This window comes from Budorcas taxicolor, chromosome 19 (assembly GCF_023091745.1).
Source record: "Budorcas taxicolor isolate Tak-1 chromosome 19, Takin1.1, whole genome shotgun sequence".
Lineage (NCBI taxonomy): Eukaryota > Metazoa > Chordata > Mammalia > Artiodactyla > Bovidae > Budorcas > Budorcas taxicolor.
Window position 1 is genome coordinate 37219422 of NC_068928.1, and position 1147358 is coordinate 38366779.

At 45.2% G+C, this 1147358-nt stretch overlaps 33 protein-coding genes, 1 non-coding gene and 1 pseudogene across 43 annotated transcripts in view; 23 read left to right on the top strand and 12 right to left on the bottom strand.

Annotated features, from left to right (window-relative positions):
- Positions 1 to 3458: 3458 nt before the first annotated feature.
- On the bottom strand, positions 3459 to 43968 carry IGF2BP1 (insulin like growth factor 2 mRNA binding protein 1). The gene is made up of 15 exons (XM_052657243.1): positions 43794 to 43968; positions 42594 to 42654; positions 18994 to 19042; positions 18416 to 18467; positions 14075 to 14138; positions 12655 to 12936; positions 11796 to 11930; positions 10693 to 10815; positions 9825 to 9960; positions 8927 to 9049; positions 8446 to 8565; positions 7574 to 7648; positions 6728 to 6859; positions 6192 to 6305; positions 3459 to 3551 (listed from the first exon to the last, which is right to left on the bottom strand). The coding sequence occupies exons 1-15, from the start codon at positions 43966 to 43968 to the stop codon at positions 3459 to 3461; spliced, it is 1734 nt and encodes a 577-aa protein (XP_052513203.1).
- Positions 20303 to 20803, top strand: LOC128064505 (40S ribosomal protein S24-like). The gene has a single exon (XM_052657244.1). The coding sequence runs from the start codon at positions 20340 to 20342 to the stop codon at positions 20736 to 20738; it is 399 nt and encodes a 132-aa protein (XP_052513204.1). The 5' UTR covers positions 20303 to 20339; the 3' UTR covers positions 20739 to 20803.
- A 23027-nt stretch (positions 43969 to 66995) lies between the features above and the next one.
- GIP (gastric inhibitory polypeptide) lies at positions 66996 to 70224 on the top strand. The gene is made up of 4 exons (XM_052658620.1): positions 66996 to 67087; positions 68548 to 68694; positions 69247 to 69336; positions 70080 to 70224. The coding sequence occupies exons 1-4, from the start codon at positions 66996 to 66998 to the stop codon at positions 70222 to 70224; spliced, it is 474 nt and encodes a 157-aa protein (XP_052514580.1).
- A 15532-nt stretch (positions 70225 to 85756) lies between these two features.
- SNF8 (SNF8 subunit of ESCRT-II) lies at positions 85757 to 93657 on the top strand. The gene is made up of 8 exons (XM_052658826.1): positions 85757 to 85885; positions 86238 to 86288; positions 88248 to 88386; positions 89194 to 89298; positions 89902 to 89974; positions 90919 to 91060; positions 91962 to 92036; positions 93059 to 93657. The coding sequence occupies exons 1-8, from the start codon at positions 85832 to 85834 to the stop codon at positions 93194 to 93196; spliced, it is 777 nt and encodes a 258-aa protein (XP_052514786.1). The 5' UTR covers positions 85757 to 85831; the 3' UTR covers positions 93197 to 93657.
- A 1101-nt stretch (positions 93658 to 94758) lies between these two features.
- On the bottom strand, positions 94759 to 109607 carry UBE2Z (ubiquitin conjugating enzyme E2 Z). The gene is made up of 7 exons (XM_052658825.1): positions 109227 to 109607; positions 107047 to 107119; positions 104983 to 105170; positions 102554 to 102665; positions 100109 to 100221; positions 99243 to 99333; positions 94759 to 96802 (listed from the first exon to the last, which is right to left on the bottom strand). The coding sequence occupies exons 1-7, from the start codon at positions 109547 to 109549 to the stop codon at positions 96632 to 96634; spliced, it is 1071 nt and encodes a 356-aa protein (XP_052514785.1). The 5' UTR covers positions 109550 to 109607; the 3' UTR covers positions 94759 to 96631.
- Positions 109608 to 117913: 8306 nt separating this feature from the next.
- ATP5MC1 (ATP synthase membrane subunit c locus 1) lies at positions 117914 to 120649 on the bottom strand. Of its 2 annotated transcripts, none has more exons than XM_052657970.1 (5): positions 120541 to 120649; positions 119975 to 120024; positions 118993 to 119070; positions 118430 to 118608; positions 117914 to 118135 (listed from the first exon to the last, which is right to left on the bottom strand). In XM_052657970.1, the coding sequence occupies exons 2-5, from the start codon at positions 120011 to 120013 to the stop codon at positions 118021 to 118023; spliced, it is 411 nt and encodes a 136-aa protein (XP_052513930.1). In that variant the 5' UTR covers positions 120014 to 120024; positions 120541 to 120649; the 3' UTR covers positions 117914 to 118020. The 2 variants fall into 2 exon arrangements, with proteins under 2 accessions (XP_052513930.1, XP_052513931.1); XM_052657971.1 differs by having other exon boundaries at positions 120513 to 120585.
- Positions 120650 to 171477: 50828 nt separating this feature from the next.
- CALCOCO2 (calcium binding and coiled-coil domain 2) lies at positions 171478 to 193845 on the bottom strand. The gene is made up of 13 exons (XM_052657278.1): positions 193697 to 193845; positions 187297 to 187486; positions 182823 to 182925; positions 182338 to 182471; positions 181413 to 181538; positions 180182 to 180270; positions 179723 to 179792; positions 178954 to 179076; positions 178583 to 178669; positions 175919 to 176014; positions 174052 to 174181; positions 172989 to 173017; positions 171478 to 172497 (listed from the first exon to the last, which is right to left on the bottom strand). The coding sequence occupies exons 2-13, from the start codon at positions 187474 to 187476 to the stop codon at positions 172318 to 172320; spliced, it is 1347 nt and encodes a 448-aa protein (XP_052513238.1). The 5' UTR covers positions 187477 to 187486; positions 193697 to 193845; the 3' UTR covers positions 171478 to 172317.
- A 12942-nt stretch (positions 193846 to 206787) lies between these two features.
- Positions 206788 to 244978, top strand: TTLL6 (tubulin tyrosine ligase like 6). Its single transcript, XM_052658591.1, is given in 15 exon segments — positions 206788 to 206876; positions 215209 to 215420; positions 216283 to 216323; positions 217246 to 217364; positions 217503 to 217633; positions 219202 to 219358; positions 220118 to 220261; positions 220885 to 220970; positions 226112 to 226337; positions 227667 to 227842; positions 229108 to 229296; positions 230099 to 230276; positions 231187 to 231468; positions 243846 to 244215; positions 244710 to 244978. Coding segments are annotated over 14 exon segments (2547 nt in total). The 5' UTR covers positions 206788 to 206876; positions 215209 to 215241.
- Positions 244979 to 279644: 34666 nt separating this feature from the next.
- HOXB13 (homeobox B13) lies at positions 279645 to 281388 on the top strand. The gene is made up of 2 exons (XM_052658763.1): positions 279645 to 280248; positions 281135 to 281388. Exons 1-2 carry the CDS (start codon positions 279645 to 279647, stop codon positions 281386 to 281388), a joined length of 858 nt encoding a protein of 285 aa, XP_052514723.1.
- Positions 281389 to 318658: 37270 nt separating this feature from the next.
- NFE2L1 (NFE2 like bZIP transcription factor 1) lies at positions 318659 to 911473 on the bottom strand. 6 transcript variants are annotated; one of them, XR_008201027.1, is made up of 7 exons: positions 910944 to 911069; positions 908864 to 909888; positions 903975 to 904190; positions 903468 to 903557; positions 903086 to 903244; positions 900776 to 902255; positions 318659 to 318668 (listed from the first exon to the last, which is right to left on the bottom strand). XR_008201027.1 is itself a non-coding variant. In XM_052658018.1 (7 exons), the coding sequence occupies exons 3-7, from the start codon at positions 909371 to 909373 to the stop codon at positions 900906 to 900908; spliced, it is 2325 nt and encodes a 774-aa protein (XP_052513978.1). In that variant the 5' UTR covers positions 909374 to 909375; positions 909704 to 909888; positions 910944 to 911069; the 3' UTR covers positions 899190 to 900905. The 6 variants fall into 6 exon arrangements, 5 of the variants coding, with proteins under 5 accessions (XP_052513978.1, XP_052513977.1, XP_052513979.1 ...); XM_052658018.1 differs by lacking the exon at positions 318659 to 318668 and having other exon boundaries at positions 899190 to 902255; positions 908864 to 909375; positions 909704 to 909888; XM_052658017.1 differs by lacking the exons at positions 318659 to 318668; positions 910944 to 911069 and adding an exon at positions 911350 to 911473 and having other exon boundaries at positions 899190 to 902255.
- On the top strand, positions 353892 to 357281 carry HOXB9 (homeobox B9). Its single transcript, XM_052658030.1, has 2 exons — positions 353892 to 354408; positions 357046 to 357281. The coding sequence occupies exons 1-2, from the start codon at positions 353892 to 353894 to the stop codon at positions 357279 to 357281; spliced, it is 753 nt and encodes a 250-aa protein (XP_052513990.1).
- HOXB8 (homeobox B8) lies at positions 363948 to 366997 on the top strand. Its single transcript, XM_052658027.1, has 3 exons — positions 363948 to 364016; positions 365436 to 365907; positions 366690 to 366997. Exons 1-3 carry the CDS (start codon positions 363948 to 363950, stop codon positions 366995 to 366997), a joined length of 849 nt encoding a protein of 282 aa, XP_052513987.1.
- On the top strand, positions 369246 to 372231 carry HOXB7 (homeobox B7). Its single transcript, XM_052658032.1, has 2 exons — positions 369246 to 369669; positions 371415 to 372231. Exons 1-2 carry the CDS (start codon positions 369270 to 369272, stop codon positions 371666 to 371668), a joined length of 654 nt encoding a protein of 217 aa, XP_052513992.1. The 5' UTR covers positions 369246 to 369269; the 3' UTR covers positions 371669 to 372231.
- On the top strand, positions 381219 to 382931 carry HOXB6 (homeobox B6). The gene is made up of 2 exons (XM_052658031.1): positions 381219 to 381633; positions 382672 to 382931. Exons 1-2 carry the CDS (start codon positions 381219 to 381221, stop codon positions 382929 to 382931), a joined length of 675 nt encoding a protein of 224 aa, XP_052513991.1.
- Positions 385593 to 387084, top strand: HOXB5 (homeobox B5). The gene is made up of 2 exons (XM_052658028.1): positions 385593 to 386154; positions 386837 to 387084. The coding sequence occupies exons 1-2, from the start codon at positions 385593 to 385595 to the stop codon at positions 387082 to 387084; spliced, it is 810 nt and encodes a 269-aa protein (XP_052513988.1).
- Positions 400788 to 402385, top strand: HOXB4 (homeobox B4). Its single transcript, XM_052658029.1, has 2 exons — positions 400788 to 401244; positions 402072 to 402385. Exons 1-2 carry the CDS (start codon positions 400788 to 400790, stop codon positions 402368 to 402370), a joined length of 756 nt encoding a protein of 251 aa, XP_052513989.1. The 3' UTR covers positions 402371 to 402385.
- HOXB3 (homeobox B3) lies at positions 425736 to 427906 on the top strand. Its single transcript, XM_052658021.1, has 2 exons — positions 425736 to 426240; positions 427074 to 427906. The coding sequence occupies exons 1-2, from the start codon at positions 425793 to 425795 to the stop codon at positions 427904 to 427906; spliced, it is 1281 nt and encodes a 426-aa protein (XP_052513981.1). The 5' UTR covers positions 425736 to 425792.
- Positions 433337 to 435529, top strand: HOXB2 (homeobox B2). The gene is made up of 2 exons (XM_052658023.1): positions 433337 to 433718; positions 434475 to 435529. Exons 1-2 carry the CDS (start codon positions 433337 to 433339, stop codon positions 435155 to 435157), a joined length of 1065 nt encoding a protein of 354 aa, XP_052513983.1. The 3' UTR covers positions 435158 to 435529.
- Positions 444791 to 446155, top strand: HOXB1 (homeobox B1). The gene is made up of 2 exons (XM_052658024.1): positions 444791 to 445370; positions 445827 to 446155. Exons 1-2 carry the CDS (start codon positions 444791 to 444793, stop codon positions 446153 to 446155), a joined length of 909 nt encoding a protein of 302 aa, XP_052513984.1.
- Positions 461402 to 469601, bottom strand: LOC128065433 (dnaJ homolog subfamily A member 2-like; annotated as a pseudogene).
- SKAP1 (src kinase associated phosphoprotein 1) lies at positions 545349 to 842167 on the top strand. The gene is made up of 13 exons (XM_052658022.1): positions 545349 to 545465; positions 593176 to 593281; positions 623367 to 623392; positions 640631 to 640747; positions 793615 to 793692; positions 794631 to 794714; positions 797467 to 797591; positions 799894 to 799957; positions 802082 to 802291; positions 811350 to 811400; positions 818627 to 818727; positions 839782 to 839890; positions 841871 to 842167. Exons 1-12 carry the CDS (start codon positions 545417 to 545419, stop codon positions 839881 to 839883), a joined length of 1113 nt encoding a protein of 370 aa, XP_052513982.1. The 5' UTR covers positions 545349 to 545416; the 3' UTR covers positions 839884 to 839890; positions 841871 to 842167.
- LOC128065802 (U6 spliceosomal RNA) lies at positions 563276 to 563382 on the bottom strand. The gene has a single exon (XR_008201171.1). It is a non-coding gene; the product is annotated as a U6 spliceosomal RNA (small nuclear RNA).
- Positions 851593 to 860317, bottom strand: SNX11 (sorting nexin 11). Its single transcript, XM_052658026.1, has 7 exons — positions 860235 to 860317; positions 856714 to 856768; positions 856184 to 856270; positions 855789 to 855889; positions 854427 to 854522; positions 854006 to 854218; positions 851593 to 853263 (listed from the first exon to the last, which is right to left on the bottom strand). Exons 2-7 carry the CDS (start codon positions 856753 to 856755, stop codon positions 852990 to 852992), a joined length of 813 nt encoding a protein of 270 aa, XP_052513986.1. The 5' UTR covers positions 856756 to 856768; positions 860235 to 860317; the 3' UTR covers positions 851593 to 852989.
- Positions 872776 to 892411, top strand: CBX1 (chromobox 1). Its single transcript, XM_052658033.1, has 5 exons — positions 872776 to 872950; positions 887909 to 888085; positions 888534 to 888711; positions 889264 to 889358; positions 891854 to 892411. Exons 2-5 carry the CDS (start codon positions 887946 to 887948, stop codon positions 891996 to 891998), a joined length of 558 nt encoding a protein of 185 aa, XP_052513993.1. The 5' UTR covers positions 872776 to 872950; positions 887909 to 887945; the 3' UTR covers positions 891999 to 892411.
- A 9786-nt stretch (positions 911474 to 921259) lies between the features above and the next one.
- COPZ2 (COPI coat complex subunit zeta 2) lies at positions 921260 to 930971 on the top strand. Of its 3 annotated transcripts, none has more exons than XM_052657615.1 (9): positions 921260 to 921375; positions 922028 to 922102; positions 923714 to 923795; positions 924464 to 924555; positions 925002 to 925057; positions 925757 to 925834; positions 927799 to 927850; positions 928445 to 928483; positions 930651 to 930971. In XM_052657615.1, exons 1-9 carry the CDS (start codon positions 921265 to 921267, stop codon positions 930696 to 930698), a joined length of 633 nt encoding a protein of 210 aa, XP_052513575.1. In that variant the 5' UTR covers positions 921260 to 921264; the 3' UTR covers positions 930699 to 930971. The 3 variants fall into 3 exon arrangements, with proteins under 3 accessions (XP_052513575.1, XP_052513576.1, XP_052513578.1); XM_052657616.1 differs by lacking the exon at positions 930651 to 930971 and adding an exon at positions 928871 to 929429; XM_052657618.1 differs by lacking the exon at positions 928445 to 928483.
- A 36325-nt stretch (positions 930972 to 967296) lies between these two features.
- Positions 967297 to 976565, bottom strand: CDK5RAP3 (CDK5 regulatory subunit associated protein 3). Its single transcript, XM_052657930.1, has 14 exons — positions 976486 to 976565; positions 976217 to 976262; positions 974375 to 974506; positions 973995 to 974095; positions 973563 to 973611; positions 972720 to 972898; positions 972361 to 972497; positions 972037 to 972181; positions 971542 to 971652; positions 970943 to 971021; positions 970259 to 970347; positions 968252 to 968457; positions 967715 to 967886; positions 967297 to 967623 (listed from the first exon to the last, which is right to left on the bottom strand). Exons 1-14 carry the CDS (start codon positions 976489 to 976491, stop codon positions 967558 to 967560), a joined length of 1518 nt encoding a protein of 505 aa, XP_052513890.1. The 5' UTR covers positions 976492 to 976565; the 3' UTR covers positions 967297 to 967557.
- Positions 976566 to 992485: 15920 nt separating this feature from the next.
- PRR15L (proline rich 15 like) lies at positions 992486 to 992788 on the top strand. The gene has a single exon (XM_052658128.1). It carries the CDS (start codon positions 992486 to 992488, stop codon positions 992786 to 992788), a length of 303 nt encoding a protein of 100 aa, XP_052514088.1.
- A 1880-nt stretch (positions 992789 to 994668) lies between these two features.
- On the bottom strand, positions 994669 to 1005219 carry PNPO (pyridoxamine 5'-phosphate oxidase). The gene is made up of 7 exons (XM_052658127.1): positions 1004953 to 1005219; positions 1001248 to 1001372; positions 1000687 to 1000786; positions 999788 to 999841; positions 999406 to 999534; positions 999032 to 999102; positions 994669 to 998811 (listed from the first exon to the last, which is right to left on the bottom strand). The coding sequence occupies exons 1-7, from the start codon at positions 1005088 to 1005090 to the stop codon at positions 998643 to 998645; spliced, it is 786 nt and encodes a 261-aa protein (XP_052514087.1). The 5' UTR covers positions 1005091 to 1005219; the 3' UTR covers positions 994669 to 998642.
- A 5831-nt stretch (positions 1005220 to 1011050) lies between these two features.
- SP2 (Sp2 transcription factor) lies at positions 1011051 to 1041408 on the bottom strand. 2 transcript variants are annotated; one of them, XM_052657501.1, is made up of 7 exons: positions 1041354 to 1041408; positions 1022139 to 1022215; positions 1020371 to 1021345; positions 1017606 to 1017918; positions 1016322 to 1016496; positions 1015901 to 1016094; positions 1011051 to 1012285 (listed from the first exon to the last, which is right to left on the bottom strand). In XM_052657501.1, exons 1-7 carry the CDS (start codon positions 1041358 to 1041360, stop codon positions 1012185 to 1012187), a joined length of 1842 nt encoding a protein of 613 aa, XP_052513461.1. In that variant the 5' UTR covers positions 1041361 to 1041408; the 3' UTR covers positions 1011051 to 1012184. The 2 variants fall into 2 exon arrangements, with proteins under 2 accessions (XP_052513461.1, XP_052513462.1); XM_052657502.1 differs by lacking the exon at positions 1041354 to 1041408 and adding an exon at positions 1030789 to 1030857.
- A 48065-nt stretch (positions 1041409 to 1089473) lies between these two features.
- On the top strand, positions 1089474 to 1090601 carry SP6 (Sp6 transcription factor). Its single transcript, XM_052658818.1, has one exon. The coding sequence runs from the start codon at positions 1089474 to 1089476 to the stop codon at positions 1090599 to 1090601; it is 1128 nt and encodes a 375-aa protein (XP_052514778.1).
- Positions 1090602 to 1097130: 6529 nt separating this feature from the next.
- Positions 1097131 to 1100627, top strand: SCRN2 (secernin 2). Its single transcript, XM_052658330.1, has 8 exons — positions 1097131 to 1097191; positions 1097506 to 1097679; positions 1097986 to 1098167; positions 1098724 to 1098923; positions 1099370 to 1099585; positions 1099706 to 1099871; positions 1099962 to 1100142; positions 1100403 to 1100627. Exons 2-8 carry the CDS (start codon positions 1097506 to 1097508, stop codon positions 1100559 to 1100561), a joined length of 1278 nt encoding a protein of 425 aa, XP_052514290.1. The 5' UTR covers positions 1097131 to 1097191; the 3' UTR covers positions 1100562 to 1100627.
- A 726-nt stretch (positions 1100628 to 1101353) lies between these two features.
- Positions 1101354 to 1105425, bottom strand: LRRC46 (leucine rich repeat containing 46). Its single transcript, XM_052658681.1, has 8 exons — positions 1105416 to 1105425; positions 1105204 to 1105312; positions 1103804 to 1103912; positions 1102892 to 1102938; positions 1102498 to 1102607; positions 1102243 to 1102312; positions 1101929 to 1102077; positions 1101354 to 1101724 (listed from the first exon to the last, which is right to left on the bottom strand). The coding sequence occupies exons 1-8, from the start codon at positions 1105423 to 1105425 to the stop codon at positions 1101354 to 1101356; spliced, it is 975 nt and encodes a 324-aa protein (XP_052514641.1).
- Positions 1105426 to 1105880: 455 nt separating this feature from the next.
- On the top strand, positions 1105881 to 1111864 carry MRPL10 (mitochondrial ribosomal protein L10). Its single transcript, XM_052657973.1, has 5 exons — positions 1105881 to 1105953; positions 1108092 to 1108261; positions 1109440 to 1109604; positions 1109858 to 1110002; positions 1110891 to 1111864. Exons 1-5 carry the CDS (start codon positions 1105902 to 1105904, stop codon positions 1111145 to 1111147), a joined length of 789 nt encoding a protein of 262 aa, XP_052513933.1. The 5' UTR covers positions 1105881 to 1105901; the 3' UTR covers positions 1111148 to 1111864.
- Positions 1111865 to 1113614: 1750 nt separating this feature from the next.
- OSBPL7 (oxysterol binding protein like 7) lies at positions 1113615 to 1125169 on the top strand. The gene is made up of 23 exons (XM_052657386.1): positions 1113615 to 1113626; positions 1115021 to 1115119; positions 1115235 to 1115360; positions 1115537 to 1115590; positions 1116190 to 1116303; positions 1116616 to 1116726; positions 1116807 to 1116924; positions 1117566 to 1117669; positions 1117986 to 1118078; positions 1118156 to 1118288; positions 1118378 to 1118472; positions 1118668 to 1118763; positions 1119368 to 1119505; positions 1120078 to 1120171; positions 1120819 to 1121051; positions 1121190 to 1121327; positions 1122075 to 1122138; positions 1122234 to 1122312; positions 1123170 to 1123314; positions 1123411 to 1123555; positions 1123642 to 1123768; positions 1123985 to 1124107; positions 1124266 to 1125169. Exons 1-23 carry the CDS (start codon positions 1113615 to 1113617, stop codon positions 1124372 to 1124374), a joined length of 2550 nt encoding a protein of 849 aa, XP_052513346.1. The 3' UTR covers positions 1124375 to 1125169.
- Positions 1125170 to 1147044: 21875 nt separating this feature from the next.
- The window catches only part of LOC128065434 (skin secretory protein xP2-like), a 4918-nt gene continuing 4604 nt past the window's right edge, over positions 1147045 to 1147358 (top strand). Inside the window, exon 1 of the mRNA XM_052658621.1 lies at positions 1147045 to 1147069. Coding sequence (XP_052514581.1) covers positions 1147045 to 1147069 — 25 coding nt within the window. The remainder of the gene's footprint in view (positions 1147070 to 1147358) is intronic.

The window sequence follows — 1147358 nt, forward strand, 5'->3', positions numbered from 1 at the left end:
CACTGTCAGACGCAGCTTCAAAGTCAGGGAATCAAACCATTTTGGTTTTTTCACATGTTCCACAGAATTAAAAAATACATCCTAAAAGTGATGGTCTTTTCTTAAAAATATATATGTAGCTCACACACATATCAGAGCACAGAAGTTGTTTTTTTAAAAGTCACTGTTTTCAGATCATCCAAATCTCTCAAGTGCATTTCACATTAACTTGTTATCTCACCAAGGATGGGGAAATGGAGGTGATGTGCAGGGGGCGGAGTTGCCCCAAGACCTTGCCCAGAGGTCAAAGGTGGAACCACCAAGACAAGCCCTTTATCCTGCTAAACTTTAACCACCAAACCATATTCCTTTGCTTTCCGGTAGTGTAACTTGCACAATTTTGCTGCTGGGCAAATATCAGCCATGCCGAATCCAGGTTTGACAGTCCCTTGCCACACTCCTGGTCTCTTCTGGGAGCTGAACCAGCCAGAGGGAAAGGATGTGGGCTGCAGGTGTGATGGGAGCAGGATCCCAAGGAAACTGAACACTGCAACAATCACATTTCAGGTACTGTGGGGGGTTTTATTCTGATGGCAGTTTGAACCAGATATCAAAGCATGCTTGCTGCTGGAAATTCACCTTAAATCACTAAATGGCCGATGTCTGAAGTTATCTGCTTCATTTTGGAATAAAGCATATAGAGCCAGAAACACAAGTTGGGAGACCCTTTTCTGTGGTTTGGACAGGTGGGAAGCTTAAATAAACTGGCCTGGTATCATCTCTAAAGGCTTTCCTGCTTCCTCCTCTTTGGGGCAGACAGTTCTGGGGGTCTACAAAGGAACGTCATGGGAAGAAAGTGACAAGACACCAACGAGGCAGGAACCCGTCCCCAGTTACATTCCCAAATCCCTTGCCCCTCCTTGCCACCCACCACCCTAAATCAAGGATTTGTAAGTGTGGGTCCACTGTTAGAATCAATCATATCAATTGAAAGAAGATGAGGAGACAGAAGGGCCAGTTATCTGTTTGTCCCTTGGTCTACTGATAAAGACCAAAAATGGCAAGATGGGACTGAAATGAAATAACAGTCACAATAAATGAAAAGCACTGCAACGACAAACCAGATGGACCTCTCTGAGGCTGAGAGGGTGGCTTTGTCTCGTCCACCAATGGAATCTTGGCTCCCATATTTTTAGAGAAGTATACATTTTTTTAAGGGTATGTTTTTTAGTTATTATTTCTCTCCTCGATAAAACGGAGGCAATACTTTAAAATATCTCAACAGCACCACTGGTGGGAAAAAACAACCGGGGTGCCCTTTAACCAAAGGGGGGAGGGGAGACCACAGGCCAGCTGTTGGAGGCTGTTGCTTCGCCCTTGGGGCCACAGCTCTGCTGGGCCTGTCAATCTCATCAGGCAAGATTTTCCTGGGAGAGGTGGGTGGCTTAGAGATCAGAGCCTGGCCCTGGGCTCTCTCACACTTGGGACTTCCCTCTGGGCCCAGCCTCCCTCCAAGGGGCAGCGCCAGCTGCCTTTCCCACAGGGCCTGTTCTCCATAGAGACTTCCTAAAGAGTTACACTGGCTCATGTTGTAAGAAATTATGAAACATAACTTTCTCATTTTTTTCTTTTCATTAAAAAAATAAAATATTCAAGACTATCAGCTTCTCTTTTGCTTTGCTTTTCTTTTTTATATAAAATATCAGCAAGCCGCAAAGAAAAAAAAGATTAAAAAAAAAAAGAGGTGGGGGGAACAAAAAGGAAAGTAATTGCTGAGGTAACTTCATACCTTGAGGTAGTTTACTTTGCGCACAGCATTACCTGACTGACTCCGCCCACATGTCACGGTTGTCTGGTTGTTACTGTTGTTGCAATGTTGCAAGGAGGGGAGTCCCGAGCATGGGCTCTTCCACACGCAGAGGCCTTCCTCCCTTCCCAGCACACTGGATAGCATTGTCCAAGGCAGCTAAAGTGCACCACCTGGCTAATATGCACTGACGATCAGCACATGAGGAGGGGAGGCCAAACCTCATTTAACTGATGCCTGCTGTCTTCCACGAGGGCTGAACTTAAAATGGGACCTTACTGAGCCTGGAAAAAATTAATAAATTAAGCTTGTTTACCCTTTTGTGCATAATGCTGCTGGTATTTTGAATTTTGTTTCTTTTAGGCACACATAACATCACGCCAATGACTCGTGGAGGCAGAAACCATCAGTTAAATATGCCTCTAGGATAAACACAGAAGCAAATACTCTCCGATTTACTGAATATTCATAACAGATGCCAAATGATGGACTTCAGCTTTTTCAGGAGCTCAGGGTCGGGTTGCACATCCCACCACCACCAAGGGAACAGTGCCGTGGTGGGGGAGTGCCCCGCAACCCCCGCTTCTGGGAACCAGCCCTTATGAGAGCATACGGGCCGGGGTGAGGGCACAGTGGCAGCCTTTGGGGCCACTCAAGTCCTCCATGGAACTGAGACTTTATCAAGGGGAGTGAGGGTCCCCTTCCCAGTGCTCGTATCCAATCATTAAAATAGACTTTAAAAAAATATAAAATCTGCCTGAGAATGGCAGGAATCAGGGACAGTACAGTGGTCAGCCCCTGTCCCGCTGAGCAGTCAGTACCACCCATGCGCTCCTGGACATGACGTGGGACTTTCATGGTTACAGGGACATGAACAGGGCGGGAATCTTGGTGGGGAAGCCCCGACCGTGCGGGCAATTTGAACTGCACCAGTTTCTCAAGGTGGTGATCTGGAATCCATCAGCCACAAGGGCACTCCTTTTAAACGTGGATTACTATATATTTTAATCATCTGTCTCTCCCATTCTTTATTACTCGCTGTTCCTATAGGTTGGTTAGGAAGGGATTGGAATTAATCTACAGATGCCGATGTGTCTTCTCCCTTCAAGTCAATAATATACACAAAGCAATGCATTGGTTCCCACTTTTGCCAGTAGCAGAAAGATGAGCTAACCAGTGTGAATACAGGAAGAGGTTATGTCAGGGCACGAGAATAGAGGTATTTTAATCAATAAACCAAGGAGGAGAAGGCTGGAAGGGCTTTAGGGTCAAGAAGTAAATCATCCTTTGAGATTGATTAAAACACCCCTCTGCATGTTTTAAAAACCTGAAGGAAATTTTATTTCTCTTCCCACTGGGGTCTGACCAACCCTCTCGATGGGACCTGGAGAACGTAAAACAATCCACGTTTAAAAGCACCCTGAGCTAGAATTTCCAAGGTGACACCCTCAGGGGTGGGCAGTGTTGGGCCAATTGGTTGGGTGTTTGGGGCTGAGAGATCAGGGTTCCTCACTGGAACAACTTTCTCAAGCACGTGGGCAAACCTGATCTACATCCCGGCCCAAGTGTCCCTGATTCCCGCTCATTCTCAGGCCTGCAGGGGAGATCATGCTCTCGATTTCGGCCTGTTGTCCTTCAGCCGACACGACGGGGGTCGACGTGAAGGCGCTGGTCACTTCCTCCGGGCCTGGGCCTGGTTACTCTGTCCCTTTTGGTGCAGCTGTTTGACTTGGGCCAAGATGTCTCGTATCTTCCGCTGAGCCATCTGCAGAGAGAACACGTGAGAGTGAGGATCTTCAAAGGTGGGGAGAGACAGCCCTACTGGGGAGACAGGCCACCAGGGTCTGGATCCCGGCAACAAATAGATCACATGGGACTTAGAAGAAAGGTAAGAGAAGGCTGAGGGTTAGAGTGACAGAAAGTTTCTTTGCCTCTGAGTAAACCCTGAGCACCCACTGGATTCATACAGGGGAATGGAGGAGAAAAGCAGTATAAAGTCATTCATCAGAATTTAAAACATGACCAAGCTGACCCACATTTCTGAACTCAAGGGGGAACTCCCTAAGTTTCCAGGGGTATATGTTGTCAGAAGGTCAAAAATCAGGAGGCCTTGTCACCAATCACAACTCCACTATGCACGTAAATATCCCGGGAAAGGGGATGAAATGGAATAACCAAAAGGTAGTGAAGTAAGCTCTACCGTGAAAGTGGAGAAGACAAAGGACCAGTATCTTTAACTCTTTCCTTCTTAAAAATATCTTCCCTATGAACAAAAGTTTGGTGAGCGAAACCAACTGTCAACTGTGATTCACTTGACAGAAAAATATCAGAATGTCCGCTTTCCATAAGCTGAGTGACTGATTTTCTTGGTTAAAGAGAAAAGTTGGTCTACGTTGGAGAACGAACGTGCAGTCGATATTTTTATATGTTAATGCCTCCTGTCAGCACTGTGCGTAATGGTTTACAAAGGTTTTCGTTTAGTTCTCATTCTAACCAACAAAAAATACCCCCCTTCAGTATTTAATACATCCTGGCTCCTCTGCATCCCTGAATACATCATTTCCTCTCTTAACCTCATGTTCCTCATTTGTACCATGAGGGTGTTATGAGGATGACATGAGTTAACAGAGACCACGTAGAATGGTGCTTGGTGTAGCAGGAGCACCCACAAATCTTAAGATAGTTTTAGTGGCTATTCAGTTCAGTTCAGTCGCTCAGTCATGTCCGAATCTTTGCGACCCCATGAGTCGCAGCACACCAGGCCTCCCTGTCCATCACCAACTCCCGGAGTTCACTCAGACTCACGTCCATCGAGTCCGTGATGCCATCCAGCCATCTCATCCTCTGTCGTCCCCTCTCCTCCTGCCCCCAATCCCTCCCAGCATCAGGGTCTTTCCAGTGAGTCAACTCTTCGCATCAGGTGGCCAAAATACTGGAGTTTCAGCTTTAGCATCAGTCCTTCCAATAAACACCCAGGACTGATCTCTTTTAGGATGGACTGGTTGGATCTCCTTGCAATTAAAGGGACTCTCTAGAGTCTTCTCCAACACCACAGTTCAAAAGCATCAATTCTTTGGCACTCAGCTTTCTTCACAGTCCAACTCTCACATCCATACATGACCACTGGAAAAACCACAGCCTTGACTAGACGGATCTTTGTTGGCAAAGTAATATCTCTGCTTTTCAATATACTATCTAGGTTGGTCATAACTTTCCTTCCAAGGAGTAAGCGTCTTTTAATTTCATGGCTGCAATCACCATCTGCAGTGATTTTGGAGCCCAAAAAAATAAAGTCTGACACTGTTTCCTCATCTACTTCCCATGAAGTGATGGGACCAGATGCCATAATCTTCGTTTTCTGAATGTTGAGCTTTACGCCAACTTTTTCACTTTCCTCTTTCATCAAGAGGCTTTTTAGTTCCTCTTCACTTTCTGCAATAAGGGTGGTGTCATCTGCATATCTGAGGTTATTGATATTTCTCCCAGCAATCTTAATTCCAGCTTGTGCTTCTTCCAGCCCAGCGTTTCTCATGATGTACTCTGCATATAAGTTAAATAAGCAGGGTGACAATAGACAGCCTTGACGTACTCCTTTTCCTATTTGGAACCAGTCTGTTGTTCCATGTCTAGTTCTAACTGTTGCTTCCTGACCTGAATATAAGTTTCTATTAATGGCTCCCAAAGGACTGTCAGAGAAAGTTACCACACCACGCTGGGGTCTGGGTTCCTGTTTGGCCCTTGATTTCATGAGCAGCCTCAGGTGGGCCACAAACCTGTTAACAAGCTTATCCTCTGGGAATGAAAGGGGTGGTATCCAATAGCCTTCACAGCCTTCTAGCTCCAACAATAGGGGGTCTTAGGAAAACCCCACTAGTTTCAATCATCCTGTAATGTGAATCTGATATCTGCCCTCCTTTCTAGACTCTGGGGTCAGTCACAATGCTGGGCACTGCTGACGGGCTCACTAGAAGCAGCACAGAAATGGATGGTGAGTGCCAGGACGAGACCAGGAAGCTGGAAGAACTGGAAGCAAGGATGGAGCAGTGGTTCTGGGAAAGGTGAAGGAAATGCCCTGGAAAAGGGCAACCCATGGTGTCACCCCACAAACCAGACTGGGCAGCGCTAAGACCCATTTCTCCTCTCCAGTGCAAAAGAGAAGGACCACGTGGTTAGACGACAGCAACATATAACATACGACATGTAACATTAATAGTTGCTGTACATAACATACCTAAGAAAATAGTCAAATCACTGTCCCTACAGTCTTAAGAGGGAATAAGACATCTACACATCACACCCTACACCTGGAAGAGAAGAGTGACCCAGGCCAGAGGCAGGCAGAGTCCCGCTGCTCTGATCCCCGGGTTCCTGCCACCCTCCTGTGATGGGGGAGTGCCACATGTACCTGGCTGGCATAGAAATGCCCAATGATCTTGACGATGACCTGGTCGTTCTCATCAGGGGTCTGGTCTCTTGGCACCACCACCTCAGCTGCTGTCAAATTTTGCAGCTCGTTCACCTGGGGGCAGGGGTGGGGGCAGGAGGACAGGTCAGAGAGGCGCTTGAGTGCCGACAGTGTCAAACGTGGATGGCAGTGGAGGGAGGGGCAAGAAGTTTAGTCACTAGCTGGTAGCAACTGGAGGATTCAGGAGCTGAGCTTGGAGAGCAGAATCAAGTAAAGGGGCAAAGTGCAGGAACTAAGGCTGCGCAGACCTGGAAGAGCCCCTGGAGAAGGGGATGGCCGCCCACGCCAGCACGCTTGCCTGGAGAATCTCATGGACAGAGGAGCCCGGCAGGCTACAGTCCATGTTGTGAAGAGTCAGACACAACCAAGTGACTCACACTCAGAGGTCACTCAGCCTGGGGAAGTGGGGGCCAGGGCAGAGCTGTCAGGCTCAGGGACTAACATCCAGAGCTTCCAACCCCACCCTCATGGCTCACCGTCTTGCCACCTTTGCCAATGACCCGGCCGGCTGCTGACGCTGGTACCCGGATATGGGTCTCCAGCTTTACTTCTTCCTTGGGACCAAAGAAGTTCTCCTCCTTGAGTTTTCCATAAATTCTTCCCTGAGCCTGAGAAAAGGAGGTCACGGTTACGTTGGCAACACACGCATACGTGACAGAAGGGAAGCTCCCCATGCCCCACTCCCTCGTGAGGGGTAGATCATCGCCTAGGACAGGTGGCGTGAAAGGTCCACAGCACTGACCTGTCAACACTCCTTCTGCTCACTTGTAACACTGGGAGGCCTGGGCAAAGTAACTGAATATGAATATGTAACTCCCCAGACGAATACAGTACCTAAACCACAAACCAGACCTAAGGGGTCTGGGAGGCTTGCATGGACTTGGACAAGCAGTGAATGGCAAGTCAAGCCCTGAGTGGCAAGTGGAGGAGCCACTCAGTGGCAGGCTGCTGGTCACTGTACACAGCCTAGGGCTGTCCCCATTCTCCATCCCTCCCTAGATCAGAGCAAGTGACTTTACTAGCTCTTTGGCTGGCTGTCAGAAGTCCGAGAACCTGGGAACGCAGCAAGGACATAAAGGAGAAAAGAGCCTTCTTTAGTCACTACAGCAGAGGGCAAGGAGAGGGCCTTTTTTCCTGTGTGCCTATCCACTCTCAGGAAGCAGAGAGGGAAGGCAAAAGAATGCAAGTTGGATGTCAGTCTGAAAGCAGCTGTGCAGCCCCGAATTTACAGGGAAACTTAAAATCTGATGCAGATTTGCACTCTCACGCAAACTTGATTCCCCTGGGTGGGTCCTACTCGAAAAAACAATAAAGATCAGAACCTTGAATTGGGCTTCTGGGGGTCCAGTGATGATGACCATACGAACTTTGGAGTCTGGAGTTTCAGGAGGAGCAATCTACAAAGCAAACAGTGGTCACAGATAAGCACTCTATCGCCCCCTCCTCCAGAACCCTACCAACACCCTGCTTCAACTTCCCACTTCTGATGGCCTAGAGAGTGAAGAACAAACACCCCAGACCCAAGGCTATTGGCCCTGTGTCAAAACTCTTACGAGGGCACAAGCGCATTTGTTTCTTGACGTTTTCTAAGTAGGACCTCCCTGCTCATTGCCCAGAGGGGTTCAGTTGAGTCCTGCCAAGAGGGACCACTGGTGGTGGGGACAGTAGAGGGGAACGGACTGATCTCCTAGAGAATCTCTGGGAGCCCTTATTCACCAGAGAACATACACTCCATCTGACCAAAACCTTGCAGACCACTAAAACCAATGGCCTTAGACTTGTGAAATTTAACAAAGTATTTGTTCACTGTGACAGGTTCTCCCAGACCAGGGAAGGTGGAAACAGCTAAAATTTACCAAGCAACCACTGTGAACCAAGCACTGAGCTGGGGGCTTTGGCTGCATCATCTCAGATTATTCTCATCAGTATAGCTGACGGGGAAATGAAGGCTCAGGTACTACAGCTCAAACACTGGGATTGAACCCAGTCAGTCTTGCCTGAACTGAAGCTCTCCTGTGCTACGACACCACTTCCTCCCTTAGTCTGAAAGTGAAGTCGAAAGCAAAAGGAACTGGGAGCCCACAGGAGAGAGCCCTAACGCTAGGCAGATGGGGTGTCTGAGAACCAAAGGGGAGGGGGATGGGAGCAGAGCGCCCCCCCACCCCGGGAACCAGAAGAGAGCAGAGCTGGTCACCTTGATGGAGGCGCTGGCGAAGCGGGAGAGCTGTTTAATGTGCTGCCCCTTCTTGCCGATGATGGCGCCCACCGCCTGGGCAGGAATGAACACCTGTACCATCTCCTGCTCTGGAGCCTGCTGCCAAGACAGGACATGCCGTTAATGCAGCTCGAATCAAGGGGCACAGCCCGGAAGCCCCTCCATGGCCCTGCCCTGCACTGTCAAGGAAGAAGGGGTGCAGCACCCAGACACCAGCCTGGGCGACCTGCTCTGCAGCTCTCCCAAGGCCCCACAGGGACAAACTAAAGAAGCTGGACCAGACGAAGAGGAAGAGTGCTCCCAGCATCCGAGGCTGCTGTCCACAGGGCTGATGCTCCGGACAGCTAGCACTAGTGGCTGGGAGCCCTTCCCGCTCCCTGTAAATTACCAAGTATCAGGCTCCCGCAAGGAGTTGGGCCCTAAGTGAGCTCACGGACAGCCCAGGGTCCCCTGCACCTACCATAAAGGAGCTGTAAGGTGCAGCTCCAGTGACGCTGCTGGGAGGTGGTGGGACTGCACTGGACGAGGCTGGAAAAAGACCTACAGCTGCCAAGTTCAGTCCAGGGATGAGATGTGACTGCAGCTAGGGAAAAGAAGGCGAAGAGAAAGAGGTTGGCTCATTCAGATGGGGCCTAGTAGCTCTTGTACATGGTGCTGGCTGAACAAGAGGGTGAATGGGCCAAAACAGGAGAATGGCATACTTTTGCCCCAAACCTGCCTGCCCCTCTGGTATTCACAACACTCACATGTACATGAGCGTTCCCACCTCTGAGGTGAAGGGACACTGTTTTAGACCCTCAGACGTCCTTCTGCTCCAGCAGTCCCTCCCCTCTGATGGAGGCAGACCTCAGACTTACAGCCCGCGACCAGGTGGGGGAGACAGGTCTCTGACTTCTGCTGCTGCTGCTAAGTCGCTTCAGTCGTGTCTGACTCTGTGCGACCCCCGAGACAGCAGCCCACCAGGCTCCCCCATCCCTGGGATTCTCCAGGCAAGAACACTGGAGTGGGCTGCCACTTCCTTCTCCACTCTGACTTCTAAGACTCACATTTTTGGTCATGTGACCCACATCCTCACTCACCTTTAAAAACCAGATGAAAACTAGGAACCCTCTCCCCCACTAAAGTGCACATAAACACGAAGCTTACAGAGGAACCACAGACCTCCAAGCCCAAGACTGGATCCCCACTTGCACCCAGAAATCAAATGAAGAACCCCTATTAATTCAGTGTTAAAAGGACTGATCAATCTTGAGGTCCAAAAGCTCAGTCAATGTTCCCAGGACTGCAGCATGTGAACGCCCACCCATTTGGAGACCCATTTCTGCTGTGGCTCCAGCTCAGAGGCCTCCGACACTCACGCTCATGGCAGCCACGTCATTCTCATAGGCTTCCCGCACTTTCTTCATGATCTCCTGCTCAGCCCTGCAGCAGTTCTCGATGGCGCCCTTCACAGTGATGGTCCTCTCAGGGTTATAGAGGGTGAGATCCTGCAGCCTGGGGCAGGGAGCGGAGCAGCGTCAAGCTTCCAACTGATAGGCCCAGACCAGGAAAAGAGCCTGGCTGAGGACAGCTCAGCCACGCCGTTTCCACAGGCTGTTTAGTTTGGGGCAAATATGAATAGCTGTCTCTGGCTTTTAGCTTGTCCCCAGAGCAAGGCTTCCCTGCAGGGAGGTGAGGACATTGGGCACAGACTGTAAGCAAGGAGGGGGCTCCTGGCTGGAAATTCCCCAGTGGCGCCAGCAATCCATTTTCTGAGCCCTTCTGAAGCAGAGCAGGTAATCTGCCCACAGGTAAGTCTCTCGACACAGTCAAGAGACACAGTGTCCACAGAGGGGCTGACGGATTCCTCCTGAGAAGCAGGCCACCACACGGAGCACCTGCTCAAGCCTCAGGAAAGGATCTGGGTCCGTCCTCTCCCTGTGGCCTGGCAGTGTGCCGGGAGACCCCCCATCCTGGCCCCTGGCTGCAGGCTCTCTCCCCCAGATGCAGAGCAAAAGAGACAGCATGCGGCAGCCAAGGACTGAAGAGGCAGCAGCACCCTAACCACAGCGGTGATGGAAGGACTCCAGCCCTTACAGAAAAATGCTCTTCACTCCTGCTTTAACTATTCTTCAATAAGCAGAAACTATATCTGACTTAGGGGGCAGGTGTTAAGGATGGATGATGAAATATGCCACCGTGGGGGCCCAGGCATCCCACTCGCAGAGGGAAAGGAAAGTGCCTTACGAGGAAATGGTGATTTTTGTCTCCGTGTCCTGCTCCACCTTCTTCAGGTTGCGCCCTTCCTTGCCAATGAGTCGCCCCACGAAGTTATTATGGGCCAGGATCTTCAGGGGAACCTCGTCAGCCCTTGGGAAGAGGTGAGGGACAAAAGCTCCTTAGATGGTAGGCCGCTGCAGATGAGGGTTTCCAAGACAAACACCAGAACCAAATCGTGTTTTCAAACAGAACCATGAAGATCAGTGGAAGAGAAATGGGAAGTAGGAACAGATGGCAAAGGCACAAGGTCACTATGGGTGATGGGTATGTTCCTTGTCTTAACTGTGGTGATGGTTTTTGTAAATATACTAGTATTAAAAACTCATCCAAGTGTATACTCTTAAATGGGCATACTATACAAGTTAGCTCAGCTGGTAAAGAATCCACCTGCAATGCAGGAGACCCCAGTTTGATTCCTAGGTCAGGAAAATCCGCTGGAGAAGGGAAAGGCTACCCACGCCAGTATTCTGGCCTAGAGAATTCCATGGACTGTACAGTCCATGGGGTCACAAACAGTTGGGCATGACTGAGCAACTTTCACTTTCACAGAATTCTATGTACCTTTGGGTTAGTGGCTCAGTTGGTAAAGAATCCACCTGCAATGCAGGAGGATCTGGCTTCAATCCCAGGGTCGGGAAGAGTCCTTAGAGAAAGGAATGGCAACCCACTCCAGTATTCTTGCCTGGAGAATCCCAAGAACAGAGGAGCCTGGCGGGCTACAGTCCATGGGACTGCCAAGAGTCGGACACAACTGTGCAACTTTCTCTCACAGAGTTCTATGCAGCTAATAAAGAACAAGGTGAGCCTACGTACTGATGCACAGCAATGGAAAAAACAGACTGTACAACAGTCTGTTCACAATGATCCTATTTGTGCTAAACATGCACACGCATATACATACATGTGCGCATGCCTACGAGGGCACAGCACTGCTAGGAAACACAGGCCCTTATTTACAAGGAGGAGGATTCGTTCTTCAGCTTTTACCCTGCTGTACAATTTCTGTGTCCCCTGTTTGTCTGTGTTAAGAGTTGAGGAGGCGGCAGTGCCCAGAGACGCTAACGCCTTACGTTTTGGTGTCCTTGGCCTCCTTGTGCATAATCTCCAGGATCATCTTACAAGCAGAAGAGCAGCCCTCAGGGGTCGAGTGGACACTGATGGCCTTCTCGGCAGCACCTGCGTTCTCCTTCCTGTGTACGTCAATCCTAACAAGCACATGGATGGTTAGCTGTCCCTGGTGAAGCTCCTCAAAACAAACTACAGGCCTGCTCTTCTTGGAACAAGGCCAAGCGTGGAACTGAGACAGGCAAGGAAAGGGCAGCCTGTTGCTATGGATTCTGTCTCAGTCAGGAGGCGGCAGCCGAGAACGATGGCATCTTTCATGGGAATCCAGGGCTGGAGATCAACAGCCCTCAGCTCTGAAGCTGCGTTTCCCACTTGAAACAACTATAAAGGGAAGGCACACTGTGTCAAATTAAAAGCAAATAATAAAAGGGTGCATTATGAATCAGAACACAAAATGACCTGTTCTGTTCCACAGATCGGCTATAAAGCTTAGAGAAGAGCGGTGGCTATGTGCAATGGGAGACAGGTCAGAACCACGCCCTCTCACTGAGGTCCCTGACTGGCCTGTCCTGCTGCCACCGATAATCAGTGTTGAGGTCACAGAGCACTAAGGAGGGGCTTTCTTCCCAAGACTAGTTTTGCTCCGTGAGAAGTTCTACCAAGAAACCCTTCTTACAACTACAGTGTGTGGCCCAGCCACTGCCACCAAATGGCACATCCCAGGCTTATTCTATCTCCCAACATTTCCTAAGAGGTAAAGTCAAGTTGAAACCCCTCCGTGCGTTTCCAGGAGGGGCCTCGCCTCCTGGGCACCAACCACTGCCTCCTGGCCCCACCTCTACGTCCCCTGCGGCCAAGACTCACTTGGACTGGGTCTGTTTTGTGATGTTGCGGATGGTGGCGCCCTCCTTGCCAATGATGGCGCCCACATACTGGGTGGGCACCAGGAGCCGCAGGGGGATGTCCACTTGCTGCTGTTTGGCTGGGGCCCCAGCTGCCACAGGGGAGCCCTGGCGGGGCTGACCCCGAGAGCCAAAGCCTCCTCGGCGCCCGTTCTCAGGACCCTGTGTGATCTGCTCATCAGGAATGTAAGAAACCTTCAAGGCATGGTTCTCTAGCTGGTGGCCGTTCAGCTTCAAGATGGCTCTGAGGACAGACAGAAAATCTACCGGTCACTCCAATCCATGCCAATCACACCAAATGCCCTCCAGGTATAAAGCACTCAGCTGGGTTACAACATGGAACATTCCAGAAGAAAGGGAGATGACCACCTGCCCACACTCCCACCTCCACTTTAGAGACACCTCCAGTCTAAGTAAGACATCAAATAAGGTAGCATAGCAAAAATAAGCTATTTCCATTGAATTTGGGGATTGGCTTGTTAATTTCAAGTTTCCAAGTAAACTCCATGGAAACAGAAGAAGTGGAAACAGAATGGCTTGCAGAAGTTTAAATCTATCTGGAATGTCTGCAAACCAAGACTAGTGAACACTGAAGGGAGAGGCCATGTGCCATCCATTCCCTGGGCTGATGCTGGTTAGAAATGTTAACAAAGCAATATACAGTAAGACGCAAGCAAGTGTGGACTTAAAGCCAAGTTAAGGCCCATAGATTGGCCACAGGGACCTCCAGAAAATTCTCAGCCAAGTAGACACCTGAAAGAAAACTGAAGGTCTGAGAAAGTGGTACAGTTTTAAACTAGGTTGGAGGAAACAAATGGGATAGAGGCAACATGTTGAAGGAATGAGAAAGCCATCAAAAGCAAAATGTGGCAAAAGGCCTATAAATGAAGTCTATCAGTACCAATGGGGTGGGGCAGGGTGACTCAACCAAATGGCTAGAGAGCCAGAAATTGTGGATGTGATGGGACTCAAGGTGATTCCGGAGATATTATTAATAAAATGTCTGCTTCTGCCACATCACAAATCTTTTAGGTCTCAGTTCCTTCTCATCACCACTAGATGGCACCATCAACACAGCAAAGGACCCTATGGTTCCACAACCAGAGACCTATCAAAAGCCAGCATCTTCTAAAAACGATTTCCCACTTTCTCCGGGGAAGTCTTTGGGTCTCTCCGTTCAAAGTTTATCCTATCAATCCCAGGGAGGTTTCTGAACCTTTGAGATTCCTGCACCAAAAGACAAGAGTCTGGCATTGGTTGCAACAAAATGAGAGGTTAGGCGGGGACTGGTGCCCAAACACACCCTATCCTTGTCAAAGCAGGGGCACCTGGCTCCCAACAACCACAAAGACCCTCCCTATCCCACTTTAGGGTCCACTCACTGCCTGGTCTGTTCCCGGTTGGAATAGGTGACATTGACTACTGCCGTCTCACTCTCCGTGTTCACTGGGGGAGCAAAAACAGAGATCAGGGTTAGAGCAGTGAGTCCTGGAGATGGCACCAATGACGTTCTTAAAAGGCTCATCTTTGAGGGCCATGCACTCAAGAAGGAAATACTTCAATGAGACAAAGCAGAGCATTTCCCCTACAAGCCCCTTTCATCGCGACTCCTGGAAAATTCAAATTAGCTTATCATTTTCCTTTAACTTTAATATGCCTTCCTTAGATTTCCCTGCCAGCCCTCAAGAGAGCAGGCATACACACGGATGTGCAGTCAACATAGCAGCAGTTATGCAGCAGAGAGCACACACATACACATATACCCCGATCTGGAAATAAATTTATTCTTAGAAAGAAATTTATACTAGTTAAAAATCACACACTGAAATCAGACAAAGAAAAGGTCTGTAAGGACATCGCTGAAGAGATTTGAGAAAACACCTAAATCCATTTTAGAGTACCCTCAAGTATTCATTGATCAGATATAAGTGTATCATCACCTAGCTGAATAAGTTGACAAGAGTGGCTGCCATGGAGTCCAGGGGGCAGGATTTGGGAATGGACTTGGGTTGGATGTTAAGAGTTCCATGTGATCTGGCCACATACTCTTCCCCCATTTTGAATTAATAAAATTAACCTCTGCTTTATGTATCACTGTCTTGTGATTTCGGGTCCCCTAGACCTGCTCAAGAAAGCAGGGCTCTTTCTTAGGCTCAAAAATCACTACAGATGGTGACTGCAGCCATGAAATTCAAAGATGCTTGCCCCTTGGGAAAAAAAGCTATGACCAACCTAGATAGCATATTAAAAAGCAGAGACCTTACTTTGCTAACAAAGGTCCGTCTAGTCAGAGCTACGGTTTTTCCAGGAGTCATGTATGGATGTGAGAGGTGGACCATAAAGAAAGCTAAGCACCGAAGAATTGATGCTTTTGAACTGCGGTGTTGGAGAAGACTCTTGAGAATCCCTTGGACTGCAAGGAGATCAAACCAGTCCATCCTAAAGGAAATCAGTTCTAAATATTCATTGGAAGGACTGATGCTGAAGCTGAAGCTCCAATACTTGGCCCACCTGATATACAGAACTGACTCACTGGAAAAGACCCTGATGCTGGGAAAGACTGAAGGCAGGAGGAGAAGGGGACGATAGAGGATGAGATGGTTGGATGGCATTACTGACTCAATGGTCATGAGTTTGAGCAAGCTCTGGGAGTTGGTGATGGACAGGGAAGCCTGGCATGCTTCAGGCCACAGGGTCACAAAGAGTCGGACTCAACTGAGCAACTGAACTGAACTGAACTGAGACTGCCCAGCCCTGGAGTGGGGGACTTGAACAACAACAACAACAAAAATCCACCCCTCCCCCTACAATACCAAAGCCACTTATCACCACAAAACTGCAGTGCAGACCACTCTCAGCCCCTCTGGCCTGTCAGTAAAGCTCTCCCATCTTAATGGAGAGGAAGATTCTGCAAGAATCTTCTACCAGTTAAGTGGAAATACAGGAGTGAATCAAACAAACAAAACCTCTGCTCTCATGGAGCTTAAACATACTAGTAAGAAGAGAAAGCAAAAAATATAATAAGCAAAGATGGTGAAAAGATGGTATGATAATGGACTATTACTCAACCATAAAAAAAGTATTAAATCTTGCCATTTTCAGAGATGTGGATGGACCAAGAGCATATTATGCTTAGTGAAATGTCAAAGAAAGACAAATACTGTGTGATATCACCCATGAGAAATCTAAAAAATACAGATGAATGTACGTGCAAAACAGAAACACAGATACAGAAGAGAAACTAGTGATTACTAAAAAGGAGGGGGGCATCAAGGGTATGGGGGTATGGACTGACAGATACAAACTACTATGTATAAAGTAAAATGATAGGAACTCTCTGGCAATCCTGAGGTTGGGACCCAGCGCTTTCACTGCCAAGGTTGGATCTCTGGTCAGGGAACTAAGATCCCACAAGCCAATAAATAAATAAGTAAACGAAACAGTCAAAGGACAAAAATATATTGCACAGCACAGGGAGTTATAGACATTATTTTGTAATGACATTCAGTGGAGTATAATCTTAAAAAATGCTGAATCATTATGGTGTATAATTGAAACTAATATATTATAATCAACAATACTTCAATAAAAAAAAAAAAAAATTCATGTTCTCCCTGAAAAAAAATAGAAGGGGTTGAGTGCTACGGAGAAATACAAACCAGGGAAAAGGAAGTGGTGGTTAGGGGTATAATTTCACATAGGGTGGACAGAAAGGGCATTGCTTAGTAAGCTGCATTTGAGCAGATGAAGAGTTTATTGTTACAAAAGCAAACACTTCCCATTCTGTTTTTTCCAGGGAGCAGGCATCGCCCCCAGATTAGGTGTGTTATGGTTCTCTGGTGAGCCTTTGAACTAGCAGTGACCCCTGCTGGGCACCCCTCGTGAAGCTCTCCAACGTGCTCCCAAGCCACTGCTGTCTGTCCAGGAGTAACTGAGTCATCAGTCTAAGATGTAAGCAGGCCTGGACAATGGATATCAAGGACTGAGCAATGACTATCAGTGCTTCCAGTTATGCCCTGGTGCTTACAGTAAAAGCAAGCTCCAGGGTCAGAGAAGAAAACCTGTTCCACTGATTCAGCACCTCAGATCTTTGTGCACGCGAGAATTTGATTTACAGCTTGGCCGTTTAGAATTTGGAGATGAATATTTTGTCTTGTCTAGGTTTCTTAAAGATCTGCAAACTCAAACCATTTTGTCTGCCTAACGACCAAGCTCTACTTTATGTCCAGCCCAAATCACTTCAAATTTTCATTCATTCACTCATTCGCTTTTGGCTGAGCTGGGTCTTCACTGCTGCACATGGGCTTTTTTCTAGTTGCATCGAGCAGGGACTACTCTCCATTACAGTAGGCGGGCTTCTCATTGCTCTGGCTCCTCTTGTTGCAGAGCGTGGGCCAGAGGCGCAAGGGCTTCAGCAGCTGCAGCTCAAGGGCTCTAGATAGCCAGCTTCAGGAGTTGTGGCACCCGGGGCTTTGTTGCACCATGCCCCATGGCATGTGGAATCTTCCCTCTTCCCAGACCAGATGAAACCCACATTCCCTGCATTGGCAGGTGGACTCCTAACCACTGGACCACCAGGGAAGTCATCCAAATTTAATTTAGCTCATTTCCTCTGAAAATAATTTATAATCCTAAGCAATTTGAGAAGAACTTAAGAAATTTTTGGAGAAACTTCAAAAATCATAGCAAACATTTTATGATCTAGAATTCCTTTTTATTATTTCTCCTTCTGCAAGGAGATCCAACCTGTCCATCCTAAAGGTAATCAGTCCTGGGTGTTCATTGGAAGGACTGATGTTGAAGCTGAAACTCCAATATTTTGGCCACCTGCTGCAAAGAGCTGACTCATTTGAAAAGACCTTGATGCTGGGAAAGATTGAAGGCAGGAGGAGAAGAGGATGAGATGGTTGGATGGCATCACCAACTCAATGGACATGAGTCTGGATAAACTCCACGAGTTGGTGATGGACAGGGAAGCCTGGCGTACCGCAGTTCATGAGGTCGCAAAGAGTCGGACATGACTGAGTGACTGAACTGAACTGTGGGCCTACTGTTTTTTCTTGGCTGCGCCAGGTCTTAGCTGTGGTATGTGGGATCTAGTTCCCTGACTAGGGATCAAACCCAAGCCCCCTACATTGGGAGACGGAGTCTTAGCCACTGGACCAGCAGGGAAGTTCCCGTGGGCCCAGACTTGAGAAACATTTTGCCTGCCCATCAGTATGTGCAAAAGTTTTCTGCCTTTTTTTTTTAATTAAGCAAAGACATGTAGCTGACAATCAGTTTCTATCCCCTCCACCCAGCCCCACCCAAAAAAGACAACCTGTTGATTATTTCAGACAAAAACCAAGAGTCATGAAGCTTTTAAAATAAAAGGGCTACAGATTTACTTAGCGCACAGCTTCCATTCTTAACCTATTTCTAAAATCTTGGGAACCTGTTTCTACCTTGGCTGGCTCATGGAGACTCCATGCTGGGAATGAGTGATTTTGCTGATTCTCTTATTAACCAGAGGAGAAGCCAGTTCCAGAGAAGTAGCAGAGCCAGCGCTGGGACACTCCACTCTACCTCCCTCCACGGTACCCTCTGGCTGTCTTTGTTTGGTGTTCCAAAGAGATGTGGCACCAGAAAAGGAAGCAGAGCAGATTTCCGCCCTTCGGCCCCCCACAACTCCTCCAACAGCCATCTACCCCTACCCCACTACCGCCGCCTCTATCCACTCTTACCTTGCTCGCAGTTCTCCACTGTACCATACTGAGCCAGCAAGCTGTCCAGTACCTGAGAGCAGGGGAAGGGAGTACGGCTAACCTGAGTACCCCAGGAACTCACCAAGTCATCACTGGGCACACCCCTCACCCCAAAGCACTGGGAAAGCCTTTGGTGGGGACTGAACATGTTACCTGTTTGGTTTGCCCTTTCTCAGGTACTAATGCTGGTGGTAATCCATCAGAATTTCTTCACAGAATGTACTTGAGCTCAAAAAGGAACTTAAGGTCCTTTTGGGAAGCAGACCTGTAGCACCTGGGTCTCCAGCCGGTCCTCTGTCATCTCTAAGCTTGGGGTTCAGGAATACCCCTCCCACCTCCCTGATGCCTCTCACCAGAGGGAATGCCCAAGAAGTCATGCTGGAAGTCTTAGGCTGAGGATGCAATCCAACTGTCCACCCCGCCACCCCCTCCCTCAGAATCTCTGGCCTAGAACCAAGCCCCCAGGACACCTCCCAGTCATCTCTGCCACCTCAGGCTAACCAAGACTTCCCTCCCAGTCTCCATGACCCCACTAACAGTTTCCCCTAATCACTTACTTCCCATCGAAGCTGGGGTGGAATATTTCGGATCTGTATTTTTCGACTCCTGAAATTAAGAGAGAAAACATCAGTGACAGCTCTGGATACTTTAGGGGCCTGTGACCTTGTAGGTTTTACTCCTCGTTCCAGTCTATCTTCCTACCTTCTACTCAACCACAAAGCCTTAAGAGTCTAAGAATGATAACCTTTGGGAATGGAAATCTGGCCTTTCTTTAGAGAGCGAAATACAGTGCGCCCACAGCTAGGAAAGCCAAAACCAGGTGCCCTAAGCGCTAGGATAACTAATTCCCCCCAGTCATACCTGCTTTGTTCATCTCTTAGGTTCCTCACTAGTTATATCTTACTCAGTAACCATCCGTTACCACCCACCGGGTTTCAGCCTCTAGGAATACAGAGCTAGGTATGTGAATTACTGTATGAATCCTTCACCTGATACCTTTTTAAATCGGGGTCTACTCCATGCTGGATGACTTTGTTCTACATGCTGGGGACACAACTGATAAACAAAACAAAGTGCCTGGCCTCGAGCTGCTCACAGTTTATTAGGGGAAACATATATGCAAACAACTTGCAGCAGGATAGTTGGCAGTAGCTAAGCTCTTTCTTTGATACAGATTTAAACTTGCGCTTCACTTAGCACTGATCTTTAAAAAGTTATTTAACTCGAGGCTCAGTTTTCTCCTTTGTAAAACAGGGATAATACCTATTCACAGGGAGGTATAAAGTGATGTTAGATAATATTATCAAGAGCTTAGCAAAGGGTTTCGAGTAAGCATCGTACTTAAAATGTAATAATAGACACACATGTGGATACTAAGGTGGAGTGATTAACACACACAATCCAGCATCGTGACCACCCCCTTCCCTCCTCCCAGTTTATTATAGTTCCTCCTTCCCATCTTTCAAACCCCTCTTAAAAATGTAATTTTCCCTAAGGAAGGCTTTCAGGTTCGAGGTTGATTCCCAGGGCAATTAATTGCTCACCACCCAAATCAATGCCCTAATCCCTGGGCTTAAAACATTTCAATTGACTTGATCTGCACTGGTCAATTGTCACTTGTCTTTGTGTATCCTTGATTACAAAACTCTCAGTTTCGGGACATGGTCCAACGAAATTCCAGTGGCACGAGGGAAAAATGAGAGCAGAAAGCAAGAAAGTCCAGTTCCAGCCCTTCAACTGCCCCCGACTGGCTGTCCTGACTAAGCCACTCAAGCTTTAGGCCCCGTGTTCCTGGCTGACATGCAACAGGGCCAAGTCAGTTCTTGCCAAGTTAGGGGAAAATCATGCTCAAAACACATGAGCGCTCTTTTCCTCCCTGGCTGCTTGAAGATCAGCCGCCATCATGAACGACACAGTAACTATCCGGACTAGGAAGTTCATGACCAACCGACTGCTTCAGCGGAAACAAATGGTCATCGATGTTCTTCACCCTGGAAAGGCAACAGTACCTAAAACAGAAATTCGGGAAAAACTGGCTAAAATGTACAAGACCACACCAGATGTCATCTTTGTATTTGGATTCAGAACTCATTTTGGTGGTGGCAAGACAACTGGCTTCGGCATGATTTACAATTCCTTGGATTACGCGAAGAAGAATGAGCCCAAACATAGGCTTGCAAGACATGGCCTGTATGAGAAGAAAAAGACCTCAAGAAAACAGCGAAAGGAACGCAAGAACAGAATGAAGAAAGTCAGGGGGACTGCAAAGGCCAATGTTGGTGCTGGCAAAAAGAAGGAGTAAAGATTCTGCAGTGACTGTATCTGTGGTGATTGTGCAGATTTTTCATGAAAGAGAAAATAAACTAAGACCTTTTACATGTCAAAAACAAACAAACAAACAAACAAAAAAACACATGAGAGTGAGACTTCCTTGGTGGTCCAGACTCCACGCTTCCAATGCAAGGGGCATGGGTTCCATCCCTGGTAGGGGAACTAAGATCCCACATGCCACGTGGCGTGGACAAGAAAATATATAAAACAAAACCCTACACACACATGAGGGCAAGGGAAGGGATGCTAAACTCTTAACTGTAAATGTCTTGATCTTGGCTCTCTGCCCTCGGCCAGCTCACTCATTTCACCCGTGACCAAGTCTTTCTTTAGATGTAGAACAGAAACAGAAGGGTCTTTAAGACCCCTTCTAGCTCTGCAGTTTTGGGGGTAGAGAGTCTTTATCAATGAAATACACTAACGAAATCTCTTCTGGGGTTGAAACAACTTAAGGGAAATGTGGCATAATGGTTCTTTACTTTGGTTTGGTTCGTGAACCTGATCTAAGGAGGATAGATCATAGCAGGACAAAAGAACAAGCATCAGAAACAAGCCCCCTTCCAGGGCCTCGGGTCCCACACCCCGCCAGCTTCTCGGGATCCAGTGCAATGGCCAAGAGTGAGCTTCATGGTATCTGCATCACATGCTATATGGGATTTCCCATAAACAACTCATTTTGTGATGAAATGGGCAAAGAAAACACAGGAGCTCTCGCAGGAGGAAAGTCAAACTCTTGGCGAACTGAAGAGGTGATTTAGAAGACTGAGAACACTGATCTACCTTAATGCTAGTGACAGGGGTCACCAAGGTGAGTGAGGACCTCTCTCAAGCAAATGCTTCTGGAAGGACCACAAGAGGATGGGCAGCTGACAGCCTGGAGTTCAAACCAGTAAGGGCTTAAAGCAACCCCCTGCGGAAGTTTAGTTTGAAGAGCACTCTTTCAGGATGGTCCCTTACTACAATCTCAGGTCAAGGGTCAAAAATACCCTCTTCAAAAAAATATATATCCTCTTCTTACTTCAAACTCCCTCTTTTAGGGGCTTTCTTTTAGGGTAGGGAAGAGTTGGGAGGGGATGGGGAGGTGAAATCAAATCTCAGTTTGGGATGTTAATCCATATCCTGAAAGCAATGGCAGTCTGGAATGTCTGGAATGTTCCAAGAGAAGGAGCAGGGAGGAGGGCAGGGACACCCAACCAATGAAAGAAAAGACATCCTGCAGCCCTCCCCCACCCCCAAAAGGCATGGCTCACCCACCTCTCCGGGGCACACACACCCAATCCTGGGAACCCACACAAGGCCACTTCAGGCCTCCAAACCTGGCCAGCAAGGCAAACCCTGACAAAAACACAGAGACCACGAGCTTTTGACTTTTAAGCCCTTGGCCTGGTTTGTATTAAGTATTGCTATTGCTAAGTCGCTTCAGTCGTGTCCGACTCTGTGTGACCCCATAGACGGCAGCCCACCAGGATCCCCCATCCCTGGGATTCTCCAGGCAAGAACACTGGAGTGGGTTGCCATTTCCTTCTCCAATGCATGAAAGTGAAAAGTGAAAGTGAAGTCGCTCAGTCGTGTCCGACTTAGTGACCCCATGGACTGAAGCCTTCCAGGCTCCCCCGTCCCTGGGATTCTCCAGGCAAGAGTACTGGAGTGGGGTGCCATTTCCTTCTCCAATGCATGAAAGTGAAAAGTGAAAGTGAAGTCGCTCAGTCGTGTCCGACTTAGCGACCCCATGGACTAAAGCCTTCCAGGCTCCCCCGTCCCTGGGATTCTCCAGGCAAGAGTGCTGGAGTGGGGTGCCACTGCCTTCTCCAATGCATGAAAGTGAAAAGTGAAAGTGAAGCCGCTCAGTCATGTCCGACTTAGCGACCCCACGGACTGAAGCCTTCCAGGCTCCCCCGTCCCTGGGATTCTCCAGGCAAGAGTGCTGGAGTGGGGTGCCATCGCCTTCTCCAATGCATGAAAGTGAAAAGTGAAAGTGAAGTCGCTCAGTCATGTCCGACTTAGCGACCCCATGGACTGAAGCCTTCCAGGCTCCCCCGTCCCTGGGATTCTCCAGGCAAGAGTGCTGGAGTGGGCGCCACTGCCTTCTCCATGTATTAAGTATGGTGCTACCTAATTTCTTTCAGGCCCAAGGCACATGGGGCCATGTTGAGAAGTGGACCCAGTACTCAAGTCCCTTCCAGGAACCCACTGCTAACTCATTCACCCTACAGGCATTTCCGGTTGTGCAGTACAAGCTGGGCCAGGGCAGGGTGCTGAGGGCTTGGAGGGTCAGGATGGAAGTTAAGAATCCCTGACTTCTTTACTCGGTACCTTAGTTTCCTCCTGTGGAAAACTGATAGGGCTTTTGTGAGGACTTAGAACAGGCAGGAGGCCTGCTAAGTCATGGTCCCAGTCCCAATTTCGGTCAGTCCCCAGGACACTGGCATGGGAAGAGGCTACACGTCTGACAAGGAGTGGCTACCTGTGATTGTAAAATGGTTAGGCTTCTGCACTGATGGGGAAATAGCAGGAAATACCACAGCCCACACCTCCACCTCCTGTGACAACCGAAGGGTCCCAATCCAGCACTCGACTGATAGACAGGTTTCCACTAGATTAGAGCGGAGCCTCTGCACTACAGGCACACAGGGAACTGAACACTGAGCAGGACCCTACATGCCAATACCTACTGTTCGGAAAAGCAAGAGAACTCCCAGAGGTTCAGGAGCCACCACCCATCCTGGAGCTGATAAACTCGTGAAGGGAAAGAGTAAAGCCTCCAGCCCCTGGCAATGAAGGCATCGGTTGCACAAGTCAAATTATTTCCCTGGATGCCAACACCCTGAGGCTTCTGACCCCCTCTGCCTGCCCTAACCAGCAGGCCCTGGGGCAGCTCCCCAGACACAGAGCAATCATAGGGGACGCTCCCTTCTGATGTGGTTGGGGACAAGCAGGGGACACGAGGGCCACAGGGACCAAGTGACCTCCTTCGAGCCCAGGGGAGATTCCAGGAGAGACCAGAGGGAGAGAGCATCTGAGCAACAGCTAAGGAGATAAATAGGAAAACAAGAGATTCAGGAAGAACAGGAGCTGGACACCTGAAAGTATGACTGGAAAGCTCCCCGGGGCAGGGAGCTCTGATCCTTTTTACTTTTTGAGAGACATGTCATTGACCTTGAATGGGAAGGAAAACAGTTCATTAAGGAAGACACTAACATGTCAGGAGTGCTTACCAGACGCCAGGTGCAGATTCTACACCTCCAAGAAGCCTCCCACTATCCATGCCCATGGTAACTGCAGCTCCACTTTACAGACTGAGGCCCTGAGATTGAGGGCTTGGGTATCTGCCAAGTCAGATACCCAGAGTCAGAGTCAGTACTGAAACACAGAGGCTGTCTGGTTCCAGGCTCTTCCAGGCTTGTCCCCTTGTGCTGCCTTTTTGATGACAGAAAGGAAACAAAAGTCTTTGCCAAAATACAAGAAAGGTTTGGCTTGAGGACAAATCTAAAACACTCACAGAGTTCAACCATCAGAGTGAAGAGCAGATGTGCTGAGTGGGTACTGCTCTCCAGGAAGTCAAAACACCCCACCTATAACTTCTCAAGACATATATTTCCATAGTTAGTTGAAAAGGGATTCATGGGTTTTGAACATTGACTAGATATTTGATAATATTAGAACAGGCTTTGGTAACCGTATGTTTGTTTTCGATATCTGTGAGTCTATTTGTTTTGTATATAGGTTCATTTGTACCATTTTTTTAAAAATTAAGATTCTTAAAAAAAAAGTCAGGGGATTCCCTGGCAGTCCAGTGGTTAGAGGGTGTCCAGGTGGCAAAGTGGTAAAGATTCCATCTGCCAATGCAGGAGATGCAAGAGACACGGGTTCGATCCCTGGGTTGGGAAGATCCCCTGGAGTAGGAAATAGCAACCCGGTATTCTTGCCTGGAAAATCCCATGGACAGGGGAGCCTGGCAGCTACAGCCTTTGGGGTGGCAAAGAGTCAGACACCCCTGAGAGACTGAGCGCACAGGCACTCACAGCAGCAGTTAGGACTCTGAGCAGCTCTCACCATCAGAAGTTAAGAGCTCAATCCCTGGCAGGGGAGCTAAGATTCCACAAGCCTCAAGGCATGGCCAAAAAGATAAAATGCTGATTTTCAGAAATACATACTGAAACAGTTACAGATAAAATGTCATGTCTAGGTTTAAAGTAACCAGGGGTAAAATTAATACAGATCAAATATGATTTGGTAATTTTTGGTGATGGGTACATGGGGGAATTATTTAATTATCCTTTCTACTTTTCAAAATATTTTTTTTTCCATAACAAAAACTTTCTTAAAAAAGATAATTCTAGCTCACCCAATTTTAATGTCATCACAGATTCAAAATTAATGCGTCTAAGCCAATGAAGTTTTTTCTTATTTTATTTTTGTTAGCAAGAATCCAGGCCCTGGTGAGGAGCCTCATGGGGGCAGGGAGGACGGGTCTGAGGTCCAGTGGAGAGACAAGCAGACGCACAGGCCCCCTTTCAGAAGGGGGCCTCCCCAGACGACAGAACGCACACCTGGACAGAACACACCCTGGGAGGTCTTTAGGTCTTCGGGAGGACAGCTAAAAACTGCCTGCCTTAGAAGTGTTCTTTTTCTAACCCCTGCAGACAAACCACCTCCTTCCTCCTTCCACCCCCATGTCCAGAGGGTAGGATGCGACCTTCAATTATGCTAGCGACCTCATCTTGCTCTAGTGGGAAGACTCCCTTTACATCAAGGTGGAGCAAGCCAGTTGTGGGGAGAGGCAACAGCAGGTTTTGGAAAACTGTTCAGACTTGGGGCCCCAACCCCCAGAACCCCCTATCAGAATCAAATTAAGGCTTTCATCTCTCTAGAGAACTAGGATTAAGTCAGATTCTCCAGATTAGACCCTCATCTCCACCTCTCCCCCAGGTCACGGTTCTGACTAGCAGGCTGCATGCTCTTGAGCAAGTCAGGCCTTCAACTCTACAGACCTCAGTTTCTCACATCACAGAAACAAAGGATTAGGATTAGCCTATTTTACTGGATCTTATATTCCCAGATAGAGATCAACCCTGTCCACCTACAGTGATACACTTTCTTTTTTTTTGTTTAATGTCTTTGGCTGTGCCAAATATTTAGTTGTGGCATGCAGGATCTTCACTGTGGCATCTTTGCTGTGGAATGCGGGATCTTAGTTCCCTGATCAGGGATCAAACCCAGGCCACTATGCATTGGGAGCATGGAGTTCTAACCACTGGACCACTAATTTTAAAAGTTCCTACACCTTTTTAATTAGAGTGATTTTCTGTGTCTTAATGGTCTACAGAAGTGGTTGTGAACCAATTTTTCCCCTGGAGATTCTCATTAGGAAATATGATAAAAGGTAAGAACACTCTTCACCAGAAAGATGCAAACATTCTGCACACAATTTAAAGATTTCATGGGTTAACAAAAGCTTTGGAATCCATCCATAGCCCAAAGTTAAGACACTCTCTCACATATCCACACTAACTTCATCCCCAGTGATACCCAAATTCACTCCAGCCTCCAGGCATCTCCTCGAAAATGTGGGAAGAAACAGCCCAAGGCAATTAGAAAACTAAGCTTGCCTGGTGATGGGGTTGGGGTTATTACTTGGCCATTTTAAAACAGTGAGCAACTAATTAAGATTTTTCAAACTTGCAATGATACCATGTTCTTTTCATTCTAATCAGCAGTCAAGGTCATTACCACTTTCTTAAGGTTTCTGGTGTCCAGCTGCTGGAGTCATTCATTCCAGACTTTCTTGGCACCTGCTAGGCACTGAACCTGTGTTATCCACACTGCAGTAGCCATTAGCCTAGTCACGTGTGGCTACTGAGCACTTCAAATCAGCGACTGAATTTTTTCTTTAAACTAAAGGTTTCATATAATTTAACTTTTTCGTCTCTAAATTTTACGAACTCTAAATACAGATCAAATGCGTCCAATGAAAATTTATCATATGAATTGGAACAGGCTCTAACAGTAAAATAAAATACACATTGGGTTCCTAAGATTTCATGCTCATCATGATCAGTTATTCAGTTATGTCCGACTCTTTCTGAACCTGCAACCCAGCAGGCTGCTCCGTCCATGGGATTTCCCAGGCAAAGAATACTGGAGTGGATTGCCACTCCCTTCTCCAGGGGATCTTCCTGACCCAGGGACCAAACCTGGGTCTGCTGCATTATAGGCGGATTCTTTACTGCCAAGCCACCAGGGAAGGTATTATCCCCCAAAATTAATAATAATAAAGTAGTAAAAATAAGTTTATACCGATTGCATGCTGACAATAATCTCTGAATAAATTTTAAAAATAATTTGTTGAGTTAACCTTCTACATTACTTTCACTTTTTTTGAACTTCCCTGGTGGTCCAGTGGTTAAGAATCCACCTGCCAATGCAGGGGACATGAGTTCGATCCCTGTCCAGGAAGATTCCTCATGCCTCAGAGCAACTAAGCCCAGGAACCACAACTAGTGAGGCCATGTTACGCACAAGAGAAGAAACCGAAATAAGAAAGCCCTCGAAAAGCAACGAAGACCCAGCACAGCCAAAAATACATTTAATTTTTTTCCACTTTTTTCTCAATGTGGCTATTAGAAAATTTACACTTAGATGTGTGCCTTGCCTCACATTTCCATTGGACTGTGCGAGGCACTGTGCTGCAGTACAGAGCACGGAGTGATGAGGAAGCTAGGCAAGCCTCCTGCTTTCAGTTTACAGTCCAGCAGGACACCCTAGCTTGGTTAGGGATGGGAGAAGGGAACAGAAAAGGTTAACTGCATTGAGGAGGTGGGCTGGGCACAGTAACCCTTCAGAAGTGGGTGATACTGTCGACTCCTCAACAAGAGAGTCCCATGCAGCTGACACCAGAGAAGAGGCACCGACCCCCCCCTCCCAAAGCTGGCTCCCATCCCAGTTGCTTTGCCCAACTGAAAAATCACACATAAAAGATGTCCTAATGTGCCAACCTCTGCCCTTCCCATAAGATCACCATTGACCTAGTCCTTCCTCCCCACCCTGCCTCCTTATCCCTGTGGAGTGGAGAGGTGGAGAAAAAAATAATTGTGCAGGAAAGCTTCTGAAGGGGGCGGACCTGGCACGCTCCAAGCATGGCAGTAGCTGAGAAAGGGGGCGGGGCTGGGGAGGGGAGGAGAAGCTGGCCCAATGCCCAGGGCTCTGTGCCAGGCTGATCCAGAGGTAGGGCAGCCAGACAGGCAGGCAGCCGGGTGGGTTGACGGGCAGGGTAGGGGCTTGAAAGGAAAACACAGACCTGCTGGAAGATGCAGGACCAGGCAGAGCAGATGCCACCACCAAGGGGTCAAAGTATTGGGGAAACAGGACAGCAGGGACACCGCTGGAATGTATCTCTGGTCCCTCAAACATGGTCTTTTAAAGGTATGCAGCACACACACACCGTCCGTGTGCTCCTGAACTAATGCTGAGGACAGGAAGCAAATTCCGGGGAGAAACTCTGGGACAAATCATAGTCCCTCTTTGGAAGGCTCTTGTACTGTGTTTAAAGTGCTCCTGGCCCGCCTGCAATCAGGGAAGAAGACGGGGATTCATTAGGCTTCTCAGATGACCAAGGACACACACACATCATTAACCCAGCAATAGCAAGTTCCAGTTGAAGAAAATCAGATTCCAACACCGAGGAAATCAGATGTAGATACTGAGGTCTAACAAGAGTCCTAAATAGTCCCTCTCATTTTATAGGAGAAACCGAGGCACAGGAAAAGGAAAGAGACTTGGAAACCGAGGTAGGACTAGAACTCAGCTCTCCTCCCAGGCTGGTTTCTGCTCATCTCACCAAACTTCGGTTCTTTCTCTCTGACAAGAAGTGTTAACACAGCAGAAGCTTGTATAGCCCCAATGTCAGCAGCAGGAAAAATGCCCATATTCTGTATGGCTAAGTGCGTGCCAACTGGCTTTTATTGCATGCGGCTCCAATTTGGGCACAGGATTTAACTTGCAGAAGAGCTAACTACACTATAATACGGCTGGATGATTGTCAGAGAGATTTGTTAGCAGGGAAAAAGTATAGTCACCAAATATTGTCTTGCAAAATTTCATCTTGGTTTGGGATAGGCAGGAGTGCAGAGGTGACAGGCAGTTGGGAAGGCGCTACCTGGTGTTGGAGAGCAAGCAAAGGAGGAATAAATCTTTTGCTCAATTTACTCATCTCGGAAATACATGGTTTGACTAGAGAGCCCACTTTTTTTCCTTGCCCATCTGGGCAGCGCCAGAGGAAGCCAAAACAGAAGCTAAGGCAGCGTAGCTCTTTCGAGACAAATTCCAAGTCAGCCTGGGCCAATTGCCACTCCCTGCCTCCACAGTGCTCTCTCTGCCTAGAATCCATGCGCTTTCACCTGAGGGCTGCCTAGAGCCCGAGATGGCCTCCTGAGCTCAACAGATGAAGTGCGAGGTGTGAAGGAGCCATGCGCTAAACCGGATGCATGGAGACAAACAGGAGAGGTGCCCACTGTGAGTAGCACAACCCTGCTGGTGGAGGGAGCAACGCTGTGGGTAAGAAATGAACCATTGGGGACACCGCTCACCTTCATTCTCTGGCTGGTAATGGGAAGCGTTCCCAGGATCTTCCCTCAGAGTGGGGGAGGCTAATACACTCTGACAGAAGGAAAGGTAGAGGGGGCTAGAAAGACCTCACGGAGAGACTGATTTAGCTTTCATCCCCTCAGTGGAGATATCAGCATCTCTTGAAGAAGCTTTAGAGCCAAAAGGTCTGGCCTCAGGGGCCAGAGACCTGGCTGAGGATGGAGCTGACACTCAGGGGAAAGCACTACCAAGGTGTGCCTCAGAAATGAAGCAAGGGGGCGGCAGGGTGGGGGGGTCCCTCCCCTCATGAGGGACCAGCAAGCTCTGAAGCACAGCTCCAGGCTAAGATTTTGAGGCAGAGAAGCAAAGAAATGAAAACTAGATCAATCTTAACAGAAACCTTCTTCTCTTCTTCTGAAACTCACAATTTGCACTGAGAAAGACCTTGGTGTCACTTGGGCGCTTCTTGGAATTGCTAGTTTTCCTGTGAAAGGATGGGAATGTATGCCAGTAGACGTTGAAAAATACAATTTACCCTGTTGGTGGGAAGGCGCTCTGGTTGTGTTCCTCCAACAGGAGGTTAACAACCTCAAGGAATTCTCTCCTCCAGCTGCCAACACAGACCTGTTGGTGGTGGAAAACTTCAGGAACTGCTGTTTCTTTCTTTCTAATGGGTAGTGCATCAAAACAATTCTCCCCTGCCACGGACGCGCAGCCCTGAGTTCTGCCCCGGCTTGGGCGGGAGCGACATGCCCTCTCTGTTAAAGGCCTTTCTCCCCAGCCCCAGACTCTGCCAGGACGTCCCATCAGCGTCATGCGAGATGGTTCTCACCATCCTGGGCCAGGAGCAGGAGCAAGGGCTCGAAGAGCCCAAGGGACCCAGGGCGGCGAGGACAACGGGGAGCAGGCGCGGCAAGGCAAAGGAGAAAGAGGTGCCTGGGAAGGGCGGCAGCAGCTGAGGGTGGGGGAGGGCTGGCAGCAGCTGGGGGGGAGGAGGGGAGTCCTCATGAACGGGCAATTGAGAAGGGCCGAGCAGCTGAGCGGCCGGGCTGGCGTCGCCGGGCCTGTGCCCCACGTGGGCCGGCCCCTTCCCCCAGCCCCTCTCACCTCAGCCGGCAGAAGCCGAGCGCTCAGCCCCCCAACCCGGCTGCTGGGTGGGCCGAGTTGGCAGAGCACAAGGAGGGGGACCGAGGGTGTGCCCGGGGCCCGCGGGGGCCCGGCGGTCTAGAACGTTCTGCCGCCAGAACCCCCTCGGCTTCCCGACTCGCCACAGCCGGTCCCACCCGGCCCAGGGGGCCCCGGGCTACCCGCGCAGGGCCCGGAGGGGGAGGGGACAGCCGCCGGGGGCTGCCGGGTGGGGGTGGGGACCAGGACTTTGCCCTTTGTCTCTCTCTCCAGAGCCACCGGCCGAAACCCGACCCCATCAGCGAGCCAGGCAGCCAGCGAGGGGCAGGCTCCCCCTCTGGGGTCCTTTAGTAAATCCAGACCCGACCTCCCTGTGGTCAGGGCTGTGACTGAGGTGGTCCTGTGGGGGAGGGGGCTTCCCGCCTGCAAACAGGCCTGCAAGCATTTAAGTGGGAACCGGTTGGGGGTAGGGGGCTGGAAGTGGGGCCGCAGAAGCAGGAGGGGAGAAAATGGCCCGGGAGGCGGCATTCCTTAGAGACCTCGGCTGGGCTGTGGGAGGAGGCAGGACCCGGGCCGGGAGGCCTCCCACTGAGAAGGCAGGAACTGAGGCCTGGGAGTGGGGTGGGCTGGGGGCGCGGAACCAAGAGGCCTTCCGGGCCTCGAGAAAAAAGACCCTCCTCCCTGGGCGTTCTGGGAGCCACTATAGAAAATTTATAATCAAAGAGTCACACCTCCACGCAGAGTAGGGCATTTGTCTGGGGGTGCAAATGACATTCTTTTGTCCGCCCTCTTGGGGTATCATCAGTTAAAGATAGTCTTATTAATAACTCACGTTTACACAGTACTTCAGCAAAGAGGTGGACACAACAGCCTCTTTAGGGTTTACAATCCACACTCTCCTATGAGCCTAGAACACAAGAGGTTGATTTGAGCCTCTAAACCACAGAATATTGAGAATATTTTTACTTTCATTCTGCAACTTAAAAACAGGCTCAGGGGTTAAGTGCCTAGTCCCAAGTTGACACTAGCCTGCCAAGTGTCACCACACCATGAAGCCTGCTCCTGCTCACCAGGAAAAGGTAACTGGGTTCTCGCTCCTCAAAAACATGTATGAGCTATGAATTATGATTCTGTAGGCTTGTAACAAAGGTTAACTCTTTGTCCTTTCCTGCTAGGAGGAGGCAGGGTGGGAGGGGAAGCCACTTGGGCCCTGCCCTTCCCCCCAGCCTCCCATTTTCCCCAGGTTTGAACCTAAACAAAAGGAAAAGGGAAAGAAAAAAAAAAAAAAATCAGCCTAAAGCTCCAGCCCTGGCACCTCCAAGAATGCCAAGAAGCTCTTAGAACTCAAAATACATACATAGCCAGTTTATTTTCCGGGTTTAGGAGATGGGGAGGTTTCAGATGGCAGGAGGCCCAAGAAGATACTGACCCCAGATCCCAAAGTGCACCCACATCTGGCCAAATGGCAAGCTGAGATGGACATCTGAATCCTAAACCACTCAAGTCCTTCTCCAATTCATTCAACTCCCTTTCCGTAGGTTTTTCATTAAGAGAAGAATTCCCATTTCCTATCACAGCTGCCCAGACACAGGGAGAACACTCTTAGTTTTCTTCAACCAGTCAAGATTGCCTGAAAATCCCAATGATGAGAAGAAAATACAATGCAAGGCAGGTATAAAACATCTAGAGTCAGGAGACTCAGAACACAGGAAAAATTAATGCCAAGCATGTTTTTATTTGCTAACCTTATGCTCTCCCCCCAAAAAACATTCAACTTCTCTTAAAGGATCACCTGCTCCCACCTTCTAAGAGAGCTCAGCCTTGAAGGTACAAAGGTCTGAGTTTGAATCTCAGCACTCCTTATTCAAGGTACAACCTTGGCTAAGCTACCATAACCACTTAGAGGTTCAGCTTCTTCTGTGGAATGAAGACTAATGCCTGCAGGGTTCTTAGAAATCAAAACAGGAATAATGCCTACATCTCAGTAGGTACTCAATAAATGCTTATCATTGCAAAAGGCACTCATCTTTTGACCTACAGCACAAAAAAGATGCTCAATAGGGGAAATAACAGTGACTATTCAGTATCTACCTGGAGGGGGGCTCTGCTCTCCCCCACTAGGATACCACCACTCTCTTCCAGAAGAGTTATCACCCCACAAACATCTCGCTGCCTGCCCACAGTTTTCTCCCGAATCCACTCCTATTTTTTCTGCCCATCCTTCGAAACACAGCTCACACTCACTCAAAGCCTACCTCCTGCTAGTTCCTGAGGTTGTGTGCCTCACATTGCAGCCTCTTGGTTTCTGTGGTCCCACAGCTTTTCTTGGATCTAAAGTGAAAATGCTGGGGGGCAGGAATGTTATCTTGCACCTTTTTTGTGCAGCTCCTTCTCCCTATGTCTCCATTCCCTGCCCTGAAAAAGACCAAATAATGCTAGATAAAAAAACCAATGAATAATCAAATATTTAATTCAGGAGAAGGGTCAGGCAAAGACTCCCATTTTATATAAAATGGGGAGGCAACCACCATGTAAGAAAATCAAAACCGATGATGCAAATACGGCTGGAGGGAGGTAGGAATGGGGTGTTACTGTTTATGGGGTACAGTTTCAATCTTGCGAGATGAAAGGATTTCTAGAGATAAGTGGAGAGGATGGCTGCACGCCAATGTGAATATTCTTAGTACACCTGAACTGTATACTTAAAAATCGTCAATTTTATGCTCTATATATTTTACTTCATAAAATTGTTTTAATTATTGCTTACTAATTTTAATATAAAATTTAATTTTTAATTTAAAATTAATTTTTTTACTATGCCACAGCTTATACCAAAAAAAAAAGGATAGAGGAGGAAACCTAAAATCTCCAGGAGAAAAATGATCTGATAAAGTGTACTTCCTTGCATCTCCACACTAAAGACTAAGGTCTGTCTTTGTATTATATCTTGTCCTTTGTATTTCTGGTACCTGGCAGAGGGGATGTCAATAGCAGACTCTGAACAGATAAAAATAAGTGCATGCATGCCTACATGCATGAATAGAGGTACCAAGCTTTGGAGCAATATGCAAACTATCAGATGTCTAGTTAAATATTTTCTTACATGATTTAGTTGTAAATATGTATTTTTAAAATTATACCCCACTTCATCCCCTAAAATGGCTGATGACTGAATGGCAAGACCCCCACACACTCAGACTAAAGTGGCTGACTGTGTGGTGTTTTAGAGGAGAAGAGAGGAACTTGGGCCTAGACAGGCACTATTCTTCTAGTTAGAAATTCAGGGAATTCCCTAGGGGTCCAGTGGCTAAGACTCTACACTTTCAATGTACAGGGCAGGTGTTCCATCCCTGGTTAAGGAACTAAGATCCCACACGCCATGGGGCACAGCCAAAAAAAAAGAAGTTTAAAGGAAACTACCCAAGATGGTCGGGGCAAGGGTGGGAAAGTGAAATAAAGATGATCTGAGAGATCTTCGAGGTTGTGAGGTTTGTGAAATCATTTTATTCCCCCTCCTGCCTCCCACAGCTTATTATTCTGGGCTTATATCATTCCAGCCTATTCTAAAAAGTCAGCAGAAGCAGCTTTGAACCAAATGGTAATAAACATTGGGAGGAAACCCCTCTATATAAAATGAAACTTCAGCCAGCTAGATTTTCCCTTCTTCCACATTAAATAAAAAGTTGCTGGAGTGGACATGAAAAGATTATTCTTCTGAACCCTGCTGTCTCCCCAGCCAACATCTTATTTACATCCAGTCCTCACTCAGAACAAACTGGCTGCAGCCACCAACAGCCACGTCTGTGAAGGATCGTCTTTGCCCTTTAATTTAGGGTTCCGTCTCCAAATCCTGCCAAGGCAACTGCTCTCTATTACAGTTGGACTTCTCCTCCCAAGCAACTTAGAGACCTGGAGGAGGAAGTGGCATAAATGTCTAATTCTGAATAGATAGCCCCAACAAGTTTACTCCACCCAACAGCCCCCACTTGAGTTCCTGTCTCCCCTCATTTTCTCCTCCTCAAGAGTACCTAACGGAAAGTTGACAAGCCCCAAGCAATCCCAAATGCCACTCCAGAAAAGAGGCAACACACATCATTCCACATAAACTAATTGTAAAATCCTTTATAGTAACTGATTAAAGTCACAAGCCTGTTAAATGGTCAAAAACCACATCCGGATTGAAAGCCCTACCCCTCCCCATCCCACTAAGAGAAGATTCAATCCTCACTCTCTGGACTGAGATGTGGAGAGGGACTCTAAGTCTGTGGGTAGGTATGCTTGTACCTTTTGAGCAGAAAGGGCTGCAGAAAGGAAGTGGACATGAAGGTGGGTCCAGAGTACACCTTTGGAGAGTATTTCCAGACCAGGGAAACAGACTGAGACCACCACGGCCTTGCCATCTAAGAGGGCACAGGGAGGGGAGCCAGGGATGCAGTCACTACCTCTGAATCCAAGGGACCCCCAACTCCTGAATGCCTACTTTGTTAGCTTAAGTAAGAGCAGAACTTCAAGAGAAACATGCCCATCTCCTACCAGGTAGGGGAAGCTGCTTATTTCTTCCTTCCTCAGCCCTTCTAGAGGACTTAAGAGTCCCCTTCACCCAGAATTCTCACAGCACCTACCTCATCTGCAGAATTAGGGGAGTTCTCCTCTCATCAGTTTCCCTACCCTACAAGCACCTTTGACAGTAGCACCAGAGTAAAATTTCAGTGAGAAACCTGGTCCAGGCTGAGGGCATCAACAATGGAAAATATGCTCTATTCTCCTAAAAGGATGGTTAAGAGACAATGGTAGGGCCCATATCTAGGGATTCTTGGCAGTTGCCCTGATGAGCTTCATCTCTATCTCCCAAAAGGTGGCCTTTCCTTTTAGCACACAGGTTATCAAAACCATCCTACACACAAATCCCCTTCAATATGCCTATCCATCACTGTTCCACATAAAATGCACACCATATTCACAGAAGTGGACTTGAACACCTTACCTACTGCCTTCGGAAAATAGCCCAATGCTTACACCCAGTCCAAAGACAGGAGGCACAAGTCCGTATCGAAAACAAAGGATAGGAATAGCTAATGTGTGGTAGCACCAGTTTACAGTTAAGGTAATGGTGGCTCAAGGAGATTAATTAACTTGTCCAGTTTCCCACTCATTGCTGGACTCCAAAACTCTCCGGAGATCTCTGGCGACACCTGGAAAGGTGTCCACACTTCTGTAGGACTGAGTGAGGGACCTAGGGAAGGACGTGAGACTCTGACCTAATAATAGTGCTTCCTCTCTCCTTGAGCCTCAAGAATTCTGAAAATGATTCCTGTCCTCCCTGCTCCTGTTGCCAAAGAACTCAGACTCCATAAACAACCTTTACACAAAACAATCTTTTAAAAATTTCTAAATTCTCTCATTTCTCCTCTTAAAGATTCTAACTATATCCAATTAACTAAATTAAACCATCCAATCAAACTTCACTCAGACTTAACATTTTCCATTCCAAGTGGCCAAAACATCTGGATGAAAAACTCATTTTTTAACTGAATTAACTCAAAATGAGTAAAAATGAAGCCTTCCTTAACCCACTTTTCCTAAGGAAATGTTCAAAGGATTGACTAACATCCACAAAACAGATATGCTGTAGAGGGAAAGAGAAAATGAAAAGAGATCCTTCACTTCTTCTGTCTCCTCTCTAACAGGGATCTTCTCCACAACCTCCCCCACTAAACTATGAACAAAGTTCCCACCCATCCTGACCGATCACTTATATATGCCTTTAGCCCCCAAAATGCCACTTGTCTAATAAATCAGACTTGTCCTTAGGGGTTTTGAAAATATCTGAACAGTCTAGTAAAAAAATTCTTTTTTTACTCTTCCAGTTATTTGCTCTGTATTTCATACAGAAGCAGTTTACTGGTGGCTCACCATGCTCTCTGCTCTCTGCCACACGACCAGAACATCAGATCCTGGAAGCCTGGACTTCTGCACGGTGGTGTTTGTTCTGTATACAGTTACATTTCAGCGTTTCGCAATCAAGTTTTCTCCAACTATATTAAAATGATGAGGTCCAGACCTACTCTTCTCCTGTGATTTACCCATAATCAACACACATCTTATTTCAGCAGTCTGCATTTAGGGTGAAAGGTTGTTCAAGCCTCTTCTTCCTTCACTCCATGACACTTTATTGCAAACCTACTGGCTGCAAAGGAGAAACAGGTCTTACAAAGCTGACTCTGCTTGTTCAATACTAGGATGACCCCTTGGACCTGCTAAAAAGTACAGAGCCCCCTGTGAACAAACTCCAGGTTCTTCTACTGGAACACAGTTAACAAACCAAGGACTGGACGTCTCCCTGTTTGTGCTGCCATCACAGGCGCTCTCCTGGACAATTGTCTTCCAGCCAAATCAAATCAATTTCCAAAAAAGCATACATTTTGATTCCACGTTTTTTCAAGGACAGACCTTTTCTTATTTCCTTTGACAGACATTTTAAAAGGTATGGACTAGACACAGGTGGAAATAGCATGCAAATCTGAGGTTAACGTGGAGTCAAACACTTGATGGATCTCCGCAGCCTCACCAGTGGCCAACTGAAAGACCTACTGTCAATCATTTACAACTAAATAAAACCCATGGTAGATCCTCTGGTTACTATTACTCCCTTTGTTATTGTTTCAGTCAGCCTTTGGGAGGTGGGGACACACAGTCCATCTACTAAAGATTAAATATTATCCCACTCTGTTAACTCTTCAAGGTTCTATGCCCCATGGCTAAGGGCCTCAGGTCTATGGGACAGGGCAGCAACTAGAGGGACTTCCATTTTCTCTCCACCTCTCTCATCCTCTTTTCCCCGGACCCGCTCTTTTCCTGTCTCCTCTGCCTCTTCACTCCACATTCACCCACCAGCCTTTAGCTTTTGCCTTAGAATGGAAAGGTCTTGAGACAGCGCGGGTGCTAGAAGGTCTGCACCATGGGGCCTGGGACCTCTCCCCGTGTGGAAGGCCGGGTAAGCCGCGGCGAGGTTTGGGATCTGGGGGCTCCCAGGACCAAAACGAGGCTGTGGGCCGATGCGTCGCAGCCAGGGGTCTCGGGGACCCTGGGAAAGGAAGCCCTCCTCGGAGACCCAGGCCTGCGGCTGTTCCCGGGCAGGGGCTGGCTCAGAGGCAGGCGGGGGCCCCTGCGCGGAGCGGGCAGAGATTGCGAGGCCGGGGCTGGGCTGGGGCTGCGGCGGGCGGGGAAGGGTTAGGGCAGCGGGGCCGGCGCGGGCTCTCCAGGAAGCGCCTCCAGCGCCGCCTCGACTTTCTCTGCTTTTTCAAAAAGCGAAGGGAAGGCAGGCAACTCCGAAAGCAAAAATCGCCTTGCCCTGGGCTGAATCTAACACCGTCTTCCAAACCTGGTGTCTGAGAGCCCCTCTCCCGTCGGTCGCTGTGCGCCTCCGGCCGCTCCTCTTTAAAAGAGAAGCGGGCAATCCACCCCAACCCCCATCTCTCTTTCTTTTTTTTCCCCGTCTGGAATTTCCAACCCAGGACTAACTCGTCTGATTTTTCCAGTCTCCCCTGCTGCTTTTTTCCTCCCCTTTTCTCTCCCAAACACTCCCATCCCAAAATCTAAGCTGCACTTTCTGGAAGGCATTAGCCACATTTTAAAAATCTTTTAAGAGGATGGGGAGCGAACAAGACATAATTTAAATTCTAACAGTTGGCGAAATGTCTGTTCTTCAAACGCCTTTGGTTCATACATTTATTCTAATGACAACATGACCAACACCAACACCACCCCCCCCAACACACACACACAAATCAACACACGTACAAATAATCTATATCTCTTCACCACAAAAACCCTTAAACGTCTACAAATAGCACTTAGGTCTCCTTCTTTTCACTTTAAACCAGTTCTGAAAAAAAAATTTAGTGTTTAAAAATTTTATACTCACAAGCCTATCTCAATGGTGCCTTTGTCAACTGTTGTTACACATTATAGAATAAATAAGCTAAAAAAAACCAGGCTTAAAAGTACTCAAAGACATAAAGTAAGATTCAAATGACATATATTAAGGTAATTTTAAAAGATTAGATGCTCTGAAGCTTTGAATCAAGATTCTTCCAATGATTAACGTCATGTACTTCACCTCTAAAACATAATTACAAGATAGAACATTTTGCTCTTGTTCCAGCAAAGTCTATGCCATTACAATTTTACATTTGGACCAGTTAACTATACTTTGAATAAATTAGTGATGGGAATTACAATTCTTCCACCTCTTTACACAAAAGTTCTCCATCTGGGAAATCATTGGAGTAAAATTTCATCTACTTTGGGTTAGAAAGCCAAGGGTTCTGGAAACCTACAGCTCTTCCAAAGGACAGTCTTATACCACTGTCTTTAGCAAAGTCATCTTCAAATACTGAGCACTAAATGCTAAGTTAAAGATTTCTCTAGCAGTGAAAAAAATAAATTTGCAAACATTTACTTTCTAGGTGACAATTAAAATGGAAAGAGTGAATTGATTCCCACCTTTTCTCCAAACAGTGCAGAAAAATTAAGAATCAACTGATTTTTTTCAACTTACTTAAAACTCAAAAAAACTGCTATTAGTTAGGAAAACCTTTTTACTAAAAGCGTAAAACTATTTCTACTTTCAACTTACTTGTTGAAGACCTGGTCAAATGTACCTTTCAGCTATAAACCACTATGGCAAAAGTGCCTGCGAATACTCCCACTCTAGTACTTTTCCTCCTTTGAAGTTTCTTTTTTTTTTTTAAGACATTCCCTTGCTTCTCTTATAATTCATTTCAGCCCATAAGAACAATTTTCCTTAAAGGCAAACCCCTTCCTGAAGGCAAAATTTTTGTCTGTTTTGAATACACTCAGTGATCCAATTATTTCTTCAGCGTCTCCATAAATCCCTTAAAAATATTTGTTGCCATTCACAAGCCATCCCTTTACAGAGATTTTTAAAGCAACCAACTTTTAAAAATTAAACTGTACAATCAGAATAAAGTTTGAATACATACTCTTCTGAGTTCTCACACTTCATTTGGCTGGAAGACCATTTTTTGTGTGTTTTTTGATAGTTAGAAATACAAGGGAAAGTGTTCAATTAGCCCACCTCATTTTAAATCAGAAAAAACAACACTAACCTGCCTAAGAAAATCAAAGTCTTCATCTTGAACACATTTCACCTAGAGAAATGGAGTACATCTTTTTTTTCCCTTAACAACACCTTTTATTTTGATGACACCAGTTGACAGGAGGTATGCTATCTTTAGGCCACATTCCTCTAGAAAAAGTCACACACAGTGGTCAATTAAACAAAAATTTAATTCCCTTTTAAGGAATTTTCTTCCAAAATACCCAAGTCTCATTAGGATGATACCCTTTTACCTTCACTACTCAAGTGTCTCAAATTTAAAAATAAATACAAATGCTTTCCACAATTGTTTCTAAAATGTTTTTGCTTTCCCTCCTTTGTCTTAACACTTAGCAGTAAATTTATATAGATTCTCAACAATAAGCTGAAACTCTTGACTAAAATTCCAACACTGACTAAGAGGGTACTTGGAAAGGTGATCTCAAGAGAAATTTAATGCCATTCATCTAAAAAATTCAATTTAATGTTTTCAGTGTTAATGTATATTGTTCATTCTCTTGAGTTCTTAAAAAGGAACAAACTGTATTTATCAAATAGATACAAGGTTAAAACAAAATATATTAATACTTCAAAATCAGTTACTCAGAAGGAACTGCTAAAAAATATTGTATCTTTTGCTTGCTAACCCCCATCCTCTAAAAACAAAAACAAAACAAAACAAAAAACCCCCAGGAACTAGGTTGGAAGGTTTTTATGAATTTCTTGGAAATCTTTAAAGCCATAGTTCATTTGGAACTGAGTACATCAAGAAGAGTTCTCCTCTATTTTTAAACAGTGAAAACAACACACACACACACACACACACACACACACACGCCCCACATATATATATATGCACCATTGTTCATTTTGCTTAAAATACATTAGTCATAGTTAATTAACTAGTTCCTGTCCTATACATCCACAAAACTAAAAAAGCCAGGAACAAACCAACTGAAGAAATACTTCTCAGACAGACTGAAAACACATACCACAACATGCTTCCTCAAAGAACACAAAATGATAGAGCAAACCGACTTCAGGAAAACAAACCTTTTTTTAAATCCTAAAACTTCAAAAATTGATTCATTCTAGAAAAATGAAGTGCCTTACCACCACTCAGAGGAACAAAACACAACTGACTCAATGTTTGTGCTCAAAAATTGTTTCAGGAAGGGGGGAGAACACACAAAAGTTTGAATATGGGTGTGGAAAGGAAGATTTTGTACCCAGTCCTCACAAACCCCACCCGTTCCCAACTCAAAGAAGCTCTCAGTAATACATTTTGGAGGGGACAAGAAGCAGCCTAAAAATGGCTTTAAAGCAAGCAGATGGCTTAGGAGAAAAGATCCATAAAATACAGAGCACCATGAAAATTAAAATATAAATGTTTTGGGTTCCATTTCATCACATTTTGCTGTTTTTCTTGCTTTTCACTTCATTCCCTTTAAAATTTAAACCATCCTTTAAAGCAAAAGGAAAAATTCCACATTATTCAGAATTCCAGTTATTCTGGTTATTTCCCATCAACAAGTTTCAAACACTCAGCTTTCAGTTCAAAAATCCACTATCTTCTCAGTAAATCTACTGATGTCAGTGTACATACTTCTCTTATTCCCATCTCCAGGAAATGCTTCCAAATAATAATACTTTTTTTTCTTTCTTCTGCTTTTATTGCCTCTTTATTCCTTAACCATAATTGCCTTTCCAATAACAGAGTATTTCAAGCACTGGAGGTTAAATCACAAGCTCTATAAACATAGTTACAAGTCATATTGATCATCTATAGATACAACAGTTCCATGTTACTTAAATATCTCAACCTAAAGCACTGAACAGATTTTTCTCACATTAAACTTTGTAGATCCTCTTAACTGCCTTCAAAAAAGCACAGTCACCCACACTTCCACTCTCTCACCCAGAAAAAGCCAGGGACTATCCTGAACTGCAGCAAGTTTCCAGTTGAAATGAGGGGGTGGGGGTGGGGGGGGGGAGGATCATAGATTTTCTGGGGACTGCAACAGGAGAGAAAATTCTGCACTGTCAACACGTTTAAAGTGAGGTTTGCAGAAAGACTCTGCCCTTATACTTCCCAGCCAGAGTTCAATGAAAGATATGAACCATGAATCAGTTTTGGGGATAACATGATAGAGGTACTCCCTTTGCTAAAGAGAGAATAGGAAGGTACTGAACAGTCTCTTTCTTGCACACACACACACACACACACACACACACACACACACACACACACACACACCCATTCATCCAGGGAGTTCTAGACCCTCCAAAGAGCCCCAGCTCACAGCCTGAACACAAAGCTCTCACCCCAGATGGTCCCCTTGTAACAATGGACTGAAGGAGTGGGGGTGGGGGGCTCGGAAAGGATAGTACAGCCAAAGCGTATTTGCAAAATCCAGTTGGAAGGGGTGGACTAGGTCTGAGGGGAGGGACTAGAGGTAGGGGTCTGTGAAAAAAAACTACGCCTTTGCCTGTTCCAGAAATATAAATAAAGCGCAAGCATAGAATTCTTCAGGGGGCAGGAACTCATTCCACTTCCCCTAGGAAGTCAAAGGGGACCCCTCTTCCCAATTCACTTAAGAATTATGGTGAGAGAAGGGTGGAAAAAACAGGCCTGCTAAAAAGTTGCTGAATGTCCATGAGTCTAAACTCTTAAAAAGATTTTTAGCTTCCCTACAAAAATAGCCCCACACACCTGAACAAACTCCAAAAGGTTTCTCCCCTATTGATCTTTTTTCCCTTTACTTCTCCAAGTAACATCTCCAAGTCCACCCCAGCCCCAGCTTTTTTTTTTTTTTACAAGCTGTAAACGACCCATTACAAGATCTTAGCCAATCTTCCCTCCCTGCCCCCAACATCCGGAGTTGGGGGTAGGAAGGCCAGTAAAGGATTTCTTCCCCTGGAAACACGATGGACCCCTAAACACAGCCTCTCAGCATCCCCAGGCTGACCCCTCCCCAGAGAAAAGCTCATTCCTACCTTTGTTTTTTGGGAACGGAGTGTTCAATCTCTAGGCGTTTTCCTTGCAGCTCCACTTTCCCTACAGATTAAATTGAAAAAGACAATATGAGGGCTTGGACAGAGGGTAGGGGGCGGGAAAAGGAAGGAGAAAGACACTAGGGTGATTCAGGGGTTACTGGGATTTGAGATCTTCCTAGGAATCCAGGTAGTGGGTTCCGCAGCTGGATGTGAGAAGGTCGCTGGAGGAATGGTGGACTCTATAAATTCATTATCGTGTTTTCTGAATTTGTGTTTTGTTCTCTCACTGAAGCTAGCTGAGTAGTGGACGGCTCTGGGAGCCGGATTTGGGAGATGCGAGGGCGTCCGTGTGGGCCGGCTACCTTTCCAGCTCCCAGATGTGGGGAGAGGGGACCGAGAAAGGGCTCCCCGTTTCTCCTAAAGTGTGTGGCGGGGGGTGGGGGGATGGGGAGCAGAATGAAACTTTATTTTCCTGCCTAGCCAGGGAGAAGGGCTTCGGGTGGCGGGGCGGTCACCTGTCGGGACCGGCCCGGAGGCGAGGCCCGGGGAAGCGGAGCGGGGGCCCCGCGGGAGGGTCCCCGGCGGCCGCGGCGCGCGCCTCTCGGCCCAGCCTGGGTCTCGGGAAGCAGCATGGCGACCCGCCGCCGCCGCCGCGCCACCCCGCTCACGCCCCACTTTCAAATCAAAATGGCTCAAGCCCCGGGCCCTGGGCGGGAGGCGGGACCCCGCTGCTCTCAGGTCGAGCCCGAAAGCTGCAGTCCCCACGGAAACCCTGGAGATCGGGAAACGAGCGAGGACCCTTCCCCGCCCGGAAAGGCCTAGGGCGGAGAAAAGGGAGGGAGTGCTGGGGGGTGGGGGGGCCAGCCTTGGACATCGAGGGCCTGACTTAGAACGACGCCCACGCGGTGGTCGTCTTGGTGGCGAGTTCCCCCCCTCCTGCCAGCGGGGGCTCCCGTCCCGTCGTTGGGGGGGTACGGGGATCACTTCACTAAAACCTCCAGCTCTTCATCTAGGGCTGGGAGGGACCGGCGAGGGGTCAAAGGGGGAACCGAGAGGGCGTCGGAGGAGGTGGGTGGAAGTCGGTACCCAGGCCAAGCCCCGCAGGCCGGGAGCAGAGAGGAGTTGGCGGGCAGGGGAAGAGGAGGAGCAGGTCCCCGTTGTTCAGGCGGTGCTTTCTCCGGGGAGGGGGTGGACTCTTACCCGAGAAAGTTTCGATGGCCTTCATCGCCCAGTGCTCGTCGGGGCAGTCCACGAAGGCATAGCCGGATTTGACCAAGAACTGGCCGCTGTAGGAGATCTTGTGCTCCGCAAACACTTTCTCCAAGTCCGCGGGGGTCACGCTCTCGTTGAGATTGCCGATGTACAGCTTGTTCATGGTGGCGGTCTCGAGCAGGACGCGGTCCCGGGCAAGGCCGAGCAGACGGGCGCGGGCGGCGAGCCTCCTAGGCCGAGGCGGGAGGCGGCGGCAGCAGACACAAACTTTCTTTGCACCCCACCCCTCAAGTTGTCCGGACCCGGGGCGGGGAGAGCGGCCGGAGGGCGCGCAGAGGTCGCGGGAGAGTTCGGGGAGGCCCGGGAGAAGTGCCCGCGGCGCGCTGGGAGGCGGACGACGCGGCGCGGCTCCTTCCCTTCTGTCCGAAACCCCTCCGAGCGGGCTGGTGTGTCACGTTTCTCCGCGGCCGCCCTGGCGCCGCCTCTAAATAAAATCGACTTGAAAAAAAATGGAGCGGAAAAAAAAAAAAAAAAGGCAAAGCCACGTGGTGAAAGCCCCCACCCACCCTGCAGGGGAAGACCCCCGACGCCTCAGGGCCCTTGGGCCCTCCAATCCAGCCCAGCCCAGCAAACTCCCACCCTGGGGGGTGGGGGGTGGGCTCTCAACTCACCCCCCGGGTAAGCTGGGTAGGAGGGGGCTGCTTTCGTGTAGCTCTACTTGCCCCCTCCCCCTTGCAAGAATCTGGCCCCTAGGGAGGCGCCCCGCCCCCCCCACACACACCCATCCCCCTACCCGGGCCCTAGCTGGGGGAGGGTGGTCCAGCCCCAAATCTCCCTCCTCTTACGAGGTTGGGTAAGATGTGCGGTTATTTTTTATTCAAGTGGTCGGGGCTGGGGGGGAGTTTGCCCACCCTACCCCAGCTAACTGCTAGCGACTGACAGGCGGGGGACGGCCGAGAGAGACAAAGAGAATGAGGACTCTGGGGTCTTCAGGAGGGGGTCGCGCGAGCCGGTGATTTCAAAAGAAAGGCGCTTTTCCCCTAGATCTTTAAGTGTGTGTGTGTGTGGGGGGGGGGGGTCTCGGCCTCCCCTACCCCAGCTCTAGGAGACTGCCTCGCCTCGGGGAGTCTGGGACTGAGGGGCCCCGAAAGCGCGGGGCTGGAAAGCTGGAAAACACGGGGGATCGCGGCTGGAAACCAGGGATCCGCAGAAAATCGTGTTTCGGGATTCTCTCGGGAGAAAGGATGGCTCACACCCGGGGTTCGGCTGTTGAACTCTTAACGTCTCGGGGTCCTGGGGGAAAGCGCGGCTCCGGCCCAAGATGACCCCGAGAGAGGGAGGGGTGGAGAGAAGGAAGAGGAGTGGTCGCACGAGCGGACCCGGGCTAACCGAAGGGGGAGGTCTCAGGGAGGGAGTGACAGGGTGGAGATCCGAAGGATCTCCTTCTCGCTCCCAGACGCGGGGGCAGACAGGTGGAGTCCCCTCCGCCCGTCCCTCTCGCGACAGCGACGGCAGCTTTCCCAGCTCCGGGTTCGGGTCTCGGAACTTTTTTGGGGTGCGGGATTTGGATCCTGGCTGGAAGGCGGGAGAAGGGCCGAGGGCTGGGGGGGCCGAGCGCTAAGCCCCGCCCACGTCCCCAGGTCAGGCCCGCGGGGGGAGGGGGTAATTTCCGCTCCGCGCTCGGGGAAGCGAGGGGCGGGAGCTCAGCTTGGAGGAGGGGGCGGCGGCGCCTCCCCCGCCCGCCTGGGGAGGGGGAATCGGATCCGCCCTGGTCCCTTTCCTCGCCTTTGACCAACTCGTTCCGGATCCTCTGGCCCCGGGAGCCCGAGGGAGGGACCCGACTGGGCGAGGGGCGACACGTGGGCGGTCGCACCCCGTCTCGGCGGTGGGGGAGGGGGCGGTTGGCCGCGCGTCTCGGAGTCCCGGGTGCGCGGCGCAGAGCCGGGCGTGCGGTCCACGCGCAGCCGTGATCCCAGGCCGATGGGCGAGCGAGGCCAACGAGTTTCCAGCGGCGGGGGCTGGGACGGCGCCAGCGGGTGGTGGAGAGCGCGGCCCTGGGACCCCGGAGCCCCTTTACCCAGCAAACCAGGGCAAGAGGGGGGTGGACCCCCAGTAATGCCGGAGTCTCCCCGAACTGGGCGGAAGCTGGGGGTTTGCTCCTGGTTCTGCGAGAGGGAGAAATAATTTTGTCGGGGGCACGCGTGCTGCGAGGGCAGGTGAGGAAGGGGGTCACTCTCCCTTTCCCGGTCCCCGACCCCATTGTCTCAGTCGCCGGCGGCCCGGGCCGACTCCGCAACACGTGTTAGCTGCACCGATATGAATGCCTTGGATTTTTTTTTTCTTGTTATTATTTGGTGTTTGCAGAGTCAGTGAGCCGGCTCCGACTTCGGCGCACCGCCCTTCTGGCAGACGATTTCCCACCGTTCAGAAGTCGGGAGTTAAAGGACCGCACGCTGCACCTTTGTCCCCCACCCCGTTTTCCCCGCGCACTGAAAAGAAATGGGGTGGGGGAGGGCTTCCAACTCGGTTTCTCCATCTCCACCACCTTCCAAACCCACCCTCCAAATCCGCGTTTTGTTCTTGCCAGCCACGTGTTTCTCGAATTTTTACTTGTGATTTTTTTTTTCTTTCCATGGATCTACAGAAATCTGAATACTATAAGCCATCAGTTGCTGAGTAGACAAAAAGTGTTTCCTATCCAAGAAGGTGGGCGATATCTGTATTCCACCCCCCAATTCCTCCGACCCTATCTGTTTCAGACTCTTAATACTTGGCTCTTGACATAAACAATTTTAAACAAACCAATGAGTTTCCACTGCCTGCCACATAGTAGGTATTCAATAAATAATTTCTCTTAAGTGAAAAGCAAGCTAATACAAGCTGTAGAGCGAAGAAAAGTAAAAGGAAAATTAGGAGGCTAGGGGGGGAAAATTATCTTGGCCAGAATGTGTGGGTCTGTTGCCCGGGGACTCTTCTTGGTGCTGTGTGTTTACTTTTGAAAGGGCTAAAAGATGGTCTCAGAAAGGCTGTTGTGTTCCTTGGCCTTTCCCTAAATAGGAGCCCAGCTTCCTGAAACCTTTTCTGTTACATTGGGGAACAAGGAAGAGGGTACTCGGCGGGGCATTCCAGGTCCCAGCAACCTTACGTGCTGTTTCCCTCATTTAATTTAAATCTTCAGGAATTAATAGAAGCACCTCTCAGGTTTTCTCCCTGGGGAACATAGCCACTACTCTATCTCTTTATTCCTAAAACAAAGGCAAGTTACACCCCACAAAAATCTCCATTCAGCTCCCTAAACGCCTGTAAAATGCAGCCCACATTTTCCTATCCTAAATTCAAAGGGAAACAAGTTTAAGTTAATGATTGAATATTATTCAATTTGCTTTTAGCTTGATTTTTTCTATTTAAAAGTATAATAGAAGAGTAAAGGTTAGCTGCAATTACTCAGTTTTTCATATGTTTTAAAATGACAAAGGAAAAAGTATAAATGTATTAAACAAAAAATTTACCAAATGCTGATAAACTGATTAGTACTTTTTAAAAATCAGCTGTTTTACTGAATTCTAACCCTCCCCCACCCCCCACCACCAAGAGCTTCTGTGTGTAGTCAGAGGCTACAAGAACACAAGGGAAAGGAGACAGCTGGGTGAGATGCAGACCTTTTTAGCCCCCCAAATCAGTTTTGCCTCAGTGACCTGGCTATTTTAGGCTGAGGTTGGGGGGACTGAATGATGTTGATTGGTGCTTCATCTTTTCCTCTGAGTGAGTCTAGCTCTAAAATTAACCTGAGAGGGGTTATTTCTTGTCAAGACTCACTCCCAGGTTAGGAATAGGGGTGGGAAGACTTGGGATGCCATAATTTGTCATCATTCTTTTCCTTGGCTTTTTTAAAAATTAAAGACAACTAGTAAACATTGTATTTGTTACATTTTTTTTTTCCGTACATCACTTCTGTGGGAAAATTTAATCTTCAGTGCAGAGTTAAATTTACTTTGTGAGAGTTTAAAAGTACAGCTGCAGGGTAAATTGTCTTGAGAATAATGATTTTTAAAAGTATTACCATAATTTTTGTTCTCCTCTTCCTCTATTTTTGCTGAAGAAGTGTTTGGTCTAGTTACATAATTCAGTTTTCTGAGTTCAGAAACACTGAAACTTGACTCCATTTTAAAGATAGGGGTTCTGATCCATTTTTCTTTAGTGCAAACATACAAATACTTGCAGACAGAAAAAAAAATTTAAGGATAATACAGCTTAAAATTTTTAAATATAAAGTGAAAAAAATCATTTCCATAAATTAATTTTAATATTTCTTTTCAGTTTTTTTATAAATAGTTTTATATTTTTTATTTTGTCATCTTATTTGTATATCTTGATTTTTTACTCACTCCTGTACCATAAGTATTTTCCCATACTGCTTCCAAGCTTTGATAATGACCTTTTTTAGCCAAAATGTTATATTCAGCCCAATAGATGTGTTAATCATGAATCATTATTCTTAGGTGTATAAGTTACATCAAATCTTTCACTTTTGTTAGTAGTGCTGACTAGGTATTTGAGGGCATATAACTTTTTCCTCTTTTAAATTAGCTCCTTTGGATAAATCCCCAGAATGTATATTGCATTTTAAATCTAAAAGTAATCAATGGCTTCCTATTTCAAAAACTTCACATGCTTTACAAAAAAGAAGACACAAATTGGAAAGCACTTAAAAGGAAAATACATTAACATAGAATTTTTGCAATTTTTGTTTTCTAATGAATCATGATCAATATTGAAATAAACTTATGGTTTCTATGAAATACAGAAAAAGGAGACTACACATTTCCTGACATATGGCCACTTTGACTTCAAAGTTTTTGAAAGAATTTGTCTTTTGTTTGCTTGGTTTTTGTTTATTTTGTTGTTTGCTTGTTTTTTATTGTTATTGTCTTGAGATATTTTATTTCTTCCTGCAACTTGAAGTTTTAGTGTGGTTCTTTTAAATGCCTACAAACTTTGAAAAAGTGTAAATTTGTCCCAATATTAAAGCACATTCAGCATTTTCTCCTGTCAATAAGGATAATTATATGATTAAGATAACTCATAAAATGTAAGAGAATTATAAGCAGAAAAGGAAATTCCCTCCTTCAAATTATTATTTAAGTGTTCAGTATTCAAAGCCTTAAAAAGAAATGTGTTTATTCCAGAGATAGAAGAGATTCATGGAGGGAAAAAACTTTAAGAACAGTCATTTGTTTTTCTATGGGTCACACAATGTATATGACAAAAACTGCTTAACTTTTGGTTTTGGCTCAGGTTTACAATGTAGAAACTTTTAGATAAGGGAGAGAATAATTTATTTAATTAACTTTTAAAAAATAAATGCTTCCAAATTCAATTTGTTAGTCAATTAAACTTCACCACAGTAACCCCTATTCACACACGTAAAAGAAATGGTGATAACATTCCTCAGATTAAACAAGTTTTTTTTACAGCAAAATCATTTGGTTAAAAGATAATAACTTTATTTAGTCCTTATTTTGCACAAAATGTAAAATAGATAGTTGGTGTATTTGGGGCAAAATTGTACAACTGAATAAAAGACAAGGAAATAAATGTTATTTCTTGAAGTAAATGTTACTTTCCCAAATAAATTATAACAAGCAACAAAAGTGAGGGAATGCATACATGGATATTATTAAGTGGGAATAGTAATAAGACAGTTTTTTACTTGAAAGCTACATATCTTCTAAGTAAATGATTTTAAGTTACAACATTAAATTGCATGGAGTTAATTTGATTTTATCTGGATAACCTCTATGCTTTTCAAGACTAAAAGAATTTTTCTATCTGGAACTCAAACTATTTTTGTTTCCTTCATTAAAAGTTTACTTCTGATAATAAAACTAATTTACCTTACTCCTGTTTCTAGTTGGACCCTTTTTTTCAGAAGGTGTCTTGAATGTTTAAATGTTTCTGAGTGCTTAAAAGGGATACTTTAAAAAATATATTTAAGATGAAAAAATTAATACATATACTATTTCACTGATAGTTAATCAGCAAAATACTCATTAAAAACACTTCAATCTGTCTTTGTAAAACAAACTTTTTCTTTGTAAAAGAAAAAGGACCCAGCCTAACAGTACATTGGGTTTTTTTTTCTTTTTTAATGGTTGTTTAAACTGAGACACAATTCTAAAAGTTATTTCAGTTTTCATGGGTTAACAGTCTAGAGTTTTGGTCCATCCACTTCTCCCATAAATACTAAAAAATTTTTAAGAATTATTATTAGCACAACTTCCAGTTTTAAACATAACCTGAAAGTATTTGATGAGCATGTGTGTGATAAATGATTGAATACCTTTTATGAATTTCTTTTCATTTCTAAAATGTGCTTACAAAGTGTGTAGGAAACAAATACTAGAGTTCTTTCTAAATTGCTTTGAAATGAGGTTCAGGATCTCTATCTTCCTCTTCCTCCCCGCCCCTCCCCCCACCCCTCCTTTTTCTTCCCCCTCCTCGCCTTTTGTTCCTCCATTTTTCCTCCTACTCCCGACACTGCCAATTCCTTTCCTCCTCCCCCTTTACCTTTACCCTCTTTTCAGTTTTTCTTTTTTCTTTGTTACTTCTCTTCCCCCTTTTATTATTCTCTGGGTCTTTTGCCCCTCAACCCATTCCTTTCCTCTTTTTAATCAGTACACCTATTCAAACTTTCTTTGCTTTTCTTCATTCCTTCCCGCTTCCTCTGCCACTATCATTGACGTGTCATTTAAAATGTTATTTCTGGTGAAGTGGAAGGACACAGAGATGCTTGAATTATTTTATACACCAAAATGGGAAACTTGTTAAATTTTTGAGAACTCCAGGGTTTTTCAGACCCCAGAGCTCCTTCACCCCTGTACTCCCAGTGTGTTTTGTCTGGACATTCCCTAGACACTTTTCCTTATTTGTATCATTTTCCTGTGTCTTGTGTTGCTTATAACTAATTTGGTTATTAGCATTTTATGCATCAAATCCTTGAGAGCAAAGACTGTTACCCAGGGAGTGGGACACAGTGCTAACAGGTGTCTGACATATATATATATATATATACACACACACACACACACAGATATATGTATATATAAAATAAGTGTCTTTTGATGCTACCTGAGAAGATGAACTCAATGTAATCAGATAGAATGCTGTATTCAGTTTATAAGTGCATTTTCTTTCCTTCCTTCCTCCCTATTTCCCTCCTTCCTCCCTTTTTTCCTTTTTTTCATTTCCCCTACCTTCCCCTCCTCTTTTCTTTTTTAAATACAATAGTCAACCATCTTCAGTTGAAATACAAGTAAATGCAGCCATCCAAAAAACTGATTGGCCTGCATCAAGAATAGCAAGCAAATGGCATCTCTGGGCTTTTCACTCCCTAGTCTTGTGCCATGACAGTGCCCAATGCCCAATGTGGAGCATCCTCCTTCCACGTCTGGTCAAAAGAATAGTCTTGAAATTATTCTCAACTCAGAGTTTCAGGCAGTCATTGGCAACCAACAGAGCTGGCCAATCTCTTTGCTGTCTTGATCTCCGTCGATGCCACACAGCCAGCATGACAATCCCAATCTACATACATCTCCTGCCAAGATCCCTCTTTGGGTCTTTCCTCTGGAATGTAGGCAGCTCCCCATTAACCATCATCCAAAGCAAAAATGTCATTCCAGGGTAGCCCTCCATCTTAATAATTCTCAGATTGTCTGGTATAGTCACCCAACGATAGCAGATGTTTATTAAATATTCTAGCTATCAGTACATGCTTCCCAGGTGGTACAGTGGTAAAGAATCTGCCTGCCAATGCAGGAGAACCCAAGAGATGCAGGTTCGATCCCTGGTTCAGGAAAGATCTAGAGTAGGAAATTTCAACCCACTCTAGTATTCCTGCCTGAAAAATTCCATGGACAGAGGTGCCTGGCAGACTACAGTCCATGGGGTAGCAAAGAGTCAGACAGGACTGAGCACGGATACACAGGTATCAATACAGCTATAGACACTCAAGGAGAAGGCAAACAAATTTTAATAGCCGGTTAGATTAAAAAAATAAAGCCAGTTATGAAAATAGCAAAATGCTTTATTTGGTTTTTAATTTATACTACTCATTACTAGCAAGAATATAGGGAAATAGAACATTCCATGTAACTGTGGAGGAGAAGTTTAAAGGAACAAACACTTTTAAAAATTCATACCATTTGACTAAGAAATTGCACTTTGAGTAACATCTCTACCAAAAGTCCAGTATATAAAGCGTTTTATTCAGCCTTAAAAAGAAATGAATTTCTTATAACTGCTACAATATAGATGAACCTTAAAAACATCACACCAAGTAAAATAAGCCAGATACAATAGGACAAATATATGACTCCACTTACCTGAGATACCTAGAATGAATTCAGAGGCAGAAAGTACCAAGATTTGGGAGAAAGAGGTGGGATGGGTAGTTACTGTTTTGAGGGTGCAGAATTTCAACTTAAGAGGACAGGAACGTTCTTGAAACAGTGCAATAATTGCACAACACTGTAAATGCACTTAATACCACTGAATCTTACACTTAAAATGGTTAAAATGATAAATTTTATGTTATATATATTTTACCATGATTAAAAAAGGCAAAAAAGGTAGATTCCCCAGTGGTCCAGTGGCCTGGTGGTCCGGTCCAGTTAGGACACTGCTTTCACTGCAGGGTGCATGGGTTCAATCTCTGGTTGGGAAATTAAGATCTCACATGCTGTGCAGTGCGCCACTTCCCCAAAAAAAGTTTTTTTAAAGGCAAAAAACTTAATGAAAATTTCAAAAAGAAAAAAAAACCCTAATGAACAAAGATGTGTTATGTATGTATCTGTCAAGAAAAAACAGTTGGCAATATATTATAAATGCTTTAAAACACAGAACTCCTCAAGTAACTTTATTAGTAAAATATTATGTAGTCATTAAAAATTATGTTCACACAAGGCCAGTGGGACTTGTGTTTGGAAGAACTGGAAGGGTGCTGGAAACAGCAACTCTGCTCTTAAAGAAATGTGTGCAAAGTCTCACATACTCTGAATCAGGTTCTTGATTGGGGTGGTGATTTCCTGCGTCTATACATGTGTCAAAGCTTATCAAATTGTATACTTGACCTATATCTTATCTTTCCTACCATCCTTCACAATAAACTGTCAAGAGTTCCAGATCAAGCCTGAACATACATGTAGAGGGAGAACTGTGATAGAGGGAGAATTTTGAGTTTAAAATTAAAGTTATAAATAGACTATATTTTTAAATAAGAATTTGTGAAATTATAAAATTTGATCAGTTTTTCATTAAGTGATATGAAAATGAGATTCCATAGATCATCCCTGATGACTGTGATTAGAGAGGCATAAACCTACCTCAAGGTACTTTCTGCTTAGACAGCTCAAGAAACTGGCCACAGGAGTATGTTGTTTCCTTAATTAAGTACAGAAGAGGTAATATCATTTCAAAGTGTAACCTCAGTAATATTAGTTTTACTGCCAAAACAGATACTTTAACATTTGTCATAGAGTTAAATTTGGGAAGATTGTTTGGAATATTTTGTATAAAATTCCTTGAATACATAAGTCCTACAATTTTGAAATTTCTCCTTTATCTTATCTGAGTATACAAATTCTTAACTCAGTTACTAACATAAATCTTATTAAAATAAAATTGCATTTGTGTTAAAACAACAAAAAATTATGTTTAGAGTTTACAAAAACTTAGGGGAAGTTTACCAAAAAATGTATGTCGCAAAACAGTATTTGTGCTTATGTAGTCTATATGATTGAAAATAAAAATTACATGTGCATAAAGGACTAGAAATTACCTTATAGAAACTCTTGTACATGGAGACCCAGAGACATGTACAAGAATAGTTACATTAGCATTGTTTGTAATAACAGAACCTAGAAACCCTACAAATGTTCATTGATAGAATGGGTAAGTAAAACCAGGTATAGTTATGCAATGGAATACTAGTGAGCAATGACAATGAACGAATTTCAGTAATGTGTCATCATGGATGAATTTCATAATTTGACTTTAAAAAGAAAAACCAGAGATTGAGTAATATACCCAATGGAATTGAGTAATATTCCATTGATGTAAGTTCAAAAAATATGCAAAACTAAACAGTATATAGGGAGACTCATAGGATACTTCAAAGATTGGGAATGGATGTCCTAGTTCTTAATCTGAGTCGTGGCTTCGTAAGTATTTGTTTTATGATTGTCGAAACTCTATGTGTATAGTTTGCATTATTTTTGTTAAGTATAATTATTTCATAATAAAAATTAATGGAAATGATAAAGCTTGGAAAACTATTGTTAACAATAGTTTTTTCTTTCAGTTTTAATAAGCTATAGTTGATATACAGCATTGTATACGTTTGTGTACATTAACTGTTGTGTATAACATACAGAAGTGTTATATTAATCATTTTTTTCTTTACATTCCTACTACTTATTTATCTGATAACTTGGAGTTGGTAACTTTTGATCACCTTCTTCCAGTTCTCCCCCCCCTCACTGCCCCCATCTCTAGTAACCACAAATCTCATCTCTGTTTCTGTTTGAAGTAATGACCTACAACTCTATGTTAGCTCCTGATGCAGAACACAGTGATTTGATATTTCTATACATTTCAGTATTATCACCACTAACAATACCTTTGGTTTTAAGACTGTTAGTGAATTTCTTTCTGTTTCCCCTCCCTGTTTCTCTCTCTCTCTCCCCCAATGTCCATTTCTCTCTCTTTACTCTGCTATATTTTTCTGGGTTTCCCAACTGTCTATTACATTTTTGTAACAAACTCTTTTAAAAAGGTGAAGTGGATATTTAAAGTAATCATCCCCAAATATCTTTACAAGCCAAATCATGGATGTGGCTTGACTTTAGCTAAAGGTCTGATTAATTATACATGTATTCATAATAAACTGAGATGGTCTGTGCTGAAACTTAGGACCAGCTGGTGAATAATAGGAAGCAAGCACCCAGATTCACACCTGCCCAGTCTATCCTAGATCTTGCAGATGCATTTCATTTGCATCACTGGAAACCCATAGGGTGAAGCTTATTTCTTTCTTATTAGTTTGGGAGTTTCTTGCTGAGGGATCATGTCCTTCAATACATTGGAAACCGCGTGGCAGGATCCATGTTGTTTCCTTTCTCTGAGTGGCTTCATTATTTTTACCACCTAAGATCTCCTTTATTATTTCCCTATAAGCCCAATATTCTGAAAACCATTGCCTATCAAAAAATTCCATTGATCAAGTGAGAAATTCCCTGTGGTTTAGCAGCAAAGAATCTGCCTGCAATGCAGGAAGCACAAGAGACATGGGTTCAATCCCTGGGTTGGGAAGATCCCCAGGAGAAGGAAATGGCAACCCACTCATTTTCTTTCCTGGAAAAGTCCATGGACAGAGAAGTCTGGCAGGGCTATAGTCCATGGGGTCACAAAGAGTCAGACACGACTGAACATGCTTGCATATATAAGCCCAACATTTTTCAAAATGTTGCCTTATCAAAAAATTCCATCGATCAAGTGATAGCAAATGAGTGGCTAAGCCTTGATGCTGGGAAAGATTGAGGGCATGAAGAGAAGGGGGCAACAGAGGATGAGATGGTTGGATGGCATCATCAACTCAATGGACAAGCTGTAGCAAACTCCAGAAGATAGTGAAGGACAGGGAAGCCTGGCAAGCTGCAGTCCACAAGGTTGTAAAGAGCTATACACAACTGAGCGACTAAACAAAGCAGAGCTTCTACACAAGTGACAAGAGGTTACACTATTTCCACCAAAAGCAGAGGGACTTGGCGTTGAAATTTACCCACACAGCTGTGCCTAGAATAATTTGTGTGTGATGTCTGGTGTGCATGCATGCTTAGTCACTCAGTCATGTCTTTGCAACCTTTTGAACTGTAGCCTGCAAGGCTTCTCTGTCCTTGGGATTTTTCCCGACCCAGGGTTTGAACCCATGTCTCCTGGGTCTCCTGCATTGCAGGCAGATTCTTTACCCACTGAATCGTGCTGAAAATAGCTCATGGATAACACTGTACCCATTCCACCTTCCTTCCTTCCTTCTTAGAGTCCTGGATCTAAGGACTCAAGAGTCTGAGAAACATTAGTCAGGACCAGCTTTCTTAATTCCAGTACTTTGCTTGGGAGGAGAGCAGAAGAGGAAAGAAGAGATGCAGAAAGAACAATGGAAAATGTGGTAAACACCGTGAGGTGGTTGTATCATTGTTTCTATTCTATAGGTCAACTATGCCACAGTTGGACCAGGAGTCTAACCCAAGTATGCTTAGACATAAGTCCTTGCGATTGCTATTATATCAGTGGAGCATTTAAAAATCCCAATGTAGCCCACATATATATCACAATTTATTTCACACAAATGTGTAAAGACAACTCAATGGGGAAAGGATAATTTTTTCAACAAATGGTGCTGGAACAAGTAAATATCCATATGCAAAAAATAAATATCCTTTCATACCCCATCCTATATACAAAAGTTAACTCAATCATATACCTAAATCTAATCATTTGAGTCATATAATTAACTGAAAAACCAAAAGCTATAAGACTTTTAAGAGAAAAATCTTTGCGACCTTGGGTTAGACAAAGCTTTGATATGACACTAAAAGCAAAATTCACAAAAAAGCCTAATTGATAAAGTGGACATCATCAAAATTTTTAAAAACTGCTTCTCAAAAGATATTGTTAAGAGAATGAAAAGACAAGTCACAGTGGTGATTATCCTACAGAAACACTATGTTGTATACCCGGAACTAATATAGTGTTGTAGGTCAATTATACTTTGAACAAACAAACAGAAAAAGGTCAGATTTGTAGTACTAGAGATGATGGGTGAGGGGAGGGTGAATTGGAGGGGAGGGTGAAGGCAGTCAAAAGTTACAAACTTCTAGTTATGAGACAAATATGCACGAGGAATATGATGTACAACATGAATACTATACTCAACGATGCTGTGTGCGATATATGAAAGTTGTTAGGAGAGTAAATCCTAAGAGTCTCATCATAATAAAGTTTTTTTTCTTCTTTTAAAATTTTCATAGTTGTCTGCTAAACACCCTGGTAATTATTTCACAATGTAGGTATAAGTCCAGTCATCATGCTGATTGGATATATAGTGCTGTATGTCAATGATACCTCTAAACTGGAAGAGAAAAATAAAAAATAAAAATGCGAAATGAAAAGAGACACATCATAGACTGGGAGAAAAGTTTTGTAAATCATATAACTGACAAAGGACTCGCATCCAAAGAACTCTCAAAATTCAGTAACAAGAAAACAAACAACCACCCCTCCTCCCAAATAGTCAAAAGATTTGAGTAGACATTTCACCAAAGTAGATATACAGATAGCAAATAAACCCATAAAAAAGCTACTTAACATTATTAGCCATTAGAGAAATGCAAATTAAAATCACAATGAGATACTATATCTATTAAAATGACTAAAATTTAAAAGTGACCAAATTCAGTTTTGGCAAAATGGTGGAAGAACTTTCATACAGCTTGTAGAAATGTAAAATGTTACAATCACTTCAAAAACATCTTGGCAGTTTCTTAAAAAGCCAAATATACCCCAGTCCTAGGTATTGTTCTTTTATATGTCCATACAAATAAAAGTATATGTCCATACAAAGACTTGTTCACAAGTATTCACAATAGTTTTATTTGTAATAGCCAAAAGCTGGATATAATCTAAATGTCCACCAACAGATGAATGGATAAACAAACTAATATATCCATACAATGGAAGAATATTACATAGCAATAAAAAAGAATGGACATTGTGCCACAATGTGATTGAATCTCAAGTACGCTAAATGAAAGAAGCCAGACAAAAAGAAAACATACTGTGTGATTCCATGCATATAAAATTCAAGAAAATACCAACAAATCTACAGTGACAGAAAGCAGATTGGTGATGGGAGGGGTAAATCATAAGAGGGGCTCAAGGAAACTTTTGGAAACAGCAGTTATGTTCAGTTATGTTCTCTCCCTTAAGTGGAGTGATGATTTCATGGGAGGAGACACATGTCAAAACATTTCATTGTACACTTTAAATATGTGCAGTTAAGTATGTGTCAGTTATACCTCAACAATGCCATTTTCAAAAATCCCAATACTGAGGAAGGAGTGGTGAATTGGAAAAATAACCATTTTCCATTATCATAGTAGAGATAAGTTCATACAAGAATCATCAAAAGTTGTTAAGTCTGAGGGTGGGGGAATTCTGATGAAGAAGCGGTTATGTGCATTGTCCTAAAGTGTTTCCATGTACATTGCTTATTAGTTATAAGGAGAACTGTACAGTGGAAAAATCCAGCTTCAGGTAATCAAAATTATCATCAGTCATGGGAAGGCAGACACCTTGTTCCTCCAGGTGCAATACCTTGAAAAAAAGACACATTTTCATTTTCCAGTGTTCTGGTCAGGATGTATAACCCAAATCTAATCTAGAAGAAACATCAGACAAAACCAAATGGGGAAACACTCTATAACATAACTGGCTTATACTCTTAAAAATGTCAGTATCATTAGAGAAAGAAAGACTGAGAAACTGATTAAAGGAGAATAAAGAGACATAACAATGAAATGCAGAACACAATCCTGGACTGGATCTATGAACGGAGGAGAAATGCCTGAAAGGACGTCAGCAGGATAATTGAAAAAAATTCTAATACAGACTATATGTTTACATCAACGTTAAATATCTCACATTTCATAATTGTGCTTATTGTGGTTAGATAAGTGAATATCCTTGTTTGTAGGAAATATGCTTGAAAATATTAACTGGTAAAGGAGCACGATGTACATCATCTACTCTCAATTTAAAAGATAGATAATAGAGCGATGGAAGAAAAGTGGCAAAATGTTGAACGTTGGTGAATCTGTGCATATATTGGAGTTCTCCATATTATTTTTACAACTTCCCTGTAAGTTTTAACATATTTCAAAACAGAAGGTTTTAAAAACCTCCAGACAAATGACACACAGAGTCTCTGGGAATGACACTGAGGCACTAGGATTTTTAAAATCTTGGGAAAGTTCAGGTTGCCATATTTGGCAAGTAACAGCACAGGACGCTCAGTTAAATCTGAATTTCAGATAAACAACCATGTTAAAACACTTTTTATTACAAATACATCCCATGCAGAATTTGCTGCCTACCCAAGCAATTACCCTGTTGGAATGCAATTCATTCTGCTATCTGTCCTCTGCTGGTCTTTGATATCAAAAACCATCTCTGTTTCCACTCTTGCAGAGAGATCAGGACTGGGAGATATTAAGTGGAGAGATAGGGATAGGGAGATATCAAATGGCCAGAATTTGTGATGATGAAAAGAAACAATGAATCTAGCATTTTCTATAACAGTGGAAATGGTGGTTAACATTTTTTTAGTACTGATTATGCATAGGATATTGTTGTTGTTCAGTCACCAAGTTATATCCGACTTCTTCATGGACTGCAGCACGTCAGGCTTCGCTGTCCTCACCATCTCCCAGAGTTTGCCCAAGTTTATGTCCGTTGAATTGGTGATGCCATCCAACCATTTCATCCTCTGTCGCCCTCTTGCCCTAAATCTTTCCCAGCATCAGGGTCTTTTCCAATGTGTCAGCTCTTCGAATCAGATGGCCAAAGTATTGGAGCTTCAGCTTCAGCATCAGTCCTTCCAAAGAGTATTCAGGGTTGATTCCTTTAAGTTTGACTGGTTTGATCCTCTCGCTTTCCAAGGGACTCTCAACAGTCTTCTCCAGCACCACAGTTTGAAAGCATCAATTCTTCAATGCTCTGTCTTCTTTATAGTCCAGTTCTCACATCCGTACATGACTACTGGAAAGACCATAGCCTTGACTATATAGACCTTTGTCAGCAAAGTGATGTCTTTGATTTTTAACACACTGTCTAGGTTTGTCACAGCTTTCCTGCCAAGAAGCAATCATTTTCTGATTTCACGGATGCAGTCACCATCCTCAGTTACAAGCAGGAGATGGCAAGTGTAAACATCAACATCTTAGGAATCAGCGAACTAAAATGGACGGGAATGGGTGCATTTAATTCAGATGACCACTATAATTACTACTGTGGGCAGGAATCACATAAAAGAAGTGGAGTAGCCCTCATAATTAATAAAAGAGTACAAAATGCAGTACTTGGCTGCAACCTTAAAAACAACAGAATGATCCTGGTTCATTTCCAAGACAAAACATTCAATATCACAGTAATTCAAGTCTATGCCCCAACCACTAGTGCCAAAGAAGCTGATCAGTTCTATGAAGACCTAGAAGAGCTCCAAAAACTAACACCAAGAAAAATGTCCTATTCTTGGTCCCCACAATCACGGTGGATGGTGGCTGCAGCAATGAAATTAAAAGACACTTGCTCCTTGGAAAAAAAAAACAATGACAAAACTAGACAGCATATTAAAAAGCAGAGACATTACTTTGGCTGTAACTATCCGTATAGTCAAAGCTATGGTTTTTCCAGAAGTCATGTATGGATGTGAGAGTTGGACAATAAAAAAGGCTGATCACCAAAGAATTAATGCCTTTGAATTGTGGTGCTGGAGAAGACTCTGGAGAGTCCCTTGGATACCAAGGAGATCAAACCAGTCAATCCTAAAGGAAATCAACCCTGAATATTAATTGGTAGGACTGATGCTGAAGTGGAAGCTCCAATACTTTGGCCACCTGATGTGAAGAGACGATTTATTGGAAAAGACTCTGATGCTGGGAAAGATTGAAGGCAGGAGGAGAAGGGGATGACACAGGATGAGATGGTTAGATGGCATTACCAACTCAATGGAGATGAGTTTGAGTAAACTCCAGGAGATGGTGAGGACAAGGAGGCCTGGAGTGTTGCAGTCCCTGGGGTCACAAAGAGTTGGACATGACTAAGTGACTGAATAGCAAATTCATCATAGGGGACTGGAATGCAGAAGTAGGAAGTCAAGAAATACCTGGAGTAACAGGCAAGTTTGGCCTTGGAGTACAAAATGAAGCAGGGCAAAGGCTAACAGAATTCTGCTGCCAAGAGAACACACTGGTGATAGCAAACCCCCTTTTTCAAAATATAAGAGATGGCTTTACACATGGACATCACCAAATGGTCAATACCCAAATCAGATTGATTGCATTCTTTGTAGCTGAAAATGGAGAAGCCGTACACAGGCAGCAAAAACAAGACCTATAGCTGACTGTGCCTCAGATCATCAGCTCCTCATAGCAAAATTCAGGCTTAAACTAAAGAAAGTGGGGAGACCACTAGGCCAATCAGGTACAACTTAAATAATATCCCCTACGAATATGCATTGGAGGTGACCAATAGATTCAAGGGATTTGATCGAGTAAACAGTACCTGAAGAACTGTGGACAGAGGTCCGTAATATTGTATAGGAGGCAACGAACAAAACCATCCTAAAGAAAAAGAAATGCAAAAAGGCCACGTGGCTGTCTGAAGAGGCTTTACAAATAGCTGTGGAAAGAAGAGAAGTGAAAAGCAAGGGAGAAAAGGAAAGGTACACCCAACTAAATGCTGAGTTCCAGAGACTAGCAAGGAGAGACAAGAAGGCTTGCTTCAGTATGCATAAGATAGCCAGTCTCTAAGGCGGCCTCCAATGACCCTGCCTCCTGGTAGCCACAGACGTGGAGTCCCTCCCACATTGTGCTAATGCTGGTCCCTGTGACGATAGCATGCAGATGACCTGATGGTATGTGGTATGTCGCTTCCGGGTTTAGGTTTTAAGACACTTACTTGGGCTTTCATCTTAGGCGCATGCCCTGCTTCTGGGGGAACGAAGCCACGCAGTGAGCAGCCTTGTGAAGACATCCACATGGTGAGGAACTAAAGCCTTCAGCCTACAGTCATGGAGTGAACTTGGAAGGTGACCTTCGGCCCCAGATGAGTCTTCTGAGACTACAGCTCAGCTGCCATGACGAGACCCTGAGCCAGAACTACCCAGCTAAGCCTCTGCCATATCAGTGATCCTCAGAAATTGTGAGAAATAAATGTTCGTTGCTTTAAACTGCTAAAATCTGGAGTAATTTGATAAACCGCATAAGATACCTAATGTATCAAGATATAGTGTAACATAATGCATTTTCTAAGTATAATACTTTCCAAACCAATGCTGTGAAGCAGGAACTATTACATTCCTCATTTTGCCGGAAGGTAAACTAAAGCACAAGGAGGACACATTACTCCAAATCACCCTTATAGGTGGACCTCTCTCCAAAGCCCTTAGCCCTCCTTGGCAATTTCAGCATCTTCTATGTTTTGGGTGCTGGACTGAACCAACCTGGACTTATTATTTCATCTTATTTAAGTTTCATGATAGAGTGAGATAAATAAAGTCATTTCAGAGAAAACCACCAGCCAACACTGGCAGGAAGCCCTCAAAATGAACAAAACACGCATTTCACACTTCCCATAAGCTAGGCAGAGCAGATTTTGTTTTCTGGTCCCCAGTTTAGAAACAATGAAGCTAAGGCTGTGTGTGGGTAAAGCCTTCGCGGAAACAAAGCCAAACATCCCCTGGAGTGGTGAGAGGGTGGAGCTGTAGCTTGAATCCTTCTACTCCTCTCTCTCCATCCTACCAGGCTACTCCCTAATCCAATGGGGGGCACTCACTAGGGACCCTGAAAATCACTTCATCCTTCATGATCCCCATGCAAGGAAAAGGAAGGGAAAGCCCTCACTTCCTTCCCCCTCTTTTTCTTTCACTGGGATGTGCTCCTACCCAGGAGAGTGAGAGGCTCAGGAAGGCTGTTCTCTCTGGGAGGACCAGCTCTTTGGCCTTTTATTACCTAAATCCCAATTCTTTCAGTCCCTGGAACTGAGAACCTGTGGCCACCCCCCTCCCAATTCTAATTCCTCGCTGCTCTTCTCCTGTAACTACTAAGGACTGAGCCCTTTTCTCAACAAACCAAAGCAGACAAAAACAAAACAAGAACCCCCCCAAAAAACAAGCAAAAAATCCCAAACCTTTGAAAACAGCAAGAAGGACTGGAATTAGAGTGAAGAAAGTGAGAGTGTTAGTCACTCAGTCGTGTCTGACTCTTTGCAACCCCATGGACTATAGCTCACCACGCTCCTCTGTCCATGGAATTCTCCAGGCAAGAATACTGGAGTGGGTTGCCATTCCCTTCTCCAGGGGATCTTCCCAACCCAGGGATCAAACCTGAGCCTCCTGCATTGCAGACAGATTCTTTACTATCTGAGCCACCAGAAGGGACTTCCAAACCAATCCCCTAGAGCAGATGGTCAAGAGAGGCTATATAGGTAGTATATATTTTCTTTAAGATCTTTCTGAAAAGTATCTTGATCTGAATGGCAGTGGAGGCTAAGTGGGAAAAAATGTCTGGGACTACGCCTGTGTTTCTGATGTGACTCAAGGGGAAAGCTCTAGGTAATCCTTCCAGCAATCATGATAGACCAGATGACTCAGCAGAGTTTGTCAGGGTTCCCAGTCACCTCTTGTCTCCTCTTCAGGAGGAAAATAAAATCTGCCACCTGGTGTAAGGAAGCTCCAAGAGGGGTGGCTGCTTCCTGAGTCAGCCGGTAAGCTTAAAGACCTAGTGAATTGCTAGAACATAATCCACAGCAGGGAGGCTGCAGCCAGCCCTCTGAGTCACCTTGGCTTGGCTTCAGAGCCAGGCCTGGAACATCTGTGGTGCCCCTGGGGGCCTCACGGGGGGCAGGGCTGAGTCACCTCCATGAGCTGGAAGAGCCAGGAAGCCCCCAAAGCTTTTTTGCTGCTCCAGCCCCCACCGCCTCAATCAAGATGCCAGGAGGATCGGGGAAGCAGGATGCTGGGTTCTCTTGCAACAGAACTGCCATCACCCTCTCCTCCCCACTCTGATTCCTTGACTCCCTGATTCCTCAGATACCCCCAGATCCACAGACCTTCTCCACCTGTCTGGGCCATCATTCTTTGTGTCTGGGCTCCCCACCAGTGGGGCGTGTCTTCCTGCCTCTCCATTCTGTGTGTCCTCTCTGATCCCTCACATCATAGAAATTCTCCACAGTAGAATTCTCCGCTCCCTCCTGAGCCTCTCCACCCCACCCCCACTCCTGTACTCCACTGCTCTGGATTCTGCACACCAGGGCACTGCCCATCATGGCATTGACAGGCTGAATGGGTTGCCAGTTGGGTTTACCAAACTGTTGTTTCAATGTTTGTTTTATTTATTTGACTCCACTGGATCTCTGTTTCAGCATGGGGGATCTATGCACACTCTTAGTTGTGGCATGTGGGATCCAGTTCCCCAATAGGGATTGAACTTGAGCCTCCTGCATTGGGAGTGTGGAGTCTTAGCCACTGGAGGGAAGTCCCTATTGAACTATCTCGATTAAGTGCAGCAGGCCCTTCTGATCCCCAGAAACTTCCCAAAGTCGTCTTTCCCATTCTCTGGGCTCCCAATATACCAGGCAGGGAGAGGGGCCTGTGGGCTCCCCTTGGAGTCTGGCATCTTCTCTGATCTTCTTCCCCAGGACTCAGGATACATTTCTCCCTAATCTGTCCACTGCTGGGCATGAGAGCCCCAAATCAAAGGGGAAAAGGGAGGAGGGCTTCATAAAGGTCAGTGCTAAGAAGGGGTAAGGTCGGAACCAAAAGCACAGCTGGTCTTCCAAGCAATCTTGCACCTCCACTTCAAACGAGTCCCCAGGGTACCCGGGAGGGGCTCAGGACTGCTGGGACCCATTCCAGAACCTTCCTTGACTTCAGTGGGGCATGAGACGTAAGGGTCCCAGGGAATGACGTCCACCCTTTTAGGATAAGCTGTGCCTCCAGCAGAGGCCCAGGTTTGGACATCAACCCTTCTGAGCCTATTTACTGTGTTACTCACCAGCAGGCAGGATCACAAGCAGCCCCCACACCCTCTTTGGAGGCCAAATCTGAACTGATGTCTAATCTCTGCCCATTGATAGCTAGGAGATGGAATTTGCAGAGCTTGCCCAGAGAGAAGTTTTCTAAGATGGTAGAAAATGGGTAGTGGGTAGGCGAGGTTTCTAGGAAGCAGAGGTGAGTGGCTGTCCTAGTCAGTTACCTCTCATCCCACACAAGCACTTAATTTCATGCTGGACCTGTTCCCAGGCTGGGGAGTTGACCTGGAAAGGAAAGTGGCCTTTACTCGGCCCTGCAGCTAGCAGGGCTGTTTAGGGTTCAAAGTACCCACAGCGAGTGGAGAAGGGACAGCCTGGGCAGGAGGCCTTGGGGGTCGGCCAAACGTGCAGGCTGTGCCCTGTCCCTTCTGGACCAAGAGCCCACGTAGACAGAGCCATGCACTGTGCTTGCAGAGAGAAAAGGGCGCCTCTCAACAAGTCTCCAGTCCAAGGATCAGACACCACCCTGAGCCTGAGGAAGCCTCCATGCGATGGGGCACACAGCCTGGCTCCCAGTGCTGAGCTTAGAGCCCAGGGTCTGATGGAGGAGAGCAGGGCCTCAGGGGCCCCACTCCCATAGCAAAGACAGGGGCATATACTTCTCTCTTACAGGAGAGCAGAGCGTTTGCGGAGAGACTTGGAGCTCATAAAACTCTCCAGTTAGAACTGAGTTGTAGCTGGCCTGCCTTGCTCTGCGTCCCCCTGGTGTCCATGATCCTCTTTTCCCAACTCTGCCTGCCCCTCAGCAGGAAGGTAGCTCGAGTGAAAGTTCTCAGTTCACAGCTCTCACCAGGAAACCCCCATCCTTCATGTTCCCTTAACCTTCTGCCCATCATCACTCTCTGCCCTTTCCCCAGCCAGCTGGACCCTCTCCTAGACATCTAGATGGAGACATTGCCACACTGACTAAGCCTTAGGCCACTGTGGCCCCACGCCCTCCAACCCAGGAGTAGCCTGTTACCGGTGGGAGTGACCCCACTCCAGTTAGTGCCACCCTACCTGCACCTGCCCTCACCAGGGGCATCCTTTCTAAGTGAGGGCACCTATAAAGGAAGAGGCCCCTTCTGGGGCCCAGAAGGGGAAAGGGAGAAGAAAAGGGGCACTTAAGTTACCCTGCCCACAGGTCAAGCCCAGACAACAGCTGGAGATCCCCAAATGTTAATCACCAATTAGCACAGTCCACGTGGAAAGGACAACTTTATTACATGTAAAATGGACTTAATGTGGCAGGTGCTGTGGGCTTAATTTCTTGAGATAAGATGCTTTTAGGCTAATCAGCAGATCAGTGATGTCTGGATATAAAGGAGCCAGGGCAAACTTTCCTGAGACAGGCTCTGAAGGGCCAGGAGGGAGGAGGAGAAGACCCCTGCCCTGTCCTTCTGGGCAAGCTGGAAAGGAAGCCTGGTAAGAGAGCAGCTGGGAAGGGGTGGCCATGGACGAGATGCTGGAGGGGGGTGGGTCTCGGCACCCCTGAGATGCTTGGCACCCTAGCACTTCTCTTCTATACAAGTAATAAGAAGGTGGCTCTAAGGGTTCCTTTAACACCCAGGTGACAAGGCAGGAAGGCAGGGTCTTGCAGCCTACACATCTCTAGAGCTAGCTTTGGTGCTCAGAGCTTGTTCTTGTTTGGTGTTCAAAGCACCAAAGCATCTAAGGAAAGTTCTGCTGAAGATGCCCTGCGGAAATGGGGCTCACCCTTACCAGAAGCATCAGACATCCCTGAGTAGGGACAGTGAAGTCTGAGAAGTGGAGGGGGCTTCTATTTGCAATTTTCACTTTGGACAAGAGGGCTGCAATGATTTAGGTGACAGCCAACTTGAGATCTGGAAGGCTGGCTGGAGACTCTGGAGGTGAGAATCTTGCCAGTTCACATGCCCATGATGTCTAGCCATGGGGGCCAGGAAGGGAGCCATCCAGACATACAAGCCTTCGCTGCTTTCTCCTGCCACGATTGCCCCCTGCTGCCCTCCTTCCTCCCTGCTTAGACTCCTCCTAAAACCCCCAAAACAGGTTCACTCTTGGCCAGGTTTCACGTGCCTTCTAATGTCCCTTCTAGCTCTAATGCCAGCACCCCTCACCATCCCAAAGGTGTTTCTCCAGCGTCTTAGAAAAGCTCTAACTCCCAAGGCCTGGCCCCCAGCTTCCAGATTCCCCACAGGCTCCAGGGCTCCTAAGTGCACCACCATACTGGCTGCCCCCTCAGCACAGGGCTTCCCTCTCACCCTTGTCCTTTTCTCTCTTATCTCAGGAAAGAACCCTTGGAAGATGTTGGCCATGAAGACCTTCTCCCTGCTGGTGGTGTCCCTGCTCCTGGCAGTGGTGCTGGGGAAGAAAGAAGAGGATCACTCCAAGCTAGGGTGAGAAGGAGGGGTCAGGTGGCTGGGGGGATGATTGGGTTCTGATTTTCAAGAGACAGGTAAGAAAGGGAGGAATCCCAGGCCAAGAAGAAAGAACGAGGCTAGAACCAGGGAGTATTTTTTACCAGCTACTGTTGCAGCTGAAGAGATTGTAGTTAAATCTCTGGAAGGACTTCTCAGCAGTGAAGTGGCTGAAGTAGGTGATAGTATCTCCCTGATGAAAGCCTTAACTGCTCATTTATTTGTGCATTTGATCAGATTTTATAGGAAGCTTCCTGTGTGCTCGGCACAAGGGATACACATGAAGAGTGGCCCACAAATGCCACCTGTCCTCATGGAGTGTATAGATCCACGGGGAAGACAAAGACCCATCTAAGCAAACTTCAAACTGTCATGAGTGCTATGAGGAGAGGCAGAGAATGTTATGAGTGAATATAATAGGGGGAAATATAGTGAAGGGCAGGGAAAGCCTGGTGTGCTGCAGTTTGCGGTTGCAAACAGTCAGACACAACTTAGCCACTGAACGCACACACAGCCATAGAAGGGGAATCTGTTTGTGTGTTGGGGAGACCAAGAGAGACATGTCTGAGTAGAGTTAGGCCTTCTCAGATGCAAGGACAAACCGTATGGCCCTATCAACTTGGCCACGTAAGTTTGAGGCACAGACACGTACAAGGAGAGACAACATCGTGTAGAAGTTAAAGACCGTAGACCTGGACCCAGACTAGCTGAGGGTCAGCCCTGGTCATGCTTGCGCTGTGTGCTAAATTAATCTCTCTGCATCGTGGTTGCCTCACTCACCAAAGACATGTACCTCCTACACAATGAATTTATGTATTAAAGGACTTGTACAGGACCTGACTCATATTAAGTCCTGTTTTATAAGAGCTCACTCTTATTAGGAAAAGTGAAAGTGAAGTCACCCAGTCATATCCGACTTTTTGTAACCCCATGGACTGTAGCCTACCAGGCTCCTCTGTCCATGGAATTCTCCAGGCAAGAGTACTGGAGTGGGTTGCCATTTCCTTCCCCAGGGAATCTTCCTGACCCAGGAATCAAACTCAGGTCTCCTGCATTGCAGGCAGACGCTTTACCATCTGAGCCACCAGGAAAACCCATTATTAGGAAACTGAGAACCAAATAACTGAATTGGGTGGCACCAGGACAAAAGGAGCGAAGGAGGGAACTGTGATTCAGTCCTTGGGGACAAGGGGAACCTCTGATCTTTCTTTGCCCAGAAGCCAGAGCCTCACGTATTGAGGATGCAGGAAGTGGGCTCTTGAGTTGAGGATAAAGTCCCAGGTGCGTGATGCATGGACAAAAGGGTGACTCCATAAAAACTGACTCCCAAGAAATGGGCTGCTTCCTTTTCAAATGGTGGTGAACATCATTTATCATTGCTCTCTCTGCTGCTTCTGTGGCACCTCGGTTTCCCTCTCTCTTTCCTCCCTGCTCCTCAGGTTCCACTCTAAGCCCAGTGGCTCCCAGCCTCGAGCAGCCAGGTATGCTGAGGGCACCTTCATCAGTGACTACAGTATCGCCATGGACAAGATCCGCCAACAAGACTTTGTGAACTGGCTACTGGCGCAGAAGGGGAAGAAGAGCGAGTGAGTCACGTGCACCCCCACCCCCTGCTCCCTGTGCCCCGTGTGATGCACAAGCCCAGTGTAGCCTTCTCTTAGGTGCTGATCGGGAGCTGAATTGCATGGCAGTCCTGCCTGGGCTCCTGGCTCAGGCAGCAGTCCAGTCTGAGGGCAGGATGTGGGCAATTTTCCAATCCTTTGCTTCTAAGGGGAAGGGTCAGGGAAGGTGTATTGGGCTCAGAGAGGATCTCTAGGGGGCTGGGGATGAAGGCAGAGGAGCTGAACTGCTGCCAACGACTCTTCAGTGGTGGCAGCTTCAGGCTTTGGAAATAAGACGAGTTGATCTCGGTCTTCTCTTTGCAAAGTCTCTTTCCCTGACTTTGCTGTTTGACCTGCATGGTAGCTTTTGAAAAGCTTTTCACTGGGAGCTGAAGACAAGCAGTTGGGAGGTTGACTGAAGAAAGAGGTACCCTCTGCTCCTTGGGCTGAGGTACCAAATGGTTGGAGCTTCTTTGGACTGGAGAATATCTGGAATCGCCCCTGGCCCCACCTATTCCCTAATCTTTATTTTACCAGCTGGATACACAACATCACCCAGAGGGAGGCTGGGGCCTTAGAGCTGGCCCATCAGTCTAACAGGAAGGAGGAGGCAAAGGAGGAGCAGGGGTGAGTCTGCCCGCAGGGGAAGGGGTGGGGGTGGGGCCTCCGACTCACTCCCCGCTCATTGTTCCCTTTCCCAGACTCCAGAGCAGGGCTAGACCCCAGACAAGCATCCTCTTCTACCCAGAATTCAAAGAGGGGTCTTCACAGAGCTCCTGGAGATCAGCCCAAGCCTAAGGGAATAGCCTAGGAGGAATGGGGGTGGAGGTCCTGGGAGGGGATTTGGGGTTAGAATTTCTAAGATTGATGACTTAATGTGCAGAGTCACCAAGTCCAGGAGAGGCTCCTGGAGGGACTTCAGAAACTGGCTTCTCCCCTTTTGTCTGCTAAACTTCAGGAAGGCTTTTATGGAACAAGGAACCTCCCAAGGCCAGTCCCCTGAAATCAGTTACCCTGTCTCTGTAGGAAGCTGAGGAATTGACACAGATCATTCTAAAGAGTGAACATTCCCAAAGTAATCTCTGGGGGGGTTGGAATACACTCTGGGAAACTTGTAGAGGTGGGTGGGAGGGATGTCTCCCACCAGAATTGTTGTCTTTGCCTGTATGGAAGAGCCTATATTCATTCCCTGGCGGACAGATCTGGGCGGAGCTTTGAAAGCTGAGACAACTGTGAGGCAGCTGTGTTGACTTGTACCCCCCACCCCCGCCCCACCTTGTCCCACCACGCCGGAGTCCCAGCCCCTGTGTTTACTCTCTCTGGGTGGGGCCCGGGCTTAAGGGGCCTGCCAGAAGCTTTCTCCTTTGTAGTTCCCTACCCAAGAACCCCAGTGATGAAGATTTGCTAAAGCGTTTACTGATTCGAGAGCTGCTGGCCTGGATGGTGGATCAGATGGAGCTCTGCAGGCTCAGGTGGGAGTCTGGCAGCTTTGGGCATCTTGCATATCGGTTGTGAGCTCTCACTCTGGAGTCAGACGTGGGTTCAGATCTTCACCCCAACACAGGCTGACAAATTACTTACACTCTCCAAAACTTGAGACTTCCCAGGTGGCTCAGATGGTAAAGTGTCTGCTTGCAATGCAGGAGACCCAGGTTCGATCCCTGGGCTCGGAAGATCCCCTGGAGAAGAAAATGGCAACCCACTCCAGTACTCTTGCCTGGAAAATCCCATGGACAGAGGAGCCTGGAAGCTACAGTCCATGGGGTCACAAAGAGGCATTTTTGTGAAAGTCAGGGTTATTTAAACCACTTCATAGGATTTGGTGGGGTTTGAATAAGATAATGCTAGGAAAAGGGTGACAAGAACATCTGCAGAGTGTTAAGAGTTTGGTAATGTTGACAGATCGTGGTACCACTTTCACTTCTTCCTCAGTTTCCTCCAGGTGAGATGCTGCTCTCACCTGCCCTACCCACCTAAGACCATAGCATCCTCAGCTTTCCCTCAGTACCCGTGTGCCACGGCAGCTTCTCAGTGGTGAAACCCCTAGAGTTGGAGGAACGTTGCCCTTCTCTGTAGCTCCAGCTGGTCTCAATAATCCTCGAATCCTCCTCCTCAGCTAGGAAGTCTTTCAGTTTATTAATATCATGTCTTAGAAGCAAGGGATGGCTCAAAACCATGGAGAGATCCAGCCACTCGAACAGTGAGACAGGACATTCATTTAAGATGCAGACACCAAGGTGCAGAAACCAAAACAAATTCAGACTTCGGTGATGGGAAGTTGAGGGATTGAGGGAACAAACCTGGAATGGCTTCCTGTAGGAGGGTTAGAAGGACCCTATGTGGCCAGAACAATGGAGAAAAGAGTATGAGAAAATCTCCTTGGTAAAGTGGGTAACAGTCTATGCACTTTTTGGAATAATTACCATTAGAAAGGTAATTTGGAGGTAGGAGGAGTTGAACTATGGCTGGGTGCCAGAATACACTTACTTTGCTGACTCTAAGCCGAGATATTCCCCTCCTCTCTCCACTCTGCACAGGTTTCAGTGACTCTGACCAAACCCAAGCTCCGAACTGGACTCTGCCCTTCATTTACTCAGCTCCTGCTTCAGCTCCACTCCAAGATACTCCAAAGGAACCAAACTAAATTTAAGCTGAAATAAATGTTTGTGCTCATTGTCAAAACTTACGTGTCTACTGATGACTAACTGGACGTTTGTCTGTGTGTGCACTACTCAGTGAAAAGGAGGTATGGCTCTTACCTATCTGTTAATTCATCGATTGTTTCATGAACACTTATTGGAAACCTAACACAGGCAGGGATTATGCTTAACACTGAGTATACAGCAGTGATGGAAACAGACACAATCATTGTCCCCAAGGGGTTTACAGTCTAGTGATGAAGACATACCTTAATCTTTATACAAACAGGGACTTCCCTGGTGGTCCAGTGGCTAAGACTCTGCACTCCCAAAGCAGGGGACCCAGGTTTGATCCCTAGTCAGGGAACTAGATCCCACAACTGAAGATTCTGCATGCAACAGAGAAGCCTCATAGACGGAATAGGCAATCAGGAAGGCCTCTCTGAGAAAATGATGCTTAAGCTGAATGAGATTTTTTAAACATTTCTTTCTTTTTGGCTGTGCTGGCTCTTCCTTGCTGTGTGGGCTTTCCTCTAGTTGCTGTGACGGGGGGCTACTCTGTGACTTACTGGCTTCTCACCGTGAGGACGTCTTTGGTTGCGGAGCACAGCCTCTAGGGTGCTCGGGCTTCAGTAGCTGTGCCACGTGGGCTCTAGAGCTCAGGCTCAACAGTTGTTGCACAAGTGCTCAGCTGCTTCGCAGCATGTGGGATCTTCCCAGACTAGGGATGGAACCCATGTTTCATGCATTGACAGGTGGATTCTTTACCACTGAACCACCAGGGAAACCCTAAGCTGAGTGAGATTTGAAGGATTAAATGGCCAAATGGTGAAGAGAGACAATATGGCAAAATGGGCAATGGGGTGGAGAGAAGAGCACAGGTGGAGACTGTGTGGGGTGGAAGGTAGGCAGAAGCAGGGCCTCAAAGGCCACATTAAAGCTTTGGGATTTTATCCTTAGTGTAAGGGCAGGTCCTTGAAGGAGTTTGAGCAGAGGGAAGTCAGACAAGATCTATTTGCATCTCCAATCATACTGATGATGGTAAGAATTATATTGAGATGAAGAGGAATGAACAAGAAATCTCTCTTGCAGGATTCCAGATTTCACACTAGGGAGATGGCAGGGAAGGTGAAGTAAAGTGGGAGAACTCAGTTTGTCCAAAAGTCAATACCTCTTTCTTTCTGTGTTTCAAGACTTTTCCACCTTGGTGTGCTGCCTTCTCTCACTGCCCTGCATCCACAGAAGGCAAGGCTGTCTCTCCTTCCCACTTAGTTTAGGTTATCTTTACTAATGTCCCCCTATCCCCTTGATCTAGTCACGTCTTAGCAGACTAGAGTCAAACACACCTAGATTCAAATCACTCTAGGTCTGTGACTTGGCAAGTTAGTTCCTCCCTCTCTCTGATGCTCAGTTTCTTGTCTGTAAAAAGATTAAAAAGTACTCACTTCATAGAGTTGAAGAATTTTAAGATAATGCTTGGCACAAAGTAACTTTTGTTATTATTATTCACACATGAAGCATCAATTTACAAACATGGGGGTATTAGGACTTCTCTGGTGGTCCAGGGATTAAGACTGCGCTTCTGGCTCCTGGTTCAAGATAGTCGCGTAGAAGGACGTGCACTCATCCCTATCAAAAAAGCAACAAAATTGAAACTAGTTGTTGAACAACCATGGACAGGAGGACTCTGGACCCACCAAAAAAGATACCCCCACGTCCAAAGACAAAGAAGAAGCCACAACGAGATGGTAGCAGGGTCACAATCACGATAAAATCAAATCCCATACACGCCAAGTGGGTGACCCACAAACTGGAGAACAATAATATCAGAGAAATTCCCCCACTGTTGTGCAGGTTCTGAGCCCCACGTAAGGCTTCTCAGCTTACGGATCCAGCAAAGCGACTGGGAATTCCCAGGGAATCTGACTTTGAAGGGCAGCCACATTTGATTACAGGACTTCTATAGGACTAGGGGAAACAGAGACCCAACTCTTGGAGGGCACAAACAATATCTGTGTGCACCAAGACCCAAGGGAAAGGAACAGTGACCCCACAGGAGACTGAACCAGACCTATTTGCTAGTGTTGGAGGGCCTCCTGTGGAGGCATGGGTTGGCAGTGATTCACCACAGGGATGGGGCCCTGGCAGCAGCAGTCCTGAGGCCCATGGCTTAAGTCCTCTTGGAGTTCACCATTAACCCTGCCATAGAACCCAGAGACTCCAGGGCCGGGTGGCCTCAAGCCAAACAACTTACAGGGAGGGATCAACTTCACCCATCAAGAGATAATCGGATTAAAGCTTTACTGAGCAAGGCCCTACCCACCAGAACAAGACACAATTTTCCCCACATAGTCTCTCTCATCAGGAAACTTACACAAACCTCATTCACCAAAGGGCAGACAGAAGAAGTGAGAAGAACCACAATCTCACAGCAGTTAGAATGAAAGTCACACCACAGTAAGTTAATCAGGATGAAAAAGCAGAGTTATGTCCCAGATGAAGGGACAAGATAAGACCCCAGAAAAACAACTAAACAAGTGGAGACAGGCAACCTTCCAGAAAAAGAATTCAGAATGATAGTGAGGATGATCCAGGATCTTGGAAACAGAATGGAGAAGATACAAGAAATTTTTATCAAAGACCTAGAAGAACGGTTCCCTGGTGGTTCAGACAGTAAAGAATCTGCCTGCAATGCAAGAGACTCAAATGTAATCCGCTAGGTTGGGAAGATCCTCTGGAGAAGGGAATGGCTACCCACTCCAGTATTCTTGCCTGGAGAATTTCGCAGACAGAGGAGCCTGGTGGGCTACAGTCCATGGGGTCTCATGGACTGTAGTCCATGGGGTGGGGTCACAAAGGGTAGGACATGACTGAATGACTCACACTCAGAAGAACTAAAAAACAGAGATGAACGATATATTAGAAGGAATCAATAGCAGAATAAATGAAGCAGAAGAACAGTTAAGTGATCTGAAGAAAAGGATGGTGGGAATCATTACTGCAGAACAGAATATAGAAAAAAGAATGAAAAAAAAGAAATGAAGACAGCCTAAGAGACCTCTGGGACAACATTAAAGGCACCGACATTTGCATTATAATGCAAAGTCCTAGAGGGGTTCCAAAAGGAAAAGAGAGAGAGAAAGGACCTGAGAAAATATTTGAAAAGGTAATAGCTGAAAGCTTTCCTAACATGGGAAAGGAAATAGTCAACCAAGTCCAGGCAGCACAGTCCCAGGCAGGATAAACCCAAGCAGGAACACACTGAGATGCATAGTAATCAAACTGACAAAAATCAAAAATTAAAGATGAAGATAAAACACTAAAAGGAACAAGGGAAAAACAACAAATAAAAAGAAACTCCTGTAAGTTATCAGCTGATTTCTCAACAGAAACACTACAAGCCAGAGGGAATAGCAAGATTATTTAAAGTGTTGAAAGGGAAGAACCTACAACCAAGAATACTCGACTCAGCAAGGAAAACTTTCCAGACAAGCAAAAGTTAAGAGAATTCTGCATCACCAAACCAGCTTTACAACAAATGATAAAGGAACTTCTCAAGGAGGGAAACACAAGAGAAGGAAAAGACCAACACAAAACAAACCCGAACAATCAACAAAACGATAATGTGCATGCTAAGTCACTTCAGCAACCCACCAGCCTCCTCTGTCCATGGGATTCTTCAAGCAAGAATACTGGAGTGGGTTGCCATGTCCTCCTCCAGGGGATCTTCCCGACCCAGGGATCAAACACACATCTCTTATATCTCCTGCATTGGTAGGCGGGTTCTTTACCCCTAGTGCCACCCAGAGAACCATGTTGCTGCTGCTGCTAAGCCGCTTCCATTGTGTCTGACTCCGTGCAACTCCATAGACGGCAGTCCACCAGGCACCCCCATCCCTGGGATTCTCCAGGCAAGAATACTGGAGTAGGTTGCCATTTCCTTCTCCACCCAGAGGACCATCAGTTCAGTTCAGTTCAGTCGCTCAGTTGTGTCCGACTCTTTGCGACCCCATGAATCGCAGGCTTCCCTGTCCATCACCAAATCCCAGAGTTCACTCAGACTCTCGTCCATCGAGTCAGTGATGCCATCCAGCCATCTCTCCTCTGTCGTCCTCTTCTCCTCCTGCCCTCAATCCCTCCCAGCATCAGTCTTTTCCAGTGAGTCAACTCTTCACATGAGGTGGCCAAAGTATTGGAGTTTCAGCTTCAGCATCATTCCCTCCAAAGAAATCCCAGGGCTGATCTCCTTCAGAATGGACTGGTTGGATCTCCTTGCAGTCCAAGGGACTCTCAAGAGTCTTCTCCAACACCACAGTTCAAAAGCATCAATTCTTCGGCGCTCAGCCTTCTTCACAGTCCGACCCTCACATCCATACATGACCACTGGAAAAACCATAGCCTTGACTAGACGGACCTTAGTCAGCAAAGTAATGTCTCTGCTTTTGAATATACTATCTAGGTTGGTCATAACTTTTCTTCCAAGGAGTAAGCGTCTTTTAATTTCATGGCTGCAGTCACCATCTGCATACCTATGATTACCTTAAGTGTAAATGGATTAAATGTACCAGTAAAAAGACATAGACTGGCTGGGTGGATGAAAATATGTACACGTATGCACTTCCACTTACAACACCACTTTACTTAACCCCCCAAATTGTATCTAACTATTTTATATTGTTAGGTTAATCATGTTTCCATTATGACTTGCAAGTGTAATTATCTTTTATTTTTTGCCTGACTATTGATTGTGAAAGTTGATACGCTTCTTTTAATATTGTAATTATGTAACTATTATTCACTTAATAGCATTGTATCAAGACTGGCCAACAGAAAATGGTAGAATTCTAAATCACTAAAACTACCATTTACTAGAAAAACCTGCAATCACTTTTTAAAATTCAGATGCATATCAGAATTAACTCAGAATTTTTTGACAAATACAAATGCCCAGGTATTGCTTTTTTTCCTCTGAAGATCCAGATGTGTTTCTAATGAGCAGCTATGTTTAAAAACAATTAGACTATATGAAGATTTTTACTTTACCTAGTTTGTTTCACTTTTTCTATTTCATCTTCAGTGTTCCCATTTAATTTAGCTTATGTTTTCCAATTTCTCCATCTTTTTTTAATGTTCTTTCTCAAGCCTTTATCAAGCATACTAGAAAAGTTTTTGTATTCATCAGTCAGTCAGTTCAATTCAGTCACTCAGTCGTGTCCTACTCTTTGCAACCCCAAGTACTCCAGCACACCAGGTTTTCCTGTCCAACACCAACTCCCAGAGTCTACTCAAACTCCTGTCTATCGCATCGGTGATGCCATCCAACCATCTCATCCTTGGTCGTCCCCGTCTCCTCCTGCCTTCAATCCCTCCCAGCATCAGAGCCTTTTCAAACAATGAGTCAACTCTTCGCATGAGGTGGCCAAAGTATTGGAATTTCAGCTTCAGCATCAGTCCTTCCAGTGAACACCCAGGACTGATCTCCTTTAGGATGGACTGGTTGGATCTCCTTGCAGTACAAGGGACTCTCAAGAGTCATCTCCAACACCACAGTTCAAAAGCATCAATTCTTTGGCACTCAGCTTTCTTCACAGTCCAACTCTCACATCCATACATGACCACTGGAAAAACCATAGCCTTGACTAGACGGACCTTTGTTGGCAAAGTAATATCTCTGCTTTTGAATATGCTATCTAGGTTGGTCATAACTTTCCTTCCAAGGAGTAAGCGTCTTTTAATTTCGTGGCTGCAATCACCATCTGCAGTGATTTTGGAGACCAAAAACACAAAGTCTGACGCTGTTTCCACTGTTTCCCCGTCTATTTGCCATGAAGTGATGGGACCAGATGCCATGATCTTAATTTGCTGAATGTTGAGTTTTAAGCCAACTTTTTCACTCCTCTTTCACTTTCATCAAGAGGCTTTTTAGTTCCTCTTCACTTTCTGCAATAAGGGTGGTGTCATCTGCATATCTGAGGTTATTGATATTTCTCCTGGCCATCTTGACTCCAGCTTGTGCTTCATCCAGCCCAGCGTTTCTCATGATGTACTCTGCATAGAAGTTAAATAAACAGGGTGACAATAGACAGCCTTGATGTACTGCTTTTCCTATTTGGAACCAGTCTGTTGTTCCATGTCACTTTCTGACCTGCATACAGGTTTCTCAAGAGGCAGGTTAGGTGGTCTGGTATTCCCATCTCTTTCAGAATTTTCCACAGTTGATTGTGATCCACACAGTCAAAGGCTTTGACATAGTCAATAAAGCAGAAATATATGTTTTTCTGGAACTCTCTTGCTTTTTCCATGATCCAGCAGATGTTGGCAATTTGATTTCTGATTCCTCTGCCTTTTCTAAAACCAGCTTGAATATCTGGAAGTTCACAGTTCACGTATTGCTGAAGCCTGGCTTGGAGAATTTTAAGCATCACTTTACTAGCATGTGAGATGAGTGAGTGAGAAAGAAATAGCAACCCACTCCAGTGTTCTTGCCTGGAGAATCCCAGGGTCGGGGGAGCCTGGCGGGAGGCCGTCTATGGGGTCGCACAGAGTCAGACACGACTGAAGCGACTTAGCAGCAGAGATGAGTGCAATTGTGCGGTAGTTTGAGCATTCTTTGGCATTGCCTTTCTTTGGCATTGGAATGAAAACTGACAGTTTCCAGTCCTGTGGCCACTGCTGAGTCTTCCAAATTTGCTGGCATACTGAGTGCAGCACTTTCACAGCATCATCTTTCAAGATTTGAAATAGCTCAACTGGAATTCCATCACCTCCACTAGCTTTGTTCGTAGTTATGCTTTCTAAGGCCCACTTGACTTCACATTCCAGGATGTCTGGCTCTAGGTGAGTGATCACACCATCGTGATTATCTGGGTCATGAAGCTCTTTTTTGTACAGTGCTTCTGTGTATTCTTACCACCTCTTCTTAATATCTTCTGCTTCTGTTAGGTCCATACCGTATCTGTCCTTTATCGAGCCCATCTTTGCATGAAATGTTCCCTTGGTATCTCTAATTTTCTTGAAGAGATCTCTAGTCTTTCCCATTTTGTTGTTTTCCTGTATTTCTTTGCATTGATTGCTGAGGAAGTCTTTCTTATCTCTTCTTGCTATTCTTTGGAACTCTGCATTCAGATGCTTATATCTTTCCTTTTCTCCTTTGCTTTTCACTTCCCTTCTTTTCACAGCTATTTGTAGGCCTCCTCAGACAGCCATTTTGCTTTTTTGCATTTCTTTTCCATGGGGATGGCCTTGATCGCTGTCTCCTGTACAATGTCACGAACCTCCATCCATAGTTCATCAGGCACTCTGTCTATCAGATCTAGTCCCTTAAATCTATTTCTCACTTCTACTGTATAATCATAAGGGATTTGATTTAGGTCATACCTGAATGATCTAGTGGTTTTCCCCACTTTCTTCAATATAAGTCTGAATTTGGCAATAAGGAGTTCATGATCTGAGCCACAGTCAGCTCCTGGTCTTGTTTCTGCTGACTGTATAGAGCTTCTTCATTGGTCCAAGGGACTCTCAAAAGTCTTCTCCAATACCACAGTTCAAAAGCATAAATTCTTTGGTGCTCAGCTTTCTTTATAGTCCAACTTTCACATTCATACATGACTACTTGAAAAAGCATAGCTTTGACTAGGTGGATCTTTTTTGGTAAAGTAATGTCTCTGCTTTTTAATATGTTATGTTGGTTGGTCATAGCTTTTCTTCCAAGGAGCAAGTGTCTTTTAATTTCATGGCTGCAGTCACCATCTATAGTGATTTTGGAGGCCCTCCCCCTGCCAAAAAAATGTCTGTCACTGTTTCTATTGTTTCCCCATCTATTTGCCATGAAGTGATGGGACCAGAAGCCATGATCTTAGTTTTCTGAATGTTGAGTTTTAAGCCAACATTTTCACTCTCCTCTTTCACTTTCATCAAGAGGCTCTTTAGTTCCTCTTCACTTTCTGCCATAAGGGTGGTGTCATCTGCATATCTGAGGTGACTGATATTTCTCCCGGCCATCTTGACTCCAGCTTGTGCTTCATCCAGCCCAGCGTTTCGCATGATGTATTCTGCATGTAAGTTAAATAAGCAGGGTGACAATATACTACCTTGACGTACTCCTTTCCTGATTTTGAACCAGTCTGTTGTTTCATGTATAGTTCTAACTGTTGCTTCTTGACCTGCATATAGATTTCTCAGGAGGCAGGTCAGGTGGTCTGGTATTCCCATCTCTTGAAGAATTTTCCGCAGTTTGTTGTGATCCACACAGTCAAAGGCTTTGGTGTAGTTAATAAAACAGAAGTAGATATTTTTCTGGAATTCTCTTGCTTCTTTGATGATCCAGTGGATGTTGGCAATTTGATCTTTGGTTCCTCTGCCTTTTCTAAGCCCAACTTGAACACCTGGAAGTTCAAGGTTCATGTACTGTTGAAGCCTGGCTCGGAGAATTTTGAGCATTACTTTGCTAGCATGTGAGATGTGTGCAATTGTGTGCTAGTTTGAACATTCTTTTGCATTCCCTTTCTTTGGGATTGAGATGAAAACTGACATTTTCCAGTCCTGTGGCCACCTCTGAGTTTTCCAGATTTGCTTGCATATTGAGTGCAACACTTTCACAGCATCATCTTTTAGGATTTGAAATAGCTTAACTGGAATTCCATCACCTCCACTAGCTTTGTTCTTAGTGATTCAAGTGGGCTTCCTAAGGCCCACTTGACTTCACATTCCAGAATGTCTGGCTCTAGGTGAGTGATCACACCATCATGGTTATCTGGGTCATCTTTTTTGTATAGTTCTTTGGTGTATTCATATGTACACATAAATAATATATAATATACATTTTGGAAAACTTATGCTGTTTGACTAGCTAAACAATTTATGACATTTTGATTCTACTTGTTGGACTTAATATGAATAGAATGCTAGATTTCTATTTTATATTCACTAGAAACTTTGATATAGTTTCATGTATTTTGGTATCTAGTATTATTACTGATTAAAGTCTAGAAAGTTTATTATCTTACTGATTTAAAAAAAATTTTGAATGAGGCTTGAAACTTTGAATCCAATACTGAGAATAAAAAGAAATACTATTGCAAAAAAAAAAAAAGAAAGAAAATGGGAATTTTGACCATCAAGTTTTTGCACTTGGTCTTATGTCCCTGGATATTTTCCAATGTTTCTTAGTTTATCGCCTATGGGAACTTGAATAGAATTTGTATCCTACTCTTGTGTGAAAACTGTATAAATCTTAATTATATTGAACTGGTTCATAATGCTTTTCGGGTCTACTATATCCTTCTACTTCTCTGTATATTCGTTTTATTCATTCTTGACAGTTTGATATTAAAATGCCAACTAAAAATCTTAATTTATCTACTTAAAAATTAATTTCAATATGTAGTGGATCTATATGTAACCTTGTTCTGTATTTTCCAAGCCTCCTGTATGTGTTATCATATTTTCATAATTAAAAAAAACAAAACAAAAAGTACTCTGCTTCCACTGCAGAGGTAAATGGTTTTATCCCCACACAGCAAAGGTCTTCATGCTGCATGTAGGGGCAAAAAAAAAAAACAACAAAACCCAAAGTATTAGCTTAATTTCAGGGACTGCCAAACTGGATTGGCTGAATGGCTGGGTTGGTAAACCAAATAAGCTGAGTGAGGAGCATGTAAAGCAAGGGGAAAGATTGGGACTGTGAAATTGGGAAAGAAATGTGACCCTAAAGGCATTCTGATGACCAAATAAAACTCCTTGGAGAACTGAATTTGCCTGAGGCCTGCCAGTTGGCAATCTCTTTCAGTTGTAACATTTTGGGTTTCCTTTCCTTTAAACTCCTTGCATTCTAAAAGTATGCATCACACAATTTAGAGCATGCCTTTACTCAGAGGATATATTTTAGTGATTCTCCATGATAGAGCTGACTGCATTGAGGAGGAGTTTGGATCTTTATTTCTGCAATCTTGGGTGTCTCTGTGAGTCAATGAATCTGAAAGGGTTATTTTTAAAAGTTTTGTGCAACTGTCTTACTATGGGCCAGGCATTTGTGCTCAGTGCTTTCTAAACATCATTTTTTTTCAACTTTTGGTGGGTTTTTTTACTCTTGTTTTTGTTCATACTTGTAAATACCAGTTTTTAAAAATCATGGTAATCTCATTTAATTTAAAGCCTCATCACCATCCTTCAAGATAATGATAATGTAATAGCTGTTCACCACGCACTATACTGCCTCCATGAGGCGGAGAATTATAAGCCCATGCTCTAAGCCACTTTGCAGTAAGACCCATGACTCGCTAGTCACTTAAAGCAAGTGAGGGCATCTGGGTTGGTCAGCATTCAGTGGTGTACTGGACCAAAGTGCTTCTAAGAGCATTGTGAAATTGGCAGTAATTTTGTGAGCAGGTTGCAAAAGCACTGATAACTTGAAACAATAGCAAAGGGCATACTCAGAGTATTTACACTATGGAAATTGGCAAATGCTATAAATCAGAGCACCTCTCTTCCAACCTAGAGAGGTGATTATTTACCAGCACATTATTGGTCAACAAATTTTCTCTTATAGAGAATAAATGTGTCTGAAGAAGGAAATAAGCATGTCTGCTCATGGGTGCCAATGAAGTTTATCAAGGGCCAATGTGTGTACTTCAAGATGTATGTGTGCATTTGAAGGTGCGGGCGTGCTAAGTCTCTTCAGTTGTGTATGACTCTTTGTGACACAATGGACTGTAGCCCGTCAGGCTCATCTGCCCATGGGGATTCTCCAGGCAAGAATACTGGAGTGCGTTGCCATGCCCTCCTCAGGGTATCTTCCCAACCCAGGGTTCACTTCAGTTCAGTCACTCAGTCGTGTCCGACTCTCCGCGACCCCATGAACCAGGCACACCAGGCCTCCCTGTCTATCACCAACTCCCAGAGTTCACCCAAACCCATGTCCATTGAGTCGATGATGCCATCCAACCATCTCATCCTCTGTAGTCCCCTTCTCCTCCTGCCCTCAATCTTTCCCAGCATCAGAGTCTTTTCCAATGAGTCAGCTCTTCGCATCAGGTGGCCAAGTATTGGAGTTTCAGCTTCAACATCAGTCCTTCCAATGAACATTCAGGACTGATCTTTAGGATGGACTGGTTGGATCTCCTTGCAGTCCAAGGGACTCTCAAGAGTCTTCTCCAACACCACAGTTCTCTGAAGTAATGAGTATGAGTGAGGGGGTCAGTTTGTACATGTTAAGGAGTCACAGAGTGAAAATCAGGTCGGTGTGTCTAGATGGCGTCAGTGAGTATCTAAAGGACTGAATTTTTGTGTTAAGTAGTGGTATAGTAAGAATATGAAAATATGAGCTCAAAATCAATGGAGCTCAGCTCGTCTGTATGAGGTTAGTGTGTTTTTCATAGTCAGGGGTGGGTAGGTATAATGGAGGATCGAATGTGTATGAAAGGGTGTCAAATATATGTGTTGGAGGGGACAAATCTGTGTTTGTGAAAGTAAGTTTGTGTTTTAGGGGGCTTATGTTATCTATGTTCAGTATCTGAGGGTATGCATCAGAATGAGCCTAAAGGTAGGACTATGATAGCCAGAATAACTGTTCCAGCCTTAGTCCATGAATCTATAACATTACCTTCTGCTTCAAAAGAGAGTAAAACATAAAATAACAGTGCTGAATATTTTTAGCAAGATAGAGCATTATTTCTCTACTTAGAGGCAGGTAGCCTAGAGCTGATGTGACAGATTGTCCTATGAAATCCTCAGGGACCTAGGCTCTTTGGGCTCATGGCTCCACCATCCCTCAAGGCCCCAAATGCCAACTAAATATCCTGCCACCTATCTCTGCTCCCATCCTCTTTTATTTGCTGAAGCTGTGCCATGTGGCATGCACAATCTTAGTTCCCCGATCTGTGCCCCCTGAATTGGGAGCACAGGGTCTTAACCACTGGACCTCCAGGGAAGTCCCCGCTCCCATCCTCTTTTTTTTTCGCTGCTCTGGGTCTTCACTGTGGCACCATGTGCTTCTTTTGTTGCAGTGCAGAGGCTTAGTGGCTCTGAGGCATCTAGGATCTTAGTTCCTGACCAGGGATGGGCCTGCATCCTCCTCTTTGCAAGGTGGATTCCTAACCCCTGGACCACCAAGGAAGTCCCTCACGTCTTCTTTTTATCCTTTTACTTGAAAACACTCTGGTAACAGTCACATTCATGGTTTTGCCTTGACCTGTAGCCCAGCCCATATCTTTCCGCAGAACTTCAAACCAGGACATCTGAAGGACAACTGGCCATCTCTCCTATGATGTCACACAAACCTCAATTTCAGCATTTTCAAAACCACTCAGTTATTTCCTCAACTTCATCTTGTAGTCTGTTCTACCTCTCTGAATGGCACCACCCTGTTGCCTAAGCCAGGAAGTTGAACATCCTGCTAAGTTTTCCCACCCACTCTGCCCCCATCTCAGGCTTCCTTGGTAGCTCAGCTGGTAAAGAATTTGCCTGCAATGTGGGGGACCCCGGTTTGATTCCTGGGTTGTGAAGATCAGCTGGAGAAGGGATAGGCTATACACTCTAGTATTCCTGGGCTTCCCTCGTGGCTCAGCTCGTAAAGAATCTGCCTGCAATGCAGGAGACCTGGATTCTATCCCTGGTTTGGGAAGATATCCTGGAGAAGAGAACAGCTACCTACCCATTCCAGTATTCTGGCCTGGAGAATTCCACAGACTGTATAGTTCGTGGGGGTCACAAAGAATCAGACACGACTGAGTGACTTTCACTCACTGCCCCCGCTACCCACTCCAGTATTCTGGCCTGGAGAATTCCACAGACTGTGTAGTCCGTGGGGGTCACAAAGAATCAGACACGACTGAGCAACTTTCACTCACTGCCCCTGTCTCATCAGTTTTATCATCCCACCTTAATACGTCCTGAATTAGTGCCATTCTCTCTATCCTTACTGCCACCATCTTAATTGCCCCCTTACCATTTCTTCTTTGGACTGCTACAACTGACTCAAAAATTAAGTCTAGGTTGCCACTAATTTTCCTGTAACAAAAATTTATTACTACTCTCTGACTTAAGAAACCTCCATTGGCTCCTCCAAACCTCTAATGGCTCCTCCTTTGGAAGACTCAATAATATTATGGAAATCGCCTACTTTAAAAAAAAAAAAAAGGAAAAGTGAAAGTGTTAGTTGCTTAGTCCTGTCTCCCTCTGCAACCTCAAGAACTGTAGCCCACCAGGCTCTTCTGTCTATGAGATTTTCCAGGCAAGCACACTGGAGTGGGTAGCAATTCCCTTCTCCAGAGGATCTTCCTGACCCAGGGATCAAACTCAGGTCTCTTGCACTGCAGACAGATTCTTTACCATCTGAGCCACAAGGAGAGCCCTTGGAAATCACATATGGAGCTTTCTAAACACACAGAAAACTGATTCTATCAAAGACCTGATGAATGACAAACACAGCTGATATTCATGTGGCAGACATTGTACTGAATGCTTTGTTATATATTTTCTGGCTTATTTCTCATAACTTCATGAGTAGGTATTACTCTTTCACAACTGTGGATGGAACACAAGTGATTAAGGTATTTGCCTTAAGTTCCCTGGTGGCTCAGCGATAAAGAATCCGCCTGCCAATGCAAGAGACACGAGTTCCATCTCTGGGTGGGGAAGAGTCTCCTGGAGAAGAAAATGGCAACTCACTCCAGGAAATCTCTTGGACAGAGGAGGCTGGCCGGCTATGGTCCATGGGGTCTTTTTTTTTTTTTTTTCCCATGGGGGTCTTAAGAGTAGCACACGACTTGTGGCTCAGACGGTAAAGTGTCCGCCTGCGGTACGGGAGACCCGGGTTCAATCCCTGGGTTGGGAAGATTCCTGGAGAAGGAAATGGCAACCCACTCCAGTATTCTTGCCTGGAAAATTCCATAGACTGAGGAGCCTGGTAGGCTACAGTCCGTGGGGTCGCAGAGTCGGACACGACTGAGCGACTTCACTTAAGAGACTAAACAACTGGATCATATGTAGTGGAAGCTACGAGCTAGGTAAACTAATTTCAGAGTCCAAGTTCTTAACTATAAGGCCTTCCCCAGTCAGAAGCTCTGAGTGATTCCAAAAGGTAAACCCTATTAGCATAGAATGGATTGCTGTATGCCTAATACGGAATCCTTGGTGTCCAACTCAGCGTATGGCACTCGGCAGACAGCCAAGGAGCAGTGGCGGACCTCCACTTGGAAGCTGGGGTGGCAGCTGAGGACGGCCACAGGAAGTTAAGAGGATCCGAGAGTACACGTGGGTGGGAACACTCGGGCGCAGTTTTGCAGCTCCTTCTCGGCGCAAGAGGCGGGGCCGCTGGGCCCCTGGCGGTGGGCGATTCCAGCTCCGCAGCCGGAAGTCGGGACGCAACTTCCGTCGCGCGAAGATGACGTACGACACGCGCTTCCGCGTCGGGGGGCCGGTGGTGGATCCCGGGACGTGGAGACCCGGGGTCCCGGCAGCGGGGCGGCCCGCGGGCCACGGCGGGGATGCACCGTCGTGGGGTGGGAGCTGGCGCCATCGCCAAGAAGAAGCTTGCCGAGGTGAGGGGAAGAAGGCGGGCCCACAGCCACCCCTGACTCGCGAGAGACAATCTCTCCGAGCAGAGCTCTATACCCTCAAATAGCCTCCCGAAAGAATTTGACGCGGGCTTCTCGGATCCCGGGGAGCTGAGTTTCTCCAGCTTCCGGTGGATTGGAATGTCACCATCCCCTGACCCATCAGTCCTTTCCCCCACGCCCCTCAATTTGATTACAAGGGAGTCGTCTGTTCCCTCCTCTCCCTAAGAAAAACCATTTGCGAGACCTTCGTCTTTTCATACTTCTGAGGAGGCGATACAAGTGGGAGCCCCCAGCATCCATTCGCTCAACTCATCCTTGTCTCTTTGCCTGACAGGCCAAGTACAAGGAGCGAGGGACTGTCTTGGCTGAGGACCAGCTGGCCCAGGTGAGTAGGTTGGAGGGCTCCAGGTAGCAAAAGAGATCCCACGAGGCTGGGCAGGACCGCTCTGATATAAACCAAATTGTTAGGATCAACCAAAAATAGGGTATTTGGCAAATCCTGATTTCTGTGCTGCTCAGATCATTTAGGTGACTTGCTAATAACAACGATAGCTGACATCTTTGAATGATTACCTACTTTCAGCATCCCAGGCATATGTACATTTTCTTTAGGTACGCTGTCTTGTTCATTCCTCTTGACAGTTCTATCAAGAAAGAACTCTGTTCTTTGCAGTTTAGAATTGAGGGCGCTGAGGTGTTAAGTGCTTTATCCAAGGTTACATAGATAGTAAGTGGTAGAAAACTTAAGCCATGTCAGTGGTTGAAGATTTCCTACTGTGAATGCTTCAAATTTTATTATTAGGCGCGTCTTTGATTTGGGTCTTTTGAGTTTTTACTTCAAATGCCAAAGAATAACATGGAAATATTGCCTAACCTCTGGCACCCACCACCATCACATCTAGGTGCATACCAGAAGTGTGTGACAGTGACGAGGGTGTGGTTCCTGCAGTTTCCTTCTCTAGTATTTCCTTTTCTGTACATGCCCTCTAGTGTACTCATTTATTTTTCCTGGTGAAGAAAAGGAGGCAGTGAGGCAGGGAATTGGGGCCCTGGGACTGAGGAGAGAAGGTAGACACAGGCTGTGCTCTTCAAAAGGTCCCTGTCATAGAGGGAGATAACATGCAGGAATCAACTGGAAACGGTGACTATAATAACATACAGATTTTTAATAGGAGAAAATGAGGACATGCTGGGCAAGGAGTGGTTATTCTTGGCGGGTTGAAGATAGGCTTTGTTAATTAGGGAAAGAGAAGGAATAATGCAAATAGGAAATCAGAATAGCCCCTGAAACTAAAAAGAATGTAGGTTTAGAATGTAATGTGGTAGACTGTAGACTCAAAACCCTTCCTCAGAGATTCTTTATCCAGGGTTATCCTCAAGGAGGTCCTTGACCCAAAGATTCAACAACACACCTGACTCATGCCAGGCTTGCTTACTCTCCTATCTAGCTCTTCTGTCAGTTGCTGAAGATTTCCCACTGTGTGAATGCTGCAAAATTGATTATTAGGTGCATCTTCAATTAATTTCATTAGCGTTTTAAAAATAATTTTATTTTATATTGGCATATAGTTGATTTACAATGTTCTGTTAGTTTCAAATGTATAGCATGTTGAGTCAGTTACACAATATCTATTCTTTTTCAGATTCTTTTCCCATATAAGTCATTACAGAATATTGAGTGGAGTTCCTTATGCTATACAGTAGGTCCTTGTTTGTAGGTCCTTCAGTTTAATAACATTCCCCACCCCACCACCCCCAACCCTGGGAAAAAGAAAAGCACTTACAACATGTTATATGATGAGTTGTTAAGAGAGTAAATCCCAAGAGTTCTCATCACAAGGAAAAACATTTTTTTTTTCTATTTCTTTAATTTTGTATCTGTATGAGATGATAGATGTTCACTAAACTTAACTGTGATCGTTTCATGATGTATGTGAGTCAGATAATTATGCCGTATAATGCTGTATATACAGTGCTGTAAGTCAGTTTTATCTCAATAAATATGGAAGAAAGTGAATGAATGAGTAAATATGAAGATTTTTAAACAAGAAAGAATGGGAAAGAAAGAATTGTTAGATGAATATTGACTTTAGAACAGAAAGACGTAGGGGGAAATGTGTATGTTAGAACTGAAGCAACATTACAGCATCTTGTTTCTGTTATAGCAGAACTGTGAAGGAGAGGCAGGAAAGAAAAGGAAGGGAACAGTTAACAGTATTATGGTAGTCCTGAAGACAGTAGGGCATTTCAGCCTTTGCTGTGCCACTGGCCCAGGGACCTACTCTTGGCATTTAGTTATCACTTGGTTGGCTTGCCCCCAACTTTCCCTTTGTTCACTCTGCAGATGTCAAAGCAGTTGGACATGTTCAAGACCAACCTGGAAGAATTTGCCAGCAAACACAAGCAGGAGATCCGGAAGAATCCTGAGTTCCGGGTGCAGTTTCAAGACATGTGTGCCACTATTGGAGTGGATCCTCTGGCCTGTAAGGAATCCGTAGGGGTATGGTGTTTGGTTGCTAAGGGACAGAGCTCACCTAGTTGTCATCACTATTGCAGGAACATCTGTAAAGGCTTACAGGGAGATCCAGAGGATGTTATCTGTAGGGAATGCCTAGCAGGATAACTGAATGTCCAGTTTGATGGGAACGATGGAGAGGTTGGAGTGCAGGCTGAGTGGACAGTGTGCATGATCTTGCTTGGAATGACGTGCTCTAAAATTTTTTTATGACTGTTTTTTCCGTTTATTAAAAAAAATATTTAATTTTGATAAAAGTGGTATGTGTTTCAGTCAGTCAACAAAGAAAAGAAAATGAGAAAGTAGAAGTCTTTTGACCCTGCCCGTTATTGCAGAGATAAAGTATGGTTAAGGTATTTTTACTTTCTAGACATAGAAAGTGAATCATATTCACTTCATCATATTTATAAACTATTTTTTTAAGATATATGGGATTATGCTGTAATTACTGCTTTATAACCTGCATTTTCTCCAGTGGACTTTCGAATGCCAGGTCTGCTTATATTCTTAGCTTTGTCTAGACCATATGTCCCATTATATTTCACTCTGAGCCAGAGATAGCAGCCAAATAGCACTGCTTTTTAGATTGCCCACCTTTAAAACTTTCTGGACCTGTTGTTTAGTAGGAATAACCAAGAGTCAGATTGTGTTGAGCATCCTGAGGGGTTAACACTGGGCAGAGAAGACTGCCCATAGAGTAGATGTTTTAATCTAGCTTTGAAAGAAAAAGTTGTTAACTAATGAATAACCTAGCTTTTGTTTTTCTGTCTTTTAGCTGGAAAAGGATTTTGGTCTGAGATGCTAGGCGTGGGGGACTTCTATTACGAGCTGGGTGTCCAGATTATTGAAGTGTGCCTGGCCCTGAAGCACCGGAATGGAGGTGAGGGTGGCTGAATGGAGTCCTGTGGACTGGGCTTTGGGCTTCTCTGAGAAAGAAAAATAAGTCTTGAAAAATGATCTTTCCAGTCTGGCAGTCTGCAGGCCAATAAGGTCTTGAGAAGTTGTGTGGTCCTGAGAAGCACGTTAGGGCTTCATGCAGTTGAATTCATGGCTGGTCTCCATGGCCAGCGGTAAACATGAATGATTCTCTCTATTCGCCAAAGGCCTTTGGTCAGGAAAGCTTAGCTCCTAGTTGTTACAGAACATATAGGGAGGTAGAAAATAGGCCCTTTCCCCTGATAGATGATATGTTTGGGTTATGATTTTCTCATTAGTAACGGTAGGCCTGCTCTGCTTCTCCAAGGTGTGATGCCAACTGAGTCTCTGAGCTCCCCAAGATGTGACCTTCAAAATGGTCATCCAGTGGTGTCATCTTAATAAGCATATTGAATGGTCTTAAAGCTTAAAACCAGTTAGAAATCATAGGCTGTGTAGACACAGCCCTGGTGTCAAGAGAACATTTATAGTTTTTCAGATATGATGCTGACTTTTTTAAGTCATAAAGGTAATCCTTCAACTGCTTTCTGTTCCCCCTCTCCAATAGGTCTGATAACTTTGGAGGAACTGCATCAACAGGTGTTAAAAGGAAGGGGCAAATTCGCCCAGGATGTCAGCCAGTAGGTTTTGTCTTCCAACCTCTTGGAGTATAGAAAGGTCTTTAAAAATCAGGTGGAAATCTTTTCTCCTTACTGTTTGTAGATCTAGGCTAGTTTAGAAATCTTTTTTATTCCTCTTTATGATCAGAAGAAACATTTTCATTTTAGAAAACTGAAAAAAGATATAAAAAAACCCAAACCACCCATTGTTTCTCAGCTGAGAGATTATAACTATTAAACATTTGACAGATTTCCTTCTAAGCATGCATAAATATGTGAATGTGTGTGTATACACATACATGTTTTTTAAAATATACTTGAGGCATTGTATACTCTTGACGTTATTTGTGGTCAAGGAGATTAGAGCAGGCACTGAGAAAGGCTGGGGAAAAGAGTTGAGCTCAGAAGATGAGGTCTAAATGGTCCTGGTTCACTAGCCTTTATGCACGACTCCAATCTGAGAAAAGGTGAAAAAAGCTAATCAGCATGTAGACTGCATATGTGGTCTGCGCATCTTCAGATGTGGGTTTTCTTCTCTAATTTCAGTCAGTTGTCAACTAAGGAATCAGAAAATCTAACACTGCTGGGTCTGAATTTCCAAATGGCAGTAATGAGCTGAGTTGCCCCCTTTCAAATGGATAAGCATTCTGTATTTTGCTATGGTTCAGACTACTCCCTATTAAGTTCAGCTCGCTTATTCACATTTCCTGATGGGCTCCTGGAAGCATGTTTTTTACCTCTGGTGTTGGAACGGCTTGCTGAATGGAAAGCCTGACTCCTCTACCGTCTCCCTTGAACGTCCAGGCACCACTTGGTGCACTTTAACCCTGCCTTTTTACCAGTGTAGTTAAATGTGCAGACTTGTGAGTCTTCCATCAGGGTATCCTGCCTAGGGCAGAGATGAAACTGCATTGTTGCTAGGTCTGGTCTGCCAGGGATCTTTATGCAGCTCTTCCTCACCTCAGAGACGACCTGATCAGGGCCATCAAGAAACTAAAGGCACTCGGCACTGGCTTCGGCATCATCCCTGTGGGTGGCACTTACCTCATCCAGTCTGTTCCTGCTGAGCTCAATATGGATCACACGGTGGTGCTGCAGCTGGCAGAGGTACCGGTGTGCCTTCTGAGAGAGCATGTGTGTGAGTGTGTGCATGCATGTGCATGTGTGTGCATGAGAGTCTAGGAAGGTATTTGTTCATCTCTCCACCATCACTCATGCTTTTGCTGAAACTGTCTAACGGATGCACTACTCAGACCTGTTCTTATTTAGCAGATGTTTATTGAGCAGCTACAGTGCAAAGCACTGGGCCAGGCTGTAGGGGCAAATAAAGATGGGCACCACATAGTTCCTGCTCTCAAAGAGCTTACATTCTAGTGGAGTAGTAGACATGCACACAACTAACTGAATCTCCTCGGTGAACAGATTTTTTTGATGTCTTTGTAAAACTACTTTATGGATTCTTTGAAAAAAATTTTTAATCTTGTTTACCATCCTCCTGTTCCTTAATAGTGCCTTAAGCTATACCATCTTCCTTCAGATCCTTATCATGTGTTTAGGGAAGACACGTTCAGTTTTCAGTGCTGTAATGTAGATGAGAAGTGAACAAGGGAGGACTTTTCTGGGTTGGGGAATGGTTCAGGTGAGGCTGGACAAAGGCTGAATTCTTAATTATTTTAGATTATGATCAGTTTTGATGATCATCATTCCTTCCTATCAGTTAATCATTCTGAATCTTTGCCATACTCTTGAGTTTACTGATAAAAGTCTACATTAATATTTAGTACCAGGGATTCTACTTAAGACTGAGCACCTCAGTCTGCCTACCTCTGTCATCCTGAAAATCACTTCTTACTCTCTGCCGGGACCTCTAAACATTCTTTTCTGTGCTCCCTTAGGCTCTACCCAAGGGCAGGTCCCCCTCCTGTCTGGATAAATTACTTGTCCCTGGGCAGATGCTGGATTCTAAGGGAAAGCACACACTCAACTCACTCCCCATTCCTTCCTTTAGAAAAATGGCTATGTGACTGTCAGTGATATCAAGGCCAATCTTAAATGGGAGACGGAGCGAGCGCGGCAAGTGTTGGTATGTGACTTTTGGAATGGCTGAGAAAAGATGGGCCCCAGATGGGAGGAGGTGGGTAGACAGGTACCACTCAGGCAAGGGCTGCAGCTTCTTTCTGCTAACTTCTTGCCTTGAAGGCTGTTGCTACCACACAGAAGTAATCCCAGTGTTTCTCTGCAGATGGCACAGAGAGGTAGAACTCAACAAAGGAAGGGGCTTCGAACCCTGGCACACAGGTGCAACCAGCCTGCCTCTGCCACTGGGGAGTCACCAACACCTTCTCTCATGACCTGTAGAGCCTCGTCAGATGGTTAATGTGGTTTGACTGAAATTAACAGTTGATACAGAGTGAAAGGAATTATTAACTAATGATATTACATTTCTATAATTAGTGCATTTATATATAGTTATATATACAAGTTTCTTGGTACTAATGAAAGACTAGTGTGAAGAGAGAGTAGCATGAACATGTAGGAGCCCTGGCTTTCAGTATCCTTACCCGGGCAGTTAAACTAAAGACTTAACTTCATCTGTGAAGTGGGGATGACATAAACATTTGTTTAATAATATTGGGTTAAACCAACCCATCTGGAGCATACTTCCAGTTACAGGAACTATGGGTCCATTCTAATACAGACTTTCCAGTAACTTCTCCAAAAGGGTTTCCCTGTCTTGTAGCTGTCTGTTACCCAGTAAGTTAACTGAAAGTCAGTGATCTCCATTTGTTTTAGGGAATGGAGTTAGTGATTTACTGAAGGCCATGTAGCAAATGTTTCTGTGGCCCTACCTTCCTTCCACAACATCCCCCCTTGTCATGATCCTCTTTCCCAGCAGCACAGATTAAGCAACGTGGTAGTATTTCTCACACAGCGGGCAAAGATCTAGGTTAAACACATCATTCCAGTTCGGCTGTGTGGATGTGTGAAGGCACTCTTGTAGATTTAGCTTGAAAACCCTACTGAAGCCAAGATAGGTTTGAAGATTATATACCCTACTTTGTGGAAACTCCCCTTTCTCAACTGACTTTTTCCTTTTTCCACCAGGAACACCTGCTGAAGGAAGGGCTGGCTTGGCTGGACCTGCAGGCCCCAGGGGAGGCCCACTACTGGCTGCCAGCTCTTTTCACTGACCTCTACTCCCAGGAGATTACAGCGGAGGAGGCCAGAGAAGCGCTCCCTTGACTGGGAATGAAGTGGGCACCGCAACAGGCAGGGAGACGAGGGAGGAGCTGGTGGTGAATAAAACCTGGACAACTTTGTTTTAAAAAAGAACCAAAAAACCCCCCCAAAAAATTCCAAGTTTTTTTCTTCCCCCAATATTCTTCATTCATTGCTTTATTTTTTAAAGTGCCTTCACATTGCATTTTTATTGGAGAAAACCTTGTTTATCCACTAAGGATAACCTGAGTAACAGAAAACCGTGAGCACGTATAAAATGACTTGCACAGGTCATCCACCACAAGGTCATGGTCGAGCCGGGCCTAGAATGAAGGCTGCCTTGTCTCCTGGCTAGGACAGTCTAGTCCCTGTAGCCCTAAGACATAAATTCTAGTCTCTGTTAATTCCAGCCCCTTCCTCATTAAGATGTTCCTTATCTCAAATGAGCAGACCCTAACAGGCCAATAAATATTCAGTCTCTTCTAGCTTCCTCTGTAGAGGTTCCAGCTTATGGCCGCAGACTCAGCTGTGAGTGTGAAGGAAATACAGGTCAATGGTGGTTAGAGGAAAGAAAATGGAATTTGAGGGGAATCAACCAATGGCGGATGCAGTATTTCTCAAATTCCTTACCGACTTTCCCTCCTTTAGTGATCACCAGGCCCCTCTAGCCTTACTGGTGGGAATCATTTATTGAGCACCCGTGAGGCACCCAGTTTTCCATACCTTTTATATAGTCCTCACAATGGTCAATGTCAAATGGGTGCCCTCACCTTTCAGGTGAGGAATCTTAACAGGGCCCACCCACCACCTTTGGAGAAGGAAATGGCAATCCACTCCATCACTCTTGCCTGGGAAATCCCATGGACGGAGGAGCCTGACAGGCTACAGCCCATGGGGTCGCAGAGTTGGACACAACTGAGCGACTTCACTTTCACCCACCACCTTAAGCAGAGCTCAAGTCAGAGCCGAGGCCAACTACCCCCAGAGCCCACACTTGCCTTTATCTAGCTTTGCATGGCACAGGTTAATAGATTTTGTATATAATTTCTTCCTATACAGATGGTCAACCAAGAGAAGCCTCTGTACCAGAAAGCAAGAGCCTTCTATAGCAAATAGAGGTGATGAGCTGGGTGGCCAGAGTTAAGCTCTGTCTTCATGGTCTTTAATTCTAAATTCCCCAGGGTTGGTTTGCTATCAGAAAACTGAAAACCCAATGGTTTGGGATATCCATATTGACACACCTTTCCCTTACCAAGGGGATCTATAGTCGGAGCCTGTCTAGCTCTGCCTGTCCTTTAGGACATGTTCACTTCCTAAATAGGTATTTCTTTGGAAGCAACTAAGACCAAGGTGGCATTCCTTTCCTTGACTGCCAAAGTTATAGCCTCAAAAAAGACCGTATTTCTGATGGATGGAAACTTCTTGTCACTAGCAGTCCTGCTTCCACACATCTTTTAACCCAAGTTTCTGGCTTCTAATGAGCACTATCTTTATCCGACAGTTTCAGGCCTAGGTGAAAAGTTTGGTTGTCAAAACGATCATTCTTCCTTTTACACAAACCCTCCCACACCCACAGGCGCTTCCTCCTTCTGCCAAAACAAACTTTATTGCACCAAAAAGGAAAAAAAAAATTCATTTATGTACAGATATAAAGACATCTCTTTGACTCCTGTGCATATATTTCCTCAACTCAAGATTTAGGGCGTAAAAGTCAGGCTAGTATGCCAGACATGCTCTGCCCATGGCAGGGCCAAGGAGGATTGTCACTTGAAAGTGGGAACACTTAAATGGATGACAGACAACACTGGACCAACAGACCAAGGGCATTCTTCTAAGCCCTGTACTAGCTCTGGGAACGGAAGAGGGAAAATTGGAAGCAGGGTCCCTTTCTAAGTCTCCTTGTGAGAAGACCCAGCCTTTAGGTACAAAGCTAAACCTCCATCCGCCAAGCCCACTTACTGTCCAGTTTTTCTTCCTGCCCTCCCAAGTAGGACATTCTCCTTTGTGCCCACCCTGCCACCCCTGGGAGGTCCCATGATCCACAAGGCAGAGGCCTCCCTTGCAGCGGGCGGAGCAGGTACGAATTACCAGTATCCTCCCCTTTACACGTGGCTGGATACTGACTGAGGCCCTGTGTCATGCGGCTCACTATTACCCCACTGGGAGCCCTAACAGTAAGAATCTGGAAAGTACAGAACACATCAAAGCAGGGAAGGATGGGTTCCCTTGATGCCCAGTATCACAGGGCACCTAAAGCACATTTTTCTGAGCCAACCAGCTAAAAGATCACCGCAGCTAAATACAGATAAGAGAACCAACACAGCCAGGGAAACACCTGTCAGTCAGTGACAGAGCGGCTGGAGGTGAGGGGGGGTGGAGAAGGGGAGGAGTCTTCAGAGTCCCAGCCCCCATCCCCTCTGCCATTGGCTACCCTTGTTCCCCACAACTCCCTGGGCTTTGAAGGGAGGAGGTGGGACTACAGGCTGAAGTGAAAATACACAAGGACAGCCAAACAAAATACAACAGGACTAGCATCAGCCTCCTCTCTGTATCCCACCCCCAGGAGAAAGACCCTCATCGTGACTAGTATTTATGAAAAATCTGTTAAAGAGACTATTTTCTGTAGTGGCTCTAATCCCATCCACACAGCAGCTGCTTGTGTGGGGGACTTTTCTAATCAGTGATTGTGGGAACAAATGGCATTTTCAGCTTCTTATGGTGCCTGTGCAGGCTTTACCACGACCTTGGTTCAGTCCCAGTCACATTTACCTTCTGTCTTAAATCTAAAATGGGTGAGGGAATGGGGGACAGAGGAGAAAGGTGCTCAGGTGCTAGGTAAAGCTTACTCATCAGCAGCCTAGACTCCACCACTGTTCCTTCTCTTTGGTCTGTCTAGAACAGTGACTATAAATTAGGAAAAACTTTTACGCTGGCCCATGGGAAATAATGGGGGTAGAGGCAGGGAGGAAAAGGGCACTGGGGAGCCCTGCTTCAAGACTGCAGACAGACAGACAGACAACCACCCAGACTGCTGAAGTGTCACAGACAGCCCCCCACCCCAAGCTCCCTTCCAGATATCCCCATAAATCTTTTGGGAACACTCCCTCTAGGAATTGCAATTTCCGTCTCCCACCTGTCCCTAAGGAGCTGGCCCTGTGGAGAGGTGTGTTGGTTTTGTTTTTTTTTGCCAGAGGCCCTCGCCCTAGGTGCTTCTGCATAGGTACCTTGGCCCCTGATTTAGGATGAACACAGTCCCAGATGCTCGAGAGCCAAGGAGGTCAGATCAGAAAACAGCCTCCCCTCTCCCACACCCTGGGATCCGAGCTTGCTTGGTTCTTGCCATCTTGCAGGATGACGTCACATTTGGAGGGAGATACACAGTGCCTCTCCATCCCTGGGGTGGGGGAAAGGGACTTTGCTGGGACTCTCGAGTTGGGGGAGGGGAGAGGGGAGCAGGGTCTAAACCCTCAGGCTCCCGTGCAGGTCTGTCTCTGTCCCAGATGAGCTGCTATCAGAGTCCATTTCGGCGTTCTCATTATGGAGCCTCTCCAGCACTTTCTGACGAATCAGTCCCAGGCGCATCAAGAGGGACTGGTAGTCAAAGTGGCCCCGTTTCTCTCCAAAAGGGTCCTGTGGGGGGGAAAGGAGACAATCGGGAAGGAAGATTCAAGTCTGGGTGGCTCACCCTAGAGAGACAGCTTTAGGCCCGCATGAAGTACACGCTCAACTTCTGAGCATGGGGACAGAGGAAGGCATAGCACAGAGATTCCCAACAGCAGACATCATCCTTGTTTAAGGATACTGTGGCACGTTCAACAACCAGACAGGTCTGGCTTGGGCTAACATTGAAATGTGTTTGCATTCCCCAAAAGCAAGCCAGCATGCAAAAAGGGGACACACTAACAGGAGGAGAGAGAAGAGAAATTCAAGACGAGGACTGTAATCATTAAGTATGGCGATATTTTCAATTAACCTCATACAAACTATGAGAGGTTCTCTGTGGCTTAGATGGTAAAGTCCGCCTGTAATGCAGAAGACCTGGGTTTGATCTCTGGGTCGGATGATCCCCTGGAGAAGGAAACTGCAACCCACTCCAGTATTACTGTTTGGGAAATCCCATGGACAGAAAAGCCTGGTGGGCTACAGTCCATGGGGGTCACAGAGTCAGACATGATTGAGCGACTAACACCTCACTTTCATTCAAACTATACAAGGGAAAAACTGTCCTTCATTCCCTATACTCAAAAGGAAAATTTACTTTTCTAAGATCACAGGCAGGTAGAGAACTCAGGAATTCTGACTTCTGGATAAGCACCTGCCCTCCTCCCCAAGGATTAGTCACCACATTCCTGTCCAGATTTTTGGGCATCACTCCAGTCCTTGTCCAGAGAAGGCAATGGCACCCCACTCCAGTACTCTTGCCTGGAAAATCCCATGGACGGAGGAGCCTGGTAGGCTGCAGTCCATGGGGTCGCTAAGAGTCGGACACGACTGAGCGACTTCACTTTCACTTTTCACTTTCATGTATTGGAGAAGGAAACGGCAACCCACTTCAGTGTTCTTGCCTGGAGAATCCCAGGGACAGCGGAGCCTGGTGGGCTGCTGTCTATGAGGTCGCACAGAGTTGGACACGACTAAAGCGACTTAGCAGCAGCAGCAGCCAGTCCTTGTCATTCGAGATCAAAGATCACCAAACATCATGTGGAAAGGGGATAACTGTCCTTAAAGTCTCAAAAATAACTATGGGTGGGGTGGAGAATATAAAAAAGGAATTAAAAATGCTAAATAGGGATTATGGCAGCAATGTAGCTCCGCCAAGGTTTACACAAGTGGAGACCTCTTTCCTTGGCAGTTACAAAAAAGTGCATGCTCCTGCCTCTCCCACATAAACTCCGGTCACACTTCTGCACACACATTACCCTCACGATCGGGGCCAGTGGATGGAAAGCACAGTCTCGAGACTACAGCTTGCACTTTTCACATGTGAGGGTTATGGTCCCCAGAGGCTGAACTTCACACTTACTCTGGAGCTGTCAATTTCTCAAATCTTCCTCCATCACTGGCTCCATTTCCACCCACTCTCCTCTTCCCCAGATGCTGTTTTTCCTGCCCTTCCCTCATCAGAAATTGTTTTTCCTTCACAGACTGAGTATTAGAAATACTGCTAGATACCAGCAAAGAGAATTCCTGATGGGGAACAAGTACAGCACGCAGCATCCTCAATGTACTCTTAGAGAAGTTTCAGGAACAAGTCAACCTTGAACTTGCCCTGTCTTCTGAGTTTAAACGGGGCAGGTAGGGAGGAAGTCCTTGAAGGAAGTATAGGGCAACTACCATCTCTGAGGAGCACCTGAGGAAATAGGACATTTACTCCCATGGCTGGTGGTGGTGGGTGTGTGGCAACACAGACCAAAAAGAAATGGAAAAAACCTGATGACGCCTTAGTCGTTTAGCCAAGTCACCACTTTTCTATAGCAAGTAAAGGATCCGAAAACACAGGACTGGTCCTTCAGGACACGAGGGTTCTCAACCTGTTGCTTATATTTGAGTCTATTTACAACTTAGTTTAATAAGAACCTCTTCATTTAAACAAGCCTGGATTCTGCATTCTTACTGGAAGCAGAAGCACATTTCTGGCAGAGATTGAACAACTGGTTACCATCCTTGTAACAGGAATCTTTCAACAGTAACAACTGCACAGTCAATGTTTCCCTAAGCATTCTTTCTCTTGGCACCCCTCTGAACTAGGGATGAAATCCTAATAATTGACTCTATAATCCCTAAATTCGGAGAAGGCTGATATTCTTAGTTTGAAAAGACTGCTGACCAAGATTGGAAGGGGTTACAGGATAGAAAGAATGATTCAGATTCTACTCATGAGCATCTACTTTAGGCCAGGAACCTAGAACTAACTCCAGATGGCTTCACTCTTTGGGTCTCAGTGACTCAAATGCATCAGGTTCCTTTTGGTTCTGAATGCTATGACAGATGTGGACGTCACCCTTGTAGGGGGGGTTTAAATGGTCTGTTGTAAGGTCTCTGGAGCTAGCAGCAGGGGCTCTGTTGTTACCTGCATAGTCTGGCCTTGAAGGTGCAGGCGATCTTTGCAGGCCACCTCATAGAAGTCATAATACTCCAGGAAGGACTTCTCCATCACCCCTCTGGAAAGCAGAGAAGTTTAAGTTAGGCACAAGAGGGGAAGGCACCACCACTTCACCATCTAACTTTAATGCCAAATTAAGCAGCTTGAGTTCCCATGACCAGATTTGGTTTCCTATGAAAATCTTTGAATGGAAAAGAGAGATTACTTTATTTTCCACTGACTGCCCATGGTTTATTTTCCTTAGATTTTAAGGATTTTAAAATGGGAGTGACTTTCAATACTGATCACCTGAACCCCAACTTCAACTCATGACTTGCCCAATCATTTTCCAGAGGCCATCCCTAATCCCAAACCTTATTCAAAATTCTGCTAGATACACCTGAAACATTGTACATGAACCCTATATCAACTTTTAAAAAAGAAAAGTAGCCCCTTCGAATCTTAGAAAAGTTTGTTTCATTAACTCTTTATTCATCTAGTTTTAACACCTAGAAGTCGACATAAGAAATGGGTTTATTATGGAGTGCTCTACACCTCATTTGGCTGTGTAACAGTCACATGTCTTTAATATGTCCAGGTCCTTATCAAACAAGGGCTCCCTGAGGGCATGGACTACATCTTTCCAGTCAGGCCTGACACTCTCCCAAAACTGAGAGGCTCTTTGAACTTCCTCTTAGATAACCCTTTGGTCACTTGCTCTTTAAAGGTATGAACCACATCTTTCCTTTTTACCTCCTTCTGGTGCCCAACACTGGACTTTGCCCCAAAGATATGAACAAGCTAAATCTCCAAAAAGGAATATCAAGTATCAAGTGGGCTGTCTTTACACATACCTTAAGGGTTCAGGGCAGGGACACTTTCCTTCCATCATATCACAGACTGCCACTCTGATGGTCTCATGCCGAATACATTCATTGTAATTTTTGCTGTCTCCTGGATGTCTCTCCTATAATGTGACAGATAGCACAGTATCCAAGTATAAAAATCAGGTAAAAAGAAAACCCAATGGGAAGAGACTTTAGATTAGTATACGGTATATGAACCAAGCAAATTAACTATGAGGATACCTTTCCCACTATATGGCAGACATGAAGAGCAACTAAGTACTTGAGACCACTCACCTCTCCCCGTGCATACCAACACCCATCCTCTGCTATGGATCATTTGACTATAAGCAGCAAACCAGATGCATCAAACTTCCCTAAGCTTGAAATGAACAGCCTTGCAGAAAGGATTAAGTGGGAAATAACCATACGTAAGAATAATGGTGGGACAAAAAGTTATAAATGATGCTAGGAGTCTCAACCTGAAAAACCTATAGACAGCAGGATGCTTCCTGGTTAACTCCTTTACATGCCTGTTGGTGCCACCATCACTGAATCAACTGTTATCTACCAGATGTAGAACTCAAAATTTTCAAAAGAAAAACTCCAAACTTGGTTGAGAGAGCTGACAGAAAATGTGAGAGCATGGTGTCCCAACCTTTACCTTTAACTCTTCCCTTGTTGCCCCCTCCTACCACCATCAATCAATGAGAGCCTTGGCCCTGATCAAAACATAAAATGAACAGGAAAGATAAAGGTGCTTGCAGCCTACTATCTCAGTTCCCAATGTGCATCAGAGCAAAATCACAAGGGCAATGCGGGATACTGTAAACTTTTTGAGGGAAACAAGAGTATTCAACACTTGTGCAAACTCCATGCTGTTACCATGAGGTAGCAGTTCAGTTTTAATACTGACCTGTATTACATTCCTGTTGATGACATACTGTTTTGTGAAGCTGGATTTTCAGTCTCTACTTTGATAAATATCAAGCACCATAAGAAGACAGGAAAGAACAGAAATGAGGGTGGTGGCTCTGATCTGTTTCCATGAGTTTAAAAGTTGTGTGGCACTCAACAGGTGCACACATCCTATTATTAAGTCACTGTGTCACCTGAGAAGGAAGTAAGTGATTTGGACCTAACTACTTAACAAATGGAAGAGTCTGGCGTTTCTGCCTGGGAAACTGAAAAACCACCAAGACAAGAGGGTTCAGTGAACCAAGAATGTTTGGTAGACTTAAGAATAAAAGTCACATGTCTTGAAAGTGACATGGGCTTCCTAATGGCGCTAGTGGTAAAGAACCTGCCTGCCAATGCACGAGAAATAAGAGATGCAGGTTTGATCCCTGGGTTGGGAAGATCCCCTGGAGGAGGGCACAGCAACCCACTCCAGTCTTGCCTGGAGAATCCCATGAACAGAAGAGCCTGACAGGCTACAGTCCATAGGGTTGCAAAGAGTTGGACACAACTGAAGCGACTTAGCACACAAGACAATATGTAAAAATAAGCTCCCTGGTTAGCCAATGAGGTCTATTTCCATTTCCACTACTCCTGAAATTGCATTCACTATATGTTTGAAAGGATGGCTTAGGGAATAATTTCTGTTCATTCTTAAAGGGTATTTCCCTTTGTTTAGGCCTGCAAGGAATCACCAACGTTAACATTATCTCAAATAGTTTCAAAACGAATTAAGCTGTTTTAATCACCTAAACTGAATTATTATCCTTTGAGATATCAGTGGAATTCTTTTCCTGTGCTCATGAGTAACCCTGGAAGGGTCTCTGGAACAATGTAAAACTTTGGGCTCCTGGGACTACATCCTGATCTGTGCGTCCTTGTGAAAGTTAACTAACTTCTCTGAGTCACAATTACCTCAGCTGAAAATGGGGATAACATTTATTTTGCGGAGACAGTATGAAGATTAAATGAGAAGTTGCATATAAATGTTTGGCAGTGGCATACGGTATCCCCTTGAAAACATGAGTTTCCTCCACTTTCCTTTGGCAGCACTGACTAAAATACTCTTGCTCTAGCCAACAACTGCTCCTTTGGCTCTGTAGGTAACAGTACTTCAGGACTCCAGAAGAAAGTCTGGCTCAGCAGCAGTCACTTGGGAGCACCTTAAAGGGATACTGGAGAACGGAGGCATACAGAAGAACCCACTGGCTGCAACCTTCCAAATAAGACGTGGAAATCAATTTCCAAATGACTCCACTGACTTCCACATGGTAGATTAATCCAAGTCAATGGAAATAACTTGATGATGTTATTGTAATTTAGTAAGAAAAAAAATTCATTAAGACACACACATGCCAGTTCCAACAGGGACAAGTTTAATACACTGGACTGAGCCAGGTCAAAAATGAAACAAAAACCCTCAAGCAGATCTTTCAGATCTCTTAAAACTCGATATTCAATATTCTACACTGCACAGCTGGGCCCACCTGGCCTTACCTGCTCAAAGCCAGGTTCGTTGTGATAGGGGTTCTCGGTCATCAGGGATTGGATGGAGATGAGCACAGAAGAGATGCTCTGGGCTGGGCTCCAGGCAGGGCCGGTCCACGTACTGCAAAACACAGCAGAGGGGAGGGAAGCACGTGAGGCAGAGAGAGACGGGGAAAGGCCACACAGAAAGACCAGTGTACAAGTACCCTGGGGCCTGGCAGCACCATCGTAAGTGACTCACTTTCTCTTTCACTATGAATACTCTGGAATTTCCCAGCCTCCATCTCCTCTCATTCAACAGAAATCAGTCAACTGACTAATCCTCTTATCAAGTGGCACAAAAGAGGGTAAAGCAAGCATGGTAACTTTGAAGGGATTTTCTTAGGGCTAGGAGAGAAACAGCAGACAGGGGAGGTTCCCTTCATCAAAATGAAAGAAATAAGGTAAGAAAACAACTCCAAAGACAGTCTAAATGTTAACCTCTATGGATCTCAAAGGGCTTGCTTATTTATTTCTGGGTGGTGATGGAGTCAGAGAGGAGAGAAGTTGAGCACAGAGGCAGAGAAGGGAGTGAAGCCATCTGGTTAGATAGAGGCCATGTGGTGGGACTGATGATTGGGGATCCAGTCTCTATCAAGCCCCCAAAGACTGCCAAATTCTCTGAAGACTACATAACTCTGACAAAGGACAGAAAGGAAACAAAGGGCATTCCAAGAGCGTGGAGGATTTGAAAGTAAATAACATCTTCAACAACAGAGAAACACCAAAATTACTGCTCTTTCATAAACCTGATGGAATGTTGGGAGAAGCAGGGAAGCTTGGACATAAAGACATTTATGTTTTAGCTCAATTAATAGAAGAGATGGCACCTCAGCTGGAAGCTGAACACAACCTAAAACAGTATTGGCTTGTTCAAGTTAACTGGCCACTTCCTTCTCCCTGTTCGTCTTGAGAAAAGGCCAGTAAGTGATGAGGAATAACAACTTCCTCAGAGCTCACTCTTCAGTGCCTCTCAACTTCTCTTCTCAGCTCTGCTCCCCCAGGAACCCTAGACATCACACTCTTAGAAGCTTCTAGTATGTGGGAATTAAAGTCAACAGGGTAAACTTTCAATGTCTTTTGTAGGTCAGCCCAATATTTTTTATAGTTAAGGAGGAAAGGAATGACGGTGATAAAGTGAATGGACAACTAAGTATGCATGGGAATATTCTCCTCTGACTCTCGATGGCAATTTCCCATTTCAGAGTAGCTTCTTTTCCTTTCCACCCAGTACTTATGTCACTTGTACTCCACACCATCTTACTTCCCCTGTTTCTACCGTGAGCTGATGTTTGCTCAAAATAGTTTTATACTGGCCTAATGAAGTAAAACTTAATACAAGAACATGTTCAAGAACGGCTTCCATACAGAAGCAACAACTAACTCTCCTTACCACTATGGGACACACATATCACCATCTTTCCAGCACAGACAATTCTCTACCCTAATGAGATAAGAGGACTTCTTTAAAGACAATCTCCTTTAAAGGACTTTCTCACTGCCACAATCATGGAACATATTCCTACATTTGAGAGAAATGGGGATGAGGAGAAGTTTGTTTCAGCTGCCGTTTCCCTACACAAACCTAAAAAGTATTGGACCGGACAGGAAGAAAGAGAACAGTACCACCAGTCTGGGCGACTTTCTTAACTTCAGTTTTTACTTGTTCTCCGACTCAGGGAAATTCAGATCACACTAAAAAGACCAATCCAGAATATGCTAGAAGATATTTTCTTTCTGAATTAACCCCCAAAGGTGGTTAAAAGGGAATGGATGAGAACTACATGAAGCAAAACCTTGGCATCACCTAGAAACAAAAATGAACTTGAAATTTGTTTCATATCTGATATGATTTCCAATCTAACATTTCTCATTCAGTTGTTAAAAATATTTAATCATCACCACCACCACTTCCTCCAAAGCCACTCACGATAAACTCAGAAATAAGACATTCACACCCTTGAATGGCACAGGATCTGCAGCCTTTCTCAACCTGCTCAGCAAAGAATTAAGCCCTGATGCCCTAAGGTAGTGGTTCTCCAACAGTCTGCACCAGAATCACCTGGAGAGCCTGTAAGACACATTGCTGGCCCTACCCTCAGAGCTTTTGATACAGTAAGTCTAGGGTGGGGCCCAGATTCTGTATGGCTATAAATTCTCAGGTGTTACTGCTGCTCCGGGTGAACCACTTCACTAAGGCATCCATTGTACATCATAAATTCTGTTTTTTGCATCTAGAATGATACTAATCAAGTACCATCCAGGGTAGAATTGAGGAAACAGTCATTCCAATTATTTTCCATGTTCTGTGATTCAGATGAGAAACCCTGGTTGATAAAGGCTGGCCTAGAGTAGTATTTGCTGACAACCAACTTGGCCACTTAGGAGTCTCCTCTTACCCTAGAATACTCAAGCAGACTTTCCCATTGCGGTAGAAGTTGGGGTTAAACCTCACTGTGTTATTGCCCGTTGTCATCAGTTTGACCCGAGGTGGGTGGATGGGATAGTCGGGCGGACACCGAAACACGAACAGGAAGAAACCCCCTTCATAAGGAGTGTCAAATGGGCCTGTGATCAATGCATGAATCTGCAAAATAAAACCCCATCTCAAAATTGTGAGGTGATGTCCCATCCCAAACCCTCCTGACTTCCACTTGCTACCCACACCAGAAGCAGGACCTTCATCTGAATCCATATTCCATATCCTCACCATGCAGAATCAATGGCCTGTGCTCACTCACACTAATATTTTTGGAATTTTAAGAACCCCCACTACAGTGGAGTGGCATCTTACTCAGGGGTTACATTCTAAAGTTAGAGCCCAGGGTGAACATTCAATCTAGCCAAAAATCACCCTTGAGTGTCCCTTAAAGTATGTTTTCCGTTTGGACTTTGCTGATCAGCATTTTATGTAACAAATGAATAGAACACCAACATACAAAATATAACACACATCTGTAAAATATTATCCTAGCAATGTTTAAGAAATCAATACTTTTTTTTAAACTGAGTACGAATATTTGGATTTGCCTAGGTTAAACATGTGTACGATGCAACTCCACCCTCCAGTTATGTAGCACAAAGGGGAGGTAGATGAACAGAAAAGAGGAAAGGGGTCGGAGGCCACAACAACAGTGCCAATCACAGGGCAGAGCTGAGGTTTGTGATGGGGGCCTCTGGTATTTGTTTCCTCTGCAAAGGATCAAACCTACTGTAGAGGATGTGGCTCAGGCAGCATCCAGGTGTGTGAAAGATACAAAGAAAAATGGGGAAACTCAGGGTCCACTCGGAGCCACAGACTATCCCCAGAACTTTCCCCAACACCGTAGGTTAAATAATAAAAATCAGCACTTAGAACTAAATTCTCTTCCTCCAGCTGTGATTATCAAACAAGATTTCTCTTCTCCAAGGGAGGAAAACCTTAACTGACTCAGTTATATTTCTTCATCTGCAAAGGCTCCTAGGCACTTAAGTCTGCTCAGAATTTAAACAGCAAGAGGAAAAAGAACCTGCAATCCAATGCCTCCATTTATAGTCCCCACCTTGTCCTGGTGGCATCCTTTGTTATCTTTTAGCCTTCAGTTCTTTGGAATAGCAAGCTCAAATGGTATCAACATGACATCAACTCTGGGATCCCAGGGACTAGTGTATAACACTGATACTTAACTAAGGACAAGATGTCCCAGGAAAAAATTTCCAACCACATAAAAAGGAAAATCTCAATTTAAAGGGAAACCTATTTAAAACAAAAGACACACACAAAAAATACCAAATCTGAATTTTTACTGTAAGAAATATGATATGAGGAATTTTCATTTAAACAACACAAGATTCAGGTAATCCAATTTCTTCCTAATATCAATTTAAGTGAAAATTCATCTCTAAGGTAGAGTAATCAGTGACAGGAAGTCTAGGTATCTATGCCAGAGGAATTTAAGCTTTCTCTGTGTTTGTGTGTGGACAAGACAGGAATGGTCTTTGGGGTGGAAGGGATATTCAAAGGATCAGTAAGGACAGGAGCCTAAGCAAGGCCCTGCAACTACGAACACTGCTCACTCAAGCTTCCCCATCCCCAATCATTTTTTCATCTGATTTAGAGCACCACACTTAAAGGTCAAGAATGGCAGGATAGGGGAAGAATTGGGTAGTACAATAGGATGTCCATATAATTTATTATCCAAACTGGAGCATTTTTGAGGGAAAGAGAGCCCTATTAATAGTTAGGCTTGGACAACAGGCATAAACTGGGATTTTCCAAGCCGACCAGAACCTTTGGCACCCCAAAAACAAACAACCTGTTCAAGGCTCTGCTCCACCTCACTGTGTCACCTTGGGCAAGCCACTTACTCTCTTGCAGTTTTGATTTATTCACTTATATAATCAAAGATGAGCACTGGATAATCTCTTTTAGGCTCTTCCAACTTTATGGCCCCAATTTCCCCAAACCCCACCAAGGTACATACCTTTGTCATGTCAACAGTATCAGGTACAACGAACATTCCTGGAGGAGGCTCCTTATAAATGGACATGATATCCCTGTATAACACCAAGAGGAAGTGGAAGGGAGTGAGGGAGAGGAGAAAAAAGGGAATCCCTTGAGCAGGATAGTTGTCACCTCAGTGAGGCCAGGGTTTGAAAAGGTGGTGCTTGGTATCACAAATGTTTGCACTGTCTTGTTGGCTGAGAAATCTCAGCTGAGGGAGTACTTGTCAGGCAAGCAGAAAGCAAATTATTATCAAAGGGGCATTGTTTCCTCAGGGGGAGGGTAGTGGGGGGGGGGGGAATCAGAGATCCCAATGGCATCAGATGTCACCCTGGAAAAGCCACATCCCATTTACTCTCACTTCCTCCCACATGGCACTTCATTCACTCCCCACCTCCGAGATTCCCAGGTACTACTCCTGAATGCTAAATGAAGACTTTTCAGTTACTAGGAAGGCTTAATCAATTCCATTAAAAATCCAATTCTATAAACCACGTAGTAGATCGTTGTTGGCATGTGGATTATATGAAGCAAGTGAGCTAACAGGGAGCAATAACAGCCTTCTTGACCAGGAGACTAATAGGGTACAAATGTCCTCAGGCTGGAGAAGGGATCCTCTGAAATTGCTGAGAACTGCACATGTGGAAGAGGTCATGTAACCATTACTATATAAGATGAGAAAACTTCTAGGTCATAGCTCATGAACTAGAACGGATCAGTTGTGAGCAAGGGTCTACAGAAGAATGTTCTAGTTGGAAAGTTTAGGGACTTGCTCTTGAAATGAGTTTGAGCAAGCTCCTGGAGTTGGTGATGGACAGGGAAGCCTGGTGTGCTGCAGTTCGTAGGGTTGCAAAGAGTTAGGACAGGAGTGAGTGACTGGACTGAACTGAACTGAGGATACATAGGGACATTAAAAAGTGCAAATAAGCAACAGAGTAAAGGAAAAGAAGTATTGGCAGAACTGAAAGGTATGTTAGGACTGGAAGGCTGAAAATGGCCAAAGGAGTACAAGAGTTGAGGAGTGCTGAATTTAACTTAGTGGTGGCAACCTCGATGGAGTTGGCAAACTGTGTCAGGCACTGAGCCAGGTACTTTACACACAGTATGCTGTTTAATTTTCAGAGCAATCAGTAGGTAGAAACATCTGAAGGAACTTGGAATGTGGGGAATGTGATTACCCAGATGAGGATGACTGTGATGGGGGCATGGGGAGAGAATCTGGTTGTCAGCAAACAGGTTTCAGGACTGACAGTAGCTAAAAAGCATTCCCTTTTCCTCTGTGATAGGTACTATACGCTAAGCAATTTTGCAGAAACATTATCTATTAAATGATATGATCTAAGACCAGTCACCCAAGAAATAAGCACAGAAGGGACCTGGACCTTTGTTCCTATATTTGAACTGGGTATATTGGCTTCAGAAAGTAAATCACATGACTCAGGGGAAAGACTACAGAAAGCAAGTCTTGAGTGGGATATTACAAGCAAAAGTGAGACTAGGGGTGGGGGCTGAGTGTGAAGGAAGCTTGAGTTCCTGGAACAGGTGTGAGAGCAGACAGTTTTGCGATTCTAGAAAAGTGGTTCAAGGGAAGGCTGCTGGCATATGGGGGAAGAGACCTAGACTTGGGGAAGGGTCTCTGAGGAGGGGGTTTGAGGAGGCCGGGAATAAAAAGCCAGACTGGTCTGGAGTCTCAGCCCGGGCAAAGCAAGCTGTGTATTACAAACGGGGCTCGGGAGGAGACGACGCAGGGGACCGCTGGGTGGGGCCTCCCGGCAGCATCTAGCAAGGCTGGGGTGGGGAAGAGGGGACTGAGGCGGTGCAGAGGGCGGGAGGGGGTGTTACTGAAGCGCGAAAGGGTCGGGTTTCGGGCGGGAGGTCGGGTGGTGTGGGGGAGGGTGTCCGGACTGGAGACCAAGGGCTCTAGAGAGGTTACTGAGGGGCGGGGTCGGACCTGGACAGCCTAGGAGGGGCTTGGTGCTTGTAGGGCGGGGGGAAAGAGGACTTGGATCCCGAAGCTCCAGGTAAGCAAGACGTGGGCCTTGGAGTTGGGCCACCGCGAGGGCAGCGCGGGTTGGGGGGGTGGTAGTGGGAAAAGGTAGGGGGGGCGGGGAAGGTCGAGTCCCGGAGCTCGGGGCTGGGGGAGGAAAAACCCCGGCTCACCGCTTGATCCGGAGTAGACATTGCGGCGCGGTTCGCTCGCCGTCCCAGTCGGAGCTGAGTGTGGGGTCCCAGTGGCTAAGGAGCGCGGCCCCGTGGGCAGCGGCCGAGGGCGGGAGCCCCGGCAGCGGAGCCAGGCCGCTCCCCGGACCCCCGGCCCCGCCCGCTGCCGCCGCCGCCGCCCACACATCCGGCAGGAAAGGCGGCCCGAACCCGCCGCCGCTGCCGCTAACACCGACAACACCGGTAACGCCGCTTGCCCCAGGGCCCGCCGCCCCGGCGCCTGCTGTCGCCGTCGCCGCCTCTTCAGTCGGACTCTCCGCCATCGCTCCTTCGCTTCCGGGACTGCTAGGCAGCACGTCCGCCGACCGGAGCGGCCGCTGCTCCCTCCCGTGCCTGCACCACCGAGAGCCGGGCCAGAGTGTCCCCACCCTCCGCTTCCCCGGGCCGGGCGGCGCTGGCTCCGCCCGCCCCCTCCCAGAGCAGCGAGAAGCGCTCTGCAAGAGCGTCCACCCACAGTCCTCCAGAGAGGGTGGGGGTCGGAGCTCGCCGGGCAAGAGTGTGTACTGGGCCTGCGCGGATCCCGCGCTTTGGGAGCATGGGTTCTGAGGCTGGTTGGAACTCCTAGGTGTGGTTGGGTGCCCAACTCCCAGGAATATTTTGTTTTCAAGCGTTGAAAGGGAAAGAGAGGAGGACCATTAACCACATTTAGGAACGCGACCCTCAGACCTGCGCAAGGGGGAGGACTGAGGCTCCAGCTTCTTTGTGGGGAGGCCCTGAATAGAGGAGTTGACTCGCTTAGAGCCCTTCCTGTCCGAAACTCTGATTTATTTTTCCTGCACCCTGACTCACGGAGGGCAGGCTGCCATTGCCCCCTGCCTGCAACACAAGCAAGAGGAAGGAAGGAAGGAATCAGAAATTGCTAGTGGAAAAACTACCTCGTTTTAGATTTTATTCGATGTATATTTATGAAGGGCCTGTTAAATGCCAGGCACTTTTGCTAGGCGTTGCCATAGGGATATTGAAACAGACCTAGAGAAGCTTGATTAAAAAAAAAAAATCAAGCCTCCTGACTCCACGCTCAGCATTTCTTCCCACAAATCTTTGAATATGCAGGACTCAAGGGGATGTGAGTTGAAATCCTGGAAGGATTTCTCAGGACATTATTGAGATATGTAAGCTGAAAAAACACTACGGGCTAAGGAACACAAGCTATCAAGAAAAAAAAGTCTTCCCTTTTCTTCCTAGCAAGAGTACAGGATCATACTCTAGCACTCCCAGCGGGACCTGGGGCAGCACTGAGTAACCACACTGATATTTCTGCAGGGAAGCATATGAATATTCATACTAGTTGGGTAATTTATGAATATTCATACTAAAACAAATAGCTTTATTTTATATTCTTGCCGCCAAATTTGTTCGTAAAAAGGAAGTCCTGTCTTCACTGTTTTGTGAATTTTCCAACAAGGGACTGTGGAGCTGAATGATAATAGCCAGCATTTATTGGGAATTAAAATATTGTGTTAACATTTATTGAGTAAAGAAAAAAGAAAAGAAAAACATTTATTGAGTGCCTAATGGTGGAAACAGTGTCAGACTTTATTTTTGGGGGCTCCAAAATCACTGCAGATGGTGACTGCAGCCATGAAATTAAAAGACGCTTACTCCGTGGAAGAAAACTTATGACCAACCTAGATAGCATATTCAAAAGCAGAGATATTACTTTGCCAACAAAGGTCCGTCTAGTCAAGGCTATGGTTTTTCCAGTGGTCATGTATGGATGTGAGAGTTGGACTGTGAAGAAAGCTGAGCGCCAAAGAATTGATGCTTTTGAACTGTGGTGTTGGAGGAGACTTGAGAGTCCCTTGGACTGCAAGGAAATCCAACCAGTCCATTCTAAAGGAGATCGGCTCTGGGTGTTCACTGGAAGGACTGATGCTAAAGCTGAAACTCCAGTACTTTGGCCACCTCATGCGAAGAGTTGACTCATTGGAAAAGACTGATGCTGGGAGGGATTGGGGGCAGGAGGAGAAGGGGACGACAGAGGATGAGATGGCTGGATGGCATCACCAACTCAATGGACGTGAGTGTGAGTGAACTCCGGGAGATGGTGATGGACAGGGAGGCCTGGCGTGCTGTGATTCATGGAGTCGCAAAGAGTTGGACACGACTGAGCAACTGAACTGAACTGAACTGAATATGTGCCAAGGGCTCTATATATTTTGTCTTGTTTATTCCTTTCAACAAACTTGTGAAGTGAGTATTGTTATTAGTCCCTTCTGATAGGTGGCATATTGTTACAGCTTGGAACTCTCTCACACTATCACATTGTACCTTGTACTAATTATGGTACATAAAAGTACAACTAATTTGATACCTATTGCTTCCTACTCTCCACCCCTGTTTCTTGGGACTTTAGATCATGTATTATCTATGAATCTAGCAGGGGCCCTGTCATAAACTTAGGTACTTAACATGAAGCAAAATGAATTGATATGCTATACAGATTTCGTGTTTTGTTGGTATAGTGTTTTACCTCTCTATAATAAAAATGCCCAAATATCTGTGAAAGGATTCTCAAGAAACTGGTAACAGTGGTTGCCTCTTGATGGTTTGGTTGCAACATACATACATAGGTACACACACATATTCACACACTTGTACCTTTTATATGTGCTGTGCATCTATTGCCTATTCAAACTATACATTTCATTTGTTTTTCAAGGATTCCAGAATTTTTCTTGGTTATTAGTTACTTAGTAAGATGATCAAAAGTCAACTCACAGGGTAAAACCTCACACAAAGAAAAACACTACATAGCTTCTCCAGGGCTACAGACTGCAGAGACCCGTGGGTGAGAGTCTCTTCCCTCTCACCCTCAGGGAGTCCCTCAGTGAGTCTCTTCCTTATTACTGGGACATTGTTTTCAAGTATAAGGTCCATCAGCACTGGGACTATGACAGAAAACACAGCCTTAGAGAATGAGGTTCAACCTTTGATCTGTAGCACTCTGCAAATATCCTCTCTGAGCCAATTTCTGCATCCATAGAATGGTGATAAATTATTACCTTTCAGGGTTTTTCTGAACATTAAGTGTGGCACTTTTAGATGTGTTTTGCAAAGTGGTAAGCATTGTAAAGCGTCTGCCTCCAATGAGGGAGACCTGGGTTTGATCCCTGGGTCGGGAAGATCCCCTGGAGAAGGAAATGGCAACCCACTCCAGTATTCTTGCCTGGAGAATCCCATGGACGGAGGAGCCTGGTAGGCTACAGTCCATGGGGTCGCAAAGAGTCGGACACGACTGAGCGACTTCACCTTCAAGCATTGTCTAAATAGTTGGCACTTCACTTGCCCATTTTATCTTTTCTGAGCCTGTGCTCATAATTTTCTTTACCTGGAATACTCTTTCCCTTCATTAGGGAAAATCCTAGTTATTTAAACTCTCTATGCTTCTATTCCTCATCAGTAATATTGATAAAGTAACAGCAGTTATAAAGAAGAGATAATGTGATAACGAATGTACATAATACCTGGCCAGAGTAAGTGTTCAGTAATTATTAATTCTTATTCTTCTTACTCATTGTCAAGGCTGGCTGTAATATTACTTTCTCTGCCAAGCGTTAACACCTCCAGGCATATTATTAATATTATTACTAATTAGCCATTTAAAATGACTCCATTCTCTGAAGTAACTCAGATTTTTGTTATAGCTGCTGCTGCTGCTAAGTCGCTTCAGTCATGTCGGACTCTGTGTGACCCCATAGACGGCAGCCCACCAGGCTCCCCCGTCCCTGGGATTCTCCAGGCAAGAACACTGGAGTGGGTTGCCATTTCCTTCTCCAATGCATGAAAGTGAAAAGTGAAAGTGAAGTCGCTCAGTCGTGTCCAACTCTTAGCGACCCCATGGACTGCAGCCTACAAGGCTCCTCCACCCATGGGATTTTCCAGGTGAGAGTACTGGAGTGGGGTGCCATTGCCTTCTGTTTTGTTATAGCACATCCTGCTTTTTTTTTAGTGGTTTCGTTACTCATCTGTCCATACATTCTCTGGGATATAAGCATGGAGTAACCTTCATCTCCAGGACTTGACAGTCTGTGATTATTGAAGAAATGGTGAACAGAATGGAAATTAAGACATGGTAGCCAGTTGCCCTTCCCCTTACCATGGATCTTTAAGATTTCACTTCCTTTTCCTCAGAAATGCCTGTTTTCTTTCCAAAGGGCTGGCCAGCCTTGTACAAAGAATCAACTCGAGGCCTGAAGGGCTGCAACTGCTTAAAGGACCAGCTCACTAACTCCCAAGGGAACTCCAGAAGGCCTATAAACTGGGAAGAAGAAGGACCAGGGAGAGGCTAGCAGGACTTTGTGAACTGGCATTGCTTGGTCACGTGCTACTTTTTTCAAGGCAATACCTGGCGCTTTTCCCTGGCAGCTTGACCAGAGGGCAAGAGTGCTTTTTGGAGCCAGTCCCATGGCCTCTGGGGATAGATGACACAACCAAGCAGTCTCCCTGGGAGAACTGAGAGATGGGAACTTGGATCCAAGCCTCTTTCCTCCCCAGCACACTGGACTGCACTGAGCCATCTCTTAGTGCAGCAGTTTGGTAGCACCTTACTCATGGCAACCTGGCAAGCACACTTCCCCAGGACAGAGGCCAGCAAGTACCCTGGAGTTCAGGTCACCGCTGTGCCTCAACCCTCTCTATATCGATACATCGTGAAGATGGTCCTTCCCCAAGGTCCTGTGTCCCACTGCTGTCGGGAGTGCCTCTCCTCCCCAGTGCCTAGCCTTTTGTCTTGAGGTGCCAGGAACAGATGAAGAACTCCCACCCAGGTTGTAAATTGGGGATAAACGGAAAAATCAGAACTTGGACTGGGTATCTTGAGACTTCTGATTATAAGTAATAGTAGCTAAATTAAAAAAATTTAAGAATATATGTATTGTTATTACATATATCAATACATCTTTATATTACATATATTAATACATGTAAAAAATCTGTACATGTATATACTACATGTATTATCATTTGCATATGTGAGTGAGTGATAGTTGCTCGGTCATGTCCAACTCTTTGTGACCCCATGGACTATAGCCTGCCAGGGTTGCCATTTCCTTCCGCAAAAGGTCATATTTTTGACATCTTAATAAAGGTCTTTGTAGATTCCTTCTAGAGGCCAGTGTTAGTCACTCAGTCCTGCTCGACTCTTTTCAACCCCATGGTCTGTCCATGGAATTCCCCAGGCAAGTGGGATTGCCTGGGTTGCCATTCCCTTCTCCGGGGAATCTTCCCAACCCAGGGATTGAACCTGGGTCTCCTGCATTGCAGGCAGATTCTTTGCCATCTGAGCTACCAGGGAAACCCAATATTTCCCTGTATTATCTTACTTTGTTGTCACAACCACTGTGAATTGTTCTCATCCCCATTTTAGAGCTGAGAAAATCAAGGCTCAGGAGAGAAAATTAACTTCATAGGAAATGGCAGGGCTGAGATTTGCACTCCCTTGTAACTCACAAGTACATGCTCTTTGCCACCATGCTTAAGGCTGTGGTTACTCAATGTTATTATTCCTCTGAGAATATAATGAAAACAAAGGACGCTCTCCCAAGAACAATGTACCCTTGTCTCCACTCAAGTATTTTGCAGTAAGCAAAATGATCCCACCCATGGGCCATAGACCTTAGATAAAGAACCTCAATGGTAATGGACTATTTGCCTGACTCAGGCTAGGAACACATTCTCTCTTGACTGTAAGGTTCCATGGGCTCAGGAACCACATTCCCAATCCTGCTGTTTTGGATCTGAAACCCCAGCAGTTTCAAAGCTGATTGGAACCCATGATGCCACTTGGGAAAATAAAGGTTCCCGGAACTTCACAGGAAGGAAAAGGCAACCATCTTCCCTAAGGGCTGCTCCTTGATTACTGCCCGAGGGTGCCAGCCTGACATCCCAAAAGGCTACCGTATTCCATTTGCACAATAGCATTACCGGTTGATCAGTTGCTCTCTTGATGATACCTGAGCTACCACTTCAACCTCAGTCTGGTTCCTTCTCTTTGGCCCTGAAATTCCTGGGCTCTGCTTTAGGTTCTATCACTGGGTTGCTGTGGACAATCTTGAGTTACATAATGGGAAGAGGCTAAGAGGGCAAGCAGCACATTATGGTAGACCAGTAGTTCTCAACTGAGAGTGATTTTGTCCCCTAACTAGAAGACATTTGTCAGTATCTGACATTTCGCAGTTGGCTGTCACAATCGGGGAAGGGATGGTTGTCACTGGCATCTAGTGGGTAGAGACTAAGGATGTTGCTAAACATCTTCATACAATGAATTATCTGACCTCCAATGTGCCAGGTGAGCAAACCCCTGGGAGAAGACCATATTATTGAATGTGAGGTGGTCTAGGATTGAAACCGTTGGCCTGCTATATGACCTTGAGCATGTCACCGACCTTAGATGACTCAGCACAGTGATTAGAATACAGGTTCTGGAGTTTGAATGACCAGCTGAATGACCTTCATAGGATTCCTTACCTCTGTGCCTCCCTCATTTTCCTTACCAATAGAGCGACTTATTTCCTAGGGATGTTAAGGTTATTAATTGAAAATACTTATCATCATGCCTGTCATGCTATGTCCAACCTAGACAGCGTATTAAAAAGCAGACATTACTTTGCCAACAAAGGTCCGTCTAGTCAAAGCTATGGTTTTTCCAGTAGTCATGTATGGATGTGAGAGGTGGACTATAAAGAAAGCTGAGTGCCAAAGAATTGATGCTTTTGAACTGTGGTGTTGGAAAAGACTCTTAAGAGTCCCCCAGACTGCAAGGAGATCTCAAAGGAAATCAGTCCTGAATACTCATAGGAAGGACTGATGCTGAAGATGATGCTCCAATACTTTGGCCACCTGATGTGAAGAACTGACTCCTTGGAAAAGACCCTGCTGCTGGGAAGGACTGAAGACAGAAGGGGACGACAGTGGATGAAATGGTTGGATGACATCACCAACTCGATGGATGAGTTTGAGCAAGCTTTGGGAGTTGGTGGACAGGGAAGCCTGGCGTGCTTCAGTCCATGGGGTTGCAGGGTCAAGACACAAGTGAGCGACTGAACTGATGCCTGTCATGAAGCTTCCCTGATGGCTCAGATGGTAAAGAATCTGCCTGCAATGCAAAAGACCCAAATTTGATCCCTGGGTGGGGAAGATCCCCTGGAGAAGGAAATGGCAACTCACTCTAGTATTCTTGCCTGGAGAATTCCATGGACAGAGGAACCTGGTGGGGCTACAGTCCATGGAGTCATAAAGTTGGACATGACTGAGCGACTCACACACACATATGCCTGTCATGCAAGTGCCCAAATGTTAGCTGGTTTTATTACAACCAACACTTGCCTCCTTGCTTTCCCTCTTCTTCAGCACATAGCTTGTCCACCCACAGAGCTGATAATTTGTGGCATTGTTCAGTATTGTTTCCACTCTGTTGATTTTCAGCGTTCCCCAAAACTCCTAGGAGAATGCTTAACACCTAAATACCTGCATGACTGTATTTAAATTGCATGTAAATTGAATTCATTCTTATTGACTCACATTTTTTTCTGTGTGTTTTAACCTTTGCTAGCTGCCCTTCAGCTGGAAGGTGTTAATTATTGTTTCTAGTTCACAGTTTTACAGTATATTTAAGTACCGCTTTCAAAAAGTGAGTCTCTTTTTGAGGCAGGTCATGTCTACCAGCACCCTTGAGTTCATTCTGTGGATATATCAGTTTAGCTTTCTTTTACCTGGGTCATAAGTCCACTTTGGCCAAGTGTGGGACACTGGCTGAGCGGAGACTGAGACCACAGGAAGATACTGTGAGGAGCTCTGAAAGCAGTTTGCTCACCCACGCACTCAGTTCAGTCGCTCAGTCATGTCCGACTCTGCGATCCCATGGACTGCAACAAGCCAGGCTTCCCTGTCCATCACCAACTCCCGGAGCCTGCTCACCCCGCGCTGGCTCCTGCCAAAACATCCTTTTCATCTCTAGCAGAGCTAAGATTTTAAATTCTCCAGGAACACAGACCATGTCCCTTATCAGCTTTATTCAAGAACATTTAGGCACTCTAAGTGTTCTAATTGAGAATGGAAATGAAACTTACAGTGGAGCCAAATGCTGGCAGATGGAGGCCCACCTCTAACGTGCTATTCAACGTCTTTAGGACAGTTTCCCTGTCTGTGCCACCTTAATTGTGTGGCCAAAATGAAAACAGATGGGACAACACAGCAGATAAAGGCTTAGGCTGGCCTGAGGGGGGAATCCCTAATTCTGCCACTTACCAGCTCTGAGATGAGGAACAAGTTATTTTGTTTCCCTAAGCCTCAGTTCCCTCATTTGCAAAACAGGTATAATCACTGCACTTAGAATTCATAGGGTTGCTGAGGTAAGAAATGCAAAACACTCTGTAAAGAGCTTGGTGCAAATTAAGCCCCTCAAAAATGTTACATGTTATTACACTAAATTTGAAAAAAGCACCAATCATCATTAGACAAATCCATGTTCTCTCCTCTGGGAGATGTTATTACAGTCATGGCAGTGCTACTTCTCAGCCCTGAGAGTTTTAATCTCCAGTGGCTGCCCTAATCCTACTTCCTTGTCTCACCTTTCTATTAATATATGAAGGCCCTCCCCAAGGGCAAAGGACTGAGGCATTGGCATATGAGTTTAGAGAAACATTGTGTTTAATGGTAAAGGTTAGCACACTCCAGCACCGGGCATGGCCTGGAGTCGAAGCAGCAGGGGTGGGTAGGTGACTTCCACGGAGCCTCACATGGCGAAGAGGATGAGGAAGGCGACCATCAAACAGAAGAGCCCCATAGCCTCAGACAAGGCAAAGCCCAGAATGGCATAGGAGAAGAGCTGCTGCTTCAGAGACGGGTTCCTGTCAGGCACAGAGACAGGGAAAGGGTGAGGGCATGGGTCATGGGTGGTGGTGGAAGACTCAAGTAGTTTAGGTGAATGGGGGGTGCTAAATGGGAGAGGGCCCAGCTTGCATATATCCTGGGGACTGGACAGGCAAGCAGAGTATCAACATGGTAAGTTTTAGGGAGCCAAGTTGGAAACATTTAAATTCTGCGAAAATAGGATGTAGATGAAATCAACACAAAGCTAGAAGGATCTTTTGCTGAAGGTGGAATTTACAGTAGGAGATGCTCTAGACCACCCTGGACCTTACCTGGCATAGCCAATGATCAAGCTGCCAAACACTGTTCCAATACCAGCCCCTGAACCCGCCACACCAACTGTGGCAGCCCCAGCGCCAATAAACTTGGCCGCTGTGTCAATGTCCCGGGAGACAACACTGGTCTGGAATTCCCGCCGAGCCACCTGCAGTGGGCCACTGCTGTAGGAAGGCTAGAAGGAGGGGGAGAGAGGGAAAGCAGGGAAGGAGAGAGGAGATAGTGAGGCTCAAGGACAGGTGGCTGACCCCGCCCCTTACTCCACCCACCTGAGCTCAGAAATTGTTGGAAGGCTGCTTAGCAAGTACAGAATGCTCAGACTGCAGGGTGTGATTAGAATTAGTCTTAGGGTCCATTTCCAGACAGGGCTAGGGAAATTTCATGAAAACACAATTTCAGTTTTCCAAGTCTCACGTACAATACTCGCTTTGTGGGTACTTAAAACTATTACAGCACCCCAGATTCTCTGACTGTCTTCCCACTTTGCCTTAGAGGCAACTGCACAAACTTAAAGGAACCTAGTCTGGGGACATTCTTAAGAGGGCCCATTCTCCTTTACCTGTACAGATGGGATCTCTGGCCTACTCAGGAAGGAGGCAGACACAGGCCTAATCAGACCCCTGGTACAAGAACGGATCTATAAAATCAGAAACACACATTCCTCCAAATTAGGCAAGAAGACAAAAGAAAAAACCCCTCTAACCGCTGAGCTTCTGTCAAAAAAGATTACAAATATTATAAATAAAACAAGTCCAAGGTATTTCAAGGTCAATCAATGCATTACTGTTTCTATCAGACATGGCTGTACCAGAGACCCTGGTGCAGTCAGCAGTGGCAATCTTTCCATTTAAAACTGGGTAACAAAGTTCACTTCTATGGGCACAGTCCTTAATCAGTATCCCAGAATGCAACAAAACAAAACAAAACAAAACACTAACATCAGATCAAGCACAGGAAGGGTTTGCATCCAGACCACCAAAGGAATCAGAAGGGGAAAAATATTATTTTGCTAAAAATGTAGTCACTGTTACACACCCTGAATGGAGTGGGCCAGTAAGCCTCATAAGGCTCCTGAAACAGTCACCTAACCAGAGACTCCTGTAACAAAGCTTTCTTGAGCTATTTTAAGAAATATAATGTGGCAGTTCTCAAACTTGGTTGAACATTATAATCACCTCAGTTCTAAAAAAAAATACAGATGCATGGATTTCATCCCCATAGGGTGCAGCCTGGGCATCAAGATTTTTTAAAGCTCCCCATATGATTCCAACGTGCAGCCAAGGTTGAGAATCGCTGTTTCAGAGGGCAATCTTCCTGTGGCCAAGCTAGACTGGGGGTACACGTCAGATCCAGATTCTGACCACATTCCAAAGCCAAGATAGCTTGGTTTACATGCACAAATAATCAGGGTTTAACTGCATCCATCTTACTGCCTCGCTAAAGGAGCAACATCATCAGGATGCAAGCTTCTCTCGGTTCACTCATTAAACACGATGGCTCGCACACCTGGTGCTACAGAGCACCCAGGAGCCGCAGCTTACCAGAGCAGGAGAAATGAGTAGTGCCCCGGTGGTCTGCATTTTTTTTCAGTCTGCAGAGGGGAAGAAAAAAAAAAAAAAAATCCATTGACAGCCCAGTTGTTTGCTTACAGTTGCGACCTTCGGTCATCCCCTTCACCCCGCCCGTCCTCCCTGGACCACGCTCTTCCTCGAACCATGCCCCAGCCGAGAAGAACATTAGAGGTCAGAGGGACAGCGCAAACTCCCGTTCCACCACTTTCAGCGCGACAGGTCTGTAAAGAAAGGTCATGGAGATTGGAAGTAAAAGAAGGCCCGAGCCCAGCAGGGAAATGATGCTCAAAGAGGATGATCTCCGGGATAGACTGGGGAGGCAGGAACTAGACAGATGCCGTTCAGGGTCCTGCCCATTTCAAACAGCAGTCCACCGCCCGCCTCAGCTGGGACAGTTATCGCTCATTACCGTTGGTAATTAAGATTAATTGTTAAGGTTACAGATATCCATCGCTTTCCCCGGCCCTACGGACAAATGCCCCTCCATACAACCCAGCCACATCCTTGCCGATTGCTGGCTTTCGGCTTCAAGTCACCTGTACTCCCACTGCCCCGGCTGCCCCTGCTCAGACCACAGCGCTCGCCCGGCTCAAGGTGACTGACTCACGTCCCGGCTTTAGCTCTAGGACTCGGCACACTGCTCCCGGACCCACGTGTCCCGGGGTTCCCCAACTCTCATTGGCCGCAATCCCCCCGAGCCTCCATTGGTTAACATCCTCTAGTTCTCCTTTCTTATTGGTCTTGCGGAACTTCTTTCTCTCTCTCCACAGGAGCTTCGTGGCAGTTCCCGCCTCTATGTGGGCAAAGGCGGGGTTTTCCTTTGAGATCTGGCTTCCGATTGGCCGATTTCTGAAGTGCTCGACCATAGAGTCGGCTGGACTAAGAGGTTCCACAACCTTCCCCACAAAATGGCGGCCAAGGTGGAAAGCTGAAGAAAAAGGCATGGGAGAGAGACCGGACGGCTTACGCAGACAGACACATGACCTTGGACCTTAGCCTTCATTCGAGCACTCGGGCCCTGAGGCGCGTTGTCTTTTGGGATTTGTAGTCGCTTCAGAGGCCCCAAAGGTGGCTGAGATCCCGCGAGACTCCCAGGCTGGGCAAGCCAACGCCTTTGCAGCAATTCCCGCCCTCAAGATTTGTGGGCGGCTTGCTTCCGCAATGAAGCATAAATGCCGGCTGCCTACTCGCTAGTGGGCTGGCGCAGGTTTGTGGACACTGTCAGCGTTGAGCAGTCATGGACTAGCAACTAGTTGTTTAAAGTATTTTCGTATTGTAAAAATAACATTACAAGGATAAAACACTTAACATCCTGACGGGAAAACGATGGGAACAGGCAGAAAGAAATGTAAATTGAAGGAAAAGTATCTTCAATTAAACTATACAAAGAAATAGAAGTTTAAATGCAACTTTTCTCACTAATCAAAAGTGCAGAGTTCTTTTTACTAATGTGAGCCAGGTACTTGTGTACTTGCTGGTGAGAATATGAATTAGAACATTTCTTCAAAGCTGTTTGGCTATATTTGTTGACAGACTTTGAATGGTCCATCTTTGACCTAGAAATTCTCGAGGAACTGAGAGCCTTTAAATTCTCCATCCCTTTACCCGGGAATATTACTCATAGAAATCTATCTTGAAGGACAAAATCAGAAATGCAAAGATTCTCTTCAGAGGATGAAGAATTTATTGAAATTGGAAACAAGTAAATGGTTAAATAAATTGCCATATTTTCACTTGATGAAATAAGCAGATATCTTAAATTATGTTTCTTTCTTTTCCTTTCAGTTTAATAAAAATTTATTTAGAATTCCTGGGATGGGGGACTTCCCTGGCAGTCTAGTGACTAAGAGTCTTTGCTCCCAATGTGGGGGTGGGGGTGGGTTGGGCCAGGTTCCATCCCTGGTCCAGGATCCAGATCCTGCATCCTGTAAAAAGATCAAAGATCCTGTGTGCCACAACTGAGACCTGGCACAGCCAAACAAACAAACAAAAAATCCTAGGATAGTGGTTGTGGGCACCCATCCTCAAGAGGAGCGAGCACTAGGAAATCACGGAGAAATCACACAGTCCCAACATCCCTGGCCCACGTAAGGAGGAAAAGTTGTTTCCCTGAAAATGAGTCAGCCCTCATTCATCCAGGAAGGACTGGGAGGACAGATGCTAGGGGAGCCATCAAATGTTGCTAGGGGGAAGGAGGGGGGTGTGCTGGACCCCAAACTGTCTCCTCAAAAATCGGGGGCAAAACAGATCCACTTCTCTGGGGGCCAAGTTCTGGGTAACCAGCCTCATTTCTTACCCTTGATGTCACTTCCCTGGGTGAAATTTCCATGGTGTAAGTTCAGCACAAGGTTGTCAGCAGTGAGTTAAGTATGATAGTGTGAGGGCAGAAAAACAAACAGTTACACGCATTCAGAGTTAAGAGCTGCTGCTGCTGCTGCTAAGTCGCTTCAGTCGTGTCTGACTCTGTACGACCCCATAGACGGCAGCCCACCCGGCTCCCCCATCCCTGGGATTCTCCAGGCAAGAACACTGGAGTGGGTTGCCATTTCCTTCTCCAATACATGAAAGTGAAAAGTGAAAGTGAAGTCGCTCAGTCGTGTCCGACTCTTATTGACCCCAGGGACTGCAGCCTACCAGGCTCCTCCATCCATGGGATTTTCCAGGCAAGAGTACTGGAGTGGCTTGCCAAAACTAGGAATGTTCAGGCCTGCTCTCTGTTCTCTTTATTTTTTTTGTTCTCAGGAAAGGGAAAGAAAGAAATTAATTCCTCTCTTTTTCTTTCCACTGCAACACTCTACTTTCCCAGCCTTCCTCTGGGCTCTCAGATCCAGGGTTGCATTAAGATAGCTCCTCCCCAGCTCTACTTTGGGTCCTCTGTGAACCCTCCCTGTGGGCAGCTGCCAGGAAGAAGGAGGCAGCATCAGAAATTGAGGCAAAAAAATAAAAATAAAAAAATAAAAGAAATTGAGGCAAGTCCAGTAAAATCATGTTTATGGTTTTACATTTTATATTGAGAAAATCTATATGATGTAAGACAAATTTTAAGGATGTACATGCAGAGTTGTATAGCATTATGAAGAAAAACAAGAAAAAGATTAAAAAGAAAAGAAAACAATATTAATAGTTGTTTCTGGATGGTGTAATAAAGTTGATTTATATTTTGATGAGTTCAGTTCAGTCATTCAGTCATGTCTGACTCTCTGCGACCCCATGGACTACAGCATGCCAGGCCTCCCTGTCCATCACCAGCTCCCGGAGATTACCCAGACTCATGTCCATTCAGTCAGTGATGCCATTCAACCATTTCATCCTGTCATCCCCTTCTCCTCTCACCTTCAATCTTTCTCAGCATCAAGGTCTTTTCAAATGAATCAGTTCTTCACATCAGGTGGCCAAAGTATTGGAGTTTCAGCTTCACCATCAGTCCTTCCAATGAACACTCAGGACTGATCTCCTTTAGGATAGGTTGGATCTCCTTGCAGTCCAAAGGGCTCTCAAAATTCTCCAACACCACAGTTCGAAAGCATCAGTTCTTCGGCACTCAGCTTTCTTTATAGTCCACCTCTCACATCCATACATGACTACTGGAAAAACCATAGCCTTGACTAGATGGACCTTTGTTGGCAAAGTAATGTCTCTGCTTTTTAATATGCTGTCTAGGTTGGTCATAACTTTCCTTCCAAAGAGCAAGTGTCTTTTAATTTCATGGCTGCAGTCACCATCTGCAGTGATTTTGGAGCCCAGGTAAATAAAGTCTGTCACTGATTCCACTGTTTCCCCATCTATTTGCCATGAAGTGATGGGACCAGATGCCATGATCTTAGTTTTCTGAATGTTGAGTTTTAAGCCAACTTTTTCACTCTCCTCTTTCACTTTCATCAAGACGTTCTTTAGTCCTTCTTCACTTTCTGCCATAAGGATAGTGTCATCTGCATATCTGAGATTATTGATATTTCTCCCAGCAATCTTGATTCCAGCTTGTGTTTCATCCAGCCCAGCATTTCTCATGATGTACTCTGCATATAAGTTAAATAAGCAGAGTGACAATATACAGCCTTGACGTACTCCTTTTTCTATTTGGAACTAGTCTGTTGTTCCATGTTCAGTTCTAACTGTTGTTTCCTGACCTGCATACAGATTTCTCAAGAGGCAGGTCAGGTGTTCTGGTATTCCCATCTCTTTCAGAATTTTCCGCAGTTTATTGTGATCCACACAGTCAAAGGCTTTGGCATAGTCAATAAAGCAGAAATAGATGTTTTTCTGGAACTCTCTTGCTTTTTGATGATCCAGCAGGTGTTGGCAATTTGATTGTATGTATTAACAATTATGCCAGTCCAGATAGTCAGAACTTTGGACTCTTAGAAAAAATATTTTAAGACTGAGATTTGAGATTTAAGATATCTTGCCAGAATGGTACAATGGAAAGAATATGGGGTTTTGAAATCACACAGACTTGCGTTCCCATCAGGGCTATATTATATAATTAGATATGTCTCTCTCTAAGCAGATTACCAAATCTCTTTTGGCTTTAGTGTAATAAGCTACTGTTTACTGAGGCCTCACCATATAGCAAGCATTGGGTTAGGTGCATTCACCCATTATATGATTTAATATTTACAACATCCCTTTAAGTGGATATTATTATCCCCATTTTACAGATTACCCCCATGTTACAGAGCATCATTTTTTCCAGTCTGGCATATTTGGTAAGAGGTAAAGTCAGTATGTGGGTCCAGGTAGGTCTGGGTCCAAAGTGTTTAATCATTAGTTCTTGATGCTCCCTGAAACTGGAGAACCTATAAAACAGTGTTAATACTATTCACCTTTTAGAAATGTGAGATAAAACAAACCCCAGGCATAGGTTGGTATTTGGTGAATATTCCCTTTCTGTTACTACTCTAGGACAAGTTATAGTTTCATGAGGAAATCCCTAACTTTGCATGTTTTGTTTTTTTTTTTTCACATCCAGATTTGTTACATAGCTCTACTCATAGAGCTTATTTAACTTCTATGCAGAGTACATCATGAGAAACGCTGGACTGGAAGAAACACAAGCTGGAACCAAGATTGCCAGGAGAAATATCAATAACCTCAGATATGCAGATGACACCACCCTTATGGCAGAAAGTGAAGAGGAGCTAAAAAGCCTCTTGATGAAAGTGAAAGAGGAGAGTGAAAAAGTTGGCTTAAAGCTCAACATTCAGAAAATGAAGATCATGGCATCCAGTCCCATCACTTCATGGGAAATAGATGGGGAAACAGTGGAAACAGTGTCAGACTTTATTTCTTTGGGCTCCAAAATCACTGCAGATGGTGACTGCAGCCATGAAATTAAAAGACAGTTACTCCTTGGAAGAAAGTTATGACCAACCTAGATAGCATATTGAAAAGCAGAGACATTACTTTGCTGACTAAGGTCCGTCTAGTCAAGGCTATGGTTTTTCCAGTGGTCATGTATGGATGTGAGAGTTGGACTGTGAAGAAGGCTGAGCACCGAAGAATTGATGCTTTTGAACTGTGGTGTTGGAGAAGACTCTTGAGAGTCCCTTGGACTGCAAGGAGATCCAACCAGTCCATTCTGAAGGAGATCAGCCCTGGGATTTCTTTGGAGGGAATGATGCTAAAGCTGAAACTCCAATACTTTGGCCACCTCATGAGAAGAGTTGACTCATTGGAAAAGACTCTGATGCTGGGAGGGATTGGGGGCAGGAGGAGAAGGGGACGACGGAGGATGAAATGGCTGGATGGCCTCACTGACTCGATGGACGTGAGTCTGAGTGAACTCCGGGAGTTGGTGATGGACAGGGAGGCCTGGCGTGCTGCGATTCATGGGGTCGCAAAGAGTCGGACACGACTGAGCGACTGAACTGAATTGACTGACTGACTCATAGCTTGACTTCAACACTGTCAAGTTTATCCTGTGGCCTGCTGGAAATCAGCTATTTCATTACTATGCTTAGACATGAGTTTTGGAGTTAAATAAGCGGTAGTCCTAGCATTGCCACTTACTGCCTTGTGGTTTGGGGCAAGGCTCTTAACTTAACTAAGGCTCTGTCATCATCTATAAAAGAACTGTTATGAATAAATGAGGTAGTACATGTAGAGGTACTCATTTAATTATTGAAGTAACAAGTACTGGTAAGCTAGGAGAAACTATAGGAAGTGGAAGGTAGTTAGGAAACCTCATATTCAGACCTGACATCTCAGGATTGTACCAGCTGACTTAGAGGAAGCCCACTAACTTCTTTGGGAACTCTGAGAGGTAAGAGGATTCCATAGTAGGCAAAAAAGCTTTTTTTCAATGGCTACAAAGTGATTTATTAGAAAAAATTTTTAATTGAAATATAGTTGATTTACAATGCTGTGTTAATTTCAGGTGTACAGCACAATGATTCAGTTTTATAAATACATATATATATTTCTTTTACAGATTCTTTCCCTTATTACAAAATATTGGCTATACAAGATTTTGTATTGTATAGAACCTACTGTGCTATCTGGTAAGTCCTTGTTGGTTATCTCTTTTGGTGTGTATATGTTAATCCTCAACTCCTAATTTATCCCTCCTCCCGACTCCAACTTTCCCCTTTGGTAGCTATGTTTGTTTTCTGTGTCTGTGGATCTCTATTTTGTAAATAAGTTCATTTGTATGGCAAAAAAAAGCTTTTGATGACAGTGACAAAGGGCAAACTTATGCATAACAATACCAGCAGTTCCTCTTTTTCTTTTTTTCAGGTCCCTCTTTCTAAAGACATTTTTGACTCTTCAAAACCTACCTCTTCCACCCAGAATCTTATCTCGGATCAGCTTTCTTTTCCTTCTAATCCAGTTTCACTTTTCCTTTAGGAATTCAGCGCAACAAACATTTTAAAGCACTTAACAGCTTTAAGTGGTGCACTGTGCCGGAATACACAGATGAATAGAACCAGTTTCCACATTAAGTCGCGTCCCACTCTTTGCGACCCCATGGACTGTAGCAATCTAGGTTCTTCTGTCCTCCACTATCTCACAGGGTTTGCTCAAATTCATGTCCGTTGAGTCTGTGATGCTGTCTAACCGTCTAGTCCTCTGCTGCTCCCATCTCCTTTTCCCTTCAATCTTTCCCAGCATCAAGGTCTTTTCCAATGAATCGGAGCTTCGCATCAGGCAGCCAAAATGTATTGGAGCTTCAGTTTCAGCATCAGTCCTTCCAATGCTTAGTAGAAATCTCAGAATTAGCAAGAAAATAAATAGGTAAATAAATACTAAATGCTGCTGCTAAGTCGCTTCAGTCGTGTCTGACTCTATGCGACCCCATAGATGGCCGCCCACCAGGCTCCTCCATCCATGGGATTTTCCAGGCAAGAGTACTGGAGTGGGGTGCCATTGCCTTACTAGTATGTTAATGAGCGTCACAGGAAAACTACTTGCAAAATACAATGAAGGGAGGGACTAACTTCATTTAGAGAGAACCAAGGAAGACCTTTCTGAAAAAAATAAAATGAAAATTCTGGCTGAGCTTTTCTTTAAACGTATATATAATTTTATTTAGTTCGTTAGTTCTGGTTGTGCTGGGTCTTTGTTGCTGAATGGACTTTTCTCTAGTTGTGGAAAGTGGGGGTGACTCTAATTTCCGTGCGGAGGCTTTCCCACGTGCTCCATGGCGTGTGGGATCTTCCCAGATCAGGGATTGAACCTGTGTCTCCTGCATTGACAGGTGGATTCTTTACCACACAGCCACCAGGGAAGCCTTGGGCTAGCTTTGAGGATAAAATTGGTTACCTAGATATGTCAAGGGAGAAAGTGAGAATGGATGAAGATACTCCAGCCAGAGTGAACAACATGTGTAGAAACCCAGGAGAGTTGGTGTAGCCAAACTTAGACTAATCAGTCATGGTCTTGGGACAGCAGAAATATGACTACCACACTCCAATTCTGGTAATATGGCCAGATTAAGTATTCTGAAAATTCCCTTGCTATGACATCTAAAAACACTACATAAAATATAACACATATATTGCATAGACTTGCTTTTTAAAAATCTTTATTATTTTTGGCTGTTGCAGGTCTTCATTGCTACACCTGGGCTTTCTCTAGTTGCAGCGAGCGGGGGTACTCTCTAGTTTCGGTGCTTGGGCTTTTCATTGTGGTTACATAGCCATTCGCTTGTTGCAGAGCACGGGCTCCAGAATGAGGGCTTAGTAGTTGTGGCGCACAGGCTTAGTTACTGTGAGGCATGTGGAATCTTCCTGGACCAGGGATCGAACCTGTGTCCCCTGCATTGGCAGACAGATTCTTAACCACTGGACCACCAGGGAAGTCCCATAACCTTGTTTTTGACAGTTAAAAGAAAATATATTCTATATTACATCCAAATTGCTAATTTCCCACAGCCTGAAAAAAACACCTCCTTTGTCAAATGACCCAGCTGGTGATGATATATTCTGTGACAACAATAGTAACGAATATAAAAGGAGTTTTTTTGTGGGGAGGGGAGTAGTTAGGGGAGAGATGATTCATGGTGATAAATGCTAGCTTTTAAATGCATAGCTGAGCTCACAAGAAATTAAGGAGCACGCCTAAAGACCCTAAAGAAAGAGAAGACAAATTAGAGCCATAAACATGTATACTAAACTGAAGCTGCCATGTCTGGAAATATGGTGGAATAGAGAAAGGGGTATCAGTAATAGAAATTAACTGGCTGGAGTTTTAAGTCCCCATGGGAGAAAAAGATTTGGAATCTGTATAAGAGGAGTTAGAACTGAAATTTCCAAATAAACCTAAGATCCTCAAAAGGCTACACCCTTTGAAGGGCGGACTTAAATGTGGACTACCATCCACAGGGAGGTGACAAAGAAGCTTGTCTGCCTATCCCTGGCTCTCAGTGAGGAAAAACAAACAACTAAAACTAGGGACTTCCCTGGTGGTCCAGTGGCTAAGGCTCTGTTCTCCCAGTGCAGGGTTTGACCCCTGGTCAGGGAATTAGATCCCACATGCTGCAACTAAGACCTGGCATTGAAGAATAAACAAATAATATTTTTTAAAAAAACTAAAACTTTCCTGAGAATTTATAACTACAAGATTATATTTTATGTTGGTTTTGGATTCAGATATATACCCTGGGTCCAGGAATGCTCAAGCTAAGGAATTGACATCAAAAGTTATTCTAGGCTGGGGGTGTCCTTGGTATGAAACAACATAAAGCTCCTTTGAACCTGTGCAAGATTCTCACGATGACTGAAAAGTAATCTCCATAAAGAAACAATCCACAATGAGCAAGGATCAGCAAACATTAAAAACAGCAAGAATTTCAGATAACGTAATATTCAGATGACAACTCAACTATGGAAGAGGCAGTAAAGTGCAGTGATTAAGAGAATAAAATTTAAAGCCAGACTATCGGCCATTCTACTTACTATCCAGGTTTTCTTGGGTAAGTTGATTAAATTCTCTATGCCTCTGTTTCCTTATATGGGATTGTTATGAGGATCAAATGAATTAATATTTATAAAGTACCTAGAACAGCACTTGGCACATAGTGTCACAAATATGTTTGTTATTATTTAAAACTAAGTATGTTTACAATGATCAAGGACATGGGAAAAAAATCAAGATGGTATAAAAAAGAACTTGCAGATTTGAAAAATAAATAAATGGTGGTGGTGCGTAAATTATGAGTTTGGGTGGGCTTCCCTGGTGGCTCTGTGGTAAAAAGAATCCGCCTGCCAATGCAGGAGACTTGGGTTTGATCCCAGCATTGGGAAGATCCCCTGGAGAAGGAATGGCAACCCCTCCAGTATTCTTACCTGGGAAATCCCATGAAAGAGGAGCCTGGTGAGCTACAGTCCATGGAATCACAAAAGCAAAGGACATGATTTAGAGACTAAACAACAACAATTGAATCACTGTGTGGTTCACCAGAAATTAACACAACGTTGTAAATCAACTACACTCCAATAAAAAAGCAAAATAAATAAGAAATGAACAATTAAAGAAAAAGAAATAAATGAAATAAAAAGTGAAAAATATAGTAATTGAAATTAAGAAAATAACCTGATGGATAGGTTAAACAAAAGATTGATGACAGCTTGAAGGAAAAGTTAACAAACTGGAAGATAGGTCTGAGAAAATTATCCAGATTGAAGTACAAAGAAGTAAAAGATCAAAAATATGAAAAGAGGTTAAGGGACATGGAGGGCAAAATGAGAGCTGACATCCACATAATTAGAATATTAGAAGGAGAGAATAGAGAGAATGGGAAAGAATCACTATTTGAAAAGATAATAGCTGAGAAGTTTACACACTGATGAAAAACATAAATCTTCTGGTTTAGTAATCTCAACAAAACCCAAATAGGATTTTATAAAATGAGAAAAATCCACGATTCCCATCTTAGTCAAACAATAGACCACTCTACACAGAGAAGATATTAAAATTTACCACAAAGAAAGAATAATTTATCTACAATAGAAAGTTTCTGAGAAGGTAACATTTGAACAAAATCTTGAAAGAGTAAGGTATGAGGATATATGGGGAGGACATATTCCATGCAGAAAGAACAAAAGGTGGAAAGGCCATTATTAATACATCCCAGGAATAAAAATAGACCAGTTTGAACAGAGAGGAGGGATCAAGAGGGAGTGTCATTGGAGATGCAGTTAGAAAGATGATGATGGTGGGGGTGGGGGTAGAAGAGGAACCTCTGTAAATATTAGCTTTATAAGAATTTTGACTTTTACTCCAAGTGAAATGGTGACTCATTAGAGGGTTTTGAGTAGAGGAGTGACATAGTCTGACATACGTTTTGAAAGGGTAATTCAGAGAAAATAATACTGACAAAGACAGGCAGGGACCCCAGTTGGAGGTTACTGTTATAATCTAGATGAAAAATGATGTAGCTTGAACCAAGATGGTAGCAGTGGAGGTGGTAAGAAATGATAGGGTTCCGGTTTTATTTTAAAAGTAGAGACGACAGCATTAACGGATGAGGATGAGAGAATGAGAGGAATTAAAGATGACTCCAAGGTTTCTGCCTTGAATAGCTGGAATAATGGAGTTGCCATTAACTGAGATAAGGTTTGGCCATATTTAGAGCAGATTTCTTTTTCTGAAGGTGGAATTAGGATTTCAATTTTACATATTAATTTGAGGTGACTGTTACACACTGAAGTGAGAGCAACAGTCAGCATTTGAATATAGGAGTCTGGGGTCTAGAAGAAGTCTGGGCTTGAAATATTTATTTGGGAGTTATCAGTAAATAGTTGGCATTTAACATCCCGAGACTGGATGAGATGATCAAAGAAAGAGTATCTAGACACATCAGAGCCAAATTGTCAAAAGACAAAGAGAAAGTTCAAAAGAGGAAGAGGAAAGTGACTGACGATGGACAAGGGAATCCTCAATAAAATTAACAGCTGATTTCTTACTGTAAACTGTGGAGGCCAGAAGGCAGTGGGAGGACAAATTGAAAGTGATGAAAGAAAAGAACTGTCAGCCAGGATCTATTTATGGCAGATATATCCTTTGAAAATTATCAGAGAAATTAAGACATTCCCAGATAAACAAAGATTAAGAAAATTCAGCACTAGCAGACTCGCCCTACAAGAAATTCTAAAGATGGCTTCCCTGGAGGCTCAGTGGTAAAGAATCTGCCTGCCAATTTAGGAGACATGGGTTTGATCCCTGGCCCGGGAAGATCCTACATGATGTGGAACGGTTAAGCCTGTGTGCCACAGCTACTGAACCTGTGCTCTAGAGCCTGGGAGCTGCAACTATTGAGCCACATGCAGTAACTACTGAAACCAGTGTACCCTAGACCTGTGCTCCGCAACAAGAGAAGACACAGCAGTGAGAAGCCTGTGTACCACGACTAGACAGTAGCCCTAGCTCGCTGCAATGAAGACTTAGGGCAGCCGAAAATAAATAAATAAATAAAAATTTAAAAAAAGAAATGCTAAAGAGAGCCCTTGAGGTGGAAATGATAGGACATTAGAGAGTAATTCAAATACACATGAAGAAATACATAGCATTAGCAAATGTAAATGCATTAGTAAATATAAAAGACAATATAAGGATGGATTTCCCTGGTGGCCCAGTGGTTAGAACTCTATACTGCCAATGTCGGGGCATGGGTTCAGTCCTTGGTTGGGGAAGTTCTACATGCTTCGTGGTGCACCCCCTCTTTTCCTCTTCTACCCGATCTGAGACCATTACGTAGAGCAGCAATTATAAAGCTGTGTTCATGAGGTTTATAATACAGTAAGTCCCCTACATACTAGCCTTCAAGTTGGGAACTTTCAAGTATTTGAATATGTGTTCCATCGTCATCAGCTGTGAGTGAAATTGCAGCTTGTCCTCTGAATCCTATTGCTGATAATCTTTCAGCTCTAGGATCTCCCCTACCCTCTCCTTCCTGCAGTAGGTAACTCTTCTTGTCTGCTCACTCAGTGCCAGCCCCTGTATGCCAGCTATTGTACTGAACCACTGTACTTTTCAAGGTACTGTACTATAAGATTAAAAACGTTTTCTTTATTTTTTGTGTTTGTTTTTAATGTATTATTTGTGTGAAAAGTATTATAAAGCTCTTACAATCCAACCAGTCAATCTTAAAAGAAATCAGTCCTGAATATTCACTGGAAGAACTGATGCTCAAGCTGAAACTCCAATATGGTATATTTTACCGCAATTAAAAATACATATGTGCAAAATTTTGTTTTTCTAAAAATTGTGTATCACACAACACACACACTACAAGATGGAGGAAAATATATCCAAGTGATATGTAAATAGTTATAAATTGTTTTTAACAGCTACCCACTCCAGTATTTTTGTCTGGAGAATTCCATGGACACAGGAGCCTGGTGAGCTACAGTTCAGGGAGTCCCTAAGAGTGGGACACGATTGATTGACTAAGATATATTTTATTTATCGACATTTATTTTTGGCCAAGCCTTGTGGCTTTCAGGATCTTAGTTCCCCAACCAGAGATTGAACCCAAACCATCACCCTTAGCAGTGAAAGCACAGAGTCCTAACCACTGGTTGTTGTTTAGTCGCCAAGTCGTGTCCAGCTCTTTTGTGACCCCATGGAGTGTAGCCCGCCAGGCTCCTCTGTCCATGGGATTTCCCAGGCAAGAATACTGGAGTGGGTTGCCATTGCCTTCTCCAGGGGCTCTTCCCAACCCAGAGATCGAATTAGTCTTCTGCTTGGCAGGTGGATTCTTTATCACTGAGCCACCTGGGAAGCCCCCTAACCACTGGACTTGCCAGGGAATTTCTATAAATACTTTTTAATGGCCTGTCACAACTTCTAGACAGAGAACCAAATAATCTGAAAAATACATCTGTTAACAATGATTGCCTCTGGATTTTTAGGTTATAAGCAACACAGGCCTTAATTAATTTTTTTTTAAAAAACTTTTAATTGTATATAATGAACATACATACATTTACTTTGAAAAATCAAATATATCACTTAGCAATGAAAACATACCTTTTGGTTCAAAGTTGAAAAAGAATGAGTGTAGATAGAGGAGATCAATCTTAAGAGGTCAAGGAAATGAAGGGAGCTAGCAAAGGAGTCTGAGGAGGAATGGCTAGGGCAGTAGGAGGATAATTAGGCAGAGTCATGGCTTGAAAGTCAAATGAAGAGAATGTTTCAAGGTGGGAGTGGTCCACTGTCTCAACGGGTGCTGATGGGCCAATCAGAGGAGACCTAGACTTGAATTCTGGGTGGAGCAACCTGGAGGTCATCTGTGAACTTAAGGGATGTTTTGTGGATTGGTGGGAGTGAAAGATGATTTAGAGTGGGTTTAAGAACATAGTTATTTGTCATCATTTTAAATGACCATTTAACTAAAATGTACTTTGAAAATTAGTAATTAAAGGAAAATAAATGAGCACTGGTCTTGCCTTTCCAGTAGGAACAGTAGAGATAATCAAATAGATTCAGTTGATAAAGAAAAACCTTCCTGAATAATCTAGAATTTCAGCATCATCACTTTGCAAACTCTATGAAATTACTGATTCTGTCAAAGATTATGAATTGGTTTAAAACCATCAGGAGAAGGAGCAGATGGGAAGTGGACATTGTGTAGTGCCAAAGTCACAATACAGAGCTTAGTTTCTAGTTACATCGGGGAAATCTAATTTAAGATAAAGGATATGGCTGTCTTCACCCTGGGCCAGTGTCTAATACTGCTGTCACAATCGGCGTCACTAGATATTGTGCTTTACAATGAGATGCAAAATGAAATATACATCATTTATTGTATACTTATTCAAAGTCATTTACCTTAAAAGCATTAAGACTTTAGATCTAACTTTCATTTTATGAGAATTCAGATGATAGAGAAACAAACTGAACAATATCATGAAGGAGCAACCAGACAAATCCAGAAGGAAGGACATATGGGCTAGTGCCTTCAATAAGTTAGTGTCATAATGTATGGCCATAGGTTGAGTAGGATATGGACATATCAGTTATAGAGGACATTTTTGGGACAATTGGGAAAATGTGATTATGGTTTAGGTGTTAGATGAGATGAAAAATTTCCATTTTGGAAAGGCAGAGATGATTAACTGATAGAAATTACCCGGTGCTATGTATGATGTGATCTCATGTTGATTTTAAAAAACCCATACAGGGACTTCCCAGGGGTCCAGTGGCTAAAACTCCATGTTCCCAATGCAGGGGGCCCACGTTCAATCTTTGGTCAGGGAGTTAGACCCCACATGCCACAACTAAGAGTTCAAAAGCTGCAGCTAAAAGATCCTATATGCTGCAACTAAAGAACCTGCATGCTGAAACAAAGATCAAAGATCCCATGTGCCACAACTAAGACCTGGCTCAGCCAAATAAATAATAAATATTTTACAAATCCATACATTGAACCCGCACACTGTTGGTGGAATGTAAACTGTTGCAACCACTGTGGAGAACAGTATGGAGATTCCTCAAAAAATTAAGAATAGAACTACCTTATGATCCAGCAAGGGATATGATCCGCTTCTGGTTACTTACCCAAAGAATATGAAAATGCTAATTCAAAAAGATATATGCACCCTTATGTTTCTCACAGCATTATTTACAGTAACCAAGATGTGGAAACAATCTAGGTGCCCATCAATAGATGAATGGATAAAGATGTTCTTGGAGAAGGAAATGGCAACCCACTCCAGTATTCTTGCCTGGAAAATTCCATGGACAGAGAAGCCTGGTAGGCTACAGTCCATGGGATCGCAGAGTCAGACATGACTGAGCAACTTCACTTCACTTCAAGCAGGATAAAATTCAGTCAGCAATAAAAGTTAAATCTCCTTCAGAGACCACGAATCCAGCGGCACTGTTCACTGTTTACTGCAAAGCTATCATCTTGGGTGCTCGTCCAGGATCTTCAAGACAAGCTGCGCATCTGGTCTATATGGATGGAGGCACTGCTGGCAAATGTGAGATTTCTGAGGACACAGATTGGAAATTCCAGGATCTGGTCAGATTGGAAGTGCAATGGGCTTCATTTGATGGGAGCTATCAGTCCTAGAACTACCCCTTTGAATTGTATCTTGGAAAAACTGGGATATAAAGAAGCTCTTTTTCTCAAGTTACTGATGGTTTAAAACAATTTAATGATTTACACCTATGGGTAAAATTAAAACATTTTTCTTCTCAAAAAAAAAAAATAAAGATGTTCTTTATACATACATATATATACATGTATAAAACAGACTACCAGCCACCAAAAAGAGATGAAATCTTGCCATTTGTGGCAATAGGGATGGACCTTGAAGGTATTATGCTAAATGAAATAAATTAGATGAAGAAAGACAAATGCTGCATAATTTTACTTTATGTGGAATATAGAAAACAAGCAAATAAAATAAATGAACAAACCAAACCAAATGAAAACAAACATACAGATAGAGAGAACAGGGTACTGGTTACCAGGGAAGAAGGGAAGGGGGTTGAGTGCAAGGAGTAAAGATCAACTATATTGGTGATGGATGGAAATTAAATTGTTGGTGGTGAGCACGCCGTAGTCTAAACAAAAGTGCAAATATAATGTTGTACACAGGAAACTTATGTAATGTTATAAACCAATGTTACCTCAATAAAAGTATGTTTGTTTTAAAAGTTTGTTTTAAACAAACACCATATGTTAAAAAATATGTATGTAAAAGATCTAGTTATTATTGGAGTGCTAAGTTACTAAGATTAATATTCTCCGTATAGTGAGAACAAATAATTTTAACTTATTTTGTTTATCTACATTTTCTACAATGTTGTATATTTCATCTAAAATAATATATTATTTTAAAACATAACAGAAAAAACTGAACATGAGAAAAATAAGAGAATGGGAGGAGAGGGCTAAATATCATTCTTTCAAAAAATGTTGCTAAAAATTCTACTGAGAATTTAGAAAACAGAGAAATTAGGCTGTAGCTAGATGAGGAAGCGGGGTCAAATGAAATTTTTTTTAAATAGAAAAAATAACAACATGATTTTATGGTGATTGGAACAAACCAACAAAGATGGAAAAAAACTGATGATGAAAGAAAAGTGAGGACTTCTGAAATAATGCTCTTGAGTAGCCAAAAGGAGCTGGCCTTAGATAACTATGTATTGATGTCAGGCACAGTGTCCTTTAGAGCAAAAAACACTACTACAGAAGAAAGGACCACATGCACACTAACAAAGGGTTCAATTCATGAAGAGAATATAGTAATTCTGAAGTGTGTGCTTCTAATGACATGCATATAAAATGAATATTGACAGAAGTGTAAGGGGAGATTCAGAAATTCACCATCATGGTGGGCGATAATACAGCTCTGTCAGTAACTGACAGATCTACAGAGCAGTAATGAACCAGGATATGGAAGATTTGAATGACGCAATTAACTTCATTTAGTGAACTTATATAGAATGCTGCTCTCAGCAATTAGAGAGTACACATTCTTTTCAAGCACACATGGAACACTTATTGATCACTTACTAAGTAACAAAGCAAGCTTCAATAAATACCAAAGAATCAATATCACACAGACCACATTCTCTGACCACAGTAGAATTAAATGAGAAATCAAAACATTATGAAACATGCTTTTAGACATTAAAATAAACCTTTCAAATGTGACTGTTGGAGTCCCTATCAAAAACTGAGGGGCAGCGTCTAGAGAAGAGGAAGTAAAGACCCCCATTAACCAGGTAGATACCTTGAAGGGTCTCCACTACATTCTTTTTTTTTTAATTGGAGGATAATTGCTTTACAATATTGTGTTAGTTTCTGCCTTACATCAACATGAATCAGCCATAGTTATATCCTAATTACCAGCCCCCCTACCTTTCTCCCTGTACAGCCTAAGATGAGCCCACTAAGCATGACCTAACCACTTCAAGGACCACTGCTACCCACCTTCTTCCCAAAGTTAAAATCATCCATGTCCAGCTTGTAGCCAGAGGCAGCATCATGAAGCAGCTGTTCCCCACATACATCATCTCCCAGAGACGTCTATCTAATCTTCTAGTTCAGACTTTTATCTTACCCTGGTGTGGTTCTACATCATCCTGTTACTTCTGGACTAAACTTTTAAACTGTGGTGTTGGAGAAGACTCTTGAGAGTCCCTTGGACTGTAAGGAAATCCAGTCAATCCTAAAAGAAATCAGTCCTGAATATTCACTGGAAGGACTGATGCTGAAGCTGAAATTCCAATACTTTGGCCACCTGATGTGAAGAACTGACTCATTGGAAAAGACTCTGATGTTGGGAAAGATTGAAGGCAGGAGGAGAAGGGGACGGGGGGATGGCAGAGGATGACATGGTTGGATGGCATCACTGATGCCATGGACATGAGTTTGAGCAAGCTCCAGGAGTTGGTGACGGACAATGAAGCCTGGTGTGCTGCAGTCCGTGGGGTCGCAAAGAATCGAACACGACTGAGCAACTGAACTGAACTGATGGACTAAACAATAGATAGAGCCCACCTATCTCACTTGTGCTTCCTTCACGTGCATCAAAGTTCTCAGGTGGTGCAAGGATAAGAACAGATTCAAGAACACTTGGTTCATTTATGCAGGTGCAGGGCCAAGACCTTTTTTGAGCACTAGGTTGATTGCAGTCCATTTTGTCCATAATGCAGACCTTCAGTCTAAGGCTCTCAATCACTATCTTTGCACAAAGTTCTTCCAATTTTCAGCCCAATGCTTCCCTCTCTCATGATTAAAAAAAAAAGTCAAATGGTACAATCTGTTTTTAAAATCAGTTTTGAATTTCCCAGCATTTTGCTGACCAAGACATACTCATCTAACTTCATTGAATTTTTTTTCTAACACAAACTATCCCTAAACATCTGCACTCATTTTGTCCTTGTTCAGTCGCTCAGTCGTGTCCGACTCTTTGTGACCCTGTGGACTGCAGCACACCTGGCTTCCCTGTCCTTCACCAGGTCCCAGAGTTTGCTCAAACTCATGTCCATTGAGTCGGTGATGCTATCCAATCATCTTATGTTAGCATCAATTATAAGGTACATTTCCTTACATATTATCGACCATAATACAATCCCAGTCTTAGTTCTGATTAGTAGTATCTGCCAATAACCACTACTCATATGCAATAGTGGGAAAGAAAAAAAAAAAGGACAATCACATTAATTACTCTTAAGAAAAGGGTTTGGTGGTTCAGGACCTGTGCTGTATCTTGCTGGACAGGTCTGCATAGGTAAGTGATGGAACAGCAAATCTCGGGGGCATCGTTGTATAACACACTTCCTGAGCAGTGGAGTGAGTTCCCGGGTTCCTGTGATCTACTTGCTTGGAAGACTTCCCTTATATAACCAGCATCCTTCAGGTCTGAACCAAAGAAGACTACTGGATAGGATCTTCTCTAGGGAGTCATTTACTTCCTATTTTCGGTATCTTTTAATTTTTTTCCTGGTATCTTTTTTCCGTGATTAGGGACTGAGTCTTCCTGTAACATTGGTTTATGAAAATCTCAGGTCTCTGTTTGCCAGCACGACTTTTTTTTTCTGGTGCTACAATTCCCATAAAATTTTGGTGACCTGGGCATTTCATTTGGAAAGTCTCTGCTAAAAAGTCCAAACTAGGAATCTTGTCTTTCTTGGTACTATCCAGGCCTGGTTAAGATGCAAAGCTAGACTTGCCTAGGGGGTCTACTCAGTTATACAAGTTCTCCAGTTAATGCTTTAGCTTCAGGGTATGTATGGTGAATATCAGGGGTGGTGTCTAAATTCCTCCTCTAATCTGCCTTGGAAGGTCATCCCTGCAAACTTGAAGGTCTTTTCTTAAAAATTAATTAATTTATTTTAATTGGAGGATAACTTCTTTACAATATTGTGGTCGGGTTTTTGCCATACATCGGCATGAATCACCCACAGGTGCACACGTGTCTCCCCATCCTGAACCCTCCTGCCAATTCCCTCCCCTCCCCATCCCTCTGGGTTGTCCCAGAGCAGCAGGTTGGTCTTTTATTTATCTTATTTTTTTTAATGGTTTTTTATTTTTTTAATTTTAAAATCTTTAATTCTTACATGTGTTCCCAAACATGAACCCCCCTCCCACCTCCCTCCCCATAACATCTCTGTGGGTCTTTTAAAGTAGGAGGCAATTTCACATTTGCCCAGCAGAGGGGGCTCAATAGGAGATGGTTTGGAGAAATCAGGTTTTTTTCTTTAAAAAAAAAAAAAGCTGTTTTCTCTTAGACACTTGATTCAATCCCAGGAAGCCATGCTGGTTCTGCTTTCAAAATTCATGCAGGATCTAACCACTTAATCACATCTCCAGTGCTACCGCTCTAGCCTGAGTCTCCTTCATTCTCTCACCTGGGTTACTGCGGAGGTCTCCTAACACTTGTCCTGCTTTTACTTGCTTCCTTGTCATCTATTCTCATCTGACCCAGCAGCCAGAGAGATTATTTTAAGATATAAGTATACTGTATTACTTCTCTGCTCAAAATCTTGCAATGGCTTCTCACTTCTCCCAGAGTCAAAGCCAAAGTCCTTACTTAGACTCCATCCTGCTTAGTCCCCCATTACCTGTCTGACCTGTCCAGCAACTCTCCCCACCCATGCCCTGCTCCAGCCCCATTAGCCTTTTGGTTATTGCATGAACACCCAGGCACATTCTTGCTCTTTCCCTTTTATGTTCATGTAACTCACTTGGCTTGCAAGGTGGTGCAGTGATAAAGAATCTGCCTGCCAATGGCAGGAGACGCAAGAGATGCGAGTTTGATCCCTGGGTTGGGAAGATCCCCTGGAGGAGGGCATGGCAACCCACTCCAGTACTCTTGCCTGGAGAATCCCATGGACAGAGGAGCCTGGGGGGCTACAGTCCATGGATTGCAGAGTCAGACATGACTGAGGGATTGAGCACAAGCAAAAACAACTCACTGCCTCATTTCTTCCATGTCTTCACTCAATTCTTGCCTTTCCAAGGAGTCTCCCCCGACCACTCTATTTAAAATCGCAACCAATGCTTTCCTACTCTATCCAAATTTCTTACTCTGCTCCATTATTTCCTCCACAGTACTCAGCACGTTAAAAAAATTATTTGGCTGCATTAGGTCTTAGTTGCATCATGTAGGATCTTTTGTTGCAGTGCACAGACTCTCTAGTAGTGATGTCCAGGCTTAGCTGCCTTGTGGCAAGTGGGATCTTAGTTCCCCAACCAGCAATCGAACCCAGGTCCCTTGTTGGAAGGTGGATTTTGAACCACTGGGCCACCAAGGAAATTCCCAACACCTTCTCTCATACTGTTGTATACTGAAAGTTATAAACAAATATAATTGCTTTGTTTACTATTTACCATCTTTGTCCTCTTCCTACAACACAAGAGATGATTCTACATATGGACATCACCAGATGGTCAACACTGAAATCAGATTGATTATATTCTTTGCAGCTGAGAAGAAGAGAAGCTATATACAGTCAGCTATGTAGAGAAGCTCTATACAGTCAGCAAAAACAAGACTAGGAGCTGACTGTGGCTCAGATCATAAGCTCCTTATTGCAAAGTTCAGGCTTAAATTGAAGACGGTAGGGAAAACCACTAGATCATTCAAGTATGACCTAAATCAAATCCCTTATGATTATACAGTAGAGGTGACAAATAGATCCAAGAGAATCTATACTTGAATTTAGAATCAAGAATATTCTAAATCTAATCTAATATTCTGAATCTAAGATCAGAATAGATCTTAGATCTGGTAGACAGAGTGCCTAAAGAACTATGGATGGAGGTTCTTAAGATTGTATAGGAAGTGGTGACCAAAACCATCCCCAAGAAAAAGGAATGCAAGAAGGCAAAGTGGTTGTCTGAGAAGGCCTTACAAAAAGCTGAGAAAAGAAGAGAAGCGAAAGGCAAAGGAGAAAGGGAAAGATATACCCAACTGAATACAGAGTTCCAGGGAACAGCAAGCAGAGATAAGAAAGCCTTCTTAAGTGAACAATGGAAAGAAATAGAGGAAAACAATAGAATGGGAAAGACTAGAAATCTCTTCAAGAAAATTGGAGATTCCAAGGGGACATTTCATGCAAAGATGGGCACAGTAAAGGACAGAAATGGTATGGACATAATAGAACCAGAAGAGATTAAGAAGAGGGGGCAAGAATACACAGAAGAACTATACAAAAAAACGTCCTAATGACCCAGATAGCCAAGATGGTGTGGTCACACCTAGAGCCAGACATCCTGGAGTGTGAAGTCAAGTGGGCCTTAGGAAGCATTACTACGAACAAAGCTAGTGGAGGTGATGGAACTCCAGCTGAGCTATTTCAAATCCTAAATGATGATGTTGTTAAAGTGTTGCACTTCATATGCCAGCAAATTTGGAAAACTCAGCAGTGGCCACAGGACTGGTAAAAGTCAGTTTCCATTCTAATCCGAAAGAAAGACAATGCCAAAGAAAGTTCAAACTACCCAGTTGCTCTTATTTCACATGCTAGCAAGGTTATGCTCAAATCCTTCAAGCTAGGCAGTCTGTGAACCAGAACTTCCAGATGTTCAAGCTGGATTTAAAAAAGGAACCAGACATCAAATTGCTAATATCCGCTGGATCATAGAAAAAGCAAGGGAATTCCAAAAAAACATCTACTTATGCTTCACTGACTACACTAAAGCCTTTGACAGTGTGGATCACAACAAACTGGAATTCTTCAAGAGATGGGAATACCAGACCACCTTACCTGTCTCCTGAGAAACTTGTATGCAGTCCAAGAAGCAACAGACAGAACCATGCATGAAATAACAGACTGGTTCTGAATTGAGAAAGGGGTACATCAAGGCTGCTTATTTAATTTATATGCAGAGTATATCATGTGAAATGCTGGGCTGAATGAAGCACAAGCTGGAATTAAGATTACCGGGAGAAATATCAATAACCTCAGATATGCAGATGATATCACTCTAATGGCAGAAAGCGAAGAGAAGCTAAACAGGATCTTGATGAAGGTGAAAGAGGAGAGCGAAACAGCTGGCTTAAAACTCAACATTCAAAGAACTAAGATCTGGTCCCATCACTTTATGGGAACTAGAGGGGGAAAAGTGGAAACAGTGACATGTTTTATTTTCTTGGGCTCCAAAATCACTGTGGACAGTGACTGCAGCCATGAAATTAAAAGATGCTCTCTCCTTGGCAGAAAAGCTATGACAAACCTAGGCAGCATACTAAGAAGCAGAGACATCACTTTGCCAACAACATTCGTATAGTCAAAGCTATGGTTTTTCCACTAGGCATGTATGGATGTGAGAGTTGGAACATGAAGAAGGCTGAATGCTAAAGAATTGCTTTCAAATTGTGGTGCTGGAAGACTCTTGAACATTCCTTGTACATCAAGGAGATCGAACCAGTCAATCCTAAAGGAAATCAACCCTGAATATTCATTGGAAAGACTGATACTGAAACTCCAATACTTTGGTTACCTGATGAGAAGAGCAGATTCACTGAAAAAGACCCTGATGCTGGGCAAAATTGAGGGCAGGATGAGAAGAGGGCAAGAGAGGATGAGATGGCTGGATGGCATCATCAACTCAATGGACATGAAAAAGTTTGAGCAAACTCTGGGAGATAGTGAAGGGCGGGAAAGCCTGGTGAGCTGCATTTCATGGGGTCACAAATAGTCGGACACAGCTTAGCAACAGCAGCAACAACAACAAATCTTTCTTTTTCCTGCATGAGCTCTTTGTGGGCAGGGATGTTAATTCACTATGCTTAGAACAGTATCTGGCCAGAGTAGGTGCTCAAAACGTATATATTGAATGAATGAATCAATACTTCCATTCCAACAGCTAAGATTTTACAATTCTTCTAATCAATGCTCTAACTTCATTTCTGGGTGTTGGGGAGGTATAGAAAATCAGAAAATCTGACACAACAGTTCAGGAGGATTTGAGACTCTTAAAAAAAATTTTTTTTAATTGAAGTATAGTCGATTTACAATATTGTGTTAATTTCTTATGTACAGAAAAATGACTCAGTTGTACATATATGTATATTCTTTTTCATATTCTTTACCAGTATGGTTTGTCATACTATATTAAATATATTTCCCAGTGCTGTATAATATGACTTTGTTTTTTCATCCTATATGTCAATGTATAATACTTTGCTTCTGCTGGTCCCAAACTCCCATTCCAAGGCTAACATATTTTATCATGAGCCACTTGGCTTATGGGATCTTAGTTCCTTGCTGTTGCTGCTGCTGCTGCTGCTGCTAAGTCGCTTCAGTCGTGTCTGACTCTGTGCGACCCCATAGACAGCAGGCCACCAGGCTCCGCCGTCCCTGGGATTCTCCAGGCAAGAACACTGGAGTGAGTTGCCATTTCCTTCTCCAATGCATGAAAGTGAAAAGTGAAAGCGAAGCCGCTCAGTCATGTCTGACTCAAAGCGACCCCACGGACTGCAGCCTACCAGGCTCCTCCGTCCATGGGATTTTCCAGGCAAGAGTACTGGAGTGGGTACCATTGCCTTCTCTGCTTAGTTCCCCGACCAAGGATCAAACCAGGGCCTTCATCAGTGAAAGAGCAGAGTACTAACCACTGGGCCCCAGAGAATCCCCCCAAGGCTAATTCTTGATCGTGACCACAGCAACCTCGGGTCCCCCTGGATTTTACCGTTTTTTGTCAATTGGACCATTGCTGGATAACAGCTTGTCTCTGGCTGCACCTTGCCTGCGTGCTAAGTCACTTCAGTCATGTCGACTCTTTGTGATGCTATGTACTGGCTCCTCTGTCCAGGGAATTCTCCAGGCAGGAATACTGGAGTGGGTTGCCACGCCCTTCTCCAGGGGGTCTTCCCAATCCAGGGACTGAACCCTAGTCTCTTAAGTCTCTGGCATTAGCAGGCTGGTTCTTTACTACTAGCGCCACCTGGGATGCCCTGCACCTTACTAAAGTCCACAAACAATGGCCACCATACTCTGTTTTGCTATAAGGTTATCTGAAGCTTTGGTCTCAGTTAACACGTGGATTGAGCACCAAAAGATACTGGGGAAGATGGGGGAGATAAATTAGGAGTTTGGGATTAACATATATAAAATAGGTAAACAACAAAAGCCTACTGGATAGCACAGAACTATACTCAATATCTTGTGAGAAGTTATAACGGAAAAGAATCTGAAAAAGAATATATGAGTCACTTAGCTATATACTTGAAACTAAAACAACATTGTAAATCAACTATGCTTGAATTAAAAAAAGAAACTACAAAAAAAAAAGAGAGAGAGAGACACCAGGGAAGAGTTTAACTAATCATCTCATTACTACATTGCAAAGACCGTCAGCTTCCCTTTCTGTGGTCACATATTCTTCTTGCACCCCTCTGCCCAGATCAGCCAAGTTTAGAGTATCTCTCAAGGTCTGAGATCTGAATCCTACTCTGGATGTTCCTTTCTGTGTCATCTAGGACTCTGATTGCAAATAACAGAATACAAATCAAGTTAATTTTTAAAATCAGCTCAGTTCAGTCACTCAGTCGTGTCCGGCTCTTTGTGACCCCATGGACTGCAGCATGCCAGGCCTCCCTGTCCATCACCAACTCCTGGAGTTTACTCAAACTCATGTCCATTGAGTCGGTGATGCCATCCAACCGTCTCATCCTCGGTCGTCCCCTCCTCCTCCCACCTTCAATCTTTCCCAGCATCAGGGTCTTTTCCAATGAGTCAGTTCTTCGCATCAGGTGGCCAAAGTATTAGAGTTTCAGCTTCAGCATCAGTCCTTCCAATGAATATTCAGGACTGATTTCCTGTAGGATGGACTGGTTGGATCTTCTTGCAGTCCAAGGGACTCTCAAGAGTCTTCTTCAACACCACAGTTCAAAAGCATCAATTCTTTGATGCTCAGCTTTCTTTATGGCCCAACTCTCATAACCATACATGACCACTGGAAAAACCATATCTTTGACTAGATGGACCTTTGTTGGCAAAGTAATGTCTCTGCTTTTTAATATGCTGTCTAGGTTGGTCATAACTTTTCTTCCAAAGAGCAAGTGTCTTTTAATTTCATGGCTGCAGTCACCATCTGCACTGATTTTGGAGCCCAGGTAAATAAAGTCTGTCACTGATTCCGCTGTTTCCCCATCTATTTGCCATGAAGTGATGGGACCAGATGCCATGATTTTAGTTTTCTGAATGTTGAATTTTAAGGCAACCTTTTCACTCTCCTCTTTCACTTTCATCAGGAGACTCTTTAGTCCTTCTTCACTTTCTGCCATAAGGGTGGTATCATCTACATATCTGAGGTTATCGATAATTCTCCCAGCAATCTTGATTCCCCAGCTTGTGCTTCATCCAGCCCAGTGTTTCTCATGATGTACTCTTCATGAAAGTTAAATAAGCAAGGTGACAATAGACAGCCTTGACGTACTCCTTTTCCTATTTGGAACCAGTCTGTTGTTCCATGTCCAGTTCTAACTGTTATTTCCTGACCTGCATACAAATTTCTCAAGAAACAGGTCAGGTGTTCTGGTATTCCCATCTCTTTCAGAATTTTCCACAGTTTGTTGTGGTCTACACAATCAAAGGCTTTGGCATAGTCAATAAAGCAGAAATAGATGTTTTTCTGGAACTCTCTTGCTTTTTCCATGACCCAACAGATGTTGGCAATTTGGTCTCTGGTTCCTCTGCCCTTCCTAATCCAGCTTGAACATCTGGAAGTTCACGGTTCACATACTGTTGAAGCTGGCTTGGAGAATTTTGAGCATTACTTCACTAGCGTGTGAGATGAGTGCAATTGTGCAGTAGTTTGAGCATTCTTTGGCATTGCCTTTGGGATTGGAATGAAAACTAACCTTTTCCAGTCCTGTGGCCACTGCTGAGTTTTCCAAATTTGCTGGCATATTGAGTGCAACACTTTCACAGCATCATCTTTTAGGATTTGAAATAGCTCCACTGGAATTCCATCACCTCCACTAGCTTTGTTTGTAGTGATGCTTCCTAAGGCCCACTTGACTTCGAACTCCAGAATGTCTGGCTCTAGGTTGGTGATCACACCATCGTGATTATCTGGGTTGTAAAGATCTTTTTTGTATAGTTCAGTGTATTCTTGCCATCTCTTAATATCTTCTGCTTCTGTTAGGTCCATACCATTTCTGTCCTTTATTGTGCCCATCTTTGGATGAAATGTTCCCTTGGTATCTCTGATTTTGCATCTGGAATGCAAAAGTAGGGAGTCAAGAAATACCTAGAGTAACAGGCAAATTTGGCCTTGGAGTACAGAATGAAGCAGGACAAAGGCTGATAGAATTTTGCAAAGAGAACTCACTGGTCATAGCAAACACCCTCTTCCAACAACATAAGAGAAGACTCTACACATGGACATCACCAGACGGTCAATACCAAAATCAGATTGATTATATTCTTTGCAACCAAAGATGGAGAAGCTCTATACAGTCAGCAAAAACAAGACTGGGAGCTGATTGTGGCTCAGATCATGAACTCCTTATTGCCAAATTCAGACTTAAATTGAAGAAAGTAGGGAAAACCACTAGACCATTCAGGTATGACCTAAATCAAATCCCTTACAATTATACAGTGGACGTGACAACTAGATTCAAGGGATAGATCTGATAGAGGCCTGAAGAACTATGGATGGAGGTTCATGACATTCTACAGGAGGCAGGGATCAAGATCATCCCCAAGGAAAAGAAAGGCAAAATGGCTGTCTGAGGAGGCCTTACAAACAGCTGTGAATAGAAGAGATATGAAAGGCAAAGGAGGAAAGGAAAGATATACCCATTTGAATGCAGAGTTCCAAAGAGCAGCAAGGAGAGATAAGAAAGCCTTCCTCAGCGATCAAAATTTTTAAAATAGGAGAGCTTATTATAGAGATACAAAGGGGTTTCACAGGAAGTAAAATCTGGGGCTTACATTTCATAAAGCTCCAAACTTGCTCTTATAGTAACACAGTGTGTAGCCCAGGTGTACTGGGATTACTTCCTTTCTTCCCTCAAGAGTTTTACTTGCTAGAGTGCCTCTGTTGGATTAATTGCCTAACTAATAACCTTGTCTTCCTTTTCTTCCTTCTTCAGGGCAGTTTGGGCTGGTGTTTTCTCTCCACAGTGGCATATATGACAGCAGAAAGGGACTCCACCCCAACTTGAGTGGCAGAACCTGAAGTAAATCAGGCCAGTTTCATTGCTTTCGTCGTTGACTGGTTTGGCACTAGTCATGGGTCTTCAGTTGGGTTTGCTAGAGTACAGTCTAAGACAGGGATGCTCGCACATGTAATTGATGAATGGACTGTCCTCAGGAGAAGGGAAATGAGGGAAGCAGGGAAAGGGAAGCAAGGACATGGTCTCATTTGGAGATTAGCTTCAATGTGAGTCCATGCGGAGCTCTGGAGTGTATATGGCACCACACATTTCCTTCCATCTTGGAACCAGGGGCTAACCTTTTGTACCAGCTTCTCTGTTAATCACTGGCTACAGGTTCCCCTGAGGAGAGGCTGTGGTGCTGATGGTGATAGCGAGATGATTCTGGTTCGAGCTGGAGACAAGCTGTGGGTCATCAGTAGTCAACCCTCAGGGGAACCCCTGGCTCACTAGAGGGTATTTGTACCCAGGGCACCAAAACCATGTACTATAGCATGGAATTAGGGTGACTACTGTCCGTTTGCATGAGACTGATTTGGTTTTATCTATTTGTTTTTCCTTAAAAAAAAACATAGCTGACATACAATATTATGCTAGTTTCAGGTGTATTACATAGTTATTTGATATTTGAATATGTTATGAAATGATCACCGTGGTTAGTCTAGTAACCATCTGTTCCCATACAAAGTTATTAGAATATTGTTGGCTACATTCCTTATACTGACATTCTTGGGGCTTATTTATTTCATAACTGGGGTTTTATACCTCTTAATCCCCTGTACTAATTTCACTCCACCTCACCTCTCCCCTCCAGCAACTACCCATTTGTTCTTTTCTATGTATATAAAAATTCATTTTAAACATTATTTATTTATTTTTGGCTGCGTGTTGGGTGTTTGTTGCTGCATATGGAGTTTCTCTAGTTCCGGAGAGCAGGGGCTACTACTCTCTGCTCGCAGCGCACGGGCATTGTGGTGGTTTCTCTTGTTGTGGAAGACAGGCTCTAGGCACTTGGGCTGCAGGAGTTTCAGCACAAGGGCTCATCAGTTGTAACTCTTGGGCCCTAGCGTGTGCAGGCTTCTGTAGTCATTGTGCTTGGGTTTAGTTACTCTGCCGCATGTGGACTCCTCCCAGACCAGGGAACCGACCATGTCCCCCGCACTGGCAGGTGGATTCCTATCCATTGTGCTACCAGGGAAGTCCTACCCTTTAGTTCTTTGTATCTATGAGTCGGTTCTCATTTTGTTTTATTTTTAGTTTCCACATATAAGAGAGATCAAACATTATTTATCTTTGTCTGATTTATTTTACTTAGCATAATAGCCTCTAGATCCATCCGTGTTGTCACGAATGGCAATATTTCATTTTTGTGGCTGAGTAATATTCCATTATATATATGTATATATATCTTTTTTACCCATTCATTTATCAACAGACACTTAGGTTGAACATATATGCACTTAGGTTGTGCATGTATCTTTTTAAATTAGAGGTTTTGTTTTCTTCAGGTAAATGCCTGCAAGTGAAATTTCTGGGTCATATAGTGGTTCTATTTTTAATTTTTTGAGGAACCATCATACTTTTTTCCATAATGGTTGCACCAATTTACATTCTCATTAATAGCACATGAGGGTTCCCTTTTCTCCACATCCTCTCCAACACTTGTTATTTGATGGCTTTTTAACGATAGCAGGGGTGAGGTGATCTCTCATTGTGGTTTTAATTTTCGTTTCCTTGATGGTTAGCAATGCTGTATCTTTTCATGTATCTGTCAGTAATCCGTATTATCTTTTCCTTAAAAACGTCTCTGTCCATTAGAAATTTTTAATATATTTTAATAAATTAATGAATTAATTTTTGGCTGCACTAGGTCTTTGCTGTTGTGCTTGAGTTTTCTCTAGTTTCAGTGGGGTGTGCCCATTTTTAAATTGGACTATTTGTGTGTGTATGTTAAGGGCACTGTCTTGGTTTTAGCATAAATGTCCCACATCCCAGAAAAACCTCAGTCCCAGGCAAACCAGGAAGGTTGGCCCCTCTATATCAAACCCATTTGGCCATGATATATGAAGGAAAGTCTGCCGGTGGATTACTAAGAAAGAGACACAAGAAGGACGTGCGTGTGCATGCTCAGTCACTCAGCTGTGTCCGACTTTTTGTGACCCCACAGACCCCACAGACTGTAGCCCACCAGGCTCCTCTGTCCATGAGGTTCTCCAGGCCTGGAGCGGGTTGTCATTTCCTCCTCCAGGGCATCTTTCCCACCCTGGGACTGAAAGGATAAAGAATCCTTTTTCTTACTCTGGACGTCGTCATCTGGATTTATGCCTGGAACTGCTGTACTTGTCCGGCGGCCGTGACAGAAGAGAGTCTTCAGGCAAAGCTAACACCAGCAGAGGGCAACTAGCAGATATTCCACCTAGAAATGTGGTTAGCTCAACAGAAGTCCCCTTTTAAATGGTGGTCGTATCTTCCCTTCACGAAACACACACCAGGCCACAATGAAGAAAGGAGCTCGAAAGAGCAGCCGAGTGGGAAAAAGCACGCAGTAATCCTGTCTTGTGTGTTCCCTCAGACCATACAAGGGAAGGGTGTTCCCGACCTGGGCCTTAGACGGGAGGGTGTTTAACGTGGATGGTGCCTCTCACTCAGCTTCCTCTGCCCCCTCAATTCTCTCCCCTTTTCCCTCTTGGAGGACACACAGTACAGGGCATCCCAGCCCCTTCTTGAGAAACCAGCCCTGGACAAAGGAAAGGCAGGTTCTGCTCCTTTCAGTCCTGAGGCAGAGAGCGTCAGCACTCCCCTGTATCCCCTGCACATCCACTCTGCCCTCATGGACCTTCCCTTCCACACCGACAGTTCTCTACCTCACACACCTGCACCCTCCCACTGAGACCCGCTCTGCTGTGGAAGCATGCTGGCCTCCTTGGGGCGGGCCAAAAACGGGCAGCGGTTGGGAATGAACAGCTCTGGGGGTGGCCCTCAGTTGATGGTGGGTGGGAGTTAGTGGATAAATACCCCAGCTGTCTCATTCGTGGTTAGGAGAACTCTGAGACCGGTTCTGTTCAGGCCTGAGCCCAACTGCCCGCAGCAGCCGCATCAGCTCATAACTCACCCTTGTTGGCTTCCTCCCTTCACTCCCCCACCCCCATCTGCCCATGCTTCCTGGGATTGTTACCCAATAACACTATTTGTCCTCAAAAACTGCTTGCGGTCTGCTTCCGGGCAAACCCAACTGAAGTCCTTTGTTCTGATTTATTTATTTTTATTTTTAATATATTTATTTATTTATTTGGCTGTGTGGGGTCTTAGTTGCCACAAGCAAGATATAGTTTTTCTTTTAGCTGTAGCATGTGGGATCTAGTTCCCTGACCAGAGATCAAACCCAGGGTTCCTTGCACTGGGAGTGGGGAGTCTTAGCCACTGAACCACCAGAGAAGTGTCTGTTCTGTTTTGAAAACCCAAATATCTCAGGATTTGATCCAATAATCGCAAATAATATTTCCCTCTGTGCAGTCTTGGCTGAAATTAGGGAGATAGAATGTGGTTTGACAAAGTGAGGATGGAAGTGGGTTCCCCTACTTCTTTTCACACTCTACTAGCTTTTACTGCTAGTATGGAGTCTCCTGTTTTTAACTTTTCATTTTTTTCTCAAAGTAAAAAGCATTTTTTAAAAGTCAACATAATTGGTATATACTATTTAAAGGCAAATGAGACTAAAAGACCTGATTCCCCTTCCTACTTCCCAGTCCTACTCCTCAGAGGCCACTATTCTCATCTAATATTTCAAGCTGTTTCCTCTACTATTACCACCATATTTTTAAGTAATGTTTATACTGTTAACTCCTAATTTCTTAACATTAGACATGATCCGTTTTATTTCTTATTATGGTAGATGAACGTTGAGCCCCCTTTAGTTCCTGATTCCTCCTTTGGCACTCCTCCACACTCCACATATAATTTTTGGTTATGACTGAATAGCTATGACTCCTGCTAAGCCGTACGGTATATTATAATTACATTTCCTTTCGTACACAATGTTTTGGTTTGCCTGGGATTAATTGTCTCATTCTTTCATGTTTAGTTTTCTTTGTAGCTGCTACTACAAATTCTTCCCTCCTCATTTGTTAATCCCACTTGTGGTTGAGAATATTTCCTTTATACAAAAGGTAGCCTTCTATATGGGTTTTCCTAGTGGCTCAGAAGTAAAGATTCTGCCTACAGTGCAGGAGACTCACTGATCCCTGGGTCAGGAAGATACCCTGCAGAAGGAAATGGCAGTCCACTCCAGTGTTCTTGCCTAGGAAATTCCATGGACAGGGGATCCTGGTGAGCTACAGTCCATGAGATTGCAAAAGAGTCTGACATGACTTTGTGACTAAACAACAGCCTTCTATGTATATACAAGTTTCTCTTGCTGTCTGAAAGTAGAGAGTTCCTATGAGATTTTTCATAAAATGAAATGGTGTAAAAGGAAGAAAGTGTTACCTCCGGACACATCTGGCTAATGGAATGAACAAAATAAATTGAGATAAAGCACAGATGCTCACAGACACAGTTCAAAGCTACAGTAGCTTGATGAGATGCTGTGTGTAGTTTCCCGGCAAGGAGCCTGGTGGCCCACTCTTACGGGGATGCATGCTGTCTCAGAAATAGCTAGCTGCAAACTCTGAGCGCTATCATTACTATTATTATGATGCTGTGCTTGGTGGCTTGCGGTATTTTCCCCAACCAGGGATTGAACCTGGACCCTTGGCAGTGAGCATGCTAACCGCTGGGCCTCCAGACAATTCCCTTTCACCTTTTATTTTAATTTCGCTTTTGATTGTGCTGGGTCTTCATTGCTGTGTGGGCTTATTTCTAGCTGTGGCACATGGGGCTACTCTCTCGTTGGGGTGCGTGGGCTTCTCATTGCGGGGCATTCTCTTGTTGAAGAGCATGGGCTCGGGAATGAGGGCTTCGCTAGTTGTGGCACGCGGGCTTGGCAGTTGCAGTTCCCGGGCTCTAGAGCACAGGCTCAATCGTTGTAGCATACAGGTTTAGTTTCTTTGTGGATCAGGAATTAAACCCATGTCTCCTGCGATGGCAGGTAGATTCTTATTCACTGCGCCACCAGGAAGTCCCACCATTTTTCTTAAAGCAAAAATTCTCTTCAGATCTTTCAGTTAGCAAAAACAGGTGCTACTGTAGGTCTTCTGGAAAAGCAAAGGGGCATAAAGTGAACTTTTGAGAAGTAGGGGGTATCTGCACACTCTTCGGTATCTTGCTTTTTTCACTTAATGGTACATCCTGACTCTGTATCAGTTCAAAACAAACGTTCTTGCTCCTTTTTTGTAGCTGCATAGTACTCCAGTTCATGGATATACCAGGATTTCTTTAGCCAATCGCCTATGTTTGGGCATTTGCTTCTCATACTTTGCTATTACAAATAATGCTGAAAAACCTTGCGTGGATGTGTTTTAAATATGTTTATTTATATATTTAAAATACATTTAGGGTAAATATAACATTACGTAAATATATATTAATTATGTAATAATATAATATATTTTGGAGAAGGCAATGGCACCCCACTCCAGTACTCTTGCCTGGAAAATCCCATGGATGGAGGAGCCTAGTGGGCTGCAGTCCACAGGGTCACTAAGAGTCAGACACAACTGAGCAACTTCACTTTTCACTTTTCACTTTCATGCATTGGAGAAGGAAATGGCAACCCACTCCAGTGTTCTTGCCCGGAGAATCCCAGGGACGGCGGAGCCTGGTATCCTGCCGTCTATGGGGTCACACAGAGTCGGACACAACTGAAGCAACTTAGCAGTAGCAGCATAATATATTTAGGATTATATCTAGGGTAATTTCTAGAAGTGGAATTGCCAGGTCAAAGGGTCAAAGCCCATTTTGTTAGATATTGCCACATCCTCCTCCATAGGGGTTACACCATTTTACACTTCCTAAAGGAAAGCTAAAGGAAAACTGTTTCTTCTACTCACACCAACAACATTTCTGATATCAGTTCTCCAATTCCCTGAAGACACCAACAGGGTGTCCTACAGTTCAGCTCAATTCAGACATTAATTACCCAGAGTTAGAGCAGATTTCACAGGTTAGGGCTCAGGCACACCTCAGACACCAGTCGTAGGTCCAGGCATCACAGACTTCTGACCAACAAGCTGTAAACAAGGGCTTCCCACAGCCCAGCCCACAGGTTCAATGATTTCCTAGAATGGCTTGCAGAACTAAGGGAAACACTTTACATATCCTTACTGGCTTATTGCAAAGAATGTAACTCAGGAACATCCGGAAGGAAGAGATCCGCAAGGCAAAGTATGTGGGGAAGTATGTGCAGAGACCCCCCCCCGCCGTCTCCAGGTATACTGCATACGCAACACCTCCATGGGACACTCTCTCAATCCATTCATCTGGGAGTTTAGTGAAGGTTCCATTACGTAGGCCATTCGTAATTAATTTGATCCCCAGACCTTCTCCCCTCCCCAGAGGTGGGGCTGGGGTGGAACTGAAAGTTCTGACCCTCTGATCTTGTCGTTGATTCCTCTGGCAACCAGCCCATGTCCTCCAAGAGTCACCTCTTTAGCATAAATTCAGGGAAGGTTGAAAGGAGCTTACCACTCCTACATTCAGGTTATAGAGGCTCAGTGTCGGGAACTAGTGGCAGAGACCAAATATACATTTCTTTTTTTTTTTAATTAATAGATTGATTATTGGGCTGTCTCTAGTGGCGAGAGGGGGCTACTCTGCAGTTTTGGTGCTTGGGCTTCTCGTTACGGTAGCCTCTCTTGTGAAGCTCAGGCCGTGGGCTCAGTAGTTGTGGTGTGAGGGGTTAGTTACCCTGAGGCATGTGGAATCTTCCTGGACCAGGGATCAAACTTATGTCCCCTCCATTGGCAAGTGGATTCTTAACCACTGGACCCAGGGAAGTTCCAAATATACATTTCTTATGTCATTGCAGCAAAGTATGAAAGCGTGTGTTTCCCACACAGCCTCGCCAGCAGAGTATGTGGCCAAGCTTTTGAATTTCTACCAATCTGATAAATGAGAAGTAGGGTTATGGTGTACTTTTAATTTACACTTCTCTTCTTCATGAGTAAAGTTATGCATATTTTCATATACTTAACGGCCATTTTTAGACCTTCGTGTGTATATGTAAGTAAACTATTTCCTCTTGTCCACTTTTCTAGCAGGGAAGTATTATTTTAGAGAAAGATACAGCATTCACTAAAGGTGCACACTAAACTGCTGTAACAAAGAGGGCCTGCAATGCAGTGGCTTGAGTAAGACAGATGGTCCATGCTTTCTCATGTAGCAGTAAGAGGTGAGCAGCCTGGGGCTTTTGGAGTGCCTCTGCTGTCCTCAACATGTGCTTCCTTCTCTGTCTAGACCAACTGTCATCAGCAGGAAGGGGAGAAATGTGAAGGGCAAGCACCTTTTTTCCTTCTAAGCCTGGGATCGAGAAGTTGGGCACCTCCTTACTGCTCGCCTCCTATTGGCGAGAACTCGGTCACGTGGCCACACAGCTGCAAGGAGGGTGATGAGCTGTAGTCTCTGGCTGGACTACCACTTATCCTTGAGGGTGGGGCTTCCATTACTAACCAGAAGAAAGGGAGGATAGGCAGTGCAGAGTACTTCAAGGGGTAGTTAGTACTCTCTGCCCCAAGGCCTGCATGAATCAGAACGTTTATTGAGTGGTTTCTATGTGTACACTCTGTTTCAGACACGGGAGGTGTGTGAAACCTGTAACCTGTACAAGAATGGATGGAATGCACCCTAGTATAGGAAGGAAACTAGAGCAGTCATTAATCTGCCCAGAATCTCATAGGCAATCACTGATGCAGCCAGGACGGTCTGGTCCCAGGACCAATACTCTTTTTGTTTTTTTCCCAATACTCTTCATCACTGTTTTATTCTGCTTCTGGGCCTTATATAGGGGTTTTTTGAGCTATTTTTTTGCTCTCTGAGGTCAGAACTTTCTTTCCTCTAACACACACCTCTATTGTTCGGCTTTCAGGTATGTCACTCTCGTACACTTCTGTAGGAATGTGTCCTGTCCTGTCTGCCAGTAAAAGACTGCTGCCCCTGCAGCTCCCCCTGCACTGCTGCCTTCAGGTCACTCAGTCACCTTCCAGTCACTGCACGGCCCGGCTGTTTGGTGGCTGAGACTCCTGTCCTCCTGCTTTCCCTGTCTGGACTCATGATAAACCCCCACTATATAAAGATCTTTTGCATGACCAGGGTCTTTGCTGCTTGAAACAGCCCACAGTTCACCCCTTTATATGTGATGCCTGGAGCCTGGCCTTTGCTTTGTGCATGTTAATGTACCAGTGCAGAGGTTTAAGCAGGTGGAATTCAGGAGCAGCCCTGTGATTAGAAGCATCCAAAGCTCAACATTCAGAAAACGAAGATCATGGCATCTGGTCCCATCACTTCATGGGAAATAGATGGGGAAACAGTGGAAACAGTGTCAGACTTTATTTTGGGGGGCTCCAAAATCACTGCAGATGGTGACTGCAGCCATGAAATTAAAAGACGCTTACTCCTTGGAAGGAAAGTTATGACCAACCTAGATAGCATGTTGAAAAGCAGAGATATTACTTTGCCAACAAAGGTCCATCCAGTCAAGGCTATGGTTTTTTCAGTGGTCATGTGTGGATGTGAGAGTTGGACTGTGAAGAAAGCTGAGCGCCGAAGAATTGATGCTTTTGAACTGTGGTGTTGGAGAAGACTCTTGAGAGTCCCTTGGACTACAAGGAGATCCAACCAGTCCATTCTGAAGGAGGTCAGCCCTGGGATTTCTTTGGAGGGAATGATGCTGAAGCTGAAACTCCAGTACTTTGGCCACCTCATGCGAAGAGTTGACTCATTGGAAAAGACTCTGATGCTGGGAGGGATTGGGGGCAGGAGGAGAAGGGGACGACAGAGGATGAGGTGGCTGGATGGCATCGTTGACTCAATGGATACGAGTCTGAGTGAACTCCAGGAGATGGTGATGGACAGGGAGGCCTGGCGTGCTGCGATTCATGGGGTCACAGAGTCGGACATGACTGAGAGGATGAACTGAACTATGGGGACTGGGGGAGAAACAAGGAGGCCAGTGCAAGACCTTAAGCAAACTGGGTGGAATGGAGACACGTTCTTCTTGCCTCTTGTTGGGCACAGGGTCCTGGCCAGGGCAACATGCAGCATGTTGCCCTGTAGGGCAGCTTCGAATGGGAGCTTCACCACCTGGCCGCACTGCCTTTCCAGGTGGATCCTGCAGTGTTCCAAGCTCTGCATGCTCCAGCTGCATGGCAGTCTTACTGCCCCCCAACAAGCCCACACTTCTACAGTGCATTGCTTTTGCTCATGCGGTCATGTCTTTCTTCTCTAGCATTGTCAGGAAAACCCTTACTCATCCTTCAGAGTCCAAGTTAAATGTCACCTCCCCTGTGGTGACACTTTCCCTATTTTCCAGACTTAGTCACGTTTCCCCTGTGCTCCCATGGAACTTGGCACACACATGCAATACAACAGTCATTGCACTGAACTCTAATTGTGTGTGTGTGTTTGTGGTTGCCACTACAAAAATGGTGACCTCTCATATGGCAGGGATAGACTGATTCCTCTCTATTACCCTTTGTTCTCAGAGCATCTACAGGAGGCCTGGTATAGGTGGGCGCTCAATAAATGTCAGTGAGTGAACGGTGGAGTTGATTGCAGCCTGATAGAAGAGGGGCTCCCCACCTGCACCTTCCTGGAGCAACCTCTAGAGGGCAGTCGCATACCACATGCAGCTTCTCTAGCCTCTGCCCAGTTGCTTTTATTACCTTAGGCAGCTTGCACGGTGATGGGTAGATACATAGATATGCTCATCATCATAAAAGCTGCCTAAGGTAATAAAAGCAACTGGGCAGAGGCCAGAGAAACTGCCTAAGACAGATGGGTGGATAGATATGGTGGCACTGGATGAGCTCTGGAGTTGACAAGCCCTGGGATCTTAGACGCTAACCAGGCAGATTTAGGTACTGGAATCACTGTTGCCTTATCCTTTAGACACCGTTTTAGGGCTGAGGAACTATGGTTGAAAGATGGAAAAAGTTATCGGTTTTAAAATGAGCAAAAAAAATTGCAAAAAGGAAAATTCACAAATATTAAATAAATGGTCACAAGATAAAAACATCACCAGTTAACTGTAGCTCCACTTGTACATAATTTATGTATAAATTATATTTCATGTGAGATGTGAGTGCATCTTCCTGTTTTTGTCAGGGTGTGGGCAGTCCCAAAGCATCAAGGGCTCCTGATGCTCTTGAAAAGGCCCTGGGAAAGAGTAAGCAGAATGGAGTGTTATTGGAAGCCCAGACTCCCCACCAGAGGGCACAGGGCCCTGCTGTTTAGCTCAGCTTCCCACTGAGTCTGAGGCCGGAGGTCTGCCTACCCACCTGCCTTTCCCTTTTCTGCTGAGGGCTCTGGGGCCACGCCTACCAAGGTCTGGTCAGTAACAAAGGTTGACCTCCACCACGGTCTTTCTTGATCTCAAGTTAAGATAACAAAGGGTTGGTTTGAGCTCTTTCACTGGAAAAATGTTGACTAGGAAGAGGCTGTTTCCCTTGGAACTTCTGGATCAGCAACAGAATGGGCAGGAGATGAGAATGTGACCGAGTTACTCTGAATTCAAGTCAAAGCCAGTCAAGGGCTCTAAAGCACTGGGTGGGGACCCAGGAAGGCTTCTGGGAAGAGGCAGCATTTCGAGTTGGCTTTGACAGGTGAGTGAATGTCACACAGGCAGTAGGTGGAACATCCTAAAAGAGTAGGAGAGATCCGAGGAGAAATTAAATGGCACATCCTTCAGGCTTCACAGATTTCCTGGGGCAGTGGTGTCTCCAATTCATACACGAAGGGGGCCGAAGTTCAAGGAGTTAATTATAATAGTAAAAATAGGATCATTTATTGAATGCTTACTTCCAGCCAGACCCTGTGCTAAGTCCCTTACATATATCGTCTCATTTAATCCTCTCAACAACCCTAATGGTAGATGTTATTAGGTTCATTTTACAGATAGGGAAACTGAGGTTCAGAGATGTTATATGTTATTGAAAGTCAGGATTCAAGGGCAAGTCTGTCTGACTTCAAACCTCATGCTTTTAATCACTACATCATGCCCTTTTTCAAAGCGGCCTGCCCAGTTTCACAGGGTTATGAATTAAGTGGCAGAGTGGAACATTTATTGAGTGCTTACAATCAGTGTGTCAGACATGTTCTAAAGGGTTTGCACATTTTAGCTCATTTAGCTGAAGAAAAGGAGGCAATGATCATTCACAAGTGGGGAAAACCAAGGCCAAGAGAGGCTAATTCACTTGCTTCACTTCCCTACGGTTGCTTCCAAGCTGTCTGGTTCCAGAGTCTGGGCTCTTTACCACAAGCTTGCCTATTTTATAAGGCCACAAGTTATGGGGCCGGGGCAGCGATAGGCCCAGTGGGGTGGAGAACATGAGGGTGGGGTGCAGTGGTCTGCGAGGTGTGTGAGGGAGAACCCAGCCACAGGAGCTGGTTGCAGTGTTTTTCTCTGCTGTTTCCTCAATAGGAATTCAATGCTGAGTTCCTATCAAAACTACAGAGAACATAATGCCTCCCCAGGTATCTTTCCCTTAAGGCAATTTGTTGAAGTGGTTTTTAATTAGCAAATACCGCTGCTTTGCAAATAGGGGTTCCTTTTTTCCCTGTGATCAGGGCCATTGGTCTGCTGAAGCTTTCCTGAATGGCTCACGCAGTTAAGGTCAGGAGCCACTTTACTGATGATATTAGCAAGACGGGTCTCTATGGGGGAAAGCCTGGTGTGGGTGAGGTCAGAGATTGAATGAGGTGTTGGAAAGGGAAACGTCCATGGCTCTGGTCTCTGATATGACTCTATTTAGGGTCTCTGGGACCAGTTCTAGGTTTTGTGACTCAAGGGAAATAATAAGCACAGGTTTATGTAGATGGAAGGATCACATTTGGAGCAAGGGAAACTGTAGGGAGAAAGAGTATTAATATTTAAGCGTATGGGCCCTGAAGCTGGACTATCTGAATTCAAATCCCAACTCTGTTACTGTATGATGTTGGGTAATTTACTCAACCTAAGTCTTATTGTCTCATCTTTAAAATGGGTATTTTAATGGTCAGTTCGGTTCAGTTGCTCAGTCGTGTCTGACTCTTTGCGACCCCATGGACTGCAGCATGCCAGGCCTCCCTGTCCATCACCAACTCTTGGAGTTTACTATTTTAATGATAATTTCACTCATTAACTGTTCATATAGTAATGGTTAATGGCCTGTTGTGGGAATTAAACTGACCATGTACAAAGTGCTTAACACAGTGCTTAACATATTAATACAAACAATCAATGCCTATTATCTCGTTCAAATTAAATGGGGAGACAACAACAAAAACAGTTCTATTGTTCAAGTTAGCTATGGAAAGAATTCCTCACAACCAAGAGTGTGAAGCTTGAGCAAATTGTGAAAGCTCCTCCACAGTTTCTTTCCAAGAGTGGATTTCAACTCAGGGGTGGTCATTTCTGGAGGCAGGGCCTGGGGATGCCCTGGTGGTGGGCAGGTATGTGTGGCTTCCTAAATCTATGACAGTTGATAGACAGATATTCTCTATGGCATTGCCTGAAGTTTACAACCAGGAGGTGGAGCACCTGCATTGCCAAGGTGTGCATTTTTAACTTTCCTGGACCTGAGTAAATTTCTGTTTTAAAAGTACTTTCTGGATCCCTAAGTCTCCTTACTGCTTAGCATTAGTATTTGCTTCTCTTTGGCTGAGTGAGAACTGAGCTGCAAAACTCCTGGAACGAAGGAAGGATGGAAGGAAGGAAGGGGGAGATAAGTGGGTTGGGTGGGGTGGCAGGGATGGGCCCCCCATAATGGGGGATGGGCTTGGATCCAGGTCTGGATATCACTGTGCTGTGCTTAGTTGCTCAGTCGTGTCCGACTCTTTGTGTGTCCCACCAGGCTCCTCAGTCCATGGAGATTCTCCAGGCAAGAATACTGGAGTGAGTTGCCATGCCCTCCTCTAGGAGATCTACTCAACCCAGGGATCAAACCCAGGTCTCCTGTATTGCAGACAGATTCTTCACTGTCTGAGCCACCAAGGAAGCCCCTGGATATCACTAGGACCTCTTTAAGATTTGTCCTGATTTGGAGGCAGCCGGAAAGCCTCCTGGCTACTGGCAAAGAATGAGTTATTGAACATCAGTTGAAGGGGTGGCAAGTGGTGGTGGTGGGGCCTGGTCAAATAGTTCTTATCTTTGGGGAAGTTTCAGAGTCATTGTCACTTGTAGGGAATTTCCTGAACTATGGACGTTATTGCAGACAGGATAGAATGGCCGGCGAGAGGAAGTTGGCCTTAGTCTCCCCCCATTCACCACCCCCACAGCAGGATTCAGTATTACATATTTGAACCCTGGTCCGGCTTGACCTTCTGTGTCTGTGCCTGCCTTATCAAGTCCTCACCCTCGCTAAACCTGGGCTCCCTCCTCTGTAAAAGAGGATGGCAATTGCACTTACTGACAGTAAACCTTGTATGCTGGATATACAGAGAAGAGAGTCTGTCCCATTTCTTGGCAGCTGATTAGAGGAACAAGCCAGACGTAAATCAAAAGAAATGCGATTGGAAAATACCTTTTCCAGCCTGTGGTGGGGAGCAAAACACAAACATTGGCAAGAATTTCTAGTTGCTCTTTGCAATAAACTGTGTCACATTGTTGCATTGGTTTTCTCTTCCCTGTCTATTCAAATAAAAGTGCGTCCCCAGGGCTCCCACAGGCTGGCAGCAGGAAGCACAAGCAGCAAGTTGGACATTTGATCAGAATGTGTTCTGGGCCCCCTGGCAGATTCTGGGGAATTGACTTGGGGCATCGACCGTTTCACCACAAAAGCACAGAGGGCATTGGCCGGGGCTAGACTGTGCTGCCTGCAGACTAGGCAGGGACCCCTGAATTCAACCCAAGGTAACAAGCGTCTACCAGGCATCTGTGTGTTCAGTAATCGGGGAAGGTTATCAGATTGAGGGGGCTTCTTCCTGTCATTTGTGGGAGATTATCGGCTCGGGGAAAGTCTAGTGGATTAAAAAAGGTGAAAAAGATAAACAGCAAGAAGCAGTGAGGTGGAGAAAGCACCTCTGCTGTTGGGGCTCATAGAGAGACCAGGAGAGGGTCAGAGGTGTGTGTGTATGCATTGCGGGAGGGCAGAGAACAACATCCCAAGGAGCGGATGTTGAGGAGGGACTAGCCTCTGACAACGGATGTGAAATATTGACCCAGGGGAAAGTGCCTGGTGTTTGTCCAGGCCAAACCAGTGCAGCAGTTTCCATGGGAGGAGGTACAGGAAGATGCCCCAGGTCGGGAGTCCCACATTCTGTAGCTCACCCTGGGGGAACCTCACCAAGGTCTAGAACTCAGGCTCCCTGCTTGGGGACAGATCCTCCAGAAGGATTTAGAGAAGGATGCTTATGTTTGAAATCAAGGCAGGCAGCTGCGCACACACATGTGCACACAGATAAACAATTAAATGGTCTTTTTTTTTTTTTAAGCTCACCTATGCATAATCTGTGGAAAATTCTGAAAGAGATGGAAATACCAGACCACCTGACCTGCCTCTTGAGAAACCTATATGCAGGTCAGGAAGCAACAGACTGGTTCCAAATAGGAAGGGAGTAAGTCAAGGCTATATATTGTCACCCTGCTTATTTAACTTATATGCAGAGTACATCATGAGAAATGCTGGGCTGGATGAAGCACAAGCTGGAATCAAGATTGCCGGGAGAAATATCAATAACCTCAGATATGCAGATGACACCACCCTTATGGCAGAAAGTGAAGAGGAACTAAAGAGCCTCTTGATGAAAGTGAAAGAGGAGAGTGAAAAAGTTGGCTTAAAGCTTAACATTCAGAAAACTAAGATCATGGCATCTGGTCCCATCACTTCATGGGAAATAGATGGGGAAACAGTGGAAACAGTGTCAGACTTTATTTTGGGGGGCTCCAAAATCACTGCAGATGGTGACTGCAGCCATGAAATTAAAAGACGCTTACACCTTGGAAGGAAAGTTATGACCAACCTAGATAGCATATTCAAAAGCAGAGATATTACTTTGCCAACAAAGGTCTGTCTAGTCAAGGCTATGGTTTTTCCAGTAGTCATGTATGATGTGAGAGTTGGACCGTGAAGAAAGCTGAGCGCCAAAGAATTGATGCTTTTGAACTGTGGTGTTGGAGAAGACTCTTGAGAGTCCCTTGGACTACAAGGAGATCCAACCAGTCCATTCTGAAGGAGGTCAGCCCTGGGATTTCTTTGGAGGGAATGATGCTGAAGCTGAAACTCCAGTACTTTGGCCACCTCATGCGAAGAGTTGACTCACTGGAAAAGACTCTGATGCTGGGAGGGATTGGGGGCAGGAGGAGAAGGGGACAACAGAGGATGAGATGGCTGGATGGCATCACCTACTCGATGGACGTGAGTCTGAGTGAACTCCAGGAGTTGGTGATGGACAGGGAGGCCTGGTGTGCTGCGATTCATGGGGTCGCAAAGAGACGGACACGACTGAGCGACTGAACTGAACTGAATTGATGCATAGAAAGAACTAGATGGAACTGTTAACAGTGATTGTTAGTTTGATGGAACTATAATTTTCTATTTCGTATATTTCAAATGCTCTTTAATGAGAAAATACTAGTTTTTAAAGAGACAAAAGAAGCGCATCTGCCTGTCAGTGTTTAGTTCCTGAAGTCAAAGGTTTGTTTCTAGCCCTGCTGATGTAGCTAAAACTGACTACGTTAGGCATCCTTCACATTATACTTCACTTGAACATCTTTCCGTATGTTTTTCTTTCCCTTTGTTAATGATTCTTTTGGACCTAATTTAGCTGCTAGTATTTGACTCTCTTAAACTCATTTTCTGAAGCTGTTTTCCTGCTTGGCTTTCAAGCAGCAGCTTTCCTTTCCTTCTTGGATGGCTGCCTAACTCCTAAAATTGATATTATTCAGGGTCTGTCCTCGACTGACCCTCCAGGTTGGAGCACTCCCTCCCATGGCTGCAGCCACACCACCTTGTGTCAATAACAACTTGCAGCTCCAACCCATCTCCTTGCAGAAACATTTCTCCAAATGCCTACCGCCTGTCCCCACAGGTCTCTCAGAGTCAACATGCTTAAAACTTAAATTCCCTCCCTGAGGGCAACTCGTCCTTTTGTGTCATCTATATTAATGGCCTGGGTCAGAACCCTAATCATTGTCTATTCTTCCCTACCTCTCTGTAGCCGGTTGAAAAAAGATGTCCATGGCTTATAATCATTACCTTATATGGATAAAGAATATTGCCTTATAAAATGAAAGGTGTGATTAAGGATCTTGAGAGGAGCTTCTCTTGGATTATCTAGGTGGGTCCTAAACCCAATGAGGAGTGTCCTTAAGAGGCACATGGAAGAGAAGACACCTGAGAAGAGGAGGCATTGTGACCGAGGAGGCAGAGGATGGCACGCTGCTGCAAGCAAGGGATACCGACTCAAAGAACAGACCGTTCCCTACAGCCTTGGGAGGGAGTGTGATCCTGCCAACACCTTGGTTTTGAACTTCTAAGAGCTTCCAGAATCTACCACTGTGAAGCAATAACTTTCTGTTGTTTTAAGGCAGCCAGTTAGTGTTAAGTTGTTATGGAAATTAATGTAACCTCACTCTTTGGCATCTAATTGATCACAAAAGTCCTGTTGATTCCCACTCCTAAGCAGTTCTTCTTTCTCTCCCTTGTGTATCTCCACTTTCTGGTCCAGGTCCCTTTGTGCTCTCTTGAACCACTATAATGGTCTCCTAACTGTTTTCCCTCTCTCTAGGCTTCCCCTGATTACTATCCCTACACCCAATCCATTTTCCACAGTGGTTCCACTGCCTAGAACCACAGGGAGCGTTCTAGAATATAAGTTTGACTAAATCACTCCCCTATTAAAAGATCTCAAAAGCTCTCTATTGCCTTTAATAGGACCAAGCTCAGATTATTCCTCAGGATGGTCTGCAAGTCTCTTCCCAGATGGGATGTAACCTTCTTTTCAGCCTCCTTTCTCACTCTGCCCTCCTAGGAACACTGTGCTCTCATCACATGGATCACTGCAATGCCTTTTTCATGACCTATTCTTTGAAGCTCCTGTTCTTTTTTTAGATAATAAATCTTTAATTTTGTGGTAATTGTAGATTCATGTACAGTTTGTAAGAAATAATGGAGATCCCATGCAGTTTTCACTTCAATCCCAAAGAAGTGCAATGCCAAAGAATGTTCAATCTACCATACAGTTGTGCTCATTTCATGTGCTAGTAAAGTTATGCTCAAAATCCTTCAAGCTGGGCTTCAGCAGTATGTGAACTTCCAGATATATAAGCTGGGTTAAACCAGAGGAATCAGAGATCAAATTGCCAACATTTGTCTGATCATAGAGAAAGCAAGGGAATTCCAGAAAAACGACTTCTTCTTCCTTGACTATGCTAAAGCCTTTGACTGTGTGGATCACAAGAAACTGTGGAATTCTTAAATAGATGGGAATACCAGACCACGTTACCTGTCTCCTGAGAAACCTGTATGCAGGTCAAGAAGCAACAGTTAGAATCCGACATGAAACACGTGACTGGTTCAAAATTGGGAAAGGAGTACATCAAGGCTGTATATTGTCACCCTGCTTATTTAACTCATGTGCAGAGTACATTGTGTGAAATCCCAGGCTGGATGAAACACAATCTAGAATCAAGATTGCTGGGAGAAATATCAACAACCTCAGGTATACAGATGATACCACTCTAATGGCAGAAAGCAAAGAGGAACTAAAGAGCGTCTTGATGAGGGTAAAAGAGAAGAGTGAAAAAGTTGGTTTAAAACTAAACATTAAAAAGACCCTGATATCATGGCATTCAGTCACATCCCTTCAGGGCAAATAGAAACAGATAAGGTGGAAGCAGTAACAGATTTTACTTTCTTGGGCTCCAAAATCACTGTGGATGGTGACTGCAGCTGTGAAATTAAAAGATGCTTGCTCCCTGGAAGGAAAGCTATGATAAATCTAGTGAGCATATTAAAAAGTAGATACATCAATTTGCTGATAAAGGCCCATATAGTTAAAGCTACGGTTTTTCCAGTAGTCATATATGACTGTGAAAGTTGGACCATAAAGAAGGCTGAACAACAAAGAAACGATGCTTTTCGAATTGCGGAGATGGAGAGGACTCTTGAGAGACCCTTGCACTGTGAAGTCAAACCAGTCTGCTGCTGCTGCTGCTGCTGCTAAGTCGCTTCAGTCGTGTCCGACTCTGTGCGACCCCATAGACGGCAGCCCACCAGGCACCCCCGTCCCTGGGATTCTCCAGGCAAGAACACTGGAGTGGGTTGCCATTTCCTTCTCCAACAAACCAGTCTATCCTAAAGGAAATCAACCCTGAATATTCATCAGAAGGACTGATGCTGACTGAAGCTTCAACACTTTGGCCACCTGATCTTTTCATTGGAGAAGATCCTGATGCTGGGAAAGATTGAGGGCAAAAGAAGGGAGCGGCAGAGGATGAGATGGTTCGATAGCATCACTGACTCAGTGGATATGAATTTGAGCAAACTTCAGGAGATAGTCAAGGACAGGGGGCCTGGTGTGCTACAGTCCATGGGGTCGCAAAGAGCTGGACACGACTTAGTGACTGGATGACAACTACAATGCATCTTTTAATGTCACTTCCCTCAGGGGTAACGTCCTGCAAAACTTTAGTAAAATAACACAACCACGATATCAACACTCATGAAGTTTGCCAGCCTTGTTCAATTTTCTGGCTTTTTGGTTCTCATTACGTAGTTGGTTCAGTGCATTTTTATCACATGTAGGGTAGTGGATCCACCACCGTAGTCAAGGACCTCTTCCTTGTACAGCCCTCATACATTTCCCTACCTTCCTCCTCTTACCTCTACCTAACTCTTAGCATCACTAGTTTAGTCTTCATGTCTATAATTTTTAAAGCTTTTTTTTTTTGGCTGTGCAAGGTCTTTGTTGTGGCGCATGAACTTTCTCTAGTTGCAGCCTATGGGTTTAGTTGGGATCTTAGTCCCCCCACGAGGGATCAAACCTATGTCTTCTGCATTGGAAGGCAGACTCTTAACCACCAGACCACCAGGGAAGTCCCTCAAGAGGGTTAAATGAACAGAATATATAGTATGTAATTAAAATGCTTTCAAGTTAAGCATAACTCCCTGGTGATTTCTGTAAAATTATTGCGTGTGCCAGGTTTGTCCTGGCACAAATCTGGTGGGTAGCATTCCATTTTGTGCCTTTTTACAGCATCCTCCACAGTTTTCTTCACTTAAGGGCCACTCCTCTTTTAATGTCAGATTCAAATCCCATCCTTCCACCTGTAGGACTTGTTAAGTATTATCACAGGTACTTGTTGTACGCTCAGTTCACATCATCTCTGGTATCTTCCTCTGCCTATGCTCAGCCCTCCTCATCCTCCCAGTGACTTAGAGCAGACGGGTTGGTGCCGGGTGACTGCACCCTCTAGCCACAGGGAGCACTGGGTCACCCTAGCAGAGCAACAAGTCTTCCCTCAGGGAATCTAGAATTGCAGTGAGATTCCCATCCTTTCCTTTCAAATCTTTTTTTTTTTTTTAAGAGCAGAGTAGCTTAAAAACTCAGACAGGCAGCAACCATTTTATATCATGTAATCTGGGAGGCAGAGTCAGACTGGAGTGAAAGAGAAGCTTGGACTTCGAGGCAGAGAAACAAGAGAGGAGACAGCAGGGATGAGGTTCCTGTGTCAATGACAGCTCCAGTCCCAAGGGCTGGGAGTCTTGCGGTCTGGGTCTCTGAGACACTCTTATACCCTTACACCCCCGCCTCTCTTGTCCCTTCTGAGCTCAAATAAGCTTGTTAGACGGAATTCAACTAGATTGTAGTGTCTTTCAGGACAGAAACTTGTTTCTCTTTATATGCTAGTACTTCTGCTTTTAAGTTCTTTGCTTCCTGGGGCTGCTTCTCTCTGCCCGTTTATAAAGACCCTCAGGATACCCTCCCTGTTTTGGTCTGCCATTTTTGTCCCTCACTTCTCCCAAAGCACACTCCTAATAAGACATCATTAACTTGGGCTTTGCTCACATCTTGACACTCAGGTCCCACAGCCCTTCTGTCTTCAGTTTGGAAGATGATGTCCCTTATATTCATGTCCTTACATTGCTTTTGGGGGTGTTTATCCCGTTTCCCCAACAGATTAGGAGACCCCTGCAACCAAAGGCTCTCTCCCCGCAGCAGGGCAGAAGAAGGAATGTCTTCATTAATCTTGCAGATCCCTGAGGGAAGAACTTATCTTCTGTTTTTTAAAAGGAAATCCTGGCCCTATATTAGCTCTGCACACTGTGGGTGCTCAATAAATGTCGACTGACTGGGTAAATGATAGACTTAGTCCCCTGGAGTGTCATATTCTTTCTTTCCACAGGGAGAAAGTAATAACATTCAGCAGAGCAGGCTGGATCCCTTAATATGATTACCTGGAATTTGTGGGCTGGTGACTCTTTCCCCCAACTTTATTGGGTACATTCATCTCCACAGAATAGATATTCCCGGAGACCGCTAATGCTACTGGCCAAACAATGGGCTACCATTAACTGGCCTAACCCTGCTCATCACAGGCTTCCCCTGGGGCTTGGCGGTAAAGAATCTGGCTGCAACGCAGGAGCCACAGGAGACTCGGGTTCAATCCCTGCATCGGGAAGATCCCCTGGAAGAGGGCATGGTAACCCACTCCAGTATTCTTGCCTGGAGAATCTCCATGGATAGAGAAGCCTGGTGAGCTACAGTCCATCGGGGTTGCAAAGAGTCAGACACGACTGAAGCAACTCAGCACACATGCACATACGCACTGCTCATCACATGCACATACGCACTGCTCATCACATATGAGGCACTGCCTCCAGCCCAAGAGAATCCAACACTGCTGAAGCAGGGGTTGTACTGCAAGTGTGCTTTAACCAAGGTCAACTGTGTTGAACTTGTTGTGTATCTGTGTTTAAGACATCCTAGAGACTTCCCTGGCAGTCTAGTGATTAAGACTCTGTGCTCCCAAGGCAGGAGGCATGGGTTCTAGCTCTGCTGAGGGAACTAAGATCCTTCACGCCACATGGTGTGGCGAAAAAAAAAAGACATCCTGCTATGAGCCTTATATGCCATATATGACCTTACCATTTTTTAACCTTTTAAAAACATACCAACTTGAGATATAAACAATATATGGAATATATATCACCTATTTTGAGTGTGTAATTCAGTGGTTTTAGTATAGTCACAGAATTGGGCAACCACCTCCATAATAAATTTTAGAACATTTTCTTTACTCTCAAGAGAAACTCCCTACCTATTAGCAGTCATTCTCCATTTCCCCCCAACACCCAACCCTATGAAAAGGGCTGTTTTTGTTTTAGTTGCTGAGTTGTGTTTCGTGATCTCGTGGACTGTAGCCTGCCAGGCTCCCTCTGTCCTTGGAATTCTCCAGGCAAGAATACTAGAGTGGGTTGCCATTTCCTTCTCCAGGGGATCTTCCTGACCCAGGGATCAAACCTGTGTCTCCTGCATTGGCAGGGGGATTCTTTACCACGGAGCCACCAGGGAAGCTCCAGGAAAAGGGCTAATCTATTTTGTTTCCATAGAATATTCTCCTACTTTGGATATTTCATATAAATGGAATCTTGCAGTATGTGGTCTTTTGTGACTAGCTTCTTTCAATCACCAAGTTTTCAAGGTTTCAAAATATTGTGACGTATCAGTATTTCTTTCCTATTTATGCCAAATAATACCCTGTTTTATGGCTGTGCCATATTTACCCATTCATAAATTGATGGACATTTGGGTTGTTTTCACTCTTAGCAGGTTATTTCTCCACATTTCATCTTACTAATCTATAAAAATGGGAATTAGCAGCTGTCTGTTTCAAAGGATTACTGAAAGTACACATGGAAAATATGAAATACATTCTAAACTATAAAGCACTACATACATGTAAAGACATCATTTTAATATTTATATGAGATCAATTAAGGAGTGTTGGGGCCAGTGTAATTTCCCTGAGCTTGTGGCCTATTGTTGGTTAACTCAGGGGAATTAGGTGCTATCTCTTCGGGTTTGATCTCTACGTTACATTGAGTCCATTTTGCCTTTTTTCCTAGGTAATGGACTGTATCTTTTAGCCGCAGCCTATCATCTCATTAGCATTTGTTGCTAGGAGACCAGGTTAGAGAATGCTTAGCTCAGTGCAATCCACAAGGCAATGTAGAAAATCACCAGAATCACAGGACGTTTAAACATCAAGGCAGTTCCATTTCATCCCAATTTTTAGCAAGTCAAGGGAAAAGGGCTGAAGCTACAGGTGTTCCTAAGGACCTTGCTTTACCAAATATCTTGCCGACTCCCCCTTCTCTGATTTTAGGTTCGCTTTCCTTTACTACTCACACTCATGTATGCCCGGGTGACTTTTGTTTTTCCCCACTGCTTAGCAAGTACATGTGCTAAGGTAATGCAAAAACATTTTAATATTAAAAAAGAGAAAATGAACTAAGAAGGATAACTTGTTGCCATAATAAGTACAAAGATTCCAAACCCCAATTTAGATGTAGACACCATTTTACTCCTACCACCTGCTATTTTTCAGAGGCATTTTACAGCTTTAAAGTCTGTGGGTGCAAGAACTATACAGGGGAAAGGCTGGGGTGATCTTCTAGTTTTCATCTTCATTTTATTAAAGGGGTGATGACTGGATTATATAAGAATGACTGTTTCCTTTACCACTAGTAACTGCCTGGAGCATAATTTCCCCTTCAAAGCCTTGGTAAGAGCAGCTGGGGATAATGAACAGTGGTTAAAAGATGCTTTGTTTTACATCCAGAAAAAAGGATCATTAACACCTCAACTGTTTTTTTTACCAAGCCTGTGGAAGGCTCCTGCTGCTGTTGATAATCACGGTAACCCTCAGGGTAGCAGGGGCAAAGGGGAGGGTAATTCACCAGAAAATGGTATTCACTGATTTGGATTATGTGCACCACTGCTCCTCTCCATTCATGTGCTTAATTAAGAGCTGACTAGTACAAAATAAATGAAACTGCAATTCTTCATTGGAACTATCTGGGGAGTAACAGAAATTTTGCAGGGAGGAGGGGTATATGCCAGAAAAACCACATTACTCTCTATTATATTTCTCTTCTAGACTTTGTGTTAATGTCACATCTGATTCTGAGGGGCAAAGACTTATGAGTCCAAGAGACATCCTATTGAAATGGTGATACAGGAGAAGGAGGGGGGCAGTATAGTTTCATCTTCTTGTTATCAAAGGAGAAATAAAGGCCAGGAGCTGTGACCAACATAATATAGCTAGTCTAAGGCGCAACTCCAGTCATGCCAGGGAAAACCTCAGAAGGATTGCACAGCAATAGGTGGCTCAATCTGATTCACAACATTATTTCATATCATTCAAAAGTTCCTGTAAAAGCCTTTCTAGTGACCAGCTGGTTGATTGCCTGGGGGTTATTTCCATTTGTTCAGTCTCTCAGGTAGAGAAAATGGAATTGCTTTCTTTTGGTTCAAGTAGGCAGGTCTGGATGGAAGGAATTGAACTTAGTTCACAAAAGGGGCCAGAATCCACACTCTTTAAAAAATACACATAAAGTTAGAGCAATGAGTCGAGGTTCCAGTTTCTCAAGCTCATGCTTCCTCAACTCCGTCTCCACCTCAAAGTAACGGCCAGGATACTCTTGTTAACTAGTTAAGACAGGTGAAGAGAAATCTTTGGTGGGGTCTATAATTCCCACAATCCTTTTGATTACACTTTCCCCATAAGCTTAAAAATAAAAAAACATGAACTCAAGGTTTATTTTAAATTACCAAAGTCCCTGAAGTAGAGGACTAGTTTATTTTTAGTATTAAAGTGATGAACAATAGTTCTCATTATTCTGACTTATCCTTTTTCAAACTCACTTACTCAGAAAGTTGCAAACCCATACAGTTTCTAACAAGTCCCACTAACCATTAAGAAAGGACTTATAACAATAAAAGTTATGTGCACATGGAAAACCAGAGTAGAAAAATGCCATTCAGAGGTATAATACAAAGAGAAATAAGACTTTCTGGGATTTAAATAATATTTCACGTCCATGATTCAGGAATGCTTCTGTTGGGAGCTGTGAAATCAAGGTGAGAAAACTTTGGTATCCAAATTGGATGTTTGGGTTCTCTGCCATGCCATTTGGGGCTAGGCCTGAGGAGGAGGAAGAAATTCTCAATCCCAGATCAGTCGCCAGTCCCAGGCTCAGGAGGGAGGACTAAGCACAAACATACTCAAGGTCTGACCTTGAACGGCAGCGGGACAACCTGGGAAACGACTCACTTGAGTCAGGCCGGCTGCGAAGAGCCAGGTCAGCCCTATCGCAGGCAGGGCCTTTACGCTAGAGACCCTCACAAGAATAGGCATTTTAGGTGAGAGGCTGACATAGCTGGAGTTATGTGACTTAAAAGGCGGTAACCCACAGGGATGGAAGTAACAGCCCTTAACACTATGCTTCAGATAATCGACATGACTCCACCTATAGGGGAGCAGGACTAAGTAACTTCCTAATAACTGAGGTTAGGCAGGATCTTAGGTCATAACTCATAGAAGAAGCGAAGGTTCTACTGTATAAAATCCAGGTACAGTATAGATCCAAGAGGCTTGGACACTTAGAGAGTGTGGCAGAACACATGGTCTTCAAAGATCTGCTTCTCTTTTGCTGGGAAGGTCTTGTCACATATTGGACAATTCAAACTAAGGGTCTGCAGGTGCTGCTCCAAGGCCAAGTCGTGATCAAAACCATCATCAAGAAAGTCTGATTTGCAGACGGGGCATTTCTTGATGGAGAGCTGGGAGGAAGAACAAAGAGGTCAGTCTGAATGCCACGTATACATGGCAGAGACCGTGTCTGACTTTCTACTGTATCCTCAGCACCTAGCATACTGCTCGGCAGATGGTAGGTGATCAAGAAACAGAAGATGAATGAGCAAATTCACATTTGGAGATACTCACTAGGGCTTTCCCTAACCCCAGGATTGAAAGGAAGCACTGGTATACCTCGTTTGGCTACCTGCCTGGTTCATCTTTCCTCCCCAGTCCTGCTACCAGACTCTACTTGCAGGTAGAGATCTTGAACAGAACAATGATGGATAAACTGTGCTTTTCTCTCTCCACCTGAACAGGCTCTCTTAGCTCTTGGCACTGACCAAATTTATCTTGCTGACTTAGGAGTTATCACAATGAAACAGTCTCCCTATAGTTCTCCCCTAAACTGGATGGAGCAGGAAGGGAAATTTTCTCAAAGCTTTGATGTGGGCAATCTCATGAATCAAATACTTACCGGGCTTGGGGCAGAACTTTCTTGGATACCTGAGGGTAATAAAAAAGATTTCATTCAATGAAAAAGTATCTATGCACTAGAACGCATTCTCCAGCTGTGTTCTAGCAGCTATTTTCTTTAACCCTCATCATTCCTCTTCTGATTCTTTAGCTCTCACATATATCATCTATTTTGATAGAGGGGATCTAAGTCAATGAGGGAAAAGAGGAAAAAATAATGAAGCGGCATTTTCAGTGGCCATTATATAATCAGAAAAAACAATAAACCTGTTTTCAGTATGGAGAAAATGAGATTTTAATGAAAACAGTAACAATTTAACAAGAAAATAGTCTGAGAATAGATTTTAAGACCAAATGCACATGAAGTCATTTTTTTAATGAAATGCTTAAAAATAGTTTTAAGGAAAAATAAACTCGTACCACTGTCTATTGCAAAGATGTGATTGTAACTGTTAAAAAATATGACTGCTTTAAACTGTCCCTAAAAAGCAAATGAGGTCTCATGTTGCTTTTGGAGACAAAAAAGCAGGAAAGTTCCCTGTGTGGCAAGGACATCTGACCCCAGGTCCATAAATGACAAGACTGGCTGTCACCACCCACCTCCCCACCCCCTGCATTTCCTGTCCTCCAAACCACCCAGAGGTCTCTGTGGAGCACACCCCTGCTACCCCTGGTCAGGCCATGGGGGGGGCTGCCTCACCGCCCATCCTGGGCAGCAGAGCCCGCCTCTCGTGCTTCCATTTCCAAATCTTAATTAGCTTCCTTGGCTCTGTGTATATCTTCTGCACAGAGACATTTTTCTGATTTATATATTTGGAATATAGCCACGGGACTCCATTTGTGTCTGCTGCCTCCAGGCGAATGATCTGATTTGCGACTTCTAGATTCAGATTTATTTCTCAATTAACACTTCTTGCCTGGCAATCTTTCTGTTGGGTACTCAGCTTCTGCCCAGCAAGTCTTAACAATGAGGCTGGTCTTAATTAGCATCTCAGATAAAAGAAATTTAGTGGGGGAACGGAATGCAGGCAGGGGCTTCCCAGCTTGAGTGGCAACGTTCTTACCAGAATACGGGTTTCCAAAGACAAGTCCCTGGTCTTGTCTTGTGTCTCCTTGACTCGAAGTGGGCACTTGATGTGGCAAAGAGTCACAGTTCAGGTAGCTCAGCAGACTGCTATTCTCTCTCTTCAAAAACTAAGGATAGAGTATTCACAGAGATATGTTGAAAGACAACAACAAAGAATGGCCACGAGGAACTGGCCACGGATGCTCATTACAGGTAGCTGTCAATTAACAATGTGGCACCAGCGAAGTCCAAGAAGTGATAAACCGTTATTCTTCAAAAGGGGAAGCAGCATCCTCCATATGCCAAAGATATGAGGTCTTTTTTTTTTTTTTTTAAGATTTTTTTGATGTGGACAATTTTTTCAAAGTCTTTCTTGAATTTGTTAGCAACACTGCTTCTGTTTTGTTTTTTTGGCCACAAGGCATGTAGGATCTTAGCTCCCCAACCAGGGATTGAACCTTGCACTGGAAAGCAAGGTCTTTACCACTGGACTACCAGGGAAGTCCCCAAATCTAAGTATTCATATCTAAATTTAAATATATACAGGATTTTATTTAGATCAATGCAAAAAGGAATTTATAATCTTTAAACACATACCAACTGAAGCGGGTATAGAAGCTGTGTGGATATGTGAGGGCGGCAGGAGCTATATTAAGACTAAAACTGTTGTGCATTATTGAGAGCAAAATGCTTCTTTTAGTCCCCTTCCTAGAACAATTTTCTTACACACTGTGAATGTTCTTCTGATATAATTTTCCCCTCTTCATGTTTTATCCCATCAAATGGATATGCTAACAGAGTGAGAGGGAGGAAGGAAGAGAGGGAGGGAATGCAAGGAAGAATGTAAGAAGTCAAGCTGCAAGGCAGACAGGTGACATTTAAAGTTCTCAGAAGAAAGAAAATTAGTAAACTTCTGAACATCTTCAGGGGGCTTTACTATAGTTCTTAACAAAGCTTCCAGGTATCAGATGTTTTTCTTGTTGTAAGTGGTGTGAATTCTTCCTTTCCCATCTCCTGCACACCCTCCCCAAAGGCCCACCCATGTTATCGACTATTTCAAAGTCAAGGTACTTAAGTAAATTAAGAGGATGAGAATGACAGGACCAGAAACAGACCCCAAAGTCCTTCTGCAAAACTGAAGCCCATTGGCATAAATGATGCAATCAAAGGTAGGGAGATGACTGAAGGCACAGCCCAGAAGCGTTATGGAGAGGGAGGGGATGCGAGATGAAGAATGGCTGGAGGTATAGATCAGAGGAGAAGCCAGAATGCATGGACACCTGCTCTTTGATGCTAGCCAGTATGTGAGAATGGCTTCAAGTTCAATCTTTTTATTTGTTGCCATCATCGTCAATCAATTAATGTGTTTAGCACAGAGCAGAAAATACCGGTTGGATGAACGAATGAGCTGATGAATGAGTGAATGTACAGTATTTCGGGGGGGCCTACCATGGGTCCAGCACTGGTACAGATCACCACTTCTGTTCCTAGTTTGGCAGCAGAGAAAAAGAAAAATGTTGTGCAGAAAGAAAGGGGTCCCTTGGCTAAACAGCATAAAAACGACGTAGGATATTATTCCCTAAATACAATACTTTTGATAGCTGTGGAGTTAAAAGCAAAAATAGTAACTCAGATCTTCATCAAGGCTGTTCCTTTCAAGTTGACTACTGCCATGCCAAGCACGTTTCAGTTACAGAACAAAGAGTAGGTTTTGCGGTAGATTAGGAAACCAGATGAAATGTACTCTTTGTTTAGGGAAACTGTTTCATCCAATGTCCCAGAAAGAGCTCTTTTAACTTTTTATGTTATCACCACATCTCTGGGTCATCCTTCTCCTTCCCTTTAAAACTCTTTTACACACTTACATCATTTTCTTTTTCTATTTTCTCTTTCTCTCTCTGTAGAACATTACATATTATCTTGTTCTCACTCAGTCTTTTTGACAGGTCCATGTTCTGGTCCTATCAAAAAAAAAAAAAAGTTAGGATTAGGATCACATATCGTAGTCTGGATCTGAGGTGGGGTACAACAAGGAGATAGAAGAGGATCTGGTTTCCGAAGTGGTGGGACTGAGGTGGGGGGAAGGGACCAGGGAGGGGGACGAGTGGTGTCATGGAGGGGATGCAGACTTACAGAAAAGTGACTTAACAAAATGCCTGAAGGCCTGGGCTGGCATCAAGATGCCTGTTTCTTTTGGTTTAGCTGGGAGTAAGTGACCAAAGAGAGTTAGCTTGGGGGAAACCTCAAGACTGACTTATCAGAATGAGGGAAGGAAACCCCACCCAACCATGGACACAATCATCTCTGTCTTGAATGAACACCTCACTGAATGCACAGTGAAGCACTGAGTTAGGCTGGTGTGATTCCCAGTGTGAGGACAGGCATGTGGATTCCAGTTACGAGGAAGAAGGAACCCTGGATGGCATTAATCGAAGCCTACAAGGAACCCAGACTGGGGTCTTGGGCTTTCCAGTACGATGGGTTCACCTGACTAGTTTCATGGACCCGAAAGTCATAGGCATGCTTCAGTGCTTCCCGTCTCCTACCTACATACGTACACATGCGCATACCTCACAGAAACACTTAAGCTAATCTTACTAGTTGTGGGTGGTTTTTTTTTTCCAAGATTTTTTATTTGAATGCTGGTGCCCAAAATGCTGTGCGCTTCTAGCCGACCCTGAGGAAGTAATGCCAGAGGGGGCTACCCGATGACAGTGCTGACTGGAGGCTCCTGGCTCCCCATCCCCATTGGCTCCTGCTGGCTCTTCTGGTCCTGCTTCACTTCCTCAAAAGGCAGAAATAAGAAAGGACTATCTGAGTCCGCACAGCAACCCACTCAATGGTTACAAAAACCTTCCCTGAGACCCATGGCTAAGCTGAGGCTTCTATTTCCAGGGATCCCCAGACTGGTTTCTGGCCGCATACTCCATCCCTCCTCTTTTTAGCAGAAGGATAAATCTCTCTCTGTAACAAGGGTGTAAAATCCTAGTCCTGGAACCACAAACCTTCATACCCCTTGCTTCCTGGGCCCCACATCTCTGTCACCTACCCGTGTGGCAGCCCTGAGTTGCCTGATCTGTTTGTGGAGACGTTGACACTCCTTGTACTTCTCTAAGAAACAGGCTTTCCCGGCCTCTACTTTTGCCTTTAGGCGTTCCACCTCTTGTACTAACTGCTCCTCCACTGCTGTTTTCTTGTTCCTAGGCTCCTGAAGCATAAGATACGTAGTCCTCAGAGTTAGGGGCCTTTTGAATGCATGAGGAATAAAGAATGCTATCAGACAGCTAGGGTGCCCCCTGGGTCTTGAAAAGTATTCCATGAAAACCAAGGAAACCCATATCTGCCACAAGGAGGTCCAAACCTTTGAATGGCTAGAGATTATTTACAAACAACAGTAATTTCTTTGCCACATCAGAGGTCACAAACTCAAAAGTGCCAACAGGAGCCTGGCAAGTAATATAATTAACTGGAGGAGTGGGATGATGCCATGAAACAGCAAGACTGCAGCCACATGGGGCATACAGGACCCATCAAGAGGGTCAGCAGCTACTCAGCTCCTGCAGCCACGTGCGGCATACAGGACCCATCAAGAGGATCAGCAGTTACTCAGCTCCAGACACCACTGCTGGACAGGTATGGTGGCCCAAATGTTGCCAGAGCCTCTGATCTTCCAAGAAGCTGGAAATACCATTTTTTAAAAAATGGGAAATATTCCCATTTTTAAGTGTTGATAAGCAAATCAATTTTTAAAAAGACACTATTTAGAACAAATAAAACATTTATATGGAATATACTTAATCTATGAGTTGCTGATTTTCAAATTTTGTTGAATCTATTCTTGAGTACATCAAGCTAAAATACACAGTAACATACATAGTAGGTACTCAATCATTGACTGGATAATGACTGACTGAATGAATGATGCATGAATGATATGAGTTACATTCCCAATAAGTGGATATTTTCCACACATCGGGATTTCTCAGGTCTTCACAACAGCTCAGAAAATGGGATTTCTAGCACTTGTTATCACCACAAGGCCTCTTCTATAACAATATATTACAGGAAATTATTAGTCAATTAGGCTTTCATCACTGTGTTGCATAGCTTAGAATAATGTATGACAATTGCTAACATTATATTAATATTAATTATAACAAAATTTGACTACTGTAATATTTTCTAATTTAGAGCTCATTTTATAATCATTAATATGTCTGCCCCCACAGTAACTCTTTGAAAAGGGGGCAGGGGTTATTCTGTGTGATTCCTTACCCAAGGCTCTATTTACTACAACCTGCCATGAAGTTTAACTTAGAATAGTCCTCTGTCACTCATCACACATTAGAAATGCCCAGCTCTCCTAAATAGTTTGTAAAAGTCAGATTCTCTGTCCTTTTGGGTACAGAGAAAGGACTCCAGAGGTAAATGCTATTCTAATCTGTCATTGACCCTATCACCTGAAAATAGGTCCTATCCTTTCCTTTCCTTAGGCGCCCTCCCACATAGCCATTCAAAGACAGACATGCCGTTAACTCCTGTTGTTTCCTCGCTGCAGTAGTTTCTTTCTGCTTCATCTCCTCCACTGTCTGCTCGAGCTTCTTCCGGTGCTCCCTCTGCAGAAAAACAGATTCTGAGTACCACTGCTGGGAAAACACACACATGCATAAGCACAAGTATGCATGCACTGGGGAAGGGCCTGCTAAGCTAATGAGCAAGAGAGGGAAAAGCAAATCTTCTCTTATTAGCTTCTGAGAAAAGCCGTGAGATGCCTCATTTTAGATGGCTTCCCCTGAAACCTTTCCCAGAGTCTGTGATACCCACATATACAAGAAAGAAAGAACAATCCATATATTTTTTCACAAAGGTCAAAAAATATTATTTTCTTTCATGACTCTACCTGTTCAGTTAAACTGAGAAAGAGCTGGCCATTTTCCTCTTTCAGGCGCTCCAGCTGCTCTGTCTTGTCTTGAACTCCCTGAACAAGCTTCTCCATTTCTTTCCCTTGATTTGACAGCTGAGCCTAAAGCAAAAGAAGTGAATACAATCAAGATATAAAAGAAGGAAACCTAAACAGGAACAATGCTTTGAAACGTACAGTAACATAAAAAGATGTGCTTTCCCCAGCAATTCCAACTTCCTATCAACTTCTGTGTTCTTCAGCTCTACCTTACACCTGCTAGAGAAGGGAAAGGCTACCCACTCCAGTATTCTTGCCTGGAGAACCCCCATGGACAGGGGAGCTTGGTGGACTTCAGTCCATTGGGGTGCAAAGAGTCAGATACGACTGAGCAACTAAGCACAGCACCTTACACCTAAGAATCTAAGACTCAAATTGAGTAAAACTTGACAAACTACCCTTTAAAGCCCCTCTCTAAGGCACAGCCTCCTAAAAATGAGAGCAGTTCTGCTTCTACCCGCTTATCCAATCTTTTTAGTAAGATTTTGCTGGAAAAGATTTTGTAGCTAAAAGAAAAAAATTAGAAAGGATATTGGGGGCGGGGTGGTGGTCAAGAATGGAAAACACACACTCTGAAATTTCAATCTGATGCTCTGAGAAGTCCACCATTAGGCACCCACTATAACGCGCTGCATCTTCCTGGATCACCAGAGTGGAGTGGTGGTGAGGCTAAGAAAATCTACTTTGGCAAAGGTTTGGCATAACCTACCTGAAGCTGATCCACTCTGACCCCCATCTTCTCATTTTCTGAGGACATCTTCTGGTTTTGTTCTTTCAGTCTGTGGAGGTAAGAGACGACTAAATGAAAAATACGCTGATTCTAGTTGAGCTACCCCAGACCATAAATGATTTAAGGCTGCCTTGGCCCTAACCCTGCAGTTATTTTAAAATCCACTAGTCTCTTCTTCAGTCCCGTTCTGGCTTCCTGATCTCAAACTCCAAGTGTTCACTACTTAAAACTAATACCTGAATTCAGGTCATTTGTCTTTACCATTTTGATTCTAATTCTCTAACCCAGACTCAAAGAGCTCATGAGTCAAACAGGGAGAATCATACCTATCGTTGTCCTAACAGGAAGACTGCACTAACAAATTCTAAAAATCTAATCTGACCTTGCCTAAGGGTGTTTATAATACAGCAGCTCCTCCCATTCAAGAATGAGACTCACTGAAGCAGCTCTAACTCCCAACAGTCCTTCTGTTCTTTCATTGTCTGTTCCAACTTCTTATTGATGCTCTTCAGGGTTTCCAGCTCCTCCTGTAGATTGAAATGCCAAAGGGACTGACCATTTCTAAGGCAGTGTTTAGTATCTCAGGCAGCCAACAAATATTTATTGAGCACTTATAATATGTCAAGCATATACGCACAGCAGTGAAATGAAATATCCAAGTAAAAGGATTTTCATATTAAAATGTTCTTAATATGTTCTTTCCATATTAAAAATACATTTATCTTAAGAGTTTGGGATTAACATACATAGACTACTATCTATAAAATAGATAACCAATAAGGGCCTATGTATATAGTACTGCTGCTGCTGCTAAGTCGCTTCAGTCGTGTCCGACTCTGCGACCCCACAGATGGCAGCCCACCAGGCTCCGCCATCCCTGGGATTCTCCAGGCAAGAATACTGGAGTGGGTTGCCATTTCCTTCTCCAATGCATGAAAGTGAAAAGTGAAAGTGAAGTCGCTCAGTCGTTCTTGACTCTTAACAACCCCATGGACTGCAGCCTACCAGGCTCCTCCGTCCCTGGGATTTTCCAGGCAAGAGTACTGGAGTGGGTTGCCATTGCCTTCTCCGGTATATAGCACAGGGAACTATATTCAACATTTATAATAAACTATAAGGGAAAAGAATCTTAAAAACAGATATATATATGCATAATTAAATTACTTTGCTATACATTTGAAACTTATACAACATTGTAAATCAACTATATTTCAAATTAAAAAAAAGAAAGGAAAAAATACATCTACCTTAATTTCTCTTCTAGTGGAGCTAATAATTTGTCCATTAACTCATTACATAAATATTTAATGAGTGCCTATACATACCAGACCCTGTTCTGGCACTGTAGACACAGCAGTGGACAAAATAAAATTCCTTTTTTCCTAGAAAATGCTGTCCAAGAAATTCAGGAAAGTCATTATATATATAATTTTAAAAATTTAGCAGTCACATTAAAAAAGCAAAAAGAGACATGAAATTATTTTACTAATAGTATATGTATTTAATCCAGTGTATCTAAAATATCATTTAAATACATAAACAATAAAAAAGAAACATCTAATATACTAAAATCTGTGCCAGATACTAGTATAACAGAGTCAGATCACACGAAAAAGTGGGTGCTGGACAGGAGCCATCACCCCCATTCACATTTAACAAGCACACATACCTGCTTCTTTTGGAGCGTGGCCTGCATGTCTGAGTTTTGCTTCTGGAGGCTGACACAGCTGTCCTTCAGCTCCCGGTTTTCCTTGCAAAGCTCCTTGTTGTGCTGCTCAATTTCCTCCACCTCACCCTACCAAAGAACGTTCCATACACACGTATTTGGCTTCTTATAGCTCAATGGATATTCAAGTCCTGCTGACATGAAAGTCTCATACGCTGGGATGGTGAGGGTCTAGCTGATCCCCACTCACTGTAGTGACATCTGTGTACCCCAAGTGGAAGCAACCCCTCAGTAGGTAGGGAAGGGGGAAGAGAAATGTATCTACCATAAGCACTGAGCCTGCCATTACCAAGAAAGAAAAGACAAAGAAAATCAAGCCACAGAAAGTTAAAAGGGGAAATGACAGAAGACTGTAATTTTTTTTCGTGCAAATACTTTATTTCTCCTATCAGACTTAGTTATGTGAGACCAGAATAGGGTTTTAACAGATTCTTCATTACATCCCTAGTGTCCACCAGAGTGCTGAAGGGAACTAGATGTCCTGTTAAATAACTGAGTAAGTAAATGAATCTAACTGAAAGATACAAACAAGAATATCTGCTGTGTCTCTCCTCAAAGGAGCTTATAAAATTTACTGTAGTGGTAAGATGTATACATGACAAAAATTAAGTAACTGGGAAAGTTAAGGGAATAACTGAATGCCAAGTGAGTTACAGACGTTTTAGAGAAAGGAGAAATCACTTATTGTTATGATTCTTATCAACATTCTGAAGTCATTCCCTTCTGATGGGTTTGAATGGGACTGTGTAAAAATTTCACAACAGTATCTGTTAGACATTCAATAAATGCTTACTGACTAAAATTCTACCCTACCCTGGAATTGCTACTCTTAATGGCAGGAAGGGACTGAGATGAGATGCTTACAGACCTGAGTGGTAACAACCAGGATGTCCTCTTCATTTTCTGGACGGAACTGGAAAGGGATACTTGCTCCCCGGACCACCCCATCCTGATCCACATAGCAGAACTGGTAATACTCATCATCCTTGGGCAGGTAATAAGCTGGAAATAGAACATGATTTTAAAGGCAAAATATTGCTTCCCTGGTGGCTCAAAGGTTAAAGTGTCTGCCTGCAATGCAGGAGACCTGGGTCAGATCCCTGGGTTGGGAAGATCCCCTGGAGAAGGGAAAGGCTACCCACTCCAGTATTCTGGCCTGGAGAATTCCATGGACTGTATAGTCTATGGGGTTACAAAGAGTCGGACACGACTGAGCGACTTTCACTCACTCAAGGTCTATTCAGAAAACTAAAAATCTAGAAGTCTTTTATCTACCCCAGAAGGCTCTAGCTCAAGAGAATTAATGAGTCTTGGTTGCTGTTTTTAATACCTTTGATCTAGTATCTTTCTCACCTTTGAACTGGACTTCCTGCTGTTTGGATGATTCACTGTTTAGGTCAACGGGCAAAGTAACCCACATGAAGGTGTAGTACTCGCGGGTTGTCTTCCATCCAACCTGCAATGATAAGAGGCTCTTGTTCAGCATCTGAAAGTGCTCAGATTTAGGCTCTGTCTTCTGAATATGCACCTTTCGTTATTTTAAAATTATAGTAGAATAAGTTCTTTATCAAAAGATCTCCCACAATGGATCAAATCTTTGTGACTTATGATAACTACATATACAATTAAAAATTGGTATGTATGCACATATACCAGTTGCTCATAAATTACTCATCTTAGAAGGAAACAAAAACTGGCCACTCAATACCCAGGATAAGAGTGCCAAATATTGTATCTCCAAGTCAGATACAGTACTGAGAATGATTGGGGAAAAAAGTTGTGGGATTGTGAGCTTTGATTCTGCTATCTTCTTACAATGGTATACTTGGAACTTCTTAATCAAGAAGCACTTCTGATCTGCCCTCTCTATTGGTTTGTCCTCTCCTGTGTCCAATTCAGTCTTGTCACCTATACCAACCTGGTTACATCACTGCCTTTAAAAATGGCTTTTTAAAATAATGTGTGTGTTGGGGCTGGATGGGTAAGAGAGTTCTTAGATTAGGAGGCACCAGATAACTAAGTCCAGTTTGTATGATTTTCTTGCTCCGGTGTTTTTTCTTAATATATGTTTATTGAAGACTTTTTGGTGATAAAGATAAAAAATATAATCTGGTAGTCATAAAGGCCTCTTCTAGGTATGAAATGTAGTAAGTCATAAGATATAAGGATACTGTAAAATTTGCCTCAGAGCAGAAAGCTGGCTAAGTGGGAAATATTCTAAGTGTGAAAAGGGGTAAAAGATGCTCAAATCATATCTGGAAGGTAAGTGCATACCAGAGAACAGAGAGGGAGTCACTGTGTCTTCAAAGGGTGAACACTCAGCAAATAAGAAGCAAAATGACATTTATTGCCATACTTTGACTCTGCCTGAGCCCAGGAGGAAGAAAAGAAACTAAAAATAAATCCTATTTTTATATAGTAAGGAATCAGAGCATGGTTGAAAAGGCTATAAGCTCATCAGAACATACTGAGGCAAGTTTTAGTGTCTCATTAATACACACCCCATTGCTGTGAGCACCTCTGAGCCACTGCAGCCTGCAGAGGAACAGGAAGCAGGAATTTTATGGGGTCTTCATTCACATCCTGGAGCTTAATGCACTGTGACTAAAATATCATCTGGGAGGGCCTGAGAATTACTACTGCCTTGGAACAAGGAAGCAACTTCCAGTCACCTGAGCTTTCTGTCCTTGGCTCCTCCATCTCAGGAGTCCTCGTCCCAGCCTGCCTCTTGTGGTATGACCATGGAACACGGCATAAGAGCCCGTAAAGGAGAGCATGGAGCACAGAGCTCTATGTTGAAGGAAGAAAACCTGACTCCCAACCACTTTAGCTTTTATCATTGGTGGTAGCCTTCACTCTATGGAGAAGATGGAGCACGCTGCACACGCAGAAACATTCTGTGAAGGCCCCGTGGGTGCCAGGGACCAGTGGTGTTAGGGCAGATGAGGAGTGGAGGAGCAGGATTAAGACTATACTGAAAGAACACCAGGAACTTTCTAGAAGTGAGCTAGGAAGGACAGGCACTGAAAAGCAGAGATATTACTCCGCTGACAAAGGTTCTTCTAGTCAAGGCTATGGTCTTCCCAGTGGTCACGTACAGTTGTGAGAGCTGGATCATAAAGAAGGCAGAACGCCAAAGAACTGATGCCTTCGAACTGTGGTGCCTGAGAAGATTCCTGAAAGTCCCTTGGACAGCAAGGAGATCAAATCAGTCAATGTTAAGGGAGATCAACCCTGATTATTCACTGGCAGGACTGATGCTGAAGCTGAAGCTCCAGTACTTTGGTCATCTGATGGGAACATACAACTCATCGGAAAAGTCCCTGATGCTGGGAAAGAATAAGGGCAGAAGGAGAAGAGGGCATCAGAGGATGAGATGGTTGGATGGCATCACTGATGCAATGAACGTGAACTTGGGCAAACTCTGGGAGATGATGAGGGACAGGGAGCCCTGGTGTGCTGCAGTCCATGGGGTCGCAGAGTCGCACACAACTGGATGAGTGAACAACAACAAAGGAAGGACAAAACTTTACATTCAGCCCTTAATTCTCTAATTTACTATCTGTTGTTCAAAGGAATTCAGCAGAATAGAGGAAGCAAAGCAGAGTCAAATAAAGGTCTCCAAACGGGGAGACCTTGGGAAAATCACCACGTTGAGTATATTCATTTTATTTATCGGTGTACAAGTAATAAAACGGCTTACACCTCAGGGGGCTGCTGTGCTGTGAGGATTAAATTAGAAAACACACACCCACATACACACACTAAACAAAAAAAAAAAAAGAAGGAAGGAAAGAAAACCCCATCAAAGACCTAGCACATCATATGTTCTCAAAAAGTTTGTGTTCTCTCTTTATTACTCTTAAAATTTTCTATCAGGCTTTAGTAGTGGTGATTGGTTGTTTAGACGCTAAGTCGTGTCTGACTCTTGTGATCCTGTAGACTGTAGCCTGTCAGGCTCCTCTGCCATGGGATTCTCCAGCCAAGAATACTGGAGTGGGTTGCCATTTCCTTCCCCCAGGGGATCTTCCCGACCCAGGAATTGAACCCAGGTCTCCTGCATTGCAGGTAGATGATTTACCAACTGAGCTATGAAGGAAGCCCTTCAGGCTTCAGGGTAGGTGGCAAATCAATAGCTCTTAGGGAATTCCTGGGTGGTCTGGTGGTTAGGACTCAGCACTTTCATTGTCAGGGCCTGGGTTCAATCCCTGGTCAGGGAACTAAGATCCCTGCAAACTGAGTGGCACAGCCAAAAAAATATGATCTAAAAAAAATACAAACAATGCTTTTAAACATCTGTTTTTAAAAAGTATAATCCTTTCATTTGGTTTAGAGTGATATCCTCGCTGGAAGTTGCTAAGGCTTGGGAATTATAAACAATCAGCCTGAGCAAAATGGAAATAAAAAGTTAGATTACCTCTGAGAAGCTGTAAGTAATTTTTAATCATTCTTTTTTTCAATTATATATACCTGTACTGTTCAATATGCTAGCCACTAGCTAGCATATTGAAGCTACTTAAATTAAAATTAAATAAAACTTAAAATTTAGTTACTCAGTCACACTAGCTACACTTTAAGTGCCATTAGCCACATGTGGCTAGAGCTTACTATGCTGGACACCGCAGCAGCCAGTATAGCTCCTTTCTAGAAATTCTACTTGTCAGTGTTAATCATAGAAAGTTCTACTGGACAGCTGAGATACATATGGGGAAGAAAAAAAACAGTTGCCATCTTCTTTCCAAGACAGAAAACATCCTGCTGTGTCAGGTTTCTGTTAGGACACCTTTAGTCTAATGAGTCAGTGTCCTGCAGTCTCAGGAGCTGTCATGATATTCGCCAGAGTCCCTCTGCTTGTCCACTATCCCCACCTCTAAATACCAGCCTTGTTACCTCCAGCTTCCATCACTCTTTCACTTAGCTTGAAATTCCAAACAATTAAGAGAAGGAATTTGATGAGGGATGTGAATTAGCACCAGCTCCTACATACTGCAGTCAAGAATGATGTCTGATTTCAGGACGAACAGTGTTGGCAAAGAAGCACATGACATACTGAGGTGTCAAAACAAAGGTCACTGATGCTGGAACTCTGCAGTGTAAATAATGTATGTTTGACCTTTATCTCCCGTCTCTGGAAATAGGACAATTTGTCATTATGGTATGTGAGTAAATGAGTGAGTGTATGTGTCTGTGGCAGGGGGAATGTCAGAGATAGAGAGAGACATGGTGGGAAAGAAGGGGAAGTTTAGAGAATAAATTGACTATAATAAAAAAGTACCATTTCTGTACTTGAACTGACATGGTGATTAGACACTGGAAGAGGAAACCAAAGGAGCTCATAAACTTTCTGTTCTTGGAAATCTTCACAAAGAAGCAAGACACACTTATTCAGGAACAAACTTCTTGGAGGCAGGGTATTAACTTTTCAACATCTTTTCCAGATTGGTAATACTCATATTAAAAAAAATTAAACACTGTACTAAGTAAGCAAGTGACACTAATTCACAGAAATTATGTAAGAGGCCAACTACCCCAGTCAGGTCATAGATGAATATTAATTTAAAACATATTTACATTTGGTCTTTGAAAGTGTAATAAAACTTGGGTACTGTATGATTTGCTATCTTATTTTAGCTTAAGACTGAAATTAAAATTTGAGTCCTATAGCACTGTTGATGTGTGAAGGGGGAAGTGCTAGGGAGCTGAGGTCAGGATGTTAACATTGGTCACACGTATATGCAAAATGCTTATAATACAGAGACAGACACACACTCATGTAACTAAGATTCACCTCTGGTTCCTAACCATTTGGTACTAAATCAACACTTACTCTAAAGATGCCAATCCAGTCCTTTCGACGGGGAATGAAATGCTGGGTGAGGGTGTAATAGCAGGTGATGTCCCCTCCGGGGATGTAGAACTTCTCCACACTGTTAAAGATGACCTGAGAGAAATGACAGTGGTCCAGCAAGACAGCTGATGTGGGGGGATCCTCTACTGTCTCTTCCATGGTAGGGGTCCTGTTAAGAGACATGGGACACAATAGGGCTCAAAAGGGTTGTCTGAAATGCCGGAAACTTCTGGGCTCTCAGCCAGGGAACATTCCGTTCAGGGCAAGTCAGGAAAAGCAAAAGCCTGACAAGTACTGAGATCACACAACTTGCTTTCTGTTTCACTATGAGCCACTTTGTATTCACAACTTCCTATGCTCTAAGAATTATCTGAGACTATCTTTGACCTCTTCACCACAGGCACCACCATCCTCATTATATCCTTATCCTCTGCTCAGCTAATTTTCTCCCTTTCTTCTAAATGCCTTAAGTAAGGCAGCCTAGAGGTAAATGCCCTGAGCTGGGAACTGTAAGACTTAGATTCTAGATTTTTTATCCCAATAAGCCCTGTGACTTTTAGAATGTCAATTCCTCTAGATTTCAGCCTCTCTATTCAATTCCATTCATCCTATAATTATCAGATCCTTCTTAATATTAAAGCCCTCTGCTAGGGGCTGGGAATGAGTGCAGAAAGATAGGCATAAGAGGAGATTATCTGACATGCAGTGGTGACCAGGACAGTTTCAGATATCAAAATGCTGGAGTTCAAATTCCAGCTTCACCACCTATAAAATGCATGCCCTTGGGTAATTTATTTAACTGGACTCTGCGCATGGTTCCTCATCTGTAAAATGGGGCTGATAACATCTACCTCATTCTTTGTGTGTATGTGTGAGCATTAACTGACATATAGGTATACCTTGAAGATATTGCAGGTTCAGTTCCAGACCTCTCAATAAAGCACATACTGAATAAAAGTGAGTCACACAATTTTTTTTGGTTTCCCGGTACATATAGAAATTCTGTTTACATTATAATCTATTAAGTGCTCAGTAACATTATGTCTAAAAAAACAATGTACATACCTTAATTAAAAATATTTTATTGTTAAAAAGTGTCAAAAGCAACATCAAAGATGACTGATCACAGATCACCATGATAAATATAAAAATAATGAAAAAGTCTGAAATATTGGAAGAATTATCAAAATGAGACATGAGTAAGCAAATGCAGATAGAAAAATGGCACCAACAGACTTCCTTAAGATATGGTTGCCACAAACTTTCAATTTGGTAAAAAAAATGTCAAAAGTATCTGTGAAACACAATAAAACTAGGTATGCCTATAATAGACAGTGACTAGTCCTTAAAGTAGTGCCTGTCATAGAGTAGGCAATTCACACAAAGTAAAGGCATGTTTAATTGCTAAGTTATGTCTAACTCTTTGCGATGCCATGAACTGTAGCCTGTCAAGCTCCTCTGTCCGTGGCATTTCCGAGGCAAGCATACTGGAGTGGGTTGCCACTTCCCTCTCCAGGGAACTGAACCTGTGTCTCCTGCTTGGCAGGCAGATTCTTTATCACTGAGGCAACTGGGAAGCTGCTAAAGTCATGTTGAGTGGCAGAATAAAGTACTTGGACTTTTCTGCATAAAGAGAGGGCTTAACAGACGTGATGATTACTTTTGTGTTTTTTTTTTTTTCTCTTTTCTGGCATACAGTCTTTGCCCTCAAAAGGGTCGCAATCCGATATGGAGGTTAGATGACAATTTAAGTGACTGCCAAATGGATAAATACATGCAAAATGCTCCTGGGTTCAAAAGAGGGAGAGAGATGAAACTGGTTAGGAAAATAAAGAAAAGCTTTGAGCAGTGAGTAAATCCTCAAAGAAGATTAGGGTTTTGACAAGTGTGTTGGGGGTAAGGAAACTTCAGATGAATGTAACAGCATGCATAAAAGCAAAGAAACAGAAAAATGCAGTCCATGCAGTCCATGTTTCGAGGACAGCAAGCAAGTTTGGATCTCTACAAAATGGAGACACTAAGCTGATTTCACCTTTGGAGGTCATAGTACACATAAAATGTGATCAAGGGTGGGGAACTATTGAAGACAAAGAAACAATACATAAAAGAAACAAAGTCTTTAGAACTGTCAGGACCTGATACTTCCTGCCCTTCAAAAGTCACATGTCCTGTGTTCTAAATGCCTCCTTGGTCTAACATTTAGTGAGTCCATGTTACTCAACCCTCAGCTGTACTGGGAAATGAGAACAATACTGCAGCTCTACACAGCAGATGAAGAAAGAGCTGTACATATGCAAAAACGACATAATACCTTACAGATTCAGCTGCTAGAACATGTTGGAAGATTGTATACACACACATGCAAACACAACTTAAAAGAACAGTAAGTACAATAATCAAAAAACACAGTTGCTCTTCTGGCTCTGCCCCACCCACTTATTTCCTGGTTTTATTTTTAACTCTAAGCAAACAGGCCTTCTTTTCCAGCTCCCCCAGAAATAAGTTTTTTCACAGAGAAGGCAAGAGGACTTTGACGTACTCAACTGTCTGTTCTTGGGACTGAACTGAGGAGCTAAGAAATGTATTGGCTTTCTGGTTTGTGACACAGTTTGGCCACATCTTCAATGTCAAAACTCAGATCAGTTTTTCTAAGGAAAGGACAGCTCACATTCCAGTCTAGGCCAGCACTTGTTCCTCCTGATAAGCTGTGGCCTGCTGATCTGATGAACGCTGCAGGAGAATGGGCAGGGAGATTTTTCAACTTGCCGACCCGTCTTTCCTAGTGGACTTCAGTCCACTGAGGCCAGCATAGCCACTGGGTCCTAAGCTTGGAGCACCACTTATCCGAGCATGTAACTTGATCGTGCTTTACCGTGGATAATGATCAATACCTCCAGTAAGAGTGACTTCAGGCCTCGTCTCTCAATTAACCTAAGTACCATCATACTCTCTGCTCTTTTCCTTCATAACACTATCTTAACTGTATATACAACACTAATGCTAGCCCATAGTAACCACTAACTAGGAACTCACAGAATAAATGAATGTAATATGCATGTAATTCATCAAAAAGTGAAAGGAAGGAACTTTGTAGGTAAACAATGGTGTGTATGATGGTGGCGCTTATCCTTGTCTTTAGCCTTGCTCCTAATTTGTTTGGCGTCTTTGGAGAAGCTGCTGTTTCTCAGTTTTCTCTTTTCTAAAATAGAGTGAGGAGCAAGTTGCTGGTGGCTAAGTGGTTAGGATTCTGGGCTTTCACTGCTATGGCCGGGATTCAGTCTCTGGTTGGGGAACTGAGATCCTACAAGCCACATGATGTGGCCAAAAAAATAAAAAATAAAGTAGGGTAAAGAGATGAAAATCTCCAAGTGTTATGTCAGTTCTCGGTATAGCTGGTTCAGCGGGCAGAGCTGGTTCAAGTGGCATGGTGCCAAAAAAATAAAAGGCACAGGTTTGATTTCCTTAAGGACCCATAAAATTCACACTCCATTACCTGCCTTCCACACACTCAAACTCTGGCATGCTGTTTTGCAAATGTATGCTACTCTGAAAGGCAGGACCAGCCAAGGGTATGGGAGTTTGGTACTGCCTCTCTTTACTAGAAAACAATCAATCTATAAGTTAGCTCAGAACAGAACACTGAAGAAATGACAGCATATGTACACAAAATGACATGACAGAGCTCAAGCTCTGAGGCTTGAGCCAATGGAATCTTTGTTGTTCAATCACTAAGTCATGTCTGATTCTTTGTGACCCCATGGGCTGCAGCACACCAGGCTTCCCTGTCCTTCACTATCTCCCAGAGTTTGCTCAAACTCATGTCCACTGAGTCAGTGATGCCATCCAACCATCTCAGCCTCTGTCCGTCCCCTTCTCTTCCTGCCCTCAATCTTTCCCAGAGTCATCTTTTCCAGTGAGTCGGCTCTTTGCATCAGGTGGCCAAAATACTGGAGCTTCAGCTTCAGCATCAGTCTTTCCAATGAATATTCAGCATTTGATTTCCTTTAGGATTGACTGGTTTGATCTCCTTGAAGTCCAAGGGACTCAACTCTCAAGGGTCCTCTCCAGCACCACAATTTGAAAGTATCAATTATCTGGCGCTAAGCCTTCTTTATGGTCCAACTCTCACATCCATACATGACTACTGGAAAAATCATAGCTTTGATTATACGAACCTTTGTCAACAGAGTGATGTCTCTGCTTTTTAATATGCTGTCTAGGTTTGCTATAGCTTTTATTCCAAGGAGCAAGCCTTTTGATTTCAAGGCCAATAGATGGAACTCTGACATAGTTACTTGTTTTTTTCATCTGTTTCCAAAATGATTAAGGTTCTCAGAGGAAGAAGGCAATGTATTCTAAAATGAGTCTCCTGAACTGGCTCCTGGCTTCTAAGAAAACCTGACACATTTTCATCTAATGAGCATCTCAAGATTAATACATGTCTCCTAGGACTGTTCCATGAGGGCACAGATTCTCTTATATTTCCCTGAAGAAAAGGAACAAAAAAGCCAGTTCTACTCCTGCTCTTTCTGAATGAATCTGTAAACTACACTGCTAACACTTTTTAGCAAAAAATTAAAAAATGTTTTAAACTTTCTGATTAGGTTCTAACAATGCAAATATTCAACCAAATCATCTCACCAATTTTCCCAAAGAATTTTCCTCATTATGCTAAATCAGGAAGAATAACCTTATTTAAAAAAAAACTAAACTAAACTAAAATTCTACCACACAAATGTCCAACATTTTTATGTTAGCTTTTTATACCAGTGGGCACATTTCATGAGAAATGAAGACTATAGATAAGTTTCCCTGGATTAGTTCACAGAAAGCAAATGCATCCGAAGCCCAGAGAGAAATGCTAATCAATTCTTCATTTGGGAATAGTTAAAAACAAAACACACATTCAACCCAATTCCTTCATCCTTCTGCTTACTTAACTTTCTAAACTATTAGCAATTAGCAAAATGGATGAACTGATTTGAATCTCATTCCCCCTGGCCCTGGAAGAGATGATTCCAGAAAACTACCCTTTAGAGAACACAGACAATAGCTATTATGGATGTGTAGATGGCCCTGAGATGGGGAACAAAAGCAAAGATACATAGTCACCGGTCCTCAGATTATTACAGCCACTTGCTCTAATCCAAATTTTCCAAGTTCATTCTAGTTCCGTACCTAAAATTTTCGAGTGCCTTAAGTAAATTTCATACCCCCGGGAGACTTTTAATACCTAATTCACTAATAATTCTTTGGATTTGTTACCCAGCTTATTCTAAGCAGCCTTCATCCCTTATACCACATCACTGTGCCAAAAGTACTAAGAAAAAACAGAGAAACAGTTCTGAGCAACCAGAAGAAACTGCAAAAAGCTCAATGTGTACTCAATCTCCATTTTCTTTCATTTTACTTTACTGAGATTTTATACTTTTTCTGTGAAGAGGGTGATTATGCTAACCCTTGAAGTGACAAGGGTAGTGACAGTGTTTGATGTGTAGCAGAAAGGGAACTAAGCTAGGAGCCAAGGGACCTGGGTCCATTAGTTCTGCCACTAACTAGCTCTGAGATCTTGGCCAAGTCACACTACTTTTTAAACCTGTTTCCTCATCTGTAAAAATGCATGGATCGGGCAAGAACATCTCTAAGAAACTTTCCGGCTATAATGATGATCCCAGGTGAAGGAAGAAGGAAGTGAAGACAGAGTTTAACTGTCTTCATATAAGAAAATGAGGAAGCATGGTATTATATTAATAAGCACAGTCAAAAATTTTGAAGAGCCCTATTTGTCCTCTGACTCCAAAGTCTGCAGGATGTGTTAGTGTTGTGTAACTCTTACTACCCTTCTCAGAGTCCTTTCCACTCCACAGATGTCATTTCTGCAAAAGGGTACTTTCAGATAGAGGCCTTCTGAAAGCATCTGTGAAAGTGAGTCACCTGGATATTCCTTAATCATTAAAAATATTCCTTAATCATCTACATAATCTACAAAGGCCTCCTGTATTAAAGTCTTTTGCTTTTAAAGGTTTTTGCAGTAGCGTAGTTGTTATATAGCTTTTATATTATTCTACTCCGCTCCAACCATGGCTACTTGTTGGCTTACATCAGAAGCAAAGAATCCGAGGGATAGAAAAAAGGTTAAATGTCCAGGAGGGTTGAACTCAATAAATAAAAGTGGAAACATTAGCCCCCGAACTCAATTGGGGGGAGTATTGGGGGTGAAGGACTACAGGAGATCGATGGTAAAGAAGCAGGTCACCGCATTCCAGCTGCTCTCTCTTCTCAACTGTCTAGAACATCTCCAATTACAAACGGCAACTGAACGAAAGGGGCTTCAGTGATCAGGAAAGGGAAACTGAGACCCAAAGAGAAAGTAACTTGCCTAGGGTCTCTGGGCAGGGTCCTGCTTCTGCCACCAAGCCGACCGCGATGACGATGACGTCAAGCATGGGAATTAAGAAGCCAGCACGACCTCGGCCGGCGAGCGGGGCATGACGCCGTGACTTCAAGACCCTCACTGGATCACAGGATTCCTTCTGTCCCAGGGACCGCCCACGCGGCCCCGGGCACTGAAGCCCTGCCCTCCTCGGCAGAAAACTGCCCGCAACCCTCCAAAGGCCGCGGAGAGGCTCCAGGGGGCCCATGACGTCACACCCACTTACGGTCACCCTAGAAGGATGAAAGGAGGTGAAAACCGAAACCAACCGCACATCCGCCAGCCCATGGCCCTTTCTCAGGACTGAAAGTGTGAAGTCGGAGAATCTGAGGGCCCAACTGTCCCTAATTGCCCACCTTCGCGCCAGAGACTCACCAGGGGCTGCAGCCAGCGGCAGCACTACAGCAACAGGGCACAGAGGGGAACAGAGGCGGGGCTAAAAACCCAGGGACGAGCTGTCCTGTCTGACCCCGCCCATCGCGTCATAACGGTCAGCAAGTCCCGCCCTCACCGCGGTGCTTTACGGGACTTGTAGTGCTCAGGTGCATGGGTTCCAGAGTTTTCCGTCACCTTGTCTGTTCCGGAGCAGCAATCACATCCGAAGGAGTTTATTTCTTCCCCTAGGACGAGACATTTACTTTAAAAAAAAAAAAATTTTTTTTCCGTTTTGAATGAGAAAGCTCCATAGATTTGAAGGGCCATTGAAAGATCATCTTTATTTTTCTCCTGCCTCCACAAAATACTTCATTAAGAGTCTTACAGATGAGAATGCCTCTGGCATTTTAATCATGCCTCCCTCCTGCCCCGGGAGACCCAGCAATCTCCCTGGGTGCCCTAGTTTGTGGTTCATCATTTCCCCTCTAGGAAGAAATTATTCTTTAATGTTAACTCTGTCAAAGTAGTGCTCTTCCTAATTGGGTTAAGAATAAACTCAGCAAGAGTTCCTGCTAAGTCAGTTTAGAGAAAATTCCCCCACTTTTTGATATCTGATGAAACCCTGGCCTGTCTTCAGCAAGAATCCTGTAAGTAGGTTTGGCAACAATCCCCCCACCTTGATGTCTTGTCTTCGTAATTTTCCATCCACTTGTCCTTATTGTATTTGGAGTCTAGTGCAATCTCTCTCACGAAGAGTCGGACAGGACTGAGCGACTTCACTTTCACTTTTCACTTTCATGCACTGGAGAAGGAAATGGCAACCCCCTCCAGTGTTCTTGCCTGGAGAATCCCAGGGACTGCGGATCCTGGTGGGCTGCCGTCTACGGGGCTGCACAGAGTCGGACACGACTGAAGTGACTTAGCAGCAGCAATCTCTCTCCTTTAGTGTAATGTACACATTGCAATAGTCCTGGATAAAGTCCCTCTTTTATCATGTCAGGATAATTATTTAACATGGAACATGCTGACTATAGAAGATTAAATTCAGAAGTGCCCCTTCTCCAAGGTGCAGCATCTGTCTAAATCTGAAAGGTAACTTTTCTGTGTCATTTAACGAGGGAAATTATGCCCCCGAAGCCACTTGAGGTTTCAGGCAGGAGAATGAGTGTTTCTAATTCTGCCTTCTCACAAGATTCCTGGCACTCAACTGAGATGAAAGGATGGTGGGAAATGATGAGTAAACCCAAGAGTGGGGTTTCTGTTGCAAGTTCTAATTACCTCTGAGTTACCAAAAGAATACTCTTCTATCTAAAACTCTGTCTGCTGTGGTGAGTGATCTCAGAATCCTGGATATATTTCCATTAATGTTACTTACTAGTCTTTTGAAATGCACTAAGAGTTGACACCTCCTACACACACACAGCTTACTGTTGAGGTGGTAGTCTTCCTTACTGCGGTAAGAATAAACTCAGTTATATCTTATCAACTGGTTGTTTTCTTGATAGTTTGGGGAGCTAAATTAGACCGCATAGAAGAAAAAGATCAGTCTGATGTTTCCAATATAAGTGTCAAGGGAAGGCTGCAACTACAATCCTTTATAACTGAATATTAAAGAAATGAGAATTTATATTTAGACCTACAAAGAAAATCTACCACTTCTGTTTTCAACTGCTAGATATGGGGGCTAACTAAGACTGGAGATTAGGTTACTCTGTGCCTGACACAGTGGGTTATCTCATTTAATCCTTATAAGAGAAGCACTTTTACTATCCCCATTTTATAGTTGATAAAATTGAACCTTAGAGAAATAGTTACTTGCCCCAAGGTCACACAGCTAGTTAGTGCCATTAGAAGGCTTTGAACCCAGCATTCTGACTCCAGGGTACTCAATCACTATACTCACTGTATTTTTCATGAAAGTTCAGTAATCTGTAAGGGAAGACAGACAAACACATGAATGAGTTTAATACCATGATATTGGCTTTAGGAGAATTGTTATGGTGCTACAACAAAATTGGTTTTTCCTAGGGCCAAGAAGGAAGCTTTCAAAGAAGTGTTAAAGAGAAAGTTATTCTGAAGTCTGTTAAAATGATAACAAGACTTTATTCAGAGCTATTACAATAGAAACATTACGACAGGGGAGAGAGATTGCGCTCAACTCCAAATACAATAAGGACACATAGGAATTCATAGCCATTAAGCAGAGTAAAGGGGTGAGTAGATGCAAAACTACTAAAAGGATTTGACACCAAGAGTGATGAGGCTTCTGGCTCAACTGACTTAACAGGATTTTTGCCGAGGTCAGGCTAGGAACTGATTAGATATCAGGGTGGAGGATTCTTTCTGAATCAACTTAGGGTTTTTGCTGAAACTGGACTTGGCAAGGGTAGACACAGAAGCCCAAGTATGAGGCCGAGTTGAGAAAAGGGCTCAGAGGAGCCTAAGCAGAGTTTGGTGAAAGAGAGTGTGTTTGTCAGATGCTTGATTTATGTGAATAACAAATGTGGCAGGCAGAAAAAGGGATGGAAGGGGAATTTGAGATGGAGGGAGGGAGTGGCCATTGGCCAACAGCAGTGGTGCCGTTGTTACCAGAATTCTCTGCAATGATGGACATGTCCTCTATCTGCACTACTGGGTCCAGGAGCCACTCACCACGTGTACACCACATAGAACACTTGAAATATGGCTATTACAACTGGGAACCGGATTTTTATTTAATGTAAATTTAACTAGGTTTATGTGACCACTGTCTCAGCTAGTGCAGATCTGCTGGAGTGGGTGACAGGGCTGTGGACTTTGGAAAATAGAAGCAGGGGCAACCTCAAGGTGCCCCACTACCTCCTGCCACTCTCACCTTCACCCTCAGCTCTAGTCCTGCCCAGTCCTATCCAGAAACCAGTGACTCCTCTGGCCTTTGGACTGTCAACTCCACAGAAAAGGAAGGCGAGAGGAATTTTATCCCTGAAGCTTGCTATCTCTGTAACCATCTAGAGACTCTACAGTTTGATGACTTACAATGTAGGGATAGCTTGTATGCCCAGGTTTGAGAAAGAGAAGGAGTAATCAATGGCAAGAAGGCAACTAAAAATTATGTCAAGTACGGTGTTTCATAAACTTCAAGAGAAACCAGAACCAGGCATGCCCCACATTAATCAGGTGTTTCTAAAATGTGCTGGCAAACCAATCACCTACTTAGAACGTCAGGGGATGCTAATATTTAAGGGTGCTTTGGAATGTCCTGTTAAAATTTTGGGAGGCATATATTTGTGTTTACAAAGTACATTAAGTAAACAAAAATTTTCTGTAATTCCACTCATGTTTTCAAGACTGCCATCTGTAGAGAAAAATGTGTCTGTTGCACACTCTTCCTTTAATTAGCTGATTCAAATCGACTCAATAGGAATTATTTCACAATTCTGTAAATTGTAAGTAATTTGTGGACAGGTAATTTTGACTTGTCTGATAGAGGTTTGATTGTTTTCCCACCTTTTCTTGTGGGAAAAAAAAAATCAGTTTTGCCTCTGCTTGCAACGCCTTTCAATATTCTAATGGAAGATATTTTCACATATTGAGGTATGGGGAGATCATTCTGGCTTCTAGATGATTTAACTTGAACTTTATGCTGTTTGTGGCCTATTAAACATATATTATATATCTGTTTTGCCATAAAAGAAAATGGTATAGTGACCAAAAGTTTAAAATGTCCATAAAAATTAAGTGCCTCCCTTCCTAGGACACCAATGCTTGAACTCCTGTGATGATAAGACTCCCTTCCCAGGTGTCAAGACCAAACCAACTTGCTGTGTAAGTGCTGATCTGTTTTTTTTTTTAAGTTGAAGGAATGTATCCCTGATGATTTGTTTAATATTCTTTGTTCTGACAAGATATAAAACTGTATGGAAAACCATGCTTCTCCAGAGCAGTTCTTCAGAGTTATCTGAGTGGCTGTGTCCTGGGTTACAGTCCTCAATTTGGCTAAACTATAACTCTTTTCTATACCTATAACAGTTTGGTTACTAATTATTTACATTGACAATGCTTGAGGTAGTTGGCAGGATATCAGAAAAGCTGGCCTGAGGTCACCTATATCCTACTTGGGGCTGGTGCTTGGTACCAAGCCCCTTGAGGACCCTCATCCCCACCCCACCTCTGCCTCAAAGCACTCTTCAGATGCTTTGGTGAGTTTTCCCTGATATCTGGATATCCTTTTATTAAATGATAGTCCATGACTTTTATTTAGCTGTTATCTTAAGATCTGTAGTCTTAAGGGGTAACAGCTCATTTCCTGCGTGAAAGGAAACTAGGGAGAATTCCTAGACAGAAGTCATAGGGGAAATTCCTAGGCAGGGACCAAGGGGTAATTTTTAGGCAGGAAAGAGCACCAAAATCACAATTAGCTGTTGAACAACCATTGTCAGGAGGATGCTGGGACCTACCAAAAAACATACCCCCAATCCAAAGACAAAGCAGAAGCCTCAACAGGATGGTAGGAGGGGCACAATCATGATAAAATCAAATCCCATATACCTGCCAGGTGGGTGACCCACAAACTGGAGAACAATAATACCAAAGAAGTTCTCCCCCTGTTGTGAAGATTCTGACCCCCACATCAGGCTTCCCAGCCTGGGGATCCAGCAAAGGGACTGGGAATCCCCAGGGAATCTGACTTTGAAGGACAGCAGAATTTAATTACAGGACTTCCACGGGACTAAGGGAAACAGACTTCACTTTTGGAAGGCACAGACAAAATCTTGAGCTCACCAAGACCCAGGGGAAATGCGCAGTGACCCCACAGGAGACTGAACCAGACATACTTGCTGGTGTTGGAGGATCTTCGGTGGAGGTGTGGGTCGGCAGTGACTCTCCATGGGGATGGGGGCACTGGAACAGTAGTCCTGGAAGGTGCCCCTTGGTCTAAGTCCTCTTGGAGGTCTTCATTAACTCTACCACAGAGCCTGTTAGAGCCCAGGGCTGGGTCACCTAAGGCAAAACAATTAACAGTGAGGGAGCACAACCCCACCCATCAGCAGATAAGAACAAGACCCAGTTTTTCCCTCTGCCAGTCCCTCCCCAGGAAGCTTACACAAGCCTCTTAGCCTCCTCCATCAGAGGGCAGACAAAAGAAGCAAGAAGAACCACAATCCCGCAGCAACTAGAACAAAAACCACAACACAGAAAGTTAATCAGAATGAAAAAGCAGAAGGTTAGGTCCCAGATGAAGGGACAAGATAAAATCTGAAAAACATCTAAATGAAGTGGAAACGGGCAACCTTCCAGAAAAAGAATTCAGAATAATGATGGTAAAGATGATCTAGGATCTCAGAAAAAGAATGGAGAAGATGTAAGAAATGTTTGCCAAAGACCTAGAAGAACTAAAAAACAGACATATGGAGATGAACGATACACTAGAAGGAATCAATGGCAGAATAAGGCAGAAGATTGGAAAGGTAACCTGGAAGAGAGAATGGTAGAAATCACTGCTGCCAGACAGAATATAGAAAAAGAATTAAAAAAAAAAAAAATGAAGACAACCTAAGAGACCTCTGGGACACGCCAACATTTGCATGACAGGGATCCTAGAAGAAGAGAGAGAGATAAGACCTGAGAAAATATTTGAAGAGATAATAGCTGAAGAAGACTTCTCTAACATAGGAAAGGAAGCAGTCAAACAAGTTCAGGAAGTACAGAGAGTCCCATGCAGGATAAACTCAAGGAAGACCACACTGAGACACATAGTAATCAAACTGACAAAAATCAAAGACAAAGATAAAATATTAAAAGCAACAAGGGAAAAATGACAACATACAAGGGACTCCCATGAGTTCATCAGCTGATTTCTCAGCAGAAACTCTACAAACCAGAAGGGAATGGCATTTAAAGTGATGAAAGGGAAGAAACTACAACCAAGAATATTCTATTTAGCAAGGAGCTCATTCAGATTTAACAGTTAAAAGTTTTTTCAAATGCCATTTGTCATCAAAACTAAGGCCTGCACTAAAGGGACTGAACCCAAGTATTAGGGAAATGACTTTCACACAAAGGCAAAGACAACAGAATCTGTAAAGGTTATGGCACTATAGATAAAGTCCATTCTACCTTCGTAAAAATGAACCCTTCGTTGTTGAACTTTTGCCATCCTGATGTCCTTGGAACATGACAACAGTCTGCTCCCAAATCAGAGACAATTAAGATGGGTAAACAATAGCTATAAATTAAACAATTGAGGCTATGGGAAACCCAATACAGCGGCTCGGCTCTTCCTGGTTCCCTGGCAAGCCCCATTTTTGCTTGATGGGTTAAACTCTTCCCTTGCTGCAAGGCTGACATCCTCATAGTGACAAAGAAACTGTTAGAAAATGTATTTTCCATGTGGAGTATGCTTTTGCCAGTGATCAAGGCACCTACTTCACTGGGAAAATCATAGTTGTCTTCTCTTTTATTCTATTTATTTTTGACTGTGTTGCACAGCTTGCAAGATCTCAGTTCCCTGACCAGGGATCTAATCCATGCCCCTTGTAGTGGAAGCAGAGAGCCCTAACCACTGGACTGCCAGAGAATTTCCAACATAAGAGTCTTAAAAAAAAAACCTCACGAACGTCTTAAAATTATTACTGTCACTATCATCCTCAATCACCAGACAAGTTCAACAAAACTAAAGGAAAAACTAAACTCAAGCAGGACAAAAATCAGCTACATAGGATTTGACTAATTGGTAAATGTGATTATGATTTTTGTGACTTTTGTCTGAAATACTGCTGACTTCTAATCTTTGTTTTCCAGATATAAGGGAACTTTTCTCCTTAAATTCATTATGGCTTATAGCAATTTGGTAAATTATACCTTTATAAGCAGAATTCATGTGAGAGTTGAACCAGAAAGAAGGCTTAGCACTGAAGAATTGGTGCTTTTTAACTGGATGTTGGAGAAGACTCTTGAGAGTCCCTTGGATGGCAAGGAGATCAAACCAGTCAATCCTAAAGGAAATCAGTCCTGAATATTCATTTAAAGGACTGATGCTGAAGCTGAAGCTCCAATACTTTGGCCACCTGATGCAAAGAACTGACTCATTGGTAAAGACCCTGATTCTGGGAAAGGTTGAAGGCAGAAGGAGAAGGGGACAACAGAGGATGAGATGGTTGGATGGCATCACCGACTTGACGGACATGAGTTTGAGCAAGCTCGGGGAGTTGGTGATGGACAGGGAAGCCTGGTGTGCTGCAGTCCACAGGGTCACAGAGAGTTGGACACGACTGAGCGACTTAACTGAACTGAACTGAATTGAAGCAGAATTAAAGCACTTTTCTGTTTACCTGATCCCTGCAGAATTTAGAAACTCCTAGGTTCTCAGCAGTCTTTCCCACAAAGGCAAAATGGTTATAAGATGCAAGAAAGACTGACTTTTTAAATGATCTGTCTAGTTGGCTCCCCCCGGGAATAGTCAAGTTTTCCACTTTGCTTCATAGACAACTATCTGATTTATTGTCATAGTATGTATTATCATTCTTTTCCTAGAGGAGCCTGGTGGGCTACAGTCCATGAGGTCACAAAGAGTCGGATATGACTGAGCAACTAAGCACAGCACATGTTAAAAGTAAAGTCCCTGGAACAATGCTGATACTCCTTTGATGAGAAAATTCCCTTCCCAGGTGCCAAGGTCATACTGATTTGCTGCGTGCATCCTGATATTTGTTTGTTTTTTTTTTAAACCTTGAGGGAATGTATCCCTGATTTGTTTGATGTTTTTTTGATCTGAAAAGATATAACACTGTTTTCTCCAGAGAAGTTCATCAGAGTTATCTGAGAATTTTCTCAGAGTTATCTGTCTCTTGGTTGGCTCAAATATAACTCTTTTTTATTCCTATCATAGTTTGGTTATTGATTATTTACACTGGCAATTCTTTTTAATCAGACAAATTGTGCTGCTTTTTTTGAACTAGCTGAGCCATCTATCTTCACTGAATGAGCTAAAATCTTTAACATGAGTTCAAATTCACTTTTATACCTGTGTGAATCATGGTTTTACCTTTTCTGGTGAACATTTTCTTAATATTTTAAACTTTTAATGCATGCAAATACATATTTGACATAATTGTAGTCATAGTCTTTATAAATTGTTTTTCAGTTACTATTATCAGGTAAAAAACTTTTGTATACTGCTGTAAAGCTTCATAATGATTGGGAGGTTTTTGGCTGTTGTTGCATAAGTGATTCTACTACAGCTTTCTTCCCCATTCTCTAACCATTGAATATTTAAGTTATTCAACCTTTACTTATTATTGTTATTATTTGACCATGCTGTGCAGCATACAGGATCTTAGTTCCTCAAGCAAGGACTGAACCCAGCACCCCTGCAGCAGAAGCATGGCATCCTAACCACTGGACTACCAGGGAACTCCCTAAACAACTTTTAAAAAGCAAAGAGTCTGAATTTGCTTAACTCCTGAAATTCTTGAATTTGACTATCATTACTATTTTTAAAAATAAATAAATAAGTATTTATTTGTTTATTTGGCTTTGTCAGATCTTAGTTGCTGCATCCCGGATCTTCGTAGCCTCGTGTGGACTCTTTCGTTGCGGTGTGTGGACTCCAGTTGTGGTGAGCAGACTCAGTAACTGTGTTACAAGGGCTCCAGAGCATGTGAGCTTCAGTAGTTGCAGCATGTGGGTTCTCCAGTTGAGGCACAGAGGCTTAGTTGCTCTGTGGTATGTAGGCTCTTACTTCCTTGACCAGGGATGGAACTTGTGTCCCCTGCATTGCAAGGTGGATTCTTAACCACTGGACCACCAGGGAAGTCATATAAAATGATACCAATGTGTAGGTGAGAGGGCTCCATACTATATACTCATTTCACCCACATACATGGGTACATAGTCTGGAGTCTATAAAAGAGGTATTAGTGGGAAATGAGTATTCCAAACAATTTGAAGGAAAATAAAAAGGTAACTCTGACTATACAGGATCCTTTTGCTACATGTAGTAGTGCCTTCAGTGTGGGAGACCCGGGTTTGACCCCTGGGTCAGGAACATCCCCTGAAGGAAATGGCAACCGACTCCAGTATCCTTGCCTGGAAAATTCCATGGACGGAGGAGCCTGGCCAGCTACAGTCCATGGAGTTGGACACGACTGAGCGACTTCACTTTACTTTAGTGTACTTACAAATACGTGCGTCTGGTGTCTCCAAGGCATCTAGCAAGCTGCCCTGCACACATAAAGTGTTCAAGTAATGTACCTGTTATTTCCTCTGCAGTCAGGGCCACTTTCTATGGAATTTGTTTCTAAACGCATCTGCACCAAAAATAAGGGGTGCCGTGAAAACAAGCATGAATAATAGCTCCTTTCAGGGAAAGCTGTTTCCCCCAGAAGGCAGAGGGAAGATGAAAAAGGACAAAATAAAAACAGAAGCTGGAAGCTCCATTGCTCCTGGGCAAGCAGCCCTATTCCCTGGGCCTCTCTGAGCCCTATCAGATACATACCAAAACAGGAGACATCAGAAGAGGTGCTGGACAGCAATTTCTGTTTCTCTTTCACCAATAACAGTACTAAGAAGTATGTGAAGGAAAGAGCAGTTCTCTATGAAACCCTGCAAGGCCTTGGCCAAGGCATCATATTCTTCCAGGCCTCTCTTTTCCTCCTCTGCAAACAAGAGATATACCAGGGGAGTCTTTAAGATCTCTTCCAATTTCACAAGACTTCTGTGATTGGACATACCTCTATAACATTTCCTAATATGTTACATCATTTCTATTTCCTACTTCATCCCTGGTACATATACCAGTACTTTCTTTTGATTGGCACAAGAAGAAGGGGCTTTTAGGCTGGATCTTGGATCAGGGGACCAAAAGCAGGATATTCTATCTTTTTACATTAATTACTTAAAGGAAGTGTCTCAAACTGGGAAACAGAGTGTGTGTCAACTGTAAATAAACTTCTGAGGGTTCTGTTATTGTCTTTGATTTATTTAGTCAGGTGGGTGCCTTAGGACAAAAAGTGCAAACAGCTTCAGACCTGTATTTTTTCACACACTCTTGCTTCTCAGTTGGAGCTCAGAGGAGGGAACATAGCTTACATTTTTTGAGGACTGCAAGGACCCTCTAACACACTGCTTTAACCTTCACACCTAGGCTCAGAAAACCCCAGTGTTTGTCATGTGGGTTTTCCTGTTTCTAGTTTGTCTGCTACAAATCGCTGATGCTCTCAGATTTCCTGGCTGTCACTCTCTGGCCCTGGAGGGGATGCCTGAGGGGGTTGAACCCTGCTTTGCTCTCCAGTGGGGGCAGCTCTACTGTTCACCCTGTGTTTGTTCCTGTCATTACCCCTGAAAGGACAGCAGTGCCAGGCTCTGGCCTATTAGCTCCCACTGCGGCCAACCCTCTCATAAATAACCCATTGTCAGGGATTTTAATGGAAGCCCTCTGGAAGCTGTAAATCTTTGTGGCTCCCTCCTGCATCCTCTCTCTCATTTCCATCACAATATTACTCCAGAGGGACTGGAGACCAAAGCAAGCGTGAGCTTGCCAGAGCAGATTGGTAGGACACTGGGGAAAGAAAGAGGCGGGATGGGGGAGGGGAACAGAGCTGGGACAGTTGGCCTTAGGGAAGCATCTGTTGGGTGGCCAGTTGATGATGGTCACCTGATCCCCAAGACCCTGGAGAGGGGGAAGGGCAAGATGGCCCTTCAAGGAAGAGAACAGGATGGCAGAGAGGCTTCTGGAAGGGTGCACCTTGGGCACTCCAGTGTGAATTTAAGCACCAAGTAGCAGGATTTTATTGTCTGCTTCAGGTTAAGCTATGCCTTTGCCTCTAGCCTCCTGCTTGAGCAGATCAGCAGGTAAAGGGGTGGTGTCCTGTGTTGGCAGGAAAACTTTTCCTCTACCAATTTAGGTCTGAAAGGTAACAAAGTTTTTATGTACACCAGAGCATTCAGGAGTAACTACCCCAAATAGCTAGGGATTAAGGTTTGGACATCAGTTTAATAAGAGTGGGGGTGGTTAGGGATTCAAAAGATGGAAGTCTCTAATGAGACTTGTTTACACAATTTTTTGGAATGTCCAAGAAAATGGACATTCCAAATGGCTGGGTGGTGCCTGCCTGACTGGAGCTCTTCCTGGAAGGGTGGAGGGGGTTGCCGGGTTGTGACCACTGGTGTTTGGAAAACTCTGGTTTATTTATATCGGGGAAGTTCAAATTGGATTTCTTTCTGCATCGGCTGTAGCCCAAATACTTCCAACTTAAAGTAAAAACTCTCCTGAAGGTATTTGTTTTTTTAAGTCCATTCACCTGCTGTTTCTCCAGTATTCTGTCACAGCATGGCACGAAGTCCTGGGCACAAAGTTCCCAGTGAACCTGCTAAAACTTAGCTCCCGGACTAACTTCAGCATGCTTCACATCACAGATGTGGATTTTGTCTTTTCCCTTAGTTGTTTTGACTACAAGGTTTTCTTAGGAGGCCTTCGCCTTCTTACATGTCTCCCCTCAATTGCTGGAAAAGAAAATAATGATCCAAGTCTTACATAAATCTTATTCCTTGGGACTAAACGATCTTTTTTCACAGGAGCAGTTACATTTCAGTGGCATCAAGTCAAGCATCTGGAAAAATTTCAAGAACGAAGAGGGATGTATATCCCCCCCTCGGTTCAATCCGTAAGGGAGTTTCTCAGAATCGCTGTGGTTCAAGACTTAAAAGCAATTCTCTGCTCAATCGCTCACCAATCTGAATTAACCCAGGCAAAAACAGCTCTGTGCTGTGCTTAGTCTCTCAGTCGTGCGATTCTTTACTGGCTGCCGATCCTTTCCAGACAGGACTCTACGCTCAGACAGCTGGAAACTAGGAAACCACAATTATTTGAATCCAGTCACTACTCTCATTCTCCACCTGAGAACAGTCAAGGTCTTATTTTGAGAAGTCAAATCCCCTGAGCCCTGGGCGGCTCTTTCTTATTGGCCAGTTCAGTAGCGGGGTCAGGACCCCCGCCCCCCGCCCCCACCCTCTGATGTATCATGATTCAATAAGCCTGAGCGGTTCGTCACAGGCTTGTGATACCCATTTTACTGCTAAAGAAGCTAAGTCTCAGGTCACGTCGGCTGTCCGAGGTTACACAGGCAACCTGAGATCTCGACTTGGGTTTCAACCTAGCCCTCTCCGCTCGGTGTTTCCTGCTCCGGGTAGTGGATGTTTACCCTCTACAGAGTGCCTAAGGCCCAAGGCGCCCCTCGCGGGGACCGACTAACGGCCCTGGAGCTCCAGAATCAGACGTTCTGATTCGCTGGGGCCCCCGACGTTCAAGCCGCGCCTGCGCACGACGCCCGGACGGCGCGGGCCGGGTCCGCCTAGGACCCGGGGGCGGGGCGGACCGGGGAGGGCTGGGCGGATCCGGTAAGGCGGGGACCCGCGGAGGGCAAGCGGTAGTTGCGCCTCGCGCGCCGGGAGCGCGGCCCCGCGTCCCAGCGTCCTCGGCGTCTCCCGGGACGACCTCGGGCGCTTCTCTCTCCGAGCGGTTAACTGGATTCGGGAGGTGGGGGGCATGCCAACTACCGAAGGGGCCAATCGAAGGCCTGGAAAGCCCTATATGCAAATAGGGGGGCCGGGCGGACCCCAAATTAGGAGCGGCTCGGGTTGGGGTTAGGGGTTGTCCGGCAGCCAGAGGGAGCGTGTCTCCTTCGAGGAGGGGACCCACGAGTGTGGTTGAGAGCTAGCTATACGGGCGGCAGAGCGGGGGCGAGACGGGGGAATAGGAATTGCGGGTAAGAGCGCCCCAAAGCCCGCTGCTGCCCCCAGGCCGCGGCCTCCTAGTGCCTCCCCAGTGAAAACCGGGTTCTACATGCCCCCCTGGTCCCCCACGGTGCCCAGTTTCCCATGGCTACCCCTCTCCCCTTCCCTGGGGGGCATTCTGTGGCAAAAGCCTCCCGCACGCCCCTGCTTTCTCGGTTCTGCTGTAGCCCGCCTCTTCTCTGCAGGTCTAGGTATCGCTCGCCCTCTTCCACGCCCCATACTCAGTTCACTGCTAAAATATTCTCACTCTCTTTTCTCGTCCTCAGGACCCCGTGCCAGACCTTTCTCACACACCAACCATTCTTTCCCCAGCTCCTCAGTCTGTACCTTTCCTCCCAAACCTGGGTCGCCCTCTGTGCGCACCCTCACTTCCTGCCCTCCCTGGATTTCCCCAAACCTTTGCCCCCAGGGAGCTGTCCCTGAGATACCAGAGATCCCTGGGAATCGCACAACTCTGTCCCTTTCCTCCTTCCTCATCCTCGGATCCTTCTCCTGATCACCTTTCTTCCTTTGTCTGGAGAATCCTTACAGAAAGACATTTGTTTCTCGTGGCAGCGCAGCCCCCTGCAAATAACCTACCTCCTTTCCAGCCCTCTCCAAATAACCTATCTCCGTTTTCTTTCACTTCTAGGCGTTATTTCTCACCTTCCTGAAGGAAAACCCTTCTAGGCTTGAGGAAAGTTCTTTGGGATTTGAACCCTAGGGAAGAATGTAACATATTTATTAATAGGAATGAACCTGGGAAGGGAGCTACAGTTTACTAAACCCTAGTATGTGCTAGGCACTTAAGTTATTTATTGTGTACACCAGTGCCACAATTATATTTTCATTTTACAATAGCCCTTATTTTGAACCAAACATTACTTTAAGAGCTTTAGAAATATTAACTCACTTAATCTTTAAAGCAACCCCATGAGGTGAATATCATTTTACTTACGAGGGAACTGAGGTACAGAGAGACTCACTCACCCACAGTCACCCTTCTGTTACAGTAAGTGGTAGAGGCGGGGTTTGGATCCAGAACCAACCTGTCTTTGCTAGTTACGCACTGCGTATTGTGGAGAAAATGACTGGGTATGAGCCTGCCTGAAAATTGCATCTTCCAGTCTTACAGAATGCCTTGATTTCTAGCAGAATAAAAGATGGCATCTGAGTCAGCAAGTTTCTTGTTCGCAGGGAATGTGGCCAGTTATTCTCAGCACTTATTGGCAAAACCCTTGAATAGTTGAGTGCCTCCCTTGTTAGTCTGTGTTTTGCTAAGGGTCCCTTCAGGCCCTGTGCTGAAATTCAAAGGGTGGATAGAATGAAAAGCCAAAAGACCATAGTGAAAGTGAAAGTCTCTCAGTTGCGTCCAGCTCTTTGTGACCCCATGGACTATACAGTCCATGGAATTCTCCAGGCCAGAATACTGGAGTGGATAGCCGTTCCTTTCTCCAGGGGATCTTCCCAACCCAGGGATTGAACCCAGGTCTCCTACATTGCAGGCAGAGTGTTTACCAGTTGAGCCACCAGGGAAGCCCTTCCTTTCTGAAGTCATAGTTTTATGCTAAAATATAGACCAAATAGTGCTCAAATTGACTCTGGTAACAAGGGGCAGAAAAAAAAAAAAAAACCTTGCTAGAGTAGGGGAAGGAGTGGAGGACCATAGTAGGCATTTTATTTTATCTTGCCCGCTTCAAAGTTCAAAGCACTTTCCTGGATATTAAGCTTTTATCTTCTTGGTGAGTCTGTAATGATGGAAAAGATAGGAAATGAGGGCGAATATAAGCACTGGCTTCTAAATATGATATCCTATGTCAAAGAGGCAAAGCTAAAAGCAAGATCCAGAGATCTTACTCCATATCTTTTTTTGCCCTATCTCCTATCTTTTCTAAGAGCTAGCAGAGGCGTTCTATGCTTCTGGTAGGGGAATGAGGACCAAAAGATGAAAAGGTGAGCGGAGTGCAGGAAAACCTGTTATTTGGAGGAAGAGAAGGAAGTCACAGGCAGACACAGTAGGAAAACTCTTAGTGCTGAATGAATTCCTACAGACCAAAAGAAAAGCCTGGGTTGTGAAGGTCAGGGTTAGAAAACCTAGGCTAACATTTGAAACACTTAACAACCAAATGATTCTTTCCTCCCTTTTACAGATCCCCATATTAATCCCTGGTAGCTCAGCTGGTAAAGAATCTGCCTGAAATGCAGGAGACCCCAGTTCAATTCCTGGGTTGGGAAGATTCCCTGCAGAAGGGATAGGCTACCCATTCCTGTATTCTCGGGCTTCCCTGCTGGCTCAGATGGTAAAGAATCTGCCTGCAATGGGGGAAACCTGAGTTCAATCGCTGGGTTGGGAAGATCCCCTGGAGGAGGGCATGGCAACCCAGTGTAGTATTCTTGCCTGGAGAATCCCCATGGACAGAGGAGCCTTGCAGGTTGCAGTCCATCGGTCGCAGAGTCAGACATGACTGAGCAACTAAACATATTAATTCCGCCTAGCAAAGGAAAGCACTAAACATTTCCCACCCTTCTGTAGCACCTCTCAGGCCCAGAAAAGTAGTCAACATGTGTCGTCTTTGAGAAGTGGAAATGAGTCCCTCCAAGTACCCTGCATTGTGTTTGCTTGCGTAGAGCTCTCCCAGTGCTCATCCCCTCCCCCTGGTGGCCAATGGAAGTCATTTTCATGCTGTCACTGGGCTTTGGTTGGCAACCTCTACTTGGAAGATCCTAAGATCAAATCCGATACCAAAATGCAAACAGATTTTTTTTTTTCATGGTCTTAACTATTTTACTTGGGAAGGGGAATTGACTGTGTCTTGTGTCATTAAGAAAAACTGAAGATGATATTTGCTATGTTTGCTACATATATTTGTGCAGCATAGTATCTATGTTGTTTTTGCTTTAACTCCCCAAGTCCCTTGGTCTATATTGCCTGCCCACTGACTGGCATAATGGAAAGCTATGTCGAAGGGCAGGAAGCTGGGGCTTTGATCCTGGCTCTGCTGACTTCTCTCCGGCTTTCTACAAGTTGTCCCTTTCCGCTAGCTGGGAAGGGGATTTCAAAACCTCTAAGAAGCAAACAGACTGAACTGGACAATTTCCAAGGTTCCTCCCAGCTGTAATATTCAGGAGTTCCACTGGAACATGCTCTAACTACACTCAAATAAGAGCCCTGGTACAGTGTGGACACTGGCGAAAAGAAGGGAAAGAAACAGAGTAATACATATACAGTAGGAACAATAGGGCTGGTCTCAGATTATGTCAGGTCTGGGGAGATCCAGGTCCCTTGTTGGAAGTGGGAATTTGGAAATATTTGGTTTAAAGGAAAATGGTGTGGGATCAGCTGATTCTTAAGAGGCTAACATCACCAAGACTACTTCTGGGAGCTAGGAAATCAGTCGCTTCACTTTATGGTTACGGTCGTTTACGGGTGGTTGGCAGAGAGGAAAAGGCAGTGGATGGAGTATAGAGGAGAGACAGGCTGTGGGGTCAGATGAATATGAATATAGCTTCTAATCCCAGGTCTGCCTCTTACCCTCTCTGTGTTTCAGCCTTCTCATCTGTAATAGAAGTAAGAGAGTATCTATGGTATGATATTATGAGGATGAGATGAGACAGTATGTATGTAAAGTGCTTTAGTATAATTAATACCTGTTATACTTGGTAAGTATAATTAATACCTGTTATACTTGGTAAGTGGGCTTCCCAGGTGGCGCTAGTGGTAAAGAATCTGCCTGCCAATGCAGGAGACGTAAGAGACATGGGTTTGATCTCTGGGTTGGGAAGACCCCCTGGAGGAGGGCATGGCAACCCACTCCAGTATTCTTGCCTGGAGAATCCCATGAACAGAGGAGCCTGGTGGGCTATACAGTCCATAGGGTCACACAGAGTCACACAGGACTGAAGCGACTTAGCACACATGCATGCATTCTTGGTAAGTAGGTTGTAAATAGTATTTACTATTATAGTGAATGAAACTGTTTTAAATGCCTGCTATATGAAAGGATGCAAAGTCAATGCTTTACGAAAGTTACTTTTTATGCTCACACAACATTTCTATTCTATAGATGAGGAAAAGGAACCTTAGAAAGGTGAAACTAGTTTCTGCATTTATTCATCCTTCCAGTCCATTCATTCAAGAAGCATAGGGATCTCTGTTATGTGCCAGACACTGTGGCAAGCATTGAGAATTCACAATAGCCTCTTCCATCAGAGAAGTCACAGTCCAGGGCCACACAGCTGAGAATGATAGCAAATAGTGGGCACCTGCTATGTGCCAGGCACTCTCCTAAGCATACTGTATTAACTCAAACGAATTACTGCATTTAATTCTCATGGCTGGGGTACACCATTTTACAGCTGAGGAAGCTAAGCTGTTATGATAAGTAAATTGCCCGTCATTCACCTAGGAAGTGGCAAAACATGGACTTAAATCTAGGCAGATAGACTCCAGAATCTTGAGTTCTTCCACTTCCTTACAGCTGCCTCTTAGTGGTTTAAAGCCACATCCCTGACTGCACAGGCCCTTTGTTGTTGTTTTCAGTTACTCAGTGTGACCCCATGGACTGCAGCATGCCAGGCTTCCCTGTCTTTCTCCATCTCCTGGACCTTGCTCAAACTCATGTCCACTGAGTTGGTGATGCCATCCAACCATCTCATCCTCTGTCATCCCCTTTTCCTCCTGCCTTCAATCTTTCCCAGCATCAGGGTCTTTTCTAAAGAGTCAGTTCTTCTCATGTGGCCGAAGCATTGGAGCTTCAGCATCAGGCACAGGCCCTTCCACTGGGATATAAGTACTGTATTTCAGGATGCTAGTAGCAGCCCCCCTCCCTTGTTTGTATTCTCCTTAACCTTGTTCTTTAAATCTGTGGCCTCACCTCTTTCAATTTCTCGAGGCTGCAAGACTGCTTTTGACCACATTTTAAGACAGGAGAGTAGGTAGGAACCCCCAGGTTAACAGGGAGTAGTTGCTGAGACTGGGAAAGAAAAGTTGAGATCTGCTAACAGAGTCTGAGTAAATTCAGATGTCTGTGGGGTCGGACATGGAGCCTAAATGAAAGAGAAGTGATCTGGTGTTTCCTCTCTCTCTTAATGCTGCTAAATGGAGAACAATAACATGAGGGTAACTGTCACTTGGCTCCCGAATCAGGGAGACAATAGGGAATGATAGGGACGGAGGCAGACTGGAAAGTGTCTAGAGAGGGAGCCATTGCTCAGTTCTGGTTGATTGCTCGCCTGAAGCAATTGGACATCTAGATTTTCAGGACAGGTCTACATTTCCCAGTTATTGGCAGCTACTCCTCTCTTACACCTCTAACAGTGATGACCACCACCGTGGGGCAAGTAAACGTTTCTGTAGGCTAGATTCAGTAGGCGAACCCTGGTGACAAATGTTGAGTGAGCTGTTCTCTTTTAGGGGCTGGAGAGAAGCCAACAGGATTTAGCCTTGGGTATGAAACAGGAAGAGGAGGGCTGGGGGAAGAGAAAGCTCCCAAAGACAAAGCGAAAATAGTCAGACGTGGCAATGACTGTTGTCTGCTGTCTTGCATGTCTCGGGTGCCTTCCAAGTGTGTCTCATGTAGCCTAGTTTACAGAGGAGGGTGGGCAGGTCTGCCATGACGAACCCACAGAACTACACAAGCTCCGTCCCTTCCTTGCTTTCTGTGCCCGAGGCTCTCTTGTGCAAGAGTAAACAGAATTTGACTGGCTTTTTAGTTTTTGGTTGGGGAGGGTTGTTGTTCTCTTTGAGGCAGACAAATACAAGCAACCATGACTTGTTTTTACCACTTGGGCAAGGATTTGAAAAAGGGCAAAGATAACCTGCAACTCCAGAGGCCAGATTCAGGGTCAGTTTTCCCTCCTCAAGTTAACATTAACCTTTAGGTAAACGGAGCCACACCTCCTAGAGGGCTTGGTAAACAGCAGCCATTGTGGAGGCCAGGGGAGGGGAGCCGGCCGTTTACCTGGCAGGAAGCGAGCAGTCCAAGGTCAAGATTTCATGTACTGCAGTCCTCTTGAACTTTTCCAAGAATATGCCTGTTCACAGAGAAAAACTGACACACAACGCCCAGGTTTCATCTGTTAATTGCACTGAGTGCAACCTTTCTCCCCCTGCTCAGGGCAGGCGTCACCACAGATGGCTTGGCTGTGAGGAACAGCCCTCTTCAGCGAGAGAGAGAAACAGGGGGCAGTTCTTGGCCACTTAATAGCTCTGCTGTTCCTCTCAGTGGTGGCTACGAGCATTCAGTGAGATGGTGTATGTGAAAATGCTTTGGAAAACCTAAGGAATTATGTCCATGTAGGGTTTTATTATTAAATTATTCATAGGTAGCCCCTGAATTAGAGCACCCTCCCCCATTTTGGTTTGAAAAAGAAATGGAGAGTGGTGGCAGGGTATCATAATGTTAAATAAAACATGGCTGTAAGGTATCGAAGTTGTCGGGAATTAGCAAGGTTGAATATAGAGGGGAGGTGATTCCCAAGAGGTTGTGTGACTCTGGTGAGCCTGCTGTAATTGCATGTTGCTGGTGGTAGTTGAAATTGTTGGAATCCCTCTGGGAAATAACATGGTGATATAAATAAATAAATAAAATATCAGAGGCTACATAATTTCCGTATTCATTAACTTTGTAATTCTGGTTCTGGATAAATATCTTAAGACTATAATCCTAAAGAAATAAAGGCTCTTCTATACATGAAAGTGTGCATTTTAGAGCTATTTATATAATAGCAGAATTGAAAGCAACTTTCATTGCCAAAAACTGCATTTAATTGCAATGGCTGGTTAAATTCAGACACATTCCTTCAGTGGGATATTATTACACAATGATGAAAAGCTAGAACTATGTAAACTTGGCCACAACCAAAAGAATGGTTATGATATGATAGTAAGGGACAAAAAGCAGATCAAATGTTTTTTATTATATAATTATAATTATATAAGACTTATATAATTATATAAGACTTATATAAGACTAAGGATAATTAGAATTTTAGAATAAAAAGGAATATACAAGGGAATTCCATCTGGTCCAGTCGCTAAGACTTTGCCTTCCAATGCAGGAGACACAGGTTCGATCCCTGGGCCAGGAACTAAGATTTCACATGCCTTGTGGCCAAAAACCAAAACATAAAACAGAAGCAGTTTTGTAACAAACTCGATAAAGACTTTTTAAATTGTCCACATTAAAAAAAAAGTCTTAAAGAGAATGCACAAAAAGGCCAAAGTTGCTCTGTTAGTTACAGGTGGCTTCCCACCTTGCCCTTCTCTGAGCTTCCTTTAATGTTATAACATTAACAGTATTTCAATGATAATAATAAATTAGAATAAATTGTAGTAAAGATATTAACCATTTGTTAAAAGCCAAGGAGTTTTGAGGAAAGAATAGGGTAATTAGCAAGAGAACTATTGGCATCAAATCAGAGGGATTAAAATAATGCAGAGGTCGGTGGGGTTTGGGGAGGTGAGGAGAGGAGGAGAAAGTACCAGAAATCTGGTTTTATGGTCATAGAAGCCTCAGATGTGAAGGGAATATGAATCAGTTCATTGGGCAGTTCTGGGTACCCAAAGGCAGACTAAGCACATTCCTAAGGATTAGTGAAGCAAGGGCATGAAAAACCATGTTGAAAAACTTGATATTTGAAATTTCAAGCAAGCATCGAGGAAGTCATCATGGAGGTGGGGTTAGGGGATGAGAACTTTGCTGGATTCCTTGTAGGTATTTTATTATTTTGTCTTGCTTTTATTTTGAATTGGATGGTGAGGGAGACATTGTAGCCTCTTCTGTGGTTGAAGTCTCTGAAGGGTTGCATCTGACCCTGGGCTGGAGTCTTGCTAAGTCAACTACAAGTCAGTCCTGCACTTGTGAATGCCGGTTGCATGCGGGATGTTTGGTGCAGCGCCTGAATAGTTAACAGACCTCCTCAAAGCACCCCATCTACAACCACGGGGACCAACTCCTTCAGCTAGGGAGGCTCAGGGCTCATTTCTGAGGCTGTCTCCAGATACTCACTCAGTTTAATAATAAGACTGTTTACCTGGTGCCAGGCATAGCATCTCAGCTTGCTATGATGCTGAAAACCCCAGGAGGGAAAAACCAAGGCCAGAGTTGGCTGAGTGAGTCCCCAAGGTCATAGTCATGGCAAAAGGTGGAATCAGCTCCTTGCTGGAGCTTGCATGAACCGTGGAGGTGAGGTAGCATTTCATACCCTGCAACCTGTTGACTGGTTCTGAGTGTTGGCCCACCGCCCACATGAGCAAGGGAGGGGGTCCCCCTGCAGGTGGATCTGAGTAACTGCCATTCTGTTTGCCCTCTCTCCAGGGTGGGGGGGGGCAGTATTTCCCCCGAGCCTCCTCACAGGCAGGGGAGATGCTCCAGTGCCTGCCTATGGAAGAAGAGGAAGGGACAGACTCAGAAGAGAAAGAGGACGGTTCTATAGAAGATTCGAAAGAAAGCATCACCATGGCTTTTGTGAGAGAGAACACTGGGGCTCAAAGGGGGCTTCAGAGTGCCCATCAGCAAGGCAAGAAGAAGAGGAAGAAAAAGAGGTTAGGATTGCAAGATGGGGAATGGGGATCCATGGTGGGAAAAGCAGGAGGGACCTGGAGGGGAGGGGGCCTCAGCTGCTAAGGAGTAGGTAAAGGAGGAACTGTGTGGAGTCAGTCACACCATTTTTGGTTCGTATAAAAAAGAACCTACTTTTGATTCTGTTTTATAGAATCAAATAATGGTGTGTGTAATCTAAAACCACACCTGTCCTCATCTTCCTTCTGTTGTTAGAATGCCTTTTGAAAAATTGTGTGGGGAGAGACTATTTCCTCATTTTAAGAAAGTGCTTATTGTCTTGGGGATTTAGGATACTTTAAATGTAACAACCACATTGATTTCTTAGGATCTGACTGTGGCTTCTGTATTCCAGTTATTTAATATTTTGCCATACTCTACTCCATTCTTGGTTGGGGCAGGGGGATGAATCACTCCTCAGACTGATTGATATCTGACATCTTATCTGCTTTCTAACTCATAGCTTCCCTTAATGGGGGGTAGTAGGAGAGAGACCATTAAATATTTTGGCCAAAAAGATGTTCACTTCCTATTCCTGATGGGCCACTGGAATTAGAGGATTGAAGAGTGATGATGTTAATGTGAAGCTTCAAGGAAAATCAGCCATAATCACAATACAGCATTTCTAGCTCATAGGCAGAGCAACAGTACTCTGCACCCATGTTTTCTGTCTCTCTGCAGCTACAGGGGTGTGTGTCCCCAGTAACAGGGATGGTCAAAGCAGGCTCATTGTAGCCACTGAGATTTCACTCAGTTCCCGTGGGACTGGATGTTTCTGCATGCAGTCACTTGTTCTGGCAAGTGTGTCTGTCTCTGTCTTGGTGCTTTCCCCTTTCTCTTTTCCAGATGATTGGTGATCAATCTATCCAGCTGCCGATATGAGAGTGGTGAGCATCTGCCCTCAACGCATCCACCATGGGGACCCCACCAGATTCCCCCGAAGAGTTGGGAAGGGTCACTCGTATATTCCTGAGGATGGGAAAGGGGTGTCTTCTAATTGTGTTCTTTGTATCTCCCAGTCCAATTAACTATTTGAGAAAGTTGGGAATCTCATTCCAAGAAAATATGAGTTTTGATCTCAGTGGTGTGTACTTCCACTATCTATAGTTTCTGTGTATGATGATTGGGGGATCTGTTGAACAGCTGGCAGCAATGGCTGCAATCAATAGTTCTTTTCTGGAGCACAAGTTACAAACTGGCAGTCCATGGGCTAAAGATGACCTGCAGACCTACTTTGACTGCAGAGCAGAGTGTTATTTTCACTTTGAATTTGGGTGCTTTAGGCTGATCCTGACTTCTGGTCACTACAGGCATTTCTTCCTTTCCAGGTCCTTGAAAGCATTTGAATTTGTGTTGGAGTCAGCTCCCAGTTATTAATAAGGACCAGGAAAGAAGGATGTGTGTGGTTTTGAAATACACTGTGTAGTTTTCTTCTGTCAATTTACCTTACTAATTAAGCTTGGTTTTGGCTGACGTTAAGGATTACTTTATATTCCCTGAACACTCAGTGCTAGTGTTTGGAGGAAAGCCAAAGGCCTGCTTCCTGGCAAGGGTGGGTGAAACACTGACCTCAGAAAACCTTCTGTGGTGATCACTGGGCACAGGCCGTGCTCTCCAATAGCTTTCGAGTCTCTGTGTTCCTTTCTCGGCAACGGCGTGTCCAGATGGGGCAAGATGGCTTCCGGTCCCAGGGAGCCCACTAGTCTGGCTTCCGTGTACAGTCTGGGAGCACCTAGGAACATAACCTCCCCGTCTCATGCTCCTTCCCCACTTCCCCCCATGGGTCTTTCTTCCTCTCCCTCCTGGCAGTGCGTAGGGCCGCCCAACAGTATGGCCTTCGAGAGGGAGGAGAAAATGACGACTGGACTCTCTACTGGACTGACTTCTCAGTGTCACTGGAACGGGTGATGGAAATGAAAAGTTACCAGGTATCTGGGTCAGAGCTGGTCCTCGGCATAAGCGTGGCATCGACTCTGTGGGGCCCCACTCTTATGACTGACCCCAAAGGGGAGCTCCTGGGTGCTCCTGTGGGCCCCATTGTTCACCACTTCCGGCTTCCTTTGCAGAAAATCAATCACTTCCCAGGGATGAGTGAAATCTGCCGCAAGGACTTGCTGGCCAGGAATATGAGCCGCATGTTGAAGATGTTCCCAAAAGATTTCCACTTTTTCCCGAGGACCTGGTGTCTTCCTGCTGAGTGAGTGCCCCTTTCTCCACTCCCCACCCCCAGTTTACATTTTCCTCTTGCCCCTAACCCTGGTTACTACTTTCCCTTCCCGTAGGATCTTCCATTTCTCTCTCTTCAGGAAGAGAAGGGATAAAGGGTGTGTCCAAGGTTGAGAAAACACAAGGCTCTGCCTGTAAAATTAGATGACATTTAGGGGCTGGGTGCCTTGGAGCCTGTGCCTGCAGTTGGGATGAGAGTTTGTTCTCACCTTGAAAGCTGTTGATTTTGAACTTGTTCCAGTCCTTTCACTGTGCAGTTTCTGAATTTTTGAGGCCTTCGAGCACTTCTGGAGGGAGTAAGGTGATGGTTAGAGCCCTCTAACCATTAGGAGCAGGGAGGGATGCCTGACCTCTGACCCATGGCAGGACATGGCAGTCAGCCTTTTCCCATCTCTTGTCTCACTATATCCATCTGGACATCCATCCCTGGTACATAAAGTACTCTGGACCACACCACTGAGAAGCAGGAGAAATGTGAGGTGACATGAGCATGACCTGGATACAGTCTAGTGTCTGGATGAGGTGGGGGTACAGAAGCATTGCCATCAGAATGATGTTCACGGGGCAGGGGCCCCACAGGAGTCCCACTGTCCCTGCTCCACTGAGTGCTTTCCCAAACCAAGAGCGCCAGGGTGCCCAGCTTTTTCAGACTTGTCTAGAACAATTGGAAGAGCTTAGCTGCAACTTAGAAGGAAATATGTTTGTCATCATGTCAGCAGGCTCCTCCAGATTTCATGGCCACTGAGAGACATTGTAGTTACATGACCTCCAGTGGCCACAAAGCTCCTTGAGTTAAATGGAAAACAAGAAGTATCACAAGGCTGAGATTTAGAATCCTTTAAGTTGGTTGCTTGCTTCTGAGTATACTTTCTTCAAAGTACATTCAAAGATAGCATTTGCCAGACTACCCCGGTGGTCCAGTATAAGACTCCGCCTTCCAATGCAGGGGGTGCAGGTTCAATCCTGGTTGGGGAACTAAGATCCCAAATGCCACAGGGTGAGGCCAAAAATTAAAATAAAAAGATAGCATTTTCCCTGTCACTGTAGCTAGAGTGGAGGTGTTACGCAAGAAAAGCTGGAGTCCAGAAGGAGATCCAAAGTCACATCATTTGTCAGGGCTTGAGTCAGATTCAGAACTCCACATCTCTTATCTGTAAACTCAAAGCCAAACTGTGTGGATCACAGTTACTTTTATGGGATGTGAGGCATGTACCAACACCTTGCCTGCACTGTGTCATGTATGAGACAACTGTCACTGTCCTCATTGTGTAGATGATGGAATTGAGGGTTAGTGAGGCCAAGTCCTTGCAAAGGGCCACACTGCTGGTGAGTGATGTTGCCTGGACTTAAATCCAGCGCTGATCTCCCTCCAGAGCCCATCCACTCTCCACTGTGTGTGCTCCGCTGTCTCTCCAGATCTCTGGGCATCTGTCTGTCAATTCCAGGGTTTTTGTCACTTTTTGAAAAAGAATAAAGAGCTAGCTTTCATTTTTGCTGATCCCCAGCTAAAGGTGTCTCATTCCCTCCCTGCTCTGGTAGCTGGGGAGATTTGCAGAACTACAGCAGGTCAAGAAAAAATAAGACTTACATCTGTAAGCCGGACTCGGGCTGCCAAGGGAAAGGTATATTCATCACCCGAACAGTGAAAGAAATCAAACCAGGGGAGGATATGATCTGTCAGCTCTATATCTCAAAGGTACTTCCTCATCATAACTATTCATCTGTCATCCACGCACCCTCATGCTGTAGCTTCACTGTGAAGCTAGGGAAGGGAGGACGGGGAGGAGTGATGCTAAATCCCGTCTTCTGCCTTGTACTTGGTCAGACCAAGCCTTCTGACTGGAGAGGTGACATGTGCCTAGGCCAGAGTGCCCTTGCACCCTTGGAGGTTGGTCTGGCCCTGCCAGGCTGGCCCCTGGCAGGATCTCTCTGGAGATCCCACCTCCTTTGGGAGAGAGAAATAGCTCTGGAGAGACCAGGGCAACCAGCTGTACTCCATGACTGGAGATATAGCCCAGTACAGAGAGGGAGCCTTCTAGAAGGTACATGGAAGGGAAGCCTGGCTGGCATTGCCATCAGCATTGCAACTGCATGAGAATTCTGGCAGAAGGGCGACTGTAGTATATACAGTCTTGGAGGGTGACAACATGTCCTTCATCACAGGACTTCTTCATGTTATTTTGTTTCATTGCCAGGAGAGCTCTTCAAGGTAGTTACTTGTGCCATTTGACAGATCAGGAAACAAAGGCCAGGTGTGGTTTAGTGACTTCCACAAGGTCACGTGATGGGTCACAGGGGCCAGGCCGCACATCTCCCTCTCTAGTCCCGGCCCAGGCCACCCTTTTTTAAACACTGGCAACATTGGAGCTGACGCCAAACACAAGACAGGGCCCTAATGAGCTTCAGGTCTGGGTTTCTCCTCTGACGCTATGGGGCTTCTGTTCTCTCCTCCCAGCCCTTTATCATTGATGCGTTCAAGTTCGACTTACGGATTTATGTGCTCATGACATCCTGTGACCCCCTCAGGATTTTTGTTTACAGTGAAGGACTGGCACGCTTCGCCACCACCTCTTACTCCCATCCCTGCACAGACAACCTGGTGAGCTCGGCGACACGCTGCCTCCACTTGCCCTTTAAGCTGGTAAAAAAACCCCTCATTACATCTGCATTCTCAAGGCACGGTGAATATGGCTGTCACTTGCTGGACTCTCATTTACTGGGTAACAGGGTGTATCTGTTCTTGGATTTAGCCTTCCCAAGAGCCCTCAGAATAGGGATTATCATCTCCAATTTACAGATGAGGAAACTAAAATCCAGTTATAAGGACAGCAGAACTAGGAAAGTCCAGGACCTTGGGCCAAGGCCCAAGTTCACAGAACTAGGAAGAGGCGAGGATGGGACTTGTGGCCTGACTGCAAAACCACAGTTCCATGGTGCTCAAAAAAAGGACATGGGCAAGCCCTTAGTCCTCCCCCCGCATCCCTGGCCCCAGGGTTCCTTAGGTCTTCCTCAGCCGAGTGCCACTCAGCCTCTGGAGGAGTGGGAGTGTTATGCTCCAGGCTATAGGGTACCCCTTCTTTCTTCCTCCTTTTTGCCAGTATATGTAAGCCCTAAGACATCCTCTTCCTTCTCTTTAAACCCCAGGGCCCACGGGAGGGTGCATAGAGGAAGTGGGAGGCTGCGCTTCCTTCTGACCCCACAGACTTGTGTCTCTTTCCCCAGAATGATATCTGCATGCACCTGACTAATTATTCCATTAATAAGCACAGTGCCAATTTCCTTCAAGATGCTCACTCTGGCAGCAAGAGGTAAGGAAGCAGTTCCCCTTCTCTTCTTTCCCTGCTGGGCTCAGAGCTGCCCTCTGTGATTCTACTCAGACCCCATCAGTCCCCATCAGCGTTTCCATTTCAGATTATGTGGTCTCACAAAATATTTCTTTTCCTCTAAACCCAGAACAGACGCCTTAGCCTCTGCCTTCTGGCTGTTAATCATTAAAAGAAAGTCACATCATAAACCCTAGGGGGTTGGGAGGAGGAGAGATAAACGTGAACTGTTTCCCCAGCAGGATACACACACACACACCAAAACATACTCATATTACAGTTGGCCCTTCTGACATTTCCAGACCAACAGCTATTTATTGATTGCTGGTCTGCCACTGGAGAAGGACCTGCCAGGCCTGGGGTTCCCTGGGGTGTTGCTTCAACAGAGATTCTCAAATGATGTGGCATGATGTCCTGGTGTGACATGACCTGTGGCTAGCTGGCAGGAAGTTTCCCCAGAAGAATGGGGGGAAATGGGAGGAATGCATGAGTCTTTTCCCCAGCGGCCTTTACACTTCTATTATCATCTAATCCTGTCTCATTGAGTTTTAAGATGACTAGGCTAAAGGGAGAGGGCAAGGAAGGCCTGTGTGTTGGGGCCCATGTTGGTGCTTTGAGTGCATGTTTTCTCAATTGAATTTTTACAACACTATGGCAGAGGTGCCATCACCTCCCCTTTGTAGGTGGACAGCTATGAGTTAGGCATCACCTCCATTTTATAGTTGAGGAGACTGGGCCTCTGAGAGGTTAAATAAGCTGCCGAAAATTACAGGCTATAAATGCTAGAGCTGGACACAAATGTCAGTCTGTCAGATTCCAAGGTGCATGATTTTTCTCTTGTATCAGGCTTAAAGGACTGATAAATAGAGTCTGTTTGGCTTCAGAGCATCAGAGAAGCACAGGAAATTTCACAACTCCCTCGGTAGCAGAGTTCATAAAGCAAAAGGAAAATCAGTAGGTTAAGCCTGCTGGAAGGGGACATGTCGGATGGATAGGAGGCAATCTCCCTCTTGTCCGAGAGTGCCAACCACCCATCTTGCCCACAGCTCCCTGACTTCCTCTTTGCCCACCTGGTCCTTGGGGACCCACTGGCATTCTGCACTGCTCCATGTTGAACATCGGGGCTTGGTGAGGCCCAGCTTCCAGTCCCTGCTCTGACTCTCGCTGGCTGAGTCGTCTGGAGCAAGTCCCTTCACCTCTGTGAGCCTCCGTTTCTTGGTCTGTAGGATGAGAGCAGTGAGATGCCCTGCTCTGCCCACCTCGTAGGGTCACTCCAAGCCTCACGTGACCTGTAAGAGCGCCCAGACAGTGCTCTTAGTTACTGTGATTCTCCTTAGTCTAAAGGCGTGTAGTTAAAGGACCATCCTCCTCCTCCTCTTATGAGAACAAACACCCCACTGATAGACTTTGGGCCCTCAGACTGTGATGGGCGGTGTATGTGGTGCCTGGACCAAGGTGGGGGTGTAGAGTATTGTTCTGCTGCCTTTATTTTCCTTCCTTCCTTCCTCTTTCTCTTTGCCTCTCTCACCCAGGCCTGGCATCAGCACTCTGCTCTTCTCCATCCCCCTCCCTGCTGGAGCCCCCTCTCCTACCCCCTCTGCAGTCCCTCACCCACCCTTTCTCTAGGCCCATCTCTCCTCAGCTGCACCTGGATGTCTGTGTGGCTTTCTGCTCAGCATTTCCCAATATCTTGCATCCTGTCTCCTCATGTCCACCCCCGCAGTCCAAGCTTCCCCCTCTGCCTTCTGACTCACAGGATTGGAGAGTTTGGTATCATCTCAGATGTTTCCTTTTTCAGCAAATCATTGAATTCTGAAGTTCCTTCCTTCAAATGTCCCCCAGTTCTTTCCTGTCCACCAGGCCCCGACCTTGGTTCAGCCTCTTCCTTGACTGTCGCATGACCTCATCACTCTTCTCCTTACCTCCAGGCACCTCTGCTTAACCTTTCTGTACCTCCAATTTCTCGTCTCTGAAACGATGAGATTGGGACATCCCTGGTGGTCCAGTGTCTAAAACTCCGCACTCCCATGCAGGGGGCCTGGGTTCAATCCCTGGTCAGGGAAATAGATCCTGGATGCTTAAACTAAAAGATCCTGAATGCCACATCAAAGGCTCGGCATAGCCAAACAAATAAACAAAATGACGTGATAGGGAATTCCCTGGTGGTCCCGTGGTTGGGATTCCGCATTTCCACCGCAGGGGGCACATGGGTTCGATCCCTAATCAGTTCACTGATCAGATCCCACAAGCCATGCAGTGCAGCTCACAAAATAAATACAAATAGATAAATAAAATGATGTAATAAAAATGAATCCTGGCCAGCCAGCCTCAAACAGATTTACCAAAAGAACTTATTGAGATGATGTGTATGAATAGGCCTCAAAAACCATAACCCCCATGCAGGTGGCTCCTGTTATTATTATACACTCCGTATACTCATTACTTCTGCACTCAGGTAACCAGTATGGTTCCCAGGTGCCTAGAGTACCAGTTCAAACTCCTCTAGTCACTCTATGCTTTGACCAGACCCCATTTCCCACTATTATTATTACTACAATAATAGTTACCATTTTATTTGTTGGGTACTTGTTGTCTGCCAGGCACTGCTCTGAGAAATTTACACACCTCAATACATTTAATCCTCACAATGACACTATTAAGTTGGCGTGATTTCCCAAGTTTGCATATTAGGGAACAGGTGTAATAAGGTTAAGAAACTTGGCCAAGGTTACACAGCTAGAAAGTGGCAGAGCTGGAATTAACTCCTGAGTCAGGTCCTTGCCCTTAACTACTAGTAACACTGCCACAACCATCCACTCTGTGGTGTTCTCCCAGGATGTTCTTTGGCTCACTTTTTGATACACAAGCCTTGCTCATTCCCACTTCTCTGCTTTTGCTCAGCTCCAACTGGAAACATAGGGAAACATCCTTGAAGGCCCTTTCTGTCTAACTAAGCTCTGTGTTGCCTTCTCTGACCTGGTCCTCGATGCTGGTCCAGCCACATAACCGCTGCAGTGTGGGGGGAACCCATCTTCTCCGTGGGCCTCTGTTTCCTCACTTGTCAGATGGGAGGATTGTCTTCCATCTCTAAGGACAAGCCTGTGGAATCTGAGTCTAATCACTCCAGAAGCCTCTCCATCTCTGGACTCCCATCATCCTCCTGGTCAGCATCAGCTGTAGCCTGTAACTACTCTTTGCTTGGAGCACATGTTTGTCTTGTGTCCCCAGTTGTATTTAAGTTCCTTGAGGGTTAGTATGGCGCCCTGGCTTTAGAATCTAGGTGTTTCCCATGTTTTAGGGCAGAGTGTTTTCCTTCTCTCCCTCTAATTTGCTTTCACCTCTCTTCATTCTCCTCTTCCTCACCTTTTAAAACCATCTGCTTCTCCTACTGACTGCCTCACCTGCCCTGCACTCCCCACTTCCTAGCTTGGCACCAGCCATACCTGCAGTAAATCCCCACCAGACTGCAAACTCAGTAGGAGCAGTGAAGAAGAAAAACTGGAAACTTGGCAGGCCTCCAGGGCAGAGACCAGGCCTTCTTCATCTTTCAGGGAGCCTGGCACATAGTTGGTGTGTTAAATCGAATGGACTAACCACTGGGCGTTATGAAATTGCACAGTAATATGTATTCATTGTGATGTGCCTGAATCATCAAGAAGAGGTTATGTTATGATTCATAATGTCTATTGTAAGATGGTAGAGGAGTGTCTGATCTATTTTGGGAATATTTATTTCCCAGTTAGGCAAATTAAACACTTTTTTTTTTTTTTTGCACTTGAGAGGATTGGCTTCAAGTGATCTGGAAAATTCATTTATGAGCAGCACTTCATCCTGGACAATGGCAGGTAGAAAAGGCGTGCCTCTGCACTGAGTGTCTCTGTTTATCTGTCGTCCTATAAACGCATCTTTGGCTGTTTCATGTGTGTGCTGGCTCCTCAATGGTCCTTAGGCTTCCCACAGGAGAGGTGCTGGTTTCTCAGGATCCCCTCATCGCATGAATTTTGCACACACAACAGTGTGTTTGTCACTCAGTTGTGTCCAACTCTTGGTGAGCCCATGGACTATAGCCCTCTGCCATGGGATTCTCCAGGCAAGAATACTGGAGTGGGTTGCCAGGCCCTCCTCCAGGGGATCTTCCCGACCCAGGGATCAAACCCATGTCTCTTATGTCTCCTGCAGTGGCAGGCGGGTTCTTTACCACTGGTGCCACCAGCAGGCCCTTAGTAAGTGTGCGCTGGCTCTGCTGACGGGGTCCAGATCTGTGGACTGCTGGTTGAGCTGTATTCCCCGTCTTCTCATTCTTCTCTTTGCTTTTCATGCCCCTGCATCACCCGTATTTCCTCCTCCAATGTTTTCACTTCCTACTTCGGCTCTCTGTGCACACCTGTGTGTATGTGAGGGGGCGGGTATCTGTCCCCACCATTGTCTTTTGAACCTGTCAGATTTGTCCTGTCTCTGTACTGCCCAGCTCAGAGCTGACTGGAGCATTTCTTCACAAACCTCTCTGCAAGGGATAGACATTCTCTGATATCTGTCACAGGGGGACCAGCCATCTTGGTTTGCCTGTGACTGAGGGATTTCCTGGGATGTGGGACTTTCAGCTGTAAAGTCAAGACTGTCTGGTTTGCCTGGGACAGTGGGTAACCCTATCTATGGAAATGCCTTGGGGTTGCCTTTTCCCTCTGGGCTTCCCTTTACAGGGTTAACATTGAATAAAATGAACAATATTTCTATGTCTTTAGTGTCCCCAGAATCCCCTCAGATAATGGAAGTGGAACCCAGATATCAGTGGTCTTAAAAGACTCCTTAAGTGCCTCTAATGAACACCAAAAGCTAAGAAACCATTGCTACCAAAGCAACATTGTGATGTGGGGTGTTGGTTTTTACAATTTTAAAAATTCATCCATTAAGCTTTCCACTGGGATACCTAATCCCTGCCCCAGCCCACAGATGTTTTCTCCTGTGGGTCCTCCTGAGCTGACACAGCTATTACCCTGGCTCCTGGGTGTCTCTCCCACTGGCTTTGGGACTTTATCCTCTCTAGAAGTTTCTAGTTTCTAGCATTCTACGGCCTTAGATGACCAGAGGTGGGCTGCCCTGCCTCACGGCCCATGATTCCCTTCCAGGAAGCTCTCCACCTTCAACACGTACATGGAGAGCCATGGCTACAACGTGGCGCAGATCTGGAGAGACATTGAGGACATTATTATCAAGACGATCATCTCGGCCTACCCCATCATCAAGCATAACTACCACACCTGCTTTCCCCACCACACACTCAACAGTGCCTGTTTTGAAATCCTGGGCTTTGACATTTTGTTAGATCACAAACTCAAGCCCTGGCTGCTGGAGGTAGGGAGATTGGGGTGAGGGGTGAAGCTGGCACCTGTTACTGGGGTCAGTCCCATCCCTCCGCCCTCCTGGCGCAGCTAGGATGTCGTAATCCACTTGTCAAGCAACGGCCTCCCCGGTGCTTGCTGCCTGGGGCGTCTCCCTTTGCTGAAAAGCGGCCACCAGAGGGAGGTAGACGGCCAGGAATTAGAGAATTCCTTGTGCTTTCTTGAGGTCCACCCAGACTTAGAAGCTCTGATCGCAGGTGCAGAGTGACTCCAAAGACAGCTCTACCTTTTCTAACAGTTGTCTCCGTCACAGAAAGGAGACTTTGTTCTTCATCAAAGGTGGGTGGAGGATATTTGAGATCAGATGGAGCTACTGGGCCTGGCTATCTGGGGCCTAGATCCAGTTCCAAGCACCAGCAGAGAACAACCTAGTGTCTGTGGGCACAGAAAAGGGCGGGGAGCCACTCAGTGAGTTTCTTGTCTCCTCCAGACCCATGGGGTGGTGGGAAGAGGAGGAAGAGAAGCTTCTGGGTGTCTGCGTCTCTTCCTGACTGGACCTGTGCGAGCAGGCCTCTCCCGCGGGCGTTCAGTGTACACACTGGAAGCAGGGGCAAGGGCAGGGTTGTGGTACAAGTCAGAGGTGATGGTGACGGCTGCCAGCGATACAGAGGCAGCCCTCAGAGGGGAAGACCCAGAATTACATATCAAATTCCTGGGGTCTTGCCTTTCCTCCATTCCTAGCCCTTGTTCCCAAGTGTGGGTGGGAAGGAGAATATGGCCGTTCAGAGCTCTTACCAAAGAGCAGAATAAGCTACCAGGAGCAAGCCTTCAGAAACTGCTAGAAGTCTTCAAATGTCACATAATGCCTCTGAACAATATGGACTCTTCTGTGAGCAGGAATGAGTCCTCTCAGTCCTCCCACCATCCTGACCCTTAACCTCTGTCAGGATCCTGAATGCGTCACTCCCTTCCCCTCCCCAGCTCCCAGCCTGGCCCTCTGGACTGCCCTCTTCCATCTGTTCTCTGGGGTGCACAGTGCACGGGAGGGGCACACGCACCCCAGATGGAGGGGAAACCAAAGGCAGCTCCTTCACCCCCACCCCTTGCCATGCTCCCCAGGAATTCAGGACTGAAATAAAAGCTAGTTACACTGCAGGGAAAGGTTCTGCTCCCTCCTTTTTTCACCGAGGCTCCAGTCCAGACTCTCTTTCCCTCTCTCTCCCACTCATTGTGGTAGCCGGGGCCCCTAGGTGGGCTTGGGTGGCTCCGTTGAGGGGGCACTTAGCTTTACCTCCTGCTTGCATGCTGCCCAGCCTCCCCAGCTGCCATCTTGTCCTCACAGGTAAACCACTCTCCGAGCTTCTCCACTGACTCCTGGTTGGATAAAGAGGTAAAGGATAGTCTGCTGTACGACACTCTGGTCCTGATCAACCTGAGAAGCTGTGACAAAAAGAAGGTCTTGGAGGAGGAGAGACAGCGGGGGCAGTTCCTACAGCAGTGTCGTTCTCGGGAGACCAGGTACAGTCATGGGTCAGTTCTAACAAATGATAATCCTGTTTGGAACATTAGTTTCTATTTGCAGGATGTGGCAGGTTAAACAGTTTTTCCTTTGTTCCTAAAAATAGGAGATTAATTTATAGACATAAGTACGTGTGATGAATATAAGTTTGTTAATATCATATGAAGAGATCCAGGGATTACCGATACAAAAAGTAAAACCATTTGTCTTTACAAAAGGGAACATTCTTCTGTTCTCCCCTTGTCACCGTGTTGTGAGGAACACCTCATCCCTGCTGCATAGCATTTGCCTTCGTCCTACAAGAGCGAAAAGGAAGTCTCAGAGCCTGTCAAGGACTTGGCTTTGCTGCTTTTCAGATCTCACAGTGGCCCCTGCCCTCCTCACAAGCCTGGTCCTTCAGAACTGAACTTCTGGAACCAGGCCATGGCATCAGGCCATCTCTGTTTGGATGGCACTGTGTTTCTCAGAGCACGTTCATGTCCACTGTCTTCCCTGTAAGGAGGGGGCGGGTGGGTGGTAGCATGGGGGATTGTATGTCCTGCTTTTGGAGCTAAGAAGACCAAGACTCTGGAAGGGGAGCTGCCTGTATAGGTCACCTTGCTGGCAAGTGTCAGGTCTGGACACAGAGCCCGATAGGTGTGTACTGCTTGGCGTTCCAGGATGCCTTCCACTGAACTCTTGGAGAAGGAGGCAGCATCGTCTAAGGAGCATTCCCTGAATCAGTCTCCTTGTCATGACTTGGCCCTGGATGGCTCAGGGGCTCCTGGTTCCCCTACTATAAAAGGGGCTTATTGATCCTCCGCCCTGACCTCCACCTCCTGGGGGGCTGTGAAGGGGAATGAGATCATCAGCTCTCATAAAATCTCATCAGGCTTATCCATGAAGCCCTCAAGTTTAGCCGGTTCTCCAAAGGAGAATAGCAGGGACTGTGATTGGAAAGGTGGCACTCTGCCCCTGTCAGAAGCTAAGCCAAGAGGGAAATGGGCTTTACTTGTAATGGGAGAGAATTTGGTGAGCTGTTAGGAAGAGTGTTCTAACCAGCTGTTTTTAGTGCATTATGACACCGGCTGTCCCAGGAGGGCTAGAATCTCCTTTCAGGAAACATTCATGTATTCATTTACTTAGGAAACGCTGGTTGAACGCTCTTGCATGCAAAGCCTTGGTCTCACCCTAGATGACATCCATGTCCTTGGAAAGGCCATGTCCTTTCCAAGATTGGTCCCAAGAAAACCAAACTGCAGCTCTGTGTTCCGCTTCCCAACAGGAAAGAGGAAGTCAAGGGCTTTCAGGCCGTGCGAGTAGAGAAAACTGAGAAGTATGAGAAGGAAAACTGTGGAGGGTTCCGCCTGATTTATCCCACTGTGAATTCGGAGAAGTATGAGAAGTTTTTCCAGGACAACAACTCCCTCTTCCAGAATACAGTTACCTCCAGGGCTCGGGAGGTCTATGCCCGGTAGGAAGGCTCCTGGGGTGAGGGCGGCTGGGTGTTGGGGGAAGAGGAAATAGTGCTTGACCTATGGTGTGCCCTTGGGACAGCCATGAGGTTGCTTTAGTCTCACAAGGACCAGGAATCATAAGGTTCTTTGGTGTGGGATGTTGGTAAGTGGGTATGAAGCTGTTTCTATAAACTCACCCCTAAGACAGCCACCCCAGCCCCACTCCCAGAAAGCCCAACCCCTCAGAACTACCTCCTAGATTCATTCAGGTATCAGATCTAAGGACTGGAAGGGGCTCATCCCATCCAGTCCAATGCCTACCCACCACCCATTTCATGGAGCAGAAAGAGGATCACCCAGCAGATAAGGACAGAAGAAGCTCTAGAAGCCCTGTCCCCTGAGTCCTGTGACTGAGTTATTTCCATCACATGATTGGCCAGAGAGGCCCAGCATATGAAGGGGTTTGATGTGGGAGCCCCTGATTTTCTCCTCCTACCCAGACCCTCTCCTTAGCACTTGTTGGTTGTGTGATCCTGGCATACTGGGAAGGGAGGAGAGAGATGGGGTGGTAGAGTAGGGTGCTGCCCCCCACCACATCTCTCCCTGGGCTAATCCCAGATGGGAAATGGTGTGGGTGGAGGAAGGATTCTCTCCTCCATCTCTTGCTTTGGAACTCTCAATCATTTGGACACACTGGGGCAGGGAAGATGGAGCACTGCCCCTCCTTGCCCCAGTCTTGTCTGCCCCTCAAGAAGTATGTCCATAATATTCATAGCCTATCCCTAACCTGTGTGATACTCACTGATCCTCACTGGGCAGGCAGCTGATCCAGGAGCTGAGACTGAAACAAGAGAAAAAATCCTTCCAAATGAAACAGAAGAGGGTAGACATGCAGGAGGAATCGGCAGGCGAGCAAGCGAGAGGCAAGAGCTGGCAGAGCAGGCGAGAGAAACAACAGCAGAAATGCAAGACCACCACCAGCCAGACCTCCAAACAAGTAAACGTGGATGGGAGGGGAACGCGCGTGCCCAGCACACTTCCCCAGCTGGGGCCAGTCCGGGGGGGATGCTGAGAAGACCCCTACTGAGAGCTCAGAAACACTGAAGGAATGGGGGCCACATGGAGGGCTGGGCCCCAGGAGCGGGGCCTGGAAGTCACAAGGGGCCCTGCAGCCTTCAGAGGATCCCTCCATCCAGGCAGAGAGGACTTGTGCTGTTCTGTCCTTCTCCCTCCAGTAGGAGTAAAAGCAGCTGGGAGGCAGAGGACCAGCCCCATGTGGCAGCGGGCTCTAGGACTACCTTACTCGTGGTCCCCAACTCCAGTTTGGGTTGGAATGCCCCCTTCCTACAGGCCAGGGGCACAACTGAGAGAGGAGGCTACAGGGAAGACCTTCTGGGGGCAGGGCCTCAGAACACTACATGTGGGGCAGACCACAGCTGGTCCTTCCAGGCTGCTCTCTGCTCCAAGTATGGACTAGCTTCCAGGCTGGAGCCAGCTGTCCAGTTGTCCCATGATCTCAGTTTCTGGAACCCCCTTCTTGGCCTGGCTCTCTCTTCTTGCTCAGTGAAAAGATTCAGTTGACTTTTCTGAAGTGACAGGATTAGAGGGTTTGTTTTTTTTTAATAATTTTGTTAGGGTCATAGACCCTCTGAGAATCTGATAAAGCTATGGAATCTCTTGCCATAAGTAACTGCAGTTTTAAGTGTTTCAAAGGCCCCGTGAAGCCATCCATGAGCCCTCTAGGGGTGTCCTTGAACCCTAGGTTAAGAGCCCTGGATTAGAGAGACTGATTCAGATTGCTTTCCTCTCCTCCTGATCTCCTTTGCACCTACCGTTGGGTGCAGATGATCTGGAAGTGGACAGAGCTCGGTTCCCATGGGCTCTATGTTTGATTTCCTTCTTCCCAGTATCTCCAGCCATTGATGTTGGTGTCCGGTGCATCTGACTTGCTCTCGAGTGTCAGACACACAGAGAAAAATGAAGCAGATAGCAGCCTTGACCAGGAGACCCCCGAAGAGGAGGCTGATCCAGCACTCTGTAAGCCTTCATCTTCAAGGCCTTACAGCTCTGTACCTGACTTGAGAAATTCAAGCCTTCTCAGCTGCTCCAGGCCAGAGCTCAGTAAACCCATCTCCAAAATGAAGGAAGCCAAGTCTAGCTCTGCAGTGAACACGATCGCCGGCATTGTGGTAAGCAGCGCAGTCTGCCTCTCCTGAGGACTGAGCTGGGGTGGGGTGGAGTAGTGGCAGGAGTCTTGCCTTCTGGTCCATTCTCTGCCCCTGACTTATATGGCCCTTTGAATAAGCTGCCTACCCTTCTCAGGCCTCAATTTCCCCACTTGTGAAGTCCAAGTTGTGGAATTCCACTCCTGCTAAGAGTCTAGACCTATGGTATAGGGCTTTTAGAAAGGATGCATGCCCTCTTTGGGGCAGGTTACCATCTGTTGTATTAGCTTCTGTAGGGCTACTCTAACAAATTACCGTAAACTTAGGGGCTTGAAACGCACATCTCTGGTCTCACAAATCTATTCTTTAGATCAGAAGCTAAAGATCTGAAAACAAGGTGTTTACAGGGTCATGCTCCCCTCTCTAGGGAGGACCCTTCCTTGCTTCTTGCTAGACTCCGGTGGTCACTGTCCAGTCTCTGCCTGGGTCATCACGTGGACTTCTTCCTTGCGCTTTTCCTCTGTGTTGACTGGTATAAGGATACCAGTCATTGCATTAAGGGCTTACCCTTATCCACAATGAGCTTATTTTTAACTTGAGATCTGCAAAGATCCTGTTTCCAAGTAAGGTCACATTCTGAGGTTGTGGGTGTACATAAATTTTAGGGAGCTGTTGAACCCAGTATACCACCTCAACAACATTTCCATTTGAAACAATGGAGTTTCAAACTCCATTGATGTATGGACTCCTTTTGATGGAAAGAAACCTCTTTCAGATTCCAACTGTAAACAATTTTTTTTTAATATATACAAGCATAAGATCAGATATAAAGCCTTTATACCTATAACTCTTGAAGTGAAGTGAAAGTTGCTCAGTCATGTCCTACTCTTTGCCACCCCATGGACATTTCAGTCCATGGAATTCTCTAGGCCAGAATACTGGAGTGGGTAGCCATTTCTTCTTCAGGGGATCTTCCCGACCCAGGGATTGAACCCACATCTCTCGAATTGCAGGTAGATTCTTTACCATTTGATCCATCAGAGAAGCGCACCTATAGCTCTTGCTCCATGCTCAGTTGTTGCAGTCGTGTCCAAATCTTTGTGACCCCATGGATTGTAGCCCACCAGGCTCCTCTGTCCATGGGATTTCCCAGGCAAGAGTACCGGAGTGGGTTGCCATTTCCTCCTCCAGGGTATCTTCCCGACCCAGGGAAGACCCAGCGTCTCCTGTGTCTCCTGCATTGGCAGGCAGGTTCTTTACCACTGAGCCACCAGGGAAACCTATAACTCTTACACAGCTACAAAACAAAAACAAAGCACTTCCTGGTGGTCCAGTGGTTGAGGCTCTGCCTGCCAAAGCAGGGGACATGGGTTCAATCCCTGCTCGGAGAAGATCCTACAGGCTTCAGGGCAGCTAAGGCCGTGCAGCACAGCTGTTGAGCTCATGCTCTAGAGCCTGTGAGCTGCAACTGCTGAAGCCACGCACTCTAGGACCCATGCTTTGCAGCAAGAGAAGCCTACACACCACAAAGAAGAGGAGCACCCGTTCCCTGGAACTGGAGAAAGCTTGTGCTCAGCACCAAAGACCCAGTCTGGCCAAAAATCAATTAATTAAAAAACAAAACAAACAGCACCAATGAAATCGGCACAAAATATTAACTTCACATGACAGTTGATTTTCTATTTTTGTAGATACCAAGTTGCCACATAAATGTGGTACTGACAGTCCTAACGCAGGTCCTTTTGGATTCATTATACTTAGGCCAACCAAGAGCTATGTGATGGCTCTACTGGAAAATCTTCAGCATTGTTGGGCCTTCACTTGGTCTAAGTGCAGTATAGAGTAGTGCAGTGTTTTTCAAATTTCTAACCAGAGCCCATAATAGAATTTCATTTTATTTCATAGTCCATTAAATATACATGCATACAACTGGAGAAAAGTTTTTAAAACAGTGCTTAGCCATGCTGCATATAGTGAGTGGCTCAGTTTTTTCTTTTTTAAAAATACCAGTTACAACTCCCTAAATTAATTTCATGACCTAGTGGTAGGTTTGCAACCCATTGTTTGATAAACACCTTTAAGAGCGTTATCCCCTTGGATTTCACGATGGTTTCTTGGATATAACACCAAAAGCACAAGAAGCAAACGCACCAATAGATAAGTGGGCCTCCATCAGACTTAGATAATCGACAAAATTATAAGACAGCCTGTGGAATGGGAGAAAATCTTTTCAGATTATATATCTGATAGAGATTAATATCCAGAATACATAAAGAACTCTTACACAACAACAACAAAACCAAACAACCTGATTTAAAAAATGGGCAAAGGCTGAACTTCCCTGGTGGTCCAGTCCAGTGGTTAGGACTCTCTGCTTTCACTGCAGAGGGCACAGGTTCAGTCCCTGGTCAGGAATTAAGATCCTGCCAGCCATGTGATTCAGCCAAAGGAAAGAAAAAAAGTGGGGTGGGGAGGGAAAGGTTTAAATAGACATTTCTCCAAAGTGAACTTAGCCAGCCACCAAAAAAAAAAAAAAAAAAAAAAACCCACAAAAAACCACCAGATGCTGCATGCTTCCACCTATATGAGGTATCTAGAGTAGTCAAACTCTTAGAAACAAAGAGTAGAGTGGTGGTTGCCAGTGGCTGGTGGGTGGGGCGAAAAAGGGATGTTTAATGGGTACAGAATTTCAGTTTTGCAAATTAAAAAGATTCTAGAGATCTGTTGCCCAACAATGTGCATATAGTTAACACTACTGTACTATACACTTAAAAATGGTTATGACGGTAAATTTTATGTTATATGAGGGTTTTTTTTACTATAAACATTAAGAGTAAGGAGTATACTTTGGGAATCTGGCTGCCTCTGTTAGATTCTTGGGGGTCTCATTTTATTATATACATGAGTTCCATCTAGTCAGTCTAGTCTCCCTAAGCCTTAGTTTCCTCACCTAAAAAATGGAATTTTCATCATAGTACCTACCAGTGGATTACTATGAGGATTAAATGGAAGGATCCACAAAAATGCTTCGAGTGGTATTCAACACACAGGAGTCAGTAAGCATTAGCTATCATTTTAATGTTATTGCTACTTCTTAAGATCCACCCCCTTGTGTGTATGTGTGTTTTGCATAAACCCAAGAATTAAAGCAGTACTTTAACCTAAGACTTAAAGCAGTACTACTTAACTCTGATGAAATTACAAAATAAGGCAGCTAGCAAAAATTCTTTTTTTTCCCATTTTTGGATTTCATGTTTATTTAAGCAAAATCATTGGCTCAGGATGTTGTACTATACTTGGTTCATTCAAAGCCTTTGCCTGCTTTGTTTATTTACTTGTCACTTTATCCCTATGCTCATCTCCATTCACCTAGCCACCATCTTTTGTTCATGTTTCCTTGTAAAGAAGAGATTTTTAAAAATGCAAGCATTTAAGTTTGTTTAAATGTGATTGGGTTATTTTTCTCATTCTATGTCCTATTTTTCTTCTTATTGAGCTCTACTTTTTCTTTTCTTTTTTAAGATTAATTTTACATGCATTAAAATGCTAAGTTTTAGCTGAACAATTCTGACAAATAAATACACACTTGTGATCCATATCCCTATCATGATATAGAACTTTCTGATATTTCCCAAAAGTTCCCTCTGGCCTTTCCCAGGCAATTGACCTTTGCTCCCTGCATCCCTCCCCAAGGCAGCCACTACCCTGACTCTTTTTCATCTTAGAGTAGTTTTGCCTATTTTAGAATTTTGTGCAAGTGGAATAATATAGTATATAGTATTTTGAGTGTGACTCCTTTAATTCAGTATTAGATCTGTGAGATTCATTCATGTTGTTGGAGATATCAGTATTTTGTCCTTCTTTATTGCTGAATTGTGTTCCATTGTACAAACACACCACAGTGTGTATATCATTCTCCTGTTGATGGACATGTGGGTTGTTCCTAGTTTTTATTCTTTTATTGCTATTGTGATTAAAGCTCTTATGAACATTCCTGTATAAGTCGTTTTGCGGACATAGTTTTCTTTTCTCTTGGATAACTACTTGCGAGAAGGACTGTTAGGTCAAAGGGTAGATCTCTGTATAACTTTATAAGAACACCAAAGCCTTTATTTAAAGTGATTATAATAGCTTTTGTACATTTCAGCCAGCAGTGGATGAAGGTACCGATTGCTCCATGTTTGTTACCATTTGATGCTGTCTTTTAAACTTTAGCCACTCTAATGGCTACGTTGTGATTTCTTATTTCAGTTTTAATTTGAGGATTAAGCATGTCAAGCACTTCATCAAGTGTTTATTGGTTATTCATGTATGTTTCTTTATGAGGAGTTTGTTCAAGATTTTGCCTTTCTCCTTTTTAAGAAATGGGATTTAAAGAATATATATTTGTTTATTTGTTGCATTCAATCTTAGTTGTGGCACAAGGGATCTTCATTTGCAGCATGTGAGATCTTAGTTCCCTGACCAGGGATCGAACTCATGTCCTCTGCATTACAAAGTGGATTCTTAACCGCTGGACCACCAGGGAAGTCCCAGATTAAAAAAAAAATTTTTTTTAACACCCAAAACATCTTATATTGGGGTGTAACCAGTTAACAATGTTGTAATAGTTTCAGGTGAACAAGTGAAGGGACTCAGCCATACATATACATGGTAGCCATTCTCCCCCCAAACCCCCTCCCATCCAGGCTGGCACATAATATTGAGCACAGTTCCATGTGCTATACAACAGGTTTTTGTTGGTTATCCATTTTAAACATAGAAGTTTGTACATGACCTTCCCCAAATCCTTAACTATCCCTTCCCTCTAGCAACCATGAGTTCCTTTTCTAAGTCTGTGAGTCTCTTTCTGTTTTGTAAGTTCATTTGTATCATTTCTTTTTTGATTCCACTTATAAGGGATATCATATGATATTTCTCCTCTCCTTCTTGTCTGACTTGCTTCACTCAGTATGACACTCTCTAGGTCCATCCATGTTGCTGCAAATGGCCTTGCTTCATTCTTTTTAATGGCTGGATAATATTCCATTGTATGAATATATGTACACCACATCTTCTTTATCCATTCCTCTGTTGATGGACATTTAGGCTGTTTCCATGTCTTGGCCATTGTAAACACTGCAGTGCCACAGTGAGCGCTGGGGTGCATGTATCTTTTCGGGCCGTTTTTCTCTGAGCATATATCCGAAGAAATGGGATTTTTTTTTTTAATGTTTTGCTATTGTGTTGTAGGAACTCTTTATATATTCTGGAAACCAACCTATTCTCTTTCTTACTAGTGTTTTTTGATTAGTGAAAAAGCAATTTCAATGACACTTATGAATTTTTCTTTAATGGTTATTGCTTTCTGTGTCCTGTTTAAAAAATTTTCATGCACTTCCATGTCAGAGATATTTCCCCAGTTTTTTTCTAAAAGCTTTATGGTTTTAGCTTTGTGTATAGGTCCATGATCCAACTCAAATTAACTTTTGAGTGTGCTAGGTGATGGGTAGTAGGGTTTTATCCCCATAGGCACATCTAGTTACAAGACTATTTACTGAAAGACTTGCCCTTCTCATTGAATTGCTTAGGTGCCTTATAAGTTCTATTAAGGTTTTATTTTGTTGTTGTTGTTGATGCCGTAGGATTTTCATCAAACAATTATGTCATCTTCAAATAAAGACAGTTTTACTTCTTAATTTTCAATCTTCACACCTTTTATTTCTTTTTCTTGCCTTATTGCCTGTCTGGGATTTTTAGCACAATGTTGAATAGGAGAGGAGAGTAGACATCCTTCCCTTGTTTCCAGTCTTAAAAGGGAAACATTCAATCTTTTATCATTAAGTATGGCATTATTTGTAGGTTTTGACAATGTTCTTTACTAGCTTGAAGAAGTTCACTTCTATTCCTAGTTTGCTGAGAGTTGTTTTAAATCATGAATGGATATTGAATTGTGTCAAGTGCTTTTTTGGTACCAATTGATAGAAGTTTTTCTACTTACATTGTTAATATGGTATATTACATTGATTAATTTTTTTATCTTGAGCCAATCTTATATTCCTGGAATATAAGACCAAGACCCTTTTGCCATGTTGTGTTGTTCTTTTTACAGATTGCTGCATTCAATGTGCTAATGTTTTGTTGAGGATTTTTATTGTCTGTGTTCATCAGAGATGTTGGTCTATAGTTTTGTTACTTTTTGTCTGTTAGCTCCATAAAATAAATTGGGAAGTGTTTTCTCCTCTTCTGTTTTCTGGAAGAGATTGTGTAGAATTGTCATTATTTCTTATTTAAATATTCAGTTAGAATTCTCCAGTGAAATGATCTCAACCAGGTGATTTCTTTTTTGGAATATTTTAAACTATAATTAGATTTCTTTAATAGTTATGCATTTTATTTTGAGTGAGTTTTGGTGGTTTGTGGCTTTTAAGATATTGGTCCATTTTATCTAAGTTGTTGGATTTATATATGAAGAGTTGTTTATAGTAGTTCCCTGTTATCCTTTTAATGTCTGCAGAGTTTGTAGTGATATATTCTTTCATTCCTGATAGTGATAATTTGCTTATTCTTTCACTTTTTCTTGGTAAGTCTGAATAAGAGTTTATCAATTTATTCTTTTCAAAGAGCTGAGTTTTGTTTCCATGGATTTTTTATTTTCTATTATTTTCTGATTATTTTCTATTATTATTTCTGATTTACTATTATTTTTTTGATTTTTTTATTTCATTGATTTTTGTCACTAATACTTAGGTTCTGTTTGCTTTGGATTATTTTTGTTTTTCTAATTTCTTAAGGGGGAAGTTTAGAATGTTGAATAAGACCTTCTTTCCTAATCTACACATTTCATGCTATAAATTTCTTTCTAAAAACAAGTTTAACTAGATACCATGAATTTTGATCTATTTTCATTTTCGTTTAGTCCAAAATGTTTTCTAATTTCACTTGAGATTGTCTTTATGACCCTTGGGTTATTTAGAAATGTGTATTTTTTTTAATTTAAAAAATTTTATTTATTTTTGTGTTTTTTTATTGAGCTATATTTGCTGTATGCTGCTGCTGCTGCTAAGTCGCTTCAGTCGTGTCCGACTCTGTGCAGCCCCATAGACGGCAGCCCACCAGGCTCCCCCGTCCCTGGGATTCTCCAGGCAAGAACACTGGAGTGGGTTGCCATTTCCTTCTCCAATGCATGAAAGTGAAAAGTGAAAGGGAAGTCGCTCAGTCGTGTCCGACTCTTAGCGACCCCATGGACTGCAGCCTACCAGGCTCCTCCGCCCATGGCATTTTCCAGGCAAGAGTACTGGAGTGGGGTGCCATTGCCTTCTCTGATATTTGCTGTATAATATTATATAAATTATAGATATACAATATAGTGATTCATAATTTTTAAAGGTTACACTCCATTTATTGTTATTATAAAATATTGTCTCAATTCCCCATGTTGTACAATAAATCCTTGTAGTTTATTTTGTACTTAATAGTTTGTACCTCTGACTCCCTTATCCCTATATTACCCCTCCCCAGTAGTAACCGCTGGTTTATTCTCTATATCTGAATCTGCTTCTTTATTCTTATATTTGCTAGTTTATTGTATTTTTTAGATTCTACATATAAGTGATATCATACAGTATTTGTCTTCCTCTATCTGACTTATTTCATTTAGCATAATGTCCTCCAAGTCCATCCATGTTGCTGCAAATGGCAAAATTTGGTCCTTTTTATGGCTAAGTAACATTCTTTTGTGTGTGTATGTGTGTGTGTGGTTATACCACATCTTTATTTATTTTTCTGTTGCTGAATACTTAAGTTGCTTTCATATCTTGGCAATTTAGAAATGTGTTAACTTTCAGTTGTTTGGGGGTTTTCCTGTTATTGATTTCTAATTTAATTCCATATCATCAGAGAACACACTTTATATGATTTCAGTGCTTTAAAATTTGTTAAAGTTTGTGTTATGACCCAGAACATGGTTTCTTTTGGGGAATGTTTCATGTGCACTTTAAAAGAATATCTGTTTTGCTGCTTTTGGGCAGTGGGTCAATTAGATTTATTTGGTTGCTGATGTTGTTCAGTTCTTCTATATTCTTACTAAATTTCTGTATACTAGTTCTATTAATCACTGAATTCTATTCATTACTGAAATCCACCTCAGGATTTTCATCATGGACATGGGGGCAAAGAGAGTAGAGAAAAGAAGAGCCTCAAATAAAAGGTTCTCTTAGAGCTTTCTCTGTCTAAGGAATTACTTAGCTGGCTAAGGAATGTTACGTAGCCATAAACAGGACAAAATTTTGCCATTTGCAGCAACGTGGTTGGACTTGGAGGACATTATGCTAAATGAAATTAGTCACACAGAGAAAGACAAATACTGTATGATATCACTTATATGTAGAATCTAAAAAGATACAACAAACTAGTGAATATTCCCCAGTACCCACTTTTGAATTTTGAGTTGCCTTGAGTTCAGGTCAGGGCATACTGAAGGAAAAAACAGTCAACTTCTCTTGTGGCTGAGATGGTAAAGAATCCACCTGCAATGTGGGAGACCTGGGTTTGATCTCTGGATTGGGAAGATCCCATGAAAGAGGGCATGGGCATGGCCACCCACTCCAGTATTCTTGCCTGGAGAATCCGCATGGACAGAGGAGCCTGGTGGGCTACAGTCCATGAGGTCTCAAAGAGTCAAACACGACTGAGCGACTAAGCACAGCACTGCTGACTTGCTGTTGCTTCGAATTCTCATCTTCCTCAAATCTTCCTCGATCTGCTAGCTACTGTTCACTTTTCAGAATTGTCAGATAACTATTCTATGCGTGCATTCTGTGCAGGTTTTATAGGAATAGCCTTTGGGAGAGATAGATGCAATATGCTTAATTCATCTTAGCTAGAATCAGAACCAAACTACTGTCCCTTCTGGTTGTTTTAAATTTTCTTATCCCTTTGCTGTCTGCATGATACATCAAGATATCTCCTTTTTCATGGATGATAAAAGCATTTATATTTCCTCTTTATTTATTTTGATCTTAGTATGAGCTTATCCATTTTATTAATTAAAGAACCAATTTTAGGCTTTGTTAATTTTCTCTACAGTTTGTTTTCTATTCATTTTCTATTGCTATTGTTTTTCCAGTGTTGTTGTTTGTTGTTTCATTGCTAAGTTGTGTCTGACTCTTTTGTGACTCCATAGACTAACTCACCAGGCTCCTCTGTCCATGGGATTTCCCAGGCAAAAAATTGGAGTGAGTTGCCATTTCCTTCTTCTGGGGATCTTTCTGACCCAGGGATTAAACCTGCATCTCCTGCTTGACAGGAGGATCCTTTACCACTGAGCCACCTGGGAAGACCAGGTGTTTTCTTTATTATTTCCTTTTTTTCCCAATGCTATCTTTATTATTTCCCTTTTTTCTGTTAGCTTTTAGTTTAATTCAATCACCATTTTCTATTTTCTTAAAGTAGAAAGTTAGATTATTTACTGTAAGCCTTTCTTCCTATCTAATATAAGTGTTTAGCACTATGAATTTCCCTGTAAATACCAGGTTATCTTCATATCATAAATTTTGATTTGTTACATTTTCATCATTCTTTGAAATATTTTTATGATTTCCTTGTGATTTCATTTTTGTTCCATGGGTGATCTAGAAGGATATTGTTTAATTTTCTAATATTTAAGAGTTTTCTAGATATCTTATTGCTATTCAGTCAGTTTAGTCACTTAGTCATGTCCGACTCTTTGTGACCCCATGGACTGCAGCATGCCAGGCTTCCCTGTCCATCACCTACTCCCTGAGTTTGCTCAAACTCATGAGCCAGTGATGCCATCCTTACCATCTTATCCTCTGTCGTCCCCTTCTCCCACTCCTGCCTTCAGTCTTTCCCAGCATCAGGGTCTTTGCATCAGTTCTTTGCATCAGGTGGCCAAAGTATTGGAGTTTCAGCTTCAGCATCAGTCCTTCCAATGAATATTCAGACTGATCTCCTTTAGGATTGACTGGTTTGACCTCCTTGCAGTCCAAGGACCTCTCAAGAGTCTTCTCCAATACTACAGTTCAAAAGCATCAATTCTTCAGTGCTCAGCTTTCTTTATAGTCCAAATCTCACATCCATGCATGACTACTGGAAAAATCATAGCTTTAACCAGATGGACCTTTGTCGGCAAAGTAAGGTCTCAGCTTTTTAATATGCTGTCTAGGTTGGTCATAGCTTTTCTTCCAAGGAGCAGGCATCTTTTAATTTCATGGGTGCAGTCACCATCTGCAGTGATTTTGGAGCCCAAGAAAATAAAGTCTGTCACTTTCCATTGTTTTCTCATCTATTTGCCATGAAGTGATGGGACCAGATGCCACGATCTTAGTTTTTTGAATGTTGAGTTTTTTTAATTTATTTTTTATGAAGGATAATTGCTTTATGAATGTTGTTTTAAGCCAACTTTTTCACTCTCCTCTTTCACTTTCATCAGGAGACTCTTTAGTTCTTCTCTTTCTGCCATAAGGGTGGTATCATCTGCATATCTGAGGTTATTGATATTTCTCCAGGCAATCTTGATTCCAGCTTGTGCTTTATCCAGTCCGGCATTTCTCATGATATACTCTGCATGAAAGTTAAATAAGCACGGTGACAATATACAGCCTTCATGTACTCCTTTCCCAATTTGGAACCAGTCCATTGTTCCATGTCCGATTCTAACTGTTGCTTCTTGACTTGCATACAGATTTCTCAGGAGGCAGGTCAGGTGGTCTGGTATTCCCATCTTTCCACACAGTCAAAGGCTTTGGCATAGTCAATAAAGCAGAAGTAGATGTTTTTCTGGAATTCTCTTGCTTTTTCTATGATCCAACAGATGTTGGCAATTTGATTTCTGGTTCTTCTACCTTTTCTAAATCCAGCTTAAACATCTGGAAGTTCACAGTTCACATACTATTAAAGCCTGGCTTGGAGAATTTTGATAATTACTTTTCTAGCATGTGAGATGTGTGCAATTATGTGGTAGTTTGAACATTCTTTGGCATTGCCTTTCTTTGGGATTGGAATGAAAACCAACCTTTTCCAGTCCTGTGGCTTATTGCTATTAATTTCTAATTTGATTCCTTTGTGTTTGTACAATGCTTTGATAAAATTTCAGTGTCTTAAAATTTATCGTCTTATTTTGCCAGCAATACTTTGATGAATATTCCATGGGCACTTGAATGTGTATTTTGCAGTTGCTGACTATAGTGTTATATATCTCAATTCAATCACCCTGGTTGATAGGGTCACTCAGATTTTCCATATCCAGACTAATTTGATTTCTGTTTTTTATATCAATTGCCTAGAGATGGATTTTAAAATCTCAACCCCAATTATGGACTTATTTCTAAATATTTATTTATACCTCATATAAAGAGAATCATACAATAATTGTACTTTGTGTCTGGTTTATTTCACTTTGGAGCTTCTTTGGTGGCTCAGACAGTAAAGAATCTGCCAGCAATGCAGAATATCCAGGTTCAAAGCCTGAGTCAGGAAGAACCCCTGGAGAAGGGAATGGCAACTCACTCCAGTATTCTTGCCTGGAGAATCCCATGGACAGAGGAGCCTGGTGGGGTTTTGTCCATGGGGTCGCAAAGAGTCAGATATGACTGAGCGACTAACACTTTAACTTTATTTCACTTAGCATAATCTGTTCAGAGTTTGTTTATGTTGTAGTATATATCAGAATTTCCTTCCTTTTGAGGATGGTAATAATATTCCACTGTGCCTATACCACATTTTATTTATCCATTCATTTGTTGGTGGACATTTGGGCTGTATCCACCTTTTGCCTATCGTGAATAATGTTGCTGGGAACATTGGTGTACACACTTTTTTAAAAGGAGCGATCTTATAACTTATTTAGCATCTATAGCTAGGAGCTGAATTGCTGGGTCACAAGGTATTTGTAATCTTATTTACTTATTTTTGATTGCACCGGGTCTTTGTTGCTGCACGCAGGTTTTCTGTAGTGGTGAGCAAGGGCTACTCAGTGTACGAGTTGTAATCTTATCTTACTTATCTTTCTAGATGGTTCACCAGAGTGTCTGGACCAACCTACATTCTCATCAGCAGTGCATGAGCGTCCCTGTAGCTCCCTTGCATTCCCCCAACACTGATAGCCAGCTTTCTATTTTTTTTGCCAGTTTAATAGTTGTGAAATAATACCTATTTCTCTGATTACCAGTCTCCAGTATTTAAAGTCTCTCCATTTAAAGACCTCCAGAGGAAGCTCTGTGGACATTCCTCACCATCTTCTGCCTTAGTGTTTAACCAATTCATGGTTAGAAACTTTTCTAACCAAAATCTTTCTTATTGCTCATGAATGCAGCTCTTCATCTGTTTGTTTTCATTAAAAAGGGCATAGGAAGTAGCCCTTTGCTTTTCATAATCTCATTTTGGACCATTTTCTCTTCCAGCCTCTAACTTCAGTAGAAGCCTTCCCAGAATCCACCACCCAGGTCTCAGATACCCCTGAATGTCTGCTGAATGTGACTATGACAGCCAGCTCTGAGTGTAGCGGCCCAAAGATGGACAGGGTGGCCTCCTTTAAATGCAAGCCACAGCAGGTGCCTTGGTACCTCATCCCAGAAAAAGTATCAAACAGTTTTCTGCCTACAAAATGCCAGAGCTTCTCGTGGAGTCCGAACCCAAGCTGGACTTTGCTAAAGAATGGCCTAAAGAAGCAGCATCCTATGTCAGAGCTGTTCACCAAGGTTCAACTGAGACAGAAGCTGTCTTTGTTCCCAGCTCACTACAACCCAAAGCTGGTGCTGAGTGACCAGTCACGTGAGTGTCAGTGTGTTCGAAGATGAGCCAAGAGCATAGGGGATGAAGAAACCAAAAGAACCAGCCTAATCTTGGGGAGTGCCCCATCTGAGGGGGGCTGAAACCCCTGCCTTCAGGGAGATCCCAGTCTGATAGCGGAGACGTAGTCTGTACTTAGGAAGTCTCTCGCCTTAATGGGAAAGCAAAAAAAAAAAAAAAAAAAAAAAGTGATAAAAATAGAATGCTATGTCTAAGTACCCTTTTCAATCTTTTCTGGTTCTTATTCAGATGAAACCCATTCAGTTGGGCCTGTACAAGTTTGGGGTGTTAAGTCTGAAAAAAAAAAAAAAAAACGGGAAGAGAAACTGTTTGGAAGAAAGGCACAGTGGCTGATTCTAATTAAGGAGCCTCAGCCAGTTTTAAGCAGGAGACCCTAGTGGGAGGTGGCCTTCGCCAGGAATTTGTGCTGGGTCCAGCAGCACAGATTGATGATGCCAATGACTTTGCCTTTCCAGAAAACCCCTCCCTGCTCCGCGAGTCCTACTTTTGTAGCCGAAGCTCTGGTGAGAAGAGGCAGCTGGATGTGCCCTCCTTCCTCTTCTTAGAGAATTCTCACGGCCATGATGTTTCCCTGAAAGACCTCCTGGTGGTTGCCACTCCAGCCCGACTGGACCCAAGGCCTGGCAGAAGCCATACAGGTGCTTTGAAAGACCTGTTTATGCAGGATCAGGAAGCATACAGTCACTACCTGATCTCTGGCCAAAGAGGATGTGAGAGGAACTAGGTAGGCCCACTTATATTCCCTTCGTGTGTCTAGAGCATTGGCAGGCACTCTTACTATATTTCTGGAATGTTGGGTAGGTAGGTGGGCAGATAGATTCATAAAGACATGCAGGTAAGTAGACAGTTAAGACTCACCTCAGGGCTTCCTTGCTGGCTCAGGGGTAAAGAATCCGCCTACCAGTGCAGGAGACATGGGTTCAGTCCCTTGTCCGGCAAGATCCAGATGCTGGGGGGCAACTAAGCCCGTCCACCACAGCTGCTGAGCCTGTGCTCTGGAGCCTGGGAGCCACGACTACTGAAGCCCCACGCCTACAGCCTGCGTTCTACAAGAAGAGAACCCACCACGATGAGAAGCCTGCACACCGAAATGAAGAGTAGCCACTGCTCCCCACAACTAAAGAAAGCCTGCACACAGCAACGAAAACCTAGCCCAGTCCAAAATAAATAAAAATGTTTTTTAAAAAAAGACTCACCACAGTCAAAATGTGACCCCCTTGCAATGTATTGATATGTTTCTACTATGACTGATCTGGCCCCGCTGCTTTAACTACACTTTGCTTTGTTTTCCACTTCTGGCTGAAATTGAGACAGTCACGAATGCCGGCCCTGGAAGTAGAACCATGTTAACCATGAAAAGGTTGATCTCCATACCTTTTGTCCTCTGCCAGCCTAGCCTACTTAGGTCCAGGGCACTTGACCTGAGAGCTGACCCTGTAAGGCGTGTACTAAGGGGACAGAACAACAGGACAGTGGTGCCTGAGAAGATCTGGAAACAAAGATCCTTAAGCTTTTATTTATTTGTTTATGGCTATACAGTGTTTTCATTACTGTGCACAGGCTTTCTCTAGTTGCAGTGAGCTGGGCTACTTTTCTTCGCAGTGCCAAGGCTTCTCATTGTGGTGGCTTCTCTTGTGCAGCACCAGCTCTAGGCGCAGAGACTCCAGTAGTTGCCCCACATGGACTCTAGAGTGCAGGCTAAGTAGTTGTGGTATGGCGCACGTGCACGTGGGACCTTGTTCTGGACCAGAGATTGAACCTGTGTCCCCTCTATTGGCAGGCAGATGCTTAACTACTGGACAACCAGGAAAGTTCAAAGACCCTTAAGCTTTAATTCCACTGTGTAAAAGCACCAAAGCGATGGCAAGGGAGCCCTCTGTCAGAGCATTAGTGCTCCTGAAGGAAGGTGATATGTAAAAATTTAGAGCTCTACAAGATAGCATTGCCTATGGTGGAGGGTTAGAACTGGACATGAAACAACAGACCGGTTCCAAATAGGGAAAGGAGTATGTCAAGGCTGTATATTGTCATCACTGCTTATTTAACTTATATACAGAGTACATCTTGAGAAATGCTGGGCTGGATGAAGCACAAGCTGGAATCAAGATTGCCAGGAGAAATATCAATAACCTCAGATATGCAGATGACACCACCCTCATGGCAGAAAGAGAAGAACAACTAAAGAGTCTCCTGATGAAAGTGAAAGAGGAGAGTGAAAAAGTTGGCTTAAAACTCAACATTCAGGAAACTAAGATCATGGCATCTGGTCTCATCACTTCATGGGAAATAAATGGGGAAACAGTGGAAATAGTGTCAGACTTTATTTTCTTGGGCTCCAAAATCACTGCAGATGGTGACTGCAGCCATGAAATTAAAAGACATTTGCTCCTTGGAAGAAAAGTTATGACCAACCTAGACAGCATTTTAAAAAGCAGAAACATTATTTGCCAACAAAGGTCCAGATATCTAGTCAAAGCTTTTTTTCCAGTAGTCACGTGTGGATGTGAGAGTTGGACTATAAAGAAAGCTGAGCGCTGAAGAATTGATGCTTTTGAACTGTGGTGTTGGAGAAGACTCTTGAGAGTTCCTTGGACTGCAAGGAGATCCAACCAGTCCATCCTAAAGGAAATCAGTCCTGAATATTCACTGGAAGGACTGATGCTGAAGCTCCAATACTTTGGCCACCTGATGTAAAGAACTGACTCATTGGAAAAGACGCTGATGCTGGGAAGGATTGAAGGCAGGAGGAGAAGGGGACAACAGAGGATGAGATGGTTGGGTGGCATCACCAACTCAATGGACATGGGTTTGGGTGGACTCTGGGAGTTGGCAATGGACAGGGAGGCCTGGCGTGCTGCAGTCCATGGGATCACAAAGAGTGAGACACAACTGAGTGACTGAACTGAACTGATGGTGGAGGGATTTATACTGCTTGATTGCCTATAGGAGATACATTTTAATCATCTCATTCACTTCTGCCATCTAAAACAGACTGACCAGACAGTCTGGCCCCCTGTGACCTGTAGTTCACACTGCAGAAGGGCTGACGAGTAAATATCAGCCCGTATGCATCACTTTGGGTGCTCATAAAAATGCATATTCCAAGGTCTGCTCCTGGAAACTCTGAATCAGTAGGTCCTACTGAGGGGTTCAGGAATCTGCATTTTAAGAAGCTCCACTATGTGTTCTGATGGTCCTGTCACCACCCTCAAAGGAAAAAATTGGCCTAGTGTTTCCCAAACTTCCCTGATGATATGAATTGTGTGGGGGCCCTTGTTAAGACTGTAGTTTCCAAGGCCACACCTCTGAAAATTCTGACACGAGATTTGGGACAGGCCACTGGGAATTTGCCTTTTGAAGACATCTCTCTAGTGTGGAAATGAAGACTTTCCTACATGTAGACCCAGGCCTGGGTAGAGGAACCTGTGATGGCCACCCTGACCTGTGGACCTGTTATAGGAACAAAACTCCTCAGTCCTGATGGGGCTCAAACTCACCCCCACTGTCTCTGGTTCATAATTTTCTAGAATTTTAAGTTATTTATGCTCCTACTTTTAAAGGGAAGGATAGGGGTCTTCCCTGGTAATCCCTGGTGGTCCAGTGGTTAAGAATCCATCCTGTGATGCAGGGTACATGGGTTCAACCCCTGATAGGGGGACTAAGATCCCATATGCCTTGGAGCAACTGCACCTGTGTGCCACAGCTAAGACCTGATGCAGCCAAGTAAATAAATAAATACTTTTTTAAAATGAAGTGGTGGTGGGGGTTTAGTCGCTAAGTTGTGTCTGACTCACTGTGACCCCATGGACTGTAGCCTGCAAGGCCCTTCTGTCCATGGGATTTCCCAGGCAAGAATACTAGAGTGGGTTCCCATTTACTTCTCCAGGGGATCTTCCTGACCCAGGGATCAAACCTGGGTCTCCTTGCATTGCAGTCAGATTCTTTACCAACTGAACCACCAGGAAGCCTGGGGCATGAAACCTTATATGCAATATGAGTGTTAAAATAAAGTTATAATGATCAGAAGCCACACCAAGAAAGGGAGAAATAATTATATTGAAAGGGTATGATTAAGTGCTTCCTAAAATGACAATTGAATTTGGCTCTGGACCTCTTAGCAGAAAAAATAACGTTGCATCCTGTTTTGGACTTTTTTGTCTCCCCAATCAGAGACTCCCGAAGGACATAGACTATGACTGCACCATCACACTGGGGTTTCCCTGAAGGCAGGGTTTTCATCCTCCTACCCCAACCCCAGACAGGGCACTCCCTAAGATTAGGGCTGGTTCTGTTGGTTTCTTCATCCCCTACTCCTACATCTACTTCTGCTTCATTGACTATGCTAAAGTCTTTGTGTGGATCACAACAAACTGTGGAAAATTCTTAAAGAGATGGGAATGCCAGGCCACCTTACCTGCCTCCTGAGAAACCTGTATGCAGGTCAAGAAGCAACAGTTAGAATTGGACATGGAACGGTGGACAGGTTCAAAATCGGGAAAGGAGTATGTCAAGGTTGTATATTGTCACTCTGCTTATTAACTTATGTGCAGAGTACATTATGCGAAATTCTGGGCTGGTTGAAGCACAAGCTGAAATCAAGATTGCCAGGAGAAATATCAATAGCCTCAGATATGCAGATGACACCACCCTCATGGCAGGAAGTGAAATGGAGCTAAAGAGCCTCTTGATGAAGGTAAAAGAGGAGAGTGAAAAAGCTGGCTTAAACTCAACATTCAGAAAACTAAGATCATGGCATCTGGTCCCATCACTTCATGGCAAATAGATGGGAAACAATGGAAACAGTGACAGACGTTATTTTCTTGGGCTCCAAAATGACTGCACATGGTGATTGCAGCCATGAAATTAAAAGATGCTTACTCCTTAGGAGAAAGGCTATGACCAGTGCATTAAAAAGCAGAGACATTACTTTGCCAACAAAGGTCGGTCTAGTCAAAGCTATGGTTTTCCCAGTAGTCATGTATGGATGTGAGAGTTGGACCATAAAGAAGGCTAAGCGCTGAAGAATTGATGCTTTTGAACTGTGGTGTTGGAGAAGACTCTTGAAAGTCCCTTGGACTGCAAGGCAATCAAACCAGTTAATCCTAAAGGAAATCAGTCCCAAATATTCATTGGAAGAATTGATGCTGAAGCTCTAATACTTTGGCCACCTGATGCGAAAAACTGACTCATTGGAAAAGACCCTGATGCTGGGAAAGACTGAAGGCAGGAGAAAGAGAGGACAGAGGATGTGATGGTTGGATGGCATCATCAACTCAATGGACATGGGTTTGAGCAAGCTCTGGGAGATAGTGAGGACAGGGAAGCCAGGCGTGCTGCAGTTCATTGGGTCACAAAGAGTGGGACCTGACTGAGCAACTGAACAACAGCAACCTCTTGGCACATACACACTGGCATTCATGTAACTAGTCTGGGAACAGAGACAGCTACTCTCTCAGTTGAACCTTGGTGAACAGCTCTGACATGGGATGCTGCTTCTTCAGGCCATTCTTTGGCAAAGTCCAGCTTGGATTTGGACTCCCTGAGAAGCTCTGGGATTTTGTAGGCAGAGAAGGTGTTGATATTTTCTCCTAAATGAGTAAAGATAAATTTACTCATCTAGAGAGTAAGAGAGAGAGAGTCTTTAGGGGTGATTCTTTTCACTGCCTCTAATTTCTAAGAGCAGTTTGTCATGTGGTCACTTGCTATTATGGACTTTTTCTACCAAGTAGATGATGGCTGAAGGTACTGGCATGTTTTCTTTCTTTCTTTTTTTTTTTACTGGCATGTTTTCTGATGAACATTAATGATGGTAAAATTTACTCTTTCTTTTTGGTAATGTAGTCTGTAGTCACTAGCACTCTCTCTCTCTCTCTCTGTATACATATAATTTAATTTCAATCATAATTGTGAAGTTTAGAAAAGAAAAAACAGAGGCTCAAAGAGCATAATGTTTAACATTCAGGAGGTTCCACAGCTTTCAGTGGTGAAGGGTTTGAGTCAGATGTTTCTGATTCCCAATCCTCCAGCTTTTACAACCACTCTTTCTTTCAAGTGGTATTTTTAATATTAGTCTTCAGCTAGAGCTGAGGGAATGATAAATGGCTCTTTAGTGAAGGTATTTCTGCAGGAATCAGTGGTAGTCACGGCCAAGCAGGGCTTTCCAGGGTATTGTGTGGAGTCACCAGATCTCAGAGTTTATCCTCTGCTTTTAGGTCAAGTAATGGCTTCTCAAAATTCCCAGCTGATCAGACTGCAAGGAACTGACACATACAAGGCAAACTGGCAAAAGTCTAATTATATGCAGCAGAATGCCTATCAACATGTTGGTTTACAAATGGAGCAGGATGTGGTATGAGAATAGGGCTTCTGCATAATAATGCTTGAATTAGAGAAGGAAAGCACAGAGCAGATGTTCAGATTACAGATCATGAACTTTCTCTGTAGGTATAATAACAATACCTTCCACACATCACATTTACCTACTGTCTCTCATGTAATCCTTAGGTCAATGCTGTGAGGTTGGCAAGACAGAATTATTCCCTTATCCTCAGTTTGCAGAGGAAGAGAATCAAGGTTTGGGAACATTAAGTGATTTGCCCAATGTCACACAGTGGCAGGTTCTGATGTCTCTTCCTCTTTACCAATCTGCCATGAACTTAGATCCCATCCTGACTCATGTGAGGAAGGGAGCCCTGACAAAGTCCTCCATTTTTTCTGCTTAAATCTCCATAACCTCATCATCCTTCCTTGGGATCCATTTTCACAGTGAGGCCACTGAAGTCAGGGCTTCAGAACTGCTAACAGTTGAGCTTTAGGGGATAAATAGTCCCTTTTGTAGGACTTAAGGATGATTTAAAGCTTGCTAATGCAGGGTGCTTGGCAGCCTCCTTGATAAATGTAGCTACAGTGATGATGGTGGTAATGATACTGTGCTGATGGTGTTGAGCCAGACACAGACTGGACACTTGTTTTGGGTGTATTAAAAGTTCTGCCTACAGTATCTCAATCCTCAAAGCAACTCTTTGTGGTAAGTACCACTGTTATTCTCTTTTTTCAAATGAGGAAACCAAGGTTTAGAGAACTTAAGTAACTTGCCCAAGGGCACACAGATACAGGGCGCTAAGTTTGTGCTCTTAACGAGTACCACTTGTTGTCTCTGGACCAGCTAGGTTGGCAGCTCTTAAATGGTCCTTGTCAAATGTTTGGGGCTATGATAAGGATTCAGGAATATGAATGTTGTGTAGGAGTTTCTGGTTACTGTGGATGTGAATCACCACAAGATAGGAATGGTGATGATGGGTTAATTGACTTAAATATTCCAGAAGCCATTTAAAAAAAAAATCTAAGAAAAAAAATCTTTTTTTTTTTTTTTTTCTTTCCAGAGTCAGACTGGATTTCTGCCGTTTCTTCCTCTTACTCCCAGGAAATGATTTGTCTCTTCCTACAATGTCTACGATGCCTGCAGAAGCAACTGAAAGTTTTATTTCCTCATCTAGAGAGCCTGGTCTTATGACTACCTCCCATTAGCACCACTGAAGCTAACAGCCTTGCCTTTTGTCCCGCCCACCAGTTAGCTTACAGTACTGGAGAACCACGACTTCTGGGAGTTATGGGTGCTGCCCCAGGACACGTCCTAGTTGCCCCCCACCAGTGGTATTCTTATGGGTCCCTCACACAGCACTGCCATCCAGGACACTCCCAAGGATAAAGCAACATGAAGGGAGGAGTGTTGCAAGGAAGGACCTGCAACATTTCCAGAAGTCCAGAGCCCTCAGGGCACCAACAGGTTAGTGTGAGTTGGTCTTCAACTCCAGAGAGAAAAGACAAAGAGCTAGGCTTGATGGAGAACTCTGAGCCCTGAGTAAAGGAATCAGGACAGTTGTAGCTTCATCAGGTAAAAACCAGACCTCCTCCTACACCAGCAGCTCTGTGCCCGTGTATCTTCGGCTGCCTTCCCTACCATCCTAACTCAAATTGCCTTTTCTGATGCCACTGTCACTATTAGGCTGCCATAGGTCATAGTCTGGCCCAGACAAAAGCTGTAAGACTTGCTGAAATGGGACTTCCTAGAAGCTCTGTATCTTTCCTTTTTTCTCCCTAGTCACCAACCCCAGCCAGTCAAGATTCCTGAGCTGATAAAATGGAAGTCTCTCAAGGTGAAGTCAGAATTATTTGTCTTCCTAAGGGACAATTTGGTGCCAGCACTTTTGAACCTAACAACAGGGTCACCTTCATGCTCATGCAGTCTATGCAGTCACACAGGGCTCCACACTAGGAAGGCCTTGCATCTGGTTTAATGCTGTTACCATCTTGAAATTCTGAATAATTTGTGAACAAGGAGTCTTGTATTTTTATTTTTGCACTGGGCCCACCAAATTAGGTAGCTGATCCTGCCTAGAGGCGGTAATGGCTCTGGGTTGTCCAAAGGCAAAATATTATTAATAGTAGGATGCTTTCCTGGCCCCACCTGCCTCCTGCTTGTTCAGCCATGGAGCTATGCAGAGCAATTGTCTGCTGAATGCTTATGGGGGACAAAAAATGCTCCTGGCAGTCCTTGCCCCCATGGAGTGTGTGGTGGGGTAAGAAGGGTCCCTGGGTAACTAGTCAGATTTAAGTTCCACTAAAGAAGAGCATCGGTGGATGAAAAGGAAATGCCCTCACACCCAGCTGCGAAGATTAAGTCTTCTTCATTAGAAGAGGTGATATTTGAGGTGATGGAAAAAGATAAATGGATTTTTTAATTAAAAATTTTAATGTAAAAAGTTTCACATTGCAGTGATGACTTATTTGCCTTTATATGAAATTTTGTATAAAAATTTAGGTTCAAAATGCCTTTCCTTCAAAAAAAATTTTTAATTGTAATACAATTGACATACAATATTATATCAGTTTCAGGTATACAACATAGTGGTTCAACATTTACACACATTATGAATTGATCACCACCATAAATGTAGTAACCATGTGTTACCAAACAAAGTATTACGATATTACTGACTACATACCCTATGCTGTACATTACATCCCTGTGATTTATTTATTTTATAACTGGAAGTTTGTTTCTCTTAAATCCCCTTCACCTATTTAGCCAACCTTCCTTCCCTCTGGTGGTTACCAGTTTGTTCTTTGTATCTATGAGTCTGTTTCTGTTTTGCCTGGGACTTCCCTGGTGGCTCAGACGGTAAAGCATTTGCCTATAGTGTGGGAGACCTGGGTTCAATCCCTGGGTGGGGAAGATCTCCTGGAGAAGGAAATGGCAACCCACTCCAGTATTCTTGCCTGGAAAATCCCATGGACAGAGAAGCCTGGTAGGCTACAGTCCGTGGGGTCGCAAAAAGTCGGACACGACTGAGCGACTTCACTATAAGTGAAATAATATGGTATTTGTCTTTCTGTGTCTAACTTATTTCACTTAGTGTGACACTCTCTAGAACTATCCATGTTGTTGCAAATGGCAAGATTTCATTCTTTTTATGGCTAAGGAATATTCCATTGTGTGTGTGCACTACATCTATTCATCTGTTCATCTTCATCTATTTATCTATCAAAGGACGCTTAGGTTACTTCCATAACTGGGTTATTGTAAATGATGTTGCAATGAACATAGGGGTGCATATATCTTTTCTAGTTAGTGTTTTGATTTTTCTTTGGATAAATACCCAAAAGTAGAATTTCTGGATCATATGGTTGGTTCTATTTTTAATTTTGTGAGGAACCTCTATACTGTTTTCCATAGTAGCTGCACCAATTTGCATTCCCACCAACAGTACATGAGGATTCCCTTTTTGCCACATCCTCACCAACACTTGTTGCCTGTTACTCCCTGATAATTAGTTATGTTGAGCATCTTTTCACGTGATGACCAGCTATATGTCTTTTTTTGGGAAAATGTCTGTTCAGGCCTTCTGCTCATTTTTAATTGGATTGTTTGGCTTTTTAAAAAAATTGGTATTGAGTTTTGTGAGTTCTTTATATATTTTAGATGTTAACCCTTTACTTGGTATGTCATTCACAAATATCTTCTCCATATAAACAGGGTTTTAAAAAGTGAGTTTGAGGTGTGGGACTGAGGAATAAAGTTCTGGAAGAAAATATAAACAACCCGGGACATGATCAAGAAGTAAAGTCTAGTCCAGTTTGGCTGGATCAGAAAGGATAACTGGGAGATGACAATAGAAAGATAGTTTAAAAGAGGGCCCTGGAGACCCAGGTGTTCTTTGTTTCATTATCATAAACTTCATGATGGTGAACTTGTCTGTGGCTGTCTCTCCACTGGACTGTACCATGTCTCTACTTCTTTGTATCCCCTGCTTTCAGCCTGGTGCTTAGGACCAAACTGCGATTCAGTAAATACTTGCCAAATGAATTGATGTAGTGGAGAGTCTAAAATGTTTTCCTGGGAAATGTTAACCTAATGTAATGGGCAGTAGGAAACCACTAAAGGTTTTTGAATGGGATAGGTTTTATTTAGTGTTAGAAAGGTGAATTTCATAGTAGATGGTAGAATGGATGACTAGCAAGGGGGAGAGAACGAAGCTGGGAGAGAGGTTAGGAGGCTCGTACATTGATCCAGGTTTCAAGCCCTTGCAGCCCCTATCAGGATGGCTGACTGTGGGGAAAAAAGGGAGATGGGGAGACAAACATGGTAGAGCTGGGGCACAGCAGCTGAATGAATGGAGGGGGAAAGAAAAGGGAACAAGAAAGATGGCCTCAAAAGAACTGAGTCCCGTGAAAGAAAACAGGAACTTTGGAGCTTTGGGGGATGGAGATCAGGGCATTTGTTTCATAAAGCAGATGGATGAGTTCCTGTCTCCAGATGGATTTGAAAGAGCAGCACTGAAGGACACGTTTCCAAGTCCAAAAATGATTTTCTGAAGACAAAGCTGTTAAATGCAGCCATGTTGGATCAGGAAGGTTCTCTAGGCTCAAAACTATCTGGGCAGCTTAAAAAAACTATTCGGTGCCTCCACTCCCTCAGACGAAATTAGTCAGTCTGGCTGGGGTAGGGCGGTATTGACCTTGGATTTAGAAATCTCCCGCAGAGGGTCCTGGTACATAGTGAAGTTCGGGAGCCACTCATCTGACTCATCCCACTGGACAGCCGTAGCCACCTCAAACAGGCAAGCTAGCTCTCCCTAGCCTTAAAAGGGCCATTTCGGAATCAGTCCAGTTTTCCCTCCACCCTGGCAGGGGGTGTGAGGCGGGCAGACTGGCAGCTGTTCCAAGCATCCTCCCCCACCCGTACTGGATGATTACATGAGCCAAATGTAATCATTCACAAGCCTTGTCTTTACAGCTGGCATGTCATTTAGCTTAATTACAGCACACAGTGGCATTTCAACTCAAGGAATCTAAAAAAGCAATAAAATGGGTTTTGCAAATTGTTAGAAAGGCAATGAAGACCTTGAAACTGCAATTTACTAAGCATTGCTTTCAATTATTTCCCATTCTCCAGGCATGACTCTAAGTTATTAACTGGCAGCCTAGGAAAGCCAATCGGCAATGTGTCCTGGGGAGGATATTTCACGTCTCCTGAGAGCACACTATGCGCTGGGGAGGTGGTGAGAGGCTCCTGGAGCTGCCCTGAGGTGGGAAAGGATCATTCTGAGCATGTGTTTTTCCCGCCATGCACCTGCTAATCATGCTTCTACCATGACTTTCCTGAACCACGGGCCATGACTGGTCTGGGGTGGCCTCAGTAAGCCCCCCTTCCTTTTCACTCCTGAACATCTACTGTCCCGAAAAAGCGTGAGGAAAAAAAGCAAAACCTAGGACTTATTTTTTTTTAATTTAGATTTTGTGCTTGGTGTCTTCATCTCTCTGTCTGATTTCTTTTGCTATTTTCTGGTTCCTTTTAATTCTTGAGTATGTACTCTTTGGGCAGCCATTTTAAAGGGAAAGACTGTGGTATCTCTCTACCACCCTGCTTTCCTGAGCCTAGGAGTCTTAGGAATGATAATAAAAAGAGACTCCACCCATCTGAGAACGGGGCGGAAGCAGTAGGGAGTCACAGCATCCCCTTGCTGTGAGCAGCATTGGTCAGCATGACAATCAGGAGCAGAGTGCCAGCTGCCTCTGCAGTCATGCCAGGCGGGAGAGCAAACACCCAAATCCTGTTGGCAAACCCAGCAGGGCCATCACAACGTGGCCAAAGTAAACAGGGGCTGGGGCAGCCTGCTGAGATGGAGTCTCACTTTCCCTTGGATCTGGTAGAGGGTGAGACCTGAGCCAGCTGAGCCCAGGGGTCAGGGCATCGAATAGCCACAGGGACACTCATATCCATCCATGGGTTGGGGCAAAACCTGGACCCTTGCTATCCTTGCCATGATCCCCTTTGACTTAGGCACAGGCCAAGGAACACATGGATGGAGGCGCCTGGTAGGCTGCAGTCCACGGGGTCACTAGGAATCAGACACGACTTCCCTTTTACTTGTCACTTTCGTGCATTGGAGAAGGAAATGGCAACCCACTCCAGTGTTCTTGCCTGGAGAATCCCAGGGACGGGAGAGCCTGGTGGGCTGCCATCTATGGGGTCGCACAGAGTCGGACACGACTGAAGCAACTTAGCAGCAGCAGCAGCAAGGAACATACGATGATGATCAAGCATGTTCCCATGTATTACTTTGTTTATTCTTCACAGCAGGCTTATAGATCAGTATTATCCCCATCTTGCAGATGAGAAAACTGAGGCAAGGAGACATTAAAGACACAGAGCCAGGACTTTGTCTCAAGGCCTCTGGCTCAGCATCTGCTGCACTTCTCGTCACCGCTGCCCTTCCACTCTCCACTCCAAGCTCTCCCCTGTCAGTTCCCACAGTCCTTCCACTGGCAGAGCTCTCACACTCTAAAGCGGACTTGAGTTTTCTGTTTCTGAGAAAATGAGGGGCTACTCAAAGGAGTGCGCGTGTGTGCTAAGTCACTTCAGTTGTGTCGGACTCTTTGAGACTCTATGGACTATAGCCTGCCGGGCTTGTCTGTCCATGGGATTCTCTAGGCGAGAATATTGGAGTGCCTTCCTCCAGGGGATCTTCCCAACCCAGGTGTTGAACCCACGTCTCTTATGTCTTCAGCTTTGGTAGGTGGGTTCTTTACCACTAGTGCCACCTGGGAAGCTCAAAGGAGGGGGAGGAGTTATTAGGAAACAGCTAGTGGACCCCTGATTCTGTGTGCCACACCCACCAACACAAACAGAGGTCCAGTGAGAAGAATTTGTTTACAAATATTTTCAGTTATTTGGATATTTCACCAGTGCTTCTTACCCTCCCCCTTATTTAAACAGGAAAGATCTGAATCAAGAGCTCTGCTTTTCATGTTATAATTTCGTTGTGTTTGGACACCATCTGAACAGACCCTCTTCTGACCTGAGGTCTCTTGATGTCCCTAGGGCCCAATGAAAATTCATATCCCTTGCCGCCTGGTTGGGAAATATATGTTTCACGGCCAGCCACACAGAAGCTATATTCATATCTAATGGAGGGACTGGGCTCCTATTGAGAAAAGAAAAGCCAGTTCTTGGGTGGGCTGTTCCCTTCTGGGTCCCCATTTCTCAGCAGATTTCCTGGTTATTTGAAATTTTCTGATTATTTTTCCGACATGACTGTTTGAGGAGAAGGAGGGGCAGAACCAGTACTTTTCCTCTAACATTTTCATTTGCTCTGCTTCTGGGGACCTTGCAGGGAAAAGCCATTGTCAGAAGGAGCCTGGGAAAGAGGAGGTGAAGGGCGCGCTTGGAGGAAGTCCTCCAGTCCCTGTTTCTGGAGAGAGGACTTAGAAGGCAGGGTGGGCTGCGGGTCATCGGGAGAGAGCGAGGCCTGTGCAGAGCTGGTTTGGAACTTCTGTTGGAGAAGATGCCGCCGGCAAAAGCGCATGGGGGGAATTTGCCTGTTGTTGGAGACTAGGAAAAGAGCAGTAAAAACCTCGCTCCCCACCACCCAGGCCCGAAGTGCGGTTCCAAGCGACCCAAGGAGTAGGCTGACTCGGGGCGCTGAGTCCAGGGCAGAAAAGCCCCTGGTGGACCGTTTCTCGCTGCCTGCTTCCCAGACGCCGCGCCTCCCACGCGGTGTCCCGCCCAGAGCATCCGGCGCCGGCGCCAGAACCACGACCGGCGCCGCGGCCGCGGGCGAAAGGGCTCCCCGTAGAGAGGCCAGGCTTTCGCCCCAGCGGGGTCGGGGGACGATGGGTCCGGGGTGGAAGTAGGACAAAGGTTGGCCGGGCTGCGCCTGAGATTCCGCTAAGAATGCTCAGGCCAGGGCCAGACCGCCGGTTACCAGGCGCTTCCCCCTCGCTCCACTCTCGGCTTCGCTCCACAAAGCCTCTGAGGTAACGTCAGCGTGTGAAATTGGCTTCCTTGGGTATGGACTAGAGAATCCGTAGGCATCGCTGCTGTTTATTCAGCAATCATCATGTTCCAGGTACTGAGGCAAAGCGCATAAAGAGCTTTATTATCCCCCAAACCACCTGATGAGGGGGCTACTATATCCATTTACAGACGAAGTCGGAGCCTGAGAAGTGGAATAAACCGACAGGTGTCAGTTCAAGACCGAACAGTCCATGTCTCCAAACCCGGGGGAGACCTGGGACGCCTGGACCCCGGTTGCTTGAACTCACACTTCATGCTTGGAGTCAGTTGCTAGTGTTTAGATGAGCGTAAGGCTAGTCAGGGAGCGGGGCTGTGCGTTTCAGCGTGGTCACCTCCTTTCCTTGGCTGCTTCTGGAAGGGCTTCCCTGGAGACAGGGTGGGAATGGCAGTAACTCCAGTCTTACAGAACTGAACTCAGCGACGACCGTCCAAGTCGTAGACAGTTTAGAGCAGTTTCCAGGAAGGTCTTCTGATGTCCAGGAAGAGTTTTCAGCCTGGCTGTTCTCTTGAATTATTTTCATCGTTTTAATCGGCTGTTAGGGGTGTCTCTGCATTTGGTAGCTTTGTCATCTGCCTCTTCCCAGCGCTATTGATTCTCTTGGCGTGGTGGTGGGCTACAGCCTGGACACCTGAAGAAAGGGAACTGAGCTCTCTCCCTTCCTCTCCCTCCCTCCTGTCCTTCCTTCCTCTCTTCCGCCTATGTTTTCCCTTCCTTCCTGCTTCTCTGGGGTCTGTGGAGAAGAGCGGAATTTGGTGTGACTTTGTCTTTAATTCACTTCTCGGTCGCTCTAATCACTTGGCTGTAACTGGGTGGAGGCAAGTGCCTGAGGGTTTTTCTGGGACAGGTGTCACTGGGGCCTTAAGAAGGTCTGAGAGGAAGCTGAGGCTGGTGGGACATTTTTGCTGACACGAAGTCCTGGGCTATATAGTGTGTTGATATGATTCCAGCATCAATGCCGTAACTGTTAGTATTATCCCCCTTTTACAGGCAAGGAGGCTATGCTCAGGGAGATGAAGCTGGTGAAACTGGTGAGGAGAGGGGTCCAGGTCTATGCTGGGCCTGTTTGACCTCACAGCTTCTTCGTACTCCACCCAGGGCCCCAAAACAACTTTGAATTGAGAGTCAAAGCAGGCTCCCTTTACATCATCTTCAACATTAAAAATGATAGCCATAGTAACTATGTTCTTAAGATTTAGTAACCAAGTCAGTCCCCAAGAAATGAGAATTTCCTCTTGTCCTGCCTGTGCCCCTAACCCTTCACAGATGCCTGGTGTCCCTCCAGAGGGATGTCCTTTAGCTGATTCTGAGGGAATGGGAATCCAACTGAGACCTGACAATCCTTTCCCCCATCCCCCAACGCTGGGGTCATTTTCAAAGTCTCATTTCTGAGGCTCCAGAAAACTGATTTTTTTATCTAGCTGGAGAGAAACATCGACAGTGGGATGCTCCTTCTTCATCCTGCAGGCTGCCCTCAAAGATTCCTGGCAGGAAAAAGAGAGAGAGGATTTCAGAACCTCCTCTCCTCTTAGCCTCCTTTCCTCCCTCCCTCTCCCAGCCGCCCCCTCGCTTTCTTGTCCCACCAGTTTTTAAAGTGCAGAGGATGTTTACCCTCCGGAGCAAGGCCGGGATGGCGCAGAGGTCAGAAGCCTGATTCACCACTGGGAGGCACCCGAACCCGGCCCCTGCCCAACGGCCTCGAATGCAGAGGCGATCCAGCCTCGGAAACCCCACGCTGCTGTGCCAGTAATCGCCTTTGGGACTCCCCAGCCTCCCAGGCATCCCTCCTGAGCCCGCCTGCCAGGCCCAGAAGCGCACTCCACCATGGGAAAATTGTGAGGGGCCCCTGGGCGCTCTCCATCCCCAGGTGCCGTCAGAATTAAGGGACGTGGAAAAGGGTTTTCATATCCCGCCCGCCTGACCTCCAATTCACTTTAAGACCGTCCTGGCTTGTCTTTGTCTAATGCCTAGAGATTTCTGCTCATCCTCTCCCCGCTCCCACCCCCGCACCAGGCCAAGAGACTCTTTGCCTTTGGGGAAGAGGAGCAAGGAGGTGGAGGAAAGTTGAGAACTTGCACCTTCCCAGAGGCCACAGGTTGAGAACTGAAAGGGTTTGGATCTTAGGCGCAGGGAGGAAGAGGTAGCAGCCTCCCAGCTCTTCTAGTCCATGACCTCTGAGGAGTGGTTCCCCCTTCAGAACCCGGGGCGGGGTGGGGTGTTAATATTTCACCAGCTAGCCCCTTCCTTCCTCCCAGAAGCTCCTAAGTGGACCGTCCCTAGTCCAGGTGCCACGTGGTCCCATGTTGAGTCAGCCTGCTCACCTGTGCAGCCCCGACCCGGGCCCTGTCTGCCGGAGCTTGTTGCCTCGGCCCCCGCCTGACCCCGACACACCAAGAAGCCCCCAGACAGCCAAACATCGTTAACTTCTTTGCGTTTCTAGACTTCTCTGCCTGTCCTTTCCATGACCCCAGCTGAGGGGGTCTCCCGGTGTGAGTCTGCACTTCCCCCTGGGGCTGGACTCCAGTGGGACGAACAAGCTTGCCTCGTCCCCATCCCCTCCCCCATTCTCGTGCTTCAGGATGGGGAGTCAACTTTCTGTGAAAGCTGGTTGGTCTAAAATAGTGTTCTCTCACTCTCTGTCCTGACACAACTCACCTAGCCTGCGTAGAGTTTGTCTCAGAAGAGCTCCAGGAAACAGTAAAATTTAAGAGAGTGAAAGGAGAAATTGACACAGAGAATGTCCACCACAATTTCAGAAACTGAAGCTTACAATCCCTCTCAGCCCAACCCTGAATACGTGGGGTGGGGCGTGGAAAGACTGGACTGTCCACTGGGTCTCGTAACCACCATAGAATGTTCTTGCTTTCTTAGCTCCCTTCGCTTTTTGAAGTGCTGCTCACACACACACTAAAAGGGGATCACACTAAACAGGAGACTGCCTACATCAAAAACAACCAGTTGCTGGGAAACAGGATGCTGGTGGTTTTTCCCCAAAGCCCATGGGGATCATAGCCCCAGGTTCACAGACCATCTGTCCAGGGTAGAGGGAACCACTGTTAGAAAGCTGGTTCTTCTCACGCCAGTCACTTGCTTCAAGCACCCCCGCTGCCACCAGGGATACTGGTTTTGCCCTCAGATCCTTGTCTCTCGATTCCTCCTGAGAAAGAGAAGGCTTCTGGAAAAAAACACCCCAGGAAGACAGGCTCTGGCCAAAGAGGGAGCTGGGGGTGTGGAGAAGGCATCCACAGGGGAGGACAGAGGGTCTCTGGAGTGGGGATGGAGAGCTCCTCTTCCTGGAGGAGCCTCCTCCCTTTCTGGACAGGAGCTGAGCTCTTCAACCCAAATATATGGTCTACACTCATTCAAGCAATTGTTTGGATAAATTGGAAAATTTTTCTCACCTGAAATAATGCAATGATGGGATCAAGAAGTTAAAAGTCCTTTGATCAGAAATCAAATAAGAAAGCCTCCCCCAAAAGAAAGAAAACCCCTCAGACCTCTCCTGGGAAAGAGGTCTTTTGACTAAGAAATAGTTATAATCTAATTTTTAAAAGCCTTTAAAATTCGATTTACCAAATCCATACCTCAATATCAAAAATTCTGAGGGGATAAAACTTTATAACCAAATCGTGGGGAAAGTATGTCTTGTTTTCAAATCTGAAACGCTACCCCGAGGGATTTGACTGGCCTGAAATTCCCCCCAATTCCTAGTCAGTTTCGGGCACACAGCAAGTGCTCAGTAAGCGTTGGCAGGCACATCCTCTCCTCCTTGTGGATATCCGGCTCCTGACGCTGGCACTGTGCAGGGCCCGAATTCTCTCTCGATCTTTTCTCTAACGATCGGCCTAATGTTTTGGGAGCCCGATTTCTTTTTATAGCTCTCGGGTAGGATCAAGGCGCAAACCATTTTGCCTTCCAAAGAATTTCTGAAAGTGGTGGGAATGAGTGGAATGAGGATTACTTCCTAGAAAAGCGCTGCAAAGGCTGATTTTGAGCCCGCGGAATATCCAGTGCTTTAGAAAGAGGCTGTGTTTGCGACCTGAGACAGGGGAACCCGCCTGGAGTTTTGCGAGGCAGGACGCGGGGCGGTTGGCTCACTGCGAGGATCCCGCCGCTGATGGGGGCCTCTGGAGAGAGCGGTACGCGCGGCCTGTGCGGCTCCTCCGTTCCCTAATACCTCCTACTCCTCGCTGGCCTCCCTTGTCCCCCAACTTCAGCCCCGCCGCCTCTCCCCAGCCTGCCGTTCCAGGTGTCCTCTGGGAATAAATAAATGCGTGGAGATCACTAGGTCCCGAGAGGGAGCGCTTTTCTTTCAGTATCCGGAGAACCGAGGCCAAGTCGACAGACGGTCCTCCCCGGTCCAGAACCCCGAAGGGCCGAATCTCCAAAGGCCCACCTGCCGGTTGTTTGTTTGGAGCAGCCGTGTCTTAGCCTCTACCTCAATTTTCTAGTGTTCTGTAAGTTCTTAAGTGAGAGTCTGCTGACCTTCGGAGGAGTTTGCCTGGGGCCGGGGCTTTGGAGGAGGGAAGCAGAGTGATGCGGCCCGAGGTTCCAGCTCTGCGGCGGCGGCAGCTCTGTAGCGGTTTCCATAAGAGTCCGACGTGGAACTTTTCTGTCTTCTAATCTTAAGGAGAGTCGAAGAAGAAGAGGAAATGATTAAGAAAAGCCAAATCTATCCAATAAAAATGTAGCTCTGCAAGAGAAAATCGATGTGCTTAATAGTCTGAAATCTACACTCCATTTCTTCCAGAAAAGAAAAAAATTGTCGGGAAAACTCTAATACACATAAACTTCAAATCCTCAGTCACAAGTATAATTCTATTGACAAAAAAAAAAAAACAACCATGACCCCACATTTTAATAAAATATAAAAAACAAATTAGTTAGAAATTAGATTAACAAAAAACAATAGAAAAATAAGAGAACAAGAAAAGACAGTTTTCTGAGAAAGGACATACAAATTGCTTTAACATTGTGAGACTAGGTTCAGCTTCCATGAATATCGAAAATGCACAAAACCTTTGATACAACCCATTTCTTAGAATATATCATACACATATACTTGCATAAATATACAGAGTAGTGTATCTTGGTATAATAGGGAAAAAAGGAAGAGAAAATTGGAAACATTTTATCAATAGTCACCTGGTTGAATAAATTGTGGCACATTCATACAATAAAATGGAACCATTAAAAAGACGTTAGTAAAGACACAAAACCATCATTAACAGTTTTTAAAAAAAATAAAAGACAAAATGCAAACCTATGATGTGCTGCCACTTTTGTTAAAGGTACTTGTAAAGATACCAAGGACTCTGGAAACAGTGCTTCTGGTCAGAAGTGATCAAAGAACTACTTTTCTGGTATTTATTATTATTATAAATCTGGTATTTGTTATTTTAATAGTGTACATTATAAATTTTATAGAGGATAAATTTTATTATAAAAATTGAAAACAGAAAAATTAAAAATGAATTACATTTGTTTATAAGATCTGATTAATGCACTTTGTAACAACCAAAATGCAGACTTTTCTCAGACGCTGAGAACTGGTAAAAACCAGACCGTTAACTTACTCGTTTTAAAAAATATAAGCAGAGGTTTTTTGGTTTTGTTTACAAGTTTGCAGAGAACAGATACTAAAGCAGGCACTTAGCTTGTAGTCTGAGTAAAAAGATTTATTTGGGGATGGGGGGAGTAGGAACTAACTTTTTGACCAGGTCTATACCTCCGAGATCTCCGACAGAAGAGTGAAAAGGAGACATTATTTGCACCATTCAGAGCAAAACTCAAACCAAACTCTAGCTGTTCAATTTGAAGTTGAAACATACACTGTTGAGGGACTTTCCGCCTTCTCCGGGTCGGCTTGGGTCTATTTTAGATCTTCGGACCTTATCGCCTGGGACCCGCCGGCCGCTCTAGGAGATGTTGTTTCGGTGGCCGTTCGACTGGGAGTTGGCGGGCGAGGCGAGCTGGGGCTGCCCGGGTGAATCTGGGGATGCAGACCGGGCAGAGCCAGGGGCACCCTCCTCTGATGCAAGTAAATGCTTCGGGAGGGAAATGCCCTGCTCTGCGCCGCTCGCGGCCTCCCCCACCGGCCCAGGCAGACGTGAGGAGCCGGACCCAGGAGCGCCTGGTTTCCCAACCAACGTTGACCGCCCGCTTCGGGCAATCTCCCTATATTGGACTGGCTCCCGCGCCTCGTTCAAAAGAAGGCTGGCCCTTCGGGCAGGTTGTCCAAGGATAAGCCAGCGGGCCTGAAGTTCTCCCATTCCTTGCACTGATCTGAGGGCCGGGAGTGGGGTGGGGGACTTGGGGCGCCTATGGGTCCGTGTCCCTGAAGCGACCAGCGACTGACTCCAATCCGTGCAGGAGAAACGTGCGTCTGGGGCCCAAATCCCCCCTTGCCTAGACCAGCACCTCGGCTCTCTTCCTGACCTTCCTTGCTAAAACATATGGACACTGAGGCCCAGAAAGATTAAAAGACATTTGCTGGAGCTGGGTCAAGGAGGAGATACTGGGGACGGCTTCTTAGTCAGCAGGATCCTTGGCAAACCCAGAGAGTGAATTGTGTGGGGGGGGAGAATGGAGGGTGGATGAGATCCCACCCTCCTGGAGACCCCATAGGGATTTTGACTTAAGTGACAGCAAGCCAGTTCCACCCCACCACCACCCCCCCAGCCATGTGTCCTCAAAAAGCAGCTGTGCAGAGGCTGAAATGGTCCAAATATGGGAATTATAAATTGATTGGCTTTAGCCCCAAACCATTAATTTCCTCCATTTCCTCCTTTTTCTCTCTTCCTGGGGATTCTGCTACCCATTTTCAGTCCTCTCCAAAGGCACTTCTAAATGAAGAAAGATCAGAGTCTGCCAGGCAGGGCCCTTAGAATCTTGTTCATCTGTCACATACTCCCCCATTTGACTGGCCTGGCTAAATGGGGGCTTGGCCTAAATGCTCCAGCTTTCTTTGTGTAAATGTGGCTGTGACTCTGCCACACCAGGCAAGAGATGACCACGAATAAGACTAAAACTAAAAATAAAAACTTACTGGCTTTGGGGGTCTTGAAAATCATTGGTGGGTCTTGGGTCTTGTTTGGTCCTGTTTCTGACTTGTAACCTGATCAAGAAATAAATACAATTGGAACTGATACAACTTCAGGATCACTGGAGATTGCTTTGTTTATATACAACCAAAGCATGTCTTTTCCAATACTGAACCAAGAGAGGTGACAGATTTCCCCCTTGGGGAGTGGGGGAAGTCTGCTCTTAGATTAGAGCAGAAGGGGCCTGATCACCTCCCTTCAGGAGTTAACAGCTCAGGGAAAGTGAAAAATCCAGCCAATCAACGATTGTTTGGTTGGAGACAAGCCAAACAATGGCTCTGCCTGATTTCTTCCGGAATTGTCTGAGCTGGCTGGTCTTTAGAAGGCCAACCTAGCGGGTGCTGAACTGGGAGATCAGTATCTGTGTCAGTACAGGTTCTGGAAGGTCCCAGCCCCCGCTGCTCTCCTATCCAACTCTCTAGGACCTCTGCTCTGCTCTGATGCACTGAAATGTCCTAATTTCGCTCCAGTTTCTATGCTTATTCTTTTCTTTATGTGTGCTCCCATCTGGCCCTCTGTCCGTCTCTCTGTCATAGACTACATTCATTTCTCTAGGGGGCTTTTGCTTAATTCAGTCATTCATGCCTGGTGAAAAAATTAACAGGTCACTGGTTAACTGGCTCAAATGTTGGGTCAGAGCATTGAGTGATGGCACAACTGCTGTCTGTGGTTCTGTCACTCTGGCTTTTCGCAGGCAGAGCTTGTGGGTACCGTCTAGGATACCCTTCATGCACTGGACACGTTGTCTTTATGGGGATAGTGACTCACCTACCTATGTTTATTATAATCCCACGTATTTCAACATGATATCAAATTTTTTTTCCTCCTGAAACCGGCAATTTGACTAAGGCAGAGAGGGAAGACAATTTTGATTCAGTTTGGAGTCTCCTTCTCTTGATCACGTGTGGAAAAAAATTCCAGACCAAGATTCCAGCTGAAACAGATTTTCCTCACTATTTGAAAGGACCCCACTGAAGGGGTCAGCCAGGACAGCTTTCTGGGGTCCAGAGGGAACTGAGCAGTGTTTGAAGCCCAGCCTTTCTTTTCCTAAAAATATAAATTCTGGCATCCAAATCAAGGAGGAAAATTAAAGGAGGCAAAAAGGGAAAGAAAACAACTGGAGGAGGCCTCTCTTGACTCAGATCTGGCTCAGTCCAGGTCCCCTGGCAGAGCCTCCACACCCAACTCAGGGGCCAGACCAAGACTAAGAGAAAACACTTCATCTTGCTCTTCTTTTAAAAGTCTCCCGCCCTTCTCTAGGGCAGGAATCCAGACACAATGCCAGAATTTCCCACCTCTACTCTGTGGGTGGGGATGCTTAAATTCACCCTGGACTCCTGCCCTCTACCCTTCTCCCTGCCTCCCACTAGTACTGCCTTGATCTGGGGAAAGTGTTAAAGTGTCAGTCTCTCAGGCCTGCCCACTCTTTGTGATCCCCATGGACTGTAGCCCTCCAGGCTCCTCTGTCCATGGCATTTTCCAGGCAAGTATACTGGAGTGGGGGTGCTGTTCCCTCCTCTGAGGGCTCTTCCTGACCTAGGGATCTAACCCGGGTCTCCTGCTTTGCAGGCAGATTCTTTACTGTCTGGGCCACCAGGGGGAGGAGCCTAGCCATCGGGTATCACTGCTCAGAGTAGCCAGACTGCTCACGGACCCACTGTATCTCCAGACTCTCTTCAAATGAACACATTCAATCCAGTCCCTCAAAAAGGTCTAAACAATGTAGACTCCCTAATGGTATCGACCCGCCCTGCAGTGCTAATGGCTCTACAGAGATCCCACACTTCTCCTTGGAAGAAGCCTGCTTTGTAGGTGTGTGGCTTGGCATTAAGGACTTTTAAGTTTAACAGAAAAGAGAGTAAATCCTAGACAGGAGCGATTCTGTGCTTGCACAGCGGAGATCTTGTGATATGCAACAAACATGAATCTTGGAAGATAAACATCAAATTTCAGAGGCCCCAGCAGTGGGAAGACCTGCAGCTGCCAGGTTGGCTGAAGCAAAATTTAGCAGCATTTCTAGTCTGCAATGAGATGGCTTCCCATATCCTTTGCAGACATTGCACAAGTGATTAATATACATAAATGTACATGTGTGCACGAAACATCAGATTTTCTAAGGGAAAAAAGCCTGTCAAATAAGCAGTTGGGAAAACAAGACTAAATCTCTTAGTACTGCTGGCTGGCTGAGGAAGCTCTCTTTAAGCCAAAGTCACACCTTTATTTCACCCCAAGACCTTCAAAGGATAAATATGAGTTTTGTGTAAGTCTCTGGAGAGGATCACAAGCTGCTTGTTACTCAGAATGGATTATGTGAGATTCATTTTACGAGGACAAACTATTTCACACGTGAGTCACCTTGAATAACCCAATAATTAATTAAAACCATGTTCTGCAGTGGAGAATTTATTACATTTGCCGGCTTTTTATGAGCTAGGTGTAGTTTGGAAATGAAAAATGTGAGGACTTCAGTATGTCTGTGCTACATTCTGCATTGGCTCACAGTGACTCCATCTCTCTGGGTCCAGGGAACAGAGTCGGGGGGGTGGGACCTCAGTTGGGAAGGGTAGAGCCCAGTTATTGCAGCTGAGTCGGACTCACCTCAGTTTTTGTAACCGGGGCCTGGGCCAGTGTTTCCTGGACTTCCTCTTGGAGATGAATTAGGTCTTTGGGGTGCTTGAGGGATCCCTGGAAAGAGGAAAGTGGTGTGGCCAATAGAAAAAGGGCAATGGGGAGAGGGACGAGACAAAATCCTGACTTGTGCCAGGCTGCTTGGCAATTCCTGGGAAAGAGGAGTGGGCATTGTGGTACTCTTCTCCATGACAGGAGGTCATAGCTTCTTTGGCTCGGTACCACCAAGTCCAGATCTCTTCTTAGTTTGGGGGGAGATGCTTTTTGTGTACCCAGCCAAAGAAGTGATGTGTGGAGGTGCTTTTCTGTAGATATAGAACAAGAACAAGCTTGTACTTTGGTTTCTCTTCCCCTAGTAGAAATCCCACATTGATCTTAGGCACTGCCAACTCAGAGCTACAACTGGTTGGTTATACGTATGTTGCAATCTTTACACACAACTCCACTTCCCTCATCTGTATTGTCTCCAAGCAGCCCTGTGCAGAAGGCTGGGCAGAGACAATCACTCCCACTTTACAGATGGCGAGACAGAGGGCTGGAGAGAGCCGGCCAGCTCAAGGACATGCAGCTAGCAACATGTGTCAGAGCAGGGAGAGAAATTCCAGCTCCCCATGTCAATAATGCCCAAAGGGCAGGAAGGAATAAGAGATGGCAAAGCTAGTCTGGCCACTGCACCTTGGAAATAGACGATGCACTTTAGTTCTCTTGGGAGGAGTGGTGGCCGCCGGGGGCACCTCCAGGGAAGGGACTGGACAGTCATGCCCCAGTGGCAGTAATCTTGCCTCTAGATCTGAAGCTGAGTAGTCAGTCTTTGACACTCTTCGAAACCCGGATAATTCAGAGTCATCAGAGGGTCCCAGCTCCACTTTCTTTGGGAGAAGATATAGGAAATCGTGCAGTTTTCCTGTCCATGGCCAGCTGCCCTGGACAGTGGAGCAGAAACCTGTAAAAATAAGTCTTTTGGCCTAATATAGAACAGTAATCTTTCTTGAAGATGACCAATTTGGGGCTTCCCTGGTGGCTCAAAAGTAAAGAATCCACCTGCCAGTGCACAAGATCCCCTGGAGAAGGAAATGGCACCTCACTCCAGTATTTTTGCCTGGGAAATTCCATGCGCAGAGGTGACTGGTGGGCTGTAATCCGTGGGGTCGCAGAGTCTGACAGGACTTCGTGACTAAACAACAAAATATCTTTGGGAATTGGGTTGACCCAGGGTTTTAAATAAACAAATAGTATGCAAAAAAAGGAGACAAGGGAACTGCTATAAGAAACTTGAGACATATCAACTAAATGTAATGTGTGACTTTATTTCGATTATGATCTGAGCAAACTAATTGTAAAAAGAAAATTTTGAGACAACTGAGGAAACTGAAACACGGATAGTATTAACAGATTATTGTTAATTTTGTTACATGTGACAATCACATGAAGGAACTGTTAAAAAAAAAAAAGAAAAGAAAAAGAAGTCCTTATCTGTTAAGGATTCAAACAAAGTATATTTGGATGAAATGCTGCCTGTGACTTGTTTGAAAATACTCCAGAAAAATAAATCTGAAATATGATTGGTTTTGAGTTGATAAGGGTTGACACTGAGTGATGAGTTTAAGGCGTTATACTCTTCTCTGTAGAAGGCAATGGCAACCCACTCCAGTACTCTCGCCTGGAAAATCCCATAGGAGGAGCCTGGTAGGCTGTAGTCCATGAGGTCGCACAGAGTCGGAAAGCGACTTAACAGCAGCAGCAGTAGCATACTCTTCTATATGTGTGAAATTTCATTTTTACTGTTTTCTGTGTATGTGAAATTTGCTACTAGAAAACAAATCAATAAGGCTATGGATCCACATCCCCCAAATCCACACACACACTATCAAGGAGTGTGGCTTTGAGACCCTCATGGAATCTAGTTCAGAATGTTTAGGTTCATCAAACTCCCATTTTTCCCCAGGGGGAGAGCAGGATTGGAAAGTATTTTAGCACCAGACTGACCCCATCGTTTTCTTTCTGTGCAGTGCGATGGGGCCATGAGACAGTGAGGAGTCTGAGTCTCAGAGAATTCAGCTACAGGTGAACATTTCCGGGCATAGCTCCCTCCTTGCTCTAATGGACAAAGCTCCGAGATGAAACAGGGTGGCAGGGGTACGGATAAGTGAGCTGAGTTCAGTCCATACCTTTTTGGTTTTACATCAAACATGCCTCGATTTTTTTAATGCTATGTGTTAAAGGATTCCTTTTATTTTGGAGTCAATATTTTATTTTTCCCAAATCCCTTTGTTTCCTCCTTTTCCCTTTAGTAACTTCCCAAATATCTCAAGTCTATTTGTATCAGGTAGTACTTTTTAATGGGATTAATTTCCATTTTAAAAGTTGGAAACGACTTGGTGTTTGAATAGGAAGAGAAAGTGAAATGGTCAGAGCCTGGATTTGGTGCCATAAAGACCAGTGTTGGAGTTCAGACCTCATCATTCATCAGTCTCTAGCAGTTGAGCAAATTAATCTCCTAAACCTCAGTTTTCTTATCTACAAAACGGAAGTAACAACTGCCCTTTACTTGCTGTGAGGATTAAATGAAAGGCACATGCGGGGCGCTTACAGTCCCTGGCACACCCACACACGGGTTACGACGACGTCGGCATTTCTCAAGGGCCGCCCCAGGAAGCCGGAGGAGCAGCGCGCAGGGACGTAGGGGCGTGAGAAGCTGGCCAAAGCGGTGTCCGGGAGGCTGCGAAGCAAATCCGAGAGGGCAGACGCCAGCGCTCCTCCTCCGATGCTCTAAGCGGGTTTTGGTCCAGCGGGAATTTCCGCCCTGAGGTCAACCTCCGCCTGAGGATGCGGGATCCCTGGAGGGCAAGGTGCACCTAGCGAGGTAGAGGAGGTCTCCGGTGGGTGGGAGAAAGATAGGGCTCCCATGCTCTCCAGCTGTGCCTTTGAGGTTAGAGACCTCACCCGCCGGCGGGCCGCTTTGCCACTCACCAGCGGGCGCACAAACCTCGCTGGGTGCGGTGTCTTCCGTTGCATTACTGAAAAATCGGCCCTACCAGGTGTTTACACGAGGGCAAGGAAGGGAATTAAGGCTCTTGGACAAAAGTGGGGAAGTCCTTAGGCCCCCCTCGTCTTTATTGGGTTCCTTGGGAGCCTCCTAGCCCGCCTAACATGCACTGATCTCAGGCCAGGAAGGGCCCCTCAGGACAAGGTCCAGGATTCATTTGCACCTCCCCTGGTTCAAGGCTTGGCCTGCATCTCTGGGTCAGACGATTCCTGAGGCTAGAAAAACCATGTCGATGGGGGCAAGCAGGGGGTAAATGAACTCAAAGGTAGGCTAATGTGAGGGATTCCAATCCAAAGACAGAGAGCACCCCCAATCTGTCTGCATCACCCCTAAATACACACCACACACACACACAACTACAGAGCTGGGTTGGGCCTGCAGTAGATCCTGGAGGATATTGAGGGACTGGAGGAGATGGAAATATTCGGTCTGCTTCCCATGACTCTTCCTCAGGCCCCCATCTGGGCCTCTGGGGCTAAGTTCCATTCATATGAAAGTTTCCAGGCTGATCTCAGGAATAAGTAACTGGAATCCTGGTCTTGTCTAGAGTAGCTGGAACAGCCAGACAAGCAGTGCTTCAGCCTGGGAGGGGGTGCCCTTGTGATCAAGCTTTGACCCCATAGGACCTGGTAGATAAGGAGCTGAGACTTGAAAACCACTCTGAACTTGTGAAGCTTCTACATAGTCACTCAAAAGTCCCTGTCTGACTTTGGGACTCCCTGGGAGAGGCATGGAGATGGATAGGTATTACGGGAAGTTCCAGTGTTACATCCAGCCACCATAACTGACTACTGAAGGCAGGCATCCCTCTCCTGCTCCCACTATGGCAGCACAGAACTGCCTGGAGTCCCAGCATTGGCTGTGGATTTCCTGAGGTCAAGTCATTTTGACTTGGGCAAGATAGCTTCTTTTCCTCAGCATCTGCCATTCAGCCACTCAAACACATAGCTGACTGGAACTGAATGATTTCTAAGGATCCTCCCAATTCCAAATGCCAACTTACTAGTTTGGGTAAGTAGGGAATTTGAGTCTTCCTATTCTAACCTTCTAGATCCTTAGCTCCGATTTAGCTTCTATACCTAGAGCTTCTAAGATTGGAATCTCCTCCCAAGCCCTACCCTGGCCACATAAGCAGTGTGAGGGGAAAGTAAAGATCTTCATGTCTCTAGGGAAAAGATTTTTGGCATCTGGGGACAATAACAGCCACAGTCCTTTCAAATCAGGGATAAATCTGTGGACTCAATGGAGACCAAATAATAAAAAAAAATTTTTTCCTAGTGGTTGATTTTCTCATTTAAAGTGAAAGGCATTTCATATAGCCTCTCAGAACTCTTAGAAAATCTCTGGCAGAGGCTAGAGGGGAAGAAGTCCTAGTTTAAGCCCAAGTGGATCAAGAGGTGAGCAGATTATGAACCCAGAGCTCTGCTCCAATCCCTAACCTCACTTTGATGGAGTTCCTCATGTGTGGCCAAATACCAGCTCTGAACATCTAGGGTCACACTGTAGACAATTGGACAGATTCCTCCAGCCTCATAAGGTATCAGGGTCTGAGGTAAATGGCCAGATCAGAACCTTGGGGACCTGGCTGAGATGAGAGTCCTTAGGTGGTAACCAGGAACTACCCCATATTCATCTCAGACTGGGATTCAGAAAGGCAGATGTGGTGTGTGTGTGTGTGTGTGTGTGTGTGTGTGTGTGTGTGTGTAGCCAGACACTCTGGGATGCAGGAGGGTTATTTTCAAGCTTAAATGAATTATAAGAAGGTAATCTTTTGTGGCATTTTCCCCTCCCATCTTGGTTATGCTTCTTCAAAGACAGTAACCCATGAACAACACGGACAGGAGGGCTGTTAGAAAAACGGCCATTTTCTTTGGTCCGTGTGTGTGAGTGTGTGTGTGAAGTGCTTGCCTTTCTCCTCTCCCAAGTTTGTTTCTTGGAACAGATAATTCAGAGGAAAAGGGAAAAGCTCTTGCTGTGGTGGTAGATGGAGGAGAATGACAAGATGGTCTGGTTCTGGGCCGCTGGAAGGGTCTCAGATCTCTCAGCCAGGGGGATGGGGGAATCAGAGCAAGAAATCGAATCTATCAAACTGTACTTTCCCCTAAACCTCAAACCTACAGCTCCACTGCAGGCCGAATAGGCGGGTTTGGGACTGGAGGGGCCAGGGTCTCCATGTTGACATTCCTCTTGATTTCACGGGTGAAAACTTGGTGTTTGTCTCTAGCAGAGTCTATACATGAGTAGTCAGAATTTATCCTAATAATTATCACTTACATCCAGCATTCCTTGAGGGGGAAAAAACAAGGTGGAGATGGGGATAGGGGAGTTGTAAGAGACTCAGATTGCTTTCTTGAATTTGCAGGTAGGTTTCCTGATATATTTCCCATTCCTGAGCCCATCCAGGATCCCAAGGGCTGAAACAGAGGAAGCTGAGTCTCTGAGGGCCCTAGAAGCATCTACAAACCCCAAAGGCTTTGGCTGTGAGCTCCCATTTGAGGAACCCACCCTTGAGAGTGTGTGTAGACGGTGGGGAGGCTGGAGGGCTCCGGGGAACTACAAGGTGAGGAGTGGAAGAGGTGATCTCCAGCACCAGTTTTGTCCCATTTAATGGGCTACTGAGGAGCTTACACCCTGGGGCTGAGTGTCCCAACTGAGTCAGTACATGTCGGTTGCCTCACAGAGGCCAGGTCACAGGGCTGGGGCTCCCTCAAGGACCTAATAACTGTGCCCTGACCTAGATCCATGCAGAATAATCAGTGGTGAGCCTAGAAGCCTCTTGCTGACTCCCTCTACGACTTTCCTCCTCACTAATGCCCTCAACCTCCAGTAATCGTCCGTTTCCTGCTCCTGCCTGCACACCACCCTTGTGTCCAAAGTGAACAGTGACTCAGACTTACAGGGAAGCTGATCCAGCCCTTCCCTCCTTACACAGGGCAGATAGGAAAATGGAGGCACAGAGAGGGGAGATGACATTGCCCACCACGCCGAGCTAGATTAGACCCTTGCTCCCCATTCCCAATGGTTGGGGCCAGATGCCACTGGGCTTCTCTGGATTGGGGTTGCGGGCAGGTGACCTTTAGTCTTTAAGTATCTTTCTTTCCTTTTTACATTTGTGCTCTTCTTTCTGCCTTTCTCTCAAATTTTGGTTATATTGCTTTGGGAACATTCTTATTTTCTTTCTTTCCGTACGCAAAGCGTACTTCCCCTGCAGCTTTACTCCCATCCCTTCTCACTCTCCGCCTCCCTCCCTTGGCTCTTGGCCCCACTCACGGTTCCTGGCTCAACGATTTTCCGGTTTCTGGGCTTCTGGGCGCCATCAGGACAGCGGCAGCGACGTGGCTGGCACTAGCTTCTCCCCTTAGCAGACAGTCTTTGATAGCTCCTCAGTTCCACTTGCTGGGTGGTGAAGGCCTAACAGGCTCTAATTTCTGGATCCTCAGCCCCGGCCTCTGAAGCACTTGCGTTTGTCCTGAGAGGGTCCTAACCCAAGGATGTTGCAGGGCTGACAGGGTGAGAGGGACATGGAAGTGAGAGTGGCCTCCCCTGACCAGCCAGGCCTCCACTCTCTGTTCTTGTAGCTCCCGGACTCTGCCGTCATTTTGTCCAAAACATTTTCCTGTGAGGCCTGGCCGGAGCCTGCCTGATTTCACAGAGAAGGTGGCCTGTTATCCCCAAACAGGTCCTGTTGTTCAGGCTGGCTGGCGATTGGGCTCCAGGACCGCTCTGCAAGGTGCCTGCCAAGGTCAGACTCTAGCAGTGGGGAGCCCCCGGCAGGCTCTATGCCGACCTCGGAGAACAATGGAAAATTGAGAGGGCCAGGAAAGGGGTAGAGAAAAGGGAAAAGGGAAATGAGAAGGAAAGAAATATAAAAAACAAAATAGATGAGAGGGAAAGACAGAAAAGGAGGAGGGGAGGAAAGAGGAGAATATGAAAGAAAGAAAAGTGAGAGGATTAAGAAGCAAACAAAAGGAAAGCGGTGTGTGCACGTCGGAGAGCAAGAAAGGAACCAAGGGAAAATCAAAGGTAATCGGCGGTGGGGTGGGGAAAACGTAAGCAGTAAAGACGGAAAGAAAGGAAAAAGAATGTCCCCAAAGCAATATAACCAAAATTGAAGGAAAGGCAGAAAGAAGAGCACAAATATAAAAAGGAAAGAAAGATACTGAAAGGCTAAAGACAGATGAAAGAACGTAGAGACAGAAAGGAAGGATGGAAGAAAAGCCCGAGGAAAGGCATGCACCGTTAGCCCATTTTCGTGAAATCAACCTCCTCAAGCAGTTCCACCAGGCCCGCGTAGTCTAGCCGGCCAGCAGAGCCCCGACCTTTCTAGAGACGCTGCAAATTCTCATTTTTCATCACGACCGACCTGAAAGCCTCGGGACATTCCTCCAGGTGGGAGAACGAAGACACCAAGAGCTCACGTAGTTTTACAAAAAATAAACCATAATTTAACAAATGCCCCCAAGCGGGGCGGGTGGGCTTCTCTCGCCCCCTCCCCCTAGTCGGCTGCCCGAAGCGCCTGCTCCGCGGGCGCTGACAAGGAGGTGCCAAGTCCTAGTGGCCGGAACCCCCGCGGCCGAGCTCAAAGGCCTGGCTGTAAAGGTCATAGGCGGTCTGTGGGGCCGCTCTGAATGGGCTCCCGGAGGTAAACAGACTCTTAACTTTCAACTTGGCCTTGACCTTCCAGGAGGTGTCTGGCCGGTATGTAAAGGAGCAATTGAGGCATTTCTGCGAGTTTGGCTGGGTCAGTAAACGGGGTTGGGGGTCGGGGAGGCTCAGGGGTCCTGAGGGTCTGTCTGGAGGCTCGCAGCAGGACAAAAAGGAATCTGTGGGGCTGGGGGAAGGGCTAGCTCAGCCCAGGCGGGTGGGGAGGTCAGGGTGCCTTGGCTGTACTAAATTCCACCCTCAACTCTAGCGCTCAGGGAGGATACTGAGGTGCTGAGCCTCAGGTTCTGTACGTGGGAACTGCAGGTTTACTCAAGGCTGAAAGAGGCAAGTAAGAAGGGACCAATACTCGTTAGGGAAACTGTTCTTTTCTTTTCAAATAAAAACAGGTGGCTTGTAATTCATTGGAAACAGAGACACATACAGAAACACAAATAGAACCCATTTATTCAGTTTATGAAATGCTTTCATGTGCAAAAAATCTTCACAGCATTCCTGAGGGGTAGAAATTACTGTGCCTTTGAGAATACATAATTTTACAGATAAGGAGACTTACTGTGCCTTACTTGACTCCAGCTGAGGTCTATGACAGGTCATACATGTTTGCAAATACATAAACATATACAGAAAATGGGAGCACATGCACATATGTTAATATGATATTTGGAACTGTTCCCTAGAATCTACTAGATGCTAAATAAATTGTAGAGCAAAACAGATCCCCCCCTCCCCGCCATAGTATTTATTTGTATTGAATTGTATCTGCTTACATAGAGGCCTCCAGCACAGTTGGTGAGCTTCTCCAGGGCAAGGTTTGAGTTGGTCTTCTCTGCATTCTACAGTGATGCAGAATTACATGCATTCAGCTGTTTGTTTCCGTAAGACATAGATAAGAACATTAATATCCAAAAAGCACAATGGCAGGCAACATTGCTATGAATCTTGAAATTTTTGTATTTAATTATGTTCCTTCTAAAAAATAGAGATAAGCTGATGTAATGTCAAGAAATACCCCATGTACATCTTGAATTTTTACAGGGAACATACCCATGTAACTAGCACGTAGATAGAGATCTGAGATCCAGAACATTTCCAGCCTTATGTCACCTCCTAGTCAGAAGCTCCGCTTGCAGGGCAATCTATTCTGACCTCTATCACCATAGATTTGATTTTGGCTATTCTTGATTGAACTGCATCGAAATAAAATCATAAAAAATTTGCTTTTTTGTGTAGCTTCTTTTACCCACCTATCTGTGCAATTTATCTATGTTGTGTGTAGCAGTGTTTTTTAAAATGGCTGTGTAGCACTGTTGATGAACATCTGAGTTGTTTCTATTTTTGAGCTATAATAAATAAAGCTGCTTTAGATATTTTAGAACTTGTCTATTAATGGATATAAACATTCATTTCTGTTGGGTATATTCCCAGGAATGGAATTGATTTACCTATTTATACAATTTAGGGATCTGTTCATGCCTGTGTTGTCATCTACCAAGCAAAAAGCAGTAAAAAATTCTTAGTCGTTAGGTAAAAATCCTGGTATTTCTGCCTTTCATAATCAGATAACCAAGAGGCTATAGCAAGAAACTGGAAAGCATCAAAGAGACATCGTCTCCCTTTTCTCTCCTGTTGTTTTCAAATGCAACAAAATCCAGTGAGGATTTCATGCTTGGTGTCTTCAGTTATCAGCAATGGTCACTGAAAGTGAGCTATACTCTTCCCTACAGCTCTGCAACTTGGAGCAAATCCGGTTGCATGGGCCCTTTCCTGAAAGATAGCTCAAGTTCAGACTCAGGTTGTTGAGGGGGTATGGCCAAGCCCACCTAGAGTGCAGGGTAGTCTGTTCTATAAAATTGCCATGAGCTTAGTGTAGAATGCAAAAGTTCCTGTCTTCTCAAAACAAAACAAAACAAAACAAAACAAAACACCTGTGAGTTTTAGAAAAAGTGAACCCAGAAGATTTGATTTGGGAGGGATAGTGATGGAAACAGAAAATCTCTGAAGACAGATCTGTGAAAAAAAAAAAAAAATGGTTTGGGGCTTCTGCCTTGCACTGCACAATAGTTCCCAACAGATGGGCCTCAGATAATTCCTCTAATGGTTGAGATTCCCTCTCCCATGCCCTTTTCCTTCCTAGGAAAGGAAAGCCTGGAGGAAGCAGATAGAGGTCCTGGGTTTTCTGGTCCTAGGTTTGGCTGGTAGTGTGCCAAGATCAAGGTGAATTTTCTGGGCCCCATGGAATGTAGGAGAGGACAGAGAGACTGGGTACTTCATAAATGCCAGGCTTCTGTATTCTTGGGGTCCAGATTCCCTCGAAACTAGTTCTTTGCCAGTTAGCCAGGCCTGGTTTTCTGGAAATAATCTTAGATCCCAGAAATGGGGGGAAAGTGTTTATCTTTTCTGACTGGTACTTCAGGATTTTATAACATTCTCACTCAAACCCGTCCTTCAACTTCTCTCCATTTCTGTGTGTCTCTGGATCTCATTTTCCTGGCTCTTTCTCTGCCTCCCTCTGAATATACAGGTCGTATGTGACATCTTTCCATATTTCTTTCCCCATCCTAAAACGGAAATCCAGACCCCCCCTTTACAGGCCAGGACCAGAAGCTCCATTTCCGCTTCAGGTCTGAACCTTTAACGTCTCCAGTTCTCATGTCTCCTTCTTCGGAGTCCGTGTCTCGCTCCCTCTCCTTTCCACCCCTCTTAGAATCCGGAGCTTTATAGCCTATGGGCGGTAGCCAGGGTCTCCGGGGAAGAGGCGTTCTAGGCACTTCCCGAGGTCCAGGAGTAGCTTATTACTGCGCATCCAGAATGGGAGGGGCACCTGGAGTGAACTGGGACGCTAGTACTGGGACACCAAAGCAAGGAGCTTCCAGAAATATCCCTTAACTCCCATTTTCTAGCCCCTTCTGGCTCAGGCGCATTCCCGGGTTTTTCCTTTCAGGCTCAGAGCGGCCTCCAGGCCCCACCCTCAACTCCCCTTCCCTCCACGAGATGGACACTTTATAGGGAGAGCTTTTTATTCTCTCGTTAAACCTGCCAAAGCACAGGAGACAGAGAGCCAGGGAGGGAGAGGAGGCGAGCGAGGTGGGGCTGGCTCCGTCTCTCCTCTCCCGTCTCCCCACCCCCGACGTAGCTGGGTTGTTCCCAACTGGAAAGCGGCGGGAAGACACCCTGTCTCTTTTCTCTCGTTTTCAAATGCAATTAAGAAAAAGAAAAAGCCGAGAGAGAAAGACAGGAGGGAGGAGAGGGAAAAGGAGGAGGGCGGGGAGAGAAGGAAGGAAGGAGGAGGGAGTGAGCACGGGAGCGAGGGAGGGTGCGGGGGGAAAGAGAGAAAGCGGGGGTAAAGTATTTTCGCAGTTTCTGCAGTGAAGATTTTATGAGCTTCTCTCCGCCAGGCCGCAGCCAATCAGCCCGCGAGCCCGGGCACCTGCGGCTCCTGCGTCACGACGGCCGAGCTGAGCGAATGCAGGCGCCCAGCGAGCTGCCAGCGATTTAAAACGCTTTGGATTCCCCGGGCCTGGGTGGGGAGAGAGAGCTGGGTGCCCCCTGTATCCCCCACCCCCAGCGCCTCATGAGCCGATCCTCGGCCCCATGGAGCCCGGCAATTATACCACTTTGGACGGCGCCAAGGAGATTGAAGGCTTGCTGGGAGCTGGAGGGAGTCGGAACCTGGTCACCCACTCCCCACTGACCAGCCATCCAGCGTCGGCGCCTACGCTGTTGCCTGCTGTCAACTACGGCCCCCTGGATCTGCCAGGCTCTGCGGAACCGCCAAAGCAGTGCCACCCATGTCCCGGGATGCCTCAGGGGGCGTCCCCAGCTCCAGTGCCTTACGGCTACTTTGGAGGCGGGTACTACTCCTGCCGAGTGTCTCGAAGCTCGCTGAAGCCCTGTGCCCAGGCGGCCACCCTGGCCGCCTACCCTGCGGAGACTCCCGCGTCCGGGGAGGAGTACCCCAGCCGCCCCACCGAGTTTGCCTTCTACCCGGGATACCCGGGACCCTACCAGCCTATGGCCAGTTACCTGGATGTGTCGGTGGTACAGACCTTGGGCGCCCCTGGGGAGCCTCGTCATGACTCCCTGCTGCCTGTGGACAGTTACCAACCCTGGGCCCTCACCGGTGGCTGGAACAGCCAGATGTGTTGCCAGGGAGAACAGAACCCCCCAGGTCCTTTCTGGAAGGCAGCATTTGCAGGTAAGCTGCTCTGGATGCCCTTGGTGCTGAGTGTGGCGTTGTAGACCCTGCCTGGATGGGTCTTGGGGCTGGTGAGGAGGAGCTTGGTTCTCCTTGGTTGGCTATTAGGGCTCTGAAGGAGGGTCCAGGCAGTTAGAGAGCCTGGGTGAAGGCCCCAGAGGGTCAGTGTGAGGGGCCTGAGCTGGGTGCTATTTGAAGCCTGAGGCCCACCAGGCCTCTGATTTCCCTGGGAGGCCTTGGGACCAGCCTTTCAATATGTCGGAGTGCTTGACTCTATTTGCTGTTGTTTGGGACTTAGGGTGTTCCTGCCCAGCAGGACCCCAGTTTAATTCTTCTCAATTCATTGAGTGTGGGGGTGCAGCTGGGGTGGGGACAGAGAAATTGGTTGTTCTGTAAAGAATACAACTCCTTACTTTCTCTCAGATGAATTTCTCAGTTTCCAAAGGGAAGTGTCGATTTCCTGCAGCCATCACTTAAGTGTGTGCATTGGTGTGTGTGTGTGTGTGTGTTGGGAGTAGGGGCAGAAATGTGTTCCCTCCTGTACAGAATTTGCTTGTAGTATCTGTAAGAGTGGCCAAGAGCTGGAAAATGCATATGAGGGTGGACATTAGACAGTGGGCTGGGTGTGTTTGCAGACTGCAGGCGTGAAGGCAGTGATGAGTGAGTGTGGCCTGCAGAAATCTCCTCTTTCCAAGGCTGGGTGGATCAGGAAACCAACCAGCCAGAAGTGGAGGTGTCCTCTTGTGCTTTGGGGAAATGGCAGTGCCTGTATGGTAACCTGAGTACTCCTGTAGGATGACCTAGGTTGTGGGGCCTGGGTCAGATGCTGGGCTTGCGCCAGGCCGTGGTTTGAGCATGTCTCTCTTTCCCTCCCTCTCCTGCATAGACTCAAGCGCACAGCATCCGCCTGACGGCTGCGCCTTCCGTCGAGGCCGCAAGAAGCGCATTCCCTACAGCAAGGGACAGTTGCGGGAACTGGAGCGGGAGTATTCGGCTAACAAGTTCATCACCAAGGACAAGAGGCGCAAGATCTCGGCTGCCACCAGCCTCTCAGAGCGCCAGATCACCATCTGGTTTCAGAATCGCCGGGTGAAGGAGAAGAAGGTCCTCGCCAAGGTCAAAACCAGTGCTACTCCGTGAGGGAGCTCCCTGGCTCTGGCTGGGAGGGGGAAAGGGGAAGTTGGGGTATCCTGGTGAGACCAGGAGCCTGCCTCAGCCAAGCTGGGGCCCCAGACTCTGCTTGAGAGGCTCCCAGAAATGACACTCTTCCCAGGCCAATGTTCCTGGGTTGTTCTTCAGGGACAGTCTGGATACCCCGTGGATCCCAGAGAGCCAGCAAGGCCCAGAGTTACAGCCCAGTCCACCAGGTAACATTACCCAAATGACCTTGTCCCAGTCATAATCATTCATTCTGGCAGTTGCAATAATCACCATAACCAGTACTAGTTGCCATGATAATTAGTATTATATTTTCTATCTAGAGCTCTGTAGAGCACTTTTAGAAACTGCTTTCGTGGATTGAGCTGATCATGAATAAACTTGGAAGGAGACCGGTGACAGGACAGCTTCCTCTGGATCCGCTTCCATTTCCAAAGCCTGTCCCCATCGCAGTGAAGGCAGAGGAGACAAGAAATGGCAGATTTACCTCTGTAATGTTTCCTGTTGCCCTTTAGCATTTTTTCTAAGATGACAACTAGGCAGGATGGCCAATGCTGGAGGGTACCTCTCCCTCCCTCCCTGCCATCCCCTAGACGGTACCCACTGGTCTCAGAAGTCCATAGGCCTAACTCCTCAGTTTCGGCCCTGGGTGAAAATGAAGCCAGTGGACTACCTTCCAGGGTCTGTTCTTTCTTCCAGAGAAATGGGGTTTGAGAAAATGCCTGGATAATTCACCACTTCCTCTCCAAAACTTTCCAAGCCTTCCCTCAATGATTCTGGTGGTTCTGACCAAAGGAAGTAGGTCGTGATTCATTGGGCATTTGGGAGCTGCATGAAATAGACATTTGTGGCTTTGTAGCCCCTCTTAGGCACAAAGATTGCAGAATGAGGGGAATAGTAGCCTATCCGTGGCAGGCACATCCCAAACACACTTGTATAGCCTAAAAGGAGAAAAAATGAATATGGGTCGTTCACTATCCATTTCTCCTCTGCTTGCCTGCTGGTGACACCAAGGAGCTTCGGAGTCTCAGGCCTTGGAGTCTCAGGCAGGTTCTTTACCGAGTGAAAGAACCAGAGGTGGCAGAAGCCCCCAAAAGCCAGTATCAGAATGGGGAACCGCAGGCTGCCGGGACAGTAGTGGGCACAGACTTGTTTCCTTTCACTTTGTGCTGGTTCAGTCCACAAACACTCTGGGGGAGTGGAGGACAGTTTGGCGCCAGCCCGGTTTTCCACAGCCGCATAGACAATATGCTAATAGTGCGGAGTTCCAGAAACCTGGGGCAGACAGGCTGTTGGCAGAGCCGGGGAACCTGAAGTCGTGTACCTAGACCGGGACCAGATGCGACCTTGTCCAGCGAGGCTGAGCTGGATCTTCCCGCAGCCCGGGCTAGCGGGTTCTGGCAGCCTTCTGGCGATCGAGCGCACAGAAATGAAGTGGAGAGGACGGGCCGCCAGACCCACGTTCCGAGCCTCCCCGCAGCGAGCAGTCAGGAGGCGAGCATCCGGAAAGGTCCCCGGCCACGTCTCGACGGCAGCTCCATCTCAGAGCGGACTCCTCCTCTTCCAGGAAACCCTGAGTTGGCCGCCGCAGCGGCATCCCAGTCCTCGCTCTTATCCGAAGGAAGACTCTTCTAAGTCTTCCAAATCCATATATTTTTTTTTTTTTTACCAAAGAGGATTCTAAAGCTGGGGCTGGGGCTGGGGCTGGGGCTGGGGCTGGGGCTGGGGCTGGGGCTGGGGCTGGGGCGGGGGCGGGGGCGGGGGCGGGGGAGGGTTAAAAAAGGCCCCGACTGGCATGACCCTCCCTCCCTGGGTCTTCTTAGATAGTGGGTGTGCTTGGGGAAGGGGTAGGTGTCAACTTCGTGATTTACAGTCTTTCCAAGCCCCGTGGTCCAGTTTAAGCTCCCTGGTATCGCGCCTCGCCCAGAGAAAGTTACTTTCTGCTTTCCACGTTCTCCTTCAAGCGAAGTCCCAATCTTTAGTAATTTTTAATACCGCAGACTCCGAAGGTTAGTGGGTGCAGCCCCCCTCCCTTGCCGCTTCAGAAATTGAGAGACTTCAGGACAGATAGGCCTATGGGTAGGTGGCGTGTGGGACAAATGGGGGAGACCGCGTGGTGCTTGCTCCCTACAGAGGGAGGGGAAAGGCTTTAGGTTACCACTGGGACTTCCCGAGGCGACTTCGGAAGGCCTGCAGTCAGGGGCCTCGAGACTCTGAACTCCCGGGGCTCTAATGCCTCCATTCCGTTATCAAGGACTTAAAGTTTCGGGGCTTCTCTTTTAGGCTCTAGCAACAGTTTTAGAACAAACAAAAGATGTGGGATTTTAGATTTATTTCTCTACCAACGTGAGTTTGGCCTATTAAAAAGACAAGGGCGCCCCCTTCCGGCAGAATCTCGCCATTTCAGAAAAACTTGTCGGTAGGCTCGGCTTTTTAACAACCGCTCAACTGAGTGAGCCTCTGGCTTCCGAAAGCCTGGGGACTCGGGCCTGCGGGGTTGGGGCATTCGTAGCCGCGTGTGAGAGCGCCCGGACCCGGAGTCGCCTGAAATTGGGCCAGGGTACTGGCAAATGTATCAACCCAGCGGCGGAGAGACCCAGGAGGAAGGCTAGGAGGGCAGCAAAAGAGATCTCTAATAGAGAAAAAACAGGGTGGCCAAGGCACCCGGAGCAAGGCTGCGGCGCCATCAGCCCTCGGTCCAGGTCTTCATTCCACTGGAGTATTCTATTTATCTTCCTCGCCAGAACAATTCGCCGCGAACCCCTCTCCCCCGCTTCCCCCCGCCCCGAGTCATTTACTTGTATGGAATCTGTGCCAAAAAAAAAAAATTCAATTTCGCTTTGTGTTAAACCCTTTTATGGAAGCTCTTTCCAAACACCAATGTTACTACCGAGGCGAATTATATCCCCTTCCACCGAGACCATTTAAAAATCTTTCACTAGTTTGTGTCTAAACTAAAACAAAATCCATGTAGCTACATTTACTTGCCTGCAGCTATTTGCTTTTTAAATAGGGCTACTTTAACCTATTAAGACAAGAGTGTTTCGCTAAAATTTAGAAATGTGTGAATACAACGTTCTCAAACAGGTAAATTCAGACATTTTCATGACAAATAAACGCAGAGGCTCACAGACACACACCGGGAAACACACCGAGTGTCTTTGCACCAACGAGGAGCGCTTTTACTCCGGGCCGCCCTCTGCGCCCTCTCCCTTTCTCTGAGCGGAACTTGGCCAGCTCAGTCCCAGCAAATGTCGAAACAGGGTTGGAGAGTGGCGTCTACGCTGCTCCAGGACCGAAATCACTTCCAATTCCATATCAGGCGGATTTTATTAGGCCTCGAGAGGACGGATTAGGCGGTAATGGAAAAGAGCGTTGACAGGACCTCGGGAAGCTCTTTTCCAATCTAGGTTCTTGAAGCAACCCCGCGGACAGCGAACCCGGTGCCCCAGCTCCGGGGTCCCTTACTGGCAAGCGGGCAAACGCTCGCCGCCACCCTAGAACTCGCGAGGCCGCAGCCGGCGACTGTCGGCACCGTCGTGACCCCGTCCCAGCCCCCCGCCCCGTTCCCCCTCCGTCCCCAGCTAGCCACCCCTGCTCTGAGTGGTTCGAGGACCAGTAGCTGCCCTGCGCAGAAGAGAGGCCCAAATCAAGACCCGCCAGTTCTCCGAAGAGCGCAGCCCCCCTCCTCCAACGCGGAGCTGACGGCCCTCCGTTCCTCCAGCCCCCCATTGCTCCCCCTTTATGAACGTTTTACTCAAGGTCCTAAGTGCTGCACTTGAATTAGGTTTCCTTCCGGGGGAACCCTCTGTGCCCGTGGCCCCTTCCGGTCTACACCAGAGCTTCAAACGTGATTTACACGAACCTGTTACCGTAAACTGGCAATAAAGTGCGGAGGCAACTGTTGCGGAGGGGGCTAAGGAGTGCTTTGGTTGTTTTTGAAAGAAATTTATAGTACATTCTCACCCACCTGAATACTCCCTCTCGGGGAAAGGGGGAAGAAAGCAGAGGGGGCGCCCTCGGCCCCTCACCCGGCGGGGCCGGCCCGGCCCTCCCCCCAGGCGCTGGCCTGGGCCCGGGGAGAGATTTGAAAACATCCAATGCCGACCTGATGCCAGCCTTTCTTCCTTTCTCGGCTACCAGTTACTTTTGTGTAGAAAGCGGGTGGGGGTGGTCGGAGCAAACGGAGAAGAAAGAGTTCCACCACGGGTCTCCCTCCCCTAAATGCCTCCAAAATGACGGAGAGGCCAGCGTTCAATCACCCTCGGGACGAAGGGGAGGGAAAGGCCGCGTCTGCCGGCGGACATGGCCGTTGAACTTGAAGTTTCTGGCCAGTGGTTCCCGCCGCCCCTACCCCCACTCTCCTCAACTCTTCATGGGAAGATGGAGGAAGGTGAGGGAAGGGATCCCATTTCTGGCCTTGGGAAGAAGGGAGGAGGCCAAGCGGCGCTGGCAGAGCCAGAGCGACCGGAAGACTGTCGCGAGACGCCGGGTTGGGGAGGCGAGGAGGCTGTAGCGGAGAGCGGGCGCTCCAGCCACGAGGTGGGGAGCCGGGGGCTGTGCGCCCTCTCCTTGAGCCCCGCCCCAGGCTCTGCTGGGAGGGGGCCCCTTGTGCTGCGCTGCGTGCGATCCTTCCTCGTCTAGCCCAAGGTGCGCGAGAGCAGAGCCCTGCGCCACTCGGAGGTCGGCGCCGGCCCAGCCCCGAGCCTTCGAGCCCACCGAATTCCAGCCCTGGCCTTGGCAGAGACAGCAAGAGTGTTATGCTCCCGTTTCTCAGAGCAAGACCCACTCATTTTGCTACTTTCAAGAATGCTCTTCTCTCTAAAAAGGTAAGCCCGCTGATTCGTGCGTGGGCCAAGGACTTTAAGCTCTTTTGGTCTGGGGACCCGCTGAGGGAGCCGTCGGAGAAGGGGGGGGTTTGTCCCCGGACTCTGGGGGACTCCGCAGTCACTGCGGGCAGGAAAGGGTGGGTGTCAGGCTCTCGAAGAGGCCATTCAGCCGGGCTCCTCCTCGTTGTTTCCTAAAAAGGCTGGCAGCCGCCTGGGCAAAAAGGGACCAAGAAAGCTGCTTCGCAGCACGCGGGACGCGAGCCCGGCCTCAGCGGGGGAGAGTCTGGCTTGGGAGAGCAAGGCCCGCCCATAGGACCTTGTGTTTGTCTCCGACTGGATGGAATCTTGGTACAGACGACATTAATATTATTGTTAATGTTGTTCTTATTTACACTGTGATACTTTACAAAACATTTACTTTGAAAACTGGGTGAAAATTAACCCTGATGATAATGATTTATTAATGTACCCTTAAGGGAGAGGCTCTGGCCCTCTAAAACTAAATCAGTGCAGTTAAGTCTCGCACGGCTGCCTTCCTTCTGCCATTCCTGTGCCCTGTTGAGCTCTTTGAGTTCTGGGATCTGAGGAGCAACTAGAGGGGTTGCCCATGGCTGGCATATGTGCCCAGGGACTCAAAACTTGCACACAAGCAGCAGGGGGCCACATGCCCATGTCTTCGGCCACTGACACTGCTAGCTTGTTGGTCTTGAAGGGGGGGGCAGGGAAGAAGGTAATATACAGACACACTCCGAACTCACCCAACCCACCCTGCCCCCACTGGTTCCTGCCCATGCCCTCTCAGAGCAACTGTACCCGCACAGACAAAACCCACTTTATAAAATGAGGACGTTGAGGCTAAGCCTTAGTTACTTGATCAGCGACACAGTCTGAGCAGAGCCCCCAAAGCAGGAGTTCTAAGGGCTAAGGTCTGTGGTCATCAGCGCAAGAGAACAGGAAGCCAAGCCTCTCCCCCACTCCCAACATACCTCTTCTCACAAGGTCTCTCTAGACACAAACTTTCTATCTGGAGCCATCATCTGAGGTCACCGAGCTGCATTCGAGCCCCCCAGTTTGGATAAGTGCAACCACAGGGGATTAAACACAAGCGGAAATTTACTTCAGTCCATCACTCATTTATCAAGTGCCTGCTGCAGGCAGAACCATCCCTTGAAGTGGAAGGCTGGAGGAAATACAGTGGAAATACACTGTCTCCCTTTCTACCGACGCTCTCTGGCGCTCTGCCTCTCCGTCGCCGGCAGATCTTGGGTCTGTAGTTTCTTCATATGTGACCTGAAGCCAGGGGACTGTATTCTGTGATCTCTGACATTGTAAGGTGGGTCAAACGCCTACTCAGGGAGAACGGAGACTGAGAACGATTCACCCTGACGGCGTATGGAGAGGCTTTCCAGAACAACCTATGCTGGAGAAGGACCTGGAAGATGCTTAGAATACCAAATCCGGGTGGGAAGACGTGAACAAAACTCGGGAGAGGGGGCAGAAGAGACAGGTCTCTGAGGGAGAGGGGTCTAGACCTCGGCTCTGGTTAGGGTAGGGCCGGGAGGGAAGAAAGTAAGGGCGTCCTTACTGGGTCCTGGACGTTAGGCGAAGCCTGTGCGGCGCCCATTCAGAGTGTGAGCCCCGGGTTCTTGCCTAGGCGCGCACCACTTGGCGTGCCAAGAGCTGCGCGCCGCACAGCGCAGGCACCAGGCCGAGCCAGCTCTTGAAGAGAGAAATGGGTACCCGGCGTGGACTCTCAGCGCCCCATCTTAAATGGGTTCAGCCTGTCTCCCCCGCCGGAGACCTGACCTCGGTCTTTGTCTGATTAAGTTCGTCGCCCTTCCCCCTCCAGGCAGAATTCTGTCGTTGAACTTGAGCCAGACCATAAACATTCCTTCACCCCTCCGGAAGCTGGACCGAGACGGGGAGGGGGTGGAGGAAAAGGTGGCCGAAGAGGATTGTGGAAGGATCCGAAACGCCAGAGACCCGGCCTTCTCCCACCCAAGCCTGCATTGCTTTAGCCACGGGTTTCGGCGTTTTGTGTTCCGCGGAAACTTCGCCAGATCTGCATTTTTAAAATCCGATTATTGAGGCCTTATGGCAAGTTAGACCAATACTTTAGTCAGAATCAACGTAATGTTAATTTTCATTTTCATTCATGCATAATTCATACGCTCTATTTTTGACAGTAAAATTTCCCACACTTAAAAAAAAAATGACCTGGAAAGGCAAATGCGTAAAGAGCAAACGAATAGTTACAGCAGAGGAATTCTTAGAGAAGATTGAAGTAGGTCATCCCTAAGCTGTCCCCTCTATATTTTAAAAGCGCCCCTCCTTGGGCAGCACAACTCCAGCCGGCGGCCGACGAGCCCCGCTGGGCCCTGTATCCCATGATCCAGAAGCAGGCTTGGTAAATGGGGCGCCCCCCATCCTTGGCCTGGGGAGCGCTCCGAGGGACCCAGGACTCCTGGCGCGTGCTTTCCAGGCGCCGGCGGAGGCTGCGCAGAGCGGCCTGCTGAGACCGTTTTAGTGTTTTTGTTTCCTCTTTTTCAAAAGAATCCAGGATCCCTAAGCGAGGGAGGATAAAAGACACGATCCCGGGGTCTTTTCCTGGGTCAGAAAAACCCACTGTAAGGGGTACTGGGCGCGCTGGGCGGGCAGGAGAGGCGGGGCAGCTCTGAGCTTCCCTCCCCGCGAGGATCCCGGGCAGCTCGGCGAGCCTCAGAGAAGGCACCAAACCCGGGCGAGCCTGCGACAAGCTCCCGGCCTCCGAACCTGAGGCTAGATAAAGTGCTCGGAGGCAGGTCCTCACCGGCAAACCGGAAAAGGGGCCTGAGAGAGCTATCAGAACACTGCTCTCCGCGTTCAACCGCAGCTCCCGCTACCCCGCCGCTACTTGGCTTTAACCTGTCGGAGGACTAGGACCGAGGAGGGTTTTTGTCTCATTCTCCTCCCCAGCCTTCGATCCCCAGGTCTACGGGGCCCTGAAGGGAACTCAGCCAACCCCTCTCCCTTTGTCTGATCTTCGGGGGAAAGAGGCGTGGGCGCCTTGGTCAAGTTCACGGATCTGGCCGGCGTCTCTCAGGGCAAGTGGGGCCACCGCTGTCATCCGCATCAGGAGGGTCCTAACAGTCGGGATTGGGGGTGGGGTTGCGGGGGTGCGAAGCCTCCAGAAAGCCTTTTGTTCTTTAGTCTGCTGTTCGGTTTTCACAGGCCCGCCGGCCCATCCCCTCAGCTCTGTAGAGGAAAAATAACTCCATCTGAAAGGAAGCCGTTTATTTGGAAAAATAAATGCGAAGGCCTCGTGGAGTGTGCTTCTCAGAATGGTCTTAAGTCTTTGGCACTTGGGTAGTTTTTCGTTAGTTCTGTTCTGGCATTTATGAAAGTTAAGGGTTTACACCGTTTATTTGGTACAACCTTTTATTTGGAATCTGATGTCGCGTAAAAGAAGCCACATCTACACTGCGCCCCAAAAGCTTCAGATTAAAAACATTGAAATAATTACCCCCAACATTCCAGCCCTTAAAAAAAAAAAACAAAAGGAAAAAAAGCTCGAAGTGGAAAATAAAAAAACCTTATTCAGGTAGCAGAAAATATAACATAGGGCTTTAAATACACACAAACTCTAAAAACTTTTAATAAACAACCCTCTGAATTTTTCCTCATTCTGCATTCCAGATCTCATGTTTTATAATTTGCAACCACTGTGATTTGTTACTTTTCTCTTTCCACTCCCCAACTTAGATATATATTCTATCTTGAGTCTAAAAACACACTACATTTACTACATTACAAGCAATTTCCCAAGCTATTCCAGTCTTCTAAACGCCACTTAAAATGTATAATATGAAACGAAGTGAGTTGTCATCTATTAGCATTTCCCTAGTGTTGCTCATTTAGGTTGTCCCTATATTTAAAAAGAAAACTTTTTTTTTCCTCTGGTTAGAAAAGTAACACATTTTCATTGTCAAAAATTTTTTAAATATTTAAAAAATAGTATAAAGAAAATAATACCACCCCATATCCTACCATCCAAAATTTACCAAAGTGAATCTTTTGTTGTATTTTCTTTAGTTGTTTTTTTTCCTTGCAAATATGTGTAATTTCAAAATTCAGATTCCTTGTGAACATTTTTGAACTTTGCCTTTTAACTTAATATTAGAACATTTCCCAGTGTCATTAATCATTTTTCAAAAACATCATTTTAATGATCGCATAGTATCCAGTGCACCATTATTTCCAGTGCACCACCAGATAAACATTTCTCTAATTATTGATCATTTCCATGTTTACTGTTTAAAATAATTCATAAGAAAGAGAACACTGTTATGACCCTACGTGTGTTTGGTAGGAAGGTAAGAGTTGAATCTCCCTCGAATAGAGTGTTTCAAAAATTTTAGGTTAAAATTTCCCTCTCCTAGGTATCAGGTGAGAGCGAATGAAACTGGGCCTGCTAGAGTGCTGGAAATATTGTTTTGATTAAGATGGTGGTTCCACCAGTGTGTATTCATGGGAAAAAATCGTTTGGCTGAACATTTAAGATTCGTGCAATTTACTTTTAAATTTTAACATTTTCCCTTACTCCTGAGAGCCTATATCTATTTACATAGAAAAGGAACAATGCAGAAAATAGGTAGGTGGAGGAAGTGAGAAAGGAGTGGGGACCAACCCAAACTGGGGCTGTTCACCCTGTGCTGGGATATTTTCTTTATTTCATAGAAACATGAAGTCAATATTGAAAAGCTAGTGATGAGGAAAAAACAAACAAAAAAAGAACTTGGTCCTTCCCCCAACCCCATGTTAGGTAAAGACTTTTCAGTTACACTTAACTCATGTGGCTTTGAATTTTCCTTGAAAATAGAAGGTACTAATAAAAATAGGCTAGAAAATGTTTATAAAGGCAGTTAAAATTAATGCGTAAATAACCGACTTGGCTAACATGATCATGTGAGATAGAAGTGGAGTACTTTACACATAATGAAATAAAAGTTGAATTTCAGAAAGATTCATTTTGGATCCATTTTGTAACCCACATTTTCACTTTAAAAGAAAGATAACAAGCTGAACTTGGAGGCGGCAGGGACAACTGCTCCCCCAAGGAGGATCCGAGAGGGAGTGGAGTGGTGTCTGGTATCTGGTCTGGTTTTATTGGCACGATCTTGTGTGATGCTGTGTGCTGGCCAGAACATATGCTTCATCTTTGGGATGCTGGAGGAGAAGAAAAAACCCCTTCAAACAATTTGTCACCACAGTTGCTTCCTGATGTGCTTCAGCTAGAAGACTGCTACAATCACTGCACACTGTTTGGCAGTGATTTTAATTTTTTAAATTGTTTTTTCACTTAGGATAAAGTTGGGTTTTTAATATCTGATGAAGAAAGACATCACAGATATTTTTTCATGTTAGAGGAATATACTGTGGGTGTTTTGGCTTTCCCTGATTTCTTGAGGTATAGCATAATTCAGTAAAGTGCATTAATCTTAAGTGTGTTGCTCATGGAGTAATTACCCAAGTAACCACTGTTTAGAACAAGATCTAGAACATTTTTAGCACCTCTGTGGGTTCCCTCCTGCCCCTTTCCAGTATAATATTCCAGAGATAGTTGCCATTCTGGTTTTTGTTCTACGGATTAGTTTTGCCTGTTCTTGAACTTCGCATAAAGAGGCATACAGTACAGAGTACAGACCTCTTTTGTGTCTGGTTTATGTCACTCAACAAAATGTCTGTGCAATTAATCTGCGTTGTAGTGTGTATCAGCAGTTTATTCTTTTACATTGCTCTATGCTATTCCATTTCATTCACCTCTTGATGGACATTTGAGTTGTTTCTATTTTGGGCTATTATGAATATTCTTGAACAGATCTTCTGGTGGATAAATTGATTCATTTCCTATAGAATTTCTGGATCACAGGGTAAGTATATGTTTAAATTTACCAGCTATGTGGTATTTTAAAAAATCAAATTATTGGGAATTCCCTGGTGGTCCAGCAATTAGGACTCTGTGCTTTCATTCCCAAGGGTGAAGGTGTGGGAACTAAGATCCTGCAAGCCACACAGCGCAGCCAAATAAATAAATTAAAATTAAAATTAAATTATCCATGGACCAGGCTTCCCTTGTGGCTCAGCTGGTAAAGAATCCGCCTGCAATGCAGGAGACCTGGGTTCCATCCCTGGGTTGGGAAGATCCTGTGAAGAAGGGAAAGGCTACCCACTCCAGTATTCTGGCCTGGAGAATTCCACGGACTGTATAGTCCACGGGGTTGCAAAGAGTCGGACACAACTGAGCAACTTTCATTTCTCGTCACTTCATCCATAGACCAGTCCCAATTCCCCACAACTAGTACAAGTAGTGGGGCTTCCCAAGTGGCTCAGTGGTAAAGAATCCAGTTGCCAGTGCAGGAGACCCGGATTTGATCCCTGGGTCAGGAAGATCCCGTGGAGAAGGAAATGGCGACCCACTTCATTATTCTTGCCCGGAAAATTCCATGGACAGAGGGTCCTGGTGAACTATGGGTTGCAAAAGGGTAGGACTTAGTGACTAAACAACAAGTACAAGTGGTCAGATTTAAGAGCAAGAAAATCTAACATTAATGGAGTGAATATGATTACTTTTGCTTGAATTTCTAGAAAGAGCTTATTTTGAAGTCTTGATGACCTGGATCCTTGGGACAGCAGAGATTTGAGTTTGCTGACAGCAGCGCATCAAAACTCATGGCTCTGGTTCTTCCTCTAGCCTCCCTCCACTGATCCAGTCACATCTGCAAGTTATGCCTACGTGGATGTCAACAAACTCCCCCCAAATGCAAGTGCAGTGAGTCAGGGCAAAGAAGAACTATGACTGAGGTCAATGGTCAGGATCAGCAGGGCCCAGGGCTTAGTGCTAGAAGATGGAAGTGATTCTCTTGAGTCCTGATTTGGATGCTGAGTTATGACTTGGGAACTTTACAGCCCTGTGGTCTTTTAACAAGAAGCAATCTATCTTCCCAGGCAGAACTTCCATTACTGGTGACAGGTGCCCAGAGCCAGCTTATTAAAAACCATCCTTTCAACCCCCAAAGTGAATGTGCCACAGTGTGTTGGAATGGAATGCTAATTTCCAGCTACACATCCTAATCTGGGGCATGGAGAGAACACTATATACATATTAATATTAAAGAGAACGGAAACCCAGCATTATTTCTGCAGCGACACCCTGAGCCCAGGATCTGAGAGCGTGAGGATCTGCCTGTATTTCCTGGGTCACATGCCTGCATCCCAGCAGGTCAACACAGCTCATAGGCTCTCACCTACTGCCTTGGGTTGGCCCTGTCGTGGCCCCGAGACAGAGCTTACCTTGATGCTCAGTGGCTGTGGTAGAGTGGAGTGAGCACTGGACTTCCAGTTGGTGGGCTGGATTCAAGTCCCAGCTGTGGTGGAGGAACAAGGCCTCTTACGTTTATAAGGTGCCTTTTAATTCTTCCAAGTACAGTGTGCATTCACGTCTTTTATCTCATGTGGTTCAGTGATGTACAAGGAGAGGGAAAAAAATCTGCCCATTTTATAGAGGAGTAAATGAATACCTTGGAGGCAGCACTTGTTGCTTTTGGAGGTGAGAAGAGCCTCTACTCATTGGCTTTTTCCTCTCTCTCTTGTGCAGCTTTTTTTTTTTCCTAACCACACATATGGGATCTTAGTTCTCCAACCAGGGATCAAACTCAGGCTTCCCTGCTGTGGAAGCACAGAATCTTACCACTGGACCCCAGGGAAGTCCCTCTCCTGTGCAGCTTTGAGAACAACTCTGAGAAATTTGAATGGCAGAAGGGGAGATATTTCACAGCAATCTCTCAGGGTTGAGCCAGATTTTATGCCCCCATAGAGTTTCTCTACCCCCATCCAATATCCTGGATGATCTTCCTGACTGAGCTATCCAATTGTCAATGAACTTTGTCCCATGCAGACCTGGGTATGTTCTGGCCAAGTCAAAGGGACACTTAAGGACATGGCCCAAATGGTCGAGTCAAGAATTAGCCATGAATTGAACCCAGTGCAGTTACTTGCACAGGACAGCCTGCCAGAAGAGATCTCATCTAAATGTTTGGAGTTGGGGGCTTGGGGGTTGGGGGACCTGGTACTTAGACATGGGAGGGATCTCCCCCAGAGATGAAGTTGAATGTTCATTTTCAGCTGCAAAATATAAAAAAATTTCTGAGTTTTGGTTTCTATCTTAACAACTAACATGAATTTTGCATAGCTGCCATTAAATAGATGTCTTACAACTGTTCATGGCTGATTTCATGCAGTGTCACAATTTACGTCACTTATCTAAAACTGCCCCAGAGTTGTGTTCTTCTGGGAATTTGGGGGCACACGCTGTGTCCATCTTTCTGTCTCTCCTTACTCTGACACTCCACCTGGGACAACCTTATTTTCTTCAGACTCCTTCAAAATGAACACATCTAAAATTTCTGTTGTTTTAACATCTCAAGGCCCGAAAGAAAATGATGCCATTGTGTCTAATTGAATTTTTCATCGCATGTCTGGGCCATGTGGTCTGAGGCATAGGAGACCTGAAAACTTGCCACCGCAGACTCTTGTGAAGTGTGTGTATAGGTGACAATCAAACCAGTTTCATCTCCTTGTCAGCATGGTCCAAGATGGGGCATTCTTGGCCTTACAGGCAGAACTACTTCCTAAGCCTTGGACCTAGGAATCAGCTGTCTCCCTTCCTAATGGCACATTCCTGGACATTAAGCCTTGGCTTTAAAACAAAGGATTCCCCGATTCATGCGCAAAACAGGTATTTCCCTCGGGGAGCTTCTCCTTTAACCCAATTGTCAGTAACCAGGAGAACCTGATTGCTGTTTCATTTTAGAGATGATTTAGATGATCAATATAAGCCCTTCCCCAACAAAAACATTTTGTCCTTGAGAAGGTTTCCTTGGAAGTGTTTCAATATGCCTCATTTACTATTTTACTGAATGTTTCTGTGGCCCCAAAATTTTTGGCCAAGTTGTCGGGTGAAAGTGTGACTCCAGGCTGGGAAGTCTGCCACCACGTTGCCAAGGGGTTTTCTAGTGGTGGTGCTGTAGGGGGCCACCTCTGCCACCCTGACTCATGAAAGAGGCTGATGAGGTTTGCCCTGTGTTTTGTACCACACCTCAATCCACATCCTGTAGAAGCAGGAAACTGAAAAGCTGCCGGAGCATCTGGGGAGAAAGGAAGTGGGAATGAGGCATTCTCCCCCAGTCTTGAATCTTCAAAGGGAGAACCAGGTATTGATACATCACTAAATCCCAGTTACTGGGAAAAGAATTCTCTGTCCTGGGCTTCTCTTGGCTAATCTTACGATCTAAAATCAGTCCTGAATATTCACTGGAAGGACTGATACTGAAGCTGAAACTCCAATACTTTGACCACCTGATGCAAAGAACTAACTCATTGGAAAAGACCCTGATGCTGGGAAAGATTGAAGGCAGGAGGAGAAGGGGATGACAGAGGATGAGATGGTTGGATGGCATCACCGACTCGATGGAATGAGTTTGAGCAAACCCTGGGAGTTGGTGATGGACAAGGAAGCCTGGCGTGCTGCAGTCCGTGCGGTCGCAAGGAGTTGGACATGCCTGAGCGACTGAACTGAACTGAACTGATGCTGATGGCACCATCACTTCACTCTCTCAACCTGACACTTCTGCGGTCCTCAGTCCTGCTTTGGTTGATCCTTTCTGGCTGCAGGGAGCTAGAAATTAGAGAAAGATTTGAGCACTGTTGACCTTGAGATTCAAGGAAGAGGATGGCTTCTTTCAGGTTCTGGGTTTGCTTTCCATTCCATGATGTTCCAGAGAAACAGTAGGACAGAACTAAGAGGTTGTGAAACTTAGACCCTCTTCACTCGCTTCTCACAGCTTAGCTTGATAACTTAACTTCAGAGTCACAAGTCCCGACTCTTGGTAGGTGCTGGATAAATGTTGGTTGAATGAATAAATACACAAAGAATGAGTAAATCAATATATTCAAGGACACGGTCATAGTTACACATCATACAACTGACTCAGCAGTCAAAAGTAAAACGGTCATTCAGCCACTCAGTTGTGTCCAACTATACAGTGTGAATTGCGAGTCCATGGACTACAGCATGCCAGGCTTCCCTGCGCTTCATCATCTCCCAGAGTTTGCTCAAACTATCTTTATAATTAAGTAAAACTTCATTTGAAATGTGGTTGCCTTTCATTGGTAACAGAGAGAAGGTTTTGACCCCACCTTGCAGCACTTAATGGAACGCCTGTCCTGCCGCTGTTGCTCTTTTTCTCCTCGCTGCTGGAAGTCACTTCATCCCAAGCTCTTCAGTGTTCCCCTTTCTAAGGTCTTTGGAATAAAGCCAAATCCTGCCTTATGCCCTGTCTCCTCCCAGCCCATTTCAGATCAAATTCCTATTTTCCTTTGCAGCCATAGCAGTTCACACTGTATAGTCCTTAATTTTTACAGCGTTCTCACTAATGTTGCCTCATTTAATCCTTCGAATCTTGCTGGGAGATAATACTTTTTATTCCCGCTTTACAGATGAAGAACCTACAGTGGCAGAGTCAGGACTTGAACCCAAGTTGTTGAGCCTGCATTCTGTATGCTTCCTGTGAATACACTACTCTCCCAGCCCCCTAAGCTGCTACTGTTTACTTCCTTTTCGGTGTCCGATCTTTGACCGCATGCAACCCCACCCTCAACTCTGTCCCCTTTTCAAAGTTCAGCTCAGATTCTCCCTCTCCCCTGAGTGGTCAGGTTATGTTTAGTCTCCTCACTCCTTTGTGCTCTCATTGCCTCCGACTTTGCTGATTTTAAACATTCAGCTTTAAGATAGACTGTGGCTGTTTAAAATACACTTCAGCAACCTAATCTAAAGCACAGTGTGGTTGTTTGTAGATGAGTCTGCCAAGCTGCATCACTAAAGCGGCAAGATTCTTGAATATAGGGGTGGGTCTTACTCACCTGTTTTATGTCCTCAAAAAGCCCAGCACGTTGTCTGGCCCCTGATAATTACTCAATAAACACTTATTAGTAAAATCATGATTTTTACATTATTGTCAAAAAAGTGGCTACATGAGTAAGTAAGTAGATAAGTAATTACTATGTTACCATGGTAGAGAAGGCAATGGCAACCCACTCTTGCCTGGAAAATCTCATGGACGGAGGAGCCTGGTAGGCTGCAGTCCATGGGGTCGCTAGGAATCAGACAGGACTTCACTTTCACTTTTCACTTTCATGCATTGGAGAAGGAAATGGCAACTCACTCCAGTATTCTCCAACTTGCCTGGAGAATCCCAGGGATGGGGGAGCCTGGTGGGCTGCTGTCTATGGGGTCACACAGAGTCGGACACGACTGAAGTGACTTAGCAGCAGTAGCAGCAGCATATTACGATGGTAATTTTCATTTTCATAAACACAATCTGGAAAGACACATAAGAGATAATCGCAGCAGTTTCCTCTAAGGTGACAGGGCTACGGTGAGAACGGGGAGATGGAGACACTGTGGGGCGGAGATTTTTCACTTTATACATTCCTATAATTTTTTTAAAACCATTTGAATGTATTTCTCTTTAAAAATCAGAAAGGTTGCTGAAGTGATTTAGCCACTGGGGTCTATTCCTGATTAAGTCCCTGCACTGACAAGGTGACAACATCCACAAGCTGTCATCAGCCCATCACCTCTAGGGCAAGTGGCAGGGCTGCCCTGCAGAAGGTTATAAAACTCCACTTGATATATGGAAGGCCAGGGGTGGGAGGGTGGGGAGAATTAAAAAAAGGATAGAAAAAGGGATTTTCTTTTCAACCAGCAAATGGCAACTCTGTTTTACTTAAGGCATGTTTGCATTATGTACAAAAATTTTAAATGAAAATCTGGAAAGAATATATAGAAGTCTTTTTCAGGAAGAATTTAACTGACCACTGCTGCTGCTGCTGCTAAGTCGCTTCAGTCGTGTCCGACTCTGTGCGACCCCATAGATGGCAGCCCACCAGGCTCCCCCATCCCTGGGATTCTCCAGGCAAGAACACTGGAGTGGGTTGCCATTTCCTTCTCCAATGCATGAAAGTGAAAAGTGAAAGGGAAGTCGCTCAGTCGTGTCCGACTCTTCGTGACCCCATGGACGGCAGCCCACCAGGCTCCTCCGTCCATGGGATTTTCCAGGCAAGAGTACTGGAGTGGGGTGCTAGCAATGCAAATTTAAGGTCACCTGAACAGTTACTGCACTGGACCAATGCCTCATTTGTCAAAGAGAATCAGCTCTGAGAAGAAGCTATGTGTTTTGGAGATCATAGGAAAATGAAGGAATAGGAGTAGAGAGAGAGAGAACAGAGCAAAAGATGGGAGAGAGCTAAAGAAAGAAGAAAGACAGGAAAAGGGTGGAGGATACCAGAAAGGAGAAAGAAAGCAGATTTTAAAAGATAGAAAAAAGGAGAGAGAGTGAAAGCCGGAAAGAGAAAGAGAGAGACAGAGAGAGGCAGAGAGGGTATGTGCCTGGGAGAGGCTTGGAGGGGAACTCCCAAACCAGGCCAGCAAAGGGCTTGTGCACCAGGCGAGACCAAGCCATGCTGTCAGGGGCCTGCTACGGTGTGAGATCAGGAGGCTCCATGTTCCTGGAGCAGAGAATTTCATCAGCGGTTTGGTCCTGGCCTCCTGTCTCAGTGTGTACACCACCTCCACAGCATGAAGGATGGAAGGAAATGATTTTCCAGGCTTCCTTGGATCTTTCCAAGGCAAATACCCATTTACCTCCAGGTGCTGAATTCCCAAGGGTAGGTACCCTTGATGATGGCCTGAATTGTGCAGCCTCTGGGAATAATATAGTCTGAGGGGAACCCGTCCGTTTTGCTCTTGGTTGCAGTTGTGAGACAGTCCAGCATGCAGCTTCAGTTCTCCTCCTTAACAACTTGGGGAGGAGTGGCTGGTGCAGCCTTGATTCAGATTCCCCCTCCCTCAGCTGGGAGGGCTCTGGAAAGGGATGGAGGAGGTTAGAGCAGGAGTTAAAGCTAATGGTGAAGGAACTCTGACCTTGAGTTTAGCTGTGAACCCACAAATCCAGCCAGAGATGAGGGTGAAGTGAAGTGAAGTCACTCAGTCGTGTCCAACTCTTTGCGACCCCATAGACTGCAGCCTGCCAGGCTCCTCTGTCCATGGGATTTTCTAGGCAATAGTACTGGAGTGGGTTGCCATTTGAGAACAAAGTTCAAGGGCCTTCACAGAAGCTCAGAGAATTTGCTGTGCTACCCAGCACTCTCAGAGCTCCGGCTGCCAGCAGGGAGGCGTGGGGTGAGGACTAGGAAGAGGGAAAAAGCTCTTCAGAAACCAGAGACCAGAGGCAAGCCCAGGGCTGCAAGCGGATGTGTGATGGTGTGGCCCTTCCACAAGGGACACGTGTGTGTGTGTGTGAGCATGAAAAAATAAAAATAGTGAGTAGGGAGGGATAAATTGGGAGATTGGGATTGACATATACCCACTATATAAAACTGATATCTAATAAGGACCTCCTGAATAGCACAGGGAACTCTATAGGTGTCCAGTTCCAACATGATGATGCTCTCTTGCCCACTCTGAACTGCTTCCACGCCACTGGCAGGACATCTACAGAAGAAAGGAATTCAATAGCATCTCGTAAAAAGGGGAGAAAAACCGCATTCTTTTCTTTCCAGGGTATCTTTCCTAAGTAAAAACAGCTGTGTGAGGATGTTCTATTCCTTGGCCCACTACCTGGGTGAGTCACATCCTTTTCCTGTGCCTGATTGCTATCCCCCTATTTTAAATATTTCTCTCACTTAAAGTCCTATCCACAGGCTTCAACTAGACAGAAAATCAACAAAAGTAAGGAAGAATTCAATACCACCAACAACCAATAGGACCTAATAGATATCAACAGAAGCATGCTTGCTAAGTTGCTAACTCTTTGCAACCCAATGGACTATAGCCCGCCAGGCAAGGCAAGAATACTGGAATACTGGAGTGAGTTGCCATGCCCATCTTCAGGGGATCTTCCCAACTCAGGGATCGAACCCACATCTCTTATGTCTCCTGCATTGGCAGGCAGTATTTTTTACTGCTAGCACCACTCGGGAAGCCCTACTAACAGAAACTTCCATGCAATAACAGCAGATCCTCATTGTTTTTGAGTGTCCATGGAATATATACCAAGATAAATCACAGTATTGGCCATAAAACAAATTTCAGTCAATTTAAAACAATTGAAATCATACTGAACATGTTCTCTGACCATAATGGAACCAAAATACAAATCAAAAACAAAAAGGTAACAGCAAAATCTCCAAATACTTGGAAACTAAACAACATACTTCTAAATAATATATGAGTCAAAGAGGGAATTATCAAGTGAAATTTAAAAGTAAAATGAACTGAGTGAAAATGAAAATACAGTATCAAAATTTGGCTAAAGCACCATTGAGAAAGAAGTTTGTAACACTAAATGAATATGTTTTTTAGTGTAAAATTAGAGGAAAAGTCTCAAATCAATTATCAAAGCTCTCAACTCAAGAACCTAGGGGGAAAAAGGAAGAGTAAAATTAATCCAGAGCAAGTGGAAATAATAAAGAGCATAAATTCATAAAATTGAAAGCAAAAAAGAAGACAGTAACAGGAAACTGAAAAGAAAAAGAAAATCAATGTGACAAGGAGCTGATTATTAAAAAAGATCAATAAACCTCTAGCATAATCAACACATTTAAAAGAGGGAAGAAACATATCTTAAGAATGAAACAGGAGATATCACTCCAGACCCCGGTAGACCTGAAAAGAATACTCAAGGGATAGGAGGTAGTAGGCTGAATGATGGCCTAAGAAGATATTAGGAACCTGAGAATATTGGCTCATTTAGGATATATGTGAGTATGATTAAGTAAGGATTTTGAGGTGAGGGGATTACCGTGGTAGGCCCTAAGTGCAATCACAAGTGTCCTTAGAGAGGCAGAGGGAGATCTGACATCGAATGAAGAGAGGGTAATGTGACATTGGAAGGAGAAGCTGAGGCAATGTGACCACAAGCAAGGATACTGGCTGCCACTGGAAGGTGGAAAAGGCAAGGAATGGGTGCTTCCCTGGATGAAGCCTAGTCTTTCCGACACCTTGATTTCGCTTCATTAATACTGTTTTGAATTTCTGGACTTCAGAAATGTGAGATAATAGATTTTTATTGTTTTAAGCCATTATGTTAATTTGTTACAGCAGTCATAGGAAACAAATACAGTATGAACAACTCTACACACATCAGTCTGACACTTTAAATGAAATGGACCAATTCCTCAAAAAACACTAACTACTGCAACTCATGTGGTATGAAAGAGGTTGTTTGTTTTAATAATGCTATAACTATTAAGAAAACTGAATTTATAATCAAAACCCCCTACTTCTTCCATTTCTGGGCCTAGATAGTTTTGCTGGAGAATTCTACCAAACATTTAAAGAAGAATTATATTCTACATAGTCTTTTCCAGAAAACAGAAGAAGACTACTTACCAATTCATTTTATGAAGTTAATATTACCCTAATACTAAGATAAAGACAGTACCCAAACACACACACAGAGCTATAGATCAAAGTCCCTAAGGAGTGTAAATATATAAATCTTTAACAAAATATTAGCAAATAGTATTCAGCAAAATATAAAGAGAAATATACAACATGAACAAGAGAAATTTATTTCAGGGATGGGAAGCTGATTCAATATTCAAAATCAAACAATGTAATCCACCATCTTAACAGTATAAAGAATATAAACCACATGATCTTATCGATTGATGCCGAAAAAACATTTGACAAAATTCAACATCCATTTTATGATTAAGCAAAAACTTCTCAGAAAAATAGGAGTAGAAGGGAATATTCTCAACTTGATAATGAACACCTATAAAAACCAACTAACAGGGATTTCCCTAGTGGTCCAATGGCTAAGACTCGGAGCTTCTGATACAGGGGGCCTAGGTTTGGTCCCTGGTCAGGGAACTAGATTCCAAGGGCCGCAACTAAAGATCCTGCATGGCCATCTATTCAATGCATGAAGCAGGGCACCTAAAGCCGACGCTCTGGGACAGCTCAGAGGGATAGGGTGGAGAGGGAGGAGGGAGGGGATTCAGGATGGGGGGGACATATGTATACCTGTGGCCAATTCATTTGGGGGCTGGGGAAACAGAACTTAAATATATTGACACTTCTGCAACAAAACCCATTAATATTCATTCTAGATGAGTTAAATAAAGCCTATAACTTGTCTTGATAGATGCCTCGTGTCATTTCAAGTCAGATTTAGCCACCAAATGAGTTTGCATGAAACTTCAGTAAAAGCTTTTGATTTTTCAGAACTTGCTGAGATTCCAGAACTTGCAGATAAAGGGTCGTGGAACTATAACAGAGTTGAAAAGTAATTTATAGCTGCTCCACTGAAGACATATTTCCAGACCCTTTTTTAAGTAAGTGTGGCCATGTGTGACTAAATTCTAACAGAATGTGAGTACAAGTAAGGTGAGCCACTTGGGGTCTGAACTTTAAGAGCCTGGTCTTGTGTTTTTCCATAGTTTCTTTCCTCCTCTCCTGCAAGCTGGAATGCAGATGAGCCATCAAAATGAGAAAAACATTCTCATTTGGTGAACAGAGGAATAAACTTTTTTGAGCCTCCAGCCCACTTGCAGCTGCTGCTGCTAAGTCGCTTCAGTTGTGTCCAACTCTGTGCGACCCCACAGACGGCAGCCCACCAGGCTTCCCCGTCCCTGGGATTCTCCAGGCAAGAACACTGAAGTGGGTTGCCATTTCCTTCTCCAAAGCATGAAAGTGAAAAGTGACAGTGAAGTTGCTCAGTCGTGTCCGACTCTTAGCGACCCCATGGGCTCCTCCGTCCATAGGATTTTCCAGGCAAGCATACTGGAGTGGGCTGCTATTGCCTCTCCGCCAGACCACTTAGTCTTGAACTAATTAATGTGAGACAAATTTTGGGCATATAAAGTAAAGATGGAAGCTATAGTCCCTACTCTCAAGGGGGTTCTTTTCTTTCCTTTAAGTAAGGAAAATCATTCATTTACAGATAATTCTCATAAAATGTGCCATGCTGATAAAGCCACTGTGGAAACACACAGGCTCACCTAGGGGCTTCGGGGAAAACTTTCTCAGAGAGATAATGCCTCGGCTGAAGTATGAAGGTTGAAGAGAAGTTGTTCAGGTAAAAAAAATGGAAAAAGGTATGTTATGAGCTGAATTGTGTCATCCTAAGAGAAATATTACAGTCCTAACTCCCAGTGCTTCAGAGTATGATCTTATTTGGGAACAGTCATTGTAGCTGTACTTAGTTAAGATGAGGTCATGCTAGAGTAAGGGAGCCTCTTGAAAGGAGGGAAATATGGACACATTGACAAGACACACAGGGTAAATACCACGTGAGGACATGGACACAGACACAGGGGAAGACAGACAGGTGAAGGCAAAGACAATGACTGCATTATGCCGTACAGGCTGAGGAATGCCTGGGGCCACCCAGGAGCTGAAAGAGGCCAGGAAAGATTCTCTCTTAGAGGTTTTGGAAAAACGATGGCCCTGCCAACACCTTGATTTAAGACTTCCAGCTTTCAGGACTTTAAGAGAATAAATTTCTATTCTTTCATGGCACCCAGTTTGTGGTGCTTTGTTACTTTAGCCCTGGGAAACTAGCACAGGGTTTAGGGTTTAGGGCACAAAGACAGAGAGATGGAACAACATGGTATGTGCCAGGAGACTATAAACAATTCCCGTTTATAAAGCATAGTGCTCAAGGCAGGATGTGGCCTGTGACATATATATTTCACAAATGATATACATATATCTCACAGATCAAAAGTATTGAATATATATTTAAATGAATCAGTTCAGTCACTCAGTTGTGTCCAACTCTGTGACCCCATGAATCGCAGCACGGCAGGCCTCCCTGTCCATCACCAACTCCCAGAGTTCACTCAAACTTACATCCATCGAGTCGGTGATGCCATCCAGCCATTTCATCCTCTGTCATCCCCTTTTCCTTCTGCCCCCAAGCCCTCCCAGCATCAGGGTCTTTTCCAGTGAGTCAACTCTTTGCATCAGGTGGCCAAAGTACTGGAGTTTCAGCTTTAGCATCATTCCTTGCAAAGAATACCCAGGACTGATCTCCTTAGAATGGACTGGTTGGATCTCCTTGCAGTCCAAGGGACTCTCAAGAGTCTTCTCCAACACCACAGTTCAAAAGCATCAATTCTTCGGTGCTCAGCCTTCTTCACAGTCCAGCTCTCACATCCATACATGACCACTGGAAAAACCATAGCCTTGACTAGATGGACCTTTGTTGGCAAAATAATGTCTCTGCTTTTGAATATGCTGTCTAGGTTGGTCATAACTTTTCTTTTTTTTTTTTTCTTTTTTTTTTCATAACTTTTCTTCCAAGGAGTAAGTGTCTTTTAATTTCATGGCTGCAGTCACCATCTGCAGTGATTTTGAAATAAAGAAGTGCAAAAAATAATGATTACCAACATAATAGCATAGTTATCTTATGGCAGTCAAATTTCAGGCAATGTTTACATTATTCTGTACTGATTGGTGCTTTAAATGGTCATACTTTAAAAACATTTTTTTTAAGTTTTTTTTTTAATGTGGACCATTTCTAAAGTTTTTATTGAATTTGTTACGATATTGCCTCTTTTTTATGTTTTGGCTTTTTGGCTGAGAGGCATGTGAGATTGTAACTCCCCAATCAGGAATCGAACCCGTAACTCTTATACTGGAAGACAAAGTCTTAACCACTGGAGTAAGTAAGTAACCACCAGGTAAGTACCCATACACTTTTAATATAATCAGAAAATAATCTATTTCATTCAGGAAAACAAAGGCTATCAATAAGGAGAGTTAAAAGAGTAGGGGGCAAGACTAGGAGCAGTGACTAACTAAGAAATTATTGCAGTAGGTCAGATGGAGGAGGAGGGCCTGAGCTCAGAAAGTGGCAGTAGGATGGAGAAGTGAAATATTCAGAAGGTAGAATCAGACTTGGTGAGTGATTAGAGGTATTGGGGTTGGTGATAGAGGAGAATTCTAGAATGACACTCAGAGCTGTATCTGGGGTGACTTGGTGTATGGTGGCTCCATTCACCAAGGTTAGAAGAACAGGAGGATATTCAGGTTTCAAGGAGAAGATGAGGAAATACCAATAGGAGTATTCGAATCAAAAGGTCCTCAACTGGTAGCTGTAGGTGTTGTCTATCCAGCACTCTACTCTAGACTTCCCCCAGTAAACCTCCTTTGCCTACTCCACCTCTGTGATGCTAATAGTTGTTCCGTTCATAGACACCACCAGTCAAGTACAGTTGATTGGTCAAAGATGGAAGCATGCCCCAAAGTTCTTTTTAAAGTTTTTTTTTTTTTTAAATATTGAAGACAGGACTGGTAATAAATCTTGGAATCACCTCATATAGGTATCGATTAGATCCAAGAATGAATGAGACTTCCTCCTAAGAAACCTGTATGCAGGTCAAGAAGCAACAGTTAGAACCGGACATGGAATTACAGACTGGTCCCAAATTGGGAAAGGAGTATATCAAGGCTGTATATTGTCACCTTGCTTATTTAACTTATATGCAGAGTACATCATGTGAAATGCCAGGCTGGATGAATTACAAGCTGGAATCAAGATTGCCGGGAGAACAATCAACAACCTCAGGTATGTAGATGATACCACTCTAATGACAGAAAATGAAGAGGAACTAAAGAGCCTCTTGAGGGTGAAAGAGGAGAGTGAAAAAGCTGAGTTAAAACTCAACATTCAAAAAACAGATCATGGTTTCAGTCCCATCACTTCATGGCAAACAGAAAGGGAAAAAGTGGAAACAGTGACAGATTTTATTTTCTTGGGTTCCAAAATGACTGCGGATGATGACTGCAGCAAAGAAATTAAAAGATGCTCGCTCTTTGGAAAGAAAGCTGTGACAAACCTAGACAGCATATTAAAAAGTAGAGACATCACTTTGCCTTCAAAGGTCTGTATAGTCAAAGCTATGGTTTATCTGGGCTTTCCTGGTAGTTCAGATCCCAGGTTCGATCCCTGGGTGGAGAAGATCCCCTGGAGAAGGAAATGGCAACCCACTCCAGTATTCTTGCCTGGGAGATCCCATGGCTGACTACAGTCCATGGGGTCACAAAGAGTCAGACACGACTGAGCGACTCACACACATGGTTTTTCCAGTAGCCATGTATGGATGTGAGAGTTGGACCATAAAGAAGGCTGAGTACCAAAGAATTGATGCTTTCAAACTGTGGTGCTGGAGAAGACTCTTGAGAGTCCCTTGGACAGCAAGGAGATCAAACTAGTAAATTCTAAAGGAAATCAACTCTGAATATTCATTAGAAAGACTGATGCTGAAGCTGAAGCTCCAATACTTTGGCCACCTGGTGTAAAAAGCCAATTCATTGGAAAAGACTCTGAGCTGGGAAAGATTGAAGGCAGGAGGAGAAGGGAGTGACAGAGGGTGAAATGGTAGGACACCAACTCAGTGGATATGAGTCTGGGAAAACTCCGGGAGATAGTGAAGGACAGGGAAGCCTGTCTTGCTGCAATCCATAGGGTCACAAAGAGTGAGGCATGACTTGAGGCTGAACAACAGCAACACTTTGCAATGAGAGGGTGTAGGGGAAGAAAGAAGGCTGGGGATGGAATCTACCAAAGGTTAAGGAGAGAGCAAAAGAAGAAGACTTAACGACTGAAATAAAAGGAAGTTCAGAGAAGTAGGAAGAAAATAAGGAGAAAATACTGCCCTATTTTGAATTCTGAACCCAATTCCAATTGTGTATGTGGAATTTCCCCCATACAACCAAGCAATTCTCAGGATACCAGCTGGGTGATCTAGCATTCAACTGAATTCTGACATTCTGTACTTGGAGTCCCTTGGACTGCAAGGAGATCCAACCAGTCCATCCTAAAGGAAATCAGTCCTGAATATTCACTGGAAGGACTGATGCTGAAGCTGAAACTCCAATACTTTGGCCACCTGATGCGAAGAACTGACTCACTGGAAAAGACCAGGATGCTGGAAAAGATTGAGGGCAGGAGGAAAAGGGGACAACGGAGGATGAGATGGTTGGATGGCGTCACCGACACAATGGACATGAGTTTGAGCAAGTTCTGGGAGTTGGTGATGGATAGCAAAGCCTGGTGTGCTGCAGTCCATGAGGCTGCAAAGAGTCGGACACAACTGAGTGACTGAACTGAACTTGGAGATAACAAGAGATTCCAGTTAGGGGTTCACACCGGGATCCTCCACAACTCAGACAAGAGTTGAAAACCCAGGTTGTCACCTGTGTCTCTTACCCACAATTTATTAATCAGTGGTTTACATGACTCTCCCTTTGTATTCAATTAACTTTTGAGAGTGGCTCACAGAACTCAATGGAGAAGGCAATGGCACCCCACTCCAGTACTCTTGCCTGGAAAATCCCATGGATAGAGGAGCCTGGTGGGCTGCAGTCCATGGGGTTGCTAAGAGCTGGACACGACTGAGCGACTTCCTTTTCACTTTTCACTTTCATGCATTGGAGAAGGAAATGGCAACCCACTCCAGTGTTCTTGCCTGGAGAATCCCAGGAACAGGGGAGCCTGGTGGGCTTCCGTCTATGGGGTTGCACAGAGTCGGACACGACTGAGGCAACTTAGCAGCAGCAGCAGCACAGAACTCAAAGAAGCACTTTACCTACTAGATCACAAAAGGATATAATTCAGGAACAGCCAGAGGACAGCATGGGGAAAGGGCACAGCGCTCTGAACATGCCATTCTCCTCACATCTCCACATGGTCACCAACCTGGAAGCTCTCTGAACCCAGTCTTTTTGGGGTTTTTATGGAGGCCTTCATTACACAGGCAAGACTGATTCAGTAGTGCTGATTGAATTCAATCTCAAACCCCTCTCCCCTCCCTGGAGGTGGGGGGATGGGACTGAAAAGTTTAAACCTCTAATCCAATGGTTGGCTCTGTTGGGAATCAGCCCCATCCCGGAGTGAGGACCAAAAGTCACCTCATTAACATAACAAATAGTCTCTTTCTTGCTCTTATTACAGGACATTCCAAAAGCTTTAGCAGCTTTGTGTCAGAAGACCAAATATATATTTCTGATTATATATCACATGCCTTCATTTAAAGCCGAGATAACTGGAGGTGAGAGGCTAATTTGATTCATGACTCAAATCCAGGTCTTTGTTCTTTCTACTATATCACTGCCAGAAAGTCCTATGGATTTTGATTATTCTATGTTGTTGTTTAAAATTTATTTCTTTGTATTAATTTTTGGCTGCATCAGGTCTTAGCTGCTGGCATTTATGGGCTCAGTTGCCTCGTAGCATGTGGGATCTTAGTTCCCTGACCAGGGATTGAATTTGTGTCCCCCATATTGGAAGTGATTCCTAATCTGTGGACCACCAGGGAAGTCCCTGTTTTTCTTTTTTTTAATGAAATTTAACAGAGTCAGTGTAGATAACTTGTTTTACTTTCCAATTTCCTTCTCAGAGCCTGTGACTATTTGTTTATATTTTTAGAATATTTATTTATGTAGTTTTGGCTGCATCATGAGAGGGGTTCTTGGTTGCAGCAGGCAGGATTGGCACATGGGCTCTCTACTTGAGGTGCCTGAGCTCAGTAGTTGCAGCCCAGGGGCTCTGTTGCCCTGTGGCACGTGGGATCTTTGTTCGCCAACCAGGAATTGAACCTGCATCCCTTACATTGGAAGGCAGATTTGTAACCACTGGACTAAGATCAGTGAAGTCCTCTTTGCCTGATTTTGGAATGAAGTCTACTTCTGCTCTCCCCACTTGCTGTTGGCATCTTGTTGGTCAGTATTCACAGATCTGTCCTAGGATTTGGTACCTGAGGCCTAAGAGCCTGATCAGCACCAAGAGCATGAAGCTCCTCAAAAATGCTTTGGGCCAGGCAAGTAGACTGTTGAAGCAGGGTGAGCATGGAGACCAGGCTGAGGGTGGAGGGTAACTCAAAGCCTGGAGTCACCTGGGAGAGTATTCCTGGGACACTGGGAGCCACAAGCCCACCACATTTTCTCAGAGACTTCAGTTTATCACGTGTCATTTCCCCACACCTGTTCTCAGTGTCGTAAGTCACTAAGGTGAATCACTAAGCTGATTCACTTAATTTCTCTTGTGAACACACTAATAAGACTTATTGAATCCCCATGACTTAGACAATGGGAGGATGACAGGAGTTTCAGGAGATCCAATAATCCTCTTTAATTAAATTAGACAGTGGCCATTACAGCTAGGAATTAGTGTCACTTACCTGGTAATTGAATGGTTGGTGTGAAAAATGGCTCCATGTCAGGATCCGTCTTGGAATGAATGTGGGAGGTATACAACTTTTTGTATTCCTTCACATTTATTGTATATTTACTATGCATCAGGAAGTATATTTAAAACAGACTCAGAGCAGTGAGCAAGACAGATGAGGGCCCCATCCTTTTGGAACTCGTATTCTAGTGGGCTTGGTTTCACAAGCCCACTAACTAGGACATGTCTAACACTTGAAAAATGCCTTACCCTACTTCCCTTCTTAGTAAAAGAGAAAACCCACCAGGATCCAGGCCAAACTGTCAGAAGAAAATAATAGTAACATTTTCACATTTGAATTTATTGAATTATTTGAAAATAATAATAACATTTTCACATTTGAATTCTCACTGCAGCCCTGCAAGGCAGGGTAACATGGTAGAAAGGGCCAGATTTGGGTTCAGATGTTGGCTCTGCTACTCCTGTAGCTTCCTCGTAGAATCACAGTTTCTCATCTTAATCTCCGAGCTGATGATATACATAGCATATGGCAAGAAAAAGAAATGCAAAAAGGCAAAATAGTTGTCTGAGGGGGCTTTACAAATAGCTGAGAAAAGAAGAGAGGCAAAAGGCAAAGGAGAAAAGGAAAGATATTACCCATCTGAATGCAGAGTTCCAAAGAATAGCAAGGAGAGATAAGAAATCCTTCCTCAGTGAACAATGCAAATAAATAGAGGAAAACAATAGAATGGGAAAGACTAGAGATCTTTTCAAGAAAATTAGAGCTACTGAGGAAACATTTCATGCAAAGATGAGCACAATAAAGGACAGAAATGGTATGGACCTAACAGAAGCAGAAGATGTTAAGAAGAGGTGGCAAGAATACACAGAAGAACTATACAAAAAAGATCTTAATGACCCAGATAACCACAATGGTGTGATCACTCACCTAGAGCCAGCCATTCTGCAGTGTGAAGTCAAGTGGACCTTAAGAAGCATCACTAGGGACAAAGCTAGTGGAGGTGATGGGATTCCAGCTGAGCTATTTCAAATCCTAAAAGATGATGCTGTGAAAGTACTGCACTCGATATGCCAGCAAATTTGGAAAACTCAGCGGTGGCCACAGGACTGGAAAAGATCAGTTTTCATTCTAATCCCCAAAAAAGGCAATGCCAAAGAATGCTCAAACTACCAAACAATTGCACTTATCTCACATGCTAGTAAAGTAATGCTCAAAATTCTCCAAGTGAGGCTTCAACAGCATGTGAACCATGAACTTCCAGATGTTCAGGCTGGATTTAGAAAAGGCAGAGGAACCAGAGATCAAATTGCCAACATCCATTGGATCACAGAAAAAGCAAGAGAGTTCCAGAAAAACACCTGCTTTATTGACTACGCCAAAGCCTTGTGTAGAGAGATGGGAATACCAGACTACCTTACTTGTCTCCTGAGAAACCAGTATACAGGTCAAGAAGCAGCAGTTAGAACCAGACATGAAACAATGGACTGGTTCCAAATTGGAAAAGGAGTACATCAAGGCTGTATACTGTCACCCTGCTTATTTAACTTTTACACAGAGTACATCATGCGAAATGCCAGGCTGGATGAAGCACAAACTGGAATCAAGACTGCTGGGAGAAATATCAATAACCTCAGACATGCAGATGTCACCACCCTTATGGCGGAAAGTGAAGAGGAACTAATGCCTCCTGATGAAAGTGAAAGAGGAGAGTGAAAAAGCTGGGTTAAAACCCAACATTCAAAAGACTAAGAGCATGGCATCTGATCCCATCGCTTCATGGCGAACACAGGGAAACAATGAAAGCAGTGACAGACTTTATATTTTCTAGGGCTCCAAAATCACTGCAGATGGTGACTGCAGCCATGAAATTTAAAGATGTTTTCTCCTTAGAAGAAAAGCTATGACAAACCTAGAGAGCATATTAAAAAGCAGAGACATTACTTTGTCAACAAAGGTCTGTACAGTCCAAGCTATGGTTTTTCCAGTAGTCATGTATGGATGTGAGAAGTGGATCATAAAGAAGGCTGTAAGCTGAAGAATTGATGCTTTTGAATTGTGATGCTGGAGAAGACTCTTGAGAGTCCCCTGGCCTGCACGGAGATCAAACTAGTCAATCCTAAAGGAAATCAATGGTTAGAATTCATTGGAAGGACTGATGCTGAAGCAGAAGCTCCAATACTTTAGCCTCCTGATGTGAAGAGCTGACTCATTAGAAAAGACCCTGACTCTGGAAAAGACTGAAGGCAGAAGGGGATGACAAAGGACAAGATGGTTGGATGGCATTACCAACTCAATGGACATGAGCTTGAGCAAGCTCTGGGAGATGGTGAAGGGCAGGGAAGCCTGGTATCCTGCAGTCCATGGGGTCACAAAGAGTCGGACACAACTTAGTGACTGAACAACAACATGGCATATAAGTCATTGGCAGAATGCACAAGAGATATTACTGTTGCTATTAGTGTGTTTTTGAGGATGAGAAACTTGACCCAGAGAGGTAAAGGAATTTGTCCAAGGTCACAACAGCTGACAATTGGCAGATCAGGAACTTGAACCAGGCCACCTCCTCTTTCTCGGAGAAGGCAATGGCACCCCACTCCAGTAGACCAAGAAGAATTATCCGTGGAGCGAGTGTTGCATTAATACGTTTCGGGGGGGGGGGGGGGGAACGTTTATGGAGGTGTGCAGGCATCATTACTTGAGGAGGGGGGCAGCCTGAGAGAACCAGGAGAGATGTGGGGTGTGGGTAGGCAAGAACCCAGATAATGGTCGGTGAACAAGTCCAGACAGACCGGTAGTAGCAAGACCCAACCAGAGGACCGGAACCACATTCAGTGTACGGCTGGGTCTGCTCTGCTGCTGCTGCTAAGTCGCTTCAGTCGTGTCCGACTCCGTGCGACCCCACAGACGGCAGCCCGCTAGGCTCCCCTGTCCCTGGGATTCGCCAGGCAATACTGCTCACCTGTGGCCCAACACCGCCCCCTGCCGGCCACCCAAGGGACGGAGGCCAGCGGCTCAGCTCCCGGAGCCTGCGGTTGGAACCACCCGAAGGGCGCTGGACAGGGAGGCCTGGCGTACTGCAGTCCATGGGGTCGCAAAAAGTCGGACACGACTGAGCGACTGAACTGAACTGAAGGGCGCTCACTGCACAGGCAGAAGCCCCGGGGACCACGCCGCCTTTCTCGAACAACGCAGCAGCCTGAAGAAGCGGCGGCACCTCGGGACCTCTGCCGGCCTGGGTCCCCTAGGTAACGCCGCATCGCCCCCTCGCTCTCTCAGCTTTTGACCAAAAGGGGTCAGAGCTAAGGATTTTCCCTGCCTTGGGAAAGAACCGCCACCGCGGGCCTCCTCGAAGCCTCACTTTGCCGCGTAGCTTTCCATTCGGTTTCGGGTCTTGGAGTAGCCCGCCGCGCCCCGCTTAAGACGCCGGGCGTCTGGGCCTAGGATGCCCCCGGGATGAACCCGAGCCTCTGGACCAAACTCTACTTGCTCTTTGTCTGAGGGACACTCTGGTGGCAGCCGCTTCTTGTCCCCCTCCAGGCATCTCCCGCGCGGCCCCCGGTGCGGGCCGGAAGAGGTTAATCCTGTGGAGCGAGCGTACTGACCGCTCCTCAGCCCTGCAGGTCGCCAGGTGGGGTCTCCGGCCCCTCCCCACTTCATCCCACCCTCTGCCTCCCGGCTCTCCGCTTTCCTTGGCCTGAACACAATGAATAAAAAGTTTTAGTATTCTCAGCTTTTAGTCCCTATGTGGCTCCACACCTCCATTCGCTCTGTGCAAAATGAAGTGAGTTAAACACTCTAAGAACCCAGGTAAACAGCGTATCTTCATAGAGTCACATGTATTTCTTAATCTAAGAGAAGCCCTTGGGAGAGCAATCTGCAGGAGACCTTGTTTGCAAGGCAGCCAAATACCATACACAGCCAGAGAACCCGCTGGAGATAAGATACGGGCATGCGTGCTAGGTCACTTCAGTCGTGTCCAACTCTTTGTGATCCTATGGACTGTAGCCCACCAGGGTCCTCTGTCCATGGGATTCTCCAGACAAGAATACTGGAGTGGGTCTCCCTGACCTCCTCCAGGGGATCTTCTTGATATAGGGATCGAACTCACATCTCCTATGGCTCCTGCAGGAGCTCTTTACCTCTCTTTACCACTGCTCCACTGGGGAAGCCCGGAGATACGACATATGGCCACATAATAATGTGAAGTTGGTAAAACAACAGAACACCAGCGCAGTAGCAATCTGGAGGATGAAGGGTGTGTGTGTGTGTGTGTGTGTGTATGTGCGTGTGTGTGTACATGTGTGTTGCTGGGGAGGTTCTTAAGTGTCCTATGCAAGGCTTAGCATTTTATTCCATAACTTGAATAAAAACACAGAAGACAGGCTTGTTAGCAATACAAATCTACTGACTTAGCAGGCAAAATTTTATAAGATTTCAACAAGCTAGGAAAAGAAGAAGAATGGGAGAGCCTGTAGAAAGGAATGAGATGTTTTAAAAAATTAGGATTGATGTCAGGTCTTTTATCAGATTCTCTCCAAAGAAAGAATCCCCATTTGGGGACTTCCTTGGTGGTCTAGTGGTTAAGACTCCTAGCTCCCAATGCAGGGTGCTCCGGTTCAAGCCCTGGTCAGGGAACTAGATTCCCCATGCCACAGCTACGAGTTCTCATGCCACAACTAAGACCCAGTGCAACCAAACAAATAAATAAATAAAGGTAAATATTTTTTTAAAAATCCCCATTTGGAATAGAAGAGATATGACTCAACTAAGATTCCTGTGAAAAAGGAGAGGCCACAGGGGGAGGGGCTGACTGAGCTGACCTGTGCTCAGGGTTAGAACCTGCAGCCCCACTCCTTGCAGGCGAAGGTAAATGAGTCTGACTGAGTAGGTAACACATTTATTCAATACACTGGATAAAGAACTGTCCAGTACATTCTTACTTCATTTGAATTCCACTCTTACTAAGGCGTGGCTTCCCAGGAAAGCCTGGGAAGATTTCCTGCCAAGCAGGAAATCCAAGAGACTTGGGTTTGATCCCTGTGTTGGGAAGATCCCCTGGAGAGGAAATGGCACTGGCAACCCACTCCCGTACTCTCGCCTGGAAAATCCCATGGACAGAGGAGCCTGGTAGCCTGCAGTCCATGAGGTTGCAAAGAGTTGGACACAACTGAAGTGACTTAGCAGCAGCAGCAGCCAGTATTCTTTCCTGGGAAATTTCATGGACAGAGGAGCCTGGCAGGCTACCGTCCATGGGATCACAAAGAGTCGGACACAATTTAGCAACTAAACAACCACTACCACCATATGGTAATAAGGTGGGCTGGGGAGTTACTACCATGCTATTTTCAAGTAAGGACTTGGAATTTGAAGCTCAAAGAGGTGAAGAGAAGAGTTTGCTGAAGATGGAAACAGCAGGCTTCCCTGGCGGTCCAGGGGTTAACTTCGTGCTTCCAGCTTCCACTGCAGGAGGATGGGTTTGATCCCTGGCAAAAGAAAAAGATGGGATCAGAACACAGGTTTTTGATCCTTTCCAATCCAGTGTCTTGGATGGGATGCTTTCTTTGTAAGGTGTGATGTGCAGACGCAGAGGGGCGATGGCTTTACTCTGTAGGATTATAGCAATGCAAGCGCTACGTCTTCTGCCCCTTGAGCACTGCATTCTAACAAGGATACCCAGACACTTGTAACCAATTAAGTCACCACTCATACGTCACCCCAGAGAGGTCTTCCTTCATTTGTCTAGTATTGTCCCCTTCCTCCATGATACTCTTTCATGTTTGCGTTACCATCACCTGAAAATTTCTTGTTTATTTATGGGTCTCCCCGTGAGAATGCAAGGCCTTGGCTTGTGGCCCTAGGGCCTAGCACATACCAAGTGTTCCATTAAAATGTTTGAATGAAAGAATGAACAAGAGCAGTGGTTCTCAAAGTCTAGTCTGAAGACTCCTGGGGGACTCTAGACACTTCCGGGGGGCTCACGAAGTCAAACAGTGAGTCATAATTTGTCTTCTCCCCACACTGACATCGACATCACTTACAATGATGGTAAAGCTGCCATGGCACCAGATTATACGGAAGTCATGCATTCTTCACCACCGCAAACTCACAGTTAGAACAAGATAAGACAAAAGCCAGTTTCATTTAAGGATGAGCTTGATGAAGCAATAAAAATGAGTAGGTTTATTAAAACTTAATCCCCTGAGTACATGCAAAGTAGTTGTACTTCTGCACATAGAAGGACAGTGGTTGTCTTGAGGAAAAGCACTTGTTTCAGTCTGTGAGCTAACCTGCTAAGTCACTTCAGTCGTGTCCGACTCTGTGCGACCCCATAGACGGCAGCCCACCAGGCTCCCCTGTCCCTGGGATTCTCCAGGCAAGAACACTGGAGTGGGTTGCCATTTCCTTCTCCAATGCATAAATGTGAAAAGTGAAAGTGAAGTTGCTCAGTTGTGTCTGACCCTCAGCGACCCCATGGACTGCAACCTACCAGGCTCCTCCGTCCATGGGATTTTCCAGGCAAGAGCACTGGAGTGGGGTGCCATTGCCTTCTCCAGTAAGCTACCCTAGCTGCTTTTAAAAAAAGGAACACCATTTTTCCTTGAAACAGTGACTGACAGAAAAAGAAATCTATGCTAATTCAGACCTGGGTATTGATAGATATTTGAAATAATTTTATTTACCTGTCTTTTATTTTTGGCTGTGCTGGGTCTTCACTGTTGCACGGACTTTTCCCTAGTTGTGGAAGTGGGGGCTACGCTCTAGCTGCAGTGAGAGGGTCGCTCTTTGCAGTGGCTTCTCTTGCTGCAGAGCACGGGCTCTAGGGCACGTGGGCTTCGGGAGTTGTGGCTCCTGGGCTCTAGAGCACAGCCTCAATAGTCGTGGTGCACAGGCTTAGTTTCGGCATGGGGGATCTTCCCAGATCAGGGATCAAACCTGTGTCTCCTGAATTGGCAGGCAGATTCTTTACCACTGACCCACCAGGAAAGCCTCGGTTTTTTTTTTTTTTTTAAGAAAGTGAGCTTTCCCTTTCAAGGAAAACGACTGGCAGCTTTCATTGTTAATTATGAGATTCAAGTTTTAAAACAAATATTGATATTTTGGAAAACTTAGATCTATCACCCAGAGCTTATAGCTTCCTTAAACCTAGACTTTTCTAATGAGCTTGGTGTTGATATCAATGAATGTGAAATTTTGGTATTGAATCATGAAATGTGTCAGCATTTTAATGTAACAGAATGAAAAGTTTGTTGATCTGATTTCAGATCCACATTGCAACTGATCTCCGAGAAACTATTGCTTGACCAGTTTGGGTATGATATCTAAGAAAAATAACTACAATTGTTTAAAAGGCTATAAAATACTCCTCCTCCTAACTACATATCTGTGAAATTAGAGGGTTTTTTTCATGTATTTCAACCCAAACAACATATTAAAACAGATTGAATGCAGAAACAGATATGAGAATCTGCCTGGTTTATATTAAGCTAGGTATTAAAGAGATTTGCCAAAATGCAAAAACAATGCCACTCTTCTTGCTAATATTTTTGGTTCAGAAAATATATTTTTCAAAAACCATTACTCATGGTAACACGTATATGGTTTATTAATGCTACTTTAGATGAATTCACAAATATTTAATATTTTCTCAGTTTTAATGGTGAATGTCAATGGGTATTTAACATAAACACATAAACAAAACTGAAAACAAAACCCATAAACAAAAGCTCTTGGGGGCCCACAATAGTTATTAAGAATATAGAGGGGTTTTGTGACCAGCATGTTTGAATACAACTGAGCTAGAGATGAGAATATAAACTTTTCTCTTTTTTGCATATTTAGATATAATTTACATACCATAAAATTCACCACTTTTAAAGTGTAAAATTCAGTGATTTTCAGTATATTCACAAGGTTGTTCAACCATCACCAGTATCTAATTTAAAAACATTTTCATCATCCCCCTGAAGAAATCCTGTGCCCATTAGCAGTCACTCCCCATTGCTGCCTCTCTTTCGCCCCTGGAAATCACACATCTCAATGGATTTGCCTATCTGGTCATTTAATATAACAAAATCACACAATACATGGCATCTGGCTTCTGGGACAGCATTCTTTTACTTCTTTCAAGGTTCATCCATGCGGTAGTATGTATCTGCACTTTATTCCTTTTCATGGTAGAATTATATATCCCTTCGCATGATATTCCATATTGTGTTTATCTAGTCATCAGTTGATAGACAGGTGAGTTGTTCCCACTTTCTGGCTATTATGAATCATGCTGCTATGAACATTCATATACAAATCCTTATATAAATCGTATGTTTTCAGTCTCTGAGGCATACACCTAGGAGTGGAATCCCTGGGTCTAATAGCACCCATGTGAGAACACGCTGAACTGTTTTCCACAGTAGTTCGACCATTTTGTGTTCCCACTAGCAATACATGAGGGTTCCAGTTTCCCTGCGTCCTTGCTAACCGTTTATTGTCTTTCTGATTAGAGCCATGCTTCTGGGTTTGAAGTAGTATCTCACTGTTGTGATTTGCCTTTCCCTGATGACTAACGATATTGTCTTTTCATATGCTTATTGGCCATTTGTATATCTTCTATGGAGAAATGTCTACTCTAATCATTTGCCCAATCTTAAATTGTGTTATTTGTCTTTTCATTGTCACATTGTAAGAGCTCTTCATATATTCTGGATACAAGACCCTTATCAGAGCTATGATTAGCAAATACGTTTTTCCATGCTGAGGCTTGTCTTTTAACTTTCTTGATAGTGCCTCAATCCACACAAGTTTTAAATTTTGATTAAGCCCAGTTTATTTTTTTCTTTTTGTGATTTTGGTGTAATATCTAGAAACCACTGCCTAATCAAAAATATTTACACCTGTGTCTCCTAAGCATTTTATACTTTAGCACTTATATTTAGGTTTTGGACCCATTTTGAGCTAATTTTTATAGAATGAATGGGGAATTTAGGGACCCAAATTCATTCCTTTGCACTTTGAACAAGTGGATATCCACTTGTTCCAGCACCATTGTTGAAAGAAAGGATCTTTCTTCATTGAATGGTCTGGACACCTTGACCACAGATATATGGGTTATTTCTGGACTCTCAATTCTAGTCCACTGATCTATACATCTATCCTTTTGCCAGGCCCCCATTGCCTTGATTACTGTAGCTTTTGAAATTGGGAAGTGTAAGCTCTCCAACTTCGTTATTTTTCAAGATTGCTTTGGCTAGACAATATTAGCATTAACTATTTTTTCATTCCAGGTGATAAGTGCATGCTGTTTATCATATTATTCTCTTTACTTTTCTGTATTAAGGTTTTTGTACTAACAAAATGGGTGACAGCTGAATATATGTGATGAATAAATTACTTAAATGAGTTGGCGAATATAAACCATTTGGAAGAGTACATGGCACCCTCTATACTGTTAGCTATTGTTGTTATTCTTTTATGTGAAATTTTAAACAAGCATCTTTAAAATTTTTAATTGTAATATAGCTAATCCACAGTGTAAAGAACATATATATATATATATTTTTAAATTTTTTAATTTTTTTGCCACACCATGCTGCTTGTGGGATCTTAGTTCCTTGACCAGGGATCAAAACCAGGCCCACAGCAGTGAAAGTGCCAAGTCTTAACCAGCAGACCACCAGGGAATTCCCTGAGGAGCATCTTTTGAAGCTAGATTATCAGGGTTCAAACACTGGCCCTGCCACTCACTAATAGTGTGAACCTGGGCTAGTTATGAAATCCTGCCGTATCCTAATCTGTAGAGTGTGGATAATAACCTTAGTCTCACAGGATTGTTGTGAAAATTAAATGAGATACAGATATAATTAAATGATGTATAAAATAGCAGGAGGTTATTGAACCCAGTAGACCCTAAACTATTATTTGCTTCTTACAATTCTGCAGGGAGTGATCAACTTGGTAAGAAACCGGGAAATCACTCCACATGAAAGACGTGCAGGAAATGGAGCACAAAGCTGTTTTTAAATATCAAAAGCCAAATGTGGAAGAGAATTTCTTTGTACTCTAGAGAGGACCAGGACTCCTGAATTTAAGGAAGCTAGGCCAGCTAACCTGCCCCAATCACAGCCTTCTGGAGGCTTTCATAATGCTCAGTGGCCATACATACCAGCACTTGCCAATTTGTAATTATAATTATTCTGAGTGACTTCACTTTCAGGCCTTTTCACAGATATTTACAAAGTGTGAAAGTGTTAGTCAGTCAGTTGTGTATGACTCTTTGCAACCCCATGTACTGTAGCCCATCAGCTCCTCTGTCCAAGGAATTTTCCAGGCAGGAATGCTGGAGTGGGTAGCCATTCCCTTCTCCAGGGGATCTTCCTGACCCAGGGATCAAACTCAGGGTTCCTGCTTTGCAGGGGGATTCTCTACCATCTGAGCCACGAGAGAAGCCCCGATATTTACAAAGTGATCACAATATTTCAGATGTTATGTGTGTTAGACTCTGGGGCTTGTGGTTGAGTAAGGTGCTGCCCCAGTATTCCAGAAAGTCACAGCCCAGCTAAAAGCCAATTAGTGAAATTCTGAGGGAGCTAAATTTCTGCCTGATACAACTGACTGCTGTGCCTCCTAATTCCTCCAAAGTTTTGTTTTAGAACCAATGCAGCAGCTCCTTCACAGTTAATCGCCAGACTCAAAGGGAAAGTTAGCTTCATGCAAGCCATCACTGGCAGAGGTCTCTGGGCCTGGAAATAGGTGGCTTTCTGAGCATGGAGCACCCTCTAGTGTCTGTCCAGAGTAAGGCAGGTCCAATGGGAAACTTTCCAAAGATGCCAATTTACTGCCTGCAGTTTCCTTCCTTAGTTTAGTGTTGCTTATGGCTAAGCTGTCTTCAGGTCTCTGCTGTAAGATAATAGCACTGAATATTCAAAAATAATAAATAATACAGTTGCCAATATTTGGGGGCATTTACTATGTCCCAAGCCTGTGTTGTCTTACCTGGTTACTCAGGAGGCAGGCACTACCGCTACTACTACTACTTTTCCTATTATTTATTATTATTATTGGAGAACGAAATGGCAACCCACTCCAGCGTTCTTGCCTGGAGAATCCCAGGGATGGGGGAGCCTGGTGGGCTGCCGTCTACGGGGTCGCACAGAGTCGGGACACGACTGAAATGACTTAGCAGCAAAGTAGTATTAGGCTTTCTTCTGACATGTAGTTCACTTAATTGGAATCTATTTTAAGTCTTTAATATTTGTTTGAGTGAGTCTAGGACTTCTTTTGGAGAAGGAAATAGCAACCCACTCCAGTATTCTTGCCTCGAGAATCCCATGGACAGAGGAGCATGGTGGCTACAGTCCATGGGGTCACAAAGAGTTGGACACGACTGAGTGATTGAGCAGCAGCAGCAGCAGCAGCATTATTATTATTTCTGTTATACAGATGAAGAAACTGAGGCAGCTGAGACAGCCAGCTAGAGGCAGAGCCAGAATTCAACTCAAGCCATCAGACTTCATAACCATGCTTCATTTTTTTGGTTTGCTGTCAAAGAGAAGCGATAACCCCAGGCAATCCGAAAATAATTCTAGTCAAATTTCTCCTGTTTACTAGAGAGAATTGTACTTTATGTAAATCCAAAAGATTTATGTTGAAACATCAAGTATGGAGTGAGAATAAGCCTCTCTTGGGCTCATATTAAAATGGATAGAAAGAAATCACCTAGTCTCGGGTTTTCAAATTGTGAGTCATGGCTCATGGATGAGAGGTGTAAAACATTTAGTGGATTGTGACCAGCACTTTAAAAACTGAAATACAATAGATCGGTTAAACATTAGACGACACAAAGACCCAGCACATATTCTTTCTCTCTCACCGTGTTACACACATAATATGTATCAACACACACACACTATAAATATACTTCATAACCATACTTCATTTTTCGGTTTGCTGTCTAAGAGAAGCAATAACTCCAGGCAATCCAAAGATAATTCTAGTCAAATTTCTCCTGTTTACTTGAGAGAATTTTACTTTATGTACAACTGTACTTTATGTACTATACATATATAATATATACCTACAGGACTGATCAAAAACATTTGGAAACCACTGATCTAGCTATCTTTTCTGCCTGCCCAAGACTACAGTCAAATCATTTCATCTTGGTGAAGCTGCCTTTTGTTTTGAGATCCTACTAATGTGGCTTCCGCCTCTTTTCCTTCCTTTTAGTCATTACTTTTCTTTGAGTGACCCATGCTGCCGAGAATGTCATCTCAGGTCTAAATTAAATTCTTCACGCTATACCCATCCCTCTCCCTTTTTGGAGCCAAGAACTGAGATTTCTTTTTGTGACAGAACCTGTGATTAAAACAGTAAGTTTTTTAAAAAAAATCTAATTTGCTTATCCCATATTGTTTTTTCCTCTAAACCTCAGAGGTTGGAGTTACATTGAGAAATGACAGACATTAACTAGCCTTAATTTGTATGTGACTTTTGGAGAAGTTAAATAACTTATCTCAGTTCACACAGCTAATAAGAGGAAGACCTAGGATTTGACTCCAGGACAGCAAGCTTTCAACCACTATGTTATGCAAAAGAAATACCACCCCCCGACCCAGCATGCAGGGCTGAGATCACAAGCATGATGTCTGGGACGCAGATGAACTGCATAGACAAGAATGTGTGTTGAGCTGGATTGTAGAGCTGCCACATTACAGAAATGTTTGCGTTCCAGAGTGTTGGCGGTCCCATGACAATGCCTTTGGAGGTGGGTCTTTGATGTTTGTACTGCTCTGTTACACTGAGAGTAAATGTGTTGTAGTGTGAGACACTGCGTTAGATCTCAAAACAACTCTGAGATGCTTATTATTATCCTCACATAGTAGAGGAAGAAACTGAGGTTCAGGTTGGTCCACAGCGAGTGAACAGCTGAGATGCAAATTGGGTAGTAAAATTATCATTAACACTTAACTGAAGTCTCACTACATAACAGCCACTATGTTAAACTACTTCCATATATTATCTCATGTACTTGTCTCAAAGACTTATCAGCTGAGTTTCCAAGTTAAGGAAAGATGAAAGTGCCTAAGTTAAGACAGTGAATGTAGGCAGAGCCAATAGTCAAACTTTGTTCTGTCTGTCTGTCTACAAAGACCGTGCCCTTCACCACTCTAAGCAGAGAGTGCCTGACCTTTTCCTGGATCACAGAAGCAAAGTGAGTTTAAAAACAGAAAAAAAATCACAGCCATTAAAGAGTCTAAATGGTGTAGTGCTTAGTACTCAATAAACATTGGCCCTTATTTCTTCTAGCTATCTATTGCTGCTAAGTTGCTGCTAAGTTGCTTCAGTCATGTCCGACTCTATGTGATCCCATAGATGGCAGCCCACCAGGCTCCCCCGTCCCTGGGATTCTCCAGGCGAGAACACTGGAGTGGGTTGCCATTTCCTTCTCCAATGCATGAAAGTGAAAATGAAGACGCTCAGTTGTGTCCGACTCTTCATGACCCCATGGACTGTGGCCTACCAGGCTCCTCCGTCCATGGGATTTTCCAGGCAAGCGTACTGGAGTGGGGTGCCATTGCTTTCTAGAGTTACACTATTACAATCATTGATCATATATTGAGCTGTACATTTGATCAACTGCTTCAAGTCTAGTCTAGCTATCTATTGGTACATAATAAATCACCCACAAACTTGGCATGGTTGTTGATGTCGCCCAGATAAAATGAAAATGGTATCTAGAGGACAGAGCCAAACCTGGTCCTGTAGCAAATCCCTCCTGAAGGAGGGTGGCCACCACAGTGTTGGAGGTCATCCCTCCCCCACATCCTTGGTCACTTGGGCAGCCCCTGAGGATCTGTTGAGTGAACAGTTCATATGCTTGAAGGATGACAGTGCCACCATCACCCCTGATGAAGTCTGCTTTCTCTCTTTGCCTCCATTCCTTACCAGACATCTCTGATAAAGGATAGAACCTGAGGGTCCACCCAATTTGCCAAATGTTGGCAGTTCTCTTAGCAATAAAGGATGTCTCAGCCACCAATTGGTCCTTTCTGCACATTTTTCCAGACATTTAGGCCATAGTCAGTGGTCTAGCCATTTGGTCCAACCAATGGTGGCAACAACTCTTTACTCAAGGTCACCTCTTTTGGGATAAAGAGCTCTGGGAATGTTCTGGCTTCACAGATGCCTCAAAACAAATCGAAGTCAGACATGTCACTGTACATACTAGAGCCACAATACAAGGCCTCACCAAGATACTCTTTATCCCCTTCAGAGTTCCTGACAGTGAGAATGACCAAGACATTCATTTCACTTCTAAAAATACACAGGACTGAACTCTTGGACAAGGCATTCAATAGAACTTCACCTCCATTACTGGCTTCTGACTGTAAGCCTCATAGAGCACCATAAGGACTGACTTAAACAAGTTCAAATTTAATTAAATGAAATGACACAGTTTAGTTATGAGTCAAATATTGGGGGTGAATTTTAAGAGGCTCCAGGTATGATAATGGCTTGGTCCTCTTGTCATATGATTATTGGCTCATAATCTGACCAAAAAAGTAATTCTTAATATGTTTAAAAGGATTCAAACTTCCGAAGTATGTCCTCTGACCAAAACAGAATTAAACCAAAAATCAGCAACAACAGAGATGACAACTCATCAAAATTTATGGAAATTAAGCATAACTCACAGATCTTATGAGAAATCACACAGGAAATTAGAAAATATCTTGACCTGAACGAAATTTAATAGTGTAATTTATCATAATGCAGTAAATGTAGCTAAGGCAGTGCTTAAGGAAAATAATAGCATTAAATTCTTACCTTAGAAAAGATGAAAGGTCCTGGACTTCCCTGGTGGTCCTGTGGTTAAGAATCTGCATGCCAACGCAGGGGACACAGGTTCAATCCCTGGCCTAGGAAGATCCTACATTCTGGGGAGTAACTAAGCCTGTGTGCCACAACTCCTGAGCCCATGTGCTACAATTACTGAAGCTCACGCACTAGAGTCTATGCTCCACAACAAGAGAAACCATCACAATGAAACCATCAAGAAAGAGTAACCCCTGCTCGCTGCAACTGGAGAAAAGCCCACACGCATAACGAAGACCCAGCACAGCCAAAAATAAATATAAATAAATTATAAATTATTTTTTAAAAGGAAGAAGAAAGGTCTGACAGCAATACTCTAAACTTGTACCTCAGAAATTAGAAAAAAATAGAACAAATTAAACCCGTAGTAAGCAGAAGGAAATAATAAAGAGTGGAAATCAATGAAAGAAAATGTATAAACTATAGAAGGGCTTCCCAGGTGTTGCTAGTGGTAAAGAATCCACTTGTCAGTGCAGGAGATGCAAGAGATTCTGATTCCATCTCTGGGTTGGGAAGATTCCCTGGAGTAGGAAACGGGCAACCTGCTCCAGTATTCTTGCCTGAAAAATTCCATGGACAGAGGAGCCTGGCAGGCTACAGTCCATGGGGTCACAGTCAGACACGACTGAGCACACACACATACATAAACAATAGAGAAAAATCAATGAAACCAAACACTTTTAAAATAGATTAATGTAACTGATCAACCTCTAGGCAGTAGACAGACTGGTTAGGAAAAGAGAAAAAAAAAAACCTGCGATGACATAAATTACCATGATTGGAAATGAACGAGGAAACATCTACAGATCCTAGAGACATTCAAAGAACATTAGGGAATATTGTTGTTCAGTTGCTATGTCATGTCTGACTCTTTGCAACTCCATGAACTGCAGCACGCCAGGCTTCCCTGTTCTTCATTGTCTCCTGGAGTTTGCTCAAACTCATGCCCATCGAGTGATGCCATCCAACCATCTCACCCCCTGAGAATATTAGAACCAACTTTATGCCAGCACATTCAACAACATAGAATTCCTTTAAAATTCCCTAAAAGACACAAACTTTCAAAGCTTGCTCAAGAAGGAATATATAACCTGAATAGTCTTATGTTCATAAAGAAATGGAACTTGTACTTAAAAAAAAAAAATCCCACAAAGAAAACTACAGGTCTAGATGGTCTCAGTGGTGAATTCTACCAAACATTTTGGAAAGAGTATTTACACAATTCTACACAAACATTTCTAGAAAATACAAGAGGAGGCAATTCTTCCAACTTATTTTATGAGGCCAGCATTACCCTGATACCCAAATGACAAAAAAAAAAAAAAAATTAAAAACCAAATCAAACAGACAAACAAAACCTCAAATCAATAATCTTCATGAACTTAGATATAAAAAGGCTTAACATTTAAGCAAATTGAATGCAATAGTCAATAAAAAGGCTGATATACCAAAATCAAGGGGGGGTTCATCCTGAAAATGCAAAGTTAGTTTAACATTTGAAAAATAAATATAGGGAATTCCTTGGTGGTCCAGTGGTTAGGACTCCAAACTCTCACTGCTGAGGGCCCGGGTTCAATCCCTGGTCTGGGAACTTCAGTCCCACAAGCCGCATAGTGTGGCGCACACACGCGCGTGCGCACACACACACACACACACACACCAATGTAATTCAATTCACAATATCAAAAAACTAAAAAAGATAGAGACATAAAAACTACTTAATGAAATTTACCATCCTTTCTTGACAAAAACTCTCAGCAAACTAGGAACAAAAGGGAAATTCCTCAATTTGATAAGAAGCAACTAATAAAACTTATACCTGTTAGCATACCTAATACTGAAAGAATGAATGCTTCTCCATGAGATCAGGGCAAGACAAGGTTATCTGCTCTCACCACTAACACTGAATTGCTGGTCCTACGCAGTGAAATAGGCAAGAGAAATAAGAGGCATATAGATTGGAAACAAATAAAACTGTCTTTATTTACAGATCATCTATGTTGAAAATCCTAAGAAATCTGCTTTAAAGACTCCCACTATAGCAAATAAGAGATATTAACAAGGTCACAGAATACAAGTGAAATATACACCAACTATATAACCCAGCAATCCCACTCCTAGGGATTTCACTAAGAGAAGACATCTATCCACGTGAAGATTTGTAGTTAATGTTTACGGCAACTTCATTTATAACAGCGCCAAACTGGAAACAATCCCGATGTCCAACATTTAGTAAACTGATAAATAAATGTTGTATGCCTATAAAAAGGGATAAATACACTCAGCCTTAAAAGGAAACCAATTACTGAAACATACAATATGAAAAAAAAATCTCAAAGTTAGCATGCTAAATGACAGAAGCTGGAGAAAAATACTACTTTCTGAATAATTACATTTAGATGAAAGTCTACAAAGATCAAGTTAACAGTGACAAGATTATAGTTCAACAGTGGCTTTGGGATGGGTGGGAAGCAAACTGACTACAAAAGGACATCAGGAAATTTTTGTGGGGATAGAAATAGTTACAGGACTATAAACGTTTATTAAAAATCATTGGATTATAAACTTTAAGCTGGTAAATTTTATTATATATAAAGTATACTTCCATAAAGCTACCAAAAAATACTGAAGGAAAAAAAGTCCCACTTTCTATGAACCTGAATCTCTTTAATCTATACAAATAGCCTGTTATAAAAGTAGCTTCAGATTTATAGAAAATTTGTCTTTAATTAGCCCTATACACTACCTCAGGATCTTTGCACTACTGTCTCTGCTAGGAACCCTTTTTTTTTCCACCAATTCCTAGATTTATTACTAAATCAACACACTAGTGAAGAAGAAACACCAACAGAAAGAGAAAAATCATCGTCCAGGGAAACATAGCCAACTGCTCAGACAGTAGTGATGTTCTCAGAGTGATATGGTAAAAGGCAAGTAACCTTGACACCGAGTGCCACTTCATAGGCGAGGTTCCTCATAGAGCCAGCCTTGTTCTTCTCCTGTGTCTTCTCTTGGAGCTGGACCTGATTTTATTACCCTTTTCATTCGAATCCATTGAAGAATGGATTGATGATTCTTTTGTTTCATGACCAGGAATCACTTGACCCTGAAAGTCTTGTGAAAAGCCATGACGAGGAGCAAATTCAGCCGCACACAGGATGGTGGAGATGAGAAGAGAGTTGCCAGGAACACCCTTGTCTTCTGTGCTTCTACCTGATAACTCTTTACCTGTCTTTCGGGTCTTAGTTGCAACATCATGGCGTTATAAGACAATTTCTGTGAACCTTACAGACAACTTCCATGAATTTCTTCCAAATTCTCTACCATAGAGCCTGGCTTGTTCTTTTTTCAAGCACTTCATGTGACTCTGTAATTAAATGTTCACTTCTAAATTTAACATCTATGTTCCCCCGAATGTAAGTTTCATGAGGTTAGAAACTGTGCCTATTTTTGTTCACAAAAGGCTATTTTTATCACGATAGACAGATAAAAGGCTGAAGATTAATATTTACCCGAAACGAAGAGCTTTCACTAAATGACAATGAAATGACATTAGGTTAACGCTTAAGATGAGCTTAGGTTTTAAATAGGCAATTTACAGAAAAGCCAATAATTTCATGAAAAGATGATCAAACCTATTAACAAGCTTGTACTCTCACACCATATGTACAAATAAATCTCAGGTATATTTAAAAAATTAAGAAAAATAACATTTAGATATTGTGGTAGAAAGAATAATGACCCCTCAAAGATGTCTACACCCTAATTCCTGGAACCTATAAATATGTTATCTCACACAGCAGAGGACTTCAGAGATATGATTTAAGGACCTTGATGTCCTTGAGGGAAATTATTCCATATTATCCAGGTAGGACCAATCACACAGATCTTGAAAACTGAAGAATCTTTCTTGGTTGAATTAGAGAGATGAAGACCAGAGAAGAAGGGGGAAAAAATGTGAACATTAGAAGGACCTGACAGGCCAGTGATGGCTTTGAAGATGAAGAAAGGAGAGAGGCAAGGAATGTGGTTGACCTCTAGAAGCTGAGAACATCCCTCCAGGGACAACCAACAAGGAAATGGAGGTCCTGTAGTGCAAGAAAGTAAATTCTGCCAACAACTCAAATGAGCAAGGAAACAGATTCTCCCTAGAGCCTCCAGAAAGGAATGTAGCACTCACAATGCCTTGATTTCAGCTCTGTGAAACCTCTGTGGGTGTGACTTCTGACCTACTACAAATTGTAAGATGACAACTTAGTGAGAAGTTTTTGATTGTAGTAATAGAAAACTAATACAGGTGTCTACATGAACACCTGGTAGAGTACAGAGAACTCTCTAAATAAAGCCAGATACTTCAATTTCTATTTTTAAGAGATATGCATCTTTGACCTTCATTTTTAAAACATATGAAAAAAATACCATAAATGAAATTGACAATACATTGGGGAAATAGTTGCAATGCTGATAACTGACAATTTTTTTAAAGTTTTAAAAAAGAAAATAGACAAAGAGCACATCCAAATGGTCAAATAGATATGAGAAAAGATGGACAGCCTCTCCAATATTCAGTTAAAGCAAATGAAATAAAGGAGATAACTTTTCTCTATCACATTGGCACATATGATAAAGGGTAAAAACACTCTTGGTGGAAATGAGAGTTAATGTAGCTTTTAAAGAAAGTTGACTGGTAACAGCTATTGAAATACGTATACTCTTTGACCATCTCCTAAAAGCAAGATGGCTGAAAAGTTATATATATATGTGTGTGTGTGTATGTATTTTCCTATCTCATTAAAAACAGGCAAATAAATAAAGAAAAGTTCTGTGTGTGTATTTATGTTTGTAAAAGCAACAGAGAAAAGTATGGAAAAATACAACATTAGTTTGTATTATTATAAACTCCCAATTTATATAATTTGGAGAAAAAAAAGTGAAGGATATCTTAAAACACACACATAAACTTTAAAAAAGTACAGTGTTTGACTCATAAATCTGGGTTGAAGAGTAAATATATTTTTCTAATTGAGGTATAGTCGATTTACAATGTTGTGTTAGTTTCAGGTTACAGCACAGTGATTCATACGTATATATACTTTTTCATATTCTTCTCCATTATAGGTTATTGCAAGATATTGAATATAGTTCCCTGTGCTATATAGGTCCTTCCTTATCTATATGTTTATATATTTTTATTTTGTTTATTTTATATACAGTAGTATGTATCTGTTAAGAGTAGATATATATTTTTAAGTTTTATTATTTATTTCTATTTTTGGCTGTGTTGGGTCTTTGCTGTTGCCCTCAGGCTTTGTCTAGTTGCAACGCACAGGCTCAGCAGTTGTGGCTCATGGGCTCATGAGCTTAGTTGCCCCACAGCATGTGGAATCTTCCCACACCAAGGATTGAACCCACGTCCCCTGTAAGGGGATTCTTAACTGCTGGACCACTGGGGAAGTCCAAGAGTAAATATATTTTAAATGAACAGGAGACTGCCCTCTCCTGCCCCTCACTCAGGTAAGGGCCCTCTGCAGCGTCCTGGGGCCTGTTTTCTGACACTTTGTATGATGGCTTCTGGCCTCCTCTCTATTTTCCTCTCTGGAATGTGTGGCTCCCTGACTACAGGATCTGCCTAAATCGTAGTCATCACTCTACTTCTCAGTGCTTAGCAGTTAATGTTTTCTGAATTAATCTTTTCAAAAAATAAACAAACCTTATTTCAATTATCTGCTGCTGAAAAACAAACCATGGCAAATGTAATGACTTAAACTGATTATTTCTCATGGTTCTGTGGGGTTGCTAAGGGAATCCCTGTGCTTCCCATGGTGTTGGCTGGAGCTCCATGATGGTTGGTATGTCCAGAATGGCTTTCCTTACATGGTGAGGAGTTCAGAGCTGTTGGCCCTTTGACTTGATTCTCTCCGTGTAAATGAATGAATTCGTTAATGAAAAGGCACAGAAACAGATATCCAAACTGCAAATAAACATATGAAAAAGTGCTCAACCTCACTATCTTCAAAGAAATGCACATTAAAATCACCTCTTACCCATTTGAATGAAAGCTATTTAAAATAAAACAAACCAGGAAATAACAAGTGTTGAGGATGTGGAAAAATTAATGTCCCATGCACTGTTGGTGGGAATGTAAAAATGGTGCAGCCTCTATGGAAAACAGTAAAGAAGTTCCTCAAAAAATTATAAATAGAGCTATCCAGCAATACCATTTCTGAGGATATACACAAGAGAATTGAAAAGTAGGATCTTAAAGAGATATTTTGGAGAAGGAAATGGCAACCCACTCCAGTGTTCTTGCCTGGAGAATCCCAGGGATGGCAGAGCCTGGTGGGCTCTCGTCTATGGGGTCGCACAGAGTCGGACACGACTGAAGTGACTTAGCAGCAGCAGCAGCAAAGAGATATTTGCACACCCATGTTCATGGCAGCATTAATTGCAATAGTGAAAAGGTAAAAGAAACCCAGATGTCCATCAACAGATGAATGAATAAAGAAAACATGGTATATATATACAATGGGATATTATTCAGCTTTAAAAACTAAGGAAATCCTGTCACATGTCGCAACACAGAAGAACCCTGAAGATATTAAATGAGGCAGTCATAAAAAGACAAACACTGTATGTATGACTCTACGTACGTGAGCTGTCTAAAGAAATCAAACTCATAGAAACAGAAAGTAAAATGGTGGAAGGGGGAGCTATTGATCAGTGGATATTTTATGTTATAAATTTTATAAAAGTTATTTATTTTAGCACTTTTTAAAAATGCATGCACACACATACATACATCACAACATCATTATACATCCCCATAATAACTAAAACAAACAATATAGATAAAGCCAGGTATTGGAAGGGATATGGATCTCTCATACATTGCTGGTGGGTGTATAAATTAGTCAACCACTTTGGAAAACTGTCAGTTTCTATCGAAGATAAACATACCCCTTCCCTATGACCCAGCATTTCCACTCCTGAGTCTCTTAAATGTAGGTGTCCATCAAAAAACACATGGACACAAATGCTCATATTCATAGCAGCTTTTTTATATAGTACTGGAAACAACTCAAATGTCCACAAAGAAAAGAATAAATAAATATATTGGCATATATTCAAACAGTGGAATATGGCATTAACTGGAATAAGGTAATTAAAAAGAATGAGCTACTGTAACACAGTGACATGGATAAATCTCACACACATAATATTGAGCAGACGAAGCCAAACATGAAAGATTACCTATCATGACTTCATATATATGAAGTTCAAGGACAGACAAAACTTACCTAAGGTGATAGAAGAGGGAATTATGGTTCCTTCTGAGGGTTATTGACTACAAGGTTATAAGGGAAGGTTGAAAATATCTTGACTTAGGTACATGCATACATACGTAAAAATACATGGAGCCACACACTTAACATTAGCAGCTTTGCTGCATTATCCATAAAAGTACAGAAAAATACTCATTCACTAAGCAAACTTAAATGTTGTCACATTTCTATACTCATATTTAAGTGGCTTCAGAATAAAATAATCATTTGGATGCCTTTTCAGTGTAAGCTAACCAGAACCTGTGAACCAGTGGAAAGGCAGAGGCAAAACAATTCATCTTGCCTGCTCCCCCATTTTACAGGGAAACAAACTGAATAAAAAGTCGGGTAGGTGGCCAGGGCTTCAGTTATTGGCAAAGGCCAGGCCTAGAACTCAGATCTGAGAACTCAGATCTATCATACCTGCCCCCCACCACCAACCATTTGCAGAACAGGCTGGATTCTGACTGGTTCCCCAGCCCCATGCTTCCCTGGTGGTTCAGAGGGTAAAGAATCTGCTTGTAATGTAGGAGGCCAGGGTTCAATCCCTGGATTGGGAGGATCCCCTGGAGAAGGGAATGGCAACCCATTTCAGTATTTTTGCCTGGAGAATTTCACAGACAAGAGAAGGCTGGCAGGCTACAGTCCATCGGGTCGCAGAGTCAGACATGACTGAGCGACTAACACTAACTAACCAGCCCCATGCTGGCTGTGGAGGAAGGCTTAGTCTGAGGCCTGGCAAACCGGGCAGTTCCTAGAGACCAACCAATTGGGAGTCAGGAAGGTTAGAACTCAAATTGTGGCAGTTTTCACAGGTAATAGGTTAAGTTGAAGCCTCTATTGGGGTCTGATAGAAAAATAAGGAAGGCGCTTCAGCAATCCGAAAGAACTAAACACAAAGGAGTCCTAAGGGCTGGGATGGAAAGTGAAACTTACAAGCTCTTTCTTTGACCTTGGCCAAGGTCGTTCCCTCCGGCCTCACCTGTGCTGTTCATTCAGTGGGGGAAGGTCCCATTTAAGGCCCAGGGAACTGAAGAAAGAAGGCAGGTAGAAGGGCAGCACTCAGGCTGGTGCCGACCCCCCGGCGGTCTGAGCCCCAGGCGGGCGAAGCCGCAGGAGGGGAGCGCGGAAGTCGCCCCGGGTGCCGCACCAGCGAGAGAAGGGCTGCAACCTGGCGAGGGACTGGGTGAGGCGGGGGTGGGGTCGGAGGAGGGGTCCTCCGCCTGTGTCTGTCGCCTCCTGCCGAGGTCAGGGCGCCCCCTCCTCTTCTCAGACTCCTCCGGCCTCGCCCCTCCCGCTCACATTCCCAACTCCCGAAGACAACTTGTCGCTCACTTCAGAAGCCCGGGGCTTCTTTCTGTCCCCCCGACTCTGCTTTCTCCCACTTCTTTTGTCTATTTCTGCATCTGCCCGCTTCTCTGGGAAGCTTTCCTCGAATTCTCTTCCCTATAGTCTGTAATACGCTCCCACCTCCCACCCCCACCTCGCCTTTGCCTCCCTCTCTCTCTCTCTCCACACACACACACACACACACACACACACACACACGCACACACACTCTCACACCCTCTCTTTTCTCTGCCGGCCATCTCGGCGCCTTTCCTCTGCGGCCCTGCCCTTCCAGAAGCAGGCAAGGCCCATTCTGGGAACCGCCGCGCTGCGATCCGACGGCGCCCCAGGGAGGGGCAGGTGAGACCGGCGGGAGCCGGGCCCGGGCGGACGCGGAGGAAGGTGCCCGCGGATTCTGGGCCCCGGCCCCGTCTTCGCCCCCCACCCCCAACGCTCGCTGGCGCCAGGGGAACCAGGACGCACGGGTCCCTTCGCGCCCCCGCGCCGTCGGCGCCGCCGCCCCAGACCTAGACGCTGCTCCCGGAGGCCTCCCAGGGCGGGGGAGGGGCGGCGACCGGCAGCAGCCTCACCGCAGGCCCCGGCGCCGTCACCTCCGTCCCCAGGCTCGGTCGTGCCCACGTCCCGGGTTCCTGCAGCCCTGGAAGACGCGCGGAGGACGGCGCGGTCCGGAGAGGTAGGTAGACGCTCCCCGCCTCCCAGCGGCCGGCCGCCGGGGCCCGGGACCACGCAGCTCGGAGCGGCGGCGCAAAGAGCCCTCTGGGGGTGGGCAGCGCCCCCCCGGCCGCACTTCGAGCCGGGGCGGGGGTAGATTACCCGGGGCACCAGCTCACCTTGAGCTCTGGACCGATCCAGCCTCCCGGGTGGGATCTGGGGCGTACCCGCAGCTCCTGCTGCCCAACCCCCGCTGGCTCCCACCCGACTCGCTCTTCAGGCGAAGGTGTGTGTAAGGGGGCAGAGAATCGCCTCCCATCCTTCCCGCGCGCGCCGCTGGCTCCCCGCTGCCGAGTGCAGCCTTGGGCCCTCTCCGCGAGGTCTCCCGGTTCAGAGACCCGGATACCAAGAGGAGAGAGAGAGAGTCAAGGACCCGCGGCCCCGACCGGTCTTGTGGGTAGGGGTCGCTTGGAAAGGGACAGTGGTTATTCTTTCTCCACAGAAATTAGAAATTGGCCTAAAACGCTGCTTTCGGATGGGAGCCTCCAGGCCCCCAAGATGCAGACTCAGCTCTCACTCCAGCAGCCCCCTAGAAAGGATGAAGGGAGAATGTTTGGGGGGAGTCTTGCTCCAGACTCTGTTTCCGCGTAGGGAGGGGACCAAGATTTCGTTGCCCTCCGGACTGTGCGGGAGGCTCCCAGGGCCTTCTGCCTGAGAGAGCCTGTGTCTGAATCTGAAGGGATGCCAGGCGCCGCCATCTTTCTAGAAATTCACATTCACAAAATGATGCGTGTGCATTTTTGTCCAGGGGCTTGTTTATGAGAGGGGGCAGAAGTCAGAGAAGGGATCTCAATCTGTATGGACTGGGCCAATACAAAATTACTCGCCTCTGAAAAGGCATGTTGAGAGAAGCAGGCATAAAGGGGCGGCATGGTGGGTATTTCAAGGTCTTCTAGGAATTGGTAACTGTTAGGAGTCAGAGAGCAATCCTGGGTCAGGGCAGCTGTGCCTCTCAGAGTATTAAGCCGTCCTGTAAAGGTTGAGGATAGAGGATTCATGAAAACATGCAAAAGAGACAGGAAATGATGTTTTCCCGACTGTGCTCAGCAATAAAGGTAGCGGACAGGAAATTCATATTTTCACCTATATACACTCCCCTTAAAAAAGGAATGGTACACAGTATATTTCACATATTCCATGTATGTTAAATGTGGAAACATATGGCACAGAATCGTACTTTCTAGTATTAGTAGAAGCACAAAGACCCACGGTGAGGAGTTGTTCCCTTAGAGAAAGTCCGGATTCTTGGAGGAAGGGAGTTTGGTGGAAACTCCTTTATAACACTGTAGTCAATAGGGCGTTCAGGGCTTTTCCTGATATGACCTTTCCTCTAAATCCCCCTTTGGAGCTGCAGCTCCTCCATTTCCCTAGACTCTGGAGCACTTGGCTCCAAGTCCAGAGAGGCCTCCTCACTCCCCTAGCCTAGAAAAATGAAGCATTTCATTTTTCTACTCTCCATCATACCTCCCTGGGCTCCCAGGGAGGCAGTTGCTCTTAGCCATCTGCCAGGGTTTAGAGCCACTACCTCTACACACACATACCCCCCAAACAAGCAGTGTGCCCCAGAGGAAATGCAAGGAAAGACTTTACTAGCCCCAGGCAAGGCACCACAGGAGACCTTGGAGACCCTTAAGAGCCCCACACTCTTCCACACTGCAGTTGAGGAGACCCAGACCCCTACCCCTACCATCCCCAGAGGATGGTTCTGCCTTCTCACTGCCTCAGAGGCACTGACCCCATGGCTCAGTCAGCTGAGAACTTAGTCTCTCACCTACCCTGCCTCCAACTTCTCTTCCTGGCCTGATTAAAACAAGCATCAGGCTTCAGATGCTGTTGGATTAGAAAGAGAAGTTGATTACTTGAATCTGTTGTAATCTCTCCCTCATTTTCTCCTCCCTCATCACTCTCTTACTCTTGGGTTTTGTCTTCTTCTCAAACATAGAAAGACAGAAGAATCCATGCATGCATGCATGCTAAATCGCTTCAGTGGTGTCCGAGTCCGTGTGACCCTATGGACAGCAGGGACTATTTGACCCATCCAGGCAGCACCCAGAACTGATCTGAAGCACAAAGTCCTCTAGGAGACCCTGCCCTGCAATGCTTTAGAGGTTAATTTGATTCCACAATGCCCCTCATCCCAAGATCCAAAGGCACCATCTTCTTTAAGAGGAGCTAAGGATTTGGGGCTTCTGCAGTTTTCAAAAAATAGGAAAAAGAAGAAAAATTGCTGTAGTTATTCAGGTGGCCAGGTGTGGAGGGAGCAGACCTGGGCTCACAGAGAAATGAGCCCTCAGAGCTGACAGGGTTGATGGGCCAAGCCTGGCACAGACTGAGACTTGGTGGGGCAGATTTGACCCCTGACCCAGGCGGCCGGGGATGCTGGACTGTTTACCAGGTGGAGGTGAGATCAAGGGACAGGTTCTTCTCCTGCTTTACTGCCCTAAGGGCCCCAGAGCTCCCAAATCAAGAATAACTGAAAGGAAAACATCCAGATTTGTAATCTGCTTAGGCACCCGACCTGTCCTGAAAGCAGTGAAGAAAATCTGCCTCCATGGCTGACTGGCAAATCTGCATGCTCCATTTTGGCAGTATGTGGATGAGTGTCCAGAGCTCAGTGTCTAGGACACTAGACTGCAGGTGGGGCCTCTCGCCTCCTTTCCCCATGCCGCCCTTGCTTCTTCTCCTCCCAGAGCTTCTCAGGAGATGATAAAGGCTTTCTTGTAGAGCCATGAAATCCCACAATTTCGGGGACTTCAGAGTCCTTGACCATCAGGTTAACAACTCCTGTTTGGACTCATCAGAGAACTTAGTATCTGGAAAATTCTGAGACCAAATATGATCAGTTAGGACTTCACTTTTTTCTGTTTAGCTGATAACTGGATGCTTACCAGGTCCACCTCCTGTGAAAGTACCCAGGTTAGTGCTCCTCTCTTAACCACTGTCTGTAAGGAGTAGGTCCAAGAGCAGTGGGGCTTTCTTAGGAAGATGCCAAAGTGGCTGCCCTCAGCCCACTTTCCATTCTTCCTCCTTCTGTCCCCACCTCAGCCCTAGTTATAGGAAAACAGCCTCTACCTTGCAGGGGTAATTAAGGCCAAAGCTCCCCCACCCCACCCCATCTTGGGGCAGCTCTGAGTCACCCCCTTCTCATTCCGGGCTACTGTGCAAGGCTGTCTCGGCAGGAGTGGAGGTGAGGGTTTAATCCCAAATTAACTGGATAATAATGAGTAACAATAATGAGAATAATAACCATGAACTCCTGAGCCTCTACCATCCTGGAAAGTTACTCCTTAACCTACGGTGGAAGCCCCCGCCCCATTGGACTCGAAAGGACTGGTCAGAATGCCCGAAACGCTTCTGGAGCGAGGAGTCAATATCCAGGGACCCTGTCCTTTGAAACAATAAAAAGGAAGAGGGTCCAAATTTCTACTCGTTAAACCTCTTACCTCTTCGTCAATCCGTTAGCTCCTTGGCCCCGGTGAGCCGGGATCCTGAGCTCTGATGTGAACCAGGGGGAATGAGGCTCCACAAGTTGCTGCGGCTCCAGGGAGAGTGCGCACTGCAGTGGGACCACGTCTCCTGGGGACTGGGGTGGCTGGAGAAGTCGTGGCGGAAGGATTTGCCTCCGTTAGGCACCTCGATCCCGACTCCGGATGTATTTATGACTGCGCGGAACACACCGAGTCCTCCCTAGGGCTCCCTGGCCCTGGGCCAACGCGGCGGCCCCCGACGGCGTGCATCCCGCGGTGCTCGGCTGGGGATCAGCACTTTCGCCTCCCGGCTGCGCGCGGGGTGGAGCTCTCAGTCCCGGGCGCTGGCCTGGTTGTGGGCAGGAGGGCAGGAAGGTCGCCAGGCCGGGAGGCGGCCGAGCCGGAGCCGCAGAGTTGGCGTCCGGAGGAGGGTCAGGGGCACCTCGGGATTCCGCGCGCCTCCAGCCGCATCGCCGACCGCCCAGCCGCAGGTTGGCGCCGCTGGGGTGGGATCTGGAATCCTGGGAAGGTCTAGCACCGAGCCTCGGCCCTCTGGAGGCGGGAGCCTGGCTGAAGGATTAGAAATGAGGCTTTCAAATCCGGCAAAAGCGTCCGGAAATGGCATTTTCGGAGCGAAGGGAGGTCGCAATTACAAGGTGACCCCCTCTTCCCCGGGACGCCGCAACGCCAAGGGCCTATAGGTGCACAACCTCCGTGGTCTAAGGGGAGGAGACGCGGTGGGATGAGGGCTCCGTCCAGCCTCTATCTCTGGGAGCGACTGGCCCTAGGAGGACTGTTGGCGACCGCACGGACGGAGGCTGGGGCGGGGCGCCCTTTCCGAGGGAGAGTGGTGTTCTCGCTCTCCTGCTCCGAGGGGGTGTGGGTCCTAGTCTCTGGGTCCCCGCGCTCAGCTGCCCCTCAGGAACAGTCCATTTGCTCCCTCCTGGCCGCCCGTGCCACTTGCCCCCATTTCCTGGCCCGGGATTTCCCCTCCCCTGCCCTTCCTCACCACAATTAATATACGAACTGGCGAAACCTGCCGGGTCCCAGCGGAGGGGCACCTCTCTCCTCTCGAGCCGGCTGATTTATTAATCAGAGCCTTAAGGAGATCTAGGAGTTGTAAAGAGGCGGTTTAGAACGAGGGACCGCTCATTAACCTCCTGTAAAGATGGGAGGAAGACGCGCCCGGCCGCCTCCGAGGCCCCTCTGGGTCCTTCTCAGCACGCGGGTTTCGGCCTCTCTACCTGCGCGCCGCGCTCCACCTCCCGCTTTCCTGCTCGGCTGCTTCACTTCGCTCTTTCTGATTCTCCATCTTCTCTCTGGCCCTTCCCTGATGGCTCAGACAGTAAGGAATCCGCCTGCAATACAGGAGACGAGGCCCCTTTCTTTGTGTCTGCTTCTGTCTACCTGTCCTGCTGAATCTCGCGCCCTTCTCCGCGCCCAGCCTGGACCAAGAGAACTTTAAGGTCATAGCGAGTGGCCCCGGCTAGCGGCTGGTGTGGGCTCCCCGGTCTCAGACGGGACACTATAGGCCTGGCTGGAGCTGAGGGAGCTGGAGATCCGGACAATATTCCCCTCCCCGACCCCATCCCTCCAAGAGGAGGGCGTTTGTGAAGGGAAAACAGATCCTGAAACTTTCGGCTCTCTTTCGGTATGGACAAGGCAGCAAATGCCTGAAGATCCAGGCTCCAGAGGAGTAAAGCTCCATTTCATTTTTATTATAGACACACAGACCTTGCACATCCTTCTACGTGGGCAAGGGTGCACACAAGAGGTGGGGACTGGGTGTTCTGGGCTGCCTGTCTCAGTCCTGGGTTTCTCAGCCCCTGTGAGCAGGTACCTCTTGGAAAGCTATCCACGTGACCTTGGTACACACAATTATTTGTCTGTTCCTTTAATTTATCTTGTCAGATACTCAAGTCTATTTCACTGCCTCCCTCACAATCGTATTTGTAGTACTTGTATGTGAATAATGAAGGAAATGGCAAGCCACTCCAGTACTCTTGCCCGAAAAATCCCATGGACAGAGAGAGCCTGGTGGGCTAAAGTCCAATGGATTGTGAAGAGTTGGACATGACTGAGCGATTTAGCACAAGCACAAGTGAATAAAAAGTTCCTAGCATTTTGGGGATCACTTGCCCATGCTTTAAAAAAAAAAAAAAGCTGTTGCTTTCCTTCTCCCCATGGGGGAAAAAAAAAACGCACTGACAGGGTACTCACCAAACCCCACAATTTCAGAGGGTTTCAGACCCTTTGGACCCCAGGTTATGAACTCCTATTTAGATCAGTTTAAGAAGCTAGTGTCTGGAAAATACTGAGACCAAATACGGTCAGCTAGCTCAGACCTTCACTTCCCCGTGTTTGCCAGGCCAGCCTTCACCTTTAAGAATACCGGTGCAGCAGTGCTTCTCTCCCCACCGCTCCTGGGGCCTGGGGTCTGGTCTTTCTTCCCTCCCTGGATCTGTACACTTGAGAAAGTGTGGAGAAACTTTGGTGGGGTGCTGGGGCAAAGCAGATCTTGGACACCCCGCCAAGAGTGGGACCAACTGCTGGAGGGATACCAGGCTTGAGCAGCCTTCCAGGGAATAAGAAACATGCTGGAACTCCTGGGAAGGGAAGGCTGTTTGACAAAAAAAACCCTAGATGATGCTGTGTGTGAGCCCAGCAAATGTTCTTTTGTGTCCCTTACTGATCTACCTGTTCGGTTTTGTTGGATATCCCAACTCTTTGTGGGGCTAGAGACAGCCAAGATTAGAAGCCCGGGGAAGGGGGGTGGGTGGATACTAGACACTAGCTAAAAGGGGAAGACATTTGCTCCCAGATATATTTGTAGTCCTTAGTAGGAGCCAAGCAGCAGGTGGCCCCTGACAAGCCTCAGAGACCTCCTAGTTTCATCTAAACTCACTCGGTGTTTGAGCCGTGTTTAGACTTTATTCTTTCTCTCCAGTCTACTAATAGTAAAAGCTTCCTGGCCTTCTCTTCACTCTTTTCAGTTGACCAAACCATACCTCCCAGAAGAAAAATCAGGTTTCTTTGGGGTCTGGGAGGTAAAGAAACTTCGTTCTTCTTGGATGATGTTCAGACAAATTAACGCAACTGGAAATTATTGACTTTATTGCACCCTCCCACCACACACACATTCCACCCCTCAACTGCCTACACATTTCAAGCAAATGTGACTGTGGGCAGGAAAGATCCCAACCCACTCCTGGTTGCCCCTCTCTGAGCTGGCACAACCACCAGCTACCAGCCGAAGCAGTTCTGGGCTGGAACAAGAAGCCAATGGTTGGCTAATAGTATTCAGACCCCTGCCTGAAAAATAAAAGAAAAAATCAACCATTTTCTGCTTGGGACAACTTAAACTGAATAATTCTGGCTGTGAACACCTGACCTAAATGCTTTTAATCAGAGCAGAAGAAATATATGCCTGTTTGTTCTCCCCTTTACTAATTAAAAAAGCTAATTGTTGTTCTTAAAAACTTCCAACTGAGGGTCAGGAGCCTGTAGTCATCTCTCCTCCCCTCGTCACGCCCCTTTGCCCCACCCTTCCCCCCACAAGGCCATCCCCACCGTGGAGTTGGCCTCTTTCTGACAGACAATGGGAGGGGGATGCCCAGACCATCTGGCTCCTCCCCTGCATGGGGACTTTGGCTCTGAAAAGGCAATGCTGTCATTGGCCAGAAGTTCTTGCCCAGCAGGGTTGTCCCCCTTCCCAGGCCTCTGGACTAGTTTCTGGGAGCAGAGACTTCTGGATGACTGCGAATCAGCAAGGCTAACTGGTGGGGGGCAGCTCCCACTGGAGCCCCAGAGCTCAGCCAGCACTGGGCACACAGTGGGCACTCAGGAAATGTTTGTTGAACATGGAATGAAAGTTCCCACCAGGCAAAGGTCTGTGGCTTGTCTGGGGAGCCTCTGAGGCTGGTTCATCAGGGAGCTCCAAAACCTCATAGCTGCCCAGGAAACAAGCAAGACCTGGTTTTTCTCAAGCATTTCTCAGATGTTCTGTTTTAATTTCAGCTTTCTGGGGCCTCTGTTTCTTTTCTACCCGTTCTCTAGGGCAGGCTCTTGCTCACTGCAGCAACGGGAAAAGGCTCATTGAGAAGTCAGATTAGACTATACCACCACTCCCCAGACCTTTCCCCCACCAGATCCAGATACTTCAGGCTAAAAAGAGTTTGAACCTGAAATGAGCCAGATAATTGCCCCAATTCTCTGTTCCTTATTGAAGAGGTAGTTACAGGCCGAGGGGTTCAAGGGGCCTCACTTTTATGGACATGGCTGTTAGTCAAAAGAATACATTATACATATACAGGCTGAGACGCACACCCTCCAACCTAGACTGGTTCTCTGAGAACAAAGCAGACTTCCTCCTCTTTTCCCGGTTCCTCTCTCCTCCACCTCTTTTCTCCTCCTCCTGTTATTAACAGTTCCTCTTTACTCTTTGTTCGTTAGGCATTGTGCTAAATCCTAGACATGTTGTCCATTAATTAAACCTTACAACAATCCAGAGTTAAGACTTCCAGATTTTGCTGATGTAAAGAAACTGAGTTACTTTTCCAGGCATGAAGCGTGTGTGTGTGTGTGTGTGTGTGTGTGTGTGTGTGTGTGTGTGTGTGTGTAAAATAATGTTGATGTGATACTGGCAGATCTGAATGTTCAAGTGGCATAATGAGGATGGAAATAAAGAACAATGACAATGAAAAGATCTTAAAAGTTTTTGAAACTTGGAATATTTTCATTGAACGCAGTTCCTCCTGCCCTAAAATGAACAAAGAAGTGCTGCAATTAACTGGCTAATTCCGAGCCCCAAATGCTTCCCCTTGAAATGGGCGGATAATGAGGCCCACAGTATGTTCGCAGTTGAATCTGCCTGATGTTGCTCCCTTCCCCCCCCCAACTTTTGTAAATGGATTGGGCAATCACAGTGAGATTCGCAGACGCTACCCGCACAGACTCACACACACACTCACACACAGAGGAATGCTGACACACACAGACCCGACTTTATCCTGCCTCTGGAGTCTTTTATGACTCAGCCTCAGGAATGAATATAGAATTTGGAGCAGAATAATGTGCCCGAGGCCGAGTGGGGCACAGCTGCTCCAGATGTGCGCTCAGTAATTAGGCGTCCGGGAGAACCCCTGCCTGTCTGGGAGAGCAGTGTCCCCTGGGGCCCAGCCCTGGGCAGGCACTGCATCCCGAAGTCTCCTCCATGGTAGCACGTGCCCTTTGCTGCTGTGGCCCCAGTGCCCCCCCTCGCCTCTCTTCTTCCCTCCCTTTCCCACAGGGGAGTCTCTGGGAATTCTGTCCAAAGACTAACTTTGGAGAATCTTCTCTTAGAGGGTTCTGCAGTATGAAATGGTATCTCTGCTTTGGCAGAGAGCAACCCCTGTTCCTCCCAACCTCCTCTTCTCAGGTTCTGGATGTCTCTAAATTCAGGCTCAGAGGGACTGGGTCCTGAACAGGCCTCTTTCCCCTTAAGCGTAAGTGAAAGTCGCTCAGTCGGTCCAACTCTTTGTGACCCCATGGACTATACAGTCTATGGAATTCTCCGGGCCAGAGTACTGGAATGGATAGCCTTTCCCTTCTCCAAAGAATCTTCCCAACCCAGGGATCAAACCCAGGTCTCCTGCATTGCAGGCAGAAGGGCTTCCCTGGTGGCGCAGAGGTTAAAGCTTCTGCCTGCAATGCAGGAGACCTGGGTTTGATCCCTGGGTCGGGAAGATCCCCTGGAGAAGGGAATGGCAACCCACTCCAGTATTCTTGCCTGGAGAATCCCATGGACGGAGGAGCCTGGTGGGCTACAGTGCACGGGGTCCCAAAGAGCGACTTCACTTTCACTTTCTTTACCAGCAGAGCCACAAGAGAAGCCCAAGAATACTGAAGTGGGTAGCCTATCCCTTCTCCAGCAAATCTTCCTGGCCCAGGAATTGAACCAGGGTCTCCTGCATTGCAGGAAGATTCTTTACAAACTGAGCTATGAGGGAAGGCCCTCTTTTCCCTCACCCCCTATAACTGGTCCCATTCAAGCCAAGGAGAGTGGCCCAACTGCCTACTCTAAAAGTCTCTCTCTTTGGGGTTTATGGGACAGTCTTATATCAGGCATCTTCTCTTAGTCATGGGGTCTCTTTTACAACGTGATCAAACCTTACAATATCCCTGTCTAGTAGGTCATTTTCATCCAGGCCTTCAAAAGCCTAAAGCACTTGCCCATAATCAGACACAGCTAGGGAGGTGACAGCAGCTTTGAGCTGACCAGTCCTAGAAGAGAAGAGGCAGGACCTGTCTTGGCTCTTGATCTAGCTGAGTCACTATGTCTGTCTCCAATTCCCAATGTGTCCCCGCAAATCTTAAATCCAGGAAATACCAAACTTCCAATATAGACAACTTCCAAAGTCTTTATTCTGGAGGTGAACTTTGCTTACAAGAAAGACATTTTTGCTGGGGCCATCATAATTTGGAATAAAAACATTACATTCAGAGTAGAGGACATGTCCTCCCACCCTCCTTCACCATTCTAAATAGCTGCTCTGATTTGGGGTTAACCACTTTATTTCTTCGGGCCTCAGTGACTTCTTTTGCAAGTTATGGGAGCGGGTTAAAGCTTCTGGCGCTGCCCCTGAGCCGGCTTCCGGAGAGATCAAAGGAGATTTGGGCTGTGGAAGGCTCCCTAGAGTCGGGGATGGGATAGGGGGTTGGGAGCGGATGGAGTCATGATTAGCTGTGGATTCCTTTCCCAGCCCTCATTCGTTTAATCGTGTTTCTTTTGCTTGGCAGAGGGCGCCAAAGGCGACACGCCGGCGTCCAGCTCCAGGCCAAGCCCAGTGCGTCTGCAGGCCCCTTCACCCGGCGCGGGACACAAAGCTGCGGGAGGAGGATCTGCTTCAGCGCGGAGTCAACACCAGGCCGCCGCCTAGAGGTCGGCAGCGGCCACAGCCCCATCCGCCAGCGACCTCAGAGCTGCTTCTGCAGCTGAACCAGAAATCGGGGTGGGCAGGGAGCGAATTCAGCTCGGGTTTCAGGAGCACGGCCTCTGGCACCTTTGACTTGTCTGAGACAGCCCCCGCTTAATGAACCCTAGGAAGGGACGCGGACCTGGAAGGCCCCCAAATATTTATTCTTGTAATTCTCACTAAATGGGAGGGGGCGGTGGTGTCGCAATTTCTGTTCCTTTGAGGATCCGGTGTTGGGCATCTCGTCTACACTGTCTCATCTCGCCATCCAAATTGTTTTCCACTCTCCACCAATTATGCTAGAACTCTGCTTTATCTTCCAGGAGGGACTGCAGTAGGAAGAAGCCTCCCCCAAATCTAACAGCTTGATCATCTACATTTTCAGTTTTCAGACTAACTTGGAAATGGACGTGCTTTTGGAAAAACTGTTGAGGGTGAAAAGAAACATTGCCTAAGTGGCTTTTACTCACTCAGTGACCATCAACTAGTGTATGAGAGACTTTCAGGAGGTTGCTTGTTGGCACCAGCTCCCCTGTTGCTGGGTATCTGTGGTGAGCATTTGAAAGTTGACTCTGGGGCCAAGTGACCTCGGGATGAAAAAGGCTGCCCAGCGTCTATGGTTTTAGGTGCTGGAGGCTCCATGCAGAGTTTAATTTTTAAACTGAAATCCACGGCCTGGGTTCCTGGCATGGGGTAAAGAGAAACCAGAAAGCCCCCCCTCGAAAGGTGTGTGCAAAATTAGTGTGTGCTCAGATATGTCATTCTAAGGCTGTAGTCTCTTCCGTTTTTCCAGATTCCACAGAGAGTGAGGTCAACAATGGGCAGGGAGCCAGCACACTGACCTGTCTCTACCCGCCCTCACCCCCACCACCTCGGAGGGCAGGGGTGGGCAACAACACTCTAGAATGGTGTGGAAACTGCCGCCTCTCCGCTCTGCTGTTCTTCTGTCACTAATAACTCTCAGAGGCAAATCCTCTCTGATAGAAAGAGTGACTGTTTAGTGAAAAAAAGAAAAAAAAAAGAAAGAAATGTACAGCAAGACAAAGAGTGAAAAGAGGGAAGTGGGGCACATGCTGGAGGGGCCGCCCCATGCATATCCTGGAATCTGAATGTTGGGATAGAAACAAGTTACTTCCTGTCTTCCAGTTGTTAATGAGCTCCCAGCTTCCTCCTTCTTGGTGAAGGGGAAGGGGCCAGAGGGCTTTCCCTACCCCTTGCCAGCTAAGGCAGAGTGGGACTGCCTGAAGCAGAGTTGGCCTTTCAGAAAATTTGGAAACTGTAAGCCATGGCCTCATATTTTTCCTGTCCATGCCACTTTTAATCCATTTAAAAAAAATCCCCAGTAATGCTTTGGGGCCTTTTCCTTGAGGGGTAGGTGGTGGAGTTCATGAGTCATGCAGAGTCATACCTGTGTGTCTGCATGAGAAGGTGAGCATCAGTGCACCAGTCCCCACCTCCGTTTGCAGCCGGGCCTCAATCCTGTACACAAACCTCCCCAGAGCATGTCAGACCCGAATCCTTGGTTGTTTTCTCTTGTTTTGTTTTGTGAATAACTAGTGAGGCACGCTGGAATTCCTTTGCTCTCCCACCCTGAAGCGCACCTAACCAGACCCCTTGATCAGACAAAGTGAGCAAGAAATCAGTAACTTCACTCCCAGTTATCTGGAGCCCAAGGTGAAAGGGATTTTTCTCAGTTTTGGTTCACACTCAGTTTTGGTTCACACAGCCGAACTGCCATTCCAAATCCGGATTCCGCAAAGTTTGTACAAACAAAACAGAAAAATGGCCCAGGGCAGAAAACTGTGGAGAGGATTAGTGGCGGGCTGGGTAGTGGTCATTTTTGTTTGATTTTGAGTATTTTAGGAAAGCAAAGAGAAGACGATTTGGGACACTATTAGCCGCTGGCCGTCACTGCCACTCCGGCGAAGACTGGCCGCTCAGGGTTTCTCCTCTGGGTGCCCTTGCCCGACTCAGCCCATCAGACCTTCTGACTCTCTTCTCCTCCTTTCCAGCAAGTTCCTGGCAATAAACAGGGAGGGGCAGGGCAAAGATCTGGCGGCTAGAGCGAAAAAAGAAAAAAAAAAACCCCGCTTTCGGCGGAAAGATGCAAAGAACCGAGGTCAGGCCGTGGCTGGCAGTCAGAGCCGTAACCAGGAGGGCCGGCTCTGCTCGCGAGGAGCGGGGAAGCGAGCAGAGGCTTCGGTGCGTTTTCCGGGGGGAGGTGGCCTCCAGACCCCGTGAACGCCGACCGGGGCGGCGGGGACCCCCGGGCCAAGTCCGAGGCCGGACCGCTTCTCTCCACGCGGACATCGGCCGCCGGGCGAAAGAAAGGGGCCGAGCGGGTGCTTCCGCGGCTCGTAAATTTGTTTCTCCTTCCTTTAACCCGCCCCCGGCCGTCTTTCTTTTCAGGACAGGAGGGGATGTAAACCATTTGAAGTTCATCAACACGGTGAAGTTTTATTGTATTTCCGGTCCCCAAGATTTATACCCGGGAGGGGGAGCGGGCGGCTCCGCAGACTCCTGAGCCCCCTCGGACTTCCCCGTCTGACACGTGGCCGCTGGGACCCCGGCCTCCCGGACGAGGCCGGGAGGGAGCCGGGCCGGGCGGGACAGGACCACTGGCTCCGCGCCTGCCGCCCCTTCCGACGGCCGCTCCCGCCGCCGCCGCCGCCGCCAAGGTAAGTCCGCCGCTCGGCCGGCGCGGCCGCCGCCGTGTGCGGCGTGCGCGCTCGGGCACCTGTGAGGGCGCGGGGTCCGGAGGGACGGAAGTGGCAGCAGGGAACATCGGTGGGGGCCGGGGAGAGAAGGGTCCAGGCTGAAGGTCCAGAAGGAAGGAGCGAATTTCCCGGTTTCATCTGTGAATTCGGAATGGGTTGCTTCACCTGGGACAGCTCTGCCTCTGCGGAGACGGGCAGGGTAACTTCCTGGAGGCTGCTCAGGTCAACCCTCTTGCCTTTCCAGTTCTGGGCTTGTGTTTGCGCCCTAGTTTTCCTGAGACTTTCTCACGCTCTGCTTTTCCGCTCCCGCTCCGATTGTCAGTTTTTCTCCACTCTCTTGTCTGTGCCCGTTTCAAAGTTGGGGTCTGAGGTAGGGCTTGAGGATTCGGCTTAGAGCTACCCTGGGTGACCCTGGAGGATAGGCGCTAGACAGACGGTGACCGCACACATACTATGAGAGCAGCTTGAAGTTGAGAGCGAAATTTTTTTGGCTGTGGAGACCTCCAGCTTCAGAGACAGAGGCTGAGAGGCAGTGACCAAGCAGGTATATCTAACCCTGGGGCCCAGAGTCCCCTCTGACTAGAGCTCCTGAGAGGGAACAAAAGTTCCTGGAATCTGGGCTGCCAGAACCAGCTCCAGAGGTTTTGCCTGGCGTCCTGCCTCCAGTTCTCTAAACCTGTTTTCTAGCAACTGTGTTGTTTGGGAAGAGGTGGAGAAAAAGGAAGTTAGCTGGCCAGCCCTTTGGGCCCACAAAAATGGCTGCAGGGGCCTGTCCCCAGTGAGCCCTTGACCTGGAGCGTGAACTGGAACTGCTGAGTGAATTAGGTAGTTTCATGTTGTTGGGCCTGGATTTCTGAACACAACGACATTAAACCACCCGACTCACGGCAGTTACTGCTCCTCGCTTAGCTGGAGGAGTGGAGGGTGGGTGGGGAAGCAGACTCAGAACTAGTCTCACTCTTGCAACACGTGAAGAGGTGTGATGTCCCTAATCCAGGAGCAGCAAGCATGTTCCCCAGAGAGGAGATCTGGGCTGCCCTAGGGTGTCTTCCCACTTATGCATTCGTTTACACATGTGTTGGGAGGGGAAGGGGCACTGAAGACTGTTCCACTCTCCAAAGGCACCTTTCTGGGCTGTTCTACAGAGCCAGAAGGATCGGAGTCAGGGCTTCAAGCTAACTGCTTGGGCTACATTCAGACTTTCCAAAGAAAGTCTCCCCAACTTGGCAAGCACTTGATTTCAGCAGATTCACAGGATGACCTTGAGGTCTCTGTAAACTTTACTGGGTGGACAGGGCTCCACTTCCACAGGAGGCTTCAGGTGTTCTTGAATAGGGCTCAGCCTATCCTATTCTGAAAGGGAAACATCAGGATCTCTTGCAGTCTCAGCCTCCAGGCTCCCAGGGTCCTTTCTACCCTCCCCCTAGTGAGACAGAGGTGGGTCCAAAACAGCCCTCCTTTCCTCGGCCCTGAGCTGGCCTCTTCGCACTGAGTGGCCAGGGTTCCCCTGTAGACCCTTGGGCTGGGATGTGGGTATCCCAAGTCTGGAGGGCCACCCCCACCCAGAGGGGCCTGTCTTGCAGGCTAGTGGGGACCCCAGACTGTTGGACAGTTCAGCCCAGACTGATGGAATGACAGGAGATGGGGAGGGGGCAGGGGCAAAGCTGTGATACCCTCTTTGACCCCAGCCTTCTGCAGGCTGCTGGCTCTCTGCCCAGGAAAGGAGTGACTACAAGTGCTGGTGGAAGGAGGGGGACGTCCAAAGCATAAGCTAACTTTTGTTCCCAAACTTTTTTCCTCCTGCTTGAGGCAGAGGAAAGGTGGAAGGGGGTCGGGAAGAGGCCCGACCGGATGGGGCTCTGGCGCCGGGGCTGACTTGGAGGGAGAAGGGTGTCTCTGAATAAGGGGCCCCTGCTAGGGTGGAGGAGGTCCTTGGGAGACCCACCCTCAGCCTGGGAGGAAATGCAGCCCACTGTCCTGACATTTCCTCCTCCGTCCTCGGGTTTGGGTGAAGAAGGTCTGGAGCATCTTGGTGCCTTACCTTCGTTCTCCCCAGCCTCTCAGGAACCTGCCCAGCCACTCAGAGCCTGACTGTCTTCCATCCCTTGGTGTCCCTTGGCCACCCCCTCCCAGGAACAGTGCTGTAAAAAGAAAAAAGGGGGATGTTAGAGAGAAAGGAGGAAATAAAGTCTTTGGAAAGCAGAGAGTTTTACAACAGCCACAGGTTTTATGGAAGCAATTCCGTAATAACCTTCTACCTGCTCAACTCCTTTCCGCCCCGCCTGCCACCAACCCCGTTTGGCCTCCTGGATACGCGCTCCCAAAGAGTCAGCCACCCCATGGCCTCCCATATTCCTGGTGGCTGGTAGCTGGTTAGAAATTCCTGGGATGTGATTGGGCAACTGACCTCTTTGTCTGTCCTTCTTTTCACCTCTGACAACCTGGAGGGAGGTTTGGGAGAAGATTTCGTTACTTTACAATTAAAATCCCCACTTGGAGGGTGTGGAAGCACTAAGGGTTGAACCCATGGTTGCAGATCGGACGCAGCTCCTTTTGGAGTCTGTTGTGTGTAAAGGGTGAAGGTTCTGGGGAATCTTGATTTCACCCGCTGGAACAAGTGTCCCTACCCCTCATTCTTTCCAACAGTGGGGCTGGACTCTGCTCCTGGGTCAGAGAAATAAACTCCAGGTGCCATGGGCACTTTCCTAATTTCATTGTACACAGCAGTGCTTTTGTGTGACCTCTACAGTTACCTGAGAGCTTTCACATTCAACTCATCTCTGACCACTGGTCAGAGACACACTTGTGCACAAGGAACTGTGCCTTCATCCCCGTGTCCATCACTACCATGAAATAAGCGTCACAGGATGTACACTCTCCCTGTGGTTTTTGGCTAAGAGATGCAGTAAAGGATTTCATGGTCAGACAGAAAAGTCACAAAATTTCACAATCTGCCCTGGGCTAATTTGAGGAATTTCCTTCACCTCTCAGAGAAATAGTTTTGAATGGAGTTTTAAAAGAATTCAGACTTAGGTCACACGTGTTTGTGGATATTTTGCTTGAATATAGTGAAGCTTCTGAATCAGCTAATGTTCTGTAAGCCACAATTCGAGTACACAAATACTCAAGCTTTTGCCCTGTCTATAAGTGTGTGATGGTTATAAAAATGTACACACAAGCTTTGGGGTTATAGATCTTTTTATGTGAGCAGAATTGCAAACCCGTATCATACACACATCTACATATGCACCATTAGATCTTATATACAAATGCCCAAGCACATATAGTATTAGAGTTGGGCAGATTTATTTATTGTATATTCTGTACACAGCATAGAGCACAGCACATTTGCACGCTAGTTTCCCCATATGGAAATATTGATGTGAAATATAGGTACAGGAAACACATCTATTCAAATACACACGCATAGATTTCAGCTTAGCTTATTGATTAAAAAACTTTCCCCCTTTTCCACTTACTGTCTTTCTTTTTTGTTTTTCTCCTTGCTTTTATTTCCTTCCCTCTGTCTAGATTTTCTCTTTATCTCAGAGTGAAGGGCCCCTCTAAAACAGCCCTTAAACCACAGGCACTCACCGGCTGGTCCTGGCCAGGGTTGGCCTCTCATCTTCTCACCTCGGCCTCCTTCTTGGTTCTTGGCTGCTCTGGGCCCCACTGTGGGCAGAAGCTGCAGCTCTTCCCTGCCTGCCCTTCCTAGAACTATCAGCTACTGGCCTCAGCTGTGTTCAGGCACAGCTCTGGTGCAGGGAATGGCAAGAGGCTTCGAGAGGGTTCTCCTTCTTTCTCTTTAGGGTTGGGGGAGGTGGGGAGCAGTTTGGTGTCTCAGGGCAGAGTGATCTCCACTCAAGCAACCCTCTATTAAGCAGCACTAGAAGCTGGGCTCCAGGGGCCACAATCCTATTTGCTTCTCTCCTTCATGGTGGGTATCATTGTCTGGGAGAGAAAACGAGGTTTTGGGGGGCGGTTCACAGGCCCTCAGAGCACCCAGACAAGGACTGAGAGGAAGCCTGAGCTGAAACTGAGTTCCAGTTTGGAGCAGCAGTGCTTTCTAGAAAGCCTAGCTGAGTGGGACTTACTGCTTGGTGTATCTGGATCCCCACTTGGAGGAGACGAGCTGGGGTGCAGACTCCAGGGCTTGAGTGCTGGTTCGTTCTCTTCCCTCCAGAGTCACCTCTCCTGAGAAGATGACAAGACTTCCCAAACCTGTCACTTTGGAATTATTCCCACCCTCCAGCTTGTTTGTGAGCACAAGCTAAGTTTTGGTCTCAGAAAAGAGGTCTGAGTCGCCTCCTCACCCAGCACCCCGGAGCCACCAGGGGTTAGGGGCAACTCACAAGGCAGACAGCAGTCCACAAACCTGTCTGCTGGGACACCCCACCCTTGTAGGGCACAGGTCACGAGCCTAAATGTTCTTCTTCCTCAAACTTCTTCCCTAAACTAAGTGACTCTCTCAACTTCTCTCTTGTCACAAAGAGAGGCAACCGCAAAGCTAGAGACAGAATGGCAACCAGAAGGGCAGGAGCCCAGCGTCTGCACAGCCTGAGTCTTAAGAAAAGCCCAGTGCGCTGTAGCTTTGCCATAAATAAAAAAGTCCCTGGCCACAGCCCTCATGTCCTTTGGGCCCCTAATTTATATATTACGGAAAGTCATAGACTCAGCCCGCCATGCTTCATAACACCATTATTTATAGTAGCAGAGGAGTTTTTTCTTTTTTTCCCTGAAGAATATCTATATTACAGGTAAAGCCAACAGCAGACGGCATAGGCGTAGGTCTGGCAAATGGAGAACAGGTGCTTTTCCATAACTGTGATTCATTCGCCCGGTGCCCAGCTTTTTCGCTAGCGAGTCTGGGGAGCTCCCTCGACTTTCCCAAGCGTCCAAACGCTACTTAGAAGAATTTGCGTTGAGTTTCTGTTTTCCCACTTGGGTCCCATGGAAAAAGCAGATCTTCACTCTGTTTGGTTCCGGATCTGCTGGGTTGTCGCCCTCAGAGAGCTGGGATGGAAAAGGAGGGGGCCGACTGGGCGCCGGCATTGATCTTTAAAAAATCATTTTGAAATCGCCATAATGTGAAGAAATATGGCGCTTTGCCCTCGTATTTCACACATAATGACACGAGATGGCTTCATTTGGAAAGAAAAGCGGGCGGGAGTGTGTCTGTGCATGTGTGGAGGTGATCCGCAGCCTTCTGCATGGCACAAGGGTGCATGGCCAAAAAGATAAAACCGCAAATTAGAATGGTCCCGCTTTTGTTAAAACGACAGGACTGGGACAGCCTGTCTTACAAGGGCCCAGGGTCGGAGAATGCTAAGAAAATCGGCCCCAGCCTGCCTGAAACCTGACCGAAGAGAAGCGGGTCTGTCCAGGGGCCGCCCCTCCCTGAGCGCCCACACCACCAGAAGCAACAGCAGCGAGGGCAGAAGCCGCAGGAGCGAGGGCTGGAGATGGGCCAGGAAGCCAGCCGGTGGCCCCGGGGGAGTCCCGGCGCAGAGCCGCTGAGTAGATACCAATCAAGTGGGCTGTTTGGTAGCTCCTTGCAAGAGTCTGCAGGAGGAAAAGCGGCGGGAGAGCGGGAGCCTGACCCTGCAGGTTCCCAGTCTATGCTTGTGCCCAATACAGCGTGTTTGGAAATCCTTCGGAGCGGGCAATGACGGAGAAGAGCGGTCAGGAGAGGCGAAAACTCCCGGACTCACCTCCTTCCCCACTGGGTGGAAGGAGAGAGAACTCTGGACCCCTTCTCACAGCTCTGCTCTGCTGACGCCTTAGGGAACTTCCCTTAACCCTTTCTCCCGTTCGGCTCCCCCATGGGCAATGTTAAGGGTCTGTTGTTCAGTGGAGGAAAGGAGACATGGCTGTGCACCTCCCTTTCCTCTGACCAAGGCCAGAGAGGCCCAAGAAATTTAAAGGAGCTTTGACTAGTTGTATTAGACTCTTTCAGAGGCTCAACTTTCCAGGGCCTGCCTGATGAATCCCTTTATCCTCATATGGGCTCTAATTTCAAGACAGCTAGATTTTAGGGCTGGATCTTTGGACACTCAGGCACTTTTATTCCCTTCTCTCCTCCCTCAGCTACTGAGGGGTCAGGAGAAAGTCCCAGGCCTACAAACCTCCCAAACTAGTTACAGAGTCCCCTCCTATAAAACCCCAACTCTCCCCCATCCCCTTTCCTTCATCTCCAGTGGCTTGCTGCCGCGCTATTGTTTAATAAACATACTGCGTCAAGGGACTGAGAAGAGGAAACTAGGGCCGGCGGGGTGGAGTGGAGGTGTGTTTGTGAAGGGGCCGGGACCACCTCCTCTTTCTTTAATTATGCCCCGGGCCTCTCGGGTCTCTCCTCGGACCTCTCGGGCCTCTCGGGTCGCTCCCCTGGCTGCAGCTCTCTCCTGCGCTCCCTCTCGGACCCGCCTAGGGAGAGGGCTCCACAGCCAGCGTCCCTCCCGAGGCAGCCCGCTGCTTTCCCTCCGCCTCTCCTCCGCCCCCGCCGCCCCACGTCGAGAACTGCCCCCCTTCCTGCAAAAGCGGGGGGGGGGGCGGCTGGGGGGCTGGGGGGCGGGCGGCCGGCAGCTTGGGCTGAGGTTACGTGGCCGCCGGAGCCCTGACGTGATAGCACATTGCATCAGCATAAAACAATCCATCCTCGATATGGAATGCGGTGCGGACGTATGACAGCGAGAGCGCAGCCCCCTCGCCCGATTGATTTATGTCGGAGCTGACGCTTTATCAGGCAGTCGGAAAAACTTTGACCAATCATTTTGCAAGGAGCGCTGAGCCGGGCTGCTCCACTGTACTTTGTTGGCTGAGAAGTTGAGCAGGGGGTGGGGGTGGGAGGGTGGGGGGCTGGGGGGGTCGCGTCCGAAAGCCCTCACACCGGTCCGGGTGCCACCTCTCCCTGCTTGAGCGCCGCGCGCGAGCGTTTCCCTTCCCCCTGCGAGCGCCCGGATAATGTCTGAGAATGTCCATTTCTGGGACGCTTAGCAGCTATTATGTCGACTCGATCATAAGTCACGAGAGTGAGGACGCGCCTCCAGCCAAGTTTCCTTCCGGCCAGTACGCGAGCCCCCGGCAGCCGGGCCACGCGGAGCACCTGGAGTTCCCCTCGTGCAGCTTCCAGCCCAAAGCGCCGGTGTTCGGCGCATCCTGGGCGCCGCTGAGCCCGCACGCGTCCGGAAGCCTGCCGTCCGTCTACCACCCCTACATCCAGCCCCAGGGCGTCCCGCCGGCCGAGAGCAGGTACCTCCGCACCTGGCTGGAGCCGGCGCCGCGCGGCGAAGCTGCTCCGGGGCAGGGCCAGGCGGCTGTGAAGGCGGAGCCGCTGCTGGGCGCGCCTGGGGAGCTGCTCAAGCAGGGCACGCCCGAGTACAGTTTGGAAACTTCGGCGGGCAGGGAGGCTGTCCTGTCTAATCAAAGACCCGGCTACGGGGACAATAAAATTTGCGAAGGAAGCGAGGACAAAGAGAGGCCGGATCAAAGTAAGTTATAAAAAGTGAGGAAATACCCAGGCCGAAGGCCAGGCGAGGGGGAGGGGAGGGGAGAGGCAATAAACTGCGGACAATGTGAAGGGAAACCGCGGCGGTGGCCAGAGAGCAGGCGAGGGCGGAGGGAAGACGGAGGAAGGAAGGGAGGCAGTTGGGTGCCCCAGAAAGGGAGACTGAGGCCGCCGGAGGCGCGCCGCCCCACTCCGTCAAGTCCAGCGGGAACCCGGGGCTCAGGGACCAGCTCGCCGCTCTCTCGGTCTCCCTTCCCCCACGCCCCCGGAGGCCCGGGCCGAAAGCCCGGGAAGAGGCCGATAGCCGCCGGCTGGGAGAGAAGCTGGCGGGGCCGGGGAGGCAGCCGGCGAGGCCGAGAGCCCGCGCGGGCCAGGGCGGGAGCGCGCCGGGAAGCCGGGCCCTGCACGGCTGGCAGGGCTCCCCGCGCCACGCGCACACCGTAAAAGCCGGCCAAGGGGAAGTGGGAGGGGGCTCATTAGGATTTTATTTGCGATGCAACAGCTTGGCGGAGGATTGTTCCTAGCAGATCTCGCTCAGTAGCCGCTCAGGGTCCGCAGCCGGCGCCGGGAGGGGCGGGGGAAGCCCAGGACCCAGAGACTGAGCCCCCTCCCGGGATGCGCCGGCCCCTCCCCAGGAGCCTTCCCTCCGGTCGCCCCCTCCCCTCCTTTGGCATCCTCGCCCGGGTTGCCGCTTCCTTTCCTGCGGTTCCCGCTGTTCTCCGCAGGGCTCCCTAGCCCCAGCCGGAGCTGTCCGCCTCGCGGGGAGTCGAGGAATCGCTTCCGAACTTCAGGGCCGACCCGCGGCGTGGAGAAAGATCCCGAAAGGACCCTGGGGAGAGGAAGGGTGGGGGCAAGAGAGGCTTGCCGAGAGGCGGAGAACTTTATCCTCGGAAGGTAGTTTCTCACCGTCTCCCACCCCTCCAAATGCACCCCCTCCAGGAACCCCAGTCGGACTAATTTCCAGGAGATGCTGCTCCTTAAGGAGATCACAAAGTGTCTCGGATTTTTCGTTTTTTAAGGCTAAGAAGGGCAAGTTGGTCGGAGCTCTTAGGCCCCAAACAATAACCTGCAGGCTGGTGGGGACAAGTCCTTACCCCTTACTCTTTTTCAAAAGAATGAGGGTCAGATTTTTAAAGTCTCTGCTTGCCCTACCGGATTTCCCACCAACAGAGTGGCCCACGGGTCCTTTGGGGGTTTATTGCCTGCTGGAGGGAAGAGAGCTGCCCTACTCCCTCAGGTCACCCCTTCCAACCTGCCAGGTGGGATCACAAGAGCTGACATTTGGGTAACACGGCTCTTCCCAAAGCCTCCCTACTCACACCCAAGCAGACCCCCCACCCCAGGCCCCCAAACTCTGCCTGGAAGGTCCATTATTGCAAGGCAGCAGTTTGGCTAGGATCAATTATTAACAGTTTTTTTTTTCCTCTTTCATATTTAATGTGACTGCGGGTCACATCCCAGGCAATCACATTAAGGAAATAGCACTGCAAATTGGTAAGACAGGGTACTTAGTGTAGGATGAACCAGATTATTATTACTTAAAAAAAAAATTCAGTGCTTTTCACTTGGGATGAAAGAATCTAGCAGAGGGTGGCTGCTATTTTTAATTAACTCTGCTTTTTTTAGCAACTTTCCTGAGTTCAGGGGTAAGGAGAAGAGAAGCCTGTATATATTTTGTTTCCTGTTTATCCCCCACTTCCCCTCAATCTCCCCTTTCTCTGTTCCCTCTCACCGGGTGAAGCCAGTTGGATTTAGGTGTGCTGTGATGGACCTCTGTTACCCCCACATGATCCATGGCTCCCCACCTTGGAACTGGAGCAATCTTGCGTCCCAATTTCCCTGAACTTGCTTTAACCAAACTGCGAGATGAGCAGGAGCGGAAACGGAGACTATTGCAACCATAAGTTATCTGTGAGCCCCCAGCGCTCTCTTGTCCACAGGCTGGAGGTGATAAATGGTTGTAATTGGGTTGCATGTGAATTGGAGTGTGCTGAATGTTTGCGTCTCTAAATGCAAACCATATTTGTGGTGTGTGGTGTTGGGGGGGGGGGTGGCGAGCTATCACATAGATACATATGCCTGCTGCCATGTGGCCAAGAGACCCAAGCTTGTGATTAAGACAGGAGGGTGCACTGGACTGGAGGGCCAGGAGGTCCCTCAGTTTGGCTGGGCAGAAGCCACTCTCCTCTCCCCTAGCTCAGTCTTTCTCTTACCTCTCAGACTTAGAGCCAGTACTCCTCAGTCAGCCAGCCACCTCTAGTCTTGTAGAGCTGGTGGGGGAGGGGGCTTCAGCCAGGCTGGGCTCTGACCCAAATCCTAACCAGTTCTGACCCAAGCCGAGAAAGAGACTGAGAGAGCGCCTGGGACAGGCAAAGCTTTGGAAGTTGTCGGATGCCTGGCACAGGTTTGGCTCTATCCTGTCCCCAAATCTCTCACCTGGAGGTATCTATAGCAACTCCTGGCCCATCTCTGAGACCCTTTCTGGGAGCTGAAGGCCCAGGTGGCCCTTTCTCTAATGCAAAATGGGGAGTAGAGACCAAAGGGGCACCCTCTTGGAAGATGAACACAGGGGCTTTCACCCCCTTTCCTTTCTTTGATTCTATCGCTGCTTCTCTTTCAGCCAACCCCTCCGCCAACTGGCTGCACGCTCGCTCTTCCCGGAAAAAGCGCTGTCCCTACACCAAATACCAGACGCTGGAGCTAGAGAAGGAGTTTCTGTTCAATATGTACCTCACCAGGGACCGTAGGCATGAAGTGGCCAGACTCCTCAATCTGAGTGAGAGACAAGTCAAAATCTGGTTTCAGAACCGGCGGATGAAAATGAAGAAAATGAATAAGGAACAGGGCAAAGAGTAAAGATTCCCCTAGCCCACCCCACCCCTTCTCCATCTCACACTTATTTATAAGTGATGGCTGCAGAGCCAAGTGCTGTCTGGGATGTATTCAAGTGAATGGGGAAGGGATCTTTCTCTTCAAAGTCCTTTTCTGTATCTAGAGGCTCTCTCCTTTCCTTTGCCCTCACCTGTCCTTCTCTTCTCCCTGGGTCTCAGGAGGAGTTTTTATTGATTTAGAAGGTAGATGTAGTAGATTCCTAAGAAGGTGATGGGCCACAAGGAAAGACAACCCCTAGTAGAGTCCCTAGTAACCCTCCTAATTTTTCTGGGCAACCCCAGTTCCTCACTTCCAACCTGCCTGTTCCTTCCCACACACCTATCCCAAAGTCACCCGGGGACACTCCAACTTCACACAGCCCAACAGACGCCCGCCTCCATAAAGCCTGGAGCCCACAGTAACAATGGGAAAAGCCCACAGTCAACACTCAAAGTGACACCCCAAGTGCCATCACACCTCACATTTGACAGAATAGCCCCTAGACCATCAGAAAAGTCCAGGGTCTACCCCTAATGCAATACACACCAAGAAGATGTCTCGAGACACATTCCTGAATGAGGCACTGCAGTTCAAGGGGCCCAGCATCACAGCATCACCCCCATGGACTCCTTAACTGTCCCCAGGCATGGACTCAAGGCCAAATGGGATGAACTCAGTTCCCCAGCTGGTGGGCTAGAAAGGGCAAGGAAAGGCAGTGGTGGTCTTATGAGAGTCTCTTAGGTTTCATGAAAGTAGTCCACATACACACGTTTTGCTGCAGGAAATGTTTAATTCTGCATGTTTTCCTATCCTTCCAACAAAAGGAGGTCAGATCGTGGGTCATAAGCCTTGACAATGTCATCCTCCTGTTCATCTGTGCCCTGCTTGACAGAGACTGTGGCCTCTCTTGCTTGACACCGGCCCTGCTGCATTCTTCTGCATCCTCCCCAGCTCTGAAATCAACTCTGTTCGGCCAGGCCAGTCCACCTTGCACCAGCGAGTCAAGTCGCCCCTGTAGAACCCCCCTCACACACACCCCCCATCCTCTGCTAGCTGTACTCCTCCTTAGGCGGGAAAGCAGGTCAGGAGAACCCGATGGAGAATTTATTGTGCATCGATTCCTGGGCTCCTCTCCAGAGCAAGTCGTGGAGGACAGGGAGGAGCAAAAACTCTGGGCTTGCGGAGCTTGACTTATTCCTCCAGTCCTGCCCAGTCCGACCCCTGCGGAGGAGCCTCGGGCTTGGCAGCTGCTGCTTCAGCGCACAAGCGCTGAGACCCGCCTGGATGGCGACCTGCGCGCGCACGCTGCTGGGTAGCAGTCCCGCTTGCTAAGGAAAGAGGCTGAAATCGCACCTAAGCATTAGACTAGGGTTTACTCTCTGCTTCCTTTCCTCCCCCTGCTTCCCCACCTTTACAACCCCCCTCAATTCATAGACTCTGGCTCCTGCTTCTCCCGACCCTGCAAGGGGACATTCCAGTAGAACTTTTTTTGCTTCGTCGGTGGCAGTCGTGAAATTGTGCTGTGTTTTGTGATTTCTTTGGGGGTGATTGTCTCGCCTGTTTTCAGTTGTCGCTTACAAGGGAGGGTTGTGGGTGGGAGTGGGGAGGGTGAAGGGCTTAGAGCTCTGATTGTTTTGGAAGAAAAAGAAACAAGAAAAAGAACAAAAAATATATATCACTCTAGACAATAAGCCTCTCGTGTGTCATTCTGTGTTGGCTCTCCTCACCTGACCAGAAGTAGAGGTGCTAGTTCCAAGAGGGTGGCTTGGAAAAAAGAGAAAGTGCTGTGCCCAAGAGATTTCTCCTTAGACTTTGTAGGGTGGGTTTCCTGCAGGAGCTGAGAGCTGGTCTGGACCCAGGACCTCTGCTTAAACTGAGAAGAACCTTCCAACAGGAGGGCTGGGAGACTGGAGGGGAAGAAAAGGAAAGAAAGATTAGAGATGGGATCTGGGTCTGCAGGGAGCAATGAGACCTTCCTCTTCAGTTATGCTGGAGACTTCCTCACCACCTCCAGAGCCAGAGAAAAGGCAAGGTTGCCCTGCCATGCCTGGAAGCAGGTCCTCTCTCAGTTGGCTGAGAAAGGCACCTTGGTTTGGCCACTTTAAAATGTCACGCAAGTGAAGAGAGCAGTAACTTCTTTCTGCTATTCCCTGCTGCAGAGGGACAGGATGCAAATAGAGGCCTCCACAAGGCCAGGCTCTCCTTTCTTCCACCCCTCAAAAAGAGTGAACCCCAGGTTTCCAACCCCCACCTGGAGTCTGAGGCTCCAACCTGAGCCTCGGGGTAGCAGCCTTGGTGTGATGCGGGTGGAGTTTGGTGGGAGTGGGGCCTGGGGAGGCAGCTCCTGCAGGCTGGGAGAGACGGTTGTGTGTCGAACAGAAATGGTTGAGGCGAGGCGGGGCGGGCCGAGGCGGAGGGGGGGGGGCGGAATCCCTTCCCCAATCGGACCCCAAAACTAAATTCAGTTTCAAAAGGCACCTTTCTGTCCCTCTCAGACTGCGGCGTCCACCACCAAAGCCTCAGATGAGGAGCGCTGTTGTCAGCCGCCAGGCGGTTCTCATCCAGGCGCTGGGATTCCGCTTCTGCCGGGCTGGCTCTTGGCCTCCCACCGGGCCCACCCAACGGCGCTGCAGTCCGCGGAGACCCTGAGGTTGGGATAGAGGTGGGGACAAAGCCTGGCCCTTGTGAAACCGGCCTGGAAGCGAAAAGGCCAGGCCTACCCCTCTCCAGCGAACGCAAGATCGGAGAGACAGCCGGAGGCAGGAGAACGCGAAGCTCCTGGTTCGCCGGGGCCCCAACCCGCCTCCTCCTCCGAGGGTTCCAGTCGGTATATCAAGTGAATCTGCCTTTAGAGTTTGCGTAGACTAGGCTCCCTCCCCATCCTGGGCTCCCAGGAGCCAGCCTGAGCTGAGACCGAGCTGAGAAGGCCAGGTTCCGCCAAAAGGAAACGCAAAAAGTGAGGCAGGAACTGAACGGAGTGCTGCCGGGTAGGGGGGCGAGGGCGCCCCGGGAAGCCTCCGGCGGCGGCGTCTGGGTCCCCAGCCCCGGGTGGCTTCTTTAAAGACAAACAAAGGCGAAGATGCAGAGGCTCGGAAGCCGGAGATGGGGAAATCTGCTGTAATAAAAGAGAGAGATTCAGAGAGGGGGACCGGGAGAGTGCGAGCCAGAGAGAAGCCGGGAGAGGAATTCAATGCCGTGTGCGCAGCAATAAAAGAATATGACCGCTATAAAAGTTTATAGCGTATAAATTTCTGAAGGTTAAGAAACTAAACAGCAGCAAAGCAAACAGTGAGGGGAAACTTTCCGGAGCTGAGAGAGCCACAGCTGGGCCTGGGCTCCGGGCCTGGCGGGCGAATGGGTGGGCCTGGCTCGGCCGCCCCCACCCGCACCCGCCCGGATCGCGGGGCGCGAGGTTTCGGGGGGCCCCAGGGGGCAAAGAGGGGCGAGGAGGGAGGGGCGAGGGAAGAATACTTTGTTGTCACAAACGCTTCACAGAACGCAATTGAGACTCTAGTCTTTGTTCTTCGTAAGCGCCCCCCCCCCCAATCGGGCGTCATAAAGAGAAGCCCCCTGCACACGCGCGCGGGCACACACACACACACACACGCAGGTCCGGCGGGGCCAGACGTCTGGGCGCGAGCAGCCTCTTGATCCTTTTAGTCTTGTCCTACCCTCTCGGGCCTCCTCTTCCCCCACAGAAAGCCCAATTGTTTTCCCTCAGAATTTGAAACAATCGTGTTGGGTTTGAAAAGTGTTCGGCTCCCCCTTTTAGGGGCCATACAAGGCGCACTGCTCGGCCGTCTCCGCGCGAAATTCAGGGCTTGAGGTGGGGGGTGAGAGAGAGAAAAGCTGACTTATTTTTCCCTTCCCACCCTCTCTCTCTTTTTGTTCCTCTTTTTTAAATCTCTAACTTAACTGCACAATTTCATGAACCATTTCCTGATTTCCGACGCCTTCCCCTTCGCACGCTCTCATTTTCCTCCCCTTTTAGGCTAATATTGAAAGTTTCTCGGGGTTGTTGGCGCAGTGGCTGGCTCTCGGAGAGGCGGGAGGGAGCGGTGGCGGCGGCGCCTTTCCTCAAAACGGCCGCTAGATGGCATCCTTGCTCCACGTGAAAAATCCCCGGTGCGGCGGCTTCGGGCGCCCGTGGCTGCACCTCGCACCTCGATCGGCCCTGAAATCTATGAATTGAGCGCTACCAAAAGTCATGAATTATTTGCCCAGAATAAAAATAGGGTTCATTATGGCCGTTTCCCCCATTTTATAGATTTCAGATACAGTGATGTTGATTGACCTCCTCTCCTCAAATGATCATTTTTTTTTTAATTTCCCCCATAAGGAGGGCTCAGGGCTTCTCACCCAGTTTCTATGTTCCGTGGGACAACAAATGCATGAAAATGGGGAATAATAGTAATTATAGAACCAGTGAATCCAAATAAAAGAGGAGGACTGGTTCAGAAAAATGAGATTTTCCAGGATGGGGACGAGAAGAATCCCTGCGGATGCGGGTGAGCAGGTCAGGTGAGAGGGCGAGCGGGCAGAAGCGGGTCGGATGGAGAGGAAGCCGCCCTAGGCTGCTGCAAGATCGGCAGGAGAGGGAACCGGGTGAGCCAGGCCGGGTTGGGGGTAGGGGCACTCTAGGGGGAACGGATCCGTGGCTTTGGCGGGGATTCGGAGGTGCCCAGAGCCGGCGGTGCGGCTCGGCAAGGACCGAGGCTCTAGAGCCTTTGTATGTGGCCGGGGCTGGGCGGGGCGGCGCCGGGCGATACAGGCTGGGGCAGGGGCTCCCCAGGAGGGCGAGGTGCAAAAGGCTCGGGTATTGCCTGAGTAGTTCTGGGCCAAGTTGGGCCGCCAGAAAAGAGTGCGTTTTCTGCATGGCTGTGGGGATAGGCGCAGTGCAGGAAGCAGGGGCTCGGTTCTCCCCGGGTCCGGTGGTTTCCAGGTGAGAGCTCCGGCTTCGTGCGCCCTGGCCCCGGCCCCAGGCAGACCTGGAGAGCACCGGTCCCTTCTCAAGTTAGCAGCTGGAGGCCTGCACTCCAGGCGTTTTTCGTTCGGTGACCCGCGCGCTGTCAGCCCCTGCCCATAGCCTCTTAGATTCCAAATGTCCCGTTTCCTCCCCACCCGGCCCGGCCCGATCCTTGCTCCCCATTTCGGACAAACCTGCGCGAGAAATAGATGCCCCCCTTCTCCTTAAAATTAGCCACTCTGCAGCCTCACCTCTCCTCCCCCTGGACCGGGTGCGAAGCGGAAAGCGGAGTTTCTCAACTTGAGTTTCTCTAATAAATCTGCGCTCCGTTGGGTGTTTATAAATTATCTCCTCGCTCTTTCTTGTTTTTTCTTATAATAGAAACATTTTCCTTCCATCAGGAATTTCTGGCACGGTGTAGGGATGATTTAGAACAAGCCATTGAATTTCTATCTCACCGGTGAGTCCTCAAATCATGACCATAAAATCCCCTGCACTTGATAAAAATGTTCGCTTCGGCAACAACTTAACTCTGCCTCCCGCTGCCTCACCACCCCATCAGCCTGGCGCTAAACATTCAAGACCCTGGTTTGCTCCTCTCGTTTTCTCCTTTCTCCCTTTCCCTATCAGCCCCTCTCCAGTCTTCAGATTCGATTTTGAAGGATCAAGTGGCCCCATTGGTACCTTCCCCTTAGAAGAGGTAATGGGTTTCATTTTTACAAAGCGGAGGATGACTGGAACCCCCCAAAACACCCCTCCAAAAGCAAGCCACTCTCTCATGAATAAACAATAGACAATGTATTTGTAAAGCCTCCACCTTTGTTGCTAGAAAATGTCTTTCTCTGTGTCTCCCTTCCTTCCTTCTTTCCTTTCCTTGGACAGGGAGCCTCTTCAGGAAGCCATTGGTTCGGATCCTCAGTTTGGGGCCTTCTAAAGCTTGCCCACCACTGTCACTAGGCCCAGTAGGCCAGCAAAGGCAACTGGCAAGACAGGGTGGCATCCAGTCAGCTGGGTTCTGCACTCTGTGTTTCAGGCCCTAGGTCCTTAGGTCTCGAGGGAGAGCCAGCTTTAACTAGAGGCGCCCAAGGGGAAAGGAGAGAACATGGGGGACTCTGGCCTTGCTGTATCCAAATCCCTCCACCCCAAGGTCAGGTGAGGCAGTGACAGTGGCTGAAAGGACAGTGAAGGCTAAAAGGTGCCCCTCCCCACACACCCTCTGCAGTCACTGCCCAGGGCAGAGGAAGGAAGGCACAGGACTTCGGGCACCAAGGCCAGACTCCAGGGCGGCAGCCTCAGTTGCTCTCCCCTGCCTCTGATGTGCTGATGGGCCTGGTGGTGCCCTCTCACCTAGTGGTGATGTGGAAGGCATAGTGAACTGGCCTGACTGAAGGTTGGGAGCCAGTTGGGCTTGGTTACTGGGTCCCAAGGCCTGGGGCAGGACTAGGGCAGCCCAGCTGGTACTATCCTGTGGGTGGCATCAGGCCCCTCTCCCATCACACAGAGTTGGTCTCCTAAAGGCTTGCTTACTGGGCCCCAGTGCCTTCTAGAGACCCTCTCCTCATTCTAGCACCCTCTTCCCAGGCCAACCAAGGCTGTGTTCAACTGCAGAATGAGTTGCAGGGTGAGCTTTGTTCAGGATTTCTCCACTGCCCATTAACACCAGAAAGTTTCAGCTCTTCCTCCGGATGCCTCCTCAGGACCTCCTGGATCCCTTCTCCAAAGAAAAACCTTGTTTGTTTAATGAAGGAAAGTTGGTGAGTGGCCTGGGTGGGGCTACTTTGGGGGCTCCAGAGAGGGAATGGGGGCACGTGCTCCCACAGCTGAAGGAGGCGGAAAATCTCAGAAAAGTCACCGTTTGCGCCGAAAAAAAAAAACCCTCATAATCATTCTCATTTCGGCTTTGTCACCCCCACCGTGCTGCAGTCGGGCGGCGGGGGCGATCGAAGCTGCAGTTTTATAGCTGTAGAGGAAAGAACTCGTAAAATGCTAACAGCTTTTATGCGCTGCGGCATAAACAACAACAGACTCGGCTTTATTGCGTTTTATAGTTTGTTAAAGAGTTTACAGCCGTTTTTTGGGGGCCGGTTACCCAGCCAATTCCCTCCACACGATAGTTAAACCTTTATCAATAATAAGGAAATTGATCATTAAAGCTTTAAATATGACTACCTCGTTTGTTTGAAAATATGTTTAGGAGAGGAAGCTGTATGATTTGATAACTTGTATTAAAATACCAATTACATTTATAGGACCTTTTAAAACTCGGTGCAATTAAACCGTGTTCTTTTACATTTTTCCGAAGCGACCCTGACATTTAAAAAGACTCCAACTGCCTCGTTAAAATCGCGAAATTAACAGCGTGCCTACGCCTGGCGCGCTGTGTATGTGTGTGCGTGTTTTTTTCCGTGACTCCCCCACATCAGTCTTTGGGGGTGGTCTGCGAAGGTATTTGATTTGTTGTGAGGCAAGAGATATCTCATTAATGTAGGTAGTTAAACAGATTTAATCCGTATTCATTCTCTCTCCCCCCCTCTCCTTCCCCCCCCTCTCCCCCTCTCCCCCTCTCCCCCTCTCCCCCTCTCCCCCTCTCTCTCCCTGGGTGTTTTTTTTCTTCCCCTCCTTTTTTTTTTCCGCTCTCTCCTCACTCCCTGGCGCTCTCTGCTCTCGCTCTCTCTCTCGCTCGCTCTCTCTCGCTCTCACCCTCGCTCTGCGTTCTGTCCGGGAGGAGTACGGAGAAGCCAATAGGATGCGGGGTCTCTAATGGATGCAAATGATCATGAAAAGACAGTGCAAAATATGAAACAACTCATTTGCAGGGAAGTAAATCACCGAAAACTGTTTATGAACTGGCATCCCTTCTTCGAAATGTAAAGCGAGGACCTCTTTAAGTGGCGGTATATTTTTGTGTGGGGGGTGGGGGGTGGGGGGAGGGCGAGCGAGCCGCGGCTGCCATGCAAGCCTAGACTTTTGGAGGCTTCGCTGTCCTTTTCTATTCCTGGAAATCACAAAAAGTGTGGAGGCTTCGAGATCTTCTTCGCCTTTTCTTTCTTTTCTTTCCCCCACCTCCTCCCTTCCCGTCTCCTTTCCTGGCGAGGGTGACTAGGAGCCGGCGAATCCGCGTTTTTTTCTCTCTCTCTCCCTCCCTTTCCCCCTCCCCACCCCCTCCCCAACAGCCCCCAACTACAGCCGCCGCCGCCGCCGCCGCCTCAAAATTCAATAAAATGAGCTCTTATTTCGTCAACTCACTGTTCTCCAAATACAAAACCGGGGAGTCCCTGCGCCCCAATTATTATGACTGCGGCTTCGCCCAGGACCTGGGCGGCCGACCCACCGTGGTGTACGGTCCCAGCAGCGGCGGTAGCTTCCAGCACCCGTCGCAAATCCAGGAGTTCTACCACGGGCCGTCTTCGCTGTCCACGGCTCCCTACCAGCAGAACCCGTGCGCTGTGGCGTGCCACGGGGACCCGGGCAACTTCTACGGCTACGACCCGCTGCAGCGGCAGAGCCTGTTCGGTGCGCAGGATCCAGACCTGGTGCAGTACGCCGACTGCAAGCTCGCCGCCGCCAGCGGCCTGGGAGAGGAGGCCGAGGGGTCCGAGCAGAGCCCGTCGCCCACACAGCTCTTCCCCTGGATGCGCCCGCAAGGTGAGCTCGCGTCGGGGGCCGGCGAGGGGCGGGGGAGGAAGGGAGACCCGGGGCCCAGGACGGGCAGGGGGCCGGGCAGGCCGGGCAGCGGTGTCCCCAGCTCCTGGAAGACGTGCTCGCTCCGTTTCAGATAGCCTCCCCCTTCTTTCCTTCCTTCCTCCCTTTTCTTCCTTTTCTTCTTTTTGTTTCCCTTGAAGGAGGTCGCTAAGCGACATTTCCTGAATCCATAAACCCCTCACCCTGCCTGACTTTTCTTCTTCCCCTCCTTTTTTCCCCTTTTACTGTTTTATGGGGGGTAGTGGAGAAAGGGTGGCGGGAGTGGGGGCGCTCAACTTTTGCACTTCTCAATTGCTTTATAGTTTAATTACCCTGAAGAAACTTTTCTTCTGGGGCAGAGGCTCTGGGGGCTTTTCAAGGTGGGTCCATTCGTCCCCATCCCGGCTTTTTTTATTCTTATTTTCCCCCCTCCTTCACATCCTTCCTTCTAAAGTTTATGGCACTTTTAATAGATTCAACCACCCCCGCCCAACTCTCTGGAGCTGCTTACCAGGGGAGGGGGGACCCCTTTCTGGCTCCCTTAGATTCAGTGGTGTCTGATCCCCCTCACCCCCCCTCCACTGACCGCGGCCTCCCAGCGCCCCCGCCCCTGCGCGGGGTAGAAGGTCCCCTGCCCTTATTATACTGGTCTCCTAGGCTGGTTCACGAATCTTCCAACCTTCTCCGTCTCTGCCCCCTCCCCCACCCTCCCCTCCCCTCTGTCTCGCCCTTTCCCCTATTCCCAGCAGCCGCCGGACGCAGGCGAGGCCGACAGACCTACAGCCGCTACCAGACCCTGGAACTGGAGAAGGAGTTCCTATTTAATCCCTATCTGACTCGCAAGCGGCGGATCGAGGTATCGCATGCACTGGGACTGACAGAGAGACAGGTCAAAATTTGGTTCCAGAACCGGAGGATGAAGTGGAAAAAAGAGAACAACAAAGACAAGTTCCCCAGCAGCAAATGCGAGCAGGAGGAGCTGGAGAAACAGAAGCTGGAGCGGGCCCCGGAGGCGGCGGACGAGGGCGACGCGCAGAAGGGCGACAAGAAGTAGGCTCCAGCTGGGACTGCCAGGGCCGCGGCCGCCCTGCGGCCGCCGGTCCCCCGACCGCGCCACCGTCGCCCGCCCCCGCCCGAGAGAGCTCTGGCCCCGCGAGCGGGGCCCGGAGCCTGGCCTCCCACCGCAGCGTCCCCGCCGCGCCAGTCCCCGCTAGTGGTAGTATCTCGTAATAGCTTCTGTGTGTGAGCTACCGTGGATCTCCTTCCCTTCTCTTGGGGGCCAGGGGGAAAGAAAAGGATTTGAAGCATGGACTCCCTCGCCCTGCGAGGGTAAGCGGCTGCGGCCTGGCTGAGCACCCCCCATGCCCCCGCCCCGTGTAAAAAGCCTCCTTGTGCAATGGTCTTTTTTCCTTTGAACGTGCTTCTTTGTAATGACCGAGGTACCGATTTCTGCTAAGTTCTCCCAACAACATGAAACTGCCTATTCACGCCGTAATTCTTTCTGTCTCCCTCCCTCTCTTTTCTCTCTTTCTCTCTCTCTCTCTCTCGCCTCGTCCTCATTTCCCCTCCCACCCCCCCTCCCCGCTGTCCTTCCTAGCTCGCTGGCTTTCTCTCTGGCTTCTCTCTTTTCCTCCAACCCCCCACCCCCCCGCGCCCGCCGCTTTGGTTTGACAATTTCGTCTTAAGTGTTTCTCAAAAGAGGTTACTTTAGTTAGCATGCGCGCTGTGGGCAATTGTTAAAAGTGTTCTTAGGTTTACTGTGAAGAGAATGTATCCTGTATCCGTGAATTGCTTTATTGGGGGGAGGGAGGGCTAATTATATATTTTGTTGTTCCTCTATACTTTGTTCTGTTGTCTGCGCCTGAAAAGGGCGGAAGAGTTACAATAAAGTTTACAAGCGAGAACCCGAGACTGGCCCGACCCGCGCTCCTCATTTGCTCCCAGCGCCTTGCAGATCTGCGGGGGGAGCCGGTCTACCGGCTCTAGCGCCCGCCAGGCCCGGCCGCGCAGAGGAGGGGGCGGAGGCTGGAGGCAGGTGGTGCAGTCCCTTGGCCCAGGGGCGCAGGGGGTGAGGGAGGCGGCTGCGCGCGATTGGAGGAAAGAGAAACGAGGGAGGGGAGCCGAGAGAAACCCCCTCCCTTCGCGTTCCGAGGCTGAGGGCCCGGGAGACCCTCGCGCCCAGGCCACGCTGGAGAGATGCGCCTGGGCTGTTGACTTTGTCCCACCCCCCCCCCCCGCACCTCCCCCTTTGTTTTTGCGTGTTCTTTCTTGTGTGTGAGCGTGTGTGTGTGTGTGTGTGTGCAGGGGTAGAGGTTCAGTACCGAGCTGCTAAACTGGCTTATATTTTGATTTTTCTCGTACTCTGGTCGGGGGAGAAGGAGAAGGGAGATGCTCTTCCCTGCCTCTCCCTTTCTGGGACTTGGCTACCTTCGTCCAGCACCGAGTGGTGACTCGCCGCCTTCCTTTTCTCGCTCTGCTTCTCCAGCAGCCACGCTCGACTGAGGCATCCGCCTCCCATAACCAGAGCAGCATACCGGGCCACCCTCCTCCCTTCCTTTCTCTTCCCACCCACCCCACCTTCTTCCTTTTTTAATTTTCAAACCGTTTTTTTTTTTTTAAGCCATCAGAAACTGCAGCATCCAACGCCCCTGGGGCTGGATCCCGCACCGCTGGGAGCACCCACGAAACCTCGCTGCATCTCTGCCCGTTCTGTCTGGGCCGCACACAGAGAAAGCGTGAGGCCAGGCTCACCTCGCGCCTCACCTCAGGAGAAACGGACCAAGTCCGGATCAAGTTTCCCCAAAGGGCCAGCCATGCTGAATCGCTCCAGAATAATAAAGACCTGGCCTGCCCGCCCCCACCCACCGGTTGTGTGCAATCCCTGCGTTTGTTTCTGGCTGGGTAACGGGCTGGGGAGGATGGGGCGGGGGTGGGTGACAACTCGGATCCCTCTCAGGTTGTTTGTTCTCCGTTCCACTCAATCCCTTCCTCCCCCAAATCTCGCCTGCAAGCTGCCTCCAGCCCACGGGGGTCGACAGCGGCCCTGGAGCCCCCCAGCCCCAATCCATAGGGCCTGGCTTTCCCATTCATTATTGATCATATTTTATAAATCCAACGCCACACAATTTTTTCCACATTACCGGGAGCCGTGGGGAGGCTGATCGGCCATTGGCTGAGGGGACGTCACGTGGGTGGGGTCACGTGGTCCAGAGAGGAAAAAGGGGGTCCTTTTTGGTGTAAATCTGGACTCTAATTCTGTAATATATCAAGGAATCTCGTAAAACCGACACTAAAACGTCCCTGCCTACAAATCATCCGGCCAAATTATGAGTTCATTGTATTATGCGAATGCTTTATTTTCTAAATATCCTGCCGCAAGTTCGGTTTTCGCTACCGGAGCCTTCCCCGAACAAACTTCTTGTGCGTTTGCTTCCAACCCCCAGCGCCCGGGCTATGGAGCCGGTTCGGGCGCTTCCTTCGCCGCCTCGATGCAGGGCTTGTACCCCGGCGGGGGGGGCATGGCAGGCCAGAGCGCAGCCGGCGTCTACGCGGCCGGCTACGGGCTCGAGCCGAGTTCCTTCAACATGCACTGCGCGCCCTTTGAGCAGAACCTCTCCGGGGTGTGTCCCGGCGACTCTGCCAAGGCGGCGGGCGCCAAGGAGCAGAGGGACTCGGACTTGGCGGCCGAGAGTAACTTCCGGATCTACCCCTGGATGCGAAGCTCAGGTAACGCCGCGCACCGAGCTGTCCCGAGCCGCAGTGGCCCGGGCACATATCCCGGAAGGTGCCCCCTTCCCGGCCAACCGCCCTTCTTCGCGTCCAGAGTGCTCCTGGTAGGAGATCGGCCCTGGGGACGCGGCCCCCCCCTGAGCCGCGACACGGCGCGCCGCCCCCTCCCATTTTTGCTTGGTGCTCTCAGACTCGCTCTGCATCCCTGGCGGATCCCTCTTCGCCGACGCCGCGGCGCTCTGAGCCCCCAGCCCACCCCCCACCCTTCCTCCCGGCCTTTTAGCTTTAAATATTTATCAGCCGCGCCGGCACGGGCTGGAGACGAGGCCGTTTGTCTTGCGGAGGAAGGCTGGGGTTTGCAGAGAATAGCCATTAGGGTCTCCCCCCCCTCCCTTCTCCTTTCCCCCGCCGGGGATCTCATCTCTGGGTGTGTCCCCTCAGCCCCAGCTTGGATGAGGTCTGGGGGAGGGGGCTGTAGCTCTGAGCAGTTCTCCCCTCCCCCTTTCCTCCTAGCCAACCCGCTCCCCCATTATTCCCTTCTGGACAATTAGAGGTGGGCTCTAGAGGCCTGGCAGGAGGAGGGGGTGTGAGAGGAGATGAGGATTCAGTCAGGGACACAGGCAGGTGGAGAGAGGGGGGCTGAAACCAAAAGAGAGAGGCTTCTGACTCCCCAGTGAACTTGGGAAGGGGGAGGCAGGGGAACTAGAGAATGGAGCAGAGGCCTCATGGGGAGGCCAGCTGACTTCCTCAGGTGCCCTTCCTAGCACCCCTGGAGAACTGGCCAACAAGTTTTCAAGTGTCCTTCCAGAAGGATGGATGTCCTCTTGGGAGAGAAACAAGGACTCCAAGAAGTCAAATCAAGAGTTAGAGAGTACAGGCCACTGAGGCAGCTACTGCAGAAACCCCAAGAGACCAGAGGCTCTGTGGGGGTCTCCTGACAAGCCTGTCCCAGACAGCTTTCTTTGTGTTGCCCTGGACTCCGAGGCGTCTCTCAAGATCCAGGAGACCCAAGATATGTGGTCAGAGGCTCCCAGTCCAGCCAGGGTTGAGGGCCAAGAGAAGCCCAGCTCTTATTCCATCAGTATTAGTGGTCACAGTTCCCATTACCTGCTCCATAATTCAACTGCCTTTCAGCTGATTTATTAAAGCCCAAATTTTTCTGCTCATAAACATTTCAGCTTGGCTTTTATCTGACTTGAAATTAGGCCCCCAACCCCTCCTCCCACTGTCTCCTTCCTAGGAGGGCTGGCACCAGCACCTCCCCCAGCACGACCTCCCTCCAGCCTCCTCAGGGTCTGGGCCTAACCTGGGAAGCTCTCCCCTGCCCGTCTGCCCCCACCAGCCAGGTACTGAGTGTTCCACCCCAAACCAGGCTGCTGTCTCTTCTCTCCTCCTGTGCCTTCCCAGAGGCCCAAAGATTGCTTTGGAGGGCTGAGTTGTCTGGGCAGGTGGGCAGGCAGGACAGCCTGATTCTCAGCCACTCATTGGAAAATAGCGGAGGACAACAGCTCTCAGACCAACTCCACTGCGCCAAGGAAATCTGCAAATTCTCACCTCCTCCTCATTCCATAACGGGATGGGGGAGGGGTAGACTGGACCTGTAAGGCGGTTTGTCTCCTTTTCTTTTTGCGAAAAGCCCTCCGGCCAGGCCTAGAGTCGCACTCCAGGGTCACCTGCATGGTTTTCCTTGCCATGGCCTATTCTGCACGCACTGACTTTTCTCCCGTAAATACTCTGCGCAGGGACCGACCGCAAGCGAGGACGCCAGACCTACACCCGCTATCAGACCCTGGAGCTGGAGAAGGAGTTTCACTACAATCGCTACCTGACGAGGCGGCGGCGCATCGAGATCGCGCACGCGCTCTGCCTCACAGAAAGACAGATCAAGATCTGGTTCCAGAACCGCCGCATGAAGTGGAAAAAAGAGAACAAGACCTCGGGCCCCGGGGCCGCCAGCCAGGACAAGGCCGAGGTGGAGGAGGATGAGGAAGAGTGAGGGACAGAGAAAGGGCAGAGGAAGAGAGAAGAGAAAGGGAGAGAGAGAGAGAGAAGCTCAGCTCTGGGAACTGAACCAGGAAACTCAAGTCAAATAGGAAAAAAAGCAAAAAACAAAACTATTTAAATGGAAAGCAGTTAAAATTTTTTTAAGGAGAGAAGGTGAAATTTTGGTTTCTTAACACTGAAAAAAATACTACCTATAGGAAAGTCCGTCAGGTGTGTTTTGTACTGTATGGAAAGGACATCATCTACCTGTTCTGTAGCTTTCTGGAATCTGCCTCCCCCTTTTTTATGTCGCTAATTGTAAGGTCTTTGGTAAAATCTTGTTGTTTTGTAAGGTCCCTCTTTGATGCTGTCTTTGTGGTCTGTGGGTCTGGACTGTGTGTGGTTCCCTGCCTTCCTGAGCCCCCTGCCTTCCCAATAGTGGCACTGAAGGGGCCTTAGGGAGCCCCAAGGACCCACCAACTAGCTCAAGTGTCCCCTCTGTGCACCTGGTCTGCCCGCTGCTCCTTGCTCCTGTCAGCCCTGTGATCCTCTTTCCAGTCTATGTGTATCTGAAAGATGGAGAAATAAAAGAAATTAAAAATAAACATATGTCCTATTTTCTGTGTCTCTAAGGCTGGGAGTGGGTGAGAGATACTCATGCATACCGGTGCCCAGCTTCTGCTGCAGTTCATTTCTTAATGTGCTGGTATCAGCTCTTTTTTTCCTTGTGTTCCTTGCTCTGGCCAGATACCACACATATGTAGTTCCCCCCCACCCCGCCTTTTTTTTACACACATTGACACACAAACACACACAATCACACTTAGTTACAGGCTGACATTGCACATAAATATATACCTTGTCATACAGAGTCACAAACACCCATATTCATTATGTTCACAAATAAATATACAAGCATTCACACATCCCAAACCCTTTCCAGAACACATGTATTCACATTCACTCACACAAGTAAACCTACAGTCACACTCACTCACAGACACATTTATATATACGAGGGTAACACTCACACATTGGCTTATAAACACACAGACTCACATTTGCCCCCTAGTAAACACGACCTTGAGTCCACATGCTCAGTCACACACATTCACAAAACCAAGCCAAGCCAAACCCCAGAGTTCCACAGACCCTTCCTCATCCAAGCCTTCACACCAGGCTGTGGCTCGGTACCGCCACGGGGCACAAATATACAGAGCTGAAATCCGAAGTGCTAGGCCCCAAGCTAAGGAAGAGCAGAAGGAAAGGGAAGGTGACCACCCAAATCCGCTCCTTCTCCAGCCGGCGGGTGGGTGGGCAGGCGGCGTTGGGCACAGGCCGGGCGGACGAGCAGAAACCTCCCGGCCGCCCAGGCAGGCCTCCAACCTCGAGATGTTCCCGGCTTTCCGCTCAGCCCGCAAATATTTTCTGCAAGAGCTATTCGGTTATTTTAGTTCAATTTATTTTACTTTCATTTAATTTACCTCATTTTAAATTGATCCACCGACCCAAATAAAACTTAAAATTGGGGGAGAAAAAAATGAGCACCGGGAGCGAGAGGCTGAGCAGTGCGAGTTAGCCGGCTGCTGTGGCCGCATCCCGGCCGCTCTGAGCCCGGCCGCTGGGCCGCCGGGCCGCCGGGCCTCCAGAGCTCAGCCGGCTGCCTCCGCGCTTTTCTGCCCACTGTCCGCGCTGCTGGCAATCTGGAAATCTTCTCCGGGGTACAGAGAAAGAGAAAAAGAAGAACATTTTGCGAGGGAGGTTACTGCCTTTCCTGAATTTGGGCGCTGGTAGCTCAATTCAAAATACCGGCGTATATCAGGGGACCTGGGAAACCCGGGGTGAATTTGGGTTGTTTGGCTCCAAAACATCCCCTTGATTGAGAAATACCAGAGGATGCCGTCTAGACCTTCGGAACTGATTTTTAGTATTTATTAGATTATAAATCCTGGCTTATTTAAATTTAAAAAACAGGCATCGGGCACTGAAAGGGGAAGAGGATTGGAAGGAAGCAAGGATGAGGAGAATCTGTTTACTCTAAATTTGTAAGTAAAAGGCTCCTAAACCTGCGGTGCCCACATTAAGGACCGCAGACCACCCTCTCCCCCTGCAGAGAGCATGGGGAGTTGTCCTTGGGAACCTGAGCAAGTGCACATTTAGGCGAGAGAGCCAAGTGTCTGGGTCCGGCTTTGCTCTCCTTCAATTCCTGGGGTGCAGAGGCAATCATTCGGTAGTTAGAGTGTCTGCCTTAGCCTCCATTAGAGCCACCTTACTTGGGACAAAAGCTAGGCCCTAGGGGAATCTGCGGCCCCCACACCCGCAGTGCTACAAGCCCTCACAGGTGGGGTCCTGCCATCTATAGGGCTGGGAGTGAGGGGGGCAGTCAGAGGGGCATTCAGAGGGGGAAAGGGGGCTTTGACGCTTTCATTTTGCCCTGAGGCTAGTGGCAGCTCTGGACATTGGCTGTTGCTCCCAACTCACCCCCAAATTGCCTTAGAAAAGACCCTGTGTGGAGGTTTTGGGGTGAATTTTTACTAGAAAAGAAGGACAGAGCTCCAGTGAGAATAGGGAGGTTCCAAAAAGAACCCCCTTCCCAGATGGATGCTTGTGCCTCCTCTATCTGATTCCCCACACCCCAAATCTCACACCTTCTCAGATTGGGGTTTCCCCAAAAATCGAGAAGGAGAAGAAAAGAAGATGGCGACTGAGAAAAGGGTTGCTGGTGGAGCAGCCATGAAGAAATGCAATAAATTCCTTGTTGTTTTATGAAAATTTACAACTTTGTGATAGAAGTTTATGAGTGGTTGAATCCAGCGATTGGCCAGCGCCGGTCATGTGGCCGGGCGATCGTGAACATGAACTTTTTATCATTTCCCTGGTGGTTATAATGCAGCATTCTTTTGGACACCACACCTAGGTCGGAGCACTGTCGTCCTTCAGGGCTCCAGCCTCTTGATATTTTTATACTTCAGTACCAGCTCGATAAAGCAAAAGAGAGAGAGGAAAACCAAGGGGGAGAGAAAAGAGAGAGCGGGAGAGAGAGAGAGAAGGAGGGGTGGGAATTACACAAAAGAGAGAACCAAAAATAATTTTAATTTCTAAGTTAATTTGCTTGCTGATCTGGGATTTTAGTCATCATGGAGAGTAAATGGACAATCTGCCCAGGACTGCAGCCTGATACCATTTTTCAAAGCCAGAACTTGCTCCATTTTCTATGCAAATATCAGAAAAGCGAAACACCCTCTCTCCCAAGTCAGAGAAGGGGAAGCAACGGCTCTCAGGTTGGGACAATATTATCTGGAAGATGAAGAAGAAACCGAACGCTCTTCCCCGCCCCCCTTTCTCCCACCCCTTTCAATCGGAGGAAAGAAACCCCAAGGTCTGCAAAGGTAAGGGAGATTCTACAATTTTCTTCTTATTCTTATGCATCGGTTTTGTAGGGGGTGGGGCTTGGGTTTGTCTCTCTCCCCCCTCTTCCAAGACAGGGCTGAACCCCACCTCCGGGCGCTGCAAGGAGAGGCTTCCTAGGAAATTCGGTGGCTGAGAGAGGGGTGGTTGCTTCCTGGAGGAGAAGCAAGGCAGGGAAGACGGTCGGAGGAACCGAAAGGGGCCACGGAGGCGAGCTCCAAGTGGCCTATTTAAGCTGGGAGAAGAGGTTTAAGTTCGAGGGCTGCGGAAGAAAGGATAGGGGGGTGTCTGGACTTGGGGTGCCGGCATAAAGCCGGTTGCTACGGCCTCTGTGGGTTTGCGCCCCCTCCCCCTCCCACCATCTCTCCCTTGTTCCGGCCTCCCCCAATTGCCCCGGCGCAGTTCTCTTGCCCGGTGCGGGTACGGGTATCCGTGGCTTTCCGGCACCGTTGGCACGAGGGGCGGTGGCGCTGAGAGACGTCCTGGTCTCTGGAGGGCCTGGAATCTCCGTTGAGGCCAGCGAGGGCGAGCAGGCGGCTAGAGAGATACAGAAAGAACAATTCACGGAGAAATACTCATTATCTCCCTTCGGAAACATTTCTGAACTTAAAAGGCTGTGGGTGGAGGCACCCAAATTGAGGGAGACCCCCCCCCAAGAAGCCTGCCTGAAAATGCTCAGATCTTTGGCCACTCCCGTAGGAGGGAGGCTCGTTCTGCAGGGAGACAATTTTGTGGTTTTTAACGCGGTAGTTTACAGCGTGTTGGTTTCTGTGTAATACTGGTTCTGTACCTTGTGTTTTATTGGTATGGGATGTGTGGATTTCTGTGGAGGAGAAAATTGCCATGTGTGTCTGATGTGGAAACGTTTCAAACTTTCCTGGATCCAAATGTGGTGATTGTGAAGAAGCTGTTTACCACGTTGTTGTTTTAGGTATGGAAACAAAAAAGAAAAATAAAGAGAAGAAAATTAAAAGAAATTCCCATTAGGGGATTTGATGGTGTCTGGACTAGAAAGCTGCCTGGTACTGAGCTCAGACAGCTAGTCTTGTCCCTCCGGCGCCTGATTCCATTCCCGAGCCAGGCCTGGGGTGGGGGGTGGGGGGATCCGGGAGAAGAACCGTGGGGCGGGAAGCCTAGATTCCTAAAGTAGCTGGTGGGGTTGAAGAAGGCGCCAGTCGCTAGGTGAAGACTTAAAAATAGAGAGGGGTTCTGGGGAAGCTGCCAGCTGAGAGATAAGGGACTTAGGGCTCGGAGAGCAGGAGAGACTGTGATTTAGTTTGGTTTGCAGAAATAGGTGATTGCTTTCCTCTTTTTAAGGACCAGATGCAGAGATTTCAATCTCGGGTCTCTGGTGGCCCAGGGATTGCAGGGTCTGGATGCGCATAGGGGAATATTGGCCTTCTCAATACTGAGCTGAAAAGGGAGAGAGCCACTTGTGGCGCGGGAGGGGGCCCCTGGTGGCACAGGTAGATGCCCTCGAAGCAGGCCCAGTATGGGTGCCTGAAGGGACCCCCCTCGGCTGCGAAGCCAGAGAAGTTCTCGGCCAGCACCCGCGGCACTCGGAGCCTATTCTTAAAGGAAAAATTCCCCAACCTACCCAGACTATAAAGGTCTTTTTCTCCTGTAGTCTTGGCGGGGTATAAATCATCCCTTAGACAGTTCTCTCTGACCCAAATTATGCGGTTTGCTGCCATCTACCGTCCGTTTGGAGACATGCGGCTTCGGCGCCACAAGCTCGGCGACGCTGCTTGAACCCGGCCCCACGCCCGGAGCCCCCAGCCGCTCAGCTTTGGCGGGATTCTGGGGACTTTCGGCCCAGATTATCACCTTTCGCTGGATCTTGGTTCCAGCTTGCCCACATGTGAATTGGAGAACGAGGATCCCTCTCTCTTGTCAGGCCCATCCCAGCTCCAAACCTGGCGGCTGGCTGGGGGAAGCGGCTTTTTTTCTAGGGCATATTTTAAAAGGACTAATACTGCATCTGGCGGGCACGGGGCCCTGAATCAAAGGGTTGGGGGATCAGAGTCGACCCTCTCCCCGCCGTCCCCGCCAAACTCAAGGGGGGATCACGAGGGCCGCTAGGAAGATCCATCCGAGGCCAAGGCTGTTCAAGGTTTATTTGGTTTTCTTTTCGGCCAAGGGAGGGGTCCTGCAGGGGAGGCGCCGGCCCGGGCAGTTCCACTCGGTTGTCAAAAGACAAACCGAGTCTGTGTTCTCCGGGTTGACTGGTGGGTCTTGCCAGTTCCTTGGCCGGTTGAGTGTATGGTGAAAGAACTGAACCGAGCTTTCTGGAAATTGTTGGTGTCTGCAAGTGAGTGTGTGTCCCCTTCCCCATTTCCAATCATTTCAAGCGAAATCGACACAAACATGCTTTGGGGAAAAGCGGGGAGTGGGGATCAATCATTAAGGAAGCAAATCATTGTGATTTCCGTTCCTGCCCGACTCCTCACACCCGCTGAAGCCGACTGCTTTCCCAGGAGGGGGTGGCGAGAGCGAGGGTACGCGCCGCTGCCGCCGAGTTTGAATATTGGCCCGTCTCACGGGTTACTGATTAGCTTGGGCTTTCAAGCCGCAGGAGGAAGCTCTGGCCGCTCCTTTCAAGGTGCTGTGGCCCCAGTTCCTGGGCGGGGGGCTCCAGGAAATTGCCTCTGGTGCCAGGCAGGCCTAGGTGTTACGGGGTCTGGAGCTGGAGGAGCTGCCGAAGTCAAGGGGCCCAGCGGTACTAGGGGCAAACGCGGGGTTTCTGAGGCCCGAGCCTCTGGCGCCTTGTGAGTCTGCCTCGAAGGAGCAGCCCTTTCAGCTCTTCAGCAGAGAGTGACTTTCTGGCGGCTGGAAGGCCCGGCCCAGTGCAGGGGCCCCCAAGGGAGTGCTCCCTGAAAGTCTTGGGCCCCTTGGAGGTTTTTCTTGCCGACAATCGGAAGGACAGATGGAGAGGGGAAGGCGGCTGTACAGAGGGTTGAAACCTTTAAGGGCTCTTAGGGTGCACATGGGCCCGGGGAGAGGGAGCTGAGGGCCACTGCTCCCCCCTCCAACAGAGAAGATGCCATTTATTTGCATAATGGAAATATCTTTGTACCTTGCTTTGGAGGAGCCAGTTTTAAGGCAGTGTTCCCTGTAAACTGCTCTCAAAAATTGGGAGAGGCCACACTGCTCCTCTGGGAACATATATGTTCCCCAAACCCAGAGAATCATGGACTCTAGAGGAAGAATTGGGTTGAGATGTTTGAATTCACCCCACCCCAATCAGAGTTGAGATTGGGGTGGGGGAAGTTGCCCACAACCCTTAAGAGCGGGGAGTGGGAGGGAGCTTTGCAGCCAAGAGGAAGTGGGAAGCCTGGACAATGTCTCAATACCCCTCCCCTCCAAACACCTACTGGCAAATATTCTCCCTGAGATTACCCATGCAGGAGAATTCTACTCTGGAGCTGAACACAATTTCGACATTTACCGGGGAGCTGGAATGTGTGTAAGTCCGCAGGACCACAGATTCACAGCTCAGGAAATTACAATTATAAGTCCTGCCAGTGGGATTTCTATACAATCCTTCTGTTGTGTACTCAAGACTTAGGACACATTTACGTCCACCTCTCTGTACACACACCTCCTCCTTGAGCAGGGAGAGACACCCCAGACCAGCAGATGGCTGTGCCCACTGTGTATTTATATGTTCCCTCTTGGAGACAGACCGACGATGGTAGATGCAACCACAGACAGATTCATAGAGATCTGACTCCAGAAGTCAGGCAGCCTCTGGCCCAGCCCTGCTTGCCTGCTCTTTCTCCCAAACAAACGGATCAGACGAATAAACGCTCATAAATACCTCTGGGCTTAGATAAGAGCGATGAGGCGCTATTTCCTTTCATGCCCGACTCCAGGCGCCCAGGCCCTGCCTTTGCGGCTCCATCTCGCGGCAGGCAACCTGCAGAGGTGAGGTTAATTTGGGGCTATGACTCTAAGGATAAGGCGATTGTTTTCGTGCTTCTATCATAGGGGAAGTCTTCATCTCTCACTGAATCTTATGTTATCCAGGCTTCATGGGAAAGCCCATACCAAACAGTCCCAGTTTGAGGACACTGTGACCAGAAAGGAAGGAGGGCTGAGGCCCAAGGCCCAGCCTCAGTAGCAAGGAGGAGGGACACAAGGCATTCTCCCCACCTTGCTCCTCCAGCCCAAATGTTCTCCCTTCCTTTCCAGGAGTGGGCCTAATCACAGCTGGATTTGAGCACTTATGACTGCATCATTAGGAGGCTAGAGTTTATTTTTTAAAATCTTGACACGCCCCCCCCCCCCCAAGAGGGGCTAGGAACTGGTTGATGGGACAACCAGGAATAGCCACTTAACCATGAAGGCAGAGCGGAGAAGTTGTCCTAAGTTTTGGGAGCCTTGTGGGCCACTTTGCAACAACCAAGTTCCATCCCTGGTCACTAACCTCAATCCTTTACCACTTTTCCTAGTGTCTTGTGCCATCTTCAGTGGGCAGATTTGGCCTACAAAAAGGAGTCCAAAGAACAAGTCAGAGAAGGGTCAGCCTGGTCCCTTCATCATCAGGTTTTGTCCCACATTCTGGCCCATTCCTGGCCCCAGGTCCAAAGCTTGTCATTCTTTATGAGCATTAGAATGTTGAAAATACACTGTGCTTCAGTCTTCCAGGCTGGTTCCAATGCTCATTTTCCTAAAATAAGAGTCAGAGATATACACACTCTCTCACACCAAAGCTTGTAGGCAGCAGGCTGGTAATACATACATGAGAGGTGGGAGGGATTGTAGAGATGCTGAGAGACAGAAGGGTAGTGAGCATCTGGAGAGGGGATACGGAATGATAGTGGTAAGCTGCCTGCTGCGGCCCCAGGAGAACCCAACCCTCCCCCTTTATAAAATGAAACAAAAACCGTCTTGAGAAAGAATTAATTTAAAAAGAACTGTCAGCTTCTGGAGAGACCTGGAAAAGGAGCGATGGCTCCTCTCTTCCCACTGGTTTCTGATTGTCTCCAAAATCAGGGTTTGAGGACCTGAAACTGGAGGAGGAACAATTTTCTTCCCTGTAGTTACTGAGGCACCTTTGATACCTAAGAATTTGTAGCCCAGGATATTCTAATGTCTTTTGGGGTAGGAAGTGGGGTGGAGGGAAGGTTGCAGGCAGGATAGGGATCAGACAAACCTCTCACCCCTCCTCTCCCTATCCCCCTCTTCCCAGTGCCCCTTCCTGTGCCAAAAGCAAGCAATACATACTAGAACCAGGCAAGATATCTTGGGCAGCGGCAGCGGTAGCCTTCCAAGAAGCTCCTAATCTAGCCGCACATCAAAAGGGAGAAGCTTTTAGGCTCAGACCCTCCTCACAATTCCCAGTCTTCTGGGTCCTCTGGCCTGACTCTCAGACTACAAGAGCTGTAGAGAGGCAGGAATAATAAGCCCAGGCTTGGAGGAGATGGAGTAGGTCTGAGAAACAGGAAAAACAGTTTTCAAAACCTGGGAAGGAGATGGTTTCTTCTTCTTTTGCTTCTCGATTTCTGAAAGCGATGCTAATCGGCGGAGAACTCTTCTCTCCTCCTACCAACACAAAACCCAAGAAACCAGCCTTCCCCTTTAGTTCTCTTCTAGGGAGACTGAAATTCCAGATTCCGAGATACTTATCCACCTTCCCTTGAGGGAATGGGGCTCAAGCAAGTCAGGGGTTAACTTTTCTGAAAACACAATTAACTTTTTCTTATTCCTGCGTGGGGAGGGGAGGGATATATTTATTTAATCACTGGAGGATGGGGTGGTCTCAATCCAAGTGCTCCCTCCTCCCTCAAAGGCATAGACGCCTCTTTCGCAGATCCTACGTAGGTGGAACGGGACGCGTTGTGCTGCTGGGGAGAGAGAGAGAGAGAAAGCAGAAGGAGAAGGAGGAAAAAAAGGTTGATAGGTTTGTGCGCGGGTCCCTCGCGCGGGCTGCGCTCCTCCTGGGTGCTATTTGACAATTCCTGCCTCTGCCATTGGTCAGTGTTGGATCAGATGGTTGTATTTCCTTCTGGCCCTCACTGGCACCTCGCCATCCCCCCTCAGCTAAAACCCAATCTCAGATATACTACTAATAGGCGCGGCGCTCGGACTATAAAACACAACAAATCATAAACCCGGCGGAGCAGCAGCGGCCGCGCGCGCCTCCCCTCCCAATGAGTTCCTATTTCGTGAACTCCACCTTCCCCGTCACTCTGGCCAGCGGGCAGGAGTCCTTCCTGGGCCAGCTCCCTCTCTACTCGTCGGGCTATGCGGACCCTCTGAGGCACTACCCTGCGCCCTACGGGCCCGGGCCCGGCCAAGACAAGGGCTTTGCCGCTTCCTCCTATTACCCGCCGGCCGGCGGCGGCTACGGCCGGGCGGCGCCCTGCGACTACGGGCCGGCGCCGGCCTTCTACCGCGAGAAGGAGTCGGCCTGCGCGCTCTCGGGCGCCGACGAGCCGCCCCCGTTCCACCCGGAGCCGCGGAAGTCCGACTGCGCGCAGGATAAGAGCGTCTTCGGCGAGGCCGAGGAGCAGAAGTGCTCCACTCCGGTCTACCCCTGGATGCAGCGGATGAATTCATGCAACAGTGAGTGAGACTTGCTGAGGCCGCCGCGACCCCCATGGGCTCCCTCCCCCCTAGAGTCAGAACTAGAGAGCCCCCCTCCCACCCAATTCTTCCAAGGAGGAAGCCTCTCGGGTTGGAGCTTAGGGAAGATTGGGCGCCTGCCTCGATCTCCCGCGCTGCCCTCACGCCCTCAGGAGTTGCAAAGTTTGCAAAGTCCCAGATGCACTCCGAGCCAGGGGGAGCGAGTGGGTTCTCTGCGAGGGCCAGGCAGCAGCCGAGATCCGGGTCAGGGAGGCAGACAGAGCCCGCGCAGCCACTGGCTGGGCTCTCCCTGGCGCCCCCAGCTCTGGCCCGGTCCCCCACCCCAAGACTGTTCATTAAAAACGGAGTACGTCATGGGAAGGGGGGCGGCGTGACGCTGGCGAGGGAGAGTTGAGTCTGTCCCGGACTGGTTTTCCCTGGGGGTCGGGGGCTGGGGAAAGAGGAGGCACCCGGAAAGGGGTGGTAGTCAGAGGAGGGGGAGAGAATAAGGGGAAGAAGGAGAGGGAGCGGGCGGAGTCGGAGAGAGGGAGAAGCAGGCGCCGGGGTCTCAGGTTGGATTATTTGTCGGTCTTAAATCCCAAATTGATGTCCATTAACGGGACACGAAAGTGAGGAGCCCTTAATGCTGACTACGGATCGATCCACGTCATTACAGATTAAGGGCCGGAATCTGTCACGGGGTGGTGGGGGGGCCAGATGGGAAGAAAAGATGCGTCTAGGAAGAGACACACCTGGCCAGTGCTTCTCCAGCCCCTCCCCCTAGGCTCAGGTGGGATTTAAAACTGCTCCTCCCATCCCCCCACCAAGAATCTAGACAGAAGGCAAAAGCCGAGGAGACCCGGAGGGAATCTGGAGGGGGCGCTGGAGGAGTGAGGAAAGGGGGGGGGGGGCGCAGGGAACCAGGGAGAGTGGAGGGCATCCCGGGACAGGCTAGAGTCCCCGTTTGAGGGTCGAATGGGGGAGGGGGGTTCTGGCCTTGGTGACCCCAGGCCTCAACATCTCCTCTCCGCGTAACAGGTTCCTCCTTTGGGCCCAGCGGCCGGCGCGGCCGCCAGACCTACACGCGCTACCAGACGCTGGAGCTGGAGAAGGAGTTTCACTACAATCGCTACCTGACGCGGCGGCGGCGCATTGAGATCGCGCACGCCCTGTGCCTGACGGAACGGCAGATCAAGATCTGGTTCCAGAACCGGCGCATGAAGTGGAAAAAGGAGAGCAAACTGCTCAGCGCGTCTCAGCTCAGTGCCGAGGAGGAAGAAGAAAAACCGGCCGAATGAAGGCGCTGGCAGGGGGCGGGGGGACGCGAAGGGAGAGGCCTGCGGGGAACGGAGGGCAGCGAAGAGCTCCGGGGAAGGCTCTGCGGGCGGGGGAGCCTGGGGACCTGGTCTCCAGAGCGCGACAGGCGGGGCCCCGCGCTCTCCTGGACGCCCCCGCCCGCAGAGCGCTCGCTGGGCGCTGGGAGGCCGTGCTGCCTGAGCCCAGCCGGCACCCCAGCGCCGCCTCCGTGCCCGCACAACCGCCTCAGCCCGAACAGGCTCCCGCGTGAGAACTGAGGACCGGACTCACTTGATGTTTCCTGGAAGCAGAGCAATATGCTCTTGTCCGTGTCGCGTCTCATTTCGTCCATGTCGCCCGTGCACGGTTCAATGGTAGATTCGCAGTCCCCTCAGCGGGGGCCTCGAAGACTCCCTGACCCCAGACCTCTCTCCCAGTCCCTCCCCAAAGCCACTGGAAGGAGCACATACTACCTAGAAGTAAGAAGAGGAGCCTCAGAAGAAAACAAAGTTCTATTTTATTAATTTTCTATGTGTTGTGTTTGTAGTCGTGTCTTAGCTCTGGACGTGAAATACTTCGGTAATAATATTAATATTATTAATAATGATGATAATAATAAAGACGTAAAACCTCGCTGCTCAGTCACCTCTGCTCCTCCCCTGCCATTCCCCCACCCCCACCGCCACCCCTGCGTCCCGGTGCCGGAAACTCTGCAGCGAAGGCCGGAGCTCTGGTCGGCCCCAGAGGGCCAGACGCGACTCGGAAGTTACAGTTGAGATAAAGGCTGCAGCGGTCCGGCCCAGACTCCAACGCCGCGCCTCGCCGGTGCTGAGGCTCACAACGGCCTTTTCTGGTGCAGAACTGGGGGACGGAGAAGAGTCGTTCCCTATTATTCTCTAGCTTTTCTTCGTTTGTCCGTGGCAGGAGGGAACGCCACCGAGGCCCCCTAACCCGGAGCTCCTGCAGAGACTGAGCCCGGCGGGTCTCTGTGCCTCAGCGCTGGGTTATGTCCGCAGGATCCCTGAGGCCGGTGATCTTTGGCCTGCCCACATGGCCTGATTTCCGCCGGTCTTGGCCCTCGGCTCCTGGCCTAAACTGGGGCCACCGGGTGTCTTGTCTCCCTGCCCACAGCTGCAGTCTCCAGGCGTCCCTTCCTGCCTCAAGTAGCGGCTCAGCGACAAGTAGGGGGATGTGAAGCCCCCGGCAGGCGCCTGGGCGAAGGGCAAGACTTTCCCCCTGCTCTTCGGAGACCTGAGGGCAGGAAGCCAGGTGATGGGGCAGTTTGGTCACATCCCATCAACTTTAACGGACCCATTCTGTCCCCACCCCACCCCCCCACCCCCACCCTCACACAGGCGACAAGATGAGGAGACTGTTTTCCTTTCTTCCTCCTCCCTCTCTTTCCCTTTTTTATTTTTAAAGAAAATAGCCATCCGGCAGAGGGGGCCCAGCTGTGGCGGTCTCTGGCCGCCAAGCGCGCTCAGCAAGGCGCTGCTGATCCTCCGAACTCCCTTCCCTTCCCGGGAAGGCGTGAGCCGCCCGGCAAATTCTGAAACTACCCAGATGCCAGCAAGGGGTCTCAAGTAGGGATTCCCAAGGCAATAATAGCAGGCAATTGGTGAGAAAGCGGAAGGATTCTTCCTTGATCCCAGAATCTCAGGACCACGTTTACAGCCAAACCCGAGTCCCTGATGCGGTGGCCTCTACCGTTTTTCTCCCATCTAAGCCACTTAGCCCCAGCTGGGCTCTTCTTTTGGGGTCCCTATCCTGTTCTGCCATCCTTCCGTCCTGGGCTAGGGATCAGGAAGAGTATTTCAAACTTCTCAGGGGACCCGGAGAAGCGAAAGTTTCTCCTTCGAACCCTTGGCTTTGCCCCACGGGCTTGGCCTGGATGTTGTGGATGGACCGCTGCAGCCGGGTCAGGAAGCAGACCAGGCCGAGCTCACAGGGGAAACCCTTTGCAATAATTTTTTCACACACATCTTCCAACCTCTCCCCCATTTCTGCCCCCCAACTCGAAGACTTGCAAGGCCCGAGTAAAGGAAGAGCAAATCAAGCTTTGGTCACCTTCAGTTAGAATAATAATAACGACGACGACAGGGAGAAGTACCGAACGATAAACTCCACTTACGAGAAAGTGGGTAAAGGCTTAATCGGGTTTCTCCTCTAAAAGACTCAACCCTTCGGGTTAGCCTAGGCCGGGTTTCTTTCTAGCCCGGCGGTTGCACGGAGCCAGCAGGGAGGCAGTCGTCGCCGCCATGGCGGTCGGCAGCCCGCGCTCCCGCCGTTCGCCGGGAGGTGGCGCGCTCTGCTCAGAGGCCGCCGCCAACCTTCTCCCTGTTTCTCCCCCTTCTCCTTTTTCCCCCTCTCTCGGAGGCTCGCATTGAATCGGCCCTAACGATTCTCGGATCGTCATTATTTGTAACCATAGAGCATGAATTACCTCTTGAGGTCATCAGCGAGAATTTACGACTGGTCAACAAAAGCACGTGATTCCCTAACGCCCCCCCATCCCCCTTCCAACCCCCCCCCCCCATATTTGGCCGCATACATAGCAAAACGAAGTACAGTGCATCGCTATAATTCATTAATACATCATAAATCGTGAAGCACAGGGTTATAACGACCACGATCCACAAATCAAGCCCTCCAAAATCACCCAAATGAGCTCGTACTTTGTAAACTCCTTCTCGGGGCGTTATCCAAATGGCCCGGACTATCAGTTGCTAAATTATGGCAGTGGCAGCTCTCTGAGCGGCTCTTACAGGGATCCCGCTGCCATGCACACCGGCTCTTACGGCTACAATTACAATGGGATGGACCTCAGCGTCAACCGCTCCTCGGCCTCCTCCAGCCACTTTGGGGCGGTGGGCGAGAGCTCGCGCGCCTTCCCTGCGCCCGCCCAGGAGCCCCGCTTCAGGCAAGCGGCGTCGAGCTGCTCCCTGTCCTCGCCCGAGTCCTTGCCCTGCACCAACGGCGACAGCCACGGCGCCAAGCCCTCTGCTTCGTCCCCCTCCGACCAGGCGACCCCGGCCAGCTCCAGCGCCAATTTCACCGAAATAGACGAGGCCAGCGCGTCCTCGGAGCCTGAGGAAGCGGCGAGCCAGCTAAGCAGCCCAAGCCTAGCTCGGGCGCAGCCAGAGCCCATGGCCACCTCCACAGCCGCGCCCGAGGGGCAGACTCCGCAGATATTCCCCTGGATGAGGAAGCTTCACATCAGCCATGGTAATTCTCGCTCTCGCTCCTCTTTTTGTCTTCTCGGCTTTTCCTTCTCCGCGTTTGGGGGTGGGGGGAGTCGGCGAGGGAGAGCTTGGCTTTTCCTCAAATATAGATTTCTTTTTTTCGGAGGGGGAGAAGACTCTTAAGAGGGTCCTCACAGCTCGGGGGGACAGAGCCAAAAGAGGGCTTAGCTGGGGGGTTGAAGAGGAGTGTTTTTAATAATTTGTTCCCAGATTTCGCCTTAGGTTTTATTTGCCCAGCTGTACTAGCTTTAGGATGAAGGATGGGGTTTATGTAACATGGGCAAGGGTCCTGCTTGCCCCCGAAATTTTGAGACTGCTTTTAGCAGAGGAGGGGCGAGCAGTAAAACGAGCTTTCCAGGGCAAAAGTGCAACCGTTCTCCTCCCTCCCGGGGTGAGCGGCCGCCTGAGCCCAGCGAAGGGTGAGGCACAGGGAGGGAGCCAGAGACAAAGCCGGGCGCCTTCGCTGCGGGCAGAAGTGGGGGCTGCAGGAGAAGGGGGCATCAGAAAGCAAGCTCGGATGCGGGCATCTGGAGTGGGGAGGATCGGAGCTGCGGTGAGCTGGGTGCCGGGGACGCCTGGGTCCTGCTCCACGCCCCCCTCCCACCCAGTGCCCCCTCCCTTAACCAGAATAACGCGGCCTCGCCGCTCTGCTCTGTCTGCTCCAGACATGACCGGGCCGGACGGGAAAAGGGCCCGAACCGCGTACACCCGCTACCAGACCCTGGAGCTGGAAAAGGAGTTCCACTTCAACCGCTACCTGACGCGGCGGCGGCGCATCGAGATCGCCCACGCGCTCTGCCTGTCCGAGCGCCAGATCAAGATCTGGTTCCAGAACCGGCGCATGAAGTGGAAGAAAGACAACAAACTGAAAAGTATGAGCCTGGCTACAGCCGGCAGCGCCTTCCAGCCCTGAGCCCGCCGGGAGGAGCCCGGGCGGCCCAAGAGTTCATGTCGCCCCCAGCCCTGGCCCCTCCAAGCCTCCTCGCGCTGCCGCCGCCCGCTGGGAACCGGTTCCCACGAGCCTGCCTCAGCCCGGGCCTTGTGTTACGATTTTTCGTTTGGTCTTAGGTCTTCCTGTGGCTCCCTCTCTCCTGGACTGGTTAATCTTGTTATTATTGTAATAATAATGATAATTATTATTTTTCCTCCATGCTCCCCACTCCCCTGCGCTCACCCCCAATCCGCCAGTGTTTCTGAATGTTCGTGTCTGTGGTTGCACTCCTTCCCCCAGGAAAAAAAGAAACTCGCATGTTTAATGTGAACTTTCCCCTCCCCATCTGTGTTATAACTTATTTATAAAAGGATGATCGCTGTATTTTGAGTTTCAGCTGGAAACTTCTCTAAAAGGGGCAGCAGTTGAGGTGGGATAGTGCCGCAGCGCGGGCCCAGCTGAGCTGGCCTCGGAGACCGGGAGTCCATGACTGTGTCTCTTTCCTCCTTCCTCTTCCTCCTCTCTCCCCACTCCCAGGCCCAAGTTTCCTAAGGCTTGGTCCTGAGGTGGCAGGGAGCTAAGGGGGACCAAAGGGGTGATGCTGAAAAGAGGGAAGGTACATAGTGAGATTTAAGTTCCTGCCGCCTGGGTAGGCCCCACAAGGCCTGGTCTGGGAGCCTCAGAAAACAAAAATAATCCTCAGTGTAAAACGTCTTGTGTATTTCTCTGTGAATCCATGGGTCTGGCATAGAGGGCCCAAAGCTTGTAAATATGGGGATGGTCTGGGTCAGACCTATCCCCTCTTCCCTGCCCATTTCGATTCCAAGGCCATTTGTAGTGAGCGAGTGGATGCTGTGCTACGTGTGAAATCTGTCTTTGCCGGGCCTGTCTCAGTGATTCGCTTTTGGTATGTGTTTGTAGCTTTCCTTGAAGTCAAATAAATGTCTCCCCTCCTCCACTGCCCTTCCACTTGTCTTTTCTCTGGGGGCCTGCCTCTCCCATCACCAGACACACCCTAGACCATTCTTGGTAGATCTGGGGTGTGGGGAAGAGAGAGTAGGATGCTCCCCAGCAGCCCCTCTCAGCCTTCTAAGTCTCTGCTTAGTCAGTGGTACTTGGGCCAGGGGACAGGCTTTCACGCCTGGGGGACTGAGAGGCCCACAAATCCCACCTGAAGCTGGAGCAAGGGGCGAGGGAAAGGCTGAGCTGGACTCCACCCTGGCCTTCCACCAGCTGGCCGGAAAAGTCTCTGGAAACCTCTTCAGGAAAAGTAATTTGGGCCTAAGCCCTAAGCAGGCCTGCCCAGCCCCCTTGTCCCCTAGTCAAATCCCAATTCAACCCTGTCACCCAGTAGGCAAACCCCCCTCCAAAAAAAATCAGCTCAGTTTCAAAGGTTTCCTCTTACCCTCAGTCTTCTCTACATTTATCAAGGGCTTCTTCTCTCCAGGGGCCCAACTGACCTGCCCTCTTGATTAGGAGCTGGGGTCCCTTCTAGAAGGCCCTTGGTTTCCCCTTCAGCCGAACTGGCCCAGGGCCCGGGCCCAGTCCTCTTCCATCCAAGTCAGCCTCCACCCTGAGTACAAGAGTCAAGTCTGGACACTTACCCAGTCCGTCCCTTCCAGCTTGGCCCAACTTCTTACAGGGCTGGGGGGGAGGGGGAGCTGGTGAGGAGGCTGCCGAGGGTCTTGGAGGCTCTACTGGGCCCTCTTTCCCCCATCCCCCTTGACTTTGTCCCCCTTTGTCCATAGCAAACTATCCCAAAAGTCGCTATGACATTTAGATGTCAAATGGATAGGGGTTTTATCTTGAAGTTAGATCGTAAAAATCGCGGAGAAGTCAGACAGATACCCCTCACTGGCTCGAGAAAGTCACGTGAGGTCCATAAAGTTAGTTTTATGGTTTTGGGGAGTTGACACCGCGCGGTATATTTCACATTCTCCAGAATGTTAAGTGACACTTTAACTGCTGGCTGTGGTGGGGAAGGGGGCAGAGGTAGGTGAGCGCTCTCCGGGCCCAGAAGGCGGTGGTGTGGCGGCAGCCCAGGCCCAGCTCTCCCGCAGTAAGTTGCTTCCAGCTTTCGCTTTTCCCCTTGAAATTGTGGGGCTTGAAACTAGGGGAAGGAAACCGTGCCTCCAGCAGGGCTATAGGGTAATAAGTGGGGGAAATTTAGCCTGGTTTTGCACCAAGTTCTGACCAGCTGGGTGTCTGAAGTGGGGCACCTAGTTCAGTGTGATAAGGCCTCCGCAGTCGTTGGGTGCCTGGTTTTATTTGCAGGAGTGCTTGACTCTGTGGGCAAAAGGCTTGTGTGGGTTCCTTCAGTCCTCTTGGAAATTTAGGGGGCAAAAAGGAGGGGTGTGTACTGCTGACAGGAGGGCCCCATTGTTGGGGGGGGCACTCCACTACTGGGCATCTTCAGACAGACGCCTCCCCACCCCCAGGAAAGAAACTTTATGACATTCATTTGTCAGGGGTGTGGGGGGCGCGCCGCTAGGCACTTTTATCTGGATACATCTGAGCTGAGAAAAAGCCTGGGGAAGGCTGAGCAGCTGCTGTGGGCTGCCTTGCACTGGCGCACTCTCTGGCTTTTAGAACTTTGAACCCATGAAAGGGGGTACCTGGGTTCTCTATGCCTTCATCAGGGCTATCTGGAATGGGGAGCGGTGTGCCTGCCTTTGCACCCAGCTTCAGACTTTTGGTCCCAAGCCAATCTGCTGACTTGACTCTATGTAGGGTCCCAGTGGGGAGAAGACAGAGGGGGGCATTTCCCTCAAATCCAAAACCGAATTCCTGGCCAGGAGTGGGGAGAATGGGAGAGCTTCTTTTTATAGATCCTTTCTAGAGGATCTATGTGTTTAAGCAAATCCCTAGCGATCCCTCCAAAAATAAAAGTTGCTGAAGAACACAGACTCCCAACTGTCGGGAGAGTGAAAGGGTCTCAGGAGCTGGGAGAGAAAATTGGAAAGGTGTTCTCTTTCCTCTCCTTTCTTCTTCTCTCCCTACCAGAGCCTAGAGGCCCTTTGTTTTGTGGCACCACAAACCAGAAGGATTGCATTATTTGACCCCCAGGGGGCCCGTTATTTTCTAAGGATAAGTCACCCTCTTTCTGAAAGCTAGAGGTCTCTTCCTCACCAAATCGACCTCTCCATTTTTAAAGACACATTCAGATCAACCATCCCCTCATGCCTGCTTTTGCCATCTCTAGATATAGCTCACCAACTCCTGTTGTCCCTGGAATTGGGTCTGTGACAACTTAAGGGGTTTCTGGTCTTTGGGACCAGGAGAGGGTCACAGATCCTCCCCTTTTCACATTAAAGGACATCTACACTCTCTCCCCATCTCCGCTTTCTCCTGCAGCTGCTCTCTATTCCCTGAGCTCTCAGATCCCTGTCCAGGCCTAATTTACTGGACACCCTTCATGGGCTTTGAGTGCAAAGAGGACAGAGGACAGAGGCTTTGAGTGCAAAGGTGTCCTCCCCTTGGCATGAAGACACATCTCTCCCAGAATGTTGGGGCATCTGTATCCCATGGAAAGGAGATTCTGCTCAGTTCCCAGAGGACATCAAGCACCATTTAAAATACTAGTAAAATTTGGAGGCATGACTTCCACAAGTTTCCACTCTGGACAAGGCAAATGAGTTAAATAAGATGTAAAGGAAGAAGGTAATGGGCACAGAATCCGATGAGGGGACTCCTGGGCAACCCCATTCCTATGGTGCCCTTGGCCTCAATCTGATGCCACCAGCCACCCTCTCAGAAACCCCAGATCACCGGGTCTGCCGCTAAAGATTTTTTGGCCCCCTCCCACATCAGTTCTGCAAATTCTGATAAAGAATGTATGGGGCCAGCAGCCCAGGGACATCTGCTGGGCATATCTAGAGAGATTTTCTGAAATGGCAAAGGGCAGCTCTGGTGTGGGTGCCCACTTCTGCCACAATAGCCCAAACTCTTGGAGGATCTCCTCTCGCTCTCAGCAGATCCTAACTGGGGAAGATCCCATCCTAGCTGGGCTTTCCTCTTCCCCACTTCAGGTTCTGTGGGTAACTGTCTTCCATGAATCCCAGCAAGGATCTGTTGGGGGAGAAGATGAAAGCTTCCCAGGGATTTCTCATGCAAAGGAGCTATCTCTGCCCCAGGCCAAGTCTTGCTCTCTAGCCTTCCCCAAGACACTCTCCAAGAAGGCTGTTCCTCTCCTCTCCCTGGCTGGATTCAGGCCCCAACCTTTTGAGCCGCAGGCTGGAACTTACTAGCCAAATCCTCATGCCCATCTGTGGGTACCTTCCACCTGGGGCAGGGTAGAGGAGACTGGCAGTCGGAGGGTAAGGCTATAGTTTCCCTTTTCCCTCTGAGGCCAGCTTGACCACCACTCAATAGACAATTTAATTTTTTGTTTTACTCGGTCATTTATTATTATTATTTTTGTTTTGTTTCTCTGAGGCTGTGGTGTGGGAGGAAGTATAAAGAAGTGTAAACAGGAAAGCCAGCCGGGCCTGGAGTTCCAAGCACCCATATTTCATTGGCGGCTTCCTCTCTGTAACTGCTGCAGGGACACTTAACTCTTCCCTGGCTGTGACAAGTATTCACTGGGGTCTGGTGGGGGCGGATTGGGGGGGGGTAGGATCCAAGAGTAAGCTCCTCTCTTAGGATGGTTCCTTTATCCTTGGGTTTGAATGCTGAGGTGGACGCCAAGGATTCCAAATGAGGGAGAAGCGGACCACTCAGCACAGTCTCCCAAGCTCAGTCCCTTTTGGGACAGAGCAAAGAAGGCAATTGCCTGTATGGGTTTCACAGCTTGGGATCAGCCCAGCCAAGCAAGGAGAACAGGGCTAGAAAGAACACTTCCCCTCTTTTAGGGCAGAGCCTACTGGTCACTGTCTCCATTTTTTGGAGTTTCTCGGAATAATCAGATTTCGAGGCTGGGATCTGCCCACAGCGGGATTTATCGATTGCTGCAGCGCTGTTACACATCCATATTAATTAACCCAGACACCGCCTGGAAACCAAGCTGTTTGGGATGGGGGAGGGGAGAAATTGGGGGCTTTTAAGGAAAATGGACATTTATCAGTAATTCTTGCCCTGGGTCTCAGATTGGAGAATCGCTTCCCCACAAGAAACACGTGTCTTCCCCAAGCTGCATGTCCCTTGACTTCTCAGCAAGAAGGGTAAGCCTGACTTACTCTTCACAGTTGGACTACACACTTCTTCAGGGTGGAATTAAACATTTCTCAGGCCCAAACACTTCAGAGTTAGCTTGCCCCAGCACTCCAATGGTGGTTGTTTCCAGCAGGACATTTTTAGAGGGTTTAACATCCCCTCCCCACCTTCCTTTCAACTTCCCCAAGGTAGAAGCTTTTTATGGCTTTCCGGCTTGTGTTTAGTGTTTGTTGGTGGTGGTAGTGATGGCCTTCTCCTTCCTCCTATCCCTCCCTCCAAAAAGTGATTAAAATCTGTTAAAGGATTTAATTAAGAGAGTTAAATGAAAAGGAAGGAGGCGCAAATGAGTTGGGGGAAAAAACCCACACCAAAGCTATTCTCAACGATTAAATCGCCATTTTAACAATATAATGGAGTTTGTATCCTGAAAGGGGAAATCAACGCTCATATCTCATCAATAATTCATAGAGTCCGGGATCACGAAGAGGTCAGCAGACGGGCCGAGCGCCGGCCTACTTGGGGCTCCGAGCCGCTGCCGCATACATTAGCGCCGCCGGCCGCACCGCCGTCACCTTCAGCGCTCCTACAGGTTTAGGCCGATTTTTTCCTCCTTTTGGCGAATTTACTGAGACCTTAATTTCGGGCTTCAAGAGGAAGTGGGGGATTCAGGAGGCTGGAGAGGATTGGCCTTAGGGCCATTCTGGACCTGTCGGACTCCGAATAGATCAGCACGTTCCCAAGTTTTAATCTCTTTCTCTCCCGCTTCTTTCTCCTTCGATGTTTCAGGCATCCTCTGTCCTATCTTTTCTCTCCCTAAACCTCCTCCTGGCCTCCTCTAGCTTCCCCCAACCCCCCGGCCCCCGCTGCAGAGCCACGCTCTGGTCTGAGCCTCCCTAGCTGCGGCCCCGCTGCGGCCTCTGAACGCAGCGGCTGACCATCCCTGACCCCTGGAGCCGGAGCCTAGCAGGGTAGGGACGAATGTGTCTAGAGAGGAAAGTACTTCGAATGCCCCAACACCGCTTGCCTAGTCAAGAGATGACCCAGGAAGGCCCGGTGGAGGGGTCTGGATTCAGCCTGAAAAAGGAGCGTTTAGGGGAGCAGAAGGGGGAAAGTCTTTGCATGTGGAAACATCTCCTTTTGGGGCCTTGGGGACACGGTGGAGCATAAACCCGATATATCGGAGCTTCTTGTTGTCCTAGTCTCTTTTTCTCTGTATGTGTCTCTTAACTCTCTCTTTTCTGTTTACAGATTCCCAAGGGTCCCTAGGGAAGGAGGAACAAAATCCTCCTCTGTGGGAGTTGGGGGCTTGGGAGGTGATATTTGGGAGCAAAGGAAAGCGAAAGAGGGCAGGTCGCTGCGCGGCCGCTGCACTAGCTGAGGCAGAGGCTGTAACGTCCCCGAGCTGCCAGCAGAGTCCGCCTTAGACCAAGTTCACAGCCAGGCTGGAGCCTTCTAGGCGCCAGCGAGCGGTCCGGCAAGGTGGCCCGGGGCCCGCTGGGCCTTGCAGAGCCTGGACCCTGAGCTCTCTCAAGCCTTCCGGGGCCTGGGCCCCCTCCGGTCCCAAGGAACACTTCCTCCAAGCTCTCTCCACTCCTCGGCCCAGAAACACCCTTCTCCGTCAGGCCACTCTATGGCTGCCGTATGTCCTTTCGCCTGGCAACGGCCACGGCGCCCCCACTCTGGGGGACACAAGAATGGAGAGGGGTGGGTCGTCAGAAGCTCTTCCAGGCATCTAACATGAGAGACGGTGAAAATGCGGGAAGTGGTGAAAAAAAGTCGGAAGTGCAGTTGGCATCTTTTCCCGAGGAGCAGTTATTTAATAATGGAAAAAGATTGACTCCTCTTTCCCAGGTCTAAGGCCCTTAGTCGGGGTAGTGGCGGGGCGGCGCGGGGGCGGGGAGGGTCCGGGGGGAGGGGGAGACGGGGGAAGGCAGGGAAAATGGTTTGCGCTTGGGTTTCTGCACCCGGAGCGGCAGAATGAGACCCTGGGCGGTGAGGCCAGTGTTATTGCCGGAGGGGTCGCGAAGTTGGAGGGTCAAAAGTTTACAGCGTGCGTGAGCCGGCCGCGGCGGGGGCGGGGTGGGAGAGGGGTGGGAGAGGGGAGGAGGCTGTGTGTGTGTGCGAAGAGAGAAGAGAGCGAGCGGGGGATGCTCGAGGTAAGGAAGACTCGTGGGCTCGGGGAGTGGGGTAGCGGCACCGAGAGCGGAGAGGCAGATATCTGAGGAAGAACTGAGGGAAGAAGTCCTCCTCCCCAAACTGGCTCTGGTGGCCTCGGGAGGTGCACAAAAGAAAGCGCTCTGGGCATGGCCAATCCTCTACGCAATCTTCTTTCCTAAAGACAACCTTTGAGTCGCCATATAAAATTTAATTAAAACCTACCCAGCCGCACACATTTAAAAAATCCAATTACCCACACGTCCTTGTAGGACGTTTGGTGGGGCCAAGGAAGCCTTCCAAGGGGAAGACCTGACTCCCACCCACACCAGCCCCATCAGGCTTCCTCTAAAGGGGCAAAATAGCTGGATCCCCTAGCTCCTTCTCCCTCCAGGGAGGCTAGTTTTTCAGGGATTCCTAACCCCCAGGTGGGGTCCAGGCAATTGGAGTCCAGTAACCGTGGGCCACGACTAGAAGCAGTTTAAAAACTCCTATCCCTCCTTCCAAAGTGCTGGAGTTTAAGCAGTTGGATATTGAAAGAAGGTTACCTTAATTCTCTCACTCTCTCCCAAACCTACACTTGTGTGTTCTTCCAGAATGCCTCTCTTCCTGTTTCAAGGAGGGAGGGAAAATGAGAAGGAAAAACACTGAATGGCCTCACAGAGATCTTTCTAACTGGCGACCTGAAATGAACTTTCAATCTATGCATTAGGCTTAGCTCATAAGTATAATGCTTAGAGACACTGTAATTATAACACCAGGACATATGCTTATTTTGGATCTTTAAATGACTGACTGTTGCATTATGAGATATCATCGTTCTCTTCTAAGCATTTAATATTGGAGATGCTCTCTGGGTGTTTGTCCTGCCAGGAGAAAGATAATTTGAGAGTTTTCATATCAACGCCTTTTGATCAACATGGCCAGAAAAGATAACAAATCAATTTGACCCCAGTTGTTTTTTTTTTAAACTAAACCAATTGGGTATGGGTCCTCATTTCTACTTGGCCTTCAGGCAGATTTTTCTGGGGAGTCAGGCCAGGAGGGAATTCCTGGGTTCCAGAGGAAGTAGAGGTCAAAGCCTGAACCGGAGAATCTATTTCTATCTGTTCTTCCTCAGTCTCTTCCCCTCCACTGCAGGACAGAGTGTTAGCAAGTTAATAGTTTTGTGGAGTAGACTGGGTCCTGGGCTTGGTGGGGCCTCACAATGGGGAAGGGAAGACTTCTGCCATCCTAAGCCAAGCTGGGTGCCTTGGGATGCTTAGTCCCAACCTCCCCAAACGAGGGGGATATCCCTTTGGAGACACTGCCCTGAGACTTGAGCTGGGTGGAGGGATAATCACCTGATCTACTTATACTGGTTGAAATGTGTTACTGGCATGCCACCCATTTCTAGTCCTGTCCTGGAGGGATAAATCAAAGAAAATCTCGAGTATTTTAAGCACCTCTTTGATTTGTTCCTGAACCTCCTGCTGGTGGTGCTGGGGGTAGGCAAAGAGGTATAGTATAGATGAGAAGTAATTTTAAATAAAAATGGAGGTGGGGAGGATATTGTTTGATTTTTAAAGGAGAATTAAAGCATCTGAAAGCCAAGTCCCCAGGTTTGACCAGTGCAGTCCAGCCCTTCTCTCAGGATTCTATCTTCCCCAAACATGCTGGCCTGTGGACCAGATCTCAGCACCAGGAGGTGGAGGTCTCATTCCTGGGGCCCTACAGCTGCAGTTCAGGCAGAAATGGGGATCTCTCTGGCAGTGAGGGGCGGAACAAAGCAGAGTGTGCAGTTGAGTGGGAATACAGGCCCTGTCAATGCGGCCATTTATAGGGGTTCTGGCTCAAGTCCGCTCTCTGGGACCCAGATCCCCACATTTCCACTTCTCCAGGTGCTGGTCTCCATCACAGGCTGCAAAGTGAACCCCTGTAGTTTTCTACCCACTCCCTCTGTGCCCCCGGAAGGAAAGCTGACAAAAAATATTGAAATGATGGAATATCAAGGCGGAGGCGGGTCGGCTGAGTCCCTATTCGAGTGGGACTTTGCGGGGTAGGAGTTGGGGGAAGGGGCGGGAAGATTCTGGGCAAAAGTAGAGCTAGAGAGGATGAGCTGAATCAAATTCCTTGCTCTGTAATTTTTCTCCCAAGTAATGACCTGCGCAAAATTCAATATGACCCAGCGAACTGCGCGAGCGTTATTATAGTAACTGCCTGCTCGTGGGGGAGGCCCGAGAGGGGGTGAACCGCAGGTCACGGCGTCTAAAAATTATTAAAATGTTCGAGAGCCTGGTGACGCGCCTAGCTGTTTAACAAAGACTGCCAAAGTATGAGATTAATACGAAAACTTGCACTTCAAAAACAACACACCAAAAAAAAAAAAAAGAAAAAAGTCTTGTTCCGGCCACCAAGGGGGCCCCGGAGCTCCTCTGCCCGCCGTGGCGGTTCGGTTTTCCGAACACACAATAGTGGACGAGAGCGAGCTTGTCGGGGGCCGCGCGGGCCCGCGAGCGGGCCGGCGGCCGGGAGGGCGCGGGGAGCGGCCCGGTGAGTACTCCCGCCCGCGCCCCCTCCGGGCCTTGCGCTCCTCCGGGCCGCTGCCACGCGGGCCGCCCGGGGGCTCGCCTCCCCGGCCTGCGAACTCCCTCCCTCGCTCTGTCCCTCCCTCCCCGCCGACAAAAGGTAGCGGTGGTGGCGCGCGCTGGACACGCCCGGGACGGCGGAGGGCCTGAGCAGCGAGAGGTCACTGCGGCAACCTGTGGCTGCCGGGAGAAGGCGGCCGGCTGGCCAGCGAGCCATCGGGAGCGCGGGGGAGGTGGCTCTGAAAGCGCGTGGAGCCTTGGTTTTTTCTTTCTTATTTTTAGTATGCGTATTGATGTTAGTGCTCTTCGCGGGTGGAGGCGAGAGGCAGCCTCCTGCTCTGGCCAACCTCGTCTCGGAAGTTGCTGAAAAACCCAGTCCTCCACCCCTCGCGGCGGGACTGGCTGGGGTGGGGAGTGCGACCCCTCGGTGGGATGGGCAGGTGGCGGCTCCCAGCGCACAGAGGAGAAAAATCTCTGCGCTCTGTCCCCAGGATCAACCCCACGGGCTCTACTTCCCACCCTCTCTCTTCGGGTGCTTGGGGGCACCTGGACTCCATCTCTTAAGAAAGTGTAGAGCAGCACAGAGGCCCTCTCCCAATTCTGAAAAGCCTATGAGTTGGACGGGTTTTAGGGTGGCGAGTTGAGAAGGGCAGGAGGTATGGGGTAGGGGAAGTGGTCTGGCCAGTTGGAATGGTGCCCCTGACTAAAGTGGCCTTTGACAAGACTAGGAAAGGTCCCTGCTTGAAGCTGAGGGACTGGTGGTGGTTCTATCCACACATTTTGTCTGTGGGTCCAGGGCCAGGTGTCAGTCTTCCTGAGTGCCCAAATGGAAGCGTGAGATTACTTATTGGACTCTCTCTTGGCAAAGATAACTGCAATATTACTGTGTGTGTGTGATTTTTCAAATATAGGTGTTAGTGTTAGAAATCAAGCTTAGAAGCCAAACCTGGCAAGCTCGATTTGGGATAGAAAATCAGAGGGTCTCTGGACTCAGTGGCTGGTAGGTGAAAACTCTCCTCCTACCCATGTGCAAGGGTCCCAGGGCGGGGTATGGGCACAGACCTTTAGAGTGTGGTGGTTAGAGGATTGTTTTTTGTTTTGTTGATGTATTTATTAAAGAAATTTTTATTATATTACTAAGGATGCAAGTATTCCTCAGACCTGGAGCGATGAGTGAGGAGGAGTCTGGGTGGAGAAGAGGTTCTGTGCACCCTTCCCATCACCCTCTGAAGGCCCTTAGCTTTCACAGTCTAGGATGCCATTCCCTCAGCTCCATCCCCAGTCTCCCAGCTTAGTAAATTCCGCGGTTACTGGCAGCCTCAGGAAGTCCCTTCGAAACTCCAGATCCCCATTTAGGTCCCATTGCCAGCAACCCTAGCAGGTGGCTGAATAAGCAAGTTTAGATGGAGAGAGCCTGCCAGGAGCTAGGGAGGTGGGGGAAATGGGACTCCTCACACTTCAGCTATCATCCCCCTTTTCTGGCCCCAGGAGGTATGGGAGGTTGGGAGGGGCCACAATATCATCTGGCTGCATCTTTTACGGTTCCTCCTCACCCTCCATTCGGAAATGAAACGCCTTTGATCTTTTTCTCAGGTTGTAAACGGAATTGCCCGTCATTAAATATCTGGGGCCCCATCTGCTTGGTCTCCCAGCATTTTTCTTTACAGCTGTTTCTCTTTTTACCATTGAATTTTTCCAAAAGGACTTTTATGACACCCCCTTCACACCCAGCCGCCTATCCCTCTTCCCTTTGCTGAGAGGCCCCTTGGAAAATATCTAGATTTTCGTTTGATCACAAACTAAAAGGTTACAGAAGAACACGGAGTTACCGATTGGGGTTTTGTTTTTCTTAAAAAAAAAAAAAGTCCTGGGGGAGGGGAGGGGCTGGAGGGCACCCAGAAGGGCCTGATTCTGACTATGAGGCAGCCTCAGGATGACCCTTCCTCCTTTTGTGCTTAGCTAATGTTTACATCTCATAATTCATGCACTGCCGCGGAGATGCACAGCAGCCCCAAGGTTCGCGTCCCTTTGCGGGACCTGCTGTTTCTGTTTCTAATAGAAGAGGAAGAGGGTTGAAAACCTTGTAATCCCAGTAATCGGCACACAGTGTCTTTTCCTGCTCCCAGAGCTCAAAACTAGGGGGAAAAAAAAAAAATCAAAGACTGAAACCATACCCCAAACGAAGGATGCGTGGAAAATAGGACTGGAAAATTTCTGGGCCAAGAAGATCTGTCTGTCTTCTGTATATACCCTGTAGATCCGAATTTGTGTAAGGAATTTTGTGATCACAAATTCGTATCTAGGGGAATATGTAGTTGACATAAACACTCCGCTCATTTTTTTTCTGAAGACAATTTTTTTTTTTCCTAAATGAGGACCATCCGGTGACAGGAAGATTCCTTTTTCTTTTCTTTTTCTCCCTCAACTGGTTAGAGATGGAGGAATCATCTACCTGAAATCTACCCATGCCTGCCCTTGGGAGCCTTAGTCCTTTTTCACTTATCTTAAAAGGTTAATGTTGTTGCTGATGTTTTTATTTTGTCCTCTCCCTTTGGTCCAGCTAGTCCCTATTTTGGGTTTCAGGGAGGCTTCACTGAAAATCTGGTAAAAATGACTATTGTTTTCAGTGTGCAAAGGGAAAGGAAATTCACTTTTCAAACGGATGCAGAGGTCGCCTTTCCGTTTGGGTGCAGAACAAGATGCCCTGGAAACACGCGATTACCAAAGGGTGTTATTGTGTGGGGATCACCCGGGCTCCTATCCTTAGCATCACAAGGATGTGGGATTTCTGCTCGCTGCTGAGGCGCGGCATTAACGGCAATTAGAACATCTCGCCGCCACGGTTAGCCTTGCTCCGGTGTTTCTGGAATTAGCAAATTGCTATTCAACGTGCTCTCAGAAGTTGGCGGTTTTTTACTCCAGTGTTCATGTTCCATGTGGGAAACCAACTCGTTTCTCCCGGCTTGGGCCGCGTGAGATAAGGGGAGGAGTGGAGAGGAGAGGGGGAACAGACGGACTGACTGACACAGCCAAACTAATAGCGCAGTTAAATGCGATTTGGAAGGCGAGGTCTCCCCGAATTAGTGCATGAATTTCCTATCGATCCGCCCGCGGTTCCATTCATCTCTGACAAGTCCCTCCGTACACCCGCCTGGTTGCTCCGACGCCTCTTTTTTCACTCCCTACCCCTCCCCGTGCGGCTGCAGAGAAAAGGCCCACGCTCGATGCCTCGTTCGCCTGTGCGGGTTCTCCTCTCCAGGCGGAGCCCCTAGTCCGCCCCTCACTTAACTCCCCTGCTTAGACGCTGGGTGCAGATGCTCCATACCCCCATCGATAAGAGGGGCTAAGACCCTAAGGAAGGCCTGGGGGGGGGGGAGGCAGGACGGGAGGGGCCACATTCAGAACCCCAACTTCTGAGGGGATCCAGGGATTGCGCTCCGCCCAGCGCCCCAACAGGCCCTCGGGTGGCAACCTGCTCACTCTCTCTCCCTCCCTCTCCGCGATCCCGGAGAGGCGAGGCGAGGCGAGGAGGCGGTGGCCCCGCAGGAGCCCTATGTAAATCCTGCTGTTGGGTGGGTAGGGGGGGGGGGGGTGGAGAAGAAGGGGAAATAAACCTCTTTGGCTGGAGTAGGGTCCGGGTGAGCAGATTTCCTTATCCGGGAATCGCAGGCGGGGCGGCCATTGGTTCCGAGGATCACGTGGGCCCCTAACTTTGTTCACTTGACAGTAAGTAGGAGGGCTTTCGGAAACAGGAAAACGAGTCAGGGGTCGGAATAAATTTTAGTATATTTTGTGGACAATTCCCAGAAATTAATGGCTATGAGTTCTTTTTTGATCAACTCAAACTATGTCGACCCCAAGTTCCCTCCGTGCGAGGAATATTCACAGAACGATTACCTACCCAGCGACCACTCGCCGGGGTACTACGCCGGCGGCCAGAGGCGAGAGAGCAGCTTCCAGCCGGAGGCGGGCTTCGGGCGGCGCTCGGCGTGCACCGTGCAGCGTTACGCGGCCTGCCGGGACCCTGGGCCCCCGCCGCCTCCGCCGCCGCCCCCGCCGCCCCCGCCACCGCCCGGGCTGTCCCCTCGGGCTCCTGCACAGCCGCCGTCCGGGGCCCTCCTCCCGGAGCCCGGCCAGCGCTGTGAGGCGGTCAACAGCAGCCCCCCGCCGCCTCCGTGCGCCCAGAACCCCCTGCACCCCAGCCCGTCCCACTCCGCGTGCAAAGAGCCCGTCGTCTACCCCTGGATGCGCAAAGTTCACGTGAGCACGGGTGAGTGCGTGGGCACCCCTTCCCCCTCCCACCCCCGGCGCTTTACACCAAAGGGACCTCAAGGCGTGGGGGTGGGGGGAGCTAGGGGAAGCCAATTGTCCCCGCTATAAACTCGCCATTGCCAGAGATTTACGGTCGCCTGTTTTCAGAGCCACATAATTACATCCCCCATAAATTTTTATGGCCTGGTGGGCCCCGCGCCTTTGAAGTAGGTTCCCCATCCTCTGCCATTCTCACCAGCGACTTTTTCGCCGGGGAGATGCAGTCTCAGTGAAGTTGGAAATTGGGGAGGGGTGTGAGAGGTGGGGGAGGAGAAGGGGAGGAGGTAATCTGTATTTAAGCGGAGAGTTGAGTCAACTCCCAGTATTTATTTTTTCCTTTCTTTCCTCTAGTCTGGCTTCTTGGCTAGTGGGCAAAAGTTTTTACTGGGGGCAGGCACTGCTTGGAATCGGAACATAGAGGGTGGGAACTAACAGAAAGGTTTAGTTTAGGGAAGCCCCCCTCCCTCTTTCACCCTTCATTCTCCCATCCCGGGCCCCAGGCCAAGTAGGGGGAGAGAGGAGCGATTAAAACCTTGTGAAGATTCCTCACTCCTCCCCGCCCCCTCCCCAAACAACAACGTCGTGACCGCACAGTCGTCCAAAACTTAGAGGTCTCTTTCTCCTCCTGGGGTCCCGCTTTCTCCTTCGTCCCACCCCCTCTGGAGGAAGAAGAGGTGGCGGGAGGAGGGGGGGGGGAGACACTGCGTTAGCTGGAGGAAAAGGCTCCCCCTCCTCCTTTTCGGGGCAATAAAACTTTCTCTTTTCCCTCTCTCTGTGTGTGTCCAGTCAACCCCAATTACGCCGGCGGGGAGCCCAAGCGCTCTCGGACCGCCTACACTCGCCAGCAGGTCTTGGAGCTGGAGAAGGAATTTCACTACAACCGCTACCTGACACGGCGCCGGAGGGTGGAGATCGCCCACGCGCTCTGCCTCTCCGAGCGCCAGATCAAGATTTGGTTCCAGAACCGGCGCATGAAGTGGAAAAAAGACCACAAGTTGCCCAACACCAAGATCCGCTCGGGCGGCACCGCAGGCTCAGCCGGAGGGCCCCCTGGCCGGCCCAACGGAGGCCCCCCCGCGCTCTAGTGCCCCCCTTGCGGGAGCCGCGAACCTCGGGGCGGGGGTGGGTGGCGAGCTCGGGGGTGGTTGGGGGAGACGAGGGAGGGGACCCTGGGGCCTGGGCCCGAAAAAGCCTACCTGCCCTCCCCCACTTTGTCTATTTACACTAATAAATGCGGAGGAGGGGGGAGGGGAAGCTTTATTTATAGAAATGACAATAGGGAGCCGGGCGAGGCCCCCCAGAAGCAAGGTTCAAGTCTCTTGCTTTCTTCCTTAAAAAAAAAAAAAAGAAGAAGGAAGAAAGAAAAAGACAGAAAGAGAAATAGGAGGAGGCTGCACTCCTCATTTTCAGCTTTGGCGAAGATGGATCCACGTTTCATCTTTAATCACGCCAGGCCCAGGCCCATCTGTCTTGTTTACTCTGCCGAGGAGAGGACGGGCCTCGGTGGCGACCATTACCTCGACACCCGGCTAACAAATGAGGCCCGGCTCGGCCGCCGCCGCCTCTGCTGCTGCCGCTCTTGGAAGACAGTCTGGATTTTCTTTCTTTGTCCCTCATTCCTGAAACCCAGCGAAAGCATCCTCTGACTGCCAGATAGCACAGTGTTTTGGCCACGGTAACAAACACGCGCACACAACGTCCTTCCCCCTCCATGCCCGTTCACCCCCCTTCCACCTTGGGGCCGGGGTAGGGACGACAGGCTGGGGACAGGTGGACATAGGGTGCCTCGGCTGGGCAGGAGCAGGGCAGGGTAATTGAGTCCTAGAGAAAAAGAGGACCCAGAGACTGGGAGGGCCCTCCTTTGGAAGGTCAAGCCATGCCTGGCTGGGTGAGAGGCCAGTTGCCTTCTGGGAGCTGGACACAACCCTCTCCCCAATCAAGAGTTGTGCAGTGGAGGCCTTTTCTCCTAGATTGAAAGTGAATGTGAAACTAGGCAATAAAATGCCCTTCCCATCTGGGAGATAAGGTTACAGAGACCTCTCCCATAGTTTATCGTTGTTGCGTTGATGATGATTATTAATTATTATTATTATTATTATTTTATGTCATGTGCGTCTGTCCTCTCTCCTATTCTCTTTCTGACATTCCAAACCAGGCCCCTTCCTAGTCCTGGGGCTGCTTGAGTCTAGAACCCTTCGTTGGTGTGAAAATGTGTGTCATGTACAGAGTGACAATAGAAATAAATGTTTGGTTTCTTGTGATCAGCACGGCGTGTTTTTGTTGAAATCTTGATGTTAAGATGCAGACCGATGCCACCCAGTGTATATTTTAAGTACCCCAGTCCATTCGGCCTCACATTTGTGTGGTTGAGGAATTTTTTCAAAGGATCCAATGGGACTTTCTGTCTCAGAGGACTGCAAATGGTGGTAGCTGGTGTGTTTTCCTTTTGGGGTGGGTGTGTTTTGTTTGGGGTTTTTTCATTTTTTCCCTCTAGTCCAAAAATGGATTGAAAGGACTGGGAGGGCTGACTCCAATCCCTAATGGGGAGAAAATGTTTCATTGTAGGACACAAGAGGCTTAAGTATGGCAAAAGCTTTCATATCGTGATTTATTTGTCATAACCAAATAAAATGCGGTTAAAGCTGTCTCTTTCTAGACAGACGGCTCTTTGCTTATTAAAGTTGCGAGGGAGGATTCTGCGCGGCTGGCCTCTTTCCTCCCCGTAAGAAGGTATCCTTTTCCTCTGAGGTGTTTAAGGCTTTAATGAGTCTAATTTTTTGCACAGATGTTTCTGGGTGTTTGCAGGTTTTCAGAGTATTTTTATATTACAAAGGAGCTAGCCGGTGCCATAGCTCAAACTCTGACAAGCAAATAGATAATCAAGAAGACAAATGGCCTCTTTTGTGAAGCCCTGCTCCTGTATTAATTTTCATTTTCTTTCTCATAGAAAGTATCGAAAGTATGACTGGGGACCAAATAGCTTTCTGTCTCTGAGGTCCCAGTCACCCCTAGAATGGAATGGGGGAAGGGGAAGAGGGTGCAAGTGACCCTCAGAAGCTCTGGGGAGGCTTGGGCCACTTTGGGGTCAAGCCCAAGAGAAGTTCTAAGGCTCTGGTCTCGGACTCTGATGGCCCCAGGTACAGCCATCCCGCCCCGCAAAATTTCAGGGCTCTGGAGAGCAAATGCAATTCAAAGTCGTTCTACAGTCCCATCTGCCTTCAGAAAATAAAATTAGCCAATTCCACCAGCACATTTTACTGTTATTTCTTTTGCGTTTCTCTGGTGTGCAGTTCCCAGGTGTTTGAGGCTGCGTAGGGCCCCAGGACAGACTGGCCCGGGGTCCACCGCACGGGAAGGGGTGTTTGAACCGCCCGTTTCAGTGCTGCGGGGAGACTCTTAGCAAATCGTTTGGACCTGGAGGTTGAGAGCAGCGAGCTTTGTTTTCAGTAGAATCACTGGTATGATGTTTAGCTGCTCAGGGATGCAGCCGCCCTTCCCTTCTAGAGGGGGAAAATAGTTCCTAAAAAGCATATTCCACCCCCCCCCCAGGAATGTCTCTATAGAACCAAATCAAAGCTGCCCTTAGGAAGGTATGAATAGAATAAAAAAAAGATTTCTATGGAGCTTAAAGTTCACAGCCATTCTGTGTAGACAAGAGCTAAGAAAAATGTGAGAATTATACAGAAAACCATTAATCACTTCTTTTCTTTAAATACGTATCCTCTCTCCTTTGTTATTATTCAACAGCAAATCTCCGCAGACCGGCTGTTGGGGGAAAAAAGTGTTAGCCGCCACTCCCGGATCTGCAAGGGGGAAAAAATTTGGAACCATAAAGTTGAAAACTTTTTTCTCTCAGTTTGGAAGAAGCTGTTCGTCATGAATGGGATCCGTGGAGTTCAGGCCAGAGGAGGCGAGAGGCGCAAAGGTAACAAAGCCCCCGCCTGGGTTGGCTTTTTTTTTAATCGTTTTATGAGCTCTTTTTACAAGGGAAAGAAGAAATACTCTCTCGCCTCCTTTTTCTTTTTCAACTATCTTCACAGGGTTTTTATGGTGAATGCTTGGTCCGGTTTTGATGCCTTTTATGATGACAGATGCTTGGGTCAGGGACTGACACCTGGAGAGTGTTTGAACTGATTGGGACTGAGGTGTTAGGGCCCCAGAAAACTCCCAGAAAAGATAGGGAGGCAGTTGAGAAGTGCTTTCTGGTTTTAGAAAATGCAGTAGGGCCTGGGGAGCCCCAGCATATGTGTGTGTGTGTACTGAATTGAGGTGCACATGTGGCCTGTGGGCTCCATAAGTCTGCTTGTCTACGCTGGGGGCTGGTATCCCACAGATCTGTATACCGGTGAGTTGTCACTGCTACCTCCTGGAAAAATAGAAGGCAGTTTTTGGATGAAAAATCCCAACCTCAGAGTGGGTATAGTTGGATGTGTTCAGTTTTTCTTTTTGTGTCTAGCTTGGGGTTCTAGACAAATATTTGTCACTCTCTGGAGCAGGAAACTGTTCTGCTTGCAGGCAAGGTTCGTTGACGCCAGAATCTTCCTCTTCGACTCTGCCCCCTCCCTTTTTCCTGAAGGCTCAGAGTTTAGTTTGCTTTCCTTTTGCTCTCTTGGCTTGGGGGCTCTGTTCCCCGCTCAGGGGCCCTGCTTCTGAGGGTGAAGGAGCCAGTAGGCTCTGCCTCAGACCAGAATGTGCTGGCCTTTTTTCCTTGGGACTCACTGAGGGTTTGGAGGTAGGAGGCCGGCAGGAGAGAGAGTTCATGGAGAGGCCACGTTTTCTAGGCGATTAGCTCAGTATTAGAACCACAAAATGACCTCGGAAGCCCCTTGACCTCTCTGAGACTGGACGTTGTGTTGGCTCTTGCCTCCTGCCCAGAAGGGAAAGTCACACCTCTGCAGCGAGGGGTCCTTGGGCTGTTGCATGGCCCCTCCCCACCCCCCACTAAACTTCAACCCCCCCTTTTTTTTTCTATCTTGAAGTTTCTGGATTATTTTTCTATTACTGTCCATTGAAGAGAAAATGCGCAAAAAAAAAAAAAAAAACTAGCTCAGCTAGGGGAGGGAAGTAGGGTGCTGGTTTCTCTTTCTGTGCAGAGCTCCTTTCCTCAGGCAGATTCACCCCCCCCCATCCACATCCAGTTCACCCCTCCTCCTTTCCTGTCCCTTTGGAGGGGGCTGAGGGAAGAAAGACAAAGGGAGACAGATATGAGAGGTCCAGGGGCTTCAGAGGGCTAGGAGAACAAGCCCCTGGGTCCTAAGGAGAGAGAGAGGGCCCCTGTTGTGGTTACTGTCTCTTGAGGTCTGTTCTCCAAATCCACAGATTCTTGACCCATTTTCTGAAGTCCCTTTGTTCAGGAAGCCATTTCTATAATCACGGTCACCCCCTTCTGCATTCTCCAATCCCACTCCAGCTACACACAGTGCCCACAGAGTACCTCCCCACCAACAGAGCAAGAGTGATGGGAGAAGGGTCAGTGTAGGCTGTCTGATCATTTTCAGGGACAGCTGTGCCACGTTAACCAAAGTTTCCAACAACTTTTAAGAGATGCATGGAGGATTTGCTAAGATGTGAACTCAACAGAGAGACTTTCCAAATCTGAATTCTACTTGCTGTATCTTAAAAAATCTATACCAGCAGCCATCCTCTTAGGAGGGGATAGAGACAAAGAGAGAGACAGACAGACTCCAGCTGGGAAGAGGAAATGTTCCCTTGAGTTAAGACTAGGAGAAACAGAACCTTGCTGGGATATATGTGGGATGTTGGTTTGCATTTTGTAAATTGTCTCCTGTGTTGGGGACTGTCTCAGACAAGCAATAACTGGCCTGGCATTGGTTGGTATCCTCTCCTTTGTCCCTGGGTGGCTTAACAAGTGCAGGGGCTGGTGGCCTTGGTAAGAAAAGGGAGCCAGCAGAAAGGCAAGCTGGACTCCTGAAATGAAAATATTTGGGACTCAGGGGAGATGTGCACCCATAACTCCTCAGAGCAGATAACCAGTTGTGAGCCCTCTATAGGCTCAGGTGACAAAGATCTAGTCACCTGGGTCTTTACAACCTACTTTCTGCCATGTGAGGATTACAGGTCCACCAAAGGAAAAGGGAAGGCTGGGGTTCCTTCAAAGGGGAATTGAGGGGCATTCCCCCCACCCTCACTGCCAGACCCCCAACCTCTGTAGAGCTGAGTGCTGCCGGCAGGCTCCCCAGCCCCTTGGGCTCACCTTCTACAATTCTAGCGGCCACCTCTATCCTCCAGACCTTTGGATCTCTCTTCATCCAGTTCGTCGGCCCTCCCCACGCTCCCTCCTCTTTGCACCCGCCTGGGCAAAGTGGGGTTGCCCGACTAGCCTATGCCGGCTGCCGCTGGGGCCGCCCCAGTGCCCGTGGTGGGTCTCCCATGGAAGCGGCGGCCCCGGGAGGGGGGTCTGGTTGGAAAGCGGAGTTGGGAAGTTTCCCAGCGTGAGTTGAGCGCTGACGGATTTGTGATCGGCCATAAAACCGGCGCGTTCAGATTCGTAAATCAATCTCGCCTTTCTCACAATATAAACGTTCGCTTTATCGGCAGCAAGGCTCTGCTCGCGCCCCGGCGCTTGTTTATTTGAACATGGACATTCCCAGGATCCGAAAAGAGTGTGGGCATTTGAACAGAACCTGCCCGGCGTGCCTCCGTGTCACCGGCTTTTCTTTAGCTCGTCTTTAAAATGAATTTACCAGTTTTGAGATTGGTGTCTTCCCATGCTCCCGCATATTCTCTCCTCTCTTCTCTGCTACCCGCGCTCCCGCCCTGTATTTTTCTTTTAGACTTTAGTGGCCTGCTTTTCTTGGGGGGAGGCCAGTTAATGGATTTCTCTGGCCAGGACCTTGCAGGGAGTTGCCCTCGCTGGAGCCGGGCTCTCGGCTGAATTCAATACCAGTCTGGGTTTTGTATCTGCACAATCAAAGCCGATCACCCCCCGCCGGCGCCCCACCCGAGCGTTGAGAGCGGTATTCTTAGGGGACCAGGCCGGCCCAGTGCTCGGCCGGGGGCCCGCGCCGCTGCTCCCGCTGGACCCAGACACCACCTGGGTTGGCGGTCTCTTCAGGGGTGGTGAGGGCACCCGGGTACTCAACCTTCTCCCCCTCGAGTCGCTTTTGGTTGAGACGCCTCCAGATAAACCGCTGGCGGCTCCTCGGCCCCCTGCCCCCGCCCCAAACCACATCTGTTCTTCCCTGTCCGCCGGCCCCTGCGGCTGCCCCAGAGCTGCTGAAGATAAGGCTGGAAGTGTGGGCTGGGCGAGGGGCTCCTTCAGGAATGTCTTCTCTGCTTCCCTTTGCAACCCCATCCCACACCGTGGCCAAAGACTCCGATTCGATTCTGGGACTCTGGTCATATCTGGTCTGCTTCTTCTGGCGCCAAGCTGTATGTGAAGGTTTGGAGGGATGTTTTGTTTTGTTTATATCTGAGATGAAGAAGTCTGTGTATGTTTCTCTCTCTAGGCAGAGGGGATGGATTTCTTCTATCAGCACCGATGTTTAACCCTTCAATATGAAACCCCTCATCTTTTTCCTATTGATCTGTCTCCATTGTCTGCTGATTGGAAGCTGGGGGGCGGGGGCAGTTACTAGTACCTGGAAAATAGAACTGGGTTGTCAGGCCAACTTCAAAGCCTTTCTTCCCTCTCCTCCCCTCCAGTTCAAACCTCTAGCTATCTTCACTGGTGTGTTGTGGGTGGGGAGGGACTGAGGCAGGGTGTGACATAAGTACCCAGAGATTGAGCTCCCACTTCTTTTGTGTAGGAATCTTCTTACTCCAGGTCTTTGTCTCTAGAGCGCATTCTCAATAGAATTTGGTTCCCTGTAACAGTAACAACACAAGGAGAAAAAGTCCCCCTTGTGGTTACTCTCAACTCTGGAAGCTCCCAAGTCATCTCTTCACCCTGTCCCTTTTCTGCCCTTTCGAAAGGTACCACAAAAGATTTTTTTAAAAGGAGAATTAAAGCCAGAAACCCTCTTCTTTATACACATATAATCTGGATCTATGAAATGTTTCTTTTGAAGCTGGTCCCTTTAGAAATTTTGTTGGTCATTTAAGGAAGACGGGGAGTATGCCCCACTAAAATATCCTAGGAGTGAGGGTAAAATAGAGTTGGGGAGAATGTTAATGTTAAAGGATGTAGAGAGAGCAACTGGATGCTGAGAAATCCAGGGGCTTGGAGAAGGACTCTGTGCCCATCCCACCCCACCCCCCCAGACGCCCCTGCAGACTATTTCTGCACCTTCACAAACTAAGCAGAAGCAGGAGGAGAAGGGAGAGAGGAGAGGTGGGCTGTGGGTAAGTGTGTGTCTGGGGGGGATGCTGGTTAGGAAGTGTAGAAACAGCAGATACAGATATGAATGTGGGAAAGAGAACTGGCTACTATTCCACTGGTGGGTTCGGGGGAACCTATTTCGCAGGAAAATTTCTCCTCCTGAAGGGGAAGGTCATAGTGGTCCTTTGAGCCTGAAATCGAAAGACCCCCTTCCCCCTCCTGGTCACGTGATTCATTAAATAATTAATGCCGAGGTTGCAGAATAGATATGTATTCGTCAGGAAAATCACAGGCTCGGTCTCCCTGTTTCTGACGTGCAATTCAACTGTCCTTTGAAAAACAAGCCTGTACCCCGAGAAAAAAAAAGAGAGGGGGAGAGAGAGGGAGAGAGAGAGAAAAAGAGAGGGAGGCAGCAATAAAACAGCCCCGCAGCCGGAGCCACACCGCGGGCTGGGGTATTGTAAGTAGAAGGGATTTCTCACTACCTACCGCGTCTTATATGTCCATGTAAATTTATTGTTTGTTATTAATGTTATTGTCGTAAAATGTGACAAATAGCCATCTTCATTTCCTGCCATTTCTCTTCACATGGTGCTCTGTGTGTTTGTACCCATTGAGGCATTGCATAGAGATTTTAGGAATATTCCTCTTCTCTATCTCTCTCTCTCTCTCCCTCTCCCTCTCCTCCAACCTTTTTCTTGATTTATAGCAATATGGGTGTCAGCTTCTCGGCCGGCATGCCAGCCATTGTGTGTGTGTGTGTGTGTGTGTGTGTGTGTGTGTGTGCGTGCGTGCGCGTCTGCGTGTGTTTGTGAGCGAGTTGTGTTGTTTATGGCCATGTCTTCGATAAATCATTTCTCACAGAAAATGATGTGGAAGCTGGGCTATTTCTGCGGCCGGGAAAGAGTCACTCTCGGAGGCACTTCCTCTCTCTCTGCTCTGCTCCCAGGAGTTGGTTATTTCAGACGATTTACAGTAATATATCAGCAGTTAATATGAAAGCTCTATAGCTGGAGGTCTTAAATTACAGCGTCTGTGATTATCAATTAAGGCGAGATTTGTATAAATTTGGTAAACTAGAAATGCCTCATTGGCATATAAACCCAGTCAAAGACCATGACCTAATATAAAAATTATATTTGTGAGCCTGATAACAGCCAACATTCCTGCAGCAGCAGACAGAGCTTCATTTTTCAGCGGTTCCCCTCCAGGAGTTTGGCTGCTCCGATGCTGCCAAGGGTAAAGAACCCAACTCTGAAGGCAGAAGGAGCCTGGGGGAAAGAGAGGTGGAAGCAGGAGAAGAAATTACTGAAGTTGAAGGCAAAGATGTTTGCAATCCATGGGGACCAAAAAGAAGTCCTCTGCAACTGGAGGGGGCTGGAGAGGTTCGGTTATAGTGTTCAAGCTCAACCTATAGGACTGACCTGTATGACAGTGTTGCTAGTGGGATAGGAGCTACCCAAGCTGGGGGAGACAATGGAGGCAGAGGCTGAAGGGCAGGGAGGGAAGCTGAAAGCTTTGGCTCCCCACCCTTCTTTCTAACAAAACAAGGAAGTGAATTCACACCCTAGTAGCCTTCCTTCGACCTCCTGAAACAAAGAAAGTTTCCTTAGCGGTGAGGGCCTGTGTGTTGAGGGCTAAAGGAGGGAAAAGTTCTCTAAGTTTTTCTAGAAGAGAAATGTTTCCAGGTGGTCTCAGAAAGTTGGAGAGCATTTCAGGACACAGGGTGTGTTCCTCTCCATAAGTCCCCATCCAAAGAGGGAGCAAATGGGGTATAGATTGGGAGGGGGAGAGGTCACAGTACCTCCCCACTGGGGAGAAGTCTGCCGGTTGAGAGCAAAGCCAGAGGTGGCTTTTGGGGATGTTATGCACTGCCTCCCCCCCCAAAGTTGTTATGGAGGAGAGGCAGAGGGACAGAGCCTTGGCCAAGTTCCGTTGGGGTTGCTAGCATCTCCTTCCCTGGCTGGAGCCCAGCCAACTGACTTTATAGCCACTATTATCTGTGATACTTAACTCTGCCTGCTAGTGTAAACCTTTGAGGAGGAAAATTAGAGTGATGCCGCGCCCAGGTGTTAATTATTCATGGCATCAGCTGTGCCTTGGAGTGGCTGCTTAGGCCCCGGTCCACCTAGGGGCTCACTCCCACGCTCTGCTCCAAGTGGGCACTGAGCCCTATCCTTGTTAACAGACAGCTTTTGGGGTGGTGGTAGGTGAGGCCTCCCAATTTGCGAGTCTGGGTTGGAAAGGGTTTAGTGAGAAAGAGAAGGAGAAGGCCAAGACCCTAGGCTGGGATGGGTCGGGGCTAGTTACCTGGCCTTGCTAAAAGGAGCTGGGGAGAGACTGGATTCACGGGCAGCCTTGACAGGGCTGGAGATCATGGGGAGGTGGGAAGGACTGGAGGAGCAGCAGAGAGGCCTGAGGGATAGGGGGCTTCAGACCCTTCAGGCCCCCCATCCTTGGTGTTGGAGAAGCACCCCCACCCACCCCCCGGCCCCGGACCCCTCAGTGTAGGAAGCGACTATTTCCTTCTCCCTCACCTGGGAAGTGATGGGGGCAGGGGGTAGATGTGGAGAGGGAGAGTTCACCCTCAATCCAGTGCTTCAGGATTGAGGCTGAAGTCTTAGAATCCCTGAGCCAGAGGGAAGGGAACAGTTGGGTGTTGCTAGCTTCTGAGCTCAGCCTGTTTTGGAGGGTGGGGAATAGCAGAAGAAGGCTGAAGGGTTTGCTCCCTGAGACAGGCCAGAGCCCCCGAGGAGAGCTGGGACCCAACCTCACAGGCCCTTGCCCCTGTTCTTCCAACTCCCCTTTCTGCTGTTGCCCCTGTCACAGTGGAGGCCTGATATCCGCCACCGCCCCCCCCCCCCCCCCCCCCCCCGCTTTTCCTCTCCATTCTTTATGCCCCCTTCATGTCTTTGTCTCTTCTGGCCCTGGGGATACCCCCTCCTCTTCTCTTCCCCGGGAGACAAAAGCAGGGAGAGCATCCCTCTCTACCATTATGTTTCAGTCAGTCTCTGCCCCCTTGCTAAATCTCCTTGTGTGAGGCCTGATGCCCTCCATCCAGGCATACAGGCCTACCCTCCAGATCAGCAGGTTTGTTGTTTTTTAAACATTTGGTTCATGTAGCCATGAAGTGCCCTGCTTCTTACAGTTCTGTACGCACACACACACACCCCATTGGCTTTTGTGCTGTTCGGGAGATGGGGCAAAATGTATTTGATAGAAGGGGCTTTAGGAAAGCTGCTGACTCTTATCTTCTCCCCAGACTCTGCTAGAGTCCACTTTTGTGTATATAATTATAGTGTTTATCTCTGTGCCTTTAAGAAGCTGGGCTGCCAATGCTTTAATGAGCAGAGGAGTTAGAAAGATGAGGAAAGAAAGTTAGAAGGAAAAAAGAGAGGGTCCCAGAGAGAGAAGCAGCAGCAGTTTCCCTTTCTGAGGAGGGAGGTCAAGGCAGAGCCCCAGGAGAGGATGACAGGGAGAATGGAGACAAAGGCCACTCAGAGGGGCAGGGAGGCTGTCCTGGCAGAAGGCACCCCCCAACTTGGATAGGTACATACACGAGAGTTAAGTGAGAAGGGAAGTGGAAAGGAAACCACTCACTTTGGCCCCCTTCTCTGTAGGAGATGTCTCCATGGCAGAAGGATGAGTACCCCCCGACTCCCAAGAGGACAGGGCCCTGAGACCAAGGGCTCCACATTACCCAGAGGGGTAGCCTAATCGAGTCCAGAAGTGATTTCTGGAGATACTCCGAAGTTGAAGTCCTTAGCAAAGCCCCGTTCAAATTCACTAAAGACAAAGAGAGAAGCAGAGTGTGAGAAGACAAAAAGACTGTGAGGAAGGGACAGAGACCACAGAGATGGTTAGAAAAGGCAGAGAGAGAGAGAGAGAGGGAGGGAGGGGGTAGAGAGGAGAAAAACAAATAGAGATAGACATGCAGAAAAAGAGCCCATCCCCTTGGGGTGGGCGGCATTGAGGAAAGGACTGTAGGGTCTGGAAGCTCCTCCAGGCTCTGTGCCTTCTCACAGGCAGCTGCCCAAAGCCGAGGCCATCCCAGAAGCAGCGTCTCTAGAGTAGGCCCTGGGGTGCTGAATCAGGTGTGAAGCAGCTGGGGTAGGAACTGGTGTTGGGAATGGCCAAGACGTCTTGGGCACTTCAAACTCCTCTTCCACCACCATCTTCAGTAACTTAAAGATTGGAATCTTCCCAAAGAGAATCCCACCCTGGGGTGGGCTGCTGGTTGTGTCAGTGTTTCACACCGGGACCCTGGGACTCCTTCCTTGGCCTGTTTCCCCCTCCTGCGTTTGGTCTCTTCTTTCCCTCTTCAGGGGCAGGGAGAAGTTGATCTTCCAGCAGCCTGAGAACTTTCCCTTTCACCTCCAATCCACATCTTCTCCCTTGAAGCCCTGGCCAGAACACATGGATGTTACCCTCGCTAATCTCCTTCTTTCTCCATCTTTCTGGAAAGAAAAGGAAAAATGGAAAGTTTCCAGCAGCCTAAGCAGCTTTAGACAACTCCAGGGAAAATGGAAAACGCAAACCTTGCTTGCCTCTCCAGTCCCTCCCCTGGCCGCCACTGGGCTCCCCCCGTCGCGCCCCCCATGCTCCCGTCCCGACCTGCTCAGAATGCTCTCCCTTCCCCTCCCTCCTCCGCCGGGCCGGACATATGGAACCCATTTCGCCGGTGACATTGAAGAGCCGCTGCGCGCCCGCCTTCCGCCATGGCGCCCCCGATTCCTCAAGCCCCGGCAGTCGCCGCTCCTCTCGCCCGGCCGCTCGGCCCGCTCACGCCTCGAAGCCTCGACCGGGCTCCGCGCCGGGCCCGCGCGCCTCCCGCAGCTCCACGCGCCCGGCCGCGCGCGGACTCGAAGGCCGAACAAAGCGGCGGCCGCGGCAGGCGGGCTGGGGGAGTGCTTCCGGGCCTCTCCTCGCCTCGGCCGGTGGGGCCGGGATGCTGCCGGCCGCTCAGCCCCCGCTGGCGACCCGGGCCCGGCCAGCCGCCTGCCGCTGCCCGCGCCCTAGCAGAACCGCACAGGTAGGTGCGGGCTCCGGACCGGGCTCGGAGTGAGAGCTGAGTGCCCGAGATCCCCGCGCCCGTCTGGGAGGACAGTCGGATTGGTGCGAGCCAGAGATGGGGGCGAGTTGAAGAGGCAGTGAGGGCGGGCGGGCGGAGGGTGCGGGTCGGTGTGCAGGAATGCGGGGTGTGGACAGGACCCGGCTAGGGCCTGCGGAGCGCTGGGGCTCAGGAAGGGCGGTGGAAGCTGCGGGGGGTTTTCCAGGGGAATTGGGAGCTCCGGGTTGTGCGGCAAATGTGAGGGGCAGCTGCTGGAGTGGAGGGGGGGGGGCGCTGGGTCCTGCTCCCAAAGTCCAGCTGCCACCATGGTCAGAGCCTACTAGCACCTCGCGGGTTTTTTGAAGCTGAAACTACAAGGGGGCTGCGCTAAGGACGGGTGTTAAACTGAGAAGGTAGGAGACGGGGTGATTTATGGCTTCAGAGAAGCTGTGTTTACTCCCTGCCTCCTCTGGAAACCAAAAACCAAACAGAGCAGAGGCGGGAGAAGCCTCTCTCTTTGGAGTGGAAGGCGATGCCAGGTTGATTCACTGGGATTTATTTTTCCAGATGTGGGGAAATGGTGGGAGCTGTCTCTTTGCAGGGGCAGGATGTGAGATGTAAGGAGAGTGTGCAAGCATACACACGTAGGTGTGTTTAGTGTGAGTGCACATATGTATTCATTCGGGTCGGGGTTTGTCAGGTACAGCATCGCTTTACAAGTGAGCACACTGGCAGCTGCATGAGGACCTGATGTTCTCAGGTCTGGGTACCCTGGACCTGGTTGCTCTGGACGTTCTCTGTTGCCTCGTACCCTCGCCATGGGGGAGTGCTCCTGCAGTCTGTGCTTTCTTTCCTCCCACAGCCACACGCAGCAGTGCCCACTTGGCCTGGTCCCTGGCCCCTCTGTGTCATCTGCCCACGCCGCCTGATCTTCACTTTGAACCTTTAGCTTTGCCATGCGAGACGTAGGAATTAGTGAGCACAGCTGGGTTGGGAAGAGGGGTGGGAGAAAAAGGCCTGAAGTGGTAAGGGCTGTTGGTGGTTTGAGGCTGGTGGGGGTTCCACTAGTACTGCTCAAAGTCTCCCAAAATCTCTGTTTGGGAGGGAGCGGGTGAGTACAAAGGGGACCAGGGGAAAGGAGCCAAGCAGGATGATGGGGGTGGGAGAAAAATATTTTGACCCCCAGATAGTTATTTCCGCAGGCCAGCCAACCGGTGGCTTTTGCATTTCTGTCCAGACACTGGGCTTTGCCTGGAAATTGTTTTGCATTAAATTTTCTCAGCCGCAGAATTATCTTTCCTCGCCTCCAGCTAAACTTGCATTTTTCCACCAGACACTTGGGCCCCGCACCAATGAAATCTGAGAGGAAGCGGCTGGGCCCTAAGTGGCTGTAATTTAATTGATTTTATCATAAATCATCAACTTGATGAAGAACCCGAGGTTTCAGTGAAGTAAATTGATATTAATGGGAGTTTCTTGAAATGCAAACTCGCTGCATTGTTGGGGCATTTTGAGCTGGGAGGTGGATTACATGTGTCCCAAGAGCAGAGAGCCGGTACCTGGAGCCCAGCACAGCTTTAGGGGGTCGGGAAAGCTAGCTTCGAGGGGCAGCTGCAGGCAGACAGGTTTCTGTAGGGGAGAAGGCAGAGAATGGAACATTGTTGGGGAGGGAACAGTCTGACTCCATGAACCCTGGCTGGCAGTCCTGGGAATGCTGGTCTCCCAGTCGGGGGAGGCAGTTGGGGAAGCTGGTAGGTGTGTGGGCAGAGTTGGGGGTCGGGTGAGAAGGCCAGGCTGGTACAATGGGTGCATTGACTCCTGGTTAAAAATTGCCAGGTTGAAGCCTTCCTCCTCTAATTACACAAATTAATTATTTACTGCTCAGGTTGCTATGTCTGAAAATAGTACTTTTGATTTGGTGATGAAGGTGGAGAATAACCCACCCTGGACACAGAAGGGCAGTAAAAACCAATGCATTAGCCTCTGAGGGTTCAGGAGTGGGGTTGGCACTCAGTTGTGGGGGTGTAAGCATTTAAATTTCAAGAGGAAATAGTCTGATTTTGGATGAGATGGTACCCATTATTATCTGAAATCAGTTTATGACTGCTTATTGTTACTCACTTTTACATCAGTACACAGAGAACCACAAATTGTCAGCTCAAAAGGGAAGATCATTTAGCCCAAGCCCTCCCCTCCATACATGTGATCTGGCTTTAGGGATGGGAAAACTGAGGCCCAGTGAAGTCTGCTTCAGATCACACAGCCAATCTGGACCACCTGGAATCCAAGCCTCCTGACTCCCAAACCTATCCTTTATGTACGACTTCAGGCAAGCCACTTCCTGGCTCTGGACCTCAGTTTCTCTATCTTTGGCAGTGGCAGCATTGGACAGGACACTCCCTGAGTTCTTCCCAATTCTGACCTTGAGTAACTCTCTAGTGCTTGGGAGCGACTCCTTTTTGTTGCTCCTGGGGTTCTGTGGGCACCTGAGTATAGAAGTCACTATGTGCATGCATATTTGCAGTATGCATGAAGTTTGTATATGTCCAGAGAAGTGCATGGTTATTCAGACTGACTCGAGGAAATCCACTGGAATCTGGACTATTCCTCCTCCTGAAGGTGTCCTTATTCTCAGCAGAGGAGAAGCCCAAGCCTAGAGCACTGGAGATAGAAGGCAGTGGGAGGGGCTAGCTGGCTGGGTTGGGCCAGGATTGGCATTTGAAGGGGAGCTAGGGAAGGAGGGGCTCAGCCTCAAAGAGCAAAGCACTTTCTCTGCCAGGATTCGGAGCTGAGGCTGGAGTTGTTGGGAATACAGCTTTTGAAGTCCCTCCAACACCAGCGCAGGGACCAAATTATGGTTTCAGCATTTAGATCTGAGACAGCAGACCACCATCACCACTCCCAGCCTCACTTTGCCCCCCTGAGCCTTTGGACGCAGGGGGCCATGGCATTATACCAGGTCTCCTCCCAGGGAAGCCAGGACAGAAGTCCTGCAAGGTGGATGACCCCTGTCTTCTTGCTCTTATTTTCCATTTCTTCTCCCAACTGGGAAAAAAAAAAAAGATAAAATTCAAAAGAGGTGGGGGCTTCTCAGAAGTGGCCTGGATGTGAGAAGGGAGATTTCTTGTAGGATCAGGGATATGGGGAGGCTAGCAGAGGAGGGGCGGCTCCAGACTGCCTTAGGAAGTGTTGTCAGGGATATGAATTCTGGTGGAAGAAGTGGGAAGAGAGGAGAAACAAATTCATTTTGGGGGGATTCTGGAAATCAGAGTTCCTGGCCAGATAATCCTGAGAGGAAATAGTCTGTTTTTGCCCGAGACTTCTTAAAGTCTCACCCCAAACCCTATTTGAGAGAAAGAAAAAAAACGAAAGGGCCAGCAGGCCCAGATTCTGGGCCTATCCCATTCTGACTTTGGAGTTTTATATTTGGAGGCAGTTCTGGAGGCCTTCCACTGATTGGTCATTAATCCCATGAGTTATTGTCTGCTCAACAGAGGTCAGTGGGAGAGAGGCATCTGATCTGTCAGGAGAGACCTGCGCAGTCAGTCCCTCGCAGCAACTCCCTGGGTCCTGTACCTCCCTTGGCAGCTTCTCTCTTCCTTCCCCAGCAATCCCCCCCCAACCCACCCCTGACCCCAGGCGCCCAGCTGTCCAAGATTTGCCCTTCTCCTTCTTGCCTTGCCCACCTTTTGTCTTGACATCCACAGGGGTGGGGTTTGTCAGGCCGGGACAGAGCTTCTAGGTGAGGCGGGACCCCTGATACAGTGGAGCTCAAACCCAACTGGGCGCTGCCGCTCACCGTCTTGGTCCACGGGCCGTAGGGGCACTGGCTCGGCCTCCTTGCTCACTGAGCAGACTTTGCAAACCCTTATGGGAGCCTTGTTTTGTCTTCCTCTGTTTCTTGCCGCCACTCTTGGGGTTAGGGGAGAGTTCAGCTCAGAATTTACTTCAATTTACTTCAGTCTTGGCCTTTTTCTTCTTTGGATCTTGGCTTCTACTGAGCTGGATGTACACCGGCCTCCGCCCAGGCGCGAAATCTTCCTTCCTCTGCCCCTTTGTTCCCACCAGCTCAGGCATCTTAGAAAGGTGGGAGTTCAGGATCCAAATACCAAGAGCGATTTGCAGTAGCATTTCCCATTTTCTAGCCCCCATCTTTGAAATTTCATTAATATTTAAAAGAGATGGAGATTAAGGTGTGTGTGTGTGTGTGTGCGCGTGTGTACTTTTCACGAGTCTCCGAGGCCACAGAGTTGGCCAGTGAATCTGGAAGAGTGTGGGACCCGGAACCCAGACAGGGCCAGAAAGAGATTGCTAAACGCCTCACCACCCCCAGCCCCAGTGCCAGGTCCCGGCTTCTCAGGGAGCCTGGGAGGGCAAGTCAAATTTGGGGCTGGCTGAGCTGGGCGCTAGCCTGGGGCGGCGGTGGGGAAAATCCCTTGGTCATCCCAAGGCTGATACCAGAAATCGATTTTAAAGGAACCAGGCAGTTTGTCCGGATTGAGAGGAGAATTTTCGTTTGTTCTTTGATGATTTTTTGGGCGCAGAAGGAAACAGACATCTCCGGTGGCCTCCAAGCATGCCCCCCACCCATGATTGCTCAAGGGGATTTTAAGGGCCCGGTGTCCGGGTACTGGGCATGGATTAGGAGTGGGGGAGTAAGTGGTCTAGCTCTGGGGAAATAGGAAAGAATGTCTATGAAGGGGGGCATTTTCTCTGATTTTTGCCTTTATTATTAATTTCTAAGGTTTCTGTGTCTTACTCTTTCTCTTAAAATTTAAAAAAAAATTTGTTTCTCTCTGTCTCACACACACATACACAGACACACACAGACACACACATGGTAAGTTGCCCAAGTTTCCCCACTTGAATCCAGGAGGAGATTGTTCCCTCTTCTCTCTCTAGTCTCCCCCTAAATTATGACTTCACTATCAGGGATGATAAATCCCTCTCTCCTCCTTTTCCAGACCTCAAAGTCTTCCCTCCAACCCCACTGGTGTTTCCTACCCTAAGTTTCCTGCCCAGGCTCCTCACTGCCCCAGTCTGTCCCTTGAAATTTGGAAGGTCTCTAGCCTGCAGACGTACCTCAGACGAAAAGGGTACCCTGGAGCTGCCATTCTACCATTCATCCCCCATCCTCCCAGCCCCCAAAAGGGGCTCTCTGCCAACCAAAAATCTCCGGAAAGGAATAATAAAGTCCAGAAGGAAACCAAACTGGGATCTAATTGTGTCTCAAGCATTTGGAAGGGGCTTTGCTCTCAGAATTACTTAAGAAGTCCTTACTCTGTTTCTTACTGCATTTGGGGGCGCATGTCCTCTGAAAATTTGCTCCAGGTTAGCTTTCTTCCTCGCAGCCCTCTTTTTCGCTCCCACTCTACTGCACTCCATCTCCTTGTGTAGCCAGAAGGGACCACAAGAATCCAGGCTCAGAGCGGGGAGGGGTCCACTGTTGTGTCTGGAAAAACTCCTCTGCCCTTGGCTTAGCTCCAGGCTGATCCTCTTGCAGGCTGACTGGATGTCCCTGGGTTCTCTCTTACTCATTGGGGCGAAGCCGTGCAGGTCCCACAAGTGACCAGATCCTCCTCTCCTCTTAACTTCACAATGACTCTCTCTCTAGTGGCAGTAACAGCTAGAAGAGTTGGAGGGTCTGAGGTACATTCTTGACTTTTTAATGTGGGAGGGGAAAAGATCCAAAGGTGCTGGTCTCTTAAACCTCTAGAAGCCTCGTGAGTGAGTCACTGACCCACCAGGCCTAGAACTATGTAAGGTCCAATCCAACAGGTCTCCAACTAGGGTCTGGAGATCTCAGGACAGACTCTTTGTAGCCTTGACTGCTTTCTCTAAGGGTCCTGGCTTGAGCCCCAGCAGTGGGTCCAGCTTGGGTATTTTCTGTTCCTGATACTAATAAATATAGAAAAATGGCTTCCACCTTCCATCTTCACCTCCCCACAACCCTCAGCCACCAACTCTCTAGGCAGGCATTAGGATCCTAGAGACCTCACAGTAGGAGGAGACTCTTCAACCAGTTCCTTGCTGGAGGTTAGGACGGCCAGAGTCCCCTTCTCCACTCCAATTCATCAGGGCCCCAGGAAACTGGCTGTTCCAGCCCATGAAGTAAGCCTGACTTAGTGGGCCTGAAAGAAGTGGGGACTGGAGGAGGCCAGGGGCCACACCTTATGAGAGTAGACAGTAGGACCCTTTCTCAGCCCAAAGCAAAGCCAGTGAGTGGGGAGCTATGGGGTGTGAGGGAAGCTTTGCTAGACACTGCCACCCTCTCCTGGAAGGGAGACAATAGCTGGAAACCATCTCTCACCTTTGTTCTCCCAGTCCCTTCTCTCCTGGTCCATCCAGATGGGAAAAAGCAAAAGCCAAGGATTCTAACCAGGACATCACAGGGTAGTAGCTGGCTCTGTCTACGCAGAGTTAAGAGAACAAGTTTTCCAAGCTGCCTTCGTAGAAAAGAGAAACTGCCAGACTTCTATTTTATCCTCTAAGCCCGGAGTCAGCAGTTCTGCCAAGCTGCAAACACTCCTGCTTTTGGAAAAGTCCTGGTGCTTTTTTTGTCTTTTTCTTCCGCCAGGAACGGCTCTTCCCCACCCCCGCCCCAAATCTGCAGACACCTACATTCTTGCCTCCTGTCTTCCTCCTACAGGCCTCCTAGCCTTTCCCTGCCCTTCTAAAACGCACTCGAAGACAACTTGAGCTTTTGTAGTTTTCCTCACTTGTTTCCAGAGTCCTAAATCTTGCAAGAGCTAACAGAAGTAAACAGATTTGTTCTGAACAATAATAATAATAAAAATAACCACCCTCCATCTCTTTTGCCAGTGCATTTAAAATTAAGGCATTTTGCTGGTTCTTCGAATCTTCTTAGAAGTACAAATGTCCTTATCACCTCTTAGCCCCTTCTGCCTATCCGGAGGTGAGAATCTTAACAGAAACTTCTTCGTGAAGTTCTCACAGCTTCTCTATTGCCAGCAGTGTCTGGAACTCAAGCTAAACACAAGGTCTTCCTTTTGTCACCCTCTCCTCAACCCCCCTCCCCTACAAGATGGTCTGGATTTTTGAAATAATCACTCACCGCTTGTTGTCTGTTCTCAAAAATGGGAGGGGGCTTTTGAAAAGAAAGCTCTGGTTCCCCCCACCCCAGGTTGGAAACCGGGCCAGATTTGTGGGGAGAGAGGAGGAATAGAGGGTGTGGGGGAGAGAAGAAACAGACTGCTGAGACTCAGCCACCAGTCCCGCAAGAGTGAAACTACTTAAAAAAAAAAAAAAGTCCTAGTGTTCCCACTGCAAATGAATGCAGAGGGGCACCCAGGAACCATCCCCCCACCCCTGCAAGGCCAGGGCCTCCCAAGCTACTCTCTGCTTAGACAGAAGGGTTTAGTAATGGTGGTGGTGGTGGTGGTAGTGGAGAACTGTGAACTCCACCAGCTTTGCCTTGTCTTTGAGCTCCCCTTCCTCCCCCACCAAAATCTGAATTTAAAAATTTACCTGTCCTTAAAAAACAAAAACAAAACTTAAAAGCTCTACCTTCTTTCCTTTCTCACTCTTTTTTTTTTTTAAACTGGGGGGGGGGCATTCAAAATACCCCCCTCCCCCATTACCACCATCACCTTCCTTCCTTATCAGGCATCTAAGCTTGCTAAAGGGGGAGAGGTGGGGGTGTGTGTGAGCTTGTGTGTGTGTGAGTGTGTGTGTCTGTGTGGTTTTTTCCCTGTGCAAAAGCAGAGGCCATTGTTACGGAGAGTAGGGCGTACCAGTCTTATAGGGCAACCGCACTGTGGCGGCTTGGCCGTGCCGGAGCCTGGAGCTGGATTCTCGGCGAGCTGAGCCGCCCGAGCACCTTTCGGTCTTCTATTTTTTTCCCGCTCCCCTACCCCCTCCCTCCTGCGCACCCCCGCTCCTAAGCCGAGTGAATTGAAGCGGACGCCGAGCGGCTCCTCCGGCCGGTCTGCCCCTCGGGCTCCCCAGCCGGGGTGGCTATTGGGGAGGGGGGCGACGCCGCTTTAAACAGTGGTCTTTTTTTCCTTTGCCTTCAAGGAGGGGAGATTTCTCGCCTGCCGCTCGCGCTGGGGCTCGATGTGAATATATATTATGTCTGCCTGTTCTCCCCTCGTCGGTGGCTAAGGTAAGCTGGACTGAAATAGGCTATCAGTTTGTGAATGGCGGAGAGTATGTCTCAATGATTTATGGCCCATATGACTCCAATCTCGGTTCAAGAAGAGTTCACAAGCTTTAAGCTTCCTTCCACGCAGCGACTCTCTCTCTCTCTCCCTCTCTCTCTCTCTCCCTCCCTCCCTCTCTCCCTCTCCCTCTCTCTTCCTGCTTCTTTCCTTTTCTCTTCTCTTTTCTTTCAGCAGCCAGATCTGGACTGAATTTTCGCCCGGCTGCTAAGAAGAGCCTAACCTTTTTTCTCTCTTCCTTTTTTGTTCTATTTCTCTTCTATTTTTTTTTTTAAGTCCTGGAAGGTGGCCTAGCCCCTCTCCCTGGTCTTCCCAGCTATTGTTACTCTCCCAAGCCTTTTTTGGCGGGGTTGCTTGGAAAAGTGGATTTCTTGGGGTGGCTCACCGCCCTTCTCCAGTGAGACCCTGGGGGGAAGCCGGGAGCCACTGTCTCCTTCCCTCCCTCTCTCTCTCCTGAGAAGCCAGATGGAGCCTGGATTTTTTCAACATGGAGGCAAGGGAAATAGATGTGTTTGGCTTGGTAGAACTGCACCCCACCCCCCTTTTCCTGGATCCCCAGGTTTCGGATCCCCTCCGCACCTCTCCCTCTTCTCACTGTCCCATCAGCCGGGCCTCTGTGTGCGCCCTCCGGCCGGCCGGGCCTGGCAAAGTCCCCGTGTGGAGTTGCTAAGGCGCCTTTTAATTTAGTTACCTTCAGCGCCCAAACTTGCTGCTGCCCTAGGGCTGGTCCTCGGCCGGGTGTGCTTGGAACCTGCCGCTGCTAACTGTTTCTGCGTCCTGAAGGCTTCTCTTCGCCTCCTTGGGCCAACATAGCTTGTCGCCAGGCACCATGGCAGCAGCAGCCGAGACAGCCCGGCGGCGACAGAGGCAGCCAGGGACTAACTCCATCCACAAACCTTCCCGGCCCTTTCTGGCTGCCGGTGGAGCCTCCATTCTTTTCTATCACGCCTCTAGCTTCTTGCTTCCCACACTCGCCTGGCCTCGTTGCTGCAATGGTTTGCGAGTTCATTGCATGGGGAGCGACAGGAATTTCGGCCCCAGGCGTCTAGTCAAATTATTGTTTTATTATAACTATCATCATCATCATCATCATTACTGCTGTAACAATCATTTAGACTAAATAAAGCCAGGGCCCAGCCAGCCAACCCCCTCCAACGTTTTTATTTCATTCTCTTATCTATTAATAACAAACTCAACTGATGCCTGTTAATTAATTCCCCCTTCAACCAGGGCTGCTCCAAAGCTAATTTTGGTTAAATCATCAGAGGCTAATGGTAATAATAATAAAGGGATTGGGTCAGCCTGGTCAATTGAACTCCAGTTCTCCTCCCTGGAAGGACCTCCTGCTTTGCAGACCCCTGTGTGTTTCCCAGAAACAAATTCTTCCCAGAAACCAATCGGAACTCAGAGTTACCCGGCTCCCTTTTGAGTATAAATCTGTGCCATTAAGAAGGGGATTTATGTGTGAGAGGGATTTCCTTCACGTGGACTCCCTTTTTATTTTCCTATTTTTAGTTTTCTTTAGAGTTGACTAGCTGGGCTGAATGAGATTTAACTAGTTCAAACTCATATGTCAGAAGATAGGGTCAATCTAAAGATTCTATGAAGAGTGATGGTGAGGAGTTGAGAAGATATTTGGTGAGCTTGGGGGTATGTAGTCAGAAGTTTCGGAAGAAATACACAAAATCCTGTGACAGCTTGAACCTTTATTTTTCTAGCACACTTTAAAAAGCCTGCATTAAACTAATGATTTTTTTGTTGTTGTTGTTGCCTCAAAGAACTTCAGTAAACAGGGGCACCCAGTTTCCAGCCCAGATAATATTGCTTAGATTGCTTTGTTTACTTTCTTTTTTTCTTAGGGAAAAAAAATTTGTGTTTTAGAAAGCACTTTCCCATCTCTTTTTAGAAAAGTCCAGCAGTTACCTAGTTTCTTTCTTCTTTTCTTCTTTTGGAAAAATCAAAGGAAGCAGACTGTCAAGGAAAGGGTGGGTAAAAAAAATTATGCCTGATGAAAAAAAAGAGAGTGGGGGAAGACCTAGCCAAATGGTCACAGCACCAACCAGTCCCACCAAAGAAACAATCCTGTTCCATTTGGGAGCCCCATGGGGGCCGCTGGCTTCGGGATCCCAGACTTGGTTAGCAAACACTCAGACTGGAGGTGGTGGTACCTGCAGCCAAGGCCATGGAGGCCACTCAGTTCCACTGGCTCTGGAGGTTGAAAATCTTCAGGAAGTTTTGGGTCAGGCTGCTGCTTCTTGAGGTGGGAGGGTAAGGACAGGCTCCCTCACATCAGAAGGTTCCCTGCTCAACTTGCTTCTTCCTGCTGCCTCTTCCAGTGATCCTCAGCCTCAGTATTTTTTCTCCAGGTTCGACTCTGCTTGGATGAAAGGAACCTAGATGAAGGCAAAGGCAGGAGGCCTCTCAGCTCAGAGGAGGGTGTTGATGATGCTTTTATTTTGGAGTTCCCCCCCTTGAGCCACCCTATCCCAGAGTTGGGGGGGGGCAGGTGCAGGGAGAGGGAATTAAAGAGGTCAGGGGCTAGTAGGCAGGCAGGAGAGAAGCGATGGCCCTTGCCATAGTAAGATTCTATATCCAGGCAGTTCCCAAAGGAGTGGAGTCCTTATTTTTTTAAGTGAAGATGAAAACTGGTGGGCTTTTTCTTTTAAAATTAAAGCACTGATATAAGAAAAATCCATTTCAGGCCAAGCAAGTGGCCTCAGCATCTGCTGTGAAGATGTTGGGTGGGGGAGAAGAAAAACCCTATTGATGTCAGTTCCCTTTTCAGTTCCTAAGATGGATTCGAGCCCCAGTCCTCTTCTCCCCGTGTCTCTTCTCTCACCCCGCAGGTCAACCGCTACGAACAGATCCCGGGAGGAGGGGGGCAGAAAGGAGGGGGGGGTCCGGCGTGCCACGTGACCCCAAGGGGTGCCAATGTCCGGTCGTGAGGGTATCTGGCTCTTGCAAGTTGCCACCTACCATCAGGGCCTCGCCCAGCGATGCAGAAAGCCACCTACTACGACAACACCGCCGCCGCACTCTTCGGAGGCTACCCCTCATACCCTGGCAGCAATGGCTTCGGCTATGACGGTCCCCCTCAGCCCCCCTTCCAGACCACCACGCACCTGGAAAGTGACTACCAGCGCTCAGCGTGCTCGCTGCAGTCCCTGGGCAACGCCGCCGCGCACGCCAAGGGCAAGGAACTCAACGGCAGCTGCATGAGGCCGGGCCTGGCCTCAGAGCCCCTGCCGGCTCCGCCCGGCTCGCCCCCGCCCAGCGCCGCACCTACCAGTACCACTAGCAACAGCAGTAACGGGGGCGGTCCCAGCAAAAGCGGCCCCCCCAAGTGCGGTGCCGGCTCCAACTCCACCCTCACCAAACAGATATTCCCCTGGATGAAAGAGTCGAGGCAAACGTCCAAGCTGAAAAACAGCTCCCCTGGCACAGGTACCGGCTCTCTGGCTTCGTCGTCAGCTTTTGTCCCGGCCAGGAATGTCACTGTTATTCTAGCACCCAGCCCTTAGGCGCCCAGGCGGCGGCGGCAGCTACGGAGCATTTCCCGTACCCCCCCCCCCCACCTGGCGACCCGTGACCCCGCCAGCACCCTCTCCCTCCTGCCCCCCTCCACCTGAACTTCTGAGAGGTCCAGAAGGCCAGGTGCTCGGCCTCAGCCCTTTGCAAGGCAGCAGAGTCACGAGACGCTGCCAGTAGACGCAGAGTCGTCAACGATTGATTATTATTAAGTATTACTACTGTGGATATTAATCACAATCGCTCGGGCGGCCCACGGTCTTGGCCTCCAGGCATGGCAGCCTCTTTGCCCCCCATTTTCGTGCCCTGCCCAGAATGTCCAGACTCGCCCAGGAGCTCTCCTCAAGCACCTGTCTGGGCCACAGGACCGGGCGCGGTGGAGGGCGGAGGAGTGTCTTCTACACCTGGAACTAGGGATAAGGGGGGAGAAAGCGTGTGCGAGAAAATCCAGCCCTAAATAAATGGCCATGCGGCTCTGTCTGCGTGACATGATCAAATTTTCATAAGCTGGGGCAGTGAGAGGAGAACAGGTCTCTTAATAAATGCCACTATTATAGAGTGTCCGCTAATGCGGCGGGTGGGGGCGGGAGGCAGTGGAGAGGAGGAGGCGGGGACGCGAAGGGGAGGGCGGCGGGGCCTCCGAGTCCAGGCCTGGATTTATTAAGAAACGATGCATTCAATTTCGGCGTGTTCAGTAATTATCTTTTATTTCATTTTCTCCCCTTCCCACCCCTCCCCCTCGGGTCCAGCGGAGGGCTGCGGCGGCGGCGGAGGAGGCGGCGGCGGCAGTGGCGGCAGCGGGGGTGGCGGCGGGGGAGGGGACAAGAGCCCCCCGGGGTCTGCGGCCTCCAAGCGGGCGCGGACGGCGTACACGAGCGCGCAGCTGGTGGAGCTGGAGAAGGAGTTCCACTTCAACCGCTACCTGTGCCGGCCGCGCCGCGTGGAGATGGCCAACTTGCTGAACCTCAGCGAGCGGCAGATCAAGATCTGGTTCCAGAACCGGCGCATGAAATACAAGAAGGACCAAAAGGCCAAGGGCCTGGCCTCGTCTTCGGGGGGCCCCTCCCCCGCCGGCAGCCCCTCGCAGCCCATGCAGTCCACGGCCGGCTTCATGAACGCCTTGCACTCCATGACCCCCAGCTATGAGAGCCCGTCCCCGCCCGCCTTCGGCAAAGCCCACCAGAATGCCTATGCGCTGCCCTCCAACTACCAGCCCCCCCTCAAAGGCTGCGGCGCCCCGCAGAAGTATCCCCAGACCCCGGCGCCCGATTACGAGCCTCACGTCCTTCAAACCAACGGGGGCGCCTACGGGACGCCCACCATGCAGGGCAGCCCCGTGTACGTGGGTGGGGGCGGCTACGCGGATCCGTTGCCGCCCCCTGCCGGCCCCTCCCTCTACGGCCTCAACCACCTTTCCCACCACCCCTCGGGGAACCTGGACTACAACGGGGCGCCCTCTATGGCCCCCAGCCAGCACCACGGACCCTGCGACCCCCACCCTACCTACACAGACCTCTCCTCTCACCATGCGCCTCCTCCTCAGGGTAGAATCCAAGAAGCGCCCAAGTTAACACACCTGTGATAGGAGAGGGAGGGCAGAGGGGCAGGTCCTGGGATGGAGGAGACCCAGGAGGGGCGGGGGCTGTGGAGTTGTGGGGTGCAGTCGGGAGGTCTGAAAGAGGAGGCAGGGAGATGGCAGCCAAGCTTCCCGGGAAGAAAGGGCCTGGAGCTCCTTCCCCTCCCCCTGGCCTGAGAGGTTGCTTTTTAAGTCCTGCAGCTCTTGTTTAGTCTGCCTGCCAACCCATTGGAAAGGAATCTACAGCAGATTGGAGATGACCCCATCAACCCTAGGCCTCCAGCAATATCCAGTTGGAATTCCACCTTAGGGAGTCGGGTAGAGGAAGAGGAGATAGGGAAACAGGCAAAGAAGCACATTTTAAAAAACAGACAAGATGGCTAGGCCATCACCAGCCAACCAACCAACTTACCTTCCATGTGGTTAATTCCCTCAAATCTTGATTTTTCTTTCCTGGCAATTCTCCTTAAAAAAAAAAAAAATTTAATACATTTCAAAACCAAGGGCACAAAGCATGTCCCCCTCCCACTTTCCTGAATCCTCAGATTTCTTCCCATGATAGGAGAAGGTTGATTGGGCACTCCCTCCATTTCTAGTCCCATATTTTTCTGCTCTAGGACATTAATATCTATACCCCACCCCTATCAATTACAGTCTTCAGAGGGCTCAGGGATGGTGAGAGATCCTGAAAGAGCTGTCTATATTATAAATATATATATATATATTTTCCTTTTATGGCAAAGCTGGGAGGTGAGGGCAGGCAAGTTGTCAAGACTGAAGGTTTGCCCATTCTGCTGTCTCCCATCGCAGCTCCAGGTCCATCCCCCTCACTCCACAGAAAGCAGTCGGTGACTTGAGGTTCTACACTTCTCTTTTCTTCTGTTGCTCTCTTGACTTAACGTGAAAACAGGGTATATTTTGACAAACTGTCCCAGGCGGGGGCTGCAGCTGGGCCTGTGTGCCTTGCTCAACCCTGGACAGGACACTTTTGTTGCACTTAGAGTTTACATTTTAATGGATATTAAAAACAACTGTGAGAGATGCCTGGGCCTGCAGGAGTCCAGCATTGCTCAAAAAACGTGTGTTCTAGTGAACATTTTCATATATATTTATTGGTTATAGCTTGTTAAAATATTTTCTTTTTTTTAATTATTTATCCCCCTACATTATGTATTTATATGAGGGAAAAAGGAAAAAATTGTACTTTTTTTAGTATTGTTATAAAGGACGTTGTGTTCCCTGTCATGTAAAACCAGCTATTTTAGTTATTGTACTCTAGAAAAAAGCTATAGATTTATGTTAAACTTGTACTTATGAACAATTGTAATTAGTTCTAAAAGGCATGAACTCAGCTCCTAATTGTCACTGTATAGTCCTGAATTTGTAGAATTAGAGTTAACTCCCTCTTGGAACTTTCTTTGTTCTTCTGTAGTTACTTTTTTTCCTTACTTAAAAGGGTTGTCTGTCATATAATTCTTGAATAAACTTTCTGTTATCAATTTTATCTTGTCTTGGTGGTCCAATTTAGATAGCAGAGCAGCAGGCTGCTGACTGCCAGATTTCCCCAAGGGAAGAAGAATGGTGAAGACCCTATCCTGGCCTTTTTATGCTCCCCTGCTCAGGGCCCTACCTCCCCCATCTGTGTCTCAGGTTTATTTGGTTTTTCTCACCCAAGCTTGGAACATTCTGCCAACTTCTTAAGATTTAAGTAACAAGTTTGGGGCGAAGGGAGACTAGGGGACTCTCTCTAGGTCTTTTCTGCTTGGCTTCTTCGCCTCTCCGTTTTTCCTCATTGATTGACCTTTTTTTTGTCTTTTTGCTTCTTTGGCCACAGCCTCCCCACTGTCCCCCACCCCCCACCCCATCAACAACAACAGAAATCTGGCCCATTACTGCTTCTTCAACCTAAACTTCACAGTTCTCTTCCGGAGCTACAAAGAAGTCGTCACGTGACCCGAAGCCCAACCACCATTGGGTCTAAAATGAAAACAAAGGAAAATGATTAATCTTAAAAAAAAAATCTGAAGCCTAGACTTCTCAGGTCAAACCTTAAAACTAAAGTGAAATTAAATCACTAAATAAAACTCAGGACAGAGGGAGAGGAGGCCTGTTTGATTTCCCCCGCCAGGGTAAGGGGAGAGGAGGAGGGTGGGAGAAGCTATGGATCCAAGCATACATAAAATGGTCCCCAGGCTAATGTGCCGCTCTGTTTCCACGATCCTTGGGAAAACTTCATTTCTTAGTCGTGGTTCCATAAAAGTTTTATCACATTGGAGCGAGGATAGAGAGGGTCTGTCAAAGATGAAATGTCACCGCCGCATCGCTGGAGCCGATAAGAGCTAGGAGACAGGGAAGCTGAAATATGGAGCTAATTCGTTGAAAGAGAAGCGATGGCTGCTTGCTGAAGAGTTGCATAATTCTAATTGTAAGCGATGCTCTAGCATTGCTTAATTAGGAGCATATATTTGGTGGTAGAGATGGTGGGGGGTGGGGGGCGTGTCGGTGAGAATCCTTCCAGGCCCTCAGCCTTAAAGCCAGGGCTGATTTTCATTTTTATGTTGTATCCTGGCAGTCCAAGGTTAGTAATTATAGCCTTTATGCAACAATAAATAACAATAAAAAAGCAACCTGAATTCTTCACCCCACCCCCCACACCACCACCAAGTAGGATTTTAACTGGACTAGGCTCATCCAAGCAGCAAGCAATTTAGCACTGGGTCAAGCTATAATTTAAAGGCATAAGAGCGTACAAAGTTTGATTGGGATCAAATAACGCTCAAGGGTTTTTCTTTCTCTCTCTCTTCCTCTTCCCTGAATAACATTTTCTGAATGGTGTAACTAGATGGAGCGCCTTGTTTGGCTCTAGATGTAAAGTGGACTGATAATCTAGTAGGAGAGAGGCAGGCCAAGTCAGAAAGTTTACCTTGAGTTTGAAAAACAGAGCTTTGGCTTGAATTGGAGTTGCAACCAAGAAAAATAAGGGCCACCTTGGTTTGGTGTCCTCCTCCCTTCTCTCTTAGAGATTTCAGCCCCTAGCTAAGCAGCCAAAGTCGAGGGGAAAATATCTGTACAGTAAGATTCACAGCACAACAGGGGGGCGGGGAAGCGGCGACTCTGGGAAGGAAGGTTCTCTTGGCCCCTTTTAACACCCAAGTTTTCTGCTGTTCTCTAATCTGGCCGTAAAATCTGTCAGCAGGGTTAGAGAGCCGTATTTCCTGCAGGGACAGCCGGAGTTGTTGCGGAGAGAATCGCTCAACCCTGCAGCCAGCTGGAGAGGCTGTGAAAAAACTTCCAGGGCTTCTCAAGGGGGTGGCCGGAGGGAGACCCCTCTTAGGCCTCCTGCACAACCTGCAGACAACTACTCTTCTGTGCCTACTCCCCACTTCCACCCCCGTCCTCACCTCCAAGTGGCAAAAATTACTTTCTTTGGAGCCGAGCTGGACACAACCGTCTCTGGCTAGTTTGCCCAGTTTTTCAGAGCAGCTTCGTTGGATCTGAGCCCTCCAGAGCCTGCCGCCCCGGTCCCTGCAGCCCCCACGTCCAGCTCCCCCTTTTTCCTCCTGGCTCTCCTCCACCCCCACCCTTCTCCTCAGATTCCTCTATCCTTTTTAAACACTCACCCCCAACCCACACGGATGAATACTTACCACCACCCACGCGGCTGTTACACTGACACAAAGTTTCTAGTTCCAGCTCCCGGCAGAGTTGCCATTTCTCTGCTAACCAGCCTTCTCCTCCTTGCTCGCTGCCTGAGCAAGGAGTGGGGGGGAGGCCGGAGCCGTGGGAGTTCTCCAGAAAAACTTTCCACCCAACCCAGCGCCTTTCCTCTGTCCCCATTTCCCATCTGTTTCCCTGCTCTCCCAGAATCACCTTTCTCTTTCGCTAACACCCCCCACCTCCAGGCCTTTTAAAGGGATGGGGAATTTCGGCTGTTCCCTCTGCTTTCCCAAAGAGCCAAATTCTTTGATGCCATCGGAGGGAGCTGTCAGGGGGCTAAGATTGATCGCCTCTCCTCCTCTCGGTCCCTCTGACCCACTTATTTAAAAATCTTACCCCAGATCGACTTTTCATTTTCTGCTTTGAGATCTAGTTTCCCACCGATTGCTTGGGGCTGTGAGTCTTGTACCCATTCCCTCCAGTAAATTACAGCACTCCCTAAAGTTCATACTATCTTGAACTTCTGAAAAGAAATAAAAACAACAATTTCCCCAGGGGCTAGAAATGAGATATCATCTTTGATCATTATTTTTGCACCCCCTCCACAGAGAATTCTATCTTGTTGGGGGTATTTATTTATACATACATACAATGACGAAAATGGCAAGGGCATTCCTGTAGGGGGGAGTACCCCCTTCCAATACATTGGCCTGAAGTTTGAGAGTTCTTTAAGTCAAATTGGGAGCTACCTTGGTTCTTGATTCTTGTTCCTGTTTCTGGATATAGATGCAGATACAGGCTTGAGGCTTGAGAGGGTGCATATGCATCTTCGACCCTGTCTGCTGGAGTGTCATAGAGGAGCCCGATGCCTCCAGGTGAGGAGGCAGGTAGACATAGGGGCAGGGGGCAGTGCTGCAAATGCTGGGCAGAGAAGGGAACCGAGACTTCACAGCTCCACAGGCCAGAGGCCCAAAAGGGCTCCTCACTGTCTATCTCACTCCTCTGTGTCAGCCTAGGAGTGCTTGTCTATTTTCTAAGATTTATCTGTTGCTTTTGGGGGGTGGGTTGGGGATAGTGATGCTGATGATTGTAAATCTCTTCTCTTCCTTATTGCACTGTAACACAGACCTTTCCCAAAGGGGAAAACCTCTTTATACTACCTCTTCCTCCCATATTGAGATCCTCACTCAGCTTTTTTTTTCCCCCGGGGTGGGGGCAGGGAATGCTGCTGGCCTTATAAAGAAAGCTTTACTGTATTAAAAATATTTGAAAAAGAGGAAGACTTCTCCCTTAGGTTCTCTTGTTTCCTGGGTTCCAGAACCTCCCCTCCTCTGATGGGGATGAAGAAAAGGTTCCTTTAGCTTTTCTGGAGAAAGTGGGGCATGGGGAGCAGGCATGTAGGACTAGGGGGCTCATGGTGTCCAGGTCATGGTCCTCTAGAGTTTTTGAATCAATTAAAGCAAATAATGCTCTGTTTTCTACCAGGCCCAGACGAGTGATTGGCCAAGGCGGGTCCCGTGACCATGAATTCCCTGCAATTTCGCTGGAGTCCTGGGTTTAATAGAGAGAGTCCCCATACGCTTGTATTTATCAGCAATATACAATTATAAAGACCCAAAATTTAAAAAAAAAAAAAAAACAAAAGAGAGAGAGAGAACAAAATCTTCCCCTCCCAAAATCGCTGCATCACACAAACCTGGGGGGGCAGGAGGGGGGGTCCCTTCCGATCCTCCCTCCTGACGCCCCCCCAGCAGGCCCCCTCCCCCACCATTGAAAGCCATGAATTTTGAATTTGAGAGGGAGATTGGGTTTATAAACAGCCAGCCATCGCTCGCCGAGTGTCTGACTTCCTTCCCCGCTGTCTTGGAGACATTTCAAACTTCATCAATCAAGGAGTCGACATTAATTCCTCCTCCTCCTCCTTTCGAGCAAACCTTCCCCAGCCTCCAGCCCGGCGCCTCCACCCTTCAGAGACCCGGGAGCCAAAAGCGAGCCGAAGATGGGCCCGCTCTGCCGCCGCTGCCGCTGCTCCCCGCCGCCCCCCTGGCCCCCGAGTTCCCCTGGATGAAAGAGAAGAAATCCGCCAAGAAACCCAGCCAATCCGCCGCATCTCCCCCGGCCGCCTCCTCCGTCCCGGCCTCGGGGGTCGGATCGCCGGCAGGTCGGTAAGCGTGATAGGGGTTGGGTGAGGGGCAGCTAGAAAAAAAGGGGGAGAAGGAGCGATGGGGGAGGTAGAAAAAGGTGTCCAGCCTGTTGGGGTTTCTTGCCCCCGTCGATTCCAGGGACGAGAAAGCAGAAAAGATCGTTGTGGTTCAGGCCTGGCCGCTGCCAGCATTTTTTTTTTCCTTTCCCTACAGCAGATTTTGGAAGCTGGTTGGGGAAGAGCATCTTTTTCTGCTAGGAGAAAAGGATTCGATTGAGGTTTCACATTTAGCTGTGTGGAGGAGTGTTGTTGGATGGGGTCGAATCTGGAGGCAGGAAAAGATTCAATCCCATCTACTCTAGCTCTAGGAGAAGTGGGGGAATTTGAGAGCTGGGGGCTAGGGAGGAGAAGAGGTGAGGAACAATCTTTCTTTATGAATCCTCTCCCCAGGCTGAGTTGGAAAGTGCTGAAATGAGGGATCCACTTGGAGGACCTGGGAGGGGCTCTGAGGTTCTGGGGGCGAAAGGGAGCCGCTCCCTAACCCCTGCATGGTCCGTGGGCGGCTCTCTGAATGCTGTGCGCTGACTCTGGCCGGGTCTGGCGGAGAGAGGGACGAGAAAGAAGGCAAGAGCCGTGGGAGCGAGCCGCTTTGGTAGGCGGGCAGGTCGGGGGTGTCGCAGACATTGCTTTGGGAGGATGGGATAGTCTTTCAGCCGAGTTGAGGTTGGGCTGAGGACACGGCCCGCGTTGACGCCCAGCCCGCTTTCCCCGCAGATGGGCCGGGACTACCGGAGGCCGCCGGCGGCGGGGCGCGCAGGCTGCGCACCGCTTACACCAACACGCAGCTGCTGGAGCTGGAGAAGGAATTCCACTTTAACAAGTACCTGTGCCGGCCGCGACGCGTGGAGATCGCGGCCTTGCTGGACCTCACCGAAAGGCAGGTGAAAGTGTGGTTCCAGAACCGGCGCATGAAGCACAAACGGCAGACGCAGCACCGAGAGCCGCCCGACGGGGAGCCAGCCTGCCCCGGAGCGCCGCAGAACACCGGCGAGCCAGCCGAAGAGCCTGTGGCTAGCCCGGGCCGCCCCTCCGTATTGCGGGCCTCGCGAGCAGCCTGTTGTCACCCGCCCGAGGTCGCGCAAGGGCCTCCGGGCGCCTCGGGCCCACGGCCTTTGGCCGCTCGCGTGGAGGGCGCAGACGCGCGGAGCCCGGGCGGCCCCCTGCGCGGGGACGGCGGACGGGAGCCCGAGCCGTTGCCAGAAGACGCCTTCTCGGAGCGGCAGGATTCGCCTTTCTTGCCCGACCTCAGCTTCTTCGCGGCCGACTCCTGTCTCCAGCTGTCCGGAGGCCTCTCCCCTAGTCTCCAGGGCTCTCTGGACAGCCCGGTTCCCTTTTCCGAGGAAGAGCTGGACTTCTTCACCAGCACGCTGTGTGCCATCGACCTGCAGTTCCCTTAATAACCCGCTTCCTTCTCTCGACCCCCGGCCCCCCTTCAGCAGCCTGTGGGGAAACCCAAGGCCCCCGCCCCGCGCCAAGTCGTATGGACTTCTTTATGTGTTTTGCTAAAATTCAGGTATTATTGAATTAGCGTTTAATCCACCTCCTTTTTTCTCTAAAATATTGGATACACGGGCGTCTTTTAAAAATTACACATTAAAAAATCCGTTTGGTAGAGTCCTTCCAACGAAATCTCAGGAATAATTAAACTCTGGGGAGGGGGGGTGTGTGCTTTCTTAAAAAGAACTAGAGGAACCTATTTTCCTCTTTCTTTTTTTTTTTTTTAAGTTTTAGGCCGTAGATTATTTATTAAAATCCTTTACTAATAGGAAAAGGGGAAAGTATTTATTGTACATTATTTTCATAGATTAAATAAATGTCTTTATAATACGGAAACGAGTTAGTGTTTGTGTTGGGACCCAGTCCCTTTCCTCCCCGCACTCACTAGGCCAGGCCGCCCTCTCTCTCTGTGTGTGTCTCTGTCTGTCTCTGTCTCTCGCTCTGCCCTGGGCCGGATAAGTCCGGGTGGTACAAAAGGGGCCCCTTGGAGGAAAAGGGTGTGCTGCCAGCTGAAGTGAGAGCAAGAAGAGATCTCAGGCGCGGGCTTCACAGTCGTGGTGGGAGGCGTAGAGGTTCAGCTAGATTGGGAGGGTCCCTAGGGCTTCCTAGGCTTCTCGCCTCAGTGCCCTAAGCGGAATGGAGGGTTTTTTTCCAGGACGCAGGACGCCTGGGGAACCCGAGGTCTGGGGGTCACGCGCAGGGCCAAGGAGTGGAGTAGGGTCGGGGGTTTTCTTGGGAAGCAGGGTCCCGTACCCAGGGATGGTCACTGGCCTCCAAGTGGACAAGAAAGGAGGCCGTGTGGAAAATGTAGCGGGAGCGGGTCCCTCAGTCACCCTAAGGCTCCTGGGGTCGGGAGGAGCGTCCGAGGAGCGGCGGGGCGACAAGCTCCGGGAGGCCCGGGCAGCGTTGGGAGGCGCTTGGCTTGTATGGAGCGAAGAGGGAGCGAGGAGAGCGGGAGAGAGACAGGGAAGCCAGGAAGATGCTCAAAATGGCGCTGGGGTCGGGAGGCAGGGAGGGGAGGGAAGAGACTGTGGCCGCCATGACAGCCGCCTCAGGATGCGCGCGGCCAGCCCCGGGACCGTCCCCGCACCCACCTTCACCTTTTTGGACCATCCCGATGCCCGTGAAGACAGGGGGCCCTGTCTCACGGGCTCCTTTTTTGTTTTTGTATTGTTTGAAATATCAGTCCAACGGATGCTGAGGATGCGAGACGGACAGATAGTCCGCGAGGGGGTCGGAATGGGAGAGGGTGAATGGCGGATCTTACTGGCTGGGTCTGCCTCGCCAAATCTGACTTTTGATCCTTCGCTCTGGGATTTGATGCCCGGCCAGAGCGTTCTCCAAATGCAGACCTACCTGTCTTTGCCAACAACTTCATTTGCCGTCTCAGCACTATTTCCTATCTCTCACCGCACCTTAGCAGGTTTCTTGCAAACCCAGTAAGCGGGAGGCAAGGATCGATCTTTCCACCTGCCTCCTGGTTTGTTCCGGGGAACGTAGAGATTTAAAGGGCCCTGGAAAGCCATCCATCCTCCTTAGGTTTACTTAATATTTCTCGGGCTCAGAAACAGACACCGCAGGGCTATCTCCCCAGCAGATGCTGCTGTTCTTGAAAAGCAGTTTATTCCCGGACCTCCCAGACTTTCCCCTGAACCAGCAGGATGGGGACTTGGAGTACCAGCCACTGAGAGGCAACAACTGTCAGGAAAAGCCAGGAGCCCACATAGGTCGTGACATACAGGACTAAACAGACCCCTGCATATTTTTTTTTAATCTGGTCTTTCAGTGTGGGCAGTACATACATCTTATTCAGCTGGAATTTAATCCCTTAAACTGTCTTAATATAGAATTCATCTCCTGCATTAAATAATCTTATGCCATGTTAAATTGCACTTATTTCTTTCATAAATAAATTAATATAGAACAATTAGATGTGTATTATAATAATATCATGTATCTTAGTTTATTTTCCCTCATAAAATATATACATATGAAATAATTTCAATATATTAAAGTAATAATACAGGTTGTTGGCTTGTGTGTTTATTTTCCCCATAAATAAGTGAATATATAATATATTAAAACCACACTATACATCTCATTGGGTTGTGTGTTTATTTCTCCATAAAATATGCCTATAGGCAATGTTTAACCCCTTTAAAATCACAGCACATAACCATCTTTACACCAACAAAATAAAACAGACATTTCAGCTGGAGTTTTGATTTCTATGGACAGCCAAACTAGATAATTTGGTCTAATTAAAAATGCTCTTTCAGCTATAGCAGATTGTTTACAAAGATGGAGAATACCAGAAGGATCTTGCTAATTGCCCACCTTTCAGCTTGCTTTGGTCAAAAGGAGAGCACACTTCATCAATGCCAAAAATACAGGCTCTGCTCCGTTGGAGAGAATTCACCTCCTGGAATCACAGTTTGGTCTGTAATACTCAAGGGCCTCTGAGGCTCCAGTTTTCTAAGAGACTTGCTCCTCCATGGACCAGCAGCATCAGCACTACCTGTGGGCTAGTTAGAAATGCAGACTCTTAGGCCGCACTCCAAATCTACTGAATCAAAACCTCAATTTAGCAGATCCCCAAGTAATTTACAGGCATACTAAAGTCTGAGAAGTACTGCTGGATCATAGTGCCACCTTGCTTCCTGCCTTCCTCCATGTTTAACAATTTTTCACCCACTTTATCGGGTCACCTCCTTCCAATCCTCCCCACCCCAAATCAGAGACCCAAAGGGCCCTGAATTTTAGCTTCTGCCTGAGGCTGCATCATTCCTGAATCTTCCCTGCCCAACTGAGTGGGAGTTGGGAGGCCCAACCAAAGGCTCAATCTACCTGCTTAGATCTAAGTACTTTTTGCATCCTGGGGGGAGAAACAACCAATCCAGGAAATCAGAAGGTCCAGTATTTTCCTTGCTTATTAGAGAGGAGTTAGAGCTGTTTTTACAGGCAACACACAGCCTGTTTCTCCTGTCTCCTGTTCATGAAACTCACCATCTTTGAGGCCACCAGAGAAGAACAAAGAGGCAAGGCATTTATAAAAAGAAATGACTTCTCCTTTCTGTTCCATCTGACTTCAAATTCAAAGGAATGCATGGCAATTTAGAATTCATAAGGGGCCAGGACTCAGGGTGCCTAAGTTGTGTTCTAAGTTAGCTCCTTCTGTTTGTTTCATCTCTAGTGTCATCCTTTTTAACCTGAGTTTTCCAGGCTGGCTATGGAGAAGGAAGGCAAAGAGAAGGGAGTTCTTAGACAAGGCAGCAGACTGCCCCCTCTCAGTGGCAAGTTAGAGGGCAGTGCCAGGTGGCTGCACTCAGTTATCCCATCCTGATGTGGTATGGCTCCTCTTAAGTGGTCTGTAGGACAGACTGGTTATAAATGGGCTGTGCTTGGGGTGGGAAGGCTTCAGTGCTGTCCTGAAAGCTGCTGGTCAGTCTGCCCTACTCTTGGTGAGTCATTTTTTAAGAAGAATGGCCCATTAATATTATGGTGAAAGCAAAAGACCGTTAGATTGAGAAATTATTTGCAATCACTCTAACCCTGAGCCATTACATTTTTAAAAAACTTATGCCTGGGTAAGTCTCTTCCCCTTTCTGGACCTCAGTTTCTCCAACTGTAAAATAAATGGAAGAACTAAATGACTCTAATATTCTCTGCATCAACATATGCCAAAAGTATATTCATTAGTCTTTACAAACAATGTATCACGTATTTATTATAGTACCTGGTGTCAGGTGCTTTTAAATGGAGGTGGTGACTTTTGATGTCTGACGATAACCCACTTCACAAGTATCTGGTAGAGCCATTTTAATGAATTTTAATTTGCCCATTTACACCAACAATCATGCCCCAAGCATTATTTAAGTGAGCAGGGAGAGACATCTTTTCAACAAGTATGTAATTAGCTGTAGTGCTGTGTGCCAGGTGCCAGGTATTCAATGAATATGAGTATTAAGAAGTGGGACATTTTCTAAAAAAAAGAGGCACCAAACTTCTTTGCCATGATGTACTAGACTTCATTTTTTTTTTTAATGTTTATTTATTTATTTAAGGGCTTCCTAGGTGGTGCAGTGGTAAAGAATCTGCCTGCCAGTGCAGGAGACACAGAAGACACGGGTTCAATCCCTGGGTCAGGAAGATCCCCTGGAGTAGGAAATTGCAACCCACTCCAGTATTCTTGGCTGGAAAATTTCATGGACAGAGGAGCCTGGCAGGCTACAGTCCATGGGGTCACAAAGAGTCAGCCATGACTGAGCACATATGCATTTTGGTCACACTGAGGCATGTGGGATCTGAGTTCCTGGACCAGGGATGGAACCTGTGGCCCCTGCAGTGGAAGCACTGAGTCCTAACCAGTGGGCTGCCAGGAATTCCAAGTGTACTAGACTTTAAAAATCCCCTTTGGTCAGTGTTTATCTGGTTGCTAGGGTATTAGAACATAGGTACAAATTATGGGTCTCCCTAAATAGCTCTGCTGAACCTTCTCCCCATCTTTCCTTCAAGTCTCTGACAAACACTCAATGGCCCCACTGTACATCCTCCTAAAATATGCTCTATCGAATACATGTTCTCAGTTTGCAGAAAGTAGACTCTTGGGCCCTACATCAGTCTCTCCACCTGTTGCAGCTAATGTGGCCCAAATCCTCCATTGACCTTTCCAGCCCAGCTCTGCCCTCCTGCTCCCTCCTCCTCCATCCTTCTTCCTACTCAGAAGCAGATATTTGGTGCCTGAAGGAGATATAGCAAATTGCTTCCTCCTCTGAGGAGAGAGTCAGCAGTAAAAATGCCTTCCTAAAACCTGTGGACTTCCCTGGTGGCTCAGATGGTAAAGAATCCGCGTATGATGCAGAAAACCTGGGTTCGATTCCTGGTTTGGGAAGATCCCCTGGAGAAGGAAATGGCAACCCACTCTAGTATTCTTGCCTGGAAAATCCCATGAACAGAGAGGAGCCGAGTGGGCTGAAGTCCACGGGGTTACAAAGAGTTGGACATGACTGTGTGGCTAACACACAAAACCGTCTCTAATTCCTAACCACCACAGAAAAATCACAGTCTGGACAGTCATTTGGATACAAATTCAGCTGAATCAGTGTTCAATAAAGTTTCCAATGTGGATATTTTGGCCACAACCACTACACCTGGATAAGCCCAATTAAGTAGAAAATTATTTCAACTCTTCATGTCACTCTAATCTTTCCTTTTAGCAAGATCTCAACTCTCTGACTTACTTTTCCTTCCAGATGAAGGTTTACATCCTGTTCTGACATCACAGAAGTCAGGTTCAACCCTCAGCCCTGACAAGGACAGTTTTCTCCCAAATTGGGAAAGTCAGGGAGTTCTTGTTAATGCCCAATCTTAAATCTTTCTGCTGCAGTTTTAATAAATTATATAATATTAGAGTTATATTAGCTAAGGTGAGGGCTTGTTATAGATTATATAATATTAGGCTTTACTTAAAAAAAAAACAAAACACCTCCAGTTTAGAAGAAAATTCTTTGCCTGAACAGAGGCAGCCTTCTGAATTTTCAATGAAATGTGCATATGATAAAGTACATATTACATAATATATGGTGATATGGTATATAAAAATATAGCACATCTGCTATTTCCCCATCACATATTTCCATATTTTAATATGTCAGTTATATTAAAAACAGTCAGTTATATTAAAGACTGACTCATAGTATTTCAGAATGTGCATGTATATGTTAATATCATACACTTACAGAGTTCTCTATGGTTTATGTTTTCTTGTTTGCTTTAATCCTACTAACAACGTAGGGAGGTAAGTAGTATTAAACCCATGCTTCTTCTCTGAGGCTGAGATTCAGAGAAACCAGGGAACTTGTCCAGGATTATAATGCTAAGAAATGGCTAAGCAAGGATTTGAACCCAAGTTTCCTAGGCCCAAAACTAATAGTCTTCCCATTACAATATGCACCATCCAGTCTATGGTTCTCAACCAGACATGTGGCATTTTAATGAGCTTGCAATAAAACACACCACTAAATTCAGATTGCATCCTTCCCAAAAACAGCAACAAGAAATCATTTCTTATAGAGAAAAAAATTATAACCCTGAATATCCTTCTAATTCTTAAGTTCCAATCTTTGATCTTGGGCTTTGGCCTTTAAGATCTGGCCTGAGAGAGCAGGCAGAGAGGCACTTAAGGACCTAATGAAAGATGTGTTCCGATTGCTTCTGCCAACCCTCAGCTAAGGCAGCTTCCTCCATTGAAAAGTCCAGAATCAGGTATAAACTACTAACACATCCCTATTCTGATTAGAATGGTCTTGTCTTAGTGGCATAAGGACCAGCATCTCTCAAAGATCCTATCAGTTCTAAATATGCCTGTGTTCTCCCTGCTCACCTATATGTCTAAATAGATTATAAAAAGAGGAAATCAACCATTTTTAACTTTGCTGTTGAGTCTACACAGACCATCTCTGGTGAATTTAATCTGGTCAACCAGATAATCCTATAGGCCACAGGTTACTTCAGATGGGGATTACTTTGTTTTGGTTGCCCTCAGCTGTGGGTTTAACAAGGAATCCAGGCTCCATAGTCTCAAGCCAGACAGTGAAGTTTCTTTTAAGGAGGAAGAGACTGGGAACCTAAGAACCCATGTTGCCTTTTCTCTCAGTCCTTTCTGCTGGGGTTGGGAGTTGTTGCTTAGTTGCTCAGTCATGTCTGACTTTGCAACCCCGTAGATTGTAGCCCACCAGGCTCAGTCCATAGATTTCCCAGACAAGAATACTTCCATTTCCTTCTCCGTGGGATCTTCCAGACTCAGGGATTGAACCCATGTCTTCTGTACTGCAAGAGGATTCTTTACTGCTGAGCTACCAGGGAAGCCAGCAGGAAATCTGGAAAGTTTTCATCTTTCTGGTACACAGGAGAAGGTAGCAAGGTTCAGGGATGAATTGGGAAGCTGAGGCTTAAACAATTACTGCACTTGATAGTACAATTTAAGGCACTTTTGCTCCACCCCTTTCCTTCTGTATTTATAATAGACTATTGGTGACTTCAGCTATTAACTAGGGAAACTGCATTTCCCCAACTCCCAGAATGATTTCTACTCTTTTCTCAATCTGATTTGGAATTTACTTCTTCTTTTAGACCTCAGATTGTTTCCTTGATTAGAAGAGGGATGAGGTGAGGAGGTTCTCCCTGGGAGGGAAATGTGGAAAGTGGAGTCTCAAGTCTCCCAGAAGAAGGGCAGCCAGGTCAGATAAAGGCCTAGCTCAGATGTGAGGTTTGAAAGGAAACCCTGGTTCCCTACTTCCCTCTTTTCCAAAGGCCTCTGTGGAGGACATCTTAAAGTGAGAGGAAACAGTTGCGAGCATCTACCAACCCAAAAAGGGCAATAGAAGTATGCTTGCTCTCACCTCAATACTCCTTTTCTCTTCAATCCTTCTGCAGCCACCGCCAGCCCCCAACTTCCACCTCCCACCTCAACCCTCCTGTCCTTTGTCCATCCTCATCACTTGGCACTGAACAGTCTCTCACCCTCCCCCACTGCATCTCTCTTAGCAGAGTTGCCAGCTGGTCCCTCCCCACAACTTGTCCTGCTCCTCTGAAGCAGAGTACACATGAGGAGGGAGGGAAGCGGGGGTCCTGTGAAATGCTTTAAGCTTTTTCATAGTTGGGGGCTAAATAAGGCTCACAGTTATTAAGAAAAGAGAAAGGCAGCGCGAGTCTGGTGATAGAGACAGAAAGGAGGAGAGAACAGGCCAAGCAAGGGAACTGGGAAACAGAAAGAGGGAGCAGCGACAGAGAGACTGAGAGTCGAGACAACTTTGGGCCTCCTTGCAGAGAGGAGGACTCGCCCTGCCCTTTCTGGGCTGGGGAAACCTGAGAAGTTTTGAGGGTCCTCTCTGGGCCTGTCCCACCTGCTTTCCCTTCCTCCCCTTAGCTCAGTTGTTTACAGAGATCCTCTTCTGAACTCTTGCCCTCCTGGACTTGCCCTAGCCCCGGCCCCAGGCCTCAGCCAGGCAGACACCCTGACAGATTACAAATGAGCGTGGGTGTTAGATTGCGCCAAGCTCTTGTCCCGAGTCTGGAGGAGGGGAATCAATGGGCTCTACCTAAGAGCTTCCCTCTAGTTCCATCTCAGTCTGAACCGAGTGAAGCAGGCACTTCCTGTTCTCCTCCCCTCCCCCAACCATAACCCAACAGACACACCCAGCAGAAAGGGGTGAGACTCCCCTCCTGAGCCTCAAGACCGCCACACGGAAGCTCCCATTCTCTAAGCAAAGTCCTTTGATCTATTCTAGAAAATTCATTGGAAACTTGAGTAATCTTTAAGATGTAACTGCTATTGAATTTATGGATTTGAGGCTTGGGATTTTGGGGGAGAGGGGTGTGGGGCAGGAAGGAACCAGAAGAATGCACTACACTAGTTTAAAACATTTCAGGAAAAGAATAAAAATTCCCTCGTCTTCACCTGTAAGTAAACATCACCTAGCTCTGTGCTCATTGTGGCTCTCTGGAGAGACACAGGGAGTTATTTGAGTCTGAGTGAGCGAGCCAGCTACAGCTATGGATGGCTAGAGAGAGGATAAATACATGCGGAGAGATGAGTTGATGGATAGGTAGGGAAGGAATATAAATACGGAGAGAGATGGAGGAACAGAGAGATGGATTGAGACAGAGAGAATATAAAAAGAAGCTGAGGGAGAGAAATGGATGCGTGAATGAGGAGAGAGTGGTTATGTGGAGAGGTGGAGAGGGGAATGGGGCATTTCTCATCCTCTTCTCCGCAGTGCTGTCATCTTGTCTTGCTCCTTGAAATGCCAGTTTCCCACCCCTCACTTCATGAATTCTTTCTCTAGATTCTAGGCCATGCCTCACACCTTTCCCTTCACAGTCATCCATTTGGCCCAAGACAACATACCTGACTTGGCTGTTCTAGCCCATCACCCCAAATTAGGAGAAAGAAACTCAGAGTGGGAGTTCTGGGCAAAGGAGGCTGGATTCCCCATCTCCTGGTCTACAGACTTGGGGAGGGGGTTGCTCCTTTGTGAGGTGAAGGGGGTGGTGGTGGGAAGAATGAAGGGCAGCTGGGTTGAATTTGCCCAAATCTAATAACCTAGGAGCCTATTGAAGGCCTTGGGGACTGAGAGGGGAGGAAAGTCTTGAATATTTCTCTAACTTTTGCCCCCTCTCCCTCTGGTCCCTTCTTTCCAAAAGTCTTTGAAGAAAGATGTTTTTGACGCTTCCATGTCGCCCTCAGATGGATGGGCTGCGGGTGATTGAAGTGTCTTTGTCATGCTAATGCTTGGGGGGTGATGGATGGGCGCTGGGGCTGCCAAACTGTGGCCCGCTGCGCCCATTGGCCTGGGAGAGATCACATGCACCCTTCCACCCCCACTCCCTACCCCCTTCCTGGGGGAGCGCTGGCCCAGGCAAGCTGGGTTAGGCCATGGATGCAAGCTTCTGCGCTGTGACATACTGCCGAAAGGTTGTAGGGCAAGAGGGTGTCTTCCCTAAACGGGCCGACCCTCCTGCGGCCTCCACGCATGGACTATAATAGGATGAACTCCTTCTTAGAGTACCCACTCTGTAACCGGGGACCCAGCGCCTACAGCGCCCACAGCGCCCATACCTCCTTCCCCCCCAGCTCGGCTTCCGCTGTTGACAGCTATGCAGGCGAGACCCGCTATGGTGGGGGGCTGCCCAGCTCTGCACTCCAGCAGAACTCAGGCTATCTGGCCCAACAGCCACCCTCGGCATTAGGGGTGCCCTTCCCCAGCTCTGCGACCTCGGGGTACTCCCCAGCTGCCTGCAGTGCCAGCTACGGGTCTTCTCAGTACTACCCTCTGGGCCAGCTGGAAGGAGATGGAGGCTATTTTCATCCTTCAAGTTATGGGGCCCAGCTAGGGGCCTTGTCCTCCGATGGCTATGGAACCGCTGGAGTGGGCCCGGGGCCCTACCCTCCACCGCAGCCCCATTATGGGAACGAGCAGACAGGGAGCTTTGCACCGGCCTGTGCTGATCTCCTCTCCGAGGACAAGGAATCGGCCTGCGCGTCAGAAACGAGCACCCCTACAGCCCAGACCTTCGACTGGATGAAGGTTAAGAGGAACCCACCCAAGACAGGTAGGGCTCAGACGTGGCCACCCCCTCTCTGGGGGCTCAGAGCAGCTCTGCTGCTTTTGCACGGAGGTGTCCTGGGCTGGGCTCCTGCCTGCACACCGGGTAGAGGCAGGTAAGAGCACTGTGCTCACTCTCAGGTCAGGTGGGGTCTCCCCACCGAGTGAGTGCGCAGTTACCCTTAAGGGTAAGTCTCCACACACAGCCGCACTTCCTGATCTGTGTGCTCAGCGCACGCCCAGGACCTGGTGTTCCGACGAGGGGGAGCTGGGGGTGGAAGTGTGGGGGGCTGCTCCAGGTTGCCTAGAGGGGTGCCTGGTGATCCACGGAAACTTTGAGAGCTGACGCTGGATAGAGTGGTGACTGGGGGTGCAGAGCTGTCCGGGGCGGGGGGCGGGGGGCGGGGAGGGGAAGGAGAAAGAGGAGAGAACTGACGTGGCCCTTCTCTCGCCCCGCCCCTAGCGAAGGTGTCCGAGCTGGGCCTGGGTGCGCCAGGTGGCCTCCGCACCAACTTCACTACTCGGCAGCTGACCGAACTGGAGAAGGAGTTCCATTTCAACAAGTACCTGAGCCGGGCCCGGAGGGTGGAGATCGCTGCCACCCTGGAGCTCAATGAGACGCAGGTCAAAATATGGTTCCAGAACCGGCGCATGAAGCAGAAGAAGCGGGAGCGGGAGGGAGGCCGGGTGCCCCCAGCCCCTCCAGGCTGTCCCAAGGAGGCGACTGGAGACACCTCCGACCAGTCCACGTGCACCTCCCCGGAAGCTTCGCCCAGCTCTGTCACCTCCTGAACTAAACCTCCCACCCGGGACTCCTCAGCACCAGAGAAACGAGGAGTCCTGTCCAGCCCTCTCCTCTGTTCTCCCTAATCTTGGCCTCAGCTCGACTACTTAGGCTGGGGCGCCAGTTCAGAGCTGCCTTTGGGAGGAATGGGGGACTGCTTTCCTCCAGTCTGGGCAGGGTGCTGATGGCTGGGGACCCTACCAGACCAGAGGCATGGGAGACCCAACCTGTCTAATGTGAGGGAAGGGCTTCCCTCTGCCTCTAATCTAGGGATCAGCCCTCGGGTGGGGTGGGGTGGGAGCAAGTCCCAACCTCCCAGGTTCTCTTTTCCCTTCCAACTTCCATTTGTTCAGTCCAGTGCCTTTGAGCTTCGAGGACTCTCCTCTCATGCACTCTTATCCTAACTCCCCCTTCTAGGCCCAGGACAGAGAGAAGGTTTCCTGTGTGGGAGGTATTTGGGTGCTGGCGTATGACCAATGCTTAATCTCTCTAGTTGCCACAGACCTTACAATAGCACCAGCTGCCTTGTGACAGACCAAAAAACTCCCCCCACCACCCCCATCAAACCCTATTAACCCCCTCCTGGCACATTTGTATTGCACTAGCGGCCTCCAGAGGTTGTTTTCTGAGACCTGCCCCCACCCCAGCCCCGGCGACTTTATCTCGAAGCTACCAAAATGTTTTGGAACTTGGTACTTCAGAGACTTCTGGAATGTTGTTTGAGGCTGGACCCCAGCAAGCCTCTACCAGGAAGGCGCAGGCTCGCCCCAACTAGTTCCTTCCCTATTTATTGCCTCCTGGAAAAGCCAGGACCTTCTTCCTCATCTCCACCCCCAGCCCTGGTGCAGCCCAGGGAGGCCCAGGTGCAGGGAGAGCTCCGACCAGCATCAAGCATTCTCTGAACCTTGGGACAGTGGAGACACCACTCTTTCTGGAAACCTGAGCCCCAAGCAACCGGGTTCTCTCTGTACCTCCAGCTACCTCATTTCAATAAAGTCTGTTTTCCCCTCCTCCGGCATCTTCTGCTCCTGTCTAGGGGTTAAGGGGGCTCTCTCCAAGAGGGCTGGGGGAGAGATGAGGAAAGAGTAGATGCAAATTGGTTGAGTTGGAAGCATCTGAGCTTTATGATCTCAGTTGGGTAAAGAGAAGGACTTACTGGGTGGGGCCTAAGCAGAACCGGGTCCTAGGTTTCCTAATCTGACAGCGTCACTCCTCCGGGAAGACCTGGAGGGGAAAGGAGGTAGGGAGGAAACAGTTCGGAGACCTTCCTGAGAGGAGGAAGGCAGGAAAGGAGAATAGTGGATCTGTTTGGAGAGAACAGAAAAGGGTGTGAAAAGAGGAGGAAGTTGGGGAAAGGGGAAGGGAAGGGCCCTCTACCCCTTCCCCCACTTCCTTCCCCCATATCCAGAGCGAGGCCTGGCATAGAGTGGGCCTCAGTAAATATTTGCTGGGAAGACTGTGTACTGGCCCGTTCCCGCCAATTCTTGCTTAGAGAAGGCCAGAGGGTGCGTCGCCCGACAAACTTCAGACTGGCACACAGGTTAACCCTTCCACTCCCGCCCCCAGGCCGGCGCCTTTCCACCCAAGCGGGACATCGGCGCCCGGGAGCCGGCGCGGCTGGGAGGCTCCGGCCGTACCCGCTGCCTCCGAAGTGCGGTCCATCCGGCTGAGAGAGACCGCCCGGGTCTCCAGCGCTGGACGGCGCGGGAGGCGCGGCGAAAGGGCCGAGGGGTCGGTGGGGTGCGGGGGAGACAGCGGCAGGTTGGAGCCCGGAGGGCCTGGGGTGGGCGGAGGAGGTAAACCCCAGTCCCGAGCTGACCTTTTTACCTCGAAGCGCCCCCAGGCTTTCCAAACAAGCCGACAGCGCGCCCGTGGTGGTAGCAGTTGTCTCCCGGCGGGTCCCACTGACCACAGGTCCCCTGTGGTCGGCGGAGACGGGGTCAGGGAAGGGGGCCAGGGTCGGGCAGCGCCAAGACGGTAGCAAACCGTCAGCTTTCCCGCCCTGAAGTACAGTCCAGAGAACGCGGGTCTGCGGCTTCCCGCCCGGTTTATTGATTCCGGGGATCCCGGGAGCCCCAGTGCCTTGGACCAGGACAGCTGGGAGCGAGCAGCAGGACCAAGGGGGCGTCTTATCCACTCCATCTATTGATTTCTCGACCTTTCAAAGGAAGACAAGGAGCGAAAAAGACTAGCAGTGTGCGCAAGAAACGCCGAGCATTTGCTTCCTAACGAAACTAGTGCTGTTATAGGAGAGGCCAAGTTACCAATAACTGCACAGTCCAGCTGGAGAAGAAGACAAGTGGTTTGGAAGAGGAAGCCCAGATTTCCCAGAAGCTGATGCTTTGCCCTCCATCTTAAAAAAAAAAAAAATCTATTTGTTTTTCTGCATTGAATTGAAATTGCCACCAAGGTTGGTTTCCCCAAAGGGGTCACCTTGACAGGGCACAGAGCAGTGTATGTGGAAACAGAACTCCCCTTGCTTGCAGCCATTCGATGTCAGCTGGTAGAGCCTTCTGGTTGGGGTATTTCTGGATCCTGCAAACTTTGGGCCACTGGGTAGAAAATCAAGGAGGAGGAAGGACCTTTTGTTAGAGCAGGACCCAAAGCATGATGACTCTGGACCTCAGACTGGGGTTCATAGAGCCTAGGGGAGGTTGGTCTATTGGGTTTTTGGCCATAGCAGAAGGAACCATTTGATATCCCCCCCATGGAGGGATGAGGGGCAAAATTCTCTGTTAACAGGCTTGCTCAAAAGAATCCACAATACATCCAAGCGCCCCCATCCTCTTTGATCCTAACTCCTTTCCTGCTTTGTACTCTCCCCAAATCCTACTTATCAGAGGCCTCAGACTGGTCTACACGGAAGTTATTTATTGCAGAAACAAAAGGTCACTGTATTTCCCTATCTAAAATGACAAAGGAGTGATTGGTACAAACAAACAATCAAACAAGCAAAAACACATTGTTAAACTTTCCAGAATAGATGACATGCTGCTTCCTTCATAGTCTCCACCATGCCTTTCAGATAGGTGGTTTTTTCAAAGCCATTGATGGGGCAAAGGGAATTCTATTTACCAGGAAATCTGAAAACACATTTTCTGCAAAATTTAAAGGCTTCCATTCCAACACCTCCACTTACAAGATCTCCAAAAAGTCTCCTGTTTTGAAAAAAAAAAAACTCTTGTAATAAAGATACATGCCCCCCCCCCCATTCTTCATTGGGGGGAAGTTCTCAGGTTGAAAGTTTGTCAAGGTTTCTGAGGAGGAGCTCCCCGCCCCTCCCCCACCATGTAGCCTCCACTCCACCCAACCCTCTGCACCATCTGTTTCTCAGCCCTAAGTGTGAACTTTTCCTCTTTCATTTGCTTTTTTTCTTCAGCGTTTGTTCTTCCAGTGTGAGGCCCTTTGATCTGGATGAGAGAGACAAGAAAAAGAGATTTTAAAAGCCCTGAAGTTCTTACTTTTAACGTGGATGTCTTTGTTATGAATATTCCTTGCACCAGTACCACTGGGCTGCTGGAGGGGAGTTGGTGGGATGGGGCGTGGAGGAGGTGGGGAGGCTAGGGGCATCTCCTGATGACTAAGAGCGCAGAGATCCAGATGAACCTGAGAGGAAGGCCAAGATACGTGGGTTCAAATCCTTCAGAGGGTTGGGTGGAGTGGAGGTTACATGGTGGGCCCAGCTTCTCACAACCTTGTGGCCTTGGGCAGTTTGCCCAGTTTAATTTCCTCCAAGATGGGCATCTATTTCATAGGGTTGATATTAATAAATAGGTTTATATGTATAACATATTAGGGAGCAGTCCCTAATAAATAAATGTGAGGCATGCTAACACCTATAATTATTAAAGGGAACTTGTCCTTAATTAATTCCAGGGTACATCTTGACCCTTCGGGGTACACACACATTTTCACTTCTCACACTTGTGTTTGTCTGATCCCTGAATGGTGGATGAGACTAGAGACGGGTTCTGGAGCTAAGGACAGGTAGAGGGGATTCCCTTCTGTGCAGCTGAGAATACTCAGGTGGGTCTGGCTAAGACCCTTTCCTTCAGGTCTCAGCCCACTCACCTGCAGAAGAGGAGAGTTGTCAGAGCCTCCAGCACTGTCTCTCCCTTCTCTGCTGGGAGGGTGGGTCAGAAGTCCTGAAGGCGGACACGTTGAGTTCCTAATTTAGAGCAGTGGAGGGCAAGGGCTCTGTGTAGCTTAGTTTTCAGTGTGGTTCCCCTTAGTTTCAGTGTGGTTCTCTCATCAGCTGGGTGAGTGAATTTATGCCCGTTAATAGTTTCCCTGTACTTCTGTTTCTTCAGATGTAAAATGAGGGAAGTTGACTAAGTGAGATACAAGAGACATGCTTAGAACCCTGCCTGGCAGTGTACAGTAGAGGTTTTCTGTTTTAGGTATTCATATTAGACATTTTTTATTGAGGTGTGCTTGGCCTCGGTATGCTAGAAGCAGACATTCTCTAACCTTCAGCCTCCAGCACCATACTTGCAGACTCATGTGGCACCATAACCACGGAATTTGCTGCTGGGACGTAAAAGTTATGAATGAAGATGTTCAGGGTAGCCCCACAGAATACTAGCTCACAGCAAGCGCAACATCGGAATGAGACACACTTTGGGCCAGACAGTCTCACTGCATAATTCTGGGAGCACATTCTCACTGTTGTCCGTGCCTTTGGCACCCCCTGCAATTGTACCAGTTTTTATTTTGTGATGGTTCGGTCCTAGCTCTGTGAGCTTCCTTGCATGGCCTCCTTCACGTGACTCAACCACAATATTCCAGGTGCTTCATCTTTTGCTGTTTTATAGAACAGGAGTTGGAGATGCAAAATATTTAATGTCCATTCCTGGGAGAACAGAATGGCTCAAGCAGCTGTTGACTTCCATTCAAAGTAGGACCTCTCGGCCACTGTCATTCTCTTCATTGGGAAATAAGTAGATCAGGTGCTACAGAGAAGAAAGACTTTTTTTAGGAAGTCAGGAGACCAGAGCTTCCTCTACCAAGGGCGTCCTTGAATCAGTCACTTAACCTCTCTGTGCCTGCTTTCCCAGTCTTTAATATAAGTTGCATTATCTCACTACAGCTTTACTCATCTTTCCTTCTGATAATAGAAGACGGAAGTGAGAAAGAATGTTAAACTTGGTCGGGGTAGGGGGTGGTAAGGAGGGGTGGGGAGAGCATTGTGTTGTATATAGCCTACGGGCTTAGTTAGAGCTAATTAAAATTACTGTTTCTCCCTCACCCACTCCAGTCAGTTTCCTCCAGCTCTCGAGATCACTGGCCTGGGTCTAGACAATTCTGAGCCCTATAGCTCTTTCTGCCTGGAGGGAGAACGTAGGAGGGAGGGAGTCCCACAAAACATGTGCCTTCTGTTCCTCAGAGGCCCCAAAGTTCCCTTCAGTTTACTCTGGCCTGACAGCTCCATTTCAACCCCCACCTTGGAGATGAGGCAGCTCAGTATTTACTCAGCCAGAGAGGTTTGCCCAGAAGCCTGGCCTCCCCAGCCAGCTCCTGCTGGCTCTACTCAGCAGCCCCCACCCTGTTCCCTTCCTGGTTCATGGAGAGTTCAGCCCTGAATGGCTTGCAGCCCCCCACCCCCCAGCCCCAGAGGAGCTGCCTGTCCAAGGGAGGCCAGAGGGCGGGGGAAGGGTCCCGGTCGTGGGGTCATGCCCTGGTCTCTCCACTCTTGCTGGACCAGTGCCTGGGCCTCCCAGAGGAGAGACGACTCAGCAAATGATTGTCTTTTTGGAGAAGGGGTGTATGGAGATTGGCTAAAATGGGACTGTCAGGTTGGGGACATGATCCAGGACTGCAAAGGGCCATGTTATTAGTGTTATTGAACTACATCTAATGGTAGAAAAATTTGGTAAACTTGTAATAGCTTGGACTCTCTTTCCAGAGATACTAAACGCCCCAAGACAATAAAGAAGTGACATGCATGTTATCAGCATCCACTTATGAAAATAGCCTCTAACTTCCTAACTTTTTAGACTGTAAGATGCATGAAAGCTGAGATTTCTGTTTTGCTCATTGCTGCATTTCTAGTGCCTTCAACAATGCCTGGAACATAGTAGATGCTCAGTAAATATTTGTTGGACAAGTGAATATTGAAGCAAATTCCTCTTGTCTAGAAGTCGATCACTCCCCAGAATGGTGTTCTGAAATGATGTCGTTTCAGACGTTTAAATTAGTCCAAGAGTGTTACCATGATCAATGGATTCATACGAAAATAATGAAAGTAAGACGGCAGATGGATGGGGACTTAGGAGGCATTTTCTTCTTCGACTTCCGTTCATGCGTTAGAGGTATTTATCTCAGGCTAATGACAGAGTTCCCTTTGCAGCTCCAGAACAAGCGTGCTCCCAGGGCTCACCCATAGAGTTTTTGTTTGTTTGTTTTGTTTGAGTTTCCTTTACTGTAGCAAGTGTAAACTCAAGAAAAGACTCAATTTTAGAAATGTCAAGGGTTTGAAGGCCCAGCTGGATGTTTAGATTGGTAGAAATGTTGATAGAAAATAAAGAAACTGTCCTTCTGGAGGGAGATCTAGGCAGGTGCTTCTGCTGTGAACAAGCCTTCCTTTCTCTTCTGCATCACTCAACTCAACTCCACAGAGTGCTGTGTCCTTTATATACCAATTGACCAAGGTCTCCTTTTCTGAAAATGTTTGGGATGTCCTCCCCTTCTAGGCCCAATAAAGTGAAATCACACACGGGAGTGCTTGGGTTTGTTTCGGTCTGAAAGAGAACATTGAGGGGAGCATTACTTTTGATGCTTAACAGAAGTCAAGGGCGATAATGGTTACCTACTGGAAGTTTCTCAGAACTCTTGGGAAGATTATCCATTCTGGTGTGGTTAGTTACCATTGTTGGAAATTGCTGGGAATTAATGACATCTTCTTGCTTACTCCCACCGTAGCCCTACACATTTGGATCCTGGTCACCTAACTTAAAGCAAGAAAAAGGAAGCAAAAGTGTCATGGAAAATAAAAAATCACCTCCAGCCCCTGGAGTTCTTCTCCGGGGTTAGATTTCTAGATCAAGGGCCCCCTAAGAAGAACGGAGTTGGGGGAGGGAATTCCTCACCAGTAACCTGAAAAAACTCAAAGGTTCAAGAGTCCTAAGCATGGTTCTGACGATTTTAACCAGAGTTCTCTGATTCTCCATTTCAGACACAGCCTTTGCTGGAAGCTAATGTTTGGGGGGCTGGGGAGTCCGAAGAGGCAGAAGCTGGACGTCAAGCTGTGCAGAAGAAAAGCCTCCGAGGCATGTGTGAGGAAACAGGATGGCAGTTGACAGAAAGAGCTGTCCCACGATCTTCTCCAGCCCCGAGCTTCCCACCCTCCATCACTTCCAGTTATTCCACTGTCTCTCCACTTCACTCCGCCGTTTTTCGGAATTCAATTTTCAGTCCCCATCTTTGGGGCCTGGCAGGAGGGACACTACCCTGAGTTAGAGGAAGGCAGGAAGGCCACGCCTTCTCTGAAGGATGGGTGGGGTGAGGCAAGTTCCTAATCCTGCAGGGGGTCTGTATTCAGCAATTCAAATTCAGTGATTTGGGTGCATTGGATGAGGATTGCAAAGACACCTTTGAAAGGGTTTGCATGCTTACCTTGCCACACATTTCAAAACCTGTTGAAATCCACACCTTGACACATTCCCAAAGAGACATGCCAACTTCTTTCACACATTCACAGACCTATCTATAAACAAGCATTGTTACTTGTGCCTCCAAACTACAACCAAACAGACCTGTACACAGATCTGCACGCAGTTCTGGCTGCAACAGTCAGAGAAAGCAGTCTGGAGAGACAAGTAATGTGACCTGCGTGGGAAGGTTCTCTTTCTCTTCACTCTTTGGAATTTATGTTTTGACTGTTAAGTGGTATAAAATGAAGTTTTGAAGAAAAGTTGTCTGCATAGAGGTGAAAAGGAAGAGGGCCTTTTGCTAAAAACACTTCCCTCTAATCCATCTCTACAGAATTCCCAGGATAGAAATGAAAAGAAAGGAGGCAAGTTATGAGTCATTTCTCCTCGTTGGGTGGCATATGGCTATGCACTCAGTGGGAGAGCAAAAATTAAGAGAAAGTGAAACAAGCAAACAATCCCAAACAGGACTTCTCCTTCACAGAGTACCAGAGATCTGGAAGGCTGCTTTTTTCTCCCCTGCTTTTCATTTGGGTGTTTGGACCAGAGTTCAGTAGACTTTACCTGAGTCTTCCTACCTTGAGTAGAAAAAAGAAAAAGAGCTTGTGCTTATCCCTAGAATGTAATGATGAAGAACAGAGAGACAGACACAAAACAAAAGAAAAAAAAAAGCATCCAGTTAGTGCCCATTATCAGTCCTTGCTTTGGGTTCTTCAACATCCTATTAAAAAAAAAAAAAATCAAAACCGTGTTAAATAAATCTACCAAAAATAATCAGAGTGTCTTCCAGAATCCTCCCTTTATGAAAAACTCCCTCTGTTTCACTAGAGAAAAAAATTTGTTTTTAAAAATTCCTCTCTTTGAATACTGTCTCCAAGTCAAAGGGATGTGGAAACTGGAAAAATGTTTTGCTTTACTCTTTCTTTCCCTCCAGCCCTCTTACACGTAGTTCTCTGAAAAAACAGGGTCCTAGGTTTGAATTTAATTTAATCAGTACAAAAACTTATTGCTTTTACATCTTCTGCATTGGCCAGGGGCTGAGCTGCTCCCAACCTCAGATTTCTCCCTTGGAAAACAAGAAAAGACAGGATTCTCTCTCTTTTCTCTCTCCCCAGAACTCTCAAGTTTAGTTTTCAGTTTTATTTTTGGTGACAAGTGTAAATGTTTGTTCAGTTGCTGGGACATAACTCAGATTCTTCTCTGAGGTCAGGAGTCCTCTTCCATCCTCTCCTTCCAACTGAGGCAGGGCTCCAGACATAGATAGTTTTTTTTGAGTCAGAATGGGTCTCACTCAGCACCCTTACTGCCTGTTTCCATTTCAGCCTGGAAGTGAGAGCTGTTTCCTGAATCATAAGGTCCATTCTCTCTTGAGGTCCAAAGTTCTTGATTGGAAAAGGAGAGAGAAAAGCTAATGGGTCCCTAATATGTGTGAATAGTAATCTTTCTATGTAGATGAACCTGGAGAGAAAGGACTTTCCTTTCCTCCCAACACACACACACACACACACACACACACACACACACACACACACACACACACAATTCTGCAAGCTTAATGAAGGGTTTTTAAGGTTTAAGGGATTGTAAAGGCAAAGGGGAGAGGTGTTTTTGTTCAGACCTCTGGCAGATGTTGCCAAATTCAGACTTAAATTGAAGAAAGTAGGAAAAACCGCTAGACTATTCCGGTATGATCTAAATCAAATCCCTTACGATTATACAGTGGAAGTGAGAAACAGATTCAAGGGATTAGATCTGATAGACAGAGTGTCAGAATAACTATGGATGGAGGTTCGTGACATCGTACAGGAGACAGGGAGCAAGACCATCCCCAAGAAAAGGAAATGAAAAAAAGCAGAATGGCTGTCTGAGGAGGCCTTACAAATAGCTGTGAAAGAAGTAAAAAGCAAAGGAGAAAAGGAAAGATATATCCATTTGAATGCAGAGTTCCAAAGAATAGCAAGGAGAGATAAGAAAGCCTTCCTCAGTGATCAGTGCAAAGAAATAGAGGAAAACAACAGAATGGAAAAGACTACAGATCTCTTCAAGAAAATTAGAGATACCAAGGGAACATTTCATGCAAAGACAGGCTCAATAAAGGACAGAAATGGTATGGACCTAACAGAAGCAGAAGACATTAAGAAAAGGTGGCAAGAATACACAGAAGAACTATACAAAAAAGATCATCACAACCCAGATAATCACGATGGTGTGATCACTCACCCAGACATCCTGGAATACGAAGTCAAGTCGGCCTTAGAAAACATCACTAAGAACAAAGCTAGTGGAGTGATGGAATTCCAGCTGAGCTATTTCAAATCCTAAAAGATGATGCTGTGAAAGTGCTGCACTCAATATGCCAGCAAATTTGGACAACTCAGCAGTGGCCACAGGACTGGAAAAGGTCAGTTTTCATTCCAATCCCAAAGAAAGGCGATGCCAAAGAATGCTCAAACTACTGCACAATTGCACTCATCTCACACGCTAGTAAAGTAATGCTCAAAACTCTTCAAGTTAGGCTTCAACAGTATGTGAACCATGAACTTCCAGATGTTCAAGGTGGATTTAGAAAAGGCAGAGGAACCAGAGATCAAATTTCCAACATCCGTTGGATCATCAAAAAAGCAAGAGCATTCCAGAAAAACATCTACTTCTGCTTTATTGACTATTCCAAAGCCTTTGACCGTGTGGATCACCACAAACTGTGGCAATTCTGAAAGAGATGGGAATACCAGACCACCTGACGTGCCTCTTGAGAAATCTGTATGCATGTCAGGAAGCAATAGTTAGAACTGGACATGGAACAAAAGACTGGTTCCAAATAGGAAAAGGAGTACATCAAGGCTGTATATTATCACCCTGCTTATTTAACTTCTATGCAGACTACATCATGAGAAACGCTGGGCTGGGGGAAGCACAAGCTAGAATCAAGTTTGCTGGGAGAAATATCAATAACCTCAGATATGCAGATGACACCACCCTTATGGCAGAAAGCGAAGAAGAACTAAAGAGCCTCTTGATAAAAGTGAAAGAGGAGAGTGAAAAAGTTGGCTTAAAACTCAACATTCAGAAAACGAAGATCATGGCATCTGGTCCCATCACTTCATGGCAAATAGATGTGGAAACAGTGACAGACTTTATTTTTTTGGGCTCCAAAATCTCTGCAGATGGTGATTGCAGCCATGAAATTAAAAGATGCTTCCTCCTTGGAAGAAAAGTTATAACCAACCTAGACAGCATATTAAAAACAGAGACACTACTTTGCCAACAAAGGTCCATCTAGTCAAAGCCATGGATGTATGGATGTCATGTCATCCATCTAGTCATGTATGGATGTGAGAGTTGGACTTTAAAGAAAGCTGAGCGCCGAAGAATTGATGCTTTTGAACTGTAGTGTTGGAGAAGACTCTTGAGAGTCCCTGGGTCTGCAGGGAGATCCAACCAGTCCATCCTAAAGGAAATCACTCCTGAATATTCATTGAAAGGACTGATGCTGAAGCTGAAACTCCAATACTTTGGCCACCTGATGCGAAGAACTGACTCATTTGGAAAGACCCTGATGCTGGGAAAGATTGAGGGCAGGAGAAGAAGGGGACGACAGAGGATGAGATGGTTGGATGGCATCACTGACTCTATGGACATGAGTTTGAGTAAGCTCTGGGAGTTGGCGATATACAGGGAGGCCTGGAGTGCTGCAGTCCATAGGGTTGCAGAGTCAGACATGACTGAGCCACTGAACTGAACTGGCAGATGTAGAGAGAAACACCTTCCCAATAATGAGATACCATTAACTACTAACCCAGCTTTCAAATCAACATTGCCTTTGGATATTTTGATGGCCATCTAGCTGCTTCTTAGCTCATAGAGAGAGATGGAATCTGTTCCCTTCTCTCTTTCCCCACACACTTCCTGAACATAATCCAAGAGTCTTTTGTTTCTCCTTAGGTGAGTAAGTTTTCCAAGATATATCACTGCTGATGCTGAGAACTGCTGGGAATTCCTTGCTTATTTCAAACTCACTGATGCCCATCTGAGAAAGGGAATGAAAGTGGGACAAATAAAAGTGGGCAAAAGGACAACAAAAAGCTTGGATATGGAAGGAATGTAAAGACTTTATCCTTTATACCCTCATTCAATCTTCACTACCATATTCTGGAGTTGGCACCACTTGCAATGGGAAGATCACAATTTATAAGGGAGATTCCCCTGATTCTGAACTGCTTTATATACTAGAAAATACTCCTTTATATGGAATAGGAGTTTGTCTCCTTAGGACTTGCATGCATTGAGCTTACTCCTTTGCTCCCCTCTGGAGGCAACCCACAGCTCTTAATTGCTTTTCCACAGGCTATGTCTCCAAATATTTGAAGGGAGCTGTCATGTATACCCCTCGAGTAATATACATTTCCAGTTCCTTAATTTGTTTCTCCTAAGACCTGATTTCCAGATCTTTCCTCATCCTGCTCTTTCTTCCTTAGTTAATATCTTCTACAAAACAAAGTGTCTAGAATTGAACAGAAAATATAAAGTGTGATTAGACCAGGTCTAAGTAGAGTGGAAATTTATATCCCTCGATCTAGGCACTATATTTCTGTTGGTACAGATAGGATAGCTTGAGCAGGGAAAGACAAGGGAGCAGGCTGGTGAGAAATGGGAGGAATCCTTTCTCTCTTTCCAGCTGTGTCCATCTACTTGACCTCTAGGGCTGCATTAGTCACTGATACTATGATCCACACAAATCCCCAAGTTTGGTGAGGAAGTGGCCAGATTGGTAGCCATTGTGGGGAACAAACATTTGCTGAGCTGAGTCTGTGTAATTTGTGAGAAGAGAAAGGAGCATTAGAGTAGAGAAACAATGTGGAAGGTGAGAAGGAGCAGCCCTCTTATCTCAAGAGAAGGAAGTGCATATTTACCTGGGCTAAGGTAGCTTCTCCAGCTCTGCTATCCAGGGAACGCTACTTCTTTCGCAATGCTTTTCCCTACTTCCCTTCTTGGTGGCAGCTGTTATTATTTTTGTTATCATTGTTGTTGTTATTGACATTTATATAACACTTGGCTATTAGCCTTTATGTCTCATCTCATCTCTGGGAGGTTAGTATGATCATTGTTCTCACATATGAAGAGCCCAAGGCTCAGAGAAAATAAGTAATGTACCCAAGATCACATATCTGAAAAGCAACATATCATTTCCTTTTTCTGCCTCTGACCCTCTAGAATTTATATGTAAGTCCACATACCTGGATGCAATGCATTTAGGATGTCAGTCTGTCTTCCACCGCATCCTACTCTTAACCCTGCCTTAGCTCTCAGACCACCAGTTGTTGTTTATAGAGTCTGAAACACTGCTTTTTTCCTGTAGAAGAAGAGAAATCAAGCAGACCACCCCAATATTCAAGATGACCAGGTTTAACTAGGGAGTGTGTGTGTGTGCATATATATGTGTGGGTATAACCCTTAAAGATCAAGAATTCCTGCAAATAGAGTCCAAGTCACAAATTGGTTGACTCCTGGATTCTATGAAAACCCCTATGGTCTAGGGCTTGTCCATTATGGGAGGTTTTGCTTCAGGAATCTTCCACTTGCGGGGGTGTCTTCTCCAAGTTTGGAAATATGTAGGCACTTTGAACGTAATTGACCTTGATGTTGAAGGGTTCAGGTTTGGCATATTACTGCAAGCCTGAGGACAATGGGAAGGGGGCTATTAACATGAATTTGGGAAGAGATTCTCATTGAGAACCCATTATGATGGGTATGTGAACGCTATGACTTCCTAGGTACTGGGAGTTGTGATACAGGGATGGATAAGTGGGGGTTTTCAGCTTTTTTGCCCAGTGTCTGCTTTCACGTGAATCTGCCTCCCCCTACACCTCTCCTGCCCCCTCCTCCACTCTATTGGAGATCTTGATCATGGTAGACATATAGATCAGAGCTTTGAAGCCTTTGAGTAATAAGCAGATCACAAATCTCCAACTCCTTCCACCTGTGAGCCTCCCAGCACTGGCCAACGGAGTCAGGCTCAAGGCAACTAGACAGGCAGAAGCCTGGAGGCCATGAGGAGCTTCCCCTCCTGTAGCTCAGTCCTGATCCTGCGGACTAACGGAATGGTTCTGACAGCAGAATTAACTTGATGGGAAGTCTAGGGTGAGACAGGAAGGGGAGAGAGAAGGGACACAGTTGGATTAGGGTCTGGCATCTACTCTGCTGCTTTATGCAAATGTTGCTTTAGCCCCAGAGAAGCCACATTCCAGGACTAGTTTGATGTTTATTTAAAAATACACAGACTTTGCAAGCCATCTGGAAAAGGCTCTGAAGAGGCTCCTGATAAGGGCATCTCACCATATCCCAGCAGCAGGGCAGTAAATCTAGAACACGTAGAAACATCAAAAAAAAGCCCTTCCTTGATCAGATGTTGTAAAGAATTTGCCAAGTGTGCAGATAAGGAGATCAGTAGAGAGTGCCTGTGTGAATCCTTCAGAGAAAGCCCATTTATTTTCTCCTTCTCTGTTACCTTCTGCTGTCTAGCCAAGTGAGGCTTGCACAACAAGGGGGAGGTGGGCGAGCACTGGCTGTGAGGCTACACAGCCCAAGTTACATATGGCCTCTCTTCCCCAGGTGCCCCGCAACACAGGAGGGTCTCGCCTTTCCTTATCAGTTTTGAAATACGAGGCACAGAGACTCAACAGCTGCCAAGGGAAAAGGCTATCACAGAGCAAATACCTGAAGGGGAGAGACATATTTGAGAAAGAACAGATAACATTTTCAACATATTTAGAGATCCCAGCCCTCATTCGGCTTCAGTATCCCTTCACCTGAGCTTTTACCAATAAGATGTGTCAAACAAATTAAACTGTTCAGGGGAAGGCATCTTACCAGTCCTTTCTTCTTGTGTTGAAGCTGGCTTGGAGACAAACATGCTGAAATAATCAGTCTTGGTAATTTCACAAGCTAAGGGACTCCAAGCATGCCATATTTTTTTCTTTTTTTAATAAACACCAACTGCTTTTTATTATTCAGTTCCAGAAACCTTTCACAAGATGGTACAAATAAGAAAAAGAAACACACCCCTGCCCGAAACTTTACAACCACAGCTCAGCTAATGATATTTTTTCCATTGTTCCCAGTCAGCTCCAAACCCATTGTGTGCGAAGTCCATTTTTCCATGCATCTAAATGATAGATACAGCCTATGAAATTCTTCATTCTATTTGTAGCAGCTTATGCAGAGGCAGCCAAACACAAAGCTTCAGGACAAACTATATAGAAACTTTACAAAGTGGGATTTGAATTTAAAATATGAAACACAAAATCTACACAAAACTGATAAAAATCAAGCACAGATATCAGGACTGAAATTTATAACCCATGTGTGAAAGGGAGTCTTGTTTCAAGTGTTTTATTCTGCTATAGAACAGTCGAGATAAAGATGTAAAGCTTTGTGGTTAGTTTAAATTATATACTCTGTAGATACTATACCAATTTAAAAAGTTACACATAGACCAACAGATGTCCATCAGTTCATCTGGGTTGACCAGATGCTCCAGCTGGATTGCAGAAAACAAACCAGGCCAATGTGGAAAGAAAATCCACCCGTGCAATTTGTTTGCAGAGTTTACTGATGGGCCCATTGCACTCCTGGTCCGTGATGGCTACTGCTTTCTTCATCAGAGCTATCATTATAGGCGTCAGGCCTCTGACCACCTCCTGAGTCCTGAGTGCTATCAAATTCTTGAAGCTCTACCTTCTCTGTGTCTCCAATAATACTTAGAACTTCTGGTCTAGATGATAGAAGATCTTCTATTTCAGAAAGCTTGTCTAGGTCAATCCAGTTGTTTTCAGGAAACTGCACATCAAACTTTATGTAAAGATCACCTTTTTCAAAGGGATTATGATATTGTGGCATTCCTTTACCTTGAACTATAAGAACACATCCTGGTTTGATTACTTTGCCAGGGGGTTATTTTACCACAATCTGATGTCCATCAAGGTGCTTAAATGTGAACTGAAATCCACACAGAGCTTTAACAAGTCCTATCTTATATGTCATGTGCAAATCATTCCCATCTCTCTGGAACACCTCATGTTCTTTTTCTTGTAGCAAAAGAACAACGTCTCCTGTGTCCTCTCCTGGGGCCTGCTCTGCTTCCCCAGTAAATGTAAATTCTCTGTCCATGTTTTAGGCCTTTGTCTATGTGGACTTCAAGAATCTTGACTTCTTTAATCACCTTCTTCCCTTCACATTTTTTACAATGGCCCTTTTCATTAATTACCTCTCCTTCTCCAATACAGTCCGAACACACAGACTGCATCTGCTGTACCATTCCTGGAGCCAGCTGTTTGATGATGTGTACACCTCAACCCCGACCAGCACTACTCTTCTGAATAGCTAGCTCCACACTCTCACCGTGGCCACTGCGCGCACCGCAGAGTGCGTTCTTGCTGAGGTGTAGTCTGGTTGTCTTGCCATTACACAGGTCTTCTAAAAATACTTTGAGCGGATGCATCATGTCCCCTCCTCTTCTTCTGCCATTTCGACTTCTGCTCTGATTGACCATGAAGCCAAATAAGCCTCCACCAAAAATGTGAGAGAAAATACCCATGCCACCACTTCCACCAACCTTCCCAAAGACCTTGTTCTCCATATCCGTCATATAGTTCCCGCTTCTCAGGATTTGATAGTACTTCATATGAAAAACCAGAAAGGCGATGGCACCCCACTCCAGTACGCTTGCCTGGAAAATCCCACGGATGGAGGAGCCTGGTGGGCTGCCATTCATGGGGTCGCCAAGAGTCAGACATGACTGAGCGACTTCACTTTCAATTTTCCCTTTCATGCATTGGAGAAGGAAATGGCAACCCACTCCAGTGTTCTTGCCCGGAGAATCCCAGGGACGGGGGAGCCTGGTGGGCTGCCGTCTATGGGGTTGCACAGAGTCGGACACGACTGAAGCGACTTAGCAGCAGCGGCATATGAAAAACTTATTTCTTTGAATTTGTCACCAGCATTTGGACTCTTATCAGGATGGTATTCTTTGTCTAACTTTATATATGCCTTCTTCAGTTCGTTCTCGCTGGCGCCACGCGGGACGCCCTGGATGTACAGTTTGCTGTCGGCCACGTTCGCCTTGGCGGCTGCCGGGCAGCTCACAGGCAAGAAGGCGGAGCAGCAGGAGGAGCGAAGCTGGGCCCTAAAGCAGCAGCGGAGGTGTGGGCGGAGACAGCGAGCAGGCACACCATATTTTCTTCTTTGCAGACGGTCACTCTCAACCCCTAGACCAAAGGGAGTATCAACTTTTGCTGAAATAATTAAATAGTAGTAATGGGGGAATTACAGTTCTTTCTCTCAGCAGTTCTTTATTAAAACTCAGTTCAGTTCAGTCGCTCAGTCGTGTCCGACTCTTTGCGACCCCATGAATCGCAGCACGCCAGGCCTCCCCGTCCATCACCAACTCCCGGAGTTCACTCAGACTCACGTCCATCGAGTCAGTGATGCAATCCAGCCATCTCATCCTCTGTCGTCCCCTTCTCCTCCTGCCCCCTGCCCCCAATCCCTCCCAGCATCAGAGTCTTTTCCAATGAGTCAACTCTTCGCATGAGGTGGCCAAAGTACTGGAGTTTCAGCTTTAGCATCATTCCTTCCAAAGAAATCCCAGGGCTGATCTCCTTGCGAATGGACTGGTTGGATCTCCTTGCAGTCCAAGGGACTCTCAAGAGTCTTCTCCAACACCACAGAGATGAAAACAGGATTAAAACTGAATAACCGATTGGAATGCAGAGTTCCAAAGAGTAGCAAGGAGAGAGAAGAAAGCCTTCCTAAGTGATCAGTGCAAAGAAATAGAGGAAAACAATAGAATGAGAAGGACTAGAGATCTCTTCAAGAAAATTAAAGATACCAAGGGAACACTTCATGCAGAGATGGGCTCAATAAAGGACAGGAATGGTATGGACCTAACAGAAGCAGAAGATATTAAGAAGAATATGTGGCAAGAATACACAGAAGAACTATACAAAAAAGATCATCACAACCCAGATAATCATGATGGTGTGATCACTCACCTAGAGCCAGACATCCTGGAATACAAAGTCAAGTCGGCCTTAGAAAGCATCACTACGAACAAAGCTAGTGGAGGTGATGGAATTCCGATTGAGCTATTTCAAATCCTAAAAGATGATGCTGTGAAAGTGCTGCACCCAATATGCCAGCAAATTTGGACAACTTAGCAGTGGCCACAGGACTGGAAAAGGTCAGTTTTCATTCCAATCCCAAAGAAAGGCGATGCCAAAGAATGCTCAAACTACTGCACAATTGCACTCATCTCACACGCTAGTAAAGTAATGCTCAAAATTCTCCAAGTTAGGCTTCAACAGTACGTTGAACCGTGAACTTTGAGATGTTCAAGCTGGATTTAGAAAAGGCAGAGGAACCAGAGATCAAATTTCCAACATCCGTTGGATCATCAAAAAAGCAAGAGCATTCCAGAAAAACATCTACTTCTGCTTTATTGACTATTCCAAAGCCTTTGACTGTGTGGATCACCACACACTGTGGAAAATTCTGAAAGAGATGGGAATACCAGACCACCTGACGTGCCTCTTGAGAAATCTGTATGCATATCAGGAAGCAACAGTTAGAACTGGACATGGAACAACAGACTGGTTCCAAATAGGGAAAGGAGTACATCAAGGCTGTATATTTAACATATGCTTATTTAACCCTGCTTATTTAACTTATATGCAGACTACATCATGAGAAACACTTGGCTGGAGGAAGCACAAGCTGGAATCAACACTTCCAGGAGAAATATCAATAACCTCAGATATGCAGATGATACCACCCTTATGGCAGAAAGCAAAGAAGAACTAGAGACCCTCCTGATGACAGTGAAAGAGGAGAGTGAAAAGTTGGCTTAAAACTCAACATTCAGAAAACTAAGATCATGGATGGCATCTGGTCCCATCACTTCATGGGAAATAGATGGGGAAACAGTGGAAACAGTGTCAGACTTTATTTTGGGGGGCTCCAAAATCACTGCAGATGGTGATTGCAGCCATGAAATTAAAAGATGCTTCCTCCTTGGAAGAAAAGTTATAACCAACCTAGACAGCATATTAGAAAGCAGAGACATTACTTTGCCAACAAAAGGTCCATATAGTCAAAGCTATGGTTTTTCCAGTAGTCACGTATGGATGTGAAAATTGGACTATAAAGAAAGCTGAGTGCCGAAGAATTGATGCTTTTGAACTGTGGTGTTGGAGAAGACTCTTGAGAATCCCTTGGACTGCAGGGAGATCCAGCCAGTCCATCCTAAAGGAGATCAGTCCTGAGTGTTCATTGGAGGGACTAATGTTGAAGCTGAAACTCCAATACTTTGGCCACCTGATGCGAAGAGCTGACTCATTGGAAAAGACCCTGATGCTGGGAAAGATTGAAGGCAGGAGGAGAAGGGGATGACAGAGGATGAAATGGTTGGATGGCATCACTGACTCTATGGACATGAGTTTGAGCAAGCTCTGGGAGATGGTGAAGGACAGGGAAGCCTGGCGTGCTGCAGTCCATGGAGTCACAAAGAGTCAGACTGAGTGACTGAACTGACTGAACCCATATTGGGATCATGATTGTTGCTCAGTTGCTCAATCATGTCTGACTTGTTGGGGTCCCATGGACTGCAGCATGCCAGGCCTCCCTGTCAATTACCAACTCCCTGAGTTTACCCAAACGCATGTCCATCAAGTCGGTGATGCCATCCAACCATCTCATCCTCTGTCGTCCCCTTCTCTTCCTGCCTTCAATCTTTCCCAGTATCAGGGTCTTTTCCATGAGTCAGCTGTTCGCATCAGGTGGCCAAAGTATTGGAGTTTCAGCTTCAACATCAATCCCTCCAATGAACACTCAGGACTGATCTCCTTTATGATGGACTGCTTGGATCTCCCTGCAGTCCAAGGGACTCTCAAGAGTCTTCTCCAACACCACAGTTCAAAAGCAGCAATAGCAAAGTAATATCTCTGTTTTTTAACATGCTGTCTAGATTGGTCATAGCTTTTCTTCCAAGGAGGAAGCATCTTTTAATTTCATGGCTGCAATCACCATCTGCAGTGATTTTGGAGCCCCCCAAAATAAAGTCTGACACTGTTTCCACTGTTTCCCCATCTATTTGCCATGAAGTGATGGGATTGCATGCCATGATCTTAGTTTTCTGAATGTTGAGTTTTAAGCCAGCTTTTTCATTCTCCTCTTTCACCTTCATCAAGAGGCTCTTTAGTTCCTATTCGCTTTCTGCCTTAAGGGTGGTGTTATCTGCATATCTGAGGTTATTGATATTTTGCCCGGCAATCTTGATTCCAGCTTGTGCTTCATCCAGCCCGGCATTTTGCTTGATGTACTCTTCATGTAAGTTAAATAAGCAGGGTGACAATATACAGTCTTGACATAGTCCTTTCCTGCTTTTGAACCAGTCCATTGTTCCATGTCCGGTTCTAACTGTTGCTTCTTGACCTGCATACAGGTTTTCACAGGGATCATGCTGGAATTCTTTTATAGGCCAAGTTAAGGGTTCGTGAGCCTCTTCAGCTCTCACTTTCATCTTTCCCATCATCAGCACTGCTTGTTAGCTAAAGAAATGGAGGGAAAAGGAATTTCGATTAATTGGAGGCAACATTAAAGGAATCTAAGAGTGCTCCACACATAACAAGCTTGCAGAGAGGGTTCTGATGGGAAATCCAAGACAAGCCAAATGAAGTAAGGAGGAGGTGAGGTGTATTCTGTGGAATTAATAATCTGAAATGTACTACCAGGAAGAGACTAATTCCAGATTCCTACAGCTTCAAATTCTCTTAAAATATAAGGATAGCTGGGAGGCAAGAAAATTCTTAAAACTTACATTGTGAAAATATGAGGTCACCAGTTTAAAGAATGAAAAGATACTGGGTTTTATGAGGGGATCTCGAAAAATGAGAAGAAAGAAAAAGCTGGGTGTTTAAGTCTCTTTCTTTTTAGAATTGCGATACATATTCCTAATGTTCTTGGCCTTTTATATATCCTTGAGACCTTACCAGGTCTTACCTGGTGACATTTCCCTCCAAAACATGGTATTCTTTTCTATTTTGACTTCTAATAAGCTCTGCCATTTGTCTGAATGATTTTCTACTCATTTTACATCTGGAAAACCTCATTCGTCTTCCAAGATGCAGCTCAAATATTTCAAGGAAGACTTCCCACCATCCATAGCCAGAGTGAATCTCTGTCCTTATCTGCTCTGCCCAAGTCTCTTAATTCCACCATTGGGCCCTTACGTTGCATATATTTCTTGTTCTTATGTCTGTTCATTTTTGTATCCTTAATACCTGGGGGGGGAGACATATCTTGTAAATAAATATGAAATACTGAAAAGATAAGTGAATGAATACAAGGGTAAAGATGAGTAGATCAAACATTTGGCATAGATGACGTAATATTAACAACAGACAGATATAACAAATATATTTAATTTTGAGTTTTTTCTCTTCTTCACATAACATAGAGATCTTCAAGATTTAAGTAACAATAACTTTAGTAAGGAGGGTTTTTGTCTCACTATCTCACCTCTAAGGCATCATTCAGTTCCAGGTGTGATGTTTTAAGAGCGTCTTAGACTCCCTGAATTGGAACGGACCATGAAGATTATTTGGCCCAATCTCGTTTTCATGACAATGTTTTCATCAAGTGGTTGTCCAGCCTCTGATTGCAACTCACCCATCACCAGAGTCAGGGAGCTAACAACTTCCTGACACAGTCAGTTTTCTCTTCAAACCTTATTTAACATGAACTTTGTTTTAATGAACTTTCTCCCTTTGCTCCTAGGGCTTAATCCTTTAGCTCTCAGAAGACAGTCATAATGCCTTCCCTACCTCAGTCTTTCCCACTCCAGGTGAAACCCTGTTATCCTTCAGCAGCTCATTATATGACATGACAATATTACCCAAGAAACCAGAGGAATATGCTTTGACCACACCGGGCGCAGAGCATAGCGCCACCAGCATAGAAGTCCATTAGGACTGTCGCATTTTCCTTATTCTTGCAATCCTAACAGCTACTTATGGAGGCTTGTTGAATATTCACTTATGTTTCAAGCTCTTAACACTCAGTGTATCATTTAATTCTTTTCCTATTTTGTACATGATGAAACTGAGACTTGTAGAGGATAAATACTTGCCCAGAGTCACACTATGAGTACTATATTTCTGTTAATACAGCTTGTGATTATTTTTTGTTTTGTTGACTTTTTTGGGGCAGTCATACCTAGAGTTAACTCCTACTGAAACATCTAACTATTTTCTGCATGTGTGATGACTTGGTCATTATTTCCACCTTCATAAAGCAATTAAGAAATATTTTTCCCCCAAAATTTTATTATATAAATTTTCAAATATTGAGAAAATATTGAAAGAATAGTACAATGAACACTGTACATCTACCTGAGTCCACGGGTTATCATTTTATCAGGTTGGTTTTATATAACTTTTTATTTATACATCTATCTTTCCATCCATGAATTTCAAAATAGGTTGCACTTCTCCCTTAAATTTTTTAGTATGCATTTCCTAAGAATAAAAAATATTGTCCTATATAAACAATTGTCACACTTAAAAAAGTTAGCAATAATACCCAGTCCTTACAAACTCCTTTAACTTTCCCAAAATATCTTTTGCAAAAAATTGTGGTATAATACACATCACATAAAATTTACAATTTTAATAATTTTTAAGTGTACAGAACACAAGTGTTAAGCACATTCACTTTGGTGCAAACAATTCTAGAACTCTTTTCATCTTGAAAAACTGAAACTCTGTATCCATTAAATAATCACTCCTCATTCTCTTTTTCTCCAGCCCATGATAACCACCGTTCCATCGTCTACCTCTATGAATTTGACTACTCTGGATACTTCATGTAAGTGAAATCATACAATGTTTGTCATTTTTATGACTGGCTTATTTCACTTAGCATAATGTCCTCAAAATTCATCCATGTTGTAGTGTGGGAAATATAGATTTTCCGTCCTTTTTAAGGCTGAATTATATTCCATTGTGTGTTTATATCATATTTATTTATTCACCTGTTGATGGACACTTGAGTTGCTTCTACCTTTATGTTATTTTGAATAGTGCTGCTGTGAACATGAGTGCATAAGTATCTTTTGAAGCCTTTATTTGAATTCTTTAGAGTATATACCCAGAAGTGGAATTGCTGGGTTGTGTGATAATTTATATAATTTTGAGGGGAACCTTTATACTGCTTTCCCCAGCAGCTGCTCACTTCTTACCAAGGGTTTTCATTTCTTTACATCCTCACCAATGCTTCTTTTCTTTTCTTTTCTTTCTTTCTTTCTCTTTTTCTTTGATGGTAGCTATTCTAATGGATGTGATGTGGTTTCTCATTGTGGTTTAAATTACTTTTCCTTAATGATTAGTGATGCTGGACATCCTTTCATGTGCTTATTGGCTCTTTGTATATCTTCTTTAGAGAAATGTCTAGTCAAGTCCTCTGCCTATTTGTAATAGAGTTGTTTATTTTTTGTTGTTGAATTGTAAGAGTTCCTTATACATTCTGGATATTAACCCCTTCTCAGATATAAGATTTGTAAATATTTTCTTCCATTCTGTGGATTGCCTTTCACTCTGTTTATGTCCTTTGATGAAACAGTGACTTTTTGAATTCAAAATACCTTTGTTCTGACTAAACTTCATGTCTTTGCATGTTTTATCTCTACCTAGAATGTCCTCCTACCTTCTTCTGTTTGGATAATGCTTATGCATCCTCTAATACTCAGCCCCATTGTCGCCTCCTCCACTCCATCTGAATTGGACCTTTTACAACTGTATTCCTAGAGTATTCTCCACAGGAGCCTCTATTATGGCTTTTAGTCTAGAGCATTATAGCCCTCTGATTACCTTGAAGGCAAAGACCACTTTGTTTGTCTTTATTTTCATAGTGCCTAGAACAGTGGCTCATAAACTTCTATTGAACTAGCAAGTGTTATATTTAGCTGAACACTCTGAACTCGAGAGGTCAGAGGAAATCACCAAGAATGGAGAAAAGTGATGATGATGAAAAAGCATGTGTGTAATATTTTACAATAATCAAATAATGTAGACATATATTATTTCATTCCACCCAGCTTTATTGATGTATGATTGACAAAACTTGTATGTATTTAGGTTGTACAATGTGATTTTTTTTAAAGGCCAATGTAATGATTTAATACACGTATACATTATGAAATTATTACCACAATCAAGTTAATTAATACATCCATCACCTCACATAATTTTATTTGCTTTTGTTTTGTGGTGAGAACACTTAGTATCTACTCATTCAGCAAATACCAAATATATAAGAAAGTGAAGAGGAACTAAAAAGCCTCTTGATAAAAGTGAAAGAGGAGAGTGAAAAAGTTGGCTTAAAGCTCAACATTCAGAAAACGAAGATCATGGCATCTGGCCCCATCACCTCAAGGGAAATAGATGGGGAAACAATGGAAACAGTATCAGACTATCTTTTTGGGCTCCAAAATCACTGCAGATGGTGACTGCAGCCATGAAATTAAAAGACGCTTATTCCTTGGAAGAAAAGTTATGACCAACCTAGATGGCATATTGAAAAGCAGAGACATTACTTTGCCAACAAAGGTCTGTTTAGTCAAGGCTATGGTTTTTCCTGTGGTCCTGTATGGATGCGAGAGTTGGACTGTGAAGAAAGCTGAGCGCTGAAGAATTGATGCTTTTGAACTGTGGTGTTGGAGAAGACTCTTGAGAGTCCCTTGGACTGCAAGGAGATCCAACCAGTCCATTCTAAAGGAGATCAGCCCTGGGATTTCTTTGGAAGAAATGATGCTAAAGGTGAAACTCCAGTACTTTGGCCACCTCATGCGAAGAGTTGACTCATTGGAAAAGACTCTGATGCTGGGAGGGATTGGGGGCAGAAGGAAAAGGGGACGACAGAGGATGAGATGGCTGGATGGCATCACCGACTCAATGGACATGAGTTTGAGTGAACTCTGGGAGACGGTGATGGACAGGGAGGCCTGGCGTGCTGCAATTCATGGGGTCACAAAGAGTCAGACATGACTGAGTGACTGAACTGAGCTGAACTGATGGACCTTTGTTGGCAAATTTATATCTCTGCTTTTTAATATGCAGTCAAGGTTTGTCATAGCTTTCCTTCCAAGGAGTGTCTTTTTATTTCATGGGGGCAGTCACCATCTGCAGTAATGTTGGAGCCCAAGGAAATAAAATCTGTCACTGCTTCCACTTTGCCATGAAGTGATGGGACTGGATGCCATGATCTTAGTTTTTTCTTAGTGTTGAGTTTCAAGCCAGCTTTTTTACTCTCTTCTTTCCCCCATCAAGAGACTCTTTGGTTCTTCTTCACTTTCTGCCATTAGGGTGGTATCATCTGCATATCTGAGGTTATTGATATTTCCCCTGACAATCTTAGTTCCAGCTTGTGATTCATCCAGTCAGACATTTTGCACGATATACTCTGCATATAGGGGTTTCCCAGGTGGCTCAGTGGGCAAAGGATCCGCCTGCAATGCAGAAGGTGCAGGAGATGCGAGCTCAATCCCTGAGTTAGAAAGTTCCCCTGAAGGTGGGCATGGCAACCCACTCCAGTATTCTTGCCTGGAGAATCTCATGGACAGAGGAGCCTGCTGCTGCTGCTGCTGCTAAGTCACTTCAGTCGTGTCTGACTCTGTGTGACCCCATAGATGGCAGCCCACAAGGCTTCCCTGTCCCTGGGATTCTCCAGGCAAGAACACTGGAGTGGGTTGCCATTTCCTTCTCCAATGCATGAAAGTGAAAAGTGAAAGTGAAGTCACTCAATCATGTCTGACTCTTAGCGACCCCATGGACTGCAGCCTACCAGGCTCCTCTGTCCATGGATTTTCCAGGTAAGAGTACTGGAGTGGGTTGCCATTGCTTTCTCCAACAGAGGAGCCTGGCAGACTACAAAGAATTGCAGAGTTGAACATGACTGAAGCAATTAAGCACACATTCACTCATGCACACTCTGCATATAAGTTAAATAAGCAAAATGACAATATGCAGCCTTGTTATACTCCTTTCCCAATTTCAAACCACTCAGCTATTCTATGTCCTATTTTAACTATTGCTTCTTGACCCCCATACATTTTTCTCAGGAGACAGGTAAGGTGGTCTGGTATTCCCATTTCCATATAGTCAAAGCTATGGTTTTTCCAGTAGTCAGGTATGGATGTGAGAGCTGGACCATAAAGAAGGCTGAGTGCAGAAGAACTGATGCTTTAAAAGTTGTGGTATTGAAGAAGACTCTTGGGAGTCCTTTGGACTGCAAAGAGAGCAAACCAGTCAATCCTATAGGAAATCAATCCTGAATATATATTGGAAGGACTGATGCTGAAGCTGAAGCTCCAATACTTTGGCCACCTGATGTGAAGAACTGACTTATTGGAAAAGACCCTGACGCTGGGAAAGATTGAAGGTGAAAGGAGAAGGAGCAGCAGAAGAGGAGGTGGTTAGATAGCATCACTGACTCAATGGACATGAATGTGAACAAACTTCAGGAGATAGTGAAGGACAGGGGAGCCTGGTGTGCCGCAGTCCATGGGGTCACAGAGAGTCGGACATGACTTAGTGACTGAACAACAACAAGACCACGATGATACATACTAGTTTCCCTGAACTTATTCATCTTCTGGCCAAAATTCTGTGCCTTTCAACCAATATCTCCACATAGCCTCTATATCTCAGTGCTTAGCAACCACCATTCTACTGTTTGTTTCTATGAGTTGAACTTTTTTAGATTCCACATATATGGAGATCACATAGCATTTGTCTTTCTGTGTCTGGTTTATTTCACTTAGCATAATGTCCTTCAGATTCATCCATGTTGTTGCACATGGCACAATCTCTTTTTTAACAGCTGAATAATATTCCTGTGTGTGTCACATTTTCTTTCTCTGTTCATCTGTCGGTGCATCCATGTCTTGGCAGTGAAAGCATGGAGTCCTAACCACTGGGCCACTAGGGAATTCCTAGGCTGTTTCCATATCTTGGCTATTGTAAATAATACTGCAACAAACATGAGGATGAAGACATCTCTTCAACATACTGATTCCATTTCCTTTGGATGTATACCCAGAAGTGGGATTGCTGGATCATACAGCAGTTCTATTTTTTTTGAAAAACCTCATTACTTTTTTCCATAACGGTTGTCCAAATTGACATTCCTATCAGCAATGTACAAGGGTTCCCTTGTCCACATCTTCACCAACCCTATTTATCTCTTATCTTTTTAATAGCAGCCAGGTTAGCCATCTTAATTGATGTGAGGTGATATTTCACTGTGGTTTTGATTTACATTTCTCTGATGGTTAGTGATGTTTAGCACCTTTTCTGGAGAAGGCAATGGCACCCCACTCCAGTACTCTTGCGCCTGGAAAATCCCATGGACAGAGGAGCCTGGTGGGCTATAGTCCATGGGGTCGCTAAGAGTCGGGCACGACTGAGCGACTTCACTTTCACTTTTCACTTTAATGCATTGGAGAAGGAAATGGCAACCCACTCCAGTGTTCTTGCCTGGAGAATCCCAGGGATGGTGGAGCCTGGTGGGCTGCCATCTATGGGGTTGCACAGAGTTGGACATGAGTGAAGCGACTTAGCAGCAGCAACAGCACCTTTTCACATACCTGTTGGCCATTTGTATGCCTTCTTCGAAAAAATGTCATCTCAGGTCTTTTTAATCCAGTTATTTTTATTTTTTTGCTACGAGTTCTTTGTGTATTTTGGATATTAACTTCTTATCAGATATATGGTTTGCAAATATCTTCTCTCAATCCATAGGTTGCCTTTTCATTTTGTTGATGGTTCACTCACTTTGCTGTATATTACTTGGCTTGTTTTTACTTTGACATAGTCCCATTTATTTATTTTTGCTTTTGTTACCTGTGCTTTTGGTGTTACACGCAAAAAATTATTGCCAAAACCAATGTCAAGGAGTTTTCCCCCTGCGTTTTCTTCTAGGAGTTTTATGGTTTCACGTTTTACTTTTATTTTATTTTTGGCTGCACTGCATGGCATGCAAAATCTTAGTTTCCTGCTGCTGCTGCCAGGGATCAAATCCATACCTCCTGCAGAGGAAGTGTGGAGTCTTAACTACTGGACTTCCAGGGAAATCCCTCAGGTTTTACATTGAAATCTAATCCATTTTGAATTATTTTTTGCATATGTGTAAGATAGGGCCCAGTGCATTCTGTTGCATGTGGATATCCAATTTCCCCAACACTATTTATTGAAGAGATTATCCTTTTCTAATATATGTTATATATTCTTGATGCTCTTGTCAAAGATTAGTTGGCCATATATGTGTGGATTTATTTCTGGGCTCTGTATTCTGTTCCATTGGTCTGTGTGTCTGTTTTTATGCCAGTATCATACTGTTCTGATTACTATAGCCTTACAGTGTAGTTTGAAGTCAGAAAGTGTTATGTCTCCAGGTTTGTTCGTCTTTCTCAAGATTGCCTTGACTAGGCAGGGTTTTTTGTGGTTCCATATGAATTTTAGAATTTCTTTTTTATATTTCTGTGAAAAGTCCATTGAAATTTTGATGGACTACATTGAATCTGTAGATCATTTTGGGTAGTATGAACATGTTAACAATATTAATTCTTCTAATTCGTGAATATGAGATATCTTTCCATTTATTGGCATCTTTTTCAATTTGTCTCATCAGTGTCTGATAGTTTTCAGTGTACAAATATTTCACCTCCTTGTATTTTATTCTTTCTGGTGCTATTATAAATTGGACTGGTTTCTTAATTTTCTTTTTGACAGTTCAGTGTTAGTATATAGAAATGAAACTGATTTTTGTATGTTAATTTAGTGCTTTAGTGGTGTCTTTAGGTATTTCTATAGGTAAGTTCCTGTCAACTACAATTAGAGAGAATTTAACTTCTTTTCTGATGTGGATGCCTTTTATTTTTTTTTTCTTGCCTAACTGATCCAACTAAGTCTTCCAGTGTAATGTTGAATAGCAGTTATGAGAGTGGGTATCTTTGTCATGTTTTTGACCTTAGAGGAAAAGTTGTCAACTTTTCATCACTGAGTGTGATGTTAGTGGGTTTGTCATAGATGGCTTCTTATGTTGAGGTACTTTCTTCTATACTTAATTTGTGGAGAGTTTTGAATCGTGAGAGGATTTTGAATTTTGTTAAATGCCTTTTTGGCATCTATTAAGGTGATTATATGGTTTTTATCCTTTATTATGTTAATGCAGAACATCACATTTATTAATTTGCATATGTTGACTCATGCTTGCAGGGATAAATCCTACTTGATCATAGTGTTTGATCCTTTTAATGTGCTATTGAATTCATCTGCTAGTATTTTGTTGAGGGTTCTTGCATCTATGTTCATGAAGGATATTGGCTATAACTTTCTTATAGTGTTCTTGTCAGGCCTTGGTATCAGGGTAATGCTGGCCTTGTAAAATGAGTTTGAAAGTGTTCTCTCCTCTTTAATTTTTTAGAAAATTTTGAGAAGGATTGATGTTAGTTCTTTAAATGTTTGGTAGATTTACCAGTGAAGCCAACTGGTCCTCGGCTTTTCTTTATTAGGGATTCTTGATTACTGATTCAATCTCCTGACTCATTACTGGTCTGTTTAGATTTTCTTTTTCTTCAATATTCAGTCTTGGTTGGTTGTATGTTTCTAGGAATTTATCCACTTCTTCAAGTTTCTCCAATTTGTTGGCATATAATTATTCACAGTAGCCTCTTATGATCCTTTGCATTTCTGTGGTGTGATGTTATCTTATTTGATCCTCAAAACAGTAGGTAAAGTATGCATATTTAGTCTTCATTTTACAGAGGAAGAAGGTGAACTTCCGAGAGGTTCATTGACTTTCTTAAGGCTACATAGACGAAAATTGGTGGGGCCAGGTCTTTTCACTACCAGTTCATTGTTCTTTTCCTGTATAGGGCATTGTGGAAGTAACTGAAAATGCTTAGCTTGGAGTAGAAAAGACTTACAGCAGATATTACAGACATTTTCAAAGATCTAAAAGACTAACACATGGAGTTCTTGAAAGGGCTTCCATTTATTGTTTAGCTCTTAAGAGTGAGATTAGGAAGGTAATAGGAAGAACTTTTCGACAATAAAACTGTCCAGATTTGAACTGGACTTTCTAATCAACTTCCTATAACTTGGGGTGTTAAAGCATCAGCATATGGCCATCTGAAAGGAAAGTTCTTGGATGGGAGCCTGGACTAGATGACCCTGAGATCTCTCAATGACTTTAGTATTCCCTTTGGGTCTTTGCCTGTATCTCTTGTGAACATGTGTCCTGGGAACATTTGCATGGCTGGCTTAACCAGAACCACCAGTAAAGTTGGACATCACCCCTTTGTAGAAGGCTGAGTTGTACCTTGCTCCCAGAAGCAAATAAAGAAAACAGTTCTGAACTGAAATGAATATTGATTGATTCCCATCAAGAAATGTGCTCCTTTCAGTGATGCTTAGGATCATAATGCTAAGAAAGCCCTCATTGCAGTTGGAACCAAGAAATCAAGATCTCCAAAACTCAGAGGTATAATCGGATGGGAATGAGAGAAACAGTTGTATTAGGGACAGGTCAGAGGGAACTGTTCAGCAAGAATTCCCCTCTGTACACCACATTCTTCTCCTGGAAGGACTTTGAAAACTTGACCTTGAATTCTTTCTGGGAGAAAGAAGTCAGTAACCTGGGGAGTCAGAGTAGGAACCAAAGTCTTAGGATATAATCCAGTTGTCAAATGTCCTTCATACTCCTCTGGCAGCATGAAGTCAGAGGTTTCCAGGAGACTGCTGATTGCTCATGCAATCAGGTCATGAAGCCCTAACTGCTCAGGGCAGCATTGAGCTCTTGGAGGGAATGAGTATTGGAACAACATCGATGTCTTCACATTCAGTATTTAATAATCTGGACGCATATTGCCATCACCCTTCTGTGAACCCTGACCTTCCTTTCAAGTCCCTGGCCCTCAGGTTCATTAAAAAAATCTGATCACTAGTGACCTGGGTCCCATTGTAGCTGACACTGCCTCAGTCCTTTCATTTCTGCTCTGGCCCTGACATGCTTCAGGGATGCAAAACAGCTGGGGCTCAGTGGTGAGAAAATAACTTGCTGGAGAAATCTGTCTACAGCAAGGACTTCAGTGTGGAGCTAGGAGATGGGAAAAGGACAGCAGGAAATAAGAGGTTTTGCCCTGCTGAGCAAGAAAATATTGTTTTCATGGGCTACCAGGATGCAGAGGTTGGGGCAAAGATGAAATTCTCTTCTAAGGAAAGAAAAATGAGAGAGAAATAGCATCTCTCCAGCTATAGCCAAAACAGCTGCAGGGTCACCCTTTGGATCAGGGATCCCTCTCTGGTTTTCCAGTGAAGCTTTAAATTCTGGACCTAAGACTTATCCCCAAATAGCTTTTGAAAGGGTGATTTGGGTTATGTTCTTTACATGAAAAAAAGCTTCTTTTTTCAACATGTAATTCTGAGGTCTTACCCACTGTCTCTGTAATTCTCATTCTGATCCTTAACGGAAATACAGCACTGGAGACTGGACATAATTTGACATTTTCCAGGCTTTGACATTGAACAAGGACATATGGTATAAGAAGTGACTCTCGGTCCAACAGGATGTGTATACTGAGGGATGTACTTCTCTGATAGTAGGGCTGGGACACACTGAGTGATCCCTATTGCCTTAGTGACAGTATTTGCAATGTGACCAGCTAGGCTCAGGGATGCAACCTAAGACTGCAGGGCAGGTCTTTGGCCTGACCTGGCCTGGCACTTAACACAACCTTAATAAATGTTTGCTGAGCACATACTCAGTGCCACCCCAGTGAGAGGTGGAGCTGTAACAACCAGTACTGTTGACATAGACTTCCTTTTACAAGGCCCTTTCACAGACATCTAATTTCCTCTATGCAAGAGCTCTTTGAAGTATGTATGGCAGGTCTAATTATTGACAACTTCATTTTGCAGATGAAGAAACTGAGCATTAAGTGAATTAAGTGGCATCCCCAAAGTCAAACAGCTAATCAAGGATGGAACAAGTTTTTATACTCTAAATCCCATATTCCCTCTCCTATAAGAAAATAATCCACACTTATGGCCAAAATAGCTTACTTAAAACAGACTATACCTGTGTAAGGGGTATGGATGATATAAGATTGGCCTTGATAGTTGTGAAGCTATGTATTGTTGGGTAAATAGGAGTCGATTATATCCTTTTATTTATGTATATGTTATAATTTTTTTTAGTAACACCAAGGGGGTTTTAAAAGAATGAATGTGTGTTCTGTGTTGAAATTCTGCCCTTTCCAAAAAAACTGTTCTTAGATAATTTTCATTTCTCTATCTCTATGTTTTCTTCCAAAGGTGGAGACCTCATTACTGATAATAGCTGCCATTTACTGAGTGTTGTATCACCCTGGTAAGTGCTTTCTTCACAAGTCTCACTGTTTAGTCCTCCTCACAACCACCCTACAACTAGTTACTACCATCCCCACTGTGCAGACAAGGAAACTGAAACTTAGACAGGTCACATAACTTTCCAAGATCGCAATGACCACTGGAGTAAATATCAGAGCAGAGACATGAGCTCGAGCCTGACTGATCGGAGAGCCTTATTTTTGACTCTTATTTCTTACCTTCCAACCAGAGGAGGAACATCCTTCTCTTGGAGGCAGTTCTCTCTGAAATGTGCTTTCCTTCTCAGCATTATACAAGAAACTCTGAGCATGGAATTGTAGACCTTCTCATCCCCACTGCTGAATAAATGCGATTTGTAAACACAAAAGTTCTTTCATGCTCAGCCAGGCCAGTCTCCCCACCTCCCTGAGGGGATTCAAGCAGTTCCCTTTGTTTTGTAATCTCAGATGGATGAAGCTGGTGTTGACCACCTGAGCATAGGGGTCACGGCTATTTTTTCAGTTCCTGCAAACAAAACATCTATCGGAGAAGTGAGGAGGCAGGTGGAGGACTGGAAGGGGGACAACTGCCTTCAAAAGATATTTAGGTTCCATGTCTTTTCGTGGATTCCCAGAGAAGCAGCTCTTGGCAGGCAAAGTCTTTACCCCTGGTTGGACTGGAGAAGGTTAAAGGACCTCAAAATCAGCATAGCTGAGATGCCACCACCTCAAGTCCTGCCTGACTTCAGTGAATCTAGTACTGACTAGGCTTCCTCTCCTGTCTAGCGGCAGCCTTCTCCCACTGGTGAGAAGAGCCCTGGGCTATCATCTGGTGTGGTATCAAATATTTAGCTGGAGAACTTTTGGAGCGCTTCAGGGACGCAGGGAACTGTTTAGATATCAGATTCTCTCCTGCCAGGTCAAGCAAACCCCCTGTTGACGAATGGCTGGGTTTCCTCAAGCATCTTTCCCAGCAGCCAGTTATCTTACGTGCCCTTTAACTGGCTGTCCAGCTGAGAGGCCCCAGGCCTGCAGAAGCTGTTCTTCTAATCCCCATCTCAGGCTCAAGCTGCTGCAGTGGGCGATGGAAGATTGTTTATAAAAGTTGAAGGCTCACGGCCTTGCACCTGGTTTCTGTCTGGCCCACGTTGACGGGGATGAAGGATCCTTCATTTATCTCAGCCTCTCTTCTCAGGCAGCTCCTGCTGTCATGGCAAGCTAGGGCTGGTGTTTCACTCCCTGATAAGCAACCTTCTGAGGAGCTGGGGAGAGCCACTCACAGGCCTCACATACATACCTCTCTCGAGACCCCCACCCCAGTCCAAAGGGCAGCAGGGCTAGATGGGGCAGGGGCTTCTGAGGGTTTAAATAGAAGGTCAAGTGGGTCCTGATTCCAGCTATCTGGTGGCAGGGCATTTTGCTCTTTATTTACAGATTTTGGAAAGAGGTAGCTAAATAATCCATCTGCCCTTTTTTACTTCCAGGAGAATAAGAGAGCAAGGACATCTGCTGGGCAAAGAACAGCAGGGATGACCCTGTTATATGAAGGCTGGGGACAGACAAAGTAGAGAAAGACCCACTGGGACAGACAACACTCAGGAAGGAAGGATGGAATTTAGTGTTAAGAGTGCAGACGCCGCCTCCCTAGAAGCCCCTCAAGACAGAGAGGCATTCACGATAATAATTAACATTTATGGGGTGCTTATTATGTGCCCAATCCCTGCACTAAGCACTTGATCTCATTTAAAACCCAAGAGGTAAATACTCTTATTACATCCATTTAACATATGAGGAAATAGAGGCTTAGAGAGATTAAGTATACAGCCAGTAAAAAGAGCTGAGATTTAAACATAGGAGAGTTCGTTCCAAGGTCCCAAGCTGTCAGTGACCATGCTGTAGTTGAGAGACACTCTGTGGGCAGCTGAGTGTGAGAGTATGGAGTTACATGGCCACTGACGTGTGTTTAGGAACGTGGCTGCCTGGTTATACGTGGTGACGACCCTGGTACTTGCATGCACCTGGGGTGAAAAAGTAACCCAGCTGGTGGGTTAGAGAAAGCAGATGGCAAAGAGTAAGTGTGAATCGGTCCCTCAAGGAAGCAGAATTTGGAGAGGGGGACAATGGGGCTCCTGACAGCTCTGGGGGTTTTGAAGAGGCAGATTTCCCATTAAAAACAACTGCTTCCTTTTGACTTGGAGAAATCCATTTACTGCCTCCCACGCTCCTGGTAAAAGTCAATAACCCTTTGGACATGGATTCCAATAGTAGACAGTGGTAGTACTCTTTGGATAGAACCAGAGGTTAATAATCTCAGTTTTTTAGTCTATTCCAAATAGCTGAATAATGCACTGGCCCTCTAGGAGGGTGTCCCCTTACTGCTGGGTCAGTGTTTGGAGTTGTTGGACAGGTCAGGACCTTCCTCTGCCCTGGAGAAACTGGGTCTGGCCAAAGGATCTTCTTTCTGTTCACAGACTGGGCCTTTCAGCCCCCGTAGATGCACCTGTTGTCCTGATGATCTTGGAGAACCAGGGAAGAGGGAGCGGATGGTGCAGTATGATCATCCCTGGCTATCAAACAACCCTGTTGTAGGGTTTGGAGCATCTTTACTGTCAAAGATGGTTGTACTATTGGCAGCTGAGTGGAGAAGAGGACTGAAAGCTTGAGGTAAAGGTTTCAGTCCCAGGAAGGGCTGGACCAGGACTCAGGATATGTTCCATTGTTTATTCCACCACTGAGTTGCTGTGGGGCATTAAGAAAGAGGCCTCACGATTCCTGGACCTCCTCTTCTGAAACACAGAAATGTGTCCCATTCTCTGTTATTAGAATGTGTCAAGGACAAGTGGGACCACTTAAAATAGGTGTCCACTACATTTAAGGCAAGGTGGCTTTGATAAAGGTGAGTCCATGTCTCTGTTGTCCCTCTACCTCCTTCGGCTGAGGTCTGGGCTTTTTTCTTTATTGGAGCAGCCAAATCATCTCCCAGGACCTTACTGTCTGGGGGCAGAAAGTATTGACTGAAGGCTTCAAGCTTTATTCCTACAATTGCAGCTCCTATCTGACCCCTCGAGGACAGACAGTTGGAGACAACGGGAGATTGGGGTGGGGTAGCGGGGGAATGCTCTGTTTCACACTCTTCCAACCTGACGCCGCCAGGACTGGGATGGTGACAAGACCTGGACTCAGCGTGCAGAGAAGCTGAGCCTTGTGGACAAGAAGCAGATAAACTGCACCAGGCCTCTTAATGAACCCAGCGCCAGCTTCAGATAAACTGTCACCACTTACCCCTCCCAGGCCTCCCTTCTCCAGGAAACACTCCCCGCTTTGAATCAGCAGCAGGCTTGCAGGAGCAGGGGCCCCAGTGCCTGTTGCTCTCCAGAGAAGTTCTGGAGTCCAGACTTTCGGGAACTCTCGTTAGACATGCATTTGATTTCTGTTAGCTCCAGCTGAATCCGACTCTCCAGGCCCAAAGAGGAGCTGGAATTTAGCAACTGTTGGGAAAACACATGTAAAAACCACCAGGGGAATGTTATTTCTAAAATGTGTTCTCCAGGACCTCAAGAATATATTTGCAGACAAGTTCTTTAAAGAGGTAATTAAGGTAAAATGAGGCCATTAGCTGCTGCTGCTGCTGCAAAGTGGCTTCAGTTATGTCCGACTCTGTGTGACCCCATAGACGGCAGCCCACCAGGCTCCCCCATCCTTGGGATTCTCCAGGCAAGAACACTGGAGTGGGTTGCCATTTCCCTCTCCAATGCATGAAAGTGAAAAGTGAAAGTGAAATTGTTCAGTCATGTCCAACTCTTAGCGACCCCATGGATGGCAGCCCACCAGGCTCCTCCGTCCAAGGGATTTTCCAGGCAAGAGTACTGGAGTGGGGTGCCATTGCCTTCTCTGGAGGCCATTAGAGTGGGCCCCAATTCAATATGGCTAATGTCAAGAGGCGATCAGAACATGAGAAGACCATGCGAAGACAAGGAGATGACAGCATTTACAAGCCAACAGGAGACTACAGAAGAAAGTAACCCTGCCAACACCTTGATCTTTGGTTTCCACTCTCCAGAATTTAAGAACAGAAATTTCTGTTGTTTAAGCAAACAAAAAAGAATGTGTTTTGCTTTCTTGTTTTTTTTTTTTTTTACTTTTCATTTCTCTTTTGAATCATAAAGTCTTTCTAGCCATAGAAGAGATACGTATATTATAAGCAGGTAAATTCTGTTTAGAAATGTTGAGAACTCCATCCCAGACAAGCTGGGTTGTAGCAAAGATAAGACTAAAATCTGAAAGTCTTGCTTCTCATCAGGAATATTTCATTATAATATTTCCTCCAATAATTGTCCGATTTTATGCTTTGTTTTGGCCTTTGCAGGCCTGGCCATGCAGGTTCTGAGAAATGGATCATCTCTTTGTAGGTAACTGGGACAAGCAGACTCAAGCTCACTTCTCTGCTGCACACTGCTAGGATAACCCCTTGTAGTTTCTCAACCTTCAGACCAAAGAAAGAACCTAAGAACAGTGACAAAAACATCAATGGTTTAATTGGGTAGGGGAACCTTACCCAAAGGGTCCTGGAGTGACTGACACCCTATCATGTGTGGCAGATGGTGGGCTCCTAGGGTAGAAGGAGGCTACCATTTGTAAAGGGAATCAACATCGGGGGGCTCATCAGTTACCAGGGGCTAATTAAGCCCTGTAATTAAGAGGAGTGGATAGTCATATGAGTGAAGAAGGGACTGGTCAAACAGGGGATGCACAAACAGCAAGAAAACAGCCATCTTGAGTGGCCTAACCATACACCACATGTACTCACAGGAGTTATACAAATGTTAACCAAATATTAAACTCCCTAAGAGTGTGAGCAAATGCTCATTTTTATTAGGGAAATGGAGAGGCATTTTCTGAAGGCATTTGAAAGGGAAGTAGATGTTTCTTTTTGTTTGTTTATTGAGTATAGTTGATTTATAATATTGTATTGGTTTCAGGTATACAGCAAAGTGATTCAGATTCTTTTCCATTATAGGTTATTAAAAGATATTGAATATAGGTCCCTGTGCTATATAGTAGGCCTTTGTTGTTTATCTATTTTATATATGGTAGTGGGTATCTGTTAATCCCAAACTCCCTCCCCTGCTTTTTCCATTGGTGAACCGTAAGTTTTTTCCTATGTCTGTGAGTCTGTTTCTGTTTTGTGAATAAGTTCATTTGTATTATTTTTTAGATTATACATATAAGTAATACCATTTGTCCTCTGTCTGACTTACTATGATAATCTCTAGGACCATCCATATTGCTGCAAATGGCATTCAGTTCAGTTCAGTTCAGTTGCTCAGTCGTGTCCGACTCTTTGCGACCCCATGAATCGCAGAACGCCAGGCCTCCCTGTCCATCAACAACTCCCGGAGTTCACTCAGACTCACGTCCATCAAGTCAGTGATGCCATCCAGCCATCTCATCCTCGGTCGTCCCCTTCTCCTCCTGCCCCCAATCCCTCCCAGCATCAGAGTCTTTTCCAATGAGTCAACTCTTCGCATGAGGTGGCCAAAGTACTGGAGTTTCAGCTTTAGCATCATTCCTTCCAAAGAAATCCCAGGGCTGATCTCCTTGCGAATGGACTGGTTGATCTCCTTGCAGTCCAAGGGACCCTCAAGAGTCTTCTCCAACACCACTGTTGAAATGCATCAATTCTTCGGCGCTCAGCTTTCTTCACAGTCCAACTCTCACATCCATACATGACCACAGGAAAAACCATAGCCTTGACTAGACGGACCTTAGTCGGCAAAGTAATATCTCTGCTTTTGAATATGCTGTCTAGGTTGGTCATAACTTTTCTTCCAAGGAGTAAGCGTCTTTTAATTTCATGGCTGCAGTCACCATCTGCAGTGATTTTGGAGCCCCCCAAAATAAAGTCTGACACTGTTTCCACTGTTTCCCCATCTATTTCCCATGAAGTGATGGGACCGGATGCCATGATCTTCGTTTTCTGAATGTTGAGCTTTAAGCCAACTTTTTCACTCTCCTCTTTCACTTTCATCAAGAGGCTTTTAAGTTCCTCTTCACTTTCTTCATTCTTTTTAAATAGCTGATTAATATTCCATTGTATATATATATTTATATATATACACCACATCTTCTTTATCCATTCATCTGTCAGTGAACATTCAGGTTGTTTCTATGTCTTGGATATTGTAAATAGTGCTGCAGTAAACACTGGGGTCCAGGTATCTTCACAAGTTAGAGTTTCTGTCTTTTCTAGACATATACCCAGGAGTGGGATTGCTGAATTATATGGTAAGTCTATTTTTAGGTTTTTAAGGAATCTCCATACTGTTTTCCGTAGAGGCTGCACCAATTTATATTCCCACCAACAGTGTAGGAGGATTCCCTTTTGGCTACCCCTACTCCAGCATGTATTATTTGCACACTTTTTGATGCTAGCCATTCTGACTGGTGTGAGGTGATACAAGAGGTAGATACTTCTCATCTGGGACAATGTCAATGACTATAAGCACACTGAGATGACTTCTAAAGGGTCTCTGAACACCAGGATAAGGTGCAAGCCCACAACTGGGGAGGCTGTGAGGTCTCTAACCTCAAGAAAATCTGTTCCAACAGTTTCAAAAGATTTGATGAGAATTTGGCAGGAGATAGTTGCAATCTGTAGGATATGATTTAATAGGATGAAGGACCTCCTGATTTTTATTCCAGTGTTTTACATCCAGGGTAAATATTTTTAACTGAAGGAGATAGAAGAATCCCCCCCTTTTTTTTTTGACCCAGCTGCTAAGTTTGGATGGATTCTTATCCTCTAATAATTTCACCTAAGTAAACAAAAACACGTCGTAAATTTCTTGTTACCCACACAGTGACTGTCTACCTCAGTTCTACTCACTTAGTAGGGCTCTATTGATTCCTGAATGAGTTTTGGATGTTTAGTTAGTGCAGATATTCCTCAGAGCCATCCTTTCCATTTGATTAGTAAACAGTCCAGTCTTCCCTTGTAGCTCACTCAATAAAGAATCTGCCTGCAATGCAGGAAACCTGGGTTCGATCCCTAGGTGGGGAAGATCCCCTGGAGAAGGAAACGTCAACCAACTCGAGTATTCTTGCCTGGAGAATCCCACGGACAGAGGAGCCTGGCAGGCTATAATCCATAGGGTCGCAAGAGTCACATGACCTAGTGACTAAACCACCACCACCAGTAAATAGTCCATAGCATTTTACCCAAAGTGTGATTTGGATCAGCCTCAATAGCATCATCTGGGAGCCTATTAAAAGTGCAGAATCTCAGGCCTACCCAGATCCACTGACCCTGAGTCTGTAATTTAACAAGATCCCCAGGTGAATCACATGCCCATTAAAGTTTGAGAAGCACTGGTCCCTATTACATGATCTCATCTGATATTCTGTATGAGGTAGGCAGGACAACTACTTTTATTTTCGCTACATATCAATGGAAATTGAGACTCAAGAAACTTGCCCATGCTCATACAACTAAATGCAGGATTTGGAATTTGGATCCAAGTCTTTTTATTTTTTAAATTTATTTATTTGGCTGAGCCAGGTCTAAGTTGTGGCATGTGGGATCTTTAGTTGCAGCATGTGGACTCTAGGTCCCTGACCCAGGGATCAAACCCAGGACCCCTGCATTGCGAGTGGCCACTAGTCCACCAGGGAAGTCCCTGGACCCATCATTTTTTGATTCCACATCCCAAGCTCTGTCTACCAGGCCAGAATTCAGAAGAAGGAGAGGTAAGCAGCTGACTCTGTGCAGATGAAATGTCCTGCGACCTGGCCCCTTTGTGCTCCTGTTTTTCTCACATGTAAGATGCTCTCTGAAAGAGGGAGAGCTGTGGTATTGAGCTCAGTTCTTCCTTCAGTCCCTCCTCCCCCAGTTATGTAACAGCATCTCTAACCTGAGCCAACTGCTTCAGAAGGACAGGCTGTTAGCAATAATTGCCAGCACCTGTCACAGTGCCTGGCATTTAGCATGTACTCAACAAATGTTTGTTGAGTCAAATAGAATTACCCAGCATTAGTCCAAGCTCTCAACTGTTGATTATCAAGGTATACCGGTGAAGTAGTGTTCCAGGTTTTGGTGACTCCTCTCTCTAGTCTTGGAGTAACATTCAAATTACAGGTCCTCCTGGCAGGAATTAGGGACACCAACTTCTCAACCTGAAGGGCAGATTTTAAAAAGATATTCCATTGTCTGTGCCTATCTGTCCTCTGGATAGGGTCCAAGCCAGGAGCTGGGGGGGCCTGGAGTTGTTGAGGGCAGAATTTACATGCTCACACTGGAGAACAGGCTGTGCTGCATTTTCTTTGACTGGAAGCTTGGAAAGTGTGGGAAAAGTCAAGAGCACTGGCAGAGCCAAGTTTGAAGCCAGGGGTCAGAAGAAAGAGATTACTGGGTGACAGTTACTGAGATCTGCTTGTAAACATTGGCTAGTGTTTGAGGCTTTCTCTGAGATTGTTGACAATGGGAAAAAGCTAAAGTTAGCCACACAGGGGATTTCAGTGCATCTAAACAAACACAGGGCTGAGTTAGAGATGCCTAGCTTTCTTTGCTTGCTTCTCCAAGGGAGCAGAAATGAAGCAAAGCTCTGAGGAGGGTTGAATTATCATATCGTAAAATATTTTCTGAAGATCTGAGCTATGAAGATGGACCTCAGTAGTAAATTTGACAGCTGTTCCACTTCTTGTACTTTAGCACTTCACACCAACACATAAGTGAAAGGAATGTACTATCTTTTCCAAGGAAGGTGTCAACCCTCCCCACTGTGAACAGGGCATGTATTTGGGGGCTCTTCTACCTGGGCACGGCTAGTTGTGCAGCCTTCTTGGTGTTTGGTGAAATCTGTGGGCCGTAAGACAGATAAACCTATAACTTTGTCTTCCTTTGAGCATGCCAGATCCTTAGCTATAGAGCAAGTGAGCCCCAGATGCAACAAGATGCAATGTGGCCTTTGATCACATGAAGATTAGAGAGGCTTGGTTCATCTTTGTCCAACTTCCTTAGTAGCTGGCATTATGACTGTTTTGCTTCCACATCACAGTCTGGGGAGGAGATTCAGCTCTTCTGGTGTGTGGGGGCAGAAAGTCCTCCTGGCCTGCCTTTGTCCCTACCCTGCTCAACTTGTTTTGGCTAGGCAATGTGCAGCCTTAGGATTGTCTACAAGCTAGATCAGAGAGAAAGGCAATACCAGCTTCAGGGTATATCAATTTCTAGCTTCAAGGAGTTGTTCTCAGAGATGTGTAACTCCATGCCTCCTGCCTTTAATTTACTGCTTTGTTTGTTTCATAGCATTGTTGGGAAGCAGATAGCTTTCTTTCCCTTCCTGCTATTCTCCTCACCAAAATCTTCTACTCCAGGCTCTTTGCTGGTTGATTCATTCATACAACAAGTATGGATGTGTAGAATGCTATGGAGGCATGGGAGATAATCAACCACTTCTTCTTGGCCACCATCAGTGTCCCATCCTCAGACTTCGATCACAGCATTTACAGTATTTTATTACATTTATTTGGTATGTTTTCATGTATCTCTCCTTAAAAGACAGTGAACATTTGGAGGAAAGGAGTCACATTTGTCTTTATACTAAGCATCTAGCCAAGATGTCTAGCACATGGAAATATACAGTAGAGTTGATTAAATTGGATGAACAAGGAGAGTTGAAATGATGAAGATGAGTCAATCAGAGAGATCCAAGTCTCCAGAAGAAAAACAGTAGATCTAAGTTCTTCCAAGTAACCTGGGCCTGGAGTCAGCTTCCGAAATGGTTCTGGGATTAGAGATTTGATCTCTTCAATCTTGACCTTGCTACAGCTTCAGTGTCATTACTGTGCTATTGATAGCATCACAGAGATATTTGTCAGGACTGGGGACAGCTTTTAAAATATCATCATTTTGAGTGCCACAAAGGACATTTATCAGTGATTGAGCATCGCTTAGAGACTGTTGCGACAATGAATTTTGTTAATTGACTTGTAAAATTATCGATATACATATTAATGTTCACTTTTTGTCTGTATTCTTAAATAGAACTAGAAAATGTCTAAGGTGAAAAGACTGTAGAAGGAAGTTCACCCCTTCTTTTGACTAGGGAGGAATTGAAACTCAAAAACTGAGCAAGAACACATCACCAGCTAAGGGAAGAGGTGGGATTAGAACCAAAGCCTTTTAAATCATGATACAATGCTGTGAAACTGGAGAAGATGGCAGTGACTGTGCAAGAGCTTTACTGCTCTCTTATTCAGGGGACTGGAGCGTTTCTCTGACTTTCTCTCCCCCACAACCCCATCCCCCACCCCCATTGCTAACAGTTATTGAGCATTTATTATATTCCAGGTACTTTGGCATCCTCTCACTTAAACTTCACTATAACCCTATGAGGTAACCCCAATAAAATAATAATCACAGGAATCATTCTTCTCATTTTATAGAAGAGGCATAAGAAGTTAAACTTGCCCAAGATCATATAACTAGTAAGTGGCAGAGCTGGAATTTCAGCTCGATGTGTCCCCCAGTAGAGTCCATGTTCTTAACTACAGTATTTCCATAGCTTTACTCAGACTTAAGCAATATTCTGCTATGGAGAACTGAACACCCTTGCTGAAAAAGGAAATACGTCTCATCAATGAAGTACCAGTCCTCATTCTATTTTGTACACATCTCCACTATAGCTGTTTGTAATGCTTTGTTTTTATGTTCATCTCTTCCATTAGAGGGCTTCCCTGGTAGCTCAGTGGTAAAGAATCTGCCTGCCAGTGCAGGAGACACAAGAGATGCAGGTTTGATCCCTGGGTTGGGAAGATCCCCTGGAGAAGGAAATAGCAACCCACTCCAGTGTTCCTGCTGTAATAAACCCATGGGCAGAGGAGCCTGGTGGGCTACAGTCCACAGAGTCGCAAAGAGCTGGGTACGATTGAGCATGCACACATTCTTAATTTAGAGTAGAAGACATGTATCTTCCAGAGATCGCCTTCTAGTAGAGGGGATGTATCTCTCATCTTTTATTTCCAGCACATACTGCAGTGTCTGGCACAGAGATGGTGCCTGATAAATGCTGAATAGAGCTCTGATGGAGCTCATGGGATTACCCAGCACTAGCATGACAATTCAGAGCCCCTGAGCTGGGGACCTGACCCACCACATTTGTCCTTTCTGCTTAGTTTCCTTGTCAGAGAAAGAGCAGCCTCTTTCATGTCTTACAAAACAGAAATGTCAGTAGCTAATCTTCCAATCTCTGAAGCTTAGTGTCTGGCCCAGTTTCTTCTTTTCTGGGTGCATTCTGGCAGTCCAGATAGCACCCTCCCAGTGAGGATGGGCTCTACAAACCCAGGGGCTGTGATTCCTGGACTATCAGTAGGCAGAGTGTTCCACATGGGAAGCTGCCTTTGTTCTCCAGTGTAACAGTAGACCCTTTATTAGGCGAAGGCTATGCAGGTGGAGGGCCTCCCAGGTGGTGCCAGTGGTAAAGAACCCGCCTGCCAATGAAGGAAACATAAGAGAGGCTGGTTCCATCCATCGGGAAGATCCCCTGGAGGAAGGCATGGCAACTCACTCCAGCCTTCTTGCCTAGAGGAGCCCATGGACAGAGGAGCCTGCTGGGTTACAGTCCAAGGGGTTGCAGAGTCGGACCTGTCTGAAGTGACAGCACTTGCAGGTGGAGGAGGGCAGTGGCTGTATGGCTGCCCTTCTCACTAGTGTGGTGTCTGGAGCCAGAAATCCCTCCCTCTCCTTGGTGGCTTGGTTGGACTTCCCCAAGCTGTGGATGACCTGAGTTTGGCAGCACTGGTCTCATAAGAAGATTATTGGGGCTTGTTGCCTACCGAAGGCTAACCTGGCTGTCTGACCCAAGGCCAGTTTCCCCAGATCCATGTTTTCAAACTGGGAGAAGGGGACATACCAGCCACTCTGATGTCTGACCTGAAATCCCGCAGTGTCTGACTTGAAACCTCCACGTGGGAAGGTATCACCTCCACTGTGCCCTTTGCAGCTTCTGGCCACAGTTCCACAGGCTCAGCATCTGACTCCCCACACCCAGTCCCTCTTCCCAAGGACTGAACTGACCTGACTCAGGCCTGACTAGGGGGTGCCTCACCTTCCAAGTCTTTGCCCTTCTTAGTGGCCAAGGAGTCCCAAGCTCCCATAGAAAGACGGCCTGTTGGCCACAAGCCTTCTGCAAGAATGTGCTCTCCCGGGGGCAAGGACAGGACCCTTCTGCCCGGCGGAGTCCCCGGGAGAGGCGCGGACCGTCACTGGAGGAAGAAGCAACGTCCCCCCACACTATAAATACATGTCTGTGTCTCCTGTAAATCTCCAGCTGTGTCGGCGAGGCACGGGGAAGAGAGCTTGAATTAGAGCCCATTAGAGACCGTATTCTCCCGGAGGAGGGCAGGCCTGCCCGTCAAGCGAGCCCCCCAGGCCCGCGGGGACCCCTTTGGGAGGAAGCGTCTCTCCTGACAGCTTTCCCGGCCGCTGCCCGGGGCCGGCGAGCTTCGGGAAGGACAGACACACTTTCCCCTTTGCTCTTCTGCCCTGTGTGGCGAGAGCACCCGGGTCGTCCCGGGGGTGCCCTCTTCCCGGTGAGTGCGGGCGGGGTGGGGGATTGGTGGCGGGGGTGGCGGGGAGGACGCGAGGAAGAACCCAGACGTGGCAGAAGCAAACTGCCCGGGCCGGTGGGTGATTTATGAAGTGCTGAAAAGCATCTTCGAAGCTGTCATTTATCTTACAGCTCTCAGCCTAAATAAACACAGAATCCGCCTAATTATCGTTACAGTGGAAACACAACACCCGAACCTCCCCGCCAGCGCTGCCAGCGGGTCTCCGGCGCGCTCCGCCCGCGGCCCGGCGCCCGCATCAGCCCACAGCTGCACCCTAGCGGCGGCCGGTGCGCCCGCCGGAGGATGTGAACCGCAGCCACCCGCCCGCCTCGGTTCTCTGCTCTCCGGACGCCCCTCATCTCCCTCCCTCCTTGCCGTCTCTCTCTTTCGCACCTTCAGTTCATGCACCCAAGAGTGCACCGCCCTGAAAAACAATTTGTCAAGAGCAGAGCCACCCGCTCCATCCTGCTGGGAAACTGCACCTGCTGCCCCGGTGCAGCCGCGGCAGGGGCTGGAGAGGACCCTGGGCCTGGATGCGCCTACTCTTTCCCTGTCCCGGGAGCTTCCTTGAGTTGTCACCTGACCCAGCCTGGCCCAGGGGACTGCTCCAAGGTTAAGGGAGCTCTCTCTGTGACTGACCATTTCAGGAGAGGCAGAGGGGCCGGGAATGGTCTTGGACATCACTTAGGGTAGAGTGATACTGGTGCTGCTTGGTGCTTTTGTATCCTCGCAGGGAGGAGGGAAAGGCTGTCCTGCTCCTGTTCCTGGACTTGAACTCAGAACTCCCCTTCCTCATGGGCATGTGGGAGCCCTCCTCCCTTTGGAGACTCTTCTGTCCTGGGTGTCTGAACAGAGAGGAGATACTTCAACAGCAAGCAGGACAGTGATATCCAAGGAAGGGGGGTGGGTTCTGGGTGAAACCCTCATCCAATGGGGAACCTTCTCCAACTTGGTTCTGGGGAGATGGGGCTTAGGGCCAGGGCTGTGTTTGACTCATTCTAACAACCAACGGGAATCGGCCCCATGACTAATAGAATCATAATCCCTTCAACTCTGCAGGAACCAGTTCCCTAAAAATGGGAATTTCCGAGCCCAAGGCAGTGTATCATCAGGGACAGTTCTGGATTTCCTCCACGTGGCATTAACTTACACGCTAGCATATACATTACACTAGCCATATAACTCACTCCTAATTTACTGTTGTCTTTCTGTGTGTGCAGGGTCTTGTTCTTGAAGACGAATTTGGGTATCTAATAACAAAGTAAAGGAAGGATTCCTCAAAGCAGGTGTAATCTGAGTAGACCTCCTGGAGGATGTGGGCTTTGGAAAAGGGTATAAATAAAGAAATAGCTGCCACCTACAAGTTGGATGGGAATGGAGAGGAAAGCTTGAGGAAAGAGAAATTGGGAGTGACCTTATACAACAGAATAAGAAGAAGTAGTAACTCTGTTAGCTCACTAAGGGTACAAACCTGGGTATTTTTTATTGTGATTCTTGATTCCTAACTCAACCCTGACTTGGTCTGTCAGAGGAGGATAGAATGCTATCCCCTGCTGTGTTTTAGTCCCAGAGGTGAGGCCAAGCCAGAGCAGCCAAAACTGTGGACCCACAGAACTGTGAGGGGCTCTGGCAGCTGGGTTCAGAAGAGAGGCTCTTGAATTCAAGACTTTTGATGACACCAGCAGCCTCTCTGCTAGTCTGTGAGTCCCTCCCCTCCCCAAAGCACAGGAACCCACACTCCCTCAAATCTGGTCTACTCAGCCAAGTCCTGGAATCCAGCTCAAAGGAGAAAGTCAGGGCCTTGTTCATAGTACGCAGAGGAGTGTAACAGGAGTGTAACAGAGGAGAGATCCATTTGTCACTAGTTATACCACTGCTTATCCATTAAAGTAAAATAAAAATACCTGTTCCCTGCCTGGCTCCCAGAGCGACAATTCAAATGAATGAGGATGTAAAAGCTCTTGGTAAGAAAATCTCTCCCTGGGTATTTCCAGATGAAAGAACAGCTCTTTAGCACTTCTAGTGAGTTAGACAGTGAAGCCTCTCCTTACAGCTGGTGGGATAGTCTCTGCATTTTTAAAATATAATTTTATTTATTTATTTTTGTGCTGGATCTTTGTTGCTGAGTGAGCTTTTCTCTAGTTCCGGAAAGCGGGGGTTACTCTCTAGTGGCGGTGAGCAGGCTCCTCACTGTGATGGCTTCTCTTGTGGCAGAGCACAAGCTCTAGGGCGCAGGCTTCAGCAGTTGCAACATGTGGACTCAGTAGTTAGCTCCCAGGCTCTGGAGCGTAAGCTCAGCAGTTTCGGTATATGGGCCTCATGGCTCCACAGCATGTGGGATCTTCTGGGACCAGGGATAGAACCTTTGTCTACTGCACTGGCAGAATTCTTTACCACTGAGCCACCAGGGAAGCCCTCTGCATTTTTTTAAAGAGGGGAGCATAAACCTGAGAACAGTTGAATAGATTTTCTGTAATCACACAGTAAATTACTCTTGACGACTTGACTCTTTACTGGATAAGTTTTAAGAATATATGGTTTCAGTTGTTGTTGTTCACTCGCTCAGTCACGTTCAACTCTTTGTGACCCCACGGACTGCAGCACACCAGGCCTCTCTGTCCTCACCATCTCCTGGAGTTCATCCAAACTCATGTCCACTGAATCAGTGATGCCATCCAACTATCTCGTCCTCTGTCGTCCCTTCCCCTCCTGCCCTCAAACTTTCCCAGCTTCAGGGTTTGAAGGAGAGGGATAAATTAGGAGTTTGGGATTAATATATACATGCTACTATGTACAAAAAGATAACTATTGTATAGCACAGAGAACTCTACTCAGTATTCTGAAATAACCTATAAGGGAAAAGAACCTGAATCAAAATATATATGTATGTATTAATGAATCATTTGGCTGTACATCCAAAACTAACACAATATTGTAAGTCAACTATATTTCAATTAAAAAAATAGAAATGCAAAAAAAGAATATTTGGTTTGCATTAACTCTTTGAAGGCCAAGACAGAAGAAAAGCACATTTTAAAGTGGCATGTCTACAGCTTGGTGAGAAAATACACATTTAATAGAAAGAGCAGAAAAATTCTCTCCTGGTGTCTGTTTTGTTGAGTCTTGCTAGTTTTTGTGGGTCCCTCTGCCTTTCCCCTCCCTATTTTCTCCCCTCACCTTGCCTTTCCTTCCCTCCTTCTTTCCTGCATAACAGTCCAGTCAGCAGTTTTGTCCCCAGGATGCTTTGCTTTTTCTGCTGCCAGCCCTTTCCTGCCGGCTGCCAAGGCCTCCCCGCCCTCCCAACTTCCTCAGCTGATCCTGTGCAGGAGTCGATAGCTTATCTCCACGCAACAACAAGAAAGTGAGATAGTGTGCTTAGAAGTCAGCCACCCCAGAGCATTTCGGGAAATGGCCGGCTGTTGTGAACAGTCCTGTCCCCCTAACCACACCCCCACCCCCAAGCCAAGAGCACACACAAATACTTCTGTCTTTCTGGTCTAGTCTGTGCTTCTACAGTCAGTTTGGACAGACAAAAGAAAAGGCCCTGCCAAAGAACTGAACAGACATTTCTCCAAAGAAGACATACAGATGGCTAACAAACACATGAAAAGATGCTCAACATCACTCATTATCAGAGAAATGCAAATCAAAACCACAATGAGGTACCATCTCACACTGGTCAGAATGGCTGTGATCCAAAAGTCTACAAGCAGTAAATGCTGGAGAGGGTGTGGAGAAAAGGGAACCCTCTTACACTGTTGGTGGGAATGCAAACTAGTACAGCCACTACGGAGAACAGTGTGGAGATTCCTTAAAAAAACTGGAAATAGAACTCCCATATGACCCAGCAATCCCACTGCTGGGCATACACACCAAGGAAACCAGAATTGACAGAGACGCATGTACCCCAATGTTCATCACAGCACTGTTTACAATAGCCAGAATGTGCAAGCAACATAGATGTCCATCAGCAGACGAATGGATAAGAAAGCTGTGGTACATACACAATGGAATATTACTCAGCTATTAAAAAGAATGCATTTGAATCAGTTCTAATGAGGTGGATGAAACTGGAGCCTATCATACAGAATGAAGTAAGTCAGAAAGAAAAACACCAGTACAGCATATTAATGCATATATATGGAATTTAGAAAGATGGTAACAATGCCCTATATGTGAGACAGTAAAAGAGACACAGATGTAAAGAACAGACTTTTGGACTCTGTGGGAGAAGGCGACGGTGGGATGATTTGAGAGAATAGCATTGAAACATGTACAATACCATATGTGAAACAGATCGCCAGTCTAGGTTCAATGCATGAGACAGGGCATTCAGGGCCAGTGCACTTGGATGACCCTGAGGGATGGGATGGGGAGGGAGGTGGGATGGGGGTTCGGGATGGGGGTTCAGGATTGGGGACACATGTACACCCATGGCTGATCCACGTCAATGTATGGCAAAAACCACTACAATATTGTAAAGTAATTAGCCTCCAATTAAAATAAATAACTAAATTTAAAAGAAAAAAAACAAAACAAAAAGGCCCTGGGCAGCTGAGGGTGCTCATGTTTTTCAGATGTCCAACTTCAAAGGGAGTTCAAGTCCTGATTTTGTCTTTGATATGCTGTGCAACATCAGGAATGTTATTTAGTCTCTCTGGGCACCAGTTTCTGCAGGCAGCTACAATCCAACCAGAGTGGGCCTTTATGTACGTGACTCTAGATTTAGAATACTGTCAGGTCCCATCTGAGGAATGGACAGTCACTGTCATTTACAGTAACTTCTGCTGCGGCATGCCCTCACACTTTTCCATTTCCTTTCTCTGTCATTTCATTCTGCACGCCAATGACCTGACATGGAAATTTTGTCCCAGTCAGGGATTATCTCACCTGGAGTGCTCCCAGTTTCAATTCTGAGAAACCCTAGGGGTTGGAATTACATTAGTCATCAGTTCTTAACTTTTCCTCTACGTGAGAAATATTTTCCATTCCCATAAGGCGATAAAAAGTAGAGAAATTGCTTCTGCTTCAGTCTAAGCCAGTGGTTTTGCCTCCTTCCCCCACCCACTAAAACCACAAGAGACAACTGGTATTGTTTGGAGATGTTTTCAGTTGTTGAAACTGAGAGGGAGTTGCTCCTGGCATCTAGAGAGTGGGGGCCATGTTGCTAAACATCCTATAGTTCACTGCACAGCCCCCCACATCAAAGAGTTATCTGAACAGAATGTCAAAAATGCTGAGGTCGAGAAGCCCTGGTCTAAGTTGTCATCATAAGCAAGGTTCTTGGTGAAATTTTGGAGCTCGTAGGACATGGTTGTTGTTATTGTTTAATAGAATATGGAGGTGGCAGGAATTTGGACCCAGAAGGGTTCCATAGAGTAGGTAGATAGTGCCTCTGGGTTAGGAGACATCCTGTCTGAGGGGAGAGACATGTTTCTGAAGCTCATGCCTGGGCACCGGGTAACCTAAAGAGAATCATATAGGAATGTGGTACGTGACACCAACATTTATTTGCCTATTCCACTTAACTGAGCTCTTCCCGTGTGACAGGTCTTGTGTAAGGTGGTAAGGACGTCCACCCTGAGTTCCCAATCCGTACACCCAGGAGGGAATTTTCCTTCCTCTTGATCTTTATTCCAGTCACCACTGTAGGCAGTTTTGGCCAATATACCTGTGAATAGGAAGGATGTTTCAGAAAAAGAAAAGACGGTATACAGAGGTTCCAGGGAGCTGAGTTGTTAAAACATTGGGTGTACTGTGGGCAGTGCTTAGAGAAGTAGAAGCCAAACTTGCTGGAAGAAAAAAATTCAGTTCCATCATAAGATCTGGTAAGTCCCTGGGTCAAGCAGGCAGTCACAGAATGGAGATGCTCTGAGAGGTGAGACTTGGTAATTGCTGTTGGACTTGGGGCTGGTGTCTGAAATTCCCTGAGTTGCATGGACTAAAAGGATCCAACACAGACAAGGCTTTGCAATATGCCTCGGAGCCCATGGTGAGTGTTCTATGAATATAACAGGAAGCAAGAAACGCTAGCATGTGTTGTGCAGCCTAGAAGAGCTCTGGTTACTTTCACATGCAAATCTTCCTTCTTTACCCTCCTTGTGCAATGGGATTCACTTGCTTTAGGGGAAGAAGAGGGAGAGACCTTAGAAAGTGGGAGTCCTTGTCAGCACTGGCATAAGTAGCAAAAGGCCAAATATTTGATTCTGAATTGTCCTGCCAGGAACTTTAGAGACATGAACAAATTCCTTTTCTCATGTAGTGGGATATAGGAAAAATAAGCATCTATAAGAAATAATACACATATTCATTCAACTTACATTTATTTATTTATACTTATAGTATACAGGAATTATTCTAAGTACTCTAGGGATTATAAGGATCCATTTATTGATTATTTATTCATTCACTAACAGTCATATATCCAACACCAACTCTGGCATTGTGCTAAAAGCTTGGGGTGCAGAAATAAAACACAACCCCTCCCTCAAGAGTCCATGGGGAAAAATAATTTCTTAAATTCCTTGTACCAAGGAATGGTACCAAGTCCTTGTACCAAGTCTCAAGCCAGGAGCTTTCTGTACATTATTTCTACCATATCCATAACAACTTTGAGCCGATTTTATAGGTGAAGAAACCAAAGCCTCCAAAGTTTAAGTCAATTGTATGGCATTTCCTCAAAAGATTAAAAATAGGATGACCATCTGATTCAGCAATTCCACTTCTGGGTATATACTCAAAAGAATTGAAAGCAGGGTCTCAGTATGGTCCAACCCATGACCAGAGCATCCCTATTCATCATCACCAAAGGGCGAAACAACCCAAGTGTCCACCAGCAGATGAATGAACAAAAATGTGGTATATGCATGCGTTGGAATATTATTCAGTCTCATAAAGGAAGGAAATCCTACATTTCTTGCACGGCAACATGGATGAAACTTAGGGACATTATGCTAACTGAAATAAGCCAGTCACAAAAAGACAAATACCGAATGACTCTTTTTAAATGAGGTACCCAGAACAAAGCCATAGAGACAGACAATGGAATGGTAGTTGCCAGGGTATAGGGGAGCAGGGCACGGGGAATATTTGTTTAATGGGCACTCAGTTTTTCAAGATGAATGGAGATATGAAGATTGGTTGCTTACCGATGTGAATGTAAACACTAGTGAACCGAATGCTTAAAAATGAATAAGATAGTAAATTTTTCTTTGGCAGCACTGATTGGCTTGCAGGATCTTAGTTTCCTGACCAGGGATTAAACCTGGGCCACAGCAGTGAAAGCAGTGAGTCCTGACTACTGGACCAGCAGGGAACTCCCCATGATGGCAAATTTTAACAACAAGGATTTACTGTATAGCACAGGGATCTATATCCAATATTTTGTAATGAACTTTAATGGAAAAGTATAGAAAAAGACTGTAGATATATATATGTGTGTGTATATATATATGTATGTATAACTAAATCAGTTTGCTGTACACCTGAAACTAACAATATTGTAAATCAACTATACATCAAAAAAAATTTTTTTAAGATGGTAAATTTTGTTATGTATATTTCTCCATAATAAAACAATGTTTTTTTTTTTAAAGTTTAAGCCAACTATCCCAGATCTGATTCTAAGGTCCCATTTTTCTTCTCTTATAGAAACAAAGATAAGGAAGAAAGGAATGTGTCCTTGTGAAAAAAGTGAAAGTGTTAATTGCTCAGTCATGTCTGACTCTTTGTGACCCCATGGACTGTAGCCTGCCAGGCTCCTCTGTCCATGGAATTCTCCAGGCCAGAATACTGGAGTGGGTTGCCATTCCATTCTCCAGAGGATCTTCCCAATCCAGGGATCAAACCCAAGTCTCCAGCATTGCAGGCAGATTCTTTACCATCTGAGCCACCAGGGAAGCCCAATGTGTCCTTAGAGGAATCCAAACAAGGAATAATTTACTAGTGTGTCATCCTTTGCCTCCAAATACAATAGCATGACTATTTTCCTCTGGGTAGCTGGGGCCAGAAAGCAGTACTAGTCAGTAGCTCCACTCTCAGTCAAGGTTTAACATCATTTACAGAGTCTGATGCAGTTGAAGATTCAGACTTCTCTCAAAATCTCTGTTCAGGAAGATCTTCACCCGGTCCCCAGTCTCATCCACTCCCTTCTATCCACTCACGCTCCTTTGCAACTGCTCCCATCTAAGAACAGAGGTCACTCCTAGTGGAGCCAGCTTCTATGAAGGTGGAGGTGTGAAGCCCCAGGCAAACTGTGAAGCAGGCAACGTTTTTCCTTCAGGCCTTGGGCTTTCCTTTTCTGCAGCTGGCACAGGGCTAAGAGTTAGGAGACTTCAGTGGCAGCTCCTGCTACTAACTAGCTGTGTGACCCTGGAGAGACAGCTGCCTTCTCTAGGCCTTGGTTTCCTCATCTGCCACATGAGGGGTTTGTTCTACAAGGTGTCTGAGGCTCCCCTTGCATTGTTGACCCTGTAGGAGCTTTGAAGCCCTGATCCCTTCACTCCACTGCCTCCCCAGGGTCCCCCTGTTCTGTTAGATCTTCTGTTTCGGCAAAATTAGCCTGGACAGGCTCTGATACGTTCATTCTCACAGAGGTACATTTTCTCCCAAGAGCATTTGCATTTCCACTGGGATCCAGATGAGAGGGAATGAGGCTCTAATTAGGACTTCTTTTGATTGCAGGAGCAAAGGGCTTTTGAAGGGGTAGGGGGAGGTGGGGGAGGGACGCAGTCCAGATGCCAACTGGCAAGGCAGGGCCTGGTCTATGACTCAGCCCTCGGGTGCAGATCTCAGCACACCTCTGCATGTGTAGCCCAGGTGCTAACCCACCAGCTATCCTCCTCTCCTTCCAGGGACTCTGGAGCGATGCTGGCAGCCCCTCTGTCTCTGGAGAAGTGAGTTCCAGCTCAGATACTGATGAGGTCATCGAGATCCCCAGTTTGAGCTGGAATTTGGCAGGAGGGCCGGTGGGGCAGCTGTTTGTGGTTTCTCTTTTCCTCTGAAGGAAAATTTGAGCAGATGATCTCCTCGGTGCTGCCTGTTTCCATGTGAGGGAAGCAGGATGTGGCTCTGGGTCAGTAGAATGGGAGGGAGTTTGGCAAGGGGAGTCTGGGGCAACATACAAGTGACATATTTCGTGAGATGAAAGATCCCATCTTCTTTCAATAACTTCCTCAACTCTGCTTTTGTTCTTGGGAAACCTCATTTCTTCCCTAATATTTATTCATGAGGATTTTTGTTTTTGGAGACATCGAGGAACAGCTGCTTTGGGTCTAAGGGAATTCACTCCACTGTGAAGGCAGCTTTTCATCTACTCAGGGCAGCCAGGCTCCTCATCAAGAAACGTCAGCTCCTCAGGGTGGAGGGGCCTCCAGCGCCAGCGGGATTAATGTGCAGTCATGGAGGGCTCCCAGAATCCTCTGCTCCTGGCCAGGTAGCCCTGAGGTTTGGGCCCAGGGCAAGGGCAGCTTCAGGAACACAGAGGTGCACGTGACAGGAGAGGCGTTGGTGTCTGAGGACCTCATGGAGCCTCTTTGGCAAGCAAAGCTCTCTACTGGAGGCTCCGAGAGCTAGGAGATCCAGGTGGTCCTTGTCTTTCAGAGGCTTGTGTCTAGTGGGAGAAACCAGGGACTTCTACCCACCAAAAAACAAATCCAATAAGTGCTCAGTAGGGAGTGCAGAGGGAAGACAGAATTAGAAAAAGATGTGCACAGGGTGGTTTTTTTTTGTTTTGTTTTTATCGATGCATAGTTAATTTCACAATGTTGTGTTAATTTCTGCTGTATAGCAAAGTGATTCAGTTATACATATACATATACTTATTATGTTCTTTCCTACTATGGTTTATCACAGGATATTGAAGAGTTCCCTATGCTAGCTAGTAGGACCTTGTTGGTTATTCGTTCTATACATAATAGTTTGCACCTGCTAATCCCAAGCCATCCCTCCTCTACCAGCTTTCTCCCTTGGCAACCACAAGTCTGTTCCCTATGTCTATGTATCTGTTTCATAGATAAGTTCATGTAATATTTTAAATTCCACTTATAAGTGATATCACATAGTATTTGTTTTTCTGTTTCTGATTTACTTCACATAGTATCCTAACCTCTAGGTCTATCCATGTTGCTGCAAATGGCATGATTTCATTCTTTTTGTGGCTGAGTAATGTTCCGTTGTATACGTGTGCCACATTTTCTGTATCCATTCATCTGTTAATGGACATTGAGGTTGTTTCCATGGCACAGGGTGGTTTCGACTGGGAAGTCAGGAATTCTAGAAGGTCAAAGTCAAAAGTGACTTTAAGTTCTAGTCCAACCCTGTTACTTTCCAGAAGGAGAGACGGTGAGAAGTGACTTGTCTAAAGTCTGCATCAAAGAAGAGATTCAAATACAGGCCTTCTGGCCTGAGCCCAGGGCTCTTTCCTTTACATTTGACCTCTAGATGCCTGGTTTGCCCTACATTTTAGGTGTGCAGACTCAGCACAACTCACCAGGACTCACTAACCCTGCTCCTCCCAGCTAGCTCCCCCTCAGTCTCAATCTTTTTGGCCTGGGTTTCCCCTCATCCTTCACTGTTCACTGCTTTCTTATTTAATGCCCATGTGAGCAAACTCTGCTTTGTCACAAGCCTCTGTAATAATGCTCATGGGATTGTGGACGTAAGGCTCCAGGTTCCACATGAAAAAGTGGTCCTGGGAAAGTTTGTGCCCCAGAAGGGAGCATTGACTTTCCAGAAAGAAAGATGTAGGCAAATCAAGACTCTCTTCCTGAGGCTCTGAACTGGTTCCTCTCATTTTGCACCACGGGCTCTTCAGCTCTCCAACCCAACACCAAGCCCCATCTTTCAGGGCTTTCACCTGCTCCTGTCTTCCTGGTTACCTTCTCTCCACCTATCCCCTCCCCCAATTCAAGTAGGAGCTTTTATTTATTTATCATTTAGGCTGCTTTGGATCTTAGTCGTGACCCTCAGGATCTTGGTTGAGTCCTGCAGGGTCCTTCGGTGCATCCTAGGGACTCTAGTTGTGATGCGAGCTCTGGAGCACGTGAGCTCAGGAGATACAGCACGTGGACATAGTTCCTCCACAGCATGTGGGGTCTTTGTTCCCCGACCAGGGATGGAACCTGCATTCCCTGAATTGCAAGGTGGATTCTAAACCGCTGGTCCACAAGGGAAGTCTCCAGGTTGGAGCTTTTGGAAATGTTTGTCATTGGTCCATTGGATTAACTTGGTCATTTGGATTAATGCTCCTAGTTACACACCCACCACTGGCTCTGTTTCTGTTTCTCAAACCCTGAGCACACTCCTAATGTTTTTCTCTACAGAGAAATGTAGAGGATTCTTGGATATCTGCATTAAACGGGAGGAAATGGAAGATAACAGTGGTGGAGATCACAAGCAGGATAAAAGAGTAGAAACTAGGTGATGAATTAAGCCATCTGGCTAGGCTCTCCTGCTACTGTGCTGAGTGGTCTTGGGCAAAATCTTTAACATCTCTGTGCTTACTTTTCAGGTGAGGATAATATGGCCTATCTCATCAACCTTTAACATAATTTAAAGATCAAGGAGGATAGCAGGTTTAAAATTTTCCTGGGAGTTCCCTGGTTGCCTAGTGGTTAGGATTCTGGCCTTTCACTGCTATGGCCCGGGTTCAGTCCCTGGTCCAGGAGCTGAGATCTTACAAGCTGTGTGGTATGGCCAAAAAACCCAACTTTTCTTAATTTAAAAGAATATTGGAAAAAAAGAATATTTGCCACTAAATAGCATCACTATTAAGATTTTCCACCAATCTTATTATATATTATTTAAAACATATTTTAAACTCACCTTCCTTCACCAGTGTCCTCTGAGATAGCTAGCTAGTCAACCAAGTCTGAATTTCATCTCCTTTAATAATTTCTCTTCTGGGGAGAGGGGACTGATTAGCAGTACCTTCAAGTGTGGCCTTCAAATTTAGGGAAGGGGAGTATTTGGGGTTGTTCCTTATTTTTTTCTGTGACATAAAGATTACTGGAAATCAGCCCATGTGTAAGTGTGTACAGGTGTATGTATGCTGTGCCAATATTTAGATCTTATCTCATATTTTATTTGCATATCACAGTCACAAAACCCCTCATGCTTAAGATTAGGAAACCAATGTATGCACAAGGGTTCCTCTTCTGTCAAACTATTGTGGATACAAGGAAGCCAACCTGGAGGCAGGGGTTCCTAGGAACAGTACACCAGGGTGAAGATCTTGGAGCTAGAAGCCGGGACACTAATTCATTCTCACCTTAACTTTCCTACTGTGTATGCAATCACAGGCAAGTTCACCTGCCTGCCTTAGTTTTCCCATCTGTAAAATAGCCAGAATAAACTTATCTGAAACCCTTCATTCAACCCAATCCAACTGGGCATGAAGTTCATTATAACAAGCTCTTCAAGTGTTTGGGAAAGAAAATGCTGTGTCAACCCCAAATAGTTTTAATATTCTCTGTTTCCAGAAGGAAGGGGTGTAGGGCTTCTTCAAGCTCAGCACCTGAGTGGTGGCTGGGGCCTGCCAGGGCCTCCATCTGCCCATGTCAGAGAATACACTAGGAACGGTGGTGCCAGAGGGGGATGCACCAGAGAGGCGGCTATGCTTCCCAGCTTGTCAACGTGTCATTAGGGTGTTCCTGTGGGAACCAAGAGCAGAGTTAGGAGGCTGGAGATGTGGGAGGGAGGGGGGAGGGAGGAAGAGAGAGAAATGGAAGAGATGAAGGGGTCTATGCCAGTACCACATTCATCCCTGTCAGGAGGAGAGCTCTATCAAACCAAGGCCAGGCCTATAAATCAGGCCATAATTAGTTGCAAAAAGAAAGCTTTAACATCCTCATCAAATTGATTAATACATCTTGCAGCTCAGGACAGGCTGGCCCTGCCTCAGAAAAACTGCAAGCCTGCCCAGCGGGGTGGGGATGGAATAGGGAGAAGGGACAGCTTTAGCGCCGGCTGCACAGAGCCCGGTGAGTTCTGCGCCTGTTTCCTCTCTTGAAGAAAGCTCTGACAGGTGGTAGCCAAGGCCAGTGCTTAGTCCAGGAGGTCATCAGGGGCCTGGAGCCTCAAGAATCAAATGAATGTGTTGGTTTTGCCAAAGAATTAGTCCTGACACCACTGGCAAGCTATTTTTTTTGCTTCTGGGTCTCAGTTTTGCCATTTATAAAATGGACATGTTGGATCAGAGGAACTTTGTTTCCTTCCAGTTCTGACACCAAAAACGTCTGTGAGTCCAATGGACAAGGGCATCTGGAGGTCATGGCAAGTGAAGACCTGACTATAGGTTCAATTTCTAAGATAGCCAATGGGAGGTCAGGAGTTTGGAAAAAGCTTAAATAATTTGGTCTAATTCAGGCTTGTGATTACCAAGCTTTGCTGGTGTGTCCTTTCCTAAGGCCCAAGCAGCAAATACCTTTCATATTTCAAGCCAGAACAGAGAGAAAGGACATAGATCAACTTGGGTTCGCATCCTGGCTCAATCACTGATTAGCTGTGTGTTTGGGAAAAGTTACCTAACCTCTTCAGTTTCCTTCTCTGTAAGATAATTATGTCTCCCTTCCTGGGTCATCATGACAAGTAGATAAGATTTATGGTCGACAAGTAAGAGCCAGTACTATTATTATTCAGCTGACTTTTGATATCTTAATAATGGCACCTAAATCACATGGAGACTGAAAAAGTAGTCCAGTAAAAAAATGTAAAACCCTGATTCCCCACAGGACATCCAACTAGTCACCTTCCTGGACTATAACCTGAATAGGCAGCATATTGTTATGTAAAAAGTTCCAGGACTTGAATTTGGAAGATCTGGGTTCTGATTCCACCTTTGCAGCTTATGAGTTGAGTGACTTCAAGCAAGACCCTTCACCTTTCTGAACCTTGCTTTCCTGAATCAGGAATGCTTTCACATTAAATCAGATAATGTATGGAAAAGGTCCTCATAAGATAGAAATCATTATTCAAATATAAAGCAGTGTTCAAATATAAGCAATATTATAGGTATTGGTCATTCTTGCTTACTGCTGACTGCCCCCAGGTCTCATGTCTGGAAAAACAAATCAAATAGTTTCTTTTCAAACCCCTGAGACATTATGTCTTCTATGAATCACACTTTTCTGGGTTCCAGCTTTAACAAAATCTCCATCCTTATAATAAATGAAGATTCTCTATTTGGTGGTGTTTGTGTCACATATAGGTGGATGTGGTAACACTATTAAAAAATCCATTCTTTCTTTTTTCAGAATAATTGAATGGTTGGACACATGGCTGTATATATATATATATATATATGTATGTATGTATGTATGTATGTATATATAGATGAGTGTGAAGTGAAGTCGCTCAGTCGTGTCTGACTCTTTGCAACCCCATGGACAGTAGCCTACCAGGCTCCATCCATGGGATTCTCCAGGCAAGAATACTGGAGTGGGTTGCCATTTCCTTCTCCAGGGGATCTTCCCGACCGAGGGATCGAACCCGGGTCTCCCGCATTGCAGGCAGACGCTTTACCATCTGAGCCACCAGGTTGTCATTATAGATGAGTGTACACACACACACACACACACACACACACACACACATATACGTACATAAGTGACTAAGTTCTCTGTAAGGGAATGGAGGAAGAAGTGACGTGGACCACTTACAGGCTGGGACCTTAACAAATGTGTAACCCACTCCAGTGTTCTTGCCTGGAGAATCCCAGGGACAGGGGAGCCTGGTGGGCTGCCGTCTATGGGGTCGCACAGAGTCGGACGTGACTGAAGTGTCTTAGCTTAGCTTAGCTTATGCCTCTTTTATACTTTTTGTTCTCCCTGGGACCCAGGACACGCATGTACCCTCAAAGCAGTTTGGATCAAGCAGACAAAGACCACAATGGAAAAGCAAGATGGTGGGGATGAGGGAAAAGCAAGAATGAAGGAACCTGGGTCCTTGAGTGACAGCATGAAGGAGAGCTTCTTGCCAACCTAGAACTTAGACTATTCTGAGAGAGAAAAATGAACTTCTATCTTGTTAATCTTGTTAAAACGTCTATCATGAGACATGTTTATTATGAGTTAAATATCTCATACTGATTATTTATTTGCATTGCTTCTCCCCTAGGAATCCAGAAATTTCCTGATCCATCCTATTCTGTCTAGGTCAAAGTGCCAAAGCAGACACTTTAGGAGGTTCCACTGTTCCTGTTGTTTCTGAAGGCTGGGTCTGCATCTAGGTGGGCATCATCTTCTGGTAATAACTTTATTAAAGAACTCCTGATCTATATACCCCCTAAGAATAATCAGCTCTATATACTCCCTAACAATAACAAGTACATTTTCTTGTACCATGCTGTCATAACAAAACCTACTCTATTCCTGAAAAGTAGCTGCAAGTAGAAGGCCACGGAGGGGGAACACAAAGCAGAAAATAAGAGAACTGTAGATGGAAGATGCCTGAGGGACCCACAGGAATCTGAACTGTGGATTCACCTGGGCCAGGTTAAGGAGCAGGGAAAACTCAGGGGCCATATACTGAGAGAAATGAACCAGAGGTGCCCAAATGACTCATCAAGGGCCTCTGATAGAGGAAGTGGAATTTTCAAAGTCTGCCCACTGCTCTCTTATGCTTCGAATCCCCAAGAAAACTTGACCTTTGCTGGCTGACTCACTGGCCTCCTCATCGGTTTGTCATCATCAGTCAAGATTTTTACATAGCCTGTGACATTTAGAAAGCCTTCCTCCTGACACATGCCCCTCCCCTTTTAGAATGTGGTCCTGGGCAGACTCAGAATTGCTCTTTGAAACATTTAAACTGAGCTCATGATTTAGAATGTGTGGACAGAATACCGTCTTTCAAGAGCCATGAGCTATGGGAGTCTAGCCGCCATGGGATCATGGGGAAGAGGAGAGAAGGAAGGAAGGACCTGGGGCCAAATAGCCACCGGTGGGACTCACAGTGGTGGGGAGGGCTGGCCTCTCTTTGTCACACCATTGGCCCAAATCACAGGTCAGGGCCAGAAAGGAAGTGCCAGTTGCAAATGCTCCCACCTCATCTCACAGCTCACCAAATATTATGGCCTAGCATGTAAAAACCAGAATGCTAAGCTGCCAGGAGTGTTAAACTCAAGGAGCTGTGACCAGAAGCAGGCAGGTTCAGGGGACGGGAGTAGGGAGGCGGCTTTGGCAGGCCAGCGGCTCCCATTAAGCCCCATGGCTCTCAGGCAGCAACTGAAACCAAGCAGGAAACTCAGCCCTTGCCTGGAAAGCCAGCTCTACCTCCACGGTGAGAGCATCAAGGGGATTCCCGGGCCTCCCAAGCAGAAGCACGCTGCCTCTAAGTAGCAAATAAAGGCTTTCAGGCCACATAAATCAATGAAAATTATCAGGAGTCAAGGTGAAAAATCTATCCTCCACCACTTGGGTGTTTGAGCCAAGGTTCTCGGTGATTTAGAACTGGATAATTAGAGTGATCTGATCTCTCTCTCTCTCTTTTTCCACCCTTCCTTCCTTTTCCAGACAAAGTCCTCTTGGATGAGGCAGGTTCTCCTCTGGCTGGAGGCTAGTGCCTGCACCTGTCAGCTCAGCACCCTGATGGATCTCTGTGAGATTCGCCTCTGCCCCGCCTGCCCCTTAATGAGCACTCTGGCCCCAGGGTAGGTATGAGTTGTGGGTGAGGAGCCAACATTCTGAAGAATGTTGCAGAAGTGGAGAGGTGTGGCTGCTGACCCCAAGTAAAATGCGGTGTCATCCCAGAGGTGGAGGGCTGGGGTAATCAAAATCCCTAACTTTTGACCTTTGAACTGGGGAGAAGATTGATGATGGCAAGAAAGTTTCCCAGCCCTGTGCCTCCTGCCAGATTAGGGACATAACCTAGCAGCTGATGGAAGTGTGAGCTGGGATCCAGAGAGGTCAGGGGCCTGGATTTGTCTCAGAAAACAGGGACCTATGAACTGTGGTGTTGGAGTAGACTCTTGAGAGTCCCTTGGACTGCAAGGAGATCCAACCAGTCCATTCTGAAGGAGATCAGCCCTGGGATTTCTTTGGAAGGAATGATGCTAAAGCTGAAACTCCAGTACTTTGGCCACCTCATGCGAAGAGTTGACTCATTGGAAAAGACTTTGATGATGGGAGGGATTGGGGGCAGGAGAAGAAGGGGACGACAGAGGATGAGATGGCTGGATGGCATCACTGACTCGATGGATGCGAGTCTGAGTGAACTCCGGGAGTTGGTGATGGACAGGGAGGCCTGGCGTGCTGCGATTCATGGGGTCGCAAAGAGTCGGACACGACTGTGCGACTGAACTGAACTGAACTGAAAGGGGCAAGGTGGTATTGGAAGTGAAGTTGGTGCTTAGAGTTGGAGACACAGGTTCAAATGCCCTCTCTATCACTTACTATCTAATGACCTTGAACAAGTTTCTTAAGCTCTCTGAGACTCAGTTTCCACATTTTAAAAATTAAAATAATGATTCTCACAGAGTGGTAGTGAAGACTACGTGAAAGAATGATGTAAAGTTGCCTGGAACATAGCATCATCCACAACACATCTTGACTCTTCTTGCCCAAGGCTATATAGCAAGTCAGAGAAGGAATCAGAGCTCCAACCGAGATCTCCTAACTTCTCATCCAGGACCTGGTATCTAGCTCAGGAGTCTACCCACTACAGGCTCTCAGTCTAGACAGTTTAACTGAATGGCAGATCAGAATTAGAAATTTCCTCTCAAAGGCAGAGAGTTCGTAAAGGAAATCAGTCCTGAATATTCATTGGAAGGACTGATGCTGAAGCTGAAGCTCCAGTACTTTGGCCACCTGATGTGAAGAACTGACTCATTGGAAAAGACCCTGATGCTGGGAAAAATTGAAGGCAGGAGGAGAAGGGAACGACAGAGGATGAGATGGTTGGATGGCATCATCTACTTGATGGACACAAGTTTGAGCAAGCTCTGGAAGTTGGTGGACAGGGAAGCCTGGCGTGCTGCAGTCTGTGGGGTCACAAAGAGTCAGATATGTCTGTCTGAACTGACTAGAAGGCGGACTAGAACATGTCTGCTCTGAGGAAGGAAAACTCATACTAAGCATGGTGTTGTGCAGTGTACAATGCCAGGTTCAAATCCTGACTCAGCTATTTACAAGTCGAGACCCTGGGCAACTCACCAGGCCTCAGTTTCTCTCAATGTAAAGTGATTATAATTGTAATTCTTGCTACAGGGTTCATAGAAAAAGGGTTTTGATGTTGGGTTCTGAGGTTCTTAGAAAAAATGGTGGGATAAACTTCTGGAAATTGCTCTATATGTATAATGGAATATAATGTATAATAGAAAATGTAATTATACTGTAAATCATTTCATTGACAGAATTTCTCATAGGAGAGAAACTCTGCTTAGAAAATGCAGGGAGTTTGATCAGTGTCCAGTTCTGGGTTTTGGACCTTGTTGCCCCAGGGCCTCACTTTTCTGAGGTTAAAAAGGTTGCTTAACCTCCCTGGTTAAGTTCCGTCTTTAAGAAGAAATGTCTCTATTGCTTCTCCCTTGCTCAAATACTTGAAAGATGAAAGAGGTAATAGATGTAAAGTACTCTGAGAGCTTTTAAACAAACAACCCCATTGTGAAAGTAAGCTATTATTAATACCACATCTCACACGCTAAAAAGCCTGCTTAATCCAGCCTGCCCCCAGGAGCCCAAGAGGACATTTCCCTCTCTGTTTATCCTTTCTTGTCAATTGCCAAGTCTGTTCCACTTCGCCTTCTCTCTGAAGAAACAGAGCATATGGACCCCTCCTAAAAATACCCAAGACCAAATACCATGACCATATCAAAGGATTCCCTTCTTCCCATTCATCTCTCCAGCCTCCTTCAAAGATAGGGATGAACCCCTGTGATGGGCTAGAAAATGTTTAATAAACAGCTTTCCAGAAACAGAAAGTCTTGTCCCAATCTGTAGCACTTGCCAATTTCCTCGGTGTAAATATTCCCACCATGCCTTCTTTCAAACTATCATAATGACATCATTGAGCACAGAACTGGGAAGAGATGTGTAGTAGCACGTCATCACACAGTATTTCTACCATATAACTACGATAGACACAAATGACTCCAAAAGGTTAGGTTATAGTAAAATTTAGCAAAATAATTATGAAGGGATGAGTTTTTACTATTTTTGTTTAAAAATATAGTTTATTTAATTCAGCTGTATTTTAGTTATTTTAAAATTAAAAGTTTTGTAAAATTCTTGAAAACTAAAAAATCAGTGTTCACAAAGCAGCTCTAGTCTACCCTTCTATGGCTCACATGAGAACACAAAAATAGACAGACTGTCACACAGAAGCCAAGGCATGTTGGAGAAAGTGCCAAGTGCTCCTGTGATATATTTTTCTATTCCAGAAACAAGAATCACACAACAGGGACTTCCACTTCCCTTGTCCAGTGGTTAGGATTTTGCTTTCCAATGCAGGGGGTGCAGGTTCAGTCCCTGATTGGGGAGCTAAGATGCCACATACCTCACAGCCAAGAAACCAAAGTAGAAATCAGAAGCAATATTGTAACAAATTCAACAAAAACTTGAAAAATTATTTTAAGAATCACACAACAAATAGTATGTAGGATTGAAAATGGCTCCTTCAGTCTCAAAGATCCTCAAATTGGAGGTGCTCATCTAGTCCCCTTCCCTAATCATGAGCAAGAACTCCTCCTGAGTCTGTTCTCCAGGGTCCTGTATTGATCAGGATCCCCCTGGGAAAGGTATGGCACATATGGACAGGGCCTGTTTACCAAGAGTTTAACAAAGGTGTATCTCTGAAGATATAGGCAAGGTTCAGAGAAAGGTACAGGAGACCTGGGTTCTACTCCTGGGTTGGGAAGATCCCCTGAAGAAGGGAAATGGCTACCCAATCCAGCATTCTGGCCTGGAGAATTCCATGGACGATACAGTCCATGGGGTCTCAAAGAGTCGGACATGACTAAGCAACTTTCAGTTTCCCCTTCAAAAACTTCAGGTAAAGGCACTGTTTCTTGAACACTGGCTGAACCCAGGCAGAAATCAGAGGGCAAGGGAGCCTGCTGAAGCAGTTCTTAGGGGTCACTTCCCAGCACTAGCATTGAGAACAGGGGAGGAAAAGGAAGGAAAGGTCATCCAGCACAGACTTTGGTGGGTCATTGCAAGTAGTCATTCCCACCCTAGGATCCCAGGCTTTTGAAACTTCAGTGGGCAAACTAACAGTTTAGGGATTACAAGGTGATTTCTGATTCAGTAGGTTTTAGTCGTGGCCTAAGATCCCGGGTGAGGCTGATGCTGAGGCTTGTGAACCACCTTTTGGATAACAGGCTCTTAGACCACACTCATCCCACCATCTAAGCCCCAGTGAGCTTGTCTAAGGAAAAATCAGAGCTGTAAAAATCCCCCTTAGTCATTCCTTTCCCACTTCTTACCTCCTCTTCTTTTCCTTCTCTCCAGATACTCTCTGATGCAACTCAATAATCTCTGTTGTCTCCCTGTATTCTGATCTCTGTTTGCCCCACCTCCCAGCACCAAGCTGAAAAGAGGTGGATTTGCAGAGGCTTCACTGAAGGCAGGCCTCTCCTCTGGAAGAAACCCTCTGAGAATATTTCCAATTCCCTACAACTTCCTCTATTTCCTCCTCTCCTTGTTCTTATCCCTACAGTCAAACTGGCTTGAGAAAGCCAGTAACCTCCTAAAAGGATAACCTTTTCAGCCAAACTCTGCAATGGAATAAGTGGAAAGTGCCCCCAACTCCTTACTAGAATTTTCCTCTGAGCAGAATTACAACCCAAGGGCTACTGTATCCTTGGTGCTGCCAGAGTGTCCTTACTGATGGACCTTGGCTATGATTCAGGCCCCTCTCCATGCCTGGCACATAATGCAAGCTGTTTTGAAGGCACAGCTCTAGAAACTGTTCATAAACCCTAAATATTTAATAAACAAATGTGCTTGTGTTTGTGTGTGGAAAGTATGGCCACCAGGAGAAGACTCGGGCGGTACTCCCATTCCTGGACATGCCCAAGCCAGAGATGCTCCTGTTTTTGGATTAATGGGAACCCTCACTCAGCGAGTGATGAGTGCTAGGGAGCAGGTTAAGCTTTTATCCTTTACATGTCAAGGATGTATGGGCTTGTGAGGCTTAGGAAGGATACCGCAAGGTTAGCCACATTCCAAAACAGGAGGAAGCAGCTGCAGCTTTGGTTCTTGGTATAAGAAAGTCGGGGATAGGGATATCACCATTAATTCCAGATACAATGCAAGTGTGTGTGTGCTAGCTTATACATATGCTCTAAGTACATTGGGGGTGGCCAAGGGATGTAAAGCTGGAAAGTAGATAAAGGAAATGGATGAACATAATTCCTTCTCCTCGGAACCTAGATAATCTTAAAGAGGGACAATGCAGCAACAAAGGTAATTGGATCCAGTGTCTTCGAGACTTTCCTCATTACCTGTGTTCACTTGCCACAACTCCTGCATAGAATCATTTCTAGGAAAAGGCACTGTGAAGTGAGAATTTCCCAGTCTGTTAGTAAGATCAGAAAGATATCCAGATCCCATGATTAAAAGACTCCCCTAGGCACACACGGGGCTTCCCAGGTAGCTCAGCTGGTAAAGAATCCACCTGCAACGCAGGAGACCCCAGTTTGATTCCTGGGTTGGAAAGTTCCCTTGGAGAACGGATAAGCTACCTACTCCAGTATTCTTGGGCTTCCCTGGTGGCTCAGATGATAAAGAATCCACCTAAAATGCAGGAGACCTGGGTTTGATCCCTGGATTGGGAAGATTCCCTGGAGGAGGGCATGGCAATCCACTCCAGTGTTCTTGCCTAGAGAATCCCCATGGACAGAGGTACCTGGAAGGCTACCGTCCATGGGGTCGCAAAGAGTTGGACACGACTGAGTGACTAAGCACAGCACAGGGACACATGTCCTGTACCTGGGGATAATCCTTCTTGTTCCTCTTCCAAGAGAAAGCAAAAGAGTCCCCAGATTTCTGGCTCAGGAACACCCCGTCCCATAACACTTGCCTTTTCATTTATTTGGCACTTATCACAAAAGCTCCTGACACCATAGTGCAACTTGCAGTTTACAAGGGACTCTTCAAATCCTTTTGTTATTGTTTAGTTGTGAAGTCATGTCTGATTCTTTTGCGACCCCATGGACTGTAGCCCGCCAGGCTCCTCTGTCCATGGGATTTCCCAGGCAAGAATACTGGAGCAGGTTGCCATTCCCTTCTCCAGGGGATCTTCCCAACCCAGGGATTGAACCTGCATCTTTGGCATTGGCAGGCGGATTCTTCACCACCAAGCCACCCGGGAAGCTCTCAAACACATCATTTAATTTTTACAAGAAATCTATGAGATAAGGCGAAACAGGTTTATCACCATTTTATAATCAAGAAGCTGGGGTTTCAAGAAGTTAAGTAACCTATGTAAGGGCACAAGACCCTTAGGGAGTGGGGCCAGGACTGGGATTCAGGTTTCCTAATTCCTAATACAGTAGCTTTTCTTTCTGCTGCCTTTCTTTTCACACACTTCTTTGCCTATTAGCTACCGTTTTCATAGCTTCTGACTTTGTTCCCTCACATATATGTCGGTGTCCTGACAGCCTGGACGTTATCTCTCTGCTTTACGAATATTTCCTCAACACATGTGACAGTGTCTGATACATCATATGTGCTTAATAAAGTTATGTTGAATGAGTGAATAAATGAAAAAGTTATAAGTGATCTGAAGGTGGGGCTCTAACTTTGACTTCTTGGGATCTTTCACAATTATCACACAGTGGAAAAGTAAATATTACTGATAAGAAAAATGACCTAATATCCAGAGGGTGTGACTTACTCCCAAGAAGTAGTCTGCCGTGGAAGGTAATATATTTTGAGGAGGAGGGTCCCTGCTGTGGCTTCTAGAATTCTAAGCACAGACTATTTTTAGCCTTTCTTATTACCTTCAACTGACCCTTGCTCACCCTCAGGGTGAAGACATTTGCCCTGTGAACAGATGCCCAGAGGTTCAGGCCTGTGTGATTTTGATTTAGGAAAGAGGCACAGTGGTTTGCGTCTTCATGTGCTCCCACCGTCACCAGATAGAATAAAATGGCTTGTTTCTCTTGGCAGCCTCCACCCAACAGCTCCCCATGTGTGTGTTGCTTTCTTCAATTTTCCCCTCTACAAAATCTGGTCATGTTTAATAACAATAAATCAGAGGAGAGATTGCAGCCCGGAAGAGAAGTCTGGGGCAGCCGGGGTTTCCACATCTGGGGCCCATTCGGGTTGAAGCGATGACAATTCCTAATAAATGTTAATGGAGAACTTCCTCAGATTCATACACTCCAGCAATAATTTAGCCTGTCTCCATGCCAGATGACCTTTTGAACACGCAGAATACACCCATCATAGCACCAGCTACAGCCCTGGATTTCTTCCTGCCTATGAAGTGGAAGAAAAAACCAAGACTTGTTATTGATCATATTTCCCCATTTTCCTTTCCCTAGAATCTTCTTCAAAGGCTCATGGAGCCCTGGGGCCCCCAGCCACCCAGGTAGTTAAAGGCAAGGAAGTCAGGTTGAACGATGTTTCCCTCTGTTCCTAAAAGAGGCCTCACAAAGTCTGACAGCCAAAGGGCAAGAGGCAGGGCTGGACCTCAAATACTGTCCACCCCCTTACTTTGGCGTCTGAGACCCTTTGCTGATTCTGCTTGCTCTGGCCCTTTCATCAGCCACTCCCCACCCTCCTGCTACTTGTAACTAGTCAGTCTTCAAGGCTGGCTTTAGTCTTCGACTTTTCTCTTCCTACCCCAGTACTTCCATGAGTCTAATGTCTGTGTGCAGGTTTCCAGCTCTGATCTCTCTCTCAAGATCCAGTCCTGAATTTCTAACTGGGAACTGGGTGTTTTCACTTGATAACCAGCCACTGTCTAAAATTCCGTGTGTCTAAATTAACCTATCATCTCACCCAAACACAGTCGGCCTCTTCTCCAAACTTCCATATTTCTAAGTGTGCTTCTGCTTTCAACTATACCGACACTCCCCATCTGCTGACCCCCTTTCCTATCTGGCGAGAAGCTCACTGAATCTTCGATCCCAATCTCATGCCTTTTAATTGCCATCACCACCCCACACTTCAGGCTATTATCATCTCACTTTGAAATTTCCTCCTACCTGGTCTTTCTGTGAAACCACCCCAGAACACAGCAATTAGATACATTATCCCAAGATGCTTTTTTTTTTTTTTCAGTTGAAGGATAATTGCTTTATAGAATTTTGTTGTTTTCTGTCAGACTTCAACATGAATCAGCCATAGGTATACATATATCCCCTCTCTTTTGAACTTTCCTCCTATCTCCCTCCCACCTCACTAGGTTGATACAGAGCCCCTGTTTGAGTTTCCTTAGCCATACAGCAAATTCTCGTTGACTATCTATTTTACATATGGTAAAGTAAGTTTTCTTGTTACTCTATCCATACATCTCACCCTCTCCTCCCCTCTCCCCGTGTCCACAAGTCTATTCCCTATGTCTGTTTCTCCATTGCTGCCCTGGAAGTAAATTCTTCAGTACTATTTTTCTAGATTCCATATATATGCATTAGAATATAATATTTATCTTTCTCTTTCTGACTTACTTCACTCTGTATAATAGGTTCTAGGTTCATCCACCTCATTAGAACTGACTCAAAGGCATTCCTTTTAATGGCTGAGTAATATTCCATCGTGTATATGTACCACAACTTCTTTATCCATTTATCTGTTGATGGACATCTAGGTTGCTTCCATGTTCTAACTATTATAAATAGTGCTTCAATGAACAATGGGATACATGTGTCTTTTTCAATTTTGGTTTCCTCAGGGTATATGCCTAAGAGTGGGACTGCTGGGTCAAATGGTGGTTTTATTCCTAGTTTTTAACAGAATCCCCATACCATCTTCCATAGTGGCTGTATCAATTTACATTTCCACCAACAGTGCAAGAGCATTCCCTTTTCTCCACATCCTCTCCAGCATTTATTGTTTGTAGACTTCTTGATGATGGCCATTCTGACTGGTGTGAGGTGATAGCTCATTGTAGTTTTGATTTGCATTTCTCTAATAATGAGCAATGTTGAGCATCTTTTCATGTGTTTGTTAGCCATCTGTATGTCCTCTTTGGAGAAATGTCTGTTTAGGTCTTTTTCTCACTTTTTGATTGGGTTGTTTGTTTTTCTGGTATTGAGTTATATGAGCTGCTTGTATATTTTGGAAGTTAATCCTTCATCAATTGTTTCATTTTTTGTCCCATTCTGAGGGTTATCTTTTCACCTTGCTTATAGATTCCTGAGGTGGGTCATAGAGAATCTTGCTTCGATTTATGTCATCGAGTATTCTGCCTATGTTTTTCCTTCTAAGAGTTTTATAGTTTCTGGTCTTACATTTAGATTTTTTATCCATTTTGAGTTTATCTTTGTGTACGGTGTTAGGAAGTGTTCTAATTTCATTCTTTTACATGTGGCTGTCCTGTTTTCCCAGCCCCATTTATTGAAGAGGCTGTCTTTGCCCCATTGTCAAAATAAGGTACCCGTGGGTCCATGGGTTTATTTCTGGGCTTTCTATCTTGTTTCATTGGTCTATATTTATGTTTTTGTGCCAGTACCATACTGTCTTGATGATTGTAACTTTGTAGTATAATCTGAAGTCAGGAAGGTTGATTCCTCCAGCTCCATTCTTCTTTCTCAAGACTGCTTTGGCTATTTGGGGTCTTTTGTGTTTACATATTAATTGTGAAAGTTTTTGTTCTAGTTCTGTGAAAAATATCATTGGTAATTTAATAGGGATTGTATTGAATCTGTAGATTGCATTTGGTAGTATAGTTATCTTCACAGTATTGATTCTTCCTACCCAGGAACGTGGAATATCTCATCTGTTTATGTCATCTTTGATTTCTCTCATTAGTGTCTTATAATTTTCTGTGTATAGTTCTTTTGTCTCCTTAGGTAAGTTTATTCCTAGATATTTGATTCTTTTTGTTGCAATGGTGAATGGGATGATTCCTAAATTTCTTTCTGATTTTTCATTGTTAGCATATAGAAATGCAAGTGATTTCTGTGTATTGATTTTGTATCCTATAAATTTGCTAAATTCACTGATTAGTTCTAGCAATTTTCTGATACTATCTTTAGGGTTTTCTATGTACAGTACCAAGATGCTGTCTACATCATGTCCTTTCCTAGCTGAAAATTCTTCTGTGGCTCCCCACTGACTTCTTATTGTTATTGTTATTCAAAGTTCTTCATAATTAGGTGCCCATTGAACAAAAATTACATAATGCTGGAGTTATATTTTTATATTGTAGATCTCATTGTTTTTTCATTGTTTTCCCCTTACCTGGCTAGTGACATGCTTAATTAGAATTCACTTATTTATTCAACAAATATTTTTTGAGCTACTGCTACATGTCAGGGTCTGCTGAGAACTGGAGGATAAAGTGATAATAGGCATGATGAACACTGGCCCTAGCCATATGAAAACACTTTCTAGTAGGGGAGACAAATAAAAAAAGGAAACAGGCAAATAATGAAAATATTGATAGAGAATAAGGGAAGTGTAGGTGGTACTAGTGGTAAAGAATCTGCCCACTAATGGAGACCAGGGTTTTATCCCTGGGTTGGGAAGATCTCCTGGAGAAAGGAATGGCTACCCACTCCAGTATTCTTGTCTGGAGAATCCCATGGACAGAGGAGCCTGGTGGGCTACAGTCCATGTGGTAGCAAAGAGTTGGACATGACGGAGTCATTTTAACGGTATTTTACTCAGGTCTCTAAATTCTCACCTTTCCTACTGCTACCTCTCTGGTTCCTGAAGGATATGGTCACTTTTGAGGAACCACCCCTTAATAGCTCCAAAAAAGACAGGCATAAATAATACTTTGTAAAATAAATCATTCCCCTGTGCCTATGTGCCAAGTCGCATCAGTCACATCCGACTCTTTGCAAACCACTGGTCTGCAGCCTGCCAAGCTCCTCTGTCCATGAGGTTCTCCAGGCAAGAATACTGGAGTGATTGCCATGCCCTCCTCCAGGGGGTCGTCCTGACTCAGGGAGGGAACCAGCATCTCTCACCTCTCCTGCACTGGCAGGCAGGTTCTTTACCACTAGCGCCACCTGGGAAGCCTCATGCCCCTAGTGCATCTCTATTTTTGTAGCCCAAATAGATATCAAACAAATCAAGCTACGTTTCTTGAATTTAGAATCAAGGATGTAACCTAGTGACTCCTTGTTTGGCCTGAAGATGGAAATGGATCTTTACCTTAATATATGAGGGATTCAGGTTAGACATAGGGGAAAACTTACTGGCAAAATTTCAGTGGAACAGATGCCTGAGGGAGTATATCAGTCAACTTTACTAAATAGTGCTGAATACCTTCCCAGGGCTTCCCAAGTAGCTTCCCAGGGTTTCCAAAGTCTTCTCAGGTATTGCTAGTGGTAAAGAACCTGCCTGCCAATGCAGGAGAAGTAAGAAATGTGGGTTCTGTTCCTGAGTCAGGAAGATCCCCTGGAGGAGGCTATAGCAACCCACTCCAGTATTCTTGCCTGGAGAACCCCATGGTCAGACAAACCTGGAGGGCTATAGTTCATGGGGTCACAAAGAGTCGGACATGACTAAAGTGACTTAGCATGCTGTATAACAAATAACCTAAAATCCTAGAGGTTACAACCTTTATTTCTTGCTTACTGGTTTGCAGATGGGCTACAGTACTTCTGTTGCAGGTTATGGGTCTTGTTCAGGTCCACTCTGTGTACCTTCTCATTCTGGGACCCAGGCCAAAGTGACAGGAGTGTGCTCTTCTCACAGCCAAGAATAGAAATGGAAAAGCCAAGCCAGGCCAAGCAAATAGAGTTGAAATCTATGCTTATGTTTCATTGGCCAAAGCAAATCACAAGACTAAATCCATCACCCATGGAGTGGTAAGTTTTCTCCCCCCATGGAAGGGCAGAGAGGACAGTGAATACTTGCTGAACAATAATACACTCCAGCGCCAGGAGATTATGGAGTTTCCTTCACAAGTGGTCTTTACAAACAGAAGAGATTGTTATCTATCTGGGTTCCTCTGGGTACCATATTATCTGAAGTACAGCAAAGGAGGACCAGAAGACATGATTTCTTAAAGATGCCTATTTTGGTACAAGGGCAATGTAACTCGTGTTTGCTATCTGGTTGCCACCGAAGCCCCTTTTCCTTTTCCACCAGAGCTGTGCCATGGGGGTGATTTGTAGCCCAAGTCTTAATATCAGAGTCTCTATGTGATTGTATACAAGTGACAGTCGCAGAGCAAACATAAATACAGAAGAGGTTCTGATACCATCGGGGAACAGTATTCCTGCCATCAGGCCAGCTTTGTCTGCCACTGCAGTGCAGTTAAATCTGGAATGAAATTGGAGAGCTAACTGATGGTCAGAGGGGACCGGGAAGATTTCCATTTGTAACAGAGAGGCAAGGCTCAGCAAAAGGCAAGGCAAGAATAGACTTTACCATGGCTAGATAAATTCAGTTTACATACATTTGTATATTGTATTAAATCCCTTAATGGTTTTAATATTTGAACTTATCCAAATGGAAAGACAGAGGCATGATTGTGAACCCATACCCTCAGCAGCTTTTCACTTCAAGTTTTCAATCTGTACCCTCAACAATAACCTGTCTCTGTCTTTTTACCCCAAGGTGCTTGTCCTCCTTCTCCCCTCTCAGTATTTGCTCCCAGGAACCGTTTCAGTGCTACTCAAGGTATAGACTCCAGACCATGGAAACTGCATTATCTGAGAACTTGTTAGAAATGCAAATTATTGGGGCCTTTCCCCCTGACTTGCTGAATCAGAATCTCTGGGGATGGAGTGGAGAGGAGTTGTTCCAGGAAGCTGTGTTTTAAATAAAGTTTTCAACTTAAGCACATCCACTGAATTTTGCGAACCAAGGTAGGTCTGACTCAGTAGGTCTGGGGCAGAAGCCATGACTTGCAGTGCTAGCAATATGCAGATGACAGAGATGCTGTTGTCTGTGGACCACACTTCAAAAGCACTGCTTTGGAAGTCAATCATATACACATGAAATGACAGCCAACAGTAAAAGTCTTAGTAGTCCTGAGAGGATAGGATCAAAGTCTTAGAGAGAGATATGAGTCACTAATGGTGGCATTTCAGATAAGAGCCACCCAGGTTAAAACAAACAAAAAACTTTCTTTTTTTTTTTTGCTCAGAGGGTGGACCTGGAGTCTCTGAAGCCACAATGTGTGTGATTGGAGTCCCTGAAGCCACAATGTGTGTGATTAGCTTTCTTCCATACACAGAGCTCATCCTGGCTATGATGATTAAAGAGGAGGTGCTGTATGGGTGGAAAACATGGAGTCAGAAGACCTGGCTTCTAGTTCTTGCCCTGTCACTGAGAATGTCATCATGGTTGGGTCCTTCTCTCTCTAATTCTCTTCTATAAACTGACGATGGGAGCCACACAAGCTCTACCACCCCTACTCCCTCCCCTCTTTTCTTATTACACAAGATTACCTTAACAACAGCTTTCTCTCCACATACCTAGTTCAGTTCAGTTCAGTCGCTCAGTTTGTGACCCCATGGACTGCAGCATGCCAGGCCTCCCTGTCCATCACCAACTCCTGGAGTCCACCCAGACTCATGTCCATGGAGTCAGTGATACCATCCAACCATCTCATCCTCTGTCATCCCCTTCTCCTCCTGCCCTCAATCTTTCCCAGCATCAGGGTCTTTTCAAATGAGTCAGCTCTTCGCATCAGGTGGCCAAAGTATTGGAGTTTCAGCTTCAACATAAGTCCTTCCAGTGAACACCCAGGACTGATCTCCTTTAGGATGGACTGGTTGGATCTTGCAGTCCAAGGGACTCTCAAGAGTCTTCTCCAACACCTCAGTTCAAAAGCATCAATTCTTCAGCACTCAGCTTTCTTTGCAGTCCAACTCTCACATCTGTACATGACTACTAAAAAACCATAGCCTTGACTAAATGGACCTTTGTTGGCAAAGTAATGTCTCTGCTTTTTAATATGCTATCTAGGTTGGTCATAACTTTCCTTCCAGGGAGTAAGTGTCTTTTAATTTCATGGCTGCAGTCACCATCGGCAGTGATTTTGAACCCCCCAAAATAAAGTCAGCCACTGTTTCCCCATCTATTTGCCATGAAGTGATGGGACCGGATGCCATGATCTTAGTTTTCTGAATGTTGAGCTACCTAAGGGAGTCTCAAAAACATGGGAACGCCAAGGTGCGCAATTGAAGGCTAAGTTAAATACTTAGCCCTGAGTTATACTGTGAATCATGGGGGTGGGTAGGACTGACTCTATTCCACCACACCCTCCTCAGGGTAATGTTTGGTGAGCATTCAGGCTCTGAGCCAGACTCTCAGGGTTGGGATTCCAGCCTCCCACTTATCAACTGTCTGACTTTGGGCATGTTACCCTTGGAGCTGTAGCTTTCTAGTCTATAGAACAAGGACGACAATAAAACCTAACTCATTGGGTGGTTGTGAAGTTTAAAAGCGTTAATATATGTTAAGCGCTTACGACAGTGTCTGACACGAGAAAAGCACTGGATAAACGTCAGGGGCTGAGAAAGAGGAGGGGCCGGTCAATCCCTGCCATCGAGCGGTTGAATTCTCCAGACCAGGTTGCAGGTCTTTCTCTCTCCTGTAGGTGGCGCCTCCCCTCGTTGAGCAGGCTACCTGCGCTCTGGCGCGCTGGAGGAAATGTTTCTTTACATCTCTGCTCTGTTTAGTATTTCTAGAGCCGGCTTTTTGCAGCCCCCTGAAACCTGTGCCCAGGACAGCTAGGTTTGGGGATCCCGATTTCCTTCCTGGAGTGGCTCCTCTCCACCCTACCTCCATCAGAGGCCACTCACCACCCCTGGAAGCTAGAGCCTCCCCCACGGATGCAACCCTGTAGGCCTTGTCGTGGGAGGATTTAACTCCCAGCACCTGAGCCAGGGAGTTCAGCGGGAGTTTCTTTCCTGCTCGGTTAAAATGACAAATTGGTACATGAGCGCTTAATGAAAGATGCTGGAAACGTCCGTGGAGATCAGAAAAATCGCCTCTCCGAGCTGACAGCCAGGCCATCTGCATTCCCACATTCCTATTAATTCCTTAACAATAAACGACAGGAGCGCCTAGAGGGTTAACAGCTTAATTTAATCTCTGAGATTCCTTCGTGAAGCATTTAGAATTAGAAAGACATTCACAAAACGTTATCTGCACACCTGATTTTTTCCCCACTTGATGTGTCTTCTGGAACAGTCACACCCATTCCTGACAGATCTTGCATAGAGGCTCTGCCCCTCTGACTGATAGAATACTCTCCACTGGGCCACTCTTGGGCCCCTTGAACCACATCATTGGGCTCCCAGTGTCATGGGATTTGGCCTCTTAGCAGGCACCCCAAATGCTGGTTTGCTTTGTTTCTCCAGGGCCTTTTAGGGACATAACAGAGCTAGAAAGGTGATGTCCCTGCTTCAGGTGAATTTCCTCTCCTAGTGAGGAGTAAAGGGAAGAGGTACTTAGTAGCAACAACCAGCTTGCTGTGCTATCAGGTCAGGTTTTGAGAATCTCTGGAAGATCATGAGCTTCTCAGTGGAGAAGCTCAATTCTAATGCCATTCTATGGATAAGGAAACTGAGACCTGGAAATGTTTAATAGTTTGTTTAAGGCCATATATCCAGATAATGCCAAAGCCCCAGAGTAGGATTCAAGTCTCCTTACTCCCCAGTAAATATTTGTTCGACAATAGATTTCATCTTACAACATCACTCCCATCACTGGTTGGTGGGGGCTGTCCAGAGCCCTGTGGACTGACTTCTCAGAAAGCCTCGGTCACAGTTTGGAGATGACTTCTAGGAACAGAGAAGGGGCAGAGGTGCCGGGTATTTGCAGTTTCTGCACTTTTCAGGCTGTTTCCTTTGGGTTAGGCATTAAAAGACTTCTATTAAGCTGGAAATGTTATCTGGGAGGAGTAATGCATTAAGCCATTATCTGTCATTAACACCTTGGCTGGAATTCATTCAAGATTAGTTTGCTGGTTGCCCAGCAGATCCCTGAGGGAATGAGAGTTTTGACCAGGATAGGGGCCTAGGAAAGGACATAGAACCTTGCCCTGGAGGGTGCAATATTTGAGGGCTCAGTGCAGAAAGGACTTAGAAGACACTGCATATCCAGAGGGGCTGAGGTGAGAGGAAGAAGTGACCCTGAAGACTGTTGCACAATCCACTCTTGGCTTGCTGTGCTGTGCTTAGTCGCTCAGCCATGTCCGACTGTTTGTGACTCCATGGACTGTAGCCTGCCAGGCTCCTCTGTCCATGGGGATTCTCCAGGCAAGAATACTGGACTGGGTTGCCATGCCCTCCTCCAGGGGATCTTCCCAACCCAGGGATTTAAGCCAGGTCTCCTGCATTGCAGGCAGATTCTTTCCAGCTGAACTACCAGGGAAGCCACCTTTGCATAATATGGTTTCTACCAATCACATTGCTTGATTCTCAGTTTCTTCAAATGTAACACAAAGAGTGAGCTGGACTAGATCACAGGTTCTCAAATCTGCCTGTACGTATTAGCATCATCCAGAGGGCATTAAAAAAAACCACACACACAACTCAAAACCAATATTTGGGTCCTCCCAGGCTAATTAAATCAGAATGTCCAGAACTGGGCCCTGTGCCTCCTTTTCCCACCTCTCTACAGAATATCCTGGTATGAGTCATACCATCCAGTCCTTATCCACACACTAACATATTTTATATATTTAGAATTCCAGCTTCTGGATAGTTTTGCATTTTTAAAATATCAAAATGCTTTCACTGGCAGGTACAAGAATATTTAAAAGCCTCAATAGCAGCTTTCACTGTCTCACAAAAGAAGTGTAAAGGTCCTACTTTGGTTCATCAGCTGCAAAATACTACAGCTGACCAGACTTCTTTTATCCTTTTGTTTCTTTAGCCTCATCATTGGCTCTTGGTCTTTAGACCAAGAGTTGTTCCATAGTTCTATAGTTGTGGAACTATGGTTCCCATAGTTGAAGAAATCACGTCCTCACACAACCATATTCACAGGCACGATGCCCATCCTTTTAACTGGAAGAAAAGTGTCCCCAGCCATTTCCAGTATGGTCTTCCTCTTACCTCTCATTGGCCAGAACTGGCTCTTGTGGCCATCTTTAGCTTCAAGTGAACCTGGGAAAGCAAGAATCTTGTACTTTCAGCTTTTATCACTAGAGGCAATTCTGCTAGAAATAAAGAAGTGTGAGTATTGAGTAAGCTATTTAGAGAATCTACCCAACCAATTGCAGTAAATATATTTGGTAACACCTACAACACAATTATCTATAATAACAGCTAGAGACCTAAATGCAGCTGCTACTTTATATATTACTTCCTTAAGCAGCTAACACTTTTTATTCATGTCTGCAGTGCTAGCTCCTGAGACCACATCCTCCTACCTAGGCAGGAAGTATAAAAGAAGATCAAGGCCATTTAGATGTGTTTTGTTTACTTGTGATGTGACTATAAATGTCTTCCTGAGCAGTAGACTCCTGTCATCTGGGATCTGATTCCACCACCCCATCTTGCTAACTGATTTCATGATGTTTAGCCCTTTCTCATATTCTTGAACAAGGTAGACCATCCACTTCCTGGCATCTGTGCCTTCATCTCCAGATCCCAGACCACTGGTGTTTGTCTGCCCTTGACATCTGAGAGCTCTCTAGTAGACCTATCTCCCTAACAAACACAATTCTGCTGCTGAGAGTGTGAAAAAAAAAAGGTGGTGGGAGATATGTACATGCACTGAATGAAGTGGAATAAATGTGATGTGCAAGTACTGAGGGATGCTAAACAAAGGGAAACTCACCTGGGTTAATCAGATCAGGGCTGGTTCCTAGCAAAATCTGACATTTTGAAATGGTCATTGGTTAATGGGTTAATACTCTTACTAGGTAAAAAAATTCTTAAAAGTCTATAGGAAAATAAAAGGACAAATACTCACAAAGAAAAATAGATAAGGAGTAGAATTTGTTGTTATTTAGTCACTGAGTTGTGTCTGACTCTTTGTGACCCCATGGACTGTAGCCCACCATGCTCCTCTGTCCACAGGATTTCCAAGGCAAGAACACTGGAGTGGGTTGCTGTTTTCTTCTCCAGGGTGTAGAACTAGTAATTTACAAAATAAGTAATAAAAAGGCATTTTTAGAAATTCTTTACTGATAATCGGGTAAGTATAAATCAGGATAAAAAGATGCCAGTTCTTTCAACATGACAAAAGTTAAAGAAAGTTCTTAAAATAATAATACTAGCATTTGGCCCATGCCCACTGTTTCTGGTGTGTGTATGTGCTGGTTTTGAGTGTGTGTGTGAGTGTGGGTACTGCAGAGGCTGGGAAACTAATGTTACACTGTCTAACTAGGATTCTAGATGTGAGTCAGGTTTCATGAATTAAATGTACTTTCTGGATGATGGTGTCTGCTGCTGTCCATAACCTTAAGCTTTGGGTTAGAGCCTTTAGACTACTAAACATTATAGCAAATAATAGGCTTAACAATAATTAATATGTAGGGGTGCTTTAGGGATTCCTAGGTGACTCAATGATAATGCAGGAGGAGGGTTTGATCTCTGGGTTGGGAAGATCCCCTGGAGGAGGAAATGGCTACCCACTCCAGTATTCTTGCCTGGACAATTTCATAGACAGAGGAGCCTGGCAGGCTATAGTCCACTGGGTCACAAAGAGTCAGACACGACTGAGCGAGTGACCATGAGCACAAGCATGGTGCATTAAATAAGTTAAAAAGCAAGTTTCCCATTCATAAATTCAAGAAAATATTTAGTTCCAAATCTGGCTTCAAGGCCCTGACAGCTCACCTCTCTCTCCGGTGGTCTCAGTTCCTCCTCTGTAGAGCAAAGGGGATTTATTAGATGACTCCGGCCCCCTTGACAGCTAGCCTCATGCCAATCAAGCACAAGGCTGGCTCCTTTCTCCTGGAAGAGTCTGCCATACGGGTGACCCTAACTTGGAGAAGAGTGTGTGGTGGCTGAGAGTGTGGGCTTTGTGCTCACAGTCCCTGGGTTTGAATCCTGGCTCTGTGACCTTGAACAAGGTACTTAACCACCCCTGGTTCCAGTTTTCTGTGAAATGGAGAGAAAAATCATACCCATCTCATAGAGTTGGGAGGATTAAATGAAATAATACATAGAAAGCACTCAGCAATTGTGTCAATTACCAATTGTGTCAATTCTGAGGTGAGTTCTGTGAAACAGAAATGACTCAATTCAATGGCAGAGCTCAGGAGTTCTAGCTCCAGGTCAGTATCTTTGGTCTTATGCTGAAACCAACAGCTTCTCCATGGTGCCCCAGGGATTTTGTGAATCTATTTTATAACTCTTTTGCCTGCCTCATCCAATTATTTTCTCATCTATTCTTTTGTAAATACAAACATGCCTCATGTTCAAAAAATTCAGGACAGGTAAATCTGAGTGTGTTTAACAGATACACCTAGGGTTCATTATTCATATTACAAAATAATTATTTGTTTTACAAGAGAATTAACCTTTACAAAGTTAATTTCCTGTGTACATGCAAAATTGAGTGCAGAATATAGAAACTTAATTTACATACATCTTAGAATCATAAAATTGTGAAAACTTAAAGACAGAACTGGCCTTTAGAAATCATTTAGGCCAGCAGTTCTCACAACTTTATTGTAGCAGCGCTATTTCTTTAGAAATCTTTCTTAGATTTCCTAGATGCATGATGCAGGGGAAAGTAGATCTAGTTTGGTTAAACCAGGTATGGGGAGGAGGCACTATTCACTTCCTTACCCTCTTGCCCTATCCCAAAAGCAGCTTCACAATCCTTCTGAGAAACCCTAGGGCTTCTAGCACCATAAATTTAAGTTCCACTGATTTAACACAGCCATCTTGCTGTGTACATTCCTTTTGTAAAACCTGATACTCCTATATTCCTATTAATTCAACCGCCATTTTCTTTTTTAAATTATAGATTTCTTGAGGACAAGAGCCTTTTTGTTTAGATTTTTAAAAATTCTTAAGTGTATTGCCCTGCAGGTAAGTGGAGTATTTAAGTCTTGCTAAAGTCTTCCTGTTAGTTCCAGAAATGACCAGAAACTATTATTATATATAAACACCATTTATTAAGTCTTTGAAAAGTGATTTCATAGAACCACTGAAGTTTCAGCTTGAAGGGACCTTAGAGAATGTGTACTTTAACACTCTCATTATCTGGATGTGGAAACTTTGGCCCAGATAAGTGATTCAGTTGATATTATATTGTAAGTTAATAGCAGAGCTGGGACAAGAGTGCTGGACACCTGATTCTTGGGTTAGGGCTGTTTCAACTTACAACAAGAGGCTGCTCTTACACCATTGTTCAGTTGCTCAGTAGTATCCAATTCTTTGTGACCCCATGGACTGCAGCACACCAGGCTTCTCTGACCTTCACTATCTCCCAGAGTTTGCTCATGTTCATTGGGTTGGAGATGCCATCCAATCATCTTACCCTCTGTCATCCCCTTCTCCTGCCCTCAATCTTTCCCGGTATCAGAGTCTTTTCCAATTAGACCCTGGCTCTTTGCATCAGGTAACCAAAGTATTAGAGTTTCAGCTTCAGTATCAGTTGTTCCAATGAATATTCAGGACTGATTTATTTTAGGATTGACTGGTTTGATCTCCTTGGAGTCCAAGGGACTCTCAAGAGTCTTCTCCAACAGTTCACAGTTCAAAAGCATAAATTTCTTTGGTGCTCAGCTTTCTTTGTGGTCCAACTCTCACATCCATACATACTACTGGAAAAGTCATAGCTTTGACTATACGGACCTTTGTTGGCAAAATAATGTCTCTGCTTTTTAATATGCTGTCTAGGTTTGTCATAGCTCTTCTCCCAAGGAGCAAGCATCTTTTAATTTCATGGCTGCAGTCACTGTCTGCAGTGATCTCCAGCACTCAGCTTATGCTATTAGAAAATTATAGATTAGTATTCCTGAAAACACATATAAACTACCTACAAATCTCCTTTCTTTCTTCAATAGTTAACCCAGAGAACTATCTTAATATTTGATGGCCAATGTTTTATTATGTAAATTAAAAAATTATAAAAGTAAAAGTGGACTGACATAAGGAAATGCCCAGGATATAGGAAATGGAAATCCATGTATTATATGTGGGATGATCCCGTTTTGTTTAAAGCTTAGGTTATTTCTCTGAGACTTAGCTGAAGATGTTTTTCTATCATATGTGACTCAAGTATCTAATGATGTGATAACCATACCTGTTAATTTATATACATTGGCATTGATGCATGAATATTACAACCATAAGAATTTTTTATTTACTTTATCTCATTATATTTACTATTGCACAGTATTACATAGTGTATATGCATCACTATTTACCTAATTCTCTACTGACAACATTTAGGTTCTCTCCGATTTTTAAAAAAGCTGTAGTGAAATTCCTCACACAAACATCCTTTTGCAGATCAGAGCCTTTTTGTGGGACAAATTCCAAAAGTAGAACTGCTGGATCAAATTTTGAGATACTGTGTGGCATTATTTGGAGAAGGCACTGCCAACCCACTCCAGTACTCTTGCCTGGAAAATCCCATGGACGGTGAAGCCTGGTAGGCTGCAGTCCATGGGGTTGCTAAGAGTTGGACACGACTGAGCGACTTCACTTTCACTTTTCACTTTCATGCATTGGAGAAGGAAATGGCAACCCACTCCAGTGTTCTTGCCTGGAGAATCCCAGGGACGGGGGAGCCTGGTGGGCTGCCGTCTGTGGGGTCGCACAGAGTCGGACACGACTGAAGTGACTTAGCAGCAGCAGCAGTGGCATTTATTCTCAGGTTTTTCTTTTGTTGCTGAGACTAAAATGAATAAACTTCAGCATTTGTACATAATTTTGTAGTTTACTAAGGTTTTCACAAACATGACGTTACTTGAACTTTTTAACAACTTGTTTGGGTTTACAGATGGGGAAGATGAGGTTTAGATAGGCAATTTGCTCAAGTCATTTAGCTAGGGAAGGCAGAGCCAGAGCTGAAAACTAGGTCTTCTCACTGCAGATGTAGGGCCAAAAGTCCCCAATGAAAACACAGAAATAAACCATTAGGATGAGAACAGGAACATGAACACATTCTCTTCAGGCAGCAGAGACCACTAATTTGGGACATAGACATCATCTCACCTTCACCTTAAAATCACCTTTATATCTTAAAGTCATAGTAAAAGTGATTCAGTTGTATCTCCACAAACCAACACTGTGCAATCTCCTGTGGTGAGAAGAGGTTCAAAAGAGTATTGACAAAACCATTTGTGCCCTAGATATAGAGGAGAAGCCCTAAGATTTGCTAATTAGACTTAGTGGACAGACCTCTGTGAGCAGAAGAGGGGTGTGTGTGTGTGTGTGTGTGAGTGCACGCGCACACACATGCGTGCATGTAGGGCAGGGGTGGCTGAAGACATTTTATTCTGGAGACAGAGGACTCTGCTCTGCTGCATTTCAACTTGCTAGTGGGTTTCTAGCATGGGCTGGCGCTCGGTGAATAAATATGACAGTAAAGTTGTCCTTGTACAAACATCCCTTTTCCCTGTCCGTGCAAACTACATATTGATATTAAAGCAATTAAGCCTTATTTGGTTTAATAGACATTTGACAGGCATCTCCCATTTGTAAGGTCCAGAGGATGTTGACTTAGGGCTGATATAACATAATACCACAGACTGGGTGGCATGAACAATAAACATTTGTTTCTTACGGTTCTGGAGGCTGGAATTCCAAGATCAGGGTGCCAGCATGGTCAGGTTTCCGGTGAGTCCTCTTCCTGGTTTACAGATGGCTGCCATCTCCTTGGTGTATTCTCCTCACGTGGCCAAGAAAAAAGGTTTCAGTTTCTCTTCCTTTCTCTAAGGGCATTAATTCCATCATGGGATCCCCACTCTCATGACTTAATTTACCCTAAAAATTCATTTGAAGGGCTGATGCTGAAGCTCCAATACTTTAGCCATCTGAGGCAAAGAACAGACTCACTGGAAAAGACCCTGATGCTGGAAAAGACTGAGGGCAGGAGAAGGTGGCAACAGAAGATGAGTTGGTTGGATGGCATCACCAACCTGATAGACATGAGTTTGAGCAAACTCCAGGAGAATAGTGGAGGACAGGGGAGCCTGGCATGCTGCTGTTCATGGGGGTCACAAGAGCTGGACAGGACGTAGTGACTGAGCAACAACAACTTCCCAAGTGCCCACTTTCAATACCATTATATCGGGGATTAGGGTTTCAATATATGAATAGGGGTGGGTCACAAATATTCAGTCCATAGCAGATGGGAAATATTCAGTCCAAGCAGTGCAGAGGTCTTTGCTGAAAGGCTAGGAGGTCTTCTGTAGCACCTCCACTCTCAGCCATGCAACTGTACCCAACCCTATATCTGTTGGGAGCAGAAGCTGATTTGGTGGGAGCAGAGCTAGCAATGGAGAAGGCAATGGCACCCCACTCCAGTACTCTTGCCTGGAAAATCCCATGGATGGAGGAGCCTGGTAGGCTGCAGTCCATGGGGTCGCTAAGAGTCAGACATGACTGAGCGACTTCACTTTCACCTTTCACTTTCATGCGCTGGAGAAGGAAATGGCAACCCACTCCAGTGTTCTTGCCTGGAGAATCCCAGGGACGCGGGAGCCTGGTGGGCTGCCCTCTATGGGGTCGCACAGAGTCGGACACGACTGAAGTGACTTAGCAGCAGCAGCAGAGCTAGCAAAGGCCTGTCTTGTCACACACTGCCATGGACAGGTGGCTATGAGGGGGCCTGGCAACCTTTCAGGCTTGGGCTATGTCTGGCTCAAGTCCCCTCTTCTGAGACCCTGTCTCCAAGCTGCGTATTATGCTAGTAGGACCCAGAGAGATTTACTTGGTGACCTTTCTGGATGTGCAATCCAAGCAGGGGAAGGGAGCGAATCAGCTCCGAAGCGGTTAATTTTACTGGCTCCTAAATTGATAAGCGGCGGGACGTCAGTCTGAAATGAACTCGCCTTGTTCGAAGGGGTTCTAAGACAGCGGAACTCAATCAGCAGCGGGCCGCACGGTTCAAGGCTGCAATTCATCCCGCCGCGCCTCTGAAAAATGGGAGGTGACAGTTCATTTTGCCAGTGACAGTCTGTCGGTCTCGCTCGCTGCTTCTCCTGTCGATTGCCTGGCTGAGGTGAAGTGCAGCTCCAAGACACCCTCGTTTGGTATTCCACTCAGCCGAGCAGGATGGTCCCAGGACCCGAGGTGTGCAAATCTGACTCTACCACCGCGGCTCGTCTTTTTGCCTTCTTCATGCAGGCCCGAAATGCTGAAGCTTGATTATGGGTCCCAGGAGCCATCTTCCCACTTCCTGGGCCTCACCTTTCCTTCCAACTTGCACTTCCGGCGGACGGGGTTTCCTCCTCCTTCCGGGGACGATGTAGAACAAAGCCGTCCTGCTCAGAGGGCTTCCAGCTTTCCGACAGAGGACTTAGGGCAACGTGAGGCATAGACGTGGGTGAGAGAAGCTGCTGCTGCCAGTCGGGGCACGGAGGGAAAACAGGCACACTCAGCCCTCAGCCAGGCACTGCCTTCCCCACCACGACCTCAGCTTTTGAAGAAGCTCTTGAACTGGGGCAGAGAGAGAGGAAGGAGAAGGAAGAGACCTTAATCCTAGAAAGCCCTTCCCCAGTACTTCCTACTTCCCTTAACAAACAAACAAACAAAAAACAGAATTAGAGCTCACTTTCACTTTTCACTTAAAAAAAAGAGCTCAGGTATCTTTGTTAACTTCCCTCATTTTGATAATGTGTTAAGGAAATATCCTCATTCTTAGGAAATACTACTGAATTATTAATGGGAAAAGAAGCATGATGTCTGCAACTTACTCTCAGATGGTTTAGAAAAAATATGTAAATTTACATAAATAGAAAATAATAAAACAAATGTGACAAAAGCTTATAATTGATGGATCTATGGATGACAAAAGCTTACAGTGGTATATAAGAATTCTAGGTACTGTGGTACCTAAACTTTTCTATAAGTTTGAAATTAATTAAAAATAAAAAAATATTTTAAAAACCCCAATAGGGACTTCCCTGGTGGTTCAGTGGCTTAGACTCTGTGCTCCCTATCAGGAGGCCTTTATTCCATTCTGGGTCAGGGAGCTAGATCCCACATATTGCAAGTAAAGATCCCACATACTGCAACGAATATTGAAGATCCATGTGCTGTAGCTAAGACTTGGCACGGCCAAAATAAATAAATAAATATTTTAAAAAAAAACCAACAGACTTACCTTCAGCACATCCTCAATGAGCATATGTTGAGAACCTACTATGTACCAGGCACGGTAAGTGCTGGGCATACTGGGATGAACGTGAGAGGAAAGGTCTGGACCCTGAGGGAGCTTACAGTTGGGAGGGAAGACAGGTGGTAGATAGGTAGTTACAGATGGAACTTGAGCTTTGAATGGCAGGCCTTAGTGCTACAGGAACATATGAGAAGGAAACAAGCCAGCCTCAAGAGCTGAGGATGGTTACTAGAAGAAATGATGTTTAAGTTGAAACTTGAAGCGTAAGACTCAACTGAATGGGGGTGGGGGGGCGGGGAAGATTGTTGCAGAGAGAGGGAAAAGCACATGTGGAAAAATGAAAGTGGGAGTGGGTATGTCTCTCTGAGAAACTGAAAGAAATCTGCTACTGAAGAGGACAGAGAATAAGGGACCATTTGGCAGAAAAGATAAGCAAGAGGTCAAGTGTGGTCAGGAGTGGGGGCATATTAGCCATATTGAGGGGTTTGGAAGGATAATATTGGGGGGCTGCTAAAGTTTTAAAGAGTGAGAGACATAAGCAGATTTTTTAAAAAAGAGATCACTGTCAATAAGGTGGAAAATAGGTTGAGAGGGTAGAAGACTAGAGGGCTGCAAGGTGAGAGGTGATGGTAGTTTGCAACAGGATGGTGGCAGCCAGGCTGGAAAGAAATGACAGGTCTGAAAGATATTTAGTAAGTGGAATGACAGAGGGAGGAAGAGGAATGAATGATGCCCAGGTTTCTAGATTGGGCAATTAGATTATCCACAGTACCATTTATGGACTTGGGGAAGATGGGAAGAGAGGGGGAGTTGGCTAAGAAGAGACAAGTTGTTATCTTTGTGATATCTGGGTCCACCCTGAACATTTCACAACCAAAAATTTAACACCTAGTAAAGCAGAGTCCCTGTCAGGCTGAAACTAAGGCCCAGTGAGTGAAAAGAGTAAGGATCTAAACCCCTGTCTGACCACACCCCTGACTTTCAAGGGCCTAGAAGTTCGATAAGACAGAGTTTGTACCTTTTGTATTGTGATTTAGGCATTACAGGCAGATCTGTAGGGAGTTGTGATGGATAGATTGGTTTTTTTGTACAACAACCCTACGCCCCTTAAGAAACAGCAATCTGTGTTGTCTAGGGATTTTTTCTCCCCCATTTCCACACATTTGGTTTCTGTAGGAGCTGCTATGTTCTTACATGACACTGTTCTCCTGGCTACAACTACTTCTGTTGGGCCAATGAGAGCCCACTCTACGGCCTAAGAAACAATAGTATCCAGGAGCCCAAAGACATTTAAGGCCTGCCTTCCATGTTCAGTTATTTCAGCCTTCCTTGGAATCTTGATGACCATTTCCCTATCTGCCTAAGGCTATTTGATTTGGATTTCTGTCTCATCCAAACAAAAGAGTCTTAATATAGGAGACCATTAAAGAAGCTGGGTTGTTGGAAAGAAAAGGAGACTGTTGAAAGAAAACCACAGAAGTAAGGATGGAGTCGACAGATGGGCCACACTCAGTGACAGAGTTTGTGTGGAAGGCAGCATGTGGTTATTCTTAAGCCCTCCTGACCCAGCCATAGGAGGTACTGAAGTCTGTCAAGTGTTGGGTAAAAAAGACCACTCTTCATGGGCAGCACAGCAAAAGTAGGCACTTCTCAAAATAAGCCAAGGGAACAAAAAAGAACCAAAGGGTTGGCAGAAGCAGAAGTAATGCAAATTTGTGAACTAATCCTGGAAATAACAGAAAGACACAAGAAAGGAGAAAGAAGGGCTGAGATCATGTTTGAGAGATGAGGGTCTATTGATCCAGTGGTCCTAGGGACAAATTGTTAAAGTGATCTCATCTGGTAGTACCTAGATGGTGGGTTAATCGCCAAGTTGTGTCCGACTCTTGTGACTCCATGAACTGTAGCCCCGCCAGGCTCCTCTGTCCATGGGATTCTCCAGGCAAGAATACTGGAGTAGGTTGCCATTTCCTTTTCCAGGGGATCATCCCAACCCAGGGATCAAACCCAGGTCTCCTGCATTGCAGGCAGAGTCTTTACCAACTGAGCTATGAGGGAAGCCACACTACCTGGGAACCCACACTAAATCTTATTGAGGACAAAGAGAAGCCACTGAGGAAGCCCAGATCTGAGCCAGGAATTTAGTAAGTTTGGCCAAAGATGGAAGACTCCAGAGGGCAATGATCAAAGCTCCTAGGGAAAAAAATTCTGAAATAATCTTTCCTTGCCTTCAGATCCCTTTTTTGTTCTCCATCCTTCATTGGTGCCCAATCCCTCAAGTTGATTTTAATATTAATATTTAATTAATTTTTGATATTCACTCAGGAACTGAATTCTCTTGGATAAAGCTCAGTGTCCCAGATACTTTTTGCTTCCATATCATATCATATCAAAATTTATCTGCCTATATCCTATATCAGCCTCTGAGGACAGCTACTAATCTGATAAACTGATGTGTACTAATGGGACAAAGAGTGAGAATGGACACCATGTTACCCTTGCCAGGTAATTTATATCTGATTTATTTATGAACTCTTACTATCTTACACTGTTACTGGCACATTCGAGGTATTCAGTTCATGTTTGCTGAAATGAAATTGATGGAGCATGATTCTTTTCTGGAGATAATACCTTACTCAAAGTTACGGCTCTTCTTCACAGTAAGAATTTTAAGTGTTGTAGTAACCTTTAAGGGAAAAGAGTCTGAAAAAGAAATCATGGAATTCTGGATGTTAGAGCTGGAAGGAAACTTGTTTCCTCATGTACAGTTGAGAAAGTAGATCCTTTAATAAAAAAGAAAAGATAATCGAATTATCTATCCTAGATGATTTAGTTATCAGAAAACATGATGCCAAACCAGATAATTCTCTTGGAGTTCCTATAAACTCCATTGTTCTTTGATTTCATGATTCTGTGTTGGACACTAACCAAAAAACCCTATGAACAATCAGACTCCTGCTCCCCTCAGTGGCCTGAGAGAAACAGTGTGAATTGGGTGGGGACAGTTGTGTGGAAGCTTACAGTCCTGTCACTTGACTGTTTTCTTGTCTAGAATCTTCCCTCTTTGGCATCAGCTAACATAGGAAGTGGTAATGCTATTATCTGTAGATTCAGCCAAATCACCATTTCCTGATTCTAATGTTCAACAACCACTTTTGAATCCTCCCCCCACTTCCTCTCTGCTTCAGTTTGAGGTTCAAAAGCATCCAAGAACTAAATTAGTACCTAGCTGAGCAGAGTGGGGCCCTGACACCCTTGTGGTTCCGCTGTTCGTTAATCTGCTGTAACGCAGGTACATTACGTCTCCAGTTCAGGCCTCAGACTGGGCCTTTTCACTGTATGTTATGGGGTTGCAAAAGTCCCTTCCAGCTCTGAAATTCTGAGATTCTCTGTCGGGATTCTGAAAGGAGAATCTAATGGACCAGTTACTTTTGGAAAGAAGAATGTGTCATACAGCCCTATGAATCTCTTCTTAGCCCAAATCTTAGTTTGGTTTTGTTTATTTTCAGAGCACTATACTGAAACAGTGTAAAACATCAGAAAAGCAGGGTGATGGGTAACTGAAGTCTGCCAGTGTCTCATATGAATTGGCAAGTGGACTCAGAGGATGCCGGCATCAAAGTGGCCAGAGCAGCTCTTTGCCAAGGCTGAGTGGAGGTCAAGGGAAGAGACTGTGGGCTCCTCCTTTCATACTGCTACATGTCTTTTTTTTTTTCTTTTCTTTTGGCCCTACCATGAGTCATGTGAGACCCCAGTTCCCCAATCAGGGATCAAACCTGTGTCCTCTGCATTGGGAGAGTAGAGTTAACCACTGGACCACCAGGGAAGTCCCTAATACTGCTACATTTCTCTCTGAGCCATTTTCTATCAGTTTAGCATGAACTGGTCTCCAACTTAAGGCCAGTTCAGAAGGAATTGTGTCCTGGTTTTGTTTCCAAAGGGAGTCCCAGGTGGCATATTGGTAAAAAATCCGCCTGCCAGTCCAGGAAACACAGGTTCAATTCCTGGGTTGGGAAGATCCCCTGGAGTAGGAAATGGCAACTCACTCCAGTATTCTTTCCTGGAAAATTCCGTGGACAGAGGAGCCTGGCAGTCTACAGTCCATGGGATCACAAAGAGCTGGACACAATTGAGCATGCATGGCACGTATTTGTCTACAAATCAGGATAGAGGTGAGGAAGTCCTGCTGAGGCTCTCCAGTGGTAATCCCCACATTATCTGTTTTCAACTATAGAATCAGGGTTTGAAGTCTTAGTAACTAGCACTAGTAGGATGGAAAACTTACTTCTTGGGGCAGGATTGCACTGGAGACTGTAGAATTCTCCCCTGTTAAGTGTAAGTAGGTACTATCTTCTCCTGGGGACTTTGGAAACCCTCAGAACTCTTTTACCCAAGCATTTTCTCCCTGGGGGAAGATGTTGAAAGTTGGAGGTTAAATGACTTGCCCAAGGTCACACTGTTGGTGGCAGAGCAGAGGTGAAAACTTCCACCAATCTTCCAAGTCCTTAATCTGGCTCTCATTGGACCATGCCATAGCTGCTCCCCGTAAAAGGGACAGTTACACCTCCTGAGTACACTGGACAGGGATGCCAGGTATTAATGTGCCTGCTGTTTCAGCCCCTAGTGACCTTTTACATCCTGCAGCCTGCTCAGACTGGAGGAAGCAGCTCTGGAGCAGTGGGGGTTGCCATCTGCAGAGCTGCCCTGGTGAAGATAACAGGTTGTCTGTCAATGTATGAAGCCTATGTATGGCCCGGACCACAGAGCTTCCACAGGAGGAGAAATTAAACCTGTCTCACACACCAATCCCAGTGCTCTGATTACATTTACAGAGGTCATGGCCTGCATTCTGTCACCATGGAAACCTCTCATGCTGCCAGTGTGTTGTCTGTGTGTGTCGTTGATATTTAAAGGCAAAGTCACAGGCCCCATTGCCGAATATCAGCTGCCAGGAGCAGTTGCTCTCCTTCACCAGCCCGAGTCCTGGTGCTTCATCCCACAGATAAGAGATGGAGAGAAGGGTCAACCTGTCTGTACCAGGCAGGCCTCTTTAATAGAGCCAGGTTTGCAGGGAGGGGGGCTCTGGGACTGATACGGTGGTTTTGGTATAGCAGACATGGGGGAACCAAAAAGCACCCGACTTTGTCAGAATGCAAGCATCTCCTCACCACCCCCGTGCTGAGTAGAGCCCTTCTATCTCTGATAACTTCCAAGTCATGAGCACATTTCAGAGCGGCCAGATGGAGCTGGGGGAGGCCCCTGTGCCTGAGTGCCCTTGGTGGTTTCGATTTTGTACATCTGGTAGCTGTGTGAATTGTGCTGATAACAATACCATTTATGAAGGATCCCTGCTTCTTCCAAAGACCCCACAGCACTGTCCTGGAAAAAGCTATCAGGGGAATGACTTATCAGGAGTCCCAGGTGTTGGAAGAGGTAAATAACACCTGATTCAACAGAGTAAGAAAAGAACACAAGTGCTGACTCGGCTTGTGACCATCAATTTTTTCTTTAGTCTCAAGACAATTATTTCCACACCATTGAATGGAGTGTAGATAACACGGGCACCTTAATAGACTGGGAGCAGAGGCTGTTTAGAGGAGATTTTAAGCACTGTGAGCATAAAATGAACATGAATATTCTGCAATATGCATCTTACAAGTTGTCATTAAGTGGATGGCCTCAGTGATTTGATGCAACAGGCTTTGATTGGAATATTGAGCTCTGAGAAAGGAAATTCTGCATCAATAGTCTCACGATGTGGAATATCACATAGTACTCAATAAGACGTGTCATTGTGTTGATAGTGCATATGCTAAAAAGTACAGCAGCAGATAATAATGGCTTGAGTTTCCAAAAGGAGCTTTTCTTTGGGAATTTACAGCCACTTCCTGAAGTTTCTCAATGTCCTTGGCGGTGGAACATAGTATAACCTGAAATTACCACTAGGGAAATGGACTAGATCTATTTGATTTAATTTCTAATCTTCCAGATTATGGGAATCTCTTTATTTTCTCCTACATTTCTATTCCTCAATTTATTTTTTCACCCAGTTTCTCATTCGCTTTCTTCTTTTCCAGTTTTCTTTTTTGCTTGTTTTATCCGTAGTTTGTCACCCCTTCCTGTCATCACCATGCCCCCCATCCCACCCCTATTTTCGGTAGAGCTCAATCCTGCAGCCTCCAGACTAAAGAGGCTACCAACTCCTGGGATGTCATCTGCCTTCTGATTGATTCTTTCTGGGGTCTGTATTTATAGTGATAATTTGACTTCTGCCACAGTGAGTGAAAAGAGGAGTTAATATCTCATGCCTTCAGATGAATGTTTTCCATGTGACTTGGAAGCACTGCAAGTATTCTAGAGTAGACAGGGCAGGGAGGAAATCTTTGGAGGTGGGCAGGGAGAATCTGCCTGCTGATTATTCCACTTCATTACAGCCTGGTGCCAAGGAAGCCAAGGCCGCTCTTTTCATCTCTTTAAAGGTAAGTTAGCTTCATAGAGGAAAAACTCATCCTTGGAGACCAATGGCACCCATATCTTGGCCAGTCTCTCCTCTAATATATCTTTAGTGAGCAAGGAAGTTTGAATGAGAGATTATGGATGATTCAGGCATCAAGCACCTCCCAGGGCTAGTTGTTGCAGGGAATGAATGCAGAAATGATAATAATTGCTACCATATGTGAATTACCTACCATGTTGCAGGTGTTATAAACACAATATATATGAGCTCTTTGAATCCTCACAGCAACCTTGAAAGTGCTAATAGTGTTACCACTGTACAGATGAGGAAATCGAGGTATGGAGAGGACAGGTAGTTTGCCTAAGGTCATAGTAGGCAAGTAGCAGATATGAACAAAGGACAGTCTGACTTTAGGGCCACTATGCTCTATCACCTTTTAGGTGGGGTCAGGATTGAGCTTTGGGATACGTACTCTGCAACGTGGATGCTGAGTAGCCTATAATAATGGGGATATTGGATATTGAGGGATACTGAGGATCAAAAGCCATTTCAGTATCACTTCTCAACAGAGATAATGAGAACCCAAACCAGTGGTGACACTCAGGATTCAAAAGCCATTGTGAGCAGGTAAGATTGGCCAGATTGGTGGATATTTGGAATGGGGGTGAGGAAGGATCCAAGATGAGTCCTACATTTTGAGTTTGGATTACTGGACAACAGCAGTGTCTTTATAATGGTTACAATTTATTGAGCATATAACATATACTGCTTATAGATGCCATCTTATTTAAGCTTTGTAATTACCCTGTAAGGTGGGAAGTATGATACCCAATCTACAGATGAAGAAACTGAGACTCACAGAGCTCTGTCCAGAGGCTTAGAGCTGGTAGGTGACTGAGCCAGAATTGGGACTCACTTTTTTTTTAAGCTCATACAACTTTCACTGAACTTTGTTGCCATTACAAGGATTAAGGGGACAGGAAATAAATTGGTCAAACTGTTCAGATATCCAGGTGGAAATGGGGAACAGAGATATCGATTAGAAGAGTCATCTACATAAAGGAGAAAGTTGGAGCAGTGGGAAAATGAAACCCTGGGGACTCAGACAGCAAGGAGAGGAAATGGGAAAAGGCCAGTGTGAAACTTTGGTGAATACCTGTGACTAGAAGGTGAAATGAAGAGAGCCAAAGAAAGAAGCAGAGAAACAATAGGAAAGATAGGAAGAAGACCAGAATAGGGCAATGCCAAGGGAGCTGGGTGCCCAAAGCAAGAGTAAGAGGCCAATGCCACCCAAGGCTGCAAGCATAAGTTGGTAAAGACAGAGCAGAGGTGAGAAGGAAAGAGGGCACTGATGCCCTTGAGAGAGTCGCTTCACTGTGCAAGGACAGACAGGCAAAGACATGATATTTGATGAGCGAAAGGAAGAAGAAAAGATGAAATTGGAGAAGGCCTCAGGGTTGAAGGAAGGTTTTATTTGTGTGTTTTGTTTGTTTTTAGGATGGAGGAGACCAAGGATGTTAGCAGACAGAGGGAAAAGCTGAAGATGAAAAAGACTGTGAGAGTGAAGATCTAGAAGGTGGTAGGAGAGTGGGGATCAGGAATTCTGTGAAAAGAGGAGGAACAATCCACCCTTTAGAAGATAAGAAAAAGTAAAGTCTAAAAATCAGTACAAGGACTGCGAGTACTGTCTTGTATATGAAAGAGCATGGTTTACACTGGTAGAAAATGCTGTTGGAAGCGTCAGAAGTCCAAGGATGTTTAGGACATTTAGGACAAGGGTGTTTAAGAATACACATCTAGAAAGGAAAACATCAAAATGGACACTGACACAATTCTGAAAGAAAGGAAAGAATTTATTTGGGGGACCCAAAGGTCATTACACACAAGATGTCCACTAAGGGAAGGGTATTTTCACCCAGATTCTTGCACTGAAATAATCAGCCATTGCTGGTGTCCAGGTAGTGTGTCTGTTGGTATTTGTGAATATTGTTGAGTCTGGCTAGATTACATCAGTTCCTCTTAGTGTGCACGTGTCGACCTGTGCCATGCAGGTTATTTCTCTCAGATTCCAGATAACAGCCTCTTCTCTCACCTTGAATCCCTCCTGCCCCTACCCTGAATTCTAAAACCTGTAGTGAATTGAGGGAGAAGAAAGGGCAGAAATAAAGGAAGGGGCTTACAAAGCTTAAACTTTTGCTTTTTGAAATAACGAAAAGATCAGTTCAACCTTTGTAAGGTTGGTTTCCTTCTATTATTAACCTTTAATTTCCTTAATCACTCCTAAAAGAAAGGGTTACTCCTTCCATAGTTTTTCAAAGTTATCATGATGGCATATATCTAGCCTATTAAATTAGCTTTGGCCCCACGTGCTTCTCATGCAGATTAACCCCACAGACTGCCTGCACATCCTACTCAGACAGTGCGCAGCCTCATCTGCTACAGCTGACACTTTTTGTATGCCCCCCCACCCCACCGCCACTTCAGATTCCCAAGAGAACCAATCAAAGCAAGAGAATGTCAGAGTCAGCAACCTCTGGTCTTTAGGGCCTCTGTTCAGCTCAGCAGTAACCATAGGGGATGTCTAATGTGGTCTAAGGGATAGGCAAAGAAGATTAAAAAAAAAAAACTGATTGAGAAATACAGAGAAACAGAATAAAGGGAGAGATAGAAATATAAAGGACAAAGAGAGAAATGTTACCATTCAGATGGAGGGGGACCAACTATGATGGTTTCACAGAGCTGCTCAGTAATCCCTGGACTATAATTATCCATCTCAGGTGTTCAGTTGTACAGGAGCTTTGGACCAGCACTAGAGAACCAGGATTTTAGTATCAGCACAGCCTCTGGTGAGCGGGGTGGCCCTGGGCAGAGCACTAGGTCAGTTCCTCATCTTAAATTTGAATCACCTTGAAAATTCTTGAGTTTTAATAGTCTCTCATTCTGTTCTGAGCCTGGGCCTCACTGAGAACTTGTTTTGGAAATGTTCCCTGATACGATATGAGAACCTGTTTATTTTGTTGTATTAGTGCAAAGAATCTGGAAGTGTGAGCGGGGAGACCATCGAAGTGCATCATGTGCATAACAGGACACTCCTAAATCGAAAGGTTAGCTAATTGGTAAAAATAAGGCTTCTGGCAAGCTGTGAAAACCCTGTATCTTAAGGCCACTAAGCGAAGTGCCCAAGCAAGCATCTGTGTCCAGCTCCTCTGCCTCAAGGGTGCCGTGAGGCTTGGTTTCCAGGGTCTTGCCAAGCATGCCGTGAGCCTGGTTCTTGGCACCAGCTGAATGCATCATCTCTCTTTCCACGGTCCTTAATGAAGTGTGCAGCTCTTGTCCTCATTAGGCCCCAGCATCGTCAATAAAAGAGTCAATAAACCCGGTTGATGGGGTTGGGACCGAGGGGCTGAGATGCAGCGGCCGCACATTCACAGGGCAGACGTCAGCTCGGCCGCATGTCGTGACCCAGCATCCAGGGATCAATAACCAACTCAGAATAAAGCCCAAGAGCTGCCCTCTGCAGTCTCCTCTCCCTACCCATTTCACCTGGGGCTGAGCAGTGCCAGCCAGCTCCTGCTTTGCTTGCAGTTGTTTCCGCCCCATGCCATTCTAGGTGCCAGATGCTTTTGTTTCTTCCTGACTGAACCCTCCGAACACCCCATGGATGCATATTTAGTGAGTGCCCACCTGGCACGAGAACATGTAGATGGCATCTCCAAGCAGCCGAGAGGCCAGCATGGGCCCTGTTTTCTGTGTCTTCTGTCTGCTAACAGTGAGGGAGGGGCCCCTGTGGACCAGGTGGTAGACTTTCTGCGTGTTGTGCTATGGAGTCCATTTCAGCTGCTCTGCATCTCTTCAGATACCCTTATCTTATCTAATTACAAGGAATTTCAGATGAATTTCATGGCCTTTGCTCCAAAGAACCTCTTATCTGTGAGGGCCTTGTATTTTAACCTTGTCATTCTTTTGTTGTTAGCCATTACAGGAGAGATAGCTAAGAAAGGGATGCTAGGATCTTGCTGGAATTGGGTTTGGGGGAGGGGAAGAAGAGGGAGGCAGACAGACCTGGGACTTGTGTATTCTGCTCCATCCCCCTGCCTGTGTGTGGAGACAGCTGGCTGCTTACTTCCATGACAGCCACATGGTACCCAGCCACACAAACAGGACCCGGGCAGCGACTCGTCTGCTGCCAACCTCTCCAGATCCCTTTGATATTTCCGACAGAGCAGTAAAAGACTCTTGACTATCACATTTTGCCTTGCCTCTCTCCACCTCCTCTAAGACTCCTCAGTGTGGTTTCCATGGCTACCCCCAATCAGATTTGGCTTCCTGCAAAATTGGATTTCAAAGAAGGACAAGGCTTCAAAGGAATTTGTCCATTTAACAGAATGTCATTAGGAGTGAGGCTGACTGTTGAACCAGGGTCCTCAGATGATTAAGGAGGGGCTGCGTTCATGTGTGGAGGCGGGTTTCTGTCTGCAATGAGGAACCTTGATGCAACATGACAATGGTGTATTGGAATCTGCCACTCACCGCACGCTACCCAACTGTGCACCTCCCTCTACTCCATCTCTCTGCACCCAGAATGGATGTAGAATATCTTTGCCTTGAGTTTCTGCTGCTTCCCTTGGTATAAGTAAGCTATGACAGGCAGTGAGTCCTGATAGGATGTGCAATTACTAGGGTTTATTGCTTTTTATCAAACAACCCTTTAACTTGTAGCCTATTTCAGCATTTGACAAATACCCTTGAAGAAGGGAGGGAGGTTGTCAAATTTCCTCCCACTGTTGAGAGGAAAGCAAGGCAAAGTGCTGGGGTTACATATAGGAGGGACTGTGCTGTTTTTTTAATCTTTTAGATTTAAGAAAAATTGCAACTGTAGTACACAGAGCTCCGTTGCCTTTTAACACATAAGTACTCAAAAATAATTCCAGAGCAGTTACAATTTTATAGAAGCAGCAGTGAGTGTGGGAAAAATGCCCCAGTGGGGAACTGGTCTTACTCTGGAGCCTGAAGGAGGCAGCCTGCCCATGTTAACTTTCCCAGGGCAAGGATGCCTTGTAACAGGGGCCAGATTCCCCAGAGACTCTAGCCAGCCTCTGTCCCCTACACTTTCACCCCAATTACTGGAACTGGTAGGTGAGTCATGTGACCCTGAAACCAAGGCATCGTTCCTCTTCAGGTTGCAGTACTTAGATGTATAGATGGCTCAAAGACACTGGACCCCTTAAAGGATCAAGCCCCCAAACTTGAAACTGCATCTCTGGAGGGGAAGCTATGCCTGGAGGCAGGAACTGCTTCCGAGAGTCCTCTGATCAGTTTCTCCTTGCCCCCATCCCCACATCCACGGTTCTGTCATTATTTCCCCTGAGGTTACTGTAAAAGGCACTTCACCCATCTTCTCTGTTTCCTTTCTCTTACTACTCCCAATCCTTTCCACATATTCTAGTGTACATAGAATCTGATAATAGAAACTCTATTTTTTACAAAGAAGGAAACTGATAGAGGTGAAGTGAGATGTGCAGGGGCTCAGGTTAGCTCACTCCCCATCTCAAAATTTGTCTGTGGCTCCCAATGTCCACTCAAATGAGTTCAGAATCCTCACCCTTTCAAGTTCCTTCACAGTAGAACTTTACTTTTTCTTGACAACTATTTCCCTACACCAGCCAGAAGCTGCCCTGAAGCAGGAGAAGGCTTTTCCATCTTTGTTTACTCTGGTCCTTCCACCTGCCCCCTTGCCCCTTCAAAGTGTGGTGTCTTCAGAGCCATCTCAAATGCCACATGCACCATTACACCACACACACATTTTCCCTCCTTTTCTTATATTCATCTCCCTCCTTGTATCACCCCATGGCACTTTATACTTTTTTCATGACACTTGCCCTATACTTAAAAAAAAAAACAAAAAACAAAACAAGATAACTGGATTCACAGAAGTTGTGATAAATAATCCAGAGTGGTCCTGTTTCCCCAGGTAAAATTGTTTAATATCACAGGATATCACAGCTAGGACACCTGACACCTACATACTCTGAATGAGAAGGAAGCCCACTTCTGTTATCTTGTCCTTCACTTTCCTCCCTTTTAAACTCTTACAGGGAAAGGGCTGGATGCTCCTCTCCTTTAGCTTTCTCTCTGGGTTACCGCTTCCTTTTCCTCTCATCCTTTTAGCCTTAGGGAAGGAAGGGATACTTTGCCTCCGTGTTTCCATTGCAGAGGGACTGCTTTGATTCTCCCTGAAGTTGGTGACTTGAGAGTATTTATTGGAACTTAAGATCATTCCCTCGAACAGTCCTGGTTTGCCTGACCAACGGCTCTGCCCTGGTTTTCCGGGCTTGGACTCGCGAACTGAGTCGGGAATAACTGCGGCCCGGCTTGGCGAGGACTGACCCTGTCCTCGGATTCCACCTCCTCGCGCCTCATCTCGGCCCCACGGTGGCTTCTCCACCTGCCGGCGAGGCCCGCGGTCCCGAGCTTAGAATGGGGAGCGCCCGGGGGCGAGGTGCCTGGAGTCGCGTCGCGTCTTTGTTCTGACAGGGAATGGGGGCCGCGCGGCGGGCACCTCCTCCCTGGGGCGCGGGCGTAGGGTCGCGGGCCCCGCGCACAGGTGTCGCCGCCGCCCAGGCGCCCCGCCCGCCGCGCGCCGCTTCCTGAGCGCGCCCCGCCCTGCGGCTCGGCCCCGCGGCGCCGGCGACTGAGGGCCAGGTGCCGCCGCAGCCGCCCGCCCGCCCGCCAGTCCGCCCGTCCGGCCCTCTGCCGCCGCCCGCCACATGCAGGCCGCCGCCGCCCTCCCCGAGGAGATCCGTTGGCTCCTGGAAGGTAACGCCCCGCTGGCCCGGGCGCCGCCGAGCCCGCCGGGAGTCGCACGTGCCGAGCCGGCAGCAGCCGAGACGCCAGCGGCTCCCAAGGCCGGCCTTCCCCGTCGGCTCCCTCCCGCCTTCTAGAACCTCGAGGCTGCTGCCGGAGTCCTGACTCTGCAGAGCCAGCTGTTCACCCCTCGCTCAGGGGTCCCTTTCACTCCTAGTAACACATTTTCTTTTCCCTCAAGGCGTCTCCACGTCCCACTTAGCCTCCCGGCTTCTCAGCAAGTTCTGGCCGGGTTCAAGGTCCCCGGGCCGCCGTGGCTGGCCTTCAGCCTGTCCCTTTCTCTTCAGGACGCCCTGCGTCTGTGGGTTACGCGCTGGCCCCTCTCCAGCCCTGACTCTGTCCCTTCACAGGGAACCCTGACCTTCGTGCTTAGAGCTCCCCACGGTCTCACGGGGCTGTTAGGGCTCATGGGCTCCTGTCGGCCAAGGCCTGGACACCCAGACCTCAGGCCCCCTTCACCCGCCCACAGACTCCCTCTTGCCCCGGGTCGGATCCCAGTGTTACATCTCTTCCCTTTCTAGAAGTGCCCCATTGCTGTGTGTTCACCCTCAAACCGTAGAGCCCATCAGTCCTTGTAAGAGTTAAGGCCATACTCACTAACACTCAACACATCCCGCTGTAACACTCCAGAGACACTTTTTGCTAATGGGCAAGATCTGCTTGCCTCCCAGTTTTCCTGGTGAAAAAGTATTAATAATTTGCTTTTCCTGTAACCGACCTTCCTGGAAGGATGGGGACCTGGAATCTGTGTTTGCATAAGAGTCCCAGGAGGAAACTGCTCAGAATTAAGCCTTTTGGTATTGAGGTGACATTTTTGACACATACTTAACAGATGGCCTGTTTTCGGCAGGTCATAGTTTTGGCAAGCAGTATTTTTTTTTCTCTTCAGGTTCTCTCAATTTAATTGGTTTTATATCTCCATTACCATGTTATCTTGGTATAAATGCCTCCTAATCAAATATTTGGCAAGTCTTTTCAGTCTGTTTGTAGTGCTGTTTCCATTCTGGGTTGCTTCCATAAAAGCTGTCAACTACGTGTTTCTTATGAAATGAAGTTTCCAAAATTTATTTTGCTTGCAACCTGAGTGAATCTAAATTTTCAGAATAGAGAAGTATTTGTGGGGTAAAAGAGCATCATCTGGATGTCTAGAAGGAACCCAGCCTTTCCGTCTGCTGTTGGCTCAGTAATTCCAAATATAAAGAGAGTCTGTACTGTGTCTGGTTTCCAGGAGAGAAGGAACTGTGGCAAAAAGTTTCATTCTGCTTGCAGTTAAAGATATAAACAGATTCTTTTTATTGATATCTGTCATTTGTTGAGAGGAAACCTGTTTTACAAACTAGTTAAACTATACTTATATTTTCTTTACAGCCTTGATAGAAAACTCCTTTTTATTTTCAGAGGCTTACGACATCCACTCCTTCAGCATTTTTGATGTGCAGTTCTTTATTGTTCAAAACTGACACTTTGGTAAACAACTCATTTCTGCACCTGCCACCTTCCTTTAGTTTAGATTATTTTCTTGTTAGCTGACTGTTTTTAATTGAAGTCTTCAGATCTCCTCCTAAAGCAGAACCTTTGTTTGCTGACAAGTAGAGCAGAGTATGAATGGAGATTAATTGCATGTCACATACTTCTGTATCAAACTTGCTGTGTCTTAACAATCTGTGTTGGTGCTCGGGTCTTTGGAATATATAGAACAATCCAAGATTAAATTCTAAGGAGCTATGTTGGTTAATGTATTACTTTAAGGCGCCCCCTTTTTTTTAAGGTATGTAATTAGAGTCTGAATCTGAAGTAGAGAAAAAAAATGTGAAAGTGGAATTCAACCAATAATTCTATTGAAAAATGTTTGAAGAATATACTTTTGAAAGGTTTGTGTAATCATAGCAACATATTGGTTGTAGGTTTTGTTTTTTATGGAACACATTCTCTGTTGTAGACCAACAGAATTATTCACTGGACTACAAATAGTTTGTAAATATTAGAAACCCATAATGGCTATCAATTTTTCATCTGTTGCTGTTTGTCTTCCCCCACCCACCCCCACACACACTTTTTAAGGTTAACTGCTGACAATTAGAAATATGTAGGTCCTGATCTCTATATTGTCACTCAGTGGAGGGAGTCATAGGGTGAGAGTGCTGCCACTTCAATGCTGCCACAGGCTGTGGGGGTGGAGTTTCCACAATGAATTACTACTTTCATAAACCAAGGCATAAGCATTTGCACAGTGATTTAATGCTGGCCATCACAGCCATAACTTTAGCATTTATTTATTTATAACTACAAGAGCATAAATGACAGGGGCATTTTTTGACATAATGTGTGTGCTTTGAAAAATAAGATATGCAAAGCATTATGAAAGGTTTATGCCAGATTTTGCATAATGAAGAAGGGAACAGAAACGCTGAAGGTCTAAAATTAATTTTGTTTAAGGATAAAATTTTAAACATTTGACCAAGAAACTCCACTCCTAGGAATCTATGTTAATGAAAGTAAAGAACATGAAGTATATATTTTTGTTTGTTTGTTTTAGTCTCTAAGTTGTGTTCAACTCTATGGACTGTATAGCTCATCAGGCTCCAGAATACTGGAGTGGGTTGCCATTTCCTTCTCCCGGGGATCTTCCTGACTCAGGGATCAAACCTGCTTCTCCTGCATTGGCAGGTGGATTCTGAGTCACCTGGGAAGCCTGAAGTGTATGTATCAGGATGCATAGTAAGTGGCCATGAGTTGGGAGAAGTCAGGCGATGATATCTTGTGGAATCATCCATCTTATGGAATATTTTGTAACCGTTAAAAAGGGTGAGGTGGATCTTTATATATTGTCTTAGGATATGTTGATAACATTTTTGAGACTAAAAAGCAAGATGCACAACAGTATAAATAACATACCATTTTTGTTTGAAAACAACCCCACCAAAAAAAATACCCCATAATATTTGTGTAAGCCTAAGAAAGAGTAAGAAAGAATATACACCAAGCTCCCAAATTGGTTCTCTAGGGAGGGGAAAGAGAAGGTTGGGGAGAGAGAGGTTATTACTTTTATTTCATACATCTTCATGTTGTTTGAACCGTGACAATGACCATGTATTACTTTTGTAATCAGGATAAAACAACCAGTAAGGCTATTTAAAAGGAAAAGGAACAAAGGACAAATAGAAGCTTGGAGAGGTCAGAGTTCCAAAGGACCATTAACCAGTATTGTGATTATGCTTTTTTGTTTTTAGTACTAGAGATATGTGGAAGGTGGGGATCCCCCCCCTCCCCCGCCATTTTTTAGTGCTTTCTTGGATTTTGGGCAAATATTAAAGCAGTGAGAGATTTCTAGAGTAACTCAGGAACCATCTTCCTCAGATTCTGTCAGGCTTTCATATAGAAATAGTAACTAGTCCATTTCAGCAATTAAGTGCCTTATAGATAAGTAAAGTGAAGGACATTTACTGCCTTATTGAAAGAGGAAGAAATATTCAGGTCTATTTTCAAATAATCAGGCTTCAGGAGTAGAAGTTATCATTTTGTTTTTGTGCTGTGATAACCACACTGGAAACAGAAACAATGGCGTGCTGACAGTTTGCATAGTCTTTGTTTCACAGATACAAACATAATCAGTTTCTTCCTTGTCTTTCTAGTATCACTTTTGAAGTCAGCAGCACAAGAGGCAGCTGTAAAGGAAATAGAATAAATATTTCTTTAGTTCATAATTTGTCCTGTGTGATGGAATGGTGCTTACTGAGTTTAATAGGTAATAAGTATCTACAAGGTACCTAAATCCTGCTCAAACATGGATTAGAGCCAAAATAACATCCACAATTCAGCTGCATTTAGTAGCAATTGTTGCATTAATGCTGATTCTGACATGCCTATAGTTACTTGTTTTAAACTTCCTTGGAAAGAAGTCATTAATCATTTCATTCCAGGTTGTTCTCCAGTTTTGTACTGGTCGATGTAGCCAACCATAAAATCTTTTTCAATATGGTAAAATTCCAACTCTGTGGAACTCGCAGGAGTGAGTTGTGCTGGATAGCTGAAGATGTTCTCTTTAAGCATTATTTTTATTATAAACAGTTGTGATCAAATTTTTTCTCGGATTCTATAGAAACTTCTCACACTTCCTCAACCAGTCTGCATTCAAGACGACCTCCTCTGAACACTTTAAGTCTGAATTGTTACAGTGTATATCAATTATCATACTGTATAGAGATATATTAAGTTATTTAGAGATTTTTTTGCCATAATTGCCACTGGACTGCTTTGTGAATGTGTCTGTTTTATATTTTAATTTTTTGTCATTGTTTCCTACAGTTAGACCAGGCCTATCACTTTGTACTGTTCTCAGTGTATCGGTATCCCCAATGCTCTAGAAACATTAGATAATTAAGTTCATTGGAATTAAGATATGTGTAAAAGAAAATATAAACGTCTCTCTTGATGAACATGGTACCCAAACTTTAGGTCTGCATGTTGCAACTTATACATTGGCTGCTCATAGTCTTTTTTGCTTAATTTTTTAATACTGGGTTGTCTTCTGAATAAATGGCGGTATTGTTTGTTTGGCTAAATTCTGAAATGTATGTGACCCTACTTCCATTTCTTTTTTTTTAACTAATTTTTTCTTTTTTTTTTTTGGCTGTGTGAGCCCTTCGTTTGTGATGCTTAGGCTCTCTAGCTGTGGGGCACAGGCTTGGTTGTCCTGCTGCACATGGGATGCTAGTTCCCCAGCCACGGATTGAACCCACATCCCCTGTGTTGGAAGGCAGATTCTTATCCCCTGGACCACCAGAGAAGTCCCTTATTTCTTTTTCATGCTAAATTTTTTGGTTATAAAAATAGTATTGCTCATGTAGAAGATTTAGGAAACAGTCACCCATAGTCAACAACTATTAAATTTCCATGCATATTTTTCAGTTTTTATTATTTGTACAGACTTTAAAAGTTGGGACATATTGTGTGTATAGTTTTGTATACTGATTTTTCCACTTACTGTTTTTCACTTGCTATGGTCACCTGAGTATCTTCTTAGATCACTCATGTTCTTTTTTTTTCCTTGTGAGTGATTTTAAAGTTATACATCCTGGTTTTATTCCACTGATAGTTTGACCCTTATAGCTAAAAAAAAAAACAAACAAAATAAACCATGTCCCTTTGATTAGCAATGTTAAGAATGAAACAGTATCTTCTACTTTTTCCTCCAATGTGAAATGTGAAATGGCTTATATAATCTGAGATTTTAGATTCAGGATTATTAATGTTTTTATTGTGTATATTAGGTTATAAGAATTATTTTGATATTTGCATAATATTTAAAACCATAGCTATAATGATTTTTTGGATAGTTTATATTTAATGAAATACAATGATATTTTTGTTTAACTTGTTCATTGCATACTTTTTGTACCATGGCTTTTTCATTCTTGAGCTCTTTATCTCTTAGATATTTAGACTTCGCTAGAAGGGTAACCATGGCCATATGTAGCTATTTAAATTATCTGAAATTAAATAAAACCAAAGAAAATCTGTTCCTCAGTTATGTTAGCTACGTTTCAGCTACTCAGTAGCCACAGTGGCTGCTGTATCGGGTAGTGCAGAAAGCCCTAGTAGATGACGATTGAGACTGTGATGCTGAGTGGATTTTTCAGGAAGGGGACTTTGATAGCACACTTACTGAGTGCCTCTGAGTTTGAGTATGTGTCTGTCTAGTTTCATATAAACTTAGCTGTGGGGATAAGGTTCTAGGATCAATTCCTTTCCCTTCCTCTCAACTTAACCTCTCAAAGTTTTACCTATATCTCCTGGTCTTCAGTTTTGTGGAGAAGTCTGATGCCAACCTGATGTATTTATTTTATAACCCATCCCTCCCACTGCCTGCCTGCATGTTTATAGGATATTTTTCTTTGCTCTCAAAATGTCACTGGATAATTTCAAAGTTAGACTTTTGATTATTTTTGCCTGGTATGTAGTGAACCCTTTTGATCTATAGTGTTAAGGTCTTTAACATGAGAAAGTTTCTTCTATTGTCATTGCTTTTATTCTGTTATACTAAGGTTTATATTGTAAATATATTGAGCCCCGATTTATTCTCTGTGTTTCATCTCTTTTATTGTCTCATCTGTCACTGATTGTGGTTTTAAATTCAGCATTTATTTATTAAAAAAAAATTTCCATGTGTTCTTTCCACACCATTCATTGTTTTGTTTTCATTACATCTGTAAATCTGGCTTATAGACATAATGACATTTTGGATGTTGTTGGAAATATGAAAGAAAATTTTTAAACATTTCTGTTCTTTAATAATAAGGGTACTTCAGAGGGAGATATTTTCTCTAGTTCTTCAAGATATTTTTCTTTTTGAAGGTTAATATTTTCTCATAGCTCCTGTATATTTTCTTTGTGGTAAGTTTTGTTGTTTCGTTCAGTTTCTCAGTCATGTCCAACTCTGTGCGACCCATGGACTGAAGCATGCCAGGCTTTCCTGTCCTTCACCATCTCCTGGAGTTTGCTCAGACTCATGCGCATTGAATTGGTGATGCCATCCAACCATCTTGTCCTCTGTCGTCTCCTTGTCCTCCTGCCTTCGCTCTTTCCTAGCATCAGGGTCTTTTCCAGTGAGTCAGCTGTTCTCGTCAGGTGGCCAAAGGACTGGAGCTTCAGCTTCAGCATCAGTCCTTCCAATAAATATTCAGGGTTGGTTTCCTTTTAGGATTGACTGGTTTGATCTCCTTGCTGACCAAGGGACTCTCAAGAGTCTTCTCCAGCACCACAGTCAGAAAGCATCTATTCAATGCTCACCATCTGAGCCATCAGGGAAGCCCATGCCAGCTCTTAGTTGTATGCAAACTCTTAGTTGCAGCATGTGGGATCTAGTTCCCTGATTAGGGATTGAATCCAGGCGCCTTGCGTTGGGAGCACAGTCTTAGCCACTGGACCACCAGAAAAGTTCCTATCTCATTGAATTTATGAGAAATAAAGGACTAAGTATTTGAAAAGAAGTTAGAATAGTATCTAGAATGTATTATACACCATATGTTTGATAAATAAAATTTAAAAAAAGTTTTTTTCTTTGAGGAAGTCTTGTTGATCTCTCTTCTTGCAACTGCTTCACCCCAGGAAAACTTATAGGCCTTTTGCTTGGGTCAGTGGTTCATCCTTGCTCCTCCAAATTAGAGGAGGTTTGTAGGGGTTCTTTCAGGATGTTCTTCATTTCCTTCCTTAGATCAGAACTTTTTGGAGGAAGGAAAGAGGAAGTTAGCTTCCTTGCTAACTTAAGAAAGACGTGTTCCTTACCTTGTTATATAGAATGCTTTAATGCATGTGTGTTTCTGTAAATAGTATTTTTGCATTATTTCTCAGTTGAAAAAAAAAGGTTCAGTCTTTCCCTTCTCCCTTTCTGTTTTAATAAACAGAATTTTTTTTTAATTGGTAGAAATATTTTAGCTTCATTATGGGTATGTCCTAGATGTTAGCTGGGCTGCCCAGGCCTTTTGAACTCTGTGCTGTGTGTGTTTAGTCGCTCAGTCGTGTCCAACTCTTGCAACCCCATAGACTGAGGCCTGCCAGGCTCCTCTGTCCATGGTATTCTCCAAACAAGAATACTGGAGTGGGTTTTCATTTCCTTCTCCAGGAGATCTTCCCGACCCAGGGATTGAACGCAGGTCTCCTGCATAGAAGTCAGACTCTTTACCGACCGAGCTACGAGGGAGTTCAGAACTCTAGGCAAGATCTATTCCTCAGGGTGGAAGGCCAAATATCTCCTCAAAATCTGAAGAATTCTCAAAGGCTGTGCATTCTCAAGGTTACCTTTCCTTCCAGGTTCCCCTGCTTCCATGGTTCTCAAATGGGGTGGTTTTGTCCCTCAGGGGGCACTTGGCAACACTTGGAGACATTTTTGTTGTTGTTGTCACAACTAGGGAAGGTGCTATTGGTACCTAATGGGTCGAGGCCAGTGATGCTGTTCAACTTCCTACAATGCGTTGGACAGCCCTGCAGCAAAGAATTATCGAGCCCCAAATGTCAGTAGCGGAGAAGGCAATGGCACCCCACTCCAGTACTCTTTCCTGGAAAATCCCATGGGCGGAGGAGCCTGGTAGGCTGCAGTCCATGGGGTCACTAAGAGTCGGACACGACTGAGCGACTTCACTTTCACTTTTCACTTTCATGCATTGGAGAAGGAAATGGCAACCCACTCCAGTGTTCTTGCCTGGAGAATCCCAGGGACGGGAGAGCCTGGTGGGCTACCGTCTGTGGGGTTGCACAAGTCGGACACGACTGAAGTGACTTAGCAGCAGCAAATGTCAGTAGTGCCAGGGTTGAGAAACTATGGCTGTGACATATATCCTTGTCTTCAATTTCCACAAAGGCCTGTCCACATGAAGTCCCTGTGAGTGTTGAAAACATCACTGTAGAGTCAGGGGGTAGAGGGAGAGGGAGGAAGGGTTTCCACGGCAGTTATGCAAAATATTTCATATTGAATGTTAGCCATTCCTGTTCCTAAACTCCCTTTTGCCAATCCAGTCATGAGACAGTGCCCTCTGGCCTTTCCCCTGATGTAGTTCTCAGCCTTATGCTTTCTCACTGGCACTTTCTCCCTGTATCCTGTCTGGAGCAAAACAAACAAAAAAAAGTTTTTTTCCTCTTGCCACATGGAAAGGTAGTTTCACCAAAGGTAGTTTATTGGTTTAGGCTCCCACCAACACCCCCACAGAGAGAGAAACAGGTTACTTTGCCAAACAATGGTGATTCTCTTCCTAAGAGGAATTCTAATGCTATTAAGAGAATAACATTTTTACCTCATTATATAAGTGTAATACTTAAACAATTTTTAATCACTTTAAGTATAGAAAAAATAAGATAAATTTCAAATTCTGCCATCATCAGAGAATCTTAACATATTGACATAACTATAATAGATCTAATTTTTCACATTATGAACCATTACACTGTACAGAAATCCTATAGTTTCTGCTACATTTATTCATATTTATTTCCCCTGTGTTTCCAAGTTCACTGCTTGCTTTTCTGGTTTACCAGTGTTGCATTATAGGTTAGGTGATTATAACAGATGGCTTTTCAGGTTTGGAGTCTTTGAGTTCCACTGTTTAATTTTACTATCCAATTTTTACATGGAAGATAGGACAGATGTAGGGTCAGAAACAGAGTGGTCTTAGTATCCAGAGAGCAAGCTTTCCTGAAAGCTTATGGCTTTGAAAAAATTATTTATGAATTACATAAATTCAATCTAGGATCTCCTTCTAACATTGTTGATATTCTAATATTAGTATTTTATGAGGGAAATAAAGTTTCTATTCACATAATAGGAGCTTTACTAAAATGTATCCAATGGCACATATTTATACATACTTACACCAATGTGATAGTTAAGTTGGAATTAATTAAGGTACTGTATATTATAAATCAAATATGAGAAGTGTCCTGGGTACTTAGAAAGTTATAGCCAATCTCTTTTTACTGTATTGTAATAAATTTCCTTAAAATCACCCTCCCTTTAAAATAAATTTTCCTTTTTGATAGCTCTTTGTGTGAGCCTCTTCATCCATTGATCCCTCCCCTCTTCCTTTCTTCCTTCCCAGTACTTTATTAAGGTGTGATTAATGTATATAAAATGCACTAGTGTTAAGTGTTAAGTGTTACAACTGGGTGACTTTCATATATGTATATACCTGTGTGACTACAACTCACATAAACATTTCCATCTCCCAATAAAGTTCCTTTCCAGTTCTGGAATTTCATAAATCAGTATGATCTCTTTTGTGTCTGTCCTCAATATAATGTTTTTGAGATTCATACATGTTTTACTGTGTATCATTTATCTATCCTTTTGCTAAGTAGTAATCCATTGTGTGACTCCATTGTTTGCTTATTCATTTTTCTTCTGATGAACAATTGAATTGTTCAGTTTTGGGTTACTATGATTATAGCTGCTATGAGAATTCTTGTATAACTTTTTTTTGTAACATAAACACTCATTTCTCCTGAATAAAGATCTAGGAGTGGAATTACTGGGTCTTATGGTATGAAACATTTAATTTTATTGGAAACCAGTTTCCCAAAGTGATCGTAACCTCTTTTACACTCCCAACAACAGTATATGAGAATTATAGTTACTCCATTTCCTCACAAACTCTTGATGTTGTATTCTTTATTTTTAGGTATTCTGATAGGTGTTATGGTCCATGTATTTTTTACAAAAATAACTTATGAATATATTTTTACTGTAGAATATTTGTACAACATAGAAGAATATAGATTACTTGACCTAGCCCCAGCAATCAGAGAAGAAAAATAGGTATTCAAATTGGAAGGGAAGAGGCAAAATTGTCATTATATGCACATGAGATGATATTATATATAGAAGAGCCTAAAGACTCCACACTAAAACTATTGGAACTAATAAGTGAATTCAGCAAGGTTGCAGGTTACAAGATTAATATACAGAAATCTTTTGCATTTCTTTATACTAACAATGAACTATGAGAAAGTGAAAGAACAATCCCATTTAATACTGTGTCCAGGGACTTCCCTGGTGGTACAGTGGATAGGAATCTGCCTGCCAGTGCAGAGGACACGAGTTCAATCCCTGGTTCAGGAAGATTCCACATGAGCACCTAAGCCCATGCACTGTAACTTCTGAGCCCACACCCTAGAGCCTGTGAGCCACAACTGCTAAAGCCCATGTACTCCAGGGCCCATGAGCCGCAAATACTGAGCCTGTGTGCTCTAACTACTGAGGCCTCTGTGTCCTAGAGCCACACACTGCAGCTGCTGAGCCTGCATGCTGCAGCCACTGAAGCCGGCATACCTGGAGCCTATGCTCTGCAACAGGAGAGGCCACCACAACGAGAAGCAACTAGAGAAAGCCCATGCACAGCAATGCAGACCCAGTGCAACCAAAAAAGTTTTTTAATGAATTAAAAAAATTGTGTACAAAAAAGAACTAAGAATAAACCTAATCAAGGAGGTGAAAGACCTATGTGCTAAGAACTATAAAACATGGGTAAAAGAAATTGAAAATGATTCAAAGAAATGGAAAGACATCTCATGACCTTTGATTGTTTGAATTAATATTGTTAAAATGGCCATGCTACCCAAAGCAACATACAGATTCAGTGCAGTCCCTATCAAACTATCCATGACATTTTTCACACATTTAGAACAAATAATCCAAATGTATATGGAATCATAAAAGACCCAGAATTTCCAAAGCAATCCTGAGGGAAAAGAACAAAGCTGGAGGCATAAACCCTCCCAGACCTTAGACAATACTCAAAGCTACAGTAATCAAAACAGTGTGGTATTGGCACAAAAACAGACATATAGATCAACAGAACAGAATAGAGAGCCCAGAAATAAAGACATACTCAGTTCAGTTCAGTTCAGTCGCTCAGTCATGTCCGACTCTTTGCGACCCTGTGAATCGCAGCACTCCAAGCCTCCCTGTCCATCACCAACTCCCAGAGTTCACTCAGACTCACTCGAGTCAGTGATGCAATCCAGCCATCTCATCCTGGGTCGTCCCCTTCTCCTCCTGCCCCCAATCCCTCCCAGCATCAGAGTCTTTTCCAATGAGTCAGCTCTTCGCATGAGGTGGCCAAAGTACTGGAGTTTCAGCTTTAGCATCATTCCCTCCAAAGAAATCCCAGGGCTGATCTCCTTCAGAATGGACTGGTTGGATCTCCTTGCAGTCCAAGGGACTCTCAAGAGTCTTCTCCAACACCACAGTTCAAAAGCATCAATTCTTCGGCACTCAGCTTTCTTCACAATCCAACTCTCACATCCATGCATGACCATTGGAAAAACCGTAGCCTTGCCTTTGTTGGCAAAGTAATGTCTCTGCTTTTCAATATGCTATTTAGGTTGATCATAACTTTTCTTCCAAGGAGTAAGCGTCTTTTAGTTTCATGGCTGCAGTCACCATCTGCAGTGATTTTGGAGCCCCCCAAAATAAAGTCTGACACTGTTTCCACTGTTTCCCCATCTATTTCCCATGAAGTGATGGGACCAGATGCCATGATCTTAGTTTTCTGATGTTGAGCTTTAAGCCAACTTTTTCACTCTCCACTTTCACTTTCATCAATATGGTCAATTAATCTTTAACTAATGAAGCAAGAATATACATTGGAGAAAAGACAATCTCTTCAGCAAGTGGTGTTGGGAAAGCTGGGCAGCCTCATGTAAATCAATAAAGTTAGAATACTCCCTCACATCATATACACACACACACACAAAAAACTCAAAACGGCTTAAAGACTTAAATATAAGACATGACATCATAGGACTCCTAGGAGAGAATATAGGCAAAACATTTTCTACGACTGCTGAGGCTGTGTGCTACAACCACTGAAGCCTGCTACAACCACTGAAGCCTGCTACAATTCTGACATGAATTGTGGCAATATTTTCTTAGTTCTGTCTCCCAAAGCAATAGAAATAAAAGCAAAAACAAATGGGTCCTAATCAAACTTATAAGCATTTGCACAGCAAAGGAAACTAAACCAAACAAAAAGACAGCCTACAGACTGGGAGAAAATATTTCCAAATTATGTGGCCAACAAGGACTTAATTTCCAAAATATACAAACAGCTCATACAACTCAGTGTCAAAAAAACCAAACAATCCAACTGAAAAATGGCAGAAGAACTTAACAGGCATTTCTCCAAAGACATCCAGATGGCCAAGAGGCACATGAAATGATGCTCAATATTGCTAGTTGTTGTTGTTTAGTCTCTAAGTTGTGTCCAACTCTTTGCGACCCCATGGACTATAGCCCACCAGGGTCCTCTGTCCATGGGATTTCCCAGGCAAGAATAAATTGGAGTGGGTTGCCATTTCCTTCTCCAGGGGATCTTCCCAATCCAGGGACCAAACCTGTTTCTCCTGCATTGGCAAGTGTATTCTTTACTGCTGAGCCACCAGGAAAGCCCGCTAATTATTAGAGAAATACAAATCAAAACTACAGTGAGCTATCACCTCACACCAGTTAGAATGGCTGTCACTAAAAAGTCTACAATAAATACAGGAGAGAGTGTGGAAAAAAGGAAACCTTCCTACATTGTAGGTGGGAACATAAATTGGTGTGGTCACTGTGGGAAACAATATAGAGGCTCCTTTAGAAACTAAAAATAGAACTACCGTATGATCCAGCAATCCCACTCTGAGGCATATATCTAGAAAAGACGAAAGCTCTGATTTGAGAAGATATATGCAACCCAGTGTTCATAGCAGCACAATTTATAACAGCCAAGAGATAGAAGCAACTAGAGTGTCCACTGACAGTTGAATGGATAAAGAAGATGTGATATGTATATATATCACATTACTCAGCCATAAAAATTATGAAATAGGGACTTCCCTGGTGGTCCAGTGGCTAAGACTCTGAGCTCCCAATGCAGGGGACCCAAATTCAATCCCTGGTCAGGGAACAAGATCTCACATGCTGCAGCTAAGACCTGGTGCGGCCAAATAAATAAATATTTAAAAGATAATAAAATATTGCCATTTGCAGCAACATGAATGGACTCAGAGATTATTGTACTAAGTGAAGTAAGTCGGAGAAAGACAACTATTATATGATAACACTTATGCATGAAATCTAAAAAATAATACAAATGGACTTACTTACAAAACAGAAACAGACTCACATAGAAAACAAACTTACGGTTACCAAAGGAGAAGACAGGGAGGGATAAATTAGGAGTATGGGGTTAACAGATATGCACCACTATATATAAAATAGATAAACAACAAAGATTTACTCTGTAGCTCAGGGAACTATATTCAGTATCTTGCAGGGGCCCATATTGGAAAAGAATCTGTAAAAGAGAATATATATGTGTATCTGAATTACTTTGCTATATACTTGAAGCTAACACAATATTGTAAATCAACTATAGTTCAATGAAAAAAAGAAAAAAATTGGTTTTTTAACATCACACCATTGTAAGCTTTCCCATATAAATCTATGAATATATTCATATATATATATTCATTTTAACTATTGTACAGTGTTTTGAATTTAATTATTCCCCTATTAAAGGATGTTTAGATTGTTTACAGTTTTTTTTAATATTTCCACAGTGCTATAGAGAACATATCTGCATCTTTGTCTATATATGCAAATATTTCTGTAGGATAGATTCAGTGAAGATTGCAGAAGTGTTAATTCAGATTTGCAGACCAGTCAGTAGTTAAAACTTAATCTATAGTACTATCTGTGTTTCCAGTTTTTGTTTTCTCTATGCTATATGTGTATAGTTATTGTCATTTTTTTCACCTTCAGGAGGTAGAGGAATTAAAAATATAAACACCACACATTTCTTGGGTCATGGGGCAGAAACAATCAGCAGGTGAAGCAAACCACAGAACATGCTGACAGTTTCTCTATTGTATGCTGACAACTTCCTGCAAGCCAAAACAAAGCTGGTGGGTATGATTTTAGCCTTGCCAACAAGTTTTACCTCTTAAGAAAAAGCAAAATATATGCCTTAAAGGATTACAATTGATTGCCAGATGAAAAATTTAATGCAAGGTTTAAAACAAGTTCTAAGCACAGTAAAGAAAGGCAGTGCCAAAGAATGCTCAAACTACCGCACAATTGCACTCATCTCGCACGCTAGTAAAGTAATGCTCAAAATTCTCCAAGCCAGGCTTCAGCAGTACGTGAACTGTGAACTTCCTGGTGTTCAAGCTGGTTTTAGAAAAGGCAGAGGAACCAGAGATCAAATTGCCAACATCTGCTGGATCATGGAAAAAGCAAGAGAGTTCCAGAAAAACATCTATTTCTGCTTTATTGACTATGCCAAAGCCTTTGACTGTGTGGATCACAATAAACTGTGGACAATTCTGAAAGAGATGGGAATACCAGAGCACCTGACCTGCCTCTTGAGAAATCTGTATGCAGGTCAGGAAGCAACAGTTAGAACTGGACATGGAACAACAGACTGGTTCCAAATAGGAAAAGGAGTACATCAAGGCTGTATATTGTCAGTGTGCTTATTTAACTTATATGCCGAGTACATCATGAGAAACGCTGGACTGGAAGAAACACAAGCTGGAATCAAGATTGCTGGGAGAAATATCAATAACCTCAGATATGCAGATGACACCACCCTTATGGCAGAAAGTGAAGAGGAGCTAAAAAGCCTCTTGATGAAAGTGAAAGAGGAGAGTGAAAAAGTTGGCTTAAAGCTCAACATTCAGAAAACGAAGATCATGGCATCCGGTCCCATCACTTCATGGGAAATAGATGGGGAAACAGTGGAAACAGTGTCAGAGTTTTTTTGGGGGGGGGGCTCCAAAATCACTGCAGATGGTGACTGCAGCCATGAAATTAAAAGACGCTTACTCCTTGGAAGAAAAGTTATGACCAACCTAGATAGTATATTCAAAAGCAGAGACATTACTTTGCCAACCAAGGTCCATCTAGTCAAGGCTATGGTTTTTCCAGTGGTCATGTATGGATGTGAGAGTTGGACTGTGAAGAAGGCTGAGTGCCGAAGCATTGATGCTTTTGAACTGTGGTGTTGGAGAAGACTCTTGAGAGTCCCTTGGACTGCAAGGAGATCCAACCAGTCCATTCTGAAGGAGATTTCTTTGGAGGGAATGATGCTAAAGCTGAAACTTCAGTACATTGGCCACCTCATGCGAAGAGTTGGCTCATTGGAAAAGACTTAGATGTTGGGAGGGATTGGGGGCAGGAGGAGAAGGGGACGACCGAGGATGAGATGACTGGATGGCATCACTGACTCGATGGACGTGAGTCTGAGTGAACTCCGAGAGTTGGTGATGGACAGGGATGCCTGGCGTGCTACGATTCATGGGGTCGCAAAGAGTCGGACACGACTGAGCGACTGAACTGAACTGAACTGAAGCACAGTAAAAGTCATTTCCTGCCCCCTCACTATGATACTTTTATTTAATTGGTGTGAAGATAAGCAAGACAAGATTCTATGAAGGCTTCCATCGTGTGTGCATACGTGCTCAGTTGTGTCTGACTCTCTGTGACCCCATGGATTGTAGCCACCCAGGCTCCTCTGTCCTTGGGATTATCCTGGCAAGAATACTGGAGTGGGTTGCCATTTCCTCCAGGGGATCTTCCTTACCCAGGGATCTAACCCATGTCTCTTGTGACTCATGCATTGATAGCCAGATTCTTTAGCGCTGAGCCACTTGGGAAGCCTTCTATCATTAGAGTAGGAAAATTAAACACTGAAGTTTCAGAAGTTTGATTTTACTGAGATATTTAAGTTACTGCAAAAATACTAATGGTCTGATACCTTCAGTATATTTGTGACAAGGAATCAGAAATGATTATTTTTTGTTTGTTTCTATCAGAAGCTGTCAATGAGACTTCGTAGAAGTTGGATCAGTAACCAGGGTGCTTCTGTAAAATAGCAATATGTTACTAAAGGGAAAGTTGTGACACTTAATTAAATAGAATACCCAAATATCTGGAATGAAATGTGGTCTTCTGTTATTTCCAAGGTGGAGATTGTTTTGATTTGGCAGGCATGATTTGTTAGGCATGGCCAAGTGCATGGCCATAGTCTGTTACTGGAAAGGCTGTCTTACTGTTAGCAACTCAGGGAAGTCCTGAGGATGGTGCAGATCTGTACTCCCTGCCTCTGGGACATCAGTTCAAACAAAGGACTCCTGGGATGGGTCCCTGAGAGGAGTCCCTCCTCTCCCTTGATCCCCTTTCTCTTCTCCACAATCCCAACAACATTTCCTATATGCCTCCTTTCCAAATAGGTTCCCATCTTCATCCTCAAAGGGTCACATCTCATCTTTAAGGGTTTAACTCCTTAAAAGTGTTCAGAGTTATGTATCTATAAGATAAATTAAACATTTTAATTAGAAAAGATGTAGGTATCCTTGAAAATTGAAAGATGAGTCTGAAGTAGCATCCTGCCCCTAGATTTTGTTTTTCTTTTTTTAAATAGTGAGTAGATTGTTTTCTAACATTTACTTAGGTATTTTCTTTATTAATACCTTTTTTCCCCACGTGGGAAAAAGAACCATGTTCTTTAAGTTGATTCCCAGGCCATCCCATTTTTAAACACTATTTTGTGGATCATAAAATTATGTATTTCTCTGATAAGACTGTTCAGGGCATTAGTGCTAAGTCTGGACAAGAAAGGACAATGGTTCTCATAGATTAGGATTAGAAGCTATGTATAATTTTTTATTATATATTTTTGGAAATTGATCTCAAAAACTTACATGTTCACCCAGTAAAGGTTGTTTATTCAAATTTTATTTTATTTTATTTTAAATTAATTTATTTATTTTAATTGGAGGCTAATTACTTTACAATATTGTAGTGGTTTTTGCCAAACATCAACATGAATCAGCCACGGTGCACATGTGTTCCCCATCCTGAACCCCCCTCCCACCTCCCTCCCCATCCCATCCCCCAGAGTCATCCCAGTGCACCAGCCCTGAGCACCCTGTCTCATTCATCGAACCTGGACTGGCGATCCACTTCACATATGATAATATACATGTTTCAACCCTACCCTCTGAAATCATCCCACCCTCGCCTTCTCCCACAGAGTCGAAAAGACTGTTCTTTACATCCGTGTCTCTTTTGCTGTCTCGCATATAGGGTCATTGTTACCATCTTTCTAAATTCTATATATATGCATTAGTATACTGTATGGGAGTTTTTCTTTCTGACTTACTTCACTTTGTATAATAGGCTCCAGTTTCATCCACCTCATTAGAACTGATTCAAATGCATTCTTTTTAGAAATATGGAACGCTTCACAAATTTGTGTGTCATCCGTGCACAGGGGCCATGCTAATCTTCTCTGTATCGTTCCAGTTTTAGTATATATGCTGCCGAAGCTAGCACTGTTTATTCAAATTTTAAACTTAATTGTATGTCATGCATTAAAAAAAAAAACCCTTTTGTATTTTACCTAGAGGAGAATCGTTGTTTAATCGCTAAGTCGTGTCTGGCCCATTTGTGACCCCATGGACTGTAACCCACCAGGCTCCTCTGTCCATGGGATTTCCCAAGCAAATACTGGTGTAGGATTGCCATTTCATTCTCCAGGGGTGTCTTCCAGATGTGGGGATTGAACCGGTGTCTCTTCCATAGGCAGGCGGATTCTTTACCATTGAGCCACCAGGGAAGCTCCCTAGAGGAGAATTCTGTAAGCATATTTTGATGGGGAATGATCGTCCAATTTGAGACTCCAGAAACCTTTCAGTCCTGAAGCCTGGGCCATTCCCCCTTCTGTTGGCTTCCTCTTTGTTAGTGGGAGCACTCCTTTAACCCCCTGTTCCCTAACTCCAAGCTCTGATGGTGGCATTGTGACTGGGGAGTGACTCCAGTGGTCAGGACTGGGAAGGGTATGAGGAGCTGGGTGAGAGCTAGGTTGGAGTTCCCAGGATTAGGGAAGAGCCTATTTAATAAGCTAGAATGAGAATGGGAATGGGCCTCACCTAGGAAGAAGGTAAGAGCCAGTGGAGGGACCCAGAGAGAAAGGAGAACAGAATTTCCTCTCATCTCCCACCCTTTCTCTCCTGTCTCTTTACCTCTGACCTCCGCTCCCACTGAGAATGTGGCTACCAACAGGCTTGGAGGTGCTGTGTTAAGACAGAAGGCTGGGGGTGGGGTGAGGAGAGATGATGGAAGTCAGCAGAAGGTTATTGAAGTAAAATGACTGTCAAAGCAGCAGCAGTGAGAAAACAGATATTTCTGTGATTGTGCCCAGCCAGCCAGGACAACCATTCACGTTTAAAGAATATTTGCGAGTACTTGGGTTTTTTGTTTTGTTTTTAACTAATGAGAGGGCTGAAATACTGGCTAGCATTAAACTTAATATAATTAATTTGGAGTCATTTCACCCTGTGCCAACAAAAATCTCAAATATTTTCTTCGGTGTAATGTAAGTATAGACAGAAATTTATGGTATCCTTCTTTTCAGAAATGTGAGTTCTGCTTTACTAGTTCAAATACTTTAGCAAAATATCCCCTCTAGCAACACTTTGATTGGTTTTTGGTTGGTGGAGTTCTTTTCAGCAGCATTTGGTCATTCATCCTGCCTTCAAATTAGAAGGCTGATTGAAGTGAACTTTTGAATTTTAGAAACAATATATCAACAAAAATTTTCTAACTATTAAAGAACACCAACTTAAATATTTTGTTCTTTCTGTGTGTTAGGAGCAGTATTTAGAAAATAGGTGGAGGCAACCTTTATTTTTTAGTAGTTTGAAAAATGTGACCCTTAAGATGTCATTCTCCTCCAAGTAAACAAAATATCCCCTGGTAGCCTCATAAAATGGACAAGGTGAGAGGCTTGGGAGAATGTCAAAGACTTTCACCAGTCTACAGAACCTAGAGATCTTGGGTGCATCCTGTCAAGTCAGAATCTTTTCAGCTGGCCTTCGACCCTGCAGTGGTTTCTCCCAGGGATCTGATGATTAGTCGTGTCTACAAGTTTCCACATACCCTCCCTTCCCTTGCCCTTCAGTTTTCCTTTCCTACTCTGGTTTGATGAAATAGATATTCATAAGCTGCCTGGAAGCTGAGGAAATCTAAGTTTCAGGGAAGCTGTGAATTATAATAGAAAGATGCATGTTCGTCAGAGCTGTGTTTACCTTTTCAATATGGGACTTTAAATCATTGTAGATTACTTTTAGTACAAAATATTGTATATTGCTACAAACTTGCCTTCCAGAATAATCTTTCATCACTGTTGCTCTTACCCCTAACCTTTGTGTTCTTGCTTCCAAGTTAGAATTCTTTCAGTTTCTCCAGCTGAACTAAGATCTGTCACCTTAGGACCTGTGCACATGATGTTTCCATGCTTGTGCCATTCTTTTCCTCATTCTACCAGCTCCTCCCCACCCCAACATACATACTTGACCTGCTGATCTGGGGGTTTCAGATGAAAGGTTAGGTCTCTGGGAGATCTCCCTAACTTACTTCCCTCTAGACTAGGCGCATCTACTGTGGGCCTGTGCCTCCCTCACTTTTCTTATTATAACTCGTATCACAGTTTATTCTAATTGTCTATTTAAGTCTTTATTCTTTGGTAGACTGTAAACTTTTAGTTTGGATCTGTCTTGTTCACTTTTTCAGTATACAGCATATAATAAGTGCTCAAATATTTGTAGAAGAATAAAGGGATTTAGGAAAAAAAAGTGACAATATTTATGGTACATTTCTGATTTTGTCTTTTCTCCTAGGTGTGAGGATATTTATACCAGTGTGGTATTGCTCACTCATTAGTCAAAGGTATAGACCTTGTACCATCAGGTATTATGTGTAGTGAGTGATGTGATGTCAGAGGCACCTCTGGAATGTTGTTACTCAGTGGTGTTTTTCACTCTGGGCTTGGTAGTTACAGATGCCTAAGGCATTCTGATTTGATAAGACATGATATTTATATTACAAGAGTTTTTATTTGCACAAGGCTGATTGCTTAATGGAAAACCCACCCAGGGAGAGTGGTGAACTTGGTTAAAATACAGGAGGTGGAAATCTCTTTCTTATTCAGTGGTGAGCAGTGCATTTCTGAGCAGCCTTACTGAGGCACCTTCAGGTCATAATCACTGTAAGTAACATCATCTTCTAAATTGAGAGGCAAATGTATTATATGTTGGTCTGCAGTTTTCCTTCCTTAGTATTTTTAAATATATTTTCCTTAATATCTTTAAATTTTGATATCAGAGTTATTCTGGCTTATAAAATGAATTGGGAAGTGTGTAAAATACTAGATGCATATTCCCTCTTATAGCTCTTGCTTTTGACTTATTTATGTTTTCATGATTATAAATTTGTTCGTCTAGTGAGTTGTGGGAGTATTTTTAGATCAGGTTAAAAAAAAAGATGAGACAGGTGGAAGAGGTTGTCTTTGTGCCATGTTATTCCTCTGAGTAGATGACACTTGCAGATGAAAGAATAAGTACTTAAATAAACACATGGCCCTCTAAAGTGTTTTGAAATGAAGCCTTCAAAAAAGTAATTTTAAAGTGAAACTTAACAAGTAAAGTCATAATAAAATATCAAAGTATCAAATATCCCCCAATGAGTTGGGGGATAATTATATCCTGTTGATTCCCTTTTAACAATTTTAGTACATACAAATATAGTTACATGGGATATTTTACTTATAAGAATACACACACATATATATATTTAACATCTATAGGCACAAAATATCCATTATAACCATCTATCTCCCATAGGATCTTTATTCCCCAGAATCATTATTCCACAGGATCTTTATTCTGCCTGGGTGTCCTCCTTTACTGTTCCCAGCTATGAATCAGTACAATCTACTACTACTGAGTGAAATGAAGAGGAGGGTGAAAAATTAAAGTCAATCTAAGCTAAGAGTAATATTACATTATGCTTGCATAGTAATTTTAATTTTACTTTTTTCATATGTAAAACACATATTTTAGAACATTTAGGAAGTGTAGAAGAGTATGAAGAAGATGATAAAATGGCTTGTAATTCCACTACCTAGAGATGACCATTGTTAATATTTTGGTGTCTTATCACAGTACCTGACTGACCTGTGTTGCTGCTGCTGCTAAGTCACTTCAGTCGTGTCGGACTCTGTGCGACCCCATAGACGGCAACCCACCAGCCTCTCTCGTCCCTGGGATTCTCTAGGCAAGAATACTGGAGTGGGTTGCCATTTCCTTCTCCGTGATTGACCTGTAGGAAGGACTCAGTTTAGACTGGGTTAATGACTGAATAAGCCAAGTACCTCCCCCTTTTTTCAGGTAAAATGTCAAGATTATATCATATATTAAAAATTAATAGACTAGTTTTTAGAATAGTCTTAGATTTACAGGAAAGATTGAACAGGTAGTACTGAGAATTCTCCTATTCCCTTCCCCCTCCCCCTAATTTCCTCCATTATTAGCTAACTTTCACATTAGTATGATACATTTGTTACAGTTAATGAACCAATACTGATGTGTTATTGACTAAAGTCTGCAGTTTATTCGGTCCTGTCAGACTCTTTGTGACCCCATGGACCATACAGTCCATGGAACTCTCCAGGCCAGAATACTGGAGTGAGTAGCCTACCCCTTCTCCAGTGGATCTTCCCGACCCAGGAATCGAACTCGGGTCTCCTGCACCGCAGGCAGATTCTTCACCAGCTGAGCTACCGGGGAAGCCCCTCCTCCCCCTTTCTTTGGATAAAATGTCAAGATTATATCATATACCACTTCTTAAGAATTAATAGACTAGTTTTTAGAATAATTTTAGATTTACAGAAAAGATTGAGTGGGTAGTACAGAGAATTGTCCTATTCCCTGTCCCCCCAATTTCCTCCATTATTAATTAACTTTCACATTAGTATGAACCATTTATTACAATTAATGAACCATTTGTTACAATTAATGAACCTATACTGATGTGTTATTGACGGAAAGTCTGTAGTTTATTCCATTTCCCTTAGTTTTTACCTAATGTCCTTTTTCTTTTCCAGGATCCTATTCAGGATATCTCATTTAATTTAGTTCTTCAGAACTTCTCTGCAACTGTTTCTCAGACTTTCCTTGTTTTTGATGATCTTGAGAGTTTTGAGGAGTACTGGTCAAATATATTGTAGAATGCCATATATTAGAATTTGACCATTTTCTCATGATTAGACTAGGTTTTTGGAAAGAAGATCACAGAAGTAAAGTGTCATTCTCATCACATGTCAAGGGTACATACAATCAACATGATTTATAACTGTTGATGTTTTCTTTGATTGCCTGGCTGATAAAGTTTCTGTCAAGTTACTCTTTATTTCCCCTTTCAATACTGTATTCTTTGGAAGGAAGTCTCTATGTGCAGTCTACACTTGAGTGTTGGGAGTTATGCTCCTTCTTCCTTAGGGTGGTGTGTCTACATTATTTGGAATTATGCACTGGAGATTTGTGTTTTCTCCCCCATGTATTAATTTATTCATTTCCTTATTAATATTTATATCATTGTGGACTCATGAATACTTATTTTATACTTTGAGTTATAATCCAGTGTTACCTAACTTTGTTGCTCAGATTGTTCTAACATTGGCCACTAAGCTGTTTTACTTGGCTTCTGGGTTCCTTTTGACATGCCACATCAAATGTGTGTGTGTATGTTTTGGGCACTTCCTTACTTTCTGGCCACACAAAATGGTCCAGGCTCATCTTGTATGTTTCCTGCCCTAGACCTAGAATTAGCCATCTCTCAAAAAAGCCTTGGTTCCTTTTATTGAAGATTGGTTTTAGAAACCATGATCTTGGTAGTAAATATGCTCTTTTTCACTGGGACATTGTTTCTTTTAGGTCTTCTCACTCACAAACAAAGATATATATGTATGCATAATAATCCCACATATAGATATGCATGCCGTGCCAAGTCTCTTCAGTCCTGTCCAATTCTTTGAGATCCTATGGACTGTAGCCTGCCAGGCTCTTCTGTCCATGGGATTCTTTAGGCAAGAATACTTAAGTGGGTTGCCATGCCCTCCTCCAGGGGACTTTCCCAACCCAGGGATGGAACCCGCATCTCTTATGTTTCCTGCACTGGCAGGCGGGTTCTTTACCACTAACAACATATATGTTTATCTATTAGCAATTTCTATGGGTTTCCATTGTGGCTCAGTTGGTAAAGAATCTGCCTGCAATGTGGGAGACCTGGGTTGGGAAGATTCCCTGGAGAAGGGAAAGGCTACCCAGTCCAGTATTCTGGCCTAGAGAATTCTGTACAGTCCATAGGACCACAAAGAGCTGGACATGACTGAGCGGCTTTCACACTAGCAATTTCTATACATAACTATCTGTATCTGTACAAACTTAAACATGAGTTCTTTTTTTAAATTTTTTTTTTTTTTTTGCAAACCCTTCTTTAGACTTTCAATAGCTTGCAGCAAGGGAGCTGCTCTGCTATGTACAAAACCCGGACCCAGAAGCAGGTCATCTACCAATGGTTCCCCATGGTAGCACCAGATTCTGTCTAGCAACAGGGTCCGCATGAATGTGTGGTCCTTGATGGGTGAGGGAGCTAAACATGAGCTCTTATTGATGTCTTGAACTCTAATTCATTTTAGACTGCTCTCCTTACTATTCTTTAAAATTGAGCCAACATTGTTGTATAACATTATATACGTTTCATGTGTACAACATTCTGTTTCTACTTCTGTGTACACTACAGTGGGCTTACCACCAAAAATTTAATTTCTTGCTGTCACATATAGTTGACACTCTTTTACCCATTTCACCCTCTTTCCCTCCCTTCTGATAACCAATATTCTGTTCACTGTATCCACATGTTTGTTTTTGTTTGGTCTGTTTTGTTCATTTATTTGTTTATTTATTTGCTTTTTATATTCCACACATGAGAGAAATTTTACAATATTTGTCTTTCTCCCTCTGACTTGTTTCACTTGGCATAATACCTTCAAGGTCCATCCATTGTTGTCACAAATGGCAAGATTTCATCATTTTTTATGGCTGAATGGTAACCCATCATTATATATATATATGGCTTCCCTGGTGGCTCAGACAGTAAAGTGTCTGTCTGCAATGCAGGAGACCTGGATTCGATTCCTGGGTCAGGAAGATCCCCTGGAGAAGGGAAATGGCAATCCACTCCAGCACTCTTGCTTGGAAAATCCCATGGATGGAGGAGTCTGATAGGCTACAGTCCATGAGGCTGCAAGGAGTTGGACATCTTCTTTATCCATTCATCTATTGATGGGCACTGGGGTTGTTTCCATATCTTAGCTATTGTAAAAAATGCTGTGATAATGGAGATGGAAATGGCAACCCACTCCAGTATTCTTGCCGGGAAATTCCGATGGGCAGAGCAGCCTGGCAGGCTACAGTCCATTGAGTTGCAAAAGAGTCAGACATGACTTCTCAACTAAACAACAAGGTCTACAGGACCCAGTTAAAGAGAAACAGGAATTTAGAATGATTCTCAAGTTTTGGGCCTGGGCAGTTAGGTAGATGATGATGTCATTCAAAGGTATAGGGAAAGATAATGGATTCAATTTGTATATCTTGTATTTGAGAGGTTGTAGATGCATAGTCAGTTTTTGGCAAAACCTTGTGCATAGTGATTTTATGATTTAGAAAATGAATAAGGGAACATTTCATGCAAAGATGGGCTCGATAAAGGACAGAAATGGTCTGGACCTAACAGAAGCAGAAGATATTAAGAAGAGGTGGCAAGAATACACAGAAGAACTGTACAAAAAGGATCTTCATGACCAAGACAATCATGATGATGTGATCACTAATCTAGAGCCAGACATCTTGGAATGTGAAGTCAAGTGGGCCTTAGGAAGCATCACTACGAACAAAGCTAGTGGAGGTGATGGAATTCCACTTGAGCTATTTCAAATCCTGAAAGATGATGCTGTGAAAGTGCTGCACTCAATATGCCAGCAAATTTGGAAAACTCAGCAGTGGCCACAGGACTGGAAAAGGTCAGTTTTCATTGCAATTCCAAAGAAAGGGAATGCTAAAGAATGCTCAAACTACCGCACAATTGCACTCATCTCACATGCTAGTAAAGTAATGCTCAAAATTCTCCAAGCCAGGCTTCAGCAATACGTGAACCGTGAACTCCCTGATGTTCAAGCTGGTTTTAGAAAAGGCAGAGGAACCAGAGATCAAATTGCCAACATCCGCTGGATCATGGAAAAAGCAAGAGAGTTCCAGAAACACATCTATTTCTGCTTTATTGACTATGCCAAAGCCTTTGACTGTGTGGATCACAATAAACTGTGGACAATTCTGAAAGAGATGGGAATACCAGAGCACCTGACCTGCCTCTGGAGAAATCTGTATGCAGGTCAGGAAGCAACAGTTAGAACTGGACATGGAACAACAGACTGTTCCAAATAGGAAAAGGAGTACGTCAAGGCTGTATATTGTCACCCTGCTTATTTAACTTATATGCCGAGTACATCATGAGAAACGCTGGACTGGAAGAAACACAAGCTGGAATCAAGATTGCCGGGAGAAATATCAATAACCTCAGATATGCAGATGACACCACCCTTATGGCAGAAAGTGAAGAGGAACTCAAAAGCCTCTTGAAAGTGAAAGAGGAGAGTGAAAAAGTTGGTTTAAAGCTCAACATTCAGAACACGAAGATCATGGCATCTGGTCCCATCACTTCATGGGAAATAGATGGGGAAACAGTAGAAACAGTGTCAGACTTTATTTTTGGGGGCTCCAAAATCACTGCAGATGGTGACTGCAGCCGTGAAATTAAAAGACGCTTACTCCTTCGAAGAAAAGTTATGACCAACCTAGATAGTATATTCAAAAGCAGAGACATTACTTTGCTGACTAAGGTCCATCTAGTCAAGGCTATGGTTTTTCCTGTGGTCATGTATGGATGTGAGAGTTGGACTGTGAAGAAGGCTGAGTGCTGAAGAATTGATGCATTTGAACTGTGATGTTGGAGAAGACTCTTGAGGGTCCCTTGGACTGCGAGGAGATCCAACCAGTCCATTCTGAAGGAGGTCAACCCTGGGATTTCTTTGGAAGGAATGATGCTAAAGCTGAAGCTCCAGTACTTCGGCCACCTCATGCGAAGAGTTGGCTCATTGGAAAAGACTCTGATGCTGGGAGGGATTGGGGGCAGGAGGAGAAGGGGACGACCCAGGATGAGATGGCTGGATGGCATCACCGACTTGATGGACATGAGTCTGAGTGAACTCCGGGAGATGATGATGGACAGGGATGCCTGGCGTGCTACGATTCATGGGGTCGCAAAGAGTCGGACACGACTGAGCAACTGAACTGAACTGAACTGAACTGAACTGAATTTGTTAAAACATGCTGTGATGAAAATAGAGGTGCATATACCTTTTTGAATTATTGTTTGTATTCTTTAGATAAATACCCAGAAATGGAATAGCTGAATCATATGATAGTTTAAGTCTTACTGTTTTGAGAAATCTCCATATTGTTTTCCATAGTGGTGGCACCAATTTATACTTCTACCAACAGTGCATGAGGGGTCCTTTTTCTCCACATCTTCTCCAACACTTATTACTTCTTGCCTTTTTGATAATAGCTATTCTAATGGATTGAGGTGATATCTATCTCATTGTGGTTTTGATTTACATTTCCCTAATAATGATTTTGAACATCTTTTCATGTTGGCCATTTGTATCTCTTCTTTGGAAAAATGTCTGTTCAGCCCTTCACCTCAATATTTTTGCTTCTTGCTCCTCTCCTTTCCACTCCCAAACTGAGAAACCTGACTCCCACCATTCACCATCTACTTATTGTTTGATTAGACTATACATGTATAGCAATATAAGAAGTGATAACCTGTCCACCCACTGGAAACTGTTGCCTAGGGTCCAGTATTCACCTGGAGTTCCTTTTGCCTTTAGTCTTATAGACTACCCATTACCAGTGTTACTTAGGTCAGCACCTTTCCCCCATTCAATGAGTTTAATTCATGTATTTATAATTAGTTAGATTATGTTGTTTATCTGCAATTTTCCCTGAGATCCCCCAACCTGCAAAATGATTTTTTGAAATCTACAGACATTAAAGGTCATTCTTTGTGTTGTAAAGTCCTGTAGGTTTTGACAATTACAAAATGCCACATGTCAACCATTAAAGTGTCATACGATATAGTTTCACTGCCCTAAAGGTCTCCTGTGCTCTATCTATTCATCCCTCTGACTCCTCTTGAACCCCTTGCCAACCACTGAATTTTTTTATATTGTTGCCTTTTCCAGAATGTTATGTAGTGGGAACCATACAATATGTAACCTTTTCAGATTGGCTTTTTTCACCAATAGGCTTCTTTCACATCAGTTCAGTTGAGTTCAGTCGCTCAGTTGTGTCTGACTCCTTGTGACCCCATGGACTGCAGCACACCAGGCCTCCCTATCCATCACCAACTCCCAGAGTTTACTCAGACTCATGTCCATTGAGTCAGTGATGCCATCCAACCATCTCACCCTCTGTTGTGCCCTTCTCCTCCTGCCTTCAATCTTTCCCAGCATCAGGGTCTTTTCAAATGAGTCAGTTCTTTGCATGAGGTGGCCAAAGTGTTGATGTTTCAGCTTCAGCATCATCAGTCCTTCCAATGAACACCCAGGACTGATTTCCTTTAGGATGGACTGGTTGGATCTCCTTGCAGTCCAAGGGATTCTCAAGAGTCTTCTCCAACACCACAGTTCAAAAGCATCAATTCTTTGGCACTCAGCTTTCTTCACAGTCCAACTCTCACATCCATACATGACTACTGGAAAAACCATTGCTTTGACTAGACGGACCTTTGTTGGCAAAGTAATGTCTGTGCTTTTTAATATGCTGTCTAGGTTGGTTATAACTTTTCTTCCAGGGAGCAAGCATCTTTTAATATCATGACTGCAGTCACCATCTGCAGTGATTTTGGAGCCCCCCCCAAATAAAGTCTGTCACTGTTTCCACTGTTTCCTCATCCTTTTGTCATGAAGTGATGGGACCAGATGCCATGATCTTAGTTTTCTGAATGTTGGGTTTTAACCCAGCTTTCTCACTCTCCTCTTTCACTTTCATCTAGAGGCTCTTTAGTTCTTCTTCGCTTTCTGCTGTAAGGATGGTGTCATCTGCATATCTGAGGTTATTGATATTTCTCCTAGAAGTGTTGATTCCAGTTTGTGTTTCATCTAACCCAGCATTTCTCATGATGTACTCTGCATATAAGTTAAATAAGCAGGGTGACAATATACAGCCTTGATGTGCTCCTTGATGTACAAACTTGATGTACTCCTTTCCCAATTTGGAACCAGTCTGTTGTTCCATGTCCAGTTCTAACTGTTGCTTCCTGACCTGCATACAGATTTCTCAAGAGGCAGGCCAGGTGGTCTGGTATTCCCATCTCTTTCAGAATTTTCCAGTTTGTGATGATCCACACAGTCAAAGGTTTTGGCATAGTCAATAAAGCAGAAGTAGATATTTTTCTGGAACTCTCTTGCTTTTTCCATGATCCAGCGGATGTTGGCAATTTGATCTCTGGTTCCTCTGCCTTTTCTAAAACCAGCTTGAACATCTGTAAGTTCATGGTTCACATACTGTTGAAGCCTGGCTTGGAGAATTTTGAGCATTACTTTACTAGTGTGTGAGGTGAGTGCAATTGTGCGGTAGTTTGAGCATTCTTTGGCATTGCCTTTCTTTGGGATTGGAGTGAAAACTGACCTTTTCCAGTCCTGTGGCCACTGCTGAGTTTTCCAAATTTGCTGGCATATTGAGTGCAGCACTTTCACAGCATCATCTTTCAGGATTTGAAATAGCTCAAGTGGAATTCCATCACCTCCACTAGCTTTGTTCGTAGTGATGCTTCCTAAGGCCCACTTGACTTCACATTCCAGGATGTCTGGCTCTAGGTGAGTTATCACACCATCATGATTGTCTTGGTCATGAAGATCCTTTTTGTACAGTTCTTCTGTGTATTCTTGCCACCTCTTCTTAATATCTTCTGCTTCTGTTAGGTCCATACCAATTTTGTGCCCATCTTTGCATGTTCCCTTGGTCTCTAATTTTCTTGAAGAGATCTTTAGTCTTTCGCATTCTATTGTTTTCCTCTATTACTTTGCATTGATCCACTGAGGAAGGCTTTCTTATCTCTCCTTGCTATTCTTTGTAATTCTGCATTCAAATGGATATATCTTTCCTTTTCTCCTTTGCCTTTTGCTTCTCTTCCTTTCACAGCTATTTGTAAGGCCTCCTCAGACAACCATTTTGCCTTTTTGCATTTCTTTTTCTTGGGGATGGTCTTGATCCCTGCCTCCTGTACAATGTCACGAACTTCCATCCATAGTTCTCCAGGCACTCTGTCTATCAGATCTAATCCCTTGAATTTATTTCTCACTTCTACTGTGTAATCTTAAGGGATTTGATTTAGGTCATATCTGAATGGTCTAGTGGTTTTCCCTACTTTCTTCAGTTTAAGTCTGAATTTGGCAATAAAGAGTTCATGATCTGAGCCATAGTCAGCTCCCAGTCTTGTTTTTGCTGACTGTATAGAGCTTCTCCATCATGGCTGCAAAGAATATGATTTTGGTATTGACCATCTGATGATGTCTTGTGTTGTTGGAAGAAGGTGTTTGCTAACTCTTAGCTTTTACCTTGCTTCATTCTGTACTGCAAGGCCATTTGCCTGTTACTCCAGGTATTTCTTGACTTCCTACTTTTGCATTCCAGTCCCCTATAATGAAAAGGACATCTTTTTTGGGTGTTAGTTCTAGAAGTTCTTGTAGATTGTTCAACTTCAGCTTCTTCAGCATTTCTGGTGGGGGCATAGACTTGGATTACTGTGATATTGAATGGTTTGCCTTGGAAACAAACAGAGATCATTCTGTCATTTTTGAGATTGCATCCAAGTAGTGCATTTCAGACTCTTTTGTTGACTATGGTGGCTACTCCATTTCTTTAATACATTTAAGGTTCCCCAATGACACATCATGCGAAGAGTTGACTCATTGGAAAAGACCCTGATGCTGGGAGGGATTGAGGGCAGGAGGAGAAGGGGACGACAGAGGATGAGATGGCTGATGGGATCACCAACTCAATGGACATGAGTTTGAGTGAACTCCGGGAGTTGGTGATGAACAGGGAAGCCCGGCGTGCTGTGATTCATGGGATTGCAAAGAGTCGGACATGCCTGAGCGACTGAACTGAACTGAACTGAATGTTTTTTCATTTCTTGAGAGTTCATTTCTTGTTTGCACTGAATAGTATTCCACTGTTTGTATATATCACAATTTATTATCCTCTCACCTACTGAAGGACATTTTGATTGCTTCCAAAAATTTAGCAAATGTAAATAAAGCTGCTCTAATCTAAATGTGCAGATTTTTCTGTGGACTTAAGTTTTCAAGTCAGTTGGGTGAATACTTAGGAGTATGATCACTGGATCTTATGGTAAGACTACATTTAGCTTTGTAAGAAACCAAGCCATCTTCCAAAGTGGATATACCATTTGGCATTCCCATCAGCAATTAATAAGATTCTAGTTGCTCTGCATCCTTGTCAGTCATTGGTATTGTCAATTTTAAAAAATTTATTCATTCTAGGATGTACATAGTGATACATCATTGTTTTGATTTGCAGTTTCCTAATGACATACGATTATGCTGATTTGCTTTTTTGTTATCAGTGTATCTTCTTCAGTGAGGTCTCTGTTCACATTTTACGTCCATTTCAAAATTGGGTTGTTTGTTTTCTTATTATTGAGTTTTAAGAGTTTTTAACTATTTTGGATATACATCCTTTATTAGGTATGTGTTTTGTAAAGATTTTCTACCAGTCTGTGGCTTGTCTTTTCATTCTATTAACACTGGCTTTTGTAGAACAGCAGTTTTTCATTTTTATGAAGTCTAAATTATTTCTTTCATGGATCATTGGATCATGCTTTTGGTCTTATAACTAAAAACCCATTGCCAAACCCAAGGCCACTTACATTTTCTCCTGTGTGCATTTCCGTCTGTGATTTACTTGAGTTAATTTTTGTATAAAGGGAGAGCTGTGCCTTTTTTTTTTTTAATTTGATTGTTTAGTTGTCCCAGCACAATTTGTTAAAAAGGCTTATCCTCTCTTGGTTGAATTGCTTTATATCTTTTTTCAAAGATCAGCTGACTGTGTTTGTATAGGTCTATTTCTGTGTTCTCTGTTCTGTTCCATTAATCTGTGTCTGTTCTTCCAATGGTACTACTCTATCTTGATCACCGCATCATAGTAGTAAGTCTTAAAGTTGAGTAATGTCACTCCTTCAATCTTCCTTCTCCCCTCCCGCTCTCCTTTTTTCTTCGTCTTCCTCTTCTTCTCCTTTTCCTTCAGTATTGTATTAAAAATATGCTGGGAGAATATTTGAATTCGTCCCATTTCCTCATGAATATTATTTTTAATTGGTTACAAAATACTTCATTATATGATCTGTGATATAACCAGTGTTGAGTGGAAGAAGTTCAAAACTTTTGATATCTCATTTTTGTAAATGAAAATAAAGTTATGTTAGCACAGAATAAAAACTGAACGAGTGATGGGATTGTAAATAATTGTAATTGTGTTCCTTATATCAATTGATTTATTTTCCAATGTTTCTATTAATACAATGAGTAGCAATGCCTTTTTTATTAGGGAAAAGTAAATATGTTTGTGTTTGTTTTCTAAAGTCTGAGAAATACTTTTTCTTCCTTTTCTCCTCTCAATCTGATACTGGTATTTCTCTGTATTGCTTTTATGAATCTTAATAAAATCTTTATGGACTTATCAAATTTATTGGTCTTTTAAAAGAACCAAGCAATGCTTTTTCTGCTTTCTATTTAATTGACTTCCATTCTTATTTTTTATTATTTTCTTTTTTCTGTTTGGAGTTTAATTTGGTCTTCTTTTTCTACTTTCTTGAGATGAAAACTTAGATCGTTGATTTTAAACCTTTCTTCTTTCTACCATAAACATTTAAAGCTGTGTGTTTCCCTTAAGTGTGGCTCTAACTGCATCTTACAAACTTGGATGGATTTTATAATTTTTAAATTTTTATAATATTTTTATTTTATAATCATTCAATTTATTAAAAGAAGAATATTTCCTCTTTGAATTATGTTTCTTCAAATTGTTGAGGCTTTTTATATATCTCATTGTTATTGATTTCTAACTTAATTCTTTTTGATTAGAGAACATACTCTAAGATTTTAGATTTTTGGTGTTTATAAGACTGATTTTATGGCCTAGAATAATGTATATCTTGGTGAACACTTCATCCACTTAAAAAAGGTATGTTCTGTAGTTGTTAGATGTAGCATTGTATGAATGCCAAATGGATCAGTTAATAGTGTTGCTCACATTCTTTATCTCTTTATTGATTATTTATCTAGCAGTTTTACTCGTTTCTTAAAGAGGATAGTAAAATTTCCAGTATGATTGTAGATATGTTTTTTTCTCGCTTTAGTTCTGTTGGAATTTGCTTTAAGTAATTTTGAAGCTATTTTGTTACGTGCATGCTGCTGCTGCTGCTGCTAAGTCATTTCAGTCGTGTCCGACTCGGTGCTACCCCATAGACGGCAGCCCATCAGGCTCCTCTGTCCCTGGGATTCTCCAGGCAAGAATACTGGAGTGGGTTGCCATTTCCTTCTCCAGTGCATGCATGCATGCTAAGTTGCTTCAGTCGTGTCCGACTCTGTGCAACCCTATGGACAGTAGCCCACCAGGCTCCTCTGTCCACGTGATTCTCTAGGCAAGAATACTGGAGTGGGTTGCCATTTCCTTCTCCTGTTATATGCATACACATTTATAATTTTTCTGTCTTCCTGATGACTTGGCCCTTTTATCATTATGAAATATCTCTTTTTATATCTGGTAATATTCCATGTCCTGAAGTCTACTTTGACATTAATATAGCCATTCCATCTTCCTTATGCTTACTCTTAGCATACTGTATAATTTCCATTCTTTTTTCCAGCCTGTGTCTTTATTTGAATATAGTTGATTTACAATGTGTTAGTTTCGGATGTACACCAAAGTGAATCAGTTATCCATATCCATATACATATGTATACATATGTGTGTATATATATATATCTCCACTATTTTTTAAGATTATTTTCTCTGTGCCTTCTTATTTAAAATGTGTCTCTTGTAGATTACTATGATAATTATATGCTAATAAAATGGACAACCTAGAAGAAATGGACAAATTCCTAGAAATGTACATTCTCCCATGACTGAATCAGGAAGAAATGTAAAACATGAATAGACCAATTACCAGTAATTGAATCAGTATTTAAAAAACTCCCAAGAAACAAAATTCCAGGATCAAATGACTTTATAGGTAAATTCTACCAAACAGTTAGAGAACGATTAACACCTATCCTTCCCAAACTATTCCAAAAATATTACCGAGGAAGGAATGCTTCTGAGAACTCGTTCTGTGAAGGCAGTATCACCCTGATACCAAAACTAGACAAAGAGATAATAATTAAAAAAAAGAAAATTACAGGTCAATATCACTGATGAACATGAATGCAGAAACCCTCAACAAAATATTAACACACCAAATAAATACGTTAAAAGGATCATATACCATGATCAAGTGGGATTAATCCCAGGGGTGCAATGATGATTCAGTATCTATAAATCAATCAATGTAATATACCACATTAACAAATTGAAGAATAAAAATCATATGATCATTATATGTTACGAAAAAAGACTTTGACAAAATTCAACATCCATTTATGATAAAAACTCTCAACAAAATGGGTATAGAGGGAATATATCTCAACATAAGAAAGGCCATATATGACAGGCCTACAGCTAACATCATACTGAATGATGAAAAGCTGGATGGATTTCCTCTAAGGTCAGGAACAAGACAAGGATGCCCTTGAGGGTGTTATGCTGCTAAGTAAAATAAATCATACAGAGAAAGACAAATACTGTGTGATTTCACTTATATGTGAACCTAAAAAAAAAAAAGAACAAATGAACAATCGTAACAAAACAGAAACAGAGTGATAGCTACAGAGAACAAGCAGATGGCTGCCAGAGTGGAGAGCAGGGAGGGGAAGGAGAAAGGTGAGGGATACTAAGAGGTACAAACTCCTAGTTACAAAATAAATGAGCCATGGATATGAAATGTACAGTGTGGAGAATATAGCCAGTAACTATGTTGTATCTCCTGTAGAAAGACAGCATATAATTGGGTCTTGCATTTTTATTCAGTCAGACAGTCTCTGCTTTTTAATTGAAGTGTTTAGTTCATTTACAACTAATGCAACTATTGCTAGGGATGGATTTAGGGTCTACCATTGAACTATTTCTTTTCCAGCTGTCACATTTTTGGCTATACTTGCCCTTGTAGAAAGTTATTCAAATGCTTTTTAATATTCCATTTTGATTTCTCTATTTAAAAAAAAATTGTTCCTGTTTATTTTGTCTGTTAGGGTTGTTCTGTTGATTACAGTGTGTTCCTTATCACAGGCTACTCAGAATTAATTTTATACCACAAAAGGTGCTTCATTTACTCTCCTTTCCGCATCCTCTGTTTTATTGCTATATATATATATTATAAGCTGTGCAGTGCCGTTTTATAATCTCTGCTTCAGATTGCCAGTTATCTTTCGAAGAGATTAAGAGGAAAAAGTGATAATGTTTTATATTTACCCACATGTTTACCATTTTGGTACTGCTGTTGATCTGAGTTTCCCTTTAGCGTCAGTTCCCTTCAGCCTGACGAATTTCATTTAGATTTCTTTTTAAAGCAGGTTTCTTAGCAAAAATTTTTCTCAGTTTTTGTTCATCTGAAAAGTGTCTTTATTTTGTCTTTACATTTGGACAGTTATTGTCACTGGATATAGAATTCTGTGTTGACAAGTTTTTTTCCTTTTTCTTTTCAAAATTTTAAATATGTTATTTTAGCATCTTCTGGCCTCCATTATTTTTGATGAAAAGTCAACTCTCATTCCTATCATTATTCTTCTGTGTGTAATAGATCATTTTCTCTGGCTTCTTTGAAATTCTTCTCTTTATTTTAGGTTTTCAGCAGTTTTCCTGTAATTTACCTGTGTTTAGTTTTCTTTATATTTATCCAACTGAGCTTCCACTGAGCTTCTTGAATCTGTAAATTGCTATTTTTTCACCAAATTTGGGAAAATTTTGACTTATTTTTTCTGTTATTTCTTCTGGTACATTTTCTGTCCTATTCTGGTTTTAATCTTCTTCTGAGACTCCAAATATACGTTAAGTTGTGGCACTGGTGTTTTCCCACAGTCCACTAAGCTTTTTGCCTAAGGGTGTGCCCCAGCCACTCCACACCAAATGAACTGGGAATACCTTTAGGTGAAAAGCTATATAAATAAAAGTCTCACCCAGTAGTTCTTTTCTTTCAAGGATCAAATCCCCACCAATTTCTGCCTGCTTTGGCTACCACTTTCATTGTTTTTTGTTTAGTTGTATCCGACTTTTTGTGACCCCATGGATTGGGATTTTCTAGGCAAGAATACTGGAGTGGGTTGCCATTTCCGTTTTCCAGGGGATCTTCCCCACCCAGGGATTGAACCCTTGTCTCCTGCCTGTGTCTCCTACATTGCAGGCAGATTCTTTACTGCTGGGCCACCAGAGAAGCCCTTGGCTACTGTTCAGTGCCCTAAAATAGGTGCTCTTGATTTTTTTGTTAAGTGTTGACAATTCTTATCTGTGGGAAAATCATTGCAACACAAGCTATTCTTCTATTGCCCAGAAAGCTATCAATTTTTAAAGCATTTATTTTCTGGTTACCCAAGTGAATTCTTAAAATTTATAAAAGTTTCCCAAGTTCATACTTTAAGCTTATATGTATTTGGTCATAATATCTGCACATAATGACTTCTTTTTCCTTCTAAGACTTCTTTTTCCTTCTAAGACTTATTTTTGTGTAAATAACAACATGTTATTTGACAGTGGGAGTAGCTGAAAAACACAGTCTTTAATAATAAAGATTTAGTTTTTCAGCCATAAATATGAAGCTAGTTGAGAAGGTATTCTTTACTTACATACGTGACCCCATGGACTGTAGCTCACCAGGCTCCTCTGTCTGTGGAATTTTCCAGTATTCTTGCCTGGAGAACTCCATGGACAGAGGAGCCTGGCAGGCTACGGCCCATGGGGTTGCAAAGAGTTGGACACAACTGGGCAACTCACACACACACACACACACACACACACAATATAGTTTTGTCACAAACAGATAATAAATATCATCAGAGAAAGTTTTGTCATTTACAAAAAGGTTTGTATAAACTTTTCTTTTAACCTATTATATAAATGGGCTTCCCTAGTGGCTCAGATGGTAAAGAAATTGCCTTCAGTTTCAGAGATCCAGGTTCGATCCCTGGGTCAGGAACATCCCCTGGAGAAGAGAATGGCTACTCACTCCAGTATTCTTGCCTGGAGAATTTCATGCACAGATGAGCCTGGTCAGTTACAGTTCATGGATTGCAAAGAGTTAGATATTACTGAGCAACTAACACTACTTATAAGAGATGTATTAGTATGTAATATATCAATAATATTGAAACATCTTTATATTACCAGGATAAACTGTATTGTTCTTTTAATATACTGTTAGGTGTGATCTACTGGTGTTTTATTTAGGATTTTTGTATCTATATTAACTTTTAAAATTTTAATTAAAAAATTTGTAAACTTTTACTTTTATATTGGAGTATAATATACATGAAACTAGCTGTGTTAGTTTCAGGTGCACAGCAAAATGACTCAGTCATATATGCACATGCATCCATTCCCCTTCAAATTCTCTTCCCATCTAGATCATTTCATAATACCAAGCAAAGTTCCCTGAGCTACACAGTAGGTCCCCACTGGCTAACCATTTTAAACAGAGCAGTATGTACATGTCAATCCCAAACTCCTTAACTATCACTTCATCCCACCCTTCCCTCTGTATTAACTTTAAACTGATTCCCTTTTGTGCTCTTTTAGAACTGTGGTTATGCTATGTTATACCAAATAATATGAGAAGCTTCTTTTTCTAGGCTCTGAAATAATTTATATAGAACCAGAATTATTCATTACTTAAAGATTTGAAAAACATCTTAAAAATTATATTAATATGAATTTAGAGAAACATTTTAGCAACCGTTTCTTCTTTTCCCCTGGTTTTTAGCCTGTTCAGGAGTCAGGTTTTCTATTTCTCAATTCAGTTTTAAAAATTTATATTTTTCTCAGAAACTTTCACTGAGAGTTTATTTGCATGACATTTTATTTTGTTTACATGGCACTTTATTTTTGAAAATAATCTTTTAAAGGGATAAAAATGAAATTTACATAGACATAAAAGCACAAAGAAGAAAATTAAAATAACTTGAAACTCACCAATTTTGTCAAATATTTCATTATCTTTAAAAATTGTGTTTTTTATTGCTTATTTTTATTCTGTCTAATTTCTGTATATTTGTGCTTTCTTTCCTTTTTCCTCGATTACATTTGCTGACGGTACATCAATTTATTGGATTTCCCCCTAACCCGTGAAAAATTCCAGCTTTTATACTTATTTAGCATTTGTATATGTTTTTCTCGCTATTTTTAAGTTCAGTGAAAGTAATGGTTTTTAAGTGTTTTTTTAGCCACTAAGTTGTGTAATGGAACCCTTTTCAAAGTTAAAATCTTATGTGAAATCCCAGCGTATAAATAGATAAAAGCCAAGCACTTGTGATTAAAGTAAAGGGGAATTATAGGGGAGGGGAGGAAGGGAGTTTCCCAGAGTCTCACTCAATTGACACCCCTCCAACTCCTTCTCTTTTTTTTTTAAATTTAAATTTATTTATTTTAATTGGAGGCTAATTACTTGATAATATTGTATTGGTTTTGCCATACATCAACATGAATCTGCCACGGGTGTACATGTGTTCCCCATCCTGAACTCCTCCCTCCCTCCTCCCTCCCCATACCATCCCTCTGGGTCATCCCAGTGCACCAGCCCCAAGCATCCTGTATCCTGCATCGAACCTGGACTGGTGATTCATTTCTTATATGATATTATACATGTTTCAATGCCATTCTCCCAAATCATCCCACCCTCTCCCTCTCCCACAGAGTCCAAAAGACTGTTCTATACATCTGTGTCTCTTGCCGTCTCGCATACAGGGTTATTGTTACCATCTTTCTAAATTCCACATATATGCTTTAGTATACTGTATTGGTGTTTTTCTTTCTGGCTACTTCACTCTGTATAATAGGCTCCAGTTTCATCCACCTCATTAGAACTCATTCAAATGTATTCTTTTTAATGGCTGAGTAATAAATACTCCATTGTGTGTATGTACCACAGCTTCCTTATCCATTCATCTGCTGATGGACATTTTGGTTGCTTCCGTGTCCTGGCTATTATAAACAGTGCTGCGATGAACATTGGGGTACATGTGTCTCTTTCAATTCTGGTTTCCTCAGTGTGTATGCCCAGTAGTGGGATTGCTGGGTCATAAGGCAGTTCTATTTCCAGTTTTTTAAGGAATCTCCACGCTGGTCTCCATAGTGGCTGTACTAGTTTGCATTCCCACCAACAGTGTAAGAGGGTTCCCTTTTCTCCACACCCTCTCCAGCATTTATTGCTTGTAGACTTTTGGATAGCAGCCATTCTGACTGGCGTGAGATGGTACCTCATTGTGATTTTGATTTGCATTTCTCTGATAATGAGTGATGTTGAGTATCTTTTCATGTGTTTGTTAGCCATCCATATGTCTTCTTTGGAGAAATGTCTGTTTAGTTCTTTGGCCCATTTTTTGTTTGGGTCATTTATTTTTCTGGAACTGTGCTGCAGGAGTTGCTTGTATATTTTTGAGATTAGTTCTTTTGTCAGTTGCTTCATTTGCTATTATTTTCTCCCATTCTGAAGGCTGTCTTTTCACCTTGCTTATAGTTTCCTTTGCTGTGCAGAAGCTTTTAATTTTAATTAGGTCCCATTTGTTTATTTTTGCTTTTATTTCCAATATTCTGGGAGGTGGGTCATAGAGGATCCTGCTGTGATCTATGTCGGAGAGTGTTTTCCCTATGTTCTCCTCTGAGAGTTTTATTGTTTCTGGTCTTACGTTTAGATCTTTAATCCATTTTGAGTTAATTTTTGTGTATGGTGTTAGAAAGTGTTCTAGTTTCATTCTTTTACAAATGGTTGACCAGTTTTCCCAGCACCACTTGTTAAAGAGATTGTCTTTTCTCCGTTATATATTCTTGCCTCCTTTGTCAAAGATAAGGTGTCCATAGGTGCGTGGATTTATCTCTGGGCTTTCTGTTTTGTTCCATTGATCTATATTTCTGTCTTTGTGCCAGTACCATACTATCTTGATGACTGTGGCTTTGTAGTAGAGTCTGAAGTCAGGCAGGTTGATTCCTCCAGTTCCATTCTTCTTTCTCAAGATTGCTTTGGCTATTCGAGGTTTTTTGTATTTCCATACAAATTGTGAAATTATTTGTTCTAGCTCTGTGAAAAATACCATTGGTAGCTTGATAGGGATTGCACTGAATCTATAGATTGTTTTGGGTAGTATGTTCATTTTCACTATAGTGATTCTTCTGATCCATGAACATGGTATATTTCTCCATCTGTTAGTGTCCTCTTTGTTATCAGATGCTCATGACTCCAGAGAGCACTGTTAGACAACCACTATTCTAACTTTTTCATTCTGTTTTTATCTTTATTGTTTTCTTTCTCCTGCTTTCCATAGGCTGGTTTATTGCTCTTTTCTGATTTTTTGAATTTGTTGCTTCCTGTATTTCTTTTCATCCTTTCTTATTTAATATTGGAAATATTGAGGTCTATAAAGGTCTATAAATAAGAGATCACCCTGTACAATGCTGGTTATATTTCATAATATTTTACACAGGCTATTTTCTCAATAGATGGTAATTATAGTTTTGAGTTTCCTCTATGACCCACAATGTATGTGTGCATGTGTTTTCAAATGTCTTATGTATGGAGAGATTTTTTTACTCTTTTAAATGTTAAGTTCTTGTTTTATTTTGTTTTCATCATAAAATAGATCTTTCTAATTTTCAGTTTTTAAGAAATTATTGATTTTTTGGTAATCCAGTACTTAATTAATTTTCATAAATATGAGCATTTGAATGTGACTAGTCTGAACTGATATGTGTTGTTAAGTGTAAAATGAACATAGCTTTTGAAGATATAATACAAAAACAGGTAAAATAGCTCAATAATTATTTTTTGTTCATTACATATTGAAATCATACTATTTTGGTTTAAAAAAATAAATTTATTTATTTACTTTTGCCTGTGCTGGATCTTCATTGCTGCATAGGCTTTACTCTAGTTGTGGCAAGCAGAGACTACTCTCTAGTTGTGGTATATGCAGGCTTCTCATTGTTTCTGTTGTTGCTTCTTTTGTTGAGGAGCACGAGCTCTAGGGTGCTTGGGCTTCAGTAGTTGTGACAGGAGGGCTTAGTCGTTGCAGTTCCCAGACTAAAGCACAGACTCAGTAGTTGTGGCACACGGGCTTAGTTGCTCCATAGCATGTGGAATTTTGCCGGATCGGGGATACAACTCGTGTCTCCTGCATTGGCAGGTAGATTCTTTACCAGTGAGCCACCAGGGAAGCCCCAAATCATAATATTTTGTATCTATTGAGTTAAATAAAATAAATATTGCTAAAATTAATTTTGTCTCTTTTGGGGCTATCTTTTGAAATGAGGCTACTAGAAAATTTTAAATCAAGTGTGTAATTTTATTTCTATTGGACATAACTGCCCTCTATAATTATATATTTTTATCTCGAATTTTTCACTGTATATATTTTTGTGCTATTCTATTTAGCACATAACAGGTCATTTCCATTATGGATTGTACTTTATATAAAATAAAATGACTCTGTTGGCTGGTTTGTGTTCTACTTTGACATGAATTATTGCTATTCTTGCTTTTTAAGAAAATTTGTTTAGGACATTTGGCACACCTGTCTTTTAATTTCAGTCTCACTTTATTTCAGGTGAATATCTTTTAAACAGTAAACAAATTAACTGTATCTTTTTACATAGAAATTCTTTACTTTTTTTTTCACTTGTTTCTGTTAACTTTTTTCTTTTTTAATTGAAGTATAGTTGATTTACAATATTATATTAGTTTCAGGTGTACAACATAGTGATTAAAAATTTTATAGATTATTCTCAATTTATACTTATTATAAAACATAGGCTATATTCCCCATGCTATGCAATATATCCTTACAGCTTGTTTTTAATAGAGTACTCTAATTTTTCACAATTATTGTCATCAGTAATATATCATTTTATGAGTTTATTATTTGCTACATTATATTTTTCTGTTTTAGTACATTGAATATTAAAAAAATTTTTTCCTCTTTAAATTTTTTGTTCACATTGTGCTGTGCTGAGTTGCTGACTCTTTGTGACTCCATGACTGTAGCCTGCCAAAGCACCTCTGTCCATGGGGGTTCTCCAGGCAAGAATACTGGAGTGGATTGCCATGCCCTCCTCCAGGGGATCTTCCCAACCCAGGGATTGAACCCAGGTCTCTCACATTGTAGGTGGTTTCTTTGCCATCTGGGCCACCAGAGAAACACATTATTACACTTACTACATTCAGTTCAGTTCAGTCGCTTAGTCGTGTCCGACTCTTTGCAACCCCATGAATCGCAGCACACCAGGCCTCCCTGTCCATCACCAACTCCCAGAGTTCACTCAGACTCACGTCCATCGAGTCAGTGATGCCATCCAGCCATCTCATCCTCAGTCGTCCCCTTCTCCTCCTGCCCCCAATCCCTCCCAGCATCAGAGTCTTTTCCAATGAGACAACTCTTAGCATGAGGTGGCCAAAGTGCTAGAGTTTCAGCGTCAGCATCATTCCCTCCAAAGGAATCCCAGGGCTGATCTCCTTCAGAATGGACTGGTTGGATCTCCTTGCAGTCCAGGGGACTCTCAAGAGTCTTCTCCAACACCACAGTTCAAAATCATCAATGCTTCGGCGCTCAGCTTTCTTCACAGTCCAACTCTCACATCCATACATGGCCACTGGAAAAACCATAGCCTTGACTAGATGGACCTTGGTTGGCAAAGTAATGTCTCTGCTTTTCAACATGCTATCTAGATTGGTCATAACTTTTCTTCCAAGGAGTAAGCGTCTTTTAATTTCATGGCTGCAGTCACCATCTGCAGTGATTTTGGAGCCCTAAAAAATAAAGTCTGACACTGTTTCCACTGTTTCCCCATCTATTTCCCATGAAGTGATGGGACCGGATGCCATGATCTTCGTTTTCTGAATGTTGAGCTTTAAGCCAACTTTTTCACTCTCCACTTTCACTTTCATCAAGAGGCTTTTTAGTTCCTCTTCACTTTCTGCCATAAAGATGGTGTCATCTGCATATCTGAGGTTATTGATATTTCTCCTGGCAATCTTGATTCCAGCTTGTGTTTCTTCCAGTCCAGCGTTTCTCATGATGTACTCGGCATATAAGTTAAATAAGCAGGTGACAATATACAGCCTTGTCATACTCCTTTTCTTATTTGGAACCAGTCTGTTGTTCCATGTCCAGTTCTAACTGTTGCTTCCTGACCTGCATACAGATTTCTCAAGAGGCAGGTCAGGTGGTCTGGTATTCCCATCTCTTTCAGAATTTTCCACAGTTTATTGTGATCCACACAGTCAAAGTCTTTGGCATAGTCAATAAAGCAGAAATAGATGTTTTTCTGGAACTCTCTTGCTTTTTCCATGATCCAGCGGATGTTGGCAATTTGATCTCTGGTTCCTCTGCCTTTTCTAAAACCAGCTTGAACATCAGGAAGTTCACGGTTTACGTATTGCTGAAGCCTGGCTTGGAGAATTTTGAGCATTACTTTACTAGCATGTGAGATGAGTGCAATTGTGCAGTAGTTTGAGCATTCTTTGGCATTGCCTTTCTTTGGGATTGGAATGAAAACTGACCTTTTCCAGTCCTATGGCCACTGCTGAGTTTTCCAAATTTGCTGGCATATTGAGTGCAGCACTTTCACAGCATCATCTTTCAGGAGTTGAAGCAGCTCAACTGGAATTCCATCGCCTCCACTAGCTTTGTTCGTAGTGTTGCTTTCTAAGGCCCACTTGACTTCACATTCCAGGATGTCTGGCTCTAGATGAGTGATCACACCATCGTGGTTGTCTGGGTCATGAAGATCTTTTTTGTACAGTTCTTCTGTGTATTCTTCCCACCTCTTCTTAATATCTTCTGTTTCTGTTAGGTCCATACCATTTCTGTCCTTTATCAAGCCCATCTTTGCATGAAATGTTCCCTTGGTATCTCTAATTTTCTTGAAGAGATCTCTAGTCTTTCCCATTCTGTTGTTTTCCTCTATTTCTTTGCATTGATCACTGAAGAAGCCTTTCTTATCTCTTCTTGCTATTCTTTGGAACTCTGAATCTAGATGCTTGTATCTTTCCTTTTCTCCTTTGCTCTTCGCCTCTCTTCTTTTCATAGCTATTTGTAAGGCCTCCTCAGACAGCCATTTTGCTTTTTCGCATTTCTGTTCCATGGGGATGGTCTTGGTCCCTGTCTCCTGTACAGTGTCACGAACTTCATTCCATAGTTCATCAGGCACTCTATCTTTTTTAACAGCTTCATTGAGATGTAGTTCTTATACCATAAAACCTATCCATTTAAAGGGTACAGTCCAATGGCTTCTAGTATGGTATTCACAGAGTTGTTTAGAACATTTTTCCTCATCTTCCAAAGAAAACTTGAACCCTCTTAGCCTTCATTCTTCAATCTGCATCCCTCTCTCCCATAGCCCTAGGCATCTGCTTATCTACTTTCTGTTCCTATAGATTTTTGCCCATTCTATATGTTTCATGTAAATGGAATTATACTATATGTGACCCTTGCTTCTGGTTTCCTTTGATGGATGAAATTATGATTTCAGAGATTTATTTGTATTGTGGCATGTATCAGCGTTTCCTTTTTTATTGCTGCCACATTTTGTTTATCTGTTCATCAGTTGATGGGTGTTAGTATTTATCCACTTATTGGCTGTTAAGAATAATGCTGCTATGAACATTTGTGTACAAGTTTTTATTTGAACACTTGTTTTCATTTCTCTTGTGTTTATACCTAGTAGTGGAATTGGTGGGCAACTCTCTTTTTTAGCTTTTCGAGGAACTGCCAGACTTTTACAAAGTAACAACACCATTTTACATTCCCACTAGCAATGTATAAGGATCCTAATTTCTCTCCATCTTCAACAGCACTCATTTTTGTCCATCTTCTTGACAGTAGCCATGTGAAATTGGTACCTCAGTGTGGTATTGATTGTTGTTTTCCTGATAACAACTGATGTTAAACATCTTTTCATGTGTTTATTAGTCATTTGTATATCTTCTTTGGATAAATGTCTATTTAGGTTCTTTGTTTTAAAATCAGGTTATTTGTGTTTTTATTATGGAATTGTAAGAGCTTTTTATATATTCTGTATATAAGTCTCCTATAAGATAAATGATTTGCAAAAATTTTCTCACTTTCTTGATAGCATCCTTTGGACTACAATAGTTTTAATTTTGATGTCCAATTTGTTTCTTTGGTTGCTTGTTCTTTTGGCATCATATCTAAGAAACTATTATCTAATCCAAGGTTACAAGGATTTGTGCCTATTTTCTTCTAATAGTTTTATAGTTTTAGCGTTTGTGTTTGGGTCTATGATCCATTTTGGGTTAATTTTTGTATATTGTATGAGGTAGGGGTTCAATTTCATTTCTTTACATGTGGATATTTAATTGTTCCAGCACCATTTATTGAAAAACAATTTTTCTATTGCTTTATCTTGTCATCCTTGTCAAAAATTTATTGAATATAAATGTGAGGGTCCACTTCTAAATTCCCAATTCTGTTCCTTTGATCTGTGTGTCTGATTTTATACCAATACCATATTGTCTTGATTACTGTAGCTTTGTAGTAAGTTTTGAAATCAGAAAATGGGAAAGTTGTCCTCCTTTTTCAAAATTGTTTTGACTATTCTGGGTACCTCAAATTTCCAAATGAATTATAGGATTAGTTTGTCAGTTTCTGTAAAAAATCCAGCTGAGATTTTAATAGAGATTGCATTGACTATTTAGATCAATATGGAAATATTCCCATATTAATAGCCATAAGTCTCATATGTAAACATGGGATGTCTTCCCATTTATTTTCTCCCTTTAATTTAAGGTCTTTCATTTCTTTCAATAATATTTTGTAGTTTTCTGAGTTTAAGTGTTATACTTCTCTTGTTAAATTTATTCCTTAATATTAATTCTGTTTTATATTATTTTAAATGGAATTTTCCTAATTTAATTTTGGCTTGTTCATTGCTACTGTATAGAAATACAGCTGATTTTTAATATTAATCTTGTATCCTGCAGACTTATTGAACTCATTTTTTAGTTCTAATAGTTGTCAGTGGATTCCTTAGGGTTTTCTATGTACAAGATTATATCATCTGCATGTAGAGATAGTTTTACTTCTTTCTTTTTAACCTAGACTCTTTTAATTTCATTTTTTGCATATTTGCCCTGTCTAGCACCAGTGCAATGTTGAATATAAGTGGTAAGAGCAGACAGCTTGTCTTGTTTCTGATCTTTAGGAACAGGGGGAAAGTATTCAGCCTTTCATTTGTTGACCTAAAATAGTAAAACAAACAGTTATTTTACCTGCAAAATGGTTTATTTGGGAACAGCAATGACTTGCAATTAAAGACGTGCAATCATGGTTATCCACAGGCAAGCCCAGAAAACAAAAGAGAGGAACTTTCTTTTATAGAGGAGAAGAAGGAACTGGGAGGAGCTGTTATAAACAGAGACCATTGGAGAAAACTGGAAGTTCCAAGTGTAATGGCTTCTTGTTGACTGAGTTATTGTTAACAGTCTCTCATTGACCAGACTCTTGCAGGACAAGGAGAAAATTTTTCCTTCCTCCTGTTGTAGTAAAGTAGCAACCTTCTCCCTGTTGGAGATATAGTGATGTATCTCTTCCAGTTGGGTCTGCAGTTGACATCGGTGGGTAGGGCCTTAGAGCTCCCTTTTCTGGCACCCTGACTTTATTTTAAAAGGGAGGGGTCTGTATGTTGACTTTCACCTATCATTAAGTATGATGTTAGTGGGTTTTTGTAGGTGATCATTATGAGGCTAAGGAAGTTTCCTTCTATTTCCAGTTTGTTGAATGTTTTTGTTTGTTTGTTTTATCATAAAGTGCTGTTGAATTTTGTCAAATGCTTTTTCTGCATCTATTGAGACAATCACATGGTCTTTGTCCTTTATCTTATTAATATGGCATATTCAGTTCAGTTCAGTCGCTCAGTTGTGTCTGACTCTTTGTGACCCCATGCATCGCAGCACGCCAGGCCTCCCTGTCCATCACCATCTCTCGGAGTTCACTCAAACTCATGTCCATCAAGTCGGTGATGCCATCCAGCCGTCTCATCCTCTGTCATCCCCTTCTCCTCCTGCCCCCAATCCCTCCCAGCATCAGAGTCTTTTCCAATGAGTCAACTCTTCACATGAGGTGGCCAAAGTACTGGAGTTTCAGCTTTAGCATCATTCCTTCCAAAGAAATCCCAGGGCTGATCTTCTTCAGAATGGACTGGTTGGATCTCCTTGCAGTCCAAGGGACTCTCAAGAGTCTTCTCCAACACCACAGTTCAAAAGCATTAATTTAATTTTGGATAGCATTTATTTTTACCTTTGAATTAAACTTTTCATCCTTTAGCCTTCAGAGGAACTTGGAGGAACCTATTAAATGACATATGCAATAGATATGACATACGTCTTGGAATTTAATGGTGGTCCTTAGTGAAATTTTTATTTTCAGAACTTTATACCCCATCAAAAGTCCTAGTTATGGCTATGTAGGATTTTTTGTTTGGTGTTGTTGAGTGGTGAGAATGTAAAACAAAATTTTAATATGCTTATGTAACCCAACTGTATAAATTTGTAACATTATCTTGATAGTATATCTAGTGCAGTTTCATATTACAGGCACTAGAGTGAAATATTCATAAGTATACTCTTCTATGGCATTACTTACAATCACCTTACTCTGCAACTTTAAAGTTTTTAAAGAGAAAATTATACCCATTTGTTAATCCTCCAGATTTTCTTCCTTCTCTCTTGGTACTTTTTCTTTTCTGTTGATCAGCTTTCCTTTTCCTTTAGATACTGAAGAGTTCCTGGGTGAAGGTTTGCGGAATGAGAACCTCAGTGCTGGTGCAAAGGACAACAGAGACCATATTCTGCGGGGCTTGCAGCAAATCAAAGCTAGGTTTGTATAAACCAGTTCCATTATTCTTCTTCATAAAGTTTAAAGCAATTTATAATCAGCAAAATCTACTTTAATTGTATATAAATTATCAAAGTAAGACACGCTTATTATAGTTCTTTATACTTGGTAGAGGCTTTTAAATGTTTACTGAGTTGCATTGAGGGTAGGCAGGCATATTTAGGGTAGTTAGTTTACCACAATGGAAATATTTTGATAATTATCTATATTAAAAAAGTTATTCTGCTTTTAGCTTTGGATTGTTATGTTAGTCTTTATTGGACACTTTTGCAAAATGGCTGAAAAGCTAAATATTTATGCTTGTCCAAATTACTGAAAGAGAGGATGTTAAGCAGTATGAGATAATTTCCATTATGACTTTTGGTCCTGATTTTATATCCTCATCTCCTTCCCGAATAGAAAACTTAAACTAGACTTATCCAGTTGATTCTCTCTTCCTATTAAAATGTCTTAATCTCAGGCTGATTGGAATATCATGTTCATTAAGTTTCTTTTTTTAATTAAAGGCCCTCACCCAGTTTGTGCCTTTCAGAATGTGAGCACCTGACAGATTGCATACACTTGCTTGATGGAGGGAGAAATTAAAAATTTCCATCACAGTGTATTCCCCAACCACTGCTTGTTTGAAGTGTGGTAACTGAATGAGAGTTGGGGATAAGTGAGTACAATCTTAAGTCTTTTTTGACTTGGAGGCAATGCGATTTGAAACGTTTGAACTGTGTACTCTTAGTAAAGGAAGAGCATCAGCAGTGTTATACCTGGGATTTCATTTGTGTGGCAGACAGACCTTATCATCTACTTTAGAAACGTCACTGAAACTCTTTAGAAGCAAGGAGTTTTATCCTTTCGAAGGGCACGGCCAGAATATATTCCCTCCAGGAATGTGAGAGAACTTCACAAGATGCCCTGCTGGATCTTAATCGATCTTTCCTGCTGGCTAATTAAGCATCACTTTTACTCAGCAACTGGGGACTGTGTAATTATCAGCCTGGGTTGCCCTGAATAATTGAAACAAACAGAATGCAAAAGATGAGAGCTTTTTGCAAAAGTGAGAATATCTGTAATTTTTGGTAGGTTGGAAGTGTTTAAAACAAACTTCCCTATACTTTATTAGTGGATGAGTTTAGGCTTAGTTGTGTATCTGAAGGCTCAGTTAGTAACTTAAAGAATTTTTTATTTTTTTAATACAAAGTTGATCTTTGTATTATAGGATTATTATAAGGATGGCATGAGGAACAAAGATGGAATTATTATAAACTGTATTATAGGGAGTGAAAGTGAAGTTGCTCAGTCATGTCTGACTCTTTGTGACCCCATGGACGGTAACCTACCAGGCTCTGCTGTCCATGGGATTTTCTAGGCAAGAATACTGGAATGGGCTGCCATTTCCTTCTCCAGGGGATCTTCCCAACCCAGGGATTGAACCTGGGTCTCCTGCATTGCAGACAGACGCTTTACCATCTAAGCCACCAAGCATAGGGAGAGGGATGCCCAAAATATAATTGTGTATGTGGTGGTGTTAATGGTATAAATCTGTGGTAAGGAATGTAAAAATAATTTTATTTCATCTATGGAGACAAATATACAATAAGTAGAAATTCTCCTTTCCCGTTATTTGCAGTGTAGCACTGGAAAGGACTGAATTTCAATCTGAAATTGATAATAAAAGGTGATTTTGTGGTGACTCACTGTTATCTCACTGTTATCATTTACTTATTACTTCTTAGTTCTCTTTTTTAAGTGCATACACACACTCATACACACACACCCATGCACACAGACATAGAAGCTGTATTTATTATGAGGTAGAGAGGGTTCCTTGTTCTCAAAGGACTTGCTGTGTGGTTTGTGGGATAGATATTCAGGAAATAATCAGCAGAGGTTTTAGGAAACATCTGCATTGTTGATGGGAGCTTTCTGTTCATTGATTTGTTGTAAGAAAGATGACACTTTATTTAGAATTTCATAATTATCAGATCAGGAGGAAATGAGGAGCCAGAAATTAGATACTATACAAGAAAATGGAAAAATGAGGATTTCCTTTGGCAAGCTGTTTGAAATTGTCTTAAATTTACCCATTCAATCATCATCCCATAATGTAACCCTTGTCTTACTGAATCTTCTTTTTCAGCCACATTGTGTGTATGGCCCCATGTATGGCTGGTTGATGTTATGTACTTATATGTATTGATAGCAGTTGCTTTGAGAGCACTGAAAGCTTGTACAATGTCAATCACATTTACTTTTTTTTGCGTGGAAGTTGTATCTCTCCCAGAGGCTGAGTATGAAAGGAAATTTGGGAATCATCAAACTTGAGAGCTAAATGTATATGGAAAATGGCCAAGTAACATCAAAAGAATTAATGAAAGCCACTTTAAAAGTTTTATCTTGAGTCATATTAAAGCAATAAAACTTTAGGGGTTTGGTAAATTTGTGGGGGAGGTAGGAATCTGTCTAAAACTACTAACTTGGCACATTAGGGCCGAAGGTGGGTAAGAAATCTCTAGCAGGATAATCTGGGAAAGACACTAGATAAATATAAATGCCATATATACATATACTCCCCCCCACCAAAACTTTCCATTCTATCTTTGTTGTGTCCTTGCTTTAATTCCTTTAATTATCTCCTCAACACTGTGCTGCTTGAGAATAGAGTGGAGTGATGGGAAAATACTGATTCCTGGTAAACTCTAGGGGCTTGGCCATAATTTTTATGGTGGCTCAGAATTCAGTGCTGTTTGCCATGACTGTGGAGTCGCTGTAAATTAAAGCATCTGACTTCATCACAGCTGTTATGTGCTGTTTGCCACCTTTCGATTGCCTAGAGTGACTGACCCCAGAAAATGATAGTTGTGTTGAGTCATGGATGTCCTCCAAGTGCTCATCTGTTTTTCAGTACAAGTAGCTTTTCTGTCTTCCCAGACTGAAAATCATATCTGTATTTCTGTCTTTATAGGGTCTTTTTGGCTTAAGAGTGTTACCAAGGAAGGATAATGTTTTCCATATAAGACAAAATAAAAAACGGATGGCACTTTGCATAATTCCAAGGAAACGAAGTCCTGTTGTGGTATTTGATGTCCTGAGCTGTGATGTTCATGGCTCTTCTTCAAACTGCCTCCTCATTTAAACCTTCTCCCTAAAACTAACAGCTTTCACATTCTGAGTCCAAGTTTTCAGCAAGCTCTTTAGAGAATGATTAGGATGAAAGCCAGGCAGAGGCTCCTCCTGTTTTATTGCGGTGGTCACTGCAGGACCAGCGCCAGCTGTGAGACACCTGGAATGAAACATGCTTGATCTATACTCAGACGTTTGATGGCATTCTTACGCATTTGCAGAAACAGTTGAGCATTTCTTAAGTTTGATTCAGGGGAGGCCATCTGACAGCAAGAATGCATTGAGAATGGGGAAAAGGGTGAAGAAAATAGAAAATTTTTATTACTGAGGTAGGGATAAATTCTCCATGGCTCATTTTGGAACAGCTAGTCATTTATGCTCACTGTTGGAAGTGAAGTCTAGAGCCAATGGAAACAAACTTGGAGTATTGTTATCTTTTGTGAAACTTAAAGGAGTTACAAGAAGAGACAGGTAGATTAATAGCATATTGAAATGGAAAAAAATAAAGAAATAACTTTATATAACAGGATTATGGCACAAACCCCACAAAACCAGTGCTTTTAAAGTACAGACTGAAAGAATATCTTGAACATGTCTCATTGTGGGTGGTTAGCATATAGCTCTGCATGAAACATGATATGTTAGCACAAATATCATAAAAATAATTCCAGTTCTCTTTGGGAACTTTGTTTTTCTTGTCATCTTACCATGGATTTAGCTTTAAAACAGAATTTAGTTTAAGAATATATTGTTCTTGTGTCTTTGTATTACAGGAGGAAAGACAAGAAGTTAGTCCAATGTAACTCTTGAGAGCAAGATTTTCAAAGTGATATGCTGTCAATATTATCACCATTAATTACATGGAGAATGTTACTTTTCCTAAATGCTGGTTATTGAGCTTAAAATTCCCAAACAAAAAACATTCAGATGAAGTGTGCTTATCAAGAGAAGAAATGTGAAATGTGTTGTTGGTACATTTGTGTTACAAGTTTAGATATTTGTTCATATCTTCTCTTTCTGTTCACTTTGCTACTTTCACTGAAGTTTCAGTGTCAATGCAGAAATAAAAAAGGTAGTAGGTACTAGTGCAATCTATCTAAGTTTAAAGAGCTCTGAAAAGGCTTCAAACTCATAGCAATAATTTGACCACATCTTGAAGTTTAAAAATTCATTTCTTCCTTTTCCAGTCCTATCTCTGTTTCTCACCCTTAACCAAGAAAGCAAACAAAAACTTGTAACTTCACGGCTCTCAAGTTATCAATTATATGCTAAATCCCTGTACTAGTTTTCTGTTATTTAGTGAGTGTATGTTGAGATTTCACAATTGTGTTAAAGATTTTTGGAGATATACTTACTGGGAGGAGTAAAGGGTTATTTTTGTTGCTCTTTTAGTCTGAAATGGTCTACAGGTGAAACTGATACAATATTACTTGCTATTGGTCTCTTGGCTTAACCTGGAAAGGAAGATCATTTTATTATATGTTCTTTCATAGAAAGTGTCCTATACTTTCAAAGCAACCTTGAAGTGTATGACTCTTTTTTAATTTTATGATGATGATTATTTTGTTTATTCTTTCACTTGAGTAGGTGTCTTGGATTTGGTACCAGCTATAAGATTAAATTGGTTCATTTTTGTTTTCTTTTACACTGGGCTATTTTGGTGGTGTTAGTAGATAGAAGCCTCTCCCTTTGGTCATCCCATAAAATAAATATTTTATATGAGTAATTTTGATGTACAGTAACTTTTTAGTAAGTGGGTTTTTTTCAATCTTGTTTTTTTCAAACATTTTCATTAAACATTCCCAGTACTGAGCTCATGAAACAGAATAACATGTTCTATCAAGAGTGAAAGGACTTTTGAAATGAAACCTGGGAAGCAGGCAGATAACTGAGCTTTCTCCCTTCAGGTTGGACTGACCCATTAGAATAAGCTGAGCACCACTATGTAGTCCTATATTTAGTCCTATAGTTAGGTCTCTGAATTTGCTTTACTTCTGATAGAATTATAGCCATCATTTTTACTTGGGCACATTCCTATTTTCTACTTGAAATGGATTTGTCTTGGAAGATCTCAGAAAATCCTCAGTATCAATTTTTTAATACTAGAAGCTTTTCTATTTGTCTATAAATGGGGGCTCTTAATTCATACATTGTGTGAAAAGATCCTTTATTTGAAATTACTGTCTTCATTTTACCAATGTTTACTTTGGCCATGATTTTAAATCTCACTTGATCTGGATCTAATCTTTTGTCCCAATGTGTGCTATTTTTTGTGCTTATAGAAAGCCAGTGGGGGGAATTAAAAGCCTCTTTGTATTCATCTATTTGTGGATCTCCAGAAACTTGTGGCGTGAGGCCCTCCTGGTTGTGGTTATCTCTAATTTGCTGGTTTTCTCTTATTTCTGATATAGATCCATCCTGTATCCACTTCCTGTGTTATACTGAAATTAGAGCAAAGGGGAGAGAAATGCAAGAGCACTGGGTCAGCTCTCAGAATTCAAAGTCTTTGTTCTGATGTTTTTTCTGTAACATTGTCTGATTCAATAGAAGATTCGCCTAACCATGATCTTGTGTTTTCTTTTTCAGTTGCCTCCCCCAAAATGTTATTTGGCATTGTTTTTTCAAATGTTACAAAAATGCAAACATTACCAACCAAACCTTGAAACCTCAAAAATTTGATTTTTTTTATGGTATCACTGTGATTTTTCTTTTTTTTAAATTTGCAAAATGATGCAGGAAATTTCATTTCCTTGGGATCTCATTTTATTTCATGATTCTGTTGAAAATGAGTTGGGCCTAAAGTGGGTTTTTATAATCACAACATGTGAATCATTTCTTCTTTGGAAGCCGAATCTTCTCTCCACTGTGTAGCCTCATCTAGTCTCCCTGAAGTGCAGCACTAGCAGGGTTGATAATGAAATGCGGTCCTTCTTATCTCACCCAGCAAAGGGCTCGGAAACGACAGGAAAAAAAATCAATCCCACAGGAACTTCTCAAGTGCTAGATATCCATATTTAACCCCCATGCATTTAAAATGGAAATGAGATATCTCAGGGTTTTAGTTTTTGATTTACACAAGATGTCACCGCCTCCTTGGCAGTGGGAATATTTTGCAGACCAACTGCTGACCTGTTTAGGGAGATCTCAGCCTATCGCCTCAGGTCCAGTGTAGTTTCTTCATAATTCTTTCGAAACTCTCAGCAGTGCTTTGCAGCAGCTTTGATTCTTCAGGCTTCAAAGAATCCCTCTTCCAGGCCAATCTTCTAAAAGAAAAAAAAAAATCAGTGTAGGGAAATAAACAGTTCATAAAGGAAGGGGCAGCTATCTCTGTGGCAGTGCTTACTGTACTTAATTAATAAGGAGTTTATAAGCCAGCTACGGCTTCACAAAGCCAAGAAAATTCCAGTTTTGTGCTAGTGCCTTGTTATGAAATTCCCACTTGGAGTGACTCAGTCTTCAATAATCAATTTGTTTTATCATAGATATATAGTGACGCTTATGCATTATGATTAAATGCTCACCCTCAAGCTCCCTCTTGAGTTTGTGAGACTTGTTGAGTTATTATAATTTATAGAAAACTTTATGCCCACATAATTTCCAATTAGCTATTTCTCAGTTATATTAAGGGAGTGTCTCTCTTTTCTGGATTCTGCCATAACCACAATGTTGATTTTACGATTTGATAATCAAGACCTCCTATCATATCTACCAAGAACCTTTGTTTTTTTGTTGATGATAAAACTAAGATATGTGACATTACTCAAAGTAAGAGCATTAATAAAAGATTAGGATTTAGAATGTAGGATTTCTAATTGGTTGCATAGTTTACTTAAGCAAGCCATTATTTTAAAAAAGAATTGGCATCTTTCAAAAGCTTATTGGTTTAAAGGAACTGTAATAAATATTGAAGTTTAGTTAATTATATATGCATCTAGAGTCTAGCAACATCTGCTAGATGGATGGATAAGTGACAAAGCAGATATAACAAAATGTGAATCATAGCATCTAGATTATGAGTATACACATATATGGTGTTCATTTACCTTTTATGCATATCTGAAACATTTCATAATATGTTGCAAAAAACATTTGTTTCACTTTGCAGTTCAGAAACCATAGACTTCATTCATACTGTGGTTTCAGAAAACCATAGACTTCCTCAAGTTGGAAATGTAATAAGTATGTCTGTGGTATTTTTAGGATTATAATTTTCTAAGAATAACCTTATTATTTCAGACGATAGTAGTCTAAGGGATAATCCTTCAGTTTGTTATTTCTGACATAACTAACTTTAAGTATCTAACTTTTATACTTCTTTAAGACTTCCAGGCCAGCAATTATTGAGAGCTCAAATTCAATTCAAGCATTCTGCCCAGGAGATCCTGAGATTTTGATCTTTTTTAAGGAAAGGCAATTTCTGACTTTCCTCATAAATTTGATAAAAGGAAAGCTAATATGAGATTGGTAGTCCAGTAGGAAATGGAACTCAATTTTACATTTTTAAAATCATTTTATGGTATTAAAAATGACAGAGGTTAGAAACAAAGCTCTTATTCTTTTATTGAACTAGAATTGAAAGTGGCAGAAAATCATTTTGGCCCTGGTGCAGTAAATGTTATCACTAAAACATGTTCAGGGAATATCAGGATAGTCTCTCAAGCACCAGAGACAAAAGTTCACAGGAAAAGAACTGATTTTTCTGTCCTTATCTTGAAATTATGAGATGTACAGGAGATGAAAGAATCTTAGCTCTAATAGGACAGGCGATGGAGTATGTGTTAGAAATGATAATGTCTCCATTCTGGAGAGAGTTGAAATGGAGAGAATGTGGTGGGATGGGTGTCTCAGCAGTGACAGGCATGATGGAGGGAGTTCACAGGGACAAGGAGGGTCAGCAGCTGAGCCAGCCCCAAAGATGAGGAATCCAGAACCAGAGAAAATTATACTTGTGCAAAATTACACTGTGAACTGATGATGAAGATGGTAAGAAAGCAAACAATACTATTTGTTAAAAGTACTGTTTGAAGATTTTGTTTGAAAGAGAAATTAAACTGTAGCTGTCAGCAGCTACTTGATTTTGAGAATCCAGTAGAAGAGAAATTTTAAGTCCATTTGGGAAAAACCAATCATTTTTGAGTATGCAGTGTGATTATTCTTTAGAATTTTGTGTAAATGGAGCAAGTTGGTAGACATATGTTTGCTGATCCTATAATGATTAAAATTCAGAATAAGTAAAACTCTTGTGAAATTGAGTTTTCAGGTTCCAGCCAGTGTTCTATACTGCCATATGGCATAACTAGAATTAATTGCTGCTCCCAGTCTGTTTATTCTTTTACTGAATATCTAGGTGCCCTGTTTGAAATAGTAGGGATTCCACAAAAGTATGTAATCACATGAGATAGATGGTTGACAACTTCATGACAGCAGTCTGTATAGCTAATAGTTGCTTTTGTAGCTAATAGAAGAGCAAGCTTTTTGTAAGTTTTTCTACCCTAACCTCTCTTTTTATTAGAAAGAACAGATGGGTAAGAGAGTTAAAAAGGAAAAGGGGAAAAAATTTAGGACCTTATAGGTCAGTGTAAATAGAAAAGGCAAAGCAAGAAATATAGAGTCCTAGCTTCTTGATGCTCAAGAGTGACTCATGGACCAGCAACATCAACATCACCTGGAAAGTTGTTAAAAATGCAGAATCTCAGGCTCCATTGAATCAGACCCACTGAATCAGAACCTGCATGTTAATAAGATCCCAAGGTTATTTGTATGCACATAAACGTTTGAGAATCACTGCTCTACCACATACTTTTAAGTTCATTTTAAATTCAGTTTCTTAGAACTCGGAAGACATACTTATGGAGATTATAAACTCCTTAATCACATGGATGTTCATTTTTTGAAAAATAATCTATCACAGTACTGGCATATGATATGAGCTCAATAATGTGAGTTGAATGAGGGAGAAACTGTTATAAATGTGTTATCTGGTCCTTGGCTAAACATTAGAACAAGAGATCCTCTATATTTTGAAATTTACTATTCAGTAGCCAGCCCCATATATTCTTGTCCAAAGATAGAACACATTCTTTTTATTGAGCATTAGGAGTTACAGAGCCATTTGTAAAGATGACATCCATCTCTTTAAACGTCTCCTCTGATGACATTTCTCTAATATTCTGTGGCATAAGGTTACAGGGCTGCTGCCCATGTGTTGGAGTTCTGTCGGAGTGTGGATGCCAGTTAGTCCAGACATGATCCATCATAAGCCCTCTGCCTTTGGTTATCATCTTTCCTGTAAAGCTTTGCACTTCCTTGTTTCCACCATCTTTCATATTTCTTGAGGACTTCTTTTTTAATCCTTCCCCCTGTGTTTCCTAGAATCCATGTTCTAGTATAATCACACTCCACGATATCCTCAACCTCTTTTCTGCATCCCTGCCCGAGTAAAACATGACTCTTCTTCAGGATACTGTTTTGCTTGCAGCTATCTTAAATAGAACTTGCTCATTTTCCAGAAGTGCTGTTGGCATCCTTCATGCTCCTTGCTTGTCATTTCTAGATTTTTACTATTCAATCTTTTGCCAAACCTCTTCCCTTTTGAGATTTGCCTACATGGTTTTACAATTCTCTGTCATCGTTTGAGTTCAGAGTCTCCCCTCATGCTATTTGAGGACTGAGGCTTTGACTCACAGTTGTCATCTGCACTCTGCTGTAACCACTGCCTCCCAGAGACCTTCTCTCTCAACTTTAGCTTTTCCCTCCTGACTACATCTCTCCATTCATCATATAAATATGCTCAAATCCCTCCTAATATTAAGAAAAACAATACATCCTACACAGTGATCCCTCTCTGGCTGCTGTCCTGTATCTCTATCTCTCTCTTTTTTTAATAGACACCCTTCTTGAAATAGAAGCCTAGGCTAGCCATTTCTGGCTTCTTCTTTGGCCACTTTTCAGTCCCCTACAATCTAATCTCTGCTCCTATCAAGTTATTCTTGCCAAAGTACCAGTAACTTGCTGATTGCATTATCTGGGTGACACTGTTCAATCCTTGTCTTATTTGGTGTGTCTGCAGCATGTGACGATATTAATAGCTTCCTTTTCCTCAAAAAGTAAAAACAAACAAGCAAATAAAAACAGCAAAGGCAAATAAAAACTCTCTCCCTCTGTTGGTCCCCATGATAATAGTCTCTCCTGGTTTTCCTTCTTCCTGTACTTATACTCTTAGTTTAGGCTTTGGCTTGAGCTTGTTTTTCTACCCTGCCCTCTTCACTGCCATTTCTTGGGCTTGCCTCTTTCTCATCACATTCTCTGTAAGCAGTTGCATGCGTGCCCCCTAACTCTATAGCTTCCCTAGAACATGGATGACTCCTGGTTCTGCAGCTCAACTGCAGTTCTCTCTCCAAGGCACTATACAGCATATTGGACAGCTCCTTTTGGGCATCTTATAGATTATCTTATAGATATCTCAAACCTGCAAAGCTGGGACAGACCCTGCTATATGCCTCCCCAGCAGCCACCCTCCATTCTTCCTAGACAACAGCACCCCACCTTCCCAGGGAAGGACTCATGATCTGAAAGCCATTCTGTTTTGCCAGTGGTTGGTCTAGAGTTTGCATAAGATACAGTTTTGGCCAAAGAAACGTGAGAAGACTTCTGATTGCTTCTCACATGACGACCTTATGCTTAAGAAAAGAAAGTGAAGTCGTTCAGTTGTGTCTGACTCTTTGCGACCCCGTGGACTATAGCCTACCAGTCTCCTCCATCCATGGGATTCTCCAGGCAAGAATACTGGAATGGGTTGCCATTTCCTTCTCCAAATCTTATGCTTGGGAGGCCAAAATAAAGCCCTGAAATGCAGTAGCCACTGTAAGATATAACTCTGCTCTAAGGTGTTGGAGCAGAGATAAGGGAAGAGCCTAGGTCCTTCATGCTGTTGTTGGGACCCTGCATCATGCATAGAGTCACCAGTCTTCAGACTCTTTTTTTTTTTTTTTATAGTTTTTTATTTTTTTAATTTTAAAATCTTTAATTCTTACATGTGTTCCCAAACATGAACCCCCCTCCCACCTCCCTCCCCATAACATCTCTGTGGGTCATCCCCATGCACCAGCCCCAAGCATGCTGTATCCTGCGTCAGACATAGACTGGCGATTCAATTCTTACATGATAGTATACATGATAGAATGCCATTCTCCCAACTCATCCCACCCTCTCCCTCTCCCTCTGAGTCCAAAAGTCCATTATACACAGCTGTGTCTTTTTTCCTGTCTTGCATACAGGGTCGTCATTGCCATCTTTCTAAATTCCATATATACGTGTTAGTATACTGTATTGGTGTTTTTCTTTCTGGCTTACTTCACTCTGTATAATCGGCTCCAGTTTCATCCATCTCATCAGAACTGATTCAAATGAATTCTTTTTAACGGCTGAGTAATACTCCATTGTATATATGTACCACAGCTTTCTTATCCATTCATCTGCTGATGAAGGAAAAATAAACTTGTATTTGCTTAAGCCTCTGCCAGTCAGATTTTCTGTTATTTTGTAGCCAGAAGAATCATATCTGACTGAGTGTCCGGAAGTGAACTCATTATTCTGATATTCTGCTTATGCTTAAAGTCTATTTCTGCTTTCACTAGGTCCTGACCTGCTAGGTAGAATCCTGGAAGTCACTCTTGACTCCTCTTTCTTTATTCCCCAAACCATCAACAAGCCTATTGATTCTTCATTCTAAATCTATCTTCTCCCTTCTATTCTCTTTCTCACTGGCTAAATTTTAGCTCTCATGAAGTCTTACTCAGAGCTTTGCACAATTCTCTTTTCTGATTCTCTGCTTCAGGCTTCTCCCTGTTCCAGTTTATTCTGCTCCTCCATTCTGTTAAAAGGGGAGATATAAAAAAGAAGATAATTTAATCATTTGTGCTATAGAAGAAGATATATTGATTTGGAATGATATGATATACTATACATGAAGAAATGGTTTAACTGTTGTTTTTTTTTCTTTTCAGAGACATGTCTGAAAAAATACACCAAAATGTTAATGATAGTAACTTCTGGCATGTAGAATTTGAATGATTTTTAATTTCTCCTTTTTGTCTATTTGTCTTTTCTAAATCTCTACAGTGAATGTGTAAATCTTAAATCACTGATATCAGAGCCTTTCCTGTTTGTAAGAGGCAGGGAACAAAAAGAAGCAGGGATTTAAAAACCAAAGAGTATTTCTTTCCAGGTGGAAAAGGAGTTGGCATTGCAGGGAAAAGAGATGTGGATAGAGGAAACTGGGCTTTAATTGTAGCCTTGGGTCACTTCTATTCAAATAAATAGATGTATTTGGAGGTTTTTTTCTTTTTTTTTTACTCTGTAATGCATGCGTGCACACGCAAAAGTAAGATTATTTTTGAGCCATATGAAATACAAGCAGTCCTTTTAGTAATTTATGGTGACTTTTCTAAAATAAGTTTGTTTTTTTTTTAAATAAAGGAAGTTCATTCTCAGGGTCTTCATTGGATGAGGTATCTAACTGTTGACAAGGAACAACTTCCGTTTCTTAGATTTTATCTTTTTGAGCTGCACTGAACTGACACAGGATAAATCCCTCATTAGAAAAGGATTATCTACACTCTGTGTGGCTATTTAGTGAAACATTTTTATTTGTGAGACTAGCTTTCCAAAGTGATGGTGCTTGAGTAAACCATTCACTTCCTCCTTCTCAAAACATCAGTCACTGTGATTGATTTTCATGTTGGTCATGGAGAGAAATGGAATTAACTAAAAGCAAGGGTGAGGATTACAAGCCGGAAGCAGTTAATTTACTTAACAAATATGTATTGGCTATTTGTTTACTCTTTATTGGGCACAATGCCAGGTGATCAAGTGTCAGAGAAGATATATCCCTGTTTTTCAAGAAGTTCTTGGGCCACTAAGCAGCCAGACTTATGAACAGAGCTAGCACAGAGCCCACCATGCATGGGTATCTTCTCTAGTTAGTCTGAAATGTTTGGTTTCAATTTGCTGCATACCTGGATTTTCACCATTTAGAGATTCGTTTAGGCTCATAGTCCTCTTTTACAAATATAAATTCACTTGGAGGGATAAGGGCTCTGGTATCAGTGATTTAAGATTTACACGTTCACTGTAGAGATTTAGAAAATATAAATAGATAAAAAGAAATTAAAAATCATTCAAACTCTACATGCCAGAGTACTTTGATGTGCACTAGCCCTATTGAATGGTTTTCTTCTGACTTTTGGTTAAGATGATTGTGCTGTGGAAATTCGATGTTTGTTGAACCTATGTTATGGGCAACACACAGTGCTAGGTACACTGAGGGTTAAAAAGTTAACAGAGGATCCTTTTCTTCAGAAAGAATGAGGGCTTTAGAAACTCTTGCCTCTGCACTGAAGAGTTAGTCACAGCTAACATTCATCACACAATTACCATGTGCCAGGCCCAGTGTTGGAGGACTTTATACACATTTTCTCATTTATCCCTCACAACAGGTGTGAGGTGAATACTGTTAATAATCCCCAGCTAGCAGATGAGAATACTGAGGTTCAGAGAACTTGCTCAAGTTTATACAGCTGTTAGGGTTTGGAACTGGGATTTGAACCAAGGCAGGATGATTGTTTGGCCAGCCCTCTTACTGAGGCTTGATTTCTTCATAAGTGAATAATGCTACTTCATTCATGCACCAAATATTTATTGAGCATCTACTATGTGCAAAGCATTTTTGTAGTGATTATATGACAGTTTTCAGTCCTCCTATAACTTGTTGAACCAGATAAACTAAATAATTATACAATACACCCACCTTGTAGGATTGTTGTTATGGATATAAAAGTGCTTAATACAAGGCATGTTACATTGTAGATACCCAATAGATATTCCCAAGAAATGTGCAACCTAATGAGAAAGATAAAAAAGATACAGAAATAAGAAATCTTCATGGATGAAATGTCATCATGGCTTGGTCTTGGGTTTGAAAGGGATGGATTTTTGGTCAGATGTATTGCACACAAAAATAGCATGTACAAAGAAACAGAGGAGATAAAAGTTTAGCCATGGTTGGGAACCAAAGGATAATTCTGTTGATTAGGTATAAGGAAGTAATGAGATACATAGCTGAAAAGATAAGATGGAATCAAATCCTGGAAATGGGAATTTTTACTGGATTTGTGGAGAAGAGGTACATACTGCAGAGAGTAAAGCATGGGACAGGGGTGGGTAAGCTGATGCTTTAGTAGGGAATTATGGATATCATATGAGTCTTTGGTTCCTGGGCTGAGGCCTCTGGAAGGCAGAGGATGCTTGCAAAGGGAGAGAAGAGGAATAAGACTCTCAAAGGGTGCCTGTGTTTATTCTCTGTGCATGCCCAGAAAAGGAAGACAGATGTTTCTTTCTTCCCAGTATTTCTTGCTTTGAGCTCATATTTATATCCTTGATTCCATAGCTGCCTTTGGTTTATTATGAGCTTCACAAGCGCTTATGGATAACCAGATAATATAACCACTTTTCCTTTATGTCAGTGGGAAAATACACTCTAAATGGACAACATTGTGCTTCAGCTTTTGAAATGTGGTTGGTTGGTAAATTAAAGATTGTATTTACTATATTTCACATTTGTAAACAAGATTTAATTTTTTTTAAAGAAGATGCAGAAAATTTAACACTATCTATCACTTTGTTTCATTAGGAAAATGCATTTCCAGATCCAAACAATGGAAGTGAATTTTGGAATACAGTCTATACTTGAACTAGGGGCTGCCTGTTTATAATTCCCTTAACAGGCAACCATTTATGAAATACCCATGTCCTTAATGGTGTTCTACAAACTTGCCCCATCATATGAATTACCTGGGGATCTTGTTAAAAACACAGACTTCTAGGTCACTAACCTGGACATGCTAATTTACTAGGTCTGGTGTGGACCCTGGGGAATTTGTGTTTCAATTAGGGTTCCAGGAGATTCTTAAAATCAGACAAGTAGGTGTAGAAATCTTTATTAGAAGATACCATTTTTGTTTAGATAAGTAGCTATTTTGGTTTTAAACTGAATTTTAACAGTGAGAGGGAACAAAGGAAGAAGGATTTGACTGGGAAATATGAGTAGGCTGTTGGTTTGAGTGGTTAGGAGAGTCCCAGTATGACTGGGTTTGATTGACAGGAAGATCTTACCAGCCCGGCTTAGGGCCAGCCAGTAGCTGACAACATTTCAACCTAATTAGCTTCTAGGATGAGGGATGGAGATATGGTCAGAATAAATAGTCTTGGTTCTTTCCTTGCCCTGATGTTTGTCTGCTGTCTTAAGTGCTTCCGCATGGCCTGGAAACATCTGGAGACATTTTTGATGCTGGGGAATCCCTTGATGTGGGACAGAACCAGAAGTCCTGGCCCCAGGATGGGTCAGGTAAGTCCCGAGATTGACTGGTTGTTGTGGCTGAACTGCTGGTGACCCTTGACCTGTACTGATACAGCAGTAGAACTGGTCACATAGTCATTAGACTTTAGCTCTAATCCAGTTTCCTACTTTTATGATTTGGATAACTGAGTATCTCATATAAGGGTTTAACTGTGACTGCTATAGGCCTTGTACCAAGAAATAAATGGGGAAGAATGATATTTTAGTACAGACTCTTGTACAATTAGAAAAAAGTCAAGTAGAGGGCCAAACTATGCAATAATTTTAAGATGATTTCTGAATTTTTGTATGCATCTCAGTCCTTAATTGGAAGAAAATGTACACTTAAGGATAGGAGTTGTTGTTTTTTTAATTTCGGCAATTCACTGTAGCTCTTAAGAGTGGTTACCATAGAAGGATGCTTTCTAGATTCTGTCTTTATATATTTGTCCAAATTTTGTTTTAGTGAATGAGTGAAATAATATTGTCTTTAATTAGAATTCTGTTATCTTTCAATTAATCTGTGTCAGTAGCTTTAGCATTTGTATTAAATCATTTTCTTCATGAAGGCTTTTAATGAGGAAACAAATTGATTGTATTTATATATTGGATTCTTGCCACTGTGATGTATATTTGGTTGTGTCTTTTGAAGTCTATTTTTGCCGGTCATTTTGTAGCTAGTCTTTGAAGCCAGGCTTTGGGTGAAAACCTTCACTTGGGTGTTTTAGTTTAACAAAGCTTACTTATTTTTATCTTTCTCTTCTTCATTTTCTTTCCTTCCTTTGATTTCTCTTTTTCCCCCTCTTACCTTTGTGTGAGTAATTCAGAGGAAGAGGAGGGCACTTCTCCCTATCTTATTTGGGATAAAATCCACACTGTAGCATTGCTTAGAAAGCCTTGCCTTCTGCCTGCCTCTTCAGCCTTGTCTCCACCGTGCCCCGAAATATACTCAGTGCTCTACTCATGCTTAACACAGACAGCTCTTCTGCTTCTCACCTCCATTCACTTATTTAGCAAGGTCTGTGCTACTGCCCCTTGAGGGCTCAGGAACATAAAGAGACAAGAAGCTTGTGGTACAGTATACAGGTGCTGCTAAGGGGAGTGCAAGGGGGAGCACCTAACGCAGGAGACTAGACTGAGCCTCAAAGGGCCATCAGGCGTTCGCTAGTAGAGGGAGGGATCTAAAGAGAAAAGTGTGCCAGCAGAGAGAGAGCTGTGATGTGTAAGAGCAAGACTGTGAGCCGAGGAGGGGAGGGCCAGACTGGGGTAAGCCACTGAAGGATTTCAAGCAGGGGGATGATAAGATTTGGTTTGTGTGTTGTTAGGTGGTTAGAATAATGATGGCACTAATGGAACATTTCATGCGAAGATGGGCTCAATAAAGGACAGAAATGGTATGGACCTAAATGAACCAGAAGATATTAAGAAGAGGGTGGCAAGAATACACAGAACTGTACAAAAAAAGATCTTCACAACATAGATAATCACGATGGTATGATCACTCACCTAGAGTCAGACATCCTGGACTGTGAAGTTGAGTAGGCCTTAGGAAGCATCAGTATGAACAAAGCTAGTGGAGGTGATAGAATTCCAGTTGAGCTATTTCAAATCCTGAAGGATGATGCTGTGAAAGTACTGCACTCAATAAGCCAGCAAATTTGGAAAACTCAGCAGTGGCCGCAGGACTGGAAAAGGTCAGTTTCCATTCCAATCCCAAAGAAAGGCAATGCCAAAGAATGCTCAAACTACCGCACAAGTGTACTCATCTCACATGCTAGCAAAGTAATACTCAAAATTCTCAAGCCAGGGTTCAACAGTACATGAACTGTGAACTTCCAGATGTTCAAGCTGGTTTTAGAAAAGGCAGAGGAACCAGAGATCAAATTGCCAACATCCTCTGGATCATCGGAAAAGCAAGAATTCCAGAGAAACATCTATTTCTGCTTTATTGGGGCTTCCATCATAGCTCAGTTGGTAAAGAATCTGCCTGTAATGCAGAAGACCAGGGTTCGATTCCTGGGTCGGGAATATCCCCTGGAGAAGGAAATGGCAATCCACTCCAGTATTCTTGCCTGGAAAATCCCATGGACAGAGGAGCCTGGCAGGCTACAGTCCATGGAATTGTAAGAGTCAAACATGACTTAGCAACTAAACCACCACCACTACCGCAGCTTTATTGACTATGCCAAAGCCTTTGACTGTGTGGATCGCAATAAACTGTGGAAAATTCTGAAAGAGATGGGAGTACCAGACCACCTGACCTGCCTCTTGAGAAATCTGTATGCAGGTCAGGAAGCAACAGTTAGAACTGGGCTTGGAAAAATAGACTGGTTCCAAATAGGAAAAAGACTACGTCAAGGCTATATATTGTCACCCTGCTTATTTAACTTCTATGCAGAGTACATCATGAGAAACTTGGCTGGATGAAGCACAAGCTGGAATCAAGATTGCCGGGAGAAATATCAGTAACCTCAGATATGCAGATGACACCACCCTTATGGCAGAAAGTGAAGAACTAAAGAGCCTCTTGATGAAAGTGAAAGAGGAGAGTGAAAAAGTTGGTTTAAAGCTCAACATTCAGAAAACAAAGATCATGGCGTTCGGCCCCATCACTTCATGGCAAACAGATGGAGAAACAGTGGAAACAATGTCAGACTTTAATTTTTGGGCTCCAAAATCACTGCAGATGGTGATTGCAGCCATGAAATTAAAAGATGCTTACTCCTTGGAAGAAAAATTATGACCAACCTAGATAGCATATTAAAAAACAGAGACATTACTTGGTCAACAAAGGTCCATCTAGTCAAAGCTATGGTTTTTCCTGTGGTCATGTATGGATGTGAGAGTTGGACTGTGAAGAAGGCTGAGCACCGAAAAATTGATGCTTTTGAACTGTGGTGTTGGAGAAGACTCTTGAGAGTCCCTTGGACTGCAAGTTGATCCAACCAGTCCATCCTAAAGGAAATCAGTCCTGAATATTCATTGGAAAGACTGATGCTGAAGCTGAAATTCTAAAACTTTGGCGACCTGATGCAAAGAACTGACTCATTTGAAAAGACCCTGATGCTGGGAAAGAATAAAGGCAGGAGGAGAAGGGGACGACAGAGGATGAGATGGTTGGATGTCGTCACCAGCTTAACGGACACGAGTTTGAGTAAACTCCAGGAGTTGGTGATGGATTGGGAGACTTGGCGTGCTGCAGTCCATGGGGTCACAAAGAGTCAGACAATGCTGAGCGACTGAACTGACTGGATGACGTAACAATCGAGGTTTACTGAAGGCTGCCAGGTGCCAGGCCTAATGCTCAGTTCTTTATGTATATCATCTCAGTTAATCTTCCCAAGAATGATAACGTGACAGATATTATTATTTCTATTTTAAAGATGAAGAAACTGAGACTGCAGCTACAGTCTCACAGCTAGAAGATGAAGGTGCTAGAACTCCAACCTAGACTTATCTGCAGAGCATTTGCTCTTCACAGTCACTGCACTTCCTTCTCCATCAGCATTGATGGGAATTGCTCAGAGAGGAGCAAAGTGGCAGGTAGACCACTTTGGATGTGGTTATATTAATCTGGGTGAGGTGTTTTGAGGACTTGAGTGAATTCAGTGCCCATAGTGAGGGAGAGGAGATAGATTAAAAATAAATGAAGAAGATAGAATCTCCAGGTCTTGGTGATTGATGGGATATACATAGAATAGGGAACGAGATAAAAGATGACTCCTAAGCTTCAGTTGGGTGGATGGAGATGTTGGCCGCTGAAGCAGGAAATGAGATAAGAGAGGTTTGAGACTTTAGGGACAAAGAACAGTCCTGAGAGAGAAGAGTAGAATAACTGTTATCTCTTATTTTTGAATCTTTTAATTGAATATTAAATGTTGACTATTTTAATATTTGATTGTTTAAAGTAGTTTATATGTGCGGACAGCATAGTCAAGTCTCTGGCCATTGGTTTCTACCCTGGCCAGCCTCAGCTCCATGGCATACTCCTCCAGTCTTCTCTTACTGTCTTGTCTTTTTATCCCACAAGCCTAGAAAAATTCTAAACTTGGGTCAGTTCAGCTGTCCACCTTTTCTGACCTTACACCTGGGCAGCTAATTAGTGCTGGAGGAAAATGACACAATTGGATTGCCACCACAGTAAATCTTAGTCTCCAACCTCAGCTGACCCCTTAATGATGCCTGGCAGTTATTTCACATGCTTTGTATCAACAGCCTTTTTCATTTTCCTCAATATTCTTCCCTCTAATGTCTTTAGCTGCCTTTACCTTATCATATCACCTCTCACTCTTGCTCAACATCATAGTCTATTTCACAAGATAAAACAAAGACTTTCAGGTTGGAACCCATTCACAATCCTGCCCTGCCTGCGTGCCCGCCCCCACCCCAACATCTGCTGTGGGCCTCTGCCACCTGCTCTGAACACCTGGCCCCTCTGCCTGGCTTCTCTCTGCATCCTGGGCCTGGCCTCTCTGTGACTCTCCCCTCCAGGCATCCTCCCTCAGTCTGACCCCAGGTCCACCCCCAGAAACTCTCATCTGCAGGCAGTAAGACGGATTCTGGGATTATCCAGACCTAGTTCTGCTGGCCCCAATTTTTACCTTGTATGTGTTTTAGGTCACTCACACCACTTTTGCACAATTTTGCATTATTCCAGCCAAATTGCTCCACAGTTCAGGCTTTCTGTGCTCTCAGACCCTCATGGAGTGTCTGGCAAATAGTGGAGATTTTTTACTGTTTGAGAGAATGAATGCAGTGTCCATAACTTGAGATATAAAGGGTTTGTTGACATGTTAATGTTCACAAGTCCACGCTGCCTGGAGGAGCCCCAGGAACTAGTCCAGTTTAAAAATTTTATGTAATATTTGAGCTCAGGTGAATAAAGTGGCCATGTTCACAACAAGAAAAATACCAAAGGAATTTTCAAATGAATATCACATTTTGAACCTGTTTCTGATTTTGCACAAGATAAACTGTCGTGGCTCTACAATATGGATTTTTAAACTCTTATGGTACAATCAGATAACCTCCTCAGGTTTCGTTTTCCTCATCTATAAAGTCAGAGGCTGAGTTAAATGACCTTCGATGTCCTTCTAGCTGTAAAATTCAGGGAGTATATGGTCCACAGTCACAGTCATCTAGTTATCAGTTATTAATCAGTCACATAACTAGGAGTCTCAGTGGTCTAAGAGTAGCTATTAACCTGAAGCAAGCAAAAAATAATTAGGTTCTAAGTATCAGTGGTGACAAAAGTGGCAGGGCCAGAGCTAAAGATAGTACAGATTAAAATATGATAATCAGCTAGAGTTCTTTGTGAGTTCTGCCTTGTTTTCTCTCTCAAAACACAGGTTTGGAATCAAAAGACATCTCTGACTTTCCTTCTGAAACCTTTTGCCCCTTCTCTTGCTCTCCAGCAGCTTCCTAAACCGATTTGCTCCTCTCTCTCCCATCCAGGCTGCACATTTCTGCTGGATCTGATCACAATGGACATTATTCCCTATCCTTAAAAACAAGCAAACCAACCGACCAATGAACCCTTCAGTTGTTCCCTTTTTTCTACACAAAGGAAAAAAGATTTTAACTCTGACCTGACATTTAGTGTCTTTCATTTTGCCACAACACAGCTAGCTAGCGTTTTTCTTTAATAGTCCACTGAGTCATATTTGGTTGTCTGTTACATGTAGGGAGTAAGGGGATTGCATAGCAACCACAATTTGCAGTGTTAATGCTAGAACACAGGGGATGAAATATTAGAATGTAGGTTTCCAGTGTTTCAATGAAAGGGCATAATCATTGAGCTCCTAGATTTTACTATTAATGTCATAGCAGGGATTTCATGTAGTGATTGTTTTATAGAAGACTCTAGCGGTGAATAGGATTTTATTTAATGAATTTATTTTATATTATTTCTTTTTTATTATCTGCAAATAGACTTCTAAAAAATTTTTTTAGTCATGGGTGATACTGTCAAATCAAATCAGATAGTGTTACTTGTTTATTATTTAATACAAGTTTAATTGTGACCATTGTATTTTATAAGAGAAGTTTGTGGTGCTGTCTTCTAGGGTTTCTAAAATTTGTGGACATAGACTCAAGATCACAGAAATATTACCTCCCCCCAAATAATCCAAGACTTTCTTATGACACCTCCTTCTATTACATGAGTTAGGTGCTTATCATCTGTTGTTACCATTGTTGTGGTTGTTCAGTTGCTAAGTTGTGTCTTACTCTTTGTGACCTCATGGGCTACAGCATGCCAGGCTCCTGTGTCCTCTACTGTCTCCTGGAGTTTGCTCAAATTCATGTCCATTGAGTCAGCGATGCTGTCTAACCATCTCATCTGGGGATCTACCCAACCCAGGGATCGAACCCAGGTCTCCTGCATTGCAGGCAGATTCATCAGCTGAGCCACCAAGGAAGCTCAAGGATACTGGAATGGGTAGCCTATCCCTTCTCCAGTGGACTTCCCAACCCAGGAATTGAACTGGGGTCTCCTGCGTTGCAGGTGGATTCTTTACCAGCTGAGCTACCAGAGAAGCCCCGTCCTCTGCCACCCTTTCTCCTTTTGCCTTCAGTCTTTTTCAGCATCAAGATCTTTTCCAGAGAGTCAGCTCTTAGCATCAGGCAACCAAAGTATGAATGCTGTATCTCTTTGCAGTCCAAAGGACTCTCAAGTCTTCAGTAGCGTAATTCGAAAGCATCAATTCTTTGGCACTCAGCCTTCTTTATGGCCATACTCTCATATCCGTACATGACTTTTGGAAAAACCATAGCTTTGACTATACAGACCTTTGTTGGCAAAGTGATGTCTCTGCTTTTTAATATGTCTGGATTTGTCATAATTTTCAAGGAACAAGCATCTTTTAATTTCATGGCTGCAGTCACTGTCTATAGTGATTTTGGAGCCCCCCAAATAAAATCTGTCACTGCGTCTACTTTTTCCCCTTCTATTTGCCATGAAGTGATGGGACCAGATGCCATGATCTTAGTTTTTTCAATGTTGTGTTTTCAAGTCAGCTTTTTCACTCTTTGCATTCACCCTCATCAAGAGGCTCTTTAGTTCCTCTTCACTTTCTGCCATTAGAGTGCTATCATCTGCATATCTTTTTTTGCTGTTGTTACCATAGTGTTTGTTTGTAATTTACTATCTTAAATTGACTATCTCTTCATGTGTATTCTCTTCATGTGTATCTCATATTTTAGAAAAGATTGTAAGCTTCCTGTAGGGATACTAGTTCTTGTACTTTTGATGGCTTGAAGGAACAAGGACTATAGGGGGCACCACTCCCAGGGACCTTCCCATTCTTGCTCAACTGTTTCTAAGGCTGGTACCCCCACCCCTGGTGGCCCAACTAGTAAAGAATCTGCCTGCAATGACCCAGGTTCGATCCCTGAGTTGGGAAGATCCCCTGGAGAAGGGAATGACAACCCACTCCAGTATTCTTGCCTGGAGAATCCCACGGACAGAGGAACCTGGCAGGCTACAGTCCATGGGGTCACAAAGAGTCGGACACCCCCACCCCTGGGTCCCTGTCCTCTGATGCTCCATCAGAGACTTCCACCAGATGGTGCTCTTTTCCCATTTGTGTTCTTGGGTGTCATGCCCTATTACCTCTGCCCCTTGCCCATTCTTTCTGTTGGAATACTGGTAGTGGAAAGAGAATTCAAAATCAACTGAATCTTCCCAAATGAGAGAAGAGGTTATAGGAAATATTCAGTATAGAGACTATTAGCATTGTTCAGAAAAGTCATTTCCTGGGGGTATAATCAGTATTTACCCTGTGACTCACTACTCAAGGTCAAGTGCAAGGGTTTTCCTAGCCTTATTAACTTACTACTGAAGCCCTGCTCAACCCGGTGTCCATCTGAATTCTGAGATGCCGTTTCTAGTGCCAGGATAACACTTTAGTGTTAGTCTTTGCAGTTTATTTGGAGACAGCCATTACCAGGGAACAGAGATGATCAAGAGGGAAATGGAAGTCTCTGGACATTGAGTATTACAGATAGCCTACCCATTTAGAAGACACCACTGTTTTTGTACAAAAAACTGAAGTTCAAATCTGGACATCTGTAAGTCATCAGGAAGAGATTTGATTTTTTTTTTTTTTAACCAAGACAGGGAATGTATGATGGGTCTTAAATTTTTGTAAGTCACAAGTAAAACAACACTCTTAATGCTTTAGTTGTAAAAGATTTTCATCTAGATGTTCTAGATTACAGGTTTTAGCCTTTCTGCATAGCTAGGTTTATAATGCCATTATAATCCTTTTCATCTAACCCTACTCATCTAATGATAAGTGGGTCTTGCCATTTTGGAGGAGGCGAGTTAGTGACATTTTTTGAATTCTAATGGAGTTCATGGACTCTTTTTCAAGGAAAAAGAAAACACATTACTTTTCACCTATAATTTCAGGGAGTTTGTGAATTTCCCAAAGCTCAAATAGTTGAATCCATAGTTGACTCCAAATTAAAGACTCTGAACTGACTGCTCCCTGATACTAGGCTGTCTGACAAAACAGTTATAACTTCTCTTACTACTAGACTTGTTTTCTGCATTACAGCCAGTAGAAATGCAGTTACCCAGCAGACCTAGATACAGATACAGACTCTGCCACTTATTGGCTGCATGATCCTGGTCAATTTGTTTGACTATTCTGAGTCTTAGTTTCCTCATCTGTAAAATGGGGATAGTAATAGTATCATTGTAACAGTAATAATCTCATTGGATTATGATGAAGATAAAATAATACATGTAAAATGTATACTGAGCACAACACCTCAGTTCAGTTCAGTTCAGTTGCTTAGTTATGTCTGACTCTTTGCAACCCCATGAATTGCAGCACACCAGGCCTCCCTGTCCATTGCCAACTCCCAGAGTTCACTCAAACTCATGTCCATCGAGTCGGTGATGCCATCTAGCCATCTCATCCTCTATCATCCCCTTCTCCTCCTGCCCCCAATCCCTCCCAGCATCAGAGTCTTTTCCAATGAGTCAACTCTTCGCATGAGGTGGCCAAAGTACTGGAGTTTCAGCTTTAGCATTATTCCTTCCAAAGAATACCCAGGACTGATCTCTTTTAGGATGGACTGGTTGGATCTCCTTGCAGTCCAAGGGACTCTCAAGAGTCTTCTCCAACAGCACAGTTCAAAAGCATCAATTCTTCGGCACTCAGCTTTCTTCACAGTCCAACTCTCACATCCATACATGACCACTGGAAAAACCATAGCCTTGACTAGATGGACCTTTGTTGACGAAGTAATGTCTCTGCTTTTGAATATGCTGTCTAGGTTGGTCATAACTTTCCTTCCAAGGAATAAGCGTCTTTTAATTTCATGGCTGCAATCACCATCTGGAGTGATTTTGGAGCCCCCCAAAATAAAGTCTGACACACTGTTTCCACTGTTTCCCCATCTATTTCCCATGAAGTGATGGGACCAGATGCCATGATCTTCGTTTTCTGAATGTTGAGCTTTAAGCCAACTTTTTCACTCTCCTCTTTGACTTTCATCAAGAGGCTTTTTAGTTCCTCTTCACTTTCTGCCATAACACCTAGCTTGTGTTAAATGCTGAATACAGAGTTTTATTATAATTAGGAAATGGAATTATTTTTCCTTCTTAAATAGTTCCAATAAAATGAGGATAGTTACATTTGTCTTACCTACTTCACCAGGATCTATCTAATTAGCTAGCTTAGTGGTTAAAGCTCTGAATATTTTAACCTCACTAACCATGTTTATTGGTTAGCTCCATGGTCAAGAATTTGACACCCACCTTCAAACCCCAAACTAATGATTAAAAGTTAATAGCCTCATTTTTAGGAGAAATCTCATATTCCATCAATCTTAAGTGGCAAACTAGAACAGTATGATTGCAATTTGAAAGATACTGAAGTGTAATCTGAGATGGGCCTCCCCCTGCAGTGGAAACACAGAGTCCCAAAACTTTCCTGTTTAATTTCTTATTACAGTGTCTGTTCTGGATCTAGTTGCTAGAATTAGCTAGGATTAATAAACCTTGATTAGTAGCTATGAAACCATGGGTAAGTTCTCTCACCTCTTGATGCCTCGGTTTCCTCATTTATAAAATAGGCATGATAATAGGGTTAGAATGTGGAGGAAGTAAGTTTATATAAGTACTTAAAACAATGCCCAACAACTGATTTTTAAAAAAATCTTAGCATTGTTATTATCATTAGTATTACTACTGCTATGATAGCTATAGCTGCGCATCAAGACTCCCTCCATATAGTGAGTTAATTTTATTTGCTCCACCTTTCCTTAAAGTTCAATTAAAACTTCTCTAATTTAAAAACACAAATAGCAAATTTTGTCTTGCATATCAAGTTACCTTAAAATTTCAAGACTTTATTCAGGGATTTCCCTGGGGTCCAGTGATTAAGAATCTGCCTGCCAATGCAGGGGACAGGAGTTCCACCCTGGTCTTGGAAGAGTCCACATGCCTTGGGGCAACTAAGCCTGTGGGTGCCACAACTACTGAGCCCGTGTGCTGAAATTACTGAAGTCTGTGTGCCCCAGAACATGTGCTCTGCAACAAGAGAAGCCACTGCAATGAGAAGCCCGTGCATTGCAACTAGAGAGTAGCCCCCCGCCCCACCCCCACAACTGGAGAAAGCCTGAGTGGAGACCCAGTGTAGCCAAAAATAATAGATAAATAAATAATTATAATAATAAAATGTTAAAGACTTTATTCTGTAGCATAGATTAAATGTTGTAAAATATTATTCCATTTTAACTTTGGAGGCACAAGTAAAGATGGATTTATTTTGACTGAATGTGAAAATCATCATCATCAATATGGTTGCAGCATTCTCTCTCTGCTCATTCTGTACTCATCTTTTTTCCAGTTCCAAATATCATTTGCATGGACCTGATGATGTCAAGTATGGATATTGTAGAGGAGTGATAGCTTCCCTTTCATATTGAAGCTGAAGCTTCAAAGAGAAGATTAAAGAAGTGTTTGCTATCTATCTGCTCAGCCCTGATAAGAAATTCTCAGAGGCGTTTAGGATAAACACAACTCTGTGTGTGTGTTTGCATGCTTTTTCTTCTATATATTTCCATTGTGGTCTTTGTATTTTGGTTTAAAATTTCTAGTTTCAGACTTGTTGGAGTCTCTGGCTAAAGGATAATTGTTTTTAAAGTGAAGGATAAGAATTAGAAGATGTTGGCAGGATTTGACTAAATGCCTCCTAAGGAGGCATTCTCTAGTGCGGAATCATCTTTCCAGAGAATGTAATGAACACCATCCATAGGATATATTTAACAAAATAAGATTAAGACTTTTAAGTGAGTCAGCAAAGAATAATCCATGGTGCCCTCCAGTGAGAAATGAGATTGTTCACCTTTTGGCCTTGCTTTTTAGAAGTATCCTCTCTGAGCTCTGGGATAGAGGGGGGTGTGTGTGTGTGTGTGTGTGTGTGTGTGTGTGTGTATTTATGAACTTCCTTTAGGGTTGTTACATAATAAATAGTTAAAATAAGAAGAAAGGAAAAAGAGGTAGTTTACCAAGGTAGTTTTATATCCCTTGAGAAAGAAGCAAACTGATATTCCACTTCATGTCATTTTTCCACATCAAGTTCTATATATAATTTTTATTGACTGAAATATTTAATTACAGTATAAAGCAGATTATTGGATTAAATTCAATTTAGTTCTTTCTCCATAAACAGTCTTCTTAAAATATAACTACTATTGGGAGAAGCAATACTTGGTATATGTGAACATATAACATCTCCTTAACTAACAAGCGAAACCAGGACACTTTATAGTACGTAGAGAAAGGAACTGAAAATGTATGTGAGTTGGAATGGAGATTGTGGAGAGCAAGGGTGGGGGGAACAGGTAAGAGACTGAGATCATTAGTAACGTTTTATCTATTTTGACAATTTACCATGAATTGGCCCTTTAACTGCCACTGGGGCGTGGCTAAGTTTTTTTCTCGATCAGTAAGTGAAAACATTTGTCAGCCAAGTTTTTGCTGTTGCTGTCACTAACATTTTGGAAAGAGGAGTGCACACATACAATTTGCACATGTTCATATCCTAATTTCTATTTATATTGAACTAGATAGAGGTCAGATAATGATTGGAATGGGGAGGGGGCAAGGCAAAACCTTGAGAAAAGATGGAAAAATAGGACTAGAAGATGGAAAATTGTTCACCCTCTTGATAATTTGCTTGGTAAGCTGTGTTTTACAGACAGGAGATTTATGGAGAACTTTTCACATTGGCCAAGTTCATTGGGAAATGGCAGTGTCTGCTTGGTGGAAATTGACCCATTATACTAATATAAACAAATTATTTAAGTTGCAGCTAGTTTCCATTTGCATATGCCCTTATGTCAATGTGGATGCCCTTTTCCCCAGATGCTGCACCTTTATATTTCCCACCCTCCCCCTTCTCATCCCCTCTCCCCCTTTCCACTGAAGATGTCAAAGCTGTTCTGAACTTTATTTGCCCTCTAACCCAAGCATCTTAACATTCCTTCACCTGATTGCCAGTCCGAAACTGTTCTGGGAAAGAAAAGGAACAAGAAAAGTCAGTTGCAAGGTTTCTTCACGTTCTCTTTTCAACTCTGTTTATTTCCCACAAATTCATCTCTGGATTATACTCCAGAGATGTATACTCCCTGCATATATCTCCTTCCTCTCCATTTTCTGAATTTTTATAAAGAAATAACCTAGTTGCTCATTGGGCTGGTGTTCCTCCCCAAAGTAGCTTTATTTCACTTGGTAAAGAATCCACCTGCAATGCAGGAGACCCGGGTTTGATTCCTGGGTTGAGAAGATCCGCTAGAGAAGAGATAAGCTACCCACTCCAGTTTTCTTGGGCTTCCCTTATGGCTCAACTGATAAAGAATCCGCCTGCAATGCCGGAGACCTGGGTTGGGAAGATTCCCCTGGAGAAGACAAAGGCTACCCACTCCAGTAGTCTGGCCTAGAGAATTCCATGGACTATATAGTCCATGGGGTTGCGAAGAGTCAAACATGACTGAGTGACTTTCACTTTCATGTACTAGAAGACACACCATTATCATCAATGTATTACCCTTTTCCTCATCTTTTTTGGAATATTTTTAAGAATTGGATTAAAACTGTGAACTCTCTCCTTTAGAAAAAAAAATGCTGTTATACTCATATATGCCCCTGGGAAGTCAAGATGAGGATAGAAAAATATTCTTTCCACTTAGAGGGATAGAGATTACTATGCTTATAGCAAGAATTAATATGTGGTGACCGCAAGCAAGATTGGGATATATTGAAGAGCGGGTGGGAGGTGAGGAAACAAAGAGAGACTATAGCCAGCACTTTTGAAAATTTCACTGTGATGTGAAAGGAAAGAGGGCAGCAGATGGAGGGATATGAAGGGGGTGAGGGAAGGTTTGCTTTATTTTTATATGAGCATAAATGCTGATGGAAAGGGCCATGTTGAGAGGAAGAGGTTGAATTTATACAAGAGAAAATCGATGTAGAATAATGTAAGTATCCTGTGAAGGCAGGAGGAAATGGAGTCCAAAGTACAATAGACTTTTGTGGGTAGCCACTATATATAACATTGCTTCTGTGGGGAGGCGGGGGAAGCAATTTAGATTTCAAATAAGTGACTTGCAAATGATCCCTTCTGCTATTGCCATTTCATTATTTGTAAGACTTCAAGGGTTATGGGGTTTGCCAGTCATTTCCCAAAATAAAAGAGGAGATGGAATGATAGACTGAATTGCAAGAGCCCCAGTCTTGGCTCGGACACTAAAATATTAGATGACCTTGAGTCAGTTGTTCATGCATCACCTGTAAAATTAAGAATTTAGGCCTAGAAGGTATCTGGGGATGTGTGTGTAGGGGTGTTTTTTAGTTGTCATAACAACTGGGGGTGCCACTGGTTTTTGGTGCCCAGAACCAATGAAGCTGATTGTCCTGTAATACACAAGATAGGTTATCAAAACAAGGAATTGTCCTGCTCAAAGCCTGCATAGCTCCTTAGGAGAAACCTGGACCATGGTTAGGTAATATTTAGGACCTTTCTAGCTCTAAAGTCAAACTTATCTAAGGAGATACAGTGAGTTAAATGTCCGTTCAAGCCTTTAAGAATCTTTCAAATCTCAAGGACTGCTACTGCTGCTAAGTCGCTTCAGTCGTGTCCGACTCTGCAACCCCATAGACAGCAGCCCATGAAGCTCCCCCGTCCCTGGGATTCTCCAGGCAGGAACACTGGAGTGGGTTGCCATTTCCTTCTCCAATGCATGAAAGTGAAAAGTGAAAGTGAAGTCGCTCAGTCGAGTCCAACTCTTAGCGACCCCATGGACTGCGGCCCACCAGGTTCCTCCGTCCATGGGATTTTCCAGGCAAGAGTGCTGGAGTGGGGTGCCGTTGCCTTCTCCGAATTTCAAGGACAACCCTTTGGTTTTTCTTAGAGTGGATTGTGGCTTTGGCTAGTTAGTGACTATTTAGGAAGCTTTTTGGAAGGAGTGCCATTGCTATCATATGCCACGATTGAGAAATACAAGTTTGACTTATCTCCATTGTTTTTCCTTTTATTTCAGATACTTTTGGAATTTTCAGCCCCAAGGTGAGTCCTCTCCAACCATTTATGGTTCATACTAAAAATGTGTAGATGGCATTGTTACTTCTATATCTTCTAAGTAAGCTTCTCCATAGGGTGGCATTAGCCTTTTCTGAGGAAAGTTAGTGGAGTGTTTAATTAACCTTCACCCTGCTGGGCTCCCTTGCCCTGCTTTTTAGCAATAAGAAATCCTGATGGTTCTGCCTTTTGAATGAATTAGTGCTAGACTATTTTATAGGACCAAAGCTTTAGTATGCTTTTATTCCTTGAGCTTTGTTAGATGCCAATAGGATCCACCGGCATTCAAATAAAATGGTGGCCGAGTCCATAATAAAAGCCTTGGGAGGGCTCCAACTCAACTAATCCTTCATTGCTCCAGAAATAAATTCCAGTATGTTACCTCCTCAATCACAGTGCTCTTCCACACAGCCTGCCTGTCTGGCAGCAGAAAAATGTCAGAAATGGAGTAGTGTTGAAATTCCCACTAGAACGGTGTTATCACATTTTAATATGAGCCTGGCTGCAGCCTCAGTGCTTCTAATTGCTTTCAAACCATTGTTTTCCTGCTTTTGCTTGATGAGCCCAGCATCTGGCATGATTCTAAAAAGTACAACAGACAGCTGTGTGCAAAATTGAAAAAAAGAGACAGGATTAAAACACATTTTTAAAAGGTTCAAAATTGAAAATTTTTCTGATTTCAGTTTGAGGGGGTGCCTTTAAAGTATATGCATTCTTTATTTTTAGTACCCTGGTTGAGAATGTCAGAAACATCATTCTGAATATTAACTATCCCAACTTGTTATAAATGGGAGATTTTTATTTTCTCAGAAAAATCACAAAGCATTTTAAACTAAAATATCTTTATGAACTATTTTGCTGTATAAAATTTTTTAACCAATTGCAAGCTTTTCCTTTTTTTTTCTTAACATTATCAATGTATCCATCTCAGTGAGCAGTAGTACCTTAAAAAATTCAAACTGTAATGATACTAGTTTTATTAAAATTTTAATTTTCTTAGCTCATACTTCGAAGTCTATAAAAGTTTTCTTTAAAAGCAAACTTTAAAAATAAAATATTATACTTTTAAAGTTTTTAAACTTTTGTAAATTATAACCATAGCATTTGTAACATTTTAAATAATGTGATATGGTGTTACTGTATATCTCACTGTTCTAAAGCATTTATGGCTGAAAACATAGGTTGAGAATAGAGAATTATATGTACTAATATAGCAGTTTGTTTTGCAAAATGTGAAATATGCTATTCAAGAAATGGCCCTATAGTTCAGGGTTTAACAGATGCTAACCAAAATCCACAGGGGGCAGAATATGAATGTAAACTGGCAGAAACGAATGAAACTGTGAAGACAGAATTAATTACCTAAAGGAGAAATAAAGAATTAGTGTCAGAGATGTGGTACAGTAATGTGTTGAGAAGAGAAAATAATTTTAGAGCTTAACACAAGGGACTGTGTGGGGCTCAAAGGACAAAGCACACATCTCACCAGATTCTTGTGATAGTGGCATTACAGTCATCTTCCAGCACAGGTAACTTCTACACAGTCTTTCTGTTTTAGAAAGAAGGCGGAGGTAGAGCAGTCAAGGAGACAACTGAGAGGAGTTTATTTAGAGCAGAAGACTGTTTACTTCTGGACAGTGATTGGAGATATGTAGCAAATTGCATATTCTTTGCTCATTTGGAAGTAATGTAAGGAAAGATAAAATAGAAAAACCCATGTACATGTGGCTTGCCCCCAGCTTTGTTCCTCCCACTAAGACAGTTTTGAGGGGCAGAAGAGGAAAGAAAGGGTATCTTTTGTCTTGTCCTTTTGGTCAGATCTTAGCAGATTGTTTGCTTCTAGAATGTAGGTTGGCTGGGAGCAGTAACAGGTCTATTTAAGATACTATGGGGCAAATTGGGATTATGAAAAGAATAAGAATATGTAAGAAGTAGAACAGATGGCAGAAGTATTTTAAGAGCCCTGGAAGAGTTGGTAGTATTGGGAAGGGGGTGAAGAAGGACAGAAATGGTGGCCCCAAACATTCCTGGCATTTTTGTCTGTGGCAGGGTTTTTGTGCAGGAAGGTGAATGGATGAATTTTATTAACTCTGTGCGTTTCCCTAAACACATAGGCATATTCTTCAGAATATTTGTACCTAAGTCTGGTACCTAGAGGGAAAATAGTCCTTAGTTATAGAAGAGTTGACATAACGTGCTGAAAAGGTAACCTTTAAAAGAGAGATACTTGGGAGAGTAGACTGCTAGACCTAGAGAAGGATTTCAAGCGAAGCATTTCTTATCCATCATTCCATTCAATGCTAGGTTTAATGCGATGGAGGAGTGATCGTGGAATAGTATCAGGAGAGTATTGTCCCTGTTCTGGAGAAGAAACAGGATGTGGTAGAAAGAGCATGGACGTTGAGGCCTAATAATCCTGGGTTCAAGTCTCACTATACCATTTAGCTAAAGGTTATGTGAACTTAGCAAGTTGCTTCATTTTTCTGAATCCTGGCTTCCTTATCTATAAAACAAAGATGTGTCAGACACTGTGCAAAGTCTTTTACATGCATTATCTTATCTAACCCTCAGAACAGCCCTATGTAATAAGTACTGTTAATATATCCATCTGATAGATGTGGCTACTGAGGCAGAGAGTGGTTAAGAGAATTGCTCAAGGCCAATCTCCTCAAGAAGTCTAACTTAATCAGTATGGGTTTGTAACATGCACTCTTTTTAGAAAATATAAAAGCCATATTGTGATATAATTCACATAACAAAAAATTAACCCTTTAAAAGTATGCATAAGTGGTTTTTTACTTTAGTCACTGAGTTGCACAACCATCACCATTGTCTAACTTCAGAATGTGTTCATCACCCTAATAAGAAACTCCATGCTTATTAGTATTCTAGAGCCCAGTATCTTCATTGCTGTATTTTACTGCCTCATTGCAGGTTGTCATGAGAACTAATAGTAATATGTGTAAGTCCTAGCACGGTGGCTGGACATAGTATAATTTCTGTTCATGGTGTTATGATAATTCTTTCCTTCCATTTTCACCTAAATTTTCATATTCGTCCACTGTTTAACTTCCTGAATGATGTTCATTTAAAAATAATGAAATAGGAAGAAAAATAATCCCAATAATTTATTACTTTAATATAGAAGGAACATAAATGAAAGACCTCTTTTAATGGGCTTAAACAAAGTTGTAAGACATGGGAAAGACTTTTTATTTTTTAATAAGATTGAGATTCCTTTGATAATTCAAGCCCTGTTTACTTTGAAAACTTTTTCTCTACTTAAATTCACTTAAAATTACACAGAAAGTACATTGGAATCTTTGCTATGGAACTTTTACCATTTCAGCAATCAGATATTTAAAACGTGATATTGCTCAAATTACTGCAACAATATTAGCTTTACCTTTTTAGATAGCCATAGTGCTTGATGGTTTTGATCCTAGTGACAGTTACAGTTAGAGAAAGTTTCAGTTACAAGGCATAGTGTTTATAATTTAAATTTATTGCTATAAAACTTCTTCATGAGTATTAGAAAAATTGCCCACCATGGACCCAGAGTCTAAAACAAATAATACAATATTTAAATAAAAATTTAAGAAAGACCATGGGAATATCGTAAATATATGTAACAAAATGGTATTTTTTTTCCTGTCCTGTGGTCGCTTACATTATACTTGCAATAATGGTAAATATGGACCAGTGAAATTTCTTGCCAGCTTGAAGATTCTTTGAGTATCTGCATAGGTGATGTGGAAGGTTTATGAGAAAATTACTTGGTATATTTCAATATGAAAACTTTCTACTATGAGAATCTTAAAAATCTTATTTTGAAGTGGCAGGCCTATATCCCTTGTCAAAGTGAATTGATGCCAAAAAATACAGTTTAGCAAAAGCAAATAATACAAAATGAATAAAGAAAATGTTATTATAAAACCACATTAACTATAGATTAAAAGAGATTTAAAAGCCATATCAACTAATGTGTGAACCTTATTTGCATCCTGAATCAAACTATAAAATCTATGAGAGAATTAGAAATTTGGACACTGACTGGATTTTTTATGTTGAGAATCTACTGCTAATTTTTTAGGTGTGACAGTGACATTATGTTTATATTTGTATGCTGTGATATTTGAAGATAAAGTAATAGATTCTGATGTATTATTCAAAATAATATGGGAGAGGAAGAAATAAATGGGGTGGGGTATAGATGAAATAAAATGGATCATAAATTACGTTGAAGCTGGACAATGTGTACAAAGGGGGTTATTACACTTTTTCCTACTTTGGTACATTTTAAAAATTCACCATAATGCAAGAATAAAAGAAAAAATCTAGTTTGAAATTAATAAAAAATGTAACGATATTTTGTTTCTAGTACATTAAAGCGTAAGATACTTTATGTAATTTGGACACAAAATACATAAAATAATGAGGGCTTTTTTTTAAGATTTTGTTTCAAGTTTAATGTTTTGTTAAGGAAAGAGCATGAGCTTTGAAGTTGATCTGAACTCGAATCCCAGTTCCTTTACTAACAAGCATTGTGAGCTACAGCAAGTGACATCACCTTCTCATTTACAAAATCTTGCTAATGATATCTATGTGTGTGCGTGTGCTGTCACTTCAGTCGTGTCTGATGCTGTACAACCCTGTGGACTGTAGCCCACCAGGCTCCTCTGTCCATGGAATTCTCCAGGCAAGAATACTGGAGTGGGTTGCCATGCCCTCTTCCAAGGGATCTTCCCGACCCAGGGATCGAACCTGCGTCCCTTGAGTCTCCTGCACGTTCTTTACCACTAGCGCCACCTGGGAAGCCCTAGTAATATCTTCTTCACACTTATTATGAGTTGTAATGAATTTTAATAAGATGATGAACTCATGAGGAGTGCTTGCCGCTTGGTAGGCGCTTACTGAAGTGGTAGCAAGTATTGTGTTTATGTTTCAAAGTAGGGCTATGCAAGTAAATCCATGTATGGAACTTAGGTAATATATATTCACATATCTTTCTATAATATTCATCCATTCCAGCTGAACCCTGGTATAAGGCCATTTAACTCACCATATATATATATGTATGTGTATATATATGTATGTGTATATATATGTATGTGTATATATATATATATATACACATATATTTGTGAGATTTTGTGTTTAAAGGCTGTGTGTGCAGACTTTTTATTGGTAGGCACTTCAGAGGTTAGATTTATGAGCTTATTGCTCTGTAATGTCTGAGACATGTTGAATCGAAGCATGGATGTCACTTTCCTTCTCTTCTCTTACTATCACATACTTGGAGCATGTAGTTATGACAACTACAAGAAGCAAGTCATTAAAGCAGCAAAGAAACACCATCTTAGCACTAAAAAAAGGAGAGAAAGGTTTCCCTTTGAAGTTGAAGAGAAGTGTTTTTGACTTAATGGAGTGTACAGTGATTTTACAAGTTTTATTTATGAAAATACTCTTTGCATTCATGCCAGAAGGTTTTAGCACAGTCATAAGTAGGATTTACACAAAGAAACATAGCCTAAATTTATGATGTGTTTGCAAATGTAAGAAAAAGTCTGAATTTACAATATTTGTAATTTATTGTTAAGTGTCTTTCTATCACTATTCCTGGAATGCTAATATTTTATAAACACAAGTGTTGGTTATGAACCTAGAATATCCTAACCTATACTACTTTTTAAAAAGAAATCTTCCAGAATGTTTTCCATGTCTTTTGGGAATTTAATAGGGGGAAATGTACACAGGACGAATGCTCCTGCCTTTGGCTTTAGCCCAAACTTTTAGCATCAACAATCTTGACAGCTGCTTTTGTGACTTGACTTCCTTTGGACCTTTCTCCCCTCTCCCTATTTGCTACATGTTATACAAATTAATCTGTAGAAAGTGGACATATACACACACATTGTTTTTAAATTTAATTACTGACTTTGATACCTTTTCAAATATTTTACTTCCTATACATCTACTGGTTGGGTTTTTCTAGAGTGGCATAATGCAATAATGCATTTTTAAATCAATGCACTATTTTGCAGCTTCTATCAAAGGTTAGTTTTTTTTTTTTTTTAACAAAAAGACTCACTTTTTTCCTTTATAACCTTAAAATTTTCTAAGGCTTTGATGTCCTTTTAAAGTCCCATCTTGGCATATGTGATCTTGAGACATAAGAAAAAGAACGGACTTTCATGCAGGCAAAAGAACTCATTTGAATCAGATGCTGCTGCCTTCTGTATTCCCTATACAATATATTATACACACAAATGTTCTTTTATAGCATTGTTTGGAATAACAAGGACTCCAAACAGCCTAAATGCTCAGCAATAGGGGACTAGTTAAATAAAGTATGTTATATGCATTTAATGAAGTGCTACATAGAGATTAAAGGAATATATATGTGTATCATGGAGAGCTCTCCAAGGCATATTGTTAAATGAAGAGGGCAGTTTGGACAGTGTACTCTGTGTGTATGTGCACACACTTGCATGCAAGTTTGCTTGCTTTTATTTGTATATAGTATATTTTTGGAAGGATACACATGAATCTATTAACCATGGTACCCCTGCTGAGGCGGGTACCAGTGTGAGTACAGAGAGAATCTTTGTTATTTATATCTTTTGGTGCGATTTGAATTTTCACCATGTGCATTAATTATTTTTTGGCTAAAAATTAGTTAAAAGTGAAGTAAGTCTATTTCTGTTAAGATGAAGCAACCTCCAAGATAAATGATTAGGAGGAAAAGCAGGATACAAGATAAGACAAATGCTACCTTTGTTGTTTTTTTTAAACAAAAAGACTTACTACTCTCACAGATACTTGTTATATTTAGACAGAAAATTCATAGAATTCCCACAAAACATATTGCTTCTGGAGAGAAGAACCATGAGAAGGGAAAAAAGATGAGCTTTCATTACACGCCTTCTTGTAATGTTTGAAATTTTTGCTCTGGGCATACTTAACTTTTTTATCTAATAAAGCTCACTGTAGTTAACAATACTGTACTGTGTATTTGAAGGTTGCTAAGAGAGTAGATTTCAAAAGTTCTCATCATAAGAACAAAATTGTAGCTATGCGAGGTGATGGATGTTGACTAAACTTACAGTCTTGGTGGAGGAGTCTTACCTGTTAATATATTTTCAATTCATTAAAAGTTTATGGAAAATCCCCCCAAAATTTCTTAATGTATACACATATTAAATCACTATGATGTACATCTAAAACTAATACAATATTGTATGTCAATGATATATCAACAAAGCTTGGGAGAAAAAGAAGCACACCAAAAATCTGGATTTAATACAGTAGCTGTTTTTCAATAGAATCATGATTTGGTAGTTTATATCCATTCATGTTTTTTCCTTGTTTATTTTTACATATGAATTTATAGGTGAGATCCTGATGATGATATAAAATAGCAGTATTCTCTTTTGTTTCACGTTTGGAAACCAGTATTACATAAGTGTGGCAAGTTAACCTACCACTTTAAAGTATACTTTAAAATAAATAATAAAATAGGATCATATCAATTACCCATGGTAATTGATAAAGAATACCTTTTTACCCTATCTTAGTCTTTCTTTTTTGCATGTGTGGTAATTAAAGGCTCATAGAACTTCTGATTCTTGTCATTATGTAGATGGCAAAGAAAATAAAGTGATAAATTAATGACTGCTTTAATTTTATTTGATTAGCCTGGACACTTGTTGAGGAAAAAAACTTATAAACTATTTTTTCTTAGATAGAATTATCCCTGGATCAATACAGAAAATCAGGTAAAGAGTACAGTTCCTGAACACAGAATTTTGGTATAAATATTAATTTACTTCATGAATTGTGTCTCTAATGAATTTTCATGGTTTGGACCCAAAGTGTTGAGAGAAATCCCTGGTTAATTTGAATACAACATTTTTGGGGTTTCTGCTTAAAATTCTCTGTGAATAAGCCCTTGGACTTGAAAGCCAGTGAGTTTTTTTGATATCTGGAGACTGAATAAGGTGATGGTTAAGCCCAATTCTATATATAGCATTTCACTGTGCTTCTCAGCAACACATACTTCTCTTGGAAACTTGTTTAATAGTTATTGTTTACCAGGCTAAATCCTATTAAAACAGAAAAGGAACTGTTAAGTTATGTACAACGGGAGTTACATGATGTATAAAATAAAGATTCCAGTCAGTACTAATACTTGAGAAGCAGAGTGGAAAAACCAATCTCTGAACTTGTCTATCCCTTGTCAGCTGACATGCACTTAACACACACTTGCCAGTTTAGTAAGTTCTTGATCACAGTTCATCTCTAAAAAGCATTTTCCTAAACTTAAAAAGTGATACCACTTTTCTTAAGATTAGGGCACTTTCCTTTTTCGTGGTACCCCAATAAAGATGGAAAAATAAAATTTAAATATAAGGAGATACTTTTCCATGTGAAACTTCTGTTCCAAAAAAGACCAAACATTGAACAGAATTGCTGATGGTAAGAGGCTTTGGTTGTTAATGTTGTTGTTATACACGTTATTTTCATATATGAACAGGAGTTCCTATTAGGCAGAGGGGCAAAAGGAGGCTGAATTTTGTCCCTTTTTGCCATTCCAGCTTTAGTGGTATTGGAGGTCTATGTTACTCACAAAGAAAACTCACTTTTTCTTCCGTATGTTAAAAGACGTTTCACGTTTTCAGGCCTGCTTATCTTACCCATAGTACATTCTTTATTATACGTTATTTTATTTTTACTTCTTTGTCTTTTGTGAAATTTTCTTATATCTGCCTGTAGACAATGTAGTCCCATTCTTCTTCAGCAGAAGATATTGAAATCCAAGTGGGCTTATAGTTTCCCTCAAGAAGTAATATAAGCTGATTGGGATATGATAGATCCTAGGATGCGTCAGGACAGGGACTAGGTGCTGAGGTCCGCTCAGTTTATTATTTGAGAGAAAGGAAAAGAGGGAAAGAGAGCAAGATAAATCAAATAGTAATAAAATTGCTGCATTCAGAGTCAACGGCATATTTTTGAGGCGTTTTCCTACTATGAGACTTAAGTATGGTGGTGTCAGAAAGGAAATGTATTCTATAGCTAGGCCAGGTCAAAGCTGTATTTGGGTGTGGAACATGTTGCGTCACTTTTTCTGAAGCAGCATCAAAATATCCAGGATCAAACAAAATCACACAGACGTCACTAGAAAAAAATTCAACATAATTGATCTGACTAAACCCAAAATGTTGTATTTTTTTGTAAGCATGAGCTTCATGCTAAAAAGTGGTATTTCTAAAAAAAATCACTGCAACAATACTATAATAGGTAACCTTTGAACCTATAAATTGGACCACCTCCTTCTTGACCAAATAATTGACCACATTTGACTTTGTTAGTTTCATGCATAATATGACTACTAGTATTCCCACTACTTATAATAAATTATACTTTTGATTTTATAGATTTACCTTACTGAAGTAAAGAAATATACTGATTAATGGCACATGCTATAAATTCAAGTCATTCAGTATGCTTTGCCTTTGAGTAATAATTGTAATTTACAAAGCATGCATATTTGGAGACTGTACAGCTCAGTGAATTAGAACAAGATCTTATAATCAGACAAGGCGGAGTCAGAGCCACTTATGAGTCACCTGTATGACTTTGGGTAAATTGTTTAATCTCTGGATCTCAATTTCTTTATCTGTAACTTTGGGTTAATAGTATATCACAGGATTATTTTGTAGATTAAATGAGATAGTACCTAAAGGGTCTTGACCCAGAGCCTGTAACCAGTAAGAGTTCAGTTAGCTATTATATTTTTATTGTTACTAGAGCTGCTTTCTCCTATAAGTCAAAACATGTTGAAAATTCAGTTGAATAGCTTCATAGTAAGACTTAAATGCCGAGAATACAGTGGAAAACAGAACAATGAACCAATAATTTCAGTTATGATTGCCTGGCTGCCAAATAATAAATGCATTCATTTTATAGTATATTTACTACATACTACCAAATACCTAGATTTACATGTTTTGAATTCTGTCAAAATCTCATTCCTATTGAAAACATTCAGACTCAGCAGGTCCCACCTTAGTAGCAGTTGAACAATAACAGTGGTGGGTGGAATGTGTTAGCGTAAAGCCGGAATGATTGCTGACAGGCTGTAATTTGCTTTATGAAGTGTGCATTGTCACATATACAATTATCTGGTCCATATTTTGCTGTCAGTCTTCCAGTTTGTTAATGTCCAGGAGTTATGTCTTTATGTGAAACCTAAGAAGGGTTAAAAATCTCAGCATTTGCAGTGTGAGGCAAGGGAAGGAAGGAAAGAGCAGAGTGTTCACACAGTGGCTACCTTTTTTTTCTTTTTTGAAGAACTAGGATGATGCTACACCCTGCAGCTCACCCTACTGGTCAAAACAAAAAACTGCATCATGAAGGATTTTTTTTTTTTTTTTAAGGAAGGAGAAAAAAAGAAACTTTTCCATTGGCTCCCCTGGGCATTTTCCTGTCCAACTCACCCCTGACAGATGTAGTTCATTCTGGAAGTATTATTAAGCCATGCTGCCCTTTTGGTTGTTGGAGTGATTCTGCTATAAGCATCCACCCCATTTGATTCCATTTCTTATCATTTAAACCATGCTCTCTTTACAAATGAGATCCCTAAAGGTTCTTAAGAAGTCTGTGATTCTTTGCATGATTTATACAATTAGTATAAACAGTATTCCAAGCTAAAAAACTTAGTCGTAGGCTCAATTTATTTCTTGCACATTCAAGATCTAGTTGGAGCAACTTTTTAAAAGAATGATAAATGAAAACTTTCTTTACCTGGGCCATCATTTGTTCTGTAGACTTAATGACATTCAGTACTGTTATACTCACTTCCAGGGCCTTGGGAGAAAAAAGAATATTTATACATTGAGTTATGGCTAGATGTAGGAGGCCAAAAGGAAAAAAAAAAGATGGGCAGGAAGTCAGGCTGTATAGAACAGAGAAGAATTTGAGACCTTCACTATACATGGATTAATCACAAGAACTAACCATGCAAATCGAAATGGATATTTAGAAATAGGTGAAGCCTCTAAGATGTTCTGTGGGAAACACCATACATTTTCTAACGCATGAGTATGTGCAAAATGGTATCTAATTTATAATGGAAGTGTTGACAGAACTTTAGATTTGGTGTTACAAATGTTCTCCAGAATATGTTTACATGTGAATAACATTTCACATATATGGACACGTATGTACTCAATATATTTCTTTAGTTGGTATTATATTTAATAATTTAGGTGAATGGTTATAAATAAGGAATAATAAACTGAAGTTTTACTAATCTTACCTTAGTTCAGCTTTGGGAACTGCATTACTAGGAAATTGGTCCATGAAAATCTGGCAATATTAACGCTATCAAGCATGAAAACTAACTGGATTGGATCAGAGACCCCTTTATTTATGACATTTTATTCAAGATTTATTAATTTAAAGAAGGAGCTGTGTGTCTCGCAGGTTCTTAAGTATTAAATAGAGTCAGAAGTTGTATATTCCCTTTCAGTGTCAACAGTGAAAGCAAAAACAATGCAGACAACTTTACATTAATTTCATTTTCCTTATATTATCCAAAGATACTTGGTGAAGTAATAGCAAACCCTAGAAAATTTTCAACCATGCCATATAGTTGGTTGCAGATGTGCATAAAGTTTTTTTTTTTTTTTAATTTTTTTTTAATTTTAAAGTCTTTAATTCTTACATGTGTTCCCAAACATGAACCCCCCTCCCACCTCCCTCCCCATAACATCTCTGTGGGTCATCCCCATGCACCAGCCCCAAGCATGCTGTATCCTGCGTTAGACATAGACTAGCGATTCAATTCTTACATGATAGTATACATGATAGAATGCCATTCTCCCATACCATCCCACCCTCTCCCTCTCCCTCTGAGTCCAAAAGTCCGTTATAGACAGCTGCGTCTTTTTTCCTGACTTGCATACAGGGTCGTCATTGCCATCTTTCTAAATTCCATATATATGTGTTAGTATACTGTATTGGTGTTTTTCTTTCTGGCTTACTTCACTCTGTATAATGGGCTCCAGTTTCGTCCATCTCATCAGAACTGATTCAAATGAATTCTTTTTAACGGCTGAGTAATACTCCATTGTGTATATGTACCACAGCTTTCTTATCCATTCATCTGCTGATGGACATCTAGTTTGTTTCCATGTCCTGGCTATTATAAACAGTGCTGCGATGAACATTGGGGTACATGTGTCTCTTTCAATTCTGGTTTCCTTGGTGTGTATGCCCAGCAGTGGGATTGCTGGGTCATAAGGTAGTTCTATTTGCAATTTTTTAAGGAATCTCCACACTGTTCTCCATAGTGGCTGTACTAGTTTGCATTCCCACCAACAGTGTAGGAGGGTTCCCTTTTCTCCACACCCTCTCCAGCATTTATTGCTTGCAGATTTTTGGATCGCAGCCTTTCTGACTGGTGTGAAGTGGTACCTCATTGTGGTTTTGATTTGCATTTCTCTGATAATGAGTGATGTTGAGCATCTTTGCATGTGTTTGTTAGCCATCCGTATGTCTTCTTTGGAGAAATGTCTATTTAGTTCTTTGGCCCATTTTTTGATTGGGTCATTTATTTTTCTGGAATTGAGCTGCATAAGTTGCTTGTATATTTTTGAGATGAGTTGTTTGTCAGTTGCTTCATTTGCTATTATTTTCTCCCATTCAGAAGGCTGTCTTTTCACCTTGCTGATATTTTCCTTTGTTGTGCAGAAGCTTTTAATTTTAATTAGATCCCATTTGTTTATTTTTGCTTTTATTTCCAGAATTCTGGGGGGTGGATCATAGAGGATCCTGCTGTGATTTATGTCTGAGAGTGTTTTGCCTATGTTCTCCTCTAGGAGTTTTATAGTTTCTGGTCTTACATTTAGATCTTTAATCCATTTTGAGTTTATTTTTGTGTGTGGTGTTAGAAAGTGATCTAGTTTCATTCTTTTACAGGTGGTTGACCAGTTTTCCCAGCACCACTTGTTAAAGAGATTGTCTTTACTCCATTGTATATTCTTGCCTCCTTTGTCAAAGATAAGGTGTCCATAGGTGTGTGGATTTATCTCTGGGCTTTCTATTTTGTTCCATTGATCTATATGTCTGTCTTTGTGCCAGTACCATACTGCAGATGTGCATAAAGTTTTTATATAATATAGCTCATAATTAATTAGGAGAAAAGTAAAAGTTAATGACTTCATAGTAACATGAAAAAAAACAAATTGAGCCTTTGCATATTGAATAAACAAACATATTTATATGTTGTATTTATTATTCTTATGTTTTTATGCTTATGTTTTATGCTTTTTTATTTTTTCTGTCTTTTTAAATTTTTCTCTCATTTCTTGGTAAAATCATCATTATGGTTTGTTTTTATCTGTAAACAGTACCTGCAAGTTCAGAATCAGATGGATTTGCTGTGAGTCAAAATAGTTACAAGGGGAGCATCATCATGGCTCATTTTCCCCCCTGTTTTATTTGGAATTGAATTAGGAAATGAAAGTTTTTAGCAGTTTAATTCACTTCTCCATAAAGTTTATGGAGCAGCAACAGCTGGTTGAATTCATGGCAGAAAAAGCCAACTTCAAGTGGCCAAGCTATTGTTTCAGAATTAAGGGAGAAAACTCATTAGCTGTTAATGAAAACACAGGGAATAAAAACAAATAGCACAGAAACCCTAGCAAATAATTACCTTACACCTGACACAAAGCTGCTTTATCTTCCTGCTCCAACCCTCAGAAATTCCCAACTTATCACTCTATGGAGCATGAATGAAATTGAGTTTGACTCGAAGGAAAGAACAATAGAGAAGTCATCCTCCTTACAGGCCCCTCAGCACCATACTCAGTGGAAACCTGCCACTGAATATACTAAGGGGCGTTTCTGGTGCCCAATTCTTATGACACTTAGGATTAGAGGAGCAAATTACCAGCTAATAGCAGGTGAACCATTAATATAGTTCCCCCAGATCTTGTTTAGAAATACAAAAGGAAGGGACTGAAGGTAGTGGATGTGATTAATGGAGATACTGTGTGTTAGAATATATATATCTGGATAGAAATATATTGATTCTGAGTGAGTTGCAATGGGAAAGAGTGTCTCTAGTGGCTAGGGGTCTTGCTTGTGAGAAAGCCACTCAAAGCAGGTGGAGTTCTAAGCCCTAATTGTAGAGCTCCTGAGTGGAAATGTCTGTCACTATAGTTTGTGATCATTTATGTCTGATCCCACTGGACTGTGGTTGTGGCCACTTGTAACTGCAATTGTAAGAGCTGTAGATAAGTCCAGAGATTACTTGCGATTATGTTTTAAGAAAAAATTATGTTCTAAACTTCAACAAATCCAAAATGACCACAGTAATTGTTAGTTCTTCTATAGAAAATTTCACCCATGCATCTTGAATAATTATAATCATTTTAATTACATGGGAGTGTTTATTTATATGTTACTGGCTTTTTTTCTGTGTGTGTCCAGGGGAACTGGGCCACTTGATATGACACTGAAAATACTTACAGCTACATTTCCCTCATCAGGAACTAATTACACTTGGATGTAAAACACATTTTTAAATGTTTCCCCCACTGCAGTCATTTTTAGTACTGACCTAGGCTCTATTTTTCCTGCATTGAGTTGTATACCTTTGTTGTTGTATACTTTACAGAGTCATGGTCTTTTATTTAGCACAGAGGTAGCTGTTAAAAACTCACCGTGAGTAACTGTTTAGACACCATAGGAATCATATGGAAGTGACTTTTCCATCTGAAGTTAATAATGCATGCATGCATGCTAAGTCACTTCAGTCATGTCCAGCTCTTTGCGACCCCATGAACTATAGCCAGCCAGGCTTCTCTGTCCATGGGATTCTCCAGGCATGCCAAATCCAGGCAGGTATTTTGGATAATACTTTAAAAATGGAAGCTCTAAATATAACTGAATTGGATCCTGTGACAGGAAAAGGACACTAGTGGGAAAACTGGTGTAATCTGAATAAGGTCTGTGGTTTAGTTAATAGCAGTGTACCAATGCTAATTTCTTGATTTTGACAAGTATACACTAGTTATGTAAAAAGTTGACATTGGGGAAACTGCTTGAACAGTATGTAGGAACTCCTTGTACTATCTTTGCAATACTTAGAATAAATCCACAACTATTCCAAAACTTAAAAGCTCATTTAAAATAACAAAGCAAAGCAAAGCCCCTCCTGATTTGCTTTTTTAAAAAAAGCCTACACTGCTAGAATACGTAAGAGTAGATTTGTCAGATTTCTGGAGCAAGCAGAAAACTTTGAGTCTGGAGTGACAGTTGATAAATAATGCCCATTATGTCCTACAAATGTTAAATTTTGCTTGGCAACCCATATGACTACTTTTTAACTGGATCTTTGTTTGACTCAAAATTTTTAAATTCCTTTAACCTCACAGCTCACTTTCAGGTTGCCTGCCAGGCTGTACATTTAGATTGCCTTGATAATATCATTTCAGTGGATTTGCAGTGATGTAAAATTTGAGAATTTTAGCCCTCAGTTCAGTATTTGAGAATTTTTCTGCTTATAATAGAAATTTCTCAGTAGTACTTTAGCAGAACTATAAGCTTTGTATCTTAATCAAGTAACCTAGTAAAACACAGCATTTCTTCCCACTCTAGCCAGTGACTGTTGTGTGAAGGGTTTGTTTGTTTTAATTTTACTTTTATTCTCCACAACAAACTTCACAGTTTATTTTTAAAGTCCTGTATCTGCAGGTGTTCAACTCAGTTATGGACGTCTACCTATCATTGAGCGTCTGCAGAGGAATCTAGATATGATCATCTAATTTATAGAAAGAGAAGGCTACAGCTTTCCACTTTTAATCATTTTATATCCTCCCTATCCTTCTAGTTTAATTGTAGGAAATAAACCTTTAAAGTGAGGCAATACAGATTCTATGTAGGTTGTTCGGTTTCACTGCTCCCTAGTTGAAATCCAGGGCCAAAACTCTACAGTGTTTGCTGAGATTAGCATTGGTGATTTCCTTTGGAAATTAGTATTTGAGATAATATTAAATTCAGTTGAAAATCCTCTTTTCATGTTTGTGAAATGAACTGAGCAGCTGTTGGTATCTTTTTATCAGCAGACTGTACCTCTGTTTGGGGGATTTTGAGGAAAGCCAATTGCAGTGCAGAGCCTTTTCTTCTGGTTTCTGAATGAACTAACATCTTCTTTCTAAACCTTTTAAAGTGTTGTAATAGCATGGGCCACTTCTACAAAATATAATCCACTAGTGTGTCAAAAACGCCCAAAAGAGATTAGCATTATTTTAATTGCCTTATTCGGAATTGTATATACATTACCTTTCATCAAAGCAATTTTGCAGAACAAATATTACCTTCTTAGGGTTTTTAGAATTCCTAAGAGGTTGGTTGCATAGGCTGTAAACCAGAATTATAAAGAGAACTTCCTTAAAATTGTAAAACAAGTAGTGATTTAAATTGGAGTAGTCCAGATTCTCTCCAAATTTTACTTGTCTTATTTTTTAGCAAAGGAAAGAATCTTGACCTTGCTGCTGCTGCTAAGTCGCTTCAGTCACGTCCAACTCTGTGCGACCCCATAGACGGCAGCCCACCAGGCTCCCCCACTTCTCCGCTTGACCTTGCTTCACTGTATTATGTATAGAAGTTTAACTCTTTGTGTAATTTATTCTATTTCATTTGGAAATAGGGGCATTCAGGGTAAAAGTTGTAATTAATGGGATATTTTTACAACTATGTTTTCATTTTAAGTGTGATGGGGAAATTTCTTTCTGGTGGCAAAAGGTCTCCTCACTTTAACAGTTTCTCAGTTCTAGTTAGTTGAATGGAAAATTTCCCATCCAGGTAGGTTGGTTCTATAAATTATTTATCTGTTTCTCTTACGTTAATGGATATATATATTTGGTAAATACCGAAGGAATCTGGGTTTCCCTGGTAGCTCAGATGGAAAAGAATCTACCTGCAATGCAGGAGACCCAGGTTCAGTCCCTGGGTTGGGAAAATCCCCTGGAGAAGGGAATGGCAACCCACTCCGGTATTCTTGCCTGGGGAATTTCATGGACAGACCATGGAGAGTCAGTCGCAGAGAGTCAGACAAGACTGAGTGACTAACACTGGCCTTTGGAAGGAATCTACAAAGACATTTATTAAGATGTCAGAAGTATGACCTTTTTTCCTTTCTTTTTTGTCCCTCAGGGGGAGACCAACCTGAAAATTACCTTGGACAGGACAGCTCCGATGATAATCACAGTGGAACTCATGGCCCTTCTTTTACATCAGATGCACCTTTTTTGCCAGATTATCAGGATGAGGGTGAGTGTCATCTTTCTGTCTTTAGGGTGACCATACTTTTATACTTTTTGTCCTGGGGTCTTTGCCTTTGGTCATTTTCAATCCAGCAGCCTTCAGAAGGTTCTCTGTATTGGTAATCACTCGTTTGCAAAGACCAACTATTTGTTTCATTGTGGTGCTATCCTCCTAGATAATTCAATAGTTCTCAAGTTAATGTACTTAGGGAAACACTAATTCCATATTGGAGCAGGAAGACATCATTATTGATCTTTCTATAAGAACTGTAGCTGAAAAGCTAAGAGACCTTTTTAAGATTGCAGGGCCCAGTTTAATCTTCTTTCATATTTTTTAGCTTCAGTGAAGTTCATGAGAATTAGAGCTTTTGTTTAATGATTACTGAATTATTGATTTATTGAGGATTATTTGAGACTCTTGAGCTTATCATATTATAATAGGATATCATTTTTACCCATACTCACATCCCTCTGACCATATTGGTGTTGTCTAAGGGGAAGGGAAAATCACAAGAACCATAATGCAGATCTTCCTGGAACATCCATTTTATTTGAAGATTTGGGAATGGGAAGAGTTAAATAATTCAACCCTTATAAACATTATATTAGAAACACATTGGTATATAATATAGTGGCATGTATATGAATTTTTAAGATACATGAATATAAAAATTTTGGCATGGTGGCTGCCAGTTTCTGGCTCAGGCTCAGATATCCCAGGGGTGGGAGTTCACTGTGCCTCTTCTGGCATTTGGCCACTTGAACAGAAGGTTTGATCATCATTGATGCACATGGTTATCTTATCAAAGTCTCTCTTGTGCCTTTGCAGTGTGTGTGTGCTGGGGGAATGTCGAAATGCTACTAAACTGAATATTAAATTGGAAGCTTATTATTCACTTAGGGATTGGGAGTAAAGTTGGTAAATTATTCTTTATTTTTCTTTATTAGTCTGTGATCTTAGTATTTATTTTTCTTCCAAATTTCCCTCCGACTTTGGCATTTTCCAAGTGTTCATAATCCCTGCATTCACTTCTCCTTTTAATTTGTCATTAATTCTTATTTCATTTAGCCATTTTGGTGATTTCGTATTTTCTTATTTTCGTTGAATTGATAACTACCAAACAGAACTATAGATTCAGTCACACAAAAGCAGTTTATTTTGTTTGAGCTTTGTATCCTAGCTCAATTAGTAATACCTAAGCTTTTATACTAAAAACATCATTTGGATTGAAAGCTTAATAATTACATTGGTAGCTGATTAATAATTATACAAAATCAACAATGCAAAACAAAAAATTTGTTTTGTTTGTTTTTGATCAATCTAATGCTTGACAGAATTAGAACAATAGTACCTCATTAATCCATAGGTCACTTACTTAGTATTTCCAGCTTTCCCAAACACAACTGAGAACACAATAAGTAAGCCAGAAAGACCTCTAAGTGGAAATAGTATATTTAAAATGTTTTCATTAAAAATAGTTGAAATTAAAGAAAGTGATTAGTGTTGAGAGAGGTAAACCTATTACCTGGAAAATCCCAAAGCACATTAAAGTTGAAAGAATTCCCAAAGTGTCACTGTTAATAGTAGAGGTAAGAGCAGACTTGTTTATTTGCAGGATGATAAGATATGTTTCTGCAAAGTATTGGATCTAGCAAAGTGCCTAGTGCCTGATGGATAATGGGCACAATAAATGTTTGTTTCCTTCCCCTGAAAAATAAAGATATGTACATTTCTTGTGAAATTAAAGAGACGCTTATAAAGATGTTAAAATTTTAAGTAAACTTTATATCCTATTTTACTAGATTATACCATTATAGAGAACAGTAACATTTGATATGTTATTTATTCATTATTTTAACAAATACTTATTTAGAGATTATAAGGCAATGCTGTGCAAAACTATAAGGCAGTAAAAAGTCAAACATGGTCCTTGCCCTCATGGAGCTGACTATCTCATTGGGAAAACACACTATTAATGTGTTGACAAATGGACAATGTCTTCATTTGCTGATGAGATAGCTACAGTGATCCATTAGCAACAAAAGATTTAAAAAATTTTTTATTTATAGTAACATTATTTTAAACACTTGGAATTTTTATCTTTATTAGAAAAATGAAAGATCAGTCCTAAAATTTTTCAGCTTGGTGGCTTTCCAGCTCTAGCCAGATCAGTATCCTAGACGTACAACTATGCAAGGACACAGTCTGACCCATTTGGCCATTACTTCAGTGATGAGAAGCAATAACCATGGTGCGTGTCGTGTTTGGGTCATGCTTTTGTGAAAACTACAAAGAGATCTAGAAGAATATAGAAACCTGACCAGGTGCACAGCATAAAATGAAAACCAAGGTTACATGCTAAACCATGCATAAAAATGAGAGCATGTTGCTACCTAATCACAATTCCTTCTCCTCTTCCTTTGTAAATTGCCCTCAGTCTGAGAATGTCAGGCTATAGCCTATGGAGAGATACCTACAAACAAGAGCGTAACCCCATAATCAGGAATGAAAACTTGCTAACAAGTAATAAAACTTAGATTTATAGATTTAGGAAGACTTAGTTTCTACTATATTGAAGGAAAAATTTTTTAGTATGAAGCATTCAATACAGTAACTATACAAAAGCCAGCCAACTATGAAGCTCAAAATCTGATTGCTCTCATTGTCCAAAATATACAATGGATATATAATTACGAAGAACCCCCATGTATATAGGGGACTTCCCAGGTGGCTCAGGGGTAAAGAATCTGCCCGCGAAGGCAGGAGATGCTGGTTCAGTCCCTGCGTGGGGAAGATCTTTTGCAGAAGGAAATGGCAACCCACTCCAGTATTCTTGCCTGGGAAATCTCATTGACAGAGGAGCCTGGCAGGCTGCAGTCCATGGGGTTGCAAGAACCAGAAATGACTTAGCGACTAAACAACACATACATAAATTTTTTAAAGATGGGTTAGGGAAAGAGTTCTACAGAAGGTTACAGTGACTCCTTCTGGAAGAAAAAATTTTTAAATAAAATGATTTTAAGTGAAGAAACCAGAAATCTGTAATAATGTATTAATATTATGTATCATGTATTATTACCTTCTAATTAAGGAAAAGGTAATAAATGGTATTGGTTAGATATATCTGGGAAGAAATGAGGAAGAATGTTTTTCTAACTTGTTTTTACATCTGGATGTTAAAGGTTATAAAGCATTCTTGTTCTCCAGCAAAATGAAAAATAGAATTGGAAAAGTAAAAACCTATAACCATCATTGGAGAAGAGTAAAAATGATTAAGTGAAGAGCCTTTATAGACCAATTTATATGCTACTTGATTTAAAAGAAATTGTAGACTTGTTAATGTACCAGTGGCCATTTTCAACTCCATGCCTTTTCTGAAAGATATATTAAAAAACAGAAAATTTTAAAATAAAGAGAATCAGTTTTTATGGCTTCATTTTTAACACTTCTTAAAAACATTTTTTAATGTTTTGTAATGATAACTGGAGGATTTGTTGTTGTTCAGTCAGTCAGTCATGTCCAGCGCTTTGCGACACCATGGACTGCAAAACGCCAGGCTTCCCTGTCCTTCACTATCTCCCGGGTGTGCTCAAACTCATGTTCATTGAATTGGTGTTGCCATACAACCATCTCACCCTCTCTTGCCCACTTCTCCTCCTGCCCTCCATCTTTCCCAGCATCAGGGTCTTTCGCATCAGGTGGCCAAAGTATTGGAGCCTTAGCTTCAGCGTCAGTCCTTCCAGTGAATATTCAGGGTTGATTTCCTTTAGAATTGACTAGTTTGATCTCCTTGCTGTCCAAGGGACTCTCAAGAGTCTTCACCAGTACCATAATTTGAAAACATCAGTTCTTCAGTGCTCAGCCTGCTTTATGGTCCACCTCTCACATTCCACACATGACTACTGGAAAAACCATAGCAAGTCTACTCATAGCATCCCTGATAGATTTTATATTCAGTGAAGATAAAAAAATCTTTGTTCACAAGCCAGTTTGAGACCTCATTGCTGTGAGTTGTGTGTAAGGCCTGATTTTACTATATAAATTATATTGTTTCACATAATAAATAAACTGCATATACTTATGGGTTGTGTGAATTAATGGTGCAGTGATTAGTGGTAAGTGACCCCTCTGATCAGGTAAACCTTAGGCTGAATACTGCTGACAGCTTTGGAGGAAAATGTGTGTGTTTTATGGCTGCTTTACTTGGAATGTTAGAAAGCTATTGCAAGTTCAGTCATTGGTACCCTAGTAGGTTGAAAGAGTTAATGGCCTAAAAACAGCAAGCCATTTGCTTCCTTCTCACTGATAGGGTCAAGCACATTACATTCTTCGTGTGTATTTTTCTTAAATTACATAAACTATTTGAACATATTTAGGGTTGTTAGTACCTTCTTATTCTATTATATGATGATAATAGAAGTGACTCAAATAGTCCCTCTCCATATATGATTATATAAATAAACATACATACATTCAAACAAGCATTTATCTCATTTCATTTTTATTCTTCAGTTATTTGCTTTTATCTTTATTGCTTGCGGGTATATTTTTCTTTAATAAGGCATATGACTCCTGTCAAACCTAACAGAAGTTATGTCTGTGTATTTAGAGTGTACGCTGTGGAAGAGCACAAAACTGGCTTCTATGTCTGTGTTTTGAGAGTCAAAGAATAAATTCCTACTGTAAAACACCTACTTTCATGAGCATGGTAGATTTCTGAACAAGCCTCTGTTGGCTTCAGGTGAGTCCATCAGATTTCAGATCATTGGGAGAAATTAAGGACTCAGTGTTGAGTTAACTGTGATAAGGGTAAGTAAGCTGTCACTCAGGATTGCAGTGGCCTCCTTCATGAAGATAAATGTCTTATTAGATCTAAGACATCATGTCGTTTATATAGTCTGGTATAAATCACAGATGAAGATGACAAACTGGGCTTCAAAGTTGACAGTAATTTATATAACTTAAACAAATGATTACCAAGGATTATACATGTTTTGTGAAGAATAAAAAAAACAATAACAATTATCTGTCTATGAACTACTCATTTTTCATTCTTCAGCCAAGCATGTTTGGGCTGTTGGTGCGTATTTAAACTCTAACCTTCTGTCCAGTGCTTTAGCAAAGCACTCTCGCATGTGTTGATTGTTGGATAGCTTCCATAATGCTTCTTTCACTAGGAAAAACTCCTTGCAAACTTAACCCACATTTTAACATTAAAACCATGGCAGTTTAGACATGGAAGAGACTTGGTAATCACCCAATCTAATCTCTGTTTTACCAAAATGGAAACTACATTTTAAAAAAGGTCAAGTGCCTGGTCCTATGGTCAACAAGACAGAATCAGTAAGAAAACCAAGACCTGGGCACAGCCTCCCCTGACCCATACTGTGTACTCTCCTCACCTGCCTGATCTCAGCATGCTTTTCAGTGCGGGCCCAGATAGTTTTGCCTGGCCATGGGCATTAAGCTGTTTTTCAGAAGTTTTAGTCACGTTCTTCAGACATGTGTGTCTCTCTGGCCTATGTATGTTATCTTCCCAGAATGATTTGGAAGCAGTATTTTATAAAGAATTTCAAAGGGCTCCATAAATTCGGACAATTACAGTTGTGAATAGCATACAATTAGTTTCTGAATTGACTTGACAGAGAACTAATTCATTATCTTTTTTGGCCTTTTTGTCCATGTTATAGATTTTAGTAGACTGCCAATGAAGAGTTAGTTATTGAATTCCTATATTGAATGCTCTTATTCAGTTATGAATTTAGAGGATGAGTGGAGGGTACAAAAAGAAATAAGGTGCGATTCCTTTGGTTAGTAAGTAAATAATCTAGTTGAAGAGAGAAGACTGAACACCCCCATAATAAGGTATATGGTACATAATCAAGTGCTGATTTTGAAGGACTGAGTTTTCAGGAAAAAAAAACAAGAAACAGTTGGTTGGAGTAGTTTGAAAGAAAGTCAGGATAAGATTTGGCCTTTGCTGTAGCCAACATGATTTTAGAAATTTTTTCCACACTAGCAATATGAGCAAAAGCCCATTCTTTGAAAGGACAACATTTATTGAGCTTCTACTATAATTAGTATTGAAGTAACAGTGGCCATTTTAAAGTGTAAATAGTTGATTTTTAAGTGAGTGATTTGGTTGATGAGATTAAGCTTTTTTATATTGCCTCAAATATTTTTTGTTTCTCTCCAAATTCTAAACGAGTCAATGAGTGTAGTGGTAGTATGAAAGTCCTAGTATGTGATTATTGAACTTGTTAGTGTGGTCATTACAGTGGTGGAAAAATGATATACAGTGTTTTGGTTGCTAATGTAATATAGTTATCTGATATATGTGTATATATATATATAAAACTGAGTCAAAGGCAGACCATTTTTTCTTCAAGCTGCAAAGCCATTGACCATTTTTATCTCAAAGTTTAATATTCACTTAAATGTGAAAGGATTTTGTTTAAGCATAAAACTTTCAGGCCAAGTATGTAGATACATATACTTAATTTATATAGGCATAAATTTATATTTATACTTAATATATATTATGCTTTATATATTTTTGTTGTATATATATGTAAGTGTATATGTAGAGTGATTTCTTCATGCTTTGGTGATCTTTGTTCTTCTAGCCATAAATTCTTTTGCTTTGTCATAGAACTCTGGCTTTTCGAGTAAAAAGTAAATGTTAGTAATGCTGTTTAAAACAATGCTGAAACATGTTAATCTAGAATATTATTGTCTACTATGGGAAGATTGTTGAATTCATAAACTATAATTACACTTATGCTCTACACTGCCTTTCTGACTTTGAGTGACAGGTTTTTTTATGTTAGGCCCTAAGTAGCTTAAACCCAGATACATTAGTCTAGAGGGAAAGATTATACAAAGTGGTTTCTCTGGCTTGTAAAACTGGGATTTATAGGGGAATTGTTCCTTCATGGAAAATTTTCACTTATAGAAACCTTTAGCCAATTATTTGTGGACCCATTTCTATGAGCTGTTAGGGTATAGCTTATATGGTATAGTTTATTAGCTATAGCTTATACCATAGCTTATATGGTATAGTTTATTTTAATGGAATTCTCTATGAGATAAGCATCATTTTAATGGTTAATTTTGTAATTATGTTATTTCATAATAATACTCCAGATTTTGTTTTAATCAAAAAAACATAGGGTTAACTGGGATCATGAGCACTCCTTTCTACAAATGACCATTATCATCATTGAAAGACATTTATGAATATCCAAGTACGTAGTTGAGCCTAGAAATTGTCACAGCTTAGGGAAAAAAAAAATCACTTGAGTTATCTAATCTAGCCCTTCTAATGAATTCACATCATTCTTACTAATATCTCATTTAATTAATTATCAAATATAGCCATTATGCTCTGTATCCTTCCTTTGCAGGACATATTTCCCGCCCAACTATTATTACCAATTTATTCTTCATGTCTAACCTAAACTTTTCCTTCCTTAGTTTCAGGCCATTGCTCTCTTCTATACCATCTTCCGAGACTGGATAATTCCCCTAATTCATTTATATTGTTACCTTTAGAAGGTATTTAAAGACTGTGAACATTCATCCCTAGAGTCTTCACTTTTCCAAACTACATAAATTTCAGTTCTCTTAATCCTTAGTTCACTCTTCTCCTGTCATATTCTCCACTTCTTGGGCATTTTATCACATTCCTTGATATTCCCATTCCAAAGGGTTCACCTAACCAAAAGAGCTGACTAAAGTAAAATCTCATATAAACCTCTTGAAGACGCCTAAGTGTTTATTTGATGTTGGTGTTGGTGATCATCTGGTGGGCACGCTAGTGTAGTTCTTGCTTTGGCATATGTTGGGATATATGTGTATTTTAATGCCTTAATGTATTATGGCCTGTTGTAATTGAATGTCTATAAAGTAGCAGTTAAAAGGGTTTTATAGACCTTAGAAGAGATTAGAATTCTCTAGCCCCCTCTTGTGGTAAAAGAAAATATTACTTTTGAACTTTTCTGGATTGTTTTGTTTTAAAAATGATCCAAGGCTATAAGATACATAAATTCTCAACATGTGAATATAGGGAATGAATCCAAGAATTTAAAAATTATAGACTACGACATATAAAAATTACACACACACACATATATATACATATATATTGTATCGTTTGTTTGTTAGTCGCTCAGTCGTGTCCTACTCTTTGCAACCCCACGGACTGTGGCTCACTAGGCTCCTCTGTCCATGGGATTCTCCAGGCAAGAATACTGGAGTGGATTGCCATGTGTATGTATATATATTCAAGCACAAACACACTCAGATCTGAGAAGTTCCTATTCTTTTATTAATGCCCTAAAACCTAAAAAATATTAATTTCTTAACAACGGTCATATCAGTATATTCTTATTACACAAGTCAGGAGGAGGACAAGTAAAACCATAATCTTGAGGGTTTATATTCTTAAATGAGGGAGGCTTGAATATGAATTTTAAACCAAATTTGCAGGTAATTTTTTCTTTTCCATTAAAAATGGATATTGTTAGCATTTCTAACAGATTTAAACAGATATCCTATATCTCCTATAATAAATTAAGTTATTAGTTTTACAATATATTATTGTAGCATTCCTTCTGTGAATTTCAGTTATATTTACATAAATGTCTAGTAAGTAGCAAACAGATGAAGGGAAGATTGAACTGGCATGCAGATGAATTCAAGTGTATTGCCTATGGAAAAAACTTCTACATGTAGCACAAAATTGTTTTTCTAGGAGGCCATTAAAAGTAACATTTCTGTTCTTCCTTGGAATAGTTGGTCTAGAGATAAGAACCAATGAAGAGTTGCTATTAATATGCCTTACATGGCAATCCAGGAGGTGAAAAGATAGATTAAAGTTAAACACTGCCCCTCAGTAGTTTTTTTTTAAGCTACGTGAAAAACTTGAATAATGGTTGAGGTAGATTGCCTTTATGCTCAAGTCACATTCTAATGAAAAAAAATGGGGTCCTGTTTAGCAATTCTAAGAGCTCTAGAAATAAATTAGAGACCATGATTTTTAATATTAAATATTTTTAATTTTAAAAGAGAGGATTTAATATTATATTCACGGAGGAAGTACAAGAGTGGCGTGGACATAGCAGAACAAGATGAGAAGGGGTTTCACAGGTGAAATAGGTAAGAATAGCATAATGACTTAAATATTAAATAGAGAACTGGCAGTTTTGACGGATTCTCTTTTTCTCCCCCATTTGAAGAGATGATAATTGTTTTTTTCAAACAGGGAAATTAATTCAGTTTATGTGCTTCTCCCTTAAGATGTATGAATGTAATTTTAATCTCAGCTATTTATTAATTTTTAGTATTGACATTCCTTTGAATATCTGAAGACAAAATTTAACAAACCTAAAGATGGAATCTCTTAATAACAAAGCATTTATGATCTTCATAGTAAAAGTCAAGTTTTTACACTTTTAGAAAAACAATAATTTGACAACATTTTTGAGATTTATCTGTGGTCAGGTTGAGGGATCTTATATACCCCTGTTTCCTAATCTGTGGTCAGGTTTTTTAGGCTGGATCTCATTTTTTCATGTTAAGGCCATACTTTTCATGAGACAGACTAAATTGTGGAGTTTCTTTAAAACTTTGGAACATGCTTATAATTATGAGTAGAGATGCAGATAATGGCCTTTAGTTATACCTGTTTCTGTTTCAATTAGTTTGGTCATCAAAAAATTACAACTGCTCTTAGGCACATGTTCTTTGAACTATTATTGATTTTAAATTAAGCATATATACTTTCACAGAGCTCTTTTAAGTGTAGCTTTCTTACTTCAAGATAAGTGTTTACTTGGCTATTGGAAAAAGATTCATTTTAGAAAAACTGTTTATTAACTCAAATTCATTAATCAGTTTAAGATTTTGTATTCTTTCTTTTAGCATTAAAATTAGGGAAATTAAAACAGCCAATTTGTTGGATGGTTATAGTTGATACATTGTGATATAGAAACTGCAAATATTTGGCTTTGTAGGTATAAGGAGGTGTCAGAAGATTTGTTGGAGTTTTGTGATCGTTGTCAAAGTATAGGATAGAAGAGATTTTCCTAGAAAACCTCATCTGTATTCTCATTAAATGTCATTATAAATAATTTTTATTTTCCTTGTCATATCTTTAAAGCTGAAAATAAGGCAGGTTACTTACTTCTTCCTTGCTTTTTCACTCCATATTACAAAAGCTTTCAGTTGTAAAGCAAGAATTGTTTCTGAATTTTTCTAAGGAACACCAGGTCAATTCAAGGAGCTTGTCCTGCGAAATCATTTGCGTGTTGTTTCTTCAAGAATAACAAATATATTTAAATTTGATAATGTTGTTTTTAAGTGTTTCTCTCTTAATTTAGAATTCCTTAAAATACCCTTTTCATTTAGGATAAGACATAAAAAGGAGCCAGAGAAACTTCTTACTGTCTTTTTCACTTGTTTAAATCTTGGTTTCCAAAAAAACAACTTTTCACCGCTTTTATATTTGTTCCACAGATAAATTATCAAATCATAATATAATTCTAAATATATATTAACTTTTTAAAAAATATGTTTCATTTCATGTTAAGAGACAATATATATAACTTGTCTTACCAGTGGAAAGACATTTTTCAGCTGTATTAAGTCCCAGCTTTATCTAAATGAGAGAGAAAGGTACATGTATGAATAAGGACTTTGCATACTGGGTGCAAAGAAATTTAGCACAACTGTTGGAACAATTGATATTAATTTCAATTTAGTTAAGAAGGCTAGGTTACTACACTAAATATGTCTAGCAAAAATAAATGCAGACTAACTTGCGAAAGTACATAAATTTATAAACTTTTAGGATGTTTGCATTTTGTTTCTGGTGGTGGCCTTCCTTAGCATTTTTGTTGTTTCTTATACTCTTTTTAAGAAGTTAGTTAAGGTGAAATTTCTGGAATTGCACAGGTTAATTCTAACAGTTGAGTTAGTATTTACAGCACATTTTACAGTTCACTTATGATTGTTACTAGTGTTGCTATTATGACTGTTACAGTATGAATCACTGTTCAGAGTGTTTCAGGGATCCTGGTCTAGCACTATAGAAATCAGAATTAGGAAAAGCTTTCAGGACTTTGTTTACTTCTCCTATATGGAATAGGTGAAAACTGAGTTCTGATTTAGTTACAATGCTCTTTAAACTCTTACCCAAGTTATCACTGACAAAGTCTAACATATTCTGTCTTTCAGTCTAGAAGATATAAGACCATATTAAATATGATTTTCAACATATGGCAAAAGTGTAAAATTAAGAAAAGATTTCTATAAAAATTTTTGCACACTCTGCTAAATGAATTATTGAAATTCCAGTAAAGAATATTTTAAAACTCTAAAAAACAGTATGGGTTTTATTTTTCCTCAGTCCTTGCAGCTCTTATAAATGTGCCCTTGAAAGGTATGTCTATAGGATTAGAAAAGAATATATTCTATAATATTACCTGATCAGGAAGATTCTTAAAACATGGCATCTCAATGTGAGATATTGACTAAAGGGGCTGGTAGGTTTACTGGCCTGGCAGATACAGCAAGTTTGCAGTAAATCCATGTGGTAAAAAACCTCTAAGAAGTTTTTGATTAAGAAACTTTTACTATCCTTTTAAAATGAAATATGCTGGTCATTTTTTAAATGATAAAAGTGGATATTTTATGTTGTTATCTGAGTCAGATTCTGAAATATATTTTAATGAGTTTGTTGTATGAAAGTTCCTGGATTTCTAAGATGCTAACTTAAATTATAAGTCTATAATCCAGCAGATCCAGACATGTGAAAAGAAATAATAAAAATAAACATATTCAGCAAAAATAAAAATGAAAATTTACATCTAAAACCAGAAAATCTGCATTCAAAGAAGAGTTAACATTGTTTTTCTTTTATAAAAGTTATAAATTATTTAAAGATGTAATAATATCATGAACTCTGCCTAATAGTGAAATTAAGGAAAAACATTTTGAAATAACAAATGTAATTTAAAATACTTGTAGTTTTAAGAGCAAACTAAAATTATGAGTAGTTTTTTTTTAAATACTTTACAGGTTGCATTTCTACTTAGAGTCAATGACAGCAATTATTAATTTAAAACATAACATGGCAAGACTCTGTTAAGTGGTAAACAACTTTATTGGGAAGGTGAATTTAGGAATAATATTTTATATAGAAGTTCACAATTGAAGTTTAAATTTATTGAGAATTAAAATTTGAAGATGGTGCATGTTCCTTCAGAAAGCTACATGCTCAATGAATATATTATTTCCCCCTTCAGATGTTTTATTAACAAGTTCTTCTTGAATTTTGTATAAAATCTGTTGTTTAACCCAACACTAATTGTTTAAGCCTTTAGACTTTTTAAAGTCTTATATGATTCAGTACTGTAAAACTTTTTGATTTAATGAAGTAAGAGCAGAGGTTAAAAAGAGGTCTATATCTCAAATTGATTTCTGGTTTCTGTTGAAGAAGAGCTATGTGTCTATATACCTTTCCAAATTAAACTTAATTTAAAAAAAAATCCTCAGCATCACAGTAAAAAACCTGCTGCTTACCTCACTGAGACCCTCTGTTCTACCCCACAATTGCAAGAGAGGCAACTAAAATAATCAGCATCATTCTTCACCTAGATAATGCCTTCTCTGCAGCTAATAGTTCCTTGTTCATCAGGGAAACAAATGTGCACAGAGGTGACATGCTCTTCACCCACCACTCTTTGTTCTAGGTTCCCTCAGACTGATTGTATCAGCCCCAGCACTGACAACTATCACCCCAAACTGTAACACTATGTTAAACTGAGTTATGAGGTTTTAAGGTTACACTCCCCTGGCTGAAGGTTGATTGTCTCTAAGAGATAAAGGAATTATGCTCAGTGATAACAAAATCCATGCCATAGGATGATCCTGGTGTTTGAACTCAGAGCTCTCTTCATTTGATTACTTGGTCACTCTTTTTTTCCTGGGGAGTGACTAGATACTAAATTGATTCACCACTTTCCACCTACTCCTCCAAGGATATTTTAGAAAGACCCACAAGCATTCTAGCAGATGAAGGAACAAGACATAGCAAGCCGGTAGAACAACTGCTTGAAATGTACTCTCACTTAGGGAGTACCAACTACTGGAAACGAGAGACTCAATGCTTGTTTGCCCTTCTCCTGACAGCATGAATTTGTAAGAGGATCTAAGGATACAAAATGCTTCCTTCTCCTTCCTTCTGCCCTCCAATTTTTCATATATGCATTTAATCTCTGTTTTTAAAAATACTGTGATTTTTTTTTTAAGTTTTTCTCTGAAGGCAGAAATTTCAGACTTGCTGTCTGGGCATAATTTTAAGCTGCAGCCTTCATTGGTGACAGTGATGGTGACAGTTCTTCATGCCAATCTTTACAATTCCAATCCAGCATGCCACTCCATAAGTGTCTTCATAGTAGTAAAAACTACTGGATAATGGTAAATTAAAGCCTGTCTGATGATTGTGAATACTCATTTTTTTTTCTTACATAAATTTAAGAGAACTATTATGAGCAGAATTAATAATACCATAGAGAAAAACTTTAGTTTAGCTGCACTGTAGGAATACTAGAGAAAGCCCTATTGAGGGAAAACTCTTAAAACAATGCAAAATGTCACCCTACAAAAGATTTACTAGCCTGACCTTCATTACCAAGAGCAACAATCACTTAATATGCAACTATGTTGAGTACATGGCACTCTATAAGGTGAATTAATAGTACCTGCTTTCTATAATAAATTTCTTGAATGCCTACCATATGCGAGATATCATATTTTACATACATTATCTCTAATCATCATTACTACTGTGCAGTGTAGGTATTAGTGTTCCCATATTACAGATGAAGAAACTGAGCACCAGAGATTAATTTGCTCAAGGTCCTAAGATAATAAAGTGGCAGAGGAGGGTTTGAATAAGTCTTTATACATTCAAAGTCCATAACTATTTGAATATGCCACACAGCCTCACAGAAAAGGAAGTAACATTTGCTGTTGCTTCTGCAGATTCTTGTATACACTGCTAAAAGGAAAATTAGAGATTCTGGAGTTACTTGGGAAAGCAGTATTGTATTAATGGCTACCATTCACTGAGCACTTACCCTCTGACAGGCATTGTGCAGAGCACTTATACAGTTTCATATAGTCACTTTTAAGTCCAATATTCAAAAGCTAAAGGGCATCTAATTTCAAAGCTTACGTATTTCTTCCACATTGTCTTCCAAGACTGTATAGAAGAGGAAGAGGAAATGGGCTGCAGCACAGTGCTATCCAATAAACTTCCTGCAATAATGGAAGTGTCCTATAATATTTACACTCTGCAATAGTATAGCCACTACCATATGTCACTACCGAGTACTTGAAAATGTGACTAGCAAGACTGAGGCTAAATTAGGGATTTCCCTGGCAGTTCAGTGGTTAGGACTTTGCACTTTCACTCCTGAGTTGTGTGGGTTCATTCCCTGGTTGTGGAACTAAGATCCTGCAAGCTGTGCAGCATGGCCAAAAATATATATATTTTTGGTTAATCTAAGTGGTTTCATGTAGTAGGAGTGGGACGAATTGGAGATTGGTCCACTATATATAAAAGAGATAACTAATGAGAACCTACTATTTAGCACTGGGAACTCTATTTAGTGATCTGTGATGACCTAAATGGGAAGGAAACCTAAAAAAAAAGAGTGGATTTATGTATACGTATAACTGATTCACTTTACTGTACAGCAGAAACTAACACAACATTGTAAAGCAACTTGTATGTACTCCAGTAAAAAGTTAATTTTAAAAAATTAAAAATAAGTAAATGGCTTTATGTAGCTAGTGGATTCCATAAAGGAGAATGAAACTCAGAATGGCTTCTTCTTAACCACATGGTCAAGACAACCTGGAAATAGTATTTCAGAAACTTCTTGAAAGATGGATTGGACATAAGTTGGGTGGGCAAGAGAAAAAAGAAAAGAAGGCTCAGACATTGGCTGTGGCTGAGGAGAAGGTCAGAGGTGTGAGGTAGGTGAATAGGCAGAAGGACCCTCAAGTAAATTTATGTGAGAAGCTCAGAGAAAACAGGATGTGGAGTGGAAGAAGGGAAGTGACCTGGCAAAGTGCTTTGAAGAAGAGCATTAGAATCCATAGTTAATGGATTTGCACAGATTGAAAGGTAAATAAAAATCAGCATTTTTTTTCAGTATTCACCTGCTATAAATCATTACTCGACATTTTGATGAGTGGCTTTGGAGTGAGTTGTTTAAATGGTACTGTGATGTTTGTGTATGCTAGAAGCTTACAAGCTCTCATCCTACAGAACTCAGCTCCTTAGTCATACGGCTGTAAGTTTCTGGGCGGGGCTGGGAGGCTGTCATTTATTCCTTCGCAAGTATTAGTTAAGTCAATAAATCATCTCCTTGTTTTGTGTCAATGCCATATCTAATCTTTCTTAAGAAATTAATTCTCCAAGACATTTAAAACTTTTAATTATAAAACTATTTAAGCCCCTGGTAATGAATAATGATGACTAGTATGATTTTATAGCACTTTACAGTTTAAAAATCTTGTTTGAATGTGTCGCTCCATCTAACCCTCATAGCAATCTCATGAGGTGAGTGGTATCTTTGTCTTATAAGTGAGAAGGCTTGAGCTTGAGGTTTGTCTGAGATCATGCAGTTGACCAGAAGCTGGGCAATTGCAGGGTCTGAGCACACTCTCTCCATGCTTATTCTTAGCCCCTGCTCCTTCTGGGACATCCCAGTGAGCTGCAATACTTTCATGTGTGGTTTCAAATTATGGTTTCAAATTAAGAAACTGAGGCATAAAAAAGGCAAATATGAGTCATCAAGTCTTTGGGTCCAACTACCAATTTGCAAGGGGAAAAGGACAGAACCTGTTGAACTTCCCTGTGAGTATGCAATTAGCAAAGTGCTGACAGTAGGAAATTCTAACCATCAAAAAGCCTAGATTTTTCAACAGATAAATTATAAGGAAAAGTAAGGGATGAAGGGGAACATGTAGATTAAAAGAGATTTACAAGGCAAAATTTTCTACATGGGCCAGATTTTTTAACATCAACTTGCAGATGCCATTAGAACCCCAATCTAAGAACTGTGATTTATTTTCTGGTCTACCACTTAGTCTCTTAAATTTATGCTTTTCTGTACTTATATTGAAAGAGCATTCCATTACATTTTTAGCTGTCACTTTGGAAAATGCATAGTTAAATTTTAAAAAAGAAGAAAAACAATTAAGCAGTTGCTCTTTTCTGTATTGACCCTAATGGTCCATTCTAAATGGCTATAAACCCTTTACCCATTCAGTTTTCTTATCACTCACATTATGGTCATCACTTAAAATGGTTCTTTGGAAAGAAACTATTTTGGATTAAAGAGCTTTATCATAAGTTCCTAGTTGTCTGTAAATTTTGATAGTGCCCAATCTAGGAAAACAGTGAGGAGAAACTATTGGACATACTGTTAATTTCCTACTCTGAGTTCTAATCTACAATCAATACAAGAATGAAAACAAACATTAAAAAAAAGATTTCAAACATAAAAGGAATGCTTATACTGTAACCTGTAATGTCCAAGTGTTTAAATTTGGTCTAGATAAACCATTTAAAACAAAATTAGTTCTTCACTCACAGGGATGCTGAGTTTGCAGAAAAACAATTCCAATGAGAGACAACCTTACAAATTCTGTTGCCAATAATTCTAAAGCTCCAGGAGATTGAAGAGCCTGAGTCATTTGACCTGTAGATTTTCCCACAAGCTATGATAATTCCTTTTGTTTTTATCTTCTCTGTTGCCCTGGGTTTGAAATAAATGGACTTATCAAAGTTTCAGGAATAATATGAGACAGGAAGATTTTGACAGGCATCCTAATTAGTCTGACCCATACTAATGTAAACAAATGCATTCCTCTCCATTATCAGGACAGTTCTAGGAAGGAAGAGCAAGATGTACATACAAAGATGTTCCTGTTTCAAGCTTTTTATAATAAAGGTGGAATTCTTGATGTTTTACAGACTTGAAAAGATTGCAGTGTTATGTTATAACATTAGTATAATGTAATTATATTTAAATTTCCCCATATTTTACTTGTTTTTCCTTCTGCAAAGATTACTAATGAGTACTTCCCACTAGATTACACATCAAAAATCTCAAACACTTCCTATTTTTATAATACCTATAGATTATTATACAGCACGTTACATCAAGCATTAAAATCTGAAAACAAGCTTGAAGCATTTTCTGTAGGAAAACATGGGAAGTTCTGGCAGTAATCTGTACATTCATCCAACAGGTAGTTGTTGTTGCTTTGTGTGTGTTAGACACAGCTAGGTACTAGGACTGTGGCAGTGAATTAGATATGACCTTTTCCTCCAAGAAGCACACAGTCTAATTGAAAAGACAGTATCTGAATAAATAATCTGACTACTTATAAGCACTAAAAATGAGGAATATAAATGGTGTTGTGAGAGCACAGTGTGGGGAGCAGTAACTATACTTGGAAAGGAAACTGGTATTCAAAGAAGGTCTCTCAAGGAGGTGCTATTTGAATTACGTCTTAAAAGGTAAATTGGAATTTATCAGGCTGAAAGGGTTGGGCAGCAATAAATGAAAATACTCAGTGTTGGACAAAAGTGTAGGAAGTGGCCACACACTGCAAGTGGGTATATTGCTTAGTACAGTCTTTCTAGAGGTAAGCTTGGAGAAAAGGTAACAAAAACTGTAATTGCAAATGTCCTTTGATTTAGCAGTTCAACTTTAAATGTACTTTAAGAAAATAAACATACATAAAAATGTTCAAGGGTGTTCATTGCAGACTTGTTTATAAAAGCACAAAATTGAGAACCAGGTTAAACATCTAAGCTACTATCACACAATGGATTATATGCAGCCATTAATGTGATGTTTATAAAGGAACAATGGCTATCAGAAGATATTTATACTTTAAAGGGAAATATAAGGCTTTAAGACAGTACATACAATAAGCTCTTACTTTCTGAAATATATGTATTTCATATGAGCATTGAAAAAAGACTATATTGTTCTTCACCAAAATATTTTTGACCTGATTTTATTTCTAAATTTTATATAGTGAACATTTATTATTTTTAGAATTAAAAACAGACAGTTATTTTTCAAAAATCTTGAAAATGTGCATGCAGAGTTCTAGCCCAGAACTTTCACTTTTGACAAGTTTATTCTAAGGAAATAAGCCAGTACAGCTCCTAGAACATCAAGTAATTGGAAACAACCTAAATGTCTAATTACATGGAATTGGTTTAATAAATTACAGTACACCATATGATGGACTGCAGTTCAACCATTAAAAATCATGTTGTCAGTAGAGGAGTCATTATTGTCACAGGAAAATATTCATGATATATGAAAGGTAAAAAGCAGGGTACAAAACAGTACAGAAAGAGCATATACCAAAATGTTAATAGTGGCTTTCTCTGGGTTATAATATTATGGGGTTTTTCTCCTTTGTATGTTTCTATATTTCTAAATTTGCTGGTTTGAGCATGTTACTTTTTAAAATTAAAGGTCATTGACTGGGTTTTTGGTTTTTTTTTTAATGAGTATGCTATTATTTGTGACATTAAACAAGTGTTGACTAACCTAACCGCTGAGAACACACAAGAGTCCACAGCGACATAAGTATATATAAGGAGCAAACATCAGGCACAGCATGTGTTTGTAAAGGGCTAGATGTCCTGTAAAACACACCAACCAGACCTGGGAAGGTTATTCCTGCTGTCCCTGGGGCAGTGTTAGAGGAACAGATGCCCAGCACCCATGGTCCTATTTGGAATCTGCCCTCACTCAGCATCATCCCTCTCTCATCCCTCCTTCTGGTCCAGGCCTTCATATATGTTCTCCGTCGTTATTATAACCTCTTTTGCAGGTAGTGATAATGCCTAATCCAACTTTGTGTTGTTCTTCCTCTTCTAGGCTCTAGAATCTGGCATGGTACTTTTCACATAGGAGTGCTCAATAATTGCTTGTTAAATAAATGTTAAAATAAATTAATTTAAAAAGAAAGGTCACAATGCTTTCTATCATAACACTTCCATTTTGTGCCCTATTTGGCAGAGTAATCCATTAGACTAATGTCTTTAAGGATCACTTTCTAATGATCTAAGTGAGAAACTTTTCTTTGGTTTTAATTGTTGAATATCCGCAGTACACTAGGTATAATCTGAATTCTGTGAGCAAAATGTGTTGTATACTTTCCCAGTACTAAAGAAAAACATTAGCTAATACTTTCCACTGGAGTTCATCTGCCACTTCTCTGCCCAGTGATTGATGCAGTCTTGTGAGGCTTTTCCCTTGTTAGTTGATGTCCTATTCTCTAGCTTTGTTTTACTGTTGTCATTTTCATGCTACATTTTCAGTAGCAATGTCACTGTCTTCCTTGTAAGTTGTGACAGGCTCTACTTATCGTGTATCGACATCCATTTCACTTTATTTCTTACTTGCAGGACCTTGATTTTGTCCACAGTAGCCATGTGCCCAGCTGAAAACACTTGCCTTCATAGATAGGCCTGCAGTTAGATAGCCATAATACAGAGTTCTTGCCAGGAAGGTGTAAGGTGGAAGTCACTGGAAGAAATGTCTCTTCTCAAAAAAGCTGAAGAAGCCCCTTGCTTCTCTTGCTTTTGCCTTTCCTCTTGTCCCTTTATTTTCTTCCTGCCTGGGATACAGAGTTGTTGCCTGGAAGTATAGCAGCCATTTGCACAGAGACGTTGTGACTTGCTCTGGCCGTCATCAGTAACTAGCAAGACTGGAAGAACAGAAATGTCTAGGCCACTCTTTCTGTTATACCTTGAGTGTAATTATTAGTGAACTTCCTTTTATTATAGATTTTGTGCTAATTTTCCCCCTACCCTGGAATTAACTGCATTTCAAAAGAAAGAGGTCTAGATAAATATGCCTACAAATACGCACAACCCAGCAAAAATTTCAGTGCTTTTCTGTGCAAACTCTAAGCCAAGACATAAAGGGGGGAGGGGAATAAGACTATCCCTGCCTTCAAGCAGCTTACAAATAGATTTATTTGAAAATGTGCTGTAGGTAGACTATAGTAATTCTATAATGTAGTAAGAGAACAAAGGAGTGTAAGACCACCTTGAGTGGAAAATTCTCCAGAAACTTCAAGGAGCCTTGAAGTACAGTCAACAGTTAAGAATGAAGGAAATGTAATACCAGAAAATAAGAAAGTATGAGCAAAGATATGAAAGAAGACTTTCTTGGGTTGAGTTGGGTAGCTGGGCTGGCACAGAGGCTGCACAGGTAAGAACAGAGACAAGGATGTAAAAATAGTTTGGGTATGAATTGTGAAGACTATGTTTAAACTTTATTTTGTAAGTGGCTATGAAAAAGGTTTTATGAATTTACATGGTAAGGTTAAGAGGCTCTTGCTGTGGTGCTGGTGAACAGTGATGAAGACCTTTCCATGTTACTGACATGTGATAAAGGAGGGGGATGGACTGGAAAGAGCATTTTACCTCTAAAAATGATGAAAGAGGAGGATGAACTGGACTGCAGAGATCATTGTTGAATATTCTTTCTTGAAAATCTTTTAAAATGAGGTGACTCAATAACCTGTATGCAGGTCAAGAAGCAACAGTTAGAACCAAACATGGAACAACAGACTGGTTCAAAATTGGGAAGGAGTACATCAAGGCTGTATATTGTCACCCTCCTTATTTAATTTATGTGAGACTACATAATGTGAAATGCCAGGCTACATGAAGCTCAAGCTGGAATAAAAATTGCTGGGAGAAATATCAATAACCTCAGATATGCAGATAACACCACTCTATAGTGGCAGAAAGTGAAGAGGAACTAAAGAGCCACTTGATGAAGGTGAAAGAGGAGAGTGAAAACACTGGCTTAAAAATCAACATTCAGAAAAGTAAAATCATGGCATCTGGTCCCATCAGTTCAGTTCAGTTCAGTTCAGTTGCTCAGTCGTGTCCGACTCTTTGCGACCCCATGAATTGCAGCATGCCAGGCCTCCCTGTTCATCACCATCTCCTGGAGTTCACTCAGACTCATGTCCATCGAGTCAGTGATGCCATCCAGCCATCTCATCCTCGGTCGTCCCCTTCTCCTCCCATCCCCAATCCCTCCCAGCATCAGAGTCTTTTCCAATGAGTCAACTCTTCTCATGAGGTGGCCAAAGTACTGGAGTTTCAGCTTTAGCATCATTCCTTCCAAAGAAATCCCAGGGCTGATCTCCTTCAGAATGGACTGGTTGGATCTCCTTGCAGTCCAAGGGACTCTCAAGAGTCTTCTCCAACACCACAGTTCAAAAGCATCAATTCTTCGGCGCTCAGCCTTCTTCACAGTCCAACTCTCACATCCATACATGACCACAGGAAAAACCATAGCCTGGTCCCATCACTTCATGGCAAATACATGGGGGAAAAAATATGGAAACAGTGACAGACTTTATTTTCTTGGGCTCCAAAATCACTGTGGACGGTGACTGCAGCCATAAAATTAAAAGATGCTTACTCCTTGGAAGAAAAGCTATGACAAACCTAGACAGCTTATTGAAAAAGCAGAGACATCACTTTGCCGATAAAGGTCTGTATAGTCAAAGCTATGGTTTATCCTGTAGCCATGTATGGATGTGAGAGTTGGACCATAAAGAAGGCTGAGCACTGAAGGACTAATGCTTTTGAACCGTGGTGCTGGAGAAGACTCTTAAGAGTCCCTTGGACATCAGGGAGATCAAACCAGTCAATCCTAAAGGAAATCAACCCTGAATATTCATTGGAAGGACTGATGTTGAAGCTGAAGCTCCAATACTTTGGCCACCTGATGCAAAGAGCTGACTCATTGGAAAAGACTCTGATGCTGGGAAAGATTGAAGGCAGGAGGAGAAGGGGGAGACAGAGATTGAGATTGAGATGGTTGGATGGCATCAGTGATTCAATGGACATGAGTGAGAAAACTCCAGGAGATTGTGAAGGATCGGGAAGCCTGTTATGCTGCAGTCCATGGCGTCGCAAAGAGTTGGACACTACTGAGTGACTGAACAACTAACCATCTATCTTGAATCAGTTACATACTATGTCTAAGAAGATAAGGAATTGGCCCTAATGATTTCTTGAGGAACCATTTTCTGCTTTTGGGTAAATGGAAACCATGTACAAATATGTAGCTCCTACAATCGGGTTGGTTTATTTATTATCTAAATCTCTTGCCTTTTTCTCTCCATCCTGTTATAGACTGCTAACTATATTACTGACTAGTCTGACATCCTCAAAAAAAAAAAAAAAAGAAAGGAGATATTCTGAGAACTTACATGCCAAGATTCTTATTATCTCTATGCCTGCCATTGGTTCGGATGGCCTAAGCCTGAATACACTGATTTCCAAAAGAAACAGACAACATTAGATGTTTAATGAGTTCAGTAATCACTGTCCTCTACTGCTCCTTGCCCAGCATGATAACAGTTGAATAAGTTTTTAAATATCCATGAATTTTATGTATTATTGCTGTCCCCCAGCTTTATTGGGGAATAATCAACAAATATAATTGTATGTATTTAAAGTGTACATATATGCTTTGTGAAATGATTACCAAGATTAAGGTAATTAACACATCCATCACCTCACACACTTAAATCTCAGTCTCTCTTTTTTTCCCCTTTTTCCCTTTTTTTGTTGTTGTGAGAATGCCTAAGATTTACTCTCAGCAACTGTCAAGTATACAATAGTGCATTTTATTTTTTCTCTTTTAACTATAATTGCTGATAAGAAGAAATGCTTTTTTGATAAGGAAGTATGCATTATATTTTCTTTCTGTGTTTCCTTTGCCTTAAGATTTTGAAGATAAGCTAACTTTCCTTTTTATACTACAGTAACTATTACTATTTTTAGAAGTTACAAAGTTCATCTCCAATCATTCATTTTTATTTAACATTTATAAGTTTGCTGGTCACTGAGAGTTTCTACCATGTTATGGGTTTTTATAGCAACCTTATTTCTAGAATAGTAAGGAAAATTTTTGCTTTTGAAGGACATACTTGTCTAGAAATATCAGTTTAATTTTAAGGTAATATTGATTTATTTAGATCCTAGAATTGATTTAGAGTTTTCAAGGTATGTAGAGATCTCATTTAATTCATACTTAGGCCAAGTTTTTCCTGATGACATGTTCTTGAATTATTATTTGGTTATTTTGTGGTTCATGAGAGACTATTTCCTGGCATAATCATTGATAGGAAATTCATGAGGATATCCTGGCAGACCAGTGATTAGGACTCTGCACTCTTACTACAGCAGGTCTAGGTTCTGTCCCTGGTTGGGGAACTAAGATCCCACAAGCCTGATGATACAGCTAAAAATAAATAAGAACTCCAGGGAATAGGAAACTTACTCTTCTTTTCTTTTTGACTTGATTTTTGTTCGTGGCTTATTTTGTATACCTTTGGATCTCTTATGAAATATCCTAATAATTATGCTTCTCAGTTTTTTTGCTTGTTAATTGCTAGAGAACCTTGGGTTATTTGTCCATTTATTAGATGGTTTTCATATAAGGGATATTTTAGACACTTAATCATAAGCTTTCTTATCAAAGCTTCAAATTTCTATTAAAACAGAAGAACCATCTCTAAAGCAATATTCAGAACATTAATGTGCCTGTTTTGATCAAGTTGTATAGCACCATTATCTGCTGTGGTTTCATATGTCACGGATACACTGATGGAGGAAATGATTGGTGTCTCCAAGCTTGTCGTTATTTTCCCAGTTGCACCTATTCTTTCATATTAGCTTAAATATTGTTCTAGCTCTAATTCTTAAATTGTCTCCTCCAGGACTATAGAAACGATATGGCAGGCAAATATCTTCCCCAAAGGAGATTGTCTGGAGCTGGGAGAACTTTTGGGATTTATAACTGAAGTGATTCTGCAGTGGACATGTGAACCTGCAGAATACCAGAAACTACTGAGATACATCTCTGGTTTCATACTTCTGATTGCCTGCTTGCCTTTTGCCATTCCAGTGTACTTCTTTTATCTTTTTTCCACTCTGTCAGAGAGTCATCAAAACAAAGCCCAAGACCTCATTTGTTCTAGAGAATTTCTATCAAAAGGTTATTGTTACCACTCTGCATATTTATGATTTCCTTCAAATATTAAAGATTTGTGTTTCTTTTTTGTCTCCACTTCAAGATGATCACTTATATTAAATTGGGAATACTCAAGTCTTTGAAAATATTGAAGCTAATAATAGAAAATCTTACGAGAGAAAAGATTCTTAAATCATCAGTTGCTAGTACAAACACAACTATTTATATTATACCTGCGTGATTCCACACCTCTGAGAGCCTAATAGTTGATGGTGGAGTCAGCAAATTGTGAAAGTAGTTTAGTGTATCAGAAAAACCAAATGAATGACAATAGCAGCCTTGATGTAATTTTAAGTGAGACCTCTCTCTTAAGTGGGCCACCCAGCATGAAATCAAAGTAAGTCAGCTTTGGGGAGAAGATAATTGCCATCTGAGGTCAAAAAGAAATGATGTTCTTGATATAGAGTTGCACCATTAGGTGTATTATTGGATTTGGGTTGGTGAGAGTAGACCTTTTCTCTGAACATCTGTTCACTGTCAGAGCAGCGTGGCAAAAGGGATGGACCACTGGTCTGTTTCAATATGGCAATTCCTACATAAGAGTATAGAAACATGAATGCCTTCCTAGGCCAGTATGAGTTATGGTGCTGTATATAAAATCTAAAAATCATTATTTTTGCTATTGTGTCCTATTGCAAGCTCTGTTGTCATGAGATCTTTAACAGTATTGTGCTTTCTAAACTTTTCCTTTTTATGGATACTGGCATTTTGATTTATTTTTCTCCCAGACCTGTTGATTGCAATTTTTTCTTGATTGAATTCCACTTATTCTTGAAGTACTTCAGTTTCTACCTCCTACTTTAGTCTTTGATTGCCTCTCTGTTTTTTCAGAATTCTATGATACTTTCTAAGTTACTGTCTCATGAGAGTTTAACATAAGCACCCTGAAAAACTCAGTTAGGTTCTTACTTGAATTCTTGTAATTCAAATAAGAAGAGATATGAAGAAGTTATTTATTATAGTTCCTTTAATTTATGGGTAATGATACTGTTAATAAGATCTGGAAATTTTAAGTGTCTTGCTTACTATTATTTGTTTTCAAGTTTTATGTAAATTTTGGCACATGAAAATTATTCATGTCCAAGTATATTTGAGTTTCCTTCAGAAGGAGATTTTTATGGGCATTTAATATAACCAGCCTACTGGTCTGAGTATAGGATTATACTTTGCTTAGTCTGAAACTTGAGCACTTTCATTTTATCATCCTTAAAATTGTTCCTATTGCATAACTTGATTTCTTAAGTTTATTCAATACATTATTTGTACTAAGCATTATTATTTTAATGCCACATTTGTGATATTTCTACTTCTGTTTAGGAACTGACCTCTAAAACAGAAGGTTTTCTGGTAAGTTTAGTCTCCACTTGTGTTCATCATTCCTTTATCAACATTGAGCTAGTTTTTTTCCTCTATTATCATGTAAGGAATTGGTGATTTTTCATAGATTCATTTCCAGTATGAGTCTTTTTTCTTCATTCAGACTTGTCAACAGATGAATGCCCATGACCATCCATTTGAGTGTGGAGTCAAGGATCATCTTTGAAGGTGGCTCCAAGGGGCTGACATTTCTCACTCTTGCATGAGCAGCTGAACCTCAATTTGTCATGGCTAGGATGTAATAACTATCAGCCCCACCCACAGTCCAGGGGCTGGGCACTTGCTCCATGTTGGATGTGATAAGGAGGAAAATAAAGGGTCAGACAGGGATTTTTCCCACCAAAGCTACTAATGGAGATAAGATCTATATGCAAATAGGGATCATACATAAGAAACAGTAATGGTATCATAAGGAAGATGTGAATCTGGTGTTGGGAAAATTGAGAAAAGAGAGAGCTGATTTTTAGCTGATAGTTCATCTTAGTGTGGTGGTCTCTGTCATGTGAACACTCTTTTCAGGTTAATTTTCAAATGAACAGCATGTGGAATGTCTGTCAGTTGCTTTGGTGTTCTTCATTTATCATAGAGGACCGGTTTTGAGTTAGAATTACATGAGGTTCTTGGGGACACATAGATGAAACTGTCAAAATCCATCACCACATGGAGCTTACATTTTACTAGGGGAGATATATAGTATAGTGTCAGGCCATAGAACAGGCCATGAAACAAAACAAAACCAAAAAAGACCAGAAGGCACAGAGATAGAAAGTGACAAGAAAAGGGTGTCAGGGGGACTCTTTGAGACAGTGCTAAGAGGGGGTCACTGAGGAGAGACCTGAATGAAGTGATATCAAACCGGGCAAGGACCTGGAGGAAGAGAATTCCAGGCAGGAGAAGCAAGTGCAAAGCTTTGAGATAGAAACGATCTTGAAGTGTTCAGAGAATAATTAAGAAACCTGTATCAGTTCAGTTCAGTCGCTCATTTGTGTCCAACTCTTTGCAACCCCATGGACTGTAGCACGCCAGGCTTCCCTGTCCATCACCAACTCCAGGAGCTTACCCAAACTCGTGTCCATCAAGTCGGCAATGGCATCCAACCATCTCATCCTCTGTCATTTCCTTCTCTTCCCACCTTCAATCTTTCCCAGCATCAGTTCAGTTCAGTCACTCAGTCGTGTCCGACTCTTTATGACCCCATGAATCACAGCATGCCAGGCCTCCCTGTCCATCACCAACTCCCAGAGTCCACCCAAACCCATGTCCATTGAGTCGGTGATGCCATCCAACCATCTTATCCTCTGTCGTCCCCTTCTCCTCCTGCCCTCAATCTCTCCCAGCACCAGGGTATTTTCAAATGAGTCAGCTCTTCACATCAGGCGGCCAAAGTATTGGAGTTTCAGCTTCAACATCAGTCCTTCCAGTGAACACCCAGGACTGATCTCCTTTAGGATGGACTGGTTGGATCTCCTTGCAGTTCAAGGGACTCTCAAGAGTCTTCTCCAACACCACAGTTCAAAAGCATCAATTCTTCTGTGCTCAGCTTTCTTTATAGTCCAACTCTCACATCCATACATGACCACTGAAAAAACCATAACCTTGACTAGACGGACCTTTGTTGACAAAGTAATGTTTCTGCTTTTCAATGTGCTGTCTAGGTTGGTCATAACTTTCCTTCCAAGGAGTAAGCGTCTTTTAATTTCATGGCTGCAATCACCATCTGCAGTGATTTGGGAGCCCCCAAAAATAAAGTCAGCCACTGTTTCCACTCTTTCCCCATTTATTTGCCATAAAGTGATGGGACCGGATGCCATGATCTTGGTTTTTTGAATGTTGAACTTTAAGCCAACTTTTTCACCTCCTCTTTCACTTTTATCAAGAGGCTCTTTAGTTCTTCGCTTTCTGCCGTAAGGGTGATGTCATCTACATATCTGAGGTTATTGATATTTCTCCTGGAAATCTTTATTCCAACTTGTGGTTCATCCAGCTGAGCACTCCTCATGATGTACTCTGCATATAAGTTAAATAAGCAGGGTCACACTATACAGCCTTGACATACTTCTTTTCCCATTTGGAACCAATCTGTTGTTCCATGTCCAGTTCAACTGTTGCTTCTTGACCTGCAGATTTCTCAGGAGGCAGGTCAGGTGGTCTGGTATTCCCATCTCTTTCAGAATTTTCCACAGTTTGTTGTGATCCACACAGTCAAAAGCTTTGGCAGAGTCAATAAAGCAGAAGTAGATGTTTTTTTGGAACTCTCTCGCTTTTTCAATGATCCAGTAGGTGTTAACAATTTGATCTCTGGTTCCTCTGCCTTTTCTGAATCCAGTATAAATACCTGCAAGTTCACGGTTCACTTACTGTTGAAGCCTGGCTTGGAGAACTTTGAGCATTACTTTGCTAGCGTGTGAGATGAGTGCAATTGTGCAGTAGTTTGAACATTCTTTGAGATTGGAAACCTGTATGGCTAGAGCTAAATAAGTGAGGCAGAGTTGGGGAACGGGGTTGAAGACACAGAAAGAACTACATTCTGGAGAGCCTTTTAAGCTATAGTAAGGAACTAATGAGTTCCAACCAGAGACTGGCATGATATAATTGTTAGTTCTAAAAGATTTTTCTAGTTACTGTTTGTAGAATTAATTATAAGGGGCATAGGAGTGGAAGAAGGGAGAGACCAGATGAAGTGTACTAGATGATCCACAGAAGATAGGAAAAAAATATTAGAATATATGGGTGGGTGTATATGTGTGTCACTTTGTGTGTTTGTGGATATATAAAACTAAGGCTTTCTAATATTAACAGATTAGTGATATATCTATATAAATTGTAAATTAATATAAATATATTTTGTGTCTTAACAAAAAATATACAGTTGGGGCAATCAATTTCAAAAATTTAAGAATCACTGTTTTGAGTGAGAGATGATGGTGGCTGTTGTTGACTTCCAACATCTTTTCTTTGGAAATGTAATAATCATTTTTTGTGGGCTTTTATTCCTTTTCTTATCACTATATAGCAGTGGTTCTTCTTGCCATAAAAATGAGCACGCACAGGCAAGCACACATGCGTATTTGCATATCATTTCAGAATGTTCCCAGATACCACATTAAGAATCTCAACTGTAGAGTCATTTCACAGCACCGCCTCCCATCCCAAGGATATAACATTTGTCCTTTTTTCTGAACATTCTACTCCAGTATTTCTTTCCCAAATTACTCTATGTGCAACTTTTAAATTTACCCCTCAAGCCTAGATTTCTGACCTGCAAGTGAGCACAGTTTCTTTTAGTTATATTTTGCTATCCATCCATTTTGACAATGATGGGGTTCAAAATAATGCTATCTAGGGATTTAGAATAAAGCCAAATCCATTATTTCTGTCACAGCATCAGTACACTATTTCTCTATTTCCTGGAGTTCCTAATATGCCAATATTATTGTATATTGATAAAGGACCTGGTGATAGGCAAACAAAAATTGGAAGCAAAGTTTTTACAAATAAATGATGTGACTTTAACATGAATCCCAGCCATCTGACTAGATAGTTTTTAATCAAGGAAACTATGGTACTCTTTGGTACTTTTTTGGTTATACCTCAAGCTGTTGGGCAGAAGTAGATATGGAAATCAGGCATTTTTTAAAATATTCCTCAAGTTCTTTATAATTTTTATACTCTTATAGAGAAGTAGATTTGAGCTATACCCTCGAGAAACTCTACTTAATGGTCCAGCATTTTGGGAACCTTCCAGCCTAATTTGTAATGTCTGTCCAATTCTAGTTACACTTGACATCATAAAATGTTAATATTTTAAAGATTTGCCTCACTGCACACCTTGATAATTTTCTACTTAGAAAGTTTGCCTACATACTTTTTTCCTTTCCTGCTTGCTTAGGCCTTTGGTTTCAGAGTATAATTAAAACTAATTGCTGAGGCTAAAACTCAGATGAGATGAAGGATTACTTTTTATTTAAGAGTTGTTTAACTTTTGGAAGAGAGGACACAAGAAGCTCCAGCAAAAAGAACAGGTGATTCAACCTCAGAGGTGTATTCTTTGCAGATCTTTTGCCCTCTTTCACCTGTAATGCCTATTAACAAACGTTTGGAGTGATATGACGCAAACATGACATAAAGGAAAATTGACTGTCATTTCATTTTGAGAAAATGTGATGCCTTGAATATAAACTATGACATGAAGAGATAAAACAGTTTCTTCTTTGTTTATTCTTTGTTGTTTTAACTTTTTGCAGTTGATCTTTATTTTTCAGTGTTTTAAGACAAGATAATGAAAACTTTGTGGTTTCAGTTTACTCCTTTTAGAAATATAAGTTGAAGTAGAGAGAAATGCAAATTCATTTTAAGTCAATTTGTGTAGTTTCTATTAACTCTAGTTTGCTTTTAAATCACATATTTAATATTTTAGTATATTCTATGATTTAAACTTTCTTATTAAAGTCTTTGTGTGGGATTTATTGTACTAAACTAAGTGGACACCTCCCCCCACATACACATACAGTTTCCTTAAAAAAAAAAAGATAATCCCCCATAGTTTAAATTGATTATACTAACTCTGTTGATATTTCCTGTGTCCACTTTATAACCTGAAGTTTGTAAATTATTAGGAGAGAATCAGAGTCATTGATTCTGATTGTAAGATTGATGCTAAGAAGTGAGATAATTTCAGAATCTTATGGGAACTTTCTCGTTTCCATTCTTTTATCTCCTCAGAAGACTTTTTCATGAAAGACAGGAATTAGTGGCGACCTTCTAATGCAGAGTTAGTCTTTAGTTTTTTGTTTAAAAATGACACTTTGAACATGTAGTGCATAATGCATTAGAAGGTCTGTTGCCAAGCAGCTTGAAACCTATGGGGCATTATTGAATGTGAAGGAATAGTGGGTTCAGGGAAGGGACCAAAAGAAAACTTGAGAAAAATAGAGTAAGACTGAAAGTGTTTTATGATAATTAGAATAAAAATTGGTTATCAGAACTTCACGGGTCAGCTTCTGTTCACACATTTAGTTTTCACCTTGCAAAGAAAGGGATGTATCAGGTAATTAGGTCAAATCAATGATTATATATCTTTAACTCAAGTGGAAGGGACTGTAATTGTGATGAAATTGTCTGAAGGGGAACGCATGGGGAATCTTGTCAAAGGTCATGAGTTCAAAGGGGAAATTAAGTTCAAGGTTCGGTTCCTGTTCACACATCCCTATCAATAGTGCATAACAAGAAACCAAACAACTAATATTTCTCTACACAAGTTATTTTGTCATTTTGAAATAAGCAGAAGCATTCTCAATCATGTCCCTTCGGGGATATAGAATTAAAGCCATTACACCTCCTTAATAGGGCATTTTCTCCTGATGTGGACAGAAAGAATATCTCTAATATTATATTTCTTGCTTGTTGGTCTCTTCTGTTTTTTTGGTAATCATACGCGAGACATCCAGCTGCATGGAATGCAAATAAACAGCCCATCTCCAAGAGATCATATGGCCACATGTTCCCTAATGCAAATTCCTGACTTGTTTGCAAGAAAACAATAAAATATTTTAAGATTGGAGGCAATGAGGAGACAGTTGAGAAAGTTGTTTGGGGCCCTCCTTCTGTCTCTGACTCTTCTCTCTTTTCCTGAATTCAGTTTCCCCTTAAACTTGACAAAGTGGAACCAAAATTCACCCTTGTCTTGGTTATTCTTCTGAAACAAAGAGTCTATTCTCCCTTTTAATGAATGTAGAACTACCATTAAGGTTGACCGTAAGCTCTTGCATGGGATGAAAAAAGAAAAAGCTCTCAAATCTTTTCTTAACCCTGGTATTATTTTTAAAGGACTAACAATAAGAACATAGTTTCACATAGTGGTAAAGAAACCCTGGCTGAAGAGACATGGCCTTTAAAATCCAGTGCCCTTTAAACATTCTGGATTCCATGTATAATCCCAATACATTAAATTCTTTAAGATTGTTTTAGTGTTTTAATAAAGAGACATATATGTAAGAAAAAAGTATATAATTGCTTAAGGCAAATAAAGTTCTTGCAGATACTTTTAAAATATTTTTTCCATCCAATCAGGTATTACATTTGAAGTTTATAAAGTGACACTATTACTGACTGGATACCAAGAAGCATAACTGGAATAAAGAACTAGCCAATCTGTTTTCTCTCCTCTGCACTGGAGCTATCTCAACCACACGTGCACCAGGGCTCCAACAAACTGGGCTAATGACTGAAATGTTAAATGTGATTTATGTAAAAAATACAGAAATATTTCAAATATAAACACAAGTAACCAAACCCCAGATGCTTGTGTCCTCCTTAGATTTTCATAGTACATGAGTCTTACCATAAAACAGGACAAGAAGGTATCTGATGAAAGCCTTACCTATATTTTTGCTAATGAATTTCCTTGTGTTTATCATGTTCCATGCTTGGATGGGCTTATTATCCTGGTGTCTTCTTGAACAGCTTTATCTTTTTTGTGTCCGAATGTATGTGATTTTGGTCTGTAAACTCTAAGATACTTGGGCAAGTTTTAACAGAAAAATAATCTGACAGATCATGATTGATAAACTGTTTGGGGATAAATTGTTTTGGAATAAACAGGCCTGTGAATGGAGAACATTCTAGGAGATAGGTGCCTCACTTGACTGAATGGGTTTGGGAGGGAGGAATAAAGGGTTGGGGCAGTTCGTTGGTTTAACTCTAGCAACTGAAATTTCCACCCTAGTAAAATTTAGAAGTTCAAGGAACTACATTGCCATGATACTAATGACCTTTGAGGGCATATAGAGTTCAGAGTTCATTTTCTAGGTACAACATCCTTTTCTGCTCCACCCCTTACCCTTCCCACTTCCAAAAATAAAATAAAAAAGCAATTATTTAAGACATTATGACATTCAGCCTGGCTAATTTTTGTACAAAAATAGTGTAAAATATAGCAGTTAAGTATTAATAATAATGGGTACAACTAGGGAGGGGTGCCTAATGTAGAGGGAGGGTGTCTCCTGAGCAGTTCAAAGTTCATTCTTTGTTCAAATATAATGAAAAGTCTTCAGTTATCAGGTATTTAAACCCAAATCAGCAGTTCCATATCCGTAACCTGAGCTGAGTGTTCCTCCATCTAATGGCCATGCCGCTGTCGTTTGCAGTGAGTTGGGTGACATTCGATTTGTACTCCGAGACGGGAACAGATGGGCTTTCATTGTGAGGCTCCGCCTGTATGCAAATGTGAACCGAGTTTCACCCGATCCCGGGGCCTGACCTGACCGTGCACATGCATTTACTCAACGTGGCTCAGCCTGGGGGGGCGGCAAAGGGGGAATAAAAAATGGCAATCGGATAGTACCAGCGGCAGGTCAAGTTTACCATCCGTCTTTCAGCGGGACTGAGATGGCAACACAGTTATTTAGTTTCAGTGTTGATGTGCGTTGCAATAAACTCCATCATTTCACCTGTTTATGAACCCAGCCTCGTATGAGATCTCTGTGAAATCAAACAAAGCTGGCAATCAACTCTCTTGTTTCCAGCAGAATGGGGGATTATGGACTTTTTTTTAGCATCTTTATTTTTTTCCCCAGCCTCACATACATAAATCAGTGAATTTTTTCTCCAGCCCTTTTTATTTCTTACATTGAATTTATTAATTTCTTATTTGGAGGGGAAAAATATACTTTACCCAAATGCTTTTTGTTTCAAATTAAGAAATATGATCATTAATGTCAGAATAAACAACCAGCATTTTAGATGTCGATTAACTGTTTTGCATATACACAGCAATGTACAGTACCTAATAAATCTTACAATTAAATGTGCAGCCCTTCATTAGAATGAAAATATGAACAGCTGTAATCATACACATTCTATTGACAGAAAAATTTAGTTTCATTTGTAATTTTTCACACTGGGAAAGAATGAGAGATGGATTGAAACACGACTGTTTCTGTAACTGTGGGCTTTTTCTTCACATGTACAGGACAACAAACCAGTGTCTTTGACTTCAGGGTCTAACAGCAGTGATTTGCCTCAGTTTTCTTCTCTCGTGAAAGTAAATTTCTCTTGGGAAACATCTAAGCCCTTGGCTAGAAAACCCATAGGACAGATACCCCCAAACTGTAACAAATAACAAATTGATGCATTTCTTCAGTACATCTGTTCCTTAGGGGGTTCTGTTAACTGATGTCTGAAACTAGCATAAAAGAAAGAGTTGCTAAGAATATGGGGAAAGTTGATGCATGCAGCAAAAACTGCTTCTGGCAACAAAAGACACTGCTTATGGTAGCACATGCATATTGCTCTGAATGGAAAAGGGGCCTTTCAAAGTTGTATTTGTGCAAATGTGGTCAAAGCCAAGGCAGGCTTCCCTCAAAAAAATGTGCCAGATTGTCTCTGGAAACAGATTCCTCTCTAGCCCCACTAATTCCAGTTCTCACTCGAGGGTGCAAGGCCAACACACCAGAACAGCATTTTCAAGCAGTTCTAAAGAGTTAGGCTTGAAATAATTCCAAATAGAAATAAATGACCACGACTAGGACTAGCATTTGTCTACTAGGCACCCAGTAGTAGCTGACAGAGATAATAAAGAATAAAGGGTTGCTTGACAGTATAGCAGGTATTAAAAAATGTCATACTCGTTCCCTTGGCTATTGAAAATTGATTTGCTTATCACACTTGGTCTCTAAATATGTATTTTCATCTATTTGGAATATATGTGGATGGCATACATGTGGACCTATATGTATATATACATATATATTTATGTATATACATACATACAGATACATACATATTTATTTACATCTATCTATACAGATCCTTCCTTATACAAACAAGGATTTATGTGAATGCAGGATTTTATGTCCACATAAACTTTTGCTCATGGTTGAATTACTGTGGGTCACCTTAAGGATATCATTTGTACCCTTAGAAAATTTGTTTAAGAGTTGTCAAGGCAGTGCTTACAAGGGAATTCAAAATGTTTATTTACTTTAGAAGCAGGGGACTCATATGTTCTAAGTTTAACAAGAAGCTTAACAAAGTTATATTCTAGCATGAGTAGAATATTGAAGCTTTTTTAATATAGATAAAAAAGAAAATGAAAATTTGTACAATATGAATATTGTAACCAAGTTATTAGAACCATCACTTATGGTTGTTTGCCTTAGTAAAATGATGCAATTGCTAAAGTTTATCTAAAACAAGCTTGAGAGTTAGAAACCAGTGTTTATTTTTTTATGTCATGTTGAAAGCAATATCATGAAATGGAAAGAAACAACTTATTTTTTTCAAGTTCTTGAGGAAGAAAAAACAGACATCATAAGTTATCCATGATCAGAGAGCATTCAAGAATCTAGAAAATTATACTCTACATGTCTTTACAAAATCCATGAAAGTTCATTTTTCACAAATATTTGTGTCACAAGATAGTTGCAAACAAGGAGGTACTGGGCTCAAATAAATAATAATAATAACAGCAAACATTTATATGGCTCTTATTATGTACTAAGGACTCTCTTTAAATGCTTTCCATATATTAACTCATTTAATCCTGACAAAAATTCCTTGAGGAATAGGTCCCATTTTTATCTCCATTTTACAGATGAGGAAAATAAAACTTGTTCAAATAGCTTTTCCCCAGAAAAGAAAATGAAAAATTTGAGAAATTAGGACTCAGATTTTTTTAAAGACCTTCCATGGAATAGAACAAATTATTTGTCTCTCTGCTTACTTCATCTGTAGAAAATTATGATGTATTCTGTAAAAATCATATTTATGAAATATGGATCTTGCTTCCTAAGCAGCAAGAAGTAAATATGTACTATTTCTACACCTTTTAAAGCTCTGCAGTATTAGAGATCACTCTTCTTCATCTGTGACATGGTGTGGGACATCTAAGAAAGTGCTTCAAAGTAAGTCCCCATGAAAACTTCCTTGTGGTAAAGTTATTGGAACCAGAAAATCTAAATGCCTTTCCTACTCCAAATGCGGGTCCAGTTTGAGTGAGAATAAGTTATATACTATTCTTAAAAGTGGCTCCATCTAGTCTGTGAGTCTGTTCTTTGGCAACAAAATTAGATTCCTTGAGGGTGTTTTATTATTTTTCTTATTTTGCCCTAAGGTTAGTCAGTTGTACCCTTGAAAGGACGGGTGAAGAGAAATTAGGCAGGACACAATGGTCTTGTCTTTTCTTTCTGAATTGTATCTAAAGATACAGTTTTGCATTTTATCATCTTGTTCCAGAATCTGTGTTGTGATCCATTCAATTCATGATAAAAAATAATGGTATTTACATGTCATAATTAGCCTTTGAATCTTAGTCGGCCTGCAGCACTCAGCAAAGATGTACACCCTTCTGGCTTGTGAGAAGGGGAAGGGGGAGCCACCTTGTGGCTGGAAGACGACCCAGCAGCCTCCAGGATCCTTGCTCTGTTCTGAGTAGAAAGCAAAGGCGATGAGGGTAGAAGCCAGAGATAAATCAGAAATATCAATCACGAAATATTTGTGGAAAGTGGTAAGGGATATAAATAGAATCTATAACTATAATAATACTGAAGCAGTAGTTGTAAATATACATTATCCTCTTTAATATGACATCGAGTAGATTGAGAACTGAGAAATTATTAAGACCTCCACAAAAAAAATTGGAAGAAAGAATGAAAACATTTAAGTTAAAATTATGTTCATTTTGTAATTCAATAAAGAAATCCCAGAGACATATTTTTAAATTTAATGTTGTTTTCTAAAGCACAGAAAAAGCCCCACAGACATCTGTTTGCATACATTGTGTGTCAGGCAACATCAGATTTGAATGGAATTTATCTAAATTTTATATGCATGGCTTGATGTAAATTGAAATAAATTGTACAGCATACTCTGCGTGGACATATTGGTTTTTCCATCGCTGCTTGAACTTTTAACCCCAGGGCCTGAGCCGGTCACACGTTGACCTGTCTGAACTCTGCTGGTAGATCCAAGTGTGGAAGGCTGACCTTGCCTCCATGGCAACCACAAAGTAGGGTCCATGACTTTTCTCTCCCTTTCTCTCTCTTTTCTCCACACTCCAAACAAAACAAAACAAAACAAATTAGTATATTCTCGCATAGCCAGTCAGTGTAATCTTGGAGTAGTTTTACCAAAATGCATTTTGCCCCTAACCTAAGCTCTAAGCAAAGCTTTTTCAGCTTGCTTGTCAGATGTTAATGAAAGTTTGAAATGAAAGCCTTTATAAACGTTAATGGAAAAGACCCCTTCCTGGGACACATTCAGTTTGCTTGTCTACTATTGTAATAAAATATACTTCACATACTCGTATATTAAATAATGTTGCTATAGGTATGTTATACACACAGGTGAAAATTATTCTTCTGTAGAATCTCAATATTAAAAAAATACTTAGATTAGTTTTTACTAATGCCCACTGCATCTACATCAGATATAACATTTTCCAGTGTCATAGAGCTAATATATCTGAAAGAAGTAAACATTAAGGATCTAGAGTTAATTTCTTTATTGTGAGTTGTAGTCTGTACTTTAATTAGGTACTTTTATACTTCTGATTTGTTTTAATTTTGCTGACTTATCTTTAAATCTATGTGCTAACAAATGATCTTTTCACAATCTTGGTGGTAGTTTAAGGGTGTTATTTATTCATCACTAAATTCTGTTCATAGGATATACTTATGGATTTTCATTTATTAATGCAAGAAGTACTGGTTGAATACCTACTATGTAAATAACTTCAACTAAGTACTGTGGAGTAATATTTTTTAAAAATGTGGCATGGTCTTAAACAATTCCAGTTTTGCAAGATAGGATGTACTACTTAGAAAGAGAAAAACTAGAGAACAATTAGACAGCAATGACAAATGTATAATTGTTTAAAATTGTATACCACTGACAAGGAAGCATGGCATAATGGAGTGACCATTTGGAAGTGGATTTAATGAAGAAAGGCCTCTTATGAACAAAGCCTTGGAAAAGGTGGTTATCCAGGGCTGTAAACAAACATTCTACTAAGTTTCAGAGGTTTCACAGAAAAAGGAAAACCTGGAGTGGTGCTGGTTATATACAAGAATTGATAAGGAGGAAAAGTGACAAGAGAAAATGAACTGTGTTATACCAGAAATGCTCATGGACTAATATGCTATCCTTCAAATTCTGAGGTCCAGATCAGTGATTTGCTTCTGAAGTTTTTGCAGCAAATATTTTAAAAAGAACAGACGTACTAATTTTAAGCTGTAAGGGACTTCTATTGTCCTTTTTAGAAAGCATAAAGAAAAATCTTAATTTCTAGATGTCTGAGGTAGAAAACTAAAGCTCAGATGTTCCACAAGTTGCCTTTAGGTCACTTTAGGTAACAGGATTGATAGGTGACTGGTCTGATGAAACTGAAGTTCTCATTTAAAGTGGCTTTGAGGTAGTTTTAAAAAAAAAATCACAGAAATTTTTTTTCTTGGTCTGGCAATATAGAAAATTTAAAAGACAGTATCATCAAAGGCAAGGGGAATCAGAAAATACTTCCAGTCTGCCTCTAGCAAATTCTGTGACCTTGGGGTCACTTTATCTCTGTGGTCCAGGGTTTCTTTCTATGTAATAACAAGGATATCTAATATTTACTGAATTCTTACTTTATACCAATCATTAATGTCTAAGCACTTTCACTTAATTCTCATAACAACTCTATTAGGTAAATACCATTGTTGTCCCCAGTTTACAGCTCAGAAAACTGAGGCACACTCTTTTCTGGTATCACACCTGAGTAGTCTAGCTTTAGACCTTATGTGCGTCATCCACGGTACCAGGCATCTGTAAAGGGCCAGGTAGTTAGTATCTTAGGATTTTCAGACCATACAGTCTCTAGAGTGACGACTGTGTCAGTTGTAGTGCAAAAGCACCTATAATAATATGCAAATAAACAGTGTGGCTATATACAAAAACTGTTTTATAGATACTGAAATCTGAATTCCTTATAACTTTCATATGTCATGAAATATTATTTTGATCTTCCCCCTACCATTTAGAAATGCTTTTAAAAAAAATTCTAAGCTATCAGGCCCTACAAAAACAGGGTAGGTGGGATTTGGCCCTTGGATCCTACCTAGTGTGGCAACCTCTGGACTGCACTGTGCTGCCTCTCCATGTATAGAAAAGGAATTGAGCTAGATGATCTCTTAAACTATATTAAATTCCATAACTTTCTAACTTCAAAAGGAGGATGACCATTTTGAATTCACCACTATGTAAAGAATTGAAAGCTACCTTGGAAAATAAGCTTATCTATCCCTTTTCTTTGAAAAAGACTGTATCTCAGAAGGGTAAAGAAGTATCTTTGTCTAATTGCTATTTTGAGAAACAGATTTCACTATCTTCTTTAACAAGTCATTTTATGTTCATTGCTGTTGCTATCAGGACTGTAGTCCTAATGTCCAGCCTGAGTCCCTTATGATGCAGTGGAAGCCCACTTGCTCTACTTTTTAGAAATGACAGTGAACTTGTCTCTGTCTTCTACACCACTTCCTACAACTTCTGTATCATTTGCTGCAGCTGAAGGTAAGAACCTCCCATCCTTTCCCCAGGCATTTGTTTCTTTACTTATGTAGATTGTTTTCTATTCTCCTAGCTATAATTGTAGTGTTCAAAGGAATCCTTTCCAAAAACTGAACAGGGTAGAGACCTCTTTTCCTTATCTATATTTAAGAGTCTGTTTTTCCAAAAGACACATATATCAAAATTTTTACAAATGTCATTATTATCTAAAATAAGTGCTTTGTAGGGATCCATAGGGCTTTCCAGGTAGTGCTAATGGTAAAGAATCCACCTGCCAATGCAGGAGATACAGGTAGACACAGGTTCATACCCTGGGTTGAGAAGATCTCCTAGAGTAGGAAATGGCACCCCACTCCAATGTTCTTGCCTGGAAAATTCCACTGGCAGAGGAGTTTGGTGAGCTCCAGTCCATGGAGACAAAAAGAGTTGAACACTACTGAGTGACTGAGCACACGCAGGAATCCATATGCTTAACTCATAACTTCTTTAATTGTATGATACTTTGGTATTATGATAGATAAAGCAAATAATCTCTTCCTTTAAAGTCAAGTAATGTACCTGATTGTGAATTTAAAACTCTTTAATTTTTTTCTTTTAGCTTTAAAGCTCAGAACCATTCCAAAGTTTACTTCTGTTTCCTTAGTGTTGGTTAAGTAATGTGATAAAAGCAAAATATAAAATCTCATGTATAACGATGTTTCTACATCCTCAGTTACAACTTTAGCATTCAAACTCCTGGACAGTCTACTGAGCTGTATGCCATACAGCTCCCCAAACACTGACAATTTATTTTATATATAGCAAGAAAATATCTCCTTATTGTCTAATAACTCCGTACATGTCCTAGGTATGACAAATTCAGAGAATTGTATTTCATTCTTAGAAATGGTCATTAGAGTCAAATTTTTGAAGGTTTTCCCCAAGCCTATGTCTTTTCTATTGTATACTTATTTTTATTTTTCAGAATTTTGGCTGCACTGTGTCTTTGGTGTGGCACATAGGCTTTCTCTAGTTGTGGCTGTCAGGCTCCTCTTGTAGAGCACAGGCTCTAGAGCACGTGGGTTCACTAGTTGCAACACATAGGCTTTCTAGTTGTGGCGCATGGCCTCCTCTATTGTGGTGCTCAGGCTTAGTTGCTCCATGGCACGTGGGGTCTTAGTTACCCGACCAGGGATTGAACCCATGTACCCTGCATTGGAAAAGGGATTCTTAACCACTGGACCACTAGGGAAATCCCAAGCCTCTCTCTTTTATAGACATTTCGTCACAGAGATTTTATCACATATAGAGATTTTCTAAATAGTTCTAGAGCCACAAAATTGGAGGCACATGAACGAAAGTAGTCTGCCTCATTTGTCTGAGTGTTCAGTAAGGTCTTGGTATACTCACTCAACAGCTTTTGTCATAGAGCTGTAGTGAAACCAGATGAATAAAGTGCTCTTTGAGAGTAAAATTCTCATCTATTTATATTTCTAATACTCCAGAGCATTATTTGACAGATTACACAGGCATTAATGTAAAGACTGTTTACAGGTTATTTGAAAGGGTTGAGATAAAATATAATGTTATCTAGGAAAATATCTAGGGCAAGAGAGCCTTAAAAAGAGAAAACAGTTTTGTAATAAGGAGATCCCCTTCCCTACAAATAGTGTCACAGGACAGCGGCACTGGATGTCCCCCTATCTGGTAACTTTTTGCTGTAGCCAAAAGATGTATTTACAGGTGCTAGTTGGAGTGAGTCTCATATTTCCTTGCCCTTACTACTGTTGTATAAAAATGTTTACTGCCTTTAAGGAACTTTATTTTGAGAAGAATCTGTTCAGTGAGTAGACTCATCAATGTTTTTCTGTTAGTTTGCTCTCATTAATTTATTCTATTAACATTTAAATGATCCTTAAAACCTTAAATTTCAGATTTTAAATTTGGGCATTTCCATATTTTAAGATAAATGTTGACTTTTACCTTAAAATAGTCCCAGATATAGTTCACCTTTTAAGAAAAGTATCCCTGTGATTTGAAATCTTCAAATCATTGCCATCATTGTCCTGGAATTCTATGTTTACAAATTTCTATCCTGCTCTGGATTCTGGCTCCCTGAAGGTCTAGCACGGTGCCTGTTGTAGGGTAAGTGCTCCCAGAATGTTTGTTTACCTGAACTGTTGAACCAAATAGTGACAAAGAAAATGGATTTTGACTGAGGCATTAGAACGTTGTGCAGGACCCATGGATTCTTTACATTCTTGGTGGGGAGGCCTATTCTAAAGGAATGCTTCAAGTAAACAACTGTAACAAGGCGATTCTGCTGGCTTTCTTAGGCATTTCATGTTGCATGCAATTAGCTGGGCAGCAACAGAGGACAGGGAAGTGGCCAGTAACCTCAGTATATACATGTGTCCAAGAAGCTGTGTGACTCTTGAGCTGTTTATCACTGTTCCTAAAGGTTTTCAGTGTATGAAGGAGTTCGTGAGAGATGGGAGAACTTCCTGTTAGTGAAATTCCATATAAGACACTCAAGGGAAATATAGAAGTAAAAAGTGTTCCCACATCCCATTGATTAACCTTAGATGTTTGGATTCGAATATTTGTTTTTGTACCCTCTGCACAAAAGAAGCCTATTTACTGAAGGTGTCAATCAATGTATTAGTAGTGACTGGCTTATTTCTGATTATATTTTAGTATGTATTGTGTCTCAGCCATTGTAGAGCTTTCTGGGAAAATAGGGCTTATTGCATAATACCTTACAAGATCTTACAACATGGTTTATGTTTGGATCAACAGAAAGCCACTTGATAAGTCTGGCAAGTCTCTGTGTTTCAAATTCTTCATTTTTGAGTTCTTGATCACTACCATCGATCATCATGATATACATTTCATGTATATGTTTGTTTTGTATATTTTAGCAACAAAATCAAAATAACACAATTTTTATTATACTTTCTGACATACGAGAATTTTAAAATAATTTTGTTGTTGACAATTGAGAATGAGATGTTTCCTAATTCTCTAAACCATTAGAGAAAGCTGCATGCCCTGATACTAGCTGTAGCATCTGAAACCATTCCTAGTTTCCTGGCATGGTCAGAGAATATCAGGAATCATGGGGACAATGAGACTGGTTGAAGAAATCCATGTTCAATTTAAATACGCATGGAGTTTCTACCATATACAAGGCATAATGCTACATGTTGAGGGGCTATAAAGGTGAGTAACTGACACTCTCCCTCCATGTTTGTGTATTTTTAGATATGGGGTGGGGCATTTTTAGGGAGGGACAAGAATGGTGGAAACAAAACTAAGAAGTTATTTGCTAATTCTTTGAGGAGCAGTTTCAGTAGATTAGTAAAAGTAGAAGGCTGATTTTAGGGATTCAGGAGCAAATGAGAACTGAGAAACCAGAGACTGTGGGTACAAACCACTTTTAAAAAGTTGGTTGCTGAAAATAAGGGAAGGGATAAGTGGTAGCAAGGAAGAGGTGAAGAGGAACTTTTTTTTGGTTCTTTGATTTTTGTTTTAGGAGAGGGTAGATCTGAGCTAATTTTCCTGAAAAGAAGAAAGAACAGTTGAAAAAGAAAGGATGATAAATAGAATCAAGTTCTGGGAAAGGTGAAAGGTTGTATAATACTATTCAAGAATCAGTCTTAAGCTAAAAGGTAAGGCACTTACTTCTTAGAGAAAGGAGTTAAAAGATAGAGGGGGGATAATGATGCAGAGATATTTTTACTTGGAAGTCAGGGAGGGCAAGGCCATCTGCTGAGAGTAAAGAGCATGGAGTAGGGATTGGCCCTGGGCTTATGGAAATGGAGAGTGGAAGTTTAGGGCAGCCACTAAAGCATGACAGAGTCAAGAAAAGAATTAATTAATGTACAGTAAGAACCATCTCAATCTATTCAACAAGCATTAAACATTAAATGGAGAATTCATGGAAGAATGAAATGGTAAAGAGCTCCTGATCCACTTCCAACCATCATAGCTCTCTCCGGTATGTGAGGCACAGCTTCCTGTCTCCAGAAAATCACATATGTTCTCATGCTGAGCTGTCCTGAATCTTTGCTTACCATCATCCCTGTTGACACCAGACCCAGTCCTGAAGAGGTATCACATTCACAGAAGCACAATAAGAGTAAACATTTCAGTCCTCACATATACATGCAGTATATTTTACAAGGCCACTGTCCCCTCTCAGAATCTCCACAGCTCCCTGGAGCCTCTTGCTCTCTTGCCCTTGAAGTCTTTCAGACCTACTGTCCAGCTGTGTTCCTCTTCATTCTTAGCAGTACAGAGTGGAGAGTGCTTTTTGGCTATCTGTCCTCTACTGTCTATCCAAGTGGCTTTTATACTCTCAAACTCTTGTCTCATTCTTATTCTTCCCAACACTGCATCACAAAAGGCCAGCACACTTGTCTGAGAATGGCAGAACCCTCCATGGTTGAGAGCAGGCCTAGGAGGGAACCAAACCAGTGAAGCCAGAACCTCTTGAGTATACAAGGGGATAATGGGCCAAGAACACTCATCGTTAAGAACTGTTGTCTAGTTACACTGCAGCTTCATAATCTCAGCTTATTTTGAAGAGGATTTGAAAGCATGATCTGAAATACAAGTTATCTGTACTTTTCATTTTACCTCCTACATTTGAATCTCATGCCCTACAGTCCAACCTCATTATTCATCATTCCCCAAAACCAGCCCTGTGTCTTCCACCTAGAATGCCTTTCTCATCTTCTCCAGCCACCTACAATGCACTGATCCTACAAGGCTTGGCTCATCTTCTCTACATGGCTTCCTAATTGCTCCAGGGTAGCCTCATCCTCGGAGAAGGCAATGGCAACCCACTCCAGTACTCTTGCCTGGAAAATCCCATGGGCGGAGGAGCCTGGTAGGCTGCAGTCCATGGGGTCGCTAAGAGTCGGACACGACTGAAGCGACTTAGCAGCAGCAGCAGCAGCAGCAGCAGCCTCATCCTCTCCCTGTCTTATGTTTTACTTGCTCAATGCCTTTATTGTAGCTGTTGCCACTGTTTGCCTTGCATTATATTACTTACCATGTGCTGGCTTTTCCAAAGGTTGTGAGCTCCCACAGGGCAGGAGTGATGTCTTAATTATTCCTGTATCTTTCACAGGTTAATTGCTCCTGTATCTTTCACAGATTTCAGCACGTGGTAGATATTCAATAATAATTTGTCAAATTGAACCCTAAAAAATATGACTATACGTACATATGTGTGTTTGTCATAGCCCAAGACCCTCCAAAGAACCTCGAGATAATAGTCGTCTCCTGTTTCTACAGTGTTTCTTAACGTGCCACAGAGTGACTGCCACCTTCTTTCCCCCTCGTCCATGATATCTGGAGGTTTTTCTCCTTAGACACCAGAAATGCTGAGGGTGGAAAACACTATCCCAGATAGATCCAAGGTAAATGTTCCCTTCCTTCAATAGTATGGCCTATGAGTACAAAGGCAAATGCTATACACTGACACTGCAAAGACAAATGAGAGTCAAGAACTTTAGAAGAGGGAAGAGAGGCAGTCAACATGTTCCTTCCATGTTACAGCTCAGGGAAGAGAAGATGGCAGAAAAGTCAAATCCACAGAAGAGTATATATCCTGCTGACTACTGAAATACATTTTTGCTGAGATGTCAACAATCTGTGATAGCCCATGTGAGGTGAAAATACTCATATATATATGGTACTCTTCATACAGAGAATCCCAAGATATTTTACAATTTATAAATATGAACGCTCTTTATGCAATGTCCCTAATGTTCTCCATATAAGAAATCCAGTTCCTAATAGCCCAAATCTCCACCCACAACAACACTGAATATTTAAACATTTTTATCAGCACACAATATTTTGTCTTTGAAAAATCCTTTATATCAAAAAGTCTGCAATTTACACTATTTGTCTTCTAACATATGCAGCATCTCTCCTACCTACCTCCCTTCCCCCACTAACATGGAAAGTGAATTCAATTAGATTTAAGACAAAGAGTAATTGCATTGGAAAATAGAAAAAAAATATCTCATCCCAGAGTGATTAAGCTCCTTACCTCATAGAGACAGTTTAACTCTTTCAGGAAAACAGGATCCCATATAATAAATGAATACAGAGGTTTGCTAAATCAAAGTATAATGTCTTGAATCTAATCCCCCAGTCATCAGTGAGCTCTTTGCTCCAGGAGAATAGTGTACTCATTGTAACGTTTGTAAGAAATATAAAATAAAAACTAAGTCAATTAAGAGTTTTAAATTTTTATCTTTTAACTATTCTCGTTTTTACAGTGGGTATCTAAAAATCTGAAAAATATTCAGAACTCTTGGATTCTTGAAAGTGAGTTTAATCATCTACTTTCCTAGACTTATTTTGTGCTTTTGGTATCTTGCATTTGATAAACTCTTCCACATACTCAATGGGAAATGATCCAAGGAAGGCCAGAGTCACTTGTACTACAAAAACTGCTCTGCCAGCAGCTGCTGACTAGTTGCTTGTTGGTGCTCATTCTGGAACTTCTGCAGAAAGATGATAAAGTACGCTAATGTGATGGAATCTTTAATAGAGGAAGTCCCAGAACTGTAGATGACCAGCAGCTAGGGATGATACACAGCACTTTCATTTGCAATGCTCACTATTTGAGGTGGGGAGGATTGTGTTAATTCCAGGGGAAACTTAAAAGGTAAATATTGAAGCAGCTGAGAGAATCTGTAATAAAGAGATAGGTCAAATGTATAGGTGTAGGTTGCAGTCAGCCTGTTGCTCAGAGTTGGAGTACAACAAACAGAAGAGATCTTTCGGGTGCCTTAAACTAAGAAATCTCCCTTCTTAAGCTCTTTCCTACCTATATTATTCAGGCATTTCATACCTATCAGCGTGGTTTCACTTAAGTTGTTGTTCAGTTGCTAAATCATGTCCAACTCTTTGCAACTCCATGAAATGCTGCACACCAGGCTTCCCTGTCCTTTCTGACTCTGGCCCTGTTACCTCAGTTAAACTGTCTTTTGTAATCATAATGTTCTGGAGCCCCAAGCTGATATATTCCTGTCTGTTCTCTTTACCAATCAATAACATAGGTACTACACACTGTTGTGTTACATCAAGAAAAAGTCTACCAACACAAGGCATTGGCTCCCTTTTGAGTGGAGTTTCTCACAGCAGCATAGATTTTTCTCTTTTTAGTAGTGCCCGAACTGAACCAGATGTTTTGGCATGATGATGAGACCCTACTTCCAATTGGTTGATGATCTAACAGGGTGGTAGATCTGACTTTAAGAGGTAAAGCAAGGGAACAAAAGCTGAATACTTGTCTTAGAAGTTTTGCTCTACCTGTCTCACCATGGGATCTTGTTTTGTCCCATTCCTAACTAGGGATTTAAAAGCTATAATTATTTATGAGGTCATTTATATTGTTGTTTGAGACCTTCTGGTGAAAGGCACTATATAAACTAATCCCAATGTTAATATATCTATATTTTTTCCATATCTTACAAACTCTGTTATACATAAGACAGATTCATTTATTTATGATATGTCCTTAGTTTGTTACTCTTAGCCAAATTTGTGTCATGATAAATACTTTAAAATAATTATACACATTAACCAGGGATTAGAGAGACTGATTTATAGACTTGGAGTGGGAAGAATAAAATAAAACCACCATCTATTTGGGTCATGCAATCAAATAAGTTTAGAAGTTCTAAGTGAAATGTTTTTAGTCAAGTCAACAACAAGGTGGGTCACATCAAAAGGAGCATCTGCAATGAAGTAACACAAGGAATTTTTTTTTAATCTGGAAATGAATGAGTTAGGAAAATTAATGGCTCTTCTAACTCCTTAGACAGAGAGTAGTCCTTTCAAGTTTGATGAAGGTCATTTTCAGGACAGTCTAAGAGAGAGGTTACAGTTCAACTTCCACTAGCAGTACTTGAGAAAGGCAAAAATGACCAGAGTTTCTGAAGCATCTGAGTTTTTTTTTTCCCCAAAATTAAAGCTAATTGCAAATGATTACCCATATTCGTAATATTTTATATTTTCTCCCCTCCCCCCAAATTAGGAATTTATCACTTTTTCCAAAGACTGGAATGGAGAAAATACCCACTAAGCAAGATACAGTGAATGTGTGCTAGTGTGTACTCCCAGCTGCTCATGTAAATCTCTCTTCACAGCAGGATTTGAATAAAAACGCACCACTTAATTGAATAGTTCAAATGCCACTGAGTAGGAAATTTTAGTGAGGCCAGGATATGTGTAAACTTAAAACAGATATGTATATTCTGGCAACATACACAGTATTTTGAAACAGCAAAAAATGTTAAAGGAATTTTTTGTGCTCTTAGGCCAATTGTGGGTATTGTTTTAGGACTTTGAAAGTATTCCTTTTATACAGTTGCTGTTTTTTTTAAACAACAACAACAACAACAACCTTGCTTCATTTTCCTTTTTATTTTTGAGCTGTTTGCAACCCTCTTTTGAATAGTGAGAAACAATGCAATTAATTTTCTCCAGCGCAATCATGCATAGATTTAATAAGCATCCGAAGGTAGGATCCATCTGTAAAGTATGCGTTGCATGCTAAATTACTTCTCTTCTGTGGTTTTTTTTCTTTCCAAACCTTAATTAATTGAAGAAAAAAAATGTTTATTAAAGTGGGAACAGGCTGGGCTCTGGCTCTCCGCCTCTGGTTCAAAAGTTCATACAATTCCCTGAAGGCTCATCTGAATGTGTGTGTCTCCCTCTCACAATCTTTCTTTCTCCGTCTCTATAGTAGGGATGAATGCCTAGAAAAGGTGTATTATTTTGTTCCCAGGATCGATTTGAATAATCTTAACTTAGGTAAACTAACTTTTTGTGAGTATTGATTTGCATATATTACATGTTTATATAAACGGTACATATACATAGACACATCAATGTGTTATTTACCCATTTTTCTGTTGCTTAGAATTAAAAATTTATATACATTCAGTGGGATCTTTAAATGGGATGTAGATAGCAGGAAGTATAATTCTACAGGTGGATCTCACACAGGAAATTAAAGGAATTATGTATGAACACAAGCTAAGTCTTTGTGGATAAATTTAGACCCAGAAGAAAAAATATTAAATCTATCCCAAGTAAAAAATATTTACCCATTAACAGAGTAATGGAGAAAATATATAATAGGAAGTGACGCACTCCTGTGAACTACTTTGGAAATAAGATATTTCCTGACCTGCAGTAGGCTTTATATGACCTAGGTGAAAAGCAATAAACTTTTTGTAAAATAAAAATATTATCTTAAAGATAGACTCAGAATTTTTTCAGTTATCTCAGTTGTTACCTAAGAAGTCTATTTTTTCAAAATATTGTTTTTTTCTCTTAATTAAGTACTACAATTTTTAGATCCTTGGTTTTTTTCTAAATAAACATAAGTTGTAGTTTTCATCCAAATTACTTGTTTCTTTTTACTTTAAAGTAAGATTAGTTTTCTCTTTTAACACAAGTAAGGTTTGCACAATCACTTCCGTACCTCGGAGCTGATGGAATCAGAAAGCAGTGCTGAACTTGACTGTGATCTTGCCTGGCTAAAGTCTTCTTCCTTTAGCCCAGTCGCTTCTTTAAAAGCATAGTGTTCACGTAGGAGCCTAGCAGAGGGGTTTCTACAGGTTGTTTCATTTTTTCGTTGGACTGCGTACAGGGCACCTAAAGGCTCTGGGCTATTAGTCATTTAAACTTTAAAAATAGGTGTTTAAATAGGGGAAAAAATAAGCAGCATGGAGAATGATGTTAGTTTGGGATAGATGCAGCTTTAGTCATATTGGCCCTTTTACCACGTACATGACTACCATCCTATATTCTTGCCATGTGAGTATCAGATGAGCCATGGGGACATTCCTAGAAGGAATTTTGAGGAATTAACATGAGGAATCGCCTTTCAAATGTTGTTACATGTACATATTTGGGCCATATCTGCACACTTGTGAGTCAAATTACTTGGAGGTGTTGCCAAAATATGATCACCAAATAACAGTTAAAACTGATGTCTTGGAAACTTGAAGACTCTCACCCACTATGTATGTACCTATTTATGTGAATACCACGTCATAAGCTCCTCACACCCAGCCTTCTGTGACTCTTGGAAGATCTCTCTACTGCTTTCCAAACAGATTTTAGTTTAGACTTCTGTGAAATCCCTGAACTGAAGAGCTGTGGGTTTCACAAATTACATGCATGTAAACAACATACCTTTGAAAGGAGGTTGTGTGGGCCCTTTCTCCTACATGCTTATGTCCCTGTTGTCGTAGACTGGCGTCCTTTGTGAGCTATTCAGTGACATTTCAGAACCATTTCGCTCTGCAGAAAACCCGCAGTTGTGTTTCTTTAGCTGACACTGTGGCACTTGCTCTCGAAATTGCTAGTTAGAAAAAAAAATTGTTGAGGCCGGTGGCTGTAATCAGCGTTGTTGCTGTCTGTTTCCTCAGACTAATAGCAGAGCGATCCGAGTCTGAGAGTTCAAACAGAGGTTATCTTTCCCAGGTAGCATCTCGTCCAACGAGAATTTGATTTTTTTCTATAGGACTTTACTCCATTAGATTAATGAAATTTCAATGAGAGCCTGGCGCCCCCTGAAGCTTTGTTAAGAAAACAAATGGTGATTCTGTAGGTGTGACAGCTTGCTTGGAGAGTTACGAGAAGGTGAATACATCCCCACAATCCAGGCAGCCTGGAACACATTGATCTCTATTTAAAGCACCAATCGGATTTTTGTTAATTATAAATGATTGATCTGCAGTTTTTTCCCCTCTCTCTTCTTATATGTGTGGCTCCCCCTCCTTTCCCCACTTCTAACTTCTTTGCATGCTGAGTACAGAGCTTTTTGTTTAAAGGGACGATCATAGAGAGCAAATTATAGGAATACCCAGCAGCGATGCTGTTGTGAATGTCATTGTCAGAGCACTCACTGTTCACCGATTGAGGTGAACTCTGAAGTAGATTTCAAACTGACTCTATGTTCCTTCTTTACCTGACTCATTCCTAAAATAAAGAATCATTTTAACAAAATAAAGCATTAAAATAGTATCATAGGCATCACTGTTATTATGTCTTAAAATCTGACTTGTGAGCCTGTGAACCAAGTCCCCAATATTAACTCTGAACCACAGTGTATGCCTCGTGCGCACCAGGATATGAATTGTGTCCAACCAACCCTGTGTGAGACAACAGGGTGAGTAAAGGGAATATCTCTGACCTTACATCTCAATTTATAGGCATTTAGGTGACTAATCCACCTTTTATCATCTTTGTGTAGTGGTTTTTTAATAATGTTTAGAAGCAATACTGTACTCAAAAACTGACATGTATATTACTCCTGATAATTGCTCACCACACTTAGTTCTGAAGCGCACAGAGATATGTCCCCAAGCTTCTTTGTGGACCTCTATATAGTGAAAATATCTGAGCACTAAATATATTTGTGTATTGAATACAAAAATGCATAGTTACTTATTTGTTATTTATGACATGTACAATATATAATTTGCACAGATCTCAGGAAACATATTTGTAAAAATTATAGTTTAAGGACAGGTACTAGTGGATTACATTGAAAGCTACATTAGTTTCATAGTTTTAACTAAAATATAGATTTTTATGAATTTTTTCTTAAGTGTGAGCCCTTAATTAAGTTTTAGGACATATATGTTCAAGTTATAATAATGATTTTTACCTCGGTATTCTTTTTTGTCAATTGTCTAAATAATCCATGAAATGTACGAGAGACTTCTCTAGACCAAGAATCTTAAAATAGTTTATAGTTTTCAGTGACACTCTTATGCAAAGTCCTTTAGATGTGAAGTATTGCCTCATTTCTTTGAATGTCTTGAAACTTGTTCACCTTCCTAATGAGTTGCTCTATCACTGATTGTATGTGATAAACAGTAGCATAAGAGCAATTTCTATCTTTAAAACAACAGTATAAAATGGGCAACAGCCTCATGTATAACATAACCTCCTCCAACTCCAAATTCTGTGATTTTTAAAGAAGCTCACTATTGCTTTCTAAATAGATTCAAGTCTATAATATGCACCTAAATATGAAAGGTGTTCTGACAGAACTTCCCCATGAGGTAATTGTTTAATGATCCTATAAGTACTCTCCGGAAAACTAGATCTAAAGTGTAATTTTTACAATGTTTTTACCCAGTATTTTTAAAATATTTATTTTTTCTTTATTACTGTTTATTGTTTTATTGTAATATTTTTTAAATTAGCAAAAGTCATTAGGGCACATTTATGAATAATTATAACCATAACTTTAAAAATCAGATTTGAATTAGCCAGAAAAAGCAGTGTAACATTTTTACAAATATTAGCACATCAGTAAAGTTGTTGATGTCAGTGTCTAAATAAGTAACCAACAACAACATTAAGAAATGAGTGATCATGGTAAATGCACAAAGTTATTTTTATAACATGTTTCCAAAGGGCTGATTTTAGAAATGTTTTAAGTTTACTCCTGTTGATTTTGTTTTTGAATAGTCTAACTAATGATTTTCATTAGTGTATTTGTTATTTATGTGATCTGAGTAGTTCTACCAAGGTTAAATAATTTAAGGAAATAAACCCTTATCTGATATAAGATAGCTAATGAAGTATATTAGATACTTGCCCTATTGCTGTATGAATTGGGTCTCCAAAGCTAACAACAGCTTTCTGCGGGAACACAAATCTCTATATAAATATCCAAATGTAGCAAGATGTTGCAAATTTTTAAAGATATGCCATAAAAATAGATTAACACTAGTATGAAGTCCTGTTCAACTGAATTACAAAGGGATATCATGGGATTGCCAGTGACATTCACATAAATAAAAAATCAATTCTTAATGATGAGGCAGACTTGTTTTAGCACATTACCCAGGTTAAATGGGAGCATACAAAGACATCAACTCCTATAAGACTAGTGGAATCATTGTATATTAATATGATTTAGGGAGCTACATACCTCGATGGAATAATTGTTATTATATCTATAGAGCCAGATGGCACTTGATGTAAACAGCCATTGAGCACCTCAAACACAAGTATGGCAGGTGATCTTTAAGGTGTTCTTGCATCCTGCTCACTCATCTTATCATTGGAATCTGCATTCCTGTTTGCAGAATGGTTTGATTGCCAGTATACAGATTTTTCAGAATGGTCCTCTTATTCAATAAGAATACAGGGTATAGAATTTCCTTAGCAGAAGAATAGATGAGGCAGAGTAGATAAGGCAGCTACCTGGATTTGTGTGCTTAGTATATTTTTTACAAGAAAGAGAACAGAGGGAATCATATTTTTCCAGCAACAGTGGCAAAAAAATGGTGTCTTCAGAAATTTTTTAAAATGAATTCACAAATTTTCAGTGAAGTAGGCTCTAGTAATTGTTGGTATCAAAATAACCCTATCGAGGAAGCCAAAACTTATTAAAATATATTTCCAAAGTAAGAGAAATCCAACTTTAGAGAATAAATATCTTTAAGTTTCTTGTTTTTAAAAAGAATCTTGCTTTGTTTTGAAGATTAAATTGACTTCTGCTAATTCTAAGTATCCAGTTAGGGAAAACTCATTAATTTTTCCAACAGATACTAATTGGGCACTTACTATGTGTTAGTACCGTTCTAGGTGTTAAGGATTCATCAGTGTAAAAACCCCACTCTCCAACAGAGTTTACATTCCTCCAAGGGGAGGGGGGCAATAAATGGTATGATATGATATAAAATATGAGAGAAATGAAATAGGGAAGGGAGATCATGTGCTCAAAAAGTGTAGAAGTGTAAGATTTGCCTTCTTCCCTTTAAAAACATAAAAGAGGCCATCTAGAAATAATAAAAGAGGCTGGGAAAATTCTTATTTATCTTCTAACTTCATTGATCTTATGAAATTTCTAGTGAGTTGTCTGATAAACACCTACTATAATAGCCTCAGCTCAGTAGCCAGAGTTAAACAATTTGGAATGGGTTCGGGATAAGCTTAGATTTTCTTGGCTTAAATTAAATTTAATAATGTTACATAAGTTTTTTATGGTTTGTTAATAGCATACCAAATAGCATAATATGGTTTGCTGTTATCTTTCCTTTGATAATAGCATTAAAAGGCATATCATCTTTAATTATAAATAATTCCTAAATTTCTCCCTTGCTTTACCTTATATAATCCAGGTTTTTAGTTTCAAAGATAAAGGACATAAAACTAGCTTTTATAGGGATCTTTATTATAGTAAATTTATAGATTTCCAAATATATGAAACAGATTTTCCAAGTGTCTAAAATATAGGATGTTCCTTGAAATTCCAGGATCTCATAAATTAACTCTTCTGTTCCATAATGACAAAATTCATCTTAATCCATAGAATATATCCCCCACCCCACTCCATGGTGCTATTGACCAACTAATTCCTAGATTTAAAACTATAATGTTCAGTTCTTCACCAGAAGCAGTTTGTCATATAACTGTAGCTTATCTCTAGATAAAACATAGTATATGCTGTGAAATATTCCTTTAGTTTAGGTGAAAAGATAAAATTCACTTTGTGAAATGGTATAGTCTTCAGTCAGGTTTATTTTTGGTTAACTACTAAGAATTAAAAAGCATATGTACTAAAAATAAAATAAAAGTTTAAAAAAGTACATGTGCTTATCACTGCATAGGAAAAAGTACTGAAAGGTTGTGTTCCGAAGTGTTAATAATGGCTAGAGTTTACAACATAACATTAGGAATAATATTTATTCTTTTCTTTGCACTCTTATCCTTTTAATTCTTTTCTACAGTGACCTTGTATTCCTTTTACAGTCAAGAAAAAACTCACTTTTAAAAGCTAAAGATGCCTAAAAATTGATATATTTACTTAACATAAAATCTCATAACTGGTAAGTGTCTGCAGATCAGTTCTGCTAACAATAGAAAGTAGTAAAAATAGCAAACATCAAGATTTAGATAATATCATGAAGTTACTAATTTTATCTATTTCTATTTCATTGTACTACTTGAAAAGTACCATGCAAAATTTGACCAATTTATCCTTTTTTTTTAATCTCTAAGACATCAAAGTTCTGTTAAAAAAAAACAAACAGTAGGCTGAGACATTTCTATAGCAATATGCCAGATATGCCAAATTTCATAAGAAAACATGTTTTTAATTTCAGGCCTTTGAATATGGTGATACTCATAAGGATGAGTATTTATGAGTGTATAATAAAAAATAAGAGGCTTAGAAACTTTATTTCTTTTAACAGTCAACAATATTTAGCCTATCAGAATGCTTCAATAGATAAACATTCCTACTGTTTTAATTTTGAATATAGATTGTCTCGTGCTGATGGGAAGTATTGTTAATTTTAATAAAATTAACTTTATATTGTTATTTCACCGCTTTATAATAATTTTACATGGCGCCCTGGGGATGCCTCTGTTTTACATTATCAGGTGTCACATTTGCCATTTGGTTGGTATAGCAGCGTTCAGCTTCACTTCTCTATTCGATTGCCTGAAGCCACACTATTCACGTTATATTACAAGTAGCTATATTGCTATACGCTGTACAAGTTTATACACTTTTATTTTGTACATATATATCATTTTTGTATTTTCTTAAAATCATTGTTTGTGCTATTTCCCAGCATTCCTGTTGCTTGCCTTTAGGTAGACACAGTTATGATAAAAAGTTGGCTAAGACACCTTAGCAATCTGCCTCAAGTATTAACATTTAAATTTATTTTCAACCTGGAATCAGTCACAATTTTGATAATCTTAGCTAATGCTTCAAGGTTTTTGATAAGAGTTATACTTTGATAAACCTATAAAATATAACTTTTTACGTAGAGTTATTGCTATTTAAAAATAAGAGGAAATCACTGATGACTTTCATAACTCACCGTATGTTGGACAGATCAATTAGAGATAATAAATCAGAGCATGTCTCCATTAAATGTTATCTCTTGACTTAAGCTCTCCCAAGAATTCGTAGAAATCAGACTGGCTTGCAAATAATCTGTAAGAAAATTGAATATTTGTCAAATTAAATACCAGTTACTAAATACACAGTAATTAATAGTAATTAAAGATATACCAGTTCCTCTTGAGTAAGTCTGTTTTTACTTTTTACTTCTTTTCATATAAATTTACATCATAGCTTTGAGTTTTGTCTAATGTGACTTGTTCTATTACCTGCTTTATCCTGCTGCTATCTAAGGTGTAAGAGTGTGCTAAAACATTTTGGTTAGCTGTGTCAAATATTTATTGTGGGCAATTCAGAATGTGCATTTTAAAATGGACTTTCTTTTTCACTTGAGTTTGTGTATGTATGTTGACAAGCAAGCTGGTCTCTTGTGTGAGACCCAATGTGCAACTGGCTGTTATTTAATTGATAAGCTAATGATCCCTATAGTCTGAGGAGCATTTAGCTAACGGATATCTGATAACACCTAGACCAGTCAATTTAAACCTGCTTTAGTAATTCATAGTCCAAAATTACATAAAAATGAGTACTGAGGAGTTTCTATATGGGTATGTTATATATCGGTATTTTTGTTTTTCAGAAATTGCTCCCTTTTTTCTTCTCTTACCAAAAATTTCCCTGGCTAGTAGGAACTATGTCTCTGCTTTGGATTAACCATTATTTCATGTTATTAGCAATCATGTATCATTTCCTTTCACACCTTCAAATTTAATATCTTATGTACACTATTTTAGTTAGAGTCTTGGAACAAAATATTATGTAATAGTCTTACTTTTGTTTCTACTCAATAAATGTAATTACCCTGCCATTCTCTTAAACTGTAAGTTGCTTATTGGATATATTTTTCATTTTCTGTTATTGTGAAATTTTTAGGTTTGGGGGATGTTGCTGACTACAGGTAATGAAATGTGGAACCAGGTTTGTAACAGACTGTTCTAGTTGTGGTACTAGTACAATTTACTGAGTGACTTTGATGAAGTAATTAAAATTATCTAGCTAGTTAAGAGGAGCAATACAAAGAGTAATTATAAGGGAACAGGGAATTACTATATTAAGCTGATTTCAAGCCAAAAAGAACTGTTGCTCTTGAGGAAGATGTCAAGTATATGTACGTATGTTATGGGAATATTGTAGATGTTGGTTGTAAATATTGTATGCCTATTGAATGCTTATGTAGCTTTGATCTACTTGGTAATTCCTAGTTAGCTATTTGCCTTTGGGCTGAACTCATAGACTTTATCTTTGCTTTTCTAGTTCAAATATTTAGAGATTCTGCATGTGCCATTTGAAAAGTCATTTTAATGCCATTGCAATGGCTATAGTGCAGAGAATTTTCTTATAAAAATTTTGCAGGACATGGAGAGAATTTGGGGATAAAACTAGTTTGCATAATTCTGAGCCAGAATTGGAAGCAAGTGACCTGCAATGTTCACACAGCAATTTAATAGCTATTAATATATTTCTGAATTTTTAGGAGAAAGTTTATTGGAAAAAGATTTTATGAAGTCTCTGAATGTAGGTAATTTAAATCATGTTTATAAATATTTTACCTGACATGAATAGATGATTAGTTTTGTCCAATAACAATTTCAGAGTAGCTAATGTGGCAATATAAATATGAATGTTTAGAAAAACATTTTTTCTTTATATAGTAAATATGTGATTAGTAATGATTTCTTTTACGGAGGGTTTTTTATGGCACGTTGCTTTATAAAGGAAACGAAGTTAAGTGTGAAAAATTACATAATGAAATCTTCTGGGAATATGTGGTTTAGGTATAATTATAAGCATGAAGGTGTATAATTTATACTTGCATAATGCCTTTCATTGAAGGTTGTGAAAATAAGTCCTGTGAGGTACTCCAGGCTTCATATTTCTTATATACTGTACTTCCCTATATAATTGAAACAACTTCCCTACTATGGTCTAACAATAGTCTCACACTCAAAAATACCTAAAATTTAGCATTATACAGCCAAACCTGTCTATATGGTAATGTGAGTGACGTCTCTTTTGTCTTTTTTTTTTAACTAATTACTTGTTTATATATTTTCTCCTTCCACCAAGCACTTGAGGTAGCCTTTCCAACCTTTTTGAAAACTTTTACCCAAGCTAATTAGCTACTAATTACCAAAATTAAAATTGCAACCATTTGTTGAAAACTTTGTACATGCCAGGTATTGTACTGGCTGATTTCTATGTAATATCTCACTTTAACTCTTTCAGTAATCCTGTAAACTAAATATTACCAACTGTATTTTACAGATGAGGAAATTAAGACTCAGAAAGGTTAAGTAACTTTCCCAAGACCATATTACTCAGCTGTGGCAAAGCAAGAATGTTAATTTATATTTGACTTCCAAAGTAGATGTCTGAGGAAATGCACAGAGTAAGGAACAACATTCAGAATCCTTCTGTCCTATTCTTATTATAAAATTATACTTGATGATTTTTATGATTTCTGATGGAGAAAAGGATGAATGAAAAAATGAAACTTTTATTTAGAGGCCAAAGGAAATCGCCACCCACTCCAGTCTTCTTGCCTGGGAAATCCCGTGGACAGAGGAGCCTTGCAGCCTATATATAGTCCATGGCGTCACAAAAGAGTCATACATGACTTAGCGACTAAACAACAAAAGCATTGAAAGGACTTATGGGAAATACTGATATATGGGCTCTGTTTTTCTTTTAGACCCAGCGTGACTAGCAAAAGGAGTTGACAGTGTATAAAGGAGAGTAGGTGTTTAATGTAGTCCCACTGACTGATTTTTATTTTTGTTGCTTGTACTTTTGGTGTATCCAAAAAACCTATTGCCAAGCCCAATGTCAAGGAGCTTTTCCCCTTTGTTTTCTTCTAGGATTTTTATGGTTTCGGGTCTTCTGTTTAAATCTTTAATTTCTTTCGGGTTAATCAGTTATATATCTGATAAGAGGTTAACATCCAAAATATATGAAGAACTCATACAATTCAATAACAACAACAAAACCCAATTCAATTTTAAAGATAAGGAGAGGAGCTGAATAGACATTTTTCCAATAAAGACATACAAATGGCCAACAGGTACATGAAAAGATGCTCAACATCATTGATCATCAAGGAAATGCAAATCAAAACCACACTGATACATTACTTCACATCTATTAGAATGGTTATTATTAAAAAGGCAACAAAGAACAAGTTTTGGCAAGGATGTAGAGAAAAGGGACCCCTGGTGCACTATTGATTAGGAGTGTAAATTGGTACAGGCACTATGGAAAACTATATAGAGGTTTTTCAAAAAAATTAAAAATAGAATATGATACAGCAGTCCCACTTCTGGGCATATATTCAAAAGAAATGAAAAAAGCATAACCACGAGTTATCTGATTCTCTTACTGATTGCATCATTATCCACAACACCCGAGATATGGAAATAACCTAACTGTCTACCAATGGACAATGGATAAAAGGTGTGATACATATTAATATACGAAACAAGGGCATTATGCTAAATGAAATAAGTCAGACAGAGAAAGACTTATTATATATAAAGTATATAATAACATGTGGAATCCAAAGATGTTGAACTCATAGAACCAGGGCCCAAGGGGTAGTGTGGAATGGAGCAATGTTGGTCACAGGATACAAAATTCCAGTTAGAAAATGAGTAAATTCTGAGCATCTAATGCACAGCATTGCAATTATAATTAATGACACTGTATTATGTACTTGAAAGTTGCCAAGAGAGTAAATCTTAAGTTTTCTCACTCAAAAAAAGAAATGGTAGTGATGTGATAGAGATGTTAGCAAAAGCTGTCTACAGTGGTAATCACTTTGCAATATATACATTTATCAATACATTACATACCTTCAGTTCAGTTCAGTCAGTCAGTCATGTCCGACTCTTTGTGACCCCATGGACTACAGCACGCCAGGCTTCCCTGGCATCACCAATTCCCAGAGCCTACTCAAACTCATGTCCATTGAGTCAGTGATGCCATCCAACCATCTCATCCTCTGTCATCCTTCAGACTGAAGATTGTGCCTTCAAACTTTCCCAGCATCAGGGTCTTTTCAAATGAGTCAGTTCTTTGCATCAGGTGGCCAAAGTATTGGAGTTTCAGCTTCAGCATCAGTCCTTTCAATGACTATTCAGGACTGATCTCCTTTAGGATGGACTGGTTGGGTCTCCTTGCTGTCCAAGGGACTCTCAAGAGTCTTCTCCAACACCACAGTTCAAAAGCATCAGTGCTTTGGCCCTCAGCTTTCTTTATAGTCCAACTCTCACATCCATACATGACTACTGGAAAAACCATAGCTTTGACTAGACGGACCTTTTTTGGTAAAGTAACATCTCTGCTTTTTAATATACTGTCTAGGTTTGTCATAGCTTTCTTCCAAGGAGCAAGTGTTTTTTAATTTCATGGCTGCAGTCACCATCTGCAGTGATTTTGGAGCCCAAAATAATAAGGTCTGTCACTATTTCCATTGTTACCCCATCTATTTGCCATGAAGTGATGGGACCGGATGCCATCATCTTAGTTTTCTGAATGTTGAGCTTTAAGCCAACTTTTTCACTCTCCTCTTTCACTTTCATCAAGAGGCTCTTTAGTTCTTCTTTGCTTTTAGCCATAAGGGGTGGTGTCATCTACATATCTGAGGTTATTGATATTGCTCCCGGCAATCTTGATTCCAGCTTGTGCTTCATCCAGCCCGGCTTTCACATGATGTACTGTGCATATAAGTTAAATAAGCAAGGTGACAGTATACAGCCTTGACATACTCCTTTCCCGATTTACAACTAGTCTATTGTTCCATGGCCAGTTCTGTTGCTTCTGGACCTGCATTCAGATTTCTCAGGAGGCAGGTCAGGTGGTCTGGTATTCCCATCTCTTGAAGAATTTTGCATAGTTTGTGATGATCCACACAGTCAAAAGCTTTGGCATAGTCAATAAAGCAGAAGTAGATGTTTTTCTGGAACTCTCTTTTTCGATGATCCAGCAGATGTTGGCAATTTGATCTCTGGTTCCTCTGCCTTTTCTAAATCCAACTTGAACATCTGGAAGTTCATGTACTGTTGAACCCTGGCTTGAGAATTTTGAGCATTTCTTGCTAGCATGTGAAATGAGTAAAGTTGTGCGGTAGTTTGAACATTCTTTAGCATTGCCTTTGGGACTCGAATGAAAACGTGACATTTTCCAGTCCCATGGGCACTGCTGAGTTGTCCAAATTTGCTGGCGTATTGGGTGCAGCACTTTCACAGCATCATCTTTTAGGATTTGAAATAGCTCAACTGGAATTCCATCACCTCCACTGGCTTTGTTCGTAGTGATGCTTCCTAAGCCCCACTTCACTTTGCATTCCAGGATGTCTGGCTCTAGATGAGTGATCACACCATCGTGGTTGTCTGGGTCATGAAGATCTTTTTTGTACAGTTCTTCTGTGTATTCTTGCCACCTCTTTTTAATATCTTCTGCTTCTGTTAGGTCCATACCATTTCTGTCTTTTATTGTGCTCATCTTCGCATGAAATGTTCCTTTGATGTCTCTAATTTTCTCGAAGAAATCTCTAGTCTTTCCCATTCTATTGTTTTCCTCTATTTCTTTGCACTGATCACTGAGGAAGGCTTTCTTATCTCTCCTTGCTATTCTTTGGAACTCTGCATTCAAATGGGTATGTCTCTCCTTTTCTCCTTTGCCTTTTTTTTTGCAATATATACATGTATCAAATCAATACATTGTATACTGTAAGCTTATATATTATATGTTATTATTTCTCATTAAATCTGGAAGGGAAAAAAAAGGACAGTAGGTGGAAATAAGCTTTTTGTTCCTCTCCTAGAATCACGTTTCCCATCTTATTCACTGCTCACTCACAAATGGCTTGGATATTTTGCTATATGTTTATTTTCCCATCCCTAGTAACATTTTAAAATTGACCAAATACTCCAAAAGAATATTTAGAGATGGCTGTGAAGATTTGGAGAGTTTATAGAATGAGTATACCGAAAGCATAAAAAAATGACCTTCTCTCTGAGTCATAAGAGGCCTCAGGCTTACTGTGAGAGAACTCTCCATTTAATTGCTTTGTAGGCTAATCTATACCTCCATGTCTTTCAATATGACTTTCATAAATCTCAAGCAACTAAGAATTTCAGTGTGTGCTGCCTGGCATCTGATGCTGAAAACTACTGATCTGGTAACTTAATCGAAGTTTAATGACTACGGGGAGAGATTTTTGTTGAATTGTGAACAAAGCCCAAATGCTTTCAGTCTCATCATGTATGTCTGTACCAAATCCTTTGGTGGTCCATGAAAGCCAGGTCCTCCCAGACTTGGCTAAAGTCCAGGTTTCTTTAAGATTTCCAAGCTTTCAGTACTGCTAAAATATATACTAGTTGATATAGATATCATGTCCTCTAGTTTAAGACGAGAATGAAATTATCACAGAATATCTGAATCCCTGAGTTACTTATAGAAAAGGAACGTATCTAATATAAGTATATTTTTTCCCATAATGTGCCAGTTGTGCTTTTCAGAAACTATTTCCAAACATGGTGATAGATACATCTGAACATTGAAGTGACCTATGTACCCACATCCAAGCCTGCTTCACAGATCACCACCCCCAGAACTGGCAGAGCTCACTGTGGGCCCACATGCCTCTTGAGTACACTGAAAGGAATGCCATTTCATAAATAACCTACGCTAAGACGGCAAACAGTTTTTCCTGCATGTTCTGACAACTACCCATAAGTGATCTGCTTCAAAACTTCACACTCACCATAAAATTTCTATTTGAGGTAGAATGTCTTGAAAGATACTGACCTGTACAGATTATTTCTTATCTTAATTAGCATCCTATTCATGACCTACTTTTAAAAAAATGATTATAAAGGATTTCCTAAATAAAATCAGAACAACTACAGATGCTTGCCATAAATGGTGTTGGATTGGCCAGTTAACAGGTTGGTACCTCACGCTAGAAAAAGGGACCATACTGGATTTAGCTAAGGAGGAGCAGGGAGTAGAGAACAAGGAAAAGGAATGTGAAATGTAAAAGGGAGGGAGTGGCTGGTTTTCCTGTGAACTGTGTTTAAGCTGGAAAAACAACTTCAAAATTACTTCTAAGGCATTCAGCATAAAAGGAGTAGGCAAAAAAAAAAGAAAAAAAGGAGTAGGCAAGGAATAGCATAAAAACAGACTGAATAATGGTGTTCAAATGATGATGGTGAGAGTCTGGGGCATTCATCAGGGAGTTCCATATGGGATAGGGAAGGAGTGGAATCTGGTCTCAGAGAAGGGTCTCCTTCTCTGTCCTAGGGGAACTAGCTAGGTACCCAGACAGAGAGCCAGTTCGGCAGCCTGAGAGCACTTTGTCCTCCTGACATCTGAGTTACTTCCCCACCCAGAGGAAAATGGAATGGAGCAGCAGTTTGTAACCATCTCTCACTTGTAACTGGATGAGTGTTCAGGGACCAGTGAGACCCCATCTTTGCCTGCCCCCAGATTTCAGTAATCACTGGTCAGGTAAGTCAACAAACATTTGATCTCCTCTGTGTGGGTCTTATTGGCCCAAATCTGCTGCGTCTGTGGATGGCAAGGGTTATTATAAACACCAGAAGTTAAGCTGAGTTTGAAAGAGTTAAAAAACTTGGCCAGGTCACAGACTATCTAGAGGGAGTTGAACTAAGATTTGAAGCCAAGCAGTCTGACTCCAGAATTAATCTGGCTTTAGCCACTATGTTATGCTATCTTAATCATATGCAGTTAAATTTTAGATACAATTTTAAACATATCTTCTCGTACTCGTAGGAAACTTTCTTTAGTTCTCTATCGTAATCACAACTAATCATACCCTAATCACAACTTTTCTCTGTATTCTCTCATCAGTTATGTATTTTTGTCTAAAGACTCTAAGCTCTTTATTTTTCACTGTTGTTAATGCTGCCTTGGATTTCTTAAGTTGTTTAAGATGTATGGTTGTTTTGATGGTCTTGACAAAATTGTGCTCCAAAATGACCCCAGCTGTGTTTTTTGCCATGATTCTCTTATTTACTGGAGCTACAAACAGGGATAGCATGCCAGCCCACTAGCTCTTAAGGATCTACTAAGTACTGGTTTAGTCACCCTGCCAAGGAAGACTTACACTGTAAGGCCATCAACAGAGGAACCCAAATATTTGATGGCTTAGATAACTCATTATATTTCATGATGAACAATGGAATTTGGTATGGCAGGGGGAAACTCATTTGCTCTTAAACATCCTACGGGAGACTCAGAGCAGGAGTCTCTTGACATTGTAATTATATTTTAGAAACAGCCGATGTGTCTGAGCCAAAACTTTATTGGTATTTCTATGTTTAGATAATTATTAGATCATATTCTGTCCCTGAACTAGGAACTTGACTTTCCCAAATATCTTGTTAACTAAAAATTTCATTTGTTTATGGTTATTTCAGAGACCTTAAAATACTTGTACTTTTTTAGCCAAATTCAGAAAATAATTGCAAGGAATTGCAAAATGCTAAGGGTGAATGGTATTTTATAGTTATTGTTCCCTCAAATGAGTAGATATGCACGCAGCAAGAAGCACAAAAATTATGCAGTTTTTCTTACAGAAAAATAAAAGCAGTTTCTTGGTATGGGCAGTGACACTGGTTTTGTAATGTGTTAGCACTGCGGGGAAATAAAAAAGTTGGCTTAAAAGCTCAACATTCAGAAAACTAAGATCATGGCATCCAGTACCAACACTCATGGCAAATAGATGGGGAAACAGTGGAAACAGTGGCTGACTTTATTTTTCTGGGCTCCAAAATCATTGCAGATGGTGACTGCACCCATGAAATTAAAAGACACTTGCTTACTCCTTGGAAGGAAAGTTATGACCAATCTAGACAGCATATTAAAAAGCAGAGACATTACTTTGCCAGCAAAGGTCCGTCTAGTCAGGGCTATGGTTTCTCCAGTGGTCATGTATGGATGTGAGAGTTGGACTATAAAGGCTGAGCACCAAAGCATTGATGCTTTTGAACTGTGGAGTTGGAGAAGACTCTTGAGAGTCCCTTAGACTGCAAAGAGATCCAACCAGTCCATCCTAAAGGAGATCAGTCCTGGGTGTTTATTGGAAGGACTGATGCTAAAGCTGAAACTCCAATACTTTGGCCACCTGATACGAAGAGTTGACTCATTGGAAAAGACTCTGATGCTGGGAGAGATTGGGGGCAAGAGGAGAAGGGGACGACAGAGGATGAGATGGCTGGATGGCATCACCGACTCGATGGACATGAGTTTGGGTGAACTCCAGGAGTTGGTGATGAACAGGGAGGCCTGGCGTGCTGCAGTTCATGGGGTCGCAAAGAGTCAGACACGACTGAGCGACTGAACTGAACTTAACAGAGCACTGGGGGGAGCTAGTGAAGGATATATAGGAACTCTGTACCATCTTAGTCACTTTTCTCAAAATCTAAAATTATATTAAGGTTTTAAAAACATAATTCATCAATTTGGGTGTGAGAAGTTAATGGGGAATAGAGGAAATAGGATTGGCCATGAACTGATAATTGTTGAAGCTGCAGTAATTGGTGATAAGTGCAGAGGTTGATTATCTCATTTTCTCTATATTTGTACATGTTTGAAATTTTCATAATAATTTTTGTCTAATAAAAGACATAAAAAGAAAAAATTATGCACAGTTTGACTCTGGACAAACATAAGAATTTTCTAAATAACTTTATTAGCCTTGACAAACTGTTATCATTGGATACCAGGGGGTTTTGCCATTCTTTTCCTTTCCCCAAAGAATCAAGTGTATGCTAATGTGATTTTTAAAACATTCTAGAATATATATTCCTTGTTATATTTAACTACTATTCCTCAGGTTTTCTTTATTACTACAGTGCTAAAAATATGAACTAGAGATGAACTGAGATGAACTAGAGATGAACTAGAAATTTTTAAAAATTGTCTTACCTATCCATAGACTTCAATTCAGTTGCTTAGTTGTGTCTGACTCTTTGCAACCCCATGAACTACAGCATGCCAGGCCTCCCTGTCCATAGACTAGTGGACAGTAATATTAATCTTATGCCTATTTTTGGTTTTTGTTTTTCTAAATTAAAAAGCCACACCACTGTCAGATATTTTTCCATTGCTTTTATAGTTCAGTTCAGTCGCTCAGTCATGTCCAACTCTTTGCAACCCCATGAACCGCAGCACACCAGGCCTCTCTGTCCATCACCAACTCCCAGAGTCCACCCAAACCCATGTCCATTGAGTCGGTGATGCCATCCAACCATCTCATCCTCTGTATTCCCCTTCCCCTCCTGCCCTTGATCTCTCCCAGCATCAGGGTCTTTTCAAATGTGTCCACTCTTCGCATCAGGTGGCCAAAGTTTTGGAATTCAGCTTCAACATCAGTCCTTCCAATGAACACCCAGGACTGATCTCCTTTAGGATGGACTGGTTGGATCTCTTTGCAGTCCAAGGGACTCTCAAGAGTCTTCTCCAACACCACAGTTCAAAAGCATCAATGCTTAGGCGCTCAGCCTTCTTTATAGTCCAACTCTCACATTCATGCATTACCACTGGAAAAACCATAGCCCTGACTAGACGGACCTTTGCTGGCAAAGTAATGTCTCTGCTTTTTAATATGCTGTCTAGATTAGTCATAACTTTCCTTCCAAGGAGTAAGCAAGCGTTTTTTAATTTCATGGCTGCAATCACCATCTGCAGTGATTCTGGAGCCCAGAAAAATAAAGTCAGCCACTGTTTCCACTGTTTCCCCATCTATTTGCCATGAAGTGATGGGACCGGATGCCATGATCTTAGTTTTCTGAATGTTGAGCTTCAAGCCAACTTTTTCACTCTCCTCTTTCACTTTTATCAAGAGGCTCTTTAGTTCTTCTTCACTTTCTGCCATAAGGGTGGTGTCATCTGCATATCTGAGGTTATTGATATTTCTCCCAGCAATCTTGATTCCAGTTTGGGCTTCCTCCAGCCCAGCATTTCTCATGATGTACTCTGCATATAAGTTAAATAAGCAGGGTGACAATATACAGCCTTGACATACTCCTTTTCCTATTTGGAACCAGTCTGTTGTTGCACATCCAGTTCTAACTGTTGCTTCCTGGCCTTCATACAGGTTTCTCAAGAGGCTGGTCAGGTGGTCTGGTATTCCCATCTCTTTCAGAATTTTCCACAGTTTATTGTGATCCACACAGTCAAAGGCTTTGGCATAGTCAATAAAGCAGAAATGCTATTACAGAGGCTTCCCTGGTGGCTCAGATGGTAAAGAGTCTACCTGCAACATGAGGGACCCCAGTTAGATCCCTGGGTCAGGAAGATTCCCTGGAGAAGGGAATGGTTACCCACTCCAGTGTTCTTTCCTGGAGAATTCTATGGACAGAGGAGCCTAGATGAGGTCGCAAAGAGTCAGGCATGACTGAGTGACTAACACTAAGATGCTATTACAAAGATAAACAACTAGATCAATAATTATGAGTAAGAGAGGTTTCAAGAGCCATGTTAAAATTTAAGCTGACCACTAAATGGTGGCCAAAGTGTTATTTTGTTACTTTCTAAGTCCTCTCTTTAAAGATATCTGTGTTAGAGGATTTCCTTACAAATAAATCCCTTAATTAGTTTGAAATGACAGAAGCCTTTCTTTAAAGCACAATCTGAAGTCACATTTCTTCTGTCCACCAGCCTAAATGTGTGGTATTTGATGTGGGTGCAGGCAACATCTACTTTGTGAGCATCACAGAAACCAGGAGCAGTCGGGAATGTGAGAAAGAGGTGTGGCGATGTTGGCAAAGAGCTTCACAGTTCCTGTTTGGGCACCTGGGGAATGGAGTGTGTAAAAACTTGGGCTGTGAATCTAGACTGCCTAATCTGAACACAGAGTCTGTCTTGGCATTTATAGAGGCTTTGTTCACTATAGCCCCAAACTGAAAACAAGTCACGTACCCATCAACTGGCGAATAAACAAACTTTGGTATATCCATATAATGGAATACCATTTGGCAATAAAAAGTACTAAACTACTGACATATTTTTTTGTTAGTAGTGTATCACTTTTACATATAGGGCTTCCCAGGTGGCACTAGTGGTAAAGAACCCACTTGCCAACACAGGAGATATATTTAAGAGATGCAGGTTTGATCCCTGGGTCAGGAAGATCTCCTGGAGGAGGTCATGGCAACCCACTCCAATATTCTTGCCTGGAGAATTCCATGGACTGAGGAGACTGGCAGAAGCCTATAGAGTCTGTGGAGTTGCAAAGAGTCAGACATGACTGAAGTGACTTCACACGCACACACTGATACATATAACCACATGGATGGATTTCAAAGGTTTTATGCTAATTGAAGGAAGCCAAACATAAAAAATTAGCTAGCATATGATTTTTTTCAATTAATTTTTATTGGAGTATGGTTGCTTTACAATATTCTGTTAGTTGCTATTGAACAGCAAAATGAATAAGCCATATATATACATGTGTCCCCTCTCTTTTGGAATTCCTTCCCATTCAGGTCACCACAGTGCAATAGGTCAAGTTCCCCATGCTATACAGTCTGTTCTCATTAGTTATCTATTTTATACATAGTGTCAATAGTGTATATGTGGGGGGTTCAGGATTGAGGGGACACATGTATAGTTGTGGCCGATTCATGTTGATATATGGCAAAAACCATCACAATATTGTAAAGTAATTATTCTTCAGTTAAAATAGATTAATTTTAAAATAGTATATATGTGTCAATCACAATTTCCTCCCCCTCTCCTTTTCCCCCTTGGTTTCTGCATATTTGTTCTCTATGTCCATGTCTCTATTTCTGCTTTGTGAATAAGATCATCTATACCATTTTTCTAGTTTCCACATATAAGCAATATTATATGATGCCTGTTTTTCTCTTTCTGACTTAACTTCACCCTGAATGACACTCTTTAGGTCCATCCATGTCTCTACATATGATTTAGTCTATCAGTCAGTTCATTTCAGTCACTCAGTCGTTTCCGACTCCTTGCGACCCCATGAATCGCAGCACGTCAGGCCTCCCTGTCCATCACCAACTCCCGGAGTTCACTCAGATTCACGTCCATTGAGTCGATGATGCCATCCAGCCATCTCATCCTCTGTCATCCCCTTCTCCTCCTGCCCCCAGTTCCTCCCAGCATCAGAGTCTTTTCCAATGAGTCAACTCTTTGCACGAGGTGGCCAAAGTACTGGAGTTGCAGCTTTAGCATCATTCCTTCCAAAGAAATCCCAGGATTGATCTTCAGAATGGACTGGTTGGATCTCCTTGCAGTCCAAGGGACTCTCAAGAGTCTTCTCCAATGCCACAGTTCAAAAGCATCAATTCTTCAGCGCTCAGCTTTCTTCACAGTCCAACTCTCACATCCATACATGACCACAGGAAAAACCATAGCCTTGACTAGACGGACCTTAGTCAATAGAACCTTGTTAAAAAGTCAAAACTATACGTAGAAAAGTAGATCAATGGTTGCCAAAACCAGGGATAGAGGGAATATATTGACTGCAGATGGGCACAAGGGAACTTTTTGGAATGATGAAAATATTATATATCTTGATTTGGTAATGATTATATAAATAAAGAGGAACTAAAAAGCCTCTTGATAAAAGTGAAAGAGGAGAGTGAAAAAGTTGGCTTAAAGCTCAACATTCAGAAAACGAATATCGTGGCATCCAGTCCCATCACTTCATGGGAAATAGATAGGGAAACAGTGGAAACAGTGTCAGACTTTATTTTTTGGGGCTCCCAAATCACTGCAGATGGTGATTGCAGCCATGAAATTAAAAGACGCTTACTCCTTGGAAGAAAAGTTATGACCAACCTAGATAGCATATTCAAAAGCAGAGATATTACTTTGCCAACAATGGTCTGTCTAGTCAAGGCTATGGTTTTTCCTGTGATCACGTATGGATGTGAGAGTTGGACTGTGAAGAAAGCTGAGCACCGAAGAATTGATGCTTTTGAACTGTGTTGTTGGAGAAGACACTTGAGAGTCCCTTGAACTGCAAAGAGATCCAACCAGTCCATCCTAAAGGAGACCAGTCCTGGGTGTTCATTGGAAGGACTGATGCTGAGGCTGAAACGCCGATACTTTCGCCACCTGATGCGAAGAGTTGACTCGCTGAAAAAGACTCTGATGCTGGGAGGGATTGGGGGCAGGAGGAGAAGGGGACGACAGAGAATGAGATGGCTGGATGGCATCACCGACTCGATGAACATGAGTTTGGGTAAACTCCAGGAGTTGGTGATGGAGAGGGAGGCCTGGCATGCTGTGATGGGGTTGCAAAGAGTCGGACGTGACTGAGCGACTGAACTGAACTGAACTGAACTGATAATATGTATTTCAATATATTTTTTTGAAAATTCATCATACTATGCATTTTAAAAGAATTCTATTTTATGTAAATTATATCTCAATAAAATATTCAAAGTCAAATATATAAACTACATTTTCCAGAAGCCTTTATGATTTGCCTGGCTTCTGTAAAAAAGTCTACTGTTATTGCTATAGGTTATGTCTTTCTATTTATTTTTTTACTGAAGTACAGTTGATTTATAACGTGTTACTTTTTGCTGTACAGCAAAGTGATTCAGTTATACATAACATTCTTAGGTCATGTCTTTCCAGAACCAAGGGATATATGAGTTCTTTGCTACATGTATATTTCTATCCACACTCTTCTGGTAAAACTGTATACAACAGGGCCCTAGGGGATAAAGATAGAAAGAGAGACCCTGGGTTAAATACTGGCATTAGAAGACAAAGTCCTAGAAGGAACTGTAAGCACAGGAGAGAAGGATTCAGGGAAAGTGGAGCTGGCCCAGGCCACAGAGAGAGGAAGACCAAGAACAGAGTATTGGCTGGTCCTAGGAGAGGAGGTGAGGGTGAGGTGTGGGGAAAGGTAAGCTAAGAGAGTGAGATGAAAAGTACCTCTAGGTATCACAGCTCAAATTAACATGTTTACACGTTCATGACACCCAAGTGGTTTCAGTTTCTCGGCAGTGGAATTTCTCACATAATTAAGCGTTTAGAAAAAAAATTCATTTTTGCCATTAAAAAAACATGACAAATGGTCCACATGTATCATTTGGACATAGGTTACATTACCCAGATAATGAACTCTTTCATGTAAAATTTCCAGTAGATTTTTAACATGCAAAAGTCCTGCTCATATGTTATTCTGCATTGATCTGATTGGAGCTGTTAGTGTCTAGTGGATCAATGATCAGCAAACTAAAAAGTCACTTAGCGGCTATGACACTCCTGGCAGTGTTAGAATCTATTGTGTCAGGAATTCTTGTTTTATTAACTCTGTAATTGCCTGTTCAGCTGAACCAGTGAATTTTATTACACATTTCCTTTCACCTGAATAAGACCTTTGCACTGCTGCTGGTGCCCTGAGGATCCTCCATTTTTTTCTCTGCTCCATGTCTTTCTCTAGCGCCCTGTGGCTTCACTGCCATCTATTTAGGCAGAGACATGTGTGGAAAGAAAGGCTTTCAGAATATCACCACCTTGCCTTAAAGCTGTTCAGTGGCCTCTTCAGCATGGTTGCCTCCACTGAGACACGCTTTGGTCTCAGGAAGTAGGAAGTCAACAGTGCAACTAACTCTGTTTGCTGTGTGTTGACGCTTTCTTTAACCAAAGAACCATGACGTCAAGTGGCATGTGAATTAACAGCATTCACTCTGGAGACAGATCCTGGCCAGTTGGCAAGTTAAATAAACTCCCTCAGCCTCAGTTGCCTTGTATGTAAAGAGGGAGGATAGGACTGGTTCCTCCCTCATAATAACATGTGGATGTCTCACCAGCATCTCAGATTCAACATGCCTGACACTTTGTTCCCCCACACCTGTAACTCGGCTACTTTCTCTTGAAAAATGACACAATCTTCTTTGACCCCACCCCCCACCCCAACATTCAGCATTCATCAAATGCTATTACGACCTGCCACCTAAATGAATCTTTGATACATCCATTACTCTTCATCCCTACCATCTCTGCCCAACCCAAGCCATTACCATTCTCATCTGGAATCATCTTAGTAATCGTCCAGCTGGATTCCCCAAATTCACTCTTCAGTTCAGTTCAGTCACTCAGTCGTGTCTGACTCTTTGTGACCCCATGGACTGCAGCATGCCAGGCTTCCCAGTCCATCACCAACTCCCAGAGCATGCTCAAACTCATGTCCATCGAGTCAGTGATGCCCTCCAACCATCTCATCCTCTGTCGTCCCCTTCTCCTCCTGCCTTCAATCTTTCCCAGCATTAGGGTCTAAATTTACTCTTAGCTTCTTTTAATAAGATCACCATGCTGCCATTATTCAAAGATTTCTGTTTCCCTTAGAATTGGATTTAACATCACTAACACATCCAAAAAGACTTTATATGATTTCATCCTTTTCTCTGCCTCATGTCACTGCTCTTGGCTATTGTACTAGGATTTATTCATCCAGTTTACATTTTCACTTATTCATTCATTCAACTAATATTTATTGAGCATCTAGTGTGTCAGGCATAGTGCAAGTGCTGAGACTACAAAGGGAACAGGATCCCTGACTGGGATGAGCCCAGTACTTGATGGGGGATGGAGATACCGGAAGACTTAAAATGGTAAAATGTAATAGAGCAGGAGTAATTAGCTTTGTGTTTGGCACATCAGAGAAAGCTTTGCAATGAGAGTGACTATATTATGCCTGGGAGGATAAACAGAAATGTTTGTGTGTGTGTGTGTCTGTGTCTGTGTCTGTGTCTGTATCTGTGTGTAAGATTAAGTTAGATTCTTTCTGCCAGAAAGTGTTTTAGGAATATAATACACACCCAAAGCATAATTGTGCTTTAGATGTCGTTGTTATTGTTGTTCAGTCACTCAGCCATGTCTGACTCTTTGCAACCCCATGGACTGCAGCACACCAGGCTTCGCTGTCCTTCACTATCTCCCGGAGTTTCCTCATTGAGTTGGTGATGCCATCCAACCATCTCATCCTCCATTGCCCCCTTCTCCTTCTGCCTTCAATCTTTCCCAGCATCAGGGTCTTTTCCAGTGAGTCAGTTCTTTGCATCAGGTGGCCAAAGTACTGGAGCTTCAGCTTCAGTATCTGTCCTTCCAGTGAATATTCAGGGTTGATTTCCTTTAGGATTGACTGGTGTGATCTCCTTGCTGACCAAGGGCCTCTCAAGAGTCTTCTCCAGTACCACAGTTCAAAAGCATCAGTTCTTTGGCACTCAGCCTTCTTTATGGTTCAACTCTCACATCCATACATGACTACTGGAAAAACCATAGCTTTGACTATATGGACCTTTGTTGGCAAAGTGATGTCTCTGCTTTTTATTATGCTTTCTAGGTTTGTCATAGCTTTCTTCCAAGGAGCAAGCATCTTTTAATTTCATGGCTGCAGTCACCATCTGCAGTGATTTCAGAGCCCAAAGAAATAAAGTCTCTCACTGTTTCCATTGTTTCCCCATCTATGTGCCATAAAGTGATAGACTGGATGCCATGATCTTAGTTTTTTCAATGTTTAGTTTTAAGTCAGCTTTTTCACTCTCCTCTTTCACCTTCATCAAGAGTCTCTTTAGTTCCTCTTTGCTTTCTGCCACAAGGGTGCTGTCATCTGCATATCTGAGGTTATTGATATTTCTCCCGGCAATCTTGATTCCAGCTTGTGCTTCATCCAGCCCAGCATTTTGCATGATGTACTCTGCATATAAGCTGAAGAAGCAGGGTGACAATAAGCCTTGACATTCTCCTTTCCCAGTTTTGATCCAGTCCATTGTTCCATGTCCAGTTCTAACTGTTGGTTCATGACCTGCATACAGGTTTTTCAGGAGGCAGGTAAGGTGGTCTGGTATTCCCATCTCTTGAAGAATTTTCCACAGTTTGTTGTGATGCACACAGTCAAAGGGTTTAGCGTAGTCAATGAAGCAGAAGTAGATGTTTTTCTGGAATTCCTTTGCTTTTTCTATGATCCAATGGATGTTGGCCATTTGATCTCTGGTTCCTCTGCCTTTTCCAAATCCAGCTTGTTCATCTGGAAGTTCTCAGTTCATCTGGAAATTCTCAGTTCATCTATTGTTGAAGCCTAGCTTGGAGGATTTTGAGCATGACCTTGCTGGCATGTGAAATGAGTGCAATTGTGGGGTAGTTTGAACATTCTTTGACATTGCCTTTCTTGCCTTGAGAACCCCTTGAACAGTATGAAAAAGTATGACATTTGAGAAGGTTAAGAAGCATGTTATAAAACATTATGTAAACATGACTTGATTTTGCCAAGATTTTGTGTACATGTGTGAGTACATGAATATATGCAAAGGAGATATCTGAAAGAAAAAGTCACAAATGGTGATTTTTATTTGTATTTTCTATATGATTTAAATGTTTACTATATATTTCTATTATTTTAGGGCTCAGAAAATACAATAAAGTTGTTTTTTCAGTAATACAAAGCATTAGAAACACCCAAATCACTTATGTTTCCTCCCCACCAGTCAAAACTTTCTTTTTTCTTAGCGTGGTTTATCTCCTAGAGGTAGGAACTGAGCTGATTAAATTAATGTATGCCAATTTCTGAATAATTAGTATCTCCATTGTCCTTCAAAACATATATAGTTTCTTAAAATATAAATGAATCTCAAAGTGATATTCAAGGTAGATGAACAATGAAGCATGATAATTTGGATAAGCCCCAGAATATGACCCCAGGGCTTCCTTGGTGGCTCTGTGGTAAAGAATCCACCTGCCAATGCGGAGGCCCGGGTTTGACCACTGGTCCATGAAAATCCCATATTCAGAGGAACAACTATGCCCATGTGCCACAACTACCGAAGCCCGAGCTCCCTAGAGCCTGTGCTTTGCAACAAGACAAGCCACTGCAGTGACAGGCCCTCACACCACAACCAGAGAGGAGTGCCTGCTCGCCACAACTAGAGAAAGGCCCACACAGCAACGAAGACCCAGCACAGCCAGAAATAAGTAAATAAATGAAAATCTTAAAATAAGAATATGACCCCATAGCAGATTAACCCTGCCAGGGAAGGTATGTATATCCCTCAGGGTCATATTCCCATTTATGCCACATTCTCTAGTCCTGTTATAGATTGACACTTGTTATACACACAAGTTATGTTTTGTTTTTGTTTTTTAACCTTGTCTTATTTATTTACTTATTTTATCACTTCCAACTTAAAATATACTTTTTTTCTATTCTATTCTCTTTTACTTTGTTAAATATTCTACTGTCTTTTCAGTTCAGTTCAGTTCAGTCGCTCAGTCATGTCCGACTCTTGACCCCATGAATCGCAGCACGCCAGGCCTCCCTGTCCATCACCATCTCCCAGAGTTCACTCAGACTCATGTCCATCAAGTCCGTGATGCCATCCAGCCATCTCATCCTCAGTCGTCCCCTTCTCCTCCTGCCCCCAATCCCTCCCAGCATCAGAGTCTTTTCCAATGAGTCAACTCTTCACATGAGGTGGCCAAAGTACTGGAGCTTCAGCTTTAGCATCATTCCTTCCAAAGAAATCCCAGGGTTGATCTCCTTCAGAATGGACTGGTTGGATCTCCTTGCAGTCCAAGGGACTCTCAAGAGTCTTCTCCAACACCACAGTTCAAAAGCATCAATTATTCGGTGCTCAGCCTTCTTCACAGTCCAACTCTCACATCCATACATGACCACAGGAAAAACCATAGCCTTGACTAGACGGGCCTTAGTCGGCAAAGTAATGTCTCTGCTTTTGAATATACTATCTAGGTTGGTCATAACTTTTCTTCCAAGGAGTAAGCGTCTTTTAATTTCATGGCTGCAGTCACCATCTGCAGTGATTTTGGAGCCCAAAACAATAAAGTCTGACACTGTTTCTACTGTTTCCCCATCTATTTGCCATGAAGTGATGGGACCGGATGCCATGATCTTCGTTTTCTGAATGTTGAGCTTTAAGCCAACTTTTTCACTCTCCTCTTTCACTTTCATCAAGAGGCTTTTTAGCTCCTCTTCACTTTCTGCCATAAGGGTGGTGTCATCTGCATATCTGAGGTTATTGATATTTCTCCCAGCAATCTTGATTCCAGCTTGTATTTCTTCCAGTCCAGCATTTCTCATGATGTACTCTGCATATAAGTTAAATAAGCAGGGTGACAATATACAGCCTTGACATACTCCTTTTCCTATTTGGAACCAGTCTGTTGTTCCACGTCCAGTTCTAACTGTTGCTTCCTAACCTGCATACAGATTTCTCAAGAGGCAGGTTAGGTGGTTTGGTATTCCCATCTCTTTCAGAATTTTCCACAGTTTATTGTGATCCACACAGTCAAAAGGCTTTGGCATAGTCAATAAAGCAGAAATAGATGTTTTTCTGGAACTCTCTTACTTTTTCCATGATCCAGCGGATGTTGGCAATTTGATCTCTGGTTCCTCTGCCTTTTCTAAAACCAGCTTGAACATCAGGGAGTTCACAGTTCACGTATTACTGAAGCCTGGCTTGGAGAATTTTGAGCATTACTTTACTAGCATGTGAGATGAGTGCAATTGTGCAGTAGTTTGAGCATTCTTTGGCATTGCCTTTCTTTGGGATTGGAATGAAAACTGACCTTTTCCAGTCCTGTGGTCACTGCTGAGTTTTCCAAATTTGCTGGCATATTGAGTGCAGCACTTTCACAGCATCATCTTTCAGGAGTTGAAGCAGCTCAACTGGAATTCCATCACCTCCACTAGCTTTGTTCGTAGTGATGCTTCCTAAGGCCCACTTGACTTCACATTCCAAGATGTCTGGCTCTAGATTAGTGATCACATCATCATGATTATCTGGGTCGTGAAGATCTTTTTTGTACAGTTCTGTGTATTCTTCCCACCTCTTCTTAATATCTTCTGCTTCTGTTAGGTCCATACCATTTCTGTCCTTTATCAAGCCCATCTTTGCATGAAATGTTCCCTTGGTATCTCTAATTTTCTTGAAGAGATCTCTAGTCTTTCCCATTCTGTTGTTTTCCTCTGTTTCTTTGCATTGATCGCTGAAGAAGGCTTTCTTATCTCTTCTTGCTATTCTTTGGAACTCTGCATTCAGATGCTTATATCTTTCGTCTTCTCCTTTGCTTTTTGCTTCTCTTCTTGTCACAGCTATTTGTAAGGCCTCCCCAGACAGCCATTTTGCTTTTTTGCATTTCTTTTCCATGGGGATGGTCTTGATCCCTGTCTCCTGTACAATGTCACGAACCTCATTCCATAGTTCATCAGGCACTCTATCTATCAGATCTAGACCCTTAATTCTATTTCTCACTTCCACTGTATAATCATAAGGGATTTGATTTACTGTCTTTTAGTTTTCTGTAATTTGACTTCTATATATTTACATTTAATTCAGGTGGAATTTATTTTGGTATCTAGTGTGAAATATTTTTATATTTAGTGTGAGGCATCGCTGATTCAATGGACATGAGTTTGAGAAAGCCCCAGGAGTTGGTGATGGACAGGGAAGCCTGGTGTGCTGCAGTCCATGGGGTCGCAAAGAGTCAGACACAACTAAGTGACTGAACTGAACTGAGTGTGAGATAAGAATCTAGACTGATCTCATTCCAAATTGCTACTTTTCTCAATATCATTTATTCAATCACCGTCTTTTGCTTGTGTGCCTTACCATGTATTAATTTATTATATCTAAAAGATCTTTTTCTGTTGTGTTGATCTGAGTATTTTTGTACCAGTCATAGGGCTTACTGTAGTTCTGTAATGTTTTAATAATTGTTCATGTCAGTCATTGCTTTCCTTCTTAAAAATTTCAAAATGCTATTTTTGCTTTTTATTTTTCCTATGAATTTTAGAATTATTTTTATCAACTGTCTTAAAAATCTTAATTTGGTTTTAGTTCATATAGCATTAAACTGAAAACTTGACTTGAATCTCTCCACTTTGTACCAACAAATTATTTTCCATCTCCTAAGTATTTTTCAGAGGCTCCCTGTTACAGTGGTGGCAGTGGATATATTAACACACTGCAGTGGTGACGCAAAGGTTTGTAAGGCAAGGATTGCCTATTTTCAAGTAAAGTTAGTATATTAAAAAACTGTGACATTTAGGGCCTTCCACTATTAAGCATCTTTGTAATACAAGTTTTGTTGTTGTTTTTTAAGTAGTCCTTTTTTATCTTATTATTTCAGTGTGTCATCTTGAACTTTAGCTACTAATTATTAAGTTATCCGGGACTGATTTATTTTCCATTCTTTTCCCATTTTTATAAATTGGCTTATCATAGTAGGTTGAAGACCTCTTCAAGTTTTCTTTCTTGTAACTCTAGAGAGTAGGTAAGGTCTGTCTTTCAGAGACTTTACAGATTCATTTTGTAAAGTATTCCAAAGCCTAGAATGATTATTACTTTAACTACCTGTATGATCTCAGGGAAGTCATTTAAATTCTCTAATCTTAAGCTTTCTCATCTATACAGTGGGCATAATAATATATACCTGAGGTATTACTGTAAGTATACATATAAATGGCCTCTGTGTGGTCACTCAGGAAATGGTGTGCCTTTCCATCTCTCCCTTCCCTCCATTTATTTGTCAATACCTATTTTGTCAGTCCTCCCGGCCTTTGTTTGCATAATCGCTCTCCCTAAGGAAGTTCCTAAATGTCTCCCATGGCTGGTACTTAAGACCAAATGAGGAAAGGATAGAAATAGAGCAAATAATTTTGTAAGCAATCTAATATTAAATTAATTACAAATCATTTTATAATAGCAAATGAAGCTAAGCCATACCCATCCTTTAGAAAAATAAGCAAAGTTTATCACCTTCTAAGTTATTAATGATTAATATAGGATAATATTTTGGGTGTCAACCTTAAGAACTCATTTACAGAACTCCTATTAGTACCAAGTGGTAATTCTAAATGAAAACTCTAGTCATGTCACCTTCAAGCCAAAATCATTGATTAAATGGGCATGTTCAACATTAAAGTGTGTGTTTAATTAAAATTGATTTTGGAAGAATTCGCCAACTACTTTTTCTTACGTTCAGAGTTATTTTTTGATTATAAAACCTAAGTAAAACTGAGGTATTATTTAGGTTAAGTTATGTATGTTGAGAAGTATCTAATTTTGTTTTTTGTCTTTTTCACAAAGGCCTAATATTTTATATATCTATTTTATGTTTGAATTTCAACCTAGGGTATTCTTTTCAGTGTTCAAAATTCAAAAGTTGAAATCTTATCTAAAGAAAATCTTTGATGTTTTAGGCACATTCAGAGCCCTGAGTATGGGGAGAGAGGTAGAAAACAAATTTGAGAAAAATAATTATTTGATTGCTCTTCATCACATTATTTTCATGGTAAAATAATATGCAACATGCTAATTCTGTCATCTGCTATATTCTATGAGGGCTTTCCTTAGGGCAAAGCAGTGAACGTGTATGTTTAGTGTTAGTCGTATTCACAGTAGAAAGACAGTTCCACGTGTATTTGAATATTTCCACTTCATCCCTTAAGAATTCTCCCAGTAATTATAAGGTAGAAATACTATTCTTGAATTTAAAAAGAGAGAAAGAGAAAAGGAATAGGAAAAGGAAAACAGAATCTTGAAAATTTGATTTCCAGCTACAGACACGATTTCTTGCGCTAACAGTTTCAATACTATGTTTCTCGATGAACGTGGCATATGCGACAACCATCCATCTGTTCTGATGGGTGGAAACTGTCTTTAAATAATAAAGAAACTCCTTTCTGACACAAATACTCTTTACCTTTGAAAGCTAAATAGAATTATGCAGCATGATGTTTGTGTCCGTCTGACATTTATATGAAGACCTATCTGATTATATCTTCTAAAATCTATTATTTTTGGTAAACACTTTGGTTGACTAGATTGGGTTGGTTTTGTCTTTGGTTTTGCTTTTTTAAGTTTTTCCCTAAAATACTTTCAGCTAACTCTCAGATTAATAATCACACTATGATATCAGCCAAATCAAGTGCTAACAAGGAAATGGGAGACCTGTTCAAGAGAGAGATGAGTAAATATCCCAAGAGAGGAATCAAACAGAAAGCAGTCATTTTTCATAAAAAGGAAAATCATTAAAGAAAAGAGGTTCTTTTTAAAAATAAGTTTAACTGGAAACCTGCACAATCTAAAAAGGTGTGCAGATGGTAAGATACTAATGGAAGGGGCAGTTGGCAGTATGGTCAGCAGCATGTTCCACCTGCTGCAGGAGTTTGCCTATGGGCAGATGCAACTCCCTAGCTTGAAAAATAATATAGAGGTTACAGTCCAAGTGAGCTAGACACACCTCTAGCCAGTGCTGCTCCTAAGTAATTCACACTGCTGACAGCAACAACACTAGAATTAAATAAAATGGGAAAACAGTGTGCTGATGTTTTTTTTAACTACCGTGTCAACATGCTTAAAAAATAATTTGAGGTTTTGTATGCCTTTTCTGAATAGGTAGCACTCCACAGTTTCATAGGTTTCTTCACTCTTCATTTCAGAGTCTTTAGGGCTTCGATGTGAACTAACTTTTAAAATTAAAACTGGATCCAGGTACTTTTTCTCTTTAACAGATTGGGATCCATTTAATCCCACTGCAGACAAATCCTATGAAGAGTGTGTATTGTTTCAAATAGCTGGAGAGGGGAGCAACTTTCCCCATCACTCACCGGAACTGTGGTTCACCCAGTAGAGTCATGTTTTTAGTAGGGTTCCTGTGGGAGACCTGTTTGTGAAAGTGGCATTTGTGATTGACTTCAGCTCCCCATGCCAGCTTCAGAAAGTCAAACAGATGTTTCCTCGTTTACTGCAGCAGAGCTCATCACTTACCCCAAGAGGAAAGTCAGAAGAGGCTGGGGACAAGCGCCATTCTGTCAGCCAAGCCACAAGAAAATGGAGATAGAGGGCTTATTTGTGTGTGTGTGTGTTTTCTAAATCTGATTAAATCGAGATTAAACTTTGCTTTATTTAAAGATAGAAAGATCCATCTAAATTTCCTTTTTTCACTCTTTTCTCTCCCCCACTTCCTGTCAAAGTTCAGTCTCTGTGATGGGTCTCTTTGGAATACAGTCTTTGTGCTTTACAGTTTTGCTTTGAGACCAAAGTTTAGCTCCTGATTTGTTCTGAAAGAATAATAAGATCAAAAGTTATTTCTTATTCACATATATCCAAACACATGCACACCCCCAAAAATCAAATAAAATAATGTATTTTGAATTTCATATACCACAAATGATGTGGCCTGGGAATTATACTTATTAAATGGATTACAAAGATCTAGGTGACATACAGTGGAAAACAATATTGCATTAAGCCTGAACTAACATTAAGGGAGACACAGTAAGACTTTTTTGTCTGATCTGTGTATTTAAAAAGTAGTAGTGCTGACTTTTAAGCTAGAAATAAAATTGCTTTAGAAAATACCCAAAAAAATCCATTTTAACCATTTCCATGTTTTTGTTTTAGACTTGTATCAGATGTAGTCTTGCTTAATTGTAGTCTAGAGTCTGTTTTTTAAGTTGGGCTTTTCTGGAAAATGATCTGATGTCTCTTTGCTTGGAATGAATTCCTCTAGCCTGAGGCTTTGGTCAGTGGAAGGGTCGCGGCTAGTTTAGAAGTTTCTATGTGGATGTACGTCTCTGTCTCTTCCCTTTCAGGCGCTCTCGTTTGCTCTCCTCTCTTGCTCTGTACAAATGCAGAGTGCTGTCTGTGTTTCAGGAAAAGAATGTGTGTTAAAAGAACTAATGGTCCAACTGTCCATCAGACTGGGCAGCAATGGAGGTCATCTGGCGGTCAAAACCAAATAATTTCAGCCTTTTCCTAAAGGCCCTGAAGCTGTTGACTCGACGACTGGAGTTCACCGTCTCTTGTTGCTTCTGTATCCTCTGAAACCTGGGAGTTTTATTTTGGGAGACAAGAACGTACATATTTTCTCCCTAGCAACTGTGTGTACACAGTGCCTGCCGTTCAGTGTTGGCTCAGGTTAGTTTGGCTGAAGTATACAGTTAGTGCTCCTTCTTGACACACGTCTGCCTGGAATAGACAATAGACAAGGTTCTAAACCTGGATGTTCCCAAAATATTGAGAGAGTCTAATTATTTGTGTTTATTTGAAGTGCATTGTTATACAGAAATTTAAAATATTTAAAAATAGAAAATACTGTCTCTTTTATGAAGAGATCTGTTGTTTTTAATGTGAAACCTCCTATGGGCACATATTTTAAGGTAACTTCCAAGTTTCTACATTCATATGGAACAGATGGGAATGGAAGTAGTTTCAGAGAGCTGACAACTCCATTAAAAATGTTTTAAAATCCATAATCCATAAATCTGTACCACATATTGGTTCTATTCACAGCCCTTCCAGTATTTCTTGTACCCTATTTGTGAATACCACCACCTGCTGGTAGTTAAATGACAAGACCTTATTTTCCTGAAGAATCAATCTAATAAAAGTCAATATTAAATAAAATTTAAATGCTTTTAAGTAGGTAAGCTTTTGAAATGAAAATCTATTTACTGCACTAATTTGAAGCATCCCAGCCACAATTCATTTGCCAAAACTTTTTTAAAGGCTTTAGAAAAAATTGCATATTGGAATAGTTTTGAAGGGAAAGCTATTCTTTAGTTGTTTTTATTTCATACCAATTCTTGGTTGTCTTTTCACTTTAACTTTTTTCCTTGCCCACAATATTTCAAGCAATCTTAGAAGTATCCAAATCATCAAGTTTGAGTTTCATTGCTTTTACTTCTTTTGTCTGCCCATTTTCTAAAATAAGTGTTTGTGCACAATGAAATATCTAAATATTGAAAATCTACAGGCTGAATGACTGTCATCTTTTAAAGATTATGTCTATGATTGAGGAATTTTCCATTCTTATTTTGGCATTGACTCATAAAATATATATTCAAAAAATCTGTTTCATGGGCTTTTTAGTAACAGGGTAAGAAATTTAAAATGTGCAATAGAATAGGAAAATCAAATCCTCATGCAGTGATATTACAATATACTTGTTTCTTTTAATTGTTCAAATCTTTACTCATCAAACAAATATACTTTTATACTTTATAATAAAATAAAACCCAGTGTCACTATTGCCCAATTCATTGTATGACATAATTTTATGGATTAAGGTAATCCAAAACCACAGCTTTCCAGACCCAAAAAAAAAAAAAAAAATGTGTGCTGTTTTTATTCTGAAGCTGTGTTCCTAGAGTTTTCTATCATTTTTAAAACTGCATCCTGGTCCAATTTTAACATATGCCTCTAGCAGGGTTATTTTATATTTGTATCTAGTAAGTCCACTTGAAATGTACTGATTTGGAGCCAGGCTCAGCAAATGATTCCTTCTTCTTAAATATGATTTTCTAACCTAGTGATTGAGGGCTGGTCCTGCAGGTGAAAGGTTCTTTTTGACCTTCCAGTGTGAGAGGCTCTGGACACCCCAGCTAGGTCCTCTTGCCTTCTGCATCTGCAGCCACACTCCTAATATTTTTACTTATTTGCAACATTAATGTCTCAGTATGTTCAGCATTTCAGGAAATTAGAAGTTGCAGATCTTTGGCAGAAAGCAATAAAGGCTTACTGAAATTTGGTTGTACTTACATAGCTTGGCACAAGTTTTATACACTCACTATCTGGAGAAGAATGAAATTGATCCAACACCGTATTGAGAGGAAGAATGACTTCCAGATATTTTGTTCTCTCGTGGGAGTTTTTACAGAAATTTTCCAATATTCTTTCATTGTGTGTGAGGCCCCCACCCACCCACCATAAAACAAAAGCAACCTCTAACGTCAGAAGGGAGGGAGGAACAGAAGAGGGTAGAGAAGGACCACACCAAACCTCTTTTGATGATGGAAATCTAAGTAACAAACCCTATTAATTCAGAACTTTCTCCCTTAATCTGAGAATTCTGGGTTCAGACTGGCCATCCTTTTAGTTTTCACATCTCCCCACCCACCCCCCTACCCTCAACTCCAGGCCTCTGATCTCTGCTGCAAGAACTGACTAACGCCCCCTGCTGCTTTCATTTAAAAGGTTACCAAAACAATGACAAGGTTTTCTGCAGGCTCTTCCCATCACAGTCTGAGGCTCCTCCGTCGGGAGCCTCGGCTGTAAAGCGACCCCTACTGTTCCTATGAGGCCAGTGCACTAATGATTCTCAAGCCTGCACTTCCTAGAACTGCTTAGTATATAAGCAGAGGGTACAGCTTGGCGCTATATTTCTTCTTCAGTTTTTTAAGAATCTATTCAGAGCAGGCCACCCTTCTCTTGGTCAGAACACAGAATTCTTACTATTTGCAGCTATGAAACAGGTCATATTTTACGAGATGGTTTTAAGTAATCCTTTCCATTACTTCAGATAAACACACATGAGGCATTCTCTCCTTGAAGAGCATGGCACCAAAACTTTTTCAGAAATTATCAACGAATGACCCCTGCCCTCCTGAGACTTGCAAACTTGGGGGTCATCCAGACCCAAACACAAATGTAATTAGCTCTAATACTGGAATGTGATCATTGCTATAATAGAAGTTTAAAGAGATACTGTAGGAGTGGGAGAGATTAATTCCACATGGGGGATTCTGAAAGGCATTTTGGAGTAGGTGGGTTTTGAATTGAATCCTAAAAGATGAATAGAAGAAGAATGTTCCAGACAGAAGGAACAGTAGTATTGAGAATGTGACATTTGTTTTCACCAGGTTTCTTGCATCTGTTGACTTCTTGGTTGCCTTTGTTGTTAACTGCGTGGTTAACCAATTAAGGCAAAGAGAAAAGCTGATTTGAAATAACCATGGTGTGAAAAAGCTTTGATCTGTAAGCTTACTTTTCTTTCTTTTCACATGGTGATTCTAATATGAATAACATCAAGTTTCTGTTTTCCTCAGACAAACCATTTACCTGTTTCTTTCCATCTGTATTCACACACACACACACACACATCTCCAGAGTTTATTCTTGGGCATTTCTCTAGTTTCTAATATGATCTCCACAAGTCAAATCAATTAGATTGAATTGATAATACAATTTAATGACCCTGCTTATGTTTGCAGGTAAACCTGGGAACAGAATGAATCTAAATGCCTACTCATTAACCTTGAGAGGCAATTCAGGTGGTTTTATTCTAATGTTTCTTATGTTTATTTAGAGTTGAGCACACTTTAAATATGTCTACATTGTTTAATAGCTTCTTGTTGTAAACAGTTTTTTGATGGACTCAATTGATATTCTTCATTAAAGACCAGAGCCTAATGAACTCATTCACCTTCCCTTTAAATTTACATTCAAACGGGAGATTTCTTAATGGCTTCTGAAGTTGCTAACTTACTAGTTTTAAGTTTATATAGTTCATGCTGCCAACGGAGTCTTTTGTCCATATAAAATTCCTAATTCTTACTCTAAGATATGTGGAAAAACAATTTTCCAACCCTCTCTCTTTCCATTTTTTCCTAATTTCATCTTCTGTGCTGCTCATTCTCTGTGCTATGAATGTCTTCATTAAGGGATTGGTAGGATTTTGGTCCCTAAAGACAAATATTTTATTAGCTCTTAATAGTGATCTGCTATGGGAGGTTACATTTCAAGACATTATTTATTTTAGTATGTTTGTAACTTGTTTTCAGAGAGGATTTTTTTCCCTCCTTTTACGTTTCCAACTGAGAAAAATCATCCAGACAAGTCTCCACTGCCACCTACTTGTAGTTTGGAAATTTACATGCACCTGGCTTTTCAAATAAGGCTGGTTTTTTGTTTTTGTGGGGTTTTTTTTGCTGTCAGGAATGCTGTAGGTGGCATTCTGGATTCTTCTCATGTTTTTAAAGGCATGGGTTTTGTGAAATTGCTAAAAAAAAAAACCTACATTATAGGATTTTTACTAACATTCATGGAAATGACTTTTTTCTGTAAATGTAGTATGTCTTCTCCTATGATAATTATATTGCTACAAATTATATAGGTAGCAGTCTAAGTGAAAATACCATTCCTAAATACTTTATTCGTATTTATATTAGGTTTATGTTGCTATAGTCATAATCCTTAATAACTTCTTATAAAAGACATTATATAAAGCATTCATGATTATGCTACGGAAAACTGTTACCTAGCACATTGTAAAAGACAGACATTTTCAAAAACAATGTATGTTCCTGCTTAATACAGAAAGATGAGTTATCAGATGCTGTGTATACTTGTAATTTCATAAATAATAATAAGGTATGCATAATGGCTCTTTAATGCCCAGTGTTATTATATAGAGAAGAAAGTGGACTATTCTAATATAATAACAGATATTAGACTTTTGAGTTATTTTTTTCTTCTCATCATAGCAGTGACCACTCTTTGCCTAATGATTTCATTTTATTGCAAATCCTCTAGATGGAAGCTTAAAGATTTGACATTGTTATGTGCTCTTTTAATGCAGGTTATTCTACATTTTATTCAGCCTACTAAAAGTATATTGCTTTGTCTTAGCGTATTTAACTGAAATCCTAGCTTTGAGTCATTTTTGTAGCATGCTCTGTAAAATCTCCCATCTAAAAAAATTATGGACATCCAAGCATCTGCCTAAAATTTTAATCATCTCCCAAACTTCACCTACTTCATTTTTCTCAATTTTCATACTAGATAACTAGATTCAATTTTAAGAATATTTCAGAAAGTGTTCGTTAATCATTCTTACTCTGAGAAATCATTTGAATCACATTGTAGATGTATGTATTCTGTGTGAAAACATATGGTTAGTGATGAGGAATAGTTTATATTTCACATGAATGCAGAGCTTGCAATTCAGAGTATAGGGCTAGTCCTTTTCTGAAACCATTCAATACTATCTAATTTCCCATCTATACAGTTTGTCCCTAAGTGACATTTTAAAAGCAGCTGTAACTTTATGGTTGTTTATGTTCAGTGACTGTAGAATGGTTGTCTAAGAAAAGTGAAACAAATCTTTGCTGTGTGTTCCCTGGCTAGTACACAAGCAGTATTATGCTTGTACTTTTAAACAACTTCTAATGTAATCTGGTTTCATTTGTATGCTGTACACTCTTTTTAAGACTTTTTTTAATCTCATCTAGAGAAACTGCAAGTCATTCAAGTTTTCTTAACTGCACCAGTAATGTATATAAATCTTGTTAGTATGCAGTGCATTACAGAGTGGAGTGGCATTAAAACTCCTTTGTTGCAAAGTCATGCTTTAAGGAAGGCTTCCAGATCTGAAGATAAATGGTGTGCTTGGTGAATCCACTTCATTTGAAGGTGTCTGGAATATAATTTGTCTTACATGGGCAGTTCTTTCACACAATATAGAAACCAGGTGAGTTCTTGAGCATGTGAATATCAGTGTACTAGGATGAAATAAAGCTTCATATTTTGTATCCTCTCTGATAAATGCAACAGAAGAAGATATTGGGCTTTATAGGAGATTTTGTTTATGGTTTTTACTCAGGTGAACAGAGATCTTTGAAACTTCAATATCAAAAGCACCATAGAAGATAGTCCTGGTGGGAATACCGATGATTTACTGCATTAGAGCATCACTGTAACTGGCCACGAATCCCAGCTTTCCTCATGTAGGATGATAAAGCACTAGCATGTTACTCTGACAGAGTTTTTTGCTGGCACTTGGTGCAAGAGGACAGGCTAGCCAGAAGGTGACTATCCTCAGCAAATTTCTAGTGTTGGGTCACTTTTCTCATCCATGTGGCCCACACCCAAAGTAGCCCTTCCTTTGTGAGCACATCAGCCTCTTGCAGGCATTCAGGAGATATATAGACAGCCTCAGAGGCTCCAACTGTCAGCTCCTTTTCTGCTTCAAGAAATGAAGAAGCTCCATGCTCTACAGTTATTTTTAAAAAGACTGTAATAAGTTACAGTTATGGGTCATGGTAGTTTTTTCTATAGTGTTATTACCATTATTATCTTCTACAGCAGTAAAAATTGATTGTTCAGATGAGCAGTGTGAGAGACCCTCAAATTCAGGCAGCAGGACTAAATCTCCCATCTAGATAGAAAAAAGAAAAAGCAAAGCAAAGAGTATATTAACCTACTATTCTTCTCCCTCCCTCATGACTTACCAACAAATTTTATGAATGTCCATGGATATGCCACAAATATGTCCCTCTAAATGAAACCACCTTTTGAAGTTATAAATCTTAAGTTTGTGACCATCTGTTATGTTTTGGTCATCTTTACGCATATCTGCATTATTGCTATAATTATAGTAACCTATTACATAACTCTACATATAAGATTTGTGTTTGTAAAAACAAATGGCTAGATGCTGCAAATATGAAAAGGCAAACATTTTTGAGCCCCAGGGTGTGTTAACAGAGAGTATAGCTAGTGGTCAAAATGGAATGCTAAATCAGGAATTTTGAGTTACATGACCTGCAACAAGCTACAATACTTTCCAAACTTAGAAGGCAATGAGACTTATTTTAAAATGTTTTAAGACAGAGGTTTTAAGATATAATAAAATATTTTAAAAGCTGTAATATGCTAGATTTTCATATAGTTGTTGGTAGCTTTAAAAAATTGAGACTGTCAAAATAATATTCTGTTTTTTCATCCCTTTATTGCAAATCAATTATTTGCTATCATCCCTGTGCTTATCAAATAGACTTATGAACACTTAATAAAACTCTTTGACTTTAGGGGTATTTTGAATCCTTCTAAAATCACAAGAGTCCCAGCAGTGTTTGGACCAAGTGTCTTGTGATATTGGCTCTATTCCATCTTGAGATGTGGCCACTCTCCTTTCCATATTGAGATATATTTCACAATCATTAATAATGCATCAACCACATACCATTTCTAGAAATATTTTTTATTTATAGCTTGGCTCCTTCCTTCCCCACCTCCAATTGCTGAAGGAGCCCTCAGAGCCTCCTGCCCCATTTTTACCCTCCTTTCCTTGTATCATAGGCATTGTCCTTTAGAAGACTTTCTGAGCGCTGATGAGTAGATCAGTCCTGCTTTTCCATGAATCAAAGTGTCTCCAAATTGTACAGGGGAGTTTCTCTTCATGGGGTTTTGAGAGCACTGCCTTACAGCTCTCCTGAGAAGCAGGAGCCCTGGTATGCAGATGGAGGTCTAGTTGCCTGCATCTCCAGTGCAAAAATGTATGACTGTGTAATGCCACAGACTGAAAGAAAAATACACTGTTATGGGACCTTTATTTCCTTTTATGTATAAACATGATATTTAAATTTTTTTTTTGCTGTGTTTTCATCTTTAAATATTCAATTGTCATTGATAGTCATTTTCAACTCTGAATGTTAACTTTTATAGTTTTATTTTAATTTCATCATGTAATATCAGACCATTGTTTAAATGAGACTGATTTATTTGAATATTTCTCTCTTCCTCTACTCTCTGGACTTTATTGACCTAGGTCCATGTGTGAATTCCTAACACACACATACATACACACAAAGTCTGGTAAACTGAAGAATATACATGAATATGAAGAAAGTGACAAATGTATAGGAGTAACAAGTAAGGAGGAAACTATGCTAAGTCCATTTTATAATTTTATTTATGTTGATTTTAAAATACATTCTTTGCTGAAGACTTTTTTCATTTGCTCTTTTGCCTACTAAACTGAACAGGGAAACTAGTGGTAGTCAGGGTGTTAAACTGAGAGCAGACAGTAGCAATTTAGTAAATATTGTGGTGTCAGTTTTATTTCATTTATACAATTTATTTCATTGAGAAATATAGGGTAAAATAGGTTTCCAAAACAAACGTTATGACTTATATTCTCCTAGAGTGAACTGACTGCATTTCTCAGCCTTCAGCTGAGGCTGAAGATCTCTTCAAAGGAAAAATTATGGGGGTTGATATCACAAACCTCCCAGGTAGCTCTTAGGGTGTATATTTTGAGAAGCAGAGACTGGAATGTTTGAATAACATGGAATAGTTGCAAAATAAAAACTATAATCTCTGACCACATTTTGGTTACATTTGGGAAAATTTTAGTATTCAGCTTTTTGACTGGAAGGTTAGTTTCTGCCAGATTACATAATTATCCATTTTAGGGGAATTGTTTTGAATTTAATAATACATGGTGCTTCAGAAATAGTCATGACTTTTTCATCTATTACTGTATTCTTCATCCTAATGTTCAGTACATCTGTCTTTATATATATATGATTTAGTAAGTATTGATACAGAAAGAAGAAAAAAAACCTTTTTTATATAGCCAAGAAACTAAAAAAAACTTGCCTATACATAGTGGAGCAAAATGGGAGACCCAGAAAGTGGTGTAGGTGACCTCTAATGAGTACTAACAGACGACCGCAGTCTCTACTGTTAGACATAATTCTGATTTAAGATCCAGTCATTTTGTCTGGCTTTAATTTTAATTATATTTTGTTAATTAAAAACAAGATAAGCCCAAACATAAGTTTCAGACTTTTTTCCCCTTCATTTCTTCACCAAAGACAAAGCTTATAATCGTCTGCCTCTTATTAGGTCCCTCTGCTATGATGACGTACAGCATTTGAAGGGGGAGTACTAGCCCATCCCAGGGAGGAGCTTCTGGTTCATTTCAGTGTGTGTAGAAATTTCCATGAAAGGGAAAGAAGAAATCTTAACTGTTTACCCAAAGGAACAAGCAAAAGCAAACCAAACCTGAAGCTTTAAGAAATTCAGACCTCTTGGGGTGATATCATAGATTTTTCAGATTATTACTGATAATGTTAGAATTGTATTTGCTTCCATTATTGAAGTTCACATCCTTACTGTTTTGAATTTATGGAATTTACTGGTATAGTGGATAGGAGTATAGGGGAACTCTTGTCACTTTAAGGAGGTATAATACCGAGTTTAAGTAAATCTACTTTTCTTCCAAGGAGGTGTGCACAAGAAACTTCATGTCTTACATCTAGTAGGCACTCAGTAAATATGAAAAAATGAATTAATGTTCCATGAGCATTATCACAAAGCTAACATGTTGTCAAGTTCTCCATAGTAAAAGTGATAATACAATGAAATGTGGATATAAATATTTCATGCTTTTATCTTTAGTCATATATATATGTATGTGTGCACTTAGGGTTTAAACGCTGTTCATGATTACATGACTGCTTATTCTGTGTATCAAAAAACTGGTTTAAATTTCTCTAAATGTTTGTATATTACGTGGGACACATAAATTAGAGAGTTAAATCAGTATTTCAGTAGCAGCAAATGGCAATTAATACTATACAAATTTTGTATATTCTATTCAAGTTTTGTGATTAGGGATGAAAGTTACTTTATACAATGTGCGTCATGAACTGAAGGGAGAAAAAAAAGAAAAGAAAACATTTCCTGAAAGAAGTTTCTCTTACCAAAAGTTTTCCTAGTGTTATTTTTATAGCCGAGTGAGAGAGAATTTACAGGGAGCTGAAATCATTGAAGCTAATTAGTTGAATGGCCCTATTATTTATCCAGGGACACGTAGTACAATAATTGCTATTGCAGGTTTGAAGCATCTCAGGGATATTAATTCCAGAGCTTTCATGTCATCTCAGTACAGTAAAACTTCCTAATGGCACCCTGAAGGTGCATAATCTCATTTTAAAACTACTTTTTCTTATTTTTTTCTGAAGGAACTGGCAGAATCTCCTTCCATAAAAGCTGAAAAAGGGGAAGAACTCATAATATTTTCCTCATAAGAAAGCAGTTATATTTTCTTATTATTTTTTTTTTACTGTGTGACCTTTCCTACCTTCTGATGAGGGGTTTGCTATGGCACTTTATCAAAAGTTTATCTGAACTTGGCTCCTTTGCCTCCCTTTGGTGGCAGCCAGCGTATCTCTTGATCTCTCATAGAGAACTGGGGAAGGGGTGAGGCAACATTGACCCTGGTCCCTTCCACGGTAATTTAGAAGAAGAGGACTTATTACAGAACACAGGGGCTCCCTGTCAGGTAGGGAGAGATGAGTCCAGCACCTAAGCCTAAGAGAAGTCTCCTGAAGCCATCTGAACCCATCCCTAATTTGGGTCCCCTTAGAGAAAACAACTATAATATGATCTCTATAAAATCACAAGAAATGCCACTTGTGTAATTTTAGAGGGAAATGAAGCCATTGCTCATAAAATTGCTCTGTCTTGAGTCAAGAATAGTGTTGGTTATTTGGCAAACGTCCCACACTCATCTCTGGAAAACCATCTTAGTTCTTACGTTTATCTTTCTCTTCTCCCTCTCCCTCCCCACACTCTTTCATTCTTGGCCTTGCCACAGCTTAAAGATCCAAGTTCTGTCCCAGAAAAAATAGTACAATCCTCAAAGTTTCTAGGCTTAGACTCATTAGAGTCCCATTGGACTTACAGGAACCATTTCATCCATGCCTCAGCCTCAAGCCTTTCTCTTTCTTCTCTGACCTTGTAAATCTCCAGTGAGGTGAAGATTCAGAACCTTCCCTTTAATGATAGTTAGGACAACTCAGAACCTGAAACTTACTGTGCTTACTTCAAGTTTCAGTTAAGTGAGGAATGACCACAGTGATGTGTCCCCACTGGGGACCAGAATGATGCTATTCAATCTGTGGTCTTAAAGCCTAAACAATAGTTCGTATCCAGTTTTCGAGATCTGAAAGGTACATAGAACTCTTGAGGCCTGGCGTGCTGTGGTTCATAGGGTCTCAAAGAGTTGGACACAACTGAGCAACTGAACTGAACTGAATTGATCCATGCCATTAAACCAGAGAGAATTCCTCTAGCATCTACTCTAACAATAAAACAGCAGAGATCTCCAGGAAAGCCAATGCAATTAGGAAAACTTGAGTACAGGATGTAGATCAAAGTTCCTCCCTCATATTGGCTGTGGTTTTAAGTGGTTGAATCTGTATACACACAGATGTGTACCTGTGCACACACGTACTGTCTTAGTGCTTTGGTCATTTTTATCATGATATTCTAATTTCTATGCTGAAATTTCCTTGACTTCCTTTAAATCCAATGTAAACTTATTTAGATAGAAGTTCTTCTATTCACTAAGGCATTAACTAGAACAAGACACAGAAATGGTAATGGTCCATCCTTGTATTCCTTCTCTTGTTATTATTTTTTAGTCACTGAGTCATGTCTGACTCTTTGAGATCCCATGGACTGTAGCCCACCAGGCTCCTCTGTCCATGGGACTTCCCAGGCAAGAATACTGGAGTAGGTTGCCATTTCCTTCTCCAGGAGATCTTTCCAACCCAGAAATCAAACCCGTGTGCCCTGCTTGCAGGCAGATTTTTTACCAGTGAGCCACCAGGGGAGACCCATTCTGTCTATTAGAGTTCATTATAAGGATTGGTAGATTTTCCAAGGAGTCAGTGGGTATCTTTTCAGATACAAGTATGAAAGTAAAAGTGAAGTTGCTCAGTAGTGTCCAACACTTTGCGACCCCATGGACTGTAGCCTACCAGGCTCCTCGGTCCATGGAATTTTCCAGGCAAGAGTACTGGAGTGGGTGCCATTTGCTTCTCCAGGGGATCTTCCCAACCCAGGGATCAAACCCGGGTCTCCCGCATTGCAGGCAGACGCTTTACCATCTGAGCCACCAGGGAAGACACAAGTGTAAATACATGCAAAGTAACAACTAATTTATGGCTCATATCAAACCCAGGGCAAGATAGCATATACCTATAGAGTTGCTATGGGGCCTCTGCTCTTGCTGAAAACAGTGCTGCCTTCTTATCTGACTCTTGGTCTCAAGAAATGCTGCTGAGTGAGAAAACCAGGATTAAAATCAAGGATCCTGTCTTCCTGTCCTATATCATCTAAACAAACCAACTGGGTCACTCATAAGTGTGTTGTTCTCTTTGTTTCTCTCTCTCTCTCCCTCTTTCTCTCTCCCTCTGTTTCTTCCATTCTCTCTTACATATATTATTTACTCAAGAGTCTGTACCAACCCTTTGGGGGCTGTTAGAATCTATTTTATAGTTTGTTGGTCACTGACCTGATAAGTCATAATCGCTCAGAAAGAATCATCACAATTTTATCAGGTAAGAACAGCTGCTGCACAGGCACAGTAAATTCTTGGGCTTAAAATCTGTGCAGTTATTTTTTTTTGCAGAGGAAATGGTAAATGAATGCTTTATGAATGCAGTGAAGGAAAGTGTGTTCTTGTTTAAAATTTAGCAATGGTGTTTTGGAAGAAAAAAATTACCAAGTGTTCAGGGAAAGAATTAAAAACAGAATCTTGAAATTTTACATAGTCCTACCCTATTTGACTTTGAAACCCTAACTTCCCCTTTTCTTGCATTTGCAAAAAAAAATGTGAGGGATGGGGGAACACTATTTATGCTTTGTGTGTGTGGCAGAAAGTGGGAAGATGGTACAATGGAATTTCTAATATTTAAATTCTTTAGAAAATTCAAGCACATAGATGATTTAATGTTTTAATCAATTAGCTGGAATGCCTTTGAAATCTTAAAAAAAAAAGACAACAACAAGAAAATTCCAACTAAATGTCTTAAATTGCTAAAATGTCTTTATCTTTTGACCAAGATGGACCATTAAAGATAAGTAAAACTTCATTTCCAGGCCAAGCTTCTCTATATTAAAGTTTTGGGGGGGTTCCCCCAATTTTCTCCTTGTCCCTTCCAAGTTATAAACTTGTGGCTACAGGCTTTGCATAAAAATGCTGAGAGACCCTTAACTATGTGAATGGTACTACTTTCACTTTAACTTAATTTGATTTAAATGAAAAGAATGTGGAATAAAAGAGGGTATACATTTGGAGGTGATTCTGTATACTTGGTTTTAACCAACAGGCTTTATAAGTGTTCATTAAGAAACTCCACTAGGCATGTTTCCTGCTGCAGAATAGACTTTAACGGAAGAAATAAAGCTGTGAAGATTCCGTTTTCACTTTGTTTCTCGTAAAGACAGTCAGGATCCAACATAAACAACAATTTACACCCAGCATTTATTCTGGAAATTACAGTATCGTGCAGTTAACGCGCACAGATAAATAATGTTTTATGGGATTCTGTGGAGCCCTTTCAGGGTAGCGGATGTTTAACCGAATTAAAGGATTTTGAGAACTCAAAGCTCTCATTTTAAGCAGGTTTAAACAGTTAATATTACAAAATGCCAGCACAGAGGAGCTGGTCCAAATATATTTTTAATACACAGTTATTTTATTTTCATGATTTCCCATTTTGTTTTTATTACTATTTGGCACCTTCCGTTTATACTAAGTCACTTGTCGCCCAGGCCATCTCCCTCAGGACTTTGCTTGCTTTATGATGACATTTCTTCATCCACTTTTTAATCTCCTATATATCTGCAGGTGTGGAAATATCAGAAATAGAACTATAATTCCTGATAGATGAAGTTATATCACAGAGATGATTATAAAAAGAGAATTGTGATTTTAAATAATGATACCACAAAATCTTTTTCTTTTTTCAGGAGAGAATCACTTATTTTGGCTAATTTGTGGTTTTTCTGTTAGTGAAAGGGGTCAGTTTAAAAAAATCATTTCTTTCTGGGGCAGGAAAAAAAAGACATCATCTTTCAAACCATGGTAGATTTAACAGTTTGGAGTTGTTTTAATATACAACATATTACAAAACTGTAATAAAGGAATGCTTTGGTGAGAAAAGGCAAGAGATATTTAAATGCAAGCCAGAGTGCAGGTAAAAGGCTCTGGATAGGGAGGCTTCTGGTAAAAAGAGCGAGCTCCAACTGGCAAGCTGTAGAAAATGCTCCTCAGGTCCTGTCTTACCCTTCAGAGCTATAACAAATCTATGTCATTTTCAAAAGATCGCTCCCTTTCCGAGCCGTTAGGTCTACCTAGTCTCCTTTCTCACTCACTTATGGGGCCTCCGTGCTCTCCCAGATAAGCAATATGTGTCAACATTTACCAGTGAGCCATAATTTTTAGTGAAATTCAAATTGTGGGTTTTTTTTAATTTTACTAAAATTCTGTTTTTATAATATAGCCTCAGGAAAGAATGAAAACGTTTTAATATTCTTGTTTCACTTATAGATTTTACATGAGGTACAATTTTCAATACTTTTATAGCATTAGTTTAGCTGTGGTTAAGGTTAAGTTGGCATTTCTATTCTAAATCACTTTTTTAGGCTTCTGAAACTTGACCTTTTAAATTCTAATGGGACTGAAGCTGAGAGAACTACACCAAGTAAGAGTGATTAAACATGCATAAAGCCATTGAAAACCTGCTATGGGGCCAGCCCAACAGTTTTGCATTGACAAGCTACTGTCTGTTGGAGGATCTCAGAGTATTTCTAAAGTATACTGAGGCATATTGAAGTTACAGGATTTTATTTTAAAGGCCTTCTAGTGAGTCCTTTGCATTGATGGAAACTCAACTCAAAATCCTTCCTCACCCTAGGCAGCTCTTCCTGACCATACCACTCTAAGTCAGTTTCTTCTTCTCTAAGAACAAATGTTGACTGCGCCACTTACTTCGAAACTGTTTTTATTATCTTATATTACTGTCATATTGCTGTAATCACATGGGATCCTTGGAGACAAGGGTTATATCTTAAACTTCTTATTGCCTACAGTTCTACTGCTCTACCCTATACCGAGAAAGAGCGTCCCAGGTGGCGCAGTGGTAAAGAATCTGCCTGCAAGCAGGAGTGAAAGTGAAGTCGCTCAGTCCAGGCTTCTCCGTCCATGGGATTTTCCAGGCAAGAATACAGGAGTGGGTTGCCATGGGTTCAATCTCTAGGTCAGGAAGATACCCTGGAGGAGGAAATGGCAGTCCACTCCAGTATTCTTGCCTGGGAAATCCCGTGGACAGAGGAGCCTGGCAGGCTACAGTCCATGGGGTCACAAAGAGTCAGACAAGCAAGTGAGCATGCGCACACATGCATACTGAGAAAACATTCAATAATTATTTGGTAGAGGATTGGCAAACCTAAAAACTAAGAGAACTGTTTGTTTTTCTGTAGATCATCATCCCTCATGGACGATAAATGGGTAAAAATACAGCTAATCAGTCCTTCACTAGGAGGTCTGTTGATTAGCCTCTTTTATCATTATGACCTATTTGTCTTAATAGAAAGAATATTGTTGGCCATTCATTTGTTTATTTATTCAGCAATTTCTTGTCAAGTTCTTACAGTGAAAGAACAGGATGGATGAGGTTCCTGTCCTTATGGGGTTTTGCTTTCTATTGGAGAGACTAGGAATAAAGAAGTAAACCAATAAATAAAGTAATTATGTATTGTGATTAAGAAATTAAGCAGGATATTATAATAGAGATATGCCTTTCTTCCTTTAGGAAAATTCATGAAAAGAAATTCCAGAACTAAAGTAGAATAATGTTGCAAAATAGATATGTAGCTGCTATACATCATATACACATCAATGGCATATAGTTTGCACTTGACACACCCTCCTGAGTTTGCTGGGAAAAAAAAGGATGGAAAGAGACGTATAAAAGCACTTTGAAATTTTTTAAATGGTTCACATATTGTTACTGCTATTGTTCCCAGCTGGAAAAGTACACATGTAATGGTATCAAACCTTGATCAGCAACCAAAACTTTCATAGGGAAGGAGAGGAAGGTTACTCTTAAATCACTGAGTAAAAAATAAATGAGTGACAACGAGAAATCAGAAGTGTTGGGCTTAGTTTGCAAATTGGAGGATCATAAAGTAGACAACTTAAGACATGGCATATGATATCAACAGCTTCCTCTGATGACTACTACTCCCTAGCCTCTCTATACTTCTTTGTTGTGTCATTGCCTTAATTATCATGTGTGTGCTTTCAAGGTCCTCAGTTAATAGATCTCTAGTTGTGTCATATGTAGTTTTCCCCAAGGGATGGCAACCAATCAGAATTCAGAATTTGGTCTCCTATTTATTCCATAAATTATCAGCCCAAGATCTCCTGTGCATAACTTATAATGAAATACACATGAATGCTCAGAAATTTTTGTAAAGCAAGTGAATTAGTGCTTACGTGTAAGGTATAATGACACCTAATTTCCACTAACTTTTCTGCTAATATAGAAGTATTTTTTTTATTGTGCCCTGGAATTGATGATTCAGTTCAAATAGTTGGATTAGCAAGAACTTTGACACTGTGAGAGATCTGAGTCAATGGAATGAAAAGGCTGCTCATCTCCTTTCTTGTGAACATTCTTTCATATATTACTTCAAATACTTACTAAGTACCTCCTTGTTATAGGCTCTGTTCTAAGCCCTCTGGGGATAGAAATGGAGGTGTCAAAGGTGAATGAGACATAGTGGGAGATGACATGTACCCAAATAACTGCTGTTCGAAAGGTTATGTTATAAGTGCTTAGGTGCTGTAACAACTCCAAGGATACCAGGCAGGTTAAGATCAGAGTGTTGAGGGGACTTCCCTGGTGGTCCTGTGCAGGGCGTGTGGTGGGTTTGATCCCTGGTTGGGGATCTAAGATCCCACATGCACGTGGTGTGGCCAAAAAAAAAGATCAGAGTGATGAGGAGGACCAAGAGGCTCTGTGATTTGCTCTCAGAGATGTCTGCACAGTTAGGAAGCCCCAGCTGTAGTCTGTAACTTGATGTCTTTAGGCAAATCATTTAACTTCTTTGGGCCCTAATTAAAAAAAAAAAAAAATAGATCATCTGGTCTCTAAGCTCTTCCAGCTCTAAAACTCCTTGATTCAGGAAGCAGCTGCATTTGAGTCAGACTTTAGATGGATAGGAAAATAGAATAGTCTTAGTGCTTGAATGAGAGAAACTCTGTGATGCTGTGGTTTCAGTAGATAGAGATGGGGGAAGACAAAAGTAGGAGTAGCAAACTGCAGAGTGAGGGAGCTACATCTGCCAAGATGTAGGGGTGGGAAAATGCGGCTGAGTTCAGGAAACACCACGTGGTTCAGTCTAACTGGGGTTACTTAATTGTGGGAAGGTGAAAAGAGAGAACTGTAAAGCAAATCAGCCAAATTTATGGAAAACTTTGAATGCCAGTCTGAGGCCTAATTGAAGCTTTTTAAGAATCTAATCAATATCTTTTGCTTTAGATGCCATCCAGATGACTAAATTACCTAAGCATTCTATTTCATATGCAAGGTAACACTTACATAGACCCTACAATGTGCCAGGTTCTGTTCTAAGTGATTTACGTAGGTTAATTTAGTTTATCTTTGTAAATCCCAATGAGAAAGGGAATATGAAGGAAGATAACTTAGGTACAATGAAAGAAAATGACTCTGAAATGGAATAAAATAGGAAAGTTATGATATTCTATGTATAAGAAATGAGATAACTTAAAATGTGATTTTAAACTAGATTTCAGTGAACATAAACTAGATTTCAGTGAACAATTTAAAAGGGGGAGGGGACTGTTATTGTACCCATTTTGCAGATGAGAAAACTGAGTCACAGAGAAGTTAAGTAAGTTTCCCAAGGTTACACAGCTAGTGAAATGTTGGGGCTGGAGTCAAACTCATTTGTGATAACCATTATAGAAAACTTGTTAGTGCTATTTTCATTTTTCTCTCTTTCAAAGTTACATAGTATCTAAATTACACAGAGCAGCCACTTTCAAAGCATAAATGAAGATACTTTTTCCCAACTCCAGTCTGAGCAAGAAACCTCTTTTTATAATCAACCGCAGGCTGGCATTATCATTATTATTTAAAGAGACTTTACTGTTTTACCAGAAAATGTTCATTTAAATGATGTTTTTTAAAAAAATCAGATTGTGGAACTTCCCTAGTGGTCTAGTGGTTAAGAATCCATCTGCCAATGCAGGGGACATGGGTTCAATTCCTGGTCCAGGAAGGTTCCACATACCGCAGAGCAGAAATTTTTGTAAAGCAAGTGAATTAGTGCTTATGTGTAAGATATAATGACACCTAATTTCCACTAAATTTTCTGCTAATATAGAAGTATTTTTTTATTGTGCCCTGGACCGCAACTACTGGTCCATGCTCTAGAGCTTGAGAACCTCAACTACTGAAGCCTGTGCTCTCTAGAGCCTGTACTCCACAACAAGAGAGGTCACTACAATGAGAAGCCCACGCACCACAACTAGAGAGTAGCCCCCACTTACCGCAACTAGAGACAGGCCATGCACAGCAACAAAGACCCAGCATAGCCAAAAATAAATAAATAACAGCAAAAATATATATTTTTTAAAAAGTAATTTTTTAAAGAATCAGATTGCAGGCTGCATTCTATAAAGATGATAGTGACTTTTGAAAAGCACAAATATCCCAGAAATCCAAGAGGGGCAATTGCTCCAGCCAAATGGAGGAAGAAGATACCCACTATCTTCCAGGTTTCTACCATTTTGTATTCTACAATTTTGGAACTGCTAAGAATCCCTCAGACAGATTGTTTCCCAAGCATAAGACTACTTGAATGAAAGGAAGTCAGAAGGTCAGTCCTTCCCCATGTGCCCAACTTTTGTAAGTAAAAGGGGTACATTCTTTTTCCAACTTCTAGCTAAGCAAGGGCTTTTAATTGAATTACTGCTCCCAGAGATCTCCTGTTCCCATCCTGTGTGATTATGGTCTGGGTTCCAGACGCATGAATACATGGAAAGAACCCGTGCAGCATTTTAGAGGTTCTAGGACCAAGAACAAAAGCTACTGACAGTATTCAGCTCTTCTGTTTGTTTGTAATGAGCATAATTTTCAGCTAATTACTTGAGCCATTTTCCCTGTGAAAGTATCTTCATCTAAGTGGATCCTCATGCTTTTTGCTAGGCAGTTTGGTTGTCTCCTGGTCTGATCAAACCTTTCTCTGAGGTTCCCAAGTTTCCCTTACTGCACTGTCTCATCAGCAGAGTTTTTAGTTTTCTTCCACCCACCCCACCTACTTCTAAATGTTTGCTGAAAAGAACCCTTAACAGGAAGTAAACTTGCCTGGCGTGGCCCAGCTGTGTGTGAGGCTTGAGTGAGAGGTATTTATGACCTGACAGGAAGATAAAGATAAAGATAAAGATGAAGCTGACTCTGTGGCTGTTAGCACGGGGAGAAGGAAATGTTTATGACCCCATCTGCTGGCGTTTCAATAGGATGGAACTGCCTTTATGGCGTCAATCTCCCCTGTGACTTCCTTCCATTTGGGGAGCGATATCTTATTTCAAGATGTTCCCACCGCACACACTCTTGTCCCCTTTGTTTAGGGGCATGGGAGGAAGGAAGGACTTTGTGACTGGAATGTGGGGATGGAGTGGTATTTATGGTTATGACTCAAGCTAGAGAAAAGGCTTCATTGGGGTTGATTGTATAGGTCCAGAAAGCGGCCATGCATCCTGCTACTCTAAGCATTACCCACACTGAAAGCAGAACCATATTAGCTCTAGTCATTATCAGGCATTAAGGCTAACCATTTTCTAACACTGTTATAACGGGAATTACTATAGCTTGATTTCCTTGCCCACTGTGGGGAGAATATCTTACTTTGTAAGTTTCTTGTCTCTTGTCCTTTATTTAATTTCTCTTAATTTCTCTTTATTTAATGTCTCTTCCTTCTCCCCAGTGTCTTTTCTTTCTTTTCTTTTTTTTCCCTTTCTTTTCTTTCTTTGGAGGAGGAGACACTTAAGACCAACAGGTGCAGTGTTGCTCAGTTCAGTATCTTTGTCCATAAAGCAAAAGCAGTATGAAATGATCCCTTGCTTAAAACTAGCCGAGGTTAAGAGAGCCTGTAGATAGGTTGATATTCCTTTGTGAGGCAATGCATTTCTAAAGTGCCAAAAATAAGGGAATAGTCTTAGAGTATAATATTCTGTGCACTGGTGTTTTTATACATATTGATGGTATTCATTTTACTGCAAAATAAGTATTTATTCTTCAGTTTTATTTGTACTTCCCCCAGGCCCATTAGTGTAGATTAAATTTTATATTAAATTGCTCAAATAATCAGCACAATATATGTAAATCAAGAGCTTTAGCTTCATTGGTACTATTTGTGTGGATATATGTGACCATATTCAACATAGTCATTTTTTTCTTTGCAAAAACAAGGTTTCTTTCCTTTTTAAAGCTATAATCCTATTTCTAAAAGATGAATTGTTTACCAAACTACACACATACAAAACTCAAAATTACAAAAGAAATGACTTTGTTCTTGCCACTGGGTTTGTCATTTAAAGAACCAAATAAAGAACTTCTGTTTTGGGGTGAATCACCCAGTGATGTGCTTCTCTGTCTCCTTAAGGCCCTATCTTCATCTTCACTGGTTGGGAGGAGCAGGGGAGAAGATGCTTACTCAAGCATTTTTCCCCAGAGAATTCCATAGCAATATTTTTCTAATGGGAGAGTCCTGTAGTTAAGTCGGGCAAATTAGTTATAATCTTTGTACCTGATTACCTAAAGACTGGAAGGTAATAGTGTGTGACAAGTTACATTTTCCATTATAGCTCAGGTATAGTCAATTCACAGAGTAGAAATATTCTGGTGGCAATGTCCCTTCAAGGGATTAGAGCTATAACTAAAATAAAACCTCATATAAACATCAAATATCATAAAGCCAAGATTTGATCTTTGATTTTTACAGAAGTTCCTCCACAAAACATCCTATCCTTCCTTCTACAGTACAGGCCTAAGTCTTGGCATGTTCAACCGACTAGCAAATCCAGTCCCAACCATATTTATTCAGTGTGATCCCTGAGAATAATTTGATAGGCTTACTAGGGAAGATCCTATCACAACTGTGATTTTCTTTTGCGCTACAGGTTACCAGGTGGCATTCGTATTAACAAAGGTTCAAACCACACCATCAAATGGTTCAAACCGTATAACCTCTTGTCTTAGGAGTTAAGCCAGCTTCCTAGGCTTCCCTTGCAGTGGTTAACTCTACTGAGAAGCTTTCTATCAGCAATAATAGCTTCAAGGTAGGAAATAAAAAATGGTAAGTGTTTAAATTGTTAATGGGTTTCATGTTCTTGTCACTGTTGAGGGTTTGTTCCCTTTTATAAACTCATAGTTTTTGGTTGACATTGCTTTTATGCGAGCCATCAGCCAGTTGGTGATGGTGTTGCTGTGTTAGACCATTACTGCCGGATTGTATTTGCAGTAAAGAAGGAGAATAGAGGCTGTAAATCTGCAACTGGAGATTTAGGGCTCTGTTACTCTGCAGTTTAGGTCCATGTGCTGGGGAGTCCATTCTCCTCCGGCAGAATTATACCCTCCAAACATGCCTTCCCAGGCACTGATCGACGACGTTCATTCCCTGGGCTACCAGGGCACTTAATACGGCTAATTCAGTTAAAGAAGCCTGAGGGGTGAGGTGGATGAGCCTCTCTCCCTGCTGGAAGCCAGATGCCAGGCTGGTTAGTGATCTTGCTTTATCCCTTCCCCCATGCAAAGCTGTGAGTAGCTGTTACTGCAATCACAGGGAAAAATAAGAAGAAAATGCTTCTAATGTTGGGCTCTTTCCTCCTTTAAGCAGGAAACGCTGCTTTACCCAACCTCATTGACGCTTGTAGTACTAAGTCCATTATCAGGAATATTCAGGAAACACATTCTTGGGGAATTCAGGATGTGTCAGGGGCCTGGATATCTTGACATCATTTCACAAAGCTACCACCAGGGTCCCAAAAGCAGGAGAGTCCGTGCTTAGGGGACAGGTAACTGGAAAATAGAAAAAAATTTCCCACCCTGACCCAGCTGGGTTGGTTTTGAATAGAAGCAGTTTAGAGGATAATACCTCTTACTGCTGGATTCAGAAATACTTTGGAAAGGCATCAATATTAAACATATTTAGAATTGCTTTATTAATCGTGTATAATTTCTACTACTAAGATATTTTATAGTGAAAAGAATGTTAAAATATTTCCTTGACTAGCAAAAGTTGCAGACAAGATTTTAGATGTGTTTTGTTTTGCTTTGTTCAGCCTTCCCCAGAGAGAAAGGGTGTTAAATATAGACTCATCCACATGATCCCTCTGAGGCATGTGGGTCTGCTTTCTGTGTCAGCTGTGGCACAAATGTGCATGATTTACCCATACAACTATTGAACCAGCATTGGCCTATTAAGACTTAAGATGATCTGTTCATGAGCTGTCAACCCAAATTGAGCTTGAAGCCTGCTGTAAAAGATCTAATTTTCATAATTATCCAGAACCTTCACACCATCCTTCCCTTTAGTACCACCCACCTCCACACACAGTACAGGAAGGAGTAAACACATACATACACAGAGGCACAGAGCAGCACTGTCCCTGGAGATTCATCAGGCCTCTTGCCCGAAAATGCACCGAGTTCATCCAGGGGTCAGGCCTGGCTTTGACTTCCTGTTTGAGGAGCCCCATGTGTGGTGTTCAGCATCGCTAGAGGCTAGTGATGACTAAGTAACCTTTCACACTATAGCCTCCCACTAAGAAACAAGGTCCCTTATGATTCTAGACCTGGAGTGATTAGGGCACACAAATACCTTTTTTATATATAAGGTGGAATTAATGCCTGTAGAAATAGCACTTCACTGTCTCATGGCCTTGCATTTATATAAAGAGGAGAGAGCTGTTGTCTTTGAGGATGAAGAATTTTAAACGCAACCTGATTTAGTCTCAGAGTACACCAGGGACTTTGATCATTTAGCTGTTGCTTAAGGCTGCCTGTGAGCTTTACCTGACCCCGGTCTCCAAAGGAAATCATCATTTTGCACGTGGAGTTCAGCTGGTAATATCCCTCTAGGTAACCTGGCCTGAAATGTGGACCAGCAGGAACAGGCAGCACGTTCAGGCCTAACCCTTTCCGGCACTGGAGATAAAGAGGACACACTCCAAGGATTTGGCCATGCTGGTGTTCCTCCAGTAACTCCACTGGAACTGCACTGTACCATAAACCATTCGGTCTCTGGATATATGTTGCCTGTGTGTCAGGAGTGGACAGGCAGCGCTTTACTAGGTTCTTCTACAACCTCAGGTTTTTGAGGCAGCTGAGGCTTAAATTCCTTGTCTTAACATGGGACAACTGTATTTCTACACTGGTTGTCAATTGTCTTTGCCCTCAGAGGGCATTTGCTGCAACTCAGGGTTCTACACTTAGAATAAAGGGAGTTATTTCCTGTCTTCACTGCTTTTTTGCCTTTTTTTAAATCGTGAGTAGAGACAGTACATTACTCAAACCTTGGCTTTCCCCCCAAGTCTGTTGTTTACAGAGAGACATTTGGGTCCCTGGGGCTCACTCCCATAAAACCTTATTATCATATATTTCAAGACGTAAACTTCAGTTGTCAGCTCAGGAGCACAGTTTTTTAAAGCCCTGGCTGCTCTTGTTTTTCTTCTGCTTCCCTCTGGTTTATTTTTCTTTCAGCTTTGCCTGTTCTTCCCTCTTCCTCATCTCAAGCAATGCTCAGTTCCAAGCTGGCTCGCTTCTTATTCTACTAATTAGACAAGAAGTCCAGAGAGGCCATTATTAGATTCTGAGAATCTTTATCAGAGCCCATTATGGCCTTAAATACTGCACAAACATTTTACTAACTGAACCCATGAAAATTTCAGCTGATCCATCCTTGGTCTTTAGCATCTACTTTCTTTTGTACCTACAGAGTTATGTTTCTGATGATAGAATTCCTAACAGCTTATTTTTCTTTGTATTCATTTTCTCAGAGGCAGCAGTGAAGGTTTATTCTCTTTCTTTCCCTCTCTCTCTCTCTCTCTCTCTCTCTCATTCTAATTACTGGTCCTGGTGGTGAAGGGGGTTCTGAGAAGCCTGCTTTTTCTTGGTGGAATACATGTGAGTGTGTGTAAATGTCATATGTATTAATGTCACCAGTGAATGGAATTCATGGTTGCCTGTTTTTCTCTCATTTTCTTTACAGGGCCAGGGATTATTTGTATGGACCAGTGGTCTCCCTTTTCTTTCAATGGAAGAATAATCCTGCATTATAATATAGTAACTGCAAAAGAAAGCTCTTTTTCTATTTCATTCTTTTCTTTCTTAATTCACTGTCTAGTGAGTTTCTGATTGACTCACAGACCAATTAAAGTAAAATTTAATGGAAGAATAGATTAACTCCCTGAGGTTTCCCTACCATCCATCACATTTTTATAGCAGGAGCTGTGAGGAAGCTCATAACTTCATGCTGTGAATGTGATAATAAAGAGGGCACGGAGAGGATTCCGATTTACAGCCGAGCTGATGTTCGCCAGGACAGAATTTACTGCCCAATCCCCTTCCCCTCTTTATTCAGGAGGAGGTCACTAGATCTGCCCTCAGCCCAGGTCTCAGATACTGAAGGGCAGATTGTCAGGTGGAGATTCTTTCCCTTTAATTGGGGTGGGTGAGGAGAGAATGTGAATTTCATTGTCCAGAGATGGATATTGTGTTAAAGAATATCCATCCTTAGGAAGCTGTTGTCACCCCAAATGTTCATATTTTTAAAGGGTGTACTTGATTTGTTACTATTTATTCTCATAGAAATTCAGAAATATCAGGCATTTGTTTCTGAGTCACTGAGTCATTGTCTTTTATCTACAGGCTTTTCTGGGTAACTGAAAATATTTCTATATCTTTATAGTCAACATTAATAATGTCTTCTTCTGAGCGTCTTTCTTTTGAGGATCTCAAAGCACTTTGTGATCATTATTTTAGTCTTTCTAATAGGTCCCCAAAAACCTTTCAAACAATGCACAGTTTACTAATATTTCTCTGATTCATCTTAACAATGAAGTGTGACAGTGCTTACAGTATGAGTAGTCATATGACACACCCAATGTCTGGGATTAATTTTGTACACTTACTAAAATTTTTACTTCATGTAGCAATTTGGGGGGGGGCCTTGAATATTTAAAAACTATATCAAACTTCATGAATATATTAGATATTCCTTTTTTTTTTTCCAGAAGCTTGGTAAGATAGAATCAATATTTTAAAGTCACACTCATTTGACTGTCCCTGAAATCAAAACATGTCTGAACTGAACTTAGTGTGTCTCCCCTCACTGCCCTGCTCTCCTTTTTGTATTAAAAAAAAAATCTTAAACAGGATGGTCCATCCTTCAAAGACTTGTAGGTTGGAAACTTGAGAGTCTCCCTAGATCCTCTCTCTCCTGCACACCCAATATCTCGTTGGTCACCAAGGCCTGCTGAGTCTGCCACTCCAGTGTCTCTCGAAATCATCCCCTTCTCTCAATTCTCTTGCCCTAGTCTTACTGCAGCTTTCTCATCATTTCTTTGGACTGTTATGATCAACTTCTAGCCAATCTCCATGTCTTCACTCTCATCATTCCCTCTCTAATCCATCCTCAATGCTTATAAAAGAATAATCCCTCTAAGTGCAAATTTTATAATTTTATCGCTAAAACTACTCAAATGACTGCCCATTGCTTACAAGACACATTTAAATCCTTACACAATTGTTCATAAGGCAGCATAGCTTCATAGCTTAGATGTGATTCCTAGATTTGAAGAGGTTATCATGATATTGCCGGTTTTTAATTTTGACAAGAATTTTTTTAAAGTTATCACCTTCTTTCAACATAATTTCACAAAAGGAATATATTGATGTCAGAAAATAGGAAGAACACAAATCCAGAAAAATATTCTCTTTTATTGTATAGTTATGTAACTTTAGGACTTCCCGGGTAGCTTAGCTGGTAAAGAATCTGCCTGCAATGCGGGAGACTGGGGTTCAATCCCTAAGTTGGGAAGATCCCCTGGAGAAGGGAAAGGCTAGCCACTCCAGTATTCTGGCCTGGAGAATTCCATGGACTGTATAGCCCATAGGGTCACAAAGAGTCGAACATGACACTTTATGTAACTTTATGGGGAAAAAAATCACTTTATAGTTCTTATTTTTCTCATTTTACTATAGTCCTGAAAACTTATGATGTTCTCTTATTGTATTTGGGAATCTGGAGTTGCTGAGTCATAACAAATATCTTTTTAATGTATAAGATAGAACTAATGTTGGTTAAGTGGATGGTCTTGGCAGTCAGAAAGAGCTGAATTTGAAGTCCCTGTTCACAACTTCATAGTTGTATGATCACGGGCAAGTTGCTTATCCTCACTGAATTTATTTCCTCCATCTATAAAACAGAGATAATAATAGTACCTACTCATTAGTGCTGTTTTGACTATTTCATAATAAAATGCATATTTTGACCCACTGTCATGTACATAGTAAGCACTTTGACAGTGTGAGAAACTACTATGATGACCTCCTGGCCTCATCTCCTCTCACTCCCCTAAAAGCACCCTACGTTTCCAGGTACACTGAAGTGTACACAAGCGGTCCCCTGGACCAAAATACACCTGCGTATCTTGGAACATACTTTCCTCCTTGCCCAGAATCCTGCTCCCTCCACTTGTACATGTGGTGAATTCCTACTCTTCCTTCAAGATTCAGCTTAAACCTCATAGTCTCAGCATCCCTACTTGTCCCTCCTCCTCCTCCACTGACAAACTGTCTTCCACAGTCTCATAGCATTTTACAGATTGCCAAGCTCGTACCAAGTGTTTGTTAAATTTCTTTATTTAATCTCAATGTGATTAAATAATCGCACTAGTGATTATTTAATTATATCAATCACTAAACACTATGGATACATTTATATTAGAGGTTTTATCACTTTTTATTCATTAATTCAATTAATACTTAATTGTGAACCTGCTATGATGCATAAACTTCTGCATAGGATATATTCCAATAACAGTAATGCAACATTCAAGATTTGGGAAGACTTAGTCTCCTCTATGATTTCATGGAACCTGGTAGAAGCATTAATACAAATGATAATTTGTATTTTAGCTCTTTGTTCCCATTCTATCCCCTTCCCCTCTAGACTGAGTTCCTCAAGGGCAGTTATCTAACTTATTTTTGTTTCTCCAGTACCTAGAACTTTGAAAGTGCTTGGGGTGTATTTATTGAACAAATGAAGGAATATCAAGAAGCATCCTCAGTATTAAAGAGCTTGAAGAACTTTGTTAACTCTGTGGTTGATTGTGTTGTCCCTGACTAGGTGGGAGGGGGGTTCATGTTTGGGAACACATGTAAGAATTAAAGATTTTAAAATTAAAAAATAAAAAACTATATAAAAAAAATAAAAAAAAGTAAAGTTAAAAAAAAGAAAAAAAAGAAAGAACACCATCATCCCATGACAATGTAACTATTTTTTTTTAAGGCTGAACATCTTTTCTGGTGGGCCCACATGAATTTTATCCTTCAAACTGTGTCTACAGCTCCATCCAAGCCTGGGGTGGTTTCCCTCCTAAATCAATGGATCATCCTAAGCTATTTCTGGAAGAAAAAAAAAATGAAGAAGAGGAAGGAAGTATGTTCCCTTGAGCTATTGTGAGAAAAACAGATCTTCTAGTATGTTCTGGTGTTTTTCACTTCTGGTCCAAGTACACTTGAGTCTTGCCTCTGGGTGCTGTAATGTTGGGAATGGAATATCACTTTATACTTGCAAAGAGTGTGTTCTCAGTGCCATGAGTTGGATCTGGAAGGTGAACACCAACATCCTTAGCCATCCTTAGTTTTGCTTCACTTCTAAAAGCTGTGCTTCATAGGCAATTAAACATCTCTCTGGCCCAAATTTAACAGACTGCACAGCAGCATCTTGGGTATTCTGCTGTTGTTACCTCCGCACAGGATATAAAGACTGCATTCTCCATTTCAGAGTTTTGTTTAGTTGATCTTGTTCTGCAGTTGGCTACTGAATGAAGTCTATGAGTGACACTGATGAACTCAGAAAGCTAACTTTTGAGACTGTCCAAACTTCATAGTTACCTGGCAAGGTAGGACAGTCCACTACTTTTAGACGTTCAGCTGTCATGATTGCTTAATGCTCCTTGGTCACCCATTCTGTGATGCCTCCTGAGTATATACATTTTTGTTCATTTCTCAGTTTCTTTGTAAATCTCTGCTTCCTCTCTAACTTCATCTACCTTTGCTTTTGTTCTGCCTTTTATATATTTATATATCAACAATAACAGATATTCCCCACTTTTTGATCTTTTTTCTCTAAACTTTTCCTTTATTACTAGAGAAATCCTATTCATCATTATAAACCCAGGTTAGTCTTTGTCTACTCTGTGAAATCTTCATGTGCGCACACACACACACATACAGAAAAAACTAAAATACTAAAATGTATTAAGTGCCTGCTAGGAAACTCATCAGGAACTATATCTGATACTTTTATAAATCTTACTTGCTTAGACCTCACAAAGCATTTCAAAGTAGGTACTATCTCCATTCTCAAAACATGAAGTGAAAGTCGCTCAGTCATGTCCGACTCTTTGTGATCCCATGGACTATATAGTCTCCAGTCCAGAATACTAGAGTGGGTAGCCTTTCCCTTCTCCAGGGGATCTTCCCAATCCAGGGATTGAACCCAGGTCTCCCACATTGCAGGCAGATTCTTTCCAGCTGAGCCACAAGGGAAGCCCAAGAACACTGGAGTGGGTAGCCTATCCCTTCTCCAGGGGATCTTCCCAACCCAGAAATTTAACTGGGTCTCCTGCATTGCAGGCAGGTTCTTTACCAACTGAGCTATAAGGGAAGCCATAAAATCAGGATAAAAATAGTTAAAATGTTTTCCCTAAAGCTTTATGTCAAGCAGTTGACAGATCTAGAGTTTAAGTCAAGGTTCACATGATTTCAAAACTGATACATGTTCCACCATATCATGCCATTCCTCATCCTTTTTATCTGTTGTGTATTAATGTATGTATCTATAATTTTGCTTTTTATTCTCCATGTTTATTATGTTGTTCATTTGACTGTCTTTCCTACCAGAAAAATAACTCATTGAAAGTTAAATTTATTTCTTATTTATCTTAGTACCCTTAGGGCTCTCAGAACATTACCTAATACATAATAACATTGAATTAAGGGCTTACTGGATTGGATTGGGTCTCATTACAATTGAGTTGAACTGCACAACAGATTTACCTTGAACCTTGAAATTTTGCATTTCTGATGATGTCTGGGGCTCAGGATGCCATTTCCCTCATGCCAGGTGACATGTTGTCTTCTCATTTGTCCATATGTAGCCACGTGTCTGTGCTAACTTCATCCTGAACAATTGCTCATCTTCCCAGGAAAGTAACTGGAGAACACAGTCATTAGTGTACATAAGTTCCTGGAGAACTGTCTTCTATCTCATATATTTACTGTAGTCAGTGGAGTATATTCAGTCTTTTAGGAATAATTAAAATAGTCTGTGGCTCTAATTAAAGTAGTCTGGATATTTTTAAGAAACCTATATATAAGAACAAGCTGAGTGCTGACATCAAGTTAATTGTGTTATTTTTAGTGGAGCTATCATTGGAGACAGCAGTATGGCACCCAGTGCCTTTTTAATCCTCGTGTCTGGATGTATAGTGTTAAATAACTAGCATCTTGAGCTCTTAAGAGGAAAGGCATTAAAGCATAAATAAATAAAGCTGTTATGAAAACCCAGAAAAATATCTAAATGCACTTGTATAAGGAATCATGTAGTGATTAAACTGCTGGCTATGAAGACAAATAGCCTTAACACCTTTCACAACTAAAAACAAATCACCAAATGACTTGGAAATTTTGTCCTATATGGTAGGGGAGCCAGAGAGAAAAGCTGTTGCACTTAAATTTTTTAGTATTATATTTGATCCGTTTAAATAACAAAACTGTTATTTTTACTAGAAGTCAGAATCGTGCCTTTCTTTTATTGACTTTTTTATTTATTTTTGGCTACACTGGGTCTTCCTTGCTGCACAGGGCTTTCTCTAGTTCTAACAAGCCGGAGGCTACTCATAATTGTTTGGGCTTCTCACTGCGGTGGGTTCTCTCGTTGCACAGCACAGGCTCCCGGTGCCTGGGCTCAGCAGTTGCAGTGTTTGGGCTTAGTTGCTCTCTGGCATGTGGGATCTTCCCAGGGATCAAACCCATGTCCCCTGCGATGGCAAGTGAACTGTTAACCACTGGACCACCAGAGAAGTCCCTCCCCTTCTTTCTCGTCCATCTCCCTAAACCTTGGCCAAACGGGAGATACAGTCCAGCAAAACTATGCATTCTAACAGTGTAGTTCTTCCACTTTTCTTTTAATGTGAAGAGTCACACCTGTTTCCTCTTAATATCCTCCTTCATCTTAATTCCAGTTTAATGCTGAATCTCATTGCAAAGTAGCTCCATCTAATTTTCTGTAGCTGAAATAGGGCTACTTTTAAATGAGCTGCCCAGAAATTCATGGCCTCCCCAGATTGTGATATCTACTAGCCACAACTGCGGCAGAGTTGCTAGTAGAGGTGGAGCATTTCTTCTATAAGATTTACCCTGGAAACAAACCAAGCTTCTCTAATTTCTTACTGTTTCCCAAGATCAGAATGGAAAAATACGTTTCTTATAATAAACAAAGCATAATGACTTACACAAGGATACAGTCACAGGTGGGGATATCCACTATGAAACATGGCTCTGGATCATCTGTGATCCTAAGAAGAGAAAGGTCGGGGAGCAAATTTATTTGGAAATAACAAAAACTTTTGGTCAGGTTTTGTAGGCTGAGGTTCTGGAGTTAATCATTATTCTGCCGAATCCTGAATGATGTTGCTTGTAGCTTTCCTACGCAGGCAGCATCCCCATGGGAGTCCTACTAACGGTCTTTTGTCAGGCACTATCAGCAGTATTGAGCCAACCTGAGCACCCTATTATTAATCCTTTTCTCCTAGTGACATGACAGCGATCGATGTCTGAACAAGCTATTGAAACTGTAGCAATCAAGTGGACTCCAGTTAATCCAATGGGATACTTACTCAGAGCTTATGGGAAGGGCAGGGAATTTTTTTCTAACTCTGCTCTACTCCTATATCCATACATTCTAGCTGCTATAATTTGGGTAAAAGCTGACATTTACCCAGGCCTGTAAATACACAGGGAACCCTTACTGATGACTCAAATACATTTATATCACATTTGCAGCCGTCTGCTACTTCTGTTAATACATAAACTTATCATTGTTATGTATTTACATATGTGCCTATATAAATATAAACTGAGGACAATGAGATGTTTATATAGAAAGGTGATGTTTTTGAACTTACAGAAAGCTATCAGAAGTTACAAAGAATAGTAAGTACAACACAAGGTTATCAGATTTCCTGTCCTCTACTTCAGGTAGAAGGAAGTCTAAAATGGTGGTGTCCCAACCTAGCTGTGCATACAGATTCCTAGGTCCCGTTCCCACAGATTGGGATTCAGCTAATCTGAAATGATGCTCAGGAATCTGAATTTTAAGTTTCAAGGTGACTGACCTTAAATGGCAGTTTTCAAGCTGTATTCCAAGGTGCTCTGGGTCTTCCTAAGAGACTCCTAAGTGGTTTATAGGGTGGAGCAGGAGGGGCAAGAGGGAAGAAGGGCAGGAAGGACAAACCTGTCCTCGATTTTGCTAGCAAACACCTCACTTAAGCAACTTAGTTTCTTGACTCAGTTTCTCTGTCTGTAAAATCCATATCAGTAATATTTACTTTCATTTATTCTACATGGGTATTTTGAGAAGAATGAATAGAGAATATAGAGAGAATAAAGAATTACAGAGGATAAAGCCAACTCCCCAGTCAGCGTAGGACACTCTATGAACAGGAAGTGACAGTTTCTCCTGCAATGAAGTGGGCCTTCTTATCTTAGAGTCACCATTGCTCCCCAGGGCTGGCTGGGGTTTAGGACAGCTCTCCAGAGTCTGAAGTATCTTTCTAATGCCGAGTCTAATCCTGCCTTCATTAGCTTCTGCTCACAGATTCTACTTCTCCCAATATTCCCTATTTCTATGGGATAGCCCTTGAAATATTTGGAGACAGTTATCAGATCTCAGGCTAAAATTCCTTGCCTTCTAAACTATTAATTGGTTAACTCATTTTCTGAAATCCTGTCACCAACGTGAAGTATTTGTGTAGTCCCCTTCCTCAGATTGTGCCAGTTGTTGATTTAATTTGCCTTTACTTTCTGCACCTGAGTTTTTGTGTTTTCCACTCAGTTCCCTTTCTTCAGCATGTCTTTTTGCAGGGCATGCTTTCGCAACAGCTGTTGCAATAAGCCCTAAATGTTTCTGAAATTAAGGTGTAAGTAGCAGTACTCTTGCCTGGAAAATCCCATGGATGGAGGAGCCTGATAGGCTGCAGTCCATGGGGTCACTAGGAGTCGGACACGACTGAACGACTTCACTTTCACTTTTCACTTTCATGCATTGGAAAAGGAAATGGCAACCCACTCCAGTATTCTTGCCTGGAGAATCCCAGGGTCGGGAGAGCCTGGTAGGCTGCCGTCTATGGGGTCTCACAGAGTCAGACACGATTGAAGCGACTTAGCAGCAGCAGCAGTATTGGTCTGAAAGAACTAGTGTGCAAGATGCCTCTCAAACATGGTTGCATGATCAACTCTTTTGGAGAAGGTTGTTTTTAAAATGTAAATGTCCAGTGACCTCAACCAGTGAAATAGGGGTGAGGCTCTGGAAAGTGTATCTTCAAGGTACCAGGTGATGCAAGTGCAGGTGGCCTGAGATCCACCATGCACACTAACTCAGGAACACTAAATGGTTTAAAGAGTCTGGGACAGAGACACTGCCTGCAGTCTCCTGGCTGGCTTGAGACCTGTGCAAGCAACTTAAACGCCAGAGTCTTCTTTCTGCATTATCTATATCACATCTACCCCCTCCATCATCAGAATTACATGAGATAATATATGTAAGACAATAATTATCACAATGTCTTTTTATGCAAATGTATTTTTATACAAGCTTCAGTCAAGTGAATATTTTTATGCCTCTATTTTATGCCATTTTGATGTATTTTGTCTAATAAAAGTTTAGGATCATGTAGTCATACCTGCTTATTCATTCAGAGAATAAATTTAAGAAATAATTATTTCATTTGTGTAAATGGATTGGTCTCGAGTTGTCAATCATCAAGTTATTCTTTTGCTGGGCATGATCGTCCCTGTCCCCATCCAGCAGTTCTGGAAGAATCTACCAAAAAAGACCTTCAAGTTGAACACAAAACAAAGCTTCGCTGAGGCCTCAGCCTGGCATGGACCTGGGGAGACATCCTGGAAGGCTCCCTCTCGTGCAGATTGTTCTAAGAAATAGGTTTCAATAAGAAAATTGCTTGGTTTATTATTTTTAATTTAATGAACCTTGTTCCTGTAAAAATCACAGGGCAGATATTCCAGGAAATCATCATCTTTTTTTAGCTCTAGAGCAGACAGTTCAGTAGTGTCCATGGCTAGACAAGTTTGCCTGACCTGCATCCCAACCCAAAGGGGCATTGTTGAAAAATGAGAAGGATTTTTCAGTTCAAGATCTGAGCCTGCATGTTCTGCCCTTCCCACAGAGTCTGTCAGCAAGGAGGTGAATTTTAAAATGAAATTTTGTGACATGTGTACTCTCCACTAAAAAATGGACAGTGCCGAGACTCATTTCTCCAAGCTCCCTATCCAAGCACAAGATGAGGAATGGTCTGTGGTCATTAGCGCTTGGTTTGGAATAGCCCAGAGGTGAAAGAGTTGCTATTGGATTTCATTAATCTGAAGAATAGTGTTTAGGTTAAAATGTCTTCCTGGTGTTTTAATTGGGGAGCGTAACACTGGTGTTCAGCATCAGACAAAACACATACTCAAGATTAAGGCAGGAAAAAAAATGATGACGAGTTGAACCTATGTGTGAAAATCTGGAAATGTTTTATGACAACAAAAAAAGCTTTTGCCAACCGAGTTGATATTTTCAGAAAACTGGTGCTCATTATTCTCTTGCTTTATTTCCAAGTTTATGTAATAAAAACAAAAACTAAAATTTCATCTTAAGGCTTCAAAACTCCCCAAGCTGAAAAGAGTATTTATACTTTCCACATGCTTATTGGGTGCCTACAACATACCAGGCACTGTGCTAGGTTGAGGATAAAGGGCATGAAACTTAGGCTTTGCCCTTGGGGATGCATGGATGAGAACACAACGCTGGTGGGTCACCAGGTGTGAAGGCAGTGCTAAAAGTGACCACTCATCCTCTTCAAGGAGCATCAGATGCTAAACCACGGTGTCTTCCCTTCCCTTTCCTTTCCTACCTTTTCCTTACCCTCCCTGCGTGTAGGAGGCCCTGTGCCAGGCACTAAAAAAGTCTATTAGGAATCCTACTACACCCACCTCTCCTTCAGGTCAGATCTGTGGTGCCTAGTTCTTCCTTTGGTTTCCCATGATACCTGAAACCTGGTCTTCAGCCCCACCTGGTAAGCTTTAAAAGGCATGACAGTGAGCTCTGATAGTCCCTAGCTGTGTAACTTAGACAAATTACTTAACCTTTCTGTGCCTCAGTTTTTTCACCTATAAAGAGGGAGGATTCCTACTTCATATGGTTGTTATGAAAACTGCATAGTTGATACCTGTAAAGCACTTAAAATAACAGCTGACACATAAGTGGAATCTAATAAATGTTAGCCAGGCTATTTCTCCAGCTCTAGAAGAGTACAAGGCTTAAATTTTTCCCAACTTTATCTTTAAGTTGAGTATAATTTGGGAATCTAACACAGTCCTACAGTAATATCTGAATGATGCTCTAAAAGCAGAAACCAACCTATAGAAGCATCTGTTACCAGCTTTGGCCAGATGTCAAAAAAACATTTAGGGCTATTCAAGTGTCAGTGCTCTCTATGGGAGGTTTATTAACAACACAAATGTTCTATATCCTGTCCTTGAGCTAGACACAATACACTAAAACTGTTTTAGAGGCAGACTTTTCCTTGGTGGGTTAGAAAGATTTCTCTCTGTTCATTCTCCCTCTCCCTCCCATGCCCTCTCTGACACACACACACAAATACACATATGCAAACGCACATACATATACACTCTATTTATATGATGGTGATTCCAGCAATCTTAATGATACTGAATCACATCAGTGTTTCTGTATACATAAGCCAAATTCTAGATATTAAATATGGATCATATCTCTGCTACTCATTAATGCTCAGGATACACATAGGAACATACTTTGAAACGCCTGATGGAATTTATAGCTACAGTATTTATCTTTATTGAACCAATATTTATATAGTAGTTGCATATCAGACACAGTTCTAGGCACCTTTCCAATAATAATTCATTTTATCCTCATAACTATATAAGGTAGATATTATCATTACCCTCATCTTGCAGATGAGAAAACTGAAGTGTAGAGAGCAACTTGCCCAAGTCTTAGAGCTAGTAAATGGCAGAACCTGGATTCAAAGCAGGCCGTTTGGCTCCAGAGTCCATGTTCTTTACCACCACCATTTCAGTTCAGTTCAGTTCAGTTCAGTCGCTCAGTCGTGTCCAACTCCCTGTGACCCCGTGAACCACAGCATGCCAGGCCTCCCTGTCCATCATCAACTCCCGGAGTCCACTCAAACCCATGTCCATTGAGTTGGTGATGCCATCCAACCATCTCATCCTCTGTTGTCCCCTTCTCCTCCTGCCGTCAATCTTTCCCAGCATCAGGGTTTTTTCAAATGAGTCAGTTCTTCGCATCAGGTGGCCAAAGTATTGGAGTTTCAGCTTCAACATCAGTCCTTTCAGTGAACACCCAGGACTGATCTTCTTTAGAATGGACTGGTTGGATCTCCTTGCAGTCCAAGGGACTCTCAAGAGTCTTCTCCAACACCACAGTTCAAAAGCATCAATTCTTCGGTGCTCAGCTTTCTTCACAGTCCAACTCTCACATCCATACATGACCACTGGAAGAGCCATAGCCTTGGCTAGATGGACCTTTGTTGACAAAGTAATGTCTCTGCTTTTTAATATGTTGTCTAGGTTGGTCATAACTTTCCTTCCAAGGAGTAAGCGTCTTTTAATTTCATGGCTGCAGTCACCATCTGCAGTGATTTGGGAGCCCCCAAAAATAAAGTCTGACACTGTTTCCACTGTTTCCCCATCTGTTTGCCGTGAAGTGATGGGACCCGATGCCATGATCTTAGTTTTCTGAATGTTGAGCTTTAAGCCAACTTTTTCACTCTCCTCTTTCACTTTCATCAAGAGGCTCTTTAGTTCTTTACTTTCTGCCATAAGGGTGGTATCATCTGCCTATCTGAGGTTATTGATATTGCTCCTGGCAATCTTGATTCCAGCTTGTGCTTCCTCCAGCCCAGTGTTACTCATGATGTACTCTGCATATAAGTTAAATAAGTTTACTGACTAGTAAACTTCACTTCTTCCATTCCTCACAATTAAAAAATAAAGATGTTCTGAGGCCATGTTGTTGAGCCTACTTTCTCTTGATATTAATTTCCAAAATGCCAATACTTTCTGTATTCTATGAAATTCTCAACATTATTTATTAGTGGTGTTGATGATACATAAAACTTAAGATTTAAGACATTTTTAAGTCCCTTTCTCTGGGTGACAGGGATCTCAAAGGAGGATCCAAGAATCTTAGACCTGAGCAGGAGCCATGTACTCGTGAGGTACCCCCCGTGAGTTCTACAGATCAAAATGCAGATAGATCAAAAGACTTGCCCATCATTACAGAACTACTTAATAGCAAAGCTGGTACTAGAACACAAGACAAGAATGAATAGGAGCAATTGAAGGAACAGACCTGCTGGAAATTGTCTTTAATTTCTTTAAAATTAAGGCTCTTTTCATTATACCATGTTCCTTCTCCATCTATAGAAACTGAAGTAAGACTTGAAGGAGCACTCCAATCTTGGAAGTCAGAGTAGGGAAAAATCCAGATCCAAGCCATAAGTAAGACGTGGAGAATTAGCCTGTGCCAGAATTCAAAGCAAGGTCAATGGCCGCAACTAGAGAAACTAGCCAAGGTCAGGCTAAGAGGAAGATTCATTGAAGGGTGAGGCACGAAAACTCAAGTCCAGACAAACAAAAGGTGAAGAGTTAGGAAGGAGTAATTGGGATTGCAATAACCTGACCATTTTTAAACTCCATATGCTTAAGAAATTCTAAATTTGAGGGAGGATGCATTCTCCCCTAAATGGTATGTCCTTATTGAGTGACAAGCATCAGATTAACCATGCATATTATACAGAATTTTTCAGTGAGGTCAAAAACACCAGAACCAAGTTTAATGTGCACTTAAAAAAATAGATGAGATTATGGTTTACTACAGTTCATCTAAGAGATCTATGCATGGTAAGCTTCTTAGTATCTTAATTTATCTGCCAGTGAAGACTGGAGGACTGAGCCGATTCAGCTGGGAACTGAACCTGTGGTTCCAGGAAGTCTAGATATTTCAAACCTCATACTTAGTCCATTAAGATATCCTCTCCAAGAACATAATGTAGTTAAAGTAGATTTAGATATCTTTAGTACAGAGAGTGGATTTTATTTCCACTTTGGGAATTTCTGATCCACAGTAGGGAGAAATATAGATGAAATTCACCTACAGTAGTGCCTATGGAATAATGCATGTATGTCAACATACACTGTCACTTTTCTGATTTACCATTAAGAAGAGAAAAACCATCTCGAGAGAAGAATTGATTACAAATGCATTTGCTAAATGGAGGCTTCTCTTATTTTTCCTAAAGATCCACAATTGCCTCTATTGATAAAATAGAATAAATTATACTTATTCTGAGAATCTGAAGAGGGACCACAGATTTCACACTTCTGTCAGGTGGGTCAGTTTATTTGGGGGACAGTAGGGGAACATCCTGTACCATTACAGGCTGTCAGCCACAGAGAATGTTTACTAATAAGCCTAGCCATTAAGTTGGGTCAGTGATGGATGGTCTGTGTTCCCCTGCCCTGGCCTGGCATGTGCTGTGATACTCACTGACCAGCAGCAGCTGTTGTACTAGCTGCCTTGTTAAGGGTCTCGCCAAGTGACATCAGCTATACATCACCCAGGCTGATACCTTTGATTATTTGGACAGCTCCTGGCATGATGAATCGTTGGGATTGATCTGTCTTTTCTCGCACGTCCTAGTCAGTGTTCTTTACCCATCTCTCTCAACTCTTCATTCTTAAGTTGAGGGCCCTTATTACTGCTCTTTCAGAATATGCACCTTCTCCCCACTCCAAAGTATAGGATCTGCTCATTTCAGTATTCATAATGAGAAACTGGGATAATGCTGAAGAAAATAAGTGCATCATAGTTAGAACAGACAGGCTGGGGAAACAGTAGCCACTCCCTTGCAGGCAGAAAAACAAGGAGAAAAAGCTTTTTTCCATGGGCATCAGGGGCTCAGCAGCTTTCATTACTGAGGTCATGGACCTTCCACGTATTCCAAATGCTACAAATAAAATTTGAATGCTGTGGGTAACCTGAACAATGCCTTCTATTTATAAGATCCCTCTCTTCCAAGGAGTACAAATCATTTTGCACACAGTATCTCAGGCATCACCGTATTTCTGTAAAAGAAGTTTTATCATCGTGATTTCACCAAGAGAAAAAAATGAGCACAGATAGGTATTCCCATATCTGTTTGATTAATAAATATATGACAAAATCAATAACAGGACCTAAAATCTCTGACTCCCTGCTATATTAAGGCCTTTAACTCATTGATTTATAAAATGTTTATTGAGCACCTACTGTGTGTGGTCAAAAACTGAGAATACAGAGAGCCTCTGTGTGCAACCATTAACTCATTCAATCCCACCTAACTCTAAGTCAATATTAGGAAGGGAGAAGCACATGAAAATATACTATTTTACTTAGAGAATCTACATGCATGTATTAGAGATACAACTACTATTAGACTTTACCATGACTCAGCCAGAGGCCATGGTAATCTGCCCTTCTCTATTAGATTATAAATTCTTGTGTAGTAAAGACAGTGTTCCCTATCAGTTCAGTTACTCAGTCATGTCTGACGTTTTGCGACCCCATGAACTGCAGCATACCAGGCTTCCCTATCCTTCACTATCTCCTGGAGTTTGCTTAAACTCATGTCCATTGAGACGGTGATGCCATCCAACCATCTCATCCTCTGTTGACCCCTTTTCCTCTTGCCCTCAATCTTTCCCAGCATAAGGGTCTTTTCCAGTGAGTCAGCTCTTTGAATCAGGTGGCCAAAGTATTGGAGTTTCAGTTTCAGCATTAGTCCTTCCAGTGAATATTCAAGTTGATTTCCTTTAGAATTGACTGGTTTGATCTCCTTGAAGTCCAAGGGACTCTCAAAAGTCTTCTCCAGCACCACAGTTTGAAAGCATCTCTTCAGTGCTCAGCCTTCCACATCCGTAAATGACTACTGGGAAAACCATAGCTTTGACTATGCAGACCTTTGTCAGCAAAGTGAGGTCTCTGCTGTTCTTTCTGCTTTCTAAATCTATTGAAATTTAATAGATTTGAGTATGGCTATATTGGGACGTCCCTGGTTGTCCAGTGGTTAAGAATCTACCTTCCAATGCAGGGGACCCTGGTTCAATCCCTGGTTGGGGAACTAAGATCCCATGTGCCACAGGGCAACTAAGCCTGTGCACCACAACTAAGGAGGCCTATGCAATGAAGACCCAGCACAGCCAAATAAATAAATGAATAAATAGAAGTAAAACAATAAGACTTTTCAGAAACATAACAGTGATTTTCAAATGTGTTCTAGTACAGCTGGCAAAACCTCATTAAATATGTTTGATTCCTATATATAAACAATTTTACTAACATAAAATAATGCCATATTATATTATGCAAAATAAACTTTCAACTAGGAGTATAGCCAACTCCCCTCTCCTCTCAAAAGGGCCACTGAACTAAGCATGATGGGCGTGGTCTCCAAAAAATTCCCATTATATATTTGTTTACTAGTTCTTTTTGGCTCCCTGTAGAAAAGTGGCAAAATAACTCAAGATTTAAGGGGAAATTATGGGAGAAAATTTTAATTTGATAGCATTTCTTATCCATTAACTACCTTTGGATATGCCACATTATTCCAGAAAAAAAGTCTAAGGCAAGAATTGAGAACTAATTTATTTATTAAGAATTATTATTCTGTTTGAAAAATGGAATAGCTCAGTCAGCAGCATAGTTTTAGGACAACTATGTTTGAATCATCTCCACTGCTAGAAAAACATTACTTTCTGACTGAAAACTTTCAATGACTCTGCATAACTAAAGGAAACCTAGATTACTGGAACTTTTTAGCATGATCTTTGAAGTCTCATTGTTTTTCCAAGCTCATAGGTTAAATGCTGAGCATTTCCTAGAACACAGGCAAACATGCTCACCCAACAGAAGCTCTCAGAGTCCAGCTCCAGGTAGCCTCCTCCACAGTCCATGAGCACCTCCATCTCTGAACTCCAAATGTTTATCTTTTATCTTGACACCTAATCATGTGTTTTCTTGCATTGTTACAATTTCAGATAATCAGCTTAGCTCTCTGTGGCAGCTCCCAGAGGCCATCTGCCCTTCTCAATCCCTAGCACAGTACTTGTACTCATAGAATATGCCAATAGAGTTTCAAGTGAATGAGAATAACTCAAAGCAAACCATCAACCATGGGTCACTCTGAGCTAATAAAACTGGTTACATTGGCTTATTTTTAAATAACCAATTGTTTTCAAACGTATGTGATAGTTCTCCTAGACTTGATTTGTGAAATTTGTAGAAGTATCTGTTCTTGGACAGACTTAGTGGTTCTGTGGCCTGGCTTTTATAGATACAGACGCACATAGGATACTGGCTCCACACTTCAGTTTTCAGAAGTTCATAGGGCATGCCAAAAGGACAGTACACTGCGCAGCATGTAGTTGCAGCATATAATGTGGAAATTTAGTAGTAACTCAGGAACTGTCCAGAAGATAAGGTCATATACTTGATTATATAATTTGGAGAATTGCCGTGTTGCTTATAATTAAGCACAAGTGCCTTGGTTATGCCAGCAAGCCATTCTAGGGCTGCTGGAAATCAGAAACTGAAAGGACTTAAAATTTCCACATAGTTATTTCTCTTATATAGGTCTTTATGAAGCATAAATCTATTTCTGATTCTTCAGACTATAGTTGCTATAACTCAATTTCTATTTACCAGGCAGGAACTCCAGCAGGTTTCAGAATGCCACTAATCTCCACAGCTACACAGGAACTGAGTTAAAAGCACTTTAACACTAAAGGGCTTGTTTTCAAATCATATACCTTTCAAGAGGACATTTTAAAAGCACTAAAAATATTTTTCTAGTGTGGTATATATGTATATACAATGGAATATTACTCACCCATTAAAAAACTAAATAATGTCATTTGAGCAACATAGATGGTCCTAGAGAATATTATACTTAGTGAAGCAAGTCAGACAAAGACAAATACTATATGATATCACTTATATTCCACTTCAGTGAAATCTAAAAATTCTACAAATGACTCATGGACATGGAAAACAAACTTTTGGTTACCTTAAGTAAGAGGGAAGGAGGAAGAGACAAATTAGGAGTATGGGATTAATGGAAACAAATTACTATACTTAAATAAGCAACAGGATTTACTGTATAGCACACAGATTAATACTCAAGATCTTATAATAAACTATAATGGAATATAATCTGAAAGAAATAACTGAATCACTTGGTTGTACACCTGAAACTAACACAATGTTGTAAATCAGTCTTACTTCAATTAAAAAAATATTGATCTATATACATCTTCATTTTAGCTAAGTATATTTTTCAGTTACCAAAAAAAAGTCAGTTTAATTATATCTCTGAAATATGATTTTTCTTAGCTGCAGAAAGAGTGTAGGAGTATAGAGGAAGGTAGTGAATGGAAAGAAAATTTCTAGAAAACTCTCGATAATAGCTAAACCATTATTTATTTACATTAGCTTCAGAAACCCATTTTATCACATTTGCTAGGAAGTTTCCTCTAGACCTATCTCCTTTTACCCCAGCTTAGCTTCCTCAGAGCCCAGTGGTGACTCTCTTTGCTTCTCAAAGCCCATGGGTACCTGTAGCTACTTAATTCCTGAGCCAATGTTAAGATTCATTTAGACTGACATTTCTGGTGTCATCAATGTTGCAGTTGGCCAGGTTTGTTGTACTAATAATTCTTTATATTTACATACCATGTTTCATCTCAGAAATCACTACAGTTTAGAGATACTAACCATTTGGACTTTCTCCCTCTTTTATCATCAGGAGGAGTTGGCTACAGAGATTATAAACAGAGATTGATTTGGGGATGTCTCACTGTCACTGAGTAAATTTAGGGCTAGACCCCCACCTAAACTTGAAATGTTTTCTAAGTATTATTAGCAGTGATAGAGTGGAGCTAATATTTTTGAACACTTGCTCTCACCAGGCATTATACTAGAGTAGATTTTTAAACATTCCACCTTTCCACTATGAACTGAAGAATGCTCCTAAAAGACATCTCAGGGGCTCCTGTCCACCTGCCAGCTGTTTTTCTTTCTTTTAAATTTATTTATTTTTGGCTGTACTGGGTCTTCATTGCTGCGTGGGCTTTTCTCTAGTTGCCAAGAGTGGGACTCTTCATTTCAATGCACAGGCTTCTCATTGTGATAGCTTCTCCTATTGTGGAGTACCGGCTTAGCTGCTCTGAGGCATGTAGGATCTTCCCAGACCAGGGATCAAACCTGCGTCCCCTGCATTGGCAGATACATTCTTAGCCAATGGACCACCAGAGAAGCCCATGTTTTTCTTTCTTAAAAATGTCCAACACTTATGTTTCCACAATCATTCAACTTCCTGGCTCAGAAATTCCTCCTAATGTTCAGCTGAAATTTTTCCTGTTTTAAGTTATTTAAATGGCTGCATAAATAGAATAGCTGGTTAGCACCCTCCTTATAAGACCTCTGATATAACACACTGTTCAGTACTCAAGTTCTGTATCAGTATAAGCCAAGTCACCACTTAGCTTTATGAGTTCCAGGCTAAGAAACACAATTTTTTTTAACCATGTAACATATAATTTCTTATATAATTCTATAGAAAATTTCATTCACGGAGAAACTACCTTGGTCATTCTTCCCTTGTTTCCTAGTATTTCATAAGCTGACAAAGGAATTAATTAATAACAAACTACACGGATAGTTTTTTGGTTAACTTTTATTGTATATTATGTATACAGAAAAATGCCCAAAATTGTAAGCATGGAACTCAATGATTTTTTTTTTAAACAAAGTGAATATTTTCATGTAATCCCTACCGCAGTTAAGTTTTAGAACATTATCAGCACCCCAGAATCTTCTCCGTGCCCTTTCCTAATATCATCTCCCCCAAGGTAACGACTCTCATGACCTCTATCACTAGGTTAATTTTGCCTGTATTTGAACTTCATGTGAATAGCTATACAGTACACTCTTGAGTATCTAGAGTCTTTTATTCAGCATTGGATTTGTGAGAACTATCACTCTTTTTGCATGCAGCAGTAGTTCTTTGTTCTTATTGCTGTAAAGTAGTTTATTTATTCATTTTATCTCATTCTATTGTAAGTAGACACGAGTTGCTTCTACTTTGGATATATTATGAATAATGCTGCTATGAATATTCTTTTTTCAGTGTTTTTGTTTTGGTTGTTTATTTTATTTGTATGTATCTTTTTTCTTTTAAATCTAAATATTTTAAAAATTAATTGCCTAAGAAAAGATTCATGATATAGTGTTAAATTTTAAAAAGCAAGTTACAAACTCTCTTCACAATATGAATTACTCCAAAATATTAATTTCTGTCAAAGTGGTAGGATTACACATCATTTTCTTATACATGATAAAAAGGTTAATTATTATTGCCTATAGTTGTCTTGTTTTAAGCTGCTGTGAACATTCTTATAACTGTCTTTTGGTGCACACTATGTTGGTGTTTCTGTTGGGTTTATACCTACGAGAGGTCAGAGGATTCCATTTTCATAGATTCTGCCAAGCAGTTTTTCTAATGGCTTGTACCAATTTATACTCCCACCAACAGTGTGTGAAAATTCTAGTTGCTCCCATCCTCACTGGCACTTGGTATTGTCATTTTCTGTTAATTTTAACAATTCTTGTGGGCAGCTTGTAGTAGTTTGTTTACTTGAAATAAACCGGCTGCCCAGATGGATTAGGTCTCTGAGAACATCCTTTTTTCCTGCTGCTGTTGTGCATTTGCCAAAGGATCACAGGAACAAAGTGGTAGCCAGTAGCCCTCATTTGCATGACTTTGAACTGTTATCTCTGGCGGCTGGAGATTCTAGCCAGAGCAGACTGGGAGACACCACGTGCAGCCATGATAACCTTTTCTTGTTCATTAAGGACCCACTTAGCTCTCCCTAGGGCTGCAACAGACAGCCTAGAAAAGCAGGTCATGACTTCGAGACTATATAATGCCAATCTCATCGATAATAATTCAAAGAGAAAAAATAGAATTTAAATTTAAATAACTAACCCACAGAAGTATGAAAGTTAGGTTGAGGATAGCTGTATTCATATTTTGCAGAGTGGGTATGATCCCACTCTCCATAATATGCATTCAGATAGAGTTTCATATTGGATGCTGAAATCTAGAGAAGGGAAGGTTAAATATCTTGAAGTGTTTTGAAAATAATAACCAGTAAACAGTCATATTGGAAGCAGTTAGGCAGAATTGGTAAGGTACTTAAGGCTGGACACAAGAATTTAAAAAATGTTTGTGAATGATAATTCCTCTCCTTTTTTCAGCTAGAAATTCAAGTTCAGTGACCCGTGTTTTGCCAGTGAGAAGTAAATAACACCAAACTTTAAAATCAAATGTCAAATTCCACATGCTTTCTACCTTGGACTTGTTTAGTTTCTTAACAATGGAACAAAATTTTCAATAAGTACAGAAGTACAAATATTATCCAAATAACCTTATTAATATTGAGGGAGCTCTTATCTACTAGAAATCTATATGTTTTGCCCAAAAATTAGAAACAAATAACCCTTTATTGATGGTTCTGAAAACTCAGAAATTAAACATAGCTGTAAGATACACAGATTCAGGAAATTGGATTATTATATCTTTTACAAAAGGTTAACTTTTCTCTTTCTCAATCTGTCTTTCTCCAAATTCCCACCGTAAAATATGTGTGCATACTTGTTTTTCTTTGTGTTCTAATTTCACATGGCTACCCCTGTGAGGGTTTTTTAAATCTGCAACCCTCAAAATACTGGATTAATATGGAAACAAAGTACAGTATTTCAAGCATCATGCCACAATAAAAATAACAGGATAATGATTTTCTTTCTCAGTTCAGATATCACAGGCCCAAGTATTGATTGCCTGTTTCTTTTGCCTCCCGTCCTCTGATGAAACTACACTTTTGACACAGAGTCACAATAAAATGTGCCCTTTCCAGAATGAGATCTCTGTAAATGTCATTCACACAGTCATTGTTTTCTAATTCTCTATGTTTTCATCAGAGTAGCACAGAAGCCCTTCACTAAGTAGAGAGAAAGCAAGCAATGTTTAGACTTAGAATTCACTGGAACAAACAAGTTCCATTATTTTACTAATGACAAGTAGTATTCTAAAAATAGGCCTCCCTTTCATAGTGACTATGAAATTGCTATTATTAGAACTGAGTGATGAGGATGTAGATAACAGGGGGTTTCATGAAATGTTGTTGGGAATATTGATGTTGGGTTTGGCAGGCAAAAAGAGGTCATAAAATCAGTGTGAATGTTAGTGTTTATGGATAAGAAGGGTTGCTTGGTTGCATGAGCTGAAGTAAGGCTGGAGACCCAGAGGTAATGGCTGGTTTTCCGCCCAAGTCTTCCTCCTGACCTGTGACACTCTTGCTATCAGCTCCAGGTCTGTGATCTCTGCTGCCAGCAAATGATTTGTGATTTTGTTTAAGGATAACTATTGATGGTGGCCTCAAGTGAGGCCACCAAACTCATTTCACTTGTGCCCTGCACCAAATTTGATCCCAAAGGTGGAGAGTTTGTATATTAACACAAGGTGACACTTATTACCTTTCTCCTCTTCTGTGAAGTCAGTTTATCTAAAAATATCTCATACAGAAGATCTACAAAAAGCAAGTCATACACAAAGCAGTCATTAAATGTGACAAATGTAATCAGTGCACTTATGACTTCTCAAGATGCTCCCTTGCTGTGACCCTCCGCTTCACATAATGTAGCCTTTTTATTTATTTCCAATAGCTTTCCAATCAGTCAGCACTGGAGTCCTTTTTCTAACCTCAGATCATGGTCTAATAATCAAGTTTGGTGCTTTTATTGGCCTCCAAGGTAGTTTGAGCTGTTAAAATCTTTTTTTAACAAGTTTTTCTTTGATAGGAGATGTTTCAGTGAGCTCTGTATCTCTCTTACCTTTGCCTAACCTTTTCTAGACAGACACACAAAATCATGGGTGACACAGACCTTAGCAATATCATCTAACCTCAGCATTAAAACTCCTTTGGGCATAGCATCACCTAAAATTTCTAAAAATTACTAGTCATATTAGGTCAGAAGAGAGAGCATGAAGTCTATACCAATAACCGCAGCTATTGCAGTTTGTGAAAAATTTAAATGGCTGGTATTATGAAGATAGCATTCTTCCCACTGAGAGTTGGTTTAGTTATCTTTTGGAGGTGGAATACAGGGGGGGAAATCAATATTTTATTTGTGTGCTCCATTTTGTTTATATGTGTCTCAGTCCCTACCTTTCTGATCCAATTTATACCCCAGAGAGATAAAGCTGGGCAATTGCAATTTTTATCTAGCACTACTGCAGCCGATCCTTTCCTGAGAGAGTTTTCCTGGAGGTCTGTCCACAACCTCTTCTTTTGCTTATCTTTGTATCAACCTGTCTGGGAGGGAAAGTAACCTGAAAGATCACTGAAAAGGCAGGTCTCACTCTCCTTTCCAAGCTTCTTGCTTGTTTTCTGTTGACTGTACCTAGAAAAGAAGGTAACCAATTTAGGGGGTGGGTCTGAAAATGGTTTGGGATAGACTGTGAAGAAAAAGATGAAATCAATGTAAAATCAGTGCCACATACCTCTCTTAAACTTGACAGAAATATTTAAATTCTAGACTTCAGGTAAAGAAAGAAAATGTGTGATAAGAGATAGGTTACCTGACATATATTTTAAGAAACCTCTTGCTTCACATGAAATGCTGGAAATGGGATTTCTGCTCACTGTTTTAGAAGAACTTTCAAGATTTAAAATTCTCAGAAAGTTTTAACTTTCACAAATGTAATATTTGTCAATGTGTCGACTAAAATAAATGCATTTTAGAGAATGTTTGTCAAAAGAAAGGTGAAAGTTTTTCTATCTTAAGAATATTCACTGTATTGGGTACTTTGTATAAAGTCCACATAGAGTACATAGTTCTTGCAGCTTATCAGAAATATGTCAGGTGTAATTTCTATTTTATAAGCAAAGAAGATAAGTAGTGACTTTGCTTTTATCACACAATATATCAACGGGACATTGTCAAGATAGAACCTAAGTTATAAGCTCTCTATTTAGGAATTTTGACTATAACGGTATATTACTCTCTATAACGCAAACAAAATCAAGTTGTTGCTGGCACCATTTTCTTCAGAGTACCAAAGATGGGAACCAGTTCTTTCCTAAGAAATGTCAAGAGTTATCCAACCATTCAGAGGTTACCAGAATTCATACTGCCCAAAAAAAACACATGCCTGACACATTGCTAGAGACCCTTCTGCAGGTTTCCTCTCTGTGGCAGTGATGTGAACCCAGCAGCTAAAATCTGGCCATTTTGGCCAGAAGGGCATCCTTAGCCTTAATGGCATCCCTCAGATAAAGCATAGACCAGAGATGGAATGGACAAAGCAGTATTCTGCAAGCTGATGACTCAAATGCAAAGAAACAGACCTGGGAATGGAGAGCTACGTGGAGAGATGGTAGAAAAGCTCAGGGCTGGGGAGGAGGGTGGGGTCTCCTGAGGCCTGAGCTTGCCCTGTTGGTCATCTCGCACACAGAAGGACAGTCTCCGTCAGAATCAGGGAAAGCTAGAGGCGCTGGGGCCACCTAATCTAAACCCTGATCTCATACTGCTTCCCTGTGGAGAACTCTCAGAACTGCAGCTTCCTCTGAGGGACCCAGTCAGTCACACCCGCCCAGTGTGGTCTCTGCGTGGGCTTGGTATCATCTGAGAGCAATAAAAAAAAAAAAAAAAAAGACCAAAAGATGCTGCTGTTAAGAACCTGAGCAAAAAGAGTGAAATGGAAAAGCATAAGAGAAGGGTCACGGCCTGAACCCAGAGGTATATCCGTGTACAGGTTGATCTGACAGGCCTGCATACTCACCCTTTCCCTTTTACATACTTTAAAAGCCCAAAGCCTCCGGCTCCCCAATGGTTTTCCTTTGGCTCTGCTTTCACAGACCTATATCTGATTTGTTCCCTTGGATAGCCCAAACAAGTTAGTAAAATTGTCTACTCTTTCTCCAAATTTTTTTTCACAAGCACTAAGTCACAGTGCTCTGACCAACGCAGAGGTTCCCACATTCGCCTTTTTACAATTGCCATCACAACTTGCTGCCTATCCTCAGCACCCACCCAAAGGTGTTTTGGCAGAAGACACAAGCATGAACTTACCCCAGCTACCCTATTTGTAAGGCATTGGGGCAATAAAGGGAGAAGGAAATGGCAACCTGCAATGGGTCGCACAGAGTTGGACATGACTGAAGCAACTTAGCATGTGTGCATGCGTTGGAGAAGGGAATGGCAGCCCACTCCAATATTCTTGCCTGGAGAATCCCAGGGACAGAGGCCCCGGGTGGGCTGCCATCTGTGGGGTCGCACAGAGTCGGACACGACTGAAGCGACTTAGCAACAGCAGCAGCAGGGGCAATAAAACACCTTTTCAGTATATAGTTAACTACTTCATTATGGTATAAAAACAGTATTGTATGGACATTACAGTTAGTGGAGGAGGTTTCATTTCCCATTTCTCTACATATTAGGAATGGGAAAAAGCTCAGACTTAATTAGTAAAACAGTCAGAAGCTAATGGAAAGCTGTAATGATTAAATTTTGATACTTTTTTAGGGGAGCTGAAGAAAGAGGCAATAAAAGCTTGGGGCTTGTTGGTGATATTTTCCAGGGACTATCTGAATCAGAGTGTAGAAAGGAAGTTGACAATGTAATTCACATTCCACAAAGAACCTGTGACCCTTTCTCTTCCTCTCCTCTCCACCCCTGTCAAAGGCTCCACGGTGAAAGCTGTGAGTTGAAGAGGACAAGCCATCAGCAGAGGGTAACTTATGATGAGAAATGAAAATATTTGGATTAGCTATAATACCAAGCCAGTGATATTTACAAATTATTAAACTGCCATCCTCACATCAAACGCTTTTTCTTTTATGAAATACTAAGCTGTACTTTCAGTTTGTTTCAAACTGTCAGGTCCATTATTTGATGTTCCTCTTTGTTTGTTTATCTTAATTAAGATGTTGAATCAATCATTTTTACTTTCTCTGCCCAAGAGCAGCAGCCGGCTCAGAGTGAGGATGAGGGCCGGCCACCCTTGAGCACTGTGCAGGTGCTGAGTCTCGTTTGTTCACAGAGGGATCAAAAACACATTTGTTCTCCCTGATGTGTGGACAGAGTGACAGATTTTTGATAAGGAGAGGGTGGGGGAAGTCTTCCAGTGGTGAGAAATGACATTTCTATCTAGAACAAGTAGAAGCAGTTGTGAATTTTATTCCTGTTTTGGACATGATTTTCCTCCACAACATCACAACAGCTCACCACTGACTTGGGAACACTGAGGTGGGGTTGGAAATAGGAGACCACATGTGATCTGAATGTCCTGGATCCAGCAGGAAGCAGGAAACAAGAGCTCTGGACCCTAGCCTAGGAATATGACAATTGTTCTTGCCTCTCTAGCTTTCTTTTTCCATCCTTAGTGTCTCAGCTCAGTCTCCATGCTTGTGGGTCCTAGTGTCCTGGAAGTAGGAGGGACCTTTTCGTAAACCAAACTACTTTGTATTCCTCTTGGTAGAGAGGTATTTCCAGTCCAGCATTTTGTGGGGTTTTTCCACAGCACAGCTTGTCTCTGCTAAGACACCAACTCTTTCTTACTCTGTCACCCTTTTAAGAAGTACACATCCTTTCAGAAGAGCTAATCAGAGAGAGAGAAGCATCCAAGTAGACGTGGGACAGAATTTTACTCTGGATACCTGTCTGCCTATCTGGGGATAAAACCTGTGACCTTGGTCTCATTAGCACCATGCCCTATCTAACTGAGCTAACTGGCTATACAATTCAATCAGCCAGACGAGTGAGAAACACAGAGAAAGGGAACAAGTCTATCAGGTGATATAGGGAGATCTGATGGGAAAACAAAGCAGTACTTTACTTTTAAACCATCCTAGAAGCAATCCAAACACAGTTACAGAGTTAAACAGATTTCTTGTATTTTAGACTGCATGCTTCTAGACCAGTATAGTTCTGCTTTGTATTCTCAGATTTGTCACAGACTGGGAGGTACTGACATACCTGGAACCCTAGAGTCAGGAGAAAGTACATCTTTTCATTGATCAGAATCTTTTAAAGCTCATCTCAGCAGAATTTGTATGTGAAATAAGTATTTCTCTTACTTATTGATAGCTAGTGTGGAAATCCATGACCAGGTATGCCGTTCTGCTCCTGACAGATTACAGAAGTTGACTCCAGGGACTTGGGAAGAAGGACTGAATTCAGATCTTTCATTAGGCAAGAGGTGGACTTTTGGGATCACATAATTCCAAGAGGAATTGTAAGCTTTCAAAAGACAAACCAAGCACTTCATTTATTTGAGGCCTCTGTTGTGATGCCTGGTCCACAGATAACTACTTTCAACATAATCTCACTCTTCATTAGTGGAAAACAGTTTCCTCTAATCACCACGAATTACTCAACACCTGGCATTAAGCAGTCTTTGCTTACCACACTCATTTGCTCTTTCCAGTGAGATAGTCTAGGTTCATAAGGTGACTGCCTGTACTTGTTTTGCTGCGTGCACAGTTCCTGGTGTGGCTTAGCCATCTCCCCTTCTCTGTCTTTCTAGATGGGCTCACAGCTGCCCTGAACAGCTCCCTGCCTCCTTAACTCCCTAACAACTAGACTCACCCATGCAGCTCAAGTTCTGGCCAGCGGAATCTGAAAGGAATGGGTTAATTTTAGGGGTACACACAGGTGAGGGAGGGTGATGCTGTGGCCCTTGCCCCCTTTTCCCTTCCTGCTGGCTGGAGCTGGAGCCACGTCAGACCATGTGGAAGAAATCATTTGCGAAAGGTGGTGGAGACAAGACAGAGGAGACGAGCCCATGAAATACCCTCCAATTGCCTGGCTACCTCCCTCCTGCATAGTTTATTCCTGAGAGATTATCTTCTTTCTTGTTAGGCCTCTATTTTAGGGGGGCTTCTGTCACATTGACGGAACTAGTCCTAACAGATTTACCTGGTAAGTACTCTCTTTGGAGGCTAATCGAGGATAAGACGAGTATGGCAAGACTCAGAGAGAGGACTATAAAGAATGGGATGGGAAGAGATAGTATAGTAATGAAAAGACTGCAAGAGGCTTCTTCAGCCTTTTGAAAGGATGAAATAAACCTGAGTTATATGAGCATAAACAATCATTGCCCGGGTATTTCTTAAATGGTGTTATGCAGAAGTCCTAACTTTCATAGACTAGTGTTTTATCAAGTCTTGGTAATAATAATACTCCCAGGTAGTTTGTCAAAATTGTGATATAGATAAGTCATCTCGGTTCTTTTCCACGTCATCTTTTGTTACTTTGTGTTTATGGAACCTCCCTTGCCTCTCACCACTTGTTCTGGTACTCAGTGTTCAGGCCCCTCAGCCTAGGGTCCCGCCTCACCAAGGCCCACCAGCAAGCCATCAGGGTGACACATTCACTCCAAGGTTGCAGTTTTCAACTCTGGAAGAACATCTGAAAATCCATAGAGCTTTGTAGAAATAAACATGCCTCAGCCATACTCCCACATGTTCCTGATTCCACAAATGTCGGGTACTGTCCGAGTATCTCCATTTTTGAAAGATTGACAGGTGATTGTGATTGTGATGTGCAGCTGAGTTAAGAACCACTGCTCTGAGGTACTAATGACTGATAATAGCTCAATGCAACATCGTCAGCCACACACAGCTCATGGATAAGAGTCAGCACTGGACATACTTCTATCAGTTATCTCTGCTTGGTGGCCTGAGGCATGGTTGCAAGTGACCGTGCTTTGTCCCTGGGAGAGCCGCTCTCCGGGCTTCCCTCTCTCAATATCCCTGATGCACTTGTTTGTTATCATACTGTGGATGGGAATGCCTCTCCCAGAGGCATTTGGATTTCAGTAGAGAATAATGCTTTCATCTAAGGGAATGGACTTCTAATGGTGGTATTTCAGGAATTAAGAGAGTCAGTTGAGAAGATACTTTGGAAGAGGACCCTTTTCCAGTTTCCTTAAACACACACTAGTTAAGCAGCATTGATTCCATTTGGTGCTACTTTTTTTAAAAAATCACTGGGCCTATTTCAAAAGATTAGACTTCTGAGGGTTTTCCCTGGTGCCTCAGCTGGTAAAGAATCCACCTGCAGTGTGGGAGACCTGGGTTTGATCCCTGGGTTGGGAAGATCCCTTGGAGAAGGGGAAAGCTACCCACTCCAGTATTCTGGCCTGGAGAATTCCGTAGACTGTATAGTCCATGCAGTTGCAAAGAGTCGGACACAACTGAGCAACTTTCCCTTTCAGACTTCTGGGAGGCAAAAGAGCCTTTTTTCTTCATTCTCCCTTGTATGCTATTTGGGATCCCTCTCAGCCCTCACACTTTCTTTTTCCCCTGCAGAGAAGCAGTGTCATTCATCCCTAATTCAGCCATGGTTCGATGACAAGAGAGCTTGTGTTAAAAGAGCACATTACACCATTCTGAATATCCTTTCATGACTGGAATATGATCTTAGAACACAGAGCAGAGGCTCTTTTAGAGATCAGTCTGCTATTATAGCACAGAAACAGGCAGGCTAATAAATATATTCATACATCTAGCTGTCTCTTACAAACATGATGTAATTATGGATTGTACAGTGTCTTAAGTAATCCTTAATCTTTCCCTGGCTCTTCTCAGCTGTTTAAGCTGTTTCGTTTTACTTTTATTCCTTCATTACAGAGTCTATAAATACCTACCTCATAGGACTGTTATAAAAATTGAACTAAATAAAAGGTTTGAACATGCTCTAAAATTTCTGAAGCTCTATACAGATATATAGTCATGTTTCTATAATAGGGACTATATATTCTTTGTGTGCCAGTACTTCAAATCTTTGATGGAGAAAAGAGATGCCAAGAGATTAATGGTACGGATTGTCATGTGGACTCTTTATTCCTGTTCCTGCTTTGTCCACTTACTAACTGAGAGACTTGAATGAATCACTTGAATTTCTCTATCAAGAGAAAAATGATCATTTTTCTTATTACAGATAATTATGCCTATTATGGGCTTCCCTGGTGGCTCAGATGGTAAAGAGTCTGCCTGCCATGCGGGAGACCTGGATTCAATCCCTGGGTCAGGAAGATCCCCTGGAGAAGGAAATGGCAACCCACTCCAGTATTCTCGCCTGGAAAATTCCATGGACAAAGAAGCCTGGTGGCTACAGTACATGGAGTCACAAAGAGTTGGACACGACTGAGTGACCAACACACATGCCTATTATAGAGGTAGTAGTGAGGATTAATGGAGAAGGCGATGGCACCCCACTCCAGTGCTCTTGCCTGGCAAATCCCATGGGCGGAGGAGCCTAGTAGGCTGCAGTCCATGGGGTCGCTAGGAGTCAGACACGACTGAGCGACTTCACTTTGACTTTTCACTTTCATGCATTGGAGAAGGAAATGGCAACCCACTCCAGTGTTCTTGCCTGGAGAATCCCAGGGACAGGGGAGCCTGGTGGGCAGCCGTCTCTGGGGTCGCACAGAGTCGGACACAACTGAAGCGACTTAGCAGCAGCAGCAGTGAGGATTAATGAATCAAAGTGTGTTGGGAGATTTAACAGTCCATAGATTTAAAATTTTTGCAGAAAGAATATTGGAAGGAAGTTTTAGATACAGCCCAAGATCACAGTGATGAGCTAGCACTGGAAACTTGGCCCTGGGGCAGTTGATCCTCTATTCTAATTATTATTAGTACACTTCCTCTGCTAACTAAAACAAAGCAAAGAGTTTTTATTCTTCCTCATTACAAAAATGCATTGAATTGTCTGCAGAGATTTTTTTAACCATCACTGATTTATTACCCTGGAAACAAGGATTTGTAATGAGGGTATCACACCTTTGTTGGTGTGAACTGTTCTCTGGGAATAGACAGAGATCATTGAAATATAAGCAGGACCAGCAGGCTAAGGGCAACCTCCACTAATTGTTTATTTTCTTTCCAAAGTGGCAAGAAGTTGTTGGAGTTTCATACTTCATTTTGTATACAAATTGAGGTCCTGGGGGAGAGTATCCTTCATGTGAACAGCTCTCCCAGTTACAGCAGAAAACTGAGTAACAGTAAAACCCTCAGGGACATCATTTAATATTTCCAGCATTTCACATGAGCTTCTGACACTCGAGTCTTCAAGGGGAAAGCTGATTTATACCTTCAGTCATTGGACAATGTAAAGGTGAGGTCAGGCATAGGCATCCTTCATCCCTTTTCCCGTTGCTCACAGGTCCCTTGGGCAAGGTGGAATCAAAGCATTTCAAATGGTAGAGGTCACAGGAGTGACACTGTAAGAGGTACGAGAGCACAGCCTCTTTCCTCTACCAGAGGGTCTGAAGCCCATATATCTTCATATTGCCATTGTTTCCACTTGAAAAATTACATGCAGTTGGTTTTACTTTTCCTTCCCTTCCTAGTCTTAAAACATGATTTCCACTCCCAATCTAATGTGTAATTTATGTCAAGAATAATGATTATGGGTTTCTGATTATTTTTTTAAAAAATGAAACCTTTAACATAAATGCAGACAACAGGTGTCTTGTTTTATGGCCTTGTACCTTTCTAATCCTATAAATTAAAATCATGTCTGTACCCTCTGTGCCTTTGCACTGATCTGAAGTTGTCATTCTAGGACGTCCTGGGAATTGTTTGCTCTCAGGTGCAATACCTACCACATGGTAGGTTCCAAATAAATTTTTTCTGACTTGATTTTATCTGCAGCTACTTTATACAATTTTGGTCATGCCTAGTGATATAAAACTATTCTGTAAAGTGCAACGCAAGTTTATACTCAGGGATTCAGACCCCCAGATTTCATTAAGGGATCACACACCCTTTGTTACTTGTGAAATAAAATGGATCTCCTGTGGAAAGGGACCTCCTGTTTTTGTGGCTCCCCTTGCAATGTAGGAAGGGCTTAAGCAGAATTAAACCTATAGTACAAAGTACAACATTAGAATTTCAAATGAATCTTAAATTGTACAAAGATTACAGATATTAAAATATTCTTAAAATGGTACCTAATTCAATGGTACGTATGGCTTTGTGTAAGTGGTTTTTAGTAAAAATTGCTTCTCTTTATTCCACACCAATTTCTTCTTTCTTTTCTCGATTCCTTTGTCATAAACCCTTCATACCAAGTTTAAGAATACTTGTATATTTAGCAAAATTCAGAATGGATGTCATCATTATGTAAATATGGAGTCTTGTGGCTTTGTTGTAAAATAGTTGTAAAGCTGTTTTTTCCATTTTCTAATTATTTTTTATTTCCACCAAAATAATAGACATATGGTTTTAAAAATCAAATAATACTACATTCATCCCTTTCTAATTCCTGAGTACCACTCTCCAGAAGCAACCCCTTCAAATCTTTCATCAATTCTGCTGTGTACATTTAGAAATTCATGAAATAATTCTTTCTAAATAATATTATTTCTAAATAATTTTAAATAATAAATTTCTAAATAATATTATTATACAGTTTTTTTTTTCTTTTTCAATTTCCAATATTAACTGTTGAATTTTATATTCTGGCAGAGGAGGATTTAACACTCTTCTCTAATCCCAGTCTTCACTTCTCCTCCCTTCATCTTCCCAACATGATTATACTATAATTTTTAGTTTGTTCAGTTTTAGGCTTTACATGTTTTAACTGTGTAAATTTTATTTACTGCCAACCCTTATAAACTTCTATAATTAAATTTTATTTCTTGTTTTTTCCAGAGTAGGAAAATGCCTTGGTTTTTTTCATTGTATTAGTTTTCTAAGTCACCATTCCTAATTCTTCCCAAACTTTGTAGCAGAATTGGAAGTGTTCACCCACATCAGATGATTCAGCAGGTCTATTTTGTTCTTAGAGCAGCTCTTCTGGAGACCTCTGTCCTCCTCCGCACTGTGGGCTGCCTACCTTGGAACTTCCCTTTGTCTCTTTCCTTGGTCAGAGCCCCACCGGGATCCATCACCTTCTTTCTTGATGGGCCCTCTCACTTTGGTGGGGCACGTGTTCTGGTGGCATTCTAGAAAGGATGCCCTGGATGTAAATTTCCTGAGAATGTGCATGTCTGAAAACCTCTTCAGTCTACCTTTACACTTGAGTGGTAGTGTAGGTGTTAAAACGCTGATGGAAATTATTTTCCCTTAGAATTTGTAAAGTTTTGCTTCATTTTAGCTTCTAGTGTCACTGTAAAGAAGTTCGATGCCGGTCTGATTCTTGATTCTTTGTGTGTGACCAATTTTTCCCCCAACTCAGAAGCTTTTACAAACTTCTTGTTATTCGTTGTGCTATGAAATTTCAAGTCATCACCAAGATGTGGGTCTCTTTGAAATTTCATGTGCTGGGTATATGGCGATCTCTTTCAGTCAGAAGATTTGTTTTTATCTCTTCTGTTTTCTGTTTTCTTAATCTTTTTGCCCTATTTTTTTTTAATATTTCCCCAATTACATCTTCAACCCATCTATTGATTTTGGTTTTAAGTTTGACTACCATATGTTTAAGACCAGCCTTTCTTGTTCTCTGATCGTTTCTTTTTAAGCATCCTATTTCATGAATTCAGCGTATTCTCATCCCTCTGTGAACATTAATGATGGCTCGTTTGTTTTGGTTTTCAATTTTCCTTTCTGCTCCCTAAATTAACTGTTTCCTCTGAGTTCCTTTTTATGTTTTGGTCTTTGTCCTCCATGTTGGAAGCTTTTCTGCAAATGTCTAGGGATCTTTAGACCTTGCTTATATTTAAATATGAGGCACTAAAAGGCTGATTGAAACTTCCGTGTGCCAAGGTGGGACATATTCACTGATGGACTTCACTTTAGAAAGCCTAAACTTAAGAGTGACAGGAAGACCCAGCCATTTCGCTTGGGGTCTCCCAAATGTCAGTGTCTGCAGGTCTTTTCTCTGAGGTCATTCATTTTTCCAGGGAAGGATCCATGAATCTGTTGGAGGTACCCTTGTACACAACTACCAGGGTTTTTAGAACTGAACAGTAAAAGAAGACTAGGGGCCTCAGTGTTCAGGACAGAGACTATTACTTAATTCACCTGTTTTCAGGATGGCTTACCACTTTCTGCTGTACTGTGTGTCAAACGAGGGTTAGAGAAGGATCATTTCCTGACTGTGGGAGTGAAAGAATGATATGATGCTGAGTTGGAGTCAGAAAACTCCATTTCTCTTCCCAACTCTACAACAAATTAGTCACATTACCTTGGATGATGTCACATAAGGGCATCATTGAGTGAGTCATATAATGCATCACAGCTGGCTGGGCTTTCATTTCCCTATGTGCAAAATGAGTGGCAGGGTCATTTGCTCCATCACTTCTGATGAGACCTATAACCTCTTCATCTAAGAGTTCTTCTTTATGGAAATGCTAAAATAGTGATTGCTGGCTCCTTAAATTATACTATTGTTTAGCAATTGGTCTTACTTATGGAAATCTTGGTGCTGGCAATGCAGGATGCACAGCTCAGATTCTGCATCAGAGCCTCTCTAGTCCTTTCTTTCATATATTCTACATAGTTTGGCCCATGGGAGACCCAACAGGAGAATCACCCAAGTAATGCCAAAAATCAGACCTCATTTCAAAGCTGGACATCCTGGACAATTCCAAGAGTCCATCCTGCAGTACCAATAATGTGGCCATGTTTAACAGAGAGGGTTCCTAAAAACCATTTGGGCTGAGAAATCTAGAATTAAAACACTCTTTATCTTGACTACATTATAGTTATGACTATAGCATTATTCATTACGTAAAATGTTTGTCATAGCATAATGTAACCAAAAAAGTACTAGATTCAGAGCTTAAAAAAACACTGAATTTGTGTATTGATTCTCTTTCCTTCCAGCTGCGTGAGAGTCTTCTACCCTTTCTGAGCTTCACTTTCAACTCCTAAAGGCTAGACTTTTGAGGCCATTCTATCTGTATCAGAATCAAAGAGATGTTAAGGAAAGCACTTTACAAACACTAAATAAAGGGCTATCCAAATGTGAAGTATTAGTATTATCATCATTACTATTATAACTGGTCAGGGAAGCCTGAATTTCATGCTGCCTCCCATCTGCTTTGTAACACTCAGGCAATTCCATGATTAGAGTTGGCTTTCCAAAAAGACACTATAGTTCTTTTTTTCCTCTAAAATAAATGATTCCAGAACCAATCTACCTTAGCCATCCAATATGTGCAGCCTCTTTTGTTCATGAACAACCTGAAGGTAATAAACTGGTATGCCCCTGTGACAGAGAAAGATGTTGGAAGGAAATGGGTTTCCATCTCGGGTTTCTAAGGTGCTATACCAAACAATAACAAGGGAAAAATTATTCAGCTAAATGCACCTGACATGCATTGGCATCCAATATGCCACCCTCCTCGCCAGGCATTATTACTTATATACCTGCCTCTGAGAAAGGCTGCTTGGAAGTTACTCTGTTTTTATCGGACATACATTTTAGGGAGTTTTAAATAAACTCATATAGCCATACCGAGCAGCATGTCTTCTAAACTTCGCTATTTCATCCGTCTATACCAAGCACCGTGAAGCAAAATGGATGTGCCTTCAGCTTTCTACAGTCCTGGAAAATGAACCAGTCCACTTAACAATAAATGGTGGTTGGTTCAAACACACATGACTGGTCTAGTGAAGAAGAAAAGAAAGTTGAGCTTAATGAAGTCCAGTGTCTGTGTCCCTGCTCATGGACAGGAAAGGACAAGTGTTTTATAACTGTTTATTGGAGTTAATGGTAATAAATTCCTCACTTGTGATGCATTAACTTTAATGTTTTCATTACTTAGTGATTTAGGTTTTCCCTTTTCACATTGTAAATCATGTTGTCCCAGTAGCAAAGCAGGTCGAGTGCCTGCTGTAATGTTCAGAATACTCAGTGGAGAAAGGAATGTTCTCTTTTTCTCTCCAGCACAGTCTGACAAAAGATGCTTTGCCTCATCCCAACTTGCGGCTTCCCACATAAACAGTAAAGACAGACAGACGGATGCATCTGAAAACAGCCTAATTTAGATCCTAGGGAAAGACAGGTCTCCACAGTAACTTTCCAAATGTACTTGGTACTGAAGGTTTTTTCCTTTATTTTTTTCCCATTTGCTGAGTGTGAGCCCTTAGTTAATGAGCTGTGCAAATAGATATTGAGATTTAGTGTTTTTATTTTGCAATTACAGACTTGGTGATTTGGTTGGAAACTTTTGAGTCTAGCAACATCACCCTCATTTTCCCCTCCCTAATTTTTCCTTGCAAAGTTCAACTTACTTCAAACTTGCTTGAGTTTTGTCAGATGAAACAGAAGAACCGAAAAAGATCTTAAATCTCATACGTATAACGTAAAAGAAAAGGTGGTGATTTCTGCCCTCAAGGTTCCTTATTGCAGCCATCATTTTTCTGTCATCAATCCCATATGGTTGCACAGAGGCACCCAGGGAGCTGGCTGGGAGCGAGGTCTGGCTTGGGAGTGGCCCTTTGTCCAGCAGCTGATACATCTCAGGTCAAAGCCACGTTGCTGAGATCACTGCGTTGCCATCTAGTTCTTCCTGATGGGGTATGAGAGTTCTCATTAGATCACCCACCCTGAAATACCCCCAGAGAATCACAATAATTAGTTCCTGAGTCTTCTTTTTTATTTTCTGCTTTGTTTGCTTTAAAAGTTTTCTCAATGCAGTGCTCTGATGATATCTGAATGTTTTTCACTAGAGAGACATGGAGAAGGCAAAATTACTATTATTGGATTCCTTCCTGAAATCTTTGGGTTTGGAGAATAGCTAAAATAAAGACTCCAGGATTCTAGTATACTAATCCCCATGCAGCTTTCACCATCAGCAGTGTCAAGTGATCAGGCACACATAGAATGTTCGTGTACAGGATGCAAACAAACACACTTGTGATGTTCAAAGAGAACATAAAACTTTCAGGAAAATAAAAGAACAAAACTGGGGAAAGAAAGGGCCAAGTTCTCAGCCACTCAAGGGCTGCAGCTCAGAAATTGCCATCAATGGCTGTTTTCTGAAGTATATTCAGTTATCCACTTGGTAAGTTGTTGTGGTTGGCTCCTTCTTTGTCCATTATGACTTTCTCTGTACACATCCTTTGATGCTTTCGTGAAGGTAAATAACTTCTGAGGTAGAAAGAACTGATATCTCCATGAGTCTGTGCAGTCAGCTGGGAGATTTAGTTCTCTCCAGTTGAGGTCTATGCTATTTTTTCCTGATTTTTCCCCCAAATTCTCTTTGTCCATCCTCCCGTCATTCTTAGCACTATGGTTCCTCTTGACTTCTTCACCTGCTACTTTCTCCTGGCTTTCTTGGCTAAAGCTTCCTTTCTTTCCCTTTTTTACTTTCTTATTTCACAGTACCAACCCTAAGATTAGAATAGTGACTCTACGGCAGAACAAAAGTTACTGTTTGTGGCTTAGGTGGAAGTGATTTTGGTTCAGTTCAATTCAGTCGCTCAGTCATGTCTGACTCTTTGCGACCCCATGAATCACAGCACACCAGGCCTCCCTGTCCATCACCAGCTCCCGGAGTTCACCCAAACTCATGTCCATCGAGTTGGTGATGCCATCCAGCCATCTCATCCTCTGTCGTCCCCTTCTCCTCCTGCCCCCAATCCCTCCCAGCATCAGGGTCTTTTCCAATGACTCAACTCTTCTCATGAAGTGGCCAAAGTATTGGAGTTTTAGCTTCAGCATCAGTCCTTCCAATAAACACCCAGGACTGATCTCCTTTGGAATGGACTGGTTGGGTGTCCTTGCAGTTCAAGAGACTCTAAAGAGTCTTCTCCAACACCACAATTCAAAAGCATCAATTCTTCGGCATTCAGCTTTCTTTATAGTCCAACTTTCCCATTCATACATGACCACTGGAAAAACCATAGCCTTGACCAGACAGACCTTTGTTGGCAAAGTAATATCTCTGCCTTTCAATATGCTATCTAGGTTGGTCATAACTTTCCTTCCAAGGAGTAAGTGTCTTTGAATTTCATGGCTGCAGTCACCATCTGCAGTGATTTTGGAGCCCAAAAAGTAAAGTCTGACACTGTTTCCACTGTTTCCCCATCTATTTTCCATGAAGTGATGGGACCAGATGCCATGATCTTCGTTTTCTGAATGTTGAGCTTCAAGCCAACTTTTTCACTCTCCTCTTTGACTTTCATCAAGAGGCTTTTGAGTTCCTCTTCACTTTCTGCCATAAGGGTGGTGTCATCTGCATAACTGAGGTTATTGATATTTCTCCCGGCAATCTTGATTCCAGCTTGTGCTTCTTCCAGCCCAGCATTTCTCATGATGGACTCTGCATATAAGTTAAATAAGCAGGGTGACAATATACAGCCTTGATGTATTCCTTTTCCTATTTGGAACCAGTCTGCTGTTCCATGTCCAGTTCTAACTGTTGCTTCCTAACCTGCATACAGATTTCTCAAGAGGCAGGTTAGGTGGTCTGGTATTCCCATCTCTTTCAGAATTTTCCACAGTTTATTGTGATCCACACAGTCAAAGGTTTTGGCATAGTCAATAAAGCAGAAATAGATGTTTTTCTGGAACTCTCTTGCTTTTTACATGATCCAGTGGATGTTGGCAATTTGATCTCTGGTTCCTCTGCCTTTTCTAAAACCAGCTTGAACATCTGGAAGTTCACAGTTCACGTATTGCTGAAGCCTGGCTTGGAGAATTTTAAGCATTACTTTACTAATGTGTGAGATGAGTGCAACTGTGCGGTAGTTTGAGCATTCTTTGGCATTGCCTTTCTTTGGGATTGGAATGAAAACTGACCTTTTCCAGTCCTGTGGCCACTGCTGAGTTTTCCATTTTGCTGGTATATTGAGTGCAGCACTTTCACAGCATCATCTTTCGAGATTTGAAATAGCTCAACTGGAATTATTTAACGAATATTCACTCCCATATTGCCTTCTTAGACCACAAATCCCATAAAGCTGGAAGTGGTTTCAGTTCAGTTTAACAAACATTTATTGGGTACCTACTGTGTGTGTGAGGCCCTTGGGGATACAGAGAGAAACAGATATATGACTAATGAATCGAACTGCCCTCTATGAAGGGACCAGACTTCCCACCGCAGGTTTTCTTTAGGCTTCAAGAAGTTAAATAATTAGCACCAAACTCCTTGGAGTTTACTGAGTGTATTTTAGGGAAGGATTATTCTTTATCCCACATCAGTTCAACAATTACAGTACAGCCCTGCCCTGTGATGGGTCTCAGCCATTCCAGCTCTGCCTCAATCTATCAATAATTCTTACTCTCCTTACCTAGACACTTGGGATGCAAACACTGGCCCATCTCCTTGGGACACAACCATATTGGATCCTTCTTTGTTCCCTCATTTCAATCCAGGCATTATGATATTTTGTTCATTTAATTTTTTTCAAAGTGCTCTCTGTCTCCCTATGAATGCAAGATCTATTTTTACCCTCCTTCCCTTTTTAGGCCATCCTCCCTATTGCCTTCTACCCAGATCCCCCACTACATTCTTTTTCCTGGGAAGTCCCTTTTCTATTTCTTCATTCAGGCTTCTAGCAGTTTTATATAGTAACTAAGGTCTTATGTACATCTAAGCAAAGAGACAAGAATGGAGAGAGAGTGTTGGGGGAAAGATTTAGGGTCTCTGGGAACCAAGACTGTGCTATAATAATACCCTATAGAAAATGGTATTAGAGCAGAGAAAAGAGAGGATATAATTCTATTTGGAGAAATAGAGAAAGATTCAGAAGGGATGTGACATTTGAATTAAGTCTTAAAGGAGCACTCCCTCCTCAGAAAATGGTGATAGAGATTGAAATTCCCAACCAAGAAAAATAGCATGAGCCAAGGCCTGGCAGTATAAAATACATGCCATATTCCAGAAGGCAAAGCCTGTCACTTATTGTTTGGAGTACTAGGAAGGATAAGGGGTTGGGACAAAATGAAACTGGAAGACCGGGTGAGACCAAGTTTTAAAGTTTTTGAAGAGATGGAGAGTTTGAGTTTCCTCCTACAGGCTAGGGAGAACCATTAAAGGCTGTAAACAGGAGTGTGACAGGGACAGATATATGTTTCAGGAAGATGATTTCTGGCCACAGTATGGTGGAGGGGTAGAAGTTAAACCAGTTGAAAAGTGACCCCAAACCCAGGGAGGGCTCTTTTGCTTTCCTTTTCTCCTTGTTCTTATCATAATCCAGTAGAGAAGTAAGTAAATATATTTGGAAATAATATTTTGTCATTCATTTTTAAAGATAAACACTCTCAAGTAACACATGTATAAAAGTGGCCTGTCTCAAGATGAGATGAGAATACAATGATTCTTCAAGATTTGTTTAAAAAAAAAAAAAAAAACAGTTTGGTATTTGAAATCCTCTCCTCCTTAGACTCTCAAAGCCATTTGAAGCATCACTGTCTGGGTTTGGGTCAGAATTCTCACTTTATCCTGCTGCCACTTACTGTGGTTTGGCTGCTAAACGGAATTCAGGTCGTTTGGATCTCTGTGGCTCAGTATTAAGGATGGATTCTTAGGATTAAAAATAAAGCTAAAGGTACTGAATTAAAGTGTTAGTCACTCAGTCATGTCCAACTTTTTGTGACCCCATAGACTGTAACCCTCCAGGCTCCTCTCTGTCCATGGAATTCTCCAGGCGTGAATACTGGGGTGGGTAGCTGTTCCCTTCTCCAGGGGATCTTCCTGACTCAGGGATCACACCTAGGTCACCTGCATTGCAGACAGATTCTTTACCATCTGAGCTACCAGGGAAGCCCCAAGTTATAGATTCATGTCATTAATAAAATCGGAAGACACAAGAGGCTTCCTGGGTTTAAACCATTTCTGTGGTGATTACATGAATTCTCCATCTTTTTTCCCATAGCACATGACCACCAACATTTATGTCTCCAACGCGCTTCCATAAGAACCCATGATTTTGAAGAAACACAATTTTTTTTTCAAGGATATAAAGCTCTGTTGGAGTCATTGATTGCCATGATTATAATACTACATCAAATGTGTTTAATCACCATCGACTGTGGCATAAATAAAATACACTATAAGTTATTTTTAATTGACTTTTCCCTTAAGAAAGCATATTGAATGTAAATGATGGTATTATTATGGAAAAGCTTTGAATCCATTCTTATTCTTAAAGTGAATTACTCAAAATCTCTGCCATTTCTATCAATACCGTCAACTGATCAAAAGACGCCCTGGTGTCCTAATACCAGGATTGAGAATTAATAAATTATTACATTGGATTAGATGAACTATTTACTTACTGGATGCTGTTGTTTATTCCCATTTATTTAGATGCTAGAGCTGGTGCATTGAAGTTATCACACTTAGAGTTGGAAGGCCTTTTTTCCAAAACTTTCACTTCTTGTAAGTAAAATCCAACTGAAAGTAAAGACATGGAAGAGGAACATCCCTGAAAAGCACAGGCGTCTGTGGTAATTAGTGTAGTGCCTTTTTGTGGAAACAAGAAGTCTCTTCATATGCCAGGAACATTAATTGTTTCTGTATGTTACCTTATAGCTTGGCACTGGGGCTTCCCTGCTGGCTCAGTGGTAATGAATCTGCCTGCCAATGCAGGAGACGCAGGCTCGATCTCTGGTTGGGAAGATCCCCTGAAAAAGGAAATGACAACCCGCTCCAGTATTCTTGCCTGGGAAATAACCATGGACAGAGGAACCTGGCAGGCTACAGTCCATGGGGTCACAAAAGAGTCAGACATGACTTAGTGACTAAACAACAAACAAGTTTGGCATTATTAATGGACAGTTTATGAAAAGAAACCAATTTGGATATTTGACTTAAAAATCTTCCTTCTTTTTAAACCAAGATTTCTTCCTTAAAGAATAAATAAATCATCTCCAAGATTCCTGCATGAGCCCCACAGTGGACCAGGCTTCCTTTTCTTTCTTCTCTTGTGTCAGAGAGGCCTTTCAAATCTTGGTGTTCAAGCAGCACTGTTTGAGAGCTCCAGGTTTCTTTCCCTTGCATTTTCTTTTCCTTGTGTATCCTTTTATTGCTTTCTTTTTCTTTCATTTTTGTTCAACATATCTGTTGATCTCTTGAATTTCACACAGACTTGCCCTAAAAGAATTCTATAGATTAGTCATCTAGTACCTTACAAAGTAAATGAGAAATACAGGACCTTAAAGTAATTTTTTGATATTAAAGTATTGAAATAACTGTACATTATGTCTATTTCTTTTTCTGTAATTTTTTTTTTTTTGGCTGCACCCCACAGCCTTTGAGATCTTAGTTCCCCAACCAGGGATCAAACCTGTGCCCTCTGCATTGGAGTTTTAACCACCGGACCACAAGGGAAGTCCCACATTTTCCATGTTTAAACGAGGTCTCTTATGGGCAAGTGAGGTGGGAAGACCCTTTCTTTCCTCAGCTACTTCTGAATGTGTCTTTTCAGCTGAAACTCAAGGTGGTGAAAAGTGCTTGGGCTTTTCCAGCTGAGCAACCTCCAGCAAATCCCGTAATTTCAGTAAGCCTATTTCCTAGTCTATAAAGGGGAAATGGTAGTAATACATACTTCACAGGGATGCTATGGAGCTCAAATTAAATGTGAAAATGCTTGATAAAATGCAGGTTAAGACCTGTTAGGTTTTTAAAAAACATTTTTATTAAAATGTATTAGTTTTAATAATTTTATACATCAATTGTCTATTTTCTTCTTAGCACTTCTGGCCTAGACTCTACTGGGAATTTTCTGTATCCTCAGTGTAATAAATTTCTTTCATAGATTTTTACAGTTTGGTCTGTTACCTGGATTAACAGATTTTTTTTTTTAAGACCTTAAAATACTGGAGGGCAAACAAGGGTCCATCAAGATCTCCTGAATATTTGTCTCCTGCATTGGTTTTAACGATATGTGTGATTTCTACCACTCTCTGACATCCTTCAGTCTAGCTCCAATTGCACTTATTTTGTTTCTTAGTTTCTTATGTCATGGTTTGTTGAAGAACTTGGTTAAGTACTTTGTGTTCAATCCCTTCCTTTCATCTCCTATCCAATTAAATCTATTATTATTAATGGCTTAGAATTTTTCCCCTTACATGTGTTAGTCTATATTCCTTAATAAGCGAAACACAAAGACTGAAAAGTGTGAGAAATAAATGTAAACTCAAGTGGATATTGGATGGAACCATAGCAGATCAAGACTTATGTGAGCCTGTCCCAAGGGATTAATGAAGGAAGTCATTGAAACCATTGTCCCTGTTTCATGTGTAGAAGATGAACACTTCCTGCCAGACACCTCAAACTATCATTTATTGACTGGTTTCTGAAAATTGAGAAGAAAAGCAAAAAGTAATCCAGAAATGCAAGAAGCTAAGAAAAATAGTAATGAACTTATTAAAGAAGGACTCAGAAACCAAAAACAAATGAGAGGATTTAACCAACAGATTATTCAGTTGCTCAGTCACGTCCAGCTCTTTGCGACCCCATGGACTGCAGCATGCCAGGCTTCCCTGTCTTTCACTGTGTCCCAGAGTTGGCTCAAACTCATGTCCATTGAGTCGATAACCATCCCATCCTCTGTTGCCCCCTTTTCCTCTGGCCCTCGATCGTTCCCAGTATCAGGGTCTTTCCCAATGAGTTGGCTCTTCTCCTCAGGTGGCCAAAGTATTGGAATTTCAGCTTCAGCATCAGTCCTTCCAATGTATATTCAGGGTTGATTTCCTTTAAGATTGCTGGTTTGATCTCCTTGCTGTCCAAGGGACTCTCAAGAGTCTTCTCCAACAACACAGTTTAAAAGCTTCGATTGTTTGGTGCCCAGCCTTCTTTATGGTCCAACTCTCATATCCATACGTGACTACTGAAAAAACCATAAGTTTAACTACACAGACCTTTGTCTGCAAAGTGATGCTGGAGATTAACCACCACCAGACAGGGGACTACTATACCTCCCACCCTACCTGCCATATCCCCTTTGATTTTGTCCATTTGAGACACTGTGAAATATATCTGTCATCTTGCAAATGCACACACACCCCAGGGATCTGTGAGTGAATTGGAATCACAAATGGAACTTGATCATTCCCAACCTTCAAATTTTAGATTTTATCCAACCTCATCCCCCAAAATCCCAGGTCCTATATCATGGGTACTTTAATGAAAGAAACTGGTAAACTTCATCCTGCCTGAAATTCACCCCAGGTAGCTATCCGTCTCCAGGATGGAGTTGGCTTGGTCTCTTTTTCAAACAATTGAAAAGAACCTGGATTAAAAGGAAAGGAGAGGATAGAAGTCCAGTTTCAGGAGAGGAAAATGTTGAACAAAAGGTGGAATTTTTTAAATCATTGATTTTCATTTCAGGTTGATTGGGCAAGAGACCAAGCCAGTACCTATAATGAAAGTTTGTGGGTACTGTTTTTTGCTGCAACCTTTTTGCAATAGAAATTGTGCAGCCTCTTGTGCTATTAGCCTTGTGCTGTGGTATTGCCAACTGATTTCTCCAATTCTCTTTTCTCAGTGGGCTAGAATGCAGCTGATTAAATAGGCCGTGACTCACATAAGCTCCCGTGTCTTTTTTATTGACTACTTTATGGAAATGTATCACACTCCAAAGGGCCCCCATTGTTGTTGCTGTGCGTGGCTAACTAAGGAGTCATGCTTAGTGCTGAGAGATGGACTTCTACTCTGCAGATGTGGTGTGGGTGGGATACAGGGTTTAAAGGAATCTGGATGGGGAAAGAAAGATGTCTGAGAATTTCTTTTATCTTCATCTGTCATGAAAGTTGGGTGGCCATCACTTCTGGGTAACACTCTTCTCTGTTGATCTTATCTTTATGGCCCTACATCCTTCAGCTAAGTGAATCTTTTCTTTATATGAGCTATTCTGAGAGGTTTAGTTAAGTGCAGTAGGAGAGAGAGATTATGACACTAATGCAATTCTGTTTTGTGCTGATATAATGTGATACACCCCTAGGTTTATCCAAAGGGCAATTTATTCCCAATAAATCTAAATCATTTCTCTTTTTTTCCATCAAGGTGGTGATATCTTTTTTAGGTAATAGACAAAAAGCCTTGATTAAAAAAAAAATTTATATACTTAAATGTTTTTGCCTTAAAATAGCAACTCATGCAATTGTTTGTGGCTTCTTCCTTCCATTTTTATGATAGGAAAAATGATATTTTTATTACCATCCTGTAAAACATCTACATACTTGCTATTACATGTGAAGTAACTCTGCATATCGGTTCACTTGTGAATTCAGGCATACAAGGCTCTTCCAGCCTCATCATACAGGACTGGAGTTAATGTGTATATCCTCAGGACCACCAGTTCTTGATCAGTGAGACTCTGAGCTGACACTGAAAGGGGAGAGAACTTGATTGCCACAGTGGCTTCTCACCTTGGATTGAGATTGATCTGGATCCCATCTGGGTTTATCTAATAGATGGTGGAGGTAATAAGATTGGGCTCAGAGTCAACTTTACATTGAGAACAGTTCTGTTATTGCACTCATCACAGAGTGCCTTAGACATAGAAGACAATCAACAGAATAAAAATTGATTTGTTCAAATTTTTTTCCCTAGCTATTCCAAACTTCACCTATAATCCCCCATTTTTTCCCACTGCCCATAAGGGAATGCAGGCAAGAGAGCTCATCAGTACAGATTCCCTCTCATAAGATAGCAACATACCACATCTTACAAAAACACAGCATATAAAATACTGTATTTCCAGCTCTCTTCCTCTTCAGAATCTTGTTGATGGATGACCAAGAGAGGAAATTCAGCAACTCATTCAGTGCCCAATTTTAGCAAACCAAGTGTGACTTTTAAGGTAAGAAGGTAGTGATGGTGCTGTCCCTAGTCTCCTAAAATTAGTAAGTTTGAATTCAAACATCTCTGCTGCATTATGTCTTTGTTTTCTTGGTGGTGGCATTCTTGGGTTTCAGTTGGTAGGGAGAGAAAAGCCTCATGCTGATAATGTACTGAAAGTAAATGAAATTAAATAAGCGAAGCAGTGCTCATCACTACTTCCTTCCCCCCTGGGTAATTCAATTCAAGCTCTCTCTCGGATGGCAACTCACAGGGACTGTCTCTGTCACCCCGCTGGGGCCTGGAGTCTTAACATCTAAATAAAAGTTTCACTCAAGCATTTTTTATGCTCCTGCCAGCAGGATCAGTGAGCTGGTGTGGGCCCATTAATGTAATATTCATACTCACAGACTCTCCCTGCACACGAGGCAATGTCTTCCCATTTTCATAATTATAGATGTTCCATAAAATGGCATTTAGATTTGCATTAAAAAAGGAGGTTTGAATTCTAATAGAATGTTTAACATGTCTTTTATGATTCAGACTCTCGGCATCCTTAAGAAACTGTGTCTCTAAGTTTAACAAGACCTTAAAAAACGGGGGGAGGAAATGGTGGGAAGAAAGGATGGAAACTCCAGGCTTAAAGGACCCTGTTTTTCTTATCCCTTGTGTCTTTCATTTAATTTTTAGGCCTCTAGGAGCAATTTATTTTTTGACAGCAGGCAGAGAGGATAGGTTCTCCTTCAAGGGCTTGCTTAGCTCACCAGGTCCTCACCCTCAGTATGATCTGCCTCTGTTTTCTTGGAGAACATTTTCAAAGAGATATTAAAATTTTCAGAAGGGTGGGAGAAATGAAAGAATCCTAGACAGATGAACTTTCCTTTGCTGCTGTTCATCTCATGTGTGCACCCTGAGACCCATCCAGGAGATTTATAGCAGCCACAGAGTTTGCTAACTGCAAAACACACAAATGGAAACAGCCCATGAACAAGAAGTTGAAAATAAGAACAAATAGGAAAAAGAATCAGGCACTCAGCTAAAAAAGAAAGAGCTCTTCTGATCTACATTTTTGAAATTAAGCTGGAAACGGCGTAGAAGCAAAAGGTTTAGTCCCCGAACCTAAAAAGAATGAATATTAGGACTATGCTAGCCCACTCCCTTCATTTCTCCTAATTAAGAAGTACAGAGTTTTTAATTGTTTTTGCTGTTGTTTATTTTTTTGAGAACTAAATTCCTTTCTCTTTGTCTCTGACCTTTACCCCTCCCTTCTGTAAAATAAGTATAAACCCTAGTGGTGGAAGACAAATTAGGATCTTGACTTCTCAATAAATTTGTACCTAATGAGGCTAATTGAAAGCCAAGAGTGTTAGCAGCATACAATTAAAAGCTGGTGTCAGATTCAGATCTTCTCTGTGTAAAGGCTTCTACCATTCCTAGACTTTTCCCTTGACATTGACAAAACCGGGATTTGGCAATTATTGCCAAGTTCAGCTATGCATAGCCTTTCTTTGTGTGAACTTAATAAAAATATGTTTACTAAGGTGACTTTCTGTTTGTTAGAAAAAGGTGAGTGTGTGTTTAGTTAAGCAAATTCTTAGTTTTTTGGAGTCCTTTTCTTTTTTTTTGTAACACGTAGAAAGTTTTATTGTAATCTTAACTCTGAGGCCTGATATGTACCCTCTACCAGTCCTACAGTCATTTCAATTACAACAAAGTTTTTCTATTCCTCCCCTCAAACTTAACTGCTTTGTCATGCTGAGAAGTCATGTAAAAGAGGTATATTAAAGGAAAACATTCAGGAAGGATGAGATGCCCACTCCCCCGCTGGGCAGCATGTACTTAGACTCTACACTGTAGGTTTTGTCCTGGGTTCTGGGGACACTGGGTGCACATGTCAGAGGCCTTGCCCTGCTCTCATGGAGCTTCTATTCTCCCGGGAGTCAGACAGGGGCCAACAAACAGATCATCGCTCTTCCATAAAGGGCAGCTCCCTGACGGGACCGACAGTGGGATGTGGGTGTACAGGTGGTCACACAGGCCTCTGTGACCAGATGACACGTGGACAGAGCCAGGTCAGGCCAGAGATCTCTTTCATAACTCTGAATGAAGCAAGACTGGGTCGCTTTAATCTATTTCATTTTTAGTAACATTTGAATCAAATTAATGTCGGGTTTTGAGTACAGTTAATTCACTAATAGAATTGTCTTGAAGCCAGACATGGCGCTGGCAGGATGGCTGCACTCTCCCTAAGAGTTCTGCCAGCTCTCACTCCAGTGGCAGCCCTCCTGGCTCCCGCTCTGTGGCTCCCTCTTCTCGCCGCGCCCATGAACAAGTGTGTGGTGAGAGCCAAGGTAATGCAGGTCAGGGGATCAAAGGTGAAGGGTCACACATTATTAAAAAGAAATCCAAAAGGACGGCTGCATCATGATCTCCCATTAATGTTCCATCGGTGCCTCTCTTTGGGTAAACTTGAACATTTCGGCAGACATTCAAGCAGCTTTCTCGGTAAAAAGATTTTTACATGACTACTATTGCTGTTCCCATCATCATGTTCCGGCTTGTTTTCGCCAGCCGTTTCCTCTCCGCGCACCACATCCTCCTCCTCCTCGCCTGGAGTCCTTTTCTTACCAATCAGTGCACATTTAAACAACCTCCCTTGTACAGACCAATATTATATTTAAGTCATTTTAAGCAATTTCGGCATTAGATATAATGAGAAAGAAAGAAAATGTACTCCCCTCCAGTCATCTGGAGATTGTTTTATTCTGTATCATATTTAAGCAATAGCCCGTCTGCACCTCTTCATTAATGTAGATTATCTCAAGTAGCCCAAATCAATGAAAATTCTGTCGGATTTCAACAAAACATTTTGCTCTTATTCCTTTTAGGAATGGAAGACATTGAAAGAGGAGCTCAAGAGCTTGATAATATCATCAAGCAAGGATACTTAGAGAAGAAAAGCAAAGGTACTGATTAGACCCCAGATCTTAGAACATTCCAAAAGAGAATGGAAATGAGGAAAAAGGGCCAGCCTAGGGAACACATTCTCTGTGCCCAGTGCTATACTAGGCAGGCATAAGGCAAGGGGAGAGGGAAAAAGAAAAGCCTGGTACCTGTGTGTAGGCTGGAAAGACCTGGCCCCAGATCTCCACTTCATCAGGAGAGGGATTGATTTCTGTCTTGTTCACCTGGTACACCTGCTTAGTAATTACTTGTTGAATGAATAAATGAATGACTGTATTCTTGTTCTCATCTCTCAGTGTACACCCATAAAGAGTGAAACTGTGTTGCCTCAAGTGCAATTTTTATATCATATGTGAAGCAGCTGACTTTCAAGTTTCAGACAAGTCCAAATCTTCAGCTCTCACTCTTTAATTAGGATAGTAGGGTTGGAGTACCAGGTTTAACACTCACGCAGATTGGCTTAGTACAAAGAAAGCCTTGCTCATGCCCATGGCCTAGAGTGTCATGGACATGGGTTTGAGTGGACTCCGGGAGTTGGTGATGGACAGGGAGGCCTGGCATGCAGCAGTTCATGGGGTCGCAAAGAGTCAGACACGACTGAGCAACTGAACTGAAAAGACAACAACACATAAAGATCTGGAGATGTGGAGAATTTTATAACTATAGGATGAGAATAGAACCTGAAAGATAAAGGAAATGTAGAGAAACCACTGAGGTCAGAGCAAGCAAAACCTGTTTAGAACTTGGGCCTTTAACTGAGTGAGTCCTCTGCACTCTGAGTCAATATGGGATAACCTGTGGGAGTGAAAGGGAGGGTTTTACAGTCCATTAACCTGGAAAATAAAACAATAACACACTGGACTGTGTGTTGTTGGATTTTACAGACTCTTCAGTGATTGTAGTTACCTGAATTTATGTCCCTTACTGCTCTTCTGTTTAGATCATAGTTTCTTTGGATCAGAGTGGCAGAAGCGATGGTGTGTTGTCAGCAGAGGCCTCTTCTACTACTATGCCAATGAGAAAAGTAAGTGTTCTTCATTTGCACAGCAGCATCTCACTCCTGGATACAAGCACTTCGTAAATTCTCAAGCACTTAGATCTAAACTTAGTAGTCCTTAACTAACACCCGTAAAGAGACATGCTGGAAAGAAGCTTGGCTAAATAATACCTTGCTCATCACCAAAAACTCATACCAATTTAGAAATTATAGCCCCTTTAAGCACTAGGATAATGTGGTCAGCATATCAAAAGGCTACCTTATGACTAATAACATATTATTGAGGTCAAATGCCTTGGCATTTGTTAAAAAAGAACTTCAAACACTTTATAGGCATTAATAACATAGGTTAAATATTGAAAAATAATAATTCTGAGAAGGATTTTAGCAGCTTACCAACAGCCCAGAAATATAACCTTTGAGTACGAACTCTCTAAGAGCATGCTTCAAACTTTATCCTACTGGCTCCTGGGATGTAATCCAATGGACATCCCTAGAGCCATGGAGTGTTGAGACCCCAGTAGTTGCTGTGCCCAAGAGACACCCTTCAGCCAGATGGCAGCAGCAGCAAAGTGTTGACCCAAGCCAGAAGCAGCTTCTTATGAGCCACCACTGACTCAATCAGCCACAACACTCATGAGCTATCCCTAAAAGACCTCCCATCCCAGCTTATCACTCTTGCTTAGTTCATGAGAAGGAATAGAAGATATAAGCACAAACTGGAGGAGCTACAAATAACTACAAGCTAAAAGTTATCATTGTAGGTGAATGCAAACTTTGAAATAGGGAATTCCTTCCTGCCGGATAGACTGCTGCAGGAGTAATGCTGCAACGCAAGAGGAAGATAAAGTAGCAATCTTGCAGGGATTTCTTTGGGTTCTACCACCTTACAGAGGCGAGTGGTCCAAAGTAAATCCTTTATTGTCCTTTCAGTAATTTTCTGTTTCTCTTCTTCCTTCTTTCCTGGACTTATTCCTCTCCCAAAGCCTGGATAACTAGTCAAGGGAATAGTCAGATACTTACTCAGTTGCCTTTGGACTTCCTGCACCTTTGGCTCAAAAGTAGCAGAAAGAACAGCTTTGCTAAATGATATGGAATCCTTCAGATTAGATCTTGGGCTTCAAGGCAGTTACCTCACTCTGCCTCTCTGCCTGCAACAGTTATTACTAACCTTCATCTTGGGTTCACCATCACGATTCCTCAGAGCCTTTCCCATATATGGGTAAAGTGTGAGGTGTACTTGGAAATGATAGTAGCATAACTCAAAACCTGAATAATAAGCCTCCTGCATCCTTCCAACCCCTAGCCCACTCTCAAATCCAGCAACTAAAATTTCTCCCCTGAATTCTAGGCTAGCCAGGTTTTCTTTTCTTATTTTGAACCTTCAAACTAATGTAACGTATATGTCCTTGGTAAAATGTTTATCATTTCCCTTACATTTAAATACGTGGTTGGTATATCTGGATATAAAACCAGGTATCACGTTCATTCATTCAGAATCCTTCCCACGCAAGGTGAGGAGGGAGAGCAAGAGCGAGAGGCTTGGAGACTTTTATTGACCATTTTGCCATCAGAGTGAAATAAAATCTGGTGACCAAAGAACAGCAAAGCATTTTAGTGGCCAGTTAGAGCAAGAAGAGATACTTTAACAAAAAAGATTCTGGTGTCAAAAAGCACTGTTGCATGGCTCCCTTCTTGCCAGTTACTTCTTATTGTGCCCAAGACATTTTCTTAGTAAGTACAGAGTGTTTGTGTATTTCTTTTAGCTCAACCAGGTGAGGACAGATTCTTTTACTTTTCTGTAACTATTTTCTTCCCACTGCCACCCCTCTCATCATCATCATCAAAAAGTAATTCATTCTAGGGACTTCCCTGGTGGTCCCGTGGTCAAGACTCCATGCTTCCAATGCAAGGGGGCTTGGGTTGAAAACCTCGTCAGGGAACCACATGCTGTGAGGTGCGGCCAAAACAAAGAAATTTATTTATTCTACAGGACAGAAAGCATCACCCAGACACTGTGGCTGTGTTCTTCTACAAGTTCTGAACCACACCACAAGGACGTAAAATCACTGGGCACCACCCCCTCTTTTTCTGTTTCTAATTTTTTTTTAAGAGTGACAGGCATAGTCGTCTCTCCTTTCACTCACTTAGGGTCCTTTTCCTTTAACACTCCCTCCCTCATCATCTAACGAAACTCAACAGTACTCTGCTGCTTCCCAATCTGACTGCTTGCAAGGGGGATAAAATACTGAGTTTTAATTATTCTCCCTCTAGCGTGAACTTCCACCTGACCAACAGGAGAGGAAGAGAAGTCTAGCTCAAATGCTACGTAAGACATCAGAGGAGAACCCGGACTTATAATGCCCCTTGGGCTGCTGTCCCTCCCCTCACATGTGCTCTGCTGGCCCTGATAATAATGTTTCAGCTCTGTAATAGGCTTCAAGAGCCTCATGTTTACAGCCACGCTCTCCCCCCACCCCCCGTAATAATTTCTTCTTTCTCTTGTTATAGATCTCTTAACATTCTAATAAATTCTCTGTCTCCATTGTCCTCTTTTGGCAAAATAATCTTTCATGTTGCATTCCCTAGCTTGGCAGTGATCTCTGCCTGGCTGTCACAGTAGCCTCTTCTTAAGCTTCTCTAATAACCCTTCCTCGACTATTGTGGTTCCTCAGGGAGGTAACAGCTGTTTCTGTGCTTTTATTTTACATCCAGAGAAGATGCCCTCCCTTGGCAGTTGCATCTCTCTAGAGATAAAGGAAGCTTTCCTGTCTTGCAGGCAAGCAGCCCAAAGGGATCTTCCTCATTAAGGGCTACAGTGTACGGATGGCCCCCTACCTGCGAAAAGATTCCAAGAAAGAATCCTGCTTTGAGCTGATCTCCCAGGATAGGCGCAGCTATGAGGTAGGATGAGCCGAAGAGCTGGAGATCCTCATTAGTGTCGCAGTTTTGTTCCATGTTGCATGTGAGCTGTGGTTGTGATGCTGGATGCCATCCTTTGTTACCTGTCGTTTCTTAGCAAGACTTTCTTTCTTGACATGCCCTCGACCTTTGCTGTGTTGTGCCCACCCTTCTGTTGCCACATTCATCCATCCATCCTAGATGCTGCCTTTGCCAGGCTTCCGTCTCTTCATCCCTTCCCTTCTCAGTCTCTTTCTGCAGTTGAAAGTCTTGTCTGTTGCAGCACACAACCCAATTCTTTATTCAGTCTCTAATTCCATGGCTTTAATTTCCATTCACTTTCTTTTTCAACTGATAATCTTCACTTCCTTTTATGAAATCCAGAAAAAGAGAAATCTGACTGTAGAGTGAAGAAATAATTCATTTTTGCATATTCATCTTGCTATCCAAAATAATCTTCCTGTGTGTAGGTGCACTGCATATCTCTGGAAAGATTTCTAAGATACTAGAAGCAATGAGTACTGAGTAATAAGAGTGACTACTGAGGAACTAGAGGACTTGAGTGGGGGTGAGAGAGACAGTCTTCACTGTGTTCGTTTTTATATATTTGATATAATAGGTAATGCATTATAAAATTTAAAAGGCCAAAAAAAGTCTGAATATGGGAATATAGTGATTTTTCACCAAAAATATACTTTTACATTGAATACACATAATTTGTGGGTGTATACACATATTCTTTCCTCCTTGTTGGCTACTTTTATCACAGTTGTACTAAAACAATTTAGAAAAACTTTAGCTAACTTAAGAAAAAGAGAAAAGCCATGCTAAGGTTAATATTAACCACTTACGTAACCCTTTGACCCTTCAAGTCTTTCTCAGCACTCATCCTTTCCTGTTTCTACAGTATCCTCACCCTTATTTTGTAAAACTGACCTAGGTTTTAATTATGTAATTTCAAAAGAAATTTTTCAATTTAAACCAAACTTTTCTATGGAATTTTTTATAGACCTATTTTTATTATTAAGTTCTGATTTGCAAGGCCCAGATAAAAATTTATGTAAGTCTAAAACAATTTCCCTAGTCATTTGTATAGACAAGTGTTTTTAAGAAATCAAGAATGACAGTATTTATTAATAAGTTTTAAGCAGGAATCTAAGTTTCTTGTACAGCACATGTTTTTATCTTACCCTACTGACCAGATAATAAAAATGTTTTTCAGGAACAGTCATTTCAAGTTGATTCATTTAAAATAAGAAATTACTAAAGCCTGTGATGGCCTGTTTTGTGAATCAGGATGTAGAGTTTGTTTACTTCTTTTCTTTGGCCCATTGAATCCAAGTCATTACCATAGTCTGTGGCTTCTTCCTCTACAATATCCTTTGGATCTTTCCCTTCTGATTTATTTCTACAGCCATCACAATAGTTGAGTCCCTGTCACTTCCTTCAGAGGACTAGTTAAGTAGCCTTCTAGTTGATCTGTCTCAAATTTCTCCCTATTTCAGTCTGTCCTACTCACAACAAGTGAAAGAATCTCTCTCTCCTTTTGCTAGAATTTACAGTGGCTTCATCTGTATTGCCTGCACTTGAAATCTGAATTCCTAATACTCAAAGCCTTTTCCTCAATTCTTTGACCCTCAGCTCTCCAGCTTCATCTGTTAACTGTTCTCCAGTCAAGCTGATCTGCCTACCTTCCCTATACTTGATGGTCTCATTTCTAATCTTTGGCGGCTGGTTCGCCCTACCTGAAATGTTCAGCTCCCTCCACCAGTTTCCACCAACTCTCTTTAAAAATTCAACCCAAACAGTATTACTTCAACAAGCCTCCCTGGCTTACCATAGGTGATGATAAGTGCTCCCTGTCTTTTCTCAACATCCAGCTGTTTTCAGATGCACTTACTTTGTAGTGTTCCCTTGTCAAGTGTGTGTGCTATCTCCAAAACTGACACGTTGATCTGAAGTCAGGAATTTGGGTTTCCCTTTTTCTCTGTAAACTGTTCTCAATAAATGCCTGATGAATGAATGGGTAATCAAATGAATGAATGCACATGAACATGAATTCAGGATTCAAATCCAGCTGTCAACTTTGGGTATGCAAAGTTACTGAAGGAGAAAAACCTCTTTGAGTGGGATTTTGATCTTTTTTCTAAATTTTAATTCTCAGGAATCTGAGAATTAATGAGAATTCTGAGCCTTCTACTTGACTCTGCAGTTCAGCTCACAAGATTCCTCCCCTTGAACCTCCCTAAAGGAGTCACAGAAATTTTAGTGAAAGTGATAAACTAATGCACTAATTTTTCTCTAGTTTACAGCTTCTAGTCCAGCTGAAGCCAGAGACTGGGTGGATCAAATAGGTTTCTTGTTAAAGGGTAAGTATCGTTATTACAGAAACAGTATTTCAGTCTGTTTTCAATTCAAGTTGTATTGTATAAATATAATCCATGGACTTCAATATATTTTTATCTGCCCATTCTCCCTATCATATCTTTCACATAACAACAAATAGTACCATGTGTGATTCAGAAGGAAAAGAAACCATCAACCTGGAGGTGACCTCTAGTATCATTCTAGCTTTTCCACCTACCTACAGGCAGGTCTGTAATATTTATAATCACCAGAAAAGAGATGCTAAAAACCAGCTCAGCTCAATTCAGTATCTCGTAACCCCTTATATTCTGGAAAGGAAATACATGATACCAAAGTCATCTAGATGTGGTTTAGGTTCAAAATCTTCCAGTTTTAGTCAGGTAGAAATATAAACTCATCTAGGTGGCCTTTAAGAACGTTGGACACAAAAAGCAAATTGCTGTTTCCCAAACCACAGTCAAAGGCTCTTTGCTTTGACTGGGAAGAGTCCTGCCTGAAGATGTTAAATGACTGCTCTTAGAGTACCCTCTGCTGGCCATCCTGTAGGCACAGCAGTGACAGGGCCCAGGCAGCCTTGTCTGGGAGGGGCCTGGCAGGTAGGAGCAGCCAGCCTGGAGTCTATCGCCTGACACTGATAACCCTCTTGATGGTACACATACCTCATGGCAGGACCCTGCCTCTGCAGAAAGGCAGAAGCACCAACTTCATACGTGACCCAAGACCTAGTGAGAAGAACATCAACCTAAAAACACCAAGCCTTTTCATCTAGTTTTTTTAATTCTGCTATAAGATTTTATTGTGGATAAAAAAGAAGGAAGCACCAGAGCTTTAATTACAATTGCCTCTTTTACTCAGTTTATGCCTTTACTATCACAGGAACAAACTATTGCAACTACCAAGAGCATCACGTATAATAGACTAGAACTAGGCAAACATGAACATTGATGGTGAGACTACAGGGTACGCTCTCATCTAGGTGCCTTGGATTTATGCGTGTAATATACCCCTAAGTGTGTAAACCTCAATAAAACTCCAAGCAGCTTTATTGAGCTGTACCCTGTGGTACTTTCAGAATCCCACATTGAAGAAATTATTCATTCCATTTTATTTTAAAACAAACAAAATAATAACATATGGTTTAAGCCACAGATGTGTCTTTGATCCCTTCTTCATATGAGGTGGCACCAGAATTCAGATGAAAATAGTTGCAAAATCTTTATTAAAAGCCTAATCAAGCCAAACAGTTTTACTGCATTTCGAAATGAGCATCGGATGTCTCTCTATTCTTTCTTCCCCAGAGCATCCTGCTTGCTCTCGCCCATCCTGCAGAGGCCCCTCAGCAGGGTTTCAGAGAGCACTATACTGCGCCTCAGAGAATGAACCTTCCCAGTTCCCCATTAAAATAAGAAAGCAATCTCCCTCTCCTGCCCCGTGCTCCCCAGTGCTGTAATGGCTCAACATCCTCTATGTGGTGACCCATTTTAAGGTCAGCCAGACTGTACAGTTGCAAAAGGACATGGAAACCACATCACTCAGCCATTCCATCTGGTCCTATATTACTGTTATATTTTTCCACATCCCACTTTCTCTTCCTCTTCCACTTTTGTCCGCTCTTCTCTTTACAAGCAAACCTCTCTGAAATTCTGCAGTGAGACCATGGGGGAGATGAATGAGCTCGTGACAGCTCAGGTATCCTATGGAAGCCACCATAGTTCCCAGGCTCCGTGCGCCCTGGAGAACCTAGGCCATCACTCACCCTCCCAGTTTTCCAGTTGACAAGCAGCGCGAAGCACGCTGGCATTTCCTCTTCTGGCCTATTCTCTTCCCTTCACCTCGTGTGCTCTCACACACCCATACTTTTCAGGGCTGCTTCATCCTGATCAAGTTTTATTGCAAGGAAGGATTTATGTTGATGGTTTAAACCTGATGCAGTGCTAGTCTGGCCTTTTCTGTAGATTTCCTGCCACCAAGTCCCACATTAGAAATAACAGCACTTAACCTGGTGTTTCATTTTCTTCTGACATGTTTTATTCTCATCCCTCCTCCTCCTCCTCCCTCCTTCCTTCCCTGCCTTACCCTTTTCCTTTTCACCCTATCTTGATTCATTCTCATCTCTGCCCTGACAGACCTGAGCTCCTTAACCATTCCGTATGAAGAGGAGGAAGAGGAGGAGGAGGAAGAGGAGAAAGAGGAAGAAGAAGAGATGTACGATGATATCGATGGTTTTGACTCCTCGAATTCTGGTTCCCAAAGCAGACCCGTCCTCTTGCCTGGTAGCGTGGGGCTCAAAGAGGCTACGGAGGAGAAAGAAGAAGATATTTATGAAATCTTACCAGGTGAGACACTTCGTCTTCTAACTGCCTTCCTCTGGTTTAGACACTCTAGACCTGGTGGAAGAGTACGACTTGGACAGCTCCAGAGGAAGCCAAACCTCTGAAGGAGGCACAACAGGGAAGCTTCCGTGATTCCCAGCACAGAAGCCCTGCCCTGGGAGCAAGATGAGTTGATGGGGGTGGGGAGTGTCTTTTATCTCTGCACGTGAAGTAATTTATTACAAACATCAACAGATTCAAGAGTCAAGAATACTCATGCCGGTTCTCATAGGTTCACCGCGAGCTTCATCAAAACTCTCTAGTTTGAACTTCTTTTCTGTGTAATTGTGAAGATAATGGCAAGTCACCTCAAATGATGAAGGATATGAAAAGACTGCAGAAATATAAACGCTGACAAGCCTTTTCAGTAACACAGTAAAGCCTTGACAGAGCACAGTTCACCTTTGCCTAGTCCAGATACACACGAATCAAATCCCATCTCTTGCTAATAGACCTAGCATGCGTCCTCTGCCCACCATTACCCCAGGTCTACTGTACGTATTTCTTTTTTTTCCGAAGGCATGATAACCAGCATCTCAAAAACTGTGTAGTCATCCCTGCTCCTGCCCAGCCACTTCATGTGTGGGTAATAGCAGCTGCTGAACAGTGCAGAGCCCAGTGGGGGTCAGACTGTGCAAAAAATGAAGCCTGAGCCTTTTAATGGTGAGGTAGTTAGACCACAGAACGCTGAATCTCCAAGTCCATTCAGAAAGATCGCTCCTGTGGAAATTTGCCAGGAGTTCAGTGCTCTGCCGAGAAATCCAAGTTAAGTCTAAATTTATAGCAATTTAAACCTCAATCCCAGATGAACCTAGGAGCTGAGGTGAACCTAACACTCAGGCCCCTGAAGTCAGGGCTGGTTGCTAAAAATATTGTCAGTAAGCAACCGACATTTCAAGCCTTCCTAAGAAGGGTTCAACCCTGTCAACACCGCGTTCATCTCTCCCTTGGGGAGAAGCTACGTCATTGCTTCCTGAGTTGCAGGGCTGTAGCTGTACATTTCCTCCTGACTGGGACCTCACGCACTCAGTCACCAACCCACGACAAGAAGAGCCTGCTTCTTCTCCCAGCACTTCCAGCCTCTGCCAGTCGCCGACTTCCCCAGCCTTTTTGTTGTGTTTTATTATGCAAATGATATCTTGGTTGAGGTCGAGCCATTTCTTGTGTCTGAAGTTAAAAAAAAAAATGATAATTTCCTCAGCAAGTCATCATCGTTAATGAAGTTTTACAAAAACAGATACAACCAAAGGAAAATAAAATTTCACAGGTGATAAATTTTTCCAATTTCCCTGGCAGAATTCGATAGGATTGTTAAATTAAGAGTGAAGGTGTCTGTTAGAAAGCAACGAGCAGTGATGGGTAATTTTATAGAGTGGAAAATTGAATCAAATTGCTACATTAAAACACAGCTCCTCTGAGAATCTTCCCTTTCACAGTCTGCTCCATTGCAACAGCAGGGTGCGGAAATGGATCTAAATCACAACAACCCCTAAAAGGAGATGTGCTCCCCAACTTGGCCAGAGGTTCCTGATAAGCTCACATTCTACTTGCTACTGTCCAGGCTGGGGGAGATATCCAGGTGACACTCCACTTGAGGTCACAGCTGTGTAAGAGTGCTCTGGGAAAACCTCACAGAGCCACTCAGCCTTCTGCGGAGCAAAGAAGGGTTGCTAGTGCCCGTGTTTACTTCTCAGAGGAACAGGGAGAAGGCAGCTGATGCTCAGACACACAGAGCAAAGGAGAGTAAAGGGAAAGATGCCTCAGAAAATAAAACCTAACCCCAGGTGGGTTACTGAATGTGTGACTGGTTTCTTAGCAACCATCCTTCCCAGGCCTCTTAAAACCCTACCCTCAGCCATTATGGCACTGCCCAGCGTGCCAAAGCTCATGCCAGTTTGGATATTGGAGTGGACTCCAAGGACATGGAGACTGGTCTACTTTCTTGAGGAAAGCCACTTACCCTATGCTTACAACAACTGCCCCTCAGAAGTGAGGAAGGCCACATCACAGGAAAACCAGGGTCTCTTTCCAGGTTAGGGCAAAAGCAGCCAACTTGCTGGTTTATTTTCTAAAGGACAGGGCTGTTCCCAGCCAACAGGTTCTTTCCCCAAAGCTTCTATCCATCACAGTTTTTAGATACTGCATTGAAGTTGGGATCTATTGGCATTTTATTACGATGCGATTATTTCAGACGCAAGTCTCCATCAGCCAGCTTCCTGTCCATGCTACTCAGCTTGTTGCTTCTGGAATTGTGGTTAGTTTTGCCTGTGCCACCCTCCCTGTCTTGGAGGAATTGAGGGAAGATGTGAGGGAGCCTGACACTCATCTCAGAAGACCACCCCCTGAGCAGTGACATGTGAGACACAGCATGATGTCATAGTAACAATGCTGGCTCTGGGTCAGGATGGACCTGCTCTGCCATCTGCCAGCTGTGAGACCTTGAGCAAGTTATCTGCCCTGTTTCTCAGGGGTGGTTTTGCCAGCTGTAAAATGGGAATAACAGTAGTAGCTGTCACAAAGGATGCATGAGCAGCCTGGAACAGAATGCGTAAAGCACTGAGAGCCCTGGCATAAAGGCAGTGTTCAGTAAATGCTGGCTGTTCTCCATTCGGTGGCATTTAAACAGAAAGTGTTGCCTCTTTGAAGAATCCTGGGAATTGGCTCATTCCCCATTTCCGCCAACCAGACCTAAGACAGTCCAGTTGGACATTTTCAATGATACGTGTGAAGCAGGTGAAACTGAAAATCCTGAGCAGATGGAAAGTGGCTCACACCTTCTGCTCAGGCCCATTTTTACTGCGAAGACAGGTGCTGGGTAGAGGGACAATTGACAGTAAGGTGGGATTGTGCTAATATTGCACACTCATCAATAATCAAATGACTTGGGCCTCTAAGACATGTCTCACAGTAACAGTTAAATGTGCTTTGTAGAGGAGATTTAGCCCGTCAATTCTGCTTCTCCTTCTTCTTTGGGATGGGGCCTACACCAGCCTCACTGTCTCTATGGGGAAGGCTGTGTAAGTGAGATCTCCTTCCAGAATATAATTTTAATGGACTTCCTAGTTTTGAAAGAAAAGTGCCTGTAACGTATACCAAGTCAATACAAAAATGTTTTTTCCTAATCAAAATAGTGTATGGATCATCAAATTAAATGCACTACATCACATTAATCATGGGATAATTAGCATTTGCTACATGGCTAGCACTCTCCTTCCCTTGAGGGAAAACCAGAGCACTCGAGGTTTTCAGCCAAGACCACAATGTGAGTCCTAGATAATATGGTTTCAGGATTGTTATCTACTGGGATTTCTAAATATCCATGTTAAGAATATGGGAGCCCTTGATTTTAAAGATCTCATTTGCAGTAGATTAAACTGTAGGGAACTACCAACAAAGAAATACTAAAGCAATATGTAGAAAATGGAAGGCTTTTCTGAACCCTCTTTCACCCCTCCCCCAAATTATTTTGCAGCCTAGCACAGGCCCAGTTTCATGATTCCAGATTCCACAAAAGGACAGTTGTTTATCAGGTTTCTCTTTGGGGCCTCAAGCCTGGAAGCCAGCAAGGCACCTGAGACCACTGAAGAGCTGTAACTGAGGCCTCGCAGCAGCTGCAGTAGCAACAGAATCTGGCCGTGTTGTCTAGAGAGATTTCAGGAGAGCACATGGAAAGACAAAGCGCCTTCCCTGGGAATGTGTGCACATTCTGAGGCTGCCCGCACTAACCTGGAGGGTCATTATAGACTCAGAAACCAGATCACTTTATGATAAAGCAGATAACTGGTTTTTTGTTTTTTTTTCATTTGAGACAAATGGAAACCATTCTGTGGAATTATTTTTCCCCCATACAATTGTCCAGACCCACAGAAAGGGGGAATGATGGTAGCAAGAAGTCTAAGGAAAGAAGAAAAGCAGACAAAAGTTTGTGAAGAAACAAGTTCCAATTTCATGGAAAAGCAGGGCTCCATGAGGGGCGCATCAAAGAATCAAAGCTACCGTCGGGCCCCTTCTTGGCCTTTTCTTCCCCGCGGCCCTGTGCACCCCTGGCTCCAGACAAACCTGCTTTTGACCAGCACCAAAACTGGAACCGTGCATTTTCTTTTACTTCGAATCCCTGCCCCCAGTCTGTGAAAGGGGACCCACTGAGTCTCCTCAGTGACAGCCTCCCAGAGACTCAGCTGGAACTGAGCTCTGTTGCAGCCTTTACCCCAGGGATTTGTATTTAGGTTTGCTCCTCCAATTAGTAGGTGCTCAATTATGATTTTTGAAATTAAATTCAGTGTATTCCAAGTGTTGCAGTTAGCAAAAATTGAGTTTAATATCTAGTACTCAAGATCCTACCACGGAGATAGGATGCAAATATTTTGAGGTAACAGTTGAGATTACCAGCTATACAACAGAGAATTAAATGTGCTATTAGCATCATGCTCCTATTTGCCATGTTATTTGAAGAGGTGCTGTAGCATCCATGGATTTATAACATATCTATGCATTCTGTGGAGTGGTTTCTGTTTCCATTTTTCGCCTGTTCCCTTTGCACTTCGAGGTTATCTGCATTTCTGCTACATCTGTCACCAGAGCACCTTGACATCTGGTTACACATTGATACATTCAGCATTTTTAAAGCTTCTGTCACTTTGCTTTACTTGAGAGAAGTGACCTCCCTCTTTCTTATCTAGTCATTTTAAAAATTTTATTCCCAGTTCAACTGATGTCAGAGCAGCACTTCAGAAAGGAGCTTTGTGTCATAGCAAGCTGGCTTCTCTCGGGGTCCCCACAGTGGAGTCAGTGTCCTGTTCCTCTCAGCCTCTCATTAGTGTCCCTGACATTGTGCCAGAAGTGTTGATTGAAATCAACTCTCTGGATACTGGAGATGCTCATTTGTGATACCCCATGGTTCTCTTACACATTCGCACAGTTAACAGAATCTTCCTCAACTGTTTTCCCAATTGAAATGAAATATTTGGGAATCAAGTAGAGCATTTAATGTAATAAGTGGACAGTAATCTTTAGAGGTTAATTTGTTTAAAGCCTGTGTAAGGTTGGGTTCCCATATGCGCTGTTAGGAGCAAGAACCATTATAATCTATTACTGTTTAAAGTTGAGCAGCACATAAATTTTAATTCCTCCTTAAATGAAGATGTATTTTAGTAGATGTCATGCTAAAAAGCCTAATAATATTCTTATACAGAAATTCAACAAGTTCTTTAGCCTAAAAAGTTTTTTTTTTAATTATCTTTTTAAAATTAAAGCCTCACCTTACAGATTAAAAAAAAAAAAAAAGAAATTTGGCTGTCTAACCCCCTTTTGTGAGCAGTTTTTTTTTGCGTGTTGCCATATAATCAGTCTTCTTGACTTTGGAGTTTGAAAGATATCAGTTTGACTTCATGGACAGATCTGAGATAAATTGTACGCCTCAGCTTTCCTGGTAGCTCAGACAGTAAAGAATCTGCCTGCAATGCGGAAGACTTGGATTCAATTCCTGGGTCAGGAAGATCCCCTGGAGAAGGGAATGGCAACCCACTCCAGTATTCTTGCCTGGAAAATCCCTTGAACAGAGGAACCTGGTGGGCTATAGTCCATGGGGTTGTAAAGAGTCAGATGCGACTGTGCAACTAACCCTTCAGCTATTTGTGTGGTGCCCTCTGAAGCTGAGGGCTTCCCTGGTGGCTCAGACAGTAAAGAAACCGCCTGCCAATGCAGGAGACCCAAGTCAGGAAGATCCCGTGGAGAAGGGAGTGGCTACCCACTCCAGTATTATTGCCTGGACAATCCCGGCAAGGGTGGCAGGCTACAGTCCATGGGGTCTCAAAGAATCAGACACAACTAAGCAACTGACACTTTACTTTCACTTTTTACTCTGGGACAATGCTGACAGGACACATCTAGCTGTGGAGGGAGGGCACTTGCCTTCACCAGGTGATGGTCCCCATACTTACTCCCTCAAAGACCGCAGAGACACAGCACCCAGCCTCTCACTTCAGTGGCTGGGCTCCTACTCTGAGGCCTGCTTTTAGCCCCCTGGGAAGGACAGACTTAGATAGACATAGGGATTGGAGTATCCTGGTTCGCATGCACCACCATAGCGCTTGGAAACGTTGATGAATGATATGTAAGACCTGTGGCCAACATTCTGCTTTCTTTCTAGGTGACTCTACAGGCCCAATGGAAATCAGAGTATCTGTTCTATAATTGAACTGCATAAAGCAGAGTTTTATTTTTTTCCATTTTTGTATCATGACTGGTTTAAGTGATGTTGCCTGAAAGGATAAAGGAATCAAGTTTTAGTTTTCATTTTTATCATTGCAAATACATTTACATTCTCCTATTTTACAAATGCAAAGAGCAGGCAAGCCACTTTCAATAATTTATTTTAAAATCAATGCTAATGAGGTTATGTCTCGTCAGTGGCCGAGTTTTACAATAAAGTCTGATTTATTTAGAAAAGATCTTTGGTGTAGCTTCCCATCTAATGGTGGTGGGAAGGGGGTGGAGTAGCAGGCACAGTGACCCTCCAACTTCGGATCCAATTTGTAATTCACAGCGGAGATCTGACCCAATTTACATTGATTAGAATTGGGAGGAAGAGACATCTGCGCACAGACAGCAGAGGTAGAATAAACCCTCTCTGCAGAAGTGCCTCAGCACAGCGAATTACTGGTCTTTGTGATTAAGTTGTCTGATATCAGCAAAAGAGCTGTTCTCTGTCCAAACTATTGGGTATCTCTAAAACTGAGCACATACCAACTCTTCTTTGAATGTTTTCAATCCTGTGAAATTGGTCCCACATCAAAAAGAAGAAGCATCATGGCAGAGAAAGGAAGGAAATGCAGGTAATAACAAGAAGACCGTGTGCAGAGAATGATGTTAAATGTGATTGATTTCAGTGCGATCTATTTCCGATATTTGATCTCACTCCTCCATTATCTCACATCCTTATTCCTCATGGAGAGGTGGGGTAGCACTACAGACAGTGAGCAGGAAATTCTCTGCCGCAGTGTCATACACAGAGATTAGGACAGTTGAGCCCTTCTCCCATATGACCTTGAGGGCAGGCTTATGTTATATATATATATGTTATATACCTAGTTAAATGTTAGTAACATGTGACTTATTTCCCAAAGTATCAATCTCAATAACAATATTAATTTAAATTTTTGCAGGGGAACTATTTCATTTTGTATGTGAAATTAATTGTAATTCTTTAATGTCCTGTAGTGTGTTACATACTCTTATGCTGGTTCTTCATAGTTATGAGCTTAGAGTTTACTTCTCCTAGTCTGACATACTGTAACTCATGTTGCCCTGTAAACCTTATATTTAAAGAGGAGGCTGTCCTGGGCCGTCACCTCAAAAGTTCCATTTAAAGGTATAACTCTGGGGATCAAGACAGGTAAGTGGCCTCAGATTCACAAAGAGAAAGGAAAGTATATGTGGCCAGAAGAAACTGAGTGTTCAACCCTCAAAATGTTGTTTTTTATGCCCCATTCTCTGAATGTTTGTGTGTGTGTGTGTGTTTCTGTGTGTGTGTGGTAGTGATGAAAAGGAGACTAGCAAGTATATTTCTGTACATTTTACCCCACATATAAAACAGCTTAATATGATTCTGGTACTCATGCTTTCTTGATAAGGACCCAATTCTCATGTTATCAGATAGTACAAAGTCTGGGATGAAACAGGTTAAGGAAGGTAAGAAACCCCATGTTGTGATTCTGACTATATAAACACTTGGATGGAGTGAGACAATGGCAGTGACTTAGAATTCATTGTGTACCCACCATTCATTCCAACTGCCCTCAGGAGCTCACACTCTCATGAACGAGGCAGCCTGAATATCAACAGTAAAAAGATAACTACAAGCTCCAAGTACCAAGAACATGAAATTGTGTATATGACCAGCTTCTGTAACAATTGAAGAACGTTTGATACATTAAGGATTAATTAATCACAGAGGGTTTAAACATGTGCTTAGCTTCACATATACAAACTCTGAATACTTACATGGAGATAACACATTTTGAAGAGAATTCTCAAAGGGAAGGAGAAACAGGGTCTGAGAAAGAGGATTGGGATCCTAATGATAGGCACCTAAATAACTCAGGGGATTGGAAGCTTCACAAGGGCAGGAGCCTGACCAGTCCTGTCCGGCGCCACACCTCCAGCTCTTAGGGCAATGGCTTGCATATAGTAAGCGCTTAAGAACGTTTGTGAATGAATGAACAGAGAGGGAGAGAAGGCCACTTTGAAGGTGAGAAATGATTTTTTTTAAAAGAATATGGAGGCATATATCCTGAGGAAACCAAAATTGAAAAAGACACATGTATCCCATTGTTCACTGCAGCACTGTTTACAATAGCTAGAACATGGAAGCAGCCTAGATGTCCATTGGCAGATGAATGGATAAAGAAGCTGTGGTATATATACACAATGGACTATCACTCAGCCATAAAATGGAATGCATTTGAGTCAGTTCTAATGAGGTGGATGAACCTAGAACCTATTATACAAAGTGAAGTAATTCAGAAAGAGAAAGACAGATATCGTATTCTAACGCATATATATGGAATCTAGAAAAATGGTACTGAAGAATTTATTTACAGGGCAACAGTGGAGAAACAGACATAGAGAATAGAGTTACGGACATGAGGAGAGGGTGGAAAGAGTAACATGGAAACTTACATTCTCATATGTAAAATAGAGAGCCTACGGGAATTTGCTGTATGGCTCAGGAAACTCCAACGGAGCTCTGTATCAACCTAGAGGGGAGGGATATGGGAGGGAGTTTCAAAAGGGAGGGGCTATATGTATACCTATGGCAGATTCATGTTGAGGTTTGACAGAAAACAACAAAATTCTGTAAAGAAATTATCCTTAAATAAAAGATAAATAAACTTAAAAAAGAATACGGTAATTATTGCCTTAAAGAAGAGGGTGTGTTGAGCTCAGAGGAAGAAGACCCATCAGTGCAAATAATAGACTGTTGACCACTAATTGCTAATGCTGATCGTGTTTATCCCCACAGATGAAGAGCGTGATCTAGAAGAGGATGAGAGTGGCACTCAACAAAAAGGAGGTATGAGAGCTTCAAAAATGTACAGAGCAGGGTAGGATATTCAGGCTTCCCACCAGAGGAAGCACCGTTCTCTGACTACAGACATTACTGGACTTGCTAACTAAGAGGGTACTGGTGTGTTGACCTCAACAGCCCCGAATAAGATGACTAGACAGGGAAATAGCTCAACCTTAAAAGTAGCCACCCATTCACTCTAATTAATGTTCCCAGAACGGCTAAGATTTATCCTAAAGAGGGTGAGAAGCCGAACCAGATATTTATTTTTCCCTATCAGTATTTCTTAAATCAGTACAGTGAAAATAGAATTGCCTCATCTCTAAAAGATCGGAGGATTGAGAATGGAAAGAATGGAAATGTCTCCTGTCTGAGAGGCCCGGAGATTGCAAGTTCAGAGGGGAATGGAAATGTGTCAGATCTGAAAAGTGAGCGTGGGGTGAAGGATAGAATTGCTTGGTGATGCTGACTTCTGATGGCCTGGTTTGATTCCAGGCACATTTGGAAATGAATATGTAACAGGTTTGTTGAATACAAAATTACATCTTATTCATCCCAGACTGTTAACCATGCTTCAGTCTGTTAGTCAGCCCATCCTTTCTAAGGTCAGATGCCCCTCTAAAGCCCCCTCAAGTCGACCAAGGTCCTAGTCTATCATTGTCTGTAAAGGAATATATGATGTACAGGCCACCTCAAGGACGTTCATGCCATCAGCAGAGCCTGGAAGTGACTGATTTAGATACTGGCTGACTTTTTCTTTGAGATCCCAAGGAAGTCTTAAGCCTAGGGATTCTTTCCCTCTTTCTGTCCTTTTCCCCTCCTGTTTCTCCGGTCTCTCCACCTTTTCCCATTCTCCTCTTTCTCTGTTTCCTCGTGCCTTTTCTTCTCTTCCTAATCCATTCAGCAAAGCCCACTTCCTGGGTGAATTCTCCATGGGAAGTGAATATGTAACAGGTTTAGTGAAGGACCCAGCTTCTCCAAATGAGAGAAAAAACAGCAAAGAGGCAGGACCAGAAGTCACGAGCCAAAGCCAAAGAGAAGTGAAGCAAGTATGACAGGAATGTTAGTGTAGTTTCAAGTAAGGACCTCATGACTGTTAGCGCTTGTGATTAAGTCCACTGTGAAATTTTTTTTTTTTTTTACTGTTCTCCTTGCTGTACAGAATTCCAACAACAACAAAAGTCTGTTTCTTTACCAACCCATATCCCACATATGCCTTTTCTCAACCAACTTCCCTCACTGGTGCAGGAAAGAAGCGCTTCGTGTGGACAGCTTGGATGGAGTAACTAGAAGCTTCTTATGGTCAACTTTATATTAAACTCCCTTCAGGAAGCAGCAGCCTTCTGGCAAAAGCCTAAAATTCAGTTTCAGACTTCTCCCCCATCTCATTTCTCCCTCTACTCCTCTTTTTAAGGTTCAGTCTGAAGAGTGAGGAGAGATTTGTCTCTTAACTGTTCCAACAGCTATAATCCAAATACTTCTTTAAAAAACAAAAAAACAAAAACCTTTGTTCCTCAAGCTTTCTGCCTCCAAAATAGGTGTTGTTAAAGGGCAGTGAGCTCTAAATACATTTCTATGGTTTATACTTCCCACCAGTTATAATGATTGGTGACTTAGGGATTAAAAAGCAAAAGAGGACTTTTCCCTCTCTCTGCAGAATCTGAGGCAAGAATTTTTATTATTATTATATTTACTTATTTATTTATTGAATTTATATGATGGCTTTCCTACAAAGGAGCTATAGAAATGGCAACAAATATGTAACATCCAAGTGTCATTACTTAGCTTTAAAACAATAAAATATAGAGGTTTGAGGGAAGGGTAGACATATAAAAGGCAAGAGCTCCAGGACAGTGTAAATTCTTCTATAATAGGCAAGCTACACAAGTTTGGTTCACTTGGGCAAGTCAGGTGTCACATGCCCTTTGAGGGGGAAAAGTATTTTCTCCTAAATGATACCATGGCTACCAGGATTACCTTTAAAATCTACTTGCTTTTCTTCACTATTTCAGGGATCCTTTCCCTGGAATGCTGTGCTTTTTCCCTGATGGAATTGCTAACATTTTTAAAGCCCAACTAAGATCTTATCAGAAGAGAGAGAAAAAAGAATTCAGTTTATCCTGATTGGGTGTTAATGACCCTGTAAGATGTAATTTCTTTTATTTTATTCTGTTACCTAGAAAATCTATCACAGGCTTGTAGTATTGATTGTTCAATCTATAAAGAGCTCAGTTTACAGCTTGACTGTTAGTAACAGGGTTATTCTAATGAGTGACTCTTCAACACCTCAGATTTTCACTAAATTCTAACCCATCAGCCTAACGGTCTAACACTAAGTATCTTTGGCGATGATAGCTTATCTCCATTCTCTGTCATGAGAAGGCATGTCCAGGTAGCCAAAAGTAAAACTCATTCTCTGCTGTTTGTATGAAAATAACTGGCCATTTGCTTGGCTATGCCATGTCAGATCAAAAGCAGGGCTGGAGGCATGAATCATCCTTATAAATGTCAAACCTCTGACCAAAGAAGATCTTGAAACAGGTTATTTTTGCTCTGAAGTTATGGCCAAACGCAGCCAAGGAGGAGACCATGTTCAGTCATTTCTGCAGAAAAATGATTGCTGATGAGCTTTCCATTTCTGAGGTATTTTTTCCACTTTAGTGGCTGCCAATGGAGTAAATTATTACATAAAAGAAACAGAGGGAATCCACAGAGGTATTTGCAGCTCTTGTTAATACTTTTTGAAACCTGTTTTCCAAGACCAAACATGAGTGGATAATCACCCAGCTATAATTTTGGCCCAATAAAAGGAGCACATGAGATGAAAATTAGAATCTGTGAATGTGCCTGGCTTCAAGATCATGCTTATAACATTAAGAACCATAATAATTTCAAAACTTAAAGTCTTAGTCACTCAGTTGTGCCTGACTCTTTGTGACCCTGTGAACTGTAGCTCTCCAAGCTCTGTCCATGGAATTCTCCAGGCAAGAATACTAGAGTGGGTTGCCATTCCCTTCTCCAGGGCATCTTCCTGAACCAGGAATCAAACCTGGGTCTCCTGCATTGCAGGCAGATTTTGTACCATCTGAGCCACCAGAGGAGCCCAATAATTTCAAAACTCAAAGACTAAAAAGCTATGAAAAAAGCAAATGGTATTGTTTAGTGGTTTTTCCTGTTCTGGTATCATAGTCAGTAGAGCTTGGCAAATTTTTCTATGTCTTTCTTTCTGAAATAGCTAATAAGTTATGAGACTGAGTCTGCTTAATGGACTGTATGTACACAGTGGCCTTTATGGGCTGGTCTAGAGAACATTTCAAGTCCCTTCCAACAGGCCACTGCTTTGGCCTTCTTTATCTTTTTCTCATGCTTTAGCAAGAACTGGCTTTATCTGTCTTCTCCTTTTGTCTCTGTTTTCCATAATCTATTAAGTAATTATACCCAGGGCGACATTGGCACAGTCCTTTTGCTTATCAAGAAAGTGTAAACAACATGCTGGCTTGCCTTTAGCCTCTTTTCCTTGGTCACAGCTTGAATTCTGGAGCTACCCAATATCCCTCAAACAGAAACCCAAAGTGACATGTGAACTCTGGAAAGAGCATGGTCAAGCTCTGTTGTCCCTAATGAGCGGGGCAGGCAGAACCGTGTCCGCTCCTTTCACCTTAGAACTCTCCACACCATGGTGACTCATTTTTGAATATCGACTCTGTCAATAGTAGCACCAACTTGGCCTCCGTTACTAGAGAAATGACACTATCACTGGTTGTAAAGACCTGGTGTGGAATGACAAATGCTTTGCAATAAATACCTAGAAAAGAGAGAAAAACAATATATTTTTAACTTGCTCTGCTTCTGATCTTCCTAGGACATTTTGCCTGCTTGGGGGCATAGCTTCTCTTACGTGGGATTAAAAAAAAACTAAGATGCTGCCCCTTTTTTTCCCTCTAGTAAAAGTCCTCCTCAGCTCTGCTAGCAATTTAAATGCTGTGATCATACCCATTAGCTTCTCTATCATTGTAATTGTTGTTAATTGTTATAACTGTTTTAGTTATTAGTGGTGTCATTATTGCTCTAGGTCCTCTGTCTGTTTTATGCTGAATATATTAGTGCTTTGCTTTTGAATTACCAGGCTTTATTTAGTGCAGAGTTACGTTTTTTGGAAAGACATTGAGAAATGCTGGCATTAAGCTTTATTCTTTTGTTTTTCATTCCAAATGGACAGACTGGAAAAAAATAATTAGATGGAATAATGTCCTCAAAATGAGAATGAGGATGTTTTGAATTAATTAAATGGTCAGAATGCTGCACCATTTCTGATCTCAGACTGCTGCCAAAGGAATGTAAACCTAAAGGAGCCTCAGACCCTCCCAGAGAGTCAATCTTCTCTCAGGCTCCCAATTCCTTACTGGTCTAGAGACGTCCTAGTCTCCTCACACATCCTCTGTTCATAGGAGTGCTGGGCAAGCCTAGGGAGAAGCTGGCCTGGCCCAGCAGGCTCCCAGCCTTGTAGCTCTTCCTGGGACCAAGCTACAGGAATAAAGCCCTCCGTGGTCTTACCTCTTCCCCTCTTCAAGATTTTATCAGGTTTTTGTTTTACAACTTAAAGCTTCAGGGAAGGCTTCCCTGATCCCTCAGACTATGTTAGATTCCCTGTTATACACAGCACCCTCAGATTCTCGTTTGCAGATATATCACAATCATAAATAAATAAACAGTTGTGTGACTTTGTTTCATGGTGCTGCCCCTGCTGGATGGCAGCCCTAAGGGTAGGGACCATGTGTATGGCCCCTGCAGAATTCCCAGTGTCTTGCATGTTTGCTGAAGGCTAAAGAGTGAATGTAGTGAAGCTGTGTGCACATATACCCATAAATGCCAGTCACCTGTTGTAAACTGGGAGTCTTCAGGAGTCCGGTCTTGTCCAGTTAAGGCATTCCTCCACCCTGATTTCATTAACACCAGGATACCTCTGTTTAGACTGCCAGTCCAACCTCCTCCCATTTTTATCCTTCATTCTGCTTCTTTTCCAAAGCAGCATTGTAATGGTTCTGATGATTCCAGTTCTTGGACTAGGCTAAGTGATCTCTTGGATTCCTGAGTTCTATCTTCTTTGGGCCTTTAGCTTATGAAGAACTGAAAGTGTCTTCTACGTTTAGTTTTTCTTGGAAGGTTTTTGTTTTTCTCCTAGCTTTTTGCATTCCCTACGATGTGCTGTGCTTTTAGAATAGCTCTTTTTCCTGGTGTTCTCCACAGGTGTCTTATATATCCAATATCAAATCACTTTCTACATAGAGACTCAAAAGGTACCCATCATATCAGGGAGCTGGCCCACACCCAGGCACGTGGGGGGCATACACCACAGTGCCCATCTGCTAGGCCAGAAAAGGCCAAGATAACTTTGTAAGCCTTCCTATTTGAAAATCTCAAGTGATGTTTTTTAAAAGTCTGTTTTTATAAAATTATTTTCTTTACCATATATAAATCCATGAAACATATTGATGTCAATGTACTTTTCATTCCTAAACTTAGCCAAAATCTTGGCATGAATAATCAACTCCATTACAACTGAAAATGCATTATATCCTCTGGGAAAACTACTTTCACTTTTCAGGAACTGATATTTTTCTGTTGTTTCATACACTGATATCCCTGCCAAAATATGCCTTGTCTTTTCAGTAATTAGCATTTTTTCCCAATGGTTTTTTTTTCCCCAAACATGTTCATAACTCTGTGGCAGAATGTTTCCAGTGCAGTCATCTCATTTGCTGCCCTCTGTTGTCTACTGAATATATAAACACTTTCTGTGAAAACAAAATATCCTTGAGTTTCTATATGGTTAACATTTTCACTTCTGTTTGCAATATCTGAATCTTAACTAAATAGCTCTCTCTCCTCTGTTTTGTGCACTTTCAGGTTCCTACTAAAGTTCTTTCCCAGAGACATATAAGGATCTTGTTCTTCTGTGCCTTTGTTCTTTGAATTGCTCATAAGTTAGGAACAAGGAGGAAAAAAGCAAATATAGGCAGAGCTTCTGTCCCCGCACTGCCCACTTCTCTCCACCTATCCCATCCTCAGCAACTAGCACCATCACTCTCACTAGAGGGTCAAGACAAATGAAGGGAAAGGTGGAAACTGGCAAAATAAGGTGCCCCCCAAATCACTTGAGGCTTGATCAGAACCAGGACTCCCGACTCCTGTCGTCAGGAATGTCACCTTTTGTGGGTGTTCTGCATACACTTCTCATACACAGTGTCCCTAGGAATGGCAAGCACTGCCACATTAGCCCTGGTCCAGGAGGCATTAGCACGCCTGCCATTCACATCCCCAGATCCTCTCCCACTTTGTACTCTAGTGTTTAACCTTTCCGGGTAGAAGAAGATCAATACAAATTCTTCATTGTTAAGAATCAATGACTGTCCTGTAGCATCACTGCCATCTAGTCTTGCTGAGGAGGCCAGTAAATCTCTCCGGCTGCTTCTAAAGCTTGGTTTGTCCTCTTCAGTTGCTTTCATTTTTAATGCAGATCACTTTGGTTTCTTTTCCCCAGGGGGCTTACAGATAAATCTTGGCAGACATGTTCAGGGTCTACAAATGAGATGCTGGAAAAGGGCCAGCCCACCCAGAATTTAGTTGTAATGGATGAGACACCCCCTTGGTTCCACTTAAGAACTGGGCTATTCTTTTCCACATTTATTGGTAATTACCTCATATAGTAAGTACCTGGGTGGGAAGTGCAGGATGAAGTTCCCGTGTAACAGAGGAGGCCAGCCTTTAAGGCTGCAGTGCCGATCTGTGCTGGCTGACTCAGCCTTTCTTATAAATGGGCAGAAGTTGGAGACACCTCATTCCTTCAGTGCATAATAAAAAGCAGCACTGGATAGTGTAGACAGCCTGTATGAAGAAAGTCTGACAGAAAATCTCTTTGTGCTGCTTACTTATAAACCAAGTGAAAAATTACCTGCCTGATTTTCTTTTATTAATAAATGAATATATTTATCATATTATTGAATAGCATCTGACTAAGGATGATCTGTAAACATTTAATGTTAGTTAATAACCTCCTTCTCCCACAGTCATTTGCTCTTGCTGAGTGTTTGGCTGTATCTCATCCCAAATCCCTTGAATCTTAGGTTTCCTAGGGGCAATATCAGAACCTTGTTTCCATTTGCAGCAAAAATGTGGGCTCCTTAGAAAAAGACAGGGTCCTTTTAACTTTGATTTCTCCTCTCTTTGATCAGTGGACTATGCCAGTTATTACCAGGGCCTGTGGGATTGCCATGGTGACCAGTCAGATGAACTGTCTTTCCAACGAGGTGACCTCATCCGAATTCTGAGCAAGGTAAGGGTTAGAGTGTGGGGCTTGGATCAAAAGTTGATTTTCTCCCTCCTGATGATGTAGTCACCCAGTCAGAATTATCCCATGTCATATACTTTTCATGTGCATATTACATGGCCCCCTCACACACAGAGTAAATCTCCATTGTTTTAAAATTGTCAAAGTTTATTTGAAAATTCAGATTCAGGAACTAATTTCCAAATTTAAAAAAATACAATAAAGTAGGCACAATACCAAAACTATGCCAATCAAAATTTGATCTTTTTAAAAGAGTCTATGTGATGCTTAAAACATCATTACCATATACATAATTTACTACAGTAAAATACTTTTGAAAATATTCTAGCTAGGTCAGCTGCCTTATTTCATTTATAGATAAACAAAACTGTAATATAATTACATATGCAGGAGGGAGTCAGAGCTAGTTAGGTCAGTTGATTTGAATAAGTGCTGTAAGGCCAAGATAGTGAATCCAATCCACAAGGGCTAACTTTATTCTCTTCCTCAGTCACAAAGGTAGCCCCTAGCCACAGCTAACTACCTCACAAATGGTGGTGTTGAATACCAAAGAATGGGCCAAAAAAAAAAAAAAAAAGATTATTTCAGATCTATTACCGGTGTGAAGATTTAGAACTCATGGGTTACTCTTTGAGGGATCAGTAGCATCATCTTTGTAGAGAAAGACTGCTCATATTCTGTACAGGTGGACTAAGGAAATAAATTTCTGTCCCTGAAAAAAAAACTTTTAAAAAGTTCTCCCTCCATGAGACAATATCAACAAATACATTTTTGAAAGAGGCACAGTTTGCTCTTTAATTGTTGAGTATGTGAACTCCATGGGCTTCAAGGGTGGTGCTAGTGGTAAAGGAGGTGCCAGTGGCTGGTTCGATCCCTGGATTGGGAAGATCTGGAGGAGGGCATGGCAACCCACTCCAGTATTCTTGCCTAGAGAATCCCATGGACAGAGGAGCCTGGCATGCTACAGTCCATAGGGTCGCAGAGAGTCAGACACAACTGAAGCAACTTAGCACACATACTCAGGTGAACTCCATAAAGAAAAATTGAAAACCCATTGTGTTATTAACCCATCATTTGCCATTCATCTTTATTCTGTGAATGTCACTCCCTTGACCAGATGTTTGTCTCAGTCTGAAATATCCCAGAGCTTGTTAGAAAAAAGACCAGGACTGATCAAAGGTAGCTTCCAGCAGTTACAACAAGTCCTCTTTGAACTGGGACCAAATTCATATCCAACCTTCTTTGAGACAGCAGGAGGCCTGCAATCCCTGCTGAGATCACAGTCTTTTAGTGATCTCTTCCAGACTCCGAGTTCAGCACCCACCTTAGTGCCATTCTGGTGCAGCTCCAACACACCAAGAATAAATTGAAAGCAAGGAAGGGAGTGGACATTGGCCTGATTGGTATTTCAAATGCCCGAAAGCAAGGTTTGCCGTGTAATAGAATTTGTGTACATTACCACGCTGGCATTACAGGGGTAATCGAGTTATCCACTCAGGTGTGACCAGACCTCTGTTTGCCCAGAGCCTGCAGGTGAACAAATTAACTGTTTACATTGTCTGAGGTGCCTGCAGCAGGAGGGGGGAGAACAGAGCCAGACTGTCTGCTGGCCTCCTCTCTCGGTCATGATTATTTTGTTTGTTTTGCATGTCTTTGGCCTTTGTTAATGGCTTCTCACTGGGGGTCCCTTTCCTCCATTTAGAAGGAGCTGTGCGGTGACTTGCCCAGTAGTACAGAGCTGTCTGTGGTTGCCAGGGCTGTTGTAATTTTGAGATACCAAAGAACATGGAGACCTTCCCAAATCTGGATTTTTTTTAACCAATCCCTCTTCCCCTCCTCCATTACTAAAAGCTAATATATCAGAGTTTAATTCAGGGACCGTACGTTGCTGCATCGATTCTATCAAGCTTCTTTCTCTGTCTTTTGGAAGGTCCTGAGTCTGTTGTCATCTCTTACCTTGATAGTAGCACATTTCTTACCCTAAAAGCTACATCGGTTGCCTCCCTTCTTCACATTGCTAACCTCTGCATGTCAGGGAAAGAAATGAGAAGCTAGAAGCATAACTGAAGATTCCCTCATAAAATTTCATTCCAGTTAACGTTGGCTTGGGGAGCATTTCAGATTGGATTTACCTTTATTATATTATTTAACTCAATAAGAGTCCTTGGACAGGAAGCAACCTTAAAAGGCCACCCAATCCATTCCCTTGCCTCTAAGAAGCACAAATGAACCAATTCAGGCAGATAGAAAAGGAGATTCCACTACCATTATCAGCTGTCTATCTATCCAGATGTTCAGTTACTCCTAATCTCAGGAATTTTCTCTCATATGGATCCTAAATTTATTTCACTTTAGCCCCAGTTGCACTTGTGGTAAAGATCCTGCCTACCAATGCAGGTGATGTAAGAGACGCTGATGCGATCCTTGGGTTGGGAAGATCTCCTAGAGGAGGGCATGGCGACTCACTCCAGTATTCTTGCCTGGAGAATCCCATGGACAGAGGAGCTGTCGGGCTACAGTCCAGAGGGTCTGAAAGAGTTGGACGTGACTGAAGCGACTTAGCATGCGTGCATGCAGCCCTAGTTGCCTTCCTTTATTGGAGTCAGTTATACTCTGCAGCCTGCCTCTCACACCTGTAGGAACAGAACTGACTCAAGTTGAGGTTAGTCCAGAAAAATGATATCTGGAAATCTGCATTTTACTTTTCTCCCTGACCAGTAGAACCTTTGTCAAGTAAGAAAAGCTTGCTTTTTAGGAACCTGGAGAAGTCTCTTTCCCTGAGACAAGACAAGATGCAGCTCAGCTTACCTGGAGCGGTTTCCTTGCCTGTAAAATGAGGGAGTTGTGTTAGAGCTCTGAGGTTCCTTCCACCTCAGACATTCCCGGTCTAAACAAACATGGTGAGGCTGACATTGCAAATCTGCTGAAGAAATTCCACACAAAGATGTGTCTTAGCTTTAATTATTTTTTCAGATTAAACCAAAAAACTCATATGTTCTTTTGTTTTGGACCCTCATAAATGCATCTGGCTTTTCCCTCTCTGTTTGTATGATGAGAGAAATATTCTGAGAGGCAGGGGGTGGCAGGTAAAGAACAGGAAGTGCGGTGGGAATTGGGGAGTAATAACTATTCTTGGGCTCCTGCTGCTTCCTTCTGCTTCTTTCTCTCTCTCTCTCTCTCTTTTTATTTTTTTTGGTTTGTTTGTTTGTTTTTGAAGTGTAGTTGATTTATAATGTTGTGTTAGTTTCTAGTGTACAGCAAAGTGATTCGGTTTTACACATATACATTCTTTTTCAGATTCTTTTCCAGTATAACTTACTATAAGACACTGAACTTAGTTCTCTGTGCTATACAGTAGGACTTTATTGTTTATCTGTTTTATATATAGTAGTATGTATCTGCTAATCCCAAACTTCTTATTTATCCTTCCCTCTCCCTTTCCCCTTTGGTAACCATAAGTTTTCTTTCTGTGTCTAGAGTCTATTTCTGTTTCATACATATCATTTTCATACATATCATTTTTTCATTTATACATATTGTACATAATGTATATTATACATATACATTCATACATATTATTTTTTAACCTGAAAACTCATATCATATTTGTCTTTATCTGATTTACTTCTCTGAGAATCTCTAGGTCCATCCATGTTGCTGCAAATGGCATGATTTCATTCTTTTTTATGGCTGATTAGTATCCCAGTGTGTGTTTTTGTGTGTGTGTATGTATACATATATATACCACACTTGCCATTTTTTAATAGTTGCCCAAGTATGACCCAACCCTGAATCCTAGAATCCTCCAGCCAAGAGAGTCTGTTAGGGTCTAGGGTTTTTGGGCAGGAATGATCCCAAAAAGAGAGCTACTTACCCTTTAAAAACTTTTTTTCAGAGAAGTTTATTGGTTGGGTATCCAAATGCCCATCGCCTGTCCTTAGAGAGGCAGGTTGTCAACAGGTGATTTATTTATGTGACCCTGAACAAAGTCACTTCATCTTGCTAATCCTTAGTTTCCTCATCTGTAAAAACTGGGATAATTTCTATTTAAAGGATGTTGTGCTACTTACATTAAAGAATTGTGTAAAGAAGTGCCTAGCATCTAGGATGATAACTATGATTATATTCCCCTCTTTTCCATTAACAACAAAGTAAAATTTTTTAGGTCAATGTTGGGTCCATATTAGGAGTTCAATAAATTAGTGAATTGAGAGAGAAAAAAAGATACCCTGTCCTGCCAAGAACACTTCACAGAGATGTTTGAAAGCTCAAAATGTCCTCACTTGGGAACAGAAGGTCACCCAGTGAAGAAACTTTACATGGAAATGCACTGTGCCTTTCCTGATCTGAGAGAATTCGTCACTGGCAAAATAGGTCAACAGCTCAAACTTCTTTGAGGAGGGGCCAGAGCCGTGTATCCCACCTCTGAAACAGTAACCAAAGACACAGTCAGCAGGATCCCTCTTGCCTCCCCTAACACATCTATACATTCCTAAGACCCAAAGTTGCATTGCCCACATAATGCACTGAGTTCCAGTTGGGTTGCAAATATATTAAAAGGTGACTTTAATAACAGAGAGCTGTGCATCCATCCCTTTTGGACCGAGATATTTCTGTACAGCTCTTTTGGTGCGGGTACTGAACTCCACTTCCGCCCGTGCAGGGACGCAGCTCAGGCCACAGCGGGGTGTTCAGTGCTCTTCAGTGGCTCCAGATTGTGGCGCTTGTGCAGGCCTCCTCATACGTAACCGATGGCTCCTGAGAGCCTGCCTCCCGTAAATTACTTCCCACGATGCCTGCGACCACCGCAGAATTCAAGTTTGAATAGAGCAGGAAAAAGGTGTTTGAAAGGCCTGTTCACTCAGCTGCATTTTAATTTCCTTTTCAATCTTGTCCCAATTAATTTCACAGAATTAATCTCGCAGACGCAAACGCGGCAGCACTGAAGCTGTGGTTTTAGTGTGGCGGTCGCTCTGCCTGAACATGAAATAGGAGCTAATATAAAAATCCATCTGCTGTGTTTGAAATACACACCGGCTGCTGCTCAGTCCTGTCTGACATTCCAAACATCAACAGCGGGGAAAAGTGATTTGGGGGTTAGTGGCCATCAGTACTTGGCAGGGGTTCAACAACAGGTGTACTCCAAAAATCCATTCAGCTTGGGCACCAGGCATGACAGGGCAGGTGCTGAATCACCCTCTGTGCAGTAACACAACGCCCTGGCTTGATTCCTTTTATCTGATGATCTTAAGGCCCTTCTGGGGACCAGCACTGCTGTGGGCATTTATCGTAAGTGGGAGAAAGGGCAGTAAGAAGTCTCTGGTTGAGTCAAGCCACAGTTTGCAACTTACAGAGAAGTGACTCTATCTTCTTGGCTTAAAGGCTCTCACTAGAGAACCTTCTTCTAAATAATAAAGGTGTTTGTTCTACTATTCGAGATAACTTAAATAAACACCCATTTAAAATTTAAGCCTCCTGTTCCAGAAGTGATTTATAGTAGTAACATGACCTGTCCAGCAGATAAGGGCAAATGAGAGAGAGGAAGAGGAACTCTTTCTCAGTTGACGAGGAAGAGGTTCCTGAAAGAGGTCTTCCACTTAAGGTAAACAGAGTTGATAAGCTGCATCTCTTGGGCTTATGTTGGTGTACCTCATGAGCTGGCCCTGGGCTCTTCCAGAGTTTGTCCTGCTGCTTATTCCCATGGAAGGCAGCCTTGGAGCAACAAACTGGGTGCCAAGAGAGGTGATACTTACACGGGGCCGAGCCAGGGTTAGAGATATTCTCAGCACCCACACACCATGCGGTGGCTGTCTTCTCTGCTGGTACAGTTGATATGGGAACAGGGAGCCTTACAAGCAAGATCATGTTTAATATTGAACATACAATGTTCTCAGATGGCCATAGGTCTTATGTGGATGAGGATAGACCAATTTCATCACCCTGGGTTACATTTAGCTCCCAGCACTGGGTCCTAGCTACTTAAATTCAGGGTGGATCGTGGCTCCCAACCCAGCACCTAGTTATCTGAATGCAACAGGCCTGCCCCACCTGGACTGTGTGAACGTGACACCATGTCTGTTGTAATGGGATTTTTAAAGCCCAATGTTCTTCACCTACTCCCTCAAAGGACTGCTTAAAGAATGTAGACCTTTCCCCTCCCTTGACCCCATCTCCTCCAGAAGAGATTTGTATGTTGTAAAAATTATCTGAATGCAGCAGTACTTCCTCTTTTAAGTGTGCTTAGTTGAATGTGACAACAACGCTCATAAAAACAGATAAGTTAATTCCTTCAATTGCTTTAAATGAAGGATTTTTTTTTAAATTTCAGGGCTCTGAGGGAAAGGAGGTGTTTGGTGACATCTAGTGTCCATTTAGGACTTCCTCAGGCACTATTACCTTCTGCTTGGCTGAGCAGGGGATGGGCAGGGTAATTTGGGAGGTAATTCAGGGATAGGAAGTGGGGAGAATAGGAAAATACAGACCTGGGGCACAGACTGCCCAGACATAGCGATGAAACTGATCAATGCCTGCCAAAGAGCTATCATTCACCTCTGACCTAAACAAAGGGGGCAGTGAGGAGGGGTACCATTGGAAAATATCTTTTCTTATTTATGATGATATGAAAAGAGAAGCAGAAGCTGTCCCCATCACCCCATTTCATGTTAACAAGCAGGTCGACACTGTGCTGTGATGACGAAGATGATGATGATGGTGGTGTTTTCTCTCATCAATAACCCCTGTGGGAGGCTATAGAGTTAGGAGGATGGGAATGGGATTTTGGGGTCAGCTGGAAGGCAACGGTCACACACCGGTCAAATTCAGTAGAGGCCATTCCTTTCCCCCAGACAGGAACCAATCGTCTAGAACAAACCCTGGCAGCCTCATTCCTTCCAGGTAATTTTTATAAATGAGGGGACACCCATTCCAAGAGAGGACAAAAGGGAGAGGGTGTTTGTGAGTGTGTGTGTGTGTGTGCGCGCGTGCATATGCATGCATATAAACTTACAAGCAAGAGGCCCGACTACTTATCAACCTTATTCTCTATACCCCGGCCATTTATTATAAACCCTTTTTTTAAAAAAAAAAAGTAAACTTGGCATTTTCCACTTTAATCTCCTTAGTCCTGAACTTTTGTCCTGGACAAGACCCTTCACTTTCTATACACACAGACACACACACACCCCTTTCAGTCAGGTGGAAAGTCCCAGATCTGATAATTAGCCATGAGACCCAGACAGAAATGTTTACCTAGAGCCATATAAGCCATACAGGGTTAAGTTAATGCTCAGAATCACCTGATACTTTACAAACTCCAGTGTAAAAAGAAATTCCAGCCATTTATTTTGCAGTGAATTTATAACAAATGCTGTTAAAGGCTTCGTCTTTTGACAGAGGTAATAATAAATTCACTGTTAAAGACGGTAGTTTAATTCCTTATACCTCCAATACTGCACAGAATAAACCATATTCATCACTGAGTAATTTTTTACCACATAAATCTTTAAAACTAACCGGTGAAGGCTGTTGAGACTGAAATATTGTGAATTTATTAGATATGCCCATGTAGTATTGGATTCAGAGGTTTCCACTCGAATATATTATGGGGAAAATTTGTGTCTTTAACTGTGACATTCCCTCCATTTCCAACTGCCAGTAGTATAACAAGCAGCTCCTCCAGAGTCAGCTGCACGTTTATCAGACAGAGATTTAGTGATCAACTCCTCACTAATCTGCCAGAGAGGTTGGATGACATTTCAGTGAGATGCTCTATTTAAAAGGAGTCACGAAAGCTTTGTTTCTGTGTAATTATGTTCTCGAAAGGAATTCAGCCTCCCCAAACCTCTGCCCACCAGTGTTTCTTGGTAGTGTATGGATCCAGTTCTCCAACCAAAGTGGCAAAATATTGAAGCAAATTATAACCTCTTGCAAATACACAGGGCAGTAACTTCTATGCATTATACGATTAGTTATGGGGGGCTTGAGGTAACCGGTTAGAACACAGAAAAGCTGGAATTAGCAGATGTTGCCAGACGTGTGGTATTTAAGGCTAATAAAAAAGATTATATTGATTCTAAAACTAGAAATACAATGATTTCAGAAACCTTACTATTTAAAAACTTTAATCTTGGCATATGACACAATCAAGATACAATTAAATCCTCACATTTGAACAAAACTCCTTTTACTCTTCTATATAAATTTTGAGTGAAAATCTGTGCCTGTTAGACAAATATTCTGAACCTTTCTCATTATTTGCTAGTGAAGTGACATTTAAACTGACCAGTTGATTATATCAAATTGTAATGCCCTCTCCAGTTTCATTAAGGATATATTAATACCGCTAGAATGAAAAATATTTTTTCTTTTAGATGCAGAAATGAGCTTCATCTTTTCAGCAAAGAGCTTTGGCAATTTTCTTCTTGCCACTGCTGCTGCTGCTTGCCACTAATATTCTGTATTTGGCAAGGGTTCCAGATACTAAAAACTTCCAAGGAGGATTATGAACTTTAAAAAATTTTTTTAACAAAATAAAATGCATTTCTAACTCTTAAACAAAGGTGAAAAATCTCCTGGCAGTGCAAGATTGCAGCCCATCAGAGTAATTGTTAAAAGACAGAACCCGGCTAGAAAGATAAGCGAAATACCAGCGATTAATATTCAGTATTTTACATTCTAGTCAAGAGGATGTGTTTTCCTTTGTGATGTGGCTCATAGTGTTGGGAGCCAGACTCTGAGCTGTGTCTTCTTTTTGTGCATGAGGATTAAGGGAAAAAAAAACACTAACAACAATCCTGCTCCATCTGTAAATGAACAAACATCTTGCTTTTATAGCTATTTGCTTTGTAAAACTGAAGAATGAAACAAAAATTACTGGATGCCTAAGTAACACTTTAATTCCGAATTCATTTACGCTGTAGCTATGTAGTTGTCACAAACCATAATGCAGTATTTAATTAAAATAACAGAAGTGCATCTAGATATGTCCTGGGGTAGCTATCACCAAATTATAGTCTATGCTATCCGTATTTTATTTATGAAATGGCAGAGTCTAAGGTGAAACCAGGCTAATACAAAAGCATAAATATTTTAAACCTGCATTTTTATAAAGGGTTCTTTTCTTCCCTGCTACGTCTTTAAATTTTTCCTCCTTCTATCTTTCAGGAGTGTTTTTTAGTGGGATTGTTTTGATGTCGATAAAGATCTCTCTTTGTAACTCTTGCTTTTCAACTATTGACCTCCTGCTTCTTCTGGCTGTGAAATCCCCCATCTGTTGTCATGGAAAGGCTTGTGAGGTTTCATAGGAGCTACAGTGAGCTCGGGACATCTTAGCGGAACTTGGACGTGGAGGGTAGGAGAAAACCCTCTTCAGTTCAGTGTGGTTGTTCCCATACAGTCTTCCTTGCGCCTTTTTTCCCCCTATAAATACCCGTTATAGTTCACACGCTTGCTTGCTCTACTTTGTGAATGTTCACATGCAGACATACTGCTCCTTTTCATAAACGCATAGCATCTATCTTACACGCACCCACCATCTATCTCTTCGTTCACATTGGCTGTCCCATCCACCTCCTTGTCTGCAGAATTATGTTCAGCAAGGTCCCGATTTATAGGAAATAAATAATGAAAATGGAACCGACTGGGAAAGATAATCGAAACATTCAAATTGTTATTTTTCACTGTACTTTCTACAAACAGAGCATCTATAAACACCTAGCAAAGGTGTTCACTGATTTCTAAAAAGGAATCAATGCCTATCGGAACATTCTGATCCAGTGGGTCTCTACATTGTATTTTTCCTATTTTGTCTTATTTTTGGATGATCTAAAATCTCACCTTTTTTAAATGGCAAATGATGCCATGTTATTGTTTTCATTCTTTCAGCTTCTGATTTATCCTGTTTATAATGACAAGTTTTTGTCATCATTTATCCTCTATAAGATAATCCTAAGAATTATGAAATGAAAACAATAACTGCAATCACCTTTTTAAAGAAAATAGCACCTGCAATTACTGTATAAAGATATTTGATAATGGTAGCATCAGATCAAAGCCTGATCCTGCAGCAAGGGTCTTTTAGAGAAGGCTTTCTTATACACACTTGTAATTATTTTAGCCCCTTTCACAGGTCACATAGAAAGTTAATTTCAATAGCTGCTAATTTCCGTCCAACAAGAGTGCGGTACTTTAAACCACCCAAAATAATTGGATTCAAAACAAATTTAGGAAATTGAGTGTGTTAGCAAGCAAATAAAAATATCCTTTTGGTAAGGAGGAGGGTGAAAGTAGTAAAAATGGCCTTTTTTTCTCCCTTCTTTCCCCTTCACAACTTTGCCATTAAAGTTGCACCTACAGCTAGAAGTTTGTCCGTGAAAAATGGTCATTTTGTTTCTCTGCTCAAAGAATGTTATTAAAATGCTAATTTAAAAGAAAAAGGAGTTAAATATCTAGCGATGGTGCATTCTAATTGCAACCATAATGAGCTCTCTAAATGTGCGTGCCCCTGACACACACAGAGCATAAACAGCAGTAAACAGATCATTAGTACCCGCGTTCATTTATTCTGGCGACCTTACCATGACCCCACCGAGGGTAGGGTGAAAAGCAGGTGGATCTGGCTGTGACACCCCCTAGAGGGATCCAGGAAATGAAGCTATAAGCGGTTGTCATGGAAACGCCTATGTGTGCAGATGATGTAACACACCGACAGGCTGTAGGCTCCGCAACTGGGACGTTGCCTTTCCCTCGCCGGAACAATCTTGTGGATTAAATTATTCATTTCTTTAGTTCACATAGCAAAAGGAATCCTAATTTTCCTGGTGATGTGCAACTCTTCATTTGTCTAAGGTCTGGAACATAGTGACTTGTCATCCTCTCTTTCTCCAAAACCTACCCCAGCTTCTTACATTCTAGACCCAAATCAGGAAATCTGACAAAATTAAGTGGAGAAGAGGCAGCGGATATTTGATGCTCAACATCTGTACTTATAGAGAGAAAATCTAAGATTTTAAGCTAAAACTAATAATATAGACAGTGTCCCTTTCTGGTGAGGGCATGGTGACCGGGGACTAGATGTATACCTGTCCTGAACAAGATGACTTTATTTGGAGCAGGGCAGGGTCAAAGCAATACCTGATGCAGTGAGAAAAGCAGAGAAGCATCAGCCCCAAATGAACACATCACCCTAGCAAGGTGCAGTGATAAGAGAAAACCAGAGAAGAGAAAACGAGCAACTGCTCACCCCTTCACATGTCCAACTGAGAGAATCGAGATTAATAAAAATAATTCTTTGGAGAATGATTCCACTCTATCCTACCCTGTTTTGCACCAAACAACCTCAATAACCTTACGGCAACAGTAGAATAACTTTTCTTCTTTTTTTTAAAGGAAGCAAAAAAGACGATCTCTGAAAATTATTTTAAAATAAAAAATATCCTGGCCTGCGCCTCCCCCCACTCCACCCCCATTGCACTTTAGATGAACCTGTGATATTGTAGCAATGGCCCTTGAAGTGCAGTGGGGAGGTGATTTAGGAGAATATTAAAGGCAATGTGGAGATTCAAGGCGCCTCTCTCAGGGAGATCTGGAGAAATACGCAGCACAGATGGGCCGAGCAGATTAAACATTTCCGTCACATTGTTTCCAAATTGTGTTGTGGTGCCTGAGGCTGGTACTGCGGTCAGAGCAAAACAGAGCTGTGCGGGGCTGCGAGCTGCAGTTTATGGAATACATATTAATAGGCCGGTCTCACATGGCATCACAATCCTATCAGCTCGCAATGGTGCTGTCTCTATTGTTCCTGAATTCTGCACTGGGCACCTTGCTTCCTCCTGTCTGCAAAGTGTTTACCCTCCCTTTATGCTTCCTCTCTCCTTTCGGCAGAGTTCCAGTTGTGTGTTTCTCTCTCGTGCCTCTCCACACGGCCCTGCACCCCCTGCCCTCTGCACTGGCGGTTTTCCGGTCGTGCACACCCTGTGTTTTGTACACACTCCTGTGACCAAGACCGTCCACTGTCTCTGCTCTGTGCACAGGTCCCGCACCCTTGCCTGGCTTTGACTTTGTGGTATCCACTCACACTCAGTTCGGGACATCAGTTCAGACTTGAAGCTGAATAGTCCCCTGGACTCAGGGCTCTCAGACCCTCCATGCAGCTGACACGTTCCACGTCTCAGAACTCTCAGCTTCTAGCCATAGTGAGCTTTGTGGAGTTGCCCCCTTCCCAGCTGCAGTTGCTGGCCACCCACCTTTCCATGTCCCCTTTCTTATACTCAAAGCCCCCATCCCCAGCCCAGGATCCAGGCTCAAAAATGTCCAGGTTAGCAGGTTCCCTGAAATATGGCAATAAATAAAACTAGTTCAGTTGAGGCAAATTTAATGATTCATTTTTATTATGATTTATAGACCAAAACTTTGAATAATAGAAAAAAGAGAAAACAATTGCCAAGAACTTTAAACACGGTGTGAAACTAACAGCCTGGAGAGGCCGCCAGGCTACCCAAGGTTTCAGCCAAGCACTGGGCTCAGATCCTTTCACAGGTTCCAACAGCACTAATCCACTGTCAACCCAACTGACCACTTCCTTTCTCCTTCGACAAAACCTCTTCATAAAACCGTTTGTCCTGAAATACAGGCACCTGTTTGTCTGTGGTGAACAATTGTTTTTCTCAGCAATTGGAAGGATGCTGAGTTAGAGACCTCAATTTATTTAATAATTTTTGATAGCCTCAGAAAGCATTAAATTTCCAAAGCTAAATTTCAGTAGAGAGATTGAACCCAGAGTAAAAATATTATATTTTTGGCTGACCTTGGAATATTACTATCTACTCTGCTTTGGAATTCAAATTCCCCATCTTTACTAATGATAATGTATGATGCGCAAGCACTAATAAGAGAAATAAGCAATCATAAGCCAATAACTCTGTGATTGATTGGTCTTTCTTAGACATGTATCAAGCATTTATTGATCTTTCCTGTTAGGGGCTGATTGATTGTTCTCTTGGAGAAGAATTCTGTTTACAAGCACTGATATAGTGAACTTTGATGGTTAAAAGAACAAAAGTATGAGACATTTTCTGGGAATCTTGTTCCACAGAGGCTTATTGAAGCTCAATTCAATGTGAAAAGAGAATGTTTCCATTAGGAACATTCTCAGGGAAAAAGAGGGTGTCAAGCAGCTTGTTCCAAAAGCCATCATGTGGATTTGAATGGAAGTTATGAGAAGACACCACAACTTTTAAGTCACATTAAAGAGATGGGGCCTTAGAAAGGATAAGCAAGCTTGGTCAGCCTTTGAAGCAGGAACAGACTTGGCAACTGGAAGGCTGAAGCCTTGGAAACCCAGCCGGGCAAGATTCTTGATTTCCTTTCCTTTTGTGTTTTAAAAGAGGGAAGTAGCGGGAAGATGGCCACACTGGGTCAAAGTGCTGATCCAGGCCAAAAAGATCATGTATTTTACCCCTGAAGTGCTGACTGATAAAACAGTAGAGGGTTCATAACCCTTTGAGAATGTGGTGAAAGGTCTGGGACCTCACCCAAGGGACGAGACACATGTACACATGCATAAATTTCACACCAGTTTCAAGGAATTCTAAGATCCCTTCACGTCCATCCACATGCCAGGGGTTCACAGACTCTAGTTTAAGAATCTGCCCTAGAGGATGGTGAGTTCCTTTTGCTGAAACAGCCTAGGATTCACTGAGCCTAGAAATTGAATTCTCATCCCAAGACAGGATGGTCATTCCAGGTCATGTCTGTGCTACTCCAGGGGAGCCATGAAAGAGCGTTCGCAAATAGGAACCAGCAGGGAGGAGAGAAATTAAAATGTAGCGATCATGGAGTAGGGGCATTTAATCTCTTTTAAGGCTTATGATAGGCGCCTGCTGGTTTTCCCCCTGACATCCCCTGACACCTACTGACAGGGTATTTGCAGCACCACACGGACTCAGGGCCCTGTGACAGGAGGAGCACCGAGGAGGGCCATGATAGTCTTGAAGCCGTAAACAGCAATAGGAAACCACTGGAGGCAGAGCCAAGCTGTGCAGTGCGCCCGTGGTTGGTGGCCATACTGCTTTTTGTTTATAGAAGTTGCTGTTCTTTTTATGGCAGGTTTGGTAGGGCTTTTTTTTTTCCTTGTTGATGGAGATTAGCAGCATAAATCCTTTTATTGTGGTGTGCAAGCTTCCATAAACACTTTTGATTGTTGCTGATGGTAAAGGCTGTGCCTATTTCAGGTTCCCCCAATAATCTGCTCATCCAGGCCAAGAGCGACTCCAACCAGATTAACCGAGTCCAAATAACTGAGTTCGTTTTTAAGACTCCTTCATTTGAGAGGCTCAAGGAGATGGGGCAGGGTTGATGTTGAGGCAAACAGATGTTTAATCATGCCTAGAAATATTTATAATGAGAACAAACCACATTGAGTTGCTTCTTAAAAGATTTTGCGGCAAGAAGCAAGCACTGATGTAAAAGGTTTGTTTTTTAAATAGCTTTTCATATTCTTATACAAAGCATCTTCAATTAACCATTTTGTATAATTAATGTCTTAGCTCTACCACACACAGTGTATAGAGTTACGGAGCGGGGAGCCTATATAATTCTGATTCTCTAAATTGTCACTGGTAGGTATGCATCACCCCCCCAACCCTTGACTGAAGGTAGAGACATTTCTGCATTGAAGATTTCAGGTCTCCCAGGACCGACTCAGGCATTTTTCCAGTCAGTCCTTCCAAACATCTGGGCAAAAAGAAGTCAAACTTTATTGAAAATGTTGATCCCAAGAATTCAGTTATCTCTGCCATCCCAAAACTAAAATCCAAGAATCAGCAACTTAATAAAAATGCAGTAAATTAGCACCTCTAGACAAGAGCAGAGTTCATTCAGAGCTGGGGTCTGCCTGACTGAGCCAGTACTCTCTCCATTTTAATAGTTTAATAAAAATTAGCATAATTAACGAACATCTGTATGATCCAGAGTGGTGCAATTTGGCACTTGGAAACGAGGGCTTAAACATGATTGCTGTGAGTTTAATGTTGTTTTAATTCTTTTTGGCACTGTGCAGTGAAATAAACGTTTGGTGGTGATAGTTCTCGGCCGGATCTCATTTGCATTTTTCTCCCTTTGATTATGAGCAATTGTGGACTCCCCAGCAATTCATCAAAGTAGAAATTATTTTAAAATACCTCGTGGTGTTCAGACTGGGCTGGAGCAATGCATGGGCGTCGGGGGGGGGGGGGGCGGTGATAGGAGAAGAGAAGGCTAGAAATTTTCCATTCATGCTTTAAACATCTCAGCCCTGCAGCCTTTTTTGGGTATCCAGCCAAGGGATGAAATCTGGAAAAGCCAGTCAGATCCCAAGACCTATAGGTGCTTTGATTCAACTCCTAGGCTCCCGCAGCAGGAGGCATATGGTCTCCGAGACTGCGCCATCCTCCTTACACTTCTGCCTGCTTTTTTGTTTTGAAGGGCAGAGAGTCGATGCCACTCATCCCAGTTCTCACCGCTGTGCTGAGACTACCACATCTGTAGTCGGCAGGGTCAGCGCTCCCCTCGAGCAAGAGCGCACTGCCTGGGAGCCCAGTCTTTGCAGCCTCCTGCTGGGCCTCATCTGCCTCCTCTTTGCACCCTGTTCGAGCTGGCAGACAGCACCTTCCCCAGGCTCAGTCTCTACTCCTGGCATTACAGCTAAAGCAGGATGCTGCCAAGCGTGAGTCAGACCCAGAAGTCTTGAATGGTCCCTGGGGAGAGAATGCCCGTGCTGAGCCCCTCAGGTGATGAAGGTGGCAGCATCTGGCAGGCAGAAGACCACACCTCACACCTGTGTAAGCAAGCTGACTGCTCAAATGACTGTCAGACAACACGGTGCCCACCGTCTCCAGTGAGACAGCAGAAAAGCTAAAGCGAGACCTTCTAAGACAGAGCATGCGTTCCCTCCACGCAACAGGACCCTGGTCGACATGGCCAGTGCAGCAACATGCTAGTGGGAGGCAACACTGTAGGGAAACTTAAGGCAGAAACTGCCCTAACTTCAGTGCTGGGAAATAGCAACATAACTGTATCAAGACGAGCTTAAAAATGTTCTAACATAGGCGTTCCCTGGTAGTCCAGTGGTTAGTACTGCAACTTTCACTGCTGTGTCCTCGGTTCAATTCCTGGTTGGTGAACTAAGATCCTACAAGCATTATGGTGTGGCCAAAAACTGATAATTATAAAAATAAAATGTCCTGACAGGCATAGGCTGAGGAATTCTGGGTAATTTCCCATACAGCAGTGCGGGCTGTAGGGGGAAGCTGGCCTCCCGCCCGGGGAAGGGGGCAACGAGAAGATGCAGCGGGGACAGTGAGGGAAGGAGGCAGACACATTCATTTATTTAAGACTGATTTTTAAATGCTAATACCCTGTTCCTTTTAGCATCAGCTCAGTAGTCTCACTTCCTATGGCGTCTTCATGGTATTTAGGGAGCCATTTGGGAAACTCTCTCTAAAGGCAGGTGCTCTCTTCCTGCCACAGTCACCAGGGAGTATCTTCAGTCACCAGGGAGTATCTTGGAGCTGGCTGTAACTAAATTTGCTCAGTTGAGAGTGTGTATTCCCACTTCTCCCCCTCCATCTCATCATAATCTCATTTTTCGTCGTTGTTGTTGGCTGCGAGGCACGTAGGATCTCAGTTCCCTGATCAGGGATCAAGTCTGTGCCCTCTGCTTTGGGAGCGAGGAATCTTAACCACCAGGGAAGTCCCTTCATAACCTAATTCAACAAGGTTTTTTGGGTCCTGTTCTGTGCCAGGGACCATGCTGAGAGTGGGAAAACAAGAGCAAACAAAACCATCAAGGTCTCTGCTCCCACAGAACTTTCCACCTAGTGACTGGCACTGAGACAAAGGCCGGCAGATACAACGCAGCATGATGAATTCTTTCCTGGAGAAGCGCAGCGCTGTGGACCACAGAGCTGGGGCCCCCACTCAGTCAGAGAGTGGCAGCAAGGGGTGTCTGGAGAGGCCAGAGAGAGTTAGGAGCCGGGATCTGAGGGCTGCTTAGGAGTGAGCCCCCTGGAAGGGAGGGGGGAAGTGGAGGCTAAACAGGCACAGGAAAGGCTCCGCAGTGAGAGCCTGAGGCCCAGGGGAGAAGCAGAGACAAACTCTGTTTTACTAAGAGCTCACTAGGTTTAGGGGATACGTGACAATGAGTGGGACTAGTTCATGCAAGGTCTTATCCATCTTTTTAAGAAGTTGACAATAGGCAGTAGGAACTCAAAGGTTTTAGGCAAAGCAGTGATATTATCAATGTGCCTTTTAGAAAGATTCTGGCTACAGAATAAAGAGTAGATTGGAGAATAAGAATGGAGATACAGAAACCAATTTGGATATTGCTTCTGTAGTCTTAAGGAGAGGGGACAGTGACATGACCCTAAGCCGTTGCCAATGCAAATAGAGAGAAGTGGATGGAGTCCAGTGATATTTTGGAAAGAGAACTGTCAGAACCTGAGGACTGATGGGAAATAGATGGGGAAACAGTAGAAACAACATCAGACTTTGTTTTTTGGGGCTCCAAAATCACTCCAGATGGTGACTGCAGCCATGAAATTAAAAGATGCTTACTCCTTGGAAGGAAAGTTATGACCATCCTAGATAGCATATTCAAAAGCAGAGACATTACTTGGCCAACAAAGGTCTGTCTAGTCAAGGCTATGGTTTTTCCGGTGGTCATGTATGGATGTGAGAGTTGGACTGTGAAGAAAGCTGAGCGCCGAAGAATTGATGCTTCTGAACTATGGTGTTGGAGAAGACTTGAGAGTCCCTTGGACTGCAAGGAGATCCAACCAGTCCATTCTAGAGGAGATCAGTCCTGGATGTTCGTTGGAAGGAATGATGCTAAAGCTGAAACTCCAATACTTTGGCCACCTCATGCAAAGAGTTGACTCATTGGAAAAGACCCTGATGCTGGGAGGGATTGGGGGCAGGAGGAAAAGGAGACGACAGAGGATGAGATGGCTGGATGGTATCATCGACTTGATGGACGTGAGTCTGAGGGAACTCCGGGAGTTGCTGATGGACAGAGGCCTGGCGTGCTGCGACTCATGGGGTCGCAAAGAGTCGGACACGACCAAGCGACTGAACTGAACTGAACTGAACTGAGGACTGATTGGTAGAGGGTGAAATTGGGAATGACTGTTGGGTTTCTGGCTTGAGTAACTGACTGCATAGCGGTACCACTCACTGAGACAGAGAACACAGGTGATAAAGATACTTCGGAAATGGAAACAGAGAAAGAGGCAACGTGATGGTTAAATTTAGGACAGAATGAGATTGAGAAGCTTGAGAAATATGCCCTTGGGTTTTGGGATCCAATCCTTAGATCCAGGCTGGAGCTATTGTTGTGTCATTTACACAGGAGGCGTGTAAGATTGCTCAAGGAAAGCACATCAAATTGGAAGAAGGCCAGGACAAAACCCTGGAAAATCACAGGAAAAGGAGGGATAAAGGAAGATGAGAATGAAAAGAAGCAACCAGAGAGGTAGGAGGGAAACCAGAAGAGTATAATTATAGAAATTAAGAGAAGAAAATACCTCAAGAAACATCCATAGTGCCAGGACTGCTTGAGTCAAGGACTGAAAAGTACTCACAGAATTTGAGCAATCTGGAGGCTGTAGGAGGCATAAGCGGAGGAGGCAGTGGCAGCCACTCCAGTGCTCTTGCCTGGAAAATCCCGTGGACGGAGGAGCCTGGTGGGCTGCAGTCCACGAGGTCGCTAAGAGTCAGACACGACTGAGCAACTTCTTTCAACTTTTCAGTTTCATGCATTGGAGAAGGAAATGGCAGCCCACTCCAGTGTTCTTGCCTGGAGAATCCCAGGGACGGGGGAGCCTGGTAGGCTGCCATCTGTGGGGTCACACAGAGTCGGACACGACTGAAGCGACTTAGCAGCAGCAGCAGGAAGCGTAAGTGGAGTGATGAAGGCAGAAGCATTTACACTACAGTGGCTCAAAGAGTGAATAGAAAGCAAGAAGTTGGGGCAGTAAATGAAATAAATTCTTTCAATAAATTTGACTGTGAATTGGCAGTTTGCATAGATAGGCTAGTCTAAATAGGAAGTAGACATGTGGTGGTGTTTGAGTTGCTAAGTTGTATCCAACTCTTTTACAACCCAGCGGACTATAGCCTGCCAAGCTCCTCTGTCCATGGGATTTCCCAGGCAAGAATATTGGAGTGGATTGCCATTTCCTTCTCCAAGGCATCTTCCCGACCCAGGCATCAAACTCACATCTCCTGCATTGGCAGGTGGATACTTTACCACTGAGCCACCAGGGAAGTCCGCGGACATGTGGTAGGAACTATTTAATAACTGTTTTCAAAGATGAAAGAAACCTGAGTACACTTCAGTGCTGATGGAAGGAGCCATTTACATTAGAGGCAGGCATCAGACTTCTCAGAACCTGGTCTCTAAGAAACAAAGCAGAGTTACAAGTGCATAACCAGGGGAGGGACGCTTCCTCCACTTTAATTGAACAGAAGAGTGATTGTCAATACAGGTAAGTTCCTGTTTTGGTGGCTGAAGTTTGATGGATCTGATAGCTTCTCTTCTCTTTGAAGGTGGAAAAGAGGTCGCTGCCGAGAGTTAGGGGAGAGGCAGAGTTGGAAGAGGGGAGATCCACTATAAGAAACAAAAAGATAATCAGTTGACCCAGAATTTTATTGTATCAAAAACTTGGTTTTCTTTCTTTTTCCGCTAGATCTCAGCAGTCAGCTGTGCAAAAGATAGACCCAACTGAAGTGGAACACATGTACTTCCCATGAATTCCTAAATATCTTCCTTCAAAAGAAGGAAAGCATGCCCTAGTGCTTGCAGGAGTTGCTCTGTAATGCCCCTCAGCCGCTGTGCTTTTGAGCAGCTCTTCTGCACTCCAGGAGCTCTGTTCACAACCCTGCACTGCCCTTCTTTTAAACCCTCTCAATCCCCTTCTTGTTTGCCCCCTCCCTGCCTATCATGTCCTGCCTGTTATTATTGATGTGCTTGTCAACCTCCCACCTACTCCAGGGGAGGCATCTAATGTTCAGAGTGTCTACTATGTATCAGACACTGAACTGTTCTCACTTGGGCGGCATCACTTATGTCTCCCACCACAGAGGGGAGGGGTGATGTTATCCCAACTCTTACAGAAGAGGAAGTTAAAGCCAGGAGACCCTCCAGTCACATGGCTACTAAATGACCAAGTAGGGATGAGATCCCAGTCTGTCTGACTCCAAAGCCCATTACTCTGTGCTGTGAACTCCCGGGGAGCAGGCAGTGTTCTGACTCTCACCCATCTCATGGGAACTCAAACAGCACTTTGCACATGGAAGAAGCTTGGGAAAGATTATTGATTTGCACTATGACCTGACTCCCTGCATACATTAGTGCTCTGGCATTTTGGGGTGTGCCCAGCTTTCCCCAAAGAAGCTGTCCCACTCTGCTTGGTAAAAGACATGCTCTTCAGGTTCAGCCACGGCACCAAACGCGCTAAATGTACAGCGCAGACAGAAAGATGGTGAGAGGAGAGCAGAGTTTGCTGGCTTTCTTCTAGATAACTTTTCAAATAATTTTTTATTGATTTATTTTGGGCTGTGCTGGGTCTTCGCTGCTGTGAAGGTTTTCTCTAGTTGTGGGGTCTCTAGTTGTGCAGTCTCAGCGTGCAATGAGACAGGCTCTAGGGCACCTGGGCGTCAGTAACTGTGGCACGTGGACTCAGCAGTTGCAGCTCCCAGGCTCTAGAGCACAGGCCCGATAACTGTGGCACTCGGGTTTAGCTGCCCCGAAGCATGTGGGATCCTCCCAGATCAGGGATCAAACCTGTGTCTCCTGCTTTGGCAGGCAGAGTCTTTACCACTGAGCCACCCGGCAAGCCCTAGATAACTTTTAGCAAGCCCATCAGGAGTCTTAATGAGTTGTACTGATAGTGTCAACAAAGAAACCAGGCAACAGACTCTCCGATGTGATCATTAACAGATTACCTAAGATTAACAGAAGCATGACTAAATTCCAACCGAAACCACCCTCTTTTCATTTTTCAGGAATATAGTATGTATGGCTGGTGGGTCGGAGAACTGAACAGCCTCATTGGGATTGTTCCAAAGGACTATCTCACCACTGCCTTTGAAGTGGAAGAAAGATGAAGCCCAGGTATCAGAACCATGCCGATAGATTTGTTGGCCATGCCTTCATTTCTCTGTGAAGGATGAGAGTTTCCAGTGAAGTAACTTTTCTTCATTTCCAAAAGTGATGACGGTAATTTACCATTGAAAGAAGCTAAGCCTGTAATTGTTTTTCCTAAATTGGGGGACTATGTCAGTCAGGATTAGATTCAATAACGTGTGACAGAAAACTCACACTAACAGTGATTTAACTAACACAGAAATTTATTTTTCTCTTTTGTAAGAATCTGGAGGTAAGTAATCCAAGGTGCTCAGGTCCCAGGTACCTTCTCTTTGGGCCACACTGCATGTGGTCAGCATTGCCATGGTTACCTCATGGCCCAAGATGGATGCTCCAGTCCCAACTATCATGTCAGTTTCCTACCCAACAGGAGAGAGAAAGGAGATGCGCACCTCTCTCCTAAGGACACCTCACAGATGTTGCACACGCCACTTCTGCTTATATGCCATTGGTCAGAACTCAGATATACAGACACCCCAAGCTACAAAGAAAGTTTCTTCTAGGTAGAACCTGTATCCAGCTTAAAAGTGGAGTGGTCAGGAGGAGGGGAGGCATTAGTAAATTTAAAGGAGAGAATAAACATTGGAGAGCAATTAGGAATGTTTGCCACAAGGATGGATCTGGGTTTCTTTATCCACAGCTCTCAAATCCCAGGCAACATTTCCCCCAAATGCCCATGTATTGCAATATGATTGGCAAAGATTAGGAATCCAGTATAAGGATTCCTGTGGAACATAATCAAATTCACTTTCAGGTAATAAAGAATACAGGCTTCCCTGATGGCTCTGCAGGAAAGAATCCACCTGCCAATGCAGGAGACATGGGTTTAATCCCTGGGTCGGAAGGACCCCCTGGAGAAGGAAACCGCAACCCACTCCAGTGCTCATGCCTGGGAAATTGCATGGACGGAGGACCTATAGAACATGGGGTTGCAAAGAGGCAGACATGACTTAGCAACTCAACAAAAAGACTATGGGTTGCATTTTATGAGCAAGAACCACATTATACCATATTAAGCAGCAGAGTGAGTGCGTGCTTTGGGTGGGATAACAACATGATTAGAATTAGGATGGTGGTGGTGGACACCAAGGCTCCATCTTCCAACCTGAAACAGGAGCCGCCTTTCTTGCTGGGCGTTGGGGGTGGCCCGTGTGACAGTGACAGTGACGGGCCTCGGGACCTTCCAGACCAGGGCCACTCGAGTGGCAGCAGCAGCGTCCTCGCTGCGCATTTAGGACGCTGCATAAGGAGGGCTCTCACTCTCTAATGCCCTTGTACAACCACGAGGCGCCAGCTCGCGCCTCTCACTCAAGGTCTGACTTTATGACTTTCCCAGTGAGGACTCCATTTCTAGGCCCTGAATGCAGAAGAGTTGGAATTTCTCTTCAAATCTAAATAAATTCTCCCTACTTCACTCTATCATTTACTTAATGACAGACTTGTTTCTCTCCTCATTCTCTTTGACCCAACAATTCCACATCCAGGGGTTTATCCTACAGGTACACTTGCACTCAGGCAAAATAATATACACACAAGGTTACCTGTAATAGCAAACCACGAAATGACTTAAACATTCAATAGAGACCTCCCCAAGGAACTGTAGTAATTCATAGAATTGAATACTATACAACAGTAAGGGGAAAAAAAAGTGCTCCACACCTATGGAATACATTCTGAGATATGTAGGTAAGTTAAAAAAAAAAAAAGTAGTAAAAGGTAGGTCTAATTTGCTCCATCTGTGTAAAAAAGGGAGTCTCATTGCTTCTATATGTATGAGATTGAGATATCACTGGAAGGAGAAAGATGATGATAACACTGTTTGCCTCCAACGACAGAAATTACATGACTGTGAGACAGGGTAGGAGGGAGGCACTTTTTACTCTACACCCTTTTATATCTTCTATATTTCGAATCATAAAAGCAGGTTTATGTGCGTTTCCCCCTTAGGACACACATCCTTCTCTCTACCCTGCCTTTATGAAGAAACGGAGAGCCCACTCCCTACCCCTGCCAGCCCACCACCACCACCACCTCTTCTCTTTAGAGAAGAGACCCAAGCCACTGACACCCCTGCACAGTGAACGTAAACCACCGTAAGACAAGTGAGAAGAGGCCTCTTCAGCCGACCTGTTACTAAACCTGCCTCCGCATAGCTGAGCCATTGCTAAATGTGTCCACACACCCACCTCTGCCTTTTCCACAGGCTCGTCTCAGAGAAGGTGAGAGAGAAGGAAGCCTTTGGAGGAAGAAATTGCTGGTTGCTTTGGCTGGTTTCAAAAGCACAAATAAACTTCTGATTTGGTTCTTTACCCCGTGTGATGGAGTTGTTTCCTTTTGTAAACTGGTATCAAAATGCTGGCTCTGGGCATTCTTATCACCTCCAAACAACATGGGAAGGGACAGCCCAAGAGAAAATGAAAGCCCCCCTACTTGGTTATTTTTATCTTTTGTGCTCACTCTGTCTGAAATGAGACAGGGCCAGAAGCACATTCTTGGAGTCAGCACATTGGAGAGTTCCTTTTGGGGCCTCAGTTACTAGCCCCAGTGTCCTGCAGGCTGAGGAAGTGCTGTGGGGAATGCTTGTGTCTACACAGCCCTGTTTCCTGGGGCTAGCACTCGGGGTGTCTGTGCCTTGAAGAGGCAGCAAAACATAATGGCTAAGAACATAACTTTGAGGGCTTCCCAGATGGTCTAGTGAATGGGCATCCACTTAGTGCTGGGGACACCGGTTCAATCCCTGGTCCCAGAAGATTCCACTTGCCTCAGAGCAACTAAGCCTGTACGCCGCAACTACTGAGCCTGCACTCTAGAGCTTTCGAGCTGCAACCGCTAAAGCCAGTGCACAGCAAAGAAGGCCCAGGACAACCAATAAATAAATCATAATTTTTAAAATTTTTGTTTAAAAAAAAGAACATAATTTTGATGGAATTCCCTAGCAGTCCAGTGGATAGGACTCAGCACTTTCACTGCCAGCCCAGGTTCAATCCCTGATTTCCCAATCTTGGGAACTAGGATCCCACAAGCCATGTGGCGTGGCCAAAAAAAAAAAAAACTCTGGGATCAGCCTGGAAACAAATTCCTCACCTTAGAAGGGGTATACTCCATCTTCCTGGGTCATTAAGAGATTAAAGGAGTTAATAAGTGTAACATACCTGGAACACCATCTGGCACATAGTAATTGCTCAATAAGGTTTAGCTATTATTAATGCCTGACCCTCTACACAAGAAATATTGAGAGATGGGCAACTCAGCAGCTAAGGAAATTTCATCTTCAAAGCTTCTCCTATTCAGAGCTGTCCTGGATTGGCAGCATCCTTCGTCCCCGCCATCTCATAGCCCTGCAGTAAGATACTACTTCATGTCACCGAAGAGAGAAACTGGGAACAAACAGGGATGTTGTTAGTGGATTCCAGGTTTCTGAAAAGGTCCTATGCCAGTTATTCATTTCCAGATTTTTCTGACCCAGGAGTAAAACAAAAGGAAGCTTTGTGTATATGTGATGGATAAAGATATAAAAAGAGAGGACAACTTAGGTCTGGGAGGGGAAAAAATAGAGACAGAGATAAAAGGCGCTACAGAACTGTCCATGACAGCCCCTCAACTTTACACAGGGTGCCAAAGGAGAAGCAACCGCTAGGTGGCAGCAGATGCGCAGATGAACCAAAGAGAACCAATTGCCTTCTGTTTTAGGAACATTTGCACCAATCCCAACCTACAGGTAAAGACAATGGGCATTGTTCTGAAGTGGTTAACAGAAGGAGCAAACAGAAACCACTCTACCCAATTGCTTCCTCTGTGGAGAATCCTCAGAGTCCCAAGTCCGGAAGGCTGGGTGGCTAAAAGAAGAGAATACCATTGTACCACCACTGTTCCACGAGGAAAGACAGAAAAGGAGAAACCGGAAGAGGAAGAGGAGGTATCTGGGGCAGGGTCAGAAGAGGTATAAAGAGGAGCAAGGTCAGGTGCTTCTCCAGTCTGCACAGGTGGACACTCAGTGGCATGACCTTTAAAACAAAGCCCCCTTACTGCAATAGTCCTTTCGGTACCTGCAGACCTGAGGAAATCATCTGCCAAACTACAAGGGTCTTTTGGCACCTCCATCTACCTCCCCACACTCACAGCCTAGCTGCAAAAGAGGAAAAAGAAAGTAGACTGGCCCTAAAGGAAACAAATGGACTAACTGGGAATCTGGTCCATAGCCAGCTGGCCATTTCTGACCTTGTTACATGCTGGAAAAGATACAGTAAGTTCAAGACCATCTACAAACAAAGGGCATTCTCTGTGAAGGAGAAAGCAGTGGATTCCCACAGTCTGCCTGAAGCTAAACCTCATCTAGCAGATCTGCTCAATTCCACAGCCACCATCTCAGCCAGCAGTCTCAGAAAGCAACTGGTTAATCAGATTACTGCTTCTCTGTTTGACTCCACTAACCAAATCCCCACCTTACTGCCTGTGACTAACTGGATAACTGGGGCATCAGAGCACTTAACTAACCACATTATACGTAGGATGGCTTCTGAACAGCCACTAACTGCACTAGCACATGAAACCCGAGAGGGGAGAGGGTACAAGGTGGGACACCTTTTTCCTTCCTTGATTTTATGTTAAGAAAATAAGAAAGCTAAAATCCTGTATTTAAGAAGCAAATGTACAGATATCCATTACAGATAAATATCTGTATAAATATCTTTACAGATAAATAATAATTAACACAGAACTTACCAACATCCACTGGATAATCTGACCTGAGACTGGTACAGTTCAGCCTGCATCATCCAAGTTGATATCTGAGAATACTAAATGCTCTGAAAGCAATCTTGCAGCTACATTTCATTAAAAATACATTTTTCCAGTGTGTTTCTTCTGTCATCCATATAGCAAAACAGCGTAGACACTGTTTTACAATTACCTCAATATTAAATTTTTCGACATGATGGTCTGTCTCTTAGAAATCTGTATTTAATTCAAAACCAACTATATCTTTTCCCTCTGGTGCATAAAAATGGAAAAGACAGGAGAACTCCTATTCAGTCTCATTCCCTAAACCCAGACATTTTTATTCCATTTAAAGTGGGACCAAATCAATGTCATCCCTCCTGTCAGGAACAGATACCTTGGTAGCTCAGCTGGTAAAGAATCCGCCTGCAATGCAGGAGACCCCGGTTTGACTCCTGGGTGGGGAAGATCCCCTGGAGAAGGGATAGGCTACCCACTCCAGTATTCTTTGGCTTCCCTGGTGGCTCAGCTGGTGAAGAATCACCTGCAATGCGGGAGACCTGGGTTCGACCCCTGAGTCGGGAAGATCCCATGGAGAAGGGAAAGGCTACCCACTTCAGTATTCTGGGCTGGAGAATTCCATGGACTGTCACAAGGAGTGGACACGACTGAGCCACTTTCACTTTATGTAAGGAATAGCCTAGATTTCAAGTGTTAACTTTTTTAAAAGCTCATTTAACTTTTTTTTACTTGCTCATTTGCACCACCTTAAATGTAGTTAGTCTTTTCAAATGGCAAAACTGAAGATGTGAAAGATGAACAAAAATCACACAAAATCTGCTGTTAAAGAGGAAATGACATAAGGAACTTTTGAAAATCGAGGTCTGCTGCACTGCTTATTGAATCACTCCAGTTCGGCTGCTGTGGCAAGACACCCCGGTGACACATTCCCAAAATCCACATTCCACACCAACCACATAATAACGCACTGGTGTCACAAAGCCTCTGCCTGCACTGGGGGAGGAGGTGGGACAGTCCTGCTTTTACACATCAGTCTGAGAATGAGGGAGTTGAAGAGAAGGAAGAAAAGAAAGAAAATAAACGAACGTATGTTCGTATGTTCTTTCTTTTTCCCCTTCTCATCTTGAGAACAAAACTCCTGGACACCAGGGACAGAGGCACTTTAATCTCTGGCCGAAAGGAAACTGTCCCTGCGGTCTCCCCACCAGGAGCGACTCTGGGAAGATAAATCTTGAGTGGCACTGACTTGCTAATTCCCAGAGCGCCAGCAGACTCTAGAGCTGACTTGAGAAAAAGCAGCTGTCTACATAGAGGATTATCCCTGTTACACAGCCCAGTGACTCAAACTAATTTTCTCATTTGTGGATTACCCTAGTCCCTTGCTTCCCCTCTCTTCTGCCCAGCTATTTCATTTCCCATTAGAATTTACAGAGATTGGGCAGGAAGCTTGAAACTTAAAACTAAAGAGACTTTTCTTCTTCAAGGGATTTTCATTAATTCGCCCTGTTTTCCTATCAAAAATTAACTGCTCAGAAAACATGTTTTTGGTTTTTTTTTTTTTAAGTTAGTATGAACTGACTACCCTTTTGCTTCTCTTGGGATTCAATTAATGATATATTTTAAGATGCGGCCTATTTTGTACCAAAATCCTTTCTAAATATAATGCTCCCACCCCTAAAAAACTATAGTATTTGAGGAAACTAAAGTACAATTAATAGACTATGTAATTTATTTTCTAAATAGTGACATTTTTGGAAATGAAAGGTGGCATTACTAATAAGGATGTCAGAATCGTAGGTGTAAACAGGGATGAGTGGTCACCCTAAAAATATGCCAAAATAGGTTATCTAGTCACCAGGGGAGTGGGCAGCAGATAGAGAGATGAACTGGTTCTCCTGGTACAATGCTTGGCGACATTCCTTCTCCCCTGCAGGCCTGGCCCCTAGGCAAACCCTGCCAACCAGGCTCTCATTTCCTGATGCCCAGGCTGTTCTGAGAGGCCTGGTGTCTCTGGCATCAAGCTGCTCACAGCAGTGGCCAGCCGTCAGCAGCTGTGTGTGTTCACTCCCTCACGGGGCCCATCATGGCCTGCCACCCCACCACCTGGCAGAGTGCCACCGAGGGAAGCATTTTGTGGCACCGGGCATAGTATGCCACTTCCTTGCCTCCCATGATGGGAGTGAGTTCCAAGAGGTTTCTAGTGCAGGTCCTCAAAGAAGGCATCTGGTTCCACTGCAGATCCTCTCAGCCTGATGGTGAGCAGCTGGGCACCTTTTATCCCCCACATGCGATCATGGAACAGAAAACAGGCTACAAACACCTCCCTTTGAACCAGTCAGGCACGGGCTTTGCCCTGCCCTGAATCACCGAGACGGCATATGCACGCCACCTACATTTCCTGGATGCCGCCCACAGTGGGCACCCTGCTCAGCCTATTGTGAATATACTCCACCTCCAAGAAAGCACCTGGCATCTGGAGACTTGGGATCACCTCTTCCACGTCTCCAAAGCAGTGCAGTGGAGGCGCGGGAAGGGACTGAGTGCTCACTGCTTCACTGTTGATACGGGGCTTCTCAGCGTGGCACTACTGAAATTGGGACCAGATAATTCTATGTTTAGGGGGCTGTCAAATGTTCAGCAGCATCTGGCCTCTACCCACTAGATGCCAGTACTGATCCCCCAGCTCCCTCCACCCTTTCTGACAGGAGTGTCTCTAGACATTGTCAGATGTGCCCTGGGAACAAAACCACCCCGGTGGAAAACCACTGTCTCAGGGCATATGGATTTGCTTAGGTCCAAGTAAGAGAAACTGCCTTGTCTTCTAAAAGTCTGCACTTTAGCCACTACATTAGTGACAGGGAGAGGCTTAGGAAGTTGGAAGGACAGAGTATAACTGTCATGAATTCTTCAGGGTTTAAGAACCAGCAAGCCAGCCCCCATGTTCAACAGGAACACGGAGATCTGCTCACCTGCACTGCCGCGGAACCGCACCACAAGAGTGATGTTTTCGAAAGAATAAACTGGCGCTTTCCGATTCAGAGAGCTGCACCACAGTGAGTCCCGTAGTAACTATCCTTTTTCCTGTTTCTGTAGCAGAAACCTAGAAGGGGTGCCCTGAAAGTCTCAATCAGGACTGAATTTTAACCTTGTGTACTATTTCAGAGCAAGAAGCCCAGGTTCCCAGAACCGGCGCAGAATCTGCAGCGGTGCAAAGGCCCACGCTGGATCCCCGCGCTTGGTCTGGGGCTTGTGCGGTGCCGACTGCTCGTCCTGGGCAGAGTTGGGGGGTCAGGACAGTCATCTTAAGGCTATGATTTTCCTGATCCTTTGTGCTAGTTTAGGGGAAAGTCCTCTCTTACAGAATGGCTCCCAGGAGCTCTGTCAAGAATCAAAAAATAAAAACACAACCAAAACCCATCACCTTCTCAGGAGGCCAAAAGGAGATGAGGGGTCCAGGACCTTTGTCTCTGCCTGCAGAGGGCAGACTGAAGGGCCAGCCAGAGCCCTGTCCACGCTGCCTCCCATGGGCCCTGAATCTGAGGCACCTGGAAGGGTTATTAGCAGGATTGGAACTCATCCCTCTGCTGGGACTAGATCATAATTACAGTAATTTTCTAACAGAGCTCAGCAGTAGGACTGTTTAATCAGCATCTGACTCCCTTGTGTTCCCAGGCCTCATCACTCAAGGAGAGGAGTGGGATGGCTCTTAAAGAGACAGTGGCTGCCTTTCAACGCTGCTAACAGATGTGCCCTAATTGGTAGAATATATCTAAGTCTTGTAGCTTGCAAGCAGGTTACACTGCGTCCAACAAACCGCTGCAGGCTCTCACTAGTCTTGGCCTTCTGCTGGAGGGATTCGGGTCAGGCTGCTGGTGGGCCTGGTTTCCCACGCCAACCAGGCCACCAGGGGAAGGGACACACACAGGGCTGGAGCACTTAAAAGCCTGAAACACTTACAACACACACAAAACGGCTCTAACTAGCTAACCCCTTCGAAAGGCTGTTTAAAAGAAAAAGTCGAGCAGGCTGAAAATAGGAAGGAGGGACTTCACAGCCGCAGGTAAGAACTGTTAATCCGCAGATCACAGAAGCATCTCGTGCTCCTGCCCTTCCCCGGGGCGGAGCCCTTGCAGGCGTTCGGGCGCTCCTTTACTCTCACAGTCGCTTCACCATCTCGCCACTTACGACACACCTCCCTCGCTGCCGTTTCAGCACCCGTCTCCTCCTTTGCTGGGGGAAGTGGACCCGGGCTCCCCTGAGCAGAAGGGAGCAAACTGACTCTGCCCACTGAGCCAGGTGCGCTGTCTCCTACAAACGCAGCACTTTTCATCCTTTGGAGCATAAACGGTCCAAGTTTATTTATCTTGAGGCTTGAGGTTCCAGCCTTCCAACTCCAAATCCAGCCATTACTGAGGGGGAAGTGGTTGTCCTCATGGGTTACTTCTGCTGCCCCACTGGTGAGCCCAATGGACACCTGGTCACGGCAGCAGCGGACAACTGTTCCTTGGAGAGAAGAGCTGGGGCAGGATGAAGATGCGAGAACATGGTGGGGGCGGGGGGGTTCCACAGCAGACTGAAAAACCCCACAGCAAAGAAGGTACAGTTGTAAACAGAGCAGGAAGAGGGACACTCATCCCCAGCTCAAAGAAAGGTTACCTCGAGCCAGGTGACATTCCCCCTACAGAGCTGGTCCCTGCTGGCAGAAGGCCGCCTGGGGAGGTGGCTGCGGATCAGTGCCCGGGCATCCCGAGCTTGCCCTGCAGGGCTCCTCAGCTTGGTTTCAGCTGTGCCTCAGTTGGCTGCTCATACATAAATCTGCAGACGCCACTCCGGCCCCAGTGAGACGTCCCCATGAGGCAGGCCGGGGGCTGGGCTGCTTCCATTCTTACCTCCAACCTCGCATCCTCCCGGTCCACTGCCCTCCCCACTCCTGGGTGTTAAGAATATTCAGCAAGAGCATGTAAACAAATTCACAAACATGGAACTAAACTTACTGTCCAGTCAGACTGTTAAAGTCACAGTCACCTCCTAAGCAAAGCTACGGGAGCGGGTACGAGGCACCTGGGGCTCGGTGGTATAGCTCTACGCCCCTGGCGGTAAGCAAACCTTGGACTGTGGAGGATTTCTGAGAACAACTCTGAAAAGATCTGTGGGGGAGTTTTTTTCTCCTTGAACAGTGGGGGACTTAGTTATCCCTGTTTTTGGCCGTACTGCACACAGGATGTCCCATCTGCACTGCTGCACGTGAGATCTTTAGTTGCAGCAGGCAAACTCTTAGTTGCGATATGTGGGTTCTAGTTCCCTGACCAGGGATCAAACCTGGGCCCCCTGCAATGAGAGCATGGAGTCTCAGCCACTGGACCACCAGGGAAGTCCCCAGCTTTTTTTCAAGATTTTTTTTTGGGAGGAAAAAAATCTTGTTTTACAGAAGTTGGGAAGTATCTCTTCCCAGAGTTCTCTTCCCACAGTTCTACCTGAAACATACTTTTAAAAAACCATGATCAGCTCAGTGTCCTCAGCTAGAAACTAAGGGTCATACTTCCCCTGCCCCCTCCTCACTGGGCACCATGGTCAAATAAACAATGTGTATGAAACTCATTTTCACACAAGAAAACCCACCTCCTCCTACACACACACACTTCCTCCCACGAAACAAAAGGAAACCTATGACTTTGGGATCACTTATCCTGTGTTACAGGAGATGAATAGACTTGGGCCACACAAGTAACTGTCAGAAGAAAGATGACAAGGGGCTTCCCTGATAGTTCAATGATTAGGACTCTGTGCTTTCACTCTAGGGGGCAAGGGTTCAATTCCCGGTCAGGGAACTCAGGTCCCACATGCTGAGCGAGATAGGCAAAAAATAAAATTAGTACAGTAACTGTAAGTCAGACACAGAACCTACCTCAAACCCAAATTCTAACAAAAACATATTTCCATTCTACAAAACAGCCCAGCAGGCCACTGCCCCGAGTTGCTCCCCATCCTCCCTACAGAGGCTGTCAGCCACGGCAGCAACCACGCACACGCCAGGACACAGCAAGATGGGGGAGCAGCAGACAGCGCTGCCGAGATGGGGAGGAAACCATCCCTGCTGTTTTTCTGGTAATTCTAGGCCCACGTTACTAGAAAAGCTCTCCCCCTATAGGACATCTCCTTCCATGGCCTACACTCAACTCTGCACAAGACAGCGGCAGGACGGCACCTGGCCTTAGATTAACTGAGGTCCTGCTGTATGCACTGCTGATAATGGATCATTAAAAAAGCCAGGAGTCAAAAAGATCGCATCCGTGTCTTTGACCGGCTCCTGCTGTCCCAGCAGCCAACCCTGCTGGCAGAACTGGCTGCTGAGCACCAACTCCAGAAAGAAAAGGAGTGAACAGAAGAAGCCGACCCAGCTTGCTGTTTTTTGGCTGAGTAGGGAATTGACACAGACCACCTCCGGCTCCTGTCTGGAAGTTTCGAGATCAGAGAGCTTCAAGCACAGCTGGGTTCACAGCTGCACCATTTGGAGCATTGGACTCATTAATATTCATGAGTCATCCCCACCAATCGGCAGAGCGGATGCCATTAGCTTAGCATCTGTTGGGTTTTTGTGAGGGCTGTGTATGGAGTTTTTTTCCCCTTTTAAATGAACTTCTTTTGACACTTTGGATTTGCCTCTGTAGGCTTTCTATCCTCGCCTTGCTCTGCTGCACCATATAAAAGAGAGACCCAGGGGAGGCAGGCAGAGAAGAGAGATGAGTCCCAGCCAGGGCTCGGCATCTGCCTGTTGACAAACTTTATTTCTCTTTCAGCACCTGGCACCTCAGACAGGCTGCAAGGATGGAAGCAGCATCAGGTAAATTATACCTAACAAGGTTCATGCCCATCACTGTGAGAAGAGCTGGATCCTGCCTCTTTGGAAGGCAGTCCTTCCTCCAGTGGTGAACTTGAGCTGCACACACAACGCAGGAAAGCTGCCGAGCTCAGTTCTGAACCATTATTTCCACGCTGATAAATTCATGATTTATGAAAGTGACTACCGCCAGCCCTCAATGCCTCCTCCACTGCTACAGCTTGTTAGACACCAACTGCAGCAACAGTCTTAAATACTTGAATTTTATTTCAGGCCAAAGCCTCTGAACTAAATGCCATGACAGTCCCACAGCATAGGCGAGTAGTAGAAGAGCCCACGGACCGGGTGCGGGGGCCAGGGGAGGGAGGGGCAGGTGAGATGGAGAAGAACCACACACAGACGCCAGGGCAGATAAGCAGAACGCCAGCGACACTCGTCTCCTCCAGCTCCAGCTCTCAGAGGAGAGAATTACTGCAGCAGGAGGGCAGGACGCCTCATTGTCTGAAGGAAGGCGTGTTGTTTCTCATCTCCATCCCCAGAGCCCTCTCTCCAGGCAGAAACAAAGCCCCCACACCCCACTGGACTGAACAGACGGCCTCCCGCAACACAGCAGAGGGACACGTGGTGGCTGAAGCCCTGGGGAAAGGGAGCTGTTACTAAGGGAGAAGAAAAGGATTCAAACAAGAAAGGAGCTCAGCTAACCCTGCAGAGAAGACAGTCCATCTCGGCTTTATAACCAGAGAGGCAGGGACAGTCCAGGGTATCTTTTCCAAAACAAAGCCCCCGGGATCATTCCCTGTCCTTTGGCTGTGGCCAAACCTTTCTCTTTTGTGGATAGCCACAAGCTATTTCACAGGTCTCAGGCCCCATACAGCCAGGCCAAGGTCCTGGGATGCGCAGGAAACCCCAATGTCAGGAGTCACAGCACCGTTCCATTCAGTGATTATGAGTGGAGGAAAAGCAAGGAGGTGGGAGAAAAAATATTCACCTCCCTGTCCATGCAAGGAGGTAGCAAGAGGCCAGCCTCCCAGAAACCAGTGCTCCAGGGACTTCAGCAAAAACATAGCCAGCTGGAACACAATGACACAACAGAAACACAAGCATTTCTGCTGCAGCAGTCTCTGATAAGGTAGATTGAAATCTGCCACCTACAGGTCCCCAACCAGCCACCTGAGACAGTGCTCCTGGACCCATTAACAAACATCTAAAGAAATTCAGCTTCCAGGAGAGTAAATTCGGGGTTTGGCTCAGAACCAACAACTCCTGGGTCTTGTGCTTAACTTAAACACCTGCACAGTGTCTTATCCCTATCGAAGAAGGCTGAGGAGTTATGACCAATCTCCACAGAACCAACTTGAGCAGAGGCCATGGTAAAACAGGAAGCGGACCAGCCTCCCACCACCAGCCTGTGCCTAACCCCGCCTGAGCAAGTCTCCCTGCCTGCATCGCCTTCATCCACCTCCGAGCAAAACCCAGAGCTCCAAGGAGAGCTCACTTTTCCAAAACTGTTTCCAACTGACCAGGGTCCAAAGGCACAGCATGGTCCCCTCCCAGGACTCTCCTCACAGGCTGAGAAGCAGAGATTCCCTCATCAGGTCTTGTAAAACCACAGCATGATGGAGAGGAGGTGGGTGGGAGAGTGGGGCTCTCCAAGGGAGGAGCCTCAGAGTCAACCACAGGAGCCCACACCTCGAACTGATCCTTTTCTTCCCCGGGAGGCGGTGAGGGAGAGCTCCTCCGGCCGGGTCTTGGGAGAAAGCAACAACTGGAAAAAAGTGGGAAAGGGAAAAGGAGGGCATGAACAGGTAAACAAAAATCAACAAATACAAGTGAACGGACAACAAGGGAGGCCTGTTCATACAAGGAAATAGTATTTGGCCACAGGAAGGAATTAAGTGTTGATATGCCCTGCCACACGAATGCACCAGGAAATGGTGCCAAGTGAGAGAGGTCTGTCACAAAAGACCACAGGTATGACTCCACTTGTGTGAAATGTCCAGAATGGGCAAAGCCACACACACACATGGGAAGTAGACAGTGGTTACCAAGGGCTAGGGTCTGGGATTGGGGAGTGTGGGGAGTCACTGCTAATAGGTACAATGTTTCTTCAGGGGTGATGAAAATGTTCTAAAACTGACTGTGATGACAGATGGCTGCATGACCTCGTGAATAAACAAAAACTACTGAGCTGTACATAAAAGGGTGAGCTTTATGTATATGAATATATCTCAATAAAGTTGTCATCTAAGGAAAACGGGGGTTGGGGGAGAGGATAAAGAACAAAACAAATAAGAGAGCCTTTCCTTCTTTCTCCCCAGCTTGCAATAGGAGAGCCATCTCCCAGGGATGAGTCAGCACAGACCCAAGGCCCTCATGCATGGGATGACAGGGGCCCTCCTGAAAGGCCACCAATGCCATGACCTTACTTTCCCTACCAATGGACACCTCACTGGCCCACGTTATAGTAATCCTAGCCACTGGTGTCTCAGAAAAGAGCATTCAGTTACCTCTTGGGCTGGTCTCCTTCAGCCAGGTGAGAGGAACCCCGTCTCTCTTCCTGGGCCCAGCCACAGTTGGACATAGCGTAGCGCAGAATGGCGTCAGAAACGGACACGGAGCTCCGGCCCTGCACGCAGGCTTCTATCTCGGGCACTGAGAGCTGGCTTTGCAGGAAGAGGTGTAACTGGCTGTCTGACAGGAGGACCACGCTCTGCAGGACCCTGGGGCAGACACAGGCAGAAGAGCGCAGAGCGTCAGCCTCACAGCAGCTGACCCAGCCCCATCCTCTGAGGCCTTCTGGCGTGAGTGAGTGCTGAGGGCACAAGCATCTGACACAAACGTGCCTGTGTGTTCCTGGGGGCCATTCTGCACAGCGCACACACCCCTGCCACCCCCAGAGGCAAGTGCCAGTCCTCCAAGTCCACTCACTTTTCAAGGAAGTGCTGTAGACCTTGTCGTCGCTTCTCAATGAACTCATCTGAGCTGCCAAAGAAGGGTGACTTGCCAGGAAGTTCAGGTACAGGCCTGTGAGATCACACAACGTAACACATACCCAAGATAAGTAATATCCCAGTCACTCCAGTCCCTGATCAAGGAAAGCCCCTAAAAAGAGACACAAATCAACACAAATAGCATTTGCTAAGAGGGCAAGGGCAGAGGGTTAACACCGACTGATGACACGCCTGGCGTCAGGCACTGTGCTAAACGTCTACAAACCTTACCTCATTTGTCCTCCTCAAAACCCTGTGAGAAAGATGTCAGCGTACCCATTTTCATGGTAAGGAAATAGAGAAGTTGAGTAAATCTCCGTATGCCACACAGCTCGTAAGTAAGCAGCAGACCTGGCATCTGAACCAAGCCTAGGACTTATAAACTCCAGGCTGCTAGACTCTCTTGTTTTCAGAACCCACTCCCACCATCAACTACTGTTTCAAAAGGAAGAAACTTGGACATGGAGACATGGAGGATGCTGGGTCCTTGTGTGTAAATTAAGGCTACCATCTCCAGTCCCGAAAGATCACGTTTGGAATTTTCTAAAAGTAGTCAGGTTGCAGCAACTCATCCGCCAACTCTTCCAGCCTCCCTAGCCTCTCCTGTGAGGCATGGCACATGCTTGAAAACAGCAGGCCAGACTAGAGGATACCGGATCTGTTCAGAGGAAGTTCCGACTGGCTTATGAGGGCCTGACTGACTCATGACAGTGGCCTCATCAATCCCACATGTTAACTAATTGGCTAAGTTGTCAACAAAGTCGCCACAGCACTCAGTAACCACACTGTGTTGGAATCACTGTCATACACTGCCTCCAGTTTTAGGGCTTATCTGCAGCATGTAGGTGAGGAGTGAACAACAGTGCTTGTCCTAAGGCTCTCAGTCTGTGGTAACTCTGGATAAAGGTCTCTACACCAAAAAGAAGAAAGGAAAAAAAAAATCACAATTTTTACACATCAAACAGACAGGAACACCATGTGTCAAATTAGTCCAGGTGCTAAAAAGTTCCTGATAACCAGTGAAGCATATTTACACAGCCAGCAGTACCTTTGTTTAGCCCTATGCATATAAAAAAGAAAAATGTTCTTTAGATTTGTTTGGCTTTGTTAGGTCAAAATATTAGAAATGAGAACTCTGTCATTACTTTTTTTCACTGACTTGAAAACATAATTTAAGAACACATTTCTCAGCGACCTTAATCCTGTCATGCTGCCAAGTTCTCTTGATTGTAAACCCCAGCTGCCAAGGAAGAACCCAAGAAGCCGGTCTCGGACCCAAGAAGGAAGTAAGAGAACTCACACTAAACCCGCATTTCTCTGGAGCTGCTTTCTCAGCCACACAAACTCCCGGTAGCGGCGGCGCACACAGGACGTCTTGGCGGTAAAGGCCTTGCTGTTGGTCTACAGGAGAAAGCATGTGAAAAGGGTTTGGTGGAAAAGCCCAAGTTCACACGAAATCCCCGTCATCCCTCTCACCAAGGACTCAAGTCACCAGGCCACAGTCCCAGTCAAGGGGATCCAAGCAGAGCACAGTGCCACCCAGCAGCCTGAAAACAATTCAGGCAGACCCCAGGCTCTCTTTCCTCTCCTCCTTCCTTTTCTTCTGTCAATACCTCCATAAACAGGTTCTGCTCAGGACTGGCCCTCAGCCCTGAAAGGTATATTGATCCCAATATCAATGTCGGATACACTTACATGAAGGAATATCTTATAATCCACATAAGAATTCCAGGAGCCCTCATTCTGCACGCGGGGGTCCTGAACACGCACAGTGATCACCTCCTAGAGGTAAGAAATGCTCCTTCAGCTTCAGCGCAGCCACATAGTAAGGTGGTTCCAACACACGGGCGGCCAGAGTATTCCACTCAGTGCCAACTTTCACTCATTTGTTCATTTATTCATTCAATTCAGCAAATATTTATTGACCACCCTCTATGTGGCAGGTACCGTGCTTAGGCACTGGGGGCAGAACAAGGACAAAACACAAAAATCCTTGTCCTCGTGAAGCTTCCATTCTAGTACCTTCCGAAGAACAGAAAGTTAGTGGAAATGGAACCTCATTTCTCAGTCATGCCTTCACTACTGATCTCCCTCTTCTGGCTTGACTTTGAGCACATCAGAACCACTAAGGCATTACTGTCAGAACACCACCACTGAGCAGTATCTGGCTCTCCCAGAGCCCCTCAAGCTTTCACCCAGATGTTTCCCGGAAATCACATGCTTACCTCCTGCTCTTGGTTCTCCAACATCCTACACCAAAAGCCCATTGGAAGAAAACATCTGATGAGAGACAGGAGATTCAGGATCAATCTCTGTTAGCATGCCTCTACTCTCACCTCTCTTTGCCAGGGCAAAACCCTGAAAATTTTTAATCGACCCCCCTGGGGAAATCCAGGCAACTTTTTTTGCTCTTGTGTAAAATTTAAGAGGAAGCAAAAAAATCCCCCCACACGAGCTACCGCACACCGTTGCTCAGTCATGTCAGACTCTTTGCAACCCTTTGGACTGTAACCCATTAGGCTTCTCTGTCCCTGGGGTTTTTCCAGGCAGGAACAGTGGAGCAGGTTGCCATTCCCCTCTCCAGGGGATCTTCCCAACCCAGGGATCAAACCCATGTCTCCTGTTGCAAGAGGATTCTTTACCTGCTGAGCTTTCGGGGGAGCCCCCCCACACACATGAGCTGGGGGCCAAGCTAAAAGCCCTGAGGGATTTACCTCCCTTCTCAGACCATGGCCAGGGACTCTGAACCAGGGGCCACTTCTAGCCAAAACAAGTTCAGGTCAACAATGTCACCTCAGGCGGCCAGAACTGGCGGGCTGAGCTGTAAAACCTTTTTGCCTGAGAACTGCTGGCCCCACAACAGCACAGATCTCTAACTGAGCCTAACATCGCCCCCTCCTGGCTGTCTAGAGAAAACCAAAACCCCACAAACGGAGGCTCCTGAGACATCTCCCTTTGTCTTGCTTAAGCACACCCAGGACCCCAGAGGCAGTTCTGAGTTGGAGAGTTCCAGGGGCACCTGAGCGGGTTGCCCAGTTGTGACCTTCTCTTTGCTAATTCCATTTCCAGAACCCAAGACAATGGTTCTAATCATTTCCTCTCAACATGCGGTTTGTACCTCTGCCCAAGCACCCCAGAGCCGCACAGGTCGACTCAGGATGTTTTCCGCTCCTTTGCAAAGATTCATTAAAGCCTAAGCCACTGATTTCCCCCAATGTGGCAGTTTACATGCGCAGCAACATCACCCACTCCAACAAGGGGACCATGAAGGCTGAGGCACAGGGTTACTCAAGTCCAAAGGGGCCCATGATGTCACCTTCTGTTAAAATACAGCACTAATCTTGTTACTCCTAGAACCACTTCAACAGCATCCACTCTGGCTGCTGCCTCCACCCCCTTCTCCTCTCTTAAGGGCGGAACAATAAGGTTTAATTTCCCTTTCCAATTTACCTTGAAATGAAAACTGACTTCAGCCAATATGCACTGCCAACAAATGATCCAGCCTGGCTCCTGGGAAAATGAGACTATCTCTAAGCTCCCCCTGTCCTCCCCCCATGCACATTCACACACCCACTCATTTTTACAGTCCCACAATTAATTTTAAACACATTCTCTTATTAGTTCTGCTTTACCATTAGAAAAGCAGGTAATGAGTTTCCTTCTACTTTATGTTGTGCTAACACAAGGCTAACATTTCAGGAGGAGAGGAACTCGTCTACACCACAAAATTAGCAGGACACACAGCTTTCCCAATCTTTTCCAGAATATCAGAAGGTCTCTCCACACACAGACACTGCATGCAGAGATGAAGCTGCACGATATAGGACAAATCTGGGCTATACAGTCCAGCAAACTGGAAATGCTGTGATTGCAGTGCCACATTAAATAATATACTTGCTGACATTCTGACTTTTCATCTGATGCAGTCACTACCACAAAGGCCCTGAACTGAAAAGTGGGAAATCCCAATTCCATAACAACTGATGTATTACATCCTGGATGGAAGCAGGCTAACGGCTGTAACTGAAGAGAGCAGGTCGACTCACTGTGGACAATTAATCTCCTCAGATTAAACAAAAAATTTTTTTCTCTTCTCATTTCAGGCATTTGGTATATTCCCAGCGCAGGAGCAAAATTAAATACACTGAAGTGTCTTTCCACAAAAGTAAGGGCAAGAAAGATGACAATAAGGAAATCCACACACTAAGTGAAGCTCACGAATCTCCAGGGCCTTGAAAAGTTTGCCAAATTCAGGACCATATTTCAGTAACTAAATGGTCATCACTCAGGCTCCAGAAGAGTGCGCCAAGGGCTCTGAGAGCAAGTGTCTCTCCTTTCTTTTGGGACTCACACCACTTAGAAACAAACAGCTATAAACTGACTTAAAAAATATCCGAGGGGGGGAAAAAGTCTTAGGACCCCCAAGATGCTATACACTTAACCCTAAGATTTGGAGAAGGAAATGGCAACCCACTCCAGTACTCTTGCCTAGAAAATTCCATGGATGGAGGAGCCTGGTGGGCTACAGTCCATAGGGTTGCAAAGAGTTGGACACGACTGAGTGACTTCACTAACCCTAAGATTAAAGGGCACTTAGAAAGCTTCCAATGTAACTTTCCTTAAAAACACTGGACAAACACAAAAACCTAGACTTCAAGGAATAATTTCTAGCAACTACTATTCTCCATCAGCTTCCTCCCTGTAGACCCCACTCCTCAGGAGGAAATGAAGCATTTCTGCCCTTGGAGGAAAAAGAGGAAGTTCTTAATTTTAGCTCTATGATCTGGAAGATGGATCCGTGTGTCACCCAACTAAGGATAGAGTCAGTGGCCCTCTCAGCTACTTATGCAGCGCTAACTACATTTCCTGGGCCCTTTCAATCACGTCTGAAGTTTATTTTCTCCACCTGTACCAGCACCAGTATCTCAGGGGAAAATCCAGTTGTTTGCTATTTATAAAGGAGCCTGTAAGGCTTTCCAGTGTCTAAACAGTTCCAGGCAGGAACTGTTTAGACACTGTTCCAAGGCTTTAGCTCCACAATTTTCACTCCCATTTAAACTAATACTTCAATACTTTCTAAAACTTCAAGAGGCACGTTAAAAAAACAAATCCGAAAAAAAAAAAATCCGGTGATAAAAGTATATAAGCCGCCAAGACTCCTATCCCTTCTTGCTCATTCTTCAGCCCTTGGTGCCGAATAGCAACTCAAAAAGCTCTCCTTCTGAAACACCCACAAGTAGCAGAAGTAGCTCCCCAGGTCTGACCAGCATCTGCCCGTTCTCAGCCAAGCAGCTCTGCTCTATCCTTCTGTTCATCTGTAACTTGCCACTCCTTCTACTTGCAGCTAAGTAACAAAGGCACCACAATCTAGCGCAAGAGCCTCCTGTGTCCCCGTAGAATACGTGCCATTACTCCTAGTCCCAGCGTTGGGGTCAACGTAGCAAACTCCTCTATTCCTTACGAACGAGGAGCCAAAGGACGACGTGGTCCTTATTCCCCTTTGCCTACTAAGCTTGGGGAGTGGGAAGGAAAGATGCTTTATGTATTTTATAAAACTAAATGGAAAGCCAGGTTTCCTTCCTTGGATCCGGACCAAGCACCCGTCTTCATCCCGGGAGGTGAGGCTGCTCCTTTCCTAGGATGTCCAGCAAGGTCCCCACCTCAAGCACCACTGCTGACGCTCAAACCCATGGCCCTTACCAGAGAGTAGCATCCACCGCCCGCGAACCTGTCCACGCCCCCTCACCTGAGAGCAGCGCCCACTCCCCACAGCGACACGGCCAGCGCCCCACCATATAGTGAGAGTCCCGGCTTCTCCTTCCGGGTGAGCGGCCGGCGCCCCGGTGCACGACGGGAGAAGGCTGCAGGCACGCCAATCCCTGGTGCCCAGGGCGCCCCGCCCCCGCAGGCCCTGGCTCTTAGTGACAAGCACCTCTCGCGGCGGCGCACTCCGCACCGCCCAGGCCCTGGCTGGAATCTGGATCCCGCACCTCTCTCTTGGGGCGCTGCTTGGGGGATGAGGGAGAGGGGAGGAGAAGGGGTTCTGACGTCCAATCCGGAGCCGCGTCCCGCCCATTGTTGTTAAGCGCAGCCAATCAGTAGCCAAGAAGCGTCCCTGAATGTCCCAAAGTGGGTCCAGGAGCCGGGAGGTGTGAAAGGTTAGTCAGCGGTGCTGAGCGTGGGATAATCAGGAACGCGGGAGCCTCTCTCAGTCTGGAGAGAGTGCCCGTTTGAACCCTCTACGTTTCTGTTCCCCGGCGGAATTATCAAGGGGTCGCCCACTCAGATTCGAAAACTCGATTGTCCTAGAGAAAGCCGAACTGCGGACAGTCCTGCAAACACTGCAAGTTCGTTCACTTGAGAGACAAACATAAGGAAGGATCGCGCAGCTAGTCAGTAAAGAAGGAAGAATCCGTTGACTGTGATGAAGATTGTTTTTTTTTAATACTGTTAAAATGTCTTAGCAAAGGTTAATTTCAAGGGAAAAGTTACAGTCACAAATACAAGCTCTGGAGTTAGAAGATCTGGGCACAATACCCAGCAAGCACTACAGTAACTATGTGGCCCTAAACTGGCCTTAAATCTTTGTCTTACTTTCCTCTTCTATAAGGTGGAGATAGCTCAGAACGTAAGGTGCACTTAAAGCAACTTTTGTCAAACGTTTTTGTCTCAGGATCCCTTTACATTCTTACAAATGATTGTCGACTCCCAAAGAGGTTTTGTTTATGTGGGATGTTCACTGGATTGGAAATTTAAATAGAGAAATTTAAAAGCATTTATTAATTCACCTAAAGCTAATAATGGACTTCCCTGGTGGCTCAGATGGTGAAGAATCTGCCTGCAATGCGGGAGACCTGGGTTCGATCCCTGGGTTGGGAAGATACCTTGGAAGAGAGCATGGCAACCCACTCCAGTATTCTGGCCTGGAGAATCCCCATGGATAGAGAAGCCTGGCGGGCTATAGTCCATGGGGTCACAAAGAGTCAGACATGACTGAGCAAATAAGCACAGCACACAAAGCTAATAATGAGGCTTCCCTGGTAAAGAATCTGCCTGCAATGCAGGAGACCTGGATTCAATCACTGTGTTGGGAAGATCCCCTGGAGAAGGGAAAGGCTACCCACTCCAGTATTCTGGCCTGGAGACTTCCATGGACTATATAGTTCATGGGGTGGAAAAGAGTCAGACACGACTGAGCAACTTTCACAGAGCTAATAATGAACCATTACATGTGGACATAATATATTTCATGAAATATAACTACACTTAAAAAAATTATTGAATGGGTGCTCAATCACTTCAGTCATGTCTGATTCTTTGCAACCCCTTGGACTGTAGCCCTCCAGGCTCCTCCTTGCATGGGATTCTCCCAGCAAGGTTAGTAGAAGGGGTTGCTGTTTCCTCCTCCAGGGGATCTTCCTGGCCCTTGACTAGAACCCGTGTCACCTGTGGCTTTTGCATTGGCAAGCGGATTCTTTACCACTGTGACACCTAGGGAGACCTTCTGAGCAGAGTGGCATTATATTACAGTTTTGTAAATTCCCATGTGCTTCCCCATTCGTTCGTTGTACTGTTTTTTGGACAAGGAAATCCAGAAAATCTGGTCTCATGCAGATAACACAGCTAGAAAAGGGAGAATTATCTTTAGCCTTCTCTGATAATTGTGGATACTTTTTTTATTTTAATCCAAAAATGTCTTATTACTCACTCTCTGAGCTGTTACATGGGAGCAGGTGGGGTGTGCATGGGGATTGTTGACAGCAGGGGGTCTCCGGGGTTGGTAAATACAGAGCTCACACTGGACACCAGGCTGCTTCCCACACTGGAGAGATGAAGGACTTTGGAGAAATTCGTAAACTTTTTCTGGAACAATCTGAAGAGAAGTCCTGCTGCCAAGTCTTGGACCCAGCCATGCCTCTTACCTCCAATTTGTGTAAGATGCCGTGGTATCTGCACAGGTGGCCCCAATGGTTCTGTGCTGAAAAGAAAGTTACTATTTCCCAGATGTTGCTAATGGTGGAAGAGCTACAGCAAAGGTTCCAGTGGTGATGGCAACCTGCAGAAGGCTGTCCAGTAAGAATGAGCACCTGTGGGGGTTGGGATGCCAGGGTCCTCCTCCTCAGAGGAAGGGCAGCCAGGAAGTCATGGAGCTCTTCTGAGGAATGTTTTGGATACAGAACTGAGTGTAGGCCCTGCTTGGGATGGGGCAGTTTGCTTACTAACTTGCAAGAAGTTACTTCTCAGATTGCTCAACCATTTCATTTGGGATCATTTTTTGAAATTGAGGGATCAAATTTTCCAAGTGAAAGTTATCTCATTTATCAGGGCCAGCTAGAGACGTTTTTCAGCTTCCTTCCAAACTTGAAGGATGCAGGGAGTGCCCAGTCTCCAGACACTCTTAATGGATCTTGCCCCCCACCCTACTTCTATTTTGCTTTTGGTAGAGACAAGAGGGAAGTTGACCAGGTTAAGGCTAGAAAGCATCAGGCTGGAATTGTAGTGGGACAATCCCATATGGTACCATATGGTTAGTCTCGATGTGGAAGACACCACTGATGGAGAGTAAGATGCCTGATTTCTAAGGAGGGCAGTGGGTGAGGGCATATGAGCCTCTATGCTCCCCATTCCTGAACAGCTCTTTATTTTCTTTTGACCATGCCACAGAGCAAGTGGGATCTAAGTTCCCCAACCAGGGATCGAACCCATGCCCTCTGCATTGGGAGCACAAAATCCTAACCACTGGACCACCAGGGGAAATCCCTGAACAGCTCTTTTAACCATCTTATATGCTCGGGATTCACTGTACAAGTTAAAAACAAACAAACAAACCCTGGCATGGGGCATAGGTGCCAAGGAAGAGAAATATAGAATTTCAGAGAGAACAGAAACTTGCTCTGGACTCAACCCTCTTTTGTGGCAGAAAGAGAAAAGGACAGTGATGCCTCTAGTCTCTGTGGATTCACAGTAGAAAATCACAAACAGATTTGGAAAAGAACTTCACACTGAAGTTTTCAGTAAAAGGACAGATCTTTTCTTCTCTCTGGATATTGGCTTTTTCCAGCTTCAAAGCTGGTACTGGCAGGTCCACCATCAGTGGGGAAGTAGATTTTCTTAACATTCCTCAGGATCATCTCTCTGCTCTGGCTGGTTGGGGGCTCTTGACATTGCCCAGAGCTCTGGAGAAGTGTTCTGAGAAAGTGTATGCTGCTAATGTCCCCTTCAAAATAGGTGAAAAGAACACAGCAGGAGTTCCATTCAGTCTTGACAGGGCTCTGCATTTAGAAGGTGGGTCTTCCTTGCTTCTTCCATCATAACACAGGGGAGAGCTTAATTCTTGATCAGGGGCAGAGACAAAGCAAGATGCTCTGGCAGGGTGCATGTTGATAGCCAGAGCTGCCTGGCCAGCTTTATAGCAGCTCAGTGCTGGCCCAAGCAGGGCTTCTGAATACTCTTATTTGTTACTAGCAAAACTCAACAAATGGTAGTTCCTTAAAAGTTAGTTGCAATGGGAAATCTGAAACCATTTGGAAAACATTCCTGAGTTATGCAGATCTTCCAAATATGTTTTATTTTTCTTGGCCACGCCAGGAGGCATGTGAGATTTTAGTTCCCCAACCAGGGATCAAACCCACACCCCTTGCATTTGAAGCTCAAAGTCGTGACCACTGAACCACCAGGAAAGTCCCCCAGATCTTCCAACTATTGATGCATTTCATTATTCAACATTTTAAAAATCACGTTTATTCAAATCATCAGTAATCTCATCAATCTTGTGAAGCCATCAAGCTCACTGATGGATACAGCATTTTCCTGTAGAGCAGAAAAGTTTTCCCTTTGTTACTATGTTCTTTTCCTGGTCTACTAATTAAACTGAACTAGCATATTCAATGGAGAAGGAAATGGCAACCCACTCCAGTGTTCTTGCCTGGAGAATCCCAGGGATGGGGGAGCCTGATGGGCTGCCGTCTATGGGGTCGCACAGAGTCGGACACGACTAAAGAGACTTAGCAGCGGTAGCAGCATATTCAAAAGCAGAGACCTTACTTTGCTGACTAAGGTCCATCTAGTCAAGGCTATGGTTTTTCCAGTGGTCATGTATGGATGTGAGAGCTGGACTGTGAAGAAGGCTGAGCGCCGAAGAATTGATGCTTTTGAACTGTGGTGTTGGAGAAGACTCTTGAGAGTCCCTTGGACTGCAAGGAGATCCAACCAGTCCATTCTGAAGGAGATCAGCCCTGGGATTTCTTTGGAGGGAATGATGCTAAAGCTGAAACTCCAGTACTTTGGCCACCTCATGCGAAGAGTTGACTCATTGGAAAAGACTCTGATGCTGGGAGGGATTGGGGGCAAGGAGAAGGGGACGACAGAGGATGAGATGGCTGGATGGTATCACTGACTCGATGGACGTGAGTTTGAGTGAACTCCAGGAGTTGGTGATGGACAGGGAGGCCTGGTGTGCTGTGATTCATGGGGTCGCGAAGAGTCAGACACGACTGAGCAACTGAACTGAACTGAACTGAACTGAACTGAAGACAAAGTAATGGGAGAAAAACGAACTTCGTACTTAGGGGAAACCCATCAAAATGAGACCCAAGGGCAAGTTAGGCAATGGAGACTTCTTTGCCATCCTAAGATGAAGACTAGAATAGGGGCTTGGAGCTTCCAAAAAGGAGGGCAATTCACAGTACTAGAAAGAGAGTAGATGTTTGGTAATTAGAAGTTTACCCAGTCTTGCTGAAAAAGTCTATCAGGTTAAAAAAAAAAGTTATCTCTGGTAGGAGCTCTTTTTTAATACAGGCCTCCTATCTAAATTCTGTTGGGTAGTTGTTGTTAATGTTCAGTCGCTAAGTCGTGTCCAACTCTCTGCAACCCCATGAATTGCAGCACACCATGCTTTCCTGTCCTTCACTATCTCCCAGAGTTTGCTCAAACTCATGTTTATTGAGTCAGTAATGCCATCCAACCAGGTAAAAGTTTTTCCTAAGCCTGCTGAGTGTTACTGCCTTCAGCTCAAAATAATCCACAAGCCAATGTACCATATTTGTGGGTGGCATATTCTGCTCTACTTCAGCACAATTTCCAAAAGTATGATTTATGCTTGAAAGCTCAGATTTTGTCACTGGCAGAAATACGTTCTTTCAGTCATTTTCCTTGAACAGACAGGTCCATTTTGCCCAAATATGCAAGTTGAATGACCACAGTTTTTGTTATTCTTAAAAAAAAAAAAAAAGGTATTTAATGAAAAAAAGCAGCTAGTTCAATTCACACCTCTCAGACAATTGCACAACTATAGACTTCAGTAATTAGCAGAGCTGCTCTATGTATATGTCACATTTATCACACAGAACATTAAAAAGATAGGAGAGATTTCATAAAATTAATCATTTGTACTGCTTCATCATGGACACTCTTAAGTGAAAGTGGACTCTTAAATTGTTTTATTGCATTTTAGCAGTGAAGAATATAAATATAGTACAAGTTGGTGCCACACTGCCTTGATTCATGCGAAGATGCCAGCAGTTTCATCTGGTTTTGTACAATCAGTGACAATACAAACACAATGCAAAAGACCAAATATTGTCTTAATATTATTATGAAAGTAGTTTTGACCATGCAGACTCCCTGAAACCATCTTAGGCACTCCCAGAGTGTGTGGACTATATTTGGAGAACCATAGAATATATCTGTAGAATGTATCCACTCATTCATAACAAACACTGAGCCCTTTAGATAGTCTAGGCACTGTCTCAGGCTTTAAAAGTAAAGCAGTAAGCCAAACAGGAAAATACCTTGGCTTTCTGGAGCTTGAAATTCTAAAAAATATAAGAGCTTGACATCACTGCACCATGTATTAGTCAATAAATGTTTTTAAAAAAATTAATTAAATAATTTTCACAAACAGGCAGTGCTCCATCTGTCTTATTTTTTTTCAACATTAATTTCTAACACTGGATAATGGGGTGAATCTTTATTGTACTTGAAATGCAGGCAAGTCACAGCACTCTAAGTATTGATCCCTTAAGAAAAACCAGTCACATCAGGGCTCTGGGTGTGTGATTTGAGAAGTATAGGTAATTAAGTCCAGTTACTACCAGCAAGTCACTGAGAATCAGTCTGACCAGAGGAGATAAGAGAGATAGCTGTTAAGTATATTTGCCTTTTAAAAGAGAATGCTGGTTAACCCCAAATGAATAAAAATCTTTAACAATAGAATTTCAAGAAGTAGTCGAAATGAAACAAAGAATCTCACACACCATTAGGATGGCTGCTATTAAAGCAAAACAAAAACCAAGACAACAAACCATGAAGGTGTGGAGAAATTCAAACACCTGGGCACAGTTGGTGGGAATGTAAATTGGTGCAGCCGCTGGAAAAATAGTGTGGACTTCCTAAAATATTAAAAATGGAATTACTAATATCCAGCAATTCCACTTCTGGCTATGTAACCAAAATAATTGAAAACAGGGTCTAGAAAAATAGCTGTATACCATAAAACCTGGAAGCAACTCAAGTGTCTGACAACAGAAAAATGGATAAGCAAAATTTGATATATACAAACAATGGGACATTATTCAGTCTTAAAAAGAAGGAAATTTTGACATATGGTGCAACATATGTCCATATGAACCTTGAGAACATTCCAGTTCAGTCTCTCAGCCGTGTCCGATTCTGTGACCCCATGAACCTCAGCACGCCAGGCCAACTCCCAGAGTCCACCCAAACCCATGTCCATTGAGTCAGTGATGCCATCCAACCATCTCATCCTCTGTCGTCCCCTTCTTCTGCCTGCAATGTTTCCCAGCATCAGGGTCTTTTCAAATGAGTCAGCTCTTTGCATCAGGTGGCCAAAGTATTGGAATTTCAGCCTCAACATCAGTTCTTCCAATGAACACCCAGGACTGGTCTCCTTTAGGATGGACTGGTTGGATCTCTTTGCAGTCCAAGGGACTCTCAAGAGTCTTCTACAGCACCACAGTAAAAGCATCAACTCTTCAGCACTCAGCTTTCTTTATAGTCCAACTTTCACATTCATACATGACCACTGGAAAAACCATAGCCTTGACTAGACGGACCTTTGTTGGCAAAGTAACGTCTCTACTTTTGAATATGCTGTCTAGGTTGGTCATAACTTTCCTTCCAAGGAGTAAGCATCTTTTAATTTCATGGCTGCAGTCACCATCTGCAGTGATTTTGGAGCCCAAAAAAATAAAGTCAGCCACTGTTTCCACTGTTTCCCCATCTATTTACCATGAAGTGATGGAACGGGATGCCATGATCTTAGTTTTCTGAATGTTGAGTATTAAGCCACCTTTTCCCTCTCCTCTTTCACTTTCATCAAGACGCTCTTTAGTTCTTTTTTGCTTTCTGCCATAAGGGTGGTGTCATCTGCATATGTGAGGTTATTAATATTTCTCATGGCAAACTTGATTCCAGCCTGTGCTTCCTCCAGCCCAGCGTTTCTCATGATGTACTCTGCATAGAAGCTAAATAAGCAGGGTGACAATATACAGCCTTGACTCACTGCTTTTCCTATTTGAAACCAGTCTGTTGTTCCATGTCCAGTTCTAACTGTTGCTTCCTGACCTACATATAGGTTTCTCAAGAGGCAGGTCAGGTGGTCTGGTATTCCCATCTCTTTCAGAACTTTCCACAGTTTATTGTGATCCACACAATCAAAGGCTTTGGCATAGTCAATAAAGCAGAAATAGATATTTTTCTGGAACTCTCTTGCTGTTTCGATGATCCAGCAGATGTTGACAATTCGATCTCTGGTTCCTCTGCCTTTTCTAAAACCAGCTTGAACATCTGGAAGTTCACAGTTCACATATTGCTGAAGCCTGGCTTGGAGAATTTCAGAACTTTATGTCTAATGAAATAAGCCAGTCACAAAAAGATAAATACTGTACGATTGCATTTATATGAGGAGTACTTAATCAAAATCGTAGAGACAGAAAGTAGAATAGTGATTACAGGGCCTGGAGGAAGGGAGGAATGAGGGGTTATTGTTTAATGGGTATAGTTTCAGTTTTAGAGGATGAAAAAGTTATGGAGATGAATGGTGGCAATGGTTACACAACAATATGAATGTATCTAATATTTTTTAAAGTTTTATATATTTTAAAAATTGTGGAGAAAAAGAATTTCAGATAGTGCAGAAGAAAATATTTTTAAAGTCCTATATTTCCTTCACTCCTCAAGTCATATCTCAAAAGCAGCTATCTATTGTACTTAAAATAACTACTGTGTACTGAGGGCCAGTTATGTGCCAATCCCCATTCCCTTTACACATTACTATTAATCCTACAGAAATGCTGCATGTTAGGTCTTAAATAATATTTTGGTATTTTATATTTGTATGGAAGCTGATGCTCAGAGAAGTTAAGCAGTTTGTCCAAAGTTACACAGCAGGCAAATAATAGAAACAGAATTGAATCCAGTTCAGCCTGATACCAAGTCCTTGTTCTTTTTTGTAACATCACACTTCCTCCTTTCCTCACATTCCTTGTGATTCTGGGAATTTCGTGTGACAGATATACTTCCTGCTGGAGCAGTGTCACTTCAAATGTTGTCTCAAGCAAGAGCATTATGACTGAGTTGCCATTACTCTTAGAAAGAAAAGAAACGCTGCAGGTCTGAATAGTTTGAAATGTCATCATTCTTATGGGAAAAGAAAAGAATTAAATCCATTTAATCCCAAAAGACTTTCAAAAAAAGATTTTGTTAATGCAGAAGCTTGGAGGCTTGAGAGTTTGACATCCATCCCTGGCAGAACTCCAGAAGAGATGATTAACAAGAGAGCTCTTAATTGATTGCAGATTAGCATAAACTAGCCTGTGCTCTGGTACCTAAAGAGAGAAGGTGACCTTTGACTCCTTTAACTCAGGAGGGATGTAGAGCACCAGGGCTGTGACAGCTCCTCTATTCTGAAATGTGCTTCTAAGAGGCGGAATTTAACAAACTAGGTGCGCTAGATCTGAAACTGCTGTCCTGTGAGATACAGTACAAGAAAACTGTGACGTTTAGCTTAGAAAGGAGAGACCTTAAGGAACATGAAGGCTGAATTTCAATACTAGAGGTACAATATGAAAGAGGAATTAAGTTAGAGAAGAGAACTGTGTTGCGACAGAAGCCAGAAGGAAGGAAATAGGTGGCATTTCCATGGGGAAGCAGATTCAGCTCAGTATGAGGAACTGGGGATAACAGCATTTCATGCAGGCAGAAATATGGCTTTAGAGTTAGAAATAACATCAAATCTTGATTCCAACACTTTCTTGCTTAATGCCATTGGACGCGATCTGCAGCTTCTGAGACTTTTCTGCAAAATGGAAATAGCAATTCCACCTCCCAAGGTTGATATCAGGATTAAATAACTTTGCTTTTAAGATAGCAATGTGACAATTTTTAAATAAGAAAAAATGTATTTATTTGGCTATGTGGGGGTCTTAGTTGCCACATGTGGATGTAGGATCTAGTTCCCTGACCAGGGATAGAACCCAGGACCCCTGCATTGGGAGCATGGAGACTTAGCTACTGGACTACCAGGAAAGTCCCCCCACGCATGCTTTTTAAAGAGAGGATTAAATAATATTAATCAAAGACTTAAGATTTGTAGAACTGGGGAATAAGCACTCAATAATAAGTAATAATATTACAACTAAGTTTCTATCACTGAAATTATCTAAAACAAACTAATGTACTTCAGGAGAGAGTGAATAGATGAATTTTTTACACCCAACCCAAAAATGTCTCGAGAAGAACTGCTCCCTTCACCTGTCTCATAGGTCTTTCAGCAAAACTCTTATGATATTGTTGGGCTGGGTTCTTCTTACATGGCAGTTCTCTAGAACCCACTACGGGTTCTAGAATATTTCTGTAGACCCCCAGTTCTCTACCGTACTCTGTACGGTACCTGACTCAGCAAACTGCTGCTGCTGCTGCTAAGTCGCTTCAGTCGTGTCCGACTCTGTGTGACCCCATAGACGGCAGCCCACCAGGCTCCCCTTCTCTGGGATTCTCCAGGCAAGAACACTGGAGTGGGTTGCCATTTCCTTCTCCAATGCATGGAAGTGAAAGGTGAAAGTGAAGTCGCTCAGTCGTGTCCGACTCTTCGCGACCCCATGGACTGCAGCCTACCACGCTCCTCCGCCCATGGGATTTTCCAGGCAAGAGTACTGGAGTGGGGTGCCATTGCCTCCTCCAGACTCAGCAAAACTGTTATATAAATGCAGACTCCTGCTTTCTGGGGCGGAGTGCGATAGACTCGTTTCCTTTCTCCTTTTCTTCTGATTAGGATATTTGAATTCCAAGTAAGGGGGGAAAGGTCACCTTTTGGTAGACATTCTGTTTAGATCCTAATTGAACAAGGAAATGTAGAGTAAGGGGGAGATGGAAAAACCCCATGAACGTGATGTGAAGAAAAAAGATGAAAGCTTGATCACCTCCATTTTCTTTCAAGGAGGAAAAGAACATTAATTTGTGTGCGTGCTCAGTTGCTCCTATGAGCGTGTGCTAGGTTGCCCCAGTGGTGTCTGACACTTCGAGACCCCATGGTATGCAGCACGCCAGGCTCCCCCATCCGTGGGAATTTCCAGCAAGAATACTGGAGTGGGTTGGTATTTCCTCCTCCAGGTACTCTTCCTGACCCAGGGATCCAATCCGCCTCTCCTGCATTGGCAGGGAGGTTCTTTACCACTGAGCCACCTGAGAAGTGAAAGTGAAAGTCGCTGAGGCTCAGTCGTGTCAGACTCTGCAACTGCATGGATTATACAGTCCATGGAATTCTCCAGGCCAGAATACTGAAGTGGGTAGCCTTTCCCTTCTCCAGGGGATCTTCCCAACCCAGGGATGGAACCTAGGTATCCCGCATTGCAGGCAGATTCTTTATCAGCTGAGCCACAAGGGAAGCCCACATATTAACCTATTTAATCATTTATTCAACAAATGTTAATTTGACTGTCTTATGCTAGGCGCTGTACTGGGCAGAGGTTTCTGCACTAACGGGAGTGGAGTTTTAAGTCCAACAAAGACAGACACTAATTAATGACAGTAAAGTAGGGTGAACATTATCATGAGACTGAATTTCCACATGAACAGGTTTGGGGACAGCAGTCTAGCTGAAATCAAAACTAGAACACTTGTCTCAAAGAATAAGAAACAGGTTTTTTGCCTGTTTCGGTGTGTCTTTGAGGAGGCTGGGTGAGGGAAGGGTACTCATGGAAATGAGGGTTTCGGCCCTAAAGCCGCCCATTCGTGCAGCCAGTGTAAGGGGGAAGTTCAGGGTATCATGAATGACACCTACCAGGGAGACCTAGCCTAGCTTAGGAGGTCAGGGAAGGCCTCGAAAGGGAAGTACTTTAATCTCAACGATGAGAACTAGAAGCCTTATAAGGATCTGGTGAGAAATAAGATTCAAAATTTTCAAGGATGTGAACTACTGTCCAAAAGTGGTTTATATTTTACACCAAACATCAAGGGGTTCGCTTGTAAAACCACACGCTTTAGTTTGCTAGGTTGCAGCGTTCTCAACTACAGTCGCTTCGGCACTGCTGCTGCTGCTGCTGCTGCTGCTAAGTCGCTTCAGTCGTGTCCGACTCTGTGCGACCCCATAGACGGCAGCCAACCAGGCTCCCCCGTCCCTGGGATTCTCCAGGCAAGAACACTGGAGTGGGTTGCCATTTCCTTCTCCAGTGCATGAAAGTGAAAAGTCGAAGTGAAGTCGCTCAGTCGTGTCCGACTCTTCGCGACCCCATGGACTGCAGCCTACCACGCTCCTCCGCCCATGGGATTTTCCAGGCAAGAGTACTGGAGTGGGATGCCATCGCTTTCTCCGACACTGCTGCTGCTGCTAAGTCGCTTCAGTGGTGTCCGACTCTGTGCGACCCCATAGACGGCTTCCTACCAGGCTCCTCTGTCCCTGGGATTCTCCAGGCAAGAACACTGGAGTGGGTTGCCATGTCCTTCTCCAATGCATGAAAGTGAAAGTGAAGTCGCTCCGTCGTCCGACTCAGCAACCCCATGGACTGCAGCCTACCAGGCTCCTCCGTCCATGGGATTTTCCAGGCAAGAGTACTGGAGTGGGGTGCCTTGCCTTCTCCGTCTCCGACACTAGTGGTAGAAAAATTAAAACTTCTCGAAACCCTCGCAAACTGTGCGTGGCGCCGTGGAAGGCGCGCAGCACTTCGGGTCTTGTAGTCCGAGACGGACTCCGAGTCCCATAGTGCTGTGCGGCGGGTCGTCGCGCCTGCGCGGTGCGGGCGGCGGGCAGTGCAGAGTGCGAGGCTCTTTTGTTCGTCTGAGGGGAGGGCCGTTGGCAGGGGCCTGCGGTACGCCGCTTCAGTGAGGGGGCTCGACAGTGGTCACCCGGCTTGTTGCTTTTCTGGTCGCCACTCCCCCGGCCGGCCGGACAAGACCCGCCAGTAGCGCGGCACCGATTCCTCTCGGGCTTGTGGGCGCTGCTCTGAGGTGAAGAGCCCGCTAGAGGCGGGCAAGCGGGGGGATGGCGCGCGGCGGCGGCGGCGGCGGCGGGAGCCCTGGATCAGGGGCCGCGAGCTCGCGGCGGAGGTTAGGAGCGGGGAGCGCGCCCGACTCCCTCTCCCTCCCCGCGCAGTCTTCTGCCGGGCGCAGTGGGTAGGGCGAAGAGCGCGAGAAGATGGAGAGGGCGGGGCGGCGAGTCCGGAGCCAGAGATTGAAGCGATTCGGGGTGGGCCGAGCGTTTGCGGGTCGCCCTTCGGCCTGAGTAGACCAAGACAATGCTACGTGGGTTGGGTGGGCGGCTGGGGGATTGGGCTGGAGAGGAAACACAGTAAATTGGGAAGAGGACGGACGGGGTAGCCTGGGCGCTTGAACCAGCGTAGGGAGGGTTGACGACTGCAAGACCCGAGGTTAGAAATGTAACCTGAGAATATTGGGTCCAGCCAGGGCTGCCGTAGGAACTCCGCTTGCGGAGTTGCGGAGCGGTAACTTCGAGGAAATTGTAAGCGGGTGGGGGGCAGGGCAGCCCCAAGTGTAGTGCTTTGGGGAGGTCTGTTGAGTAAATTGGGGAAGGGTCTAGAAGGAGGGGTGGTATTTGCCTGGTTTTGCTCGGGGACTCGGGGTGGCGGGGAGAAACTGTTAAGAGTAAGTGGGCGGAGGTCCCGAGAGCTTTTCTGTGAGGCTTGCACAAGAAAAGGGAAAAACTGGCCACCGCTTGCTTCCTGGTTGATCGGCTGTAAGAATGTGTGAAGAAAAGATGGAACGCGTTTTATTATCTTTTCCAGGTTTTCTGCTGCCTTCCTTCATTCCGTGTTTCCTTTAAGGAGTTAAAAAGTCCCAGTGCAACTCTTGCTTTAATTCGTAATTGATTACATAAGTTTTTATCTGGGACTGTTGCTGGTCACAAAAGGCAGTGAAGTTGTAGAAATGTGTAGATGAGTTCATATTTAAGGAATGAAGTTAGTGAGAGATTGTGAGATGGTGTGGGAAGTTGAGAGAGAACGTGGAAAAGTTCATGAGATTGTCAGATTTTTTCCTTCAGCTCTTAAGTTTTTTAGCCAGCTTGTCCTTGGCTAGAAAATTTGAACACGAAGGGAGCACTACTTTACCCCTTTTTCAAAACTTCAGATGCAGGTTTTTCTTGGATTGCTGTTGCATTCAGACATGTACTGGTTCGACTCTGTTGAGGTGGCATTTACAAGATCAGTTATACCAGAACCTCTAGCTGAGGGTTTAAGATACCCTTCTCAATTGTGTTAAGATTCCGGTGGGCATTTTGAATAGTTTTAAAAGGTCCAAGATTTTGGAATGGCTGCAGGAATACAGTTGGGAAATTAGTGTCTGTGTTCCAAAGTGCTTACAGATATTTATATGGAAAGTGATATGTTTGAAGAGCACATTGTTGGAATTGGCCACTCCTTGATAAAGCTTTAGGGCAGTTCAGACTCTCCAGTCCTTTACAATTTTCTCTGTGGTGCTGTTTTCTTCATTGGCTGCTGTAGCCTAAGTTTTTTTCTTTTTTTCCATTAAAAATGTAAGGATCGTGTAGCTTTGTGCGTCTAGCTTCTTGATTAAGGGAGACCGAGAAAGAATACCCTATCCTGCAGTTTGACTACAGGATACTAATATTTTTATCATCATCTAAGGAAAGGAAGCAACCATTCTATCTTCTGGTGCCCATTTTAGAGACTAGGAAAATATTTCTTTTTGAATTCATACCACTTAAAGAGAAGTGATGCATTTTTGTCATTTTCTAGTAGTTTACCAATGAAATCTTACCTTTTCGTATACTGTCTCTGATGGTATAATAGATTTTCCGTTGTATTTGATGGATTTTTGCATCATAGTTAATTTTTCTGGGTAGTTTTTAAAATAAGAGACTAATGGCTAGTTTATGGGTTCATGTAGGATGAGCCATGCCTCTTGTTCATCCAAGACTAACACATAGTTCATTCATATTGTTGAATGAATGGATAGGGCTTTGAGATCTTCCTGAGAATTCCCTGAGTTAGCAGAATGACTCACTGTGCATTTATATAATCAATTTGCCTGTTTTTGTTCTATGACATTTGGCAGAGTAAAACTGTTGCCCTTGGCGTTCTTGTCTTAGCCTCCGTTTTTAATATAGTCACCTGGGTATTAAATACAGGAAAGATGTGCAGATTGTGTAAGTGGCAGTTTTAAATACCCTAAGCCAGGACTAGGAGAGCACTCAAGATCTGGGTTTCAACAGCAAGCTATATAGTACTTTGAATATTTTCTGTTATGTAAGTATTTTGAAAATTTTGTGTCCTTTGTATGGAGCTAAGTATTTCTCAGTAGAAATGTCTATTGAAAACTTGAATAGCCTTTCCAAGGTTAACTGGAGAAGCTATTTGATTAAGGACAAAATTCTGATCGTGTGAGTATTTGAATTACTGCCTTTAAGCTTTTGTGATTTGCTGACCAAGAGAGGATGGCCTAATTTGTCTGTGAAATTGTGCCTTTCTTTAATAGTAGCTAACACATTGAAAGCTTAACAACTGTGGTATTTGAGAAGTTAGTGTCATTATTCTGATTTTGTTGTGTTGTCTGTGAATGCTTTGGTCTCTGCTTTTAATTCCAACTTAGTCATAATTGTGGTCTTGCTTTCTAATCACTTTTATTTCGTTTTAAACTAAAAGATTTGCTTCTGGTATCATTGTGTCCTGCTAATATTTACAGATGCTTGTGGCTTTTATATATATAGATATAGATAGATAGATATAGTTTTATTTACATCAGCACAGTGAAAAGGAGTTAGCCAAAGTTTTGGGACACATCTCAGATAAAATTCTAATTTTATTTTCACACTGATATTCTAGTCCTAGATCCCAAAATTCGAGGACAGGGATTCCTTTAAAAATGAAAGTCCTGCTCACTGGGTATGTGGCACACATTCTTGTTTTTTGCTCAGTAAAGTTTTCCATCTGGAAAGCATTTGCCTCACAAACAGCTACAGCTAACGGACGAACTAAAAGCATTTAGAAACATGAGTCAGAAGGACTACAAATTGAATGTTCTATACGTGCCTTCACCTGCCTTTCAATGTCTGGTAATGCTACTGATCATAATCCAATTTGTTTGCTGAGCTTTCCCTGAAAAGCTGAGAGCTTTCAACCTCTGTTCCTTGGTTATCTGATTCTGAGACCTCCATTCTTATTGCCCATATGGGGTTCAGCACCATATGCCAGGTCCAGACCTACCTTTAATTGAGTGTCTGAGTAAAAATAAAAACAAAATGCTTTGGTAATTACAAGAAAAAGAGAAATAATACTTGGCTGAGTTGGGTAGACGTGATAGAAGAAGTAGCATTTGCGCTAGCTCTTGAAGGATGGGTAGGGTTTTGACTACTCTTTTTGGACAGGATAATAGCAACCCACTCCAGTGTTCTTGTCTGGAAAATTCCATGAACAGAAGAGCCTGGCAGGCCGCAGTCCATGGGGTCGCAAACAGTTGGACACACTGAGCGTGTGCACACACACTTCTAAGTAAAGAGCAAATCCATGCATAGAGGAAGTGTGCAGCGTATGTTCAGGTTATAGTTTTCCGTTTTGACAGGAATGTAAGATTTGTGAGGGAAGTGGGAGTATGGAATAGGTGAATCTAAAGGGTGTTAGATGTTATACTGAGGAGATTGGCCTTTCTAAGGAAGGAGGAGGAGACTTTGCAGAAAATTTTTTAGCAGTTACCTGCTGCTTTCCTATTCATTCTACTCCCACCCAAGATGGTTTACACCCTGCCTACCTCAGAAGTGCCTCATTGCATTTGTTAACAATAGTTCCCTGGGCTTAAATTGCCTCCCTCCAGTCCCGCTTTTCAAATGCTGTTGGAGCCTTACCTCAAATCCTGACTTTTCAAAACCTCTAGTCACCCTAGCTATTTGTTTTTCTAAACCCCTATAATACTTTTGTGGCTACTTATTCTTGCTTATATTTATTTTGCTAATTATTACATACTCCTGTTATTTCTTCTGTTGAAATGAAACTGAACTTCAGTTGCTTTTGTACTTTTTTGTATGTTTTTAATCTTACATTCCTGGTTCTGTGTCTTACCCTTCGGAGACTTTGGGAATTTTCCTATGCTTCAGAAAGCCTTAGTTTCCCGAAATGGACTTAATAGTGTTTGTTGTGAGAGTTGAATTAAGTGCCTTTCTATGCATTGAGTGTTCAGTATTCAGCAAAAGTTATATGTTATATTAAAAGTTATATTTTCAAAAGCCTCTACTTCTGTGAGTCTGCAGATCCTGCTACCCTAGCCCAACAGTTCCATTTGCTGGGGTCAAAGGGGTTCCTGTGATGTGGAACTTGCAGAAGCTTTCAGTGCTTTAGCTGGAATGAATTGGTTACCTTTTTCCACCCAGGCTGTTAGTAAATGCTTATTGTTTTGATTTGTTTTTTTAATAGATGGTATTAAAAGCTAGTAGAGCTGTAGCCATTAACTTTTATGCTGTTAACTGACTAGGCCTTGAACCTAAGCTAGAGGCAAAAGACAGGTAAGGAAAACATGGAATGGAAAAAGGAGCTAGATGAAGAAGGAGTGAAGTGGGGAGTGAAATACACAGTAATGATCAGCTGGTTCTTGCCTGCTGCTCCCTCAGTCTAGCTCTTTCTACCTGGCCACACTTCTGTTCCTCAGATAAAGCAGGCTCTTCGCACCCTAGGACTTTGAACCCACTGTTCTCCAAATTTGGTATATTTTTCTAAGTTTTGCCGAGTTGTCTCCTTAAAATCTTTGTTGAATTTGTTACAGTAATGCTTCTGTTTCATGTTTTGGTGGCGAAGCATGTGGAATCTTAGCTCCCTGACAATAACCCACACCCTCTGCATTGGAAGGCGAGATCTTAACCACTGCACCACTAGGGAAGTCCCATTAATGTTTTCTTGCTTCTTCTCTGAGCCCTACTCTGCAGACACATGCATACATACACTCCCACTCATGCTCACTTATTTGTCCTCATTAGAATATAAACTCTAAGAGACCAGGAATTTTGTCTGTGGTGTTCTCCCCATTTTTCTAGTGTCTCACACATAATAGACGCTCAGTAGATGATGTAGGAGTATGTTCACAGGAAGAGTTAATCTAGTCTGGGGCTTCAAGAATGCTTCTTATGGGGGCATTTTAGTTAAGGGAAGTGGTTGAGTGGAGAATGGGGCAAAGGGCAAGGTAATCGTGATTGTTAGGGTTCGATGCAGTGGTCTTCAGTTCAAATGCCTGCAGATAATGGTATGGAGGTCTTCATTTTTACATCACTGGCTGCTGTTGAGAATGAATTGGGTTAGGAGTTACCCAGGCAGGAGATGGTGGTTACCTGAGTAGGATGGTAGTAGTGGGACTAGACAAATGTATAAGTTAAAAGATATTTAAGATAAAAAACAAGAGACCAGATACAGAGTATGAATAGAGAGAAATCAATGTCATAATTTTGTTCTGAACTCAGTAAAAGCTACATGAATTCTTAGACCATTTAATTGAGTAATTGACCTTTTTAAAAAGTATATCTGTAAAATCAGAGCCTGAAATCATAATCTCTGAAGTTTATTATAGAACTTTACCATAGAAATCATTAAAACTGACTTTTGGTATTTATGTAGTTTCTTCAGAAATCTTAAAATTCCTTTTGCAAATAATTCTGTTGAAATTTTCCATAGTTTGTATCCAGAATTTACTTCCTTTTCGTCACCTATCTATCTTCATAGGAAGATGGATTCCTTTTGCCATTTACTACAAGGTCTTTATTTTTCTGCCAGGATAAGATAAAGAACATAAGGAATTTCTACACTTCAGGTGTGTGAAATGTGATTTCTCAGTTTCTGGCAGCTCTTCTCTCTCAGTATTCCAGAAATGAGATCTTGGTTTCTGTTTTGTAATTACTGGTCATTCTTATCAGTCAGATCTGGGTCCTTCTTGAGTGTTCTGGAGCTGCTATGATGTTTTGAAAAACCTAGCCATGAATTTCAGCCATATACACAGGGGGAAAAAAATGGTATTTTCTCACCAAGTTCCCATTGCACTGGATTTCAGAGTTATGCTTAAAGCAGTAAATAATTAATGAAGTAGAACATAAGTGCAAATATGTAAATAGATAATGAATGCCAGAAGGTCATAAAAAGCTCACCCCAGAGGAATTCCATGGAGTTATTACACCTATTTTACAGATGAGGAAACTGAGTTTGCAGTAAATATACATAATGCCTATAGGCATAGTTTTGAGAGATCGAGGACAGGAAAGATATGCTTCCGGTGCTCATACTAGCTAGAGGAATTATAAGGAGTCTTCAAGCAGTACTCTTCCAGTTTCATTGCTAGGAGAAAAACGGTCTAGAGTGAATGCTGTTGAAGATGATATGGAGGTTTTGTTTTCAAGAATCAGTTATCACTTACTGTTCCAGCCTTATTCTAAATGGGCTGGAATAATGGGCTTTATGGAGGAAGTAAAATGTTCACCTACCTTTTTGCTAAGTATAAGAATTGATTTATGTTTGCAATAGTTACGTAATTTTACTGAGGAATGTAGTTTCTGTCAGTCCTCTTGTAGCAGTGGCTTTTTTCCGAGGGTGTACATGAGATCGCCTAAGGAGCTTTTAAAGATGAGATGCCGTGATCAAAGCAACACTCTTTGCAATAATAAAAAATAGGAAACAAAAAATTTTCATCACTAGGTGAATGGTTAGAGTATGGTATGTCCATACAATTTGGAATATTGTGCAGCTTAAGAATGGAGATCTTTATGGAATAATGTCAGAGATACATTATATTAAAAGGCAAATTATAGAACTGTAATATCAATTTTCACATATGGTACATCTGGGTCAGTTTACATGTAGAAGGACAAAGACAGATTTTCAGGAAGGAAACTGATTTCCTGCTTTAAGTAATTTTGTAATTGAATATGAATAAGCTAAGCTAAGTCATTTCAGTGTGTCCGACTCTGTGCAACCCCATAGACGGCAGCCCACCAGGCTCCCCCATCCCTGGGATTCTCCAGGCAAGAACACTGGAGTGGGTTGCCATTTGAATACATAAGCTAATTACAATTAGAAAAACAATATTTTTAAAAATAATACACATACTCTGTTTTTTGACTCCCGGGATGTAGACTTCTGTATTTGTAGATTCCATAGGTGAATGTTTCTCATTTAGGTGGAAGTTCTCTGTTCAAGGTCTGCTTTCCTATGAATGCTTTCTTAATACAGATTCACCAGACCAGTGTGTTTTACCTTAGCGTTTACTGAAAACATCCTGCTGGTCTGGTTTCAGAGGTCTGTAGATGTTACCTTGTCCTCACATGTGGAGTTTGACCTTTCTGAAAGCTGGCAAGAAATCAGCTTGGAAGTTCTGGGATAGCCCTTTATAATTCATGTATGTGATGGCAAGCAGGAGCTATGCTCACATTGTCTTCTCAGATTCTTCTCATACCCTTTCACTCAGACTTCACTTTATTGCACTTCACTTTATTGTGTTTTGAAGATAATTGAATTTTTTACAAATTGAAGGTTTACAAGTTAAAAGTTTATGGCAACCCTGTGTCAAATAAGTCTATCAGTGCCATTTTTCCAACAGCATCTGCTCACTTTATGTCTCTGTGTCACATTTTGGCAGTTCTCTCAATACGTCAAACTTTTCATTACTGTTAAATTTGTTATAGTGATCTGTGACCAGTGATCTTTGATACTGCTATTGTGATTGTTTTTGGGTGCCACAAACCATGCCCATTTAAGATACCAGAACTTAATCTGCCAGCTGTTCCAGTCTCTTCCTTTCCCCAGGCCTCCCTATTCCTTGAAATTAGGCCATTTAATAACACTACAATGCCTTCTGAGTATTCAAGTGAAAGGAAAAGTTATGTCACTCACTTTAGAGGCTAAAAACTATTAAGTTTAATGAGGAAGGCATGTTAAAAGCCGAAGGCCAAAGATAGGCACTGGTTAGCCAAGTTGTGAATGCAAAGGAAGTTTCTGAAGGAAATTAAAAGTGCTACTCCGGTGAACACATGAATAATAAGAAAAACAAAACAGCCGTTTGCTCATATGTAGAAAGTTTTAATGGTCTGGATAGAAGATTAAACCAGTTAGAGCATTTCCTTAAGGCAAAGTCTAATCCAGAGAAGGCCCTAACTCCTCATTTCTGTGAAAGCCTCACAGGGTAAGGTAGCTGCAGAAAAGTCAGCAGAGGTTGGTTAGTAAGATTTAAAGAAAGAAGATGTCTTCATAACTTAAAAGTGCAAGGCGATGCAAGTGGTGCAAGTGCTGATGTAGAAGGTACAGCAAGTCATCTAGAAGATCTAGCTAAAATAATTGATGAAGTTGGCTACAGTAAACAGCATATTTTCAGTGTGGATGAAACAACCTTCTATTGGAAGAAGATGCCGTCTAGGGCTTTATCATAGCAAGAGAGGAGAAGTCAATACCTGGCTTCAAAGGATAGGCTGACGCTATAGGGGCTAATATAGCTGGTGACTTTCAGTTGAAGCCAGTGCTCATTTACCATTCCAAAAATCTTAGGGCCCTTAAAAATCTAATCTGTTTACAACACAGTTTACAGCATGGCCCCCAAAGCTGCTTTTTTTTGGTCTTAGCAATGTATGGTACTTTCCTTATATCCCCTTTTTCCAGACTATTCTGTTTTCCAGTTTCAGATGAAAACTCTTAAGCTTTTTCTGTTGCCTAGTGCATCTCCTTAACAATAACTTTATCATTTTAAATCTTAATTTATTTCACATGGAAAAACTAATACTTGGTGTGAAAAGATCTGCTGCACACAATAAAATTACAGTATTTTAAGCCCACTGTTGAGGCCTACTGCTCAGGGAAAATGATTCTTTTCAAAATATTACTGCTCATTGATAATACACTTGGTCACCCAAGAGCTCTAATGGAGATGTAAAAGATTAATGTTGTTTTCATGCCTGCAAACACAGCATCATTCTGCAGCCAGTGGATCAAGGAATCATTTTGACTTTCAAGTGTTATTTAAAAAATACATTTTGTAAGGCTGTAACAGCCATAGATAGTGACTCCTCTGATAGATCTGGGGAAAGAAAATTGAAAACCTGGAAAGGATTCACCATTCTAGATACCATTAAGAACATTTGTGGTTCATTGGAAGAGGTCAAAATACAACACTTATGGGAATTTGGAAGAAGCTAATTCCCGGCCCTTATGGATGACCTTGAGGAGTTCAAGACTTTAGTGAAGGAAATGCACATGTAGTGGAACTAGCAAGAGAATTAGAAGGGGAGTCTGAGGAGTAAATTACTGCAATCTCAAAATAAAACTTCAACTGATGAGGAGTTGCTTCCTATGGTTGAGCCAAAAAAGTGATTTCTTGAGATAGAATCTACTCCTGGTGGAGATACTGTGAAGGTTGTTGAAGTGACAACAAAGGATTCAGAATATTATACAAACTCATTTGATAAAGCAACAGCAGGGTTTGACAGGACTGACTCCAATTTTGAAAGAAGTTCTGTGGGTAAAAGGCTATCAAACAGCATTAATACTACGAAGAGGGCAGTTTATGAAAGGAAGAGTCAATGTGGAGAACTTCATTGTTTTAAGAAACTGTCATAACCACCCCATCTTTCATAATGCACCACCTTCATCAGTCTGCATCCATCAACATGAAGGCAAGACTCTTCACTAGCAAAAAGGTTATGACTTGCTAAAGGTTCAAATGATGGTTAGCATTTTTAGCAGTATTTTTTGCTTAAGGTATATGTATTGGTTATTTAGACATAATGCTATTGCATGCTTAGTAGACTACAGTATAGTGTGAACAACTTATATATGCACTGGGAAAAGAGAAAAGTTGAGAGACTCATTGTAGAGGTCTGGAGGTATGCCTGTATTCAAAAACAGAATGCCTAATCCTGTGTCTGATACTTCATGGTCTTCTGCCAGCAAGCGTTGTTACTCCTTTACATTTTCTAGCTCTTAACTGTAAGAGTGGAGGGGTGTCTAGGAGAATCTCAATTGTGTTTTTTTCTCTTAAAGAGCTATGAGTTCATGACTTTGCTTCAGATTTACACTATTCCTAGATTCTTTGGGACACCATAGAACAAGTTTGGGTTCTTAAAACTGGCATTTTCTCAGTAGTTCTCTGTAGTCTACTTGCTAAGCAACAAAAATGCAAAATTCTGTACTTGTCAGGGCTTCCCTATTGGCTCAGTGGCAAAGAATCCACCTGTAGTGCAGGAGACGTGAGTTTGATCCCTGGGTCGGGAAGAACCCCTGGAGGAGGAAATGGCAACCCATTTTCCTAGCAGTGTTCTTGCCAGGAAAATCCCATGGACAGAGGAGGCTGGCAGGCTGCTGTCCATGGGGTTGCAAAGAGCGGGACATGACTGAAACAACTCAGCAGACAGCACTTGTCAATTTAAAAGACTCAGAAGACTCCTGGGGCCCTAAAAACCAAAACTTTGTCACACCTGTTGATTTAACAGCTGTTGTTCATTCGCTAGGTTGCGACCCCATGGATGCAGCACACCAGGCCCCTCTGTCCTCTGCCATCTCCCAGAGTCTGCTCAAATTCATGTCCATTGAGTCAGTGATGCTATCTAACCATCTCTTCCTCAGCCGCCCCCTTCTTTTGCCTTCAGTCTTTCCCAGCATGCAGGTCTTTTCAAATGAGTGTGCTCTTCACATCAGCAGACTCACTGGAAAAGACCAAGTAGTTTTTAAACACCTATACATACTCCACGGTATTAACTGAAAGAAATCATAGTCCGTCACTTCCTTATTTACTGATGACAAATTGTAGAGAGGATCAAGTCAGATCCTTTCCTTGTATAGACTGGAGGGAAATCTCCCTTTAAGTATGTTGTCCTTTGGTCTAGCTCCTAGATCTGTGTGGGTGGCAGGGTCATTAGCCCAGCCCTGCTAGGAAATGTGCATACTGAAGTGCTGTAATTTTATTAATTGTGTGACCTTGGGAGGTTTATTTCCTGTAAGTCTGTTGTGTTATCTCTGAGGTGTCAATGACATATGAATGGCTTATTTTATAGGATGATTTCAAAGATCAAACGAGTTGTGGTAGCACATTAACTGTAAAGTGCAATATAAATGTGAAGTATTATTTTTCTAGGCATTTTAAATGTGGCAGATCAGACTTCCCTTGTGGTCCAGCAGTTCAGAATCCACCTGCCAAAGCAGGGCACATGGGTTCGACCCCTGCTTTGGGAAGACCCCACATGCCTTGGGGCAGCTAAGCCTGTGCACCACAACTACTGATGTCTGCCCTCTAGAGACCAGCCATCCTCAGCTACTGGAGCCCTGGGGCCCTAGAGCCCATGCTCTTGCAACAAGAGAAGCCACTGCAACGAGAAACCTGTGTGCCAAAACTAGAGAGTAGCCCCCACTCTCTGCAACTAGAGAAAGCCTGCGTGCAGCAGTGAAGACCCAGCACAGACAAAAGTTAAAATTCATTTTTTTTTTTAATGTGGCAGATCCAGTTTAATATTTAGGTAAAAATTATAGCAGCTTAACTGATCGTAGGTATTTTTGTCTGAAACGTCGTGATGAGCTTTAAGAAGACTTGTCCACGGACTAAGATTTCTAAGTTAATTTAGAACTGTTCACCTCTGTGTACACATTGTGATGTATGGTATATATCTTGACCCTTTGTTCGTTGATTTTGGCACTTTTTATGCTATAATTTGTTTGCCAGGATATTTAGAGAGAGTGGCAAATAGAATTGACTAATGGCATTTTTCCATTGTGCTACTACTCTGATCTGAGTTACTTTGAAATTTCCTTGTCAAGCAATTACAATTGAGAGCCCTCCTTCAGGTATTACTGCTGGTATTTGGAGACTGCCGTATTCAAGGAGAGGGGATTTCTCTTGACATTATCAGTTTGGAAAGTATATGCAAATGACTGGTCTGTCATAATATTTCAGGGAGATCTTGGCTTGTCTGACGTCCCTGGTGGCTCAGACAGAAAAGAGTCTGCCTACAATGCGGAAGACCCAAGTTTGATCCTTGAGTCAGGAAGATTCCCTAGAGAAGGAAATGGCAATTCACTCCAGTATTCTGGAAAATCCCAGTATTCTGGAAAATCCCACAGATGGAGAACCCTGGAGGGCTACAGTCCATGGGGTTGCAAAGAGTTGGACACGACTGAGCGACTAACATTTTCACTTTGGCTTGTCTGAAAGTGCTTGGTTTTGTGGGAAGAGTGAGTTGTGTATTTAATCCACTTCTCTACTGACTTTGACAAATGGCTTATTCAGGACCCCAGAAATGTACCAATAAATAAGGAAAAAACTCACATTGGGAAGCCTGGCTGAGAATCTCCAATATAAAGAATCTAACCTGGAGACGGGTGCTGGGATGAGCTAGTTACGAAAACTCAAGACAGAAGTGGAGGTCTATTTTCTACATTCTTCACTTCTCTTTTCAGTTGCTCTTAGGACAATGAGTTTAAGTAAGAGGAAAATCAAAAAGTCTCACTCCAGATTTCCCAGTAGCTAGCAATGAGGTAGAAACTGTCATTATTTTGTAGTAGCAGGACTTTTTGTAAGACATATACAGCTATTAATGTAAACAACACAGATAAGTAGCTCTTAATTCTGAAGCCAGAGTGATAAGACTGCTTTTTCTTTAATTGCTTAGAAGAAGGTTGATGAGGGGACAGTTACTGGTTTGGAGTTGTCTGTAAACCACTGTTCTCTTTCTGTCTGTTTAGAAAGGGAGTGGCTTCTAATTTCTGAGTCCAAACTAATGTAGGGAGTTGTGGTACCCTTTGTTACTGAAAGGTAACTGTCAATTTATTTTTCTCTGCACATTAACCAAAGAGTGATGATAAATCTTGCAAAGAGTAGCACTTGTTCTTGGGAGCAGCTACTACTGCAGCACTTATCCTAAAGAAAAATTAGGTTTGTTTTCTTTCCTGATAAAATAACACTTATCATGGCAATCAGAATTCTGAAAACCTGAAAATACTTCCCTCCAGGAAGAAGAAACAGCCTTTGAATCAGAGGCACAATAGCCAATAATTAGCCAAAGCTGACATTCAGTGCATTGATTTGTCTGTTCAGTAACAGAAGAAAAGGAAAACTCATGTGGCACTAAAACATAGAGGGCTTGGGGAGGGGAGGAAAGCAAAATCTTTGGTATGTAAAAGAAGAGGAATGAGCAAATGTAAATGAAGAAGAGTCAGCTTAGACGTGTGTGTGAGCTGTGTGGGCATTGGGTGTTGCCACAGACCACACTAAAAGCACCTCAGAAAACTTTTTTTGTGTGAAGAAGTTCAGAATGCCTTTAAGTGGAAGAGGTATCTTTATTTTTAATTGGCAGACATGAGGTTTCTGGAAAACAGGGACCGTTACTTACTCTCTTGAATCTCCAGTCTCTTGCAACGTCTAAAATTTTCCAGCAGCCAACCAAATGTTTGTTGTTTCACTAGTCCCAATTGCTCATATGTACCGAAATGAGAATATCTCAGAATGTAAACTCAACATCTGTAGAGACTGTAACTGATTCACAATGGTGAGTCTGATTTTTATGAAAGGTTTGTTTCATGTAGTCTATAGATGAGCTCTTTCTGAATATATTCTGTCCACATGCCAGTTTAAAACTATGTTTATAGTTGAACTCAGTAAGACTCCTTTCCCAAGGATGCTAGAAATAAGCAGTTTAACCCCCACATTGGCACTACCTTAAATACCAACATGAAACATGGTAGTAACCACTTTCTTGTCTTGGATCATCAGCCATACTTTTGACTCTATAGTTCCTGCTGGTCGCTGATCTATCAGTTTGTAGATTTCAGCCAGTTTTGTAGATCAGTTTTATTGTCTTAGTATCTAATGGCGCCACCTACTGACACAGTTGTAGGCTTTATGCCTACCCAGCAGTTAGAAGAGTTGTCCGAAGGACCAAAGAGAACAGATTTGTAGGGGACTGGAAAAACCCTTAGAGGTTACTGTGTGTGTGTGCTAAGTCGCTTCAGTTGTGTCTGACTCTTGGCAGCCTGTGGACTGTAGCCCACCAGGCTCCTCTATCCATGGGATTCTCCAGGCAAGAATACCGGAGTGGGTTCCCATGCCCTCCTCCAGGGGATCTTCTCAACCCAGGGATCGAACCCATGTCTCTTATGTCTCTTGCATTGGCAGGTGGGTTCTTTACCACTAGCACCACCTGGGAAGCCCTACAGGTTACCTAGCTTGATGATATACAAAAGAATACAGGTTTTGTTATCTGTGATATCTTTTTTCCCATACTTCCAAATTCATTAGAGAATCTCATGGTCATTCTGGCATTTTTATGAATCTTTCTCAGACTTAGAAATAGAAAGAATAAAAACTTAAATGACAATTAATGGTGCCATTCTTAGAAAAGAAAAACCACATAAAAAATCTTAAGGGAACTCAAAAGAGATGGTGCTTAACAATGCAGAAGAATTGTATATATTATATATGCATATACAGAAGGGAAAATTAAACTAAATGTCTAATAAATAGGATAAGCCATTTCCCATAGTAAAAATCCAAGTCGAATACTTTGGTGAAATTGAAAAACATTCAGAGAATAGGAGAAAATATGGATCAGCGGGTTATATATATTTTAGGTTTGATGTATAGACCTTATTTTTGGGAAGATTGCTTTTCTTTCAAATTGATGTAATACTTTAGATATCATAAGTAAAGAAGTATTGGGAGTTATTTTTAAACGTAGAATGAGTATAAAAGTTTTAAGTGGATGTGCAGGCATAAAGAAGTTTTGCTGTGAGATTAGTTGGAGCTGTTTTAGAAAACTAACTTTCTAGTTCAACATAATCAGAAAACTCTTGGCTATTGAAAATGAATAGGCATAACATTTAATAACAGCATTGGGCCCTATTAAAGTCATTTTTTATATCCCTGGTTTTCTTATCTACATATTTCCCTAAGAAGAGTACCCTAATGTCCTTTTTATTTCCTTTATCATTTTAGCGGCGTCATCCTTTATACCAGAAAGCTGGCGGGCACTATGGGGAAAAAACAAAACAAGAAGAAAGTGGAGGAGGTGCTAGAAGAAGAGGAAGAAGAATATGTGGTGGAAAAAGTTCTAGACCGGCGAGTGGTAAAGGGCAAAGTGGAGTATCTCCTAAAGTGGAAAGGCTTCTCAGAGTAAGTTTCATTCACCCAGAAAGATGTGTTCACCCGATCACCAGCTGTTTCTCAGGAGACTGATAATGTGCATGACACAGGGCACAGGGTGCTCCAATGGGTACACTGTGACTCTGGCTTGGCCTCCATGGCTTATACTCTAATTAGGAAAATGATCTACATGTACAAAATGCTCTCATGCATGACCAATTTCTGATGAGCAGTTTTGTGTATGGCTTAAGACTGATGCAAATTTGCAAAGAGAACGTAAACTTTCTTTTGAATGAGGCAGCTTTCAATTTGTGTTAATACTAAAAAGCCCCCTACCACTTACCAAGAAATTTGAGCTTTGTCGAGTTCTTGGTCTTGGACAGAATCTAGTTCTTTTCCAAGGACAGCAGCTCTCGTCCTCCTGTGCCTCTCGGTGGAGTGTGTACTAACTTTGTGACTCGTGTGCCTCTGGTTTCAGTGAGGATAACACATGGGAACCAGAAGAGAACCTGGATTGCCCTGATCTCATTGCTGAGTTTCTGCAGTCACAGAAAACAGCACACGAGACAGATAAATCAGAGGGAGGCAAGCGCAAAGCTGATTCTGATTCGGAAGATAAGGGGGAGGAGAGCAAACCAAAGAAGAAGAAAGAAGAGGTAAGACTTGAAATAAGAATTTTTACTAGCCCAGAATTCATGCTGCTATCAAAGCAGCTGATAGCCAGATAGTTTCAGCACTTTTGTTCTGCTGCTGCTTGGATCTCAGTCCTTTTGCAGTCTTAGATAGGCTAATGCTTTAAAAATACCTGGGGGCTCTCTCATGAAGGCACATAATCTACTCACATCTGAGGTTTAAGAACAAGTAAGTGCAAGGGTATTAATTTGTGTGAGGAGATGCTGTCAATGTTTTAATCATTTCAGGTTTTAATCCATTCAATACCATAAAGTAAGGTACCTTTTGAGGGTGAAGAAGCAATTGTGAACATTTATTTTGCTTGAGATGAATGTCCCTTTTTACACATGGGGGAACCTCAAGCACATCAAAACTTGATGGAATAATCACTCTGATTCTAAAAGGCTTGTGACTTAGAGCCAAAGAATTGGTGAAATGTTGGCAGAAGGATTTGATACATTATCATCAAAACAGGAGTAGCTGTAGTCTGGAGAACAGTCCCATACAGTTAAAATTGTTCCATCTGGTTTTTACAGTCAGAAAAGCCACGAGGCTTTGCCCGGGGTTTGGAACCAGAGCGGATTATTGGAGCTACGGACTCCAGTGGAGAACTCATGTTCCTAATGAAATGGTGAGTCTGCCAGTGGCTCTGTGTGTTGTTATTGTTTTTCTTCTCCTCATCTGTTCCATGCCAAAGGAAAAGAGGTAGACCTTGGAAATTCTAGTTGCCCAGGTGTGAAATCTTTAAGATGGCATAGCCCTTCAATAGTTACCCTCGGCCTGACTGCCAACCTGGTCTCATGAGTTACAGGGAGGGCCCTTAGGATTCTCAGATTTTTGCACCCCCCCCTTTTTTTTTAAGGAGGTGGGAGAAAATCTAGAGTGGAGAGGTGTATACAGGAAGGAATCACATTTCACTTCTGTAATAAAGGGGGGAAAAATGAAATGTGATTGAACCATCCTCCCTTTCCACCACCTTCTTAATAGAGATCGGGCTAGCCCCAGCATCAGAAATTGTTAATTTCTCAGGGTTAGGAAAGAATTTCTGAAGCTCTTTCTTTGTCCTTTCCAGTTGGTGCAAATTTTCAATTGCAAAGTCTGCCAGCAGGGGTCAGCAAGGCCCCTTTACTAAGCACAGAGAAGCCTGCTTTTTTCCCACTATAACCAGTGGTGGTAGTACTCCATGAAACATCTTAATGAAAGCAGTTGTCCTGAGACTCTTAAGAGCTATAATTAACCCAAAGTTCTCTACTCTGTCCAAAAGGAAGACTTTCTTCCCTTTTTCTTGCTAGTTGGAAATGCTTGTTCTCCTTTCCCCAAAACAGAGCTCAATCACTGCCTTTAAAATATAAATTAGGAGTGAATAATTCTAAGCCTTTGCCAAGGAAGCATTATTCTAGGGACTTTATCCTTTTATCAGTCTAGAACCTTCTTGGAAACTTGTGTCTATACTAATTTCTCTCCTTTAGAAGGTGGCAAGAGAGGCCTAACTTGAACACTGAAATCCAGTGTCATAGCTGGCTGCTGCTGCTGCTAAGTCACTTCAGTCATGTCCGACTCTGTGCGACCCCATAGACGGCAGCCCACCAGGCTCCCCCGTCCCCTGGGGTTCTCCAGGCAAGAACACTGGAGTGGGTGACTAAACCTCTTCTTTTTTTCCCATCCATTCCCTAGGTGTTTATTGAACCTGGCCTTCTTTTAGCTTATTTATTGCTGGCCTATAGGAGAAAAGTTCATTTTAAAGTGCTGCATATGGGGGAAAAGAATTAATACCAGGAGTTACTCAATCCAATTATGATATACTTTTGTGTGGCTGTATGCGACCAGTCTGAGTAATGGTAGCACTTCCTCATTGCTTGACATTACATCCCTTTGGTTGACTCACTAGTATGTATAAAGATTATAGCTGAATGTAACTGCAAGTTAAGATTGGATGTTGATTATAAAACCAAGTTAATTTTAAAGTTATTTCTCCTGGAGAATGGAGATACTTGTTCATTTCCCTAAGTAGCTGTTTTTCTGTGCAGTGAAATGACTGAACTGTTACCTCAGAGGCTGTTGTTGAATTGTCAGCAAGGGGTAGGCTGCTTCAGGCTCCCATACTGTTACACTTCTTTGCCCTCCCTTTCTCTTATCTGTTGTTTAAAAACATACTTTCCTGGCTTACTCTTCCCTGGGTCAGTGGGGCTGTGTGGCTTAGGTATACATGTTGCTGAGGTTCCAGAAGTCTGGCGTGGTGCCTCATCAGAGATGCCCTCATACGTGTATCTGTCTGCTGCCTGCCCCGTGCTGTTGCTTTCATCTAGGATGCTCCCAATTACCTGAAGAGAGAGCTTATGCTGAAGTCCCTTGTAATATGTATGTGGTTGTCAATTTTTTAGAACATTTTAAAATTCAGAAAAATATAGAGAATTACATAACAGTCCCTTTATTTTCTACCTCCTAGTTTTGAAGCACCATTTCAAAGCACCTGGGAGTTGTGGCCTATCTGTGTGCGCATGGTATTTGGTAGTGTTAAACAGTGTGATTATGAGTCAGCAAGAAATTCTCCACCTGCATTGGCTCTGGCCAGAGCCAGATTGGTATTAAATCTTACTATCTAGCATGGTATTAAATCCTGTTAGCAGGCCAGGGTCTATGGGCTTTTAGTAGCTGGGATATGGCTTTGGGGGAATATGGCAGCCTCCCTTACTCCTTCAGAGAATCTGAGAGTGTCATGTTTTTTATGTGTGGGGGTGTTCAGAGGTTCCCAGCGGTTTAGAGTTAGCTTTTGACAAAGAGGGTATTTTCAATGGGAGAAGATATCCGAGGATATTATTTGACCAAAAGCTGCTAGTAAATGATGCTTACCCCATGTTATCATCCTTCCCTGGCCTGACTTCTGGAGTTAATATTTTTATTTTTTTATTTATTTGGGTGCTCTGGGTCTTAGTTGTAGCACGTGGGATCTAGCTTCCTAACGAGGGATCGAACCTGGGCCCCTTGCACTGGGAGCTCAGAGTCTTAGCCACTGGACCACCAGGGAAGTCCCTGGAATTAATATTTTTAAAGCCCAATTTCCTGGGAGATCCATGTTTGGAGACCACCAGCACCTGGTCTCAAAGTCTCTTGTGCTTTGTTCTACAGGAAGAACTCTGATGAGGCTGATCTGGTCCCTGCCAAGGAAGCCAATGTCAAGTGCCCGCAGGTTGTCATATCCTTCTATGAGGAAAGGCTGACGTGGCATTCTTACCCCTCAGAGGATGATGACAAAAAAGATGATAAGAATTAACTTTCTTGAATACCAGCCCCTGTCACATCTGACTGTGGGTTTCAAGTGGGGAAAGAAGGAGTTCTCCTTGTCTTGACACCGTGAAGGTGGCTTGAGAAGATGTCCTTTGAAGAGCCAGTATAGTTTCTGTGCCCTACAGCAGCCCAGGGCTTCAAAGCCGCTCCATGCTGTGCAGTTTGCACACCCATCCCGGTGGAGGGGAAGGAGGGTCAGTGTTTCAAGGCAACCCGTTCTGAACTTTGCTGAAAAAAAAAGCAAAGGGCCTTCTATGAAGGACAAAACGTAGAATGGGATGTGGGAGAGCAAGAGATACTGTAGATCTTCAAAGAGCATCTCCACAACCACACAGCCTTCTTCCCGATAGTGTTAACTCTGCATTTTTACAGCGTAGCATGTGTGTAGTTTTTGGCTATTACTGGTGTATTATTTGGGGTGGGTGGGGTGGGGTGGGAAAGAAGGGAGATGGGTTAGGATCATTTTTGTTAAAATTTGGGGAAACAGTGAAACAAAGGAAAGAACAACTAATGATGATTGGGTTCAGTGTCCAGAATATTGTATCCTTTCAAAAAATGTCATTGGCAACCTAAATGAGGACTGTGAGAGACTGTTTAAAAGCTGTGAATGCCTGAAACTTAGAAGCCAAGGTATTCCCCTGCCTGAGCTTAATGCTGTTCCCAACCAAGGAATAAAAAGCTACCAAAGCTGCCATTTGGGAGATGGAAACTGGTTGAGGAGGAAAAGTCTTATTGGAGTGTATACACAGGCAGATCATTCTGTCTTAGAGGTGCTACTCATGAAACTGACAAGAAGACCCTTTCTTTTCCTATTGTGAAGTTACAAATATCAGCTTGTCCATCCAAGCCACTGGTGAAGTATTTAGGGAAGGGCAGAGAGGTATAGGAGGTAAGTGAGTAGGGAAAGACAAGGGCCGGTGCTCATAGGGTGGAAAACTCTTGGAGCCTGTTTTTTGAACTTTGAAACCATTGGTGGCAGGGTTCAGTCACTGACAGCACAAGTTCAAGAGTTGAATAATTTCAAAAGCCCTGGTCTCAGGAGAAGATAAATTTTCATACTGGGGCAGTGGTTCACTTTAAAACAAAACAAGTTTTTTAATCCTAAGAATTAACTAAAATCCAAAACGCTGTCTTGAGTCATGAGATCCATCCGTTGTTGACATCGTCTTGATCTGCATCTAGAACTCCATTGTAATTTTTAGGTGTGTGTTAGGTTTTTGTGAAAACTTTTGTTTAAATGTAAACTTCATATCAACACTGTCAGTTTTTTGTCTTAATAAAACTATATAGATTTATAATCCTTGATTTTTGTCTTGTCTTGCTAGAAACTCTCCTTGCCTTTTATTATTTTATAGATTGATCCTCTTTGGGAACAACCTGCACACTTGAATGGTTTTTCAATACTATAGGCTTGAAAATCTGGTACCTGGTGTGAGTCTTTTGAGTGGTCTCACCATAATTTAGTATTTACTGAGCATTTACAATTTTTATAGAGATTGTCACGTCATTCTGTCTTCATACTGCTCAAAATATGTTTAGCAGTCTGAGACCTGGTAGCCGTTCCAAACTGATAACGTTTGGAAACACAGATTTGGGGGTTAGCTTTAGATCCTGACTAACGTTATCATAAATTTGTATGACCTTAGCTAAAGCCAACTTCTCCGGACTTTTCAGGTATTGGTCCTGTGATTGATCAGTGAATTAAAATGTCATCCATTTTCTTAACATCATTTGCTGCCTATAATTCTAGAGCCCAAACAGAACTAGATTCTTTTTTTTGGCTGCGCTGGGCCTTTTGTTGCTCTATGTGGGCTTTCTCTAGCTGGGGCAAGCGGGGACTGCTCTTGGCAGCACACTGGCTTCTCGTTGCTGGGGGCTGCTCTTGTTGAGAGCACAGGCTCTAGGTGCACAGGCTTCAGTAGCTGTAGCATGCAGACTCAGTAGTTGGGGTGTGCTGGCTTTATTAGAACATGGGCTCAGAACTTGTAGTGCACAGGCTTAAGTTACTCCGTGGCATGTGGAATCTTCTGGATCATCCACTGCACCACCAGGCAAGTCCAGGACTGGATTCTTGTCAGTTACAAAAGGGGAAATAGGATTTCCACTGAGATCAATTCAGCTCTACTCAATAGTTAAAAGCATTTGTTCCAAATAAACTGTAGGACTTCACTGGTGGTCCACTGGTTAAGAATCCTCCTGAAATGAAGGGGACACAGGTTCTATCCCTGGTCCAAGAACATCCTACATGCCATGGGGCATTTAAGCGCATTCCCCACACTGCTGAGCCTGTGCACTCTGGAGCCTGTCCTCTGCAACAAGAGAAGCTATCACAATGAGAAGTCCACGCACAGCAACTAGAGAAAGCCGGGGCACAGCAACCAAGACTCGGCATAGACAAAAATAAGTATTTTAAAAAAGAAACCATATTCTTTCCCAGGGAAGACACTGGAATTGATAATGCATGCAATGAAAACTGAAGTGAAGGAACACAATTTTGTTATCTTTAAAAGCCAATTACCACACATTTCTAGACTCAAGAATGAAGGATAAATTCTTCTCAAGTGATTGTTGAAGCCACAAATGCATGCAAAAGTGTTAGGGAAAAAATAAGACATAGACACAACAAATCTTAAGTCTCCTTTCAGAAAGTATTCGTAGAGCATGTCTTCAGATGTGCAAAAACATGTTGGATGCCTTTGACAAAACTACATCATCATAGACCTCTAGCCCAAGAGTCAAGGAGATAATATTAAGTTGTTGCCCTAGTTACCATTACAGAAGAACAAGAGCTAACTAATTTGATGACAGAATCATTGTCTGACACTGGCAAAGCCAGTCAAGAGAAAATACCTTGCTCCTTTACTGCCTTTAGTTTCAAGTTAATAAATACAAAAACACTCTTTCTGCTTTCCAATGGTATTTGAAAGTTTTGACTACCAATTACAAATAATTTTTAATAGCTGAGTTTTTAAGTACTTATTTTCAGAAGTAATCTTATATTCCAGAACTCATTCAGACTGGAGTGCAACTGATTTTTACCCTTGGCTAGTTAGCATTGACCATATGTACACAACACATTTACAGTTTATGGTCTGTGACACTGGGAATCTGTATTATAAGGTATATTTTCCTCTTAGAGAAAGGGGGAATGCTAGAAGAAATTGCTACATCAAAATAATTTGGTGGAACTCTGAAATCCAAATTTCTGCAATGGCTCCAAATCCTGAACTATGTATGGAGCTGGGCCGTTGGAGATCAAACGTATCTGATCAAGTCATATTAACCTGATATGCATGCAAGTCAGCCTTCTCATAAAGATGTTCTCATTTAAAACTCAGAACTGATAGGAATGAACTAAGTCTAGGCTCAGTGTTTTCCCGCCACTAGAATTTGATTGAAATACAAATACCACTACCAGGCCAGCATTCAGCTTACTAAGTAAAAGGAAGTCTTGGCTTCCTTCACCTTTTCTTTTAGCATCCTGATGTTCTGGTGTGTGGTAAGAAGTTTGATATAGGAGCTTAAGATCCTTAGACAACCATCAGTCTCTGATCTGCACATCACCTTGGTATGACTGTCCAGCAAGGTTTTCTCTAAAAGTTAGTGATTCCCTAGCCAAAGAGTTCAGAGTTGTTTTCTCTCTCATCTGTTTGACTTTTAATCGACTTGGGCTAGAGCCTCCTTTTGAGTAAACTGATGGGTATTGAAAGCAAATGAAATCTGGAAGAAAAAAAAAACATCCTTCTGGGATAAAAAGCATAGTTGGTCCTGCTTGAAGAAAGTAGAGCAAGGAATGTTTCTAAGGCTTTTTTCTTTTTTTTTTTTTTGGCTTAGGCCAGTTAGGTGGCAGAACTCTGAGGCAAGGCTAAAACATTCAAGTTTACAATATATTCTGACTAGTTTTTCTTAATAAATAGCTAGTGTTAATTCACCAACAGGTCTGAGTCTGCATTCTGACCTTGTTGGTTTGCATAGTTTGTGTTGGCATGAGGATTTTAAAATCCTAGTTGACTTTGACCAGTCCTGCCCTGTTTACTGTTTTGCATAGCCACAGATCAGGCTGGGCTACTTTGGGGCCTGGCTCTGGGACATGGGCCTATAGTTTCAGTTACTGCTTCAGCCCCTAGCTGAAGATTGGAAGGCTTGTTGAGACAACTGAATTAGCCTCATTAAATTTGTTTAAAAGGCAGAGCCCCAACACTTGGGTCTTTTCTCCCTCTCTCCAGATGAACTAGATTTTATTTCCTTGGTTGAAACAGCAACTGGAATTAGTAACAAATACCATGTAGCCTACTCCATTATACAGTTAGACTGGAAAAGAACCAGCTTTAAGACAGTATGTCTGCACACTCAAAAAGGAAGACAAGGGTTTCTATCCTACTGATTGTGAAAATACACCTCTTCAGCAAGGGCCCATATTCTCACTCCACTGGCGGCAACTTGTACACTAGATTTATGTTTCTCCACTACTTCAGGCAGACATGAACTTTCAAAGTCCTAGATCTAATAAGGACTGGAACTCAAACCACGCATTAAGTTTCACATTATCCCCTCAGTCCCCACATGCTCATTCTCTACTGAAAGGTTCAGAACTAGAGGAAAGAAGGACACCTGTGTGTGAGAAGTGGAAGTGAAAGAAGGGTGCTTGGTACACTGACAAAGTGACAAGTTGAAGGTCTGAGTCCCTTTCACTTCCCAGATTGATCAGGGATAGGAAAAAAAGGCTTAACCACTCATCATAATCAGTAATCAAACACACGGATTTTGCTAGAGCATACACTGGGTTGTGAAAATGACTTCCAGGAAGGCAGATCCCAACCTGGTACCCCTTTCAGTACCTGCATAGCGTCAATGCCCTAGAACTAGTATTTAGTCTGAGCTTCTGAAGCTGTTGCTCTAGGTCAGTCCCTACGGGATGAGTTAAAATAGGGTGGTGGAGACACTTTTCTACAAGGCACTTGGTTTCCCAGCTACTTCCCAAACAGACCTGAAGAGCAGGTCTGCTGTAGCTGTGGGTGGTAAAAGCAGGGATGAAGGCTGCCTAAGAGGACTCCATGGTAAGTACCTCCTCATTCAACGGCTGTTTTTAATTGTTCAGCTTTCCCCAGGACAAGCAAGGAGTCAGCTATGAAGGCCAGGTCTTGACACTGGAGCATGTCTCTAGATTTCTATTTTTCCCCTCGGTTCTGTGTGGGTTTTTTTTTCTATTTTTATTGAAGATCTATTTTATTGATACTGAAATAGCCTTGGTTTCAGTAGTAAGACCTTATGCGGGGCAGAGACTGAAACAATGGATCTGGGACTTTCCTGGCGGTCCAGCAATTAAGACTCCATGCAGGGGGTAAGTGTTGGATCACCCATTGAGGAACTAAGACCCCACAAAGCCTGGAAAAAAAAAGAAAGGATTTACTTCCACTGCCTTACATAATTAAAGATGCGTGGGAAAATCAGTTTGAATGACGCCTAGAACTAAACTCAAGACAAAGCAAGCTTTTGACCCCTACCCAAAAAGACACCCGGAAGTTTGGTCCTGAGGCCTACTCATCTCCCTGTGAACTCTAGGACCTTGTGTCACTTCCTGACTGAGGTGCAACACCTTTCACAGGCCTTACTTGAGTTCTCATATCTTCTTCCTGCCAGAAAAAGCCTTGAAGCTGGAACACCCACTCCACCTGCCAACAGCAAAAAGAGGTCAGCCCCACAGTAGTGCTGACCAACTTGGCTCAAAGCCCCAGCTAATCAGCAAGCTCCCAGACACAGCTGTACATCTCTCCATAAGGGGCCATGAGGGAAGGGGGTGACCAAAACATACTTTCTCAGACCAGAAGCAACACTAGCAAAGGGGAGGTAAGGCATTTTTCTCTTAAAAGCTAAAAAAAAAAAAAAAAAAAAAGTTTAAAAAGTTGCAAAACTAAAGTTAAAGCCTAATTGTGTACTAAACAAAAATATGTATACATGTATCTAGAAGGAATACAAAGACATTACTCTGAATTTTACTTGTCACAGTTCTCTATATATTTTTATCAGCAGTTTTTCCAACTTAATTTTTAGACTTTTTTCCCTTTAAAATGTTTTATTTGGTTTACAGTCAAGTTTTGTTGTTCAGTCGCTAAATTGTGTCCAACTCTTTGCAACCCCATGGACTATAGCACGCCAGGCTTCCCTATCCTCTCCGTTTGCTCAAATTCATGATTCATGTCCACTGAGTCGGTGATGCTCTCTAACCATTTCATCCTTGCTGCCTTCTCTTTTTGCCTTAGGAAACAGCTCTTACTTGGTAGGACCAACCAACCCCTTCCAACTAGGGTTGGGGGAGGAGGGGGTGGGAAGCCATTGTAAATTGAAACAAATTAAGAGCTCAGCCTTATTCCTAGAATTCTATTCCACCCCACAGAATAAACTCTTGTAGCATCACGGAACCAGGTCACACAGTGGTACATGGGGAGTTCCAGATCACAGGTTTCATAATAGAGAACACAGCCTCCAGCCCAAAACCTTGTCTGGTAATCTCACAGATTCTGCCAAGTGGCCCATTCATTACTTGGGCATTTGTAAAGTACCTACCATAGATGGGCATGAGGCAGTCCTAACAACCATCTGGTACCTTAAAGCATTCACCACTTCATACACTTTTGGTTTTTTGAGGGAGAAGATTCTGGTCACCTCAGCTGGAAAGGATTTCAAATGCCTTAAACCCTGGGGTCAAATTGTCTGTTTCTCTAGTTCTGGGGCCCTGCTGTTCCAATGAAGGGCCTGGCATGCGCCGGTCCGTCCATCCCTCAGGTTTCCATCCTCACTGTCGTCACTGACTGTGCTCCAGCTGGCAGGTGGGACCACCCGAGAAGTAACAGCATGGTCTGTGTTAGAACTGGAGTTGCTGCAAGGGGGACAGGTAAGGAGCTGGGCCGCGTGACGAAACCCGCCCAGCCCTATGAGAACAAGGCCAAAGGACACTGAATTCTTCCTCTGAAAGGATTCAGCTGGCAAGCCCTACAAAAAGGTAATAAACTCATTTTTGGAAGATTTAATGCAGTATTTAAGACTGAGTTGTCAACCTCCCCCCCTCTTCACCCACCTTCCCATAAGAGCTTTGCCTTAGCCACAGTGGTCAGTGCTCTCCTCTTGGGGCCTATTTCCTTTACACTCAGTTTAAATTCAAAATAGGGAAAAATTGCACTTGAGAATGAATCATTCATTTTATTTTGTCATGTGCTCACAGCATCTTTCTTTCTCTCTCTCTCTCCTCTCCCTGGCAGGTCACAGAGATAAATTAAAAATAAATCTACAAGGAAATAATTTATAAAAGCACTTCCCAGACTCATGCCTTCTATCCCTACTGCTCAGTTAGAATGCCTCCCCCTCCAAGTGGGGAAGAGAATCAGTGCTTCCCCCACTTGAACTCATTCCTGTCAGTCTGGGGCAGACCATGCTCTAGACCCAGGCAGAGGTGGGGACGGCAGTAGGCAGCAAAGACACGGGTCCAGGAACCACCTGGTCACCTTGGCGCTCCCCTCTCTGCCTCCCCCAGGCAGTCCGCCAGAAGCCCTTGCTAAACCGGGGTATGGAGAAGCTGCCTGTGGCCAACAGCCTTGGGGAAGGGGTACCCTCAGCCCCTCTTACATGCACTCCTCATTCTCCTAGAAAGAAACCCAAAAAGAAAGCAGACAGAGACCTCGGGACAGAGGAGAAAAATCCCAAGTGTTCACACGATTACACGGAGTCTTTATGGCAAAGAGAACATTTAGCAGCTTTGAATATTGGGGTATCTCCTTTTTACTCAACACAAGCATTCTAGACCCTATAAGTGAAACAGGGCTCAAACCCTAAAAAAAAAAAATCAAAGCGCAAGAAACTCTAAAAGGACTAGTTTTTGTCGTCGTTGCTGGGTTTCGTATTTTTTTTCTTTCCAGTGACAAGCCCAGTTGGTGGGGGAGGCCTGAGGGAAGGGTCACTCCCCAGTGTTGTGCTGAATACTGCCTGGCTTCTCCACATCACCCCCTGCCTCAGAGCAGCTCCCAGGAGGCTGCAGGCCCAGCACCCCAGCTGCAGAAGAACTCCAGGCAGCCGCTGAGGGGCAGGGGCACGCGGGCAGGAAGAGAACAGCATTCACATGCAGGCTCTGGTGGAGATGTGGGAGCCTTGGCTCAGGGGTGACTGGGCACAGAGGAAGGCGGATGGCAGGGCAGCTGAGTGGCATGCTTGGCTGGGGCTGCTGCAACACAGGGCCTGACCCTTGCCTGTCTACCGTTTGTTTCATCCTAACTCTTCAAGTCAGTGTCGGGTCCCAGTGGCTCCCCCATGACCGAAACCTCACAGAAAACATCATCCAAGAGCTCCCCTTCAGGGATGCCAAAGTGCAGGGGCAGGAGAGTTCAGAAGCCCCTCCCAGAACCCACTCCGTGTTCCACCCCTCCCCTGGGGTGAAGTGGGGTTTACTCACACCAAATGATCTCGTCTCCCCTAAAACCTGATGCCTGGAATCCTGGCCAGAGCCAATTTAACCTGCCCTTTGATTTTCTTCCCGCTTTGATTTTTCTTCCCCTTCCTTCCTTCCCGGAAATGAGACTGACTTTCTACTACCTCCCCTCCTCTCGCAAGTCCCTTCCTTCCCATCTGCCGGCGTCCAGCAATGCCAGCACCACCCTTCCCCTGAAGGAAAGGGGCAGGGGTGAGGGCCCTGTCCACCCAGGCGGTCTGGCCACTTCCACCCCCTCAGCGGGGGAAGCTGAACCAGACAGCGCCTGCCTCTTCCTGTCCACTGACCCGCAGTCATCCCCTCTGAGAAGATCTATTGGATAAGAAGGCATTAAAGTCCCCGCTGTAGGTCCAGGTCCAGGCCCAGCCCTTCTCCAGTTCCCATCTCGGTGAGCGTCAACCCCCTTCCTCCCCAGGCTCACTTTCTCCGGTCCTTCGGCTTCCTCTCCTGCCGCCGGGCCTGCTGGTCGGCCAGGGTGCGGGGGATGAGGAGGACGCTGCCGTCCCCGGCGTACTGGAGCGCGTACTGACTGGGCGAGTAGGGCCGCCCGTTCTCATCCCGCAGCCGCCCAAACACCTCCTGGTACAGGCTCTGGACCTTCTGCTTCATCTGCCGCAGGGACCGGAGGAACTCCACCTTCTCCCGCAGCAGCCGAGCTTTATCACGCCGCAGGTCCTCCACGTCCCGCTCCAGGTTCAAGATGGTGTCCAGCTTGCGCTTGCGGCAGTTCTGCGCCGCCATCTTGTTCTTGCCGCGGCGCCGGATGTCACGGATGAGGCTCAGCTGGGCCTCGCTCAGCTGGTACTTGGACAGCAGCTCGTTGAACTCCTCCACAGGCAGGTTGATGATCTTGTCGTTGGTAAACGGGATCTTCATGGCTCGGGCTCGATGCTCATCCCGGCTCATCTGCTTGTCCAGGAAGTCGGCCTGCTTCTCCTTGCTGCCCTTCTTGAGAGCGCTGGGGGGCGGCAGGTCAGCAGAGTCGAGGGCACTGGGCGCCATGTTGTACGTGTGGTTGTGCCCAACGTGCTCCAAGTAGGGCAGGCAGGAGAGCTGAGACGGGTCCTGGTAGCTCATGCGGCAGAACTTGGAATACTCAGGCTGGTAGCCCACAGCGCCCTCAGCCTCTTCCAGATCCAAGGTCTCAGAGTCAGAGCTATAGCCCACGGCACCTTCCTCAGAAAAGGAGGAAGAGGCTGAGGAAGAAGCAGACGAGGAGGAAGAGGAGGACGAGGAGGAGGAGGAAGAGGAACTACCTTCAGAGCTGCTCAGGGAGGAAGGGCTATGGCTGGAGTCCAAGGAGAGGCCTGAGTCAGAATCGAATTCTTCTTCGAGCTGGGAGGCCTGCACTGGGTTAAAGCCTTCTTCTATGGCCAGGTCCATCAGGCTGATTTCATCCAGCATGGCTTCATCTAACAGACCCCCCAGCGGATCAGGCAGCTCAGGGCCGGCTGTGTCGTTGGCCGTGCCATTGAGCTGTGGCGGAAAGAAGAGCCCCGCCAGGTTGGTGGAACCAAAGGTGGAGTTGAGGCTGGTGGAATTGCTGGGGACCAGCGGGAGCAGCGTGGAACTGCTGGCCACAGGCAGGCTCTCCACCTCCGGGCTGAAGAGTGAGAAGTCCTGGCTGCAGCCCCCCAGGGATGCCTGATGCAGGCTGACATTCTGATTGATGGGAGTGTTGGGGGCAAGGCTGTAGTTGGTGCTCAGTGGGTCTCCTGGAGGGGCATCATACAGGATTTCACTTGTTGATGTGTTCACTTCCATGGCCTGGGAGGAGAGACGAGCGTCACCATTCACTCTGCGCAGATTCCCTCCCCTGGTGTGGCTGGGGGCTCACACTAGCAGGCACCCAACACAGGCATGGCCGCCTGGGTATAAATGCAAGAGATGGGAAACCAGAGCCCATCAAGTGGGGCTTGGAGCAGCCTCAGCTCCCAGCCCCAGCTCCCAGCCCCACTTGATCTACCATGCCTGGCAGAGATGGGTTCCTCCCTGTGAACTCCCCCCAAGGCAGGACTGATGGGCTCCCGGTCACCTCTGGTCAGACTCCCCCATCATGACGGGAGAGGAAAAAAGCTCCTAACACTGCAAAATCAGCACAGTGACGAGAACACCTGGGCCTGCAGTGAGACAGCCTAGCTGCACCACTTGCTGGAAGACCAGAAGCATTTCACTCAGCCTCTCTTTTGAGTTCAGTGTCCTCACCTTTAAATAATAAAAGGGCCAGCAAGATGATGTGAGGGCCAAGTGACCTGACAATGGCTGCAAAGGACTGCAGGAATGTCAGCCTGCTTTAATGCTCAATCTAGGAAACACCTAGCCAAGTGATTACCTGCCTGAAGGAAAGGAAGGTGCACCTAGGAGGCAGGCCTGCTTTAGAAGCCTCAGTCCCAGGGCTGCTTTTCCCAAACCCCAATCCTGAATCCACCCACTGCTGCCCCAATGAGACACCTGGACAGTTACACCTCAGTATCCCCACTTTTCTTATCAATCAGAAAGGTGTTACTCTTTCTTTACCCCGAAGAGGAAAAGCAACTGAAAACGAAGATACTCCACACAAAGTCCGACAGGTTTGTGCCTGGTTCTGATAATCCTACCTGCATTTCCATGATGGACATGAGATCTTGCCACTGCTGTTCCAAATCAAATGGCGACTCTGTCCCAGTCAGCAGAGGAGACAAAAGGTTGTTCTGAAGACCTGGGGGCTCACTCTCACTAGGCACTGCTTCTGTTATGCTGGAAATGTCTGCCGGAAACTAGGGCAAAACACAGAAGGTTTAACAAGGGAGGAGGAAAGACCACCTTCTGCTTCCTCCCAGAGACTACCGCCTGAGGCTCTGTATCTTCCTTCCTCTGCATTCACCCCCAGCAGCCAGGATAGGGCCAACACCAAAAGCTGGCCCCTCAGGCAGCCACAGAGACACACCATGTGCAGGCTACCCTGCTGGCTCAGTGGGCTCTCCCTAGAGTCCTGCTCACCTCAGCATTCTCCCCAAAGGGGCAGGTGGCCTCCAGCAGCCTAAGGCACTCTTCCAAGGACAGGGCTGTCTGGTCCTCCCCACCAGGCACCTGTGGCAACAGCAACTGTTAAGTCTGACTGACCCAGGCCTTGGCTGCCTGTGGGCCAAAGCCCCTTCCCCAGCCTTTCCAAGGGAAAGCTGGAAGGAGGCCTTGTGTGGTCATAGGGCTACACTCTCCCTACGTCCCCAGGCTGTCGGCTGGCCACAAGTCCCAAACTCCAGGGGAGGAGAGCGTGAGCGGGAGGGCTCTGATGCCAGCAGACAGCCACTAGGTGCTCTGCCTCCCTGTGCTCTTCTTTGTGAGGTGCGGCCCCTCCACTGCTGCTTCGGCTCTTCCACTCCCACTTCCTCAGCCACCGCTGTGACTTAGAGATCCCAACCCAAGGTACACATTCAGGCCCATCCCACAGACACACACTGCCTTCTCTAGAGAGAAGTTTCTAGAAGTAGGCAGAGGTGGGAGTACCTGTGCAGGGAAGCTCTCCCCGGTCTCTCCATCCACTAGCAGGTTTCGAGCCAGAGCTTCTGCACCCTCGCCTGGCCATGTGTCCTCTTGCTCTGCTCCATCTCGCAGTTCCTTATCCACATCCTGCTCCTTCTGGCGATGACTGTAGTCAAAAATCTCACGCCCAGCCCCCAGGTCAATATCCTGTCGCCAAAGGATGTCAATCAGATCTATGTCCTGAAAGATAGAGCACCATTGACTTTAGCTCTGGGGTCCTGGGGCCCCTCCCTGTCCTGCCCCTCAGAAGTCCCTCCAAGCATCACCCCAACTACTCCTGGGTGGGGTCGCTCCCAATCTACACCTGCCAGCTTCTTCTGCTGTCCCCTCCGTACCAGCAAGGATTCATTCATCTATTTCCAGACACCACCCTCCAAAACAAAAAGAGAGCTAGCAAAAACCTCTAGCATGACTATCACCAAACTAGCCTGTGCACTTAGCATCTGGACCAGAAACACAGCCAGGCCAAAAGGCAGGGCAATCTCACCACAACTTAAGAAGGAGGCGAAGCAGAAGACACCTCTCATTTTGGGAATGGGAATCCCTTAAACTTGGTTTGTAGAAAGATGGCCATGGCAACCAAGGGTGAACTGTGAAGCAGAATCGCTTCGCAGTGGCCAGGCTTGCATCAGCCTATGGTGCCATTGTATTTGCATAAAGGGGTGGGGTGGGCTGGAGAGGAAAATCCCTGCATTTGCAACCACCTGATGCAACCAATGACAACCACAGGCTACCGCCAGCCCTTCCTACAGCCATTCCCCTTTTCCCTGGCTGAGGCAGGAGTACGGATGAACACCCACAACTCTTAGCCCAGGCTCACCTCAAGATCCATCCCTGCTAGAATGCCCACTCTCAGCTGATCCCAGCAAGCCGCCTCAATCCCCGGAGAGCCTCAGGCAGCCAGATGATCCTCACTGGGCACCCCACCCCTGCCAAGGCCAGCCCCACAGTGTCCCCTCACACCAGTGCTCACTCCCTTACCACACCCCAGGACTCACTGACTGCCATCAGTCAACCCACTCAAGGACACAGCCCCCATCACCGCCCAGCCACAACTGCCGCCTTGGGCACCAAAATGCCTCCCTCCCACTCTACCCTGGCGCCTCCCGATCAGTTCCTGCTCCAACTGCCACCCCCATTGCCACCCAGCATACCAGCACACAACCCCAATAAATAAGAGACATTTGGATTTCCTATACATGCATGTGGCTGAAGAAACCCTGAATTGTTGCCTTCCACTCAGATGTTAAAAGGCAGATACTTTCCATAAAACATTATCCTTAGTTTAGAGCTTAGACCCACCTCCCTAGCTCTGACCAGACATTTCTTTCCCACCGTAACTCTAAGACCTCCCAGGTGTCTCCCCCACCCCCAGTCTCCCCACACACACCAACCTGAACAGAAGCCCTGGACCCAGGAGCAGAGGGGGGCTGGGCCACCCGGTGACCAGCCACCAAAGAGTTAAGGGGCCGGCTCCCTTTGGCATGGCCCCCACCACTGTGAGAGCTGCGGTCCAGGCGGGTCATGGTCTGCGAGATGAGCCCCAGGGCAGCTGGTGCCGGGAAGCCGGACAGGGGGCTCCAAGGAGCTCTTGGCTCTCAAGGAGCAAACCAGGCTGGAAAGGTGGCCCCTTGCTAGCTCCGAGGGGCCCAAGAAGGGTGCCCCGCCCGTGCTGCTGCCTGGGCGGCCCAGCCCAGCCCCCTTTCTCCATCCTGAAGCAGCCCCCTCCCACCTCACAACCCCAGTTCCACTCAGGCGCCTGGCAGCCCCCACCCTGAGCTCACCGCAGAGGCTGCAGTGAGATGGGACTCCCACCCCATGCTCCGTGCTCAAGCTGCAGAGGATAGCAAGCTCCCTCCTGGGCCTATCCTCCCGCTCCTCCCTTTCTCCCCCTTCCCATGCCCCCCAAACTTGTTACCTAGGCTGCAGCAAGGAGCCAATCCCCTCCCCCTCCCACCCCGCAGGTCACTGCTGAGGCTGCAGAGAGCCAATCCCCTCCCCCAGGTCAGCAGCTGGGCTGCGGAAAGAGCCAATCCCCTCCCACTGTCGTTACCTAGGCTGCGACGAGAGCCAATCTCCTCCCCCAAGTCTCCGCTGGAGATGCGGAAGGAGCCAATCCCCTCCCACCGCCTGTTACCTAGCTGCAGCCGGGAGCCAATCTCTGCACCAGGGCAGCTGGAGAAGCTGCCGCAAGGAACCAGCCCATCCCTGGGCCGCCTCCGTCTCCTCAAGGAGACGCACCCAGGGGCGGGCAGCCCCACCCAGCCCAGTCAGCCAGCCTGGGTGGCGCAGTGAGAGAGCCCTGGGGGGAAGGGGTGCCACTCTCCCTCCTGTCGCATCCTGCTTACCCAGCCCACTCAGGACTGGACAGACACTCCTCCTGCAGCTTCCCTGGGAATCTAAGTTCTTCCCTGGAAGTGGAAGGAGTTTTCCCATTCCTCTGTAGGGCTGTGGCCAGTCGTCCTCAAGCCCAAGGATCAAAGCTAGGCTGGGCAGGAACCCAGTGCGTCCAGATCCACTGGGAACCAGGGGTTTTGTCACCCCAGAGCAGGCCAGATGAGAGGAAGGGGGAAGCCATCCACACACACAGGCAGGGATGTCATGGTGCTAGGCAGGCCTAGGCAAGAGGCAGACAGGAGCCTGAAGGCCAGCATGAAGGGTGCTCTGCAAAGTCCTGGACACAAAAACATCCCCTGCCCCCTCACCCCCCACCCTTAACCCCAGCTGTTTTCAACAGCATTCTCTGCCTGAGCCCCAGCTCACATCTCTAAACCAGAAAATAAGACCCTGGCAGAATCAGGGTCACAATTCTGGCTCCCATCCTCACTGCTGCTCCCCTTGCACCTAAGGTCAGGTCAGGGACAGTATGTTCTCCACGGTCACAGACTGCTCCTCCTCGCCTGCTAAGAGCTGTACACAGGCCACCCCCCGCTCTAGGCAGAGTGCCAACCTCGAGGGGAATCCTATCCCTGACAAGGGCCTGGGCTATAGCTGTCCATCGAACAGGCCTGGCAGCAGGAGTGTGCTGCCACCCCGGGGATAATACCAGCTCCAGCAGTGCCTGTCACATGCTCTGGACCTGGGTATTTTTATCCCTGAGTTGCTGAGGAAATGTTGTTCTAGACACAATAATCCTCCCTTCCCCCATACCCAGCCTGGGCCCCTAATGCTGACCCATCCTCAACCTCCAAAGGGAACGGTGAAGGCCTGGGGTCAGGCAAAGAATGAACTTCACGAAGGCCAAGAAATCCCAGGAGAGCTTCCAGTAGGAAGAGGAATGAAGCTACGCCTGCAGGGTTTCCAGGAGCAGAGTTCCCAAGCCCAGTTATACTCAACCCTTGAGGAGCTATCATGGGGTGGGGGGATGGAAGAGGAGGCTGGGAGGCACACTTCTTTAGACCACTGTGCCAGACTGGAGCCCATTTGAAGGAAAAGAACAGAGAAAGCAGAAGAGAGGTGGCACTGTAAGAATCTCAGCAGAGAGGCACTGCAAGGCAAGCAGCGCTCATGGCCCCCTGGCTCAGATAACTCTTGTCTCCCTCAAAGCAGAGCTAGTATGAGCCAGCTAAGCACAGAGCAACCCTGCCACCATGGACGTTTGGGGCCAGGTCAATCTGTTATTTAGGGGCTGTCCTATGCTTTTTAGGAAATTCAGCAGTATCCCATGCCTCTCCCAACTAGATCCCAATTACACCTTTTCCAGTTGTGACAACCAAATCTGTTTCTACACACTGCCACATGTCCCCTGATACCACAAAATCATCCCCAGTTGAGGACCATGGGCCCAGAGGAAGCCACATGATTTGACAGTCACTACATGATTTGACAATCACTAACATTCAGAAAACTGAACTCAGGAACAGACTTGAAGGGAGGGTGGGAGGCAAAACCTGGTCTGATTGGTAGAGAAAGCCAAGTTCTACAGCTTCTGTAAAAGTTTCAACGTATCTCCATACCCTCTTCTTCCCAAACACTCCCCCCATGCACCCTTGCTTCAAGACTCAGCCCTGGAAAACCCAGCCCAGTACAATCCCTCTTTCCCTAACAGCCAGGCAAGCAAAGCAGACCTTTCCCAAGCTCCTTAAGACTGCATGGCAAGACAGGGTCAAAAGCAGAGTTCAAAGCCATCTTATCACACTGGTGGAGCAGGGGCAGCAGAAGCCATTTAACACTCTTAAAGGCAACTGCATCACCTTCTTTCCCGAACAGAATGTCAGCCACTCGTCAGGAATTCAGATCTCTGACAGTTCAAAGCAAGCTGACTTCAGCAGCAGAATGCAGTTTCTCTTCTAGCTTCCAGCCCTCCCGTCCCTACTCCCTGCAATAGGCCTTTAGCAAAGAATGGGAGCCTGGCCCTCTCCCGGCCAAGAATAACTATCTAAATCTACCCCCTGGCTCAGGCCCAGGAGAGCCGACTTATCAGGACCTTACAACAACAACACGCCTGACCACAAAGGAGGAGAACTTTAGGATATGTATGTGTGTTTTGATGTGGGGGGAGGTACAAGGCAACAGTCCACAAAATATCTGTGTCTTAGCAACAGATATACAGCGCATCAAAGCCCATCACAACATGACTCCCTCCCCCACCCCAGGCCTCATGTTGAAATCCAAGCAGTAAACACACAGGCATGTTCTAGGAACCTCCCACTGCCCTGACAGTACATTTAGAGGTGGGTCGATTCTAGTCAGACAACCCAGCCCATTCCTAACCAAGAACAATGCCTGAGACTCCTTGGAACCGCTCTGGTTCTTTACAGGGCTTAGTACAACAACCATACTCCTTCAGCACCAGCCCAACCCACCCCCCCAACCTCAGACCCTTCCCACCACCCCTCCACATTGTCACTAACCTCTTTGGTTAAGTCTCCACTGACTGGAGGGGCTACAGCTCCCAAATCCTCCAAATCTTCACTGAATCCCTGCTCCGTTTCGCTTTCTCGCACCCCGTTGTCTGGGCCTGTCACATCTTGGAGACCACTGGAACTCTCGAGGGCGAGGCCTGAGCTGGGCTGGCTGCCAGAGACAGATCCCTCTGGATCCCGGTGGACCAGCCAGGCGTTAACCTCAGTAGTTGGCACCTGGAACCTGTCCAGGGCCCTCACCTGATTGAGGAGTCGCCGGGCAGTGAAGTAATTGTCCAGGTCTATGCTCTTGGGGTGGATACCATAGCCATCCAAGGTATTCCTCAGGTTGTGGAACTGGGTCTGAGTATAGGCAGAACTGGGCCCCAGGATGATCTCCCGAAGCGGGGGGAGCTGTGAGGTCAGGTAAGTATCCACGTCCACCCGTACCCCAATCAAACTGAGCAGAATGGTGAACTGGAGGAGTCCTTCCGTTAAGTATTTCTTCAGAGAAAGCATTGCTGAAGGACCAGAATGTTTATGTTTTTTGGTTTTTAAATCTTCTGAAAGACAAATCAAGGCCACTGCTCTGCTGCTCCAGCCAGCAAGTCACCCTCCTCAGTGCCAAACCCTGTACCCCACCCTGGCAGAACACAGGGGCTGAGCTCCCTGATGGCCTCAGAGGAAAACACGCCCCTTGGAGCCAAGGCCACACTCCAGACCACATTCACTTTTCCCTTCTTGACACCTCACCTCTGAAAGTACAACTGTTGCTAACCCAGTCCAGGCCCTCAAGGCCCACGTGACTTACTGTCTCCACAGTCCACATACAGTCACTTCCTCACTCACATTAGTTGTCCTCTCTGTAGATTCTGTAGATTCCACTGCAGGCTGTTCTCAGAAACAGCTGATGATTTTTTTTTTCTCCTTCTCCTTCCTAAGGTTTATTTTCTTTGGCTGGAGCTACAGGCCTTTTGTCTTGGGTCAGAGTGTCCCGCCTCCTCCACACTTACCAGGGGGGTTTCCAGAGAAACCTGAAACAGGAATCACAAAAGCAACAGGATAAGGTTCTATAATTTTCATACCAGGATCAAGGCAAAAGGTAGGAAACATATTAAAAGGCCACTTTTATCTCTTTATTAAAAAATAAATCCAGTTATACTCCCAGAAAACCCACAAAATCCTGTACAGATAGAACAACTATGAAAAGAAGGTACTGCTCACAAGGGCTCTCAATATCTGGATATTAATTTTGTGATGCTCTAAAAGGTAGCTCATTTTGGATAAGCAGATAATGCCCAGGGCATCCAAAATATTTTACGTGTTATCTGATTTACCAACCCTCCCCCACTCCATTACACACTACCCAGCTTCTATTTTTAGCACGAGAAGTCCATTTCCTATCTTAACATAAAGTTTGTTTCCCATCTCTCAGGATAAAACTGCCTATAATTCTTGTCCCTTCAAGTTCTTAGGAGAATTTATTAATGCGTGGGAGTGTGAAAGAACACCACCACAGGAAAGAATAACACCTTTTGTTTCCCCAACTTTAAAATCTGATTTCTCTTTCCTATTACTTTCACATTAAAAAAAAGTGGGGGTACTGGTGGGATGGGAAGGGGTCTGTAACAGGATTATTCTGTCCAGAATCTGAATACGCATGTTTTATTTTCATTCATGTGACCTTCTGATCCAAATTAGAAGGATATGGCCAACTCTTCAACCCAGACAGCCAAGTGGGGAGGGAGTAAACCTGCCTTTCAGTTCTAGTCTCTACTTTTGAGCTTCCATTAACCTTATAAACCAAGACATAGCCCTCTGATCTCCAAGGCTGACCCACCTACCAACTTGATCCTAAAGGGAAAAAGACACACACATACCCAAAGACAGACAGACAGACACACACACCCTTTACTGGTTAGAGTAAACATAACTGCGACCCAGAATTCCTGCTTACACTACCCTCCAGTTCTCACGCAATTTACTACTAAAAACCTCCCAAGAACAATTAAGTTCCAGAAACCGGACGAGGTCCCTTAAAGATCGAGTAATGCCAGGTCTGAGCCCGGTCCCACCCTGCCCCGGATACCCGAGTCCGGCTGGGACCAAGTCGCCATGCCGCTCCTGGCGCCTCGGCTTCTAGCCTTCTGGGCAGCAGAGAACAAGTGCTACTTTCCTGGCCTTGACCCACCGGGACGGTCAAACCCCACCCCGCCCTCCGCCCCTATGGCCCCACCCCGCTCCCAAGCATGGGCTTAACACCACGCCTTCTCAGGCCCTCAGCCCTCCCCAGTCCAACCCACCCCGGAGCTGGAATTCTCCACGGCCTTTCGGCCCCTCCCTGCCAGGCCCAGGGCCCGGCCCCGAGGCAAACCCCGCTCGGCCGCCCGCTCCCGCCTCCTGCCCCTCAGCTCCACCCCGCCGCCCTTCACTCTGTAAGCCTCGGTCCCGCGGGGCTGCGCCCCTCCCGTTAGGGAAAGAAATGTGCTTGATACCCGCTGCTAGAGCTCGGCGTCCGCCGCTGCCACCACAGCAAGCCCTCAGCCCGAGTCCAGGCCTTGCAGCCGCCACCGCCGGCCGGCCTAGAGCTCGCCAGCCTCCGCTTCCCTCCCCGCCCCCTCCTTCCACCTCACTCGGAAGCCCGCCCTCCGCGTCCTCCCCGAGAATACGTTTCTCCAATCAAAGAGCCGAGATGGTGGCCGTCGCCGGATGTCGCTTTGACTGATAGTAAAGAGAGCCCAATGACTGAGTATGCCTCCTTCTCCCTTTACCGGTTTCTCAAGACTGACATGGTCCATGGCCCAATAGGCATGTAGGCCCGCCCCGCGGCGTGGGCCCACCAATAAGTGGGGCGAAGGCCACAGCGCCCGGCGTTTGGGACCCCTCGGCCGTGCTTCGGCCGCAGGCGGTATTACAGCCTGGGCATGGAGTGAAGTAAACAGGCTGAGCGCTTCCAGTGCGTTCTTTGACGGGTATAAGGGCTTAGGGCTGGGAATGGGAGGTGGTATCACCGCCGGAGCGCGGAATCCCCCCATTGAGGGTTCCCATGGTGACTTGCAAAAGTCCAGTGAGACCTGAGAGGCCGAGGTAGGGCACAGAGCATGTGTTTCGCGTGCTGTGGACGCTCGTGCCGCCATTTTGGGTGCTGGTAGCGGAAACCGCTCTCCCAGCTTCCGCTCCATGCGGGCCTGGCACTGGGCCCTTTGCCAGTCAGGGATCGTTGCGCCCCATGTCGTGTGCAAGTCGTGTGGACGGGTTGCCATGACAGTGGTGGGACGTTGGGGATATGAGCGATGTGGCATAATTGGTGGTTTTCGTCACGATACAAACACCTTCTCCTCTGTCTGCTCCACCCCCGCCTAACTTCCCACGTAGGTTAGTTTTGCTTTTCAGAAACTCCTCAGTTTCTACTGTTCTCCAGTCTCTTCTAATCAACATCTTTGATTTTCGAACGTTGGTTTACTCCAGCATCACTTTGGGGAGTTTTTAAGCTTGCACATTTTGAGGCATCATACCAGAGTTTCTAATTCACTTATCCTGCGGTGGCAGCGTGATAACCTCGCTCGTTTAGTAAACGACCCATAGTGCGAAGACCCCTTTTAGACAAGCACTGAGTTGGAGTTCGTAGTACGTTGTTCCTAGCTGTGGGACAAAGAGGCGTCGACTCAAATTCTTGACTCCCTAGAAGATCCTGCTAATCTAGTGGGCAAGTCATTGGTCCTTGTACAACAAAGGACAAGGCCAACTGATAACTCACTTGATGAGGTCGAGTCCATCACATGTTTGGAGTTAGGCAGCTAAATCTGGGATGGTTCACAGATTATAGATCATTTTCACTATACAGAAGTATAACCGTTGAATTCTCTGAAAACTACTGAGCTAGTTACCCATTTCAAAGATGGATTCAGAGAGCACATGTTTTATTTTCTCGTTTTACTATTTGTCTTCCAGAAAATGCTAGAATATGAACTCCATTGAGGACTAGAATTTTGTGTATTAACGGTTGAATCTTCAAAGCCTAGAACTGGGCCTGCAATAGTAGACACTTAATAAATACTTGCTAGGAGTTCCTCAGGGGTCTAGTGGTTAGTGACATGGGCTTTCACTGCAGTGGCCTGATTGGGAACTGAGATCCCACAAGCCCACAAGGTAGCTATAAATAAATAAATAAAATCTGAAGGAAAAAAAAAAAACCTTGCTGAATAATTGAAGGGGAACTCAAGCAGTCCTGTGATTAAAAAGTTCTTGTTAAAAACAGAAATTAATCCTTGGAGGAGGTGTGGTTTTGGAGGATATGGCATATTATCAAGGAAGTGGATGGCCATTCAGCCCCTGAATAAGAACAATATTGGATAAAAATGAAGGAGAAACTAAGGTGAAATCAGTAACTCTAAAAATATATCAAGGGGGTTGAGAAGAAAATATTTTAAAACCAAAGTATTAGAAGATACCAAGGCTAGACTAAAGTTACTGGGCTTAAATACAAGACTATTTTGAGAAGATAGGAGGGACTGCATACGAAGAGTGGCCATCTGTTTCACATAGCAAATAGAGAACAAATTTAAACCTTGACACAGTTCTGAGAAGACAACTGAGCAATCTTTTCTCTATGGGGAGTCAGGGAACTTTAGCACCAACAGAATTGAATGTGTTGGACAGTCTGTATTTTCCAAGTTTTTTTTGAGCTGCACAGGGTACCAGGTGTCTGGGATGAAAAATAAGGTCATTAGTACATGTAAGAGTAACATGAAATCTAGATAAATGTTTACTGAAATGGCAGCTGTGGTTGGGAAAGCTACACCAGGGACATCACATGTGATATTCTCACATCACTGTGGAAGCCTTAGTTCACTTGGTCACTTTTTAATCACTCACAGGTTTTGCCCTCTTACCCATTGTCTCCTTTCCTTTCTCTCCTTTCTGGGGTCTTGGGTCTGGAGAGAGTTGCCGGCACTGAGGATAGGAGGGGCTCCTTGTTCATCCTTAGAGAAGGGGTGAGAGAAGTGCGGAGAGGTCTTTTGTTTTGCCCACACTATCCTGTTCATTCTCTTTTTCCCTCCCAGCTTCAAGTACTATGTTTAAATGTGTATAATAATTATTTGAGCGTAAAGTGGGAGAGAGCTGAATTGGGAACTGTTTTGCTGGTTAAAGAATGACTAGGGGTAGTCAGAAAAAGTTTTCTGCTTAGCGGTTACTGAAAAGGTGGGAAGAAAAAAAGGAAAGACAAAGAATTGCTGGCCCATTGCAAGGGCTAAGGAGAATCGAGATGTAGAGACACTGTCAGCAGCCGGTGGTGAGGCCTGGCAGGGTGTGGGCGCCCAGGATATTTAATAGTACTCTATGTAGGAAGTGGAGATTGAAAGACTGTCTTGTCTTTCACTCTGTCTATAGAGTTTCAGATCAAGTCTGAGCAGGTGCAAACCTCCTTCCCAGAACCCACTCATTAACCTTGTAAAATCCAGGGTGTATCCTTCTTCACCCAGGAAGCCTCCCTCTCCCCCACATCCCCCCCCTTTCTCTGCCTGGAACAGCTGTTAACAGGACAATTACCCAAGAAGCAAAAGAAAGATCCCGTGCTGATGTGTCATCAGTCCTGGTATATCCATTAAATCAGACCGAGAAGCCCACTGGAAAAAGTGAGCGCATGCACTCACTCCCTGAGAAGAGAGAGGCTGAAAGCCACCAGTTGAACCAGGCCTTGCTGAAGAGACTCCATCCAGACTGCTCAGGAGAGAAGGCAGTGGGAAGCCAGGAAGCTAGTTAGTTCTAATGCACAGGAATTCGGGGTCATACAAAAAGCCAGCTATCCCTGGATATCCCTCCTTGCCCCAGTGATATCTGTGTTGACCCACCTTCCTCCCTGGGGAAAGTTCTACTGCGCAGGCATCCTCCAGTCATCCTCTCATGATGGCTTCTGCCAAGAAACCCTGGGAGAAGGGCACGTGGGAGGGCAGACTGTCTGCCTCTCGAGGTTCTTCTGGAGTAGCAGGAATTGCTTTTTCCCCTAAGGGGAAACTCAAATCTTTCTGCTCTCTTGTGGTTTCCTTTCTTTAAAAATGTTTTTAAATGATGTTAATCTATATAAATATTTTTCACCCCCCAACTTCAGGGGAATGCTGAGATTTTCTTACAGCCCTTCTGAGAGATTCTAGGATCACACCCTGTCAATACTAAATGTTACCCTGTTTTGCAAGGAAATCAATTAGTTCTCCAGCTAATCCAGACATCTGGCCCCCTTTCTTACATGGTAAACATCATTAGCAAGCTTGTTACCATTAAACCATGGAAAGAGGTTCTACAAGCCAGTCTTCCCTGTGTACCCCTCCCACTGCTGTCTTAGAATATTGCTTATCAACCCTGGCTGCACATTAGAATCACCTGGAGAGCTTGTAAAAATTATCAGTGGCCAGGTCCCACCCCCAACCAATTAAATCAGAGTCTCCCAGAGCAGCCCTGGGCATCAGGATTCTGTAAGAGCTCCTTAGGTGATTCTTATGTGCAGCCAGAGGAGAGAATCACTAGCTTGGAGCAAGAATCCATGTTGAGTGAAAAAGAACAGCAGTGCTAATCATGGGCACAGACTCGAATCACCACCTGACTTTAGGATGTGTTTTCTCAATCCTGACATGTTCTTGTCCTGGACCTATCCAGTGAAAATGTTTCACTGATCATTCACATCTTGGTCTAACATTTTATGAAGCTGAGTTCAGTGGTCTTTGTATGTCTCACTATGTTGTCTCAAACAGTGTTGGGTAATTCTCTTTGTGTAGCTCTCAGTGTGGCATGTCACAGTCAGCGAGGTGTTACTGTGATGTGGAAAAGGTGGGTGTTTTAGACTCAGCTGCATTCAAAAACTTACTAGCTGGGCCCTCCAAGATAAAATGGAGATAATATACATATTCACCCAGTTTGAAAATCCGATCCTGTGTATAAAGCCACTCATGCATGGGTAGAGCTAAGGGTGAGGTCCCTTTCTTGCCCAGCTCTCTCTCCAGCCCACCTCACAGCCTGGTTATCCCAGAGAAAACCAAATGTCGAAGATATGAGAGCTGTCCTTAGATGGTCAACTGGAAATTCGTCCTGCAGAAAAAGGATGGAAGCTTTCATTTTTTCTCTGGAGGATGCCACAAGCACATACAACCACACCTCACAATGCATACACACCTCCCCCTCTTGACATTATAGCAGGAAGGAGAGAGAGAGGCTGTTACCCAAGGGAGCTGTTTCTTCTTGTCACACAAGAACAGATGCTGAAATCCTAGGACAGACAGCACTGAAATGTGGCAGCAGGAGGGTGAGTCAGAGGAAATTGAATGGTCTTACCTCCAAGATACAACCAAGGCCCAGAGGGAAACCTATTTGAATCACTAGCCTCCTGGAGACTCCAGAGGGCAGGGACATATGTGTGTGGGTTTTTAGGACCAATTCTGAGTCCAGCTTCTCCCCTGACCTCAGCAGCTTAGAGATGCGCGCGGCACCTCCTCCTAGCACAACCTGCTCCCCCCACCCCCAAGGAAGGAGAAAGCCGGGAAACAGCAAGCCGCTTTCTTTTTGAACCCAGCTCTGGCTTCTTCATTCCGAGAAGGCTCTCCAGCAACTTCTCTGTTGCGTTCGCATGCTTCCCAAGTGCTGTCAGCCTTACACTAAACTCCTTGTGGGGTGATGTTCTGTGGGGGCCATTGCCCCAACACCATTCACACTGAGCTTGTATGTTTACACAGAACCCCCATTAAAGGGGTGCCCCAGGATGGAGGGGCCCTCAGGAGGGAAAGGGATCAGAGGAAGGAAAGGAGTCCTAGGTTCTCTGTTGAGGGAGTTCACCGAAGAGTCATCACTGGCAGAAATCTCTTCCTTGAAAAGTTCTATCTGAGCGCTCTGGATTTACTTACTTCCCAGGGCACTTAAGCAGTAAAGCAGTCCTGATGATGTTAACAATAGCAGCCCAGGTGGTGAAGGTGGTGATGCTGAGGACTTTGTGGTGGTTCCTAAGCTTCTCTTCCCAGCCTCCTCTCTCATCCCCAGCCCCTCTGTCCTCTCAGCTAGTCTCCTGTAACTGACTCCTCCCTCTTTACCAAAAGCCACACCTGCTAAGTCCCCAGTCTTCCTAGGTCTTCCTAGATCTCCCCTCTTCTGCAAGCTGACTCTCTCCCACTGTGGGTACCATCCGCTATACAGAGGCTAGAAAATGCCCCGGAGGCTTTTTGGTGCTGTCTTTGTAAACGTGAACTAATAATGGACTAGGTCACAGAATATTAAAGCATGGAAATAATCAAATCAGGATTTTTAATAACATATTGACCTGGCATGATCATTGACATAACGTCTGATGATCTGGAATCCAAACTAAATACTGTCTTTTCCCGCATTATACCAGATAGCATTGATTAATGTTCATTATTATAAGTCTGGTAGCCTGCAGGGAAGATCTGGGTGTGCCTTCTACAGCATCATAAAAAGACATTCAGTAGAAGTTTCCACAGATGTCTGTGTGGCTTTTCCCCTCATTTCCTTCAGCTCTTTGCTCAAGTGTCACCTTGAAGGCTTTCTCAAATGACCCTAATGAAAATGGCAATTTCCCCTGCCTCTCCCCAACCCCTAACATTCCTGATACCCTTTCCAGATCAATTTTTCTTCATAGTATGCACGCATGCTAAGTAACTTCAGTCATGTCCAACTCTTTGTGACCCTATGGACTGCACCCCACCAAGTTCCTCTGTCCATGAGAATTCTCCAGGCAAGAATATTGGAGTGGGTTGCCGTGTTCTTCTCCAGGGGATCTCCCTGCCAGGGATCGAACCTGTATCTCTTAAACATCTCCTGTATTGGCAGGTGGGTATCGCCACCTGGGAAGCCCCTTTCTTCACACAGTACTTATCACAAATTCAAATATGACTATTTTATTCACGTATCTGTGTACTGTGGGTATTGCACAGAAATGCATGCACACACACACAAATACTCGAATAAGCTCCATGAGAGCAAAGATTTTGTTTACTTTGGCTGCTATTGCGTCCCAGTGACTAAAAAAGCAACTGGCACATGGTAAACACTCAATAAATATTTGTGCAGCACATAAAATATGGTTTCATTGAACCTGTCATGTGCCAGGCCCTGCTTGGGGCACCAGGGATTCCGCAGGCACATTATCTCTATTTCTGTAGGACATAACACCTGGTGCAGAGAAGGACCACACATGTTTGTAAACCAATTAGTAAAAATGGTATTTAGAAATTAAGTACAACAAAAGTAGGGTGTTGAGACACAAAGGGACAGCAAAGACCTGTCAAGTTAGAGTTGGTGGTTGTTAGAAAGGGCCTCTTGGTGATGACACTGAAGCTGAGATAAATGAGACAGCTTGATACTATTCAGCAGAGGAAACCCTTATAAGTGAGTGGGGTACCCAACATAAGATGACCTGAAGAGAAGAGTGGGGAAGAAATTCTTGGTCTGAAACCTGGGTTCCACCTCCATTCAGCTACTGATTAACTAAAGGATCTTGAAAGATCACACAAACTCTGAGTATCCCTTCCTTAAAATGCAGGTGAGAACACCCACCTCATAGGTGTGAGTTATATAATGTACCTTGAAGAGTTTAACTATAAAATGCATGCCTATCAGTTCAGTTCAGGTGCTCAGTCGTGTCCGACTCTTTGTGACCCCATGGACTGCAGCACAACAGGCCTCCCTGTCCATCATCAACTCCTGGAGTTTACTCAAACACACATCCATTGAGTCGGTGATACCATCCAACCATCTCATCCTCTGTCGTGCCCTTCTCCTCCCACCTTCAATCTTTCCCAGCATCAGGGTCTTTACAAATGAGTCAGCTCTTCGCATCAGGGTCTTTACAAATGAGTCAGCTCTTCGCATCAGGTAGCCAAATATTGGAGTTTCAACTTCAGCATCAGTCCTTCCAATGAATATTCAGGACTGATTTCCTTTAGGATGGACTGGTTGGATCTCCTTGCTGTCCAAGGGGCTCTCAAGAGTCTTCTCCAACACCACAGTTCAAACGCATCAATTCTTCAGTGCTCAGCTTTCTGTGTCCAACTCTCACATCCATACATGACTACTGGAAAACCAACAGCCTTGACTAGACGGACCTTTGTCGGCAAAGTAATGTCTCTGCTTTTTAATATGCTGTCTAGGTTGGTCATAAGCTTTTCTTCCAAGGAACAAGCTTCTTCTAATTTCATGGCTGCAGTCACCATCTGCAGTGATTTTGGAGCTCAAGAAAATAGTCTGTCACTGTTTCCATTGTTTCCCCAGCTATATGCCATGAAGTGATGGGACCGGATGCCATGATCTTAGTTTTCTGAATTTTGAGTTTTAAGCCACCTTTTCCCTCTCCTCTTTCACTTTCATCAAGAGGCTCTTTAATTCTTCTTTGCTTTCTGCCATAAGCGGTAGTGTTATCTGCATATCTGAGGTTATTGATATTTCTCCTGGCAATCTTGATTCCAGCTTGTGCTTCATCCAGTCCAGCATTTCCCATGATGTACTCTGCATATAAGTTAAATAAGGAGAGTGACAATATACAGCCTTGATGTACTCCTTTCCCAATTTGGAACCAGTCTGTTGTTCCATGTCCAGTTCTAACTGTTGCTTCTTGACCTGCATACAGATTTCTCAAGAGGCAGGTCAGGTGGTCTGGTATTCCCATCTCTTTAAGAATTTTCCACAGTTCGTTGTGATCCACACAGTCAAAGGCTTTGGCATAATCAATAAAGCAGAAGTATATATTTTCTGGAACTCTCTTGCTTTTTCGATGATCCAACAGATGTTGGCAATTTGATCTCTGGTTCCTTTGCTTTTTCTAAATTCAGCTTGAACATCTGGAATTTCACGGTTCACATACTGTCGAAGCCTGGCTTGGAGAATTTTGACTATAGTGATGGGTAAATGCCTGCTGCTGCTACTACTAAGTCACTTCAGTCGTGTCCGACTCTGTGCGACCCCATAGATGGCAGCCCACCAGGCTCCCCCGACCTTGGGATTCTCCAGGCAAGAACGCTGGAGTGGGTTGCCATTTCCTTCTCCAATGCATGAAAGTGAAAAGTGAAAGTGAAGTCGCTCAGTCCTGTCCGACCCTCAGCAACCCCACGGACTGCAGCCTTCCAGCCTCCTCCGTCCATGGGATTTTCCAGGCAAGAGTACTGGAGTGGGGTGCCATTGAAGTACTGTTAATTTCCCACTAGCCTTGAAGATTCTGAAGCTAAAGCCCTCTAATATACTTAATGGGTTTCCCTAGTGACTCAGGCAGAGAAGGCAATGGTGACCCACTCCAGTACTCTCGCCTGGAGATTCCCATGGACCGAGAAGCCTGGTAGGCTGCAGTCCATGGAGTCGCTAGGAGTCGGGCACGACTGAGCGATTTCACTTTCACTTGTCACTTTCATGCATTGGAGAAAGAAATGGCAACCCACTCCAGTATTCTTGCCTGGAGAATCCCAGGGATAGAGGAGCCTAGTGGGCTGCCATCTATGGGGTCACACAGAGTTGGACACGACTGAGGCGACTTAGCAGCAGCAGTGGCTCAGGGGTAAAGAATCTGCTTCCGATGCAGGAGACAAGAGTTCATTGCCTGGGTTGGGAAGGTCCTGGAGAAGGAAATGACAACCTACTTCTGTATTCTTGCCTGGAAAACTTCATGGACAGAGGAGCATGGAGGTCTACAGTCTTTGGATTCGAAAGAGTGAGACACGACATAGTGATTAAACCACCTAGTATACCTAGGCCAAAGGAACCAAAGCATGGCAAAGCCTGATGCCATTCACAGGCGGAACATTTGTACTGCTGGGTATCTGTCTCATTTCAGATTGTGTCCGTGTCTGCAGAGGTGTCCAGGCGCCATGGCTGCCTTCCCCAAGTCGCGGGAGAGGCATGGGAGAAACGCTACTGCACAGAGGAGTCTCTCTAGAGCTGTCCTCATCTGCTCCCGCTGCTAGGACCTGTCTCTGAAGTCCAAAGGATGACCTGATGTGTTTGTGCCAACAGTACCTACCAGGAGTCCAGAGACAAACTGGACTTTGCCTGTGTTTTCTGATGGCTTCAGGGCAGCCTGTGGACGTCGGTGCAAACCAAACCCACAAGCCAGAGAGAAGGCAGGAGGGGGAAAGGGGGCCGTTCTTGACACCAACTGAGGATACAAGGAGCTCTGGGCTTTGAGGGGCCGAGGAGGGCGAGGGGAAGGAGAGCCAGGGGAAGGAGAGCTGGGGTGTGAGCGCAGGGCGGAGAGGGCGGGAAGGGAGAGGAGGGAGGGCGAGGAGGGAAGGGCCTCGGGGAAAGGAAGGACACGCGCGGAGGGGCTGAGAGGGGCGGGCGCGAGGCCGGCGGCCGCCGGGGAGGAGCGGCGGCGGCCCGGGGGGCGCGGCGCGGGGCGGCGCTGTCAGCGCGAGGCAGCGAGCGGAATGCAGCGGCCGGAGGCCTGGCCACGTCCGCACCCGGGGGAGGGGGCCGCGGCCGCCCCGACTGGGGGCCCGGCGCCGCCCGCCCGAGCTGGGGAGCCCGCGGGGCTGCGGGTACGGAGCGGGCGGCGCCGGGGGCCGGGGGGCGCCAGCTCACGGGCCGGGCGCCGGGGAACTTGCTGCCGCCGGGACCGGCCTGGGAGGGGCGGCGCCCGCGCGAGCAGAAAAGTTCCTCCGCGCTGACTCGGGAGGAGGCCGGTGCGGCGTCCGCGTGGGCGAAGTTCTGGAGCAGTCGGAGCGGGCGGGGACGGCTCGGCCGGGCTGGATTGCGTCTCTCCCGGAGGGCTAGGGAGCGCGGGGCCGCCCCGGCGGCGGGCTGACGTGCGTGCTTCTGGAGCCCGACGGGCCAGGGCGCCGGGGGCCGCTGGAGGAGCTCGGCGCCGCTGTCCCCCCGGCCCAGGTTCTGTGATACACTCCGACTCGGGCTCTGGAGCAGTCAGTGCATGACAGAACTTGGGCCCGGACGGACCTTCTGCACCCAATGGGGCACAGCGCCCACCCAGGGCCTGCAGTGGGACATCTGCCTGGGAGGGGAGCGGGCACCCGAGTGGTCCATGTGGCATAGGGTTGGGCCGGAACCAGCTGTGGACTTTTGGGGCTGGGGTCGCTGGCCTGAGGATGGACTCCTGGGATCAGCAGATCACGTAGAGCCAATGACAGGGGTCTGCGCTGGCTTAGGGGCCAACAAAGCTCTCCCCCGTGTCAGTTGCAGGAACCTTCCCTCTACACTATCAAGGCCGTTTTCATCCTAGATAATGACGGACACCGCCTGCTGGCCAAGGTAACCTCCCACCCTCACCGGAGGGCCCCTGAAGACACTGTGCCACAGGCCCAAGTCCAGAAGTCCCCACCCAGCTGACTCACCTGGCAGGAGAGACCCCACTGTGGGCTCTGCAACACAGAGCAGCTCAGCTGAGACCCTTCCAAAGGTCATTCTGTCCATCCTCCTGCCTTGTCAGAATGCTGGCCCCCAAAGGGGGGAGGGGCTGTCTCTTCTGTTTCTACCCATGTTCCCCAGAATGTCTTCTCACTGTCCTTTACACTGGCCTGGGACCCTGGATTCCTGGTCCCCCAATTCTGAACAAGTACCCTCTGCTTTGCTTTTACAGCTTGGTAAACACTAAGGATTTAAAACATAGGATTTTATAGACCAGATTTTAATCCAACTCTTTCATAAATGAGGAAAAGGTAGTCTAGAGAAGCTAGAGTTGCCTGGAGTCACAGGTACTAATATCAGAGCAGGGATCCAAACTCTGGTATTTTGACTTGAAGCTCAGGAGGATGATTTTCTCTGCACCAACTATTCAGTTATCTGGTATATATGCTAGTGATCATGGCCGGACAAACCAAACTAGAATAATCCGAAAATAAATATCTACCATCAACACAATTAACTATAGTGGGGCTGTGACACCTCAACTAGCTATGAAACGCAATGTAGACTTCTTAGATTGTTAAGGCTGAAACTTCTTGTCTTCATGACATTGCAGGGAGCCTGTTCATCACAACAGTGGCTGGCAGGGAGACCACTAATTTGCCTGCAGATGGGGCACTAGGTGGCAAAATCTACATTCAGAAAATGGAAGCTGAGCTGACCGTCCCTTGCCCTAGCAGATGGTCAGAGGTAGCTCAGCAACCAAAGGTTCCAGGGCCTCCTCCCAGCAGATCACATCCATGTGCAAATGCAGGAACTGAGTCAGAGAGACAGTCTTATCAAACCCAACAAAACAGCATTGATTTCCTTAGGCAGTGTGTGCCAGGAACTCTGCCTTAGATAGTTCATCTTCACCATAGTTGTCATTGTTGTTTAGTTGCTAAGTCGTGTCAACTCTTTCGACTGTAGCCACCAGGCTCCTCTGTCCATGGGATTTCCGAAGCAAGAATACTGGAGTGGGTTGCCATTTCCTTCTCCAGGGGATCTTCACCATAATCCTGTCTGAAGTCAGACTATCGCTGCCATTGCATCCCAGCTCTGTCCCTTAAACTGTGAGGTGTCAGGGAAGTTACCCCATCCATATAATGTGGATAATAAAATAGCTGTTATGATATTATTGTGGTAAAGAGCCCCTGGTTCTGCCTTCTTTCCTGTAGATTCAGGTTAGTGTAGAAACAGTGTGGCTAGTGACTGCCCCAGCCATCTGCAGAATGCACAAAGGTCTCCAAGAAATCAGGACAGGACTCCAAAGGCAGGGCTCAAAATTCCTCTACTTTTTATGATTCTCTTTGCTCAGAATTTGTGTTTAGGAGGAAATAGCAGACAGGCATAGAGGGCAGTCAAGAGGAAAGGGGGCATGGCAGCAGGGTCCCACTTGGCCAGCACCCTGCCACCCATCCAGGGAGAAGCCAGACCCTGTGGAACGGCTGTCACTTTTTCTCCTTCCCTTCCTCCTAGTATTATGATGACACATTCCCTTCCATGAAAGAGCAGATGGCCTTCGAGAAAAATGTCTTCAACAAGACCAGCCGAACTGACAGTAAGTGTCCTCGTCTTCCTTGCACAGAACTCTCAGATGCACACTGTCATCTCCGCCTGGACAGAGCTGTCCCTGTCGGCCTCACATACCCACAGGCCATTCCCTTTTCTTCAGAGGTGCTTTTTCCTCCCCTTCCCAGCTGTTCCCTTTTCCCTTCTGGTGAACCTTCACCCTGCTCCCCTTCACCAGCACACACACACCCCCGCTACCTCCACCTGCTCCCACCTACCTGCTTCTGGCATGCCTGGACTCCTCTCAGTGGAAGAGGCCACCGCCAACCTGAGGGTCAGAGGCATTGCACATGGTGGGTGAAAGGTCAGCCTTAAACCAGGTTTGTTGACTTCTCAGAATGAGGCAGTTGGGTGCTAGGAATAAAGTAGAGGGACACTGGTAGTGTCCCTAGTGCACGTCTTTCCAAGGGTTCTAGTCTTTGCAAGGATTCTTTTTTTGTTTGGCCACTGCTTGTGAGATCTTAGTTCCCAGACTGGGGATTGAATTCGGGCCCTTGGCAATGAAAGCACAGAGTCCTAACCACTGGACTGAACTGGAATTTCCTTTGCAGGTGTTCTTGGGAAGAAGAAGGAAATAGGGGGAGAGGTGCAGAGCTGGAGATGGGCAGGAGGGGCCAGGCAAAGGTGACCAGAACTGAGACCCCATTTCTCTTCTAGGTGAGATTGCATTTTTCGGGGGCATGACCATCGTCTACAAGAGCAGCATTGACCTCTTTCTGTATGTGGTGGGCTCATCCTACGAGAACGAGGTGAATTCAGGAGGTTGGGCAGACAAGGAGGGTCTCTGTGGGGGAGTGGCTTGGAGTCTGGGGAAGAAGCTGGGCGGCTCACCCTTGGTATCCTTGCTTCTAGACTCTAGGGAACTGGAAGCCTCCAGAATGGTTCTTTCTGGAACAATGCATATCCATGATACCCCTCCGTTCCTTGGGTACCAGAAATGGAATCCTCTGCCTGGAGCTTCTGTCTCTATTATGCATCACTGGAGAAGGATGTATTCAGTGTCCTACAGCAGGCATTCAAGTGCTTCCCAGTTCAAACACAGGGAGGGACCTTCTCAGGTCAAGTTGCAGCGAGGCTCCAGCCTTGTCCTCCCTAGAGAGGGGCAGCTGTCCAACAGTCAGGTTCTGAGGTTTCCTCTGGCCTTCTCAACCTCAGTCTCTCTCGTTTTCCTCCTCCTGTATCCACTCCTCACCAGCTGATGCTCATGTCTGTTCTCACCTGCCTGTTTGAATCCCTGAACCACGTGCTAAGGTGAGTGAGGTCCTCTGTCCTCCAAGGCTCCCATCCCCCAGACCTTGGTACGTCACAGGCAGGATGGTTCCCTGCTTTTTCCTTAAGTCTCCACAAGATGAAATCTGGAGCCAGAGCAACTTCCTGCAAGGCTCCTGCCCTTTACCTGATCAAACAATAGTATGGCCAGAAGATGAAGTCTGGAGAAGCTAGGTGATTTGCCTGAGGTTACAGGTTGTTTCTATCAGAACCAAGATTCAAACTCAAGGATTTTTGACTTGACGCTCAGGGTGATTTTCCCTCCGTTCCCATTCGGTGATCTGGTATCTACTCCAGTGATACCAGTGGCCTGGGTAAATCAAACTCAGATAACCAAAAATAAGTGTTTACAGTCAACATGTGTAACTACAATAGTGCTGTAGTACCTGAAGTGCTTTAGGATGGAAATAGCATCAGTGCCCAAAAGTGGTGGGGGCGGCATGGGTAGAGTTGAGCATGAGGGGCTGAAGGAAGCAGACCCGTCCTCTGCTCAGGAATCCCTTGCCCAGGTGCCACCCTCACTCCCCTTGACATTCTCCTTCCCTGTGCTTGTGGGGGGACAGGGGCTGGAGGGTGGGGATGAGGCAGTCTTCGGAGAGAGCAGGTCCACCGCACTAAGGCAAGGACCCGGCTCCTCCCGGCCATGCCACAGGGAGGTTCCAGAGCTGTGTCTTCTTTCAGGAAGAACGTGGAGAAGCGCTGGTTGCTGGAGAACATGGACGGAGCCTTCCTGGTGGTGGATGAGATTGTGGATGGCGGGTGAGGAGTGGGAGAGGAAGAGGGACTGGTCAAGAACCCTCACAGTGGGAGGTGGCCTTGAGGGTTCTCAGCTCTAGGTTGCACCCAGCATGTTGTTGGCTCTCTGGCCAGCTTCTCCCTCCCTTTTTCCAGCATATTCCCTGTGATCCCACCCCCCAACCCCACTCATGATGATGGAAGTTGACTTCAATGTTAGCCAAAGTCAAGCATGCAAGATAGTAATCTGATGTCAAACTATGGCTGACTGTTGACCAGGCAAGGTTTTAGGGGAATGGTTTGCTCTCCAGTGCCCAGGAGAAGCAGGCAGCACGGACACCCACCCTTCCTGGGAAGACTTCATTCAGGCAGAGCCCTGCAGCAGCTACACCTCTCGCTCTTAGAGGTTCACTCCAACATCGACTGCATGCATGACCTGGGCTAGTTGTTTATTTTCCTTACTTTCCCCAGCTTTGAAATGGAGACAATAAGGAAACTGCCTCAAAGGATGTGGGATTAAATGAGGTGATGCAGGTGGAGTTCATAGTTCTCCTTCAGTAAATCTTGTCTCCTCTTACTGGTTTAAGATTATAATCTTAGGAAGCTGGGAGCTCTTATGAGAGGTTGGTTAGTGAATTTCCATGGGGGGATTGGGCAATATTCAGGGAGAAAAAGAAGTTCTGGCTCTGGGGCAAAGAATAATGGAAACGGATCACCTGTGAGACATCCACATGCCTGTGATTACATGCATTTAATAGATGAGGAAACAGAGGCTCAGAGATTTAAGTGACTTGCCCAAGGTCACATGACTAGGAGGTGGCAGGGCCAAGATCTAAACTTGTGCATGTTTCCAGAGATTGTGCTCTTCTCATGGCAATGACGCACATTGCTGGGGGACAGGGGCCCTGGGAGATGGGGTGCTGTGGGCTTCTTCCTGCCTTCCCTCCCTCTTTTCCTCTATGTCTGTTGATTGCCTGCTGCTGCTGTTGCAAGGCCTTGTGCTAATTGCTAGGGCCCAACAGTGAGGGAAATAAGATCAGGTTTTGTGGAATATAAAAGTTGTATATAAAATTTGGTGTGGAACTTCTTCAAGAAAACACAGTTACAAATATAAAATGAGGTGCAGGGCCTTCACAAGGGAGATTGTAAGTTTTATCAGCTTCCCATCTATACCTCTAGAAGGCCCAGTTTTTGCCCCCCTTTCCCTCCAGTGAAAACAGGGAAGCATTTGTGGAAGCAACATTTGGTCCTGAACCTTGGCCTGGAATGGTCGCTCTAAAGGACCTCTGGTGAGGGACTTGGGGCTACAAGTGCCCCTGTGATGAGCCTGGGAGAAGGTCTCAGGAAATGTTTGTTCACTTCCTTCAGCCCTATAGGAGGCTCACTGGGCGAGGAGGAGCAGTCACTCAGTTCCTGTGGACCCTTTCTCACCCACAGTGACCAACTCTTCCCCCCTGCACACCCCCCAGGGCATCATCAAAGAGTGCCAACTAGCTGAGAAATGCCTCCATAATTGGGTCTGTGGAAAGGGAAGTTTAAAAAAAAAAAAGGGAAGGTAGATTCTGATTTTGCAGTTCCGTTTCTTTCATGTCTAGCACAACCCCATGGCAGAAAATAATAGTGAAACCAGATAGGGACCCCAGGGGGCTTCTCGTCCTTCACTGCATCTGAATCCAACCCTTCATCCCAGAGGTGAAGTGAACTTTCTAGAACTCTCACTTTTTGAGCCCCTGCTTTTGCCAACCTGATCGATCTAGACTGGACTGCCCTGGCCTGATCTCTCAAGTGTTTGCCCAGTAATGACAAAGTATGTGAGAATCAGGGCTCCATGGTGAGGGAGAGTTCTGGCTTGAGGAGTATGGGCGGGCCAAGTACCTTGGAAGGGAGATGTTGCAGGATATGGCAGGGAAGCAAAGGGCTTAGCAGGGAGCAGAGTCCAAGGAAAGCATGGGGCTGATTTTCTTCCTCATTTCTCTCTCACTTTATAGCGTGATTCTGGAGAGTGACCCTCAGCAAGTGATCCAGAAAGTGAATTTTAGGGTAAGAGTCATCCTGCATCCCCCCTTACTCCCATCCTCTCCAGGCTCCCCTTCCCATCCTCTGTACCTCCGATCTTCCCTGTGTCTGGGCAAAGGGAACCCAAGCTCCTCTAGCAGAAGCAGCCACTGGGTTGATGCACTTCTGGAGGGGAGCAGCAGTTTGGAGGGATGTCAGCCAGTAAAAGAGATCTCTGTCCTCTTCCCTTGGCCAATTACAAATACCTCACCATCCTCCCTGGTGAGAAGTACAGACTGAGGAAATAAATCCTCACAGAGACACCTGGTGGCTGCCTTGAACTTGGCCTTGGAGGGGAAGAGATGGAATCTCCCCACCCAGTTTAGCTTCTCATGTCTGGATGAAGCCTTTCCTGTCATTTTTAATCCCCCTCACTCTCCACCCACCGTGTCCCAGAGACATCCCTGAGGATGCTGGCTTCCAAGGGCTCTAGAACTTCCCCTGAGTGATATACATGCAGTTCTGGATACCCTGATCACGGCATCTGCTCACCACCCACAAGCCCCTTTCTCTCACCTGTCTTTCTTCACCCGTTACCCTTGCCCTGGCCGGATCACCTTGATTCTGCTTCCCCCATAGGCGGATGACAGCGGCTTGACTGAACACAGTGTGGCCCAGGTAGGCCCTCTCCATCTGCCTTGGCCAGAGATGGGCTAAAGGGAGGAGAACAGAGCATCCCAGGGGGACCCAGTGGGGCTTTCCAGGCAGAGAAGTCAGGGATGCAGGAAGGAAGGGATGACTGTGTCAGGCCACCTCTTGGAGACAGTCCACTGGAGGCTGCCAGGGTCCCCATGGTAATGTGGAGCTTGGGTATTAATAAATGATGATGCCTTCCCAGCAGTTCACCTTATCTCCTAGCTGGGTGTAGTTGGGTCAAAGCCCAGGAGGAGCTGCCCACACTGGAGATGCCTGGATCACTTGTTCCCCAAGCAGTGTGGGGGCTCAGGCCTCTGGAAAGGATCCCAAATAGGAGTTTTCTTCTAACCCCTCACCCCTGCTCTTTAGGGTCCGCACTGAGGTTGTTAAGAGACACTTAAATCCACCATGGGATCTCATTCTCACCGCTGGCACAGCCAGTTTGGGCTGCACCTTGTCCCCGAGTGACCTGAGTGTGGAAAAGTCCATGCCCGCCAGTCCCCTGCATGGTCCTATCTGAGGGTGCATGTGGGACAGGGCTGAGGTTTCCAGATCTACGGCCTGACTGGTTTCCCAGCTGCCCAAACTTCCTACTTGTCAGGCTTGACCTCCATTCTGTCTACCCGCAGGTCTCTCTGCCCAGACTAATCCTGCTTTTATGGAGCTTCCTGCCCTGGCACTAACTTCCTCGTGCTGTAGTGGCCAACGCTGAGATGGGCCCATGCCATTTCATGTGGGGCTCCAGGTGTGGTGCCCTTTGCTGTACCTGCCCTTCATGCTCACGCGGTCTCTCCCTTCCCCGTTCTCCTTGCCTCCTCCTACCCTGATGAGATGAATGCAGCCGCATGGCAATTTTCAGGGCTAAAGAGGTTAAGGGGCCATGAGCAGAGCAGATAAGAACAGGGGCACTGGTGTGAGTCGCCCAAAGGACGTGGCGTTCTGCCTTACTACCTACAAGCTGGCTGGCCTAGCGCAAGTTATTCTACCTTTCTGGGCCTCGCATAATCACAAGTGAAAGTGAAAGTGAAGTTGCTCAGTCGTGTCCAACTCTTTGCGACCCCATGGACTGTAGCCTACCAGGCTCCCCTGTCCATGGGATTTTCCAGGCAATAGTACTGGAGTAGATTGCCATTTCCTTCTCCAGGGGATCTTCCCGATTGAACCCGGGTCTCCCGCATTGTAGACAGACGCTTTACCGTCTGAGCCACAATAATCACAGGACACTCCTTATAGAGTTATTATGAAAATTAGATGACCTAAAGCACGGAAAGCTCTTGGCATACATCCTGTTTTCCATGGGGGAAAGAATGAAGACATAGCACTTTTAATGGAATTTTTGAGTAAACACCAAGGGATGTGCAGGTAGTGAATGGGAGATGAAATAAGGAGAAAGGCAGATCTTCACTGAGAACTGCAGGAGGACTCCAGGTCCAGGCTGTCCCTGAGAGAGGAGGGGGAGTGGGCAGGAGGAAGGGACATACAGTGTGGAATCAGCCTTCTTCGGGTGGGAGTGAGGCTTGATGGCTGGAGGGACAGTCTGAGGGACATAGGTGGGGTCCGCACTGTGTTTGTATGGTGTGTGCACAGTTGCATGGATCTGTGTAAATATGGGGCTGAGGTGGTTTCACAGCAGGATATGAAAGTGAACACATCTGAGTGCAGGTGGCCTTCAGCAGAGCCTGCCCAGGAGTCCTTTGCCAGCTGTGCCACATCAGCAGCAGCTTGGGGTGGGGTGTTGAGGACTTACTGCCAGCCAAAGCTAGAGCTAGGGGTTTGGTGAGGTGTCTGGGCACAGGAAGTGTCAGGCCTGGGCCCGCCTCTGCCTGGACGTGGCACTGCGGGTGGAAGCTTGCATGGCATGGTGTGGGTGTGGGGGAGACAAGGCTGCTGCCACACCCAGGGCTGCAGATGCTGGAACCAGAGGGCAGGCTGGGCCAGCTCCCATCTGGGCTGGTTGCTGGCTGCAGCCAGTTTGGGCGGCTCTTTCCATGTTGATGGCCCAGCGCCCCTTAAAGCAGGCAGAGATGAGCTGCTGCCACCTAGTGACTCGGGATCGCCAGGACATATATCCCCCAACCCACCACTGCACTGTTAATGCACTTGAATTCCACCCAGTAATTCTCAACCTTCCACACCCCACCCTACCCAGGTTCTTCAGTCTGCCAAGGAACAAATTAAATGGTCGTTACTGAAATGAAGGCTGTGCATTCAAGGCTCCTGCCCCCAGACCATTCCCCCAATCCTAGCAAAAGCAGAGACCCCAGGGAACATTAGAACCCATGCCCTCCCAGAACTGACTCCCGAGGTCTCCGGCCAGGCACTTGAAATGCAGAGATTTGGCTTCAATACTGAGTCACCCCTTCTCCCTGCCCTGGCCTGCCCTTTGGGCATTGAGAACCCGCTGAGTTGTCTTAACTCAACACCTTAGGCATCCCTGGCCCCAGAGCCCAAAATAAACCTGCTTTTGTCTCCTGCCAATGGTCTCTTTCTCTTTTGGCCTGGGAAGTGTGTGTGTGTCCTGATAAGGGCTTCTGCACACTGAGGCATCTTCCGGATGCCCAGTACTAGGTGTATCTTTGTGGTTGTGTGACTGGGGAGGAAGTGGGTGAAGGGAAAGGAGCCGAATTAACTTAAGTGAGGCGGTGTATGATTGTGGAGGGCTAGATATGATTGTGACAGGGTGAAAGAGTCACGATGGGAGAAATAGTGCATTTGGGAAGAAAAGAGCAAAAGATACTACACATGTGGTGGCCGCACTGGTATTCTTCAGCTCACTTTTTCCATTCTCAGTCTCCAGAAGGGAAGGGCGTAAAGGTTTCCTCTGGACAAACTGAGGAACAGCACGCCTGTTTTTCTTGGCTTGCTCGGGAAGTTGCCGCGGAAATCCAATGCTGGCATATATCCTGGGTACTAGAGCGCTGCAAGCCTGGCTAGGCCCAGATACTAGGGGTGAGGAGACACCGGCCCAGCTCCCACCTTGCATTTGTGTCCAGAGCACCTAGCGCGCCCGAGGGTGAGAACTGCAGGTAAGGAGAGGGATCCTATAGGCAGATGGGAAAGATGGAGTGACTTTCGGGGGTCACGACTCCTCTTCTCTCTCCCTGTTCCAGAACCTCCCCTTTTTCCCTTTTCTGCGTGGCATACAGAAGTCCCTGAGTGTCGATAACTTTCGGCCCGGGATCGCTGGTTTCCCCAGATCCAGAGCCAACTGCAGATGCAAGTTCACGCCCCGCCTTGGCTCCGCCCCTAGGCGCCCACCGCCGCGGGGGAGCCGGGTCCAGCGACTTTATCCACGATCCTATAGCGCCACCTGGAGGGAAAGGCGGGGAACGCGCTCCCTCCGAGTCCCGCGCCCCCTGCTAACTCCGCCCCCAGGGTGGGACAGACCCCTGCTCCCGCTAGTTAATCGCTGGCCTCCAAATTTAGCGGCAGGGCGTTGCCCTAGCAACCAGCGGGCGGGACCGGCCTTGCGATCTCCGCTGCAGGCACTGCTCATGAATTTCTGCCTGCCGCTGCTGAAAGTGACAGACCCTGGGTGTTAGTAGAAGCGGTCCCTGCGTGTCAGCAAGTCCTACATTATAAAAAAAACTCTCTACAATGGATATTTATAAATGGGCCTGCCTACTTTTGTAATTAGAGAAAATAAGTTATATAAACAGGTTATAAACACTTTGTACACAACCATTCCAATAAATAATGCAACCCTAAAAAAAAAAAAAGACTGCAGTTAAGTGCTGTAGAGTTCAGGGGCCAGTGTGGCGACGGGAAATGAGAGATTTTCCAGAAATACTTTGGCTAATGTTCGGCTTCATCCGGTGTCCGCTCCATCCACCGCCTCTAAATGACCGCAAGAACCGGAGGGGCAAATTCGCTTCCTAGTAACCCTTCGCGCCCAGCTGGGTCCTGCAATTTCAATTGTGCAGGGACTGGAATGGGAAGGCCCGGCACTTCACACAAACTGGCTCACCGAATACTGTGGACTATGCGGTGCTTGCCCATTTTACGGAGAGGCACACCGAGGCTCTGAAAGGTTAGAGTATTTACGACAGTTTCCGCAGAGCCAGGACCGCTGGAAAGAGGCAGCTTTGTCACGCTCCCAATCCTAGAGTCGTCCGACCCGCTCGCCCACACAGGGCCTACACTGGATTAAGAGGAATGAGTAGGGGGCCCTGGTAATGTGGAGAGGCACCCAGAGAGGTGCCCTTGCCCTTTATGGCCAAAGGACTCTGGGGAGAGGGGCTGCAGCGAAGCAGCCGACCCACGCCCGCGGCGGGGAGGGGGCAGCTCAGAAGGTTGCGCGGAACCTCGGTGGCGGGGGCAGGGATCTGGGAGGTCCGGGGAGCGCCGGCAGAATGGGGGTCCGGGACTCCAAGTTTGCAGGCCTGGCTCTCCCGGGGCTGAGGCGGACAGGCCTACTGCACCCCCAGCCCCTTCTCGGCGCCCGCAGCCCCGCGCAGCCGCCAGAACCGCGGGCCTGGTTGTCTGGCTTGAGTTCTGCCCCCTGGCCCTGCCTCCCCCGCTCCCCCGTTTGTGCGCGGCCTGGGGCGCGCAGAACGCGAGGGTGGGGGCGCCGTCTGCTCTCAATTCCTGGGCTCCTTTCTGCCCTCGTGGGCTACCCCGCGGGTCTCGAGTATCTGTGGGTAAGGGGCTTCAGGGCGCCCCCTTTCCTCCTGTGAATTGGCACTGGGGACGTCAGTAACCCAGCCGGAGGGCGCACACTGAAACACTGGCCCGGGGCTCAGATGTAGGGGGGACGCTATGCACACCTAGACCGAGCTAGGGACACAGAGGTAGTACCTCCAGGCCCTTGGACCCCGCTTTAAACGACACTGAGCCGGCGGTCCCCTCTCTGGCTCCGCTCGCCCTTTGCTTTCCGGCCATTGGCTGGCAGAAAGGCTGAGCTGGTCGGATTGGCCCGTATCCAGACAGTGATGGATGGCTCCCCGCTGACTGGACCTCGGCCGGGAGGGTGTCTGCTTCGTGGCTCAGTATGGCAAAGGCGGGACCAGACAGGCCTGGGAGTGGGTTGGTGGATGAGCTGGAGATCGGGTTAAGGATCAAACTTTCTGTGCTCTTAATCTCCCTTTAAACTACAGAGAGGAAAAAAAAATCTTACCCCTGATTTCTCGCAGATACTCTCTAATTCCGGAACCTGATGTAGGCAAAATTGAATCATTTACCCAAAGTATTTTGGGCACAACCCTACGGACCTCCAAACCCCACTTTCACTCCAGACTGGGCCTCCTTCATTTAACGATATTCGCGCATTCCTTTCGTTCACTCAAATATTTGAGTGTTTGCCAGGAGCCAGGCAGTAGGGAAAGAAGGGGAGGGAGACTGATAAGCAAGTGATTGGGCCCAGAGGTGGCAGTGGGGTGGGGTGGAGGGTTGAAAGGAGAAAAGGGATGACAGATATTTCAAGGTAGAAATACCTTTTGCAATCAAATTGTGTTCATTTTGATCTGAGTGGTGTTAAAAATTCAGTTTGTGCTTAAGACTTGTTCTTTCCTGTAGGTACGTCATACTTCATGACAAAAGAAAAAATAAATTAATCAAATGGCTGCCAGATTGTACTCCATCATCAATATTTGTATGGTCCTCATCTGCTTCCTAATCTCTTCCTCATCTCTATCAACTAAAACTGGAAAACATCTTCCATGAGGATCCACAGAAATGAGAGTTATTGTGAAACATGTGTGGACCTTATATTGTACATACAGACCAGTGGGCTATCCCTCAGAACAGGCTCTTCAGTAAGAAAAGCAGTATTGACACAAATAATAATAATAAAAGTAAAATAATGTTTCTCTTTAAATAAGTCATTTCAATAGACATTTACTAATTGGCTGTTCCAGTTCATCTTGAAAACAATTAGAAATGTTGACACAAGAGACTATGTTCTGTAGTATTTGGTAGAAAGAAGTTGGAGAAAGAGACACCGTAAAGGGAGAAATAGTGTAAGCAAAGCAAAGCGGAAGAGAATCTGTCTAGGGAACTGCAGGTAGGCACATGTAGCTGGAATGGAGGCTGTGAGTCTCTGTGGGGAGGCCTGGATATGTCGAGACTTGAAACTCCTCACTAAACAGGTTGTGACGGGATCACGGGCAGCGTTGAATGGCATGCTAACTAATTACTGCCATTTACTGAGTTGACTAATCTGTGCTCCTTAGAAATCCTACTGTCTTCAAAACAGGCTTACCAAGTAGATGCTGTTAGATTTATTTTTACGACTGAGGGCCCAGGAATTGGGATAGTTTGCCTCAGGGCACAGGTGAGATTTAAACCCAGGCCGGTCTGACTCCATTGCCCACTGCTCTTGGACTACAGAGTCTGGTTTGTATTCTGAAGGTGATGGGGATCCGTTAAAGACTTTGAAGCAGTTAAGTGATACCAGCTCAGTATTTTGAGCAAAGAACTCTGCCAGCAATATGGAATGCTTATTGAAAAGGGAAATAAGAATTTAGAGTCAGCATAATACCCACAGAAGGCAGTCATTTCATTATAGTCCCTTTCCATTCTTTATCTAAACAGTGCCATCCAGCTTGAGGACACATCTTGTCACCAAACAGCCTGCAAAAGTCCACTCAGTTTGAAGAGTTAGTGCTTTTGAATTAATTTAGATAATTGCAGGCAATCATTCCACAAAAGGGCTTCCAAAAGGACCGTTTTGTTAGGGAAAATGATTTAACATTTATGTTCTGAATGGTGTTTTAAAAAGTAATAAACTGGACTTCCCTAGTGATCCAGTGGTTAAAAATCTGCCTGCCAATACAGAGGACACGGTTTCGATCCCCGGTCTGAAAAGACTTCCCCCATACGGCAGGGCAACTAAGCCCGTGTGTCACAACAACTGAGCGCATGTGCTCTGGAGCTGGGGCTCCACAATAAGAGAAGCTGCTGCAGTGAGAAGCCTGGGCACCACAACCAGACAGCAGCCCCTGCTCTCTGCAACTAGAGAAAGCCCACGCAGCAACCAAGACCCAGCACAGCCAAAATAAGTAAATAATAAAAAATTTAAAGTAATAAACCAGTTATTACCAGTGGGAAGAGGAAAAGGGGGAGGAATAAAATAGGGGCAGATGATTAATAGGTACAAATTACTATGTATAAAATAAATAAGCCACAAAGATATATTGTACAGCACAGGGAATACAGCCAATATTTTATCATAAGTATAAATGGAGTATAATCTTTCAAAGTTGTGAATCACTATGTTGTACACCTGAAACTTCTGTAACATTACACATCAACTATACCTCAATAAAAAATTTTAAAGTAATAAATCCACTTTATAGCTTATGTATTTGGTGCCCCCTTATCACCCTCACCTACATCCACTCTAAAAGCAGACATACATCAAATGAAAGAAAAAGAAATGGCACGAGAGATGTGATTCCTTTTGACCAGGCCCACAATTTCTCTTTATCCCAACATCTGACTTTTTAATTAAACTTTTTATTTTGTGTTGGAGCATAGTCGATTATTAACCATGATGGGACGGTTTCAGATGAGCAGCAGAGGGACTCAGCCATACATATACATGTATCTATTCTTACCCAAACTCCCTCCCATCCAGGCTTCCACAGAACATTGAGCGGAGTTCCCTGTACTACACAGTAGGTCCTTGATGGTTATTCATTTTAAATGTAGCAGTGTCAGTCTGTACCTGTCCATCCCAAACTCCCTAACTATCCCTTCCCCTCATCCTTCTCTCTGGCAACCTTTTAAGTTCATCCTCTAAGTCTGTGAGACTGTTTCTGTTTTGTAAATAAGTTCGTTTGCATCAAGTCTTTTTAGATTCCACATATAACATTATGTCATATGATGCTTCTGCTTCTTTGTCCAGACACCTGATTTTTAAGGCATTGAAAATACACATCTTATTCTCCTGGCTGCAGTGAGCCCTCAATCAGGGAAACTGAGGATAGAAGAAAACTCTGAAAGTCGCGAAGGCAATGTCCCTGCCTGTGGGCAACAGCTTCTTAGTGATTGACAGGGATTCCTGGGGTGGGTATGTTGGGGACATATGGGGACATATGTGGAGACATGGGTTCACTGACAGAATGATTGAAAGAGACCGGCCTCAGCTGCTCTGAGTCTCGATGGATTAGGGATCATCCCTATCCCTCCAGCTTCCCTGGTGGCTCAGCTGGTAAAGAATCTGCCTGCAATGCAGGAGACCCAGTTCGATCCCTGGGTTGGGAAGATCCCCTGGAGAAAAGAATGGCAACCCATTCCAGTATTCTTGCCTGAAAAACTCCATGGACAGAGAAGCCTGGTAGGCTACAATTCATGGGTCGCAGAATCGCACACCTAACCCACTACCCCTCCAGAGGATCCAGCCCTATGTTCAGAAGGTTAGAGGGCTCCTGGTACAGTATCTCCTGAGAAATGGCTCAGAAAGGGCAGAAATCAGAACTTGGTTATGGGGAAGCGGGTGAGATTTTTTAAAACGTTGAAAATCAAAAAAATAGCTGTGTGTTCTCTGAATAACTGCAAGTAGAATGAACTCTCACAGGTCTGTCCAGAAGATGGCGCCGTAAGACCAGCTCCACATCCTTCCTTCCTAGCCGCCGGGGATCAAGATGAGGTCTTTGGAAAGGCTGGCAGGAACCAGATCTAGCTGAGCTCTGCAGTCCATTCCTAGAGATGCCCTCCACCGCAGAGCAGAACGTGGCCCCTGTCGGTGGGGTGGGCGGACCTTGAAGGGACGAGAGGGTGAGAGACCCTAGGAACTAGGGGCAGTTATGCTGAGAAAACAGGGCCCCTGATGAATACAGTGTCCACAAAACCAGACCTCTTGTCCAACACCCCAGATTTGACTCCATTCAGCTGGAAGTTGGGGGTGGGGGCTGAAGGCCTCGGACAATGAAGAAAGCCTAAACTTTGAGATAGGGAAAGGAAGTTGGGTGATTCTGGGAGAAGAACAGCTGAGGAAAGTGAAACTCAAAAGATGATTTAGTCAATGTCACAGAGCTAAGAAGTGACAGAGCTGGGTCAGCAGTAAGGGTTCCCTGAAACCCTGCTTACCTCCCCATATCCTTGTGCTCTCTGCAGAGCCCCCAAATCTAACATTTATACACAGAATTCCCACAACAAAGAGTGCCTTCCTGGGCAATTAAAACAAAATAAAACAAAACAGGGCTTCTGGATTCAAAACCCCAATACAGGTTTTCTTTGCACATTTTCAACCAGATTTATTGAGAGATAATTTACACACACTGAAATTCACAAATTTTAAGTCTACATTTCAGTGAGTATTGACACCTGTCTGTAGGTAGGTTGTACAGTTTCTAAGTACAATAACTCCAACTCCAGGGAATCCCCGATAGTGGTGGTTTTATTTCTACTTCTTAAATTTTTTGGCTGTGCCGTGGGGCATGTAGGATTTTAGTTCCCTTACCAGCGATCGGAGAAGGCAATGGCACCCCACTCCAGTACTCTTGCCTTGAAAATCCCATGGACGGAGGAGCCTGGTAGGCTGCAGTCCATGGCGTTGCTACAAGTCGGATACGACTGAGCGACTTCGCTTTCACTTTTCATTTTCATGCATTGGAGAAGGAAATGGCAACCCACTCCAGCGTTCTTGCCTGGAGAATCCCAGGGTCGGGGGAGCCTGGTGGGCTGCCATCTATGGGGTCGCACAGAGTCGGACACGACTGAAGTGACTTAGCAGCAACCAGCAATCGAACCCACGCACCCTGCATTGGCAATTTGGAGTCCTAATCACTGGACCACCGGAGAAATCCCCAATAGTGGTTTTTTTTTTTAGAATGAAATTAATAAATGAGTGTCATCAACTTTGTTTTCTTTCAAAGAAAGGAAGGAGAGTTTATATACAAAATACAAAATAGCTCCTCGTACAGGTTTCTTTAAATAGGACTCAGGTAAATAGCTCACACTTGCCAGGTTCTGTAAAAGAATTCTGTTTTCTTCACATATGTAATTTATTTTGCTATCCCAACCTCTGTGAGGTAGGCAGGCGTGTCAGCCCTGCTTGACAGGCAGGGAAACTGAAGCCGCTCGCGGGGTCCTGGGAGCAGAAGCAGAGAGGTCGGAAACCTGTGGGCTTCACTTTCAATAAAGTTCTCTCTTCTGTGAGAGCACTGCCCTGGACCTGCCCTGCCTTCCTGTTTGCTCCCCAGTGAACCCAGAATGTTTGGTGGAGCCAGCAAGATGGGGCATCGTGACCGACAAAATGGCCGGGATGGGGCTCCTGGGTGTGTGGGTGGGGGAAGGAGATGGAGAACAGACACACCTCCCCAGATTCCAGGAGAAGCTTTGGGGGCAACATTGAAGTGAATCAGAGAAGGTAAGAGCCCTGGAAAGACCTGAAGAACAGAGCCATCAGCCCCTCCCCTCCCCCCAGTGAGGATTAGCATGTAGGGTATCTTGTATGTCACAAGGATGAAACACAAGTGTTTAGGAAGGCTGTAGAAGCATGCCAGGATGCTGGTCCAGGCACACAATGAATTTCTAGGACCTGAGACTAATACTACTCCATCCTGAAAAAATGAAAGGAAAAAAGTGTAGGTCTCTAGCTTTGAACACCTTTTATCCTCAGGGTGCATTTGGAGTGTCCTTTAAGTTCTAGCTGAATAAGTTGAGAGAAGCCTAGGTGTAGCTGGTGAGAAAGAGACAAAGAGGACCTAGGAAGGCAAGAAGGAAGTAGCAGGGGAGAGACAGAGGCCCGGGGCTGAGAGACAGCCCAAGACTTGGTAAGGCTCTTGTAGGCCCTGCCTCCTGTGTGCACAAGCACCCCCTCCAAGAAGGGGCCCTCCAGAGGAGGCTTAGCTTAAAGCTGAGACCCTGGGCAGCAGCAGGGAAGGGGGATTTGGGGTGTCCCAGCGCAGATCAGCTCAAGGGAGTCCCAGGCTCAGAGTCTACTGCGTACAAGTTGCTTAGAGCTCTGGGTGACCAGAGAGATAAGGAGTTTCCCTGATGACAATCTTTCTCTTCCTTCTCTTTCTGACTTTCTTTTTCCTTCCACTCCGTAAACCTACACAATCTCTTAGGCAGCTGGGATCAACATAAGCTAGGGACTGATCCGTGTACAAGGGAAGTCGGGGAGCCTGGAAACAGCAGAACCTGGGAGAGGAATCTGTGTACAGGGCAAATGAGGGGAGCCTGAAAACAGCTGAATCTAGGGAAATGGGACTGCCTAGTGAGAGAGCAAGGGGGTTCTGGAAACTGCCGAACCCAGGGAGGCCAATTTGTGTACGGGAGAAACATGGGGGAACCTGGAAACAGCAGGATCTGGAGAGATAGTCCGTGTACAGAGGGCAGAGAGAGAGAGAAGCCTGAAAACAGTTGAATCTGGGGAGGTAGATTTGTGTGCAGGGGGAGCAAGGGGAGACTGGAAACCGTACAATCTTGGGAGACAGCAGTGTACAGTGGAAGCCAGGGCAGTCTGAGAACAGGGGCTCTGGAGGGGAGGGATCTGGGTGGGATTACAGCTGGGGGGTGGGGGTGGGTGGAACCTGGGGGATCTGATGAGGCAGATGGGGGCGGGGACACAGGCAAGCACAGGAGTGTCAAGAAGGTGGTCGTGTGGAGTGGAGGGCACGAGGAGACCCCTTTCCAAGTAGGTTTGAATTAGATGCCTTTGCAGCCCCTTCTAGACAGGGCAGGGCAAGGGAGCAGATCTCCAGTGGGGATTCAAGATTTCACATGGCGAGAAGAGACAGGTCTTTGTGGACAGTTGCTGCCCTGGTCCTAAATGAGCAAAGCCTGGAATTTCCTAGGGGAGCCAAGGCGGGTAGAGGGGGTGGGATGAGCCAGTTGAATAAGCTGCCTTGCCCCCCATCTTCCCCACCCTTCTCTGAGAGGGACAGGCCTCTTTCTCCCTGTCCACCAACCAGCCTGACCTCTTCCCCCACCGGTTCGCTTCTGAGTGACAGACAGACAATGACAGAGCTGCAGACAATTGACTGAGGGAGGGCCCACAAAAGCTCCCTGGCCACCCCCCGCCCCCCAGAGGGGCCCTGAGCTAGCAGGCCGGCGGGAACTGTCACTTTAGTGGAGCGCCTTCAGGTGACAGGCCTTCAGGAGACAGGGTGACGTCGGGCTTAGAAAGGCCTGAGATTTTTGGGATTCTGCCTGTGCCTCTTGGAAACCAGTTTCCCAGGCAGTGGCCTCTGCAAGGGGAAAGGGAGGGGCCACAGCAGCCTCACAGCAGAAAGCGAAGCCGCGTCCACTGTGTGAGCTGTGGGATCTCCGGCCAGTTATGCTCTCTGTCCGGGTCTCTGTTTCCTCGCCTGTAAAATGAAGGATTGGGCTCGATCTTTGAAGGCCGCATGACTTGAACATGTGGATTCCCGGTAGACAGGAGGGAGACCACAGAGAGAGCCCAAAGTAGCATTTCTCCTCATTCATTGGCGCTGCTCAGGACTTCACAGCAAACACACTGGGCGAGGGGTGTTGTGGGGGGAGACTGGCATTTTGGATGCTGTAGCAGTGTTGGAGCGAGCTTTCCCAGGCCTAGATGAGGACTTTAACACTTATCACTCCAAGGGGCCCCTTCCCTTAAAGCAAAATTATTTTTTGCTCTAAGCCCATTGGATTTCCTGGCTGGTGAGCCAGCCTGGAAGGTGGCATCCTCACCCTGTCCCACATGTTTAGCCTTGCTTCCATGTAGGCCTCACCCCAGCCCCGATGTCCTCTTCTTCCTGTGGCTGCTGTTATTACCCTGTTTGTCCTTAAGCCAGGGATGTTTGGGATCTTGTCACAAGGCTCAAAGTCTCAGGGAGAGGACCCTCCTTGCTCAACAGAGAGCTCTCCAAATACCCCAAGGCCCTGAGGGCTCACAACTGCCCCTTACCCACTGCCAAGCCGGAAGAAGGTTCATGTGTACCACTCGCGCAAGGCTGCCTGCTGGGCATGTAGCTGAGGCACCCATAGACCTACCCACCACCAGTCTGGATGAGTGCAGAGTGTACTGGGTATTGATGGGGAGGGGTGGAAGTAACATGGGACTAACTCAAGCCAGGCCTGTATCATTTGAGTAGCAAACACATGCCTCTCTACTCCTCCTCTTAGCCTGAGAAACCAGTGGGTTTAACACAGGGGCACAGCTTAGACTGATGCTCTGATTGTTCCAGAAACCCTCCTCACCTCTAATCTGTGCAGCAGAAATTGTTCCTAGCACTTCCAGAATCAGAACGGAAGAGTCTTGCCCAGGTGGAGGTGGACTAGGGTTGCTTGCCTCATCTCTCCCCCTCCCTCTCTCAGCCCAGGTGACCTGCCTCCGCATACCCAAGCAGGGAGGGGAGGAGGAGTCTCCGGGGGACAGTACTGAGAGCTGGACCCCTGGAATCCAGGGCCACCAAAGATGGCCTCAGGTGCACAGAACCTCTTCCCAAGGGGATCCGATCGTCCCTAAACACAGGAGAGCTCCTCCTCTCTCTCATTTCTCTTTCCTGGCACTATCAAGGATGTACCCCAGTTTTTAATGAGCCCCAAGGATGTGGGAGCTGGAGGGGTAGTGGGCTGGCCAGAGGAGGGTGGGCTCCGCCAGGAGGCAGGGAGGAGGGGGAGGGGATCTGATTAGAATCTGGGCCGTATGGCGAACGCTGCGGAGATGGAGGTAATCACTGAGCGGGCGAGACAGCATGCTCAGCGACAGCAGGCGGCCGGGCCGTCGCCATGGCAACCGCGGCCTCCGGGGCGCGCGGCTCGGCGCTGCTCCGCGTCCGCTGCGGAACATCTGCTTTGCACTGGGCTGCTGGGAGCCAGGGGGCGCGGGCGCGGCTGCTCCCTCCACCCCGCAAAAAAGAAACAAATTAGGCCAACTGTCCAATGAGGGGCCGCAAATGTATTTATTAATGCGAGGGAAAGGTTGTTCCGGAGCGCAGTTTGATTAATGTTTGAGTCTTCAGCTTGTCAGTCTGGTTTTGTCTCCCGCAAAAGGGGAAAGGGAGGGGAGGGGTGGGGGGCTGGAAGGGGAGTGGGGAGGAGAGAGACAACAAAGCGGGAGGGGATGTTAATAGCCAAATAGGCTCTTTTTCATGTTTCCCTCAGCCTGCCACCCTTGATGGATGGCTCAGACAGAGACCGGAGCGCATCAGGGAGACGCGAGCCCCTCTGGAGAGCTGGGGGAATGGAGGAGAGAGGGGGGCTGCTGGAGCCTGGTTGGGGTCTGCCGGGAGGGGTCTCCCGGAGGGTTGTAAGGAAAGGAATGGCCCCAGGAAACAGGCAACTCCTGGAGAAACCCGAGGACATTTTCATCAACTGTTTACAAGTCTGCCCTGTTTGCAACCTCGGGCTGAGACAACACCGGAGGGGGAGGGTAAGGGGGAGGGTGATGTCCCCTCTGGATTGCATGGAAGGCAGAGAAGCTTTCGCCCGTCAGTTAGGGAGGGGAGAAGGGAATACGGTTCATAGCCTTCTTTCTTTCCTCTGCTGTGCTCTCTGTGCTCCCACCTCCGCCACCGTGTTTGCCATCTTCCTGTTTGCACCATCCTCCCTCCCTCTCTCTTTGTCTCTCCTCCTATTGTTTCTTTCCTCCATCTTCCCCTCCTCTCTTGGTGACATCAGCTGGCTGTGATAGGGCCTGCCTTGCTGAGATGTCTTCTGTGAACACAGTCTGAAAACACGCAATGCATCCTATTTTGTCTCCTCTTTTCTGGAGAAGGAACAGAATGCCCCATTGGAACCCCAAAGTTGACCTAAATTATGAGAAAACACAACCCTACACCTACATCCTCCCCACCAAATCCTCCTCAGCTCCAACCCTCTAGGAATGCTGGGTGGAAGCTGAAACTGTAGATTTCTAGCCAGGCCTGGGATTCAGAAACACTGGAGCCAGTCTGTAAATATAGACTGTTCTGAGGTTTGAGACTTCCTCCCTACTATCCTGTGCCAAAAAACAAAAAGAAGAAAAGTAGCCCTTGAAAGACCAGGCAAAATTCAAATATGACTTTGCAGCTTATTTTATCTTCTTTTCATGAAAGGATTGAATGTGTACACCCAAAGAGTTTTGCAAGAGTGAAGTTATTAAACATTAAAAAGCTGTTTGAGCATATCAGAGCCCCACTTTCCTTGGAAAAAAATGTTTATTTATTATCATCAGCATCAAAATTATTACTTAAAGCCTTGGGGTGAGAGGGTTACCTTTTTTGTGGATGTAGCATGGTGGTTGAGAGCCAGGCCCTAGAATCAAACCATCTGGGTTGAATCCTGGTTATTCTACTCACTAGCTGGATGACCATGGGCAAATTAGTAAGCTTCTCGAAGCCCCAGTTTCTCATCATTAAAATGGGGATTATAATTGTTCCTAGATCACTGGGTTGTAGAAGGGATAAATTAGATAATCCACATAAAGTGTACAGCATTGTGTCTGATGATTATTGTGTGCTCAATGCATGTTGACTGTTATATTATTTGGTTATAGACCCTTTCAAACAAGCTCCATGATCACCAATACTGAACATGCAGTGTCCCAACTATATAAATGGCATTACTTTAAATATAGGGCTTCCCAGGTGGCCCTAGTGGTAAAAAAAACCTGCCTGCCAAACAAGAGACCCAGGTTCAATCCCTGGGTCAGGAAGATCTCATAGAGAAGGGCATGGCAACCCACTCCACTATTTTTGCCTAGAGAATTCCGTGGACAGAGGAGCGTGGCAGGCTACAGTTCATGGGGTTGCAAAGAGACACAACTGAAGTAACTTAGCACACAAACACACACACACACACATTAAAAATAAGAAGATAGGTAAACATGATGTCTACTCCTCAAGGGCTTACAGTCTTTCTTAGGAGAAAGAGTATATACGTTAAATTTACGAATCATCTAAGGAGTCATGTGCCAGGTGCCAAAAAAGTAGTATAGATACCAAATGCTTTCAACACTGAACTCTGAGAGAAGAGAGAAGAGTTGTAGGATTTGGAGCTTGGGGTCCCCTGAGCCATGGATCCCAGGTCTCTTAAAAAGAGTGACCGATGGAGTGATGGAATGGAGTGATGTGGAGAGGGAATGAATGACAAGAGCAACGGCCAAGAAGAAGCTGTTTGTGGATGAGTGGGTTTGGCTGGATCTAAAATGGAAACTTGAGGCAAGTATTAAGCACGGACTTGTGGGGCAATGTATATACTGTGTGTGTCAGTGTGTGTGTGTGTGTGTGTGTGTGTATATATTTACAGGGAAAATTAATCTAGTGATAGTACATAGAATGAATCAATAAGAAAGAGACTGAAAAAAAAAAGAAAGAAAGAGACTGGAAAGCAGGGAACCAGTAAAGTGGGACCTGGACCAGAACAGAGGGGAAAAAATAAATGTGAGAGGGACTTTCCTCATGGTCCAGTGGTTTAGAATCCACCTTCCAATGCAGGGACACTGGTTCCATCCCTGGTCAGGGAACTAAGATTCTCACATGCCACAGGGGAGCTAAGCCCACACGCTGCAACTAGAGAAGTCCACACACCACAGTGAAGATCCAGCACAGCCCGAAAAAAAAAAAGAGAAAAAAGAGTAAACATGAGAAATGTGAAGTAGTTTGATGATGGATCTGAAATTAGGAGGACAGACAAGGAGAAGAAGAGCAATGAGAGGCTAAGCTCTAAGGCTGTGAACCTGGGTGCAAGGGAGGAAATCCACAGAAGCATCGTTTGGTCATCATTAACCTGAATTCTGGATGGAGACCAAGATGCCTTAGTTTAGCAAATCCTGTACAGAATGCTGCCACAGGCTTGTTAATGTGCTTTCATATTTATTGGGTGTCCATGATGGAGCAAGTGGGTGGGAAGTCAATGTTATCCATTCTCCATCAGTGTGACCACGTTTTGAGTTGTTGGGAATTGATTACCCTGTACATCTTTGTTGGTCCACCTCCCTCCCTCATGCCTGACCTTAGCGGTTAAGGGTTCATCCTATGGCAAGTATAAATAGCTCTTTTGGGGAGCAAAACCTGGGGCTCAGCTCCAGCAGTCCAGGACTTTTAACAAATGGGCCAGGGAGAATGTGTCTATCATATAGGCCTTGTTCTCTGGGAGGTGAAACTCTAACTAAGATGGTGTGCAGTTTGTCTATCAAGTCATGAGGCAAATTTATAAGCAAATATCCTAGGAGTCATTCCTCTCTTTGAGGAAGTTTCCTCCCAAGCCATCTCACCGGGTGCCTACACTTGTTACAAATGCTTCCATTGCTTGAAACATTTGTGGTGGCTTCATGGGAATTACTTTCAGAGTCTGCAAAACATTTGTTTTGCTCTCCTCAGAGGTACCAGATCTTCATCCTTGGAAGGTGGGATGTTTTGACTGTTTTTCATAGGTTGGCATTTAAAAAAAGAAAAAAGCTTCCAAACTGCTTTTAGCAAAATGTTGAAATGAAACCACAGCCTCCTATAAAGAGCTTGGCTACTCAATGATCCCAGACTGACTCCTGGACCGGGAGTGAAGGGAGGTGGGGCTGGAAATTGCTGTAAAGCACATTGCTGAGGAAGTTGATGTAATTTGAATATGGATTACATAATATAGTCTTGCAGCAATGTTAAATTTCTGAATTTTGGCAACTATAGTAAAGTTGTTTGTATAAGAGTATGCCTTTGTTCTTGGGAAATACATACTCAAGTAGAGAAAAAGGAACACAAGGTCTCCAATTTCTCTCCAAAACTCAGAGAAATTATGCATATATAAACATGTGGATAGAGAGAAATAAAACAAATGGAGGTGAATGTAAACAGTGGGTGAATCTGGTAAAGGGCAAATGGGAGCTCTTTGTACTATTTTTGACAGTCTTCTGTACTTGAATTTGATCAAAATTAACAGTTACCAGAAAAGCAACTAATCCTCCATTTGAAGGAGAGACTCATTTAGATACTGATTCTTTCAAAATAGTCCTCTCAGGAGGCACAGTACTTCATGGAGGGTGAATGAAGACATGGAAGACAAGCTCATCAGATCTGAGGCTGATACAGAGCTAGTTAATATTTTAGGTGACAGGTTCAGGATCAGTAGGACGGGAACATTGGTCCAAAATCGAGCATAGCGAAACACAGTATTGCTCTATCAGTGTTAGTTAAATTGAATTGAGTGAGATGAAATTTTAAAGGGTTAAATGATAAGTTTTCTGTTCCTCACTAAAAACATTAACTCAGTAGAAGTGAGGATGACATGTCTAAGGGTGGCATATCCCCTAAGAAACCAATTTATTCGACTGCCACCTCGGTATGCTGATAGGATAGAAAGATTACTATGATCTGTAGTGGCCATAAAACATTATAGATTCTGAGCTGCATTAATAAAAATACAGTATCCAGAACAAGGGAGGTAATAGTCTTTCTCTGTCCTGTGCCCATTGGACTTTAGAGAATCCAGTTTCCGTCTGGGGCAGTATTTATAAAGAAAGGCATTGCTAATGAAAAGGGGTACATAGAAAAAGAATAGTGAGATTTTGAAATAAGAGCAGTTGAGGAAGAGCTGAAGGAACTAGCGATGTTTAAATTCTCAAGGGTTCCTATTGGTTGCCTTCTAGACATTGGATTGGCATCTGAACTGAGGAAGAAAAATTTACACATTCTCCATTGCTTCTCAAGGTAAGAATAGGACAAAAGGATGGAAATTACAGGGAGACTTAATACAAGAAAGGATTTTCTAAATGTTAAAATAGTCTGAAAATGGAAAACGGTTACCTTGTGAGGTAGTGACTTCCCTGTCATTGGAAGTATTCAAAGAAATATACTATGATGGCCACTATAATAAGAATTCTTGCAGCAGGAAGGACTCTGGGTTAGATAGACCTCTCTAGTCCCTTGATATCTTAAATTCTAGGTAATCAAGTTTAGAAAAAAACAACCCAGCAACCTCATTATTCTGTGGTCTTTATTACAGTATGTTTATAGAAACTGCCCACAAACCCACTGCTTATATAAGGCTGGGGAAGCTTGGACAAGAAGCCTCCACATTCTGAGTTCTGCTTTTCTGCCCCTGCCTCTCTTCCAACCCTTCATCTGCATGTTGGTTGCCTCTGCCCAGACTTTTCATAACTGCCTACAGAATGGCATTTCCTCTGAGAGATTTGTAATGATGACAATTTTAGGTGAAGTACCAGTCCCCTTACCTAGGCTGACTCTAATCCACGTTTCCAGTTGCTTTCAGAGACAGTTCCTGTGTGTGAGGAACGTAGTGGGAGTCCCAGCACTCCTGCTTCAGGGGGCAGAAAGCAGGGTAGAAGTGAGTTCTCAACCCCAAGTGGACCTAACCCTGCTGGATGGACTGCAAACCTTAAAACCAAAGAAAGGTAGAAAACAGAGATAAGAAATAGGTTTCCCTTCACTGCTGTAGTCTCCCCCCAATCCTTTCCTGTTTTAATCACAGGAAGAATGATTAGTCGGCCAAGGAAGGACAGGGGAAGAAAGCAGATGAGTTTTATCTGGCTGGGGTCTGCCTGATCGCAGCCATGTGACTACCTGGCCAACCTGGGGTCTCCATCATGTCCCTGCCTGTCCACAAGACGGATCAGGCTGCCCTTCTCCCGCCCTCCCCCCGCCTCATTCCAGGAGAGGGTTGCTAGGATAATTAGAGCCTACTGGTTTCTCTCCTTCTCCCCAACTGCTCCGGGGTCTTAGAAATTTTCTTTCTTAGGGGACTGAGAAACTTCTTCAACACTGTAGCAATTTAGAATCTGGAAGATTCTTTCCAGCAGAAATAGTGAAGTTAGTTTCTCAGAAATCATCCCTAATTTTCACCCAGTGTTAACTGGTAATCTCTGGTTCTGCCCTTCATTTGAGAAGCACAGAGGCTTCCCCCTGCGCCCCCATACCTAGGCCTTCTCTGCTATCCACCAAGTTGCTCCCCTCACAGGCGCCAGCTCTCTTATTCAGCATCAGCGTAAACAGACCTGGATCTGAATCCTCATTCAATACATTGCGAACTCTGTGACCTTGGGCAAGTTGTAAAAATTTCTCAGAGCATCAATTATTACACTTATAAATGGAAATACTTAAACCTACTTCACAGAATTTTAGTAACAATTCAACCAAATAATATACATAAAGTTCTGAGCCAGTCACTGGCCAGATCCTCTGGCTGACATTTGTCTGTGTTAAGTGGACCAAACAAAAGGAGATGGTAAAGGTTAGGGAAACAAACCAGGAAGGAAACTCAAAGAAGAGATGTTGAAAGGGATGGATCTGCTTAAACATGGGAGGGATGGCAAAGAAGGAGAAAGAAACAGGAGAAGGAAAGGAAAAGGAGGGCTTTCTAGAGACTGGCCTGCAGAGACTGACGGCAAGTTGGAATGAACAGAGCCAGACAGAGCCGGGGAAAGGGACGGACAGACAGCAGATAGGGGTGGACAGACAGATGGGAAAGGAAGATATAATGACAAAGATCAGGGGGAAAACCCAGCTGGCTTGAGGCAGACAAGAGGTGCTGGAGAAGAGCGACAGAAGGAAAAGAGAAAACAGGGGGGTGATCAGAGTGAGATGGGGAAGTCGGGGCAGGACAGACAGACTGAGAGCGGGTGGGGAAAGCATCAGACAGACAGACAGATGGCAGGGATGAGAGGGTGCCCCGGGTTGCCTGCATTCTGCTGTGTTTACCAGCTAATTGAGTTAAATTGTTGTCAGAGATGTAATTAAAGGGTAGAGAGAGCTCTCTGGCAGGCCTGAAACAGATGGAGGGGGCTTTAATTGGTAATTAAATTCTTCCCTGGCAGCTGAGGAAGGAGCCTGTGCTTCAGCCTCACAAGGCCACGGGTGGCCTTCCCCCCTTCCCGGCCCCTCTCAGGGGCTCTTTGCGGAGGGGGCTGAGCTCCGCAACACCAGCAGCCAGGCAGGCAGGAAGGCCCGGTAACTGCAGGAGAGTGCCAAAGCAGCCCCGCCCGCTGGGGCTGGCTCAGCTCCCACGGGCTAATCTGAGCAGACCCACCCCCAGCCTGCCCCTGCTGACCTCCCCGCTCCCACCCACCGATGAATTCCTCCGTGGCCCCAGTTGCTTCACTGGGGATCTCACGGAGAAAGAATGGGCTCTGGACCCACATGCGGATTGGCTTGGGAAGGGTTCGTTGGTTTAGTCAGGCACCCAGGCAGACCCATCTGTTGGCATGACTCCCATGAGCCTCTCAGCATCTGCCCCCTCCCCACTGCCCTCCCTTCCAGGAGGCGCTGTGCAAAGATGCTATTCTGCCTGGCACATCACTGTCTGGCGCTGACTCTGCCCCAGCCGCGAATAAGACAGGATGGGATCAGCAGCCTTGATGGGCAGATTGGTTAGACTTTCTAAGATGTGAGCATTTAGACTAATCAGCTTTCAACTCCAAATCTCAGGCTGACCTGCATTTCATTGGAGAAGGCCCCTTGGGATGGCAGATTTCCCTGAAACCCACATGTTCTCTTCGTGTTCCACTTCAAAGAAAGAGATAAGTAAAAAGGGAGCAAAGAGGCAAGGCTTTTAAAAAGAAAGCTGAAAGGGAAGTTAGGCAGAAATAAAACCCAGGGTAGACAGTGCGGAATTATTGTAAAATGCATGGCTGACTGTGAGACAGCAATACAGTGCTGGTTTTACAAAAGCAAGCTCCGTGCCGGATGCATAAATAAAGAAGCTGGGGGTCATTCTCTCATTATAGCTCAGCTGATCAGACAAAAGTTCTTTGTCTTGCTCTGGACTCCATGGAGCCCAGTCATGGAGGCGCTTGGAGGGGTTTCTGGGAAGGGCCATAGAAATGACAGAAAGCTTTAGCTGTGTGGACATTCACTCGGTCAGTTGAGGCCCACTCTGCTGTCTTGGAGAAGGCAATGGCACCCCACTCCAGTACTCTTGCCTGGAAAATCCCATGGACAGAGGAGCCTGGTAGGCTGCAGTTCATGAGGTCGCTAAGAGTCAGACACGACTGAGGGAGTTCACTTTCACTTTTCACTTTCATGCATTGGAGAAGGAAATGGCAACCCACTCCAGTGTTCTTGCCTGGAGAATCCCAGGAACAGAGGAGCCTGGTAGGAGGCCGTCTATGGGACTGCACAGAGTCGGACATGACTGAAGCAACTTAGCAGCAGCAGCAGTAGCTGCTGCTGTCTTACCTTCAGCCCCACACATGCCATTCTATGCTGAAAACAATGCTCCCTACCCTTCCATCCTCCTTCCTAGACTATCTTAAGGCCACAACCCTACTCTCATTTCTTCAGGACGCTCTCCCTCACTCCCTCTTCTCAACCCCGACATCTCCCTTGTGCCGCATCCCAACACTGGTAGTTTCGTTCTGATTCCCTCACAAGGCTGTAAGCTCAAAGGTCAAGGATCAAGTCCATTTTACTCATCACTGTCTCCCCAGCACCAAACATAGGTCCTGGCAGTTAGTAGGTGCTGAATTAATTTTTATGGAATGAAGAAATAAATCCAGAACATTCAGCATGCAGGCAAACTCTGAAAGTCATCAGTAAAATAATTATATAGATGAAAGAAAAAGTGAAAGTGTAAGTCGTATCCAACTCTTTGTGACCCCATGGAATTCTCCAGGCCAGAATACTGGAGTGGGTACCCATTCCCTTCTCCAGGCGATCTTCCTGACCCAGGGATCAAACCTGAGTCTCTCATGTCTCCTGCACTGGCAGGTGGGTTGTTTACCACTTGTTCCACCTGGGGCTTCCCTGATAGTTCAGTTGGTAAAGAATCCACCTGCAATGCAGGAGACCCCAGTTTGATTCCTGGGTCAGGATGATCTGCTGGAGAAGGGATAGGCTACCCACTCCAGTATTCTTGGGCTTCCCTTGTGGCTCAGCTGAAAGAATTTGTTTGCAATGCAGGAGAGCTGGGTTCGATCCTTGGGTTGGGAAGATCCCCTGGAGAAGGGAAAGGCTACCTACTCCAGTATTCTGGCCTGGATAATTCCATGAACTATATAGTCTATGGGGTCACAAAGAGTCAGACACAACTGAGCGACTTTCGCTTCACTTCAGTGCCACCTGGGAAGCTCATTATATAGATGAGAGGGCTAGAAATGCAGCAGAGACTTAGCTGTGGGAAAGCACTTTAAAAATATTCCTTTGCTAAGGGAGAATGAGGACATCTTTTTTAGAAAGAGGACAAAGTCTAATTGATGATTCACCACTGATTGTAGCCCTCCATCTCTACTGCAGCAGCCAAGAGAGAAAACCTCTCCCCCAGTGGAGATTTTGAAATCAGTAGGTCTAGGCACAGGGGCAAGAAATTGTTATTTTAAAAATCTTCCCAGGTAATTCTGACGATTTAGAAACCTCTAGATTAAATACCAGAGTTCTTTCAGCTTCGAACATTTGTTTTTCTTTTGCTTGTCCCCACCTTTCCACCCCGACAAGAATGAATCAGCTGATTCTAATAGTCAGGAAAGGAGGCCGGCTTTGGGAATATTGACTTTTGTATTCATCATGGAACTTAGGTGAACACAGGAATGAAGCTTGCTTGTCAGATGCAAGCACTTTCTCCTTCCTGTGTCACCTCTGTGGCCTGTCACTTAGACTCACAGCATTCAGAGCTAGAATGAATCTCATCCTTCTGATATGATGGTTTACGAGTCCTGGATTGGGGCAAGGTTTGGTGGGGAGAGGGCAGCCCTGCTTTAACTAAAGTGATTCTGCTCCTCTCTGTTTTCATACCTGTCACATAAGAGCTGTTCCGTAGTGTGTTGGTAAAAGTTTAACAGCCAGTTCTTACTGGGGTGGTGATAGAGAAGCTCCAATCTGTAGCATTTTCCAGTTTCCGTGGTGTGAATACTCCCACCAAAGCCCATTTCAAGGTAATAACTGGAAGTCACCCAGCGCAAAGTCAGAAATGCACGTAACAGGCTCGTAGAGCCCTCGAGTGCTGGTTTAGTCACTAAGTCGTGTCTGACTCTTGTGATCCCATGGTCTGTAGCCTGACAGGCTCCTCTGTCCATGAGACTCTCCAGGCAAGAATACAGGAGTGGGTTGCCATTTCTTTCTCCAGGTGATTTTTCCCAACCCAGGGATCAAACCCCAGTCTCCTGCATTGCAGGCAGATTGTCTACCAACTGAGCTACCAGGGAAGCCCTTGAGAGCCAGTGCAGATTAGCCAGTCACAGCACTAGCTTTGGGCCTTCTATTAATATTTAAAAGACTTGAAGGGCTTCCCTGGTGGTCCAGTGGTAAAGAATCTGCCTACCAATGCAGGAAACACGGATTTGATTCCTGATCTGGAAAGATCCCGCATACCGTGGAACAACTAAGCCTGTGCCCCTCAACTACTGAGCCTGTGCTCTCGTGCTCAGAAGCGACAACTACTGAAGCCCACACGCCCTAAGGCCGTTCCCTGCAGCAAGAGAAGCCACTGCGATGAGAAAACCGCACACCACAGCTAGAGAGTAGCCCCCTCACCGCAACTAGAAGAAAGTCCACGCAGCGGTGAAGACCCAGCATAGTCATAAATAAATAAATAAAATTTAATAAGTAAAAGAAGTATAAAGACCACTGTCTACCACTACCTTTTAAAGATAAAGCAACTGAGGCCCAGAAAAGAGTTGCCAAGACTCATACAGCTAAGCTGAACCAGAGTCCAAGCCTCCTGAGGCTGCACCACAAACCTGCTCAGCCTGAACTAAATAGCTGGGAGGGAAGCCAGAAATCACTGCAGGTGGTCACTCTGGGGACAGACAAGGTCAAAGTAGTGGCCAAAGAGTCTTGCAGCCAACTTTTGCTGGGTATCCAGTGAAGACTAAGCTTCTCCTTAGTCTTCATGGGGTTATAAATGACCCCCCTCAAACTCAAAGAGCCCTATTTTCAACCAACCTCATTCCTGTCCTCGGGGAGTGAATTTCTTCCCACTCCCTACCATAATGACACACGAAGCACCCTCACCCCTTTCCCCAAGTCAGTCTAACCCCTAAACCTACTGAAAACCTTTGGGCAACACGTTGTGTGTTGAGCAGGGTGAAAGAGGAACTGGGCAAAGCAAGTGCTTTCAGACAAGTCCAGGAATGATTATTGAAGCAGCTGTTTCATGTTCTTCCTGGGTATGAAGCAAGGAGGGAATGTGGTGCAATGCCAAGCTAAGGGCCTCGGCCTTCTTGAACCCTGGATTTTACCTCTGGCTCCGCTACTCGTTGGGTGGGTCTCTTCCCCTCTCTAAGGGTCAGTTTCCCCAGCTGTGGAATGCAAGGTTAGAGCTGATGCTTTCCAGGATCTCCTGCTTATAAAATTCCATGAATCACTAAAAGGAAAAATGCATAGGAGACCCCCTCCAATGTTTCTTTTCCCTCACCCCTACCCATCATCCCACTCTTTTCCCTGCTTCAAAAGGGCTCTTTCCTTACATCTTTGAAGATGCTCCCCGCTCTATATAGGGTCTTGCAGCCAACCTTTGCTGGGTATCCGGTAAAGACTAAGCTTCTCCTTAGTCTTCATGGGGTTATAAATGACCCCCTCAAACTCAAAGAGCCCTATTTTTAACCAACCTCATTCCTGTCCGCAGGGAGTGAATTTCTCTCCACTCCCCACCAGAATGACACACGAAGCACCCTCACCCCTTTCCCCAAGTCAGTCTAACCCCCAAACCTACTACAGGCAACACCCCACAAAGGCTCCCCCTCTCCAGTTTCTCTGTACTTGGACAGGAGACTTGGAGTCTCCTGGGACTGCCTTAGGGCTGCCGCAGCCAGGCAGCTGGTCTCCTGTTTCCTAGAGATTCTTTGTGTCTGTGTTTCTTCCCAGGGAGCCGGGGTCACCACGCCAAGGAGAAAGAATGGGGATGGCGGATCCTCTTTTTTTTTCCCCCAGGCTCTCCTCATCTCTCCCGCCTCAAGTCTGGTTGTCAGTGGAGGAGAGAGAGGGCCAGGGTGGCGGGGAGCTGGGGGAAGTGGCAACAGAATCCTGTGCCCTCCAGGCCTGTATTGCAGCTTCTCCCTGCACGGTTGCTCCACAGAAGGAGCGCAGGTCATACCCAGCAAGGGCCTTTATTACCAGCCTGGCCCTGCGCTGCCTGATCGAGCCCAGCCCTCCCCGCCCAGATCTCATTAAGGGGTCACCGCTTATGCTTCCCAGCCGCCCCCCCATCCATCTTTGGCCACGGTTGACAGACTGGGCCCCGGGGCTGATGTCCGGCAGGTGACAGGGTTAATGGCAGAAGAGGGCAGAGGGCAGAGGCCAGCCAGCTCACAGGGGTGGGAGGGCAATGTGGGGAGGCCCTGGGTCCATTCCAGCTGGGCAGCCCCTCGAATTACAGCACCTCGGGGAGGGATGAGTCCTGGACCATCCATCCCCTGGGAAGCAAGGTGGATGGTGTTGGCCATCCTGGGAGCAGATGGTGGAGGAGAGCCCCTTAGCCTGGGAGGAGGGGGAGCAAGAAGCTTATTAATAGAAAGGGGAGACGGGCCAGCAGGAGAGGAAAGAGAATCTCTATCTATGTGGGCCCAGTGAAAAAATTGCTTCCTGGATCCCAGGTCGCTCCTTGGCGAGAAACGCATGTCTTGCCGACGTGAATGGAGTCAGGTGAGTGAGTGGAGTGGCTGCCTGTGACCCATCTTGCTTTCCCTCTCAGCCGCCTAGTACCGTGGTCTCAGCCGCCTAGTACCGTGGCCCAGCGCTGTGGTTAGGAGCAGGCTTCTAGAGTCAAACAGAGTGAGTCCAAACCCTGTTTAGGTCCTCCCTCTGGGAGGCCGGGTAAGTTACTTAACCTCTCCGAGCCTGATTTCCTCCTGCTGTGTAATGTACCCAGCTCCTGTGAGGATGAAATAACGTGATGCATGGAAAACACAGAACCTGGTCCACCCTGAGTGTTCAAAAAAATTTTAGTTGCCCTTGGTAGTAAGTAAGAGTATTGTTACAGTATTGATATCACTTCTGCGGCCTCCTCCATCCCCAGGCTTTTCCCAGGCCTTCTGCCTCAGGAGCTCCCCTTGCGTGACCTCCTGCATGCCCAGGATCACCTCCTGGCCTGCTCTGCTCACTCCCAGGAAGCTCCTGAATGCTGCTTTGGGGGCAGCTGCCCCCCTCACAGCTCCCAGAGGAGAGGCCCTGCAGGGGCAAGGGTTCGTCCCTGCAGGCCTTTGAAGCCTGGGGAGGGGAGGGGTTGCCCTGTGCTCCTGACCTGGGGGGCCAGGCTCAGCCCCCCTACCTCCCACCGTGGGAGGAGAGTCAAGGAACAATAGGCCTTGCAACACTGGCTCCAACGCTGGCCAGCTGGCATTCAGGCGAGGGGTGGGCTGGGTGTGGGAGCTTGCCCTCCTCACAGCAAGCGGAAAGTCCTTCAGGAGAGCTGGTGGTGGCTGGGGTCTCCCCACGGGGACCCCGGATGTCAAGGGTATGGTAGAGAGAGGAAGAGAGGGGGTTATTTCAGCGCCATGTCCTGGGTTGAAATTGTCCAGAGTCCTCCCTGAGGGGTTGCTGCAAGCCCCCCTTGTACTTGAGGGGCCCCCTCAAGTACACCCAGATCTCAGGGTGGGCAAAGGCACCAACCAGCACGTCTCTGCCCTCCCTCCTAAGCCTGGATGGAGTGGCTCCCCCGGTGCTGATTACCTCCATTAGGCCCTCAATCTTGCGAGGATAATACATGGCCCAGGCTGGGCTGGGGGAGGAGGCCCCTCTGGCAGGGGAGCCAGGAGGCCGGATGCAGGGACCTGAGCAGAATACCAAGCAGCCAGCCTGCCGGCCAGCAAACCTAGGCCAGGCCAGGAGAGGCAAAGAGTGGGAATGGGGGGAAAAGGGGGAGCGGGGTCTGTCCCGACTGTCCACAGCCCCTGGCCACCTCTCTACTCTTGTGCCAGCTCCACCAATTACCCACTATGGCTGAACTCCTAGGGCCTAAGGGGGGACTTCTCCTTGGGGGCTTCACCTTCTCCAGGCCCATCAGTCCTTTGTGGAACCACATCCTGGATAGCAGGAAACAGCAGCATCTGCCCCCTCAGCTGGACCACAGCTCTGCTCAGCTCAGAGCCTCTGAGGATGACCCAGCGAGACCAGAATCAAAAACAGCGCGGCAAGAACAGGAAGACTCAGAACATGAGAAGAGTCTCCCCTTTCATTGTCAAGTGAAATCAACTATCATGTGTTCTTCCAAAGGCAGTATTGCCAGGATGCGGCCTGCTCACTGCTAAATCCAGTCCCCTGGGGATGTTGCCAGCTTCTTCTGGTAGCCCATGCCTCTAATCTCAGTTCATCCCACCCCAACTTCTTTTGCCTTCCTTTGGGAAAGCCTTTTATGTCACCACGTCTGACCGCTGTGTGCTTGGCAGTGCATCTGAGCCTCCCACCCTCCCAGGTGGGAGGACAGGTGTTACTGTCCCCAGCAGGCAGCGCAGCCTGACAGTGAGGGGCTTTGGCCCCGGAGTCAGGCAGATTAAGGTTGCAGACCAGTATCCCTGCTTACCAGCTGTGTGACCTCAGACAAGCTTTTGAATTTCTGAGAACCTGAGTTTCCTTATCTACTAAATGAGGATTAAACGAGTATTATCATACACACTCCTGAGAATTCATTAAATAAGACAATACTGGGAATTCCCTGGTGGTCCAGTGGTTAGGACTCAGACCTTTGAAAGCATTTGGCTTTCACTGCCAAAGGCCCAGAGTTTAGTCCCTGGGTTGGGGAACTAAGATCCCATAAGCCGTGTGGTGCAGCCGAATAATAATAATAATCTAAGGCATTTAGCACAATGCCTGGAACATTATACATGCTTAAAAATGGCAAAGAGGAAGAAATAATTTTTAAAAATCCTTATGTAATAGGTGAAGAAATGAGGTCCCGGAAACCGAAAGATTGGGCTGACACATAGAACTAAAGATGGTGTTAAAGTGAGGCCTCTGGATTCTCAGTCAAGTGTTCTCACCACCACCACACCCAATGGGTGCCTTTTCGCCCAGCCTCAGCTAGTTCTTTCTCACCCTCCAGCCCCACCCCTTAGCCAGACTCCCCAAGTTCTCCTGCTCCCAACTTTGGGGCAGCAGGCCCTGCTCCAGACTCTGAGGTCTCTGTGTGTGTGCAAGGACAGAGTGGAACTGTTTGCAATAATGGGAGCAGCAGTCAGAACTCAAGGCCCATAATTCACCAGTGATCAGATGTAGGGGAGGTACCAGGACAGTTATATTAATAACCGTGTCATTAAAAATTTGCAAGTGATGTTCTCATAAAGCTTGAGTTGGTTGGGGTGGTTGGGTTTGTTTATTTATTTATTTTTCCCTGCAGGAGCAAACAGGGCCACCGAGAGAGAGCATTAAATTATCTCCTGAAATGATTCCAGTAATAACTTGGGCGGGTTAGGAGAGCTGTTGGCAGCTCCCATCAGACCTCCTTCAACCTTTCTGAACTCCTATCTTTTACTTGGCCTTGTTTTATAAGGGGCCAATGACTCCCTTCTGGCTTAGCTGTGTCCCTTGGTTAGAGCTGCTGTCTATATAGGCAAAATATGCCTTTTTTTCATCAACAAGCAATTGAGAGTGACCGTATATTATTCCTTGCCAGAAATCACAATGTGCTGTATAACATAGAAAAGAGAGAGAACTTGTAGGGACAAAGACTTTGAATATTTGAAATAAGCACTGTTCAGGAAGTGCAGGTCTACAAAGACCCAATAATAATGGCATCAATAACCCTCATAACTAACATTTATGTAACGTGGACAACAAGCTAGTTTCCCTCTGGGCACTTTACATGTGTTAAACCATTTGATCGTCATAACTGTAGGCAGTATTATCCCATTCTACACGTGAAGTCTTACAGTCGGTAGGTGGTGGAGCTGGGATTGAGTCCCAGCCATTCTGACTTCCTAGTCTGTGTTTCCACCAGATCCACTCCCTCGAATATTCTTCTCCTGGGATGGGGATGGCTTGAGCTAAGTAGATCATTTCTGAAGCCTGAGGCCTCCTTCCTGCCTAATACAGTCACAGCTCTGCTACCCAGAGAACCTCTGAGCCGGCAACTAAGGTAAGGAACATGTTATGTGTGTGATCTCACTTAGCATGTTACCCATGAGGTTGGTGCTATTAGTGTTCCCATCCTGCAAATAAGCACATCAAGGCCCACAGGGGTCTAAGCAAGCAAGTACCAGCGTCAAAACCAGGCTGACTCTGCACACCTGGCTGCCCTGTACAGACAGTTTCTCCCACTTCCCACACCAGGATTTTTATGATTCCGATATTCCAGATCAGGTTTGACCAAGCCCCATTGCCAAGAGTTTAACTCATTTCTAAGATGTCCAGATTCCCAGGGGTGGGGTCCCAGGCCAGGCGACCCAGCCTGAGCTGCAAAGACAGGAAGACACAGGGAGTCTTTTAATTTTACATTAAAAGAGAAGGCTCCCTCCCCCATGCCCGTCCTCCCCCTACAACCCCCCACATCCCCCGCCTCAGCTCCCTTCCAATCACATTGGAGACCCCAGAGGGGGCTTGACCCCTGTCCTCGGGGGAGGTCAGCCGCGGTGACCCTGCCTGTGTGCAGGATCCCATGAGAGAGGCCCAGCTGCAGGCCCCGGAGGGCTGGAAGCGCACCGGAAACGAGCTCGGGGTCACCGGGGCGGCTAGGCTGAGGGAGGGGCTTCCCTGGCCTTTGTGAGCTGATGGGCAGGGAGAGATTAGTTCCACAGGCAGCCCCTGTGTCTCCAGAGAAAGGGGCTATTATGGAGCGACTCAAAATACAGGGCACAGCCCACCACACCTCCCCTTTTATCGCCATGGAGATGCGGGAGGTTGTGGAGGAGGGAAGGGGGTTAGGAGAGCAAAGGGGGGAGGGAGAAGCTAAGGCAGGTGGAAAGGGAGACGACGGCTGGAGGGGAGTAGGAGTGGAAGCCAGTAGGAGGGGCGTGGGCCGGAAGAGAGAGCTCTGAGCCTTTCTCTACCCCGGAAGCTGGTGGGATCTCTTTCTCATCACTACCTCTCACATCCTGCCTGCTCCAGGCCACCACAGACACTGCCGGGGGCTACCAGAGCAAAGAAGGGCTTGCCCACTACCCTGCCGCTGGCCCTGTGACCTTAGAGGGTGAGGGGTCTGACCATCTGGGATTACATGGCAAGATGGCCACATGGAAGGCAGCTGGTGAACAGCTGCTAGGCCTTGTTCAGCTTCCAGACATACCAAGTGCCCCAGTCACTGACTCTCAGAATCATCCCACCAATCTCCCATCCTCTGCAGTGTCCCCACCAGATACTGACCCGTCTAAGGTCCTCAGTGATGATGACTATCTCACCTGTGTCCCGTGGAGCACCTTTGGTTGTCATAAAAGGCTTCATATATTAGGCAGAAACCTGCCTCCCTCTTACCTCCACACATAGACCTAGTCCTGTCCTCTGGGGCTGGATGACTGAATAAGGTAGGCATGTAATAAATATTATAGGAAGGAAGGATAAAAGTCTGACACTTCTTAACATGAAATATTCGGGGAAAGCTGCTGAGAACGTAATTTCTTTGAAAACAAATAAACACACACACACACAAATCAGTCCACAGTTTAAAAAAAAAATCCAAAGTTATCTAGAAGTACTGGGATGGGAAGTGATTCCAGCCTTCAAACACTGGGTGGGCAGAAGAAAGGACATTTCAAGAGGCAAGTGTCCGGGGTGCTGCCCTGATGTCAACACAGGGCCTTTATATGTTTCAGTAAACTAGGCACTTGGTGACAACATAGCCCAACAGAGATGGAGCCCAGAGTCAGAATTTGCCTGGGTATAGAGGCATAGAGCTGCAAGCTGGAGAAACATCCTCCATCCCAAATAGGATGCTCTTGAAAAGAGGGGCCAGCTCCTAGCAAGAAGCCTGAGGCCATGCACGCTTATGTAGAAAGGAAGGGAATGCCCTCTTTGAGAGCTGGAAGTTTCCAGGCAGGAAGATTTGTGATCCCATCGTTTGAAGAGACTCAGGATTCCAGGCTGACTGGGGTTTTCCAGCTGGCATGATTACAAGTTCCATCTGGCACTCTGGGGAGCCTGCCTGGGAAGCCTCCAGCCTAAGACCCTTGTTCCAAGATGGGTCAGTCATGAGGCCGCGCAGGGCAGGGAGAGTAGAAGAGGGACAGGAGGAAGAAGAATGGGGGGCTCTCTCGTTGCCTTTTGGTTCCTCCCCACACTGCGCCACATGGGGAGGCCTAGGAAGCAGGTGCGCAGGCAGACATGTAGAACAGGTGCCGTTTGGGTGCGCCGGGCACCAGAGATAAGCTGAGGCTGTGGTCATGCTAACAAAGGCCACATTCTACGTTTGACAACAGTTGTTTTCAAGATGCCAGGCCCTAGCAGATATTGGAGACGGCCCTTATTCTTGCATTCGAGAGAAAAAGGAGAGGAATCCCGGGCTCCCTGTTTGAGCCTTGGCTGTCAAGGAAGGTAGGCGTCCCTGCTGTTGTCTCTTCCCATTCAGCACTGGGGCTCCTGCCCAAATGCTCATGTCCAGATTGTATTTATGACTGTTTTAAGAAGGAGTGACAGAGCCTTTTAATATCCCTGACAGCCCGGGATGTTTTAATAGATGGTGGAGCTGGGCTGCAGGAGTCAAGAAAAGAGAGCTGAGTCGCTGAGCGAGCTGTCAGGCCTGGTTTCTATGACAGACCTACTGATCCACTTGATGACGACAAAATAAAATACAGGCCCGTGTCTCTCCTCGGCCCCGTCAGCTTGACAGACAGTCTGTCACCGTTGTATGTCATCTTTCACCTCCTATTCACTCAGGCTTAGGGGACCTTCTTTAACGGGGAATCCCTACAGGATTTCCACCCAATCCACCTCCGGAGCATGAGGCCTCCATTCTACTCACCTAGAGTGCCAGGCACCAGCGGCCTTACCCAGGTTTCTGCATTTCAAACAAAACTATTCCACCTACAGTTCTGCCTCACTGTTGTTGTCTATTAGAGGTGACTGTAGGTGGCTGGTCTTTGGCTCTATAGGTGACCCAGGATGGCTCAAAAATCAGACAGAATGAGTGGTGGGGATGTTTGTACAGCGATGTGAATGAACTTAACACCACTGAATGGTGCCCACAAAAAGGGTTAAATCATATGTTCTGAGCTGTGTCAGATATCTTAACACACACACTCGGATGGCTTAAGAAACAGAGAGGGCTGCCTTGGACCTTTGACCCCTTCTGATTTGGGTGCTGGACTCTGTAAGCTTATAACCTGTATAACCTGTAGCAAGACTATTCCTAGGGTCTCTACTCCCGTAAATGGGGCTTCCCGGTGGCCCTAGTGGTAAAGAACCCGCCTGCCAGTGCAGGAGACATGAGATGCTGGTTGGATCCCTGGGTTGGGAAGATCACCTGGAGAAGGACATGGCAACCCACTCCAGTCTTCTTGCCTGGGAAATCCCATGGACAGAGGAGCCTGGAAGGCTCCACTGTCCATGGTCCACGGAGTTGCAAAGACTCAGATACGACTGAAGTAACTTAGCATGCTCTACTCCCATAAAAACAGTCCCTGACCTCCTTCTGCTTCTTTGCCTCTTCCCACCTCCCTGGGCCCAAGGTCAGTTTTGGAGTTGAACTTCTGGAGGTTCCTCAGACACACATTTTCAGCCCCAGGTTTGGGGCTAAAGGCGCTGTGGTCACACCAACAGTAGGTCCTGGCAGGGGAGGCCAGAGAGTCCTCACACTTTTGTTGTCGAGGAACAGAAGGCAGCAACCCGGGGCCACTCCCTCATTCTTAGGGCATGGGGTGCTCCCTTCCCTATGTGTTAAGTTGCACTGGATCTGCCCACCTACCCAATTCTGGGCTCCCCTCCCTCCTACTCCACAATGGCAACGGCACACAGGTTAAGGGTCAGACTTCTCCTCGATCCCAGCCCCCCGGGGGCTGCAGCTACACACCAGTGCCTCCCTCCACCTGCACGGCCCAGGGCTCTGCGTTCGAGTCCTCTGCCAGGAGAGAGTTAAGGGCTCGGGTTTAATTTGCCCGTTAATCACAGTTAAAAGAAGTAATGAGCGTCTCCCCAAAGCCTGGGTGTTTCTCTGCAGATTAAGCAGCAATTTGCATAGCCCCTTTATTCATCCCCGCCTCCCCCTGCAGGGCGCTTGTCCTTTCAGACACAGCCAAGCGCAGCCTGCGGCGAGGGCTTTGACAAATGGCTTCACTGCGCGGGGTTTGGGCAAGAGGGAGGGAGGGGAAGGCTGGGAGGGAGAGGGCAGCTCCCGACAGTAATGGATAGCTGGGGCGTTAAATAGTGCAGAACTTTTTATTAGACACACAGGACAAGTTTAAATATTCACACTGGTTTTCTCTGAAGCCTGGGGGAGGAGAGAAGGGTGGCAGGCAGGACAGGTATGAGTTTACTCAGGGCCCATGTACCCAGAAGGGCCCTGCTCACCACCTGAGAGGAAGGGCGCCTGGAGGACACAGAGATCTTCGTCAGGGTCAGCTGGCATCCCAGGCTTCTTTGCCCTGAAGCAGGCTCAACACCCTCCTGCTACCCCCCTTACCTCCCTGCCAATTTGCTAGGAACCTGGGAGCAGAGCCTGGGGCCTGATTACCCGGGGTGCAGATCAGCTTGTTCAGAACGCAGCATGTGGGCAGCATTCAGTAAGCGGCGGCAGACTTAGGTCAGTGAAGCCATGAAACCTCCAAGAGGCTGAACAGCAGCTCTTTTCTCTGGAAGAGTCCTCAACCAAACAGGGATAGGACAGACTGGCCCAGAAGATCCTCGGGGCAGGCACTATCACTAGACAACTGTGGATCAGACTTAATCTGACCATTGGTTCATTTATAAAAGCCTAATTAAACCCAATTTCCTTCCCAAACTTCTTTATGGGACTTTTTTTTTTTTAATTGTGCACCACGTGATCGTAACACGTCATAAACTGTCATATAATCATAAAATGTCATAAATGATCTGACATTTTAGAAGTCAGAGTCAACTGTGAGATCACTAACACAACTGAAGTTCAGAGAAGTGAAGTTTGAGATTCCAAAGCATGCGTGCTCACTCAGTTGTGTCCGACTCTTTATGACCCCACAGTTTGCAGCCTGCAGGCTCTTCTGTCCGTGGGATTTTCCAGGCAAAAATCCTGGAGTAGGTTGCCATTTTCTCCTCCAGGGGATCTTCCTGACCCAGGAATCGAACCCAGGTCTCCTGTACTGCAGGCAGATTCTTTACTATCTGAGCCACCAGGGAAGCCCATGAGATTCCAAAGGGAAGGGCACAAAAGGGAAGGAGGCAAAAATGAGCGAAAGTCAGCCCCTGCTCTTAAGCAGTTCCGTTTGGGGCTCAGCCCATGGGAAGGCAGTCATGTAGTTGAGAGATGCTCCCTGAATTCAGGACATCTACAGACAGCATCAGGGATGCTGCTGAGGATGGGGGGAACTCATTCTGCCTGGGAACTGGAAATGAGTGTGGGTCTCACCAGCTGGGTCTAAAAGGAGGGCTAAAAGGACCCCAGAAGGGGTCTGGGGACATATATGGGTTTGGTATCTTCAGTGGATACCCAGCCTGGAAAGGCAGGTGAACATAGATGTCAAGGGCTGCCCTGTGACACTAGGAATCTGGGGAGCTGAGGGGGCATCCGAGTTTCTAAGTAGGGAAATCATTAGGTCAACAAAGCACACAGAAAAGGTGGATTGGAGGTGAACCAGCAGAGCCAAGAGCCTGTTGATAGAACAGATAGGAGATAAGAGAGGGACGCAGGGTGGGATGCGGATGCTGATGGGGGTGGTTTGGGATGTGTTGGAATATCCAGGACATATGGAACCGGGACCTGAATGGAAGTTTCTAACCTAAGTCCAGGATGTTTGCATCCACCACCCCTCACAAGCTGCCAGCAGTCTTTCTGCACCAGGTACCCTCTGGGTGCTGCCCATACTCACCACAGCTATCCACCTCGAGGGTGTCTTCCTTTGTCATTTCATTGGTGAAAAAATGAGGTGCAGAGAGGTCCAGGGACTCACCCAAGACCACACAGGCGGCAAGAGTGGAGCTGGGATTTTACCTGGACAGTCTAGCTCCAGAGAAGATGCCCATCACCACTGTTACTGTTATTAGATTGTGTGTGTGCGCATTCATGTACGTGTTTGTAGTAGTGGGGAGAGGAAAATAAACACATGGCAATTAAAAGATGAAGCAGGAATTCCCTGGTGGTCCAGGGGTTAGGACTCTGTGCTTTCACTGCTGAGGGCCAAGACCCTGGTTGGGGAACTAAGATTTGGTGGTGGCGGCCCAGGCAGGGGTAGGGTGCGGGGGAAGATGAAATAGAACTTAGTAACAGGACAGGCAAGTGTAAATGAAAAAGCAGGGAGAGCTGCAGGATCCATGTTTTTAGGGGAGAAACTGTAAGGAACACCTGGGGAATTAACAAGGGAGACGGACACAACTAGGCAGAATTAGCTCCTGCTCCCCTAGAGCCTGGGGTCTGCTTTTTCTTTGGTCCTCTGCTCTGGGCCAGTCCTCTGGAGCAGATCATACTCAGAGGAGTGAGATTTTGGTCTTAATGATACAGAGAACCCCTGCCCCACACAGGCCCTGGGACAGTAGTTCTGGATGTATAGGACCTATCTCCCTGTCAAGCCCTTAGTTGAGTGGCCGGAACCCAGAGGAGCCATCATTAGCACTCTACTTAACCCACCTTCATGGTCGGCCATCACGGGCTGCAGAGCAAAGGGATCCTACACTTTGAGAACCAGACTCGGAAAGGACAGAGTCTATGCGGGAAGACAGGCTTCACCTGAACAGAGTCATGGTGAGTGGGCTTGACAATGCCTGGATTTGCCTGGGTGAAAGGATTTTGGAAAGGTGATGTTTTCCTTATCTGAGGCCGGTAATGACATGTCTTAGCTAAGCAGTGAGCACCTTAAATCTTCTCTGCAAAGACGTGGTATAAAAGCAAACAGAAAAGTAGAATACTCTTGGCAACGTAACTCTCATCCAACGATGGATTCCAAGAGTGTAATCTGGGCCCATCTCCTCTCTCTCCCTGAATGTTGTTTTGGGAGTTCCAGAAACCTGACTGTTCAGAACTTGGTCTTCAAGCTCCCCAAGGAGCCTCTTTGCCGCTCCCCCCCGCCCCCCGCCCCAACCCGCTTCAAAGAAGGAAGTTAGGACAGGAGGATGCATTCTTGATATTGTTTCAGAAACCCAAAATAAGAGCTCACATATGTCCAGCAAGCACATACGCTGTGCCAGGCACTGTTTTAAGAGCTCTGCAGATGTTAACTCATTTAATCCTCACAACCACCTCTGAGATGAACAGGCAGGAAGCTAAATGCAATCAGAGTGATGCTCCGGGAAATCTGGGAGCAGACTGGAAAGACACAGAGCTGCCCTTCTGCAGGGTCAAACAGCCAGGTGGGCTCTTCAATGCCATTGGGTGGTTGGGGAAAGTAGGACCCAGGAAGCAAAGCACAGGGTCACAGGCAAATAGGGCTAGAGGCTCTGGAGAACAAACCCAACGTTATGGTTCTTTTAAGAAATCAGTTACATGAACCTACAGCTAGATGGGCCTTGATTTCCACAGATAAGCAGTGAAATGGGCCCAGTACCCCCCGAGAGGTCTTAGCCACACTGCTTACCAAGGTGACAAAAATCTGCTGAGAAAACCTATTAAACCCACTTCTTGTCTCCTGCAGCCAAATAGCACATCCAACATCTCCTATTGGCCCCAGGCAGGGCAGAGAAGGCCAGCGAGGTGCGCCCGAGGGCAAGAGCAAGAGCTTAGGAGGCCTGAACCCAGCCTGCTGTGGTCACATGACCACAGGGTTCTCCCCAGAGCCCAGTGCCTGTGAGCAAAGAGCCTGTGTGACAGCTGGTGATTGGACGAGGGACATTAGAGCGGGCAAGGGTAGTATGGCTCAGTGAGCTGATGGTGGCCGCAAGGGGTAGGTCAGAAGGCCAGTGGAGCCAGCAGCCAAACAGGCGGGGCAGGAGGTAGCCGACATGCTCTCAGAGAGAAAGGACCCCAGAGCCGCAGGCAGCTCCCCAGCAGAGGCTTCACAGCGCCTGAGGGTGGGACACACCCGCTCAGGCCCCAGAGCCCTTCTATTCCAAGGACAGTTGTACCTCGACATTCCACACCAACGTCTTTCCTTTTTCAATTCCTAGACTTCCAATCCCCCCAAAAGGAGGTGAACAGGCAAAGATCGGGGGGAAGCGATGGGCTGACATTAATTGATAGGAGCGGCTTTGAGCAGTTCATGCGGCCTTATCTCTCTCTCCTCTGGATAGCGTGTGTCCGCCGGAGTCCGCGGGGTCGGTGATTAATAGGGGCCATCACTCACTGTCCAGGACGGCTGAAAGGCAGCAGGGAGGGGGCGGCCCTCCCCAGAACTGAGATAACAAGCAGCAGGAATAATGAGTGGTGTCACTCCACTTTTCATTTTGATGGAAAGTCATTACGGGAGTCAACGCCAGCGACAAAGAGCCATGAATCAACTGCTCTGCTATGAAATTAAAATCGAATTGCTGGCCACCCCCAACCCCTACCCTTCCTGGGAAATGGGGATGGGTAGGTGGCCAGGGAGAGGGGTGCTGGCCTGGGGTGGGCTGTACCCAATCACAGAGCAGGCAGTTATGGGTGGGAAGCAGACAGGCAGCTAGCGAAGGTGACAACTCCTGTCTCCACCTTGTTGATCAGACCTTTCCTTCCCAAACCGCATTTTCCCCCTGCCTGGAGGTAAGCTGTGATTAAAGGGAAAATACAGCTTTGCTGGCTCCAACAAGGCTGCCACCTGACTGCTCCCCTTGGGCTTCTGGCCTGAGTGGGGCAGTCTGGGCCTGGCCGTGGAGAGAAAGGGCCCCGGCTGACTCAGCTACCCCAGAGCCCCTTGCTGAACTGTAGATACTAATCTGTGGGGCCTCCCTGCCACCAGAGGCAAAGAGGAAAAGTCTCCAGCCTGGTACCTCACAGAATCAAGAACCCCATGCAAATGGGTATACAGCCTCAACCCCAGGCCCAGAGACGGGCACTGTCAGTAGGGAACAAGAATGTCTCTCTTTTATTAAAGTCCAACTACATTAACAAGAAGGAGCATAAGCTGTGATTTGAGGCTGAGGGGCTGAAGGACCATCAAGATAGCCTCCTGCAGAGAGTACAGAGAGTGCTGAGATCACCCTTCAGGTGACAGTTCCATCTGGGGCCTTCCATCTTCCAGTTGGCTTAGTCTCTCACCAGGAAGGGCCCCGTGCTGTCCCTCCACCATTCTGAACGCTGGGAAGATGGACAGGAACAACGGCAGTAGGTCACAGAGAGGTTCCCATCAGGTTCACAGGTCGCCCATTGTACCTCTTGGAAATGTCAGCTTCAATCTGAAAGACAGTGATACCGGGTGGGTGGGAGGCAGAAGGCAAAGGGGCCTCGTTCTGCGCAAACTGGGCAGGTTTGCCTCTCTGCTCTCACCAGCTTCTGTAGCTCCTTTGTCTTCTCCAGCAGCAGATCCAGCTTGGGCTCCAGAACTGCCTGCTCCTGGAGGGCTTCCTGTTGCTTCTGCACCATCAGTTCTTTCTTCAAAGCCAGCAGCTGGGACTGCTTCAGCTTCTGCTGGAGGAGCTCAGTCACTCGGTCCACATACCTGGGCAGGGCATTCAAGTAAGTGTTCGGTGTCTCTGGGCAGCCTGGGTGTCCCCATCCAAACTGCTGGAACAGGGCAGTCTCTGTTGGCCGCTCAGCCTCCACATCCGTCAGTCCTTCCTTGTATGGAATGCCACTCCCACTTCCCCATCCTACGCAGGAGGCAGATCCTGCCTGCATATTTCAAGCCACCCCATCTTGCCCCAAAGAGAACCCCCAACCCTAGTTGGGGTGGTGCAGTTATGGGAGGCAGGGATGAGGTCCAAGGGGTCAAGGAGAGGAGGAAACAAGGAGGCGGGGCCGCCCAAGATGGCAGCGCCCTGCAACATGCCCAGGAACAGCCCAACAGCAAGGGGAAAGCCAGACCTTGGTGAGGCCAGGATCATAAACAGGTGCTGCATTCGAAGACTGGTAAGCCGGCCAATCAGATCCTGCAGTGCCGACACCATGGCGACCATCTTTGCCTTGGTCTGGCCCTGCAGGATGGCTGGAGCCAGCTGGAACTGGCTCACAGACAGGATGTCTGCCTCCTCACTCATCTCCACTGCTCTCTGGGACAAGAAGATTTCGAGCTGAGGACAGAAGAGGATTTGGTTCAAACTGAGAAAAGCACTCAGAAGCTAGGCCCTCAGCCTGCTCTAAATAAAGAAAAAGGTAAGGGTTGGCTGGAGGAGGCACAGTAGGGGACTGCCCGGTGTGGTATAGTCCATGGTGTCAAATAGAGCTGGACACGACTTAGCAAATGAACAGTGGCTCAGACTGTAAAGACTCTGCCTGCAATGCAGGAGACCCACGTTCGATCCCTGGGTCAGGAAGATCACCTGAGAATGGGATGGCAGCCCACTCCAGTATTCTTGCCTGGAGAATTCCATGGACAGAGGAGCCTGGTGGGCTACGGTCCATGGGGTCACAGAGAGTCAGACGCGACTGAGCAACTAACACGCACCTAGTGACTGAACAACAGAGGAGCAGGTATGTCCTCCGAGCATTTTTATTGCTAGAAACTCACCAACTCTAAGGTGGGAGTCTGGGGCAGCCTCCACCATTACCTTTCAGCCCCTCATTGCTGCTTCAGGCCTTACCTAACCCAGGACCACCCCCTCCTCCTCCCAGGCTATGGATCACATAACTACGAAGCAGAGAATTCAAGGGGTTCTCTCTGCTGAATGAAGGTATTTTCTCTCCATGGGAAAAATGAGATTCAGGGAACAGGAGTCCATATTTGAGAAGCCCTAGATTAACAAAAGCCTAGGCAGAATCTGAGAACCAGTCACATGTCTTGTCACTTTTATTCAGCCATGGAAACCTGACCTAGACTGGTGAGGACAAGACCTTCTAGGAGGCCTTCCCCTGCCAGCAGGCCTGAGAAGTGGACAGACTCAGAAATCAACAAAGACAGGCCCCCAGCTCCCCAGTACCACAAAGAAGGTCCAAGAACAGCTTCTTACTATGGGCTGCCAGACACCTCAGCCACAGAGATGACATGAAACAAAAATTGTTCCAAAGCCCCAACAGCTCCCAGTTCCCTTCAACTTTCTGAGCTCTTCTACTCCCCCAGTTCCCCTGCTCAGCCTCCTTGCTCATCACTTGTGCAGGACACACTTCTGCCTCCAAGCTTCTGTGTTGCTCCCCCTGCCTGGAAGGCTCTTCTGCCGGACGTGGGCGTGGCTCTCTCTGCAACCCCTGCAGGTTTTGACTTACTGGTCACCTTTGCAATAAGGCCTTCTTGACCACTAACATAAAAACAGGCCTTCCCAGCAGCCCCATCTCCCGTTCTAGCTCTCCTTCTGCATGGCACTGTGTTAACACCTAACATGCTGCGTATTTCACTTGTGTGCCTCGTTTCTCGCCTGCATTCCCCACTAGACTACAAGCTCCGTGAGGTCAAGGATGCTGCCTTGCTTTCTGCTCGTCTCCTCAGACAGTGCCAGGGGTTTAGGAAGGATGACAAACATGATAAACGCTGTTGAGTGAAGACGTGCTCGGTCGCTTCAGTTGTGTCCAACTCTTTGCAACCCTATGGGCTGTAGCCAGGCTCCTCTGTCCATGGGATTCTCTGGCAAGAATACTGGAGTGGGTTGTCATGTCCTCCTCCAAGGGATCTTCCTGACTCAGGGATCAAACCCATGTCTCCTGTGGCTCCTGCATGGCAGGTGGGTTCTTTATCACTGAACCACTGGGGCAGTCCGTTGAATGAATGGAATGAATGGGAAGCATCCTAATGCTCCAGAGTGAATGGGAGCGCCCCTGCTCTGGAACACTGAAAGCACTCAGCATCCTTCACACAAACAGGAAGGGCAGGTCAGGCGTCTAGAGCAATACCGCCTATGCTGGTGCCAGGCCTCCCCGTACAACATCCAGAGACAAAAGTACCTCCATGAGCTCATCAATGAACTGATTCCGGGTCTCGGGGTATTCAAGAAGTGTCAGAGCATCCGGGCCCCTGGCAACACCTTCGGGAGCTGCCAGGAAGAGAGAGAAGTGATAAAGTGGTTAAAGACCAGGCAAGACCATTGGTTTGAGAAGTCCTGGTTAATATGGACACAGACACTGCACTAAAGCCACTTCCTGTTCCAACCCAAGAAGGAAGGGTCACCCTTTCCCATTTGTCGCAGCCCTAACCAGGCACCAAGAGCCAACTGCAGTCTGTGAGGAAGACCACAAAGCTGAGTTCCAAAGAACCAAGAGTTCCTTCACTTTGGTGGGCATCAAGTCTCATCCTGCACTGCCCTCTAGTGGCTCAGATCACAGTCACAGCCTCTCCACTTGTGGGGAAGGGGGGCCAGGTCAGGCTTCAGAGCCTGTCAGCCCTATCGGAACATCCCAGACAAAGGCTGACCCACATTCAATATCCAAAGCATTGAGAATTTCTAGGCTTCATTTTAAGAACTCTTCTCTATCCACTACACTCACATCATCATCAAGATTTTGAAAACAAAACAAAAAACAAAAAAACAGGTTAACTATGAGAAGCGCAGTCTTGGCAGTGTACTTTTTCTTTGCTTCTAGAGACACAGGGGTACCCTCTGCCAGGGTTGCAGGGAGCAACACACTCACCCTGGGTTCCGGCTTCCAGCACGGTGATCTGCAGAGCAGTGGCATCGTCTCCCCAGTCTATCTCATCACCCCCAGCTTCCTGGGTGGAAAGCAAAGAACCCCTGCACTGCTGGGAGAACTCCCAGCAAAGGGAGCCAGGATAAACTAAAGCCCTCAATAAGCCCAATGATGCACATTTCAATTGTATGAAGGACCTCCAGCCCTGATGGAGGTGGCAAAGATGGCAGTGTGGGCCCATGCATATAGGTACCACCTGCCTATAGCCCTACACCTGCCCCAAACACCAAGAGAAAGAGGTCAAAACTCCAACATGTCACTTTGGAAACTCTACCTCCTCCCAAACTATATGTGGTCCAAGAGCTGTGAACTTCAAGTGATGTCTTTGAAGAGAAAGAGAGAAAACTTTTTTTTTCCTTTGGCCACACTGAAAGGGACCCGGGATCTCAGTTCCCTGACCAGGGATTGAACCCTTGCCCCCTGCAGTGGAAGCACGGAGTCTTAACCACTGGACCACTACGAAATTCCCAACATGTTTCGTATCACCAAAACAGCAATCACAGAAAGTCCTCAAGAGAGACGGACTGAGAGAGCATCCCAACCTTTGAATCCGATTCCAGGGAGATGCCCCAGTCAATTCTAGCAGTCTGGGCAGAGATGCCAGAGTCAGCCCCTTCAGATGCCACCTCCAACCCAAAGTCACCCCAGTCAATCTAGAAGGGAAAAAAAGTGTTAGTTCAAAGATGGGTGAGAAAAAGGGGCCTGCCTTCTTCTAGGTCTCAGTAGGAAACAACGGCACACTGTTCAAACATAATGGCCTCCAAGCTTCCCAAAGGAGAGTCTGTCTTCAGAGAGCTCAGGGGACTGAAGGGCTCCCAGTTCAAAGCTGACCAGCCTCCTGGGCCTCTTCAGCATTCATCTACCCTGTGGTCTCAAGAAAGCCAGAAAAAAGGAGTAGGGCCTTCTGGGCCCTTCCACCTACAGTCTCTCTCACAGAAACACCCCGTTCTTCCCTCTGGACTCTGAGTTCAAAGGGGACGGGGGAGGACTGAACAATGTCTGAGGGGAGGAAGCGGCTCTCACTCGGCCTGTCTTACCGCGTCTTCTTCCACCTGCTCAGGGGGCTCCTCAAGGTGTGGCCTCTCCACTGCCGTGGGCTCTGTGCCTGTCCTCCACTCATATACCGTGCAGTTCCCCCGCGTCTGCACAAACCGCAGCATCGGCAGCACCTGCTCTGTGGGGCTGCAATGGAGCATGCCACTGACCCTCCTGCTGCCCACTTGTGAGGCCAGGCCCACTGCTGGGCCTGGCACTCAAGTGTCACGAGGGGAAAGCACAAGTGGAGAAGAGAGCCTAGTTGGGGAAGTAGCTCAATGGTCCCCGCCCCTCCTCCACTGGGGAGAAGCCAGGGCCCTCAATACCTTTCGCACACAAACCCCACACAGGCCTGGTACAGGTCAATGGCTTCGCCCAGGGTCTGGGCTGCCGCCCCGATCTCGGCCAGCTGACTTGGTAGGTCCTTCACCAGGGCCAGTAGTTCTCTTCGGACATTGTCCCCCTAGAGAGGATCCACGAGGTGGGCTTAGACAGAAGTGGTGGGAAGTGGAGTCCAGTGGACTAAAGAAAATGTCTGAAGACTAAAGATGGGCAAGAACCTGGCCCAAGAAGGGCCCAACCAGCAGAGAAGGAAAGCCCTCCGCAGAAGCAAAGGCACTGGGCCCAGGAAGACAGCCAGGCCCCAGGCATGTGTCCCCCGCTGTGGGAAACCTGGCCTGCTCACCGTGATGCCGTACTGCTTGCACGAGTGGTGGAACTGCTCCCTCATCTCGGCAGCCCCCGCCTGGCCCTCTTCCTCCTTGCGGCTGTATTCTTGCTGCAGCTGCTGGCACTTGGTGATCTGCTTCTTCAGGGAGGGGATCTCATAGTTGACGTTCCGAACCAGGAGGCTGGAGAGTTCCACTGAGAAAGATGGGCGCAGGAAGTTCACTCCAGACCCCCAGACCTAAGGCAGGCACCCCCCAAGGACATGTGCAAATATACCCTGGCCTGGTGGCTAAGAGCATGGGGGTTGACCTCCCAGCTCCTCCGTTCCTGGCTGTGGAACCAAGGACAGTCATTTAACCTCTCCAGTCCAGTCCTCAACTATAAAACAGAGGTAGTAATATTTATCATGAGAATTAAGAGAATTCATATAAAACTCAAGTATAATTCCTTGGATTTAGTAAGTATTAATATTTGGTCAATATTAGCTATTATAATTATTTACACAGTTAGCAAATACAACCCAAACTACAGTCAGCCTTTTAGGTATTCTCTCAGGCACTTGATACAGGCCCCAGGTCAGCCTGTGCCTCTTCTGCCCAGTGGAGCAGAGGGTTGCCGGGGGAGCTAGTCATCAAGAGGCGACCGGCAGAAGACCCATACGCACCCATCCAAACGCCCACAACCTGCCTGGTGGTCATCCTCCTCCCAACACTCATTGAAATTTATTTTCCCACCTCACAAATATCTACACACCAGCCTCTCTCCCCACATGAACTGTACCTCCTAGAAGCCCAGTGTCTCAAAATTCAAGGAGGGAGCCTCCCCGTGGACACTGGGACTCCCAGGTTGGGCCCCTTACCTAGGTAGGTGTTGTCCTTCTCATATAGGGCTACGATCTCCTGCCAATCCTAAGAAAAGAAACAGGAAGTGAGCCAGGAGGGCAGCCACATCCCAGCTCAATCGCCCAACAGGGGACACTCTCCCAGTCTCTGCATCCTCATCCTCCTTCATAATGCTGGCTGGACCACCCACTTTAAGAGTATGGTGCCAACGAGCGATTCCCAAAGCAAATGGAAACCCAGGGGTAGGGGCACAAGGAGTTGGACACGACTGAGTGACTGATACTTCCACTTTCAGGATCTACTTTTGGCATAAACTATGGGGACAGAGAGAAAGCTGAGGAAATATTCCATGGGGGGATCTCCAATGGATCCTCAGCGAGACCAGACAGCCTCTGACCCCCTGGACTGGATGCCTCCAGCTGCGCGTTACCACCGTCACCCATACTTGCCTTCATTCGCTGTGAAGAGTACCGGCCGAAAATATTTTTTGTGGAGGCTTCAGTGCCTTTGAGAAGCTCCACAATTCTTAGGCAGTGGAAGTAGTGAATGTCTGGAAAGCAAAGAAAAACAAAGACTTTGGAAATAACAGTCTCTAACCCACCACTGCGGCCACCACATATGGCTGACTCATGTATATGCCAGTAACTTTAGAGGGCACAGCTCTCCCCTTCATCATTTTGTGTTGAAATAAACCAGCCTCTATACCCCAAATAAAAGCCTCTCTTTCTTTAGAGGTCAGTCCTATGACTAAAGAAAGGGGAACAGCTCAGCAGATATATACCACCCCAAGAAAGACGGGGGTCCAGTAATGCAGCCCCGAAGCACTCACAGGATCCAGAGAGCAGCTGGGCGATCTCTTGGCTCTCTGGCATGTCCTGGATGGCGGCATTGATCTTCTCTCGGATGGTCAATACTAGACTCTGCCATTTCAGGTTGCAGTGCCTTCTGTCTACCAGCCAGTCTATAGCAGAAACCCAAATCATAGCATTCCCATGGCCAAAACTGCATCACTGATTCAAGTGAAATATGCTAAGGCACTGGCTAAAAATTGTACTCATATTGGTTAAGGTGTGGGGGTCACGGGAAGATGGGAATGAAGATAGGCTCAAAGGGATCCTTGGGGCTAAACAGATTCCAGCAACCTAACTTTATCCACAATGTGACTTTTATAAAGTAACTGCCTCAACACAGGATAAAGGAAAGCTTTCAATTGGTCCTGACATCAAAGTGACACTTTGGACCACTCTAAATTCTCCATGATATTTTTGCTTCCATGGATAATTATATCTTTCTTACTGCCATTCAATTTCTACTTTCTCAGGGCTGGGATTAACCATGACCATGAAAAACACACGACGGTTACACCAAATACCAGATGAATGAACAACTGCAAAGCCCCTAAGGACTAAATAACACTGGTCTACTCTTACCAGCGAAGCACCATCCTGCACACATGGATACCAGTGTGACTGATCTCCTGGATTCTGGGCCAGATCTGTTTTTAGTTGAGGGTATAGGTGGATGAGAGCCATGTACATTTCCTCATAGGAGAGAGCTAAGACCTAGACTTTGTGGTCAGCTGGTCCTGGTTCTAATTACCAACTTTCTTGGGCAAGTCTCTCAACCTCTCTGTGCCTCAGTTTCTCTACATGTAAAATGGGGATGATAAATATACTGAGTACAAACGGTAGAACACTGAACATCGTGCCTGGCGCATGGCAAGGGCTCAATGAATTGTAGTGGTCTTCATTTTCATAATGTTAAGCCCATAAAACAGCACTTGGTATAGAATAAACCCTCAATAAATGGTTGGGTTTTTATCGGTCCTTTTCACGACCAATAACAAGCATATACATCAAGAGTGTACAGGTCCTGAAGAGCTGGGACAAATCCGAAATGAAGTTAAAGACGCTCCACTAAGTGGCCACCTTGCCCTTGTTAAGAAATCTGCTAACTGGTCAAATGCTGGAAGCCCACACTAGTTATCAGTTATATCCCCATTGCTGCACTCCACTAAAATCTCCAAAAACAAAAATTATGTAGATCTCACAGAAGTAGAAGCAAAGGGACGACACAGTCAAACAGATGTCATCTTAATGACACAACTGGCATCAAAACAATTAATTCAAAGACCATTTAAAAATCCAGGAGCTGTGCACTGCCCTAGAGGGGTCAGAGTGAAGAGGCCCTTCCCTGGCTCTGAACTAGAGAGGAGGTATATAGACGCGATACAGAGAGCAGGGAGATGGCCTGGCCATTAAAAGGTTTTCTTTTCAACTGGACCTACGTGCCTCTTCCTCCTAAAGTCAAAGTAAAAAATAAAAAGGAAAAAAGTTTTTTTTCCAGCGTAATACAATACTGGAACCTGACAGACTTAGGTTCTAACTTCAGATCTGCCATTCAGCAGCTGATCATCTTTAAGGTAAGCCTTCAACTCTCCTCTGTCCCTGAAATTTATGACTGACAACATGTTATATACGTTTAAATACAAAACACAGGTCAAGTATAGACTCTATGCATGGTTCCTTCCCGCTCCTTTTACTGAGGCAGGTCCAGCCACAGATGGGAGCGCAGAACAGAGCGAGTGGTCGGCGGGTCCGCTGTTGGTGACAGAGGGCCAGGGGGCCAGGTCTCCCCTTGACAGCTAGGTGAGCGGGGGCGCCCCTCCTACCGAGTAGCTTGCTGGTCTGGATGTCGATGGGCACGTGCTGATGGTCCTGGCGGGAAACACGGCGGGGAAAGGTGCGTGAGTGCTGCGAGCGGACAAGCCGCTCGCGCGCTCACTTCATCGCCCCAACCGCCACCCTGCGGGGCCAGCACAACGGGCCGGGGAGGGCGCCCCCGGAGAGAGCCTGAGGAAGCATGTCAGGAAAGGACCGGCTGAACTCAGCCCAGGGGCCCCAGGGCAGCCCCCCATTTCCCCAGCTGCTGTTCCCCCACCTGCATCTTTCCTCCACTTCCGTTTCCGGCCTCCGACCGGGACACGCCCCGCCTACCACTAATCCAGGGCTGTTGTGGCTGAGCCTCGGGTTAGGCACAGACGGGTCTTCTCGGGCCACGTCACCGCCTTCCTCAGAGCCAATCGGGAAGCGCGCTCCATCCCAGGCCTCAAGCCCCACCCACGCCGGGGTTCCGAGTGGCTGAGCCCGGGAAGGGCGGGAGAAGAGGAGCCAGCCAATGGGAGACGCGAGGCGGGCTCAAGACCTGGCAGGAGCCGGGGCGCCAGGAAAGGGCTGCAGAGGCGGCAGAATCCCGGCAGACGGCGCCCTGGAGCTGATCCCCGTCGCTCCCGGCCAGACAGGCGCGGAGCCCTCTGCGTAAAGATTAACGAGTCTGCCGACAGGGTCCTAGCGCCTACTGAGGAACCTAGAGGTCCTTGATGTTGTTTAGATACGCTCAGTCGCTCAGTCGTATCCGAGTCTTTGCGACCCCATGAATAGGAGCACTCCAGGCTTCCCTGTCGTAAACCATCCCCTGGAGTTTGCTCAGACTCATATCCATTGAGTCGGTGATGCCATCCAACCATCTCATCCTCTGTCGCCCCCTTCTCCTCCTGCCCCCAATATTTCCCAGCATCAAGGTCTTTTCCAATGAGTCAACTCTTCGCATCAGGTGGCCAAAGTATTGGAGCTTCAGCTTCAGCATCAGTCCTTCCAGTGAATAGTCAGGGTTGACTTCCTTTAGGATTGACTGGTTTGATCTCCTTGCAGTCCAAGAGACTCTCAAGAAGTCTTTTTACAAACGCCCTACTTGCCTCGCTTTACCGTGGATCATGGTTTAAAAGTCTTTTGTGGCACATTACCTTCTCACTGAATTTATGTAATAGACAAGTGTTGAACACCTGCTACGTGTTATGTGATTAGGGCAGGGATGGGGAGGGAGGAGGGTCAAAGGAGGCATCCCAAAGATAACACCTAAATTGAGTGTTAAAAGAAGAGCTGCAGAAAGAGGGAGATGTGGGAGTGGTGTTCCGGGTGGAATAGACTGTACAAAGCTTTGCAGGCTTTGCAACGAGGTGCAGGGAAAAACAGGCGGGAAAGACTAGCAAGATAACTACAGGAGTCCCGTGTATAATTAAAATGCCCTTGTTAAAATATATGAACTGGACTTCCTTGATGGTGCAGTAGATAGGAATCCACTTGACACTGCAGGGGACCTGGATTTGATCCCTGGTCTGGGAAGATGCCACATGCCTCGGAGCAACTAACCTGTGTGTCACAATTACTGGGCCCGTGCTCTAGAGCCCAGGAGCCACAACTACTGAGCCTGTGAGCCTAGAGCCTGTGCTTTGCAACAAGAGAAGCTACCACATTGAGAAGCCCCTGCACCACAACTGGAGAGAGTAGCCACCACTCTTTGAAGCTAGAGAAAGCCTGTGGGCAGCAACAAAAACCCAGTGCAACCAAATAAATCAATATATATATAAACTGCATAGGTCTCACACTTATGAAGCTGGCCCTTCAGACAGGCCAGCTTCTGTGCTGTGAAATGTTTGAGGCAGAGGGTGGCTGGAGAAGGGACTGTAAAGGCGGAAGGGTAGTATCATATCATATCATCTCAGGAAGGAACTTGGACTTCACCCCTGCAGGGAGAGAGGAACCACTGGAGGGTTTCAAGGCTTTGAGGCTTGAGGCAAAGAGGGACCTGTACAAACTGACTGCAGAGACTGATGGATTTGTGGGAGGTAAGGCTGAGGCAAGGAGACTGTTAAAAGGTTATTACGCAAGAGTTAGAGCTTGACCTGACACAGAGGCATGAGGAGGAAGAGAAGGACTGGATTTCAAAGATGGTTTGGAGGAAAATGGACAGGACTTGGCAGTTGGTTGGCTGTGTGGGTGGGGAGTGGGACAACAGGGTGACGCATAGGTGGTTGAGTGGGAGTGCCCCACCTAATTCAGGGATGCAGGATACTGAGCATCCTGCAGGGGGTGAGGAGGAGGGCATCTCAGCTTTGAACTTGTGGGGCTGGTGGCCCAGGGAGACTCCCCTGTGAGAAGTGTGCAAGAGGCACTTGGGTCTGCAGCTCTGGAATTCAGGGGGCTGGAGATACAGCTTTGGAGAGCTGTAGGCTGACTCATCTGCATCCAGGTTGTGGCTGAAGCTGAGGGAGAGCATGAGATGGGTCCAGAAGTGCAGAGGAGAGAGGGTGGGCAGGGGATCTCACAAGACTGGATGTGCCATTTTGCACCCTTCCCCTTCCAAGTTGTTAGCTTCTCCAGGAGGCTCTGTCTGAGTCTTTTTAAGTGACCAACCTCCCCTACCACCTCTGCCCAGCACATCACTTGGGGCTTAGTAAATTTTTTATTGAACTGTGTGATGTGATAGGGCAGTGAGAAGACCTAGATTCCTGCCCAATGAAATCTTGGACCATTTCGATAAGCTCTCTGCTAGCCACGGTTTCCTCAACATGGAGATAAAACATCCTGACCATCTCAGAGTATTTCTATTTACAAGCTTAAATAAACAAACCCACTAGATGTATGTAACTCTTTATAGTTTACAACATACTTTCATAGATTTGTTTTTCTCATTATTTGCAAACTCTGTGTGTGTCTATGAAACATTAATCATTATTGTTATAGAAGGAGTTGAAAGTCTTCCATAAAAATGTCTCATAGGGCAGAACTAAGAGCCTCTTCAGGGCTCTCTCATGGGAATTTGGCTCCCATCGTAGAATCCTGACTCAGGCTATAGGAATGGCTGGAGCTTCCCCATGATTAAACAAACTTACTGGGTTCCAACTATGTGTTCCTAGCTCCCTGGGACATCCCAAGAAGCATGGCCCTGCCCCACCCTCAAGGTGCATCTCTCCTCCTTGAACCAACAGGCAGGGCAGGGCAGGGCAGGGCAGGATGAGTCTGGAAGGCCCAGCCCTGGTAAGGTGGTGGAGGCAGAGACCACCAGCACTTCACCCCCACCCGCTTGCAGCACCCCAGGTGACTCATGCGGAAAGAAGAGTGTTTGAGAACAGCTCTGGCCGAGTGCTAGCGTCAGGGTGGTGGCCCCAGAGAGCGTAGGGGTCCGGATTTTGTGCAGTATCTGCACTGTTTGTCCTTTTCTGAGGCCATCGAGAGGCTCAGGGCCAATGGGCAGGTAAGCACACAAGTCGTCTGGCCTCTAGGGCATCGAGATCCTTGGGGCTCCCATCCTCTGGAAAGTGGCAGAGAGAGGCTGTGAAAGGCTCTGACTGTGAATCTCAATTCTCTGCTGATTTAGCAGGTGGGGTGCTGTTGGGGGAGGGGTAGCACTTAGGAAGGTGAGGAAGAAGACAGGAGGCCTGTGGAGGCTTTAGACAGGAAAGCGCAGGGCCCCGAGGTGCTGTGTATGCAGGCTGCCTTGCTGTCCTTTGTTGTTAGCTTGCTTATTAAGCGGTAGTCTGTGCCGAGCGTCAGTGTAGATCTAGATGTTTTACAAGCCTTATCTAATTTGATCCTTCCAAACAACCTTATAATCTGGTACTGTTATTAGCCAAGTTTTAAAGGCAAGGGAGCCAAAGCTCAGGTAATTAAGTAACTTGTCCAAGATCATAGAGCTGGTAGTTGATGAGGCTGGGATCCAAACTCAGGCCTGTCTGGCTCCTCAGCCCGCATTCTTGTTCTCCGTGGGATGTGGCCTCTCTGGCAGCCCTGCCTGCTGCATTCACGCAGCTGGGCCACTACAGCCGCAGGCCTCTTCCTCCCTCCTCTTCGGCCCAGTTCCCACTTTCTACCCTGATGTTGTGTCAGACAGTCAGCACCCCCACCTTGGCAGTTCCTGGCCTTTACCAAAGTTCTTTCTTACCACGCCCCATTCTGGGCAAGAAGGTCCATTGCACATGTTCTTGCAATATCTATAAAAGGAAGGCTTACCCTTGACATTCAAATAATCCATTTATTTTATCTACCCTATGTTTATGACTTTATGGTCCATGTCTTATGTGTGTTTGCTCACAGCAACACTGACTGTGCTGTGTGTGTGTGTGTGTGTGTGTGTGTGTGTGTGTGTGTCTGCCTGCTGGGCTGAAGGCTCTGAAAACTCAGCATTCTCAGCTGGCCTCTTGCTGGTTGCAGTGTAGTCTCTGGGTTGGTCTTTGCAGTCTCTCTCCCCAGCTAGTCAGTGAGCACCTTGTGGGCAGGGAGTACAGGCCTGTTCATCTCTGGGACCCCCCAGCCCCTGAGTGTCAGGGGCTTAATGGATGCTTGTGGAGGAAGGAGAGAAGATGCAGCTGGTGCAGGGAGGTATTTAGTGGTGAATGGGGACCATGATCACTCGGCCTGGAGGGAGGGCTGTGCATGCCCCAGTTCTTTCCTTCACCCCTCCCCCTACAGCTCAGGACTTGGAGTCACTTGGAGCTCGAGGGAGGAATTTGAGGCGAAGATATTAGGGCTGGTTAGCTTCATAAGTTAAGCATAAGCCAGAAGGCCCATGAGGTGCCAGTCAGCTGGGTGGTGCTCTGGGACCCATGATAAACCCTGGCCACCATGCCCTCTCCTTCCCTTCACCTTTGTTAGTCGTCTAAGGGAAAATAACTCACCGGGGAGTTTCATGAATTGGGTTCAAGGTGTCATCTTCTGAGGATTGCCCCTGTGTTCCATGGTTTCTTCATCCCCATCATGGCAGGTGGAGGGAATCTGCTCTTTCACAGGGAGGAAAACCAAGCCCATTGCCACACCTCTCACCTCTTTAGCCTCCCTCCCCATTCTGTTCAATGTTAGTTACCCTCTATTTGTCAAGCACTATTTGCCAAGGTGGGCCTTCCAGGTGGCTCCGTGGTAAAGAATCTGCCTGAGAGTCAGGAGACGTGGGTTCAGTCCCTGGATCGGGAAGATCCCCTGGAGTAGGAAATGGCAACTCACTCCAGTATTCTTGCCTGGAAAATTCCATGGACAGAGGACCCTGGAGGACTACAGTCCATGGGGTCACAAAGAGTCAGATGTGACTGAGTGACTGAATACATTTGCCAATGTGTTGGAGACCTTAACATAAGACATGGTCTCAGCCCTCCAAGGAAATGACTGTATGATATGTGAGAGGCCCACCACATTCTAAATCCCATGACAGCACATCCAGAGCCTAACTCTGTGCTCATGCATAGTAAGTGCTTAAACAAATCCATACAGACAAAATAAGAGGGATGCTTAGAGGGTCAAAGAAACAGAAAAGGGGGAGTATCCCTCTCAACTGGGGGGTAAAGGCATGAGATGGGGATGGAAAACCGTCAGAGCAGACTCCTGGGAGAAGTAATACTTGAGCTGAGTCTGGTAGGATGGGAACGAACTGTGGGAGGAGGGAGAGGAGGGAGGAGAGGCATGTAAGTGATGGGTGTCATTCTAGGAAGAGGAAGTAAGTAACATGGATAAAGCACATAGGTGAGAGACAGCATGGCTATTCCACAAGAAGTCTATTGTGGGATATTCATTGGAAGAGAAATCAGGTTGAAGAGACTGGCAAGATGAGACCATGAGGAACACTCAGGTCCCTGACGAAGGGTTGAAATTTTATCCTGTAGATCAGATTTCCCAACTAATAGGCAGCCGATATCTGTCAAGCTATAGAGTTGTGCAAAGAGCCCAAGAATCCATAAAAGCAGTTGTATTAGTTTAGTGCTAGAAGGACAACAGTGGGCAGGTGGAGACGTTTTCCTGTGTTGCAAAAGGATCTTTTTAGCGAACAGGAAACCCAAATGGCCAATACATGTGTGAAAAGACTCTCAGTCTTACTAGAAACTCAGTGTATGGTTAACTGGGGCTGCTGTAACAACTTATCACCAAGCAGGTGCTTTAAAGGGCTTCCCTGGTGGCTCAGATGGTAAAAAAATCCACCTGTAATGCAGAAGACCTGGGTTTGATCCTCAGGTTGGGAAGATCCCCTGGAGGTGGGCATGGCAACCCACTCCAGTATTCCTGGAGAATCCCTGTGGACAGAGGAGCCTGGTGGGCTACAGTCCATGGGGTCCCGAAGAGTCAGACACAACTGAGTGACTAAGCACTGCACCGCACTTAAGGCGCTTTAAAATAACAAAAATGGGACTTCCCTGGTACTCCAGGGCTAAGACTCTGGGCTCCCAGTGCAAGGGCCTCGGGCTCAATCTTTGTTCAGGGAACTAGATCCCGCATGCTGAAACTAAAAATACTGCATGATGCAACTACGACCCGGCACAGCCAAATAAATAAGTAAGTAAATATTGAAAAATAGAATAAGGACTTCCCCGGTGGTCCAGTGTTAAGAATCTGCCTCCCAACGCAGGGGACGTGGGTTTGATCCCCTGTTTGGAAGACTCCACATGCCTTGGAGCAACTAAGCCCGTGCGCCATGACTACTGAACCCACGCTCTGGAACCCGTGAACTGCAACTACCGAGCCCTCACACTGCAGCTACTGAAGCCGTGTGCTTGGAGTCCAAGCTCCACAACAAGAGAGGTCATCGCAATGGGAAGCCTGGGCACCGCCTCAGCTCATCGCAACTGCGAAAGCCTGAAAAAAGTGGTGAGGACCCAGCGCAGCTAAAAATAAATGGATAAAATAAAATAAAAAATTTTAAATAAATTAGAAATGTATTCTCTCACAGTTCTGGAGGCCAGAAGTCTAACATCGAGGCGTCAGCAAGGCTGATTCCGTCCACAGGCTCTGAGGGACAATCTGTTCCTGCCGCTCACTCAGCTTCTGGTGGCTGCAGACGACCCTCGCTGTTCCTTGAGTGGCAGCTGCATCACTTCATCCGCTGCTCTTGTTATCGCATGGCGTCTCCCTTCATGTCTCTCCTCCTGTAAGGACACTAGGCCTTGGATTTAAGGCCCACCCTAATCTAGTATGTTCTCAGCTTAACTAATTACATCTCCAAACACCCTATTTCAAATACAGTCACACTTCAGGATTCCAGGTGGACCTGAGTTTGGGGGATACTATTCAACCCAGTGCAGTAGAGCGTGCTAAGTTGCTTCAGTTGTGTTTGACTCTTTGCAAACCCATGGACTGTAGCCTGCCAGGCTCCTCTGTCCATGGAATTTTCCAGGCAAGAATACCGGAGTGAGTTGTCATGCCCTCCTCCAGGAGATCTTCCTGACCCAGGGATCGAACCCACATCTCTTACTTCTTCTGCATTGGCAGGCAGGTTCTTTACCACTAGAGCCACCTGGGAAGCCGCAATCCAGAGCTTTAGGGAAAGTAAATATATAAGACACAAAAATGATTACTTCACTTCCGTCGCATTGGCAAAATGTTAATATCTCTGTCCTGGGTTGTGTTCTCCAGAGTAGGTGAAGTTTAGGGGGCAAGATGCTTACTTGGGATCACTTCCTGTGAGAGGAACCGGACAGAAGTAGGATTGGGCAGAGAGAGAAATTCAGCTGTAACGCAGGCCTTGCAGAACTTGTCAGTTTGGTGAAGTGAATACGGCCCCTCTGCATGTCCTTCATGGGGCTGAAATGGCTGGACCTTGCATCTCTAGAAGGGCAGGCCCTTGGGAGAGATGCTCTCTGCAGCTGAGGTGGACCCTGAAAGAGCTGACAGCTGGAGGCCAGCAGCTGAGGAAGGCAGTAAGTCCTTCCTTGCAGGGTATTCTGGTTGGCACACTCACTACCACAGTCTGACAGTACAGAAATGGTCAAAATGAAGAGTGTGGTAGGACAAAAAAGTCATCTTCCAGTCTGCCCCCCACCCTCACCCCCGCCGAGATGTCCACATCAAATCACTGGAACCTGTGGATATGACTTGGTTTGAAAAAGAGGCTTTGCAGAGGTGATTAAGTAAGATCATCCTGGATCGTCTGAGTGGACCCTACATACTCTCCCGAGTATTCTTTTTTTTTTTTAATTTATTTTTGGCTGTGCTGGGTCTTTGTTGCTGCCCCTGGGCTTTCTCTAGTTTCAGCAATCAGGGGCTACGGATGCACAGGCTTCTCATTGTGGTGGCTTCTCTTGTTTCAGAGAACGGGCTCTAGGATCTGGGCTTCAGTAGGTGTGGCGCGCGGACTTAGTTGCTTCATGGGAATCTGGGAATACAACCTGTGTCCTCTGCAATAGCCAGTGGATTCTTAACCACTGGGCCACCAGGAAAGTCCCTCTCCCAAGTATTCTTATAAAAGAGAGATAGAGATTAGACAACATGAAAGAGGGGAAGGTGACGTGAGGATGAAGGAGACAGAGAGGGGAGTAATGTGGCCGCAAGCCAGGGAATGCCTACAGGCACCAGAAGCTGGAGGAGGCAAGGAACGAATTGTCCCTGGAGACTCGAGAATGATCGTGACCCTGCTAAGACCTTCGTCTTGGCCAGCGAAACTGATTTTGGAATTCTGACCTCCAGAACTGTGAGAGAATACATTTCTGTTGTTTAAATCCATCGAGGCTGTTGTAATGTGTTACAGCAGCCACAAGGAACTAATACAAAGAGTAATAGGAAAATTGCTGGTGGGGATGCAAGTTGGTGAACCCACTCAGAGGCTCTATCTTAGAGTGCAATGAGGATTCAGAGTTCTAAGTATTTGCACAGTCCGCATGATTACTGGCTGCTCATATTCCCACTGCCCACTGAGGTCTCCTTGAAGGAGAGCAATGGCAGCCCCTTCAGTGGCAACCTCAATACCCACCTCAGACCTGCTCTGCCCTCTTCCCGGCTGTACCTGGTATAGGTTCTGGAGACCAGTCAGTGGCCTTGCCCCACTTGGCCCTCAACCAGGCTGGCCACCCCCAGACTCTCTCATCTTTTGGCCTTCCAGAGGAAGGGGAGTGCTGAGGAGGATGGCAGGCCCTCCCTTCTCCCTACTTTGGGAAATAAATATCCCTGGAGTCTAGCTCTACTCCCTGGGTAGAGGTCAATAAACTAGGAATGATCTTTTGGGTCAGATTAGATCTGCAACCCAATGGGGCCCCATGGCTGCATGTCTAAAAGGGCACCCAGGTCCTGGAGACTCCCTTAGGTGTATTTTAATTTGCTTTAGCCAACAAGGACACATTTCTGAAAACTTGCACATTTCATGTTCGTATTTGAAATATCACACTTGAACCTAGTTTTAAGAAGGTGTGTTAAAAGGTGGAAAATTCTAGAAAACAATACAGCAGCCTTGTGGGGGTGATCTGTTTAAGGGATATTCATAGTTTATAGCCTTATCTCAAACTTCCCTCCCAACCCTGCTCCTCCCAAAAATAAACCTACCAAAGGTCAGGGGTTGGGCCTAACTTCCCAGGTTGGTCCCTCCCAGGATGGGGAGCTGGGGCGGGCCTCTGCTCCTGTACCTGGCCCTGCTGGCCTTCTCGGAAGGGCAGGTCACGTAGGCATCCGCTTAAATCCCACCCACTGGGGTGCCTCCTCCAGAGTGGAGCTGAGAAAACAGAATTCTGCCCCCTCTGGATCGCACACATCAGAAAGGCCTGGGTTTTGAAGCAGAGTGGTGTGGGGTGAGAGGGGGGAAGGGAGTGAGTGTTTTCAGCACAAGCCCCTTCCTCCCGTACAGATGGACAGTGTCCTGACCCTTGGTTACAGTCCCCAAGCTAGTGCTCATCCCATCATCCTTCTACTATTTTCCCAATACCTCAGTTAAGTTTTTAGCCTCTTCGGTACCTTCTGGACTGGACCCTGACTCTCCACCAGGCTTTCAGAGAAAGTGACAGATCTGGAAATCTTCCTGGGACAGCTGTGTATACCTCTCACGAGAGCCAGGAGAACCTTACAAAACAATATCCTTAATTCTCATAGATCCCCAGGGAGCTGATAACACGTCAGCAAGTGTGCTGTAGCTGAAACCGCCAGGAGTGAAATAAATGGGTTTTCTCTCACATTTACCTGGGACAAGTGGCTGCATTAAGAATTTCTTAAAGACAATATTTATATTTCTTATTTGTATTTTAAAGTTTGCATAAAGTACTAACTATATGCCAGGTCTGTATCAGTGACAGACTGGGCTCAAGGAGCTAACTTTTTTTTTTTAACTTTTTATTTTATATTGGGGTATAACTGACTAACAATGTTGTAACAGTTTCTGGTGGACAGCAAAGGAACTCAATCATATATATACAGTCCGTGGGGTCGCAAAGAGTCAGACAGGACTGAGCGACTTCACTAACTAATCACTAATATATATACATGTATCCATTCTCCCCCAAACTTCTCTCTCATCCAGGCTACCACATCACCTTGAGCAGAGTTCCCTATGCTATACAATAGGTCCTTATTGGTTATCCATTTTAAATAAATATGGTGTACATGTTGATCCAAACTCCCTAATTATCCTTTTTCCTCATCCTCTTCCTTCTCTTAAGTCTGTGAGTCTGTTCTGTAAATAAGTTCATTTATTTCATTTCTTTTTAGATTCTACACATAAGGGATATCATAGGATATTTCTCTCAAGGAGCTAACATCCTCTAAGAGAGGCAAATACATGACTGGATCGTTACATTACTATATATGTATATGTGTGTATGTACACATTTAATCAATCATGGTATATGGCATGTTAAATAGAAGCATGTGAGTAAGCCCAGTAGGAGTAAGACAATTCTCGGGGGAGTAGGGGGCATAAATAATTTAGGCCTTGAAGGATGAATAGGAGTTTGTCTTGGTTTACTCAGAGGGTGGGGAGACCATTCCTAATCTCATCCTCTTAGCTTCCATACCAAGGAAGGTATGCAGAGAAAGGCCTTGTGTGCACGTTCAGGGAGAGTTTGGAAGAGAAAGTGCAGACTAGGAGGGCCAGGCCAAGTGGGTTCCACTATGGGCCATGGGGAGCCTCTGCAGGACTGTCCACCTGAGGTCCAGGGACACAGGGGCTGTTTAGGATGGAGGCAAACATGAACTCAAGAGGCCTTGAGAAGCTGAACCATGTAGACTCAGTGCTGAAGGTGTGGGCAGGTTTGAGAGCTGGTTAATTAGAATTTAGAATATAACTTGGAGGGAGTGCCAAGGATGGGGGAATTGTACGCTTTTCCTCTACCCAGTGCCCACCCCCCACCCCACCCCCACCTCCAGATCTCCTCGGTCCTGGAATGGGACACAGTCCATGGCGGAAGGCAGAGTTTCAAGGTCTTTGAAGACTGCTTCTAAGTGAGGGAGGAGTGGGTGTAGACACTTGAGGTTGCGGTGGGTCTGGAGAACATGGCCTAAGGAGGAGCTGGTGCCACTCAACCCCCTTCTAGGGAGAACTTGAGGAAAAGCCTTCAGGTCAGGAGGGAACCGCAGCCTCCCACCCAGCACCCGCCTGAGGCCTGGGGTGGAAGCAGGCAGCCTGGGAACCGGTCTGCCAACCAGTTTGACCAGGGACTGGTTTCGACTCTTGAGTTCAAAGGAGCTGGGTGCACCCGTTTCTCCCGCCAGGAGCAGTGGCCCTTAACCCTTTCTGGATTGTGCCTGGGGTAATGTCCAGGTGGCACTTCATGCTGGAGAGGGGTCTGGCCTCCCTGGGGCATGAAACAGGTAGGGATGACCTCAGTTATGGCTGGGGGTGCAAACAGGCGCCCGAGAGTGGCAGACTGAAGCAAGAGGCTCCCGGGCTCTCCCCACCCCTGACTTCCCTTGGGGGTTCCTCTTCCTGGCCAGGCGGTCCCTGGAGGACCCTGTCTTCTGGGTGGGTGCAGGGGCGCTGGGATTGGATTTCTGGGGTAATGAATATTCATCAGCTGAGCCGGCCTGTTTACTTAGCCGGGAGGGGCTGGGTTTCAGGTTCACCTTGACTCCCAGCCACAGCGGAGCAGGTAGGGCTCCTGCACCTGTTTCTCCGCACCTGCTGCACAGCTGCTCCTACCCAGCTCTCCCAGACTGAGCCTTGCCTGGCGCGGCAGTCCGGAGGCATCCCCACCTCCCCCAGTCTCCCGGGGCGCAGCTCCTGCACTCAGCTCCTTCTCTAGGGAAGCTCTCGCCTCCAGCCTCCCAGCAGTCGGGCTCACAGGTATCGGCAGAGGGTGGGCGGGAGGGGAAACCAAGGCATGGACCTCTGTCCGGGGGCTCAGTTCTGCTTCCACGGCTGATATGCCCAGCTGGAAAGGGGGACCAGGCATGTCGGCTCCCATCTCTAGGTGGGCAGGCAGGGCTCGACTCATCCCACTGGCTTCTTGGAGTCAATCCAGGCCTCCAACAGAGCTCCTTCTGGGAAAGTTTTACTCCAGAGCAGTGATCTATTAACTCTTGCTGGACAGGAGCTTACCACCTGCTACCTCCTCCTCCACTGGAGGATGTTTCTGGCTGTCTGGTAGGAATATATCCCTGTCCTCTCCAGGGTACCTGAGTGTCACGCAGAGTGGAGAAGTACCACAGGGGCCGTGCAGAGATGCGAGGAATAGAGGTTCTGAGTTTTGTCTTACTGCAGGAAGCCGACTCGCCCCTTCAACCCCCCCGCCCCCTCCAGCCTTCCATCTCCACCCCAGTCAATGGTTAACTTGTTCCAGCTCAGAAGGAGCCCAACCCTGTCTGGGCAAGGCCCTTAGGGCAGTTCACAGAACCCAGCTGGCATGGTGGGAGCTGTCCTGGGGTGCCCACATGCATGCCAGGGTGCTAACCACCATAGGCAGGGGGTGGCAGGATATCCTGTGAGGCCCTTGTGGATTCCCAAGCTGTGCAAATTGTGGAGGTGTAACTTGCATCTTCAGGGCTGATTTCTATCATCTGATGGATTGCAAGGCCCTGGGGCAAGGGCCTTGCCCTCAGTGCACCTGCTCAGGCCCTACGGAAGCAGGTATATCACCAACTGCTGAGTCTGTTCAAAATTCCAAGTACTTCCCCTCCCCCAGGTCCCTCTAGCCTCCTGTGACTACACGTGGGCATGTGGCTGTTGGCCTCTGGCTTTTTGCAACTTTGGATGCCAGGGAAGTTGACTGTTGTGTCACTTTTTCTAAACAAATCAGATTTTACACTATTTTGAGGTAGCTCACTATTTAAAAGAATCGTGTAGCCCCCTTGTTTTGAAAAACAAAGAATAGTCCTCTAGTTTATCTGTTCTGCAAATTCAGATTTCCGTAGATTAGCCTTGGTTAAAAGGCTAAACATCTGCCTACTGGTGTGTCATGTCCTCCTGGACAGAAGGGACAGCAAGGCCTAGCAGAAAGCACTTTGGAGAGACCAGAATTCAAGGCCAGGAGCCAAGGGCACTAATACTTTGGTGCCATGGTGGAGGCTCCAGGGCAGGGCCCAAGGGCCACTCTGAACTCTTTCTGTGGTTTTCTGACAAGTGGCTCCCTTTACTCCAAGGAGAGTTAAGACCCATGCACGCCAAGTTCGAAGACCTGTTAAAGTGGTATATTTTAAGTGGCCCAGGCAGAGGGTACTCTCATAGAGCAAGGCAGTTTGGTGGTTACTGTTGTTTCAGGAGCTGAATCCTCCATTCCCCAAGTTCCTTAGCAGTCCCAGATGGGCTGTGGTGGGGTTGTGGGCTTTGCCCCAGACCAGGTGGTGACTGCGGCACCCATAGGCCAAGCAAGCACCCTGTCCCTCCTTCCTGGCCCTCCCCAAGGCTCCTTCCAGAAACCTATTCTGGAACACCAAGTTCTGTGCAAGGCTGTGCTAAGCCCAGGTGGGGCAGGCTGCCAAAGCAAGCTCTCAGGCTGTCTCCTTGGTGCACTCACCTCTCCAGGGCGCCCTGAACGTATGTACCTGGCCACTCACCCCTCCTTCACTTTCTAAGTGGAAGCTGCACTAGATCTCTTTGGGATTTTCTTGGTTCTTGAGCTCAGCTTGAGGGACAGAGCTGGCAAAGTGGGATCTGCTTCCTGGACAGAGAGGTGGGGAGGAATCCCCTTGCTCTGGGCAAGCGGATGGATATATGCAGGGCCAGGGGACAACCACAACAAGGAGGCCATGGATGCAGGCACTCAGTTCACTTCAAGCTTAGGTCAGCATCCTGCTTTCATTTCTTTATTTTTCTTTTTAAATACTTTTTTGGCTGAACCGCACAGCATGTGGGATCTTAGTTTCCTGACCAGAAATCGAACCCATGCCCTCTGCATTGGAAGCATGGAGTCTTAACCACTGGACTGCCAGGGAAGTCCCTCTTTCATTGTTTATGAATTTGACCTGCTCTCCTTCTAAAAAAACCTCCAGGCTCATTATGGAAAATCTGGGAATCAAAAAAATAAAATAAAACTTTTAAATATGTATGCATATATATATATATATATATATATATATATATGTAGAGAGAAAGAGGAGAAAATATCCCATATTCCTACTACCTAAGGAAAACCAATATTAATCATTTGTCATATTTCTTCTCGTCTTTTTAGAAAGTGTAGTTAAGACCATCAGTTTTTAAAAGTAGGTGACATATTTCCCTGACCTTGGGCTGGTTGATCATCTAGCTTTCAGGTGTGCTGCAGCTATTGCCCCCTCCTCCTCCGGACTTGCACAGCTCACACTGATACCAAGTCCAAGCTCGCTGTGCTCTCTACATTGACAGGCCAATGAATCCGAGAGACAAGGTGTTGAGGCAAGGAATACAATTTTATTCAGAAAGCCAGCTGACCAAGAAGATGTCAGACTAACGTTTCAAAATAACCATCTTTTCAGGGTCTGAATGCCAGGTTCTTTTATGGATCAGAGATGGCAGGGAGGAGGAAACAAAGTAAAAAGGCCATTAATTTTCCAAATATCTCCTAGAATGGCAAGCCTCAGGCAGGGGGATGTGTTAGTTTCTTCCTTCCTGCCATCTATGGGTGGACAGGGTTCTGAGCAAAGGCACTTTAGTTTAATAGTCAGGCAGAGGGGCAGGATTCTCTGACACAGGCCATTATGTAGGATTATAATAACAAAAGCAATGGAAAGCAAGTGAAGGAAACAGTTTAAACATGGAGCCAGAACTGACTTCTCCCTGCAACAATACCATGGAGTTCTGAAAATCAGACCACCAACTTCTCCAGGCCCAAAGATGTTTCCATTTCTCATCACTCTGCCTGCTCTTTCATTGATCTTAATATCTCTAGCCTATACTCTCTTTTTCTTGTGTCCAGATAACTTCATCTGTCAAAACTTCTACCAGCTCAGGTAGCAACTTCATGGAATAGTAAAAGGTGAGGCCACTACTGTGTCAGGACACGTCACGTTGTCAGTAGAGAAGCTTGGATTACAGAACCCTGCCCCACCTCTCATGGGGCGCCCTTATGGAGGGTCCAGCCTGTGATAACCAGACCCCACATGTACCTCTTTGCTCCACCAAACTTCCTTCCAAATGTTCAGGTTTCCTTCGAACTCCTGTCCTTATGGAAGCTGTATGGGGAAAGGGAACCACCCTTCAATAAGTCTTACTTTGGAAAGCATGTCTACCTTGTGGGCAAGGATTAACATTAGAGCTGAATGTTAGGTCTGGAAAGGACAGTTGAGGACACTGAGGTCCAAAGATGTACATTGCCAGAGGTCACGAGGCTGGAATAGTTCTTGGGACTTCCCACTCCCAGCCTGATGTTTCTCTCCCTTAGAAAAACCCCAGCTGCTTCCTCAGCCTCGGTGGTGACCCACAGGGAAGTCCAAATTACTCTGAACATCACAAATACTGTTTAATTTTATAATGAATTCCAAAGAAAATGCATAGGGTATTTCTTTCCGTCTGATACCAGCTGATCACCTGTCTGCTCCTGGCAGCAGAGCCTGGAGGCATAGCAGGAAGAGCTTGGGAAGGTGGCCAAGGCCTAGTTGCTGTATGACCCGGCAAGCTATTCACTCTCCTGCAGCCCCAAGGGGCTTGGAGTGTCAAGCTGTCTGGCAGCGGAGTGTAGCTGTCCCACTGTCCCATCCACCTGGCTCAGATGGCTTCCCCGTGGATATTTTCTTGACTGCCTCTTCCCCAGACCCTTCTCTCTCCTCATGTTCACCGAAAGGATTGCATCGCTTACCTGAATCCTGGGTTCACTTGGCCCCACCTTCAATTCTTTCAAGCCTGGTTGGGAGACTAGAAAGGGCTGCTCCAAGGCCCCTACCCCTTCTCCCCACTGACCCCTTTCTCTACGTCCCCTGCTCCTGCAGGAAGCCCCACCTTCAGGTCTGGGAACGCCATGACCGAAGTTGGTTGGTGGAAGCTGACCTTCCTGCGGAAAAAGAAATCCACTCCCAAAGTGCTGTATGAGATCCCTGACACCTACACCCAGAGTGAGGGTGGTGCGGAGCCCCCGAGGCCTGACGGTGGGAACCCCGACAGCAACTTTAACACCCGCTTGGAGAAGATTGTGGACAAGAACACCAAGGGCAAGCACGTCAAAGTCTCCAACTCAGGCCGCTTCAAGGAGAAGAAAAAGGTCCGAGCCTCACTGGCAGAGAACCCCAACCTCTTTGATGACAGGGAGGGCAAAGGACAGTGAAGGGGGCCGAGGAGGATGCTAGCACCTTCCCGCTCCCTGCCATCAGCTGGGTCTGAGACAGGAGCTCGCCACGCTGGCCTCTGGCCACAGCTGAAGCTGTGGGGGGACTTGGTGCCTGCTGGCAGGAAATGTCTGGTTTTAGGTTTGTATTTATGTGCTCTGGCTTTCTGGAAGGCCTGAGAGATCCCAGGTCCTCCCACCCTCCCCAACCACATACAAAGGCACTTCAGTTCAAGGTTGAAAAGTCCCACTTGGGAAGGACAGCCCTCCTGGAAGCACTGGCAGCGCCAGCAGGGAGGTGGGCGTGGAAGGAATGGAGCAAGGGATCCGGACAGACCTCACCCTCTGCTGGGGCACAGGGTCAAGGGTGAGTTTAAATTACTGCTCCCTCTCCTTTCTCTACCTGTGATCATTTTCTGGATCCATTCTGAGTGCATTTTCCAGAAGCCACGTGATGGGGGTGGTTTCTTGGCGCTGAGGTGGAGATGGTGAACTTGAGTTCACCTCCTAACTCAAGTGGGAAACTTCCTGGAACTTTGCCCCCAGGTGCAAAGGGGGAGGGGACCCTGGCACTCCCTAGGAGGTGCTGCAGAAGGCCGGACCAGGGACCCCACAGGTTCTGCATGCACCCTCAAAGGGAAAGTACACTGTCCCTCGGGCCCAAACTTGGAAAAGGGGTGGGAAGTTCTGGCAGGAGCCCTCCTACCCCTACTAGTATTTAAGATGGATCAGCCCCAGAGATGAGTCCTGGAGCCTTGAATTTTGTTTAAAAGAAAAAAAATTGTAGGTTTCTTTTTGTAATAAACAATGCTGCAAAAGCAGAGAACCTGTGTACGCTCTTGTCTTACATTTACTGTAAAGTCTTTCATGACTTTACTCTTTTTTACTTTGTGTTCAAACTGTTCCTTTTGAGCATCAGGAAAGGTCCTCAAGTGAAAAAAGATAGCGCACGGGGCACTAACTTCACCACCAAGCCATCTTAGCATCTGGAGATGGAGAGAGCAAAGGAAGGAGCTAGTTATACCTCAGCAACAGAAAGGCCTTCAGGTGCTCCAAGAGAATGGAGCAGACCTCTGGCGCTGCTGCTGCTGCTGCTGCTAAGTCGCTTCAGTCATGTCTGACTCTCTGTGACCCCATGGACGGAAGCCCACCAGAATCCCGTCCCTGGGATTCTCCAGGCAAGAACACTGGAGTGGGTTGCCATTTCCTTCTCCAATGCATGAAAGTGAAAAGTGAAAGGGAAGTCGCTCAGGTGTGTCCGACTCTTCACGACCCCATGGACTGCAGCCTACCAGGCTCCTCCATCCATGGGATTTTCCCAGCAAGAGTACTGGAGTGGGGTGCCATTGACCTCTGGTGACTGACCCCCAAATCTCAGGGGTTTAGTTTGGGATCCAGATTCAAATTCTGGTTTCTCCTTTAGCAGCTGGGTGATTTGGGGAACATTAAAAAGCAAAAACAAAATCTCCTCTGAGCCTCAGCTTCCTCTTCTGTAAAAGGGGCTGTACTAATATCTATTTCACAGACAGTGGCCAGGATAGGGCTTCCCTGGTGGCTCAGCGGTAAAGAATCCACCTGCAATGCAGGAGTCACAGGAGATGCAGGTTCGATCCCTGGGTTGGGAAGATCCCCTGGAGGAGGGCATGACGACCCACTCCAGGATTCTTGCCTGGAGAATCCCAGGGACAGAGGAGCCTGGAGGGCTACAGTCCGAAGGGTCGCAAAGAGTCGGACATGATGGAAGCGACTTAGCATATGTACATGGTCAGTATTACATGATCCATAAGAAGTCCTATGTATGTGCCCAGTGCATATCGGTTTCCTTTCCTCTCTTTTATGAAGGAACTCCACCACAGCTCATGCTTCCGTTTAAGGATGAAGAGAGACCTCACTCCCTACACTGTTAGGTCTAGACCCTCCTCAAGCTCCAGGAACTGAGAAGTGGAAAAAAATTGGCCAAATCTCTGGAGCTCATGGTGGGAACAGAAAGAGACAAAGGTGACAACAATGTGATTCTGTGGCTTCCAGGTCAGCTCCTCACAGGCTGCTGGGCCACCCCAGGGAGGTTACTCAGGACATTTACCAAAACAAACAGACCTGTACAAGGGGGCCTTTGTTAGCTGGCCTCACCCAGGCCAGAGGCAACTCTGAAGAAGAGGAAGGGAGCCCAGGGACTGGAGGGAGGGAAGGCGGGCTCAGGTGTATGGCCTTCCCCCAAGCCTCTTCCCCATCCCTCCCCACCACACGGAACTTTCTAGGGTCCCCACAATCATTCAGTCCATAAAGCCTCCCATGGAGGAGCTGACTTTCAGCCGACTGCAGCTCTGCCCAGTTAGCAGCTCATACTCAGAGGGTTTGTAATCAGCCAGCTCTATGGTGAGTACCCCACGAAGTTCCTCCTATAACCCTCTCATCATAGGTGCTGTCATTATCACGGTTTTCTAGTTTTCCAGCTGCATTAGCTGACCTGGGTCAGGGGTTCCTAGTGGCAGAGCTGGGACTGAGGCCAGAACCGTGCATATGCCTGCCGCACCACACAGCCCCCTTCACACTGGATTTTTATCTGCTCAGGGAAGGGAAGCCTGGCGTGCTGCAGTCCATGGGGTTGCAAAAAATCAGACAGGAGAGAGCAAATGAACAACAACAGGGAAGGGAAACTGAGGCTCAGAACAAGGAAAGGAGTACAGTCACCTTCTGCAGTGGGAAGGTGGGGAGAGAGGGCCATGCCTGGGCCTTGCGGTCCTGGGAGGTGAGCATCCTGAGGGGGCCGCCCAGAATCTGGAACCAGTGAGGAAAAGCCAACCAGCTTCAAGAGTGAGAACTCAAACCATAGGGACCTGCCTCTTCAGCCATCCTGAGGTTCCCTGAGGCAAGGGGTGGGGAGGGGCGAGAGGCTGGGCCCCAGGCAACTGACCTGTGCTTCTGTCTCATACTGGCAACCACCAGGCCACTATCTTCCCTCTTAGGTGGGAGGGTCTGTGGGTTCCTCAACCCTGTGCATGCCGCTCCACTCCACGGCCCCAAAGTGACAGCCACAGAATCTCCCACGAAAACTCCACACATATCCCTAAGTTAAGAGATGGACGGATGGGCTGGAGGCAGGTAATAAGGGCCAAGGAGACCTGGCTGCCCAGGAAGTCAGCGCCCAGGCAGCCGCAAGTGCTCACCAGGCCAGAGGAGGAGGAAGCGAGAGTGCAAATATGAAAATATGAGCAGGAGCGGGAGAGGCCACGGTTATTGACCACAGTTTCACTGGGACAGGACCCAAGAGGGTAAAGAGTGGGGCAGGAGGGGCCGACTAAAACTGGCCTGTGCTGCCTGGAAGGGGCCAACCCTGGGCATTGGGCTCCCCCTGCTGGACGCCCAACCTCCCCAAGTGGAGAAGCCAGGTAGGAGGAGTTGCTTAAATTCTTCAACTCCCCTCAAACATGGGGGGTGGGGGACGAGAGCAGGCTAGATCAAATATTTACAAAATGGATGGCTGATGAGCTTTTATTTTAGACTTGGCACAGGGACTGTCAGACAGAGGAAAGGAAAGGAACAGCTGAGACCAGGCTCAAAGCAGGGGATATACACAGACCCCATAATATAACAGGACAAGATAGAGAAGGGCACTCCAGCACCCTCTCTTGCAAGTGGCCACAAGGCTAGCATTGTCCCTTCCTGCACCCTGACTTAAGGAGGCCGGTGGGGGTGGGGGGTGGTCAATACCCAGAGGGCCGCTCTTGGAGGAGGCAGTTAGTAACAGACGCCAAAGCACACACCCATACAGTGGAATGAAGCAGTTTGCAGAGTTGCAAGCTCAAAGGCCAATGTATGCAAACAGTCAGTTCTCTGATCCTGGCTTAGGCACAGCAAACATTTGCCCAGCCTGGCTCCTCTCCGCAGCCCGGAGGCCACTCATCCACATTACCCCTGGTCACCAGACTTGTGCTCGAAGAAGACAAAGTCTATAGCTCAGCACAGGCCTTAGCCAAATGCTCCCGAAGAATCCAGCTGCAGAAGTGGTTGGTTTAGAGCTTGAGACTAATCTGGTTACCTGGAAGTGGGAGTGGTCTTGTTTTAAGCAGCATGGGATTCAATGGGTCTGGGGTAGACTCCCAAGGGAAGCCAAAGCTGCTGGCCTGTGGACTACACTGCAAGTGAATCAAAGTCGCTCAGTCGTGTCTGACTCTTTTCGACCCCATGGACTACATAGTCCATGGGATTCTCCAGGCCAGAATACTGGAATGGGTAGCCTTTCCCTTCTTCAGAGCATCTTCCCAACCCAAGGATCAAACCCAGGTCTCCTGAATTGCAGACGGATTCTTTACTACCTGAGGCACAAGGGAAGCCCCACTGCAAGTAGCAAGGATCTATTAACAGGGGCTCTCAACCTTGGCTGCACAGAATTCCCAAGGGCCTTTGAAATTTCCCCAAGTCCAGGCTGCACTCACACTGGTCAAATCACCTCTGAGAGTGGGACTGAGCAGCAGGGTTTTTAAAGCTCCTGGGTAATCCAGTGAAAACCAGTGACCTAGGAGTCATCATCAGTAGGGGTGGAAGGGAGGTAAAGGGATGTGTGTCAGAAAAGTATAAGCTCTATTATTTAATTTTATATCTAGAAAGTGAAATACATATAAATGTATATATATATATGTATTTCACATACATATGTGCTGTGCTAAGTCGCTTCAGTCGTGTCTGACTCTTTGCAACACTATGGACTGTAGCCCACCAGGCTCCTCTGTCCATGACATTCTCCAGGCAAGAATACTAGGGTGGATTGCCATGCTCTCCTCCAGGGGATCTTCCAGATCCAGGGATTGAACCCACATCTCTTACACCTCCTGCACTGGCAGGTGGGTTCTTTACCACTACTACCGCCTGGAAAGCCCTCACATACATTGAGTTTTTAAAAACAAATGTGGAAAGTAAGGCCTGATGAAAATCTTCCTGACCCACAGGTACTAGCATGAGTTCCTTCTACAAAACTCCTGTCCAACAGGGACGGAATACTCACTAACTAACCTACTCCCTCTTAGGCAGCCCCAATTGTTTGAAATTTCTTCCCATATTGAGATGAAATCTAACTTCATCTAACTTCCACCTATGGGTCCTTTACAGCTACAGAGAATACATTTAGTCTCTTTTCCATATTGCTCTTCTTCAGATAATGGAGGGCAGCTATCAGTTGGGTAAGAGGTTTAAAAATATCCTATTAGTAAATGAGTTAGTTAAGATTCTTTTCATTAGAAGCACATCAATTCTGACTGGTTTAAGCCAAGAAAAAAATAAATCTCTTTTTTTTTTTAAAGACAATGGGTTTTCTGAGGTAGAAGGAGGAACTGGACAACCCCAGGTGTGGGAAGGAGGGATCGGTGGATCGTTCAGAGAATTGCAAGAGCAGCAGCCAGAAGTTGCTGTTTCTAGGCCGCATTGTTTACTTGGCTGCTATGCTCTGAGTCTCTAGATTTCAAATTTGAAAGAATAGAAAAACCGATTGGCTAGATTGCCTCGGGTGCTTCTGCTGGGACCAATCGGCTTTGGCCAGACTCCTGTCATGTGATAAGAGACAAGGCTGCTGGGGCCCTACCCCTGTCACACCGACCCCACCCCTACAGGGAGCTATTCCAATAAATCATAGTTAAGGTCGAGAAGATAATCACGAGACCTTCCGTTTGTGATCGTCTGTGCCACTGTTAAAACTCCACTAGACTAGCTGACTACGGAGAATTCCGAGGGTAAACACTGAAGGGCCCTGAATGCAAGAGGCAGGAAGGGAATGGGTTGAGTTTATAAGGGTCTGGCCCCACATCCCATACCCTCTCTGGGGCACTGGCCCCAGCTCCACTCAGTGCCAACAGATTGGGAGTCAGGGTGCAAGTCTCTCATAGAGCCAGTCTTCTTCGCCTCGGTGGGTCATGGGCCCCAGAGGGGCGTCTCCAGTTAGTAGGCCTCGTCGAAAGACGATCCGGTCGTGCAGGCGGTTGGTTTGGCCCTGCCAGAACTCAATCACCTGTGGGTACAGGATGTAGCCACCCCTACAAGGAGAAGTAGACGGTTTGGTGCCCTGTGCATGCATTTTTCCAGCCAGGCAACCCCTACCACCTTCCACGCCATCCAGGGTCCCGTGAAGGAAGTTGCTGGCATGCATCTGACAAGGGTTGCCAGGGAAGAGTATATCTGTAATTCCAAGCATGGCTTCAAGGAAGCGTGAGGGCCCCAGTGTCCCTTTCTAGGTGATCCCTCTGTATCACTCACCAGTATTTTGGCTTTGGCACCTCCTGTTCCTGGTAGAGTTGCTCCAGTTCCTTATTTTTCTTTCTCAGATACTGTCCAGGGGAAGGAAATGAAGGAAGGGCCAGACCCAGTCAGTGATTCATTTAATCACCACTTACAGGGTCTGTGCTCTGTGCCAGGTGCTGGGGACACAGGTGACCTCCGGGGGCACAGTTCAACAGGAGAGTCAGACAGACACAGGAGGCCTGATCCCTGCTCCCCATATTCACATCCCCCAGGGAGACCATCCATTTCACTTTGCTGGAGAGAGAGGGCCCTGGCACCCCCTGGGGACAGCCTCTGAGGCTGAGCCAAGGCACCCACCACTCAAAGGACTAAGGAGAAGCCCCACTCACCTCCCGATCCGGGATCACGGAACTCTGGTGACTGACCACAGCCCCAATCTGGCTGCTTTTGGGGCGGGAGTGGAAGTAGCATTCAGCCTCCTCCTCAGGCAGCTTCTTCACGGGCCCCTCCACACGCACCTGCCCAGGGACGGCCCTGGTTAGGTAACATTCAAGGCCACCTGCCCTCCAGACCAGCACTGGCCCCAGTCTTCTTTGTTCTTCTCTTTATCCACTGCCCCATTGAGCCTGACTCCAGGTAGCCCAGCTAAGTGAGAGCCATTTGAAAGGCAGGATGTTTGCGCAGCCTGGGGACCTTCACCAGGTTCATCCATAAACTCAGGCCCCTCCTACCTCCAGTCCACCCCCGGCTGTCCCAGGAATGCTCACTCACCTGACGGTGCAGGGGCTCCCAGTAGAAGACGAGGGAAGCAAAGGGATTCGAGTCCTGGAAACAGAAGAGAATCCACAGACAGTCATCAGGACAGGAGAGAGGAGGCCTGAGCACAGGGGCAAGGTAGAGGGTCTGCACCGAGCAGGCCCTGCAGATGCATTTACTGTAGCACTCATTAAGCCCCCAAAGGTAGGCCTGCTTTTACAGGTGTGGAGATAGGCTCAGAGAGGTTCACTAACATGCCCAGGTTCACAGAGTCAATGGAAGACCTGCATTGAAAACCTCAGCCAGATGGACTCCAGAGTGAGGCTTGCCATTTCTCTCACCCACAGATTTGCAAATCCTCTGAAATGCACATTTGACTGCACTGGACTCGGGGGAGAGCTACTCATTTTGGATTCATTAACTGAACACATACGAAGTGCCAGCTCTGTGCTCAACAACAGAAGAGGTGCTGGGGGTATAACAGAGACATCTCAGAGGCAGTCCCGCCCCCACAGAGCTTACCGTTTAGCAGAGGACATAAACATTAATCACATAATCCCCCGAATACATGCAGTTAGAAACTAAAACAATGGCAGAAAGGAAATTTGTAAATTATAGTGACCAAAGTGAGAGGGGCTGGCTCAGCCTGGGAGTCCAGAGGCTTCCGTGAGGAGGTGACGGGGGCGCTGAGACCTGAAGAAACAGGAGCTACTCAGATAAACAGCTAGGGAGGTGGAGGAGCTTAAAGCTTGTCCTCATTCACGGCAGAGAGAAGCCAAGTGCAAAGGCCTTTAGTCAGGACAGTGCCTGAGCGCGGCTGGCAAGTGGACGGGGGCAGGGGTGGCATGAGTAGGCGACCAAGAAGCCAGGGCTGGACCCTGCAGGCCCAGGAAGGATTTATCGTGAACCCTCACCAGCTCTTTTCCCTTTCGACTCTCGAAGTTAGTGAAGAAGCGGAAGCCATCCTTGTCAAAGCCCTTCAGCAGCACCATGCGGGCAGACGGTTTCCCATCTCTGGGGCAAAGAGCAGAGGGGGAAGAAGAGTTGAATAAGAGGCTAATACAAGCGATGTCTCAAGGGATTTATGACTGATTGTCAAATGAATGATACAAACCAGCACTGTGCTAGATTTCAAGAGAGGGAGATGGCTTTATGGAGATCTACCTCCCCAGATGGGAACTGGGGAGACTGGGAGCTGAGGGAGACAAGGGTGTGTGTACTGGGAGGTGGAAGCATCAAGGGCAGAGATGAATGAGGCACTACATTTGATCACTAAATGGAATTGAGTCAAGTCTAATCTTTTGTTTACAGGTAAGGACACCGAGGCCCAGAGAGGACAAATTACTTGCCTGAGGCCACACAGCATGTTAATAATAGAACTAGAATCATAAAGTTGTCATCCATCAAGTTGAGAGCTTCCTGAGTTTCCTACTTCATCTGAACCCACCTACAGAAGGGCCCACGGCTATGCCTACCTTGTACACGTAGCCAGACACATGGCGTTAGCTTCCATTATGTTAGGACACTGAACAGCCTCCTCGAACCAGGCAGCAAACTGCTTCACAGGGTCCAGGGAGGTCAGATGAGTCTCTTCAAATGCCTGGGAATGGAGAGTTTTATTTCATTTTACAAACACAGAGTGCTTACTGCGTACATGGCTCTGTTCTAGGCGCTTTTCAAGTGTTAACTCATTTAGTCCTCACAACAAAAACCCATCCCCAGGAAGGCTCTGTTAGCCTCATCTTCTAGGTGAGAAAACAGGTACAAAATGGTGAATAATTTGACAAATCAGGGTTTCATGTCACAGGTGTCAAACCTATCACCTGGGAAGCCTAAAAAAAAAAAACACACAACTCCTGGGCTCCACCCAGTAAATTCTCATTCAGCAGGTCAATTGCAGAAAGGGGGATCCCTTCCAGGGCCTGAGAGCGGACTCTTGTCTGACACTCAGAAATGAATTGTCCAAGGAGGTACAGTTCAGTTCAGTTCAGTCGCTCAGTCGTGTCCGACTCTTTGCGACCCTATGAACCGCAGCATGCCAGGCCTCCCTGTCCATCACCAACTCCTGGACGTCACTGAGACTCATGTCCATCAAGTCAGTGATGCCATCCAGCCATCTCATCCTCTGTTGTCCCCTTCTCCTCCTGCCCCCAATCCCTCCCAGCATCAGAGTCTTTTCCAATAAGTCAACTCTTCGCATGAGGTGGCCAAAGTACTGGAGCTTCAGCTTTAGCGTCATTCCCTCCAAAGAAATCCCAGGGCTGATCTCCGTCAGAATGGATTGGTTGGATCTCCTTGCAGTCCAAGGGACTCTCAAAAGTCTTCTCCAACACCACAGTACAAAAGCATCAACTCTTCGGCGCTCAGCCCTCTTCAAAGTCCAACTCTCACATCCATACATGACCACAGGAAAAACCATAGCCCTGACTAGACAGACCTTAGTGAGCAAAGTAATATCTCTGCTTTTGAATATGCTATCTAGGATGGTCATAACTTTTCTTCCAAGGAGTAAGCGTCTTTTAATTTCATGGCTGCAGTCACCATCTGCAGTGATTTTGGAGCCCCAAAAAATAAAGTCTGACATTGTTTTCACTGTTTCCCCATCTATTTCCCATGAAGTGATGGGACCAGATGCCATGACCTTCGTTTTCTGAATGTTGAGCTTTAAGCCAACTTTTTCACTCTCTTCTTTCACTTTCATCAAGAGGCTTTTGAGTTCCTCTTCACTTTCTGCCATAAGGGTGGCATCATCTGCATATATGAGGTTATTGATATTTCTCCCGGCAATCTTGATTCCAGCTTGTGTTTCTTCCAGTCCAGCGTTTCTCATGATGTACTCTGCATATAAGTTAAATAAGCAGGGTGACAATATACAGCCTTGACGTACTCCTTTTCCTATTTGGAATCAGTCTGTTGTCCCATGTCCAGTTCTAACCGTTGCTTCCTGACCTGCATACAGATTTCTCAAAAGGCAGGTCAGGGGTACACTTGCTGACAAAACAAGAGACTTTATTGGGACGGAGCGCCCAGGTAGAAAGCAGCAGGGCAAGGGAACACAGGAGGACTGATCTGCCACTTGGCTTGCAGTTTCATGTTTTATGGTGATGCTGTTGGTTTCCAGGTTGTCTCTGGCCAATCATTCTGACTCAGGGTCCTTCCTGGTGGCATGCACATTGCTCAGCCAAGATGGATTCCAGTCAGAAGGATTCTGGGAGGTAGGCAGGACATACAGACTGTCTCCTCTCTCCTTTTGACCTTTCTCAAATTCTTCTAGTTGGTGTTAGCTTGTTAGTTCCAGGTTCCTTCCTGGGACCTCTGGTTTAAGATAACTCATGCAAGTGGTTACTTTGGGGCCTGGCCTGGGTGGGCAGTTTGGGTCAGTGGTTCCCCCAACAAGCCTGAGATTTAGTGAAAAACTTCATGTTTAACAAGCATTTCTGGAAATGTTACATGCAACTAGATTTGGTAACCAGTTCTGGGCCCTAATTCCAAAATAGTTCTCTTGGTTTCTCATCTGAGGAGAGAAAAGGAAGTAAGATCCAGGAGCTTTCTCCTGCACTCCTGGGTAAGTTATTCCTCCTCCTTAAAGTGTTATTTATTTATCAAACATTTATGGACTTTCCTGGGGTCCAGTGGTTTAAAATCCACCTGCCAATGGAGGGCGCTGGGGTTTGATCCCTAGTCTGGGAAGATCCCACATGCCGGAGGGCAGCCACTGAGCCCATGGGCTGCAGCTATGGGAAGACCGCACACCTAGAGCCCCATGCTCCCCAGTGAGAGAAGCCTTTGCTCAAGGAAGACCCAGAACAACCAAAAAATAGACAAAATAAATTAACTAGTTACATTTAACAACAACAAACATAAGCTTTCCAAGTGGCTCAGTGGTAAAGAATCCGCCTGCCAATCCAGGAGACACGTGTTCTAATCCCTGGGTTGGGAAGATACCCTGGACAAGGAAATGGCAACCCACTTTAGTATTTTTGCCTGGGAAATTCCATGGACAGAGGAACCTGGTGGGCTTCAGTTCATGGGGTCACAAAGTTGGAGACAACTGGTGACTAAACAAGCTGATTATCACTGTTCTAGGCACTTTGCTCGGAGAAGGCACTGGCACCTCACTCCAGTACTCTTGCCTGGAAAATCCCATGGGCGGAGGAGTCTGGTAGGCTACAGTCCATGGGGTCGCTAAGAGTCAGGCATGACTGAGCGACTTCACTTTCAATTTTCACTTTCATGCACTGGAGAAGGAAATGGCAACCCACTCCAGTGTTCTTGCCTGGAGAATCCCAGGGACGGGGGAGCTTGGTGGGCTGCCGTCTACGGGGTCGCACAGAGTCAGACACAACTGAAGCGACTTAGCAGCAGCAGCAGGCACTTTACTAGCTTTATTACTTTGGCCACCTGATGCAAACAGTCGACTCATTGGGAAAAATCCTGATGCTGGAAAGACTGAAGGCGAAAGGAGAAAGTGGGCAAAAGAAGAGGGCAGCAAAGGATGAGATGGTTAGATAGCGTCACCGACTCAATGGACATGAAAGTGGATGTGTGCTCAGTCGTGTCTGACTCTTTGCGACCCCATGGACTTTAGCCTACCAGGCTCCTCTGTCCATGGGATTTTCCAGGCAACAGTACTGGAGTGGTTTGCCATTTCCTTCTCCAGGGGATCTTCCCAACCCAGGGATGGAACCCAGGTCTCCGCATTGTAGACAGACGCTTTACCGCCTGAGCCACCTTTGGGAGATACTGAAGGACAGGGAAGCCTGGCCCGGTGCAGTCCATGGGGTTGCAGAGTCTGACGCAACTTGGCGACTGAACAACAGAGGTATTTTACAAATATCAAAGTCCATAACATCCCCGTGAGGTCAGTGATATTACTTGTGAAGTGAGGAAACAGACCCAGAGAGGTAAGTAAACCGGCCTAGAAGTGCGCCCAACGACCGGCAGGATTCCTCCCAGGCAACCCCCAAGTGAGCGCCCTGAGTGCCTATAACGAGCTGCCTCTGGAGTCCACCTTCATCCTCGTTTCTCCAGAAACCCTCCCCCATTGGTTGTCTTTGAACCCCCGCTTCTCCCATAGGGGTAACCCCGAGCCCCAAGAGGTGGATCAGAAACCCCAGGGGATCCCTTCCATGCCCCTCCCCTCGGGAGATGACTGCGGAGGCCCTGCAGGGCAGCGGCACCTCTGGGTCCCCGCGGTAAGTCTTGCGCATCGGTCCCAGGTCCATGGCAGCACCGCGGCTGCAGAGGTGGCGGAGGCAGCGGGGCCACTCGGAGGATCGCTCAAACGTCACGATGAGGCTCCGCAGCCAGAATGTCATGGGCCCTTTGGCCACGTGACCCGGCGTGGCTCCGCGCTGGGTTCCGTTGCGTTCGGAACCAGTGTCTTAGCCGGGAAATCTCCCGGCAAGGAAGAATTTATCAGTCACCAAGCCAGGCCGACAGCCTAAGTCCTCCGAGCCAATGGGAGCCAATGGGAAGCCAGAGACGGTGGAGAGCCGGGAGCGGAGAGACCATTGGTTGGAGTTTTCCAGGAGCGAGACCAATTAAAACAAGAACAGAGGAACCCGGCAGCCAATGGACGGCGCCTCCCGGGGCGGGAGCAGAGAGACAAGGAAATGCTGTCACCGCGGTTAACACGCACGTGGAGGTTTGTTAAAGGTATAGGGACTGCAGCGGCCCAGGCGGGAGGGACAAGGGAGGAGCCGCTGGGGGCTTGTGGAGATAGTCAGTTTTAAGAGGCCCGCCCCTAGCAGATGCCCGAAGGCTAGTGTAGAGATTGGCGGTCTGGAAAGGACCAAAGGAAAATGGAATTAGGGGCCAGACTCTGAGGCAAAGTGTAGTGGAGACACAGAAAGGGGCGATCTGGTGGGGGTTTGAAATTTGGGCTCGAGAATGGGAGAGGTTGAAATATGACTTCGGGTCTCGTGGGATAGGGGTGTGTATATAGTGTGTCAGTATGGGGAGGTACTCTGGTGTCTGGGAGGAGCAGTTTGGTCAGGAGGAGACTATGGGTTAGGAAAGCAGATGGCCAGATGGGAAAGGGGAAGAGGGAAATTTGGGATCAAACTATCCCAGATGAGAACCATCTTCCTGTTTCAGCTCTGAATTGCCGCTCTCCAGCCTCATTTCTGTAATGCAGGTCAGAGCATGCTCCTCGCTTTCCTCATGGTTTCCTCTTTTGTGGTTGCAGCGGAGCTCATACTACCCAGTGTTCCAGCAGATGGAAAGATTGCCCCATCGCTCCAGGGCCGCCTCCCTCTTTGTTGTTTCTCCTTTTTCACATTTTGCCTCTTCTCGGTAGTTGGAGTCTAGTTCCCAGGTCAGTGACAACCATAATTAAAGGCACAGGGGAGCAGGTTGCCATGCAAAGTCACTTCCAGGATGTGGACTAGGGGCTTGAATAATAGGACACTTGCCAGTGCCCATTCCAGTTTTGACTTGGCTGGGCAGCCTAGGGTCAAGGCTTCTCTGTAGTTCTTCCTGAACATCAAGAAGGGGAGCTGCAAGAGCCTTTTAGGCAGGCACCCCAGGACTGTGTCAGGTAAGGGGAACTTCCCTGCCCTGCCCAGGTGTTTGCATTACTGCCGAGCTTCATTAAGCCCTACATTAGATGACTGTCATTCTTTATTATGTGCACATAGCTTGCCAAATGGCATCTGGAAGACAAATTTGCTGCAAAGAAATAATTCATCTCAAGGTTTAATGATGTTGATCAATGGATTCTCCACTGGTTGAAATTTTTTTGTGTGGCCATCATTTTTCTCTCTTAACACAATTGAGAGAGAGGTGACTAGACTTCCTTTCTTGTTGAGGTTGTCCTTCCACATATGACCACTGCTTCCCCCCTCCCGAGGCCCTGCACTTGAACCTGGATAAGCAGTGATTAGTACTCTTCAGCTCACATGATTTTATTCATGGGGCTACACTCTTAGCACTGCTGGGTTATGCTACCCTGGGCCCAGATTCTGGGGCACCAAAATTAGGATCATTTGAATGGTTTGTTTAAAATTTAAAAGCCATGGGCTCAGTGTAGTGGGGAAGACATGTGTTAAAGACCAGGCACTGAGCTATGTCTGAGAATATGAAGATAAACGTGCATAGTTCCTGCCCACAGGGGGCTTACACTCTATAGGGGGAGACAGATCTCTAAACTGAAGAGGTACAGGAACTTTAACAGATGTATCTGCAAGGTAAAGGGGAGCAAAATTGAGAATGTGGTCTCCAAGGGTTACGCAGTCGGGAAAGGCTTCATAAAGGGAGCAGACATTTGATTTGTCTTAATGAGTAAGTGTTCTCCAGATGGGCAAAGAACAGTCATTCCAGGAAGACGGAACAACTTGAGTGTGATACTGCCAGAGCAAGGTGGTGAGAAAACAGGCCAGGCAAGGAGACAGGGGCTAGGTGACTGCTAAAGATCAGACAGGTGGCAAGGGCCAGCTTTAGATATCTCTTCTCAGTTTTCATCCTGTGCTGCTGTCGAACTAGGGTGTCTAATTCCTAGTTTTTTAAGGCCAGGAAGCAAGAAAAAGTACTAGATTCTGACAGCCTCTTCCATCCTTTGCTGTTGGTGAGGAAATTTGCAGCTGGTTGCCTTTTTATATTTCCCCTTTGTCTTGAAGATAATCAGTAGGCTTGTATTGTGCTTTTCTGCCTAGTGGAATTTGGTGTCTAGATCACAAAGGGGCCCTGCAGTGCAAACCAGAGGGGGGACATGACGCCCGCTGTGGGTTCTGCTGCTGCTGCAACCCAAGCAAGGGGTTTGACTGCTTGGGAGAATTAAATTTCTTTTTTACTGATTTTCTTAAATATTTTGCTTACCACCCCCCAACTTTGTAAAGTTACTAATCTTTTCTTGGAGGTCTTTAATGAATAGAAGCTATATTGCAATACTGCATTGTACAGAGACACCCCAGTTTCTCAATATGCAGCAAAAGGTTGGAGACTTTGTTTGGGGACTATGCCTTGCCTGTTTTCTCCTAATGCTTTTGCATTTATGTTCTTAAATCACTGTTTTTAGTCTAATTGTTTGATTAAATTATACATTTCAGTTACATCTTGATGACTGGATTTTTGTTTGGGGACATGGCTCTGGTGACCAGTAGGTGATGGGCAAAGGAGGGTGAGGCAGTGGCAGGGAGACATTGGGAGATGCTGTTCTCTAAGCTAGACCTGGGAGTAGGGAGCCTGATGCTTGAGTTTGGGGGGTATGAAGTGGAGAGGAATGATTTAACTCAGCAGGATGCCTTTAGGTGAGCTGGGTGGTGAGTGAAAGTGAAGTTGCTCAGTCGTGTCCAACTCTTTACGACCCCATGGACTGTAGCCTACCATGCTCCTCCATCCTTGGGATTTTCCAGGCAAGAGTACTGGAGTGGGTTGCCATTTCCTTCTCCAGGGGATCTTCCCAACCCAGGGATTGAACCCAGGTCTCCCGCATTGTAGACAGACGCCTTACCGTCTGAGCCACCAGGGAAGGTGCTGTTCTTTAACATGAGGGCGTGTTGGAGGAAAGGTTTCAGGGAAAGATGAAGTCGCCATCAGGCCTGTTGAGTGTGAGGGTTTATGGGACAACTATGTGTGGTCTGAAGCTGGGGGAGAGGTCTAGACTGATGGGATGGTTGAGGTGTCATGAGCCTCCGAGGTGGCACTTGAAGCCACAGGGAAGGATGAGAATGTCTGGGGAGGGAGGGGAACCTGGGGGAGTTAATGATGCTTGTGCAGTACAGCCCCCAGCTTTCCAGGGAACCAACAGCAGGCTGGAACCAACCCCAGGTGTGCTGGGGGCCCAAATCTCAGGAATCCTCTGGCCCGGCCTTGGGTGAACTCAGCCTGGAGCCTCAGAATGCACAGATGGATACTTGGTGCTCTGTCAGCAGATGCCTGAACCCTGAGTATGGTTACCAGGGGACCCAGAGCTGGGTGCAAGGAGGCTGACCCTTACCTAAGTGTCCCGCTTGCAGTTATGCGGTTAACCCCTCATGTGATCCTTTGCACGGGCTCACGGGTTGCTCCCCATATATGTCCCTTCGTTTTCATATGTGTACCCCACGAGAAGCTCCTTCATGGGAAGGATTCCTTAATGTCCCTAGCTCCTTCTCACAATCCCAGCCAGGAAATGCTAATGTGTAATATTTATGCATTATCTGCTTTTCTTAAGCTTCTCTGAACCTGGTGAGTGGAGCTTGGGGTTTTGGGCACCTGGTGGGACTGGAGGGGTGTTAAGGTTTCCAAGGTTGAGTGAGCTCTGGGGTGACTATCTTAGCCCCAGCGCTGAGTGAGAGCCACAGGAGCGGGAGGAGGCCTGATGGGGTCTCAGCAGGCCCAAAGGATATGACCTGGTGGCTGCTTAGTTTTATTTAAGGACTGCTGGTCAATTGTCTTGACCTGACCTGTGGTCATTTATTTCCTCTTGCCCAGGATCCCAGTGAGCAGGTATCTGATGCTCCTCTCCAAGCCCTGATTCTCTGCTTCTCCCTCCATTCTTTGCTTTCTTTTCACCCACACCCCTGTTCTTTATTCCATCCTCCCAGGCTGATGGGGGTGTCATTTTCAACCAGGGCCAATCAGGTGTCCTGGGGAGGCCTCTGGCCTAGAGTGAGCTTGGGCTGCATCACTCTAACAGTCCCCACCCCTGCAACTCTGAAGTCTCAGTAAGGGATAGATTAAAGCAGATGAGGGCTAATTAGCCACTGGGTCTCTCTGTTCTTCCCTCAGGCCATTAGCCATGCCAGGCAGAATACATCTTCCTGCTCCCCTTCTAACTCAGGCATCCCATAGGAGGCAGAGATCATCAGGTATGTGTCTCACTGGAGAAGGGAAACCCTGAGTGACAGCATGCTGTTCTGCCCGTTAGGGGCTGGCACCTCATTTCCAAAGGATGCCGAGGAATCAGGTCGGCTCCTGCCCTTGAAGCATAAACCACAGTTCCCAGGAAAGGATAGTTGTTTGTGCCTGAGAGCAAAGCCAGTGGGGAACGTGTGGCAGAAAGAGATCAGTTGTTAACATTCCCCTTCTTCCGCCAGTCCCAATCCAGAACACAGTAAGACAGTTTTCTAGTCCCACATTCCACACTTCAGAGTGGATAAATATACCTCATGTCTTCTGCCTCTTGCCAGTGCAGCGATGATATGTGAGGCTGCTGGGCTAGGTAGGAGGCTTCATGTCAGGGAAGTCAGTGGTGGGTCTGGTATCACTCAAAAGGGCTTAAGTATGCTTCTTGGACGGGCCTCCCTACCTTAATAAAGAAGTGATCAGGGCAGACAAACCTCTGATCCATCCTTTTATTTCTTCAGCTGATGTGAGGGTGTTCAGGCTCTAAAGACAAGATGTTTGCTTGCAAAAATGCAGGCTGCTGGTGACAGAGGAAACCGAGCAAGGGGATGGAGAGCTCCACGCGCGCCCTGCCACTCCTGCACAGAACAGCCACCATGGCCGGATCCTTCTGAGGCTGGTGAAGAGGAATTGCTGATATAAGAAAAGCACATACCGTTCTCTATATGCTTGAGAACAACTTATCTCTTCTCCTTCAGCCCAGATGCTCTTCAGGCCCTTCCTAGGTTTAAACACAGGTACTGAACTGGCTCCAATCTCAGCCTGCCTACCATCACGAGCCCGGATCTCCTCATAGCCTTGCCCCATCCCCACCCCTCCAAAAATTCAGATCTGCAGCACTTGCTGAAACCAAAATTAGCCTGCTGCCCTCCCTGGGGTGCTGGGGTGAGGGGATAGAAGAAAAACAGAATCTATGGCCAGGGTTCTCTCTTGAGCTGGGTTCTGGCTTGGCCCCCCACCCTGGGAAGGGGCCCTGGGGAATTCTTTTCTCCAGATTCTTTAGCCTTCTGCAAGTGACTGAGGTGAGGTCCTTTTGGGTTTCTCTCTCAAGCTTCTTATTAACGGGCTTGGAGGCCAAAGCTCTCCTCCAGGGGTTGGAGAGTTGAGTGGAGGGATTCACTAGCTGGTAAGGAAGGCATTGCTATTGACTTGAGTCTGTGGACAGAGTCTGCCTGCTTCGATCTGGGCAAAACCAGGCAAAACAAAGCAGAAACTCCTGCACCAAGCTCAGCCCTCTGCAGTCCCACCAGGTGCTCTGGGGGCTTGTGCCAATGCCAGGTCCATGTGGCTGAGGCCCTTTCTGGGCTGCATCCCTGATTTGCCAAGGTCAGAAGGGCAAGGACCCACCCTGGTCCCAGTGTGGATTGCTCTGAAGAGACCAGGGCTCCCTTCTCAGGATTCCCTGCTACCAGGGAACAGACAAAGGAAGCTGCATTGCCAAGTTGCAGATTTTGCCTCAGGCAACTAAATTTATTAGCAAGAAAAAATTTTTGTCAGCCCAGTGCTGACCAACAAAGTACATCGTTAATAAAGGATAACAAATCTGTCACTTAATTCATAAAACATACCTCAAGCAGTTACAACTAAAAATAAAGTTGGATTTTTGTTTTAATTTAAAAGCCTCAAAAATAACAAGCAATATGTTTTTAAACATGTAGTAGACACAATTGTCTATTATACAATATACACTGTACACAAGTAGGGCTTGGGCTGGTCAGGGTGGGTGAGATGATGGGGAGAGGGAAGAGGTTCAGGATGGGAAGGTGTTTTATCTGAATCCAGATTTGAGTTGAAATGCTGTGTCATTTAGAAAAGAGAATTGCTAAAGTGAGAAAAAAAATTCATATGCTCATCATTGCCCCCCAAAAACCCTAAACTAAAAGCAGGCATGGGGGAGGTGAGTAACAAGGACAGGAAGAAGGGAGCAATTAAATAAACTTCTTTAAAGCACACACAATACACAGTGTTCATCATCGGAAGTAGAGTATAAGGCAACGTTCTCCATAGAAAAAGAGGGGAATCAGGGAGTGGGTGGGTAGCTTTACTTTTTAAATAGAAAGTTGGAATGTGCTGGAGGAGAGTCGGGGTCGGGTGGGGCGTGTGGAGTGGAGGCGGACTGGCTGCCAGTGGAGCCCTGGGTGCAGGGCCCCGGGCGTCCAGGCGTCCGCAGTGGCCGAGGGGGCCAGGGCGGTGCAGGAGAGGGAGAGGGGCATGGCACGATGCGACTCCGGCAGTGTTGGGGGGAGGGGGCTCACTTTGCTCCTCGACGGAGTGAAATTCATGTTTTTCCTTTGGAAATAAGGGTTCCCACTCGTCCTGATTTAGAACGTCTCATTGGGCATGGCCAGTGTCCATGGTTTGGGCAGGCCAGGAGCTTGTGGTGAGAGGGGAGGGCCAGGGCGGAGCCAAGGGGCTTCAGAAGGAGGTGCATATGGGGGCAGCAGAGCCCCTTCCTGTGGGGACAGTCGCACAACAGGAACGGGGGTTGAGGCGGGCCCGTGACAGCGTGGACCTCCTTTCGGCCAGAGGCCCAGGCAGGACACGGGCAGGTCTGCATCTGTGGGGCCTCCTGCCTCAGCTGGGCTTACAAGTTCTTCGTGACCAGGTGGGTCTTGTAATGCTTGGTGAGGTGGTCACTCCTCATGAAGCGCTTCTGACACTGGGCACACTCGAAGCGTTTGTCCCCTGGGAAGAGGAGATGCCTGTCACTCACAGATACGTATCCCTCTGCCTAACCCCGGCTCAAAGTCCTCCCCCTCACAGGAAAAGCCCTCTCCCCTCTGGCCTGCCAGCCTGAGCACTAACAGCTCGAATCACACCCACCCACCCGGGCTGGGTTAGCTACTGTTCTGAGTATTTACTCTGAGGCTACAGAGGGTGTCTGAGACCTGCCCCCGCTACTGGCCTCGCATCCAAGGCCCAGGCCACGTGTCTGCTCACTGGGAGCATCTGCCAGAATAGCAGTTCTCAAAGCATGTGCTGTGGACCACTGGAGGCACCCAGGACAATCTTAGGTGGTAGATGGATGAACATTTTTCTACTTTATAGTTTTATATTCATTTGTGAGTATATTAAAACACTTAGCTATGGTCTCAGGTCTGTGATGTGAGAAGTTAATCCTTCACTGGACATAAAAGAGTAAAAATAGTAAAATGATTTAAGGAAAATCATTTGTTAAATAACAGTACGAAAGCTGGGAGCCAGAGGGCCTGGGTTGAACCAGCTCCACCAACCACTGGCTATGTGACCCTGCCCCTGCTCCATGCCTCAGAAAATGGGCATAATCATAGTACTGTTTCCATAGAGTCGTATGGAAATTAAATTAGTTAATGAGAAAATGTCTAGGAGATTGCAAGACTGAACACTGACATCTTAGGAATCAGTGAACTAAAATGGATGCAAATGAGCGAATTTAATTCAGATAACCAATTCCTTAGAAGAAATAAGAGTAGCCCTCAAAGTCTACAAAAGAGCCCAAAATGCAGTACTTGGGTGCAACCTCAAAAACAACAGAATGATCTCGGCTTGTTTCCAAGGTAAACCATTCAACATCACAGTAATCCAAGTCTATGCCCCATCACTGATGCTGGGGAAGCTGAAGCTGACCGGTTCTATAAAGACCTACAACACCTTCTAGAACTAACACCAAAAAAAGATCCCCTTTTCAGTATAGGGGTGGAATATAAAAGTAGGAAGTCAAGAGAGACCCAGATTACAGGCAAGTTTGGCCTTCAAGTACAAAATTAAGCAGGGCAAAGGCTAACAGTTTTGTCAAGAGAACACACTGGTCATAGGAAAAGACTCTTTTCTAACAACCTAAGCTCTATACATGGACATCACCAGATGGTCAACACCAAAATCAGATTGATTATATATTCTCTGTAGACAAACATAGAAAAGCTCTATACAGTCAGTAAAAACACGACCTGGAGCTGCCTGTGGCTCAGATCATGAGCTCCTTATTGCAAAATTCAGGTTTAAATTGAAGAACGTAGGGAAAACCACTAGGCCATTCAAGTATGACCTAAATCAAATCCCTTGTGATTATACAGCAGAGGTGATGAACAGATTCAAGGGATTAGATCTGGTAGACAGAGTGCTTGAAGGACTGTGGACAGAGGTTTGTAACACTGTACAGGAGGTGGTGACCAAAACCATCCCCAAGAAAAAGAAATGTAAGAAGGCAAAATGCTTGTCTGAGGAGGCTTTACAAATAGCTGAGGAAAGAAGAGAAGCAAAAGGCAAGGGAGAAAGGGAAAGATAAACCCAACTTAATGCAGAGTTGCAGAGAATAGCAAGGAGAGATAAGAAGCTCTTCTTAAAGGAACAATGCAAAGAAGTAGAAGAAAACAATGGGAAAGACTAGAGATCTTTTTAAGAAAATTGGAGATATCAAGGGAACATTTCATGCAAAGATGAGCACGATAAAGGACAGAAACAGTAAGGATCTAACAGAAGCAGACAAGATTAAGAAGAGGTGGCAAGAATACACAGAAGACCTATACAAAAAAGATCTTAGTGACCCTGATAACCATGATGGTTTGATCTTTCACCTACAGCCAGACATCCTGGAGTTTGAAATCAAGTGGTCCTCAGGAAGCATTACTACAAACAAAGCTAGTGAAAATGATGGAATTCCAGGTCTGAGGAGATATTTAAAATCTTAGAAGATAATACTGTTAAAATGCTGCAGTCAGTATGTCAGTAAATTTGGAAAACTAGGCAGTGGCCACAGGACTGGAAAAGGTCAGTTTTCATTCCAATCCCAAAGAAGGGCAATGTCAAAGAATGTTCAAACCACCATACACTTGGGCTCATTTCACATACTAGCAAGGTTATGCTCAAAATCCTTCAAGCTAGGCTTCAGCAATATGTGAACTAAGAACTTCTAGATGTACAAGCTGGGTTTAGAAAAGGCAGAGGAATCAGAGATCAAACTGCTAACCTTTGCTGGATCATAGAGAAAGCAAGGGAATTAAAAAAAAAACAAACCACAAACTACTTCTGCTTCATTGACTACTACTCCTTTGACTGTGTGGATCACAACAAATTGGAAAATTCTTAAAAAGATAATACCAGACCATCTCACCTGTCTCCTGAGAAACCTATACGCAGGTCAAGAAGCAACAATTAGAATTGGACAGGAACAACTGACTGGGTTCAAAAGCTGTATATTGTCACCCTAGTTATTTAACTTATATGCAAAGTACATCACAAGAAATACTGGGCTGAATGAATCACAAGCTGGAATCAAGACTGCTAGGAGAAATACCAACGTCAGATATGCAGTTGATACCACTCTAATGGCAGAAAGTGAAGAGAAACTAAAGAGCCTCTTGATGAGGGTGAAAGAGGAGAGTGAAAAAGCTGGCTTAAAACTTAACATTCAAAAAAAAACTAAGATCATGGCATCCGGTCCCATCACTTCTTGGCAAATAGAAGGGGAAAAAGTGGAAGCAATGACAGATTTTATTTTCTTGAGCTCTAAAGTCACTGCAAATGGTGACTGCAGCCATGAAATCAAGACACTTGCTCCCTGGAAAGAAATCTAGACAGCATGTTAAAAAGCACCGACATCACTTTGCCAACAAACGTCCATCTATTCAAAGCTACTGTTTTTCCAGTAGTCATGTACGGATGTGAGAGTTGGACTATAAAGAAGGCTGAGTGCCGAAAAATTGATGCTTCAAACTGTGGTGCTGGAGAAGACTCTTAAGATCTCCGTGGCATACAAGATCAAATCTGTCAGTCCTAAAGGAAATCAGCCCAGAGTACTGGAAGGACTGATACTCAAGCTGAAACTCCAATACTCTGGCCACCTGATGCAAAGTGCCAACTCACTGGAAAAGACCCTGATGTTAGGAAAGATACAAGGCAAAAGGAGAAGAGGGCAACAGAAGATGGGATGGCTAGATAGCAGCACTGACTCAATGGACATGAATCTGAGCAAACTGGAGAGAGTGGAGGACAGAGGAGCCTGGCGTGCTGCAGTCCATAGGGTTGCAAAGAGTCAGACGTGACTTAGAGACCGAACAACAAGCCTGGCACAGTGCTTGTTAAATAACTATGCAGCTGCGGCAGAAGTCATCGAGGCCATGCAGCGCAGGTGACCTCACTGTGGGAAACACTATGAAAAAGGAACGGCTGTGAGAACCTCCCGGGGAGTCCTGCACCAGAGAAGAGAGTCTGTACCCTGCACTCAGTGTGGCAGTACCGTGGCCAGGCCAGGAATCTCCACGTCGCTGGTGGGGAGCTGACATGGGGGTGGGCTGGAGGGCGCTGCAGGGGAGGGAGGCAGACCTGTGTGGGTGCGGGCATGCCGCTGGAGCTCGTCGCTCCGTGTGAACCTCTTGCCACAGAAGAACCAGTTGCAGACGAAGGGCCGCTCGCCGGTGTGCAGGCGCACGTGAGCCCGCAGCAGGGACGTCTTACGGAAAGTCTTGCCGCAGTCGGGGATGTGGCATACGTGCTTCTTCTTGCCCTGCTCGCCAGACCTGGGAATTGGGTCGAAGGTGGGGTAGAGGAACAAGCAGAGAGAGCGGGAGGTAGAGATGGGGCAGAACAGGATGGAGAGAGAACGTGGGGTCAGGCCGGAGAGCACAGGAAGGGGAGGAGGCCAGGTGGCAGGAACTGCTGCCTCGTCCCCTCTTTGTGTTCCAGGGAGGGCTTGAGGAACAGGGCACACGCTGGGCTGGCCACCTGGCCAGTTGCCTCAAATTACCTCTTGTCCCCATCCTTGCAGTTGGGACACGTGCAGGCCATGCGGCGCCGCTTTTCCCCAGGCTGGGCCTCTCCAGCCAGGGCCTGTTCCATCTGCAGCTGGATCTGGGTGGGGCTCAGCCCACTGATGGTCAGGTTGTTCCCAGAAACATTCTGCACAGTCAGCTGCTGCTGTCCTATGGGAAGGACGGGGGCACAGTTCAGGGTGAGGAAGCTGAAGGGCGCAGAGGAGGGAGCCTGACTCCTGTCTGCCCTCCTGCACAGGGTGAGGGTGACAGTCATAGTGGCTAAGAGTTTTCAGCCTGCTGTGTGCCTGATACCATTTTAGAGATCTTAAATGTATTTAACGCATTTAAGCTTCATAAGCCCATGAAATAGGTACTATCATCCCCCTTCTACAGATTAAGAAACTGAGGCTCACAGTCACACAGCCAGAACATATAGAACTTGGATCTGAACCCAGGTCATCAACTTCAGAGTCAATGCCCAGAACCACTATGCTACACAGGCTGAAGTCACTTCCAGACACTGCCCACCTGGGTCCTATCTTGAAACGCTTTCCCAGAATCTCCTCCAGCTTCAGGTCCTTGTGAGACACCAACTCTGCTCCCAGAAAAGCATCCAGGAATTATTGTTCATAGAGGGAGAGACAGTGCTTTGCACTCTGGAATAAATCAAGTCCCCCGGCACCTGCACAAAGCCATCAAAGCAGGGGAGTGCCTGCAGGCGAACTCCTCCCTGCTGCTAAACCAAGGATGAAGGGAGGAGATTCAGACAGATTCAATTACTCTGAATAGTGCCCTTCACCCAGCTAAAGAATGCAATGAACCATTTTTGCTCAGTAACTAGTGTTTTATTATCTGCAAGGTGGCTTTCATACTGAAGATATTACTAAATATTGCCACTGAACTGAGTGCCATACAAGCCAGTCTTGCTGCCAAAGGCTCCCTTCTCTTCTGTCAACCTTAAGTCAAGGTTTTCTCCAAAAAGCCTTCCTTCAAGTACCTTTACCCAGAGCCTCCCCTGAACAGGTCTTTGGTCTGCACCAAACTATTTTGTATGCATATGTTAGCTGGAAAGTTTTCCTGAGTGTATCTTATGCTCTCCATCATATTCAAGGTCTTTAGCTGCCGGAAGGCCAACATGTGTCTTAAACTATCTCACAAAGCTGATGTAAGGACGAAGGAACATGCTTTTAAGATGGCAGGGACCAGGCAAATGTCAGGCCTATGTGTGGGATGCAAAGGCATGCTGCCCACACCCCAGCCCAGGGGACTTCCCTCACCGCCAGTGTTGGTGATGGTGACGGGCACGCCCTGGACCTGGACACCGTTGATGTTGATGGTCTGCATGGCCTGGGCCGCTGCTGCCAGCTGTGCTGCGTTCAGGCTGATGATGCTCCCAGCAGGAGCAATCTTTGGCAGGGGTCGTTCTTTTCGGAGAATTGCAGCCGAGTGCTTTTTGCTGGTCCCACTCAGATGGGCAGCACGGGACGCAGGGCTACTACAAGTGGTGGTGGAGGCAGTCGCAGCTGTTGCTGGGGGGCTGTCCTGGACGAGGACCGTCTGTACCTCACCAGAAGGCGTACGGATGTAGACCTGGGAGGCACCAAAGAGAAAAAGTCAGTGCCCCCTGAGAGTCCTGGCACCTGCCACGTTTCAATGCAACGCCATCTCCCTGCCCCAAGGAAGAAACGGGGACCTCTTGGTCCACCCAAGTCTTCTCCAACTAGCCCAGACCTACATTTACCCCCTGCTGATGCCCAACAAACAGGGCTGATGGCGTCCCTGTACTAAGCTGACAGATGTTATCTGCTGATTTGAAACAAAACAGTTTACTTAGCATAGAAAAATATAATGCCAAATCTCTGAACTGAAGAATTAGAAGGCAGCTAAATGATGATCTCACAAAAGATGCACTGTGAATGTTCTTCGAACAAGTGAAAACAGCCTTTAGGAGATCCTTTTGCCACAAAGGAATCACTGGGGCAAGTGGTGAGACCTGAACGGAGTCTCTGAATTAAAAGTGTGCATCCTTGCTAGCTTTCTATGCTTGATGGTTGTGCTGTTGTTATGTAGAATGTCCTTCTTGTGTTTAAGAATTACACACTTTCTATAAAACACTGGGGAGTAACAGGGGCAAGATGGCAACTTATACTCAAATGATTTGTTAAAAAAAAAGTCTGCTATGATTTTGACTGGAGTTATTATTTTTTTTGATTGGGATTATTTTTGATCCTTGGATTATTTAGGACCATATTTCTCAGTTAAAAGCAAACAAACCTCATGTTATCCATTATTAAGTACACATCTCATCCTCAATTTTCTGGTATGTGCCTGCCCCTTTTGCAAATCATTGCTATTTTCTGCATATCCAAAATTTCTGTTACTAGAACATTTTCTTTCTCACAATACAGAGCAGAGTCCAACACACTTTTTCTCTAAAGGGAAGATAATACATACATATTTTAGGCTACGCAGGTCTTGAGGTCTCTGTCTTATGGTGAATAACCACACAAATTGGCCAGATGTGACCTCAGGACTGAGGACTGCGAATCTCTCTCATAGAGAGTATAGTACATTTTTAAAAACATGCATATCCTTTGACCCACTTTTAGGAATTTATTTAGTGACAAGATTGAAATTCGCCTAGAAGATCCAATTAATAGCTGGGTTTTAGCTGGATGACAGACAGCACCTCAGGAAATATACTATCATTAAAAAATAATGTTGTAGCGCTAAATCTTTCTGCACATGTATTCTTACTTCCTTAGGAGGACCCCGATTTTAAGCCCTGCCTCCATCAGTCTCAAGACCCGGGACCTTAGGGAAGAGAAGGAGGTGCCTGGAGGCTTCAGCACCTGAGCAGTCTTGCCTCAGTTCTTCACCATCAAGGTAGGTCTGATAAGGGAGGCTCACACGTGCTACAACAAATTACACTGATTCATAGAAAGCCACTGGGCAGTGTGCAATATACCAGAAGGGAGGAGGCACTTGGGGGCAGGCCTCAGATTTCCTCCCCAGGGTGCTTCTCCACCCGCACAACTGTCGTCACTCTCCCTGATGCCCTGGTCCTCTCTACAGACAGCTGGATTATAAATTCCTCCATGGCAGGAGCTGGTTTTTATGTTCAAAAAGAAATCTTTGTACAATTTTAAGTGTAGCCCCTGCCATACATAACACAGTGAGCCAAGGTGGAATAAGGAAAAAAAGTGTGGGTCTGAAATCTGAGTTGAATCCTGGCTGTTTATGTTGAATCCAGTTATTCGTGCTCTATTAGATCTGGATATTAATAATTTCTCTGAGTTTCAGGTTCTCCATCTGCAACATGGGCCTAATCTCTGGCTTTTACTAAATTTACACAAAGTATAAATGCTGCCCTGCAGAGCCATATAAATTTGAATATTACAGCCCCCTAACAAATGCCAAAAGTAAGTTCCTGTTTAGGTCAGCATTACAGATAGATCTATCCTAAATGTTCCTGCTATAAAGCTAGGGAGGGGTGCCTCTTCTGAACTTTTGTCATTAACAATGATTAGCATTTTTCTCATTGGTTTTCTTACTTTATATCAAATTCTATGGTTCTGACTAGAATTTTTTCACTCTTACTATCATTCTGAGTATGTAGTTCTAGAATAAAAAAAATAAAATTTTTGCGGCACGTGGGATCTTAGTTCCTCTACAGGCATTAAACCTGTGTCCCCCTGCAATGAAAGCAGAGTCCTAACCACTAGACTGCCGGGGAAGTCCCTGAACTTTACATATCTGCCACCTACTCATCCCTCTACCAAAAGACCCCCCAAAGGAAGTTTTCAAAATATAGGTATATATGGATGTTGTACCTGATTTCTAAAGATAAGCAGTATGTGGCCCTACGATCTGGCAGAAATGGGCCCTCACTACCCATCCCAAACGATCCTGACTCCCAACGCTGAGGTCAGATGGGAAGATGCATCAGCATCACCTAGAAAAGCGAGCCAAGTGGAACGGAGCATCAGACGTTTAGAGCTGAGGAGGAGAGGGAAGCTCTGCGGAAAGGTCAGCGTGGTACCTGAGTAGGTGACGGCTCAGCAGCCTGGATCTGGAAGTTCTGGGAGGGCTTCTGGGGGACGGTGGGGAGTGTGGCGGACGCGGCCTGCACCACCCGCAGGGCCTGCTGTGGAATCTGCACCACCTGCTGCTGCTCAGCCTTGGGGGGCACCACCTGGACCTGCTGGACCACGGCTGGCTGGCCCCCGCCGGGGCTCTGAACAATGAGCAGGTTGTTTCCTGCTTGGATGATGTTGTCCGCGGTGGTCTCGATCAGCACCGTCTCCACCTGCTCGGCCACGGCCACAGGGGGCTGGGCGGCAGGAAGACTCTTCTTCCTGGCTTTCTTGTTAGTCTTAGACAGCGGGGCAGGGGGGCTCTCCGTGAGGAGCTGAGTGGTGGCCCCAGGGTCGCTGGTGTTCACGAGGTTGTTGACAGGCAGAGTAAGGGTCACATTGCCGCCGCCACCTGTCAGCTTCACCACATTGGCCCCGCTCTGTGCCGGAGTGGTGGTCGTACTCGACTTCTGGACAGGGGCTGGCTTGATGGGGACGGGCTTGTGACTGGACGGGGACGGGGTGATGATGGCTTGGTTGGTGCCAGGGATGATCTGGATCTGGTTGGTGAGACTGGGCTGCACCTGGATGGTCTGAGGACTGCTGGCCTGGATCTGAGGGACTGCCTGGTACTGGATACTGGTGTTCGATCGGGTCCCTTTGTTGACCACGGTGGGGTTCTGGATGGCGAACACCAGCTGCCCCCCAGGGTAGGACGTGCTCAGCTGTGACCCCTGAATCTGAAGTATGTTTCCCTTGGAGGACAAGATTCCAAAGCTATTCTTGCTGGGGCTGAGAGGGAGAGGGGCGGGTTTGATAGGGACAAGTTTCCGTGGAGTGGGCTGAGGGGGAGCAGGAGGCGTCACCGCAGCTTCAACAGCTGGAGGGCCGATTTTGCTACATGTCGCGGCAAGCAGCGCCAAGGGAGATGGCTGGGAGTCCTGCAAAACACCAGGAGGAGACCAAGAGTGAGGCATGAGGCCTGCTGCCCAGCCGCCCCACCCTTTAGGATCCTTTCCTCCTGGCAGGCTCCTCTCCACCTGACGAGTGGGGTGCCAGCATCCTTTCCCTGCAGTTGTCCCAGTCTCCCCATCCCCAGTGGTTTCTCCACTGAGGAATTAACAGAGAAAAGGTGGAAAGTGCCCTTCTCAGGAAGGAACTCCCCAGAAGCATCCCTTGACAGGGTTAACTAGCAACATGAGCTGACCTCTTACTCCCTGGGCCTAATGGTATCTAATGGGGATCTAGAATCACCCTCAGCTTGTAGACAGAGCTCTATTAGCGCCCACCCCACCCCAGCGATAAAGGATCCTTGACTCATCAAGTGAGGAAGCACAGAGGAAGGGAAGGAGAGAAAGACAAGTGGAGGGGACAGGAGGAATAAACCCTTTGGAAAAGTGTTTTCCAGTGCTTGGGACATGACATTTTCGATGGACAAGGAAAGAGCCTCTGGGGCGCAGGGACAGTCTCTGTTTTCCTTGTATGGTCAGCGGGTCTGGTGGAAGGACCTTGAGTTGCATCCTGCTTTTCCTCCTGACTCAACTGTTGCACCTTAGATGAGCTACCTTGGTTTGTTAGGTCAGAAAAAGTGAAAAACTGAACCCTCCCTGGTCTCACAGCCTTGGGCAGTTATAGTGAGCCAGCACAGAGCTTCAGTTGTGGTTTCATGTCAGCTTCAGCAAGCCCTTCCAGGCTAATGCAGCCCCCAACCCCCAGAGCCCACTGCCCACTCGCCTGGGTGGTAGAGGCGGCAGGCTGCAGGTAGTCACTGGGACTGACAGCGGCAGTGGCAGCCATGCTGGTCTGTGGTTCTGTTGGAAGAAAAGAGATGGAATAATACTCATGGGGCTTGAAAAGAACCCAAGTCCCCTGGCCTCAGATTTTCTTTTTGCCTCTATTTGCCGTTGCTTCCCCACGAGAGGTTGATGACCTTTCCCCACACTACCCTACTCAACGTTAGCAACCCTACAAAGACCTTCTCTCTTTCTCAGACTTAGCCATCCAGGCTGTGAGGACAGCTGGTCCTGGCTCCACTGGGCTGTCTTCCAACCATCAAAAAGTCTAGAATAATGTAAAGATACCAAGACTATAAAAACATGGGCTTCAGTAACTAAGCGGTGCCACCTAATGGAGCCCTCTCTTCCAAGCACTGCTGCCTCTCCCCAGCTAGACTGGGGCCCCTATACGGTGGGCAGGGGCGTCCCCCCAGCTATTCCTGTAGCTCTGACAAGGGCTTCTGCTCACTCCTGCTGTAACCAGATGCCAAGCCAGTCTGGGAGAGAAGCATCGCTGAGCTGGGATCTCTGACAAGAAGGACACACCCACTCCATGTAAAAAGTCTAGATTGCTTTATGCTCAGCCTTTACCACGTGAACACAATGGCCTAGGTATCGAGCTATATATATATATATATATATAGAGAGAGAGAGAGAGAGAGAGAGAGCGTGCGCACGCGCATATGAATAATTACTTTAAATAAATTTAGTTTTACATAGCATGATAGGCATGGCCCCATAGTATCACCAAGACTAGGAGAGTTAATAACTGAATGTAATGAGAATGAAGATATCATAAATCCTACTTTTTCTTAAATGAGTATATAATTCTATATATGAATATAGCAGGGAAAAAATCTATTTAAAAAAAAAAAGGCTAAAATGTTAAAAGCCATTATCTCCTGGTGGTAGATTTTTGCTTCATTTAAAGAATTTTTCCCATTTTTCTGTATTTTCTCATTTTCCCCACAATGAATATACTCTACTATACTTTCGTTTTAAATAAAGGAAAATAAAGAACGCTGAGGGAGTAATGAAGGACTCTCTACTCTGAACTTAGGTCTGATCTAGGAGAAACAGAAGACAAGTAAAACGGAAATCAGGGGAGCTTGCGACTCTAAGCCCTCTTATAGTTTACAGATCACAAGAAAAAGAGCACCGTGCAGAGAGTCAGACTTGGGTACACCTCAGACCTTTGGAAAGCAGGTTTCAGGAAGTACAGAAACAAGAAGGGTATCACTCAGAGACGGGAAGAGGCAGAACGGCTCAGGCACTGAGCGCTTGGAACCACTCACAGTTTGGCTGGTCTCTGGTTTCTCTTTGGGAGAATGATTCTTAAATGAGAAAAGGTAAAGAAAAGGTAGGTAAAGCAGGAACTGCAGCCCAGGACAGGTTAGTAAGCAGGCTCGTCAATGCCCTAAACGGTTTCCAGGCCCCGAGGCCACATGAGCTGCACTCCACAGTAGGCAGAGACTTTGCAGCAAACTGTGTGAGGAGCCAGAGGGCAGCTCCGGGCAGATCGTACAGGTGGATCCTGAAATATCACAGACACTGATCCTCAGCAAAACCCTAGAACAAACGACTGAACAGCACTACAGTTACTAAGGTAAGGAAGGCAGTGATCTCAAGGAATAAGCATGGGGTTGCTAAAACCAAGTCATGCTGAACAAACCTGTTTCTTTTTAATGGGGTTTTGGATGGCTACACTGAGAGAATAGTATACAAAAGCTCCCTGTGAATCAACAGGGCATTTGACCGAAACGGTCACAGTATTCTAATGAACAAGAAGGGAAAGAACTACATGCAGAATAATAGTCTAGTCTGGGGGCTAAGCTGAACATGCCTCTGCCTAAGTGCTGAGATCCAGTCTGTCCTGAGCAGTGTGCTGCTGTGAGGCCAGCCAGGGTCTCCTGCTAGAGGTGGGTCTCCCGACCGGGTTGGCAGGGTTCCCCTCGGAGGCTCATGCTCTTTCTAGCAGAATGTTTCATTCTTGTGTTTTCACTGCGATGATCATCTTTTAAAAATGAACACATACTGGGAAGTCCCTGGTGGTCCAGTGGTTAAGATTTTGCACTTCCACTGCAGAGGGCATGAGTCTGACCCCTAGTCAGGGCTAGGATCACGCACTGACTCGTGAGGCAGCCAAAAAAGAACATGTAACTACAGATGACTGAGTAACTGCTGCTTAACCAGTTTGCACATTTCTGGGCCTCTGTGAGTTGTGTACCACTGTATTGGTACCAAGTGGCACCACTCTAACTACATGGGCTTAAGACAACTTAATTCTGCACATTTAATTCATGGTACATTTGTGCAAAGTGATGGATGATGGCTCTTCAGAAGCCTCGGAGGACGTCACTGGACACTAGACACAGCAGGGTGGGTGTGCAGAACTCAAGGAGCCAGGGTGTCAAATCTGTGCTGAACGTATACTGACCGCAGCAACTGAGGTTCAGTCAACTTTTCCCCCCACCAAATGATGCTGATTTTATTGGCTTTTCTTTAGTTATTGAATTAATTTTATAGGAACTACATCTATGAACTGATAAACAGATTGTTATACATAATTAAGTAAGGTTGCAGCCTTACAGTGTAAACAACCTAAGTTGACTGAAAAAACATCTTCCCTTTAGAGCAGTGTTTAGACTATTTAGACCATGAACCACAATCATAAAAACAATTTACATCAAGACCCAGTATATGCACATACACCCCCACATACTTCCCTGTCCTGTGCTCATGCAATAAGAATTTCCTGAAATAAAATTTGCCCTTGCTACATGTGATGGGCTTTGATATTTTTCTACTCTATTTCATTTTTTTAAATGCCAGTTGTGACTCACTAAATTGGTTTTGTGCCCTACAGGCTGGAAACATGGCTTCAAAGCAGTCTATCCACCACCCAAGTTAGGGAAACCATGCAAAAGACCTAGAAGGCAAATTAACTTTATGGATGTCACAAAACTGAGGATTGTAAACACAATGGGTGTCTGTACCAGGGTTCAAAGAGAACTTAAAAAAACCGGCGTGTGCAGTGCTTAAGAGCATGAGGCTCCAGACCAAAATGAGCATTCAGACTGTGGGACGGCTGGGGCCTTCCTCTCCCAGCCTCAGTGCACCACCTGTAAAACAGAGGTAAGGTCACCCTAACACGATTCTAGGAGGCGTCAGTAATGAGAAATACTGAGCCTAGAGTGGGGAATCAATAAATGGTTGTTTAAACTTTGAAGTTGAGTAAACACTGCATTTGAGTTAAGAAGAAAAAAAAAATCGCATGCACATAGGACAGGAAGACAGAGCTTCACCGTGTTTCTCATGTGAATAAGCCCCAGTGGTTTTGACTCAAAGTTATATGGGAAGCAACAGAACCTAGATGTGGTTGCCAAAAAAGCTACTGCAATCTTGGACTGTATTTCCGAAAGTTCAGTCATAGAAAATAATAGTCCTTGTCTGCTCTGTACTGGCCCCGCCTGGAGTGTCGGGTTCCATCCTGAGGGATGTTTTGAAAGAGGGATTTTCAAGCGGAGCTTGAGGGCAGCTGTGGTGGTGTCCACCAGGACATTTATTCCACACACGTACTGAATGAGAAGAACCAAGACTTTGGGGTGGAAATTTCAGCTTTCTAGAGGGGAGAACTTTCAAACACTGGGATCAGTTGCCTCTTGAGGTAATGTTCTCCCTTCTCTGGAGTCATTTACCCAGAGGCAGGATGTGTGTTCCTCCGGTGGGGTGGGAAGGTGGATGAAATGATCTGATCTGAAAATTTAAATGTTTTTATAATCCTCAAACCTCACTGCTGATAAAAACACAGGATGAGTTAGTTGCTGGCAGGGCTGGGAAGGGCAGGCAGGGGCTCTTCCAGGAGGCTCCCCTGGGCTCAGGTTCACTTAGCTAAAAATGGTGAATGACTCTCCCTCTGACATCCCCTGTTATGAAACAGGAGGACACCAGAAAAGGATACAGTGCAAACAAAATTAAAACTGGCCCAGCGCTTATTCACCTCCCTTTCCCATCTCTCTCCCTCTGCGGTCATCAGCGCCCTGGAGTCAAAGTGTCTAGAGATTCCGCTGGGCTGAGTGGCTTTTCAGTTAGGAAGTTAGAGCAGAGTCCTGACGCCACTGCAGAATGACATCCCAGGATGTGGCAGGGAGATGAGTCTCCATTTTGGTTGTCCAGCTCCACAGCTCGGGGCCCACAAAGCTCTGCGAGACTCCAGGAGAGAAACCACTGGTTTGAGACCTAGAGGAGTATTTCAAGGGCCGGCCGGGGAGGAAAATGAAACCAACCAAGATGGTGCAGGGAGAACGCTCTCAGTCTGTGCTGGCATCAGGACTCTGCTGTAACTTTCCCCTTTCCCTGGCTCATGAAGTTTTATGGTGGTTTGCTCTACCAGCAATTGCAGCTGTCTTAGGCTCCAAGGAAAATTTCCAAGGCTGTCACACAAGGCTTCCAGGCAGGGGTTGGGGGTTGTTCAGTGCCTGACGGGTCCACTCTTGATTTTCCTTTTCCCTATACTGGAAACCAACTTAATTCCAATTTAAAACCGTGAATGTCCCAGATCTGGATGAACATACTATGGTTCATCTCCACCTCCATCCCTCCAGCCGCGGCTTCCTCACTCCTTGGCCAAACTTAGTGGAAAAGCTGCCAGCACCCTGCTGTCCCGCTCCTTTCTCACCTGCGCACTTGGACTTTCACCCCAGGTCTCTGCTGATACTGCACTTGCCAGGCGACCAGGGCCCTCCTCATTGTTAAATCCAGCAGACCCCTGACCCTTTGACCATTCCTTCCTCTTGAAATCCCCAGAGATTTTCTCCTACCTCTCCAGCCACCTCTTCCCTTTGCGGGCTCCTCTGGCCATTCCTTCAGTACGGATGCTCCTCACTATCATCTTTCCCACCCAACACCCATTCCAGGGGTGACTGTGCCCACTCACATGGCTTCAGGTACCTTTCCCAGGCTGATGAGCCCAGGTCTATGAATGGGCTACACATCTCTGTTCTGAGTGGTGGACCAGTACCTCCAGCCCTCTGTGGGCTTTTCACTTGGGTTGGCCACAGAACTGCCAATGCCGAGCTGTTACCTGGGCCCATTCTCTCCCTGGCCTGCTCATCCCCAGTCACCATGGGCCTCCTTTCAGATCCCTGAAGAGTCTCCATCTCTTCCCTGTTCTCATCCCTGCCCTGTCCTTGCTCAGAACTCTTTCTTCTCTCTTCACTAGCTAACACGACTCACCCTTCAGACCTCAGGTTGTTTTTTTTTCCCCTCAAAAGCCCACTGTGTAAAAGGCATGTCATTTCCTCGGAGAGGCCTTCGAGGAGCCTTGACACGAGGTTAACTCCTCTGGTAACTCACCATGCATTAAATCATTATGGGCTTAACGTCTCTCTTCCACACTCACGGAAATCAGAGGGCTCAGGTCTGTTTTTACTGCTGAGCCGCTACATCAAGCCTATTACACAGCACCGTGACACCAGTGCCTGGAGGCTGAATGGATACTAAATATTTCTGCTTAACCAGCCCCTTCTGGTACTTCCAATCACAACGAAACTAGAGCTCCATCCTCATCACCACCCAATCATCAAGTCCTCCTGGGTCTGCCTCCTAAATATGAATCTTTCTCCATCTGCCTTATGCTAGAGTTAACCACCTTTAGCCCAGCCAGAAATACAGCCCAAAGCCTTCAAGATGGCTCCCTAGCCTCTGGCCTAGCCACCTCTAATCCAACCTCCAGTCTTGTCTGAACAATCTTTTAAAATGTAAATTCACTCAACTACTCCCCCAGAGTAAATCCTTCAATCAGTTTAGTTCAGTTATGTCTAACTCTTTGCAACCCCATGAATCGCAGCACGCCAGGCCTCCCTGTCCATCACCAACTCCCAGAGTTTACTAAAACTCACATCCATCACGTCAGTGATGCCATCCAGCCATCTCATCCTCTGTTGTCCCCTTCTCCTCCTGCCCCCAATCCCTCCCAGCATCAGGGTCTTTCCCAATGAGTCAACTCTTCGCATGAGGTGGCCAACTAGAGTTTCAGCTTCAGCATCAGTCCTTCTAATGAACACCCAGGACTGATCTCCTTTAGGATGAACTGGTTGGATCTCCTTGCAGTCCAAGGGACTCTCTCAAGAGTCTTCTCCAATATCACAGTTCAAAAGCATCAATTCTTCGGTGCTCAGCCCTCTTCACAGTCCAACTCTCACATCCCTACATGACCACTGGAAAAACCATAGCCTTGACTAGACAGACCTTTGTTGGCAAAGTAATGTCTCCGCTTTTTAATATGCTATCTCGGATGGTCATAACTTTCCTTCCAAGGAGTAAGCGTCTTTTAATTTCATGGCTGCAATTACCATCTGCAGTGATTCTGGAGCCCGAAAAAATAAAGTCTGACACTGTTTCCACTGTTTCCCCATCTATTTCCCATGAAGTGATGGGACCAGATGCCATGATCTTCATTTTCTGAATGTTGAGTTTTAGGCCAACTTTTTCACTCTCCTCTTTCACTTTCATCAAGAGGCTTTTGAGTTCCTCTCCACTTTCTGCCATAAGGGTGGTGTCATCTGCATATATGAGGTTATTGATATTTCTCCTGGCAATCTTGATTCCAGCTTGTGCTTCTTTCAGCCCAGCGTTTCTCATGATGTACTCTGCACAGAAGTTAAATAAGCAAGGTGACAATATACAGCCTTGACGTACTCCTTTTCCTCCAGTCTGTTGTTCCATGTCCAGTTCTAACTGTTGCTTCCTGACCTGCATATAGGTTTCTCAAGAGGCAGGTCACGTGGTCTGGTATTCCCATCTCCTTCAGAATTTTCCCCAGTTTATTGTGATCCACACAGTCAAAGGCTCGGCATAGTCAGTAAAGCAGAAATAGATGATTTTCTGAACTTTCTTGCTTTTTCGATGATCCAGCAGATATTGGCAATTTGATCTCCGGTTCCTCTGCCTTTTCTAAAATCAGATTGAACATCTGGAAGTTCACGGTTCATGTATTGCTGAAGCCTGGCTTGGAGAATTTTGAGCATTACTTTACTAGCATGTGAGATGAGTGCAATTGTGCGGTAGTTTGAGCATTCTTTGGCATTGCCTTTCTTTGGGATTGGAAGGAAAACTGACCTTTTCCAGTCCTGTGGCCACTGCTGAGTTTTCCAAATTTGCTGGCTTATTGAGTGCAGCACTTTCACAACATCATCTTTCAGGATCTGAAATAGCTCAACTGGAATTCCATCACCTCCACTAGCTTTGTTTGTAATGATGCTTTCTAAGGCCCACCTGACTTCACATTCCAGGATGTCTGGCTCTAGGTGAGTGATCACACCATCGTGATTATCTGGGTCATGAAGCTCTTTTTTGTACAGTTGTCCTGTGAATTCTTGCCACCTCTTCTTAATATCTTCTGCTTCTGTTAGGTCCAGACCATTTTTGTCCTTTATCGAGCCCATCTTTGCATGAAATGTTCCCTTGATGTCTCTGATTTTCTTGAAGAGATCTCTAGTCTTTCCCATTCTGTTGTTTTCCTCTATTTCTTTGCATCGATCGCTGAGGAAGGCTTTCTTATCTCTCCTTGCTATTCTTTGGAACTCTGCATTCAGATGCTTATATCTTTCCTTTTCTCCTTTGCTTTTCGCTTCTCTTCTTTTCACAGCTATTTGTAAGGCCTCCCCAGACAGCCATTTTGCTTTTTTGCATTTCTTTTCCTTGGGGATGGTCTTGATCCTTGTCTCCTGTACATCAGGCACTCTGCCTATCAGATCTAGTGCCTTAAATCTATTTCTCACTTCCACTGTATAGTCATAGGGGATTTGATTTAGGTCATACCTGAATGGTCTAGTGGTTTTCCCTGCTTTCTTCAATTTAAGTCTGAATTTGCCAATAAGGAGTTCATGATCTGAGCCACAGTCAGCTCAGATGAATTTAACTCAGATGACCATTATATCTACTACTGTGGGCAGGAATCCCTTAGAAGAAATGAAGTAGCCATCATGGTCAACAAGAGTCCGAAATGCAGTACTTGGATGCAATCTCAAAAACGACAGAATAATCTCTGTTCGTTTCCAAGGCAAACCATTCAATATCACGGTAATCCAAACCTATGCCCCAACCAGTAACACTGAAGAAGCTGAAACTGAACGGTTCTATGAAGACCTACAAGACCTTTTAGAACTAACACCCCAGAAAGATGTTCTTTTCATTACAGGAGACTGGAATGCAAAAGTAGGAAGTCAAGAAATACCTGGAGTCACAGGCAAATCTGGCCTTGGAGTACAGAATGAAGTAGAGCAAAGGCTAATAGAGTTTTGCCAAGAGAACGCACTGGTCATAGCAAACACCCTCTTCCAACAACACAAGAGAAGACTCTACACCTGGACACTGCCAGATGGTCAACACCAAAATCAGACTGATTATACTCTTTGCAGCCAAACACGGAGAAGCTCTATATAGTCAGCAAAAAAATCCTTCAATAGTTTAGGCCAAAACAAGCCTCCCCTCCCTGACCACCTCCCCCTCCCCCGCCCCCAACCTCTCCCACTTTATCTCTTGCCCTTTCAACTCTCTCCACAAACATTTCCATTTTTTCCACTTCAGGAACTACAACACATTCTCACCTGGAGCCTAAGCACACTCTCCCCCATTTGTCTGGCCAACTCCAGTCCTTCTTCAGAGCTCATGTGTAGCCCTCCTGACATCTGGGGCAAGTGCTCCCCGCGTGTGAGGCAAGTGCCGCTGCTCTGTGCCAGTGTATATGCGCCATGGCACCTTCACAGAACTTTCCCCTGGCAACAGGGCAGGGAGCGCAGCTCCTTTAGAGCTCTTTCCACAGGCTGCCCCAGGGAGCACCACGTAACAGAAGAGGCTTCAGACGGGGCCCTGGAGCCCTGCCCACCAGACTGGGGGTTGTTTCACTGGTCTTTCACTTGAGAATACTACTCTTGAGCCAGGGGATGAGAGAGAAGGGAAACAAAGAACCACCACAACTGAGAAAGAGCTTGGCTCAAATTCCACAGCCAGGCCTTGGAGGTACTTGGTTTTTATTGTGTCGTTGGGTCTTACCACCCTAACTAAGGCTTTCTTGGCTGTCTGCTATGGTATTTCCCCTGGAGGAATTTCACTCTGTGCAAACAGTTCTTCTGTTGGCTATTTTGGTCAGCTCACCTGGGCCTGAAGCCAGCAACAGTTCCTAGGCCCAGTCCAGTTGCCTAGCCTGGAAGAATTCAGAGCTGGTAAGGGAAAGACTAAACCATAGCTGGTTTTAGGAAACTGAGCTGGACCTCAAAGGGAGCTGAGAATGGACTGAGACAGAGAAAGGATCAAGAAAGACTCTAAAATACTCTGAGCAAAAATCCAACAATTAGAATAATCATATAAAAGAGATCCATAACAGTAGAAGGAATTTCATTGATTTTCATGAAAAGAGAGTAGTTCCAGGTGTGGCTATTGCCAGAGGCAAGTAAAGATTGCAGATCCCTTCTCCACCCACTTATTGAGCCCTCTAGTCTTCTCCCAAGTTTGACCTCAGCCTCAGCCACAATTTCATCAAGAAGACTCCCTTTATCAGCCAAGATCGTTATTTCTCTCCTTATCGAACAAAACTCCTCGCAACAGCCACTGTACTTGCTGTCCCTCATTGTTCTCCTTCCAGTCTTTCTTGAACCTGTTCCAGCCAGGTTGCCCCTTTCTATCCACACCACAAAAATCACCCCCACCACCAGGGACCTCCATTTGCCAAGTTGGACGGTTAATTCTTAGATCTAGGCTTGTGTTATCTGACAGTTGGCCCCTCTTCTTCCTTGAAATAACATCTTCACTTGGCCTGCAGGGTGGCCTCTTACCCCTCCGGCTGCTGCTTCTGAGATTCATTGGCTAGGTCTGTCTCTCAAATTCTAAATGCTTAGTCTGCTCCAGGGCTCAGTCTTAGGTCCTGTTTTTTTTTCTGTCTACACCTGTTTGCTGGGGGATTTCATCTAGTCTCATAGCTTTAGAAACCAATAATATATATAGGTTCACACAGACCTAGTCGGCGCTTCCCTGGTGGCTCAGTGCTAAGGAATCTGCCTGGAATGCAGGAGACACAGGTTCGATCACTGAGTCGGCAAGATCCCCTGGACAATATGGCAACCCACTCCAGTATTCTTGCCTGGAAAATCCCATGGACAGAGAAATCTGATGGGCTACGGTACATGGGATTGCAAGAGTCGGACACAACTTAGTGACTAAACCACCACAGTCCTGATGACTCCTAAACATATCTTCAGATTTGTATATCTTGACTGCCTACTGTTATCTCCACTTGGATGTACTGGTAAGCAACTCAAACCTGCCCTAGCCCCAAAGAGGGCTCCTGTTAGCTCCCTAATTCTGTGCCTCCTTCAAACTTCCCCAGGGCACTGAATGGAACTCCACTTTTTCAGCTATTCAGCCCTAAAACCTTGGGAGTCATCCTCGATCTTTCTTTTTTCCACTCTGTGTTAGTTGCTCAGTCCTGTTGGATTCTTTTGTGTCCTTATGGACTGTAGTCTGCCAGGCTCCTCTGTCCATGGAATTTTCCAGGCAAGAATACTGGAATGGGGTAGCCATTCCCTTCTCCAGGGGATCTTCCCGACCCAGGGACTAAACCCGGATCTCTGCATTACAGGCAGATTCTTTGCTTAGTCACTAGGGAAGCCCACTCTCTACTTGTCAAGAAACACTTGAGCTCTATCTTCAAAATATATACAGAATCTGACTGCTTTCACAACCACTTCTTTTTATCACCCAGGTTCAGGTCCCCATCATCTCTCGCTTGGATATCTGCGAGTCTCCTAGCTGGGCTTCTTTGTCCCTGCTGGTTTTATTCTCAACCAGCATCCAGAGACCCATCAAACTTAAATGCAATCCTGTTGCTCCTCTGCTCAGAGTCCCTAATACATACTATCTCCCAGGCAAATTAGGAGTCAAAGTCCACACCATGACACATAAGGGGTCCATGTGACCTCTGACTTAGCTGTCACTCTCTCTCACTCACCGCTTAGGCCATGCTGGCCTCCCTGCTATTCCAGTACATGCCAGCTAGGGCCCCTCTGCAGGCCCTTTGTACTCACTGTTCTCTCTGTTTGAGTTCTCAGTCCCACCCCCGTCTCCCCTCCCCAGATTGTTGTTGTTTAGTCGCTAGGTCTTGTCTAACTCTTTACGACCCCACAGACTCCCCAGATTATGCCTGGCTCAATCCCTCCCCTCCCTCCTTCAGGGTTTTCTCAAACTCCCTTCTCTGACAACCCTATGTACACCATACCCCTCGTGTTCTCCCGTCCTCTATTCCGTTTTCCCCTTAGCACTTCTTATGGTCTGATATCTACTAGTTACTTAATGTCTTCTACCAGATGTACCTTCCTTACCTACTGGCAAGGAAGATGCTTCATATACATATTTGTTGAGTGGATGAATGAATGAGTCCTGGAGGCTGCAGAGCAGGAGAGCGTGAGTAGAATCTAAGAACCGAAGGAAAAACCTGCAGATCTGCATATCCTGGCACTAGGTGCTGGCATCCACTCACCAGGTCAGCTCAGCCGACCCAATCACAGAAGGAACTCAACTCTGCCAGTCACTTCACATGGGGACAAGAGTCTGTGTGTGGACCAGCACAGTCGAGTCTTTCTCCTGGACAGAAACCTCGGACATGCACCTCATCACCACACACCAGGTGCCACATCTCAATCCCTCTTTCAATGAACAGGTAATGGGGAGAAATTCTTTCCCAAGGTGAGTTAAGACGATGCGGGTCCCTGCTGTCTGAAGACCTCTTATCTGTCTCCACCCTGCAGCTCTCTCCTGAAAATGGGACCACATCATTTGCTAGCTCGCATCCTATCAGACTGGAAGGGACCCTAGAGAAGTGAGTGGAGACACAGGACAGCCAGCAGGGGATGGTGAGAAAGAGTCCCAGGAAACGGTACAAAAATACTGGGCCTCAGAACTCTGCCAAAAACAGGAAAGAAGAAACCAAGACAGACTTTTTCCCCTCTAAAGAATATCATTATGTACAAACTTTATGTACATGCTTTCTCTGCTTCGTCACGTTTGTGAGTCACTCTGTACATTCATCCGGGACACAACTGGTTAAAGTTAGTGGTAACTTCATTTCCCCTGGGATGAGAGAGTCACCATTTATTCTTCTGATGGCTGGGAAATGTTTTGGTCTGTTCTGAGGCTAGTCTGAGAAGACTTCCAGTTAGACACTAGCTGGGGGCAGACATAGTCCACATCCAATCACACGGCCCGCCCTGCCATCTCTTCCTCCCTATTTACACCCTCTGAAAGGCGGCTTTGTGGTTCCACCGAGTCCCCTAGGAGAGATAACAAACACCCCGCAGAAGAAGCTCTAGGGAGAGGATATTTGGAAGTGTGCAGGCCAGTGCCTGCTGCTTTCTGAGCCGTTTTCACTGCGTGGCTGAGATGAAGAGACCACCTAACAGCCTCAATCATGGCTTGGGGACAGATGCATCCAGTGAGGTGGGGCTTCTGGCTAGAGACAGCATGCAGTGCTGATGTTGAAACAAACTGTAGCTCAGGGAAATGAGATGGGCAAAGGGAGGATTCAGCTGGGTCTGCAAGCACCTTCTTCCTGTGGCAAACAGCTCTGACATCTCAACGTTGCTTGGAGTTGCTCACAGAGGGTAAACTGAGAAGCAGCAAAACTGAGCACTTTGTTCTTTGTACTCCTCTGCTCCGGAGCAGTACTCATCTCCCAAGAGCACGCCAGCCTGAAGGCCAAGCTGATGAGAAGCATCATCAGTGGGGGCCTCAGAATATCCACAGATATCCTCAGAATATCCCCTCAGAAGAGCAGTGGAAGTGGCAGTGTCCCCAGGCTGCCAGAGCTGATTCAGCTTGCTTCTGGGCTCTCTTCTCACCTTGAGTGAGGCAATACAAAAACCTGTTTTCCATTTCGGAATCCTGTCAACTGGAACAAATCCACCAGTGAGAGCATCTCCACAAGGGCAATCTCTAACCCTTTCCTACTCAAACAGATAGTGCCCTTGAATTAGTACTGCCCCATGTTTTTACCTTCTTCATTCATCTTTCCAACCTAGCTTCAACAGACAACTGACAGCAAAGTGAGGCCTCCCCACCCTGAGGTCTCCAAGAGAATGCTGCTAGCCAAAAGATCTGATAACCAAAGAAGTAGTTCTTAACAGAGAAAAGTGACTTTGAACTATGTTTCAGAAATACAAAGATCTAAGTGCTGACTCTGGGTAGAAAGGAATAAAGAAAAAGTTCTTTTTCCTTCCTTCAATAGAAGGAAGTCACTCGAGGAGATGCATGTGGATTCAAAACAAAAGCAAAGCAAAAACAAAAAAGCATCAACAAATGCATTCCACAGTGATATCCACTTCTTAGCCCATCTTGGCTTCCAGCCCAGCTAGTTCAGAACTTGCTGGGAAGACATTCACAAATCCAGTTAAGCTGCTCAAAGGGAAACTCCAGATATAACACCCAATACACTAATAAGAAAACACTAGAGCGCCTCCAAATAGATTTTGCTGTAAGTCTGCAGCTCACGAAGTTTCAGATTGGACAATTTAACCATTTAAATTCAAAAGCACTCACATCTCTACGTTTTCTGATACTCTATACACCCTTTAAAGCAGTTCTCTGCACCTTCATTCTGTGGCCATTGTCTATCTCCTGCAAAATAATTCCTCAAATTTTCAATCTCTCAACATAAAGCTTCCAATTTGTGTGTTGACAGAGAACAAAGGAGGTAATGTTACATCTTAGAAGAATATATTACATTTCATCATAGAAATGTGGGTGAGCAAGGTCTATAAGATTGCTAAACCCAAGCCAACACTAGGGTCTACTGGTTAGCTGCAACAAGCTTAAATGTTTTCAAAAAGGCCTTGGTTGGGCAATCCTTGCGTAAAGCAAGCTTGTGAATGATCATATACGTATAGTGAAAGCAACTGTTCAGGCTACAAGAGACTGTGCGACTTTTCCAAAACGCTACTATTCACCAACAGAAGAACTAGCAATTTCAAGGCCAAAGATATCCAAATGAATTGTCCTCTCTGCTGTCATGCCAGGAGGCTCCTTTACCCGGACAGTTGCCAGAATCTTCTTAACACTTCTTCTCTCCTCTGACAGGCCTGCAGAGCCCCAAACTTAATAGAATCTAAGAGAAAAGAGCCTATTGGTCTGTAAGAAGCCAAACAGTGAGGCCAAACTCTTCCTCCTGGCATTAGCTCTCCCTGCAGACCTGTGAAGTGACGCTCCAATGATGAACTAACTCTTCTTGGGTCTCCTTGACAATGAGACCATGTCTTTACAAGCCTAGCCCAGGGGGTTCATAATTATGTCACACCAGCTTTTTTTTTTCCCCCTCATTGTTGCTGCTTTTAAACAAAGACATTAAGCCTCTGTACAACCTAGTGGAAGACCAAGAATTAGAAAACTTGCCAATTGCTCCAGCCAACGAGAATCCATTTCCAACAGATATTAATGCCTGTTAGAAGCCACTGGTCTGACAGAATGTGGTCCACTGGAGAAGGGAATGGCAAACCACTTCAGTATTCTTGCCTTGAGAACCTCATGAACAGTATGAAAAGGCAAAATGATAGGATACTGAAAGGGGAACTCCCTGGGTCGGTAGGTGCCCAATATGCTACTGGAGATCAATGGAGAAATAACTCCAGAAATAATGAAGGGATGGAGCCAAAGCAAAAAAAACCACCCAGTTGTGGATGCGACTGGTGATAGAACCAAGGTCCGATGCTGTAAAGAGCAATATTGCATAGGAACCTGGAATGTCAGGTCCATGAATCAAGGCAAATTGGAAGTGGTCAAACAGGAGACGGCAAAGTGAACGTCGACATTCTAGGAATCAGCAAACTAAAATGGACTGGAATGGGTGAATTTAACTTAAATGACCATTATATCTACTACTGTGGACAGGAATCCCTTAGAAGAAATGGAGTAGCCATCATGGTCAACAAAAGAGTCTGAAATGCAGTATTTGGATGCAATCTCAAAAACGACAGAATAATCTGTTTGTTTCCAAGGCAAACCATTCAATATCATGGTAATCCAAGCCTATGCCCTAACCAGTAACGCTGAAGAAGCTGAAGTTGAACGGTTCTTTGAAGACCTACAAGACCTTTTAGAACTAACCCCCCCAAAAGATCTCCTTTTCATTATAGGGGACTGGAATGCAAAAGTAGGAAGTCAAGAAACACCTGGAGTAGCAGGCAAATCTGGCCTTGGAATACGGAATGAAGCAGGCAAAGGCTAATAGAGTTTTGCCAAGAGAACGCACTGGTCATAGCAAACACCCTCTTCCAACAACACAAGAGAAGACTCTACACCTGGACATTGCCAGATGGTCAACACCAAAATCAGACTGATTATATTCTTTGCAGCCAAAGATGGAGAAGCTCTATACAGTGAGCAAAAACAAGACCGGGAGCTGACTGTGGCTCAGATCATGAACTCCTTATTGGCAAATTCAGACTTAAATTGAAGAAAGCAGGGAAAACCACTAGACCATTCAGGTATGACCTAAATCAAATCCCTTATGATTATACAGTGGAAGTGAGAAATAGATTTAAGGGACTAGATCTGATAGAGTGCCTGATGAACTATGGACAGAGGTTCGTGACACTGTACAGGAGACAAGGATCAAGACCATCCCCAAGGAAAAGAAATGCAAAAAAGCAAAATGGCTGTCTGGGGAGGCCTTACAAATAGCTGTGAAAAGAAGAGAAGCGAAAAGCAAAGGAGAAAAGGAAAGATATAAGCATCTGAATGCAGAGTTCCAAAGAATAGCAAGGAGAGATAAGAAAGCCTTCCTCAGCGATCGATGCAAAGAAATAGAGGAAAACAACAGAATGGGAAAGACTAGAGATCTCTTCAAGAAAATCAGAGACATCAAGGGAACATTTCATGCAAAGATGGGCTCGATAAAGGACAGAAATGGTATGGACCTAACAGAAGCAGAAGATATTAAGAAGAGGTGGCAAGAATACACGGAAGAACTGTACAAAAAAGAGCTTCACGACCCAGATAATCATATGGTGTGATAACTCACCTAGAGCCAGACATCCTGGAATGTGAAGTCAAGTGGGCCTTAGAAAGCATAACTATGAACAAAGCTAGTGGAGGTGATGGGATTCCAGTTGAGCTGTTTCAAATCCTGAAAGATGATGCTGTGAAAGTGCTGCACTCAATATGCCAGGAAATTTGGAAAACTCAGCAGTGGCCACAGAACTGAAAAAAGTCAGTTTTCATTCCAATCCCAAAGAAAGGCAATGCCAAAGAATGCTCAAACTACCGCACAATTGCACTCATCTCACATGCTAGTAAAGTAATGCTCAAAATTCTCCAAGCCAGGCTTCAGCAATATGTGAACTGTGAACTTCCAGATGTTCAATATGGTTTTAGAACAGGCAGAGGAACCAGAGATCAAACTGCCAACATCTGCTGGATCATGGAAAAAGCAAGAGAATTCCAGAAAAACATCTATTTCTGCTTTATTGACTATGCCATCACAATAAACTGTGGAAAATTCTGAAGGAGATGGGAATACCAGACCACCTGACCTGCCTCTTGAGAAACCTATATGCAGGTCAAGAAGCAACAGTTAGAACTGGACACGGAACAACAGACTGGTTCCAATTAGAAAAAGGAGTACGTCAAGGCTGTATATTGTCACCCTGCTTATTTAACTTCTATGCAGAGTACATCACGAGAAACGCTGGGCTGGAAGAAGCACAAACTGGAATCAAGATTGCTGGGAGAAATATCAATAACCTCAGATATGCAGATGACACCACCCTTATGGCAGAAAGTGGAAAGGAACTCAAAAGCCTCTTGATGAAAGTGAAAGAGGGGAGTGAAAAAGTTGGCCTAAAGCTCAACATTCAGAAAACGAAGGTCATGGCATCTGGTCCCATCACTTCATGGGAAATAGATGGGGAATCAGTGGAAACAGTGTCAGAGTTTATTTTGGGGGGCTCCAAAATCACTGCGAATGGTGACTGCAGCCACGAAATTAAAAGACGCTTACTCCTTGGAAGGAAAGTTATGACCAATCTAAATAGCATATTGAAAAGCAGAGACATTACTTTGCCAACAAAGGTCTGTCTAGTCAAGGCTATGGTTTTTCCAGTGGTCATGTATGGACGTGAGTTGGACTGTGAAAAAAGCTGAGTGCCGAAGAATTGATGCTTTCGAACTGTGGTGTTGGAGAAGACTCTTCAGAGTCCCTTGGACTGCAAGGAGATCCAACCAGTCCATCCTATAGGAGATCAGACCTGGGTATTCATTGGAAGGATTGATGCTGAAGCTGAAACTCCAATACTTTGGCCACCTCATGCGACGAGTTGACTCATTGGAAAAGACCCTGATGCTGGGAGGGATTGGGGGCAGGAGGAGAAGGGGATGACAGAGGATGAGATGGCTGGATGGCATCACCGACTCGATGGACATGAGTTTGAGTGAACTCCGGGAGTTGGTGATGGACAGGGAGGCCTGGCGTGCTGTGATTCATGGGGTTGCAAAGAGTCAGACATGACTGAGCGACTGAACTGAACTGAGAAGCCACTGGAACACTGACATCATCAGCCCAATTGATAGGTTGTCTGACAGATTCGCCCCCTTCATCACACACAAGAATTTAAAACAAAACAAGACACTGCAGTTATATTCATTATTGCAGACAACAGGTGTCTTTATGCTATCAAATCTAAATTACTCCTATGGTGTGGATTCTACATTCATTCCCTTCAAAGCCTCTCTATGAGCTGGCCAACACCCTATATGTTCTAGCCTGAAAAATCTTATCCAAAATACCCACTCAACACTTAGTCCTCCACTGTCATACTTAATGCCTTCTGAGGTACAGCATGCAAGTTTCGGGCATGCCAGTGTACTGCCCAACAGTCATCACTCTTCTGTCTGCAATGAAACCCGTGTAATGGGTGACCATAGGTCAATTCACTGTTTAAAGAGGATTCACCAGCTCCTCCCTCCCTTTCTCTAAGAAAGCAACAAATAAGTGAGCAAGAAGTAGTCTCAGAAGAAGACACAAACTTCGGGATAATATGCACTGGGAAAAGCCAGACTGAGTCCCCCTGGATCGTTAATTAAGAAACAATTAAACATGACAGTATCTTGGAATCAAAACCAAGGAATGCCCTGAGGACAAGTTTCTCAACTGCTGGGAGGAGAAGACACAATTCCTTTTCATCTAAAATTAGAAAGCCACCGGGAACATAGGCCAAGAAGCATGGGTAGAAGGCTGAGAATCATAAGCTAGCAATGAGAATGGAGGTGGGGTGAAGAAAGGAAATACCCATTTTGTTTTACTTCTTCTGTCATTCATTAGGTTTGCTCCTGGCCTTTGGGATTCGGCAGTTCCAACCTCCCCACCCCCATGGGATATCAGGCAACAGGCTGGGAGTTCTGTCCACAAGTTCTTAAACGTCTCACAATTCTGCTAAGCGCTGACACATTATCTAGCTGGAAGCTCAAAGATGCAAGTGAAAATATTAAAAGGTTTCTGCCCACTCCTCAGTCTAAGGCGAGAGGTCATCTACTTAGGGAGCGCCCTAGTGTCCTGACACCATCTCTAGACTTTCTACCCAGAGAACTACGTTGGCTTCCACGCCCATCAGTGCCCATGTGTTGGCGCCGTCGGAATTTCAAGTATTCCCCCGCCCCTCTCTGCAGTCGGGAGAACACTGAATCGCTGGTGGGCACTTAGAGTCAGAATGCAAGAGGGTCCCGGAACACAGGACAAGCGCACAGGGAGCCCGACCGCCTCCTCAGAGCAGACCCAGGCAACGTCCCCGGGCCAGGAAACACTCAGGTGGGCCGGCGACCAGGCAGACGGGGTGCCAGGTTTGCCCTGGATGCCCGCTCCTCTCGCCAGCCCCGGAAGCGCCTCCCTCCCGCCTAGCGGGCTCCGAGGGGGCGGGGAGTCGAACGCCCCCTTCCGGGTGCCTCCGCCTGGCTGGCCAGCCCCGCTCCTCCTCCGGGCGGGAATCCTCCCTCCCCGCCCCTACCGGAGCCGGGCCCCGGCGCCAGGTCCGGCCCCAGGGGGGAACCCCCAGTCCCGGCTCCCTCTCCCTGCGGCCTCTGCCCGTCTTCCCGACCCTTGAGAGCCGGGAAGACCCCGCCGGCAGCGGTCAGGACCCACCGCTCATTACGACATCTTCCTCCCTGGCCTCCGCCGCCTCCGCCGCCACCGAGAGCCTGACACCGCCCGCCTAGCACCCGCCAATCCCGGAGCCCGCCACCGCCCGAGCGACGGCAGCGTTCACCAATAAGAGCTCGGTACATTGGGGACCGACAGCACTATCAACCAATCAAAGAGAGTCATCTAGAGCGACGTTGGCTTGGCCAATAGACCTGTGAAATGTCACTGACGGACGGTAGAGGGCACCAACCGGAAGCTTACTGAAGAGTGAACGACATGTTCGCCAGCCAACTGAAGGGAGGCAAAGTCCCACCTACCAGGTGTTTGATGGACAGCAACAGGAAGCTAGATGGGGAGGGGCTTAGCTAAGGAGTGGTTTTATATTGGTCGTGGTTGACCTTCCACCCACCTCTAATCCAGAAGATGAGTGATAGATCTGCCCTAAAGCCAATCAAAAGTCCTCAGGGTGAGGCCGACAAATGCCCTATAAATAGCATCTACTTTGAGCCTAAATCCAGCGTCGCCCTGGTGTGGTAGGGGCGTCTAGCTCTTTCGCTATTCAACTCGTTGCTTGGTGAGTTGAAAGCCACCAGCTTTTTATTCAATTTTTTTACGTTTCATCGCTTCTGAAGAGGGAAGTGAGACATTGGCGGCAGGCACAATAGCGGGAGTTGGGGCTGCGTGACACTTCTCAAAGTATTTTCACCGTCTCAGTTCAAATCCCTCATAATCTTCACCTGGTTATTGCATCAACCTGCCAGCGTGGGTATCAGAATCACCTGAAGCTCTCTAAAAGATTCTAGGACTGCCTCTCGTGTCTGGCGCACGACAGAAATATGCATTCTAACGAGCGCCTCTGGTGGACAGAATTGGCCTCTGCCCACACTTAACCTCCTTGAATGAAGCGCTGTGAGTACAGCACTTGGCAGGCGCGACCTGGGTAGGTTTCTCTTCCCTGTAAGATGTGTAACTTTGGAACGCGTTAGTGAGAAGGAATCCACTCTGGTGTCAGACCAGCCTGGGTTCGAAACTCGCACGGCCTACTTACAGGAGAGGCAGGGTACCGAAACTCCGTGCATCTTATGTCCTCATCTGTGAAATAAGGCTGCTCACACCTGCATCTTACAGCAGGACTTTCCTTTTTTTTTAAAATCATAACCCCACAGTGAGAAATACATTTGCATTCTTACCCAGTACACTAACACTCCTGTGAGTGGATGATAAAATTTTACAAAAACAATACTTACCCTTCCTACCATGATCCATTGATGTTTTTTGTCCTGTCCAATCTTTTTCTTTCTTCCCTCCCTTTCTCCCTCCTTTCCTTTTTTTTTAAATTTAATATTGAAGTCTAGTTGATTTACAGTATTTTGTTAGTTTCAGGTGTATAGCACAGTGATTCAGATATATATATATGTGAGTGTGTGTGTATTCCTTTTCAGAAGGAATGTATTCCTTCTGAAATACATACACAGTGTGTGTGTATTCTTTTCCCTCATAGGTTACTACAAATTACTGAGTATAGTTCCCTATGCTATACAGTAGGTCCTTATTGGTTATCTATTTTATATATGCATGCATGTTCAGTCGCTGAGTTGTGTATGACTCTGCGACCCCATTGACCAGGCTCCTCTGTCTGTGGGATTCTCCAGGCAAGAATACTGGAGTGGGTTGCCATTTCCTTCTCCATGGGATCTTCTCAAACCAGGGAGCAAACCCACATCTACTGCATTGGCAGGCGGATTCTTTACCACTGCACCACCAGGGAAGTTGTTATTTTATATATAGTAGTGAAAGTGTTAGTTGCTGAATCATGCCCAATTCTTTGCGACCCCATGGACTGTAGCCCGTCGGGGCTCCTCTGTCGATGGAATTCTCCAGGCAAGAATACTTGAGTGGGTAGCCATTCCCTTCTCCAGGCGATCTTCCCAACCCAGGGATCATACCCAGGTCTCCTGCACTGCAGGCAGATCATTACCATCTGAGCCACCAGGGAAGCCCTATGTGTATATGTTAATCCCAACCTCCTCCTATTTTATCCTTTCCCTTTCTTTCTTTTCTTGATCATGGCTTGCAGTTTGAATAATATCATGAAGGGTTGATGTAATAAAATACAGAGCAGAATCCTCAGTATATTGTAATTATTGAATGATTGTTACTAGTCTCTTCCAGGCTACCCCTTTGAAAAAATAGGACTTCAAAAGAATTCATTTTTTCAGTTAAGATCCTTCATTGTCTCCCTTCGCCCTTGTAGATAAAAAGTCCATACTCCTTTCTAGGCAAGCAATGGCCTTCACACTCTTTGTGTACCTTTCATGTTTCATCTCCCTCTGCCATCCTATTCTCTTTCCATAATCCTACCTTTTTGCCTCAAGAAAAGGTTCCACAGTTCCTAAACACATACTCATCCATTTCCTGTCTTTTTCCTTCCTTTTTCCTGGTAAACTCCTATGCATCCTTCAAGAACCTGCTCAAAGTTTGATCTCCTGCTAAGCCAGATGGTTTTCCTTCTCTGGACTGTTCTTGGCACAGGCAAAGGGCTTCACTCTCTCACACTGCATTACTCAATTTCATTCTTCTGACTTCTCTCCTAGACTGTGGGCTGCAGTGGAAGGTTTGAGGCCAGTAGTAGAAGACTGGCAGGAAATGTATGCTGAGCTAAAGAATGAATATTTGCATACAATTACATCTACATATGACTTGTTTATGTAGACCGTACAGTCTGTTCCCATGCCATTATTCAAGGTAAGATTGCTTCACTGTTGAGCCAAGGACTCCGCCTGGGTTCCATGAGTCAGCTACTTTAGGGTGCAGGGATTTGAGGGGTGAGGTGGGGTTGAATTTCCTGCTGGGCTACTGCCAGACCTCTTATGAGATGAAAGCTGGGGCCGCTGTGCTTCTTCCACCCTAGAAGCCCCGTCATGAAGCTAGCAGAAACTTCTTCTACCCCAGAAGCCCCATCATGAAGCCAGCAGAAGCGGGAGGGATTTGCATATGTGGGTAGAGGGCAGGGTGCAAAAACTTCAAAGAATTTGGCAGCAGTTTTGAGTAGTTTAAATGGTTCTTTCCTTTAAAGACCACCATGTTTCTTGTTTCCACCAGAGGTACAGCTGAGGAAGGGGGCGCCTGCTAAGGAGAAGACCCCCTTGTACTTTTGCCAGGACCCTTGGAGTCCTTGAGCCTCACTTAGAACACACTAAAGCCATCACACAGTTTCGCTTTCCATAGATCGCTTCCCGCAGATGGCCCCCAGACTCTACAGAGAGGACAGGCAAGGTTGCCAGCTCCTAATGCCTGCTTTCCCCTGGGTGCTCTTTAGATTCACTAGAGATTGTTTAATAAATTCTAAACTATGGCCAAGAAATTCAGTATCTCTGAGGGTGCAACCCTGGTGAGGGTATTAAGTTCTTCAGGTTACTCCAACAGGCAGCCAAATTAGAGAACTGCTGGTCAGCCCAAAGATGTTTTCTGGTGGGGGTCCTCAGGTAAACCACTATGAATAGTCTATAACCTTCACCTGTACCCATTCCTGTCCCTCCTCTTGCTGAGTTTCTCCCCTGCCCATCCTACCTGCTACGATCTCCACAGAGCCAGGGTGGACAGGTGGTTCCAGCTGCAGGTCTCAGCATCAACCAGGAGAAGAATCTCTTCCATGGGTGCACCTGGACATAGCTTCTCCTTTGGTGATACCTGCCTTGTTTCCAACCACTTTCAGCCTCTTCCTGCCCTAAGTTGTCATTTTCTCCCCGTTTCTAATTTGTAAAGTTAACCTGTTCTCCACCGCTAAAGTCCCTGTATTTGTCTTGTCCAACACAGCACCTTCCACTCCCAGCACATTGCTTGATATATAGTAGGTACATGGTACATGCTTGTTGACTGACTGACTGACTGCATCTGGAGGAGTCCTTGGGCCTAGAAAAGAAAACAACGGTCTCAAAGGCCCTTGCTAAATCATCTAACTTCTGGGAAAACAAAATCGAACTTTTAAGTCCCGCCCTGATGCTCCAGGCCTCTACCCTGATGCTCCAGTTGCATCTACCTGTTACTTACCGCCTCCTGCCCCAAACCTCCCACCCCCTGTTCAACTACAAATTCCATCTCAACCAAAGATTACCCAAAATGTCCCGCCTGATAACGTTTTCCTTATCGCTTCCACAAACCTCCCTTTAAATATGAAGCCTCCCTAATCCCTCTCGCGCTCAGCCTGGTTGTTAGGCCGACCGTCACCCCTTCTTGCCTGAATAAAGGTAACCTACCTCCGTTGAGGTTGTCTCTTCTTTTCTGCCTCAGCCCGCACTACCTTACATTCTTGGTGCCGAAACCCAGGAGAGGGCGAGGCACTCATGTCTCTCTCTCGCTCTCCCTCTATTGTTTCCCCTTTTCCTGGATTCTGGAAACGTGAACTCACTTTCTGCCAGGGCTCCTAAGTTCCCCTCAGGGACGCCTAGTGCCCTTGTGAGTGCTGCAAGCCTTGTCCTATGGCTTTATTGGTGCTTTACGTACCCACAGGCCTCCGGCTCTATCCCCTTTTCTCTCTGACGACCTCTGGAATAGGGAACTCGTGCCATTCGACTGCTCTACATGCAACACTCCGCTCAAGCCGGCCCCTAGATTAAGGTGAGATCTGGACGGTGTTCTAGAGGCGCCCTAGAACCCAGTCCTCTCCGGGTCCCGGGGACCCCGGCCCAGGGCCACTCTGTAGGCGACAGTGAGGGACGCTCCACCTTGACACAGAGCTCTCTTCTCATAACACCTATTATTATGGGTGACAACTCGAACTCCCAGTGGGAACTCTGCTTGCCTTTCAATTATGGGATCTGGCCAGTCTGTCCCAAAAGATTCCCCTCTGGCCTGTGTTCTCAAAAATCTCAAACCGCTCTTACTTACTGAACTTAAAGCTAACCATTTAAAACAACTCTATACAGATCTGGCCTCAATACCAATTGGACAGTCAAGACCGCTGGCCTGAATTTGGCACATTTGACTTTAACATTCTTAAAAATCTCACTGACTTCCTTAAACGGAATGGCAAGTGGTCGAAGGTCCCATATACCCAAGCCTTTTGGGCCCTTCGGAGCTGGTCCTCCCTATGTAAGGTGTGCTCCACCCACAAGGTCCTTCTATGCAGCTTGCCTCCCAAAGAAAAGGGCTCTTCTTCAATTAACCCCCGGTGGTGACCTTCTGCATCCCTGGAGTTTGACCCTACTGACAGCCCCCTCCCTACCAGCCACACCTCCGACCCTCTCCTTCCCCCCATCCAACTCACCTACTGACTGAAACCTCTCCTGACTCTCCCTCAACCCCACTACCCCATCTTCCCGACCCCTCCCCACTCTCCCCCCGCCCCGCACCGTCCCCCCCACCACAGGGTCAGTACATGTTTCCCCTGAGAGAAGTGGCAGGACCAGAGGGCCCCACCTGAGTCCACGTGCCATTTTCATTGTCAGACATGAACCAGATAGAAGAAAAGTTAGGATCATTTTCTGAAAATCTACCAGATACAGAAAAGAATTCCTGAGACTCTCCCAGACCTATAACCTCACATGGAATGACATATATTATATCCTAAATGCCACTCTCACCCCAGATGAAAAGAACCATGTCTGGGAAGCAGTGAAAGCCCATGCTGATCCCTTACATAACCAAGACCGGGATAGCCCAGCTGCTGATGAGGCGGTGCTTCAGTTAGATCCCCGCTGGACGTACCAGCCGGTGACCCAGGTATCAGGAGACTCAATCAAATGTCTGCCTGTCTTCTAGAAGGAATGCAGAAAAATACTGCTATCCATGTCAGTTATGATAAAGTCAGGGAAGTCACCCAAGGGGCAGATGAAAATCCAGCCTTATTCTTGGCATGCCTCACAGAGGCAGTCTAGAAGTATACCAATCTAGATATCACCACCCCTGCTGGGTTACTCTACCTTCATGTTCAGTTCATCAGGTGGTCCACCCCTAACATTAGACGCAAGCTTCGACAACTAGAGAAGGGCCCTGAGACCGCCCACAAAGAGACCTTCTAGAAGTAGCCTTCAAGGTGTTCAATAATAGGAGGCGGCTACGAGAGAAAAAGACCATGAGAGAAGCTAAATATGCCTTTTTGGCGGCAGCAATTAAGGGAAGAGATCAGCCCGGCCCAAGTCATCTCCGACCAGGACTTAAGACCTGCCCCTTGGACCCTGCTTCCGATGCAACCAGTCAGCACACTGGGCAAAGACATGCCCAAATCCACGATCCTCCCCCCCACAAAAGCGTACCCAAACTGTGGTTGATGGGGACACTGGAAAATGGACTGTCCCCAGGAATGCCCTGGCACTCCTGGGGAGGTCCCCACCTCCCAGACCTGGAGAGTGGAATGTCCACAGGGACGCCCTGGCGCCCCTGGAGAGATCCCCACTTCTCCCCGGAACCCCAGCCTAGCCCTACGAGAGTTGTTCCAATGACAGGACCTGGGTTCCAGCCCCCTGGCCCGTGTCCTGGACACAAGCTTGGAACTCAGGTTAGGTGGGGTAGTGGCTGGTGAAAAGATCTCCTTTATAGTAGGCACTGGAGCCACTTTCTCTCTCTTAATTTCCTACTCTGGCCCAACTCAAGACTCAGAACTCACAATAAAGGAGGTCTCTGGAGAAACCTATATGCAGGTCAGGAAGCAACAGTTAGAACTGGACATGGAACAACAGACTGGTGCCAAATAGGTTAAGGAGTATGTCAAGTCTGTATATTGTCACCCTGCTTATTTAACTTCTATGCAGAGTACATCATGAGAAACGCTGGGCTGGAAGACGCACAAGCTGGAATCAAGATTGCTGGGAGAAATATCAATAACCTCAGATATGCAGATGACACCACCCTTATGGCAGAAAGTGAAGAGGAACTCAAAAGCCTCTTGATGAAAGTGAAAGAAGAGAGTGAAAAAGTTGGCTTAAAGCTCAACATTCAGAAAATGAAGATCATGGCATTTGGTCCCATCACTTCATGGGAAATAGATGGGGAAACAGTGGAAACAGTGTCAGATTTTATTTTGGGGGGCTCCAAAATCACTGCAGATGGTGATTGCAGCCATGAAATTAAAAGACACTTACTCCTTGGAAGGAAAGTTATGACCAACCTGGAGAGCATATTCAAAAGCAGAGACATTACTTTGCCAACAAAGGTCCGTCTAGTCAAGCCTATGGTTTTTCCAGTGGTCATGTATGGATGTGAGTTGGACTGTGAAGAAAGCTGAGCACTAAAGAATTGATGCTTTTGAACTGTGGTGCTGGAAAAGACTCTTGAGAGTCCCTTGGACTGCAAGGAGATCCAACCAGTCCATCCTATAGGAGATCAGACCTGGGTATTCATTGGAAGGATTGATGCTGAAGCTGAAACTCCAATACTTTGGCCACTTGATGCGAAGAGTTGACTCACTGGAAAAGACTCTGATGCTGGAAGGGATTGGGGGCAGGAGGAGAAAGGGACAACAGAGGATGAGATGGCTGGATGGCATCAGTGACTCGATGGACGTGAGTTTGGGTAAACTCCGGGAGTTGGTGATGGACAGAGAGGCCTTGCATGCTGCGATTCGTGGGGTCACAAAGAGTCGGACACGACTGAGCGACTGAACTGAACTGGAGTTCCCTTAAGGCCCCAAATCAGTCCTCCATTACTCTGTCAATTTGGAAAATTGACCCTCATACAATCATTCCTCATAATGCTTCAGTGTCCCATGGCACTCCTAGGGAGAGATTTGTTATCCAAATTGGGGTCTTTATTACCATACCCCTCCCCCATAGTGTCTCTATATTCTACATGCAGACGGCACCTGGACTGTTCCTATCCCTCACCCCTGACCTTCCTTTGGATCTACCCGCCCTAGACCCCCAAGTCTGAGACACTGATCACCCGTCCATAGCCAAACCTCATCCCCCACTCCACATTACCCTAAAAGACCCCTCAGCTATAATCACTCAACATTACTCTCTCACCCTGGAGGCCCACAAGGGATTTAAGCCTATCATAGACCATCTTCAAAGTCTCCATCTTAATTCCTACCCATTCACCACACAACACCCCTAATTCTGGCAGTAAGGAAGGGACCAAACTCTTGGAGACTGGTCCAGGATCTGTGAAAAATCAGTGAGGCCATCATGCCAACATTCCCAGTAGTCCCTAACCCTTACACCCTTCTGTCTGCGATACCCCCGACTGCAACCCACTTCACGGTATTAGATCTCAAAGACGCCTTTATCACCATCCCCCTCCTCCCCCTCTCCCAACCCCTTTTTGCCTTCACCTGGCAAGACCCCGAGATTCATGTTTCCCAACAACTAACATGGACAGTTCTCCCCCAGGGGTTCAGAGACAGCCCCCACTTTTTTGGACAGTCTTTACAAAAGGACCTACAGACACTCGACCTAGCCCCGAGTCATCTCCTCCAAAATGTAGATGAGCTCCTTTGTAGCCCAACCCAAAAACTCTGCCCTCCAACATACTGCCAAACTCCTTGGGGTCCTGGGGTCCTGGGGTTATTGGGTGTCCCGATCCAAGGCCCAAGTAGTACAGACAGACGTCACCGACCTGGGGCTCTCCATATCCCACCAACAAAGAACTATTCTCCCAGATAGAATCCAGGCCTTGATTAACTGTCCACTTCCAAAAACAAAAAGGGAATTCCTGTCTATCCCCGGCCTCCTAAACCTTTTCCGTAGCTGGATCCCTAACTTCTCCCTCATTACAAAGCCGCTCTATGAGGCAACTAAAGGTTGTCTGGGTGAAACCCTCTTTAACCCCTCCTCGCTGTCCAATCCTATTCGCTAGCTCACCAAGAGCCTCCGCCGAGTGCCAACTCTCCACCTGCCAGATTACACCAGACCATTCTTTCTCTTTGCCCACTCCAACCAAGGACAGGCCCTGGGACTTCTATGTCTCCTCGTCTCTCTAACTATAACTGCACTCTTAATCTTAGTCCTTGCTATAGGCCCGGTAACTGTCTCCCCTCAGGACTGGTCACCTATCCTTCATCTCTTTGTCGGTATCGCCTACGTTGTTAGCTGTATTCTACTCCTAGGGTGCTATTTCCTCCACACTGCCTAACTAACAGACCCGTGACTCCCCTGTTCCTTATCCTTGCTGCACTCCCTTGCCTTCTGGCTAGTCCCTGCCCCTGCTCAGACATTTATTCCTATATTCATTCCTCATGTTATAATATGGCTCCAAGACCATGAACCTTGCGGGGGCGGAAGTCCAAATCCTTACTCACTGTTAAAGTACAGAAGAGAGGGAATTTCGTGAGCACCTGCCATTAGCCAAATGGAAGAAACATATGTTTCTATCCCATTACCCACTGGGGTTACTCAGACCGGAGTGGCTGCTGCTGCTAAGCCACTTCAGTTGTGTCCGACTCTGTGCAACCCCATAGAAGGCAGCCCAGCAGGCTCCCCCGTCTCTGGGATTCTCCAGGCAAGAGTACTGGAGTGGGGTGCCATTGTCTTCTCCGACGCGAGTGGGGTAAAAGATTAATATTGGGAAAAGAAAACAAGAACAAGTCATAGAGAACATAATTTCCCGGTTACAGGCGACCCCAGAGCCTTATAAACGCCTAGACCTCCTTTCCCAATTACGGCATTTCCTAAAACCTCCCTCTGGCAACCAAGACCTTACCCGCCTTCTCAACTCTTCCTTTCAACTCTTCCTTCCAATTCTTCCAGCGCACACGACTCACATCCCAGTGCTGGACATGCATGTCGCTGTCTCCCTCACCGCACAGAGCAACGCCCTTACCCTCAACCTGGCTGTCACAGGGCAACTACACCTCCCCTCCCCAACAAAAAGCTACACAACTCACTGGGCCAGGCTCTGACAATGTCCTTCTCTCAGCCTCTTCAAACCTAACCTGTATCAACTACTCTGGTCCCAACTACGCTGGTCTCACAAACTCCGCTCCCTCCTTCTGTTCCACTTGGGTTCTCTGGAATAGCACAAATAATTGCACCCTGGGGATCTTCATTCTCTGCGGGACCTACGCATATTCATGTCTCCCCCTTGACCCCGCTGGACCTTGCATCTTGGTCTTCCTGACCCCAGGTATAACCATCCTCAAAGAAGAAGAGATAGAACAGATAGTCTACCCCCAAGGGAAACTTTCCCACAGAAAAAAACGAGCTGTCATAGCCCCACTCCTGACTGGGACGGGCATAGCAGCAGCCCTAGGCACCAGGACCGGGGGCATCTCGACCTTGGCCCATTTCTGCTACAAGCTGTCCCAAGAACTTAATGAAGATGTGGAGCAGGTAGAGGAGTCTTTTGTTTCGGTCCAAAGACAAATTAACTCATTAGCTTCCGTGGCCCTACAAAATAGGCAAGCCCTGGACCTTCTCACTGAGGGAAAGGGAGGGACCTGCCTTTTCCTAGGCGAGGACTGCTGCCATTTTGTTAATGAAATGGGCATAGTCTAGGGCAGAGTCAAAGAACTTAGAGACAGAATCGAATGCCACAGAAAAGAGTTACAAAACCTTTACACTCCCCAAAACCTGTTCCAACTGGCCCTCCCTTGGTTGCTCCCTTTCTTGGGACCATTGGTACTTCTCATTTTATTCCTCTTATTTGGACCCTGTCTCTTCAATCTCTTTCAAAGGTTTCTCCAAGAATGAATTTGGGTCACCTCTAGAGACCAGGTCAAGACCATTCTTCTCAAGAGCCTCACCCTGACCTCAGGAAAAGGAGACCCTGGGCCCTAGGACAATCCTCCGTTCCAGACACCGAACCATCGTCCCTATCCAGCAGGAAGTAGCCAGAGAGATACAGCACCCTTTTTCCCATTTCTTACGATTTCAGGGTCTGGAATGAAGGAGTCCTTGGGCCTAGAAAAGAAAACAGTGGTCTCAAAGGCCCTTGCTGAATCATCTAACTGCGGGGAAAACAAAACCGAACTTTTAAGTCCCACCCTGGTGCTCTGGGCTGATTGCATCTACCTGGGACTTATCACCCCCTGCCCAGAAACCTCCCACCCCTTGTTCAACTACAAATACCATCTCAACAAAAGATTACCCAAAACGTCCCACCTGATAACGTTTCCCTTATCGCTTCCACAAACCTCCCTTTAAATATGAAGCCTCCCTGATCCCTCTCAGCCTGGTCGTTAGGCCGACTGTCACCCCTCCTTGCCTGAATCAAGGTAACCTACCTCCGTTGAGGTCGTCTCTCCTTTTCTGCCTCTGCCAGAACTATACCTTCCAGCATCCTTTTAACATTTTTCATGTACTTATCTCCTTCTCTTCCAGTCCCGGCTTCCTCCACCTCCACTTCACTTTTCCTTCCCTGTCTGTCTCTTAACCCCTTTCCCTCTTCATTTTCCCATGTTTTTCCTGCTTCCTGACATTTTCCTTTTTCTTCTTTTCTGCATGTGGTTGCCCCCATCTGATTCATCAGTACCAGATAGCGAGCATCTATCCCTGAGGATGCCGAGGGCACCAGAGGGAGGGAGGAATGGCTGCAGAACCACAGTCTTTGCCCTCTAGAAGCTCCACATTCCTTCTGGGACTTCTTATGAAAGGAACCAGCTGGTGCAGTTGCTGTTGGAGGTCCAGAAATTAGAAGAATATCAATGTCCCAGCGCTTGACTTTCTGTTGATCCTCACTCATCACTACAACCCAAGCTTTATTGTTATTTTTGAAGAGTCGCAGCCAACTCAGCCTTCTACAGGCTGCTCGTTCTGCCTTAAGGATTTCCCCAGTAGCCTCTGCTTCTCTTTCCCTCCTCTGGTTTTCTACATTCTCATCTCTCCTCTTGCCACCTACAGAAAAATCAAAGTTGCAGACTTTTCAAACCATTCCTGACACTCTTACATGCCAAGAGAAAGATTTGATGGGACATAGACCTAATGTAAATGAACCATTGTTTTTTTTTTCTCCCAGGTCCATCTATGGTTTCAAGTATCCAGGTTTCCTTAGTCTTTTCTGAGCACGAAAAATTTAACAGAAGCTGTAAAATGTATCTCCCAGATTTTACTTTGGCAGCTACCCTATCCTCACTCCAAGGGCACACACACAGCAACCCTTCTTTCTCCACTACCCAGAGATGCCTAGCCTAATACTGACTCATCAACTCCCTCTGTCCCGTGGTTCCCCTGCCCAGACCTATGGCTGTCCTCCACCAACTGCCATGGAATCTTCCAGCGAGGACATTCCACTCATCCTTCCCCACAGAGTTCTTCCCCTTCCCCAGCTTCTCCCTACTCCCAGTCCCCTTGGGATGATATCTGTGAAACCTCCAAAAGGCAGCCCCCACAGGATTCTTTTAGGATGGAAGGCACTGGTGGCTCCCCAGCCTTTGTGTGTCGCCACCAGGGGGCGGCCAAGGCATTTCCAAACAGCGGATGCTGGGTGTTTTTTTTTTTAATATTGGAGCAGAAAGACAAGCTTGAAAATTCAATTTAACAAGCATTCATTGAGTACCCACTGTTTGCCAGGCTTGTGCCCTGATTCGCCTGAACACAGAGCACGTTCCAGCCTCTACAAAGACTCCTTGAAAAGAATCATTTGCCTCTCCAAGGAATCATTTTCTACCAACCAGCTCCTCTTAATGCCTGTGGTAACAGCATCCTCTCTCCCCCTCGGCCTCTTGCCTGCGCTCAGCCCCTCCCCACCGTTCCTGACCTTGGGAACACAGCTCCATGTCTGCTTCTCAGAGCCCAGACTCCCCACAGCAGACTGGAAACATCCCTAGGCACGCAGAGCAGTTGTGAAGTTCCCTGGGCAGGCACTTTCTCTTCTGGATCCCCAACGCCCTTCTGTCAAAACCTCCATCTCCTTCTTCGTCACTAGCCTCCTGAGAGTCCCCCAGACCCCCTGAGTGTGGAGAGTGGGCATTGAGTGAGGCCATTATCTGGGACACTGGGCTCAAGAGCATGACTTCTTCACTTGGGAGCTCCGACCCAGCTGGCAGAGACTCGGGAAGTGGTGATAACAATAACCATAATAATATTAATCATAACGTTGGGGCCCACAAAATGGCTGTGAAATCCTCTCTAATGATCCCTTATATTTATAAATCTCCTTCCTCCTAGACACTTCAGAGCCATTGCCCAACAAACTCTGCCAGCTTCCCTAGGAGGGACAATTAACCCCTTATTTTATGGTTGGAGAAACTGAAGCCCTGAGAAGGTGAAGGAGTTGGCCGAGGTGACACAGGGCATTAGTGATGGCAGAATTTGTGAAAGGAGTGCTCTCGCCGTCCTTTCTTTTACATCAAGACCCACCTAAGTGTGTGTGCCCAGGAACGCACTTGCCAGGGACCTCAATGTCTGGGAGAAGCTGGAACCTGAGTAAAGGATTGTTGCCTAGGGCAACAAGGAGGGCCATCCTTGTCATGACCAGGGAGGGCGTCTCAGGGTCAGCCAAGGTTCTGGGGATATCTGTCTCTGTCCTGTTGGACGCACCTTGTGTCTAGCAGCAACCAGGCCTTTCCAGACTTCAGGAGTCGTGAGGAAAGAAGGGTGGGCTGCTTGCACAAGTCCCGCACTGACAGTGTCAAGGACGTGTTCACTCGGAAAACCAGTATGGATGCAGGATTCCATTAACCCCATCCAGTCACAATATTAAGGATGGCAGTGCGGCTCCAGGAAGAGGAAGAGATATGGTAGTCCTTAGGGGGAAGGAAAAAGTCTCCCAAACAAGAATGGCAGTTATTTGGCCTACATAGGAAGACACTGTGGTCAGCAGCAAGGAGGGAAGGGAGAGCTGCTGCTGGCACGGCTGACTGAATCTCAGCTTCACCAGGAGAGTACAGAGAAGTAAGGAGATGAGTTTTTCTAGTCTGAGCTCAGAATGGAAAGGGGGAATGTGCTCTCTTTTGCAGCAAGAGGGAGTAAGTTTATCTAATCTCAGAGCTTCCTGGTTTACAAAGGAATGCCCTGGAGCCAGTGGCAAGGATGAGAGCGGTGACATGTGGCCAGTGTGAACACAGGTTCCAGTTAGCTTGGATGCTGGGACTGGGAGAGTCACACGTGGGTGGGTCCCTCCTTGGAGAGTAGAGCAGTGGAGACAAGGGTGACCGCAGCCTGGCCTGGATCCTTCCAGTCACTGATCCTTCCTGACGGGGCCCCCACCCACCAGCTCCACTCCTGACTCTCGTAGCATCCCTGAGCCCTCAGGGACAGTGCCTCCCCCAGCTCCTGGTTCCCCGACTGAAACCGAGGCTCCGCATTGCTGAGATTTTACTAGAGCGCCCAGCTGGATCCCACCTTTGATCTGGCTTCAAAAAATAAAAAAAAAAAGCAGTACCAGGAGAGTAATTTTGCCGACCTGCTGGGAAGGAAGGCAGGCTGGAGGCAGGTCCTGACCAGCCCAACCCACTCCTCCTTGGGCCTGTCATCTGAAGGGGGCTAGGAGCCAAGGAGGCAGAAAGCCCTCTCTCCTCTTTGACTGCCCCCTCCCTTCTGGAGCGCTGACCTCGAGTTTGTCCTCCTTCCCTGCCCTGCCCACCTGCCTGCCAGTCAGAGAAAGACCAAGAGGGACAGTACAGCTGCACCCCACCTTCTCCTGAATATGGGGCTCCCCACCCCAACCTCTTCCCTGGTGGGCTGGATTCAAGTGGTGCCCTGCTTAGACTGGCAGTGCCTCCGTCTCCTCCCTACCATGCCCTGGCCTGGTCCTGGGGGTGCTGACCCACCACTCAGGGTGGGGCCTGGCAGTGAGTGAGTCTCTGTCCACCTGGCTGGGCACCCGAGACATTACTCAGTTAGCTGTCTCAGTGCCAGCTCTTGTCTTGGGAGGCTGGACTAAGGGGCGTGGAACGGAAGGCTAGGCTGGAGAGAGGGTGGGTCAGCCTTTTATGGGGCTTCCTCCCCGGCCCTCTCCCTGTGGCGCTGCCAGCCTGGCCCAGGATTTCCATCTTCTGGCAGCAGCCCCGCCCCCTCCCAGTTCAAAGGCTCTGGATCTCCACCTGTCCCACGATGCTCACCTGGCCCCTTTCAAGTGGTTTGCAGTGTACCCCTCCCCCACCCAGCTGAAATTTAGGGCTTCTCAATACAGGTGCAGGGGATGTGGGGGACCAGGATGATGGGGTGCCGAGTCCAGAGTCAGGGAGGAGACCAAAATATACCCTTGAACCGACTAAACTGCCCCCGGTGTGGAGCCCTAGCACAGATAATCCTGCCACGGGTGGGAAGGAGCCAGAGGTTTGGCCCAGGGGAAAACTGGCAGCTGAGTTGAGTGGGCAAGAACTGAGGGTGTGGGGCTGAGTCAAGTGCCTTCCACTCCTGAGAGTCCCAGCTCAGCTTTTTGGCTCATTGGCTGATCTGAGAGATGGCCACTGAGCTCCGGGGTTTTCATTGTTTTTGTGTCCTTATTGGGCCATCCTTATCTCCCTTCAGGTAAGACTCCTACCCCACGGACACACTCTGAAAGTGCTCCCTAAATGCTGAGACTCTTCCAGAATTGCCGGGAATCCACCCACACTCCTGCCCCCACTTCCAGGCCACTGTTGCCCTTTCCTTGTCTGGGAAAAGGGACCCTGGGAGCTTGAGCCCCACTGTCCCCAGAGGGAGGCCCTCCTGGAGGTTGTCCCCTCTTCCTCCCCACCACACAGCCCCAGGCACCTCTCCCTGACCTGCGGGCAGAGAAGAGTCCAGGGTAGGGGAGGAAGTTTGGAGTCACCTGGTGGGGCGGGGTCCCCGCAGTGATAACCATCTTTCTGGCAGCTCCAACCTGTTCTCGTGGTGAGTAATTTTTTTTTCCTAGAGGAGAAAGGTGAAGGCTTTGGTGGGGAGTTACTCTGGCTCTGAAGTGTCCTCACAACTTCCCCAGGTCCCCTCCAGGCCTTGTGCAAGAGCTGTAAATCTCTCACCACCCACAGGCCTGGGGGGTTGGGGGAGGCTGCAGCTGAGACTTTCATGTTTGGAGGTTTTATGCATTTGCTCCTCAGTCAGGCTCCACAGCTCCCGCCTGGGGCCTCTCCCCAGCCTGTAAAAATCCAGTCCTATAAATCTCAGCTGCCCCCCAGGGGCTAGCAGCATTGCTCCCACTCCACCCACTACCTACAAGCATCCCCCCCCACCCCGCCCCAAAAGACAGCAGACACAGAGCAGCGGCAGGTGATGGGGAGGGGGCAGAAAAAGTTCTGAGCAGGGCAACAGTTGGGTGAGGGGTTTTCCTCTCTTGCTGCAGCCTAGCTGGGTCCTGACCCTGTCACTGGGTGATCTGTTACGGCAGCCTCCAGCACTGGACAGGCTTCTAGGGAGTCCCTGATGGGGAACCCCTGGCCTCCACTGCCTGCCGGCATCCACCTGAGCCTCCTGAGACAGGTGGCTGTCTGTCTGCCAAGCCCCCAGGTGCAGTCAGAGGTGGCAGGCAGCCCAGTGACTATGCCGCTTTCCTGGATCAAAAATGGGGAGCCTGAAGAATGGGAAAAGGTGATCATGGCTGAGACCCAGAGGGATGACCTGCATGGTCCAGGGGGATCAGTAGTAAGACACAGGTCGCAGCTTCGAAGGCTGATGGGGGAGGCTGGACACTCACCCAGGACCAAGGGGAGAGACAGAGGGTCTCAGGTTGCAGGCCCTGGGGAGTCTCAGGGTGGGGACAGGCAAGGAAGGGATGGGCTGGTGTCCGGTACAGGAGGGGCTCAGGAAGGCCCAGATGAGAGCTGCAGAGGGTGCAGGGTGTTTCCCAGAGGAGGGAACAGTCTGTTCAAAGACTCCCAGGGAAGAGGACGCAGCCTGGGCGGCAGGTTTGCCAGGAATGTGAGGAGCCTGTGCTTGGCTCTGCCCTTCCTGGAATCAGAGGTAGGAAGAGAGGAATAGCTTTCCTGCTGAAGGTCAGGAGAGGCAAGGTGGACGGTGGGAGAGAGGGCTTGGGGGAGCTGAACACAGCCTCTACGGCAGAGGATCTCCCATCCTGGGGTCTCACTGGCCCTCCTGGCTTTCAGGGCTCTCTGGCCCAAGGTTAGAAGCAAGTAAGTGCAAGTGTTAGTCACTCAGTGTCCGACTCTTTGCAACCACATGGACTGTAGCCTGCCAGGCTCCTCTGTGCATAGGGATTATTCTTTCAAGAATACTGAAGTGGGTTGCCATTTCCTACTCCAGGGGATGTTCCTGACCCAGGGATCGAACCTGGGTCTCCTGCACTGCAGACGGATTCTTTACCATCTGAGCCACAGGGAAGTCCTAAGCTTATAAGGGGTGTCCTCAAAATGGGAAGGGAAGAAGCCATCCAGAGTGGTGACTGTGCAGTCTCTGGCTAAGACGCAGGTAGACAGGTCATGTCCATTATCCCCAAGAGGAAACAAGGAGAGCTGTGTTCAGCATGGGCAATCTCGGAGAAACCCATGGGGAAACCCAGCTTCTCTGCCCCAGAAATCATCTCATCCATCCCCTTCCCCCCATGGGGAAATTCAGACTGACTTACATCCCATCTCTTCACTCCCATTGCCAAGCTAGGAAAGTCCTAGTGGCTACAATCATTCAACACTTATTACATGCCAGGCACTGCTCTAAATGCTTTGTATGTGCTTAGCCCCACTTTACAGATGAAAGCTGTGGCACAGTGAGCTTAAGTAACCTGCCCAGAGTCAGCAGCTGGATAATGGCACAGTCAGGTGCAGCCTGGCTTTGGAGCCCGTGTTCTCCTCCCCTGCCCTCTACTGCAGAAGCAAAAGTGCTGCGGCTGAGGCCAGAGCAGAGAGCATGCCTGCACTCCTCCTGACTCCCACAGAAGCCAGGGGGTGGTATCCTCTTTCCCAGGTTAGGAGCAATGTGACCTACCTAACATTCTGGTCCTCTCTGGGGCCCTTTGCCTCCCCGGGGATGCCTATTGCAGAAGCAGTATCCTGTACTAGCAGCTGACTCCCACTGGATGCCCTGCTTCCGCTAGCACCCAGCAACCATGGGAGGCTGCAATAACAAAAGTGAAACTAACTCAGCCGGTTTCCCACCCCAACCAGGGGAAGAGGGAGCAGCCTCAGCTGGACAACAACCAATTAGGCACTTTTTATTGCCCACACTGAAGACTGTCATAATCCCCAGAGCTTGGCCAGGACGAAGAAGAGGAAATGGGATGGGACGGAAGTCCAAGATGCCTTCAGAGTTCATCCTAGCCATCTCCCTTCTTTCAGGTGGGAGAATGTTCTTCCTTCAAGAGAGGCCTGCAGCCATGGAAGTCAGAAGGTCTTCTGAAGAATTCTTCAGCCTTGGAAAGGGGTTTTCTCTTGTCCTCGGAGAAGAGGAATCCCAAGTCTGTTTATTCTGGGGATAGGGTCGGCAGGGACCTAGGCTCACACCTGGGACCTGGACACAGACATGGAAGCCTCTGGCTGGTACCAGTGGGATGTTGGCATTAGGGATCAGGAAATCGCTGTTTTTTCAAGTACAATTTGACTCTTCTCTCAGATCATCAGTGCCCTCCTCCAGACTGAACATTCCTTGAGACAGGTGTTTGGGGACTTCTGGTGGTCCAGTGGCTAAGACCTCACACTTTCAAAGCAGGGAGTGTGGGTTTGATCCCTAGTTGGGGAACTAAGATTCCACATACTTTGTGATCAAATAAATCAGTAAATAAATAAAACACTTTTAAAAAGAGATGTCATCCCAAGAGAGGGCCAGGCGTTTGTCCACTGACCCTTCCCTCAAGTGCCCAGAGCCTTGTCCACAGTGGGCACCCCCTGCTGTCTATCAAACAATGATTCTGCCTTTGGCCTAAAGGGAGGCTGGGAAATGTAGCCGTAACCTTCACTTCCTCATCTATAACATGGAGTAATAATAAGACCAACCTTAGGGTTTGTTGTGAAGATTGAACCAGAAACTGTGTGTGCTCGATCCACGATAAGAGCTCAGTAAATGAGAGCTCTCATTAGCTCTTTGGGCAGCTGGCAAAAGGGAAGAGACGCCTGGGTAGCAGCTTTCTGCCAATCAGAAACTAGATGGGACCCCAGTCTCCTAGGTTTAGATGGGAGCAGCCAACACCAACCAGCCTGTTGGTTCTATGTGGGTCTCTGCATTTCATTGCTTCAGAATACTGGGGAGAGGTGTGGTGGTTTCTTTTTTCTTTTTTAACCACCCTGCATGGCTTTTGGATCTTAATTCTCTGACCAGGGATTGAGCCCAGACCAACGCAGTGAAAGCACGAGTCCTAACCACTGGACTGCCAGGGAATTCTCAGGCATATGATGGTTTCTTTGCTAGGGTGGTGGTGGTCTCAAACCCAACAGAGATGCTCATTCAGCATGGACAGGAGGATGGACACAATGACCTCTCCGAGACCATGGATTCTAAAATCACTTGAAGGAGGTGAAAATGCACCCAAGCTGAACACACACACCTTCTCTGTTGTGGATCGAGAAATGCCCCTGAGTTCAGAGTGGTCCACAGGCTGCTTCACATATTAATACTGCATCTTGTCACGTGGAAGGGGGCCTTGGGGTTGACAGGTTAACAGATGTCAGGAGGAAAAGGAGGCACTGCCTCCCCAGCTGGTTCTGCCCTGAGTAAAGGACCTTGGGTGGGACTGGGCAGGTTGACACTTGGCTTGGAGCCAGGGCCCTCAGGTGGGCAGGACAGGCCAGTGGGAGGAGAAGGGAGAACCATGACAGTCCAAATGAGATGGCGCAGACCCTCTACCCTCTGTCTTGGGCCTCCAAGGAAGAAGCAAGTGGGAAGGGGAAGGCAGGGTGGGATGAAGTGCTTTTGAAACTCTTGGGGGAAAATGCTTTTTCTTTGTCCTTCTTTTCAAATTAAAAGTGTCCCCTACTCGGAAGGAAGCCTTTCTCATAAGCTCCTATCACTCCCTGGGTTTAACTTTGGGGTGATCTGTTTACAGGACTGGAGAAATGAGTGTGCCTGTCTTCCTCCACCCTCCTCCCTCCCCAGGGCTGGCTGTTGGCTCTGCCTGCCAGTGGGCAGGGTCCTGTGCCCAGCACTGGGAATAGGTCCAGAAGGAGACTGTTTCAGGGAGCTCTTGGTTAGATAGGAGAGACATGGTTCTAGACCACAAAGATTTCCCAGTCTGAGGGGAAAGACAGAACACATCCCTGATTCGTCATCAGAGTCCAGAAACAAGGACACACAGCAAATGAAGGAAATCTTGAGGTGGTGCTGGAAGGATGGAGAGAAAATCTAGCAGAGGGCTTCCAAGAGGAGAAGGTGAAGGAGATTAGGGGGAGAGGCAAGTGGTGTCATTTATCCTTAAGCTATGCCCATTTACCTTTAGAAGAAACTGCCTGAGACTTCACAGTAAGTGTAAGCTAGGATTCCAGTTCCCCCCTTTTTCCCAGGCTGGGAGAGGTTGCAAAGATCAGGTACAGAGGAGGGGAAGTGGCAGAGAGCAGGACAGACCCGAAGGGGAGAGGGTAGGGGAGTGTGTCATTTGGTGAAGTTCCTCCCTGGCCCATGGATGACCCAAAGTCACTGAAATGACAGAGAGAGGCAAGTTGAACAGGTCCCTGTCTGGTGAGTCAGGGAGCTGGCTGGCCGTCTGATCCTATGAACTAAATCCCCAAATCGCTGGGATTTTAAAGACTCCCCGTGTCCAGTTTTGACCACCACGTAGGAATCTGCCCCCTCCCTGACCCCCTCCTCTTCCTGCTCTCTGACCTTCAAGCGTAGGGCCTGAGGGGACCAGTTCTCTCTGGCAGGCTGAGTTACTTCTCCTCCTGCCCAGGTTTAGGGTAGATCTGGATCAAAATGTCAGGATGAAGAGGCCATGCAGATGGGCACAGGGCAAGGGAGGCCAGAAAAATTTGTGTTGTCCAGCTGCTGAGAGACCGGGTGACTGCTGGATCCCGCTCCAGTAAATTATTTACCCTATTTAAGAGGGTGCCAGGGGCGGGAGTATGTCACGGGAGAGAAGGCAGGGTTCACAGGGGTCCCCAGAGCCCCTCTGTGTGGGTGTTAATCACCATTAGAGGGAGATCATTAGAAACAAACACTGCAGGGACTTTCCTGGCGGTCCAGTGGTTAGGCTGTCCAGGACTCTGCGCTTCCACTGCAGGGGCCTGGGTAAAATCACTGGTAGGGGAACTAAGACCCCACAAGCAGTGTGGAAAAAAGGGAAAAAAAAAAAAAAGAAGGAGAAAGAGGAAGAAATACTGTAGGGAACCAGACCCTTTGGCTCTGAGTCTGACCCCTTGGGGACATCAGGAATCTCCCATAAGTCCCTGCTCTAGGGAGGCCTAAGCCAGGCCAGCCCAGGGGGCTCCGCAGACACTTCCAAATCCAGACACTTGAACTGTGTGGCCTCTCTGCGGGAAGGACCTCCTGAGGTGGTATCTAAACCATCCCCCTGTCCCCAGGCACGTTCATAGGAGTGGGTCTCCTTGCCAGAGTCAAATGTTCTCTATGTCCCATTCAGGGCAGGGTGGGGCATAGGGGAGCAGGACACGAAGTCCTCCACTTTGTTGGAGGTAGACCCGGAGCCCTGGACGCTCTCCCCCAGGCTCCAGGAGCTGGCACCGCAGGCCTGCGCCCGACTGGCGGGGGAGGCTTGGAGCCTGGCTGAGCCCCAGTCTTAGGAGGGAGGGAAGACAGTGGCGGCGAGGGGGTGGGATGTCTCTTCCGCCTGGTAGATTAGTGACTCTGAGACAGGAGAGGGCCTGTCACTGGGCCCATAAATAAAGCAGCTGAGTCTCTCCCTCCATCTGTGTTTATCTGTCTGGCCTTAAGTTTCCGGGAGAGGAGATGTCTCCGCACCCCCAGCATCAAACGCCAGGCGCAGAGAGGAGGGGGGCAGCTTCTTCCCTCCGCTCTCTACCTCTACCGTTTCTGCTTCCTCAAGCCCTTCCTCTCAGCCCCTGTCTCTTTAGCCTGGTCACAGACTCCAGGAGGACCTCTTTGAGAGCAGGAGGAAGGAGCAGGTGGGGTGGGGAGTATGGCCTGGGGTCTTGGCCAGACGGCTCTGCTATCCTGCCCGGTTGGTGCTGACCCTCCATGGACTCCAGAGAAGGTGCCCCGCTCCCCGTGGGAGGTGAAGGGCAGGACTCAACAGGCTGCGGTGGAGCAAGGCCCTCCTCAGGAGAGGGAGCCAGGCCTGCTCCTTAGGAGACAGGGACGGTGAGGGGCCAGCGAGCCGCCCTGAGGAGACCCTGCACCTCCCCTCCCGCTCATTCCTCCTCTCAGCACCCTCCTCCCCTCTTTCTGCCTCCCGGGGGCCTCAAAACTCCAGGATGTTCTTAGAATTCAAAACATACCACCAGGGATTTATAAAAGACTTTTGAAACATTAATCTTTTTTTTTTTTTAATACTTATTTACTTATTTGGCTGCTGGGGTCTTAGCTGTGGTGCACCGGTTCAGTAGTTGCAGTGCAGGCTTAGTTGCCTCATGGCAGGTAGGATTTCGTTCCCCAACCAGGGATCGAGCCCACGTCCCCTGCATTGCAAGGCAGATTCTTCTTTTTTTAAAATTCTTTAAATATTTATTTATTTATTTGATGGCTGTACTTTGTCTTCGTTGCTGCACAGTTTTCTCTAGTTGTGGAGACTGGGAGCTACTCTCTAGCCATGGCTCTTTTTGTTGTGGAGCGTGAGCTCTAGGACCTCGGACTTAAGTAGTTGTACATGGGTTCAGTAGTTGTGGCACACGGGCTTAGCTGCCCTGAGGCATGTGGGAGCCAGTATCTCCTGCATTACAAGGCAGATTCTTCACCCCTGGACCACCAGGGAAACCCTCCTTTTTAAAAAATTTATTTATATATTTTTGGCCACACTCTATGGAACTTCCTCAACCAGGGATTGAACCTGTACTCCCTGAATTGGAAGGGGAGAGTCTTAACCACTGGGCTACCAGGGAAGTCCCTACCAGGGTTTTCTATCCCCAGACCACTTGCATGGATATCACTGGGCAAGGGAAGGAGAAATGCTTGTCTAAATGCACATTCCCGGGACCTCAGAGACTTACTAAATCAACAGGGGCTTGGAACCTTTTGTTTTAATGAGCATCCCAGGTGATGCTGGTGTAATTCAAGCTTGAGAACAACCCCCTTGTGCTAAATGAGGGCGGGCACTCTTCACCACACCTGCAGGCCCAGCTCAGTTCTTGGGACACGGTAAATGTTCAATAAACAATGCCCGTCAAGTGAATGTATTTCTAGCGATTACTCCTTCTTTCACTCCAGCTTTCTTCCCTGGCCCTCTCCAACAATCCCAAATCTACACTTCCTGCTGTCTGTTGAGGTGGTAACCCATCAGCCAGACCCCTCAGTGTCACAGGTCTTTAAATAGATGCTGCCTGCATTTATCACTGGCACTCACAGAAACACTTTAATAGCAGAGATTTTAGGTTCATGGGCAGATTGGTGGGGAGGACCCACTGGGGCAGGTGAGGCCCCTCAGAGTCGACGTGGTGAACCATGTCTGTCACTCAGCTACAGGGAGTATGATGGGGTGTGGGGCTCCTGTGCAGAGGGCAAGGAGTGGCAGGAGCCAGAGAAGGAGCAAGTCATAGAGAAGGAAAAGCGTATTAATAGAAACTGTGTGAAAGAAGCCCCACAGGCTAGATGAGGTGCAAGGAAGAAGAGAGCATACCTGTTACACAACTCAGGTCAGTGGCCTCTGGAATCTTCCAAAGGCCCCAGCATCCCAGCCAGGAAAGCATTCTATCTAAGCCTCAGTTTCTCTGAATTGCAAATCACCACCTCTGGAAAGAGAGGCAAGTCTCCTCCTTCAGATGTAGAGCCTCTTTGTATCAGGTGTGCATTGCATTTGCATTAATTTTCTTGGGCTGGACCAATAAATGTAGTATACGAATTAATACCAAGTGGCAGGTTCCCAGGTAAGGAGTCTCTCTGAGGTGAAGGCAGAGAAGATGTGAATGAGCAACACTCAGGAAGATGCATGCAGTGTCAGTGGCCCCCCACCCCACCCCCTCAGGCTTACTCTGACAGGGTTTCCAGCCCCTGAGTAGAGAGGATAGACCAGGCCTTTCGGATCCCAGACACCGCTGGCCCCAGGAAGCCTAGCAGGGTGGTGAACGAGGGACCTCCAAGCATTCTGGCGGTGGTGAGGGCAGTTCTGAAGAGGTGTTCTCAGACCCTCTAGGGCAGCAGAGAGACTGGGAGCCAGCCCCAGGATCCCACTAACAAGGCAGATGGCAAATATTTGCCCTGAGGTCTTAGAGAGGGATGAGGGAGGCAGGAGGCTAGGAGGGGAGGAGGGGGAGGAGGAGGCAGATTCCAGGCCAGTTTCCTGAGAAAGAGGCAGAACGACCCCCAGGCAGGAGAGGGAGATGGCAAAATCAGGCACCTGGCCGTGGCACGAAGTTGAAGGAGAAGTTGAGAAATCAGCCAGTGAAGAGCTGGGAGAGGCACACTGTCTGGGTCCCTCCTCCCGAGAAGGGCCCCTGCTGAACGAGGCTCTAAGCAAGTCGGGGAGGCAGAGTCCTCAACCCTAGGGGAAGGTTCTAATCTGATGGTAGAGACACAGTTCCACCCAGGTGGGGGCCTCTGTCCCAAGGACACTGTCCAGGCCCTTAGGAAGGCCCTAGTCCAATGGAAGAGACACAGTCCTTGCCTGCAGCCTGTGCTGGGGGCAGGGGGCGGGGCCAGAAGGGGATATTACACACATTCTCAAAATTACTTAGGCGTTCTTTCAGCAACAATAACAACACAGCCAAACTTAGGGGACAAACAATGCCTTTCACAGACGGAGGGGCCCGAACATAAGGGAGCAATCAGTTCAGCAGGGTTAATCAGGGGAGGCTTCCTGAAGCAGATTCTGAGTGAGATTTTGAAGAGACAGTCAGGGGTTAGGGGTTCACTCTCTGTGGAACTGGAGCAGGGAAGGGTGGGAGCTGATGGGGACGAAGATGGGGGTGGTGGTCTCAGAGGTCTCTGAGCAACACCACCAGATGGCCCTGATATATCTGGAAGAGCTTTTTCCAGAGGTGGTCAGTTGACATTCAGGGGAACCAAGCCCTAGAGAAGGGCGTGAACCTAGAGAAGTGACTTGAACAAGATAACCCAGCAAGTTAGGGGCAGAGCTGAGACCAGAGACCAGATTTTAGGGCTCCTAGTCTGAACTCTTTCCCCTCCCACAGTTGGCGCATGGATAACCTAGGGTTGTTGTCAGAAGGCTCCAGGAGCCCTGCCATCCTCCAGGTGGGCTCTTAGTGCAGGGGAAAGTACCTGAATTTCTTGAGGCCTCTTTTTCCCCATCTGTACTTTGGGCTCTTTCATCTAAAGAGGGGAAAGTCCTTTGCAGGAAGGTCCTAAATGAATCCAAGGTATTAACAGGACTTTCTAACAGTTTTCCTGTAGCAAACATGGGTGGATGGAGAGTCCGGGGTGGGGGTGTGGGGGCGGGTAGGGTCAGCAGAGGCTGAGGTACTCCCAGCTCATCAGGCATACCTCACTTCCAAAAGGGCCTGATCCGAAGATTTTTGAGGGGGGCAATAAAAGAAGACAAATTTGCATTTGATTTGCATATCAACTGTGTGAATTCCAGGTCTGGCCACGTGCTCTGGAATCTCCCTGGCTCCTGCTCCCTCCTCTGTGGTTTCCCACCTGCCTGGGAGCCTCCCGGTTGCCAGTTGTGTGGCCACAGCTGGGGAAGAGGGGTGAGGGGGGGTTCAGATGCTGGCCACTGGCTTCCCTAGCACTCGCACAAAGTCGTCCGCCCCCCAGCCCCGCCCTGGGTCCTGCTCGCCTCGCTCTCCTGGGTGCCCAGGAGGCCTCCCCGAGGCCTTGTGGGAGGCTCCGGGCTGGCTGAGCGATGGCTCTAATCATGCTGAGGGCCTCCTACAGCTCTGCCTGCCCCAACCGGGACCCCCTCTGAGGGTAACCCAGCGGGAGTCCCTCGGGCCCCCCTACCCGCGGGGGCCGGTGAGAGCGGTCCCTGCTCTCTCAGCCCCCGCGCCCTCGGCGAGGACGGGTGCTCAGCAGCAGTGGGCCGGCGAAGGGCTGTCCCCTCCCACTGGAGCCAAATAATTGCCTCCTGCTTTGTTGTGTGGTGTCTGGGGCCCGGGGCCTCTCATTTGTGGGGACGTGCTGTGGCGAGAGCCTCCCAGCGTAATTACCCTCCTCCCCATCGCCGCCGCCGCCGCCACTGAGCCTCCTGCGTCCGCTGGGCCTTACTCACCCCCGCCGGCCTGCAGCTCCCCCCGCGGCCCAGACACAGGGAACTCCCCTCCCCGGTCCCCAAGTGTCCTTTCCCGGCAAACTACCTCTCGGCCTCCCCCCACCCACCCTTCCCCGCCTTCCACGCCCGCAAGCCAGAGTGGGGAGGAGCAGTCCCGGCGGTGGCCGGGGTCTTTGTCCGGGACAGGGACCTGAAAGGCTATTTCTGGTCTGGACAAACCCCCAGCCCTGTCCCTGCCCCGCAACCTGATCCAGGCCTGGGCTGTGGGCACGTGCCTCGCTTTGCGCAACATCTGGACAGGCGCTGCACCTGTCCGGACTCGCTCCTGGGGAGGGCTGGAGCTACCTGCGACCCTGATACCTGGAAGAAAACACTCCACTCTAGCTTCTTCTGGATTTTTTTTTTCCCCTCCCATTTGCCATTTCTCAACCACCTGTTTACCCATTTGCTGTAAAGGAAAGGAGGAAAAGAGAGAGAGAGATTGAGAGAGAGGGCCTGAGGCACACCCAAAGACAAAGGAAGAAACAGACACACACATAAAGAAGCAGAGACTATAGAGAAGGCTACAGAGGCAAAGGACAGAAATGCAGAGGCCTTCGCTTAAAACGGTGACACAAGAAGAAACAGAAAGAACAAATAAAATTAGAGAAAACAAGCTCCTTATTTCTTGTATTCTTTTAAACCCTGGGTAACTCTTGGAGCATAGATCATCGAGGTTGAATGAAAGTTGGACTTGGAGGATGAAGGGAGGTAGTAAGAAGCACTGAAATGAGCCAAGACTTTTTTTTTTTTAATTGAAGTGTAGTTGATTTACAACATCATGTTAATTTCAGGTGTACAACATAGACTCAATATTTTTATAGATTATACTCCAATTAAAGTCACTCCAAATAATGTCTATATTTCCCCATGATGTACAAAAACTCTTAAATTATGAAAAGACAGTCACATATCACAAACGTTTGCTCACAGTAGGTGTTTAATCCATCATTGTTGATGGCAGATGACCTCTCTCTCCTGAAGCTCCAACAACTGAAAATTTGAATGGCGTTTATAGAGATGTAGGATGGACTTGAGGGGGACTTTTCAAGCATAAGAACCGTTTGTCATTGAGCAAATATTTATAGAGCTCCTACTATGGGCCAGTCACTGTTCTGCAAGGATCCTTGAGAATACTTCAGAAGGTCAAGGACTCTGCCTGCTGGAAGGAAGCTCAGAAAAGTACAAATCCCTCTTAGTGTGTTTTAGCGGAGCTGCTTAGAGAGGATGAGTTCAACGGGTGCTGAGATTTGCCAGAAAACTAGGGAAGGTGGCTCTCGGCTCCCGGTTATGGAGACCGTCAATCAAACCAGTGGGCACCAGGTCTCCCCACTAAGTTCGGAGCAGGAAAGAGTGGGTCCCGCCTGAGGTCACATAGCACAGGCAGAGGTTCAGTGTCTGATATGACTGTGGGTCCTGGGCTACCCACTGAGAAACCCAGACATTTATCCCAACCAGACAGACAATGTCGGAGGAAGCACCATCATTGTGTTCATGCCTTTCTCTCCCGGTTCTTTCCTCAGTCCCTTCACACACGTCTCGCCACCTCAGTTGTCAGGAAGTTGTCCCAAAGGTCCAGCTCAAAATCCTCTCCCTCAGTGGCAGTAGAAGAAAGCAATGCCTCCTACCCTTTTCCAGGGTAGAGGAAAGACAAAGAAACAAGGATGTCATTTGATGAGGTGGAGACCAAAGGCTCCTCCACGAACACCCCTCCACCTCTCCCCAGATACCTCTTTAGGCCCTGAAGCAGAGGAGGAAGATGAAAGGGACAGAGCTGACCTTAGGGGATGGGGGGGTGGAGAAGGTGGGAGCTGACTGGAAATGGATTTCAGGAGCAGATAGAGGGGGCGGGGCAGAGGAAAACAGAGATTCTGACGATCTCATTGGTTCCCTGGGCATCAAAGCATCCATTGGCTTTCAGCAAAATAGCACTGGTTAGTGTGTTAGTATGAATACTAGGGGGGGTGGCAGGATAGGGGGTGCAAGAGCCTCCCCCAATGTGCCGACTCTGTACAGTTTCTTATCCGCCTTCTTATCCACACACACACATACAGTCCAGAAATTCTCCAGGAATCTGGCCCCACTAGGTCTTCATTCTGGAGTGATCACTATGATCTTCTAGCCAAGGAAAGAGACCGATATGAGAGGTCCTTCAAGGATTCATAAAGCATAGTTTTGGCTTGATATGTAAAAATCTTTTAATGCAAACATTTATTGAACTATGAGATGCATATAGAAAGGTGGCTCAAGAGGGAGATAGGATATGTGGCTGATTTGTCTTGTTGTAAGACAGAAACCAGCTCAACATTGTAAAGCAATTTTCTTTCTATTAAACAATAAATTAAAACACACAAAAAGCGAAAGGTGCCACAAGTACATGATAGAAGTAAATTAAAACATGAAGTGAAAATTCACAAAGTGAACACACTTGGGTAACCAGAACTCAGCTCAAGGAACAGAATTTGACCAGCACCCCAAAGCCCTCACTGTGTCCCCTCCAGTTATTAACCCCTACCCAAGAGTAACAGAATATTCTGACTTCGAAGAGCATATAGTTGTGGCTTTTTTGCCGATTTTTCGACTGTCATATACACGCAGTCATGTAATGTGCTCTTTGTATCTGGCCTCTTTCACCACAGGCGTTTGCGAGATTCATCCTTTGCTAGAGTTGGAACCCATCTATGAGGAGACGGATGGGATGTATCAGAGATTATTCCCTTTGGGTTTCAAACTCAGGTTCCCCTGAGGTCCCCTTCTGTATCCCCAGTTCCCAAACAGGAAGAACACTCTGGGAGACCTTGTTCTCTCGGGGCTCCTATCCAAGCAGGGATCTGGGAACTGCTGGTCCCAGACCACACCCCTCTAAAGGGACTCAGAGGAAGTCCCCAACCTGGGCAGGGTTAATTAGATGGCGCTTTGAGATCTCAGGATGAAAGGACTGCCTAGGGCCATTGTCCTTGGCCTGCTGTCCAGCTTGGCAGGGGAGGGGAGGAAGTACGCTACCCCCTCAGGCCCAGGGATGGGGCATCAGACTACTGGGGTTGGCACCACCAGGTTCTGGAGGATTCTCCGCTCTGAGAAGCTCCTGCCCAAAGAGGCAGGAAGCCCAGGGCCAAGAGACTGGGGAGAGGGGATTCAAGGGCCCACGCCCCTGGGGTCTGCCTCCCTGCCTCCCGGGCAGCGCCCAGACAGCCCGGCTCTGGTGCCGTGTGTGGTTTCAGGATAAGCTGCCGATGCCACCCAGAGCGCCCTGCTGACAGACAAGGATCTCACCCGCTTTCAAAGACGCCCTTTCATCTGCCAGGGCTAATTACACCTGCAGAGAGGAGGAGAGGGCACTGGAGCCAGCCCCCTCCCTCTTCCCCCGTCCCAGCTCCCAAGCCCCCTGCCTCAGGAGCCTTTCTCCTCCCTCCCATCTGCCTGTTCTAAAGCTCCAGCAGCAGCCTCAGCACCTGCCAATTATGGCTCCTCTAGTGACAAGTGGCCCTGTCTCCTGGGAGGGAGGACCCGTGAGGTCAGCTGGCTGGAGGGTGGGCCTGTGTGTGTAGAAGAAGGTTGGGGCTTGGGGGGTCTGGGTGGCATTAGAAGGGTTGGTGAATGGCTCTAGAGAGTAGGTCCTGAGAGTGTGAAAGTTCAGTCCCCAATGGAGGCAGTTTAATGGTGTCCATAAGCACCTGGGCTCTGACTCAGGAAGCTCTGGGTTGAAGTCTGTGTTCCATTACCTTATCAGCTGCAAGACTTTCCTCTCATTTATTCAAGCCTCAGTTTTCTCTCCTGTAAAATGGGGATATTTATACCTACCTCACAATGATTATGAAGCCCTGAGCCTTTAGGAGGAATGCATCTTTAGAAAGGGAAAGATGCCCCTCTATGTGGGAAGACTCTTGGGACCCCCAAGACTGAGTAAGTCCCCATAGTACTTGATGTCGACTCCTCTGAAGCCCTTAGTGCATGCTTGGCAACAATCTGTTCATTGGTCCGAGTCGCCTATCCCGTCACCTTGCAAATTCCCTGAGGCACCATATTGGATCTGTCTCCAGCCCAGTGCCCAGAACACAGCAGGTGCTCACTATAGGGTCTACCAGTGAGGGAGAGGCAGTGTGTGATGGAGGCACATGAGTGCAGGGCCCCTCTGGAGTGAGGGTCTCTGCGTGAGCGTGTATGTGACCACTGCAGGTCACAGCGACACCATGAGGGGATGTGTCCGTCGGCACCCGCACGCGTGGTCACTGTGGGCCGACAGGGAGTGGCGTGACTCCGTGGTATCTGTCTGTGTTTGGTTCTGAATGAGCCGCTCAGTGAGTGATGATCTATGAGAGTGTGTGGATGAGTGCAGATGTGTGTGGGTGCAATGGCAGAGGATGGACGTGATTGTGTGTGAAGCTGTGTCTGGAGTCTGAGGGTGGTGGGGGCCGCATACAAGTCTGACTGAGCCCGAGGGTTGGTTTAGGGTTTCCAGTGGTGATGAGGTCTTTAGAGGAGCAGAAAAGGTCCCCAACCAGTCAGGGCTGGGAGGGAAAAACCATGGAGCCCACTCCCTAACACCACAGCCCTCCTCCCTGTCCTGGTCCGTGGGAACAGGTGAGGTGCTGGTGGCGAGTTTCCTTGGAAGGCCTTGGGAGTTCTGTGGCTCCAGGGGAGGGGGGCGGGGGAGGGTCAGAGCCCCCTCCTGCCCTGCCCTCGCCCTGCCTGGCTGTAGAGCCCAGCAGTGATCTGCCCTTGCACGGAGCCCTGATTCCACACTCCTAGTGTTGGCGGGGGGCTCTATACTCAGAGCCTTATTGGTCCTACTACCCCAAAGAAAGGGATTTCTTGGGGTCTAACCCAAATTTTCTATATGCCAGGCCCACCCACGCACTGCCCTCCTCTTGTCAGCATCTATACATGGACACAAACCACTGATAGTGGGTACCCTGGATGCTCAAGTCAAGGGGCACCATTGACATCACATCTTTGCTCCTTTCCTTCTAAGCTTCATCATTGCTCTTCACCTCCCCATGTCCCCTCCTCTGACTGTATGCATCTCAGGAAACACAATTGCCCAGGCTCATCCTGACAGCAGGTCCGGCTGGGAGTCTAATTGACTTTCTTTATGTTCTCAGGATGTTTGGGGGCGGGCTCCAGGGGGACCCCACTGGAACAGCATGATGAGACGGGATCTGACGGCTGGCTGAGGTCACCGGCCACTGAAGTACGTCAGCGGAGGGTGTGTATGTCCCAGCTGGCCACACAGCCTCCTTTCATCCTTTGTTCTGCCTGCCCGGCCCATTCCCACCACGGATTCTTGGATTCCCAGCGTGGCATGTCCGATGAGCCAGAGTCTTCGCCCGGACATGATCCTTTCCAGGCCCTGCCCTCTGCTCATCTCCTCCTCCCTGTCTCTCTTCCAGCCACTTTCAGGGTGGAGGGGTGGGGGCACTTGCTTGCAGTCTGCCCCTGCAACCTTCGCCATCCCCCTCTCCTTACCAAGCCCCCAATGGCCACCAGGGGAACTGTGGTCAGACACAAGGAAGTTTTTTTTTTTTTTTTCTTTTTCCACAAGGAATTTTTATCAGGAGTATCATGTGGCAAGGCCCCACTTCCCTTGGGAGCAAAGGAGCGCTGGTCAGCGGGTTGGGAGGGAAGGGAACGCGTGTGCCTGGGCAAAGAGTGGATGGGGGACTTCTCCCTTCTGCCCTTCATGCTATCCCCGGCACCGTTCACCACAGATGTCTGGCTGCTCCAGTCTGACAGCCAATCCCCAAAGATTTCTCCATTCACCCCAGCATAAAACTGGGTTTCCACACCCTAGAAATGGTTGTTCACGTTGGACCCTGCCAGCGGCCTGTCTGACCCTGTAGTTGTCCTGGCTCCCAGCTCCCTCCCAGGCGTCACGATGCTGCCCCAGCCTCAGCCTGACTTCTTCCTCATCTCCAAGTCTCCAAGGATTCTGTGGCTTGGATCTTCCACTCCAGGCATCTCCTCACATCTTCCTTCCCCTTCCTTTCCAGGGAGTCCTCACTCGACCGTGCTTCCTCCTTCCTCCCCTGCCCCTTCTCCCCATCCTGGTGCCCCTGTTTTCTCAGCCAGAGTCTGCCAGGGTGTGCACTGGGTCTTGCATAAGTAGGCCAGGAGCTCCCTGAGGATGGGGCCTGTACCTCCCGCCTCCCTGATAAGAAATACACCACGGATAGGAACCTTAATATTTTCCTAATTTCCAAAAAAAACTCCATGAGGGCAGGGCTGGGAAAAGTGAGGGAGGGGATTAGAGGGAATTATCAGGAGGTGATGGGAAAGAATTGACAGGAGCTGAAGCACAGATAAGCACAGATATGCATGGAGTCTCCCTGAGCCCTGGCCTGGGAGCAGGGCAGAGAAGAAGAAGGCAGAGTCTTGAAAGTTGAGAGGGGAGTGGCGGGGTGGAAAGAAAGACAGTCCTGGTAGCTTCTCTGGCAGGTCTGACAGAAGGTTCCCTGGAACAGTTTACCAAAGTGAAGGCCCAGAGAGGTGAGGTTTCCTGGGGGAGCCAGCCTTGGGGGTTAGTTGTTGAGATGGAGGGAACCTGTGTAACTGGTCTCTCTTTCTTGAGCCCTATAAACCTGGCAGTAGTATTTGGATGCCATGGGCTCACTGCGGCCATCCCAAGTTAAAAAGTTCTAAATGAAGTCTCCAGGCATCCTCCAGTTCTGGCCTGGAAGAGAACCCACTGGGTTCTAATCCTGGATCTGCCATTAATTAGTTTGCCGAGTGATCTCTGGCAAGTTCCTCCACTTCTCTGTGCTTCCCTTTCCTCTCCCCACCTCTCTAGCCCATGAACAGGTGCCTGAGGGAGGAGGTGGAGCCTCTCTCCAACCCGGCTCTGAGGCAGGGGGATGAGTGAGATGACCTCCCTAGAGTCTTTTTGCTGCCAGTGGTCAGAGCTTGTCCCTGGTCAGGGGAGGAGGTTGACAAGGAGGACATAGCGCTGTTTTCCTCCTAATGGGGACGTTACTCTCTCCACACCTCCTCCCTGCTCCTCCTCAGGTGCCTCCTGGGCCCTGGGCCCCCTCCCCTGACACGCCCATCTTCCTGCCCACCTGGGGCCCTGCACGGGAGCAGGAGAAACCCTCTGGGAGAGAGACTAGCCCAGCACTCTTGATGAGCAATAATTTGTTTTATGACAGAAAAGGAAATTGTCTTCAGTTTCACAAGAGCGAAACGAATTCGTTTGAAGTAGTTTGCCCTGCGGCAGGCAGGAGAAGGTTTCTCCTGAGCTTGTCTTCGCACTCCTTCTCCCCCTCGCTCGCTCTTCCCTTCTAATTACTGCAGCTTCCAAGCTGTGGGCATGAGTTGATGCCAGGCTGTCAGATGCCAACTGCCCCAGGATCTCACCTCTTGGGTGTGGATAGGGGGATGGAGCCACGGGAAGAAGGTGAGGTGGCTCTCAGTTCAGCTTCTGCCATACCCCAAGACTGGCACCACAATGGAGGAAGGAGGCAGGCCAGGGAAGAGGGCAGCTTGCCAGGGCCCAGGAGGGCCAACAATTCCAGGCTTGGGAGACCACTAGCACCATAATGTCCAGGGAGGGGTCTGTCATGGCCTGGTGGGCTTTGCCTTATGGACCACCTGTGTTTCCTGATCACCCCTCCTCCTCATCCTATCTGATTGCAGCCTAGAAGTTGAACTCCCTGGTGGCATCTGGGCAAGTGAATGGACCATGGCCACCTACTGGTATTAAGACTCAAAGATTCATTTGTGGGCAGCCAGGATGGGGAGGAGAACACCAGTGGATCACCAGTGCTCCCACTAAGAAGTCCAGTGGGCCGAAAAATCATGGGACCCTCCTAGACGCATTCTAAGGGGCCCTTCCTTCCTTCCTTCCACCTATCCATCCTTCCATTCATCCATTCAGCAAACTCATAAAGCCTTCATAGAGTGCCAGGCACCTTTCCAAGAACTGGGAGGGAAATGATGCACAAACCCCCTGCCTCCATGAAGTTTGCTCTCCAGCAAGGGGTTTGTTTAGCTACAGAGGAGAGGGACTGTGCCCAGCCTGGGCCTGGGACAGAGCAGACACTTATAAACACTTGCCCAATCTGCATCAGAGGTGACGCTACAAAAGTTCAGCTGGTGAAGGAAAAAAAAGAAACCCCTTGTTTAACCCCTTCCCTGCCATCTCCGCCTCCAGACTCCCTTCCTCTCCAGGGAGTCCTCCTGCAGAGGTCCTGACTGAGGGTGTGAAGCGGGAGCTGCTGTGTAGCAAGCATGCAGACGCCAGGCTCCAGGCTGCCAACCTGGCACCGCTGCTTGGCGCTGGGCGCCCTCTAAAACAACAAACTTCATGTCTCTAATTCAGCACTTCCTGTTTGTCTTGATATTATCTCCTGTCCTTGAAGCCTACAGGCCCAATCGGGAATGGGGTAAAGGGCTAGAGCTCTGGGGACTCCGAAAGAGGCAGAGGCTAGGGGACCCTCTCCTGGAGGTTTCTAGTCTGTTTCCAGTGGCACCAGGCAGAGGTTAGTGGTCTCATGTTCCAGGGCCCTCAGTGAGGAGCCTGAACCCCTCCCTGTCCACTCTAGAGGAAGTTTCTAGATTCTAGGTTCTGATTGTCGCAGGTTCTTGGAGCAATGATACACCTTCCCCTCTATGACTCTTGGTTTTCTGGACACTGCAAAATAGGGGGAATTCATGGTGGAAGTCACTGCGATTCACTGGCCTCCTTCATTTTCAACGTGGCTGGGAAGTTCTCGATGTCTAACTTGACCGCCTTCACTAGCCTTTGGGGAATGACTCTGACTTAGGGTGCTTTAACCCCTACGTCTTACGTGTCTCAGGTTCCTGAATCAATATTGTAGGCTCTTTACAGACGAAGCTTCTTCTAGACTTTAAAATCCTGCTGGGACCAGCTGTCTCCCATAAAAGCAGTCCCCCACTGTGTGAGTGTGTCCACCATGTTAGGCATCAAGATGGCGGCCCCGTGGGTGGTAGAATCAGGGCAAATTCCAGACAGGCCCCCACCTCGGCCAGAGGGGCAGCCTCTGCCACCCCCAGAGCTCCAGGTAATAACCTAGGGGCCACGCCAGGCTCGCCAGCACCTGAGCCACCGGCAGCAGATAATGACTGGGGAGCTGGGCAGGCAGAGCCAACCCCTCAATCAGGAAGCAAATTAAAAAGGGGAGGAATCTCCCAGACAGACCACAACAATGAGACCGGCCCCTTTTCCAGGGCACTGCCTGCCTTCCCCCTTCCCTGTCAGATTTCGCCCAGCCCTCCCCTCTAATTCTCCTCTCGTGCAATCCAACTGGAGGTTGTCTGGATGACCCTGGCTGCAGGTTGGTGGCAGTGCCCAGTTGGCCACAACACAGGACACTGGGCCTCTCAGTGAGCCACATCTGCCAGCCTGATCTTGGGTTCCTGACAGGGCCCTGGGCATAGTTGGGGGTGAAAGAGAAAGGGTCAGGGCATGCTTCTGTGATTTTGGTGCTCCATCTTGATGCCGCGCAAGGCAAACCCCGGGTGGCTGAGACAATAGGATTTATAGATAACCCACAGTCCCTGGCCTGGCAACCCCTTCTCCTCTGCAAAGGGCGCAATTCAGTTCAGTGCACCATCAGTTTATTGCACACTCAGCACTAGTCATTGTATGAGATGCTGCAGGGATACACAGAGGATCAGAAAAACTCCAGTCTCTCAAGGGGCTCATGTGCTCACACACACACCTTTAACTGTATCACCCATCAGGCCGTGTTCAGCCCTCTGTATTTTAGGACTCTGGGAAAAAAAGGGTAACTTAGAGAACTGGGAAGGCTTCATAGATGGGGGAATATATGAGTTGGGCTTCAAAGGATCAAATAGAAACTCACAGACAGAGAAATGCGGAACAGCATTTCAAACAAAGAAGACTATGGGGTGTAAAAATGTATGGACAATAAGGATGAGAAGCAGCCTCCTGTGGCTGGAGCCTGGGAAGTGAGAGGGGTGAGGTTGAAAAGGTAGGCCAAGACCCAGTGGGGAAATGGGGCTTAAATTCCAGGCCAAAGTGTATACCTGGTCAGATTTCGCCTGCCAGGTCCTGAAACCCAACCTTCCCCTCTAATTCTCCTCTCATGGGATCCAGCTGGAGGTTGTCCGAGTGACCCTGGCTGCAGGTTCTCTGTTAGACTTCCTCTTATAGGGAATGGGGAGCTATTGAATGTTTTTAAACTGAGGCATGACACGATCAGCATCTGGTAAGAACTGTAGCTGCTCACAGAGGGACAAAGGGGATTCTGCTTTTTCTGCCTCTGCTTTTCTCCATGGCTGCTGTGTAGCCAGCCCTTTCTCCCAGCTCCCACTCACTATCCTTGCCCTTTTTGTCCCAAACCTCCAACTGTTTGTTCCAAGCAGGCTAACAGGGCAGCGCATTTCACTCCTCTAGCTCTCACTCCAACCCTTCATGTCCTTCCACCTCCATCACACAACTGGGGAGGGGGTGGGACAGCCGGTGGGGAAGCTGGGTTCATTTCCTTCATGGATCTTCAGGTATCCAGGCGTCTGTTGTACCTTCCTTCCTGACGCAGGTTTCTGCCTTCACCACTATCCTCCTTAACTAAGGAGCTTCTGGAAGCATCGATTACAGGGAAGTAGTTTTCCAGTTCCCTCAGCTGCGGCTTATGTGCTCTTCTCAGAGAAAGGTGCTGTGCTGAACACCCTGTGGCATGAAAAGGACATGGTTCCTGCCCTCCAGGAATCTACTGACCAGTAGGGAAGATAAGACAACTCCATGGAAAAAGCGTGTGGAAATCAATGCTATGGAAGTTCAGAGGAGTGAGGCAGTGACATGCTGCTAGGAGGTGATTCCACAGAGAAAGCACGAGCCGGGAGCGTGAGCATGAGAAGCTTTCTTGAGGGCATAGGCGGGGTGACGGGTGGAAATAATTGGAGCGAAAGTAGAAAGGCTAGACATGTTTGGTGAAGATTAAGTCCAGCAGGGGCTGGGCTGGAGGGTTTAAACAAGGACTAGTGCAAGTGAAGACTGTGAAGGTGATGGAGGCCAAGTAGAAAGTCTTTTTCTTTTTTTTTAAGGAGGGTCTTAAATGTCACAGTCAGCACTGGGGAGTCACTGGACATGTTTGAGATGAAAGACGGGGTGGCATTTCATGATAATTAATCTGTTATTGGTCTGCGGGACAGTTTGGGTGGGTGGATACAGAAGTGACAGAAAACCCCTGCTGCTGCTGCTGCTGCTAATTCGCTTCAGTCATGTCCGACTCTGTGCGACCCCATAGACGGCAGCCCACCAGGCTCCTCCGTCCCTGGGATTCTCCAGGCAAGAACACTGGAGTGGGTTGCCATTTCCTTCTCCAATGCATGAAAGTGAAAAGTGAAAGTGAAGTCGCTCAGTCGTGTCTGACTTCGCGACCCCATGGACTGCAGCCTACCAGGCTCCTCCGTCCATGGGATTTTCCAGGCAAGAGTACTGGAGTGGGGTGCCATTGCCTTCTCCGAGAAAACCCCCTAGGAGACCTAAAAACGAATCCAAATGAGAAGTAATTCCTGGCAGCTATTCACCCCAGTTGGCCTGCTATCCCCCTCAGAACCTCCTACCACTTAATAAACCCTTGCTGTGCTTTCTTGGGGGAAAAAATAAAAGTAACTCCTATCACCAAATTGGCACTTCTCTAGAACTTTCACAGATCAGTGCTCACTCATTCGGTTGTTCATTCATTCATTCAGTAAATATTTAAGCAAAATTTGCTGTTATTGTGCTCAGTCATGTCTGACTCTGTGGCCCCATGGACTGTAGCTGGCCAGGCTCCTCTATCTACCCCAATTTTACAGGCAAGAGCACTGGAGTGGGTTGCCATGCCCTCCTCCAAGGGATCTTTCGACCCAGGGATTGAACCCACATCTCGTGCATTGGCAGGTGGATTCTTTACCACTGTGCCACCTGGGAAGCCTTTAAGCAGTGCTTGCTGCTGCTGCTGCTGCTAAGTCGCTTCAGTCGTGTCCGACTCTGTGCGACCCCACAGACGGCCTCCTACCAGGCTCCCCTGTCCCTGGGATTCTCCAGGCAAGAACACTGGAGTGGGTTGCCGTTTCCCTCTCCAATGCATGAAAGTAAAAAGTGAAAGTGAATTTGCTCAGTCCTGTCCGACTCTTAGCGTCCCTGTGGACTGCGGCCCACCAGGCTCCTTCGTCCATGGGATTTTCCAGTCAAGAGTGCTGCTTACTAAGTACCAAAAACTGTTTCTTCATTCCTTTCTCCTCTCTGTCTCTATCTCTGTCTCCCTCACTTACTTTCGGCTTTGAAGACAAAGGTAAACTTTCACCCACACACGTCTGGGGACCTTAGTCCAGCCTCCTCCTCAGCCCCTCCCCACTCCCCCCACACCCAAGCTAACCCAGTAGCTCTTGCCTTTGGAGCAGGTTTATAGGGGGAAAATGAGAGAAATAACCACTGTAAGGATTTGGAGGATGGCATGAGGTAGGATAATCTGAGGGCAGGAGGGTAAGCAGCTTGGGCAGCAGAAAGCTCTTGATGGGAGGGAAAAGCAAAGTTGAGAGCTGAGTGTAGAGGGGACCCGGGATGTCTGGGGGAAGGAGGCTGGGCAATGAGGACAGAGGTGGAGAGAAGAGTGGGAGACAGGCCTCTGGGTGAGGATGGGGGCCAGGAGGGAGGAGGGACAAATTAGAGAGCTGGAGAAGGAAGTGGAGTCTTAGCAGCTAGAGGTGGGTGAGGGAGGAGGTGGGGACTGGGAGGCGAGGGCAGAGGAAATGGGCCCAGGCACTGGAGACAAAAGTCTGCGCGTCTGAGCCTCTGAGGAGCCACCTGGAAGGTGCAGGCAGCGGCAACATCAAACTTGGGATCGGAGGGTTGGCTCTGGGAGTGAGCTGGAACTGGGCGGGGGGTGGCTGGAGGGGGAGCTGAGAGCAAGAGGGGGGCTTGAATCTGCGATGAACTCTGCTGGGTCTTCAGCTTCATCCAGCACCCCTCTTTCCTCTGAACACCCGGAAGCCTGGGCTCCGGAGTCCCACCCCCCCATGCAGCTTGAGGCCCCTTCGCACCACCCACCCCCACTGTCCTACCTCATTATTGGTGGGAAAGCACTTTGTTCCAAGGTGCGAAGAGAGAGGAGGAAGGGGGTCTCCAGTCAGCTAGGGTCCAGGTAAACCAGGACCTGGGTCAAACCCCTCCCCGCAAACCAGCCAGGGTCTCCAGGCACTCTCTACTCATCAGAGGGCTGGGGAGGGGTGTGGGCCAGTAGGTCCAAGCCAAGGGCTTCATCCTTTTCCTCCTCCCAAATCCCCCACCCCAAGATTCTCCCATTTTGGACTGGACCTGCTACCTAAGCATATGGAACCGATTGAAAGAATTTGTATGCTCACCTTATAATTTATGCAAATCAACTCTGTAATTAACTATAATTTGGAGGCATCCTTTGGTATTTGAGACATTTATCCATGAGGAAATGCCCTAGTGATAATGCTCCCGTATTAACATTATTTACTCCACCTGTGTGGTCTCCTCGGCTTGTTTCCCCCCTCACTCTGATTTTCTGGGCTGGAAGGTGGGGAGGGCCAGGGAAGCCCCTCCCTGGAGCCTGCCTCCATCCTGACGCCTGGGCTCCCCCAGGGAGTTGTACACGAGCCCTGTCCTCTGAATTTTGCCTGGGATTAAGGGAGAGGGTGCAGCCATGACTCCTAACCCCCTTACCACTCTATTCTCTCCTGCCTGATGGGTGGCTTTCTGCTAAGCTTTTTTGCACTCTTAAGGGCCTCAATGTTCTCATCTCTGAAATGGGTAGAAGAAGGACCTGTCGGGGCCTTTACAGGATAATTACTGAAAAGCTAATGAAGGGACTGGGAATCCCCAGTCTAGAGATTTCTGGGGGTGTAGGGGGAGGAGCAGGACAAGAGTTCAGGGTGCAGACGCCCTGACTCACCCTGTGGGAGACTTGGTGGGGGAGGTGGCAGGCAAGCCCTGGGCTATTGGGATCTGTGCGTGTGTAGGGGATGCACAGCAGCTCCTGTCCCCAGTGCCGAGGGCACTGGGCAATGGTCAAGAATGGGATGTGGTCACATGAAAAGTCTCCAGGCTATTCTATGTGGGTTAGAATTCCTAGCTTAAGAGAGCTTTGGGAAACTGGTCTTAGCCTGTTTCATCTGCTTTCCCCTTCCTGATCTGTCCCTCTCTCCTCCAGGACATGCTCCTGTTAGTCAGCATGCCTAGATACACAACCACTCTACCATTCAGTTTCTGTGGTTGGGGACCATGCGGGTCCGCCTAAACCCACCCCAGGCCCCTTCTCCCTTTGTCGGCTGTGTTCCCAGCCTCTTCACTCTCCTGGCGTTCCAGGATGGCCGACCTCCTTATAAAAAGCTTTTGGCTGGGCTCTGCCTCTGGTCCTTGGTGAACTCTTGTCCATCCCAAGCTGCCCCACCCTATCCTAACTCAGGGAGAATGTCTTCCCTTCCTATTTGACCATGAGAGATCCTAGATCCAAAAATGTGAATTACATTGGACCCTCCTGGCAGTTCTGAGTTGAAAAGTAACTGAAAGGGGGACAAAAAAAAGGGAGAAGGAACAAGACCCCAGCAGAGAATGAGAGACCCACCTCAGCTGCCAGAACAGCCAGGAACACTGCTGGGAGCTCTTCAGGGAGGGACCACGTGAAGGGGGGTGTGTGTGTGTGTGTGTGTGTGTGTGTGTGTGTGTGACGTCCTAAAAGTGCCTTCTTTCTTTCCCATGTCCATGGAGAAAACAAAAGGAGGGGGATGGAGTTGGAGAGCTCCTGCCATGCCAGCTCTTTCCTCTGACGATGCTCTCATTTTCTCCATCCTGGGAGAACCACCTTGTCCCTCTCCCATCACCTGTCCAACCTCTGGGGAGGGAAGGATGTCCAGCACCCCCCCATACAGCTGCCTCTTCCAGCTGAAATCCTCCTTTCTTGGCAGACATCAGAGACTCAGATCTCAGCCCCACCACTCCCCCAGGACAGCCGGGGGCCACTGTTTCCTGGATTATCCTAAAAGCTTCCGAGGCCGTGAGGACTTGGCAGCATCCCTGCCCGAGTCTCTCACCTCCCCCTCTGGCTCTGACTGTTGCACCCTTTATAAAGCCTGACTCTTGCATCACCCCCACTTGCCCCTCACTGCTGCTGCCAACTCTGGGCTCCATGGACTGGTAAGAGGGGCTGTTCTCTGTCCAGTTTAGGGGACAGGAGGACCAGATCTCCACTCCAAAGTTGGGCTCACTGAGAAGGGGTTCAAAAGTTTGATTCTCTCTGAACTGGGGAGGGGAACATAAGAAGGAGATCTTAGAGGGGTCTGCATGGAGAACAAAAGAGGATTCTTGGAGGTCTCTGTACTGGACTGAGATCTGACAGAGGATTTCATTTTGAGAAAATAGAAGGGCTAATATAACAGACATGCAGGGCACACACTCAACCACATGGAAGTCCATACATGATAGCATATCTGCAAAAGTCGTAAGGGGGAAACAACCGTTCATGTCCTGTGAGGACCATCCTTTATGATGGAGGAGAGAGGACCAGCACCCCACATTCCAGCCCTAAAGGTACACACAGGTGTGGTGAGTACACACACATTTTTAGACACACACACACACACATATAGAGATGTACTAGCCTCAGTTGGGTTCATCTTTTAGACCGAGAGTAAGTGTGATGCTAGGGACATTTGGGTTTATAATAGAATTAGTGCACAAGTAGTGCTTTGGGAAGACCCCCAAATAGGGAAGGAGAAAGAAATAACAACCCACTCCAGTATTCTTGCCTAGAAAATCCCAGGGATGGATGGAGGAACCTGGTGGGCTACAGTGCATGGGGTCGCAAAGAGTCAGACACAACCAAGCAACTAACGCTGAATGCCAAGTGCTTGGCCCTGGGTAGGCTCTCAGTAAGTGTTAGTTCAGTGAATAAAGGATGAATGAAAGAATAACATTTGACTCCAGCTCTGGACTCTGTCCAGTTTCTCAGGAGCTTGGGGGAGGTGAGGGGGTGGGCAGGAGGGGATATGAGGAAGGTATTAGTGTCTGTGATCACCAGCTTGCTGAGTGCAACCTGGAAGTGGGGGTTGGGAGTAGAGAAGAGCAAGCAGCTAGGAGACCCAGAATCAGGAGACTGGGGTTCTGGCCCCTGCTCTGCTTCTAACTTGTTGTATGACTTTGAGCTACTTGCCTCCCCATTCTGAGATTTAATTTCAAAATGAGGGTTTGCACTGGACAATTTTTATGGACTGAATAGCTTTGATATTCTCATAGTACAATCTCTACAGAGGGACACTTGAGGTTTGGAAGGGACCACAGCAAACCAATCCAAGATGGGACCAGTTTGTCCTGTCTGAACATCAGGATCTTAATGGCTCTGTGCTGGGGAATATTTTAAGAATTTTGTCCTTTCCACCTTCAGGATCCAGGGGAGCCAGACTTCCAGGGCCATCACTACTGCTGAGGCTAGACTGAACAGGGGGCAGAATATGTGCTTTAGAGCCTGACAGATCTGGAGTTGGTTTCCTTCTCTGTCTCTTAACAGCTCTGTAATTTTGGGCAGGCCGTTTAACTTCAGCTTCCTCATCTGTACAATGGGGGGATAATAACAACTACCTTGCTGCATGCTCATGAGAATTAGAGATGTTGGTGCCCAATAAATAAATGCTGGTTATGATGAACATGGAGACCATCGAGGCTGCTCCAGCTACAAAGTGGATTGCTGACTATAAATGAGGCATGAGAAGGAGAGGAGTGGCAAGAATGGGAGACAGACACTTTCGGCAAAATTTGTTTACTCCTTTAGGGGGACGAGAAATGGCCCAAGTCCTGGACAGATCTCGGTGGGCAGCGTGCTTCAACTTTGAAGTGAGATATCGAGGCAGCAGGCAGGGGCGATCTTGGCAGTCAGATTAGACTATGAGCATCATTAAGTAAGGAAACTCACAAGTGGGAAATCAAAAGGGCTGGAACCAAAGGAACAAAAGTAGAGGGGGATCTGGAAGAAAGAAATTGTCCTGAGTCAGAGGCAGAAACCCAGGGAGGGCAGGAAGTGAGGAAGGCTGACTTTTCTGAGACAACTGCACTGCTGAATTTCACAATGACAATGAGCTCCAGGCAGATGGAGGGTCTTTGCTTCTGGGAAACCCAGATGGCTGTGGGTCAGGACCTCACGGGGTTAAAGGGGGGCAGGGTGAAAGCCCGGTGGGATGTCTACCATCCAGGGGCAGTATACCTTTCTGTGTTCTTTCCAGGGAAAGATGGAAACAGGAAGACAAGACAAGCTGGTGCCTATACATAAATGAGAGAGGGGCTTGGGTTCCCCACCAAGAATTAGATCTGTGCTCAGGCGTTAAACCAGAGGTCAGTGGGCTGCTGGGAGGACGACGAGGAGGAGGAAGAGAATTCCTAGGGGTCGAATCAGACTTAACCCAGAAATTCGAGCAGCAGGCTCTTCGATGTGAACCTGTAACTCCGTTCCAGATGTGGTTATGAACTCAAGTGCAAATCCAAGTCAAGATTTGCAGGCTGAATGCATGGAAATAAAACCATGTAGACAGAAAGGGGGTGTCCATTTAGCTGTGGCCACAAAGACTCAGAGCCGTTCTTGAGACTCGACATCTCAGGGGCCCAAGAGTCAGGAATTAAATCCCAATCAGAAAGTGCAATCCCTGACATCTGGGCGGCGCCTCTCGGCTTCCTAAGTGCCTGCCAGTCCTTTACCCCACAGGGCGGCTGCTCTAACCGCATTTCACTCATGAGGAAACTGAGTCTCAGAGCAACCTGATTCACCAGATCAGCATAGCAAATGCAGGGCCAGAGATAGAATTTAGGTCTGTCAACTTCCAGTCCTAAGATCTTTGTGAATATACCTTAATCCAACAAACATTTGCTGGGAACCAACTTATTTAATAATTATAACACTATAAACGATAACTTCCCTTTACTACGAGCTTACCAGGGGCCCCACGGGTTAAATGCTTTAGGAACATCAATTTTCCTAAGCCCCAGGAAACCCTCCCGACTTGTACCCAGGTTGTCCAGATGAGGAAACTGGGTCTTACAAACGAGGGATTTGCACAGATGAATCAAACACTGATTCTGGATATGAGAATGTGTATGTTTGGTGGTGGAGAACCATACACCAAAAGATCGATTTTCAAGTGCCTTGTGGACTCAGTTTGGCAGTTTAATAGTTGCACTTACTATTCAGGACAGGTAAACCAACTGCGGTGGAACCGGGGCTCTATCTGTGAAAATGAATCAGCCTAAATTTCACTCAGGCTGTATGAAATAGATGTAAAGACAAAAACGAAATTTAAAAAGCAGATGGCAGAGCGCATAGGGAAAGCCAGCCGGGGCAACGAAAAAAATTAGGAAGTTGATCAGAATTCCCCTTGCAACAGAAGAGTCACTTCAGGAGGTCGAAGCGGCAAGTACGGGGAGGCACCCACTGGGAAGGCAGCCTCCTAGCCCGGTGCCCAGGCCAGGCTGGCGGGGAGGAGACGGGAACTCCCCAACTCATCCGCCCTGGTTATCTCAATCAACTCCGATCTGGAGAGAAGTTTGTAGGTGGGCGTCGCAAACGCCCTGAAACTTTGCAGAGGGCTGCACTGTGCATTTGTTTTTCTCAGAGGAATCCAAGACCTTTCCCCAAAGTTATGAACCTTGGGTTTAGACATTCAGATGAGAATTGGGAAGGAGTGAGGCAAGGGGTCGCGCAAATCTTTGCAGAAGTGTCCTTTTCCCAGGCTATCCCGGCGCCTAACCCAACTTTCACAGTCGGGTGCGCCAGAGGACGAGAGGGGCTGGGCGCAGGCTGAGAACCTTCGGGTCCGAGGGGAACGCGACTGTATTTGAGACGCGGACCTGCGAGGCGCTGGGGTTGCTGCCCAGGGGTAGATGGAGAGTGAGAGCTGAGGGGGCAGGTAGAGACCGACCAGACGGGTGGGAAGAGGAGAGGAGGAGGTCACTCAAAAAACGGAGTAGCCAGAGAGCCGGGAAGCAAAAGAGAGCGCAAAGAACTTGGAAAGGTGGTGGTCACGGAGAGAAGCGGCTGGGGGAATGGCGAAAGAGGGAAGAGGCCAAGACCAACTTCTCACGGCCCAGGCCTGGGGTAGACCGGACACATACTCGGCACTCAATCCTGTTTCTCTTTCCTCTCCGTTCTGTGGCGGCTCTGCCTAGCCGGGGTGGGCGTGTGGGTGGAGGGGCGTCGAGGCAAACGGCGCCCTAGGGTGACTCGGCATCACCCTCAGGACCCGCCTCCTCCTCCATTCCCGCAGGGTCTGAGTCCTGCGTGCCCGCCAAACCGAGCCAGCTCGAGGGCAGTACTCCGCTCGATGGGGCGGGCCCCAGAACCCGGGAGACACTCCGCCCAGGCCCGTCGCCCCTGCAGTGGAGGGGCCAAGGAGGAACAAGGGAGGGGGCGGAGTGCGACCTAGTTAGAGATCACCGCCCGCCCCCCCTCTCCCCCGGGCCCGGCCCGGTCCGGCTGAGCCCGCAAGGGTTAAAGGCGGCCGCAGGTGAGGTGGGCGGGGCCGTGAATTCGGGGAAAAAGGAGCGCAGGGCAGAGGATGAAGGCAGAGAGCGCGGTGAGTCACGGGCGGAGCTGGCCCCGCTCGCTCGCTCGCCGGCTCCCGCCCGCCCTCCGCCCTCCCGCCGCCTCTCTCCGCCCCTCCTCCGCCGCCCGCTGCCGGGTCTGCTCGCCGCTCTCGCTAGCCCTCGGCTCCTGCCGCTCGCCGCTGGAGAGCCCGCTGGCGCGCGGGTTCAAGAGCGCCCTTCGGGAGCGCGCCAGCCTGCCGTGCCCGGAGCCCGAGCGCACACTCGAGGTAGGAGCCCGCCCGGATCGGGGCGGCAAGGGGCGCGCGCACCAGGGATCTCCTCGGAAAGACGTGCCCGGAACGCGCTGCAGCTTCCTCTGGCCTCGGGGGAGGTGGTCCTAAAGAATCTGAGGGGTTTAGAGCCCCGGCGGAGTGAAAACGGGGCGGAAGGGAGAGGCTGGAGACTGGGGAATGTGGAGCGACTGGGACAGCTGGAGGACTGGAAACCTGAGGACCGGGAGTACGGAAGTCCTAACCACCTGAGCGCCGGTGATGGGAGAGGCAGCCGGCGGAAGAGGGAAGAAGGGTGTCTCTACCCGCCTTCGCGCCTGGGGAGCCGCAAGCCCGGGTACGCGCCCGGCTGTCTCCCTTACCGAGATCTCGATAGCAGGCTAGTGCATCCCAGGATTGGGCTCCCTGGCCCTGTGGCTGGAGAGGCCACTCTGGAGCCTGGATCGTTAGCTTGTTCCCCAACCCCCACTCCAACCCCTGGGGCAGTTCCCAGGCGCCAAAAGCTATTAGGGTCCCAGACCTCACTGCTCCTACCCAGCCCCTACTGGGCTGCCGCGCCTGGGCCTGAGGCTCTGTTCCTGCCGTTTCACCCAGTTCCTTTCTTGTGGTGAGGCAGCAGGAGCTTGAGTAGGCGCCCTAGTTCCCTACTCCCTCCCTCTCCCAGACAACCTAAGCGACCTCCCTGGTCCCCCAGAAGCAGAAGATAGTAAGGTCATCCAAATACTTATTTGGGAGGGAAAAATCCCTGCCCTGAACCACTGTCTCCTCCCGCCACAATCAGCGAAGGTCCAGGCACCCGAACTCACACACTCCAGGCATCAGGGCAGGGCTCCCAGATCTTACTAAGAGGTGGTGAGATGAGGGGGACCTTCAAGTGACAAGTATGTGTTCCAGAAAGGGGCCCAGTCTTTCTGGAGGGGCGTGGTCTTTAGGTTCCCAATGGTTTAAGGAAAGAGAAACAGACCAGGAATGGAGTGACCTGGTTCACGGAGATACATACTAGCTGATTGAATGAACAGATTGAATATCTTTCTTCAAGTGACTTTTCCAATTATGGCTGTTTCCTCGTCTTTAAAATGAGGATTGAAAAATAAAATAAGAGGATTGGCCAGGAGCAGTGGTTCTCAACACTTGGTTGCACGTCAGAACCATGTGGAGAGCTCCTAAAAACGATCCAAGTCTAGATTATGCTCTCCCTGTATAGTATCTCTGGGTAACTCCTCCTCTTAACTTCTGTGCTATTCTGGCTTTTCCTGTTGCTTCCCCCACTCTGTCCCCAAATCCCTTACGGAGGTGGCAGTTTTATCTTCCTGAGCTTGCTGGTAAGCTCTTCTCTGGCTGACCTCTTCTCCGGGGAAGCAGACCCCTCCAGGCTTCATATCTGGGTCTCCCCCAGATTGGAGGAGGGCAGAGGTGGCAGCCAGAAAACTGGCTGGGCACTGTCAGGCCAGAGAGGGGGGCTTAGCTTTCTCTGGTGGAGAGACATCCTCTGGAAACTGGCACTGTAGCTATACCCCGGGAAGGTGAAGTCCCTGCTAGAGAGAAAGGGAATGGGGGCCAGGTACGGGAGTGGGTTTGATGGGGCTGGGGCAATCCAGCCAGCAGGGAGCTGGGGGGAGTGGTATAGGGCAAAGAAATGCTCTTCTTCACTGAACATGCCTCAGGGATGGAAAGAGGGCTCTTTTTCTAAACCCTCAGAACCTGCTTGTGGCTTTGGGAAGTCAGGTCACCTTAAGTTTTGGGTTAGAACACCTCCCTCTACCCAGCTGAGTCCTGAGTTAAGGTGGGGACTTAAACTAGAGATGAGCCTAGATTCTCCATTCTGGCTGGCAGCAGATCTGCGGGGGGGGGGGGGGGGAATTTTGGGGGAGGGATATGGGAGCAATGCCACTGCCCCTGACACCCAGCTGGGCAGCTAGGATGGTTCTAGAACTGTAATCTAGGTAAATCTGACCTGCTCACCTGGGACCAGCCCAACTCCCTGGATGAGCTGGGTCCTGTAGGAAGGATCACCTAGGAGAAGGTGAATATCTATCCTCGCACCCTCAATCCTTCCTAGCGCTCTTAACTGGTCCACAACCAGAGGTTCTTTCCCCTCTTTTCACCTGGGGGTGGGAAAGAAGTACTTGGCCCGGGAGGGGATCTGGGCTGGGAAGGAAAATGAGCCAGTTACTTTCCTCACTTTGTCTCTTCTTTGCCTCCTTCAGGTCCCACCTGAGGTGCCCTTGACTATCCCTGTCCCCCATTCCACCCCGGATCCCGGCAATGCTAACCGCCGTCTGCGGCTCTCTGGGCAGCCAGCACACGGACGCGCCTGCCGCCTCCCCGCCGCGCCTCGACCTGCAGCCTCTCCAAACATACCAGGGCCACACGAGCCCGGAGGCCGGGGACTACCCCTCCCCGCTGCAGCCTGGAGAGCTGCAGAGCCTCCCGCTGGGCCCCGAGGTGGACTTCTCACAGGGCTATGAGCTGCCGGGGGCCTCCTCTCGGGTGACCTGCGAGGACCTGGAAAACGACAGCCCCTTGGTCCCGGGACCCTTTTCCAAGCTCCTGCAGCCGGACATGTCACACCATTACGAATCCTGGTTCCGGCCGACACACCCAGGCACCGAGGATGGCTCGTGGTGGGACCTTCATCCGGGTACCAGCTGGATGGACCTCCCCCACGCTCAGAGCGCGCTGACCTCACCGGGCCACCCCGGGGCGCTTCAGGCTGGCTTGGGGGGCTATGTTGGAGACCACCAGCTCTGCGCCCCGCCGCCCCACCCACATCCGCACCACCTCCTCCCAGCCGCCGGAGGGCAGCACCTCCTGGTGCCTCCCGACGGGGCGAAGGCGTTGGAAGCAGCAGCCCCAGAGTCCCAGGGCCTGGATACCAGTCTGGACGGGGCGGCCCGGCCCAAAGGCTCCCGGCGGTCGGTGCCCCGCAGCTCAGGCCAGACCGTTTGCCGCTGTCCCAACTGCTTGGAGGCGGAGCGACTGGGGGCTCCATGCGGGCCCGATGGGGGCAAGAAGAAGCATTTGCACAACTGCCACATCCCAGGCTGTGGGAAAGCTTACGCCAAGACGTCACACCTGAAGGCGCATCTGCGCTGGCATAGCGGTGACCGTCCCTTCGTGTGCAACTGGCTCTTCTGCGGCAAGCGCTTCACGCGCTCTGACGAGCTGCAGCGCCATCTCCAGACCCACACCGGCACCAAGAAGTTCCCCTGCGCCGTCTGCAGCCGGGTCTTCATGCGCAGCGACCACCTGGCCAAACACATGAAAACCCACGAGGGCACCAAAGAGGAGGCAGCCGGGGCAGCGGCGGGCGAGGGCAAGGCTGGCGGGGTGGAGCCCCCCGGCGGCAAAGGCAAGCGCGAGGCTGAGGGCAGCGCGGCTCCCTCCAACTGAGCTCCTCCGTCCTGCTTCCCCGCTGGTCTTCCCTGGGGCCATCAGAAGAGAGCCCTCGGGCCGGATGCCCTGGTCGGGGGGTGGCTTGAGTAAGAGGAGAAAGTGGTTATTTATTGAGAGGGAGGAAAAGTGGTGTGGGGGTCAGGGAACCGGGGCGCTAGGGGTTTCGTAGTCTCTGGAGCTGGACGGGACAGAGGCGTTTGACTGTTTTGACTGGGCAGGGAGGAGCTGTGCATGCCGGTCAGTTCTCCCCTTTCTCTCTCTATTTCACTCACGCCCCTGGGCTGGGAGTTGGGGAGGGATACCCCTGTGGCGGCTGGAGGGCGGAGGGCACAGGTTGGAGGAGACAGCGTGTCCCAGGAGCAGAGGGGAGTGGGGCCGCCCCGGGCGCTGGGGGTAGCTGTCTGGACACGTCCTTAGCGCCTGGGAACCGGGACATAAAAGGGCCTCCAGAGCCGCCCTGCGCCCCGGGTCCCTTTCATCCCCCTTAGATTGCTTTTACCCCAGGGTTTCCGGAGGAAGAGCTGAGATGGGGTATCAGAGGCTGGGGGTCCCCCTAAGGGAGGAGATTCTATCTGGCTGGGAGGGTTGTCGCCACAGAAGTAACGCCTTTGATGTGCCTCCTTATTAAGCCTTCCAGACCCAGTCTGATGGAGGCATGAAGGAAGAGGGGAAGAGGGCCAGAATCCCGCGACAGCTTCCAGCAAGACCGGTGGCGTGGAGGAGAGAGCCAGATGCGGGGGTTGAGCAAGGAAATCTCTTCTAAAAAAATGGGAGAAAGGAATTTGGTCAGGGAGTGGAACTAAGCCTTTCCCTCTCTAACTCTGATTCAGCCCTTCACTTTTGGTCTTTATAGAAATAAAGTTCAGTAGCCCACTCTGGTCTGTCACCCCAGGTAGGCCTTCAAGGCAGCCAGGAGCCCCTGCTCCAGAATTGATGTAGTTCCTCACCCTAAGTCCCTGGCATTTGCCTTCCCCTTAGGGATAGAAGGAAGAGGGTTATCTCAGCTTTGTGGGGTTAGGTGGGAATGTCCACCTCCAACTGTTTGGCTCTGAGTGGAGAAGTCTGTTCCTGTCTGGCCATCTTCTCTTCTTTGCTTCTTAGCGGAGAAGCTAAGCCCCACTCTTTCTTTGGCTCGACCCTCCCCTTTCCTGCTGCCTACCAGTCTTGCCCCTCCTGTAGAGTGTGTTAGGAGGCTCCCCTTCCAAATGAAGAGGTTCTCTCGTTGGAAGGGGTCTGCCTTCTGAGGTGATGTCCAGGAAACATCCCTGTTCCCTTCTTTAGATGCTAAAAATGCATCCTGATGGTGATCCTGGAGTGGGGAACGTGGGGCCGGGGGAAGCCAGCAGAGGCTGAGCCAGGCACTTGGAAGGAAGCTGATGAGGGGAAGGGTCTGGTGGGCCATAGGACCCTGGAGCTAGTGGGCTTTCCCAGGCTCCAGATAGCAGTCTTAAGGTTTCCCTTGACCTCCTTTTTCCCTGCCCTTCTTTCTCCACCCAGAGCCCTATGCAAGGGTTAGTTGTGTATTGATTTTTTAAGTTATAAGCAAAGGGTATTTTATTTAATATTAGGACATGTGTGTGCATGTTGTGTGTACCTATGTATGTGTGTGTTTCTGTGTGTATGTGTGTTTCTCTACTGAGCCTGGGGTCTCCAGCCAGGGAGACCCCGTCTTGTTCAACCCAGCCAAGGTCCTCTGGCCTAAGGCCCATAGCATCTTTTCCTTGGGGATGCTGGAGCCCAGTCCAAGGACTGGGTGCTTTTTGGGAAGTGGGGCTGGAATCTGAGAGGGAGGGGAATATGTTTGTGTACAAGAGAGCCCTTCTTACGAGGGATAGGGTGACTCTCCCTGAAGGACCCATGGGGTAGGTTAAGAAGTCACGTCCTTTCTTTATGCTCCCTCTGTCCCTACCTCCTGCTTATCTGACCAGAGGTCCCTTGTGGAGAGAGTTGGGGGCAGAAGAGAATGGGCAGTGTCTGCAGGTTGCCTGGCCTGGTGGGCAAGGGGGAGGGAGAGAGGGTTCCGTGGGCGTGAGATGCCGTTTTCCTCCACCCATCGAAACCAGCCACCCTCTCCCTGTGCCACCAGGACAGTCCTTCCCAGTGACCATTCTCAGGGGAACTCCCTAGTGGGGGTTGGGGAGGGGGGTGTGGATGTTCCCCCCATGGAGGCCCCAAGCTCTAAGGTGTGCGGGTGAGGGCTTTGGATAGATTTTCTTCTGCTCCCCTCTTTTATAGACCAAGGTTGCTTGGCTGTCTGCCCTCTTCTAGGCAGCCCCCTAGAGGAGAAATGTAGGATTTTTTTTTTCTTTAACTGCTGTGAACCCACTTTAGGGGGGGTGGGGGGAGGAGGAGGAAGAAGTGGCCTGTGTTTTTTATGCCATAATAAAGTCATCAACCACATCACTGCTTCATTTGTCTTCCAGCTCTGGCTTCCTTTTTGACTCAGGGTCCCTCAGCAGTGAGGACCAGGCTGGCTGCAGGGTAGGGTGGACACTTCTCTTTGATCCTGCAGCCCTGGGCAGCCTCCCCTCCTTTTGTTTGGGGGCAGAGCTGAGCTGATTGAAGGGTTTGATCCTGCCCTGCCTGGAGGTTGTTGGTGCAGGAGGAGGGTGGGGTTCCCTCTGGTTGATAGCTGGGCCGACTGTCCTTCCCTGGTCTTCACCTGTGGAGATGGAAAGATTCTAGATATTTCCTTCCTCTTCCACATGCAAGTCCCTTCTTTAGCCTCCCTCACCAAGAATGCTGGTTCCCTGCCTTCCCAGTGATGGCCAGCCTCTTGGTCCCCTCTCCCCACCCCTGTGGGGGTGTGCCTGTCAATCAGGCCTTCTGGTTGTGAGTGAGGTGAGGGTGACTGACAGCGATTTCTTCACTCAGGATGATCCCTATCAGGGACAAGGTGATGAAAGGCAGCCCAGCTATCTGATGGGCTCCCGCCCAGCGGGAAAGTATGAAGGGAAGGTTCTTACTGCAGCTCCCAGCTAGAGACCCGACACAGTTACACAATCGCAGTGTGCACAGAAGTGCTTCACTGGGTCCATGGGGCACCTCCAGATATGTGCGAATGCATACTTTTTCCAGGCTGCTCCGTGCCTGGTGCACAGTCGGTGCCTGACATGTCAGAGTAAAAGCCTCATGACTCCAGAGTCCCAAACCTAGGAAGGTTGATAGGGATCAGTTTTTAGCTCCAAGGGTGCAGAGTAGGTTACTGTATTCTTCCACCTTCTCATCCTACATGATGGCCAAAATTACCTACCCTAGTGGGACTCCTATTCCCCTCACTTTAACCCTAACCGACTTTCTCAGAGCCAAGTCTGGTACCCAGATTGGCCAATTCCATCACTTGTTTGGGAGAGTCTGATGTTCCAAAGTTTCTTAAATGGCATCAGTATGATATAGGGATTACAGTGGAGAGCAGACTGGTGAGGGGGCCAAATGTTTATTTTCATATCCTGCTGGACTTAGAAGCCTGGGTGGAGGCGCATTCCTCTGACCTCAGGCCCACTCCACTCCCTGCAACTCTTCTTTTTGTTTTCCCGGTTCTGGGGACTCAGACCCCAGGAAACTGGTGAATCCTCTCCTCCTGTCCCCCATCGCTGCCCCCAGGGGACAGGAGGGCAGCTGTGGGGCCGGCTGGGCCTGTCTGGGCAGGGCTGGGGCCGCCCCTCCTCCGCTTGCAGCTCCTCCCGCTGACCTGCATTCTTAGCGGGGGCCTTTGGTGGGGCTCTGATGATTAGTTGCTGGCCCTGGCAGCAATGCTGCCTGGCTGCCCCCTCCCCCCTCAATGGGGCCCGGGGCCACCTCTGACCCCTCAGTTCTGTAGTCCCAGGCAGGACAGTCCTAGAAGGGTTGAGAGCAAGTTTGGGAAATAAGAACATGGGTCTGACCCCTCTGGGCAACGTCTCTGAGCCACTCTTCTCTCCTGGGAAGTGGGAGTAGAAGCCCTCTAGGGTGGGGGAGTGGAGTCAGGAACGGGAAAGTGACAAGGGAACCAGCAGCCTGGGAACTGCAGCTGGAGGCTGTGCTGTACGGCCCCGGGCCTCTTCTCCTGCCTGTTCCTGCCCTCCAGCGGACACCTGGGGAAGTGCACGACGTGAACTGGCTTTCCAGCCCAGCGAGGCGGCTATTCAATGTTGATCACCACACAGCCTCGATGTTTGCTTCTGGAAGGACGTCCAGTGGCAACCTCAAGACCCGACCCCCACCCTGTACATCACACCAGAAGCATCCTTCACTTCCCATTAATCCTAGCGAGTCTGACTGCTCAGCATCTGAGCAGTGTGGGTTTGAAAAGAATCTCAGGAACCAAGTAGTCCAGTTGTTCCCACCTGGAAGAGGGCATATTAGAACCATCCATGGAGTTTTTCCAGATACCCTGATTCACGCCCCAACATCCCACCAAATTATGTCCCTTGAGGGTGCAGTAGAGCAGCGCTTCGCAAACTTTACACCTGGGGGTCCTGTTAACATGCAGATTCCCATTCAGTAGGTTTGAGGTGGGGCCAGAGATTCTGCATTTTTAACAAGCTCCCAGATAATGCTGATGCTGGCAATCCTTGGACACTTTGAGAAGCAGAGTATTAAAGTATTGTCCTATGCAATGGAAGTTGTGTGGTTGAAATATAATCCCTCCTCACCCCATCCATGATTCAGAACCACTGATCTAGTCCAATGCCTTCTTCGTTACTGAAAACACTGAAGCCCTTGCAGGTAAAGTGACCTGCCCAAAGAGGCCTGCGGCGCTATGTTATAGCAGGAAAAAGGAGCAGGATGAGATGCTGGTCTGCACAGTTTGAGGTAATGCTCTTCTTCCTCCAGCCTAGCTTCTAGGTCAACCTTCTGTTCAAGTGGCAGTCCCTTTTCTGAAAGTGACACCCATTTTCCTGGAAACAGCACCCTCTTGGGAACCAACCTTGTTTATCTGGAGGCAATCAGAAAATGTCTCAGGACTTTGCAGTGGTTAAGAATTCACCTGCCAATTCAGGGGACACAGTTCGATCCCTGGTCGGGGAAGACTCCACATGCCTCCTGGCAATTAAGCGCTTGCGCCACAACTACTGAGCCCACCTGAACTCTAGAGCTGCACCACGCATAAGAGGAACCACTGCAGTGAGAAGACCAGGCACCCCAACTAGAGAGCAGCCCCCGCTCGCTGCAACTAGAGAAAGCCCACACACAGAAACGAAGACCCAGAACAACATAATAGAAACAAATAAATAATCTTTTTAAAAAAGAAAATGTCTCAGATTTCAGATGTTCCAACAGCCTTATCTTGGAGGTTTTCCCCGGCCATCACTCCCGCAGCCTGCCCCCCCCCCCCCCAAAACCTCAACCTCCACCTTCATTCCCATCCCAGGAATGACAAAAGGCTGGGATGCTGCGGCCAGAGCTCTGAGCAGCAGCACTGATTGGTTGGCAGGGTGGACGTGGGCCAAGTATATAACCTGCACTGTCTCCTCTCCCCACATTCCAGAGGGCTCCATAAAGCAAACGGGAGTGAGATGCATTCACTTAAATGCTGGTTATGGAGATGATTTATACAGGAAAATGACCTGGAAAGCAGAATATTTGAGATCAGAGTCTACCTCCATATGGATATATGCCCCCTTGGCCAAGATTTCTCCTTTGCTGTTTCAGTTACAAATCTTTGGACTAGAAATTTCCAAATTTTCTTTCAAAGCCAACTTCCAATGAGTTTGAGCACTGTGGGGCAGAATTGGCCTTTGGGGACTCAGAATGGATTTTGTGCATATGAGTTAGTTGCTCAGCTGTGTCTGACTCGTTGTGGTCCCATGGATTGTAGCCCTTCAGGCTTCTCTGTCCACGGATTCTCCAGGCAAGAACATTGGAATGGGTAGCCATTCCCTTCTTCAGGGGATCTTCCCCACCCAGGGACTGAACCCCGGTCTCCCTCATTATTGGCAGATTCTTTACCATTTGAGCCACCAGGTATATATGCCTTAAATTTTTTAAGGAATTCATTTAAATTATTCCCAGGCCTCCTGGCCTGTGACCACTCCTGTCGATCTTTCTCTTTTCGATCTTATTTCTGAGGGGTTGGGGAGGGGGAGGTGGGAGATGGGGAAGAGCCGGGGGAACAGGGTATGCCGGGGATGCGAAGGAGAGTGCACCAGCCTGGAATTGTGCCTTTGGAATTCAAATTAGGTCACAAGTAGCTCAGGTTCTTCCTTAATCTCCAGATGCCCCTAGCTGTCCACATCCTCTAACGAATCAGCCAAGTTTTCCTTTCTTCCCTTTTCACGTGGGCTTCTTTCCACCTCCGGCTCCCTCTCCCGACAGTGACCCTACTGGAGAAACCTGCGGATTCGTCGCAGCCTTCATCAGGCCTAAAAGCTGCACCCGGGTAGGACAGGCAGCAAGCGGACTCCGAAGGCCGCTTCGCTCCAAGAAGTGGTGCTGGCGCGCGCTCTGCTGGAAAACGGAAGAACTGCAGGCGCTCGATTTCGACTCCGCCCCTGAGGCCAAAGTCTTCCAGGTCACTTCCAGGAGCCTTCGCCCCTGGGACAGACCTTACCTGAAGCGGAGGCTGTAGGACTGCGGACTAAGCTGGGGATTTGCACGGAGAGAGGGTGAGGAGCATAAAGTGTTGGGGGAGCGAGAAAAGGGCCGACAGAAGAGGGGCTTGGGAGTCTTGGAGAGAGGTTGGGTAGCGAGGGAGGCGCTCCTGCGACTGCTTTGAAGAGTCACGTTCCCGAGTAGAGCAGGGCCCTCGGAGCCTGCGGTCTGCGCCGGTCTGCCGATTCCCAAACCTGGAGCCCGTGGAGAGAGTGGGCGTTTCCTTCGCGCACGCCGAGCAACGAGCATGCGTGCGGTGCTGTGCGTCGCAAACCCGTCGCAGTGTCTTCCCCTAGTGTCAGCACGTGTCATCCCCATCTCTCCCCAGATGGCATCGTGGAGCCCTGACACCCCATGTTCCTGTGACTGCTTTGTCTCGGTGCCCCCGGCCTCGGCTCTCCCAGCCGTGATCTTTGCCAAGAACTCTGACCGGCCCCGGGATGAGGTGCAGGAAGTGGTGTTTGTACCGGCACGCACGCACGCCCCTGGGAGCCGCCTCCAGGTGGGTTAGGCCTTCTAGAGTGCTGGGAGGTGTGGCAGTACTAGGTATTCTTCTGAAACCTTCCTCCTCTGTTCCCCCGAGCTGAGAAGCTACCAGATGTGGTGAAAAGAACACGAGCTTTGAGTCTACTGACTGGGACCTAACCTGTTATTTCGCGGCTGTCGACCTCAGTTTTCTCATCTGTATAATAGGGATAAGAAGATCTTCCTCAAAGGGCTGTGTTGGGTGATGGGTACAGCGCCACCACTTTACAGGTACCTTCCCCCTTTCTAAGTGGATCTCCCTTTCCTCCTCCCTCATCTCCAGTGCACCTACATTGAGGTGGAACAGGTGTCAAAGACCCATGCTGTGATCCTGAGCCGCCCTTCTTGGCTATGGGGGGCTGAGATGGGCGCCAACGAGCATGGTGTCTGCATTGGCAATGAGGCAGTGTGGACCAAGGAGCCAGTCGGGGAAGGAGAAGCCCTGCTGGGAATGGACTTACTCAGGTGCGGACCTGCCCTCCTTCATCCCCTCAATACACCACAAATCTGGGGCTGAATACTGACCCAGGCCACCCTCCCTGCCCCCAAGCACCTCCCCTTTTCTGCCCACTTTGTTGTCTTCCCCAGGTAGGCTGTCCCCTCCCCTCCCCTCTTCTGGCCCCATCTCCACAGTCTGGTGAGGAGCTCCCAAATGTAGCCAGCTCTGGGTGTCTCCTGGCCCAGAAATAGGGCAGTGGTTTAACTTTTTTTTTCAATAGAAGGACTTTTTTTTTCAAGTGAAATGTCATGAAGAATTTTGGTTTGTAAAACCAGTAAACATGGAGCAGCTCTGATAGAAGAGATGGAGGGCTCAGGACATGTCTTCCTCCAAGAATGTGTTTCAGTCCATTTCATGAACCCTCAGAGCACAGCTTGAAAACCACAAGCCTACAGATGGTGGCGATTTTCTCTGTGACTTGGGCTCATCACCAAACCTCTCTGGGACTCTTGTGTCCACTGAAGCTCTGCCATCAGCACTGATACCCCATCGCCCTTCTGTCCCCTGGACTCTTTGTGCCAGGCTGGCTTTGGAACGGGGCAGCTCTGCCCGGGAGGCCTTGCACGTGATCACAGGCTTGCTGGAGCGCTACGGGCAGGGGGGCAGCTGCCGGGAGGACCCCACGCCATTCTGCTACCACAACACTTTCCTGCTGGCTGACCGGACTGAGGCCTGGGTGCTGGAGACAGCGGGGAGGCTGTGGGCTGCACAGAGGATCCAAGGTGAGGGGCCTGGCACTGGGGCCTGCCTCCCAGAAGTGTTCTCCTTTTGGGGTGGGAATGGTGGTGGGGGCAAGGAAGGCCCAATCCAGGTACAAATGTCTCAGATGGTGGGGACGTCCAGGGACATGGGAAATGAGCCCTCTCAGGTACCTCACCTCCCCCTTCACTTGGTTGAGTCCTTTTGTGCTTCAGCCTGCAGCTTCCTCTGGGGAGCCTTCCTGGACTTCCTGGTGGCCAGGCTTCTCCCTTATACACAAGCCGGGGTCCCTTCATGATGATGCTCCCTCCAGCTGCCGGCTCTCGTTTATTCGTGTGATCGGTTTATCTGTCCCCTCCACAAGGGTTGTCTTGTTCTCTTCACCACTGTGTTCTCAGCGCCTAGCTGAGTGCCTGGCACAGGACAGGGGCTCAAGAATATATGAGCGACCCCCCCATCTCCTCTGCAGAGGGAGTCCACAACATCTCCAACCAGCTGAGCATCGGCTCGGACATCTCGGCAGAACACCCTGAGCTCCGGCCCCACGCCCGGGCCCAGGGCTGGTGGGACGGGCAGGGCACCTTTGACTTTGCCCAGGTCTTCTCCCTGAGCCAGCAGCCTGTGCGCATGGAGGCTGCCAAGGCCCGCTTCCGGGCCGGGCGGGAGCTGCTGCAGCAGCAACAAGGTCAGTGAGTGGACAGCGTGGGGCCCAGCCCTCCTCCCTCCCACAGCCTCAGGGGCTTACTCTGAGGCTGGAGGGCCCCCTTCTGCCCCCCGGGGGCCCTCACTGGGTCCTCCTTGGCAGGGAGTATCACGGCAGAGGTGATGATGGGCATCCTCAGGGACAAGGAGAGCGGCATCTGTATGGACTCTGGGGGCTTCCGCACCACGGCCAGCATGGTGTCCGTGCTGCCCCGGGACCCCACCCAGCCCTGCGTGCACTTCCTCACTGCCACACCAGACCCATCCCGGTGAGAGGGTGGGGAAGCTGGGGGGGAGCACCCCAGGCAGGGGAGACGGAAGGGTACCAGAGCCCTTACCTTCCATCCTTGTCCCACTAGGTCAGTGTTCAAACCTTTCATCTTTGGGGTGGGGGCAGCCCAGCCCCCCCAGGTGCTGTCTCCCACTTTTGGAGCACAGGACCCTGTTCGGACCCTGCCTCGATTCCAGACTCAGGTGGATCGCCGGCACCCCCTCTACCGTGGACACCAGGTGGCCCTGGGACTGATGGAGAGTGAACAGGTAACCCCGGGGAAGAGGCGCTACCCTGGAGGGATGACGCATTTCCCCCACCCCAACTGGGACTCTCGAAATATGAGGGGAACTGGGAGCGAAGGAGACTCTAGAGCTGAGGAGAGGAGTCTCTCCCTTCAAAGTCAGCCCTGGAGAATGTTGGGTGTATATCCTTTCTCCTGCTTATGTGAGACGGCAGCCATCTGCCCCTACCCCGTAATCCGGAGGGAAGCCTGTCCTGGGGAGTCATTGCCGCCTTTCCTGGGCAGGCTCGGGGGCAGCAGCTTCGGCAGAAGCAGCGAGACCTGGAGCAGGAAGGCCTGGCGGCTGTGCGGGGGCTGCTGACCAGGGAGTGTGCTCCACCCACCCAGGAGCTGGGCGGCCTCTTCCAGGCCTTTGTGGAGAAGGAGAGCCAGGCATATGCCTGAGCCCGGCCCCTCCTGACTTGGTCTGGGGTGCAGGGGGCTGCAGTGGGCACAGGACCCCTGGGGTAGAGGGCTAGAGCAATCCCCTCACCTCATCCCCCACCCCAGCCTTGTTCTGAGTGGCCAGGTCGGCCTTAGCCCTAATAAATGTGTTTTATTTTCTTGTTCAGTGTTCAGGTTCAGTGGGGGTGGGAGGGCCAAGAGAGGACAAAGGGCAGCACTGCGGTGGCTGCAGGGCCTCTGGGAGCCTTGCTGGGCAGCACATTCTTCTGACTTAGGTGGTGGAGGAACCTGTGAGGAGATGGGGGGCCCCCAGCATGTGGGTGTGGGAACATGGAGGGGCATGGCTGGTACAGCAGGTGGCTGCTCATGGGGAGAATTACAAGCACACGTTTTTGGTTCTTGGCTTGAACTTTGGAAGGGCAGTCCTGGTGGTGGGGAGCGGTGGTATGCGATGTGTCTACTGTGAGATGGCATCTCCACCAGGCAGTGCCCGCCTCCTGCCGGCTCAGAAGCCAGGTGGGGGCCCTGAGGTGGGGTGCCAGTCCCTTGGGCAGTTCCTGAAAGATCCTGTTCTTTAGAATCAGTCTCTGTATTCCTGCTATGGTTTCTGGGTGCTTTTTACTGACAGCTTCCCCTGAGATGCCCCAGGTGATGCGGAAGACACACGCAGGGCCTAGAGATGCTTTATTGGGGACAGGCTCCTGCCACAGGCCAGGGCTCTCAGGCCGAGGAGAGGCCCACTCCTCGTTCCTCCATGTGCCTGGGGCTTTGCTGATAGCAGTGGGCTGCATTTCACTTCTTGATTCTTTTGGTCACAGTTTTGGTTGTGCTGGGGCCCCCAGCCAGAGAGGCCCTGGGGGCTGCGGCTACTCTGGCCCCCTTCCTTGCCTGAACAGTGCTTTGCTGGCCCCTGGGAGCCAGAGGGCACAGTCTCTTGGTGGTAGAGGAGGCCTGTGGCAAGGAAGCAGGCTCCGGGGGTGTCTCTTTCTCTTGCTTGGGAGTGACGGAAGGGCTGCTGTCCCCAGCCATGGGCACCCCCGGCAGCGGGGGCAGGTCTGTGAGGGTGGGCTGCGTCTCCACCCTCAGCTGGTGCTCCAGCAGGGCTGTCTGCTGCCTGAGCTCCCGGTGCTTGCTCATTTCCTGCTCCAGCTCCTTGAGGAAGCCTGTGAGGGGTGGGATGGTGGGTGGTGGATAGAGCCCCGGGCTTGGCAGAAGCACACTCTCCCCTACCATCCCTAGAGGGGAGGAGACAAGGCAGATTGGGAAGGACTATTCCAGCCCTGGGACCACTTCCCCAGACACCACCGCCTGTCTTAGCGTCTCCCGGACCCCACAGGGCAGCTGCACCCTTTGGAAAGCAGGGTCACCTCGTTCTGAGCAGAATGGGCCTCTCAGCTCTGGGAACTCCTCATCCTCATCACTCAAGGCTGTATCCTCCTCATCCGAGGTCCAGCGCTCTGCCACAGGCTGCCCGTCCAGGTCTAGGAGCAGTGGCAGGGCTTCTGTCAACAGCTTCCTGCGGGGCAGAAAGAGCAGAGGTTACCTAGGAGGGCACCCCGGGTGTGGAGCTGGGAGGATGTGCAGACACAAGCCGCAGCAACCACACTGGGAGGGGTGGTGTTCTTGAGCTAGAAGATGGGCCTGTGGTCAGGTCAACACGGGAACCTTCAGTTCCTCTCACCTGTAGCCATCCTGGTTGGTGCAGCTGTTTCCAGTCAGGTTGAGGATGAGAAGGCTCTCGGGGAATTCATCTGCACACAGCAAAGAAGGGGGGATGAGGTTCACACCCCCACTTTCCAGTCCAAAGCCACTGCCCCTTTGCACAGGTCCTGGCCCCCTGGAGGATGTGCTGCTGATGCAAGCACAGGGAGGAGGGCAGAGAGGAGGGAGGGCACCCCAGGACCTATTCCATGAGCCAGGGCAAGGGCGTTCCTACCCAGCTTGAGTGTTTCTATCAGGTTCTCAGAAAGGTCCAGAAACTGGAGGTGGGGGAGGTCACGGAGGTTTTCCACTTGCCTAATTTGGTTTCCTGCCAGAGACAGGAAGCTGTAGGGGAAGGGAGGGGAAAAGACAGCTGAATCACAGGACAGTTGGAGGAAGGGATGGGGCCCCAGGTGCCCAGGGCCCCCCTGGCTCAGCAGCTGGATGAGTGGGGACACAGGGCCTCCTGGGATCAGGGAAGCAGAGCTAGGCTTGTAGGGTCCTTGGCTGACCAGCAGCCAGGCTTGGGGACATCTGAGCCAGTTTTTTGGAGTATTACCAGGTTTTCTCCCCTTCATTCTAGCTCTTCTCCCCTCCCCCAACCCTGCCGGAGCCCTGGTACCATGTACCGTAAGGAGGGGACGCAGGCCAGGTTCTCAATTCGCTGAATCTTGTTCTGCAGGAAGAGACCAAGGTGGGGAAACCAAGCTAAGGTCAGTTGAGTGGGGTCCCTTTAAAGGGACAAAGCCCTAAGACCATGTCTACTCTTGAGGCTGGAGACCTGGCCCTTTGGGAATGATCACCCCTCCCCTTGAACAAGTCGTGAGTGCCTTGGGATGATTTGGTTTCTCCAAGTCGATGGCTGAGGACATAAATTTGAGGCTGGCTAAACTTGATTTAAGTACCCTGATTGCCCCACAACCTGGACATCAGAGAAAGGAAACCAAGGTGGGGGCCAGGAAACGGAAAGGCCTTGGTGGTGGACTGCACACACCAAGGGAAGTGCAAATCTATACTACTTTGATCTGCCCAGTGTCTGTGGGGGAAACTGGGTGGGATCTGGGTGTATTCAACCTGAGGGAGCCTAGAGATTAACTGCGCCCCCTCCCACCCCCACCAAAAAGCCTTCGAGGTTCTGAAGGATGCAGAGGAATCTTATGCTTCCCTCTTCCTTTCCTTCAAAACAGGAAATGAACTTGAGCTGTATAACATGAGACATTTAGGACAGACACTATCTAGGACTTCTAGAACAAGAAATGTGTCTGATAGAAAAACAGTGATTTAAGAGCATGGTCAGGATCTCTTTTGGGTGCATTGGTCTTTCAATTCAGCAGAATTCTGATCTCTTGCGGGTGTACCAGTCTTTGAATTCAACAGAATTCCTGATTCATCTGGAACCGTTTCAATGAAGGTCTGCCTGCCTGAACACCAGTAAATGGGCAAGATGACCTGCTTGGCGTCTTTCAGATTAAACAGACATGGCTCACAGGGGCTGGAGTCCCCTCCCCAGGGAGAAGGGAGGGCAGGAGGCAGGACATTACCCCTTGCAGATAGAGGCTGTGAAGATTCTGGAGGCCCTCTAAGTTCCTGATAGTGGTAATTCCCTCCCGGTCCAGGCGAACAGTCTGCAGTTCAGCAAGCGTGTGGAACCTGGGCAAATGGGTGCTGTGACGGAGTGCCACTTCTGTGGTCTCTTAGCAGGAAGATGGAGGGGAGGGTGTTTTAAGGAGGGATGGATGGCTCAGTGACTCTGATCAGATGTCAGGGACACCTGCTTGACTCATGAGGTGGGGTCTAGATTGGGAACCTGGGTTGACTTGGAGACCTCAGTATCTATCAGTAGCACTGGGAGGGATAAGGGTGAGAGGGGAGTGAGACTCCTTAGACTGGGCAACTGGGTGATGGCAGCTTATGGTTCCTGCAGATGTGGGGGCAGACTTCCCCCAGCCAGCTTGGGTTGGGGAGGCAGGGGCTGGGACAGAGAGGAGATCCTTCCTCACATCCCTTCTGAGTGGTCCATGGAAGGAAAATCACTTGTTCCACCCACCCATTCGTTAATCCCGCAACACTTACTGAATGCCCATTAGAGACAAATGAGAGAGTCCCTGCCCATCACTATTAAGGAAGCTGGCCAAACATCTATGACAAGTGGATGACAGAAGCATGTGCAGAGGACTAAGGGAGTACATGGACTATACATTGAATCCAGAGGATTTAGGAATGCTTCCTGGGGGAGATGACACATAAGTAGGAGTGAGACTGGAAGGAGAGGGGGGATGAGAAAGCAGTTCAAGCAGAAGGAATAGTATGTGTGATTCCAGCCTTTCTTCAACTGCAATGTGCCCATGAATCCCTTAGGGAGTCTTGTTAAAGTGCAGATTTTGATTCAGTAAGTGGGCCTGAGATTCTTCATTTCTAACAAGCTCCTAGGTGATGCAGATGCTGCCCACTCACCCCAGGACCACTCTGAGTAGTAAGTGCTAAGCTGTGAGAACATGGGGTCTTAGAGGAATCACACTTACAGAGAGTGGCAAAAAAATAAGGTTGAAAAGGAACCAGGCTTAAGTGTTTGGATTTTATTCTGGAGGTGCTAGGAAGTTAAGGAAGGTCCTATCAGGGAATGTCTGATCAGATTTGTTATTTAAAAGGATCATTTTGGCAACAGTATGGGGTGCCTGGACTGGAGGCAGACAGACTAATTAGGAGCTTGTTGAGAAGTGATGACTTTAGACCCTTATTTAAAGCAACTGAGTGGGTATGGTGAAAAAAAGATAGAATGATTTTTAAGGAGGAAGAATCAGTTGGACATTGCCACTGAATGAATGTGTAGAGTGAGTAAAGAGAGAGACAAAAGTAAGTTGACAAATCAGTAGAGCTCAGGTTGCTGGTCATTCTGTGTGTTTCAACGTTCCAGCACCCCTTTCCTCTCCGGTGCACTTACATCTTCTCTGACAGATCCTCATCCTCAGGGAAGGCCAAGTTCCGCCTAGTGATGAGGGCTTCAGTAATGCACACGCCATTGACTTCCTCTGGACTCTGGGCAAGTTTAGCTGTGAAAAGATGAGTCCAATTGTTACATTTCCTTGTTCTTGGAGGCCTGACTCTACTACTGTTAACTAACTGTTCTACCTACCATCCCACCTCCCTACTCACCTCCAGGCATGATCTGAAAGTTGCTGGCTTGCGGAGCGATTGGGACGAAGAGAAGTCGAGCGGCTTGGACAGCCCCTGGGAATGGAAGAACCCAGGATGGTATGAGGAGAGAGAAGCTCAGAGAATTGGGGGATAATGGAAAGGGGTTGGTTCAGAGCTAACTGTTGGGGTGGGGCAGAAGACAAAAGTAAATCGAAGTGGAGGATCTGGAATTTGAGGGGTGTATAGGGGCTTTCCAGGCCGCCTACAGGGGGATTGTAGGTAGATAGCGGTGCGGACGGATGGAAAGAGCGGCTCGAGGCGTCGTTGCTAGGAGACCGGACGCCTGACGACGCCCTGGCGAGGGCGGGCTCTCAGGTGCCGGGTTCGGCGCATGCGGATTGCTGCTCCAGCCGGCGGTTCCTCCCTCCGCTTCCGGTCCTGGTACTACCCACAATACTTAGCTCTTTCCGTCGCGCTCGTCTTCCGGTCTTTCTTCCGGTGGTGATGGCTGCGGCCGTGGCTGGGATGTTGCGAGGGGGTCTCCTACCCCAGGCGGGTAAGGAGCGGCCCGCGTCTTCGCGGCGCGTTCTGGCCGATGCTCTCTACTCGTCTTCCTCCTCTGCTGCTGGTCCTCTCCCCAAAGTTCTGATCCCAGACAGCTCCCGCTGACTGTAGATTTAATGAGTGATTTTTGAGTACCTTATATAGACCAGGCACAGTGATAAGTACTTTACATATATTATTTCGCTTAAACCTTAAAGCATCCTATGAAGATCGCTGGCCTGATCTAATTTCCTGTGATTCCAGATTCTAGTAGTAACAGCAACACAGCAGAAGCGTCGGGGACAACCACAGTACTTATTCTCTATCCCCTAGTCCCCCTGCCTTGTTTAGGGTTTTAACCCATTACCTAGTTTTTTCTGCCTCCAGAAATGAAGATCTCAGGCCTTCCGTAGCCACCCTCTGCAAAGAAGGTCTGCCCTGTTAAATCTGTATCTGTCACCCTGTTTATTGACCCCTTCGCCTCATCACAAACTGTAATTTTGCATTAGTTTGTTTTCTCTGCTGCTGCTAAGTCGCTTCAGTCATGTCCGACTCTGTGCGACCCCATAGACGGCAGCCCACGAGGCTCCCCCATCCCTGGGATTCTCCAGGCAAGAACACTGGAGTGGGTTGCCATTTCCTTCTCCGGTGCATGAAAGTGAAAAGTGAAAGTGAAGTTGCTCAGTCGTGTCTGACCCTCAGCGACCCCATGGACTGCAGCCTTCCAGGCTCCTCCATCCATGGGATTTTCCAGGCAATTAGACTTTAACTCCATCAAGGCAGAACCCTATTCATTCAGCATAGCCAGCAGGTGGCATGGTGCTTGATATTAGTAGGCATGCTATAGATATTTGTTTAATGAATGATTTTGAGTACCTTATATAGACCAGGCACGGTGATAAGTACATGTATTTCATTTAAATCGTAAAGCATCCTATGAAGAAGACATTCTCTTCCCCTCTTTACAGGTGAAGAAACTTGTTGAATGGTCAAGGTCACAGCCAGTAAGTGGCAGAAGAAAGATTGAAAATTGGCTCCATGTGTGTCAATTCTATCTTAATAAAACTGAAAAAATTTGGTTCCATCTGATAGAGAGCTTGTGCTCTCAACCATTAGGATTTGTGGCCACTAGCAAGAAAACCTCTCACTTCAGCAAAATCTCCATGCTCTCTGATTATTAGAGCCACCTTCTGACTGAAACTTTCCCTGAGATCCCATCCTAGGCTTGGGGAGGGCTGAAAATGGGAAGCTGTAACCTGAGTCCTTTTATTGAGAATGAAGGGGTTTCTTTGGCCTTGGTATCTCGAATGTCTCCCTTGTCTTCCTAGGGGTGCTCTGCAGCAATGCCTGTAAAAAAGAAAAGTAGAGAGGAGAAAAACTTGTTTGGGGGGAGATGTGAGAACAGTATAACTTTTCCCTCCTGCTTCAAATCCTGGGGGAAGGAGTAGTGCTTAGAGCAGTGATTCTCAAACTTCACCATCATCAGTATTACTTGGAGGGCTTGTTAACACACTGTTCGCTGGGCTCCTCTTCAGAGCTACTGACTCAGGAGATCAAGGACAGGGCCTGAGAAGTTGTATTTCTAACAAGTTCCTGGGTGATGCTGTTGGGTTGGGAGTTGGTGGTAGCGCATACTTTGAGAACCACTGGCTTAAAGTTGGCAAATTATGGCAGGGCAGGTCACTGTCTTTTCTCCTTAGTTGTATTAGAAACAAGCTACATCTGTTTGTTTACATAGGGACTATGCTGCTTCCACGATACAGTGGCAGAGTTTAGTCGTAGCAACAAACCATATGGCTCTCAAACATAAAATCTGTGTTTGGTCACTTAAGAAATAGTTTGTTCAACTCTTTCCTTTTAAAAATGTGTTTGAAATACTTTCTTCTTTGTTCCTGTTTTTCCTCATCTCTGTGCATAAAGAAGAGCTGGAGGAGTGGGCTCCTCCAGGATGAAACACCTGAGCTACGATCACCCATTAAAGAGAAGAAAAGGTCTGGGGATTCAGGCTTTCCAGCAGACAGTTCCTTGTTCCACTCAATGCCAAGGCTAGCTTTGTGAGCTCCGTTCATAGAGGGTGGATTCTTTGTCTCTGGGGCAGACTAAGGCTTCCAAGATGCTGCATCTCACCACATGGCCCTTGTTTTCTTTCAGGCCGGCTGCCCACCCACCAGATTATCCGCTGTGGCTCCAAGGCTGTTACTCGTCACCGTCGTGTGATGCACTTTGAGCGGCAGAAGCTGATGGCTGTGACTGAGTATATTGCCCCCAAACCTGTTGTCAACCCAAGATGCCTGCCGCCCCCTCCCAGCCCCCCAAAGGAGGTAAGGAGGAGGCTGGGCATGTCGCCCGTGGTGCAATGGTGGGTTAAAGTGATCTTGTCTCTGCGGCCATAATGAAGTAGCACTCCAGGACATGGTCATCCACGTTGTTACTTCCCCACTTTGATCCCAGAGTTCAGATCCTTTAAAATGAAATCTACCCTTGATTCTCGGTTGGCCTCTTGGACTCAGTGGATTGGACAGGTGTGGGTTTCCTTCACTCTTGTCTCCAAAAATGTGTGCTTGAAACTCTCCGCATAGGAGAGAACATCCTACTGATCTTGAAGCTTCCAGGTTTTCTTAGAGGAACAATATAAAGTATTTGGTCCTTGAAAAAGGGCAGAAAGATCAGTAGAATATTAACTTGATGGTGGTTCTCAATTCCCCAAGTTCTCAACTTTGAGAAACACTATCTTGAGAAAATGAAGTCTTGTTCTGTGAAAATACCTCAATTTTGAATCAACACTGCAAAAGAGTAATCTAGTATTTAAATTGGTAAAAGAATTCAACATGAATACAGTGTCAGAGGGCTAATTAAGTAATTTTGACAATATTATTATCAAAATAACATTAGCTGGGTCAGACTGTTGTCCATTTCAAAAGGACTGAGTGTTCTCAGGTTTTAAAAACACTGCTCTAGGCTCATGGAACTCTGTTCAATGTTATGTGCCAGCCTGGATGGAAGAGGGGTTTGGGGAAGAGTGGCTACATATATATGTATGGGTGAGTCTATTCGCTTTTCATCTGAAACTACCACAACAGTGTTAATCAGCTGCACTCCAATACAACATAAAAAGTTTAACGTTTGAGGGGGAAAAAATGCTGTTCCAGGGGATTTCCTGGCAGTCCAGTGGTTAGAACTCTGCGCTTTAACTGCCAAAGGCTTGCGTTCAGTCCTTGGTTGGGGCATTAAGATCCCACAAGCTGCATGGCGCCATAAAAAGATGATAGTATAAAATTTTAAAATAATAAAAATACTGCTCTGAAGCCTGTAGTTATCAAATGGAAACGAAAGGGTGGAGTGAGAGAACGTGTTTCTGAGAGTCAGGGGCCGGGTTCTCCTTCCTGTGCCCTAACCTTCACTTGGGCATCACTGGGAGCTCTGGCACCCATCCCCGAGGGAGTAAGGAGTACCAGAAGGGGCAGCTTATGGCCCCTTGGTCCTCCCTTCTTGACCTCAGGAGACAGGCCTCATCCGGCTCCTCCGTCGGGAGATAGCCGCAGTTTTCCGAGACAACCGAATGATAGCTGTCTGCCAGAACGTGGCTATGAGCGCGGAGGACAAGCTTCTCATGCGGCACCAGCTGCGGAAGCACGAGATCCTGATGAAGGTCTTCCCCAACCAGGTAGGGAGCGGACCTTCATTCCTTACCTTGTTCCCCACCCGCTCCACCCCCGTGTCAGACCGCAGCATCTCTCCCAAGAGGTGGCATTCCCAGCTCCCTTCCATGGCAGCTCTCTAGTCCGGGGCCTGAACTGTGTTAGGGGTTGAGGAGGCCTTCATTAGCTTGAGCCCACAGCCTGGTATGGTCTGTGACCAAGGTGGGTGATTCTTCCTCCTATTTAACCTCAGTAAGCCCTTCTCTCCTGCCGGTCCAGATCCTAAAGCCCTTCCTGGAGGATTCCAAATACCAAAACTTGCTGCCCCTTTTCGTGGGGCACAACTTGCTGCTGGTCAGTGAAGAACCCAAGGTCAAGGAGATGGTGCGAATCTTGAAGAGTGTGCCTTTCCTGCCGCTGCTGGGTGAGCAGCCAGCTGGGGGTGGGGCTGAAGTGGAGTGGGTGCTCCAGCAGCCTGGTGTCACCTTCAAGGCTCATGTGGGTAAAACTGTGGCCATGCTTGGAGGGGACCCTTCTCACAATGGGGCCTGCCTGTGTCGCTCTGGGGAGGGGCAGTTCAGACACCTTGAGTCTAGTCAGGGGGTGTTTTGTTGTTGGTTTAGTCACTAAGTCGTGTCTGACTATTTCGTGACCTTATAGAGTACTGCCCACCCGGCTCCCCTGTCTATGGGAATTCCCAGGCAAGAATACTGCAGTGGGTTGCCATTTCCGCCTCCAGGGGATCTTCCAGACCCAGGGGTTGAACCCGGGTCTCCTGCATTAGCAGGTGGATTCTTTACCACTGAGCCACCAGGGAAGTCCAGTAAGGGGGTAGTGGGTGTTGAAACCCACACAGATGAAGATTCTTAAACAAGCCAAGGGAAGGGTGCTGAGGGACAGGATTCCTCTGATGCTGAGAAACCCTGGAGGCGCTTCTTTTAGAGAATGCTGATTTCACAGTTATCTGTTGGTGGGGCAGGAATCTGTGTATATAATACAGATAATACAAATTCTACCCCTGCCCCCGCCTCCATCAACACACACACCATGGTTCTTCAAGGAAAGTTAGGAGGAAACACTGATGTGGTGGAGGTTACATAATACATGGAAGGGTTTTCCATGGATGAGTTAGGAAGGAGAGGAGGGGTCTGATCTGAAACATTGGGAGTGGGGTGGGACACAGGTGGGGACTGGACCTGGGGGAAGGCTGGGAAGTAGAAAAGGGCGGTGGAGAGCAAATTCCTAGGGTGGAACCATGGTCTTTGAAGAGGAAAATCATGTGTGGGAGCCTCTCTGATCTGTGTTCTTCTAGGTGGCTGCATTGACGACACCATCCTCAGCAGGCAGGGCTTCATCAACTACTCCAAGCTCCCTAGCCTGGCCCTGGCACAGGGGGAGCTGGTAGCAGGGCTCACCCTCCTCACAGCCCGGACCCACTCCCTGCTTCAGCACCACCCCCTGCAGCTGACTGCCCTATTGGATCAGTACACCAGACAACAGCACGAGGGGGACCCCGTCGTGCCAGCCAGCGCGCAGCCAGATCTTCCCAACCCTGTTCAGGACTCATAGCCAGCCTCCTGTACCCAGCCTGCCCATAAATACAATTCTGCCCTGTTGGCTGTCGGAGACATGGGGAACTTAGGGTAGGGAGTGGTGTTGTTACCTGGCTTTTACTGACAATGATCTCTTCCAGTACATGGCCACCCAGAGATGTAGGGGAATTTCATTTCAGAACAGAGGCTTGTAATCACTGTCTTTGTTCCTAGTTTTCCTAACTTGGGACCTGATAGGAGCCATCTCTTTCCGTTTTCCAGGTCCAAGGCGGAGAAGCCCTGTCTTCTGTTTTCACTGTGCCTTGCTGCACATGCCTCCCAGCCTAGCCCCTTGTGGCTCCTACGTGCCAGAATAGCTCAGCTGAGTAGTTAATTGTGCTGAGAATGGCGTCTGTGGAGAGCCTGCTGTGCCAGGCTCACTGCTAACCACCTTACATGTGCTAGTTTCTTGATTTCTCACGTAATTATCCCCATTTCACAGACAGGAAGACTGTGGGGAAGAGAAGTTAAATGGCCTGTGAAAGGTCATGCTGTTAGGAAGAGGCAGCACAGGGACTGAAGCAGGCTCTTTTCAGCTGTGAAGATGCTCCCCTGGTTTTCTACACTAGAGCTTTCTCATTAGGGTCCCAAGAGGGCTTTGAGAGTTAATGCTGTACCCTTGGGGTGTGTCATGTCATGGGAAAGTTCGGAGCACTGCTTTATGATAAAGTGAAATACATATTTCTTAACTGTGTTTTGCTGTTTATAAGCTTATCCTCCCTGTAGACATATTCCCAGGGTCATCTCTGACTCACTTCCCTTCCTCTGCCCATGTCCAAGCCTGCCACTTCCCTGTACCTGCTCTCACAAATGACACTGCTTACATGCATGTCCTTTTGAAGGCAGCCGCCCGCTTTACCAAGTAGCTGACATGTCTCAGGTGGTTCAAAACAAAAAGAGCTGAGCCGGGGGGAAACCAGGATTCTGTTTTAATGACAGGGTCTGAAGGCTCTTAGTAGAGGCCTCATCCAGGTCTCAGGGAACTGAAAGTTTCTCATGGAGGATGTTTAACTTGGAGCCCGCCCTTGTCCTTGATGGGAGCACGTTCCACGTGGACATGGGCGATGCACGGAGTTGGCCATGGACCGTTTCTGGGACTTGGAGCAGTGCCGCAGCTTCCTCAGTCCTGGGCAGATGCTGCTCTGGCGGTGGCTATCTGCGGCAGCTTTTCCTTCCCTGGTCCGGGATCAGCTTCCCACGGTGCCCAGCTCTGCCCTTCGCCCAGGGATGCTCAATCAACATAAGGTGAAGTAAAAGGCCCTTGAGGTGCCTGGGTGCCAGAGCTAGTCTGGCCAGCGCTGCCCAGTGCTCTCCCTGGCTCCAGAGCCCTGCCAGGTGCCAACAGCGCCCTCCTGGGGTGGCAGGAACCGTGCTGAGGTTCTGAATGGAACACAGAGCACGCATCTTCTGAGCAATGTAAGACCCTGAAGGGTAAGCCGAGACCCAGGCGTCAACAGCTGGATGGGAAAGTGGCCCACATCATACTGGGAATCAAAGAACCTCAGACTGCACCCTTCACCCACTGGCGGTGCCTGAGGCCACACCATTCAAAACCTACTTCTTTCTAGAAAGGGGCTGTACTGCACTTAAAGCTGTCAGTCCAGTTCACATCCATTTGAATACATTCCAGACTTTTCAGCAAGAGCAAGTTTTTAATTAGAATTGAGCAGCTGGACACTATTCTAGCAGAAGGGTAAAGGCGCTCAGAGAGGGAGGCTGGGCTAGCCCTTTACCAGCCAGCTGGTTACTGCCCTGGACCTGCTCCCGATCCAGACTTGGTAGGCCAGGGGTGGGTGGGGGTGTCCTACCACCTAGGTGCTTCCGGCCCCCTTGAGTCCTGACCTGGCAGCACATCACCCCAGTGACAGCCTCACTGTGGCCCTCTTAACCTTGACTGCCCTGCTGACTGTGCCCTTGGCACCATCGACTGTGTCCCCTCGGGCCATCCTTCCCCTCCTGTCAACCTGATAGCTCTGCTGGCTCCAAATCTAGCCACCTATTTTCAGTTGTAAAACGAGAAGCGGGGGTTAACAAGGAAACGGCCTTGGGTACTAACGGGTCAAGGCCATGCTGGTATGAGTAAATTCTTTACCACCGCTGGCTTGAGGCCAGCAACTCCTCAGTACTCTGTGATCTATCTGGAACTGTGCCCAAAGGGGACTCTGTCCTCACTCCCAAGCCTGGACACTGGGGAGTCAGCTCAGCCCTGAGTCCTCCGGGGAGCAGGGGGGCAGAGCTGAGCGGCCGCCTGGAGCTCGGCAGGAGGAGGGGCCGAGGAGGGGGAGGTGAGGAGATCCGGCTAGAGGGGAGGCTCCGACGTCTCCTTCCTTCCTGGTTCCTGCTGCAGCTGCCGCCACTGCTCAGCTCTGAGAGCAGGGAGCGGGTGGCTTGGAGACCGTGACTCAGAGGCGGAGCGGTGCTCGGGCCAAGAAGCACTGGCGTCCATGGACCCTGGGGTAAGGGGGCTGCTCTGGCATCAGCTGACATTCCCTGAGAGGGCTTCCTCCCACCTGAAGCTGGTGGGTCACTGCTCCGGAGATGAGGGCGGGAATGGAGCTGGAAAGAGGGCACCCACCTGGCTCACCTCGACCTGCGCCCTCCGTAACAGAGTCTGCTTCTCCACACACAAGCAGTGAGGGGCCAGGAAGAGGGTACAGGGATGTCCCAATACTGGAAGAGTTTGGGAACTTCCAATGGCTAAATGCAGGAGTTTCCCCCAGATCAGCCTCTCATAGTGTAGCATGGACCCCTCTGCCCTGACCTTCCCGCCACCCACACCCCCCATATCCCTGTCCCTCCTGACCTCAGCTCCTCAGGTGCTTGCTAGCTCCATCGGAAGATGTGAGCTGTTTCCCCGGCCTCAGGCCAACCTTGCCCCCTCCAGTCCCCTCCCCCATCTCTCACACACAGAGTCTCATGCATTATTGATCTCCTCGTGGAGTCAGGATGGCCAGGACTGGTGCCCAGGGCGCCTGTGGGCACGGCTGAGGGACCAGTGTGGACCTCAGCATGTGTCTCCGTCAGCCTGTCCCCAGCACTCTCCATGTGGATGGTGTTTCTCAGGAGCCCCAAGGACTGGGATGGAAAAAAGGAGGTTGGGCGGGGGGTGGGGGGTGGGGGGTGGGGTGGGCCGAGGGTCCGAAGTGGGCATCCTAAGAGGATGATTGATGGGGGCCCAGGGGAAAATGGGGGCTGTGTCAGGGGTCTCTCCAGGCAGGACAATAGGAGCCCATGAACTAGAAGATACGGAGGCCCGTTGGTCAGGCAGCTGGGGGCCTCTATGGAGCTGGGGTCAAGGGTTGGGGGGGGTGCTCTGTAAAAGGTTGATGGCAGGGGCGTCTGCACTTCTGTGGTGGTGGCAGTGGGGTTGGGATCCCAAGGAAGAGGAGCTGGGGTGAGATCTCGCTTGCCCAGTCCCTGAATCCCTCTGCCCTATTTTGGAGCCTCTTCCTTCACTGCCCGGCTCACCTCTGATTACCCCCAGGGAATCCTCCAGAGAAAGCACCCAGTGTGTCCTAGAGCCAGAGAATGTGTGTGCCTAAGGTGGGGCGGAGCGGACTTTTCGAGGTTTTCTCTTGGCACCGGCCTGCCTGCTGCACTTTCTGCCTCTCTGGGCAGTGGCCGCAGCCGGAGGGTGTGGGCAGGGAGACCTGCCCTGGGTGGGGATGGGCTCGGGATGGGCTTGGCAGGTGAGCGGAAGATGTGCTGGGGCTCTCAAGACTCAGAGGGAGCAGGAGGGGGCGGAGGTGGGGAAGGTGACAGCCAAGTCTGTGCTAACAGGTTCTCTCTCTGCTTGAAGGGCCCCCTCAGGACAAGGTGACGTCCCTCCCCTTTTGCTCTCCGTCCACAGCAGGGAGTGGCCACTCCCTTCCCCATGGACTTCCAAGAGTGGGACCCTCCCTCCCTGGCCGAGAGCACTCAGTCTGCAAAGCCCAGCAGTGCCCAGCAGGTCTGAGGGTGGGAAGCGGGCGGGAGCGGAGGGCAGGGGGGCTGGCCCTCAGGGGACAGACAGATGTGGTGGCCTCACCGCTCCCCACCCCCTCGCCCTTTGTCCTGGACTGCAGGCCACCGAGCTGTGGGAGGTGGTGGAGGAGCCTCGGGGCCGGCTGGGGGCAGAGGGTATCATGCCCGAGAGGCAGGAAGGCCACCTGCTCAAGAAGAGGAAGTGGCCTCTGAAGGGCTGGCACAAGGTAGGGTGGCAGGGCAGAGGGAGGGGCCAGATGCTGGGGCCGGAAGGGATGTGGGGCTCCTGGGCAGCACAGGCTATCTGTGTGTGAGGAGAGACTTCCGCGTGGTTGCTCTGCTCCACACCCTTTCCTCTCCGCACCCCACACCCCGGTCCTGTTCCCTCTGGGCATCCTCACAGAGATACTTCGTGCTTGAGGATGGGATTCTTCACTACGCGACAACTCGGCAAGATGTAAGTTGGGGCCTCGGCTGTGGGTGTGAGAGAAGGGGGCCCTGGGCAGGCAGGGGGCTTCTGGAATCCCCCAGAGCAAGGCCCAAATCCCAGGTGTGCCGTTTTCTGGATGTGGGGTCTTGGGCAGGTTACTTCCCTGGGTCTCAACTCCTCACCCCTAAGGTGGAGAGAGGGTGATCACCCACTTGTAGAGTCTTTGTTTGGTGAGGCCTCTCGGGACAGTGCCAGGCTCAGATTAGTGCCCAGGACCGAGGGGCTTTATCATCCTTATCCTCGTACCATGCTCAGGCAAGTACAAGAAACTAAAGGCCTAGACACCCAGGCTGTCTGCAGGAGGTTCATCGTCCTCAGCCCTGCCTGCAGACTCCCGAGGGTGGGAAGTGTTCCTCGCTCTGTGACTCCCTGGAGCTCTGGTTGTGACGTGACATAGCAGGCTGTCCAGTGCATGGGAGGATGACTGACATGTCCTGCTGACACTGTCACTTGAGCCTGAGGGTGAACCTGCTGCCTGACCTTTGAACCTAGCATGACCTCAAGGGGGTGGTGGCCCCGGTGGCCTCAACTCATGTCCCTTTCCCTCTTTGGTCTCTCCATCCCAGATCACCAAGGGGAAGCTCCATGGCTCCATTGATGTCCGACTGTCGGTCATGTCCATCAACAAAAAGGCCCAGCGCATTGACCTTGACACTGAAGACAACATCTACCACCTCAAGGTGACATCCGTGGGAGGCAGGGGGGCGCTTGTCCCCCCAGCCTGGCAGAGGCACTGGGTCACGCAGGAGAGAGGGGCAGAGGCTGAGGGGCCATCTGAGTTTGACCAGAGGGGAGTTCCCACCATGTACAAGAGCCAACGGCAAACTGGCCCTGCTGGTTCTTATGTGAACAGGTACAGAGAGGGGCCTTTGCACCATCTGTGTGCTGTAGGGAGAGATCCTGCCTGCCTGGGGTCCAGAGCCCCAACTTCTTGCCCCTAGAAAGCGATCCTTCCCTTCATGCGTCCCTTTCGTTCTCCATCACCTCTGCAGATCAAGTCCCAGGACCTGTTCCAGAGCTGGGTGGCCCAGCTGCGTGCCCACCGCTCAGCCCAGCACCTGGATGTGCCCCGAAGCCTGCTGCCCAGCACCACCCACCGGAAGGTAAGATGGGCCCCAGGGCAGGACCCAGTCACGTGAGGATTCAGAGGAGGCGCCTTCCTGACCTTTGACTCGTCCCACAGGTTGCTGGTGCCCAGCCTCCCGCAGTGGGTAGTGCCTCGGCTCTGTCAGGGGTTGGACCTCGGGAGAAGGTGTCTTCCTGGCTGAGGGACAGTGATGGGCTGGACCGCTGCTCTCACGGTGAGGGATCCCTGGCCCTGAGCCTCCATGGGGAGGGCCCGTGCTCTTGTGTCTCGGTGGCATCAGCAGTCACAGGGAGGAGAAAATGCGGCCTCTTTTCCTGCTCTGGGAGCCCCTGTCTAGTGGGGGCGACAGCTTCTACCTCTAGCTGATCAGGTCTCCTCAGGCCCCACCCCCAGAGCCTCAGGCTCACAGAGAAGGCAGGGCCTGTGCTCTAAGCCATAAAGCTGAGCACAGGGCTGGGACTCCTGACAAAGGTCCTGGGCGCCACCACAGGGAGGGGCCTGGGGAGGAGTGCCAGGGAAGGGGTGCGTTTTGGCATCAGGTTCCTAGAGCTGGGCGCTGTCATGCTGGCCCGGGAGAGGGAAATGCAGACCGAGGCGGGAGAGCAAGGGGGAGGGCCGCCTGGCCTGTGTGGAGGCAGCAGAGGTGAAGTGTGGTCTGGGAACAGAGTGCAGACTGGGGTGCGCATGCTCCCTGGAGGCCAAACCAAAGGGTGGGAGCCGGGAGCCGCTGTGGGCTCGTGAGCGGAAGAGGGAGGCAGTGTCGGGATTCCCCAGGCCGCTGGTGAAGTCTTTGGAGGAGGGAGGGGAGCCCGGCCAGTGTTGGGAGAGGGCCCTCCTCATCCATCCTTCCCGCAGAGCTCTCAGAGTGTCAGGGCAAGCTCCAGGAACTGCACAGACTCCTCCAGAGCCTGGAGTCCCTGCACCGGATTCCCTCGGCCCCTGTCATCCCCACGCACCAGGTGAGGTCCAGACGGAGACAGGGGCCCGCCCGGGCCTCTCCCCTCTTGCCATATTAATCTCCATCACCTCCCCAGACAGGTCCCCTGCCCCCTTACACGCTGCCACTTGCTGGAGAGCCACCGTCTCCCAGTTGCCCCTCCCACCGTGTCCAGACCACCTCCGGGCTGTCTCTCTGCCCCTTTGGAGCGACCCCGTCCCCCTGTGCCCAGGCAGCTGCCAGGCTGTCGGTCTTCCTCCTCCACGGCTGTCCGCCTCTCTTGGCTTTGGCGGTCTTCTCCACCCTGAGACCGAAACTCACCCACCTCGACTTGCCAGGCCTCGGTGACAACGGAGAGACCCAAGAAGGGGAAGCGGACCAGCCGCATGTGGTGCACGCAGAGCTTTGCCAAGGACGATACCATCGGGCGGGTGAGGTGGTCCCTGAGATGCTGGGTGGGAGGCACTGAAGGAGGCTGGGCCCTTCCACCCTTCCCCTTCACCCACAGGTGGGTCGTCTCCATGGCTCAGTTCCCAACCTGTCTCGCTACCTGGAGTCCCGAGACCCCTCGGGCCCCCGAGGACTGCCGCCCCCAGACTATGCCCACCTGCAGCGCAGCTTCTGGGCCCTGGCCCAGAAGGGTAAGTGTGAGCTGGAGGGGTGGCTGGGACCAGGTTGCGGGAGGGCGAGAGAGAGGAAGGGAGTCTGATGGCCGGCCCTGCCCCCACAGTGCACAGCTCGCTCAGCAGCGTCCTGGCTGCCCTCACTGCTGAACGGGACCGACTGAGGGACCTGCACCCGGGTTCGGAGCCATCCAGGCTGGGGGTGAGCCTGGGGACGGGGCGGTTAGTGGGAGGAGCGGCCTGAAGATGGCAGGCTCCGGGCAGGCGTGGGGGTGGTCGCAGGGCTGGACCGGGAAGGGGGTTGGTTGAGGCAGGCCCTGCCTGACAGGCCTTCAATGTGTTGGGGGGGCTCCCCCTATCCCTGCCCTGTACCTGCTCCCTCACTCTCTCCCCGCAGGTCTCTGAGACCTCAGCTGGCCCGAGGCGCCTCCACTCGTTGTCCGTCTCCTCCGACACCACTGCAGACTCCTTCAGCTCCCTCAACCCCGAGGAGGTGGGAGCTGGGTGGGCAGTGGGGCCCTCCTTTCTCAGCAGGAGCAAAGGCAGGGTTCACTTTCAGACCTGAAACTCCAGCCCCTTTCACAGAACACAGGCAGCAGCCATATCCGGATCATTTCTTAATAGTGTGTAGAGCGCTTTTAAGTCAGGACCTCGTGAGGAAGCTGATTCTTGCCCTCAAGCTCACAGATAAGGAAACTGAGCCTTACTGGATCTAATGATGGGCCCAGGCTCCTACACTATATGGGTTTGCATTTGGCTGTACTGCATGCCGGCCTCGTGACCCTGAGGCTCCTAAGCCACCGAGGGCTGGTGATAATGGCACCTACACATGCCAAGGGCGTGGAGCTGGGCTCAGAGCCAGTGTGGGAAGCACAGGCAGTTACTGTGGAGCCTGTGTCTCCTCAATCCCAGGCCAGGATCTTTCCCCAGGCCCCGCATCGCACGATGCTCACCCCCCTCCACATCTCCTGCCCTGCACAGCTCAGACAGTAAAAGTCCCCAGTCACACTTCCTCTCGAGGGAACTGTCAGGCCAGGGGAGCCCGGCCCGACTCTCCTGGCTGGGCCTCAGGCCGACACCAGTCTTGCTCCCAACAGCAAGAAGCTCTGTACATGAAGGGGCGAGAGCTGACCCCCCAGCTGTCCCAGAGCAGCGTCCTATCCCTTGCTGACTCCCACACAGAGTTCTTTGATGCCTGTGAGGTTCTCCTCTCTGCCAGCTCTTCTGAGAATGAGGTGAGGGAGGGGGGACGTTGCCCATGAGAGGGGAGGGACCCTGGGAATAGAGGGCTGGGGTTCCGGGAGGCTAGAATCAGTACATCCCCAAGTCCTTTCTAATCAGCTCGGCCGCTCTCTTTGGGAACATGGCCAGACCTGCTGGGTTTGTGTGGCCCTGCTTAGAAATCTCTGCTGAGGACCGTTCTTCCAGTTTGATGTGCTCTGTCTTCATGGGTTCTCCTGAAAATGCTGCCTCAGCTCCACCACCAGTCATCTTTCCGTGACCCCATTTCAGCCTCTGCACTCCCTTGACCCTTGCCTTCCCAACCCTGGATCCCAGGAATCCCTTACTTCCCTCCCTTCATGACCACCAGGTCCCTGAGCTGGGGGCCCTCTTCCTCCCAAGGTGACAGGGCACACCGTGACATCAGGCCTCCTGGGGCAGTATCTTAGGGTTCAGAACCCCGCAAATATGTTTTCTTCCCCTTCCCACCAAAGGGCTAGCTGGGCAGATTCTCTCCAGGCCCTGGGTACTGCCCAGCTGCCCAGGGAGGCCTAGTCTGCCCGGCCTGTCATCTGTCCCGGCCCAGGGCTCGGAGGAGGAGGAATCGTGCACCAGTGAAGTCACCACCAGCCTGTCCGAGGAGGTGCTGGATCTCCGAGGAGCCGAGCGCTGTCAGAAAGGTGCCCACCTGGCGAGCAGGAGGGAGGGCTAGAGGTGGGCCCAGAAACGGAGAATGTCTGGGCCCAGGCCCCTTGGGAAGTTGTCCCTTGTAGGACTGGTGGGCTGATGGCTTTGGACGTTGACTCCGGGGTGACTGGAAGTGAAGGAGGCTCAGCTGTGAGCTGGGGGTGGGGCTGGCTCAGCTTGGGGCCGGCCTCCACGCTGGCCTTCTGAGGAGGCTCATGTGGGCCTCCGTGAGGCAGAAGAGCCCACTTTGCCACCTTTTATTATGGCAGCCTGGCTTTGTAGAGTCATGTTACTCCCAGGCGCCTGTTTCCTTGTCTATACAATGGGCTGGACAGTCTGCATCCTGACCTCGGTTTCTGTGTTTATGAAAGGGAGTAGAAGCCAAGGATGGGACTCAGGAAGAGGTTCTGGGCGCAGGGTTTCCGTTTCCAACAGTGGGAAGTGTCCTCTGGTTCTTAGCCCTGTGCCCACCTAAATCCCCGGGAGCGCCTCAAGAGTTAGCCCCCAGCCACCTGCCCTGGCTCCTTGTAGTGAGTCGAGCCTGGAGCCTGGGACTGAGCACACCTCGGGGCGCTGCAGGAGCTTAGGAGGGGCCTCGATGTGGTGTGCAGCGGAGAGGGACAGGCGGGCTGTGTTCCAGGAGGAGCCGTGGGGCCGCCCCGCCGCCGATGCCTGCCAGCCGCCAGCGGGCCCGGCACTGACGTGAGCTTGTGGAACATCCTGCGGAACAACATTGGCAAGGACCTGTCCAAGGTGTCGATGCCAGTGCAGCTCAACGAGCCGCTCAACACCCTGCAGCGGCTCTGCGAGGAGCTGGAGTACAGCAGCCTCCTGGACCGGGCCAGCCGCACCGCCGACCCCTGCGAGCGCATGGTACGCCGGCCCCAGCCCCAACCCTGCCCCGGCTGCTGCCACCTCCCACGACCCCGTCTCCCAGCCCCCATTCTCGCCCAGTTCGGGTGGCCATGGGGTAACATCTCCTTTGATCCCCTGGTGCTCCGCCCCCTTTAGGTGTACATTGCAGCCTTCGCAGTGTCTGCCTACTCCTCCACGTACCACCGGGCGGGCTGCAAGCCCTTCAACCCTGTCCTGGGGGAGACCTATGAGTGTGAGCGCCCTGACCGAGGCTTCCGCTTCATCAGTGAGCAGGTGCAGGCCAGGAAGAAGAGGGCTGGCGGGGGAGCCGTGTGGATGAGGCCAGGGAGGATCCAGGCTTCAAGGGGCCAGGGCAGGGGTGAGAACACCCCGCTGATGGGCAGTCAGGAAAGGAGGTCCTCACTCCTTGAAACACCTGCATCGTGTTCTGGGTCCAGGAACCTCATAGAAGGTTATTCTTGAGCTCAGTCTTGAAGGATGGATTGGAGTTGGCCAAGGGTGCAAGGAGGTGGGAGACCAGGCTGTTCCAGGCGGTGTAAAGGGATGGATGGAGCACATTTGGAAAGAGTTAGAGACAAGGCTGGAAGACAAGGCAGGACCAAACCTTGAGAAGCCCTGTGGGTGAAGATAAGGAACAGTTGATTGGTTGATTGGTTGGTTTTTAAATCCTGAAGGTCACAGGAAGTCATGGGAGGATTTTAAGCAGTAGAGCGACATTCTTAGAATTGCACTATGTAGAGAACACTCAGGCGGTGGTGGGCGCCAGGGGATGGGGAGAGGCAGGGAGAGCCCTGGAGGGGAGTGAATGGGAAGAGAGAGCGTTGGGGCTTGTGGGAAAGGAGAGGATGATGGAGTTCTGGTGGTGGCCAAGTATGACAGGGACAAGAGACCTGGAACTAGCCGGCCTTCTGGTTCATAGGGGACTGGGGGTGAGAGTGAGGGGTGTTGGGGGCCTGGGGTCAGGAGCAAGACCCCACAGTCCTCAGGAGCAGCCCCCAGAGAACTTCTTTGCTTCTCAAGGTCTCCCATCACCCCCCCATCTCAGCGTGCCATGCAGAATCTGAGAACTTCATCTTCTGGCAAGGTGAAAGGAGGGGAGTGAAGGGCAGATGGGGAGGGGCTGGAACACCCTCTGGTCTTACCTCTGCTGTCGCTCTCCCTCCCCCAACCCAACTCCAGACATGAAGTGGAAGAACAAGTTCTGGGGCAAATCCCTGGAGATTGTGCCTGTTGGGACAGTCAACGTGAGCCTGCCCAGGTGAGTGTTCCCAAGTGCTGGGCAGCCAGGCCCAGCCCACAGGCCATCCTCCGGGCTGGGATGGGGAGGCATCCTGAAGCTGCTCGGGGTGGGGCAGTGTCTGTACACTTTACACCCATGTTTACCGCAGTTGTTAGTAAAGAAAGGGGAAAGTCTTAGAGCTGGAAGGGCTCATCAAGGCCATCTGACCAAGAGCTTTCACAATTTTTGACTATGACTCACAGTAAGAAATGCATCTGAGACTTGAAGCTAGTGCACTGTAACAAACACACACACACACAGAAACCTAAAGTCGTTTTAGGACAAGTCACTAACTATATCTGAAGCATCCGCATCTAGCTCATGTTACAGGTGGGGAACTGCAACCAGAGGCCAGCATGAGGGGCGCAGGAGACCCTGGGCTTCAGGGTCAAGAGGCCTGGGTGGGAGTCTTAGTCCTGCCACTTAACAGTTAGGCAGCAGCAAAAATACTTGAGTCTGCTCATCTATAAAATAAGAGTAATAAGTAATAACCAGCAGAAGTGAGTAGTAAACAGGTTGTTGTATATGATCAGCCCACCAAGGTCCCTGGCATCCAAGAGCAGGGACCCTATGTTTTCACTCTCATGAGTTAGGCGCTTAGGAGCTTTTTCAGCAAATGGAGATGTGTTACTTGAGTACTCTCTGGGAAGGCTGCTCTACTTAATAAATATGTCATCCTTCATGGAAGGGCCACGAGCTGGAACCAGGATGCCAGGGTTCCTTCCCCAGACCCACGTGACCTGCTCTGATGAGAGAGACATTCCCCGGGTCAGGGTAGCACTTGTTCCCCAGGGCCAGCCAGCTGCCCCTCACCCGCCCTGCTCTCTCTCTCTCAGGTTTGGGGACCACTTTGAGTGGAATAAGGTGACGTCCTGCATTCACAACATCCTCAGTGGCCAGCGCTGGATCGAGCACTACGGGGAGGTGCTCATCCGAAACACTCAGGACAGCTCCTGCCACTGCAAGCTCACCTTCTGCAAGGTGGGTGACTGCCTGCCCCCACTCTCCGCCCTAGCAGCCCCTCCACTAGGAGGGGAGGGGACCTCTTTCTAAGCCCCCTGCCACACCCCACCCCAGGCCAAGTACTGGAGCTCCAACGTCCATGAGGTACAGGGGGCCGTGTTCAGCCGGAGTGGCCGTGTCCTCCACCGACTCTTCGGAAAGTGGCATGAGGGGCTGTACCGCGGACCCCAGCCGGGCGGTCAGTGCATCTGGAAGCCCAGTAAGTGAGGTGCTCGGGGCGGGCTGGGCAGGGGTGAGGGCAGCTGCGCACAGTCCACCTGCCCCAGCCCCCTGCCTTCCCCCTAGACTCAATGCCCCCAAACTATGAGCGAAACTTCGGCTTCACTCAGTTTGCCTTGGAGCTGAATGAGCTGACCGCAGAGCTGAAACGGTCCCTGCCTTCCACGGACACGCGGCTCCGGCCAGACCAGAGGTCAGTGCCAGGCGGGAGCCACTCTGGAAGCGCCAGGCTTCTCCCACCCCATGGGGGTTTGTGCACAGACCCGGGACTGTATCCTTCCTTCTTGGTGTTGCCTCAGGGAGATGGGACCTGTTTGAGGGCAGAACTGGGCAGGGACAGAAGCCTTGGATTGATCTGGGGGGTCCCTGAGGGTGGGGCGGTTCCACTGATGGCAGTCTGGGTGCCCAGATACCTGGAGGAGGGGAACATACAGGCGGCCGAGGCCCAGAAGAGAAGGATCGAGCAGCTTCAGCGAGACAGGCGCAAAGTGATGGAGGAGAACAACATTGTCCACCAGGCGCGCTTCTTCAGGTGCCTCCATGCCCCCTCGACCACCACCCCTGCTTTCTCTCCCCCTCCACACTAGTCCCTTGCTGCTTCGAGTGGGGCCTGTGGTGTGAGGCAGCGTCTCGGGCCCGTCCTCAGTGCTGGATGCTCACCCCTCCCCTTCCCCGGCCCCTTTCCCCTAGGCGGCAGACGGACAGCAGCGGGAAGGAGTGGTGGGTGACTAACAACACGTACTGGCGGCTGCGGGCAGAGCCGGGCTACGGGAACCTGGATGGGGCCGTGCTCTGGTAGCCCCGGCCCCGGGGGCAGGAGGCCTCGGTCCCTCCCTTCTGCCCCCACGGACACATGGACGAGGCCAGGCTCTCCCACTCGCTGCCCTGGACCCCGAAGGGGCAGCCCTGGCTCTGGTCCTCTGCCCTCTGCCGGCCAGAGGGGCTTCCTCTCAGCCCACCACCCACCCCTTGTTTGGGGTGGGAAGCAGGATTCGTGCTTCCCCAGTCTTGTTGCCCCCAGACAACCGGCATGTAAGACCCTCCTTGCTCTGCCATCCGCCTTCCTTCCCTCCTGGGGTTCCTGGGGGAGTCTCCAGGCCCTCAAGATCTTCCCCATTTCAGTGCCTTCCTAGGACACAGGGGGCCCCCTGAAGCTCCCCAGGCTTCCTCGGCCCAGGACTCTGGCCCCTGCTGTGAGGCTGTGCGGTTGGAGTGAGTGAAGGAGAGGGGATGGCCTTTTCTCCCACTCCCATCCCTCCCATGCCCCATCTCCAGCATCTTCTCTCCATGCCCTGGCCCAGGGGGGCTCCCTTTGCTTGGCCCTGGCAGTCTCCCCCGTCCTCCCGGATCCCCTTCTCCCAAACCACAAATGTCTGCAGCCGCCAGCTCCTTCGTCCCTGGTCCTCAAGTGGCTTCCTTCAGTCTCAGCTCAGCGGATCCCCCCAGAGCAGGCAGGGCAGGAAGGGTACCTGGCCTCTGACCCACCAGGAGTGAGCGAGCATGTGTGTGTGTCTGTGTAGAAGTGTGTGTGTGTCTGTGTCTGTGTCCTGCTTGCGGGCGAGCAGGATTCCTCATGCAGGCTGGACGTCCTGCTGCTGTTGCTGCTCATCTTACCAGTCTGCCTCTGTTAAAGGTGAATTGCTATGACATTCCAAGCTCCAATAAAGACTGTCTCAAACTTTGGCCTGTGACCATTCCTTTAAAAACACGTGTGCTCAAGCTCAGGCTTTCCTCGAGGCTCAGCTGGTAAAAAACCTGCCTGCTAATGCAGGAGGCACAAGAGACTCGGGTTCAGTCCCTCAGGTGGGAAGATCCCCTGGAGAAGGAAATGGCAACCCACTCCAGTATTCTTGCCTGGAGAATTTCATGGACGGAGGAGCCTGGAGCTATAGTCCATGGGGTCACAAAGAGTCAGACTCAACCAAGCGGGCAGTAGGCAGGCAGGCTCAAGCTCAGTGGAAGTCCATAGCTCCCCACTCACTGGGCTAAAGGCCCAGTGTCATCTCTCTCCCTAATCCTCACCTCGATTGTGCCTCAGTGGCTCTCAGCTCTGGCCCCTTCCCCAGTGATACCCGGCTTAGACTGGGCCCTCATCAACTTTCACCTGGACTATTGCAGTATCCTCCAAGTATTCTTGCCTGGAAAATCCCATGGACTGAGGAGCCTGGTAGGCTATAGTCCATGGGGTCACAAATAGTCGGATGTGACTGAGCGACTTCACTTTCTTTCACTTTCAGAACCTCAAGTCACTTCCATTTTAATGTTGGCTTTCAGGCCGACATTTTAAAAGAGAAATAAATTTCAAATACATCCATTGCTTCTGAGTGCCTCAGGGAAAACCCAGACTCTTCAACCAGGCAGAAACCTGTGTGGTCCCTGTCCCCAACCCCCAGCATCCTTGGTCAGGTCTGTGCTCACCCTCTCACTCCCTCAGTGACTTTTCAAGGAAAGGATGCAGCGAGGGGAGGTACTGGAAGGGTTGGGAGGACCCGGCAAGCTGCATTTCTCCACCCCACCCCCAACCACCTCCCAAGTTCAAACCCCAGCGCTGCTACTCCAGAGTTGTTCTGACCTGGACCAAGTGCTTCACCTTTCTGTTCAGCGACTCCGTTCCCTCATTTGGCTTCCTTTGTGTATTAGAGGAGAACATATGTGCAGCCTTCTGATTTCATTAGTGGTCTCCTAGCCCCTCAGCCCACCCCACTGCCCCCACAGGCTCTGCTCTGGTGTAAGCGGTGTCCCAAGAGGAGGTCATGCTTTTTCAGGGGAACAGCAGGAACAGAGGGAGTCCCCTGAGCTAAAACAGCCCTTCCAGTGCTATCCCTTTCTTCTTCCCTCGCCCCCAGCCCCCTCCCCACCCTGCCCACCGCCACCCCTGGAGTGTGGTCCACATTTCCACCGTTTATTTACAGAAGGTGCTAAAAGGAAGAAATTTGTCCTGACACCATGCACCAGAAATAACCTCAACCCATTCCAGAAAAAGCCGAAGCCTGCACACATTCAGGATCTTTTTAAAACAAGGTGTGCTCTCTTCCTCCCTGACCTTTCTACCCAGAATCACACACAGCCTGACCGACCCGCCTGTGTTCAACTCCCACGTGTTTTAAGAACTAGAGTTTCAAATAGACCGAATTCCAAAGGTATTTTTCTAATGGAGACAGGAGACTAGGCGCAACTCCTCTGCCCACAGGAACCAGGTCATCTGTGGCTTTTGCCATGGAGACCAGTATCCTCTCTCCTCCCCGGTGCCAGCTCAACGGAGGGAGGGAAGGTGCTCAAGTTGGTTTTGCTCCTGCTGTGGCATTCCTACTGGAGGACCCTTGTCTCTCAGAAGCCCTCCCCACCCAGTCAGGGTCTGGTGCGCGGCTGCTAATGGGGGCGCTCAGGCCCGGCAGAGGGGTGCCTGGATTTCTGACTGCAGGCTGCAGAAGGGGAGGAAGCAACTGTGGGTACAGACAGCAGTGGCCACCTCCTGGGCACCAGGAAGACAGGCCTGGATGGTACTCTAGTCTGCTCTGAGGAAGGCAGGCCAGGCCCCCTTCTTAAGCCCTCTCCATCCAGTCTGAGGATGGAGGCACAGGAAGTCTGCTCCTTGTGGGCCTCAGGGCAGCCCAGCCCAGACCCCGGGCCTTGTTCAGAGGATGCGGCAGTCCCAGGCAGAGGGGAGGATGTGGGCTCAACGGCCCATATTTTGACTCAGCTTGGGAAAGAGGCAAGATGGGACACACCAGTTTATAAAGCCAGGGGCCTGTTTCCCCGGATGAGCAAAGATCAGAGCTTGAACAGCAGAGGAAAACCACGGCCCAAGGATGGTGGCAGAGGGTAAGGGAGGCAGGCAAGAGCTGTCAGTCTTCAGCTCACCTGCCTGGACCCTCCAACCCCAAATCGCTCCACCTAGAGAGATTAAAGATGTCTTTTGACTGAGGAAGCCACTCGCATGCCTGCCCAGAAGAGTGAATAAGACGTGTCCAGTGGAAAGTGTGTTTCGAACCAGAGGACTGATGTGAATTGATATGCGCCGTTCTCTATTTGTTGAAGTTGGTAGCATTTAAGTACAAACTCATGTCCCAGCATTTTGTCTGTTTTTTTAGTTGACATTTTGCAGTTTTTTTTAATGCAAAACTTCAATGGCTGTCAAAACTTGAGTTGAAATCAAGTTATCAATTATCTTGGTTTTTATAGATATAGATGAAATTTGTTAATCAAAGTTGCAAATCAGTGGTTTAATCTTTAAAAAAAAAACACAAAAAACCTTAATGACTGAGTTGCTGTTGGGGATGCCCAGGTAGCAAGGGGCAAAAAAAGGCCAGAAACACTTAAAACTTGCCCCCACGCCCCATTCCCTATAGCTTCTGAATAAAGGGTGGTTTGGGGTGTGTGTGTGTGTGTGTGTGTGTGTGTGTGTGTTTGTAGTGAACCGCAGAGGGGAGTGCTGAACCAGGGTTAGGCCAGGGGCCTGTGTCAAAAGTAAACATAGTCGAACTTTAAAGTGGAAACATGTATAATATCATATATGAAACGAATTGCCAGTCCAGGTTCGAAGCATGATACTGGATGCTTGGGGCTGGTGCACTGGGATGACCCAGAGGGATGGTATGAGGAGGGAGGGGGGTTCAGGATGGGGAACACGTGTATACCCGTGGCAGATTCATGTAGATGTAGGGCAAAACCAACACAATATTGTAAAGTAATTAACCTCCAATTAAATTAAATAAATTTATATTTAAAAATATATAAAGTGGTGAAAACAGATTTTCCTCACTGACTACCGACAGGAGGGGAAAGAGCTGAGCTCCGTTCTGATCTGTGCAGAGGACCCTGGGCGGTTAAGGGGAGCATGAAGGAGTGGGGAAGGGCAGCGGGGTCTCAAGCAGCTTCGGAGAAGAGAAAACTACAGCGTTAGGAGTGTCAGTGTGATGAGGCCAGGGTGCCCACGAGCGGCAATTATCTCAGGATTCTGTCCTCTGAGAGAGACCAGGAGACATGGCCTCTATCCTTCCAGATGAGTGACTTCAAGAAGTGGCCTTCAGGTTCTTGTGAAAAACACTCTTGTTGGAGGAGGAGAGACAGAGGAAGGAATCACGATGACAAGCCCTGTTTAGCAAATGCTCTAGGAAAGGGAGGTCAGGGGCCTGGGTCAGGTGTTGGCTAGAACAAGCAGTGAATTCTGCTGGCAGCACTGAGCTCTCCCAGACAGGCATCCTGAGGGCGACTGGGGTCAGCCTAGGGACGCAGGGCCTGGGTTTGAGCATCTCCTGGTGCAGGTGTTTGGGTGGAGTCATTGTGTGCTGATCTGTAGCTCTCAGGGGGCACTTCACATTCCCGTCTGGAAAACAGAGTGCGGATCTGCTCCCCTCAAGCTGGAGGCAGCCCCTCCTTGCTCCCTGACATCATGCAGCCCACGTGGCCATGAGAGGGGCTTTCCCACCCGCCCCACGGCTGGGAGAAGGAGCACCACATCGGGCGGCAGTGGGGATGCCCTCAGGGTCGGACCGACGCCCACTCAGGATGCAGAGGTCCTGGTACCTGACTCCATGTCCGCAGGTTTCAGTCTGTTCCCAAAAGGGTACACAGCTGTCCTGTCCTCGGTGCTCTCATTCTAGTCCCGTTCTCCACAAGCATCTTAGAGATCCTGGGTCACATTTCCTGGGATCCTTTTTAGGGAAAGTTCACGGGGCCCCATGTGGCTGGTCATTAGTTTAATGATACCCGCTTCCTGGAAAGGACTCGCTGATCAACTGACTTTCCCCTTCAGAGGCCCTCTGGTTCCAGCATGGGCAGAGGAGGAGATGGGGCTTAGTGCTCGCCCCCCCTGGGGCTGACTCTGTGCCCCTTAGGAGATCAGGGAGGGCAGGACGACTCTACAGGGACCCTCACAGGCTGGCCTGAGCTGACTCTTGTTTATCTCTTCCTTGTTCAGACTCTTCACCTGGCCAACTGACCTAAAAGTTCAGGGACTGATCCACCCTGCTTCTTGCCATCCTCCCCTCACCTGCTCACTAAGAGCCTATGTAAAGAGTGATTATTGAGAGCTCTCAAGATCCCCACTACAACAGGGTCAGCTGGGCATGGGGCTCTGGGCAGGGTGCCCCTGGGGGCTGAGAGAATCTTGGCAGTGAAAATTGGAGTTAATGAGACTATCCATGTCTCATGAACATATGTCATCATGTAGTACAAAATCTTCAGGTTGCTGGAAGATGCTTTTGGGACCTAATGTATTTGGAGGGGTGCTTTCCTATGGATAAATCTAGACTGTTGGCACTATGCCCCATGATGCCAGGATGCTGGGGATGCTGGGCCTTGCTGGTTCCTAATAGGAGAGGCCTCTCAGAATGATGGGTGGGTTTGGACTATGGCAGAGGCCGTAGGTGGAAGAAGAAATTGGAAGGGTCTGGACAGGAGCTAGAAGGAGAGAGAATGCAAAGAGCTGGCCTCAGATACAGCTGGCCCTATATCCAGGATGGAGGCAGTGAGATTCTTCAAGCATCCTCTAGAAGGCGTCTGGGTGTCTTGAAAGGACCGATTCAGTCACATCCCACGGAGAAGGCAATGGCAACCCACTCCAGTACCTTTGCCTGGAAAATCCCATGGACGGAGGAGCCTGGTGGGCTGTAGTCCATGGGGTCACGAAGAGTCGGACACTTACTGAGTGACTTCACTTTCACTTTTCACTTTCATGCATTGGAGAAGGAAATGGCAACCCACTCCAGTGTTCTTGCCTGAAGAATCCCAGGGATGGTGGAGCCTGGTGGGCTGCCATCTGTGGGGTCGCACAGAGTCGGACACGACTGAAGCGACTTAGCAGCAGTAGCAGGCACATCCTGAGTAGCTGGCTGCACTCACTGTTGGCTCAGAGTATCAGACCCCTACAATTTTCGGTGGCTGGTGCCCAGCTCACAACACAGACACCATTTATCAGCAGTGCCCTCAATACCTGTCCACCTTCACTGTTTTTTCTTTTTTAACATTTATTTACTTGGCTGCGCCAGGTCTTAGTTATTGCATGCCAACTCTTAGTTGTGGCATATGGGATCTAGTTCCCTGACCAGGGATCAAACCCGAGCCCCCTGCATTAGGAGCACAGTCTTAGCCGCTGGACCACCAGGGAAGTCCCCACCTTTATTCTTCAGAAAACACTCTCTGGGCCAGGAAACCCCCTTTCCTGGGAAATCCAACTGTCCCCAACCACACCCAGAAACTGCCCTGCAGTTCTGGGGGCGTGACCAAACCTTGCCTGCTCATGCCTCCTCACTGTCAGACAACTGCCCCAGGGGCTGTTTTAAGACAACGCCCCCACACAGAGCCCTCATAAGAGAATTTGCCCCTAAGTTTCCACTAAGTTTCTATTAACTCCTTTCCTGCTTCTGTAGCCCTTAGATCCATCACACACTGGGACAGGAAACTCTGAATTAGTCTTGTCCCCTAACTTTGAACTTCCAAAGAGAAAGGCAGGTAGAAGGCAGAGTAGGAAGAGGGCCACCCTTCAGTCCAGACAGGAGGTGCCCCTGCCAGCGTCCTCAGCTTTCAAAGGTCTGGTCCTGGCTTTCCTCTGACAGCGCCCCTCCCACGGGGAAAGGGATCTGTACAGTGGCCGGAATTCCTGACCAGCTGGCTTCTAGACCACAGTGCAGGGATCTTTCCCAGGCGCACCGTGTCCAGGGTCAACTGCCTGCCAGCATGAGCAGTTCCAACCCATGACAGAAATGGGGGTCTGCCACTGGCCTAGAGGAACTTGGAGGAGTCTGGAAATTCTAAATTGGAACCTGACCTTTCAGGTCATAATGAAGTTACCTTTTGTCAAGTTTGGACAACAGAACATATTTTATTTGTTAGCTTGGTTTATAGTATTTAATACACGAGGGGCTTCCCATGTGGTGCTAGTGGTAAAGAACGCACCGGCCAATATAGGAGATGAGGGTTCGATCCCTGGGCCGGGAAGATCCCCTGGAGCAGGGCATGGCAACACACTTCAGTATTCTTGCCTGGAGAATCCCATGGACAGAGGATCCCTGGTGGGCTACAGCCCATAGGGTCACAAAGAATCAGACACGACTGAAGCGACTTAGTACACACACATAAGGGTCTGCATTTGTACTCCTGTCCTGGGCCTGGAAAGACTCTCTGTGCTGTGTTTCTCAAAGGTGTATGCATGGTGCGTGTGTGTGTGGAGGGGGGTGGGGTGTCAAGGGGTGTCATTGTGCCTCCTGGGAAGGATGAGATTGGGGATGAGAAGGAAGCTGGGCCAGTGCCCGTTTAGCAGAGAAGTCTTGGCTGCTGTGGGAAGTCCTCTGGCCTAGGACCCTGGAGGGAGCTAGAGAAGTGGGAGACGGGGAGTCCTCCCCACCTCCACCAGCAATACTAGCAAGAGAGGCCCAGGGCAGCCTCTGTCCTCCAAGCCAGGTCATCAGAAGCCAGAACACTCCCCGTCCACCACCTTCAAGGCATAGAGGGCAGGTGAGAACGCTGGACTTCGCACCAGGAGGTCTAAGTTCTGGCTCTGGCTCTGCCATTTCTGCCCTTCTCCAATTCTCCTTCTGTAGAGTGGGTATCGGAGATTCCCTGGTGGCTCAGTTGGTAAAGCATCTGTCCACAGTGCAGGAAACCTAGGTTTGACCCCTGGCTTGGGAAGATCCCCTGGAGAAGGAAATGGCAACCCACTCCAATATCCTTGCCTGGGACATCCCATGGACAGAGGAGTCTGGCGGGCTACAGTCAATGGGGCCTGAAGAGTCAGACAGGACTTGGCAACTAAACCACCACCAGGGTGGGTATAATGATAATGGGCCAGTTTCTCTCCTTTTCGAAAGAGATTGTGAGACCCAGCGTTCTCTAAGCAGTGGGACTCGGGACAAGGGTGGCTTCAGATGACCTTGACCAGAGTCACCGCTAGCTCTGCTGCCTCCCAGTGCAGCACAAGACCTCCTGAGAGAGAAGGAAGCAGAGGTCAAGTGTGGGCACGCAGACGCCAGTCCATCCTTTAGTTTGCCAATACTTTTGCCAAGAAAAGGATACAAAGCATCTTCCCCCAAAGATGTGAGGTTCAAGTACTGGTGGCGGGCAAAGGGTGACACCCCCCACTCTGTGGGCCCCCCACCATCAGTCCCCAAGAGGGAACACAGCACCTCTGTGTCTGTTAGCCTGACCCCCTCCCCAATTAAGGAGCCTCAGGCTGTGAGGAGCCCCTGACCCACCTGCATCAAACACTCCAAGCTAAAGTGGTCAGAAAGTCCTGAAAGGGCAACACGTGGTAGGCTGATGAAGATGAAGGTTAAGGGGGCAGAAATGGGCACCTGCACCAGGCATCATCTTCATTTTAACCTTCATCTTCACCTGTGGCACCGATACAGGGTGGCCGGGGTGGGAGGTGGCCCCGGCGCGTGTGGACACCCAGATTCGCAGTAGCCTTGGGGGCCGGAGCCGTGCAGCCTGGGTGCAGCTGGCCCCGTGGCCACGGGGTGGAGCCCGAGGACCGCAGACGCCCGATGTAGGGCGCCAGCCAGGAGGGAGGGAGCGGCGCGCCGAGTCCTCAGTTGCCTCTGCGTTTCCCCGGGGGCTGCGGGGCTCCCGGTGCAGGAGAGACCCGGGGACAGCTGAACGGCGGGAGTCTCCGCGCTCTTCCTCCGCGCAGACGATCGCGGGTCCCCTGGTCCAACAGGTTCACCGGGCGCTGCGGGACACGGGACCGCGCCTCCGTCTGCTGCGCTCCCGCTGCAGAGGGGGCAAGGGGCCTGGGGACCCAGTTCTGGACAGTTTCCCCCGACAGCCTGGACCACTCATCCTCTCCATCTCATAGGTATGAAATGTGTCCCATAGATGACCGTCTGGAAAAGGAAGTCCTGACCGAAGGGAGGACAGAGAAGGAGCTGCGTGGGCTGGAAGAGCCCGCAAGGGGTGAGGATTAGAGGCATGGAGGCGGAGATGCCTGAAGGCAGGATAATTTAGAGACCCCTGTCAGAAGAGGAGGTAGTGACCAAGTTCCCTTTCTAGATTGTTGGGTTTTCCTTGGTTTTTGGTTGGTTGGTTAAAAATAACGCATGTTCATCCTTGGACAGTTAGAAACATACGAATAAGAGATGTCTCCCAAAGCAAAGGAAACAAATCAAAAATAAACAAATGGGACCTAATTAAACCTAAAAGCTTTTGCATAGCAAAGGAACCCATCCACAAAAGGAAAAGACCAGTGACTGAATGGAAGACAATATTTATAAATGAAATGACTGACAAAGAGTTAATATCCAAAATATATTAAACAGCTCATACAGCTCAATTTCAAAACCAAATAAACAGAGTTTTAAATAGGCAGAAAAAGATTTAAAAATCAGCAGAAGATGTGAATAGACATTTTTTTCTGAAGAAGACATACAGATGACCAATATACACATGAAAAGAGGCTCAGCGTGACAAATCAGCAGGGAAATGCAGATCAAAACCACAGTGAGATATCACCTCACCCCTGTCAGAAAGGCTATCACCGAAAAGATCACAAATAAATGTCGGTGAGGATGTTTCCACATTGGCTGCACCAGTTTATACTCCCACGAACAGTGTACAAGGTTTTTCTCTTCTCCCCAACACTTGTGGTTTTATGATAGCCATTTTTAATGGGTGTGAGGTTAGCAAATAGTAATATTTCTGAAGGGGGTTAATTTTGCTCACTGTGATTTCACAGGATTTTGAAGAGGTCAATTTTTGCCTGAAATGTGATGTAAACATTACATGGACGGAAAGTACGTTTTCAGACACTAGAAAATCATATTGTCAACATTAAAAGGGAAATACTTTCTTGCATGTTTTTACATATGAGAAAAATATCAGGTGGAGGAGAGGTGGAAGCCTTAGACATCTTATCTCCAAGCCTAGACTCAGTACAAATCCTTTGGCTCCCAACTTGGGCAAAATCCAGAACCAGAAGAGTCAATGGGTCCCTCATTCAGAACGCTGATGATTTAGGATAATGTTGCAAAAACCCGAGGGGTGAAACGAGAAAAAAAAAAATTTTTTTTTTCTTTCAGGAGAAGGGAAGGCAGCAGAGCACTTGAGATGACTCTGATCTGTCCAGGGTGCTGACAACTCACAAGCCATGCTACCGGACAGGTTGGAAAGATTTGAGGCTAATTATGAAATTAGCTCCAGTGGCTTTATGGCTCCCTGTCTCAAGAAGGGTCCAAACTCCTCCCTTACCCTGGTGAAAATAAGATTTAAGGCATCATGTCTTAGACCAAATAGACTAGAACCCCAAGGAACTTCTAAGAGTTAGAAAGCTCAAAAAGAAATACAACTAAATAATAATTTAAGAATATATGAACATTGGATTAAAATTTTTTAAGCAAAAAAGTAATAAACTCACGACTCAGGATAATGGTAAGCTCTGGAGGAGACTCAGGCATATAGGTAGGGAAGGAAGACACAGATAGATGCAAAGGTATTGGTATTGTTTTGGTTCTTAATTGAGTGTTTGATTCATAGGCATTTATTTTAATATTACACTTTAAGTCCAAGGCATATGCCACATGTATTTTTTTTACATGAACCAAAAATGCAATATAAAAGATATGAAAATTAAGAATATTCCTTAAAAGAATCTTGAAAAAAAATTAAGCCTAGGGATGTATTTACTTGGTACTGCAAGAAATGAAAGCTTTTATTTTTTCATTTCTAACACTGTTTTTTACTATCAAAAACATTTAAATTGCTAATTTTACACTTTTATATTGAAAGTGTCATTATATAAAATTATCGTAGACTAGAATAGAACTATTTCTTTGTCATTCTCATTTTATGAAACTTTTTGATCCAAATTGCTCCTTTGGTATCATTGTACTTATTTTCACTACTGGGACTGTTTGAGCACTTCTATCCGAGCTTCTTGAGGAGAAGCAATGTTTGCCTCATGTATGATGTTGTCCCTGGAAATGTTATCCCAAGATATCCACTCACCATTCATGATCTTTACAATACAACCATGTATTTTATAAATGTTTAATTTTTATTACAAAAGCATTATGAAACAATGTAGAAGGAACATAAAATGAACCCCCATATCCTCATCCTTCAGAACTAGCAATTATCAAATTTTTCCCACCCTTACGTAATCTATTCTTCCTATTATTGTTTTAAACTCCAGACCTCACATCTTTTCAATTCTATAAATTTCAGTCTGTAGCTCTAATGTATGGATTGTTGTTTAGTCGCCAAGTCATATCCGACTCTTGGCAACCCCATGGACTGCAGCCCTCCAGATTCCTCTGTCCACGGGATTTCCCAACAAGAATACTGAAGTGGGTTGCCATTTTCTTCTCCAGGGGATCTTTCCAATCCAGGGATCAAACCTGAGTCTCCTACATTGGCAAGCAGATTCTTTGCCACCGAGCCACCAGGGAAGTCCTTAATACATGGATGTTTTCTTCAAAACCCCAGTGCCGTTATCATGCCTTAAAAAAATAATAATTCTTTGGTGTCATGTAACATCTAGTCCATTTTCAAATTTTCCAAGGGTTCCAAAATGTTTTTTTACAGTTGGGCCGTTTGAATCTGGATTCAGTCAAGGTCCACACACGGTACTTGATGATGCCTCTTATTATCTCTCTATCTAGAGTAGTCCACCCTGTCCTCACCCTTCTACTGTTAATATTATGCTGTTGAAGAAAACAGGCCAGTTACCTTGTTCAGTTCAGTTCAGTTCTGTCGCTCAGTCGTGTCCGACTCTTTGCGACCCCATGAATCGCAGCACGCCAGGCCTCCCTGTCCATCACCAACTCCCGGAGTTCACTCAGCCTTATAGGATATCCCATAGTCCAGATTTCTCTGTGCTTTTGGTTAGGCGTTTAACTTTTCCTTTATGCTCTGCGTTTTCTGTGAACACAAATTTAGGTCTAAAGACTTGATTCGATTCAGGTTCAACTTTTCTCTTGGATAAGAACATTTCAGGGGTGGTGCTACGTCCTGGACATCGCATGTCCCCAGAAGGCTGATAATGTCAGGTTGATCCATTCTTTGTGGTGCCAACATTGATCTGTGGCTTCAGGAGGTAACAGCTTGAAGCCTTCACTGTAAAGTGGCTCATCAGCCTTCCATACGAAAAGTGCCTTATGTGCCTTCTGGGGACATGTGATGTGAGTGACTTAGTATCACCTTTAAAATGTTCTTATCCAAGAGAAAAGTTGAACCTGAATCGAATCAAGCCTTTAGACCTAACTTCAAGTTCATAGAAAACAGAGGACAAAGGAAAAGTTAAATGCCATCCCCAAAGCACAGAGAAATCTGGAATATGGGATATTCTACAAGATAACTGGCCTGGTTTCCTCAACAACATAATTTCAATAGTAGAAGGGTAAGGACAGGGTGAATGGACTACTCTAGATGGAAAGAAACTTCATCAAATTAACCCGATCCTCTTAATATACGGGCTTCCCTGGTGACTCAGACAGTAAATAATCTGCCTACACTGCAGGACACCTGGGATCGATCCCTGGATAGGGAAGATCCCCTAGAGAAGGGAATGGCAACCCACTCCAGTATTCTTGCCTGGAGAATTCCATGGACAGAGGAGCCTGGCAAACTGCAGTCCATAGGGGTCGCAAAGAGTCGGACACAGCCGATTGACTAACACTTAATATATAGAAAAAATGCAGAAATACAGAAAGGAGGAAATAATCACTCATGTTCCTGCCTCCAAAGGCAATGATAAATGCTATTTTTTAGATCATTTCTTTCCATGTTATGCATTCACGTTTCCTTGCTGTGGTCGTATTAATGTACATTTTTATAATACCACTAAAGATTTTACAGGTGTTATTAAAACTTCATACACATCAATTTAGTTGTTTGACTGTTACCAAAACTTCTGAGCCTGTGTAGCGTAGGGCTGGCAGTCGCTGGGAAAGAGGCTTGATGTCCTCCTAGGTGGGTGGGCTGGGCAGTGACGCAGAGCTCTGCTGTGTCGGAGAGCAGACTCCAGGCCCCTTACTCAGGTTTAGAAGCTTCCCTGTATGCTTTCATCCACTCAGAGAGAGAAGTGCCCTCGGACTTTTTAATTTTAAAGTCATGTCCCATATAGTAAAAGCACAAACAAGAAGCAGATATTTATTACAGCTTTGGTTTTGATGGCAAAAACCTTACTATCCCACATGGGCCCAAATGGATTAGTCCAGCAAAATAGAAATTGAAAGGCTGCTTTTCACATGTGTATGAAATGGCTTTCAGTAAAGACGACAGATTGTACACGTGCACATGATGTTTCTCTCTGCCAATCACCACTAAATAAATGAAATTTAATCATTTGGGCAATATTTAGTAATAATTGAAGTATAGTCATACAGTAAAGTTCACCCTTTTAGAAGTATAGTTTCATTTTAAATTTTCTCTATGCATTTTTACTTTACGTATTTTCAACAAATGCATATTGTTACCCTCACATACAGGTTCTCTTGTGCCCTTGGGTTGTCAGCTCCTTCCCCTACCCTATTCCGGGCAACCTTAGATCTGTTTTCTGTCTCATAGTTTTGCCTGTTCCAACATGTCATATAAACAGAATAATAGTATAACATATATAGCCTTTTGAATTGACTTCTTTCACTTACCATAATGCATCTGAGATTCATGTGGTTGGGTGTATCAATAGTTCATTTCTTTCCATCGCTGAGTAGTTTTCCATTGTATGGATGTATCATAGTTTATCCATTCACCAGTTGAAGGACATTTGGATTATTTCCAGTTCTTGACAATTATGAATAAAGTCACTATAAATATCCATGTACAGATTTTTGTGTGAACTAAAGTTTTCTTTTCCCTTGGATAGATATGAAGGGGTAGAACTGCTGAGTCATATCTTTAACTTTATTAGAGACTGCAAACTGTTTCTCAAAGTGGCTGTACCATTTTGCATCCCCACTCAGAATGGATGAGATCACTACTTGCTCCACATTCTCAACACCACTTGTATTATTAGGAATTTTAAATTTTGTTTGTTTTTAGCTATTTTATTTATTTTTGGCCTAGCTGCATGGCTCATAGGATTTCAGTTTGCCGACCAGGGATTGAACCTGGGTCACAGCAGTGAAAGCGCCAAGTCCTAACCACCAGACCTCCAGGGAATTCCCATTTTTGAGCTATTTTAATAGGTGTGTAGTGTTATCTCATTGTGGTTTTAATTTGCATTTCTCTAAAGAGTAGTGATCCTAGCATTTCATGTGCCTGTCATTAATATATCTCCTTTATTGAAGCATCTCGTTGAATCTTTTGCCCCTTTATCACTAGGCTGTTTTTTTATTATTGCATTCTAAGAGCTCTTTATATATTTAGGGTCAAGTCCTTCATCAGATATTTATCTTGCAAATATTTTCTCTTAGTCTGTAGCTTGTCTTCTTGTTCTCTTAAAGGTATTATTTGAAGAGCATAAGTTCTTAATTTGAATAAAGTCCAATTTTATCTATTTTGTTTATTTATATATTCACTTTTGACTGTGCTGGGTCTTCCTTGCTTTTTTCTCGGGCTTCCTCTAGTGAAGGGGAGTGGGGGCTACTCTTCGTTGCGGTGCATGGGCTTCTCACTGCGGTGACTTCTCTTGTGAAGCACGGGCTCAGTGGCTGCAGCATGCAGGCCTGGCAGTTGCAGCTGGTGGGCCCTGGAGCACTGGCTTGCTTGTGGTGCAGTGCACAGGCTTAGTTGCTCTGTGGCAGGTGGAGTCTTCCTGGACCAGGGATCAAACCTGTGTCCCCTGCAGGGGCAGGCAAATTCTTATCTACTATGTCACCAGGGAAGTCCAATTTTATCAGTTTTTTTCTTTTTTCTTTTGCTTTTGGTATAATATTTAGCAGATTTTTGCCTAACTTAATGTTAAAAAATAATTTTTCCTATATTTTCTAGAAGTTTTACAGTTTTATATTGAAGTTTGTGATCTTTATTGAGCTATTTTTTAAAGTAAATTCTCTTTTAGAGTGATTAAAAATAAGGAAAAATAATCCTATTGTTACTTTAGTTTTTACCATTTTTACCATTCTCCATTTCTTCAGTGGAGCAAAACTTCAGTCTGCTTATCACATTCATGGGTTATCTTTAACAGCTATTTATAGATATTAAAAGAAAAACATAGTAATTGAGATAGGAGACAGTATCAACAAAATTTTGGCAACTGGGAAGAAATGGTGAGTGGTAATGACCATACAGCTAGCAGTGGGAAAAGCCTAGTAAGGAACCTGATTTCTACATAATTTCCCAACGGCTCTGGCATAGCAGGCACCAGGCACTTCTGGAAGTGGGGTAGAAGGTAAGATTCAAAAAAGGAAAAGGAAGACTGTTTAAAACCCTGTTTAAGAGACATTTGCATCCTCTGATTTTCTTCATACTCAACACAGATGAACAACTTCCTCTTCCAGTTCCCAAAAGAAAAATGGAGTTTTATTGTGTGGAGAGATTAAAATAAATAGCTTCTGCCCTGTGAGGTCCCAGATGTAGCTGAGAATGGAATTATTATTCAGGAAACGAGAGATATGATAAATTTTGAGACCTCCTTCCTGGACCTCTTCTACTCAGCACCCAGACACTAGCCTCAAGGTTTAAACTTTATAGGCAAGGGGCCCAGGGGACCTTCTTAGAGAATCTGACTAGCTTATGAGGAAATATTCAAAAGGTCCAGCTAGATCACTACGTGAGCCCACAGTAGATGAAGCTCAGCTACTCCACTAACTCGGCTACTCCAATAAGTATTTCGTGTCCTATTCTCAAACATAAGCAGACGAAAGGGTCACTTGCTCTTGGAAAAGTCTGGTGACAAGGCTTTCCCAGGTGTGAGTTTCGACCAGAAGGTTTTACAAGGGATTTCTCTTTTAGGTAGTGGAGAGGTGCCATGAACCCAGGCCCATGGCAGTGAAAGTGAGGAGTCCTAACCACTGGACCATCAAGGAATTCCCAGAAGAGATTTCTTCAAAGAAGATAAAGCTGATTAAAACATCAGGGCTTCCCGGTGGCTCAGGAAAGAATCCACCTGCCAGTGCAGGAGACTCGTGTCCGATCTCTCATCCGGAAAGATCCCACATGTCTCGGAGCAACTAAACCTGTGTGTCACAGCAACTGAGCCTGAGTGCCCTAGAGCCTGTTCTCCTCATCAAGAGGAGCCTCCAGGATGAGAGCCCACCGACTGCAACTAGAGGGTAGCCCCCGCTCACCAAGCTAGAGAAAAGTCCATGTAGCAAAAAATATAAACTGACTAAAAGATCTGAAACAGATTCACATGAAAAAAGCACATGATCTCAAAATTCCCAAATACCAGGAAAAAATCCTACAAGTTTCCTGAGAAAGAAGAAAATTTTTTACCATATGAAATGTAAACCAGAAAAGCTTTAAACCCCAAAGATAACACCGGAAGTCAGAAGAAAATGAACCATTACTTCTCTGAGGGTAAGTTAATTCTTAGAATTTTGTACCCACAAAAACTACCAGTTTAACATGAATTGAAACCAAGAATTCAAGATGTACAAATTCTGAAAATACAAGCCATGTCCTCCTTCTCAGGAAGTTACTAGAGGATATATTCTACCAAAATGAGAGTGGAAGTTAAGAAAGGGGAAACGGGCATCAGGAACTCAACGCAAGGGAGAAGCAGAAGGATGACTTGGGAGAATGGCCAGCCCAGACAGGAGCAGAAGGAAATATTCTGCTCAGGAAAGATTCTTCCATAAGATGTAAGGATCAGATTACCCGATGCAACTGAAAATACTGAGAAACAATTTGGACACCTGGCAAAAGTTAGGGGTTGAAGTAGTGATATATTTCTAGAAAAAAAAGCAAACAAAAACAATGACTGACTTTGGAGGGCAAAAAGAGTTGCTCAGAAAAGGAAAAGTACTCATAGGACTTCTGTGAGTTTCAGCTGTAAATAGGGCTTTACATGGTCCCAGTGATGTGAACATGGACAACTGATCTAGTCAATCAGGTTTCAGCCACATTATGATATAATTATGTGGAGAAGTGAGGATGTATGAGTAGGGTTGGAGGTGAGGAAGGTAAATCCTTATTTTCCATCCTGGGAAGTAAATAGATAATGTATCAAAATTGAAAAACAAATTAGTAGCTATATGAATATATTATTTTGAGTTAAGAGAGTTAAGGCAGTTGCCTCCAAGGAAAAAAGAATGGGGAATGTGAGAGGCTAAAGCTTTTCATAACAAATCTTCCAGAACAATTTAGTTCTTTAAACTACTGTATGACAAAAAGATAGAAAAGCTAGATTATAAAATTAAATGAGGAATAAGATTTGTTTGTTGACCAGGAAACACTGCTATTATTTACTCTTGAATAAGATAAACAAATTTCAGAGTAATGTAAATAATATGATCCATTTTTTTAATGAAAAGAGAAAAGTCATCAATATGTATATATATTTAATTGTTTATATAAGCATAAAATGGCTCAGATAGTAAAGAATCTGCCTGCAGTTTAGGAGACCTGGGTTCGATTCTTGGGTCGGGAGGATCCCCTGGAGAAGGGAATGGGTACCCACTCCAGTATTCTTGCCTGGAGAATTCCATGGACAGAGGAGCCTGGTGGGCTACAGTCTATGAGGTCCCAGAGAGTAGACTGAGAGAGTTAGACTGAGCGAACTAACTTTCATTTTCACATGAGCATAAAGAATGGTGTGTAGGGATACACATTAAACTCTAAACAGTAGTTATGGCAGAGGGATGGAATAGGGTGGGGAGAGAGAGAAATGATACCATGGTTTTTACGCCTTTTGCATTGTTTGAATTGTTATTATGAACATAAATAATTTTGTAATAAAACATTAAGAATGGCCTCTTCTTTGCAACATGCCGATGTGATTCTAAATCCTATTGATTTTCTAGATGTCTGAAAGAATAAACATGAGGCCATTTAAGAAAAAAATTTTGAGAAATAGATGTTAAAATTAAGTAATTTTCATCAGATATTAAAATATTTTCTAAATTAATTAGGTCAAATGTATTTTTTACTAATCATCAAATGGATTATGAAAAATAACACAGAGCAGAGGAGACAGGAGCACATGTAAGAATTTAGCCTGTACTAAAGGCAACATCATAAATCAATGGGAAAGAAAGAAGAGTTTGACAAACAATACTACAATAGTTTATAAACCATTTTGGTTAAAAATAAAGTCAGATTTTTACCAAACACGATACACTAAGATAAACTGTAAGTATGTTGTCAATGCAACAAATAAAATTAACATATTTATGTTTATATATCCATCTTTAAAGCAATTTAGACAAAGATTTTTTTGTTGTTGTTACAGAAGTGATGCTTTCTTGATGTAGAATATATTGAAACACTACAGGCATACAAAATAAAATGTATAAGTGACTCTTCCTCCTATCCCCACTTTTCAAGGTCATCAGTCTTATCATTTTGCAGAAAACGTGTTCAAGGTTTTTTTTTTTTTTTCAATTTTTATTGAGATAATCATAGGTTCATTTTACAGTTAAAAGAAATAATGGAGAGATTGATATTTGGTCCAGTCTCCCCCACTGGTAACATTTTGCAAAACTATAGTGTCATAGTATTACAACCAAGATGTTAATATTGATACCATCCATGCAATTTTTTCAGAATCCTTTAGTTTTACTTGTTCTCATCATTTGTGTGTGTTTGTGTTTAGTTCTGTACCATTTTACCACCTGTGCAGGATTGTGTATTCACCAGTACAGTCAAGATGCTGAACAGTCCCAATATTGCAATGATCCTCTTCTGCCGCCCTTTTATAACCACATCTCCCTCCCTCCATCCCTTCTCCCCACCATCCCTAACCCCCTGGCAAACAACAATCTGACTGCCATTTCCAAATGTTTGTCATTTTTAAATATTTTATAATTGGAATAATACAATATACAACCACTTGAGAAAGGCTCTTTTTTTTTTTTTAATTCACTGGAGATTCATCCAAGTTGTTGTCCGTGGCAATAGTTCATTCCTTCTTACCGCTGAGTAGTTTTCTGTGGTATGTATGTATCACAGTTGTTTAACCATTTATCTGTTGAAGTACATCTGAGCTGATTCCAATATTTGGCTTTAGTCAGTCAGTTCAGTCACTCGGTCGTGTTCGACTCTTTGGGACCCCATGAACTGCAGCATGCCAGGCTTCCCTGTCCATCATCAACTCCTGGAGCTTGCTGAAATTCATGTACATTGAGTCGGTGATGCCATCCAACTATCTCATCCTCTGTTGTCCCCTTCTCCTCCTGCCTTCAATCTTTCCCAGTATCAGGATTTTTTCTAACAAGTCAGTTCTTAGCATCAGGTAGCCGAGGTATTGGAGCTTCAGCTTCAGTGTCAGTCCTTCTAATGAATATTCAGGACTGATTTCCTTTAGGACTGACGGGTTTGATCTCCTTGCTGTCCAATGGACTCTCAAGAGTCTTCTCCAATACCACAGTTCAAAAGCAACCCTATGGACTGCAGCCCGACAGGCTCCTCTGTCCATGGGATCTTCCTGGCAAGAATACTGGAGTGGGTTGCCATGCCCTCCTCCAGCATTTGACTTACATTCTATTTATTTGTATTATAAACAAAGCTGCTATGAACATTCATGTACATACCTGTGTTGGTGTAAACATGTTTGTTTTTTTTTTCCACTGGGATAACTGCCCAGGAGTGCAATTGTTGAGTCATATGTCAGTTGCATTGTCCAGATGTTTTTACACATGCAAACTACATTTGTGTATGTATTTGTGTGTGTGTGTATTTAAAATAGCAATCATTCTATAAATATCCTTCTATAACTTTTGTTTCTTTTTGAACCTAATAGTATATTTCGGGTATCTTTCCATTTGCATATGAGGAGGACTACATCAGTCATCTTAACAGATACATAATAATTTCCTGGGCTAAATAAGACCCCCAGAAGCATCCTGTCCCAAGAGCCCAACCAGTACTGCTGCCAACTCCCACAGTGAGATAGCCTGAGGTGTGCTTCTCAGCTTGTTATTTCTTTCCCTTTTTGTTTATCAACAATTAATTAGACATAAGGACACTAATTTCTTTGTCCCCTGCCCTTTATTTACCCCACATCGTCCTCTTTTTTGGATTCATTGTCTTTTCTTTTTGGGTGCATCCTCAAACCATTCTTTTAGAGAGTATGTAAGCTTCCCAGGCGACTCAGTGGTAGAGAATCGGCCTGCCAATGCAGGAGCGGCAGGAGAGTCAGGTTTGATCCCTGGGTTGGGAATATCCCCTGGAAGAGGAAATGACAACTCACTCCAGTGTTCTTGCCTGGGAAATCCCACAGACAAGAGGAGCCTGGCGGGCTACAGTCCACGGGGTCACAAAAGAGTGGGGCACGACTGAACAACTGAGTGCTTCATGCGTGTTAAACTTTATTCAGGTTTGCATACCCAAGAACTTCTTTACTTTGCCTCCTCATTTGAAAGTTATTTGGGTGCATTTAAGATTTCAAGTTTAAAATCTTCTCCCTTAGAACTTTTAGGCTATTTCTCTCTCTTGTCTTCCAGCTTTGTGTTGTGTTCATGACGCAAGTCATTCTGATTCATGATCTATCTTCATAGTCTTTAAAAATTATTTATTTAAAAAATTTACGTAGAGTAAAAATCACCCTTTTTGGTATACATGTCTGAATTTTAACAAATGTATAAGTCATTAATCACTACAGCAGTGTAGACATGCAAGATTCATCACTTCAAAAAGTCCCTGGGTTGCCCCTCTGAGGCCAACTCTCCTCCCACCTCTTAGCTCCTTAGCTTTCCCCACTCTTTTGGTCTTAGAATATTCTCAACATCACTGGGCTCTAAATGCCAACCCAGCGTGTATATGGGTTGATCTTTTAATTCTTCCTCCACTAGACTTGGTGGACTTTCTCAAATTGAAGATGTATAAGAAATGCTGTTGTATTTCTTTATTGTTTCTCCCACCCTCGACCCTCTGTTCTCTTCTTATAGAACTTCTATTAGATGGATGTGGAAATTCTACAAACACCTTAAGCTTTTCACTTACTCTTTCCATCATTTTCATCCTCCTTTGCACTGTATTGTGGGAGATTCTTCAGTTCAATATTTCAGTTAACTAATCAGCTGTTTCCAAGTGTTATTCAACCATATTTTGAATTTTTTTCCCCTTGGCAATCAAATATTTAATTTCTAGGATTTCTGGCTGTTTGTGTGTGTTTGTGTGTGTGTGTGTATGAGATATCTTGCCTTTGGTGTTCAGTCATTCACTGCAGTACGACAAACTACTCCAGATCTCAGTGTCTTGAAATAACTATTTGCTCGTGATTCCGTCCTCTTGCCAGGGCCGTATGGGTGGTTCTTCTATTGGTCTTGCCAGTGGTCCATACAGCTGCACTAAGCAGGGATGACCAGATCTCACTTGCTGTATGCAATTTAAGTGACTCGACTTGATCTCTCCAGCAGTGTAGCTGGACATCTTAAATGGTGGCTCAGGGCTGCCAAGAACACTGACAGGGAACATGCCAGACCTTCTTAAGGTTAAACCCAGAACTAGCACACTTCTGTCATAGTGCTCTGATAACAGCAGGTCCCTGGCCAGCCCAGAGCCAACGTGAGAGGGGACTACCATGGACAGGCTCAGCAGGAGGTGTGGCTCTTTAGAGACGGAGCAAGTGACAGGTTGCCAGCCGTCTCTCTGGAGATACTAACTGTACCTCTTCACATGTCTCATTTTTCTCAGCTCTCAGGCTATTAGACACAGTGTGCTGATATAACAGAGGGATGAGCTGGGAGTTTGTCTTCTGGGTGTGAGGACACCTTGACCCTGCTTTCCAGTCACAGGGCCCACACTTGTTTTACCGTTTCTGCATCTCTCACGCCTGCTGCTCAGCGGTAGTGACTAAAGGGATGCGGTGCTGCCCACTCTTCCCGATGCAGCATTTAATCACCCTGGTTCCAGCTCCAGAGCCATTCCCTGCGTAGAGAGTGAAGGTATCAGTCGCTCAGTCGTGTTCGACTCTTTGTGGCCCTATGGACTGGAGCCCACCAAACTCCTCTGTCCATGGAATTCTCCAGACAAGCATATTGCAGTGGGTTGCCATTTCTTTCTCCAAGGGATCTTCCCCACCCAGGGATCCAGCCTGGGTCTCCCACATCGCAGGCAGATTCTTTACCATCTGAGCCACCAGGGATGTCATGATTTTCTTCCTCATGGGAGACTGATCTGGATTGATCTCCATGTTGAAGAAACTCATCAGCATTTCCAGTTTGCTCATACTATTTCCCTCTCCCATCTTTTCTGTCCTTTTGTGGGTTTTGGGGTGAAATGGGGTGCAGAGGTGTGCTTAATCTACCATGGCAATGCAAAGTCATCACAAGGATTTGCCATAATTCAGGTAACCATGTTCAGACAAAGCCAGGGCACCAGGTAGCCCTGGGATAACCCATTGCTCAGCCCTGGCTATCTGGCCCCTCCTTCTCCCACTCTCCTCCAGGAACTGACAGAGGAGTCAAAGAGGATGGTGGTACTGAATAAACTATGAACTCCAGGGGTCAAGCCGGTGGTAAGTGGGGCTCTGGGAGTCACCAGACTAGTCACCAGCCGGGGCTGTCTTAGGCTGTGCTGCCCGCCACACGCTGGGCTCAAGGCCCCACGCCTTTTGCTGGTCGGGCAGGGGCCCCAAATCCTGGCTCCTGTCAAGTGCACTCCGCGGACAAAACACAGTATCTTCTGTATTTCTAATCTCTCATATCTGACTTCCTTCTCGAATTATTACGGATCCTCGGGCTGTGAGGAGCTCCTGACCCGCCCACCTCAAACAGAGGAGAGACACTCCCAGCTAAAGAGGGCCA

Bases quoted from the DNA above. Each gene is read 5' to 3' on its own strand.
- LOC128064505 (XM_052657244.1), top strand. From the start codon at position 20,340: ATGAACGACACAGTAACTATCCGGACTAGGAAGTTCATGACCAACCGA.
- IGF2BP1 (XM_052657243.1), bottom strand. From the start codon at position 43,968: ATGAACAAGCTGTACATCGGCAATCTCAACGAGAGCGTGACCCCCGCG. The intron at 42,655-43,793 runs GTAAGAGTCCAC...TTTAATCTGTAG, and splicing joins GGCCATCGAAACTTTCTCGG to GGAAAGTGGAGCTGCAAGGA. The intron at 19,043-42,593 runs GTAGGAATGAGC...TCTTAATTTCAG, and splicing joins TCCGTTCCCAAAAAACAAAG to GAGTCGAAAAATACAGATCC.
- GIP (XM_052658620.1), top strand. From the start codon at position 66,996: ATGTTGGCCATGAAGACCTTCTCCCTGCTGGTGGTGTCCCTGCTCCTG. The intron at 68,695-69,246 runs GTGAGTCACGTG...TTATTTTACCAG, and splicing joins CAGAAGGGGAAGAAGAGCGA to CTGGATACACAACATCACCC. The intron at 69,337-70,079 runs GTGAGTCTGCCC...TCTCCTTTGTAG, and splicing joins GAGGCAAAGGAGGAGCAGGG to TTCCCTACCCAAGAACCCCA.
- SNF8 (XM_052658826.1), top strand. From the start codon at position 85,832: ATGCACCGTCGTGGGGTGGGAGCTGGCGCCATCGCCAAGAAGAAGCTT. The intron at 89,299-89,901 runs GTGAGGGTGGCT...CCTCTCCAATAG, and splicing joins CCTGAAGCACCGGAATGGAG to GTCTGATAACTTTGGAGGAA. The intron at 89,975-90,918 runs GTAGGTTTTGTC...TCCTCACCTCAG, and splicing joins TTCGCCCAGGATGTCAGCCA to AGACGACCTGATCAGGGCCA.
- UBE2Z (XM_052658825.1), bottom strand. From the start codon at position 109,549: ATGGCGGAGAGTCCGACTGAAGAGGCGGCGACGGCGACAGCAGGCGCC. The intron at 99,334-100,108 runs GTATGTGTAAAG...TCTGCTTTCCAG, and splicing joins CCCTGCCCTGAACCCTTAAG to AGGGGTGATGGAGAAGTCCT. The intron at 96,803-99,242 runs GTAACAACAGAG...TCCCCCCCACAG, and splicing joins TTCAAGGCCAGACTATGCAG to GACCCTTTTGGAGAGAAACG.
- ATP5MC1 (XM_052657970.1), bottom strand. From the start codon at position 120,013: ATGCAGACCACCGGGGCACTACTCATTTCTCCTGCTCTG. The intron at 119,071-119,974 runs GTAAGCTGCGGC...CTGATTTTATAG, and splicing joins TACTCATTTCTCCTGCTCTG to ATCCGTTCTTGTACCAGGGG. The intron at 118,136-118,429 runs GTAAGGTCCAGG...TGTGCCTGACAG, and splicing joins TTGATCATTGGCTATGCCAG to GAACCCGTCTCTGAAGCAGC.
- CALCOCO2 (XM_052657278.1), bottom strand. From the start codon at position 187,476: ATGGAAGAGACAGTAGAGGATCCCCCCACATCAGCTGTCTTGCTGGAC. The intron at 181,539-182,337 runs GTCTGTAAGCAT...GTTCTTTGGTAG, and splicing joins TCCTGGTTGTTACCACTCAG to GGTGAGGTGGAGGAAATTGA. The intron at 180,271-181,412 runs GTATGTGTGCTT...TTCAATCTACAG, and splicing joins CCACGCTCCAAAAGAAGCAG to GAGGAGCTGGAAACCCTGAA.
- HOXB13 (XM_052658763.1), top strand. From the start codon at position 279,645: ATGGAGCCCGGCAATTATACCACTTTGGACGGCGCCAAGGAGATTGAA. The intron at 280,249-281,134 runs GTAAGCTGCTCT...TCTCCTGCATAG, and splicing joins CTGGAAGGCAGCATTTGCAG to ACTCAAGCGCACAGCATCCG.
- HOXB9 (XM_052658030.1), top strand. From the start codon at position 353,892: ATGTCCATTTCTGGGACGCTTAGCAGCTATTATGTCGACTCGATCATA. The intron at 354,409-357,045 runs GTAAGTTATAAA...CTTCTCTTTCAG, and splicing joins CAAAGAGAGGCCGGATCAAA to CCAACCCCTCCGCCAACTGG.
- HOXB8 (XM_052658027.1), top strand. From the start codon at position 363,948: ATGCCTCCTCAGGACCTCCTGGATCCCTTCTCCAAAGAAAAACCTTGT. The intron at 364,017-365,435 runs GTGAGTGGCCTG...CCTCCCCAACAG, and splicing joins TGTTTAATGAAGGAAAGTTG to CCCCCAACTACAGCCGCCGC. The intron at 365,908-366,689 runs GTGAGCTCGCGT...CCCTATTCCCAG, and splicing joins CCCCTGGATGCGCCCGCAAG to CAGCCGCCGGACGCAGGCGA.
- HOXB7 (XM_052658032.1), top strand. From the start codon at position 369,270: ATGAGTTCATTGTATTATGCGAATGCTTTATTTTCTAAATATCCTGCC. The intron at 369,670-371,414 runs GTAACGCCGCGC...TACTCTGCGCAG, and splicing joins CCCCTGGATGCGAAGCTCAG to GGACCGACCGCAAGCGAGGA.
- HOXB6 (XM_052658031.1), top strand. From the start codon at position 381,219: ATGAGTTCCTATTTCGTGAACTCCACCTTCCCCGTCACTCTGGCCAGC. The intron at 381,634-382,671 runs GTGAGTGAGACT...TCCGCGTAACAG, and splicing joins GCGGATGAATTCATGCAACA to GTTCCTCCTTTGGGCCCAGC.
- HOXB5 (XM_052658028.1), top strand. From the start codon at position 385,593: ATGAGCTCGTACTTTGTAAACTCCTTCTCGGGGCGTTATCCAAATGGC. The intron at 386,155-386,836 runs GTAATTCTCGCT...TGTCTGCTCCAG, and splicing joins GAAGCTTCACATCAGCCATG to ACATGACCGGGCCGGACGGG.
- HOXB4 (XM_052658029.1), top strand. From the start codon at position 400,788: ATGGCTATGAGTTCTTTTTTGATCAACTCAAACTATGTCGACCCCAAG. The intron at 401,245-402,071 runs GTGAGTGCGTGG...GTGTGTGTCCAG, and splicing joins CAAAGTTCACGTGAGCACGG to TCAACCCCAATTACGCCGGC.
- HOXB3 (XM_052658021.1), top strand. From the start codon at position 425,793: ATGCAGAAAGCCACCTACTACGACAACACCGCCGCCGCACTCTTCGGA. The intron at 426,241-427,073 runs GTACCGGCTCTC...CCTCGGGTCCAG, and splicing joins AAACAGCTCCCCTGGCACAG to CGGAGGGCTGCGGCGGCGGC.
- HOXB2 (XM_052658023.1), top strand. From the start codon at position 433,337: ATGAATTTTGAATTTGAGAGGGAGATTGGGTTTATAAACAGCCAGCCA. The intron at 433,719-434,474 runs GTCGGTAAGCGT...CTTTCCCCGCAG, and splicing joins GGGGGTCGGATCGCCGGCAG to ATGGGCCGGGACTACCGGAG.
- HOXB1 (XM_052658024.1), top strand. From the start codon at position 444,791: ATGGACTATAATAGGATGAACTCCTTCTTAGAGTACCCACTCTGTAAC. The intron at 445,371-445,826 runs GTAGGGCTCAGA...CCCCGCCCCTAG, and splicing joins GAGGAACCCACCCAAGACAG to CGAAGGTGTCCGAGCTGGGC.
- SKAP1 (XM_052658022.1), top strand. From the start codon at position 545,417: ATGCAGGCCGCCGCCGCCCTCCCCGAGGAGATCCGTTGGCTCCTGGAA. The intron at 545,466-593,175 runs GTAACGCCCCGC...CTTTTCCTTTAG, and splicing joins GATCCGTTGGCTCCTGGAAG to ATACTGAAGAGTTCCTGGGT. The intron at 793,693-794,630 runs GTACTGATTAGA...TCTTCTGTTTAG, and splicing joins CTTAGAGAAGAAAAGCAAAG to ATCATAGTTTCTTTGGATCA.
- SNX11 (XM_052658026.1), bottom strand. From the start codon at position 856,755: ATGGGCTTTTGGTGTAGGATGTTGGAGAACCAAGAGCAGGAG. The intron at 856,271-856,713 runs GTAAGCATGTGA...TCTTACCTCTAG, and splicing joins TGGAGAACCAAGAGCAGGAG to GAGGTGATCACTGTGCGTGT. The intron at 855,890-856,183 runs GTAAGTGTATCC...TTTCTCCTGTAG, and splicing joins ATTATAAGATATTCCTTCAT to ACCAACAGCAAGGCCTTTAC.
- CBX1 (XM_052658033.1), top strand. From the start codon at position 887,946: ATGGGGAAAAAACAAAACAAGAAGAAAGTGGAGGAGGTGCTAGAAGAA. The intron at 888,712-889,263 runs GTAAGACTTGAA...TGGTTTTTACAG, and splicing joins CAAAGAAGAAGAAAGAAGAG to TCAGAAAAGCCACGAGGCTT. The intron at 889,359-891,853 runs GTGAGTCTGCCA...TTTGTTCTACAG, and splicing joins CTCATGTTCCTAATGAAATG to GAAGAACTCTGATGAGGCTG.
- NFE2L1 (XM_052658017.1), bottom strand. From the start codon at position 909,373: ATGCTTTCTCTGAAGAAATACTTAACGGAAGGACTCCTCCAGTTCACC. The intron at 904,191-908,863 runs GTTAGTGACAAT...TCTATCTTTCAG, and splicing joins GTGGAGACTTAACCAAAGAG to GACATAGATCTGATTGACAT. The intron at 902,256-903,085 runs GTAGGATTATCA...CTCTCCTCCCAG, and splicing joins TGTCCATCATGGAAATGCAG to GCCATGGAAGTGAACACATC.
- COPZ2 (XM_052657615.1), top strand. From the start codon at position 921,265: ATGCAGCGGCCGGAGGCCTGGCCACGTCCGCACCCGGGGGAGGGGGCC. The intron at 923,796-924,463 runs GTAAGTGTCCTC...TTTCTCTTCTAG, and splicing joins CAAGACCAGCCGAACTGACA to GTGAGATTGCATTTTTCGGG. The intron at 927,851-928,444 runs GTAAGAGTCATC...CTTCCCCCATAG, and splicing joins TCCAGAAAGTGAATTTTAGG to GCGGATGACAGCGGCTTGAC.
- CDK5RAP3 (XM_052657930.1), bottom strand. The intron at 973,612-973,994 runs GCAAGTATGGGT...TTCTTTTCTTAG, and splicing joins ACTCTTCACAGCGAATGAAG to GATTGGCAGGAGATCGTAGC. The intron at 972,498-972,719 runs GTGAGCAGGCCA...GATCCTCTCTAG, and splicing joins GCAAGCAGTACGGCATCACG to GGGGACAATGTCCGAAGAGA.
- PRR15L (XM_052658128.1), top strand. From the start codon at position 992,486: ATGACCGAAGTTGGTTGGTGGAAGCTGACCTTCCTGCGGAAAAAGAAA.
- PNPO (XM_052658127.1), bottom strand. From the start codon at position 1,005,090: ATGACATTCTGGCTGCGGAGCCTCATCGTGACGTTTGAGCGATCCTCC. The intron at 999,842-1,000,686 runs GTGAGGGTTCAC...TTCTGTTTCCAG, and splicing joins GTCGAAAGGGAAAAGAGCTG to GACTCGAATCCCTTTGCTTC. The intron at 999,535-999,787 runs GTGAGTGAGCAT...GTCCCTGGGCAG, and splicing joins GGGAGCCCCTGCACCGTCAG to GTGCGTGTGGAGGGGCCCGT.
- SP2 (XM_052657501.1), bottom strand. The intron at 1,017,919-1,020,370 runs GTACCACGCTGA...GGTGCCTCCCAG, and splicing joins CTGAGCCGTCACCTACTCAG to GTCTACATCCGTACGCCTTC. The intron at 1,012,286-1,015,900 runs GTCTGCCTCCCT...TCCTCTTCCCAG, and splicing joins GCATGCCCGCACCCACACAG to GGGACAAACGCTTCGAGTGT.
- SP6 (XM_052658818.1), top strand. From the start codon at position 1,089,474: ATGCTAACCGCCGTCTGCGGCTCTCTGGGCAGCCAGCACACGGACGCG.
- SCRN2 (XM_052658330.1), top strand. From the start codon at position 1,097,506: ATGGCATCGTGGAGCCCTGACACCCCATGTTCCTGTGACTGCTTTGTC. The intron at 1,098,924-1,099,369 runs GTGAGGGGCCTG...TCTCCTCTGCAG, and splicing joins GGCTGCACAGAGGATCCAAG to AGGGAGTCCACAACATCTCC. The intron at 1,099,586-1,099,705 runs GTCAGTGAGTGG...CCTCCTTGGCAG, and splicing joins GCTGCTGCAGCAGCAACAAG to GGAGTATCACGGCAGAGGTG.
- LRRC46 (XM_052658681.1), bottom strand. The intron at 1,102,313-1,102,497 runs GTAGGAACGCCC...TGCTGTGTGCAG, and splicing joins GATAGAAACACTCAAGCTGG to ATGAATTCCCCGAGAGCCTT. The intron at 1,101,725-1,101,928 runs GTGACCCTGCTT...CACCCCTCACAG, and splicing joins CCCATTCTGCTCAGAACGAG to GCTTCCTCAAGGAGCTGGAG.
- MRPL10 (XM_052657973.1), top strand. From the start codon at position 1,105,902: ATGGCTGCGGCCGTGGCTGGGATGTTGCGAGGGGGTCTCCTACCCCAG. The intron at 1,108,262-1,109,439 runs GTAAGGAGGAGG...TCTTGACCTCAG, and splicing joins CTCCCAGCCCCCCAAAGGAG to GAGACAGGCCTCATCCGGCT. The intron at 1,109,605-1,109,857 runs GTAGGGAGCGGA...CTGCCGGTCCAG, and splicing joins TGAAGGTCTTCCCCAACCAG to ATCCTAAAGCCCTTCCTGGA.
- OSBPL7 (XM_052657386.1), top strand. The intron at 1,115,361-1,115,536 runs GTAGGGTGGCAG...GCATCCTCACAG, and splicing joins CTCTGAAGGGCTGGCACAAG to AGATACTTCGTGCTTGAGGA. The intron at 1,124,108-1,124,265 runs GTGCCTCCATGC...CCTTTCCCCTAG, and splicing joins CACCAGGCGCGCTTCTTCAG to GCGGCAGACGGACAGCAGCG.